The 1,093,329-nt window shown below is 45.2% G+C and overlaps 3 protein-coding genes and 1 long non-coding RNA gene across 6 annotated transcripts; 1 reads left to right on the top strand and 3 right to left on the bottom strand.

Annotated features, from left to right (window-relative positions):
* Positions 1–40,143: 40,143 nt before the first annotated feature.
* LOC138287145 (uncharacterized protein F54H12.2-like) lies at positions 40,144–41,250 on the bottom strand. The gene is made up of 2 exons (XM_069227505.1): positions 41,075–41,250; positions 40,144–41,032 (listed from the first exon to the last, which is right to left on the bottom strand). The coding sequence occupies exons 1-2, from the start codon at positions 41,248–41,250 to the stop codon at positions 40,144–40,146; spliced, it is 1,065 nt and encodes a 354-aa protein (XP_069083606.1).
* A 97,309-nt stretch (positions 41,251–138,559) lies between these two features.
* Positions 138,560–640,046, top strand: B4GALNT3 (beta-1,4-N-acetyl-galactosaminyltransferase 3). The gene is made up of 20 exons (XM_069228126.1): positions 138,560–139,900; positions 365,851–365,954; positions 392,880–392,939; positions 495,455–495,550; positions 518,213–518,303; positions 536,557–536,657; positions 539,979–540,046; positions 542,166–542,244; positions 546,939–547,005; positions 552,592–552,735; positions 554,580–554,689; positions 571,219–571,319; positions 578,527–578,606; positions 588,794–589,850; positions 590,594–590,895; positions 601,083–601,236; positions 602,689–602,761; positions 615,707–615,860; positions 618,811–618,937; positions 636,172–640,046. Exons 1-20 carry the CDS (start codon positions 139,750–139,752, stop codon positions 636,278–636,280), a joined length of 3,228 nt encoding a protein of 1,075 aa, XP_069084227.1. The 5' UTR covers positions 138,560–139,749; the 3' UTR covers positions 636,281–640,046.
* Positions 540,311–571,414, bottom strand: LOC138287572 (uncharacterized). 2 transcript variants are annotated; one of them, XR_011202237.1, is made up of 3 exons: positions 571,309–571,397; positions 558,431–558,536; positions 540,311–540,570 (listed from the first exon to the last, which is right to left on the bottom strand). It is a non-coding gene; the product is annotated as an uncharacterized lncRNA (long non-coding RNA). The 2 variants fall into 2 exon arrangements; XR_011202238.1 differs by lacking the exon at positions 558,431–558,536 and having other exon boundaries at positions 571,309–571,414.
* Positions 640,047–652,260: 12,214 nt separating the features above from the next.
* NINJ2 (ninjurin 2) lies at positions 652,261–1,073,753 on the bottom strand. 2 transcript variants are annotated; one of them, XM_069228124.1, is made up of 4 exons: positions 1,073,578–1,073,753; positions 704,355–704,586; positions 657,315–657,488; positions 652,261–656,031 (listed from the first exon to the last, which is right to left on the bottom strand). In XM_069228124.1, exons 1-3 carry the CDS (start codon positions 1,073,608–1,073,610, stop codon positions 657,325–657,327), a joined length of 429 nt encoding a protein of 142 aa, XP_069084225.1. In that variant the 5' UTR covers positions 1,073,611–1,073,753; the 3' UTR covers positions 652,261–656,031; positions 657,315–657,324. The 2 variants fall into 2 exon arrangements, with proteins under 2 accessions (XP_069084225.1, XP_069084226.1); XM_069228125.1 differs by lacking the exon at positions 1,073,578–1,073,753 and adding an exon at positions 709,911–709,982.
* Positions 1,073,754–1,093,329: the final 19,576 nt, after the last annotated feature.

Raw genomic sequence — 1,093,329 nt, 5'->3', positions numbered from 1 at the left:
CCGCTGCGTGCTGCTCGAGAAAGAAGTTGGCATTTACATCTTACCGCCATACGCTCTATGATCCCATGGTGTTTTGCATATGACAGGATGAACTACAGTAGATATCTTCCTATATACAATGCCGAAATAACATTACTTGAGGTGAAACATCCAACTATACACCACAACTACATCAGTGGATGCTTTTCTGTTCAACTGTCAGATATTATTCCGTTTGGGCGAATTCTGGCCGATCCAGCGATGGAGGTAACAGTCGACAAAGACCCACAGACTCTGGGTGGTACGACAAGATTCAGCCTCAAGCTGGGTGCTGTGAAAAATTAATATATGACAGCTAAACACAGAAGAGCTTTTTTGAGTCCGATAAGGTAAATGGTTCGTAACAACAGATCAGATCTTACTCACCCAGACCTTCATAAGTCACAAACTGAAAAAGATGAAGCTACTGTTACAAGAGCTGTTAGTCTGGTTCAAAGCTGGATAAACCCATTGATTGAGCCACAGGATCTCATTAGTCTCTCCACAGCAAAAAAGGCATCTCAAGACATACTATCCAACATAATGAATGTGCATGAAATAGGTGAACAGTGCTATACAGACTTCAAACTTGACCAACTTGAGAATAATCTATCTATTAAGTTTCATGACCCAATGAAAATGAACAAATTATAAACCTTCACTAACATGTCCAAGAAGAAGGCAGGGAAGAGCAGTGGCAGGACAATCATCATGTAAGCAGATAAAGCACTATTTGATCGAATGATTGTGACAGCACAGAAATGGAACCTTCAAATGGAGAATGTACTCTCTCATCCCTTAGGACCTTTACCATGGGCTTTAGCAACTCCAGAACGTCTGTTGCAAAAGACAAATGAATCTGTTTTAGCTACATACTTGCAGAAAAACGTTACCCCTGCCGAGAAAATACCTGGAAATTCAGCCACGCTGATTGATGGTATGGTTCTTGTTCAACCAGTAAAAGGAGAGGAATCAATTTTGGTGAGATGGCTATGTCTAACTTAGCCATGGATTTGTGGGAAGGCACTAGTAGTCAAAGAATCAATGTTGTGTTTGATACGAAAATTAACTGAGAAAGGACAATCAGAGGGGAAGAACTCAAGCACCAGTTACAGAGCTACACCCTTCCTGTGCCCACTCCCTTTGGGGTGGGGGGGCACATTCTTAACCCTATTGGTCCCTGCCTTCCAAACCAAGATGGAGGATTCTGCAGGGAGGGTGTCACCATCAGCACAGATCCGGAAAGAGCTATCGGATTCTTTTTTTGGACTCCCTTTTTTCCAACTGTGCATTTGGGATGTCCCTTAAAAAAAAATGTAGGGTTTAAACCATGTGGATTCTGTCGCAGGCAGCTGTCTGTGACAGATCCCCACCTGGGTTGCTTGTGATGCCTGGAGCCGGGCCACGACTCCAGTACCCGCCTGCACTGTTGATGTACCCCAAGGTGGTTTGGGAGCATACCCTTAAGCTCCTGGTCGTCCAAGACCGAACAACTCTGCACCCTCCAAGTCCCAACCACGAAGAAGGTCTTGGGCCTGCTCTCTGCATCGTTCCCTCTGGTGCTTATCGTGCTCCACGTCATTGTCGGGTAAGCCACATAAACAGGGTGTGAGAATAACTCCACAAATCTAGGCCCCACGCCCACATGTCTGCTGTGGACTTTGAGTCCACTCTGCGCCTCACAGATTTTCCTGGAGCCAGAGCGCCCCCGCCCAGCTCAAAGTATTTTATGAGGCCATACACCTTATCTTTGGCAGGCCGACTCCTCAGAGAGCCCTTTGGCTCTATGGATTCAGCTGGTGGCTCCCCCTTGTCTCCAGTCAGGACCTTTGAATCTGTTCCTAGATCTGGATCGGCTCCAGTTGTGAGCCCACTACCTTCCCTGGAGTCTGTTCCTGTGCTGCCATGCCTGGCGCCAACCCAATCATTATACCTGACTGCAATATGGACGTGGACTGACGTCATCCAATGGCAACTCTTGTGCTGACTGGTCAAGGACTATCTGGGTCAGAGATGGCACCTCACTGACAAGTCCTGTAGGGACTAAGAATGGAGCAGATCTGTGGATCACCATGGTTATCCTTTGGAAAAGCCATTGGCCAAGGATAACTAGTATGAGGTGCTGGCGGATGCCAGTGGTCTTGGCTTCTCTCCTGACACAGGCCTAGTGTTTCCTTCTAGTGTGGCTATGGAGGAAGTGGCTTCATTTGCCATGGTTTTGAGGAGAGTGGCTGAAGTCCTAGACCTTTCACTGCCCTCACTGGCAGTCAAGTCTAATGTCTTGATGGAGGTGCTTCAGTCTGGGGTAGCTCCACCAAATCTCTTGTCCCAAGAAGCCCACACTTATGTCCTGCTCACGACCTAGGTCAAGACCTTCTCAGGCACTCCTGTGCAGAGTACCATTGCCCGCCACCATCGTCCTACTCCTGGGGACCAAGCTTTCCTCAAACCGTACCCACCAATGAGAGGCTAGTCATACAGGCCCCCCACCTCCAAAGTTAACCATGGCACGTTCCCTACCACATCAATGGCAGGGGCGCAGCAAAATTCATAATACATTGTGGACTGGATACAACAGACTCTAGGTAGAGTGATTGCTTTGTCAGTGGCACTTCTTTACAATGCCTGGTTGACGTCCACTGTCTGTCTGGGGAATTTCTAGGCAGCCACAACCTTCAAAACCCTTTAGTATGTCCTTTCTCCGTCATGGCCATCTGGACTCCAAAATCCAGCACTGCCTGCTTCGGTGGCGGCAACTGGGTGTTTCAAATTGTGAGGTGGAGAGGGGGGTGTATGCCCTTCCATTCCCAGAAACCTTGCCGTCTATGCCACCATCTTCTGATCGCTTCACAGAATAACTCCTCTCCCTTTTTCATTTCTGAAGTGCAGGTTCTTCTGGCCAAAGGTGCTATCAAGCTGACTTCAGAAGTAGGTTGTGGTTGCTTTTACTGCTACTTTCTGGTGCTGAAGTAACCCTCTACTCCATACTAGGCCTGCGCCCTCTCATCTGCTTCCTGAAAAAGGAAAAATTCAAAATCTGATGTTGGCTCTGGACCCTGGAGAATGGATGAAGGCACTGGACTTACGGGGCACATATTTCCATATACCTTCCAGCCCACAGGCATTACCTGTGGTACATGGTGGGCCAAGAGCCCTTTCAGTTTGCTGTGCTCTTCTTTGAACTTACCATTGCTCCATAGGTGTTCACCAAGGTGATGGCAGTGGTGGCAGCCCATCTGCCGAGGTCAGGGTTTCCAGTCCTCCCATACCTTGATGACTGGCTGTTGAAAGAGGGCTTGTCCCAGGCATTCATCACCCACCTCCAGACCTACATTCACTGGAGTTCACTATAAACAAGCTGAAGTCACACCTGACTTCCTCTCAGCTGCTCCTTTTCATTGGGGCCATACTGGGCACAGTGCAGTTCCACACCTACCCTTGAGTGGCAATTTCAGGATATTTAGGCTGCGATTCTGATATTTAAGCCCCTGTGCTGGATTTTTGGTGAGACTGACTCTGAGGCTGCTGGGTCTTGTGGCCTCTGTATCCTCCTGGTAAAGTGTGCCAGCTGGTGTATGAGAGCTTTGCAGTGGGACCTGAAATCCCAGTGGATGCAGCATCAGGGGAATCTCTCCAACTTGGTCCAGATTTCGGAGGGAACTGAAAAACAACTGCAGTGGTGGATGATGAACTGCAATTGGGTCAGTGGCAGACCCCTCTCCCAGACCTCATAGTGGTGACAAATGTGTCCCTTTGTGCTGGGGAAGCCATATGGGACAGGTGGAGATCAGAAGATTCTGGCCTCCGGGCAGAGTCTTGGCTTCACATCAACTTGTTGGAGCTGAGAGCGATCCGCCTAGCATTGAAAGTCTTCATACCCTCCATTAGGGGAAGTTTAGTTTGAGTGGTCACGGACAACACCACTGCCATATGATACTGCAAGAGACGGGGTGGGTGGGGTTGTGGATCCTGTGTCAAGAAGCCCTGCATCTCTGGACAAAGCTGGAACGTCAACATTTTCCTGGTCGTATAACACCAGGTGAGCTCTATGAACATTCGGGCTGATGAACTCAGCCATTAATACCTTGCAGATCATGATTGGCATCTCCATCTGAAATTGGTGCAAGGCCTGTTCTGCAACTGGGGAAAACTATTAAATCTATGCGCCATTATCAAGATCAGCACTTCTGTGTGTTGGAGTTCCATGGAGGCTCTCGCTTGGAGACTCATTTTGTCTTGAGTGCGGCTCAAGAGTCTTGTACGCCTTCCACTCCTGCCTGGAGTTTCGAAAAATATCAGTACGGACTGGGCCCAAGACATCCTTGTGGCTTCCAAATTGGGGAAGGAGAGTATGGTATCCCAAACTCCTGACCATAAGCATTGGTCCTGCAGTCTGGCTTCCTCTTCTGGGGAGTCTCCTGTCATGGCAGTGGTAGGGTTCTATATCCAAACTTGTGCACCCTCCTCCTTCATGTCTGGAGATTGAGCGGCAGCAGTTAACAGTAGTTGATGTTCCCTGAGAAGTTTGTAAAGTTATACTGGCAGCCTGGAGTCCATCAACAAAGAATATATGCCTGCCACTGGGATAGGCTTGTGGCTTTGTGTGGTGAAAAGCTTGTTGAACTTCTTTCTGCACCTTTGTCCACGGTATTACTGTTAATTTTAGCTTTACCTAACATGTCTTTGCTTTGGGCAAAGTTAATGAGTTCATTTCGGCTTTCTTGCGGTTGCCAGATTATCACTCCCTGTTCAAGTCATCTGTTGCGACTTGTTTCCTAACAGTTCTTCAACACTTGTTCACGTTTCCACATAAACCCTTCATTATGCCAAAAATGGACCTCAACCTGCTTTTAACCTTTTTGAGGTGTTTGCCTTTCGAACCCATGCAAAGCTGCCCTCTGCCTCACTTGATGATTAAAACCGTCTTCTTGGTGGCCATTATTTCGGTCAGACAGGTTAGCGAGCTACAGATGCTCGCTGTACATGCCACACCCCAATACACCAGCTTTTTCCAGACAAACTACTTGTTTGTACCCGTGCCTGGTTTCTGCTAATGGATTGTGCTCTGCGTTAATATCTGCTACACACTGGCCAATAAGCAACCCCCTGAGGGCTTGCAGGCTCACTTCATCAAAGGCAAAGTTGTGACCACTGCTTTAGCTAGTGGAGTCCCAACATTGGACATCTGTCAGGTTGCTCTGTGGACTTCTCTGCACATTTACAAAACCATACTGCCTTCACAGTTGTGTCTGTCGTGAAAGGCATTTTGCCCATTCAGTCCTCCAGGACTTTCTGGTCTAATCCAATTCCCAGACCCACCGCTGGGGAGGTATTGCTGTGGTATGTATTTGAGGTAAGGAATCTGTGGCTAGCAGAATGTATCAAATCAACAAGGTATCAACCTTTGGTGTTTCTTTATTTGGTAGAGACTCTATCTAACTGCAGATTCCAAACATACCATCCATGTGGCTCCGTGCTTATGGTGTGTGTTAGAAATGGGGTTTCTGGTTGGCTAGGGTATGCACCTCAGCCAGGCAGAACTTACCCACTCTAGTCAGGGCAAGGGAGTTACGCGTCTAAGATATCCCCTGCTCACCCCCTTGGTAGCTTGGCACGAGCAGTCAGGCTTAACCCGGAGGCAATGTGTAAAGCGTTTGCACAACACACGTGACGCAATATCCCCACCACAAAGGAAGCACAACACCAGATTATATGAAAATATACTGTATTGTACACAAGGCAATTATCAGACCATACATCACATATCAGTACTATCCTGCTACCTTAGCAGTTGTCAGAACGTTACACATTAGTTACTCTGCAACCTAGCAGTAGTCACACATAACACACAGGTTACTCAGTATTCAGCAACATAAGCAGTAGTCAGGAAAACACATTATTACATCACAGCATTTGTCATAAGAATATCATAAAATGCCCATAGTAGGAACATTAGAAAACATATGGCAAGTTAGAAAAACATATTAGCAAATATGTCCATAAAAGGAACATTTGCATACACATATGTAAAAACATCAAACGCAGGTAGGTAATATATGAATCAAACAAAAGTCTGTAGAAAGAACTTTGGATTGCAACTATATTGGTCCTTTAAACAGTACCTGGTTGGATGAAGGCACCTCCAGTGCCTAGAAGGCGAACAATGGGGCCCCCGGCGCTCCTATGTGCAAAACGGGGGCCTCCCTTATACTCTGGGGTCAGAGGAGCGCAACATGCTCCTCCTCTCTTTTATAGACAGGCCCCTCCGGGGACCGTGATTACTTGGGGCCCCCCAGGGCCTCAACTGGCCCTCACGAGGGGGGCCAAAGCCAGCAAAAACAACTTAGGGCAGCAGGGGGGCACCACGCACCCCCTCCGGTTTAATGACAGGCCCCTCCCGGGACCCGCGATCTCTGGGGGCCTCCACTGGCCCTTCCACCAAGGGGGGGGCCACAATAATGCCCGTTTTACCTAACAGCAGAAAAGGAGCGTCCTGCTCCTAACGCAGAGGCCAGGGGGAAGGGGGCACTCCCCGTGCCTTCCCCTGGTCCTGCCGTGAAGCCACAAGAAGATCGGACCCCTCCTGGGGCCCGAGCAGACACTCGCCTGCACCCGATGCGGTGCCCGAGTGTTCTTCCAGCTTCCCAGGCCGCTGCGGTGATCTTATTTAAAGGGGCACAATGCAGCAAGGAGCCTACGAGCTCCCAAGGCTCCATAAGCGCGCTGCAATCAGCGCTACGGCAGCCGCAGCCACGGAGAAGCACCCCTTGTGAAGAAATGGATGCAGGGGTCAGGGGCCACAGCACCCTGCTCCTGGGAGCAGAATCTTAAAACAAGGTCCTCCGGTGCAGGGCCCATCTACAGGCTAGCACAAGGGAAAGGTAGCAAGTGGCAAGTCCTTCACAGTGACCAGGCAGGTCACAGGTCAGCACAGCAGCAGCAGTCCATGGCGGTTCCTGGTGAGTCCTTTCAGCCTTTGGTGTCCAGTTCCAAGATGATTCCAAGAGTCTCCAAATTGTGGGGAAAATTCCCCTGTACTTATAGTCAGTTCTTACAGTGTTTTACAATGGTAGGGAGAGGAGGTTCCAGCCAGTTAAAACTGGTTCTGGGAGTGCCCTCTCTCTCCTTTCAGCACAGGCTCCAAACATCAGTGGGGGGTTAACGACCCTATTGTGTGAGGCCAGGGCACAGTCTTTACAAATGCAGGTGTGCCCCGCCTCTCCCTTCTCTCAGCCCAGGAAGACTATTCAGTATGCAGATGCACCTCTGTGACACCTCCACCCTCCCTGTGTACAGGCTGTCTGAAAAGTATGCACAAAGCCCCAACTGTCACTCTGCCCAGACGTGGATTGGAGTCAAGTTGCAAAACACCAGAGTCATAAGCGCACATAAATGTGCACTTTCTAGAAGTGGCATTTCTGTGATAGTAATAAAAAATACACCCACACCAGTAAGCAGCATTTATTATCACCATCACAACCATACCAAACACGCCTACGCTACCTCTCATAAATCAGACAATACCCCTTACACATAAGGCAGGGCATTTCTAATGCAATCCTATGAGAAGGCAGCACTCACGGCAGTGAGACACCAAGTTAGGCTGTTTGTCACTACCAGGACAGGCCATGCAATATGGCACATGTCCTGCCTTTCTACATACATGGCACCCTGCCCATAGGGCTGGCTAGGGCGTACCTTAGGGGTGACTTACAAGTAGTAAAAGGGGAGTTCTGGGCCTGGCAAGTAAGTTTAGATGCCAGGTCCCTGTGGCAGAAAACTGCGCACACAGGCCCTGCGCTAGCAGGCCTGAGGCAGGTTTTGAAAGTCTACTTCAGTGGGTGGCGCAAGCAGCGCTGCAGGCCCACTAGTAGTATTTAATTTACAGGCCCTGGGTTTAGAGATACCACTGTACAAGGGACTTATAGGTAAATTAAATATGCCAATTAGGTATAAGCCAATCATACCAACTTTAAATGGGAGAGCACCTGCACTTTAGCACTGGTCAGCAGTGATAAAGTGCTCAGAGTTCTAGAGCCAACAGCAAGAGGTCAGAAAAACCAGGAGGAAGGAGGCAAAAAGACTAGGGATGACCCTGCGTAAGGCAAAAAGTCCAACAGTGTGTAAATGTCGTAAAAATAAATATATGTCGGCACGCTGTGGTTTTCTGTATAGGCACCGCAAACGTCACTTCTGGTGTGGTCAGTGACGCCGTCAACGCAGAGCTGATCAATCGACCTATTAGCACAAAGAGGTACTGCTCAAGGTTTTCTAGATCCAGTCGGACGCCTGGGGAATATTCAAAGGAAAGGAATCTGCAGCTAGATAGTTTTTACCAGATAAACTGTCACCAACGGTAAGTTACTTGTTATACTATGTATATTCAAAACCCAGCCCTACACCTTAAAACACCATTACCACTCGTTTTCATATTTAATAAAATTAAAAAAGAACCCACATATTAATCTAATCTTTTAAAAAAGTAATTACTTATATCATTATTTACACTATGTAAAATTATTTTTTCTTAAGTACTCAAATGTAATTAATCTATTTTTAAACAAATTATTGATTTTTGTTTTTTTCCCTATTAAATTTCATACTAAATTAATTTTAACTAACAATTAATTAGATTTAAAATAGCATTTTAGTTTCAAGTGCCGTAATCTTAATAATGTATGTGTATGTTGATATGTAAGCACAAATATATTTTTAAGGTTAAGACATTTTAAACAAACTTACTTATGAAGTAAAGTCCTTCAATGTAAGACTGAAAAACGTAACTGCAATGTAATGACTCCACAAGTAACTTCTGCCATTTAAAGGTAGCACACCAAAATGTATAGCTGATGTGCTGTTGCTGAGCTTCCACATGTTGGGACTATATTTTACATACTGGCAGTCACCAGTAGGTAGTTATAGGTAGGACCTACTTACCATAGTAAAAGCATTTTTTGTTTTGTCTATAACTTTGGCGCCGTTTGACGAATCTTAATGAAATTTTCAAAACTGGTGTCCTGGTCACTTCAGTTGCTGTTTGGAAAGTTTTGGGGGTGACCTGTCAAGTGGGGGCTGAGAAAAATGGAGTGGGGGCGATTCCATAACTGTATTCCCCATGCAATTTCCCATACGGATTTCAGGCAAGACTACAGGTCGAACTGCTGAACGGAATTGCACCACATTTGGCAAATAGCTAGATCCAGAAAGATCTCTTCTTGTACTTTGGTGCAAGTATTTTCAGTAGTTTTTGCGTTATTAAAGAAAAAATAAATATAGATATCTAAGGATATGGAGGGTCCGCTGGTCCGACAGATCTCATGCAACTAGGAAGTGTTGGCAGCAATTTTGGGACTCTGACTCAGCTGAATCCCAAGAAAAAAAAGTAGAAAAATAAACATAAGGGTTCATGGTGGGAGTACGCTGACCATCTAGGCCTGGTGGTGGAGACCCACAGGGACCCCAGGGGGCCAAACAATGTATTATTATTATTTTTTTAATTGCTGCAAATCCACAGAGGATCCGCTGATCCACTGAAGATCTTCGAATCCAGGCCCAAAAAAAAAAAGCACAGTCTTTTGCGCTTGTTTTTGCTGTACAAATGGCAAAAGACTATGTCCCTTTCTAGCTCGGTGTGAATGGCACTGTGCTAGTCCTATGCTTAAAAACGTTGCTAGAAATCAGACATTTGAGGTACGCCAATCTAGTGTCGCTGGTGGTGCAGGGTGCTCCTTATTGGAGCTGCTCGCCACCTAAATGTGGGAACTACCACTAAACTAGTGTGAACCCCAAAAATGTGTCAAACATATTTCATCACATGTCTTCTCTTAGTCTAAAACCTTCTTAATCTGCATGAGCATCCTACGGATCACATAGTTGTCTAACTAAGCTTTGAAATGCAAAGTGATGTCTCCATACCGCCATCTCTTATGCTTCTGCTGGGCATACATTCAGAAATCGATTCTACAGCATTTCCACTGAATAGCCAGTCCCCATGTGTCACCCCTCCCTAATTCTAGTATACTTTTATACCTTTGTCTTCAATGATTCCCTAAGGAGAGCGGAAGGAGCACTCCTGTGCAGCTCGTGTTGCTGTTTCGAACACTGATAAAACCCCTTTTGGGGATTTTTGAAAACCAAGCAAATGTAATTGTGTTTCCTTCCAAATCGTATTCGAACAAGGCAGTATGGCCTTGTGGCTGCAGTCTCTACTCTCAGATATCAGAGTGGAAAGTTTCCAGTTTCTCTTCTTTGTTAATGAGATTAATGTCAAAATGCAGGTCTGAATAAAATAGGTGATCAAGCAAACATTTGTTAGCATTACCATTCAAACAGTTAGGCCATCATGGAGTGGGAAGTGAAAATCTGTTGTGGGACATAAGTAAAGGTTGTGCTCGGAAACATTATCCCATCCACGTCTCTGGGCAGTTCCTGCACCAAAACCTGATCTTGATTCAAGTTTTCGGTTAAGTCAAAGTCCACATCATGTTATAAGAGCAAGAAGTCCAAGTGGGATTTGTCTCTAGGGAACTGACTGCAGGTGTCTTCTGACTCATAACTCTCTGAGGCTACTTCCCATGTCCTCTGACTCCCCTGGAGCTATGGAGTCCACTAGTGGCACTTCCGTCGGTGACTCCCTCCCTTGCCAGCTCTGCTCACAGCCCCACTCCTGCCCCAGAAGCCATGCTGGGTCTGACCACTTTGGTACCCATGCTTGATCTGGTCTCAATTCTAATCTCCAATCAGGAACCAATGTCTGGTGTTGCACGATCAAATTACCAAAGCGCATCCCCCAACAGTGGATGTGGATGAACACTAGCCTCGCTACGCAAGTAGTATAGGAGACTGGAGCCCCTGATCAGTTCCGATTCAGAGGTGGCTCAGCGGCGTCAGAACATACCACTTGATGATGACAACATTTTGAGGGCAAACAACTTGTAACCCCCTCGCTTTACTGATGATAGGTTCTACCTGAACCTACAAATTGGTAGTGGGCTTGACACATTCCAAGACTGAATTAGAAACTCCATCAAACACACCCACATAGGAAAGTGTCTCCTTTGTGGTGGTTGTCCGCACTGCATTTGTTTGTTTTTTTGTTTTTTAAACTATCCATGGTAGAAACTAAAGCAAAGTTGTAGATCCAAACTTTACATCCCCGTTCTGTCACTTCAGAGCTCGTTTTGCCTTTCAGTGTGGCCTTATCAGACACTTTAATGTCTGTTTGGACAAAGGTATGCTTCTCTCCCAAGTCCGCTGTGCAGTGGCTAGATGGCATAGGCAATGCCCTGGTGACCCTGAATAACTTGCCAAATATCTAACCTCAGGATGCCTAGTGGTCAAAGCGTCCACAAGCAAGGTCAATCTGAATGGGTTCTCTTCTGTGCTTCTAAATAGGGAGTGGAACTGCTGTTTTTCTCTACCAGTTTGGCCCTGCAATCCTTAAATGTGGTATGCCTATTAGGCCGTTACATACATGAACTAGCCAGTTAGCCAACTTTCCTTGGTAGATTCAGAAAAGCCTTTGCCCAAACAATATAAGATGAGAAAGACACTCCAAAAATGTGGAACTCTGGCCTTGGCACAACCAATTGTGGACTGCGCCACGGACTCCAGTGCTATGTAGGAGGCTTCATGCTGGATGTGAGCTACTGGCTTTTCAGGCCAAATTCAGGTATCATTAATGGATGTGCCATTTCATGGATACAGGCTCTTTGGCAGAGAAAGGCAGACAAGGGGGGGAAACGTTTTAAGAAAAACTGCATTGCACTACTGAGGCTTTATTTCATCAACCTGCTAGTTTAACTAACAATGCAGAAAATTCAGGGGGCACTTGCAAGGTCTTATTTATTGACCACGGCAGCCCTCGCAACCGATGTGGTGATGGCCAAGGTCACAGACACCACTAAGGGCAGTAATGTTCCACCTTATCTCTTGCCACAATGGCTCCCTAACTGTTTTGAGTTTTCCTTGCGGGACCGTGCACAGTCAGTAGGGATCACGTTTAATTTTTCTTACCCAGCTACTTCAGATCCATGGGTACTGCATATTGTTCAAAAGGGGTATTCTCTGCTATTCATATCAGCCACCTTGTGTCTCACCTGTTACTACTCATGTTTCAGCAGATCATGCTATGATACTTTTGCATGAAGTAAAGTTGCTATCGACCAGCAGGACCATTGAGAGGGTTACAAAATTGGGAATAAGGAAAGGAGTGTTACTCCTGCTACTTCATGGTGCCCAAAGACAGTGGGCACAGACCAATTTTGGATCTTTGCCCTCTGAATATCTTCCTACATTAGGACAAATTCATAACGCTCACTCTGGGGGTTTCTGTCCTGGACACAGGGATGGGATGGCATCTTTGGACTTGCAAGATGAGTACTTTTACATGCCCATCCTGGAAACCCACAGATTCTTTGATTTGTGAAGAGGTCTAACGTGTTTACCTCAAATCATGGCAATGAATCGAAATCTTATTTGACACATATACAGAGAATTCCCAATACAGGGGCCTTCCTGGACGCGAGGCATGCAAAGCCCTCCCACCCCTGCAACGAGCCCAGGTCATTCAGGATACGCTCCACATGTTTCGGGGTCAGTCATGGGCCTTAGTGAGGTTGGTTCTCAGGTTCCCCGGACTGCTTTTTTCATACATCCTCTTGGTCCCTTGTGCTCACTGGCACATGTGGGCCTTACAGTGGAATCTCCCTTCCAAGTGCTTGCAACAACAAGGCTGCCTTTTGGATGACATCTGCATCTCAATTGAGGCAGCCCAGGATCTTTGGGCCTGATTCTAACTTTGGAGGACGGTGTTAAACCGTCCCAAAAGTGGCGGATATACCACCTACCGTATTACGAGTTCCATAGGATAGAATGGACTCGTAATACGGTAGGTGGTATATCCGCCACTTTTGGGACGGTTTAACACCGTCCTCCAAAGTTAGAATCAGGCCCTTTGTGTCCGGAGTTAAAGGTAGATGCAATTCTCGTGGGGAATATATCCAACTTTCCCAGTCCTAAGCCTGTCCCAACCCAAGTACTCAATAGCAATACACGGGTTAGCAACCCAGGGAAGAGAAAAGACATGGGAGTCGGTGTTTCAGAATGGCGCCCACAGTGACCGAGATCGTCTCAGAACCACTACTCAAATATTTTCAATAAAACAAACAAAAAATGCAATGAGAGTCTTATGCAATATAAAACACGCAATGTGTATTGTATGAAAACCCAATGGCATCATACAATTAGGGACTGAGGGGAGCAAAACAACAGCAGGAGTACGGAACGCAGAGTCCCCAACCGCATGGTAGCAAGGGACCAAAACAAATGGGAGCTATTGTCCGGCACCGACCCAGTGCCTGAACAGACTTTACAAGGACACTGCTAATGAAGCCACTCGATCTGGACCTTCCCGTCAAGCTAATGTCCAGGATACTGCACTCCATATACATTAATCCAGAACTCTCCCAAACTTAAACGAAGCTTTGAAGCCTGCAAGTCTGAGTATTAGCCCTTCATTAGCAAGATATTTCTCACTACTCCGGGCAATTTGATGGTGGCAGGCCATTCTCCCTACTCCATCCAGAGCTCATGGTTGTGGCAGATCAGTAGCATCTTAAGGATTTTGCGCCCCCATTCCCCCTCAGAACAATCTTCAATTTATTACTCGGTTTCAATTAACTCAAACCCTCAAAAGTAGGAAGTTTGGGAGAGTTGCAGTAAAAGTGTGGATTTACTGATTTGATAAGATACACCAATATAGAGGTACAGAGAGATGAAGTAGAGAAAGGTGGTCTGGAGAGAGAGGGGAGAGGTAGAGACACGAATGACAGCAGGAGGAAAGAGTTTGTTATAGGGAAGTAGACAGAAGTAGAGAGATGTAAAGTGGGGGGTAGTGTCGGGAGAAAGATGATAATGCAATGGATAATTGAGGTACAGAAAGAGGTGAACAGAAAGATGGAGAGAAGTAATTAAGGGATAGTTAGAGAGAGGCAGAAGAAAACTGAGGTGGAAGAAAGAAAGAAAGAAAGAAAGAGGGAGCATGAGAACCAGTGAGGAAGAGAGGCAGAGAGTCTCGGGACTATCTAGTCATTTTATTATCAGTGTGTATGCTGGAAGGAGGGGGTCCTGAGCATGTACCCCTTTACCCAGGCTTTAAAACATCTCTGTTAGATAGAAACAAGCAGTCCGGCATGGGATCTTGGATCTTGTGCCAGGAGGCACTGCACATATGGAGAAGCTCTCCCTAGTAGCTAACCATCTTGCGAGGGCACTAATGCCAGGGCGAAGGAGCTCAGTAAAAGACAGTCACAAGGACATCTTCATCCCGAGATGATTCAGGGCTTCTTTAACCAGTTTGGCATGCCCTTGCTGGACATTTTCACCACTGCTAATTATTGTGCACTGGAATTTCAGCCAAGTAGCTCCCTAGGGGTAGCAGTCCACGTGCAGTCGACACAGGATTTCTGAATGCATTTCCACCATTCTTCTCCTGTCTCATTTTCTGAGGAAGGGCAGGAAAGTATATCAACCTGCTAAACCTTATCATTTAATCTCTAAACCATTTGGGTCTCCAGGAAGACTTCCTGTTTCAGTAACAAAACCGGATCCGGCACCCAATCTCCACAATCTATACTCCCATGAGTGGAGACTAAGTGGCAACAACTAAGTGTTTTAAACGTGCCTGTTGAAGTAGTGAAGTTGATTCTTGGTATAAGGCACCTCTTGACTAAATCCATCAGTTTGGGAGCATTGGAAGATGTTTGTGGCCCAAAGTAGGGGCCATAAGCTTGATCCTCTCTACAGGCTTTTCTCAGATGTTCTGTTGCAGTGGTCTCCAACCTTTTCTTTTATAAGAGCTACTTATGTTCAATGAAAACCACCATGGACTACTAATATTAGTGATGGAATAGTGACCACTCCATCCAAGATTGTCAGCAGTTATCACATCGGTGCATCTGGGAGGGTTGCCAGCAGTAAAGTATTAAAAAAAAAAAATAAATAGCATTGTCAGTTTGGAATGCTTCTACATTGGTAATACATAGCAGCAATTGGCACCACAATGTAATAATATGATTAATAAGTCTCCCCAATGCCACATGATTTATCTCTCAAATAATGCCTTTAAATGCATTTTGGAAATTCAACCATTTGTCTCTAAACATCTGCTTATGAGTTCTAAAAATACACACATTTCTTCCCAAATACATGCTTTTTTTCATTTTGCCAATCATACATTAATTCAACCTAGCAAAAGCTTCCATATAGTAAGCTGGGCTGAACACAGGAAATCTACTTACAGGTAGCTGGAGAGCTACCAGTTCTCAACGAGCTACTGGTTGGATACGCCTGTTCAACTGTTTGATTTATTTTTGGACGTGCAAGGCTTTACAGTAGGAACAGCTGAAGGCTGTATGTCGACACTAATGGCCTTTTAATGTTTGCTTGATCAACCTTTTCTATTTAAATCAGTCATTGTGATGAGCTTCTTAAAAGTTTTGATGCACAAAGCCCTTTGTTGTGCCTTAATGAGACCTCACGATTCTAACGTGCACACTGCTTGTACCATACATATTTGTTCTATTTGTTCCCGCACCATCAAGACTTGTTACTTAGCTCAGTCACTTCTGCGCGCCAGGTTAGTAAGTCTGTGCAATCTCTGTAACTATATTGAACTCTTCTTACCTAAATTGTTCCGGATATTAAAGATTTTGGGCCCTTCTATGCTGAACAGTTGCTACTCCACAGTTTGACCACAGACCATTGAACAAACACTCCCTCATCTTGATCAATGCTGAGTTGCGAAAATTGAGGCACTTAAGACATTGGTGGGAATCGGGAAAGAGGAGTGAGGTGGGAGGAGGGCACTGAGAGGGTGGATAGATGGTGTGAAATTGGAGACTGTTGACTATTGTTTTAGTTGTTTAACCCCTTTATGCCCCTATCTCAACCCCCGAGCACCAATGCAGATAGGAGAGGTGTAATTGGAAAGGAGAGAATCTCCTCTTCTCAACTGTACCCTTCCCTAGTAGATCCCTTATTGTGGAATGCTGCAGGAGGGTGATACCCAAGCAGGAATCCACAACTAAACACTGGGGAGGGGTGGGAGCGTGCCCCAGGATGTTGGAAAAATGGACACAAATTTGGCATGGATAGCTTATGTGGACAATATATTATGGAGGCTTAAGCGCAAACTACCCTAAATAGCAAAAAAAAAAAAAGGCTTCGCTGTGGGGGTGGGGCGGAATGGTGGAATGGTGGGGGCAAAGGCCTAGCAGTGACAGGGTTAAGTTCTACCATTCGTTTTGGCTAAAGGGATAACTATCAGTAAAATGTATGTAAACCTAAATTGCCCTACGTTTCAATGTCCATCACTGCGTGATTGGGTTGCCAGACTCTGGGGAACACTTACCTGCAGGCAATGCTCCTATGACATCTGAGTCTGTTGGCTGATCAACAGGAGCATAGGAAACAGAAAAGGGAAAGTAATTTAGTCATAAAGGGAAGACTTGAAGAAGTAGCAGAAAGAGATGAAAAACTTTTAGGAGAAGGAATGGAAAGAGAAGAAAGACCTAAGAGGACGGGGAAGTAGAAATTATGGACTAACTAGAGTACAAAAAAAAGACTGTCTTCTTTAGGTACAAGCTGGACGTCAAAGCAACCGCAGCAATGGACCACCGAAAGTCAAGCAGGAGAAGAAAACAGACCAGAGGATGACGAATCTCCTTAGGACCCACTGCCCTGCCAACAGAGGGAGTTAGGTCCTGACTCCCGGTGACATTCAGGACTAGGCCGAAGAAAGAGAACAAGGGAGCTGGTAGATGCCGGATCTCCGCCCCTTACCTTAATTCCCACCATAGTTCACTGGCCCACCTGATGTTTTTATTGTCCTTTTTTTTTTATCTCCACATCGCATTTAGAAGTTGTTTTTATCAGGGTCGTTTTTTTTATTTGGTACCCCTCATAACTCCATAGCCCTTCTTTCACATGCATTTAATTTTGTTTTATAGCACTAATCTACCAGTGTAGGGTGTCGGAGCACTTTACAGCACACACAGATTATACGGAGACAAAGAACCATACAAGTGTAAATCAGTCTATAGAAAATATTACATAAGACAATGAGGGTTAGAAGGTGTAAGAATCACATGTTATCTATATCATTAGACTGTGTATTTCAGGATTGTTTGGTCCGGAGAAGTACAAACAGTATTTAAAATGTATCACAGTGGTTGGGGTTGACTTCTCTAGAAATAATGTATTTCTACGCCTACAAACACTTTTTAGGAACATTAAGATAATGAAAAACTGTTGGGAAAAACAATGTTTTAACCTATACCATGCAGTTTGCATGCAGCTGTTTACTGACTTCATAGGTCACTGTGCTATATTAGGTTTGCAACGTATGAACTGCAAGTAACAAAAGGATGTTTGTGACAAAAGCAGTAAGCCACTGTGCTATCCACATAAAATACAGTTAGGTCATGTGCATGGTATAGTTCTTTGCAGCACACCTATTAACCCTCTGCACTACCTTATGGTGCATCAAAACTGCCACTAGACAAAACCTCAGTCCCTCCCCAGCAGGAACATTAATCACCAGAGTTATCTTGACATTTTTACTATTGTTTGAAAACTGCTGGAACCACAAGAAATTTAGCAGCAGGTGCTTTAAACTGGCAAGTTATTTCTACACACAGCAACCTCCCCCGCCCTCCCTCCTACCAAGGTCAGCGCCAGGTGCGGCTGCACCAATCACACCTCCTTAAAGCTGGCCCTGGAGGTACTTCCTGGTTATCTGTTTTAAGGGTGAGGACTCTGCAATTAAAAGTATCATTCAGAAAAATAAGTTACTTACCTTCAATAATATTCTTTCTGGTGGATACTCTAGCTGCATATTCATGACCACCCTCCCTCTTTCATGTTCAGCATTGTGAACTCTTGTATTGGTTTAAAAAAAAAAGTTCCAAGTTAGTTGTGACACACTGCCTCCTCTAAATTGTCATAACTGGTCCATGTCTGAGGTCACGGAAGAGTGCAATTCAAAACTGATGTTAGTGTGCAGGAGAGGCATTTATATGCAGCTCTATGCCATCACTTCTGGGGTGGTAAACTGCCATTGCAGAGTTTAATGGCTCATGGTGCTATTGAAAAACAGGATCAAGTGTGGAACCTGGGATTATTCTTAAGGTGAAGAGTCTGTCGTTAGAAATTGCACTAAAAAGAGCGTTGCAGGGAGTAAGTTTCAATTTGTTCATGTACATTCAACAGTACCACAGATGCTTTCTCAGCTTTATGGGGTGGGGGGGTCAGAACACTATCACTTTACCATCTTGCCTTTGAGCCTTACCACTGCCACTAAGTATTCACGAAGGTGATGGTGGTGGTTGCAGCCCACCTTTACAGGTCCAAAGTATATCTATATTCTGGTATCTAGACCCTGGCTCGAGAAGGGTGGCTCACCTCAGTTGGCCACAGACCACCTAATGATGAAGGTTTCATAAGACTGTTCCTACTCGCAATTACTTCAGCATGCCACTTCAATGAGCTCTTTCGGTGCAGCCACCTAATACTACCTTTTGCCCAGGTAAGTTAGTACTCAGAATTCATGCAGCCTGTAGGAAAGTCCTCCTTTTTGCCCTGGGTATACCAAACTTTTTGAACAGATTCTGGTGGTTACTTGGCTGTGCCCTGAGTACTGCTAACCATTCCCAGGGCCAGTGCTCTCTGTAAAATGGATTATGCAAATCAGGCTGTATCAACCTACGTATAAGTCCATAGAATATGGAAGGGAATGTAGGTTTAGGGACCCCAGCATAGGCAGTTCACCTATAGGTGCACTGCTGAGGTGCCCAGTGCCATTTTAAAGACAGGCCTGCCTTGCTGGCTGCTTTTAAGTCAACGTTAACTTCAAATTCAACTTTGGAATTAAAAGTACTTCCAAAGTCTTAAACTACCTTATTTTTATATATGTCACTCCTAAGGTGTGCCCTAGGTGCCCCCGGGGTTGGGTGCAGTGCAGTGTAACTATAAGCAGGGACTTCATAACACATGTTTTATAAGCCCTAGTGAGGGAAGAATAGCTAAATTTGTTCCCCCCCCATTGTAGTGAACGGGTTCCATAGGCTAACAAGAGGAGACTTTATTTTTAAATAATAAAGTCTCAAAAGGAGCTATATGTTCCAAGTTTGGTATCAACCTATTGTTAGAATAAATCCAACAACTTGCCATTGTTGAATTGAATATAACTAACTCAGGGAGAGAGTTTTAGAACTCTACCTGAAAGATACCAGTTTCAGCTCTGTGGTGTCCTTTTCTGATTGGCCAGCCTCTGGCAGCCTAGCCAGGCTGCCTTGATGAGGTGTGAAATGGTCTGGACTGAACACAAAAGAAGTGCCTGGGGAAGAAGAACTGCCTCACCAGATGGTGGGACAAGGTGGGGGAGGACAGCCAAACTCTACTTCAAAGGAGGGAAGGACATTTGTGCCAGCAAGTGGACTTCCCCCTTTTCTTGTTAAACCAGACAACCAGGTGCCCCTAATTAGATTAAGAGAGGTCTAGAAAGGGGTGTACCAAGGGAAATTTAGCCACACCAGTGGGTGGGCCCAGCCAGACAAAACCTCTGAGAATGAATTTTTGCCATCTTGGATTTTTGGAGACTGTTGCTCCCTGGGATTGATTTGGCCACACTTCCCAGGAAGTGGTCACTCAGGAGGGTGGTGGCCTGCACGTGAGTGAACAGAGGTCCCACCTGCTTTCCACTGCAGGACCAAGGATAAAACTGGCTGAGCTGCACTCCACATCAGATCCCTGCAAAGAACAATGACAAGAAGAAGAAGAAGGACTGCCCTGCTGGACCCCTGACCTACACCTGGACACTGCACTCTGAAGGACTGCGCCGGCTGCACACTTGGGCTCCACCAGTAAAATGACTTTGCCTGTCTTCAACTGCTTCAGGAAGGGACTCTCTGTTTGCTACAGGTAGAAAATAGCTGACCAGAGTCCTCTGCATGAAGCCCTGAAGAAGCTGACCAGTGACCAGTGGTCATTTTGGATTTGAGCCAGGTACATTCTGGGAGTTGGAGTCCTAACCCTCAAAGAACAACTCAGAGCTTCTGGAACCTTGAGGTGAGTTGTGGAATCCTAAAGGACCTTCAAATACCTTCTGGAAGAAGATCTAGAAGTTTGGAGAACATTGGAGCACTTTTGGAAAAAAGCTTCATAAGTGAACCAACCCGACATCGTGAGTCAAGCTGGCTTACGTCGACTGCGACCCGGCCTGACTTGCAGGTTTGTCCCGCTGAAAAGCTCCGGAGCCCCAGACTTCCAGGAATCCCCCTGGGGCTCGTGGAAAGGCAATCCGACGACGTCACCTCGAAATCGGCTTGCTATGGAGGGTCGTCCAATGTCGGAGAGAAAAAGCTCCAAAAAGTTTCTAAGTCAGAACGTAAAAAATTGACCGAGCTTCCCGCACAGTATATCTGAAGAGAGCTCCAGGGAAATTGGATTCAATTTAAAGTTTGAAGATTTCCATCACTAAAAATCATCTAAGTCCGAAAGTAGAATTCTTCACCGAGGTCTTCTGCGAGGAGTATCCGAAGAAGGCTCCAGGGAGGTCGGATCCAACTTACAACTTCATCCTGATGAAGTAACTCATCCTGAAAAAAAGACAAAGTCAGAAGGTATAACTTTGACTGAGGCCTCCTGCTCACTGTAGACGAGCAGGGTCTCATTGCGGTCGGCCTCAAATTTTGGTTTTACCCCGGTCGAGAGTGCCCAGATGTCCAGATTGGCGCTTTTAGTATCTATGCGCTAAAACTAAATTAATTTAAAAAAAATCATATCTCCGGTTCCATTAATTGGATTTTTGTTATTTTAGTGTCATTGTAAAGGCAAAAATATAATCTATTTTTATTATGGATTTTTATTGGGTTTTGTGTTTTACTTATTTACTGTTTTGTGATATTTAAATGCTTTACACACCTGTCTCCTAAGTTAAGCCTAACTGCTCGTTGCCAAGCTACCAAGGATTGAGCTGGGATTAATTTATTGAGACCTGACTGGACCTAGTGGGGGTTAGTGGCTTATTGCTAAGTGTAGGTACGTACCTGCCTTTACCCATAATCCACTTTCCAACACAGCCTTTCTTCCAAAGATGGTGTTGTCCTTCCATATGGGCCAGACTATCACTTCTCTACGTCCCTTCCCCCTAAGGAGTAAGAGATATGTCATCAGTTGGTTCAGAAAAGCGCACTCACTTTCTATGCTGATCAGACTAAGGAGAATAGAGTGAATGGCCAACTCCTTATTGGATTTGCCAGTGCAAAGAAGGGCAGGGCAATCTAGAAACAAAGTGTATCACGATGGGCAGACCTTCTGCATTAAGGTGTGCTTTTGCTTGGTCTAGAAGAAGATTCCTGGGGGTATTTGGGCTCATTCCGCCAGAGCCAAGGCAACCACAGCAGCTTTGGGTATGGTGTTCCTGTGCTGGACATCTGCCAGGATGCCATAGGGGTTCACATCCACACCTTTACCAGTCACTATTGACTATGATTCTCAGGTCTGCAAGGAGGGACATTTTGCTCATTCGGTCCTGCAGGACTTACATGATATAAAGTCCAGTCTTCAGGTCCACCCCATGTTGGGGATACTGCTTGGGTATCTATTCAGAAGATGAGGAATTTTAGAAGTATTCATCAGAAGAACAAGCTACTTACTTATGTTAACACTCTTTCGAGTTGATACTCTAACGGTGGATTCTTCATCATGATGACAATATTTCTAGTAAATACTCTGCAGATTCCTCACCAACTCACACTCTTCCCCAGTCTGTGGACCTCTAGTATGTCATAAGATGCCAATTTAGATTCAGCATATGTTATGGTTACTGATTTGTCTGTGGCTCCACGTCTGATGTAATAGAAGTTATTTTGTAAGCAGGCAAAGAGGAGCTAGACCAATATACATGATGATTAAATGTTTTCTAATATTGTAATCTATGGCTATGTAGTTTAGTATCTACTTTTTTATTACTCTGATGTTTTTTGAAAAAGTTTATCAGACCATGTATGCTTTTAAAAGGTTATTAGCAGTGTCTGCTTTAGGGCTTGTGATGCTGTGGATTAGGTGGCGACGGCCGCACTGGGTAGTTATGTTTAGCAATAACTTGTGAAACTAACAATGTAAAAACACATACTGAAAATTGTCTTCAGGATGCATCTAAAATGTTAAGATACAGCTTGTATTAACGTTCATGCATGAGTTATGCATAGAGGTTGTTTTGACTCACCGTAAAGTAGGGTAGAGTTTAATACGTCTGTTGCAAAGAACAGAACTATATTTTAGATAGATAGTTGCCAGGATAGGTAAAGTGTGCCTTTGAAAGTGTTTTAAAATAATATAAATGTATGTGAACGGAGGACTATAACTATGTGGTGTTTGTATGTGTTTTATTGTCGTTTAACATAGACGTTATCCCATGCCTTTTTAGCTATACATAGCAGAGCAAAATGAATGTGTTTTTGTACAGGTTATTTTGAGACATATATTTATAGGGTGTTGAAACCGGTGTTTAATGTATAGAGGGGTACAGTATTTTTAAAGGTGCAAACACATGGAGTTATGGTAAAAATAGAAGTGTTTAAATTTATAGACCAATATACATGATGATTAAATGTTTTCTAATATTGTAATCCATTGCTATGTAGTTTAGGCCCGTACATTTCTATTACTCTGATGTTTTAAATTGTTTTGTGTTTTATATTTTTAATAATTACTGTAATCATATGGTTTTACAAGGACTGTGAATGATATAGTAATGTGTGTAAATAATGCTGTGAACGTTTTAGAACCAGTTCCTTAGAGCTTATGGCATACATCAGCACCACCACATGGTCTTTTTTGATAAAAATCTCAGGGTAATTGAGAAATGTAAACATAAGGTTTTTTCTGACTTGTACTTTTGAGAACCTATGTAAGGATTGCAAGGATACTTAACAGCTAGCATCATGAGCGAGAATGCTTAAAATGAATTTTATTTTTAAATGTATATGTAAAAAATCTTGGATGTGACATATGGTCTAGTATATACCTCTAAAAGTGTGCGTATACTGTGATATTAATAAGGCTTACAGTTGTGAGGATAGGTAACGCTTCAACTAATATTTATTTGCATGGCTACCTTGCAATTATGAATGTAGCATAAAAAAGCATCAGGGGCTAAAAGTCCTCTCTGTCTCTTCTGTACGTAGGAACCCTCAAGAGCCAACGCTGTCCCCAGAGTTAATGGAGGCCTTGCAACAAGGTATATGTATCTAGAGATTTATATATCAGAGATCCATGTCATCGGGTGTCCTAAACAAAGCTGTTGTGATTGTTATTTGTTTAGTGCACCATTTATGGCTTTGTATGTGTTTGGGTGCTTTTACAAGTTATGATGCAGAACTACAGCTTGCGGTTGGTGCTCTGCAACAAATCTTCCAGGCTCAAGAAGGTCCAAGCACAGTGTCTCAGGATACAGCTTGTGTGGGTAAATAAAAGGAGTCTTTATGTAAACGCTATGAAAACCTAAAAAGCCCCCATAAAAACAACATAGAAAGACCCCTCAGAGATTTTGTATAGTCTGTGTATTAAATTGTAAATGTAACATTTATTTATTTATTTTTTTATCCCCAGGCCCCCCTGCGGTACAAGTGACTACCGTTATAATGACCCAGAATGTGGTAGGGGGCATTAAAAAGACAGTCCGCAAAAGGAAATCCCCAGCGTCTAAGGAAGGTCCACCTATAAAGAAAGGCCCCTCACCTCGGAACACCTCAGGTGAGTTTTTAGAAACTGTAGAGCCAGATGAATTCAATCCTTAGTGTGTGTCAAACCTCTTTCACCCCAAGATATAGTGGCTATACCAACACATAATATGTATTTTGTTATCTTTACATCCTAGAGTCAGCACAAAAGAGTTCTGGAAGAGTAAGTCATCAGACTAAGTGGAATGCATCGTCTTTAAAGGACAACAACGTGACCCTTCAAAACCCCATGGCACCAGCTGCGTCTGTGAACACCGCAGGACCCCAGGACAAACAGTGCATCGGCTCTACAGACAGCGGTCATGGCCTAGGTACACCCCTTAACTACACCGCATTAATAGTAATAAAGGCTATGCCCAGTACAGCGAACACTCCTACAGTAACTACCTGTGTACAAGGGTTTGGACAATGTGACAGCGTAATGCTTACAGCTACAGACACACACCATCCTGTACCTTGTAGAACTACTGGTTGGGAACCTAATTAGTGCAATAAGCCTAAAATAAATTGGTTGCCCTTAAAGAACCACAAGAAGAAGCTGCAGATCCGTGAGCTACAAGCCTTGCCTTTAGACCTGTCTTTTAAAAATGTTGTTAAGGCTCAGACTGTTCCACACAGCCCACCGCGTTCTAAATGTTCAACGCTTGAGGAGTCTAATATAGGCAGGTCAACGCCCTAGTACCGGCAGCCTGTATAACTAGCCATCCCCATTTACATGACACATGCATGGAAACAGATAGCCCCATAGAGGATCCATATTCTAGGTGTATAGGACTTCTAAAGGCACTAGCTGGTCTGGTAGAGAGTTCTGAAGCCACAGTGACGCCCTGTGCCCCTTCCAATGCACTCCCCGACGGGTTGCAATCGCCAGGCTCTTAATCACCCACACCCAGCCACAGCGCTTCATATGCATCAGAGGCCTTAAGTTATTATGACCAACATTTAACTTCCCCCTGTCTGATGTCACCAGTCACACCCCCTTGGGTGTACGACCCCACCAGCCCGACACCAAGTGCCTGCGCGCAATGGTCTTCACCATCCTCCTCAATATACCCTGATACCAGTACAGGATGTAGCGGTTCACAAAATCAGAGTTTTGGAACGCCATCTAGTGATGATCAGGCCTCCCAAGCACCGGGGTGTTCACACTGGGGTTCAGTTCTTTTGATCAGTCCCAACCCACCCGTTCAAAAAGGGCTTATTGCAGTTAACAGTGATCAGACCCCCGAGGTGGTTATGGGTAATATGCAGCACAGCTAAGGTCACATGTAGCGGAACAAAATGTGGCGCCCTGACCCGGGCCAGGTTTTTGGAAACATACCTGAAAGAAATAAAACAGGCCGTTAGGAAACTAAAATCACGCCTGAAGCTCAAGACCTCAAAACTGGGAAAGTCGGGGGTCGATACCGGGTCCTCCAGTCCATCCCAGAGAGCATTAATCCTGCGGTTAGCAAGGTGTAGAAGGGAGGTTGTCGTAGCTCTGTTCACCAGACGGTCGTCTCGAGATGTGTTTGACCCTGTGACGTTTCTAGAAAACCTTTCTAAGCTTTTACAGAGCAAGGCTGAATTACTGGCGTACAGGACCTCTAGAATCATCGCCCTCTTTGTTGGGGGTCGTGAGGGCGGTTCTTCCAGAACCTTAAAGGGCGTGATGCACAGTAAAATCATCGGCAAGATACATCGATGGTTGCTCGACTTTAACACCGGAGCTACCAATATGTGTCTGGCGGCGAGCATCGCGGGGTTGTTGGTGGACCGAGCTACCCCAGACAACATCATTATGTCTATGGCAGCGGCAGCCGACGAGCCACTTCAACTACCGACAGACTGGTTGGTTTTGGGGACCTAGGCCTTTTTGAGAACCATTTTGCCGTTACGGTAAAAGTTCTGTACTACAGCGGTTCTTGGAAGTATTTCACTACCGATGACCGTGTGAATAACAAGACCGTTTACGTGCTACATCACGAATACCACTTTTACGGTATCCTGAGCCTGAAGGGTTTTCTAGGAGCCAAGTAAGTGTGCGAGCATTGCGAACACATATACAACAACCGGACCAGACACCAGTGTGAAATGCACTCTAAAATGTGTCAGAGGGACGTGTGCGTCAACGACGATGCTCAGAAGGTGAACTGCTGGACGGGTAAGATGTTTTGTCGGTCTCAAGACTGCTTGAACATACACATCAGCCTTGCACAGTGCATCCGTAAATCAGACTGTCGGTCTTGCGGGCGCTACAAGGCCGACGACCACAATTGTAAAGGTGTGCAATGTCCCAAATGTAAAGCTTATTTTATAGCCGGAAAAGCACACGAGTGTTACATGCTCAAAGGCTACCCCCAGTAAAAAACAGAAGACTATGGTGGTCATTACAACCTCAGCGGTCTTTTTACAAGACCGCCGAGCGGAAGACCGCCAGTGGTGGCAGTTTGCCGCTCGGCGTATTATGACTATTGGCTGCTCTCCGTCCTTTTTCGGACGGAGTGCCGCCAACAGCCATACTGGCGGGCGGCGGGGAAGTGGAGGTTGCTCCACCACCACGCCAACAGAACACCGCCCACCGAATCACGTCCTGTGATTCGGCATGGCGGTGTTCTGTGGGCGGTGTGGTGTTGGCGGAGCAGCCCCCATGGCTCCCGTCCCCCCACGGAGGATTGACGGACCAGGTAAGTCCATCATCCGTTAGGGGAGGGGGGCGGGTGGGTGTTGTGTGTTGTGTGCGTGCATGGGGGTGTGCGTCTGTGTATGTAGAGGGTGTGTGTGAGTGCGTGTATGCTTGCGGAGGTGTTGCATGTTTTGGCATGAGTGCGTGTATGTCTGTGGGTATGTCTGTATGGATGTGTTTGTATGTTTGAATGTGGGTGTGCGTGTCTGACTGTGTGTGTGGATGTTGGCATGTATGTCGGTGTGTGTGCATGTGTGTTGGTGGTGCCTGCGTGCGTGTCGTGTGTGTGTGAGTTATGTGATGTTGGGGGTCAGGGTGGGGAGGGGGGCCCTGCCACCTTTGGGGGGTGGCAGGGGTGGTGGGGGGTGTAGGAGAGGGAGTCAGGGTGGGGGGTATGGGAGACCCCTATCAGTGCCAGGGAAGGTATTCCCTGGCACTGATAGTGCTTACTGCCATGGATTTCATGGCGGTTTCAAACTGCATGAAATCCATGGCGGTCAGCTGGGTCAAAATACCGCCGGCGGTATAGTGTCGCCCGCCGGGCTGGAGACCAAAGTCTCCAGCCCGGCGGGGGGAATGGAGAACCGGCGGGTGACCATGGCGGTAACCGCCATGGTCATAATACCAAAAAAAAGACCGTCAGCCTGTTGGCAGTCTTACCACCGCTTCTCCGCCTTCCGCCAGGGTCATAATGACCCCCTATATCATATTCGATATAGAGTGTACACAGGAGACAGGTGTGCACCAGCCTAATACATTTCTGCCCATCAATTAAACGACCGATGAAAACTGGGAGTTTGAAGGCCCGTCGTGCGTGAACGATTTCCTCAACACATTCATGCAACCAAGATACTATGAGTATATAATGCTGGCTCACAACTCAAAAGCGTACGACTCGTTCTTTATTCCCCAGGACCTGATTTGTGAAAAGGTTGCCATGGAGCTCATCACCCAGGGTTCCAAACTGATGCTGTTAAAGGTTGTGACCTACTCGCCTTCAGAAGACTCCTCAAGACCTGGCTCTTCGACTAGTAGCAGCTCACCACCCCCCTCCCTCCCCTCCTCAGCGCCTTGAAACCCTAACGGGTATGTAGTGCGCTCTATAAATATACTGATTGATTGATTGACCTGACTTCCCAATTGCTTGCACGTCTAAAACAGTCCCCAAAGACCCATTAAAAAGACTTTTATAACATTTACACTCTAAACCTTGTGATATAAGGTCGCTACCATGTCTGTGCGGCTAAGGTGTAATTTAGACCTCCTAAAACTGCTGGTCACACCTCCTGAAAAGAACGGCTATCCTGTGCGCTCCTTCGGACGATTTAGTGGCATCCATTTCAGAAGGGCGTCGCTCCTTTCTAAATGGAAACTGGTCAAACAGTCTGGAGGTTTTATAGGGGCGCTGCTGGGTATAGCTATACCTCTAAATACAGGTCTCCTGTCGAGGACCTGATGGACTACGCCCAAAAAATACCTTGTGCCTCGCCAACAACTGGAACAGTTGGACCCTTTTACCACCGACGTCTGGGACATACGCAGAAACGAGACGCATCATGGACTACTCAACAATACCTGATCACACAACTAAATTCCAAAAATAGCCATTAGAAACTGATTTTTGCAATTTGAACTATTTTTCTAAATTTTTAAAAGCCCTGCTAGAGCCTTGTGTAAGTCCCTGTTAGCATTTCTTTTAGAGTTTAAAAGTTTGTAAAAGTTTGGATTTAAGTTCTAGAAGTAGTTTTTAGATTCCTAAAAAGTAATCCCAACTTTTAGAGAAATAGGCCCTCATCACAACCCTTGCGGTAAATGCCACTTACCGCCGTGCAGAAGACCGCCAACATACCGCTGCGGCCGCGGAATTCCGCTGCAGGTATTACGACCCACAGCTCGGAATCCGCCATAATACAGACACCCACACAAGTCCGCCACACCAAAGGTCAGTGATAAACTAGCGAAAACAAAACCGACACCGTCACGCCAACAGGAATACGCCCACAGTATCACGACCCACGAATCAACGCGGCGGTCTTTAAACCGCGGTAATCCATTGGTGTCACACACCGCTGTGCTCAAAATACACACACACTTACAAAACACAACCACGTTGGACAAATCGAAATACACACACCTGATACACATACACACACCACACCCAAACACCCAATCCAATATAAAGCACACACCCACATCACCCACAAACCCTTACTACCAGAAATTTGAAAGCAGGCCACAGAGGGACACTACCTAAAACAACACCAGCATCCACAGACACACAACACCATCACTTACACAACATCCATGCACCTCAAACAACACACACCAACACATCCCCTCACACATCACAACACACACCACCTCACACATCACCTCACACATCACCCACACCACATCATGGCACCGCAAAGACACCCCAGGTTCTCTGAGGAGGAGCTCAGGCTCATGGTGGAGGAAATCGTCCGGGTAGAGCCACAGCTATTTGGATCACAGGTGCAGCAGACATCTATTGCAAGGAAGATGGAGCTATGGCGCAGAATTGTCGACAGGGTCAACGCAGTGGGACAGCATTCAAGAACACGGGATGACATCAGGAAGAGGTGGAACGACCTACAGGGGAAGGTGCGTCCCCAGGACACGTCAATCAGCAGTGTGTCCACCACTACAGGGAACCCAGGCAACCCCACTAACACAGGACGATCAGGGACCTGGGGGCAGTGGCAGTGGGCACACGGTTCAGGGGACAGAGGCACAGGACAACAGGGAAGCTGGGAGGACTGCTGTGCGACAAGGGGAGGACAGGCCCAGGGAACCCACTCTCCACGAGGCACTCTCCAACATCATGGGAGCTTACCATCATTCCCAGGAGACAATGGCAACGGTACTGGCCAAGTTTCAGGAGACCCAGCGGCTGCAGGAGGAACACTACCTTGGGATCAGGGAGGACTTGAAGTCCATTAACAACACCCTGGTCACCATTGCAGGGGTGCTGCAAGACCTTGTCAACAACAGGACGGACACAGTGACACAACAAGGGGCCTCAGACAGTAGCCTGGATGATGAACAGCCCTCCACCTCTGCCGGCGCTAGTGGACAGGAGGCACCGCTACAGGAACACGACACCAGCACCCCACCCCCTGCAGATGGAGAACCACCACGCAAACTGTCCCTGAGATCCAGGAACAAGACAGAGAACATTGCTAAGACCCCCGTAAGGAAATGAGACCCCCCTGAATGTCACCCTTCTGTCACACTTTGTCACCCTGTCCATCCTTCAACTGCCATTGCTCCACTTCCTATGCCCCTTTGGACAATGCACCTGTGAAACAAATAGACTGGACTCTGCCATGGACATTCCTCCACCATCCCCCCAGCCCATTTTACAACCCCCTCCACTCATTTGCACAGAAATAAACACACTTCAATCACAAAACAATCTGGAGTCAGTCTGTGCTTTCACAAACGTGTAATTGCAATAACCATGGAATATAGCAATGTCAATTTACTTGTGCACATATCGATGAAACACAGCTGTAGGCCTGGAGGAAATATAGCAGAGGGCACAAAGTGGGACCCACATCTGTGAAATGGAAAGGCAAAGTGACAAGTCAGGGTCCATACACTGAGTGAAAAAGACAGACTTATGCTAGCTCCTGAAATTGTATGAGATGTGGGAGGCAGTGACATCTTCTTACCTGTGTCTCACTGGAAGTATTGCATGATTATGTTGTTTCGGTTGTCGATATCCTCTTCTTCTGCCTCCTCTTCTTCACTGTCCACAGGCTCCACAGCTGCCACATGACCACCAGCTGGCCCATCCTCCTGCAGAAAAGGCACCTGCCGTCACAAAGCCAGGTTGTGCAGCATACAGCAGGCCACGATTATCTGGCACACCTTCTTTGGTGAGTAGTAGAGGGAACCACCTGTCATATGGAGGCACCGGAATCTGGCCTTCAGGAGGCCGAAGTTTTGTTCGATCACCCTCCTAGTTCGCCCATGTGCCTCATTGTAGCATTCCTCTGCCCTTGTCCTGGGATTCCTCACTCGGGTCAGTAGCCATGACAAGTTGGGGTAACCAGAGTCACCTGCAAATATCGAGGGACAAGTGTTAGACACACACTAACCCATAGGGACAACCCCAGACACCTATTCACACTGTATTGGGTCCTTGGCCTCACCTATTAGCCACACACGGTGCCTCTGGAGTTGCCCCATCACATAATGGATGCTGCTATTCCTCAAAATATAAGCATCATGCACTGAGCCTGGAAACTTGGCATTCACATGGGAGATGTACTGGTTTGCCAAACACACCATCTGCACATTCATCGAATGGTAGCTCTTCCGGTTTCTGTACACCAGTTCAGTCCTGCGGGGGGGTACTAATGCCACATGTGTCCCATCAATGGCACCAATGATGTTGGGGATATGTCCCAGGCCATAGAAGTCACCTTTCACTGTGGGCAAATCCTCCACCTGAGGGAACACGATGTAGCTGCGCATGTGTTTCAGCAGGGCAGACAACACTCTGGACAACGCGTTAGAGAACATTGGCTGGGACATCCCTGATGCAATGGCCACTGTTGTTTGAAAGGAACCATGTGCCAGGAAATGGAGTACTGACAGGACCTGCTCTAGAGGGGGTATCCCTGTGGGATGGCGGATAGCTGACATCAGGTCGGGCTCCAACTGGGCACACAGTTCCTGGATTGTTGCACGATCAGGTCTGTATGTGACTATGATGTGTCTTTCTTCCATTGTCGACAGGTCCACTAGCGGTCTGTACACCGGAGGATGCCACCATCTCATCACCTGCCCCAGCAGACGTGCCCTATGGAGGAGAACAGCGAGCAGAGAGTCAGCTAACACTAAGGTATCCCAAAATGTAATTTGCACAAATTTATTAATCCGCAATGTGCCTGTAACTGTTTGTATTCCAGTCCTATATAGGTGTGACACAGTTATTATTAATGCCATGTGGCCCCCTGAAATGGCGGCTGCCTGACCTGTAAGGTGGGACAAGGGGATATGATGTAAATGTGCTCGTGTTTTACACCGTCACGGTGGGCTGTCGAAGACCGCGGCGCAATTCTGCATTGGTTTACATTGGGCCCTATGGGTCTGAGGAGCCAATGACGATGAACACTGGCGGTGATGGTACGCACCGCCGCGGGCGTGACCACCATTTTCTGTCTGTTCACTCACTTGATACCTGACCTTCAACAGGAGAGGACCTACCCTGCAAGGGCTGCTGTGACCTCAGTCTGGAAGCGACGATGGCTCATGTGTCTGGGGAAAGGGCCCCTGCCTTCACTTCGGAGGAGTTGGAGAAACTAGTGGATGGGGTCCTCCCCCAGTACACGCAACTGTATGGTCCTCCAGACAAACAGGTGAGTACACTGTGAGCATACTGCATGGGCAATGCCTGTTTTGAGTGGTGTGGATGGAAGATACATGGGGGGCAGGGGCCTGCATGTGCGGATGGTGAGTGTATGTGCGTCAGGGCAAGGGTGGGAACAGGGGGCAATGAGTATGACGGTCCGGACTGGTAAGTAATTTCCTTTCCCCTGTACCATTCCTCTAGGTCAGCGCCCACCAGAAGAAGGGTATTTGGCGTGCCATCGCCAAGGACGTCCGGACCCTGGGGGTCCACCACAGACGGAGCACTCACTGCCGGAAAAGATGGGAGTACCTGCACCGCTGGAGCAAGAAGACGGTGGAGGCCCAGCTGGGGATGGCCTCCCAATGTGGGAGGGGTGCCCGTCGCACCATGACCCCCCTGATGTTCCGGATCCTGGCGGTGGCCTATCTGGAGTTGGATGGGCGCTTGAGGGCATCACAGCAGCCACAAGGGGGTGAGTACACTCTCATTCAGCTGGCTTTGCGTGCATTACGAGGTGTCTGGGCGGGGGAGGTGGCCAGTGGGTTCCTCTAGGCCAGGGCGATCTTGGTAGGCAAGGTCCCTTGTGAGGCAGGCTATGTGGCACCCCAACCCCACTAGTGGTTAGAGCCATCTACACCTGGTCAGGCTCCTGTGACTTCCAGGTGCGCAGCAGTTGGGCTTAGGCCTCGTACCCCATGGGCATGTGATTAATCTAGGAACTATCAGTTTATGGCGTAGTGCAGAGTGCTGCTCACTGTCTGTTTTGTCCGCCAATGGTAGTGGTGTTATATGCACTGAACATGTTTTTCTTCTGTCTATCCCCCCCCCTTTTGTGGTCTCCCTGTTCTTGTGTGCAATAGCATCATCAGGCGGAGGAGCATTGGCACCGGAGCAGGAGGGAGCTGCATCCCACTTGGTCCTGGAGGGTGAAGCTACAGAGTCTGAAGCCACCAGTGGGACGGAGGGCGAGGGGAGCTCCATGGCGGGGACAGGAGCAGAGACCAGCGACAGCGACTCCTCCTCTGATGGCCACCGCATCAACAGGTACAGCCGCCACCCCCCCTACCAGCAGCGCCCTCCCAGCAGCCCCTCAGCGTGTGTCCCGTGCCCGCTCACCCAGGAGAGTGGGCATCCTCTTCCCCCCAAGCACCTCAGGCCCTGCCCCAGTCAGCCCTGCTGCCCTCAGTGAGGAGGCTATTGACCTCCTGAGATCCCTCACTGTTGGGCAGTCTACCATTGTGAATGCCATCCAGGGTGTTGAGAGGCATTTACAACAAACAAATGCATACCTGGAAGGCATTCATTCTGGCCAGGCAGCCCAACAGAGAGCATTTCAGGCTCTGGCCTCAGCACTGATGGCAGCCTCCCCCTCCAACCTCCTCCACCCAGACCCAATCCCCTGTACCTCAGCCTATCCCAAGCACACCATCAGACCAGCATGCACACACATCAACACACAAGAGTGGCTCAGGCAAACATAAGCACCACACATCTCACAGGCACTCACACAAGCACCATACCCATGCTCACATACCAACATCCACTTCCTCCACAGTGCCCCCCTCCTCCACGTCTCCCTCCTCCCTCCCAGTCTCGCCCCACTCACACCTACATGCAATACATCCTCAGCCACTACCTCCATCACCAGCACGCCCATCACCACACACCGCTCACGTGCACTGACCACCCCCACTACCATTCACACATCCCCAGTGTCCTCTACCAGTGTGTCTGTGAGCCCTCCTCCCAAAGTACACAAACGCAGGCACACACCCACCAAACAGCCATGCACCTCACAACAGCCTCCAGCCCATGCACCTTCACCCAAATTCAGCAGATGTACACCTCCTACAACCACTACTTCTTTCTCCACTCCCAAATCCCCTCCATCTACCCGTCCCAGTGTGTCTAAAAAACTTTTCCTGGCAAACCTTGACCTCTTCCCTTCACCTCCTCCCCCCCCGTCCTTCCCCTAGGGCTAGGCTTTCCAGGTCCCAGCCCAGCACCTCCGCCACCACATCCCCAGGCACAGTGGTGCCAGCAACTGCGGGGTCATGGAGTGCGCCAACCATCAGGGCTGCTAGTGTGCCACGTAGTGAGGGCAAGGACATTCTGCCACCTGTCAAGGTGAAAAAGGTGCCCACATCCCGGAGGGAGAAGCTGAAAACACCAGCCACCAAGGGTTCAGCAAAAACAAAAGGGGATAGTGGCAAGACAACTGCGCCACCATCAAAGGTGGGGAAGGGCCAAAAACTGAAGGGCAGGTCAGGAGAGGGCATGGTGGCACAGACTGAGGGACCAGTGTCACACCTTCTGTCCACGTCCACGGCAACCTGTAAGGCGGTGAACACCGCCACCTGCAACGCCACCTGCACCGCCTCCGGCACGTCTACAGCCGCTGCAACAGTCCCCAGCCTCTTCCCTGGTGGGCAGCCGTCCGAGGCTGCAGGAGACATCCTGCTTTCTCCCTCAGCAGGTGCTGACACATGCCCCGCCGCCACAGACCCCGCCGCCAGCACCGCCGCCACAGACCCTGCCGCCAGCACCGCCGCTACAGACTCCACCACCGCCACAGACCCCGCAGCTAGCACGGCCACGACAGACACCGCCGCAAGCACCGCCACGACAGACACCGCCGCAAGCACCGCCAGCGGCCCCGCGACGCCCATGGACAGTGGCACCACCGCTGACATGCCTACCATCCCCAGTGGTCAGTCGTCTGAGGCTGGTGGTGAGTTCCAGGACCCTGGGTAGCTTCCATGAAGCATTACTGTCATCACTGTTGTCACCTGCAAGTGGAATGCGAAGCCGCAGCAATGTGGGGTATGTCGCTGCCTCCATGGTGTATCATGCTACCTTTACCTTGGCAATCTCGTGGCAAACACACCCAGGTGAGGGAATTGTACCGGCCACACTGCACGTGGAGCACTCTGGGCACCAGGCCCCCTCCAGAACGAGTGGAGAAAGGCATCCACTACCTCAGTCCTTGGCAGGATGAAGCACTCTGGGCACAAAGCCCCCTCCAGAATCAGTGAAGAGATACATCCACTACCTCAGTCCTTGGCAGGATGAAGCACTCTGGGCACAAAGCCCCCTCCAGAACAGTGGAGAAAGGCATCCACTACCTCAGTCCTTGGCAGGATGAAGCACTCTGGGCACAAAGCCCCCTCCAGAACCAGTGGAGACTGACATCCACTTGAGAGACTGTGGCTTTGCACTCCCCAGGATAAAGCAGTGGGTAACCCACCCACTGGAGAGACTTGAGAGACTGTGGCTTTGCACTCCCCAGGATAAAGCAGTGAGCAAACCACCCACTTGAGAGACTTGAGAGACTGTGGCTTTGCACTCCCCAGGATAAAGCAGTGGGCAACCCACCCACTGGAGAGACTTGAGAGACTGTGGCTTTGCACTCCCCATGATAAAGCAGTGGGCAAACCACCCACTGGAGAGACTGTGGCTTTACACTCCCCAGGATACATCAATGGGCATGGAGCCCCCTCGTGCAGGAGTGGCGTTGTGTGTTCATCTGGCTGAGGTGCCCCTCCTCCCCCTCCCCCTGAGGTGCCTGTTTCATTTCAATCTGATGCCCCAGCAGTGTTCTCTCCGTTTCCAGTCAGGTATCGTGTGTGTTTCGCCCATGCATTTTGGGCCCAGTGGTCCACGGACAATGATTGGTGCACTATCCGGACTTGTGTAGTTGGTGTACATAATTGCGTTTACTGGATTTTGAACTTTGATAATGAGATTTCACATGATTACATTTGTTCAAATCAATTCCTTTTGTCCTTGCGTTCTTCCAGGGGGCGGGAGGGGGGGTGTATGTGTACTGTTGCTGCATGTATTTGTGTGTATGGTGTTGTGGGTGGGGGTGTTGCATGTTGCGTGTTGCATGTGTGTGTCACTCTCTTTTTCATCCCCCCTCCCCTGTGTTGTAGGTGCAGTACTCACCGTGGTCGTCGCCGCCGTCGTTGGTGCTCCTGATAGAAGAGAAGGAAGACCAGCATCGGCAGTATCTGCAATTCGGGCTCCATGGCGTCCTGGTTCCTTGTGGGGTGTGGAGAGGTGAGTGTTTTCCCTTTTGTGTACTGTTTCCGCCGTGTTTTTGTTCGCGTTGGTTCCGCCCTGGAAAAGGTGGCAGATAGGCATCTGATTGAGAGATTCAACAAGACATTGAAGGGCATGATCATGGGGCTCCCTGAAAAACTCAAAAGGAGATGGGATGTCCTCTTGCCATGCCTGCTTTTCGCCTACAGAGAGGTGCCACAGAAGGGAGTAGGATTTTCCCCCTTTGAACTTCTGTTTGGCCATCCTGTTAGGGGACCATTAGCACTTGTAAAAGAAGGCTGGGAGAGACCTCTCGATGAGCCTAAACAAGATGTGGTGGACTATGTACTAGGCCTTCGTTCAAGGATGGCAGAGTACATGGAAAAGGCAAGCAAAAACCTTGAGGCCAGCCAACAGCTCCAGAAGATGTGGTATGGCCAAAAGGCTGCTATGGTTGAGTTTCAGCCAGGGCAGAAAGTCTGGGTTCTGGAGCCTGTGGCTCTAAGAGCACTCCAGGACAGATGGAGTGGCCCTTACCCAGTTCTTGAGAAAAAGAGTCAGGTCACCTACCTGGCTGACCTAGGCACTAAGAGGGTTATCCATGTGAACTGCCTCAAACTCTTTCATGATAGGGCAGATGTAAACATGTTAATGGTTACAGATGAGGACCAGAAAGCTGAGAGTGAACATCTCCCTGATCTCCTCTCCACTGACCCTAAAGATGGCTCAGTAGATGGAGAGATCTATTCAGACACCCTCCCTGGCCTACAGCAGGCTGACTGCAAGCAAGTCCTTCAGCAGTTTGCTGAGCTCTTTTCTTTAACCCCTGGTCAGAAACACCTGTGTACCCATGATGTGGACACAGGAGACCGTGTGCCTGTCAAAAACAAAATATTTAGACAGTCTGACCAAGTTAAGGAAAGCATCAAAGTGGAAGTCCACAAGATACTGGAGTTGGGAGTGATTGAGCACTCTGACAGTCCCTGGGCTAGCTAAGTGGTCTTGGTCCCCAAACCTCACACAAAAGATGGCAAGAGAGAGATGAGGTTTTGTGTGGACTACAGAGGGCTTAATGCTGTTACCAAGACAGATGCTCACCCAATTCCAAGGGCAGATGAGCTCATAGATAAATTAGGTGCTGCCAAATACTTAAGTACCTTTGACTTAACATCAGGGTACTGGCAACTAAGAATGGCACCTGGAGCAAAAGAGAAAACAGGATTCTCTACACCTGATGGGCACTGCCAGTTTACTGTGATGCCCTCTGGCTTAAAGAATGCCCCTGCCACCTTCCAAAGGTTGGTGAATCAAGTCCTTGCTGGCTTGGAGTCCTTTAGTGCAGCTTATCTTGATGATATTGCTGTCTTTAGCTCCAACTGGCAGGATCACCTGGTCCACCTGAAGAAGGTTTTGCAGGCCCTGCAAGCAGCAGGCCTCTCTATCAAGGCATCTAAATGTCAGATAGGGCAGGGTACTGTGGTTTACTTGGGTCACCTTGTTGGTGGAGGCCAAGTTCAGCCACTTCAACCCAAGGTCCAGACTATTCTGGACTGGGTAGCTCCAAAAACCCAGACTCACGTCAGGGCTTTCCTTGGCCTGACTGGGTACTATAGGAGAAACTCCTAAGAACAGCGGCACAGTTCATCCACAGCAACTTCTTTGCAACATAGAAGCAACTTTTAAAGAACTCACTCTTCCCGCCAGAAGCGTGAGACTTCACCCTCTGCATCCGACGCCCCCAGCTCGAGCTCCAGAGAATCAACACTACAGGGAGGACTCCCAGGCGACTGCGACCTTGTGAGTAACCCGAGACAACCCCCTTTGGCCCCCACAGCGACGCATGCAGAGAGAATCCAGAGGCTCCCCCTGACCGCGACTGCCTGTAACAATGAACCTGACGCCTGGACCAAGCACTGCACCCGCAGCCCCCAGGACCAGAAGGAACCGAACTTCAGTGCAGGAGTGACCACCAGTCGACCCTCTGCCTAGCCCAGTTGGTGGCTGGCCCGAGAACCCCCCGTGCCCTGCCTGCACCGCTAGAGTGACCCCCGGGTCCCTCCATTGATTTCTATCACAAACCCGACGCCTGCTTTGCACACTGCGCCCGGCCGCCCCTGTGCCGCTGAGGGTGTGTTTTGTGTGCCTGCTTGTGTCCCCCCCAGTGCTCTACAAAACCCCCCTGGTCTGCCCTCTGAAGACACAAGTACTTACCTGTAGGCAGACTGGAACCAGAGCACCCCTGTTCTTCATAGGCGCCTATCTGTTTAGGGCCCTCCTTTGACCTCTGCACCTGACCGGCCCTATGTTGCTGGTATGGTAACTTTGGGGTTGCCTTGAACCCCCAATGGTGGGCTGCCAATGCCCAGCAACTCGAACTTGTAAGTGTCTTACTTACCTGACAAACTAACCATTACTTACCTCCCTCAGGAACTGTTGATTTTTGCACTGTGTCCACTTTTAAAATAGCTTATTGCCATTTTAACTAAAACTGTGTATCTTACTGCTCTAATTCAAAATTCCTAACTTACCTATGTGGAGTACCTTGTATTTTATGTATTTACTTCAAATCTTGAACTTGGTTCTAAAAATAAATTAAGAATAGATATTTTTCTATATAATAACTATTGGCCTGGAGTTAAGTCTTTGAGTGTATGTTCCTCATTTATTGCCTGTGTGTGTACAACAAATGCTTAACACCTCCCTGTGATAAGCCTACTGCTCGACCACACTACCACAAAATAGAGCATTAGAATTATCTAATTTTGCCACTATCTTACCTCTAAGGGGAACCCTTGGACTCTGTGCACACTGTCTCTTACTTTGAGATAGTATATACAGAGCCAACTTCCTACACCAGTCAAAACTTTTTATAGTATTACAAACAATTGAGCGCTGGAAAAAACAAATTGACTCTGTATATCCCCGACACGGAACAGCCGCTAGCAGACCCAGTAGCCCCTCAAGACCCAGGACCCCCAGCCACCATGGACGCCGTTGTCGAAGATCTTTTAAAAAATATTAGTCAGAGGTATAGAGGGGCAGCGCAAATGCTGCTCGATAAAATGACTGCGACTAAAGATCTGACCTCTTGGAACGACCGGGGTGAATTCGTTTACAAGGGACAACCGGTTGCTGGATCACACATGTACGATCTGGTCAGAGGTCTCATGCACAGCAAAACTCTATCGACACAAAACGCTCCTAAAGGATGGGAGCAGTTCCTATGAGTAGCTGCGGAACTCAACATTCCTTCCACGATCGTCGGTAATGCCGACCACCGGCGAACGCTTGAAAGTTTGAAAGATCCGACCCCTGGTGTTTTTACCATGAGTCCCACTGTGTCGACATCGCCTTTCTTTCCGCAGCCAACACCGTCTAGGAGCAGCGATGCTCTACATATGGAGCCTAAAAAGAGACTGTTCAAAATGAATACTTGGCTATCGCTCTAATGTTATCATAACGTTTGAACCATTGTACAGTTTTGTGAAAAGGTTCGCGTCTCGAAAGATTTTTGAGTCATTTATTTCTTTACCCGTGTAAATGTTTGTGGTGAAAACTATTTGTAATAAACATTTTTAACTTGTCGACAGTCGTCAGTCATCTTTTTTTAAATGGTTTTAAAATGTGTGGTGTATGAATAAAAAATGCATAGTCTGAATTCGTGTTTAAAATGTTTTTACTGTGGACAACCATCAGTACAAATAGAGGCGTTACAAGACCTTAAACTTTTGACAAACACCGTATTCTTTTTGAAGAACACTCAACATAGTCCTGGTGTTTTCATTCACGTATTTCATAACAATACCATTGTTGTTTACTAGATCGGCGGAATACAGTTTTAAAACATTTCTAAACGTCATACCCTCAGAAATATATACAATGTTCCCCGAATGTGATGGCTAGAGAATCCTGTACACACAGCTTGTCATACTCAACCGTGGGTGCTGCTTTTTTTTACATATTTGAATATCGGTTTTGTATAAAAGTTTTGCTTGGGGAACTTCGCTAAACTGTCAAACACTATAACCTTGTCTACATCCAGAAACAGGGCCGCCCAATGTGTACCACCCTTGTAATGAGAGTCGGTGTTAAAGACTAGGGTGCGGGTCTTTCTGGGCCTATCTCCCCCGGTAGCCCATCGCTAGGAAATACACCTAAAAAGTATTTCTTAGCGTATTTATGCCTGCTTAAGAAGTCACATATCTGCACAGTGTCCATTTTACAATCTTTTAATGATAGTCAAACATAATCTGTCGGGAGTGATTGACTTGAATGACGCTGTCGAATACAGAGAATACAACCATGTTCACGTTGGTAGCCAGCACCTGTGTAAAGCATATTTCAGCTTTTAGAGTTCCGTTTTTGATTAAGTTGTAGTGGTCACCGTCTTCCATGTCAGGAGTAAGGTCGAACGCAAACAGCGTGTAGCCGGCCCCATACACCTCTCTTGAAACAACGACTCCTGAGTCACGTAGATGTTTCCCTGACAAAATTGGATGTTCCAAAACTCGGGTGAACGGTTTTGCAGGGATAACAGCTCCCTCGTGGACCAAAGCGCCGTAGTTGATGTTGTAGTGCTCGAAGTTGAAAGGGTTAGAGGCATAGAGCCTGCTAAAAGCTGTATTGTCCACAAACCCTATGATGATGAGTTTGGGGAATTGCCCCAGAAATAGATTTTGCTGCTGCGTTAATTTAGTACTGGCGGGGATGCTGAATATCTTCAAAGCCACTCTTTCCATGGCGTTGTTGGCGTTCGATAGATGTAAAGCTTCAGCGTGGGCCAGTCTGACGCTCGGTGACACTTTCACTCTCTTTACAAACAGGCTTGTGGACAATATAACCAGTTTATTCTGCTTCGCATCACCGCTGATGAGACATAACGCGTCCTTGTTGCAGTTGAGTTTGATCTTAAGATCTATACCGTTGACGAGTAGCTTATCTTGGAAGAAAAGGTCTGAATGTATGCACCCCAGGAGGTCAAACTGTCTACTGCCGGCAGTGAAGCTGGCTCTTTTTTTAAAACTATTGTTGCCCCCGTCGAACGTCGTGTCCTCAAAATGCGCTTGAGTATCTTTGTCGAAGAGCCCCGCTGAAAGCTGTGTGTCCAGGGCTTTGTGACTGTAATTTGGAATACTCTTTATGTAGGCCCTGGAGGCTTACATGTTATCATTTTGCGTGACGAGTTGATCGCCCAGGTTAATGTCCCCTTGATTAAACATGGTTGCGAAGGGGTAGGCGATCGGCGCCACTTTAGCATCAGCCTCGATGTTGGTGCCATTCGCTTTGGTTATTTTGCAGATGAGGTGTAGTAGAGTGTTGTTGAGATCCAAATACATATCCGTGGACCCCGACACATAAAACTCTTGGCGCCAGAGGCGTCAGAGCGGCTAGAGGCAATACTTCCATGAAAAAACTGTTCTTGATGCTGGTCTCTGTGGGTTTAAGAGAAAACAAATCTAGCTCAGATTTGGCGCATTCACCTGAGGCGCAGTGTACGAAGGCCATGATAGCTGATTTAAAAAATATTTACACTAGAGCGTGTTCTCTTCTTCTTCTTGGAAGATCTCTTCCATCTTACGACTCTTCTTTTGTGTGGACCTTTTGAAGAAGTCCTCCGTTTTTTATAGGGCATTGGAGGGCCCCTATGCCTCAAAGCCCTTAGCTTCCTTTTAACACCCGCACGAGCCTTGTACAACAACAGAGCTCCTTCTTGGGGCTGTTTGTTCATGCACTCGGCGACAGCAGGCGTTACAGAGCCCACAATGTCATTGGCTATGTTCGTAGCAGCTGCTTTAACGTGAGGTTTTGGAATTTCGTACCCTCTTCTCAAAAAAGGCATGGCTCTTCCAACCAACTCTGAAGGAAGCCCCCCAATCCGGCCCGTACATAACAGGGGCCCCTTGAAAGTAGGGCAGCAGTCCTCCATAGCCGGTCTGAACTCTATAATAGTCCCTGTACATAGAGGAATCCCCGTATGTTTTCACGATGACCAATGCAACTGCCTAATAGACACTGCCGTGGCCTGGCCTTAAATGAAGCTTAACAATAACTTTCCCGTTTTTAAAGGTCTACTGACTGATCGTCGTAGACCATGATGGTTATAGTGCCAAAATGGTTTTTGGAAATTGCCACGTAGTTGGGTTTGTGATGTTGTATATTAACCATTGTGTTATTTTCCCCCTTCACCGAGACCCATCTCAACAGTGGCGAATAACTATCCCTTATCCTCAGAGGTTCTAAGATGTCGCTATACACGTAGAGTGTATAAAATCCGCCGTTAATATCAGGACACTTAGGGTCTGGATCCACCTGTCTTTTCACATGTTGTACGGTCCCTAAAACCCTTTGTAATTTACTGGTACAGGTAAACCTGGTATCGAGCTCCGGGGCTTTAAGAAACACTTTTCTTCTAACGTTATCCGACACCAGAGGTATATTTGCATACTCTTTAACACCAGCTATGGCTCTGTTGATGGCGTTGACCCCCGCTGCGACGGTGGTGGTGTAATACCCCTGTGGGAAACTCACAGGGAAGCTCAAGAAGTCCTGAGAGCGCTTTATGATAAATTTAGCATCATGCTTTGTAAATGTATTCTACATTCTAGGGTACTGTATCTCTGTTAGGGCCACCTCCCAGGACCCTTTCAGGTCCACCGGTTTAGTCAGTTTCACCATATAATTAGAAATCTGATTGTCGGGGAACATGTCCTTCGAGGCGCTGGACGGTAGCGTAATATAAAAAGGTGAGGTCTCCATCTAGGAGCTTACAGCACGACCTCACACCCCATGCAGCGAGCTGTCCAAAACCCAACTGTTAAATTTCTCTGGCCATCCCTGCCATTTCACCAGCGCCTGTCTCTTAGCTCTGCTGCCTTTCCTTTTGAGAGCCTTTTCAACCCTGTACACCCTGTTCGGATTGTAGGGTACTTTTTGTAACTCTTCGTTGTAAAAGACACCCATTACCTTTTCCCCGTCGTAGTCCTTCAACTTGTAAATATATAACCCTTCTTTAAACTCTGTAATTTCCACTATAAATATCTCATCGCTACATGTCTGTTGGTAGCCTTTGGTGAAGACACCCTTCAACTTTGAAATCCTGACATGATCCCCTTCTTTTAAAACAGGTTTCTTGATCTTCGCAGTGAGGCGACTCCCGTACACATTTCTCCACACCATTAACAAATTATCAGCAGTTACCTCCACAGGAGACATCTTGATGGTCCTATGGTAACTGGGGTTATAAATATCTATAAAAGCCTGTGAGAACATCCACGTATCTGTAGGTATTGTTGGCTGTGAAATATCACCACATCTGTGATTTTAAAGTTCTGTTAAAATGCTCTACAACCTCTGGTTTTACCTTGGTGTGCGTTACAAATGCTGAACAGCGTGCTGCTTTAATAATTTCTGAAAAGGTTTGTTTAAAAAAAAAATTCCAGCGTCTGTTTGTAGTTTTTGAGGTACTCGACCTTTTAGGAAGATGACTTTAAAGGCGTGGTGACGCTGGTACCACTTTTATTGTTTAACGCTTCTGCATAGGCGTACTTGGACAATAGGTCTATGACTGTTAATATATACATTGTGACATTGTTATGCTTTGCTAGATCTTGAAGACTGATTATGTCAGCCTGTCATTGATTATCTAACTGCGCGCTAACAACTGTGGCCCTCTTCTTAAAATGTCTCCTGGCTGGTTTGTGGAGTGAATACGTCTCTTACCCCGATAACCAAGTCTTCACCCCTGATTGGTTTACAGATTGATTTTCAACTCGAGTCCTTCTAAACAGAGCTTCGGCGCTTCCGAAGCTTCCAACCCCTAGTGTATTGTAATAAAGCTTTCTTAAAGCAGCCCCGTCATGTTGTCACACACTCCAACCATGAAATGAAAGACGTTTGTTTTGTGTAAGGTTGTTTTATTAAACCTAAAAATAAAAGTGTATCACCACAACATATACACAGTGTACTTAACATTTTGCGGTAGATAGCTTATAGCTGTCAACGCTACTGGACACCGTGAGGCCTTTTGACTACGTATATATAGTACACCACATGTTACACATATTACTCAGAGCAGTTCCTTTTACTAGGTCTCGGCGTCACAAGCTTTGATATTTTTATAGCTATACACTCAATTGCTCTGGACATGACTTCCTGCTGCCCCCGCCTAAAACTCTGGACGCTCAGGATACTGACCGCATTCAACAGTTCATACAGCTCTCGGTCGGACAATACAGAACTTTTATTTGTGAAATAATCTTCAGTCAAGAGTTCCAAAACACGGTGTAGCCCAGTCAATGGTGAAAGTCTTAACTCATGCGCACGGTCTTTGTACGCGCTCAAGTATTTATCCGTTGCAGGGAGCCACGTGTTGATACACCCGTTGGCAATACACACAGGGCTGTCACACTGCAACGTAGCCGGAGGTTCCGAAATGTTCAGATAACGCAGAGTCACCAGGTGTATTTCAGCTATTCTTTCTTTAACCAGCACATATATCAATCTCCCGATACAGGTGTATCCTGAGTGTAACTCATAGACATCTTGCACCGCAACACTCTAATTCTTGTCCTAAAAGTGAGTAAGTATGTAGCGTTAAATAACACAGTTACGGTCTGCTATCCTTGACCTCTGTATTTTTTTGTTTTTTAAAACAACTTTCGTGGGACTAAGGACCTCATTCTTCTATTTTTATAATAAATATCACACATTCGTCTTTCTATGGCCTTTTCTATCAAACTTTTGTTAAAGTAGGTACACAGCCCCTGCCTACGTTCGAGTTTTGAGCAGGGCTCAACAGCGTATCTGATCTCATTGACCGCGGCTGCCAAGACCTTAATTATCTCAGTGTGGACACCTTTCTTCACAGCTGACAACCCGTAAACCACCCTTAACAACTTATATGCCTTGTGCGGGTCTAACCGGCTACATATGTGTTGAATTGTTCTTGCAGTGTACGACTTGTATAGACAGTCATGAGCCTCCTGCTGTGGCTCGTTAATTTTATGCTTGTAACATAGGTTATAATAGTCACTTTTAACACATGTGTTCACAACAGTCGTCGCAAAACCTTTAACAGGACATATGGCGTCATAGGGTACGCCCGGAGTGTCCTTTTCGAAATCGATGCTATTGTAGATGCAAACACATTTCTTACGCTGCTTTTTGTTCTGGCTTGTAATACTTTCAGACTGTCTGGAACAGCATAAGCAGTAAAAATGTATGTTGTTAACCTTTGTTGTAGACCTCTCTAGAGCATCTCTTTCTGCAGTGTTTTCTATGGTTCAAACAGAAAGCAAAAGACAAACTATTAGTTAAAAGTATGATATCAGCGTAAAAGCGATACTTGTCTATAGAGTTTTACTAACCTCAGCATTTTCGCTGCACTCAGCGGCTGCTCTGAAATCTTCGAAGTCGCATAGGTCCATTGGTGACAAGCATCTTCGGAGTTTACACTTGCCGGCTGTACAAGGACTGCTTCTGGATCAGGGTCCTCCTGAAAGCCCATGTTTTCATAGACTGGCGAATTCGGTGGTGCTACACCTTCTTCATCATCTTCAGTGTCGATGAAGTTGATTGCATCACTTAATCCGTCTTCCGAGGCTTCACTGCCGCTGCTGTCAACCTTAACAGGGGATATCAATTGCGGCAAATCCTTGAGGCTGAGCTTTTCGAGCCGCTGGCAAAATTCCTCTTGAAAACCGGTAATGTCGGAACCCCCATCTTTAGAGGCAGTCTGCTGTGCCTTCTCATCCAACACAAGAGATCTGGGTTTAATCCATCATGTTTTTTTGCTTGCCATGCCATTCCAGTTTGGACCCAGCATATGCAAATCACTCCTGATCCTGCTCCATATGGGAACAGTCCAACCCGAACTGCCAGGCCAGCTCCTCCCTGGACAGAAAACAAGCATTCTGGGACCAGTTTCGGGGTATCACCCCTCATCAGCCAACTAGCTTGAACCCGGTAGCATAGCAATCATGGGACCCACATCTGGGCATACCCTTTCCACTTAAGGCAATAAATGCAAAAAGGACAGATGATGGGCGGAATGCAGAACAAATCAAACAATCACCCCTGGTCACATATGTATGTTTAGTCCATCATTTGTTTGCTTGCCATTCCATTCCAGGTTGGACCCACCATACGCAAATCAGTCCTGACCCTGTTCCTCATGTAAACAGTCCAGCCTGAACTGCCAGGCCAGGTCTTCCCTGGACCAAAAACATGCATCCTAGGACTGGTTTCAGGGTATCACCCCTCATCAGCCAGGCTAGCTTGAATCTGGTGGCATAGAAAGCACGGGACCCACATCTCGGCATACCCTTTCCACTTGGGGTGACAAATGCAAAAAGAACAGATGATGGACGGAATGCAGAAAAAATGAAACATTCACCCCCCAGTCACAGATCTTGGTTTGATCCATCAGTTTTTTTTGCTTGCCATGCCATTCCAGTTTGGACCTAGCCATATACAAATCAGTCTTGACCCTGCTCCCCATGGATACAGTCCATCCTGAACTGCTGGGCTAGGTCTTACCTGGACTAAAATAAACATCCTGGCAAGCAGAGTAACACAAGGCAAAGATTTGTGCTGCCTTGCATTACTCCAGATTTACCTAGAAAAGCAGGGCTGCACAAGGTAGTCTTGCATGCTTGGTAAATCTGACTTAAGGTTTGTACTTCCCTTGCAACACTGTGTGTCATGTGAGGGCAACTCAATCCTTTGATTAATCTGGCCCCAGGTTAGATTCTATGGATTCTTAAAATCTTGCAAAGAACACAAAGGTTTTCGACTGTTGCCAATTATGAAATACCTTTTGTTTGCCAAGTAATACTTATTGTTCTTAAATCTTTCTCTACTTCAGGTAATAACTCTTAAATGAATGCTGCTCCAGCAGCCTCCTGAGCAGTTTCCGTAGTGTCAACATTACCAGACTAATGATCAAATCCAACAGCCAAATAATCAAGTTAATTAGCTGTGGTTTACCCGTTATTTTGTTTGCAATAAATAATTTTAGTCTTAAAAGTTTTCACAGCACATACATCAATAGCATTAACAAGGGATCTCCTGTAGCAATAAGAGCAGCGTAATATGTAGGTGCATACTGTGGCTAATTACCATTGACCAGCAGCAGATCTTTCACTGCCTCAGCTATAAGTGCATGTACTAGTTACTTTACACTAGCCTAGTAGGTTTTATAATATTCAAAAAGAGTTTGTAATTATTCTATGAGCTTTTGATGGTTCTCTCAGTTCTTAAGAAACTTGTGGGTGATGTTTCTAAGGTCAGGTGTGGACTAGGGAACGTAGATGGTGACCCAACACCTTAATACATGGCATCAGTACTCTAACAGAGGTAGGTGTGTACCTGGTTGGATATATGAAAAGTCACTTGGGCCATTACTAGCTGTAGGAGTTTGTTGTTTTAGACAAAGGGCCTGATTGCGACCTTGCGGATTGGATTCTCCATCACAAACGTGACAGATATCCTGCCCACCGTATTACAAGTTTCATTATATCCTATGAAACTTGTAAAACGGTGTGCAGGATATCTGTCACGTTTGTGGGGAGGATCCCATCCGCCAAGGCCGTTATTAGGCCCAAAGTACTCTTTTGAGCTCTCTTGCCCTCAGTCTTGCAGTCACCCTTACTATTCCTAGTAGAAGCTGTACAAGAGCCTGACAACTGTGGAGCATCAGAACTGATGGGTTCTAAGAGAGATTACATTAGGGGTGTGGCCATGTTAGCGTCTCATTCTGCTGCTTGTCAGTCGTCTCGTCAAGCTCACCTGCATGGTGTTTACCTGTCCCCCTCCTGCTGATCCATTGACCAACACTGCTCTGTCTCCATGTGCTTTTGGCACAGTATTACTTTTTGCATGGGTAAATGCAAGATACCTAGTGTATCCTCCTTCTGTACTAGTAGTTATTTGGACAAATAAATAAGGAGGATGTTGCAGAGTAGGTGTACAAGCCCTAACTCGGTCATGCAAGTGGCTAATCTGGTATCTCAGTTTCTAGTTGGTGTCTTTCAGTGCCTGCACCAGAGAGTGCTATTTTCATTTCGTGGCTTCTTCATTCCTATTTAGAAAAGATGCCCATTTATCTGGAATAGATTTATATTTGGGATCTTTCAGTTGTTTCCTGTGGTTATTCATGTGTACAATATGAAAAGGTACCTTCTTATCGAAAATACTTCTTGTTCTCACTATTAATGCACATCACCCAGTGATGCCATCAGTTATGTAGCTTGAGAGGTCATCTATATTGTCATTTAACATGTTATGAGTGATGTAATATGTGAGGTCATAAGCAGTGCATTATGGGGGCAAAAGTTATGGTTTATTTACTGAACCATACCAACACAAAGGGAGAGCCAGAAAAAAAAAATCCTTTATCATGTCCTGCTAGATATATATATATATATATATATATATATATATATATATATATATATATATATATATATATATATATATATGTATACACACTATCCTTCACAAAGGGTACTAGAGTCTGTATCCCATCTCTGTTGTAGCCCAAATCAAGGTCCCTATAGGCGTTCTACATCAAACAAGATATTTGAGACGTCGCCTCACCCACAACGTCTTGTGGAATGCTTCATAATAGGCAGCCCCCCGCACTGAAATAGGACAATGCCCCTTCAGTGGGCTCAACTTTGAAGAGAGTTCTTACATATTATTTTAAACAGGACATTGCAGGGGTCTAGGTATTATGTAAAACTATCTAAGGGTATACCCCAAAGTATCCTTTTAGTCGTGGGTACCCTTGATATGATTAAAAGATAATAGTAAAACAGATTTTTTTTCTGACAACCAATTAGCCAACAATTCTTCTTGCCAAGAAGGTTGAGTCCGCTGAAGAAAATCAAATCAAATACTTAAAAATATTAACAAGTGCGATTATGAATAAAATCCAAAAAGAGAGAATGAAAATGCTTGCAACTTGAAAACAGTGAGAAATATATTTACAATTCTAACTTTAATTTAATTAACAATAAGCATATAAAAACAAACTTACCATTAGAGCCTCATTCACACCAAAAATATAAAAACACATACATCAAAGAAAAAAGAGCTTAGTACTCAGCTTAGTACTTAGCAACAGTAGGGAAAATTTTGAACTTTGAAGGGATGAAACTTACCATTCCCAGTCTAACTTGCGCAACAGTAGGGAAAGTGTTGGGCTTTGGAGAGGTCAGATTTGCTATTCCCTGTCCAGAGTAGCAAAAATTAAATGGTTGGTCTTTGGAGGGATTATATGTTCTATTTCCACTCCAAAATAACGAATAGTAAGGAAAGTGTTTTACTGTTGGTGGGGGAGGGGTTAGCATTACTGACTACAAAATGTGCAACTGTAAGTAATGTGTTGGACTTTGGAGAGATTAGATTTATTATTACCAGTCCAAAAAGTAACAGTAAATAAACAGTTGGGTTTGGAGAGGGAATAATAATTCTAATCTCACCTCTAAAGTAAGAAACAATAGCAAAAGTGTTGGGCTTTGGAATGGTCACATTTGCTGTTCCCACTCCAAACTGAGAAAGAATAGGGGAAGTGTTCAACTTTGGAGTGGTCATATTTACTAATCCCACTCCAACCCAACAATAGTAGAACAGTAGAGCAATTCTTAGGCTCAAAAGTATAATATATATTATTCCCAATGCAGCCTGACTAGCAGTAGAAAAGCGTTTGTATTCTAAACAAATCACATTTAATATTCACAAAGATAAATATAAAAAGTTACAAGAAACATAATAATTAAATACAATATGTATATGCATAAAAAATATATATTTTTGAAAATATGTATTACTACTAAAAGTAAACAAACTCTACTGTTTAATCGAAATAACTAGATATTAATGTAAATGTAATTTAAATTCACAACACATTTTTTCTAAAATAAAAGTCTAAAACAAAATACATAAATAAAATAAGCATCTCTCTTAAAATACTACTTATTAAAAATATCTATCTATCTACCATCAACAACCTCCATCGTCGGGGGCCCCCAGCCGTGCAGGGCGGCTTCAGCTTCAAGGGCGGAGCAAGCCATTGTTACAATCAATCCAAACAAAAATGTGGAAGCCCAATTCCAAGTAACGTCCAAGCATTTATTCATAATAAAAGTGGCTGCAAGCACAAAATCCTGGTACTTTTCGGCTAGTATGCCTTGATCACAGGTGAGTGGTTTCTGGTGTTCACAATACAACTGTTTATCAATCAGATATTACGTGACTCAGTAGTCTAATCACACATTTCCATAATGCCACAATAAAGATAGCATAGTAGTTGTTTATACTGCAGTGTTAAATTCTATCATACTTCATAGCGTCAAAGGCACTACAGTCACAATTCTTGATAATTAAAGCATATAGTTTCATAAAAATAAAGTGGCCATGTGCTTCTCAGTAAAGTGTATATGCTTTTGTAAAAACATCATTCATCATTGCTGCTGTCTTTATCATTTTTCCAATGCAAGGAAGTCTGAAACTGCCAAGAAAGAGGTACAATGCCTCTCTCCCATCCCTTTCTCCCCTCTGTATCCAAATATATCAGGTTAAAGGTTTTGTCTTATATGGAGGCAAGAGGGTCATGCCCCCCAATTATACTTCCATCAACAACCTCCATCGTCGGGGGCCCCCATCCCTGCAGGGCAGCTTTACCTTCAAAGGCAGAGCAAACCATTGTTACAATCCAAGCAAACGAAAATGCCGAAGCCCCGTTTCAAGTAACATCCAAGCATTCATTCATAATAAAAGTAGCTGCGTGCACAAAATCTTTTCTTGGCCCCTCATTTGCAGATCACCCAAAACATTCCAGGAAGGAGCTGAAGTGGACGAACCTTCTTTTGCAAAATTTTGTGAAGATTCATCAAACGTAGGGTGGGGCAGCCAAAATGGCTGACTAGACGTATTTTGCGTCAGCTCCTTTCCCTGAGTTATTAATACTGCAGAATCCTTTGCTTGTGAATGCATCTCTCACCCTGCTGTAGCTACTGGGACATCTGTCTGTGCTGCGGACCTGGAGAGGGCCCAATAATGGCCTACAGACAGATCGTGCAGCTGCTGGATGTAACGGCCCAGGCCTAGCCCGAAAAGTGCATGGACCCCTGAGCTGCCTGCTGATGCTGGCACGTGGCAAAGGAGCATTGGACGGGGGAAATACGAGAGGATGAAATCGGCACAGGCCAACTGAATAGATCAATATACAGTAACTCTCCTGGGTGCCCCAGACTGGTGACCAGCCTTAGAGCACATTGATATAGGGGCCCACAGCGGCTGATGTTGGCGATCCAGGGTGCACAAGTTGCATTGGAAGGGAAGAAGGACTACATGGCTACGGATATTTATCATCTGCGACTAGATCTCTGGAAAGTCACACGACTGCAGTAGAAGATGACGTGGCTGCCCTCAAGACAGACATTAAGTAGCTGAGTACTGAAGTGGATGGATTAAAATGCAGTGCTACGCAGATGGAGGAATGACTGGAGGATGAGGAGGGTCAGTCGAGGCATAATAACCTCTGTTTTGTGGGGTTCCTGGACCCTGCAGAGGGCCCCTCAGTGGAGCTCTTTCTGAAGCAATGGCTCTCCCAAGCCCTCAAAACACCAAGACTGTCCAGCTTCTTAATGGAGGAGAAAACCTACATGGCACTGGCACCAGAGCCGCACCCTGGGGCACACAGAGGGCCTTAATTGCATGCCTTTTTAATCACAGTGACGAGGATGCTATCCTGCAGTATATGTGCACATGCACCCCTACACGATACGAGGACAAACAGATCTTCATTTGTCCTGACTATGTCTGAAAAATACAGGCGTTGCGCAATAACTTTCTGGCTGGGAAAAATCGGTTGAGGGGTCGCAACATTAAATACAGCCTATTGCACCCTGCTAAATTACGAGTGCAACACGAAGACTAGGTTTATTTCTATGAGTCCCCACATGCAGTCATGGACTTGCTAGGAACATTGGAGCAAAAGAGTGGTACTGGTGCACTGGGAGAGAGAGAGGTACAGTTGGGAGGGGTTCGCTGATCTGCCAAGGTATAGGAAATCTCCATCAAACCGCAAAACTGAGACACGACCCCCTGGATGCAGAGAAGATCCTTATTTGTCTGGATGGAACCCTGAGACTGGAGCTGCCGGGGTTGCTGGATGTCACTGGATCGCAGTACCTTCTCACAGATAACACTGGTCCCAAACACATTGAGTAACAGAACTGATGCCAGTTAACTGTGTTTTCTCCCTAATACCGGCCAACTTTTACAGGTCACGCAGTGCACACTTAACAATACAATAATACATGGTCCAGACACGGAGGCACCTAGGGATGGCTCACAGGCTGATGGTAACTGAATTTGTAGGAGAGTGGATGTATGTGACTAAACAATGGTGGGAGGTGGGGAAGAGCCTGTCATCTTCTAGTATGCTGAGCACTGGCAAGGAGCTTGCGGACCAGTGGTGGCACAGTTACTCACCTGTCTAAACACCACACTACCACCTGTGTTAGCAGTTTAGGGGGAGGGAATGTGGGGTGGGTGTGAGGTGGTGACTGGTAACATTTTGGACGTTAGTGGTGCTGGGAGGAGATCTGAATATTCTGTCCGAGGGAGGGGTTACCTGGGAGGGTGGTGTTGATCGTTATACTGGTTATGCATTTTGTTTGTTTTAATTGGGACCATACACTTGATGTTGATATACTTTGGATTTCCCCATATGTGACGCAATGGCCCAGTGGGAGGGCACTGCGAACTGGCTTATAGAAATATGCCTGGTCGGGGGACTGACTACAAGTTCCTTACATGGAATGTTCGGGGGTTAAATAGACCGGAAAAGTGTAGAAGGGTCATTGCCTATCTCAGACGCTTCTGAGTGTTTATTGCAGTGATGGCCAGTAATTTTAGAGGTAGGGGGCGGACGGGACACACACGCACACATACACACCCCCTTACACTCATTCATTCACACATACACATGCACACACACATCGATTCACAACACTCATTACCAAATATACAAACATACACGCATACATGCACCAAACATGCATTAAAAAAACACACCTGCAGCTCAGCCTCTGAGGTGCCAGGAGGCTCGGGCTGCTGACTTTCCTCACTGGTTGACCTTAGGTCATCCAGTGAGGGAAGGCAGCAGTCCCAACCTAGTCACAGAGTCGGATTGGGGTCACTGAGACTGCTGACCCCACCCCACTCTATAACAACGTGTCACTGATTGACACGCTGCCCTGGGAGCTTCAGGGCTTAAAGTTGAAGCACCTAGATTTGAGGCAATGAGTGACACTATCCCTCGTAGCATAGGGGGAGGGCCTCAAAGACCTTTGCTGAGCTGAGGAGGTCACACCCACAGGAGCTGTGACCTTCTCAGCCCAGCAAAGTTCAGCTCAGGCAGTCAGGTGCCTGTGTAAATAGCTCCTGGCTGACTGACCTGAAAATGAAGAGTGTCTGTCAGACTGACCTTTTGCTCAGCCTGACAGACACTCTTCTTGAGAAGAAAAGGTGAGATGGCATAGCCCCTCAGTCCAAAATGACGGGCTGTAGCTGGTCGTTTGCATTTTTGCAAGAAGCCCACAAATAGGGGATGACAGTATTGCTGCACTTTGCCGGCAATGGCGGAAGACAATCTGTGCATCTTCATACTCAGGTTTTGCATGTGCAGCCCTTATATGGGTGACTCCCGGCATCTCATTCCGGAGACTGGGGGTTGTACCTAAACCCAGATGGGTGATATGTGATTTTGCATGATTCTTTAAATGCCCACGACATCTGTCTTATTAATGTATACACTCCTAATGTGGATAATGGCTCTTTTTTGGGGGAAAGGGTTTCTTCCAGAGGAGATTCTACTGGCTGGGGACTGCAATGCAATTGTGTCCTGAATTGTGAATTAGACCGGTTTCCTGCGTGGAGGGTGCCAAACCTCATATGACTGACACCCTCAGACAGATTATGCGGGGAGTGGGACTGGTGCATATTTGGAGGGCTGCCTGCTGTCACTTACATACTCCTGCTAAACACCTGCGGCGGACACACACAGTAGATTGGACTATTTCCTCATACAGGGAGAGGCCATGCACCGTGTGTTAGCCACAACATATTTAGCCCAGTACATGTAGGATAATTCGCCCTACTTTTGACTTATTTTCTGGCCAGAAGTGCCCAGAGTCCCGTTGTGGAGGATGTCGGTGGAATCTCTTACTGATCCAATCTATAGGGGTGCGATTGTGGATCCCCAGATGGAATATTTCTCTCTCAACTGGGAAAGTACCCAAAGCAGGGCGACAGAATGGGTGGACATGAAGTTGATGTTGTGGGAGGTGAGCATGGCAACCACCACAGGTATCAGACACACACCAGGGAGGGACCTAACACAACAAGCAGAGCGGTTACCGACTCTGGAGAGAGCCCTGCGGGATGAGCCAACAATGCGCCCAGCCTGGGGAGAGGCCAAAAAACAAGTACTGTTACTGTGGGAAAGATTGGAGAAGCCTGTGTGACGCACCCGTACGTGGCAATTGCACATGGAAGGAGACAAGGCAGGCAGATTGCTGGCTAGGCTGATACAGCAGGAGCGCCACACCGACCCAATACAGCAGATTAGAGATCCAATAGGACGCGTGCTGCGTACACAGCAGGCAAATAATGAAACCCCGACGCAACATCTTCGTGGAGTATATGGCTAGCTTGGGGCAGTTTCATCAGCTGTGGTGTTGGCTTACCTAGACTTGATATTGCTACCATGGCTCGAGGAATCGGAGCGGGCTGAATTAGAGACCGCCCTAAGTAAGCAGGAAACCTTACAGGCCGCAGGTTCCTTTAAAACAACCAAGGCCTGGGGGGGTGGCCTACCCACTGAGCTATACAAGGTGTTACTGGAGACCAGGGCAGACAAACTGCTCCTAGTCTATACAAAAGCCCTGGACCAAGGAGTACTGCCCACCTCCATGCGTGAAGCACATATCGTACTGATACCCAAACCAGGGAAAGACCCGTTAGACGCGGCCTCATATCACCCCCGTCTCTACTGAATGTAGATCAAAAGATTCTAGGACAAATATTGGCAAAATGCTTACTTCACCACCTACCCAGACAGGTCAACCCAGATCAGACCGAATTTATACCACGCAGAAACTTACGGTGGCAGTGGCATGTGATGCATGCATCCTGCCTAGATCAGTATGCTCTTGCATTTTTAGATGTAGAAAAGGCATTTGATTCAGGTTGCTGGGAGTACATCTTGACAGGGTGGGACTGGGTACCAAATATATCACTTGGTTGCGGTTGCTCTATACACAGCTGCTGGCGAGGGTACGTGCGGGGGGCATGGTATCAGAGGTGATCTAGCTATAGAGGGGTACTAGACAAGGGTGCCCTCTGTCCTCTTTATTGTTTACCCTGGCAATGGAGCCGGTGGTGTGCAGGCTGCGCTGGGTGCCTCATGACTGGGGGATACCAGAGGGACATAGGACGCATGTTGTGTCTCTATATGTGGATGACACCATGGTATACCTACGGCAACCGGACATCTCGGACCCGAGACTGCTGAACATTATGAAGAAATTTGGCAAGCTCTCTGGACTCCATGTAAACCAGTCAAAAGTTGGATCAACTGAGGAATCTGGAGGCCGCCCGGCTCCCTGACTCAGGAATACCCTGGAGCGGTAATACTGTTCAATATTTGGGTATTCACATTGCACACAGAGCACAACAGAGCCACTCCCTGAATATGGGAGGGTACTCGCAAACCTTAAGCCACCCATTGTGTTCTGGAACTCCCTTAACCTCTCCTTGATGGGGAAGATTGCATTAATCGAAATGGTCGTCCTCCCACAACGTCTTTACATATTGCAGGGCACCATGCAAGAGATCCCTCAGTGGGTGTTTTAGGAACTGGATTAGCTCCTAGTGGAACTGCTGTGGGCAGGGAAACGCTGCAGAATCGGACTTGCCACATTGAGGCTGGAGTAGGATGGGAGTGGATGGAGGTGCCTGATCTGGAATTGTATTGCTTAGAATTCCACCAGCAGCATACAGTGCATTGGTTTGATGTCAACTCCTACTGGGAATCACCTCTCCTGGACGTCACTACTGGTACAGATGAATTAGGATCCCTCCTGTTAGATGGTGCAAGAACACCTACGAATTTACCTCATGGGGTGATCCTTGTGTACAGGTTCTGGGGATGAGCGGTGAGAGGAGTGTTACATAGGGCACCATTCGCCAGATGTAGAGATATGGCACATTAGACCTTTTGCAAAAATAACCAGAACCATGTCTGTAGCTGGCTGGCGAGCGGTGGGCTGTGTAACCTTGGTGGATCAATACCCATCTGGCTGGTTCTTCTCTCTACCAGAGGCGATCAACTCTTTTAGGGTGGGTGAGGCCAGTTCTTTTAACATGCCAAAATAGAAGCCACGGCTAGGGAGATATGGCCTGGTTTTCCCCTCCCGGACTATGGTGGCACTGTTGTCACTGGCGGGCGACAGGAGACTTATCACTAACATTTACCATGTTTTACGAGTGGACGAGCCCAGGGCCCCCTTTAGGGTGCAAGACACCTGGCAGCGGCTCAGGGAAGACCCTAAAGCAGCCGCAGAGTGGACTAGAATACATGGAGGGGTGCGAGAAGTCTCAACAAAGCATGCTTCAAACTTGATTTTTACAATGTGATACATCCAAAATACCTCTCACCCAAGCAACAACAGTTAATATATCCTACAAAGTGCAGCATGCCCACGATGCCAGTACAATCCTGCAGACTTCCTCCATATGGTATGGACCTGTCCTCCAATTATTGACCACTAGGACATGATCTTGGACCACTTACACAGGGTGACAGGACGGCCACAAACACGGGAACGTAAACGATGCCTGCTGGGACTGGTCCCGGATACAAAAAACAGGAATCTGAGCAGAAACTTCACAGTGCTAGGCTTGACCTTGGCCAAAAGACAGAGAGCGATTAGATGGCTCAGCCCAACACCTCAGCTGACAAATGATTGGTTATGGGATCTGACAGAATGAGCAGGTGCGGAAGAGGCTCAGATGAGACGATAAACTCGCAGATGATCTACTTGCATGGGGAGCCATGATACATGACCTTGCAGACGATATGCACACTACCCTTGTAGATGTATCAGCGACCAACATAGGGACTGCATAGAGGCAGAGAATGTGGGGCATCTTGAGGGAGATGTTGATGACCCCACTGAATGATGTTGTAGGGGCGCTAATCTATTGATTTGCATGTTCTGAAATTCTAGAACGGACACCGGGAGACATGAGTATTCTTCTGATACTGCCAGTTACAGTGAGTCAAATAACTCTTGTACCCAGGAAATGTTCATTGCTTCCCTGGTTACCATAGAAGTTGCTACTTTCTTTTTGCGCTGGACGCGTATCTCTTCATGTTTTTTCAGTAAATTCTTAAGCTATTTAAGAATAAAAGGACGTGTACCCTAAGGTTTGTGAAGTAAGATGGAAGGGGTGATAAGGAAAAACAATATAACAGGTGTGTTTTGGGTCTTTGATATTTTTATGCATATGTTCAAATATAAAATGTAATTCTAAAATGTCATGAGTTCTGAATTTTGAATGGTGATAGTGTGAGAAGGTAGCCTCTTTCTAGCCTTGTTACCCCCACTTTTGGCCTGTTTGTGAGTGTATGTGAGGGTGTTTGTCACTGTTTTCACTGTCTCACTGGGATCCTGATAGCCAGGCCTCAGTGCTCATAGTGAAAACACCATGTTTTCAGTATGGTTGTTATGTGTCACTGGGATCCTGCTGGTCAGGACCCCAGTGCTCATAGGTTTGTGGCCTATATGTATGTGTCACTGGGACCCTGTCACACAGGGCCCCAGTGCTCATAGGTGTGCATGTGTATGTTCCCTGTGTGGTGCCTAACTGTCTCACTGAGGCTCTGCTAACCAGAACCTCAGTGGTTATGCTCTCTCATTACTTTCAAATTGTCACTGACAGGCTAGTGACCATTTTTACCAATTTACATTGGCTTACTGGAACACCCTTATAATTCCCTAGTATATGGTACTGAGGTACCCAGGGTATTGGGGTTCCAGGAGATCCCTATGGGCTGCAGCATTTCTTTTGCCACCCATAGGGAGCTCTGACAATTCTTACACAGGCCTGCCACTGCAGCCTGAGTGAAATAACGTCCACGTTATTTCACAGCCATTTTACACTGCACTTAAGTAACTTATAAGTCACCTATATGTCTAACCTTTACCTGGTAAAGGTTAGGTGCAAAGTTACTTAGTGTGAGGGCACCCTGGCACTAGCCAAGGTGCCCCCACATTGTTCAGAGCCAATTCACTGAACTTTGTGAGTGCGGGGACACCATTACACGCGTGCACTACATATAGGTCACTACCTATATGTAACTTCACCATGGTAACTCCGAATATGGCCATGTAACATGTCTATGATCATGGAATTGCCCCCTCTATGCCATCCTGGCATTGTTGGTACAATTCCATGATCCCAGTGGACTGTAGCACAGACCCTGGTACTGCCAGACTGCCCTTCCTGGGGTTTCACTGCAGCTGCTGCTGCTGCCAACCCCTCAGACAGGCAGCTGCCCTCCTGGGGTCCAGCCAGGCCTGGCCCAGGATGGCAGAACAAAGAACTTCCTCTGAGAGAGGGTGTGACACCCTCTCCCTTTGGAAAATGGTGTGAAGGCAGGGGAGGAGTAGCCTCCCCCAGCCTCTGGAAATGCTTTGTTGGGCACAGATGTGCCCAATTCTGCATAAGCCAGTCTACACCGGTTCAGGGACCCCTTAGCCCCTGCTCTGGCGCGAAACTGGACAAAGGAAAGGGGAGTGACCACTCCCCTGACCTGCACCTCCCCTGGGAGGTGTCCAGAGCTCCTCCAGTGTGCTCCAGACCTCTGCCATCTTGGAAACAGAGGTGCTGCTGGCACACTGGACTGCTCTGAGTGGCCAGTGCCACCAGGTGACGTCAGAGACTCCTGCTGATAGGCTCCTTTAGGTGTTAGTAGCCTTTCCTCTCTCCTAGGTAGCCAAACCCTCTTTTCTGGCTATTTAGGGTCTCTGTCTCTGGGGAAACTTCAGATAACGAATGCATGAGCTCAGCCGAGTTCCTCTGCATCTCCCTCTTCACCTTCTGATAAGGAATCGACCGCTGACCGCGCTGGAAGCCTGCAAACCTGCAACATAGTAGCAAAGACGACTACTGCAACTCTGTAACGCTGATCCTGCCGCCTTCTCGACTGTTTTCCTGCTTGTGCATGCTGTGGGGGTAGTCTGCCTCCTCTCTGCACCAGAATCTCCGAAGAAATCTCCCGTGGGTCGACGGAATCTTCCCCCTGCAACCGCAGGCACCAAAAAGCTGCATTACCGGTCCCTTGGGTCTCCTCTCAGCACAACGAGCGAGGTCCCTCGAATCCAGCGACACCGTCCAAGTGACCCCCACAGTCCAGTGACTCTTCAGCCCAAGTTTGGTGGAGGTAAGTCCTTGCCTCACCTCGCTGGGCTGCATTGCTGGGAACCGCGACTTTGCAAGCTTCTCCGGCCCCTGTGCACTTCCGGCGGAAATCCTTCGTGCACAGCCAAGCCTGGGTCCACGGCACTCTAACCTGCATTGCACGACTTTCTAAGTTGGTCTCCGGCGACGTGGGACTCCTTTGTGCAACTTCGGCGAGCACCGTTTCACGCATCCTCGTAGTGCCTGTTTCTGGCACTTCTCCGGGTGCTACCTGCTTCAGTGAGGGCTCTTTGTCTTGCTCGACGTCCCCTCTCTCTGCAGGTCCAATTTGCGACCTCCTGGTCCCTCCTGGGCCCCAGCAGCGTCCAAAAACGCCAAACGCACGATTTGCGTGTAGCAAGGCTTGTTGGCGTCCATCCGGCGGGAAAACACTTCTGCACGACTCTCCAAGGCGTGGGGGATCCATCCTCCAAAGGGGAAGTCTCTAGCCCTTGTCGTTCCTGCAGTATTCACAGTTCTTCAGCCTAGTAAGAGCTTCTTTGCACCAACCGCTGGCATTTCTTGGGCATCTGCCCATCTCCGAGCTGCTTGTGACTTTTGGACTTGGTCCCCTTGTTCCACAGGTACCCTCAGACAGGAATCCATCGTTGTTGCATTGCTGATTTGTGTTTTCCTTGCATTCTCCCTCTAACACAACTATTTTGTCCTTAGGGGAACTTTGGTGCACTTTGCACTCACTTTTCAGGGTCTTGGGGAGGGTTATTTTTCTAACTCTCACTATTTTCTGATAGTCCCAGCGACCCTCTACAAGGTCACATAGGTTTGGGGTCCATTCGTGGTTCACATTCCACTTTTGGAGTATATGGTTTGTGTTGCCCCTATCCCTATGTTTCCCCATTGCATCCTATTGTAACTATACATTGTTTGCACTGTTTTCTAAGACTATACTGCATATTTTTGCTAGTGTGTATATATATCTTGTGTATATTTCCTATCCTCTCACTGAGGGTACACTCTAAGATACTTTGGCATATTGTCATAAAAATAAAGTACCTTTATTTTTAGTATAACTGTGTATTGTGTTTTCTTATGATATTGTGCATATGACACTAAGTGGTACTGTAGTAGCTTCACACGTCTCCTAGTTCAGCCTAAGCTGCTCTGCTAAGCTACCATTATCTATCAGCCTAAGCTGCTAGACACCCTATACACTAATAAGGGATAACTGGGCCTGGTGCAAGGTGCAAGTACCCCTTGGTACTCACTACAAGCCAGTCCAGCCTCCTACATTGGTTGTGCAGTGGTGGGATAAGTGCTTGAGACTACTTACCACTCTTGTCATTGTACTTTTCATAAGAGAAAAATATACAAAACAAGGTCAGTGTATATACACATAGCCAAAAAGTTTTGCATTTCCTCTTTTCACTCTTTTCTAAGTGCTGAAAAGTACTCCTAAACTTTCAAAAAGTTCTTAAAAGTTTAAAAAGTTTTTTTTCTGTCTTTCCAAAAAGTTCTGAAAACTTTTTTCTCTTTTTCTATCACTTTAACTCTCTCTAAAAAATGTCTGGCACAGGCAAAAATGTTGAACTGTCCAAACTTGCATATGATCACCTTAGCTGGAAAGGAGCAAGGAGTCTCTGCATAGAGAGAGGTTTGAGTGTAGGGAAGAATCCTTCCTTAGAACTGTTAATTAATATGCTTAGAGTACAGGATAAGGCCACGAGTGCCAAATCTGGTGAAAAAGTAGCTAATGGTTCTCAATCTGATCCAGGGACTCCCCCAGGAAAAGGTTCAGGAAAGAAACTTCTCAGCCTGCCCATTACTAGACAGTCTAGCATAGTTGGTACAGAGGTTGAATCACACCATACTGATGGTGTGCTCTCACATTATACTGGTAGCCAAGCTGTTAGGGTGCCCTCTGTAAGGGACAGGTCTCCTTCTGTTCATTCCCATCATACCTCTGTATCTAGAAATGTCCCTCCCACCCACCCTGATGACAGATTGTTAGAAAGGGAGCTCAATAGATTGAGAGTGGAACAAACCAGACTGAAGCTCAAGAAGCAACAGCTGGATTTGGATAGACAGTCTTTAGAATTAGAGAAGGAAAGACAGAAGTTGGGTTTAGATACCCATGGTGGCAGCAGCAGTATTCCCCATAGTCATCCTGCAAAAGAGCATGATTCCAGGAATCTGCACAAGATAGTTCCCCCTTATAAGGAGGGGGATGACATTAACAAGTGGTTTGCTGCACTTGAGAGGGCCTGTGCTGTACAGGATGTCCCTCAAAAGCAGTGGGCTGCTATCCTATGGCTATCATTTAGTGGAAAAGGTAGGGATAGGCTCCTTACAGTGAAAGAAAATGATGCCAATAATTTCCAAGTTCTTAAGAATGCACTCCTGGATGGTTATGGCTTAACCACTGAACAGTACAGGATAAAGTTCAGAGAGACCAAAAAGGAGTCTTCACAAGACTGGGTTGATTTCATTGACCATTCAGTGAAGGCCTTGGAGGGGTGGTTACATGGCAGTAAAGTTACTGATTATGAAAGCCTGTATAACACAATCCTGAGAGAGCATATACTTAATAACTGTGTGTCTGATTTGTTGCACCAGTACCTGGTAGACTCTGATCTGACCTCTCCCCAAGAATTGGGAAAGAAGGCAGACAAATGGGTCAGAACAAGGGTGAACACAAAAGTTCATACAGGGGGTGACAAAGATGGCAATAAGAAGAAAGATGGTGAAAAATCTCAAGATAAGCATGGGGATAAGGGTAAAACCAAAGATCCCACTTCAAATCTTAAACACTCTTCAGAGGGTGGGGATAAAACAAATTCTTCCTCTTCTTCCCAACCTGCACACATTAAAAAGCCTTGGTGCTTTGTGTGTAAAAACAGAGGCCATAGGCCAGGGGATAAGTCCTGTCCAGGTAAACCCCCTGAGCCTACCACCACTAATACATCAAGCTCTAGTGCCCCTAGCAGTAGTGGTACTAGTGGTGGGACTGCTGGCAACAGTCAAGCAAAGGGTGTAGTTGGGTTCACTTATGGGTCCATAGTGGAAACTGATGTAACCAGTCCCAAGACAGTTTCTGTCACACCTAGTGGCATTGGCCTTGCCACACTGGCTGCTTGTCCCCTTACAATGGATAAGTACAGGCAGACAGTTTCAATAAATGGTGTTGAGGCCTTGGCCTACAGGGACACAGGTGCCAGTTTCACTTTGGTGACTGAAAACCTAGTGCCTCCTGAACAACACATCATTGGACAACAGTATAAGATTATTGATGTCCATAACTCCACTAAGTTTCTTCCCTTAGCTATAATTCAGTTTAGTTGGGGTGGAGTTACTGGCCCTAAGCAGGTGGTGGTATCACCTAGCTTACCTGTAGACTGTCTCTTAGGTAATGACCTAGAGGCCTCAGGTTGGGCTGATGTAGAGTTTTATGCCCATGCAGCCATGCTGGGCATCCCTGAGGAATTGTTCCCTCTCATTTCAAGTGAAATGAAAAAGCAAAGGAGAGAAGGCCTGAAAACTCAGGATCCCTCTCCATCAACAGGTAAAAAGGGTATCACAGTATCCCCTAACCACCCTACCATTCAGGATACTATTCCTGTGGTGGGAGAAACCTCTCCTGGGGTGGCACCTGTTCCAAGGGAATCATCAGCTGGCAAAGCTGGACTCCCTGAGGTGGAAGTACCTCTCTGTGGGATAACTAACATTGGTGAGAAAAACAGCACCATTTTAGTTAACATGGAGCATCCCTCCAACCCTCCCAGAGAAACTTTAGTGCAGAAACCCTGCACTACCTCACAACACGTAGGACAGCATCCCTGCCCTAGTGTGGAGCTCATAGGACAGCATCCCTGCCCTGCTCCAACTCAAGAGAAACAGCATCCCTGTTCTCTCTTCCAGCCAGATGGACAAAGTTTTTGCCCAGCTATGGCTTTTCTGAGACAGCATCCCTGTCTGGCATTTCCATCACTACAAATAGGTTCAGTGGACAATTCCCACTGCTCTAACCTAAAACTTACTGATAGAAACTCTGAAAATACATCTTCACATTGTTGCTTAGCTAAAAAACTTCAAACAGGGTGGTTTACATCCCCACAAGGAAGTAACCATATAGTGGATGATAAAGGGAGTAACCAGTCTATTGCAGAGCTACTCTCTACTTATCACCACTTAGACAATAAAGTCTCAACTGGCCAAGGTTAGCCTTATTGTCCTTCGTTTGGGGGGGGGGTTGTGTGAGAAGGTAGCCTCTTTCTAGCCTTGTTACCCCCACTTTTGGCCTGTTTGTGAGTGTATGTCAGGGTGTTTGTCACTGTTTTCACTGTCTCACTGGGATCCTGATAGCCAGGCCTCAGTGCTCATAGTGAAAACACCATGTTTTCAGTATGGTTGTTATGTGTCACTGGGATCCTGCTGGTCAGGACCCCAGTGCTCATAGGTTTGTGGCCTATATGTATGTGTCACTGGGACCCTGTCACACAGGGCCCCAGTGCTCATAGGTGTGCATGTGTATGTTCCCTGTGTGGTGCCTAACTGTCTCACTGAGGCTCTGCTAACCAGAACCTCAGTGGTTATGCTCTCTCATTACTTTCAAATTGTCACTGACAGGCTAGTGACCATTTTTACCAATTTACATTGGCTTACTGGAACACCCTTATAATTCCCTAGTATATGGTACTGAGGTACCCAGGGTATTGGGGTTCCAGGAGATCCCTATGGGCTGCAGCATTTCTTTTGCCACCCATAGGGAGCTCTGACAATTCTTACACAGGCCTGCCACTGCAGCCTGAGTGAAATAACGTCCACGTTATTTCACAGCCATTTTACACTGCACTTAAGTAACTTATAAGTCACCTATATGTCTAACCTTTACCTGGTAAAGGTTAGGTGCAAAGTTACTTAGTGTGAGGGCACCCTGGCACTAGCCAAGGTGCCCCCACATTGTTCAGAGCCAATTCACTGAACTTTGTGAGTGCGGGGACACCATTACACGCGTGCACTACATATAGGTCACTACCTATATGTAGCTTCACCATGGTAACTCCGAATATGGCCATGTAACATGTCTATGATCATGGAATTGCCCCCTCTATGCCATCCTGGCATTGTTGGTACAATTCCATGATCCCAGTGGACTGTAGCACAGACCCTGGTACTGCCAGACTGCCCTTCCTGGGGTTTCACTGCAGCTGCTGCTGCTGCCAACCCCTCAGACAGGCAGCTGCCCTCCTGGGGTCCAGCCAGGCCTGGCCCAGGATGGCAGAACAAAGAACTTCCTCTGAGAGAGGGTGTGACACCCTCTCCCTTTGGAAAATGGTGTGAAGGCAGGGGAGGAGTAGCCTCCCCCAGCCTCTGGAAATGCTTTGTTGGGCACAGATGTGCCCAATTCTGCATAAGCCAGTCTACACCGGTTCAGGGACCCCTTAGCCCCTGCTCTGGCGCGAAACTGGACAAAGGAAAGGGGAGTGACCACTCCCCTGACCTGCACCTCCCCTGGGAGGTGTCCAGAGCTCCTCCAGTGTGCTCCAGACCTCTGCCATCTTGGAAACAGAGGTGCTGCTGGCACACTGGACTGCTCTGAGTGGCCAGTGCCACCAGGTGACGTCAGAGACTCCTGCTGATAGGCTCCTTTAGGTGTTAGTAGCCTTTCCTCTCTCCTAGGTAGCCAAACCCTCTTTTCTGGCTATTTAGGGTCTCTGTCTCTGGGGAAACTTCAGATAACGAATGCATGAGCTCAGCCGAGTTCCTCTGCATCTCCCTCTTCACCTTCTGATAAGGAATCGACCGCTGACCGCGCTGGAAGCCTGCAAACCTGCAACATAGTAGCAAAGACGACTACTGCAACTCTGTAACGCTGATCCTGCCGCCTTCTCGACTGTTTTCCTGCTTGTGCATGCTGTGGGGGTAGTCTGCCTCCTCTCTGCACCAGAAGCTCCGAAGAAATCTCCCGTGGGTCGACGGAATCTTCCCCCTGCAACCGCAGGCACCAAAAAGCTGCATTACCGGTCCCTTGGGTCTCCTCTCAGCACGACGAGCGAGGTCCCTCGAATCCAGCGACACCGTCCAAGTGACCCCCACAGTCCAGTGACTCTTCAGCCCAAGTTTGGTGGAGGTAAGTCCTTGCCTCACCTCGCTGGGCTGCATTGCTGGGAACCGCGACTTTGCAAGCTTCTCCGGCCCCTGTGCACTTCCGGCGGAAATCCTTCGTGCACAGCCAAGCCTGGGTCCACGGCACTCTAACCTGCATTGCACGACTTTCTAAGTTGGTCTCCGGCGACGTGGGACTCCTTTGTGCAACTTCGGCGAGCACCGTTTCACGCATCCTCGTAGTGCCTGTTTCTGGCACTTCTCCGGGTGCTACCTGCTTCAGTGAGGGCTCTTTGTCTTGCTCGACGTCCCCTCTCTCTGCAGGTCCAATTTGCGACCTCCTGGTCCCTCCTGGGCCCCAGCAGCGTCCAAAAACGCCAAACGCACGATTTGCGTGTAGCAAGGCTTGTTGGCGTCCATCCGGCGGGAAAACACTTCTGCACGACTCTCCAAGGCGTGGGGGATCCATCCTCCAAAGGGGAAGTCTCTAGCCCTTGTCGTTCCTGCAGTATTCACAGTTCTTCAGCCTAGTAAGAGCTTCTTTGCACCAACCGCTGGCATTTCTTGGGCATCTGCCCATCTCCGAGCTGCTTGTGACTTTTGGACTTGGTCCCCTTGTTCCACAGGTACCCTCAGACAGGAATCCATCGTTGTTGCATTGCTGATTTGTGTTTTCCTTGCATTCTCCCTCTAACACGACTATTTTGTCCTTAGGGGAACTTTGGTGCACTTTGCACTCACTTTTCAGGGTCTTGGGGAGGGTTATTTTTCTAACTCTCACTATTTTCTGATAGTCCCAGCGACCCTCTACAAGGTCACATAGGTTTGGGGTCCATTCGTGGTTCACATTCCACTTTTGGAGTATATGGTTTGTGTTGCCCCTATCCCTATGTTTCCCCATTGCATCCTATTGTAACTATACATTGTTTGCACTGTTTTCTAAGACTATACTGCATATTTTTGCTAGTGTGTATATATATCTTGTGTATATTTCCTATCCTCTCACTGAGGGTACACTCTAAGATACTTTGGCATATTGTCATAAAAATAAAGTACCTTTATTTTTAGTATAACTGTGTATTGTGTTTTCTTATGATATTGTGCATATGACACTAAGTGGTACTGTAGTAGCTTCACACGTCTCCTAGTTCAGCCTAAGCTGCTCTGCTAAGCTACCATTATCTATCAGCCTAAGCTGCTAGACACCCTATACACTAATAAGGGATAACTGGGCCTGGTGCAAGGTGCAAGTACCCCTTGGTACTCACTACAAGCCAGTCCAGCCTCCTACAGATAGGCAAGGACTTTAACTTGTTTATTTGTTGCACATTGTTTTAAAGGTGACAGCTTCACACCCTCCTGCTCACAACTGAAGAGGACAACATTTCATTTCCATAAACAGTAGGGAAGCTTGAATGCCCTGCTACATTCCTAAAGGTAAAAATACATTCCCCAGCAAGATTGTTTGCTGTGAAGCCTGAACATATCTGTTGTAGGAACCAGTACATTTCCTCTAGGAAAAAGACACGCAATTCCTAATTTCTGTCACAGAACACTTTGCATATTTACGGGAAATGCGGCGCAGGGGAAGGCAGCGCAGCGCGGCGCAGGGGAAGGCAGCGCAGCGCGGCGCAGGGGAAGGCAGCGCAGCGCGGCGCAGGAGAAGGAAAGGGAAGGAAATGACCGTACTTATGAAATACAGCGCATTCCTGTCCTTTCCCCTCTGCTGACATCGTTTTGGCAGCCTAGCGCCTACGCATGCACCCTTGCATGAATTCTTCGCCGGGCATGACTAATAAGGTTTCTCCTTGTCGCCAAAAATATTTTGAATATTGACACAGGACAAGGCTGGAGGGATGATGAATTCAAGTGGTGAAGTTATGGAAAAGAAGAATTCTCACAAAGGAGCTCCGGCATATGCTGCTGTTCAGACGAACCTCTCGAGGTGGAATCTCAACTGAACAACAGCTGTAGCCAGGGAACCAGAGCCTTACATCACAACAATCGAATATGCACAAGCCTAAAATAAAATAAGTATGATAATACAAAAGAGTTTTTTTCTTCTTTCTATTTGTGCTGTTTTCTGCAGGAAAGGAGAGGAAAAAAACGGGGAGAACTAAAGATATTTCTCCTTGTTGCGCCTGCCCTGGGGAGGCATAAGATTTTGACGCATTCTCATGTTTTCAGGTCCTTGTTAATCTGAGAATGCGTTAAAATCCATGGGTGCTGTGTGGGAAAACCCACTGCAATGTCTATGGAATGCCCCCCTAACGTAGAGTAGGCGCAGAGTGGCTTTGTGTGGCCTCATAGATATTGGTCTGCAGTCTGCGCCCTGGAGCGTCAAAAAAGTGAGGCTCTGCTGACGTCCAGGGCTTGGAAATATGCCCCCTGGTCCGGTCTCAATGTTTGCGCAACGGGAGCATTTTGGACTCGTGCAGAGACTGTGCCCAGTAAAAAACATACGTGGCACAGAAACCAAGGAACATGCACCGAGCATAGCATCAGAGTTTTAGACTCTGCTATTGTGGCGAATGTACCCCGGGAGTCCCCTCTTTTACACAGCTCCACATATTCTAGCACTCTCTTTCATTTACATATTCGTCTGGGATTTCAAGTGAGAATTAACATTTTTTAATAGGATGCCTCCTGTGAAGACAATGTACAAAATGCGTACTTTAAATGTCTTTTATAAGATTAGTGACTTTGTTTTGGCAATACGTACATGTTTGTCATAGAGTACTTTATTTTAGTATGTGCATTACCTCAATTAGACACGAGGGGACTCCCTCCCACCACGCTATTGCAGATCTACTTTATTTGTTCGTGTACCACTTATAAATGGAACTGTGATGTGTTTAATTTTTAAATGCTGGCTATTCTTACTCGTAGGCGCACTGCTATGTTTTCATTTGGAAACAGGGTCATCTTAAGGATTTTGAGGTCCCTGTTCACAACAGCTTTAAATTTATGATCCAATTTCACCTCTTCCATGCCCTCTTTGGCCAGGTCACTGACAATGCACAGGCGCACTCGTGACAATTTTACATGTGTTTACTTCTAACATTCAGAGATACTGCCTTGTGTTTTCAATATTTAACACAGAAGCAGCTCACTAATGTTACTGCAAATGATCTCTGTGACGCCCTTCAATTTCTCACATGTGAGGTCCTGTTTTTATCAAAAAGAAACTTTTTTGTGAATGTTGCATGAAACATAAAAACAGTGGGGGTCATTATGACCCCGGTGGTCGGAGATAATGTGGCAGTAGTACCGCCAACAGGCTGGCGGTACTCACTGCCACATTATGACATTGGCAGGTTGGCTGAAGCCAATCAGCCAATGTACCACCCCGACTGCCATGGCGGTAGCAGCCACCAGGCTGGAGATAACAACCTCCAGCCCGGCGGCCGCTATTGTGCCACTGGTGGTATCATGACCCTGCCTACCGTCATGGTTTCTGTGGCATTCGTAATGCCACGAAAACCATGGCGGTAGGCCCTATCCCCACCCAACACTCCCCAGACAGCACCCACCCACCTTCATCCACGCTCCCCTCCCTTCCAACCTCCCCCATACACACACACACACAGAGACACACTCATTCACACCAACATACATGCAAACATATATGCATGCATTCATTCAACTGCACACATATCCAAACTTACACGCAGATATGCATTCACATTTCCATTCATACACGTACTCACACACATGCATACACACACTCACACACATGCATACACGCATGCAAACAACACCAAACACACACTGGCATTCACGCACACATTCACACATACATGCACCCCCCCCCACACACACACAACACCCTCCAGCCCCCTTCTCTGTCGTAAACCCAACTTACCTGTATCCAGAGTGTCTTCCAGCAGGGGACGGGTGGGGCGCTGCTACCACCAGCAGTGCCCTCCAGAAGAACACTGCCAGATCGTATTATTTGACATAATGCGGCTGGTGGTGGTCTACTGGTGTGGCGCTGCTGGTGGTTGCAGCGCCACCTTACCACCATCCACTAGTATGGCCACAGCCGGATTTTCGTCCTTCTTGTGGCGGAAATCCGTCTGTGGTCATAATTTGGCCAACGGATGGTAGCTGCGGCCGACGGTCTTTTGGCGGCCATCGCCACGGCAGTAGGCGGTTTTTACTGCCATTGTCATAATGAGGGCCAGTATGTCTCTAAAAAATGTCTATAATTTAATCTCACACATCACTCACATTAAAGTTACATTAAAGGAAAACGGTAAGTAAAACAATCTGTTTAAGAATTGCTCCAGGTCATCAGGGCAAGACTTTCTGCAGAACAGAGCTAGCTCCATAAAGGACCCCCTGAAAGCATGGGGCCCTCGGACAGATCCCTCTTTGCCCATGCCTTAATGGTCTCTGATTGGAAAACAGCAGTGTTTCAAGGCAAGTATAACACGATGGTCATGGAACAGTAGGGGGCGCCTCGCCAAACCACCAGTAATGTGTATGTGGATACAGGGCCGGCTTTAGGGCAGTGCGAGCGGTGCTGCCGCACCGGGTGCTGACCTCAGGGGGGCGCTATAAGCAATAACTTATGAAACTTGCGATTTAAAAGCACCTGCTTAAAAGTTTCTTGTGCGTCCAGCCTTCATAAAGCAATTAAAATTTCCAGATACCTCTTGTGATTAACGTTCCTGCTAGGAAGAGAGACCGGAGGTTTGTCTAGCAGCAGCTTTGACTCGCCATGAAGTAGCTTAGAGGGCTAATGTGCCTACTGCAAAGAACATAATTATATTTAATGTGGATAGCTAAGTGGATAAGTAAAGCCAGCCTTTACAAGCACTTTAAAACTTCCAAGAAGAAACTCATGAATGTATGTGAAAGGAGGGCTATGGAGAGATGAGTGGCACATTTGCTGGGTGGTAGTGAGGGATCTGAGGAGGTGGTCAGGGGTTGGGGGGGTGGAGCGCCAAAAAAAAGACTGTCGCACAGGGCGCCACCAACGCTAAAGCTGGTCCTGTGTGGCTATACCCAGTGCTTTAAATGGGCCGGTACTGAGTACCGGCACTTTTTTATTTTGAGAGGGACACGGCACATCTCAAGAAAAACGTAATACTTTCAATTGGCGAGTACCGGCACTTCTTAGAAACAAGCAGGTACTCTAGTACAGAGTACTGGCACTTTAATTTTTCCATTTCAAGCACTGGCTATACCTACTCTTCTAAGTAGGAGTACATAGCTGTACTGGGGGCAGCACCGGCGACTCTTTTCAGAACTGCAAACCTTTGAATGGCTTCACAAGAGCGCGTGCGATCCACTGAATCCGGGACAAGATCTAGGAACCATGGAAGGGTCAGTTGAGTTTGGCGAGACGTCAAGAAATACCTCTTCCCCAATTATAGTTTGTTTATCCGTGAATAATCTATCAACCAAACGATTGGTGCACATTATTGTTGTTGTTGTGGAGTGTTTTCAAAGGGCTTCCTTACCAATTGGACTTCCTGGTGCATAACAGAAAGCAGAAACAGAGACTCAGCCCAACAGAGACATCTTACCCGTGGGTTGTCGTGCAGAGATGAGTTTCATCCTGGTAGGCAGTAAGAGAGGCCTGGTACACCGATCACAGGACAGGGCATTCCAGAGGGTGGGAGCCAAGACAGAGAAGGAGCGTCCTCCGAGTCTGGCGTCCAGGGGAATGATACGATACCCGCGTAAAGACAACGGGGATAAAGGCTCGAGGCACTGATTGGCGGACATCTCAGGTTGTTTAAGAAAGGGAGAGTCTTTCATACCCCAGAAGGGCGGCTGCCCCTTTGCTTGACCGCTTCTGAGTCATCGTGGCATGACAGCACTTTTCACTAGTGTTGCAATACTTTTAATTGGTCGCTGGACTCGGTAACATGCCGTTCCAGTACTTCCGAAAAGCGCCTCAATATATTACTGGGAAAAGTACTGAGACTTCATTTGGGTTTAAATCTTTCACTTCTGAGCGGTGGCGCTGCTGGCATAATGGAGCAACTCTGCTTTACTCTGACTATAACCGTCCTGCAGAAGCTCTTTTCTGTTCATGGGTGGGTCTGGGCAGAGTGACCAAAAAACTCCTCCGTGCTACGCGGAGTTCGCAAGTGGTGGAGTGCATTAGGTCACGCAGTTCACGCTCATTTTTAGTGCCAGGTGTTTGTACCGTGCTGAAAAATCAGCGCGAACGGCACAACGCGCAGTGCAAGTGGGCGCTGCTTCTTTTCTGCCACTTGAATTGATTTTCTACTTGGGCAGCACCTTCCTCGATGTGAATGGAAGGTTTCTGAACGCGAGCGGTAGCGACCATCCGCGACCACCCACATTAAAAAATCTCACTGGGAAGTGGTCTGATTAAGATTTTCCTCACTTGAGCTCTGCAACTTAATGTTGGCAAGAGTGTGAATGAGGAAAAAAATTCTGCTCCACTCCCCTACAAGCAGCTCTTGGGAACTCCGCGCTCTAAGCGGAGCGCAAAGTGGGAAAAACTCTGCAAACTCCGCAAGCGCAGTGGAGTTCACTGCCCACCCCTATTCACGGGCTGCTTTACTTAGAACCAGATAGTGCCAACAATCTTTTAGAAGCGCTACTGGACGGTTAAATGGAAAATACGTGCAGCTGCGAAGGGCAATGCAGCATTTCTGTGTGACCGAAAAGGCTCTTATCAACAATGCGACAAAACGCAGCACTTATACTTAAACGCTGTGCTGCACTTTAATAGGTCAGCCTCAGAAGGCAGCCTGCGCCATCACACTGACCACTGTCGCTTCTTTTGTGCCCAGCGAGCGGTCAGTAGTTTTTTAGTTCCATCAAGTCCACATTTCAGCACCTATGTATTTTGAAACATTTCAGAAATGATTTGAATATAAGAAAAACAATGTAATTCGTACATTAATTGGATTTGAGTGAGAAGCATTTAGAGAGAAAGATAGACATACAGGCAGATAGATAGATAGATAGATGACTTCATGAAAATGTAGTACATGTGGAAGAAGTAGTGAAACATTGTGAATTATTGCAACATAATTATGTGTATGTTATTTTACAAAAAGACAAGAAAAGGGGCAGTAAACTGTCAGTACTATATATGAGTGAGGTATTTATCTATAATATGACAGGATATTATAACATTCACTGTCAAAAATAATTTTAAGTTAACATTTATGGAGCCCTAAGAGCCTTATTTCTTTAATACATTGGAAACAATATTTGTATGTTTTTTATGCAGAAAATGGGCTAAACGAAGCCATAATGAATCTAATTTTAAAACAACTATTAATTGTAAAACCCTTATTAAGTGTGCATTTAGCCGCAAAGGTCACCCAGACGCTGCAGAAAAGCGTGTTGCGGCCATTTAGGAATGGCAGAAGCTGAGACCAGATGCAACTAATGGAATTAACCGAAGGACACTTTTTAAAAGCTAGGCCGTGCCCTTTACACGGTCACCAGCAAGGTGGCCAGATGACCTCACCAAGCAACACATGGGGCCTGCTCGGCCAGGACAGCTGGACAGAAATAGCAATTTTTACCCTCAGCTGCAAACATCCTTCCACCAGCTCTGAATGCTGGAATGTACCATTTAGAGGTGTTTTGCCTTATTGGGGAGAGACAAGCATTTTTTAGTTTTGACTGAGAGCTGTAGAGCTGTGCAGCTGGAAACGAAGATTGTGTTTATTTATTTGTGGGTTTATATGTAGTGCTGCATGACACATTTCTGTTGCCTCGTGTTCTGTGTGTTGACAAATATAATTGGAAAAGTCTTGAACGAGGCATCTGGCTGCTGCTGGATGAGAGATGACTTTTGTTGGCTATTGAAACATTTAAGTAAAACACTGGCAAAGTCAAATGGTTTCGCCATTTTCAAAAAAGCAATAACATTCACATTCTCATGACTCAAAAAATGCAAAATGCACTTTAATAATGCAAGATACTGTGCCTTAGGCCGATACTACCTGAATAAGACACAGGTGCTTTCTATTGAAAGATGGAGTAACTTAAGCCCTTACCGAAGAGACCGCTAAATGTTTCACCCTTTTTTCACGAAATTCCCACATCAGGACAGGTGTCACTTAACGTAGGTTAGGTACGATAGTATAATAGGTTGAGTCTGCTAGGTAGGTCTGGTTGGTCAATTAGGTATGGTATGTTGTCTGGTAGGCAGGTAGGTGTAGCAGAATAGGTATTATAGATCAGGTGTGGTTTGTCAGCACTGGTATGTAGCCAAAGTAGATACATTATGGTAGGTAAGCTATTATAAGGTTGGTAGGCATGGTAACTATGGCAGGTTAGGTATGGAAGGTGGATACCTTAGGTGAGTAGGCATGGTAGGTAGGTTTGATAGGTATGGTAGGCAGGTATGTGGGTATGGTAATCTAGTTATGGTAGGTGTCCTACGCGTCTGTGTTAAGTGGGCTGCCGCCACCATCCACGTCTTCTCTGTCATTAGTAGGTCCGCAGACAGGGGAATCCCAGGCCATGCTTGCGCGGCTCCCAGAGAAGCATTGGTAGCGTGATGAAGATAGGGAGGTGGAAGAAAGACACAGAGCGTGGTGGGGGAGGGTGCCAGGAGGCTCAGGTATTACCTTTTATTTATAGATAATTGAGTGGAAAGGATGAAGGGAGTGTGGTGGAGGGGGGTAGTAGGCTATCAGGTAATTGTTCAATCAGATGCCGGAGTGGAGAGATGGCTAGTGCATGGCAGGACACAATCATTGTTATGGGGCTGAGGTGTGTGAGGCCGTGTCGTGAATGTCTCTCAATTACTCGCCTACCCCTGCTGGGCTGTTTATCTGTGCAGAGGAGGAAGTCTTGGGGAGCCATACTTAACATAAAATTGCAGATAGGTAACTATGAACAAAGGGCAACTTTTTCACCTTGGAGTTCTGAGTGACATCGTAAGCACTTCGAGCTTCACATTACTTCTCTACTTCATTGTTATTCAGTTACCCATGTATAATTTTTTTGTACTCAATGAGTTTTTGATTAATAATAAAATCACAGTGGGACCACCAACCCTTCCACCAACAGGGACAGGGACTGTTCCTTCACCAGAACCTAAACTAACTTCTCACCATATAGGAACACCATGTGATCTCCATCAGTGACCAAAGGCATTGAATACAAAAAATGTTACAACTCATGCAGCTGAACAAAGTGTCTTTTTACGGTATGTTTATTGCAATCAAAATAAATTCCTAAATAAATAAAATTGTAACAGGTCTAATGAGGAGTGCTGGTGCTTTCAATTAAAAGTAAAGCATAACAGCTGAGAAGATTAACAGGACAGCTATTGAGAAGTGGCTGTTCCATTAAAGTTGAAGCAGCTCTGCTGAGAAATACTGGTCTGTTCTAATAAATGTATGGCATTGATGCCAAGAAGTGAGAAAACTTCACGCTTTTGTGCCACATCACACAGCAAGCAGATAAATCAAACATTTCTCCTACAGAGTTAACCTTGGAATCTGAAAAGGCTTTTGATAGGGTCTCCTGGAGGTTTGCTCAGGAGGTCTTACCAAAATATAAAATTGGTCCTCAATTTATCAGGGCTGTGAAGACAGTATTGCACCATCCTAAATCCACAGTTACTGTAAATGAGATTATCTCTAATTATTTTGATCTTTGATGAGGCACGAGACAAGCATGTCCTCTGTCTCCTTCACTTTCTATGTGGTCCCTGGATCCTCTTCTATCTAACATAAGACAAGATATGAATGTCACTGGGATTCACGTAGGTGCAAAGTCCTTCATACAATCAGTGTATGCTGATGATATTATTCTCTTTGTCTCTGACAAAGCAAATGCTTTCAACAGTTTTGAAGACTAGTAAAGAATATTCTGAGGTGTTAGGTTACTGTCCTTAAACTTTTCAGCATCAGGAAGTAATCCTCTAAACTGGCTCTGTGTGAAATACACGCCTGTTACATCTAACGTAACTAAGATGAACTAAGACTACTCTTTTGGATTTACTGTGGTTTATTGTTAACAGATAAGCTGGGAGATTCAGAATCAATACATAAAAAAACACTCACACTCCAAAGGTAAAGTGATCACTGCTATGTAGTCTCCATATTATCTATTATGGTGGGGAAGGATAGAGAGCCATTAACATGATCCCCCCCCCCATTGTCATCTGTCTTCTTAAAACGATTCTCCTACAAGTGACAGAGCAATTGTTTCTCAGCTACAATTTCTGAATGTATTCGGAATATTGAAAATCATAGAACTGCTATGAAAAAATTACAACAAAACAGAAATGCTGGAGGCACATACCCATAAACTTCCCTGACTTATTGAAATTGATATTGTCATATTAACAAGCCAATATGTGCAGTACCTACAGGAGCTTTGAAAGAAGAAATATTAATATTATCATTAATTGTCAACACAAGAGTATTAGTCATGTCCTCTTGGAAATTATTTGTAGTAGACTCAACTGCGTTGATTCCAGCTGGCTTACTAATGGGCTTGTTTATGGACTTGCATACACTTTGGAAGTGCCCATTTTTTTTACAGTTGTTACATTTTCTGTTTACCGTTGGGACAATTTGAAGAATTTCCAAGATTTTGTTTAGATCCACATCTGTAACAAACCAGTTTTCTAGGATTTCCAATGTTACCTTCAGTTTTACAACTGTCCTGCTGATTGCTCTTTTTCATAACTGCTGAGTTTTGCTTAGGAGTGGCTCATTAAATGTCACACAGTCCTGCTGAGAAGATTCTGGTTCTGCTCCACTTAAGGTACAAAAGCCCTGCTAAGGAAGTGCCTGTACCATTCTATTACAAGTATACTAGTCACGCCTATAATGTCCCACTGAAGCTCAATTAAGCAGTGGAGAGCTAAATGAGTTAATTTGCACTTCAAGCTTGTAACCTGCAGGTTACGCACAGATCTATGAAGCAGACACAATAAGGGCCTGATTCAGATCTTGGCAGTTTTACAGCCAAGCAGTGCCGGTGGTGGGCCTGAAAAGACTGTCACATCAGCGGTCTCCCATCTGCTATATTTAGATGCATGGCGACTAAGCCAAAAACCGCCACAACTGAGTGTCCGTCATGCCAGCTGCATCCCGCAGCCGGCATCGCCGACTCCGATGCCGACGAGTAGCACCCCATCACCATCCTGACGGCGGTATCCCGCCAAGCTTATTTAGATAGCACAGTTGTGCTGGCAATATGTTAGCGGGGCCCATGATGGCGTGAGTCAGTTGCAGGACCCCTTTAGTATAGTACCATTGCTGTGGCCATTGGCTGGATGCTAGTAGCCCACACTTGTTGCAAATTGGACAACTATGAACACCTGCAAAACACACTATAAAACACACTCCATTTCAGACCATGATCCTTTGCCATTCCACTGCAGAAGACCAGACAGCCATCTAAATCCACAACATAGGAGACAGTTTGTTTGATTCTTTGTCATTTTTGTTCAATCTATTTTTTTACAGTACCCTTCATTTTTTGAGCACTAGTTTTGTTTAGATATATTTCACAATGGCAGGGAGAAGGAATCCCATTGAGGGAGAATTGTCTGTTATGGTGGATTAAATTATTAGAGTAGAGCCACAATTGTGTGGAACACCAGTACAAAATTCTACTATTTCCCAGAAAAGGCAAATGTGGACCATAATAGTTGACGGGGTGAATGCAGTAGCTAACACCCTGCACACACACAATGAGATTAGGAATAGGTGGAATGACTTGTAGGGAAAGGTTTGTTCACTGGCCTCCAAGGTGGTTCTCCTCTCCCTCCATTACAACTCTTTCACTGGGAGGAAAAGGTCTTGCAAATCCTCCATCCTGAAGGCTTAACTGGAATCCCTGGTGGAGTCCAGAGTGGTGAGGTAGACCTATATATGTCTCCCTAATTACTAATGGAGTTCTGCCCTGAAGGTAGACTTTTAGAATGCTGCAACAACCTTAACAACAGAGATATAGCTAATTTTGACTAAACAAAATCTGCTGTGTCATACAAATTACCAGCAGCCTGGGGGTAGCTCTTCTTCTAACATAATGCAATATGGATAGTCAGATTGTGTATAGTTCCTTATGGATCATCCCTTGCATGGACTGTGCCCATTACTGTCTGTCAACGTATGTTGTGTTTCCAAAAACAGGTCCAAAACTACATTCATTTTCACAGGAGAGTAAGGTGTTCCTAAATTGTATTTTCCACTAGTCACATTAAATTGATACGTGTGTACCAGTTGCAAACGTGTTTTTATCTCTAAGATACTCTTTGAAAGTGATATGTGTAACTTATTTTTCAAACATGTATTGTCCATGGTATCAACAGATGACTACAACTACCATGGTGCCCTGTTATTGGATCTGAAAAACAATGGTGGAATGTAATGTTGTTGCACTATCCTTTATTTCAATGTGCACACACATTAAAAAAATTAATGCATTTGTCAGTCACCATATCATGTTATGGATTAAAATATCACTTCTTGTGTATCTCAACTATGTTGACACCTGCTCTTAGCTACATTGAATTGATGAAAATACTTACATTATTCATTGTCTGTGGAATCCAAGATTCAGGACATCTCTACAAGGTCAGCACTGGAGTTGTCAGCTGTGTAAATCAGTCTGCATGGGTAAAACAATGAAAATAACACAAAGGCCTAATAATTCAACTCTCTCTTTCTAGGTTTTAGGTTGGCCCTTTTGCAGACAAAGACACATGAAATGCAAAACTGTGTTTTAATCACATATCCTCTGTATCCTTCACAGGTCCAACCACCTGGCCCAGTTCACCATAGCCAGCCAGCCAAGACACCTCCACTCCAGCCCAGGAGCAAGCCTTCAGTGAGTACTCCAATGCTGCAAGTCAAGATGATGAGGGGCAAGTTGGTCCATCTGGTCTGTCGTGCCACCCAGCTCCAGTGAGTCAAACCCAGCCCACAGCTAAACCTCCCACCACAGCTGCAACATGACCTCAATGTGAGAATACCTCCATTTCCTGTGCACCGAGAACCAGCACATCAATCCTTTGCCCCCCAGTCCTGGCTACTGTTGAGCCACCAACAACTCAGCCAACAGGTCTGCCAGGACCCAGTGGTTTGGGGCACACTTCAAGGGCAGAGGCTAGGGTTTGTGGGAGGGGCTCCGCCGGACCAGCAAAGGGAGGTAACCGGGGTTTTTGTTAGCCAGACCAGCCTTGAGCGAGTCTTGGAATCAGTCCAGCAGTCCCAAGACGTGATGGGCAAGGTCCTAAATGAGCTCCAGGAAATTAACCAGGTGCAGAGGGAGAACAATGTGGAGACGCAGAACATCAATTCCAATTTGTGCTCCTTGACTGGGGTGATGTATGGCATTTATCACATTATGCGCAGGGCTTTTCCCTGTCCATCTGCCCCCGTCTGTGGTCTCTCAATATCTGGGCAAAGTACAACACTGCCAGCCACAGACAAGGAGTCCCTGCCACAGGATGAGCCTGTTTCTACCAACCCAGTCCATGCACCTGTGCCACCCCACACCATGGAGGGGAGGGTCATCTAGACCAACAACAGAGGATGGCAAGACCAACACCTCCACCTAATTTCCTCCTTATGTGCCTACCATTCACTGGATTGTTTCATGGACACATTTACCTTTTCAGAGGACAGTGGTATTTTGGACGTTGGACTTCAAACTGTATTTGGCTGTGCCACCATGTTTCCAGCCACCATGATATACTCTTTTTAGTTTCTTTCATCTTATTTTATTCACCTCACACTTGTTTTTTATCATAATAAATGTAATGGACTGAGATTACAAGACTATTGTTTGATTATTTATGGCATTCCCTTTGTCATGTCCATCTTCCACCATCACGTTGGGAAAACTATAGAACATCCATTTAGGAAAAAGATTTGCAATTACAAAGAGGAAAAGTGCCAACAAAATTGTTTAAAGAAAACAAACTCGACTGAGAATGTATGTGGAACATACAAATGTTGGAAACAGGTCCTAGTAGAAATGGAGACTGAGTTACAAAAAACACTCCTAACACCAATCTCTGTGCCATTCAGGGTTATATGCTCCACTACCACTACCTTGAAACCAGGGAGGAAAGGGAATATGCAATAGGAACATATGAAACAGGCAAACTATCATCAATGCATGACCTTAGTTGGAGCCATACACCCTGCCATCACAACACAAATTCTAGATCAATAACACCAATAGTCTACATCATGGCAGTGACAACATTTGAGGCCACATAACCAGTACAGGACACTGTGTCAATATCTGATGCAATGACGCATTCACCATTCAGTGGTGTGCTAACACAAATTCCATCACGTATGATGAAACACATCAATAGCTACCTCAGCTGTCCACAAACCGAAGATTTAACCAATGTGAAGGGAGAACAGTATGCTAGGGCTTGACATACACATAATGCTTGAGCAACTCAAGTGGTACATATTTCCTTGATGGTACCATCACACAGAAAACAGGTCAGATACAATATTCTGAACGTCCAAGCTATTAGAGTGCAAATTGTATTTGGAAAGGATTTGTCCATCCAAAGTTGTTGTCTGTCCCAGGATCAACACACGCAAACTTATTTTTAACACATATTAAATTGAACTCAATTGACAAGTCATGAGGACACACATATTTAGCGAAAGCAGAGTTCATCTATGTCAAAGACTACTAATGTAGGGAAACTGATCGACTAACATCTTTGCCTTGAAGTTTCCTGCACTCACCATTGTTAACACATTACAATAGCAGACAGTTAAATACCCTAGGGCATAAGTTGTACTGACATTTGAGCTTAAAATTTGCAAAAGTAAACTCATACTCTGGTAAATAAATGGGCAATCACATCTTGACGTAAGCCAACTCCTTCTTCTTTACCACTGTCATCTTCATGTGGCATTTCAACATCCTCACCTGGGGTTCATCGCGGTATCCCTCCTCTGCAATTATAGGGATGTCTCTCCTCAGGACAATGTTATGGAGAAAGCAGCAGGCAACTGTGTTTTGGCACACCTTATCTGGTGAGTAGAGAAAGGCTCCACTGGTCTTGTCTAGACACCTAAACCTAGCCTTCAGGAACCTGAAAGCCCGCTTTACTGGTCTCTGTGTTCTTCCATGGACTTCAATGAGGCAGACTTCCCCTGGCATTGTTCCTCTCAGTGCCAATAGCCAATATTGGTTAGGACATCAACAGATTACTCACATACCAAACCATTATCCCTTCATAAACCAGGATTCAGGCGAAAGATCAACAAGCCATGTTGTACTTACCAACAAGCCAGGACCTCTCTGGTTCAAGTTGTGACATCTAAATGAGTATATTGCTGTTCCGTAGTATGAATGAATCATAAGTTAACCAAGGAAGAGGGCACACACGCTTGAAATGTATAAGTCTGGTAAGCAGACAACTTGCACATTGATGGAATGGAAGTGTTTCCGATTGTGGTAGACTTGTGATCTGTAGTGTAGTGGCACCAAGGCAATGTGCATGCCATCTATTTCTCCAACAAAATGTGGTATTTCCACCCAAAGCATACAATTCTCCCTTCACAGTGGCCAAATCCTGTGGATGTGGGAATAGGATGTAGCTGTTGATGTTTTTCATCAAGGAAGCAAGGACTTCTTTTAACACACCACTGAACGTTGGCTGGGACATGCCCCCAGATGCTGCCACCGTGCATTGAACGGTGCCAGTGGCTCAAAATGCAGTACTGCCATGAGTTTTACTATTGGTGCTATGGCTGTTGGATTCCTATTGTGAGGCAGGGGATCAGGCTTCAACTGCTGACACAAATCCAGGATAGTGTGTCTATTTAGACGATATTGCCTGATTACGTCCCTTTCCTCCATGGTGGCAAGGTATGGAAAGGGCCGGAACACCTGAGGCTGTCGCCTCCAACCCATGGCTGGGTTCAGACATCTGTATGTAAAAAATTGAAAAGATCAGGTTAAATTATCACTTCATACTTTTAATTCCAATACACATCTGACTTCTGGGTAACATTAGAAATGTCATTGGGAAATACATGTACACACATTGACATCAAATATTTGGTCCACTAAGATCTTAAAAAAATAGTTAGGATTTTTTGGTCATCATGTTTAAATAATAAATTTCAACTGTATTATTTGCACCTATTTGTTTTTTTACAAATGTAAAAAAAAAGTTCACTTGTTGTCAAACACAGTCACAGTTCACATTTTATCGTGTCATATCTTGCCATGAAAAGTGTTGTCCGTGTCTGACTTTAAGAAATGCACTAGCCTCCATTTTGAGTGCTGGTGACTCAAAAGCAATTGTAAAATGTTCAGCTTCACACCCTAAAATGGTGACTGCCTGACCTTGCGATCAGGACATTTGATACCCGATGGCCGTCAGCAGAAGTTGACCGTGCAGTAGGCGGTAACCTCCACAATGGGCTCCGGCATATGCTAACGTTTGTGACAGCTAGGCACGAAAGTCAATGACTGTGTCCATCTCCGTCACGGATCGTGGCCGCCATGTACTTGTACACTGTGTTGTGAAAAAACACTCACTTGCCTCCTAACACTGCAGCCATCAAGACCTTCTCTTTTTTTGCTGCTGTTACTGACCTCTCGTAGCCAGGATACCGGGCAATGCAGGTGACAGGGCCTCTGCCTTCTCCCCTGAGGAGCTGGAGCTCCTGGCCAGGGAAGTTCTGTCCCTGTACATCCAACTCTATGGGACCCCAGAGGAACAGGTATATTGGGGAATGCCTGACTGAGTAACCTCTTCCTTTATGTTTCACAGGCTATTTGGTTTCTTTTTGGTAATGCGGGTGGTGTTGTGCTTGAAGTTGACAGAATGACGCAGCTGGGACAGATTGTTGTGAGCAATGTCTGAAATGACAGTGCATGGCAATGTTAAGTTAACTGACAGTAGAAGCTGTAATGTGTGTCCATGTAACACACAAATCCTATTTCATAACACAAACTGCAGGCCAGTAGACAATGTACCACTAGTATGACTGACAACATACAGCAAATGTTGAAATGACAGTGATCTTGAGGGAAATATGTAGAGGGTCTGGAGTGGTCTGATGCTGCACTGTCACATGGGATTCCAGCCCATATTGCGTATCAGTTCGCTCTGCATGGTTTAAACCTGTCATAGAGCCACATATAGGTAGACTTATTTTAGGTGCAGCAAGTTCAGATGACACTGGCTCACCATCATCCATCCCAGTCTGTCCCTTTAGAAATCACACTTGTTCAAACAACCCATAAATCCCTGCTCTCATTGACACATAGCAGCCCTCATAGCTTGCCCACAGTCACTATATCTGATGCAGACCGTAGGTTATGACACTTGGGAGTATAGGCATGAAGTCAATGTATCTGTGTGTATGATTATGTGCAAGGATTGTACAGGTCGTTTGGCCTTCGGTAACTCACAATGATTGTGAGTGGTCAGAGGTGTCGCTCACAACTGTATTTGATGCACAGTTCTGGCCAAGATGATGCTGTAGGCCTGATTAGGTAACAAGAGAAGCTAGCAAGTAATGGCAGTGCACCTGAGATCAGTGGAAATGTAGTAACTGTTTTGTAAATGTACGTGTGAATTTATAAAATGCAATGTTACAGCAGTGCTGCCCAACAATGACACTGAATAGTTTTTTTCTGTTCTTTTAATTCATCTATATAGGTCAACTCCCATCAGAAACGGGAAATCAGGAAGGCCACTGCAAGAAGGTGTTGACCCTGGGTGTTTACAAGCGGCGTAGCCTGTACTGTCGGAAGAGGTGGGAGGACCTGCATCAGGCTACAAGAAAATCAGCCGAGAGCCAAGTCAGGCAGTCCTCCCAGTGATCCAGGAAGGTGTGCCGTTTCCTGACTCCTCTAATGGCACGCATCCTTGCAGTGGTTTACCCGGAACTTGATGGGCAGTTGAGGGCCCAACCGCAGCATCAAGGGGGTAAGTCATTGTCTGCAGATATTGTTGGGATTTAGCCTCTTTACTTTTCAGATATGTTGTTTGCCAGTCACTTTGAGGAAGGCACACATCCTAAACCCACAATGACTTCTGGAGATGGAAATTGATCAGACTGTGTCTGATGCTGTGTGTGGTGTATTGCTTTGTGCTGTAGCATGCAACTAGATTCCTCCTCACAAGGCAATTATTGTTGTGGGCAGGCACATTGCTGCATGCAAACAAAGGGAGTGCTTCCATTTTCACAATGACATGAGTGACAGTTTAAAAAAATATGCCCCATGTCAATTATGAAGCCGCTGATATATCAGACTTTACATTGCTAAGTTGGTGCTATGACAATGTAAGAATGTGCATCTGCACCAAATGTTTTGATATTCTTTGTACAGGGGCATCATTCTTTGAAACCAGGTTCTCAACCAGGTTCTCCAGCAAACTTATGATATTTTATGTGGACAGTAGCTGGTGGACCTGAGTCCTTAGTCCTTCACTAATGTGCATATAATACAGTCTGTGATTGCTAAGGTGCATTTCTATGCCAAACTGTATTGTAAGCAACATACACAAATATGTCCACATTGGTGAGAGAGTTGTGCGCCCCACAGACATTTTGGTGTTCTTATTCCTACTCATAGGAGAAATAATGATGGAGAGCAATGTGAGACTGAAAGGGACATTTGTTTGTGGAAGGTAACATCACATAGATATTGTGGTGTCCAATTTGGGGCAGACAATTTCCATGCAAAAATCTTACGCTTTGAGAGAAGTGAACTGATTATAGCTCTGCACTGCATTGGTTCAGAGATGTAGCCAGGCATATGTGTTTACTCATGCTGTTGGAACCCTTTGTTATAGAGTATACTACAAGTGTATAAGCGACAAAGGCATACATGATATGGGAGAGGGGATGGGGGATAACTAAACTTGTTGCTAATGCTGTGTGATGCACATTGATGTACAATTGTTTTCTCACAGATACACTATAACTGTTGTATCTTTTCTTTCAGCATCAACTGGGCAAGGTGATGGTGACTGCAGCCACATCAGCGGGGATGATGCTAGACACCACAGACACTGAGAGACCCAGTGGCATGGAGGGTGAGGAGACTGGCACGGAGGCCACCAGTGACTAAAAATCTTCCTTGGAGGCCTCAAATGAAGACCAGTCCCTCGTGGAGGTGGACCCTGGAGAGACTGTGACACTTGTGTCTTTGTCTGCCTCTGCATTCCAATCTCCACCCTCACTCTTGCCTCCCCCCCAACTTGGCTGTAGTTGCCCCCTAAAAGGCACAGCATCACCTTTACTGCAGGCACCTCTGCCCCTCCCCGGTGTCCCAAGCTACACTCACTGAGCAAGCTGTTGATATTTTAGGAATGATCACTGTAGGACAGACTGCACTAATGAATGCCATCCAGGGCCTGGCTGGCCAGAACACCCAGATGCTGGCTCACCTGTATGGCATTCATGGTGCCCTGTCTGGCCTATAGAGGTCATTCCAGGGTCCGGCCTCCTCATTGGCCGCAGCCTCCCACCCACCCCAACCTCATGCCCAGACTTCCACCCCTTCCCCACCCCAAATGCCTCAAACCAGCCCTGTCCAAAGCACACACAAACATACAGGCACACACAAACATATACATGCACCCACAACAACACCTACAAGCAGCACATCCCAACACAAACACATAAAAAACAGGAGCACTGACACCCATGCAGACACCACACACACCACCACCACAGTCACGCCCACAATCAGTACACCCACCACTATCCAAGCACACACACCTCCACCACCACACCCACAGACACAACACCCACCACTACAGCAGCACCCAATCACACCACAAGCACACCCCCAGTCATCACATCCACCACCACACATGCAGGCAATAGCACACCCACAGACACCACAGCAACAAACACCATAACCACAACAGACACATCCACACACACATTCGACACAAACACCCACACCCACCCAACAGACAATCAGTAAAGATATAGCACATACACCAGACCCTTGAGCACCTACACCTTCAACAGACACATGCACAACAGGCACAACTACTCCCTATACCTCCCAAACCCACATCCCTACCGAACACCTTACCCATTTTCCTAGGGTTAGCCTACTTTTGCCCTGGCCCTGCCCCCTTCCAAATCCCAAACTACCACTTCCAAATTCCAAACCACCCCTACCAAACCCACTCTCACCAGAGCCACCCCTCCCAAACCCAAGGACTTTCCCTCCCCCCAAGTAACAAACATTACTGAGGTGCCTGCTCTCTTCACATGGATGCCCCTCCCAGAGGAGGTTTATTCTGGCAGTGAATTTAGGAGGCAAATTATGGGCCTGAAAGCCATTGTGGCCCACATGGGCTGAGACATTACTGTCCCAATTATGATGGACTTGTGATATTTATCATTGAGTAACTAAACTCATCATTACATAAAGTCTTTTATTTTGAGAATACCATACCTTTGTCCTGGCCTTATTATTCAATTGTTACTAATTGTTTGCTGATGATGTTATTTCTACATATATGTGAGCCATCACTCTCATTTGTGATACTGACAAACACAGGTTGTATGTTTTAGTTGTATTTTTTAAATGCATACATTAGTGTTGTACATTAGTGATGACATATTAATTTTGGTGCAAGCATTCATGTTGTTACTGGATGCTTACACCAAAATGATATGTATTTCTGTTTTTGTGACTGAAGAATGCATGTGTTTTTATTTTTACATGATGTGTAAATAATATGCACATATGCATTATATGGATGACCTGGTACTTTACAGTTGAATGTGATCTTATGTTTTTGATATATTGCATGCATCAAGGGGATATGTGACCTTCATACATCTCTGACATGTTTGCAGGTTACCAGTGAATATTGTTACATTCTGTGTACACTCTCCTGTAGCATGTTTTTTTTTTTTTTTTTTCAAATATATTTTTATTGAACTGTTTGCTGTTTTACATATGTAGGTCATTTTACAGTAACATTTTGTCATTATTATACACTTCTACTTAGTTGTCCGCACCACTGTTTTGCTGCGTTTGTATTGTGTTCCACAATTACTTGCTCATTTCGGTATTTTAATAATACTTGTTTACCATTGCCAACTACGCATGATCAATCCGAATTTATGGAGACAGTATTTTCAATGCCTCTTGTTACTTTTTATATTGGTGACCTAATAACAGACTTAACTCCACTACAAACTATATATAAACTTAATGGCTTATGTGGGTGTGCCTGCTTAACTTCAAGGAGGGGGGGGTCGTCATGGAGTTTCATTCTATGTAGGAATGGACTATCTACTGTTTCCCTCCCTCCTCCGCTCTTTTAGTCATTGCGTCCTATCCCCTGTATTCTCTCCCTTTGCGCCCGGACTGGCGGGGCACCCGACGTTCCTCCCCTCCTGTTTCCTGGAACCTTCCCTTACAAGCGTATCAGGTGACCCTCTCAACTAATTCAGCCCATCCCCTCAGGTGCCATTGGTCCCTTCGTTAGGCCGTTCCAGCTCGTCACTAGGTTTTCCCACTCTGAGGCGATGGGGGTCTGGCGAACCCCCCTGGCCTCCTCGGCCTTAAGAACCCGCAGTTCTGCTCTGGACCATCTTGTGACATCGCTTCTCCATTCTGTCAGTGAGGGGGGTGCGATCGACTTCCAGCCCTTCGGCTTTCAGCCTTTTGTAGAGGGCTAGGGACAGGTCAAGGAAACGGCTCTCTACCCTACTCCATTTGGCACTAGCTCTGAGGCCCAATAGACACAGGTCGGGGGTTGGCCGGATCTCCGTCTCGAACAGCTCCGTGAGATTCGCCAACATCGCTTCCCAGCCCCTCTGGAGTATCGTGCATCCCCACATCATATGATCAAAGTCGGGATCACCATCTCCGCATCTGGGGCAAGTCTTGGGCTCCCCCCCGTATATGCGGTACAGCCGTTGGGGGGTAAGGTATGTTCTGTGTAGGTAATTGTATTGGATGTATCTCAGTCTAGTGTTGCGTGAAATCACCCTAGGATAAGCAAGTGCTCTAGTCCACTCTGACTCGGTCAGATCCCGCCCAATTGTCTTCACTCATTTTTCTCTTAGGGATCGTAGGGGGTCCACAGCTACCTCTATTTGGGCCCTGTATATTTTGGCTATTAGGTGGGTTTCCTCTCCCCCTGTCAGCAGGAGGTGCAACACCCCGTGGGGAGCGGGTTCTGCGTTGACCGTGGTCCAATGCTCCTTCAGGGTGTGCACCAGCCTTCCAAAGAGTAAATATTGTCCTATTGGGACTCCCCCCCCCCTACTACATCAGCAAAGCTCCTCAGCACCCACTCCCTGAATAGCTCCCCCACTGTCTCTATCCCTGCTCTCGTCCAAGGTCCCAGTCCCAGTCCCCCTGGCCCCTCCGCTCTCGTATCCAGAGCGACGGCCGCCAGCGGCAGAGCGGGAGAATACGGTGGCCCCACTCCGGTCCTCCTCTCACACTGTTTCCAGCATCTCATCGCCACATTGTACATTATGTTGCCTCTAACGGGGGCCATCTTCCTGCCCACCATATTTGCTGTAATCTGAGCTACGTCAATTTCACCATGTGCGGTAGCCAGGTCCAGCTGCCCCCTACCCGCTAGCCAGCCGGCCACCCATTGTAACTGGGATGCCAGGTAATAACCTACGAAATCTGGGGCGCCCAGGCCTCCCAATCGCGTCGGTCTACAGATGGTCGAGAGCGCGGTTCTTCTGCGGCCCTCATCCCATATCAGTTCTCTGAGCAAGGCGTTCAACTCTCGGAACCATGCCGCAGGGATCTGTAATGGTAAGTTAGCAAAATAGTAGAGGAGGCGTGGAAGCATGACCATTTTTGAGAGCGCCACTCTGGCCATGATTGTTAGTTTTAATGATCTCCAGAACCCCACCGAGGAGCGCAATGATCTAAGTGTCCTACCGAGGTTGCCGTCCCTAAGATCATTTATTTCGTGAAATATTTGTATGCCTAGGTATTTAAATGTCCGCGGAGCCCAATTCACATCAGCTGGGCATGCATCCGGGCATGCACTATCTGACATCACGGGGAATACATATGTTTTCCTCCGGTTAAGTCGGAGTCCCGATATGCCCCCGAAGTCTTCTAGTATCCCCAATGCCCACGAGAGTCCTCTTGTCACGTCCCTCATGTAAATGAGTATATCATCTGCATACAGAGCAACTATATGTTCAGACGGACCCCAGATAATTCCCCTGCCCACGCCTTCACTCCGCAGTTGCGATGCCAGGGGCTCGATTGCCAGGGCAAACAATAGTGGGGACAAAGGGCAGCCCTGTCTAGTTCCCCTGTATACTGGGTATGCACTGGAGATCATCCTTCCAGTTTTAACTCTTGCTAACGGGGATGAGTACAGCAAATCCACCCATTTCACCCACTTCACCCCCAGCCCCATTTTAAGCATCACAGTCCTTAAATAGTCACACCTGATGGAGTCGAAGGCCTTCTCGAAATCCACTGCGAGTAAGGCCCCCTCTAGCGGCCTCTGGTCCCTGGGCATGTGCAGGATCGTAAACACCCGTCTCAGGTTCAGGGAGGTACTGCGGCCGGGGACAAAACCGTTCTGGTCAGCGTGCACTAACTTTGTCATAAGAGGGAGCAACCGAGCAGCCATTATCTTACTTAGTATTTTGAAGTCGCTGTTTAACATTGATAAGGGCCTGAAGTCTGTCACCAGAGCTTCCCTGTCTTTTGTTTTGGGGAGCGGTACCACTAAAGCCTCCCGCATTGTATGTGGTAGTTCTCCATCTTGCAGCGCCTCCGGGTACATCTCTGTCAATTGGGGGGCCAGCAGCGATTTGTACTTTTTAGAAAAATCCATGGGGAGACCATCTGTCCCTGGGGTCTTTCCGGGTGCTAACTGTTCTATCGCTTCATTTACTTCCTCCATCGTTACTGGTCCCCCCAGGCTGTCTCTCTCCTCTGCATTCAGTGTTGGTAGTGGAGTTTGCTGTAAGTATCTATTGAGAGATTCCATCTGCAGTTCGTCGGGTTTCCCGTACAACTGCGAATAATACTCCCTGAATGCGTCGTTTCTGGGGCCCGGCCTGAGTCTGCGAGACCCCTCCCCGTCTATTACACATGTGATGGGCTCACCCTGCCCTCCCCGGCGGACCAGCCACGCCAACAGTCTCCCCGATCTACCCTCTTCCGCGTGTAGGGATGCTAAATATTTTTGCCTATCGTGGCACCGGAGTTGCTCTTCAATGCGGGAGTGTTCCCTACAAGCTCGGTTATATTCTTCATTCTCCTGTGCTGTCTTCCCTTGTCCTAGCTCCCTCTCGTGCATATCCTTCTCCAGGGCATTCAGTTCTTTTTCAAGTGTGCGCCTCACCCCTACCGACTGCCCCAGGCAAAATCCCCCAGTCACCACCTTGAGCGCCTCCCATTCCAAGGCCCTGGAGGGAGTGGACCCCTTATTTGTCTCAATATATTCTGCCAACTGACCGCGTAGGGCCTCTCTGTACGCCTGGTCCTCCAGAGCCGAAGGAGACAGCCTCCATGACGGTATGGGGGGTCTATCCTCTGACACTCTCATCGTTATTAACAAGGGATTATGGTCAGACAAGGTGCGGGCTAAGTATTCCGAGCGTGTCATTTTACTTATCAGGCCTGCTGTACAGACTACTCTATCAATTCTTGTGTGCACTCAGTGGAGACCCGAGTAATATGAGTATTCTCTAGCCGTTGGGTGATGCATTCGCCAGACATCTGACAACCCCCACGTGTCCAGCCACTCACTCAGCCTTTTGGCTGTTTTGATTGTTGCTGCCCCTTGTAGAGGCGGGGTGGACCTGTCCATGTTTGTGTCTAGCACTGCGTTAAAGTCCCCCCCTACTAGTAGTTCTCCTGCGCTTTGGCGTGTGAGGTGTCTCGATAGGCTCGTCATAAAGGGGACCTGGTCTTGATTGGGGGCATATATGCAGCTCAAGACTAACGGGATACCTTGTAGCCTCCCTTCTAATATCACAAATCTTCCCTCCCAGTCTATATTGGAAGAGGTCATTGTGAAGGGGACCCCCGCTCTGATCCAAACTAATGCGCCTCTTGCATAGGCTGAGTATTCCGATGCAAACACCTGCCCCCTCCACCTGCGCCTTAGCTTCTCTCCCTCTCCAGACGCCAAGTGTGTTTCCTGTAGTAATGCCACATGTACCCCCCTTCTCTTTAGATAAGAGAGTATTTTGTGCCTTTTAGCTGGTGTGCCCATCCCCCTAACGTTCCAGGTCAATAAATTGTAGTCCGCCATTTCATGATTTCAATCCGGTGACAATGCCCCCGCTTCTCTCCGGTCGCGAAGTTATTTTCCCACATCATCATGACTTTACCGCAATCAATTTCTGCCACCCACATTGCCATATTAACTTGTAACTGTGTATCCCAACTCCCAGTCCCCAGGGCACCTCCTAACCTGTAGGCTGCCCAGTAAACTATGCAACCGTGCAACTTGTTCAATCTTTGATCAGCTGTACTCGCCATTCTGAATAGGCGAGATTCTGTTCCGGGGGGTGGCCAAGTCCGGAGGGGCCGCTATTTCACTTGACATGCCCAGTCCCCGGCGCCTTCCGCAAGTTCGTCAGCCGTTTGTGGGGTCACCTTCGGGGCTCGGGTCGAATGTTCCATGTCTCCCGCAGAGGACACCAGCGTGTCGTCCGTTTCATTCCCGGAGCCCTCCTGAGGGGATGTCTCACCACCCATGCGTGCCGCCGCTTCCAGTGCTTCCTTCCTGCCTTTCTCTTTCTGTGTTTGTGTAGGCGCCAGTCGTTTGCGGTCCTTGGTCTTCCTTCCCTTCAGGGCCCGGCGAGCACTGCCCCCGGTCGGGCCCTCTCCTGTGGAACCTCCCGCCCGGGGGCCACGTGACTCGAGCCATTCCCATGCCTCCTCAGGGGATTGGAGGAACGTTGTCTTCCCTTCCATTATCATTCTTAGTCTGGCTGGGTAGAGTAGCGAGTACTGAATTCCCGCCTCCCTTAGGGCACTCTTAACTGCCAGAAACGAAGATCGCTTGTTTTGCACCTCCAGGGTAAAGTCCCGGAACAGTGTCGCCTCCCCATTTGCGACTTTAAATGGGCCCGACTCCCTGGCCCTCTGCAGAAGGGAGTCCCTGTCTCTATAGTGGAAGAGTTTAGCTATCACGGCCCGGGGGGGTCTCCCCGGAGCAGGGGGTCTCGCCGGCACCCGATGTGCCCGCTCCAATGTGTAGAAAGGGGTCAAGCGCCCCGGCGCCACTGTCGTACTGAACCATTTCTCCAGAAATTCAACAATGTTCGCACCCTCAGCCCCCTCTGGGAGGCCCACCACGCGCACATTGTTCCTTCTGTTCCTCCCCTCCGCATCTTCAGCTCTCTTTTCGAGGCGCACCACTCTGTCAGCCAGGGAGGTCACTTCAGCCATCAGGTCTTTCTGCTTTGGTTCTATATCGGCCAGTACAGTTTCTGTCTCTTTAACTCTTTCTGCCAGTTTATGGTGGTACGCTCTCAGCAGGCTCACCTCCACTGCTACCTGACTGATCTCCCGTTGTAACGTTGTTTTGGTGTCCTCGATCGCCCCGAGTATTTTATCTAAAGTATCCTGGACTTTGATCTGCATGTGGCCCTGTGTGTCCAAATCACCGCTCTCGGCCTGGGCTGCAGTGTCCATGGTTCTGTTCTTGTGGCGGCTCTTGGGGGGCATCTGATCAACAGCGGACTTCGCCCCGGGCCTCCGGCAGCTACCCCAGCAGTTTCTGTTGTTCCACTCCGGAATGCCTCTCCCCAGACACTCTCTGTTTAGGCGCTATCCGTTTCAACTCCGGGTCCTTTAGCCCGTCGTTGACTCTCAACTGTCCGCCAGCTCCGTCAGTTGGCCGTTGTGTCTCGCTGGCTTGGTCCTATCATCTGAATTCCTCAGCCCCGGGTCCTCATTCAGCACCCATGGGTCTCAGGTCGACCCAGTCCGGGGCCACCCCGTTCCGACCCCCGACTCAGCCGAACCAGGCACCCCGCAGCCAGCTCACCAGTGTTTGCAGGGGTCCGCCAGGTCCCGTTATCCCTCACTCACTCCGCTTCTTCATGCGTGCCAGGTCCCAGAGGCCCACCTCAAGTCAAGCAGCTCCGCAGTTTGTCCCCGGGCCACGCCCCTACCTCGAGATCGCTCCGCACTGCCACTCTCTTGCTCGTGGCTTTGCTTCATCCCCAATCCTTCCTGGGGGCCTCACCCGTGGCCTGAGTTAGCGCCACTTCGCCTCCCAACAGAGTGCATCTTCCGCCGGGTCACCAGGTCCGCCCCAGCTGGCGGTCTTCGCCGGCGTCCTCCACTATCTTCAGCCTCCGGGCCTCCTCAACCCGCCGCCCTGCCCGTGGCCGCAGCCCTGAACTCGGGCCTGCCCCTGTGTGCTACTGGGGCAACCCGCATCCAGTGGCGCAGTCTCCGTGCGCCTCAGCAGTGCGCGATCGTTCCTGGGCCCCCCCGGCCCCACCGGCTCCTCCGCTGCCACTGGAGAGCCCGCACAGCACCTCCCGCTGTTCTGCGCCGTCCTCACACTCACCGCTATGGTTCGCGGCACCATGCAAGGCCTCCGGGCCGCCTCAAACTGCAGCCCCGTCCATGGCCGCGACCCCGGTCCCGGGCCCGCCCCCTGTGTTCTTCTGGGGCCGCCCGCTTCCAGTGACACGGCCTCCGTGCGCCTCAGCAGAGCACGATCTCCTCTGGGCCCCGAGGCCCCCGCGGCACCTCCGCCGCCACCGGTGAGCCCGCTCGGCGCCTCCCGCTGCTCTGTGCCGTCCGCGCACTCACCACCTCGATTCGCGGCACCACGCAAGGCCGCGGCCTCTGCCGCGTGCTCAGGCCCACAGACTCTGAAGTCCCAGACGGGCAGATTCCGGCACTCCCGGAGCTGCCGCGGAGGCCCACACACGCTCGGCCCCCTCCGCTGCCTGGACCTCAATCGGCCCGGGGAGGGCTCATTACCGACTTTCTATTCGTCGGCCCCTCCGGAGCTAACAATTCAGGCGTGCACCATCTTCAGGTCCTTGGCCACGCCCCCCACTCTCCTGTAGCATGTTGTAGTGTAATTTCTACATTATCTTGCAATTGTGTGGTTCAAATTGGGGATACTGTTTCAGTTGATACTTAAGATCATTTGGGTACAATCTTGCACACACTGTTACAGACACATTTCTTTTTGTTATTGTTGAGACTTTTGCGTTGGTGTCCATTGCAATTTAGGCAGTGCGTACATAATTGGTGGATGCTACTTATATCTCAAGGTCTGTTCTGACACATTTTCAGGCTTCAGAATTACACACTTCAGCATTACACACTTCAGCTTTACGCACTTCAGTTTTACGCAACAGTATGGTGGAGTCTACAGAAATTATTGAGCCATGCACAAGTCCAGTGTTAGTATACAGCTACAACTCAGAGTGTAACAGGCATGCTCGTGACTTAACTTCTGTTCCGGTGACAATGGGGTTGACTTCCATTTTGGACCTGGCTCAGGAGCAACGGGAGGACTGGTAGCAGCGGGTTCATGGCAACAGGATACATGGAAAGGTGTGGAGGTTTAGCCGCCACAGTTGCATCGGTGGGACTGCACATTGTGATTGGCTCTGTGATAAAAGGGGCTGGAGTTCTGCTGCCAAGAGCTTTTGCCTACGGCACCCTCAACGTGGGAAAACATTCTTGGTGGTGACAGCGGACCGTTGGCAGTCTTTCACCTATGAAAAAGGGCGGTTGAACCGTCACTGCAGCAAGCTGGTTTCCCATAAAAAAAAAGTCAACGGTGGGACCGTTACCACCAACATCTAAATCAGGCCCTAACCCACCAAACCATCTCACCAAGAGTTAACTTGAGAAATTTACATTTAACAGAGATCACGAGAAGATGGGCATTATCAAACTGCATTTTTCAAATGGCTGGACCACATTGCTGATGCTGTTTCAGTCTCCTCTCTGATCTATCTCCTTTGCAACTACCACAGACCTACTAGATGCTAAAAATAGGTTCCCTGTGAGCCTAAAAAAAAGAAACAAATAAAACAATGGGGCATTATGTGTTAAACACTGAAATGTAATAACTTCATAAAATGTTGGTCCTTGGAGCAGGCCATTGTTCATGCAGAGGATCTGGCAGCAGCATAACTGGACATACTTGGCAGGAACACATCCTAAACCTAGATGATGAGCATCGCAGCAGCATTGAAACATCCAGGAGTACCATTTCAGATCATTCGACTACAGATAGTACCTCCACGGTTGGGAAAGAACTACTAAATAAATCTAATCAAAAGGCAAACAACTCTATGGCATCTCTCTCATTTCATATACCAGCAGCCATATTACAAATGAACCCTCCTTTCATGCCTGGTGCACTATGGTCACAATTTGCTGCTGTTGACAAGTCTGAAGCGATACTTGAATCCTTGAGGAGCAACATTATGGTACCGGTGCATAAATTGTGCAACAGATCTGTGTCGTCTTATTATATACTAGTGGTGTTGCTGGATGTAGAAAGCAAACTTTTCGCTGCATGTTTACTCCTCGACTCTGTGATTGGATGAGACTAAGGGTTAGTTCCACGTGCTCAAAGAGGTTTCCGCACGGGGGCATCATTGTTACTGTTTTATCTGTTGTGGCCTCACTGCTCGTCTTCCCGTGCAGGCTCTAGTGCGGCCTTTGATCGAGTGGGCAGACCCACATCGTAGATCAAGCTTATCAGACTAGGGATTGCGCCTTCTTTATTGAATCTAACCCGAGTTTTATGTACAGAAACCTCGGTTAAAGTTCAATAAAATAGTCGTGGGAGTTTGATACATACTGCAAAAAGCCTTAAGCACGGATGCGCCCTCGCCTCTTGCTTATTTACATTACTTTTGCAGACTTCAAGGATCACGTACTCAAGCGAGGAGCCCTTCCTCCTCCAGGCTGGCGGGTACCAGTACAGCTCTGTTGCTGTCAGGTACTGGAGTATTGGGCCTGTTGAAAGTCCCTAGCCAATATTTACTATTGAAATAATTGTTTAGGGGGGGTGTAACAACCCATACACCCCCCCATGGAGCTACACCCCTGAAGGTGCAGCTGCTTTGAACTCGGTGCGTGTGCTGACGTGCGCTGCACCCTACAAGGCACAGATGGCAGATTTCACAAGAGGGCGGGGCATTAGTGAGCGGTGCCCTGCCCATCCGGGACTGTGCGGCTCGGCTTATCCTTGGCACTTTTGTGTTCCTTGCTGCAGGTGGTATCGCAGAAAAGCAAACATGCCTAGAATGATTGAATTACTCTCGGCCATTGTTAATACCTACGGCTTGTGTTCAAGTTAAGCAAGGGTCAAGTGGAGTCTTAGGCAATACAGAGTCAGAGGAACAGTGGGTGGAGCATCTCTCCAAACTATACCAGAATCATAATGCGGATGAACCAACATCAAACATATGCAGTGTGTCATTCCACTTGAATATTTGCGGAGCAAAAAACCGAAGTGAGACTACGGCTCTGTTGAAGTAGCGGCGTCCTGGCCCAAAAGACCTTCCTGCAGCAATATTTAAAAATGATAAAGCATTCTGGAGTAGTCAACTATGCAAAATATACAATTCCTGCTTTAAGGTAAATAGAGTTCCAGATTCATGGAAAGGGGCAATCTTACAGTCCACCTATAGAAGGACCTCTACAAGAACCGAGATAGTTACCGTTTGAGCGCATTGCTTGATACTGACGCAAAAACATTGGCGGAACTACAGTTGGAGGATCTGGAAGCCTGGGCCACAAATTTAAACCTAATTCAGCTAAATCAAACGGGCTTCCGCCCATCACCGAGCACCGATAACAACCTGATAGCCTTAGCTATTTTAGCAGAAAAATACACAAGGTAAAAACTATCCTTGTACACTTGTTTCATTGACCTATCAAAAGTATTTGACTCATTTGACAGGCATCGGTTGTGGAGAAAGCTAGCAGATTGGAATATCCTGCCAAACTTGTTAAAAGGAACACAGCTTTCACATTCTGAGAACTGGGCCAGGGTGACATTGGGCAACAATAAGAGGGTAACATCTAAAATCCGGATAGACAGAAGTATCAAACAAGGCTGTGTGCTGGCCCAACCTTATTTAATTTATATTTGGCAGACCTGTGTTGGACTCTACCAGCTCTCACACTCCAAGGTTGGGCCAACAACTAATAACTTAATTACTATATGCAGACAATATCGTTTTGTTGAATATTTCTGGCACAGGCTTGCAAAACCTGCCTAATTCTCTATATCAATATTGCTCATCCAATGATTTATCTCGGAACCTTAAGAACACCAAGGTAGTCATTTTTGGAAAACGAATAGTCAAGAAAAAGCAATGGCATTGTGGAGGAAGTCCGTTGGCAGAAGCAGTAATTATAAATATCTCAGCGTTTGGCTACAGGATCGCTGGTCTCATCAACTGCATTTAAACACCTTGAAAGCAAAGATGGCATCTTTACTGGCAGCTTTACAAGTCCTGACAACCAAACTGCAAAGCCCAACCTGGCAGCCACTACTTACCGATATTAGGGCAAAATTCCTTCCAACTTTATCATATGGCTTGGAAATGTTTCTGGGCAAGTTTGCTTGCTTTTTAAACGCTGCACAGAGCAAAGCCTTCCACCTTTTTTTCTAGTACCTGAAAGTACTTCTCTGGCACAAATTAGGATGGAATTTGGCCTCCAAAATCAAGAACTAGTATACAAGGGCACCTTTCTCAAATATGTCTCACTGTTGTGGAAGGCAAAGCCAAATTCACTAAAAGCCCTGATATGGCAAGAAATTGGCCCCTGAATCCAAACTCTTGGACGGCCAGAAAAGCCTTTGCCATAAAGCTTTCAAGCAAGCACAGAATAAACAAATTAAGCAGTTCTCCTGGTTCAAAAACAAAAGCTAAGTTCAAACTAATCAGTCAAGCATGGATGTCTAATAATACTTACAAGGCTCCCTCTGTGCAGTCATACATGGTTGCCTTGCTAAAAAAGCACCTAAAAATAAAAGTGTTCAATGCCAGAGTTGGGCTGCTCCCTTCACTCAACGTAGTTCCAAAATGATTTCAATCTTCAAACATTGATGGATGCAGGCTCTGTTCATACCCTCGGGAGGATTTCTTACATATACTTTGCATATCTCCAGCTCTACTACCTTTGCCGTAAAATCTACCTCCACAACATCTTTAATGCCAATTGCATCAGATCTTGCCGACAAGCTATTCTGTTCTGCCTCAACGGGCTTTCTCCTCAACATATTGCATGTTTTGCACTCCTCATACACATTTGACTCTCCCCCTTTACTCTTTCATTGGTTCAATGTCTTGACATATGGCAATCTTCACTGCACTTTAACTTTCCATAGACTCCTAAGTTCTTTGGCTGATATGATTTCGAGCTAACGTAATAAAACAGTGAGTCGACCTCAGAATTCAGAACTACCAGGTCTGGTGTTTTTTTTTTGGCAGTCCATATCCCCTGTCGTGCTCTATCCCTAGTGAAAACAAAATATTGCAGCATTTAAATTCAGCTGGCTTTGACAGTCCTTCAGTTTTTTAGTCTACCTTTAGGGACTTTTAACTTTTTTATCTTGTATTTTTTGTGTAATTTCTTTTTTAGTCTCACGGTGTCTATTGCACTTAATGGATTGCCTGTGGTTTTTATTCCTTTGTTTTGTAGCTGATTACAATGTTTTTTCTTAATTGTGGGAATAAAGTAATCGGTCGCGGCTCGTGGCTCGCAGAGGTGGTGGGGCGGCACGCGGGCGGGGGAGGGTGGACACACATTCCATTTAAAAAAAACATTAAAAAAAAAAAACCACTTACCTCCACTCCTCAGCCGTGCTGCTGCTCTTCCATCTCAATGGCACTGCAGGTGCAGGCTCCCAGCCTGCCCTGCGGCCAATCAATGCCATGTCGTAGTTTGGACTCTTGCTCTGAGCAAGAATGCTGGTTAAAGGATGACAGTACTTTTGTTTGTAGGCGACTACGCCTTTCCTACAACAAGTCGCAACTGTTGTCCCAACCTTACCGGCTCACTAGCAGCACCTCACCAGGAACACAATAGTAAAAGGTGATTTGTGGCAGCCTTTACGCATGGACTCGAGAATAAGACATCTCAGGGAGTGTCGTGGTTAAATGGAGATTACCCCTTTCCCACAGATATATCATGGCTCATACAAACACAGGAAATGGCAAAGGTGAAGTAAAGTTTCAATAGTTTTTATTCAACATAACTGCAATCTGCGATAAATTGCATGGGCTGCAATGATTAGGATAATGAATAATGCAAGAAACAGTATTGTGAAGACCCCCACCATCTTGCAATGCATAAGAAAGACATACGAGATGTAATATGTCCTAATACCCTAATGTGAAACACCTAACCTCCTACCTAAAGGAGAGCTGGGTTTGCTAAACCTAATCTGCCAATGCCATGTCCATGAGAGGAGCCCCCAACCCTCGTTACCTTGGAATGAGGTCTCTATCTCAGACTCCGTAGAGAAACGAAGACTGGGTCAGTATCAAGACGACTGCAGCATCGATATCAGCGAAAACTATGTTGCTGAGCTGGAGACAGCCGGCCAAACATATATGCACAGTGAGGGGAAGTGCTGAGCACTCCCCCTCATTGCTCGTCACCCCTGTGGCCCTGCTCCTTTCCCAAAAAACTATAATAAACACAGTTTATTATCGTTTTTGGGGAAAAGGTTTGCAGCTGTCGCTGTTGGTGGGGGAGGGAGAGGATGGGGGGGGGGGGTGACGCTCCTCCGCCCTTATGGAGGAGCCACCTCTGAAAGTAATTATTATTATCTTGATTGAGTCTTTAAAAATATGTCATGAGAATAATGATCTGATTATGAACAGCTCGAAGACGAAGATATTAATTTTTGGGAAGGAAAAGCACCCCAATTCTTGGTTTGCGAAATGAACCAAAATAAAAGCGGTCCAAGAGCAACTTGAATTGAGTGTCCCAATTTAGCAATTCTGCTCACCACTGGACAAATTGCCACTGGAATATCCCAAAATAATTAATAATGGATTTGGCAGCGCATCAGTAACCCCATTTCTGAAAGTGTTTGATTCCAAAATGACTTCGAGATGATTGTACTGTTGTTTCTTTGGTATCGCTTGGGCAATACCAGTGTAAATATTACAGAAACATCCAGCCCCACAACTGCTTATTCTCCTGGAATCCTGGGTCAGTTTCCAAGTGGGTTATTAAGTCTTTTAGTTTTTTTTTATAATTCTTGGCAGTCCACTTAATAGGCTAGGTGCCATTATCTGGCGAGAGAGGAATAATTCAAAATGTTTAATTATGTCAGCACTAGTTGATTGACTTAAAGACTGTAGTAGCCTCCTGACTGAATGGGATATGGACTATCCAGGTAAGCGGGAGATGAAACCTATCGTAAAGGAGCAAAGTTATTTAGACAATGTAAAAGCTTTGCATAAACTGAACTTAGGCTGAAAAGACATATGAATCAGAGCAGTACCATTGAACTTCATACAATATAATTTGCATTTTAAGGCATGGGCAAAGTGGGCTCTGACCCAGGGCCCCAGCCTTTAAGGGGGGCCCAGATAGAGTCAGGTATGTTCTGCAGAGAATACTGCCCTGATGACTTTAATACCCCTTAAACAAATTCTTTTAAGTACCGTTTTCTTTCATACATTTTTAATGTGGGTGATGTGGTGTGAGAGTCTATTACAGACATTTTTCAGAAAAATGTTGTGTTTATGTTTGATGCAACATTTTTAAAAAAGTTTATTTTAAATCAAAACTGGAACTCGTATGAAAAATGGGAGGGTGTCACAGAGATTATTTGCAGTAATATGAGTTGCTGCAGTGTTGCGATATTGAAAACACTCATCGCTATGCCTGAATATTGCATGTAAACACATTTGGAATGTGGACAGAGTGCGCCAATAACCTGGCCGAAAGAGGGCATGCACGAGCTGAAATTGAATCATAAATTCAAACGTGTTCCTAACAAGGACCCCCAAAATATGTTTGGCCCAGTGCCCACAAAGTTCTTAGGATGTCCCTGTGCCACTGCTCTCTTACACCCAATCTTTCAGCAGAATGAGGCTGATTCGCAAAACAATTTACTACTGCAGGAGAACTCTTCAAGATACCCTTACATGCTTTTGTGAATCAGCCTCGAATGCTAATTCCCTATTAGTAGGGCCACTTTAGAGAAGAGATTGTGCAGCTGCAGCGCCTTTGCATAAATCTTGGTTTGCTGCATTTGCCACATAATCCATCATCTGCTCTAAAATCTGCAGATTTTAACAAAAAGAAATAGGTTTCTGGCTCAAATGGATGAAAAGTCACTAAAAATACAGCAAAATGTGCTGCCTTGCTGTGGAAGGCCCTTTGCAAGGCTTGAGGAGTCACCTTTCTGTTACTTATTGCTGTATTTCAGTGTCAAACTGGTTCTAATGCGGCAAACCCTTTTTCAGATAGTGTTAACGTGTGAAATAAAAATGACAAAATAATGAGGTAATATTACCACACAATGTGCTTTATTATTCTGCATAATTTGCTTTTTCTTGCCATGAGATTAAGTGAAACTTGCCACATAATTTGGTCCTCCCTGCCGCATAATTCCAGTGGCCCTGCTGGTTAGTAAAAGTGCAAAGAGGGCATAGTCCTTTCTAGTTGTACTCATTACATATGAATATTCTCATTTTTGATGTTATGAGGCCGATTCACAAATGCATGAACGAGTACGTAAAATAGTAGCACAGCAGTACTACTTTACATACTCCAAAATTACAAGCTCTTTAAGCATGAATGTATTTTAGGGGTCACTGGGGGTCGTAGCTGCGACCCCTGGCTTGCCCCTTGCGACCCCTGGCTTTGCAACTCCTGGCCTCAGAGGGGGCAAAATCAGTGCCTGGAACACAGGGATAGCTGGTCCTAATGGACATCCTTTTAAGCTTCATGTTCCTGGATTTCTGTCAATTTTTTATTACACAAATAGTAAATGATATAATTCACTACCTGTCTATAAAACAGATTATGATCCTATCTGGCAGCTAAGGTGAGTAAAAAATGTCTTTAAATGTATGTTGTATGAGTGTGTTTATGTGAGGGAGTGTGAATGTGTGTACTAGTAAACGTAAAGTGTGTAAAGGTCAAACTGTGTGTGATGTCGCTTCCGCTATCACTGGCATTTTAATGAATTGACGCCCTTTACTTTAAGAAACGAGAAGGGGACCCAAATGAGATGGAACCTGCTCTTGGAAAATACATATTCTCTGTCACCTGTTGGAACAGGTGCAGCTGCATTGAACTCGGCGCATGCCTGGCGCTGAGCTGACGTGCGCTGCACCCTACAAGGCACAGATGGCAGATTTCACAAGAGGGCAGGGCATTAGTGAGCGGTGCCCTGCCCATCCGGGACTGTGCGATTGGCTTATCCTTGGCACTTTTGTGTTCCTTGCTGCCGATTTAATCCCAGAAAAGCAAACATGCCTAGAATGATTGAATTACTCTCGGCCATTGTTAATACCTACGGCTTGTGTTCCAGTCCGTTGTTTTTATGATTACTCTGCCATTACAGGCAGGCTCCACCCATATGCAAATCAGGCCTGGCTCTGCCCCAATAGGAAGCATAAACATGGAGGTCTTGTTTGCGTCCTTCACGAGCTACAGGGCCACATTTGGGAAATTCAATGCAGAAAGAACATGACTATTTTTTTAAATTGAAACTGTCTAATAAATCATAGAATAATCCAACTCATACTACTAGCAGACACAATTTAGAATGACCCGCAGCTGGCATAAATATACATTGGCAAATCGAAAGCGTAATTTCTTTTTTTTGTTGCACTTTCAGCAAGTGTAACCCTATCAGTAAAGCGTGTGCAGCCCTGTGCATTTATAAAGGGCAGGATAGGCGAGCAGTCCAAGCTCTTGTTAGGGCCATAAACTGCTGGAAGTGCCAAAAAAAGAGTTGCCAGTCACACCCAGGTCTCACAAAGCTTGTCCTGGGTGTAACACCCCAACTGCACAGCGAGGGAAGACAGCAGCAACCTGTTGTGGCCTCTATCCTATGCGTTCTCCCCACTACCTTCATGTTCCCTGCTGCTCCGCCAGTGAGTGAGGTCATTGTATGGATGGAATGTTGATAGTGTTTGTTCTTGGATGAGTGGAGTTAAGCTAATAAACCTACTTCTTTTATAACCTACGAGCATCCATCATTGATTACAACACAATGGTTCAAGGTCATGTCAGCAACTGTGTTGTTTTATGTGGAGCTTGAACTCAGTAATGTCAGTGCCACCCGGGGAAGCTGAACACGGTGACTGCTTTGTTGCATTGAGTGATGCCCAAAGGCATCAATCCGGGTTTTAGCCAGTAGCACCTTAGGCTCATGAGGCCAGGACAGAGGTAGGTTATGTGCTGCAGCAACTCCATTCTGAAATTGCACAGTTGACAGTTGTGCTCCACTGAGCCTTATAAATGCCCAATTTCGTAGGCTTTTATTGGGATTAAGCAAAACTGCAGTTGCATGAGATCTTTTTTAAGTGTCTATTTCATCGGGGTTGCTAGTTGCAGCTTTCCCCAGGTCACTATAAAACGAAGCACATAGGTTGGCATGCAGTTTGTGGGCGAGCTCTCGTACATCCTCTTCTTTCAATTCTTTTTTTTTGGCGTTTTTAGTTAGCATTTTGGAAGTTAGTCTTGGGGACAGATTTTGTTAAAAAATGCTCTTGTCTTCCTGATGAACCATCGCCGATCTTACCTTATACTCCCATCTAAATTTCTCTTCCTGAAAACTGCGCCAGATCAACACTTTAAGGGACCCTTTGGGAGCCACCTTGAGCTTGGCAAAGTACCCCAAGAATTGGGCTTTCATGATGATAGATTGTTTGTTTGTTCAGTCAGAATTCCAATCAAATTTGTGACGACGGGGTGGAAACAGATCTTCTAATACATCCATAAGATAATTTGGTCACCAAGTATCACCGAATCATAAGTTAAAGTTGGCAGAAACTTGGCATCAATCACTTAGCATTTTCCTGAAAGGTCTGGGCTGCACATCTTTGCTGCCATTTTTTAAAGCTCATTGTCATGGGCTGAATGCTGAGTTATCAGCGACCCACATTGGTTAAAGTGAAGGCCCAGGTACTTTAGACTTGGAACTAGTTCCAGAACTGCCTCATTCATGGTAAACTTGAATTTAGGACAGTGTTTCTTTTTGCCCCACAAACCATGATTTTTGATTTTGAATAGTTGACTGATAATTCATTGTTCTTATAGTCCAGCGAAAGAGCCTATAATGAACACTGGAGCCCCACTGTAGTGAAATCAAATAGCAATGTGTCTTTTGCGTACTGGAACGGAGGATGTGTGTGTGCCTGCAAACTTTGGAGGAAGGGCGGGGATTGGGACTAGGGCATCATTTATATCAGCCAAATAGAGGTTGAACAATAAAGAAGCTAAAATTCATCCTTGCTAAACACCAGTATTGGTCCAGATCTCATGGGTTGTAACTCTGATCGGGCTGTTTTTACATGGCCCAGGTTCTGGTGTATAGACTCCTAATGGCTCTGAGCAGGTTTTCTGAGATGCCCCAGTTGGTCAGCTTTTGCCACAACCTTGGTCGGTCCACTTTATAGAATGCAGTTGTGAAGTCAATTGAGGCTACATAGAGCTGGGTGCGTCTTGGCTATTGGCAGCAGAGATTAACTCAGACAAGATGGTTAAATTGTCCTCAGTTCCGTGCCTGCACCTAAAGCCAGATTGAATCATGAGGATTATAGACTTTGCATTGGCACATTTCACTAGCTTGTTGTTCAGAATTTTTGCAAAACATTTGCCCTTGATGTCGAGCAGGGCCATTAATCTGAAATTGGCGGGCTGATCCAATGCACCCTTTTTGTGAATTGCAGTTAAGTTTGCACCGCTCCAACTATCTGATACTTTGTTCAGCGAGATGCAATTCTTGAAGAAGGAGCTTAACACAGAGACCCATTCCTCAGAGGCTGATTTAAACATTCTGGTTGGCAGACCATTTGGCCCTGGGGCACCAGCTGAGCGAAATTATGCCAAGTTTAATTTGATCTTGCTTTCATCAGCAAGTGCTTCTCTCCAGTGCTCCAACTTTTCTTGGCAGTGGCCCCACATGCCACCCAATGGGTTGACTGAGTCAGAATCCTCATCCACTAAATTGTAGAGATTGTGATATATTCAAACCAGGAGCAGTGATTGAGGAAGAGAGCTTTGAGTTATTTTCGCTGGATCTTTTGTGTACTTATTTCCAGAATGTAGCAGTTTTTTATCTTTTCAAGCCTTGTATAGTTCAAAACATAGAGCATCCTCTTCTTGTCTGGCCAACTCCAATGCTTTGGCCCGATAGGCCTTCCTAGCGCTCCTGATCTCACTGGGTCTCATTGGGTCGCATTTGTTTTTACGAGCTGCCCAGAGCTTGTTCAGTTTACATTTAAGATCTCTTAAAGTCCGCGGATGGTTCCTGGTGCCTTGTCTCCTGGGGCACTCTCTTTGCCAGTGAACAGCTTAAGCAGCTTTCCCAGGAACTGGGTCCAGTGGTGGGGAGATGGTGAATGCTTCTTTGAACCCAAAGCTAGGATTTCCATCAGTTCCTCTTTTTTCCTGGTGCCGGCGAAATTGACCATTTAATTCTTTGCATCCCAGAGGCACCTTCCTTGTTACCAATTGTTCGAAATTGTGGGAGGCTGATATTTCACTGGAGAGAGTGCAGACTAACTTAGCATGATCACTAGTCAGGCCATTTAGAACTTGGAAGTTCCTTACCAGGGCAAAGTTCTGGGTCAATACCCAAATGTAGTCAATCAGAGAGGAACTCAAACTCATTATATGAGTGCAGGATGCGGGTTGGTCCAGAGCGCTTCTCCCATTCAGGGCTCTTAGGCCCAGAGCGTTAAGAGTGGTTGCAAACTTTTCTCCTGCCATATCATTTTTTGTTTTCCTTAGCATAATTTCAGGAATGTACTCCATAGTGTCCTCTTCTTGTAGCCGTGAGGGAGTTTCTGCCAGACCAAGCAAATTCACGTTAAAATCTCCAGCCATTACCCACCAATCTGCAGGAAATTACTGCCGTAGGGTTTTGATGGTGCTTGCAATTTTGTTAGTGATTGCTTTTTTCTTAGGTTGTTTGGGGTTTATGGAGATGCTTCTAATGGCCATAGAGGGCACTTTTCTGCCCTGATTTTTGTTTGTACCTGTGAGATGCACAAAGATGTAATCACTTTTACTTTAAGATACAGAGCATTGTGTATGAGTATAGTGACACCACCCGATGGGTGTCCCCCTTTGACTGAAGGCTCGGCTGCTGAGTGAATTCAAAGTGGTTCTGCCAATTAGTGGAGCCCAGTTGCCAAGTTTCTTGCAGGCAAATTATGTATTTTTTGCAGATTTCTTCCATTGCATCAAAAAGGTTATTTAGTACCCGAATGTTCCATGAACACAGTTGCAGATCCAAGTTGTGGAAGGGAGGAGGCCTGTGTGCTGAAGTAGGTACTTCTTGGTTAGCGAAATAGGGTGCTGACATTCACTGGGCGCTGTGAGCCAGCCAGCAAGCTCTTTTGTTGGCAGCAAATTCCATTGCAATCAAGATCGATTCTACTGGCAGTTTTTGATTTTGTGAGCCCGTGGCACAGCAAAGGATGGAGTCCAGCTGCTTATGCAGATGACTAATCTTTGCCAGAGGCCACGGTTATTCTGTTTTTGCCACTTTGCTGATGCTAATGCCCCACTCCGCCAACACTTTTGACTGGCCTTCCACTCACCTTGCTATCTCTTCAGCATGGAACAGCAGTTTGGTTGCCTCCTCTAAGCGACCTTTTCTTCCTTGGAGAAATGCAATGTAAACCAAGTCTGTAGATTCCAAATTCTCCAGACTGGGGAGAGCTGAGAGAAGTTTAAGGTTTCCTCTGTTCAGGATGTCTTCCCTCCCTCAGGAGATGTATTCTGGTTGAAAAATGAGGGTCACCTCTGGGGTTTTGACTGCCGGTTGCTCAGGGCCCAGTGGTGCATCCTCCGTTGACTTGTTTGACCATGGGCCGGCCCCTCTCGTTAAAACAAAGGGGCCCGAGGTTCCCTCTTGCTGAGAAACATGCTGAGGTTTATTCACATACCGGAGGGTTGGATTTAATCTGTCGGACCAACCATCCCCCTCTCCCCTAGACCTGGGTCTTGGCTGGTGGTGTTCTTAGAAGTGCCGAATTGTCACTTACTTCAAAGTTATGGGTGGCGCTGGCCGACTGATGGCCATTTTGGTTTGTGAGGTCCGTTTTGCCTAGGTGGATGTAGCGTGACAGCTAGTCCTTTCTGGTTGTTTCCACATTACTCTGCTGGAAGGAGGTCTCGTCACCATTCCTTTTGGTGATATTCTCTATACCTATGAGATTGCTTTTCTCTCCATGAACCGGGTAGCAGGGACAAGTGATACTTCCCTCTGTCTTAGCTGCAGCAGTTCCCAAAGATTTTGATGCACTTCAAGGAAAACACTGGACGTTGCTGCCCCTGTCTTGGCTTACCCGAGGTCCAGGTGTTACTGTCTCCCAAAGTTCATGTTTACCCTCAAGAGGAAGCGACGGGTCCCTCGGCAGGAGGTCACCTGTTTCTGATAAATTCTACTTCACTGGGGAAGTGTTCTTCAACTTGATGTCTATTTAAAAAATTTCAAATATAGGGAACATTTTTTGATCTGATTTTATTTGATATTTATGCCTCTTACTTAACTGTTTTACGCACTTTTGATTATTTTTAGAAAAGTTATTTGAGTGCGAGTTGCCACTTACTGGCCCAGACAGGTCCATAGATCGAGAGTCCGCACTAGCCTCCTCCATGTGTGGGAGATTTGGAGTTTTCAAAGTTTGGTCATCAGAAGGCAGTTTGGGTGAAAGTTCAATGCTCAGGCCAGCTAATGACATGGCATTGGTGTCCAGGAATTCAGGAGCTGGTCTTGGGTAGCTAACTGCCTTATTTGCATTGCAAAGAATGTTGCTCGAGGTGCCCAATGGATTGCGTGACTCTTAGATCTGTTATACCCTTCTCAATCGGTTTGAGATCCTGGGGGTTGGTAGTTTCCAAAGTTTGATCATGTGTGACAGATCAGGTGAGAGGTTGGTGCAGGGACATGATGACACTCCGGCGTTAATGGTCAGTGTTTGAGGGGCAGATCTTGGACCAATAAAGGACTTGTTTGCTTTGCACTCGGTCACTAGATCGGACATTATTACAATGTGTGAAGAATTAATATTTGTGTCTCTAGTTTGTCTGCGTGCATTATGACTGCATGGCTCATGGTTGTGAGAGTACTGTCTAAGACTGACCACCAACACAGGCCCATCTCTTCTGCAGTGCTGTTTGCCTGAGTTCGGAAGTTAGTATTTGAATCATGTTTTGGGTTGTCTAGGTGAAAGTCCTTGTTGGTGAGTACTGCACAGGCAACGGTGGTGGCTTGGTGGCTTGGTGCCCGCCAATGGGTAGTGGCTTTTGATGGCATCCAAGTGGGCTTGTCTGGATTTAATCCTTGACCGGAGATGGAGTCAGATCCATGACACAGAGGATTTCCTCATCCCCAATATATTGATTCTCTAGTTTCTCCTGAAGTTCCCTGTTTGGCAACGCCGGGGGTAGTGTTTCACATGTTGTTTGGCTTTTCAGGCTTTACAGCAAAGGCAGCCTCACCATTGAGCTCCCCAGGTTTAATGATGGTATCATTATCCCCATCAGATTGAATGTGAGTACAGTGGGACCAGGAGGGGGCTTTCGGGGAAGGTTCTTCCATGGCTGCGGGTGCCCTCTGAAGGGGCAGAGGGACTGACGTGGACACATATAATTTCAGGGGCAAGGGATCAGGCTGGTTTCGTGCGACGGCCTTCCTCCTCTAGTATTACAACTTGGTCATTGTGGAGAGAGACTAGGTGATTGGCGCGCTTTTCATGAGGGGTTCCACTTCCCAATTGCTGTATAAAGTTGGTTTTGGAAGTCTACCTGATGTGCTGAAACACAGGCAGTGTGGCTCGCCTCCTGGGACAGAAGCTCTTTAGTCACCACAGAGTGCTGGGTAAAGTAGACGTGTTGCTGATTAACTGCTGGGGACATAGGTCCTGCTGGAGAGTGGCAGCTCTCGTACTTAATGGTTTGGTCTTTTTGGGCTTGTAGTACTTTCATATTTGCTTCTGTGGTAGATGCTTTGAGAAATACTATTTCACGCTTGTGAGTGGGGTGCTCCCTCTGTTTACTCTTGCCTGATGTTGTTCGAGCCCCCAGTGCTCTGGACGCTTTTGTTGTCCACACTTTCAGAAGTACAGAACTCCTTCTGTGCATTTCGAGCACCCGGCTGATGCCACACTAATCATAAGGTAACAAGCAGGGTTAAGAACCCCGAAGTTTAAAGCGAGGTTAGTCCTTGGTCCTTGGCTAGATGTCTGTGGTGTATAAGGGGGCTGTGAAAAAGACAGTAGAGGACAGGGGAGTCAGAGAGGACTACTAGCCACCCCTGCAGCTAAGAAGAGTGGCGTCCATGGCCCCCTATCTTTGTGGACCAGCTACAGGCAGGTCCACCAGCACGGATGACAGCAGTGGCAATCCTTGCACGAGCACAAGCCGCACCGGCCTAGTACCAGCCGCCACCGTGCAACAAGCACGCATAGGCACGAGTTAAAACGTTAAGCGGGGAAGTTAAAGTATTTGAAGAACAGAAGATGGATGGACATGGGGTAGTTTGTAAGGTAAAAGGGGAGGGTATTGTTTTAGGGATGAGGGGTAAGGTGTTAAGCAGGTGCTGTTTTGTTTAGTGAGGTACATAGTTTTGTAAGGCAGGATGCAGAGGGAAAGAAATTGTGATATACACTTGTTCCAATAAAGCGGCCCTTTGCACACACTAAATGGTAAGTGGTGTGTCTGGGCTCACTTCACCCAAGCTTGGCACAGCAGGCCTGGCACACGTCCAAGGTCAGAGCGGTCGCGGCTCCTCCCTCCTAATGTCTAAATAGAATACTCTTGGACCAGGAGAGCCACATTTTCCTGACTTGTTGTATATGTGATCTTGGGCAAATCACTCTAGCTCCCTGTCCCCTGATTCTCTTGCTAGACGTTAAGATTAATTGAAATGTGTACACTGTAAGAATAAACTATCTTTACACAGGGATTCATACATACTGTTACAGTTTGCAAGCTCTGTAAAAACAGTTTTTGCTGTTACCTAATTTAATAATGCTCAATTTACTAACCTCGGGAGGAGGGAAGGGTAAGTCGGTCTGGTTGGGATTCGAACTTGGTACTTATAGATCACAGTAGATGCCAGCTGGACATGTTACGTCACTGAGAGATCTTAATGAATACATCACACACCTTGCATTAATGATGATGATACATGTTGACCATAGTCTGCTTCCACTGTGTATTTTTCTTAAAGGCTCCAATTAAGCTTAGTTATGTTTTTGGGATTTTGCACTTCTTTTGACAGTTAGTTTTCTTTGATATCAAATTATCTTGAATGTTTAATGATCTTAAAACATACTCATATGTTAAACTTAATAAAATAATTGACAGTTCGTTGTAGTGATGAAAGTATTGATGCACTTTGGGTCGCAGACTGACATTAGTGAAGCAGAACCCGTGCAATCCGTGTTACAATTCAATATTCTGTGCAGAGCACCTGTTTTTGCCTGGTTTTCGCACTGCATGTGCAATGTGCAGATCCTGGGGCAATCTTTTCCAGGACCAAAATTCCTATTTGTTTATGCATTTCTATAAAGCGCTGACATTCCCTAGAGGAGTCAGCTCACTTTACAATACAGCAAAAGAAGGTTACATGAGAAATTTCTAGTAATATGGCAGTAGGTGACTATATGTATAGCAACTCATGGTGAGATTTAAATATTTACAAACTATGGGCCTCATTATGAACACAGCGGTCCAGACCGCCATGCCGGCAGTGGCAGAAATGACCGCCACCGGCATGGCGGTCTGGACCGCCATATTATAAATACAGGAATGACTGCCACAGACGGCCCTCCGCCACCGCCAGGCTAATGCCGCCAGGCGGCCTGACGATGGCGGAGTTCTCTATCTGACAAGGCAGCGCTGCACTCCGGATAAAGAACCTGTGTTCTGCCAGCCATTTCCTGGCGGGGTCACCCGCCAGTGAAAGGCTGGCGGAAGGGGTGCTCCGGGGCCCCCGTGTACAGCCCCGTCACGCAGGTCACTGCCCGATTTACAGGCAGTGATATGCGCGACGGGTGCTGCTGCACCAGCTGCACTCCGGCATTGACGATGGCTCCATCTGGAGCCGCCAGCAATGTCCAGGCCCAGCATTCCACTGGGCCGGCATGCGGAAACACTGTTTCCGCTCGCCGGCCCTGCGGAATGTTCTTTAATGGCCCGGCGGGTCCTCAACAGGCTAGCGGTCTGTGTTCAGACTGCCAGCAGGAACACAGCGGGGATTCCCGCTGTGTTTATAATGGGGCCCTATATCTTTGGAAGAGGAGAGTTTTAAGGTCAGTTTTGAAGATCCCAAAAGAGGTGGTGGTTCGAAGGCCTGGAGGTAGTGAATTCCAAATTCTAGTTGCATTACCTGAGAAAGATTGCACCATAAGTCATTCACTTTTGAAAGATGGAGGATTGAGCAGCAGATTTTCAGCATTTTGCGAAGGTCTAGTGCCATCTGATAACTTGAGTTTTTTTTGCTAGATAGCAAGGGGTGCAAGTGTGAATGGCTTTGTGGGTGATACAAGCAGTCTTGTATATGGTCCTAGCTTCAATAGGAAGCCAGTGAAAAGTTAACAGCATATGTGTTAGATGGTCATTTCTTTTGGCCCAATAGACGAAGCATGTAGCTGAGTGGAGGAGGGATTTTAAAGGCGATAGATGGGTCTTGGGAGGCCTGCGGGGAAAGAATTACAGTAGTCTAATCTAGAGAGTATCAAAGATTGGACAAGAGTTTCGGTCTTGCTCAGGAATGCAGCATTGGAATCCCCAGAGAAGGCGGAGTTGGAAATGTGCATTCTTGGCCATGGTGTTGATTTGAGATTGGAAGTCTTTTGTCCAGGATGACACCTGGGTATTTGGTTAGGGTGAGGACATTTTAAAAACCAAAAACCAGGATGCTCCACAGAAGTAGAACTTTTTGGTTGGGACGTGACTGAGGCAGCCTCTTTCCTTCTTACTGTCCCCCGGACATTCTTTTGTGTCCACAAGAAGAGGGCCTCAGTTTTAAGACACTGCCTTTAAAAAGTGATCACAATCTAAATGCATACATTATCGCATCCTCACAATTCCCCAGTGCTGAGGACCCGTGCACCTCTGCTTGTGCACGGATTAGCTGTTCCGTGTACATTAATGATTACTCTAAATCAGGAGGAATGCCTGTTGGAAATCATATTTTTGTAACGGTTATATAGTATTGTTGCCTAATTCATATAGAGGGAAAACACATTGCTTTGAATGATAAGTCAGCTACACTGAGCTCTTACCTATTTTAGGTGTCAACTACAGCTTTAGCTGTTGGTTGCTGAAGATTTATTGTGTCTAATGATGTAAGCTTTATATATATATATATATATATATATATATATATATATATATATATATATATATATATATTCACATTTGCCGGCATTCCCCGGCTGCTTCCACACTAGGTTGGTGTGATAAACGGAACTCGGCCACGGCTCTATAGAGAAAAAAAGGGAATCCAGGTACCTGAAAAAACGCACTCCACAGGCTTGTGAATCATGATAAAGAAATTTAATGGCAACGCGTTTCGATCTCCCAGAGATCTTCCTCACAAGCAATATGAATATGGTGCACCACTTCCCTTAAAAACACTTAAGATACCTTAGACATGGTAAAAAGACTATAAGCCTTTGACAGAATGAGAAGAAAGACAAAAAATAAATATATACAATTAATTAACCTCTAATCATATTCATGATATATCTGCCAATATATACATCCACATTTTTGAAATACTCAGCACACATAATCTGGCCAGTAATATTCAATTATGAAATACAATCGTATTTACATCATTTCCAGAACCCTTATACAAATATCTATGTCCTATATACTGGCCCAGTGGCCATATAATATATCATAATCTCTTGCACATGATTTGTCTGAGCAAATAATTGTGGCCCGCCTAGATCCCATCGAGTATCAGTGCCCTATATACTGGCCAAATGGCCATATAGTGTATCATAATCTCCTGCACATGATTTGTCTGTCCAAACATTTGTAGCCCCGCCTAGGTCTCATTGCATACAGTATATACTTATCTTACATATCAAACCAACAAAATTTCATTTTATTTTATTGTTTCATGTCAATCTTCTGCAAAAAAACAAACCCGTGCACCCACACAAATAGATACGTAAATATACAAGATAAAGAGAGTGCAGAGAGAAATTTCCACCTATCATCCCACCAGAGATGCCCCTAACTTTTGTCTCCCATAAAACCACTCATTAACATAATGCAGACACATAAGAAAGCTATTGCCAATTGTCCCATATTCTGAATGCTGTCAACCTATATGGATTGAAAGCTCTTCATCAAGTTTCAGACCCATAGGGGCCTTACTATTAAGACGCACACTATATTCAAACTCCAAAATCCGGAGTTTTCTCTCTCTGTCGGCTCCTCTTGCTGAAACCTCCACCCTGGATTGGACCCACCGTATAACATGAATTCTGTCTTCTTTAAATAAGACTGAAAAGTTTGCCTTACAACATGCATTATTAAGACTATGGGTGGTAATTATAGTACTGAGTCAGAGGTGTCTTCTACCATTCCTGGGGAAGGGCGTGAGTTCCAGGTTCCTAGAAAATGGATGGATATTAACAAAAGCAAAACATAAAGGGCCATATGTACGAAAGCTTTTTCCCACAGAATGGGTAAAATCCTTTGATACATCTGGCCCTAAGTGACAAACCACCTTGCAAGGCTTGTAATTGGAAGTGCCATGTGGGCATTTTAGAGGAATAATATGAGCATGTTATAAAGAATTATCAAAGAATGTTTGTGAAATTAGAGAATTGGTCAAGGGCTATCTTGACCTCACTGGAGCAACTTTATTAAGCAGAATGCAGATTTGAGAGCCGTGTACATTGATGGTTTCTAATAAATGTGATTTATTGATCACACACAGAATGGCCTACTAGTAAGTAACGAGTGGACTGAGTCAGTGGGGGATGTAGCTACTCGTGAGCCCAAGAGGAAGGACGCAACTTAGAAGCATGAGATTCTGACACTGTTAATATTATGAGATCAAGGCAACTGCTAAAAGGTCCAAGCCCTTAAAACCCACAAATAGGAGGAGCCACACTTCCTTCTCCAAAACCAAAGTAGAGAATTAATTACCCTTTAGGAAGGAAACTCTTTCATTAGCCTCAGCATTCTACAACTGTGGCCTTTGCGAGGTCACCAGATATCTGATGTCCAGGTGAATACTCCATCCAGTCCTTGTCCTTTCTTTGCATTCAATAATTGAAGAAAGAAAACCTAAAATGATTGTGATTGGAAAAAAGCAACTTTACTTACATCTGAATGGGGTGAAATACGATCTCTCGGGTCAGGCTAAGATAGCCTAGTGGACTAATGTGAAACCCTTAGAGGCACGTGAGTAGCATGCAAGCCACATTCAATCGACTCAGTTCTCTATTCAGTGAGTTCTGTTGACTTGAGCAATATGTACATGTGGAATCAATGTCTGGAGGTGATTCACTTCATAGAATGCTTCATAGAGATGTTCTAGATTTCATGATTCTTAAGTGTGAGGACCTCTTAAATTTAATGGGCCCAATGAGACGGGCAGAGAGTGAGACTATGGGCCTCATTCTGACTTTGGCGGGCGGCGGAGGCCGCCCGCCAAAGTTCCGCCGTCAGATTACCGCTGCGCGGTCAAAAGACCGCCGCGGTAATTCTGAGTTTCCCGCTGGGCGGGCGGGCGACCGCCAGAAGGCCGCCCACCCAGCGGGAAACCCCCTTCCACGAGGATGCCGGCTCCGAATGGAGCCGGCGGAGTGGAAAGGGTGCGACGGGTGCAGTTGCACCCATCGCGATTTTCAGTGTCTGCCACGCAGACACTGAAAATCTCTGTGGGGCCCTGTTAGGGGGGCCCTGCAGTGCCCATGCCAGTGGCATGGGCACTGCAGGGGCCCCCAGGGGCCCCACGACACCCGTTCCCGCCATCCTGTTCCTGGCGGTGCAGGATGGCGGGAAGGGGGTCGGAATCCCCATGGCGGCGCTGCAAGCAGCGCCGCCATGGAGGATTCCTCAGGCCAGGGGAAAACCGGCGGGAAACCGCCGGTTTCCCTTATGCACCGCCAGCCTGTTGGTGGTGCATCCGCAGTCCCCGGCCCTGTCGGTCTATGACCGCCAGGGTCGGAATGACCCCCAATGTTCCAATGCAAAGTTCGCAACCTGTTGATTTCCCTATTCGAGGAAGGACAGATGCCTAATAGAGGGATCGGATTAATGCCAATGGAGGAAAGTAAAATAATTTCAAGCAGTGGTGCTGGAACAAATTTTAGAGTGGGGGAGCTGGCCAGTACTGTCTTGTCACTGGCAGTCTGTCTTCGAAAACACAACAAATGCTGCCAGAAGAAAAACATTCCAATGGTCCCTCTATTGTTCATTCTTAATATAACAGCCCCTCCCACACCTGTAGTTCCAGCACCAATGATTCAAGAGTGATATGAAGATTTGCTATGAGGGTGACCCCATTATACCCCATGGAGGGAAACCATTTTAGGAAGGCGATGTAGGTTTGCTATGTGGGCAGTCTCATTAAAGTAGATGGAGGGAAACAATTTTGAAGTCACGTAGATGCTATGAGGACGACGCACTGCAATCAATGCATATATTCTATTTTAATGGTGTATGTGGGATAAGCAGCTGGCCTCTTTTTGTCAATAGAGGGGAACTATTTTAGAAGGGCAAGGTAGGCTTGCTACTGAAGTGACTTATTGCGTTTAACATCATTAAACTATTTTAGAGAACATATAATTGTCTACGTGTTGAACCATTCCAGTCAACAAAGGATAACAATTGGTGTCGGTGAGCTGCTAAGACAGGGACCTGTTGCAGTGAATGACTGTAAATAATTTTAGAAGGTAATAAAGTTGTAAAAAGGGTGACCCGATAAACTAACTAGGTTTATTTACATATTTACAAATAGGACCACACTTATCAAATGTGTGTGCTTCCCCAGTGGCGTACTCAGCATTTTGAAGAGTGGCAGCAACCAAGAACGCCATTATATCGTTTGGGTGAACGTACTTGTGCGCGTACCTTTGAACTACAGTAAGTGGGTGTGCATTCACATTTGTATGTGGTGGTAGTGTGTGATTCTGAAGCGAGCACTGTGATTTTATTATATGATAGGAGGCTGATATTATGCAATCTCTTCTCTTACTGTTTATTCAATATCACTGTCAAAGCACTATATTTCCCATGATCCTGCTCTCTTAAGCAGGAAGTGACAACATGAACAAAATACATCTGCCCAATACAAATAGGGGCACTCCAACTAATACACCTTTTTTTCCTTGTTGCTTGAGTTAAGTACATGCTGCACCTGTGTACTAGGTTGTTCAATGTTGTGCTCGCTGAGTTACACTTGTTGCATGGCTAAATATGTTTTAAGCAGGGGCGACTCCTGCGTTAGGGCGGAGGAGCGTAGCCCCCCGCCAGCAGTGGCAGCTGCAAACCTTTTCCCAAAAAACAATAATAAACTGTGTTTTTTATTGTTTTTTGGGAAAAGGGGTGACAAAGCACTCCCCCTCAAAGCGCACTTTTTTTTGGCCGGCTGTCTCGGGCCAGCCAAACACACATGCGTAGTGGGCTCTCTCCAGCCCAGAAACACAGTTGCCGGGATGGAGAGAGCCTGCACAGGCTCCCAGTCTGCCTGGGAGCGCCCCGACTGGGAATCCAAGCCAATCGGCTGCAGGGCAGGCTGGCAGCCTGTAACTGCAGAGGAGCGGGAGGAGCGGCGGCGGAGTAAGTGGTTTTGTTTATTATGTTTTATTTGTTATTTAAGTTCTCCCCCCTCCCCCGTCTGCCCCGCCCCTTTTGTATGCCGTGAGCCGTGACTGGTTTTAAAGCTGTTTAATTCAGTAGTGCACTTTTATTTCTCCTGCAAGTGGCTCTTTGGGGCGCATTGCTTTGAATAAGTAGTTACTTCTGTGTGTTTAGAGTCTGGCAGCCTGACCCGTTCACGGCTAGATACAGTGTTTTCTTGACCGGGAGGGCAGCGTGTCAAGAGATAATTGATATGAACAATTTTATGTTTATTTTTTTTAATGAAATTAATAAAGAATTGAAATACAAAAAAAAAAGAGATAATTGATTTTCTGCGCTGTGTGGCTGTGTGAAGGCCCAGTTTCACCTCGAGAGAGAACAGTTTGTTCAATTAAATGCCTAGCACTCGCTTTGGAGAAGAGTCACTTGTGGACTAGTGGCTTTCTCTGAAGATTAAGGGTTTGAATCCCGGCGTCTCCATGGTCATTTTCCTTCTCTAACGCTGACATTTACAATGGATTGAATGCTGTAGTTACCAGCCATCAGGTTCTCACTCTAAACATTAAGGGTTGGTTTCTAAGATTCAGGTGTCATTTCTTTTGCGATAAACTGTGCTACATTTACAAATAATGGCAAATCTTCAAAATGCATGGGATAGTTTTATTTGAATGTGAGTGTTAAACCATAAAGTTTTGTTTGCGTTAAGATCTTTGATAAAACACTGTGGTATAAATAAATAAAACAATGTATCTTTTGCAAGTTAATTGTGAAGGCTCATTTCCCTGTTTGTGGTGGTTGCAACGATGGTTCCAACAACAACCAATGAGGAGGATGAACCTTTTAAAAACATTTGTGTGACTTTCTAGATCAGTGGTTCCCAACCTTTTAACGTCTGTGGACCCCCACTTTATCATTACTGGAACCCAGGGACCCCCACTGAATCGTTATTGGAATCTGAGGACCCCCCACTGAGTCATTACTGGAAGCCTGGGACCCCCACTGAGTCATTATTGGAAGCTGGGACCCCAGCCTAAACATTGTTGATTATTTGAACCACAAACAATACACAAAAAATACAGAAACAATCATTTCATCAAACACATATACATTCAACACACGTTTTTTAATTTGCAAACAAAATTTTAAAAAATAGAAATTTTAATTTTAATAGGAAGGTTGGAGCTTTTCTAAATTCAATTGAAGCCACACATCGTCCCGTCTACACTATATTCTGTTTAATGCACCTGCACTGCTCCCACAAACCAATCTGAGAATACTAATTCACGGGCAAAACGTATAGTGAAGGCAGTCTCCTCCTTCGTATCTCTTCCTTGTCTGCACCTTCTGGGGGCAAGAAACTAATGAAAAATAAAGATAAACAAATAAAAGTAAACCCCATGGAGACTCAGCATAATGGAGTCACTGGGTGGGCCATATGATGAGTTATATGTTGACATGTAGATGATTTGTGCGCTAATGATACATACTGTGTTGATAATGATACTGCCAGCTTTCCTTAAAATCTCAGAATGGCTTGTAAAACACAAAGAGTGGATTTGGCTGCAGAAGCTAACGCTATGTTTGTCTAGGGATTGTTACTACACCCGAATTTCACTGAGTGGTTTCCGCCACTTTTGGTGAATGGGTATGTGAAATCAAGTATCAGAATTCCAACTGAGAGAGCCACAAGATTGAAAATGAGGACAGAATGCCCCAGACCTGTTATTTCAGATAAAGCGTCTGTGACCTCAGTTTTGGACACTAGGATTGTCACCTTTCTAAGTACAAGTGGTAAAGATACCTGAAGGGATGTAGATAAAGCCTGGTCATCATAACAGGATAAAATGTTGGACACGTTGGGTCCATTGACAAAGATTTTGTACTTCATTGAGCAAGATAACAATATGGGCGAGACACTGGACCGTGAGGTAATTTCCAGATGGACCCAAAGGGCAGTATGTTTCTTGGGTAATGCAAATGCTGGTTTGTCTTATGAGAAACACAAAGGACTTTTGCTTAGAATTGATCTAACATTGGGGAAAGTAGCCAACTCCAAGGCTGGGATAAGCAAACAAGGGTGTTTCTTTGGTGACAGCTTAATTAGAGAGATAAGTCAGTATGTGCAAGCATTTGCTTCTCTTGATAAAAACTCCTCACTGATGAGGGTGTTTGGTTGGGTCTCTCCTAGGGCCGCTGGATACAGGAGTCGTTTCACTGGCTGTTCCTATTATTTCAGGCGCTCCTTCATCTGCCAGCAGACGTGGTACACCAGGCCAATATTCTTCCCACCGAGGAGGAGGGGAGGACACTGTGGCTTCAGTACAGTACAGGCAAAGGGAGGAGAACTTCAAATAAGGGTTTTCTTCTTCCCTTAGGGAAAGTTGGGGGCAGGATGAGCCTTTTGTAGAAAACTGGATGCTGATATCAACTGACCTTTGGGTTTTGCAAAGATTCTAGGTGTTTCATAAAGAGTTTTATGCCACTCCAGGTAGTTCTCCCGCGAGGTGCTAGAGTTGATTTCTTTGAAAAATACAAAAGGTGATTCAGAAACGTGCTAAAGATGCTTGTTTGCTATACCCAGGAGGCTTTATAAACAATAAACTTTTACTTCAAAAGCAAAACAAAAAAATTAGCTTTGTATTAAATCTGAGAAAGCTCAGTCAGTTTGTTTTACCTGCAATTTCAAAACGGAGATGGTGGTCAGTCTCAGAGATATTGTCCTTCTATTGGACTGGATGATGTGTCTGGCTTTTAAGGATGCTTATTTGATGGTAGTAGATCATCACAGTCACTGAAAGTATCCGCAGTTCCTTTGGCTAGAGCATGCCTACAAGTTCAACTCCCTTCCATTCAGTCTATTCTCTGCAAAATGGTGCTGTACCAATCTAACAAAGCCAGTGACAGCCGCTCTCATGCCCCCGGTGTTAAGGATGGTGGTATACTTGGATGATGTAATAATCCTAGGTCTGGAAAAGAATCTCTTACTGAAGCAGGTTCAGATCACCAAAGAATTGATCCAGTCTCTGTGCTTTATCATAAATGTGGAATAATCAGATCTGGAACACTAAAAAAGGATGGTGTTTTGGGGGTTCTTAGTAAACTCCGACAAAGATGCTCTTTTACTCCCTGAGGTAAGTAAAAGGTAATAAAGAAAGAGCTGGCAGTGATGTTGACACAAGCAGATTTCTGTTCGGCAGTTAGCAAGGCTGGTGTGTCTTCTTTCATCCTCAATCCAGGTGATGTTTCTGGGATTCCTTCATTACAGGGATCTCTGATGGTTAAAAATAAGACATTTACTAAGAGGCTAAACTACTCAGAGATGGAGTCGTTAGACATGGAGGCAAAAGAGTAAGTAAACTGGTGGTTATGCCACATAGACACATGGAACGGAGAAACCATCTTTCCAACTTCTCCAGATCTACTATTAGAACCAGATGCAAGGGCCGCCGGTGTGACATCTCCTCTGCTGGGGAATATGGCCCAGGAGGGAGCTATCAATGCACATACATTGTTTATAGTGTCTTGTAGGTTCCTGTGCAGTTCACTGCCTGAAATTAAGTGGCAGATTGGTACTCAGGGAACCTCTACGATGCCAGTGCATTGAGTCTGAATGGGCAGATTTTCAGGTCTTTAAGCATGGTTAGTGATGCATTGGACAAAGAGCTGCTTGCTTCCAGGTTAACAGCTCAGCTTTAGAGATATTTCAGTTGAAGACCAGATCTGGAAGCATTAGCAAAGAATATTTTCTTCGGGATTGGTTCAATGGAGATCACTAAGCTTTTCCTCCCTTTATTATGATACATATATGGGTGGCACAGGTGTGCAGGTAGTTGGTGAGGGTGATCTTAATAGCACCACTCTGGACGGCACAGCCTTGGTATCCCTCCCTCTTGGAGCTCGCAGTGGATTACCCACTTCCCTGCCGGTATTCCCGCAGTTGTTGAGGGGATGGAAGCTTTCAGGTTGCTCACAGACATGCCAGAATTTTCAGAGTTGGCTTCAGGGGGTACATCAAGGCCTCTTGAGCACAAGGTACACTTAAAGCATATCATTTAGCCTGGGTGGTTTGGAATGGCTGGTGTATAGAATGGGGTCTGGATCTCATTTCATCTGATGTCACAGGAATTTTTTATTTATTGGCCTCTTTGGTGGATGGTCAAGAATCCTATAGGATCATTAATCGGTACAAATTGGCAATATCAACAGAACACCGGAAAGTTAGTGGTAAGTTGGTTTTGGAACACTCTTTACTTTGCAGGTTGAAGAAGTGGATTAGGTATGTGAATCCTCCTAAACCTCGGTATTCAGTGTTATGGAATATGAAGTTGGTTTTGCAAATGTTTCAGTCCTGGCTGAAGCTGCTATCTGGCAAGTTGGTTATGTTGCTGTGTTTGGTATCATTTAGAAGGGTTTCAGATGTTAGATCTCTAGCTATTTCCTCAATGCATTTCTCTCCAGTGTTGGTCCACTTTACTATTGCAAGGAATACTAAAAATTCCTCTACTTCTATAGTTCCCTTCATTCCCAGTGTACCCTAAGTTGTGCATCGTGAGATGCTTTAAGCATTATGTGAATGTAACCGAGGCCCTTAGAACCTCAGCTTCACAGTCATTCATCTCACTGTGTAAACCTTTCACGCTGGCATCTGCAACTACCATAAGTAGATGGGTTAAAGGATAGAGAAGAGATAATTTGGGGCTCACTTGGCCCGTGGTGCCATATCATCAAAGGCATTTTGGGCAAGAACTAGATTAGAGCATATTCTTAAACGGTGGGTATCCTTAAATAAGCAGACTGGTCTAGGGTTTCAACATGTAATACTTTTTATTATAAACAGATTCAGCATGCAACAATGACATTTGTTAATATACTTTAAACGTGCATAATATGATCCTCCTGCCTTGTAATAAAATTGCAGATTCTCCTAACCAAGAGGTGAAGGGGAGTTCTGATTTTATGAAAGGCAAAGGAGGCTAATGTTATACCTCAGCTAAATGATATGCCTGCCTTGATAGTGCTGGTAATATATTGTTTATTTATTCCTGGTGCCAATCTCGACCAGCCAGACAATGACCTGAGGTGTCAACTGGTGGGATGGTGGAAGGAAGGCAATCACTTTGGATGGAGGATACATTCCGCATAGAAGTTCATAAAGGCAAAGAGGAAGTCATTTGGTTACATTTGGGATTTCTTTTACTGTTTGTACTTATTTAAGTTTTTACATATACTTTGAACTTAAATCATCAGGAAAGAAGACAATGTTAGTTGGACTGCCTCCTTCTAGTGGGTTAATGCATTTTGTTTATGCTGTTACTTCTTGCCCGGGAAAGCAGGATCATGGAAATGTAGTGCTTTGAAGGTACTAAACAATAACCAGCAAGAGAAGAGATTGCATGATGCTTGCTTCCATTGTCTTTCATAAAATCAGTACTTTTCTTCATCAACTGGTTGGGAAAATCTCCTAACTTGGAGGATGCTACTACCGCATGACACGTCTTACTTTTGGCATAATGACGTGTAAAGATAATTAATATAGACCTTACTATGACCAAATATAATGTGTTCACGTAACCTGATTTTCGCATTTTGTGCATTATAAACTCCTGTGGGTGACTCCCCTCTATGTGGGACTGTGAGCTGCAGTATCAGTTGAAGTTTTCACTTCAGCAGCCTGCACTGCGCAGGTTTACAGGAAACAAGATTGGACCATAGGCATGACTCTGCTGGTGGTCACTTTAAAGAGTCATCGCGAGACTTCAAGCAGCATGCGATCTTCGACCTGAGATAGGACAGACGAGGACATGCCAGAGACCAGAACGCTGCTGCTACGTCGCCTGACCCAAGATGCAATGCGTGCGGATGAAGAGAGCTTCTTTCATCGAGCAAGTACCTTTCACAGGGTCACCTGAGGCACTCTGCCTTCACTGTGGCCTGTTTCCCCTTCTACAGTGCTTAATTTGTAACTAAAAGCATGTCGTTGCCCAAAGCTCTCTTTTGAAACATGCGGCTGCTGCATTTAAACTTGCGAGGCATTTCTGGCCTCTTTGATCCATATACAGCCACTTCCTGCCCCTTCACCTCGCTCTTGCAGCTTTCTCCTTTCTCCCTTTTTCGTTTTTCTCTTCCTCCACCATTCCTATATGTGTCTTTTGCTCGCAGTAAATGCCTGATGCAGAAAACTACCTACTGGCCCTCAAAAATAACTCCTGGTGTCCCCCACCGGAAACCACCGGCTCAAATTAAGCACTGCCTTTTGCCTCTGCTTCTTGCAGCTGCGATCACAAAGGTTACATCTCCTGGAGACTGCAACAGCCTCAGTCAGCCCTGAATGCGGGAGCTGCGGAAGACAAAGACCAGTCTTGATTCTTCCATCACCCTACACGCCCTGATTCTTTATTGAACAGCTGCATGTCTGTTTAAACCCTGCATTCTCCTTCCACTGCTGTTTTCTGATTTTCGCCTTATCCTTTGTGTTCCCTTTTCTGTCGTTTTCTCTTGCTGCGGCCAAGTTCTGATCAAGAAAGATATGTCCTGGTTCTCAGAAGTAAGTACTTGTGCCCTTGGCCCGCATCACAAAATTAGGCTCTGCCGTGTGCTGGGTGTTTCTTTGAGGCTTGAAACTGCTGCTGACATCAGCCGCAACTGTGTAACATGTCCGCCTGTCTCCATGACCCGCTTGCATCATACACTGGGACCATGATCATGTCAGGAGTTAGTGCGAGGCCGAAGGCCAAAGCCGAAAGCGAGGCCCCCTTGATGCTGCCCTAAGCACTTGCTTCTTTGTGTTAATGAATATGTAATCCAAACAAAGAGAAACATTACGTCTGACGCCATCTGGTGATCTGGCCACGTTACCTGCCTTATTATTAAGGAAGATGCCAGGCTTCCTTTCAATGAAACATCTGTAACTGAATGTTGCTGCAGAACGCCGAAGCACTGGAATGCGCAAGGATGGGCACAATCCGCTCTGCCCCGCCCCCCTACCCGCTGCCCCCGCTGTGATGGCCATGGCTGCAGCCATGGAAGAGAAATAGGATCACCTCAGCATTTGGTGAGAATCAATTTAACTTTAATACAATCCCACTTATCTGAACTAATGACCCTTTTAGTTACTATCATACCGCGATTACTTTTCTGGTAATCTCCATCACCCTTAGCCCTACTCGTCCTCGTCACAGTCATTACTTTTGAAGCGCTTCCACTTCCAGGCCAGGAAAAATGAGAATTCTGAAAATTAAAACATGGGTGTTACAAGAGGCCTGGCATTCCCAGAATCCTCTTGCGAAATCCAGAACATATCAAATGTCAAGGAGGGAGGATGGGAGGGATTGTAATGACTGTGAGGAGGATGAAAAGGATTACAGGTAATGGAGATTACCTGAAAGTAATGAAGGCATTACCTCTATGTCCATCATCGTCGTCCCAGCCATTACTTTTGAGGTATACCAAAGAATAAGCCTTTAACTCAGAAAAGATACTACATGAGCTGCTAGTATGCACACCCTTGAAAATGTAATGCAGAGTCAAACGTTATACCCTATGATGATAACATAAAAGAATCATTGTCCATTCTCTAATACATTATTGATTTAAGAAGCTCAGAGCCTAAGCTCATATGGTTATCAACCACATTATTAAGTCTATATTGTCTCACAAATGTATTGTCTGTAGACCAAGTTGCCGCCGTACAGATTTCCTGAATGGAGACACTCTGCAAATCAGCACCTGATACAACCACTCCTCTAGTGGATCTAGCCTGTATTGAATCCTGATCAGGGTCAATCTGATTCACTTGCATCATTGTAACTTTTATTCATCTGCATAATGCCTTTTTTTGCCTCTCTCCTCCATCTTCCTGCTTAATCAAAAGTCACAAACAGATGATCATCAAATAATCTTAAGAAAGGATGTGGCATAGTAAGGCTGAAAGCTCCCAGTCCTATTTGCAGAGGTAATAACCACCAAAATAAAACCTTACAGTAAAGAAACTTCAGGTCTAGCACCTCTAAAGTGTCAAAAGGATGCCCTTGTAAAGATATTTGAACTGTGGGAAGATCTCAGGTAGGAGAAGAGAAATGGCGACTAGGCTTTGTGACTGACAAACTTAAAAAATAGTAATCACTACCGAATCAATCTCCTTCTGAAGTTCCACGCATTCTCTGAATGCCTTAATAGCAAACCATTTTAATTTTAGGTCAAAAGACAGAGATTGAGGTGAAAAACATTCACCAAAAGTTGTAAAACTGTACAGGAAGGACAGGATGGTGATTACATATCATGCATAGACCATCACTTATCAAGCAATGATCAGTGTTTTGTGTAGCTTTCAAGGTGGAAGGTCTTCTAGAATTTTGAATTGTATCAACCGAGTTAGCAAAATTATCTGGAAGACGCTGACTTAATAAATTCAACCTCCAAACCGATAGATTAAGCTTCAGAGGAAGAGGTAGACAACAATGTTTTGATCGGAGAAGGGAGGAAGACCCACGAATAGTACATCACCAGTGTCTTCAGAATAGCAAACCATGATCGATGTGGCCAAAATGCCACCACAAGAATTACTTCCTCCTTCTCCTGCTGAATCCTGGACATGACCTTCAGGTTTAGAGGAAAAGGAGAGACAGCATAACGTAACCTCTGTGACCACTTTATCAGGAATACATCTGTTTCCCATGTCATCTTCTCCTGGAATCTTGAGAAAAAGTTTTGTACCATGGCGTTGCTCCTTGAGGCAAGGAGATCGAGGTACCAAGTCCTAAATCTACTGTAGATATTCCTGAAGATTGTTTGTAATACTGATAGATTTGTAGATGACTGGAAACTTCTGCCTAACAGGTACTCTTGTCTGTTGGCTTGGCCCTGATATGAATCACAGAGAGACTCACTGGATTGTCCTCTGTTCATAGTACCAGGGAGGTTGCCATCTGATTGAGGGATTTGGATGTGGTAGTTCCCAGGTGATTGGTGTAGGAAACAGAGATTGTCTTGTCTCTTCTGGAAAAGATATTCTTCTGATGACTCAAGAATTTGAAATTCACTAGAGCTATGTAGATTGCAGTTTATTCTCTCCAGTTCGATGATGTCTTGCTCTCCATCAATGACCATTTGAACTGCCATGATTGTTGATTGATAGTGGCTCCCCAACCTACCTTTCTGGCCCTGTTGTGAAGATTAAGAGCTGTTCACAATGCACCCCTTGCCCCCTCGGATAGATTGTCTGAGTTAATCCACTACAACAAATATTGTTTTTATTTCTACTTACATGGGAATTCAAATTAGTTAATATTCAGAGAAAATAAACTGTGAAAGTGCCATAGAAATGAGCGAAGATGAAGTTGAACTCATAGGACTGTGACTACAGAGGCTGCCACATGCCACTGGATCTCCATACAACCTGAGTGGAATTTCTGTTTCGGTTAGGAGCCAATTGAGTAAATTCTGAAGACAAATGATTCTTTCTTCCAGGAGAAAGGCTTTCCCCAGGTCAGTTCCCCATCTTAGACTGATAAATGTGAAGTCTTTCCATGGAAGGAGATTACACATGGACATGCTCACAAGAAGTCCCAACATATGGATTACCTTGCTTGACTTGTCCAAGATTCAAAGCGTTTCTTATTTGGAAGGAGCACAGAGTAAAGAATCCTCCAGGCAAGGATAAGCTGAGTTTCCCTGGAGATCAAGATAAGCAATATCTGGGGTTATCAACTTTGTGAAGGCTCTTCATGCTGACTTAAGCCTGAATGGGAGAGCCCTGCTTGTCACTGTTGCTTCCCCATGGCATGTCTTAAGAATTACCAATTTTTGTCTGTGCTCGAATATGCAAGAATGGATTCCAGGCCCCTTTCCAATGCAAGGTCTCCATTTTAAAATTGTTGTCTAGAATAAAGTTGTTCAGTCTTTTTAAGTCTATCACCAGAAGAAAACCCTCTGGTGCCTACTTGAATAGAAAAACAATAAACAACTCGACCCCTTTCTTCCAGTGGACTGGTCAAGTTGTGTCCTTCTGAATTAGGAGGCTATTCCTTTCATGAGAGACTCCTTTTTGAGTGGGCTACTGGAAACAGGTGTATGAATGGTCCTTGATGGGTTTGGAAACAAGCAGAAGTTGATCTGGTGTCTTCTCTTCACTATGTTGAGAACTGTTAGAAATGGGGTTTCTGGTTTGCTAGGGTATGCACATAAGCCAGGCAGAACTCACCGCTCTAGTCAGGACAAGTAAGTTACACACCAAAGATAGCCTGTGCTCTCCCTCGGTAGCTTGGTGCAGAGCAGTCAGGCTTATCCTCAGATGTGATATGTGAAGAATTTGGGCCACACACTCACTCCAGTGACAAAATATATACATCACTAAAGAGACTCTACACAGGATATATAAAACAATATGTTTCTATATTGTAAATATATATCATAGACCAAATCATGCATCACAAATATTGTGCATCCGATGCCACCACTGAGGCATTACTCGTTATTCTAACAGAGCCAATAGTGGAAATAATATACATCCTGACACCAGAGTATGAAATGCAATAGTTTTGTTGAAAATCACCCATAAATTACCAAGTACCATCATAAATTAATAAATCATCAGGTATCATCATTGGCGAACAAAGAGACATAAGTCCACCTCGTTCCAGGGACCCCCTTTTCCCTACAGGTGGGGTTACTGTACTACTAAGGACGCCTGGTAGAAAGATGGCAGTAGAGCCCAGGGGTACCTGGGTGCCTACTAATAATAATACAGTAATTCTTAGTAGATGAAGTAAGAACCACTCTTTTGTGGTGATCGGGGTGCCTTTTGAAGGCCCGTCCTGCAACATTGGGGCACAGAGCAAGCACCCCAAAATATGGCCCAAAACGCAGTGGGTGCACACACTCAGTGACTTCCCACATGCAAGGCTTTGAAAAGAGGACACTGCTCGTGAGCGTGCAGTGCAGCATGCTTACTCGAGTGCAGCTTCCCTCCTCTTGTCGGGTTGCCATGAAGGTAGGCAAAAACCTCCCCTGGGGTCTGGCTCTCTCTCAGCACTCCTGGAGGCAGCAATCAGGCTGCTGCAGGCATGTTGGTTGGCTCCTGGGGGGCCAGGGTCTGGTCGGCGAGGCTCCGGAGTCTCCCAGTGGCAGAACCAGGCAGCGCTTTCATTGCGGGACAACTCTCTGGCTTTGCGAGGCAGAAGCTTCCCTTGGCACTGTGACAGCTATTGGTCCTCGGAGAACGCAGTGCTGGGGGGGGGAGCCTGCTGCTGAAGTGTTGGTGGGCCTCGGGAGCGGGGCTGCGCCAATGAAGCTTCAAGTGGCCTTGAGACGACGGCACAGGGGAAAACACATGCTGCTCTCCACTTGGCTTCTAGAGAAAGCACCCCACATTCACTCCTGCAGTAAGCACTCAACACACAACGGGACTAAATAATGCACTCACCATGCACTAGGTTCATCGGGGAGAGAAGAAATGAAGTGCTCACCACATGCTATTGTTAGACCAGGAGAAGTACACAGATGGAATCTTTTTATGTGCCTGAGATCCCCTAATCAATAGGTGGGCCAAACCAACAAACCCTCTGAGAAACACGGCACTGGACTGGAAGCAGCAGACAGGCAGGCCAGCACCTAGGAGAAAAGGATTCAAATGGAGGTTCCTCCTGGCAAAACAGCAGTTCCGTGGCAAAACAGCAGTCCCCTGGCAGAACAGAGTTAGGGAGTAGCAGGACAACATACAAAAAAGCAATCCAGTGAGTCCTTTAGGCCACCCAGCAAGTAGCAGGCAGCAGGGAAACAACTGAAGAGCAGTCTAGACGAGTCCTTTGAGCAGTGCAGCAGTCCCTGGGACAGAGGTTCAGTCCCAGTTCCAAAAGTGCTCTTAAAACATAGGGTCAAAGCCTCTGTACTCATACTAAAAATGTTTCTGATGTAAGCGGTTACTTCAAAGGAACCCTTTTGAGTGTAGCACAGACCCCTTTCAACCCAGCCGTGGCTCCAGACATCAGTAGGGGGTAAATCAGCTATTTGCGTGAAGACAGGACACAGCCTATTGCCATGTAAGGTGTGAATGACCCTCCCACTCCCTAGCCCAGGATGGCTATCAGTATGCAGATGGATGCACATGCTCTTCTGTCACACCCAGCCCCTCCTGTGTTGTGGCTGTCTGGTGAGTATGCACAATGTGTAGCTGTCACTCTACCTTAACTGTGGATTGGAGTCAGGCTGCAAAAAACTAGAGTTATAAGCAAAGGGAAATGCCCACTTTTTAAAAGTGGCATTTCTAAAATAGAAATGTAAAATCCAACTATACCACAAGCAGGATTACTCACTACTATTCCAAACATACCAAACATGTTCTTGCTGCTCCTTTCAGATCAGAAATTACCTTTTAAAAATACATAAGGGAATTCTCAATGCTAACCTATGAGAGAAGAAGCCCTCACAGGAGTGAAAAACGAAATAGGCTGTTTGTCACTACCAAGACATGTAAAACATAAAAGTACATGTCACACCTTCTACGTACACAGCAACCTGCCCAGAGGACTACCCAGCGCCTACCTTAGGGGTGACTTAGGTGTAGTAAAAGGGGAGTTTAGGTATTGGCAAGTAGTTTGAGATGCTAAGTCAAGATGGCAGTAAACTGCACACACAGGCACTGAAATGGCAGGCCTGAGACAGGTCTGAAAGGCTACTTCTGTGGGTAGTGCAATCAGCGCTGCAGGTGAATTAGTAGCATTTAATTTTCAGGCCCTCAGCATCTGATAAGCCACTTTACAAGGGACTTACAGGTAAATTTAAAATGCCAAACAAGTGTAAGCCAATCATACCAAGTTTGAGGGGAGAGAGCGCATGCCCTTTAGCACTGGTTAGCAGTGGTAAAGTACCCAGAGTCCTAAAGCCAACAAAAAGAAGGTCATAAAAATGGGAGTAGAAAGGCAAAAAGTCTGGGGATCACACTGCAGAAACGGCCATTTCCAACACAAATCCATCTGTCCATTATGATCTCTTTCAATTCTGAGAAAAATTGGCTTAACTCCAACCAATCTTTCAATACTCTGCATAGTTAGGTGCATTGATTCATGGATCGGAATCCTGCTTCTATTTGTTGAAGAATAGGAAGGAGGATGATTTCCCTTGGAATTACGATGACTACTTATACCCATGTTTCCTAGAAGGCTGTCTAAAGGACTTCCATTTTGATGACTTTGAAGAGTGCATGGGTCCTCACCTCAATGGTGATTAATTTCTGGGTTATTTGAATAGATGATATAGCTTATCTTCCAATTCTGCTCTGAACAATCTGGATCCTTCAAAAGGCATTTTCACAGCATATTCCAGTTATTCAAATAAAGGTTATGACTTGCAAATGAAACTCCACTTTTTAAGTCTGTGTATCTAACCATTTCAAACGATTTATCAGATAGAAACTCCACTTGTCACTCCATTGCCTCTAAGACATCCGAACATTCCGAGCCATCCTGAGTGACTTTGTAGAGTGATTTAAAATCTGAAATTAAAGATTGAGTATATCATGAACGCTAGTTTACCAAAATGCCAGGGGCTGCAGAAGTAACATGAAATTCCATTTGATCTTCACTTTGTCACACACACATGTTAACACATATGTACACATAAAGCCACTCTAACCCGCAAGCATGCACACAACATACATTTAAAAGCATTTTTTTAACTTAACTCTGTCACGATTTGCACGCTTCTTATCGCTGTAATCTGTCAGTCTCAGGGCACCACCTGGTTTCTTGCTTGTTTGGGATTGAGCAAGGTAAGGGCCATCCTTTCCAGTAGCCACGGTGCTGCTGACAGTCTAACGCTTAGCATGCTGTAACCTCCAGAAGGAGTCCCAGAGGATAACACCCAATACTAGGAAAAAACTTCAGATCACAGGAACTCCTGAAAAGAGACAAAAGGAAAAAACTGAGATCAAATAACGAATCAGGAACAAAAAAACTGCAGGCAAAAACAGGATAGGTCCAAATCACGGGAAGCTGGAGCGAGGAGCACCACCAGGACGAAAGTGTTTGTAACGCAAGGAACAGAAGACCTTCTGTGTTTTTATACTGACAAACATGAAGTGACATGCAGGAAGATTTAAAGACACCATCTTGGATTGGGAAACCCTCATACAGGTGAATGAAAAAATATCCAAAGTAGTGCATGCAGGGAAGGAAACACAGATTCCTGGGAAGAAGAAGAAAATATGGCCAAGGAAGGAGAAAAAAGGAAAAGAAAAAGAAAGAAGGAAAAGAAATCCTGAAAGCAGGTGAGCAAACTATCCAGGCCGTGAATGAGGGCGGTGTGACCCAGAGCCCAAGAGAGGACTTCCAGACCACCCTGCGGCCCATGGCAGGACCGCCTCCTAAAACGCGGACCGCCAATCCAATTGCGGCCCATGAGGGGGACACTGCTAGTCTCCGAGGCGTCACAAACTCAGCTGCCAGGGAGGGTAATGTTGCAGCTAACTTTACTCCACCCTTTATCACATTAATAGTGAAATATGTAATAGCATTCACTGGCAGTATAATATGAAATTGGCTGAAAACAAGGAAATAGCTATTCCTATGTTCCTGACACTGATTTTGCCATTTCTGATGCCAGGGGTCACAAAGGCTTTACTTGGGTCACAAAGGGCAATTCAGGGATTTCAGCTGCAAACCCTAGCAAACCCTAAATGACGTCCATGCTGTATATGCAGGAAATGCTTCAGCCCTCATGGCAACATGAGATCCTGAAAAGACCTTCTTGAGGGAGGAATCAACATTCTTGCCACCCGGATCTTTTAAAATGTTCTCCTCCACCACTGAGGACCTTCCAGTCAAGCTAGCCACCACAGAATAAACATGGACATTATCAGGTGAGAAATAATCCATCTCTTCCAAAGGGTAAAGTTTTTACACAAATTTTGGAAGAGCAATTGTGTTCATATCCCTTCATTCTTGTTGTATCACGTCTAAAACAAACTGATGAATCGGCAGACCCGACTCAAGGAATTTTTTTAACTGTCATATAATAGAGTCTTGAGAGGTGGATGGCTTCTCGGCTGGAACAAAACTCAGGTTGCCCATCACATGGGTTAGGTCCTTCTGTAACATTTCTTCAGACAACTACTTTCCCTTATGTTCTTGGGCAGGAAACGAGTCATAACTGTCAGAAGAAATATCTGATGCGCACATCATCTCCCCCATCATTTTTTAACACCACGCGTCTTAAGGTCGTCTTTATTGAATGCATCCAATGTCTCTAATACAGCCTTTCTAATTCTTTCATCCTCCTGCTCTCTGCCTTTTCTCTGCCTTCTATGAGAGGGAGAGGAATTTCCAGATGAATGAGTGGAAATTGAGGATATTGATGGTTAAGGTGAGACATTCCTTCACTTGAGAGAATGCTTGCTCAAGATTAAGTAGTTCAGTTAATGTTGTAACAAACTTCAGCCAGAAATGCCCACCAGAACAAATCAGCAAGCCTGCAAATCATGAACCAACAAAAATGCTTACCTTCAGATTTCTAGGCAAGATTTCCAGACAACCAGGAAGAAGGGCAAATCTCAAGAACTTTAGAATGCCACCATCCAGTGTGGTTAGTCCTCTTAAACATCAATAGATCCACCAAGACAACCCTTGGATTGGGTGACCCGATATCCCAGATTTCCCCAGACAGTCCCGGTTTTCAGAGGACTGCCCCAGTGTCCTGACGCTTTTGTTCATTTTAAATTTATGTCCCGTTTTTTGGAACAAAGGTCAGGACTACCTGCGAAACAGAAGTGAAAGGCATGCTCTCCTTTGACAGGCCTTTCTGAAATCTGAAATAATTGAGGTACTTTATCTGCTTCTGCTCCTCAGCACAGGAGGAGGGGAGCTGCCTGCTCCCAGCAGCAGAAAGACAGAGTGAGGAGGGGGGCGCAGGGTGGAGGTCTTGCCATATCTAATGTTATGTAAATGTGGCCTTGTAAATGGGTGTTATATACACACACACACACACCACTCCCCACCACAAAAAAACAGGACAGACCAGATATAAAAGTGAGACTAAAGGCTTTAGTCCTACTTTTATGTCTGACTTGCCCTGGTTTTTGCTTCTGGTCATCCTAACCTTTGCTAAAGTTGGTCTTGTGCTGCAAGGGGGATTTAACTGCAAGTATGGGAGGCAGGGAATCCCTCCTCATTGCTCCACAACTTCGGTGTCCCGCATCCTCACCGTATAAACAGGAAAAACAAACAGGAGGATTCTGGGAATGCTAGCCCTCTTGTAACACCCAGAAGGGTGGGTGGGGCTTTACTTTTTCAGAAATTTCCTGCGGTTTTCCTGTCCTGGAGGTGGACGCAACTCAGAAGTAGTGACTGGGACAAGGACGAGAGACGTAGAGGTAATTATTATTCTTTCTCATCACACTATAAAACTAACGATACAACACAATTATTGAGTGTTAATTATAATAGCTGTGTCTAAATGTTCATCAACCTCCAAGTGTAAGTATCCAGTGCTGGACCTTGTTAACCTTTTAGTCCTCTGAAAAGGGGGTTCTTGGAATCTGAAGATGTTCGCAGAAATACATTGGTCCTGAGGTTTGGAAGGCAACAGACAATACTTGGTACAAGGATAGGCCTGCTGTCTTGGAGTTGTCTAGCATGTTGATGTGCCTGGCATAGGGTGCTATTTCAGTTTCTCAGTGCCAAAGTGCATTTTTGCCAAGTAAAGAGGGCTGAAGGACAATGCAATTTTGCACTTGTAGTCACTTTCAATGGCATGCTCTACAGAGAGGTTGGACAATGAATGGGCAGAAAAACGGCTGTATGTCACTATGCCGTGGTCAGAAATATCACCCTACAAAAATATTGCATCCACAGTACTGACTACCACCATATACGCAATATATCCAGGGAAGAATGTACAGGGAAGTCTAGATGTTCTATTCTTAGCTCCACATGTAATCACCTTGATAGAATAGTGGTAATTGATATTGTGAATTCAATATTTTTTTTTTGGCTGAGGTTTCATCTGGGATATAACGGACTGGACAATCGGAAGAGCATTGAAATACTCTACAGTTGGGCTTTGTGTCAGGGACATCTTAAGGATTTTGGGGACCTCTGTTCGGAACAGCTTTGAATTTATGACTCAATTTCAGCTTTTTCATGTCCTCCTTGGCTAGGTAACAGACGCTGCACAGCCACACAGTTTTTTAAAATGTGTTTCTATCCACTAATTCAGGGATAGTGATGTGTGTTTTTAATATTATAACATAGCAGCAGCTCGTTAATATTATTGCAAATAATCTCTGTGAACCCCTACCATTTCTCATATTTGAGGTCTTGTTTTGGTCTAAAAGGAACTTTTTTTATGGATGTCGCAAGGTGTTGGAAAACATAAACAACATTTTGCTGCATAATGTCTGTAAAAGCCTTCCACACATCAGCTGTACTAAATATACATTTTAAAAATTGGTATTTAAAAACCTATGATTACGAATCATTCAAGGTTATCGGCGCAGGACTCTGTGGGGCAAACAGAGATGGATTTTATAGACTTAAGACACCTCTGCTTTCTGTGGTGCTGCTTGCAGGAGTGCATGCACACACTGGGGCCTTGAAGTGCTTAGGGCCCAACGCTCCCACTGTGCACACATTCCACCTCTGACGCTTCACAATCACTTTGACATTTTGACATTTTTATTAAGTTGAGTGTAAGCGTACTTCAGTATGTTTCTGTGGGCTTGAAGCCATTTCATTTGTTTGATTCAGTGTCATTTAAAAATCCTTGCTTGCTAGTGGTCAGTCATGCCTCTTTGTCCCTTCTTTTTCTCTTTGGGAGCAGGGACTAACAACTATATAATTACGCTATGCCGTGTTTATTTATTCTTTGGAGGACTTTTTTTTCTTGGTTTCCTGCTTGTGTTTGGCGATGCTTCCCATTTCATTTGCAGAGCATTCTTACTCTTAGCTTAGCTTCGCTGCAAGGCTGTTTCTGTAAACAGGGCTGTAAACCAGGCTGTTATCTTGGTCACATTTACTAAGCATTCGATGACCAAGATCATACACCAAACACCCTCATCACTGCTTGTTTTTATAGGCATTTGTCGTTCCTTCTTTACATTTTGCCACTTGGAAGGACTTCTAGTCATGAATAAATCGTCACTTTGAATGCACAGAGTAAAACTTTTCTCAAAACGGGCGAGGCATTTTCTAGCACAGCACCAGAAAGTCATTGGGGATGTGTTGAATTCAAGATTGCAGGGTGCAGTACCTTATGTGGCCAAAAAAAGGCCCAGGGGGCACCTAGTGACAGCCAGTGGTACTGCACCCTTTCCCTGCTTCGTGCACATTAGAAAAGTAAATGTTGCAGGGTTTTTTCAGCGAGCATAGTAGAAGTGTAAAAGTGTTAACGTAAACATGTTATTCCTGCTTAAATTTTACATGTTTTACTTAATCTTGCATTCTCTATGAGTGTTTGCTTTTTCCAGGATGTTGTTACTTATTTTTTTCAGCCAGCATATTACTCTTATCTTCCGTCCCTCATAACCTGAATGCACAGTGTAACACTTTTCTCAAAACAGGTGCCGCGCTTCATTTTTCAGCATGGCGCTGAAAGTCATTGGGGATGTGTTGAATTCAAGATTGCAGGGTGCAGTACCTTATGTGGCCAAAAGAGGTCCCATCTGACACCTAGTGACAGCCTGTGGTACTGCATCTGATCCCTCCTTCGGCCAGCATTTTATAAGTGTAAAAGCGTTAACGTAACCATGTTGTTCCTGCTGACATTTCACATGATTTACTTAATCTTGAATTCTCTATGAGTTTTTGCTTTTTCCAGGATGTCGTTACTTATTTTTTTCAGCCAGTTTATTACTCTTGTCACTCTTACCTCATAATCTGAATGCAGTGTAAAACTTTTCTGAAAACGGACGCTGTGCTTCATTTTTCAATACAGCGCTGAAAGTCATTGGTGATGTGCTGAATTCAAGATTGCAGGGTGCAGTACTTTATGTGGCCAAAAGAGGTCCCCAGGGACGCCTGGTGACAGCCTGTGTTACTGCACCCTTTCCCTGCTTCGTGCGCATTAGAACAGTAAATGTTGCGGGTGTTTTTTCAACCAGCATATTATAAGCGTAAAAGCATCAAGGTAACCATGTTGTTCTTGGTTACATTTCACATGCTTTACTTAATCTTGCATTCGCTATGAGTGTTTGCTTTTTCCAGAATGCTGTTACTAATTTTTTTTTTCAGCCAGCATATTACTCTTGTCTCCCCTCCCTCATAACCTATTTCTCATTTTCTGGTTCTCCAGCGCTGCAAGGTCATGCAAATGGCAATAGTGCTATGCAAATATCATCAGTTCACTGCATACAAAAAAAAAAAAAAAATTGCCATTTTCAATGCCAAGAGCTCTAACCTTCACAACTGCGAGACCAATTGCATTGCGAATGCTTGTTAATCATGCTATAGTTACTTAATACATGATATGAATAAAACAAAATAAACAGACATTATTAACAGATAAAACGTTTACAAAATATGCCACAGGTGCTTGAGTTCTTCGGGCACTAACCTGGCTGCTGCTCAGGACCTAATTCTTTGTTGATAGAACTGAAGTAAGAGTTAAAATAATCCAGAATAAGGCCTCATTTTACGTTTCCTGACGGTTCCGCTGTGTACATGCTGGCCAAGCTAGTGCATGTGCTCAAGGCTGCTTAAAAATTAGTACACAGCGGGAACGACTGGCGAAGCAGACACTATATACCAGATTAAGAACACCATAGCAAAGGTTTGTGTATCAACTTGTAATAACAGAAAGAAACTTCAGTAACATATTCTAAATCATATCTGTGAGCATAGATTAAAATGCAGATGCACCATAATACTAATATTATTTAAAAACGTATTGCACAGCGAGTGGAAGCTAGAGGGGGAGCGCCTTACAGTAGAGTAGGGACACACAGAGCTGCAACGTGTGTTTATGCAATACCTGCGCCTGCTCTCCTCCAAGTTGTACTTAGTTATAATTCACAATCACTATTAAAATGATAGCAAAAGAAGGTCACGCGCACTCTAGTGTGTACCCAATCCGGAAGTCTGCAACTAGCAGGCCTTTGCTTTATTCTAAAACCAAAATATCCGTCTTCGACAACATTTTAGAACGAAGAAACGCTCTCGTGCGTGAAAGGCTCTCTAAACGTTCAGTAAATATCTGAGCTAAAGCAGTGCCTCTTCTTTCGACTGGTGTGTGCCTATTTACATCCTTAGTTTGCTTCCGATGTGTAATGCACTACAATACAATCGGCTAATATAAAAAGGTATGATTAATCCCGAGCTGTGTTTTGCCATCACATGGTTATAGCCTGGGATTCCTGGGACTGTAGACGGTTGCGCCCCTGTTTCGAGCGCCCTTAGAGAAGCGAGCCCCAGCGCTCCGGGGGCATGTGGCGCCTGCAGCTCGGCCACCCTACCACTAGGAGGCGCCCTGCCGCGCAGCGTTGAAGCAGCAGTTTACTAGCGCGTGCGATCAAGTGCATAAGCAAAGCTCGCGGGGGTGACACAGGGTGTCACGGAGCCTCGCGCTCAGTGTCCCTGGAGGTGCCTGGCGGCACGCGCCTCGCGTGCACCCTCCGCTCCACCTCACGCTGCACAGCACCTAAGAGCCAGGCTGGTGCGTGAGCTACTTATAGCGCCTTTCCTCTTCCAGGCACTGCAGGGGGCGGGCCCGGCGGCGGGTTGGGAGTGTCCGTGCACCGAGGGACCTCCTCCCTCTCAGAGCGATCCGAGGACGGGGAAGGGGATCCCCGGAGCTGGGGACACTGGCGGCGGAGGGGGGCGCTGTCGCAGGGGGTTAGAGACCCTCCGAGTGCTGCGGGAGGTGTAGCGAGGGTGCGGCGAGCTGCGAGTGAGTGCAGGGAGGGAGGGCAGGAGCCGGGCGGGGAGAGCTGCAGGTGATCCCCGGGGAGAGGGGAGGAGGGCGGGGAGAGCTGCAGGTGAACACTGGAGAGAGGGCGAGCGGGTGGAGAGAGAGAGTCAGCGGGGAGGGAGCTGTCAGAGACCACTCAGCCACAGGGAGCTATCAACAAAGTAGAGGACAGAGAAGGGCTCTGGTGTGGGCATCGCGACAGGACGAGACAGCCAGCGGGAGAACCGAGTGACAGCTGCAGCAGAGAGACTGCCTTAAGAGCAGGTAGTGAAGAGACGGCCAGAGGCTGCGCAGAGGAGCGACCACATCGGAGAGGCAGGGAGTGCAGCAGTGATGACTGTGCCAAGAGGCACATAAAGAGACCGCCCCAACCGAGGGGCAGTGAGGCTGATTTAGCATAGTGAAGAGACGTCACGGTACGAGACTGCAGCAACAGAGAGAAAGTGACTGTCTTAAGGGCAAATGTTAAGGAGACTGCCAGGGGGAGTGGAGAACCCCGTCAGAACTGGGGAGACTGCCTCGGAGCGAGATCAGGCAGGACAGTGCGAGAGTGTTCGACTAGCATGCCACCAGGGAAGAGGCAGTCGAAGGAGAGACAGCTAAGAAAGCCTGACTAACCAGGAGGACTGCGTAGGATTTAATGGATCTGGGGGATACAATAGACTTGGGGGCTTCGAAGCAGCAAGAAGCTGGGTGTCAGGGGGGACAACGGAGACAGCTGGAGACTGCCAGGTGAGCGCCAAGAGGCCGATAAAGTTGTTACTATCGTATTGGAAATACTGCAAGGAGACGGAGACAGCTCAGGGCGAGGGTTCAATCAAAGGTGACCGCACCTATGCCGAAGAGACGACCAGGAGGGGCTAGACTGCTAGTTAAGTGCAAAGTTGGTGACAAAGTGTCTGATGAGAAAGAGACTGAACAGGTCGTCGCGGAGAGACCAGAGGGCCTGACAGAAGAGAGGGGCTCAAGGTCCAGCAAACAGAAGAGAGTGCAGGAGGCGACGAGGTAGAGGTCAGCAGGAGGAGACAGGGAGGAGAGAGTGGTAAAACGGAGCGTGTCGGCGGAAGAGACAGTAAGATGTTCAAGTCAGGCTAACCGTGTGGCAAGAGACGGTGTTGGCCCGTGTTAGATTAAAGCACCTACATAGACAAGACACACGAATAGAGATTAAGATGTAGGGAACGAAGCGCCTTTTTGAGACAGACTGGCCAGGAGAAGACACTTTTAAAGTGACGATTCCCCAGAAGGGTTTGAAGAAAGTTTGCCGAGGGGCGTGGGCGGCACCTGCTGCTAGCAGAGCGTGTGATCACCCCTGGGGTGCGTGACACACACCTGCACGCATTAGACCGCATATACCATTCCAAGGGGTGTTATTACTACACGTAGAAACACACCGAGCCCCATATAAGCACAGGCCGTCCTGCGGGTCTCGGAAGAGGGGGATACTGGAGTATAAGAAAAGACGGAAGAGACTGGCGGAAAAGCAGGGCTTGGCAGACTGGCCTGAAGACGGTGGCGCAGGAGCACCTTGTGGAGAGGGTGGCAGCTTTCTGCCAAGAGTTCGGCTAAACCTGGACATGTGTGAAGCCCACTGAACGGCAAAGCAGCAGCTGTGTGTGCTGCCCACACAGACCCAGAGGCACGACCGGCAGCCAGGAGCCCTGGTGGAAGACGGCCTCTAGCCGCAAGGGACCAGGACTGGAGCTGACCGAGAGTGTGGAGCCCGCAAGGAGCCAGGAGCCAGCCTGGCAGAAGAGTTGTAGACCTGACAGGAGCAGGGACATGGCTGGAGTGGAGCCCGCAGGGACACAGGAGCACAGCCCGCTGAAAGTTTGGAGCCCATAGGGCGAGGAGACTGCTGGCTGAAGGTGTGGAGCCTGCATGCGGCCAGGAGCACGGCTGGTAGGATGTGTGACTCGTAAAGGGCCAGACACACAGCGGGTGCCGGGTTTGAAGTCCACGTGTGGCCAGGCGCACCCCTGGCAGAGGGTTCGGTGCCCACAAAGAATCTGGAGCACGCGTGGTGGGAAATTTGAAGCCCAGACAGCAAAGCTGTACTTGAGCGCAGTGGGCAGAGGGCACTGAGCTCGCGTGTGACCAGGAGTACAGCAGGGAAAGGTGTGGGACCACCAGGGCTGGAGCAGAGTGGATCAGAGCTGCCCATCCTGAGTGTGGCCAGCTGCTCGTGGACTGGAAGAAAAGCGTGGGGCCCGTGTGGCACCAGGAGCCTGGGATATTGTTGTTTGGGCAGGAGCACGGCTCGCGGAGGACTCGGAGCCCTCAAGGGGCAGGAGCAGATCGGGGCATACAGATTTGGGCCTACACGGCGACGGGGGCAGTCGCGCCCCGCCGCTGCCCCCAGGATGTGGTGGAGTTGCATCCCACAGCTGCTGCCCCTGAAGACGCTGAGGAGGCGCTTTCGAACGGTTGTGGCACTAGGGCTGCTGATCCTTGGTTTTTGGACCGCGTACCTGCATCTCGTGGCCCCACCTGAGGACAACCCCATGAACCACAGTGAGTACAGGGGCGGGAAGAGGGGCCAAGTGTATGTATTGTGACACAAATAACGCAGTGCCTTCTGCTGGCCTGCTGAGGATTGTTTCTCTAGATTGTGTAGGTCCTCAGGAGAAGGTTCTTCTTGGGGCATAAAAGAGTAACATAGGCAGTGCCTGCTCAATAACGTGTTTCTTATGCGCGTGCAGAGTTCTAGCATTGTGTCCTTGGACACTGTCATCTTCTAATGCCGAACATCCCAATGCAAACCACTAACTTCCAGAAAATACTTTTTTTATGGTGGCCTTATGTAAGCAAACCACAGTGTGCCCACTGTGCTCAATGAGAAATCAAAACTTAATATTCTTATTGTTTCTTTTGTTTGGATGTCATTTCAGTTTGTTGTAGTGCAGGGGAATCTGTTTATTTACCTCTTAGTGGGGCATTACTGGTGTTTATTGGTTTGAACTGGAAAAAAGGAAATCTTGCAAATACACTTTTTCCTAAAAATGGAACCCACTGTTGTGGCCTGGCAGCTTCACTCTTCTCGCCTTGCTGTCACCCTGCAGCCTCACAGCCCAAAATTCTTTCTCGTGCCCTGTGGTCGTTCACAAGACCCGATGCTCCCAAGGTGAGGCACAGAGATGCTGTGAGCTCCAGGCTTCTGTGGGCCCTCCTAGTCTGTGAGTCGACTAGATTGGTCCACCTTCTTGTTGGCTCGCTGTGGTGCTAGGGCCGACCCTATCCGTTCTTCTACCCACTGATATACTAAAGTACACAAATGCCTCTTATCCAGGTGGGTTTCAGAGTGACAAAAAACAGTGTTCTTAAATAGTTATCTCAGCCAGGTGAACATGCCTTTGTCCCCTCACTGCCCCTTTCCTTTGTCCACGCATTTTAACCATGTCATGAGCTGAGTTTCATCTATTCCTGCACTAAACATGTTGGGACTTGTAGGCCCATCCTTCTGATGGGAAAATTGAATTTCCAGTTTCCAGAATGAACATGACCCAGGGTGAGGAGCCGGACTGACTTTTGTACCTTGCTTGTGTCTCACTCTCCCAACCCTCCCCTACGGAGGACGGGCAGACGGAATATCTGCTCCCCCATTTGGGTTGCATTATATCCCCAAAAGATCCCTGTTTAGGTTTAGTTTGTAAGATGCTATCATTGCTTTATATTCTTATATCTTTTGGGGGGTAACAGGGAGAAATTACTGGTTGTTGAATGATGGTTGTTCTATGTGGACTTTCCTGTTGGTCCCCCCTCATCTCCTCTTTTGCTCCCCCATCTACTCCTTTGCCTCCTCCTCTCCTCCTTTGCCCCCCTCATCTCCTCCTTTGCTCCCCATCTCCCCCTTTGTCCCCTCATCTCCTTCTTTGCTCTCTCCATCTCCTCCTTTGCTCCCTCCATCTCCTCCTTTGCCCCCTCATCTCCTCCTTTGCTCCCTCCATCTCCTCCTTTGCCCTCTCATCTCTTCATTTGCTCCCTCCATCTCCTCCTTTACCCCTTCATCTCCTCCTTTGCCCCTTCATCTCCTCCTTTGCTCCATCCATCTCCTCCTTTGCCCCCTCATCTCCTCCTTTGGCCCCTCATCTCCTCCTTTGCCCCCTCATCTCCTTCTTTGCTCCCTCCATCTCCTCCTTGCTCCGTAATCTTCTCCTTTGTTCCCTCATCTCCTCCTTTGCTCCCTCCATCTCCTCCTTTGCCCCCTCATCTCCTCCTTGCTCCTCCTTTGCCCCCTCATCTCCTCCTTTGCTCTCACATCTCCTCCTTTTGCCCCCTCATCTCCTTCTTTGCTCCCCATCTCCTCTTTTGCTCCTTCATCTCCTTCTTTGCTCCCTCCATCTCCTCCTTTGCCCCTTCATCTCCTCCTTTGCCCCCTCATCTCCTCCTTTGCTCCTTCATCTCCCCCTTTGCCCCCTCATCTCCTCCTTTGCCCCCTCATCTCCTCCTTTGCTCCTTCATCTCCTCCTTTGCTCCCTCCATCTCCTCCTTTGCCCCCTCATCTCCTCCTTGCTCCTCCTTTGCCCCCTCATCTCCTCCTTTGCTCCCTCATCTCCTCCTTTGCTCCCACATCTCCTTCTTTTGCCCCCTCATCTCCTTCTTTGCTCCCCATCTCCTCTTTTGCTCCTTCATCTCCTCCTTTGCTCCCTCCATCACCTCCTTTGCCCCCTCCATCTCCTCCTTTGCCCCTTCATCTCCTCCTTTGCACCCTCCGTCTTCTCCTTTAATGCCCCCTCCCTTTTCTACCCACTTCACTCTCTCCCTTCCTCCAGTTACCTGTTTTTGGTGCCCAGTAAACGGTAGAAATTGGCAGTGCTGTCTCCCACCTGCGAACCGTGGGATACACACTCCTTCAGGGTAGAACGTGTCTTCTATTATTGTCTAGAGGTGTCTATGGCTGCCATGTCCTCTTGAATACAGGAAATGCTGCTAAAAACGAGAAACCGCGACCTGTCTGAGTGCTCAGGCCGCCTTCCTGCTGAAAGAAACCGCTCAGACGTGTTTTCATGTTATTGCTGCCCCCCCATCGCGTGGCTCTGTGAAGCTGATGAACAGGCGATTGGTACGACCTGGGAAAAGTATAATCAGGGAATTAACAGTCAAGATTTTAGTAAAAATGGTTTTATGCTTTTAATTGGTATTCATTTAGCCTTCGATTAAAGGTGATCATTCATTCACTCATTCGTTCATTCATCCACAGCCTTTTGCAAAAAGTGCTGGTACTTAAATATAATTTTGGATAACTGTAGCCCAATAAGGGCACCGGGTCAAAAGGTGAAAGGAGGCTGAGAGATGGTGCTTCCAATTAAACCTGATCTCCTGTCTCATCTCACTACTAGAAGTTTACTTTAGGATTTCGTCATCCTGGACTCTCATGGGTTATTTTAGTACTTCTCGCCCTCTTTTTCATCTTTCCTTTTTCTTTTACGATGCAATATTAGCAGTTGTTATATTGTACTGGTTTGTAAGAGTGGTTTTAGGGCATTTGTAATGCATTTACACGTGGTTGTTATTGTTCTGATGCACCAGAGTTTCTGTTAAATTGAAGTGTATTTAAGAAAACTCAAATTCCAATAATCAAAAACATTTCCTGGCATGCTGCTAGTGCTTGATGGAAATGTCCTCAAATGCAGGAACCTGTGCAAAAGATGCAGCAGATAAGTGAGGTACATGCTCTCTCCCACAACTGCAACTCAAACTAATATTTCAAATGGTATAGATGAACGTAAAATCTATGCTTTTCATACTTTTTCAATATAAAGTATTGGCAAAACTATTGGATCTAGCTGTAATGTGGTAGGGCAGTGTTGAGGTGCACTGTCGTTTACAGACAGCACTTTTCCCATTGAACTGACCGCAAAATTTGCACAGACATGCAGGTTTACTGTTAAAACTATATTGGAGCGCGTATGCCAGGACGTGGGTCCTGGGGTCACTGTGCCATTGGAACCAAGCAATACCTGGCTGAAGAGCCCTGACTAAGGCTGAGCCCAGCAGGCCACCATCTCTGTGATTGTAGCTATTCGGAATGGCTCGCAAATTGCGACCTACCTCATGAATATTAATGAGGTAGGTCCATTTGTAAGCCCTTGCGAATCACAGTATGAAACTCCTGGAGTTTCATACATTCCAATAGTGATTACTTAATTGCGATTTGCAAGATAATCACAATTAGGTACTCACTATTGGATAAAATGACACATCTGGCCCCATATTGCTCTCTCTCTGCCTAGAAAAGCGTAGCCTAGTCTAATTCTGTTGTAAAGTGCACTAATGCCCTTGGGCAAATATCGCGCTTTAAAAAAAACTGCATAAAAATGCTCAGACTGAGATGGCCTAGAAAGAAGCATGTTCCACAGAGACACCGCACAAATTGTCTGCGTGCATTTATGCTTCATCTAAAGCAGTAGACCTTTTACAGTTGGTAGTTTAACAAAGAGGCCCATGGCACTACATATCTATCAGTACATGTGATGCATGTGTACCCCTGGGTGGGGTGAACTTGCCATGTTCTGACAAGAGTCCTTGTGCACGAATCTCTTCCCTCAAGCTGTCTCCAAATGAAATACTGTAGCAAACTGTAACTACAGTGTGAGGGGTCTGCCTGGCACCATCACCAGCCTGCTTGTATTACAAGAATCTGGGCCTGTTTCTCATGTACATTCTAGATTCAGAATGTCCACAAGGAAGGGGGGTCCATGATGTTCAGACATCCTTGCAACATCCGGTCCCAGAGCTGGCCACGCCTTCTTTGAACAATCACCTGCTTATTGCATCTCGAACAAAATGGTAAAGGGCAGACGTATATCAACATCCAGCAGGAGGGTTCTTTAAATCTGCACACGCCCACCCTCCAGACCTCTGTATACCCCTCCCAGGTCCGGGGGTACTATTCCTAGTCTAAAAAGACTGCAAGTAGTTGGGTACAGGTGCTTTCAATCCGGTATGGTGAGGTGTCTGTCGGATTTCACAAGAAATATTTACATAAACACATAAGAAAATGCACACACACTGTTTCCCTCTCTGCTTTGAAAGTCTTAATTTTTTTTGGTTATTTTACAAAATATTGAGCTTTCCTCACTTAGTACCCCTGCTAATCCTTAATGGTCTCCCTTTCCACTGCCCCTTGAGCTACGGTGACCAGACGTCCCGGATTTCCCCGGACAGTCCCGGTTTTTAGAGGACTGTCCTGGTGTCTTGAGGCTTCTCTAAATTTTAAACAAATGTCCCGGTTTTTGGGACAAAGGTCAGATTATCTAGTGAAGCATACATTCAAGGTATGCTTGCCTTTAACAGAAGCCTACAAAGTATGCAATAATTAAAGTAACGTATCTGTTACTGTCAGGCAACACAGTCCAAGTGGGGAACAGAGAGAGGTGGGTGGGGCGGGTTAGGGGTGGAGGGGGGACAGGTCAAGCCATAGCTAATTTTATATGTGTAGTCTTGTAATCTTGTAAATGTGTGTGTGTGTGTATATATACATATATATATATATATACTCACACATATATAGGCACACATTCACAAAGCTACCCAAAAAAAGGACACGCCAAATATAAAAGTGAGTGTAAAGTCGTTAGTCCTTCTTTTATGTCTAGCCTGTCCCAGTTTTTGCTCCTCAAAATCTGGTCACCCTACCTTGAGCCCCTCTCTTGTGCCCTGCTTGCTGTAGGATGTATTTTGACATTGTACCTAGCGTGATTCTAGGAAAATCTGAAGCTCAACTCCCCCTCCAATCTTACTGACCAAGCTACGCCCCTGGTCCCTTTGTCGCGTTTATTCCGTCACCGCCCATCCGACTGGACCCACCTGTACGGTGACCACCCGTCCGTAAATTTCAGACTGCCCGTACTTTTGCCCTGCCGTCCGTTGTCCGTGATGAAAGGCTTAACGGATGTAATTTGTACGTAATTTTAGCCTGTCACCAAAAGGACAACGGATGGTAGGGCGAAATTACGGGCAGGTTAGTTTTCCCATCTGGTTTCAAAGGCAGGGAGTCTCCTGTGCTCTGAGGGAGGGAGGGGCAGACAGATAAGAAAAGGCCTTCTTGCCAGGGTGTCTCCTTCCCTAAAGAAATGTAAATGTGGGCAATCTGCAAATGCAAAGGGGCTTGAAAACCTGCATTGACTTTCACCAAAGGAGTCACTGGAAGCTTTCTGATGGCAAAGACATTTTCTTTTAGAGAGGTACCTTAAGGGTGTTCCAAGGTGACCTGTGGAGTGTGTGGTTTTAATGGAGTGTCATAAAAAATGTTAGTACTACGTATAAACTGCATATTATTCAAATCTGTATTTGAGAAGCACTTTTTTAAATTTAACCGAAATATATTTGTGCATTTTGTAGCAGCCTATATTATGTAACTGTATTTATATAGTGCTTACTACCCCTGACAAGGCGTCGAATGCATGTTTAAAATAAGGACTTACACATTCACAGTTCTTTCAGGGACATCAGTACCTTATAGTACTAACAAACATTGGCAAAGCCAATAGGTTTCGTCTACGAGTTATTGCCTTTGCTAATGTGTTTTAGCCATGTTATACACCAGAGTGGCTGCTGTTCAGCATGACTAAAAGCTAGTGGCATAGTAGTGTGGAGTGGAGTAGAGTGGCACAGGAGCAGTGGCGTAGTGTTGCAGAGCACAGTGCAGTGGGGTACAGTGCAGGTGTGTAGAGTGCATTGGCTTAGAGTGCAGTGAGTGGCGTGGTGTGGGACAGAGTAGAGTGACAGAATGCAGTGGAGTAGAGTGGCATACAATAGAGTGGCAGAGAGTGCAGTAGTATAGAGTGGTGCAGTGGCATAGAGTGCAGAGTAGACTCGCAGGGCAGAGAGTGCAGTGGCGTGGTGTAGAGTGGTACAGTGCAGAGTAGAGTATAGTGCTGTAGAGTGCAGTCACGTAGAGTGGAGTGATACAGAGTAAAGTGGCATAGAGTGCAGTAGCGTATAATGCAGTAGTACAAAGTAGATTGGTGGACAGTACAGTAGCGGAGAGTGCAATGTTGCAGAGTAGAGTGACAGTGCAGTGATGTAGAGTGGCACAAAGAGCAGTGGCGTAGAGTACAGTGGTGCAGAGTAGAGGTCAGTGGCGTACAGTGCAGTTGTTTAGAGTGCATTGGCGCAGAGTGCAGTGGCATAGAGTGGCATGGGGTATGGTAGCATAGAGTGCAGTTGAGTAGAGTGGCATACAATAGAGTGGCAAAGAGTGCAGTAATGCAGAGTGGTGCAGTGTGTCATAGAGTGCAGAGTAGACCCATGTGGCATAGAGTGCAGTGGCATAGAGTGGTGCAGAGTGGAGTATTGTAGAGTGGTGCAGTGCAGAGTAGAGTATAGTGCCTAGAGTGCAGTGGCGTAGAGCGTAGTGATGCACAGTGCAGTGGCATAGGGTGCAGTGGAACAGAATGCAGTAGTACAGAGTAGAGTGGTGTAGAGTGCAGTGTTGTAGAGTGTCAGTGCAGTGGTTTAGAGTGGTACAGAGAACAGTGCCATATAGTACAGTGGTGCAGAGTAAATGGCAGTGGCATACAGTGCTGTTGTTTAGAGTGCACAGGTGTAGAGTGCAGTGGCATAGAGTGGCATGGGGCAGAGTAGAGTGGCATAGAGTATATTGATGCAGAATGTAGTAGTACAGAGTAGAGTGGTGTAGAATATAGTCGTGGCCAGTGCAGTGTTGCAGAGTAGACTGTCAGTGTGAAGTGGTGTAGAGTGCATTGAACTACAGCGCAGTGGTCAGAGTGGCATAGAGTGCAGTGCCGTAGAATAGATTGTTTCAGAGTAGAGTGCAGTTGCATAGAGTGGAGAGGTGCAAGGTGGAGTGCAGTGGCATAGAATGCAGTGGCACAGAGTGCAGTGGCATAAAGTAGATTGTTTCACAGTAGAGTAAAGTGGCTAAGGGTGGAGAGGTGCAGGGTAGAGTGGAGTTGCATAGAGTGTGATGGCATAGAGTAAAGTGGTGTAGAGTGCCGTGGCATAGAGTGCAGAGGTGCAGAGTAGATTAGAGTGACGTACAGTGTATTGATTTAGAGTGCAGGGGCATAGAGTTGAGTGTTATAGAGTAAAGTACACTAGCATAGAGTGTATTAACATAGAGTGTAATGGCATACAGTGCAGTATTGCAGAGTGTCATAGAGTGGAGTTGTGCGGACTAGATTGGTGTTGCCCAGACTGGAGTGGTATAGCATGCAGAGGAGGAGAGCGCAGTGGTGTAGAGAGGCGTAAAGTGCATTGGCATAGAGTAGAGTGGTACAGAGTAGAGTAGAGAGGCATAGTGTTAAGTAGCTTAGAGTGCAGTGGCATAATGTGAAGTGCTTCAGAATGGAGAAGAGTGCAGTGCAGTGGCGTAAAGTGGAGTGATAAAGAATAGGGTGCAGTGGTGTGGAGTGGTGCAGAGCAGAGTGGAGTATGCATGGTGTGGTAACACACTGCCATTACAGCCAACACATTTTTTATTATTGAAATTATCATTACATTGCACAGTTTTACAGTTTTTCAAATCAAACTATTTGTTTTAATCGTATAAAGGTATTTGTTTCCAGCACGGTTCAGAATTAACAAAAATGTGCTTCATTTGATCTCCTAATTCTGATATATTCCGAAGTTTATTTAAATGTTGTCATGTGATAGAAAAAACTCTTTCCGAACCCAAGTATCCAGCAAGATTGTCGCATAAATCCTCCCACTTTGAAGTCAGAGAAAGAAAAGTAAACACTAAGTTCCCACCGAAGACAGAGCCTGACATTTGACTTTGTTCTTTGAATGCACAGCAAATCTAGCCCCTGCTCACCCTTCACAATAACGAACAGTGGACCATTGCACCAGAAGAGTTTGCCAAGGTGGATGGGTGTGGCTTGTTCAGCCACTTGACAGTGCCTCTTCTGTTTCTCTCCTGTGTGCTGAGACAAGTCCCCAGGTACCCAATACCTTCCGAAAGTCTTGGTGGACCCACCTTGTCTGATTTTAGGAATTGTCCCACCTTGTTCTTCTCTTCCTTATTTATCCACTTCTTAGCAACAACCCTTTGAATCACTTGCCGTGGATCTCCCATTTGACCTCAATTTCATCCTCCTCTTTTATTATCTTTGATTGGTAGTCTGGGCTCCCATTTCTGAGATAAATGTAGAGTCCCAGACACACTCTAGTGCTGTGAGACTACAGGCAAGTTGTGGGTACCTCACATCCTGACATTGGGTTGAGACTGTCGCCCACACCATCTGACCTGCCTCTTTAAAAAAAAATTAGGTTTGGTTGGGGTAAGCCAGATGTTTTTTTAACCTAGTGTAAGGTTAATTACCTTAATGTTTCCCAAACTGTTTGCTAGGGGTTTTAAAATGTTCAGAAACATAATCAAAATGTTGCTGTTACTTTCTCTTCAAGAAAGATTGGGTAGATTTGTGTAGAGGTGATAGCCTTTGCACAGTATTGAAGGGCATTAATTTACTACTGAAGAAGGACGTAATGTGACACCTGAATGTAGCATACCAGGAGGCAATCCCCCAAAAGACCACAGTGAATAAATAGTGCTATGTTAAAAAAGAGTAAATAAATGCACTGACAACATAGTGAGGCATGGCCTCTCTTGTGTGTGTCTGTAAAACTGATGTTTGTTCTTGAATATTTGTCCTGAATTTTTACCCTTTGTCCTGAATTTTTACACGTTATCCTGAATTTTTCACAGTCCTGTCCAGAATTTGCCTCAGTGCCAGGTGGTCACCCTACCCACCTGCCTTCAGTGTAACTTCCCTCCTAAACCAAGGAATGTAATAGGCACGAACACCCTGCACCCCTCTGGGGGAACGTGGTTCTTTCCAAGATGTGAACACACAAACCCTAGCACTGCCGAAGCATTCCAAAAGGAGAGGGGTTGGGGGGTCAGTGGGCCTGGCTGCCCCCTTGACGCAACGTCTCGGGTGCAGCCACCAGGAGGCCCCCTTGCTGGGGCTGTTCCCGCTCCTTGCGGGGAAGAGAAGCCAGTGAACCGGATGCCGAGCGCTGCAATCAACAAGTCTGCGGGCAGGACGTGGCTAGTTTCTGGACTCGTTCGTCACTGTGCTCGGTAACCGGTCCGGGGTGGGCCGGAAAGCACCGGGACTTGTCGTGTGGAGGTTACTGCAGCAAACCCCGGCTCTGCGCGCAGCCCCAGCGCCCCGGCAGAGGGTGGGAGCTTGGGAGCAGCCCATAGCGCACACCTGCACACAGCCTTCGAAAAGGCGCTTTATTGGCAACGTACATTTCTAATCCTCATCGTGGGACCTGCTAGGCGTTTGCACTTCTTTACTATGTCATATATCGCACCTGCACTTCGTGTATGTGTCCGACAGGGTACCTGCCCTGCTCTAGATCAACGGGTCGGCTTCTATTGTCCAGTACTGCAAAAATGGCAAATGGGCTGCACTCTGATCCCCCATATTGCCTGTCACGCGCTGTGTTACACCCCGAAAGGTGTTTGTTTTAGTACCATTTTTCAACACTGAATGTAAGAACAGCACATAACATGGCTTCCTTGCGCCAAGCCCACTGACACAGCTAGTCCACTTTTAAGCGCTCTAGCTCAGGACGTTGAGATCACGTCCTTAGCGCTGAAGAGGGAAAACACACTCCCCCAGCTGGAGAGCACCTGGTGTAAACCCGGCCACGAAGCCCCCTGTAGCGAGGCCAGTCTGACCTTTCTGGGGCGAGGGACACGTCCAGCAGAGGCCGTGTTACCTTTGTGGGCCTGTGCTGTCACCCGGGACTACACAGCATTCGGCACTACCTGGTGGCGGGCCTATGGGTTTCATGCATACTTGTAGACATCCGCGTAGTGCAATCCAATCCAGAGGGATAGCAGTGCTGTCTGGGTTCACTCCGAGCAGTGTCCTTCCAGAGGGTGACCTGTACAGAAGCTGCGCAGCCTTCTAAAGGTAGGAACATCAGATTCCTTCCAAGTGAGCGACAGAACCATTGCAAAAGCAAACAAAGTTGGTGATATGAACTATGAACTGAACCTTTGCAGATTTCTAAAGCCAGTGATTGATGTCAAATGAGCGGGAGAACAAGTGGGACCCTGAGCAGAAGCTGCACAGTCTTTTAACAGCCTAGATGTCCCCTACTCCTCATAGGCAGGGCCACTGGAATCATGCGAGTGTGCTGCCGCAGTGGTTGTCGCAGAATTATATACTTGCCGCATTTGCCACGTCATCACCTGCCGCATTGTCTACAGATTTTAACACAAAAAAATGTTTCTAGCCCAAACAGTTTAAAAGTTACTAAATATGTAGTGGCACATGTTGCCATGCAGTGGAAGGCCCTTTGCAAAGCTGGACTGGTCAACTTTATTTTGCTTATTGCCAAATCTGTGTGTTATATTGGTACTAATGAGCTACGACAGTGTTACTAAGTTTAAAAATGACAAAATAATGAAGCCATACTTTAAAAAATCTGCTGCATTATGCCGCATATTTTGCCTTTATTGCCGCATAATCTATTCAACTCTGATGCATAATTTCGGCCCTCCCTTGCCGCACAATTCCGATAGCCCTTCTTCCTGGCCGTAAAAGACACATTTTGAGCAGTTTCATGCTTCGGGGCCTTACCTGCTCCCCAGGGCAGATAATCTCCTGTTGCAATTACATCGGAGAGACCCTTGCCGTTTCGTGTGTACGTAATTTGGTGTACCACTGCCCCGACAGAAGATTCGCCACACAGCTTGCACCAGCCATGACGTCAGTGCCTCAGAGGCCACTTGTATCCATAATTTACTTTCTCTGATACCTCAGGTCTAGCTTCAGTAACTCCTCCGTTTAGAACTGTTTGCAAAGAAAGCTTGGCCTTTGAGTGCAACAAGCGCCTAGCTAACAACTAAAAATTACTTTTGTCATCCTAACTTGTAGTAGCATCTTCCAACATTTTTACACGTTAGTTTATAATTGTGATGCCCTTCCGTAAAAAAAAAAAGGTTGCATGATTATTTTATGGTAAACAGTAATAATGGGGACTATCTATACAAATAATGAAATGCTGTATTTTTTACTGAAATATTCTTTGCAAGAATGTTGCACTTTCCGTCTACGTGAATGGTTTCTTTCACAGAGTTTCTGGAATGTCACTTTTTCAAGATGGCTACTGAATAACTAACCAGCCCATCCCAGAGTAGAAACACCAGTCTGAATAGAAGGGGGCAGATGTGCCGCACGAGCACGCATACGCTTGCACTTTTTTTTTTTTTTTTTAAATATAGTGGCAATATGTAAACAATAATGTCTTCTGCTTGTCCTATGTCTCGCTTCTGTAACAGTAATACATTAGTTCACCACCAGTGGCCTTAAAGGACATCTGTACCAGAAATAGCACGCCTTGGGAAAGCAAATTGGCCTGGATTTAATGTGCTAGCACAAGCAACCACAGGCGTTCATGCAAAATGTTTATACGTGTTCTATGCAGAGATACTGGTGGATGCATTGATTCCACTATAGTATTGGTTTTGCCACTGATGGGGGAAAAGTAGCAAAAAAGGATTGCTTTCTGTGAAGAACATATATGATGGTTGAGTCAACTGGTACCTGTAAAAGAGCCCCTGGTTTACTCCAATGGAAGCACTTCCTAGAAGGCATAATGATGCACCCGTCTGCCACTAGCATTAGGTGAGAGATGAAGACTTACAGTGGGGTGGGGGATGTTAGGGGAGGGAGTAAAAGCCCCACTTCATGGACCTGTTAATAATTGGTAACAATAGGTCTATCAGTCATGCTGCCAAGCCAGACTTAAAAAAAGTTTGCTGTTACTCTGTTGCATGTGACCATCAGCTTTTATAAGCGAGGAGGGGTTTAAGCAACATTTGGCAAGCAAAAAACTTTGAAAAAATACCAACAACGTGGATTATTACTAGGTGTTAAAACGCCAAATATGTGACTGTGTGTAGTAAACACAATTTGTTCTTCTGTGTTTCTCTCTGTTGAATATGTACTGCAGGTCACGAAAATCCATCTGAACGACCAGAATATGCTCTTTTGTTGCCGATTGCAGTTTTTTGTGTGTGTTAGCGGCTTTCCAGTACCAGTGCATCAAGAAATATGGTACCCAAGTTGTTCGCCAGTGAATGCCCAGCATCCTGAGTTCTGTAGAGCTACAATGGGAGTCTGCGAGCATCTACCCTCCCGAGTGAATGCTCGGAGCTCCGAGGAGCCTTCATGTCACCTTGCCACCTTGCTCTTATGCTCCCCTAGAGATGTCTAAAAAATTCCCTTCATCCATTTTATACCTTAAGGTTGATCATGTGATGCTCTTTGGTGTCCTGTAATGTATATGGCTAGTGTAATCTTATACCTCGGGCAGGCCTTGTCGTTAACGCATGTGTGCCATAGACAAAATGGCGGCCAAGCTGACTCGGACTGTACTCCAAAAAGGACAATCATCAAACTTATTGCCATCTTATAAACATGCCCCTACAATAGACTTTTCACATGGGGACTTCTGATGAGTCCTGGTCACAGGGAACATCACGTGTGAGAAATAGATATCTATGTAATGCCCAATTGGGCCCGTGCGCTGTCAATCTGCCACAAGCATGCATAGGAGGATTTGCTGCACCGACCGTGGCACAGTGCCTGTCCCTCTGACTTAATGAGAGCTCTCACAGTGGCCTCTTAACTCCCACTGTACCTCTGTTTTGATGTATATCGTACCCTGCCACTACCTGTGATCACCACTACATGCAATGTCAGTGATTGCCGTCCATTGTTCCCCACAGCTGTGCATCCAGATCGCACAACCTCTGCATAAGCCTCAGAATGGGGTACCATCTCCACAGCAACACAGATGGCTTCAGCATGGCCCCCAAGCCCTCAAACCACTCAAAGTTCATCCAGAATGTGTTCCCACCTTCACACGTGTGGTGATGTACAATCCGTTCTTTGCATCTATGAGTTGATGCCAAGATATGAAGTGAGCGCCTCCGTGGGGAGGAGCCAAGATGGCGGCCGGGACGGTCGCATGATCTGAGCGCTCCGTTCCCGGCTACCTCGAAACATCCTGGAAGGCGCCCCCCCGCGGCCTGGTAGCGGCGGCCGGGACGGCGGTTTGACCGGGGGAGACCGGGGCGCCCAACTTGTGCCGTGAGCGCCCCTCGGTGCGCGTGCGAGGCAGGGCTGTGACTCGCGAGTGGCACGAGGCGGGAGGAGCTTCGGCTGAGTCCCCGATCGTGCTCTTGCCGGGCGCGGCTGCCCCCCGCTTCCGCGCCTGCTCGTGGCCGGGGGGGCTGGAGAGACGCGTCCCAACAGCGGACCGCACAGCTGATCCCACTGGGCGCCCCGGGACGCGTGAAGCCGATTTGAGGAACTGGGGCGCCATCTTGAATTTTGCCGCGACAGCAGCCGCGTGTGTAAGCAGCAGAGGAACAAAGAAGAGGCCCGGCAAAGAAGACGTGCAGCGGCGGTGGCCCAGCAGGCTGCGGGGGTTCCCGGTGCAGGGACCTTTTTAAAAAAAAAAAAATACGAGGTGAGGAGGGCACCTGCGAGGGGGGGGGGACACCAAAATTAAGCTGAGGAGGGGGAAAAACCCTTGGAGTGACAAGCACATCCCCCCCCGCCACCACACCCTACGCAAAAAGATGGATGTGGACCGCGTGCTACTGGGAGCTCGGACTACTCAACCAACGCAGATTGGTCGGTCTGCCCTGGACTCCCCTGCAATGGGTCCCTGCCGCGACTGTCCTTAGCTGCACAGAGTTTATTTGCGGCGCCCTGCGATCGCCCTGACCCGCGATTTCTCCCACGTGTCGACGCCTCTCCCGGCTGTCCAGCACTTCTCCCCTCTATCCGAGGGAGCCTCTGACACCAAGCCCTTCCGCCACACAAGAAGAAACGAGTGTTCTCCCCTAGCGTTTACACCCTCCGTATATTCCGGTGGGCCCGGAGTACAGCCTCACAAGAACTCATAGCTGGAACATTGAATCCATTAATGACTACAGCATTTGTCATTGAATATCCAGGCCACAATAAGTCAGAATAAGACTAAATGTCCTTTGCTTTGCTGCCTAATCTCACGCCCTCAACGCCGGATGTGCGCTCCATGCCCAGACAACTCAGTAAAAGTTTAAAACAATGAATCAGGAAGATTAAACGTGCGTAATTTCTGTAGACTGGGAGGTAATTTCAGAACAGCCAAAATGGCCGGCAGAGCCAAGTCAACTAAGAATCCAGATCGAACTACCCAAGCGACAACACCTACCGACCAACAATCTGGCCCATCCCTACAGTCACTGGAAAGCACACTTCTAGCGCATTCTGCTCAGTTCGAGAAAGTATTGCAGGCAATACTGGACACTAAGTCATCCTTGGAAGGCAAAATTGATGCAGTCGCGCAAGACTTGCATCTCCTACGAGTGGATCATCGAAGCCTAGCTGAAAAAGTGAAAACAACGGAAGCTGAAATAGCTGATCTAACTCCAATAGCGCAAGGGAACCAAAAACAGATTCAGCGTATGGACGAGGAGCTGAAGATACTCTGGAGAAGATCGGAGGAAATGGAGAGTAGGGCGCGCCGAAATAACGTGAGATTCCTGGGCTTTCCGGAAAGTATGTGTCAACCGGAATCAGAAATTTCCCTAGAGCAGTGGCTAATCAAGGAGGTGTTAAATGGGGCTCCATCCAAGTTTTTCTCAGTTGAAAGGGCTTACAGAGTCCCGGGCAGACCTCCGGCCCCCGGCCAGTCCCCCAGGCCATTGATTGCCAGGTTCTTGAACTATAGAGACCGAGACACAATATTGCAACAATTCCGCAATAAGGGCCCGTTCAAGTATGAAGACTCGAGCATTAACGCTTACCCAGACTTTACGCAGGAGGTGCAGAACCAACGCAACTCTTTTGTTAGTGTCAAGCAACGCTTACGAGAGCAGAGCATAAAATATGCCCTGCTGTTCCCGGCCAAGCTAAGGGTAGTGATGGAGGACCGTACCCATATATTCACCAATCCCGAGGATGCCTGGACATGGCTCCATGCCAAGGGCCTTGCACACCCCCGGGAGGACGAAGAGGGGGACGAGAAATGGTAAAAACGCACTCCAAGGAAGCGATCCAAATGGCGCACCAGAGGCCAGCCCAACGTCTGGCAAGCAGCAGAGGAAAGAGCAAAAGTGCTGAAAGAGACGCCGTTATACATGCAAAGCCGCAATACAATTGCTAGTGGTCTTGAGGAGCAGGGATCGGACTCAGACACAGCCAGCTCCGCATCCACGGTAACAGGAGAACTAGGGGGGCCGAAGGTCACCCCAAGAACTGCCGACGAACTGTAAACTATTCGTTCAGGCCCAGAGAGACTACCAGGGACGATGCTTGTAACTTGAAATCCTACAGAGACTCTGCGGCACTGCCGAGACGTGGGGATAAAGTGCCTTCAACAATATGCATCTTTGATATAAACACTAAGCTAAGTGATTGGGGGCATAAGTAGGTGGTACATGGTGGATGGGCGGGGCCAGAGGGAACGGATTTATGCCAAGGGGGGGCGCCTGACGATATTGGCAGACTAAGTCTGCGGCACGATGTGAGCCCTTTACAAGAGCCACGTCTGTACGATATGAGAATCCCACTATGCAAATCCAACCGGATAAGAGTTATTTCACACACCTTTAAGTTTTGTAGTTTCACTGTAGTTGTAAGTAGTACAGGGGGTTTAATTAGGGGGGTGGGGACTAACAGTTCAGCAGAAATGCAAGAGTCGGAATTACTTAACGCACAAAACATAGATCTGCACCCGCTATATTTAAACATCAGCAACAGAAAGGCAGAGACCAGGTGGGCCAACACTAAAGCCCAGATCCACAACACAGCAACATATCCCCAGTACCCCATATGATGTCCTCTCGAATTAATACGAAAAATCAGTATATTATATTAACATGGAATATCAGGGGCCTTGGGATGCTGAGCAAACGGGCTAGAGTGCACGCTCGACTTAAAAGACTAGGAGTGCATATCGCTATTCTGCAAGAGACACATATGCTAGAGGGGGACATACGCGACCTGCGCACGAAGTGGGGAGGCCAGTTGATAGGCACAACATACTCGGCCTTTGCGAGAGGGGTGTTGATTTGGATAGCGGCGGGAGTCCCATTCCTCATGTCAGCACACAAGATAGACCAGGGAGGGAGGTACGTAGTAGTTGAGGGCAGATTAGACGGCAGACAAATGGCTGTGATCGGGGTATACGCCCCCAACAGTGGCATCTCGGGCTTTCTTACCACTCTCACCCCAACGTTGCTGTCCCACCCCATGCCCCTAGCCATCTGGGGCGGTGATTTTAACAGTACCCCATCAGCAGCATTGGACAGAACCAGTGCCCAACCGAGCGTATCATCTAGTAGGAAGCCCGTAAGTCCCCTGCAAGAATGGGCAAATGTTATGGGTCTATATGATATATGGCGATTAGGCCATCCAGAGCAAAAAGAATATTCATATTACTCGGTCCCACATAACACCGATACTAGAATAGACATAGTATGGGGCACCCGCGAAATAGGGGCGCTGATCACTGAATCTGAATACTTGGCAAAGACAGTCTCGGACCATGCGCCTCTGAGAGTAACACTGAATTGGGGCAGGGCACGTCAGGCAATTCCCACTTGGAGATTCCAGACGGAGGCTCTGTAAGATCAAGCATTCGCCGCAACATTGGGGAAATCTATAGGCCAATATTGGGAAACAAACGCTATGTCTGCAACAACCCGGGCGATGGAATGGGATGCCCACAAGGTAGTAGCACGCGGAGTATGCATGTCCACTACGTGGGGAGTGAGACGCTCTTTACAGGCGGAAATTAGCAAACTAGAGAAGGAGCTAAGGATTGCGGAAATAGCGGTAGCACGGGGGGAAATTACTAGCACTGTCCTCAAAGAAAAGCGCTCAAAATATAATGAGGCACATAGCAGGCTCCGCTGTCACGACTACAACTATTACTTAACCAGGTTGCAAACAGAAGGAGACAGATCAAGTAGAATGCTAGCGTGGCTACTCCGCAAGGAAAGACAGCAAGCCCCGATAGGTGCCATTCGGGTGGGCGCACATGAGATGGCTACTACGCAAGTAGAAATAAACGAGACGTTTAGGAATTACTACTCAAACTTATACACTAAATGTACCTCGTGCACAGCTACACAACTTGAGGCCTTCCTGGCGGACTCCTGCCTACCCCAACTACCACAAACAGATAGAGATGGAATTGAAACCCCCATAACAACAGAAGAAATAGAACTAGCCCTTGCACAGCTACCCAGGAACAAAGCGCCGGGCGCAGACGGCCTCCCCTCGGAGTATTATAAAGCCTATTTACCCAGCCTAAAATCTCATCTGTTAGGAGTGTTCCAGGAGGCGTGGACTAAAGAAAGCTTACCTATATCTCAAAGAGAAGCAATGATAGTGGTACTCACTAAACAGGGTCGAGACCACACGGATGTTAAATCTTATAGACCACTATCGCTGTTAAATACAGACTGCAAAATATTAGGCAAAATACTGGCTAATAGGTTAGCCCCCCTCATGCACTTATTGATTCATGCAGATCAAAATGGCTTCATCCCAAAGCGTAACACCTTCCTAAATATTCGCAGATTGCTGAGTATAATAGGAGACACCCCCAAGATTGCACAGGAGGAAATGGTGCTCTCACTAGACATAGAAAAGGCCTTTGATACGCTGGAATGGGACTTCCTGATGGCTACGATGGCCCGTATGGGAATAGGCCCAAATTACATTAGTTGGGTCCGGACATTGTATTCTAACCCAAGCGCGAGGGTGAAGACAGGCGGGGTGATTTCTGATAGTTTCCCGATTTCCAGGGGGACACGGCAGGGATGTCCCTTATCCCCGCTACTGTTTGCCATAGCAATGGAACCGTTAGCGGAAAAAGTACGCCTCATGGAGCACGAATGGGGAATTATTAGGAACGGGTTACATCACACGATTTCATTATATGCAGATGATGCTTTGATATATATCAGGAACGGTTGTGCAGCTATCCCACCTGTGATGTCCTTATTAGCTGAATTTGGAGGCCTGTCTGGCCTTGTGGTAAACTGGGAGAAGTCCTGTGTGTTCCCCCTGGCAAAAAGGGCCCCCAACAACCAAGACCCCCCAGAGGTAGGGCACCTAAAGTGGTGCCCGACAACATTTAAATATCTTGGGATAAATATATATCATGCCACAGAAGACTAAGAGACGGGAACCTGGGGAAGGCGCTAACTTCCATAAAAGGCTCCCTACAATTTTGGAACAAGCTCCCGCTCTCGCCACCCGGTAAGGTGGCGATAGCTAACATGTTGATTCTACCTCGGCTCCTATATTATTTTGCGGCCCTGCCGATAACCATTCCCAAAAGTTTCTTCGGCAACTTAAACACAGCATTACTGCAGCTCATTTGGGGAGGTGGTAGAGCGCGAGTGGCGCTATCCACATTGCAATGCCCGTTGGATAACGGTGGCCTGGGAACTCCGAATTTCGAAAGATACTATGCTGCCGCACAACTTCAGTGGGTCCAATATTGGATCCACAGACCAGAGCAAGCGGAACCCATGAGCCTAGAGCCTCGGCGGAACGGGACCCCCCTTTTAAATTGGCTGACGTCAAAGCCCCCCAAAGCGGTACTGGTTAACCCTTTGCTTGCAGCCGCGCATGCGTGTTGGGTTAAATATGTGCAAAGAGGAGCAGATAAGCTTCCTTACTCCCCACACATACCGCTAAATTATCTATTGGCGGGGACTGCAGCTGGAATGCAAGCTGTAAAGCTGTGGAATGAAGCAGGACTACAGACAGTAGGGGATTGCTTCGAAGACGGCAAATTAATGACGTTCGAGGCTCTCCAGGCCCTCACAGAGATAAATTCGGGTCAGTTCCTGACATATCATGCCGTATGTCATGAAATTAGAAAAATATGGGGAATGGGCACTTTGGAACCAGAGAACTCCCCAGTGCTCCACCAGCTTCTACAATACAGTGATCAAACAAAAATAATATCCAATCTATATAGAATCCTCAATAAGACTCCTGATGCACAGGCAGGGAAAGCATGGAGTAGATGGAATCTGGTACTCCCCACCCCGATCCCACTGGAAGACTGGCCCAAGGCCTTGTCTCACATCAGAGGCGTGTCAAGGAATCCCAGATTTAGATACACCCAATTCAATTACACGCACCAAACATATCTTTCCCCAGCCAGAATAAAGCGCATGTTCCCTGATTCAGAACCAACATGCCCCAGATGCAAAATACCGTCAGCACCCTTCTACCACATGGTATGGGATTGCCCTAATTTACAAAAGGCCTGGGCGGAGGTGGTAGGGGAGGTATCTGGGCTAACGGGACTTGCACTGTTAGCAGACCCTGGGTCCTGCCTGCTGGGACTGAGGAAGAGACCAAAAAAACAAAGACACCTGCACAAATTTATAGACTTGGCCTTTTTAATGTACAAAAGATTAATAGCAATGCATTGGAAAGCCCCTAAGGCTCCTGATCTGAAATCCTGGTACTCTCTAATAATACGCTGGGCTCGCACTGAATACCAGGTACTAAAAAGAATGGTGCGCGAAGGGCGACAACACGCAGGATGCTCCACTTGGGATGATTTGGTAACAAAATTGGAGGCCAAAAACGATGAGAAGCCTCCTTGAATCGGGGCACATATATTCGCGATAATCACAACATAAATTCCCCTGCATCCCCCATTACGGTAACAAAATTCATAGGGCACCCAGGCATCATAGCGCACACACATCATTTTCTCCCATCTCTCTAGTAATAATTGTCCATCAAATTTTCGTTACCACATTCCCTGCGACACGTGAGGAGCAGAAAACCAGGGTAGCTATCTGCATATACCAATCCGGATGGTGCCCTCCTCAGGCAGCCAGGGAACTCATGCATGCAAAACAAGGCCCACACTGGTCACGAGCGAACGCCTGTATAAAGTAAACAATAAAGGATAAATCTATGGAGGGTGCAGCCAGGAATGATACTGTAAAACTAGAAGTGTTCCGTGAAGTGCATATTGGGGGGTGTGTGATTGTTAAATGATCTAGATATTAGTTATTGTATTGGTTTATCCTGTGGTTGCAAATTGAACAATTTGTATTATTTTTTGAAATATAAAATCAATAAAAATATTTAAAAAAATAAATAAAAAAAAAGTGAGCGCCTCCGGTAGTGCATTCGAGGGCTTCCCGTAGATACAAGATGCAAGATCCATGGTGTGGAACCATAATGGAAGGAGAGCAGATTTCTAAAAAACAATGCACGGTTTACCCAAACAGAAAAAACACATAATTAACTGATGGTATGACGCCAGTTCTGCGGAACTCAGTGTGGTCTGTTTACGCGCTTGGCACCATGGGAAGTGGATATGCCGCGGACTCCCCAAGGGGTCAGGACCCCCCCAAGCTACGGGAATACTTAGCTGCGTGCCAACTAACAGTTGACTTAGTCTCACCAAATATGACTTTTCCTACATAGATTCCTGGTATTTGTAGTTGGTTCATTTCCCATGTGCTCACGTCACGGGCCCACCTTCTTTTATCGACGGCTGGTTCCTGATGATTGTAAACACATTTATTCAATACAAATGTCGAGGAGGTAGCAGTGATGTCATGCCAAGCCACACAATTAGTTTTCATATTATGTGAGGAAGGGGAGACATCTGTGCTCTGACCCTTATTTCTTGTAGGGCAACCCAGGATACCCCACAGAACTGAGAAGTCTATATTCACAAAAGCAAATGTTCGTGGAGGAATTATTTATAAACAATCATCACTTAATGGATTGTTTGTAATAAATGAGATGTTCAAAGAAAGGACCAAACATGCGTGTTGTTTATATATTTCAAACCATTATATTATATTTTGAATTAATTCATTAAAATAGTACACGGAATACAGGTTTTGCAGCACTGACTTCAAGTCCGCTATGACATAATAGTCATTGTTTAAGTTGCACTGGTCATTTTCTGAATGTTTTGAGTATTTGGAGCTAAACCAAATGTTTTGAGTTAAATTGTGAGGGATTATGAGCTTTATAATCTCCAGTCAGGAGGTCGTTGTGTACCCACTGATGCCCGGGGAAGGGATCTTGGGGCATTTTAGGAGGCACCAGTGCAGCAAAAGCTGTATTCTGAATACTGTTTTATTGAAATAATTCAGAATATAATGTAATGGTTTGAAATATATAAACAACACGCATGGGTGGTCCTTTCTTTGAGAATCACACTTATTGAAAAAAATCCATTAATTGATGAATATTTATAAATAGTTTCTCCACGAACATATGATTTCCTGAACCTTAATTCAACATTTAAATCCCACAGGCTATTACTCTCTTAGATTCATCAGTTACTTAGAAGATTGTTTACTCTAGATTTGGACCAGCGTGCATATGTGCCTACTCAGCGACTTCAGAATCTCCACATAAATAAATGATTGTGGGCGTTACCCACATAGCAGGTGCTCAAGGTCCTGGCATGGTGGGTGCAGTGTAGATTCCAACACCCTTGCTCCAGTGGATGATTTAAATACAGACTGTCTCCACATTGCAGGCTTCCGTGGTGTAAAGAGAACATTTTCCACTGCTCCAAGAAAGGAAATTAGAAAACATGATGTAACTTTTTTCATAGCACTGAAATCCTTCCATGTGTTGGAAGAACAGCCTGGTATTTGGCTTCTGTGCTCTGGTTTTGTGTCAAGTTGTTCATGAGTTTAATGAAGCCAAGATGCGGTTATTGGATGGTCTGGAGGAAACTGCAGTTAAAGTTTCAGACTTTCTGATGTTTCTCATAAGCCTTACATTTGGAAGTTCATTTTAAAGACCAACACTACCAGAAAGGCACCTTTTTAAAGCATATTACGCTAGGAACTGCAGCCCCCCCCACCCCAGATGTGGTTCCTTTTGCTCACATTCACCCCATCACTTTCTCCTGCTTGAGCGTCACCCCCACAATCAGAAGCTGACTGGGGTCTCAGATAGACCAGCTGCTCCAGCAACCCTTCGACTTGTTCGCTCTTTAAATTACATGTAAACAGTGCTTCAGAACTGTTGTTGTCACTCCGAAGCTAGCAATTTATTTGCAGACTCCCGCGTCTCCCTGCCCATGTCTTCCACCATACCCCCTGCCTGCAGTCCATCCTGGAAAGGCTGGTCCTTAACAGATCCCCCTGTTACCCAACTACATTTCCTTGTAAGATGGTCTCCGCTAAGAGCATACTCAGCGACATCACGTGCACCCGTCTCCACCTTTCCCAATCCCGCCACCCACTGTAGTCTTGATTCACCTCATGCCTCTTAGTTCCTCCACTTTACTCTTCCATTGATCTTTATCGCACTCTTGCAGATTTTTAATCATCCCGGCTTTTTCCCTGTCACTGGTCATTCTCTCTTTTACTTAGTGTCAGAGTTTGGTAATGAAAGAATAAGTCTTGGTCAGCAAAAATGAGCGCCTGTGCCCACCACCTGCGCTGAAGCTTTTCGTGCTTAACGTATATCTCTACTATTTGTGTATCTTCTATAACTCGGATATGGCAGCATTTTGTCAGGGAGACCAGATCCTCGGGGCCTGCGTACGCTCCCAACATGTGCACCACTAGACAGCTCCAAAACTCTAATAGATATATCACAGAGCCTGAGAGAGTCCAAGCGGGGGAAAAGGGGATTAGGATGGGAACAGCTGGGAAGGAGACCTGTAGGAAGCAAAAGGTTAAACAACACAATATCAAGATATTATCACATTGATTTTTACTAGATTACGATTCTAAGCATTGTCATACTGTAACCAGGGATAACTTTAGAAAGCACTATAACTAGACCTCAAAATGTCTAGGTACCTGAGAAGGAATCAAGAATAGTTAATACAATGTTTCATATAAACTTTTCATGAAATGTCACATATTGTCTAGGAAAATAAGAACCTTCTAGAATTATGTTTCAGAACCAACATTGCCTCTTTACATGAGGACAAAAGGTAATCTGCACATTCTCTGGAAAAACAATAGGAATTGTACTAAGGACTTAACATGTACATAGAATGTAACATCTTGAATTTAACACCTTTGCAGAAAATTCAAAAGGCCCTGGATAATCGTGTGCACTTCAGGAAACACTACACATCAAAGTTTTAATTGCCATGAAATGATTGCGCACACTGTAAGCGATCTGAACATCTAGATTTAAATGCGGGAAATGAATCGCGCGTCTTGCCGATTCGAATGCCACCATGCAAATGCCAAATAATGGTCGCGCACAATGAATATCAAGAGTTAAATGCAAGGAATGAATCAGGCGTCTTGCCGATTCGAATGCCACCATGCAAATGCCAAGAAATGATTGCGCACAATGAATATCAAGAGTTAAATGCAAGGAACGAATCGCGCGTCTTGCCGATTCGAATGCCACCATGCAAATGCCAAGAAATGGTAGCGCACAATGAATATCAAGAGTTTAATGCCAGGAATGAATCGTGTGTCTTGTCGATTCGGAAGCCAATATGCAAATGTCAAGAAATGATCGCGCACACTGTTGCCGACCCAAATCTCAAAAGTCAAATGCCAAGAATGAATCGCGGTCTTGCCGATTCGAATATCAGCATGTAAATGTCAGAAAACCACGAGCACAATCACACGCACAAGGAAAATCTTTCAACATGAAAGCTAGGCCCAAAAACTCGAATGCCTTTGAAAACGGGGTCGGGGCCCAGCCGACTTCCGTCTTACCGCCCTGTTCAAGGATCACCAATACAATGAAGGGCAGGGCCTGGAAGGTCAAACAAGGCCTCCGGAAATAGGAGCTCAGGAAGTTGCTGCTGCTCTGCACAGGGACCTCTGAATACTGAGCACGTGGAGCTGGGCTGGCTCCCTTGTATGGAGTCTGGCCCAGCCCACAACCACACCCAGTCATGCTGCAGAGAAAGCTTCTGGAAGGCCCCAGAAAGGGACCACACCCTAACACACTCAGTAAGTCTGCAGCAATACCTTGCAAAAGAACAGTTATTGCAAACATCATTAATAGTGTTTTTCAAGGTTAAAGTCTGCAATGCAAAAGGTTAACATACTGCATATAAACACAATGCATGAATTATGCTCTTGCATAAAGGCTGGGATTTTGCATTTTAGTTGCCCATAGAGCGCGCACTGCCCTGATGTTGACACATTTCTTCTATGGGACCTTTATTAATTTTCTTTCCGTGAACTCCAGTTTTCGTGTGTGAAATTGACCTTAATGATCAGATTTATTATTTGCTTGTAGTTGGTATGTAAAAAGCCCAACTGAGTTTGCAAGACAGGTTTAACATTTTTTACCATTTTTCTGTGCATACATCTTTAATTTTAATGCTATTTTCCCAGAGGTTTTTCAAGGAAACTGTTAGAAATGGGGTTTTTGGTTGGCCGTCAGGTTACCCTCTGTCCAAGCAAGAATCCTCACTCTAGTCAGGGTAAGTGTCACACAATCCAAAATTAGCCTGTGCCCACCCTCTGGTAGCTTGGCACGAGCAGTCAGGCTTAACTTAGAAGGCAATGTGTAAAGTTTGTGCAATAAATCATACAATACCACCATATAGCACCACAAAAATACACCACACAGTGTTTAGAAAAATATATATTTATCAGGATAATTGTAGGTCAAAACGAATAAAGTTGCAATGTGAATTTGTAAAGATATCACTGAAAAGTGATATAAAGTGTCTTAAGTCTTTAAAAAGCAAACAAAGTCTCTTTCAAGCACAAAGTACCTGGTTTGGGTGGAAAATCTCTGCAAAGGGCCGTAGAAGAAGAGATACGTGGAAAATTAGTGTGTGCGTCGATTTCTCCCCAGCACACAGAGACTTGCGTCATTATTTTTCACGGGGGGAAGTCGTGTGTCGTTTTCCGGTGCGCGGACAGTCTCTTTTTATGGGTCGCGGGGATTACGAGATGTCCCGGGTCTGTGCGTGGATTCTCCTGCTTGTTTTCCGGCTGCGCATCGTTCTGCGGGGCTGTGCGTCGAAGTTTCTCTCTCACGGCAGGCGTCGCTTCGATTTCTCCTCTGGAAGTCGGGCGGCGTTGTCCTTGCGAGGCCGTGTGTCGAAGTTCCGGTCGTCCCGAAGGCATCGCGTCGATCAGCGTCGGTGTGCGGCGTTTTTCTCACCGCGGAACAAGCTGTGCGTCGAACATTTCGGTGCACGAAGCGTCCAAGTGAAAAAGAGAACTCTTTTTGGTCCTGAGACTTCAGGGAACAGGAGGTAAGCTCTATCCAAGCCCTTGGAGAGCCCTTTCACAGCCAGACAAGAGTTCAGCAAGGCAGCAGGCCAACAGCAAGGCAGCAGTCCTTTGTAGAAAAGCAGACAGGTGAGTCCTTTGAGCAGCCAGGCAGTTCTTCTTGGCAGGATGTAGTTTCTGGTTCAGGTTTCTTCTCCAGCAAGTGTCTGATGAGGTAGGGCAGAGGCCTTGTTTTATACCCAAATGTGCCTTTGAAGTGGGGGAGACTTCAAAGAGTGGCTAAGAAGTGCACCAGGTCCCCTTTCAGTTCAATCCTGTCTGCCAGGGTCCCAGTAGTGGGTGTGGCAGTCCTTTGTGTGAGAGCAGGCCCTCCACCCTCCCAGCCCACGAAGACCCATTCAAAATGCAGATGTATGCAAGTGAGGCTGAGTACCCTGTGTTTGGGATGTGTCTGAGTGAATGCACAAGGAGCTGTCAACCAAGCCCAGCCAGACGTGGATTGTAAGGCACAGAAAGATTTAAGTGCAAAGAAATGCTGACTTTCTAAAAGTGGCATTTCTACAATAGTAATATTAAATCCGACTTCACCAGTCAGCAGGATTTTGTAATACCATTCTGGCCATACCAAATATGACCTTCCTGCTCCTTTCAGATCAGCAGCTGCCACTTCAACAATGTATGAGGGCAGCCCCAATGTTAGCCTATGAAGGGAGCAGGCCTCACAGTAGTGTAAAAACGAATTTAGGAGTTTTACACTACCAGGACATATAACTACACAGGTACATGTCCTGCCTTTTACCCACACAGCACCCTGCTCTAGGGGTTACCTAGGGCACACATTAGGGGTGACCTATATGTAGAAAAAGGGGAGTTCTAGGCTTGGCAAGTACCCTTAAATGCCAAGTCGAAGTGGCAATGAAACTGCACACACAGGCCTTGCAATGGCAGGCCTGAGACAAGGTTAAGGGGGCTACTTAAGTGGGTGGCACAACCAGTGCTGCAGGTCCACTAGTAGCATTTAATCTACAGGCCCTAGGCACACATAGTGCACATTACTAGGGACTTATAAGTAAATTAAATAGTCCAATCAAGTATGATCCAAAGTTACCATGTTTAAAAAGGGAGAGAGCATATGGACTTTAGCACTGGTTAGCAGTGGTAAAGTGCGCAGAGTCTAAAAGCCAGCAAAACAGGGTCCAAAAAGTGGAGGGAGGCAGGCAAAAAGTTAGGGGTGACCACCGTAAGGCATGTCAGGTCTAACATGTGTCCCCCCCCAGCTGAAAGTGGGGAGAGCTACCCGAGCTCCTGGGAGCTCTCATCGCTAAGGCGGAAGTATCTGGAGAGACCATCAGCATTGGTGTGGTCAACCCATGGGCGATGCTCCACCGTAAAGTCCATCCCCTGTAGGGAAATGGACCATCTCGAGAGTTTTGGATTCTCACCACTCATTTGCATGAGCCATCTAAGGGGCCTGTGGTCTGTCTGAACCCGGAAAGTGAGTCCCAAAGAGGTAGGGTCTTAGCTTCTTCAGTGCCCAGACCACAGCAAATGCTTCTCTCTCAATAGCACTCCACCTTTGTTCCCATAGTAATAGTCTTCTGCTAATAAAGACTACTGGTTGGTCTGAGCCCTCCTCATTCAGCTGTGCTAGAACAGCCCCTATGCCATGCTCTGAAGCGTCTGTCTGCACAATAAATTCCTGGGAGTAGTCAGGGGCCTTGAGCACGTGGGCCGTGCACATGGCTTCCTTCAGAGAATCAAAGGCTTTCTGACAGGCCTCTGTCCAATTCACCAACTTCGGTTGTTTCTTGGAAGTGAGTTCTGTCAAGGGGGACACAATGGTACCATAGCCCTTGACGAACCTGCGGTAGTATCCAGTGAGGCCCAAAAAGGCTCTCACCTCAGTATGTGTTCTAGGTGGTTGCCATGCCTTGATAGTTTCAATCTTGGCCTGGAGTGGCTGCACCCAGCCACCACCTACTAGGTGTCCCAAGTACACCACGGAACCCTGCCCAATCTGGCACTTACTAGCCTTGATAGTCAGGCCTGCCTGTTGCAGAGCCTGAAGCACCTCCTTGAGGTGGAGCAGGTGTTCCTCCCAGCTGGAACCGTAGACAGCTATGTCGTCCAGGTAAGCTGCACAGAAGGCATCTTTACCAGCTAGGACCCCGTTAACCAACTGTTGGAAGGTAGCGGGGGCATTTTTCAGCCCAAATGGCATCACCCGGAATTGGTAATGGCCATAAGGGGTGGAAAAAGCGGATCTTTCTTTAGCCCCCTCAGTCAGGCCAATCTTCCAGTACCCGGAAGTAAGATCGAACGTACTCAGGAACTTGGCAGCGCCTAGCCTGTCAACGAGCTCATCAGCTCGGGGGATGGGGTGAGCCTCAGTCCGGGTGACTGAATTGAGACCCCGGTAGTCCACACAGAACCGGAGTTCTGGCTTCGCACCTGGGGCAGTAGACTTGGGAACCAATACCACAGGGCTGGCCCAGGGACTACTGGATTTCTCAATAACCCCCAAAGTCAACATCTTGGAGACCTCCTCCTTGATGCTGGCCTTCACCTTATCTGACAACCTGTAAATTTTGTTCTTTACAGGGGGACTGTCACCTGTGTCAATGTCATGCACACAGAGGTGGGTTAGTCCAAGAGTAAGGGAGAACAGTGGGGAGAACTGCTCTAACAGCTCATAGCAGTCCCCTCTCTGGGTTGGAGTCAGGGAGTCAGAGAGAATGACACCACCTACTGACCCATCCCCTTCTTTGACAGCGAAGAGGTCGGGGAGAGGTTCACTCTCCTCTTCCATGCCCTCATCTGTGACTAGGAGCATACTGACCTCAGACCTCTCAAAGTGAGGTTTGAGCCGGTTGTGATGGAGGACCCTTGCGGGGTGCCTAGGGGTCTTGAGGTCCACTAGGTAAGTGGCCTCCCCTTTACGCTCCTTGATCTCAAAGGGGCCAGTCCAGTGGTCCTGGAGAGCCCTGGGCTCTACTGGCTCTATCACCAAAACTTTGTCTCCAGGTGAGAACTCAACTAGAGTGGCCTTCTGGTCATACCACTCCTTCATCACCTCTTGACTGGTCTCGAAGTTACTCTGGGCCTGCTTCCAGAAGCGCTGGGTTTGTTTGCAGAGGGCCAGCATGTAGCTGACCACATCCTGGGGAGGGGCCTGGGGAGCTTTCTCCCAGCCCTCCTTAACAATGCTTTGGGGTCCCCTGACAGGGTGACCATAGAGAAGCTCAAAGGGGCTGAACCCCACCCCTTTCTGGGGCACCTCTCTATAAGCAAACAACAGGCAGGGTAAGAGGACGTCCCACTTACGCCTCATGGCCTCAGTCAGGCCACCAATCATGCCTTTCAGGGTCTGGTTGAATCTCTCAACAAGCCCATTGGTTTGAGGATGATAAGGGGTGGTAAACGGGTAGGTCACCCCACACTCATCCCACAGGGTCTTCATGTATGGAGACATGAAGTTTGTGCTCCTGTCAGACACGACCTCCTTAGGGAATCCCACACGGGTAAATATTCCCAACAGGGCTCTGGTCACCACCTTTGCAGTCACTGTTCTCAGAGGGATTGCCTCTGGATAGCTGGTGGCATGGTCCACCAAAACCAGGATAAAAATGTTGCCCAAGGCAGTTTTGGGGTCCAAGGGACCAACAATGTCGATGCCCACCCTTTCAAAGGGGGTGCCAACGACTGGGAGTGGGAGCAGGGGAGCTTTAAGCCGTTTCCCTGCCTTCCCACTAGTGTGGCAGGCGGGGCAATCTCTGCAGAAGTTATCTGAGGCTTTCCTCATTCTGGGCCAGTGAAAGTGGGTGTCAAGCCTGTCAAAGGTTTTGTCCTGGCCCAGGTGTCCTGCCAGGGGAATGTTGTGAGCCAGGCCTAGTAGGAATTTCCAGTAACACTGGGTGACCACCAGCACACAGTGTGCTCCAGGACCTGGAATCCTATGCTCACTGTAAAGGAGATCATTCTCCCAGTAAATATGGTGAGTGCCAGAGGTGTCACCTGCTGCATGGTCTGTGGCCTGCTTCCTCAGACCCTCAAGGGTGGGGCATTCTTTCTGTGCCTTGCAGAATGCTTCCCTGGTTGCCCCCCCCTCTACTTGTCAGCCAGCAAGTTGAGGTAGGTTACCCAGGGAAGCTATGTCCTCCCCGGTTGGCTCAGGGGCCTCCTCCTCCTCAGGGGCCTCGTCTACCACCGGGGGAACATTGGAGGCGGGTTTCCCGCACCCCTGGCCCTCCCTTTTGGCAGCTGTCTGGCCATCTTTCCAGGCTCCAGACGCCCTTGACTCCCTTCCCGGGCAGCCATGGACCGTGTGGTCATGCAGACCCACTCAGGTAACCCTAACATCTCCAGGTGAGATCTAAGCGCTACTTCTTTCCAAGCAGTATGTTCAAGATCATTGCCTAACAGACAATCTACAGGCATGGCAGGACTCACAGCTACTTTCAGAGTACCAGAGACCCCCCCCCACTCAAAGGGAACCAGAGCCACCGGTAGGTGACTCTCACGATTGTCAGCGACTATGAACTGGTGGAATGTATTAGGGACTATCTGCTCTGTTGACACCAGCTGACTCTGGATAGTAGTCATACTGGCTCCTGTGTCACGCAGAGCCTCCACCTTCTTCCCATTAATGGTGACCCACTGCCTGTACTTGGAAGTATTTCGGGCATGTGGGCTTTGGGCACCATTTCTCTTTCTCCCAGGGACACTAGGGAAATCTCTACCTGCTCCCCAGAGCTATCTGGGTCCATCTCCCCCCCAAGCGCTACACTAGTCAACCCAGGTGTCTGTCCGGTAGTGGACGGTGCCCTCTTGGAGCACTGGGGGTTGTCTTTATAATGACCATACTGGTAACACTCCATGCATTTGGGGTTGGATTTCCCTGACCTATCATATGTCCCTGGCTTTTTCCCAAATCTGGAAAAGGAATGGTTGCCACCCCCTCCCTGGGAATTCTTTTGGGGGCCTTTTGAGAGTTCCTCATCTGTAAGTTTATCTCCCCCCTCTTTCTTCTGTTGGGAACCCTGACCACCTTTGTGGGTGTCCCCCCCAGGTACCTTTTTGGACACTCTGGTGCTAAACCAGAGGTCCGCCTCCTCAGCAAGCTTCCTGGAATCAGTCCGCTTACTATCTACCAAGTGCTGGTGTAACTCTGTATAGGTAACATTGAGTATATGCTCTCTCAGAATCAAGTCATATAGCCCTTTATAATTATCTACTTTGTTGCCCCGCACCCATCCATTCAGTGCCTTACTGGAAAAGTCAAAGAAATCTACCCATGTTTGTATGGTTTGTTTGGTGCTGTCCCTGAACCTCTGACGGTATTCCTCAGGGGTCAGCCCAACCTTGGCAAGTAAAGTGGCTTTCTGAAGTGGGTATGTGTTTTGATCAGGTTGATCCAATGTGAGAAGTGTGTCCCTCCCCAATGGCGGCACATAAACCCACATAGCTACCCCCCATTGCCCTTCAGTAACCTCATGAGCCCTTAGTGCAACTTCATAAGCAGCTAACCATTTATCTATGTCATCTCCCACCACAAAACTGGGCACCACATTTTTGGGTATACGAACCTTCTTTTCTCCAGCAGTCCTGTCTGTATGCTGCCACCATTATTGCTAGATTCAGACTGTCTCGCCTTGATCTCCAGCTCCTTGAGACTCAGTTCATGAGCCAACAATAGTTTCTTTTCAGCCAAAGCTCTTTCAGCTTCCACCTGTTTGGCTGCTCTTTCAGCTTCAGCTTGTTTGGCTACCCTTTCAGCTTCAATTTGTTTGGCTGCTCTTTCAGCCTCAGCTTGCTTGGCTTCTCTCTCTGCCCTTCTTTCCTCCTGTTGAGCCTCAATTTTCCGTTTTGCCATTTGCAATTGGAACTCCCTTTCCTCTGCGGTCAGGCTCTGCACAGAGACCCTGCTCCCTGGTGTGGAAGGGGGCACAATTGCAGTGGTAAGATCACCACAGATAGCAACAAATCCTCTGAGGGGCCATTTTCTGGCTCCTCTTCCTCATCATCCTCTTCTAAATGGGCTTCTGCCCAGGCCCTCAGCTCCACTTGAAAGTCCTCCTTTTTGGAGCCCCTTGAGTGGGTACCCTCATTGCCCTACAGAACCCTCTTAGCTGTTTGAACGTATATGTATCCAACAGGACTAGGTCAAAATCTCCTATTTGAGACCCAGTCAGAGACATGTTGAGTGAGGATTTCGTTTTTGAAAATTGTCATGAAAAAACGAATTTGCAAAAAAGAGATAAAAATCAAGTTGACCTTCAACTGAGGGTAGGTAGTGAAATACTTAGCTACTGTATGTCACTGCACAAATACAAGTCCTATCCTCACCGCTGATCACCAATGTTAGAAATTGGATTTTTGGTTGGCAGTCAGGTTACCCTCTGTCCAAGCAAGAACCCTCACTCTAGTCAGGGTAAGTCACACACAATCCAAAATTAGCCTGTGCCCACCCTCTGGTAGCTTGGCACGAGCAGTCAGGCTTAACTTAGAAGGCAATGTGTAAAGTATTTGTGAAATAAATCATACAATACCACCATATAGCACCACAAAAATACACCACACAGTGTTTAGAAAAATATATAATATTTATCAGGATAATTGTAGGTCAAAACGAATAAAGTTGCAATGTGAATTTGTAAAGATATCACTGAAAAGTGATATACAGTGTCTTAAGTCTTTAAAAAGCAAACAAAGTCTCTTTCAAGCACAAAGTACCTGGTTTGGAGTGGAAAATCTCTGCAAAGGGCCGCAGAAGAAGAGATACCTGGAAAAATAGTGTGCGCGTCGATTTCTCCCCAGCACACACGGACTTGCGTCGTTATTTTTCACGTGGGAAAGTTGTGCGTTGTTTTCTGGCGTGCGGACAGTCTCTTTTTATGGGTCGCGGGGATTACCAGATGTTCCGGGTCTGTGCGTGGATTCTCCTGCTTGTTTTCCGGCTGCACGTCGTTCTGTGGGGCTGTGCGTCGAAGTTTCGCTCTCACAGCAGGCATCGCGTCGATTTCTCCTCTGGAAGTCGGGCGGCGTTGTTCTTGCAAGGCCGTGCGTCGAAGTTCCGGTCGTCCCGAAGGCGTGGCGTCTATCAGCGTAGGTGTGCACGTTTTTCTCGCTGCGGAACAAGCTGTGCGTCGAAAATTTCACCGCACGAAGCGTCCAAGTGAAAAAGAGAAGTCTTTTTGGTCCTGAGACTTCAGGGAACAGGAGGCAAGCTCTATCCAAGCCCTTGGAGAGCACTTCCACAGCCAGACAAGAGTTCAGCAAGGCAGCAGGCCAACAGCAAGGCAGCAGTCCTCTGTAGAAAAGCAGAAAGGTGAGTCCTTGGAGCAGCCAGGCAGTTCTTCTTGGCAGGATGTAGTTTCTGGTTCAGGTTTCTTCTCCAGCAAGGGTCTGATGAGGTAGGGCAGAGGCCCTGTTTTATACCCAAATGTGCATTTGAAGTGGGGGAGACTTCAAAGAGTGGCTAAGAAGTGCACCAGGTCCCCTTTCAGTTCAATCCTGTCTGCCAGGGTCCCAGTAGGGGGTGTGGCAGTCCTTTGTGTGAGAGCAGGCCCTCCACCCTCCCATCCCAGGAAGGCCCATTCAAAATGCAGATGTATGCAAGTGAGGCTGAGTACCCTGTGTTTGGGGTGTGTCTGAGTGAATGCACAAGGAGCTGTCAACCAAGCCCAGCCAGACGTGGATTGTAAGGCACAGAAAGATTTAAGTGCAAAGAAATGCTCACTTTCTAAAAGTGGCATTTCTAGAATAGTAATATTAAATCCAACTTCACCAGTCAGCAGGATTTTGTATTACCATTCTGGACATACTAAATATAACCTTCCTGCTCCTTTCAGATCAGCAGCTGCCACTTCAACAATGTATGAGGGCAGCCCCAATGTTAGCCTATGAAGGGAGCAGGCCTCACAGTAGTGTAAAAACGAATTTAGGAGTTCTACACTACCAGGACATATAACTACACAGGTACATGTCCTGCCTTTTACCCACACAGCACCCTGCTCTAGGGGTTACCTAGGGCACACATTAGGGGTGACTTATATGTAGAAAAAGGGGAGTTCTAGGCTTGGCAAGTACTTTTAAATGCCAAGTCGAAGTGGCAGTGAAACTGCACACACAGGCCTTGCAATGGCAGGCCTGAGACAAGGTTAAGGGGGCTACTTAAGTCGGTGGCACAACCAGTGCTGCAGGCCCACTAGTAGCATTTAATCTACAGGCCCTAGGCACATATAGTGCACATTACTAGGGACTTATAAGTAAATTAAATAGTCCAATCAGGTGTGATCCAAAGTTACCATGTTTAAAAAGGGAGAGAGCATATGCACTTTAGCACTGGTTAGCAGTGGTAAAGTGCGCTGAGTCTAAAAGCCAGCAAAACAGGGTCCAAAAAGTGGAGGGAGGCAGGCAGAAACTTAGGGGTGACCATCCTAAGGCATGTCAGGTCTAACAGAAACCAAACATTTAGGCTACACCTGTGTCCAGAAAATGTATTTAGACGTCTAAGTATTGCGTACAGGTATACTAAAAGGTTTTATCATTCTGCCATCTTAACTACAAACCACTAGAAGAGTCTTTCTCAAACGTTCATTATTTTAAATGTTCTAATAATTAAAAAAACATTTGGGGGGGGGTTCTCAGCTAAACTAAGAAGAAAATGACAGTCCAATTTACCAGTTTAAAGTCTGCAATTTTAAAGGTTTCAAGCAAAAAGCACTTGCTGAATGGCATTCTGTATTTATTTTCTGCAGTGATTCTCTGGAAGAAGCGGTATTGCCTGGTTCCATGGGCATAGTTACAGGTTTTTAGGCATTTTACTGTGGGGCAGCTACTGGCGCAGGCATTGGGTCTTCTTTCCTGGGTGGATGTTTCAGGCTGCAAAGTGACATGAGCCTGTGAGAGTGTATATGGAACCCCAGAGAGTGCAGGATGGTTTAGAATAGATTAGATTGACCTCGTTTTTCAAAGCCTGTAGGATCCAGTTTCTTTACCAGAGCCACAAGAAGGTGCCATGTCGTTCCAACCAATTATTTTAAAAGTCTGTATCTTTGTCTGTCTTATCAACTGCCGTTCTACCTTTTAGTTTCCAAGACAAATAAGGTCCTACAGTGCTAATCAGATTTAGTTACATATGTACATATTTACATCATTGCGTGTTCCGTGGATGTATTTAATTTCCATAAACCCACCTGAAAATGCACCGGATAGTGTGGGGGTCAAAGCTAGACTTGATGATAATGCTGCAGCCATTTTGAAGTGATGGTGGACATCCCCTTTACATTCTGAGAGGTTCATGGTGCCCTGGCAACCAAGCCTCTGCAGTAAAAAAACACTAAGGGGGTCATTACGACCCTGGCGGTCATGGACCGCCAGGGCCGGGGTCCGCGGATGCACCGCCAACAGGCTAGCGGTGCATCCAGGCCAATTCTGACCGCTGCGGTAAAGCCGCGGTCAGAAAAGGGAAACCGGTGGTTTCCCGCCGGTTTTTCCCTGGCCTAAGGAATCCTCCATGGCGGCGCTGCACGCAGCGCCGCCATGGGGATTCCGACCCCCTTACCGCCAGCCTGGTTCTGGCGGTTTTGACCGCCAGAACCTGGTTGGCGGTAACGGGTGTCGTGGGGCCCCCTAACAGAGCCCCACCAAGATTTTCAGTGTCTGCCTGGCAGACACTGAAAATCGCGACGGGTGCAACTGCACCCGTTGCACCCTTTCCACTCCGCCAGCTCCATTCGGAGCCGGCATCCTCGTGGAAGGGGGTTTCCCTCTGGGCTGGCGGGCGGCCTTCTGGCGGTCGCCCGCCAGCCCAGCGGGAAACTCAGAATTACCGCACCAAAGTCAGAATGAGGCCCTAAATTTCTTTCAGGGGATATGAGAAGAAATGGGAGTGCTATCCGCGTAAAACAACAGATATTTACACCGTGTATACCAATACAATTGATACACAAAAAGTTGTGCTCTATATTTCCATCTTAAAAAATAGATTGGTTACTTGCTATAACTGACAGTTAACAGAGAGAAAAGACAGTGGATACTCTTGGGTTTGTCAGGCAAAAGTCACATAAATAATTTCTTGTGAAATCTTATTTTATTCAATCTATAACACAGTTGCTAAAGCCAGTGCTAGTGCCCGAGGCCTTCCTTGTTCATTGAGCAGGTCATAATCCTGATGTACTGTTGGGTTGGCGAAGGATTGGAATTGACAGGCGTAGGGCCAAAGAAGAATCTTTAATATACATTTTACTTCCAAGGAGTCCCCACCTACACCAGTTTGCATCATTACGTACACAGGTTTCATCTTGCATTGTGTGCCCATAACGAGAGAAGCTTCACGTCAGATTAGATTTGTAATCTGATGCATGGATCAGCCTCATTGGCATTGTTTTCACTGCAACATGAGAAAAAGAGTGATTACATCCAATTGGAAAGTAATGAAGGGAACATTTATGCACAGGATATACACACCTGCAGTTTGTATTTAGTAAACATTGTGTGCGAAATGGCCGTGGCCCATTAGGGTGGGGTCTACAGCGTTAACGGTAGCTGGACGAGAGCCAGTGGTTTATGAGGGTGGGGAAGAACCAAGATTTTTTAGCAGTGTTAGAGTTTTGGGCACGTTGGAGCACGTAATGCAGTACTAAAGAACGTTAATGTGAGCAATGAGGAAAGAGGAGATGCATGCGTGAGGGTGGGAGCCCATGTGTTGCGTGAGTTGCCACTGGTTGTCTAAATGTTGAGGGAACATGGTGGATTGGTGATAGGGATTCATGGTTGGGAGGTGATGGGGGCCAAACGAAGAAACATGCATGTATACTCCTGTTGTGTACATTTCCTTTGCATCGCTCTAGAGAAGTGCCCCTCTTCAGTTCCCTCGCAGGCCTCTCATCCAATGGGGATGATAAGAAGCAGATCCGGTTGAGGTCTGACCTTCTTAGGAGTTTATTTGCTGGAGGGGGTTACTAAGAGGGAATTTCAGGATTCTGCCACTCGGACAGTATGCGATTAATTACTTGCTTGAAGAATGGGTATATTTTAAAATTGGATTTCATTTTATTTTTGATTTAATTAAAAGCACACAAGTATGACTGATTAAAAGTGAGCTAGTTGCTTTCTGTCTCAACTACCAGACGGCCCAAGCTGTAATTGTGAGCTTGTGGCCCATCCATTGCTTACCATTGGTTGGTGATATTGTTACTCTCATTTGCTTGCTTCTTATCGAATGGCTAGCCTTCCTTTTCTTGTGTTTATCCCTCCCCTGGAGCATACCTTTTTTATGATTCTTTTGATTGGCTGACTTGTATCCTTCAACTGCTCACATTTAGGGAACACATTTTTTTCTTGTTCATTCAACACTTTATGAGAATGCAGGTGTTTTTTAGCTCTCTCCATCGTGGCATGTTCCCTCACCCCTCAAATATGTGCCCCATGCTGAGTTTTAGTTTAGTGTTTGACAGCATCATGGTTCCTTTTGTTTTGCGGTATTTTTCCTTTTGGTATCACATTATTATTTTTCATTTACTAGGTCAATCCATAATCATGTTTGCCATCATCTGGCACTCCTTAGGGATCGCAGCCACTGCTATGGCAAGGCGAAACTTGTCAGTTGCCTAGTTACCACCCTGGCCAGACTGGAAACCAAAATCGGCCCAGGTTAAAATGTTCAAACTATCCCATTGCCGCATTGGGAGCCTCAGGGCACGATTGGGTCATCGCGGCCCATCCTGCTCTGAAAGCAGCATGCAGTCCATCGGGTACAGCCTAGGGGCACTAAACTATCCCCAGAAACTTCAGTTACGACCTTTTGTAACTGGGCAAACCGTCTTTTTGCTTAGGTTGCCAAAAACGCTTGCCCTAGCCTTACTTACTAGCAGTCCCAATTTCGTCACAGAGTGGGATGGGGTCAGTGAGACTTCTAACCCCACCCCACTCTGTGACAAGGTGTCACTAATTGACACTCGCCCTGGGCGCTTCAGGGCTTAAGCCTAAAGCGCCCAGATCAAAGTCAGTGGGTGACGCTTTCCTCGTCACCCAGGGGAGGGCCTCAAGGCACCTTAGCTGAGCTGAGGAGGTCACGCCCATAGGAGCTGTGACCTCCTCAGCCCAGCAAAGTTCAGCGTCTCACTCCTGGTTGCCTGAGCTGAACATCAAGAGTGTCTGTCAGGCTGACCTTTGCCCAGCCTGACAGACACTCTTCATGAGGGGCAAAAAGTGGGGGGGGGGGGTGGCCCCTTCGCCCTAAAGGACAGGCCATAGCTGCTTGCAGACCTTCCACCTCTTTATTTCAGAAGCATAATGAGTATACTTTTAAAAGCAAAAACACAACGCTCTGTTCTGCGTATTTCAGATTGTTCCGAACAGTAAGGGAACCCAGTTCTAAAACTATCATAGCACATTAAAATGTGTTTGTGTTCAGCGCAGTGGCAGGATATGTTGTCTTGCGTGGAGCCGAGAGACTCGAAGTAAGAATAATCCTGGCTTCTTCGCGTGACCACTTCGTGTGATCTTGGGCACATCACTGTCATCTGGTGCCTCGGTCCCCTTACCTGCCCAAATGGAACACATAAGAAAATACTTCCTAAAAAAAAAGTGGCGTGCACACTCACTTTTCTTATTCCGTGAGTCGCTTACTGACTTTAAAATCTCGCGCGGGAACACAGCTGAAGACTACACAAATCACACCCAGCCGGACACTCGGGCCTGGAACGGTGTGTGACGTCACTGCACACGTGTGACTCGTGAGACCAGGCACGTGCACCAGGCCCCGAATCTAAGCTTCAAGCTTCTGGAAACAAACTGGCTCGAGAGGGGCTTTTTCATAATCAGGAGGGTGCGCTGCAGGGATGAACCGCAGGTACCCCCGCATTGCATCGCATCGCCATTTTAACAACACATCTGTAACCGCCAATTCTGGGCGTTCTTGCACTGAACCAGCAGAGTGGTCTGGTCAAATAGTGAATAGGGGGTTTGTCTTGTTTCTGCACGTGTCTCTGTGTGTGGAAGGTGCTACAAGTAGGCTCGGATGCCTGTTTTTTTGTAATAATTCTCGCAGCACTGGGTACCGGTGTCCCCCTAGAACGGGATCATCCTGCCTGAGTTATATTGGATGGTGTCAGTCGCATAGTTTACCTTTTCCTGGATTCCTGGGGCCCAGGGCTCTCAGTCGAGTGTACTATGAGTGTTGACAGCACTTTGCTGAAATCTATACTCCATTGACTGTGAAGTGCAGGGACGAAGCTTCCGGTGATGCAGGGGGACAAAGCAGTGCTTAATTTGTAGAATAATAAGTGCTGATGCTCAAAGCGTTGCTCAGAAACCCGCAGCAGCACCGGAGCACCAGTAACACGCTGCATGGTCTTAAATTCACCTCAGGACACTTGAATCCACCACCAAAGGGGACACAGAAAACTGAAAGTGTTCTGACCGCACCATGAAATGCAGATAATGCCTGTGGGTGGCAAAACAGGTATATGAACTGAAGGAGGAGGACAGTACAGGTAGGTGCATATATTTTCAATAATTACTGGGCCCATTGCACAGGGGAGAAAAATTCAATAGCCCCGGCCCTGTTAAATAAGTGCCGGTGCTAAGCACCGGAAACCACCGGCACAAATTAAGCACTGGGCCAGAGCCCTGAGGGCTCCATTGGACCCTGATAGATGCTACTCCAACCAGGGTGAAAGGGGCCATTTTCCTTGATTGCACCAGGGCCTGTGGCATCCTCGCTACGCTACTGGTGATGTGCCGCCAAGCCCCTGCACCTGGTGTTGAACGGTATCGTGGGCAGTGCAGAACCACTGGTACCAGTCCAGGATGACCCAGTGGGCCCGCTCCAGGATGGGAGAGTCTCGCAGTTGTTGCAAGAGGTGGACACTGAGCTGAAGTCTGGAGAGAGCTGTTCACCGAGTGCCATAAAGAAATTTCACTTAGGTGGTCGCAATTTGGAGGTTTATTTCAAATACTCACCTGCGACTTCTTTGATTTTAGGTAATGAAAAAACACCCCAGGTTCCCGAACTTTGCTGCAAGTGTTGTTGAACTACTTTTTTCCTTTAATGCAGGAATATGAGGTGAGAGATGGACCTATGACCACAGCAGAACCACAGCGGTCCTGAGTTAGGCCGCGTTAAACAAAGATTTAAGCCCGGACACTGACAGATTGAGTCAATACGTAAGAATTAATGAATACTTGGGGAACACGTGGGGACTTTGTGAATTCCTTTGGAGAACTGCTCAGTACTTGCTACTTAGTACTAAAGTTAAGGGCTTATTAGAGGCATACATTGGCCTCTGCTAAACAAAGCAGGGCAGGAGAGGAACGGCTCATGCTAAAAAGGGCATTCAGATAGCAAGTTATATATTTTAACTTATTGTGCTTCTGACTTTCTAGGACAATGAATGACTGTTAAGTGGTACCATGTAGGAATAAGAGTGATGGAATTACCCACAGTCCTAAGCATGGTAAATATATGTTGTGTTTAACACACACATCCTTTGTTCAAGGGTCAAACTGGGGAACCAAAAGCAGCCCTGGCACAAATGCTCAAACCAGTCCCACCGCTTTGCCTGGTGACTCTTTCCACCCATGCATTGTCCCTCCCTTGCTCTGCTCTCACTGGGTGATCCCTCGCTCTGTCCCTCTCTAGCTCTCCTGAAGCTCCCTCTGCTTGCTGCAGTTGACCTTGGGAGCTGAAGAAAGGGGCAGAGGAATGACCCGTGGCCCTAGGCTTTCAAAACCCAAGCCACAAACCCACAGGGGAAGTGCCCAGTGAATAAAAGGCCAGTCCGGACCTGCTTTGTCCAGGTAAACGTTTCAAAATGATGTTAATCCCAGTGAAGGCGCCATAGATAAACTAGGAGACCTGGAGAAGCCTTGTGGTCCATCTTTATTAAACATTATAACATTGGGAGGTTGATGCCAGACTTGTTGAATAGGAGCTGAATATGTTGAGGTGACATAAAATGGGCACCATTTGTTCTAATGAAGAAATCCAAATATAACATCCATAACCACCAAACATGTGTGGTAGTGACTAACTTGAGGGAAAGGATACATGTTATGTACTGAAAATGTCCTCAAGGTGTTGGCTTTCAGAGTTTCAGATTTAACAAATAATTGAATTAAGGACTAGAAACAAAAAGCAGTATTCCCGCTCTTCAGTATTTCTCTTTTTTTTTTCTGTTACTACGGCGCTTTTCTTGACCCCCCAGATCAGGGTTGGCGTCCGCGCGCAGAAAGAATGCGCGCGCGCTCGGCAGAGAGCCTTATGGTGGCCAGAGACCGGAAGCAGCTGGTGCACACAGACTCTGCCTTGTCTTCCCCGACATACCCACTCACTTACAGAGACTTCTTTTCTTCTGGAGGAAGAAATGAGAACCAGCAGGCTCACTGCTTTGGTGTTTTTAGCACCTAAAACTGTCCATGTGTCGGAAATATTGTCTTATGTTTGGCTGCGCCGCCATGGTAATGAGTCAAGTTGTTTCTTCGCCTAACAGTGAAAGGAGGGAAAGGAGAAATCGGGGGTGGCGAGGAGAAATAATAGTGGATGCAGGAAAAAGAAGCCCATGCTTTCTCGCTGCCTCTCACCCTTTAACTGGAGCAAAAGTGTTGCCTCTATATCTCCCAACTTGGTAAACTTCCTTACTGTGTTAAAGAAGGTGGAGTTTGGAGATGGGGCGGAGCTTTCAGGTAGTGACAGCCTGCTAGGCCCTGGACGGACATTAAAAGGACTGGGCCTCGAGACAGGGTGGGACCATAAGCTGTCACAGCTGCAGCTGCTGTGGAGGATCATTGGACGGGCCAGGACCTGGAGGGGGGGTGGTGACTCTTTCCCTGGCTAATGAAGCCACCTCCAACTGCAAGGTTTTGAAATCTGCAATGAATTTCAGTAGTGTAGAGCCCCCACACAATTGCCAGCAACTCATTCTGTGAAGGGGCCTCCAGCTCACCTGGTGCTCACCGTCTGATATCGGTTCTTCGCCAGGTGACTGTGTGAAGCGTGCCGATGTTGTGCGACTCATGGTGGCACTGTGTGAGTTGGCACATATGAGCCTCTACTTCTGTTCTCCCCACCATTCCTGAAGTCTGCCTCTGTGCCACCCAGACAGTAAAAACTGTTCACACAACTGGAATTTTCTTAATTCATTGCAAGGTAACATTTAAAACCAGGGTAGTCACCTTTGCCTCTACCATGATACGCCAGCCAGTGTGCTGCCATGGCAACTCAGCACTCAGTCCACGACTGGAATGATGCTCTGTGGTGGCTTGACCTGATGTTGAGGTCGACTTGACGGCAGGTGAGGGATGGATGTTGAAACAGGTGAAGATGGTGACATGTAAGAGGAAGTGATGTCACCGGACCTAGTTTCAGAGTGAGAACGGTACGGGGAGAAGAGTATGGGTATCTTCATGTAGAGAGGGCTTTCATTAGGCAGTTCTTCAGGATCGGTTTCATCTTAATCTTCTTGCTAGGACACAATACATTGGGCTTCTCTTAGGGCACAATGTATGAAGAGTTGCTTTTCAAGGTGTGGTCATCTCTCCATACTGTCATCATGGGTTCTTTCACATGCATTGTAATGTAGGGATGAGAGTCAGTCAAAAGTCAGTTGTTGATGTAGAATGGTTCAAAGCTATTACCACCTTTTGGTTGTTAACTAGAGGTGCTGTTGGGAGTGCTGTAGTGGGCAAGGGTGGTAGTGAATCCTGTGATGCTGACGGATAAAAGGGGACTTATGCCTCTCAATCAGCTGACACGACTCACCCAGAAGGCATGCTTTACCAAAGAGCAGATGTTTAGTAAGGGCATTCCGTGATGGCGCTCTTGCATAAAAGAGCGGTGGTGCTTCTCATAACCAGTGATTGGCTTAAGAGACGGAGCTGGAGTGGAGATAGGGGACAGGCAGTAGCAAAAGGTTTAGTTCAACCAGAAGGGGTTACTTTGCTTGCTGGAGTATGCTGAGGTGCCAAAGGTTGCTCCTGATTGAGCTCTGTCCTTTGGACGGTGCGCGGACAGGCACAGACAGACTTATCTTTGTCGCACCTCCATCAGGCGTTTAGGCGCCGCCGTAGAAGATGGCAGTGTGGCGGGAAGCAACGAAACTGGGCAGGTCGGTTTCCACACACTAGACCACGCGCGCAGGAGACAGAGCAAGGTCCAGGCAACTATCAGTGAAATAATACAGAAACTTGAAGGCCAGGGTCCTCCATGCTGTTTTCCAGTTGCTGGAAAATAAAAGAGAACCACACAAATTTTAAAGTCAGCAACTAAAGATTAACTAACATTTCAAAGCAGAGTAAGACGCAAAAATAACAAAATTTACTAAAACCAGTAATCGGGAGAGGAGGGACCCGGCTCCTCAACAACACAAGTATAATAAAAAAAGGAAGCCAACGGAGACGATTAAAAGTACTACAACAAGAGCAGGTGGCCACAGGAGTCCGCTCAAATGATGCGCAAATTGAGGGTGGAAGTTGCTGGTGTGAGAAAGAGACTGAGCCGATGGCCACTAATGGTGGTTACAATTGAAGCATTACCAAATAGGAAAATTCTGGTTTTATTGAGATTAAGACGCAAACAGCTGGCGTCCGTCCACATACTCAATGTAGGGTGCAAGAGAGCATTACCTCACACAAAGTATTGTACATTGACAATCATACATGTCTGAAAATCAATGCACAGGAAGTGTTACATAAGGTAATAAGGGTTAAAAGGTGTAGGAGTCACATATTGTCCTTACTGGTAGGAGCTATATTTTAAGAGTGCGTGGTTGGGAGAAAAGCAAAGTCAGGATTTAAAATGTAACACAGTGGTTGGGGTTGTCTGTACCAATAAGACTATTACTAGCTAAATTAACCCACTTAGCTATATCCTTTAAATAGAAAATAAGTGATCTTATCTTACATAATGTGCTTGAAGGAGACACATTAACCCTCAATCCTACTTTGAGTCAAAACTGTTACTAGGCAAAACACAGATCTCTCCACCAAGTGCATTAGCCACCAGAGGTATCTTGCCGTTGTTTTTAATCCCTTCATGTTTGCTGGGCACACAAAGATCTCTGCATCAGGAACCCTGACGAGGGTGAACTGGCGTCCCGGATTTGCCGCAGCAGTCCTGAGTTTTTAACAGCAATTCTGCCACATGTTTGCAAATTTGGCTCATGTCCCGGTTTTCAGAGAGGGGTCACTGAGAACAGAAGCAACCACCTTTTTTTATGTGGTCCAAACCTGTAATGGTTAGCAGCTATCAGAAAGCAATCTATTTAACAGATGTAATAGTGGGTTTAAAAATTAATTGCATTTTATTATTTTTTTTTGTGCCTCAGTCTGTTTTTCTATGTTGATGAGTGCTCCCATTGCGTGCCCTTTGGCTGATGAAAAAGTGCAGTCCTTCTTCTATTTTAGTGAAATGTCCTGAGTTGTGGGCCTTTATTTCTGGTCACCCTAGTCTTAACAAGATATTTTAAACTGGAGCCTTTGTGACCAATTAAGCCACAACAGAATTACTCTCATGGTTGTCCTTGTTTCTAGGTTCTTTGTTGCAGAGCTTTTAAAAATTGAATACAAAAGTTGTCTGTCAGAGTCTGCTTTTCATGACTCCCCCCTCCTAACCGGCCCCTTTCCGTTGCCTCACCTTTTCTCCCTATTTACTGTCCTGGAGTACATTTTTCAAATACCAGCACTTTAAAGAGTTATGTGGCACTTTGTTTCCATGTCATCATTTGCCTGCCGTGACGCTGACAGTAAGAAGCTGCTTGTGAACGGTGGAAACAAACATCCACATATCCACAAAGTCCATTCTAGACGGCAGCTCATCGGGCAAGACAAAGCAACCACGACACTTACACAATGTAAAGGGGGGTAAAAGGCCATTTTAATAGAACAGGTCTGGCAAATAACAAAAATATCCTTTGCAAAGGCTTTACAAAACTACCTAACTTCACTAATACAAAAGGCCACCTAAAACCAAACCCGTCCCTTCTAGTGAAGCTTACTCCCCAGAAATGCACCTTTCCCTGTAAAACATTGTAAACCAAAATCCAGAATCCCTCAGCCCTGATCTCCAGCTTCATTTGTTACCCTTGGCCCTCCATGCCTTATTCCTCCGTATATCCGAGCTCGACTCGGTCTGATTTGGACCTCCCTCCCACCCAAGAATTGCCTTTTCCCCGCCCATGCCAGGCCAGCCTACCAGCGGCAAGCAAATAAATAACCAAAAAGACTTGCACTATGAAAGCACAAATCACAACCAATGTCTGCAGAAAAAAATTCTAAGCCAAACAACAAAACTAACTGGATGAGTGGGCTGGGTGCCAAACAAACTTCTCCCTTCGCCTAGATATGACAAAGGCCAAAGAGGCCGCCCACACCCTCCCACCTCCTTAAAAACCCTCCCTATGTCCCTTCCTTCCTGTCTTTATGGACCAATGGCTGCCCTAAGTGTCGTGGAAAGCTCCACCATGCCTGATCAGCCTGGGAGGAGACCGGGCAAGCCCGACTCCCCCCAAGGCCCCATCTGGCAAGACAAAGCAGCCACATAATGTAAAGGAGGTAATAGGGCACTTTAGAAGACCAGGTCTGGCAAAAAACTAAAATATCCTTGGTAAAAGCCTTACAAAACTACCCAACCTCACTAATACATAAACGCCACCTAAAACCCAACCCCTCCTTTCTAATGAAGCTTACCCCCCAGAAATGCCTCTTCCCCTCCAAAACCTTGTAAACCAAAATCCAGAATCCCTCAGCCCTGATCTCCACCTTTATTTGTTACCCTTAGCCCTCCATGCCTTATATCGTTCCTCAATATAGCTGAGCTCAAATCGCTCTGATTTGAACCCCCCTTCCACCCAAGAATTTCCTTTTTCCCGCCAACCAGGGAGGCCCGCGGGGGTTTTCCTGCCCCACCAAATAGTTTTGGCAACGCTCGCCAATCCCAGAATCTTTCACCCAACAAATCAGCAATTTTCATCCGTAGCTCTATGAGATCAAATTGAGTACCTAGCAGAGACAAATGTACCCCGTCCTGTCTAAATAAAGATACATCCTCTTAAACGATTTCCATGTGATGTAATGTGGAAATACCTGGAGTGATACAATATTGTCTCATCTCCCTATTCACCTTCTTCCTTTGCTTTTCTATTGCTCTGGGATTCCCAGCCCCCTTCCAATAACTGCAAGGGACCAATTCGGTCCATAAAGTATGGGTTCCAGACCACTTCTCTCTAATCCGTACCAAATCTACATTCATGGCTTTCAACAGACCTATACCTGATAAATATACAAGATTGTTTTCCCCAAGATGGATGACAAGCAAATCAGGACAAAAGCCAGACGATAATCTCTTGAAAATGACACCCAACAATTCTCCCCAACGCATACCACATTTACCCCACCACTTAACCAAAACTCAAGAACCACCCAACTCCAGCTGCCTGCCAAAATGTCTCAATTCTACATCCTTCAATGCCCAACGGATGAGCAAGTGCCCGATTAGCCATACTGTAGCCATGCTGCTTCAGGGACCCACAATACAATCTGAAAAGAAATTAAAATTACCCACAGAACAACAGCTGGACATTCAAAATAACAAAGCTTAATTGAGCATGCTTTCACAAACATAACGCTTATAAGACTATGACCTTCAGTGCACCAAATTCACAATACCCGCCTCATTAGCACCGATTCTCCTGCCATCTGTTGCCGCACCTATGCGAAAGGAGTGAATACCATGCACATTGTAAGGTAAGCCCAATTTACCTAACGGCATTCTTAAAACTGTTAAGACCTGAAAATATGTTAAATAAGACCTGTCTTCATGAATAAAATCAAATTGTGAACCAACAGACAAAATGCTCACAGAAGAGCACCTGCAAAATACAGGGCTGGCATGGGGAACTCCCAACACCAGCATGACTTCCTGAGCCCTACCCAATGGATCATTTTTTGAGCAAGACAATAATCTCTTAACCTCCTCCTGGCCCAATGACACATTAGAATGAGATAAACCTTCTTTTCCTTTCGTCCCCAACAATTCTGACACACAAAATGCCCCGTAATACAGCCACACCATACATAAAGAAAATAACGCAGTGTCCCAAGAAGATGAACAAATAACCTTTAACTCCTTGACAATGCCAGACAACAACTTACCTGTAATAGGCCGACTTCTATCCCACCTCACCCAGCTTTGCTAGCCTTCACCTACAATCCTCACTCTCCATAGGATCATATCCCCAAAAATACTTACCATAAAATGAAATACCTGACATTTTGGCCGATATTGTAACTGCTGAAAACCCAGCCAATCTGCCACAAAACAAAGCAAACTGCATCCTCTCTTTGAAACAACACCAGTTAACCATCCACCCTCCGTGAAGCACCTGATAAAATAAATTCAGACCAAGCCAACTTTTAGGATCTTCTAGATGTAGGCGCAATGTACTGCTAAATGAAGCACAACACCCTCAAACTCCCAGCGACAACAGATCCCTCTGCTTTTCTGTTTTCTGTGCATCTACTTCCGGTGCTAGCCCATGGAATCTCTGCCACTATGAACAAGATAGCATCGGCTATATCATTATTCACACCTGGGACGTGCCTGGCCTTGAACATAATGTTAAATTTCAGACATCCCAAGAGGAAAATCCTCAGCAGTCTCAAAACGTTTTCATCCTGTGCTTTCTGAAAATTAACCAAATTCACAATGGTTTGATTGTCGACATTGAAATCCACCCGCCTGATGCCCACCTGGCCTCCCACAAAAACATGGTCACCACAAGCGGGAAACATTCTAAAAAAGCAATACTATGATGAGCTGCCTTCCAGTTGTCTGTCCAAGCTTCTGCCCCCCAATGACCATCCCAAAAAACACCATGAGCACCAGAAGCATCAGAGAAAATTTGCATCTGCCACACCCAATCCTCGTCATCTGTCCACATGGTCACACCATTGAACTCCTTTAAAAATGTAATCCAAATCCTCAAATCAGCACATATGCTAGCACCAACCGTAGCCTATGGTGAGGCAGGACAGCACCATTTACTGCAAACCCAGCCGACAGAAAGCTCGCCAAACCCTCACAACACAGCAGGCAAAATTTAGTTGACCTAGAAGGGACTGCACCTGTCTCAACTCCAATTTGGGCCTAATAACAGCTGCTTCCAAAAATATAATAAATTTCCTGACTTTTTCCTGAGTTAAACGAATCTCCATTCTAAGAGCATCCAATTCGATACCCAAAAAAGAAATGCAAGTAGTAGGACCTTCACTCTTGTCTGCAGCCAAAAGAACACAAAGCTCATCCTTAAGGAAAAATAAATCCAAAGCTTCCAAACACTCATCTGATCCACCCTTTCCAACAAAAATAAAAGAATCCAAATATTGCATAACATGACACACACCACTTCTACATTGAAAAATCCACCGTAGAAAGAACAAAACTTCTTAAAAAAAGAACATGAGACTAAACATCCCATCGGCAACATCTGATCAATGTAAGTAGAACTGTCAAATTGCAAACTCAACAATGAAAAATCATCAGGATGAACTGGTAGGAGTCTGAACACTGAGTGAATATCAGATATGGCCATTTCAGCTCCTATTCCACAAGACTTTACCAAAGCAACCGCATGATCCGTAGACGCATTGTGTACTACTGAATCCTCCTCCTCAGCAATAAAATCATTTACTGATGAACCTAAGGGCCAAGGTAAATAATGGATCAAACGAAACCCACCTTGCTGCTGTTTGGTACCAAGGAGAGATAATTAAATCGGGAAAAGGTCAGTAACTAAAATGACCAACAATCCTACCCTGACTAACTTCTTTGTCTAGCTGAGCCCTAACTGCATTTGCATTCTCTGCAGCTGACTTCAAATTTCTTGCCCATCTTCTGATCCTTGGGCCATGGTAACATAAACAAAATCCTTCAAGGAAACCCCAATACAAACATCATCATGGTTGGGATAAAACTGAATCCAGTAGCTCAAAATCTGGAAATCAATAGGGGCAGGGCCCTTTTCCCACCACCAGCTGCATCACCACCTGACCTCTATGCCCCTCTCCTGGGACTTCCTTGCCATTCCCATTGACCCCGAAGCATTTGACCAGATGGTGTTTCCCTCCACAGTTGGAGCACTTGTGTCTAAATTTGCACTGCAAAAGCTGGCAGGCCCCTTTGTTGAAAGACCAACAGAACCCATTTGTGGGGAACTGACCTCTCTTGAAAGACCCAACCCCATATTGGGTATGGCACCCCTGAAAGGGCTTGTATTGTAGAGGTAAACCGCTAGTGGTATGTACAACGCCATTGCATCCATAATTCGTTGGCGATCTCACCCCACTCCTTCTGAGGGTTAATGGGCAGCCACACATTGCTCAGGACAGCGCTCACAATACACACTTGCAAATATCAAGAATGCTGACGTCCAATTCTCGATTGTAGTTGGCACCTTAGCTCTATGAGCCAGTTCCCATTCCTCCTCTTTTGAACCTTCCCTCTCTTGCACCTCTCTATGTAGAAGCTTCAAGACATCTACAAATTCTCCTTTACAAATGTTATCCTTCATCTACTGGGTGAGATGCGCCCCCAAAGGGATCAACTCTCCCATGTATGGCAGACATTGATTTTTCACACTACCTTCTGAAACTTCACCTCATCCTTACTTGACTTTTCCCTTATCTGCTGTTGACCCTCCCTGATCTGTAACCATACCGTCCTCCTTTGAGCTATCCAATGAAAGCCCTTTGTCACCCTCAAAGCTAGCTTCAACACCTGTAACTTTGCAAAAAACTCAGTACATTGCATACTCACATGTGGCATTTTTACTGGACTATTGCCCACAGATACCACCCTGACCACCTTATTCTTTCCCCCAACTGTACATGTATCCCATGCCACTGATTTCTTACCTCTAGGTAGTGCTTGATGCTGAGTTGTCACACTTCAGCACCCTAACAGCCACCCTAGGCCATGCTAGCTGTCCTCCTACAAATGCCTGACTAAACAAATCCTCCTGCTGACGATGGAAATCGGCAGTCCCTTTGGAATCCCTTCTGGGCTCTGTTACATTCTTCTCCATCCGACCTATTTGTTCAGCCGCCAATAATTCCCCATTATCCACATCCCACCTCTGCACCTTTTTTAACATGCAGCTAACCCACACAGGCACCAGCTGCTGAGAACTGCCCTCCCGAAAACCTTCTCCACTCACAAAAAGACCTCTGTGACCGAAATTAGCTCTTAACGTAGCTTGCCCGACCTCCTCCTCATCCCCAGATTCAATCACAATAACATTATCGTGTTGCATCATGGGCGCCGCCATATTGGCTGTTGCCCTGTAGGTGCTTTCCTGTGATATGACCATGAAGCACCACTCAGCCGCTGGCGTTCTAATGACCTTGTTCCTATGCAACATGTCCGATGTGCTGGACGGTGCCAGTTGTGTTCCCAGCGCGCCTGACCAATCGATTCAAAGCCCGCCTTGCTCTTCAGAGCTTGCTCCCAGTGCGGGAGCAAGCACCGCATCTGCACTCTCCCCCTGTCCGGGAGGAGCTGCCACTGCAGCACACTTTGGGAGCACTCTGACCCCATGCGGTCCCGAAATAAAGCTCCAGAATGACGCGCTAAGCACACACCGCCACATTGGAGCACCGGTCCATCATGGAAATGAAGGCATGACTAATTTTCTTCCACATCAGTGGAGCCAGAAGCATTGTGAGTTAATGAGCGCAACCAACGCCCGGTCACGCTCTTTTGCTAAAAATGTTTAGGTCTCGACTTAGGGGAGGCACAAGCCAGAACAGCCGCAGCTACCACCTCAGAAGACGCTCTTTTTGGGCGTTTTAATCCCACCCATGCATGCCTCAAAACACCTTCTTGTAACAGATCCTCCCTTCCTTCGTCTTATAAAATGTTGAAAGCCTGTGCTACACGGTTGACAGTAACCATGACCACTACAACTAATATAGAACTGACACTATTGTAACATTATAGCTTGGCCTACCTACAACTTTGACAGGTGCCAACCTAACTCCTCTCTTTGCCTGGGTGTGACAACAGGCAAAGAGGCCGCCCACACCCGCGCACCTCATTAAAAACCCTTCCTATGTCCCTCCCTTCCTTTCTTTATAGACAAATGGCTGCCCTAAGTGTTGTGGAAAGCTCCACCACGCCCGATCAGCTGGAGGGGAGACCGCGCAAGCCCAACTCCCCCCATTCCCCTCTTCCCCTCTTCCCCTGCTGCTTTTAAGTTTTTTCATCTGCTAGTGTTGAGTCCCGTGAGGAGGAGACGATAGCTATCAGGCAGTGCTTTAAATGGAAGTGCAGGTACTCACTATTTAGAGTTCCTGTTTGTTCCTGAGAAGTGCTGGTACTCTGCTATTACATGTATTGCAGCAGTGCCGAGAAGTGCAGGCAGAAGTGCCGGTACTCAGTACCGGGCAGTACCTGCCCATTTAAAGCACTGTATCAGGTCACAGAAGGCGCGAGCCACCACATGTTCATAAGCTATTCATCGAGCCCCGCTTTGAAGTTTTGCTAAGTGCGCATGCGCCGGCCTGTGGCTTGGTTCCTCCGGTCCGCGTTCTTGGCGCTCCGTGTTACCGAGGTGTTTGTCCTGGCAGGCCAGAGCGAAGAATGTACCTTCAGAAAAGTGTTGGAAACATCACTGTGTAGCGGGAGAGGGAGGGTGGGCGCGGAGTGCACCACGAGGTAGCAGGCCTCGCCCGCCTGTACCCACATGTGCTGCTCCAGGAGACCCGGGCGCTACACAGGCTAATTTGTTTGGTGTAAGCAGCGCGCCCGGGGCTGGGCATCTTGTTTATAGAAAACTTGTTGCTTTTAAAAGCATGCCAAGGCACTCTCCCTCAGCCCCTGGAGCGTGTCCACCCCTGGCCTTCACTGTACACACAGAAGCTTGACCTAGAAATTATGCAGAGAAGACTAGGATGTTTTTCGCTAATAGTCCCTGAAAACATGTTTATTTTTCGGATGAAGGCTTTGGTTATTCGCTGTTCCAGCAAGAAGGAGAAAGGGAACATAGGTTGCCGTTGGGCACATCTGCTCTGCGCTTATTCTCGGTCTAAAATCGCATATCCTGCTTGGCCTCCAGCGGCACCCGTTGTTCCACTGTGTGTAGTTATCCATTCATCCGTTACCTGCCAGCCTTTTCTTGGCTATTCATTTTTAGAATTTCTGGGTCTTTTCCAGAGTTTCCAAGCCTCCTTTCTTGGCTTTTCGAAAGTATCATATATGGAAATATCGCATGATTTAAATGTTGTGCCCTAAAAGTGGTTTGAAAAAATATCGACCCACTGGCTCGAGATTTGTTTATTTACTCCAGTGGACTTGTAATTTTGTAAATAATCATTGTGACCTAATGTTTGTCTCACATTATTGTGACCGTGATAGGCTGGTGCCAACCACCATCTTGTTATTTCATGAACCATAATGCCTAGGGTGACCACCTGGCATTGATGCAAATTCTGGACAGGACTGTAAAAAATTCAGGACAAAGGGTCAAAATTCAGAACAAAAATTCAAGAAAAAACGTCAGTTTTACAGAAACATGCAAGAGAGGCCATGCCTCACTATTTATTCACTGGGGTCTTTTTGTGATTGCCTCCTGGTATGCTACATTCAGGTGTCACATTACGTCCTTGTTCAGTAGTAAATTAATGCCCTTCAGTACTGTGGCAAGGCCTTCACCCCTACCCAAATCTACCCAATCTATCTTGAAGAGAAAGTAACAGCAACTTTTTGATTATGTTTCTGAACATTTTAAAACCACTGTCAAACAGTTTGTGAAACATTATGGTAATTAACCTTATGCTAGTTTAAACAAATTAAACAAAAACATCTGACTTAGCTTAACCGCCGATTGACTTTCAACCTAAAAAAAAATTAAGGAGGCAGGGCAGATGGTGTGGGCGACAGTCTCACACCTAATGTCAGGATGTGAGGTACCCACAACTTGTCTGCAGTGTTACAGCACTAGAGTGTATGTCTGGGACTCTACATTTATCTCACATGAGTCTACTTTGCACTCTATGACACTGCACCACTCTGCATTACTGCACTCTCTGCCACTCTATTGAATGCCACTCTACTCCACTGCATTCTATGCTACTCTACCCCATGCCACTCTGTCACTGCACTCTGCACCAATGCACTCTAAACAGCTGTACTGTACGCCACTGCCCTCTACTCCACACCACTGTACTCTACACCACTGCTCTCTGTGCCACTCTGCTCCACTCTACATCACTGCACTAACACTCTACTCTGCAACATTGCACTCTCCACCACTGTACTGTACACCAATCTACTATGTACTACTGCTTTCTAGCCACTGCAATCTGTGCCACTGCACTCTATGCCACTCTACTCTGCATCACTCCACTCTACGCGACTGCACTCTGCAGCACTATACTCTACTCTGCACTGCACCACTCTACACTTCGCAACTGCACTCTCTGCCACACAAGTTTTCTCTGCACTCTATGCCACTGCACCACTCTACACTACTGCACTCTCTGCCACTCTATTGCATGCTACTCTACTCCACTGCACTCCATGCCACTCTACTCTGTCCCATGCCACTCCATGCCACTGCTCTCTAAACCACTGCACTCTACATCAACACACTCTAAACAACTGCACTGCACCCTGCACTACAGGGCTCTCTGCCACTGCTCCTATGCCGCTCTATTCCACTCCACACCACTATGCCACTAACTTTTAGCCATGAACAGCAGCCACTCTGGTATATCACATGGCTAAAACACATTGGCAAAGCCAATAACTCTTGCGTAGACTAGACCTATTGGCTTTGCCAATGTTTGTTAGTACTATGAAGTTCCGAGGCCCCTGAAAGAACTGTGAATGTGTAAGTCCTTATTTTAAACATGCATTCGATACCTAGTCAGGGATAGTGAGCGCTACATAAATACAATTACATCATATATAGGCTGCTACAAAATGCGCAAATACTTTTTGGTTAAATAAAAAAAAATGCTTCTCAAATACAGATTTGAATAATATACAGTTTATACCTAGTATTACATTTTTTTATAACACTCCATTAAAACCACACACTCCACAGATCAGCTTGGAACACCATCACAGTACCTCTCTAAAAGAAAATATTTTTGCCATCAGAAAGCTTTAAGGGACTCCTTTTGGTTAAAGTGGATGCAGATTTTCAAGCCCCTTTACATTTGCAGATTTACCAGTTGCCCACATTTGCATTTCATTAGGGGAAGGAGACACCCTGGCAAGAAGGTCTGTTTCTGTTCTGTCTGCCCCTCCCTCCTTCTGAGCACAGGAGACTCCCTGCCTTCCACTCCAGCTGGGGAAACTAATCTGCCCAAAATTTTGCCCTGCCGTCCTCTGTCCTTTTGGGGAAAGGCTGAAATTACGGACAAATGCCGTCCGTTAGCCCTTCCATTACGGACAACGGACGGCAGGGTGAAATTACGGGCAGTCCATGAAATTACAGACGGGTGGTCACCCTAATAATGCCCTTTGTGATGGTGTCAAAGGGAGGCTATTTCCACCCATGCCCATTTCATATGCTGATGCACTCATATCCATGCCCCATCTGCTTGATTTTCCTTTTTTGCAGGGGTGGCTCCTCCATTGGGGCGGATGAGCGTTGCCCCCCTGCCGGCAGCTGCAAACCTTTTACCAAAAAACAATAATAAACTGTGTTTATTATTGTTTTTTTAGTAAAGGGGCGGGGCCATGGGTGTGACAAGCGGTGAGAGGGAGTGCCAACACTACCCCTAAGTGCGCATGTGTATTTGGCTGGCCATCTCAGGCCTGCCAAACACACATGTGCAGTAGGCTCTCTCCAGTTCAGCAACACAGTTGCCGGGCTGGAGAGAGCCTGCACAGGCTCCCAGTCTGCCTGGGAATGCCCTGGCTAGGGGCTCCCAGCCAGTCCTGACACTGCTTTGAGCAGAGTCAGGATTGGCCGCAGGGCAGGCTAAGAGCCTGTGCCTGCAGCCTGGATCTACGAGGGACAGAGGAGCGGTGCGGCGGCAACAGAGGATGTAAGTATATTTTTAAAAAATATTTTTTAAATTTAATTTGTATTTATCTTCCCGCGCACCGTCCCGTCCCTTCCACTTGCCATGAGCCGCGACTGCATTTTTGCACATTAATTTGACATGGGCCTAGAAAACAGACGGTAACAGTAGTTGATGCCTACATTCTAAACCATTTAATTGAATGAGCCAGTCTCGCATCCCACTTCCCAATATATGAAATACAGTGTTACGTTACCAAGATTTTTATAGCACACGTTCTGCCATTAGTATGATCTTACAGTGCACTCAGCAGTCCAGAATATTTCTACCTTGTTCTGAGATTACAATCGCATTGAATCAGATTCATCTTGTGATAAGATGTTGCATATATTGTCTGATCATATGCTCATTTAGTTGGCTATCTCTTGTTCGTGGGGCTGTGGGCGTATGATTTTGGTGGTTTAGGGGTAGGCCGAAAGGCTTTGTCAATTGCTACTATATCTTATTGTTTAGGAAGCGAGTCCATTGCCTTCCATAAAAGGATGCTAGTCTGTTGCGTCTTCTTAGCGAGCGCTGTTGGTACTGTGGTAACCCAGCACTTGGTACATCTGGCTGTGTTGGATGTGTGTTAGAAGCGCCATTAAATGCATGCGGTTGAACTTAAGTGTGTGGCGTGACATGGAGGGGAGTGCTGTTATGAGCAACCTTCCTTGCAACTCCGTTTCCCTCACAACATCACAACAAGGGCATACCTCAGTTTCTGCGCGCCTGTCCTTGCCTTTCATTATTTGCCCAGGGGCACCATTCTGTGCACTAAACCTGAGTGGGGCTGTTCTTGGCACTGATTCGAGCTTAAGTTGGCACTTAACCTGGGTTTTACTGGATCAGTGCAGGTTTCTGATTATCTGTCAATGGAAAATACCTGCACTCCAAGGGTCGATATTCTATTCAGGTCTAGATAATTGTTGTCGTCATAAAAAATGTCGGCCTCCCTGACACCTAGTGAGAGCAGGGTTGGTGAAAGGTATTATACCATTGGTCCAATCTGGCTTGAACAAGAGGTGTGGTCCTTCCGTACACCGGCATCTGCACTGCATCCAGGACCCAACTGGAAACCAAAGTCAACCCCGCCGATAGTGTTCAAACCAGCCTCACACTGCAGGAGGCTGCGAAGAGAATGAGGCCAAGGGCAAGCTTGGGTCATGGCTGCCCATTCAGCTCTGAAAGCAGGCCAGTAGTCTTCAGCTCACTAGGGAAATGGCAGAATGACCCGTCTGGCTGTGACCGCATTCCCCCTTCTGCTATTGCTCCAATCCTCCTATCCACCCGCAATGCTGTCTCTTGATAATCTTTGTTGGGGGTCACAGTAATGCAAGTCTCGAGTCAGGATAGCTCCAACCAGCAAGGATGTCGCACTGCCAGGAGTTGTCAGTCCATTGACAGGCTAGGTCGGTGGCTCATGTGTGATACAGGTGTAAGCGTGTAAAAAAGCACAGCATTTCTGCTTCAGCCATCCAGCACCCCATGTATTTGACCGCCAAATCTAAATTTGCTGTTTAGTGATTGGCCAATATGACTTTTGTACCTTCCTGGTTTATAGAAAGCAGAGGTGAGACTAGGAGTCTCTGTTTCTGATACCAGCTTGTTTTCCTGTGGAGCCCCACAAACGCTTCACTGTCCTGTCCTTGGTTTAACATTTATATGAAACCTTTCCTGCACCTTCTCTGAGATCTTCTTATCAACTACTATTGCTATACAAATCTGACTGCATCACCAGGCAAAAGGACCCGTCTTCAGCAGTGAAACAGGTTTGTGTTTCCTGTTGAGGAATGGATGCTTTGCAGCAGTCTTCCTCTTCACAGGGGTCAAACATCGCGTGGGCCAAGGAGGAATGCAGACTAGTGTGTAAGAAGCCTGGAGTTGATAGCTACCCAGCTCGGTATAGTGGTGGAATATGTCTTATTTAACTTGACACGACTTGTATTCTCAAGAAGTCCCTTTCTTGGCCATGGGTTCTCTCTTCAATATCTGCTCTGGTTACATGCATGGGCTCCATGCTTGCTTTCCAGCTTATTCGAGTAGGCATTTACATATAGTGTATATTGCAGCAGGGTGTTTGCTTACCCGTTAATCTATGGAGGATCCTGACCACGTTTTATGTCCCATATGCTAGTTTCCATGTAATCTAGAATTATTTTAAAAGTTATTGTCCTTTTGTAAACATTAGCTTTTTACACTTGCTGGTTCTCAAAAACATGGAGCACAAACTAAAAGCGATCAGCTAGTTAGGGCCCATCGACCTTAGTCGCATAGGAAACGTATCACCAAGTTTATAGAACTAGTGTCTGTCCATATTTAGAAATGCTCTGGCTTAGCTAAAATTTACAAAAGGGTACAACTGTGCCTTCTTTAATTCCACTATAATTTTCTATTACTGTTATGTTTTATGTCTACTATGTTGGCTTGCTTTGTCACCCCGTTGTTTTTACTCTAGTTCATGTTCCTTTTATTTTTTTATCTAAATGCAAGTATTTTTTTATTTTGGTTTGCAGGGTATCTGCTAACAGCTGATTTTTGTAGTTTATAATATGCAATTAATACTAAAATCAGGTGGTCACCAAAATTTCATGTCTTACTTCTGCTCCCCCCTAAATGTCTGACTTGGCTCATGACTGCAGTGAGCTTTAGTTGCCAATTACCTGCCCATTTCCCTTGCCTTTGTTAACCCTAACCGAATCCTCACACCAGACTAGTCTGCTCTTCCAGGATCCTTCAGTGCCACAGCTCCAAGCAAACCCATGTGAAATATATTTACTTACTTCTTTGCCGGAGACCACAGACAACAAACACCCAGGTTACTAAGTTTCACAACAGCTTCATCCACTATTTCACAGTGAAAAATAACAGCTACGGAGGCATCTGAGCTAACAACACATCTGTGGATCATAACAGAGGTAGTCTCCAGTGGATAATTAGTGTCACTCTCATCATCATGTGAGTGAGAGCTGGTTTAGGCCCCTCTACTTCCGGGGGCATTGCTCAGGCCTTGTGTCTAAATGGGAGATGCCAGGGCCACCAGTCGCTGATGGAAATTCAAGAGTCCCTCTTGCACAACCCTGCAACACCATCCACAGTTAAATCAACAAAAAACTAGTGTCTTTTGTGTGGTTCAGCCCCTGCCTTTGGTAGCATAATCAGAATGTGAATTGCAGCTTGGCTGAGACAGGAGTGATGTTCATTAGGCTGACACTCCTTCCCCGTGCAAGTAGAATACGCCAGTGGAGAGGAAAACATGTCCATATGTGCCTCCGTTGAGAAAGGCGCAGTTTAGCTCCAGCCGATGGCGAAGAAGTCCTCTGCTTCCATTAGTACCGTGGCTTACACAGCTGGAATTGAAAACTTAATGATATAGCATATGTGTGATTTGACATAAACAAAATAATACAAAAAAATAATGCAAACAAGTCTTCACAATGATTTAGACCACATGCAACCTCTTCGACAAGTGTCAAATACACATACTTCATGCTGAAAGGAACCCCCCCCAGGTGGAATTGTGGAGGCACTGTGACATTATTGGTACCAATTACAGACAGGGAAGCAGAGTCCCTGAATGTTATCTGTCACCAACAGCCACCACTGGGTGTGGTTGGAACGGATTTTGGTGGTGTAGGTTTACAGGTTCTCACGTTAATGGGCTTAAAATGGTCCCGGGTCTTCGTCTGTTTAAACACTGCTGATGTAAAGCTTGTTTGAATTCTGCAAGACTCAGGGCTAGGTGTTCGGGTTTGGCTTGACAGCAGCTGTCGCCATGCCTACTGTATTAAAAAAAAGATCTTTCATGAGGACTACATAGAGGAACTGTGGCTCCACCAAGACCTGCACACAGCTTTTGATTTGGCCAGAAGTGTGCACTTCCTCAGAAAGAGTGCTTACCCTCCAAACAGCTGTGATCATTTATCAAGTTGCTTGAGCCAGTGCTCTTTATCAAGTAAAGCTATTGTTTAGAAACCCCCTTTAGGTTACACACACGCCAAGGTTGTGCTTCTCCAGCAGCAACATAGATGGAAGGAGGGTACTCAGGAGGAATGTGTTGCTGCATTGCAGTCTCAGCCTCCTCAACTCTTCTCTTTCTATCATCATAGAACCTGTAGGTCACCAGACGGCCCTTACGTCGTTCCAGGATCCCAGGAGAATAGCCGCCGACGCCGCACCAACGAAAAGGCCGAGCTCTTTCTGGGGGTGCACTTATGTACCCCCCAACAGATATGGCGCTGGCGGCCCAGACCCGGAAGTGACCTGGCCTGCGCGACCCCCTCGGCAAGCACTTCTGCCCTCTCACCTCGCGGGGCGAGAGGGCGGAAGTGGGTAAGGCCAGCCGACGCACGACTAGTGCATAGGGCTCAGGCCACGGCGGCCCCGGGCTCTAGGAGCTGCGCCCTCCCATTTGGGGGGTGCTCTACCAAAGTCAGAGGTTCCTTAATATGTCACAACTCTTTGTAAACCCACGTGTAAAGATTTATCGACTGGGGAGACATGCATTCAGAGGCTTTTTACACCTCCTCTGCTTCATTTGCCTATTCCTCTCTCCACTTTTGCTACTTCTTCAAACTTTACATCGGGTCTTTTAATCAAGGTAAGTACATTAGGAGTACCTTCACATCATGTTGTTTTTTTTTTTACTGTGCCTTTACCTAACAGGTAAGACAGTAAGACAGGAAGTATTGTTTCTGGCTTTATATTTTTCAAATCCAAAAGGTTAATTTAATTACACATTTTAAATGATTACTTTTTTTACAAATTACAATATATTTAGTTTACTTCAAACTAAATGTTTTTATATATTAAATTACTTTTTTTTTTTAATATACTGTCATTTTGAAAACCATTTCTGAACCTTAAAGCTCCTTTTCCTGAGTCCCAAAAAATACTTACTACACCTAATGCTCCCCTATTCTGCATCCTCAAAATTCTTACTACTGCCTAACACTACCCTTTCCAGAACCCTAAAAACTCCCTACTACACCTTAATGTTAACCATCGATGCATCCAAAAAAACACTTACTACCACTTAATGCTACCCTTCCGCGAACTCTAAAAACTCCTTACTAACCCTTAATGTTACTCTTCTGTGGAGCCATTAAACAGATTATTACCACTTACAGCTAATCATCCCTGAACTCTAAATCCAATTACTACCTCTTACAGCTGCCTATCCTGGAACCTTATTACACTCGTACTGTCCCTTAAAACTACCCTTCGCTGAACCCAAAAACCTTACTACCCCTTAACACTACCCTTCAAAGGACCTTAAAAACACCTTTCTACCGCTCATTGCTAACCATTTCGGAATCCTTAAAACCCTTAGTCCACCCCTTAACACTACCCTTCCCTGAACTCGAAAACTGTACTACCCCTTAACGCTACCTTTCTGTGAACCCTAAAAACCCCTTACTCTACCCCTTAACGCCACCCATTTTTTAATCCTAAATACCTCTTCATCTACCACTGAATGCTGTCCTTGATTGATCACTAAGGCCCCTTAACACCCCCATAGTGCTATTCATCTCAGAACCCCTATAAGCACCTTACCTCCTCTTAGTGCTACATCCCTTGCACTCTAGAACCCCTTACTACCGCTCAAGGCCCCCTGCAAACACCCCACTACCACTCAAAGCTCCCCATCCCTGAACCCTAAAACCCCTTACTACCCCTTAAGATTACTCTTACCTGAATCTGAAAACTTTATTACCCTTTGACGCTATCCTTCCCTGAACCTGAAAACCCTTACTACCCATTAACGCTACTCTTCCCCTGAACCCTAATACCCCCTTACTCTACCACTGACATTACCCTCTTTGACTCTTAAAAAACCCATACTACCTCTTAACATTACCCATCCCTGAACCCTAAAACTCCTCACTACCCCATAACCCTACCCTTTCCTCAACCCTTCCAACTCCTTACCACTCCTTAACGCTCAGTAAGGGAATCTGCCTTCTGAGAGGTGGAGCTTAGGGGGCAAAATACTGGAGAAAAAATCAGGAACAAAATCACTGATAGCCATGGTAATTACCCACAGTTATCAATGTCCCGGTATCTCTAACTCTGGGGAGGAGTTACCGGGTAATAACAGAGACTTCGTTATAAGGCCCGTAATTGTGCCAGGCAACTCAAAAAAGCTTACCACTTTAAGGAGTTAGAACATTTACAGAGCATCAGTGGAAGCACTTTCAGGAATGTGATGGAGTACGTTCTCCAGTGATGTGCTGCATTGCCATTTGGGGAAAATGAGCACTGCACCACTAATGGAGAAATGTACAGAAGGTCCCATTTTGTTGCTGTTCTACCTGGTTTGGTAATAGCTTTACCGCAACCAGTAGACATCTGCCTGGATTACATGTTTATCAGTTCTTTTAAATATGCAGAGTGCAGCATTTTATTTGGCTCCACTCAGAGGAATATTATTCTCTCACCTCATGCTGTCCGCTCCTGATGTGTCTTTCCACCTTCCAGGAAGTTTTTCCTTTGAGAATGCATGAGGGAAAGTCCTAAATCTGAAAAATAAACTCAACTGTGCTGTTTGTCACATTCAGTACCTTTTTGTCCTATATACATCCTACAGAGAAAGCAATAATGTTTTAGCTTGTTTACCCAGCATTGGCAAAGCCATTATTGTAGGCCTTCTTGTGGCAAACAGCATTTGTGCACCATTTGTGCATACAGTGCATGCAAACAGCATTAGTGAATGCCTGTTTTTTTGTTTCTTGGTACATTAAAGCCAGACCTATTAGCTTTGCCAATGCTCATTGGAGTGTGTAATACCTTTGTCAGTAACTGTCTTTGAATGGCTATTAGCACCACAACATACATTATTCTATTACCAATTGTTAAATTAAGCAACTATTTACCATTAAAATTAAATCACATCTGTCCAGTGTCTAATATAATTGAACAGTTATGTCACATGTGCCACCCAGAGTTCAAGCAGCCTATCTCTGCCCCAAAACATGGTGGTAAGGTGGCTCAGCGAGTTATGCAGTTGCCACTCACATCTGTTTTTTATGATTATTCTTTAATACCCAGTTAGCCTTCTTTTTTCCAAGAGAGCAATGCCCTTCAAGCATTTTACAACCATTTTCTGTGAGTTCCCAGACATCAGCGTGGCCCCGAAGCTCCCCCTACTCCGCTATTGTTACTCTATCTAAGCGGCGGTTCCTCCATATGAGCGGAGGAGCGCCCCCCCCACACTGCTGCAGAAAGAGTGAATATAAAATGGTAATAACATGATTTTATTACCATTTTATTTTGTACTCTGCTGAACGGAGTGGGGGAGCGGGTCCAGTGTGTCATTGCTGCCGATCCCCTTTGTTAGAAGTGCACATGTTGGTTTGGTCGGCTACCTTGCTATGGCCAAATTGACATGCGCAATTCAAACCTCTCAACCCAGCTGTCTAAGACAGCTGGGTTGGAGAGCAGGCACTGGACTCCAGTGGCCTTCGGAGCGCTGGGCTAGCCTGCTGTATCCAACCCAGGCGCATTACTCATGCTCCTTAACAGCACAAGAGCAGTGTCTGGATTGGAAAAGGTAGTTGGCTTTGTGATGTCACCCCGCGCTCGGAGGAGTGTGGAGCCCAGGACTGGAGAGCATTGAGGATGTGCTGCAGGATAAAGTAAGTGAAACTTTGTTTTTCTCTTTTATAATTGTTTATCATATTTTGTTTTTGATGCAATATTGTAATGTATGTAATGTAAATGTATGTAGTGCCCCAACCACCACTGCTCTATCTTACTAGTGTGCTGTAAATATAAACCACTCCAAAGCGAAATGTCTCCCCCTCTGAAGAGTAATAGCCAATGTGTTCATTGATCACATTCCACATTACAAAAGACAATCCTTCTAAACACAATCATTTCTTTTTCACTGCTTCAAACGCCGAAGAACGGTCATTGTGGTGTTATGTACAATAAGGTATTTCCAAATGTGGTTTGTAAGTATATCCTGTGTCAGCCAAGAGTTGTCCAAGGAAAATACTTTCCTTGCACTATTGTGAATTACACAACACTCCTCAATGACTTATATCAATATAATCTACAGTTGGGAATAAATTATTGTGTTTTATGTATGCTTAAATTCATACACGTATATTTTATTTTATATATATGTGTGTGCACGTCTTGGAATTTAGAATGAGTTAGCAATGCACTGTAGTGCACAATGCAAGTGGCCAACATAAAGGCACAACAAAGATATGTGTGTGGGCTGAAAGTAGGCATTACATGGAGAATCATTGAACATTTGCAGTTTCTTCTGCACCTTGGATCCTTGCTACCAGTTCTGCCCATTCCCTGTGGGGGCTTCTGCTTGCTGCACAGACTGAACTCCTCGTGTGTACACATAAGATCGAGGGCTCCACAATTCGTGCTGATCGTTTAATGCCATTGTTCTCCCAGACTTGTGACGCAGTTTTTCACTGTGAGCCTCTCTTGTGAGGTGGTGAGACTTCGCTCACCCCCACCGCGTCTGTGCCAGAAACACCATCGAAGATAACCTCTGAGGCACAGAGACAAGACTCCGGTGTCGGGGCACCTGGCTCAGGTCAGTGCAACACGTTCAGCCTACCTTGGAAACCTCCGCCAGAGAGCCTCCGTTTCAGAAGACGAGTAACGTCGAAACTCTGCAACCAAACCTTCAGTTGTGGTGGAACATGGCCGTTCTCTCACTGTGGACAACACCCACCGCTGCTACTAATGGTGCTGAAAAGCCCCTCACACCTTCAATCGGTAGCCAAACCGGAAACACGCAGAGCCGGAGTATGTTTGCAAATAGTTCGAAATCTACACAGTGCGCCACGACTTGCATATATTTCCGAGTTTAGTCCTGTTCATAGATATTCACAGAACTACGCATGAAAATACTAGACGTACAATTCCATACATCGGCCTATTCCACTGCATACATTCCAGCGGAGGCCAGCCCTGAACCAGTGAGTCGGGTATATTTTCGCATTTACAATAAACTTGTTGTTCTGCACATCGAACAGATGTTTTTTCGGCGCGGAGAAACCAGTTTCCCTACATCCCTATCAAATATTAGGGTGTCCAGTTTATTTCCCACTTTGGACACCCTATCAGCATGGACCACTCACTGGCTTTATTACTTGACCTCTCAGTCAAAGGTGAAGGAGATGCCTAGCCCGTGGCAGAAGTGCAATGCCCTCATTTTTTTATCTAAACAATATTTAGGATGGTATTTATGCTGGGCGATACTCTGGCTGCAATACTTTTACCGCACTAGATGTATAAAGTCTTGGGAGTGTTGCACAAGCTGCTCTTGTGGTCCCATCTAAAAAGCTCCCTCCTCATCCTCGGTGATGAAAACCTGTCCACCAGACAAATGGTTTCCATCCAGATCAGTACTTGCTTCTGATCTCTTTTGAAAAGGTTGATAAGTAGCATTAAAGCCATTTTCAAAGTCAGCAAAGAGCAACTCGAATTGTCCAGGAGGTTCCAAGTGAAAATTCGGAGTGCCACACCCGCGAGCACACATAGATATCACCCTGCAAAAATGTTTTTAATTTCTAAATTCAGCCGGTCTCACTTTATTCTCATTGGATGACTGTGTTAATTTAGTGCTCTGAAGTGCTAGCATACTTTCAGGCAGCTGCTTGACAGCGGAGTAAGGTGGAGGTGGCTGTATTATGACTGTGATTTGCTAAGGGTCGAGGTTTTGGTGGTCTATATTATAGAGTCTTTTTTTTAAGGACGCTGAACCTTGCAGTTGGGTTTCGAGGGTTTTGCCCTGGGCTCTTGTGGGCCTGTCAGCTGGAGGGGCGGGGGAGATGGCCTGCCTGCTGAGCTCCAATGACTGCTGGACTCTGGCACATTCCTTCCCTAGCAGTAGCCCTGACCACCTTCAGCAGATCCGGTGCTCTAACGTGTCACCGCCTAAAGGGTCGTGTTGACACATAGGCACATAAATAGCTGCTCACGGCAACACAGAATCCCACAGCGGGAGTCATCGTCTGATCTCTGGCATGCACGTGGGGTTCGGCCCTTGTGATGTCCTTTTGCACACCCTAAAGACAAAATGCAGGAGAGGGAGGAGTTTACTACACCAGAAACCCACTCAGTGAGCAAATCAACATAAATAAAACAAAGTACTAAAAGTACTCTGCTGCCAAATCGTGCAAATTAAAAAAGAAAAAGATGCCAGAAAAGCCATGGTCAAAAATGAGGGAGGGTGTTCTTTGATCGAAGCATGTCTGACGAGAATGAAAACCTACGTGGTAAATGCACGGGCACTGATTTGTAAAAAAATAAAAAAAACACAAATCTAGACCTACAAGTTTAGGACCTTGCATGTGGTGCAGATGTAGGACTTTCAGGGATTCACAAACCTTTCCAGAAGTACACCAGAAAAACTTCACATTCCTGTTCTTATCATGTTTGTGTATATTAATACCTATCAATGTGTATTTTTATAATATCCCAGTGTATGATCCCATTTTATGCACAAGAACTTATAGGTTTATTAATTTAAAAACACGTAAAGTGCAAACGCGCGTGCTTTTTCATCCTTCTTGGGAACGTAGTTTACCCTGTGGTGAAATCGTTCCTTTATAACACCGCCATTTTTTTAAGTGTGTCTTCTTCCCATTCAGGGAGGTTTTTACTTCTGTCCTTTATAGGAGTAAATGTCAAAATATTTCCTGGGTCTGAAAATAAATGTGCACGGCCACGGACATTTAAAGTGTGAGAATACAGAAGCTTTCATTGAATTCCCACCCTACAAAGCCCACTTACCAGACACAATAGAGGAGATTTACTCACTCTGTAATCTGTGTGAGTGAATTCCTTTACAAGTGCAGAAGCAATGCTTGGGGGATTTTCGAAAGTTACTTTGCGCTCAAAATGGCTATTTGAATAAATTAGACTGCCACGCAATTCGGGCACAATGTCAGTAATATATAATCACAATTTATTAATAAACCTCTATTGTAAAATTAGATGGCTGAATAGCAGAGATTGCTTAGATAAGCAAATCCAAACATATCTAATCTGCTCTTTAATTGGCTAAAACCTGCTACACGTGGTTCTGATGCTCCTCCCACACTAGGTAAATTGATTGAAATCCACTTTTCTGTTGATATAGACTGTGAATAGGAATTGTGATTGGCATATACGAAGCTATTTGATAAAATAGTCATGTGGGAAGCCTAGAGGCTCTCTCCGTGTTATGTTATACATTGGATACACTACCAGTACTATGGCAACATTTTGTTAGTCATTGCACTTTTCGTACAAGTACGAGATTTTCATCAAGCAGTTGTGTCTGATTTGTGGGTTTAAATGTTAGCTGAGTTCTGATGTTATTTTGATTTAGCAGTGGGTCCTTTTGGTCAATTTGAAAGTAAAATGAGTTAACTTCTGCTAAAATTCTTTGTAACAATGTATGTATGGATGTGTCGAATGGAGATTTGCTTGCATGTATCCATAACTATGGATCAGGACCTAAAATATCTTTCCAGTGGCGGCCAATTAATAACTGTGTAATTAGTATCATCTGAAATAAACAATTGGAATCAGTATCTGCCGTATGGCCTAGAATGATCAGTTGAGCTTTCCGGGTCAAAGTTATCCCGCATATAAAGCACATCCAATCCTAAAGATATTTCCAGCGGGATCGAATCCGGTGGCATCTTACAAACATGTGGACTCGGTTGGCTGCTCCTTCATGACACTGTGGACAGCTAGCTGCAATTCCAAGTTGCCATTTGCAGATTTGAGCAGGTGTGACATAAATATCTGTGCAGTTTGAGTGTGCCACCCTGATAGAGTTGGCATATGAATTGAAGATTTGATTTAGCACATTTGAAGTTCAGTGCTGTTCTAGAAGCCTCCTTGAGTAATTCAAAAAGGCTTATAGAATCACATTGAATCCCAGTAGATTATTCCAAATGGGTTGAGAACCATGCAGTATTGCTATTGGACGGTGCCTGTTGATGTGTTGCAATTATATTAGCCTGGATGACTTTAATTTTTTACATGTTTGGGATGCTGTCGTGGATCGACAAATCGAAATAGGTCGCAAATAGGTAGCGTGGAGAAGTAGCCATTAATTTCTGAAAAAATGCCAGCGGTATCTTAGATTAGTGTGATCATGTTTTTCGCTAAAACCCAGGGTCGGATTAAGAAAGCGGGCAGTCGGGCATTGGGAGATGGGCTGGTGCCTCAAGGTCACCTATGGGTACCTTTTTAGAGGCCTCTGTAAAATGTCCCACAGAGACTTATTGTCTTCCCCAGTCCTTGCCAGACCCCTGTAATGTGGCACCAGCAACATTGCTCTCCCCTGCCATGCTGTCAGACTGAGCTTGGGTGCCCGGTGTTGCTCTGACCCTTAGGGCATTTTCACATCGGGCCCTGTGCCTCATGTGGCTGGCCTGGCCCAGAATCAGTGTCATCCCCTGCTAGACCATCACTTTTAGGCCATGTTGGGCATGGGGAGGGTGGGAGGATGGAAGGCCTCGCATGGGGGGCCCATTCTCACGTAAGCCCCTCTGGAGCTCCAGTCTTGTGCTTTTCTTGACCCCTTCCCTACTAGGTCATCTCCAGAGGCTACAGTTGGCTGGGAAGGGATGAGTGTCACCACTAAGTGCCAGGTGTTGTCACCTCGGTCCAAGTGTCTTTTAGGCTTTTGTGGAGGGGTGGTGGGTGTTTGCAAAGACCTTGCTGTTGGACCACCTTTGCCTGAGGAAAAAAAACATAGGATGAAGCGTTATGGGCAGATCCTACTGATGTTGAAACTGGGGAAGTAGGTTTGAGTTCCTGCGTCGGCTCGACATCCTGTGATACTTTACAAATCACTTAGGCCCTCATTATGACCCTGTTGGACGGCGGTATTATGGAGAAAAGTACTGCCAACAGGCTGGCGGTACTTCTCCCCATAATATGACATCGGCGGTTTGGCTCTAGCCAAACCGCCAATGTACCACTCCGTCCGCCACGGCGGTAACAGCCGCTGTGCTGGAGACTTCAGTCTTAAGCCCGGTGGCCGTCACTAGCCCGCCCGCAGGATTATGACCCTGCCTACATTCATGGTTTTTGTGGCCTCCTTATTGCCACGAAAACCATGGCGGTAGGCACTATCAGTGACAGCGAAGGAATTCCCTGTCACTGATAGGAGTCTTCCCCGCACCCTCCCCATATTCCCCCCTCTCTCTCCAGACCCACCCCCCCAACATACACGCACCTTCATGCACCATCACACACACACACACATACTTATACCCACATGCACCCACGCATGCATTCATTCATTCACACACATCCAAACACACTGACATACAATTACACATGCATTCACACAACACAACACACATGCACACACATACCACATGCAACGCACACCCGCATTTACGCACACACAAACACACACACAACACCCCCTTCCTTTTGGAGCACCCGACTTACCTGTAGTCAGGGGGTCCTCCGCAGGAGACGGGACGGGATGCTGCTGCCAGCAGCAGCGTCCGCCAGCAGAACACTGCCAGGCCGTATCATGTGTCATGATACGGTCTGCGGTGGTCTACTGGCGTGGCGCTGCTCCTGGCAGCAGCGTTACCTTACCGCCGTCCGCCACCATGACCATAGCCGGAATTCCGCCATCCTTCTGGCGGAATTCCAGCTACGGTCATAATATGGCGGTCGGCTGGTAGCCACGGCGACGGTCTTTTGGCAGGCGTTGCCACAGCGATAGGCGTTTTTTACTGCCACTGTCATAATGAGGGCCTTAATCTCCATACATAAAATAAAAAATGAATTTGTGTAATGTAACTGGTACATCTAGCAGTGCTGGTGTGTGTGCTGGTTTTCACCGGGTTGGCGGGCAGGCAGTGTTGGTGTGTGCGCTGTTTTTCACCGGTTTGGCAGGCAGTGCTGGTGTGTGCGCTGTTTTTCAGCAGTTTGGCGGGCAGGCAGTGCTGGTGTGTGCGCTGTTTTTCACCGGGTTGGCGGGCACGAGGTGCTGGTCTGTGCGCTGTTTTTCAGCGGTTTGGCGGGCAGACAGTGCTGGTGTGTGCGCTGTTTTTCAGCGGTTTGGCGGGCAGGCAGTGCTGGTGTGTGTGCTGTTTTTCACCGGGTTGGCGGGCAGGAGGTGCTGGTGTGTGTGCTGTTTTTCAGCGGTTTGGCGGGCAGGCAGTGCTGGTGTGTGCGCTGTTTTTCACCGGGTTGGCGGGCAGGAGGTGCTGGTGTGTGCGCTGTTTTTCACCGGGTTGGCGGGCAGGAGGTGCTGGTTTGTGCGCTGTTTTTCACCGGGTTGGCGGGCAGGAGGTGCTGGTGTGTGCGCTGTTTTTCACCGGGTTGGCGGGCAGGAGGTGCTGGTTTGTGCGCTGTTTTTCAGCGGTTTGGCGGGCAGGCAGTGCTGGTGTGTGCGCTGTTTTTCACCGGTTTGGCGGGCAGGAGGTGCTGGTGTGTGCGCTGTTTTTCACCGGTTTGGCAGGCAGTGCTGGTGTGTGCGCTGTTTATCACCGGGTTGGCGGGCAGGCAGTGCTGGTGTGTGCGCTGTTTTTCACCAGTTTGGCGGGCAGGAGGTGCTGGTGTGTGCGCTGTTTTTCACCGGTTTGGCGGGCAGGCAGTGCTGGTGTGTGCGCTGTTTATCACCGGTTTGGCAGGCAGTGCTGGTGTGTGCGCTGTTTTTCAGCGGTTTGGCGGGCAGGCAGTGCTGGTGTGTGCGGCAGTGCTGGTGTGTGCGCTGTTTTTCAGCGGTTTGGCGGGCAGGCGGTGCTGGTGTGTGCGCTGTTTTTCAGCGGTTTGGCAGGCAGTGCTGGTGTGTGCGCTGTTTATCACCGGGTTGGCGGACAGTGCTGGTGTGTGCGCTGTTTTTCACCGGTTTGGCAGGCAGTGCTGGTGTGTGCGCTGTTTTTCAGCGGTTTGGCGGGCAGGCAGTGCTGGTGTGTGCGCTGTTTTTCACCGGTTTGGCAGGCAGTGCTGGTGTGTGCGCTGTTTTTCACCGGGTTGGCGGGCAGGAGGTGCTGGTGTGTGCGCTGTTTTTCACCGGGTTGGCGGGCAGGAGGTGCTGGTGTGTGCGCTGTTTTTCACCGGTTTGGCAGGCAGTGCTGGTGTGTGCGCTGTTTATCACCGGGTTGGCGGGCAGGCAGTGCTGGTCTGTGCGCTGTTTTGACCTCGCCTGGCGAGAGCAGCAGCGGGAGCATTTCTTCGCTGGATGTTTATGGGCGGTGGCAGCTCACGTCCTCTGAGTTAGGCTTGTTGCAGTAGATTCGGTAGATTTTTGGGAGGCTCTGGCTTAGGGTTTCTTTCATCTGGTCAGTGGCTGCATTCTGCGGCCATGCTTAAAAAAGAAAGCAAACTTACTCCGGTACATGACATCAGCACCGCTTCTGGAGTCTCTGATGCTCGCACTGCCGGGGGCGGGGGGGGATCAGCTAATTTTAGAGGGCTTGTGTTTTTCTTGCAGAGTTTTGCATGCCTCCTGCCCACACACCGGCCTGAGGGGCAGTAAAGCAATGCACAGATGGCACATGGCAAGTTAACCAAGTGGGACAGCTGAGCCCATCTGTCGAAGCTGCCACGACTGCACCGGGAACTCGTGTGGTTAGAGATCCACTTAGATGCCAGAACCTTTTTCGCCAAAGTGCGCCATGCCTATCTCCATTTAATGTGTGGCACTTCTGGGCGATATTTCATGGCCGTCTACTGTTGATTGACAGTTGGCCCTCGCACATTAACGTGTGCAACCTTTGGGCAATGTGTCATGCCCATCTTTTGTTGCGTCATGGTTGGCCATCTCATGTTAATGTGGGTCACCTCAGGGTAACTTGTCATGCTCACCCAAAAGTGTCTCATGTCTAACAATTGTGAGTAATATTGATCTGTGTGTCCCTTTATAGCAACCTGCATCATCACCATCCGTAGTCAGAGTGTGGCACACCTGATCAGTATGCAATGACCATATAATATGGTTTTGTAGTTGACCATCTCACTGTAATGTGCGCCAGCTGTGGGAGATCTGTCAAGGTCATCTCTAAGTGTTTCATGCCTGGGCAATGTCATGCTCGTCTCTGTATAGCATTGTGTGTCATGGCGATCTCTGTACGTGTCTTCTCTGGGCAAGTTGTCATGCTCATCTCTGGATCTGCTCTGGACATCTCCAGTGGACGTGTGTCACCTCGGGGCAATGTGCCATGCATTGTGACATGATCCCCTCTAGCCAGTGCACGTTGATTCTTTCTTAAGCCTCAGAATTGCACCTCCTTCTAAGAACAAAAGTGTTTTCCGTGCAAGTGACAACCCGAGGGGTGCTTTGTGATGGAAGAATGTCCAGTCTCCGATTTGGTAAAAATCAAAAATGAGGATCGCTCTCCTGGGTAAAAAAGACCTAGAGTACAAATGATCTCTACCTTTAGGCAATATGGCAGCGTTTCATGAAGTTGATGAAGGATCAACATCTGCAAGCAAGGAGGTTCTGAGTTATTAACTATACAGTACTTTGTGATTAAATATTAAGGGTTCTTTGTAACGTACTTACAATATTGGTAATGTGCCATCCTATGTGTTAGATACAACCTCTTCATTTGAAAGTTGAATTGAAGTCTCAATCGGCATAAAATGCAGTCACTTACACCCTACACGATTTCTGCTAATAATCTTGAATTGGAAAATGACGTTCCTGATGGTACCTGAAATCTCTCTACTGAGCGGTAGATCCTGGACATTTTAATCTGCTGCATGCAGAGCGCGAGAAACCCAGACTGTTAGAAATGGGGTCTCTGATTGGCAGTCAGGTTGCACTCTATCCAAGCAGGGACCCTCACTCTAGTCAGGGCAATGGAGATTCACACAAAGATAACTCCTACTCACCCCCTTGGAGCTTGGCACAAGCAGTCAGGCTTATCTCAAAGGCAATGTGTAAAGTATTTGTACCAACACACACAGTAATACAGTGAAAACACTACAAAATGGACACCACACCAGTTTAGAAAAATAGGCAATATTTATCTAAATCAAACAAGACCAGAATTGCAAAAATCTAACCTACACAAGTCAATATATTGATTTTCAAAATAATAGTCTTACTCCATGGAAAACAATGGAAATGCTCTTTTTATGGAAAGTATCTGGTTTGTGTAAAAAATAAAGCCGCACGGGCGAGTGTGAGTCAGAAAAGTCAGCGATCAATCAATCAATCAATCAATCACAGCATTTGTAAAGCGCACTACGTACCCGTTAGGGTTTCAAGGCGCTGTAAAAGGGGTGGGTGGGCGGTGCTGCTACTGGTCGAAGAGGCAGGTCTTAAGAAGTCTCCTGAAGGTGAGAAGGTCCTGGGTCTGTCGCAGGGAGGTAGGGAGGGTGTTCCAGGTCTTGGCGGCGAGGTAGGAGAATGATCTGCTACAGGAGGTCTTGCGCTGGATGCGGGGGACGATGGCGAGGGCGAGGTTGGCGGAGCGGAGTTGGCGGGTGGGGGCGTAAAAGTTGAGTCTGTTGTTCAGGTAGGCTGGTCCGGTTCTGTGGAATGCCTTGTGGGCGTGGGTGAGGAGTTTGAAGGTGATCCTCTTGTCCACGGGGAGCCAGTGGAGGTCTCTCAGGTGGTGGGAGATGTGGCAGCGGCGGGGTACGTCGAGGACCAGTCGGGTGGAGGCGTCGGATGTCTTTTGCTGGGATGCCTGTGTAGAGTGCGTTGCCGTAGTCTAGTCTGCTGCTGACGAGGGCCTGGGTCACCGTTCTTCTGGTTTCCGACGGGATCCATTTGTAGATTCTGCGGAGCATGCAGAGTGTGTTGTAGCAGGAGGAGGAAACAGCGTTGACCTGCTTGGACATGGTGAGGGCGGAGTCGAGGACGAAGCCCAGGTTGCGTGCGTGGTTGGCTGACGTTGGCGGGGCTCCCAGCGTGGTGGGCCACCAGGAGTCGTTCCAGGCGGAGGGGGTGTGTCCGAGGATGAGGACCTCCGTCTTGTCGGAGTTCAACTTCAGGCGGCTGTGTCTCATCCACTCGGCGATGGACTTCATTCCCTCGTGGATGTTGACTTTGGCGGTGTGGGGGTCTTTGGTGAGGGAGAGGATGAGCTGGGTGTCGTCGGCGTAAGAGAGAATGTTGAGATTGTTCTGACGGGCCAGTTGTGCGAGGGGGGCCATGTAGATGTTGAACAGCGTCGGACTCAGTGAGGAGCCTTGGGGTACGCCGCAGATGATGTTGGTGGCTTCGGAGCGGAAAGGAGGGAGGCGGACTCTCTGAGTTCTGCCAGAGATGAATGAGGAGATCCAGTTGAGGGCTTTTTCTTGTATTCCGGCTTTGCGGAGGCGTGTTAATAGGGTGCGATGGCAGACCGTGTTGAAGGCTGCGGAAAGATCCAGGAGGATGAGAGCTGATGTTTCGCCGTTGTCCATTTGCTGTCTGATGTCATCTGTGGCGGCGAGGAGTGCTGTCTCGGTGCTGTGGTTGCGTCTGAAACCGGATTGGGAGGGGTCCAGGATGGAGTTGTCCTCGAGGTGGTGGGTAAGCTGGGCGTTGACGATCTTCTCGGTGACCTTCGCCGGGAAAGGGAGCAGGGAAATCGGTCGGAAGTTTTTGAGGTCGTTGGGGTCTGCCTTGGGCTTCTTGAGGAGGGCGTGGGCTTACTCCTTACTCACAAGTTAGGTCGTGCGTCGTTTCTTCTCCATTGAATTCTGGACAGGGCACCTCGGATCCGCGCAGGTTCATGATGATTTTGACGCCCAGTGATGATGTGTGAGAAAACCGGCCACACGGTGTTGGAAAAACCGTGTTGCGTTGGGTTTGCATTGTTGTCAGCAGCCGCAAGCGGGTGTTGCGTTGTTTCTCCAGCCGCGATGCAGTTGATGCAGTTGATGCATCGATTACCCAGCTGAGATGCAGGTGGTGCGTCGATTTCAGCCACGAGGTGTGTGGCGCTTCATTTTTACAGCTGAGTTGCAGGTGGTGCGTCAAACCTTTTCTGGCATGGCTTCCTGTTCATGTATTTCAGTCTTTGTTCTACCAGCTTCACCTTTCAAGGGCCCAGGGACTGCACAGGGCACCACTTGGCAGGGCAGGAGTGTCAGCAGAGAGTCCAGGTGCTGGCAGAGGAAGTCTTTGATGGCCCCGAGACTTCACAATAGGAAGCAAACTCAGTCCAAGCCCTTTGAGATTCCACAAACCCATGCAATGCTTGATTCATGCCCATGGTTGCAGGTGCTGGACACCGACACTCAGTGTTATGCAGCACAATTTAGTTTTCATCATCAGACTTTCACCCAGAGCAAGGGAATGAAATGCAGAAAGGAAGAGGCAGCAGATGGGAAAACAGTAAAGAAGGGATAAAAAAACATGCAGGAATAAAATAAAGAGACAGGAAGTGTAGGGGTGGAAGAAAGAGGCATGAGATGGAATAAAAACAAGACAGATTTGGTATTCGGCCACCTCCGCATTTGGCAGCTCCAGAAGCGTCTCTCAAAGAACTTTGGCTGCCTGCATTTATGTGTGTTTGTGTGTATCTTTTTACAGTAAGCGCTAGTATTATTGATTTCTTTATGTATTTCTGCAGTTTGCCTGATCTTAATGTATCATCATCTGTACATAGAGAAGCCAACAGTAGGGCCCGGAAACTCCCGACTAGTTTTAAAGTACATTGCAGGTGTGGTTTACTCGTTGTCAATAAATGAAAATGATTCATCTAGGTAACGCCATGTTCTTGATCTTGAGAGCCCTTGTGCCGACCTCTTGGAAATCACCTGGACAAGCCTTGCCACCTGTTCAAACACCCACCCAAGGCGGTGCTTCCCTGCTACTGGCGAGATAACACTGTTCATTGACAGGCGTCGGAGGCCCTCTCAGGGCTGGGTTTGTGGTTTAGGAAGGTTATTGCTTGGATTTAGAAGAGGGAACCTTGGAAACCGGATTTGTAGGCGAACGGTGTGTTTACTCTCTGCTAACAGCCCTTGATAAACGCTGCACACTATCTACAGCAGCAAAGGTGCGGACCTAGAAAGATAGGAGAAGCAAAGATGCATGGAATCAACAGCAGCAAAGGCGCAGCCCTGGAAAGACAGGAGAAGCAAAGATACACGGGTGCAGCCCTGGAAGCATAGATACATGGAATGTACAACAGCAAAGGTGCAGCCCTGGAAAGAAAGCAGCAAAAGTGCAGCCCTGGAGAGATGGGAGAAGCAAAGATACACTAAATTTGCAGCAGCAAAGGTACAGCCCTGGAAAGATGGGAGAAGCAAAGCTGCACTGAATCTACAGCAACAAAGGCTCAGCCCTGGAAAGGTGGGAGAAGCAAAGATACACAGGATCTACAGCAGCAAAGGCGCGGACCTAGAAAGATGGGAGAAGCAAAGATACACGGGATCTACAGCAGCAAAGGCGCAGCCCTGGAAAGATGGGAGAAGCAAAGATACACTGAATCTACAGCAGCAAAGGCGCAGCTCTGGAAAGGTGGGAGAAGCAAAGATACACGGGATCTACAGCAGCAAAGGCGCGGACCTAGAAAGATGGGAGAAGTAAAGATACACTGAATCTCCAGCAGCAAAGGCGCAGCTCTGGAAAGATGGGAGAAGCAAAGATGCATGGAATCTACAGCAGCAAAGGTGCGTACCTTAGAAAGATGGGAGAAGCAAAGATGCATGGAATCTACAGCAGCAAAGGTGCACCCCTGGAAAGATAGGAGAAGCAAAGGTGCACGGAATCTACAACAGCAAAGGTGCGGACCCTAGAAAGATAGGCGAAGCAAAGATGCACGGAATCTACAGCAGCAAAAGTGCGGCCCTGGAAAGATGGGAGAAGCATAGATACATGGAATGTACAACAGCAAAGGTGCAGCCCTGGAAAGAAAGCAGCAAAAGTGCAGCCCTGGGAAGATGGGAGAAGCAAAGATACACTGAATCTACAGCTGCAAAGGTGCAGCCCTGGAAAGATGGGAGAAGCAAAGCTGCACTGAATCTACAGCAACAAAGGCTCAGCCCTGGAAAGATGGGAGAAGCAAAGATACACGGGATCTACAGCAGCAAAGGCGCAGACCTAGAAAGTTGGGAGAAGCAAAGATACACAGGATCTACAGCAGCAAAGGCGCAGCCCTGGAAAGATGAGAGAAGCAAAGATACACTGAATCTACAGCAGCAAAGGCGCAGCTCTGGAAAGATGGGAGAAGCAAAGATGCATGGAATCTACAGCAGCAAAGGCGCAGCCCTGGAAAGATGGGAGAATCAAAGATGCATGGAATCTACAGCATCAAAGGCGCAGCCCTGGAAAGATGGGAGAATCAAAGATGCATGGAATCTACAGCATCAAAGGCGCAGCCCTGGAAAGATGGGAGAAGCAAAGATGCATGGAATCTACAGCAGCAAAGGTGCAGCCCTGGAAAGATAGGAGAAGCAAAGGTGCACGGAATCTACAACAGCAAAGGTGCGGACCCTAGAAAGATAGGTGAAGCAAAGATGCACGGAATCTACAGCAGCAAAAGTGCGGCCCTGGAAAGATAGGAGAAGCATAGATACATGGAATCTACAGCAGCAAAGGCGCGGACCTAGAAAGATGGGAGAAGCAAAGATACACGGGATCTACAGCAGCAAAGGTGCAGCCCTGGAAAGATAGGAGAAGCAAAGGTGCACGGAATCTACAACAGCAAAGGTGCGGACCCTAGAAAGATAGGCGAAGCAAAGATGCATGGAATCTACAGCAGCAAAAGTGCGGCCCTGGAAAGATAGGAGAAGCATAGATACATGGAATCTATAGCAGCAAAGGCGCGGACCTAGAAAGATGGGAGAAGCAAAGATACACGGGATCTACAGCAGCAAAGGTGCGGACCCTAGAAAGATGGGAGAAGCAAAGATACACTGGATCTACTGCAGCAAAGGCGCGGATCTAGAAAGATGGGAGAAGCAAAGGTGCACGAAATCTACAACAGCAAAAGTGCGGCCCTAGAAAGAGAGGAGGGCGCAGGGGTTCCAGCAGGGGCGTAGCATGGGCCCCTGGGGTACAGGGGATCAACTCGTTGGGCCCCGTCTCTTCTCTGCGTATTTCTATGTGTGTGAAGTGGCCAGGATGAGAGATATAGGTGGCCCTCACCAAGTCTCTGAGGAGGCAGTGGCTTCGGTATGTATTACCCACTTATGGCCCGTGCACCTCTCGACCTGTTGTGCTAGCAGGGAATCCTCCTGGGGCACGCCTCGGGGGTGCAGACTCACATTACTGCCACGCATGACTTCGACGTTTCTGCTTCAGTGTGCGTGAGACTGAATGGTCAAACCTGAAATATCTGAGCGTTTCATCGTTGCTGCCTCTGCTCTGGGTGCTATTTTTAGCAAGTCATTGTACTTCTTATGCACTTCCGGGTCGCTATACCTAGTCTGCAGGACGATTGGCTGCAGAAGTTACCCCTTCAATCGTGCCCTGGTAAATAATGATACCTTCTATTCCTCAGACAGTCGCAGTGCTTCCGGTGCACTAGTAGGCCACTGCACTCATGAGTGACTGCACCTACAATGCACTGTTAAGTTGCTGCACTTCCACTGTGGTTATAAAAAGTCAGCATTAGTGGATAACTGTACTTTTTAGGTATTAGTTGACCACCTTGCTCTTTGTGCAGTTGTACGTGACTGTACTTCTCTGCATCAATAAGGCACAACATTTGGAATGCACTGGCTTGTTTGTCACCATTTCCTTTCCTTGCTAGTCCAAGGTGCAGTAAAGCTGCCGGGTGGATCTGTAGCAAGAGGGGAAATGCTGCTTATGGGACTTTGCATCAGTGCAACTTGAAGAGTAGGGTGAGAACGAGAAATGAAGTTAGCAGGTTGTAGTGAGGGGGTTCTTGGGTTCTGCGTAAAGATCTGAAATGAATGGGCAGGTCTTATGTGGTGCATATTTTTAGGGCGCTCGCTGAGAAAGGTCAAGAAATGGCTCCCCTCTTCTTAAATCGCAAGGTGTTGAGAAGTAGTAAAGACTGACTTCCTGGGCTTCTTTTCGACTGATATCTCAAGTTTAGCTAAGTCATTGCACTTCCTGTACTCTACTGTGCTGCAGCACGCTTGAAGCACTAGTGAGTTGCTAGACTTAAACTGCACTAGTAAGTCCCTCTGCTTCCTGTGAACCCTGGGAGGTAAGTTACTGCTCCTCCCACACAATACATCCCTAGACACTTACAACTTCTTTGTTTCTGTCTCCTGTTGCTACACCACCTCTCTTCTTTAAGAGTTTCTTTATTTCAGTCTGACAGCCCTTTTCTTTAGATGCCGCTCCGCAGTCCCTTTATCTCATTCGGGCGGTTTTTAGGAATGTGTTTGTTTGGGGAGTCAAGGGAGCTCGTCTTTACTGACATCCTTCTTTTTGTCTCTAGTGCTCCCCCTGTAGCATGTAATTGACAGATTGCAGGGTTGCCAGGCTTTCAGTTTGCTTATGTGTGGCATTTCAATGTTTGTAGTGCATCAGTTTGTGGCATTTCCAGGTCCCGTGTGTGACACTTCAAATGACATTTTATGGCAAACGTAGTCACTGACAGCAGAATGAATACCTAGCATCATAGACTGCCTAGACTGTGGCCTCCAACTAGATCAGGACAACAATTTCCAGAAGGTGACCTCCCTCCATTTTCTGCCTAATAAAAATTTGTGCACTGTACTGTTCATCACAAAATCCTAGACCCTGCATGCTGTGGTGTCATCGACAATTTAAAGTATTTGCAAGTATTCATCCCATCACCTTTTGAGTGTTTGAGATAATACCTGAAGTGGCCAAGGATATTCCCACGTGTGGGTCATTTGCTCACTGTGCCAACGGAACCAAGCTGCACGCGCCTGGAGATGCTCAAGTAAGCCAAAAATGGACTTGGGTTGCTGGTTTTCCAGTTCAGAGAGGACTTGACTTGGCAGTTCACGTTAGGCTGTTCCTGCTGGAACAGGAACAAGGGTGATTTGCTTGTGGCTGGGCCTAATCTGTGCTGGCATGATGGGCAGAAAAAATGCAAGAATGGAATGCTACCCTGAGCAATTTTCAGCGATTGGACTATTTGCAAGCATTCTTCCGATCACCTTTTGTGCGTTTGATGTCACGAACAACCACGCCACACTTAAAGAGATAATCCCTGTATGGAAATAAACACACTGATATAACCAAATACTGTTACACATTCATCCTTTGGGGAGCTCCCAATAATAAAACACACATACTCTTATAATTGCACATTACAGTAGAAGGAACACGTGTCACTAATGTGTCCAGGAGATCCTTCACTTGACCTTTTAGAGTTAGACTTCACCATGCTCTGCTGTTTGGGACACCTAGTTCTGCATCATGAACAGTAAAAGCACAGCTACAAATACCAGAATGTAAAGAAAAAACACATGACTCAGAGCTGACACAAGACAACTTGAGATGGCTGCAATACATACTTTTTTTTTTATTTAGGAACATAAATATTCATTTCACTTACGCTTCTTTTCTGTGAACCAGAAACTATTTGGTATTTTAACAGTTATGTCTGGAAACAAAGCAAGTGCTTCCCAAAATAGTAAGTAAAGCTGCTCACATGGACAGCAATTCCATTAATTTCTGTGCCAGCAGCTGGGCACAAACTTTAGTATAGAAGGGTGCACTGACAAATACGCACGTATCCATAAGATGTCAGTATGAAATTAAAGACCCTCCCCTTTGAAAATTTCAAAGTAACTTGACATGCATACTATTAATCAGCAGCCAATGAATTTGAAGTTACTCTATTTTGTTGTCAGTAGATCCCAGATTGAATCACTTAGAATGGCTTCTGAATGGAGAATGTTTAGCAGCCAATTGACCTCTTTGTATGTGATGCCTTCTGCCTGTTCTGGGAGTTGAGAGGAGTAAACAAAATCACACTGCATTCTGGGACTTGTAGTTTCACTTTTTCAATTAGAGTTTTTTGTTTAAATGCCCCACATGGAAAGAGGCGCTGGATGAAAATCTGTGCCTAGGAATGGCTCATGCTGTCAGTCATGAGATATCCATGTGGAAGCTTCAATACTCTGAAGTGTTGCTACCTTGTTAAATGTCAGTCAGCTGAGTTCTCTACAGCGTACAGCTTGTGGCCTCAAACGTTGGATTTGTATCTGCTCACCTTTGATGCAACTCTTATTCATGTATGCCCAGGACTCTGTCATCTGCCTGGACTGGTAACACTGAGGTGCACATGCTCATGCCTTCCTATTTCCCGCCACCCCTAGAGATTGAAGACTGCGAGGCGCATCAGAGCACCAGGAGCCAATAAAACACTGACAGTTTTGTGTTTACAATGAAACAAAGTATCATGCACGTGTTCACCCTGAATGTATTCTACTCGCTGGGCTGGACCCGCAGAAGACACCTGCCACGCTCAGAAAAGCCAAGAAATAGACTGTGGAAAGCAGAGTGGACACAGTGTATCGTCAGACAATTGCCTCTGTTCGCGCCTGTAAACAGCATCTAAACGCTAGCACAGGCAGTGCCTGAAACACTCCTGTGATCATCCTGAGGTTTTAACAAGGATCTTAATTTGCATGACAGTTTACCTAACTGCGCTGAAGCTGGGAAATTGTTCAGTTTGGCTTGACATTTGACATGGTTGGTATTTACTGAAATAGTTAAGATGGCTTCCAATGTTTTTAGTGTGTTCTGGAATCCACACATTGCTTCGTACCCAGTACTTAATGTGAGCCGGTAGTTGGTGCTGGCACTTATTTCTCACCACAGAACTTCTGAAGCTGCCTTAAGGACAGCAGTCTCCATAGACCCTCACTGCCCGCCCTGTCTCCTAACTGTGGCCCGCCTGGATATACGTATGATGGAGCCTCATGTTAAATCCAGTCATCCCCATGATGCATGTAAGATCTCACCCAATAAACACTCAGTAAATGTGTTGAATGTTTAGAAGAGAAGTTTCATGGCCATGTCTCATCCTGTGACCACAGAACTGACCTTTTCTATACTAACAATTAACTATTGACGTATTTGGTTAACAAAAAAAAACAATCTGCATTGCTCTCTGCCTCATCAGGGGTAGGCTGTGGGCCATGCCCAGAATGGCCAGTTTGAGGCACATGCACCAGTAACAGTTCAGCCAGCCAATGCTATTCCCTTGGCACTGTACTGTCTGGCCCATGTCCACTTAGAAAGTAGCAACCATCCTAAGCCTGCCTGGCTGTGCCATAGGCATCCACCAACACTGAGCCGGGAGGCCTGCCTGGTGCCCCTTGCCATGTGTCCACCAATCTGGTGCATCCATGAGTGACTGGAACGCGCTGCAAAGTAGTTCAGTGGTGGGCTCATTTGGTGCTACTGGTGCACCACAGACTCCACCAAGAGGGGTGAAATAGCCACCATTGGGCTGCTGCAGGTAGATATTGTCCCTCTCTCCAACACCTTCAATCTGCTCTCCTGCCCTGTCCCGACTGCATAGCATCGAGGCGCAAGACTGCATAGGCCCAGCCCACCAGCTATCTTTGTGCAGGGCATTTGGATTATAGGTGAAACCCTACTACTTGGGAAGAGGTCATTACACTGCAACACTCACTCTGCAGCAGTGGCAGTCCTGGACACCAATAGCTAGGGCTGAGGAGGGGCAGCAGCACAAGTAGTAGGACAGCAATGCAGCACCACCATGATAGTCAAGGAAAACAGTGCAACACACTGTGGCATGAGTGAGGCCTACGGGGGCAGGAATAACTGGCATTTTGTGGCATCAGGGACCAGGAATCTAGAGTTGTCCAGGAAGGTCAAGCATTCACCATTCTAGTCAGGTCGATGGTGCAGTGGTGATAGTGCTTAATTTGAGCCTGTGGTTGCCAGTGGGGGCACTGGCACTTATTTTGGGAGTGCCAGCACTATTTTGTCTTCATCAGCAGTGGCGAAACACAGGCTCCCGCAGGCCCCTACGGCGGGGTGGGGAGGGTGCAAGCTCCTTGTGGGCCCCCTCAGCACAGAGCACTGTGCACGGGCGGCTCCTGCCCGAGTCCAGGGGGAGAGGACCCCCTCCAGGTACTTTCACGGGAGGCCCCTCAAGTTTCGTTAGGCCACTGTGCATTAGGCATTTACTGTGAGAAAAAGACACATATGGTAAAGACGGAGGATAACAAGGATGGAAAAGCGTCACAAAGGGATACAGCATAAAGCTGCAAGAGTGAGCTGAAGGGGCAGGGAGTGACTGTAAATGGATTGAAGAGGCTCGGGATGGCTTCAGAATTACGCTGCCTCAGTATTCCGTATTCACACGTTTAATTGCAGCAGCCGCGTGTTTCATAGGAGAGCTTTGGGCACCGACACGTTCTTCTTTAGAAATTAAGTACGGGTGATAGTGCACGGTCACCTAAGATGCAAAAGTAACCTGAGGCGACTGTGGGCGCTGGGGATCACCACGTATGCCTCACCCTCCTGACAGAGTGCTGGGACTGGTGTAAAGAAGGCTGGGAGAGAGCGAGATCACTTTGAGCCCTTGTCAATGGGGATTTAAAACTTCATTTAATTTCATGATTTTAAAATCATGTCACAATAGTTGTGATGAATATGTACATGCTACTGCAGCAGTGTTGCTAAATATTGCCGAGTCATAATAATTGTTTTCAGTATTGCTGATGAAGTAATGTGCGCGCAATGCAATGCATTACAGTTTTGGAAATATAATTGTATTCTTTTATTTATTTATTTTTTTAAAGCATTTTTATTGATTTATTAATTTCCAGTATTCATAGGCTATGAGGTGTCAGAAGAAGCAATTATAATAATTGTGTTCCACGTGTGCTGCAAGACATCTATATTTCAAGGATTGCCCAGGAAACCCCCATCCACCCCAACTTTCTTACTGAGGTGCCCTGCAGGATATTTGCCCTTTGGTATTATTTTCTATACAGGTGGGCCCCTGCAGTATTAGCTTTGCAGACTTTTTGGGGGCATAAATGATAATTCCATTGTCCCCAGACCTGTTCAAATGTTCTGGGCCATACGAGGGCTGTGATTACCACCATTTCTGCCACCATCCACCAGTCCCCATCTCTGGCACAGGCCTCCTTGGAAGGTACTGCTCGAGCACCACACCCCACTGTGCAATAGGCCTTAGCTCTAGCTTCTTTCAGCTAAAGGTTACACAACAATCGCATGCCACACCCTCCCCTGTCTTTGTGATAAGTGAAAGTTGATTCTTGAAGTGGACTCTGATGAAAGTAAAGAAAGCAAACCAGCTTGCACAATGGTTAGAGCGGCAGACCCTGCTGCAGAGATCTGGCCTGGGACCAGGGTTCAATTCCTGCCTCGGCGGGTCTTGGGCTCAATTCCCTTGGACCAGATAATTCTCGCCTCAGTGCCTAATCTAATTAATGGGTCTCACTCTGTAACTCTGGGCAATAGCTTGCTTAATCTAATTAATGAGTCCCACTCTGTACCTCTGGGCAATAGCTTGCTTAATCTCCACAACGGTCCTGACAGCGCTTGGATGCCTGGTCTCACCCTGGGGGTTGCCCAGGAGTGGGCACTTCACAGGGAAAAGCCAGGAGGGGTTCCACAGCAGTATGTGTACAGCACCTTGAGACCCTAACGGGTGAGTAGTGCGCTATACAAGTTGGAAGTTTACGTTTAGCTTGGAACAATCCGGATGCTTGACTCACCCTGGTGTCTCTATGTTGTGCCAGCAAAGGCTATGCCACTTTACCGCCTAAAGCTTATTAGCAAATACATCTGACATTTTTGTTATGTAACACATTAGTTTACATTTCTGTAGGACAACACCACTAAACTTTTCTTGGGGCAGGCGGGCTAGCTTTGTTTACTGCAGTTCAGGCCATGTATCGTCTCCCATCACTTTCAAAGATCACCAGCCGCCCCTGGGCTAGTGTGCTAGGGTTTGCACAGAGTATCAGACCAGAGCGTCAAGCAAATGGGTTATTTTGTGTCATATTTGTAAGGGGTTATTAGTATGTGTGAACTAGCAGCACAACATTCAAGACTGGAAACTAAAGATTAAAGAACCCCTTCAAACACACACCCTGGATTGTCCTGATCTCAATTGAACAATTTTCCCGAGAGCTGGTGGGCACACCACAGGCTTTGGGTGGTTTCCATGCAGATCGTGGAGGCACCAGTGGTGAAAGTGGGCAGCAAACGCCTAAGAAAAAATGGCATACCTGTACATATCTTTTAAGCAAGGAAATAACTTTAGTGATATAACGTGAAGCGAGATGATCTAGTTACCAGCTCATAACTAATTAGGTTCCATTTCCATTGAAGAGCGAAGCAAAATGTCACTAATGTGCCAAACATTGCATCGGATGCCGCGACCTGCTCAGGACCTCTTTATGGTTCTACCCCGTGGGTGTGATCATTGGGTGAAAAGCCAATAGAGGGCACTGTAAGTCGAAGTCTTAGGTTGAACCAAAAAGCAGGTGACGGATATACAATGAACATTTCTCTACAGCACCAATATCATTTGTTGGTCTTACTGTGTAATAATTGAGTCTTACACTACTCCGTGCTCATTCTGGCCCTGGCTTCCTGTTGAGACTGGATACTATCGTACAAGTCACAAGTTGTTTTTTTTAAATGACGTTGCAGCTTTACCCCCTGGAAGAAAACTGAAACAATCAAACTGGTTTGTCCAGATCACCTAAGAAACACCACGCACGAAGATTGTATATATGTCGCTATACACACATAGCACAACAGAGCACTGTACGGGGGGGCGGTCTAAGAAGAAGGTGCAAGATCATGTATATTTAGTGAATATATAAACATTTAGAATTACACAAATAAGTTGCAATTCACAAATATACAAATGCACTACACTTGAGATATTTACAATTTTAGGTGCCAGTAAGGTAAGTGAGAGAACCAGATTTGGAAGATTTCAAGTGAAGTGCCAAAGTCTGGATTAGAACACAGGTGCCCAGCTTTTAAAGTCCTTTAGGTACCTAACCATATCCCCCGTGAAATTGTAGCATGTGGTTGTTGGTTGTTGGCTGTGGAGATGTGTCTTGAATGTATGAGTGAGGCATCTGTGGAATGTAGAAATTGTGAAACATGCATACAAGATTTGAACAGAGCATTGGGGGGGTCGCGTCATTTGGATTGATCTTCCACCTCTCTTTTACTAATTGTGAAAACAACTTCCTTCCTGCCTCCTCCCCCACTGCTTGTCCTCTTCCTGAAGCTGACCCATATTTACAGTGGGGAGGGACAAGTGGTTACGTCCTGGAGTGACATGATCTTAGTGCAAAGGCTGATTTCTGCTGGGAATACATCTTTATGAAAATGTTCTCATGGTGAGGACCTCAATGCACTTCGCTTAAATTTGTGCAACTATAGCCAGATGCATGCAACTGACTCTCGACAAAATGTCATCTCACCCTGCACTCCCATCTAGTCCTGCTGAGTTGTGGTGTCTAAATGTGACAAGAAATGCCTGATGGCTGCAACCTTCTTCTGCGGCCAAGTGAGCACAGCTATCACAACCCCTTCATCATCAGTTATCATAAAGCTCAATTAACAACAAAAACAGCCTAAATCTTTCTTTTGAATGCTTTTTTGAGCCATTCTACAAATGTGCTCAGGTAGGGCAAACTAATTGACCCATTTCAATTATTTTTCTACTGGACCCACTGCTGAGATATGGATTTGACGGTGCGTTCCAAATGATTATGTAGAACAGTCCATTTGCTTCTTGTTACAACTTGGAATATGTTATTCATCTTTCTTTTTATCCAATGAAAACTCTCTTTGATGCATCTAGACATACATAATCCATCCGCTCATTTGTTTCTAGTCACCTGGGTTTGACAATGTGGAAGAAGGTCTTTCTTTAGGCCTGGGCCCTTTAGAAGTTCAGTAGTGATTAAAGGATTGTCCTGCTTGCCCAGAAACATGATCCCATGGTTGAGGAAACAGAGGCATTTGTATTTATTTTGTCACAGGCCAAGGCAAGTACTGCCTTAACATGGGTTCTGGCCTTGATTGTCTGACAGTACCTCCTTCTCGTCACAGGTAATATGGGATCCCATCTATGATTTGCTGGGTGCTATCAGTCACGGCATGGGCAGTCCATTTCTGTTGATCCTTTAATTTGCAGAATTAGATAAAGCAATTGACACCATAAAAGTACCCACTATAAGGCAGTTGAGTCCTAAGATGGTGTGTGGCACTATCTTGCCAAAGCTTAATTACACACAGATGATGAAAGTTTTCCAATATGACACAATCATGTTACATACTGTCCTGGGTTCCAGGAAGTGGACACAGCACTTGGACGTTATTTACAGAATTCACTGGCAACCAAAGAATGATTTATGTGAATGAGTCGATTTCTTATAACCCCACTTGGCTAGTGCCTTCCCTAGAAATACAATGTATCCTAGCCTTCTTTATGACTTGTGAGCTCACCAACAAAGTGATCTATCTTGGAAACAAGAATGTCTGCGAGTAGTGTTCATGGTGAGGAAATTCGATTTTTAATACGATCGTATCGACCCGCCATTTTGTGGCCCGCCGCCATTTTATGTTGCCTTCACTCAGGCAGCACAGCGAACGAAGTCCATTCTGCCTTTTCTGCTTATTCTGCAACATGGTGTTCAAAACAGCCTTCTGCCTCTATCTTTACAAGGCTGGTATTAAGGTCTGACCGAGTACACTAATCCCTGTCTGGTTTTCTAATCCTTGTTTCAACTATATGTAGGCTCACACTATTCTCCGCTGATCTTATCTTATCGTCTGGCCTTCGCTGTCCTTTGCTAGTATTCTCTCATTTCACAACTGTCCTCCAAACGCACACAAACTTATCGCACCACATGCAACTTCGTTGTGGATCGGTTAATGAATTAGTTCAAGGGAGGGGTGACAAACACAGCTGGAGGGGAGGCAACCTTAAGTCACTTGATACTTTGTTTTCCAACTCCTTCTATTGGTGCTGTCTTGTTTTCCGACATTTCTATTAGCTCTGTTCTATCTTTACATTATTCTTACTGGCTCCTTTCTATGTGTTCTGGGAGTGTATGTAGTTAATAAATGGTTTTTATACGGTATATAAGATTGTGCGCCACAAAGTAAAGTGGCAGTCTCCTGAGAACATACCTTGTGTACTTCTTGGACAACTGTACCAGCTGCAGCTAATAAAATCTGATCTTTTACGCCTGACAGAGTGTCCCGTGTCTCTGTTAGTTGAGGCAGGTGAATCCAAGGAGATTTCAGGCGTACCCTGCGCCGCCAGGCCCATAAGGTTCTGGTTCTTCAACTGGCGCCCAACGTGGGGCGGCTTCAGCGGTACCGGTTCTGCCTGAAGGTCGTGAGGAACCCCGCAAGAAAATTCTGGAGGAATCGCGAGCCACGTCAAGCGACCCCTGTATGTCGAAGTGGTCCGAAGGTCTTTTTCAGCGCGGTTACTCCTTCCTGACGGCTACTGACGACTGCTGCCCTGACTGCCGCCCTGCCTTGGCCCTTTCTTTGATGATGTATGGTAAAGCGAGACGATAGACGGGCCTCTGTTGGTGTAAGAAGACATCCTTAGTTAAGTATTTGGTGGGTCGCGCCCACAAATTTTGGTCTTTGTTTTGTCCTTAGGTCCTTAGATTTGGCCATTGCAGTGGCCAAAGCCGAGGGGTAAGTGCATTTGTGCTGTGTAAACTGAAAGTTTTACCCCCTTGATGTTTGTGAACAGCCAGTAAAAATCGTGAGATGTCTGGTCTGACTAAGTTTGGAAAACTTTGTTGCTTTGGTTGTAATAGGGACTCCCAGCTTGAGGACTCCTGTCCGATTCCTTCGGTTGGAACTCCCACATATGAGCTCTATTCTAAACATGGTGTTGGTCCTATTGCCTTTAATAAGACATGGACCCGATATACAAAGAAAGATGGTGTTTTAAAATGGCCAGAAAATGGTAGTTTCGAAACTGATGTGCTAGATAATTTAGAAGCAACGTTATTTAAAAGAAAAGCCCGGCCGGCAATGTTTGACTCTTTTCGCCTTTGGCGTAAGGAAGCCAAACAGAGAGAAATTAAACAAGCGAAACGAGATAGGAAAACACAGGGAATGACGATTATACAGGCTGCTCAGCAATTCAAAGATGATGAAATAGATAATGCAATGGAAATTTCAGACAGACAGCATCGAATGGCAATAGATAAATGCTATCCGACGTTGCCTATCTCTTCCCTTGATAAGAGAAAAGATTTTGAGGAAGATTCCTTAATGTCCCACTTATTGAAATTGCCTCCGCCCTATGTACAAGGTGCTAATGCACCCCCGATGTTACAGCCTGTTCAGCCGCCAGTTGTGCTTCCGCCTGTTCCAGCTTTTCCACAATTGCCTCCTCAAGTATTGCCTATGCCAGCTTTGCCTTTAACTCCTTTGCCTTCTGCTCCTTTGGCAATTCCTAATGCTCTTTTAGTTAATTCACCTAATACCTTGTCCCCTATCCTTATGTCAAATTCTCCATCTATGCGTAAGCGATTTGCAGATACTGTCTCTGGTCTCTTATCACCTTTCTTTGAAGCTTTAAATGTGTCTCCAGCTTTTTCTCGAAGACAGTCTCGTAGTCAATTCCCAGACTCCGAAGAGCGAGAAAAATTGGACTCACTTGCTTGTAGATGGATCAAGAAGGGTCCCCAATATAGTACGTCTGATATTATGTCCACCTTTCTGCAATGGAATGCACCTACGCAGAGATATGTTTTTAAAGTTATGTGCGATACTCTCGCTAAAGAATGGGAGGATATGAATTTGGGTTCGGTCCCACAGGATCTGTTAGATGTTCAGGCTGACTTTGACAAAGGACTTATTGTGGGTCCTAAGGTTGAAAACGCTGTCAGAACACTTATTTCTTTCAGATCCCTATTGTTCTCACAGACTTTTCCTGATTCTGATCCTTCAGTTAGGACAGCACTGAAAAACTATCCCATGAGAGAGGTTTCTCCAATATGGAAGGAAGAAGTTGCAGCAGCAGGTGCTAATCCAGCTATTCCTGCGCATTTTCAGCGCATATGGATACATGTCCCCTGGAAAAGGTCTGAAGTTTTAGCACTTAAACAGTCACTACCAGATTCACGCAAAAATCCTGCTGGTTACTATAAAGAGTTGTCGCAAACAGTTGATGCATGTACTATGAATCTAGCAGATATTGACATGTTGATGGGAAATGTAGTTCCACAGACAATATGGGCTAAAATTCGTAAAGAGGATCACGCTCAAGAATTAGGCGGCGATTGGAACGCTATTATTGCCGCAGATAGAGGTCAAGTAGGTGGTGCAAAGCCCGACGCTTTGATCTCAGAACTCCCTGGTAGGATTACTACATTAATGAAAACAATGATGCCTGCTTTGAGAGTTAATTGGGATAAGCTAGCAGCATGTAAACAAAAGAAAGATGAAAGTGTTTCCGATTTCTTTACCCGATTCGAGGAGACATTCATTGATCACAGTGGTCAAGATATGGCTACAGAAGGGGGACAGCGATTATTTGTGGATAAGTTCGTATATAACTTGCTTCCTGAACTATCACACAAGCTAAAAGACTCCGAGAGTTCATGGGCAGTTTCTTCTTCCGCCCAGATATTGGCTACTGCACAATATTATGAAAATAGAGACAAAGAAGAAAGGGAAAAACAAGAGAAAAAGACGAAAGAATTAAAAACTAAAGTTCTCTTGCAACAGGCTTATCCTCCTCGTTATGTTCAGCCTCAGTTTCAACAGCCTCCGCAGTTTCAGAGGTTGTATCAAAAGCCTGAACCATTCATTTCAAGACCTTTGCTAGGTCCCAATCAATGTGCTTATTGTAGGGAGGAAGGTCATTTTAAGAACAGTTGTCCGGCATTGTTGCAGCGTAATGGAGCAACATCTACTTCACGAGGTCGTGGTGGTCCTCAGTCAGCAAATAGAGGTAGAGGTCGAGGTGTGTTAACCCAAGAGCAGCGTTCTTTTGTTCCTCCAAATTCCGGAAATTACTTTGACCAGCAAAATGTTAGGTCTACACAGTATTACAGTGAGGATCAGTATATTGAAAGAGGGAATGAAAGTCTTCATTTTGAATAGGACAGCCATGGACAAAGTAAGGGGGTTACGTCAATTCCAGTGGATCAGAATGGACCTTATGTTAATGTCACTACAATGGGTGTTTCAGAGCCATTTCTTTTAGATACTGGTGCCATGAGAAGCTCTATCATTCATTCTAAACTCCCTGGCGCACCTTTGTCTGGCTTAACGAATGTATCTGTAGGATTTTCTGGCGCCCCTGTTCGCAATCCAGTTTCTTGCCCTTTGCCTGTTTCAATAGGCCCTTATGATTTAGAAGCTCTGCTTCTTCTGACGAATGGTTGTGGTGAAAATCTGTTGGGTTTAGATCTATTAAAAAGAATGCATGCTACGATATATTGTTCACCTTCTGGTGTATACCTCACTCTAGGACAGAAAATGACTAGTCCAATGTACTTATCAAAAGATCAATTCCCACCTGAATTGCTTTCTCTTCCCGAAACGCTTTGGGCTACGGGTCCGAATGACGTTGGTTGTCTTGAGATCCCACCTTATGTTGTTACTCTTAAGCCCAATGCTGAAATGCCACGTATTCCGCAATACAGAATCTCTACTGAAGGTGAGAAAGCACTTCTGGAAATTGTCCATGATTTGATTCAGAAGGGTGTGGTTGAGGAAACGAGAGGAAATACATGTAACAGTCCTGTTCATCCGGTTCTTAAACGCACTGATCCTTCTCAGCCTCCTGTTTATCGTTTTGTAATTGATCTTCGGGAGGTAAACAAGATTGTCGTACCGCAGTTTCCTGTAGTCCCAGATATCACTGCTCTGATGACGATGATACCTTCTACAGCGACTTGGTTTTCAGTTATTGATCTAAAGAATGCTTTCTTTAGTATTCCCATCGCCGAAGAGAGTAGAGATATTTTTGGTTTTTCCCTCGGAGGCCGAAGCTTCCGGTTTAAACGCCCACCTCAAGGTTATTGTGAAAGTCCCTCTATTTACAGTCAAGCTCTAAAATGTCATCTTGATGCCTTTTCCTTACCGTCCGGTGCCGCTCTCATTCAGTACATGGATGACTTATTAGTTGCAGCTGATTCAGAGGAGATTTGCAAAAACGTGACCGTTGCACTGTTGCGTCATTTGTTTGATCTGAATCACAAGGTTTCTCCTTCTAAATTACAATATGTCTGTCGCGAGGTGACTTATTTGGGTCATCTCTTGTCAAAGGAGGGACGACGATTGACCCCCGAACGAATTCAGGCAGTTGCACAAATGTCAGTGCCATCCACACAAAGAGAGGTACGTGCCTTTTTGGGCATTACTTCTTATTGTAGACAGTGGATTCCGAGTTTCTCTTTATTGGCTAAACCGCTGTTGGCGCTAACTTTAAAAGATACGCCTCAGCCTCTTCCGTGGACTGACGAGTGTCAGAAGAGTTTTACTGATTTGCGTATTGCTTTGTGTTCTGCTCCTGTATTGGGTACTCCTGATTACAGTAAGCCCTTTACGCTCTATGTCCACAAAAGAGAGGGTTGTGCATTGTCAGTCTTAACGCAGCGTTTTGGAGATCAACAGCGACCATGCGCATATTTCTCAGCTACGTTAGATCCAGTAGCTAAAGCATTGCCTAGTTGTCTTAAGGCAACAGCGGCAGCAGCAATTTCTATTCGACAGTCTGCTGGAGTAGTGCTAGATAATACTCTCATTGTTATGGTGCCACATGCAGTGGATACTTTACTAAATAGGACAAAAACGCAGCATCTTACGAGTGCTCGGTTGTCCGGATATGAGCTGACGCTTTTGGCTAGTCACATACACATCAAACGATGTAATACCCTGAATCCAGCTACTTTGTTGCCTCTTCCAGAAGAGAGAGATGTCTCTGAACAGCATGATTGTTTTCTCCGTACTGAAGAAGAGACTAAGGGTAGAATTGACCTAAAAGACACGCCATTAGTGAATCCAGATGGAACACTATGGGTAGATGGTTCTTGTTTCAAGCTCCCGAATGGAGATACAGTTTCAGCCTACGCTATTACTACTTTGCATACGATTGTGGAGACAGCACGCATTAGACATAATTCAGCTCAGGCAGCTGAATTGATAGCCTTAACTAGAGCGTGTGTGTTATCCAAAGGAAAAAGAGTAAACGTGTACACTGATAGCCAATACGCTTTTGGTGTAGCGTTTAACTTTGGGCGCTTATGGAAGGAAAGAGGATTCTTTACTTCCCATGGTACTAAGATACAACATGGTCAATTAGTGACTGAACTTCTTGAGTCACTTACAATGCCTACTCAGATAGCAATCGTGAAGTGTAGTGCACACAAAAAGATTGTGGACGATGTTGGTCGAGGAAATGCATTTGCAGATGAGGTAGCGAAAAAGACAGCCAGAGACAACACAAGTCGAATGTATGTTGCAGGTCCCGCAAACTGCGTAAGAGAAAAGGGAATGTGTGAAGATACAGTAGAGAGTGTGAAATCAATTCAAGGAGAGGCTACGGAGAATGAGTTGAGAAAGTGGAAGGAAAGTACAGGAATGTTAGATGAGATGGGATGTTGGGTTGAATTATCAGAACAATCACGTTGGCTGTTACCAGATGCTTATGTACTACCTGTAGTTACTATGGCACATGGTCCAGCTCACCTAAGTGCAAAAGGAATATGTAAACTTCTGGCTCCAGTGTGGCAAAATGAGGGGATCCCAAAGTGTGCAAATAATGTAGTAAAACATTGTATTGTTTGCTTGATGTACAATCCGGGAAAGGGAACCCCAACTCCAGCAGGTCATTTTGCTCCTCCAACATATCCATTTGAGGTGTTGCAGATCGATTATATTCACATGGAACGATGCAACAACCTCAAATATGTTCTGGTAGTAGTATGTGCTTTTTCTAGATGGGTAGAAGCCTACCCTCTGAAGGACAATACTGCTTTATCAACTGCCAAAATACTTTTGAAAGAATTCTTACCTAGGTTTGGTTTGCCGCGCATTGTCTGGAGTGACAATGGGAGCGAATTTGTGGGTCAAGTCATGCAAAAAGTTTGTGCAGGTCTTGGCATAAAACAGAAGTTCCACGCGGCGAATCACCCACAGTCGGCTGGTTTAGTAGAATGCTACAATGGAACCTTGAAGCTTAAAATTGCTAAGGTGCAAGCTAGCACAGGACTTAATTGGCCTGATGCTTTACCATTGGCTCTTCTGTCCACCAGAACAGCAGTACACTCTCGTTTGGGGCTTAGCCCTTACGAAGTGATATTTGGTCGCCCAGCTAATGTATGGGGAGTTCCTCGCCCTAAGAAATACTCAGACTTGCCATACCCGATGTTGATTGACTACTTGCATGACCTTACAACTAAATTGCATGTTCTACATCAACAGGTTCAGAGTGCTCTACCAGAGGCTTCCACAGACCCAGGTCATTCCATCCGACCAGGTGACTGGGTCTGCACGAAAAATTTCCAACGACAGAGAAATTTGGAGCCCAGATGGAGAGAGCCACGCCTGGTTCTTTTGACCACAAGAACAGCAGTTAAAGTCGAAGGAAAGAAAAACTGGGTGCATGCCGTGCACTGCAAGAAAGTGCCTTTGCCCTTGCCTTTCGATCAGTGGGTCTGTAGAGGCATCAGTGACTCTGAAAGTGAGAAAGTTCCGCAATTTGTACCATTCAGTGATGCGCGTCTAATTGGAACACTTTCTGAGAAAGAGGACGACGACATCCTTCAAGAAGCAATACCATCGCATCGTCGCTTGAACACGACAAATCCAGGAACATTGTTTCAAAACCAGACTGCCTCTGGACAGGAACGCTATAATTTGAGACCAAGACCAAAGAACTTGTAAATTTCTCTCCTATGTAGTACTCTATCCCGGTTGCAGGGTCACGGTAGGAGTCTTAGTTACGACCTGAGTAAGTGGCAATAGGCCTGCAGGACCTCACAGTGTCATAGGACGGTAGATAATCGTGACTACAGTGATTGAGGAAGATTGCCGTGAGCATCCACTTAGAAAGATGGAGGCTACATTAGATAAAAGAGAAAGTAAAAATGTAAAGAATAATTGTAAAGAAATATGTAGTCGTTGTAGTATTGCTCTATGCGTCATTATATTGTCGTGTATTCTTTTGGCATCTGTAAACTGGATCATTATTACTCTGCAGCAAAAAGTTGTCTCTTCTCCTACCTCTACATCTTCTTCTACTATCTCTCCGCACCTATTTCACACTCTTCCCCAGCATGAACTCATCAGAAGAACTGAATACTTTAACAATTCCTTCGTCCAGTTGTTACATCAACATCAGTTAGTGATCAATACAACTGACTGTTGGGTGTGTGGACTCATACCACATACGGTAGAAAAAGGAATGCCATATTTAGTTCTTCCATTCTCCTATGAAGGTTCCGCTTGGGCTTATTTTGTCATTTTCAATAATGCATATCAAAGTAAAATTAAACAACCTGTCAGTTCACATAGTGTTGGTTCAGATTTCAGTCATAGTTTATTGATAAAGGGAATGGTAGCTATGGCTAAAATCATGGAAAAAAGTGAAGCTTCCATAGATGAAAGAAAAGCATATACCAATTGGAACATAACTAATTACATTTCCAGCCTCAATGATAAGGTTAAGCAAGGAAAATCTCCTCCGATACGGGTCATACCCCAACAAGGAAATTTCTGTCTGCAAATAAATGGTAGAACTCCAAACACCGGACAAAGAGAAAGTTTATGTTCCCATACATATGTTTTTTCAGCCCTGAATTCACTGCCGTTAGTACCATCTCAAGGTACATACTTCGTTTGCCACGATAGGGCTTATACATGGTTGCCAGCTGATTTCTCTGGTACTTGTTATATAGCCTTTCTTCTTCCCCCTACATACACCGCTCCTGCGAACCATCATAAAAATAGATATGGCAGAGGGATTGTGGATTCGAAAGACACAGCAGGACAAGAGGGAGGAGATTTCTCAAAGGATTTCTTCCCTTCTGGGGTCCAATGGCCAACAGCAGAAATATAAGGCAATTGGTTCGTGTCGTAGAAACCACCATAGACATCACTGTAGGAGCTTTAAGTAACATTACAGCTGAACTAAAGGCTGATCGTCTTATGACCTTGCAGAACCGTGTTGCCTTAGACTTTGTTCTTGCGGACCGTGGTGGAGTATGCAAATTGATCGGATCAAGTTGCTGTATTTTCATACCTAATGACGCTCCGACAGTATACCAAGCTATCTCTAAGTTACACATAATCTCCGAGTCGATTCATCAGGACGAAGGAGATTGGTCCTTTTCAGAGTGGTTTTGGGGATTACTGTCCAAATGGGGTTGGAAGGTATTGACATTCTTTGGAGTAATTTTAGCTTTTATATTCTCTTGTTGTCTTTGTATGCACTGCGGTCCTGCCATCTGCAACCTATGTGCTACTGCATGTATTCCCAAACCCAAGTCACAAAGAGCAGAGAATATCAAAATGATGGTACAGCAACAGCTTGATGACCTCATGGCCATAGACATCGACTCAGATTAACATGAGTTTGTGTATCTTGCCTGAGTTCTGGCAAAAGGAGGGTCTGAGGAAATTCGATTTTTAATACGATTGTATCGACCCGCCATTTTGTGGCCCGCCGCCATTTTATGTTGCCTTCACTCAGGCAGCACAGCGAACGAAGTCCATTCTGCCTTTTCTGCTTATTCTGCAACATGGTGTTCAAAACAGCCTTCTGCCTCTATCTTTACAAGGCTGGTATTAAGGTCTGACCGAGTACACTAATCCCTGTCTGGTTTTCTAATCCTTGTTTCAACTATCTGTAGGCTCACACTATTCTCCGCCGATCTTATCTTATCGTCTGGCCTTCGCTGTCCTTTGCTAGTATTCTCTCATTTCACAACTGTCCTCCAAACGCACACAAACTTATCGCACCACATGCAACTTCGTTGTGGATCGGTTAATGAATTAGTTCAAGGGAGGGGTGACAAACACAGCTGGAGGGGAGGCAACCTTAAGTCACTTGATACTTTGTTTTCCAACTCCTTCTATTGGTGCTGTCTTGTTTTCCGACATTTCTATTAGCTCTGTTCTATCTTTACATTATTCTTACTGGCTCCTTTCTATGTGTTCTGGGAGTGTATGTAGTTAATAAATGGTTTTTATACGGTATATAAGATTGTGCGCCACAAAGTAAAGTGGCAGTCTCCTGAGAACATACCTTGTGTACTTCTTGGACAACTGTACCAGCTGCAGCTAATAAAATCTGATCTTTTACGCCTGACAGAGTGTCCCGTGTCTCTGTTAGTTGAGGCAGGTGAATCCAAGGAGATTTCAGGCGTACCCTGCGCCGCCAGGCCCATAAGGTTCTGGTTCTTCAACGGCTGAGCTATTGTTTTATGGAGGATGCACAAGATTAGTAATATAAAGGCACACTTAAAAAAGGGTTCCTGAGCACTTTGAATTTATAGAGAGTGGATCGAAAAGGGACTCTTCAGAGTCAGTCAGCTGGAAAAGAGGCTTAAGGAAATAAAGACTTGCAAGGCGGCATTGTTCACGAAGTGATGGACGAAATTATTGCAAATAGTCTAACCAATGGCAGTCACTTGGGGTACCATTCCAAAACATAATTTTCCCGTACTGTGCCGCTCTAGACAAAGGCCCACCGTGTGCAAATCAGTACTGACCCTGCTTATCATAGGAACAGTCCATCCTGAACTGCCATCTAGGGTCTCCTCCAGAAGGGGTCACAAGCAATGCCAGACTGGGTACTGCCTTGTTAGGCCTCATCAGTGAGACATAGCTTGGATCATATGGCACAGTGAGCACGGGACCCACATCTGGTCATAACCTTGGCCACTTAGGGCACCACATCAGGCATACAAAAGATGATGGGAGGAATGCTTGCAAGAAGTGAAAGCACTGGTGATCGCTCTGGTGATCACTCTGGGTAGCATTCCAGATGTTTGATATTGAGCAATAGTAATTTATTTTTTGTCATTTTTTGTAAAGTGCTCCAACCCCTGGTAGCTCTTCTGGAGTGCTGGCAGAAGGTCGTGGGGGTTTTAAAATGGAGGCGGCCGAACTTCATTTGCTAGATAATGCCATAAATCAGCTAAGAATCTGACAGGGCAAGCCTTTCAATGTATCTAATGGTGGAAGAACTTTGCACGTAACTGCTAGTCTTAGCCACCTGACTGGCAAGAATGTATAAAAGGAACAAGATAAAAGTCAAGCAGAAGGCTGGCTGTTAATTGCAAAGTCCAAGTCATAAGAATGTCATGAAAAACGATCAATATTTTTCAGGAATGCCGACAGGCAAAACACCTGGCCCGATTGTTATCCCCCTGGAATTCTTTAAAAGTACTCCTCCCTACTGTTGCCACGCATCCTCATGACATACCAAGAAACATGGGACAAAGGCAAGTTATCCTCACGCTGAGGGTACCCCCACATCACTGCACGTATCATAGACCAATCTCAATAGCCAACATAGAAACTAAAATGCTTGTGAAGGTCCTTACATACAGGCTAGTCAAAGAAATCAGAAGCCTAATTAGGTCTGGCCAAAATGTCGTGATGCCTGACAGAAGAACCAGGCACGGCCTCCTTAGGCTTCAAGCTGCATTAACAGACTCACGCATTGCAGGGCAAGGCGGCGATACTCTGACAATTTCCAGAAAGCATTTGGTACAGCGCATTGGCCCTTCATGTTCTAATTACTGGCGAGGATGGGGTTTGGTCATTCCTTTCTTCAGGTTTGTGAGGGTCCTTTACTTGTCCTATGGGCCCAAGTTCATGTAACTGGCGCTCTGAATTTGACTCTCTGGAGACAAAGACCACTACGGAGCAAACTGGGTTGCAAGGGATAATGTGTCTATAAGTCCTTAATTGTTAACTCTCCTGTCCCTTTCTAACGTCTCAGTAAAAAGTGGAGCAACGACCTGGGAGCTCACCAGTCATCAAACCTGCTTATTGATTCCAACAACATACTTCAAAGTTTCTTCTTAAGACTTGTAAATGTCTAACAATACAATGCAGTATGTGGCAGAGTTACCAGTTGATCATTTCCAACACCACTAAACATTCTACATCATGATAATGTCGTGAAGTTAAATACTTAAATATTCTCTGTTAATTGAGAAGGGAACATTCTCAGCCTTAGTTCGAATTTCCTCAGTTCATTGTTGGGTACATCCAATAAATGCTTCCAAAGGCTACAAATGTTCATCAAAATGTACAAGTATGCTATGTAATCCAAAATGTCTTATATTCATTAATATGCAATCCCCTTTACGAAATTGGATTACTATTTGGGGTGGGTGACTACTTGCCACTGGCCAGCTGGGTACTTCCAGGCAAAGGCCTCTTGTGGCTTCTTGTATCCCTGTAGACAGGAGGTCAGCCTTATTATCCTCAAAGTCCACTTTTTTTGCCCTGATACAATAGGCAGCAGGTTCAGTCTTTTATGGCTCCTCTCAGGTCACAGGCAGGAAGCCCATGCCTCGTCTATCTTCAGCAGGTTCAGAAAATGATCTTAAGTGATTGGCTGGAGATTCTACATGTATGCCGGACACTAGCTAGTGCATGAGTGACTCCTGGGCTGCCCTAACCAATGAGATAAAAGTTTGTGGCATCAGCCCAAACCACTTTAGGCATTTTCAAGACAGTGACATTTTTCAGTTGTACTAAACTGGGCTCTGAGAGCTGTGTGTGGGTTTGGGGAAAGTACTATGGTAATCCTAGTATCCTCCCACATCTAACACTAATACCCAGTTTGAAGCAGCTACTGTCCCCACAACAAACCCAGGGACAGAAATCTGATAGGACAAAAGCAAAAGCCTTCAGCAACAAGACAGTGGATCCACAAGAATTCTCTTGGTATCTTATTCTCTCCCCTTTCAAGTGTGCCCCAAGTGTTATGTGTGATCCCAGCAAACCTGTCAAGAAGGATTTCACATTCAAGTAGCATTAGAGATTGTGATGTCAAAAAGGATGTCCACAGCCACCACCCTGCATATTTGGCGGAGTTCTGAGGAGTCATCTCTATCTGTTGAAGTCATCCTATTGTTTGCTCTTGGGCGGCATTTCACACCTGCTATCACTCAGCCAATGTTAATTACTGGCAAGGAGCTGGCAGATTTGTTATCTATCCTAGAGTTCTGACTTACATCTACAAGGTTTGGCTTTCCGGGTCATGGGTGCTTGGACTGATTTTAGTGTACCATCACTTGAGCAGGAAAGTCCAGGTTATTGTAGGCCCACACAACCCCAGTCAGCATACTTGCTGGTATGATGTCCATGCTTTCAGGGTATCTAACCGTCCCGTAAAGGGGTCAGGGATGGAGTGGTAATGCAAACCTATTTTTGTTGCATTGAATAGCACACTCATGCCCTGCACTAAGGAAAGACACCACATATGTTTAAATTTATTTCAACAGTTTTGTCCTGTTGCTTAGCACATGAGTAATAACCACACAGAATATCATTAAAACAGCACAAATGCATGATCCTAGCAGCGAGAATAATATGAACAGTTCTAACATGATTAGAATGCCCCTAGGAGCCTAAAACCTTGAAGGATTCTTCTGTGCACCTCACTATAAAAGCATGGAGTACCTTGTCTCTAGAGTTTCTTGGGGTTCAGCGCCCTGCATACCTGTTTACAGCAGGTCAACTGTGATTATCAGACTTCAGCCACAAGAGTGTGTTCCTTCAGAAAGAAAACACACATCAGCTGGGCCCAGCTCCTCTTCTCCCTATACCGGCTCTCTGCATAAGAATGAATACTGCTGCTGCAGTCTGGCATGACCTCACTTGATAACCTGGTGTGAAGGCCTCTCTAATTCAGTGGTTAATTCATGGGGTTTATATATGGTTAGCTGAGGTGACATGACAACTGAGCCCCAAATGCATCTTACCATGCAAAATATGCACACATTGGCTGTCTGACTTGTAGCGACATCACACCACGTCATCACTAACACCCCTTCGCCAGCATTGGTAGACGGACTTAACACAACACCGTACAGGCAAAGAATGGGCTGCACTGTTAGCTAGTCCAACATATGTACCTCGAAATGCCAGGTTTCAACTCATACAATATTACATCATCCATAGAGCATATTTGACCCCAGCTAAAATCAACTGATATTTTCATAGAACAGATGCAGCCTGCCCTCATTGTGAACAAGTAGATGCCAACCTCATACACATCCTGTGGGCTTGCCCCTCCCTACAACACTATTGGCATGGAGTAACGCAGCATTTATCCACCTTTACAGGGAGACCTGCACTACATATCTCAGAAAGCTGCCTCCTGGGTCTTCATTGCAGGGACAAAAAAAACATAGAGCCACCTCACATTTCTTAGATCTGGGACTACTGGTGGCTAAACGCCTCCTTACTTGTCGTAGAAGTTCCCTGAGCCCCCAACAGTAGAAGCTTGATCCCACTCCTCCTTTACGTGGGCTAGGGCCGAGAGTGTGGCTCTACACAGGAAGGATAATTTGGGACTCCGCAAGTATCTCATTCCAGCACATTGGGACACTATCCTGATCGATCTCCACGCCTCCATAGAACACGCTGATATAACACTCGACTATAACACTGGTACTGAAATGAATATGGAAGGAACTCTGCACAACACTTAAACACCTAGTAATTTCAATCACCTTGCTGGGTTAGGTCTTACTGGAGGAAATTTTGTAGCATCATATGTCAATGCTATAGGATTGGTGTGGTTGACAGTTGTTAATTCTCACCCCTGTTTTCTCCCCCCCCCCTTCTAGTTCATGCTTACATAAGTAATCAAGAAAGTCTATTTTTTTTGTCTGAATCCTATGACACCACATCTTAAACAACAGCATTGCAAAGGGGTAAATCGCATGTATTGCTATGATTTAACGGAAGCACTAACCAGAGGGATTCTGCATATATGACACAACCACAATATGCAAGATATAACTGTGTATAGAACAACATCACTCACAGTCGATTTACAAATGTGAATTATATGTATTGTGTATGATTATATACGTTAAAAATTGCTGTAAGTTAAAAACTGCAATAAACAGATCAAACAAAAAATGGGATTTATAAATGTTTTACTAGTGACTTTTACCTTACATCGAGGGACTTCCCATTAGTCTAAGACATAACCGGTGGTAACCAACATGACAATATGTCAGCTTGGACTATTTTACACATCCACTGTCAGACCTTGACATTTAGATAACAAGTAGCTTGTAGCAGACTTGTCTCCCCTTATGTGTTAGCAAAGTCATTGTTTAGATGAATTGACACTTTCACAAGCTCTGCAAAAGATAATCTATGTGGACCAAAGGGAAACTCGATGTGCTCAAAATGGAATCTGGCTTTGGGAGTTTATGACATTCCTGTCTTTTATATCCGAGTATGACATATTTGAACACATACAGATGTCGTCATTTTTAGGGATTCTCATTTGTATGAATAACCTAAATAAAACTAATAAAAACTAAGTAAAATTCATGCTTTTCAAATGGAAATGGAAATCTCCACATCTAAAATAATTCAACTAATTATATCAGCATAAAATGAATATATGTAAACAGCATAAAATGATGCACTATGCTTTGCACAAATATGTTTTTTCAAGCCTTGCATGTTTCAAGTAGTAAACATTGTATCACAATAAAACATTATCATCAATTAGGAAGAGATGCTTTTTGATAACCAAGAAGACCAGGCATGGCATTTAAATATGCCAAATTGAAAAAATAATGTCCCTCATTTCAACATTGGTGGTAATTACTACCTATCGCCGCGGTGACGGCCTCCACCATACCACAGCGGCGGCGACCATCCGTCCGCCAGATTATGAGCACTACCTGACTTCTGCCACGATAAAGGCAGAAATCCGGCGGACTTTATGCAAGTGGACGGTGGTGACCTGGCACTGCTACCACCAGCACTGCCCTGCCAGTAGAATGCCGCCAGCTGTATTTTGAGCTGAAATACAGCCTAGCGGTGTGCTGCTGGCGGTAGCAGCACCCTTTCCTGTTCCCTGCCGGAAGACCTCCTTGCCCAAGGTAAGTCAGGCTTCCGGCAGGGGAGGAGTGTGGGAGGGTAGGGGGTGTTGTGTGTGTGTGTCTGAGTGTGTGAGTGCATATGTGAATGCATCTGTGTGTGTTGTATGCCTAGTTGTATGCGTGTGGGTGAATGCGTGTAAGAATGGTGAAGTGAGTGCGTGTCTGCATGTCTGTGTGCCTGTGTGTAAGAATGTGTGTATGTATAGATGAATGTGTGTATGCCAGTGAATGCGTGAATGAGTGTGTGGTTGTGGGGGGTGGATGCAGGTGTGTGGTAGGTGCATGTCTGTGTGCATGTGCGTTTGGGGGGACGGTGGTGAATACGTGTATCGGAGGGGGTGAAGGGGTGTTTGAATCGGGGGTGGGGATGGGTGTTTGGATGGAGGGGGATGTGGGGGTGCCAGGTGTGTTTGGGGGGTGGAAGTGCTGGCTACTGGTGACAGGGAAGGAATTCCCGGTCACCGGTAGGGCCTACCGCCATGGTTTTTGTGGCATTACCTACGCCACGGAAACCATAGTGATAAGCAAGCTCATAATGCTGCCAGCGGTACTCTGTGGGCCGCAGGGTCGGAGATTGATATCTCTGGCCCTGCGGCTCACACCGCCGTGGCGGTATGAGTGCAGAAGTGGCAGGTTCGCTGCAGTCATCCCGCCACATTCATAATGTGGCAGTATGTACCGACAGCCTGTTGGCAGTACTACCACCACATTAACCCTGGCAGTCGACTGCCAGGGTGAAAATGAGGGCCAATGTCTCTGGAATAAATGGAAATGAAAATAGGAAAAGATAGTTCGACGGCAGTCATTTATTTCTTCAAAGGGTTTCATTGCACAGTCTTTTTCAGTTGATTAACAGTATTCTGTTCATTTTCCTGGTCGGGCTGTTGGACAACCACTCCTAGTTGTTCACTGAAGATGCTTCCACAGTAGCAGGATCACAGGCAGCATAGAAATGATTGTTGAGATGGATTGGCGCTGCAGGCATGGTGCTGGGTGCTTGTGAGGTGGATGGACTAGAGCACTGGAACGAGGTTGTGGTTCCAGAGCACTCAAAGATGGTGAGAGCACCTTGATCAATGGCTCAAGTGACATCAGCAGTCTAAGCTAATCCTCTGGAAGCTTTTCAAAGGGCAAAGTTGGTTCATCATAGTGAGCATTTTGCAGCATGTGAAGCTACATGTCTTGACAGAACTTCTGGTGTGACTGCAGTGCTTGCAGGAGAATTTTTACATCTAGGGAAGCCACTGGGGGCTGTTCAACATGCAGTTCAAAATTTAAGTTGTACAGTTCATACACCAAAACTCAAGATTTACTTGTACATCATCCACTTTGCGAAATAAGAAAATCCAGCTTTCACTTAGGGCCAGATGTAGCAACTTCCCAAATTGCGACTTGAAATTTGCGAGTCACTGCGACTCGCAAATTGCAAGTCGCTATTTGGGATGCAGAAAGGTGTCTCAGACACCTTCTGCGAGTCGCTATGGGGTCGCAAAGACCCACCTCATTAATATTAATGAGGTGGGTCACAATTTGCGACCCCATAGCGATTCAGGGCACTCACGGACATGGAGGCCTTCTGGGAACAGCAGACCTCCATGTCCGTGACTGCTTTTAAATAAAGCAGTTTTTTTTTTCAAAGTGCAACCCGTTTTCCTTAAAGGAAAACGAGCTACACTTTGAAAAATAAACCAAAACCTTTTGTTTCGGTATTTTTCAGGGCAGGTAGTGGTTAATTGGACCACTGCCTGCTCTGAAAAATATTTTTTTAGGCCAGACACAAAGGGGAAGGGGTCCCATGGGGACCCCTTCCCGTTTGCAACTGGGTTACCATCCACTTCAAGTGGATGGTAACTGCGAGTCCATTTGCGATCGCTTTCGCGGTCGCAAATGGAATTGCATACCAGTGCGACTCACAAATAGGAAGGGAACACCCCTTCCTATTTGCGACTCGGAAATGCATTTTGCGAGTCGGTTCCGACTCGCAAAATGCATTTCTACATACCAGATGGGCTTTAGCGACTCGCAAACGGCGTTTTTCGCAGTTTGTGAGTCGCTAAAGCTTTCCTACATCTGGCCCTTAGTTCAGAAAGCTAAATGGTGCAGTAGGGTTTCTTGGCACTTTTGTTAAGCTGGTTAAGTGTACTCCATGTTGTCAATATTCTTGTTGGATCAGGAGGAAGATGACAACACTACAGCAGATTAGTAGAAGGGTGGTGGGGTGGTGGGGTATCCTCCAAAAAGGCTTGAAAACAAGGAGTGAAAAAATGATGGAATCAGTTTGAAAACCGCTCTAAATCTGGTCATCTCACCTGATCTGGTGTTTTTGAAAAAATGCACAATACCGGTTGTACTGGACACTTAAAAATCATTTGTACAATGTCTGCAAAATGAGTGGGGTGTTGTGTTTGTATCATCCTTTGTATTTATGAAACCGTTCCGGCTGTCTGCAAGTCTCAGAGGTCAAAGGGACATCCTTTTGTAGTAAAACTGCAGCAAGTTTACTCATTTTATCAAAATGGATGTCTTTCATATCAAATCTGTGCCAAGGGACACCTTTGATTACATGTTGAAGTGGCGCATTAAAGGTTACACTACAACACTGTATTGTTTTAGAAACCATAATTACATAAAGATGTCTGGGTTAACATTAAATACGAACCAATATTTAAAAGTGAATGCTGTCTGGGATGGATGAAACAGGAGTTACTGATAAGACAGAATTCCAACTAGGCATCAAAGGGTTACACATTCCATGCAAAGAAATAGAATTGCACAGAGGATTTCTGCAGCTGAAACACTGACAAACGAGGGATCATCTCAAACAAAAAAGAAATTTCCACAAATGAAATAAATGTGAATTGTACATTTTCTTATACCAGTCCAGTGATTTGTTTTTTAGACAATCATAAAAATGTAAAGTAGTAATCGGAAGGGAAGTAACTCAGTGTATCAGCCATGTAACAAATAGATTTTTACTAAAAAAGGGGGTTCCTCCATTTTCTGTGCGTAACAAGATATGGGTGGATTATTTAATAGCCATTGTCCTCTGTACTAATATTAGGTTGCAGAGCTCATAAATGGCTGTTTTTTTTTAGACGTTGTCAGGGCACATAACCTGATTGAGTACAATGTAATTCTATTATGGTTCCTAATTAGGCCTAGCTATGCTGTAAAACACCCAAGTCGTCTTTGATGAGATCTAATGCTGAGGACATGATGTTATTTAAGGAAGACACTAATTTGGACAGTGTGTGCATTATTATCATTCAGCCTTATGTTCATTAAAGTTCACTTTTTTGTCCTGGTACAAGAGGCAGAAGGTCCAGTCTTTTATGGCTCCTCTCAGGTCACTTGCCCTGGTAATATTAAAAACTGCATACGTTTTTTCTCTATATGTGGAATTCTTCAGCTTGTCTTTCTGAGTATTTATTCCATTCCTTACAAATGGCATACATATATGTTACTATATAAATTGTTTAGTTCTAGCAACAGATTGGGGAAAATGCTCCTTCACAGCCAGAAGGCTGGAATGTGCTAACTAACATTGGCACACTTTAGCTACACTTTATGTAGTAACTTCTACAGGGATGCATTGATGATACTGTGGATCAGAACAATTTACTTTTCGATCAAGAGTGTTGGAAAGAAAACAAAGCATGCATTTATTAGAATCATAGGGCCATAAGGCTAAAACTTTAGGAGAGAATTTTTGAGGAATTCTGGACCATGACATTTATTTCAGAGTGAACCTTTGGTATAGAGTGGTTTTAAGATCTTTCATAGTTTCAAAACCCAGACACGCAGACTGCTTGATTGTTTCATTTAGGAAAATCATTTCCTTGGGTGCCATACATGCTTTGAATAGAGCTGTTTTACCTTGTACTTGCAATATTAAGTTCCCCAAATACGTTCCTGTCAATAGTTTGTTTCCAGTATTCATATCCCTGTATGGCCAAATTCTGATTGAACTCTTCTGGATGGCAAAAGGTTTTTTGAGAGCTGTTGTGGATGTTGTGAAAAATAAAAAGCTGAGGGATGGGACCTATTCTTTCTCTGGAAATAGGGGAATTTCCTTAGAAAATTTGGATGGCTATAAGGGGCCGGTGGTTCATCATGCTTCACTGTTTGTAATTGTAGATTTCTCTGAGATAGCTGGTTTGATGTATGTAATTGTATGCATAATGACTAAAACAATATATTTCTTTGTAATTCAATGCGTTCAAATAAGGATCTTCTTTGTTCACTGTTGTATATGCCCATAAATTAGACATCATGAGTTTTACAGTCTCTGCTCCAGTCAACTAAAATAGAACAAGGAATTATCACATCATTCATTGAAACTTTCAAAACATATGGCAGCTCAAATGTCTCAGTGGGTCCCATAACCTGATGAGAAAACCTTTCCCAAACTATACCTTCGAGCACAGGGTAAGCTGTGATCTTTGCAGAGTAGAGATCTCATCAAGCTCTGTGAGAAGAAAGATACAGTTTTGGTTCTGGAATCACTGGCTGTGAAACAGTTCTTTTAGGGACGTAATATAGCCTTAGAACCCGTTGTAGCGGGCTCTACCGGCTATTAAAGGCCCGCTCTCCGCGTTCGGCTCGGGCATTTAACAAGGGAGAGGGACTTTAATAGCCGGTAGAGCCCGCTACGGTGGGTCCTAAGGCTATTAGAACATTCTGCCACACAGGGCAGAATGTTCTATTAAAAAAAAAAAAATGTTCACGGAGCCCGAGGGGATTTAAATACCCTTGGGCTCCGTGAAGCTTTGTTCACAGCTCTTGCTGTGAACAAAGCGAACATTGGAATGTTGGCGCTGCGGGCTTTTACCGGCCAGTAAAAGCCCGCAGCACTCCATTGTTTTCAATGGAGCCTCCAGCATTCCAATGTTCTAATACCCATGCAGTAGTAGAAGGACGACAGTCCACGTTATCAACCACATGACGGGAAGAAACATTCCTGTACCAATCCAAACATAGGACAGTGGTACATCAAATACCTGTCACGTAACCAATGATAACAAAGAGGAAATCAATGGTCTAGAGCAGGGTTCTGCAAAGTCGGTCCTGGAGAGCCGGGTCCATGCCAGATTTTTAGCATATCCGCATTTAGGAAAATGTAGATTTCTGAAACATCTTTTTTCTAAATGTGGATATGCTAAAAACCTGGCATGGACCCGGCTCTCCAGGACCGACTTTGCAGAACCCTGGTCTAGAGTGACTGGGGAGTGCAATGAAAAGTCATCGGTGAAAATCAGTCTCATAAAGCATTGTTTCTCAAAAAGGCATCACTTTTATCGATGTTGGAGCATGTGGGGGCCACATTGCACCTTACAGTAGGTAGAGCCTAGCAGCAAGTGCCCCACAGAAGAAGTTTCAGAAGAATGAAAAAAGCCCAAAGGCAAAAACCTCCAAACTGGAGATGATGCTTCAGGAACCCAGAGGATCATGACTTGAATAGATGGCCAGAGAACAGAAGGATCAGGTCAGCTGAAAAAAAGGACGCTAGAGTGAGCTGGAGGGAATAAGACTGAAGTTGACAAAAAGGAAAAAGTTAGGAAATTGGTCAAAATCATCCAGGAGCTTTCATGCTCCCTCACAATCTCCAACACTGCCCATTCCCATACTCTTTATTTCTCACCCACAAACTGATATTTTTCCCATCATTCTTTCTCTCATTCACGTATTGTCACTCGCTGACTCATTCATACTCACTGACACTTAGGGGCACATTTAATAATAAAAAAAGTAGCACCATGCAGCGTGGCAACCAAAGTTGCTATGTTGCCTTGCATTTGGAGAAGAAAGCATTGCAGAGCTACATGGCACTGCTGCTCTCTTCAGTGCTGGTGCACACAAAGGCTGCATGAAACCAAGTACGCATTCAATCAATCAATCAATCATTACATTTATAAAGCGCACTATGTACCCGTCAGGGTTTCGAGGCGCTGGGGGGGGAAGGGGGGGGGGGGGGGTGAGCTGTTAGCGGTCGAAAAGCCAGGTCTTGAGGATTCTCCTGAAGGTGAGGAGGTCCTGGGTCTGGCGTCGTGAGGTGGCGAGAGAGTTCCAGATCTTGGCGGCGAGGAAGGAGAAGGATCTGCCGCCGGAGGTCTTGCGCTGGATCCTGGGGACGATGGCGAGGGCGAGATTGGCAGAGCGGAGTTGACGAGTGGGGGCGTAAAAGTTGAGTCTGGAGTTGAGGTAGGTAGGTCCGGTGTTGTGTAGAGCCTTGTGAGCGTGGGTGAGGAGTTTAAAGGTGATCCTCTTGTCCACGGGGAGCCAGTGGAAGTCCTTCAGGTGAGGGGAGATGTGACATCGGCGGGGTATGTCGAGGATCAGGCGGGCGGATGCATTTTGGATACGCTGGAGTCGTTTGATGTCTTTTGTTGGGATGCCTGTGTAGAGTGCGTTGCCGTAGTCAAGTCTGCTACTGACGAGGGCTTGGGTCACCGTCTTTCTGGTTCCTGTTGGGATCCACTTGAAAATTCTGCGGAGCATTCGAAGGGTGTTGAAGCAGGAAGAGGAGACGGCGCTGACCTGTTTGAACATGGTGAGGGCGGAGTCCAGGATGAAGCCGAGGTTTCTTGCATGGCTGGCTGGGGTGGGTGGGGGGCCGAAGTCGGTGGGCCACCAGGAGTCGTTCCAGGCCGAAGGGGTGCGCCCGAGGATGAGGACTTCCGTCTTGTCGGAGTTGAGCTTCAGGCGGCTGTCGTTCATCCACTCGGCGATGGCTTTTAGTCCCTCGTGGAGGTTGGTTTTGGCGGTGAGTGGGTCTTTGGTCAGGGAGAGGACGAGCTGGGTGTCGTCGGCGTAGGAGATGATGCTGAGGTGATGTTGGCGGGCCAGTTTAGCAAGGGGGGCCATGTAGACGTTGAACAACGTAGGGCTGAGGGAGGAGCCTTGGGGGACGCCGCAGATGAGGTTGGTGGCTTTGGAGCGGAAAGGGGAGAGTCGTACTCTCTGGGTTCTGTCGGAGAGGAAGGATGAGATCCAGTTGAGGGCTTTATCTTGGATGCCGGCTTCATGGAGGCGGGTCAGTAGGGTGCGGTGGCAGACTGTGTCAAAAGCGGCAGATAGGTCGAGGAGGATGAGGGCCGAGGTTTCGCAGTTGTCCATTTGAGTTCTGATGTCATCTGTGGCGGCGAGGAGTGCAGTCTCGGTGCTGTGGTTTCGTCTGAAACCGGATTGAGAGGGGTCTAGGATGGAGTTGTCTTCGAGGAAGAGGGCGAGCTGTGTGTTGACGATCTTCTCAATGACTTTTGCTGGAAAAGGGAGGAGAGAGATCGGTTGGAAGTTTTTGAGGTCAGCCTTGGGTTTCTTGAGAAGGGGTTGGATTTCTGCGTGTTTCCAGCTGTCTGGGAAGGTGGCGGAGTCGAAGGAGAGGTTGATGATCTTGCGGAGTTTGGGGGCGATGATGGCGTTGGCTTTGTTGAACACGTGATGTGGGCATGGGTCCGTGGGGGAGCCTGAGTGGATGGTGTTCATGGTTGTCATTGTTTCGGTGTCGTCCACGTGGGTCCAGGCGGTGAGGCGGCAGGCGTCTGTGGAGATGTCAGGGGTGGGGTCTGGCGGCGGAGTGGTGTTGAAGCTGTCGTGGATGGTTGTGATTTTCTGGTGGAAGAAGGTGGAGAGGTCGTCGCAGAGTTTCTGGGAGGGCGGGATGTCGTTGGAGTTGGCGTTGGGGTTTGAGAGTTCCTTTACGATGCCGAAGAGTTCTTTGCAGTCGTGGGCGTTGTTGTTGATGCGTTCAGTGAAGTGGGCGCGCTTGGCGACTCGGATCCGTTGGTGGTGTTCACGGTTGGCGTCTTTGAGGGAGGCAAGGCTCTAAGATCCACTTCTTCTTGAGCTTCTGGCAGTGGCTTTTGGAGGCGGTCAGTTCGTCTGTGAACCAGGCTGGTTTTTTCTTTCCTTGGTTGGCGGTGGGTTTCTTGAGTGGGGCTAAGGTGTTGGCGCAGTCGAGGATCCATTGATGGAGGTTGATGGCGGCAGTGCTCGGGTCGGTTGAGTCGGGTGGTGGGTTTTTGACGAGGGTGCTGGTTAGTTGGTCTTGGGTGATTTTTCCCCAGCGGCGGTGAGGAGGTAAGGGGATGCGGTGGTGTTCGGTGATTTTCGTATAGGAAAAGTGGACGCAGTGATGGTCGGTCCAGTGGAGTTCGGAGGTGTGGCTGAAAGAGATGTGGTTGCTTGAGGTGAAGAGGGGGTCAAGAGTGTGTCCGGCGATGTGGGTGGGAGTGTTGACCAGTTGACGGAGTCCGAGGTTGAGGAGGTTGGAGGTCAGTGATGCGGTGTTGACGTCGTTGTTATTTTCCAGATGGTAGTTTAGATCTCCCAGGAGGATGTAGTCTGGGGAAGCGAGGGCGTGGGTGCTCGCGAGGTCGGCGATGGTGTCGCTGAAGGGGGCTCTTGGTCCTGGAGGGCGGTATATGAGGATTCCTCTGAGGGTCGTGTTGGGGTCCGTGTGGATGTGGAAGTGGAGGTGTTCGGCTGTCTTGAGGGTGTCGTCCGTGTGGGTGTGGATTTTGAGGGTTGATTTGTGGGCGATGGCTATTCCGCCGCCGATTCCGTTGGTTCGATCTCTTCTGGTGATTTTGTATCCCTCCGGTATGGCGATTGCGATGTCCGGGGCCGAGGAGTCATTCCACCAGGTTTCGGTCAGGAAGGCCACGTCAGGGGCGGTGGTGTCGAGTAAGTCCCAGAGTTCGATGGCGTGTTTTCGTGTGGAGCGTGTGTTGATGAGGATGCAGTTCAGGTGGTTGGTTTTGGAAGTTCTTGTTGTTGGCTTCGCCGTTCTGTCGCAGGAGAAGTTGCAGGTGCGGCAGGAGAAGGGTCCTTTTGTGTGCTTCGGGGTTGCAAGGAAGCACTCTGCGGAGGGGCCGGGGTTAAGTGCGCGGAGTTCGTTGGTTGAGTAGCGGACGCAGGGGCTGCGGGGGGCGCGGGGACCAGGGGGGGTGGCGCTGGGCGCGGTCCAGGTGCGGACGGGCTTGCCTCTGGCACGCCTCCGGTGCGCCAGCGGCGCGGACGCGCAGCGCCAGCCATTAAGAAGGGAGGGGGGAGAGAGGAGCAGCTGGGAGGCGGGAGGGAGCGGCGAATGGGGGCGTGAGGGGGGTGGGGCCGCAGGGAGGCAGCGGCAGGGATCGGAGAGCAGGGGGAGCGCACAAGGGGCAAAAGGCACAAAAAACGAGCGAAATTAAAGGCAGTCACAATATGAAAACACACAGTATGAAATACAGTAATGGCACAGTACACGATCGGGGAAACAGCAATCAGAGGGGCACAACGGGGGCAGAAGCGCCGGAGGCGAGGCGCAGAAAAATGAGAAAAACAACTTACAGGACGGCGGAAAGCGGCACTCGGGTCAAGTGAAGCTAGTCAGAGCCCACTAGACCCCAGGGATGAGGCGCAGGAGGATGCCTGCGGGTGGAGGAGGGCCTCGAACACGCAAACAGCAGCGTGGTCGGGGGACAGAGGCAGGAGGCAGCAGGTTGGTGCTGCGGTCGTGGGGGGCGAGCTCAGGACCTGAAATCAGGTCATTCCTTTGCACCATGATGCACAGATGTGCCCATGATGTCTAGCATAGGTTTTGTACATAAAGTTTAACCTTCCAGTGCTGAATACTATGCCTAGGCAAAATTTAACACTTTTCATACATCGAATGTGTGCTGTATAGTATATAATGTGTAAAAATGTACAAGAAATGAAAATATTTCTGAAATCTAATGCAAAAAGGTTTTAGTTGTTTGGTGCAAAACCTTGTCAAACATTTTTAGTTGATAGAGCTTTGCTTCAAAAACCCTATGTTGTATTGTGAGAACACCCATATAACACCCATGGCATGCCCACATGATGCAAAGTGGTGCTTAGCAGCACAGAGCATTATTTGCACTACTGTAAGGCCACTTCATAGTGTAAATAAGAGAAGAAAAAAAGTTATTTACTGGAAAGTAAATAGTTTATCAAAACTTTGCACTAGCTTGGGTGACTCTGTGTAATTTTGCACCAGTGAAAGTCTTGATAAAGTTGTCTGCTAATCTAAGTCATTCTCACTCATTTTCATTACCTGTCACTCACTCTTGCACTCTTTTTCATATAAAGGCACACACACACACACATACTTACACATAGACACAAGTTCAAAGATTCATATGCTCCACACATACAAATGCACTCTCATGTGCACGCACACAACATACATTTAAAAGCATTTTATTTTACTTACCAGAGCTGTCAGAAATTCCTGCTCTGGCTCCTGCTGCTTCAATTTGATAATGCTAATTGTGAAAAAAACATCATTATTCACTATCAGCCTAATAATTTGTAATGCAGTAGTTCTCTCATTTTCTTGAGTTAGAGCTATTGGCATTGTAAATTCATAACTGGGCTTTTCTTGCCACATAAATTGGTCAACTCTGCCTCATAATTTTGTCTTTTCCTGCCATATAATTCCAGTGGCCAGCATTTAACTAAAGCACTTCTGTTTACCTTCTTCCTCTATCTTAAAACATATACAATTATCATATAAGCCTTTATCAGAAAAAAACTTTTGGCATTAGAGTGCAATGCTGAAATCACCAAACAAAAATATAATTTGGTACGGATTGGAGGGTGAAAGGAAAGAGGGAGTAGGGAGTAAAGATGGAGAGGACAAGTGGCGTAGTAACGGTGTCATGGGCCCTGGAGTAAGAAAGGAAAATGGTTCACTGCAATTTTGGTAGGAAAATACAGCAGTAATTAGAGTTCAGTGAGGTCCATAGGTCTCTGGGCTCCGGTGCCTCTGCACCTGTTGCTCCGTTGATAACTAGGGCTCAGGAGAGAAAGCGTATGGGGCAGACAAAGAGAAGCAAAAGGAATACAACAGGCAAAAGGAAGAAATAGAAGGGGTCACAAAGAAATAAAAGAAAGAAGTGAAAGAAAGAAAGAACAAAAAAAATGAAAACACAACCAAGAGAAGAAATAGAGCTAAGGTGTGAGACAAAAGAAAAAAAGGGAAGGAAGCTAGCGAACGAAAGATAAAGAGGTAAAAAGGAAGTGTGAAAAAAAGAGAAATGAACATTAGAGAAAAAAAGGGATGGTGAGAGAAACAAGCAGCAAAAGAACCAGGGCATGATATGTACTGACACATTTCCCACAGACACAGAATGGGAAAACCACTTGGACACTCCGGGTCCCGACAAGTAACTTGTGGCTTCCACATACAGACAGGAAAAAGAGGGATTTATAGTAAAATGTGAATTGACAGATAAAGATAACAAAAACACCAGAGAAAGAAAAGAAGAACGATCTAAAAACAAATAGTGAAAGGATACATACCGAGTCAAAGGAAAAAGCAAATAAAAAAGACAAAGAAATAATGAAGGGAAAAGAAAAAACAGTGAAAGAATGAACGCCTGATGAAGAAAAAAGAGAGGAACAAAAGAAGGAAAGAAAAAAACAAGTTTTTGCGAGTTTGAAAGAGGAGGTAGCAAGAGGGAAATAAAAAAGGGAGAGGAGTAGAAAGAAAGAGCGAAACTGTTAACGTGTGGATTTTAGGAGTTGGGAAGAGAAAAGTGGGGGAGAAAGAAAATATTGACAGTAAACAGAGTAAAGGAAAGAACAGAGTGAGAAAGGTGGAAGAGACCCTCCCAAATAAAGATGGCAACTAAGAATAGATTTAATTGGCTCCTTCACATCCTCAAACAGAAGTCATAGTGTGAAACAGCAGGGGGCACTGCAGAACAGCAGGAGGTGCATTAGCAGAGTTGTATGTGAACCCCAATACAGCAATATTAGGGCGCTTCAGATCAGGTTTGGGGGCATAGACAGAGCGGTTTCCCGGTCCAGTGCTGGAATAACAGAAAGGTAGCAGTGAGGAATGAGAAATGGAGTGCAGTGTAATTCCTGGTATTGGAATAATGGGGCAGCGCACGTTAGGGCTGAGGTGCACTGACAGAGCTGTATGTGGGCTGCAGTACTGGAATAGTAACGGGCACACAAGGTCAGAAGTGAGGGATGTTAATGGAGCTATGTGTGGACCTAGTATTGGTGTGCCAGTGTTGCCGAGTGTTAGCTTGGAGGTGCCCTGGTGAAGCTGTGAGTGGGGCCCAGTATGGGAGTGGCATTGCCTCTGAAGCGAGGAGTCCTGAAGGATGTGTGTGTGAGCTTTAGTACTGAGAAGAAATGTGCAGTGAATGTTAGAATTGATGGATTCTGGCGGAGCTGTGGTGGTTCACATCAACAGTGGAGTTGGATGTTAGACTTGAGGTGCAGTGGCTGAGCTGTGTTTTGCTCTTTTGGATCCAGTATTGGCTTGGCAGTGGAACTGAATATTAGAATTGAGCTGCTGTAATGGAACTGTATGTGAGCGAGGTCCCACTATAAGAAAGGAAGTGACCTTGCCGTGGTAGAACTGAGGTGTACTGATGGAACTGCGCCCCAGGTCCTAGTACTGGAACAGCAGAGTGTACTGACTGTAAGAACTGAGGTGCTCTGGCAGACAGCATGTATGGGGTTCTGGCATGGCTGCGGGCTTGGATTGTTTAAACTGCTAGGCACTGATGGAGCTGCGCCTGAGGTCCCGGTACTGGAACAGCAGTGTGTACTGACTATAAGAACTGAGGTGCTCTGGCAGACAGCATGTGTGGGGTGCTGGCACTGGCACGGCTGAGGGGCTTGCAGTGTGTGAACTGAGGTTCACTGATGGAGCTGTGCCGAGGTCCCAGTACTGGAACAGCACTGTGTACTGACTGTAAGAACTGAGGTGCTCTGTCAGAGAGCGTGTGTGGGGTTCTGGCATGTGCACGGCTGAGGGGTATGGAGTGTGTGAATTGTGGTGAACTGATGAAGTTGCGCCCGAGGCCCCAGTACTGAAACAGGAGTGTGTACTGAGTGTAAGAACGGAGGTGCTCTGGTAGACAGCATATATGAGGTTCTGGCACGGCTTAGAGCTTGGAGTGTGTGAACTGTGGTGCACTGATGAAGCTGCGCCCGAGGTCCCAGTACTGGAGCAGCAGAGTGTACTGACTGGAAGATCTGAGGTGCTCTGGCAGACAGTGTGTGTGGGGTTCCTGGCACTGGCACGGCTGAGGGCTTGGAGTGTGTGAACTGAGGTGCACTGAGGGAGCTGCGAGTGGGCTCCCAGGATGGAGCAGAAGTGAGCACTGTCTCTAAGGATTGCTGAGCCCTGGTAGAGCTGCTTGCCTAGGCTATCTGCAATTACAAGCGATCCTTGAGAGCAGGAAACAAAATAAAAAAAAATCCCCTACAGACCAGATAAATAGGACAAAGCGTAATTATTCTGTAGTTGTTCCCTGCTCGCACACAGAAGAAGGAGGGACAAATAGGCATGACTGATCACTAGCAAACAAGGATTTTTAAATGACACTGACACTAACAAATGAAATAGCTGGAAGCCCACAGAAGAAGTATAGAGCCCAACACCTATAAGGCTCAGCCACTCCAGTATTCTTGGCACTGACTTTGCCATCTGAGGCCAGATGTCACAAAAGCAGTGCGAAAGATCACCCTGGACAAACCAGGGGTTGTGACTCAATGGCTCTCCTATTATATGTCATGTTCATTGCCCATTTGCTTCCGTTATTGTCCCAGATATTTCATCCTTTGCAGATTGATTTTCCTTTGGATTTTCTTTTGGATATCTTGTTTCATTGTTTGCCTTCTCCCTGATTCCTCGGAGACCGTGGTGCCTAGCTTACCTACTTTTGCATTAGTCTTCCTCTTCAATCGAGTACCACAAGATTGGCACGGAGTTTCTTTTCACCCTTGAGGTTTTGTCTCCTAGCTGGGAGTCTTTCACATGCAAGTGATAAATTCAGGGTGGTACCATGGCAACTGGGAGCAGTTGGCCTTTTCCCAAGCAATTAAGTGTGAAACTTAACAGACCTTACTTAAAGTCCAGTTTTTGACACTAGTAGGATGGGGCACATTTGCACTGATGGGGGAGGTCACTAGACAGTGATTAGTGAAATAGGTGGTGGGAACATTGGTCATTGCGGTAGCCGGAGCACAAGCCCACTGAGACTAGCTAAGGATAGAAGACTTACATTTCAATAAATGAGGCACAATGGGCGCAACTACCAATGTAGGCAAAGTCGCTTGGTTGCAGCTTTTGAAGTTAAAAGAAGTACACGGAATTTTAGTGGTCAGTCCTACACCACCCACATATTTTGGTAAATAACTGGCTTTATTTTTAAACCCGGGAAGGTTTAAAATAATTAACATTCTCTTTAGACAGCTGTGGTTGTGGTTTGTGGTGTGGCACGGATGTGGCCCTGTGGATGAACATCAGCCTGCCTGCCACACGAAAGGAGGCTTGGCAGCTCACGCTACCAGCCGGTGTTTAAAGCACACGCAGCGCCGTTTTATATTTCATGTATCATTATTACAAAGTGGTAACAATGCACACAAAGTGCATCACATCGCTGTTGGTTATTGCTGAAAAATCAGATTCCACAGAAATCATAAATTAGAACCCAAGACAAACAAAATGACATTAAGATACTTTCCACTGAATTATCAGAATACTTACCCATAGTTGGTAGACCAAAGAGACTCTGAATTGTTTTGGCCATTGTAGGTAACCGTAGAAACCACTGGGCACCTAGGGAAAGTGATAACGGAAGAACGTGGTGGGCAATCCCTGAGAAAAGCTGCACTCTGCCAACATAACTTTTTCTGTAAATTGAGGATTTCTAAAAGTAGCTATTAAGTTTGTCCTGTAAGTGAATAGAAGTAGAAAACGGACTCACTGTATAGGTGGGTCAATCTGTTTTGCTTCGAAGAATGACCTATGTACCAAACTTGGCACTTTAATGGTCTTTTTATGTGTCCCTGGTGGAAATTCCCGTTCACCAGTTACAAATGGTTTCTCCTGTAGGGACAGGTGTGGGAGATGGACTTTCGGACCTCTCCTGAACTGCTATGGAGAAAATACCACTTTGTTGCAGTTTTCATTAATTGTCCTTAGTGCATAGAGGTGTCTTTTGGTTTCACTTGATCTAATTATTAAACCTGAAGAGCTTCTTTTATACTACAATTTCCAAAAATGATTACATATCGACACTATTTAAGACTGGTGTGTACTCCAGGGCTTCTACAGCCAGTGTCCATCCTTGCTGCAGAGCTGCTGCCTGCAAAGCTTCAAAAATGCTTGATGCACTGTTGCCCGCTGGGTCAATTCTGGTCACAGCTTTTCCAGACTTCTGTTGGATTTACAAGAAGAAATAAACAATTTTATTTTGCTGCAACAGAATATAAGTGGCCTCAATTAAATTTAGAAAAGCTCCAACCTTTCTATTGACATTAACATCTTGTTTTTTTAATTTATTTATGTTTGAGAATTAAATACATTTCATAATTTGTGTACTTTCTTGATGAATGCACTTTTCTGTATTTTTGTGTATTGTTTTGCTGTTCAAATCATCTAATGTTTAGGCAGGGGTCCCCAGCTTCCAACAATGACTCAGTCGGGGTCCCTGGGTTCCAATAAAGATTAAGTGGAGCTCCCCAGAAGTCAAAATGTTAGGAACCACTGCACTAGAGCAGGGGAATGGGTCCGACTACCATAGAGAGGGGGCATGGAGAGGATATTGTGTTCCACTGATTACATCCTAGATTTTAAGCATCTTGCCTTTGTTATCAAGGCTCACAATCTTTCGAAGGGCAATTCTTGCTGACAGGGCTGAGAATGTCCCTAGACACCTATGAGTCCAGATTGAGAAGCCCAAATGGAAATGATTTAAGAAAAAAGCTGGCGAAACACCATTCCCTCAGAGGAAAAAAATCTGCAGCCGATAAAAGAATCCTCTTTATGATGGAGGAGAAGGCAGGCACCAGGAACAGAAGAATCCAAAGAAACTTGGGCGCAGACGAAGGAAGTAACTGGAATCAAGCGGCGTTGCGAAGCATCGACTACTTCGGCCTTCTTGGATATGGTTCTAAACTACTTTGAAGCACGAAGAGTAAATAATACGACACTAGAGTTGATTTTCTGTCATCTTGAAATAGGAAAATATATAGAAAAGAAAGAGAAAGATACATTCCCAAAGTAGTCCTCCAAACACAAAAATCTGTTATTTGGATTGCCAGTTTAGGCCAACCTGCGTCATCCTTTCGAGGCAGACCCAACTGTTCAGGAAAGCGAGGAAAGTGGCCATCGGCCACCGGATGGATGCCCCACGCACAGGGTAAGGAAGGAGGGACGGAGATGCCGCAAGAACCCCAGGCTGAGTTATGGGACCCCGGCATAGTAATAACTCCAGCCCGTAAGAGCTGATTAAATCTATCGCCACCAAGCAAGAACCTTGCACACCTGAGCAAGCTGCCACAGAGAGCTGGTGTAGGGAACATGCTGCCCGAGGAGTGCGCAGTCCCGGTCTTGAGAAAAGGTAAGCGTGAACAGAGCGGGCCATGGCTTCACCACGTTTCCTGGATTTTCTCTACGGAACGTCTGAACTAGGGAAGGAGCTTGACCGGAAGAGCCTGGCACCCAGAATCTGCCACAGCCTTGCCAGTCTACCAGGTACTGAAGTGCACTTCTCAGTATATGATGCATCACAGATTTCTTTCACAGTAAACTTTTCCTGACCCTAGCTTCAACAAGCTTAGGTGGTTGCCTTTCAGGTTTATCAGGATATGCTGTATGTACAGGTTTTAATCAGACCTGCTTGAAACCAATCTCTCGTTGGCTGCAAAGTTTTTGTGTTGCTGTTTCTTAAAGTTAATCTTTATTTCTCAGTAGGCTTAAAAGCTAAGGGTGCTTAGTGGTCGAACAAGGAGTGACTGGACTGGACTCCAGTTCGGATACTGCATTTCTCCCTCCTGTTTTATAAAAATGTTGCACTGGAGGTCAGCGCTCTAGTATTTCTCAGGCCAGGCTCCCTCACCCCGTGATGTCCTAATTCTTTAACGCTGCTGCAGGGGTGCCAGCGGCACACAGAAGGCATGCCAAAGGCAAGCCCATCCGCACCCAAGCCATGCTGAGGGCCAAGGATCCTGGCTGTCTTGTCCCACATCACCCTCACCAGAGTCCACATACACCAGCTGCACTATGCATATTTAACCATGCAGGTAAGAAATTGATTCTTAGCCCTTCTCTCCACTTTCTGTCATGGGCTTTATTACCTGCCAGTCACGCAGCGTTTCTAAACTTAATACCCCGCCCCCTGGTATGACTAAGATATATTTGCAGTGCCACATGCCTCTCAGACACACCCTCAGAACATGTTATCTGAGTACTCTACCCCGCCTTTGACTAACTACCTTTTGTTAAATATAAGATCTTTACCTAAGCACAAGTTAGGTGTTTCGGAATTTATAATTTCCCGCCAACCTGATGCCCCGTTCCTCATGGAAATTTTTCAGTGCAATACCTTGGCTCTGACATTGTGCCCGCCTTTCCACCTGGTGACTCTATGCTCCATTGAAATCACATATGCAAACAGGGCATCTGCCTTTCCACTATCTTTCCTGCTGGGTGAATGCACTTTATTTACACTTAATCTTAACTCCACCACCCCTTCTGAGGTGCCTCAATTTATTGTTGTCGTATCACAGAGCCTACTTCAGCGCATTATTTTCCACCTTTCTGGCACTGAATAGGAGATCCTAGGAGATCTTAATTTTCACCTAGACAACGTTACTTTGCCAGGGATGTCCCTGTATTTGTCTCCACCCATCAGGCAGGTCATTTGCCTGACCCCATATTCATCAACCACAGCTTTGTCACTCCATATGACGTAATTCCATTCATTTGGACAGACCATTATGCAGTACGTTTTCTCCTCCCAAATTGATTAAACCAGAGAAACCAGGTGCTGGTAATAGGCTTTTGTTAGCTAGGCCCTGGTTTAAATTTAGACCACATTTCATCAAATCTAACCAGATATCTCATTCCAAGCTTTTTTTCAACTTTGCTTACTTCAATGAATCATCTAACCTTGTTTCTCCAGCAAACACCCAGTGCTCATAACTTATGGTTTTGCACAAGTCACAGCCTGTAGGGTCCATAAACCTTATGAAACATTTAGAGATTAGCTTTGAGTTGTTCCACAGACCACAGAACAAAGCATCCACAATGATTTGCCATCCTAATGCCAAGCGTATCCTCACCATAACTTAGTTACACTGCCCCACTGTATCCTAAGCAATAGAGTACTCCAGTTATTCCTTACACAAAGCACAGTTGCTGCCTTTGTGAGAACAAGCAGTGTATGAAATGCAACAAGGAAGCCCTTTCTCCAGATCTGTCAAGAGAGGGATGCTCTACCCAGCTCGCATTTTGCCATTTGACTAACGAAATGCATTATATGAAAATATTTAAAACCTGACAAAGTAAATCATTCACCCCTTGATAAAAGTGTGGCCCATCTACCTTTTTCCTATTGCAGTTCATCTGGACAGTCATCCTTCAGAACCTTCAGTTGGAGATGCTACTTCACCACATATAGTTCCAAAGGATGCCCCCTCAGCCCTTCCCTTTCCTTGACCTTAAGACACTGCAAGGGAGTATATCTGAATCACACACACTCAGATAAAAAACTACTTTTCATGTCCCTGAGGATCACATGTGACACTGCTGTGTCACCCCAGGTTGCATCATCAACTCCTCTTCTACAGCAGTGGCATAACACAAAATGATGGATCCCACTGCAGAATGTGAAGAGGGCCTCCTAACGTACATATATGTCTCATGCATATTAATTGGACCTGGGTTGAATGTGCATCCCTTGAAGGTCTGGGGGCCTTTTGAAGGGTTAGGGCCCCCTGCACTGCATGGGGCTGCAGGGACCTTTGTTACACACCTGTTCTACGTGTGTGCTCGTTCCACCAGTCTTGTCTATGCTGCTGCTGGTGCCATAACCTGCCACAAACTTACATACCAATACCAAGCCCCTGGTTCCATCATTCTAGTCCCTGGCTACCCTAAGGGCCTCCCTTACAGGCCACTGGCTGCAAAGACGTATCCATGAGCCCTCTGGGAAACTACTTCCAGCCCGTCTTTACTTGTACACGCACCGGCATGGCTGCTTGCATAGAAAAATAATAACTAGACGTTTATATTTACTAGGAGAACCGTAGCTTGCATAAATTGATTCTACCTCCTTGTTTCTGAATGCTGAAGACACTAACTCTGACCCACACCCTGAAAAATTTTATGCACATACACTTTATCAAAACTGAACACAGATGTACTTCACGTCCTACCGAAAAAGAAAGCCTATTGGAAAGACTATTATAAATACTATTTGTGCCGCTATGCTGCTGGCATGTCTGATTTCTGTTTCTGAAGTGGATGGGTGGGGTGTGTGAAGAGTGCAGGTGTGAATGTGTGTTTGTGAACGGCGGAAGCTGTAATGGAGTGAAAGATCATGTATTTGTTTTGTCGATGTGTGTATGTTCACAGGCTTGCTTCAATTTTCCCTCATCCTTAGCTGCTGTCGATCCCTGTGCACAGACACCAGAATACAGACCCACGTGTAGTGTGTTGTGTGAGATGCAGGACCCCAGCAGTGTGAGCTTTCTCCAGCAGTGCATTGTGAGTGTTTCAGGGCCCGGGGGTGTCATGCTCATAGAAGCAGTGCGAGTTCTTGTAGTCCTGCCCTCTTTGTGCTACATGGCCACATCTAACAGAAATGTGAGTTTTCAGCAGTTACATTCATAGCAGCCCTGTGAGTTCCCACAACCCCATCCTCTCTGCGCTGTATGATCAGAACGCTGATATTCAGAGTCGGGCCTAGGGCAGTGCGGCCGGTGTCACCGCACCTGGTGCTGACGTCGGGTGGGGGGCTGTGTTTGCAAGTGTATTTTGATTTTAAAAGCACCTGCTGTTGGCATTCCTTGCCTCCAGCTATTTTCAGCCAACAATAAAAATGTCAAGATAACTCTGCGATTAATGTTCTTCCTGGAGAGAGATCAAAGTTCTGCCTAGGGGAAGGTTTGACTCCTCGTAAGGTAAGAGGGTTACTATGTGTGCTGCAAAGGTGTACCATGCACATCACAAAGTGCATATAATGTAAAATAGGTCAGTGGTTACTGCTTTTGTCAGAGACGTCCTTTGTTACAGTTTATAAGTTAAATTCCTAATATAGAACAGTGAGCTATTGAATGTCATCAAAGAGCTGTATGCAAACAGCAAGGTATAGATTATAGTGTTATGATTTTTTTTCAATCTTTCATTATCCTAATGTTGCAAAAAAGGTTCATTTGGGAAGAAATTAATTCGTATTATTAAAGGGAACCCCCAACCGTGGTGTTACATTTTAAATTCTGAGTTTGTGCTTCCCCAGAACAAGAACTCTTAAACTATACTTCCTACCAGCATTGATGACCTGTGACTCCTACACCTTGTAGTCCTCGGTCTTGCGTAACATTTTCTATACACTGCTTTACACGTGTAGGATTGATCGTCTCTGTGCTCTGACACCTTAACCTACACTGGTATGAGTGATGCTATAAAACGAATTAAATGCATCTGAGAGAGAGTGGTTAGGGAGCCTTGCAGGGCACTGGTAAAGGGTGGTAGTGGGAGAGTCCATGGCAGAGGTGGTCATTGGGGGGCACCTACAATCATTGTTGCACTGGGCGCCGCCAGCGCTAAAACCGGTCCTGCTGGTATTCACCGCAGAGGTGTGAGTTCTCACAACTCCGTTCTCTTTGCACTGAATGGTTAAAATACTGACATTCATAGCAGTAGTGTGAATTCTTGCAACCCCATGCTGTCTGCCCTGTATGGTTATTACACTAATATTCGTAGCAGTGTGTGTTTTCATAGCAGTTCCCTGACTGTGCTGAAAGTTCATAGCCTGAGACTGAAAGCCTGAGGATGTTTCTTTTAATGTCTGACATGTACGGGAAGGAGATCCCAAAAGATGTGTTGCACTGTACATTCTTGCACATGTCTACTATCTGAGTTGTTTCCTGCAGGTTGACACAAAAAAAACTTTTTAAAAATGCCGTTTTTAAAAATACTGTTTGGTTTATATAAAAACTTTACAACATATACTAAACAAGCATTAAAAACCTACATCCACAATAAAACAATTTTGAACCACCAACTGTATTTTGATTCAAAAAAATGCCTATGCTTCACCCAGCTGTTCACACACTTCTAAACAGTGGGTCCTTCTATAGGAATATGTTTGCATCATTAAACTCAGAGTCTGGACACACATTTAACTAAATCCTATTTTGACCTCTTACACTCGTTCTCAGCACACACCCTGTCTATCCTGTGGGTCAAGAGAAAGATGCCCTAGAGTAGAACAGGCATAGGAGGTCTCACAGAAAGATGCCCTAGAGTAGAACAGGCTTAGGATGTCTCACAGAACGATGCCTTAGAGTAGAACAGGCATAGGAGGTCTCACAGAAAGATGCCCTAGAGCAGAACAGGCATAGGAGGTCTCACAGAAAGATGCCCTAGAGCAGAACAGGCATAGGAGGTCTCACAGAACGATGCCCTAGAGTAGAACAGGCATAGGAGGTCTCACAGAAAGATGCCCTAGAGCAGAACAGGCATAGGAGGTCTCACAGAACGATTCCATAGAGTAGAACAGGCATAGGAGGTCTCACAGAAAGATGCCCTAGACCAGAACAGGCATATGAGGTCTCACAGAACGATACCCTAGAGTAGAACAGGCATAGGAGGTCTCACAGAACAATACCCTAGAACGGTACCCTAGAGTAGAACAGGCATAGGAGGTCTCACAGAAAGATGCCCTAGAGTAGAACAGGCATAGGAGGTCTCACAGAAAGATGCCCTAGAGTAGACCAGGTATAGGAGGTCTAACAGGCATAGGAGGTCTCACAGAAAGATGCCCTAGAGTAGAACAGGCATAGGAGGTCTCACAGAAATATGCCCTAGAGTAGAACAGGCATAGGAGGTCTCACAGAAAGATCCCCTAGAGTAGAACGGGCATAGGAGGTCTCACAGAAAGATGCCCTAGAGTAGAACAGGCATAGGAGGTCACACATTCTGTGCTGCAAAGACTCCAGATGATGTTCGCATTGAAACCTCTGGGGCTCCTTGCAATCCGCCAGCCCCAGCGAGCACTGCCGGCAAGCCAAATTTGTAGAAAACGAAAAAAACACATCGAGCTTGTTGTGAAGGAGGAAAATAAACAATTGCTAAATAAGGACGAAAATCGCTGTGTGTAAACTGACTTAGTATAGTTTGAATTATTTCGTGCTACATCCACAAAGTTAGCATTCATCAGCGCTTCAGGACTTAGAAATTCTCAGATTGTCTTAAGTTTCAAAAACTTGAAAACATCTGACTTAACCCGAGCTGGATTTTGTTTTAATTTGTAGAGCACCCACCCAGGCTTCGCCCGCACCCAACAGCCCTGAGGTCTCAAATGAGCCTTTTGTTCCTATGAAACGGGGCTGGAATGTGCTTGCCCTGTCTCGGACGGGAAGCTTAGTTTGCACCTAAGTTGTTTCTACACTCACCCTCTGTAGCTAAGGTTTGCACCTCCAAATCCTATTTTGCAGTGTTATTAACTTTCCCTTTTGCCTTTAGCAGTTTTCTTCAAAGTGTACAGAAACCGCATTCTGCAGGCACATTTTGAGCAGACCAAACCCCGACCCAAGTTTTTTTAAAGGGGCCCCAAAGTTTTCCTACTCCTAACTGAAACCACCGAACAGAAGTCTGTCAATTTGTAATGGATTGCTGGCCTTTTCGTCTTTAAATGTCTTTTCTTTGATTGATGCATTTTCGTTCAATTGTTTCCCAAGTATGAGCAAATTAGGAGGATCCAATCCACATGCTCCATCCATGTGCCAATCAATAAATGTTAACCACCCTCTGAATTTACAGCTAATCAGTCCTGACCACTGAAACTATAGCAAACTCAGTTTGAATCATCTAGTCACGATCTCTCACGGGTCACCTAAGGGAGAAAAACCGACAAAGAATAGAAGCTCGGTGGGAGAGCAGATACCGAACTATGCAAATGTGGGTTGGTAGGCCTGCCCCGTACCCTGATCACTTCCGGTTCATCAGAGGGGAGGAAAGCAAGCAACAAAAAGGGCCTTCGCCCTCAATCCCTTGGCCGGTCTACGACAAGGGAGCGCTACAAATGCACACCCCTCCTGACCAGTGGGGAGGAGATCAACACCACTCCCCAGACTTGCCAATCAGCTGGGGAGGAACATGTGGCCCACCCTTTGACTTTTTTCTACGGCAAGGGCAGAGGGATTCATTCACTAACCTCCCTCTCCTTGCCTAAGGGCAGGCAGGGGTATGCCTACACTCCCCACATCATTTCCAAGGGTACGGCGGGAGGAAAGTATTGTAAAGCAGGGGAGCAACTCACAGCTGTCTCTGTCTTTGGCACTCCCTTCTGCCCATCTACTTGGCTCAAAGGTCCCTCAAGCATTGTCAAACTGTGGGTGGGTTCCAAAGACCCCCGTCTTACTTTATTATATCTCGCGCCACATGGCTTCACGCCCTCCCCTAGGTTGCCCAGGTGTTGTGAGGGAGTTTCACAACACCCTCACCTTCCCCCTAGAGCAATGTGGATTCAAAAGAAAAAAAAGCCCAGATAACAGATGCACCTGTGCCATCTTTACATTTAAAACGACCTGAGCAGCTGACAACTGCCCTGCTCTAGGTGGCAAGAAGAATCTTGTTGGCACAGAGGAACGGGGAAGCTCGTACCCGTGCTCCGTTCGCTTTTTTCCACAAATATTGGGAGACATTTAAAAATGCACTTGCTCTTGGGCTGTGTATGGGGTATAGGCTGAGAAGATAGGAAAGAAAACTCCTTAAGGCTAACATTTTCTTTTGTCTGTTTAGATGTTCTTGAGCAAGTAGAGGGAACATGGAAACACGGCTCCCTCTCCATTGGGATAGGTGGATAAGTGCTTGAACTCAATCCTCACCCACATCCAATGTGAGGAAAGCATACATCCTCCACCCGGTAGGACATTGGGCAAACCAAGATCACCCACTTTGGGTAAGGTGGGAGGGGGTGAAAATGTACCCTTTCACTTTTGGACAAGGTGGGAGGGGCATTACATACACCCCCACCATTGCCAAGGCAGCGGGTGCAAACAAAGATCTCCCTCACCTTTGGCCAAAGTAAGGGTCGAATTATCATCTCCCCAGACCTAGATGAAGAGGAACACATACCTACCACAGTCCTTGGGCAAGGGAGGCACGTTACTACCCCCCTTCTAAATTGTAGGCAATAAATGTCCTTGACCTCCTGCAGAGGGCAGGGAAAAGTAAAACAGCCCCTGGGGGGACAGTACGAATTACCAGCTAACCCTTCCAAAGTGGGGAGGGGGCAATCAGACAACCCGCCATTGCACAATATAGAGGGTAACAAATCGTGCCCCACTTAAGAAAGCAAAGGGTAGATTAAACGCTTATACAAACTACAGCCACCGCTGGCAAGGAGAGGAATTTAGAAAAAATATGCCCTATGCCCCCTGGCAATTAGGAGGATGCTTAAAGGCCATGGCACCAGCGACATGTTACATACTTCCTTCACACAGCGAGAGTCGAGAAGGGCTGGGATACCAGACAGCTACTGTCATCCTTTGTCTACGTTAATTCCAAGATGGCCGCCGCGACGGACGCACCTCAAGGAGCTCCCGAGGGACGGGATCACTTTTTAGTGTAAATCCCGATCTCCTCTTCCCCTTGGGTGCCCCCCCCCCTACCGACGATCGCCCTGGACCCTGCCGACCCGGACGGGGCTTGAGGGTTTGGTGGATGTCCAGGAGCCCTGCGTGTGAGGACCGGGGATCGACCGACGTCCTGTTCCCGGAGTCGGACTGCCTTAACGTTGAGGCAGCTAAGGGCACTCTTCTGCGTCCTTGGTCCCGCCGTTTCGGCCGGGTGGGACAGACGCTGGACTGGGTCTCCGCTCTCCCGGAGCCTCGTCTCTAGCCCCAGCCTCGGAGGAGCCGCTATCTCCGGCTCCTGCCCGTGGGGAGCCGCCCGCCATCTGCTTTGAGGCGGCCGAGGGCACTCTTCCGTGTACCTCATCAAGCTGCCAGGCTGCCGGTAGGCTGCCCTCCTGGGCCGGATCGGGACGAAAGCAGGACCGGATCTCCACCCCCCCCCCCCAGAGCATCATCTCTGGCCCCAGCCTTGGAGGAGCCGCCATCCCCGGCTCTCACCCGCGAGGAGCCGCCTGTCCGCCATCTTTACCGTTACTAGAGGCCCTTAACCTGGGGTAGTCTACTGGAGCCTCATCTCTGGCCCCAGCCTTGGAGGAGTCTCCATCTCCGGCTCTCACCTGCGAGGAGCCGCCCGTCCACCATCTTTACCGATATTAGAGGCCCCTAACCTGGGGTAGTCTACTGGAGCCGACCTTGGGCAGACTCAGGCTCAAGTCTCCACGTTGTTAAGGCTGTTTTTCGCTGCCTGCAGCTCGGGAGGATCTACATATCCAGGAGGTGCTGCTTCGCCATCCCTGACTCGTTATTGGGGACATTTTTCGCCGCCTGCAGCTCGAGAGGAGCTACATTTACAGGAGGTGCTGCTTCACCATCCCTGACTCCAGCCCGGGAGGAATCTTTCATGTGGTCCCACCTGTCCGAGGTAGGGAGTTTCCGTGAACTTTGTTCTGGCTGCTGGGCTGACTCCCCCTTTGCTTATTTCGTGAGTGGGGAGGTCCCGGAGGGGCCGGAGCTCAGGGTTGTTCTGTCCTTCACATGTGTGTCTCTTGCGCGCAGCGTTTGCGTGAGGCACAAGAGTTGGCCCCACCCCTTTCGGATGGTTGCCGGTGCTCAGCAATGGGCTCAGATTGGGCACTGAGTTCGGCATGTTTCCTTTGACCCCTGGAGCCGGGTGATCTGCTATTTGACCGATCTTCTCGACCACCATCCAAACACGATCCTCACCCAACTTTCCAGCAAGCAGCGAGGCTGCCTATTCTGACCCCGAGTGCCGGTCCCAGGCGGTCCCCTGGCGTGGGGTCTCCTGCCCTCCTGCCTGTCCCACCCTTCTTTCCTCCTTAACTAGTGGTCTCCCTCCCACCCTGTCCAACTTGAACACTCGGACCGCCAGGGGTAGGGGACCGCGGATGCACCGCCAACAGGCTGGCGGTGCATCCAGGCCCATTCTGACCGCAGCGGTAAAGCCGCGGTCAGAAAAGGGAAACCGCCGGTTTCCCGCCGGTTTTCCCCTGGGCTGCAGAATCCTCCATGGCCGCCATGGGGATTCTGACCCCCTTCCCGCCAGCCTGGTTCTGGCGGTTTTGACCGCCAGAACCAGGCTGGCGGGAACGGGTGTCGTGGGGCCCCTGGAGGCCCCTGCAGTGCCCATGCCAATGGCATGGGCACTGCAGGGGCCCCCTAACAGGGCCCCACATTGATTCTCAGTGTCTGCATAGCGGAGACTGGAAATCGCGACGGGTGCAACTGCACCCGTCGCACAAAAGCAACTCCGCCGGCTCCATTCGGAGCCGGCTTCATCGTTGCTGTGGCTATCCCGCTGGGCGAGCGGGCGGCCTTTTGGCGGTCGCCCGCCCGCCCAGCGGGAAAGCCAGAATGACCGCCGCGGTCTTTTGACCACGGTACGGTCTTCTGGCGGTTCCCGCTTGGCGGGCGGCGACCGCCGCCCGCCAAACTAGGAATCAGCCCCACTGTGTCCGCCCATCTCCCAACACAAACACTCTTTTCTGGATCTCCCCTGTTCCCCTCCAGGTCGCAATCTGTAGGACTTCTCAACCCCTGTTTGAGCCTCTCGCCCTTGAATTTAATCCTGACGACCCCCCCGGTCCTGGGCCCCAACCTTGATCCCTCCCACCCTATCCCCCTCCCCTTTTTCCACCCTATCTTGAGTCCTTTTTAACCCCCTTACGAGCATTAGCCTCCTCACGTTCACATGATGTCGTTCCCCACAGGATCCACCTCCTCACCCATTTCCCCCTTCCTTAAACCCCACGGGCCCAACTCCTTCTCCATATCTCCCCCTAACCACCTCTCCCCCTCTGCGCTGAAAAACTTTAAACACAAACTTACCAGGCAACATCCGAAGCTACTTCTTGTGGACACTTACTTCAATGCCCAAAAAGGCCCGAAAAAGACAGATCTTATCTTCTTCACCAAACGCCTGGCTAAATGGAACACCCTCCTCACTACTCACCTCCACCCCTCCAATACTACTAATATCCTATACGGTTGCAAACTCTCTATCTCCAGTTCCCCGGCTTTCCAGGGAAACTTCATCATCTCCATCTTCAGAAATGGAACCATCATGATTCAAGCTAACGATTCCAACCTCTGTGCCTTCGAATCCTTATTCCCCTCCCTTAAGTCAGCACTCCCTCTCCCCCTATCCACCCTCAGCCCATTGACACCCCACCCCACCCCCATTATCCCCCCAACACCAGCCCTGCCCCCCCCGGTTCCCAGTGTCGACAACCCCATCCTGTCTGACCCACTCATCCCCATTTTCCCCTCTCACCCTAACCATGCCCCTTACTTCCCCAACCCCAAAACTCCCTATCACAACTCCTGCTCTGTCTCCTCATCCCTAACTTCCTTGATTTTCCCCCATAACACCTCTCCTTTCCCCGAACCCCCCCCCTCGACTCCCCTTGCTCCGTCGCCCCTCCCACCCCCCTTCTCCCCGGCCCTCCTCTAGACCTAACTTGTTGAACTGTAGAGATACTCATATCAAGCCTGCCCCCCCATCACCTCCAGCCCTTACCCTGATTCTAACCCCTCTCACCCCACGACAGCCTCCTTTAACCTTCTGCCCAGTGATCCTATATCCCATCTGAATCAGTCACCCCAGCCCCTACCTAAGAGGAACTTTATCTCCCACTCCTTCACCCCTAAATCCTCTCCCTCCACAACTATCAATGAACGGCTCTCCAACCTTGAATCACAACTAGAACTCATCATTCAAGGCATCAACAAGATAGCGAGAAGCCTCTACCCATTGATACTCCCAGTGCCGACCGAGTCACTCACGCCTCCGTCGGTCAACAACTCCTCACAGAGTATCCACTGGCCCTCTAGACCCTTTCTTCGTAACACCTCAAGACCATGAAGAACAATCCCTCCGTTATCTCACAAGGAAGCTACCAAACCCGCTCTCTCCTATAACCCGTCCCTCCCTACCCCGACCCCCCCTTCTAACATACAAGTCATCACCGTCCTCAGGAGACAACATATACAGCCTCCCTCTCCCAGACCCCCTGCCCACCTCGTTAATATCCCCCATTCCCTTCCCAGCCTGAACATAAGATCCATCCTCGCACCAACTGCATGCTCATAAACTGCAGATCAGCAGTCAAACACGCTACGGATCTTGCTGACGCTATCCTCAACCATAACACTGACATTGCCTTCATCACAGAGACTTGACTAACCGAACTCTCGCAACCGATCATGGACACCCTTGTCCCTCCTGGCTACTCTATCTACAACAAAGAGAGAAAGAACCGCCCGGGGGGAGGTATTGCCATCATCCACAAAAATATCATAGAAATAGATTTCAAAGAAGCTCTCATTTTCAATTCCTGTGAACACTTGAATGCCTCTATTAAGACCAGCGACAACTCTAAGGTGACCTTCCACCTTCTCTACCACCCCCCGGTAATACCCAACCTTTTGCGGACCACCTAGCTGACCTAATAACACACTGCTCCCTCTCTGACCCCAACTTCATTATCTTGGGCGATCTCAACCTTCGTTGGAACGGTGAGAACAATGCACTCATCCAAACCCTAAATGACCTTCTTCACAGCAACAACCTTTCCCAACACTGCAAGGGCCAAACCCAAATCAAAGGCGCTACACTAGATGCAATTATAACGCATAAAGATTCCCTCAAGGTCGACGATATCCTTCCTGTAGACTGGTCAGATCATCGCATCATCCTTTTCCATCTCAACTATATCCCCCAACTCACTCCTCATCCCCAAAAATCTTTAGTTTTAAAAGAAATGTCAGCCAAATCCCCCTATCTACCCTGGAAGAAAAAATCACCTCCCTTCTTCCCCCACCTTCGACCATCCTCTCCACGACGGACTTAACCACCCACTACAACTCGACTATAACTGCCATACTTGATCAGCTTGCCCCTCTAAAACTGAAAAGACTGCGAAACATCCCATCTAGAGCTTGGTTCAACAATGACCTCAATTCAGAGAGAAGACAACTCAGAGCCACTGAAAGACTTTGGAGATCCGACCCCTCCTCTACCCACTTGGAGTAGCTCAGAAGTGCAGAGAGAAGTTACAAAAAACACTTATATAATGAAAAAAGATCCTTTTTCCAGAATACCCTTGACAGCGCCATAAACCGCCCGAAGGAGCTCTTTAACATCATTAAACAACAAACTACCAAACCTGTTCCCAACCCCTTACCCACTACCACGGTCACCTGCGTTAACGTTGCCAAATTCTTCAACGATAAAATCACTGAGATTGAACTTTCCTTAGCACTGGACTCCCCCCCCAACATTGTGCCCCGCCTTCCTTCCACTAACAATTTTATCCCTGCTCCATACCTCTCTGACAACCTGTCCCCCATAACTGAAATCACTCTCCCCATCCAAACGCAGCTTCCGGCCCGCTAGCTCGAGTTCTTTCCAACCCCTCCTGGTATCGGACATCTCCAAACTCATGTACTCCTCCAAAACCTCCTCCCACCTAGCCGACCCCCTCCCTTCCTCCTTGGCAAAAAAACTCCACCAGTCCTTCTCCCCTACATGGACTATGATCATCAATAGCTCCCTCCAGACGGGCGTATTCCCGGGCTGCCTAAAACTAGGCCAAATCACTCCAATTTTAAAGAAACCAGGAGCAGACCCGAACAACCTCCACAACTACAGACCTGTCTCCAACCTTCCCTTCCTGGCCAAAGTTCTTGAAAAATGTGCTCTCCAACAATTAACCCAACATATCGATTCCAACAACCTCCTCAACCCTCTTCAATCTGGCATCCGGAAAGGCTGCAGCACTGAGTCAGCCATCCTTTACATTGTGGATGACCTCCACATCTCTCTTGGCTCTGACAGACCCTGCCTACTGATTCTCTTTGATCTTACAGTGGCCTTTGACACTGTCGACCACAAACTCCTTCTCGACTCCCTCCAAAAGAGAGTAGGCATTGAAGGTACTGTCCTCTGCTGGTTTTCCTCCTTCTTACAAAACCGAACGCAACAAGTAAAACTTCTCAACTCGACCTCACCCACCTCCCTAATTACCAGAGGGGTCCCCCAGGGTTCTGTCCTCTCTCCACTCTCTTCAACATCTACATGGACCCTCTTACCACTATCCTCACTCAAGCCAATATCCCCTTCCACCTCTATGCTGATGACACGCAACTCTATATTGAAATATCCACCTTAGAAGACATCCACCACCTGAACAATACCCTTAAAGAAGCCCTATGTTGGCTCTCTCATAACCATCTCAAGCTCAATCACGACAAGACGGAAATACTCCTCCTCTCGAAATCTAACCAGCTTTCTCAACTGCAAGAATGGCTAAAATCTATTGACGCACTCAAATGCACTCTCTCCCCGTCAACCACGGTCAAATCCCTGGGAATTTCTCTGGACTCCAACCTGACCATGCAGGACCACATCAAGACAAACGCTAATAATGCCTTCCTCAGCCTTAAACTTCTTCACAAAATAAAATCCTTCATTCCCCAGGATGACCTCAAACAGGCCACTCAAGCACTGGCACTCTCAAGACTAGACTATGGGATCTCCATCCTCACTGTCACGGCCAAATCCCGACTCGCCCCTATGAGGTCCACTCTTCATGCAGCTGCCAGACTAGTGACGGGAATCAAAACATTTGACCACATCTCCCCAGCCTTGAGGAGTCTTAAATGGCTCCCGATTGAGGCCCGTTGCCTGTTCCGCACTGCCTGCCTAACACACAAAGCCCTTCACTCTGGGAAACCTGAATACCTCGATAACAAGCTCGTGAAAGCTGGTCAAACCAGATCTCTGAGAAGCACAAACTCACTCCTCCTCCTCCTACCGAAACCTAACAAGCAAAAAACTTGGTCATGTTCCTTCTCAAACAACGTTCCGAGAATATGGAACTCCTTACCGGTTCACATCAGATCTAACCCTTCCAATATGACCTTCAAGAAGCTACTAAAAGAATACCTCCTAAACCAACCCTCACATCAATAAGGGTCTCTCACTCACCACCTCTCCATCCTCGGATCGCCACCCTTCTATTCATGAGAACCCCTATGTATCTTCATTCTCAATGTGACTCTTGACTCATATGTGTTTATGTTTATTTTCTATTCTGTTGTAAAGCGCTCTGTTACCCTCTCGGTCTTGCTAGCGCTACAGAAAACTCTTAAAATAAAAATAAAAAAAATTCACACCCTAGGCATACACTGTTTTGAACATCAAACCTTTCTCAGATATCACACCATAAGGTGGTGGCGGGCAGGGGCGGCTTCTCCATAAGGGCGGAGGCGCATCGCTGCCCCCCCGAGCAGCTGCAAACCTTTTCCCAAAAAACCGTAATAAACTTTGTTTATTATCGTTTTTGTAGAAAAGGGATGGGGCCACGGGGTTGATGAGCAATGAGGGGGTGAGAACCCAGGTGTGTTTAACCGGCCATCTCGGGACGGCCAAACACACATGTGCACAGGGCTCGCCCCCCTGCGTGCCGCCCTTTCTGCGTCATGCGAGCCGCGACTGGCGGCAGGGTTGGGATGGCAAAGGTAGGAGTTAATATTGAGGTCTTCACCTGGGTCCCATAGTGACAGTGCTCACAGGCCAAGGCGTATGTTTATAATCTCAGTTTGCGTGCAATGTATTGTTGCAACTTCCTTTTCTGTAGAAGAAATAAAAGTTTGGCTCTGTCTCTCAGTTAGGATAAGATCCATCCAAGACCACTTGAATTCAGGAAGTCAATGAGGATGTAACTCTTCCTAAACTGATGGTTGTACAGCCTGCAGAAGCAACCACTTTAAATTATCTGAAACGTGTCTGAAGAGATACATACAGTGATTGATAGTTTCTAACATTAATGAGATTTTTTGTGTAAGTGTGCCACAAAAAAAATCTTTTGTAACATACTGCTGTAGCGCATGTGTTTTTCCATGTGTCTTTATTTTGGATACATGAACTCCTGTGTACAATAAACAGTAGGCTTTGTGTTTCTTCTTTAGGTGTGGCATGTCAGTGTCGCTGTTTGCCACACCATTTGTTCCCACTTCTTTTGTTCCACTTAGAGCATTTCGCTCCCACACCATGCTGTTGGCTGTTTGATGTATATATTCGACCTCCTATAGAGTGCTTGATTCGTAATGCATGAGGGATTATTTCACATCTCAAAATAACACTGAATTACCACACAATAAATTCTTGATTTCATGAATGCACTGTGCACAGAAAGTCTGACCTATTGGTTCTGCCGGTGTTTGTTGTTTCAAGCAGACGAAATTTCCTAATTTCTCTATTGCTGCAGATTACTCAAAACAAATCTATGCTCACATTTCGATAGACTTGCAACGTTCACATTGTTCACGAGATCTGCCTCATAAAGTGATGTTTTACATAGCTGTTAAAATGTGATAAAAATTAACATTTAAAAAACTGAAAATCCACCGAAATTCACCAGCTGTAGCTTAGTAAACGAACTGTAACTTGACCCAGCGTCATGCCCTGCTTATGACCCCACATATGACATCAGTTATGATGTTAAATGACATCATTGATGGCATCACTGATGAAATCTCAGATGACATAATCCATGAAACTGCTAATCACATTACTCTATAAACTCGGTATTTAAAAAATTTAATTTGTTAGCCATACACAGCATATAGTTACTACTGTACAAGTGTGAGTGCATCGAATGTAAATAGCGTAAGCCCTGGAGGGAAGTATGGTTGAGCATGTTGAAAGTTATATGATGCACCACTGAAAAATCAGCAAAGTGTGGGGTGCAAGTAGTACTCCATGCCAAACAAGGTAAAGGCTGAACAAACCTGATGTGGGGTGCAGAGGCATGTTTCAAAGTAAGTTGTGACTTCAGTCTGTCAGAAAAGCCAAAACATTTGTTGACAATAGATTATCCCCCAGTGGATATCTGGGGATGGTGTCATGTTAAATAGTTGCAATACAGTGCTATAAAAAAGCTATTTAAAAAAAAGGACATTTAGGAGGCGTACTTGTTTATTTCTAGAATTTGCTGAAGATTTCAAGGCATTTCAGATTGTTGAATAATGTAGAATATAGGTGAAACTCACTACAAGGTTGTTTATCTCACTACGGGGTTGTAAGCATGGTTCTATGGTTGTATGCCATTATGCTAATCTCAAGAAGGTGCATTGTGTATTTGACCAAACTACGGAGGACCTGGTAGAAGGTGTCTTATTAGTGGTAAATGCATACCTTTCAACCTCTTGACCTCAAAATGCAGTGAGTGTGAAGTCTTTATATGAGTAATTCTGTTAAGATGAACAGAGTACAAACTCTTTTTGGAGAGTGTTCAAGGTTTAAAAATAAGGTGAGCTCATTAAAGTCTGTGGAGGCATATTTTTTGTTGGGTAGGTCGATGAAAGTAAAATAGGGTAACATCAACAAAATGTGGGTGAGTTGACAGAATGCTATGTGTCCAGTATCTGGTCAAGCATGTCTGTTATAATTTGATTGGTGATAGACAATTGGGCACAGGACTATCTTGCTGAATTTCTTCAAGTCCACAAGGATGCTGTCACAATGACTACATGATGTAATTTGCTCAGCTGGCAAGGTTATCTGTGTATGCCCACTAGTTTACTCTTACCATTCTTTTGACTGCTCTGTTTGCTTCCATGTAATATTGCTTGTACGTCTCCTACAGCCAGGGCCAGCTTTAGCGCTGGTGGCGCTCTGTGAAACAGTATTTTTTGGGACCTCCCCTCCCCCACCTCCCAGAATTCACTCACTACCACCCGGCAAAAGTGCCCCTCATCTCTCCATAGCCCTCCTTTCACATAGATTAATTGGTTTCCAAAGCGCTTGTAATAGCTGGCTTTACTAATCCACTCAACTATTCACATAAAATATAGTTCTGTTCTGTGCACCAGGTGTATTAACCCTCTCAGCTACCCTATGGTGAGTCAAAGCTGCTGCTAGACAAAACTTCTTTCTCGCTTCCTAGCAGGAATGTTAGTTACAAGAGGTATCTTGACATTTTAATTGTTTCCTTAAGGCTAGACGCACAAGGAACTTTCAGCATATGCCTTTATTTCGCAAGTTTCGATAGTGATTGCTAAACACAGCACCCCCCTGAGGCCAGCACCCCCCAATCCAGGTCAGCACCCAGTGCAGCCGCACCGCTCCCACTGCCCTAAAGCCAGCCCTGCCTATATCATCTCAGATGTGGCCTCTATCATTTTCTATTTTGGCACCCTCCTGTCTTTGATAGCTTGCCATGAGTCTTGCTTTATGCTTTCTTTCGTCTTCGTTGTCTTGGTCCTCAGGCATGTTTCACTGCTCTTCACAAATATTGAAGAGACCTTTTTGTGTTTCTTGTTGACTGTGCTTGCAGTTCATCTTCGTGTCTGCCAGAAGCTGGAATCTGTTCTTGATTTGTAAGACAAATGCCTTCCCGGTCTTGGGGTCCTGTAACTTTGCCACATTGAAGTGCTGTCGTCCTGATGTTTTGTGTTCTGTTTTTCTGAGCTTCAGCTTCACAAGAACAGTTACTAGATGGTGATCACTGCTGGGCTCCACTCCCCTCCTCACTCTGCCAGCTTGCAATGAGCGTCTCCAGGTGCCACTTATCACCAAGTGGTCAATCTGGGTTCTGTCTTTGTCACTGAATGAACATCAAGTTAGGTTGTGAATATCACAGTAGAGGATGAGAGTCACCCCTATTACCAAATCATTTGTGGTGCAAAATTAAATCAGTCTTTCTCCATTGTCGTCGATTTTTCCACAACCTTCCGTTCCTATGGCTCTTTCATGGTTTGTCATTTCCCACTTTAGCATTTAAGTCTCACATCACAATCTTCAGGTCATGGTTTGGCATGGCTTGCGGCTCAGCTTGCATCTGTTGGTAGATCATCCTTGACTATTTCCTTTGCGTCATTTATTGGAGCATAACACTGGACAATGGTGGTGTTGAAGTGTTTGCCTTGTAACCTGGCTATAATGAGACTGCTGTTGACCGTCTTCCACTCAATTAGACATATGTCTGTCCCCTAACTCAGAATGATGGCTACTCAGTGGTTTTCTGTTTTAAATACTAGTTCTTATCTTATTTCAATACTTAAGCCTTAACTCTTTTTTTTCCAGTACCAAGTTGTATCCATGAGTGTGTTCTTTCTTCAGTAAGACTGCTGAAGGAGCAGGACCTTGTGTTTGGCATACACACACCTAGGAGTGCACAACAAAACATATACAAATATATGTATATATACATTTATAAGCATGAGAAAAGGGTTCCATATGTTGTGCTCCATTAGTGTGTGATTGTTGTACTTTTTCTCTGTGGTGTAGTTTTGTAAATCTTGTATGTTCCTACATCAGATCTGAACCTCTCTCACAAGTTAAAACAAATCTCTTTGAGATTTTAAATTGCCTTGTTTAACCTCTCTTTGCATTGAACAATGAGCTCATAATGCCAGAGGGTGTAAACAATTGGACAATTCTTCATTTATTTTGTTTAACTGGAAAATTGCCTTCATCTCAGTTTCATGTTTTCCTTGAGCTGCCTCAGCTTGTTTTAGGGAGAAAGTGTGGCCTTACAGAATGCAGTTATCTGAGCTGTGAATGTGTGTACCTAGTTGATCATTTGATAGGAGGCTCTGCCTTTCCATTTGTAAAAAAATACACTTTATTATTTGAAGCTACAAAGTCCAACAGTGAGTCTGTAGGCTGCTAATGCATTGCACATGGTGCCCAATTTGGATCCAGTAGTAAGAACACCAGAGATAAAAGACTTCAGTCGTCACAATCAAAGCAAGCAACCTCTGATTACCCTGGAAATCCCTTCTTCAAAACTATTTACTGCATTCCCACATGAACTGCAAAGGAGGTGCTACGGTATTCTCCATTGTTTGTCTAGTATGATGATGCTCTTTGGCACCAACGCAGTATAGTGGTCTTTCTTGGTGGCAAAGAAGCTGCTCCTGCCAAGCTCACTGTACCGCACTGTTAGACCTGACAGCCTTAGGGTGGTCAGCCCTAACTTTTTGCCTGCCTCCCTCCACTTTTTAGACACTGTTTTGCTGGTTTTAAGACTCTGTGCACTTTACCACGGCTAACCAGTGCTAAAGTGCATATGCTCTCTTCCTTTAAACATGGTAACATTGGATCATACCCAATTGGCCTATTTCATTTACTTATAAGTCCCTAGTAGAGTGCACTATGTCTGCCCAGGGCCTGTAGATTAAATTCTACTAGTGGGCCTGCAGCACTGATTGTGCCACCCACTTAAGTAGCCCCTGAACCTTGTCTCAGGCCTGCCGTTGCAAGGCCTGTGTGTGCAGTTTCACTGCCAATTCGACGTGGCATTCAAAAGTACTTGCCAAGCCTAAAACTCCCCTTTTTCTACATATAAGACACCCCTAAGGTATGCCCTAGGTACCCCATAGGGCAGGGTGCTGTGTACGTAAAAGGCAAGACATGTACCTATGTAGTTTACATGTCCTGGTAGTGTAAAACTCCGAAATTCGTTTTACACTGCTGTGAGGCCTGCTCCCTTCATAGGCTAACATCGGGGCTGCCCTCATACATTGTTTGAGTGATAGCTGCTGTCCTGAATGGAGTAGGAGGGTCATATTTAGTATGGCCAGAATGGTGACATTAAATCCTGCTGACTGGTGAAGTTGGATTTCATATTACTATTTTCGAAATGCCACTTTTAGAAAGTGAGCATTTCTCTGCACTTAAATCTTTCTGTGCCTTACAATCCACGTCTGGCTGGGTTTAGTTGACAGCTCCTTGTGCATCTACTCAGACACACCCCAAACACAGGATACTCAGCCTCACTTGTATACATCTGCATTTTGAATGGTTCTTCCTGGGCTGGGAGGGTGGAGGGCCTGCCCTCACACAAAGGACTGCCACATCCCCTACTGGAACCCTGGCAGACAGGATTGAACTAAAAGGGAACCTGGTGCACTTCTAAGCCACTCTTTGAAGTCCCCCCCACTTCAAAGGCACATTTGGGTATATAAACAGGACCTCTGCCCCTACCAACTCAGACACTTCCTGAAGAAGAAACTTGTAACCAGAACCTGCATCCTGCCAAGAAGAATTGCCTGGCTGCCCAAAGGACTCACCTGACTGCTTTCTGTGAAGGACTGCTGCCTTGCTGCTCTCTGGCTGAGGTGAAGAAGTGCTCTCCAAGGGATTGATAGAGCTTGCCTCCTGTTTCCTGAAGTCTCAGGACCAAAAAGACTTAGGGGGTTATTACAACTTTGGAGGAGGTGTTAATCTGTCCCAAAAGTGACGGTAAAGTGACGGATATACCACGAGGCGTATTACGAGTTCCATAGGATATAATGGACTCGTAATACGGCTGGTGGTATATCCGTCACTTTACCGTCACTTTTGGGACGGATTAACACCTCCTCCAAAGTTGTCATAACCCCCTTAGGGCCTGATTACAACTTTGGAGGAGGTGTTAATCCGTCCCAAAAGTGATGGTAAAGTGACGGATATACCACGAGGCGTATTACGAGTTCCATAGGATATAATGGACTCGTAATACGGCTGGTGGTATATCCGTCACTTTACCGTCACTTTTGGGACGGATTAACACCTCCTCCAAAGTTGTCATAACCCCCTTAGGGCCTGATTACAACTTTGGAGGAGGTGTTAATCCGTCCCAAAAGTGATGGTAAAGTGACGGATATACCACCAGCCGTATTACGAGTTCCATAGGATATAATGGACTCGTAATACGGCTGGTGGTATATCCGTCACTTTACCATCACTTTTGGGATGGATTAACACCTCCTCCAAAGTTGTAATCAGGCCCTTAATCTCTTCAAGAAGGACTCCTTGTGCGGCGAAATTCGACGCACAGCCTGCCAAAAATGACGTACAGCTTGCACCACAGTGAAAAATTCACTGCACGCTGAACCGGAATGACGCAGCCCGACTTCGTAATGAGAAGATCGACGAAGCGCCAGCGTACAGACAGAAAATTCGACGCGATGCCCACTGGATCAATGCATAGCCGAGCTGGAACAACGCAGCTTGACTTCCAGAGAGGAATCAACGCAGCACCTGCCGTGCAGTAGAAGATTTTACGCAACGCCCACTGGATCGACGCAGCTCCTGTGACTTTGTCCTGCCAGTGCAGGAAATCCACGCACCATCCCCGGGGCGTCTGAAAACTCTGCAACCCGATGAGGATCCACGACTGAGCGCCGCAAATCGACTCACAGCCATCCCTGCGTGGAAACTAAACGACGCATCATTGTGTGCGGCCTGAGAAATTGACGCACCCCCCTTTGTTTCCCCGCTTCTCCTCCTCTGCGGCCATTTGCGGAGATTTTTCACGCAAACCAGGCACTTTGTGCTTGAAAGAGACTTTGGGGGTCATTCGACCCTGGCGGTCCATGACCGCCAGGGCCGGGGACCACGGAAGCACCGCCAACAGGCTGGCGGTGCTTCCTGGGCCATTCTGACCGCGGCGGTAAAGCCGCGGTCAGAAAAGGGCAACCGGCGGTTTCCCGCCGGTTTACCCCTGGCCCAGGGAATCCGCCATGGCGGCGCTGTTTGCAGCGCCGCCATGGCGATTCCGGCCACCTTCCCGCCAGCCTGTTCCTGGCGGTAATGGCGGGAACGGGTGTCATGGGGCCCCCTAACAGTGCCCCATAAAGATTTTCAGTGTCTGCAAAGCAGACACTGAAAATCGCGACGGGTGCCACTGCACCCGTCGCACCCCTTCAACTCCGCCGGCTCCATTCGGAGCCGGCTTCATTGGTGAAGGGGCTTTCCCGCTGGGCCGGCGGGTGGCCTTCTGGCGGTCGCCCGCCGGCCCAGCGGGAAAGCCGGAATGGCCGCCGCGGTCTTTTGACCGCGGAGCGGTCATTCGGCGGGAACCGCTTGGCGGGCGGCGACCGCCGCCCGCCGCCCGCCGCGGTCAGAATGACCGCCTTTGTTTGCTTTTAAAAGACTTAAGACACTTTATATCACTTTTCAGTGATATCTTTACATTTACTTATTGCATCTTTGATCGTTTTGACCTGCATTTATCCAGATAAATATTATAGATTTTTCTAAACACTGTGTGGTGTATTTTTGTGGTGCTATATTGTGTTATTGTATGATTTATTGCAAAAATACTTTACACATTTCCTTCTAAGTTAAGCCTGACTGCTCAGTGCCAAGCTACCAGAGGGTGGGCACAGGATAATTTGTATTGTGTGTGACTTACCCTGACTAGAGTGAGGGTCCTTGCTTGGACAGGGGATAACCTGACTGCCAACCAAGGACCCCATTTCTAACACGCACGTTCACCACACATGCCAAGGGCACTTTACTGCACATCCCCACTAAGTGTGCACATGTGCCAGCAAGTTGCATTGGCCTTCGGATTGGTACACAGGGACCAATGCCAGTCAGGAAGAGAATTGCCTAGAACCTGGTCTAGAGCCATTCATGTGAGTGTAGAGACAGAGTCCTGGAGCAGGGGGTAAGTGTTTGTGAGTCCGGGAAGTCACTACTACAACTTGATGACAACGTAAACATTTTAGTTTTGAACATGATATGGGGGTCAGTAGTCTGTGTGGTGGGGTTAGTGGATGGGGCACCCTGCTAGTGGTCACTGGGCAAGGTCAATGGACAGAGGTGGACTGCCATTGGTCACTGGGCAAGGGCCCTCAAAAGGCCTCTTATGGCCACATTTGAAAAGCGAGAAAACCAAAAATAAAAGTTAGAAAAATCAAGGTACTTGGTGGCTTGAGTCCAGTCCACCAGATGTATAGAATAGATAACTCAGTAAGCACCGTAAGAAAAGTCACACAGCAAAGATGCTGAATAAACATGGTGCCTTCCTGCGGCTTGTTCAATCTCCATGAATTATCCCTCATCAGGCCCCCAGCTCTCTTCTGTCCCATGGACGACAACCAGGAGCACCTCCCTCTTTCGCAAAACATTTATCTGAAGCTTAGATGCCATCTCTAATTGTCATTCTACTTCCCTTTATGATCATCTCTCGTTTCTTTCTCTCTCCTGTCAGCCACTCTCTTCTGCTTGAGTCCTCTCCTTTGTTTGCTTCTTCAGAACAGAACTGTAGTACACATACGGTATTACTATCCCTTTACATACAAACAGACCAATGATATTTTGCAATGTCACCTATGTAATATTTTATGAGTCCTGTGACATGATGCTCTGTTGTTCAATGTACTCTACAAAACTCACTAACATTTGTGGGACATAAAAAAGATAAAAGAAAATGTAGAAAAACAAAAGTTATAAAGAAAAACAAAACGGAGTCTGAAAACATTTTGAAAGTGTAATTAACAGTTTTGCTTTGGGGCAACCTTGTGCTCTGGAGTTAGGTTTCTGGCAAGATAGTGGGAGGGTTGGAGGTAGGGTTACGGATGTGCGTACTGTGATGGTTAGGGCATCGGATGATGGTGTGTTTTACTGCGAGACGTACTGGAAGGATAAAGATGGAGCTGAGGTAACCATAAGAGGTAGGTGTAAGGTTAGGGTGATGGGCACTGCTAGGTTTGGGGATAGTGTTATAGGCTAGGGTGGAGCTGAGCTTACCGTTAAGGGGTGGGTTGGATAAATGAACAGGTTAGGGACTGCAGGTTAGGGTTAGAGTATATAACAGTAAAGGGTAGGTGACGGGGTTAGCATGGGGTTAGCAGGGAGAATTAGCCTAAATGTACCTTCCTGCAATAGTAAGATCCTGTAAAGAATTATAAGAAGAACTGGCAAAAAATCAAACGTTTGACTTTGACGCTAACTGCTGAATAGAAATTTGAAATATTGGTTTTGTCACGTTTTAATTTTGAACTGGCAACACAAATTCCTTGAACATAGATAAATAGCCTAAGTTATTAATGTCCCGCCGAATTTGTGGGCTGCCACTTTACAGAAAACAAACCATCAAGGATCACAAGGCGGGAAATATTAAAGACCTTAAAGTTGAAAAGGAAACCGCCTTAAACACCAATAACTTTCACACATAAATGTTCTTACACTTCTTACATACTAGGAATCCATACTTACATACTAGTTCCTCGGAGAACAGCAGTTTCACACCACAGACAGCACTCTCACACATCCCCCAGACTAGCAGTCACACATTACTGGAAGTACTGCCTCATACCTCACAAGCTAGCAGCAAAGTCAGTAGGTCTGCATAATCACTGGAATTGCCTTTTCATTGATTAGTGAGCTTGCATGTGTATGTTATTGTGGACGGGCAAGTGAGTGAATGCAAGTCCAAATCAAGGGGATGAATAGATGCAGACGTTTAACGATGAGTGAGTAAATGCACAGAAGGATAGTTGAGTGATTGCATGGATTCAAGCATCCAGGTACATTCAGTGATAAACTAGATCTATCGACTTTGCCAAAGTTTGTTGAAAATTGAACAATGCATGAGTTGTTGAAAACAAAGGCAGGTGAAGTTTAACAGGTTAAATTAAAGTGGTAACTGAATTCAGCAAACTCATTATAATCAAATAACCAGTTCTGAGGTGCAACTGGAATTTTCGTCATAGCTATAAAAGAAATTGCAACTGGGACCAGTGCAGTGCTTAATCTGACCTGGTGTTTTCTGGTGCTCGTCACTGGCACTTATGTGTAAACCCTGGCACCTACAAATGAGAATCCACCAGATGGTGGTGCTGTATGTGTAATATTTTAAAACAGTTCATTCGTGGGGCATTTAACTGTTTGATTTATCTTTAAAAAATTATAAAACTTGGACTTGAACATGAAGTTTAAAGTGACTGTGGGTTGCATCGTTTGCAGTAAACCCACGGAAAATACCTTGGGCCCTGGCACTTCATTGTTTGCAAATCAAGCACTACCAGTAGGTCTAATTTGCAGCCAGTTAACTGGAATTTCGACCAATGAAGTTGATATAAAATGTATCAAAAAGGGGTTTATTTCGGATTACACATGGCACTTGTAATTACTAACTGGTAAAGGAGGACGTGTCGCGCCCACCACTTAACCTGCCTCCCCACAGGCTTAAGTGCTGCAGAAGCGAACTGAACTTTAACCCAGCTGTTTACTAAGAGATAAAAGTAAAAAAGGGAAAGTAATAGAATGAATCGAAGTGGGCACCGCTCCAAAGCGCTGGTGATTCACAGGCCTTCTAGCTTCTAATTTCAAGGTGGGTTTTTCAATGCTTCTCGCATAACTGTCTCCAGATGGTGGTGTTATGAAGGGTGACTCCGCCTTGGTAATTACAGGGGCCAAGTTCTCTTCCAACACAGCAATCCTAAATTACAACCTTTGACTTGTGCAAGTCGTTTTTTTTTTATTGTTTTGCTATTTTCCCTTACATTGGTGGTTGTAGCTGGCGCGAGAAACTGATTTTATGGGTTGAAATGTATCTTTAGTGCTGCATGTTTTTCCCACCCGGGCATAGTCTTAGAGCGCTTGTGCACATGAGGGAAATGGAGTGAGGGGGACTTGAAGAATAAGGATAAGAGGAGAGCGAATAGTGAGGACATAGTAGGTGGGGATGTGGAGAGGAAGGGAACATAAGAGTGACGACTTAAAGCTGAGCAACAACAGTGCTTAATTTGTGCTTGTTGTTTCCGCTGGGGAGCACCAGCACTTATTTTTGAGGGCCGGCACTTATTTTCCTGCCTCAAGCATTTATTGCAAGCAAAAGACACATATGGGAAAGACAGAGGAAGAGGAAAACGAGAAAGCGTCACAATGGGAGAAAGCTGCAAGAGTGAGCTGAATGGGCGGGGAGTGGCTGAAAATGGATTAAAGAGTCCCGAGCTGGCTTCAGGATTACGCTGCCTCGGTATTCCATGTTCACACATTTAATTGCAGCAGCCGCATGTTTAAGAGGAGGGTTTTGGGCACCAACACATTTTCATTTACAAATTAAGCAATGAGCGACCCAAACTGATGAGGTAAACTGAGTTGACCAGGGGACAGCAAGACTTGTTTTAGAGACACTTTTGGGATAGAGACTGGTTTGGTTTTTATGGTGGGCGCTTTACTTATGCATGTGGATTGTGGGTAGGTGGGTCATGTGGGGCTGCTACAGCACTGACGCCACCTGGTAGGTTTCTTTTCAGTCATCTCCCAGGTTATGCCAGGGGCCTCTCAAAGGCTGTAGGGGTTTCCATGCCATCTTCTGGCAGATAGGCTGTGCCCTTCGGTAGGTGTGTTGGTGTGGTTCCCCCCGAGAGGTTGCAATGTCATCTGCATCTAGAGAGAGTAGCCCTGGTCAGTGGCTGTGAGTTCCCATGCCATCTATGCATCACAATGTTGACACCTTCTAGGGAGGCAGTTCCTAGTAGGTGTTCATGGGTTCTCCTTTCATCATGGGCCAGGTCCACTAAGGGGTCACTCAAGAGTCCCCATTGTCATACCCTACTGCTCAATGCATATGGGGGATAGTGGAGTGACTTCAAAATGTGGAGCCTCATTCTTTGTCGCACAAGTAATCTGCATCCACAAGAGCAAGTCAGGAGCACGCTCCTTTTCCTACATCAAGTCCAAATCCTGGAACTGCCTTCCTCACCACATCAGGACCTCCCCATCCATCCCTTCTCGAATTCTGCAAGAAACTGGACACCTGGCTTTTCAACAAGGAGACCGATCAGCCTACTCACCTGCTCCAGCACCTGGATAACCCTCAGGGGATAAGCATGCTATACATAGCCTCATAACATAACTCCCAGCATTTACCACTATTTTCTAAGCACAAAAGTACCTTTTCATCCAAAATGGGTATGAAGATGCATTTTTGCACTTCGAAATAGCAGTGAATGCAGCAGAACACGATGCATTACCTGCCCCTCGATAAATGAGCTCTCGCAGCAAGATTAGTTCCCCCCAAATTTTGCAACCAGCAGTAATCACATAATTATCTGTATTTCCACGTCAAAGAGTAACGCAGACTTACCAAAATTACTCTGATTACTCCAGCATAATTATAATTCCGTCCAGGCCTACTTTCAGCTGCCAAAGTTGAAAAAAGCAGTAGAAGTTATAGTGAAAATAAATAAAATGACTGGATGATTTTGTGTTGTGGTAGCCAGTGCCCCAAGATGTGTTTTGGGTGTAGCTTTCCCTTTAATACACTGTGCGTGCCCACTCCCAGTGAACCATATGTTCAACCGCTGCTGGAACTTGGCCCTTGAAGTTGCGGTTTCTTTTGAGGTGTGTTTTTTGTTGTATAACGTTACCTACCAAGGGGTCTGCATTTGTGTTTTTGTCTTGGGACATCGAATCACTGATCCACACCTTTGCTTAAGAATGTCTTGTAAAGCATTAATGGAGGTAATAAGCAGGAGACTGATGTACAAGAGGGGTGTGCAAATGAGCATTAAAAGTTTGGTCTCTCATAGTGACGTAATAGAGACCCCTGAAGCCCTGCGGTGCAGGGGGCCCTGAGCTCCAGGGGGACCCTCAGCACAGTTCACTGTGCACCGGTGGCAGGCCCCTGACTGGGTCCAAAGGGGAGGGGACCCTCTCCATGTACTTTGCAGAGGGGGGGCTCAAGTTCTGTTATGCCACTGGCCTCTCAGAGTGGAGAAGAAGGCCTAACCATGTGCTGAGGGCATATAAGGATGCTCTAGACAGAGGGGGAGGTTTATTTACAAATATTTTTAAAGAAACTTGTCCATGACTCCCAATATCATAATTTTAGAGTTCAAGGTAATCTTTTGTTCCACCACCTCCCCCAGGATATTTGTTATCTCGTACTAGTATTGAAAAATCAAAAGGCATTCCCATATTAGATGGACGTATGTGTATGTGGCCTCAGAAAGCCTGAGGGGGGAAGAGATTGCTAGCACCCTTGCCTCCATTATGGCTTCTATCCACTTGCCATTCATCGTCCAATCAGTCGATGTCCTCCTCTAATCCTAATTTCAGGGCAAACAACGGGTCTGGGGAATTGACGAATAATGTGCGGTTGAGTCGTGAAATGCCCTTACTGCCCACCTCCTCAAGTACAAAGTTAATCTCCAGTGGATTATTTTTGGGGGCCACTGCCAATTTGGTTAGGTAATATTCTAGGGATTGTCTCAACTGTAGATAAGAAAAGAGCTGGGTCCCGTGTAACTGAAATTGTCCTGTGAGATATGCTTACAAAGGTTGAGGGACAAGAAAAGAATGCACTTGGCCGCAGGGGAGGAGAAGGTAAGTTTTGAGGCAGGACACTGTTGTGAAAGATGTGGTGGTGGGAGAAGGGGTAGGGCGTTGGTAACCAGGTGGTTACACTATTGTTTCGCCATCTTAAATAGATTTATCAGTATCAGGACTCTGAAAAAGTCAAATCTTTGGGAATAATGCCTCCTTTTTGACGGTCCTGGGTGAGGACTGGTGAGACCTGTATCAGTATATAAAACTGAACCTAGCGGGACAAGGGAGGTCTTAAGATTAATCATTGAGGATAAGGGAGGGCATTGGCCATATGTTAACACTGCAAGGCAAACATTCTCTTAACTGAGAAATTTTAATATTGAATACAATAAAGTAAATACAAAAGGGTAACTAGAGGCAGCTGAAAAAATCACCAACATAGAATAATAGTGACGCAGAAGATACAGGGGGCAGAGCAATGATGAGAGGCAAAGAAGGATTCATAGGAAAAATGAGCTGATTCGACTTCCTTGTTTACAGAATATAAGAGAGGCCAGAGACTTGGAAGCAGATTATATTTTATCAAGACTGAGTGGAAGACATATCCGGGGGGTGGTGAAGATTTACAAGGACTGTGAGATTTGAGTGACAGTGACAATCTGGGACTGATTTTGAGATTAAGAAAGGGGCAAAGGAGGAACCTGAATGTATCTGATGTACTTTCACTTAAGTGAGATAGAATAGCAGGAGATGTGGGAGGAAGTTAAATAGATGTGAAGGTCCGACAAAGACAGAGGAGGAAAGTCAGACAAGGCAGCTGGAAAATGGGAGCGGCTAAAGGGTTAAGTGAGCGAATCAAAGAGGAAAATTAGGGAGCTAAGTAACACACTGAAAAAGCCCAGATGGAAAGTGCAAGGGACTAAGAGGGAAATGGGAGTAGCTAAGGGGCAAAATGAGAATAACTCAAGCGGAAAGTGAGAGGGACTGAAACAAAGTGTAAATTACTACATTGGAAAGTGAGCGAAATTAAAAGGAAATGTGAATGTGATTACTTGGGAAATGAGGTTGGTTAAGAGGGGAAGGTGAGAGTATTTAAGAGGGATAAAGTAAGGGTCAAAGGTAGTGGCGGCCAACACCTTTAGGAGGGAAGGGGGCGGGCTGGAAGCACACACACACACTCATTCTTTCAAACACAGACACGCACATCCATTAACAACACTCATAACATTCAAACATGCACGCACGCACCAAACATTCATTTTAAAAGTTCACACACACTCATTCTTTCACACACGCAGGCACATCCATTAACACTCATAACTTTCAAACATGCACGCATGCACCAAACATTCATTTGAAAAGATCACACACACTCATTCTTTCACAAACACACGCACATCCATTAACAACACTCATAACATTCAAACATGCACGCATGCACCAAACATTCATTTTAAAACATCACACACACTCACCTTCAGCCTCGAGGACCCAAAGGTCAGCCAATGAGGGAAGGCAGCAGTTGCAGCCTCGTCACAGAGTGGGATGGGGTCAGTGAGACTGCTGACCCCACCCCACCCCACTTTGTGACAAGCTGTCACTGATTGACACTCGCCCAGGGCGCTTCAAGGCTTAAACCTGAAGCGCCCAGGTCGAAGTCAATGGGTGACGCTTTCCTCGTCACCCGGAAGGGGCCTCAAGGCACCTTTGCTGAGCCAAGGAGGTCACGCCCATAGGAGCTGTGACATCCTCAGCCCAGCAAAGTTCAGCTCAAGCAGCCAGGAGTCTGCACAGCGCATGTCTAGCTCCTGGCTGTCTGAGCTGAAAATGAAGAGTGTCTGTCAGGCTGACCTTTGTTCAGCCTGACAGACACTCTTCATGAGAGGCAAAAGGTGGGGGAGCGTGGCCCCTTCACCCTAAAGGACAGGCCGCATCTGGCCAAAGGCCCCAAGTCTGAGTTGTTCCTCAAAGGATACATATCACCAGTGCGTTGTTGATGCTATGACCCTAGGTTAGGTAATTTCTCGGATTGATAAATTAACTCCCACTCCAAGTTTTTCACTTGGAAATCAAGCATCACATGCAGAATCAGTATTTATCACACTAAATTCAACTTGTTTGACCTTTATTCTGAGTTTTGCTCCCGAACATTTCAGCCTCGTTTGATATTCATCACGTCTCTTAATTTCAATTCCAGGAATTGTTTGGCCAATACAGGCCAAACAGGGAAGAAGGAAGTGGGTGGTGGGGAAAGTAAGAGGGGTTGGGAGATACCGAAGGCGGAAGTGGAGATCTAAGAGAAAGAGGAACGGGGGCGGGAAGATGAAAGGGTCTAAGGACAGAGAGTGGAGCTAAGACGAGCAGAAGAAGGAAGGAAGGAAGAAGTAAAAGCCAACGACCGAACCTACCATTGTGCCACCACACCCACCCTTGCACCCATCCTGCTCTCAGTACCAACCCGCGCTTGTTTCCGACGCTGCCTGGAGCACGCCGACCCCAGACATCTTGTCTGCGCTGTAAAAAGCTAAAAACAAGAGTACATTCACTGTGACACTGCAACTCTAGGCCTTAATGTCACAAGATACAGGCAGCTGTATCACTTATAAAACTAATATGTGTACAGCGTCTTGTACATGCGGACTCCCTACCAGGTACAGTGCTAAACACAAATGATTTTCCAACATGTTTGTGTTGGCTTTTAATTACACCTATAGAGTGAGCGCTCAGCATTCATCGGCGTTTTTCACAACTTTATTCCTGGATGGCCATCTGCAAATATCCTCCCAAGCGTGCAGTGGACTTTCAAGGACCATCTCAAGGGCCATGCTATGTGCATGCCATGTCTAGTTCTAGAATTGCAGTTTTAGATTGGGCCTACACAAATGATGCAAAAACTGTTCGCATAACAGAGAAAACTTGTGGTTGGTGGGTGTTTTTGGTTGTCAGGTGATCCCTCATGGTAGGAACCATGCCGCGCATCATCGCAAGCAGGCCTATGCTGTGTTTTACTATTCAGATGACCCTTCATCTCATTAGTCAAGGTTGTGGGCATGGTAGGCGGCATGTGTGGCGAGCATGTAGGTCATTTCCTCGTGTAAAATCGGGTTAAACCAAGCGGTTTGGGAGGGCTGTAATGAGCCAGTTCCCCAGTTGTCACATCTGATGAAGCTTAAGGCTTTACTATGAGATGACCAGGGTAATGAGAGTTGTGAACCACCAAAGGCAGCTAATTCACTCTGCTTTTGATCATTAATTTGCGAAGTCACTGTGCCTTAAGGGGTTGTGTTCTTGGGTGTTCCAATCTTCCTTTGGTAGTCTCATCTAGTGAAATAAGGTTGTTCAGAGCGCAGGTTCATCATTGGTGGCGTTTATAAACGATTACACTAATTCTTCTAAGGCTTGTGGTACTTATACTTTCTCGGCCCCCCTCTGCAGTCTATTCATAAGACATCCCCTTACATCCCAGTACTTTGTATCAACTGTTGTCTCCATTTTATAGTGCTGGGCGCCAGATTGACTTTCCACTTCATGGCCATGTTCAGTTTTGCTCATCACAGCTTTAGATCTATGAATCTGCCCACTTTTCCCTCTTTGGGTCTCTGCATCACTCCCAATAGACACACCTCAAGTCTTAGGGGGGTTTCCTTATCCATTTTTCTGGTCACAGCAGATGTCACCCCCTTCTGTGTTTTGGGCTATTAAATAGCAATCAAATTCATTTGGTTAACCCCCTCCCCCCTTGAGACTACATCATTGACAAGACGCAGCCAGGTCTGTATACATTTTGAATATTTTCTCAGTGTGAGGCGTGTTATTTGTAGGAAGGTGAACTGAATAGGCTTGATGCGTGTGCTTCTTGACAAGTTAGGGACATACTGCAGAACTATGCTCCATTCTTCTTCCATGAATTCTCGACCCAGATCCGCAAACCATTTCTCCCTCAGCTCAGCTGTGGGTTGTTTCAGATTGTTAAGCATTATCTTGGTAAGATTTTTCCCCACACCCAGAGTAAGCAGGTCAGACAGCACCTGATTTCTTGAGGGCCCTTTGTCCCCACTTTCCTGACATCTCCTGGATTTCTGCCACTATTTTCCCGCAGGCCACAGATTGGCTCTTTGGTGTGCCCAATACACACTACACTGCAATGACATTTGAATGCGGCAAGCCTTGCACTGGTTTTAGGATACTTGCAAACTATATGTGCTGCAAACAAAGGGACAAGAGAGCATTTAGCAGTTCTGTGCTTCTTTAGAATACATGAGGAGAGGGAGCGCCCTCTTCCTAGCAGGCAGAGTGCCATGCACGACATATAGGCAATCACTCGTGTAAACTTTTCACTTGTTCCTGTCTGCTCACTCTGGCTCTAACATCTAAAAAGGAATTGGTGACCTAGGTATTCAAGTCAGCGGGCCCCCGACATGACCAATCTAAATCTCTGCCTTATGAGTGAGGCAAAGGACATGATTGTGTGGTGTGTAACTTGTTACTTTCACAGAAGAATCCGAGTGACCCAAGTGAGTCATAGTTTATTTTTCAGTGAAGGCCTTAAGGCCACTTGCTGGGCAGAATGGGAGCAGGTGAACGGATTCTGAAAATCAAAATCTAGACAGTCCACAAACATAGAAATAGGAAAAAGCTGTTGCAGTGGGCAAGGAGAAGGAGTGACTTTTAAAGCGTTCCCCAACATAAAAGACATGGACAATGAGGCACTAGTAGTCACAACCTCCCCCCCACCAGGATTATACGGCCTGGGATGGCAAATATTATGGCAAAAAAAGCAAAATTTGCAGTCCCAAACCAGAAATGTTTCATAAAAATACTGCTTGGTCTTTGTTATGTCACTCCTGGTAACTCCGAAATTGATGGTTGTCTGGTGTAAGAGACTTTTAAAAAATGTCCCCACTAAAACATTTTTTATGCGAAGTCTCACATACACACCCCTTTTTGAAGGTTGGAAACTGATAAAATTCTACCCAGGAAACTTAAATTATTGTGTAGTCCTAGCTGGTATCAGAACCAGAACCCACGTCATCCAGTCCCCAGGACAGCTCATTGAAGGTTCTTTGCATATCATTTCTTCATTGCTCCTAATAACACACTATTTGACTTTTAGTTTTGTCGTGTTGATTGCTGCAACAGTGATTGATGACATAATTGCCACTGTGACAAAATAATACATGTAGTGATTCTGCTTTGTTGACAATTGTTTAGCTACGGTGCATCGAACACACACAAAGCAGGCAAAAGTTTTGTGTTCCTATTTCTCCAACAGAAGTAACTGGCATTGGTAAAGCCAACAGGTTTTAACAGGTTTTACATTTGTAGGACATGCCATTAGCTTTATCAATCCTTCTTTGTTTACTGGGGAGCAAGTGCACTCAAAAGCACTGAAAAATGACCTCTTAAAAAGAATGTTGCTTTCTTTTCTGAAGTGTCTGGTGTTCAGATGCTTTTATCCGTGCTCGTGGCTACTAACTGGCGGTAAAATAGTCCCTCGCACATTACGATGGTGTTTGGAGGGAGCTCCCAAAGAGCAAATAGTAAAACAGTGAGACTGGAATGCTCCTTTGGACTGAGCCAAGACAATTTTGACAATGCCTCAAGCAAATGGCTAAAGTTTCCGGAGCAAAAGGAGCCAATAGCTGAAGGAGGCTGACACAAAGCAAAGAATGCAATATGTTGGTCATGAATGGCACACATCCCATACCTAAAAACTGGAGCCAGGGCTATTTTCTGTGAATTCCAAAACCAACAGCATGTGTGTTTGGCCCGTTTTTGATCTGTAGACCTCTACTCTAGTGGGAGTATTTGGCAGTATATCATTCAGTGAATACCCTCTAGGCATGACATGAGTCTATAATTTGTTTTTGTAAAGACAAATTCTACTAAATGTAGATTACAACCGGTGATATGCATTATTAATGTTGAATCAGAAGTGTGCACCGAGATACTGGCCACTTGACTTGCACAATTGAGCACAATAAAAACCCTGTAGGCCCACAAGTATTTATTAGAGGCCAGGCAATATCTACTGAGACCCACTTACTGTTTGAATGTCAGTGGATGGGCCCAGTTAACCATCACAATCATTAGCATAGATGTGGAAAAGACATTTAAATGGCTCGATTTTTCCTACCTCTGGGCAGTCCTGGTGTAAACGAAGTTTCTATCAAGGATTGTACTTTTAATATTAGCTGAAAGCCCACCAGCGTGGTCACCCCTTGTATTCACATTCCATGTTGAGGCGTTCTGAAATGCCTCTGCAAATACTCCTAAATCACCCTAACACGGCTAGTAATTGTTTCTCATCCTCTCAAGTCAAGACATTATCTCTGTCTACTTGATGGTAGGTAAAAGGCAGCTAGCTAGTGCTAGGCTGCTGTTCATGAGCATGTGGCTGCAAATTAGGGAAGGTTGCAAACCAGCTTCTACCCCACAGGCCTAAATGGAAAAACTGTGAGAAGTTTATAGCAGGGCGCAGGCTTTCACTGTTCCTTTACTATCTCTTCTCACAACCTTTTCTTCTCATTTGGCTCAAAGACATGGCATTTCTTCCTTTTGTAATCTAGATCTACACCAACCCACGATTTAAATATAACATGATGTGGTATATATCTAAACCTGGCCCCTATTGAACAACAATGGGAACCCCTTCTTTACGAGTAGTCTGAACATCCCAGTCATGGGTCTCGAACTGCTTTATTTTGATAAACCGGTTGGATTGCTGGAAGGGTCCTTCAGCCAGACTTCTACTTTGTTCTACTTTGTGTCTTTTACCTTCTTAAGTGATAATTCTGCCGTGACCTTTCGCTTTGGCTGTTCATCTTTGACCCTCCCTCATTCATCTCCTTCATGTTTTTTGCTCTCTTGCAATTGTCCCACGTTCCTTCGTTTCTTTAGTCCATTTCTCTAGTTCTCTTCTCACCTAGCTAGGCCCGTCGGATCTGCAGACAGCCTGCTCCCAGCTTTGAAGTAGTCGCCCAGTACAGCCAATATCTTGTTAGTTTAATTGAGGCTGACACACAACTGCCAAAATATTAAGAAATCTAAAAGCGTTTGTGGAGAATGTGTTGCTATCTACTGAAGTTTATGGATGGAATTGTATTTTTCCAGCTAGGTATTTTAAACATAGGGGTCTTTCCACTGGGCCTTGAGTAAGCTCACACTTACCCACGTTGCCGTCTTGAATTAAGTTGACAACGTCTACCGGTGTAACATTAACTCTACATGGGACCCCATGTGACCACACAGTTACCATCACTGCTCACCACAATTGTGTATGCAGCAATCTGCTTTGAGATATCTGCAAAGGGGCTTGCTGTGCTGTAGAGAACACCTCAACTAAAGAAATAAATGTATATGGTTGTTCACCAAGCTGCCCAACTCAGATATATTACAAGATTGAAATACTGAGGTACGTCGGTTACGTCGCTGTTGGTTACTCTGAGGAATGCCACACTGGCTGCTTTGCTGAACGTAAGACATATTCGGGGAGAAAAAGTAGAACATTACCCCATGGATTCTGATTGTATATGGCTAGCTTCTTTGTAAAGAGAACTCAGGATACTGGATTTAAATGAATACAGGTTAATACATTGCATCACACTGTCTTGGTCCTAGTCACACTGCATAAGATTGAATGCTTCCAGCAAATGTTATTGATGGCTCATCCTGAGTCATTGTTTTATTATGTGATGTGGTTCATCAATGCATTTGAAGCTGTTAGACCCTGAACGATTAGCATTGAGAGTACAGAAGCGGGAGGTATCAACTTGATGTCAGGGAATATGTTTGTAGGCCTCACTACAGAGGAAGGCAAAACAGGTAAATATTCAAGTTTATTAAATTGACTTTCATTAGCAAAAAGAAGTATTGTATGAACTCGAAATTCAGTGACGAACTTTTGATCGAGAGATGGGCTAGATAAAATGGAAATTAGAATATGGACAAATCGGTAACCATAAAACACAGATGAGGAGAATGTGAGCTCCTGAGAAGGGTGCCAGGTGGCTGAAGACGTACTACATTGCCTAGCAATGCTTGCACCACGGAAGTGAAAAATGCAACCAGGAAACGATTGGAACGGGTTCATGGCGAAGATCTGGCCATCAGATGTTGTACGTGTATTTCACACCCACCTGAATGGATGGTTAAGTATATATTCTTTTGTCAGTGTTGATTTGTTCGCCGGCCATTATATGGATAATTTAATTTTTTTGTTTTTAAAATTAAGTAAAAACGAAAGGCTCCTCAGTGCTTTGACAAAAAATGTGCAATTAATTATCTCCAACTATTAGGAGTACAATGAAGACTGATATGTTCAAAGGGTTGTTTACACTCAATTATTTTTCATTCTTTTTATTTTGCACATGTATTTTAGACTCTTATGAATCAACACATTTCCTCACAGAGGCAGAATGGGAAAGACCCTTTGGTACAAGGCCCCTAAATTCATTAGCAAGATTTGTCAGGGAGCCTTGGAATCTAAAGCCAATGTTACTCTCTCTATGCTCACCGACAAGAGGATTTAGAAACCAAACTCGTGACTATCTGAGGGACTTAGTCTCTCAACAGTGAGCTTACAATGATACCTCTGCACCAGAACATGACAATTATGGAGGATGTTATTAAATAAACACCTGACACTATCATGAAAAGTATGATAGGTTATGGTACTGCATTTTGTGGAACAGGCAGCTATCGTACTAGTGCAAACCAACAGGAATTGAACTGTGCATATCGTACTCATTTTACAAATTCCCACAAATTAATATCGAATCAAATTGATTTCTGGTAGCTACGAATGTGAACTATTCCAGATCAGGGCACTCTCTACCATTGTGCTTAACTGATGACCCTGGAGGCATACGTGTTCATGCTTCCTGTCTGTTATAGCATACTCAAAACAATGTGTCCTACTCCACTCAGACATAGTCAAGTAGAGGTCATCCATTGAGCACCATGGAACCACTATTAATAATGGTTGCTTGTCTTTGAACTTAAAAACCATCCCAATCACTGGCCATGCAAACTTGATAAGCAACTCTACTGCGATCTACCGCTCACCTTACAACTTACTTTGTTAGAAGTTCATTTTTCTGTTTTACGCAAGAGAAAGTGATTAACTGATACCTTTACACTGAGGGTATGTGCTGCAGTGTTATACCTTTTCATCTCCTGCTGCCTCATTTTCATAAATTCTTTGTTTTGCTTTAATATTAGGGTTGTTAACTAGGGAAACGCCACACCAGGGCCAGTAGCTACTGTAATCTTCTGGGACATGTGGAATGTTCACATCAGAGGTGGGCCACCCAGAAAAACTTAATTCACGATTTGTATTTGTTAGAGACACTGCGATGTTTAACTTCTCAGTTGTAGTATTTGGTTGGCTCAACAGTAGGAACATCGCTGGAAACTGTTGATACATTGGCATACTCACTATTAAGAAAGGGGCCTGTTGATTACTTGATTTCCGCATAAGACATTTTTATGGATCTTCCCGAAGAACAGAAGGACAATTAGAATCCTCAGCTTTTAATAAAACCATAACACATGAGAGGGAGTGCATTGAGAGAAAGGGGATTTCACATATAAGCCTTGACAAGCCTTGAAAAAGTCATTGGGTGATTGTCCCAGACGAAACACGTGTTGGCTAGGCCGAATGTGGAGTCACTAAGAAATATCAAGTGGAATAAAGAAACTCATTATACCAATTGGACAATTGGAAGACTTGTGCCTGATTTTTCAATAATATTGTAGCAATCGTTGGTTGTGAGTTCAGGGTTTAGGGTGGTTCCCTGTCAGAGCACCGTCCAACACTTAGAAGCTAAGTTTACTATATGTCAACTCATACTACTATACAAATAATATTTTGAGCACCAAATTCCCATTAAACCACCTTCTCAAATTACATTATCTTTGTGGGACAAGAAGAGGATCTTGAAGGCAGAACTATCACTCAATCAGTCAGGTGGATTTATATATTGTGACTAATCACCCGAGAGGGTATCCAGGGGCTTCAGGGTCATGATGGTTCAGGTGACTCAGTCGACAGCCAGGTCTTGAGTGCAGTAGTAGAAGGAACATCCTCCCCTCTTGCTTCAGTGGATGTGGGGGGATCGAAGCAGTGAGAAGAAGGTATCTGGTATGGTGGTGAAAGTTCATGCAATGGTTAATGTAGGCTGGTTCTTGTTGTGCAGTGCTTTGTAGGTGTGGATCATCAGCGTGAATTGGCATCACTTCTGTATGGGGAGCCAGTGGAGTTTTCTGGGGTGGGGGCAATGTGGGTCTGTTTGGAGAGGTTGAGGATGAGTCTGGCAGCGGAGTTATGTATGGTTTGGAGTCTCTGCAGAAGGTGTGTGGTGATCCAGCGTAGATTGCGTCCCGTAGTCTAATCGGCTGGTGCTTAGGGCCTGAGTGAGGGAATGACTGGTGTTCTGGGGAGCCAGTTAAAGACTTTTCATAACATGCAAAGTGTGTGAAAGTAGGTAGAAGTGACTGTGTTGACCTGGGACTACATGGTTGGTTTACTGTCCAGGATTAAGCTGAGGTTTCTGGCCTGGTTGGTCGGTTTGGTTGGTGATACTAGTTCCAGGGGCCACCAGGAGTCATTCTAAGGGGTGCTGTTGTTGCCAAAGATCAGCACTTCCATTTTGTCCTTGTTGAGCTTCAAACAGTTGTCCTTCATCCTATTGGCGACTCTCGTCATGCACCTGTGGAGGTTGGTTCTTGTGTTGGCGGGATCTTATGAGAGCCAGAGGATGAGCTGGGTGTCGTCTGTGCAGGGTATGATTTTTAGTCCATCAGATCTGATGATGTTGACCAAGGGGCTTATGCAGGTGTTGAAGAGGGTGGGGCTAAGGGAGGATCCTTGTGGAAAACCGCAGATGATGGCCATGGGTTCAGAGGTGAATGGAGGTAGGCAGACATTCTGCGCTCTTCCAGTGAGGAAGGAGGCGATCCAGTTGAAGGCGTTTCCTTGGATACCGATGTGACGCAATCTTCTAACCAGGGTGTGATAAGGTACGGTGTCAAAGGCTGCTGAAAGGTCATGGAAGATCAGGGCTGCTGTTTCTCTGTGGTCAAGGAGGGCTCTGTTGTAATTGGTGGCTGCGATCAAGGCAGTATTGGTGCTGTGGTTGGCACAGAATCCAGATTGGGAGGTGTCTAAGAGAAGGCTCTGCTCAAGATATTTTGTGAGTTGTCGGTTGGTGGGGAAATAGAGAAGGGAGATGAGGCAGTAGTTTTTTAGTTTGCTCTGGTCGGCAGAATGTTTTTTGAGGAATGATTTGATTTCTGCATGTTTCCAGTCTTTGGGAAAGGTGGCGTGGCAAGTGAGGAGTTGAATAGGAGGGTGAGCTCACTGCTGATCCAGTGACCTCTGAGGTTGAAAATCTAGTGCGGGCAGGGGTCTCTGGGGGCCCATGAGTGAACGTAGTTCATGTTGGAGGTGGTGCCTGGGGGGTGAGCTGGTCCCATGAGGTAAGTCAGTGCTCCGAGTTGATTTTGGTGAGTTTGCGAAGAAAGTCTGAGGGCTTGTTCTGGGGTCAAAGTTCTTAAGGATGATGGTGATCTTGATGTGGAAAAAGTTGGCATGTCTGTCACATAGTTCTTGCGAGGAGGTGATGCTGTTTTCTGTGGATGCAGGGTTGGCAAACACTCTGACAATGTTGGATAGCTCTTTCCTGTGGTTGGAACTGGACTCAACGCGTTGGCTAGGGCTTTCCTCTTTGTCTCTCTCATTAGCTGGTGGTAGAGGTTGAGGGAGGTCTTGTCTCTGGTGTCCTTGCTTGTCTGCAATCCTCTTTCTAGTTGCTTGCAGGGGCATTTTGCTGTTCTCAGTTCCTTGGTGTACCATCTTGCCTGCTTGGTGAATTCCCTGTGCCTGGTAGTCTTGATGGGAGCAATAAGGTTGGTGCAGTTGGTGATCCAGGAGTTGAAGCTTTTGACAGCTTGGTCCGGGCTTGATGCAGTGTTAGAGTATGGCCCATTTGCTCTCTGATGCTTTGCTCCAGCTGTGTGGGGTGGAGTAGGCTGGGTGGCTCAGCAGTGGAGGTGCAGGGCTGGAGATGTTGAAGTGTATGATGGAGTGGTCAGTTCAGGTGAGTTTGTTGATGTGGCTTTACTTGACCCTGTTGCTGGAGGTGAAGATGGTGTCCAATGTGTGTCCTGCGTCGTGGGTGGGGTCATTGATGAGTTGGGTGAGTCTGATGTTATTCATACCAGCAGTGTTGGTGTCGTTGAGGTAGAAATTCAGATCTCTGAGTTAGATGTAGTTTTTGGAGTTAATGGCGAGAGGGAGCAATGAAGTGGGGGAATGACAGTGGAGAAGCTGGGGTGTGGTCCGGGTAGTCTGTAGTCAGAGGAGTCTCTGATGGTGGTTTTTCTGTCTCTTTGGAGTTTGAAGTTGAGGTGTACCATAGTCTGAATGGTGTCTTCTATCTCACTGATGCAATCAATGTTTTCTTTGTAGACGATGGCGATCTCTCCTCCGGGTTTGTTGGTGCGGTATTGGTGTGCGATCTTGTGTCCCTCAGGTGTTGCTGTGGCTATGTCGGGAGTGGACGCAGGTGTGAGCCAGGTCTCAGTGAGGAAGACGATGTCGGGAGTGAGGGTGGTGATGAGGTCCCAGATCTCAGAGGTGTGTTTGCAAAGCGAGCGTGTTTTAAGGAGGCAGGAAAGTTGTTGTGAAGTAGGTGCGTTGTGTTCCTGGTGGATGGCGTGCTGGTGGGCAATCTGATGGTGCAGGAGAAGGAGCAGTTGATGCAGGAGAAAGTTTCTACAATGGATTTAGAGGAGGTGTGGTAGCAGTGGTTGTCGTGGCATCTGTGGTTCAGTGCTTGGAGTTTGGCAGCGGTGTAGCTGCAGGGTGTAGGAGAACCAGGTTTTCTGGCGCTGGGTATGGTCCATGCATGAACAAGCACAGACGAGCTTGCCTTTGGCACAGCCATGCTGCAATTACCATGAAGTAGGTCCTGGAAGGCTGGGGGGCGGTGGGCGGGGTTAGAGGAAAATAGGTGGCAGCAAAACAAGGAGGAGGGAAAAGGAGGGGGAGAAGGGAAAGAAAAAACAAGACACAGGCAGGTACAATGAGAAAGGCACTAAAGCAAAGTAAAAAGGTGCAAAAGGCAAAGGCCAGAAGGAAAAAAAAACAAAGCACAAGAAGTGCAAGAATCTGCTTAATCGTGGGCCGACAGCGAGAAAGAGAGCTGGGCTTCGGCCTATATATATATGATTTCATTGTTACCAAGTTCAATGTTTCTTTACAGCTTGGCATTTTGTATGTTTATAGACCGATGTTTGAATAGTCAAATCGAGGGTGGTAATTGCAACTAATAAAGTTCTGTCTGCCAATAGGAGTGAAACGGTGTAGTGGTGGAGAAAGGCATGTGGTGCTAGGCGCTGATCTAATCTAATTGTCAAGTGACTCACAGGCATTTACGCGTGAGGCTCGGTCTGTTGGCTTGTCCTTGGATGATAGGTGGCTTGATTGTGTGCCTCTTGGATGCGTTCTGCTTATGTTTGATGCTGTGATTGCTATTTTCGAGAGCCAGGAGTATTTTATTAAAGGGCTTGATATTGATCAATTCAGATAGTGAATTTAAAGCCGCAAGCAATGCCCAAGCACCACCCATGTCACCCTACATGACGCAAAGTAATGCATGGCAGCACCAAGGCCTGCGTTGCGTTACTTTTCCTTACAAAGCCACGCAAATCAGCGTGTGTGCCTTTGTAAATGCCAAAAAGGATTCTGCATTTGGTCTGCGTCAAAAACGTGACTCAACCCCAACACAAAATCTTTGTAAAACTGGGTCTAAGCATATTTAAGTTCCTGATCCAAAAAATGGACAATTAAAAAATGTAAAACCTCTTAGTGAAATCGGAATTACAAGGAAACTGACAGACATAACAGACCGGACACAGGGATCACAGACCCAACTACCAAGCCAAGAATGCATTTATTTAAGTGGTTTCACACCCTAAACAACTGCCTTGAAGCTACACCCTGGCCTCTGTCTCCAGTGCCGCCAAGATTGCTACTGCTGAGCCTACCCCTCAACTAGGAGGATGAGTGATACTCCTGCATCATTCCACTAATGTGTCAGTTTATACAGTGCTTGAAATTGAAAAAATAAAGTGCAGGTACTCTGTGACAGAGTACCTGCTTGTTTCTGAGAAGTGCCGGTACTCTCCAATTAAAAATATTACGGTTTTCTTGATATGTGCCGGTACTCTCCCTCTCAAAATAAAAAAGTGCCGGTACTCAGTACCGGACAGTACCGGCCCATTTAAAGCACTGACATACATTCATGGAGTTATTGGCCATTGTCGTCATGAAATGCCAAACAGCCGCAGGCCAACGCTACCTCCTTGTTTGTCTAGTGGGCCATCCTGAGGTCCCAACAGCTCCGCTCTACACAGGCCACATCCAGGGACCATTTCGGTGTTCGCACCTTCTAATGTGCGCTGCATCCAAACTAATGGGTGCGAGCAATCTGCATGCATTCACGTGATAGAGAAGCCGCAGATATGCCAGCACGCAGGCGAAACACGTGCTTGCGTAAACACAGCAGCCATGTTTGCTCCCTGGTGGTGGAACGGAGTCTGCGCCACCCTCCCCGCCTAATGCCACCCAAAGCTATAGATAACATCTGTGGGGGCACAGCCATCGCGCTCAGCTCAAAAGAAGAACGTATGAATTATTCCAATGCTTTAGGATCTAGCACAACACACCTGAGAATTATTTCTCTGAGGTCTCAGATAGTTTTTGTGTCTTGAAAAAAGAGGCATTCAGCGCTCTGTTAGCTCCATTAAATTCACTCAATCAATCCACCTCAGAGGAAAGGTGCTGTTAAAGGGAAGGGCACAATTCCCAAAATTGAAAAGTTTCAAAAAGGACATTATAACTGAAGTCCGAATTTTTAAGAAGGATAAAGGACGTGTTGAGCTCCTCGGTAGAATGTGGGAGGGCGCGTGCAGGAAGAGCGGCGCGTGCACGGAAACTGAATGTGTCTTGGTACAGATGCGACTGTTTGGGGTTCGGGGAGGGGTTTATTTCCTCTTCCCCCGCCACCTTGCGTGTGAACTTCCTCTGTTTCCCTGTCTGTTTACTGACGATTCAGTGCAGCACAGTCGCAGTTATTGAATTCTGGGTTATTTTAAGAAAGCTAAGCCAAATATTAATGTGAAATCAAGACAGTGGTCTTAAACAAAAGGAAACCAATATATCTGGGGTGGAATCCGAATCGCAATGCGATGCCAGTTGTGCTGGCCTGTTATTTCCTTTGCTGCTAAGATTTGATGTTTTTCCGGACACAGGTGTCGAGTCTACTCTCTGCTAATCTTGGTTATTTATTATTCTTTAGCCCTGAGGTCACCGTGCATGGGACTGGAATCTGGATTCAGGAGCCATAAATTCACATTCCACTTTGGCCACTGGTTCTCTATTTACTCTTGGGCACACTGCTTTGTCTACCTGGTCCTCCTATTCTTAAAGGGGCTATCCAGGGTAATGAAAAAAAGCAGTTCTCTTTACCCAGTCCTGCACTGCTAACAATCACTAACATATCGGAATGTTGCTTTGTTTGATGATGTCTCCTTGGGTTTTGAAATGTTTTGTGTCATCACTCGCTTTTAACCTCTAAAGACATGATACATAAATTTTGCAGTGGGCTAAAATGGACCACATCATTTGCATCAGAAGGAAGCAGACAGATTTTGCACCCTGGCAAAAAATGGACCTCAGGGAATTACGCTGCTTGGTTTACATAGTGAGAAATAGAACAAACATGTTACTTTCTTCTATGACAATTGAAAAGAGGACTTTCAAACCTGCGGGTTACAGGACTCATACACGTGATATAAGAAATAGTGGACGTTTCAGTTTCATTTGTCAGTTTCGGCATACCCATCCCGCATTACCACAGACTTACCATCAATGGAACCGCCCGCCACAACTCGAAAAGCATCTCAGAAGTGAAGTGTGCTTCAGCTTTCTCCCCTTGCCAGTCTGAGCACACCAGCAACTTGCCAAAAAGTCATGAATAACCTCAACAGCTGGAGCACTGCATGCATTGAGACCCCGGCTCCCCTCAAGCGCAACCCAGTGTCAAGAGCTGGTACACAGAGGAAGTCAAGCTGACAAAGCGCCACTGCAAGCAAGTGGAGTGCAAATGGAGAACAAGTCATGACACTTCAGCTGATGAGTCCTTCAAATCAGCCCTTAGACGCTACCACCAGCGGATATGAAACACCAAGTGCACAGCTCTTGCAGATCGCATCAACGCCAGCACTAACAGCAGCCAGGAAGTATTTGTCATCATCAAAGATTTTCCTGCACCTCCTACCTCCTCCAGCAACATCACTCCCTCACAAGACCTTGGCAACATGCTTTCCGAATTCTTCTGCAACGAAATCACCTCCATATACAGCACCTTTGACCCTCCACTGGACCCCTCTGCAACTCAACCTCCCATCACAGCCAGTGAAAGAACCCTCACTTCGTGACCTGCCATCACCACTGTTGAAATTGCTGTTACCTTGAAGACCATCCACTTGGGGGCTCTATCTGACCATTGCCCCCACCACACGTTCACCAAAAGACTTCTACTGATCAGCAAAGTACTAACACCAATGCTCAATGCCTCCATCGACTGAGTCATATTCCTGGACACCTGGAAACATGCCACCAACATTCCCATGCTCAAAAAACATCTTCAAAGAATAAATGATCTCTCTGGCCAATGTCATCTCTGCACACCACATCAACATCCTCCCCTTCGCCGATGACAAGCAACTGATACTTTCCCTCTCAGACAAGACCCCCAACACAAGAAACAAGTTCACTAACTGAATGATAGCCAACTGTCTCAAGCTCAACACTGACAAGCAAGAAGTAGTGATCTTCAGCAAGAACACCTCGCTGTGGGACTCCAACTGGTGGAAAGACAAAGTCAGACCCACACTCAGAATTAATGCCAGGAACCTCAAAATAATCATCAGCAGTAAACTGGGCACAACCACGCAGCTCAATGCCATCACTGCATCCACACCCCGAAGAAGTTTTTTCAGATGGCTCCCAAACAACACTTGAAAAACTGTCCCACCCCAGTTACCAGCAAGTTGCCTTATGGGAACACCCTCTCTGCCGGAATCATCAAGCAACTCACTAGAAGACTACAAACTATCCAGAACTCAGCAGTCAAACTCATCCTCAAGCACCCAAATAGAACTCACATCACACAACACCTCAGGGAGCTCCACTGGCTCCCGATACACAAAGGTGCTCAATTCAAACTCCTCACACACACATTCAAGTCATTACACAACTCAGACCCCACTTACCTGAACAGTGGCATCTCCTTCCACCAACCACTAGACTCCTCCACTCCACAGGACTCCTACTCGCACACATCCCATGCATGCACAGAATCAGATCAGGAAAGCGCATGTTCTCTTTCATCGCTCCTAAAGTGTAGAATGGCCTCCCACTCCACATCAGAGCCTCCTCCTTTTTTTTTCTTGAATTTAGCAGGTAGCTGAAGACATGGCTTTTAAATGAACCAAACTACCATAGGCAGGGCTACACACACACTTGATTCAGTGACCTTCTGAAGCAGGTGTAGCGAGCAGGGGACTGGATACATACAATATTTCCAGGATAACCACTCTTTGGGGGTCATTCTGACCCTGGCGGTCCATGACCGCCATGGCGGAGGGCGGCGGAAGCACCGCCAACAGGCTGGCGGTGCTTCCTGGGCTATTCTGACCGCGGCGGTAAAGCCGCGGTCAGAAAAGGAGAACCGGCGGTTTCCCGACGGTTTTCCCCTGGCCCAGGGAATCCGCCATGGCGGCGCTGCTTGCAGCACCACCATGGGGATTCCGACCCCCTTCCCGCCAGCCTGTTTCTGGCGGTGTCCACCGCCAGAACCAGGATGGCGGGAACGGGTGCCATGGGGCCCCTGGGGGCCCCACAAAGATTAAAGCAGACAGTGAAAATCGCGACGGGTGCCACTGCACCCGTCGCACCCCTGCAACTCCGCCGGCTCCATTTGGAGCTGGCTTCCTCGTTGCAGGGGCTTTCCCGCTGGGCCGGTGGGCGGCCTTTTGGCGGTCGCCCACCGGCCCAGCGGGAAAGTTGGAATGACCGCTGCGGTCTTTTGACCGCGGTGCGGTCATTCGGCGGTAACCGCATGGCGGGCTGACCGCCTTTATGTACATCATTTGTGCAAATCTAGAAAGCCAGTGATAGATCTGGCCCATTTGGAATAACACTGGACAATCGTGTTAGAACCGCGCTCTGCTTGCAGCCCCTTCCCCTGAGTTCTGTCACAGAACTCATGTGAACTATAACAGCCTTATAATGATCAGCTGATTGTGCTTTATAGTCTACAATTTATATGGCAACTGCAATATCTCTATGAAATTTTGTACATAATTTCTTTAGGCTTGAACCTGATTAGCAAAGAATCGAGCTTGAAGTCCAGTGCCTCAGTAGATACTAGCCTGCCATGTATTTAGGTTATTCGGATTCTTAGAGGATGCTTTGAATTGTCTGGCGTGGTCAGTCGTCTCCCTCACCTTCCCCTGCCTCTCCCACATCTCTTTAGTGGAATGCTGGTCAGGCTCCAGTGTGACCAGCCGCCTCCTCACTTGCCTTCCACTGGTTTGGCTGACCTGCTGTTTATGATGGAGGTAGGACAATAGGTGTTCCTTTGTGAAAGAACATATTTGGAGAAGAAGGCTGAGGGATGTCAGGAAGGGAGAGCATTTTGTTTGTGGCCTTTCTTGAGTCATCTTCTCCTGCACTTCTGGTCCATAGCATCAGCCTATTGGCTATGGCCTGTGTAGGGAAGTACCCTCTTTTTGACATGGTTACCCCCATTTTCTGCCTGATTTCAGTGTGTTTGACTGTGTTCACTGGGATCCTGCTAACCAGGACCCCAGTGATTATTCTCTCTCTCCTCTAAATGTAGTCACTGCATACTGGTAACCCAGTATTTCACCCAAAATTGGCATACTAGTGCCCTCTTAAAAGTCCCTAGTATATGGTACCTAGGTACCCAGGGTATTGGGTTTCCAGGGAATTCCTATGGGCTGCAGCATTTATTTTGCCACCCATAGGGAGCCCATGCCATTGCAACCTGCGTGAAAAGGTGCATGCACCCTTTCACTGCCATTTACACTGCACCAGGTCACTTATAAGTAACCCCTATAGCAGGCCCTCCAGACCTGAGGTCAGGGTGCAGAGTACCTGTGTGTGAGGGCACCCCTGCACTAGCAGAGGTGCCCCCACGACCTCCAGTACCATTTTCCCGGACTTCGTGAGTGCAGGACGCCATTTTACGAGTGTACTGGACATAGGTCACTATCTATGTCCAGCTACATAATGGTAACTCCGAACATAGCCATGTTTGGTATCAAACATGTTGGAATCATACTTCAATGCTTTTGCAAGCATTGGTTATATGATTCCATGCACTCTGGGGGCTCCTTAGAGGACCTCCAGTATTGCCATTCCAGCTTTTTGAGGTTTTCGAGAGAGCCCCAACTTCTGCCACCTCTCAGACAGGTTTCTGCCCTCCTGTTGCTTGAGCAGCTCAAGCCCAGGAAGGCAGAACAAGGGATTTCCTTTGGGAGTGGGGTGTTGCACCCTCTCTCTTGGGAAATAGGTGTTACAGGCTTGGGAGGGGTAGCCTCCCCAAGCCACTGGAGATGCTTTGAAGGGCATATTTGGTACCCTCCTTGCATAATCCAGTCTACACCGGTTCAGGAACCCACAGTCCCTGCTCTTGCACAAAACTGGACAAAGGAAGGGGGAGTGTCCACTCCCCTGTCCATCACCACTCCAGGGGTGGTGCTCAGAGTTCTTCCAGAGGATCCCTGGGTTTTGCCATCTTAGATTCCAAGTTGTCAGGGCACTCTGGGAGCATCCGAGTGGCCAGTGCCAGCAGGTGATGTCAGAGCCCTCCCCTGATAGGTGCATACCTGTTTAGGTGACCAATCCCCCTTTCAGGACTATTTAAGGTCTCTTACTTAGGTGGTTCTTCAGATTCGGATGGCAAGACTCCAGCAGGAATCCTCTGCATCCTTTACTTCACCGTCTTACCAAAGAGACTGCATCTGGACTCTCCAGGAACTCTACAACTGCAACAAAGAAGCAAAGACTACTTCTGCAACATTGTATCTTCAGCTCCTGTCAGCAACTGCAACTGTTTCCCGGTCATGCATCCTCAGGGGACAGCCTGTCTTCAGCCTGCACCAGAAGAACAAATGAATCTCTCTTGGAGTGAAGGAGTCATCCCCTGCTTCAGCAGGACCCTCTCTGCAACGACGACCGGTTGTTTGGGACCCCTCTCCTGACAAGCTGCGTGGATCCTGCATCACGGGTGGTGGACTGAAGTGGTCCCGACGGTCCTGACGTCCAACTGACCAACCTTTTTGGAGGTAAGAGTTTACCTCCCCACGCAGGACAGTACCTCTGTGCACCCCGTGTTTTGCAGTTGCCAAGGCTTGTTGGCATCCTTCCATGAAGTTCTTCGTGCATTGTGCAGCTCTGGCCCCCTGCACTACGATGCACAGCTTTCTGTGTGGTTCTCCAGCAGCTTGGGACCTTTTGTTGTAGTGCTGAATGGGCCTCCTTTTGCACCTTCTTTGTCCCTGTGCTGTGGGACTCCTGTACAGGCTGCCTGGTCTTCGGACGGCTCTCTGAGTTGCTGAGAGCTTCCTCTGACCCCTCCTCCTCGGTAGAGGTTACCAGGTCCGTCCTGGTCCCGGGCAGCGCCATTTTCTGCTAACTGCAAGCTTTGCGTGTGGCAAGACTTGGTGGAATCTAGCGATGCAAACCAGATTGCAATCATTCATGCGGTGTGGGACATGATCTGCACCAACCGGGAACCCACATCTGTCTTCTTGGGTGCAGTACTGACTGTTGTTCTTCACCAGTGGTTCTTCTTTTGCACCTTCATCCTGGTTAGCAGGGGCTCCTGTTCTCCCTAGACTCTTCTGTGCTTCTTGGACTTGGTCCCCTTCTTCCACAGGTCTTCAGGTTCAGGAATCCATTGTTGGTGTCTTGCAGTCTCTTCTGGTTCTTGCAATATCTTCTTTCTTGTGTTCTTGTGTGTTCTAGGAAAGTTACTGGAGATTTACTCCTGCTTTCCTGGGCTCTGTGGTGGGTTCTATTACTTACCTTTGGTGTTTTCTAATACTCCCAGCACTCCTCAACACACTACACTTGCCTAGGTGTGAAACCAACGTTCGCATTTCACTTTCTTAGTATATGGTTTGTGTTCTCCCAGGCCCATTTCTAACTATTGTGATTTTCACTATTTGCACTGTTTTCTAACTGTTTTTACAGCTATTTCTGCATACTAGTGTGTATAAGTTGTGAATTACTTACCTCCTAAGGGAGCATAGCCTCTTTGGTATTTTTGGCAATTGTGACATCAAAATAAAGTGCCTTTATTTTTGTAACACTGAGTATTTTCTTTCATGTGGGTGAGTACTGTGTGACTACAGTGGTACTGCATGAGCTTTGCATGTCTCCTAGTTAGGCCTTGGCTGTTCATATACCCCTAGAAAGCCTGGCTTCTCGACACTGTCTACATTTCACTAATAAAGGATAACTGGACCTGGTATAAGGTGTAAGTACCTTAAGTACCTACTACAAACTAGGCCAGCCTCCTAGAGCCTGGATGCGAGGGGGGTCATCCTGAACATAAAATTACAGTGAAGTCCTCCACTTCGATGTACCAAATGACATAGACAATTTGAGCTTTGTTCTTCTGGCCTGAGTTAGACAAGTCTTCTCTATCCTTGTAAGAATGGGCATCTGTACTTGGGAGGCTTGGAGAGTTGGCCCACCAGTGGCCCAGAAGCAATGGGCTGTCTGTCTAATCTTTCTCCTGTACTGCAGGCCTTGGAGTTATCTGTAGCATTGGCCTGTGTCACAACCGATCTAAAGTGGTTTCAAACTAACAACTAAGAAGATAAAGAGAAACCAATCTCACTCAAACCACCACACTCCAAACTACAGTCAACTACCCAGTGTTGAGCTATTTGCTTGCATAAGCTGGTGGTTATCTATAATTATCTTTCGTTTTAAAAGTGATGAACCAAACAATTTAATTTATTGCTTGGGCAGGCTTGTTCTACATGTTTATGCCGCACTGACTACCACTTGTACATTCAAGTGACACATCATCTCCCATATGAATGCCAATAAGAGCGCCCATTTCCCCTTTTTCATCCTAACATGCACTTTAAAAGATGCTGTTTGGTAAAGAAACAGGAGAGGGGTCTCACTCTCTGTTTCTTGAGGCTGAGTTGACCTTAGAGCCTTGAGTCCCCAATAGAATAAATACCAGTTAAACTGCGTGTGTGTGTGTGTGTATGTGCGCGCATGCGCACGCCACACTCACGTGAACTGATATATGGTCACTGTAAGTCAGATGCATAACATTCAGTTCAATTGTAGTTATGTAAACTATGCACAAGTTCGTTGAATAATTCATTTTTGACGTTCTATTTTACCATCAATGATCGTTTTCAGTATTGTGAACATACATGTAATTAATTATTTAGTCTCAACCATATAGTTGTTTTGACATGAGTTTAGGTTCCTCTGTCACTCAAAATTACTCGTCATATGGTCTGACTAAAATATTAGGCATAACCTAATCAGAAACTGCAGTATCCAAATTATTTGGTGAGGTCCCATTGATAACTACAGCTTCTGACTCGACTGTTCTCAAAGGAAACACCTAAATAAAATATATCGCTGGCCATGGTGGTACCCCTACATACTTTTACATCAGCTCCACAAAGTAGCCTCTATTCATAAAATCTAACCAAGCTTCTAGTAAACACAGTCCATGGCCTACCTATCTTGTCACTCTTCTCTACTGAGCTTAAAAACCCCTTTTGGGTATAAATTCCCTTTACTCACTAGTGTAGTGACATACTACCAGGGTGTACAAAGTATGTACTGCAATCATTCACTAATATACAAATTTCTTCCCGCCTTCTTCATCAGCCTCAGGGGTCACCACAGGGTGGGGGTGGAGGGGTAATATTCTGTTTCGCTGGCGGCATTGGCCGAAATTTGGTGACTCTGCGTTACCCTTGTAGAAGAATAGTTCTGGCCACCTTCCGCCAAACCCCACATGGTGAAATTTTTTCTTGCATACACCTCCATAGTGGTAAGATGGCAAGCATGAGTGAGATTTGGCATACCCGGCATGATTTCCGGTTGCTAGGAGGGCATTTGGCAAGATTTTTCTCATGTGAATGGTTGCGACCATTCGCAATCAGAAGGCTGCCGCTCGAGTAGAAAATCTACTCGAGTGGCAGTAAACCTGATTAGCTGCGCCCTATGGTGCACCACATGTGCCCTTTGTGCTGATTTTTTTCAGCACAGAACGTACTCCTGGCACTAAGCAGCGCAGCGTATCTGTTTCCACCAGTTGGCAGAACTTCGCAGAATCTTATGAAGTTTTAATGTAACTCTGCAGAATCAAATTGTGCAAGTTCTGCCCACCCCTAGTCACCACCTTCCAATGATGTCCCCAATATGACATCCCCATGCGTCACCTCTGACCCTGCAGCTCCTCGCCACTCTCCCTACCTGGTCGTAAATCTGAATCTTGCATTCTGCAGCTTAACTCCTCTCAACTGACTCCTAGTTTATCATGTCTTCAGAGTACCCCTGCTCTAGCTAGCACTGGAAAATTATAGGTATGAAATTATACAGACCTACATTCACTCAGATGAAATGTGCCCCTCAAAGGTATATTGAACTCAAATCCTTCTCGGACTAAGCAGAATGACAATAAACACAGTCCACAGTGTGCTCATCCTACTTGTACCTAGTTATCCCCAACCGCGTACAGTTAAACCATAAACCTCATGAGGGCTGCAGTGATCTCAAGCACAGGTTGTTTTGCACCACAGGTAATCTTTATTGCAGTGCCTTGGGAGGAACAATGGGTGAAACCAATGCACACTTAAACCTAAACATTGCAATATTTATGTTGCTCGTGGTATTTTATGCCGGGCCAATATGTTCTTGGGCTGCCGCTTGTGAACGATGTGTTACACTAGGATTATACCACTGGGCAGTACTGTAGGTCTGGTATTCCTTTTGCCATAGGAGATTCCTGAGACATGCTGTAACAAGGAGAGTGTAATTACTATGGCTTAGAGTGCCTCCCCCCTGCACGTATGAACACTATTTCCTGACCTGGACTTTTGTGTGATAGCCATTCTGGGTATTGTAGTCTTGTTTTGCATCCATTTAACTAATTAGGCTGACACAACTAAACCCATGATTGCTCGGTGAGAGGTTCAGGACTGGAGATGGTGTCTGTAATGCTCTGGAGTGAGATGGTCATCTGTGTGTAAGTGGTGAAGGCTATCTACCTTTCTGGTCTGGCAGAGAAGACCTTGCCAGTCAGGATTTAGGGGCAACCCCTGGTGTAACTGAAGATGAGAAAGGACTGCTTTTAGGAATGGATGGGCTGAGGATACTCCTCGGACCCGGTAGAGACTCTGGATCATGGAGGGAGACTTTGGGGCTGCCAGTATAATATTTTGTGGCTGGCATGGTTGGACCTATTTCCAACTTTTTTCAATCATGATGTTCTTCAGGAAAAGAGTGTGCTGTGCAGGTTAAGGTGCACTTAGACCAGTGATTAGACACGGTTGTGCGTCTTCCGCTTACCTTTGCTAGCTGGGTCATGCCGGGACTTTGGTAATATTTTGTTATGTGTCTGAGGACACTTAACAGCGGTTTGCGCCATTTCAGGAGGGCAGACAAAATGAAAATGTTAGCGAGCCACCTAAGGAGTGTGCAAATATAAATGTAACTTGCCCTTGATGGCAAAAAGCCTTCCACCAGCCCAAGGCTTATGCACTTTTTAAGTCGGGCCTTCTCTGCCACTTTTGTGGTATTGGCTTAGGAACAGTGGTGCCCCTGGACCCGCCATAGGCAGCAGATTACCACTAACCTGCAAAGGAGCAGCTGCGCGTCTTTGTTCATGTGTTACCTTCCAAATAGACAAGATATATTTTGTGTAAATGTAAGTACCTCCATTCTGGCTTCAGGCCCAGAAAGATTTCCTCCTCCATCTCCCAAGAAACACTAAGAAGCTGGCTGGGTGCCATATTCCAACGAGGCTGTTAACAAACAACCCCTGTTGCCAAAGGGGAGAAACTGCAAAAAGGAGGCACCCGCCGCTTTCCATACATGTAGATGGCACCCACACTGCACATATTAGTCCATCATTCTCACGGGCGTAGTAGCTTAAAGGCTCTAGTGAGGTAGCATGTTACCTGCCTGTCCATCTCAGGCATGGTCACGTTAACCCTCCATGAATACTCTGGGTAATGAGACCATAAATACTACTAACTTGCATGCAGGTGTGAGGATTGTTACCATAAGTCTTTCTCGGCTCAATGTAAGTATTGGGCTATGCCAATGGCCTATGCCTCATTGAAGTGCACAGGCCGGTGGCCAAGACTGCCGGCACAGTCTGCTAGGCAGCAATTCCCTTAGAAGCCCCTGCTTCCTCCTGTTGCTAGTTACTAGACCCTGGGGTTCACAGCCTTTCATCGTGACTCACTTTGCATAGCCGATGTGCTGTCTCACAGACAACTGGGGGTCTGGTAACTCCTCACCATCTTCTGTCTCACGCCTGGTGAGGACTGGCCAGGGAAAACTGCCCGCATATTTTTGCCGAGGTGTTAGTGCCTGGCCTGCCAGCTCTTGGGTTCCCTCGGGTCCAGCTCTTTCGGTCCAGCCAGGAGTACTGGACTATTAGGGTCCCTCTCTCCAGGGATGATGAAGGATGCTCGTCACCCATACTAGGAGGGGGTGAACGCCACAAAGGGATGTCCTATGGGTTACGCTCAACAGAGCAGTGTGCCCCACTCCCCTCCGAAGATCGCGATTGACCTGACTGACTCTATTGGAAGATTTCACGCACATTCTCCAGTGCACGTGCCATCAGCTGACAGCACTGTGTCTGGGGATCACACTTGCAGACCTTCCTGCTTGTCTGGGGATCACACTTGCAGACCTTCCTGCTTGTCTGGAGATCACACTTGCAGACCTTCCTGCTTGTCTGGGGATCACACTTGCAGACCTTCCTGCTTGTCTGGGGATCACACTTGTAGACCTTCCTGCTTGTCTGGGGATCACACTTGTAGACCCTCCTGCTTCTCTGGGGATCACACTTGCAGACCTTCCTGCTTGTCTGGGGATCACATTTGTAGACCCTCCTGCTTCTCTGGGGATCACACTTGTGGACCTTCTTGCTTGTCTGGGGATCACACTTACAGGCCCCCCAGTGTGTTTGGGGATCACACCTGCAGGCCTTCCTGCTTCTCTGGGGATCACACTTGTGGACCTTCCTGCTTGTCTGCGGATCACAATTGTAGGCCTTCCTGCTTGTCTGGGGATCACACTTACAGGCCCCCCAGTGTGTTTGGGGATCACACCTGCAGGCCTTCCTGTAGGTCTGGGTGATGCTCTTTCACCACTGTCTGGCCTTGAAGTGCCCTCCTCCACAGCCTCTGCATTCTTATGTACACATGACATAAAAGCAGAACGAACCAAGTCAGCGTGGGAAGCATTTGCATCATCAGCAGGGATTGCGCTCTTCTTTTAAAGGCGTATCCTACTAATGCAAATGATTGCGGAACTCTCGTCTGCAGAAGTGTTTGCCACGCTGTGCTGGAAATTCCTCACCTTCGCTCTTGTTTCCTCTCACTGGGTTTCTGCAGATAGGGAGAAGTGCTCTGGAGAGATTCCCTGCAGATGGGACTCTTCTCAGCTGCGCCAGTCTGCGCTTTCATTGATGGCTCAGTTTAAATGACGACTTGCATGTGTCCAGTTAAAAATTGTGACTATTTTTGTTTCTGACTGGTACCCACTCCTATTGACAGCATTGAATCCTGCATCCTTGCTTGGGGTACTCGGCGCATCACAGGTGCAGGAAGAGACAGTCGGGGCACAGATTCAAAGATAGTAGTCTCTCATAGTCTGTGTGAATCCCTGGTCTCTGCAACTGTGCCTGTACTTGTGAAGCACTGATTGTTCGAAGTGGGTGATACTCACGGAATGTGTTGTGTACTGTTTGATTTAGTGAGTGGATGCCAATGAATGATGATTAAGTGTACATTTGTCCTGGAGGGGTTGCCTAATGGGCCTACAGAAGATGAGAGGAACTGGAATAGGCAGCTGCTTGTCTCCAAGAATGATCAAACAACCCCCTTCTCTACAATGGTCCAGCTCCCATCCCTGAAACAGTGTGCTTCCCTTGTCTCTACCACTAGGAACACTCACTCTTCTAAGTACACCTAGCAATGCCATCCTATTCGTGATGCTGCTGTTCGTGTGCACCATCAGAGTATTTCTGATGTCCATACCAACCGCGTAAGAAAGGTTCACAGTGCTGAGCCCTGAAGTGGGCATAAGCTGACACACTGTGAACACTTGTGAGGCCTATGGGCCCTGAACATCTCAATAGCAGAGGTTTCCAATGTACGTGCAGGTAGAGCAGGGTCCAGGCCGGATGTTCAGGCTATCCATGTCAGATTCAACAGATTTAAACCAAAAATCTAGCATGGATCTAACCATCCTGGATCTGTGTTGGTCACTCCTGCTTCAAGGCAACATGTTAACAGTATTTGAAGCAATGGAAAAAAACTACATCAAAGGAGTACATTAATTAAATGCATCAAAAAGCGAACTTGAGTGGCTTAGGTCAAAATCTTGTAGACGGGAGCTGAGCCTAATTTGTGGTAAAAAAAAAAAAAAAAAATAGGTGCCAAGCCCCTCGTCAGGAGGCCGCTGCAGTTTGCACCACCCATTGCCCCCGTCAGTGCTGCCAATGACACTACCAATACAACTACCTACTAACACACTGCTGCAAGTTTGACAATTCAGATTATTGCAGGCCCCCAAAGATAAACCAATAGCTTGGGTGGCAGACATTTTAAATCTATATTGAACTAATAAACAACTACTGTTGTGCTAATCTCTAGATCAGACAAGCAGCGCCATCATGTGGCATGCTGTGGTAGTGTCAGTATTAACAAATAAGTCACAGTCCTGAGCACCGGAAACCACCGTCTCAAATTAAGCACTGGAGGGAAAGAGCACGGATGTTGTAAGGTCTCATATGACGGTTGTCTGTATAGTGACTATTAAATATTATGCATTTTGAGATATGGGCTCAAGCAATGATTAAAATTAGAGGTGGGCCACTGAAAGCTCGAACCTGAAGCCTGGCTCAGCTCGAAGTTATGTTGGAACCTTGAGCCCATAACAACCCAAGCTTTGATGTACCTTCTCCCTGCCTCTCTCACTCTACCCAGGATGTGGCGTTAAGGCCAGTGCTGCTGACTTTGGTACATGGGAACCATGTTCGAGTCTCAGTGTCAGCTGAAAATCCTGTGATTCTGGGCAAATCGCTTAATTTCCCCATGCCGATAAGCAATGAATGTGAACTTGTGTAAGGTAACTGGTATTCATGTAAAGAGCGCCAGTTTGGCCCTTGGGTCAAATTCATATTCTATAGAAAATGCACAAAGAGGTAAATACAAAGCTTTGGCCTAAGGAAAGACAAAAAGATACCCATTTCCTGGCTGATTTGTATTAAAGTGAAAACAGAAAACGTGGATAAATCGTGGCTTCACTACTTAAATCGTGTGATCTTAGGCAAATATTTTATTTCAACAAAACTCTTTTTTTCTTCATTAGTTTTAATAAGTACTTCTCAGTGCAGTGCTGTAATGTGACATATTAATGTCCAAGCACCACGATGTTAAAGTAATATATTTTTTTAAATATTAAAGCAACTTAATCATATTTTACCTAATGTTTGTTGTGTGATTTACGTGATTTGTGTGCTTCTGCTCAGGCTCTGAGATCCGAGCCAGACCCTTGGCTCGACTCCCCTTGGCAATGTATTGGCTCGCCCACCTCTAATAAAAATGCAAGAATCGACGTATGGTACACTAGACAAATGGCAGGCATAGCTCTTAGGACATTGGAGAAGTGATTTAAAGCAGGAAGCCAGGGTTGTTAGCACAAGCAGACACTCATACTGTTGTCTGTCAGGATGGCTGCTCTGCCCCGTGCCCCAAAAACGACATTTATGAGTAAACACTGCAGCAGCAACATCGTCTCTGAATTACTGAAATGGAGGCGCTGGAAGGAATGATGTCAGCTTTTCGTGCTGGAGGGTAAACCCAAGACAGAAATTCCCACGGGAACATGGTGGTGTTTTGCAAACGCTCCCTTTAATTGCCGCGGAACACATTCAGGGGTGCGTGTTTACCTCGGCTCCTGCCGGGGAACAAGGCCAGGCTCAGACCTGCACCGCGCCCTCCTGGGGATCCCGGCTGTGAAGAAGGGGGCGGCCCCAGGTAACCGTCTCCAAGGAGCTGCCTGTGGGGCCCGGGGGTAGGCCCATCTGTGAGAACACGGCAGCACAACCGGAAGTAGGGCTAAGCCATGCTGTCTCTCAGCGGAGGCAGCAGTCACTCTAGCAGATACGAAGGAAATAACTGATGGAAAATAAGAGCGGGGCTCATAGTGGATAGGGTGGGACTCGGAGCAGTGTTTAATTTGCAAAGTAAAAAAAAAAAAAGTCAGGAACCTCGTCAGGAGGCCATCGCAACTTGCACATGTTGTCACTGTCTGTGCTGCATGTGGCAGTACCTACATAACTCATGATCATCACACTGCTACAAGTGTGACACTTCAGAGTGTTTGAGGCCCTGAAGCTAAAATAATGGCTTTGGTGGCAGGCTTTAGTTGTTTTCAATGTATATTGAGTTAGTAAACAACTGTTGTTCTGCTCATCTTTAAATTATCAAAAAACAGCGCCACCATGTGGCAGCTGTCAAGTCCCAATGTTGGCAACTAAGTGCTGGTGCTGAGCACGGGAAACCACTGGCTCAAATTAAGCACTGTAAGGGAGCCAAAATCAGCACACACAAACACTTTCAAGCTGCTCCCACAGCATCGTGCGAGCAAGAGGATGAGTGAGTTCAGTTAGCCGGAAAGAGTGGTGCAGTTCTACTATTCCCACCCAATTTGTAAGGGTCTCTTCCCTGGTACCGTGCATGATTGCAAGAGTGTAGTAACCTGGTTAGTCTACTAAGGTGTGCTACAGGCAGTGTCTGTGGAGATCTTGGACAGTGTATGTATGTATGTGGTATTTCTACAGTGCAAACTTAGCCACATGGCAGTGGTGCTTGCAGTTATCTGATTGGTGGAGCTCCTGCAGGTGTGTGATAATGCATATGTGAGAAGAAAATGACCTGGGAGTTAAGACACTTCTGTGTGAGACCTGTCAGGCTTAGGTTGGCATTCACAAATGGAGATAAGGGAGAGTCAGCAACACCTAAAACCCCACCCTGGGAACTGACCCTCACCTGAACCAGCGGCGTAATGCCAAATGTTGCCCCCCCCCGCAGAATGTGATGATGGGGCCCGTAGTCCCCCATATCTCATAGATATTCACTGGTCTTGGTCTCGATGGGGGGCCCCATTAAGAGTAGGGAGGCCCCTTTTGCCGTAGGAGCTGCAGGGGCCTGTGTTACGCCCCTGACTTCCACTGGCCTAGCCTGAGCCACCAGCGATAGCTTCACAGGTGCGTCCTGGGTCCACTGCCATGTCTTCACCATCGAATGACGTGGGATGAAGTGGAACCATTTACAAACCAAATCTACGGTATTTATGTGATACAGTAAGTGACTGACACACATTGAGTCACCTGAGTGGGCTACTGTCATAGACATGATTTAGGAGGCACTAGGGATCCCCACTGCAAACCCGGGCCTACCCTTTGCAACCTCTGATATTGCCTTTGAGAATTCTGTCCATAGAGGTGGGCAAATCATTGCCAAAAACAGAGCAGCGGCACGCCTTTATGGGCTTCAGGGCTCTACCCTCCATTTTCCTACTCATTTTTTATAATATTAATAACAAATAATAATTCACTATTAGTATAATGAAAGACCAGAGCACCAGAAGCTGGAATGGAACATTCACCGGCAGCTGAGGTAAGCTAAAAAAAATGCTTTTAATAACACACTGATTAGGGTTGACTTTACTAATAATAAACTATTTCTACCCAAACAAACCTTTTTTAGCAAAATTAGGATAGTCAAAAACTAGGGAAAAACATAACATTCCAATCTGTACCATGCAACTCTTTGAGGGCAGTTCATAGCGCACTGTGCTAGATTATAACTTATGAACTGCACAGTAACTAAAGGATCTCTATGACAAACACAGTATCCCACTGAACCGTGCACATAAAATACTGTTCTGTGATCTGCATAGTACATGTTCTCTGCAGCAGGAATATTAACTATGTACTCTGCCTTATACGAGTCAAAAGTGCCACTAGAGAAAACCTTTCTTCACTAGGTACATCAATCCAGTGCTTAATTTGTAAATAAAAAGGTAAGGGTGCCCAAAGCCTTCCTCTTAAACACGTGCTGCTGCATTTAAAAGTGCAAGGACGGAACACTGAAAAAGTGTAATCCTGAAGCCATCTTGGGCCTCTTCAATCCATTTACAGCCACTCCTACCCCTTCAGCTCACTCTTACAACTTTCTGCTCTCACCCATTGCGACGCTTTTTCATTTTTCTCTTCCTCTGTCTTTCCCATATGTGTGTTTTGCCCGCAGCAAATGCTTGAGGCAGAAGAATAAGCCCCGGCCCTCAAAAATAAGTGTGGGTGCTCTTAAGCACTGCATCAATCACCAGAGTTACCATGGCACTTTTATTGGTGCCTGAACCCTGCAGTGCTTGTGGAACCGCTGCACCGTAACAAAAGCAGCCCCCAACCCTTTCAGGGAAACGCCCGATGCCCGGTCCGGCCCGGCCCCTCTGGCATTGGGTGCATCCGCTGGGCCTGTGGCACCCTTGCTAAACCGCAGCTGTTGCTTCTCCGCCCTCAAGCGCTAGCTGTGTCTGCTGTCTTGAGCGAGGCCTGCTCGAGTACGTGCACTCACGGGTGCAGGGGAGTGGGCGCGCAGCGGCGAGAGGACCACGGGCCGGTCTGGCGGGAATGGGACTTGCTACAGATGGCCGACGGGTCCCCGCAGGCCGAGGGAATTCTCGCAGCCAGGATGAAAGAGAAAGGCCTTTATTTATTCACGAGGCGGGCTCCCGTTTCCCTTTGAGTGCCAGCAGTTCTAAAGAGAAGATGAAAGATTACCGAAGAGGGCGGCAGGCGAGATCGGGGAGGGAAAGTCCCGTCATTATATGGAGGCGCAGCGGGCCGTGGGTGGGCAGAGTGAGTGGGATAGTGGTCCTTATCAGTGGTCTGTATCCCTGCATCTGTGAAACTGCCTCTGGTACGGATGTGCCTTCCAAGTCTGCCTACGGATAGCAGTTGTGAGCAAGGGGGCCACGGAGCCGAGGAAAATGGCCCCCATTACCTAGGTTAGTAGTAAAAAAAAGCCAGCTGGAATTGGGGTGCTGTGGCCCCCTCAGATCTCCGAGCCTTGGAACCACTGCACCCGCTGCTTGGGCCTCTCGTGGCTTTTAACGGGCCAGAACCGATGGATTTTTGTGTCCTGTGACCTCACCCAAGATCTCTCATTGCTTTGTGTTTCCCTAGTCTGTGATTAAAACTGTGCTTGTGTGTGACAATGGAAAGACTAATCCTGCGGCTTTATTGTTGGGGTACACCCACAGTGGTGAAAAGACCCCTCAAAGGACTGGGTGCCTGCGCCTCACCAGAAGTGAGGTAAAATACAGCTCACAAAGCAGCCTTTGGCTGCAAACAACACACATTCTATTGTCTTTTTTACTTAATGAGCTCGGTGTTTACTTTAGCATTGGTCCATGGAAAGGAAGGCCGTGATTTAACGTCGCCTGGGGCACAGGTTAGTGTAGAACAGCGCTCCCTCGCTGCTGCCCTTGCTGTGCCAGCACACAGGCTCACGGAGTCCAAAGTGCATTGCCAATATCTGCTGCGACCCACAGGCCACGAATCAGAGTCCTGGAAAGGCCACTTCACAGGCTGGAAAGTTGAGTACATTGCACTGGGTAGTAGAAGTGCCAGTGAATTATGCTGCAATGGAGGACCAAATGATGCGGTGCGATGGACTAAATTATGTGGCAAGAAAATGCACATTAAGTGGTGTATTGTGGCACATTCTGTTATTATTACTTCACTGCTTTGTCATTTTTACACACATTAATACTGTCTGGATAAAAGTTTACCCTTGTAGTTCCACTTTATCGTTTGATTACAGCAATAGAAAAGCTGATCAGTTACCTTTGCACAGGTCCTCCAATGCACAGCACCACATGTGGCACTTTGTTAGTAACATTTGATCTGCTTGAACTAGAAACAACATTCTTTTGTTGACATGTGTGTGCGGCAAATCCATCACTATCTGGAAAAAGACAGAGAATTGCATAATTCCAGTGACCCTTAGTAATAGTAATGCTTTTTATTGAAAGTGTTCAGAAATTACAGAATTTCAAAGAGGAACTTCACCTAGAGTAACTTGGTCTGCAGGCGTCAAAGTTGGCAACTTTGGGACTCCTGTTTCAGAGGGCACCAGCATGAACACCTGACTGGAATTATTTTCTATGGATATGGGTGAAATCTACTGAGGGGATGGCTTTTACAGGGGACTGAATACTGAGGTATGAGGCGGTGAGTGCTAGGCTTTTACAAAGAGGAAGGCGATGGTGGATTTCACTTGGGTCCCTTTTCCAGCTCCATAGGGAGCCCTGTACGTGGGAACCAGTTGAGGGATCGTGACATAGATTCACTTTATCCCATGGTGGCTTCTCAGTTGTGCTTCTGCATAGGAATGTGCTGGTGGCTCTTAGCCACATTTGGTGTGATCAGACAACCCCCATACTTCATTGAGCTGAAGTAGGCACCTTATTATTTGTCACCACCACGTCCCAAAGGGTGACTCTTTATTTGGGAGAGCCTCAGTGAAACACCTACTAAATTTGCAGTTTGAATCTAACCATCTACTTTTTCCCACGCGTACCAAAATATTTTTTTCTGTTTCCCATTTCCTCTGATTTCCCTCCTTAATGGTCTGTTCCGTCTAGTGTCAGGACACTCTTTGGGGTAGGAGCGCACTCTTTTAATATATATACCATCAGCATCATCTACCAAGTTAGGCGAAGTTTCATTTTACTTTAGGTGAACCCTATGTCAGCTCCTTTGTTCGCTGTGTTGATGAGTGACTTTCCATTCTGAGCTTCTTCTGGGAATGGTTAAGATTTTTGTTGGATGTCATTGTTTTTGTCTATTGTTCTGCAAGTAACAGAAGTTTGAATGTGTTTTTCTATCCTGGCAAGATTTTGCTAATCTGATAGCTCAACAAACTTTTTTATATAGCAACAAAATTAATTTTCCTGAAATAAGACATTTAGCTAAAGAGGGTGGTACACGAGGCACAGAAGTTTGTGGAACTAGGAAATATTGTTATCTGTTGAGGAAACCTGATCTAACAGTGTTAAGTATTCACTACATGTTCATTCATGAAATCACTCTAATAAAGCATGTTGTTGATTCCATCATACTTACATTTTTACGTTTCTTCTACATTCAGCTGTAGCAGTCTATTAGCAACAGACTTCATGTATGTAATATATACTTAGTCCACCTTTTGCTCAGGATTCAATGGCTTTGTCGCTGTTGTTGTTTTGTGGGCGTTTTTCCCTGAATTTGTTCCACACAAAAAGCATTTCATTGTCACTGTATTTTGATTTTTTATTAGATGAGCTGCATCTATCCACTGCATAATCTTGCACTGCAGTACACAAGGGGTGATTTTCCCTCCTTCTATCTTTATTCTCTCTACTTTCCCTTTCCCACTCCTTGTTCTATTTATTAAAAAATGTGCTCTTCCTTGGGCCTGCTTGCCCTACTGCATTCATTATACCTCCTACCATTGTATAAGTGGGTAGCAATCTTTGTATTTTGTAGTGCAATTCCACGATGCCACCTTGGAATGCTTTTTGTCATTCTCCATAGAAAACCATTCCAAGATGGCTATTGTATTTTCACTGACAGCCACCTTGGGGTAGTTTTCATTTAGCCATAAGAAAAAGCATTCAATGCTCATGTGCAGTGGCCATCTTTCGAAGTCTTTTCCATAAACTATACAAAACAAAAACATTTACAAAGCTAATAGGTCTGCACCGTTTCTTTGCCAATGCGCATTATGTTTTTGCACAAAATTGAGTAAATAAATCATCATTTTTACAGGCAGTTAAAATAATCTCGGTATTTGACGCAGCCTCTTATAATTAAGATATATATTTAGCATGTATTTGTCCTTTTACCTTATTATCCCATCTTGTCCCATCCAAGTAGAGTTTTCAGGTTTCTAATATGACCATCTATTTAAAAGTGACGGATGCAAAAATCAAAGGCTATAGTTAATCACAGTTAGTATACAGCAGAGGTACACCTCAGAACCTCATAACCATAGGTAGAGGGGTACTGCTCAGTTTACAGAGAGCGTACACATCCAGACTACAAACATTTCTGCTGGTTTACGCCAAGCTTACAAGCTCTTGTCATAGACAGCAGCAATTATGATAATGTCATAAAAGGCTTTATCAATATCGATAATGGAATAGCAGCCACAGCAAAGAACCTTATTCTTCACCTCTCAGCCTTTACTCACATTAACGCTTGTTTGTGTCTCATATTTCCTTCCCTTTATATCCTCTAAATTCGTACTGCAACCATCCATTTATAGAGCATCAAACCCATGACTGGCTCTAGTGCGTACCTCCTAATTCCCTTCCAACACTGTAGCACAAGTCTTTTCTTAGGACATGTCTTAAATCAGCCAAGGGTGGGCAATAATTGACTGTGAAAAATTGACCACAGTTTTATATCTTTCCTTCTTCCAATGGGTCATTGCTGCGAAAGGAATGACAAGAACTCTAGTTCATCGCTTCCCTTTACTTATATTGCATCTGTCCCGGACATGTTCCTACCTTCTTCTAAATGATCTTCTTTCCAGACAGTGAAGCCGTCCTGCACCTCAGAAGAGAAAGGATGGGATCCAACTGTCATGCCTCCTACATGATCGACAACCTCTGTTATTCACCTTTCAGTGTCAGTGACTAACCCGTGTGACTGGTATTTCATCCCGGGATCTTCATGCCCGTTTGTCATCAGGACTTCATGAGAGGGCAAGAGATGAGCTTAGCAACTCAAGCTGCCCACTCTGGAATACGTGGAACAAGGTTCGATTCTTGGCCTTGCCTCAACATCCTCTGATCCTTGAAAAATCTTTTACCCACCTTTTCCTAAAAATGTGAAAAATATAACTTATTCTTGTGCTGTTGTAAAGCGCTCTAATATCCTTGGAGGCAGATTTGTGCAATTCGAAAAAACATCAAAAAAGATCATCTAGGGCTCTTGTACGCGTTTACTTGCACATGTGCACACAAACTTTCTAGCAGCCACGTGCATACTTGTTTTCATCTTGCTTCTCCATCCCGGACCACTGGGAGCATTCATCGCAGGACCCAGGTTACAGCACACTGTTTAACATAGTCATTGGGCGGCTGCTAGGGTGAACACCCGTCCATAATTTTCTTGGACTGGCCGTAATTTAACCCTTCAGTCCGCTGTCCATGATGATTGGTTTAACGGACAGCAGCGTTTTGTTCCCTTGTGAAGTTGATCCAGATATCCGAGTCAAGCTCAAAGGGAGAAATATGTGCTTACAGTAAAGACAGTTATCTGGTGTATGGCGATAAAACTGGCCCTATCTTCATGCCCTTAACATAAATGCCAGAAACATGGATAGCTTTACGAACAATGAATGTTAAAAACCTTAAGGCAATGTATGTCAGCAATTTAGTTCCTCCTGTACTTCACATTTTACTTAATCTTGCATTCCCCAAGAGTGTTATGTGTTTGCTATTTTACAATTTTATGTTTCTGTATTTTTTTCTGTGTATTTTATTACTCTTGCATCGTGCATACTTTGAGCCGTGCCAGGTGTTTATTAGAGGCTTTAATTGAGAACTCTGAGGCTGGAGCCAAAGCAAAGCACCCGTGGGTTGGCCTTTCTGCAGAGCAAACAGAACTATGGTCATGTATTCCAGTTGCAATTTAAATTCTGTGAAATTGTGTGTGAAGGGGTTCACAGATATCAAAATATTTACAAGGCAAAAGCAAAAGGAAATAAGTTGCTTAAATGTGAGTGAGTGCAGTGTACGTCTGGAAGTGGTAAAGTGAGGGAGTGCATTCAGAGAAGAGTGAAAAGAGGGTGATGAGAAAAAATAGACAGTTACAGATGTGCCGATGGATGAGATACGAAGAGAAAAAAGGCATACATATCTGACATAAAGCACGCATCGCTGAAGGCCCAAACACCTTCCACAGACGTCAATACTATTTAATTCCCAGGCTCATAATTTCAGAATTGAAGCATTTCCGATGTTAATTATTTATCACAAATTATTTTTGTTAGTCGTTTATCCTAAAAAGCAACCATTGACAAAGCCAATTGTATTGACCGGTTTTAGGGGTATGTCAGTTGTTGTGTGATGTATCAGGGTGCAGTTACATCTCAGAGAGAAACCAAAATACTGGTCGGTGGTACACAGTGGGAATCACAGAAACTTATTTTACATGTTCCCTTTTAGAGAGCCCCCACTTTTATTGTCCTATTTAAATACCTGTCTGCAAATGGTTCCACATGATTGATTGCAGCCAGCAGCTGTGGTTGGTTCCTGAAGCCTAGTTAGAGCATTTTCTTCCAAAGTTGATGCCGCATGCAGTGCACGACACTGAGCAAGCACATACTTTAAAGGGCTGTAGGTGTCATGCTGTACAGTTTGCACATTAGAGTAACTGTTGAACATATTAATGCAGTAAGATATGTGGCAGTTTTTAATGTGTTTACATTTCAAAACTCTACATTCCCACCACTTTATAAGCCTTGCTTTATCACTAAATTATTTTGCATTAAAACAAACAATTTACCAATCTTTTTTCAATTATTTTCTTGGGAGTGAGACCCACTCTTGGCCCCATGTTTGTCCATTAAGCTTGCTCGCTCCACTCTCTACATAAAAGTTATACCCAACTTTTATGCCCCACCACTTTCAAATGTCACCAGCCACCACTGGTGTGCAATGCATGCTTAAAATGATGACTTACACATTCACAGTGCTTTTAGGGACCTTGAGACCTCATAGTACTGACAAGCATTGGCAAAGCCAATAGGTCTCCTCTATGCAAGAGCTATTAGCTTTGCCAATGTGTTTTAGCCATATTGTACACCAGAGTGACTGCTGTTCTGCAGGGCTCAAAGTTAGTGGCATAGAGGAGAGTGGGGCAAAGTGTCGGAGAGTGGAATGGTGAAGAGTGGAGTAGAGTGTTATGGAATGGCAGAGAGTGTCATGTTTAGTATTGGTGTACTGTGGAGTCACATAGTGTGGCATACAATGGAGTGCCATACAGTAGAGTGGACCGGTGTAGAGTGCATTGGCATATGTGTTGCAGAATATAGTGGTGTAGAGTGCAGTGGCATTGAGTGCAGCGGCATAGAATTCAGCAGCGTACAATGCAGTGTCGCAGAATGCAGAGGCATAGATTAGAGTAGTGCATAGCAGAGTGCGGTGGCATGGAGTGCTGCAGAGTAGAGTGGCATAGAGTGCAGTGGTATACAGTACAGCGGTGTACAGTAGAGGAGCAGAGAGGGCAGAGTGGTGTAGAGTGCAGTGGTGTAGAGGGCAGAGTAGAGGTGAGTGGCATAGAGTACAGTGGCATAGAGTGGTGCAGAGTAGAGTAGCGTAGAGGTGCAGAGCAGAGTAGAGTTTAGTGCTGTAGAGTGCATTGGCTTAGAGTGGAGGGATGCAGAGTAGAGTGGAGTGGTGAAGAGTGCAGTTGTGTAGAGTGCATTGGTGTAGAGTACAGTGGTTTAGAGTGCAGTGATATAGAGTGGAGTAGAGTAGTGTAGGGTGCAGAGATATAGATTGTTTCAGAGTAGAGTGAAGTGGCCTACAGTGGAGAGGTTCAGGGTAGGGTGGAGCTGCGTAGAGTGGCATAGAGTGTAATGACATGGAGTAAAGTGGTGTAGAGTGCCGTGGCATTGAGTTCAGTGGTGCAGAGTAGATTAGAGTGACGTACAGTGTATTGGTGTAGAGTGCAGGGGCATAGAGTTGAGTATTACAGAGCAAAGTGCATTGGCTTAGAGTGTATTGGCATAGAGTGCAGTGTTACAGAGTGTCATAGAGTGGAGTTGTGCAGAGTAGATTGGTGTGACCCTGACTGGAGTGGTGTAGCATGCAGAGGTGCAGTGGTGTAGAGCAGAGTGGTGTAGACTGTATTGGCATAGAGTGCAGTGATACAGAGTAGAGTAGAGAGACGTAGCCTGAAGTGGCATAGAGTGCAGTGGCATAGAACAGAGTGGAGTAGAGTGCAGTGTCCCAGAGTGCAGTGGCATGGGGTGGTGTAAAGTGGAGAGGTGCAGAGTCGGGTGCAGTGATGTGGAGTGGTGCAGAGTAGAGTGGAGTGGCATAGAGTGGATTTTGCATGGTGCCTTTACGGACAACACGTTTTTGATTGAAATGACCATTACATTTCCACAGACATACAGTTTTACTAATAAAACTATACAGTGCACAGATGAGGATGTGTGGACATTACCTCGCCTAGTGTAATGATTTGTTTTAATCATATTAAAGTATTTGTTCTCACCACAGTTCAGAATTAACAGAAATGTGCTTTATTTGTTTGATTAATTCTGATGAGTGACACAAGTATGAATTTTACTTTGCAACACCAGTGCAGCATAACCAACAACTAATACCTATCAGCTCATTTCACCTATTATTTCCTCCGTCGCATTGTGGATTTATGTGAGGTCACACTGACTTCGTGGCACACCGCAGTTCACTGTAATCGACCAGTGATCCATAACCCAGTCCTCTGCACCTGAGACTGCAATGCAAATGTAAACTCTGCACTGTGTTCCCTCCCAAAGCAGGGACTCTCTGAGCTTCATGTACTGCACATTATAGATAATTGCACTTGGCCATCACTCCAGCTTACTAAAACGACAAATGCTTTTAGCGAGTGTAGGCTCTGTGCCCTGGCATGTATTCTAATTGGCATCCGAGCCCTTTTGCTATTCGTTAGTAAATGTCAGTGACTGTAGAACATTTCAAACTCCCTCCCAGTCAGGCAAGTGCCCCACAAGTTCCCAGGCAGCTAGCATGCACCCAACCTTTTCTTGTGGCAACACATGAGACTTTGTTGGTGCAAACACTACTGCAGTTTTATTCACACAGCATGATTAAACAATGCACTTCAGTATCATAACAAGCATAACCATCATTGACGGCAAATTGTTTGTAATTCCAGTTCAGTCCCTTCAGCTCCAAGCAACACCTGCAGACAGCCTCTGAGCGAATGTCCCTTTCCAGCAAGGGTCTAGCACATCCTGCAACCTTGAGGCTACACCTTGCTGCCAAGTGTTGTGAGCAGCCTTTTATGCCTACCTGGGTTGCAAGAGATGTGTTCGCCCTCTGCTGACCCATAGCCTGCTCCCCGTGCCCCTGCCTTAAGGCATCCCAACGGCACGCACTTGAGTGGTTCCTCCATTGGTACTTGCGCTCCTTCTGCTGTCCCCTCTGTGCTGTCTCCGCCACACTGCCTGCGTTTTTATGACCTCAGGCAGGTCCTACACCTGCTTTTCCCTCCATATTCTTAGTTAAAGCCTAGCAATTTGAGCACCACCCCCCTTCGATGTTGAGGAGGAATAAGTCCATACCTACGCCGATAGATGCACCCTGTTTGGCTTGTAATATCCCTCATTTTGAGGTTGAGGAGCCCATGCCTCACAAAACCCCACCCATTGGCCTTGCATACCTTTGACATGATCATATTCAACTTCTTTCTCGACCTTTCTACTGCTGCATTGTCCAAAGCCCCCCTCCATTTGAATCGTGGCATGACTTCTGACCATATCAGCTCTGCTGGTCTAATGACTCTGGCTACCACTGTCAGCCGAGTTGTCATATCCCCGATTAAGTCCTTTCGTCCTAGGTCAACTAGGTTGTTCCCCCCTAAGTGTATGACTATTGCGTCTGGTTTCCCTTCTAGCTGCATAACAGTAGGCAGCAGGTGTTCCCACCTCATCCCCGGCTTGCCCGTCCAGAAGACTTTTGTGTTGCGCAGCCACATTCCTTCATACTCTGTCCGAGCTGACACCCCCTGCTGTGCCCTGGCAATGAATGAATGGCCCAGTAGCCATACCCTGCCCTTGACTAGAGGGACCTGTCATGAGAAAATAACTTATCTTAAATCAGGCCGGATGTAGTCCCGAAACGCCCAGTAACTATACCCTCCGTGCCTGACCAGAGGCACTTGTCATTAGAAAAGAACTTATTTTAAATCAGGCCAGATGTAGCCCTGAAAGGCCCCTGATGCCCACTGATCTATCTATTTGATCCACTCTGCATCCAGGCTGCTGTCTGCGGACGTTCTTACTGCGCCTATGTAGAATAGGTGCGGTGCAAAATCTTTTGGCGGGAATCCTGCTGTGCTAATGGCCATTTTGAGAACTGCATTGAATTGAAAACGGCTGAGGTATGTTCCATCCTCATGCTGGAAATGTGGCTGATCGGCCCGGCCTCCTCTTTTTAAGTATTCACACATGCAGCAGACAGGCCATCATTCGCTGTTTGCCAGGCAGTGTAGGCATATGGGTTTGCCTATGCCCTCTTGATCTGTTTTGGATCTGCGAAAGCATATTGTCATGGAGCTGTCATACAAGAGCAATTCCCCCCTCCTCAGGCATGCAGCCCCCATACTTGGCAGGAGCCACTAATTCACTGACCCTGTAAGCCCCAAAGAAGGCCAGGGAGAAGGCTACCCTAAAGAGTAACAGCTTGTGCCTGTCTGTGCAAATGTTAGGAAGCTCTTTAAATATTTTTTGCAATGTGTTGAAACATATGGGCCATTTCCCAGCCTGTTGCTTTGGTTGAAGGCGTCCCCATCCCTTCATGGCTGCTCTGCAATAGAAAGTGTTGGCTGGATCACTGTTGCCCGATAACTTTCCATAGTAGGAAATGCTGCTGATATGAGTTTGTACCCATGACTTAGTTTTCTTTTTGGAAAATGCCCACCATATAAAATGCTCCACATCCTTACTAGACACTGCACCCGACCCACATGAGCCGGTGATGGCCAGAAACTTTCCCAACACTTACAATAGTTCTTTGCCGTCTTGGAAGCTAATGCGTTGTCCACCAGTACGTTCAGCTCAGGTCTACCAGGTTCCAGAGAGCCTGAGGTATTGCCCGCCTGTGAGGTCTGCGTGTGGCGCCAGCTCTCTCAATCTCTGCCACTGAAAGTAAGACAGCCCATCAGCCACTGCATTTCAATGCCGGAAATATGCCTCACCCTAACTGCAATGTTAGGCTTCAGCTGGAAGCCTACCAGATGCCTTAAAAGGCAGACCACTATTGGGCACTGTGCTGACCCTAGATTCAAAGAATGAACTACTGCGTGATTTTCTACCCGTAGGGTGATTTGCTTGTTGGCCAACTTATTCTCCTATAAAGAGAATGCCACTATCATCGGAAAGAGTTCCAACACAGTCAACTTTTTAGTTATCCCTTTCTTGTATCACTTTGTTAGCCAACGGGCGGCCGCCCATGCGGAGCCCAATATGGCTCCGAACCCATCGCCCCCAGCAGCATTGGTGAACAGCTGCAGCTGCCTTGGCCTGTAGTTCCCGCCATATCAAGGTCCAATTGACGTAGGCTAGGAAAGTTTCCTACTGCCGCAGATCCTCCTTCACCCAGGTGTCAGCCTGACCCTATGTTGTCTCTTTGTCAGCCCTCTTGTTAGCCAGGCAAGTCGTCTAGCAAATGTTCTCCCTGCAGTATAACTCGGCTGGCAAAGTTAAGCTAGCCTAGCAGCTGCTGCAACTCTCCAAGCGTGGCCTTTTTCTTTCCCGCATTGACATTATCAGCTTCTTCAGGTCATCTACTTTTGATGCTGGAGCCTACACTGGCCCAGTACAGTGTCTAGCTCGATGCGCAGGAATGACAGCTGTGTGGCTGGGCCCTCCATTTTCTCCTGCACCAGCGGTACCCCTTGCTCATCCACCAATGCCATGAATTGCCCCAAAATACCCTTGCACTCAGAAGATCCTGATTTACCAATGAACAGAAAATCATCCAGGTAGTGGATCAGTCCTCCTGCCAAGTAGTGTTCACCCAGAGCCCATTTCAGGAAGCTGCTAAAAGCCTCAAAATATGCCAGGATATTGCACAGCCCATTAGTAAACATCTGTTGTAGTAATACTTATCTCCTAGCTTGGAGTCCAGCAGATAATAGCTCTCTGGTTGCATGTGGAAGGCAAATTCAATGTCTGCTTTAGCTAGCAGCGCCCCTCTACCCAGTGGCCTGATCTGGTCTATGGCATCATCTATCATGGCATAGGAAACTGAGCAACTATCCTGGTCCAGCTAATCATTCACTGATTCTCTGGGTGGATGTGATAGGTGGTGGATGAGTCTAAACTGTCCAGGCTCCTACTTGGGTGCAAGACCTAATGGTGGCACGGGGGCTTCGAAAAAGAGCCAGCCACCCTCCCCAGGTGGGCTTCCTTCTGAACCTTTTGTTGCGCCACTGCCAGGTTGTCTTGAACTGACTTCACATTTTTACTAAGCTGCTGCGTTAGAGGGCCTCGATATGGTATCCTGAACCCTCCCAGAAAATCTACTGCCAATAACTGTCTATTGTGCCCCCTAGGATATATGCTCAATAGCCTCAGCAACATTGTTGTTTTTAACTCAGTCATCTCCACCTGCTACTGCACCTTCTGCCTCCTACGCAAGTCCTTCAAATGGACCCCCCTCTAACATAGAAAGACCGCCACACACGCCCTTATCACCAGCAGACTAGACTATGGCAATGAACTCTACGCTGGAATCAACAAAAAACTCACCTGCAAATTGCAAAACAACCAGCACGCCGCCGCTAGACTAGTCCTCGACCTACCCTGACACTGCCACATCAGACAAACCACCTCCCTCTTCCACTTCACGAAGGAACTGAAGACATGGCTTTTTTAAACCACCTCACTGGTATACGCTACACCCACCCCAGAGCGCCTTGAGACCCTAACGGGTGAGTAGCTGCGCTTTACAAGTACCGATTGATTGATGGGTGTAGGTAGTTTTGCGGTGGACCTCTGCCTTGCTTCCATCGCTTCTTCCCGCAAACCTCTACTTTTTTAAAGTTGTTTTTGTGGTCTTCAGACCCCTTGGCCTTTTGGCACTCGATAGCTGGGTGCACCCCCCCCCCCCACAGTTGTTACAGGCATGTCTGAGCTTGGCCCCCATTTACACTCATCCCTGTCATATCTCCAGCATGCCATATTGTGGCCTTTCCCGGGTTTCCCTCCTGCGTTTCTTTGCTCTGCTGTTTTGGGGAATCGTATCTAACCTCCTTTTTGTTCTTCTTCCCGGGAATGATGACTCCCTACTACCAATTCCCTCCCTGGCTGCCACCATATGGGGTGTATACCCCTCAATGACCTGATAATCCTATTCTGTGATTGGCCAGGTTTGCACCTTTTCCCGGAAGCCTTCATCATACCGGAGCCACGCGTCTCCTTGATATTTTAGGTGCGCTTCATGCACTTTTTGTTCATGCAAAAACAGGGCTGGTGCACTTCGTGAGAACTTTCCAACAAATATAATCGCCTGAGTCCTAAAAGCCCGTAACCACTTGTCAGTGTTTCGATCCGCGGGCCCCTCAATGGTCCGGCTGTGCCTCCCCGGCCTACGTGCTGTGTCCGTGCTCTGGGTGCACACCTTTACTCTCAGCAGACGTATCAAAAGGACACCAGCCAACCGCATAACGTGATTTGCATCATTGCAATAATAAAAGTCCACAGAGCACTGATAGAATATATTAATTTCCCTTTCGATGAACAGGTGGTTTGCAGCCACTTGAGAACGCTTTGCGACACACACGCTAAAACTAGGTAAAATAGCGAATTATTAATGTATGCATTGGATAACTTTGAGAAAAATAAGTATTCCCAGAATTACCTAATGATTACTTTGAGCTGAAGGTTGCAGGTGGGGTCCACTGGCGCTCATTGTTTTTGTTTTTTTTTGGGGGGGGGGGGGGGGGACTGGTTTTCCTGATCAAACACCAACATACAATATAGCACAAGTTGCAGGCTCCTGAGCAAAACTTTTGTCCACGTACGCACTTTTTTCCCCAACAAATTAAGCCCCGAAATTACCCTTTGCAGCACAGACGGGGCAGGCACTAGGTTCGATTGTCGCAAATAATCTTGTGACGGTTTTGCTAACCGTGTTGTGTGGTTCTCGCTGGTGCCCTGTTCACCCCGCAGAGGGCGCGGCCCTCTCCGAGAGGAGGAGCCCCCGGGGGCGCTCCCTTTCCAGTGATGTTCGAGTCCCGTCTGGCTCGCTGGCAATGTCTTCTTATAATTACAGGCACCGAGGCGCAGGTTGGCGCGAGGCGGCTGCAGTCGACAGAAACACAATGAGCTGCAGTTTGTTTTCCCGGCTTCCCACGGGGTGGATTATGTTGGACGCAGCTGCAGGTGGCCTGTTTGAAGTGTCTCTGCAAACTGTTTACTAACCTTCGTCTCCACCCAGTCCTTGTACGGGCACGTTTCAGGCGACGCTGGGTATCCTGTTTCAACGCATATGGGAGATAAATTAATGTGGCAAAATGTGTAATTGTTGGTACTTTTCAGAGGATTCGTGGCACTGGAAGAGGGAATATGCGCCACGCAGCAAATAGCATTAAGTGAGCGGTGATCGCTCCCCTGAAGCTCAGTTTATGTGTTTATATCAAAAGCTTTGGCAGAAAGTAGTGCTGTCAAGCCTAACCTAAAGGGGTTCCTGGAATCTCCTTTATTTTCTCTACCTGAGACCCCTGGTAAATGGCTACCAAGTTTCCATGGTACATGTGTAATGTACTGGTCGAGTCTAGGTTTTTTCATTTGAATGCTGGAACTTGTAGTATTGTTTTATCATAGAATAAACAAGACTACAAGTCCCAGAATTCAAAGAAAAAAAAAATCATTGACTGCAGCAGAACATCACACATTGACCCGGAAAACCTTACAGGATTGCGGGGAACAAGGGCACCAGTTGGCAAGTTATGGGTGGCAAATCTACCCCTAATTGTCGTCTACACCCGCTCGGCTAAGGTCAAAATATCGGTAAATATAGCATTGAAAGGGGGGAAATCACAAATAACTATGACTGTCAATGAGCATAAGAACTGTGCGGAAAGATTTGCCTTTGCCCACCTTTCCCCCGTGAACAGTATACAACGTAATACTTCACGCACAGAATTGACCGAGTGCGCCCAATTCAGATCTGCTTTTTGCAGTCAATGTTTGTAGGCCACCGGAGTGATAAAGATGTTTTTCCCGCCACTAAGGAAAACTGGTTGCCAAATTACTGCACGAAACTAGTTTTCCGCGGTTTTATATTCCTTTATCGCTCTCCCCTGCCCTAAGGCTTAGACAGGATCCAGCGTGTGACCGTGTGGTCGCCTCTAAAGCACTTTTGACAGAGAGGACGCCTCGGAGCATCTTTGCAGAGAATGTGCTTGCACTGTTTCATTCAGTTGACTTGGGGTCGCCACCTACACTTTGCCCTTCAAATGTTTGAAGGGATCCTGCACAGCAATGTTGTTTAGCAGGCTGAATATACTGCTCGCTACCAAATCACTCAAGGCTCTACAACACAGCTCAGGTTTCCAAAAAATGTACAAGCAAATGAGTACAGTTTGGAAAAACACTGAATGAAAAGCACAACAGGCCATAACCTTACTGCCTCCTTCGGTTCCCTAGAAAGAGCATGTTTCACTTGCATTCAATCTTTAAGCATGTTTGAGGGTCATAGGGTCGTATGAAACCTGAGTAGGTTCCCCTTGACAGAAGACTTGTGAGATCCCTTACCATGGTTGGCCGTGGACTCCCTCATTAAATCCTCAGGTTGCTTACTATGGCTTTGTTTGTTTTTCTGGTGCTTCAGTGTGGACTCCTCCGAACGTTTACCATAGCTGCCTGCATCTAAAGCATGCCTTGTGGTTGCTCTCTGTCACATCTGGTTGGCTTTAAGTAACATTCACAAGGGCTGTCTGTGTCCTGTGCATGCCTGTAGATTCCTCCTCTATTGCCCATTTGTGGGCTTGAAAGATCTCCTGCCTTGGTGGCCTGTATGCTCTACAGACCTAGAGCTAACCTCTGTTACTTGTGGGTAGACTCTAAAGATCATCTGCCATGACGGCATTTCTATTCCAATATACCTGTTGTTAGGAATTGAGTCTCTAATTGGCAGGGGTATGTACCCTGTGCAAGTAGGGACCACAATCCTATTTGGAGTAGGTCAGATACACAAAGTAAATTAACCTGTTCTCAACCTCTGGTAGCTTGGCACAGAGCAGGCAGGCTTAACTTGGGAGGCAATGTGTAAAGTATTTGTGTGACACTTAATTACAGTAACACAGTGAAAGACACCACAAAAAGACTCAAAACCAGTTTAGAAAAATAGATACTATTAATCTGGTTCAAACAAGACCAAAATTAACAAAAAGATCCAATTATCTTATGCAATTTTCACTTGGTAGAAAGAGTGCTTTCATCTATAAGGATATTCAATTAAGTGCAATTTCTGTGGAGATCAGAAGCCTGTGAACTTCTGTCTGGGTATTTACGGTAACAGATGATGGTATTGCGAAGAGCATCAGGAAAATCGTCAGGACTGCTCTGGTTCGAAGTAAATGAGCAGAATTTGCTTTTACCTTCTTCTTTTGTGGTCCGAGATGTCACGCCCGCACTCAGGGAGCTGTCGCTAGGCGAACACCAGCAATGCCTTGATCCATTGTACAGGGTGGGGAAAGTTGTGGGTATCCCCTGTAGCAGAGTTATAGCCCAGTTCCACTGCAGCCGCTTTGGTCTCGGTGAGCAGGGAGACTCCAACATGGCTCATGGAGACTGGCAACAACAGGTGAGTCTCCCCCGCAATGTTCCTCTGGGTTGTGGGGGCATGGGATACAACTCTCGGGCCTTGCAGACACAACACTGCGCTGGGGTGCTGTCTCTTCTGATGTCAGCGGGTCTCCTTCGTTAGGACCTGCACTACTGGCAGTGAAGTTGGCTCGGGACCGGCCCCGGTGGGGTGGGAGCGCTCAGCTCATTTGAGATGATCATAGTGATCTCGCACACGGGATCCGCACTCTCAGGTGCAGGCAGGACTGGGGGCAAAGTGTAGATGGACTGGTCCAGTAGCCTCAGGAAAAGTGTGATGAGTGTGTGCAGAGGTTGCTCAGCAAGTGAGTGAGGCCCTCACGCTGCACAGGACTCCCAGCGGAGTGGTGGCACAATGTTGTGATCCTCTGTTCCTCGCACTCAGCTCAAGGCCTGGAATTCGGAGGAAGAAGCGTTGTACTTATTCCATGGTGGGAGACACACTGTGGTAGCGGAAAATGTACTGAGCGATACCAGTAGTAGACGAGGTGTGTGATGTCCCGAAGTCCTCTTGCGAAACCGGGGGCAAGTCAGCAAACCGTTGAAGACTCTTGGGAGTGGGTTTTTAGAGAAGAATCCAGTCCTTCTCACTGCAGGAAAGGCGTAGCAGGCCATCACAGCAGAGCAAATAGCAAGGTGGCAGTCCCTCCTACAGCACAGCACACAGAAGCAGTAGGCCCACACAGAAATGCAGTTGCAGAATGGCAGTCCCTTCTGGCAGCACAACAGCCCTTCTTCCAAGCAGAGTGTCCTTATCCCAGTAGAGGCCTGATTTGCAGGGGTTTAGGGTCCAGTACTTATACCCAAAAAGGCCTTTTAAATGAAGGAGACTTCAAAGGAGTTCTCTGAAGTGCACAAGGGTCCCTTTCATCCCAGCCCTGGGTGCCAGGCTATCTGTGGGGGGTAATCAGTCCTTGGTGTACACCACCTATTGAAGTGTCAAGCCCTCCCTTTCCCTCTGCCCAGGAAGACACATCAGTATGCAGATGAATGCAGATGCAGCTGAGTGTCCTGTGTTGGGGGCTGTCTAGAGGGAATTTGCAAAGTGTAGCAGTCACCCAGCCGAACCTAGATGTATATTTAGAGACAGGTTCAGGCACAGAATAGTTTAAGGTAAGAAAATGCCAACTTTCTAAAAGTGGCCTTTTCAGACTTACAATTTGTAATCCGACTTCACCATAAATTGTGATTTTAAATCTTAAATCCAGAGACAACAAACTCCACATTTCTCTCTCTTCCCAGTTCGAAATTACACTTAAAAGATGTTTTAAGGTAATCCCAATGCTATTCTATAGAAAGATAGTCCTTGCAATAATAAAAAACACATTTAAGAGTTTTTCACTATCTGGACATGTTAAACTTAAAAGTGCATGTCCAACTTTTTAAATACACCACGCCCTGTCCTTCAAGCTAACTAGGGTCTACCTTAGGGTTGGCTTACATGTAATAAAATGAAGGTTTGGGCCTGACAAGTGGGTACACTTGCCAGGTCGAAATGGCAGTTTAAACTGCACACAGGCTCTGCAGTGGCAGGCCTGAGACATGTTTGAAAGACTAATGTAGTAGGTGGCACAATCAGTGGTGCAGGCTCATGAGTAGCATTTAATTTACAGGCCCTGGCCAAAGGTACTGCATTTTACTAGGGACTTACAGGTGAAATAAATATGCATATTGTGGAGAAGCCAATGTTACAGTGTGTTAGAGGACAAACCACCTGCACTTCAGCACTGGTCAGCAGTGGTAAAGTGCACAGATTCCTAAAGGCCAGCAAAAATGAGTCAGAAAAACAGGTTGCCAGAGGGCAAAAAGTTAGGGGAAACCATGCCAAGGATGCCATGTCTAACATCTACCAATACGCCTTCGTCTCTCCTGGGAGGACACTATAGAACATTTTACTCCAGCTGACTACTATGCTTATGGGTGTGACAGTTATGCAAGCTTGCTCATTTTTTGGGTAAGGGCAGGTTATCTTGTGTTTGTCTGACCTTCTTCTGAAATCTACAGGCGAGCTAAAACAATAATGGATTGTTTCTGAGAGGCCACCAGGACAAGGCATTCATCAGACATTTAGGTAAAACCAGCCTTTTGATTTCTGTTCTTGTTGATGGTTTTACTGGATAGAATTCTGCCGTAATCAACAATGTTCACAAGGACTCACTGATACACAAATTAAGATCTGGCCTCGGTTGATTATGGTAGACCATTTAAAGATGCACGCATACTTTTGAGTCATGTATCCTGCAATAAATACGGTTTGGCATCTTTGGTAGTGACAACATCCACAAGTAGCTCACAGTATAATATTTGATAAAGACTTGTGTGTGAACTCAGAGTGGCCTGGTTGAGGTCATGAAAGGTGCGCTCATTTGTAAAGAACCTTTAACTCTGGTAAGCTCTGTAACCTGATTGGTGGCAACATTCCTGCCAGCCAAGTCAGGAGGAGCAAAATTCCAGATGTCTAACATTATTCAGGCGTCTCTGATGAGGCAAACAAATAAGAGAATGCGAGTATTATTACAAACGCAAGCATGAGAATAATCAGCAAACCAAGGGTTTAGTAGTCAACAATAAACACATTTCCATCCAGCTGGCTGGCACTTGCCTTGTGTTTTTGGCTTCATTTGCTGCAAGATGTAGGAAACGACTTTTCAGTAAAGATGAATATGCAAGGTATTGTAATAGGATTTTTGTTATAAATCACCCTTTAACTAATATTGCTTTCTCAATTTTTCCTCTACTTTTGTCATAGGAGAGCAAGTTTTAATACTTCTATGAACCAGCACAACCGCAACCCTCGTCTATAAATGTTTCCCTTTCTTTCTTACTAGAAAGCTCTCATCAGGCGGAGGAGAGCACCTTACACTGCTAATAGTGATTTATTTTAGAGAGACAATTTTTTTTTGGGGGTTTTTGCTTTCCTGGTGGATAATCAATTGTAGAACATAAAAGCTGTTTCAGAACCGAGGTTTAATTTTAGTAGACAGATGAAAAATCTGCTTTGTGGGACCAAGAGTCCACAGTTTCCTAATATTTTATTGTGATTGGAAGTAAACAGTCTTACAAGGATGCAGGGATTACCGCAGGTCTCCTGGTTGGCTCAGTCACCGAACAATCATGCATATCAGTAAAATATTAGAAACAATTCAGATCTTTGTTTACGCATTAAAGAGACATTGCATGCGTGACCCACAGTGTTCTTAGTAGTCCATATTGACTTTGGATGCTCCTTACACCTTGGTCAGGATTGTGATGTTCTATCTCTTTGTCGCGAGCTGGAGAATCACCCATCACTCCCTTTCAGGCTATCTTACTGTTTGATGTTTGTGCAATGAATGCGGTATTAAGCGCTGGCATTCTTCTGCACATTCTCAAACTCAAGTAAGGGGTCCAGGATACTGGGGTATCTTCTGTGGTTCCCTTTTCTTTAGCTCTTCTTCCAGTGCCCATATTCCACTAGGTAGAGCTCGTCCCAGAGTGTGGCCAACTCTACCATTAGCTCCAATTACAGTGCAGTCAGCTTGTTATATAACTTCTTGAATTAATATACAACCATAGAATTGGTTAAGTTGTCCTAGACCAACTTCTAACATTTTCAGGATGTATGAATTTTAAAACATAAGAAACTTTCAATAAAAGTACTTCATGAGAATCAGATAAATGCATGTGCTAATTACTGTCTTCACATTTTCTTCCCAAATGTTATGCTATCCTCCACTGTTTGTCCTTCGGAATTAGTTTTGTAAAGCATTGACTGTATGTGAGAAATCATGATTTAACATTACTGATAGGGACTGCGACCTCCATCAGAGCTTTTACATAAAATGTAATTTAAAATAGGCCTCTCATCTTTGGTTTATTTCTAAGGTTTACAGCTCCTGTATTATGTCTTCACATAGTTCACACTATAAATAACCTCATTACTTTCTTTGCAACATTTCCTCCTTGCTTCAAGACCGCATATCGATCCTTAGCCCTTCTTTGTCCTGATAAGTTCTACATTTTGTCTGCACAGATTAGCACAGTTCATGTATTTCAGCACTGGGCGGGTAAAGCAGATATATGGTTAATCCATGACTTGATTTTAGTTTACACTACGGTGCTAACCTGAGGCTGAAACTTGACTAGAGAGGAAATAGAACAATTACTTTAGCTATGCAAATCACCCAAAGGCACAATAGATTTGCAGCATTTGTTTTATAACTGGCCTTAAGTTCTGCTTTATAATTATTGATTCACTTCACATTGCACAGAAAACTTGTCTTTTTGTGTCATTTGACATCTTAATCCTATTCAGGTTTTCTTTTAACTCCTTTCTGCCGGTGCTGACTGTCTTTGGAATCAGATTTATCTAGAGGAATACACCTCCTTTTATTCTGTAATTAAATACTTTGCTTATCTTCCCATCTGTACAAGTCCAGTTTGCAAAACAACTAATATAGTCCAGCAACCACCGCAAAAATAAATAAGGTTCATTTGGTCCAAATTAGCAAAGTTAAATTATAATTATTTCACTTGAAGCGACGAAACTATTTCTTAAGCATTCCCAAAAGCAAGCCTTTGGTGGGACCATCACTTCATGGCCCTTTTGCCCAAACATACTGAAAGTAATACACATTTGTCATATCATTCATCTGTGGTTTATTTTGTATAATATTCATGGCATTGAATTGCTGGCTTTCTTTCAAGACATTTTGTGCGCAATCAGAATTTTTTAAATATGAAATTGTCTCTAAGGGCTGGTTTGTTAAACAATCAGACCACAGAGCACGTGTGCAGTTTTGTTCTGGAAGGGGCATGTGGTGGGCGCAAGGAGCAGCTCACCTCAGATGTACAGCTGAAATGCACGGATATTGCACATTTGCATAGGTGTTGCACAGACCGGCCTGAGCTGACATCCTGCAATGCCGGAATCATGCGGGGGTAATGCTGGCCTTCTTTACGCAGTGAGGTGAGGTGTTCGCTTGCCCAGTTTACATCAGTGAAAGTTTGAAAACCAGTTTGTGGGGAGTGTTTTAGAAATCTTGAGAACAGGCCTTTTTATGGCCAGACAGCCTCATGATTTATCGCACAAACCAGACCTCACTAAAATGATTAAACCCAAGTTCAAGACCTTTCTGTGTTTGGAAATGGCCAGGAAACCCTCCTCCAAAATCATAATCTGTTACCACCCACCAGCCTTCCTGGCTGATTTGACTGACTACACCTTTGTGACACAAAGCAGCAGTTGTTAAGTGAATTTATTTAATGGCATTTAAACTCACTTGTGGCACTATATCGGATATATATGCCTGGGCCCTCAAAAAAGTATTTATTCAACACAATTTACATCAACTTTCACACAAGATCCTTTATTTATTAATTGACGACGAGCCCAACGTGGATTGCCTCAATAAAAGCACTGGACTGGTCTTTTCACCTACTGTTTCCTATGGACATACACTTGTTATGCAGGGCATTACATTCTTATCCTTTGGCCGTGAGCATTTATAAAAGATCACTTAGACAAGCCAGCACCAAGAAGGGCAAGTAGTGCTGGACACCATCCCTACAATCAGCACCTAAGTCATCACTGAATCATTTTTTGTCTACAACGATGCAGTACAAAATTAGACTGAAATATTTGCACCCATTAAAAAATGCATGCACTTTAGGGACACACACACACCAAAGGCTCTCATATAATCTGTTATACAAGAGAAAAGAAACATAGATATTGGAAAGACAAATGAGACCTCCAACTCCTTTCACCGTAAAGTCAAGAAGGAAATATACAGTGGTGAAGTGATCTCTTCTATAGGCTTAATATCTTCAACATAAGATGATTCTCAAAACCACCCAGAGAACTATTCAACTCGGTGCAGATATCCAATGAACATTTCCCCCAATATCAACAAAACTACAATGAATTTCTTGACATCTTTCTGGAACATGATTGTTTTGATAAGGAACTCAGGGGGTTATTCTAACTTTGGAGGAGTGTTAATCCGTCCCAAAAGTGACGGTAAAGTGACGGATATACCACCAGCCGTATTACGAGTTCCATAGGATATAATGGACTCGTAATACGGCTGGTGGTAAATCCGTCACTTTTCCGTCACTTTTGGGACGGATTAACACTCCTCCAAAGTTAGAATAACCCCCTCAGTCTTCTCTGCTGGTATGTTACCCCAAGTCGTTCTACTAACCCGCAGTATTCCATGGAAGGGTCTGAATTCACACCACACTCTGAGGCCAAACTTACAAAGAGTATTAGCGTGTTTAAACCACCTGTTCATCATGAAGACGTTGTCCCACCAACTCCAATCAAAAGGCGCTTCAAGTGATTTGGCACCCTTTGATGCTGATTGATAAATGGTGACCTCAATGAAGGCACATTCCTAGATTTTTTCTAGGCTGGACAAATTCCTCCCTGATAAGGAAGCCGAAGTATACCCCAAATAAAATTGCTTCATCTCAACCGGTAAGACGTCTGCGTTGTCTGGGCAAGATCCTTGAGAAATGTATGGCTATCGAATTAGCCATTCATATCGAACAATACAAGCTATGCCAGTCGGGTTTTTCTTAGAGATTACAGCATAGGAACGACAACTGTCAAAATAACAGAGAAGAACCAATTCATGCTGAACAGTCTTGCATACTTCTCGATTTGTCTCTGGCCTTTGATCATTGCAGCTTTCTCCAGGTCCTGAGAGCATGCTTGTACATGAGGTGGAGCTGCAGAACTGATTTCTTCCCATCCTGACTAATCAGAAGCGGAACGTCAGACTATGGAGTCTCACTTCAGATGTTGCCCAGTTTGTGTGTTGTCTTCACTAGGGGTCGGCCCTTGCTTCTGTGCTGCTGAAAGTGTACAAGTAACCACTCAATTCCTGACGGAGGACGCTGGAAACCCTATCCATGGATGTGGAGCTGAGGCACATCCTTATATATACATCTCCTCAATCCATGACCTTCTTGTACTGAAAAAAAGCATCACCAATATGCTAGATTCAATGTCTTACTCAAGCTTAATACAGAGAAAACGGACTTTGCCTTTGCCCATTGACCTCAAGACACCTAATGGCTCATGAATGTACACAGTGATGGTTTCAGCCCCTCGCTGGCTAATGAAACCAGCTAATTAGACACGTGGATCGACTGTTGTTTGACCTTATTTACAGATATCGAACAGGTAGGATTTAAAGCCAGAGGCACACTTCATGCCGTCAAACAATTTCATCAACCCAGAGACTTTTTTCTCATTATTCTTGCCTTTTTACTTGCTCCAATCAACTATGGCACCTCTGTCTTGGTAGGCTCTCCTGTTGTCCTCTTTGGCGCCAATCAAAGCCGTTCTCATTCCAGCGACAAGGCTTTTTTATCTGTCAGTGGAAAATACTATAGTTTCCTGTTCTAGTGGATCTCCACTACCTTAAGGTTGAATGCAGCATAAAGGTCAAACCAGCTTGTATCACCTGTAAAGCAATATACCCAAAACAGCCTGAATATCTCTGCCACTCCTTTGTGTTATTTGAGCCAAAATGAACCTAAGATAAAATTCAGAACTCAGCGACTCGGGCCTTTTCTGGAGCAGCGCCCTCACTATTCATCATCACACCTGCTGAGATCTGTACACCATCTGAAAAAATCTGAAGACATTTGTTTGCACTGAACCTAAATGAAACTTGCCACCTCAGTTCTTATCGCCCTACCCAAACTGCTGCATTTATCTCACATACAACTTCTCTCCCCTTCAACCTCTGAACCTTCACCGCCTCTCCCCCCGACCCCCCCTCCCTTTCTTGGCTTCTTCTACCCGAGCCTGCCCCACCCTAGCACCACTGTGGATTGTACTTTGTGTTTATTCTGTGATAAAATGAAGTTAAAGGCCTGTGTGTACTGTTGACTATTATCGATTTGCGTGTAAGAGATGCCTGTGTCTCCATAGTTAGTGTTTGTAGAGTGAATTAACACCTTCTAGTTAAGCGTGTGCTATAACGCCGTGAAAATAAAGAAATAAAGTCAGCCAGCATATCTGCAATTCGAGGTGGAATTGTGTGAAATACATTTCCTATTACCAGCTGCCATCAGATCGGGGGAGAGCCTATCTCGATTCAAGGTGCTAGTTTTGTCAAGACTTATCGCCTGCAAATTAAATTAAATGGAATACCCAGTTAACATTTTCTTTACAAATTAGTTTGTAAAATAGCCCACATTTTCATTGATGTCATTTTGGAACATCAGATAGAAACAAAGCATCATTATTTTCTCCTGTCTCTGCCTTCATCTGACAACCTTTGAACCAGTTGTTTGCCACTGGTAATTGATTCATGTTAAAGTTTGACATGACCAGCAGATTACACGGGTGGTATCTTTGAAAACCAGGAATTTCTGTTAGTAGAGTCATACAATCATACTCTTTGATATTGTTCTCACCTACAGGTACCACTGTGCGGTCAGGGTGGGGTATTCCAAGCTATGAGATTTTTGGCTGAAAATATTGTGTCCATAAAATATACAAGTGGGCGTGTTGGTGGCTTTTCACATCTTTATTTTCTAACCTACACCCATCTCAGTCTTTCACTTGAAATGGCTCCCCGCAAACTCTTTGAAAATGTTACTTTCTTCATAGATGTAACCCTTTCTGTTTCAAGTTTATCTAAATTTATGCTATACATCTCAGTTTACCAATGCCAACAGAAACGATTACACAATAACATTTTTTACTATTTCTGAAAAAAGCTCTCTTAAAATCTATGTATTCTGGAACACATTAGTTGTCACGTAGAAACAATTTGTAACCTAATCATTCGTTTTTTGCTGCTCATCAACACTTACCTTAAAAATCGGATGTAACATTTTACTAAATATAGCCATATATATATATATATATATATATATAAGTTAAATCATTCCCTAGAAGCGCATGACTTTAGACACTGGCCAGCACAATGGGATAAGTAGGATATTTGGCTGGGATATTCTTTCTACTCACGGTTCTGTGAATTACTGGTGAGGTTAGATGCACTTTTGGGTGCACCCACTCAGTAGCGTAACAAAACTTGATGGGAATCCCCTGCAAACTACATGGAAGGACCCCCCGCTTCGGATTCAGTCAGGAGTTGTTAGGCCGGGGTACTATGCTGAGGGGGGTCTTTGGAGCTCAGGGCCCCCGCACCGTTGGAGTTGCAGTGGCCTATATCACGCCTATTACGCCACTGCACCCAGTGTGGGGGAGTCCACTATATCCACAGAGTATTTAAGATGCACCGCCTCTCCGATCATAACCAGCCCCTTTTGCGTTTACAACGAGGATGTAAGCTGGAAGCTCCCACTCCCGTTATTACACAACACTGCTCAAGCAAAACATTTGAAGAAGCCATCCGGAATGCTTCCAACACAACCATCACTCCACAGATCGCATATCTACAGAGTCAGAGGCATTCAAGGTGGTGATGAGAGGACAATGGCTGCAACAGACAGTGGAGGTTGGAAGACCACTGGAGAGGGAGATGACTGGACTGTAAACTTCGCACTTGTATAGGGCACTACTCACCCGTTAGGTTCTCAAGGTGCTATACGCATACCCCTCCTGGCTTTTCCCTGTGAGGCGCCAACTCCTGGACAGCCCCAGGGTGAAGCCAGGCATCGAAGCGATGTGAGGGCCGTTGTGGAGATTAAGTAAGCTATTGCCCAGAGTTACAGAGTGGGACCCATCAATTAGATTAGGCACCAAGGCGAGAATTATCTGGTCCAAGGGAATTGAGCCCAAGACCCGCTGAGGTGGGAATTGAACCCACGTCCCGGGCCAGATCTCTGCATCAGGGTCTGCTGCTCTAACCGTTGTGCCACACTTCTCCACTGGAGGGGCAACTCTGTGGACTTGAAAGGAATGTCCTGGCTGACCCCACAGATGGTTCCTACCTTAAAAGAAAATGAGAGTAATATATGGCACTACAAGAGCGACCACATCTGGATGACACAAGACAGGAGGAGCTGCTATTAATCGTGGAGGCCACGAACGAGGGAGCTTTAATTGCAATCATTTTGGGGGCGAGGGTATGTATGACTGGGTGCCCCAGGATGCAATCTAGCACTGCAGAACTGGAGAAGGGTGGTTACAAAAAAAACAAGTCTCTGCCGCTATAGACTGGTACACTGCCGATGGTGGGTTTTCCGTCTGCCAGAGGAGGGTACCTTATGGCTCAGAAGCTGGAGAAGTAGGCTCCTCACAATTAAGAACTGTTATGCTAATGGGGAGCTGTGTGGATTTTTTTGGCTCTGGAGAAGGAGGACGGCCTGCACGAGGCACCGTTTCTGACTTATGGTGCACTCTCCCACGTGAGACTCGCTGCATTGGAGGAAGGATGTCCTGACCACCCCACTCCCACATGTGATACCAAAGAGGCATTACTCACATTTGGAGTTGGACTGAAGCTGAGTTCTAGTTATACAAAACCATACTTTCCATTACCATTAGCTCTATGAACAGGGTGAAAACAGCTTGGTAAGAGGCACTTGGTATGGAACTGAAAGACAAGGAATAGACTGACTTTCTTTGATACCCAAATCAACACTCAATTTAATTATCTCCCTACCACATACTTACCTGATGCCGCTCATTCTAAAATTAATCGTGGTGACCGGGGATAAGGCCTGTCCTAGGTGCTCGATGGTTGATACAGATTTCATTCACATGGTCTATGTCTTCCTAATCATAGTTGGCTCCTGCCACCATATGGTAACGAACTTGGGTAGATCAAAAAATCACACACTGCTCGAGGAGCTTGGGACATGTATGCTAGAGCTGTGTCCTAGACCACAGACACAGAAAACTGGCTCCAGATTCATAGACCTGGGACTGGTAACTTCCAAAAGAGCAATGCACTGGAGGTCGCTGGAGGGCCCCATAAAACAGGTGGAAGATTGAATTTGAAAAATGGATGATAGCTGGGGAAAGGGAACTGAGGGTGGAAAAATAGAGTGGCATCCATTTATGGCCTACAGCTGACAAACGGGATGAATTATTAGAAGGTTTCATTGAGCGTCATAAAGATGACCCTGGGTCATCCGACCAACATAGGATGTGCTCTCCGAGAGGGGTGGCCATGCCATAGGTAGTGATATAATATTAGATGAGGCCTGCCCGCACCATAACCTTCATTTTACACTAACCACGAGCGGGCTGACACATATTTCGAACATGGTTTCTGAATATTGGCCCTAGGGATGAATCTTAGTTGTAATTTGATCACATTTCTGTTGGACTTCCAACTCTTTTAAGCGTTCTTCCATCACCTTGTTGTTTTTGCAGATCTTCATGATAAATACCCACTAGGTAAATGAGTTCTTTTAGATTCACTGTATGTAAATCTGTCATGGTTCCTATGTTTTACACTCCTGCATTAAAATAATAGCAACATATGTTCTCGAGACCATGACCCCACTAATCTGTGGATGGGAACCCACAGAGATAAGCTGAGGCTGAGGCTCATGCGCCCTTACACCCATTAGTATGGGCCAACTCCTTACGAGGCTGATGAACTCCAAACAGCATCACGGTAGCACTGAAAACAGTTGACTTTCCACTATACGAATCAAAACTTACTACATCAACTTGGATTGAGGGCAGTAGAGAACTAAGCGTTTGTACACAGTACAAAGACGTTAAGTGATTATCCCTAAATAGACATTGGTATGAATATTCAGCAATGTAGACACGCTCAAGATCAGTTTGGCATATACTCTTGTAGGCTGTAACCTTTCCTTACTAACCTGTTTATAAAACCCATGGAGCTGTTGACTTAATTTCTTGATTCAAGCCAACCCCATTTTCTGTTACCACAAGCAATCAAATGCACAAATGATGGCAAAGTATTCATAAAACGCAGCTCCATGAAAGTGTACTGAAGCTTGTGATTGGTTTTGTGTAAAGGTTGCTATTGAGTATGAAGTCCAAGTTCAGCTGATAAATTGGTTATTTGTTTGCTGAATGGATTGCTTTTGATAAGAGGATGTGCGTTTGCATCAACAAATTGCCAGGCATTATTATTTTCTCTGTGTGGGTATGGTGCTGGTATACTGTGACGGATCATTAGTCCAAAACAGCTGGACAAAGCAGTGCTGACTCCTCATCTGATATATCGCCAATGTGCATCAATGCTAACCTGATAGACTCATCACAGAGGATAGGGAATTGCTTAGGCTCCAGGTTTCCCTTAGAGGCGATAAGTAGGGATGTGACTTCTGTCTCTTTAGTCCAGACTGAGTCTGTTTGTTCCATTCACATATGGGAAACACCCAATGCGCTAAGAAACTTCCTTGATGAACAATCCGTAGGTCCTTTAAGTGTTGAGCACTATTTACTTTCTTGTGCGCTCATTCTTGCAGAAAATGTGTAGCAAGTACCAAGTTGTCTGAATATACGTCCTGTGGCAATGCTGCGTTTACTACCAAGAAGAAGGTAGGAAGGTTGCGGTAGGTGGAGGTTGCATGTGTGGTTATGGATGTGAGTGTGAATGAGATTTTAAAAAATAATTTATGACAACAATCGATGATACTCCACTCCACTCTATGACATTCCACTCCATTCAATGTCACTCTATGCCACTCAAATGTATGTCACACCATTGTACTCTACCACACAGCACTCCACTGTAAGACACTCAACTATACACCACTTTGACGTGACACATCACTCCACTCTACGACACTCTACCCTACTCCATGCACTTCTACTGTACGCCAGTCTAATGTACACTCTGAGAAGCCATTCCACCAGATGCTACTTCTCAGATACCATACATTCTGACACACCACTGCACTCTACAACATGCCACTTTACTTTATGACATTCCACCCCACTCTACAACACTCCACACCACTGCAATATAGGACACACCACTCCACTCTACAGAATGCCACTCTGCTCTACACCACTCCACTCTAAGACACTCTACGACATGCCACTTTATGGCACATCACTGCACTTTACTGTACAACATGCCACTCCACAGTATGCCTGTCCACTCTACACCATTCCACTTTATAACACAACACACCACTTCATTCCACTCTACGACATTCCTCGCAACTCCGCTCTATGACACTCCACTCCACAACATGCCACTCCACGACACACCACTGCACTTTGACATGCCACTCTACTCCACTATGTGCCACTCTGACACTGCTCCACTCTGTGCCACTCTACAACACTCTATGCAACTCCCTGTATAGCAAGCCACTTCACCTTACTTCTACTCTGACACAGTGCTCCACTTTACCTCACTATTACACTCTACGCCACTCCACTCTATGCCACCACAATCTTTCCAACTCTATGCCACTCCACTCTACAACACTCTATGCCACTCCACTCTACCACACTCTACGACTCTACTCCACCCAAAGTCATTCCAGTCTACAACAGTCTACTCCACTCTATACCGCTCCACTCTTCAGCACTCTATGCCACTCCACTCTACCACACTCTACAACACTCTACTCCACCCAACGCCATTCCAGTCTGGAACACTGTACTCCACTCTACGACAGAACACTGTATGCCACTTTAATTTGTGTTACTAACTCTATGCCACTCTATGTCCCTCTGGCCTACAACACTCTACTCCTCTCTATGTGATTCTGAGACATTCTGTTCCAACCGCTGCCAGTCCACAGCACTCTACTACATTCTGTGCCACTCCACTCTGCAGCACTTTACTCCACTATATGACACTTCATAACACTCTCCTCTACGACACCCTATGCAAATCCCTCTACACCACCCCACGCCACTTTGCTCCACTCTACTCCACTTACTATAATCTATGCCACTTCACTCTACCACACTCTATGACACCCTACTCTGTCCCACTCTAAAGCACAGTTCTCCACTTTATGCCACTCCACTCTGCGATGCTCCACTCTGCAACACTCCACTTAGTGAGACTCCACTCTACACCACTCCACTGTATCCCATTCCACTGTACACCACAATACTCCTCATAATGAACTTTCAACTTTCTCAAAAGTACTGCAGTACCAAAAAAATTAAAACAATTAATACCATATTAAACAACATTATATGATTGCAAACACATTTTTATAAAAAAAAATATTAAAATTCAATGAAAAAAACAAAGGTTGAGGATAAGTTATAGTTACGAAAACATAACTATTTGTATAGAAAACCAACTTAAACTACACAAACATTAGAAATTCTAAAGTTTTGTAGATAAAAATTAAAGTTATAATTTTTCCCCATCCAAAACTTATTATAACGTGTACACCTCCATTCACACTGTGGTTACCTTGTTAGCAATACCTCATTAACTATAACTCTCCCTTCCCCCACGCACTGCTTATACCTTTTAATATTGCATCACTTTTAGCATTTTAAATGATAGCATTCTTAACAAGACTTGTGTTATCTCCAGTAACATCATTTATGAGAACACTGTGCATTGCAGAGAGGTTAGTTCTAGTTAATGTAGTGTGGCTAGCGAGTTGGCAACACTGTGTACGGAAGTGCACAAGTTAAAGTTATTGTTTTTTTTGTGAATTTCTAAGGTTTTTTAATTCTATTTCTTAATATAATGTCTCTGCATTTTTTTCAGTCAATTTCTAGGTTTTTGTTAATGTTAAGTATGATGCCCATCGCAATGCACGGAGGGGATTGGGGGAGGGGTTGGAAGCAGGGCCTGGCATTGTGCTGCCCCCACCCAAGCTTGCTGCTCCTGCCCCCTTCTTGCCATCCATTGTCCAAGTCCCTGCTCCCTCATGACAGCCCTTTTTGGCCGTTGTTCTGCCACTGCCCTTCCTGCCTGCCCTGAACAGCTAGCTTACTGCCCTGTCCACCTCTTCCCTACCCTTTGTTATCCAGGTCCATGCATCAGCCTCCCGCCCTCGTGCCCTGCATGGTACCATGTGCTGCCACGGCCCTCCATTTACCTTGCTGTCCCTGCCCACTCCCCCTGCCTTCTGTTGCCCAAATCTGTGCCCCATCATTGCCCTCCTGCTTAGCCTCTGTGCTTAGCTTGCTGCCCCACCCTCATTCCCCCTTCCCTCCAATGTCTGTGTGCATGCCCCTGCTCCCTCCTTTTTGCACACCATGTCCCACGGACCTGCCACTGCCCATCCTATCTACTCAGAGTGTTCTGTTGAGCTGCCACTGCCCCTCCCACCTACCTAGCATGGTCAGATGGCTGCCGCCTGCCCCTGCCACCTCCACCATGCCTGTCTGAGTTCCATGCCCTTTGCCACTCCCTCCTGTCCTCCATGGTTAATTTTGCAGGCCTTCCCTTCTGCCCTCCATGCTCTGTTGTTCTGCAACTGCTCCTCCTGCCTGCCCTGTGCTGCAACTGCCCTCCTGCCTGCCCTGTGTGATATGTTGTAAAGCCCCTTCCCCTGCGCTCTCTTGTCTGCGCCCAGCCCCTCTCCCTACCTTATGTCCTCCATGGTCCTTTATGCATGCCCCTGCTGCCGCCGTCTTGCCCACTAAGGATGTTGTGCTGCCAATAACTCTCCCGCTTACCATGCATGGTCTTCTCTGTTGCCACAGCCCCTCCCACCTGCCCAGTGTGGTCAACCTGCTGACCCTGACCCACTGCCACCTTCCCTCCATGTATGCCATTATAGTGTTCCATGGTGTGTTGTGCTTCCAGTGCCCATCCCACCTGCCCTCCATGGCCAGCTTGCTGCCCCTGTCCTGCCCCCTTGCCCCTGCCCCAATGTACCATACGTGCCAACATTTTGAACTTGGTAAGAGGGAGATTTTGAAAACAAAACCTGGGCAATTGATTTTCCACATTGACTTACATTGAAAAAGAGGACATTTTAGGCAGGAGTCAGATAAACATCAGGAGTCTCCTGTCTGAATCGGGTCTGTTGGCACGTATGGTTGTAGTGCCACTGCCTCTTCCTCCTGCCCTCAATGGTCTGTTATATTGTATGCATAGTTGTTTTGTTGCCCCTGCCCCTTTTCCCCTGCCCTCCATGGCCTGTTGTGCTTCCACTGCATCTCCCACCAGCCCAGCATGGTCACCTTGTTCCTTCTGCACCTACCTCCTTACCCTTAATTATCCGTGATTGTCCCTCTGACATCTGCCTCCCCACAGTATTCTAATGAACATCTAGATTGCTAACATTCTATATTTATTACAAAAGTGTTGCACGCCTGATGTCATCTTGATGTAATAAAAACTGTAATACCTAAAGCATTTCCTTTAGAAATTCTAAAAAGGAGAGGGTTTTATTCCCATAAAAATGATGGTTTGTGCTGTAGAAAACAAAAATGAGGACATATTTTCTCAGTTCTCAAATAGCAACAAAGCATTTATAAATTATTTGCTGTCTTTATGTTTTTTATCCAGTTGATTGCTTGATTATATGTTACACTTAGGGAAGAGGATGTGGCTTTAGGGCCAGAGCTGCAGACTTTGCAACTGGGGAACCAAGTTTGAGTTTCGGTGTCAGTTCAATATTCTGTGATTCTGGACAAATTACTTAATCTCCCCATGCCTAAAACCAAAATGAATGTGTCCTTGTGTAATGTAACTAATGCTCATGTAAAGCACTCCAATACATTCGGGCCAAATCTGCGCTATATAAAACTGCAAAAAAACTAAAAAATTAAGTTTTTTGCACACTTCTGTCATAGTCTGGGCTACATTTGGGTGATATTTATGCTACGTTTGGGCTCTTTTCTCTGGCGGCCGTCTTGGGAGTCCTGTTCGTTATGCAGCTCCCCAATTTCCTCATTTACCCCAGTATCCTCAGTAGAAAATGCTTTCAGTTTTTCCACTTCCATCAAGATGGCATTCGGTTGTGCCACGTTTGGCATAGATTCAAAATACTAGCACTCTAGTTGCTCATTAGAATACTGTAGTAAAGCTGCTGTTCACCAGGGAGTTAAATGGCAGTCTGTTACTGGTGTTGAAAGTGTGTGTTTTAGTCTGCATGTCAGAATGTTTTAATAAAATAGAAGAGGAAGATATTTGAGAACTCACTTAAAATGTGTCCTAATTTTTCGTTCTACGGCACTAACACTAATTTCTATGACACAATGAACCCCCTCCTTTTGTTCCTTTTTAAATTAAATATTTTAAATTTTTTCAAGTTTGATTCAATCAAGATGGTTTCGGGTGTGCCAGACATTTGTGGTAAGTATGACTGTTCTTTAGAACACTCTGGAAGGCTGCAGCACAACACAAGGGAATCAACTGACAGCTTGCTGCTGTTGGAATTTTTTTGGCTTCTTGAGCACCTTTCATAACCTTGATGGGAAAATAATGAGAAAAAAGTTTTCTCTCAAACATGATTCATGAAATCCCAGCAAAACTTTTTCACAGTGGAAAATCACCTTAGACCACACCACAATTCCTAAAATCAGCATGGTACCATGAGCAAATGATTTATATTGTAGGTAAAATCTGTTATCATCCTTTATACGTTCTCCTTTCTGTGACCCTCAAAACCTGCCATTCAGCAATGCAGTTCAATGGGGTGCTATCATGTATATTGACCCCAAGATGGCCGCAAGCTCTTCCTGGTTGAAGTGCTGACAACCAATCAGATCTCACCATGAAATCTGTGCTTAGGCTCAGCCCAGATATACAAATGTATTTTTCCTTTAATAACTCTAAAACTAGTGAATGGATTTACACCAAATAACAAAAAGCACAATCTGTGCACCAAGATCTAGCATCCTGCTAAATTTGATGTAATTCCATTCAGCGGTTCGGGCTGTAGCCGTGTCTGAAAAACCCATGAGAAAATGCATTTGAAAAACAGGTTTTGCGACCCTCCCTTTTTCTTGGCCCCTACTTGACGAATAACCCTGAAACATTCAAAACAGCAGCTGAAGTGAGTGGCATACTAATTTTGAACATTTTGTGAAGATTCATAAAACTGTGCCAAAGTTATTGAATAGCAAACAAAAATTCTTTTTCTGTGGAAACTAGGTCCTAACTATAAATCCTGGTGACCGCCAGTAGCTAATTTATATATATCTTTAAGCAGACTGTGAATTAAAGTCTACTATGATCTGTGGATGAAGCAAGGTCGCACCCCCTCCAGTTCTCCTCTTCACACCACTCTCTTCTGCAGTCTCTTTCTTAGACATTTATGCTGTTTTTCTCCTCATATCTTTCTGAAACAGTCTGCATATCTCATACAGCATCCCTTTCCTCTTCAGGACTCTTTTCACTTTTTCATGCACATACTTCCTTGCATCTCCTTCACTTCACCCATTACCCACATACGGCACACCCACTCACCTGTACGCACTGCATTTTCTTTAACCTTCGCCCTGTCAATATTTAGATAGTTGTGTGCCTCCTTCACACACTTAGCCATATAATCACTTGTACAACTGGCACACCTGACCATTGCTGTGTGCTCTGCAGAGAGACCGATAATTGGATGAGATTGCATTCCACACCCCTCTATGACACATTGACACACACTGTGAGAAATTTGCACTGTATTCGGTCTGAACTCTACACCCCCCCAATCCAGGCCCGCCCACAACCTGAACTCACACAACTACATAGGAACAACTCTTGACACAGTACGCATTACAAGTGAGTAACCTGCTGCGTGAAAAACTGCAGGTAAGCAACATCCTGGAGAAAACAAACTCTTTTAGGGAATTCAGGAGTAAGTAAACGTGAAATGTAAGCAGGAACAACATTGCTCTTCTAAGGCTGAGAGAGTAGGGCCTGTTTTTGCTGGCTACCTCTGGTGGCGGGGTTCAAGGAGGGCAGGGAGGGAGGACATTTACAGGCGACCTGCCGGGTCATTACCCCACCACCAGACCACTTCAACCCCACCCTGTCCATTCCACGTGATACCTCTGGTTATACCTCAAGCAAGTACAATAAATAATTTACCATCACAGTATAAAAATGCCTTACCCCAAAGCGTCAGCATAGTTTTCCTATGGAATGCAACTTTCTCCCATGTCAAGAAACGTCCAATGTTTGAAGAAGTGAATTCCTTACTTTGAGACCCTTTGCAATTGGAGCCCAGAGCTCACACCACTTCAAAATCTAAATTAAATCACTGACCATTTGTAACCCCTTATGTCTGTGAAGAAGCTGTTTTTCTCATGTGCTTGCTGGATAGGATAAGAAATGAGTACACATACAACCTGCACAACAAATTGTATAATTTTCGTGGTGAACCATTCGTTTGTTCTCCCTCAGTACATCCAAACCTGTGGTTGGAATTGCCACTTTGAAGAAACAGGGAGATTCTTGTGTTTAATTTGCATCAATAATTAGGTGGGGAGAATTGTAATACAGAATGATGCCCCTCCCCCCTTCCATAATGCCATGAAGATCCCCTGAGACTCCAGTGTCTCAACGATATTCCTACCCTTATGAGGGAATTCGTGGACCCTGAGGAGTGCCACTTTACTGCAGGGGCTTAAGGGGCCTACATTACACCGCTGCATTTCTGTCCAACATAACTGGATTCACAGCAGAGCTATAATGAGCTGGGTACTCAACACAATGAACAGCAAAATATTGACAGAGTTCCATGCTATCCACAGAGAGTATATATTAGTATATTTAAATATAAAAGATCCTACGCGGGACAAAAAGAAACTTAAAATAAAGGGCTGAGATTTACTTCTCTCCCTAAACTTATTTGTATTTTTTTCTTTTCACTAAGGTTCCCAGTAGTGTGCCTGGAAAGCTGCACCTGCCTTAGCTTTTCAGGCATTCTGCTACGAATGCCCTGACATGCCCCGTGTGGTCCATTGCTTCCTCCTATATAGAATTTCACTCATGGAGAATTGAGCTTCCTATGCAAACGCATATTTGGTTTTCTCTGCAGAGAAAACATTTGGATGAGGAAACAGTTCTTCTCTTACACCCTCAGCAAATCTCAGGGGGATCCTTTCCCCTTCCCATCCTTAATGGGAGTTACTCAAGCACTTGGTTGGACCCCTCAAGAGTTGGATGAGGTCAGACCGGAGTTTGGGAATGCCAACAAACAAACTTCTTACTCGGCGTCGTTCCAAGCTCCCAGGTTGAGCCACTCCTTGGAAGGCCCACTGCCCACCGCTTCAGTCGGATTTACTACTGTGGATCTCTGCACTAGTAGAGATGTTGGCAGTAGTAAATGCAGTTATGCGTGCTAGGAATCCCCATTGTGAATCAGCTGAAAATACCATTGTGAGTAAGGCCCATACAGTTGGAGGGGTGATAAGTGTCCACTATTCCAAGAAACTCTGTGGAGTTAGAGAGTTTGGCTGGGTTATGGATTCCCACACAGGGGTCAGCAAGAGGACTGGTCTGGGGGGGCGCCTGCCTGATCTGGGGGAGATGCAGTTGTCTCATGTGAATGGCTTGTTTTCATGGATGGGTGATTTTGTCACCTTAGCAAGTATTGTGCATTAAATGCTCAAAGGTCTGTTGGTGCGGCCTGTTCCTTCCACATCACAGCTCCTTCCCAGGGTTCACATTCAGCCCCCCCCCCGCGCCCTCATTGTGTGCCTGCAGTTGGCTCGGTGTTGTGTAACCATCTGCCCTCCAGCCAAAACCAACCAAGTGCGGTTTTCCTATTTCTACTTAGTTCTTATAAAGCAAATGTTTTTCTTTAGGCCCTGGGCATTGTATTATTGTACACGTTCTTTTATACACAAAGACCAAGAAATAATGCACGAGTGTGACAAAAGAACTAGGGGGCGGTATCAGAACGCGCCCACTATTGGCTGGGCACAAGCCACAATACACTGAAGGGTATAAGAAGGAGTCATCGAAATTCGAGGTTACTACTTGGGCCTGTGAGATAGGGAGGCCAGAGCAAACGGCGACTTAGAAAAATGGTTCATTTTGTATTTCCACCGGAAGTTATGATTTTTTGTGGTAGCCCGGTTTCTTGAAGTGAAGGGATTGGTGATGGCAGCATTCGCTATGGAAGTAGGAATGCTTTAATTCATATCTAAAATGTCCAGAGACAAGTTTAATAAAGAAGATTTTAACTAAAAGGTGACTACAACAGTTCAGCTTTTCTGGTCTGTCGGCCCCTGGACATGTGCAGACCTACCTGACATCTGTGTGTCTACAGGTTGCTGTCTGATGATGTCTGGTCATGTAATGCAGGGGGCGTGTAAAGTAGTGGTCACTAGCTCAGTTACGTAAACAGGCAAGTGCATCATTTTTTAAAAATGTGGTATTCTACTAACAGCACATTAAAAGCATATATTTGTTGTCACGGCCGCGTTATAGCCCCTCGACGTAGGTGGTAAAGTCTGTGCCCCTGCCAGCGCTCACCTGGAGTGGGTATTTCGTCAAATGTGCAGAGAGAGCCTCCAACCAGCAGTCTAGGCAGCAGCATCGGTGTCCTGGCACTAGCATTAAAACAGCTTCTTGTATATGAGTAAACCAGTCTCCTGAGTTTAGGTGTGAGAACCAGGCGATGGAGCCTCTGCAGAAGGAGTTTACAAATCACAAGGAAACTTGCATTTTCAAGAAGCCATTTTTGAACAAGCATTTAATGTGTTAATTACAGCACCCCCCCCTCCTGCGCATTTGGGCTGGATGTTGTGAAGAGTCTGGAGGAGACTTCGGAAAAAGTACGGGGTGAATCAATCTAACTGCCCTTCCTTCCTGAGAATTTTAGAAAGGTAGTTGAGGAATTCTGTGTTTACTGGAACATCTAAAATGAGGTTACCTGTAATGTTTTACCCTGTACTGGCAAATAAGTGAGTACTCTGCTTCCGTTATGGACTAATATTGTTGTAATTGGCATTGTTCAAACCAATAGCTGGAACTGGAACTTATATGAAGTGACTGTTATTTACTCCATCCTGAAGAAGTCTTCACTATTTGAGTCTGGAAGCCGGAACAGCCCAGGCAGGTAGTCAAGAGCGTCTCTCCGCTTTTAGTGACAGTCCTTAGATGTTCTGGCATTTGGTACGTCTGGAAGGGTATCTCTGGTACGAGTGTGGATAAATGAGGGCCTTGTAGGTTTTATATAGTTCCATTTGCATGTGGGTTTAGTTGTTTGTCTTTCTAACGTGGAGTTGTTCTAAATTGAAATCAGGATCTAAATTAGGGATTGCTATGTAAGATAAAGTTTTTACTTGGAAATAAACAATATATACATATGTAATAAAAGCTGTTAATTACATAGTTATTGTCTGTACTACATTTAATTCCTAGCAAAGGCAGGAATCTAAAATCATGAGTGCAAATTTTGACTCGGTAAAACTTCTGAAAATACTTTTTAAAAATAATGTAATTAAACCGAGTGAGAACAATTCTGTTTAAAATGCAGCCGTGTGATATTTCCCTGAAACCTCTTGAACCATCCATAAAATTCACACAGGGCCAGTTTCGCAAAGTTGAAGTAGTTGTTGCAGAAGTCGCATATTAGCATTCGCAAAGCTGTTTTGATTGTCCTGAAATGTGCCATTGATAGATTACTCAGATGAGTTAGTACAGTTGTATAGCACTGCATAGTTAGCACTATCGTTCAGCCTATTCTTTAATGTTCCCAATGTTGTGATAACTTGTGTCTGAGCCACTAAGTCAACTTTAGCCACCAACCCTTTACTACTTACGCTTTGCAATTTTATACTCATTTTATGTATTTCTAGTTTTTACTTTCATCCTAATAAAATATTAAGGCAAAACACTTGTTGGCTGTTTCGCATGTATTATAATTTGGATATGCACTACATTAATGGAAAAATAAGAAAAAAATAATTATTTATACCACCTTCGACTTGTTTCTTTTTTCACATTTTGAAGTGTCATTAATTGAACTTGGTGTGTGTGGTGCCCCTGCTCCCAAGATTACATTTATCACAAATAAGGTCCTTATGGAATGACGATTCTTCTGTGAATCCTTTTGGAAGCAGGCTTTCTTGGGTTTCTTTCACCACTAAGATAGACCAATAGATGCTTATATCTCAGTCGCTTAGTAAACTCATCAAACAGGACTTTACACTGGTCATATGGACTTTTCATTGTCAACTGAGCGTAGGAAAGGAGCTAACATCAGCAGTACATTTCAAGTACAGTGAAACCAATGTAGTTCCACAGAAACGACAGAGAACTTGTCCTAATCATAAAGGTTTTATTAGTAAGTTTAGTCAAGGTTACAAGTTAAACCAGTTAGCAAAGTTGTACCAAATATATAGTAAGAGCATATATATTTAAATGATCATGCAGTCTGAATGTGCATATTATAAGGAAGAAGATGCAAACTATAACTACACATAAAAGACAAAATATCAACCAAACAGGTTTCCATAAAATAGCTTCCCTATTCTATATAAAGCATTGAAAGTGGCAAGGGGATTTCTACGAGGAAGGGGTCCGCATCAGATGAACAAAGCTCTACACTCTAGCAGGGGAAATCAGCCGAGTTGAGCAAAGTCCCTTTCTCCTCAAAGTCAGGACAGGATCTGCTAAGATATTCAATGAAACACATTATTAATATGTGAAGGAAAGTTCTGGAAACTGCTCCGTATCTGTTCCCACCAAACGGATCAATCAAGAACGGCCGTTCTTTGGGAGCAGGTAAACTCCCCGGGTTCCCAATACTGGACAGTGAAGCAAACATCTGTGTGACCTTGGATTTATCATTGGTCTGGTCTGTCTGGTACAGGAGGATCTCTCCCACCACCATGAGCTGCGTCTCCACAGCCAAATCTCAATTAATGTCTGGCTATCTAACAATTTCAATACAATAACAATAAGCCTATTCTAGCTAACGAGGAGCTTAATGAGACACTGCAGAAAGGGGAAAAACATGAGCCTTGCAGAACATTTTATAAACTTGAAATGTGTGCAACTCTGACCTAATTACAGGTTAGGTCAACTATAAAAAACATGGCTTCCAAACAAGTGTGGTTAACATGAGTAAATGATTTGATTGCATTTCAGTAATATATGTGTGGATCTTCTCTAAGGCAAATGCAACCATCTACTATATTTGATTAATGATAATTGCACACCGATTAATACTGTTGAAAGCACATTGAGTACAACTTCCATGTAAGTGTGTGTAGCACTAGATTATCTGGCTCCAACTACAATAATATAGATAGACTGGGACTTTAATATGGGTGAAGGATATATTTTCATGGCTGTCCTAAAATATGCTATAAATTAAAAAAAAAGTCCTTCATCTTTTAAAGTGAAATTGGACCATAATAATCTCACTATATGTCTGCTTCTGGTCTGCCTTGCCTTATAAAGTTTTAGAAAGGGGGTTTCAACCACTTCAATTTGTTTGGAAGCTTCAAACCAAATTGATCTCTTCAATTAGGTTTTGGCATGGGAAAGAAACTACCCTGGGTGGATCACTTCAGGCTCATAAGGATAAGAAGGTGTTATACCTGCCCATGTCTGTTTGCAACACTGTGGTTCAGGGCACTTCTCTTGTTTACATAGCAACACAACAAGATGATGGACGGAGTGCTGAAACGTTTCAGACACTCAACCTCAGACACAGATGTGGGTTAAATCCATCATTCTTTTGCTCACCATGCCACCCCAGTTTGGATCCATCCGTATGCAAACCAGTCTTGCCCCTGTTCATAATGTGAACATTCCAACCTGAACTGCCTGGCTAGGGTCTCCCCGGAAACAAGCATCCTGGGACCGTTTTTTGGGGTATCACCCCTCATCATCCAGGCTAGCTTCAATCCAGTGGCACAGTGAACAAGGGACTTATGTCTGGGTATACTCTGGCCACTTACTGCGAACATAGCAACACAAGATGATGGTCGGAGTGCTTAAAAGTTTCAGACACTTACCCTCCGACACAGATCTGGGTTAAATCCATTGTTCTTTTGCTCACCATGCCACCCCTGTTTGGATCCAGCCACATCCAAATCAATGTTTACCCTGTTCCCCGTGGGAAAAGTCCATCCCAAACTGCCAGGTCAGGTCCTCCTTAGGGATGAATGTTTGCAATGTTCAGCATTCCATTCATCCTCTGTTCTTTTTGCTTTTGTAACCCTAAGTGGGAAGGGTATGCCCAGATGTGGGCCATGTGCTCACTGTGCCACTGGATTTAAGCTAGCCTGGCTGATGAGGGGTGATACCTTGAAACCAGTGACAGGATGCTTGTTTCCAGGCTGGACTGTTCCCATGGGGAACAGGGTCAGGACTGATTTGCGTTTGGCTGGGTCCAAACTGGGGCAGGTGGTGGGCAAAAAATGATGGATTAACCCCAGATCTTTGTGACTTGAGGTGAATGTTTGCATTGTTCAGCATTCTGCCCATCATCTGTTCTTTTTACTTTTCTTGTTTACTTCATATCATTTTTACTAGGGACAAGCAATGGGTTTTGGGGTACTTAAGAGTATTTCCTTTGTGTTCTCCTATTTGAAATCCATATGAAGCCATCTATTGATTCACTAGGGTGAAGGACATTTTTGTTCCGATTCTTACGCCTATGAAGTGCAACGCTGTATGTGTATAATTGATATGCAAGACAGGTTGAAATACCATGGAATACTACTCAACACACAGTGGACTGGATAAGTAGAAACCTCTCAGTTACAAGATGGGGCATTGCTACTGGGTTTAGATTTTGCTCTTCGGGCCCCACTTATGTAGCCGGAGGCCACCTACCTACTTATATGAATATATTCAGGTTTACTTAAAGTAAACATCCTGGAGGCACTTTGGGACTCAGATGTGAGTATGAACTCCCAGACAGATTTGATGGTAAAGGAACACATACAGTTTGACATTTGCAAGAGTGCAAAGCCTAATAGGTAAAACAAACTGTCTATGGTTGTTAGGGATCCTTGTGGGAACCCAAGGGTGCCGGGCCACCCCAGGACCAAATACTGTATAACTATCCCTCAGCCAATATCTGAAGAACATCCTTCCATGCAGGCTGCCAATTCACAAAAGTGGTTTACTCTTTCCACTAGGAAGTATGTGGCAATGCAGGATGCTCAGACATTTATTGTTATCCCTTGATTTTCAAAAAATGTTAGATTTACGAGTGTCAGTTCAACACAGTTATTAAAAAACACACATTTGCTAGGCCTTATGCGTATTCCAAATTCCTGGGAAGTACAAATGACGCCTGTGCCTTAAATCAGATTCCTAGAAAGAAATAAAAAGTAATAGATTTTCTTGATACTCAATTTTTGTCCATTCTATTTTTCACGGTCCATGAAGAATACACAATGAAAAATCGCTGTAAGATTTGCCTAATGTGTTTATTCCTGAGTTTCACATGCTTTTGGACAAACAATAAAAGTAGGCTATTAGTGCAAACGGACAAGTCTGAAGAACATCTTCACATCATATGTTGTGGATTGGCCCTTAATACAAAAAGATGCAGATTCAAACCTTTCACAACATTTATTTTGCCTTTTATATTCATCTGGATTAATTTTCTGGCTGATTTCCCGAACCATTTAAATAAAATGAAATCAGACTTGAATTACGAGTAGCCCCAAAGATGATATTCATGTGTTGTGGTGAAGTAATAAGACAATAATTTTAGAGAAACATTTGGCAGAAACTATAACGAAGGATGGAAAAACAATAAATCCCTAAAGAGACTTCACCTTTATGTGTTTGGGTGGAGAAAGCAAAACAGATATATGTGTTGTACATAAGAACCAGTTTGTTAGTTGCAAAGACAAAGGCTTGTTTTTAGACAAACCCAGCCTATACCAAAACTCTACAAGACCTGACATTTAGGGTAAACACAGTGCTATAGTAGACATGCGTTTGCAGCCAAATTAGGATTATAAATTGTGCAGGGAAACTTTTTCTTCCTCGTCCAGAAGTCATTATGCAAAACATAGAAAATCGGAAAATCTGCAGAAGAAAAACGACCTGAAAATATGACACAAGCATTGGTAATGCCAATAGGTCTAGCTTTATGTCAAGACAGAGGTAAAAAAAAACATGTAAATTAATGATGCTCCTCCTCACATCCGTTCTGCTGCCAGAGAAAAATAAACAGACACTTTAATAGCATTGCAATGGCTTATGTGTCCCTGAAGGATCAAACTCAGACAGCTGGCTAAATACACAAATTGATCACCGCTGTTTGGAGGGCAAGCACTTTTCTGTGGAAGCACACAACCTCTGCCCAATCAAAACAGGTACTGCTGCATTTTCAACACGTAGGCGGAGCCAAAGCCCTCCTTCTCCTGCTACTCACATAATTGTGTGGTGACAGCTTTGCTGTCAAACCAGACCATAAAAATAAAGTGGCAATCAGTATCTCAACAGTTTCCGACTGTTATGTCCTGCATTACATTTGGATTAGGCTCATAACGTTTCATCCCTGGATTACTGGACTCCTCGGAATCTGCATTTCCGGGTACAGGGTTATTTATGCAATTTTCCTGCACGAGTTACGATGAGGTTCCGCCCGCACAATGATTCCTCTTTGTTTCTCTCTGCATCATTTGGAGAAGGTGTGGGGTTAAAATGAGTTTGATTGTACAAGTTAATTTGATCATCTCGATAGTGTGCAGTTTATTTTATCAGCGCACAAAGCATTTTACCGCGACCTTTGGTTCAAATAGCTGCTTAATATGAACGATGGCCTTGTAGCATTGCTTCAATTGGGCAACATGCAAGAAAAGAGAGCAAATTGACATTTTATTATGAAATGCGTTTTGTACCCAGTGCAACATCTGATTGGACTAGATGAGTTAGAAAATACTATTTTCACTGGAAAAATTTCTCTAAAACAACTCAATTCGTGACAGAGGCGTTAAGATGTCAAATTCTTCTTCTTCCATAAACATTGTGAAGAATGTTTCAAAGTGGCAATGATTTTAAACTTGCCGAAGTTTGTGACGTTAAAAAAAACGTAGAAAAAAATCACCCAAAATAGTGCAGAAAACATCCTGGCAATAAAACTCACAGTTCGCAATACAATTGCCTTGGTACTTTAAATTTCGCCTACCCCTGTAAGGCGTAGTGACCTTGTTGTTGCAGTCTGATTTTTTTTTTCTATAGCTCATCATGCCATACTTTTGCTATTTCTGAGCACCATAAATGGTAGATGTTACCGATCACTGAAGTTCTTGTGGCCAATGTCACATGCTTCTACCTCTGCGTTTAAGGTGCTCCAGTGTTGTACAGCTTGGTCAACCTCTGCTGGGGGGGATGAGAACCAGAGAGACCCATGTTCCTCTGAGGGCCAAAGGATCTAACCCCTTTTGACACAATTCAGATTACTCCGCATGTGCCTCTCCACACGCACCCCACTGCCCATCCGCAAGTCCCTGCAGAAACACATCACTGCAACACACTGTCATTTCACACGGTCTTGTCCAACCCCCCTACAACCTGCCAGTATCACAACACGACAAGCACACCTTATCGTTCCCCATACAACAAATGTCTGCTCAACGTTCTGTCAAAAAGCTGGCGCAGCAGACCATCACATGATCACCTCACCATCACCGAAATGTCGCTACTAACCTCCTCCTCTTTCATTTGTAATAAATTCATCTCATAAGGTTACAGAATACTGTACCACAGCAGCACACAAGACAAGCGGAGGCCTCACCATTGTCCACAGTTCATCATTATTACTAAGACCCTCTCACCATAGCACCTAACAGTATGTTAGGAAACCTTACGTCACACGGTACTCCTTGGAAAAGCCCACAGTATGTCTCAGATTATCTTCCCTACAATCAATAACATTTCACCTCACCTAGCAACACCTTGGCTTCAGCAAGATCATTCTACATTATTTTCGAACTCCCAGCTTTCTACACCATCATATCATACGTCAGCAATGATTGCAGCGGAGACTTTAGCCTCCTAAGTGACTCTACCACTAAAGCTCGGAAAGAAGCTCATCTTGCCTCAGCTGAGAAGGTCTGCTCACCAAATATAAGAATAATTATCATTGGACATTAATTATTGCTGTCTTTATTCATGGCTTGGATCCAAACCATGTCCACTGGGAATGCTTTGCTGCTGTGCCCAGGTGGGAACACTGGTGCTGTGTTCCCCAGAAGAGTAGAGTAGCTGCCTTACCCAGAAAAAAGAAGAACAGGAACAAGGTCCACTTATCTGGATCTGTGTGGAGAATGACTCAAGAGACTGAGCCTGTGTCATGACCATAGTGGGAAATGCTTAGACCATTCTCCAGCCTCCAAGTTTCCTAATGCCCTGCATTGTAGGAAAAGGGGAAATATAGGAAAGAGGGTTATGGTAGAAGTAGAAAAAACTATGGTCCAGCACCTCAGGTAATAGTCAGGAGCATCTACCTCCTATAAAGTAAGGAACTGAACTAATACCACAATCAACACAACAGTAGTTATGGAAAAGCAGAAACCCTTGCCACCATTAGATCTGATGGCAACTTGGACCAGGTAGAAGCTGGAGTCTGGCTCCTGCTGGTAAGGCTACAGAAGAAAGTTAAATAGTAAGTCATTACATAAGAAACCCTAGGGGTATACTACAACACAAAAGGTGGACATGGAGGAAGGGGGCTGGGTGGGCAAACTAGATGGCAACAGGCTGTGAGAAATACGTTTATCCCAGAAGTGAAGGGTAATCATTGTGGAAGCCAATGACCACTATCTTGGATTGTGAAATCAACCGTTAGGGAAGCAGATGTCATAAAAAGGTGGTGGCCATTTTGATTTAGTCAGAACTCAATGCATGCACAAGGCAAAGTGTGTGATGGGCAAACATTCGCCATTGCTATCCTGGTGAGCATCACTGCCATCCCCCAAAAACTGCTAAGTGGGACACACTAAACCCATTCAGGGCAAAATATTAACATAATTCTAGGGTCACTCACCTCTGCAACTTACTTTAAAACACACTTCTACATACCCCTGCCTGCAACAAACATCAATCTAAAATCTTCTGCCCCATAATAAATTCAAGCATTGGGCTCCAGAAACGGCGATACTGTGCAACACAGAAGCACCCCAGCAGTTTATCCAACTGAAAACCCTGGCACTACTCACAAACCGAGCATTTTTGAGGCCCATCAGACGTCTATCAAAATACTATCATTTAACTCTGTGCCAAGAGTAGGAGTGGATTAATCTTCTCCGAAATCCCTCCATCCCCACTCAAAAAATGCACCAATATAAACCATTCCTACCTTTACAAGATTAGCACCACCAAAAACCGTATTGATGTCACCAAGAACATATCCAGCAAACCTACAATTAGAACTCATGGTGAAGTCACCACCTGCCATGATGCCATACCATCCCCCATCATCTAGAATCAAGATCTTCTCCGACAGAAGCTCTGCCCCAGCATCCACAAATTATCGCTGCCGTCACTTTTGTAATTTCTGCCCTCCCAAAGGAAACCACATCTAAACTCTGGCAAGCCATTCAAATGGCACCCAGTTACCTGCCAAGCAAAATACCATTTACAAACATACGTTGACCAGCATAACCTACTGAAGTCCTACCAACCAGGTTTCTAAGCCAATATCTAACCAAGTAATTATCATCATCTTTTGAATTACCAGCCTTAACTTGCCAGTAGCTTTCAATACTTCCCATATAGATGTTGGTCTCACAGCCTCCTAAAATGATTACCCTCAAACTTCTCAGGGAGATAATTTGCAGAGATAGAAAGCTCCAGATTCACCTCACCAATGACCACCCAATCAGGATGTGGGTTTCGCGTATTCTTAAACCTGGAATATTCTTGTCGCTTTTGTATGGTTTAATTGGTTTTCCACAACAGAATATGCACCAGCCAGCCAAAGACAGTAAGCAATTTGTAATAAAGTTCTGTACTGGCATTTGTTTCTTGGTAATGTTTGCAGTGCGCAAGTGCTGTAGTAATTGTAAATGCGGCCCTAAATCATCTTTACTTAAGAGTGTACTACTCACTTGTCTGATGTATGCTACTCAATCACAACACTTAATGACTGTTAACAAATGTTCTGACTCTTGTCAAGGTCTAATAAAAGTATTTTCCACTGTCCTACTCACAGGATACAGAAGCTGGAGTGAGCTGGGAAAAGCTTTGGCCAATAGGAATATCCCTGCTGTGGATCCCCACCTGGAATTTTACTACCCAAAGAAACATGAGCACCAGGTAGGTGCACAAATGAGATGCAAGCGAAGCCATATCAAGTTAATGCATGTATTGTGTCCTGGAGCAAAACGTTTGGGAGATCACTACCATATATATATATATGTATGAGTGACTCTATTGCCATTTTTATTCCATCTGTTTGCAGAACATATTAAAATATAAAATCCACAGTGTCAATTTTTTTTTATTGGTAGGTGACTTGGTTCACAACAGCGTTTTTCGTTTTTGTATTTACCTACGGGATGGACCATCTCTGTACTTTTCCTACTCGGAGCATGATCAGTTATTGCACAGCTTTATGTTTAAATTATTTTCATTTAAACGTGTTGAGAATAACTACCCAAAATAAATGGCAGACGCCATTGTCTACAGATAGAAGAGGCAATCTATCCTGACCTAGTAAATCAATGAAATTCATTATGATTTTTGTGGATACCTACCAATTTCTTCCTAAAGCGCATTGTGTTTCCAAGCGCTTTGTGTTAAGAAGAAAGACCTCGAGCTGCCCTAGATAGTTTACAGTATTTCATTCCCAGGCATGGGTCTCAAAACGTTCTATGGTCCTTCAACCACCCAATATTGTAGTGTCACTCCAGCCTCATCTTTCTGAGAGCAGCATCTTTCTTAACCCAGGCCAATAATAACGCTGAACTGGCGATGCTAATGTCCTTGGTTCTTTATCATATACATTAAGTATACAAGATAAACTACCTCGGCTCTCTCTATGCTTAATGTTGACCAATTAATGCTGTTAACATCTAGTCTGTGAGACTATGCCTCTTATTTTTTTATTTTATGTATTTTTTTTAATAATTAGTGTTTTTTTTCTTGTGACTTACTAGAACATATATCTTTGCTTGAGATTAGACATATACGTAGCTAGTGAATTGTGTGTTTTGGCGAGCCTTGTAAGATTTTCATTAGCAGTGTAAATGAAAATGGGTGGGTTGTTAATTTTTAAGGTGCGTATTTTGAATCAGGCTTTGATGATGATAGACCGTGGTATATGTCAGAATGTTACCCAGATGAATTCTGGATAGGACATAAAATAGCCCAGGGCACCAAAATAAAAGTCCCCCCCGCCTTAGCGAATTAGATTACTGAAAAGTGCCTCACATTTGGAAGTAGGTTATTTTTGAACTTGTAAAGATGTTGTATAGGTGATTTGCAAGGTAGACATGCATTTGTCCTTGCTACAGGCAATGTTTGAGGTGTTACCAGGGAAATCAACAGTAAATAACAACCCACCAGCCCATAAAACAGGCCAATAAACCACCAAAAAGCCGGCCCACACACTGACCTATCAGACCAGCCCCTGTGACACTGTCTGATTGCCCTATAGGCCAGTCCAAACCTGCCCCTGAAGACCTGTAGGCTTGTTACTCTGCCATTATGGCCTACTACTGCCATTGTTCCCCGGCTGCAGCATTAGATTTCAGTAATTTCTCATCATAACAAGAAATTGTTTTGAGTATAGGATTGTTATGCTCTGGGTTAATGGATGCCACCTTTTTATGGCACAACAGCAGAATGATGTTGATTCTTGGAGGTCAATATGGATATACTTAATGCTAATGTTTTGGACCCGTATCAAGTTTGTCGAAAACATAATTCAGAATAGGTTATACTGTCATTCATTGATGATTTAAGGAAGGACCTAGATGACAGCCACACTCCAACCTTGGTCCTACTTGATCTGCCTGGCGCCTTTGATATGGCGGATCATTCAATTCTACTTGAATGGCTGTAGGCTTTAGGTGGGCCACCCTCAAGTGGCTCTCTTCCTGTTTGGAGGACTGGTCACAGTCAGTTCACATTTCTTCTTTTTGGGTCACAGAACTAAAAATCGAACTTGGCACCCCGCAAGTGCTGCCCTTTCCTCACATCTCTGTAATATGTAAATCCAATCCTTTGTAAGGAAACTTGTTAAGAGAGGCTGCCAGCTTTTTAATGGTGCAGATGATTGCCAGATTCTGCTGCGACTGCACATTTCGAGCTCGGGTCTGTTTCTTGATATGATCCAGTTTATGAGTAATTGGATGAGCCACATTTATTTAAAACTGAAAGCAAAGAAAACAGAAATTGTGATGCCGAATCAAAACCTGTCGCTCTGGTTCAGTCTGCTTTTGCCTAATAAGATGGGTGCATTTCTGACATCTAAACCATCTGCTAAGAGCTTAGGAGGTCTTACTCGACCAGAATCTGTCTGAGACCACATATTCATTTTGTGGTCTCAAAACGTGTCACTGTATTGCGTAAAATTAAGAAAATTCTGCAATTTCCTACAATTGATGCAGCAAAGGCCTTTAAGACAGGACTATAGGAGCGAAATTGGACTACACCAATGGAATCTTTTTAGGCTTTTCTGACCTTGATTGGAGTAGACTTCAAGTAATTTAGAATGCAGTAGATGTATTAATTTTGAGAGTCCCTGGCAGAACTCATTCCACCCCGCTCCTGAAGAAATTACACGGGTTACCAGTTAATCAACTATTCAAATTCAAAATCTGCTGTCTAACCTTCAAGGCATTGGGAGATATACTCCTCGGAGAACTCTTTGCTCAGCAGCCACAAATCTACTAGTGGTCCCAAGATTCACAAAGTAGAGGTCCGTTGGATGGAGTTTCATCACCTCGGCCCCTAAGGAAAGGAGAATGCTCTTCCTTCTGAAATACGTCCCATCACTAGTCTAATGCTGTTCAGGAAACCTTTAAAGACCTGGCTTTTCACGCAGGCTATTTAGTGCTTGGACTATTGGCCTGCTGGTGTTTTCTTTGATACTTTGGTGCCAAGAGACCTACAGGTTAATGTGCGCTTTACAAGACAACAGAAACATTAACATTGGAGAAGTCAACTGGAATAATAAACAATGTCTGCAAAAATGGGACGTGAAATGATCTGTTTGTTTTTCCACTTCTTACAATCGACCCTAGGGGGCTTATTCACAAAAGCTTTTCTGAGTAAGGGAAGTAGTGCTTTAGGAGTACTCTTGTATATGCTCGAACATTTCTTTTTCACTAAGCCCTGAAACGCCCACCTCCCTATTTGTAAAAGTGCAAATGAGTCACTGTCCTTTCTCTGTCTCCTAATTGCATATAAATATTCTCATTTGTTTCTATTTAGTGCATAAAAGAGTACTAAGGAGTACTAATCGATGGACTCCAAAATGCCGTTGTGAATAGATCCCTAGGTCGTGGATCCATCACTCCGCCCTTTACTAGAACATGAACTGTGACAGACTGTGAGTTAAGCCCCTCTTCCTCTTGTTTTTGTAACAGCACTTGCTCTTTCCAGGAAGCTGCCTGACAAAATTTCACCAGATAACTTTTCAAAATACTCCCCAAAGTTTCCACTATTACAATTGAGACAAAGTAAAATAAAATGCATACACCTTACTACTAAAAAGAGTATCTCCAGTGAACATCAAGCTGCGAGACAGTAGATTTCAGATTCAGCCTCAAGGGGAGAGAAGGGTCTTGGCCTTGTAAATCACCCTCTTTTCCATTCTTAACTGTTTTGTTAGAATAAGTTGTGGCCACTATTAAATCTGTGAACATCACGGGTGTCCAGTAACCCTTTCCAAGTAAAATAACTTATGTTTGCTATCTTTCTCATTATTAATACATCATTAACAGTTCACTTGACTAGAGTAAGATGCCATCATCTTTAAAAGTCCTCTGTAAATCCCTTGGATTCAGCAAGTTACAAACCTATCACTGGGATTCATTGATTGATTAAACTTTTCAAAAGGTGGCTACCAAGCTTCTATTGAGCCACTCAGATGCCCATTCCATTTTGGGCAATATTGAATCAGGCTTTCACTGAGGTGGGACCCCTGAGATGGCTTTACTGGACATTCTTGAGAAGCTGTTGGAGACTGCGGATATGTACATCACCGAGTGATGAGGAAATACATTTTTATGCGAAAGCAAAAGGTGAAAAAACAGTCTTCGTGTTTTTTTTGCTATCAGACACCACACAATGCTCATTATTCCACCCAGAAGGCGACGTGTCTACACTGAGTGGCATTATAGCCATGGGTTATTGTTGTGGGGAGTTAAAGTAGTCACACCACAATGATAAGAAGAAAGTATTTATTCCACCCAAAGAGTAATATAGCACCACATTCCAGACCCAGCTCATACCTCTCCAGCCTAACACCTTCTCCCATCATTCTCCTGCATCACCCTTTAGAATGTAGTTGTGCATCATTCTGGGTCAAACCTGGAACCAGTAAGAGAAACCCACAACAGTTATCTTCAGGGCAAACTCTGTGTGTTACCCCCCTGTTATGTACCCTCGCCTGTGCATCTATCCCATACCTTTGGGGAGGATAATTAACAGCTGTTATTGCCTACTGGTGCCGCGAATTAAGTTTAAATAATGCATTAATTTATTTCACAAAATAAAAAATTTGGGTCCTCTGTATGGTCAAAATATTTCCCCTCTGTATTCAAATTGACAGCTGTGTTTTTCCATCTTAAACTAAGAAACTCATTCAGTACACTTTCCTGAAAAATAGCAATAACCTCTTTATGCTTTATGCTAGTGGACCATATAACGGCCCTTTATTTAGGAGCCTCCTTTCTCTTATAACAGTTAACGATTAGACATTTAAAACAATCTATTAATTCTTCTCATCTGGGGTCGGGTCTTTAATTCGTCTGTCTTCTATTTTCCCTCATGAATGTATAGGAGTTCAATTTCGGATTGGAAATTATACGTTTCTTTTGAATTCTGTTGATGAGTCTTTGTTGTTAAATAATAGAGTTGTTTTCTGCACCTCATTATTTAAAATTGAGTGTAAGTTTGTGAAATAAATGTTTGCGTTGTTAAATGTTGGTCCTTCCTAGAGCTTAATATCCACAATTGAATCTATGCAAGGGTTCTAAGACTGAGGAGAGCACTGTGTTGGTCAACATGCTCCAGCTACTCGATTAACTAGTATTAATTGTCAGTGAAAGAGGGTTGTGAACCCTGCTGGTCATAGAAGGAAAGGGCAGACTTACATGAGAGGGAAGTAAAAGACTTATTGAACGGGTACGTTTCAATAATATCTTGAAGGCCACCACATTAGGAAGATCCATTAGTTCAGAGTAAAGAGGTATTTTAAGTTGTGCCCAGCATGCTGATGGTTTTGCTACTATGCTTCTTCCTGCCAAATTTGGTGTTTGATTCTATCATAGTTTATTCTGATGTTGCAAACAGGGATGTAATCAGGGACTTCGCTGCACCGGTACTCTTGATACCAATGTCCACGACAGATTTCTACATTGGTTCACAGAACTTTACATTTGTTTTTTCATTCTGCTGGAAACCCAAAAGGGCGTTTCAGGGCCGTGAGATGTGGTCTGTATTTTCAGATTCATGCACTAGCTCTCTGTTTGATTATTTATCCTCAGTAGACTAGTTGACCTAAAATGGATGTTTTAAGCATTTTATGTAGTGACCAATCTGCAGGAGCCTCCTGAAGATCATGAACTACTAGTTGGTGTACTCAATGTTTGCTGTGATCTACTGGTCAGTTTGTTTCATTGCTGATGCGTGGGTTATCCTCAATTTGATTGGCCATTCAAATTGAGTAGTAGTGTCTCATGCTTTCTTCGTCACCTCAATGTCACCATCACCACTATTGAAACAGAGGTATTTATATTTTAGACACATTGTGGTCATGTACCTACTTTAGTTATACACTTCTCACCTTCAGGGTGCAGGCACTGTGTCCATCTACACCATCAGGAACTGTCGTCCCAATTCCTACCTAGCACACAATGCCTCACCTGAAGTCCTACCTTCCCAAGGTAACAGGTGATTTTGGCAACCTTGAACATGACCACTTTGATTCTCAAGGAAATTGTGGAAAGAGATCTTGCCCTTTTGATGCTTACGTATGCATGCACAGGGTGAACACAAGAAAGATACAAATGAGGGTCTTCAAACATTTATTGAAATAATCGTATTCTTGCATAGGGAGAATGAGCTTTGATTATTAGGCAGATGAAACAAAGCATTACAATCAACATTGCTAACATGGTGGATAAAATGAATAATCCCACCATGGCAATCTTATTTCTATATTCCTACCTATCACTACCTACAATCTGAGAGCATAGCAAGTGTACCCTCTGCCAGATCTTGAAATATAGCCTGAACCCCCATACCTGGATAGCGGGGCAAGGGAGCCAGTCTAGTGTGAAGTTAGTAATCCTTCTCTGCAAGATGAAAGGTCATTGTCAGCAAAGCTGCATATCGAACACCAAATCCGTTCCAGGACCATCACGGCCGGAGTGCTCCACTGACCCCTGTAGGGCAGTGCACCATTTATGTTCTCAAAACCACACTGTGTTAGAGGTGCAGCTCTGATAAGATGATATGTCTGGATTTCAGGAGCTTTTCCAAAACGGACAACGCAAGCACTAGGATATCTTGTTCTGTATTCCTAGCCTTAAACAGAGTGTACAGATGGCATGATGAGAAAGGCTTACTGAAAACAAGCAGCATGTACAGCGTATTCTCAGAATAATACCCTGAAAGCATAAACATGTAAAATTATATTGCTATGAATTGAATGAAAACAAGGACCATGTTCTCAGTGTCAATGGGATCCAGAATGGAATCCACACCCACAGACAACATAACCACCATGGCCTTGGCAAGCAAGTAGAAGGAACAGACATGGTCAGCACCCTCAGCCAACACTGAAGGTTTGACATCCTGTATTGTGCTGCATTAGGATCCATTTCAAATGAGAAGAACGGCTCGTAGATGGCATCCTGTAGCAATGGCCGTCTCATGGGACAACACTGAAAATGAGTCCTCAACGAGCACATCTACAGACCCATGTCCGTAGATTGTACCAATTGCCTTTTAAGGCAAATGTCGAGTGCACACTTGAAAGGGCACCAGAGACAGCGGACCACAGGCTGTACACAGTGTAACCACACCAGTCGAAAAGACAGGAACCAGTTTTCATTCAGTTCCTCATGCAAAGACACTCCAAAGTACTGTTTCATGTGTTTGTGAAACAGCTGGACGTTCGTTAGTTGCATCGCTATTTGGCCTTGAAGTGGGACATCCCTTGCAGAGCAGCATAAATAGGACCAAAATAAAACTGATCAGAAAAAACACAAGTGGTATGCCTCCAAATACACTAGAAAACAGAGACTGTATGAAGTACAGTTTCACTCCAAAAACAGTCTGGAACATTCTAACAAAGCCAGACCCAACTGCTTTAAGAAGCCGGGGAAAGTTTGTGCTCAGTAGCGATTGTATTTCAGAAGATGACCTTGCAACTTGAAGTTCAAATATTTCACAGGCAGATGTAAGTGTCACATTTTTTAAAAAACTACAAGGCCTTTAGTCTGCTCAGTTTGTCAAAGCTAACATTAAATGTTGGAATGGAAGGCCACAAATGAACTACTCTAATCATGTGTGTGGGTGGTAAGAGCATGTTATTACAACATGTAACTGTTTGAGAGACCGAAAACACATATGGGACACTTGCTCTCATCCCACAACAGTCTTGATCATTCAATATAAAATAACTTCCATTTGAAAGTAATTGAAACACTAGACGAATCAAGGAAACTGGTATGCCATTCAGGTAATACACCAGATAGGCCAGGGAGGCATGACGCACCTGGCCTATTACAAGTCATTGAGTGGCCATGCGAACTTTCACATTTGTTTCCGCTGAGAAAAATCTTGTTTTCCCCACTCACACATTTGTAATCAAAGGGCAAATTTTAACAACTCATGGATGAAACTCTCCCCCAAAGCTTCATATATGCCTACTGGCAAGTTTTTCAAATATGACGTGAATTGAAACGTTGAAATTGGCAATGAGATCATCCCATGAATTAACCACACTGCAGATGGCGTCCCAGCTACTGTGAAAGGCAACTTTTCCAATCTTTCGATATTTCACATTGTATAAGTAGCATCTTTCTTTGCCATTAACTGATCCTTGTGCGTTAAATTAAAAGTCAAAAAAAATATTTTTCCAATTACGTACTTCCAAGGCATGCAGTTTGATTTTAAAACCTGTAGCGTCCAGCTCAGCTGCATAATAGATCCAAGATGACTTTGCCCATGGTGTACGAAACAAGTGTCATTTTGTATAATATCAATTGAAAATGATACAATGTATTCATTTAATTATCGACAACAGTCATTGCTTTCTCTGAATTAGCCCAGTGCTTAATTTGAGCCAGTGGTTTCCGGTGTGGGTCACCAGCATTTATTTTTGAGGGCTGGGACTTAGTTTTTTGAATCAGGCATTTACTACGAGCAAAAGACACAAATGAGAAAGTCGGAGGAAAGAAAGATGGAAAAGCTTCACAAGGGAAGCACGCAGAAAGCCTCAAGAGTGAACTGCACGGGTAGGGAGGGCTGTAATGGATTAAAAAGGCCCGAGATGGCGTTAGGATTATGCTGCCGCAGCATTCAGTGCTTGCACATTTACTTGCTGCAGCCGCATGTTTCAAAGGACAGCTTTGGGCACCAGCACATTTTTATTTACAAGTTAAGCACTGAAGCAGACTGATCAATTTTCCTTAAACGAGTAGCAGCTTCCATCTGGGAAAGCTTCCAAGTTTTATTATAGACAACACAAAGGAATCTTTTAGAACGTGGTGACCTAGGACCTAACAAGATCTTGCAAATCTATGTCATCAGAAAGGAGAGAAAAATATTATTTTCCTGCAGACAAAGTGGAATGTTGTTACCAATGCTGGCATAACTTTCCTACCCTATCGGTAGTAACAACCCCTGTGTTTGGGACTGGATGTAATGAGGATCTGGTCTGCTTACTTTAAAACCCTGTGAGGAGTTTAAAAAATGTGCATTGCAGCCATTTGTGTCCACTGGCCAAAATAACCATCCATTCGGACCTGAAAGTGAATTGTATGTACCATTCTCCACTATGCTATTCAGCTGTTCTCCAGCATAATTGATGGGTTGCCAATTATCAAACATGCAATAGAGTTAATTGCAGGCAAAATAATTTCTTTAATTTTAGCTAGACCCAAGCAAGTAGTTTGTTACACTGGTTCGTGCCGGAAAATCATCTGTATTGGAATCAAACAGGCTCTAAACAAGGCATCTGTGCCTTGAGCTTGCCAGTGTTTTGTTCCCCAAACTTATTTTAAATCAATATTTTCCTTCCAGTACTCATAGCCTTTAAATGCCAGTTGGGAAATTAATTAATTAGAATAAATTAATTTTGCCTGGGTCAGCATATTTTTCTTTGCTTTTGAATGAATAATTTTATTATAGTAAGACACTGAAACTAAGGTATAATGCTCTAAAGAAATATGCAATCTTGTCCAAATGTTTTGGAGCTACACACTGGTGGAGTTGGACAATGTTCCCATTGTGTGTTTGAAAACTGTACGTGGAGTACTAGCTCTATGTAAATAGTGATTTGCATAGTGAGGGTAACAAAACATTTCACCATAATTAGCAGACTTCATGTACAAGCCCTCGCTTTCAATAACTGTATAATAGTCAAGCACGTGGAGCATGTATATCACAATTTTTACCTCCCATTCATCAGAAATAAAACCTGGGGTTATCATGTCATCCATGGCAACCTTAAATACATAAGGAATCTGCAGAGTTTCTGTAAGACAAAAATATCATATGGGACCTTCTCCCAAACAATCAAATAGGACACTGGAAAAACAGAGATGTTCAGAAGGGGCAGGGCTCTTCTACTTTATTTGAAGCCGAATGAGCTTTCAACACCTCAGCTACCAGTTCTACAGCAGAGCATTCTGGGAGATAAAGTCCATTTATGAGCAAGAAGAAACAGTCACAAATCCAATCCAAAAGAGTAGGAATAGCAATGAAATGGTAATCTAAATGTAAGACCATGGAGAGATCAGATAAATATGTTTCAACCAGCAAAGAAAATCACATACTTCATGTAGTGAAATATTTGAGGAATCAGGAGAAAAGTCGTCAATATCGACAAAATAGCCAGAAGCAGTCTGTGTAAAAACAGGGGCCTCAATTGGTAAAAGAGAACTGGTAGATGCCTCCAAGGGTGGTTCATCATGAACAACTCTGTTGTTCGGAGTATTAGTAGAAAACTGCAAACTTACATCTAATGAATGCCTTGCAAACTGCAGCAGTAACAGGAATCAACAAAAGTTAATTCTCCGACCCAGCCCAGGGGAAATAATATTTCTATTGCTCAATACTGTGTAGAATCGGCCACATGGTACAATTTCTCTTCATCAATTGAGACAAATTGTTTGTCTTTACAACCAGCAAGCGGTGGCAAAATCTTGGTTCTGGTACCTTGAAAGCCAAGGACTGACACTGGTGCACGGTATGATAGGGCCAAATTCCTTCTTCACTGCAGTCTTCTCTCAAACTAGGTCCTTGACTTTTGGAAATCCAGACTGAAGATGCTGGTTGCTCCTTCACTCCTTCAAAGACAGAACGTTTGGATAGTTCATTTGAGTACTCATCTTGGAAGTCTTGTAGTTTCTGTAAGACAGCGAAACGTTAATTTATGTCACAAGGTGCACCTTCCACCACTGCGCAAGGACTGTTGAGATCTGGAACGTACATCTGGATGACAAAGAGGACCTCATAGGGGCAGATTATTTAATGCTCTCTGGACTACATCCAATTGATGGAATCAACTACAACCTGAACCTAATACTCTAGGTGTTAAGGTTTGCTTTAAGTAACGGTTCTTCCTCTCTACAATTGAATTTACCTCAGGATGATATGGAGAGGAATAATGCACAGCCACATGCAGTGTCCTCATAGTATCCTTGTAAGCCTTAGAGGCAAAAGAAGGGACCTGGTCTGAGTGGAATGCAGCTACTGCATATGCCCTCACAGACACTTGCAAATCTTTAATAACAGTTCAGTCGTCAGCAGATCACTGTGGCCACACCCATAGGAGTCTGGAGCAAGGGTCTACAGCAAGTAAAATAAATGTAAATGCACCATCTGAATTTAGAGGTCCTCACTGATCGAGATACGCGCATTGAAGTGGTTTATTTGAAACTAAGGGGTGTCTGCGGTGGGCGACCAACGGTTGAATCTGTTATTTGTTGACAAATGTCTCAGCTAATGACATATTATTTTGTCTGCTTGTACAAACCCTGCCACCAATAGCACTTCTGTAGTAGAGAAACTGTGGCTGCCACACCTGCATAGGAACATGCTACACCCTCATGAGCAGCTATTATTAATTCTAGCATGTGGGCGTGGTTGGGTATCACTCTATCACCCACCCTACGGATGCTAGCAAAAGGAATGTTTTGGGCACTCAACTGATAGGAATATTTTTGCTGGATATTGTTTAGGTAAGGGACTGTTGTGGCACAAAGCAGTGACTGCAACATAATGGCCCTCATTCTGACCCTGGCGGTCGGCGGAGAGACGGCGGTCGGACCGCGAACAGACCGGCGGTATTAAAAATGGCATTCTGACCGCGGCGGTCCCCGCCGCGACCGACCGCTACTTCTCCACTCCGACCGCCGCGGCGGTCATGACCGCGGGGCTGGAGTTTGCGCACTCCGGCCCCGCGGTCGTCCCAAGACCGCCAAGGGTATTATGACCCTGCCTACCGCCGCGGTTTCTTGCGGGCGGGAACCGCCGTGCGAACCATGGCGGTAAGCACTATCGGGGCCAGGGAATTCCTTCCCTGGCACTGATAGGGGTCTCCCCCACCCCCCACTACCCACCCGAGTCCTCCCCCCACACCCTCCACCCCCCCGCCACCCCCCAGAGGTGGTAGGAACCCCCTCCCCACCCCCACCCCGACATGTACATACATGTACCCCGACATGCACACACCCCCAACATGCACATATACACACCCCCTACACACACATACACAACGGGGACACATACCCGCACACATACATGCCGACATGCGCACCTGCCGAACAGCACACATTACCCATAGACACAGCAGCACCCCTCTACACACTCACACGCACACCCCCATGCACGCACACATCACACAACACCCCCCCACCCCCTCCCCTCACGGACGATCAACTTACCTTGTGCGTTGGTCCTCCGGGAGGCGACGGGAGCCATAGGGACGTGACCGCCAACAGAAGACCGCCAACAGAAGACCGCCACACAGAAATGTGGGTCGTAATTCTGGGGGCGGTGTTCTGCTGGCGTGGCGGTGGAGGTTGACCTGTCTCCACTTTCCCGCCGACCGCCAGTGTGGCTGCTGGCGGTATTCCGGCGGAACGCTCCCAGCGGTCGGAATACGCGCAGCGGCATACCGCCGCGGTCGGCGGTCTTTACCGCGGCGGTAACTCGGCGGTCTTGCGAAAAGACCGCCAAGGTCAGAATGAGGGCCAATATCTTCATCAACACTCGTATGTGAATGAGCGATCGCAGCTACGGTTGCAGCCTGGACTGCAGATTTGGCTGCTTCATTAGCCATTGAATGCCCTACAACGTGACTCAAAGTGTGTTTTACATGAGCCCGTGGCAAACTGTCAAATCACACAATATAAGTGTGTGGAATTCTGGATCTGTATTTTCTAGTGTCTGAATTGAGGCTTTTAATTCAGCCAGTTGTGCAGTACAACCCCCTAAGGATTGTGTAAATGTTTTTGGAGGTGGGATTATCCAGCCTTCATGACACCGTGTACTGAGGTGTAAGCCTTTGAGTATTGGTGTTTGTTGCCTATAGCAGGCTGGGCTGAACAATCAATATATATTATGTATCTATACTGTTCAAGAGCCTATTTATACTGTTCAAGAGTCAATGTATCAGTGGGCATGGGGTATTTTTGTTCATATTGAATTAAAAGACTTGAGTTTGTAGAACAGGGTCAAAGACATAGGGGGTCATTCTGACTCCCGCCGGCCGCGGTAACCGCAGGGCCGGCGGGAGCCGCCAGAATACCGCTGCGCGGTCAGAAGACCGCCGCGGTTATTCTGAGTTTCCCGCTGGGCGGGCGGGCGACCGCCAGAAGGCCGCCCGCCCGCCCAGCGGGAAACCCCCTTCCACGAGGATGCCGGGTCCGAATGGAGCCGGCGTAGTGGAAAGGGTGCGACGGGTGCAGTTGCACCCGTCGCGATTTTCAGTGTCTGCATGGCAGACACTGAAAATCTTGGTGGGGCCCTGTTACGGGGGCCCCTGCAGTGCCCATGCCATTGGCATGGGCACAGCAGGGGCCCCCAGGGGCCCCACGACACCCTTACTGCCATCCTGTTCCTGGCGGCCAAAACCGCCAGGAACAGGATGGCGGTAAGGGGGTCGGAATCCCCATGGCGGCGCAGCAAGCTGCGCCGCCGTGGAGGATTCCCCAGGGCAGCGGGAAACCGGCGGTACACCGCCGGTTTCCCGTTTCTGACCGCGGCGGTGCCCAGGGATGCACCGCCAGCCTGTTGGCGGTGCATCCGCGGTCCCCGGCCCTGGCGGATTTTACCGCCAGGGTCGGAATGACCCCCATAGTCTACATCAGTTGCTGTCAGGGAAGTGCCCCATTGTATCCATCTAGGATGCAATGCTTTTGCTTTAATGACAGCCTCTGAAGCTGGAATCAGAGTAACCGCAATTATTTATTTCCCCTGAGCCAAAGGTCTTTAATTTATGACAGCCATCTGATCTGCAGTCGGTATTTTTTCAGTGGCTGCAAAATGCATTTCAGCATTAGAATATAAATGTGACACTGTCACCCTCATTAAATGTGACATGTGTAACCAGTGGATCTCGCAATTATACAGATTACCAAGTTTGTTTTATTTACTTGTGTGTAAGTGTCTAGATGCAAGAGTGTCAGTCTGTAATGATCTAAAAATTTGTGCATGGTCTAATGCCCGTTGTGTACTGGAAAATTGTAGAATGGTTTTATGCATTGTGTATAATCTGGTATGTATCGTCTACCAACATTGAAAAAAAAACTAACATGGATTGTATTTTTTTAATGGTGTTCAGAGGTTGTAAAAGAACACATTTCTCCAAGAAATGTGGTCCCAGGCTCTTGCCCTCATTTGTTCACTTGTATCCTAAATATAGGACACTGAGAAAGGTAATTTTTCATTTGCTTGAAATTAAATTTGTAGCCATGTTCAGCAAATCTGAAAACAGTGTGAACTACTCTGGCCAAATGTGTTTTTAAGGCATCTTCTGTGAGATATATATCATCAACATAGGACAGTGCTTCTGGGTCAATATCATGTAGAATTGACGTTCATCGGGCAGCAAACAGTTCAGGTCTGTTCTTATACTTTTGAGGGAGTCGACAAAAGCGACATTGTGAGCCTAGCACCGAGACAGCAGTTAGATCTCTGCTTTCAGGTGCTATATTTGGCAGAAAAAACATTGGAAATATCCAAGGTTGTTTTATAGTTTTTATGGACAATATTGTTCATTAAAGCCGTACTATGTGAATTCTGAAATGCAAATGTGATTGTACGTCTATAATGCCTATAATCTAAGACTATGAGATAGGAATGATCTTGTTTTGCTACCGTGAGCAAAGGGCTATTTATAGGGGCTACACAGGGTTCAGTCACTCTGTGGTACACTAGTAGTGAAAAAAGTTCCCTCACAGGAGGTTTCGCTTCATATTTTATTGGATATTGTGGTTGCACTTGCGTGCTGGACCTTATGGGTATAATTTGATGAGGAGAATCCTCATCCCAGCCTACATGGTTGTGGTATAATCCCTGAGTGGGTGCAAGAGGCCATTCTGCAGCATACACTTGTTTATCCTCTTCGGGGACAAGACCAGAAAAAGATAGTAAATTGACATCCTCTCCTTGTGGGACTGTTGTAACCAACACCAGTGGCCAATCAATCTAAGCCAAGAGGCTGTCATAGCTAAGTGTTAAATTTTCCCAGAATATTACTTTAACAGTCTGGGTTACGTCACCCTCAATGTGTATATTTAATTTGTAAAGTCTGTATGGAGGGCTGCCTTACTGATTTGGGGTATCAACTTCAATGAAGTCATTAGTTGCTTTTGCATCCAGAAACTCTTGAAGATTTTGGTGAACTATTGTGACCTCTGTCATGATTTCTTTTTTGATAAAGAAAGTTTATTGATTTTGCATGAAAACAGTAATGAATACAAATCAACATGATGCCAACCGGCATTTAAACAACGGTGGTCGAATCCTAGGTCCCCCCCACACCTTGTTGATAAATATAATATACAATCTAGAAACCTAAAAGCCTGCCGTGCCCTCCCACCTCCCCCATATCTTGTTATGTTTATTTAAGCAACCTCTGGCCTCATATATAAGTTTCTCTCGCTGCGCACACCAATCCACCCCCGTCTCCATTTAGTCAGTGTCGGTGCATTCTTGGCCTTCCATTCTGCCATTATATCCCTCTTGGCCACCAGGCATGCCACTCCTAAAAAGGTCCGGTCTGATCTTTGCAGCCCAATGTCACCCATGACCCCCAGGAGGAGGGGCACTGGCAACCTCTCCACCTCCTCTTGTAAGACCCCAGAAATCTCCTGCACAACTGCACCCCAGTAAGCCGTGGGGCTCCCACAACGTGGGCATTCCGCTGAGGAGCGGAGGCCCGCTCTGTGTAGTTTGTCGGGCGTGAGATATGCGGCATGCAGAAAGTAGGTTTGTATTAATCGGAGGCGAGTGGCCATTGTAAGAGAGCGCGGGGCCATCAGTGCTTCTGTCCAGTCCATGTCCTCCATGGGACCCAGCCAATCCTCCCACCTCTGGCGAAGTCCTCCCGGGGGGCCCGCCGCAACGGTAGATAGGGTGCGATATATCTGGGAAACCCCTCCTCTGCCCAGGTTTCCCATCAGAGCATTGGCTTCCATGGGACTATGCTCGGGTATGGTGTCCCCTGCCTGTACATGGACTAGTAGGGCATGACGCAACTGAAGATACCGGTGGAACTGTATCTTGTTCAAAGCGTATTGTTTCTGGAGGTCCTGAAAGGACCGCATATGTGACCCTTCCCAGATATCACCCAGAGTGGAGATACCTATGTTGTCCCAGTTCTGAAAGCCCTCCAGGCCTGCCACATGTACCAGCTGCCTCCCGTGCCATAGCGGGGTCTGTTGGGTAAGACGTCCCCACCACCCCGTCACTTTCTGAGCCGTCCGCCATCCCTGTAGTACCACTTTGGTCACGTCTGGGGTATCTCGGGGGATCGGATTCCCATATAGGGCGCCGAAGATCCGTGGGTAGCCCATTGTCTGTAGTTCTAGTTGGTATGCGGGGTCTGACCATCCACCTCCCACCCAGTCATTAATTACGAGTGTATGCATCGCTAGATAGTAGTATTGGATATTGGACATGCCCAAGCCCCCGTCGTATATGTCCCTCTGACATGTTTTAAGCGACAATCGTGCACGAGTTCCGCCCCATATGAATTGGCGCGCTAAGGAGTCCATCTCCCTGAACCATTTCGTGGGGACGGGAAGTGGGAAGTTCTGCAGGAGGTACAGGAGCCTGGGGAGGATCATCATCTTGAACAGCGCTATTCTACCAAGTAGATTCAGGGGAAGCACCTTCCAGCGCAGGAGGTCGAACTTCATTTTCTTTGTTAGTGGCGTGATATTCAGTTCCCACGCTAACTCAGGAAGAAGTGAAATATGTATTCCTAGGTATTTGAAGCTGTTTCTCCGAACAAGGATGTTTCGTTGCCAGTCTATACAGTCGCGGGAGCGGTGTAGGGGAATTAGCAGGGACTTGGCCGGGTTCAGGATTAGTCCTGAGGCTTCTGCGAAAAGTCTCAGGATCTCTAGGACGCGTGGGCCGCTTTTGGGTGGGTTAGAGATATACAGGAGAACATCGTCTGCGTATAATGCCACTCGGTCCTCCAAACCGACGGGCCAGTGCCAGCCCTCAATCAGTGGGTCGCTTCTCAGTAGTATCGCCAAGGGTTCTATTACTAGCGCAAAAAGTAGAGGGGATAACGGGCATCCCTGTCGAGTTCCACGGCCAATGGGGAACGGGTCGGAGACTACTCCATTCACCCGGACTCGGGCAGTCGGGTTAGAGTATAGGAGTTTCACTAGTCCTCGGAATCTAGGTGCGAGCCCATTTTTATGCAGGACCTGTTCGAGGTAAGACCAATCCACCGTGTCAAAGGCCTTTTCAAAATCAAGTAGAAGTAGTGCCAGGTATTTGTGTGACAGAGTTTTGTGGTGCGCCAGCGCCAGATGTAACCGCCTGATGCAGTGCCTAGTACTACAGGTAGGCATGAAGCCACATTGGTCAGGGTGAACCAGAGTGGGCATTACCTCCTTTAGTCTGGAGGCAAGGATGGAGGAGAGTACCTTAATTTCAACATTTAGGAGCGAGATGGGCCGGTACGCTGAGGAGTGTCATGATGGGGGCTGGGTTTTGGGGATCACCACAATTGTCGCTTGATCAATCTCAGTGGGGAAGCGGCCTTGGTTTTCAGCCTCATGGTACATGTTAAGTAGGTGGGGACCCAGGATGTCACTGCATTTACTATACTGTATAGTTCTGCTGGGAAGCCGTCTGGGCCTGGGGTTTTGCCCATTGCCAGGCTTGCTATTGCACTGCTGATCTCTGCAAGGCTAATGGCCTCCTCCAGTCTATTTCTCGCCTCTGGGGACACCCTAGGAAGGGTAATATCGTTTAGTAGTGGGGTCTCTCTCTCAATGGCGGGGTGCGGGTGTTTGGCATATAGACGCGTATAGTAGGAGGCGAAACTATGTGCAATTTCTGCAGATGTTTTAACAAGGGAGCCCGAGTCCTCTAGGATCTCGGGTATAATTCTGTTGGCCATGGGGCGGGTGGCTAGCCAGTGCAGCAGTTTCCCGCTTTTATCCCCCCATCCATATATTCGGGCTGCTGAGGCTCTCCACATGTGTTTGGCGGACTCCAGCATCATATGTTTGATATCCTCTCTCACTCTAGTCAGTCGCCTCATGGTAGAGGCCGATGCCAAGTTTACATGCTGGCGTTCCAGTCTTAGGGCCTCGGTTTCCATTTCAGAGATCTGGGAGTTCTGGTCTCGCTCACGGGACCAAAGGATGTGTTTGGCGTGTCCTCTAAGAGTAGCCTTACAAGCGGCCCATGTTATTCCCGGGGATTGAACCGAGCCTACGTTAAAATCAAAATATTGACTGAGGTGATTCCTGAGCTCCTGCGTGTAATCTTTATCCTGTAGGTGCCAAGCGTTCAGGCGCCACATAGGCCGCCTGGTGGGGTCTACTCCGCCTAGTCGGATACGTACTGGCGCATGATCTGAGACCCCTCGAGGGAGAATCTCTGCCCCCGCGACGTTTAAGAAGTCCAGGGCGGGCATAAACACAAGATCTATTCTGGATTGCGTCTGGTGGGCAGCCGACGTGTGCGTGTACTGGCGCTCTCTGGGGTGCCAGGTGCGCCACACCTCGCACAGGCCGAGGCTCTCCGCCCAATTGCTTAGGGTTGAAGCCCTCTTAGATCTATTGGTGGTGATTTCCCCAGATACGTCCAGAGTTGGGTCAAGAACCGCGTTGAAGTCGCCTCCCAGTAGGGTGATCCCTTGGGGAAGTCCTGAAGTCACTCGGTGGAGCGAAAGTAGGAAGGCGTCAAGCCCCGCTGGAGGAGCATAGGCGCATACAAGGTTTAACGGGTGCCCCTGAAGAGTCCCTGTGACTACTACGAATCTACCCTGTGGGTCGGACTGCGTGGCTGTGATCACCATGGGTAAAGATCGGTGGAGTAGGATGGCCACCCCTCTAGAGCCTCTGGAGAATCCTGCGTGATATACTCTATCATATCCTCCTCGCGCAAGCATAGGGCATCTGGACCCAAGGAGGTGGGTCTCCTGGAGGAGGACCACGGAGGGGGAATATCTACAGAGAGTGTGGAATGCTGTTGACCTCTTGATCTTATCTAATAGGCCATTTACATTCCAGGAAAGGACTTGGGTCATCGAGGGCCAAGCGTGAGGTGTGCAGGTGTTATGCAAGGTTTAGTGTGCGGGTGTAGACCTAGGGACGACCATTTCAAACAATTTGGTGAAATCTTAAAATTACAAACCAGGCTGACTAACTCGTAGCCCTTTAAACCCAAATCAAACTCCCCCCCCCCCGGAACTCCCCCCCTCCCCATACTCCCACCCCGGAAGCATCTGTCGCCCAAAAACCCAACCAGAACCAGACAGCCAGCATAGCTGTCGTTGGGGTGGAGTGGTGGACCCCTCCTTTCTTTCGGATCAGTTACAATTAGCGGTCACAAATCGAGCATTCGACACCATACTTTAGAAAGTCTTCGGTGTCGTCAATGGCAGTCCCACCGGGGCTTTCCCGAGCATATCAAGCGCGGCCAGTCTCCCCCGCGTCCAACGAGGGGGCTGCACATGTCCTGTCAGCCGAGCACCGGAGATTGACTTAGGCGACCGTCTTCTGCCGCTTGGGCCGGTGTCTGAGGCCCTGGAAGAGCGTCTGTTGTGTTCTTAGTCTGTGGGCCTGAGTCTTGGGCCGCCTCACCGTCCGCAGGATTGTTCAGGTCTTTCCACCTACCTCTCCGGGATCTGGTGCGCTGCCGGCTCCTCCGGGGCCCCTCTGAAGAGGAGGGTTCGATACAAGGGGTTTTCCCGGTAGCCCCTGGGGGACCTCTTCGGGCCCCAATGCCCTCCTCCGTCAGCCAGTCCCACGCCTCCTCAGGTGATTCGAAGAAGTATGCTTTCCCAGCCATGAGAACTTTGAGGCGTGCAGGGAAGAGGAGCATGTACGAAAGTTGCATTGCCCTGAGTTTTTGTTTGACAAGCTCATACGACCTGCAGCGGGTTTGGACCTCTCTGGTGTAGTCCGGAAAAATTAGGATTTTGTGATTTTCCCATTGAAGATCTTCCAACCTCCTCGCTTCTTTAAGGATATTGTCTCTGTCCTTAAAATTAAGAAATCGAGCGATCATTGGGCGCTTCGGGCCGCCCGGAGGGGGACAAGGTGCGAGCGCCCTGTGGGCTCGTTCAACTGCGAACAGGGGCGAGAGAGATTGGTCCGGCATCCACGTTTTGATCCATCTCTCTAGGAACTCGGAGGCCTTGTCATCCTCTATACCCTTGGGGAAGCCGATAAAGCGTAAGTTGTTGCGTCTTGCCCGGTTTTCAGCATCCTCTGCCCGGCGGTGAAGCTCGTTGGTTCGGGTCTGTAGCTGGGCCACCTTGGTTTTGAGGTCAGACAAATCGCTATCATTCTGAGAGACTCGGGATTCCACCTCAGTGATTCGGTTTACTGCATTTCTAAGGTCTTGTCTGATGAGGCCCATATCCACGCGTACTTCTCCGATTTTGGTTTCTACGGCTACCTGCGATGATTGGATAGCTTGGAGAATGGCGCTCACTCCGTCCGGGGTCGGACCCCCGCTGGCTGTGTCTTCCCCTCCCCGTTGGCCCGTCGTCGTTGTGAACTGATCAATTTTTTGTTGGGAGGGTGGAGGCTGTTTGTTCATCTTGTCCTTTCCCATCGTGGCGCCCGGAGTGGGGGCCGAGTGTGTCACACTCTCCGTATTATGTTTTCAAGCCCAGGTTTTCAGTTTGGTTTCAGGTGTCTTGGACCAGGGAAGGTATTGCCGCGCTGCTTTGCGCAGGGACGGTGGGGTGTCACTGTCTCAGGGGCTACCTCCGGACTTTTTTACTCGTTCTTGGGCCCTGTGGAGGCATCTCTTGCCGGTACCGTTGAAAGACCTGGTCGTTGGCTCCCATCCGGTAGCTCCCCTCCTCGCACCCTCTGTTTAGATGGGAGGGACTCGCTATAGATCCGGGCCCAAGTTCCCTCACACCTAGGATCTGGTATTTCAGTGGAGGGTCCCGTCTCGCCACACGTTGGCCTCTGATTCCCCGATCTGTCTCGACAAGGATCAATTGTCTATAATTCGAGGCCTTAAATTTCAGACTGATCTGGGATGTGTTCCTCCACTTCTCGGATCCTGGTCTGCTCCCAGCTCTTGTTATGGGCCTTGGCGAACTCCCTCTGGGTGAAGACTCGAGTGGGAGCAGGAGGTGGGCCCTTGCGTGTCCACTTCACTGCGACAACGACAGGAGAGGGGGGTATCACCACTCGTCGACCCCCTCTCCTTCCTCCTCCTCCTCCTCTCCTGGGCCACTGAATTGTGTCTTCGTCCTCCCGGGCGGACCCGCCCGACCCCCAGCCGGGTCTTGATCCCCCGCGCGGCCTCAGCCCCTATCTCGTATCAGAAGGGGGCCGCGGGGGAAGGTTATAGGCTGTGGCGGCGGTCCTCTTGTCCTCGCCTGGCCGCTTCGCTTTCGTCTCGCGGGCCAGGCAGGATAGATGGGGGGTTTAGGCCTCCCGGTGCACAGTGCAGTGCACAGGGTGGGGCCGCTCACCTGGTGCTTACTTTCTCGGCTGCCTGGCCACAGGGATCCGTCGTTGGGGCCCGGTCCAGGCCCCCCAGGGACTCTCTCCGCTCCTTCAGTTCGCCGCGTACGCCATCGGTGCAGCTATCGGCCTGGCCTCAGCCCAGCCGGGCGCGTCACGGCTGCCATCTTCTTTTCCCTTCCTGGGATCGGCCGGATTTCCGCGCGGGCGTGGGATGCAGGATCCCCGTTCTTTTGCCGTGCGCGACCCCCCGTGGGACCCAGGGTCACAGGGGTGTCCGAAAAGGCGTCTTTCTGCTCCTTTGGACCGCGTTGACTATGGGCGGATGACGGAGGGGTCCAGAGCACTCTCAGAGTGCGACCGCCATCCTGACGCCCGAAGCCACGCCCCCGAAAATATCTGTCATGATTTCTAGCAGAGTCAGTGCCCACATCATGTTCTGAAGGAGTATTCTGAATATGTGTGGCATACTTAGCTGAAATACCCGCAGCCTTCTACTTTTTGAATTGGGGTTTTTTTGTTGTGGAAATTTCACTTTATTTTTTATGATGCTGTCAGACGAGTTTTGTGAGTCCTTTTTTGGTGTCACATACTCTTCTTGTCTGCGCTGTGATCTCTCTCCTCTCTCTGATTAGTTTATCCGATGAGTCATGAAAGGAACGGGTAGCATGTGTATGTATTGATGCACACTGTTTAATTGTACCACAGTTAGATAAGTTGTAACACTTATCAGAGGATTTCGGCTGCGGAGATCCACCTGTGATTTTACTTTTTCTTTTTTTTCTGTTTGTCCCAGCATTTTTTTTACAAAGCTCCTGTGTTTGTTTGGGATTGTCCATTTCAAAACCACAATTAAACTGTGGTTTATTTGGTCTTGCTCCTAAATTGTCTCAACCTATAGACGTATAGGTGTCGGCAATCATTTTTTGTAGATCACACTCTTGGTCTGGAACCACGACCTGCTACTTCCCCTTCAATATTTCTCAATATGATTGATGAGACAGTAGCAAAATTGCCAATTAATTTCATCTCGAAATCCAGGGCAGGGGCCGCCCTGCATTCATTTTGAATCTGCTTTAGCACTTCAGGCAAAACAGCAAGTGATGTTGTACCATGTGTTATGATATATATTGCAGCAAAGCTGTACCCCAAGTGGCACAGATGTCAATAGAGGGAACCATTCCAAGTGGTAAGCACATGGTGAGAATTCTATGATTGTCTTAAGGTCCTATGTGGGGAAATACTGCTTAAAGCTGATTTGTTTTTTATGCCATCCAGAATGGAATTTCCTTCTGTCTGGTGGGAATCTTGCCCATAATAGCATTAATAGTTACAGGACTGATCGCAGGCTCAGCTAACTGTGACTGGACAGCTGGAACAGTCATCGTTGGGGCAGTCGTTAATGTACACACAACAAACTGTGTTAAAAGTCTGCAATGTATAGAGTACATAACTCACCCGCTTTCAGTGGTGCTAAGTTTGGATATGGTGTATAGCCAGCTAAGACTGGCTATGTTGCCCCATCATTGCTGAGGGGACCCAGTCTAATATTTTGTAATACATGTGGTGGGGCACCCTGGAACTAATGATATGCTAATGCTATTTCTAAATCATTATAAGCTCTGTATTGGCCTGGTATGGCAGCTTCAGTGTACGTGTGAAATGTTTGTGTATTAGCAATGATGGATGGAAAGTGACCCATGAGTAAAATATTTCAATTTTATAAGGTTTGTGAGCCTCAACCATGAGCTCCACCCCCAACAGGTCTATAATGTTAAATGTGCTGTAACAGCATGTCTGCAATTACCAGGTACATTAATAACATTTAATGAATGGAATTCAGAGAGGAGAATACTATAGTGGGGTATCTTTTTAAATGTTCAAGCTTGAACTATCTACAGGGAAAAATAAGTACCTCCTTTAATGTTGAAGAGGATTAACCCTGATACCACGGACGTCTCAGTTTTAAAGGTCAATAGGGGTTCATGGGCACACATACAAACTACTCAGGACACCCATTAAATAAGTACTCACCTATAAACGTGGGAGTGCCATGTTGTAGGGTGCCCACTAGAAGCAGGACTGCATATTATGATGACAGAACTTCAGGATGTAGGGACTTAATCTGTCTACACCATCAGGAGCTGTTGGCCCAATTCCTAGCTAGTTCACAGTGCCGCACATGAGCCCGTAACTTTCCCAGTTTAACAGATGATTTTGGCAGCCTTGAACATGACCATACAGATGCCAAGGAAATCGTGGAAAAAGATCTTATCTTTTCATTGACTACTTATACATGCCCAGGGTAAACACAATAAAGATACGAATAAAGGTTTTCAAACATTTATTGAAATAATTGTATTCTTGCCTAGAGAGAATCAACTGCAATTATTAGGCAGATAAAACAAAGCACTGTAATCAGCATTACCAACATGGTGAATAAAATAAATAATCCAACCATGGCAATCTTATTTCTATACTCCTACCTATCACTACCTATACTCTGAGAGCGTAGCAGGTGCACCCTCTACCAGATCTCAAAGGATAGCCTGATGAGACCCCACACCTGGGAAGCTGGGCCTGGGAGCCGGTCTAGGGTGAAGTTGGCAATCTTTCTCTGCAAAATGAAAGGTCAGCAGAGCTGTATATCGAACACAGGCTCTGTTCCAGGACAATCACGGCCGGAGTGCTCCTCTGACCCATATAGGCCAGTACACTATTTATATTCTAAAACCCACACTGTGTTAGAGGCGCAGCTCTGATGCTATGATGTGTCTGGATTTCGGAGGCTGTCTCCAAACAGGCAACCCAAGCACTAGAATATTTTGTTCTATATTCCTAGATTTGCACAGTATACAGATTACATGACAAGAAAGGCTTACTGAAAAGAAGCTGCATGTGTAGTGTATTTTCAGAAAAATATTGTGCAAGCATTACCATGTAAAATAATGTTGCTAAAAATGATGTCAGTCTAAAATGTATTATATGTCAAACTAAATTGGAGAACCAAAGTGGGCCCAAGAAGGCCTCACAACACTTTGTGAACTTTTGTCCAGTCAAAGGAGTCTGCTTGCATCAGCATACATCTGAAAATGTAGTTGATGGCATCTGTATAATTGTATCTATAGCTGAACTTCTTTGAAATTCTGGACAGGTACTGAAATATCTTTCCAGTGACTGTATCTATTTAGGGTGTAAATTCCTAAGCTGTAAGTGGCAAATGTTTCCTACACCCAAGCAGTTGCTCTGATTTGTTCCCCAGGTTGACTTCACCATGTGGATTTTATTCCCAAAGAATGCCAGGATGCCAACTGCAGCGGATGTGCACCTTTTGCAAAAGATGTGCATCCCAAGGGCTCAGACGGTAGCAGCTTGCTTGAGGGTACACTAAACACCCCCACACCCTTTTCCTTGATTCACTGATCTTATCCAATTCCTTATGGGAGTTTACTGTACTTAATGAGGTAGTGACCTCTGACTGCAACCAGCGAGTAATTGTTACCAGTTGTGGCAATATAAATTCATGCACATTGCTACCAGCTATGCTAACTGCAAATGATGCAATCTCCAGCATAGACTGCCAGTTTCCTCCTCCAGGTGAGTGTGGTGTTATAAGAATGAAAGGGATTTCATTTATAGAGATTAGTGTGTGTTCCTTAAAGGGGCCATCTTGTGAATGATGTCACAATTGATCGCAGAATCACAGGAGATGTCATCAAACAATGCAACATTTTAGATTGACAATTGATGGTGATTGTTAATGTTGCAGGACTGGATAAAGGGAACCTTTTTCTCTATAGTGTATGGCCCTTTAAACAACCTACTTTGCGAAAGCAGGGAAGAGGAGTACCTTCTCGCAAATGGAGGCTTTGGGGAGTGTAGTCCACTTTGGTGGTGTGGCTTGAAGTCACAGGTTCAGCCTGTGTGAGCTCTCGGATCAGTTGTCTATGTCTATGTATCTAATATCTGTGCAGCATCCACAAGGACTGGTATTGCTTACATATTCAGGTGCTTTCTTTCATCTGGCACTTAGTCATGTTTGTTTGGCCAGCTCATGTGAGTACGTGTTGGTGTGGTCGAGTTATAGGCTGCACATTTGCATGTTAGAGTGTGGCTGGGTCTGTGGATCTTGCTGGTATATGTGTGTTCCTTGATGAGAGAAGTGGTGAAATATTCTCTTGTTGACCTGTGTGTAAGGAAAGTGGATGATGCAGTGAGATAGCATGTCTCGTTTGTCCTGTGTGTAAGGCTAGGGGATGGTGTAGTGATGTGTCATTCTATACATCGGCTCAGTGGGCATGCTGTAGATCATTGAGTGTAGGTGCTGTGAGAATGTGATGACGCATGAAACGTTGGTGTTTGTGTACTTACTAGCTGAAGCCAGGTAGCACATAGGTGGGGGAAGGATGGAGCCCTAACAGCTATCAGACTGCTATTGAAACCTTTCCTCTTGGGCGGCTTCTGACTCCTGTGTGAACACCACACCCTCAAAATACAATGCACAATGAGGGGTACAAAGATATCTGGCATTTGGCTCATGCCTCACACATAGCCTGGATGCCAGTCCTATAGCAATGATGGACCCCTAGTTCTCAATGAAATGCATTTAGTATCCAATGAGCCCCAATAATGCCTACACATGTGTAGGGTTAGTTGCAACCTTCCAGTCTGTGATGTTATGTTATGTTGATTTGTATAGTGCACTATTCACCGAGAGGGTATCCAGGCGCTGTAAGTTAGATTTGAGAGGGTCCACTTTTTGCACCACCCCTTGGTTACCAAGTTAGTACCTCTGAGCTCTGCCCATTCTGGTACTTGGTTGTCTTTACTATGAGCTTTGCTCTTTTCAGTGCCAGCAACCCCTTATGTAGGTAGCTAAGGTGATCTGCCCAGGCATTACTGAACAAAACTTTGCCATCAATATGGGCAACCCAGATGGCAGCTAGGCAATGCAGGACATGGTTCACTAACCTTTGAGATAAGGCTGATTAATTTGTAATCCAAAATGTCATGCTCTGAAGTTGGAGCAAGTCTTCCAGGCTGGAGAATGCAATCTTTTCCTTGATACCAGAGTTAAAGCAAGTACTTGCTGAGAGTCAAGGGTGGTCGAACAATGAGCAGCCCTTACGTTATCAATTGATTTGTCAACTGTAAGAAGGTTGTGCACATTAGTTTTAGTAATCACTCTGTATTCAATACTCTGTTGACCTCTTCGTTGGCACAAACACCACTGGGCTCATTAAGGGCTCTCTATGGTATCCTTAATCATCCTTACATCCAGCATCTTGGCTTCTTGACCTTGATATATTATTCCTTCTTCGTCTGACATACTTTAGGTCTTGGACTTAATAGGCATGCTGCCTCCTTTGCCTTGTGTCAAGCACTGTGTATGTCTTTATGTGTGTATGTGGTGTTTCCATACTACAAAACTAGCCAAGCTGGTGTGCTTGTTGTGATGGCGTTTTAAATGATGCAGGTGGGTTTGAAGATGGTGTGAACCCACAAGGGAAGAACGTGGAGTTCCACCAATATAGGGATGAAGTGATCCTATATCTTCAGGTTTTTTTGTGGCGCAAGGTTACTGTTAAACAATGGCCTGTTGTGCAAGCACACTTTCAAAGTACTCTCTTTTTTGTTTTAGGTTACCGGCAACAATATGGGCCAGTTGATCTGGAATGCACCAGTTCCTTGGAAACCAGAGGTAAGTGGACTATTCCATGAAGCGTTTGTACGTGTTAAAAAGAACAAAAACAGGAAAGCGAAAGATCCACACTGGAGCACAGAGTTGAAGGCATAAATTGGCTTACTTTTTATGCTTGTAGCAATTTAGTGCTTTTGTCAAATAGAGTAAATGATTTTGCTAGCTCAGTTTTTCTGGCAATTAGTTCAAGGGAATTCATTCCGGATAAACAATGGCACTTCCCTCTACCAATGACCTCATCAAGTGTGGAACAATCCAATATTATTTTGACAAAGGGGGAGGAGCTGGGGTTGTTTGTCCTAGGTCCCACTCTTTTTAGGGCCTTGCACTGTCGAGTGTATTTATATATCTATCACAAAGAACACTTACCTACCTTTTGTGATCTCATAATCGAGCAGGTAACATCTAAGTGGCGCCATATACTCCACACAAGCTAACAGACCCGATTTAGGTGAGAGACGTCTGGTTTTAAAGCTAAGATTTGCTTTATTTTGGCTTTCTTATGCCTACATTGCTTTCCCTTCAAATAAATCAATGGGGAACATAATTTCCTCTGTTTATTCTCTCAGAATTTCCCTCTTTCATGTTTACAAATGTAGGCATGTATGATACTGAGATATCACCCAGGCCCTGCAAAAGTTCCAAACAGGCTCGAGTTTGTGTCCAAGGCCTCCAGGTGGTGTGCAAGGGATGATCAGTCCTATTAGGTTAAAGGAGATTCCTGGGGATCGGAAAGATGACTTAAGAGTTGAATTCCATTTACCACTGTGGCCTAGAGATGTAGCTGTACTTTAGTGCAGCATGCAGAGTGGCACCGGGTCTCAGGGGTGTGAGGTAAACATTTCACCACTTAAGCTTGCGCTTATTATCATTGTTTCATGTGAAAGGTAGTATCTCTGGGTCTCATCCCTAGTTAAGGCATCTTTAGTACTGGTTAGCGTGCCATGTTACCTGTCAGTTATACTGTCTTTTTGTTTAGTTCAAATGTAGGCACTATAACTCTCATTAGCTTTTCCAGAAAAGCTATTGGATACAATTGGGTTGGAAAAATCCAGATGTCATCCCAAACGTAAACTAGAGGTGAACCCATGAAACTTCCAAGGCAATCCTTTTGGTACTATTGGTAAAGAATTTTCTGTGTTTCGTACTCTTCGGCATTCCCTCATGGCTTTATACAGGGTGTCAGAACCCCTTTCAGGGGGCTTCTGGCCCGAACCAAGGTGGTTAAGGCCTTTTACTCCTGACATCTGACCTATTATCGATCCTGTTCAACTGGGCCAAGTACCATTTCTGCACTTGGCTGTCTGTGGTAGCTGTGATCGGGCAGTCAGGGCTCCGTCAAGGGGAATGTAGATACAGGTGAGTGAACACAATGTATAACTCAAAACGCAAACAGTACAAATAATAAATCAATGTCCAGCCAAATACTTGCTTTTATAAGGAAAATAAGTATTTTATTTCTAACTCTACACTTGCAAGGAGATGCAACATTCATATGAAACAATCCCCATCGAAGTCGGGCTGTAGTGGTCGTCAGACAAATCCCTTTCCCACACTCCTTTGTGTAACGTGTTCAGGGTGATTCCCTGTTCACTGGTGGCCTCACAACGGAACGCAAAGTATTAGGCCGTCCCTAACAGTTCCCGTTGACTCTTCAGGATGTCAGTCAAGAGTGTCTGTGATGCCACAGCGCCTCTAGCAGTGAATCCCCTGGGGCCACAAAGGCCCTAGTTCAAGTCTTATCCGCTCCTGCAGCATGGAAGTTCGGCTTTACAGCAGGTGCCCACAGTGTGGGCACTCATGAGATTCAATCCTGTTCAGAGAAAACAGTCTGTTTGCGGTACAAGCGGCAGTGGCAGGCGGTCACAGACTCACTCTCTCGAGTGGCACAGCCACTCTTCCGAGTGATCAGAGCAGTATCCAGCTGACAGTGATACAGTGCGTCAAGTTCTTCCGGGGGGGAATTCAGTCCTTCAGCTTCCGACTGGAGTCCCATGAGAGCGCAGCGTCTTTCTTGCCATCTTCCTGGTACACATGGGTCAGTCAGTCAGAGCAGATCCTTTGGTGCAGCTAGTCCCCCCGGTCTCACTCTCACTTCATTCCCAGGTGATGGCCCAAAATTTTTGATGATTTGGTCCCAGCAACCCCCCTTGCCATCTAGGGTTGCCACTGTACTTTCCAGGCGCAACATAGACTCCTCAGGTGCAACCGCCCACACCTCAGTGACCCCTTCTGGCTTACAGGGTCAATGTAACAAGGCTATGTGGGCTCTGTGCCCGTCCACACAGCCCTCAATACTTGACAAGTCTACGGCAGCCCATTCTTACGGGGGGCAGTTGGGGTGGGGGCACCGAAAAGTGTTGCGCATGGATTGTGGCTGATTGGTGCAGAGCTAAATCCTCACACTTTGCACCCCACTGAACCTCACTTCCTCCAAAGCTCTGTGTTTCCTCACAGGGCCCACTGGCCATGGCAAGCAAGCAGGTGCTGGTGCACCAGACTCCGGGGAAGGTGGTCTTAGTTTCCCTAGGTGATGTCCCCATAACTAACAGGGAGACTAGCAGGCCTTGTCCCCCAGAACTGGTCACACGCAGAAGTCTTGTAGAGTTTCTCCTTCTCACACTGACTGTCTGGCTGCTTGGCAGATGACAAATGTTTGGGGACTCAATTTCCTCTTCCTATACTCTTTATCCAGACACCAAATGTTATCTAGGGTCTGTGTCTTTGAAGTTTTATGTTGGAATTCTACTTCTTTCGAAGTGCGCATTTTTCCTTTTTATCTTCCCTCGTGAAAGAGGTCTGCCACAGCAGGCACAACTCTGAAGCAGATTGTCCACAACACAATTTATGGGAGTGACCATAACTGTTCATACCCTAGATGTCAGTCACAGTGATACGTGAATCAAAAGGATAATCCCAGATCTCCCGCCATACTCTTGATGATTCTCTTATCTGTCTCATCCCCCATTGCTGAGATGTGTCAAGGCACCTTCCTTGAAATCTGTCACTGAATCAAAGAGCAGTCTTTGGAAATATAAAGGGAGCCTCTTACTTTCCCTCCAGTGTGTTCCCACCCAGCTCACAGGAATGCAGCAACACACGAATCCCTCTGGTGGGATTCCTCTCCTCCGCATGTCCTTACCAGGCAGGCCTGGGCTTCCCAAAATGGAATCCAGCATTCTCCATAAAATACACCACAGCAGGCACACTCACTCTGTGTACATTCATAGCACATTTTTTGTGTTCAGCACTAACACCTTTATGCATTATACCCTCACAGATTGTCATGCACTCAGCACCTACACTCGGTCTGGGTGCACTATTCAGCACTGACGTTTTTCTATCTTTAACATGCGCCCAACTGCGGCTGTGCCTATATACTGAGGATCGCCCGCGTCAGCTGCTGCGGTGCATTGATTGGCGGCAGGGCATGGGACGAGGGTCTGTCCCCAGAGGACCTTCTGCAGCCTGATCGTTAGCCGGGCTGGCCCGTCCTCCTGACCCAAGGTCCACTCCTTTGATTAAGGTCTGATGGCTGAATTGCGTATACTGGGGGGGAAGAGTGGAATCCAGGGTCCTGAAATGACCTTGTAGGCCTGCACGCATTGGCGGACTGCAGTGCTGTAGCGGGGGCCCCACCGGGGCACCCCCCCACCCACCCAATCGCACTCAGACCAGAGACACCCTCCAAGCTGGGGGGCCCCACTGGGATTTGAAATGACTGGGAGCTCCCCCGGTGGGTCTCCTGGGCAGTGAGGAGATGAAAGGGCTGCCCTGTTTTACCCACCCTCCATTTGCAGACTGGATTGTGCCACAGGGGCACTCCTCGTTGCCACAGGGCCCAGTGTGATTCGGCAGTCCTGTGTGCCCCCAGTTGGGTACAAATGCAAAAAGATACAGGCAGCACTGTAGCGCACTCACTAGGTCTGGGCAGAGTTTTAAGAGTTCCACTATGCGGAACTCCATGAAGTGACCAAAAAACTCTGCTGCGCTACATGTAGTTCTGCAAAGCAGTGGAGTGCGTTAGGTCATGCTATTCGTACAGATATTTAGCACCAGGTTTTTGTCCTGCGCTGCTTCTTTTCTTCCACTCGAGCAGATGTTCTACTTGAGCGGCACCTTCCTCAGTGCGAACGGAAAGTTTATCAACGTGAGCGGTAATTACCATCCGCAACTATCCTCATTGAGAAATCTCACAGGGAGGTGGTCTGAGTAAGATTTCCCTCACTGGCGCTTGCCAACCTTAACGTTGGCGAGAATGAATGAGGAAAAAAACTCCACTCTGCTGAGTTTTTTTAGAACTCCACACTCTAAACAGAGTGCAGAGTGGGAAAAGCTCTGCAAATTCCACAAGTCGAGTGGAGTTCACCGCCCACCCATAGCTCTCACCCTACTTGCCGACCCCTAACTCCAGTAGGTGGTTGCACAGTTGCGGTCCTGCGCAGGATAAAGTGGGGACTGTGAGATGCATACCTGACTGCTGACTGCTCTCACCGGTGCGGCCTGAGATGTGGAGCCTCTCTCATCCTGGGTATAGCTACCGGCCCTCAGTGCTGGTGCACTTTCTTGCTGCACGCAATCCTGGTGGAACCTGGGCCCTGAGTGATTACATCACTGTCTAATGCTGGGGTTGGTGGCGTGCATTCTCGATCTCCGTTGGTGCGGGGGGCTGCCATCTGCACCACTATGGCTTCCCAATGCAACGTGAAGAAGGACATTACTCTTAAAGACTTGTTTAATAAAATGCCAGTGAAGAAATTTGAGCAGGTCAAGGCGACATCCTCAACCCCGCCGCCAACTAAGGCCATGGCGCTGGGCAGCTCACATAGTAACAAAGCCCCCGTCATGAGGGCATTTCTGGAGCAGCTGTTCTGGTTCTTGTGAGATGACTTTGCCACCCTTAAACAGGACATAGCAACAGAGGTGAAGGACCTCCGTCGAGACTTGGGCGATCTAGGTCAAAGGGGGGTGCACTCCTCAGAACAAACTCATGACTCCCAGGAAGAAGAGCTAGATGAACACCATTGGGAGCTTCTGGAACTATGAGGCAAGAATGGGGAGCTCCATTACCAGCTGGAGGATCTCGAAAACAGATCTAGGCTCTACAACATTCACATAAAAGTGGTCCCCTTACAAGATATACCAGGTACACTTGAAGATTTTGTCACTAGTCTTTTCGGATGTGTGGACCCAGAGCTTGCAGACCATGAAATCATCCTTGATTGTACGCATCGAACATGCTGTCTGGTTCATACTCCTTGTCAAGTGCAGGTTATCCTCACATGCATACATTACTGCAAAACGAGGTTATTATGAATGCTATGTGTGACAAATCTGCAATTGAATTTGAAGGGCTCAAAAGTGTGGCAGTACCAAGACCTCTCTCCGATAACTATGCAGCGCCGTAAGGCCCTTCGGCCTTTAACAGACCTTCTACAAGACAAGGGAATCAGATACAAATGGGGACACGCCTTCTGGCTCCAATTTGTCTGGAACAATGAAACACAGAGCATCCGAGCACTGGAAGAAGCTTGGTCACTGTTGGATGAGACGGCAGCACTAGGTGAAGCCCGGGCCCAGTCCCCCTTATACAAAGCTTCTGCTGCAACGGACCTGCGCCACTCGACACAACAGAGAAAGAAACCACTGCGCAAGTATTCTGCAACCGAGAGCTGCAAGGGCTGAGTTGCTCCAACAGCTACAGCATCTGGATAGTGCCACTGAAAAGGAGAGCGACCACTGAGAAATGTAAAGACCAGACTCTATTCTACTGCTGAGCCCCTGACTGGCTGGGCTCCCTTCCTCTGAGGGCTTGACCATTTCTGCTCCTTGTTAAGTCTCAACTCCTGGGGCAGCTTCTCTCCTCCTTTTCTGCTTTGTAGCTGAGCCATGGCGGCAGAGTTCCACAGCTGCTTTGATTCGGAGATCGATCACTCACGTGGCCGACGACATGGACCCTCATCTGTTTATTCTTCATGTTCCCAGGTGGGGAACTACTTTGTTATTTTGTTCATTGTTTTTCTCCCCACCTCTCCCCCTGACGCTAGACTTCTATTTTCTCTACCTCAGGCACCACATAGCAGTGCTTCAGCCTGGGATCTCTGTTTCTATTATAGGCCACACTTGCGCCCCACCCCAGAGGCCTCCACACATTCTCCTGTAGATGATAACAATCCTTAGCCTCAATGTTTGTGGCCTTAACGCACCAGTGAAGCGCCTAGTACTCTTGTCCTTCCACTGGGATGCCAAATGTGATATTTGTCTCCTACAGGAGACTCACCTGCTCAAGATTGACTGGAAGTGATCGCACTCTTGGTGGTTTGACCGCAAATATTTCTCCTCCAGGGCAGGAAAGAAGGCCGAAGTGGCAATCCTCCTAGTGACTCACTTTCCTGGACGAGTTATTCAAACTCTTACTGAATTGCCTGGCAGGCTTTTGTCATTACATAAACAACAGTGGCAGTGGATACTAGAGTGGCCTCTTTTTCTGACCACGCTCCTGTCACCCCTGTTGCAACTCTTCTAGTGCCCTGTCACCTCCCCATATTTGCCACCTCAAGATGAAGCTACTTACTCATGAACATGTTCTCACCGAGATCGAGTCCACTATCACCTCTTTCTTAAAACTGACACACCGACTACATCCATTGCTTTCTTATGAAGGCCGTTGTGAGGGGTCAATTCATTGCTATAGTGGCTCGATCTAAAAAAGATAGGTGCGAGTTGCGTTCCCAGCTGCAATCAATGGTTAAGGAGCTAAAGGACTCCCATAGACACACTGGTTCACTTGCGACCCGACATCCACTGACCACAGCTCGCAAGCAATTGAGAGCATTAGATGTGGGTAGGACAGAATATGGACTATTACAGGTAAAGCAAAAATACTAGGTGGAAGGGAACAAGGCTGGCCACTTGCTAGCCCACCACTTACGCACCCAGGCTGTACACAACAGTGTAAGACTGAAAGTTTTTATGCTACCCTTTACTCGACCTATGACCTCGGGGCTGCCAACACTGACGCCGATCTAGCTTAGGTCCCTCTGACTCGCATCCCACAAACAGCCATTTCGTCCCTCGATATGGATATTTCTCCCAATGAGGTCCTTATGGCCATTCAGTGTCTACAATCTAGGTAAGGTCCCTGGGCATGATGGTTAAAGTGCAAACTTTTACAAAGCGTTCAGCATATTACTAGCTCCCTTATTGGCAAGCTTTTATAAATTTTAGCTACAGAGGCAGACTGAGAGAAACAATGCAACTGGAAGCGATCACGGTGATCCCCAAGACCGGTAAGGATCCTAGGCAGTCTCTGCACTAAATACTGACGCTAAGATCTTTATGGGCATCTTGGTGCATAGGTTAACACCCTATATGCCCTATTTACAGGCCTGGTGGACCCCAAACAAACTAGGTGATAATACAGAATGTATCTGTCATCTCCTAGATAAAACTCAGCATTCTGAGGCACCGGCTCCTCTCCTGTCTGTTGATGTGGAGAAGACCTTTGATCAGGTTCAACTGGCTGTACCTCCATGTGGTGTTGGCTCACTTTGGTCTGAAGATGCGGTTTTGTAAATGGATACAGTGCAGTTATTCTTCCCCCAGAGCCATGGTGTGGGTTAACTGACTCTTATCTCAGCCCTTCCCAATTGCCAGGGGCACCCAACAGGGCTGCCCCCTGTCACCTTTATTATTCCCACTATACATGGAGCCATTTGCGGAACGGGTGCGCACCAGTACTCAAATCACTGGCATAAGCATGGGAGGCAGGAAACACCAGGTACTGCTCTACGTCGATGATGTCATCCTGCTACTATCAAACCTTCCTGGCTCCCTGCCAGCTGTGACGGGGGAACTGGCGGGCTTCGGGGAGTCCTCTGGTTCCAAGACCAACCTCCAGAAGTTTTCTATCCTCAACCTTACCATTCCAGGACTGAACAAGTCCAGCTCGAGTTTGGGTTCCCGTTCGCATGGGGTTCTCAAGGAATAAGCTATCTGGGTCTTCAGATACACACTACACCACCCCGTAGTGTGGCTCATAATTACGAGGGGCTCCTGATGAACACATTCACTTAGATCTATTTAGGTGGAAGGGTTATGGTCTCTCATGGCTGGGCCGCTTAGCGGGTGTGAAGATGACGCTTTTACCAAAAATCTTATACATTATGCAAACCCTGCCTCTCTAGCCCCCTCAGCAGGTGCTTGATGCATTGCAGTCACTCATCTAGGAATTCATTTGGGATGGCAAAAATGTGGGGATGGCTAAGTCACAGGCATACCTTACTCAGTCGGAGGGTGGCTTGGGGGTTCCCCATTTGAAATGTTATTATCAAGTAGCATAGCTGCGATATATGGTGGAGTTGTCTCAAGCTAGTAACGAAAAACATTGGTGCTCTATCGACCAAGCAGTGGCAGGTATTCCTATCTGGAAGGTTCCATGGCTACCGAAGCCGCACTAGCCCATCGGGGTCTATATTTTACCAGTGCTCTGAGCCCCTGTGGGAGTCTGGGATAAAGCACAGCTTCAAAAGAGACTATCCAACCTACTCTTCCTCCAGACGCCAATCATAGGCAACCCAGATTTCCCCCCTGTGCACGACTGTTCCGTGCTTGCTGTTTGCCAAGACTCTAACTGCAAACAGATAGGTGACCTATTTGATGTTGATGGCCTAATGAGCTTCTCCCAGATCGAGTCAACGTTTGGAACCCATCCACAGCTCACTGGCAATACATAGCCATTCGTCACTAGCTGACACAGGCCTGGCTTCACCACACATGCCAGCTGACCACTTACCCCATTCAAGAAATGGCTTCTGACTCGCTCTTCTGATAAATGCATCCTGTCAGATATTTACACCTTCCCTATCACCACACAGAAATTGGTGAAAATACATGCTCAACACCTGTGGGAGGTGGAATGGGAACGTACCTTTACTAATAAGGAGTTGAGCAACGTTCTTCACTGTGCCCATGTGCCTGCCGGCAACACTACTAGTAAGGAGATGTTCTTGAAAGTTGCACATTACTGGGACTTTACCCCAGCTGGGGTCACCCACTGGAATGCAAATAAAGACAGTGCTTGGTGGTGACATTGTGGGCAGAAAGGCACTCTTACCCATCTGCTTTGGCAGTGCCCCAAGATAGGTTCCTTCTGGAATGAGGTGCTTACTGCTGTGAATGATGTATTTGACACTGATGTCCCTAGGCTTCCCAGTTATGGCTTACTGGTCCTCCACAACCCTTTGACACAACCCCCTGAAGTCTAGTAAAGGGTGTGTGATCACTTTGGTCCTGGGAGCCACCCAAGAGATGCTGCTTTCCAGATGAGGCTCAGATGTGATCCCAATGCACCTCGACTGGCTCCACAAACTTTGGAACCTACTTGTAATGAAGAAGCTGACAGCAGTAGCAACCCTTTCACTCCCCTGTTTGACAAGATATGGGGACTATGCATTCAGTACCTGTTAGATGAATTTAGAGAATTGACTTGCCTGATATACTTGTGGATGCTCCGTCTAACACACCCTGACTGGGAACTTCCCAAGGTGAGTATCTGGTGGTTGTCTCCATTACCTCCATAACCCAGCTACTGTCACTACACGATTGGTGTCCTGCCCCTCCGCAGGTGTCTCCTGCTTTTCCCTTCCCTTTCCCTTCCTAACCATACATGCCTCCTCTTGTTCATGTTTCTCTGCTCTCATGTTACTGATTATTGATGCTTCCCCATTGGCCGTTGGATGTGGGTGGGTTGACTATTGTATCTTGTTTTTGCACGAAAACCACCAGTAAAGAAATCTTAAACCCAGTAAACGCACTGCCGGCATGTACACTCACTATGTACATGCTACACAACACTTCACCATTCATATTTTGTTCTTCCCCCAAGCACACATATACCCAGTACATGCTATCCCTTTGGATGCACTACACAGCACTAGCTACCCATCCCCTCCTCCACTATCAAAAGTCTTGGGATGTGTTTTAGAGGCGGCACGTTCTGGTGGGCAGAGGCGAGGCCCTAGCCGGGCAGAGCCTTCCACTCCTGTCAGGGGTGGGTGATTACACTTACTGTATAACCTGCACTCACCTTAGGGTAGTTTGATGCAGAGCAGTCAGGCTTATCACAGAGGTGATGTGTAAAGCATTGGCACAGAACGTCCACACAATAAGTACATTGAGCGTTCCAAACAAGACTTCACACAAGGTGTATGTAAATAAAGTTTGTATTCAACACACACATGACTTTACACCACATGAGCATCTTGTAAATCTGGGCATAAATCACATTCAGAAACATCAGTAGTAGTACGAAGCTCAACAGTGTTAATATGACATAAACAGTATGTATATGTGAGAAAAACAATACTTTTCCTCTCTGTGCCCACAGGTGGTACTACCGCATTGGCAGCATGAAACCTACCCCAGCGATCACCCCAATTCAATATAAAATAGTAGGATTAATCCTGGTTTCCAACAATAGAAGCGATATATATCTACAAAGAACTATAGCACTTTTGCAGTAGTTTCGCGGCATAGTCCGCACCGGTAAACATCAATGGCAGTTGCTATTGTAAACAATGTGCATGGCAACACTACCACTCGGTGAAACCAAGCCAAGACACTGGCTCCCACATTCTCACTCCACACCGCTATGTGGTGCCACAGACATCAGTCACGCTAGCATTCTCACACTTGTACACAGTCATTTCCAGCAACCTAATGCAGTGGTCTGACAGCCGGCACGTTAGGTGTAAATGGGTTTGCAGACCCCTCTTGGAGCCAAACCTTCCTCCACCTTCCAACCAATTCCCGCCCCCTCAGAGTTAGAAATGAAAAAACCTTTCCCCAGATACTAGGCCATTTCCGGCCAGTGGTTACACTTAGTGAAGATCCAAGGTAAAGAGTGCAGGGAAATAAAGAGAGAATGGCTGATCAGGCAACAGTAGGCAAATGGAGGTTTGGTCCCCACTTGAGAAGTTCACTCTGGGGTCACAATTCCGGCCTTCCCGTGCAGGCCCTGGTCTGTAAAGCACAGGGGCAGGGGGTTGCCTTGGGACACACTGTTCACATTGGTGCCCAGCTAAGTCAGACACTCCACTACACAGATAGTTACTAATCTGGCACCTCCCAGGACAGAAGGCACCACATCTGGGGCACAATGACTTGCACCACCCCAGGCGTCCCGGTTTCACATGAAGAGTTTACCAAATTCCATGCCCTCCTGGCATGGGCACAAGATCTGGTGCACGATGACCTGAGTCACACCAGACACTTCCGAATGCACACACATAGTGCACAATGCAAGGTCTCCCTAAGATGAGGCCCAACGTCTGGTGTGTGATGACTTGAGTCGCACCAGACAATACCGCTTACACACAAAAGGTTGCCCCTGCAGCACCTTCCAGGAATGAGACGCCACACCTGGTGCGTGATGACTTGAATCGCACCAGGCAATTCTCAACACACACTCAGTTCATGTTACGTACCTCTCTAGAATGAGGCACAGTGTTTGGTGTGCAATGACTTGAGCCGCACCAGACTAATCTGGTCACACACACAGATGCCAATTCATTGGTACCGCGCAAGGTAGAATGTGACACTGCTCCGGGTATGCCCCACCTCCGAGGGTTGCAACCAGTGACACAGACACCGCATGCAATGAGCATGCAGTCGGGTGTCGTATAAGAGAAATGCGGCACACTCGACAACAGCGGGCCACGTGGGGTCCGGCAACCAACAATCTGTTCACTACAAACTAAATGCTTATGCATGATGTGGCACTAAGATGAAGGGTCACACTCCTTGAATGTGGACACTACTTTGCAGGCTCCGCACCAAGCAAATCTTGTCTCCAGGCACAATTCTTAGTTCTACGCTTACACCACTGCTACCCGGTGGAATCAAGCAGACGACGTAGATGTGTAGGAGAGAACCGCTCTCCAGGTGACATGGTAGAAGATATAGGTCCCTCAAAGGAAGTTATTGATGTCCCTAGGACACCCACACAGAACAGGAGGCAAGCCAACAATCCCTTGGAGAGCACACTTCAGAGTGTCACACTGCAGCAAGCAGTGTGCCCAGGCCAGCCACGATGCAGGAAGTGTGCGCGATCCGCTCGTAGGACAGTAAATATTCCTGTGCACAACAGATTCCTCTGGCAGTGTGCACCTTGCAGTTTGGGGACTCCATCCTGTGTTCCTGCAAGTGTATCTCCAGAATGCTGAAGGGTGGTATGCCGAGTTATACTCAAGTGTGCCTTTGAAGTTGGCGGTGGTTCAAAGGGTTCCCCTTTGAACCACAGATGTCTGCCCTAACTTTCGGTCCTGTCTGCCATGGGGCCATGGAATGTAGATCTTTATCTTTAGTGGTGCCACAATCTGACTCCGAGAGGCCAAGAGTCAAAACCTCACCCTTCAAGTTGTCCAGCCAGGAACTCAGTTGACAGAGGTTTGTTGTTCCAATTGCCCAAGGTTTATAGCTGTTGTTGGGAAATGTACATATGTGGTTTCCACCAGCCCCCAGTGGAATGAAGCTTGAATTAAAAAGGCCCACAAAAGGGATTTTAGAACATGGAAATACCCATTTTCTAGAAGTGGCATTTCCAAGGTATTACTGACCAAACTACTGTTTAAATTGGAACAGGGTTTTTTTTAGGAATCTAATGATAGTAAACATTATGAGGCTGCTTCCACTGCAATCCACTACTGCAGCTAGAATTAATTATAAACTTTCACTCATATTAACCTATGGGCAGAGCAGCTGTCAATGGTAGTGAAAGCACACAAGGGCATTCTTCACTCTATGGGCACATGTGGACTGGTGCACGCACAAGCCTGCAGGGGCAGGCTGGACACAAGCTTTGAGAACACCACAAGGGTGAAAGTGCACCCATACAGGCCTGCTTTGTCAGGCTCAGTATATATATAAAAACATGAATATTCCAGTGTTCACATACTGGCAGGTTGTGCCAGGCTCAATCTACATATGAAAACACCAGTGTGCAAGTGTACACGTACTGACAAGCCATGATAGGCCCAGTATATACCTGCAAACAGCAATGTGCAAGTGTGCACCTTTGGGCAACCCATGGCAGGCTCCGTACATACATGAAAATACCAATGTGCAAGGGTGCACATATAGGCCAGCCAGGCCAGGCTCATTATATACATGGAAAACACTATGTACAAGTGTACACATAGGTAAACCATGCTAGGCTCAATATATACATGAAAACACAATGTGCAAGTGTGCACATATAGGCAAGCCAGGCCAGTCTCAGTATATACATGAAGTCACCAATGTGTATCTGTGCACATACTGGTAGGCTTCCACTTCCTAACTTATGTACGAAGGGGGCGCATGCACTTTCACACTGTACTTAGAGTGAGAAAGTGCCTAGGGCCAGGGCCACTGAGACAGGATCAGCAAAGCCCTCTAGAAAACGCAAAAGAAGTTTGGGAACCACCATTCCCATCTGTCAGGTATAACAATGTCGCAGACAAGTCCATTTCCATGAATACAAAGTCCAAAGAACTTGCGTTGACTTGTTTTAGCATCCTCGGATCACTCCGTAAAACCCTAGATATTATCCTGAGTATGTCCAGAGGAATTGTGGTCCAATCCCTTATTCTCTCCCAGTTGAACTATGGGAATTCTGTTACACAGGCTCCCCCAAATGTCATAAATAGGCTGCAGGTTGTCCAAAATGTGACAGCATGGATCAAGGTCCCCAAATTTGCCTGAGCAAACAGTGTTCTAGCTTCACTGCACTGGCTCTCCACTGAGGCAAGGATAAAATCTAAAACACTCTGTCTGGCACATAGAGGGCTTAACGCCAAAGGACCCACTATGGTAAGGTCACTCTTGACCCTCTACCCTCCCAGTAGGGCTTTAGGATCCTCTATGAAGGTTCCGAGAATTCACAAGGCCAGATAGGGCAGTAGCTTGTTTTCATATCTCACCCCCAAACCTCAAAGCATTAAGTTGCCTAAACAACGAAGCATACTTCAGGAAAAGGCTAAACTCATGGCTATATACACATTAGTAACCCCTTGTGTTTCTCCACTTGTCCCAAAGCAACACTGTATCGAAGCCTACGGGTAGCCTTGCGATTTCGAAATCCATATAGCATTATCTCATATAGCACTACACTCTCATGTAATGTATTCCTCTCAGGCATACATACATCCTACACATGCACTGCACAGTGCTGCTCCATCCTTGTACGGTACCCTTCCCAGGCACATATACAACTAACACAGTCACTACTTGTGCACTATGCAGCACTCCACTGCTACCTGATGTAGGCCAAGTGTGAGTTAAGCACACAGCAGTGGAACTTCTGAGAAGGTGGGTGAGCCTATAGGCCTCACTCTAGTGACACAGGGTAAAAGGTCCTGTTCACTTCCACTAATCACTACACAGTATGCTGCCACCACTGTGCTCCTGCTGCTTAACTCCTGGTGAAGGCAGTAGCCTTCCACAATTATTAAAGTAGAACTTTGGTTGCCCTTCCTGGTCCAACAAGACCATAATCCTTGATACATACCTGTGTAATGGCGCACCCGCATGATCCATGTTTGACTATGACAACAAATTATATCTGCCAGTGACAATTCATGCTTCAGCCTCATCTGTTCAGGAGCATCGTTGATGATCACTTCAGCATCAACTGAGAGTGAGCACGCTCACCATTTTAAGCTTGCACGTTGGCACCCTACCCCAGACTTACCTCATCGCAAAATGGTATCCCTCCAAAATAACATTTTGAGTATAAAGTTTATTCAACTTTCTTAGATGTATCTCAATCAATTAATGCATTTGTAATTTTTCTACCATCAAATATGAAAAATATTAAAAACTAAGTAACTTTTCTATGCCAGACAATATATTAGCAATATTTTTGGTTCTGCACCAAAATTTGGTCGACAAACTTCAACACAACCACAGAGGCCCTCATTACAGGTAGCTGTATCGCTTTGGACTCACCGTTACTAGGTATTACGGCCATGCTAGGGGCTGTCGAAATAACAGAACTATGAGCTCTCTGGGAATACCATCAGGAAATTGAACTTACTGGACAGGTTTTCTTTTGTTTTCCCCTAGTATTCCAACCGACGACTTTTCTCGTGTAAGAATAAGCGTGGTTAAAATGCCTAAAGCCAGAGAAAGTTGTCTACCTGGGGCACTGAAGGCCTGGTGGTGGCAAGGACAAGCTTGGCTGTGGGAGGTGTGAAGTGGTTTGCTCTCGCCTCAAGCTGAAACTGTGTTCTGGAGGATGTTTGTTTAGGGGTGGAAAGAAAAGTGCTTAGGGGTGAGAAGATCTTATTGCCTGAGAAGACAAACATGAAGTGTCTGCTGGAGAATGAAGGAGACCTCTGGAGGCACCATGGAGCTTATTGTGGTGAACAGGAGTCTGCTGTCGAAGCAGGGGCCATGCAAGTTGCCAGTGGGATAAGCGGTCTGTGGAGACATGGGTAAACCTGGTGGTTGGTGTCTGATGGTTGTATTTAGAAATGGAGGGGGCAGCTTGTTCGACATCATCTTTCATTGATGGGATCCCGAAAAAATACGTGAGAACGTTTTGAAACAGCAATATTAAATACGAAAAATTACAAAAGTTTTACATTATTTGCTTTTACATCCAAAGTTGTTGATGGATGCAAGGGCGTGCACTGGTGGGAGCCACACGCTATTTGGTACATGCCCTGAGTTATTTTACTTTTTTTGAGTATATTCTATGTGTGTGTGGTTTCAATTAGAGAAGGCAGTAATCTTCGAACTAGAGGTATGTGTAAACGTAACTAATATTGGTTTAGTTACTTTCCGAGTGGGTAAGGTGCAAGATAGTATCCAATGTGCATGTGGCTGATGTAGGTTTGCTGTGTATATATTTGCATCTCGAGTGGGCAGAAACTTTGAGTCTCATTCTGACCAGGTGCAGTAGGGAGTCACATTCAGAGGGTGTGTCCTCCACAAGGTTTTATTATGTACTAAGTGACTTCATAAGAGGGTAGATCCTTCATTAGTTACGTTCTGAGGCAATTGGATATAGGTCTCCTTATCGGTGGGAAGGGGTTGCCGCAGTTCTTTTGTGTACTGAGTTGATCCTTTTGACGTTTTAGAGCTTGGCGTGTGCATGCCTCTGCGGACTCCTTCATTCTGTGCAGCAGACATTTGTTGGGGACTTCTCTGTGAAGTTTGTGCTTACTTTTTTCTGTCATATGTGTTGTATGCTGAGGGGTTGAGACGTCACAGGTGCATCCTGAATGTGTGCATGTAGACAATTATGTATGCACTTCTTTGCAATATTAGTACAGGAGGGCTGTGAGTTCTTGTGTGTAACACATGGCGTGTGTCTAGAGTTGCACGTAATGCTGTGTCTGCAGAAGTAGCTACCTTCGTACTTGGTATGTTTGTATGATGGAGGTGTGTTTTTGTGCTTTATGGATTGTTGGCAAATATGATGATCCAATTAGTGATGTTGCTGTAGACCAGGGTTGTCCAATGTATGTGGGGGGGAGTTGTATCTATCCAGATTTGTAAGTTATCTGCCTAAAATGAATACACATATAATCTAAATGGAACGTACATGGCCTACAAATCTGTCATGCATCTGGCCATCCGAAACCTACTCTGGATATTCCATCACTGAAAAACGCCTGACTGTCGGGATTCTATGTAGATGGATTGTGAAAACGGCCTTTCATGTAAATCTGTTGGAGCTGTTTTATTTAAAAATGTTATGCACTTCAGTGCCCTATGAGATGTTTTTGTGTTTAAATAGGAAACTAGATGTAATTTTTAGCAGCCAACATTTATTTGCAAAATATTTTTGTTAGAAATGATTTTGCATTTTTTTTACTTGCAAACTCTATTTTCGCTTTAGGTGTGTTTGATCATATTTTTTTACGATAACCTAACATTGGGTTTCTTGGGTCAGCAAGGATCACACAAACCGATGCTTATTTTCCCTTTTGCTTTGAGTTCTCAAAGAGACCAGATGGGATAAGTGGCCCAGGTGATGCAGACTCGAGGTGGCTAGCACATTGGGTGTTGGCGAAATGGCAGGAAATAAAGATGACGGGTCTCTGGTAGGTGTACTTTCAGTTCAGACTGACAACCCAAGTGGTTTATTAGATGAAAACATTGGAAGAATTTTGGAACCTAAATGTTTTAAGGAGTAATAAAAGTAGTTCACCCTAAGATTTTAACTTTGTGGACTGTGATATCCACAGTGCCCAGTTGACAATGTGACCTTTAATTGAAGTGGGAAACTTACCTGACAGAACAACCCATTCAAATCATTTATAATACTATGTACAAGTAGACATCCCCCTGCAAAAGATATACAAGACATACTGCACTCAAGTACACTTTGTTTGAAACCATGTAGAACAGCACCAGTGCGGTGGACGAGCCTCACCCCGACAGACCAGGATCCTACCCAGGGCTGGCATTAAGGCTGTGCGACCGGTGAGGCTGCACCGGGAGCTGACCTGCATTGGGGGTGGGGCTGACCTCAGGGGGGACGCGATGTTTAGCAATAACTTACAAATCTTGCAATTTAAAAGCACCTGCTGAAAAGCAGCAGCGGCTGCCACAAATCTCAAGGGGAGGTGTGGGGGAGACAGGGCTGGGAGGGAATAATAAATAATATTTTAAAAGAACTTACATATTTGAGTCGCCGCCACCTGCCGCCTCGATCCTCTTCTGATGTCCCAGCATTCACTGCTGGGACACCATCACAGGCTCCCCAGCAACCTGGCGCGTCAGGATTGGTCTGAGCGGCAGTCACTGACGCTCACACACAAGCCTGGGGTCGGTGCAGTTTCTCCACCCCGGCTTTGTATGCAGCCGGGTTGGAGAAACCTAACTGCGCATGTGTATTTGGCAAGCCTCAGAAGGCCGGTCAAACACTTGCACTTAGTGCACTCTTCCCCCCTCCCACAGTCCAGCACCGCCCCACCCTGAAAACAGTGCTGTGCCAGAAGCAGAAAAATAAAACAGAAAACTATAGTTTTATTTTTCTGCTTCTGGCACAGCCAGTGGGGCGATGCTCCTTCGCCATAGGAAAGGAGCCGCCCCTGCTGAAAGGTTCCTTGTGCGTCCTGCCCTCCAGAAGCAATTAACATGTCAAGATAACTGTTGTGATTAATGTTCTTGAAGGAGAGAGATCGATATTTTGCCTGGTGGCAGTTTTGACTCACCATAAAGTAGCACAGAGGGTTAATGTGCCTGCTGCAAAGAAGAGCTCTGTATTTTACGTGGATAGCTGAGTGGATTAGCAAAGCAGCCTTTACCAGCGCTTTGAAATAAATGAAATGTATGTGAGAGAGGGGCTATGGAGAGATGAGGGGCACATTTTACCTGGTGGTTGTGAGGGAATCCGAGGAGGTGGTCATGGGGTGGGGGCGCTTAAAAAGATTGCTGCACTGGGCGCCACGAGCGCTAAAGCCGGCCCTGCTCCTACCCATCAATCAGTGCGTGAGGTAAGGAGTGTCTTAAGGGAGCATATCATTCCAAATCCTCAAATCCCCTAATGTATGCCATACAAGGGAGCAAGGGCTTTTAATGTCTCTCTTAAGGGCTGGGATGCCCATTCATAACCTCTGCAATGGGAACATGTGCGGGGGGTTGGGAAACCACATGCACTTAAACATCACTTTTAGGAGCATTGTCAGCTGCTCTGGGCAAGTCACAGGCAGCCAAACATTCCGTGTTTAACACGGGTACCTTTCTAATCGGTTTACAGTACACCCCACCAGAAAGAAGCCAGAAGTTACTAAGCACGAGAATTGTTGTACATTCTCTTTCCGCCTCTTCGGGAAGCGTCCATCCAGGACAAGTCCATCCCTCGGTAGCATCTGATGATCATCTTTTCCCAGATTAAAAGATGCATGTGGGTGTCTGTATTTTTCCATGGGGTGCTTTACACAGTTCCACGTGTGTTACCGTTTCGTGGATTAGGTTACATTAAAAGATTTGTGTTTTGTGTTGCCTGCTTGGATCATTTTATGCCTTTTCGTGTTTGCTGTGTCTCACGGTATCACAGTTTACACATATATTTTATTTTGCTGTATTTATGCTATGCACACTTTGTAACGTCACATTAAATCCGCAGCCCCTCAAGTCAACAGCTTATATTTTTTGTAAGCTCGTGGCTAATGTGCACGCTTTCATATTCACTTTTTTAGTGCAGCACATTTAAAATGTTTTCATGTGTGCCGTGCCTCATGTTGGAATAGTTAACACATTTCCTTTGTTGCTCCATCTCGGCGTGATTTAGTTTTTCATTTCAGTTTTTAATATGGAACAGTTTACAAGAGGTTACTTTACTGTCTTTCCATATGTTTTGTCTATCGCACATTGAGGTAGTTTATAATCATACATATAGGTTGTCTACTTGTGTTGTCTGCTAATGTCAGTTATATTTGTTAATTGAGCACCGAATCTTCACTGGGAAAATCGACGAATTGTTTTCTCATTTTCATTGTTGCTGTTCCACATTTTATTCATGTTTGTTGTGGCTTCACTTGGCTCATCTTTAGACAATCATCTCGGGTCTGCTGAGGCTCATTATGGCTCATTTGTAGACAATCGCCTGCTGACTTTGCTGCACAGCTTCACATGCTTGCCTCCTGGCCGCTGGCCCCTCATGTTTACTGTGACTGGTTATGGTCACCTTATGTCGGTTGTGCTGATCTTAATACAGTTTCACTCTGTCACGTTATATTTGCAGACGTCCTGTGTGATGTTTGTTGCATATGAGTAAATAAGTCACTGATTGTTTTGAGCCTCCCAGTAAGTGTCCCAGAGAGCATGGTACCTGACTCTTCAGGGTAGTTCTTGCAGTTATTGTCTGGGGGGGTCCCAGTTGGGGCTGGTGGCAGGTCAAAGTGGTGGGGGGACAGGGACAGGGGAAACAATACAAAAACTAAAAAAAACAAAATTACCTGCTGCAACACTGGTCTTCAGGGTCTGCTGAAGGCCCATGCTCCCAGCCTGCCCTGCGGCCAATCCTAACCCTGCACTCATGCTGCTGGCAGTATGAGAGCAGCATTAGGATTGGTCTGAATACCCTTGCTTTGCGACTCCAGGCAGACTGGGAACCTGTGCCTGCTGTCTCCAACCCGGCAACACAGCTCAGGTTGGAGAGAGCTCAGTGCGCATGTGTGTTTAGCCGTCCTGAGACAGTCGGCCAAACACACATGCGCACTGAGGGGAGTGCACACCTCTCCCTCTCCCTGCCTGTCATCCCCCATGGCCCTGCCCCCTGAAAAATAAAGCAATGATAAACATTGTTTATTATCGTTTTTTTTCCCAATTTGCAGCTGCTGCTGCTGGCGGGGAGCCGCCGCTGGTGTGTCCTACCCTACTTGTTCGGTCAGATTTTGTGTGACCATGTTTCATTTTTGAGGCACAGGACTTGTTTTTCATCATCAGACTTTGACCTGGAGCAGCGGTTCTTAACCTTTTGACTTCTGGGGACCCCAATGAATGATTACTGGACACTGGGGACCCCGACCGACGCAATTTCAGAACAATACACAAAACTACAGAAATAAGTATAGATTAAAAAAATACATAAACCGATGAGTAGTTTAATACACAGACAAAAGATATACAAAAAAACAAAACTTTAATGTGACGGTTTAGAGCGTTTCAAAATTCAGATTTATTTCTAAAAGATAAAGCAATATGATTGGCTATGGCATATTGCTTTCTCTTTTTTGCTCCTAATGCATGCTCTGTTTTTTGTCGGTGGATAGTAGCGCATTAACTGAAGTCAGCAATTGTCCATACTACTGTTTGCTGTGCTTTAACTGCTCCCAGTAATTAAGATAATGCTAATGATCCCAAATAGTTAGCTTCAAATTAATTTACATTGGTAAAGAACGTTTTAAAATTTTCAGTTTTACATTTATCTTTTTATGTATATTTACTTCAATAATCTGCTAACATTATTTAATTTGAACTTTGATTTGGTAAGTTTTGTGAAGATTCGTCAAATGGAGCCAAAGTTAATATGAAAAAAATGCTCTTTCTAAGGAAACTTTGACATATATATTATACACATATATATGTATATATTACCCAGTGGCGGTCACCTCTGAGTAGTTATAGTTACGACCACGTTTCAATAGGAAATAGATTTTTTGGTTTGTTAATAATTTTGGTGACGTTTGACAAGACTACATGAAACTTTCCAAAAAAGTCTCACCCACCTCACCTCCTTCGTAAAAAGTTTCAGGGGGTGATTTGTCAAGTGGGGGCCGAGAAAAGGGTTTTCCTTAGGAAAACTGCACACAGCAACAGGCAAAACAGCTGAACGGAACCGCACAAAATTTGGCAGAAAGCTAACATTTTACCCAGGAAGTGTGCTTTTTGTAATTTGGTGTGTTAGCACGTCAGACCTTGTTAAGTAAACTTATAAGGGGACGCATATAGGCCGATGGACCTTTTGACTGCGCTTCGATTACTTCCCACCATATAACCCAGTACCAATACAAATCAATAGCAATAACAATCAATTACATCAATAATCAATAGGAGTCAGTAATTTCCACACACCATGACCTCGCGGCCATGAATAACTACACCTTTATGTAAAAGTTAGAATGTTTATTTCCCTATATTAACAATGCTAATGTCACGTAACTTATCAATATCAAATGATACACATACAAAAACAATATTGGCTGCCAGAAACGCCTAAAGAATCGCAGTCTAATCAGAGCTTGAGCCACTACACCTTCTAAGGTTATGGTACAAATTAATAGGAAGAATAACTGCGCAAAAGAAATGGCATACATTTAGATTAAGCAAAGAAAAAAACATCAGCTGTTAATACATGTAGCAAACCTCATCAGTGAGAACCCTAACTAACATCTGATTAGGATAGCATGTTTGAACTTCATGCAAAACAATTTAGTTACACAAATTTGGAAAACAACTAGCTATGGCTCTATCAAAATAATGGTTGGTACCTAGGAACAAAAGCAACTAGACATAACAATCAGTAACATTGTTTCCTCAGTATGGTTCAGCAAGCTGTGACAATCTTGGTCAACTGGATACTATTTCGGTCAGCAAAGAATCAGGACTCAGCATTAAAGTTCAGGAAAAGAAAAGTCTTTTCATGCAGTTTGGAAAAGAATAATCGAAAAGTGGGCTCTCTCCTCTCGGTGCAGTCTGGCTAATTTAGCTTTCCTAAAACTACTTCCCAAGTATAAACATATAGGGTGGCAGGGTAGGGATAACCTGGCCCCTTTGGCCTGGTGGGCGGTGGAGGGAGACCCAGATGTGCTCCTCTGGGGTCAAAAACATACTTTTACTTTTTTTTGCGGTACCGCAGATCTGCTGTAACATTTACTAAAATAAGGGGAGGGCTTTTCGCAAGTAAAAAAATAAGAGCCGACTGGAGGGCCAGGGCCCGGGAGCCATAGGACATACCATTATTTTGGGGATAGGTTGTGTGGCCTCCTCCCCAAGCCATTAGAAGGCCACATAGATGAGGGTGTTTGCTTTATGGGGAGACGGCATGCGGCCCCCCCACCCTTAAGATATTAGAAGGCCCTAGGGACCCCATCCCCCAGGGCCTGATGAGAAGCAGCGTCCTGGAAACCCCATCCCATGGAACACTGTAGTTTGCTCTTCCCAGGTGGGAGCAGAAAGAAGAGCTGCTCCAACCCAGACAAGAGCCAAGCGGCTCTACCAGCAACCTCAAGGGCGGGAAAGCTTGTAGGTGCCCTGCGTGGGGCTGTGGCACCCACTTGAAAAAAATTGCCAGCTCCTGCCACATCCTGAAAGGGTCTGGCAGGGGGTCTGCGGGGAACCTCGGCCTACCTCTTGGCCCCAAACAGTGTGAAAAGTTGTTAGCTGTCTTCGGTGGGACTGGGGCACCAAACCAAAACAAAAACACAGGGGAGAGTTTGAAATGAGCAGTGTAGTGGTTCATTTCAGTCTCACTGCTCCTGCCGGGGAGCACTGCATAATGTTGTGCAAGGGCTTTTTGCAGGTATTTTTAGGTTCTGGCGGTGCCCCTACATTAGTCATGTACATGGTAATACATTGGATTATAATTATATATACATTATTGTGATTTATTGACAAGCTAATAGGCCTGGTGTATGTTGATTTGCTGACCCCTGATAAAGCCTTTTCTATTTTGGACTATTGACACTTTCACAAAGCCAGTAGGTCTGCCTTACTTTAAATGACAGACTTTGTAGTGTTAGTTTACGTTAAAAAAAGACTCCCTCAGAAATCGATTGTAAAAATCAAAAGTTAGAGACGTTATAGTTATGTATTATACTAACATCTTACTTTGCATTGAAACAAAAAAAACTTTAAAATTCACTGAAAAAAACAAATGTTAATGGGACATTATAGTTAGGTGAAAACATCAGTTAATACATAACATTTTAAATTAACAAAATCACTAAAATTCACCAGTTCTAGTTATCGCATGTAACTATAGCTCGTGCCCTAAAGTAACTAGAACTTGTGCCCTTACCATACATCACTTGTACACTCACATATAACATCACTCAAGAGATGTTCAATGACTGCATTGCTAATATCACTAACCATATCTGAAATTACATTGATAACAACACTGTGCATGGCAAGAGCCTGAGTATTTTTTTTAAACCATCTTCACAGAAAATTGCACCATTACATAACATGGAGTGCATAATTTCTGTGAATGCATAATGTCATTACAGTATATTCTCATCAGATAGTTATCATAGGTTTCAATAGACAGAAACTGCTCAGGATGATGCCTCCGTGTAAAAACAACAATCAGAAAGAAAAAAGAGAGAAGTAAACCACAAAACCCCTAAACTAAACTGAACTTAGCCAAGGATCTAAACTCTGAGCTTTTACCTTAGGTGCTAGACAGTACCAATTGAGATCTGTTGTGTGTTTAGGGTCCCAGTCGGGACTGCTGTGCCCACACTAGTTGTGTTCAAAGTATCGCATGAGTGACATAGCGGGGCTCCATGCCCTGGTCTATTGTTGGTTGTATTAGTGGTCCTGATGGTGGCTACGGCAGCCTGGTGTCATCAATAAAATCAGTTTGGAGTGTGTGTTACAAAGGCGATCCCATGCAGCAGCCATTGGACGTTTGCGTTACCCCAGCACATTGCCATGGAATTCCACCTCAGCCCATGGATGCAGTACGGCTTGCCAGTGCAGAACCCCAGGGAGCGAAGACACTTTCCATTTAATCAGGATTACTTATTGAGACAATATCGGTGCCAAGTCAGTAAATCTCCTGATAGCTCCCCGGCCTGTCGCCGTATATAAAGACCCAGGACGCAGCTATCTACGCTGTTGAGGACTTGTTGACCTGTAACTCTTTAGTTTATCTCACATACAGCGTCCCAGAAGGCTTTTACAAGTGGGCAGCTCTAGAACATGCATTGGAGATTGGGTTGCATAGCTTGGCAGTGGGGGCATATAGGTGTTAATGTGGGGTTTATTCTTTGGAGGAAAGTCATTGTCAGATAGGTCCTATGAAGGATGTTATGCAGTATATATTGGAAGGTCTTTCTCCCTTTGCTCATGTAAGCCAGCGAGGGAGTCAATGGTTTTGTAAGGAATGACTTTTGTAATCCAAGATATGAGTCTTCGGCCAGAGCTTAAGGTGTAAAGCTGTTAGGTTAGTGAATATGTAGGTGGTTCTGTTGTTGTAAAGCCCCTGAGGTGGCCTAGTGCGAAGACCGCTCATCGATGTGCTAAATCCTGCCCTGCTGGGAGGCCAGCTTGCTCCAACGATAGCTCAAACAGGATCAGGCTGCCTTATTGGAATAGGTTTCCCAATGTTCCCAAACCCAGTGACTCCGCAACTCCACTCCCTCCTGACCCGCCACTGCCCGGAACTCTGCCATCAACTGTAGGGGCATATAGGGCCCCACATCTAGCAAAACATGCAGAGCTCGCTGGAAGCTAGTGAACACCCCTTGGAGTAAGGCGTTAGTGGCCCTAGGCAATGTTGCGTTGAGAAGAATTAATGTTTCTATACTGTTTAATGGATTTCAGTCAACCACCCGCCAGCCAACGTGCTGCCCATTGGAGCTGGGTTGTGAAATAGTAGTGTTCAAAAACCAGTGCCCCCAGTCTACCGCTCTGTGTGGGCAACTACATCTTGGAGAGAGCAACGCTGCATCTGCCCGCATTCTAAAACTGGTCACCCAGCATTCTATCCAGCATGCAGAACACTTTGAGGGGGAGAAGATGGGTAAGTTTACAAAGTAATAGAGTAATCGCTGGACCATCACCATCTTGGATAGCTTGATCCAAACCTGAATAGTGAGAGTAGGCGATTTCCAAAATACGATCTGGGACCATAGTGGAGATAGCTCTCATTAGATTGCCCTCAAGGAGTTTAGAATAGAGTTGTTATATGTATCCCCATATATCGGAACAGGTTGGCCTCCCATTTGATCTGGTGGGTGTTCACTGTGATGGGATAGGCAGAGCACTCCCAGTGCAATGGGAACAAGCAAGTTTTAGACCAGGTGACCCCTAGGCCTGACGCAGTCTTGAAGGCTTCCAGTACATGCACTGTATTGCCCACACCATTGCGAACATCTCGGACATTTTAAAGCACATCATCGGCGTATAATGACACCACATGAGTTTTTCCCCGCAAGGGGATACCTCAGGCCCTGGCAGAGTGGCACAGATGTTGCACCAGAGGTTCCATGGCCAGAACAAAAAGGAGCGGTGACAGCGGGTAGCCCTGGTAAAAAAGAAAGGGGTTGATATTATTTGGCTAATTTTAACCCAAGCCACCAGCTCCATGTATAGTAGCTTAAACAGGTGTATCATCTTGTTCCCTATGCAGGCCTAAAAAAATCATAAAAATATTACTAGACCTGCAGGTCTAGTAAGTTGAATAATCCACATGACCTAACTGTAATGTACTTGATCGGTAAACTGGTCTTGAATTGTGTGATCCTAGGCCAATATTTTATTTTACAGAGGCACCTTTTTCTTCATTATTACAAATGAAATCACCTTTGAATATAGGACTATATATTGCTAAAGCATGATGTGGTAGTGAACTGTGATTTAAAGATTGCATTTTTCCATTGAAATGGCTACAAACTTTCCTACTAACATTCAGTTTTAGTGCTAAAATTATATAGTGTATGAACAGTAATCTGAGGAACTTGGGTTTCAGTAAAATTATCTGTCATCTGCACATCACCAAGTAAAGTGTTCTGATTTGTTTTCATCTTATTGAAATATTTTTTCATCACACAGAATTACAAACAATGTGCTGTTATAACTGCTAAATAAATTTACATGTCACTTATTAGCTATTTAAATGTTGTGGGTAGGAAAAACGTTACATCCTACAGCCTCTCATTTCACATTCTTTGTACAGCACGATTGTCAGACAGTTCACTTTACAAAATCCCCTAACTTTGTCATAGGAGAAAAGTAATTGTGAGAAAACATAAACTGACTTTTGACCTCTGTCTCTGAAGTAGAGCAAATGTTAAAAGAGAAATATAAGATGTATTGGTATCTTTATTGCTAATTCACTTTCTGAGTGAACAGAACATCTGTTCTTTGTCAGCTTGGGTCAGTAGTTCCTAAAAATAGCTCACCCTGATAAAATATGACTCGCCATATGAGTGGGTGAGAAGGTTTCTCAAGGCCATCTATGCCCATTCGATGGAGTACCGCAAACATATATTCCCAATTCAACATATCAAAAGCTTTTTCAAGCTCCAGAACTAGGCAGGCAGAGGGGCCAACGTGGTGGGTCCTCTTCAAGGATCCAGTGCAATAATTGCAGATTAAGACACATAGATCTGCCTGGGATAAACATGTTTTAATCGGTGTGTATCAGATGTGCCATGCATTCTAACAGTCGGCTTGTGAGTATTTTGCCAAGGATTCTGTAATTGCATCCCATTGCCGGTAGAGGTTGATAAGAGGCAACCTCTAAGGGAGCTCTTCATGGCTTAGGGAGGGAAGCTAATAATGCCTCTTGCATGGACTTTGTTAATCCAGCACCTTCTAGTACTGTGGTGTAGAGTTTGGCCAGCTATCGGATCAGAACTCGAAGGGCAAGCCATAGAGGCATACAGTTTTACATGTGGGGGCATCCCGGATGTCGCATCTAATCCCTTCCTCCAATATTGGAGCGTCTAATGCTACTTGCTGTTCCGCTATCATGGTTGGTAGTGTGTTCTTAAATAAATATTCTCATGAATCTGGATGGCGCAGGTCCTGCCTAGGGCTGTAAAGGGATTAGTACCAAGTAAGAAATGCTTTATAGATATCCGTCTGTGATTATAACACAGTTTGGGGCCAGTGTGAATAGCTGTCATGGGTATATATGCAGTCTCTCGTCTGAGGAGCCAAGCCAGTGAATGATCCAGCTTGTCACCATCTATGTCTGTTTTGGCTTGGTATGTCTTGCATTCCAGGCATTGTAGGGATTCTTGGAGGTGAGTATGGTGTGTTTGTCCTTTGTGCAGGTTGGCTTGAGCTGCATCATTTACAAGTGCATTGTTTTCTAAGCAGTGCAGCTAACCCTCAAGTTTCCCAGGTTGCAACTGAGTGATCCCTGTGCAACAATGAGTTCATGTATGCGGTGCCCTCTGACCACCATTTTTAGTGCCTCCTACTCCACCATACTCATAGAGGCTGTGTTTGCATATTCCTTGATATAGTTTGTGAGTATTTCACACAGGGTGGCTCAGAGCGCTTGGTTGTCCAAAGTTGTGAGTTGGGGAGCGATCTAGTGTATATCAAGACCTGCCACCCCCAGCGTCCTCTAGAGCATTTCAGCGTGCCTGGGGAGGCACGAGCAGCACATCTTAGTGTCATAAGATGTGCCTCTCAAGATATCCTTTGCAATTAGGGGCAAAAAGGTGGTGGTGGGGTGCCCTAACAGGGGGAAAGTTCACAGTGGCCCGAGCGTTCTAGAATTCCTGTCAGACACCCCAGAGGCATTCAGTCCCGCACACATCGCATCATGCTCCCCACCTAGGGGAAGTGGTGTATAACTGATTAAAGGGAGGTCCCCATCCATCCCCCAGCAAACATCGGAGCAGTAGCCTGGACCACCTCACCCCCCATAGAAGCAGGAGGTCGGTTGGTGGCAGGAAGCACCGCTGTCGAGCAGGCAGCCTACGTGCCATCATCTCATCCGATGGAGTCCTGGGCAATCTTGGCCCCACGGCAGCAATCAGGCTATGGTTTAATTCCTCTCTCCAAACCTTGCGGGTGGCGCTAACTCACCGTGCCTCTCCACTGCAGGGGGAAACAATGTCCCCCGAGGCTGTTAAGCCCGCTCTGCGTTTTAGCAGGAGAGGGCTAGTCCTCGCTTCACTCTACCGGGGCCCCCAGTCAACTCGCCCGTGTCCACTAGGCCCGTTCCTTCATCCCCAGATGCAGCTTCTGACCAGCGATTATATCCAGATATCGGCTTCCTTGGCACGTAGTCGTGTCTGCCATCTTGCGGCGCAGGCCATACCTTCCCGCGCAGGCCATACCTTCCCGGCGAGAGTGTGAGCTAAAGTTATTCTAGGGCACGCGTTCTAGTTACTTGAGATAGCTATAACTGTTGAATTTCAGTGTTTCCTTGTAGGTGGTCCTACCAGTTTTATCTGTGGCCCAGTGTTTGCCTACCCCTAAAACACCACTAAAATTCACTTCTAGAGATACCAGCAATGGCTCCATTAGGCACCTTTCACCAGCCACATATGTTTTATTATGTACCATAAACTGTACTCCTCTGTATCAGCTATGACTCGTCAACATGTGGTTTGCCTCACTCGGGCTGGGCTTCAATGTGCTGGCGCCAAGGCAGTGGACATAGGTCTCATGGGAGGATCTCAGGTCACTCCTGCTATACAAGTCTTCCCTTGGGCTTTCGCTGGGTCAGAAATTGAATGCCAGCCTTAAGAGGCAGCCCTTGTGTTAAAAAGAAATGTAATTCCAGTGTCTTTCATGAGCCTTAATATCCACCTAATCCCTTTTCCAAGAGCTAACAATCCCCTTCAGCGGCAATGTGCGTTAGAAGATGAAAACTGATCTATCTTGTTTTGTTTTCGAAAATGATGCCGTGCTCCAGAAAAAACGACCACATATTCTTTGAAATGTAAGCATCCTGTTTGTCATCTGGGTAGGTAAGGCACGAGCAGCTGCATAGTACTCACCTGGTCATACCACTTGCTTGTCAAGTGCGGCCTGGTGGGTAGAGTGCACCCGCCCCGCCCTAAGGGCAAACGGCCTTTCTGTTTCACCGTGCGGCTGGCTTGACTTCTGTGCCCCTGTGAAATGCAGTTATTCGTGCCAAAATGTAATCCATCCCCCCAACCAATCCCAACTATACTGCTTGAAAGCCAAAGAACGCCTCACGTATCGAGTACCTCCACTTTATTTTTCCTGTTCCACTTTTTTCTCATCTTCAAGGTACCCCACGTTTTTTTTTAAATTAGTAATCGCGACAGTTACTTTAATTTCAAATTATGTATTATGTAGTTTGTACGTACAGGCTGTCACGGTCTTGCTTCGTAATACATTACACAAATGCCATGCTCAGTGTTTAATTTGTGCTTGCGGTTTCCGGCGCAGGGCACCGCCACTGGCACTTATTTTTGAGGACCAGCACTTATTTTTCTGCCTCAAGTGTTTACTGCGAGCAAAAGACACACATGGGAAAGACGGAGGAAGAGAAAAACGAAAAAGCGTCACAATGGGTGAAAGCAGAAAGCTGCAAGAGTGAGCGAAGGGGCATGGAGTGGCTGTAAATGGGTTAAAGAGGCTCGAGATGACTTCAGGTTTTGGCTGCCTCCATATTCCCGTGTTCACACATTTAATTGCAGCAGCCTCGTGTTTCATAGAAGGGCTTTGGTCACCGGCACGTTATTATTTACAAAGCAAGCACTGGCTATGCTGCTACCACATCACACCCTGTTTCCTCTTGTCACCCACCTACGCACAGCTCTTTGGTGTCTTCACCCCAAAACCCCTCCTTCACAATTAAATTGGCGCGGAAGCCTGAAATGGAGGCAGCCAATACGAATGCTGGAATTAGCTGCATTCTAGGTGCATGGAGAAAATGAAGCAGAGACATGAAGGGCACAAGGGTGGTGGATTTGTGTGTGTCTGCATGGGTTGGGTGAGACTGTGGAATGTGTGGTAATAGCCTCACCCCTAACAAGCATGTGTGTGCTAATCACTGTTCAGTCCCCAAACACCTCTTTTATTGGACTTCACCTTTGGCTCCTGCCCAAAATCACATGATGGTCACATAGCCGAGGGCAACTCAATCAGCACAGGGTAATAATGAATGATGTTCTAGTATCAGTTTAATATTTAGTACCATTGAATTACAGCTTCTTGGTTCTATAGGTAAAACATATACGGATGTCATCACTTATTCTCTTTGTTGCTTCTTACTTTGTGTTCCACACGCATGGTGCGTATCTCCTGTGGCAAAGTACCCAACGAGGAAGATGGTGTTGTAGCCCCTTATTTAGGGCAGCGTGTGTATCCTTTATAATTATTTGACATTTCCTAAGCAGACAACGCAAAGTGCTCCATTGTTGGAGTGTGTTGTAGGCAGCGGCGTAAACAGTTCAGGAATGGATGTTGTGTTACCAGAGAACTACCACGATGCTGCAGGACGTATGTCAGAATTTTTCTGGATGCAAGGACTTTAATGAGTCATTAGAGATATGCAGGGCAGACCATCCATTCTGGCCATAACCCACTGCCAGTAACCACGCACAACCTAGTACTCCACCTACTCCTGTGACTTAGAGCAGTACCCATCCCATGTAGCTTTTTGAAGGGGTCTGGTACCACATGCAACCTGCAAAACGGCACGATAGAGATGTGCATGCACACATGTGCAGAAGATTTTATCTGGGTGGGACCCTGCTGAAATCTATATCTACAGTAGCGTTGGTCTCCATACGGGCATCAGTGGCCCGGCTCTACCGATTATGCAGCTTGCGCCACAGGCCACTGTGAGGGAAGAATGAGGAAAGGCAAGAAGGTGACGGAAAGATGAAGTTGGTTTCATGCTGGTTTCAGTTGGAAGGGAGGTTGACATATTAGAACCAGTTATTTTCTGGCATGATAGTGGATCTGCTTCCAATTTTTATTGTTGATGATTAGAAGGCTGAATGTTAGTTCCTGCATGTTTCAATAGTCAGTCAGTTAAAAATTGTTAGCTTGTGTCTGAAAGCTCTGAATCACCTATGTCCATTAAGGGGTGTGCAACCATAAAAAGCTATTGATTTTTTTTGGAGGCCAGAGCTGGTGGATGAAGGGGACAGAACAGGTACTTAAGTAGTTCCCAACATAGGGCCTGACTCTTCCAGGCTTCCGCTCTCACTAAACACCGATTGCGATATATATATTTCTTAGGTTGGCAGGCTTGCTTCTAAGAAGACACATCCCTCTTTGCTCTAAAGCCTGGGAAGGAGCAGTCATGTCAAACCAGCTTTGATAGCTCAACATTGGCTGCAAGAAGATGATTTAATTCCTTCATCTTTTTTATTTGCATTGTCAGATTCAAAGAATGAGCAATGCTTGGACCATGAAAACCTGAGGGAGCAAACACAAGGTCCTTTCCTGAATCTCAGCGTGATTAACTTTCATGTTCATTGTGTTATGTAGGCCCCATCATATGGCATACTGGAATTTCCTGAATCACTACCACCCCACCTCCTTTCATTAGATAAGTCTCCTGCTTAATAGTTACATATATAATAGTGATATTATTTTCTTCAATAAAAGCAAGATCTAATTTTAAGGAGAAAATAATAGATTACTTGTCATCCTTCAGCAATGGCAGTTAAGTAAGGAGTGTTCATGTTGAACATTCTTCCTTAAATCATATTCCCAAATACTACCGCTCACCATTTTTGCAAGTTGTTGAGTATAACTGAATCATATTTTGTATTCCAACAACTTACATGCCATTTGCATTGTGATCACTGTAGAGCATGTTCATCGCAGACTCAGGAAAACTGGTGTTAAGTCACTGTTGACAGTAATATTTTTTGTGCTGCTGTTGTGACAAAATCTTTGAATGATAGTCAACTTTGACAGACCTTTTGTTTGCAGCATATTACTTGAAGTGGGCTTTGGTTCAGCCTCTTGCTCATGATTGGGTGGCTTTCCTGTCTTTCTCCCATGCCTGCTCTTGATTTATTGACTCTTCTCCCAATTTCTGTGTTTGTCCCAAATGGTGCATTTCAGTTTCACAGTGTTATTAATAAATGAGATGGAACTTTCCACTGATGACCTGATGAGGAATTATTTTTTAGGTTGCAGCCTACCAGACAGCAGAGCTGTCTGGGTTACTAAAGACAACCTATGGACTTTCAGAAAGTTGACCTATGAAAGCATTCCCCTCATTGATTACCACTGGCTTTGTCGTTTGTATCTCACACTTTCTGGTTTTCCATTTGCTGGCTTTATTTGCTTTAGGCTCTCCAGGTGCAGTTTGTCCCTCCCGTTGCCTAAACTTTGTTTTCTGTAGTTTTTTTCTAGCACATGACAACGTTTAAATGAACTGTGTAAGTATTTCAGAATATATCAGAATAATGAACACACACATGAAGCACATTGTTTGTTATTTCTGAAGTGTGTTGCAAACAAATACTTTAATATGGTAAAAATTGATCATTAAACTAGGTGATACAATTTCCACACATTTTCCTCTGTGCACTGTATAGTTTTATTAGTTAAACTGTATGTCTGTGCAAATGTAATGGTAATTTCAATTGAAAATGTGTTGTCTGTAATGGCAGTGTGCTACCACACCATGAATACTCTGCACTACTCCACACTACTGCACTCTACTGTGCACCACTCCACACCACTGCACTCTGTGCCACTCAACTCTGCACCACTGCCCTCTGCAAAACTCAACTCTGTGCCACGCCACTCCCATGTACCACAGGCTCTTTTACATTCCTCTGGAAGTTGCTATAGATGACACACATAGTATAAGTACCAACATATGTGGCTGTACATTCCTTTCATACTGTCTGCAAAACCTATGCTTAGCCCACATTGAAACCTTATGCATGAGGTTCCTCCCACAGAGTTCAACTTACAATCAATCCACTTTGAAAGATGCATCTGAAGGGCACCCAGGAACCTGATGTAAAACGTGGAACGGATGTAGGGGCATCACCTACTCAGCTTGGCTGTCCCACAGCACTGGGCAGTTACACACAGCAGTGAAATTCATCAAACTCACTCTAACCAAACCATTCTGGACAGTTCCTGTAGAGAGAGCCTCTGAACACATGCCAGTTTGTTGCCAATGTTAACATGGCCCACAGACTTTCAAAGTGAAATAATTATTTAAGACAAATTAATACCCCGAGATGATGCAGTGCTTCCCACATTCACCTGCTCCTACTCCCTCTCTTGATTTCCACGACCCAGAGGTGGAAATTTAAATTACCTTTCCAGCTTTTCCCTTCCATTATTTGTCCTGCAGGGCACCTGCTAAGGTGGTGTTTTGTACCAAATAATTATATTTCAGAAATATATTTAAAGCTGATTTTGAAGGGTTATTCGTGCAGAATTCAGGGGGCTATTGCTACTTTTGGTGCCTTGGTGCCAAAAGGTACTTTAAGCTGTGGCTGGTATTTTATAACTTGTGAAGAGCCATTTCTTCGTGTGTTAAAAAAGTGTGACCAGCTTTTGGTGATTAGTTTGACCTTTCTGCTGTGTGATCCTGTAAACTCAACATAATTTGGGCACTAACGTTGCTAAGTTCACCTTTTGGATTTGTTAGTTCTGCTGTCTGCATTGGGGTTGTGAGATTTTTATGGCTCGAATTGTCCATTCTGCAGGTTCAAAGTACATTCTCAGTCTTGAACTGTGATTGGGAATCTGCTTTAAAATGGTAGGTTGTCAAAAGGAAGTGAAGAAATAAGCTACATATGTATTGAAAAATTAGAGGACGTGACCGTGGATACTCAGATTAGTTTGACAGCATGTAGTACACCTATTAAGTCAATGTTTATGAACATTGCGCTGGGAAACCCAATGTTTTGCCTCCAGCTTTTTAAAGATTTTCCTGAAGAAAGTGAAGCCAACGCCTTTTAGTCGGAAAAGACTTGCCTGGCACACCACAAATGAATAGAAGCATTACTGTTTCTTCAGAACTTCTAGATTTTTTTTTAGCCAACTTAAGTGAAATATTTATTTTTATAAATGCCATAAGTGAATGTGTTTTGTAAATGCGGTTCAGTGTGAGAGAGCTGTTTAGGCCCAGGGCTTTTAAAGTTCACCATTTATTTTTATTCAAAAACTTTTGCAAAAACTATTTTACTCTGAAGTGGCTGCAAAATGACACATGATGCTTTGTAAAAACACTAAATTAAACTTGAAACTTAATCCTCGCTTATCGGTATTTACCTTTCCTGTAACACAGTCCTCATCCTCTTTCCCATCTACCATATCAGTACACAGCATTAATTTAAGCCACGATTGAGATTACCCAGCAGGATAGACAAGTGAGCTAAAGGTTTGTTGCTGAAATATGCTGTGATCTTAAGGCATGAAGGGACTACATCCCGCAAGCCTACGCAGGCCACCTGGAACTATTGGTGCCTGCCAGTGCCCATCCGAAAGCTGCTGAAAACGGCAATGGGGTTTCCTTTCTTTGGCCCTTTGTCAGCTTAAGCATACCAGAAGTCAGCAAGCATTTGCAATGCAATGGGTCTCGCGTTTGCTAGAGCTGTTAACGTTGTAAATTCTAAACTGGACTTTTCTTGCCACTTAAATTGAAAATGAAAAGTAAAACAGTTGACATAAGTGAACCGATTCAAAGCACCATGGCTGCCATGAGCATGAGCGCGAAGGAGATACACAAAAGGAAAAATAATTTTGCTTGCAGTCAAATGTATCGACAGTTGTTCAGTTATCAATGTAGCAGGATCGATCTCCAAGGTGGTAACCAAACTGCCCCAGGGACAAACCTAAAGCATTTACCAATGATAACAAAGGATTTATGAAAGGCAAGCCCACGAACGAATGTTAGTGATGGACGTGCGGTAGGCGCGGTTAAAAACCCACAGACAGATTACAACAGGTCAGAGCGCTTGTGCACGTGACCTAAACGCGTCTGGCACTACTTGTTCGTGGTTGGGCTTTAACAGTGAACCCAGGACAACTTTCTGTTTACATTTTGGGATGTTTTGTAAAGGGAATATCAAACCTACAGAGCCAACAAACAATGGTAAAACATTTATTAACAACTTGCATCTGACCTGGGACATCTTGCGAGCTCTGAGCGTGAGTGAAAACCTGCGCTTACTTTAAGGGATAATATACCTCTAACTATACATTTAGGAGGTTATTGCAAGTCACCTTGATTTTGTAACCTTGTAAAGGCTCTGTGCTTATGGCGTTGTTCCTCATTCTAGGTGCGAAACTGTGCTTTGACCTGTAATGTCCTTATAATGTGAAGTTGAGGATACATTGTCCCATTCATTGCAGAGGTAGCTTTAAAGCTAGTGAAAATTGGGATGTACAGCCTCTATGCTTCCTGAAGCTTAGTTGAGCCCACCCACACAATGCCACCAGGCCTCACCCCACCAGGGGATACACTTTTTAGCTCATCCTATATGGGCCTTGCTCACTTCTGTAATCATGGGGTGCTTCTCATCTTCCATAGCCTCCTATCCCATACAAAACTAAGCAGGAAGACCATGGGCACCCAGGGCGCACTGATGTCACGTGTGTGGACCGAAGTACCCAAGCATAGCGTGCACCTGCCCACATAAACAAGACAAATGCTATGTATTCACGTTTGGAGCAGGTTTGCCCCGTGTGCAGCCCCCCTTTAGCTGCCTGCAGTATAAACTAGCACTGAGCACACATTCCCTTCAATGGCCCAGTCTGTTCTAACTTTGTTGACAACTTTACTTAAATATTAGCAGAGGACAACTATTGGCCCATCAGAGAGCTACCTGAAGAAACCTGCACATGGTTCCTCTTGCTTGTTTACGCTAGTGTAATACACACATAAAGTGCCAAGCGCCTTTAAATTTAACATATGTTATACAAATGACCTACAAAAGGTAGCAGATGTACTGAAATAATTTGATAAACCCCTTCAAAAAAGTAACTAAACATCTGAGTGTCTGAAATAGGACTATGACTTTGCTCACCTCTCCTGCATGTTAGCAGCTTTTGCCTTCTAAAAACTGCATTGGGGTGAGTGGGTGTCAACTGGGATCAAAGGGTCAGCTCGGCCCAACTGAACTAGGGCCGAGCCAGACACATGATTTGAACCAGGCTTGTTTTAATTGGTTCTCAGATCTAAAAATTACCTCAGCCACCCAGGGAAGCATTAGCCTGATGTGGCAGAAGCTCGCCTGCAGGAGTGAATAACCAAACCTTCCCCAGAAAGACTGCCAGTATGAAAATTCGGGGCAAACATTTTATGTCATCATAGTAGTGTGTCATCCTGTGCAGTGCCTATATGCCCCCTTCTCTCCTCCACCACCGGAGTGGTTATGTGCTTTACAAACTGTATCTTAGAACAGTGGATTGTATCTCTGATTTTGTGTACACATAAATGGTGATTATCTTGCAGAAATATTGGGTCAGGTGTATCAAAGTCACGGTTTGCATTTCTTAAATAGCAAATTTTAAGAAATCGCTATTTGAGAAATGCAAAATGGGATGTAAGATAATAACGAATCCCTAACAGCGATTTCTTAAAATTTGCAATCACTATTAGGGAATCGCTATTAGGGAATAAGACTCTATTCATCCCTATGGCACTTCGGGCCCATAGGTGCGAATGGTTTTGCATTTTCCAATTTGCGAATTCCTTGGGTAATGCAAATTCATGGGTGCTGGGGGCCTAAGGAACCCTTTGTACACCCCCCCCCCCCAAAAGAAATTGTGCACGTGTAAAGCGCACATATGCCCTTGGGGCATGTGTGCGCTACATGGCACTTTTAAAAATGCATTTTAAATGCATTTTTCAAAATTGCATATGGTTACCACCAAATTGGATTTGATGGTAATTGCATTTTCTAAACTCCCAGTTTGCATTTAGGAAATGCATGATACATGTGCATAGGTAATCACAAATAGGTATTCCCTATTCCCGCTGCGAAGCCGTATTACACGCCTGTAATGCTTCCAATCGAGCACTGCGAGGAACGCATATCAATCCTGTTATCGCATGACAAGGGCCTCCCCACCCCCAAAGCCCAGCCCTCTCCATGGCCCTCAGCGTTGACGGATGTGGACACGTGCAGGGATCACAGGGCCCGACCGCAGCAGCTGCGCCCTCAGTGTCACTGATCAATTGAATGAAGTCTGTGGCGGTGGCGGGTGCGAGGGGCGGGGAGAGGCCATGGAGATGAGAAGGGAGGTCAGGGCGAGGGCTCTCTGCAGTGCGGTAGCGCTGTGGCCTCCGCAGAGAGAGAACCGTCGTTAAACAGCAGGCGAACCTCGGTACAATGCGCTCTTTCTTTAACAGATGAATCCCCCCTTTTTTCCCTCTGTTCGTCTTCCAGTTACTTAGCAATTTTTTTGGACTGCCGAATTCCAGACTTTAAGCTCATGTGCGCAGGGGTGCCAACACGCCGGAAGAAAAAGGCGCGCTAGAAAGTCTCCTCAACGATCCGGTTACATTCTCTGCAGTCCCAGAGGGCTCTGCCAGCCGCGCTCCGGGTCCCTTTCACGCCACTCGCTGCCCAGCCTTGACTTGTATTCCCGTGAGACTCCCTGGACCCTCTCAGAAGCATTGTGTGCGTCTCGCTGTCTCACACCCGACTCGTTTGAATGTAATCGTGCGCTGTGTGAATCAGGCTCCCGCTGGCTAGTTTACTCACCTTGCAGACCTGGGTTCTAATCCCAGGCTAAGCACGGTGCAGACGATCATAACAGTCTTTGAAAATCGCCTTGCAACCCTATATGTAAATAGCTGTTCCAGTTACACATTTGCACCATGACACATCCTAATTTTTGCAACCCTTTCTGAAATGGACCAGCACTGCATATGGACAGCACTTCAAGCGAGAAGTGCCTCTGCTATAGTGGAAATGCCATTTGCAAAGTGCGCAGACGGTCCTTACACCTAGGTCTGCGGCTCCACCCAATACCCATCCATAACAAAATAATCCCCGACGCGACATAGGTCAGGTTTTCCAATTCAAGAACATTTTTCTGACCTGTAATTCTAAACATGCTTCCAGAGGGACTCTCCTATGGCAATAACGTGAGCATTGAGGAAGTATTAACATTACGTTTCATGCTCGTGAAATGGAAGCACGCACTGTGCACCTGAAACCCATCATTCAACACCTACTATGTACAAGTGTTTTTATTTGTAAGTGCCTGTAAAATGAGCCGTTTAAGGGGGTTGGCCTCAGACGGTCTTTTTTTTTATCCCCGATGCCTTGTCTCTGCACTAAATGGCGACAGTCAGCTCTGGTTTTAGTTTATGGTTGCCAAGTCGGTATTTTGTAATTGGTGGCTTGTGGTTATGTTCTTGCATGGAATGATTCTCAAAAAGTTTCCTATGAGAAAGCAAAAACCCTACAGGGATTCCATAGATTATTTGTATGGATAAAATACCGATCTGTGTTGTGTTGTGATAACTATATGACAGCCGGTGGTGAAAGCAGTAGGTCTGGCCATTTTATAAATAAAAGTGCTTGGATTCTTAGCCAGTGACCTTGCAGTGGACACAATTTGAAATGGGTTGTCATTGAAAGCGTCAATTTTTAGTTTATGAATATCAGTTCCAACCTGCAGACAAGTAGCTGAAGTTAAAGTTCTGTCACAGAGGTTGTTGCCAATCGCCTGTATTAGTACCATCGTTAGGACAACAGGCGCACCGCTGCTGTAACGTAGAAATGCAAAAAGGATTCAAAGGTAAGTGGTGTTTGTAGATTGTAACTACAGTAGACATCTTGAAAATGTCATCGCACACCATCATTACAGTGATGCAGCATAAATGTGAATACACTTCTAAATTACATCCTCAAACTTGCTTAAATCCTGAAAATACCTTACATTTATTAACCACAGTCTGGGCTCTCAGACTCTCAGGTGACGATGAGAGGTTTTGGAGGGTGTTAAGAGTAGAAGCTTGGGTGGTGGGCCTGTACTCACCAGCTACGTTCCAGAGAGGACCGAAGTACAAGCCTCTACTACACGGGCAAGACGTGGAAAGAGGGTATCCAGCAGGGGCCGGAACTTGCCCGCCAGTGCACCAGCAAGGAGGTGGACCCAGCATTGGTGCACAGAAGCTCCTGTAGCTGGTGGGCTCCATTGTGCATTCTGTCAGCTGTGATGAGGTGGTGTTCTTTTGCTATCTGAACACAGTGATGCAAGTACATGCTAGTTGGTGCTAACAAAGGGTCTTGAAGATGCTGTGGACCCTCATCAGTAGTGGCAACATTGTTGTCCATCCGTTATCACCATGACCTGCAGATCCTGAGCAGTAACCAGTGACCTCTTTTGTTGACTGTGAAAGGTTATTTTCCATGTAAGTAGGCAAACGCTATCACCCCCAATGCCTGACAATTCACATACCTAAAGTGAAGTCCATGGACTGATCGAAACCCAGAATGACACTTGTAATGATACCACTGAGTGAAGAGGGCTTACCATTGCCCTGTATATGCTGTTCTGTAGGCTGATCCAACTTGTGAATGAGACTCCAACTGACTGTGTGTGTGTATGTAAGGAAAGTGGCCTGTCATAAAACCTTGGCTGCTGGTTGGTTCTCACACCACCTTCCTCTTCTCTGTGTAACTGACAGCAAATGGCATGGTACCTTCCAGTCAATGGCTGTAGTGTTTGTTCCTAAACAGATAAACTCAAAAACTGTGTGCCTGCAGAAGTTTCCACTGAAGCTTCAGAGCTAGAATACTATTTCCAGCTGTTGATTGATTCCTGCCACCCCAGCTCATTTCAGGAGACTCATGCCTAGGACCCCTGCATTGAAGTTGAAAGCATCGCCATCGGATTGCCAGGCGGAATACTTGCTTCTTAAACTACATTGATAATTGTATTGGAGGTGTGGTTTTACCAGGAATTATGATTTTAAAATATTTTAAATGTTAATTAGCAAACCAAGCAGCATAAATACATTTTCAGCTTTAATGCATGCCCTGTAGCCCCACCGTGCACTGTTCAATTCTTGTCGCTGGGCCCGTTGCAGTAGTGTTGAGTGAAGCTGTGGCCATAGTGGACGGGTAATTTACACTGGCTCCCTGACATTAAGGCATTTTTAATTAAAATGCGGCAACACTTGATATGGCATTAGTTTGCTTTGTGCCAGGTTTGCTATTGATACCCTCTCAGTTGCACTAATAGACTCGTTCAGAGCTCAGAAATATTAACTATTTAGACAGCGGCCGTCCAGGCTTTCACTTACCAACTCAGTTAACATGTTCAGGTACTTTGGCAGGAAAGCTGCAGTGAAGCATCAGTATAGCACAGCTATGTGTGAATGTACCATCCTTATGTGTGCACAAAGCTAGCAAGACACACACATGTACTTAATATGAGATGTGTCCTCGGCCACTCCTAGCAGTCATGGCACCTCCTTTTGTTGGCCCTCTCCATCTCATTCTTGCCTCCATTTGCCTTTGAGAATTTACTAGGTGTATTGTGGTATAATTGACACCTGTAGAAGTGTTAGACCTGTCAGCCTTGGAGTGGTCTTCCCCTCAAACCTTTTGCTCCTCCTTCTCCATTTTGCTGGACCTATTTTTGTTGGCCTTAGGATTATGAGCACTTTACCACTAATATTAACCAGTGCTAAAGTGCATGTACTCACTCCTTAAAACATGGTAATATTAGCTCTTGTTGGTGATCCCAGTGGACAGAAGATGCTTGTTGTGCGAGGAGACAGACATGCGGCGGCTTGTGCTGATTTTATGTGTGAGCAGTCAGTTTCAGTGTGAACTGCCCATTCCCAGTTGCAAAGAGCCAAAAGTTTGACTTTAGGAGCTCAAGAGCTACACCGAGGTGCCCAGAACCTGCACCTCTTGGGGGTCAGGAACTTGAAGACTGGTCCAGGAGCTATGGGGAGCCTGTTATGTCCATGAGGCTCAGATCAGGAGGCTGGCAGACTAGCCTTTGAGTCACTGTATGGTCCTGGGTGGTTCAAGATAGAGTCAGCACAGCAAGGCAACAGATTCTTCAGAGTAGCAGTCCAGCAGAGTGGCCCTTTTAGGAGCACAACAGTCCTCCTTCCTGGCAGAGTATCCACAGGTCCAGAAGTGCACTGAAGTGGTGGTATCTGTGATCCATTTTTTATACATAGGTGCCCTCATTCTAGCTGGTGGGAGAAGCTTGTTGACATTGTCGTTGAAGTGCAAGGAATTCAGTGCCTATCCTGTCCTGGCTCCAAGCTGGCTGAAGTGATAATGAAGGATTAAGCCCATTGTGTTGAGACAGGACACAACCTATTCAGGTGTAATTGAGGCTGGACCCAGCTCCTCCCTCCAATCCTGGCAGTGATGGTCCATTAAGTCACACCTATGCTCCCTTTATGTGTGGCTGTCTAGGAGGAATACACAACGCACAACGGCCAACTACACCCAGTCACGTGACCCTGGCAGGCTGCAGGCACCAAATGGCAAAGGCAAGAAAATGCCAGCTTTCTAAAACTGGCATTTTCAGAACTGTAACTTAAAATCCAACTTCTCCATAAGTTAGGATTTTAAATTAGTATTCCAGAGACACCAAACTTGAAAGGGGTATCTCTTCCCTTTGGAAATTACACTTATAAAATCTAATAAGGCAACTCAAATGTTATCCAATGGGAGAGATAGACCTTGCAAAAATGAACACATTTAAGAGTTTTTCACTACCAGTACATGTAAACCATGAAAAAATACATGTCCAACTTTTTAACTACAGTGCACCCTGCCCTTGGGGCTGTCTAGGGCCTATGTTAGGGGTGACTTAACTTACAACATCATTCTTCTTTTCCAGAGAAGTCCTGAGAACATTGCTGTCTTTGGTCCTTTAGAAATCATTTGCAAAATGTATGAATAAGAGACAGTCATTTTTCACTCAATGTCTTCAAGTTCTTTGTCCAAGGTTTTTCTCTTAGACCCTCTGAGTAAATCAATAGCACATCTATTCCCAAACTAACATTTCATGTGGACGCACCTGCAATGAAATGACATGTTTGCAGAAAATGGAAAACAGTTTCTCATGTTAAAGAAATACAGGCATAGTATTGTCTAATTGAAGCATGATTTACTAGTGCACATTTAAATTGAGATTTTCCTAGCCTTGGTGTCTGAAAGGCTAGATTTTATTAAAGACACGGAGGCGAGTATTATGCAGTCTTTTCTTGCATTAATTTTTAACAGCAGCCAAGTAAAGAACTACAGTACCCAGAAAAAAGAGAAACTACAACGATGACATCATAGCTGCAACAGCCAATAGGATATCATACAGCAATACTAATATCTTAACTGCGAGCAACAAGTCCTCTTTTCTTGATGCGAAACTAAAGAGGAGAAGTAACAAACAAAACGGCATAGAATATAGAAACCAAAGTTACAATGTCCATGCAACAATCTCGAAAATGGCGAAAGCGGAGAGCCGTCTGGGAGGAATAGACGTTGCAGGGCGAATCCAAAATCGGTAAGAGTTGTTCGTGTGCATCATGCCGAGCCAACACTGGAAGAGGGAGTTGGCACTGAAAGAAAGATACAGGGTGGGTTAAAACAGTGGTGGGATAATACTCGCCTCCGTGTCTTTAATAAAATCTACCCTTTCAGACACCAAGGCTAGGAAAATCTCAATTTTATTACAAGACCGGAGGCTCATATTATGCATGTTCAAAGCATAGCAATGACTGAATCTGAAACATGAGAAATCGGTTTACAATAAAAAGTTCTAAACGTACTTTCATTTGACCAGTCTGCAGACTTGAGAATATCCTGTAGAGAGGACCCTGCCCAAAAGGCGCGAGAGGCCATAGCACCTCTGGCCGAATGGGCACCGAAGGAACTTATATCAATGCCAGCTAGGGACATGACCCATTTAACCCAACGAGCCAGAGTAGGGGAAGAAACAGGGTTATGTGGTTTCTGAAAGGAAATAAGCAGTTGGGAGGCAGAGGACGATCTCAAATCTGCAGTACGAGTCACATAACTTTTCAGACAATTTCCAACACATAGTTTGGGTTGAGAGGGAAAAAATGGATAATTGATACAAGCTAAATTAGTTTTTGTACATCTCTTGACCTGGAAAGAAACACCAAGGGGGGAGAAGAAAAAGGAAGTAACATCCAACGCTTTAACGTCTGAGACACGTTTGATAGAGACCAGACATAAAAGTATGGTTAACTTGGCCGAAAGCTGTTTGAGAGATAGCAAATCATTATTAGGCCAAGAGGTGAGAAATCGTAATACTAGATTAACATCCCACATGACATTATATTTAGGAGACGGTGGAAAAACGTATCTTACTCCCTTTAATAATTGGCAGACGAGAGGATGTTCCCCAATTGGCCTACCATCAACTCTTTGATGTTCCGCAGAGATGGCAGATCTGTACATGTTAATAGTGCGATAGGCTTTACCTTGAGAGGCTAAAGAAGCCAGGAAATTTATAACTAAAACTACATTAGCTGAAAAGGGATCTGAATTCCTGTCCAGACACCAGCTGCTCCAAAGGGCCCAAGCGGACTTATAGGCTCTGGAGGTTCCAGGGGCCCTGGCCTGCTGGATGAGTCTAGCAGCATCTTCCGAAATTCCTGGGGTTCTCCAGGACGACCCGAAATTCTCCAGGCTATGAGGAACAAGGAGCCGCTGAGAACTAACTGATGTTGTTGGCCTTGGGGATCCAAGAGGAGGTCGGGAAAGTGAGGAAGCCAGATGGGTCGATCGATTGCCAACTCCAATAGAGTTGGGTACCACGGTTGGGTCTGCCAGAAAGGAGTTACGATTACCAGAGTGGACAGTTGTCTGCGTACTTGAGCTAGAACCCGGGGAATGAAAAGGAAGGGAGGAAATGCATAAAGAAGGGAAGACGGCCAAGTCTGAAGGAAGGCATCTGTGGCTAGAGCCTGCGGATCTGGCCTCCAACTGAAATAGGAAGGAAGGTGAGAGTTGAGGCGAGAAGCGAAAAGATCTATGGACATTTTGCCAAAGATGGAAGAAAGATGCCTGAATATTGAAGGGTGCAATTGCCAATCGCTGGAATCGTGAAGATGTCTGGAATACCAATCCGCTACTGTATTCAGCCTGCCTGGCAGAAACACTGCTTTGACCGAGATCCGACGAGGAAGACAATACTCCCAAAGATGCTTCGCCAACGTGGAAAGAATCTTGGATTTGGTACCTCCTAGGTGGTTGATATACCTGACAGCGGACAAATTGTCCATCCTGAGGAGGATGGTGCAACTTACTCTGTTTTTTGCAAAAGTGCGGATGGCAAAGGAACCTGCAAGCATCTCTAAACTGTTGATGTGCAAGAAGGACTCCTTCAGAGACCATGCGCCCCCAGTCGAGAACTGACCACATCTTGCGCCCCAACCAGTCCGACTTGCATCGGATTCTAATACAAGATCTGGGGCGGCAGAGAAGATAGTTCTGCCGTTCCAGGCATCTAGATGTGTCAACCACCACAGAAGTTCTTCTTTGGATTCGGCGTCTAGGACCAAGGGATCCGAATAAGCGAGACCCTTGTGAAGATGACGGATCTTGAGCCGCTGAAGGGCGCGATAATGTAAAGGACCTGGGAAGATGGCTTGGATAGAAGAAGCCAAAAGTCCTACTAGACGTGCCAGAGTCCTGAGGGAGATATGAGGGAGAGATAGGGATTGACGAATCTCTTTCTTGATTAAGGATACTTTGTGTTGAGGGAGTTGCAACACCGACAGAGTAGTGTCTATTAGAAAACCGAGAAACTCCAACCTTTGAGTCGGAATTAGGACCGACTTCTGTACATTGATAAGAAAGCCTAGGCTGAGAAGTAGGTTCTGACAAAGTTGAAGATGTTCTAGAAGCAGACGTTTGTCCTGCGCCATCAACAAAAAGTCGTCTAAATAAAGGATTAGACGAACCCCGTGAGAACGGAGAAAGGCTGCGACGGGTTTGAGAATTTTGGTGAAACACCAAGGTGCGGAAGAAAGCCCGAAGGGAAGAACTCTGAATTGATAGAAGGAGTCTAGCCACTGGAATTGAAGGAATTTCCTGTGTGAGTGATGAATTGGCACTGTGAGGTAGGCATCCTGAAGGTGTAATCTGACCAGCCAATCGTGCTGAAGCAGAATGTCCCTGAGGTGGAGAATAGTTTCCATCTTGAAGTGTCGATAAACTATAAAGTTGTTGAAAGCCTTTAGGTTCAACACCAGGTGAAATTTCTGATTTTTCTTTTGGACGAGGAAGATGGTGCTGAGGAAACCCGAAGGGTCGAATTGGACGGGTTCTATCGCACGTTTGGAAAGGAGAGAGTGGATTTCGACGCGCAGAAGCTCGGTTTGATCTTGGGAAAAAACTAGGGGCAGAGGAACGCAGGATTGAATTGGGGTTTGATAAAATTCTAACAGGTACCCTTGAATGGATTGAATTACCCAGGGATCTGAGGTGAGAGAAAACCATGAATTCAGAAACAGAGCCGGTCTGCCTCCTACTGGAGGAAGGCCAGAAACGGAAACACTTACCGGAGGTTTGATCTCCTCTGTTGGCGTAGCCCCTGTGACGGTAGCCTCTTGATCGACGGGGATAGAATCTTGGTTTATATCCCCGTGTAGGTCTCAAGCTGGGATTGCTGATTGTAGGAGTCTCTGCTGGCGTATTGGCCTCTGATGGAGTGGCCGGCAAAGCGACTCCTGCCTTTGCCGGCCCTGGCAAAAACCCGAGATGAAAAAATCTTTTTCATAGAAAGTTGGGCCTTGTCCAGGGAGGCAAAGGTGGACACATATTTCCTCAGATCTTTGATGAAAGAGTCCCCGAATAATTGGCCCTTAGCCAACGGGCCATCATCCTTAGAGGCTAAAGAGGCTAATTTAGGATCAATCTTCAAAAGTAGGCTTTTCCTCCTCTCAATAGATAGCTGAGTATTGGCATTCCCCAGCATGCAGATAGCGCGTTGCGCCCAGTTCGAAAGAAACTCAGGATCTATAGGACTGTTGTCCATTTTAGCCTCTTCCGCCAAGTCAAAAATTCTGGTGAGAGGACCCACCAAATCAAGGAGCTTGTCTTGACAACCTGACCAAGCTCTATCAACGCCCTTCTTGGGATCCTTGCCGAATTTGGTGAAAAACATCAGCATGTTGGGATCAATAACTGGGGTTGCCGTAATGTTATCTGGTAGTGAGGGACGAGGACACTCCGACTTAAGCTTATTGCGAGTGGCTTTGTCGAGGGGATGGCGTAAAAAGAAAGAAACATAATCAGCTACATGATCAGATGGATACCACTCCTTTGAATTTGGATGAACCATGAAGGAAGGGTCGAGTAAGGGTATCTGTGATCCATTTTTTATACATAGGTGCCCTCATTCTAGCTGGTGGGAGAAGCTTGTTGACATTGTCGTTGAAGTGCAAGGAATTCAGTGCCTATCCTGTCCTGGCTCCAAGCTGGCTGAAGTGATAATGAAGGATTAAGCCCATTGTGTTGAGACAGGACACAACCTATTCAGGTGTAATTGAGGCTGGACCCAGCTCCTCCCTCCAATCCTGGCAGTGATGGTCCATTAAGTCACACCTATGCTCCCTTTATGTGTGGCTGTCTAGGAGGAATACACAACGCACAACGGCCAACAACACCCAGTCACGTGACCCTGGCAGGCTGCAGGCACCAAATGGCAAAGGCAAGAAAATGCCAGCTTTCTAAAACTGGCATTTTCAGAACTGTAACTTAAAATCCAACTTCTCCATAAGTTAGGATTTTAAATTAGTATTCCAGAGACACCAAACTTGAAAGGGGTATCTCTTCCCTTTGGAAATTACACTTATAAAATCTAATAAGGCAACTCAAATGTTATCCAATGGGAGAGATAGACCTTGCAAAAATGAACACATTTAAGAGTTTTTCACTACCAGTACATGTAAACCATGAAAAAATACATGTCCAACTTTTTAACTACAGTGCACCCTGCCCTTGGGGCTGTCTAGGGCCTATGTTAGGGGTGACTTAACTTACAACATCATTCTTCTTTTCCAGAGAAGTCCTGAGAACATTGCTGTCTCAGTTGGTCCTTTAGAAATCATTTGCAAAATGTATGAATAAGAGACAGTCATTTTTCACTCAATGTCTTCAAGTTCTTTGTCCAAGGTTTTTCTCTTAGACCCTCTGAGTAAATCAATAGCACATCTATTCCCAAACTAACATTTCATGTGGACGCACCTGCAATGAAATGACATGTTTGCAGAAAATGGAAAACAGTTTCTCATGTTAAAGAAATACAGGCATAGTATTGTCTAATTGAAGCATGATTTACTAGTGCACATTTAAATTGAGATTTTCCTAGCCTTGGTGTCTGAAATGCTAGATTTTATTAAAGACACGGAGGCGAGTATTATGCAGTCTTTTCTTGCATTAATTTTTAACAGCAGCCAAGTAAAGAACTACAGTACCCAGAAAAAAGAGAAACTACAACGATGACATCATAGCTGCAACAGCCAATAGGATATCATACAGCAATACTAATATCTTAACTGCGAGCAACAAGTCCTCTTTTCTTGATGCGAAACTAAAGAGGAGAAGTAACAAACAAAACGGCATAGAATATAGAAACCAAAGTCACAATGTCCATGCAACAATCTCGAAAATGGCGAAAGCGGAGAGCCGTCTGGGAGGAATAGACGTTGCAGGGCGAATCCAAAATCGGTAAGAGTTGTTCGTGTGCATCATGCCGAGCCAACACTGGAAGAGGGAGTTGGCACTGAAAGAAAGATACAGGGTGGGTTAAAACAGTGGTGGGATAATACTCGCCTCCGTGTCTTTAATAAAATCTACCCTTTCAGACACCAAGGCTAGGAAAATCTCAATTTTATTACAAGACCGGAGGCTCATATTATGCATGTTCAAAGCATAGCAATGACTGAATCTGAAACATGAGAAATCGGTTTACAATAAAAAGTTCTAAACGTACTTTCATTTGACCAGTCTGCAGACTTGAGAATATCCTGTAGAGAGGACCCTGCCCAAAAGGCGCGAGAGGCCATAGCACCTCTGGCCGAATGGGCACCGAAGGAACTTATATCAATGCCAGCTAGGGACATGACCCATTTAACCCAACGAGCCAGAGTAGGGGAAGAAACAGGGTTATGTGGTTTCTGAAAGGAAATAAGCAGTTGGGAGGCAGAGGACGATCTCAAATCTGCAGTACGAGTCACATAACTTTTCAGGCAATTTCCAACACATAGTTTGGGTTGAGAGGGAAAAAATGGATAATTGATACAAGCTAAATTAGTTTTTGTACGTCTCTTGACCTGGAAAGAAACACCAAGGGGGGAGAAGAAAAAGGAAGTAACATCCAACGCTTTAACGTCTGAGACACGTTTGATAGAGACCAGACATAAAAGCATGGTTAACTTGGCCGAAAGCTGTTTGAGAGATAGCAAATCATTATTAGGCCAAGAGGTGAGAAATCGTAATACTAGATTAACATCCCACATGACATTATATTTAGGAGACAGTGGAAAAACGTATCTTACTCCCTTTAATAATTGGCAGACGAGAGGATGTTCCCCAATTGGCCTACCATCAACTCTTTGATGTTCCGCAGAGATGGCAGATCTGTACATGTTAATAGTGCGATAGGCCTTACCTTGAGAGGCTAAAGAAGCCAGGAAATTTATAACTAAAACTACATTCGCTGAAAAGGGATCTGAATTCCTGTCCAGACACCAGCTGCTCCAAAGGGCCCAAGCGGACTTATAGGCTCTGGAGGTTCCAGGGGCCCTGGCCTGCTGGATGAGTCTAGCAGCATCTTCCGAAATTCCTGGGGTTCTCCAGGACGACCCGAAATTCTCCAGGCTATGAGGAACAAGGAGCCGCTGAGAACTAACTGATGTTGTTGGCCTTGGGGATCCAAGAGGAGGTCGGGAAAGTGAGGAAGCCAGATGGGTCGATCGATTGCCAACTCCAATAGAGTTGGGTACCACGGTTGGGTCTGCCAGAAAGGAGTTACGATTACCAGAGTGGACAGTTGTCTGCGTACTTGAGCTAGAACCCGGGGAATGAAAAGGAAGGGAGGAAATGCATAAAGAAGGGAAGACGGCCAAGTCTGAAGGAAGGCATCTGTGGCTAGAGCCTGCGGATCTGGCCTCCAACTGAAATAGGAAGGAAGGTGAGAGTTGAGGCGAGAAGCGAAAAGATCTATGGACATTTCGCCAAAGATGGAAGAAAGATGCCTGAATATTGAAGGGTGCAATTGCCAATCGCTGGAATCGTGAAGATGTCTGGAATACCAATCCACTACTGTATTCAGCCTGCCTGGCAGAAACACTGCTTTGACCGAGATCCGACGAGGAAGACAATACTCCCAAAGATGCTTCGCCAACGTGGAAAGAATCTTGGATTTGGTACCTCCTAGGTGGTTGATATACCTGACCGCGGACAAATTGTCCATCCTGAGGAGGATGGTGCAACTTACTCTGTTTTTTGCAAAAATGCGGATGGCAAAGGAACCTGCAAGCATCTCTAAACTGTTGATGTGCAAGAAGGACTCCTTCAGAGACCATGCGCCCCCAGTCGAGAACTGACCACATCTTGCGCCCCAACCAGTCCGACTTGCATCGGATTCTAATACAAGATCTGGGGCTGCAGAGAAGATAGTTCTGCCGTTCCAGGCATCTAGATGTGTCAACCACCACAGAAGTTCTTCTTTGGATTCGGCGTCTAGGACCAAGGGATCCGAATAAGCGAGACCCTTGTGAAGATGACGGATCTTGAGCCGCTGAAGGGCGCGATAATGTAAAGGACCTGGGAAGATGGCTTGGATAGAAGAAGCCAAAAGTCCTACTAGACGTGCCAGAGTCCTGAGGGAGATATGAGGGAGAGATAGGGATTGACGAATCTCTTTCTTGATTAAGGATACTTTGTGTTGAGGGAGTTGCAACACCGACAGAGTAGTGTCTATTAGAAAACCGAGAAACTCCAACCTTTGAGTCGGAATTAGGACCGACTTCTGTACATTGATAAGAAAGCCTAGGCTGAGAAGTAGGTTCTGACAAAGTTGAAGATGTTCTAGAAGCAGACGTTTGTCCTGCGCCATCAACAAAAAGTTGTCTAAATAAAGGATTAGACGAACCCCGTGAGAACGGAGAAAGGCTGCGACGGGTTTGAGAATTTTGGTGAAACACCAAGGTGCGGAAGAAAGCCCGAAGGGAAGAACTCTGAATTGATAGAAGGAGTCTAGCCACTGGAATTGAAGGAATTTCCTGTGTGAGTGATGAATTGGCACTGTGAGGTAGGCATCCTGAAGGTGTAATCTGACCAGCCAATCGTGCTGAAGCAGAATGTCCCTGAGGTGGAGAATAGTTTCCATCTTGAAGTGTCGATAAACTATAAAGTTGTTGAAAGCCTTTAGGTTCAACACCAGGCGAAATTTCGGATTTTTCTTTTGGACGAGGAAGATGGTGCTGAGGAAACCCGAAGGGTCGAATTGGACGGGTTCTATCGCGCGTTTGGAAAGGAGAGAGTGGATTTCGACGCGCAGAAGCTCGGTTTGATCTTGGGAAAAAACTAGGGGCAGAGGAACGCGGGATTGAATTGGGGTTTGATAAAATTCTAACAGGTACCCTTGAATGGATTGAATTACCCAGGGATCTGAGGTGAGAGAAAACCATGAATTCAGAAACAGAGCCAGTCTGCCTCCTACTGGAGGAAGGCCAGAAACGGAAACACTTACCGGAGGTTTGATCTCCTCTGTTGGCGTAGCCCCTGTGACGGTAGCCTCTTGATCGACGGGGATAGAATCTTGGTTTATATCCCCGTGTAGGTCTCAAGCTGGGATTGCTGATTGTAGGAGTCTCTGCTGGCGTATTGGCCTCTGATGGAGTGGCCGGCAAAGCGACTCCTGCCTTTGCCGGCCCTGGCAAAAACCCGAGATGAAAAAATCTTTTTCATAGAAAGTTGGGCCTTGTCCAGGGAGGCAAAGGTGGACACATATTTCCCCAGATCTTTGATGAAAGAGTCCCCGAATAATTGGCCCTTAGCCAACGGGCCATCATCCTTAGAGGCTAAAAAGGCTAATTTAGGATCAATCTTCAAAAGTAGGCTTTTCCTTCTCTCAATAGATAGCTGAGTATTGGCATTCCCCAGCATGCAGATAGCGCGTTGCGCCCAGTTCGAAAGAAACTCAGGATCTATAGGACTGTTGTCCATTTTAGCCTCTTCGGCCAAGTCAAAAATTCTGGTGAGAGGACCCACCAAATCAAGGAGCTTGTCTTGACAACCTGACCAAGCTCTATCAACGCCCTTCTTGGGATCCTTGCCGAATTTGGTGAAAAACATCAGCATGTTGGGATCAATAACTGGGGTTGCCGTAATGTTATCTGGTAGTGAGGGACGAGGACACTCCGACTTAAGCTTATTGCGAGTGGCTTTGTCGAGGGGATGGCGTAAAAAGAAAGAAACATAATCAGCTACATGATCAGATGGATACCACTCCTTTGAATTTGGATGAACCATGAAGGAAGGGTCGAGTAAGGGTTCGCCAGCGTGGTCAACTAAAACATGAGACACAGGGTGAACGGCACCACCGTCACTCTGAGAAATTTTGCGCCTTTTCTCCAGAGGCCCACACAAAAATGGATCTGCTGATCCATCCATATCGTCATCATGACTAGAATTATCATCGTCATCATCCGTGTCTCTCAATTGTGAAACATGCACTGGAGAAGAAGGGGGACCCGATTTAGAGACCTCTTGGGTGGAAGGACCAGAGGAAACGCCTTTGGACGGCACTGGGAGGGTGGCCGCACGTTTCTTGCCTTTATTAACAGGCAGCTTGGAAGAGGACATAATTTTGGAAAAGGAGGCTTCTAAATTTTTGGTAATATCTGACATGGAAACGGTCACTGCCTGTTGTACAGAGTCCTTAATAAAGGACTTTAAATTCTCTTGAAAGACTTGGGAATCTTCTTCCTCAGTCATAATGACAAAGCCAGTAAAATATACTAAAATAAGTATATAAAATAAGTATATAAAGAAAATAAACCTAAAAATCTGTATGAAACTGGGGAAACAGGGGTTAAATATGAAGAAAATGGGAGGGAGTGGCTGAAGGGGCAGGAACCAGAAAATAGGGGCGGTACCGAAATGAGAGGCAGAAGCTGACTGACACCGAAAACGTCAGAGCGGCTGAACTGAGGTGGAGAAAGGCAGCCGGGAGAAAAAACGAGCGAAATACGCTCAAAATACTAGAAAATAGACGCGGCGTGGGCCCTGTCCAGAAAGGTATGCCGGTATGACAGGAATGTCACGAATGGCCACACGTGCACGCGCGCGTCTACAACGGCCGAAAAACGACCGTTGAAAGACGCGCTGCAGCGAGAAAGGAAGACGCACGTATAAGCATAAATAACAAACGGCCTGTTGTACAATCACATGTAAATAGTTGAAAACAGTTAGTACAATCAAAATATCGAGCAAATAATGAAGGTACTTATCTTGACTGCGAGCAGCAAGAAAAGAGGACTTGTTGCTCGCAGTTAAGATATTAGTATTGCTGTATGATATCCTATTGGCTGTTGCAGCTATGATGTCATCGTTGTAGTTTCTCTTTTTTCTGGGTACTGTAGTTCTTTACTTGGCTGCTGTTAAAAATTAAAGCAAGAAAAGACTGCATAATATGAGCCTCCGGTCTTGTAATAAAATTGTATAAATTGTGTTCATGTTAGCTTCAATAAAATAAAGTTGGTTAAATGATCTCAAATGATTTTCAGGTTGCAGCTAGAATAAATTCAATAATTTTGATTAAAATGTAAATAAAATGGGGAACCACAATTTCAATGTTAGCTATATCTATTAGTGCACATGTCTTACAGAGATTCTTCTCATTTTTAAAGTGAATACACTTCAATTATGTGAGGATGGTTTTCATAGCATATATCAATGATTACATTTCCTTATATGAGATTAAGACACACCATTTATATAATTTGCTGGCACTACAGTGAATGCACCTCAATACTGAATTCGAATGCACCACTTTACATTAGTATAATATTAAAACACACAAAATATGATATGTCACGTGTACATATAGGTCATGACTGTAACATCAGCGTTGCAGCAGATTCTACGCTGCTCCAGTATCATAAGTGATGGTGCAAGTTTCCAGAGGTTTTCTCTGAGAAATTGGGAAGGTTGAAGAATTTTTCTCTTAAAATAACATTAAAGGAAGGCTCTGTGCCGACCATGAACAAAGCACGGAGAATACCTGTTGGTTTGTGTAATGACTTGTGAAAGGAATTGAAAAGATGGTAGATTAGAGCATCATTGAAGAAATAGGACTTTCAGAATAGCTGGCCCTTGTAGATTTCACAAGCAACACAAGTGTTGTGACCTAAACAAATGTATTTGGATAGCTCCCACCCTCTTCCAAACGCAATACATAACACAGTTAATAAGACCGAATAGTTAACTTGTTTTACTAATAAAATAAGTACCTTAAATTTGTAAGCAACTTGCTTTATAATTGGTTGGAAGGTTTCAAGGTACTTGCTATTCGTCATGCTGGTTGCAGTTCTCAACAAAATTGAAGTCTGTCTGTGTCTGTACAGTTAATGTTTTTCCTCTTTTTATATTTTTCTTTTCTTGGTCTGAAGTGGTCTTGCTATCCTTACTAGTTTGCCTCCTTGTTTCTGTACTTAGCAGAGACCTAATTTTCAACCAGACTTTCTACTCTCTCTTCACCACCAGGTCCCCACAACTACTAATGCCCCACTCCAAGACCAATATTCCTCCTTCTCTAAATGGCCGTTATGTAGAAGTATAAGGTTTAAATGCTGATCAGGATATACAGTCCTAACCAGTCTACCTGTTCAAAGTCCTTTTTCTTAAACACACCCACACACGCACATACACATACCACTAATTCTTCAACACCTCCCCGTAGTAGTCACCAGTTGTTTCCTTGCTTACTTGATTGACTTTACAGAGCAGCTTTCTACAAGACCAATAGTTAGCAAGTCTTTCAAACGTGTACAGAGCGGGTTTTGGCTCCACCCAGAGGCATTCTACCCACTCACGTTATTGGCTGTTTGGTGAATAACTCAATCTCCAGAGTGTTTGCATTGCCATGCATGAGGGACTATTTTACATCTCAAAAGTAATTTGATTCATCACACATTAAGTTCTTTATTTGATGAAGTGTCATATACATGAGATGTTTCACCAAACTAAGGCAAAAGTAGATCCCAGTTTGTGATGTTACACACTCATTCCATGTGACTCATTGATTGTTCATTGTTCTCTTTTCTTCCTTGGCACTCGAATAAGATAAACTCATAGCATTAAACTAATAAACAACCTGTGATGAAACCTGCCATTATTTAAGATCAGCTACATGTAATAATGTCAGGAGTGGGCAATGGCTTTTTGGCAGTCACCATGCTACATAGACACCAACTTAGTAGCATGCAATAGACCAACAAAGTAGCATGTAGTGGAAAATAAGAGAACTTGTCAGGGACATTTGGGCAACCTAATATTCCCAAAATATTTGAAAAAATCATGGCAATAAGTGTGTATAGTAAGGTTATAAAGGAGAGCCAGTCATGCTGGACACCAGGTGTGCAGTAGGGTGCTAGAGATAGGGTCTAGGTTCCTGTTGAATCCTTTCCCAACCCTTCATGGGGTCCTAAGTTTTAGGAAGAAATATGCTAAATGTTGTTTGAATGCTCTTCTTGAAGGAACAGCAAAGACCTTGATATCTGAGTCTCGGTCGCCGTGCGTCATGCTTGAGTAGGGCAAGAAACTAGAAGGTGGATGGCGGCCACCTAGCATTAGCACAGGAACTGTAAATATTGTTCTTCTCCTAGTGTGTAGCAAAAATACTAGCTCGGCCAGCAGAAGGTCTTGTACCAGGCCTGTCTGTGAGCCTTCTGCACTTATGGTAGAGTGGTCACCAGCAGAACATCAGTGCCACGGTGTTGTGATTTTAAGAGACATCCACTGTCAGCAATTCCCATCCACCATCATGAAAATCACCAGCACTCCTCGTCAACAAAAGCAAAAGTAAGCCCAAAAAATTGTGAGTAAAGAAATTATGGCTTGGTTGTTTTGCGCTGTGCTGGTGGCAGTGTAAGCATATATAGAAGAGAACACCAAGTGAATAGCAGAAGTGCATTTAGAACCAACATTTTAACTCTGAAGTCCATGACCACCGACTTGGCTTTAGCCATACTCGCATAACTATCGAGGCCTGCGCCAGGTGCATGTCTGTGTTGTCAGCAAGGACGCACTGTAGCACAATAACTGTAAGTGAGCTGGCTTAAAGGGCATAGGGCTGATGAGCAAGAAATAGCAGTCTGATAAAGTTATAGAGTCTAAAGTTATGAACTGTCAAGAAAGAGCTGTATGCACACTAGATAGTATAGGTTGGAACATTATCTTTTTCCCACAGTCTTTCATTATCCTAATGTTGCTAAAAAAGGGTTTATTTGGTTAAATATATGGTACGTTTTAAATCCTGAATTTGTGCCCCTCCAGAACAAACACTCTTAAAATATACTGCCTTCTAGAGGGTGATATGAGACTCTTATACTTTGTAATCCTCATTATTTTTTGTAACATTTTCTGTAGACTGATTTACACACTTCTGATTCATTGACTCTGTATAATGTGTGTGTGATGTAAAGGGCCTTGGTACCATTCACTGGTATGAGTAGCTCTATGAAACAAATGAAATGCATGTTCGAGAGGCTCTATGGTCACCTGCACCTACTTTTTGTTATATTAGTGACTCGAAACTGAGTAGCTGACTAGTTACTGTGCATTTGTAGCTATCAAGGCCAAGCACATACATCAGGACTTACAGCGAGTGTAAATAAGAAAAACATATTCTACCAAGGCCAAAGTAAAGGATACACCTCATCAGGAACGGACCTATGTGCATTATCCCATTGTAACAAAAGATGAGCTAAAAGGTTAAGATACCTAATACAAAAAATCGAAAAGCAAAGGTAACCAAAGGTATTTTGGGGGTAAAGCAATAATGGTCCCAGATACAAAGAGGTGAGTAAAACCATATAACAGGTCATCATGTGAACATGGTGTGTCCTCCAAACTAACCCTACATGCAATTTGTGCACTAGAGTTGCCAACCTCCTATTACTTCCTAAGTCATTCAAAAAGGTATTTCAGTATATATTGGCCATTTAAATTCTCCAGCACTCTGTCCTGTAACAATAGGTACATGAAATGGAAAAAAGTCCAGGGATCCTTATAATTACATATTACATTTATTTGCACTTTTCTTTAGGCACATTTGAGAAACATAAAGCACTTCTCTGGATAGACAGAGAACGGTCTTAATCCCAAAGGGACTTTGGTGCTCCACACTTGAGCCTGATCAAGAAATCAATACATTCAATATTACGTGAAATACATTAGGCTCCACAAAAACAACAAAATATTTTAGTGTCAAACAATGAAGATTTAGTAAAAGTTAATGGTTTATAGAAGGCCAAAATCAGGTTTAAAGTAATTTGTAATCATAATGCATATGGTTCAATTAGAAAGCAATCAAATTGGATCAAATCTTAAGAAGCAAGGACAAACCAGCATGGGGCCGCCTCAAAAGGAAGGACAAAGGAAAGTCTGTTCTCCTAGAGAGTACTCACTCCAAAATCTTCTACTCTGCTCTATTTTAGTCTGTTGTCACCCAAACTAAAAACACACAAAACTCCAACATTTACACACCTGCTTGCATTTCTCAAGAAGACTGTCCTCTCAGGTTAAATCAAAACAATACAATTACATACTCAATAGATTTTCAAGGTTTTTCACAATACAAGCTTCTCTCTGCATCCTTGAAACTTACGAAATCTGTAACTAGATAGACTCACCTACAGACGGCAGGTGTGCTTTTAGTGTGCTTTTCATTGTAACATTTTACAATCTCAAAAGAATGAAAACATTTCTTCACATGGGAAAGAAGGAAAAAGAACAAACTCTTTTTCGATAACTAGAATGCCAGTTAGCCCAGAAATAAAATGTTCTGTTGTAACAAAGCAAAGATGGCAACCAATGTTAACTCATTTTGAAATTCAGGCCTACATCACCTATATTAGCTAAACATGAATGAACATATGTTCTCTTTACATTAGCATTAACGTATGTATGTGCTGATGTCATGTTAATGTAAAACATTTAATAAAAAAACAAGCAATCCATTTATTCACACAGATCAGGCAGTGGTGAGAGGGCCTTCCTTCTGGTACATTCTGTAACCACCCAAGACTCCAGAACATAAAGGTTAAGAATTACTGACATAGATGATGCCACCTTGTTAAATCAGCTAAGATGTTCTTTATAGAACCATAGTATTGGCCTTGTGTAGTTTCTCCGCCCTGGAGGAGCAGTTTTGTTTCCAGATATATAATCGAGATGCAAGCTTCTTGTGATGTGGTGTCGCTTTCAATCTGAGCTACAGTCTCGTTATTCAGGTTAAAAGCAATTGATTTATACTATCAATATTTATTTTAAACCAGATACCAGTCTGTAACGTTTCAGGATCCACCTGAATAGATGAAGCGACATTTCAGGATTCGAAAGCAAAAAGATTACATCAACTTCAGATAGGTATAATGTTTTTTCCTGTATGTAGGCCAGCACGTCAATCACTAGAGGTTGTTATAGCCAGCAGAAAAACTAAACAAACAGTGGACATCCCTTCCGCGTATTCAAGATTAATCCAAATGTTTTGGAGAAGACACTATTCAAACTATTGACCCTGGCTTGCAATGATTATTAACACAGAAATTTGATCTTTTTCCCTTGACATTACTCTAGTTGCGAACTACCAGCTCACCCTGTTGAATACCACCTGAGCATTCAGTAAGATTATCAACACCTTTTGGTAAAACTCTTGGGAAAGTGTGATGGGCATTTAATATTATCAAAGATGTGTTTTTCCTTAAATCACTTGTATTGTGAGGAGTACATCTGGAGCAGCATCGAAATGTACAAGAGTGCAACAATACAGGCAAAAACCACGAGGTACTGGGTACAAACTACCTGGTCAGAGCACAGAAACTGTAAGAGAAGACAACCCTGCCCATAAGCCCAACAGACATCTGTGGTTCAGTGACCAGTAGCCAGGTCATAAGCCATATAGGGGCTTGTTAAGAACATCAAAGCCATAGCCAACTAAAGTATCCATACAGGCTGAAATGCCCCATAGACCGAGTTAGGGTTCATGATGTAGAAATACAAATTGAGGGAGTTCTACTACACAAGATAAACCTTTATTCTGGCCTCACCTGTTGGATGCTTATTACATTCTTGCAGAGGATGACTGGCCTCCGGTTTTTATAAGGGAAGCATCTCATGGTGATAGTAATAATTCAAGTGTTTTCTCCATAATACCAGGTGAACTCATGGAAAAAATGCACTATGAGTGGGCTTTGAAACCGGCACTTCAGATGTATAGAAACGAGGACAAAGAATCTGTTCCACAGGTGATACCCTTAAGAAGTGAGCCCCAAGTACTGACTCACTGTGCCTTGAAGCCAGAAGGCAACTGAGATATAAAGGCTACTTTAGATCAACTACACTAGTAGGGTATATTAGTGCCTTTTCATATCCCAATACACCCCCCCTTTTTTCTAGAACTGAAGCCTGATGATTCATATAGGATAGTCTTTGATTATATAAATTGAAATGCACACATACGAAACAAAATGCTCACAGTACTGTACTCAGGAGAAATTTAATTAAAAAAAAGTTTAAAACAACTTTAGACATATATATTGGTTTCTCAATGAAAACGTAGTGCCTAAGTATCAGTATCTAGTCACTTTTTCATTTGGTGGTTTCAGTACGCTTACACAAGATTGTCTGTCGGGTATTTGAATAGCCCTGGGCTTTTTGCAGAATTAATTATGGCGATTATACAAGAAGGTTTTCTTCAGTTAGAGCTACTTCTGATCAGTGAAAATCATCGTGAGCTACCAAAGGCTCAACAGTTTGCGTATTATTACCAGACATTCCCAGGTCCAGCTTCCTTGAATTTAAGCCTAATGTACATAGAGCCAGATCCTATAGTTTGAACAAAATACTTGTCACTGAGGGCACTATGACAGGGCTGTTGTGTGTCAGTGAGAGCATGGTCTTTAGGGAAGTATGAACATGTATGCATACGAATGGGATGTATGTGTATGGGTAACTGAGACCCTGTGTCGTATGTACTTGTGGCATAGGATATACCTTTCACCATATGTGGCACAGTTATATATATAACACAAACACACAACTCTTGTTTTAAAAGGGAGGAATATAAAGTGCAAAAGTGTTCATATTGTGGAACATTTTTCTGCAGTTTAAATTCCCCTCATTTATAAATGACTGTATCTTTAAGTTATAAATATGGCACTGTGTTTACTGGCCACTAGGAGCAAGAGGCCTGCTGTTTGTGCAACACTTTGAAACAAATGAGAAAATTAAAATGAACCTTTAACTTAATCAGAAGATACAATTTAATTTTAATTTTCTCTGATTTAAAAGCATTGAGAAACATAATTTAGTTCTCACCTCCAATATTGACTTGACCAGGACTTTTGTTTAGGAGTTAAATACCGTAGTGCTTCAATTCATCACACCTGTGCCTCACCATAGGTCATAAATGTAAACACAGCCTTCCCTTAACTTTAAAAGGAAAAAATGTGACACTGTGTTTAATTAAATATGAACTCCAGGCTGTGAGCTACTCTGAAAGGGTCTGGGAGCTACTGGTAGCTTGTGTTCAACTGGTTGGAGACTCCTTCTCTAAACACATTAAGGAGGTTACAAGTCCTGATGGGGTTTCTTAACATCAATAGAGCTTACTTGCCATGTTGTGCTGAGGGAGTAATTCTCTTGTATAATTTAATCATTCACACATTTACATAAGAACATTTGACAATAATGCGTGTCAGAGGGGTCGTTAAGGCAACAAGTCAGGGAAGAAGGCTAAGATGGTCTCGGGTAGCTCCTGATAGTTTCAACAAGTCTCTTTACTCCTGTTGTGTAATTGAGTCTATATTTTGTACATGTAGTAGCTCTAATCCCAAGAGATTTTGGGTGTCTTTGCAGTGATTTCCAACACAGTGTCTGCCCTCCTGGAGGTAACAGTGCTTCTGAAGCATAATGCTGAAGCCAAATGGTTTGCTAGAGGTCAGGCACTAAGGAATCTTATGAGTGCCATGAACATTAAGCCAAGGGATTCGGCCCTTATCAAGAATTGCCACAAAAATTATGTGACGGAAACTGAGGCACAATAATGTTTTAAGGGTCACTGCATGGGAACATTTACTAGAGGCGAGCACGTTGAAATGCAACAACCAAATTTTGGAGCATAGTTAATAGTCCCTTTTTGGCCCCAGAAGTCGTAGCTACACTGGGCTCAGATATTACTGACAATGACTGGGTTTCTCATTTTGATGGGTCCTATAACAACGTAGCCCTCACTAATGATTGTTATGGAGGGCATTTGGTGGAAGGAATTTCAAAATTGTCATTCTCGCTTGATGAAGTCAAGAAGGGTATAGTCGGATTGACTAAGAACAAGACTCCAGGTCCCAGATTTGTATATTAATGATGTTGAGATATGGGTCCCAGTCTTGACTACAACCATGAATGCGACAGTCTCAGAGAGACTGCCACATTCTTGGGCCACCTCTATTATTGTCCCTGTATTAAAAAGGGTGACAATGTCAATCCCCAATGCTACAGGCTTATTTCATTCCTTGTGAATGTGGTGGGGCGAGTTCTACTGGACAGATTAGTGACATAGACTGAGCAACACAACGTAATTTCTGACGTACAGTATGGGTTTTGTTCAGGCAGGTCAACAGTAGATCAGTGTCTGAATTTATATATGATTTAAAGTCAATATACTGTTGCCCTCCTGGTTCCATCCATTTAGCATTTATGGATCTTACCTCAGCATTTGACTGGGTAAATAGAGACAAATTGTGGCATATTATGATTTGGGTGGACCGTGATATTTTATCTTTCTAAGAGATCTTGAGATTAATATGGTGGCACTGGTACATTACTCCAAAGATCTAAACTGTACGTGGTGTTTTAGTATTGGCAGAGGAGTATGACAGGGTTGAATCTTGGCACCTTTTTTATTTAACTTGTATGTTCATAAATTGGAGCATGCCCTGATTGACACTGACACGGTTTGTCTACAGGTTGGGTCTTGTTCTTTGCTGGTGTTATCATATGCAGACGATGCAGTACTTACGGCTAAGACCTCAAAGGGTCTGCAGTTTCTGCTGGATTCCTTTGCTGCTCTTACGGATGATCTGGGCCTATCGGTCAATGTAAATAAATCCTTTGTGATGGTTGTTGGCCCTTGTTCTACAAAAACAAAACAGTTCCTTTTGGGAGGTCACATATTGCCTAAGACTAGAATGTTTTTGTGACGGGGTATGTTCTTCAACTCCTCTTTGAGCTGGAGCCCTTTGCTAGGTGGGAAAAAGGCTGAATTCATAAGGGCCAATGCTGCAGCTTTTAACGTTGACTCTAGATTGGCCATAAGACCCATTAGGGTTTTATTACAGGTGTATTGCTCCAAATGTGTCCAAAGATAGTTTGTGGGAGTGAGGTCTAGGGGTATATCAAACAGACTCAGCTGCAAACCGCTGAAAATATTTTTCCGATGTGCCTTTTATGTGTTCTCAAAGCATCTCACCATTTGCAGTGCATGAAGAACTGGATAATGGCTATATGACTGATATCATGGCATTCCATCCTCTTTCTCTCTGGATAGATATTTGGTCAAAGGCTGAGACAAAACGGAATAAAGATTTTTTAAAGGATTGCTTGACCCTTGACCGTTCCAATCATATCTCTTGGCTGAAGTACGTTAAGGGAACCCTGAAGAGCCTAGGAAGGATCAATGTATTTAATACTGAAAGAATAGTTAAGGCTGATTGTATATGGCTAAAAGAACATTTTATGAGGCTGAGAACAGGTAGCCCTACAGATGGCCCGCCTGTAACAAAGAACCAGAAAGACCTAAAAGATTTTAATCACAAATTGCTTGTTCATTTATTCTGCACAGTTTGATTCACTTGTTCAAAGGTATCAATGTTGGACAGAAAATAGTAATGAAAATTGTATTTTGGGAATCAGGTTTTGGCAAATTAAAGATACAGACACACGTTATTCAGAGCATTTGTGATTCCTAAAGAAAAAATATTTTTGAATAAGACTACTGAATAAGACTGTTTAACAGACTAGAGGCAACTACTAGAGATCTAACAACACCATCCATTGCAAGAGTTAATTTAACAAAATTCCCCTGTTGGAAATGGAAAGAACCCTTTTTAGGTGCTGAATGATATGGTGCAGAATGGGACATATAATTTGGCTGCATTTAATTCCGATGGGATTGCCCTGTGGCCAAAATATACTAATTTGTATATAACCGATTTCTTTCTAAAGCTGCTGGTCCTTTAACAAATAGTCCAGACCAGGTTTCTGTAACCTTTTCTGTAGTGAAAGCTACTTCTGATCAGTTAAAATCATTGTGAGCTACTGAGTGCTAAGCAACTCATGCATTGTTACCAGACACCCCCAAGGCCAGCTTCTTTTACTTTAAGCCTAATGTCCCCAGAGCCAGATACTATGGTGTGAATAAAATATGTCGACTAGGGGTACTATGATAGGGCTACAATGTGTGTCAGTGAGAGCGTGGTCATTAGGGATGTATGAACATGTGTGCGTATGGGTGACAGGGCCTGTGTTGAATGTAGAGCGGCACAGGACATGCCTTTCACCCCTGTGTGGCGCAGTTACATGTATAACACATGTATAACCATTTCTTTAAATAGGATAAATTTAAAGTGAAGAAAAATGTTCTGCAAGAATGTTCATAAAATGGAACATTTTACTGCACTTTAAATTCCTCCCACCTAAAATAATAGTTGTATTTTTTAGTTATAAATATGGTACTGTGTCTACCAGCACTTTGAAATGGGAGAAACTTAAACTGAATAGTTGACTGTATGTTTATATGGATTCCATAAAACTCATCATTAATTTTCTCCCATTTCCAAGTGTCACATTTACAAACAGCAGGCATCTTGCCCCAAGTGATCTGTAGACATGGTTCCATATTTATAACAGAAAAATACAGCTATTTGTTTACATTGAAGGAATTTAAAGTAAAGAAACATGCTTCATAAGATATTACGTCATAATTGGAGAAAGTGGAGAAATCATCAAGACTTAGCGGGTCATTTTGAGTTTGGCAGACCGGGAATGCCATAGGCCAAACTCCCGCGGTCAGGTTGCCGCCAGTGCTGCTGCCTTACCGCAGCCCAATTAGAAGTTTCCCGCTTTGTCACCAAGTGGAAACAGTGTTTCTGCCCACTGGCCCAGCGGGAAACCGCCCACAACATTGACAACGCATCATAATTGAGCCAGTAGCAGTGCTGCGGTGCGTAGGGTCCACCAGCACCCGTCGCGCTGTTTCTTATCTGCAAACAGTGAACAGCGTCACGGGGCTGGCCATGGGGTCCCTCCCCTATCTCCGACACCTTTTATATAGCGGTGCTACCGGCATGTAAAAGCTGGAAAAGAGGAGGGTCGTAATGCCACCCTGGAGGATTCAGACCTTCAGAACAGCCAGTCCTGCTGTGTGTAGGGAAACTGGCAGTGTTGGCGGTCCAACCGTGGTGCAACCGCCAGGGTCGCAATGTGGCGGTCAGATCGCGACGACCGCCAGGGTCGTAGTGACACCCTTAATGCTTCATAGACATATTTTTCTTCACTTTAAATTTCTCCCATGAAAGAAATGACTTTACTTTTTCAGTTATAAATAAGACACAGTGCCTACTGGCCACTGGGTGGAAGAGGCCTGCTGTTTGTAAATGCAACACTTCGAAATGGGAGAAAATTAAAATGAAGAGATAACTTAATCATTAAGGTACCTTTACATTTTAAATTTCTCCCATTTACAAACATTGAGAAACATAATTTTGTTCTCACACTCCTTTATTGAGTTGACAAGGGCTTTTATTTAAGAGTTAAATACCTCATTGATTCAGTTTTCCACCTCTGTGTTCCAGCCTTTTTCATAAATCTGGCTGAGTACTGCTCGTTATCAGGCCCTACTATGCGCAGCATGATGACAATAATGTAATATTGCATAATATGGGACTGTCCGGTGGTACAGTGTTACTGGTCATTGGTGATTGCATGCATGAATGAGTTGTGTGGGAATGGAAAGAAAGCCTTGATGAAATGGTGTCTGTTGAACATATGGGATGCAACAGACCTCTGAAGAACAGAGATACTTTGGATGACTCTTGGAATGGCAGTGGCCAAGGGAAACATAGCAAGGCTATGGGGGGTGCCTCATGCACTGCACCTGAGGGACTGTAAATGGGACATGGACTGATGCATGTTGGCAGAGAGAGTAACCTATGAAAGCCGAGATTGCCCACAGAAATTGGTGAGAATTCGGGAATGATGGAACACCTATAGGGTAAGCCTGTGTGCCCCCTTCCTTCTGACCTCCTTGCCTTCTCGACTCCTGACTATTTGGGTCCAACTGCACAGCCTGACGTGGTGGGGGTGAGGAGGCTAGAGTGCTACTCACATGATGAGTTGTACAGTCGATATATTTCTGATGCCCGTAAGATCATTGATGATGTGTTCTTTGTGTAAACTGTCTGCATTTGCCTTGTTTCTAATAAAAAGATCTTTAGAAAAAGATCATGTAAAATTAACACGGGCTTCCCTTGCCTTACCTTTAAAAGGAAAATTTGACCCTGTGCTTATTTTAAAATGAACTCAAGGCTGGTAGCTATTCTGAAGGTGTCTGGGAGCTACTGGTAGCTCATGATCGACTGGCTGAAGACACCTCAACCACACCTTCTGTATAACATTTATTTTCCTATGACAGTAACCACATCCAGTTTGAGTGCAGTAAAAGAACGTCTGTCCAAGATTAGTGAAGGCATGAACTTTAATGATTTCCTCCTGGATTCACATCTTGTGAAAAAACAACAATTTGTATCCACTCTATTGGATGCCATTATTAAAGAAGGACAGGCATATTTAGAAAAAGAAGCTGCAGAAAGAATTAGAGAACCTGATAGAGAAATAACGCAACCCATGGGTAAAGTTATAGATAATGGTTTTCAAACCCTCTCAAATATACTTTCCTGTTGGAAGTGGATTATTGGTAAGAACAGGTTGACACCTACACTTAGCAATAGGCCACAAACCCCCACTAGGTCCTAAAATCCAAAACTGCCAACCGGGGACTTCTGGTCATCCTCGACCGGGGCAAAGTCAAAAGTTGAGGCTGACAGTAATGGAGCCCTGCTCGGATACAATGAGTGGAAGGCCTTGGCCAAAGTTTTACCTTCACACCTAAAAATGTTTCTGGAGGTTTTCTTCTCCGATGTCGTGCGGTCCTCCTCAACAAGCCGATTTCGATGCAATGTTGTTGGATCACCTTTCTGCGTGCCCCTGGTCAAATCCTGGAAGTCTGGAACTCCGGAGCTTTCAGGGGGACAAACCTAAAATTTAGGCCAGGTCAGGGTTGAAGATAGCCGGCTTGACTCTCGATGTTGAGTCGGTCCACTTATGGAGCTTTTTTTTTCCAAAGAGGCTCCAAACTTCTCCAAACGTCTGAATCTTCTTCCAGAAAGCCTTTTTTGGTCCCTGAAGTGTCCAAACACTTGATCAAAGGTTCTAGAAGCTATGAGTTGCTCCTTGGAAGTTGAGACTAAAGTTCCCAGAATGCACTTGGTCAGAATAATCAAATGGCCACTGGATGCTGGTCAGCTGGGCTCTTCTTTCAGTACTTGATGCAGGGGACTCTGACCATCTCCTTTGTACCTGTAGCTCACAGGGGGTCCACTCCTAAAGTTGCAGAAGGAAGGCAAAGTCCTTTTCTTGGTGAAGCCCAAAGTGTGTAGCTGGTGCAGCCCTTGTGAGTGCAGTTCTTCAGGCGCATGCTAGGGGTCCAACAGGGCAGTCTTCTTCTCCAGTATCTTCTTCCAGCAGGGATCTGAATTGTGGGGCAGTTCTGCCATATTTATCCTTGCTCTTGGGGTGGGAAGTGGGGGTGGTGCTCCTGTCCAATGGGGTGACCTCTTCCTTTGAAGTGTGGCAAAAATCACTCCTAGAAAGCAACATTCTCTAAAAATTCAAGATGGAGAAAATTCATTTTTGGAGGTTAGATCTGGCTCAGTCCACCCACTGGTGTGGCTAAGTCTCCCTTAACACACCCATTCCAGCCCCTCTCCTAATATAATCAATGGGGCTCCCATCTGTCTGGTGGAGCAGGAAATGGGGGAGATCCAGTTTCTGCCCCAAGTGGCTTTCCCTCCTCTGAAGACCAGTTTGGCTACTCTTCCCCCATCCTACTTTGCCATCTGCTGCAGCAGTTCTCCTCCCACCAGATGCTTCCTTTGTCTCGGCACAGGCCACTTCACACCTCATTAAGGTAGCCTGGCTCAGGTTGCCAGAGGCTGACCAATCTGGAAAGGGCACTACAGGGCTGAATTTGGTAACTTTCAGAAAGAGTTCTAAAACTCTATATTTACCTCTCTCCATTCAAAATAAGACGTTATTATTTTAAAATAAAGTCTCCCATTGTTAGCCTATGGAGTCCATTGACTACAACGGGGAAACATATTTGGCTATTTTTCCCTCACTTTTTCCCTCACCAGGGATTATAAAACATCTTTTATATGGTCCCCCTGTTTATATTTACACTACCCAACCCTGGGGGTACCTAGGTCAGACCTTAGGGGTGCCCTATATGCAAAAATAAGTTAGTTTGACACTTTTAATTCCAAAGTCGATTTTGGGGTTAATTTAACTTAAGAGAATCCAGCATGGCATGCCTGCATTTAAAATTACACCTGGGACCACAGCAGTGCACCCAGAGGTGCCCTATTTACCCTGGGGTGTCTAAACCTACATTCCCTACCATACAACAGGGACTTCTAGATAGGTTGTCAGAGCCAATTATAATTATGTCTAATTTGCATATACCATTTTACTCAAATCACTGGCCCTGGGACTGGTTAGCAGTGCCCAGGGCACAGTCGGAGTTAGTAACCACCATATCAGTCAAAAAGTTTTGGGGTGATCAGGGCGAAAAGGGTGATTTTCTCACATTTTCTCAGCCCTGAATGTTCTAAACAAAGATGTAAGTACTTGTCCGCAATGAGAGGCTCAGATTAGAGCCGTAACGTAATAGGACATTACAAATCTTAAAGGCTAATAAAGTGCCTTAGCAACTCATGAGTGAAAGTGCCGTATTTTATCACACGGCAGATAACCATGACTAAAAAAAAGACGTATTGAGGAAACAGAGAGTATCCCATTTTCCATAGCAGAAGACCCACATATTATGTGGCTCTTACTTGGAGTAATCTATTTTCCAAATATATTTCTATGATTGTCAAAAACACATGTTCCTAGTTTGGTAAGAAAAAATAAACAATGCCTTCATTTTCCATGTTTGAATTTCCTCGCTTATTAGAAGACAATCCATTCATAAGCATATCTGCATTCATTGATGTACTGCAACATGCACTCCTCTGTGATTCCATTGATCTTCATGGGGCTTGTAAACCTGTATTTTTTCTTGAAAATTATTTGTAGCATCTGTTGCATTCATCCGTTCATATCACATACTCTTAGGGTGTGGTTCTTATCTAATAAGGAGTAACTCCCGGGTTCACCTTTTTGTTAACTATTCAAAGAACAGTAAAATGTTGTAGTATTATACAGTATCCTGCGAAAAGAAAGGTATTTTAAAGTGTTTTTACGGTCGGAAATAGAAACAACAAATGTGAACTTTGACAAGTTGAATAAGCTTGTTGTAATATTAATACAGAAAAGGTGTAATTAACCTCTGCAGCAGAAAGTTTGCCTTCCAAGCAGCCATCTGAAATTCAAAGGATTCTGCAGATGGAATTTCCAACCCAGTTTTCTGATTTACTACAAACCATCTTCAATTCATCCAACACAGCAGTTATAAGCTAAGTTTTTTAAAGCATTGGATCTGGCTGATTGACTGGTTTTAAAGGTATTGTGGACTCATTCCTTTATTCTTAAGTTCACTATGTTTAAGTTGACTCAGTGGATTTTCAACTACTTTTGTGATAGCTTGTGCTGTGCAATTCTCATTTTTCTTCTTCTTAAGAAATAACACCAGCGTGAATGCAAACATGAATGGAAATGGAGGCTACCTATCTGAATAAAAATGTCGTGAAAATATGGCATTCTACTTTGGAGGAGAATTATTGAATGCAATAAATGCTAATTAATCAATTCACAAGTTCTAAGCTCCTTGAGTGGGGCACCCCTTTTGGTGCGTTTTGGAGATCCTCTTTTATGCAGTGTACGTTGATCTACCAATCTCAGCTAGTCCTGCTCTATCCTGTGTCTGGTAATAGCCAGACTGAAAACACTGTCTGAATCTCTGTATTCCATAGGTGTTGTACTTCATAATGTGCATACGCCTTCTTCAATAGCAACACCAGACAAATGCCGTGGAATTCAGCTGGTGCTACTCTATAAGCTATCCCATCCTCATCATCTTGGTCCTCTACCATCTGTCATCTCAAACATCTTCATTCACTGAAAGATTTATGTCTGCTACTCCACCTGGGAGAAAATAATGAGATTGCACCAAGACTTGAAAGTGCCTGATTCTTATTGAAAACATCACATGAAGAAATGTTATGAAAGGACAGTTTTGTGGCTTTTTAAATTTTTTCGACAATGTTGTACTCCACTACAATAAATAGCAAATGAATATAATAGCATGGCTTCTTTCTTTTATTATTGCTCTTATAATCATATGTATACAGATAACAAAATATATTCCTTGCATGTATATTTATTATCATTCTGGGATGTAATGGTCTTGTAGGTATTCCCCTTTTTTAGGTTGGCTAGCTGTGAACCAAAATGCTTAATACAGAATGCATGTTTATTTTATGTCATAATCTTTATGATGATAAAACCTACTCAGATATATTCACATATTTGATTGTTTTGTTCTATGTAGTTGTTTTCGAATTGTGAACAAAGTTTTATGAAAAACTGATAACTCAGTGTCTCACCAATTGTTATTTGTTAAAGAACACAATCATGCATAATGTGAATAAGTAAAAGGGCATCAAGTCACTTACTGCTAATTGTTTATTCAGGAAGTTTCTGTAGCATCTAATTAATATTTTTAAAAAGCTAGACACTGTGTGAAAGAGCAGAGAGGGACTGCGTGGCAGGTGACACCAGAACAGGCGATGCTGAATCATGTTGCCTACTTTAACTGCAGAGTGTTGAGAAGGCATTTGGCTTCACTGGCTGAGCTGATCAGTTTTGCTGCAAGCAGAAGATGAAAATACTAGGCTCTGCTGTTAAACTGAACATAAATACCTATTGTTTAAGCAATATGTACCGATAAAGATCAGCAAGTCTTTTATAACAGTCTGGGCGTCAGCTGACCACTGTGGCCATACCCACAGGAATCTAGAACAAGAATCTACAGCGACCAAAATGTATTTGTATGTACCATCAGGCTGTAAGGGACCACAATGGTCTAGGTACACACACTGTAGTGGCCTATTGGACTCTAAGAGGGATGTCTGCGGTGGGCTTTTGATATTAGAGCCCTTAATCTGCTGGCAAATGTCACAGCAAAGGACATACTGCTTTGTTCATCTGCATAAACCAGGCTACCAGAAGTGTTTCTGTAGGAGTGTTATCGTGGCCTGTATACCAGCATGTGCAGAAGCGACACCCTCATGCGCTTCTTTAATTAGATCTAATCTCTGGCTTTCATTGGGGATCACTCGATCTCCAATCCCAGGAATTGTTGTGTAAGCAACATTCTGCGCACTGATATGGTAAGTATAGTTTGTAGGGTATCCTTTCGGAAGGGGCTTGCCTGCAGCCGAAGCTTTAACGGCAGTCAATATTTCATTATCCAATCTCGTCTGAGAACGAGTCACTGCAGCCACAGAAGCCGTAGCTACTGCTGCTTTGGCTGCTTCATCAGCCAATGAATTACCGGTAACGTGTACTCCTACACGTTGGTGTTCCATTGTATAGACTACATGGACACACGGCAGCTTATCCTTAAGATCAGCCACCCTCCCCCACAATATTTTGTGTTTAATGGTGTTCCCTTTAGAATCTCTAATCCCGTTCAGTTTCCATTGATTGAGATAGTCATTGTATGACTGGACGCAGTAATATGAGTCACAGACTATTAAAGTCTGGCATCCTGGCTCAGTATGTTCGGAGCGCTAGAATAAGAGCTTTAAGTTCAGCTAACTAGGCTGTGCAGTCCCCTAAGGTCTGCGTGTAGGTATTGTGAGGGTGGAAGACTTCATCTTCCATTACTCCGCTCACGGCTGCGCAAGCTGGCGAGTATTGATGTTTAGTACCTACAGCCGGTTGTGCTGAACCATCAGTGTATATGACAGTATGGTAGTTGTCTAGTGGCAAGATATTTAGAGGAGCGGGGTACGCTAGAGCCCATTCAGAAGCATAGGCTTCTTTGTCTGCTTCCGGAACAAGATCGGAGAAAGAAGGCAAAATGACATCTTCCCCATGCGGGAGCTTGCGGACATGTTCAGGTGGCCAGTCTCTTTCGGCCAATCGGATATCACTAGTAAGTTCATCCCAAAATATCACACTAATAGTGCGCTCCACGTCTCCCTCTGTCTGAATTTTTAAATCATAAACCCTATCGGGTGGAGAACGCGGCCATCCGCTGTTTCAACTGTGATGTAATTACTAGTTGCTGTCGCATCCAGATGATCTTTCAGACTCTGGCGACATATCGTGACCCCTGCCACGCTGTCTAACAGAGTCACTGCCCACGTCTTGTTCCTCAACAGTGTTCTCAAGTATACTGGCATTTTTAGCTGTCAGTGCTGCCACCTTCTTCTTTTTAAACTGCGGCTTTTGCTGAGGAGTCTTTTCTTCTTTTTTAATGGTAGACTGTTGTGAGTCTTTCTTTTCTTTCACATATTCAGGATGTCGATCTTGACGGCCCCCTCTCTCGCTACGTCTATCCGTGCGTCCTGAAAGGAACGAGAGGGACGTGACTCAGTATATCTGGCTGGAGTTTTAATGTTCTCCCTGTTTCTGAGATTATGGCCCTCATTCTGACCCTGGCGGTCTTTGACCGCCAGGGCGGAGGACCGCGGGAGCACCGCCGACAAGCCGGCGGTGCTCCAATGGGGATTCCGACCGCGGCGGTAAAGCCGCGGTCGGACCGGCACCACTGGCGGGGTCCCGCCAGTGTACCGCGGCCCCATTGAATCCTCCGCGGCGGCGCAGCTTGCTGCACCGCCGCGGGGATTCTTACCCCCCCTACCGCCATCCAGATCCCGGCGGTCGGACCGCCGAGATCCGGATGGCGGTAGGGGGGGTCGCGGGGCCCCTGGGGGCCCCTGCAGTGCCCATGCCACTGGCATGGGCATTGCAGGGGCCCCCGTAAGAGGGCCCCTACATGTATTTCACTGTCTGCTGCGCAGACAGTGAAATACGCGACGGGTGCAACTGCACCCGTCGCACAGCTTCCACTCCGCCGGCTCGATTCCGAGCCGGCTTCATCGTGGAAGCCTCTTTCCCGCTGGGCTGGCTGGCGGTCTGAAGGAGACCGCCCGCCAGCCCAGCGGGAAAGTCAGAATTACCGCCGCGGTCTTTCGACCGCGGAACGGTAACCTGACGGCGGGACTTTGGCGGGCGGCCTCCGCCGCCCGCCAAGGTCAGAATGAGGGCCTATATCTCCTTTCGGAGTTCTTCGGGTGTGGAGAATCAGCTCTCTTATTCTTCTTTCTTTGAAATCTTTTTGTTTGTCCCAGTGCTTCTTAGAGCCCTCTTGTGCCTACTCTGTACCCTCCTTATGGGCGGTACCTTGCAACTCCAATTTCTTTGGTTTGGCTCCCAAACTATCCCGACCTATACTAGTATAGGTATCGGAAATCATTTTCAGTAGCTGTCTCTCTTGTTCCTGGTGTGGAGTTTCCCGGAGACGCTGGCGAATTGCCAGTGCTACCGCTTCCCCTTTAATATTACTGAGTATTATTGAGGATACGGCGTCAAAGTTACGCATTAATTTCATCCCCAAATCCAGGGCTAGTGCAGCCCCATGCTCATTTTGTATTTATTTTAACACTTCCGGTAAATTGGCAAGTGTCGGGGTACCATGTGTGGTAGTGTATATGGCAGCGAAGCCTGTACCCCATGTGACATAGTCATCCACCGAGGGAACCATCCCAAAAGGCAAGCACATAGTGAGCAGTCTATGTTTTTCCTGTGGTCCCGTATGGGGAAACACAGCTTCCAGCTGATTAGATTTCTGGGCAATCCAGAACAGTATTTTTCCCCGATCTGCGGGCACTTTACCCATAATAGTATGCACTGTTTGTGGATTAATCCCAGTAGCCAATTGATAACCGCCAGGTGCTGGCGGTGCTGGGTGCGCTGGTGTTGTGTTCAATGTTCGCATTACGAACTGAACTAATCATCTATATAATGTCACTAGTTCATTATATAAATCTCGCTGTTCTGCTATTTGCAAATTTTGTATGCCTGGGTGAGGTGTGTAGGTGGAAAACATAGGCCATGTTGGTCCTTCATTACTTAATGGACCTAACCTCACTCTTTGTAGTACATGTGGTAGGGAGCCTTCAAACCAGTTCTGATGCTCTTGGTATGTGAGCGATATTTCATGGTACTGGTATGCTCGGTACCGTGGAGGTACGTTTGCAATTTCATATGTGTGGAACGTATGTGTTCTTTGGTCGACCTCAGGAAAGGTGACCCAACAGTAAAATGTTTCTGTTTGGCATGCTTCATTAGCTTCTATTATCAGAGTAACATCCCCGCCCTCATCTGTAAGGCCATGCATTAATAAATGTTGTGTTAGTGCTTGTCTAGCATTTTCAGGAATGTCCATGGCAGCAGCCATTTTGTTTAGAGAAACGGAACACCAAAATGGGGAGTATAAGTCCTTTTATGAGTTTGAGCTCGAACAACCTACAGCTTAATAAGGTGTTACCTTTTTCGGCTGAGGAGGATTTTCCCAAAGTCCACGGACGTCTCCGTATAATGGTACTGAGGGGACCTGTTGTCTGAGAGACAGTGATAGTCGGGGTATCCGTAAAATAGTGCCTAAACACCATCGTTGGTGGCACCATGTCGTAGTTTGGACTCTTGCTCTGGGCAAGACTGCTGGTTAAAGGATGACAGTACTTTTGCTTGTAGGCGACTACGCCTTTCCTACAACAAGTCGCAACTGTTGTCCCAACCTTACCGGCTCACTAGCAGCACCTCACCAGAAACACAATAGTAAAAGGTGATCTGTGGCAGCCTTTATGCATGGACTCGAGAATAAGACATCTCAGGGGGTGTCGAGGTTAAACGGAGATTACCCCTTTCTCACAGGTATATCATGTCTCATACAAACACAGGCAATGACAAAGATGCAGTAAAGTTTCAATAGTTTTTATTTAACATAACTGCAATCTACTGTAAGTTGCATGGGCTGCAATGATTAGGATAATGAATAATACAAGAAACAGAATTGTGAAGACGAGAGTCATTATTACAAAGACCCTCACCATCTTGCAATGCATAGAAAAGACATACGAGATGTAATATACCCTAGTGTGAAAGGCCTAACCTCTTACCTAAAGGAGAGCTGGGTTTGTTAAACCTAATCTGCCAATGCCATGTCCATGAGAGGAGCCCCCAACCCGCGTTACCTTGGAATGAGGTCTCTATCTTAGACTCCACATGGACACGAAGACTGGGTCAGGGTCAAGACAACGTGCAGCATTGATATCATCGATGGTGGCGATGCCCTCTGGTCGGAATCCCTCTGATTATCTGTCTAAAGTGTGATATATTTATACAGATCTACAAGGACCCCTGACGTAGGTGTGTTCCCAAACAATAGATAACAGTCATGCTTGGGACGGCAATTAATATAAACAATCCCTCGAAAGTATAGAGAGGGAAAATCCCTAAGTGTGAACACCTACTGTTTGTTTGTCTTTGTTGCTTGATCTTGACTCCTTAGCGCGGTGACACTGATAATGTAACTCATAACAAGCGGCCTAACTATAAACAAGGCAGCCATCTTAGAAGAATTAAATAATTAAATGGGCTAAGACAGAGCAAGCTAAGCAGGTTAAAAGTCACTAGGTGACGGGGGCACGAGTCTGCAAGCCGGAGGCTAAGCTAACTCCTGTTATTCCATTAAAACGAACTAGGATTCACTACAATGCAGGTGTGAACCATCTTAAACTCATACTAGGGCTTCTGACATGACACTGTCATGGGCAAGGTCATCTAAAAGGAGATATATTTTTCTACCTATTGTCCTGTAATTCTTTCTGGTCACCAGCACCTATGGGGAATTATTTCCAGGTCATCCTAAGCAGCCAGCAGTGACAACATTTCTCTCCTGTAGTTTAATGGTGGCTGGAGTGTTTTAGGTTTACTGGACTAGGTTGTAGAGGAGATATGCCTTTTTGACATTCTGATACCCTGCCCCATCACTCAAAATGCACTTTTTTTGTACCTTTGGCTCAAGATTCCATTGTTCAAACAGTTATGTGGTGGGCTTCTCATGCTGCTAAAATTAGCTTAGAAATGAAATGTGGAAAACAATCCTACTCGTCCTTTTATTTTTTGGTTAGTGAGGCTGTGTTTGGCAGCCTATAGTGTTGTAAATAACTGCTTATTGTCTTGAAGAAGTAGATGCACTTCTTATTGTGGGTGGTGACTTTTGCTTATTATAATTTGTATTTACTATCACAAACATTATGATTTAGGTAAAGATATATATGTTGCGTTCCATCTCTCCAATGCGAACCATTGATTGTTTATGTCATATTTTTGTCTTACGTGGCTTGTGGCGTATGCTCCTAACTCTGTCCCAATGACCGCTGAGGTCCACAGGGGTGAGGGAATGATGTGGCAAGTGTACCTGTGGTTCTACTGTTGACTAATCACACCTGAGCACAAAGGTCACTTGAGCAAAATCTTTCTATTATCATAAAGTATTAGACGTAGCTGGATAGTTTCATTTTTTCAAGATATTTGTTTTTCCAGATTTGGACACTAATTTGGAGTATGAGGCACTACTCTTCCACACACTTTCCCTCAAGTAAATTCAGACAAATCAAACTGCCAAAATGTACTGTGAACAAAAGGTCTTGAATATGCCCATAACTGCCGAATCTGATGCAGAACACATCAATTCCACATGTAATTCAACATTCGTCTTGGAAATGGTTGGGATATTAGGTATTTGCCACACCTAATAAATACCTTACCGGGACAGTAATGATATTGACCAGATGTGGTCAACAACCCACCTTTTTGGCCAATTCATAATCGGGGTTTATGATGAGTGGTAGTGCTTACGTCACTCTCAGAAAAAAAATGGTATGTATAAGTGAAAAATGATTTAATATATAATAAGCATTGGCAAAGGCAATAGATCCCAGCTTGGCCAAGCCATTAGCTTTGTCATTTCTTGTTTATTCTGGCATGAGAAAGCATGCACCAAGATCCATGAACACATGTATCAAGCCATTTCGGAATCCCAGTTAAAGGAAAGCAATATCAAGATGGCACCTTTGTTTTTATGATGCCTACTCATACATGTGTCACGATGCACGCATGTACATGCATTGTGACCTGTGCACATGACTCGGCTGTCATTTTGTATTTGTTTTTAATTCATCATTCAATCTGGTGGGCGCTTATCTTGGATTGGTAAAGCAAATGCGCAAATGCATGTTTTGAGGAGAGAGTTACTCTGAAGCAAAGTGTAGCAGCCAGATTAGTTGTGATACAGAGGAGTCAGGGAGGATTGGTAGAGCAGCGTAGGTGGATGAAGTAAACACTCCTGAGCAGTTAGAGCAAGGGGGCACAAAGAAGCATCGACATATGGCTTTGAGAGGAAGGGGGCACAAAGGGGGAGCAACATACAAGCTTGGAGGCTGAATGTGGTGATGAAAATAACATGAAATTCCTTGAGTGCAGGCAACATCGGCATTAGAAGTGTACAAGTCAACCAGTCTGATGGGACAAAAACAGAACAGAGAAGAAAGCCAGTGGATCAGCAAGAGGGAAGTGGGATAGACAAAAAAGCCCTCTAATCATGAGCAAGGGACTGTCTCAGAGCCCAGTCTTTGCAAATTGGAACCAACAGGTCTGGCCCACAGCTAAAGATTTTTGTAGACAAGATGTAAGAACATACCAATAATTAAATCCCTTTTTCCAACTGAAGTTATCTTTGTCTATTTTCCTACTTAACCTGAAATATTTAGATTTGCATCAGCCTGTGATAAATTTGCTCTGGTTTGCTGCCTTGTTCTATTTAGACGGAGACCTTGGATTTTTGTTTGGTCCAGCCCTGCCTCTTTTATCCCAATTTCACCTGCACTACCTGTGGGTAGCTGGTTCTTTCTTTATTACACAGTGCTATTGGCTCTCAGCAAACATCACAAACTATTTTAAATTACTCCTGAATCTCATAAAAAGCCAAGCGTATTCCGGATTTTCTGTGTGAAGGAAATGGGAGTCATCTGCTTGTTTTAATCTGTGTTTTGTGAAATTAATGTTTTACTTTGCACATTTAATTTTCCTTACTTGTTCTCATATAGAGAAAACAAGAGAGCAATTAGGACAAAATTTACATGAATGAAGGAAGTCAAAAAAATATAGCTAGAAAATAACTTGAAACTCAAAACAAGTCAGCACATTTAGGCTTGTCTTGGAAAGATCATTGCTGTAAGAGAGGCACAGTCTGATCAGGGGTGATCAAGGAAATGTAATTTTCCAAAACGTGTTGGGTGTTGCTGGTTGTGGTTCATTAAATCGCTAACTGGATTATTGAAGTGTCCGTGGCTGTTTATTTATGCGAACTGGTGATCGGAGAAGAAGTCGGTGAAATGTAACTGCTGAATATACAAACATGCATACATACATACTGGCAGTTGCAAGTAGGTAGTTATAGTTAGAACCATGTTTCCAGTGAAAGTGTTTTTGACTTGCCTATATCTTTAGCACCGTTTGACGAGTCTTCACAAAGCTTTCCCAAAAAATTGTTGGCAGCCATCTTAGGACTCGACTTCAGATGAGTCAAACAAAAAAAAAGAAAAAAAAAGAAAAGAGGCCAGGGTAGGGACTCCCTGACCCCTTAGCTCTGGGGTCCCAGAGGGAACCCCGGAGCCAAAATGTTTGTTTTTTTGTTCATTTTTGCCACTATTTACTGGCGAAAATAAAAATAAAAAGCAGGCACCCACTCTTGTTTAACTGAAGCCCCCGGGTGGGAATGGGGCCCTCCTCCTAGGACATTTTATGCCCCAGGGACCACCACCTCCCTGGGGGGAATTTATGTTTTAATGCGGGCAGACCTGTTGCACCCGCCCCAGGAATCGCTATCTCCCCGGGGCTTTAATCTTAATGAGTGTGGTGGTGAGGGACGCCCCCACCATAGCCCCAGGGACTGCCTCCTCCCTGGGGTTGAAATCAAATAGAATGCCCCCCCACAGCTCAGGAGACCACCAGCTCCCTTGGGCTACAATAAAAGAATGAAGGTGTTTGATCACCGACCCCTGCAGTCCTGAGGATCACCACCTCCCTAGAGCTACTTCACGTTGGAGGGTGGTTGCGTGGCTCCCCTTGAGGAGCCAATGATGGCCCTGGGGACAATGATGCCCACCCCAGGACATAACTGTTTGCTCTGACTTGGTGAGAGCTTCCAGAGCTCCTTCCAAGTCAGAGCAAACACTCCGCTTTATACGAGTGTGAGCTGTCAAACAGCTCCTGCTTGTAGAAAGCAAAGTTGTCATCTGTTTCCCTGCACGCAAATATGTGTGTAGGGAAACAGATGAAAACAATGCTCCCGCAAGCAGGGAGCTGCATTTTAAAGCATCACCCTGCTGGTGAGAGCAATGCCAGCTCCCGCAGGAGTAGGGAGCCAACTAGGACCGCAGGGGCCCTGAGGCTCCCCCCACGGTCCTGTTACTCTCGCTCTCTCTCTTCAGCCTAAAATGGGATGGAAAAGAGAGAGAGAGAGAGATTCTTATTGCAGTGGTCACTCTATACAATGACTTCAAAGCGTGGGACTAGCAAGGTGTTTGGCACAAATATAGTTACGTTTGGTTGATGGACAGCAGACCAGGGTCACTTCTGGCCTATTGGTAAAGCTCTTGGACTGTTAGTAGGTTGATGGTTCAAATCCTAGTATCTTGTTATGTGTGTCGTTTATTTTCTAATCTTTTGACTGTTAAACATTCCTAGTGATGGAACATTAAAGTCTTTTTGAATGTCATAGCTAATCTGGACACTACACAGTAAGGAGTATCTTCTGTCCTAGTGGTCAAGATCTCAGACATCCACACAAAAGGTTAAGGGTTCCAGTCTAGGTGATTCTGTGGTAATTTCTTGCTTTAGTTTTTTTTCAATTATAAATATTTAAGTTAAATACTGAAAAGTGATCTCACTCTTTTAAATTATTTTTCTTTTCCATTTGTCTGGAAATATCTAATTCTAAGTATATCATTCGCCAAAGCCTAAACAACACTATCTCTTTGTCTCTCTCTCACTCTCTCTATTACTTTCTGTCAAATCTTTCTCTAAATCGCTCTCTCTCTCTCTCAATCTCTCACTTTCTCTCTCTCTCTCAGGGTTGAGTGGTCCCCACTGCGCATGGCCGAAAGACGTGTGCAGTGCAAGGTTGTGTGGTTATAGGGGTTGGCCGCAGGGCCTGTCAGTCAACCCCTGCTGCGCACAGCCAGAGGCCGTGTGTGTCAGTGGTTGGATTAACTTATAGTGATGAAACTTACTTTACCTTAAAAAAAACATAGAAATTGACTGAAAAAAGTTAAGCTTACAGGGACATTTCAGTTAGGAATTAGAATGAAAAAAAACAACGAAATTTGCTTAAAAAAAACAAAAGTTACAAGAACGTTATAGCTAGGTTCTGAATTTACTCATACAAAAACTTAGAAATTCACCAGTTATAGTTATTTCAAGTAACTATAACTCACACCCTCACCATGCACTGCTAATTACCCCAGATATTACAGCAATCATGACATCTTTTATAACATCATTAATAATATCACTGTAACATTTGTTGTAAAACTATTCATAAAAAAACTGTACATGGTGGGGGCGCAAGTTATAGTTACCTTAGGGCACGAGTTAAAGTTACTTGAAATAACTATTACTATAACTGGTGAATTTCTAAGGTTTTTTACAATTAAATTCAGAACCTAACTATAAAGTCCCTGTAACCTTTTTTTTAAGTGAATATATACATATATTTATGACAAAACTGACATGAACAAAAGATGTCAAATATAGTGAGCAAGTAACTTGAAACACACCACAAGTAAGCACATGTAGGTGAGATATATATGTATAGCAGTGCAAGTCATTGCGGTGTTTACTAAACACTTCTTGACTAGATGGTATGTGAAAGGAGTCAGGTTGGCAAGGATGTGACTCTTACAACACTAATCTTTCCAAGACAGGCCTACATGTGTTGACTCGTGGAGTGTTTCAAGTTATCCCTGTACTCCCTGTACCTTTTAATCCCCAAAAAGAACTGCTCAGCCTTCGGTCATTGAACAGGTTCATCCTCTTTGAACACTTTAACATGGTCAATCTACATGATATTGTCCCTCTGCTGCATCAAGGTGACTTCATGTCAGCCTTGGATCTACGCATATCCCAACCAGCCCAGTGCATCATCACCTCATGGCTGTCACTGCCAGTTCATGGTGTTATCTTTTGGAGTCACTACAGCTCCAAGTATTTTCACAAAGTGCCTAGAAGTGGTAGCAGCACACCGGTGAAGAAATGCCATTCACGTCTTTCCATACTTAAACAACTGGTTGATCAAAAGCAGCAGCAAGTCATAATGCCTAGCACACACTCCAGAAGCAGTGTCTGTGCTTCACAATCTAGGTTTGACCATCAGTGTGAAAAAATTGCATCCTCAACCACAGCAAATTCAGCTCATCCTCGGCCAGTCCTCTGTGCAGTGACAGGCAGGAAAGCATGTATTTTCTGCAGCTCTGTGTGCTAGTATAACACATTTGGCACTAGACAATCCTCAACAACGCTCACCCTCTGGCACAAACTTTGCCAGAATTTTAGAAGAACTAAGCAGAACACATCAATAAGTCTATGAGTATGAACTCCATTCCCAAGTCCTCCACAAGTACTTTCCAACAGTGGGGACTCCAACAATATACCTGTTTGCCACTCCCAAAAATGCAAAATGCCAAAACCTTGCCTGCACATGCCTGCTATATAGCCCATGGACACTGCATTATGGATGAACTAGTCAGGGATATTTGCCTATACTTCTGTGCCTGGTGAGGAAGATGAAGCAGGTGTCCATGTCCCTCATCCTAGTGGTGCCACCCTGGACCAGACAGCCCTGGTATTCCATGTGCTTGGAAAGTTACGTTTGTATGCCTAAACACCTGGTTTAGACATTTTAGTGAGCTGTAAGCTCTTACAGTTTAAGAACCTGTTATTCAAGTCGATAACCATAGGGTAGTCCTCCATATCAACACCAATTTTCTACCTATGGTTGTTTTACCCTTCAACATGAATCAAACCATTGAGCTGGTTGTCTTTTTTCCATACCCAGAGTCTGTGGCAGAATGGGCCCTTCACATCTAAATGTTAAGAGAGTGTTTATGTACTACATTCATTGGACAAAGCCATCTCTAAAGCTGATATTGCCAATTCAGTAGCTAAGTGTATTCAAACCTGCTATGCCAGGGCTGAACTCATTATTCTGTTACCCCCTAGAACCTACACTACATACAAAAAGGGTACAACACTAGACTTTTTGGGTCACATCTCTTTATAGGATATCTGCAAGGATGCTCATAGGTCAAAGCCACATGCCTTGACAAAGCATTACTGTGCTGATGTCCTTTATTATTAGCAGGCTTTGACTGGCCAAGCTGTCTTGATGACACTTTTTCAAACATCTGCATCATCTGCTTGCTAGCCATTGCTTCAGAGAGGGACTGTTTTATAGTCTATGTTTATCTACAGCAACACATGTTACAAAGAGAATGTGTTACTTACCCATCCTCCTCCCTAGAAGCAAGTGATAATTACAGATGTTTACCATGAACTTTAACTTCTTTTACTATGTATACTACACTTGGTCTTCAAAACTACACTCCACGTACACCACGCTCCCCTTGAATGGGAAGACAATCTGAGGTGGAATTAGTGTGTGTTGCATTGTAGACAAAGGGTTGAGTCACAACAGGTCTTATAACTCAAACATCTTCAAAGAAAACAAGTTGCAAACGTCTGGACGCAACATTAGATGGCACCCCAATGCAGAGCTTGTGAATCTACATCACTACATACATGCTATGAACAGATGGTTATAGGGTAACATAACGTATATACATCCCTACAGGCTGGCTATGTGATGTTACAAAATAAAGGGTGTTATTTTAAGCAAGGCATACTTACTGACTTTGTGAAAGGGTCAGAACACCAAAATATAAAAAATAGACATATTGGCTTAATAAGAGGGTCAGCCTATAAACGTATATAGAGCAGACCTATTATATCTGTAACGCAAAACACAAAGAAATATCATCAGATGCATATTTTATTAGTTCACACAAAGTGATCGTCAAAGCTTTTTTTTTTAATAAAGTCTTTTTGAAACAACATGTCTTTGAGTCTTTCTTTTAACATTTTTCAGGCCACATAATGCAGCCATAAAAACTACCACAAGGTGGGCCTGCACTTCAGCTGAAGAGCATAGAGCTGCAGATCGGAGTACTTAAAAAAATATGATAAGCTCTCCTGGGGTTATGGATTTAATGACCCAGGAGATTTGCTGTTTTCTTTTTTTTTTTTATGTTGCTGCGTGGCTGCTGCACTCCTATCAGCCCCACAATATTTAAAAAAAATGCTTTGGCCAGGCAGGTATTTCCAAGATTTATAAACCCTGTTAAATCATTTCCCTGGGAACATTGCTGTGCTTGAAAGACCGATGGCAAGGGTGGCTGGGCCCAGTGGAGGAGGCGGAATAGAGGGAAGAATGCATGGCACCAAGTACTATAGCTAACGCGGCCTGGTTGTTCCTCGGTCAACTGAATTATTTACATTGCACATACTATACACCCAAACTCCTGTGGAATGCACTAATTGTTTCAAATCCTACATGCACTAGATGCCAAGAAGGACTAGATGAATTCTGTAATATGGTATAGGGCTGCCCCATTATTCATCAATACCGGTGTCCCATATTTGAGACACTCTCTGAAATTCTCGAGAATTGATGCCCCTCCCAAAGTTGCACGGTGGCCCAAGAGTCAAACGGACTTTGGTGTGGTTGAAAACACTACTGGTTAAGAGGGACGTGGCCAAATACCACTGAGAGGCTGGAGGGCAGGCATGGACCACTCTGCGAAATTAGAGAAGACAATTTATTTAGCATACAAATGTCCCATGAAACACTCAAAGATATGGGGAGAAATGGTGGGCTTACTAGGGGCTGGACAGAGAGACTGTCTTAAGGGGTTTGGACAAGAACTGTTGATTATGGTAACCATTCATGGGTTTCTGAATGTCCCCTGTGAGGGCTCATGCTCCATGTGGTTATTTGAGCCTGTACCAAAAACTAATAAAGTGTTGTTATTAAAACAAAAGGTTGATGGTGCTGCTGCCCCGCCTAGGTACACCACCAAGAGCCCCAAAATCTAAATAACGTACCCTCACAGGGCATTTTGTTGCACACCATTCTTATTCTTATTTATAATTAATAACTGTGCTCTCGCAGACAGGGAAAAGATGGAGTCCCAGGGGGTGGGGTCTTGGGGACACTGTGACGGAGCCAGACCAGGGAAATGGGGTCTCTGGGGCCATAGCATGTCTAGGACAGGAGGGTGCATGATGCCCCATCAATTTCATGTACAACCCCTTGGTATGGCTTTCCTGGGCCTCATGAAGGGAGGCTGTACAACCTCCTCCTCTTAATTTTTTACTTGTCCCAGTGGATGGGTACCCAGGTGTGGAAATGGCTTTGGTAGTAGGGTCGCACACTACTCTCCCCTTTGGAAATGTGTTGTGCTGCCCCTCCCCCAAAGCCCTGGTACAACCTGTTTTGTTTAAATATTACCGTGATGCGGATACTTGGCAGTAACATTTTAAAAAGAAACATTTGTTTTTGGCCCAGGGGTTCCTTCGCGGCATAAGGGCCCCCATGCCCCCCATATATATATATTTTTTTTACTTTTTTGTTAAGTCAGAATGACTAAGTCCCCAGTTCCTAAAATGGCTGCTGTCACATCTTTGTTGATGTGGTGGCAGACAACCAGATCTTATCTCTTGATATGTTGGCTCAACAGATCATGGGTGGTGTGAAATATCCATATTTTTTTAACTTCAATTTCTCGAAAACTATTGAACAGAATAGGACCAAATCACAAAAAGCACGCTTTCTGGACCAAATTCTTCCTTTCTGCCCAATTTGGTATAATTCAATTCAGCCGTTATGGCTGTAGCTGTGTCCAATTCTCCTGTAGAAAAAAAGAAAAGGGAAAATGTGTTTTGGAATCCCCTTTATCTTGGCCTCCACTTGATGGATCACCCCAAAAGTGGATGAGACACTTTGTGGAATGTTTTGTGAAGATACGCCAAAATGCGCCAAAGTTCTAAGCAAACCAAAAATAAACAATTCTATGGAAAATTAGTTCTAACTACCCAGTGGAGGCTGCCACTGCATTATATATACATATATATATATATATATATATACATACACACACACTATGGTAAGGTGTTCTAATCAAAGCTAACCATAACTTCACTATGACCTTTGTTTTTATTTGGATTGTTTGACCATATACCACATGGAATGCTTCCCTGAGCCCAAACTGCTCTGGTCAGCCACAAGCCCTGCAACCATCTTGCTGTTACACAGTTCACAGTTCCTGCACGGTTAATAGGACTAAATGCACAACAACAAGAACTCCATAATATAAAGTCTTGGACTACCTATATAATCAGTAATTGTTGGTTTGTTCTTGGCTAGCTCACAGTACCCCATCCAAACCCCTAAACTGACCAGAATAAAAAGATGTTATGGGTAACCTTGAACATGACACTCTAACCCTTTTGAGTGATCATTCTTGCATGCCCAATGTAATGCATGAAAGATACAAAAATGCATTTTCAAAACATTTATTCAAATTGAGATTTTCCTAGCCTTGGTGTCTGAAAGGCTAGATTTTATTAAAGACACGGAGGCGAGTATTATGCAGTCTTTTCTTGCTTTAATTTTAACAGCAGCCAAGAAGAAAAACTACATTTCCCAACAAAAACTACAAAGTGACATCATAAGGTAACCATCCAATAGGACGTCGTAATGCACTACTAGTATCCTGACTGCGAACAACAAGTCCTCTTTTCTTGATGCAAGCCACTAAAGAGGAGACGAAACCAGCAAAATGATATAAAGAACAGAAACCAAAGTCACCAAGTCTGTAAGGCAATCTTGAAGATGGCGAGTGGAGAGAGGAAACCGGGAAGGATGTCCAACGATGACGGAGTCCAGTGTTGAACGAAGGTCGTTGCGCAAATCATGAAGAGCCAACGTTGGGAGCAGGAGTTGGCACTGAAATAAAGGAGCAGGGAGGGTTAAACCAGTGGTGGGATAATACTCGCCTCCGTGTCTTTAATAAAATCTAGCCTTTCAGACACCAAGGCTAGGAAAATCTCAATTTTATTACAAGACCGGAGGCTCATATTATGCATGTTTAAAGCATAGCAATAACAGAATCTGAAACATGCGAAATTGGTTTACAGTAAAAGGTTCTAAAGGTACTTTCATTCGACCAGTCTGCAGATTTGAGGATATCCTGTAATGAGGATCCCGCCCAAAAAGCATGAGAAGCCATAGCGCCTCTGGCAGACTGGGCTCCAAAACAGTTTATATCAATCCCAGCTAGAGACATGATCCATTTAACCCAACGAGCTAGGGTAGGAGCAGAGACAGGTTTATGGGGTTTCTGGAAGGAAATAAGTAATTGGGAGGAAGAGGATGACCTCAATTCTGCAGTACGGGTCACATAGGCTTTAAGACAGTTGCCAACACACAACCTGGGTTGAGAGGGAAAAAATGGGTAGTTAACCGATGCCAAATTAGTCTTAGTACGTCGTCTGACTTGAAAAGAAACACCAAGCGGAGAAAAGAAAAAGGAAGTAACATCTAGGGCTTTAATATCCGAAACACGTTTAAGTGAGATTAGACACAAAAGCATAGTTCATTTTGCAGACAGTTGCTTGAGGGAAAGAAATTCATTATCTGGCCAAGCTGTAATAAATTTCAACACTAAATTGACATCCCATATAACATTATATTTAGGAGCTGGAGGAAAAACAGATCTTACTCCCTTTAAGAGTTGACAGATGAGAGGATGCTCACCAATTGGTCTGCCGTTAACTCTATGATGCTCAGCGGAAATGGCAGATCTGTAGGTATTGATAGTACGATAAGCCTTACCTTGGGAGGCTAAAGAAGCCAAGAAATTCACAACCAACACTACATCAGCTGAAAAGGGATCTGAATTCCTGTCCAGACACCAGCTGGACCAAATGGCCCATGCGGATTTGTAAGCCTTCGAGGTACCAGGGGCCCTGGTCTGATGGATGAGTCTGAGAGCATACTCCGAAATTCCTGGGGTTCTCCAGGACGACCCGAAATCTTCCAGGCAATGAGAAACAGAGAGTTGTTGAGAACTAGGTGGTGTTGTCGACCTTGGGGATCCAAGAGAAGATCGGGGAAATGAGGAAGCTATACAGGATGATCGGTTGTTAACTCTAATAGAGTTGGATACCAAGGTTGAGCTTGCCAAAATGGGGTTATCAGGACAAGTATGGATCGTTGTCTTCGAACCTGTGCCAGAACCCGAGGAATGAGAAGGAAGGGAGGGAAAGCGTAAAGAAGGGACGATGGCCAGAACTGAAGGAAAGCGTCTGTGGCGAGAGCCTGGGGGTCTGGTCTCCAACTGAAAAGGAAGGAAGGTGAGAATTGAGGCGAGAGGCGAAGAGGTCTATGGACATTGTGCCAAAGAGGGAAGTAAGCTGATTGAATATGGAAGGGTGCAAACGCCAGTCGCTGGAATCATGAAGATGTCTGGAATACCAATCCGCAACTGTATTCAGAGCGCATGGTAGGTACATTGCTCTGACAGAGATTTGTCGAGAGAGACAATATTCCCAAAGATGTTTTGTCAGGGTAGAGAGGATCTTGGACCTGGTGCCCCCTAAATGATTGATATATCTGACGGCTGTTAGGTTGGCCATTCTGAGAAGAATAGTGCAGCTTACCTTGTCTTTTGTAAATGAGCGGATGGCAAAGGAACCTGCAAGCATCTCTAAACTGTTGATGTGCAAGAACGACTCCTTCAGAGACCATGCGCCTCCAGTCGAGAACTGACCACATCTTGCGCCCCAACCCGTCCGACTTGCATCGGATTCTAATACAAGATCTGGGGCGGCAGAGAAAATGGTTCTTCCGTTCCAGGCGTCTAGGTGAGTCAACCACCAGAGAAGCTCTTCCCTGGACTCGGAGTCTAGGACTAAAGGATAGGAATAGGCCAGACCCTTGTGAAGATGACGGATCTTCAACCGTTAAAGGGCGCGGTAATGCAACGGACCCGGAAATATGGCTTGGATAGAGGAGACGAGGAGACCTACAAGGCGAGCCAGAGTTCTGAGGGAGATGTGAGAAAGAGAGAGGGATTGACGAATCTCTTTTTTGATTAAGGAGACCTTGTGTTGAGGAAGTTGAAGAATTGAATGAGTAGTGTCTATGAGAAAACCAAGGAATTCTAGCTTTTGAGTTGGAAGCAAGGCTGATTTTTGAAAATTGATAAGGAAACCCAATTTGAGAAGAAGATCTTGACAGAACTGTAGGTGAATTAGGAGAAGTCATTTGTCTTGTGCCATCAAGAGAAAATCGTCTAGATAAAGAATCAGGCGAATACCGTGGGAGCGGAGAAAAGCCGCCACAGGTTTGAGAATCTTGGTGAAACACCAAGCAGCGGATGAAAGCCTGAAAGGAAGAACTTTGAATTGGTAGAACGAGTTGTGCCATTGAAATTGCAGAAATTTTCTGTGTGAGGGGTGAAATGGGACCGTGAGGTAAGCATCCTGAATGTCTAGTCTGACCAACCAGTCGCCTTGAAGTAAAATATCCCTGAGATGAAGAATGGTCTCCATCTTGAAGTGTCGATAAGCCACAAAAGTTGTTGAAATTTTTTAGGTTTAGAACTAGTCGGAACTTCAGATTTTTCTTCTGCACCAGGAAAATGGTGCTGAGAAAACCCGAAGTGTCGAAAAGCACTGACTCTATGGCTTGTTTGGCGAGGAGAGATTGAATCTCGTCCTGGAGCAGTTGATTTTGTTCTTGAGAAAACACTAGAGGAAGAGGGAAAAGGGACTGAGTTGGTGGTTGATAAAACTCTAAGAGGTAACCTTAAATAGATTGAATTACCCAGGGGTCTGAGGGAGAAAACGCCATGAGTCTAGAAAAAGAGCTAGTCTGCCTCCTACTGGAGGAAGGCCAAAATTGGAAGCACTTACCGGAGACTTGTTCTCCTTTATTGATATATCCCCTCTGACGATAGCCTCTTGAGCGGCGGGGGTAGAAACACGGCTTGTATCCTGAGTAGGTGTCAAGCTGGGTTTGTTGATTGAAGGAGTCTCAGTTGGCATAATGACCTCTGATGGAACGGCCGGCAAAGCGACTCCTGCCTTTGCTAGCCCTGCCAAAAACCCGAGAAGAAAAAATCTTCTTGATAGAGACCTGAGCCTTGTCTAGGGAGGCAAAGGTGGAGACGTACTTGCCCAACTCCTTGATAAAGGAGTCTCCAAATAAAAGGCCGTTAGCTGAAGGACCCTCATCCTTAGTGGCCAATGACGTCAATTTAGGGTCAATCTTGAGCAGGAGACTCTTTCGTCGTTCAATGGACAGCTGGGAGTTTGCATTACCCAGCATACAGATGGCGCGCTGCGCCCACTTGGAAAGGACTACGGGATCAATTGGTGTATTGTCCATCTTGGCTTCCTCTGCCATATCAAAAATTCTGGTGAGGGGACCCACCAAATCCAAAAGTTTGTCTTGGCAGCCTGACCAAGCTCTATCGACTCCTTTTTTAGGGTCTTTACCAAATTTGGTGAAAAACATAAGCATGTTGGGATCAATGGTGGGTGTAGCAGTAATATTATCGGGCAAGGAGGGACGGGGACATTCGGATTTGAGTTTGTTACGAGCCACCTTGTCTAAGGAATGGCGTAGGAAAAAGGAAACGTAATCTGCAACGTGGTCAGCAGGATACCACTCTTTAGAGTTTGGATGAACCATCAGGGAAGGATCAAACAAAGGTTCTCCTGAATGGTCCACCAAAACCTGAGACACCGGGTGAACGTCACCACCGTCATTAGGAGAAATTCTACGCCTTTTCTCCGGAGGCCCGTAATAATAAGGATCAGAAGATCCGTCCATATCATCTGTATGACTGGGAGAGTCATCATCGTCATCATCGTCATCATCGGTGTCTTTTACGTGAGTAATATGGAGTGGAGAATGAGGGAGTCCCGATTTGGATACCTCTCGGGTGGAAGGTCCAGCAGAAACGCCTTTTGAAGGTCCCGGAAGGGAAACCGCACGTTTCTTGCCTTTCGTAGAAGGCAAATGGGAAGCCGAAATAATCTTGGAGAGAGAGGCTTCAAGGTTCTTGGATACGTCCAACATAGAAACAGAAACTGCCTTCTGGACAGAGTCTGTAATAAAGGACTTCAGTGATTCCTGAATAAAATGGGATTCTTCCTCGTCAGCCATAACGAGGAAAACTATTAAATTATATAAAGATTTAAATATATAAACTATTTTAAAACAAAAATTGAGTAATACTCTTAGGAGCCCACTAGTTAAAAAGGGGGATTCAATTAAGCTACCGACGCCCACAGCGCGCTGTGACCGGAATAACTAATAAAATAGATAAATAAATAAATACGTCGAAGTAATGCTGAAAAAATATGGCCCAGACGCGCGTCTGTAACGGTAAAAGGAAACCACTAACAGACGCGTGCAAATGAAACCCAGGCAACGCGTCAAAGACGCGAGTAGAGGAATTTGAGGAATGTCGGTATGCAGCCGGCTGTCAGGAAATGGCTGACAGGCCGGCTGCGTGCGCGCACACGCGCGCGTCAACAACGATGAAAAACTACCGTTGTAAGACGCGCTGAGAGAAACAGAGAGCGCGTCAAGGAAATACGTTTCTAAACAATTTAAACAGACTAAGAAAACACCTTAATAACATAACATTGAATATTTTCATGGAGAACAAAATATTGGTACTTATCTTGACTGCGAACAGCAAGAAAAGAGGACTTGTTGTTCGCAGTCAGGATACTAGTAGTGCATTACGACGTCCTATTGGATGGTTACCTTATGATGTCACTTTGTAGTTTTTGTTGGGAAATTTAGTTTTTCTTCTTGGCTGCTGTTAAAATTAAAGCAAGAAAAGACTGCATAATATGAGCCTCCGGTCTTGTAATAAAATTATCGTATTCTTGTGTAAAAAGCATGAACTTTGATTATTAGAAAGTTAAACCATGTTAAATGTAATCAGCATTGTTATAATGGTGAACAATATAAACAATTCAAACATGTTAATTGTTACTAATGTTGGCTCACTCCTATCGGTATCTTGTACTATACTAAAGAGAGCATGATCTGCCAGATCAGTGAGGATAGTCTAACCCACATACCTTAGTTTTAGATGTCAAGAGGCTGGTCTGAGCGTACAAGTTATCTTCCTTTGCAGAATGGAGGTCAGAGTCAGCATCTCAGTCACAGGTCACAGTGGTTTCGTGATTAGCTGGCATGAAGTGCTCCTCTCAAAGAGTGTTGCACAGATGTTGTCTATATAATACAACACTCTTCTTATCACACTGTGGCAGAGGTGCAGAACTGCTACTGTGATTCCTCTAGCACAAATGGGTTGTCTTCTAACCAGCACAGAAAAAAACCACCAAAGGCATTGTGTTCGGGTTGTTCTTCTCTGGATTGTATGTGCAGATTTCAAGATAATGTCTTCCCGAAATAAATGTGTGAGCAGCACATAATTGTGTTAGTAGGAAACCATGTGAAAAGTCACTATTAGAAAAAGATGTCAAGCTAAAAATGTGAATCTAAAATGTAGACTTAAGTAGGCCACACAGCGCCCCTACCATAAGTGTCATATGGGAGTTGAAATTGTGAAATGTCACTTTTTTGATCCACTTTTTATTGTTCCCTGCTTGATGGATTTTTAAGAAACTTTCCATGTTGAACACAAATCGTGTGAGGATTGTGTTAGGTTTCATGCAGATTTGTTGATCAGCATTAAAGTGATTAAGAAAACCAGAAACATCTCCTCAATGGAAAGTCAGATGTAACCATAACTACAGAATCACTATAGACGACTCTGTTCAAATTAAAATGGCGGCAATCTATTTTTCAATTAAAGGAATGATTTAGATGTCTCTACTTTAAATAATTCTAACTAGTTCAGTTAGGCTACTTATTTATTTTAAGCAAGCGGGACACATGCATCATTGCAGGGTGAAAGGTGCACAGTGAGCTGCAATCATCAAATGTGCACACAATTTCTTTTAGATGTAAAAACGCTCGTTTATTCGGCAGGCAGTTGAGCACACAGGCTACAGCTTCTGGGCACCAAACTTTATTAATAGATCCGTCTTTGCTCCTCCAGTGTGCAACCTTGACATGGTTAGCTCTTTGAATAAATGCTTGAGAAGAACCTTTACTGCCGACACATTGTTTTTAATCAATTACACTCACTCTTCAGATGTTGGAGATTGACTTTGCTTCGTGTAAAGTACATATTTAGTTCCTTGTGACATGGTAAATTTACAGCTGAGTGCACGAACAGATGGTCTCCCTACGAAATGTGCTCTAATCTTTTTCGCATTATTTCAGCACAATCTTTCCAGTCACGCATGAGAGCGCCATGATTACTTCAGGCAAACATAGAGCATGCCTTTATTACCTCGGTGTTGCTTGATGTTTGCAATCCTGGCAGCTTACCTGACGCACTGTTTATCTCTGGGTAGCCCTCTTATCCACAGCAATCCTGCTGATGAAGTGAGGAGGGTTTAGTGAAGCATATCTGCAGTTCTAGGAACCAGAGACCTTTCTCCGGGGAATTCTGGGACACCCTGGGGCTCTCTTTAAATAATAAGTTAAAGTCTTTTGTTAGGGTAACTTGAAGGAAGCTGTGGCGGCCTGACCTCCACCCGTTTTATGCTTCAGTCCTGATTCCTACCTTTCCAACCTGCTGCCTCACATTCTCTTTACCTCAGGCCAAACATTGTTTAATGACGTGTTTAGTGACGTTTCATGATATCACTAAAGCTTTGCCCGATGGTGGAACTTTCCAGCATTACCTCACACAGACATCTGTCGAACAGACCAATGAAACGGAAAATGGCCTGAGAGCTGCAACTGCCATTTAGCAAATCAATGCAATAACGGCTTCACAGACGAATTACCACAGAAACCCCAACTAATGTACCATTGCTGCTGCGATGACAGTTATCTCTACACAGACGTTACAGTTGTCGTTCTCCTAGGCGCTGCACGTGCATAAATATATTGGAGCAGTGGCTGGCTCTGAGGTAATAATGTCATTGTGTACCTACAAGTCCAGCCGGAAGGGGGAAGAGTGTATATACGTATCAGCCCTGCAGAATCCTTAGGCACGTGCTTGTTGTCCTTCTTCACTCACTACTCTCTGGTGCACCCCACTGTATTCTAGCCAGCCCATGCAAGGTGGCAAATAGAAAATGGCGTCTTTGTTAACATATCATCAGACGCAAAGTGCTGATGTGTGTGAGATGGATAAACAGGCTGGGAACCCCAGGTAGCCACTGTGGGGTGCGGCCGAGTCGACATGATGAGAAACATCATTCTATTAGCAAGAAAATGAAAATATAGTGCTTAGGATCGTTTGTAAACATGTAGCTTTTATATGAACTTGGAGTGCTGTCATTGAGTGGGTGTAGAGCAGACAGGTGTCCGAGATGGCTCTCTAAATACATGGATTTGGAGTATTTTACTTTCAGGCTTTCCCATTGCACTTGGGGTTCGTGGCTAATGTGGCACTTGGAAGGAATCTGGCGCGGTTCCATAATGCCTGGCACTGCCCAGGTGCCTCAAGTGGCATTGTCAACTGGGATTGGCACATGCCATTGGTAGCTTCTAGGCACTAGCTGTAAACCAGTCACTACCCCTATCTTGTTGTAGATCCCTAGTTTCTGGTCTGAGTGCAGACCTTTGAAGTTCCCCTAGTGGGCACAGTGCCTACAACTTTCTAGCAGGACACGATGACATGGGCTGTAGCTAGTAAACCACAGTGCCCCGCAAGACGCTCTTTTTGCTTGTCTGCAGCTGGCTGGGGGCTGGGGGCTGGGGGCTGGTGGAGCAGACCGAACTGATAACCAGGAGCTCTGTAGCATCCTTGAAGCTTTTACTCTAGAACAGCACCCTTTCCGACCTCAAATGAGAACATGGGGTTCACCCGTAACTAGGTATGTCCTGGTGCAAGCAACAGAAAGTTAACAGTCACCAACACTGATCGTCCCTGGTCATCGTCCACTTTGGAAATGAATCAGTCTAACTCCAGGAGTCATAATGTCTGCCAACCCCACTGGCTGCGGCCCTGGTCACTGCATGACCATGAGATTGGCCTAATATAGTCAGTGAGTTGCAAAAACCCCTTAAGAGTAGCAGCTTCTTTCATTCTCCCAGGTAGCTTTTTCAGGTCACGCCGGACAGGACATTCACCAGCCCTCGCCACACCCCATGCTTATCTGTGGCCTCCTCACCTCTGGGCAGGGCATTTGAGTACAGTCTGCACTACTGTTGTTAAGGAAAATGATGCTTCCAGGATGCCACTTGTATTGCCTCTCCTTGCAGAACTCTTAGGTGGGGCATTAAAGAAGCACTTCTTAAGCTTCTACAACCCCACGCCCCTCATCCACTTTGAGTCTGTTTCTTCCAGAGAGAAAACCACAGGGAGGTGTGGTAAGCCTCAGCCAGTAAACAGCCTGTCCTTCGAAGAAAGGACTGACACTGGCTGCAGATGCCTAGGTGCATGCTGCTTCCATCGTTCTTTGTGCTCTGCAGTTGTGGGGGGAACAACCCAGAATATGTCTCTTGGTTCCTGTTAAAAGGGTTAGCAGTAACTTCGCTTTTTCAAAAGTCCGATAATGTAAATAGGCGGCAGAACACCTCTGGCTTTTAGAAAACCTTTTGGATTCCACCTCTAAGTACTCCTTCGACCTGCAATGTAAAGCAACACTTTTTGGCAGCCTGGAGGAGCTCCATGTGTATTCCTCACCCTTACACTAGCCATCAGTTATGAGCGGGGCTCAGTACATTTGAAAGACACAACACACCTCCAATTACACAGCAGATCTTCTTAATCCAGTATAGGGTAACAAGCAGAGTGTGGCCCATGGCCATGGTCGTGACGTTCGGTAGCTCTCTCCTTTGTTGGCGACACAGGGAGAAGGGCAAAGAGTCACATCTCCAAGAGAACAACTCATCCTGTGACAATAAGGTGCATTTTACACAGGTAATAGCAGAGTACCACAATAGGGGTTTACAAACCTCTTACTCATGGAGTTGGCATTCCCAGCATTTTAATGGTAGTCTGAACTTCGACGACTTCATGGTCCCTGAAGCAGCATGAACTCCTAACTTAGTGATGGTCATTGCAGTAGATGTCAGTGTGATTGTTACTTGTGGAGCTGTAAGCCAGTTAGCTAAGGATGTAGGATAAAACAACTGGTGACCAGGGGTGTTTCACACCCAGGGTTTCATGGCAATGAGAATTTTATTTATTGGCATATTCTGCTTTACTTATAGATATACAAGTCGGTGTATAATATGTTTATTTACCTATTCATTCCTGGGTAAGTGAGTTTTAGGTGCACCATGAGCAAAAGAACTGAAGTTTAGGCTAAATTCTGGTGAACGTTTCCACATGTTGGATTCCTTTTAAGTTATTGCTACCTTCAGGACAACTACCTCCTTAGCATTGTATGGGGAAGGGGAGTTAGTGTGGCTACTGAATAAGCTGCAAAGTGTGGCTAAGAAATGGTTAACCCGAGCCACTTAGGCGGATGTACTCATGTGGACTGGAGCTCTAGTGGTGCCACTGGTGAACAGATCACCCCTGTGAGTCTTTGACACAGACAGAGATAGTCCTTTTAAACCATGACAAAAGTAATTTTAAATTTACTTTAAAAATCGGGAATCCTGTATTATTTTCCTTGTATTGTCTCCCTGCCCCATATCAAGTGGCGTTCTTTCATCAATGTCATACAGGCAGCCGGAGCAACCTCATAAAGTTGACAGGTCTGTGCCCCACCAAAATCTCAACCAAGATTCCCAACAGGATGTCCATTAATACATGTAAATCGTTACCAATTGAATTTACTTTTCCCTCCCCAAAACATTTATTATTTGTATACTAAATTGCCTTCCAGTGTATTAAGGCCACTTAGCTAGCTTGTTAACTGATCCTTTAAATCTTCAGGTCTCCATAATATTCAGGGGTCTATTCTACATCTATACGGCCCTGACATCATTGCCACTGTGCAGTTCATGTAATTTTTTATTCTTTGAATTTTACTCATGTGCCAGCATACCCTCATGGGGATACCCTAGGTCTGATTTAATTTAGAACAATGTGGTCTTAACAGCTGCAGGCTCACTCTTTGAATGAATAGCCTCAAATTACTGAACCATATTATACCATATTGGTTGATGAGGTCATAACTTAATCCTGTATCCTGGATTGCCTGACTCGGGAAACTCGCGTGGAATAACTGATTCAGGGGTTATCAATGTTCATTCTATAAATTGAGATAATCCTTTAAAGGGACTGCGTGTGTGGGACAACAATGGCCACAGGTTCATGTAGATCATTAAGTTGAGATCAATTTAATCGTGCCTGGAGCTCCTTGCGGTCTGCCTCTAACCCTGAAAATCAGGTGAACACTAACTCACTTCTTGAATGACTCCCTCTTATGTTTTCATACACTGGTACTAGCTGGCAAGGTATCAAGCTCCCCCAGGGATACGTCACCTACATACGACCTGTTTCAGCAAGCTTGCTGCGCAGGTTGAAAAACTCCCTTAAATGGACATGTGTACTGACTCACTGTAAAGTGGCAGGAGAGACTTAGGGCCAGATGTTCAAAACTTTTTGAACGTCGCAAACAGCAAATTTTGCTGTTTGCGACGTGCAAAAAGCACATCGCGATGCCCAATCCCCGTTTTGCAAGTCGGTAACCTTTAAGGAAAACGGACTGCATTACAAAAAAAAAAGTGCTTTATTTGAAAGCAGTCACAGACATGGTGGTCTGCTGTCTCCCTGTGAGTGCTGCGAGTCTCAAGAGGGTCGCAAATTGCGACCCATCTCATTTATATTAATGAGGTGGGCCTTTGCGACCCCCTCGTGAGTCGCAGATGGTGTCAGGGACACCATCCTACATTCTGAATCGCGACTCGCAAATTGCGAGTCTCTCTGACTTGCAATTTGCGAGTCGCAATTCAGAAACTACTTACATCTGGCCCTCAGTTACTTACAAACCCAAAGGAAAAAGGAATCCGGATTACACCAGCTCTTGTGGACCCTACAGATGGTGGTCTTGAACTATACAAGTGTATTTAATATAATGCATTGTAATGTAGACCATTTTTTATGTTGAGAACAGTAGATCTATACCAATCCACTCATTCTATACGAAGTACTAAAAAGGGTGATCATTTTACATCCACGGCCTTCTTTGAGAGCAATAGGCTGTTTGACCTGTGCGCGGCGTGCATTTTATCTGGGATAAGGCGCTGAGTTGGCATTTTTAGCATCCTCTGACAAGCTCAAATGATGTTGCTGCCTTTCATTCTTTTAGCTTTACCAGCAGCTTTATTTAATTGCTCTTCATTAGATTTTAATCTAATTATGCATTGTCGCATTCAGGGCCAGGAATGATCAAACTTGAGTACCTAACAAGGCGCTACAGAGCATTCCTTTGTTACAGAAGAAAAAAATAAAAATTATAATCCAGAAAATCCCCCCACTGGCCACTGCCAGCAGCTTTCACTGACATGAATCGAGTAGAGCTTACCTGACCTCTGCCCAGGGATCAGAGACCTTGGTCCGATCTGGGTTGGTTGACCTCTTCCTGGGAGACTAGTTGCTGGTGAATATGCTCACTCTCGTTTGCACAGAAGCAAAATAATTCCAGCATGCTGGTCATTGAAAAGTCGAACTTTTCACTACGTTTCTTTAATCTGTGCCTCTAGCGTCAGGTAAAACTGATTTGACAACGCACAAGTAATTAAATGGTGTATTTGACCGAGGCCAGCAACGCAAGTAAATTGTCGTCTTTCATTTTAGCACTGAACAAGTGGGTGAGCACAAGTGTTGCTGGTGGCAGGCCGAGATTTTCAAGAGGACATTCAAGCAGTTCGACTGAAATTCTTTGGCGAGTACTTGGAGCATGTGGTCATGATTACAATAATTTAACTACTCTCGGACCATGAGTCATGGACAACCCAAGAGGTTGAACTAGGGTTATTCCATTCGAAATGTTTAAATCGTGCCTACTTGGCTTTACCACAGAAATGTCAGGAGGAGATGGTACTAATTTTAACAAGTATAGCATAAATATTCCAAAACGTCTTGTGGATGTTGTGGTTCTACATTTATCAGACTTGTTCCACTGCAAAGGTATCACAACTCCACTGACAGGTGTGTGAAATATAGAATCATGAAGGTCAGTGCCTGATATGAGCCGCTTATTTTTGAGGGACGGCACTTATTTTCTGCATAAGGCATTTACAGCGAGCAAAAGACGCATATGGGAAAGAAAGAAAGAAAGAAAGAAAGACAGACAGAGAAGCTTCACAAAAGGAGCAAGCAGAAAGCTGCAAGAGTGAACTGAAGGGTCAGGGAGTGGCTGTAAATAGATTAAAGAGGCCCGAGATGGAGTTAGGATTGCGCTGCCTCACCATTCAGTTCTCGCTCATTTAATTGCAGCAGCAGCATGTTTCAAAGAGAGCTTTGGGCACCAACATGCTTATATTTACACATTAAGTACTGATGAATGGGAAACAATGAATAACTAGACTGTTTTCCACCAAGGGCTTATGAGTAACATCAAATAGACAACAAAAGAAAACCTTCATATGTTCGCTATCATTCAGAACTCTGAGCTGAAAAGCATCTGTTATTCACGTTTATTTTACCCATATGTTACTGATGAATCCTAAAATCATCTCCCCCTACTTTCAACTGCTATGCAGGGGCAGAGGAGTGATGTGAAGCCTAAATATCATGGCTCCTAGCCCCTGCCCCACATATGCTTTCCTACCTCTGCCTCCCCCAAATATTTGCTAGAGCCAGCGATGCACTGTCAGGCTCTCTGCACAGCCAGGGAAATCCTCCAAGACGTAAGACGTGGCAACAGTGGAAAACAACTTTTGTTTCGCACTGTTGCTACGTCTTAGCAGTGAATAACCAGACTTGGAGTAGAGGCTTCCAAATGAAGACACGCAGACCAAAATGTGTTCAAGGGAGTTCTGTAGTGCTCATTGATTCTGTTACAACGCTCACACCAAATTTCTATCTGAAATACTGGTTACATGGACTCCAGCATGTGTTTTGGTAACACCCCCTCCTTGTGGTTGCTAATTTCCCAAAAATCATGACCGGGGAGGGCTGCCATGCAATGCTACCCTAAAAACATTAAAAGGATCTGCGACCACCAGAAAGTGATTAAAGCAGAGACCTTCTAGCTGGACAGGTCAAGGGTTTGCATCACCTCATAGGGCCAGGAGTCCCCTTGAAGTATTCATAACTGTAGGAAGTTGGCTCTGTATGTGCTACTTCAAAGTAAGGAATAGCATGCACAGAGTCCAAGGGTTCCCCTTAGAGGTAAAATAGTGGTAAAAATAGATAATACTAATGCTCTATTTTGTGGTAGTGTGGTCGAGCAGTAGGCTTATCCAAGGAGTAGTGTTAAGCATTTGTTGTACATACACATAGACAATAAATGAGGTACACACACTCAGAGACAAATCCAGCCAATAGGTTTTGTTATAGAAAAATATATTTTCTTAGTTTATTTTAAGAACCACAGGTTCAAATTTAACATGTAATATCTTGTTTGAAAGGTATTGCAGGTAAGTACATTAGGAACTTTGAATCATTTCAATTGCATGTATACTTTTCAAGTTATTCACAAATAGCTATTTTAAAAGTGGACACAGTGCAATTTTCACAGTTCCTGGGGGAGGTAAGTTTTTGTTAGTTTTACCAGGTAAGTAAGACACTTACAGGGTTCAGTTCTTGGTCCAAGGTAGCCCACCGTTGGGGGTTCAGAGCAACCCCAAAGTTACCACACCAGCAGCTCAGGGCCGGTCAGGTGCAGAGTTCAAAGTGGTGCCCAAAACGCATAGGCTTCAATGGAGAGAAGGGGGTGCCCCGGTTCCAGTCTGCCAGCAGGTAAGTACCCGCGTCTTCGGAGGGCAGACCAGGGGGGTTTTGTAGGGCACCGGGGGGGACACAAGCCCACACAGAAATTTCACCCTCAGCGGCGCGGGGGCGGCCGGGTGCAGTGTTAGAACAAGCGTCGGGTTCGCAATGGAAGTCAATGAGAGATCAAGGGATCTCTTCAGCGCTGCAGGCAGGCAAGGGGGGGCTTCCTCGGGGAAACCTCCACTTGGGCAAGGGAGAGGGACTCCTGGGGGTCACTTCTGCAGTGAAAGTCCGGTCCTTCAGGTCCTGGGGGCTGCGGGTGCAGGGTCTTTTCCAGGCGTCGGGACTTAGGTTTCAGAGAGTCGCGGTCAGGGGAAGCCTCGGGATTCCCTCTGCAGGCGGCGCTGTGGGGGCTCAGGGGGGACAGGTTTTGGTACTCACAGTCGTAGAGTAGTCCGGGGGTCCTCCCTGAGGTGTTGGTTCTCCACCAGCCGAGTCGGGGTCGCCGGGTGCAGTGTTGCAAGTCTCACGCTTCTTGCGGGGAGATTGCAGGGTTCTTTAAAGCTGCTCCTTTGGATAAAGTTGCAGTCTTTTTGGAGCAGGTCCGCTGTCCTCGGGAGTTTCTTGTCGTCGTCGAAGCAGGGCAGTCCTCAGAGGATTCAGAGGTCGCTGGTCCCTTTGGAAGGCGTCGCTGGAGCAGAGTTCTTTGGAAGGCAGGAGACAGGCCGGTGAGTTTCTGGAGCCAAGGCAGTTGTTGTCTTCTGGTCTTCCTCTGCAGGGGTTTTCAGCTAGGCAGTCCTTCTTGTTGCAGGAATCTAATTTTCTAGGGTTCAGGGTAGCCCTTAAATACTAAATTTAAGGGCGTGTTTAGGTCTGGGGGGTTAGTAGCCAATGGCTACTAGCCCTGAGGGTGGGTACACCCTCTTTGTGCCTCCTCCCAAGGGGAGGGGGTCACAATCCTAACCCTATTGGGGGAATCCTCCATCTGCAAGATGGAGGATTTCTAAAAGTTAGAGTCACCTCAGCTCAGGACACCTTAGGGGCTGTCCTGACTGGCCAGTGACTCCTCCTTGTTATTCTCATTATTTTCTCCGGCCTTGCCGCCAAAAGTGGGGGCCGGGGCCGGAGGGGGCGGGCAACTCCACTAGCTGGAGTGTCCTGCGGTGCTGTGACAAAGGGGTGAGCCTTTGAGGCTCACCGCCAGGTGTTACAGCTCCTGCCTGGGGGAGGTGTTAGCATCTCCACCCAGTGCAGGCTTTGTTACTTTGTTACTGGCCTCAGAGTGACAAAGGCACTCTCCCCATGGGGCCAGCAACATGTCTCTAGTGTGGCAGGCTGCTGGAACTAGTCAGCCTACACAGACAGTCGGTTAAGTTTCAGGGGCACCTCTAAGGTGCCCTCTGGGGTGTATTTTGCAATAAAATGTACACTGGCATCAGTGTGCATTTATTGTGCTGAGAAGTTTGATACCAAACTTCTCAGTTTTCAGTGTAGCCATTATGGTGCTGTGGAGTTCGTGTAAAACAGACTCCCAGACCATATACTCTTATGGCTACCCTGCACTTACAATGTCTAAGGTTTTGCTTAGACACTGTAGGGGCACAGTGCTCATGCACTGGTACCCTCACCTATGGTATAGTGCACCCTGCCTTAGGGCTGTAAGGCCTGCTAGAGGGGTGTCTTACCTATACTGCATAGGCAGTGAGAGGCTGGCATGGCACCCTGAGGGGAGTGCCATGTCGACTTACTCATTTTGTTCTCACTAGCACACACAAGCTGGTAAGCAGTGTGTCTGTGCTGAGTGAGGGGTCTCTAGGGTGGCATAATACATGCTGCAGCCCTTAGAGACCTTCCCTGGCATCAGGGCCCTTGGTACCAGAGGTACCAGTTACAAGGGACTTATCTGGATGCCAGGGTGTGCCAATTGTGGAATCAATGGTACATTTTAGGTGAAAGAACACTGGTGCTGGGGCCTGGTTAGCAGGGTCCCAGCACACTTCTCAGTCAAGTCAGCATCAGTATCAGGCAAAAAGTGGGGGGGTAACTGCAACAGGGAGCCATTTCTTTACAATAACCCACCCCGATATTCGTGTAGCCTCTTGATCACATCAAACAATGGCCCATGCTATTATCTTTGGGACAGAAAGTGTCATAGTATATGTACTACGCAAGCCTTATATATTGAAAATGAGGGTTGCTCACATTTATAAGCAGACATTGATATAACAATAAATTCCCAGCCCTGAAAAGGCAAATCCTGAAGGGCAGTTGCATAAGTCACAGGGGATACCGAGCTGTTTATCAGGGCTTACTTGCTGGGCTTGAGTCCTTGCCAGGTTGTGCCCACTGCTGCTTGAGTATGCATCAGGTGGGGCCTTGTGGTGGTCTGCAGACACCGAGTGCGTGTTGAAAGGGGCTACATAAGCCTGCATCAATCGACACACAGGCCTTTGAGAGTCAGGCGTGTCAGATAAGGTGCTACACACACAATAAAGTGTTGAAACCCTCACTAAAAGCCACTTACCTGCACTTATTTGGTATCATTTGATTGTAGCACAGTTTTTGTAAGTCCTGGGCAGTGGGAAAGATGAAACTAAGATGTGATTCACGGGGAGCCATGGCTGAACTACAGCCTACCAGGTTTTGGAAGCCCTTCAGGACTGGTGAATACTCATGGCGAGAACATTGGACAGAGATACTCCCTCCTAAGCTCTCTGGAATGGCTAACCCCCCCCAAAACCTCTTCCACTGATGCTCCCCTAGCGCTGCTGGCCTCACACATACGAAAGCTGTCAGTGGTACCACTCCTCGACTCATTGTCAAGTGCCTATCACCACACAGAGGTTCACGGGAGCGCCATGTCTTCGCTATGTAGTAACCATCCCCACACCCCGCCTCGTCCCCACAACTGGTGCTTACTACAGTGTTTATCTTACACATCTTAACAATTGCACTGTCCTTCTCTATATATGTTTAGTCACTGCCAATGCCAAGTGTGTATTTCTTTTAAATGCCCTCAGGTTGTTCTGACGCCAGTCAAAAACAAATATATGTCCTACTTGCCTCAGTAATGTATTCATTGTGAAATTTCTCTTCAACTTTCTGATGTTGTGCTAGTGCTTATCGTAGCATCCTTTGTCACTCTTCAGGTCTTTGAAGCGCTATATCACATAAAGAAATAAACCACTGAAACAGTTGTCGCTTTTTTTTTAAATTGAAGTCTCTCATGTTTACGGCTAAAATAATGTTAGCAGCAGATAGTTTTGGTGCCCAGCTTTTCAATGTATTGGCAATAGGTGAAAACTATTTTTAAACTTTGGCTTTGAGTTTATGTGTCTTTTGTACACTCATGACTCAGTGGTTTTCTTTCAGATACATTGAATTGTTGACTGATTAAAATTGTAACTGATTTACAACATGAAGCTGACCTTATTTGCTGAGGCACCTCTTACATCTGAGATAGAATTGTGACATTTCTTAATTCTAAGCAAAGCTGGGATCCTGAACAATGATTTGGTAACCTTGTGCCATACTCAGCACTTTACCCTTGAATCTTGGCTCTAAAGTGTACGTGTGTGAATATGGGGTCGGGAGTCTGGGCAAAAATATTTTACACTATTTAACTGGAGCATACATTTCAACTACCCTATGTCGTCTTATTTTTCAACAGTTCAAAGGTCAAGTAAACCTCCATGTATTCGAAGACTGGTGCGGAAGCTCCATCAAGCAACTCCTCAAAAACCTGCATTTCCCACTGTATCCTCACGTGAGTACAAGCCGGGAGTGTGTCGCCCATCACCATCTTCAGGGGCACAGCATCTTCAACCAGTCTCATCCGCTAAGTCCTCATTTACAAACCTTTGTACCTATTCCCTTACCGTCCTATTTTTCTCACCACCCCGAACTAAACATGTTACTATGCTCTTTTTCTTATTTCAATAGTTTAGATACATTGTATCTTTGCGTCCACAAGATCTCTGTGCGATTATCAACGGTACTTGAATTGTGTGAATTTTGTTACACTTCAGGGAGTAGTGTAGTCATAATTACGTATGCTTGTTTCATAACACCTAAATTATTTTGTCACACATTTTTTATTCTCAGTTTATGTTTGATAGAAAACGTGGTGACCCATCGATGTATCTCACACAGAATTCAACAAACTTGACATCGCTTTAAGTTATTCTGCATTAGATTGTCGATAGTATGCTCCCTGGCGCACGAGAAAGTGATAGGTTGCTTGAATACTGCGCTTCCCTGCCCAGCTCAAGTATAGAATAAACCCAGGCAGATAATACTCTAATTGTCGGCCTTTGTCTTCTTTCCAGTTTATGTGAAGTTGGCACCAACATGTGGCAAAAGCAGGAGTTTTTCTTTCCATGATAAACGAATAAAAGCAATGCAGCCTGTTTCACACACGTCAGACCGCCCACTCCTTTCACTGCGCAAGTTATACATCTCAGCTACTCCTATTCAGCCAACTGGTAAATATGTTTGTGCGGCCCCATCCAATTCTTCTGGAGTTACATGGATGGGACAGTCACCCAGGCACCAAACTTCTTGTGGCAAGATTTTAAACCATCTAGATCTGATGACCTCTCCATCCAGGTCCACCAAAATCTGACATCCAAAGCAGTGGCAGTCTTTAATTGTCTTGGTGATTGGCCAAGAGTTCACAGTACCCTTCACCATATTCTCAGTAGGATACGAGTTGATTGGGAGGTTGAGCTTCCACCATCTATTGAGGTCGCACCAGATTGCATCATTGGCCCCCTTCCGCATGGAGATCATTGTCTTCCAGAGTGAATTCCTCCCATGACCACAATAGAATGCATACGGAGTTTATAGACTGAAAACTATGGATGGTCTCTGCTGGACCGAATCACTGCTAGGTAGTTCAACCTTGAGATCATATATTATATTCCTACTGTGCTATATGTTTCACAGATGTAGAAGAGATTCCATAGGAGAGACTTAAGAGTCTAAAAAGCCTTTACGCTTATACTGCTCTCCTCTTTCACCCTGTCCAAATTCTTGCACAAGCTACTAGCGGGCTTAGGGTTGAGTAGTACTCATCCCATTTCAGTTCAGAGAAGGAACAATGCATACTTCTAAACAGTGTTTTTATGTCTTGACCAAAGCCACGAGGTTATCAGTTGTTATGCCCTTCTCCCATGCACTAAGGAAGGCCTTTCTACACTTTTCATTAGGATAGTGTCCCTACCCTTCCAGGAGTTATACCATCCACAAATGGATCCAGTTTAAATTAGGCTTGTAGTGTCTGAAAGACCTGTTTTCTAGCACGATATACTAGAGAAAAGCATGCTATTAGTCTTATTTCAAGTGGTAAAGGTGGAGAAAAAAGCCAGTACAAATTTAGTGAAGGTTAGGCTGTTAGTTCTTTTAAGGTCTCTCATTTTGGAAATATCCCAAACTTGAACCCAACTACTTAGTATCAATTTTATGCAAACCTACAAAATATACACACTCAAAGTCAGCTGCTAACACAGAAACCTTGTGCATTTAAATATAAGTATTATTGTATTGTATTGTAATAGTATTTATATAGCGCTTACTAACCCTGACGAGGCGTCGAAGCGCTTTTTGGTGAGTAACACACTACTCTGGAACCCAACAAGAATTAGTGATGGATTAGTATCGGGAAACAATGAGTACAGTTTTAGTATTATTATGAGTTGATTTGAGCCGCGGATATGAGAGCATGTTAGTTGGATTGACTGGAGTAATGGAGGGGTGGAGGAGGAAAGAAATCCAGAAGTGTTAATTGGGAGTATATCCTTCATTTACTCAACCCAAAAGCTTGGGATGAGTAAAGGGGGATGGAGGAGGGAAGAGTATGTGGAGGGGTTAGGGAAAGCATAGTAGCAGGGTGAGATAAATGAAGGAGAATTTAGCAGGGTTGTGTGTGAGGTCATGGTAGTAGAGTGAGGTTTGGTGAGTTAGATGTGGAAGCGGAGGGGAGAGCTGAGGCAGAGTTATTTAGGAGATGAAAGTAGTAGAAAGGATTTGGGATGAGTCAGAATGGGAATGGAGGATAGTTTGATGGGGACATGAGATATGATGATGGGTAGATAAGTGTGATAAGTTGAGAGCAGGAATTCATAGATATCTAGTATAACAACCCACCCAGGAGCCATGCAATGAACCCACGAACATGCCAAGCACAGAAACAACATATACACATACATACATACATATATATGTACACACATACACACACACATACAAACACACATGAATACACACACATATGCACATACAATATATAATTAGAACCATGGGTAAATAGACTTAGTCAAACAGGTTTAAAGAGTGTGTGTGTATTTTATTGTTATGTCATAGTAGCGATACATAACTAGAAATATACACATAATCAGAAAAAAATATTTATCAACATAAGCATATGCATTCCATAGCTGTTTGAATATGGTGGTTATGAAGGAAAGAGACAACTCTTGAGTAGTTTTCTGAAGACAAGAAAGTTATCTGTGGCTCTTATAGTTGGGGGTAATGAATTCCATAGTTTGGCTGCTTGAACGGAGAAGATGTACCACCTATAGTCTTTTTCTTGTATGGTGGTGTTCTAAGGCGGGGTGCCAATCTTGAGCGGAGGTTTTTTTGTTGGATGTATTTGGTTATTTTGTTTCTGTCCTGTTCCACGTATAGCTTTGTGGGTGATACAAAGCAGCTTGAAAGTGCATCTTCTGGCAACGGGTAACCAGTGTAGTGCTCTCAAGGCAGGGGAGATGTGGGCTTGCCAATAGTAGCCTGGCTGCGGAATTCTGGATACGTTGTAGTTTTTTCATAATAGATAGAGATGATCCATGGTAGAGGCCATTGGCATAATCCAGCTTGGATAGTACAAGCGAGATAGTAGCTTGCACCTTGTGTGGAAATCAGAGGTGGGGGAAGATGCTTCGGAAAGTCTTCAAGGTGATGAAGCTTGTTCGTGCTAATTTGTCCACTTGGGCATTCATAGTTAACTTGGAATCCATGGTGATTCCTAGGTTTTTAACTTCCTTGGATAATTGAGGAGATGGTCCGAGATCGTCAGGCCAGACGCACAGAGAGTCGTAATTTTTCCAGTCACCACATATGAGTATTTCTGTTTTGGAGGTATTTAGTTTGAGATGCCTCCAGGTCATCCACTGACCAACGGCTCTGAGGCAACTGAAGATTTGTGAGTTTTCAATGTTTTTGGGGCATTCTAATTTAAGTAGTATTTGTGTGTCATCTGCATAGTTGTAGCATGTGAGATGGAAATCATTGATCAGTTCTGGTAAAGATATCATGTAGATGTTGAAAAGCAAAGGTGAGATGATTGATCTTTGGGGGACCCCTGCTTTTGTGATGTAGGGTTCGGACAAGAAGGGGGGCGAGTGGATGGTATTAGATCTTTTTTGAAGATAGGAAGTTATCCAGTTCAGAGCAATCCCTTGTATGCCGGCTTCGTGGAGTCTTTGAATTAGGGTGTCATGGTCAACCGTATCAAAGGCAGCTGAGAGGTCCAAGAGAAGTAGTGCAGCAACTCCATTGCGGTCGACTGTGTTTTTAAGGTCATCCCAGATTGCTATGAATGCCGATTCAGTGCTTCTTCCTCGGCGGAATCCAGTTTGGAAGTCTGAAAGTATAGAACTGTCTTCAATGAATTGTGACATCTGGGCGAATGCTGCTCTTTCTATCAATTTGCCCAGGAAAAGTGAATTTGTGATTGGTCTGTAGTTGTTGGGGTCTTGCCGGTCTAGGTTTGTTTTCTTTAATAACGGTTGTATGTATGCCTTTTTCAGGTCTACAGGAAAAGTTCCTGAAGTTAAAGAGTTGTTGATGATTCTTCTTACAGGTGTGGCAGCAGAAGTAGATAGAAGAATGTTCTTGAAGATTTGTGGTGGGCAAGGGTCAGAAGGGCAACTGGAAGGTTTGCTTACTTTGACCAAATCCATAAATTCACCTTGGGATATTTGTTTGAAGGACTGTAGAGGTTGGGTTAGTTTATTCTTCGAGGGTATTTTAGGAAAGGGGTTGGTGCTGATGTTTTTCTTCTGTTTTAAATAGGAGTCCAATGTGTCTGCCTTGGTTGTGTAGTGAATTGCCAATTTGTTTGTGAAATCTTGAGTAGTGGGATGACTTCCTTCCATACATGTAGGTTTTTGAAATTCATTGAGAATTTTATAAAATTCCTTGGTTGTAGATTGAGCATTTTGAATTCTGTCTGAGTAGTACCTTTTATTAGCTTTTTTGATTGATGATTTGTATATCCTGTTAAGTTTGTGTAGCTGCAGTTTGTCTTGACTGTTGTTTGTTTTGAGCCAGGTCCACTGCAACTTTCTGATTTGTTGCTTTATCTTTTTAAGTTCTGTGTTTCTCCAAGGTGTTGGTTTTCTTTTGTTACGTTTAGTTTTTCTGAGTGGTATTAGGATATCAAAAGCTTCCTGTAGCCACTCATAAAGTTTTGGCACAGAATTAATTGTATCTAGATCTGTGTTGGCTGTTAGTTGTGTTTCTAAGTCATCCAAATTGAGTTTGCTCTATGGTCGATAGGTGTATGTATGTAAGTAGTTGTGGGGTGTGTTGATTTGTGGAGTTGTATGTCGGAAAGTTATCAAATGGTGGTCTGACCAAGTGATTGGCCATGATGCTATGAATAGTAACTAGTTCAGGCTTAGCAAAAATGACATCTAGGATGTGTCCAGCGATGTGTGTGGGATTGTGTACAATCTGATGTAGGTTCAATGCGACTAGGCCAGTGGTGATAGCTTTTGGAGGGGGCATATTGGGTTTGTCAAACCAAATGTTTAGATCCCCAAGAATGCATAGGTTGGCGTATAGTGTAATAAGGTTTGAGACTGTGTCTAGAAAAGCATCTGGGAATGTGGAGTTGTTAGGTGGAGATCTGTAAAGGAGGAGAAAGTTACAGGAGGAAGTTGGAGTAGGGTGGCATCTGGTAAGGAGGGCTTCACAACCTTGTATGGAGATGTTGTCTGTTTTACTGAGGTTCAATGCCTGTTTGAATATAATAGCCAGTCCACCTCCTCTCTTGCCTGTACGGTTTTGTGTGATGGTTTGATAGCCTGGAGGAACGGCTTCGTGCAACACTGGGGCCATGTCATCTCCCAACCAGGATTCAGTTATGAATAGTAAGTCAGGTTGTGTGTCTGTGAGCAGGTCGTAGATGTGGTGCTTGTTTTTTTAGAGTGATAGAGCATTTATGAGCTGGCAGTTTAGAAAAGGTGTGCTAGTGGTAGTGTTGTTTTGTTTAGGAGAAAGGTAAGTAGTATAATATGAGCTTGAAGCAGGAGTGTTGATAGTTCTGATAACTGTTTGAGGCTCACAATAGTCTTGCTTTTCAATATAGTGTTTCTCTTTGTAGGAGGCTGGCCTGGTTTGTAGTGGTACCAAGGGGTACTTACACTCTGCACCAGGCCCAGTTATCCCTTATTAGTGTAGAAGAGGTGTCTAGCAGCTTAGGCTGATAGAAAAGGTAGCTTAGCAGAGCAGCTTAGGCTGAACTAGGAGACGTGTGAAGCTCCTACTATACCACTGGTGTCATATGCACAATATCATAAGAAAACACAATACACAGATATACTAAAAATAAAGGTACTTTATTTTTATGACAATATTCCAAAGTATCTCAGTGAGTACCCTCAGTATGAGGATAGCAAATATACACAAGATATATGTACACAATACCAAAATATGCAGAAATAGCAATAGAAAACAGTGCAAGCAATGTATAGTCACAATAGAATGCAATGGGAGCACATAGGGATAGGGGCAACACAAACCATATACTCTAGAAGTGGAATGCGAACCACAAATGGACCCTAAACCTATGTGAGCTCGTAGAGGGTCGCTGGGACTGTAAGAAAACAGTGAGGGTTAGAAAAATAGCCCACCCCAAGACGCTGAAAAGTGGGTGCAAAGTGCACCTAAGTTCCCCAGAGAGCACAGAAGTCGTGATAGGGGAATTCTGCCAGGAAGACAAACACCAGCAATGCAACAATGATGGATTTCCAGATGAGAGTACCTGTGGAACAAGGGGACCAAGTCCAAGAGTCACGATCAAGTCAGGAGTGGGCAGATGCCCAGGAAATGCCAGCTGTTGGTGCAAAGACGCTGCCACTGGATGGTAGAAGCTGTGGATTCTGCAAGAACGAAGAGGGCTAGAAACTTCCCCTTTGGAGGATGGATGTCCCACGTCGTGAAGAAGCTTGCAGAGGTGTTTCCGTGCAGAAAGACCGCAAACAAGCCTTGCTAGCTGCAAGGGTCGCGGTTAGGGTTTTTGGATGCTGCTGTGGCCCAGGAGGGACCAGGATGTCGCCAATTGCGTGACGAGACAGAGGGGGCGTCCAGCAAGACAAAGAGCCCACTCAGAAGCAAGCAGCACCCGCAGAAGTGCCGGAACAGGCACTACGAAGTGGAGTGAACCGGAGCTCACCCGAAGTCACAAAGGAAGGTCCCACGACGCCGGAGGACAACTCTGGAGGTCGTGCACTGCAGGTTAGAGTGTCGGGGACGCAGGCTTGGCTGTGCACAAAGGAAATCCTGGAAGAGTGCACAGGAGCCGGAGCAGCTGCAAATCACGTGGTACCCAGCAATGCAGCCTAGCGTGGGAAGGCAAGGACTTACCTCCACCAAACTTGGACTGAAGAGTCACTGGACTGTGGGAGTCACTTGGACAGAGTTGCTGAGTTCAAGGGACCTCGCTCATCGTGCTGAGAGGAGACCCAGAGGAGCGGTGATGCAGTCTTTTGGTGCCTGCGTTGCAGGGGGAAGATTCCGTCGACCCACGGGAGATTTCTTCGGAGCTTCTAGTGCAGAGAGGAGGCAGACTACCCCCACAGCATGCACCACCAGGAAAACAGTCGAGAAGGCGGCCGGATCAGCGTTACAAGGTCGCAGTAGTCATCTTTGCTACTTTGTTGCAGTTTTGCAGGCTTCCAGAGCAGTCAGCGGTCGATTCTTTGGCAGAAGGTGAAGAGAGAGATGCAGAGGAACTCTGATGAGCTCTTGCATTCGTTATCTAAAGAATTCCCAAAAGCAGAGACCCTAAATAGCCAGAAAAGGAGGTTTGGCTACTTAGGAGAGAGGATAGGCTAGCAACACCTGGAGGAGCCTATCAGAAGGAGTCTCTGACGTCACCTGCTGGCACTGGCCACTCAGAGCAGTCCAGTGTGCCAGCAGCACCTCTGTTTCCAAGATGGCAGAGGTCTGGAGCACACTGGAGGAGCTCTGGGCACCTCCCAGGGGAGGTGCAGGTCAGGGGAGTGGTCACTCCCCTTTCCTTTGTCCAGTTTCGCGCCAGAGCAGGGCTGGGGGATCCCTGAACCGGTGTAGACAGGCTTATGCAGAAATGGGCACCATCTGTGCCCATGAAAGCATTTCCAGAGGCTGGGGGAGGCTACTCCTCCCAGGCCCTAACACCTTTTTCCAAAGGGAGAGGGTGTAACACCCTCTCTCTGAGGAAGTCCTTTGTTCTGCCTTCCTGGGCCAAGCCTGGCTGGACCCCAGGAGGGCAGAAACCTGTCTGAGGGGTTGGCAGCAGCTGCAGTGAAACCCCGGAAAAGGTAGTTTGGCAGTGCCCGGGTCTGTGCTAGAGACTCGGGGGATCATGGAATTGTCTCCCCAATGCCAGAATGGTGGTGACAATTCCATGATCTTAGACATGTTACATGGCCATGTTCGGAGTTACCATTGTGACGCTATACATATGTCGTGACATATGTATAGTGCACGCGTGTAATGGTGTCCCCGCACTCACAAAGTCCGGGGAATTTGCCCTGAACAATGTGGGAGCACCTTGGCTAGTGCCAGGGTGCCCACACACTAAGTAACGTAGCACCCAACCTTTACCAGGTAAAGGTTAGACATATAGGTGACTTATAAGTTACTTAAGTGCAGTGGTAAATGGCTGTGAAATAACGTGGACGTTATTTCACTCAGGCTGCAGTGGCAGGCCTGTGTAAGAATTGTCAGAGCTCCCTATGGGTTGCAAAAGAAATGCTGCAGCCCATAGGGATCTCCTGGAACCCCAATACCCTGGGTACCTCAGTACCATATACTAGGGAATTATAAGGGTGTTCCAGTATGCCAATATGAATTGGTGAAATTGGTCACTAGCCTGTTAGTGACAATTTGTACAGAGAGAGCATAACCACTGAGGTTCTGGTTAGCAGAGCCTCAGTGAGACAGTTAGGCATCACACAGGGAACACATACATATAGGTCACAAACTTATGAGCACTGGGGTCCTGGCTAGCAGGGTCCCAGTGACACATAACAAACATACTGAAAACATAGGGTTTTCACTATGAGCACCGGGCCCTGGCTGGCAGGATCCCAGTGAGACAGTGAAAACACCCTGACATACACTCACAAACAGGCCAAAAGTGGGGGTAACAAGGCTAGAAAGAGGCTACTTTCTCACACTCTTCCAGCAGGTTAAGGAGGCATTTTGTTGGGTCTGTGTGTGTGGGTGGTGGACTTGGTGGCTGAGAGAGCCATGAAGAGTGTACTGTTTTTTGTAGGGTAGTCTTATTATGTAACAGACAAGGGGATGCAAGGTTGCTATGAGTGGCATGTTTTTTATTTTGTTTGCGTTTGTTTAGTGTGGATGGAGTATGAGTTAGGGGTGGTGGAGGAGCATGTGGATCATGATGTAAGGCTCTGAATTGTGCAATGGAGAAGAGCCGAGTGAATGAAAGTTGCCGGGTTCGGGTGCTTGTGGTAGGTGTTTGTGAAGAGTGAAAAAGTAGGGGTGGAGATAGGATGGAATTTGTATTCTTTGTGTAGTCCTGAGGGTGGGAGTGGGTATGACGATAAGTGTAATGTAAGTTTGTGTTGATTTGATGTGCTGATGTTTGTGATCTGTATTGTTTTTGTGGAATAGTGAGAAGGGATATTGGAGTAGTTGTTTTTGGTAAGGGATTTGTATGTGAGTTAGTGCTGGTGAGTGGAATTTGAGTGTTAGATGGGGTGTTGATGTGTTTTGGAGATGAATGTATGAGGTGTGTAAGAGGTGATGGGTGTGTGTCAGGGGAGTTAGTGTTAGTTGTGATGACTGGAAGAGGTAATATGTGTGGTAGAGTGAAATGTGGGGTGTGTATGGTTGTGTGTAATTGGTGAAGAGAGGGGAAGAGGGTTTGTAGATGGTGTGTTTGAAGGCGGGGTTTGGGCATTGTTATGATGACAGGTGGTCTGTGTGGAGCAAACAGCAGATAGTGTTGGTTAGTATGAGCAGAGAGTGTGTATCTGGAAGGCTGAGACTGAGAGAAATGTATCCTGTAGTTTTGTGTTGTGTGGGTGATGGCAGGTTGTGTTAGTGGGAGTGGACAGAGTAGTGTTTGCTGTGAGAATGCAGGTGTTTGACTGTTGTAGTTGTGGAGGATATGTGAAAATGTGTTATATAAAGGGCATTGTGTTGGGTGATGGGACAATGCAATCTGTCTGTGGTTTGTTTGTAATGCATGAGTTGGATGTCTTTGTAGAATACGTGTTTACATGTTGAGGGGTGTGTAGGGGCTGAAACCATTCCTGGTCAATTGAGAATTGGGCAGCATTTCTGGCCCTAGTCCCTAGTCCCTACCTGTCCCGAACAGGCCCAAACAGGCAACTGCCCTTGTCCTTTCTGCCCTTTGCCTCCACGCCCGGGCTGAGATGCCCTGAATCCTAGCCTTTAATAGATCTACTGGCCAATAATAAGCTGGTCCTAACCCTAGCCAATCCAATTTCAAGCCCTGATTCAAACAACTAATGGGAGACCCAGCCCTATTCACCAATCATAGCCCTATTCCTGACCACCAATTACAGCCCCAGCCCTAAAACCAGCAACCATTCAGAATCTCAGCCCTTTCCACCAATCACAGCCCTAAAACCAACAGCCAATCAGAATCTCAGCCCTATCCACCAATCAAAGCCCTAGAACCAACAGCCAATCAGATTCTCAGCCCTAGAACCAACAGCCAATCAGATTCTCAGCCCTATCCACCAATCATAACCCCAGCCCTGGAGCCAGCAACCAATGGAAAGACAATCTCCCAAAAACCTATCACAACAACATATGCAACAACCAATAGGAACATATATAAAGAGAAAGTTAACTGAAGTCCAGTCCCTGTGGGCAGGGGGAAAGGCAGCTGCTGCTCTATTCAGAATCTCCTTGGATACAGACAGGCTGAATCCACACTTCTAAGCTAGCAGAGTCTACTTTCCAGGTAAGGGAGAGATTGTTTAAAAAACAAACACTGGAATACTGCTGGGCGCGCACTCTGAAATCGGACTTTTTTAAAGGCAAAAAACAGGGGGGCAGACAGTTTTTAAACACAATTTAAATCACAGAAACAGATTAAAACAGTCTCCTAAAAACACACTCTGCAAGATGTATTTAGCCTTTTACTTAGAATTAAAAAAGGGGGGGTTTATGTGCCACAAACTAGCAAGGCAATTCACACAGTCACGGCAAAAACAAATAAAAAAAAAACACCACTTTAAAAGAGGCCATGCTGCCTGAAACATAGAGAGTCCACAGTAAAACAGACACAGGTAGCTGAAATAAACACTTTTGAATAAATAATACTATTTACCCAGAAAAATCTCGGGGCTTCTTACCTAGGTCTTTTTGCAATCCTTGAACACTGGGCTGTATCAGGACACAGGGAAGATGCTGAGGCTCACAAAATGGAGGTGGCTGTCTTGGGATTCCATCCACAAACTTAAGGGGCCAGAGCAGGTGTGGGGGGGCGGAGCTCAGGTGCAACAGAGACTCAGAGAGCCAATCAGCTAAGTCCAGTCCCTGTGGGCAGGGGGAAAGGCAGCTGCTGCCCTATTCAGAATCTCCTTGGATACAGACAGGCTGAATCCACACTTCCAAGCTAGCAGACTTTACTTTCCAGGTAAGGGAGAGATTCTTAAAAAACAAACACTGGAATACTGCTGGGCGCGCACTATGAAATCGGGCTTTTTTAAAGGCAAAAAGCAGGGGGGCAGACAGTTTTTAAACACAATTTGAATCACAGAAACAGATTAAAACAGTCTCCTAAAAACACACTCTGCAAGATGTATGTAGCCTTTTTACTTAAGGGGAGGAGGTTATGTGCCACAAACTAGCAAGGCAATTCACACAGTCACGGCAAAAACAAATAAAAATAAAAAAAACACTTTAAAAGAGGCCAGGCTGCCTGAAACACAGAGAGTCCACAGTAAAACAGACACAGGTAGCTGAAATAAACACTTTTGAACAAATAATACTATTTACCCAGAAAAATATCAGGGCTCCTTACCTAGGTCTTTTTGCAATCCTTGAACACTGGGCTGTATCAGGACACAGGGAAGATGCTGAGGCTCACAAAATGGAGGTGGCTGTCTTGGGCTTCCCTCCACAAACTTAAGGGGCCAGAGCAGGTGTGGGGGGTGGGGCTCAGGTGCAACAGGGACTCAGAGAGCCAATCAGCTAAGTCCAGTCCTTGTCGGCAGGGGGAAAGGCAGCTGCTGCTCTATTCAGAAACTCCTTGGATACAGACAGGCTGAATCCACACTTCCAAGATAGCAGACTCTACTTTCCAGGTAAGGGAGAGATTGTTAAAAAACAAACACTGGAATACTGCTGGGCGCGCACTCTGAAATTGGCCTTTTTTAAAGGCAAAAAACAGGGGGGCAGAGAGTTTTTAAACACAATTTAAATCACAGAAACAGATTAAAACAGTCTCCTAAAAACACACTCTGCAAGATGTATTTAGCCTTTTACTTAGAATTAAAAAAGGGGGGGTTTATGTGCCACAAACTAGCAAGGCAATTCACACAGTCACGGCAAAAACAAATAAAAAAAAAACACCACTTTAAAAGAGGCCATGCTGCCTGAAACATAGAGAGTCCACAGTAAAACAGACACAGGTAGCTGAAATAAACACTTTTGAATAAATAATACTATTTACCCAGAAAAATCTCGGGGCTTCTTACCTAGGTCTTTTTGCAATCCTTGAACACTGGGCTGTATCAGGACACAGGGAAGATGCTGAGGCTCACAAAATGGAGGTGGCTGTCTTGGGATTCCATCCACAAACTTAAGGGGCCAGAGCAGGTGTGGGGGGGCGGAGCTCAGGTGCAACAGAGACTCAGAGAGCCAATCAGCTAAGTCCAGTCCCTGTGGGCAGGGGGAAAGGCAGCTGCTGCCCTATTCAGAATCTCCTTGGATACAGACAGGCTGAATCCACACTTCCAAGCTAGCAGACTTTACTTTCCAGGTAAGGGAGAGATTCTTAAAAAACAAACACTGGAATACTGCTGGGCGCGCACTATGAAATCGGGCTTTTTTAAAGGCAAAAAGCAGGGGGGCAGACAGTTTTTAAACACAATTTGAATCACAGAAACAGATTAAAACAGTCTCCTAAAAACACACTCTGCAAGATGTATGTAGCCTTTTTACTTAAGGGGAGGGGGTTATGTGCCACAAACTAGCAAGGCAATTCACACAGTCACGGCAAAAACTAATAAAAATAAAAAAAACACTTTAAAAGAGGCCAGGCTGCCTGAAACACAGAGAGTCCACAGTAAAACAGACACAGGTAGCTGAAATAAACACTTTTGAACAAATAATACTATTTACCCAGAAAAATATCAGGGCTCCTTACCTAGGTCTTTTTGCAATCCTTGAACACTGGGCTGTATCAGGACACAGGGAAGATGCTGAGGCTCACAAAATGGAGGTGGCTGTCTTGGGCTTCCCTCCACAAACTTAAGGGGCCAGAGCAGGTGTGGGGGGTGGGGCTCAGGTGCAACAGGGACTCAGAGAGCCAATCAGCTAAGTCCAGTCCTTGTCGGCAGGGGGAAAGGCAGCTGCTGCTCTATTCAGAATCTCCTTGGATACAGACAGGCTGAATCCACACTTCCAAGATAGCAGACTCTACTTTCCAGGTAAGGGAGAGATTGTTAAAAAACAAACACTGGAATACTGCTGGGCGCGCACTCTGAAATTGGCCTTTTTTAAAGGCAAAAAACAGGGGGGCAGAGAGTTTTTAAACACAATTTAAATCACAGAAACAGATTAAAACAGTCTCCTAAAAACACACTCTGCAAGATGTACGTAGCCTTTTTACTTAGAAGAAAAAAGGGGGTGGGGTTTATGTGCCACAAACTAGCAAGGCAATTCACACAGTCACGGCAAAAACAAGTTAAAAAAAACACCTCTTTAAAAGAGGCCTTGCTGCCTGAAACATAGAGAGTCCACAGTAAAACAGACACAGGTAGCTGAAATAAACACTTTTGAACAAATAATACTATTTACCCAGAAAATCTCAGGGCTCCTTACCTAGGTCTTTTTGCAATCCTTGAACACTGGGCTGTATCAGGACACAGGGAAGATGCTGAACTGGGTATAATTTAGGTAATATTTGAGAGTGATGTTAGAAGTAAAATATCTAAACCAAAAACAGCTTTAAAATATGGTGGGCCATTTTCTTTCTAAAATAATGTAGATCACATTTTCCATCATAAGCCATATTTTAAAGAAAACCTAATGGACTTTAGGTGTTGCAAGGTCTGCAGTGTTCTCATGGTAAAGACAGTCTCTATGTCATTTGGAATTAATTTGAAGGGATCAATGTGCTACACGTAATTTCAGTTCTATGTCACCTTTCTGTCAGGAACATCAACACTGTGTGCATAACTTGAGGCCACAATAGGAGAGAATTCATCATGGAGGCCCATCAAGGTCGCTGAAATCTAAATGAAGCCCTCTGTCTCCCATTCTTCTGATTCTCTTACACAAATCATGTGTTATGCATTGCATAGATCAATATTGGTGAAAACCTACGCTTTCTTACGTTGATCCAGCATGGCCAGTATTAACAGTAAGAGATAGTGATTCTTGACTATAGTTTGTTAACTCATTACAATTCTTGGGTATGAAAAAACGAGGCAGCAGGTGATTGTGATGGATGAATAAATGAATATTCAGTTATGTATGTTAAGACTGGGAATTACAAGAAGCACTTTGTGAAACCAATGCTTCTCCCTTTGCTGGTCTTTTTGGTAACACTAAGACTGAGGAATGCATTGAAAGACATTGCTGGTGGGAAGGGTTAAGAAAAGATGTATAACAATATGCATGTGCTTGTGCCATCTCTACTAGGGCAAAAATGACGTAATAAGGTCAATGAGTTGTTTACTCCCACTTCCTAATACATTGCTTCCATTGCATATTGTATCAGTAGATTTCATAGTTTAATTTCTCGCTGACAATTGACACACTACTGTTGTGATGGTGGCGGACTTATTCACAAATGTGGCACTGTCTGTACCAGTGAAAGAGAATCCTACAACATTAGAAACAAATAAATTGCTTCTACAAAATACTGTGCCTCCACACAGAATAATCTTAATAATAATTTCAGATTGAACCTAACCTGGTTCCTCAACACTACGCCAATAATCTGCAAGGTCAAAGCGGACCTCAAAAAGTGTCAATCTGCACCCCTAAAAGTCATGGGAAGAGTTGCATTATATAAGATGATGGTATTACCCCGTTTCTTATATTTATTCCAAAACCTTTCCATCAGTATCTCTTGTCGCCGGTTTAGGGAAATGGATTCCTTGGCCATTGCTTTCCTCTGGCATAATAGGAGACCATGCCTAGGTTTGCACATCTGTCAATGCACACCCTACGAAGGGGGACTGAGCATATATAACCTATACTTATACTATTTAGCGTCCTAAAACCTGGTTATTAATGATTGGCTCAATGGAGGCTGGACGGACCCAGCTTACTGACAAGAACTTACCTTGTTGATCTTACCCCATATTATTGAGCTGCTTTATGGTGGTCCCATTTCTGTAGCCATCCCGGAAGTTACTAAGGTAGTGTTTTATAGGCGGAGAGCCATGCAGCTGCACACAGGATGGTGGCAGAAACTCACTCAACATACCCCCCTATGGCATGATACGTGGTTGTGAAATGTGGCCACCTCGGAAGGTGGACAGGCACACAAATGGCATCTTTACAAGAACTCCAACAGGCCCATGCACTATCCAACACACAGTTTCACAAATTCTTGCAACTGAATCATGTGTTTAGGGTGCACATCCCCCCTGACACTTCCATCCCAGAATTCAGTTCAATGGAGGCCAAGGTGATGATGGGGGTCCTGGGTAAAGGGAGTGTCTCTCAGATATACCGCTCCCTAATCATAAACTCCCCTGAGACTCTCCACTCCCTTTGGACACACTGGGAAAATTGGATTGGACCCTTGGAGGATGAGGACTGGCGAGATGCATTGATGGCGCTTAGAGTCATCAAGCCAGGTGCAGGTATGCTATTTACACTGTACTGATCTTACCCCTGTCAGACTGCATAGGGCAGGCCTTCTGGCCAGTCCAATGTGCAGCTTCTGCTCTGCCTGCCAGCCAACTTCTTCCATATGGTCTGGTCATGCCCCGTAATAGCACACTACTGGGAGACAGTCTTGGCTGAACTTTCCAGGGTGTTGGGTCAAACATTGGACCTCTCCCCACTTATAGTTCTATTGGGGGTGGATGAGAAGGTGGGGGGTTAACAGGTGGATAAGATTCTGCTAGGTACCACCTTGATGGTCGCTATAAGAGATATCATGACACTCTGGAAGGCATCTGGCCCTCTGACAATATCGAAAATGGAGGCGTGTGGTCGATTGGTGTGCAAAGATGAAAATGCCGGTGTATCTAACATTGGGGCTGATTGTCTTATTCTTTTTTTTATTTTTTATTTTAATAGTACCTAAAACCACCAATAATAAACATGTATATAATTACCAACAATCACATCCATAAATCTGCAATTCATTTACTCACATATGACATATAACATTTCTAATATAACCATCACTTACCGGCTAGCCACTCTCCCAAGATCCCCCATATTTCTCGCCTTTTTTTTCCCTCTTTTTCCTTTTCGCTCATACAGAACCTTTTCCAGCTGGTATACTGTTAGGAGACGATCTAACCAATTCTGATATGTAGGGGGTGCTTGATCAAGCCATCCCGAAGAAATACACAGTCGATATACTGACATAATCATAAAAATAGTTAACTCAATTTCTAGTCCTACAGTATTTTTAATAAACTTTTCCAATTTCTCTTTTATATTCTCTAATTTTATACAAGTCGCAAACATATGGATTATATCCACCCCATGTTGTTGACATCTAGGGCAATGTACCCCTTGTTCCCGACCCCATTGTGCTAATTTCCTGGGTGTAATATACAAGTCGAATATTGTTCTATAATGTTGAGCCTGGAGAGGTGCTGACAGCAGGGAGGTACATCCTAGCTCTAAAGACTCATAAAAGGCTTCCTCTTCAACGTTTAGCTTAATACTCCATTTTTGATTATATTTCCTTAAATCATCAGGAAGGTTGTTTGTCAATTCCACACATAATGATCAGATCGTATTCTTGTCAGGTGAGTTCATCTTATCAAATAAGGAATTTTTACCAAATCCTACAGGTCCACCCGTCTTTCGTGAAATAAAGTCTCTGACTTGTAAATATTTAAAAAAACTTGTTTGGGCTAATTCAAATTTCCCCCGTAAGTTTCCAAAAGCCATAATTGTAGAGTCTTCAAAAAAATCCCCGAGCCTTTGTATACCCTTTTGATTCCACTGCCTCGTAATACTGTCGTGAAAAATCCCAGGGAGGAACCTATTATCTTTGATCAAAGTATAGTAATTATACCTTCCCAATCCTATTTTCTTTTGCAGCGGACCCCAGATTTTAAAAGCTGCCTGAAGTTTAAACCGAGTTTTCTTAAAGTAGCTTGGTTCCAAGAGCTTGAACATCGCCCCTTGTGCATTCGAGCCAATTAATAGCTCATACTAGGGACATATTCCTTATCATTTACAAATGTTCCCCTTCTAAACAAGGGTTGCATATACTGAATTGCAGCAGCCATCTGGTACATTTTAAAGTTGGGGAGAGACCATCCACCCTTTCCCCTTGAGAGTGTCATATATTTGCTTGCCCTGCATATCTTCCCATATGACCGTACGAACCGCATAATTAGTTGGTCTAATTTCCTAAACCAAAATTTCTCAATTTCCAATGGAATTAAACAAAATAAATATAGTATTTTCGGTAGAAATGTCATATTAACCAAGTTACACCGCCCCATGATTGTCATATGCAAGTTATTCCATCTACTAAAGCTATATCTAGCACTTTCTATAATAGGCAAAATATTAAACCGGACAATCTCTTCTACCTGAGGTCGAATATCGATCCCTAAATACACTGCGTGATCTACTTCACATGTATCCGACGATCTGCAATACTCATTCATAACTATTTGTGTCTAATCTCTATTAAGGAGATAGCCAGAGACTACCCCAAAACTTTCTGCCACATCCTCGATTTCTCTTATGGCAAGATCAGGGTTTGCGGTTATAACTGCCACATCATCTGCATAAGCCAAAATTTTTGTTGACCATGGATGACGAATGACTGGCTGGACATTCGTACTCTTTTCCAAGACTCGTAGGAAAGGATCTAAGTACAGCACAAATAGTAATGGTGAGCATGGACATCCCTGCCGGGTACCCCGTCTAATCCTAAAGGAGTGGGAGCATTCTCCCCCGATCCATATGCTAGCACTTGGTTCCTTATATAATGCTTTGATGGCTATAGTGAACCTTTCCCCTAAGCCATATGCCGTTAATATGTCCCAGAGATACTTCCAATTAACTCTCTCGAATGCTTTCTCTGCATCCAATAAAATCATAGCCATGGGTTCTGCTGTCACATGTGTAGCATCAAATAATGCTATAACATTCCTTATATGATCAGTTGTATCCCTGCCAGGAAGAGAACCATGCTGGTTACAACTAGCCAACTTGCGTATGCATCCAGACAGTCGGGTCGCTAATATTTTGGAATACATTTTTGCATCACTATTCATCCAGGTAATAGGGCGATATGAGCTTAAGCTATGCGGGTTCCTCCCTTTCTTTAAAAATACCACAATATTCGCGGAGCCCCAAGATGGAGTAGGATTACCCCCCGTCTGTACGTGAATCATCAATTCCAACAGAACTGATACCAGCACCTTCTTAGAATGTTTGTATAGCTCTAAAGGAATACCATCTGGCCCCACCGCTTTCCCACTTGGGAGTGCCTCAAGTGCGTCCAACGTTTCTTTGACTTTCACCTCCTGTTCCAATATTTTTTGATCGTCCGCTGTAATCTGGCTACACCTAGTCCGCCTCAGCCAGTAACTAGTAGTACGCTCCTGTTCCATGTTGACTGTGCCATATAATTCTGTATAGTATTCCTGGAAGGCTTCTCTAATAGAATTAGGTCTTGTTACTATCAGCCCAGCCTTATTTTGTACTTGCATGATTATACCTGAAGTTGCCTTCTGGCGAGTCCGCATAGCTAATATATGCCCTACTTTTTTGCTACATTCATAACACTCACTTTGTTTTGTTGCTATTTTCTCTGCTAATCTCTCAGTTGTGTAGTTCCCAAGGTCCATGATTGTCTTATTCTTGTGGTGCTACCTACTGTATTGTACGATGTGTCCCTGATATATTGGGTATACATGATTTGTGGGCTAGGCTACTTGGCCTGTAATTGTGACTTGCTGTTTTGTAAACAAACCAATACAATTTGTTTTAAAAAAAAAATGATTTCAGATTAAGGATCATAGTTTATCTCATGATTTTGAGGGGCATTTTGCAAGACTGTAGGATCGGAAATCCAACTCTCTTCTGCATACCATACACAATCTGATGGGTAAACTGAACAAGTAAATCAAGATCTCATAGTCTATCTATGATGCCATCTGCAACAATTAACACCTAGGGTACAAAATCTATGTTTGGCAAAATGTTCTCATAATAAATCAGTTCATTATTCATTGAATCTAATCCTTATTTCAGTCATCAGTATTCTTCCTCGATTTCTCTTAGATGCGGATCGAGTTATAACATTTGTGCTATATGTGGAGGAACATTTTGTGTTTTTATTTCTGGTCTACATGAGTAGAATAAGACTGCATTATTGAAAGCCAGTGAACTGTGCAAAAATGCGCAGATAAACATTGTAAGGCCCAACTTATCAGCCTGGAGATTGTCTGATTTTGTATTAAGCATTTGCATGGAAAATGAAAATTTCAACTCTGATTTACTGATCCATTTTCCATCACCAACGTAATAAATGACACAGCTGTAAAACTGGCCTTATCACATACTGTAAAGATAAAACCACTCTTTCATGTTACTCTATTAAAATTGATACAGTAAAATGCTCATATGGTGCAGACTCCGCTTTCTATTGTAGCTTCAGATCACAAATCTAAGTTAAGAGGACTTTGGATTCTCAGGTTAATCAAGGTAAACTACAGTAACTAATAGACTAGAAGGGATTTGACAAAAAATCTTCGAAACCAACTACACACATTAATGCACCTAAACTAGTAAAAAAAATTCACGATTCCCAACCAAACACATTTTGCACAAGGACTGTCCCCAGAGAGGTACTGTCAGGAACATTGAAATGGTATTCATTACTTGTGGTCAGACTAGGAGATGATTTGTCACGGGGACCAATTAAGGTAGATGGATAAATGCCTTTGGTAACTTCATGGTTTTTTACATTAGACTTACAAAATATTCATATCTTGAATATTGTCATGTATTTAATACCAAATGCAGATGTAAGTAACCTCCTATACTTATAAGATGGCGGCTGGAATGGAGAATGTCTGGTGTATCGCTTCCAAACCAAGATGGTGCCTAAATAGAGATAATCACATCCCAACGACAAAAGATGGGAAGTAGAATGTGGCGGCCATCTTTCAACTCTGGTATTTCAAGAGTATACCTTGAAGATCCTTGTGACACAGTGGTTGCTTTTCAGTTGCTCGCACCCTCCCTGTATGTAGTGTGCCACTCAATAAATTGTGCTACGATCATCTTTGGAAATTCCCCTCGCGAGTGGCATCTTAACCTCCTCAGATTAAAAGGTGGCCGATACAGAGCATCAAAGTCCCATGATCCATTCAGTGGAAAAATGAGTCTGACACATTCCTCCTCTGTATTAAAGGAATGCAGTGAAGCACTGTAAACAATGGTAGCTGTATATTTGAGAGTGCAGAGGGAGGTAAAGTAAGGAAAAGCGCAGACACTACATCAAATTTTGGGGTTTAGAGTAGGGCCATGAGGAGAGTGGCAAAGTTGTAGGTGCAGGGAGAGTGGGAACTGTTCAGGAGTAGGCCTGCTTTTGGATTGTATACCTATGACACAGTGTTTATTGAAGAGAAATGTTTTAATGTCCTTGCACTGTGAAGAAGGGATGGAGTCTGGTGGATCTGGACCTGGGTGGCTCTCCTGATGTTAAGAGAATAGTTGCAGAATGCTTGGCAACTTTTATTATTACTGAGTGTTATGGTCATGAATACGGCAATCCTGTTTCTGCATTCAATGTGGTCACCACACCTGATAGTAATATTGGTCATGAGGTACAGGCTTGACGGCCTTGTTGATGGTTCAGCAAATGTTGAATGGGACTCTGGATGGCAGTAGGAACCTCTGAAGTTCTCTGATGGTCAGCATAATCCGTTGGTACTAGTGAAGACCTTTGAAGAATGATGTTACATGGGGAGTGCTCCTCCTTGCAGCTCCCAGTCCTACCACATCACTTCTGAGTTGAAAGACTACGGTGACCAGTTTCCTTCTTTTTCCATCTTCAACATTCACATAATATAGGTGCTTTTTCAAGAGCTCCAATTTTTTTTTAATAACAAGAGTAACATCCCTTTACATCTCAAAATCCCATTTCCATCCCAAATATTGATGACAAGGAAATCCTGTGGATGAAGAATTAGTGTCACCAGTCACATCTACTCTCAAATAAAATGGATAAATGTGAAACTAATTGCCCCATTCACTATCTACCTTAAGTACTCCAAACAACAATAGATATGTCATAATTATGAGATGTTTGTAGAGGGTTCACCTACATATAGCCAAATACAAATATTCAGATGTGCAGATCCCATTAGTCAAGCTTTTGACCAATAAGCCCTTATCTTGAGTGGTTTTCTCCCACTGACCACCTGAGCTATGGCCACTTCTGTGGCGAGGCCTAATCTGCGTCCTCGTCTATGCTGCTGTGGATATTGTCTTGCGGTATTAGTGCCTCTGGGCCACTAAGCAGTTGCATTATTATAGCATATATCAACTAATCAGGCTGTTACCTGAAATCGCTGGAACTGCTGACGTTGCAGTGAGATTGTTGCACATGCAGGAGAAGCTGATGTTTTTCATTGTTCTTTGTCCCAAAGGGGTGAAGTATATACACTGATTTGTAATTGTTTAATCATATAATGCATATTTTGCTAAGTTCTGAAAGTGGGTGCTTAGTTTAATGAGCTGCATGCTGCCTTTTCCTGGCTAGCTTTGTATCTAGTTCTTCAATGTCATTGAACCCATGGCTGCTAGAGTTGCCTGTGCGTCCTTGGCCCCTAAGATGGCAGTGGATGGATAATGTGTAATGTTAATGTGGATAATGTGTACTGTTAATGTGTATTGTTATTGTGTGATTGAGTTGGTACAGAGAGGAAGATGATGGGTTTAGTGCTTTCCGGAAGGCCACTTGACCATCAATGATGAGGAAGTGTAGTGGTGAAGTAACTCCCTGGAGCTGTAGTGCTGTCCATCTTCTGAAGACCGATGTCCCAAATAGGTTAGCTGAAAATTATGATTGACAAAGGTTCTCAGTTCGCATGTTCGTAACAAAGCACTGCTATACATTTTTGGCCCTGATGACATAAAATTTACTGCAGAAATGCCAGCGATTATGGAGCAAAGTTCCCCTCTCCTCTGGTTGGGCACACAAAGGGTGTTGCTGCCTGGAGGTACTCTAGACTGGTGGTAGACATTTTTCCACCCAGGGAGCAGTCTGGTCTGCCCCCCGGGTGCCCTCGATGCTCACTTTCTGAGGATGGGTAATGACTACTAAGAGGTCCTATCCAGACCTAGTGGTGACCCCAGCAACTATTTTTCAAAATAAAGCCTCCAAAAGCCTATAATTTGGGCAGTGTTTGCCCTGTGTTTGAGGATTTTCTGATTCTAGATCACCATTTAAAGCCAGTTGAAATGGAGATTAGAACAACAATGTTCATGCAGCATGCCTAGATGTGGTTCCATGTGTCATGGACCACTCATGACTGCTGGATTATAGGTAAGGGGTGGTAACTTCCACCCTGTAGAAGCCACCACAACTATAAGTAACACAGCACACAGTGTTATGAAATCCTTACTCAGAGGTAGTTTTACTGCTGTATGTGTAGAACGTGTCAGGCTGTTGACAAGTGGTAGCTAAGATATTGTATGTAGTTCATGAACTGCATTTATTTTATTATTCGTACATCTTCTTTTATTTCAGACACGAACAACACTGAAGAAACTGTCAGTGTCCCCAAAATGGACAAACTATGGTCTACGAATTTTTGGCTACCTGCACCCCTTCATGGATGGTGAGCCAAGTTCTTTGATGATTATCTTCTTCCTAGGTCATGCCCTCCGATCTCATTCTTCTCCCATGGACTTTCTCCTTCATCACACAGTTCACTTTTGTCACAATGTTTCTTCTGTAGCGTTTTCCCTTTTTGTGCCCACATAAAGCACCCTTCCCTTTCAACAACACCCCTGCTTGCACATATGTACTGGGACCTCGTGCCAATCTGGCTGAGAAGGAGTGGATTTTGGCACCTGGCAGAAGCAGGAGAATGACTTGGGGTTATCCCCAAGGGCTCGAGGAGTATGAGAATTATTGATGTTACTGATCATTTCTGAGTGGATGAAGTGAAGAAGTCAGTCTGGTGTTTGGTTTGATATTTCTCAATAGCGTTGTTGTGTGAATTAAGAAGGCTTACCTCCTTACTGTATTCCCACCAGGCACTATCATGGCTCTGTGTGCTGCTTTGGCCTTCAGCGTTGAATTTTTCAACCAGATAGAGGAGTGTTTGATGCTTCTGCCTTTCGGATGATGTTTAATTCTGTTTATCACTTTGAACAACTAGAAATTTCGACAACGAACGCGAAATCTACGTATAATCGAAACATTTGTTTTTACCACAGTACCCAATTAGGAGACACATTTATAAAAACTAAAAGTTCTTGCATGTACAAATCTGCCTAACAAAACATGAGTCTCCAAAGCGCCCGGAAGAGGGAGCGGAGCGATATAGTAACAAGAAAAAGAATTGAACTACAATTCAGACTAACTTTTCTTCCTCCCCATCTCTCCCTCTCCTACCAGAGGAGAAACCCCTAGTCCATCTATATCTGGATTCTGCTCCATTTATGGTTTAAATTTATTTTTATTTTGAAGGAAATTACACATACAGTCATCACTACCATAGGCAGGTAAAGAGACCATAACACAACCAACCAGGTTTCAAGAGAAAGCAACAAAAACTCCCCTCTACCGCTATCAAAATGTCCATGCTACCTAGTCTAACAAGTTTCATTCAAATTTTGTTCCATGACTTATGGAAATTAGCTACATGACTCATGATGCTTCTCCTCAGGAAACAACTGACCCAACACCTCTCAGGCGTGGGGTTCTCTCATTCGCCAAGCTTTAGAGTAGTGTGATACCAGTATGTGGACACTTAGAGCTCCCCTCACAGTGGCATACTGTGCCATGTTTGGGGTCTGCACAAATACTTTTCTCCAGTCGGCACTAGAGGGCATACTACTAAGTTCAGTCTCAACTCTTTTGTGCCCTGTGGCCTTCTGAGCTGGCATAATGTTCAGCAGAAATATATAGGTTTCCAAAATGATTCTTCCATCAGTTCCCTTCATATGCAGCTAACGTTCAACTTTTGGCAAAGGACAACTGGCTAGTGATCAAACTGTGGAATGTCACACCCATTGTCAGACCTGAACATAGTCACACAGAATTGGGCCGATTAAAATGTTGCTTTAAACTAAATGATTTGATGCACTCTACATCGAATATCTCCCCTATCCTTGTGGATCTCTTTACCTGCTACCTTGCAAATGATCCACCATCCTCAATTGGGGTAAACTTTGGCCTCCCTATTATATGAGTATGCGGAAATGGGAATATAGTGAACCCAGGTTTTTCTGTACCCATGTCCCAAGTCGCCATTGTAGATCTGGACACCAAAGGCAAGTAAAAGCCCCATGCTCTGTTCTTGTTTGGGAACCATGCATTCCTGCACCACTGCGCATTCAGCCCTTAGCCGTTCACCTAAATATTGAAGTTGTGGTGCCAGGCGATAGTTCAAAGCGTCCATTTGTGGGTGTCAAATGCATGAGATGTCTAGCTTGCCGTTGCTTTTTCCCTAGCCCAGACAACTTTATCTGTCATAAGCTGGAGTTTATGAGGAGGTGAAGCAAGAACCGGCAAGGGTGACAAGAACTTTACGAAATTTGGTTATTTTGACAGCAGGTTATTTCCACATTAGGAGAGGGCCTCATGTGCCAAGACTGTAGTTCTAGTTGCCCGGTGTAGTAACAAGGTAATCTCTATTGGTCTGGTTCCACCAGCCTAGTGGGTGGTGGAGGGGGGAATCTCCCCAGACTGCATGACAGCATACTATCAAAGAGCTTTAATTTGATATTAAGATATTGGTCGTTCAGAGCTGCATAGGATTCAGTCCTTTCCAGGCTTAAGGATGACAGATATCACACCCTGCAATGCCGTGGCTAAACTGCCTACTGAGTCTGAAAAAGAGTTGAAGAGGCGGCAAGCAAGGGAGCCTAGTACCACAGAATGTCTTATAAAGAGAGATGTGAAGCTGTCCATCCCTTAGGGTTTGTTTCTTTTAAGCCTATAGATGCTAGTGATTTTGTATGGGATTCTCTAAATCTTGCATATGGTTATCCATGAGTTTAGGCATCTGGCGACCCACAAGCTAATTCTGTAAATTCTGAGGTTAGAATTTCCAACCTCAGAATTTAGAGAATTCCCATAAGGCATCTGTTATGCATAAATCATATTGGTAATGCGTTCCATACAGTTTTAATTGCTGACACGCTTACCAAGGTTATCATAGCCCTTAGTTTGCATGCCAGTAGCTTGCCTGCATTCTTCCTCCCCATTGTAAAACTGCTGTTTGACATGTAGTAAAACGTATTCTCCATTGTATCTAGCATCATAACTTGTTGTAGTGAATTTTGGCCCATCCTTACTTACACTTGTCCTGTTTTGAGGCATGAATCTCAGAACGTCTCAATTGCCGTTACTTCCGCGGCAGAAGAGGCTTGCAAACTGCATAGAACTGAAAAGATCCTTTGTGTATTCTATGGACGCACTATGTGATGCACAAGAATGAAGCCAAGGATAGCAAGTCTCATCACTCTCACAAGACTTGCAGTGGAGGCCATTTTGAACGCTTACAGTACAAGTACTTCATGGTGCAGAACGTCCTTGCTAGGCAATTGAGAACCTGCTGAATGGTTGTTCCAATTCTTGTTTTTTCTTGCTTCTGCTCCAAGTTTCTCACTGCCAGAAAGTTCTCAGTTTTGCCTGTCACAGCTTTAACCACCATTGCAATATTTATCTTTTTCAGCCAAACCCACATGAAGTGTGTTAATTGGTTATAAGATGGTCTTCTCGCCACACTTAAAGCCAGTATCATAAGATGAGTCCTCTATTAAATCTAATAATAAAGATTCTCTTGAATCGCTCCTAAATCGTGGAATGACCTCCCGCTCCACAGCAGAACCTCCTCCTCTCTTCTTGAACTCCGCAAGAAGCTGAAGACCTGGCTTTTCAGCTAGCCAACCTACCATACACACCTGCGCAGCGCCAAGACACCCTTGTGGGTGATAGTGCGCTTACAAATACACATCAGATGAAATAACATTTCTGCACAACAGTAACTTCCTTTGTGACTCCTATTAATGACCCAGCTGTGTTATTTATACGTATATTTGTCTTAGCTGCACTTGACTTCCTTTCCTATTTCACCACCCATTGTGTGCCAGATTCCCAGCACCCTCCTCCACCAAGCCTTGCTATGCCGGACTTTGAATCTTGAATATTCCTTTGGACATCTGTGAGAAAGTAGCCTCTTTCTAGCCTTGTTACCCCCACTTTTGGCTTGTTTGTGAGTGTATGTCAGGGTGTTTTCACTGTCTCACTGGGATCCTGCTAGCCAGGGCCCAGTGCTCATAGTGAAAACCCTATGTTTTCAGTATGTTTGTTATGTGTCACTGGGACCCTGCTAGCCAGGACCCCTGTGCTCATAAGTTTGTGACCTATATGTATGCGTTCCCTGTGTGATGCCTAACTGTCTCACTGAGGCTCTGCTAACCAGAACCTCAGTGGTTATGCTCTCTCATTACTTTCCAAATTGTCACTAACAGGCTACTGACCAATTTCACCAATTCACATTGGCATACTGGGACACCCTTATAATTCCCTAGTATATGGTACTGAGGTACCCAGGGTATTGGGGTTTCAGGAGATCCCTATGGGCTGCAGCATTTCTTTTGCCACCCATAGGGAGCTCTGACAATTCTTACACAGGCCTGCCATTGCAGCCTGAGTGAAATAATGTCCACGTTATTTCACAGCCATTTACCACTGCACTTAAGTAACTTATAAGTCACCTATATGTCTAACCTTTACCTGGTAAAGGTTGGGTGCTAAGTTACTTAGTGTGTGGGCACCCTGGCACTAGCCAAAGTGCCCCCAAATTGTTCAGGACAAATTCCCCGGACTTTGTGAGTGCGGGGACACCATTACACGCGTGCACTATACATATGTCACGACATATGTATAGCGTAACAATGGTAACTCCGAACATGGCCATGTAACATGTCTAAGATCATGGAATTGTCGCCCCAATGCCATTCTGGCATTGGGGCGACAATTCCATGATCCCCCGAGTCTCTAGCTCAGACCCGGGTACTGCCAAACTACCTTTCCCGGGGTTTCACTGCAGCTGCTGCTGCTGCCAACCCCTCAGACAGGTTTCTGCCCTCCTGGGGTCCAGCCAGGCTTGGTCCAGGAAGGCAGAACAAAGGACTTCCTCAGAGAGAGGGTGTTACACCCTCTCCCTTTGGAAAAAGGAGTCAGGGTTGGGGAGGAGTAGCCTCCCCCAGCCTCTGGAAATGCTTTGATGGGCACAGATGGTGCCCATCTCTGCATAAGCCAGTCTACACCGGTTCAGGGATCCCCCAGCCCTGCTCTGGCGTGAAACTGGACAAAGGAAAGGGGAGTGACCACTTCCCTGACCTGCACCTCCCCTAGGAGGTGCCCCGAGCTCCTCCATTGTGCTCCAGACCTCTGCCATCTTGGAAACAGAGGTGCTGCTGGCACACTGGACTGCTCTGAGTGGCCAGTGCCAGCAGGTGACATCAGAGACTCCTTCTGATAGGCTCCTTCAGATGTTAGTAGCCTATCCTCTCTCCTAAGTAGCCAAACCTCCTTTTCTGGCTATTTAGGGTCTCTGCTTTGGGGAATTCTTTAGATAACGAATGCAAGAGCTCATCAGAGTTCCTCTGCATCTCTCTCTTCACCTTCTGCCAAGGAATCGACTGCTGACCGCGCTGGAAGCCTGCAAAACTGCAACAAAGTAGCAAAGACGACTACTGCGACCTTGTAACGCTGATCCTGACGCCTTCTCAACTGTTTTCCTGGTGGTGCATGCTGCCTCCTCTCTGCACTAGAAGCTCCGAAGAAATCTCCCGTGGGTCGACGGAATCTTCCCCCTGCAACCGCAGGCACCAAAGAACTGCATCACCGGTCCTCTGGGTCTCCTCTCAGCACGACGAGCGAGGTCCCTTGAACTCAGCAACTCTGTCCAAGTGACTCCCACAGTCCAGTGACTCTTCAGTCCAAGGTTGGTGGAGGTAAGTCCTTGCCTCCCCACGCTAGACTGCATTGCTGGGAACCACGTGTTTTGCAGCTACTCCGGCTCCTGTGCACTCTTCCAGGATTTCCTTTGTGCACAGCCAAGCCTGGGTCCCCGGCACTCCAACCTGCATTGCACGACCTCCTGAGTTGTCCTCTGGCTTCGTGGGACCCTCTTGTGCAACTTCGGGTGAGCTCCGGTTCACTCCACTTCGTAGTGCCTGTTCCAGCACTTCTGCGGGTGCTGCTTGCTTCTGAGTGGGCTCTTTGTCTTGCTGGACGCCCCCTCTGTCTCCTCACGCAATTGGCGACATCCTGGTCCCTCCTGAGCCACAGCAGCATCCAAAAACCCTAACCGCGACCCTTGCAGGTAGCAAGGCTTGTTTGCGGTCTTTCTGCACGAAAACACCTCTGCACGACTCTTCACGACGTGGGACATCCATCCTCCAAAGGGGAAGTTTCTAGCCCTTGTCGTTCTTGCAGAATCCACAGCTTCTGCCATCCGGTGGCAGCTTCTTTGCACCCACAGCTGGCATTTCCTGGGCATCTGCCCACTCCCGACTTGATCGTGACTTTTGGACTTGGTCCCCTTGTTCCACAGGTACTCTCGTCTGGAAATCCATTGTTGTTGCAGTGCTGGTGTTGGTCTTTCCTGCAGAATTCCCCTATCACGACTTCTGTGCTCTTTGGGGAACTTAGGTGCACTTTGCACCCACTTTTCAGGGTCTTGGGGTGGGCTATTTTTCTAACCCTCACTGTTTTCTTACAGTCCCAGCGACCCTCTACAAGGTCACATAGGTTTGGGGTCCATTTGTGGTTCGCATTCCACTTCTAGAGTATATGGTTTGTGTTGCCCCTATCCCTATGTGTCTCTATTGCATTCTATTGTGACTATACATTGTTAGCACTGTTTTCTATTGCTATTACTGCATATTTTGGTATTGTGTACATATATCTTGTGTATATTTGCTATCCTCATACTGAGGGTACTCACTGAGATACTTTGGCATATTGTCATAAAAATAAAGTACCTTTATTTTTAGTATATCTGTGTATTGTGTTTTCTTATGATATTGTGCATATGACACTAGTGGTACTGTAGGAGCTTCACTCGTCTCCTAGTTCAGCCTAAGCTGCTCTGCTAAGCTACCTTTTCTATCAGCCTAAGCTGCTAGACACCCCTCTACACTAATAAGGGATACTTGGGCCTGGTGCAAGGTGTAAGTACCCCTTGGTACCCACTACAAGCCAGCCCAGCCTCCTACATTGGTTGTGCAGCGGTGGGATAAGTACTTTGCAACTACTTACCACTTTGTCATATTGTACTTTTCATAAGAGAAAAATATACAAAACAAGTTCAGTGTATGTACACCTAACCAAAAAGTTTTGCTTTTCTTCTCTCACTTCTTTGCTAAGTGCTGAAAAGTACCTCTAAACTGTCAAAAAGTTCTTAAAAAGTTTTTAAAGTTTTTTTTCTGTCCTTTAAAAAGTTCTGGAATTTTGTTTGTTCTCACTTTTTTCTGTCCCTTAAACCATTTCTATTATGTCTGGTACAGATCAAACTCTGGATGTGTCCAAAACTGCATATGACCACCTTAGCTGGAAGGAAGCAAGGAGTCTCTGTGTTGATAGAGGTTTAGGGGTAGGGAAGAATCCCTCTAGAGAACTGTTGGTTAATATGCTCATTGAACAAGATAAGACCTTAAGTGGCACTTCTGTTGAGAGATTAGCTGCTGGTTCCCAATCTGATCCTGGGGCATCCCTAGCAAAAGATTTAGAAGGAAACTTTCCCAACCTGCCCATTAGCAGGCCACCTAGCAATGCTGGTACTAATGTGAGTTCTCATCACAGTAGGAGTATTACTTCTGTTAGCCAGGTTGTTAGAGTGCCATCTGTTAGGGCCAGGTCTCCCTCTGTTCATTCTCACCATACTTCTGTGTCAAGGCATGCCCCACCCACCCACCCTGATGACATAGTGTTAGAAAGGGAGCTCAATAGATTGAGAGTGGAAGAATCCAGGCTGAAGCTCAAGAAGCAACAGCTGGATTTAGATAGGCAGTCCTTTGATTTAGAAAGAGAAAGACAGAGGTTGGGGTTAGGACCCCATGGTGGCAGCAGCAGTATTCCAAATAGTCATCCTGTAAAAGAGCATGATTCTAGGAATCTGCACAAGATAGTTCCCCCTTACAAGGAGGGGGATGACATTAACAAGTGGTTTGCTGCACTTGAGAGGGCCTGTGTTGTTCAGGAGGTCCCTCAAAGGCAGTGGGCTGCTATCCTATGGCTATCTTTCAGTGGAAAGGGTAGGGATAGGCTCCTTACTGTGAAGGAAAGTGATGCCAATAATGTTACAGTTCTTAAGAATGCACTCCTAGATGGTTATGGCTTAACCACTGAACAGTACAGGATGAAGTTCAGAGAAACCAAAAAGGAGTCTTCACAAGACTGGGTAGACTTTGTTGACCATTCAGTGAAGGCCTTGGAGGGGTGGTTACATGGCAGTAAAGTTTCTAACTATGAAAGCCTGTATAACTTAATCCTGAGAGAGCATATTCTTAATAATTGTGTGTCTGATTTGTTGCACCAGTACCTGGTGGACTCTGATCTGACCTCTCCCCAAGAATTGGGAAAGAAGGCAGACAAATGGGTCAGAACAAGGGTGAACAGAAAAGTTCATACAGGTGGTGACAAGGATGGCAAGAAGAAAGATGGTGAGAAATCTCAAGATAAGCATGGGGATAAGGGTAAAACCAAAGATCCTTCTTCAAATCTTAAACACTCTTCTGGGGGTGGGGATAAAACAAATTCTTCCTCTTCTTCACAACCTGCACACATTAAAAAGCCTTGGGCCCATATTTATACTTGTTTTGCGCCGCATTTGCGTCGTTTTTTGACGCAAAAACGGCGCAAACTTGCAAAATACCATTGTATTTTGTAGGTTTGCGCCGTTTTGCGTCAAAAAGCGGCGCAAATGCGGCGCTAAAAAAAGTATAAATACGGCCCTTGGTGCTTTGTGTGTAAAAACAGAGGCCATAGGCCAGGGGATAAGTCCTGTCCAGGTAAACCCCCTGAGCCTACCACCACTAATACATCAAGCTCTAGTGCCCCTAGCAGTAGTGGTACTAGTGGTGGGACTGCTGGCAACAGTCAAGTTAAAGGTGTAGTTGGGTTCACTTATGGCTCCATCATAGAAACTGGGGTAGTCAGTCCCAAGACAGTTTCTGTCACACCTAGTGGCATTGGCCTTGCCACACTGACTGCTTGTCCCCTTACAATGGATAAGTACAGGCAGACAGTTTCAATAAATGGTGTGGAGGCTCAGGCCTACAGGGACACAGGTGCCAGTATCACTTTGGTGACTGAAAACCTTGTGGCTCCTGAACAACACATCATTGGACAACAGTATAAGATTATTGATGTCCATAAGTCCACTAAGTTTCTTCCCTTAGCTATAGTTCAGCTTAGTTGGGGTGGAGTTACTGGCCCTAAGCAGGTGGTAGTGTCACCTAGCTTACCTGTAGACTGTCTCTTAGGTAATGACCTAGAAGCCTCAGGTTGGGCTGATGTAGAGTTTTATACCCATGCAGCCATGCTGGGTATCCCTGAGGAATAGTTCCCTCTCATTTCTACTGAAATTAAAAAGCAAAGGAGAGAAGGCCTGAAAACTCAGGATCCCTCTCCAACAGCAGGTAAAAAGGGTATCATTGTATCCCCTAACCACCCTGCCATTCAGGATACCATTCCTGTGGTGGGAGAAACCTCTCCTGGGGTGGCACCTGTTCCAAGGGAATCATCAGCTGGCAATGCTGTACTCCCTGAGGTGGAAGGACCTCTCTGTGGGATAACTAACATTGGTGAGAAAAAGAGCACCATTGTAGTTAACATGGAGCATCCCTCCAACCCTCCCAGAGAAATTTAGTGCAGAAACTCTGCACTGCCTCACAACACTTAGGACAGCATCCCTGCCCTAGTGTGGAGCTCATAGGACAGCATCCCTGCCCTGCTCCAACTCAAGAGAAACAGCATCCCTGTTCTCTCTTCCAGCCATATGGACAAAATGTTTGCCCAGCTATGGCTTTACTGAGACAGCATCCCTGTCTGGCATTTTCATCACTACAAATAGGTTCAGTGGACAATTCCCACTGCTCTAAACTAAAACCTACTGATAGAAACTCTGAAAACATACTTTCACATTGTTGCTTAGCTAAAAAACGTCAAACAGGGTGGTTTACATCCCCACAGGGAAGTAACCATATAGTGGATGATAAAGGGAGTAACCAGTCTATTGCAGAGCTACTCTCTACTTATCACCACTTAGACAATAAAGTCTCAACTGGCCAAGGTTAGCCTTATCGTCCTTCGTTTGGGGGGGGTTGTGTGAGAAAGTAGCCTCTTTCTAGCCTTGTTACCCCCACTTTTGGCCTGTTTGTGAGTGTATGTCAGGGTGTTTTCACTGTCTCACTGGGATCCTGCTAGCCAGGGCCCAGTGCTCATAGTGAAAACCCTATGTTTTCAGTATGTTTGTTATGTGTCACTGGGACCCTGCTAGCCAGGACCCCAGTGCTCATAAGGTTGTGACCTATATGTATGTGTTCCCTGTGTGATGCCTAACTGTCTCACTGAGGCTCTGCTAATCAGAACCTCAGTGGTTATGCTCTCTCTTTTGCTTCCAAATTGTCACTAACAGGCTAGTGACCAATTTCACCAATTTACATTGGCATACTGGAACACCCTTATAATTCCCTAGTATATGGTACTGAGGTACCCAGGGTATTGGGGTTCCAGGAGATCCCTATGGGCTGCAGCATTTCTTTTGCCACCCATAGGGAGCTCTGACAATTCTTACACAGGCCTGCCATTGCAGCCTGAGTGAAATAATGTCCACGTTATTTCACAGCCATTTACCACTGCACTTAAGTAACTTATAAGTCACCTATATGTCTAACCTTTACCTGGTAAATGTTGGGTGCTAAGTTACTTAGTGTGTGGGCACCCTGGCACTAGCCAAAGTGCCCCCACATTGTTCAGGGCAAATTCCCCGGACTTTGTGAGTGCGGGGACACCATTACACGCGTGCACTATACATATGCCACGACATATGTATAGCGTCACAATGGTAACTCCGAACATGGCCATGTAACATGTCTAAGATCATGGAATTGTCACCCCAATGCCATTCTGGCATTGGGGAGACAATTCCATGATCCCCCGAGTCTCTAGCTCAGACCCGGGTACTGCCAAACTACCTTTCCCGGGGTTTCACTGCAGCTGCTGCTGCTGCCAACCCCTCAGACAGGTTTCTGCCCTCCTGGGGTCCAGCCAGGCTTGGCCCAGGAAGGCAGAACAAAGGACTTCCTCAGAGAGAGGTTGTTACACCCTCTCCCTTTGGAAAAAGGTGTCAGGGCTGGGGAGGAGTAGCCTCCCCCAGCCTCTGGAAATGCTTTGATGGGCTGCATAAGCCAGTCTACACCGGTTCAGGGATCCCCCAGCCCTGCTCTGGCGCGAAACTGGACAAAGGAAAGGGGAGTGACCACTCCCCTGACCTGCACCTCCCCTGGGACGTGCCCAGAGCTCCTCCAGTGTGCTCCAGACCTCTGCCATCTTGGAAACAGAGGTGCTGCTGGCACACTGGACTGCTCTGAGTGGCCAGTGCCAGCAGGTGACGTCAGAGACTCCTTCTGATAGGCTCCTTCAGGTGTTAGTAGCCTATCCTCTCTCCTAAGTAGCCAAACCTCCTTTTCTGGCTATTTAGGGTCTCTGCTTTGGGGAATTCTTTAGATAACGAATGCAAGAGCTCATCAGAGTTCCTCTGCATCTCTCTCTTCACCTTCTGCCAAGGAATCGACTGCTGACCGCGCTGGAAGCCTGCAAAACTGCAACAAAGTAGCAAAGACGACTACTGCGACCTTGTAACGCTGATCCTGCCGCCTTCTCGACTGTTTCCCTGGTGGTGCATGCTGTGGGGGTAGTCTGCCTCCTCTCTGCACTAGAAGCTCCGAAGAAATTTCCCGTGGGTCGACGGAATCTTCCCCCTGCAACCGCAGGCACCAAAGAACTGCATCACCGGTCCTCTGGGTCTCCTCTCAGCACGACGAGCGAGGTCCCTTGAACTCAGCAACTCTGTCCAAGTGACTCCCACAGTCCAGTGACTCTTCAGTCCAAGGTTGGTGGAGGTAAGTCCTTGCCTCCCCACGCTAGACTGCATTGCTGGGAACCGCGTGTTTTGCAGCTACTCCGGCTCCTGTGCACTCTTCCAGGATTTCCTTTGTGCACAGCCAAGCCTGGGTCCCCGGCACTCCAACCTGCATTGCACGACCTCCTGAGTTGTCCTCCGGCTTCGTGGGGCCCTCTTGTGCAACTTCGGGTGAGCTCTGCTTCACTCCACTTCATAGTGCCTGTTCCGGCACTTCTGCGGGTGCTGCTTGCTTCTGAGTGGGGTCTTTGTCTTGCTGGACGCCCCCTCTGTCTCCTCACGCAATTGGCGACATCCTGGTCCCTCCTGGGCCACAGCAGCATTTAAAAACCCTAACCGCGACCCTTGCAGGTAGCAAGGCTTGTTTGCGGTCTTTCTACACAAAAACACCTCTGCACGACTCTTCACGACGTGGGACATCCATCCTCCAAAGGGGACGTTTCTAGCCCTTGTCGTTCTTGTAGAATCCACAGCTTCTACCATCCGGTGGCAGCTTCTTTGCACCCACAGCTGGCATTTCCTGGGCATCTGCCCACTCCCGACTTGATCGTGACTTTTGGACTTGGTCCCCTTGTTCCACAGGTTCTCTCGTCTGGAAATCCATCGTTGTTGCAGTGCTGGTGTTGGTCTTTCCTGCAGAATTCCCCTATCACGACTTCTGTGCTCTTTGGGGAACTTAGGTGCACTTTGCACCCACTTTTCAGGGTCTTGGGGTGGGCTATTTTTCTAACCCTCACTGTTTTCTTACAGTCCCAGCGACCCTCTACAAGGTCACATAGGTTTAGGGTCCATTCGTGGTTCGCATTCCACTTCTAGAGTATATGGTTTGTGTTGCTCCTATCCCTATATGCCTCTATTGCATTCTATTGTGACTGTACATTGTTTGCACTGTTTTCTATTGCTATTGCTGCATATTTTGGTATTGTGTACATATATCTTGTGTATATTTGCTATCCTCATACTGAGGGTACTCACTGAGATACTTTGGCATATTGTCATAAAAATAAAGTACCTTTATTTTTAGTATATCTGTGTATTGTGTTTTCTTATGATATTGTGCATATGACACTTGTGGTACTGTAGGAGCTTCACTCGTCTCCTAGTTCAGCCTAAGCTGCTCTGCTAAGCTACCTTTTCTATCAGCCTAAGCTGCTAGACACCCTATACACTAATAAGGGATACCTGGGCCTGGTGCAAGGTGTGAGTACCCCTTGGTACCACTACAAGCCAGTCCAGCCTCCTACAACATCCTTCGCTCTGCTCCCCTGCACATTACCACAATTTACTACAGTCACCTTATGGCACTGACTTAAGTGCACTGTACAAAGGGGATGACTTGCCCACGGCCAGAGGGGAGGCCGCGGGGTGCGAGAGGCCTTAGAGCGCACACCCCCCTGACAACACTGCCATGTGTGTTTGTGTACAGTGCCTAACGGGCCTGCTGGCAGTCTGGCATCCCTCGGGGGGCTGCATGAGAGGGGCGTGGCTTCACGGAAGCCCTAGCAGCAGCCAAGGTCAGCTGAAGGCGCGAGTCCAAGGACGCTCGCTCAGCCCTGGCTGGGGGAACTTCTGAGAGGTGGCCAGTTTTGTGAAAGAGCTTAGGAACCGCTCTGATTCACGGCTACGGGCTGCTGGAAAGAAGCACGTAATAGTAGAAAGGATTCTTATCTCTCACTCGCATCAGCATTGCTTCATAACGATTACCTCAAGCAAACTCCGCACGTTTTGTTTACTCCTTGCAAACAGGAATCTTTATATTTAGCAACCAAGAATCCTTTTGGTTTTCAAAATGTTAAGTGATTTCTAAGCTCGATTGCCCTGTGTCCGTGATTTGTAGTGGGTGAAAATCACTTCTAAATGTTATTTACAAGTGATTCGATGGTTTTCATGTCTTGTTTCGAATGTCCGCAGCAGTGCTAAATTTGTGCTTGTTCTTTCCGGTGCTGAGCACCGGCACTTATTTTTTAGGGCCGGAGCTTAGTCTTCTGCCTCAAGCATTTGCTGCGAGCAAAAGACACATTTGGGAAAGACGGAGGAAGAGAAAAACGAAAAAGCGTCACGATGAGAGAAAGCAGAATGCTGCAGCTGTGAGTTGAAGGGCCAGGGAGTGGCTTTAAATGGATTGAAGAGGCCCGAGATGGCTTCAGGATTACGCTGCCTCAGTATTCTGTGTTTGCAGCAACCGCGTGTTTAAAAGGAGGACTTTGAGCACCGGCACCTTCTTATTTACAAATTAAGCACTGGTCTGCAGGTGCTTGGACGCCTATAAGTTATACCTGCTCACTTAATGAATATGCTGATTAGTGCTCACTAAATGAAAATGGTTTTCAAGAATACCATTTTTTAATAACCAGTTTTTATTTATGTGCAAGAGCAAAAGCAGACACATACAGGATAATAGCCGAAATGTAACATAAATATCTATGATCGACATGAACTATTGTTAAACAAGAAATGCATACTATCCCTTATCAGAGAGGTCATGGTGCATTACACTGAAGGCGATCCCTCCAGGAGTTGCATATTTTAACATGATCCCTGCGACCCCGTATAGCCAGGTGGACTGCCTCTTCCACGTACAACATTTAAGGACATTTAATAGACTGTCAAGCCGCAATCAAGAGCCCCTTCTGGCTGCCATATTGGTTAGGGTATAATTCAGTATAGTTGGGGGGTTTTATAAAATTTTATTTAGTGCTCCTTTGCAAGAGCCTCTTAGGGCCTGATTTAGTATTCAGCGGATGGGTTACTCTGTCACAAACGTGATGGATATCCGTCCATGGAAATATAAGTTCCATAGGATACAATGGGGTTTATATTTTGGCGGACAGGCTATCCGTCACTCTTGTGACAAAGTAACCCATTCGCCAAAATCTAAATCAGGCCCTTAAATGATATTTGGATGAACATGGAGAGCTATTTTCTCTTAATCACACATTTTAATAGTGAGAAACTCCTAACTTCTAAGACTGCTCCATGCAGTATTCCTTTCAGATAGTCTTGAATTGAGCAAAGAATTGACAAAGCACCGTTGTATGCTTGCAAAACAATGAATAATAGGGGTAGGTTTTACTCCGAAAATAGTGTCATCTTCCAAATTTGAGAAATTGGCAAAATAGTTTTTGCTTATTTCTTTGTTTTATTATGTGCAAATATGCGAAATTAGTACCACCCAATTTCTGCCTGACACTGCATTGTAATCAATCCGACCCCTTTGAAATACCTTCTAGACTACTGCTCCTTCCAGTTAAATACTAATATCCACCATGAACAGCGTGATGTGGTTGTGGGGCGCGCTAAGGCGTGTGTCCATTATGTAGCCGTAAAGTCCTTTGTATATGTTTTTTGCAGCGCTAGGTCTTCCAGTTGTGTGCAAGCGTAGAACTCATGGTGCTGCGTCGCACTGCATGGAGGTAATGCCTGGCCCTGTTATCTCTCGAGAGTTAGGTCTTTATCCTGTTTACCTCCTCTGGTGATGGAGTTCGTAGCCAAGGATCCAGCAAGGCTGGCAGTTGTTGATCTATCTGAACGGCTTTACAGAGCTCTATCTGCCAACCCAGGTCAGGAAGGCTCCCACAGTGAGGCATGATCAGACATGCTTGTTGGTTGTGCGTCATCAGGGAAACAGAGTTGGTTGTGCGTCATCAGGGAACCAGATTACAGCCACTGTGAGGATCCCAGGCGGCCATTAATTCTGCTGCACTTCGACCGCGTCGGATTGGCCGTAGTATAGAATATTTCAGAAATCAGGACCATTGGCTTCAGCATTGTCCTTGTACTGAAAAAAGGGTGAGTGCACGCCCCCTTCTCCCTCACCTACACACTTTGCTGTTTCTCAGCATCAGTCAGGTCAGCTGTTCCTCAGTGATCTTTCATGCTGAGTCAACCCACATCAGATGTTTTTCAAAAGAAAGACCAGATTACTCATGCACCCCAGAGAGTGATGCAGTCTCTGAGCGAAGTAGGGCACAGCCTATGGCTGTCATATTCACACGACATTCATCGGTTTTCAGGTTGCTCGGATGTCTTCCTTGGGGATTAGCACGTGGCTGTGACCTCCCAGAGCTGAGCTCCCCAAGCAGGAGGTTGACTAATTCCGAGATTCCTAGTGGTATGGGACTGCCAACGTTGCCTTGCCGCCATTTCTCTGATATGTGCAGCTCAGACATCATCAAAGCTCTTGTTAGATTGTTGTCTGTGCATATTAAAACTATTGAAACTTGAACAGTGATCAAAGTGTATAAAAATGTATGGGAATGGTAATGCTGAGTGTAAGTGGGGTCAGACACATAGCTAAAAAGAACAAAACATTCTGTAATTATTTTGTTGGCCTTTCACCTACAGGTAACTGCATCTGAAATATAGTGCCAACACCTTAAATTAAACATAAATGTAAGTTAAACTAATCCGTAGGTAATGCATTTTCAGGTAGGAAATCACAGTGGGTTGATATGATCTCAGACGTCAGTGCATGTAACTGGAGGATCATGGATCTTAATCTTGGTTGGTAACCAGGGGAACAGTGACTTGTGTTTATAGTGCTATGATGTCCTAGCCTGAGACTGACAGCAGGGTCGGATTGGTAAGGCGGGCAGTCTGGCATTGGCCGATGGGCGACCTATGGGCTGGGTTTTTTTGGGGCCTCTGTCAACCGGCCAACGGCATGCCAATTGTTTTATTTCTCCCCTGCCAGACGATCATCATTCTTCAGGATATGATGGGCGTGGGAGGGGTTAGGCTGAGATGGCTAGGGGCCAGGTATTGCCATTGTCCTCAGGCCATTCCCACCTCGGCCCCCTGAGGGACGGCCATGCCCAGAAGCAATCTCTTTTCTCTGGCCCCCATCCCCACTGGGCCATTACATTCAGGGCATGGCTGTATGCAGAGCCTTCCTGGAAGAGAGGGGGCGGGCAGGTGATTTTGTGACCACTGGGTCATTTTCACCTCAGTCCCAGAAGCAGTAATGTGTTTTTCTTAACCCCTCCCCTGCCAGGCGATCCCGGAGAGGTGATTTTGTGGCCTTTGGCCTCCACCTCTCTGTTACTGGAGCAACAGCATCTGTGGCTTCACCTGACCCCCGCCCGTCACATTTCTCTAAAACACTTTCTAGTGAGACTAAGCAAACAGTAGTTCATGAAAGGGAGCTGCCCAGGAATGTGGGCCACTTTTTTGGGGACTGTCCGGGCCTAATTATAATCCCAATCCGACCCTGACAGTGCTGCCACTATATAGGTCATTTAAAAAAAATTATACTACGCAGTATGAGAGAGTGCCTCAGATTTAAAAACATGTATTATACACAGTATAAACCAAGCTGTGCACAGTATAAGATACACTGCACCGGAATGTACAAGGGGATTCCGTTTAAGGGCTTCTAATGCTTTCAAAAGTTACATTTTTAGTAATGTGCAATTAGACTGCACCCAGAGCAAACCCTTTGATAGGTTTCTATTAAATGGACGCAAAACTAGTCACACCCTTGCAGAACCTCTCAAAAACAACAACCCTTTGTCATATACTGCTTTAAATAATTGTATCAATGAAAGCATTTGCTAGCTCCCAAGCAGCCTTTAAATTTGCTGATTAACCAATCTCAAATATTTACAATTCTTTCAGGAAGCAGGGACTCTGGAGAGAAGGCTTGTTTCTTCTTTAGCTGTCTGTCCCTTCTCTTTCTTAACAATGGAGGAGACCCCCCTCCTTTCCTTTCAGCCTGAGGTCACTCAAGGCCGGCATTAACTGTTTGTGGACAAAAGTTTTTGTAAATGTGTTTAATAAAAACAGTTTGGTTACGTTGTTACCAACAGTTCCTGCCCATGTCCACTTCTGTGAGCAAATGGCGGGAGATCATATTATAATCATGAGATGTCTGGTTTGAGCCAGTTCCATTATTTTGGATGGTTAGTCAGCCTTTGGTCCTATTCAAAGCCCCTGAAGCCTGCCTCCCCCCATATGTTGCATACCTGTATTATCACACCTCTCTCACCATTCAAGACTGCATTACATTGATTTGTTTTATAAGTTCTGCAGTGATTATCATGAAGTGTCATTAGGTTTCTTTAATTTTGCCTGACGTCATCAGGGTGTCTGCCCTCCTTCTGCAGCTCACGCCACCATGCATGCTGGGACCTTGCAGAACATATGGAGTAGGTAATGTGGGCCCGCACATCACTGTAAAGTGACCTGACACCCGTGCTGTGAGCCCAGCCGACAGTGACATCAATATAGGCCCACTGGGATGTATTTGTGCTTCTCTTTAGCAAGTCACATCCAATTACTTGTTTAACATAACACCTTTGAGCTCAAGGAAGGCGAACGTTATAGGCACCTTGAGCACCAGTTTCTGGCCCAAAGGCACTGATGGGGTACTGTATGTACAGTAGCCCAACCTTCCACTCTCTCGGTGTGCCTCTTGGTGTCCCTGAGTTTAAAGCAGTAAACCTTTAGCACTATTCAAATAAGGAGACGGTGTGGTTGCAGTCCTTATTCCTTTTTAGGTGAATGTGGGGTGTCTGTTCGGTTAAGGATAACATGTGAAATATTCAGTATTTTCAGATTCTGCTAGACATGGTGTACCTCACCCAGATTCTGTAGTGAAGTGGTCTCCAAGCCCCTTGCAGCATCTTGTAATGGTCAGGCTGACTCTGCTCCTTTGTGTCTTCTCTGACAACCTCCTAGTAACTTGGTTTGTCTCTTTCAGGCGAGTTCCAGTTTGCCATTGCCGCTGAGGACAACGCAGAGTTTTGGCTGAGCACAGATGAGACAGTGCATAACCTGCAGCGCCAGGCTAGCATTGGCCCAGTAAGTTTGACAACTTTTTCTCCATTTTTCCCATCTTTTTTCAAAGTTTTACTTATGTTACACTGTTTACAAAGTGGTCTATTAACACAATATAAAACCTGTCTCCATGGCCTGGCTCAGGGAGGTGCAAATTCTGAAGGCAGTCACAGAAAGTACAGACCACTACAAGCCAGTGATACAGAATTGGGCAATGTGCAACCTTTCACTGGCAGCTTCACACAGAAGATCTGCCACAATCTGGGCCACTAGGGCTTTTAAGATGGTACTTTAGCACCCTGAGGACAGACCATTGCAATAGGTCAATCTGGCAGTCAGGTTTGCTCGAGTTGTCATGATCCAGTCTGATGGCTGTAAAAGTGGAAGTAGTGACACTGTGCCCAGAGAAGAGGATCACACTATCTACATGGTGATAATATTGACACAATTGTATCTATACACCGTTGACAAAATGACCCCGGTGAAGCAAAGAAAGTGGGCAGCCTCCCATAATATATGCTTCAGTTCACCACTAACACATGAACGTCCCTATCTCCTGTTCTGTAAGTATTTGCTGATGTGATGCTTGCCTCAATGCAAGTTGTAGCATCAATGCTTCTTGATTCTTCTCTCTCTTCATTCTCCTCCCCAGCTGATTCGAAATTGGCTGTATTGGCAGACGATGCCAGATATAGTTTTCTTAAAAAATAAAATTGGTATTACTTTAATGTTTTTCTGCCATTTCTCCATGAATGTCTCTCTGCAGACATGAGCCTTACCCCTTAGCTATGGTCATCATCCACTCCACCCACTTGCAAGCAGGCTGCAGGGATTAGCTGGTGCTTATTTGGTAGTGTTGCAGTTTTTGTGCTATCTCACCTCTCATAAAGCATGTTTTTTTGTGTTTTCTCCTTTTTACATTGTTTATCTCTGGTGTGCATGTTGGTAATGACAGTTTCAATCTCTAACTATGAAGCAACAAGTATTTCTAGGTGGCTGACCCACACAAAGCCTGAGTTTCGTGTCTAGGTAACCTGTATTCCATGATAGTTTGTGTCTTCTGTGATGGAATTTATCGTTAATAGCCGAGGAACCATCTTCCTTTCTTGTCCAGGAAAAGATTGGTACTGGTGCATTTTTTCTAGTTATCATCTGACTTCAGTGTGACAGTGACGCCCTGGGTCTGGGCGTTTGCATCCATGCTATTCACCTGGCTCGAGCGTGGATAGCATTATCAGTGACCGTCTGGCTCAGAGATAGGTCCAGAAGAGCTGCAATCAAAGAAGACTGAGGTCCTTGCTGATGTATCGGTGTTTCTTTACTGATGGACTTTAGAGGCCAACATGTTGAAGAGGAGCCTTTCAAGCTCAGATTTATTATCACAATTGCCACAAATGTGCTATATAGTGCACTGTGAAAGTCATCAGACTCATGGATTGTATGAACTAAAAAAAAAGCTTCACATCAGTCACTAAAAAAAGCAATTTTTCTTGTTCAAAGGAACTTTCATCCTCTAGATAGGGAAATGATGTACAGGCAATACTGTTGTAGTGATTTTACTTTTCAAAGAAGATCCCGGTCTCATTCTCTTTGCTGGCTGTTTTCTCAGCCGTGGGATGGTTCCCTTGACAATAACTTTCTACCAATAGCATCCAGTCCTAGGGGAAAAAGAAAGGGAGACTTTCGCAGATGACTTCACCATGCACCGCTTGAATGGGAGATCAGTTGGTCTCTATATCTGGCTATATATATATATATATAAAGCTGTTGCTTTTAGCATATATATTTTCGCTACAGAAGACCACACTAGTGTGGCACCTCTAGGCCTACTCAAAAGTACTAGGTGATCATCTTTTCAGTTACTTCCAGTGTACAGTTGTGTAGGGCCCAGGTACCCAGCCTTTTCCAGACAATGAATGTGAAAACTTCTGAAGGGAAAGGAATGGGAAAGGGAGTGGTCAGATGGCACATACCACAGATAAACACTGAAGAAACTGAGAACATAATGCTCCCTGAGCAACACTGGTGTAAACATAGGAAATAATAGTAATCTTGGTGATTACTACAGCATCAATGGTATTAGCGTTTCTGGTATTCAAGACAACACACACTATGGAAGGTACTGCTTCCCAGTCCACGACGAAAGATGTAACCCCGAAAGAGCTTCTATGTCACTTCCTCTCATTGGCTCTTGGTTTCTTACAAAAGCTCCTCGTCTTTCGAGATCCAGAGAAGTGCACAGTGCTCAGAAGGAAAGAGTTACTTGTACACTTTTACCCTGAATGTTTCTGCTATTGAATCATAGAAGTTATACAGACGTCTAGGCCATCTTTCGCTGCAGGATCACACATCTCTTCTAGGACGAACAGTCTCCAGCTTCTGATGCTTGCTGTTCAACAGTAGTGGGTTTTACAGATCTTCAATCAGTTACCCATTTCTGTTTCATGTAACCTCTACCACAAGTTGAAATAAGCTTCTTTAAAATTACCGGCAGGTGTTCAGAACCTCCTGTGGATCCTAAGCTCAAGAGGTTGTAGAAAGAGGTCCACAATAAATTATTTTATTATTTAAAGTGTCATAAATAATATTGGAAGAAAAAGACCAATCCTAGGTAGTTTTCAAAATTAGTTCCTCTCATGTAGACAATAGTAAAACAAATCTGCGTTCTTGTAGCATTATGTTGGCATTATAGCCTGGGTACCACAAAATATCAAAGCCTGTTGTGTTATTTAGGAGCATGTACCAGGTAAGTACATGTTAGAAAACTTCCTGAGTTATTTTAATACACTAGGTCACCATTAACAAAGTACAGTGAAGAGGGCCTTATCACCGGCATCAGGACAAAATAAAGTAAATAATTTGTTTTCAAAGGCATATTATTATGTCTTCACAACACAAGCACAGCTGTGGAATATAAAATTGAATGTCAATGGCTACAGGTCATCTTCACGTGACTTCAAAGTGCAAATGCGCATAACTGAACTACAATATATTGATATATGCCGCGTGTTTGCTGTTTCATAATATCTCCCTCTATCGTTGCTTGGTGTCCGGTTCTAAATGACCCTCGTCATGTTGGTTTGTTCAGCCTTTTCTTGCTGCCCATTGATTCTTGCTGCTTAGGTCAATGTGTAAATACAGATCAATACTCCTGTAGAAGAGGCTCAAAGACCACAGATTGGCTAAACTTGTTCTTGCTAAACTTGTTTTCTTTTCTTATTCAATTTTTAATTAATTTAATTATTAGTGCATGGGATACATGCTTTCATTAGAAAGTGGGGAGTCTAATGTTGTTTTCTGTTTACCAAGCTAACTCAGTGATTAAAATATATTTGCTTTATGCAGACGGGGAAGGAGTGGGCAGCTCCCGGCGAGTTTGGCAAATTTAAGAGCCAGATATCCAGGCCTCTTCGGTGAGTTGTAATGTTTCTAATACCAACCAGTGCTGCTTTTGTTTATTACACAATGATGCAAACTAAAAATCATTGAGTCCTATGTGCCAAGGCATCATCGTAGACCTAAAACACAAATCCCACTAAGATGTGTCATGCTGCAAAAAGAGAGAGCACCAATAACACAATCCTTTAGACGCAAACCAAAAAATGAACAGGCAAAGCACTCTTGACTATGACTGCACAAATACAGTACCTATATAAGACACACAAACAACTGTGAAGTAGATTTTTGCAAAATATTTTATAATAATTATAGGTACATTGGAAGCAGGCTGGGAATTGGCCTTGATGTGGGAAAATGTTTTCTAGATGTAGTGGGCCATTATTGCTGGGTGCTCACTGGGATCTAGATGTTCCTTCTGATGATTGTTGTGGCTGCCCAATCAGTTTTTGAGATGATCGTGAGTATTTCGGCTATTGTTGAGTTCTTGACCCTGTGAGATCATCCAGATTACCCAGGTCCTGTTTGGCTTTAGGTAGGCCTACAAAAAAGTACAGAATGTTAAGCTTCAGTGACAAAAAAGTAAATTAAAGTACTGAGAAGTGTATTTTCGATATTTTGTCCTGTTAAAAAAATCTTTTTCAGATGGGGTTGACCAGAGAAAACTAAAATTAACAGCAAATTCAACAGAATATATTAAACATCTTTTGCAATATATTCATTACGTCTTCGTAGGATATTGTACAAGTACAAGTAAACAATTCTCTAGCCGAAATTTGTGCTTTTTGAGCTTTAGGAAGACAAAAAATTGTAGTTTTGAAAATTCTGGAAATATATTTAACTTACCTTAAGAAGCACCCAATACAAGACTATTTTCAACACGGTCAGTAATCTTATGGCTTCAAGTCCAAATTGGTATTTTCTGAGAGAATGGGTCAATTTAAAAACCCTTTAGCTGAAGAACCCTGAACCATAAGCTTGGCAGATGTGTGGTATTCACCCACAACACATGGATGACTGTCTATGAAATTTGTGGACCACGTGCTCCATTTAGAGGCGGGGAAAGGTCAGAGTTTCTCCCGATGGAGCCTCAGCTGGCTCTCGCATCCAGAACTCTTCATTCAATATTTTGTCCTTCACAAAGCCCTAAAGTCACAGTGATGGTAAAGCTGTCCTGTCTATGGAAGGGTGACCGTCACTAGAGTGCCATGCTGTACCAGGCAGAAAAGTCAATTAATGTCCACAATATACAGCTGGCTTCTTCAATTAATGGCCTCAACCAACTTTGATTTTTTCAGGTCATTTACAAGCTGTTATTTTCTGTCATCAGGGAAAAGGGTTATGGGAAGTCACTTCTTGTTACGTCATTGGAAAGTTAAATGTATATCATATTATTCCAGTGCCCAGGCAGTGAAATAACACCAGTGAGGTTCAGGAGCAAACATTTGAATACCTATATATCTTGCCTGTGCCTCGTTTCTGAATAGAGTAAAAGTGCTATGGAATCCATTAAACACGGTAGTGAACATTTTTTATTGTCTTTCTTTTACTCTCAATCTTTAAAAAAAGGTTTGATTTCTACAGCTTGAATTGAAAGGAATGGTTAACTTATTTTCTACAAAACTAGGTGTACATGAGGACACAGTGGCTTAGAATCCGCTCTATATATCATAATATTATAGGCTCCGTCAGAGCTCCCTTTGAATGAATTAACAATACACAATAAAGAGCGGAGACAACTTTAATTATAGAAAACCTGGAAAAAGTGCATGCTCCATAACAACTCTCCTAGAGGTTTAGACAATAGCAACCTGCATACATGACTAGAAATCGATGGAAGGAAACATCATGTTCTTTCTCTGGTTACGTTTTTCACATCATGTTCCTTCTCTGGTTAAGTTTTTTCAAATAAATTTACCTTCCTATTTAAAAAAGAGGCATGTATTAGCACAGTTTCCTTAAGTTTTTCCATGGATTTCTTTAAACAATTGACAACTATAAATGTTTTAATTACTGCTTAATATTGAGTCGGGCTTTGTAAACTCCTCTCCTAAATAGATTGTGCACCCAAAGCCTCCTCTCGTTGTAGCATTTTCTTACTTTGTGAGCGATTACTTCTTTTCTGCCTCTTTGCAGGTTATCAGCCTCCCGCCGGTACTACTTTGAGATCTTGCACAAGCAGAACGATGAGGGGACTGACCACGTGGAAGTGTCCGTAAGTCTAATTGGTTGTTCAGCGGCATGCTGAGGCAGCCTCACACACAAGTTTCATACTCAGTAGCTTCATCAGTTACTATTAACTCACCTGCTTATGCTGTTTTGTGATTTGCAACTGGTTGAAATTCCAGTTCATCAAGTACATATTTTATAATGGTGCAAGGGGTTTTCGGTATTGGACTATGTGGGCCCGATACATCAGCCATTTCTAAACGAGGAATGATAATCGGATTCATGAACGATATTGCCCTAGCTTAAAACAGTTTTAAGTCAGGGAAAACTCACTGTAAATCAAGCCCACAAGTATCAGAGTTGTCTTGAACCAAGGAAAACAGTCTTAAGACAGGGCAAAACCTCTTCATCAATCAAGCGCTTGACAGTCTTGGGATTGCATTAAGACTGGAAAACTCCCTAATATATTGTGTCCATTGTGCTTAGCAGAGAAACAAGGAGCTCTCCACTGATTAAAGAGAAACACCAGCTAAATCTAAAAAACCCTATCAGACATCACTAATTAATTCTAAAATGCAACCAGAAGCAATTGAATTTTCTCCATAGCAGTTGACTGATGTGCAAAACACAGATGCCAGCTATTGCATCCAGGAGAAACCTTTTGAAACAGGCCATGAGGACGTTTCAGCAGAGTTTTGATGCACTTGCCTGTTTCACCTTGTCAGCGTGTATGTTCAACAACAGCATATTTGAAAACCCTGCAAAAACAGATGTCATAGGAAGGACAATTCCACAGTGCATGACAACCCTTTTATGTCCACTTCAGACTATTTGTGAACACTTTAGCCTACTCTCATATTAAAAACCCTATTCACCGTGTATGGCCAGTCTTGTATGAAGCTTATAAGTACACATAAGAAATGAAGAGTAGCAGGGTAGTACTGAGGGATTGTTGTCTAATGTATTAGACCTCTTCCCTGCAAGAGCGATTGAAGGTTTGGAGACCAGCTCTTATGTTGTTGCATGATTGTGCAAAGGTCTCCAGGGATATTACAGCTCTAGTGTGGATGGGATGAGTCTGTGCCGTGAGGAACAGGATGGGTTACTAGATGTGGACTCCTAAATGAGTGTACCATGTTAAGGGTCTCCCCAGGAGAAGGGACCGGACCTTTGTGAGTCTAAGGGCTGCAGGCATTAGTAATAGGCTGACTCATGCCACCAGCAGACAGATTCTTTGAGGCACATATGGTCCTGGGTCATCCCTGCAGCTATGCTAACTCTGGAGATTGGTAGGAGTCGCTGGCACCAGTAAAAGATGTTCTCAGGCGATGTTCTTTGTGGGTCTAAAATGGCACGTTAGGACTTTAAAGCAAACCAATCTGGTGGATTTTTCAGGTTGCAGGTAGGAACTGAATCCACTAGTCTGAAGGTGCCGATTGCCAGGAGCCTGCATGCACCAGAGTGCCATTTCATGTTTCCCCTCGTAGGGGTTTAGACAGCAACAGTCCATCTGTACAGATGGAAAGGCCATACACCTAATGTTCTTCCTGACAAGAAGAGTGTCTGTCAAGCTGGGCAAAGGTCCACCTGACAGACACTCTTTTTTGTTCAGGTCAGGCAGCTGGAGCTAGACATGCACTAAATGCACATGTGCCTGGCTGCCTAGGCTGAACTTTGCAAGACTAAGGATTTCACAGCCCTGTAGCATGACCTCCTCAGCCTGGCAAAAGTGCCTCCAGGTCTTCCCCCTCATGATAAGGGGGAGCATCATTGGTAGTCCCGGACCTGGGTGCTTCAGTTTTAAACCTTCAAGTGCCCAGGGCTGAGTGTCAATCAGTGGCAGTCGTCACAGAGTGGGGTGGAGTCAGCCATCTCACTGACCCTATTCCACTCTGTGACAAGTGAAGGACTGCTGAATACTCTCATTGGCTGACCTAAATCAGCCAATGAGAGAAGGCAACAGTCCCAACCATCCTGGGACCCCTGAGGCTTCCCTCTATGAGAGCTGCAGGGAAAGTAAGTTGTATGGTTTTTGATGTTTGGTGTGTACGTGTAAGTATGTATGTATGGGTATTTGTGAGTGGGTGTTGTGAAAGGGTGTGTGTGCGCACATATGTGAATGTATGGATGTAAGCAAATGTGTATGTGTGGACCCTGCTCCTGCTGAAATTATTGTCCGCCACTGGATTTAGGTATGGCTGGTTGATTTGGTTGACCCATTAGTGACTCAGGAAGAGTTTCCCCTCACCTGACCTAAGTCCTTAGCCCACTTTGTTACTGCCCCTGCACACTGGGATAGGTAACAGAACACTATAAACAGTGTTTCCCAAACTGTGGGTTGCAACCCAATTTTGGGTGGCCAGTGAAAGTCCACACAATTATTAAAGATGCCTTTAAATGTTGTCTTGTCACATTTGCTGTGCTTAGAAGACAGTGGTCAAATGTGAGGCTATGTCTTTTGACAAATCGCTGCTTATTTTTTAACATTGGGATTGGTGATTACAATCTCCTCTCACTCAACAAGAGAAAGAAAATCAAAGTGAATTGTGTGATAATCCTGCTAGTTTACAGGATGTGTAAAAAGAAAGGCTGTAGGATGTCATTTATTGCAACACACAAAAAAAGTAAATACCTGTAACTTTGTTTTCTGAAGTGTGATGGGACCAAGATTTTATTAGAATCAAAACAAATCAAGACACTTTACTTGGTGGTGCTCAAATGATAAATACTCACTGAACCCCGATTTCCACACATTATCGTTTGTGCGCAGTATAGTTTATCAGTACAACAGCATGTCTCTGAAAATGTAGTGGCCATTTCTATGGAAATGTGCTGTCTGTAAATGACATTATGCTGCATCACGATGCTTTAGTTACATTAAAAAAATCGCCCTCCCCATAAAACTGGGTGAGTCACAAAGGTTGTCATTCTAAAAACTGGGCCCATGGTTCTAAAAAGTTTGGAAGCACTGCTATAGAATGTTTATGGGGGTGTGGAGATGCCCCAGTTCAGATTGGAAACTATTGGGAGTAGGGACTAATTCAAGAGAAATGTGTATGATGGATTGCAAAGACGAGTGTCACATATCAAAAAGTCACAATTTTTCTGTGTGAGTGCTGCATCCTATTGTTATGTGGCTATCCAGGTGGCTGTGGTCTGACCACTTTGCAAATCCATTCATTTTCTCCATGAAGCAATTGGAATTTTCCATGCTGGTCTTTTAGTCTATTGTGGTTCTCAATCCTTTTTATTGAACTTAAGGCCTGATTGGAGCGCAGAGCCTACCATGTGAGATTCTTTGCTGCCCAGTATTGTAGCTTTTCTAGACGCAGTGACCCAGGAGGCAGCTGCTACTTATATGGAGTAGGAGCTGAACCTCAATAATTACCTGAACCACAATATTTGATCACCCTGATTTTTACCAAACTAATTTGGCTCCAGTGTCTCCAATGGATCTAGCATTTAAAGACTACATTCCTCATCAGGAAAACACAATTTAGCAGAGTACAACAGAAAAAATGGAAGTGTAAAAAACTAAAGTCTAGATCAAAAATAAGCCAAAAATCAATTAAGTTACAGAACAGTCAAAATGTGGTACAGAGAAACATGCATAAAATACATGAAGGCTCAATTGCATAATTAAAAATAATGCAAAATCATAAAACTAATAATCCCTAGCTACGCAGAATCTAAGTAAGAATTCTAAGTGTCAGACTCATAAATACTACTTCTCCTCCATGAACATATTGTAAGCACAGCGGGAAGCCAAAAGTCTAACATGATTTAATGTAAAAATTGGGAGCAGCACAGCAGTATCAAGAGACAATTGTCATTTCAACGGACCAGAGCTCTCACCCGAAAAAGTCCAGTTGGAGAATATAATGTTAAAATGCATGCAAAATTGAATGGTTCATATACTTTTTTCCCCTCAGCTTAAGTCTAAGGTGCTCAAACACATGACAGAAATTTGTTATTGTAAGCAAAGCTTACCTAAAGACCAGGTGGTGGCATCTTCGCACAGAGTAGATGTGAGATGTCCTGGGGTCTGAGACACAATACATGAATACTCTGCTCATTTTATTCATTTCTTAAAATCACACTTCTGGTTGCCTATATCGAAAGCGAGGCTACACTTCACTAAGAGATGCAGGAAATGTGCAAATGTACTACTTCAAATAAAATATTAGAGCCATGAAACGTAGCCGGCATATTGAGACTAAAGGACACTTCAAATTTACAATAAAGTGATGTTCATATTTGATTATGAAACATATCAGTGCATGCTGTGATAAACAGGTGCAAAGAGACATTCATTTGAAAGCAATAGAAATACAAGTTTTCACACAAGTATGTTTCTTACTGACCAGGAAGTCTTAAAACTTATGTATACATTTTATGATCTCCTTCTGAGCCTACACAGTGCATGGGCCTGAAAGCAGGAGAAAGGCACTGATATTAGTTATGCATAATAATGGTACAGGGCATTATGCCGGAGCTAGAAGCATTAAGGGCTCTGACTTCTAATTCTCACTACAGTGGCGTTGAATGGTCACGCTGCCTTGAGCTGTGTGGTATATAAGTCATGTGTGTTTTGTGGTGGTGAGGAGAGGCACTGCAGAGCCCATATCACCTGCAGCTTCTGCCTGCTGCCTGGGTGTTCCCTTGAAAGCATGTGTGATGCACATCTCACAAAGGTGTCATAGAAATGGAAGACAGAACATGGTCTCTTATATTTTTCAGTGGAAACCAGTGCTGCCGGGGATGAAGTTTGCAGTCATAGACTCCCTCTATGTGTCTCTGTTCTGCAGTAAGTACAACATGCTTGGATTGATACAAGTAAAAACCTGAGGGATCTGTTATAGGCATATACATAGCTTTTATGGTGGATAAGTTTTCAAAGTTCCTTATTTTTGCCATTTGCAAACTTTGCAAACTTTCCCAGATTCATTTTGCTTTTGCCTGTGCTTCATTGCATTACAATATAATTTTCACTGCTTTTCAATATGGTATTGCCTCTAATTTAACCCAGCCAAGAAGGAAAATGTTTGCAGACTTTTTCCTCTGCAAAGTTATTTTTTGAAGGGCTTTTGTTTATGCAAAATGTAAAATGTAGTAAGAGTAATGAATTGTCGTAAAAGTCTCAGTTTTCAAGTAAATGTGGTAAAGCATAAAAAAGTTTCCAACTTCACAAAGTTACTGTTTTGCATAGAATTTCACGAAGGTTGTAAGGAAAAAAAACCTTTGCCTCCCCCATGTCTTCACTAGGAGAGGCCCTTCTCATACTTATAAAACTGGGAATATATGTTGTATCAATATTAGAAGGTAACATATAGAGGTACAGTTCCTGTGCGTATAATGAATTATGTTTATGAATATGTTTATTTAATCAGATGCTGCCATTTATCCTTCGCACCAGAGTTATTTTATATGCCACATGTTACTTTTGAAGACAGAACAAATATTTCTTTAGCACATCGTGGGCCTCCTCGTGAGGTTTTGAACAACTTTGATAGTACTTCACAAAAGGCTGAAAATGTTCATCCTAACTTTAAAACCTCATGCCACACCTGGGGTGATAACAAATAGCTCTTCAAAGCAGAGGATTCCTCAAAACGTTCATTTTTATTTGCATCCTTTAAAAGCACCTGGAACAATACTTAGATGCATTCTTTTTGCTTTCCCCGCCAAAACCTTCATTGGCATCCCGTGACGGAGTGTGTTTGGAAAAATACGGTATTTTTAAACTCGATAGGATCCCTGAGATGATGATTGACATGTTCAGCTCCGACAATCTGATGCCCTGCTTAGGGTGAGTTCGGGCTCTATCAGAAGATGGCTTCCTGACGGAATGCATCCATTTAATACCTGCATTCCCTGTCCTCATGTACGCAGGCAGATACAATTATTTTTCTTGCTGTTTTCTTGCTCTTCTTCCAAACTTCCTGATTCAGGTGATTTACTACTACTTTTCACCTGTTTCTGCTGCTTTTTGCCAAAAATCACAGACCCAGCGTGCATCTTGTCCGACTTTCCTCCATCTATGCCCTTATTGATAATTAGACACTCAGCTGTGATTTGTTAATTTCCATATAATTTTGTCTGGAAGCTGAAGAGTAGCAGAGGACCTTTGTGGATACAAAGGAACTTAAAGTTGTCTGGCAGATTAATGCAAAATGGAGGCTTTGATCTCCTGGCCATAACTACTTGCCTTGAGTGTCACTTGATGGGAGTAACACCGGAAGCTTAGTTTGAGCTTTATTGCCCCAGTCGGGAAGTGCTGGCCTAACAGTTGTTACAATTGTCCAACTCTGTAGTGATCTTTTTTATTGACTGACATGAAACTGATTGGATCCAACTTGGAGTGAACTTGCTCACACGGGGACTTTCCCCATGGCACTGACAAATCATCTGTCTGGAACTACAGAAGTTTTAAAATTGAGAAGGGAACACCAAATATCAGGAGGAGTGTAAATTAATTTTTCAGGAACAGTACTGTATAGGTCACCGTACTCCAGGTCGTTCCAAAATACTGGTGCGACACTTCAGGGGTTGACCGTTGCAAAGAAACCCCAAATCTCAAATGAACGAAAAAGTGGTGGAAGAAGCGCTCAGTAAAATCACAAAATTTAGACTTTTCAAAACATAATCACAATATCTTTTATCATTTAAATAAATTTCCAGATTGGACAACTCCTCGTGTATGGTTAAACTTGTATAATTTATTTTCATCTTGCCAGCTTCAAATAGGACATGGGCACAGCCAAAGTGTTTCGTCCCAGAGACACTGAAACTTCTTCAGGGCTGATAAGAAGGCATGTAGGAAACATTAAACAAAAACTAAAGTACAGTAGCATACAATCATATCACACAGAAAAGAAAGGACTGATCATTCTGAAAAACATACTCTTAAAAGTGGCAACTATACAATGTGCAATATAAGAATTAATAAATAAGCCATTTACATTAGGCCATAAAACCCCAATGGAGTTCAGTCCTAATTACAGTGTGGAACACACAACAGAAACATAATTACTAGTCTGCCCAATTTAATGATTCATAATCAATTCACATACGCCACCTTCGTTATAATATCAGTCAATGTGTATCCTGTTAAATGCATCTGTTCTCCAAAGAAAACCCACTGTGTGGTCAGTATATTTGATTTCATTTGTTATCTCTTTCCAGATGGCCTAGAATACAAAATAAAAAAATTCTTAAGTGATATCTAGTAGTTTTCTACTAGAACGCATCTGGACAACCATTATCACAAATATCAAACACAACAAACGTTGTTGTATTTACAATACTACTAGCCAACAGATATGGCAGATTCCCAGCAAATATTCAGAACTTATCTTGACAGTTCTAGGATTAGAAACCAATCTCTCCAAAAAAAAAACCTTTAGTAACATATGGAAGGGGTCACACTATCAAAGAGATAGTAGCCCCAGTTATATTGTTCCCTGTCACAAGAAGAAAACAACTTGGATAACAGATTAGCCAAAAGGCTTCTATACATTTACAATGTGTTCTGTTTGTAAATTGGGTTTGAGTAGAACACCTTCCTTCAATTATAACACCAATCATAGCCACAGAATAACAGAATTCATAAACTGTCGGACGACATTTGTGGTCTATGCGATTATCTGTCACTGTGATAAATCTTATGTTGGAAGTACGACAAGGGAACTGAGATTTCGGATATTTGAATATGTGAGAGCTGTTTGAAATAAAGATCCATTTTATCCACTAACGTCATGTGTGTGCGCAGAGTGAAGGATAACAATCCACCTTACTTCCATGGGTTTGAGCTTGTTCCTGGTGAAGTTCGAGGTGGAAACAGAGACTACCAACTTAGGCAATGGGAGACCAAGTGAATCTGTCATTTAAGGTTGGTTGAATGTGGATTAAATAAGGAACATTAATTTCACCACTTTCTGTGATCTGTCGTCAACTGCAGTGCTGTAATACTAAGTGGATGGCGTTCAATTCTTGCAGTTATTAGTGCATTGGTGGATGTGGACCAAATATATATGCCATAATGCCAATGGTTTTAATTTTTTATATATAGGGAAATAGATATGTTATGATTCTATAAGATAACTTGCATATGTTGTGGTAGCCGATTATGTTTGGGTTCTCGGGTACTGGAATGGACAACCGTTACCTTAGTGTGAACAATAAGAAAAAATTTGGATTTGTTTATGCAAATGGCTTCACCGAGTCTAAATGGAATTCGCTTTAAAACTGCAAATTGAGGAACGCATACAAGCATCTGTGTAGTCTGATATGTTAGATTGAGAATACTATATAAAAAATGTTGCCTAAATTACCATCGAGTGATACTATTGTATTATATTAAATCTTTGATAAGGGAATATTTTACCCTTCCAAGATGGCCACTATCTTTTTGAGAGCTACTTAGTGTACCTAATATGGTTATGACACAATTTGTGGGTCATTGCCTACAAGTGTGTCAAGAACACAATATAGCATCTATTGAAAATGCAACCACATTTGCACAAGGGAAGAAGATGGTTTAAAGAATTATGGCCCTCATTCCGGGAACCGCAGAAGACCGTACCGCGGTCAAAAGACCGCAGCGGTCATTCTGAGTTTCCCGCTGGGCTGGCGGGCGACCGCCAGAAGGCCGCCCGCCCGCCCAGCGGGAAACCCCCTTCCACGAGGATGCCGACTCCGAATGGAGCCGGCGGAGTCGAAGGGGTGCGACGGGTGCAGTTGCACACGTCGTGATTTTCAGTGTCTGCCATGCAGACACTGAAAATCTATGTGGGGCCCTGTTAGGGGGCCCCTGCAGTGCCCATGCCAGTGGCATGGGCACTGCAGGGGCCCCCAGGGGCCCCACGACACCCGTTCTCGCCAGCCAGGTTCTGGCGGTGAAAACCGCCAGAACCAGGCTGGCGGGAAGGGGTCGGAATCCCCATGGCGGCGCTGCTTGCAGCGCCGCCGTGGAGGATTCCCTGGGGCAGCGGGAAGCCGGCGGGAAACCGCCGGCTTCCCTTTTCTGACCGCGGCTTTACCGCCGCGGTCAGAATGCCCCCGGAAGCACCGCCAGCCTGTTGGCGGTGCTTCCTCCGTCACCTACCCTGGCGGTCATAGACAGCCAGGGTAGGAATGACCCCCAATGTATTTTGGCTTTTAAAAGTTCATCCAGAGAATTTTTATTCCTTTTGGACATTCTTTCTATGGTTGGAAAGTATTTATTTAGTGCTTAGTTTCACACCTCGTTGTTTTTAATGTTTATAGTTATTATTCTCAGAAGAGCTTTAATTAACGCAGATGTACTGATATGAGTTCAGTTTTGAGACTTTAATCTTTGCATTATGTAATCGATAGCGGCTGATTTGAATATAGTGATTATGGTATGATTCACCTGATGTGTCATTGAGAACTCTGTGACTATGATAATTGTTAGCTATAGCAGTTAAACGACTTGCCAATACAAGTAGGCATTAGCACTAAGGTGTTGTTTGCAACATTTTATCACTGTGTTGTTTAGGCTGTTAGAGGCATTCTGATTTAACTTACATATGCTATATGTTAGCTCAATCCATATAGCATGCATATTCAATTTGTTCTGTGCTAGATAAAGCTGGAAGACAAACTTTTGACATGTGAATGTTTCTCTAATCTTGCCAGTAGCGAGCTTTCGTTTTTTGCTTTAACTAACCTATTATATCCAGATTCAGTTTAATGGTACATGTCTGTACAATATATACTGTATATGTCCATTTGTTTAATGGAGATTGAGACAATGTTATTAGTTATTCAGTCATGCCAACCTCATATGGACTTTTAACTACCAAAAGATTATTTTCTTTTTGGATTAATGTTTTGGGATTAGCCTACTTTTAACTAAACATTGTTGCTTCCGTTGTTTTAATATAATTTTAAGTATTTTTATAGAGAGGAACCATCTTCAAGAAGAATTGTTGGATGAACATAAACTACTTTGTAGCTTTAGTCTTTGTACATTTCCATGGAGCAGGGCTAGAGGTGCTGATGCTGGATTCAAGTCAATATGTTTACATGAGTTTCTTTTTTCTCCTTGCCATTAATTTCCAAGTTGTACAGAGAATTTAAGAAGTGTTCATTTTGAACTAAATATGCACTATACAATCCTTCAAATAAAACCAAATGGCATTGAAACTTGAATGCCTCATAGGATGGTAGTAAAATTGACGGTTTTCTGCCTGGGGAGAGGACTTACCCTTTTCTAGAACAAATCAGTCTGAATTCAGTGATTTCATACATATCTGTGATTTTGGTCCTCAAATTCTAAGCAAGTAAGACGTGAATTAAATGATGATCCTGTTGTAGTCCAATATGGGTGTGATTATACAGTACCTGACTGTCTCTTCCTTTTCTTCAGATGAAACAGGTTTGAGCATGAATGAAGTTGACCACATCCCACAGACATTAGCCACCTATCGGGGTCACTCTGGTGACCCCTCGGGAGACCAGAGCTACCCTGCAGACATGCTCAGACCGGACCCTCGTGATACGTTCCACAATGGTAAGCATGACCTGAATGGACATCTACTGCAGAGCTTAGTCACTCAATGTGAAAATAGACAGAAAGAAATAAACATTTTAACTTCCTTAGGTACCCAAACTAAAGGAGTCTTTTAATTCACCCTTCAGTCCCTACTGGATGTTTAGCCTTTTGAGATGCAGAAGGTGGAATTATTATGGTTACTGTTTTTAAGAGTAATGTCCATCAATTATTGTAAACCATTTTAGACAAATGGGTAGATTTAGTTATTGGCAATAAAGATGAAAGTGTCTATTACCATAATGGCAGAGACAAATAGAGTCCTCAGTTTTTAGGGTCGAGCGTGCAAGCGCTCTGTCCCTGTTGTAATCCCTCTGTAGGCTCTTAACCCCGCCAATGTCACACACATCATTTTAGTTGGTTGGTTGGGTTGTCTTTTAAAATTCGCTTGATTTCATTATTGAAATGCATGCATACGTCATGGCGTTTCTGGTGTTTAGCCCTCCTCGAGCGCATCTGCCAACTACTGATAACATATGAGGCTCCATGTTTTCTGTATGGTATCTGGACTACTTTTTCTCTTTATTTCGTGGGCAGCACGATCTTGCTGGGTAGTAATCAAGCGCTTTTCATGACTACCAGTTTAATTCTATTGTGTATCCTAGCTCGCCTTTGGGAATTCAAGGTTTTACACAGCGTGATTGCGCTTGTTTTTTTTTTTTTCATTACTCTGCAAAGGCGAAACCGGACTGGTCTTTTTATTCAGATTAATCACGTTCACCCTCATTGCGTGGTCAGAGGATGAAAAATAAAATGATAGTTGAACTATTGTTTTATTATTCATCTGCTGGCTCAGCCAGCAGTGTAGGGAAGGGCGGGGCAGGGCAACTGGGGTGGGGAGGGAGTGCTCATTAGTGCGCATGTGTGTTTGGCTGGCCGCCTCAAAATACCACATTCTCACCTCTTAAGGGATTCATTCATGCTGTAGAACACCCCATCAAGAGTTGAATGAAATTTGACCACTTCACCATCACACTGATGGAACTCCACTGGCTCCCCTTACTGGCCTGCCCCATCTTCAAACCCAGCTGCATTATCTTCAAAGCTATAACAACTGGTACTCCTGCCTGTTTGGTTGAAAAGCTCACCACCACCTGTGGCTCTTGGAATTCCTGCAGCCATAACTGCAGGACACTATCATACTGGAGATGGACAAATACGGTCCAGTTCCTACCTCAGAACCCAGTAACCCTTGTATATGTACCTTTGATCCTGTGCAGGTCTCTGCTGCCTTTCGGCTAGGTTTACCCTATACAAAATTCTACATATTTACATGTATACATTACTTAGTTTTTCAGGCTGCAAATGTAACTTCTTCCTTTCTGCTGTATCCCTTTACAAAACTGGTTCCTGACTCTCTGAAATGTAACAATATTTGTAAAGATGGCTGTTGCAGGTGACATCTAGCGTGATATTAGAATGAGCACTCTTTTTTAAATATAAATGTAAGAATGGGAATTACAAACACAATCCTGCTGCTGCCTGTTCTGTAACGCTTTTCTAAATAATGTTTCAGCCCACTTCCTTTCTCATAGCTAAATCCAACATTCCCCCTATGAAAGTGGGCCCTTGCATGTGATGGGATTCTTCTCATGTGTCCCAGTCCCTAGCATGTAATGCAATCTTTTGTCCATGCTAGGCTGAAATTGTGATCCGTTTGTGTCATTTGATGGTGGTACATGGCTCACATAGAGTTTATATGGGAATGTGAGAGAGCACCTCTTTATTTGGGGGCAGTAGTTTTTGAGAATAATTGAGCACTGGTATCCGCAGTGGCACGTGACCATCTAGCCTTTCTTTTCTAGTGCCGCTGATCAACAAGATGCGCCTACGCAAGGTTCTGCCCGAATGCACCTACAAGCCCAGCTACCTCATCAAGGGATACCCGCTGCAGCGCTACCAGGGACTCCAGTTCGTAAGTCCATTTTTAAAGTGGTAATGGGGGGGGGGTTCTACCGTGGCCAGAGGCTTAACTATCACACTAACCAAAAAAAAGTATGCTTTATTCACTTAGTCTTTAAAACTGTTACTGACACTAGAATCAGGAGCACATCAAGTTAGGAAAAAACGTTATGGTGGAGGTTTTACAAAATCATTAATGTATACTGGAAGTACTACTTCAGGAATACTCTTTTACGTATTCCTAATTCCTTTGTAAATTGGCCTCGAAACGTTCAGGATTAACTCACTATTAGTAAACGTGTTAAGAGGGCACAGTCCTTTCTATTTGTACTAATTACATATGAATGTTACCTGTATATTTACATTATTTGGGGCATATTCACAAAGACACACATGAGTACTTAAGAGTACTCCCGGAGTACTACTTTACATACTCCAACAGGCCCCTGTGAATAAGCCTCTAACTCTTCTTGGTTATCTGCTCCGAAGTCCATTTTTGGCAATGGGTCTTGCACTAAAGATGGTGCATTGGGACCCTTCCTCAGGACCAGTTGAGCAAATGACTTCTCCTGGGTTTATGTGCTAAAAGCCAGCATCCTTTTCTGCTCATACACATGTTGTCCTTTGGTACCTGTGAGCTTGTTGCTGTTAGAAGAGCTCATGACCAGACTCTGGGAATGGAGGACAACTTTGGAAAGATAGTTGGAGACACACAAGATGTGTTAACAAGAAGGGAGCACTTGGGTGTAAATAAATGCAGTCAAGCGATCTCAGCGGGCTTAAACTCAAGGAAAATTGATAAACCGAATGTGTTACTGAATGGATCTGGCTGAAGTTGTGAGAGTGTGTTACCTAAGAAGACATACTGTACAGGGATATGGTAAGGGCGACCACTTGCTTATAAAAATCCTTAGAAGCTGAAGGCTAGGACAGGAATATGTATGTAATGTTCAGTGAAGTCACAGGCTCCTTACCTTTCTGTAGAACAATGGCGCCACTTCCTCTGTGTGTAGGTGCACCATTCTATGTCCTAGCACAGCTCACAAGCCTGGAGCATAACTTGGACATGGCAGGGAGCTCACAAGGTAACTAAATAATGTCCTTCTCTTGTGGCTGCCAGTTCATTCATATCCATTAAGTGGTCATATGATGGAGTCTGGAACTTCAGAAGGCAATCTAACACTATGGACAGGGGGAATCACTAAATATCAGAGGGAATTGGTGAATCCCATAACATGACTTAGGGCAGCATTACATTGAATGCATCAGCAATGTATTGTTAACCAAAAAAAAGTTGTTTTAGTATTTATTTATCTACAGTTTTATATTGCCAGGACTTGGCCCAAGGACATTGGAGCACTTTACATGAGCAACAGATTACATTACGCAATGTCAGAGTCATGCATAGGGAAATATAGGGCCAGATGTAGCAAGTTCCGAATTTGCGATTCGGAAATTGCGAGTCGGTGCTAACGGTGTCTCAGACACCATCTGCGAATCGCTATGGGGGTCGCAAAGACCCACCTCATTAATATTAATGAGGTGGGTCGCATTTTGCGACCCCATAGCGAGTCCCTGCACTCACAGGAATGGTGGCTTGCTGAAGACAGCAGACCTCCATGTCTGTGACTGCTTTTTAAATAAAACAGTTTTTTTTTTTTTTTTGTATTGCAGCCCGTTTTCCTTAAAGGAAAACGAGTTGCAATACAAAAAAAATTACGAAACCATTTGGTTTCGTTTTTTCAGAGTAGGCAGTGGTCCATTGGACCACTGCCTGCTCTGAAAAAACATTTTGGGCAACATTCACAAAAGGGAAGGGGTCCCATGGGGACCCCTTCCCTTTTGCGCATGGGTTACCACCAGTGTGACACTGGTGGTAACTGCAAATTGCTTTGCGAACGCGTTCACGGTCACAAAGCAATTTAGCATCGCAATGCGAGTCGCAAATAGGAAGGGGACACCCCTTCCTATTTGCGAGTCGCATTCACATTTTGCGAGTCGGTACCGACTCGCAAAATGTGAATGAGCATCGCTATTTTCGCAGTTTGCACCATGCAAAATGCTTCCTACATCTGGCCCTAAGTGATTTGCCCAGAACCATAGGATGTTTAGCCTGTGCCATTATTTGAACCTGGTTCCACAGTTCCAAACTCAGTAGCTAATGCCATTAGGCCACATCTCCTCCTAATAAGCTCTAAGTGCCTAACGATAAGGGAAATACATTTTAGGCATGTTTTTCTTCAGAGTGCATGAACCAAAATCTTACACTTAAGTTAACCTTAAGTCATAGACATACTTATTTCTGAAAATGGCCATATTTGTCAAAATGTCACCATTTCAGAATGTGACATTGAACATACACCTACATTTTTTTAGTTCATAGACACATTTATTTTTGAAGATGGCAATATTTGTCAAAATATCATAATTTCATAATGTGACTGAACATAAACCTAAATTCATAATGTCTGGAACAGAGCTTAAAAGACTTTTGAACGTTGGGTACCAAAATGTCTGGGATGGAGGCAAAAAAACATTTGGGCGGAGGATAAAAAGTGTCCGAGACACAGGGTAGACAGTGTCTAGGATGGAGGTTCGCAAATGTCTGGGACACAAGTAATCACATTTTTGGAATGAGGGTATCCAATGTCTATCTTATGGGTTAGAAAATGTTTAGGGTGGATGGTGAAAATGTCTGGGATGGATGGTAATACATTTCTGAGATGGATAGGTGAAAATGTCTGGGATTGTGGATAATTAAAAATGTCTTGGGCAGATGGATGGTCGAAAGAGAATGTGACAGGTGGTTGTCCATGTCTAGAAGGAATGATAAGTGTTTGGGACAGATGGTTGGTTAAAAATGTCTAGCTGAAATGTCTAACACAACTTGCAGAAGATATCTGGGACTGATGGGTGAGAATGTTGAGATGAAGAGTAGAATTATCTGGGACATAGGTTAAAGTTTCTGGGGCGCATGGTGAATAATGTTTGGGAAGGAAGGTAAATATTTATTTGATTTATAGTCTTGTAAAGCATGCAGCTAACCAAGATGGGTTTCCTGGCGCTAAGCATGAATACAGCCAAGTTGTCAACTCAAAATAGCCATGTCTTCAGGCCTTTGTGAAAAGCAAGTTGAGCAGTACAGTCCCTAAGAGACTTGGGGAGAGAATTCCATAGGTTCAGACCCAGCACTACAAATGAGCATCCTACCCTCTGGGCCAAACGAAACCTAGGTACAGTGAAAAGAGCCAGATTGAAGGACCTCAAAGAGGTGGGCAGATTGTAAGATGTCACAAGATCTTGCAGGTAATGAGGACCTATTTTGGCTTTGGCATTAAACATATAGCAAAGGGCCTTAAATTTAACTCGTTTGAGGACAGGGAGCCAATGTAACTTTGAAAGAAGGTGAGAAACTGAAGCATACTTAGGCATCTGAATGAGCAACCTGGCGGTCGAATTCTGAACCATCTGCAGATGTCTGACAGAAGCATGATCTATTCCCAAATATAAAATGTTACCATAATCTAGACGTGATAGAAGGACTTGAACTAGGGTCCTTTGAACAGATTGAGGGATCATCCAAATGATCTACCTCACCCCATTTTAGCACAGCAAAACAGGTGGAGGTTACCTTAGACACCTTGATGACGAAGACTCAGAACAAAGCCTAGGTTCTTCACCTTACACAACAAGATGGAGAGAGGTCCCAATGAATCTGGCCAATGTTGAGAGCCCCAAAATTATGCACACTTACCCAGGACCATGGCCTCCGTCTTATCACCATTATGCTTGAGCGAGTTGGCATTCATCCAGAGAGCCATTCAGCTCAAGCCAAGGCTCAGGGCAGAAGGTCCATGATCCTGTGCAGATGACAAGGAAAAAATAATTTGGGTGTCATTTGCGTAGGAGTGCATAGTCAGACCGCAACTCTCCACCACATCCGCCAAAATGTTAAATAACAGAGACCTTAGCACTGAGCCTTGAAGGGACACCAGAAGTTAAGGCTTGTGGTTTAAATCTGATGTTACCAGAGAGGACTTGAAACATATGATCCTTAAGAAAGGATGTTAATCAAGCCAGGGCTTTACCCTGCAGACGCAGCGATAACAGACATTCAAGTAAGATGGAATGGGAAAGGCTGAACAAATCTAACAAAATAAGTACAGCCGTGCCACCCTCATCTAGGAGTTGTCTAAGATTTTCAATGGCTCCAAGGAGGGTAGATTCTGTATTGTGTCCAGCCCTGAAGCCCGACTGCAAAGGATGGAAAACCTCCTGGGCCTCAACATAAGATGTGAGCGAATCATTCACTTTTCTCCAACATTTTGGAGAACACAGGCAGCAGAGAAATTGGCTGAAAATTCGACCACAACGACCGGTCTAGGTTAGGCTTTTTTAAGAGCGGAAGAAACATAGCATGCTCCAACCCGATGGAACATAGCCTTCCCTTAAAGAGGTATTCAACAAATTCAATACCACCTGGAGTAATATTGGATCCAACGAGCAAAGCTTAGAAGGTGGTCCAATAGAGAACCTGAATTGATGGTTTGCAAAATATTGGAGAAAGTGGACAAATCAAGAGGGGGCCCAGAGGACATGTCAAGTGCAGCGTCAGAGCCTCTCACTGTGTCACTATTCATATTAGAAAAAGTTGGATCTAGCAAATGGGCAGCCTCATTAGTGGGCACCGAAATGCACAGAGTCAGGTTCAGACTTTTCAAGTCATCATTAAGGGTAGTACTGAAACTACAGTTCGGATCTTCCAAATGAATATTTAGGTCCCCCAACTAAGTGAAATTAGCTCATTTCAAAGTGTATAGAGACAGTAAGTCTGGGATGGGACTACACCAACTTCCAGCATAGCTTGTAGGACGATGCATCAAAGCACCAGACAGAGTAAATTTGGATGTAAGGGCATTGGAAAAAAGCACAGCCTCGCGAGCAGGAAGAGGGAGTTTACTTATTTTGTATTTATATGTTTTTTAAATATAATGGCAAGACCTCCCCCTGTCCTGTCAAGCCTATCTCTTCTGACAACAGAGTAGCTGGAAGGAAGGGTAGCAATCATGTCAGGAAGAGAACCATCCTGTAGCCATGTCTCCATTAGGAACAAGATGTTAATTCTGTATTCGCACAAAAAAGTGAACACATGTTGTTGATGCTCTGGGAGGGAGCAGCAGTTTATACTGAAGAAACTAAATTCATTCCTCCGGGTAGCACGATGATATATCATTGTCGCACAATGATTACCATTAGAGATTGTTAGATTAGCAGTAGCCTCCCCCACTTGACTAGAAAACGTACAGCACTTACATATCGACAAAGCGGTCCCTATATAGACAGACTGGCAATAAGCTGAAAGAGGCGGTCTGAGTGCCATGAGCTGATTAAAAGACAAGCAAATTACACAAGAAGGTGCAGAATTTCTGGCCCCTGGCCCAGGTTGGCCGCGGACGGGCGCAGACAGACTTGCCTTAGGCACGCCTTAGCCGCACCAGCTTTGCGCCTGTGCTGCGGGCCTCATTTACTGGGTCGGAGCTCTGACGGACTCTGCCCCTAAACACATTATTGGCTTCCCCCAACCAATCAAAAGAGACATCTGCATCTCAAGCAGGCCACCCAGCTGTAATCAAGCTACAATTGTGGTACCCAAAATAGGCAGCTGAACAATACCAAAAGTGAAAAGCAAAATGAAGACCAGCTTAAAAAGGCAGTGAGTGCATGCTAAAAACATTTGGTCAAAGAGGGTCACATTTACGAGGTCAGGGCTCTGACTGACTCTGCCCCTAAAAACACTATTGGCATCCCGCAACCAATCAAAAGAGACTTCCGCGTCTCGAAAAGGTCACCCAGCTGTAATCAATCTATGATCGTGGTACCCAAATAGGTGGCTGAACAATATCAAAAGTGCAACGCAAAATGAAGGCCAACTTAAAAAGGCAGTTTGTGCATGCTAAAAACACTTTGTCAAAGAGGGTAGAAAATGTATGGGAAGGAGGATACACTGCTTTGGTTCGTGGCCACAGCAGTAGTGAGGCCGATCATGATTGCCAGAGCCTCAAAAAAGGATCTGCTTACACTTAAAAGAAAAATTGCATATTGCCTTCACAGGAAAAACATAAGTCATTTGTGCACACGATGTCAGAATTCCACACAGTGATGTAATGCCAAATGATGTGGCCCCCCTGCAGAATGTGATGGTGTCTCACAGATATTCATTGGCTATGGGTTGTATAGTGCCCTCTTGGAGATTTGCATCCCCCCTCCCCTCCACCCTGCAGGGGCTGCACAGGCCTGTGGTATGCCCCTGCCTCCACAATATTATTGACAATGTTGATAACTGCACTTATCTCTTCATTAGATGGGAGCGGAGATAGATCACAGTTTCTGATTTGATTATTTAATCGTTTTAATAAACAATTTCTCACATTAGTGGTCTATAATTTTAATCCGTTTTGAATTACCTATTTCATAATATTTTGGTAAGAATCTTTACATACGGCGTGCTTAGGATTGTCCTATTTGTTTTGCTTAAAATATAGGTTTATGTCCCACAATAAATTACTGTTCAGGGCCTGATTGCTTGTGAAGATTTAGTTCATATTGTAAGTCTTAAAAATAAAGGGGAAAAGGGAATTTATTACAGTACTTTGGTTTTGAATAAATTACAGCTTTACCTTTTCGGAAAAGCAATTACTTGATTATAAAATATTGTACACTCTATAGTGAGTGATGAATCTGGAAAAATCTGTTTTAAAGAGTTTGGCCCATTGAGGGAGTGAACCAGTGCTTAATTTGTGCTTGTTGTTTCCGGTGCTGAGCACCGGCACTTATTTTTGAGGGCCGGCGCTTATTTGTCTGCCCCAAAGCGTTTGCTGCGAGCAAAGACACATATGGGAAAGACGGAGGAAGAGGAAAACGAAAAAGCGTCACAATGGGAGAAAAAAAGACAGCCGCAAGAGTGATCTGAAGGGGCAGGGAGTGAGTGTAAATGGATTGAAGAGGCCCTAGATGGCTTCAGGATTATGCTCCTTCAGTATTCCGTGCTCCCACATTTAATTGCAGCAGCCGCGTGTTTAAGTGGAGGGCTTTGAGCACCGGCACCTTTTTATTTACAAATTAAGCACTGGAGTGAAACATGGATTTTCAGTGCGAAGTTGGTGGTCACCGTAGCGAGCACATAAATTGAGAGGTTTGTTTATCCACTGTACGGCCAGTTGGGGCCCTTTACCCTCGCATGAAATAAGTGCTTACCTCCGGGGTGCAAGACTTCATAAAGTTTCAATTGGATATACAAGGTGCCTGGACAGAAAAGTAACAACTAGTGCGCTTGCCAGGACAGGAGGTAAACTCGCTACAATGCGAAGGTGGACGAGCCCACAAATTGACAGGGAGAGCGGAGCCAAGGGGTTGGCTTGGCTCTAAGAGCCTGTGCCCTAGCCGAGCCATGAAGATGTGTGGCATGCAAATCATGCAAAACTGAAGAAAATGCAGTTCTTTAATATCCGGAAGCCTTAGCCTTTCACCTTGGCACATGAGATCATATCACAGCATTGGAAGGTATTAATCAAAAGTGTTAGTTTTTCAAATGAGCTTAGATATTCTTCACCCCTCCCTCCCCCCAGCGTCATTAGTGAACTACATGTGGCCTCGATACCTATACAGGGAGCAGCTTTATAGTATATTGAATCCAACGCAGGAGGTTATAGCACTGCGCATGCCCTTAAGTCATGTAGTTAAAGGCGTCCCCTTGGTGATAATGAAAAAAGGAGGCTCGCTGCGGAAAAATTGGATTACCGCAGGCTTTCTTGTTCGGTTCAGCAATTCAGCAACTAGATGCATCAGAGGTGAATCCTTCGTCTTTAATTCTTATAGCTTGACTTTACAGTGGGTGTCAGCAGGGCCGGCTCTAGGCATGGGCAGTTTGGGCAGCTGGCCAGGGCCCCGCCCCTTCTTACTGGGACCTCCCTCCCCCCCCCTCCAGCCCATCACCTTTTTAAAAAGGTGTCAGTGTCAGTACTACGAGTTCCAGGAGGGCAGTCCCCTCCCTTTGGCCTTGCAGCCGTAGTGCAGCTTGTGAGGCCCCAGGATGGGGTCTCTCTCTCCTGGGCTCTCCTGGGTTCTGCAGCCATGGGCCGTAAGTGCAACATTACCCCCTCATCCCTGTCAGCTGACGTGGGCTGGGTTTCTGGAAGCATTAAATTGCCCTTCTAAAGATGGACTCTGCTGGCACTGCTGTCTAATTCTCTCTGCCTAATTGCTGCATCTGCATGATAACAGGGATTAGAGAGGAGCTTGAAGTGGCCTAGGTATAAAGTGAGCCCTGCAGGAATGAAAAGCAGCGCATCCTGCAGGGCTCACCAACAAAAAAAGCAAGCATTTGCAATGCAACCGGTTTTGCATTTGCTTGAGCTAGAGCAATTAGCATTGTAAACTCCTACCGGACTTTTCTTGCCACATAAATTGAAAATGAAAATAAAACTGTTTCACATAACTAACTGGACTTTTCTTGCCATACAAACTGAAAAGTAAATGTTTCACATAAGTGAGCTGCCAGCTGTCGCAAGTGCAAAGCAGACACACAAAGGGAAATAAAAATTCACTCGTAGTGAAACCTATCGGCAAAAGTGCAAATATCTACATAACCGGCAAAAGTGCAATTAACTATGTAACAGGGTCGACGTCGTGCAAAGCGCTCGACTTCTGCCCAAGAGAAAAAGTAGTCCAGAAATTGGATGGAAAACGTGGAGCCTTGTATGTTTTAAGTACTTGGTCGCTGCGATCGAGGAGGGCAAAACACCAGAAAAGGCATGATGTATGCATGGCTTTCACTAATGAAAGCGAGCAGATTTTAAAAGGCCCACGAACCAATGAAAGACACTGACGTGACATGGGCGTGGTTTGAAGCCCAAAGAGAGATTACAACATGGGACGGAGCGCTTTGCGCTCGCCCGTAAAAAGGAATGGCCTCGCATTACAATGGGCGCTGCTCACTTCCAATGAGGAGAAAAGAAAAGCAGAAAACAGAGAGAGGTGATTTTTTAAAATTCTGTTTTATTGTTTTTTAAACAAGCATGTGACTACAAAAGTAACATAAACAGAGTAACTCTAGTTGAGTATGAGCATGCAGTGTCTCTTACTTTTCATGTAATTTACATGAAATGAAGGAATAATGATGAACAATTGGGTCTGTAACAAGGCAAATAGAGATGATAACATTGAGTCAGAGAAAAAGGGAAGGAGGGGTGACCACACATCCATTCTTACTACCGCGAGGGGAGCGCAATGAACCCTCCAGGTTATACTCAACTTGTGTCACCCATGAAGCCACACATCATTCCTTGTCTTACACATCTCAAAGGGCAGCACTAATCCGCAACATCATGCTTGCTCACATCTGATATCCCTACTTCCTAGTAGGTCTGGTGTCCTCTTTTGTTCTTAATATAAGTATTGAGGGAGCGGCAAGTCTAAAGGGGTAAGACAAAGGAAAGAAGCGTACAGCAGAGAGGCGAGAACTGAACGTAAGGGACAGAACAGCAAGAAAGAGCAAGGCACTGGAGGAAAGGCAGACGGGGGAAGGAGTAACGTGTGTGTGTGTGTAAGGGCAGAATTGGTGAGAGAAGGGAAGAGTCTTAGTGATGTAAAAAGGATTAGCATCCAAAAGAGAGGAGTGTAAAAGGGGCAGAATCGACGCAAGAATGTAAGAGGCTTGGGGAGATTGGGAGGGTAGAAAGGGAAGAGATAAATGCAAAGTAACACTAGAGCAGTGGTGCAATGCAACATTATGGGTCCCCCTTCTGCAGCCCCTGAGTCTTCCATATATATTTCTTGGCCCTGGGCTGAATGAGAGCCCCCTGATGGGCTGGGGTCCCCCTGAAGGGTTGAGGGTCCCTCTGTGATGCAGGGGCCTGGGCTGTGTTCTGGCCCAAGAGATGAAGCAAGGTAAGAGGAGGGGAGCAGGGTGGTGATTAGCAGCAAATGTCAGGGTTAGGAGGAAGCTAGAGGGGAAGATCAAGTAAATGGAGGGTAGAGGTGAGAGAGAGATGAAACATGAAGCATAGAGCATGGAGAGGAGGTTTTCATGTGAGAGGGGCAGAACCACCGAGAAGAGGCTAAGGAAAATGGAAGGCGGGGTAAAAAGGAGACAGAACCAATGATCAAAGTTGAAGATGGGAAGAAAGATGAAGGGGAAAGGCAGAGCTTTGATATGAGAGGTAGATGTAAGAAAAGCTGAACCATCAGGAGAACTTAAGTGGCATGGAGGGGAGGTGGATATAAGAGGGCAGGCCAACCAAGAGCAGGTGAGAGGCTGGGGGAGAGAGACAGGGGAGAGGTATATTTTAGAGGGGTAGAACCAACAGGAGAAGGTTAGAGGCCGGGGAGAGATGATAGGTGAAGAGTGCACAGGGTAGGCTGGAGGCAGATATAATAGTGACAGAACCAGTGAGAAAGGTCAGAGGCAGCAGGAGAGATAAGGTGACGTGTAGAGAATGGCAGGGAGAAGTGGTTATAAGAGAGGCAGAAAAAATGAGAGATGGCAAGAGGCGGGGGGTTAAAAGAGGAGAGGGGGACGTAAAGGAGACAGACCAGCAAAAAATGTGAGGATGCTGAAGGAAGAAATGAGAGGTGAAGGGCAGTACATGGATGGGGAATTTAAGAGAGGCAGAAGACACGACAGAGGATATGGTGAGAGTTGGATGTAGAAGGGCAGAATCAGTGAGAAAAGTAAGAGGCAGGGGGAAGATGGGGTGAAGTGCACAGCATGGAGGAAAGAGGTGGATATAAGAGGAACAAAATCAGAAAGAGAAGACAAAAAGCTAGGGATAGCGGAGATATCGATCTAAGAGGGAGAGAATTCACAAAATAAATGTAGAGGCTGGGGAAGAGATGAGAAAAAGAGTAGAGCATGAGGAAGAGGGGGTGGTGTAAGAGGGGCAAAATCAGTGAGAAAAGATTAGAGGGTTCAGAAGGTTGAAAATGGACAGAAGATGTAAATGGGGCAGAAACAGTGAAAAAAGTTATGCGATTGTGGGGGAGATGAGCAGAGAAGGTAGAACATGAATAAGAGGCACGTCTATGGGAGAGGCAGAACAAGTGAATACAAGCAGAGTGGCAAGAGAGGCCACAGGCAGAAGAGAGGTGGATGGAAGAGAGAAAACCACCAAGAGATTGTAAGAGTTTGGATGAAGAGGTAGAGAGAAGTGGAAGGTGGATGTTGAATGTGATGAACCAGCAACAGAAAGTTAAAGGCTTGGTGAGTGATGAGAGATGAAGAGTAGAGGGAGGACGTAGGGTTCAATGTAAGGAGGGCAGAATCAGCAAGAGGAGAGAGAGAAGGAGAAAGAGAAGAGGCGTATACAGCAGGGGCAGAAATAGCAAGAGAAGATAAAAGAAAAGGGGGGTAGTAAACGACAGAGCTGGATTTAGCTTGACAGATCCAGCAAAGAAGATAAAGGCTGGGTGGAGAGTTGAGGGGTGAAGAGTAGGGCAGGGTAGGAAGATGTGGATGTAAGAGAGGCAGAACCAGCAAGAGAATACGAGAGGCTGGGTGGAAAGATGAGAGGCAAAGAGCAGTACATGGAGGGATAGAGGGGAAAGATGGATGTAAGAGTGGCAGAAACACAGAGAAAAATTAGGAGGCTTGGGCAGAGATGAGACGTTGAGAGGGGAGCATGCAGAGTATGGTGAATGTAAGAGGGCTGAACCAACAAGAGAAAGTAATGGGCTGGACAAAAGGTAAGGTGAAAAGTAAAGCATAGAGGAGAGTTGCTTTCTGCATAAATACAAATTAATTAAAACCTTAAAGAGAAACATAAGGAGTCCTCATCTTTAAGGGACCTGGTACCATATTCAGAACTCTTTGGTGGCTTGTAGAGCTAGGCCAATCAACCACCTTGGTTGAATCGGCAAACAAATCTTGAATTCATTTTCCAACATCTTCTCTTCTTGTCTGAACAGTGTGTCATCTACTTACTTTTACTGCATCAATATGCAACACAAATTCATGCATTTTCACCCGTCACTGTCACAAGGCTGTTGTACAGTCAATTATCTTCTCACAACCAGATTACACAAATGCTCTCTGTCCTGGAATTCCCACCTTTTGCATCTAGTACCCTTCAGATCATTAAGAACAGTGTAGGATTCTCATCTGAGGCTGCCTCAGAACAGATGTCTATTCACATTTCTGCATTCTGTTGTTTCGCATTACCAAAGGATTTATCCATTTGCCGTTCTTCAGTGCATACAAAGGCCCTCTCTTTCTTCAGCGCCATATTATTTATTACATTCGTTCCAGAATCCTACCCTGTGTGAGAGCCATGCCTCTGTGTCATCCTAACATCATGAGGGAATATATTAGAGGTAAATCTTTCTCCTTTTTAGCTGCACAGGAATGGAAATATCTCTCTCGAGCTATGGTGTTTCTTAAATCTTCTGGAAAAAAAAATCAAAACTGGCCTTTTTCTACATTAGTACCATCTGCACCTTTCCTTTGAAATCCCTTAGCACCAGGATATTCTCTTGGTGTAGTATTTTCATTCATCTTTTTCAGTATAACAATAACTAAAGAAATGTGCATAAACTGCACCTTTTGGTGTAGTTTAACAAAACACCTGAGGAAAGGGAAAACTGAAGAAGCCCAAATATCTGGTAAAAGTAGTTTGAACGCCTAGTCAGTATCTGCCCCACATGTTTTACTGTGCATCATTTGTCACTAACTGTCCAATAAACTAGAGACATATCTGCTACACACTAGTTATACTGTCCCCCAGTCTATTAAGATACAACATTTAGCAGGCTGCTGCATGGGGTCCCTCTGGCCATGCTCACAAAGACAGCTGCATCACTGACAAGTGCAGAATGACCATGGGCAGGCTGAGCAAGCACAGGGTGGTGTGGACCTTTTACCAGAACATATTATCCCACACCTCAAGGAGGGACAGTGAGGCCCGTGGAAATGGCTGTTTTTCAACAGCACAGTTAGTGTTGGCTTTGTGTGGGAGGAAAGGAGAAGGTGGAGTGTATAGAAGGGGGCTGCAGAGCGGACATGACTGAAAAGTGAAGGGGTTATTCCATAGAGTACATCAATACACATGGAGTAATCAACCAAGCATTGAGACTAACTGAGTAGCAATGCACACGGAGTAATCAACCAATCACTGAGACCAACTAAGTAGGTGGCCAGTATTTTCAGGGAGGCAAATCTTGTACTGTTGATTGGAAGGACTGAAAGTGTTTGATTGGGTAGCCTAGAGCATGACTGAAATAACTTGTGGGTGTTGAAAATCGTCTTCTAAAGGGTCTTGCATTCAGTTATCTCTTTAACCAAGATTCAGTGGATTTGCATAGGGGCAGGTGCAAGTTGGTTATTACTACTTAGAGTAAATATGAGTGAAGAAACATGGGTCTGGACCCTTCAAAATTGGCAAGTGTCTTCTCAGATGTTAGGGACACGTGACTTAAAAATCTTTAAAACTGCAAATCTCAAGGATTATGGCGGCTTTATTTTGAAAGTCAGACACCACTTCACAAACCTATTTCACGTTGCTAGATTTCATTTTGGTGTAGAGGAAAACTGTACTGAGTCTGCTATAATGAATCCCTCTTGCTTTGTTGCTTTAATTGACTACTGGTCTGTTTAGTTATTGCCTCCCAGTATAGCTTTTGGAAGATTTTGCCCTGGTTATAAATTGTTCTCCCTTTTTAGCTATTTCATCTTTATAGCTATAAATTAGTTCAGCTCTTTGCATCTCTTAAAATGGAGGTTGAGAGTTATTGCTGTAATTAGGGGCCAGATGTAGCAAATTCGGATGCAGAACGGTGTCTCAGACACCGTCTGCGAATCGCAATGGGGTCACAAAGACCCACCTCATTAATATTAATGAGGTGGGTCCCATTTTGCGACCCCATTGCGATTCCCTGCACTCACAGGGATGGTGGCCTGCTGGAGACAGCAGACCTCCATGTCTGTGACTGCTTTTTAAATAAAGCAGTTTTTTTTTTGTATTGCAGCCCGCTTTCGTTAAAGGAAACCCCCCCTGCGCATGTCATCTGTGCCGTCTCATGCTGTCTTCTGCAATGGGTGCTTTCTGTTGTTTGCCGGAGCACTTGCAGGTCACTCATCTGAGCTAGCACGTATCCCTTTGTGGTGATGCCCATGTTTGCTGAAAACCAGATGCATTAACCGTGAACTTCACTGGTGCAACGGGAGGATTGGGGAGACACCTGAAGACCCGCTCGATAGCTCTGGGACAAGCTGCCTTAATATTTTAATAATGCACTAATCTGGAAACATCGGAGTAAAAATATTGGTTAATAATAATTTGAGGTATTGTATATCCACATAATGGAGCTTTAGCGCTACGAAGCCTCCGGGTAGATAGGCGCTATATAAAACATAGTAACATAACATAACTTTAAAATATTTGTACTTATTTTGCCCCACAAATCCGGAACCGGCCCTGGCTGTCAAGAAGGAAGCCACATTAAGGCTCAGCTTATTTTGGGCTCAAGGGTAGAGCGGGACTTCGAGCTGAGGCAGAGCCAGGCATCTGGTTTGAGCTTCCAGTGGCTCGGCAACCTCTACCACAATATACATTCAAACAATCCTAGGTAGGACAGAGTGGAAGCAGAGTACATCTAGTTATGTTTTAGGGTTGGCAGATTTTGCTTCTGCAGAAAATGCACCTCAAACCAGTAATGCCCCAAGCTGTCTGCAAACACTTTCTTGTGCTTATTTGTATCCACTTTCTGAAGGTTTTTTATTGCCCTGTTTTAGGGTTAATGTTTTACATAGTATGAAAATGGTGAGGGTAAGAGGTAATCTCTAAAAGACACCTGCTAGGAGTCGCTCACAAGAGGTGTGGCTTATGTAGTTATGGGTGTGGCCTAAACATGTGAATTAGAATCCTGTGCTGGTGCCTCCATGTTTTCTTTAGTGCATGCAGATAATTCACAAAAGAACTAAAACGTACAGCAAAAACAAGCCAGGCCTATTGACTTTAAGAATGCTTGTTAGCAGTTCGGTATCATATAAATAACTAGCGCCTATGCATCTTTTCACATCACCGTCCTCTGTGCTCTCGCTCTCTGCACTACTCATTTAGGCCCTGTCGCACCACACATCTTTTGTAAGTCCCGCAATCTGCATTTCTCACACTCCATCTCTTTCCTCTCCATTGCATTTTTTCACTCACTTTTTGCATGTATTCTTTTTATCTTCTCCTTGCCGCATTTTATTATCCTTTTGCGCTGTCCACATCACAACAGCGTGCATTTCACCTGCACAATCATAGTTATAGTTGGAACACATGTGATCATCTATCTGTATACTCTGCAGAGGGGCCAAAGATTGAATGAGCATGTTGTTGGAACACTTTTATCTCACAATTGCAGGCACTTGCAGTCACTTGCAGTGACTTCAGCCTTAAATCCAGATCCATCAAAAACGCCCCATCGTGTGCTCCCCCCCCCCTCCCTCTCACCCAGACGCCATCTTGAGGAAACTCAAGTTGCAGTACGAGCCACACGAGGCTCGAAAACACAAGAACTATTAATGGGGAAATACTATATGAAATGGGGACACGTACGCCGTAAAAAGTGCAGTGAAATAGAGGCTGCATCACTGACTTGGATTACCTTACATGTTTTTGCTGATTTTGCCCAGAAAAAAAAAAATCCATGTTTTTGCTTGTAAAAGGTAAATAGATGAATACAGGTCCCGTTGAGACCCGTCTTTTTTAAATCACTGCCGGTCCCTATAAGCACTGGTCACTATACAAAATGAGTTACACCTTGTTTTTTCACTCATTGTTGTTACTAGTTTGATAGCGAGTGCTAAACGCATCACAGGTAGCTTCCCCACTTGTGCTGCACTCGAAACTGTTTGCGCTCAGCTCATTCCTTGCCTTGTGACCGGCCCTCCATTGGTGCTACTATCTCTAATTGACCAGAGGTTGCCCCTTGCGCTTCTCGGTGCCATCTAGCAGCCAGACAGCGGCGTAACACCGACATCTTGTGGCGAACCTGAGAATTGCATGTTTCATATTTTCCGGCCAGACGGGAATCTTGTCTTCATTGTGGATGGAGACACGTTTCTGCAATGGAAACTTGCGAGTTGACAGAAAGGTATATATTTGTATACGGTATGTATTTGTAGTAATATACGTCTTGTCGGAGCCGAATTCCCCAGCCAGCCCCAGCGTATTAGCTGTACACTGACAAGGGATTAAGTGACTGTGCATGATTCCAGTGCTTTAATTGAAAGTATAAGGTTTTTGCTCTGTGTGTTTGTGTTGTCACTTTTATAGCGCCACAAATTAGCCAAAGGGCAGAGTCCAAGAATTCCAGTTTACTAGCGAAAAGTGCCAACTCTGTCCAATTTAAATTGTTGCACCAGTGGCAGAGATAATCTCCCCTTCGAATGAAAGACGTGCATGTGTTCCGTAAGCTCTGTCACACGTAGAAACATTATGGAGTCGGATTGCCAGAACATGAAGACGCCATGTAATAAGCTGCTGTTTCCCCTTTCACGCGCAGGTCCACTTGTCCCACGTTTACCCCAACGATTACACCAGGCTCGCCCACATGGAGACGGATAACAAATGCTTCTATCAGGAGAACACTTACTTTCTGAACAGGTAAGCCATCTCTTTCAAGCTGCTGCCAGAGAGCAGACCGGATGTGACGTTGGGGCTGGTGAAAGAGAGGCTGGGATGATGCAAATCAGCATGACGTCAACTTGTCCCAGTCACAAGGGAGACTTTGAGACAATCCTAAATTTGTGTTCATCAGCACTAAGCATGCTGGGACTTGTAGTCTTATCCATGTAGCGAGAATTGTATATCTATGAGTCCCAGTTGTTAGATTAAAAACTGGTACTGGCCAAGTTCCAGCTATGAAATATTCAGGACAGCCCGCTGATGTCAAAGTCCAAACGTGGATTTAAGCGAGCTAGCGTTATGTTAAGTTGTTACATCTAATATGCTTGTATTTGGGACAACAATCACAACAAGAAGGGAGGTGGAGCAGCCACATACTTTATTCTGGCAAAAGAACTACGGCAGTGTAGCTTGAAGTCCAGCTCAACAGGTACAGTGACGCGCTTAGTTTTCATTATGTCGATGTTGAAGTAACCTCTTTCCCGTTCACCTCAGCTGCACCTTTGAATGATCGTGGTTTGGAGTGATACACACAATAAAAAAATAATTTCCATTCTGGTTTGAATCAGTTACTTGTGTTGATATTCTAAGCCATAAGCACAGCTTGACTGTGCCTTCAATCATCTTTGCTACTAAATTGTGGGAAGGTGAACCATAGGCAGAGCTCCCTTCACATGTGTGTTCCCTCCCTCTCGACTCCCCTGTTACCGCCACTGAGGAGGTCGCTACCAGTACTAAGGTATATTTAAGGGTTAGCATTAGGATTCAGTTAAGAACATTTGTTTAATTTAGTAGAAGGGATAGAATTGGTATTACGCCAAAGATGAGATAAGTTAGATTAAATATATAGTTGTTGAAGAGGTGGTAGTCAAACCGGTGTCTTTGATGTAGTGGTAGTCACATTTAGTGTGTGGACTCAATGCAATAACATACTACCTGTTTGTATTGTACTCTAGCATTTGTATATCACTTACTACCCCATGTGGTGTACTGGAGTCAACATGGATAGAAGGCTAATTTATTAACCAGCACAATGGTTATTAGCAAATTAACACTTTAACTCTGCCCCCTTTGATGGATTTGCATGAAACTCAATATATCAAGACTAAACTGAACACAAGAGTCTGCCAAATTTTGTGCCGATCTGTGATGATGTTCCAAAGTCAGAAGCATATCACAGATATTTAACCCTCACCCCTTTAAATGTGCTCTCCTTAATAGATCTGCACACAACTTGACATACCAACAGAAAACTAAACATGCTACAGGTTTGCAAAATTCCATGCAAGTTTGTGTGAATGGTAGGGTGCATGGAACTCTTTGAAGTAGTACAGGAAAAAAAAAAAAATTCACTGAAAATAAGAATGGCTAAAGTGAAGTTATGGTTAGCTTTGCTTATAAGACCATGACATGCGTTTAAAAAAAGACATCTAAAATTCATTGGAAAAAAGTAATAAAATGCAGTTATGGTTACAAAACAAAACCTAAAAAACATTGAAAATTGCATTATGGTTTAGTAAACTGACCATAACTTTTGACTCAGTCATGCACTACTCATTACCTCACCTATTCCATCACTCATGGCATGTTAAATGATATAATTCATGACATCACTTAGGACTGTGATATCAGTATGGTGAAGAGTATAAAGTAACACTTATCACACAAGCAGGTGGGGAGATCGCTTCCTAAAAATCCTTCTAAGTTATCTGGTTAAGTACCTGGCTGATACCAAAACTCTTTGGTTGGGAAGACAATGGCTAAGGCCCAAAGTTTGTGCATTGAATCCTCATATGGAAGTATGTGCTGCCCTAGTGCTCTTTTATGTTACAAAGAGGTTGGGCCTCACTATGAGTGACTGTGCACATAGTTGACTTACTTCCACTAAATATCTGTGCACATAGTTGACTTACTTCCACTAAATATCTCTGCAACTATGCTATGTCTTCTGTGCTTTCACACTGAGTGAAGATGGTGGAGAAGGCCTTGGGGAACCTTCTCATCAGCAGCTTGAAGCGGCCTATTGCAGCCCATCAGCAGCTTGAAGCAGCCTGTTGCCTGAACATCCATCCACCAGCCAGCAGAAACCTCGCCCACACCAGGACCTACCTAATGCAGGCCGCAGCGCGAGCGTGCAGTGGTTCGCGCAATGGGTGCGCCAAAGGCAAGCCTCTCTGTGCCTGGACTGCACCCTGCGCCATCACCCCTGGCCATCCTATCCTCCGCAGATACACCATCGCCGAGCTGTACATCCTCGACCCCGGACACTGCAATAGACACTTCCACAGCGCCGACCCATGCGTAGGACCTTTCACCTGCATCCACTGCCACTTCACCTGCCAAAGCATATACACTGGCCCACCAACCAGCCCCACCCCAACACAACACAGACACCACCTGAACAATAACACCAACTTGCATGCGCCCTTCTCAACACACCCTTACTATGCAAACACACCACCAAGATTTGGGTCCTCATCTCCACTCATACTCAACTCCCTCTTCCTCACTGAGACCTGGCTAAACCCCACTTCCACGTCCAACATTGCCATCATAATACCCGAAGATTACAAGATCACCAACCATGACCGCATCAAGAAGCCTGGGGGGAATCACCATCAAACACAAGGAATCCACCCACTGCACCAGCACAAATGACGACATTACCTCAGCAATGGTGCACCTCAACGTCTGACTCCAAAACAGACAGCAAAAACTTCATCAGGATCACCCTCACCTTCTGTCATCAAGGACCACATCCACCTTCTGCAACTTCATCACTGACTTTATCGCCCCCCTCCCCTTCGTCCTAGACTTCACCAACTAAATTTTCCTCTGCAACCTCAACTTCCATCTCAACGACCACAATGACATCAACACTACCAACCCCCTCGACAGCATGAACAACATCAGATTCACCCAATTTGTTCAGGACCCCATGCACACCCCAGGCCACATGCTAGATCCCATCTTCATCTCCAACAACCACATTTGGGTCAGCCACACCACAGAACTCACCTGGGTTGACCACTCCATCATTCACTTCAACATCACCAGCTTATGGACCTCTGCCACCATTCTGTACAACCTCCCCCCCTGCAGCTGGAACAGAGTCTCAAAGGACACATGGAGTAACATCCTCAACACCACCCACCCACCCCATTTCCTCCTACAACCTAGACCAGAACATCAGAAACAACTGGATCACCAACTGCGCCAACAGCATCGCTGCCATCTGCAACAGCACTCACAGAAGGTCCACCAAGGAAGCTAGCTGGTACACTGAAGACCTCAGAATCCCTAAATAACACTGTAAACAACTGGAAAGGAGTTGGCGCTCCAGCAAGGACAACCTACAAGACCACCTTAAAGACAGCCCTCAACCGCTACAACAGACAGTTGAGAGACTCAAAGAAAAAGGCCTTAGCCTTACTCATCGAGTCAAGTTCCAATAACAGCAAAGAACTTTTCAACATCATCAAAGGATTCTTCAACCCCTCAGCTGCAACAAACAACATTAACCCCCCTCACAGGAACTCTGCAATAACCTTGCAGGCGTCTTTTACGACAGGATTATCAACATTTACAGAAACGTCACAAACAAGCCTCCAACTTCTTCAAGCAACCCAATGACTCTGCTACTACCACAGGCATACGACTACCCAAATGGAGCCACCTCTCCCTTTAGGACACCGCCTCTATCATGAACTCGGTCCACTCAGGGGCCCCAACCGACCTATGCCCTCACCACATGTTAAACCTAGGCAAAGCCAGAATCAGCCATCTACTCACCACCTTGTTCATTACCTCAATTACCACGGCCACCTTCCCCGAGGAATGGAAACATGCAGAAGTTAACGCCCTACTAAAAAAAACATTGGCAGAACTCCAGTAGACTCAACAACTACTGACTGATCTACCTGCTCCCGTTCCTGGCCAAAGTCTTAGAAAAGCCATCAACCAACAACTCTCCTCACCTCTGGAACAGAACCTATTATTCAACTCCTCCCAATCCAGATTCCACTTCAACCACAGCACAGAGACCCCCCTCATCACGGCTTCTGATGACATCTGAGCCATACTCAACCAAGGAGAGACTACAGCTCTGATCCTCCTACACCTCTCAGCAGCTTTCATCACAAGGCTGCACAACATAGGCATCCAAGGAGCTGCTCTCAGATGGATTGCCTCTTTCCTCCCTGGAAGAGCGCAGAAAGTCTACCTTCCCCCTTTCACCTCCGAACCCAAAGAAATCATCTGTGAAGTACCCCAAGGATCCTCACTTGTATATTACACCTCTGGCTAGCATCATCAAAACCCATGGACTCAACATCATATCCTACGCCAACAACACACAACTCATCCTTTCCCTCTCCGAAGACACCACCAACACCAAGTTCAGCTTCCACAACTGCATGACAGACGTTGCAAGCTGAATAAAGGACAACTGCCTGAGGCTGAACATGGACAAAACAGAGGTACTGACCTTCAGAAACAAATGGTCCACATGGGACTCATCCTGGTGGCCCTCAGAACTCAGACCTATTCCTACCCCCACTGACCATGCTAGGAACCTAGACATTATTCTGGACAGCAAGCTAACCATGGCGACTCAGGTCAACTCCGTCTCCTCCTCCTGCTTCTTCATCCTCCGCATACTTCCTAAGATATTCAAATGGCACCACAAAGCTCAAGACACACCATCACCCAGGCCCTCATCTCCAGCCTACTGAACTACGGCAGTGTTCTCTACATAGGGATCACAGCTCATCTCCTCTGACGATTACAGACCATTCAGAAAGCTGCAGCCAGACTCATCCTGGATCTCCTTCGATGAACCCACATCACCCCATACCTCAGGGAACTTCACTGGCTCTCTGTACAGAAAAGATGCCAGTTCAGGCTCCTGGCTCACACATGCATGTCCCTACACAACTGTGGACCTGCCTACTTGAACCACCTCCTGAACTTCCATCAGCCCACCAAACAGCTCTGCTCCGCTTCCCTTTCTCTAACCCTCACCCCCCTATCTAACATAGCAGATGTGGAGTTCACCTCTTCTCCTGCCTAGAAGCGAAGATATGGAACGAGCTACCCTTTCATCTGTGGACCTCATGATCTCTTCAAGAGTTCTGAAAGTCCCTGAAGACCTGGCTATTCGACTAATCAACTGGAAGTGACTAGCGCCTGGATGCCCTCACGGGTGACAAGGTGCGCTTTACAAATCTACTAATTGATTAAGTGCCTGGTCTTTCTTGCCTGGTATAAGCCATAGACTAACAGGCTCATCACCCTTTTCAGAGGTGATGTCAAGTCCCTGCCACCCAGGCTTTGCTGCTACAGGAGTGCTGCTTTATCAGTGCCCATGAGAACCATTCCAATCTCCTTAGATCAGGCTTTTCTCTCACTCTAAATGGGTCCAATGAGTTAGTTTAACACATCCAAACACAGGTCATCCAATCCAGTCCAACAATAGCACAACCTACAGGCAGCCTGAAATACGTTACCTCACCAGTTATTCCATCAGCCCCTCTTCTTGGAGTAGATATATTGTCTGCTTCCTCCTAGGCCTCCAAACTCGTTTCCTTGCCTGGCACTCAGGAGAGAAGGAACCTGCAGGCGTCCTCATGCACTAGCACACACGTAATACACACCTGCAGTTAATCTAAATGGAACTCATTTGCATATTTAACAGCTATTGTCAAAATATGGGGTGGATGCGGCCTCCTGGGCCCACGTACCACATGGCTGGTATTGTCCACTGTACCACGACAGCTCTTAGAAATGGTGACAGCAACAGCAATAGTATGGAGCCACAAAGTGCTGTACCTTATGTACATGTGGTGGGAGACAGTCAAGATTGTGTACATTTCGTGGGAATGTCATAATTTTGCCCTTTTTGGGCACAGGGAGATTATATGATTCCCTCGGAATCACAAAATGTTAAACCAGCCTAAGTCCTCAAGTTCCAAAGTCAGCAAGTCTAGCCACTATTCTTCCCAGTTTTTTTATAACCACCACCCAATTTTTTAGAACGACAAACTTTTGTGACCTACCTAGCTTTAATGGACATGAAGCAGATTATTTTTATGTAACTAAAGCATTGTGTAGTAGTGAACTGTCATTTACAGACAGCACATATTGCGTTGACATGGCAACTAAGTTTGCACAGACATATAGATCTACTGATAAATCTGTATTGCACACAAATGATAATGATTGGAAATCGAGTTTCAGTGAAGTAAATTGTCTTGATTTGTTTTGATCATATCACACGCCCTGTACTGCCACATACATCACTTCACTTTTCTTTCTCTTACTGCAAAGAGAGAGGAGTTTTTAAACACCAATCCCTATGTTAAAAGAACATAAGCAGCAATTTGTCAGAAGACATAGCCTGACATTTGACCTCTGCCATTGAAGCTCAGCAAATGTGACAAGAAAAAAAGACAAAATTTGAAGGCATCTTTAAGTATTGCTTGAACTTTTGTGTGCCACAAACAATCGGCATACGGCCCACCAGTGGGTAGCAACTGACAGTTTGGGAAACACTGCACTAGGCCACATCGCCTCCGTATTAAAGCATTTGTGGCTTTTAATCGTTCACATTCATATGCAGATGCAAAGGCTTGCACAGATGCATCCGTTGAACCCAGATACTTTCAGAGGTTTACTGCTGCTACTTCTGACAGAAAGCAAAGAGAAGGATAATGTATCATTTGCTGCATGCGTGGAGAAGATCAGGCACAGAGGCAATACGCCAACAGTGGCGATTTGGCCATACTGGTATACTTCTGCAGAGTGATTAGTAGCCCCCAAAGGAAGTTCCAGTTAGTGTCCACTAATGCAGTGAGACCCAACTGAATTCATTGTAGTTTGGGATGTTGACCATGAATCCAAGAATGGTGTCTGTGGCCAGAGTACTATGTAAGGTTATCATTCTTTGACATGGAATAAAGTTATTTTCTTAAAGGTCCCTTTGATATTACTTTTCTTTCTTTATTATCAGGAAGGATAATAATATTAGATTTGCATGTTGCTTGCCCATATATACTTTTATTGTATGTCGACGACTTCTCAAGCATCACAATGTGACCTTGCTCCCAGGCTTGGGGTACTGCTAACAGCAATTTGCCTTTCCTGTATTGTCCCACTTCAAACCCAAGATTATGTTTTACTTTGCTAGGTTTGGGTTTTATAAATACATGAAAATGGATCAGCCAGAAAGACGCAACAGGGAAAATGACGCCAATCGAGAAGATCCAGGTATGTTGCAAAAATACCCAGATTTTGCCACAACTATACTTTCTACTAAGTTGTCAACAATAGAGTAAGTGAGCTAAGAAACTTACATAGCGCACACATGAGTGAAGAAACATCTCAGAGCACTGGAGGTTCCTCATACTAGATCTTGTGGTCTCTAACTGCAGTCAAACATCTCTGGTACAAATAGAAGACTGATATCAGCTCTGGGCTTCCTTAGGACTTGAACATTCCAGATCACTTTTATGGGAACCGCACTATCACTAATGTGATACTATCATAAAATGGTTAACAGTTTAAAAGCAATGTATATCTTCTTTCTACTATTAATATATGTTTGGTTATTGGACAGTCACCATAGAGATTGTTATTGCAAACTGTGGCATTTGAAAGGACGTGGAATTGCAGGCATGTGTTTTTAATGACTGCTATTATATTACACATATTCAAAGTTTGTGGATTATTGTTATCAGGGATTGCTTTCATTAGTAAAAGCTTTGCACTTTGATCCCAATAAAAATATTTCCTAATCATATATTTGCAACATGACAGATTTATTTGTACAGAAAAGTTATGATTAACACTTTTGAATCATTTAAGGGTGCAGTATGGGCTCACTACAGATGATAAGCAATTGTCTACCAAAGATATTTGGCTGGGTTATTTTGGGGAAATGGGAAACTTGGGTGGAAGATAATTGTTTTTTTACACATGTGCAATATGGGTTTCGCTCAGGCAGGGGAACAACTGAACAAGCCCTAAACCTTTCCCTGATCCCAGGGAAATATGTAAAAGCCAGGGGAGGTGCCATTCATATGGCTTTCATGGACCTCTCCTGTGCTTTTGATCTAGTGGACAGGAAAAACCTTTGGGACTTTATGACCTTGGCAGGTATTGATCCCCCTCTCTTGGCTGTTCTGAAAAACTTACATCAAGATAATTATATGAGAGTGTGGTGTTCCCAACTGGGTGACTTGATGTCTCCTATCCCAGTCACTCGTGGGGTGAGAGAGGGATGTATCTTAGCTTTTTGTTTTATTTCTTTTTTTATATTATTGCATTTGGGTTCTTTTTTTAAGCACGTGCACCTTGGATGTTCCTAAAATTGGCTCACGACTGATTTCAGTCCTGCTTTATGCAGATGAAGCGGTCCTTTTAACCCGCACAGCTAATGGCCTGCAGGCACTTTTAGATGGGTTTCATTGTTTTATGCATGGACTGAACCTTAAGGTTAATAATGATAAATCTAACATTTTAGCTTGTGGCCCAAAAACAAATATTTCTGGGGGGCATACCCATAAACAAAATCAAGCACTTTAGTTATTTGGGAATTTTATTTGACGCAAACCTATCCTGGGACCGATTACGTTCTCAGCTGTCGCCAACAATGGAGGCAGGTTGGGAAATGATGTTTAGGTTTGCTAAAAAGTTAGGCCACAAACCCCCATAAGAAATGGTTCAGCTCTATAAAAGCAAATGCCTCTCTGCGGGCATATATGGGGGTATACGTCACCCAAATCACTCCAAGTAATAGAAAATATATTTTTGAGTATATTGTTAGAGTTCTCCATTTCTGCTTTGAGTTTTACTTCTCATTGTAAAGTGGGACTGGGGTCCCTGGAGGATTGGGTGGGCTTTGCACCCATTGTGTTATGGGTGAAGGGTTGGTCCTCTCCAGAACTGAATTTTACCTGTAAAAGTTTAGAGGACTGTCTTAAACAAAGTAAACATTTGGCCATTCCATGGATTTCCTATATGAAGAGTGTACTGCAGGATATAAGTTTGAATCATCTTTTTGAAATTCCCGAGAATATTAGACCGAATATTAAGTGCCATGTTAAGGAATTGTACTTGGCCCATATGGATAGATTGAGAATGACAAAAGTGGCTGATATTTCTTTAGTGCAAGCTTACATACTGATTTCTACGGACATTGACATGGCGCATTACTTGACATGGGTAAAAAGGTTAGAATATAGGTTCTATTTAACACGGCTTAGAACCAACAAAATTCACTTTCTGGGTGCTTTTCCAGTTACGGGGTCATGCTTTCCATCATTACTTTGTTGTCCGTGTGACGGGACTTCTAAGCAGTCCACTATGCACTTTATGTCGCTTTGCACACTATATTCTATTTTTAGGAATCAGTTTTTGAACTTTATTACCCAGGCTTTGAGAACAAGGAGGAAGTATGTTGCATGATTTAGGAATGGGGGAGTTGTGATTTTACAGTTTAATTTATTATAAAATGTTTTATGATTTTAATCGTTTTTTAAATATTGTGCTTTTATGGTCAACTGTGAGACCGAATAAAGTTTGATGATGAAATGAGAATTGTCAATGCCAACATATCTGGCTTGCCTCTAATACCAACTATACATATGGTGGTGTCATGGATTGTTTCATACTTAATTGTGGTACAGAAAGTGACTATGGCTGCTGTACCCACAACATAATGTTATTTCCATCCGCGATGTGCTGTGGCTCTGTAAGTATAGATCACTGTAGTGCTGGGAAAAGAGAGCTAGAGCTAAACATTTACCAGGGCTGAGTGTACTTACTCAGTTATGATTTATATAAAATACTCTGTGGATACTGTGGCCAAGAGCATCTTTGAGTCTGGGTGAATTTATTGAACTAGACTTGACTCAAAACCAAACTTAACCCTAGTGAAATTTTTTTGTTTTTTAATTACAGTCCCTGCTGCATTGAAGCCCAGTCCTCCTGGGGACAGGAGTAGAAGAGGACTGGGTCATTCTCCCACAAGAAAATTTCTGTTAAGTTTGAGGCAGATCATTAATTTAGCAGCAATTGTTACCAGATATGTTGTCCTGAAATGCACAGATTTAGCAGGACTTTATTACTGAGAATTAATGTCCTCTTCCAGTTTTTTATGTCTGCTTAACTTTGCCTGAGACACGTATTTCATAGCATCAGGTCATTTATGGGCTCCTAGGAAATATATGTCTGATGCAAAACACTGGATGCATAGCAGGAAAATGTGTGCAATATCCATAGTTTGGTACAGTGTTATATAAAATATGTAGAGCTATCAGGTTATGACAGTGCCTTATCCCAGACCTATAGGGAAAGAATCCCATTACCAATTCAATGCCAGGAAAAATAAAGTTTGTTTTAAATAAACTGTGGCAAGTATAAGCCCAAGAAAATTATGTTTGCACAATGAAAAATTTCCTAGCTAGCGTAACGGAAAGCTTCAGTTCTCAAACTGGATTATTCTCAAACTTTTTACTTTTAATTCATTCTAGCAGACTTCAGCATTAAACAAAACTACCTTTCCCATCATGCCACGGGAAAGGAAATTCAACAAATTGTATCTAATCGGGAGCAGTACAGTCCTTTATAACAGAGAGTCAGTGTATGGGCCCAAGTTGCCCTTTTTATAGATCCAACTGGTATAGCTCAGATGTTTCCATAGAAAATTGTTAATGTCTACACATTTAACCTGCACTCTTAGCTTATTGGCCAACTAGTGTAGCTTTTTTATGACATCTCCAAGGCAAAATTGAATTTTTGGAGGCTCTGACCAATTCTGGCCTTGAAGTTTTGTATGTCTTGCAGCTTAGACAGGTATTTCCAGATATGGACTTATTACAGTAGTCAATTTTAGGCAGGACACATGCCATCACCACTGATGTATGATTGGTTTTGAAGAGACGTGGCAGGATATTCCTCAACAGGTGCAGTACTTGGAGTTGGGAGCTAGCTGCTGCATTAACCTGCAAATGTAGTGATGTTTCATGAGCAGAATGCCCAGTAATCTTATCTGAGCAGGTGTTTGTGGGACCCCCATTCATGGGACCCATAGAACAGCTTCCTGGCAGTTGAGGCTGTTCCCAGGACAAACAGTTTAGTTTTGCTAGTATTTAGAGGAAACCATTGCCATCGGTGAATAGTTGCCAAAAAAATCCATCAATGGGAGCAGCCAGTCAAGGCTGATGAGCTGTGTATCATCTTCATTGGACTTGACCCTGCAACCAAAAGACCTTATCAATTCTGACAAAACATAGATATAGATACTCAAAAGTATCTGAGATTTCCTGCAGCATTCATCACCAGATGGCTCCCTTTTCACAGCAGAAAGTAGCACGCATCAGAATGCGAAAGCAATCCACCAGAAATTGCTCAAACCAGTTCATCACCATGCCCCATATGAAAATCTCATTGAGAAGCTCAATAAATATTAGCATTGTTGAAAGTTGGAGAGAAATCTAACAGGACATAATCAATGTCTTCTCATCATCCAGCATGGACCTATTCTTATTAAATGGCTATGAGCAAAGCTGACTCGCTGCTGTATTCTGGGAGGAAACACACTTGCCAAGCATCAAGCATATTGTACTCTTCCAGATGTTAGAGTTTCCTAGCAACCAACGTTTTAAGCATCTTATCCAGTGCAGTTGGGAGGTTAGAGGGCAAGCAGTGATGAGGTCACTTAGATCTAGATTAGCCTCTTTGAGGAGCAATGACACCACCCTGATTTTTCCAGGGGTTTGATAGTAACTTACAAATTTACATTAACCAGTTTTGGAGCTGTTGAAAGACTAGTCACCAGACAGGGGTTTGCATGCAAGCTAGACTTCATTCAGAGGCTGGACATATGGTCTTCCTCTAGTGAGGTAAGGATAAAATATTCCCCCAAGGTACTGACTCTACCTTTGCAGCGTACAGAGAAGTAGATCTTACAGAATCTTAGTAAACCTCCTGCTGCATAGAATCCTTTGACAGTAAAGTAAGAGAGGAGTCTGTCACAGACAAAGATCAACTGCACCCTCTAACTGGATAAACACATGGGATGAGTGAGTGATTGTAATGTGGGAAGGAGCTGCTGCCAGGAGGCTTGGCATCCAAGATGGTTCCTTCACAGATCATTGGCTTTTGCCCGTATGATGGTTTTCTTGTACACTGGGTGCTGGATATGTCCTCTGGACATGTTCCACCTTTCTGGTCCGACATTTCTCTAAGAGGCTGAGAACCAAGCTGATTGGGGAGTATACCTGAGGATTTTGTTTCTGCATGGATATGGATATCTAGAACACCCCTTGCAGTGGATGATAATTTACCCAGCATTTTATTGTGATCCGCCAGATTACACTCACTTTTTAAAAGAGCAGACAACATATTTAGCATCTAAAGTGGTTTGACAAGGAGCCTTTGCCTACCTTCTGTTAATTCCAGGCTGCTCAATTCAAATGAAGTAGGTGATGATCATTCAAACACATGGATAGATTTGTCTCATTGCAACTACCCTGCCTCAGCTCAGACCAAGTGTAGTGTTTGACCTTTGTTTTGTGTAGTGCCCGTAACAACCTGCACAAGCCACAGGACTCTAGCACGTGTATATCTCCCAGAGCCCCATTATCCCCGATACCAGAGACATGCATGTTGAAATCATTCAACATCATAACTTTCCTGAAAATCGCAAAGACTTGATCAGAGCGTTAATGACCTCCTTCCCCTGGCTCGGTGGGCAGCAGATAGCTGGAGATGGCACACCAGAGGAATCACCCCAATCTGAAATTAGTTTTATGACAAAAGCGCTCAATAACTACTCCTATGATCCCAGCACGTAATAGTTCCCGGTTGTGAAAAATAGACGTAATGCCTTTCAGAAGGCACAACAGTATTAGCCAGGTGCGAGTAAGAAGAGTACTGGAGCCATGTTTCAGTCAAACCCTAAGCCCCTGTACTTGGTGTTCACAAGAATGAAAACTTCCCACTGTCTTTCATCAAAGAGCGACTATCAGGGGCAGCTCCTCCATTAGGGCGGAGAAGCATTGTCTCCCCGGCTGCAGCTTTAAAACATTTAAAAGAAAGTGATAATAAACGTTATTATCGTTTTCTTTTAAAGGGGCGGGTCGACAGGGGTGACAAGCAGTGAGGGGGAGTGCTCAGCACTCCCCCTTAGAGCACATGTATGTTTGGCCGGCTGTCTCAGGCCGGCTAAACACACATGCGCACAGGGCTCTCTCCAGCCCAGCAACACAGTTCCCGGGCTGGAGAGAGCATGCACAGGCTCCCAGTCTGCCTGGAAGCGCCTCGGCTGGGTGCTCCCAGCCTATCCTGATGCTGCTCTGAGCAGCGTCAGGAATGGCCGCAAGTCAGGCTGGGAGCCTGTGCCTGCAGCAAGGAGATGGAGGAGCGGAGCAGCGCGCGGCGGTAAGGCAAGTGTTTTTTGTATTATTTTTTATTTAATTTTAATTCCCTCCTCTCCCCCGCGAACCCCCTGCCCCTTCTGCTTGCTGTGAGCCGCTCCTGGTGACTATATAGAAGCACAGATGAGCGGGGACTCCTACCATGCCCCATAATGAATAATCTGGGTCTCACGGAAGGTCATTTACTTAGCTGCTAAGTAATATGACTTTAAGAGGGAATAGAGGTCCTCCACCCTTAAGGACACCAATTCGGTGATCATATCATGAGCAGTTTTGTCTGACAAGAGAAGGTAATATTCATATTTTTGCCTGAATAACTGTAGAAAATCAACAGTAGGGTCTCTAAGTACCATGGCTATTTTTTTGTAAACAATTCTATTACATTTTAACAGATGGTAGAGAATACATGACTTACATTTCATACATACCAACCATTTGAATAATAAAACATCTCCATACTCATCAATGCAAAACCATCTTGAGATAAATGTCTTGTGTACCATGAGGTTAGGAAGCAGAAATATAAAGTGGTCCCACTATGAACCACAGAGTTTGTTTGAGGACATCTCCAGGCACGGTATATTGGTTGCCAGCAGCTGTTTTAGGTACCAGGGTTCTTCTGGTTGTGTCAGAGCACCATTAAGGCTTGTGCCTGTTTTTAATGATGGCCAAGCTACTGATTGGTATGTGCTGAGGTCTCAAAAGCATCCAAATGGATTCCACTTTCCATTGTTAATTAATACTGTGGTGCACAATGTAAGGGTAAACATCAGAAGACATATGCTGCAGTCATTGCAGAATCTCCCTTCCAATCTTTGCATTATTCACCCTGTATATTCTATCTCCCTGCTTTTATCACAAGATTACTACTTCATTCAGTCGCAACATAAAACGTTCAATATTTCGCTGTACATACCTCCAGCCATCAGCCTGAGCTGAGCTGCTGTGCTCGGTGAAGCGGTGGTCTTGCAGTATCTTGGCAACGGACAGACTGTCTGATTCTAGGGCCTATCACAAAGTACCTAACAGCATTATCTTCCATGCAAATAATTCTTTGTTTTACAGTTTTGTTTTGCATCCTCAAAGCGCATCCTTTCTCAAGCCTACGTTATGTTCCTATACCCTGCATGACAATTTTTGACCATGACCTAACTCTTGATTTTACGTCTTCTTTTCTTTGAATGGCCCCCTCTTTATGTTCACTCTCTGCATGCCTCCTCTCTCTGAGGACAGCTTACTCCAAATCATGCATACTTCTATTAGTCTCCTATTATTGTATTCTGCAAATTGCCCCCACCTTATCACAAAAGTAATACCCTGCATCAAAGCAATACCTTATCTCCTCTAGTTCATTTACTAATCCCACCAACCACCTGCAACAACTCACATCCCCTTGGCTAATGATGGCACCTAGCTCCTACTAATTTAATCCACTGCAAAGACACTGGACTGAATACATAGAATGATCTCCTTGAGAGCACAAGAATAACCAAAAATAACTACTGAACAAACTACTAACATTTTGTTCTGGAGCGGTGAACTTACTGGCGTAAAGCACTTGATCGCCTCGTGAGGGGTAGTAAGCAGTAGTTGGCACTATGGAATTACCCATCTGGGATAGATTCTTCTGTGACACATATATAAGAATGTAAAGCCCTCTTCGCCATGCCATTAATTCTTATAACCACAATCTGTAAAGTTAACTTTGTCACGGCAGCACTCCACAGTGGCCATAATATATAAAGATAAAATGGCCGGGACATTAGTCAACATTACATTATTAAAGGATAGCATTGTTAAAACCACATAATTAGCAAAATGTAAAATGCACCCAATAGTAGTAATTCATTAGCACCTATCCTGCACAGCATGATTGCCATGTAAGTAATTGACATTGAAACCAGCGTGTAAAGCTGGTTGTGCACGAGCGTTCAAAGTTTTTACTTAGCAATTTTGGGACTTTTTTTAAAAACTATGCAACTTTCACGAACAGTTCTTTGCCCGACTAGTGCAAGAGAAGTTGGAAACTGGAAAGTTGTTCAGGTTCACTCAACAACATAGGCAAAGTTTCAGGTGAGCATACCCTTTGTTAAGCATCATCCAGTCCTTTAGATAAATCTAGTTTGGGATTTTCAGGTCTCAAAAACGTCAGAAATAGAGCCAGGAAGTCAGACTTTCATAGGTTGTTTTAGCAGCATTCCCAATTCCCAATAACTATCTGGAACACTGCTTGCAAGTAGTGCCCTTAGCCTTCACCGCCATTTCCAGCTTTACTGATAGTCCCAGACATGCAGAACGCTAATCCGACTAATCTGCATAGTTCCCATCATGCAACTCACTAGCTCCACGCCGGTGATTCACATATCCTCCTCAGCAGATCAGGCACCATCCAGTGCAAGGGATCCACTCTCAGCATGTAAAGTACCACTGCCCGCCCATATTCCAGCGACTGAAAGCTAAACACACACACCCTTTGCATCATGTATTTGGAAGCACATTGAGGGTTAGATGTGCATATTATACCAAATGCTAGAAGACAATGTCACAAAAAGATTTTGAAAAGTCAGAAGTTCAAAGGCTTAACCTTTTGTAAGATTTACAAAAATCCACCGAGAGCGCATCGAGCTCCATGCTAGCTACAGAGTGTTGCACTTGGCCCTGTTCCTCTGTCGAATTGTCTCCAGAGCGATAGTCCACAAAAACATGTTTCCTTGTTGAGGATGTTTCCTTGCTGAGGATTCCCCTCTCCTGAAACACTCTTTAGCATGTGGCAATTCCTTTGCCTTTTCCACTCGAGAAAGACTAACGCCATAATGTTCAGGAGTAGTTTTCACTTCCGTTCCAGACCATACAAGATGTCTGACCTGGCCACTATTCTGCATGCCCATATTATATCTAATAGATGAGCACTGTGTCCCCTGCAGCAGTGCAGGTCACTGGCGTTTGATGGAGTATCGAGGGCATTATCACGCACTCACTCACTTCTACATTTATACACACATTCAACCACGCATACACACATACATGAACACACGCAGACATCACACACAACACCCCCCATCCTCCCATCCCCCTCCACTGTCGAATGATTAACTTACCTGGTCCGGGAAGGAGGTCACCCGGCAGTGACAGGCGCTTCCACCTCTGGCAGAGCCCCGCCATCAGGACACCGCCAGGCCGTATTACAGCTCGTAATACGACTGGTGGAGTCCTTTTGGCGGGGTGGGGCCAGTGGTGGTACCGCCCCAGCACCTCCGCTTGCCAGCACGACTACTGCTTTATTTCGGCCCAAAATGTGACGGAAATCCAGCAGTACTCATAATATGGTGGTCTGAAGACCACCAGCACTGGCGGTCTTCTGATGCCCGTGTCTTTGGCGAGCTTGTAAAAAGAAAGTCAAAGTCAAAATAAGGGCCTCAATCTTTTCTTCCCACTCCCTGTATCTCTTTTATTATATGAATAGCATATGGGCGCTCACCGTGCTCACGGTGCCTCTGAACCTGCTGACATTTATACAATAGGTTTACCTAGTAGGGTAATGTATAATCATAATTTCTCCCATTTCATGTATAATTAAAAGTGTCAGGATTATTTTCATGCTGCAGACTAAAGGCCCTAAATAGTCTGTGAAGTGGGGGCATTAATGCTGTATCATAAAAAGCTTCTCCTCTTCACCTTTTGAATCCCTGGGTACAGCAATCGACAACAGAAATGTGACCATTTAACATTTGCAAAGTGTGCACCTCTCTGCTGAACCACTTGCGGTAAATGGGTTTTGTACCTTTTATCTTTATGAGCTAGAGAAAAGGTTTTTAGACATATGCTGTGTATGCAGTAGGGGAATCGGTGTCAATTGTGTTGAGTTGGAAATTAATTACTAAAATGAAGCAGTTCACAAACTGATTGTTCCGGCCTCCCTGTCATCCATTTAACATTTTTTAGATGCTAGGCTGTGCTCCATTTGTTCCGGGGTGTTTGGTAATGCCAATTCTTAATCGTTCTCTCTTATTTTAGGAGAGGGAGGTGTAAACCCAAATGAGTTTGAGTACGTTGAGGAGGAGGAGTTGAATGAAGATTTACCACCGGTTCCAGAGTACCTCCAAGACGAAGAGATGCAAAACAAGATGAACCATGAGGACAGCCAAGATGCAGCCCAAGGGAGAGATGACTATGTTGTGGGAAGGCGCAGAAAGCTTCTGTCGGAAGTAGAAGATCCTCAAATGGTGCTGCAAAGCAACAAGAAACGGCGCAGAAAGAAGTATCGGAAGACATTAGTTATAATGAATGATGGGGCCACAAATAAGACGATAAATGCAACAAATGGTGAGGGGAGCCAACTGTTCCAGAAGCATCTTGTGGCTGTCGGCGTCAAAGACAAATCAGACAACATCACAGTGAGCGTCAGAGGCACACGTGGGAACTATACGAGGAGCCGGGGATCAAGGAGAAGGGTAGTGCATAGAAATGTTGAAGAACCTGTACTCCACAGCCCCTTAGAGACACAGACCAGTCAGCCATCGCCAACGTTTCGACTTAGCAAGAACATATCATCCAAACACACCAGCAGGCATCGCAGGCCTCGTATCTCTGCCACCCAAATTCCTGTCACTAAGGAATTAGCTGTCCAGAGCACTGAGCAGATGAGACAACATAAACAATGGCTCAACCAAGTCGAGGCAGCCATCACTGCCCAGGTGAATAGAGATTCAGCACAACCTAAGTATCTGGACCACAATTCTGAAGTAAAATTGAAATGGCATATCATAGGGCAGAACGATTACCAGCAGGTCAGTCAAGAACCCAGAGAACCCCTGGTGCTAGAAAACGACGGTGAAGAACAAGATGAAGAGGACACCGACACAGAAGATGATCAGTTTGAATATCCACCCGTCTTTGACCAGCCTGTGAACTGGGGTCAGACGTTCAGTTTGATGAATCTGGATTTTCATGCCCTCAGGACAGACTGGATAGACCTCAAGTGCAACACATCTGGGAACCTGCTGCTCAAGGAGCAGGAAGCCTTGGACATCACCAAAGCCTTCCTCAAGAAGCTCAACCAGAGGAACAGAGGGTAAGTACACGGTGTCATTGTGCCTTCTTAGATTGGGAGCCGGTGCACAGCCATTGCAGAGGAGAGAAAAGTTCCTTATAGATCTTTATTTAAAAAAAATCATATCTCTCTTACATCTCTTGGCCCGCAACCATTATTCCTATTGTTTTCTTACTACAGATGAGGAACTCGGTCTTGAAGACACTGAATAACAATTACTCATACTCAAACTCCACAGTCCCCACTCTTTTTCCTCAAACACCTTCATTTTGTTTTAGGGCAGCTGGGCAGCAAGGGATTCAGAAGGTGTCTTAAATCTAATCTAAGGCAGCACTTGGCAGACTTCAAGACTAGCTGAAAGTACAAGAGTGCTAATGAACTTACAACTTTGCCAGCTCTTTCCCTCCCTGTCCTTTTCACCCTTTTCATTTATGCACAATAATTATCACTTTGCTTTTTAACCTCTTACCTGATCTTTTTTCTTTACCTTTTCAGATGCCTTTTGTCTTATTGTAGCCCTCAATCATTCTAATGCACTCCTCCTCTTTTGCTCTGGCATTAATTGTGCAGACAGACAAGGACTATGCACGGTCAAATCATATTATTTAGAATATCCACTAAACACAGAAACTAATCTACACATTTTGTGGATTGAATGATGGTGGTGGGGCATGAGTCAGATATATAGTGAGAAGATGTGCTGTTTAAAATGACATATGTGATACTTGCAAAGTAAGAAACTCACAGCTGTCCTATGTTTACAGGATATACCAGCTTCAGCGCATCATTAATGTGGAGAAACGCGTGGATCGGGTCAGGGGGAGCCGTTACCTTCTAGAGTTGGAGTTGCTGGAGAAGGGATACAGAACTGTCCGCCTTTCGGAATATGTCTTCGCAATGGACTGGCAGGGCAGCTACACAGAGGAGAAGGAGGAAAGCAGGAAAATGCAGAAGCTGCTGTGGGGACAGAGGCGGCGACTGTTGGGGGCACAAACGGAGCCACAGCTGTGCTGGCCGGCGGGGTTCCTCTGGCACCACCAGGCCACTGTACACATTATTGTACCAGGTATGAACATCTGGCAAAACACAGCCCGCATCACTTTACAGCAATGATCAGTTCCCATCCAGGGTGGTAAACCCTATTAATTATAATCAAGAAATTCCCTAAAATGCACACCAAAGGCAATGCTTAAGACCTTAAAAATATATACGAATCAATCACAAAACCTAAAAGCAAAATGTCATTAAAGTACACTACATAATCTAACAAGTGCAATCTCAAATGTTGGCCATCATCTTACAGGTTACCCATACCACTTGGTCAGCGAAAACTATGCTAGTACACTCATACTGGCTTCTGACACGGTGGTAAGGGTAATCTGTAAAATGATTTGCAACATTTGTAATTGTATCTATTTCATTAAGGGTGAGGTCATGTGCATTGCATTTGGTGTGAGAGTCATGATTTGCATAGCTGTTGTATGAGTTATTTATTAATCGTGTTCCTAACTATAACATGCAAATATCAGTGTTTTTTTGTTTTAATTCTTAACCATAACCACACACACAAAAATTAATTTCCCATTTTTGCACTTTCCATGAGCATGTATTTCTGTGTCATAAGTGGATAAGTTTGCACTTGGTCCTGTTGAACACAGGAAGGTAACTTCACCTCTGTCACCACATTTATTGTTTATTTCTTCTGTAACAGGTCCTTATTTCTTTCCAGTCATTCCTGACCTTCAGCCCCCTCTGCAATGTCACATGCTTTGTGCTTTCTAACTGTGCTTTCCTGTTTCGCTGTAAATCTATAAATACTGATAAAACCCTATCGAAAGAGAAATAGGCCCCACCAGTGCAAACTGATAGACACTGATAAACACACATTCCCACGCACTACTGCACTCTACAGGCCATCAGAAGTCCATGAAGTGAGGCAAAAGGTGTCATTTTGATTCCTTACTGAAGGTGGCAGCACAACATTGCTTTGTTATAGAAGTAGCAGTAATCAGGAGTCATCTACTGTTATGTCTATACCCCTAGTAGAACAGTATCAAACACCAGGTATTAATTACTCGGTGCAAGATGCATTAACTGTTACCTATGGAAAGTGTTATCCGACCCACATGCATGGGAGAATGGTGAAGACATGCCACAACTCTTCCAGCCATTTAAAACAGCATAAGGCGAATATCCATAGCTGCCACCGGCCCAGTGGCGTGTGAGGTCCCAGCTTGCAATTGATGTTGGTGTCAGGACGTTAGTTGCACCATTTTCATGTTGGCACGCAAAGAAAGTAGAAAAACAGCAGTGAGCATGTTTTAGGAATCAGATCACACCTCCTTAAGGACCATGCAGAGGTAGCTGCAGCTGCGGTTCCTCCGCCATGGAGGAGGAGTGTCGCCGCCCCGAGCAGCAGCAGCTGCAAAACTGTAACCATGAAACGATAATACACTGTGTTTATTATTGTTTCGTTGTTAAAGGGGCGGGGCCATGGGGGAATGACCGGGACAAGGGGGAGTGCACTGTGCACTCCCCTCAGTGCGCATGTGTGTTTGTCCGGTGTTTGTCCGGCCGTCTCAGGCCGGCCAAACACACATGCGCACAATGCTCTCGCCAACCAGTCACTGTGTTGCTGGGCTGGAGAGAGCAGTCACAGACTCCCAGTCCGCCTGGGAGCGCCTTGGCTGGGCACTCCAGCCAATCCTAACCCTGCTCTGAGAAGCATCAGGATTGGCCGTAGAGTCTGTGCCTGCCTGCAGTGACCAGAAAAGAGGAGTGGCGCGGCGAAGCACGTACGGTTTTATTTATTTATTTATTTTAATTAAATGTTTTTGTTTCCCTCCCCGAGCACCGCCCGCTCCTTTACCGCACAGTGAGTCACTACTGCTTAAATGAAATTGCATTATTGAGAACTTAAGTTCCACCAGGTGCCATATTGTGTACAGTACTGCCTAATTCTATTTATTTTGTAATGTTTTATGAATGGCCACCATGAACAGACTGGGAAATTAAAACAGCCCTAGCAAAAATGATAAATTCACCCCCCATGTGCAGACATGCTAATGCGCTCTAGAACCAGAGCAACTGGAACTGGAGCACGGGATCGTGTAAAGTGCACCACCACTCCTGGAGACCGACACCGGCCTCCAGGTGTCAAAACCGGCCTCCTGGGGTAATTGCCCGCTTGCCTGGTTGGCCAGCCCCGTCATGATGGCCACAATGTCTTGTGCTTCTAAATAAGTTAGTTGAAAATATGGTGGCAATGCAAATGGGTCAAAACTGGGTATGATTTGAAACCAACTTTAAAGAGCGAATGGAGGCCCTCACGGAAGGGATTTTAGCATAGTTAGGCCCTCATTGATTCAGAATGTCATCTCCACAAGACATACCACCCCACACAATTCCAAATGTTGTCACGTATGAAAACGGACCAGTTAAATCCAATGTGTATCTACATGCATTTTCTCTGTGCCGAAGGTGGGGACAAAATGTGAGCAGAAACGGGCACGGAATGGTGAATCTCATATGGTGTGGGCATTTTGAGCGCCACGAGTTTTCCTGGATACCGGGTCTGAGGTTCCGACCTGAATTGGTAACCTTGTGCAGAGTCCATTTAAGCACAGTGTGTAGGAACATTGTCCGGAAGTGAATATAATATTATGACAATGTTACAGATGGTTGGAAATTCTCTCCAAAATAATGTCAGGAAACAGTGTAGCGCATGGGGTATTTGAAATTACATTGGCTCAGGAACCTTTGAAAATATAAAGGATATCTTCCAGGGAAAGGTTGGGGGTGGGAGAGTCTCTCCAAATGTTTCTAATGGAAAAAGTGTAGCAAATAGTGCATTTTAAAACACAACGAGGCAATAGCACTGGATAGAAATGGGATACCAGATATGATTTAAATACCTGCATTTGGGGAAGATTGCTACCATCCAATTGATTTGTGGCAAGATAGAAGGGAAAGGAGAGGTTTAGAAGCACATTAGACTTGAAGCTCATATGGCAAGTAAATGGGAATTCTCAGCTCCACACAGCAGGCGGTATGTTGTATATTATGTTGCTACTTCTCTACTTAACTATTCTCCTTGTCTCTACATTCATTTCTCCTTCTGTGCTCGTCTTTGTTTTCTCTTCATACAGAATGCTTCCTTTGCCACTTAGCACTGGGGATCCTTTCCTGACTGTTGTCAGTTGGACACTGTGCTAGTTGGCTGCTTAAACGATCTCTTCCACTATCTTGGTTTTGTTGTGATTCCCAGACGTGGTGACGTACAACAACGGCACTTCACTAGCCACCACCTACAGCGCAGGTACCAAAGGTCCGAGAACCTAAGGTGTCTCTCAAGCTTCCTTTGCCACCATTGACACAGTCAATGCCATCTGGCACCATTGGTGTCCGCCATCAGTGTTTGCATGCTATGTAGTGCTGCAGAACTGCCGAGATCTAGGAGGAGCTGCTGTTCCTGCCACTTCAGAAGCACAGACCATTATTTGACAACATGGCTTGTCTGCTGACAAGGAAAAATACAGAATTAGTTGATTAGATCAACAGCAAAAAGCTTTGGGTCAGCTAAAATAGAGATTGTCTGTGCTCCAAACCTGAAACTATTTTTGTGTGGGGAAGAATTGCATTGTAATAGTTGATGCTTGCATGTACAGTGTGGTACATTTGGAGCAGTCAGTATGTGAATAGGTCTAACCACAAACCCTTGGGCGCCTAAAGGGGGGGTGGCACTTATGGGGGCATTCATTTCCACATTGAATTGGAGACTACAGGAATACAAATCTAAGGTGGAGTTTATCCCTGAAAAAGTAATGTCACTGCTGACCGTCTTTGCTTCCTCATGATTCTAAGGAGGATGGTAGTGTAAATTGTAGTGAGTTGGATGTTGTTACCAGTTTGCGAGGTAGTTATCAGAACTTTGGTGGTATTAGTGGAGAGGATTGGAAAATGGGGAAGTTAATTACAGCCAATGCTTAGTTACATTCAAAGTTACCTGAGTCCAAGTGTGCTTCACATGCCTCAATCAACTCTGTTAAAATTTTTGTTAAGGCAGTTTTTTTGCAAAAGAAGGTTATCCCTAAACTCTAGTGACGGGGAATGGGGACAACTAGTGCTGCTAGTTACTAGTGTTGCATAATATGGAGGAATTTCTGTAGTTGCTTGGGCTGCGTCACATCACCACTGGGTTGTATGATTCCCGGTGCAGTACAAGGATATGAAACCTAAAGGGAGGATTTGACACCTGTACAATATGAAGATAATGTCTAATTTCCAGCCTATCTCTCTTCGTCCTCTGCCTGCCGGTAAAGCTACCATAGAAAATAGTTAATACTCAGTTCTATAACTATATAGAGTACACCCACCTTCTGAATGCTGCATTGGCAGACTTTAGGAATAATCATAGTACTGAAACAGCCCTTGTGGCAGTCATGGACAACTTAAAAAGGACTCTGGACATGGGAAGAGATTATTTCTCTCAGATCTGTGAGTGGTGTTTGACATCACCTCCCATTCTGTACTCCTACAGGGCATGTCTGGCATTGGTGTATGAAACCAAGCCCTTAAACGGCTTGCGGCTTTTAGATGGCTAAAGCTCAGTCTGTGTTTTTGGCTCCTTTCACATCTCCAGCCACACATGGCATGCAGGGTTCCTGGGCTCCAAGCTCCACATTTTTTAATGAATACTTGCTGCCCCTGTTCAATGTGTTCTGCTTCTTTGGTTTCAATACTACTTGTTATGCTGAAGTTGCATTAATTATCATTACTATTGATGGTAAAGTGTGTATTCCCTAAGCTATAGCCAACTTTCAGAAGTGCCTGAGGGGTCACACTTAGATGCATTCCATCTACTTCCAACTGAATTTGGATAAAATCAAAGCTCTCTCTTTTGTACACTAGTTTAATTACTTACCAAGTGATTAGTGGCCGCTTGATTTTGCGGTGGCCCCGCGCTTGATTGTGTAGTAAAAAACATAGGTGTCATGGTAGATCAGGAACTGTTAGTGTCCCAGAAGTCTGCAGGCTAACAGCCACCTGTTTCACACTCTTGAAGATGCCAGAGAAGATCTTCCAAATTATTCCCCATGAGGTAATGAGACCAGCTATCCAAGGTCTCATAATGTGAGGTAATGAGACCAGCTATCCAAGGTCTCATAATGTGAGGTAATGAGACCAGGTATCCAAGGTCTCTTAATGTCCAGATTAGGCTATGGAATGCACTCTATCTGGGCATTTCTGAGGACATACTGATCCTTCTTTAGATTTTCCAAAATGCAGCAGCAAGACTTATACTCAGTGTACTTTGGAAAGTCCACACATCTAAGCACTTGCACTGCCTTCATTGGCTTCCAGTGATGAATCAAGCTATTTTCAAGGTGTTTTGTCTTACCCACCAGGGCGTAATTGGTATTAACCTGAAGTATCTTCAGGGCAAAACACTCCTGTATCACCTTAGCGTAATCTTCTATCATCCAATGTGGCATTGCTTTCTATGTCAAGAATACAGTGCTGCCATAGTAGTGGGAATGTGTTCACTTATTTGGCTGTAAAGCACTGGAATGCCTTACCCCTTACATTACAAGGCAAGACAAACGTCTTGGTGTTCACGAAAAAGAAGCACCTAAAATTCTGGATGTATTAGTGAGCCTTGTTGGGCTTTCTAGTTTCTCCACCAGTTCTCTATGGGCTGGGTCAGATGCTTTCAGCAACAGTACACCCGTTGTGGGCATTAATCTGGGTGATTGGAATCATGCTTTTATCTGCCAGCAGCTTTTTTTGCAAGATTATGGATTGCCGCATTTGCCATATAGTCCATATTCTGGAGACTTTAACAAAAAACATTTTTTTTTCACCTCAAAGAGCTCAAAAGTTACAAAAAATGTGGAAATGCGGGTTTGCGTGCAGTGGAAAGCTCTTTGCAAAGGTTAACTGGTCACAACCCCTGAATAGTCTCTCATCTCTTTATGGAACCTTTTTGTTATTTATTTATTTATGTTTAAATTTTGCGACAGTGCAGTTGCAGTGATTTGTTTCACATAGTAGCAGTTTATAGCTTACTGGTTGTATTTGGCAGTTTTGTTATCTGTGGCTCCAAAGGTAGGTTGCAGTTCAGAATGGCAACTGAACTAGGATTTTAACAACTGGGAGTTGGACATCATTTAAAAAACACAATGTCAGAAAGTATTTTGGTTTCAATTTGGTCCCAAGTAGCACAATCCCCCATGTCATGATAGTTTAACATTAGGGAGTCATTTAGCGTCTATTAGTGGAATGCTTCAGATGCTGCAAGAGTGCGTCTGGGCCACATCGTGCAATGCAGTGCTTAATTTGACCTGGTGGTTGGCGCCGCACTTCATTGTCAACACCGGCACTTATGACAGCTGCCACATGGTGGCGCTGCTTGTGTGAGAAAAGCAGAACAACAGTTGTTTATTAATTTAATATACATTGAAAACAACTAATACCTGCTGCCCAAGCCATTCTGATGGCTTTGGGGGCCTCAAACAGTATGAATTGTCACACTTGTAGCAGTGTGATGGTTAGTAGTTGTGTAGATACTGCCATTGGCAGTACTGGCAGGTCAGTAGGTGGAGCAAGCTCCGGTGGCCGCCGATAAGGGCCCTGGCATTCTTTTTTTTTATATTAAGCACTGGTGCAATGCTGGCCATCACAATTAAGTTGAGTGCATTGGTTAAGACTGCAAACTAAGTCAACCAGGGATGAACGCAGATGTGTAAGCAGGGAAGAGGCTATGACAAGCTGTATTAGGGTGCGCCTGGGCTTAGACATTGGAGCAGGGAGTATGTAATCAATCAATCAATCAATCAAGGATTTATAGAGCACACTAATCACCCGTTAGGGTCTCAAGGCGCTGGGGGGGGGAGCTACTGGTCGTAAAGCCATGTCTTGAGGCATTTCCTGAATGTCAAGAGGTCTTGGGTCTGGCGAAGGTGGAGCGGTAGGGAGTTCCAGGTCTTGGCAGCTAGGTGAGAGAAGGATCTTCCTCCGGCGGTGGTGCGGCGGATGCGGGGGATGGAGGCGAGGGCGAGGCTGGCGGAGCGAAGATTGCGGGTGGGGGTGTGGAAGGTGAGTCTGTCGTTGAGGTAGGCTGGACCTGTGTCGTTGAGGGCCTTGTGTGCGTGGATGAGGAGTTTGAAGGTGATCCTCTTTGATACTGGTAGCCAGTGAAGGTCTCTGAGGTGGGGGGATATGTGGTCGCGGCGTGGGATGTCCAGAATGAGGCGGACGGATGCGTTCTGGATTCTTTGCAGCTTTGTTAGGAGTTTGGTTGTTATTCATGCATATAGGGCGTTTCTGTAGTCCAATTGGCTGCTGACCAGGGCGTGGGTGACAGTTTTCCTGGTTTCGACGGGAATCCACTTGAAGATTTTGCGGAGCATGCGGAGAGTGTTGTAGCAGGAAGAGGAGATGGCATTGACCTGCTGAGTCATGCTGAGTGTGGAGTCCAAGATGAAGCCTAGGTTGCGTGCATGGGTGATGGGTGAGGGCACAATTCCTAGGGAGGTGGGCCACCAGGAGTCATTCCAAGTTGAGGGGTTGGTGCCAAAGATGAGGATTTCTGTCTTGTCTGTGTTTAACTTGAGGGAGAGGATGAGCTGAGTGTCGTCTGCGTAGGAAACTATGTTGATGTGGTGGGTTCGTGCGATGTTGGCGGGGGGCCATGTAAACGTTGAAGAGCGTGGGGCTGAGCGAAGATCCTTGGGGAAACGCCACAGATGATTCTGGAGGCTTCTGACAGGAACAGTGGGAGGCGGACTCTCTGGGTTCTGCCTGAGAGAAATGACGAGATCCAATCGAGTGCCTTGTCACTGATTCCAGCATTGTGGAGGCGTGGTCGGAGAGTGTGATGACATACCGTGTCAAAGGCTGCGGAGAGGTCCAGGAGGATGAGTGCTGCTGTTTCTCCTTCATCGAGCATGGTCCTAATGTCGTCTGTGGCAGCAGTGAGTGCAGTCTCGGTGCTGTGGTTTCTGTGGAATCCGGATTGGGAGGTCTTGAGTACCTTGCTGTCTTCCAGGAACCGGGATAGTTGTCTGTTTACGATTTTTTCGATGACCTTGGCTGGGAAGGGGAGGAGGGAGATCAGCTGGTAGTTCTTGGGGTCGTCTGGGTCGTCTGGGTCTGCCTTTGGTTTCTTCAGCAGGGCGTTGATTTCTGCGTGCTTCCATCTTTCTGGGGAGGTGGCTGACTCGATGGAGCTGTTGATGGTTTTGCAGAGGTGGGGGGCGATGATGATGTTTGCCTTATTGAAGATATGGTGTGGGCAGGGGTCCGATGGTGATACGGAGTGGATGGAGGCCATGGTGGTGGCGGTGTCCTCTATGTTGACGGGGGTCCAGGTGTGGAGGAGGTGGGTGTTGCTTGGAGCGTTTGGTTCTTGGGTGTTTGTAGTTAGCTGGTGGGTCTGGGGTTTGAAGCTATTGTGGATTTCTCCTATCTTTCGACGGAAGTGGGTTGCCAGTGAGTTGCAGAACTCCTGTGATGGCAGGGGTTCGTTGGAGCAGGTCCTGGGGGTGGAGAGCTCATTGACGATGCCGAGGAGCTCTTTACTGTTGTGAGCGTTGGCTCCGATGCAGTTTTTGAAGTGGGTCCTTTTGGTGGTGCGGATCAGTTGGGTGATGTTTGCGTAGGGCATCCTTGAAAGCGATGTGGATGGAGTTGGTAGGGTCAAGGTGCCAGGTTTTTTCCATTCTGCAACATAGCCGTTTGGATTCCTGTAGTTCTGGGGTGAACCAGCTGACCTTGATTCTGTGGGAGGTGTTTGGTTTTTTTTTGAGCGGTGCAGGTTGTTGGTGGCTGTGTTGGGGTCTGGGGTCCCAGGGGGTGGGGCCCGGGTGAGAGTGGAGATCAGTTGATCCATTGATATTTTGCTCCAGTTACGTCAGGGGGTTGTGTGCGGTGGTGGTGAGTGACTGGTTTCTGGTAGGAGAAGTGGATGCAGCGGTGGTCTGTCCAGCTGAGTTCGGTGGTGTGGCTGAAAGAGACGTGGTTGCTGGCTTAGAAGATGGGATCGAGTGTGTGGCCTGCGGAGTAGGTGGGTGTAGTGACGAGTTGCTTGAGGCCAAAGTTGCCGAGGTTGTCGATTAGGTTGGTGGTGTTGATGTTGTTATTTTCTAGGTGGAAGTTTAGGTCACCGAGGAGGCGAGGGCTTAGGAGCTGATGGCTTCAGCGATGTTGTCGCAGAACTGCAGTCTGGGTCCAGGGGGTCTGTAGCCCAGTGTTCCTCTGAGTGTGTTGTTGGCGTTGAGGTGGATTTTGAAGTGGAGTTGATGGTGTCATGGGAGTTGGTGGAGACTCTTATGGTGTTTTTGTGGACTATGGCGATTCCTCCTCCTGGTCTGTTGATTTGGTCTCTTCTGGTGATCTTGTAGTTTTCTGGTATGGCTATGGCTACGTCTGGTTCCGAATCGAATTCATCCAGGTTTCGGTGAGGAATGCGACGTCGGGCGAGTATGTGGTCAGGAGGTCCCAGAGTTCAATTGTATGTTTGTGGACAGAGCGGGTGTTAAGTAGGATGCATCTTAGGCGGTTGCCTGTTTTGATTTGGAGTTTGGAGGTTAGGTTGCAGGCGAAATTACAGGCTTTGCAGGAGAAGGGTCCTTTGGTGCGCGTCGGTGTGGACTGGAAGCAGATGGAGGAGCGTCCTGGATTAAGGGCGTGGAGTTCGTTGGCAGTGTAAAGGTGTTCGGTGGCGCGGGAGGTGTGTTGGCCAGGGGGTCTGGCACTGGGCGCGATCTTGTCATGGACGGGCACAGACGGGCTTGGCTTTGGTGCGCCTTTGGCCGGCATAAGAGGGGAGGTGGGAGGGAGTGGCAGCTGGGAGGATGGAGGGAAACCTCCAATGGGAGTGCGGGAGGGCAGTGGCAGCAGGAGTCAGGAGCGAGAAGAGCTCTGAGGAGGAGGGGGGGCAGGGCCTTCTGGGAGAGCAGAAGCCAAGAAGCCCAAACAATCCCAAACAAGCCCAGACAAGCCCAAACAAGCCCAAAACAATGGCAGCACTTACCGGAGCAGTGGTGAGGAGGAAGCAACCTGCCTGCAAGGATGCAGGGTCAGATGTAACAATCTATCCCTTTGTTACTAAAGAAAGGGTAACAACCAACGAATAGCCAACACGTACAAACTGTAGTATCCCCAACTTTTTATTAACCCCTTGTCCTTTGCAGGGCTTTAAAGGCTTTTAATATGCTTTTCAACCTTTCATCTCACTTCTGTCCCTTCCAGTGAAGAACCAGGCCCGCTGGGTTCAACAGTTCATCTATGACATGGAGGAGCTATACCGCGTCACGGAGGACAAGCGCTTCAACGTGATCATCACAGATTACAGCAGCCAGGACATGGATGTGGAGGCAGCTTTAAAAAGGTCCTCAATACCCAGGTAAGTTACCAGTTTAGTTAGATTTAGTTCAGAGGTTTAAAGAAGAAAATGTAATACTTAAAATTATCCTTACCAATTGGAACATATTTCCTCAGATGAATTATATTGCTATTTTTAAATACATTTTTGTTGTAATCTATACTTTTATATATAGCCTTTAAATCAGCTGTCATGCCTGATATGTGAAAACACACATAACCATGGTGGCACCAAAAGAGCACAGGAGCAGTTAAGCATAATCATGCAGAAAACCTCAGCCTTAAGCCAGCTTCCTGTCCCAGACTAATCAGTTATTAATGTGTGCCGGGGTTGCACTTTGTGGGCACTGGCCCTCAATTTTGAGGACTGAGCTATTTTTCATTATTAGCCTTATCACAAAGAGACCACTGTCTATATTATGACTGCCTGTCACCACCTTTATCCTTTGGTCTTTGCACTTGTTGCACAGATGAGCTAATGCACTTTTAATCTTTACACATTGCCAGATTTCTGTCACATGGCATGTGACAGGGAGAGAACCAACTCAAAGGGATGTGTAAGATAACTATTGTGGAATTCTACAAGAAGAATAGGTGAGTGGAAGAGGAGAATCAGACTTGGCATTGTCAATGTGCTATTGGATCTTATTTATTTTCAGTGACCAAGAGGTTGATAGCATTGCATTTGTCTATGGCGTGTGGGAAAGGTGGTCCAAGCAGTGTTTGAGTGTCTTGAATAGTGTTCCGCTTCTGTTGGTGGCTTCATTGACGGTATTGGTACAGTACTTGCTTTGGCTGATGTGATGAGCTATCTGTGTGTTGAGTGGAGAAACTTCAATATGACCTCATCAGAATTTCTGTTTTCCTTCCATTCTCTTTACTGTCTGTAGGTGGAGCTTTTAATGTCAGTAGTGTCTTTAGTGTACCAGGGCATTGAAACTTTTGACTTGTACTTTCGTATTTTCATTGCAGTGTGGATGTTCCCATAGTTTTCCAAAAAGTGTTGAAGTTGTTTAGAATTGGATGCAACTCCATGCTGGTTGGCATCCAGCGTGGAGTTGGCAGGTCAAGAGATGAGACCTGTTGGTAGTATGCTGAGCAGGGAGATAGGGTTAGTGAGGTGGTCAGTCCAGGAGTATTGGTGGTTGCATTGGATTGTTGGCAATGTTGAAAAAAAAAACTGATTGAGGATTTGGCCTTTGTAACATATTGGTTGGGTGACGTGTTGTACCATGTTAGGTTGTCAATAAGGCTGAGGAGCAAGTCTTTTGTTTTCTTGAGCTTGGGTTGTGTGGGAGGTTGAAGTCACTCAAGGTGGTGTGGGTGTGTAGAATAGGGAGGGGAGGAGATCTAAGAATTCAGAAATTAAGTCATGTTCAATAAATACAATGTTAAAAAGAAAAGTAATGGTGAATTGTTATATGTACCAATTGATTGGCTAAGTATAATATTGATGTTTTGTCTTCAATTGCAGCTACCAGTATGTGAAGTTGGAAGGAAATTTTGAACGATCTGCTGGTCTGCAGGCTGGGATAAACCTGATAAAGGTGAGCATGTGAAGAATCGATTTGCTGAAAAAAGGCTTAATGTCAAGTAATCTGTATGGAACTGTGGCAACCAGTATGGACCAAATTAAGGTTTACCTGTATGATGTGGTGGGAGAGATGTGTGGTTGTAGTACTACATATGTGTGATTAGTTGATTGAGGGATGTGGCTTGGTCATGCCATGGCAGGCGTTGCTGGCTGTTATGCTTGTTCATGTTTTTGGATGTGTGAGAAATTATAGATTGCACGCCATGCACCTTTATGCAGCAATACATTGATTCGGGCATCCTCACATGAGCTGTGTACTGTCTTGTCATTTCTGTTGTGTTTCAGTAGTATCATAATTGGTAGATAAGTGTTGGGTAGGCTGAAGATTACTGAAGGGCCGGAAATCCTGGCGTGTAACATTTTTTCAGGATGACAGAAAGCAGGGTGTTTTTGTAGTTTCAGCTGGAGGGTGGATGGCGAGAGAGGTCCACAGTTGGCTATCTTGGACTGAGGATGAGTGGCCTCTGAGTTGGGTTTCATTAAGAAGTAGAAACAAAACCTAAAGGAATGTGTGGATCAGAGGATTTATTTGTGACAGTTATGTCTGAATTTATTGAAGAAATATTGGGCCTATTCCATGTGTTATGTACAGTACATTGAATGCAGTCTGGTTAGATGCACTGGAAGCCAGCCAGTTGCATGAGATCAACTGTAATGTGATCCCGGGGCTTCACGTTGAGAATTAGCATGAATATTAAGTTTAGCACCTATAATAATTTAAGAGGAATATTAGGGCTCCTATGTATAGGCCTTTTACGTAAGGCGAGAGAGTACAAGTGCGACTTTGGCTGGAACTGTGTGGAAAAGCTTAGTTAAGGGAATATTGATTTTAATATTCTAAGCATATTGGTTGAAGATCTCACAACTGTGTTTTTTGTGGATCCCAGTGTAACACCTGCATATTGATTGATTCCTAGGCTTTTGGCAAAGTTCACTGATGGGTGTCCTTCTCCTTAGCCTGAAGGCCAGGCTGGGATCTGTGTGTGTGGCTAATTTCCACATCTGAGCACTTAAATTTTGTCTGGATTGAGTTGTTGCATGATTTTGCCTTTGGGATGGGTTTCTTTTCTATTTTCTCCATTAATATCCATTATGAGCTAAGACATACCAAATTACGTCTTTGCTGTATGGTACACAAGAACCCCTTTAGTAGGGTATAGTAACCTACTAATGGCCTCTGCTTCCTCTTAAGATGCAAGACATTGGGGGCTACTGGTATACATTTGGTTGAGTGCATATTGCTATACAATATGTAGCTTCCTAACAAAGAACTGTTCTCCTAACTAGTGATTTCCCTAAAATCAGTGAGCTGTTCACTACGGGCCTCTAAACTCTCTCCACAATAATTGTTGCCATACCGCCCGGCCGAGGAACAGGTTACTGTCTAAGTGCTACTGTCCAGCAATAGATGGCCAAGCACCCTCACCTAGTACCTGGTTGCACGCCATATTCTCTAGGCAACCACGATTTCCAGACAGAAAAGGCTGGATAACCTGGTCTCTTGCAGCTATCTACATGCCTTGGAGCTGAATCTGTCCAAAAACTCCCACAGATAAACTCAAGCTCATCACATGGGCCGCAGAATGGTATGCGCCAGATTTCACATAGCTCAGTAGATGTGGCACAGAAGCCAGATAGGACTTTTACTAACGTCTGATATACAAGGTTGGGTGTTTTTATTCTTTTCAGTGTTATTTCCCTTCTGCTAGTATCTGTGATATTACAGTGTTCCTAATTCACATATTGTTCAGTAGGTTAGAGTATAATAAATCCCAATGTTTATAACTTTCGATTGTGTGTGTACTGATTTGGGGCGTCCCTATCATTCCCTGCAAGATTTTTATGCCAAGCCTGTTGCCCTCCAGATACATTTTCCGGTGTTCACAGTGATACAGCATGTGCATGAAAGGCCTGTCACTTTCCTCATTGTTTGCAGAGCTCCGACCATACCCACACCTCTACCTGTAAGGGGAATATAACCGGGTGTAATCCCGCAAAGAGTGGCTACAGAACAGTTTAGGATGGCTGAACGTCGTCCAGGCTTTGACAGTGACCAAACGTGGTGCCAGCCTGGATGCTGTGGCATCATTCATGTCCTTGAACATGAGGATGGCTTGTGTGTTATCTGCATAGTTGAAACAGTAGAGACAAAAGGACTGAATCAAGGCAGGCAAAGGGCTAAAGTAGACTCCAGGCAGTGTGGTTCAGAGGTGTCCAGTGGAAGGGAGATTATATGGTGCTGTTTGGAGAGGAAGGAGGAAATCCAGTCCAGACCTTTCCTTGGTTTATCTCCTTTTGCAGTCTGGTCAGTAGTGCTGCTCGGTGTGCAGTATTGATGGAAAGACATTGCTGTCGAACTAGTGCTGTTCGGTGTGCAGTATTGAATGCAGCAGAGAGATTTTGTTGGATCAGGTTGGCTGATGGAAAGACATTGCTGTCGAAACTGGTATTTGCCTTTGAGAACTAGACTGTAGAAGTAAGTTTAGTGCCATAGTTACATGTGTGGTAAGTATGGAATAGCATGTTCACTAGCAGTAAACTGGATCACCCTAGCACGAGACACAACTGGAAATTCTCTGGGTTTCCACCCCAACATGTACATTTTAAAAAAGTGGAAAGAAGCAGGTTTCCGAATCCTCCTTTCATACAGAACACTTAAAACTAAATTCCTTGAACAACTTGTGTCCAGTCCTTCAGGCAGGACTGTGGCAGTGTGCTTCTGTATAGCATGTGCATGTACCATGGCACCTAATCTCAGGCCCTCTTAAGGCTGACCTTGTTCTGTGTCACATGCTTTCCCCCACTTCAAGATAGCTTGTTTGACCGGCAAGATTATATATCACTTTTCTTTCAGCTACTTTGCTACAATGCCTCAACATTTCTGGCAGCTGACATGCAGGCTGTGCAACAGGAAAAGGGCGCCCTTTAACCTCTGAAATGCATTGACCAGCAAACATTTCCATAAGTCTTTCTCCGGAAGTGTCTTATGCGTCTGAAACAAGTATTCGAACAGTAGCAATAAACAGACCTAATTCACTTCAAGAAAGAACTGAAAACCATTTTTAATAACCTCAAGCTATCTAAAAGTAGATTCCATGAAGTAGAACTATGAACAACCTTACCTGAAAACATACGATTCAGTGCATAAACAAGGTTGACATTTCCAAGGAATTTATTTATGTACTCAGTGATGGTTTCTGTCGAGAAACACCGTGTTAGTTCAGGCATCTGAGTCAGGTGGAAGCTTGGTCTACCTGCAAGGATGTAGCCTTTTACACTAAAGGTGGACCAGGCCGTGTTCCCAACAACTTCAATTTGACATGTTTGGCAATGGACGACTGTCCTCTGTCCTAATTCCTTTTTACGGTCTTTTGAGATGTCTGTCAATCAGAGAAAAATGTAACCTGTAGAACATATAAATATATCTGTAGATATATAAAAACATTTGTACTGAAATGTCAGATTTGTGTTTTGGCTCTCTGGACATTTTACCAAGATTGCCAGATATCTAAATGTCCTTGCTGAACAACATAGCACATTTTGACTAGTTTGTTGTAATCTGAAGTAGCTCTTTTACATTCACATGTCTTTAAGGTTGAGTTATTCCGAACATACATAACTTGCTCCTTACCAGCTGATCCACGAAAACAGATTGTGCACAGACTACCACAGTCTCAGAAGTAAAACTTACCCATTTCAGTAGTGAAACTTGCCCATTTCAGAAGTAAAACTTACCCATTTGTCATTTCATACTTCGGACGAGTGAGCAAGCTTTGATTTGAGAAGATATTCAGCATCATGAAGAAAATATAGGATGTAGATATTCTTCCAATGATGGAAACATTGCAGAACATCTTACATGTCCCTGATAAGAAAGCACTGTCTCTTTTGTGTTGCTTGAACACTTACATCCATCAGTTCAGAAGAGTATCTTTCACCGCTGTCATTTCAGTCTTACTAAAGAGTCACTGTGAGACCTGCAGAACCACAAGATTACAAAAACACACTTGAGTTGATAAAACTTGTGACTCCTACAGAAGCACTACAAGCCCAAGCACAACTACATGCAACGCAATAAGAGGACCTCTCAAGTCATCATACATAACACCGGAGTTTTATCCCGTGCCACCCAACTGAGCATCCTGAGGAGGAGCATGCACTCCGTCCACTGATAGCACTTCAGCATCCTATCAGCAGTGCAAAGCTCTATGTAAATATACATACATTCAGCATAATTGCATAAACCTATTCCTTGGCATATGCGGAGCCCCGTAATCTCATCTTTTCATTGCCAATGTTGGACGATGTTTGTAGAAGTTGGTTGGTCGATATTCTGCACATTGGGTCCCCCCACTGGGGAAAAATGGCTTGGCATAGCAGTGACTTCCTTGATCAGCGTGAGACCATTGCACCGTGCGTGCCCTGCGATTTTTGTTTCCTAGTTTAAATCATATTTGTTTAAATGTGTATAATCTGGGTGTTATTTTACAACTTGGCACCAAACCCTGGTGCCAACATTGATCCAGTCAGTGCTAAACAAAATTGTGAAATGCTTGAGAAGTTGCCAATATAAATTGCCCTGCAAGGCAAATGCATTGGAATATGGCAGTCTTCCAGACAGCAATATTTCCATAGCCTTTGCAGCCTACAGATGCCATGTGGGTTAGACAGGCAATAAGCGTGATAAGGTTCATATCAGCTTCAAAGTACAAGTCCAGATTAAAAAAAATGATTGATGGCCGTAAACGGTAAGAAAACTTCAAGGCAGAGGTCAGGGCAGAGACGAAAACTGAATTTCACATGAGGTCAGGGCCAGCAGTAAGGCTAGATTGTAGTCATGGGCTTTTATTACAGCAGTATATATGGCATTTGCACCCATTTTGTGTGCCCTATTCCCCCAAAGCCCTTTGGTATTAGTCCACAGAATAGTGTTCCATCCACGGTTTTACAGGGTAGGCTTTGAGTGACACATTGTGCCAGCGATCTCTCTACTTCCTGCATCTTATCTGTTAGAAATGAGGTCTCTAGTTGGTAGTCGGTTTGCACCCTGTTCAAGTAGAGATCCTCACTTTAGTCAGGATAAGGAAGATACCCAGCTGCAATAACCCCTGCGCACCCCCTTGGTAGCTTCAATCAATCAATCAAAGAAATTTGTAGAGCGCGCTACTCACCCGTGAGGGTCTCAAGGTGCTGGGGGGGGGGGAATACTGAGGGGGGGGCAGGGAGGGTCACTGGTCGAACAGCCAAGTCTTGAGGTTCTTTCTGAAGACCAGTAGGTCTTTGGTTTTGCGAAGGTTGGTGGGGAGGGAGTTCCAGGTTTTGGGGGCGAGGTAGGAGAAAGACCTGCCTCCTGTGGTGGTGTGCTGGATGTGGGGGACTGTGGCTAGGGCGAGGTTGGCTGATCGGAGGTTGCGTGTGGGAGTGTGGAAGTTTACTCTTTCATTGAGGTAGGTTGGGCCGGTGTTGTGGAGGGATTTGTGTGCGTGGATGAGGATCTTAGCTTGGCACCTTGGCACGAGCAGTCAGGCTTATCTCAGAAGCAATGTGTAAAGCATTTGCACATATCATACAGTAATACAGTGAAAACACTACAAAAGGACACCACGCCAGTTTTAGAAAAATAGCCAAAATTAACTGTGTAAAACAGGACCAAACGAGAAAAATCCAACATACATTAATTAAGATATGAATTTAACAAGAAGTACTTAACAATACAGTTCCTTGAAGTTGATAGCTCCACATGGGGCTATCACAGAGTCATGATCAATAAAACCAACAGTTCAGGCCGGCCGTGGCGTCGCGGGCCAGCTACAGTGTTGGGAAGACCTGCAAATAGGACCTTGGAAATGCAGGGTGTTGTGATCCTCGGGATGAGATCTGGAGAGCAGTGTCCCTGGCGTCACAGACGTCGGTTCCAGAGGTCGGTGCGGGGGTCATTGGACCCTTGAAGGTACACGCATTGCAGGTCTAACTCCGGGCTGATGAAGTCAGAAGCGCTGGCGTGGATGGCGTCGGGCTGCAGTGCGAAGCGGGACAATGCGACGTGAGGTGCCCACAGGTCACGGTGCAGGCAGCGACTCAGTGATCGCATCCAGCGGTGTCGGTGAGACCAGGGCTGTGCTGTGAAGTGGGGCGGTGCAACATGCGGTGTCACCAGATCAGGGTGCAGGCAGCGGTGTCGTTGTTGCTGAATCGCTGTTGTCGCTAGGCCCAAGTCGGCAGGGAGGCGTGGGACAGGCTCCGTGCGGTGTCCACGGGTCGCAGTGCAGGCAGGGACGCTTGGTGACAGCACTGGAGTCAATGGTGCTGGCATCAGTGGACTGAGGGTGTGGTGCGGGACAGAACAGTGCTTTATGTACCTCACGAGTGGTGTTTACAGTGCAGGAAGTGGCGCCGGTGTCAGCAGGAGTGGCGTCGTTGTGGATGCCCAGGCTGCGGTGTTAGCAAGGCAATGCGGGAGTGCGGGGTCCACAGGGCACGGTGCAAGCAGTGGCTCGGTGGCGGCGTCAGATGGTGGTGTCGGTGAGACCAGGGTTGCAGTGCAGAGCGGGTGGTGCGGCTCCGTGCGGCGTCAACAGGTGACGGTGCAGGCCAGCAGTGTCATTGGCACTGTCACAGTGGTTTTTCTTCTTGAACAGCACAAAACACACATCTCCCAGTGCTGTAGGCAGATGAAACTGAAGTCTTTGATATCCCTGGGAATTCCAACAGGACACAAGCTCTACTCCCAGCCCTTGGAGAACTTTCTCAACCAGGATACACAGGGAAGTTCACCCTTTCCTCTCTTTTCAGGCAGAAGCAGCAACTGCAAGCCAACCAAGCAAGGCAAACACAGCAAAGGGACAGTACTCCTCCTCCAGCTCTGCTTCTTGGCAGAGGTTCCTCTTGATCCAGAAAGATTCTAAAAGTCTGGGGTTTTGGGTCCACTACTTATACCCCTTTCTGCCTTTGAAGTAGGCATATTTCAAAGGAAAGCCTGTTTTTTCACAAGATCTTGCCTTGCCCAGGCCTGGCTCCTGACACACTCCAGGGGGTTGGAGACTGCATTGTATGAGGGCAGGCACAGCCCTTTCAGGTGTAAGTGACCACTCATCCTTCCACTCTAGCCCAGATGGCCCATCAGGATATGCAGGCTACACCCCAGCTCCCTTTGTGTCACTGTCTAGAGGGAATTCACAGCAGCCCAAATGTCAGTCTGACCAGACGTGGAATACACAAGCAGGCAGAGGCATAGAATGGTTTAAGCAAGAAAATGCCCACTTTCTAAAAGGGGCATTTTCAAACAAACAATTTGAAAAACAACTTTACCAAAGAAGTATTTTTAAATTGTGAGTTCAGAGACCCCAAACTCCATATCTGTATCTGCTCTCAAAGGGAAACTACACTTTAAGGATAATTAAAAGCAGCCCTCATGATAACCTATGAGAGAGATAGGCCTTGCAACAGTGAAAACTGAATTTTGCAGTATTTCACTGTTAGGACATGTAAAACACACCATACATGTCCCTCCTTTAACATACACTGCACCCTGCCCTTGGGGCTACATAGGGCCTACCTTAGGTGTGTCTTACATGTAGTAAAAGGGAAAGTTGGGGCCTGGCAAGTGGGTACACTTGCCAGGTCAATTTGGCAGTGCAAGACTGCACACACAGACACTGCAGTGGCAGGTCTGAGACATGTTTACAGGGCTACTTATGTGGGTGGCACAATCAGTGCACAGGCCCACTAGTAGCATTTGATTTACAGGCCCTGGGCACCTCTAGTGCCCTTTACTAGGGACTTACCGGTAAATCAAATATGCCAATCATGGATAAATCAATCAACAGTACAATTTATATGGGGAGCACTTGCACTTTAGCACTGATTAGCAGTGGTAAAGTGCGCGGAGACAATAAACCAGCAAAAACAGAGTCCAGTATACCATAACAACAGGAGGTAAGAAGGCAAAAAGACAGGGGAGACCTGTCAAAAAGCTGCCAGGTCTAACACTATCGTCATGTACTGCCTCATCAGTTGTTTTACTCCCATCACTCCTGTGTGATCTGTGCACGAGACCAGGAAGCTTTTCCCTGGAGCACCCACTTAATATAGAATACTTTGTTAATCAATCAATCAGTCGACTTGTAGAGCACGGGTATTCAGGTGCTGGCATGGTGCTGGGTCTCTGTCGAATAGCCAGGTTTTCAGCATCCTACGGAACTCCTGTAGAGTACGGGAGGTTCTGAGGTGCAGGAGAAGGCTGTTCCAAACTTTGGCTGCGAGGTAGGAGAAAGAGAGTCTTCCTGTTCTGTTGTATATGAGGGTATGGGCAAGTGCGAGGGGGGTGGACTGGAGGTGTCTGCAGGGTTTGTGAAATCTCAGGCGGTGCTTTATGTAGGGGGTTCTGGAACCATGCAGGGCCTTGAATACATGTGTGAGGAGCTCAAACTGGCATGTCTTCTGAATAGGGAGCCTGTGGAGTTTTTTGAGATGTGGGATGATGTAGGTGCCACAAGGGAGAGTATGAGTATGAGTATGAGTATTGCTGCAGTGTTGTGGATAGTCTATAATCTTTTAACTAGATAGGCCTTGATTACCATGGAGAGGGTGTTTCTGCAGTCCAGTCGACTAGAGACACGGGCTTGGGTGATTGTGCATCTCACTTTTTGGGGAAACCACTTAAAAATCATATGTAACATGCACAGGATGGAAAAGCAGGAGGATAACACGCCGTTAACTTGGATTCTCATGGTGAGTTTGCTGTCCAGGATGATACTGAGATTCCTGGCATGCTCAGCTGGAGTTTGATGTCATCCCAGTTCTGTGTGCCATCAGGAGGCATCCCAGGGGGAGCCGTTGCTGCCGAAGATCCAGACTTCCATCTTGTCTGTATTGATCTTGAGGAAGTTATTCCTTATTCAATTGGTGACGCTGGCCATGCATTGGTAGAAGTTGGTTCTGGTGGATTTTAGAGATAGGAAGAGGATGAGTTGTGTGTCCTCAGCAAAGGATATAATGTTGAGTCTGGGGGATCTGACAGTGTTGGCAAGGGGGGGACATGTAGATGTTGAAGAGGGTGGGGCTGAGTGATGATCCTTGAGGGACTCCGCAGATGAGTGGTTTGGGTTCAGAGGTGAAGGGTGGAAGGTGGACTTGTTGTGTTCTGTTGGTGAGGATGGAGGTGATCCATTTCAGGGCGGCTTCTTGGATGCCTATGTCATGAAGTCTGGTGATGAGTTTGTGGTGGGAGATGGTTTCGAAGGCTGCTAAGAGATCGAGGAGGATAAGGGCAGCTGCCTCTCATTTGTCAAGGAGGGCCCTGACATCGTCTGTGACTGTGATCAGGGCTGTCTCCATGCTGTGGTTGCTGCAGAATCTGGATTGGAAGTCATCCAGGCGGTGATTGTGTTCCATGTAGATGGTAAATTGTTGGTTGATAGTTAGCAGGGAGATGGGTCTGTATTTGCTGAGTTCGTTGAGGTCCACTGAAGGTTTCTTCAGCAGGGTTTTGATTTCTGTGTGTTTCCAGTCTTCTGGGATGGTGGCAGAATCCAGTGAGGTGTTGAGTAGGGTGGAAAGGTTGGGACCAACCGTGGATGCACCTAAATTGAAGATATGGTATGGACATGGATCGAAGGGGTCCCCGAGTGGACGGATTTCGTAATGGTGTCCTGAGTGGTGAGGTGGTTCCAAGAGGTTAGCCCTGGGATGGTGTGTGTGTGGAAGTATGGCCATTGAAAAGGTCTTCAGCTTCAGTTGGCATTTCTATTTTCTGTAAATTTCTGCTATTTTGTCATGGAAGACATCTGTGAGGCTATTGCATATGTCCTAAGAGGGAGAGATGTTGTTTGTCGAAGATGCAGGGTTGGTAAGTTCCTTGACTGTTGTTGGGGTTAGCTTCAATGCGCGATGGCAGTTGTTTTTTGTCTCACGTAGTTGGCGGTGGTATAGGTTGAGTGCTGATTTGTAGGTGGTTCTGTTGACTGGGTCTCTGTTGATGCACCACCTTCGCTCAACTTGCTTACAGTGGCGTATGTCTGTCCTGAGGTCCTCGTGTACCAGTAACCTTGCTTGGTGGATCTTCCATGTTTCTTTTTCTTGATGGGGGTGATGATGTCAGTGCAGTCAGTAGCCCAGATGTTGAAGCTTCGGACATCCTGCTGCACATTGTTGTGGTTTTTGGGCAGGTTGAGGTTGAGGGTGTTGGACCATTCAGTCTCTGAGGCCTTGCTCCAGCTGCGACAAGTGACATTGGATTGCGTTGATGAAGTGAGCAATTGAGTGGTCAGTCCATGTGAGTTTGGTGGTGTGGCTGCATTTGATGCTGTCCCTGGAAGTGAATATGGGGTCTAGCATGTGTCCTGCGAAGTGCGTTGGAACGTGTACGAGTTGGGTGAGGCCAGTGTTGTTCAGGCTGTCGACGAGGTTGGTGGAGTTAGGCTTGGTTATGTCGTTGAGGTCACCCAGGAACATGTAGTCTTTTGGGACAATGGCAAGGGTGCGATAAAAACGGTGATGAGGTTGCGGAAGGTGGTTTGAGGTCTTGGTGGATGGATGCAAGAGTTCCCTTAATGGTAGATTTCTCACCCACCATCAAGCATGCACAGGCCATTTACCGACTGTATGATATTGTGTTTCTGTATTGTTGGATGTAACTCTCTACTTAAGATTAAACTGGATGGAAACTGTTGAAAGGCTTTCTAGCAGATGTTCATTTTAAATGTCACTGTTAAAATATATTTGAAAATCTCCATTGATTGGTAGCTTCATCGAGTTCATAAATGAACTAACCCATGCCATCAGTTATTAAGAAGTTTTTTCTGACTATCCTGTTTGGCCTAGCTGTCACTTCATTACATACAGAGATTTAATTGATCTTAAAGTAAGAGTCAAAATTTCCATCGGAGAGTGTTACATATCCATCCATATTTCCGACTTTCTTTGCTTTTTAAAAATTAATTAAGGGTTTTTTAATATTAATATTTTACTGTCAGTTTTAGATTCAATTTCAATTTGATTTGTAGTTTAAGAAATGTTGAGTTTCATGTAGGTGTTGGTCAAACCAAGTAATTTTGGAAGGACTTTTCCCTGTTAAAGTTGCTTTGAAGTCCCTCACGTAGGTAGAGGCATTCTTTGTTTCTGAGTTCAATACATATGCCCATGATGGAGAATTATGATTGCAAGTAAGAAACTAATCCTTTTACCACTCATAATAGTAGCATAAGCTTGCACTCAGGAAATAATTCTATTGTCAATATTATTTTGTCATTTAGACTCCAAAGTCAAAGCTTTGTTGTCATGAAACCACTTTTCAGAAGCCAGGAGTCCTAGAATGTAGAAACCGCTGTTATATGGAGCAATTCAGTGGATAGGACACATTTAGCCAACTAAGGTTCTTAGCTCAGTTCTTCAGTCCTGGAGAGCTGCAACCGATTATTGTGGTACAATTGTTTTTTCTTGCAGAGGTGGTCCTAAAAAAATCTTGGTACGAAGTTAGAGCCTTCATACTGGTTTATATGTTCTTTTAAATGACTTTAGGCTTGGTTGATTCCTACATTGCTGGCTTCATGTGGGCAAAAGGCATTGGCATCATACTCTGATAGTTTCCACCTCTGCTTCTTACAATTGAACCTGGTCTGAGGGATCATGTTGTTGAGCTTGAATCGTGATTGCACACTGAGTATATATTTCAGGGGAGCCAGTTTCTGCAGATATTCTGAGTATCTTCCCATCGCTCCACCTCCTATCCAAGTCTTTGTCAATAGTGTATGAGTGATCCAGTAAGCCAATGGATTTTATAACCCTCAGGGTACATTTCATAATATATGGGAATACTACCCCTGCCATGGGGTTACTGATGCCAGAAGAAAATATTTGTTTTGCTTGCAGCCAGTAGAGCAGATTCACTCCTGGGTGATAAAGTTGTATTTGTCATATTTAACCAGCCCTCCTCCATTTCTACCGTATGGGTGAAAGATTACTTATCAGGCATTGAACAGTGAGTGTTTTGTAATCTTTTTAAAGCTTAATGGAGACAAGACAGAGGTGCCAGTCATAGGATGAGATTCTTAGCTGTTGGCTGCTGAGCTTTGGCCTAACAGTTGGGTGCACCTATAGTCCCAGTGACTGCAGCCCTTCTTACTCTAAATCCAGAATGTGTAGTTTACGTTCCACGCCTCAAGAAAAGTTTGGCTATATGGGTGGTACGTGTGTCCTTTCCACCTGGACTATTGCAACCCTATTTACCATGGTTCACCTGATGGCTCTACAGCTTTCAAAATATGGCGACTAGGGTGATGATGGGGATGGGTACGTTCAGCGTTATCTCTCATTCGAGGCAAGCCCTGAACTGGATGTTCATAATAAACAGAATCCTTCTGAAGATTTATTGTCTGATTCACAGAGCCTAGTACGCAACTGTCCAGTGGCCTTTTTTATCAAGCATGGTGACCCCCTTTTGCAAAGTCAAGCCTTCAGAATTTAATGTGTGTCCTCTTTTTACTATCTCCCAGATTAAAGCAGTGATAGCTGGTGAGAGATCATTCTGGATCTTAGTCCCCGTGCTCTGGAATGATCATTCCGTGGAGCACTGTGATATCTCCAGTTTTCCAATTTCAAAACACTTCTGAGAGGTTAACTTTGTGCAGAGATTAAGCTGTTGGGGCTTCTTCCTCCTTTGGAGGCCGAAGGGATTTCCTTTTGTTTCATAGTGTCTTCTCATTCAGATCTTTTTAAAAAATGTTTTAATTATGCTTTCTTTATGTTGGCAGCATTAAGATGCTGCAGTGTACATGTGGTTAATAAACAATAATTTCTTTGGGTTCAGACACTTTTATGTACATTTAATGTAGTGTATTTGCACTGATATAGTGAAGGAGAAATCAAAGTATTCATTAATATGTATAACTTTTGATTTTAGAACCCTCACAGCATAATATTCCTGTGTGACCTCCATATCCATTTTCCAGCCGGGATCATTGACTCAATCCGTAAACACTGCGTGGAAGGGAAGATGGCTTTTGCTCCCATGGTCATGCGCCTGCATTGTGGAGCCTCTCCTCAGGAGCCAGAAGGTATACTGGAAAAGATTCACGTTAGAGGTGTATTGAGGGCTGGACCATTGGTATGGAAATGTATACAGTTCAGTCCATGCACTCCTTACTAAACCTGTAGTTCTGTCGGTCATCCCATTTGGCGTGCTTTTGAGGTTGTATTTCAACAAGTGCGTGACTATGTAAGCCACTTGTCTTTGGACTTAAGAGGACACACAGTTTTAATGTAGCCAAAGCGTCAACAGAATCATTCAGTCATCTTTAGTTATTCAAATGCAATCTATGGCTTTCCCACAAACATGAACCTTTTAATTCTGATCATTAGTATTCCCAGTGCATTTCGGATACTATGGCCCTCATTCTGACCTGGCGGTTTGGGCAGAGGAAGCACCGCCAACAGGCTGGCGGTGCCTCCCGGGCCATTCTGACCGCAGCGGTAAAGCCACGGTCAGAAAAGGGGAACCAGCGGTTTCCCGCCGGTTTTCCCCTGGCCCAGGGAATCCTCCATGGCGGCGCTGCTTGCAGCGCTGCCATGGGGATTCCGACCCCCTTCCCGCCAGCCTCTTCCTGGCGGTTTACACCGCCAGGAAGAGGCTGGCGGGAACGGGTGTCGTGGGGCCCCTGGGGGCCCCTGCACTGCCCATGCCACTGGCATGGGCAGTGCAGGGGCCCCCTAACAGGGCCCCACAAAGATTTTCACTGTCTGCTTAGCAGACAGTGAAAATCGCGACGGGTGCCACTGCACCCGTCGCACCCCTGCAAATCCGCCGGCTCCATTCAGAGCCGGCTTCCTCTTTGCAGGGGCTTTCCCGCTGGGCCGGCGGGCGATCTTTTGGAGATCGCCCGCCGGCCCAGCGGGAAAGTTGAAATGACCCCCGCGGTCATTTGACCGCGGTGCGGTCTTTGGGCGGTTTCCGCCTGGCGGGCGGTGCCCGCCGCCCGCCGGGGTCGGAATGACCCCCTATATGTCTTTCATCAAGGGATATGTTTTACATCATAATCCCTTTCAGGCACGAATATATCGGTGTTCTCAACAAAGTTCCAAATGCATAGTTGATTGTGTTTGAAGAATAAAGAGTTTGATTCTTCTACAAGTTGAAGTTATTTGCAAGTGTTTAATAACTAAAGATGATTGAATGATTCTGTTGAAGCTTTGGCTGCAGTAAGGTTGGACCGACAAAGCCAAGTGACACTCGTGCCAGGTTTAATGGGTCTATGCTTAAAGATGGCACCAACATAGACATCCAAAATCTCAATCTTATAAAACGAATCTGTCCACAAATGTTTCAACCTGTATTTAATTCCTAAACAAAGTCAAACTCAATTGCTTGAGAGTGGAGTGGATTTATGTGTAGAGTAATATTTTTGGAGACAGATCTTTAGATGTTGGTAGCGTATGTTATCGCAAATGATGTTTTTGCACACTTTTTCCACACATTGGTCCCATGCCCCACTGCTCCACAGGAACCAAGCTGTGCCTCACAGATGAGACCCAGCTAGGCCAAAACTAGTATGAAGTTGCATGTGTACCCATTCTGAGTGGGCGTGGTCTGGCTGTTTAAGCTCAAGTGTTTTTATTAGGATAGGACCACTATTGATTGGCGTATGGCTGGTTCCTCTCCGAGGTGGCATGAAGGTCAACAAAGACGACTCAAATGTTGCCCTGAGTAATTGGCAATGGCTGCGATTAATTCATGTGTCACTCCAAGTTCGGGAACCATGGAGCAAGCAGGCGATACTGGGCTAATGTCATAGGGATCAGGTTGTTTGCCACTGATGCCCTATGCTCCACAAATCTATGATTCTGCAAAACTGGGCCCAGTGCAAACCCTTCAGCCTTTCACACTCAGTGATTGCAATGGTGAGCACTAACAGGCTTCCTAGGGAGATAGTGTGAGGGTGTGCAGGCGCAGAACTCAACAAACACCTAATAGTGCAATAACAAACTGTCCAACCCAGTGCTTTACTTTAGTAAAAGAACATTACTTTAATCTACACACTTAAAACGTAATACTCCACACAACAGATAAAGGGTACAAATAACACACTGGTCTAGGTCTACTGCGCCTTGGATTCTGCCCCTCCTCACGATATGTTGTGTTTAGGTGCACAAAAAGTTTACGTTGCAAACAGGAATTACCTATTCTGATTCACAAAATCAGGATTGGCAACATTTTGTGTGCATTCAGCACATTTGTGAATGCAGAAATTCGACCACTAGTGATGAATTTGCACATTCTCAAATGTAGTGTTAGTCGGGTTTGTGTATGCTTTTGAGAGGTCCTACCTTCAAAAATAGATGACAGCGAACATATGTGTAAGTTTGTGAGCATTAACGTACTCCTTATAGATAGAACTCCACCTTGGAAATGCACAAAGGCAGGAATAACTGTTTTTGTTGAGAGGAAATATACAGGAAGCCCACATGTTTCTGCTATGGAGAATTAAACAGAAGATAATCAGACATGAAAAGGCACATTTGCATAAAGGTTTTGCATGTGGGTTTTTCCACCTGTTGCAAAATTTGCTTGGGGAAATGCTACACATAGCATTACATCCAGCAATGCACAACTGTTGTAGGTTTATAGGGGTTAGTAATCACGAGAGAATTTGCAAATCCCATAGAATTTGGAGAAAGTTAGAAATACTTAAGCAGTTCCTAATTTCAAAGCTGGCATCTTGTGAATCTGTCCATCTGTTTGAATTGTCATTTCCCCCAAAGGCACATATCCACTGTTCAGAGTACACATCTATCAACTTTTCCCCCTTGATTTAATTTGTACAAACATCTTATGGACAACTAACGGTCTACGTCAAAGACCGTGACAGATGATTTTAGACGTATATGTGGGAGTGGAATCTAGCAATTGGTTTAGGAGAAAAGGGCAAATGTGTTTATTACAAGTAGTACCTATCATCATTTACAGCTACCTGGTCATGATGATGCTGTTTTTTATTTCTTTGCCTTTAGGTTATTGGGAAGTTAACGGGTTTGGACTTTTGGGTATCTACAAATCAGACCTGGATGCCATAGGAGGGATGAACACCATGGAGTTTCGCGACAGCTGGGGCGGAGAAGACTGGGAGCTGCTGGATAGGTGATATATTTTGCACATTTTTTTGTTTGTTTTCATTATCTCACAGGAGCTTACTTTCAAAGAAGTATCACTAGAAATCATTCCCCCTCCAACATCTAGCTATGGATTTGTTATTCTCTGTGGCTGCCATTAAAGATTTCTACTCTTAGTTTTATCATTGTGTTTCCACTTCATGTTTCACCCCTCAGTCTTACTTTTGTCTTTATGACAAAATTGGCAGGGATACACGCAGGCACACAATGGCCAATATGAATTTGGTATGGTTGAGATGGTTATTGTACAAGTAATGAACACTTTGGATAGCTGACATTTATTTTTTTTACTATTAGATGACTATGCTCTAAATTTGGCACAACCGTAATTCCCTCTACTGAGTTTCTATGTTCCAAAGTTCACTGACTTTGGTCAAGGCTCATCACGTTTCATGTTTATTGTTTGCGCAAACTAGAACTGCACCACACTTGTCATAGAGATACATTTGACTCGGCCTGGGTCCTTCATTTTTTTTTTTTCGAAATATCCAAAAGCTTTTAGTTCCTTGACTGTACCTTTGACTTGTGAACTACTCGTGAATTGCAACCTAAATGTATAGCATATCTGATTTGTCAAAATAGCATTTTTTCTGTCTGCCATTTTGACATCCTTGAACTTGCAACGAGGCATGATCTGACTGGCTACCATAATGTGTCTGTTAGGAACACTGTTGACAGATGCCTCATTGGAGAAACATATCTTGGGAACTCTGGGAGGGGTTGGGGAGCGTGCCCAGGACCCTGGGAGTGCAAGGGAGGTACCCATTCCTAGGTGGTGGTGTGCGGTGTGCAGTGATGTTCTTCTGTTTCTGTTATGGTGCAAGTGATCTCACTCCGGCTTTCTTTTGACCTTAGAATGTTGTGGGGTGAAGTGGTGGACCAGAGTGGTAAAAGATAGTTGACTGTCAGTGAACTTGTTTATTTACAGCTGGTTTCCTCAGAAGTTGTACTTATCTATTTTGGTCAATAAAATAACAAAATATCTGCTCCTCTCATCTATCTTGATCTGTTCAATTGATGACAAGGACCACAGTATCGTTAGGCATTGAGACCTGGATGAGGAGACCGACAGCCGCTGTATGAGAGAGCCTCAGATGTTCCACTCTGTCTTAGGAGGCATCCTGAAGGCATCAGGTGCTTTTACAGAGGGGGACAGTGGACAAGCAGAGCTCAACACACAGAACCAGTGTGTGTGAAAAGGCGGCTCAGTGCACAAGAGATACGTCACCCGTTTTACCTACGTGATAGTGTTTAATGGAAGCGCAGTATCACATGTAAGTGCAGCTGTAAATATGGTGGAAGGGGGGGAGCCCAGACTTTGTAACGAAGGGAGGAAACCACCATACTCAGGAGTGAGTCCTTTTATTCCTAAAGAGATAACATGGTGTTGTAAAGACTCTCGTTATGGTAGCAAGGCTGTTGGATTTTGGTGGCAGCACCACCGAGCATAGGGGACTAAGGAGGGCAACGGAAGCACTGCCAACAGGCTGGCGGTGCTTCCAGGGCCATTCTGTCCGCGGCGGTAAAGCCGCGGTCAGAAAAGGGGAACCGGCGGTTTCCCGCCAGTTTTCCCCTGGCCCAGGGAATCCTCCATGGCAGCGCCGCCATGGGGATTCCGACCCCCTTCCCGCCAGCCTGTTTCTGGCGGTTTACACCACCAGAACCAGGATGGCGGGAACGGGTGTCATGGGGCCCCTGGAGGCCCCTGCACTGCCCATGCCACTGGCATGGGCAGTGCAGGGGCCCCATAACAGGGCCCCATGAAGATTTTCACTGTCTGCTTTGCAGACAGTGAAAGTCGCGACGGGTGCTACTGCACCCGTCGCACCCCTGCAACACCGCCGGCTCCATTCGGAGCCGGCTTCTATGTTGCAGGGGCTTTCCCGCTGGGCCGGCGGGCGGCCTTTTGGCGGTCGCCCAGCAGGAAAGCCAGAATGGCATCCGCGGTCTCCTGACCGCGGAGCGGCCATTTGGCGGTGACAGCATGGCGGGCGGCGACCGCCGCCCGCCGCGGTCAGAATGTCTGCCTAAGTCTTAATCTACGCCATGTGACAGCTGTCAGCCTAACCCTTCCATCCAGCTAGCAGCACCTCACCAGTACCCAAGAGTAAAGGTGATTTGTGGCAGCCCTTCGCATGACATCTAGATTTCTCAGGGATACCTGTGGTGGAACAAATCTTACTCCTTTCTCTCAGTCACATGTGTCCACACATACAAAGACAAACAGAAGCAAGACTAGGTTCAATGAGTTTTATTGAATCATCTGTAAAAGACATGTATTGCGATTATGGGGATGAGAAAACATAATAAAAGCAATGTGGTGACAAGAAAAGTGAAACTTAGGAAAAGCTCCACAATACTGTTGCAGTGATGATTCTAGAATCCATACCTACACTTCTGATATTTCATACATGAGCATGGCAGTGTATGCCCTAATCTGCCCATCAGCTCCCCTCCCCCCCCGGAAGGAACTCATCCCCCATACCTGTAGTTGTAGATAGAGAAGAGGTATGTGGGTCTCCTGACAGTCCCTCCCCATGGAAGCAGAGAAGGCGTCTTATCTCAGCAGAAACTGCAAAGTTGGAGTGCAACATACAATGGCAACAGGCTGGAATTCCCCTCTATCATGTAAGAGGCAGTGAGGTGTTTTATAAAACACCATCTGGTGTTCTGAGAAATCGCCCTGACAGGACACCACGTATGTTTCTGTGTACCATTTGGGTACATGAAAAAAACTTTATGCCAGCAATAACTCGTAACTTATCAGGTTCAGCCTTGAGCAAAGTACAGATCGAAAGCATTGTGAAGAGAAATTAACAACAGAATTCACAACCAATAAAATAATCTCCACTAAAATGAAGCTCTTGCTAAAATACTAATAAAAATAAAAATGCATCTATCGGACTGAAAGGGCACAAGCTGCAGGCCTAAGCTAAAATAATGTGCCTGTGTAACAGCTAAAGTAACCTCACAACACCTTCCCCATTGACGGTTCAAAGAGAAGAGGTCCCTAAGAAAACATAAATATTAAAACTACCATAGTTATAACATCAAGCCTAAATGCATAAAATAAAATGTTCATGCTGACAAGGAAACAGACAAAAATGCAGGCCAAATTAAACCTGGTCAATTTAGAATTTATAAAAAAACATATCAATTAATATAAAAAGGAACTAATACAGTACAATAATGACTTTAATGAAACAAACCAGAGGCCTAAATCTGCATAGCATTAAATTAACATAAAGGAGACTTTCAGGCCTGGGATCTCTTGCATTATGTTTTTTTTTTTAAATAAACGTTCAATAGCATTGGGCACATCACCAATTTTCAATATAAGAAAGGTAATAATAAAACCTATATATAACTATATACATATTGTGATACCAGTTACAGATAATATACATATATTGGTGGCATAAATATGTAACCCTCTGCAGACTACATCCATAAACTTGGGCTACTCATATCAATATAAAATCAATTAATAAACCTCCATTGTTTCTAGAAATGCCGGAGGATACACACGTACTGGCAAGACTGGAAAATATGTTTAGTAATTATCTTGAAGCTATAAATGACATTTATTTTTAGCTCCAACAGATGAAGAGCTTTACTTTGACTCATTTTGGAACACAAAGGTAAAGGGCTTTCATAAGAAGGGCGAAAACGCCACAAGCAGCGTAATCGCCCATGTGTATGAAGAAGCAATAAAACACAACAATAGAGAGGTAAATTTGGTCATGATCAGACATACATTCTCCACCAGGCCAAATATTGACTAGTTTGGGTCTATTTTGAAGGAACTAGCAGTGGCTTTTGACTTTGGAGAAATTGCAGACCAGTTAGGAAGGGGAAAGCTCAATGTAGAGATAAGATGAAAGAGCAGTTATTCCTAAGCAGCCATTCTACGTTGTCATAAGTAATTGTAATTGCAAAATTGCAGAAACATTGAATGAAATACCAAGTCAGAGAACTAAGCATAAATTAAAAGGAAACACAATTGGATGTGAGCACTATTAAAGTTTGGCGGTTATTCAGTGAAGGACAATTTTAGGGAAAGGAAAACATGAGTAAATAAACAAGGAGATTGTAAAAAGACAGAGGGCAGGGTATTTTAGGGATGTTGAAGTAAAACACATTTGACTTGCAGCAAGAACTTGTCCTTCACAAGACAGAGATATGACCGATGTAGTGGGAAAGGGCATTATGGAAGGATGGGTATGATCACTAACAGGACAGACAGGAAGGTTACGTGAGGGTAGGGGATGAAGAACAAATATCGGAAATACAAAATATAGTACTTTGGTAAAAAGGGAGTGGATCTAGAAAAAAAGGCATTACCAACATAAAAAACAAGCAGCATAGTAAGAACTGATGGAGAAAGCGTAGTACTGGAGATTGACTCTAGATATTGCACATAATGCTTTGCAGAAATATGCGAAATAACCAGTGCCCAGAGAAACAATTACATACCAACACCATAAAGTTGGGCGGCTGCAATGGAGAAATGATAACTCTAGTGGGATATTGAAAAGAAAGTACTGAGTTCAATGAACATAACTATGTGCAAAACGTGTATGTTGTGGAAAAAATCCTGTCCATTTTACATTTGAGGCAACAATATGAATTAGGGAAGACACTAAAATCAGGAAATGGGGAACAAGTATCAATAGTAGGAAGAAATAAACATGAAATTGTGGAAAAACAGAGAAAACTATTTGGGAATAAAATTACAAAACTGTAAGGCTATGAATATATTTATCTGGGGGGTGTGGCCGGCAGCCGATGAGGCTGCAAGCTTAGGGCGGAGCTCCGGGGCTTGGATCGGGGCCCGGCCTTCATTACTACCGCGCAGAGCTCACCGAATCGTCCACTGTCCACTGGGATCTTCCTCCGTGGACAGCTAGCTTCGGAGGTGACCACGTCCTAGGAGATTCCACCCCCGCAGAGGCGGCTGCAGGTGGGCTCCTCGGATGACCGGGGGGAAAAGAATAAAAAAACAAAATGGTGACTGCAACTATCAAAGCGGCCGCTGAAGAGACGGGAGAAGTGCAGAGGCCCTGAGCATCCTCGACAGCCGAGAACTGACCGCCGCGGCCTGAGGAGTCCGCTAAGAGCATTTGGGGCCCCGGACTAATCGTGAGAACCCGGTGAGTGCGCTAACGTGCGAGCGGGGTAGAACGGTAATCCCCCGCCCAGGCGCCGGGCGGAGGACGGGGTGAAAGTGATAGCCGGCCCCGGGACCTTCGAGAACCTTTAAAGTGTTGATTGGAGCATGAGGGGCACTCGCCCAGCCTCCGGCCTGAACAAAAGAGAAGACACATCCGGGAGACACAGCGTTGCGGAGTGAGGGGTGGGCCCACCACCTTGCATCAGGGGCCCTGGGTTGTACGGGACCTCGGAGACGCCTTATATCCGGGGGCCCCCGTGACTTGGTCCGGTTGTACCCTCGGGCGGCCCCGGAGCTGTGAACGGAGAGGGAGAATTGGAATGGATACCCCCACCCCTGTACTTGCATGTTGTGGGGCCCAAAGCACTACCTACGCAGGTAGAATCACAAACCACGTCACCTGCACCTGCGGTTGGCCGCCCGTCGTTGGAACCGTAGCTGGGACGCTGCGGGGGACCCGCCGGCCCGGGGGGGGCGGGCCAGCGAACAGGGAATTCCTACCGAGCACTCTTGGATGCCCTGGGAGGGTCTATTACCCAAATACACTAACTGGAGGGCTGAGTCTGATCCACCTGTGGACCGTAAAACATACAAGACCCTAAATTTAAAGGGGCACAAAGTGAGCGAAATCGCGACCAGAAGACGACATCGCAACCTACATACAGTGTTGGCTCAGAGGAGAACGGGTCATAGAACACTCCTCACATTCCGACCACCCCACTATACCCGGGATCTGAAATAAGTCTACAGACGGTACCAGCAAACGGAGGACATAGAGTGGAAAAGTGGGAGAGTCTCTCCTCCCCACTGATTGGAACCTGAGAGAGGAGGAAGACCAGGGCAAACAGAGAGGACCAGATAGGCCGAATCCGGTGACTCGGACCCCTACAGTGATTTGGGCACACAACTCATCCCTTCCAGTCACAGCACAGTTTTAAGCATGGGGAAACCTAAAAAGCGAGAAGACCAAACCCAAACTGAGTTTGCAAATGTGAAACACCCTACTCAACCCTCCAACCTGGCCAGCACAGGCAATTTAACTCCTCAAGAAACAACTCTGGACACGGTCCTCCTAGCTATTAAAGAATCCCGTGAAGCACTTGAGCAAAAAATTGATAGTCTGTCGTCGGACCTCTCACTGTTACGAGACGACCACCGTAAACTGAAAGAGAGAGTGTGGACGAACAAAAAATCTCTATCTGCAGTCGCCCTAGCACAACAAACAACAACTAATGAAATAGCACATATTACCGCCCGAATTAAGACATTAGAAACCAGAGCAGAAGATGCTGAAAACCGAGCACGCAGGAATAACTTCAGACTTATCGGGGTGCCGGAAGGTTCGGAATCTTCAGCAAACAGCACAGAATCCTTCTTGGAAAATTGGATTAGAAACACAGTGGCCTCCGAGGGCCTTTCGGCTTACTTTGCAATAGAAAGAGCTCATAGGATCCCCAACAGGGCACCACCGCTGGGAGCTAGACCACGCCCTATCATAGCTAAACTGTTGCATTACAAAGATAGAGACTATATACTCTCCCAATCACGGCTACTAGGCGAAACTTTATGTAATAATCAGCGGGCCATGATCTTCCCGGACTTCAAGAAAGAAACCCAGGCGCAAAGGGCCTCCTTCCTCAGTCATAAACGCACTCTACGAGAGAATGGGGTAAAATATGCAATGCTTTTCCCCGCCAAGCTCAGAATAGAACATGAAGGGAAAACGCATTTCTTCTTAGCACCACAACTGACCGCCTCATCCCTCCCCCCAAGGCCCCTCCACGAACCGGGGAAGAAACGCAGCCAATCCTCTAAGCTGACCACGGAGACGGCCCCCCCCAAAACATCAATCCCTTCAGGAGATGCGAGTCGCTGTAGATGCAGCCACTGCCCTTAGCGGGGGGTCCTGCCATAGTCCTCGGACTTCCGGCAGCCTTTCGGACCTTGACTCTAGCTGTGGGGGCTCCTCGATATCCTCACGAGACACTACCACCAGCCTGCCTATAATAACACCAGGAACCTTGGAAGAAATTATTTGACTCTACTGTGCGCAGACTGTTCTGTCCGTGAGTATCTAAGCGAAAACAATTAACTTTGACTATGGTCCCTGTTAAGCTCTAGCCCCGGAACACTGTTTTTAAACATTTGAGACAAAAGCGGATACTATAAAGAACTGACCATGTTGCGGCCGGGCCCCGGGAGAGGCTCGGGACACGTGCTCTCGGCCCCTGCCACGCCACCCACCTATTGGATTTTATAATAGGAATGTTAACGGTTTGGACGGGAAGAGTTTTGGTTGCCGGTCCTGGGGAGTGGGAGTTGGGATTTACATTCAATTAGTTTTAGGGGAACATCGTGCACTGAGGCCTAGAGCGATAAATAACTCTCGAACCAAACACCTGACAGGTAGTTGTAGCAGCAAATTGCCCTTGGATCCTTCCCCTAATAATAGCCAACAACTATTAAATCAAGGCTATGACTTCAAAATACAAATTAATAACCTGGAACATCAGGGGGTTAAATAATATAGCCAAGCGATATAAGGTGTACAACTACCTTAAACGTAGAGGGGCACACATAGTTATATTGCAGGAAACTCACTTACTCGAGCAGGAGATTATAGCACTTTGGAAAAGATGGAGAGGCCAAATATTCTCTACCAACTATTCAGCGTTTGCAAGAGGAGTTCTAGTTTGGGTGCGCCCCGGCGTTCCATTCCAGGCTCCACACACAATTTTAGATATAGACGGAAGATACGTTGTTATCATGGGAAGGCTAGATGGGAGGGAAATAACTATAGGGGGCCTCTATGCCCCGATTCAGGATCAAAATAAATTCTTTGACACTTTGTCTAGAGAACTAGGTCCGATTCTAGCGAGCCCGAAAGTGTTAGGTGGGGACTTTAATTGCATAACTGATATTAATATGGATCGATCGCACCCTCCCCTTTCACAAACTCAGACTCTAAAAACTGCTAAAGCTTTTACAGAATGGCAACAACACTGGCAAATAAGAGACTGCTGGAGACTCCTCAACCCGCATAATAGAGAATATTCCTTCTACTCAGCAGTACATGACCTACACGTAAGACTAGACACAGTACTAGTTTCCCCGGAACTACAATCCACTGCAGTATCAGCCGAGTATCTGGGCCGTACCATTTCAGATCACAAACCCTTACTGGTTTCACTGGCTCGGCATAGAGAAAATCCTGTGATCCCCACATGGCGACTTATGGCAGAGGCATTAGAGGACAAGGCCTTCAAACACTCCCTTCACAATAGTATCAAAGACTATTTCAAACTAAACTCAGGAACACCATCCTCTAGATCAATAGAATGGGAAACCTTTAAAATAGTAACCAGAGGCAACTATATTGGGGAAAGTGTAGGAGTGCGTAGATCTATTGAATCTGAGCTTAAAAAGCTCGAAGTCTCCCTAAGAGACACCGAACGTAAACATCCCTCTCACCCTGAGCTGACCCCCCCTTTTGCGGGAAACTAAAACGAAAATAGTAAAAGAAAACATTAGGCTCTCTCGCTTCGACTATAAACAGTACTTAAGTAGGCAACACGCCGAAGGAGATAAGGCAGGCGCCCTGCTGGCATGGCTAGCCAAACCCTCCAAACAACAAACTATTATACTCGAAATTGAGAAGTGTCCAGGTGACAGAGTACTTAGCCAATAAGAAATTAATACTTGCTTCTTCGAATACTACTCCTCCCTTTATGCATCTCCCACCGACTCAATTAATACCACCCAGATCACAGAACTAGAAACACTTGCTCTCCCTAAACTAGGAGTCGAAGAAAGCGCGACCCTAGCTGCCCCTATTTTAATAGCTGAAATCAAAACTGTAATACAGAACATGGCAAAGGGTAAAGTACTGGGGGAAGACGGACTCCCTTCAGAGTTTTACCAACTATATCAGGACACACTTGCTCCTAGACTCTGCAAGCTATACACAGAAGCGTGGCATAATAATAGATTACCCCAATCTACTAACGAGGCCATAATGATCCCCTTACTAAAACCAGAAAAACCATCTAGTGATGTCCGTTCATACCGACCTCTATCTATGTTGAACATACATTATAAAATATTAAGCAGGATATTAGCCAATAGACTCTTACCCTTCATGACCTCACTGATTCACCAGGACCAGTCGGGTTTCATCCCACTACGCAGTACAGCACAAAACATCAGACGCCTAATCTCAATTCTTCACTCCGTACCTGCTACCATACCTCAAGCAGCAATAATTTCAATAGACATTGAAAAAGCCTTTGATAGTTTAAGATGGGACTACCTAGAGCAAGTTATGTTAAAACTGGGATTAGGAGGAGGTTTCACTCGCTGGACGAAACTATTATACACAAACCCCACAGCAAGAGTACGCACAGGTAGCACTTTCTCCGAGCCCTTCACTGTGGGAAGAGGGACCAGACAAGGCTGCCCACTCTCCCCTCTTTTATTCGCTATAGCGGTAGAACCCCTTGCGAAAACTGCAAGATCCAAAAGGTACTTTGAGGGCATTCTAATTAATAACTGGACACACCACGTCGCCCTTTATGCCGATGACATGCTACTTATTCTCAAGAACCTAGTTACGGACCTACCTGGGGCGATAGAAATGCTAGAAAACTTCGGATCAGCCTCAGGACTCCGGATTAATTGGAGGAAATCCTCCATTTTCCCGGCGTTCAAAGGCACCCGAGGCCCTCTGACACTAGGGGTTTGCCCCGGTCACTGAACACTTTTAAGTATCTTGGAGTCAACATTTATCATTCAGTAGAAGACTTGCTAGAGGGGAATATACATGGAGCAATTAGGGGAATCAAAGCTAGCATGCAATTCTGGAGCACACTGCCACTAACGGTTGCAGGGAGAGTCGCTCTGCTTAAAATGATAGTACTGCCCAGACTATTACATTATTTCTCCACGCTCCCACTAATAATCCCGAGTTCGGTATTTAGGAAAACAGATTCTATAATTGCAAGCTTCATATGGGGACCTAGCAGACACAGAATAGCACTTCACACTCTACAAAGACCTACCTTGGAGGGAGGCTTAGCCGCCCCTAACTTAGAAATTTACTATTGGGCGGGACAAGTACAATGTTTGGCAAAATTGATTAATAAACCCCCAGTCGCAAAAGATTTACAGATACCATTAAACTGCCCGCTAGGAAAAATCCTACATATAGTATTGAACCCCAGAAAACCGAAAGAGCCACTCCCACTGGAGTGGGAAGTTACAAGACACTGCTGGGATCACTACTTAAAACGCTCTCACACAAAGACTCCCTACGCTTCTGAAATCTCTTTGGAGTCATTGAACTGCCTCCCAGGTAATCAAATCACCAAACATGTTAACAAATTAGTACCTTATAATATTACGAAATTGGGCGACCTGTTTCTCAATGGAAAACTTTGCTCTTTTGTAGAGCTACAAGACCGATTCGCCCTCCCGCCCGTATTGTTCCTTACCCACAATGCCCTCATTAGAACCATTCAAAAACTATGGGGCTCAGGAACCTCCGAGCCCCCGATCCACGGGGGTTGCGACCTCCTCTGCTCCATAGGAGACCAAAGGGGGATAATCTCAGGGGTATAGAAATTCATGCAGAACGGCACCTGCACTCCGCTAAACAAACTCAAGACTAAATGGCAAATAGATCTTGACACCACATTAGGAGATACCCAATGGGCTAGAATCACATCCCACATCTATGCAGTATCCAGAAACGCAAGATTTAAACTGATAAACATGTACATTTTCCATAGAGCCTACTTAACCCCCAAATGATAACCCAAATATATAACACAAATAACTCCTGTTGTCCGCTCTGCGCCAAACTAGCGGCAGACCTAATGCCCATGTTATGGAACTGCCCTCAGATTAGCTAGTACTGGATAGAAGTATTCAGGAAAATAGCCAGCTGCACTGAAAGACCACTATCACCAACCACAATAGCAGCAATTTTGGGGGATTTCCTGTGCCCATCGACACACAAAACCTCGAACAAATTCATAGACCTGGCAATGATTTCAGCAAAGAGAGAGATAACCTCACATTGGAAAGACCCAGGTGGTCCGCTAGTAAATAGATGGCAAGGTGCACTAGTAAAGTGGGCTGAAATAGAGGGCACAGTGTTAATGAAAGAAGCCAAAGACCCAGAGAAAATGTTACACAGTGGGACTCATTGCTTGAAAACTTAAAGGGTGTAGATGCCCCTTTTACGGAGGAAGACAATTCAACATCGGACTCCGAACAGATAGCTACAACTGCTTTATAAATATATTAGAACTACGCTGTACCTCAGGACTTCAGAGATTTGTCGTAATAAGATCTGTATTTGATGTACTTAGTGCACAATGGGGGGAGGGAGGGGTTACGCAGTTGGGGAATATCTTAATGGTTTTTGATTTATGCTATCACCTTTATAAAAGCAATAAAAGATATATTAAAAAAAAAATGAATATATTTATCTGTGCCGATACATCATTGCATGAGACCATGTTTTGCTTTCCTTCTCTTATCTTATGACCCAGCTGACAAAACTTCTCTGGAATGCACTTCTTAGTTTAAAGAAGACATTTATTATTATTATTATTATTATTATTATTATTATTATTATTACTTCACCACGAGGTTCCTGAAAGACGAGATTAGTAGGTTAGAAGCACACGTTTAAAAGTAGTCGCAGTAATGAAAGCAAAATATATCAAAGTACTTCTCAGTTGCAATGTACACAGCAAATACATGTGATTATATTATAGCATAACTTCAAAGCAAAGCATAAAAGTCAAAATTGCATCACCGTAGGGCCTATCACTCCACTTCATCTTTCTTATGCCTGCAAGTTGATGACTCCAGTTCAACTGCGAGAAAGAGACTTTCCACCCAAACGGGAGACAGGCAGCTGATGTCCGCTCCTGCCCGAAGTCCTGGAAGATCTCTCCTCGCTGATGCCCAGGGCCATCGTTCCAAAAACATGCCCCTTCCTCTCAGACTCGGGAAGTGAAAACAAGCCATTGGAGACTGGCCAGATCTCCTAGGCCCCTCCTCTTCCCAAGGCTGAGCAGAAAGGAAAACACCAAATATACGCTCTTTTATCACATTAGGGTTCGTGTGAATTCAATTTGAAAAAACACAGCTTGATCAACCATGTAGAAAAACACAGCTTGGAAAAACACAGCTCATCTGCGGTGTCTCAACTGCAATGTCTAACTCCACGTTAAAGCCAATAGGCAGCTAACCTAAATACAGAATGTAACGTCTAATGCCATGTTAAAGCCAATAGGCAGCTGACCTACATACCAAATGTAATGTCTAATGCCATGTTAAAGCCAATAGGCAGCTAACCTAAATACCAAATGTAATGTCTAATGCCATGTTAAAGCCAATAGGCAGCTAAACTGAATACAGAATGTAATGTATAATGCCATGTTAAAGCCAATAGGCAGCTAAACTGAATACAACATGTAATGTGCTACTGGTGAACATTGAGCAACCAATATGCGCAGTGGTGAAACACAGAGTCATTGGTCAAACACAATTAATAGCATAACAGACCATTACTTGTGACTATAAATAGTGAGTGTAACGAATGCTAAGGAAAATAGAGGTAGAGGCCATAATTGAGCAAGTTGAAGATTTTCTCCTGTAGTAACCTCAAAAAGAGGAGACAGAATTAAGCTTTGTGTGTAGTCTTGCACACAGTCAATGAAAACGTCCAGTTGGACAGACAGCTAAGCCCTTTCAAATGTAAATAAAATGCTATTGACTCTTGAAGGAACAAAAATTTGAAGGAAATTGAGCTTATGATTGGCTTACCACTAACTACATCCTGAGTCCCAACCAATGACTGCATTTATAACTTCCCCAGTAGCATTTAAATTAAAAAGATATCCATTTGGATTAGTTATGGTTGCCTCTAGAGATTAAGGGGTTGATTTATAATATAGCAGACATTGGTTTGACAGTCAAGGTGACTGAGTGATTTATTCCATTGCCTTGACTGCACCTCGCCTGCCATATTATGTAATGATTGCCAAGCTGGAAGCAATACAGTGACAATACCATAAAAGTGCTTAACACCAGTATATATACCAATAGCCAATATTTATCTGAGTAAAACAGGACCAAAATGAAAAAAATCCAACATACAGAAGTAAAGAAATCACTTTTAAGAGATTCAATGTAATTGTAGTTCCTTGAAATCAATGAAGCCCTTGACTGAGGCAAAGTACCTGAGATGCGTCAAAAAACAAAGATGATGCCGGTGCAGGGGAGGTGATGCATCAAAAGAGACGCAGATGTGTTGGTTCCACTGTTGCAAAGGAGGTGATGCGTCAGTTCCTTACTACTAGTCAGGATAGGTGATGCATCAGTTCCTTACTTCCACAAGGGAGGTGATGCGTCGTTTACAGCACAAAGCATCAGTTCCTTACTGCGGTGAGGTGTTGATGAAGAAAATGGCACCCAGGGATGGTGTGCCGAAAGTCAAGCTGCAATGAGTCAATATCACAGTGATCTCACAGCAATGAAGCAGGCACTGCATCAGAGTCAGGGCAGTGCGTCACAGACTTCTGTGATGCGGTGCTCAAACCTCATGCAGCGATGGTTCTTCTGACACAATGCGACGGAAAGCTGGGGCCTGCGTTGAAAACCCCAGTTGGTACATCAAGCGGAGACCATGCTCTGGTTTGGGCAGCAGCGCTGCTTCTAATCTTTACAACGATATGTCGGTTCGGAATAACTCTGTTTGTCGATGCATGGAGTTTCTTCTTGAAGCACCAAAATCCTCCTTAAAGGGCCCAGAACTGAATTTGGCACACTTGACAGGACAGGGATTTCAGCAGAGGAGCCCAGGTGCTGGCAGATGACATCTTTGATGTCCCTGAGACTTCCTAACAGGAGGCAAGCTCAACTGAAGCCCTTGCAGAACCTTGGAAAGCAGGATGTAGAAAGCAGAGGCCAGTCCTTTCACTCCCAGGACAGGGACAGCAAGCATTAGGCCAGCACAACAAAGCAACAAGCAGATTGGCAATCCCTCCTAAAGCATCCATCTCTTCTTCCTGGCAGAATGTCCTCAGTCCAGAAGTGTTCCAACTATGTAGGGCCAGAGGCCCAGAACTTATATCTATTTCTGTCTTTGAAGTGGGCAAACTTTAAAGAGAAGTCTTTGCAGTGCACAAGACCCTGCCTTTCCTGCCCTGTCCCCAGACAAACTCCAGGGGGTTGGAGACTGTTTTGTGTAAGGACAGGCACAGCCCTATTCAGGTGAAAGTGTCAGCTCCTCCCACCATTCTAGTTCAGGAAGACCCATCACGATTTGCAGGTCACACCTCAGCCCCCTTTGTGTGACTGTCTAGAGTGAAATCACAAGCAGCCGAACTGTCACCCTGACCCAGATGTGTATTCCACAGACAGGCAGAGGCACAGAATGGTTGAGCAAGAAAATGCCCACTTTCTAAAAGTGCCATTTTCAAACTTAAAATTTAAAAAACAATCTCACCAAAAGATGTATTTTTAAATTGTGAGTTCAGAGACCCCAAACTCCACATCTCTATCTGCTCCTAATGGGAAATTATACTTAAAACATATTTCAAGGTAATTCCAATGTTGACCTATGGGAGAGATGTTCCTTGCAATTAGCAGTATTTCACTATCAGCACATGTAAAACACACCAGTACATGTCCTACCTTTTAAATACACTGCACCCTGCCCATGGGGCTGCCTTCAGCCTACGTTAGGGGTGACTTACATGTAGAAAAATGGAAGGTTTGGCCCTGGCAAGTGGGTGCACTTGAGAGGTCAAAATGGCAGTTTAAACCTGCCCACACAGACACTGCAGTGGCAGGTCTGAGCCATGTTTGCAGGGCTATCCATGTGGGTGGTCCAATCAGTGCTGCAGGCCCATAGCATTTGATTTACAGGCCCTAGGCACACATAGCACACTTTACTAGGGACTTACTAGTAAATCAAATATGCCAATCATGGAGAAACCAATCACCAATACATTTTAGACAGAGAGCATATGCACTTTAGCACTGGCTAGCAGTGCTAAAGTGCCCAGTGTCCTAAAACTAACAAAAACAGGTTGGAAAAATTAGAAGGAAGAAGGCAAAAAGTTTGGGGATAAACCTGCAAAAAGGGACAGGTCCAACATAGCTGCAGAAGACCACCTGTAATGATGATATCAAAGTAGTTAACAACAGATACCAGATATATCTGAAAGCCACATCACAAGTAATTATGGACTGGTGGGTGTCAATAATGGCATTGTTTTCCAGTGGGGTTCATTGCGTACCATAAGAGCAAGACTTGAGTTTTGTAAATTATTCCTTGGAGCCACAATGTGCAATTCCCCGCTTTCATGACACCCTGCCATCTTAAGTTTTATGCTGTGTACACACCCACCCAGCGGCTCAGTGGGGTAATCCCATGGATCATCTGTGCAGCGTGTCTATACAAGTGATAGAGAAGCAAGCACAACACTGTTTTCCTTACCCAATTCTTGGCAATTATACCTGGTGTCATCCCGCCCTCCCCACATTCCTCTGAGCATTCCTTTTCCCATCTTAATGCCAACTCTTTCTGCTTTCATTGGGAAACTAGATCTTCTGTCAGTCCATTTCTCATAGCTCCTGCTAGCATCTAGAGACAATGCATCATCTGAGAGTCTGCATCGTTCCAAAAACATGCCCCTTCCTCTCAGACTCATGAAGTGAAAACAAGCCATTGGAGACTGGCCAGATCTCCTAGGCCCCTCCTCTTCCCAAGGCTGAACAGAAAGGAAAACACCAAATATACGCTCTCTTATCACGTTAGGGTTCGTGTGAATTCAATTTGAAAAAACACAGCTTGGTCTACCACGTAGAAAAACACAGCTTGGAAAAACACAGCTCATCTGCAGTGTCTCAACTGCAATGTCTAACTCCAAGTTAAAGCCAATAGGCAGCTAACCTAAATACAGAATGTAACGTCTAATGCCATGTTAAAGCCAATAGGCAGCTGACCTAAATACCAAATGTAATGTCTAATGCCATGTTAAAGACAATAGGCAGCTAACCTACATACCAAATGTAATGTCTAATGCCATGTTAAAGCCAATAGGCAGCTAAACTGAATACAGAATGTAATGTATAATGCCATGTTAAAGCCAGTAGGCAGCTAAACTGAATACAACATGTAATGTGCTACTGGTGAACATTAAGCAACCAATATGTGCAGTGGTGAAACACAAAGTCATTGGTCAAACACAATTAATAGCATAACAGACCATTACTTGTGACTATAAATAGTGAGTGTAACGAATGCTAAGGAAAATAGAGGTAGAGGCCATAATTGAGCAAGTTGAAGATTTTCTCCTGTAGTAATCTCAAAAAGAGGAGACAGAATTAAGCTTTGTGTGTATTCTTGCACACAGTCAATGAAAACGTCCAGTTGGACAGACAGCTAAGCCCTTTCAAATGTAAATAAAATGCTATTGACTCTTGAAGGAACAAAAATTTGAAGGAAATTGAGCTTATGATTGGCTTACCACTAACTACATCCTGAGTCCCAACCAATGACTGCATTTATAACTTACCCAATAACATTTACATTAAAATGTATGGCACTCAAGGGATTAGATCTCTGGGGATTCTAAGAAGCCAGTGAGACAGTGGATCATCATTTCTCAGTGCAATGTGTCCTTCGGGTTTTTGAACACACAGGGTGGGTCATTGCCAACCCAAGCTTTGTTTCAAAACCCAGTTTTATGCGGATCTGACATAAGCATAATGAAAAATAAAACTTTTTTTCCACTTCTTTGTTGAAAATGTAAATAACTGGCTTTCAAATTTGATATTGTTGATCTTGGCAAGCAATGGAATCCACAAAACAAGCCCTTACCGCTTGTAATCTCAGAAGTATTGTGCAGTGCAACCCTTGTGTTATGAATGTCCATGCAGTCTTAGCTACCATGCCATATTTCATTTGTCTAATCCCAAACTCTCTCCTTATGTGCCCTCTACAGGATTATTGAGGCTGGCCTGGAGGTTGAAAGGCTCTCCCTGCGGAACTTCTTTCATCACTTCCACTCAAAGAGAGGCATGTGGAACCGGCGCCAGATAAGGACGTTGTAACCTTCAAACCAACAGGCAGTTTCTCCAATGGAGCAATAAAGACCTTCCACAAGCCACAGCACGTTCAGGAATGTAGACTAGAGGACCAACAAATCAATTTAAATACTGTGCAAATTGTTGCGTGAAGCACACTGATACATTTTGACGCATGGTACATAGTCACACATGGCTTGTAACAGTTCATGGTGCACAATGATGCACCCTTAGCTGTAGGCCAGTAGGAGGTGCCATAGGAAGAAAGCTTTGCACTAAGTTGTTCGGCCAGTTGTCTGGAATGAAGAAGATAGTAGCCTAATGGAAGATGGAGAAGGTTTTCTTCGTTGTCCTACAGTGGATGTTTAGTTATGTCTATAGGAAACCACACGTTTTTTCCTAAATGTTCCTCGTTTTTCTGACTTGGTTCCTGGTCACAAATATCACCCCAGATGTCCCTGAGGCTCAAAGGAGGCACTTCATCTGTCTTGATCCATGGCAAGGAAGACCTGGGTGTACTCTGATTAATGGTGGACCAAGGCAGAGATACTGACATAACTGTGGTTAATAATCAGTTTATTTTCCATCTTTACCAATATCTGGCAAAGGATGGTGGCAAGGAGTGTGTGAACAATCTTCAGCCTCAAGGATTGTAGCAGGATAGCCCTGCCAGCCAACATTGACTTCTCTGTAAATCCATAGTACCTTTATGTGTGCAGTTGTAAAGAAATGTCTGACCAGACTACAGAACTCAACTTATGCTCCACGAAGCAGGGGGTGGACTATGGTAGATGTGCCCGTGATGTGCCTGCAAGAGTACCACGTCATAAGGGATTTCAGAGTCTGAGAGCTTTGTATTTATATAATTTTATAGGACGGGTGTTTGTTATTTATTTATTATAGAAATGCATTGCCTTAGGCTTGAAGGTGAGCAGACCCACAGGCTCTTTGACATTAGGAATAGTAATATGAGTAGGAAAGCTCATACAGCAAGAACATTCTTTCTTAAAAGAACTGCAAGACAAAAATAGGCATTCCATTGAATTAACACTAAAATGGGTATGGAATGCTTTCGGGTCCCCGTTTTTGTGCAGGCGCCACTTGTTGCTCTTGAAGTTATGACTTGAGCACTTAATATTTGATGGGTCTGTGTGAAAACTGGATGCCCAGTAGTTGTGATTGCAATTGATTCTGCTCTGCCCTTGTCTAGGCATGGACAAAAGCTTTTACCAAAATGCATAATGAGTGAAGCCTGCCATTTGAAGTCTACCAGTGGAGTGTAATTTGTTTTTAATATCAGCAACACTCTGCTCTGCAGGTGGAATAGAGGATAGTGTGGATTTTGTGTCTGAACATGTTCTATTAAAACAAACAACTACTATATCTATCCTCACTGGATGACAGCAGTCAACCAGACAGGTCCTATAAAGGGCACCCGGGATGATTTATTTGAAAGGGTTGCCAATAAGATGCCTATTGTTTAAGCCTTTCAACGAATTATTCTTAGCTTTCAGATTCGCTACCCACCAATCAAAATAGCTGTGTAAGTTACAAGTCACAGTCAGTTCGGCCTACAGCTAGTTCACAAGTTTACAAGTTGTCAGTAATTCTACAGTGGCCCGTGAACGTTTGCAGAGTGATTCCTGCAGGTCACCTTTTCAAATTAGTCCTTTGCAAGCTTTGGTAGATCCCGCAAAAGACACATTTACACAGCGATTCACGAACAAACCTTAGCCTAAAACATATCACCAAGCCTTCTTTTGCACAGTGCTCTAGGTCTCTGAAATCAGTTTTCGATCTTATCAAAAGAAGGTATCACTCTGCAAAAAACAGAGATCTCTGTGGATTGAAAGTCAAGTGGAGCTTCCACAACTATACCTGTTTGCGGTAAAGCTGGTCTGTTGAAGAACTAGTCTTTCTGTTGTCCTTCCATCAATCATAATCTGTAATAACCAGGCCCTGCTCCTCTTAGAGGCATGAGATGGTTGAGAAGGAGCTAAAACAGCGCAGACTAAAGTGGAATTGTTCCCACCGCAGCTCATCAGTCTCTCGCTCTGATTAAGTCATGATAAACTCATAGCATAGGCTACCCAAAGAACTGGAAGTACTTTTCCCTGTCTCTCTGTCCCACATCACCATGCTTTAATGTAAAGGGAACTGGATCCAGGCCTGGTCACACTGATGCACTGATTTTGTTTATAAACTTGAGCACTAGAACTGTTTAATGCTCCTCTGTATGCGTTCTGTGTATGTTCTTTGTTTGCTCCACATCAGTCATGATTTCTGCTTGTAGCGGAATCAACACCACACCCTACTGCTGTTGTGTGTGTGCCTCCTCCCGTAGGCTGTCCTGAAAATACCTGGAAATGGGCATCCCGCCGGAAAGGCCTAGACGTTAGTTATTGTTTATGATGGTCTTTTTGCACAGTGCTCTGATATGCTTCATGGTTGAGCTGAGCTAAGAGCACTAAAACCTAATTGGAGGTTTTTAAAGAGAACGGTAGCTTAAGTGGACCAATGACAAGTTGAGTAGAAGTTTAGGGGCTTGAAATGTGGGAAATATTTGGATTTAGGGAATTAAGTGCTATAGTGCCAGCAGGAACAGTCTTCCAGAGAGTCTATCTAGTCACTCTTGGGCCCTCATTAGAAGTGGGCCAAGAATGCTATTAGTATTCCCACACTGGAACTAACCAAAGCTGCATGTGTTAGTAATTCCAGCACAAGAGAAAACCTTAGTATTCTGAGTTTTATCCTATTGGTCCACTGAAAAATGGAGAATTACCGAGAAAAAGCAATGTTATCGCACCAAATGACTGTTAATTCCATTTTTTGCCAGTGAAGTGCTTGGGGTTGAAAGACCAAGAGTGCTGTTTTCTTGCAGAAGTTGTAGCCCCAATTCAGATGATAACTCTTGCTACTGGTCAATTTAGGATTAGCACCAAATCATAATGTAGGGCCATATTTGTATCATGGATATTGAGGCCTATTCAGTTGCATGCAATAATCAGATTGAAAACAGTCGTATTTATTTAACTGATTATTAAGCGTCCTTTTAGAAACTCCTGATCCATTAAGCTGTTCACCTACGATCATCAAGTGTCTTGTGACCAGAGCTGTCCTTATCGTCACCTCAATGTCAACCTCATTAAGCAACACACTGACTTCTGCCAGGCACACATCCAGAATCACATCCAGTTACATCACTTAGGTCTGATGGCGTCTACCCTCATACTTCGAATCCCAAGCTCTGTCCTCTTTCCCAGTGGAGACCAAGGTTGGTGGCTCACCACTAGGGTAGTTGATTTCTTCCCTTTTACTGCCATCAAAAGGTAGGTGGCAGTCTCTTTGCAATCCCTAAAGATGTATCAAAGCATCTTGGATATCCTTCTCTTATCTTACCTCTGGGGTTTGCGTGTGCTGCATCCCATTTTTGCATCCAGGCTCTAGAAGATTATGCCCAGTCTGTGTTTTAGTGTTTATTGGTTCCTTACAGCACGAATGGCAGGACAGACGTCCATTTCTATCCTGTACTCCACAGTTTGTGTACTGTTGTCAAACAAGTGGAAACACCAGTTACACAACGTTTAGATAGCACACCCACAGCAGATGTCAAGATTTTGCCACTACACCCCTGCTTTGCACTGCAGAAATACCTATGGCAAGTAAAGTAGATACGTTTAGGTGCATATGTAAAACAAAAACCTGGTAAATCCAATTTTTGCAGTATATTTGTTATAGCACTTTTTTTTCCCTTCACAACACCATAATGTGACCCTCCGTTGAGGTAGCATGGGAACCGTAGGCTTCAGAAACATCTAACATGTAGCCTCTAAAGCTAGACTATTAAACATTAAAGTCTCTGCCATACATTATTGTCTTCCTACAAAAATTTTACCCTATGTCTAATCGCAGAGTCTTTCAGCTTCCCCCGACATATTGGAGTAGGAGAGTTAGGAGGATTCTAAAATATTTCAAAAGATTGTGTGGCTGGATTTTGAAATTAAATATATCTTCAGTTTTTTAGAGCTATTTATGTAAGATAGAGTATTTGGCAGTCTGTTTTTAGAAAAGTTACTTTTGCTGTTTTCTGATATTTTTCAAGTTTTCGCATAAACCCAACTCCCTTTGAGTCCTTCTGTGAATGTCATAGAGCTACTCTTCTAAGAAACCAAACCCCAAGCATGTGGTTCAGTGGGATGCTAAATTCCGACAGAGGCGACTTGACTGGTTCTGCAGTTTTGCTCCCGGGAGTGTAGATCCTGGTCTTGTGCTGTTTGGGTTCACGAGATGAAAACACAGAACGTGAAAGTAAAGATGAAAAATTTAGTAAAAGCAGAATCATAAATGGACAACACAAAACTGTCAGCTGCCCCTTGTCAAGATGATGGCTTTCAAGAAGTATTGTGTTTTTTCAGTCCGAAGTGCTAAAGATACTGGAGTTTCTCATTTGTTCCTGTTAGGAATATTGGCCTAGAAGTTCCACAGTGCTTTGTGAATTTGGGTGAAAAACCAGGGCCGGCTGAAAGTAGCCCTTTCGGTACGAATCTTTGTGACAATATGGGAGTATTGTTCAATAAGCAAGGGATTGCCAGATTCCTGCCCCACAAGCACATTTCCTAAACAACCTAAGGCAACCAAACACCAAAACACTTTGTAATTTTTAAAGGTGAAATAAAATTGGTTACTTTGAGAGGTGACTGCAAATGCATGGTTATGTGGTGCAACAGCACAATGTTGTAAAGCGAATAGTGGGCTGTGCAGAGCTTCCATAGTACCCGGGGACACTCATTGTGGGTTAAGTCAACGAGGTTGACTGTCACGTTCTCATTCTTTTTACATTATGGAAAAAGCAAAAATATATTTACGCAGGCAATGTGCCCATGACGCTCAGGAGAAGAGTATTGATGCTGCAAAAATACTCCTTCCTTTCGTGGCTGCCACAGGTTGTACACTTTTAGTTTTATGTTGCTGTTGGCCTAGCCCTACAATGAACACATTTGTGATTCTGCGTTGAATTGTATGACACTACAGTTGTTTCTGTTTTACTGACGTGTAACTCAGGTTTTTGGAAGTAATTTGGGTACATATGTCTGCACAGCTGCATGATACAATTGAGTGTTTGTATATGTAGTTCCATGAAGATGCACTTTGACTAAACTTCGAGACTGACAGAGAGGAACTTGAGCACAGACACAGTGCTCAGGCTGGTCAAGTGGTGGGTCATGTCTACAGGGCTGGGACGTGCTACAGTGGTGGTATGTGCTCCCATTGGGAGAATCTACCTAAGCTTTAGAGACATGTATGACACTAGTGAGACATTCCTAGAGTTGTGGGACAGGTCTGCGTAGTGGGACTTACCGCCAGTAATCGCATGTGCCTCCAGTGGTTGGATTGGCGAACAGTAGTGGGGCCTCGCTACAGTCGTGGGATGTATCTCTAGTTGGTCATGCCTGCAATAATTAGACATATGTACAGTGGTGGATTGTACCTCCAGGGGATTGAACTACCTCGGGTGTTGGGATGTACTTCTATTGACGGGGCATGCATCCAGTTGTTGGACTTGTCTACCATGATGCTTATGGCTAGATGACTTGGGGCCAGATGTAGGTAGGTTTAAAATTGCGACTTGCAATTTGCGAGTCCGTGCGACTCGCAAATTGCAAGTCGCAATTTGCTATGCAGAAAGGTGTCTCAGACACCTTCTGCAACTCGCAATAGGGTCGCAAAGACCCACCTCATTAATATTAATGAGGTGGGTCGCAGTTTGCGACCCCATTGCGAGTATGGGCCCTCACGGGGATGGTGGCCTGCTGGAGACAGCAGACCACAATGTCCGTGACTGCTTTTTAATAAAGCAGTTTTTTTTTTTCTATCTGCAGCCCGTTTTCCTTAAAGGAAAACGAGCTGCACTTAGAAAAAAAAACGAAACCTTTTGTTTCGGTATTTTTCAGAGCAGGCAGTGGTCCATAGGACAGCTACCTGCTCTGAAAAATTGTTTTTGTGATCATTCACAAAGGGGAAGGGGTCCCATGGGGACCCCTTCCCGTTTGCGAATGGGTTACCATCCACTTCAAGTGGATGGTAACTGCGATTTCATTTGCGACTGCTTTTGCGGTCGCAAATGAAATTGCATAGCATTGCGAGTCGCAAATAGGAAGGGAACACCCCTTCCTATTTGCGAGTCGGAAATGCATTTTGCGAGTCGGATCCGACTCGCAACATGCATTTCTGCATAGCGGAGCGGATTTTGCGACTCGCAAACGGCGTTTTTCGCCATTTGCGAGTCACAAAACCCTTGCTACATCTGGCCCTTGATGTGGGACATGACTTGAGCAGCTTAGCCATGACATACGGATATTACAATTTCACACAGCTGTATGAGCTTAGGAAAAGAGAGTATCCAATCACAACGGGACACGCCCTATTATAATGGCTAACCGTCTCACATTATGATTGCATGGGATCAGATCCGTGCTGTAGTGCTTTCCCATCTCCCAATGAATCACTGCTGCTTAGCTTACGAAAGAACTAATTTTAGACAATATCCATCCCACTCCAATAATATGTTTGATACATTTCAAGCAGTTTCATTGGTGCAGGCTGTGCAAGAAGGCCATTTCCAGAGACTGCCGATCATTGTCTTGGTTCAGCGGGGCGTTTATGGCAGTTTCCGCTGTTGGCCTGTGGAATCGAAGGCTTTGATTCATTAGTGCTGCCCGCACCGTAGCATGGACTATTGGTGTCTTCATCCTATTTTTCTGCTTGGAATTATCTAAAGGTGCCATGCACCTTTGCCCCGTTCTCTTAAGGGAGTTGAATGCCTAGACTTAAAAGAGATTTTACTAATGGAGAGAAGTAGGTAAGTTTTTGATTCATTGATAGTTTGGAAGGCACCATCAGGCACATGTGTAATTTCTAACTTTTTTTTTTTAAAGATGACAGGATGACATAACACTGGACTGTGCCAAGTCCAAGCTGTGGTTTAAAGACAAAAAGGTACTCTAAGAAGGCTGAGGTCAGGGTGCCCTTTCAGCGCGCAGGAGGTGGCCTGCAGACATTGGAGAGGTAGCGTGGTGAAGTGGATGACCATGACCTAGGGTTCCCGACTTAAAATCTTGACTTTCCCTTTTTGACCAGTTTTGGCTTTAGAGCTGATCACTACATGTCCGTGTTGCTCAGTCCCTATATCTAGAAATATTGGTCGTGCTTTGAAGCAACCTAAACTCTATTATTAAGTACTGTATAAAAAACAACTGGATATTTACTGCCTCCCATTGGTGCAAAACAGGTTCCGGTGTAGGGTGCCGGGCCTGTTTTGTTCACCGTGGTTCAAGGTTTGAATGCCCAATGTTTCCTTTAATGAGTTCTTGTTTACATACCATGTTCCACAATGTCAGTGTGACATGCACACCTACCTACCTTAGAAAGGTAACTGTGCCTTCTCTCCTCTGGCGAAGAGCTGCAGGAAATGGTTTCATAACCAAATTATGGCAATAACTTTGTTTTTTCAGGATATAAGACACTTGCGTTCTAACAATCAGGAGCTGTAACTTTGTAATTGTTTTTTAATTGTTATGAAATGTTGTTTAATGACTGAGCAGCATTCACAAAGCAGTGCCTTAGAAATGATACATATTTCTGTGTTTACCATGCCTTAACGCCGAGCACCATACTGTGCCTTTGTTCTAGTGATCAATAAAGGTGCTTCATATTGAAAAGTTCTGGTCTTTGACTGTGTAAGTAGTAATGTCTCCTGGTTCCTCCTTTCCATGTCTCATCTCCTGTGGAACAGTATGGCCTCCCACACTAAGGTTCACAAAAGGACTGTGCATTTCTTAGCAGTTTTGTGAAAAATGTTTAACCTGGCTATGGTTGTTTTTCATGAAGCCATATATTCCAGAATGTAGATTCAATCCCTTCCAACACCACCGGCACGAGCCCCTTCCCCATGCGTAGCACTGGCGTCTTCTAAAACCACCACTACCACCCATCCCTTCTCTCCCCCACCTCTAGAATCAGTCCTTCTCCTCTCACCTCTAACATGATTTTTTCTGAACTAATGTGTTCATCCACACTCATTCTGTTTCTCCCACTCTAGCACAGCCCCCTACTCTACAATCGACACCCCACAAACGTATAGCGTTAGCTGCTTCCCAAACCCCACATGCAGAGTGAGACCCTTTCCCTCTGGCATCAGGCCTTGCCCTCCCCTCCCCCTGTCTGCCATCTCACCCTGTCTGTGCACCTGCAGTGGCAGCTGCTGTTTCCCCTCCAGCACCACCTCCCACTCGCATCATCACCCAACACTTATATCATCAGCCCGCTCTCCCGCCATCTCTGTCATCAGACCCCTCTAGATTCTGAAATTTCTCATCATCTGTAGTACCTGCCCCACTGCTTAAACTCTTGCAAAGGCCCCTGCTATGAACTTAGCCTCTGTCCCCACCTATAGTACCAGATGCTCTCCATGGCAACTCTCTCATCAGAACCTCCACCCCCAGCATCAGCCTTTCCTACTTTCACATCTAGCATCAGCTTCTCTCCCTCACTCTAGCACTAGTCCCACTTCTAGCATCTTCTCCCCTCCCTCTAGACCCAGATCCTTCCCTCCCCCTCTAGCATCAACCCCTTCTAGAACCAGTTCCCTCCCTCACCTAGAGGATCAACCACTCCCCACCTCCAGGATCAGTCTCTGATTACACAAACTATTCATGCTTTGGCCTCACAGCAAGCTTGTGTGTGGTTGCAAGGACAACACCGGCATTGCCCTAGGAATCCTGAGGCTCACCTGTACGACTCCATTAATGTACTGGAGCTTTCAGCACCCCAGGCTTTTGCTTTGAGTGGACGGATACAGACATCCCAGGAGTACCAGTACTACATTCTTTGTAAAGGAGGCTGTCACAGGGGGAAAGTATTGTCCAACAGTGTGCAAGTGTTGCCCTCATGGTAGCTGGGTCCACCACACAGTTGTTAAATGACCCAAATTTGAATGTAAATTGCAGGTCGGACGGGAGGGTGGAGGGCTTACTTAAGTGTGACGTGTTCGCGGGTTTATCCACTGCAAGAAAAGCTGATACTGTTCATTTACTTGCTGTTTCCGCTCTTGCCTTATCTTCTCAACAGCGGTGGCTGCTGCTCTTTTCAAGTGGTGGAGATTCCAGCAAGAGATTGACGAGGACGAGTCAGGCTTTTTATAGGAGGATTTGGAAGGATAACATTTTTGATGTACAGCTGCTAAATCCCAGTGCTATTGGATACACATTCACAGTCCTCTAATGCACTGGGCCTTGCTGAAAACGTTATTGCTCACCACAATGAGAAGATGGCCCTGTGCCTCAGTGCCACCTTCAACCCCAATCCTCTCTGGTCATGCTGCAGACTGGACATGTCTGAATTTAGAAGATGAACACAAAGACTGACTGCTGGCACCTCTGTCCCTGACCAGAGCCCAGGCCTTGGCACACTTTCACGAGTCCCTTAGCTTAACCAATGCCAACAGACGTTGGCGCCTATTGGTATGCCATGGAGATGGGAGTCAAAATGTTGCTTTAGCTAGGGTAATAAAAATCCTTGTACAGACTCGAGCTAGTTGGCGACAAGCTTCTGAACTGCAAAGGCTGTAACTATGAAGCGACCTTGCGTGAGGGTAAATTTACAAATACCACAATGAGGGATCTATGCAGGCTCTCAGTTCCTGCCCTCATAAATGCTTCCGGGCTGTTGAAAGAATTCTGCTGGAAAACAGGATGGCATGGTATTGCGCCTATCCACATTAACCAGTCTGATAGCATTGTAACAGCAAATGGGGTCGCTCCAGTTTCCTGACTGCTTTTTGTGATAGAAGGTAGAGAAAGGCTACAAACCTGAACCCCAGAGACTCCTGGAGCTATAGAGAGTGTACATGAGTTTGTAAGTCTGTCATCCCTGATCGAGGCTTGCAGGGGTAAGAAATGCAAAGTACGGGCAACGGCCAATGCTAAATTATTTTTTCTGAGTATATGGAATCATTATGGAATAATCCCATACGTTAATGCCTAACTGCTCCTAGTTCGCCTGTAATAAGTGCTTAATTTGTAAAAGAGAAGTGCTGGGGCCCAAAGTTTGTTTTGCAGAAGGCCGCTGCTGGTGCTGCCAAATATTGGTGCTGTGAATTTCAAGGGTGTCTAGTCCTGCTGCAAACCGCATGCCTTTTTCATCCACCACCTTACACTCCCCACCTTTTAATTAATTCTTGAAGAATCTGACTCATCCATCGTTTATCCCTTTGTCACTGTTTTCCAGTATGTTCCTTCCTTCCTCCTTCTTTATCAGTTTTCTGCTTCCCTCTCTCTCTTGCAAGGGGTGATAGAAACAAATACGTGCTGATGAACCCCACCTGCAACCACTGACTCAAACTACCCACTGCTTCTGGGGCAAAGGGACTCACCCCTGCACCTGTATCTGCACTCTGAACAACCGCACAGGATCTTGGATCCCGGCGGTCTGGTGGTGGTGAGATTTTAATCCACCAGGGTAGCGCTGCCCTGGGGATTACGACCTTGTTCTCCGCCAGTCTTTTCATGGCATTAACACTGCTATGAAAAGGCTGGCAGAGCACAGGTGCAGGTATCCACAGGGGGGCCCCTTGCACTGCCCATGCACTTGGCATGGGCAGTGCAGCCCCCCCCCCCAGCACCCTCGCAATGTTCACAGTCTGCTTTGCTGCGGGCTACAGCATTGCAGCTGGCTCGATTTCGAGCCAGTGACAATGCTGTAGCCTGTTTCCCGCTAGGCTGGCGGGTGGAAACCAAGGTTTCCGCTTGCCAGCCTAGTGGGAAACTCTTAGGCCCATATTTATAATTTTTTAGCGCCGCATATGCGCTGCCTTTTGATGCAAAAGCGGCGCAAACTTATTTGTATTTGTACGTTTGCACCGTTTTGCGGCAAATGCCGTGCTAAAAAAGTATAAATATGGGCCTTAATGGGACCGGCGGGGAGGTAACCCTTGTGGCAGCAACCTCCCAGTAGGAAGTTCGGCGAACGGTGAAAAACATCCGTCAAACTCGTAATGACTGCCTCAGTTTGTTAACTTTTGATACGAAAGCGGTATCAAAACTAAATTTGTAGCTCTTAAATAAATTGTTAAAAGCGAACATTGGTAAGTTAGTTTTGTATTACTTAGTGTGCACCTACTAATTTCCGAATGTGAAACGTATAGTTTCTAAGAGACATGCACACCTATGGGTGAAATTCCTCTCATTTCACATCTCTTGCTCCTATTAAGAGGGCAGCCGCCAGGACAACAGAAAGTTACACAGAAGGCAGGGTGGAGAGGAAATATTAGAACATTGGAATGCTGGGGGCTCCATTGAAAACAATGGAGTGCTGCGGGCTTTTGCTGGCCGGTAAAAGCCCGCAGCGCCAACATTCCAATGTTCGCTTTGTTCACTCGGGCTCCGTGAACATTTTATTTTTTAATGGAACATTCTGCCCTGTGTGGCAGAATGTTCTAATAGCCTTAGAACCCGCCGTAGCGGGCTCTACTGGCTATTAAAGTCCCTCTCCCTTGTTAAATGCCCTCGCCTTCGGCTCGGGCATTTAACGCGGGGAGCGGGCCTTTAATAGCCGGTAGAGCCCGCTACGGCGGGTTCTAAGGCTATAGTAGACCCGAGAGCTCCAAGTCAAACCTGCTACAGAAGAACTCTTGTAGTATTCCCACCCTTCAGATTGCAGGGCAGAACACTGGACTTAGGAGACATGTAAGGGGCAGAAGGGATTTTGAATAGAGATTTCCTTTGAAGTTTGATGAGAGTGCCCGGGCAGGTCTAGGTTGATGTTAGGATGCTCAGGGAGCTCGGACCCACTGAAAAAGTGTGTCCCAACATTTTTATTTTGTGGTCTAAGTAACTACAGGAGTGTTTCTGCCTAAAAAGTGTGCCCCTGAAACAGGAAGTGGATCACAGTGATGAAAACTCTGAGAAAAGTAAGCCCAGGTATTGCAGTCCTATTTGATGGCTAACTGGCTTTAGACTTTAAAATGCCTTGTTTGACCCACGCCAGGAAAGAACTGCCTGACACAGATGAAAATAAGGAGGCTTCCCTCGTTGCTGCATTGAAGAATGCTGGCCTGTGAAGATTACGGCAGAAAGATAGAGGACCAGGTAGAATTGGACATCTGATGAATCTGGGTCAGTCCGACTCCTGCAACTCGAAACATGGACTGGGATCCGAAGAGATGTAAACTTTTAAAAAAGTTCATTTTTATGAAGGATATTTCCTGTGAATTTTGGGTACTACAGGGGCAAGCAGTTAGAACTCCGATAGTTAAATCCATCTTTTTTTCCGAGTCTGTCTTTCACCGAGACCCTGCTTGGGATGAGAGGGCTCATTGACTGCTCTCAATGTGGCACCTTGTGGGAGTTTGCAAAATGAAACCTTTGATTCCTTGGAATGAAACTAACCTACTATCAACGAATTACAATTCGTTCTTGCTGTAACACGTGATCCCTAGGTTTCAGCCATTTCATTTTTGTGCTATTTTGCTCACTATGGGCCATATGCACAAACACATTTTCCCATAGACACAGAATGGGTAAAACCCTTTGCTACATCTGGCCCTATATTCGTATCTTTTCAAGTATCTTTTCAAGTAAGGTAGTTTGGACATTTTAAGTTTTTTGTTCCTTAAATATATTTTTGTATTATTTAGTAGTTGAACATGATCTACATGTTTTTTTCTGGTGAAACCCTTGCTGCTTGAACCAAGCTGCTAAGGGTGACCTAGGAATTCCTCACAGTAATCAGTCGTCTTTAAGGGTTAACATTGTTTGGGCCTTGTGGGATGTTTTTCACAGCTCACATCAGGGCTGTGCCCTCAATGCCTCAAACCCCAATCTGATTTCCTACAGAAGGGTGTCTAGATTCAATTGGAGCTCTCTTTTAAAAAATACCAAGGGTTACTAAAAACATGTTTTTTCTACTAACACTCAGGCTCAGACATAGCTGTATATAATACCCAGCCTCATTGCTCATTGCAAATGTTCTTATCATAGATGTCATTTAAAGATCGCCAGGGGTCGCAAGTGCACCCCTGGCTTTCCCTTTGCGACCCCTGGATAACAGGGGTCCTTGAGCTTTTTAAACTCGCCTGAGCCTGCAGTTATCGGGGCGTTAGTCTGCAATAAACCCTGCAATGAGGCACTGCCGCCTCCATTCATCCTCTGGTAGTTCTGGCCTGAGCTGCCTTTGCAGCGCTATGTGGTGGCTTCAGCGTGTTCTCAAATAAATAAACGTACAACATAATTAATTGTTGCTGCTTGAGCTTGACAAGCAAAGCGCCTAAACGTACATGTGCCTGTCCCTGGGTATTGACAGCAGAGAGGGAAATAAGACAGAAACGAGAGAAGACCAGGAATGGGAAGAAGACGCATGAGACACTCAGGTGAGTCGGGAGAGAGAGAAAGTTGTGTGAGTCGATGTGACAGTGGGAGGGTGAGAAAGAGAGAGTGAGCAGGATGGATGTTGGAGGACATAGGTGAGGAAGACAGAAGAGAGAGGTGATGAAGACAGAAACAACTCAAAAGAGACCGCAGAAGCCAGATGGGGCAAGACAATTGAGAGATGTGACAGGCATTCGGATGGGAAAGACACGGTTACGTGAGACAGAAGTAGAGGGGGAGACAGGTGTGAGAGAGAAGTGATTAAGAGACAGCCTCGGAAAAGACATTAGCGAGGGGGACAGGTGAAAAAGAGACATCTGAAAGGAGAGGCAGGTAAGATCGAGACTGAGAAGGATAGTAGGAGACAGTTGTGGGAGAAGTGACACGGAAAGACGGGTCGAAGAGAACTCAGGAGGAGTGAGAGAGGAGGATAAATGTGAGAGAGACGTACTAATAATGAAAATAAAATGTTACTATCATACTAATAACGAATAACATCGTATTCACTATTATTGTGATTTAAATGGAGAACCGGAACTGGCATTTGTTGACAGCTGAGATAAGTAAAACAAAATGATTTTACATTTATTTTGTCCATGCATGTAGGTGAGAGAGTGTCTGCATGCGTCTGTATGTGTAAGCATGTGTACGAGTGACAGGCAGTGAGTGTGAATGAGTGAGGCCGAGTATCATTAATTGAGTGTGGTTGAGTCAAGTGAATGAGAACGAGGGAGTGAGAAAAAAAATACTAGAAGTGATTGAAAATAAGAGTGTAAGGAGTGTTAGAGAGTGTGAGGGAATGTGAATGAGAATGAGTGACAATGAGTGAGAGTAACTGTGAGTGAGAATAAGAAGGAGTGAGAATGAGTGAGTGAAGGTAAGAGCCAGAGAGTGAGAAAGTATGATTGAGTCAGGCTAAGAGTGAGACTCATAGTGGGTGTGAGCTAGTGGGAATGAGTGTGAGTGAATGAATCTGAGTGTGACTGAGAATGTGTTGTTAATTGCGCGCGTCTGTATAAAACCCTGGAAAACTGAAGGTTATTCTTGACTTATGAAGGCACCAATGGCACAATGCGGGCACTAACACACTGAAGGCAGTTCTTATCCTGACAGGCACCTGTCACTAAGTATTGGCTCTGACATACTAGAGGTAATACGTGGCTTATGGGAACACCCATGACAAAATGCTGCTGCTGGTATACTCATGGTACTCTGGCATAGAGGCATGAATGGGAAAAATGCTTGCACTGAGAATACTGCAGCCGTGGCAATATGCCGGTGCAGGCAAGTTAGGGGTTACTCTTTGCATAAAGGAGGACATCAGTGGCATGTGCCATAAAGGAAGGGGATCAGATAACAAAACGTGGGCCTAGACACACTAAAGATAATTTTTGCTATAAAAGGTCCTCTATGCTAGAGTCATGGCACTAATGACAAAATAAATGCTGGCACTGGCATAGCTTATGCAATTTTCGGCTTTACGGGCGCCCATGACTAACTGCCATCCCTGATGATAATTTCGACACATGCAGACACATTCATCACTTTAAAAAATATATATAGTTAACCCATGGAAAGCATCTGTCTTCATTGGCCCGTTCACCATGAAAGAGCTGGATATTTAATGAGTGCACTTTCAGGGTCTTTGTTTTGTAAATTTATGTGAAAATTGTGCTTGAACATGCACTATTGGCTCCATTCGTTTCAACATTTTCTTGGTGGGAGAACTACCCCCAACCTCAAACTCTTCTTGGAAGAAGATTGGCTCCCTTGCTTCACTCCCTACCACTCAGGGGTCACGGGGGGCCACGTCATGATTAAGGTGATAAGACATCACTTCATTGGTGTAAGGTCATATGATTCAGGATCAAAGGTCATATGTCCCTTACTATGATGTAAGTTTTAAGTCTAAAGGGTGTATGATGTCACTTCTGCTACACCTGGCATTCTGGTGACTTGATTTCCTGGTGCTCATGCTTTCAAACAAACCCAGGCACAAACAGGCTTTCTCAGGCACATCCCTCACATAGAAAAATATCTTCTGAAGGAAAACCCTTGCTCGTCTGCCCGCAAGGCTGGATTGGCACCTGTGAGTCCATGCGCAAGTCTTTCTCACAACCTGTGGAAAGATCTATTACTTGACATTCTAGGAAACCCTCAGATATCTTGCAAAGACTGTTAAAGAGCTGTGACTACGGTGTATCAGTGTGTATGTAAGCTTGACCTTGAGTTTTTTATTACTTTATATGTAACTCAGAACAGTATATTGGTTATATTTTTGAAAACGTTGTCTGGAACTTTTGCTTCCCAAACACTAGATTCAGTGTACTAGTTTGTTTCAATATTAATGTTAATTGTTGAGTTTAGCCAGCAGTATATTGCTCACCTCATCCTTATCTCACCTAAGGAAATCTCAACAAGGTGAAGCTTTTTTGGTAGTATTTGGTACAAATGTAGGTCAATCATTTAGGGTAGGAGGGCCACAAGCAGAATCCGCGGTCCATTTTTTGTTACAGGAATGCCATCTTTCATGGACCTGCTCTGCAGAGCTAACAGTAACCCAGGTAGACAAACCAACGCCACACATTCTTTAGCCAAACATTAGATTTATTTTTTATTTCTGTAGCTCCTATAACGAAGATTAAGCATTATCCATCCATACCCAACTTGTACCAACTCAGACTGTCTAAACAATAAAAAAAATAGTTTAAAAAATCCATTCCTTGTAGAAATATGGTTAGATGGTCAGTTTGGTGCTTTAAAATATCACGATATAGTATAGCATAGCATTGGCTCACCATAATGTAATTTAACATAACATGGTATAGGCTGAAAAGAAGACCAGTAATGCAAGGTCAGTAAGTAAACAGAAAAATAATGTAAGATTAAACACAATTCACAATGCATGACAATAATGCAAGTCAACTCCCCCCCCCCACCCCACACGATGATGTCACAAAAAAAACAATTTGTCGGGACACACTTTTGGCAGTTTCAACTGAAAAGGTACAATAAAACAATAATATCAGAATGACTTCGGCCCTGTGTGCATTACTTGAAATACAATTAAAGCATTTTCCCCCTACTTAAAATATTTGCTCCCATCATGTGCCTGATGAAGTGCCTCAGTTTCCTTTCAATAGTGGTAGTATTTATCTGAAATACTCAGAAAACTTAGAAAGGCAGGAAGTGCATGGATCTCACAATACTGATCTTTAGGGCACAGGTGGCATGGCCTTCCACATCCATCCTCTCCTGGGCGCCTACAACAGTCTCACCGGGGTCCAGGTTAAAGTATAGTGTGGCAGCATTTGTGTGGTGCTTCCTGCCCCTGATGTGGGGTGCTGAAGCACTTACCCACATGGATATCAAGCTGCAGTGTAGGGGGTGGAGTGGGAAGGATGTTGTTTTTGGTGTGGATCTAAGTGGAAAGTGTTTATGTGTCATCAATGATGAACACCGAGGTGTGTTTATTGTATTATGGGTCGCAGCACCTAGCGGTGTGATGCACACGAGATAGACACACACATTATTGCAATGAGGACTGAAACACACAGGCAGCTGCACAGCCCCAGCTTAGCCATAGGGGCAGTGGGTGCTGTTTGCATGTGTTCAAGAAAGGGGGCGGTAATCCGAGAAGGCTCTGTAATGTTTGGGCAATATGCACCAGGCAGAGATGGTGGCGAATGAGGACAAGGATGCCAAAAGGGCAAGAATTTGAACTGGTGTCATGAGCAGCTGTCATGAGTCACTTTTTTAAAGCAAAAAAACTGGTTAACTGCTGTGCTGAACACACACTGCATGAACGAGGATGAAACAACATAACCTTTAAAAGGCCCAGATCTCACCTTCTCTTGCTAGGCTTAAGGAAGGCAAGATTGTGAGCAGGGGTTCTCGCCCCACTCAAGCTTCCAAATGTAGATGAGCACGAGCCAGGCAAGCCCTTATACGGTTGTGGCTCAGACCCAAGCCAGAATGGCACCCTGCACATGCGAGAGTGAGAGACAAAGTGCTTGGTAGGTGCTCTCTGACCGGGCACGAGTTGCAATAGTTTGTAAAAAACAAAATACAAAATAAATACAAATAACAAAAACTGTTCCTCCTTGACCTGCGTACACTTAAACTTTGAATGGGTTTAAATACATTTCATATTCTGTAATGAAATCACATTTGACCGGCTCACCCAAACACAGGAGGGAGGGTTACTCTACCCACCACGCATCCTTTCCTTTTAATACAATGCAACAAAATGTTTGCAGAACGCTCCCCGGATTGTTTTTTCCACCCTTATCTGTAGCTCAACCATCCAAGCGGGAAGGCATGTGTGAACCCAAACGAGATCCAAATCACATCATTGGCTTGGAACCAGGGTAGGTGTTCGTATCTATGGAAGCTACCAGATATGCTTGGGCCTCCTGGAAGTAGCTGTGTTTCTAAGCTTTGTCTGAAAGTTAGAGGTGAGGCACAGAAGCTGCCAAAATACAACAGGGCCAGGCAATTTACTCTTCTAACTCTGGTACGTGGATATTTGGGGAAAGTGTGTTTTCAGGTGCCATGTGAGGGGTAAACATTTAGGCATGAGGTGGGTAAGTTCTGTGAGGCACAACGTGCCCATACTTTTTTTTTTTTTTAAATCTCTGGTTAAGCACACAGGCAATGATCACATTAACCAATAGAGGTTTCACAAGCAGACCTCCCCCCAGGACATTGAAGCCTGTTTTAACAAATTGTGCAGCTGCAAAACAAGAAAGTGCAGCCAGAAAGAGCAACAGTTGCAATATTTTTTAATAGGAACAAACAAAATGTGCCTGTCACAAAACTACTGTGGCCCATCCAGCACACCAGCACCAGGCAGCAACCGTGACCTGTGAAAGGAGAAGTCTGATATGCCACCTGCACCCACCTCTCATCTAATGTAAGGTGGCAGGAGGAGCTACTGTAGCAGCCATCTACAACATCTGCAGTGCAACGTCAATACATGGATGGTCAAACAAGTTTCCAAGTTTGTACTAAAAGTTTTGTGGGGGGTTTTAACTAGAATTTATGTTTTTTTTTATTTGAGGTGTGCATTATTTTATATGCAATTACCTGAAGGTAAAAGACCAACAAAACAGTTACAAAATATTTTATTTGATTTTAAAGCCATGCCTTTGACCCCACCCTCTACATTCACTGAACCCGGCTCATTGCTCTGAGGATCACAGTTCCTATACCTTTTTAATGCACTTCGAACTCTGCTAGGCACTGATAAAACTGGTAGCTTGGGCCTCAAGAGACGTAAAACCTGAGGACACCACCTAGCGGCCTTTTCAGCTTTTGGGAACAGCTTCAAGGGATATTAATATATTTTTACCTGGAGCGCTGCAAATCTTCATACCGTTCCTCATGGGAATCCTGCCTTTTATTAGGAATGTAAAATATGAAGTTTGTGTGAAATTGTATTACTCATTTTTCTGGGATCCCAGAGCGAATCTATTTCAGCATATTTTAAGGAGCAATGAACATAATACAGACTCTCAAGGTACAGACAGACACGCCTTCTGACACCCACCTTTTGCAGTGCTTAATTTGTGCTGGTGTTTTCCGGTGCTCAGCACCGGCACCTAATTGCCAACACCAGCACTTGACAGCTGCCACATGATGACACTGTTTTAGGTAATTTAAAGATGAGCAGAACAACATGCTGTTTACAAATTCAAAATAAAACTGATTCCTGCCACCCAAGCTATTTGTATAACTTTGGGGGCCTCGAATAGTATGATAGACTTATAGCAATGTGATGGTTAGGAGTTGTGTAGGGACAGCCCTTGGCAGTGCTGACAGTGACAATATATGGTGCAAGCTACGGTGGCATCCTGGCGAGGGACCTGGCACTTATTTTTTTCACAAATTAACACTGACCTTGTGACAAGAAACCAATCGAAGCAGCACAGCGCAGAACAGAGGATGTCAAACTAACATGTCTCTCCAACAGACCTGAGGCCTACATTTGGTTTGTATTCCACAACATGAGCATGAAAGTACATTATGAGGTGCAGGGAGAATTCAATAGTCGTCAGTAAGTTTTAAGGCCCCTCCTGTGCTTGGGGTCCTGGAGGGTGGTCAACATTGCATTCTTTTATCAAGCCCAAGGATAGCTGTATAGATCCTTAAACTCCATTGTGATTTGGGAGGGTGAGTAAAGAGAGGTTCAAAGAAAAGGACATACGTGGCTGATTATGAAATGAAACACATTAGCTTTAAAAGCACAGAAAGCGCCTATCTGTCAAGGAAGGAACTATCCGCTTATTACAGAAGGAACTTTAATCCCTGTGGAAATCCAAGGCACTGCACGGGCCGGAAGTCTTTCTTCTGAGGCTGCAAAGCAATGAAAACAGGACGTAGATCACTGACTGACACTGCTACAAACCATGTCAAACATGCTCAGAAGACTGACATGCACACAAACAAATAATAAGTGAACAGACACTTCATACGTCAAGTGTCCTTGTAACAGACACTCAGAAAGTTAGTTTTTAAAAAGTTTTTCAAATTTCATTACGTGTTTCACAACATATATGAAGTTTCTGTTAGTCCAGAGTGCAAATGCAACATTCTTTGTATAAATGGCTACCCCGCATGCCATGCTTAATTTGTAAAAGAATGAGTGCTGATGGTGCTATGAAAAATTGTTGTAATGTCTGTAATATACATGCCAAACTCTGTTTGCTTCTTTCAGTATTATGTGAGCAGGAAAATAGGCAAAATGTATTTGTGTATCAGCCCCAATGAAATGTTTCTGCGAGGCATCTCTATCTTATTTACTTTATGACAAGAAACAAGTTCCTCAAACTATACCTCATGCATGGTGGTCCCTCCTTAATCCAATAGATTAAAATCCTTCTCCTGACCTTTTAATTTAGAAGACTCAGAATGCTGCCCAACTTAACTTAACTGGACCTAGATATTAAATCTAAACTAGTGAAAAATGCTTTGAGCAGGAGGACCATCAATAACCACACACCGACCAAAGCTTCTAAGATCTACACAAAGTCTTCTCTTAAGAGACAGCTATGTATCCAGCACAATGGAAGCCAACCATTCCACAAGCTCCTGCACTCCCCTTCTGAGTGGAGCCACTAATAGGGAACAATATATGTATAACTCCTAGCCGCAGAACTTGAATTTAGCTCAAATCTCATTAATTTCGAAATCTCATTCCTTAAATGTGATAGCTCTTGTTTAAAAGATTCCAGTGTGCTTTCCACAGTGCACATTTTTGAGTTTAAATTCACACATTCTCTTGTTTGCAGTCATTGAATCCAGCAGCTCAGACCAATATTATACAAGTAATCACTAGTTGAAGAGGGGGCAATTATCTGTGAAATATTCAGCCAGTCCTAGCTTTGTTAGTTTGTAAAGAACCATGCGTGTAAAGGAAAAAAAAGAAACAAAATTTGTCTCAGGAAGTATTTTTGCCTAAAGGTCCAGGACTACTTGTATGTTTCCGACATGATATAGGACCAGTTGACATCCATATTGATACCAGGGCGTGCATTCATAGTAAGTCAAGGGATAACAGAAGAACCTCCTCTACCCTGAAGTAGCGTTTGAATTCACAGCATCACCAGTTTGGGCACTCTGCCTACATAAGTACTAACCTGGAGTTCCCTAGGGTTTCCGAGTTGGCCCCACAGGATAGAGACCACTTTTCTGCACACCAAAGGCTGTGATGAAGATGTTCAGAACAACTGTGATGAAAACCAAAGCCATGACTATGTTGTTGAGCATGTCCAGGCGTTGCTGCTTTGATATTACATTCAGGTTCTTCCGAGCTGCAATGGAAAGGAAAAGATACAGTCATAAAATTGTAGCCCATTTGCCTTGTACGGTTTATAATGATTTAGGCACAGCTCTACTCGGAGAAACATGTGCCTTTACAAGGACCATCAGAAGAGCACAATCTGTCTGCGGTTTTACATTCAAGTCCAAAGTGAACAAGTATAGTGCATGGAACTTGATACCACAAAATCACATTTGGCCCACCAGAGATTGTAAAACACAATATCAAATGATGTACTTCAACTGCAAACGTTACACAGCCTTCCTCTTAGAGAACCTGCAGGCAAATCCCACTTGTTTGACAGCATTTTGTAAAAGCGTAAGAAGCGCCCTAAGCTCAATCATGTGCAAGGAACCTGAGGTGAGTACATTTTTTGGTTACGTTTAGTATCTATGAGAATGATCTTGAAGGAGATGGAGGCTTGATCCTTAAAGCACACAGTCAGATTTGCACTTTCTAGGTGTTCCTGGATAACAGTTTAGGAGAGGGCTGTCTCGTAGGCCATAAAGTATATGTTGTGGGATTCGACAGGAAGCGACGAGGGCAGATTTTGGCTGTCACTATGTTTCCAGGCTCATCTGCCAATCTAGGTGAACCCAGGAGAATCATATGACAATACCAGTAATGGTTCAGTGATATGCATATCCCGAATGATTGCTACAGATTTTTTTTTCAATCCCAGTTAAGGTCTATACTGCATAGAAACACCTGGTACTTTCACAATTCCGTGTTTAATGGGTTTATGGACAAAAAAGCAGTGTCTTAATGCTGTTTCAACAAATTTGACTTGTCAGGGGGGAAATTGTCAGCTTTTGCAACTAGTTCTGATGACAATCTTATTCAGTCCCAAAGGATGATGTACCAGACACAGTCAAACACCACAGGGGAAGTAGATTACATCTGAGAGAGCAAGAGAGACAAGCAGCAGTCCCATGTCTTTTTTAGCATAGTTTTCTCTTGTGATGCGTCTGTGATTGCAACACAGGTATGCCTGGAGATTACCCAGTGATCGAATGAGCCATTAATCAGACAAGACACAAGCACATTTTAAGCATTAACGAAAAGCACATAATATTCAAAATAAACATATAATAGGCATGAATGCTCCCTAGCTTCGGAAAGGGGGGCCACAGTGAACCTAATCCAAGCGGGGGTAAGCAGGTAAGTTCCAGGCTCAGAAAAGGGATCAGTGCTTGTCTGAGCAGTGAAGAAGATATGGGAAGACACAGGAGATGACAAAGCCAAAACAGACTCAGGAGAACAAGTTTAGCCTAGCAGGGAAAGAGGTGGAAGAACAGTAAAGGGAAAACACAATAATAGGCCAAAGCCAAAACAGAATCTAATGAGCAAGGTCAGACTAACAGGCAACGAGGTCAGAATACTCGGGAACTGCAAAGCGAGAAAATAACAAAGGTGAGCAACAGGAAACGTGAACAAAGCCGCAAGCAAAGAGCCAATACAGCTCAAAAGTTGCCGGGGTAGCTTCCTAATGTCTTTGCGAGGCTTTAATACTGCTGCTGCCCGTCATAACACGTAAGTTCCAGACTTAACCCAGTGTGGCTTGGTACTCATAGCACCCTAGCTGCCATACAGTGGTCCACCACAGGCTTAAAGGGAAATGCCTCACAGGTTTCAGGAACTAGTGGTTTGGATACTGCAGGTTTCATCCTGATGATGTGAAATGCAGGAAGCACTTTCCAGCCTTTTTGAGAGTGTAAGATCCCTGTCCTATCAACCAGGTAATTGGAAATTAGCCTGCAAATGGAGATAATGAATTTGCAGTGGCAGCAAGGCAAGATAAAAAAAAAAATCTGATAACTAAATCTCATGCTTTGCATTTGGATACTTTTTGTCTTTGATGATCTTCAGAACAATTGTAATCTGCTTATCCAGCTGTTATGGTGTTATTATGTTATCAGAGCTCCAATCACTCTTCAGGGTATCCAGGTGCTCTGTAGCAGGTGTGTGACCCCAGAGAGCAGGTGCTGCCTCAACAAACCATGTCTTCAGCTTCATGAAAAAGTCAAGACTAGAGGAGGAGGTTCCGATGTGTTGTGGGAGGTTATTCCAGGCTTTAGGGACTTGGTAAGAGAATGTGTCATCCACAGCTCTGCTTTTGTGTATATGGCGGGTGTGTGCTAATAAGACAGCAGAAGAGCAGAGGTGTCTGGAAAGTTGGTGGAAGTGAATGCAGCTGTTCAGGTAGGCAGGGTCAGTGTTGTGGAGATCTTTGTAGGTGTCATGAGTTTAAAATGTGTGGGCTTGTGTATTGGGAGCTAGGGGAGTTCTCTAAGGTGTGGTGTGATGTGGGCTCAACGTGCAAGGTTGAGAACCAATCTGGCTGCTTTGTTTTGGAAAGTCTGCAATCTTCTTGTGCACTGGTGATGAGGGCTGGGTGATCGTTTTCCTGGTGTTGTCTGAGCCACTTTCAGCATCCTTACAGAGGTTTCTTGCTTGTGAGCAGGGTGTGGGATGGGTCCAAGGTCTGTGGGTCACTAGGTGGAGTCCCATGGCAAGGAGTTCTTCCCGAAGACTACCACCTCAGTTTTCTCTGAGTTCAAATTGAGGCAACTGGATTTCATCCAGGTGGCTACTTCTGTCATGCATGTGGTGAACTTCTTCCTGGTGTTCAGTGTTTTCTATGAGAGGGACAGTAGCAGTTGCATGCCATCTGTGCAAGTGTGGATAATTATGTTGTGAGCTCATATGATGTCAGCCAGCGGGGTCATGTAGATGTTGAAAAACTTTGGGCTGAGTAAAGAGCCGTGCAGGACTCCGCAAATAAGATCTTATGCTTCAGAAGCATGGGGGGGCATGTTGATGGTTTGGGTTCTTCGGATAAGGAAGGAGCAGATCCATTTAAGGGTAAGTCCTGTGATGCCTGCTTCATGCAGTCGTTGGGTTAGGATGTAGTGGGAGATGGTGTCAAAGGCTCCTGATCAGTCTAGTAGTATGAGGGCTGTGGTCCCCCCATCAGGGATCATCCAGGTATCATCTGTTGCTGCTATTAGGATGGTTGCTGTGCTGTGGTTGGGTCTGAATCCTGATTTTGTGGTGTGAAGAAGCTGGTGTTTGGAGAGGTGCTTATTGATGGGGTTTTCCAGGTCTTTGGCTGGGTAGGGAAAGATGGTTATGAGATAGAATTTGGCAAGTTTGGTCGAGTCAGCCAAGTGTTTCTTTAAGAGAGCATTGACAGATGCGTGTTTCCATGGTTCTCGAAAGGTGGCTGCACTGATGGAGGCACTGAGGATAGGGGTGAGTGCCTCGCTGATAAGGAATGCCTCTTTATTGAAGGTATAGTGGGGATGGGGTCCGCCAGGGCCTCGGAGTGAATGGTCTTCATAATTGTTATGGTTTCCTCTGTGCTAATGGTGTCCTATGTGGTGATTGTGTTTACTTCCTTTGCCTGTAGAAGACTTCTGGAGAAGGCAAGGGGGTCTGGTTGTATGGGGAAGATGATGTATATGGTTGCAATTTTGCTGCAGAAGACGTTCGAGAGATGTTGGGATTGGTTGATGTTTCTGGTGACAGCATGGAGGGTGGTGAAGTCTTTAATTTGAACCGTTGTTTGGTTGTTTCAGTGTCAGCATATTGACCCCAATGTTCTAGGTTGATGGATGTGGATTGAAAAACTGACTATGGCGTGGTCTGCCCAGGTGACTGGTCTTGGGGTGTTGATAGTACTGTTGTCAAAAAATGTGGAGGCTTGGTTGAGGATGTGTCCTGTGGCCTGGGTGGGCTTCGTGATGCATTAGGTTAGTCCCAGGTTCCTGAGGTTGTCAAGAAGGGCAGCTGGGTTGGGGTAGGTCAGGTCTTCAAGATGGAAACTGAGGTCTGCTAGGAGGATGAAAGCACTGGCGTGGAGAACTGGGGAGGACAATGAAGTCTATGATGCTGTTTGCAAAGCTGGCTCTGGGCCCCGGAGGGGCAGTAGACTGGTTTCCCACAGAGGGTGACATTTGCTGTGATTTGTAATTTGAAGTTGAGGTGCTGTACGTAATTCATTCTGGCTTCAGCAGAAACCGCAATGATGAAGGTGTCTTTGTAGACAATAGTGAAAAGGCAAAATGAACAAAAGAAACAACACAGAAAAGTCACAGAGAGTGAAAGAAATAACACAGAATATCAGTGTGAAACATGGCAAGGTAAAAAGAGGAAGAGAAACAGAACAAAAAAGTCACAGAAATGGCACTAAGAGGCAAAAGAGCGAGGGAAACAGTACAGAAAACTTGCAGTAAGAGTGAGAGGAAAAGGCACAGAGATAAAAGGCACAAAGAGTGAGATAGAAGACACAAAAAGCAGGCAAAATAGGCACAAAAAAGTCACAGTATGAGAAAAGGCAGAAAGAGTGTGGGAAGTGACATAACAGTCACAAAGAGAGATCAAGGTGAAAGAGAGAGCAAGAGGGTGAGAGTTGAGGCGGGTGTCTCGAGGCATTGGATAGGGTGACCAGACGTCCCGGATTTCCCCGGAAAGTCCTGTTTTTTAGAGAACTGTCCCTGTGTCCCGACGCTTCTCTTAATTTTAAACAAATATCCCGGTTTTTGGGACAAAGGTCATATCATTACATAAATGTCCCGGTTTTTGGGACAAAAGTCAGATTATCTAGGGAAGTATAAATTCAAGGTATGCTCTCCTTTAACAGACGCCTACAAAGTATGCAATAATTAAAGTAATTCATCTGTTACAGTCAGGCAACACAGTCCCGTCCCTGTCTGCTCCCAGCAGAGAGACGGAGTGGGGAGCAGAGAGAGGTGGGTGTGGTCGGGTTGGGGGTGCACGGTGGGAGGTGAAGCCATAGGTAATTTTATATGTGTAGTCTTGTAAATGTGTGTGTGTGTGTGTTTATATATATATATATATATATATATATAAACACACACACTTGTATAGGCACACATTCACAAAGCTACGCAAAAAAGGGACATGCCAGAAATAAAAGTGAGTGTAAATTCGTTAGTCCTTCCTTTATGTCTGACCTGTCCCGGTTTTTGCTCCTCAAAATCTGGTCACCTTAGCATTGGAGCCTGGTCCTCAGGGGCATATGCCAGTGGGAAGACTGGTGCCAGGTAAATCAAGAGGGGCTGGCCACCTGCGTTTGCTGATTGGCTGGTCTGCGCTGCGGCAGCTATTAAGTGGGTCCTGGAAGTAGGGGAAGAGCACTGGGGGTGAAGGGCTAAGGGGGAGCGCAGCAGTGGTGAAAGGGAAAGGCGAGGAGGAGCATGTAAGGAGCCGAAGGAGGAGGGTGCAGAGAGGGCGGGAAAGCAGTGCAGAGAAGCTGGCGAGATGGCAAAGGTCAAAAAAGGAGCACAAGAAATGGCACAAAAAGGCAAAAAGAGTGAGAGAAACAGCACATGAAAGTCACACAAAGAGAGAGAACCAAGAGAGGAAAATGATACAAAGAGGCAAAACAGCGAGAGAAACGGCACAGAAAAGTCAGGCAGAGTGCAAATAAAGAGCGAGTGAAATGGCACAGGAAAGGTTTGCGGTAAGAGTGAAAAGGCACAAACAGTGAGAGAAAAGGCAAAAAAGGGAGTAAAAAAGCAACAAGAGTTGCAGTGAGAGGAAAGGCAGAACGAGTGTGAGAAGTGGCACAAAAATCACAGAAATTCAGAGACTGAGGTGAGAGAGAGCAAGATGGAGAGAGGTGAGGCGGGTGCCTTGAGGCGCTGGCGCCAGGTCCACAGGGACCTTGACTACCCACAGGACTGGTTGCAGGTATGTCAAGGGGGAGTTGGGAGAGAGTTTACATGTATATTGCAGATTTCTAACAGCGGAGCTGTTACCGAGGTCCCGAAGTGCGTGAAAAGTTGTGGGTGAAAGCCAAAACAACAATAGAATGATGAATGACCATGAGAAGAATGTAATGAGTTGTTATATGATAGTTCCACCAAAGGTTACTAAAAAGTTCAATGTTCTTGTTAGTTCAAGCCATTGCAGTGGAGGTATCGTTCTAAAGACTGGTTAACTCTCTGAGTCAGGCCTTCAGTTTGGGGATGATTGCTGGTTGATTTAAAGATGACTATGCCCAGACAATGGATTAGCATCTTCTAGAACTTGCAAATTAATTGGGAACCTCTGTTAGTTAGTATCTCTGAGGGTAACCCATGTAATCTGATAATTTCTCTCAGAAAAACCATAGCCAACTGGGAAGCTGGAGGTATTTTGTGTAACTGAACAAAATGTACATACATGGAAAGAAAAGTCAATAACAACCTGAACAGCAGTGTACTTTTATGGTGGTGGTAAGTCCATTGAAATTTTCTTTTGGGGTTGACTTGGCATAGAAAGAAAACCTGGACAGGGGGCCTAATGTGCTAAGCAATTTCTGAGTTGCAAAGGTCAAATTTGAGCATTAGCAACTTTAAAATGGCTTCTTTTAAATGTACAAAGCCCAAATTGCGATTTAAGGGCCATATGTACGAACACTTTTTCCCATAGACACAGAATGGGTAAAAACCTTTGCTACAGCTGGCCCTAAGTAACATGTTACGGAATCGCAATTTGAGTTTTCTAATACATACAGAATCTATATTTGGAAGGGGCATGTAACGGGCATCCCTTCCGAATACTGATTCTTTAGCCTATGAATGAATGTTTTGCAATCAAAATTGATGGTAACCACTTGCAAACAGGATCTATGGGCCTCGTGCTAAAAATGCTTTTGGTAAAAGTGAACGCAATATGCACAACAGATTTTATCAAATGCATTTATATTTTGAAGATTTCACAAAATACAGAACCATAGTGGATCACAATTCGGTCTACCTTATTATTAATAATGAGGTAGGTCACCAATTGAAACCCACTGCAATTGCAGCAGACCACCATGTCTGTGATTGTATTTAAATAAAGCAATCTTTAAAAAAAAGCCACCTTTGATCCTAAAACGAAAACAGGATGTGTTAAAAAAAATGAAACTTTTAACCAACTTTTTTTTGGGTGTAGGCTGTGGTTCAATAGACCACTGCCTACTGTTAAAAATGTTTTTTCAACATTCACAAAGGGGAAGATGTCCCTTAGAGACCCCTTCCCATTTGCAAATGGGTTACCACTTCCTTTCAGGTAGTGATAAAATAATAATGTTTATGACCAGATTTCACACACAAAACATTAATACATACCAAAAGAAATCAGGATTTGGAAGAAACACCTTTAATCATGCCCCTTCCAAATACTCATGCTTAGTGGTGTCTTCAAACCATTTAACAATTTTGAAAGCCTTCCTTGAATGGTTTAATGGGTTTAATACATTTCAAAAAGGATTTTAGCATTCACCAAGTCAGACGGTTTGCGTATGCTAAAAGCTATTAGATCAAGTAAAATGAATTTCTAAGCTAATTCCAATTAGGCCTCAGATCTGGGCATAGCAGTGAAATATCAGTACTGAGCATAACTGATGATCCATATCGTATGATATTAAATGTAGAATTGTTAGAAATACTTGTTATATTATCAATTATAAAATAATTATAGTCATTATTTTGCCAATTATCAAAAATATGTGTTACTCATTTGTATAATATTTAAAACATGGGATTAAATTTAATGACACATTAATGATTAAAAAATAAAATGTGAATATTAACAATAATCGGTTTAGAATAATTACAATTATTAAATAATGAATGACTACATTATAATTTGATTATTATGGATTGGGAAATGTAACTAAATCATGATAATTACACTGATTATAGTAATTACATTATATATTAAGGATATGTTTGTAAAATATAATTGGAAAAACAAAAATAAAGAAACTTAAAATAATACATTAAGTTTTAAAGGATTCACTTAAAACGTAACATGTGATAGATATAAAAACATTAAATGATTGTTTGAAAAGTTAGGATTTGCAGTTACTACTTTTGTCCTCTTGTATCTGTACCTTCAAAAATACATGCCATATTTGTACACATTGCAGTTAGAACAGAAATGTGCACTCTCCAACCATACAGTATTTTTTTTTACCCCAATGTCTGCAGGGCTACAGTTAGAATAGTAAACCAGAACTGTGTCCAATTAATTGTGTTGCTTCAATCTTAGTATGACTGTGAGTTAGAATAGCACATTTGTACTTCTATAAATAAATGTATTTGGGTTAATATCTGTAGATTTGAAAGTAGAATAGGAGATATATGCACATACCCCAATGTTTTTGAGTTAGAATAATATAATTCCACTCCCCACAATACATTAAATTACCCCATTAAATATACGTAATACAGTCAGATTAATATATTTTCACTTCTCAAAATATGTGCAGAAACCCCAATATTTGTAGGACTATGATTTGGAATAGCAACCTCCACTCCCCTAAATATTTGCATCTTCTCAAATATGTGTAGGCCTCAGAGTTAGAATTGTAAATATCCGCTTTCCCAGATATAAATACTTACTCAATGTATTTAGGTCCTGGAGCTAAAATAATATGTTTGCACTCCAAAAATACTTGCAGTAACCATAATGTTTGTAGGTCTTAGAGTAAGAGTAGTACATTTCCACACCTTAAATATATGCACTTAAGCTAAATTATGGACCCGGTTACAAATTTGGTGGAAAGTGTTCCACCATTGAAACAGCATTGGTTTCCTTGCCCACCAACTCGCTGGTCCTTCCACCCAATTACGAAGCAAGTGGGTGCATAGACAAAAGACCACAACGGACCGCCATAGCCACCAGGAAATCGCAACAGCGGCGGTACAGGCCAATGCGTATGTCAGAGGGTGGACCGCCATTTTACCCACCGGTCGAGTGATGATGCCCCTTCCCACCGACGTGATCGTGGTGGCCAAATCACCCCTGAGTTGGTGGAAAGGGATGGATATAAGGCAAAAACTTACCTTTACTCACTTGCACACGTCCTCTGCCACAATGGAGCTGATTGTACACGTCCTGCTGCTGCTGCTTGATGACGTCCAAAATCTACACTGTCGTGGACGCAACCAATGGTAAGCCACAATCTTACATGCTCCTATCAACTCCTCAGTTAACGGATGCACTTGCAGGTATAGCTTAAGGTGTCGGAGTGTCCTGAGCCAAACCTACTTTGTGGGCCCCTGTTCGTAACAGCTTCCAATGTATGATCCCAAGTCAGCTCTTTGATGCCCTCTATGGCCTGGTCACTGACACTGAACAGGCACACTCTTCTAAATTCTAAATGTGTGCACAACTAACATTCAGGGATAGTGATGTGTGTCTACAATACTGTAACACAACAACAGGTCCTCACTAACATCACAGCAAATAATCACTGTGACACCCTCCAACTTCTCACATGCTAGGTCCTGTGTTGATAGAAAATAAACTTAAGTAGGGATGTTGCATGAAACAGAAACACACCATCTCTGCAAAAGTACTGTAATAGACTCACACATCAGGCACATCAAAACGTATTTTTTGAAAAATGGAATTAAAAAAAATCTGCAGAAGAAGTATTGCAAGGTCATCATGGAAACACCTCCTGTAGAACAGGATTAGCTCAATCAGCCCCCCCCCTGAAAGTCTGGGTCCCTGGGCCACAGTCCACTTTGCCCATGCCTCAAAATGTCTCTATGCACAGGTCCCCTGGCTTAAAGCATATCAGGGACAACCAATGGCATCACCAAGTGCCATGCATATGTGTACAATCTGTAAGTGCAATATATTAAAACAAACACATTAGTAACATCATTCTTTCCATAAAACTATAGCAGGTGTAAGGTACACACGAAACAATAGACACAAGTCACAAAAAGAAGACAAAAAGGTATGACAATTACCCACCCTCCAGGTGTGGTAAACAATTAACTAACTTGCACACAGGCAACACATGTCCAACATACATCGCAGGGTTAAGTTCAAGCAAAATGAGGTTGACATTGCACAAGACAAGTTGAAACGTTTACCATTTGAAATACCACCTATATCAATGTCTGGCCCAATTTGGATACATCCCACATATCCATCCATGGAACTGTTCTCCTTGGCCTGCATTGGTCCCAAACTCAAAATATGCAAACCTGGTCCTATTGATCACCAAACAGGATAAAAATAGCACACCTGCAGACCCACATCCCAATTTGTCAAAGTACATCAATTAGGTAGTGCAAAGTCTCAGCACCATGATGAATGCCTTCCCAAAAAAGCCAATCACCAACACATACCATTTCAAATTGTGCATGTACATAACAAAGTACACCCTAAACATACGTATAGTATAACCTGCCATAATGTGTATACACAATGACATTGTGCCACAATGTAACTGACGCAACATTGCTAGGCTCCCAAAACTAGCTAGGGAAAGGTAAATCAAGGACTAATGTGTTTCAAGACAAACAGATCTTTATTTTTCCTTCCGAAAAAACTCAAGAAAAACTGCTACAGCCAATGGCCAGTCCATCTAGAAATGGTGTGAGCACACTGCTGTGCCTCCAAACTGGCCTCAAAAGATACTGCCAGGGTAATCTCCTCACAAAGGGGCATCCATTAGGCAGGGCAGGCACCTCAAAGCTCGCATTTTGGAGGGGGACATTTGGGAGGAGTATCCTTGGTGTGAGAATTGGTGGGTTGGGAAGAGGAAGGGGTGGACTTACGTTTAGGAGAGGGGGTTTGGAAAATGGAAGGGGTGTAAAACTGTTTTGCAGGGATGCTTTGGGACCTGAAAGGGGTGGATGGGTGATTGATAGGAGTGGATTTGGAGGTGGAAAAGGTGGTGTTGGGTGTGGGAGGTGCAGGAAGCTTCTTGGGAGTGGTGGTTGGAGGCTTGGGAGGGTTTATGGCCAGGAAAAAGGAAGGATCTTCAACAGAGTACTTAGGAGTGGGAATGGGAAGGAGTGGGGTCTTGGAGGGAGAGGGAGTGACTGTGTCTGATGTGCTTTGGTCTGTTGTGAGTGCAGGTGCATGTATGTCAGTTGTATGTGCTGCAAGTATGGGTGTGTCTTGTATCCATGGTGTCTGTTGGGTGCTTGAATGTGAGCATCTGTGTTTCCTAGGTGTGTACAAATGTAATGATGGATCTATGGATGTTGCTGCTGTGGAAGTGCTGGGTGTGGGTGTTGTGGATCAATCAATCAATAATGAAATCTGTAAGGCGCACTACTCACCCGTGAGGGTCTCAAGGTGCTGAGGGAGGGGGCTGCTACTGCTAGAACAGCCAGGTCTTAAGAAGTCTCCTGAAGGTAAGTAGGTCCTTAGTCTGACGCAGGTGGGTGGGAAGAGTGTTCCACGTCGTGGCGGCGGGGTGGGAGAATGATCTGCAGCCGGTGGTTGTTTTGCAGATGCGTTGGATGGTGGCGAGGGAGAGGTCGGCAGAGCAAAGCTTTTGGATCGGGGTGTATAAGGAGAGCTGAAAGTTGAGGTATTCTGGTCCGGTGTTGTGCAGTGCCTTGTGAGCGTGGGTGAGGAGTTTGAACGTGATTCTCTTGTTGACGGGGAGCCAGTGTAGGTCTCTCAGGTAGGCTGTGATGTGGCAGTGGCGGGGGATGTCCAAAATGAGGCGTGCGGAAGCGTTCTGGATTCATTGCAGTCTTTTCTGGAGCGTGGCCGTGGTTCCTGCGTAGAGGGCATTGCCGTAGTCCAGTCTGCTGCTTACGAGGGCTTGGGTGACTGCTCTTCTGGTTTCAGTGGGGATCCATTTGTAGATCTTCCGAAGCATGCAGAGGGTTTTAAAGCAGGAGGAGGAGATGGCCTTGACTTGCTGGGTCATAGATAGTGAAGAGTCCAGGATGAATCCCAGGTTGCGTGCGCGGTTGGTGGGTGTCGGTGCGGTTCGCAGTGTGGCAGGCCACCAGGAGTCGTCCCATGCGGAAGGGGTGGAGCCAAAGATGAGGACCTCAGTCTTGTCGGAATTCAGTTTCAGGCAGCTGTTCTACATCCATTCAGCAATAACCTTCATTCCTTCGTGGAGGTTGGTGTTGGCGGTGGCGGGGTCCTTGGTGAGGGAGAGGATCAGCTGGGTGTCATCGGCGTATGAGATGATTTTGAGGTTTTGAGATCAGGTGATGTTAGCGAGCGGAGCCATGTAGACGTTGAAGAGGGTCGGGCTGAGGGTTGAACCCTGGGGTACGCCGCATATGATTTTGGTGGCTTCAAAGCAGAATGGAGGGAGGCGGACTCTCTGGGCTCTGCCGGTGAGGAAGGAGGTGATCCAGTCCAGGGCTCTGTCCCGGATTCCTGCGTCATTGAGGTGCGTGCGTAGGATGTAGTGGCAGAGGGTGTCGAATGCAGCTGAAAGGTCCAGGAGGATGAGGGCCGCGGTTTCGCTGTTGTCCAGTATGGTCCTGATGTTGTCGGTGGCGGCGATGAGGGCGGTTTCGTCGCTGTGGTCGCTGCGGAATCCATATTGGGATGGGTCCAGAGTGTTGTTCACCTCGAGGAAATGGGTCAGTTGTTTGTTGACAATTTTGTCTATGACTTTTGCCGGGAAGGGGAACAGGGAGATGGGCCGGAAGTTCTTGAGGTCCTTTGGGTTTGCCTTGGGTTTCTTGAGGAGGTTGTTGATGTCGGAGTGTTTCCAGCTCTCCGGGAAGGAGGCGGTGTCGAAGGAACTGTTGATGATCTTCCGGAGTTGGGGTGCGATGACAGAGCTTGCTTTGTTGAAGATGTGAGCGCAGGGGTCGGATGGTGAGCCGGAGTGGATGGTGTTCATGATTTCCATGGTGTCGTTGTCATTGGCGTGGGTCCAGGAGAGCAGGGGGCTGGTGGGTGGTGAGTCTGTGGTGTCGGTGGTTGACGGGGGGGTCTGAGTACTGAAGTTGTCATGGATGTCTGCGATCTTGCGGTAGAAGAAGGTGGCTAGGGAGTCGCAGAGGTCTTGTGATGGTGGGATGTCACTGACGTTGGAGCCAGGGTTGGAGAGCTCCTTCACGATGTCGAAGAGCTCCTTGTGGCTGTGTGCGTTGTTGTCGATGCGTTCTTTGTAGGCGGTTCTCTTGGCAGTTCGGATGAGTTGGTGGTGTCTGCGGATGGCGTTCTTGAAGGCTGTGTGGTTATCCAGTGTCTGATCTGGGGCGCCACTTCTTTTCGAGTCTTCGGCATGTTTGCTTAGATTCTTGGAGGTCGGCGGTGAACCAGAAGGCCTTTCTGTCAGTACGTCTTTTGGAAAGATTCTTGGTTGGGGCGAGAGTGTTGGCACAGTTGTCGATCCATTGCCTGAGGTTGCGGGCTGCTGTGCCAGTGTCGGTGGTGTCGATAGGTGGGTTCTGGGAGAGGGTAGTGATCAGTTGGCCTTAGGTGACCTTGTTCCATCTGCCGTGGGGGATCCGTTGCAGGTGATGGTGTGTTGTGGGTTTCTCGAAGGAGTAGTGGATGCAGCGGTGGTCGGTCCATTGGAGTTCGGTGGTTTGGCTGAAGGAGATGTGTTTGCTGGCATAGAAAATGGGGTCGAGTGTGTGTCCTGTGGAGTGGGTGGATGTCGTGAGGAGCTGCTTGAGGCCGAGGTTGGCAAGGTTGTCGAGCAGGGTGGTAGGGTTGTTGTTGTTGGTGTTCTCCAGGTAGAAGTTCAAGTCCCCAAGGAGTATGTAGTTTGTGGATGCGAGAGCGTGCGTGCTGATGACGTTGGTGATGGAGTCACTGAACTGCTCTCAGCGGCCTGGGGGTCTGTATACGAGGGTCCCTCTGAGGGAGGTATTTGGATCGGTGTGGATCTGTAAGTGCAGGTGTTCGGCGATGCCGAGGGTGTCTGCGGTGCTCGTTGTGATTCTGAGGGTGTTCCTGTGGACGATGGCGATGCCTCCTCCTGGTTTGTTGGTACGGTCCCTGCAGGTGATCTTGTAGCAGCCCGAGATGCCTATGTCGATGTCGGGCGCTGAGAAGGGGTTCATCCAGGTCTCGGTCAGGAAGGCGATGTCTGGGGAAGCTGAGTCGAGTAGATTCCAAAGTTCGACGGAGTGTTTGTGGACGGAGCAGGTGTTGAGTAGGATGCATCTGAGATGGTTGCGTCCTGCCTTGATGGGTGGGTCGACGGTGTGGAGGCTGGTGAATGTGCAGTTCCGGCAGGAGAAGGGTCTGCGGGTGAGCTGCAGGGTGGCTTGATGGCAGGAGGGTGAGCAGCCGGTGTTGAGGGTGGTGTTGGTGTGGTGGTGACAATGGGTGTGGTTGTATGTGGTGTGTGAATGGATGTGATTGTGATTGGGGGGTGCATGTGGGTGTGGTGTTGCCTGTGCTGGCTGTCAATGAGGTGGTGGGCCTGTGGTGTGTGCATGTGTATGTACTGTCATCTGTGCTGTGTGGTGATGTGATGGGGAGTGGTGTGAGTATGTGGGTGTGGTGTTCTCAGTGGTGGTTGTGGGTGTGATGGTGGTGTCTGTGGGTGTGGTGGTGGGTGCGGTGTCTCTCTGTTTGGATGCATGGCTGCTTTTTTGTGTTTGTGCTTATCTGTGGATGTGCTGCTTGGGTCTATATGCATGGGTGTGTGTAAATGTCTGTCTGTGCTTTGGACAGGTGTGGGAATATGGTATTGGTATGGGGAAAGGGCGGTGGGAGGGACACAAGGTAGGGGAGTATCAGAGGCTGCGCTGAGGGAGGATGCCAAAGCCAGAAAAGATCTCTGTAGGCCACACATTACACTGTGAATGCCTTTCAGGTAGACCACTGTCTGCTGCAAATAGCTGCCTACCCCTAAATGGCTTTCAGAATAGCAGTCTGACCCACAGAGATGTTTCTCAGGAGGTCAATAGCCTCCTCATTCTGTGCAGCGGGGGAACAGTGGGTAAGGTGCCTGGAAAAAGGGAGACGGCTCCCCTCTTAGGGGAGCAGGCCCAGCCAACTGGGTGGGGAGCAACAGGGATGGTAGAGATGGAACTGGGGGTGCGTAACAAGGATGAATTAGGAACAGATCCTGTGGGGTCCACTGAAGGAAGACTTGGAAGATGATGACGCCAAGCGTGCATCCTCCGTGGCACGCCCCACACCCTCTCAGCCACAGGGTCCCTCTGTGTCAGAGTCCCAACCAGAACCACTGTGGCCAGCTGCTTCCCCAACGATGTTGGTCTTGTTTCCTTTGCTTGCTTGGATGACTCTGAAATGACACATATAAAATGGTTGATTGCATATGCAGATTCAAATACAAAACATTACAGAATGCCACAGATTGTCCCAGCTTCATGGTTCACTACATGGGCTTCAACATTAGCATGAGCACGTGCATGCATGCTACATTAGATGAAAACAGTTGGTCACAGTGATGTCATAACCCCAAAATTTTACTATACCATGAATTAACTTGTCTGCACTCCTTCCTCATGCATATACTAGGACAGTTGATCACCTTGTTTTCTTTGCCCTTGTAGCATACCATACTGAACTGATGTCACAAAATGTGATGGCTACCATAAATACATTTCCACATTATCCACACAAGCCCCTGAAGTTAGCAAATGCTCATTTACCTGAAACAACATCATGATGTGACAATGGGCTAGTCATTCAGCAATGCAGCTGCAATAAGTGCTGTTGCAGAAATCATGTCACATGCAAATGTTCAGTTCACACTGATGTTATTTTTCTCCTTGATACTTCATCATATGTCCATTGTCAAGATAGTGAAATGAAAGCTGTAGTAAGGTAGCTCCGCTATATATCACATGTGGCATAGAAAAGTAGGCTGGAGAGATTGAGAGCCAAAGTATTGGGAGGTATAGGCTACAAATGCACACATCATAATAGCCCATTTAGCCAAATGAACATCCCCAATTCTGCTTGGTTCTGGTGGCAACACCATTCTTAGATTGCATTTCTAAACGCCAGTGCAACTTTGAAGTTTGTTGTGTGTCAAACAAAATAAGGTGATTCTGACTTTACTCAGCCATATGTCTGATTAAAATAGCAAATTGGTAGAGGACTTGACTCTACTGGGTTCCTAGTCATAAAGACATTAGGCAAAGCACATCATCATGCACCTACTACCATATCTACACAACCCAGAACTCTTCTTGTGCGTTGGACATGGCACACATCCAATGTTACTGGGGAAATAGCGGCCTGTAACAAAAAAAGACCTAGTGGGATGGCACATCACAGCACCATTTAGTATTGCAAACACCAATGACTTTGTAAAACTGAGTGTAGACACTCACATATGATCCCTACATTTCTACATCGCACTGCTTGATGAATGACACCAGTCAGTGAATGAATCTTGAAACAGTATTGCAGATGAAACTAAAACAGGAAAAGGTACACCGGGCAACATGTAGACACCAATGCTAATGCCACCAGTAATGATTGCATACTCATGTCACTGTAGAATCCCAACTTACCAATGGAAAGCAGTATTTAGTCACTGCAGCAAAAATGCACTGTATGCTTTGTTACATATAATAGGGCTACCATTATGTGAAACACAATAGTGAGGGAGCATCACTCCTGACACAATGAAGAAAAGTGGCCTGTTTGGTACACCCTTCACCCATCAAACAACATAAGGTGATTATGACTTTACTCAGCCATATGTCTGCTTAAAACAGCAAATTGGTGGAGGACTCGACTCTACTGGGTTCCCAGTCATAAAGACATTAGGAAAAGCACATCATCATGCACCTACTACCATATCCACACAACCCAGAACTCTTCTTGTGCGTTGGAGATGGCACACATCCAATGTTATTGGAGAAATGGCGGCCTGTAACAAAAAAAGTTGGCAATGTAACGTGCAACTCTGGACAGGACTCACCCCCTTGTAGCTGCTGTTGGGACCTCAAATGTCCATCCAGCTCTGGATATTCCACCAACAGTATGCTGCCCATTAGGGGGGTTAGCTTGTGGCACATGTCCCATCCACATTGGGAGGACTTCCCCAGCTGGACCTTTTCGATCTTCTGGGTCCAGTGCCTCAGATCCTCCCACCTTTTCCTGCAATGGACGCTGTACCGACGATAGACCCCCAGGGTCCGCACCTTCCATGCGATGGCCTTCCAAATAGTCCGCTTCTGCTGGACCTTAACCTGTTTGGATACAAAACAGGAAAAAACTATCACTGCAATTTATTGGATATCTGTTTTGTTGTCACACAATTTGTGACAACTAGCACAAGCATAATCAAAAGTTAACACATAACATGTAGTTTTCACATGCTGAGCACTACAAAGACATGAATACACACTTAGGTAGTCATCTGCTTACCATCCTCGTCCCTGGTCATGTCCTACACTGACTGAGCAAACCCACATGTGGACATGTGGAAAACTTAACATAATATCATTCTATGTCTGATAGATTTTGTGTGGTATGTACTGGCATCACAGGACAACCCTTTTGCCATATGTGGCACTGTTACAGAGATGGCACCAACAAACAACTGATTCCTTGTTTGGTTGAATGTAAAAAAGCTGGTGATTTCTATATCAAAACCTCTTCTGAAGAAACCAACTATATGCACTGTTAATGGTTCACATGTGAAATAGGCCTGTACAGTGCAAGCAATACTTTATGAAAATTGAAAGCAGACCTTTAGGCGTAAGGGGCCTGTCATTTTTAAATGACAAACATTGACAATGTGGGTCAAAGAAATGAACTATCAGGTCAAAGGGTTTACCCCAGTTACCATTCCAAATGTATTCCATGTAAAACCAATCAGGGCAACTATTGTTCGTTAAAACTCTTTTTGTGATCATCCAAGGATCCACAGGTCTACAGGGATTTTACTCTGTGCATCAGTTGTACTGCCACACAACCTTTGCCCCAGCCTGGCCCATAGTTCAGAGTGGGCACAACTCATTGTCAGGCCTTGCTCACTGCAGGCAGAGCATACTAATCCCACCTGAACATCACACTTCCAACAGTTCAACATATCAGCTTGTGCCATCCAATACATGTGCTTAATGTTGTGTGGCACTCTGAAGGGATCTGTGAGCTATTGGTAGCTTCCAGACAACAGTTTGGTGAGCCCTGATTTAGGCTGAGTGACGTGGAAATTTACACTTACCTAACATCATCCTCAACTGCTTTGTACAGAGTACATTCACAGCTCATGCTATAAAGACCATACATGTGTTTGCGCAGTTAGCATGATCTGAATAGTGAGTATATCATAGGTACCATGAAATGTATACATGCATAGATGTCTACACGCACCACAAATTGAATCTCGGGCTTTCCACACCTCACACATCCCAATGGTGCTGTTAAGTACACAATGTATAGTGCCGGACAATCCCTGACATTTTGTCCTGTGTTGGGGCCACAAAACTTTACAAAAGTAATCAGACTTAACACTTTAACTCAGATTGTCATTGTAGTCTGTGAGAATGGAAACAATAGCTACCTGTTCCTGTTGGGAGCCATAGAGCTGTCCATACAGGGAAAGGACCTCATCAGCCAGAAGCTCCGGCTCCTCTGCAGAGTAGGTACGGGCCATCTCACCTGCTTGGCCTGCATTATTGCTCCCCGAGGTGGCAAACAGCAGCTAAAAATGGAGGAGGTGTTGATAGCAGCAGTGTCAGGAGGCAAGTGAGGTATTTCTCAAACCACAGCGTACATCTACGTGGCATACGCGGTCATCAGCATATACAAACACAGCCATTGGCCCCCTACCGTCACAATCACCAATGTTAGCCTATGGCTGTCCACTGCGCGGTCGGCTTCTGCTGGCAGCATCAGATGCAAAATGTCCAATATGCGAGGTCAGGCAGCCACCATTATAGGAGGTGAAAGTACTGTATTGGTGACTGGTAACTGCATCACCACCACTCCAAATGAGGGGTTACATGTTCAAATATGTACAAATCCTGTGGCATTTACATTTCACTCCACTTTTCATTTGTTTACTGCGTTAGTGTGCATATAGGCTATATAAGCGCAGTGCAGCGCACACCACTGTGGACGTGGAGGGTATTTATCCAAAAACAAATGTTTATAAAAAGGGGTGCAAACAATATATCCATGATGTATTATTTAAACAGTAATGGTCAAGACACATGTTGAGGCCACAATGGGGATTGGTGAGGGATGTTGCATAGTAAAGTCTTTACAAGTAATATGTGTATATTGCTATATGAAACAGTAATGTAGTGTTACATGGCTTTTGGCTTACTCCACATTTCTTAATGTGAACATTGTGAACAACTTTCATATACTGTTTTCAGTTCACACATAATTACCGTGGGAGAGGGAGAAGACAACAGCCTCCAACGTACTGCCTATTTCCAGAACTTCAGACCCTGGAAGAAAGGGATATCATCCTGAAGTGTCTTTTGAATAGGCAAACCATAATGTCATAAGTTGCAGCATGATCCCATGCCTCAAAAGACTAATCCCACATGCATCACACCAATTGTGAAAATAATAGCAGTATTGCATTTTCTGGCCACAGGTTCTTTTCAATGCACAGTGGCAATTGGTGATGGTATGTCCAACCGATGTTCTGTTGTGTACTAAAAGATGTGCTTCCAGCAATGATGAGACACGTGGACAGCTTCATCCAGTTCTCCAGGGATGAGGATTTAGCCAATGTGAAGGTTGAATTCTACGAATTTGCTTGGCTACCACATACTGTGGTAGCCACTGATGGCACCCATATTGCCTTAGTACCACCACAAGCCAGGGAACAAGTGTAACTTAACAGGAAGAACTTCCATTCTATCAATGTCCAAGTCTGCTTACCCGATTTATATATCTCAAACATCTATGTCCAGTTCCTTGGATCAGCCCATGATTCCTTTGTGATGCGGAACAGCACTGTACCCCAACTGATGTCATAACTACTACTGGAGAGGGCCTGGCTTGTTAGTAAATATGATCTGTCCTAACTTTATTGTGGATAATACCAGGTAGTAGAATCAGGAAGTGTGTAACTTATTGTTGCACATATGTCTGTCTTCTGTCTAGGAGACTCATCCTATCCCCTATCCCAACCGGCCATGTTTCTTTGCCCCGCTGAGGAATTCAACAACACCAGGGGAAGTCTGCTTCACTGAGGCCCATGGAAGGACAAGGCTGCCAGTGTACTGGGCTTTTGGGCTCCTGAAGGCCAGATTTAGATGTCTGGACAAAACTGGTGGAGCCCTCCTCTCCTCACATCAGAAGGTGTGTCAGATCACCATGGCCTGTGGCATGCTCCACAACCTAGCCCTGTGTGGAGCATCCCTTATATCGGAGAGGATGGGAACCATGAAGTGCCCCTGGGTGAGGATCCTGGAAGGCCAAATGTTGATGATAGTGGTGAAGAGGAAGGAGCTGACTTGCATCAAGATCTCATCAACAACTTCTTCTCATGAGTCTTTTTGTCACATGTCATAATTTTGACTGTTACAGCAACTCTTGTTGTGATGATGAGAGGAGTATGTTAGGGTAACATACCAGGGAGGCAAGCTTTGGTTAATTCAAGTGAAAGGTGTTGTTGAACAAGGTTATGGCATACAGTCATTTTGTTTCTGTTGCTTTGTTTTGCTCAGATTTTTGTCATGAACTGTGTTCCCCAGGAATTGTCTTATATGTATGGTTTGATAGCTAATTTACTTATTATTGTCTGTTTTAGGTACATTCACTATGGTATCATCATTTGGACATTTCAGAGTTGTGATATTTGTGGGTATATGATGCTGTTTGGAAGTACAATGGGGACATGGGTTGTTCCTGGGTATGACAGACACAGACCTTGGGTGTGCAAATCCTGTACCAAGACAGCTTGAACAGTGATAGAATGAAAGTTATGTGGACTCCATTGGACTTGTTCCTTCTCGTGTGGTGGTCCAAATGCAAAATGTGTTCCATTGTGTGCACCAACAAAATGTTGTTGTGGAGCCAAATCATGCTATTCTCCCTTCACCTTGTGTGTAAACTGCATGTAGCTGTTGATGTGTCTCCCCATTGTAGGGCAAGGTGCTTGTGGATCAACCCAGATATTTGTTGGTGACATTCAACCAGATACTGGAAAAATGTACTGAAAGGATCCTGTGATCAGAAAATATAGTACTCCCATGTGTTTGTCTATTGGTGTTATTGATGAGAGATTCCCTATATAGGTTGGGTGATATGACTCCAGCTGATAACATAGACCAATTTTATTTTGCCTATTCAATAGGGAATTGTCAGAAGTATCCCCTCCTTTCATGTTGTTAATGTCTGCAAAATACAAATATGACCACTGGCACAGATTATTGGTGTCATGTATGATTTGCTATGTTTCTGACATAATGCCAGGTTGTTGGTGCAATGGAATAAAGATGGTTTATGAGAACACACTTGCATGTATGTTTTGGTGAAACATGGTTGTGATCCTGAGCTAAACATTGTGTACATCCAACATACCCATGCTTACACAAGTAGATATTTATGCCATTGTCATGTTGATATGGAAGTACATAAATACATTGCTAGATGTGAGATATACTACAGGAAGCAATGGGTTTCAGTCTAGAGGCTATATTTAAGTGAACAAGGAGAAAAGAAACATTGTGAAAAACAAACAGCAAACCTGAAAAGTGAAGAAGCCAGTAATTTTGAATGAAACCATAGTTGCAGATGCAATATTGTCTGGAGCCATTGTCCAAAATATTACTGCCATTAGAAAGGTAAATGTGTCCATAAATAGTTCACAGAGTGTGTTACACACACTGGAGGAAATTAGGTTTGAGGTTTCTTACTGGTGGTGATGGAGGTCTTGCCATTGGCACCTCCTGGTAATTTGCGTGGACGTCCCCGTTTGCCAGTGTGGGGGGTGACCCACAGCTGCAGGGACAGGGGTGTCTGCAGGAATGTCTTCCTCTAGCAGGGCCTCCCTTCCTGTGGCTGCAGCAGATGTTGATGGGCCTGATGTAGTTGGACCACAGGAAGAGGTAGATGGTGCTGAAAAAGCCTTGCACAGGTGTGTGTTAATGTCCAGCAGCACCCCAATTAGGGATCCCATGTTAGAGTTATGGGCCTCCATCTGATGGTGTATGTCCCTCTGCAGCTGCTTCATCTCCCGGATTTCATAGAGTACCTGGCCCATCACGCCTTGAGACTCATGATAGGCTCCCAAAAATTGGTCAATGGTGTCCTAGATGTGAATGGGCCCATTGGCCTCACTCTGGGCCTACAGTTACCCTCCCACAACCCCTACCACCACCAGCCTGTGCCTTGGCCCCGGGTGCCCACTCCCACTTGTTCCTGGCTCTTCTGTAACTGGGGTGGTGATTGTCACATCAGAATCCAGCATGGGGAGGGAGGCACACGATGGTCGTTACTGTGCTAGGTGTACAGGTTGTGGTGAATGATGTTGGCTGAGGTGTTATAGCTGGGTTGGGAGGGACCAGCATTGTCAGCCTCATCCAGATCACCATGAGTGTTGTCATCCCTGAAGGCTTGGTCCTGGGGTGGAGTGGGTGTTTCTTCTGTGTCCAAGTTCTGGGCAGGCGCTCTGCCAGATAGACCTGTTGTAAAATAGAGCACATTGTTATTGGTGGAAGTGTGGTATCTACATCCTAATCTTTTGCGACACAGTAAATAGAAACCTACAAAAAAGGTAAAATAGGTAGAGATTACTATGTGATATATTTCAGTGGTATCAACCTTGTTGATGACATTTGTAGACATTAAGGCCCATATTTATACTTTTTTAGCGCCACATTTGCGCCATTTTGTGATGTAAAAACGGCACAAGCTTACAAAATACAGTTGTATTTTGTAAGTTTGCGTCGTTTTTGCGTTAAAAAGCGGCGCAAATGTGGCGCTAAAAAAGTATAAATATGGACCTAAATACATGTTTCTTGAATTAAGCAGCTCATTAGATGTCCTGAGATGTGTTTTTTTTGGATTAAGGGATAAACATGACATCTCCCAAACATTCAAGACAACAAAGTTGAGAGTTAATATGTGTATTTGACCATTCCAAGGCCTAGCTGTGTACAAAACAGGCGATCACACAACTTGGTTTTATATTTTGCATTAGTCATCCTGTTAGTAGTGAGGAGTCAATGTGTCACCTGCAACTTCTAATTGGCTGAGTTGACATGACTTGCAAATATTTGGGCCTCACACTTGAAATGGTGTCACTCATTTCATCAAATGATTCAGTTGAGGAAACCAGAACAACTTAAAGCAAAGTAGGCATAAATGTCTCTGGGTAGAGCATTGTATATAGGTTGTTCACTCCATGAGAAATGAACATCAGTTGTGATATGTTAGACAAGTGAGAATGGGCAAAATCACAATTTTGTTTTGAGTTGCAGAAACAGAGCATCATTGTTGTTGTAGTAATTTCAATCTCTATTTGCCAACACTTACAAAAGAGTTAGTGTAACATACCTGTTCACAAAAAGCAGTTGGGATGGACCACATCTTTACATATTGACAAATATCATGGGTCCTGAAATCATATTATTGTAGGACTACACTTACAGACCATTACAACATATGGCATGTGATGGAGATTGATACATGCAATCTTATGTGCAACACACATATTGACACAGAAAAATCAACATCTCTGATACTTTGGAGATTGCATGTTAGGAAACTAGGTAGACAACACAATGGCAAACGCTGACTTGGGAGCAAACAGGACACTGTGGTATTGTGACAGTTAGTGAGATGTGTTTCCCGAATCTACTCCCCTCGATATTCCTGTCAAGCCTTCAAAATGTAGAATCTGCAAGACCCTCTCCTCCCACAGAAACTATTTGATTTGGGTGCTGGGAGGACCACCACCAGACCCATTGGTCTCCAGGTGTTGCTTGGAGGCCAGAAAACATACCTTCCCCCTCAGGTCATTCAACTGCTTCCTAATTTCCTCTTGTGTGCGCAGGGTGGTACCTACCACATTCACTCTATCTGCTATTCTGGACCACAAGTCCCTTTTCTGACTAATAGTGGTATGTTGGACTTGGGCTCCAAACAACTGTGGCTCTACTCTTATGATTTCTAGGCCAGGGCATAGAACTCCACTCCGCCGGTGGCGGATTTTGCAGAACTGGGGCACTTTGCACTACGCATAATAGCGCAGAGTTCCCGAATTCCGCAGTCTGGTGGGAAGAAGAGATTGTGTTATGGTGCTCCTTCGCGAGTGCTACAATACTCCTGGGCCACTAGCGAGTGTGCACAAGACTAGGCATTCACTTGCGCTGCTTCCGGCTGCGCCGGCAGCCACAACAGTGCAAGTCACGAGTGCAAACTCATTTCTGGGGTAGATTTTCCACTCCAGACGCCACTAAATCTAGTCAAAAAGAGATTTCTTCTCCAATGGACCTTGCAATTTGTTTTTCAGATTGAGAAGCCTTTTGTATTTTTTCAAACAGGAAGGAAGTGCGTTAGAGACTCTAACTTCATGTTCTTGTCCAGCAGGCTCCCCCCCCGCTTTGTCCATCTCCTGATCACTTTTCACTTGGATTTCGAGGTGGAAGGATCACTCTCTTTGTCTCCTGGATATACCTTTGGACTTTGATTTTGTGAAATCACACAAGTAAGTTCCAAAACTATTGAATAAGGGTGGTGTTTGTTTGCTTGGGCATGCACCAGTATTTCTTTGTACTTTAATTTGATTTTGAAAATGTATAGTGGTGGGCAGCCTGGAGTTTAAGTGTGGGCCTAGTTATTTATTTTGCATTTTATTGATGTTTCATCTTTTGTAAAGGAAAATTGTTGCACAACTTAGTACCTGTCCTTTTCTACATGTTTGTAACTTTTGCATTACTAATTTACAATGTGGTCTAGATTTCCAAAGGGCCATTTAGCCAGTAGGCCTAGTAGTAGTAGTCATCAGTGCATGAAATTAATGTTTCATTGGTATATGTATTTAAAACTTAATTTAGGGCAGGGATGGCATCACGCAATCTGGTGGGAGGAGCACCTCAAAAAAATGTCTCAATGTGGTTGTGGTGGTGAAGGTGAGGAGAACCAGGAAACATCAGCTACAACTGGTCAAATCCCAGTGGGTGAGGAAGAAGAGGATGCCATCCTCACACAAAGTAGCCCTGCCCCCAGCAGTGCACTAGAATCACCCGCCTCGGCGACCTCACAGTGGCACAGGAAGACTCAGCGGTAGATGGAGACACCACAGCATATGTTGACTGCACCACGATGTGCACTGAGTCTACCACCACTTACATCTCAAAAGTCGCCTGCATCAGTGGTCCCACAAAATAGAAAATCCAGGCTACAATTACGGGTATGTTTAGGCAGGAGGGGCTCTATGACCACAACCACTCAACGGCACATTTGTATAATGGAAAGCTGACAAAAATGTTAGCGCTGGACCTCCTCACTTTTTCTTTTGTGGAAGGAGTGGGATTCTTCAGCCCTCTGCCCAAAATGAAAGGTTCAAAGTCGGACCTATTTTGCCAGAGTTGCTATTCCAGCACAGCATCACAATGTGCAATTGGTTGGATAAGATTTGCAGCAAAGTGTTCTCCACACTATCCACCTGACGACAGACATGTGGACCAGTTGTAAGGCGACTGATTACATCTGAATCACTGCACACTGGATCTCTTTTGTGGGGGGTATATATGTCTTGGCCCTGAAGACATTTTTAAGAACGTTCGGTGGCATGCAGTAGCCATGTTCGTCATAGAGAAATCACACACAGCTGCAAGTTTAATAGCAAGGTGTCTGAATGGCTGAGACCCAGAGGTCTCTGAATTGGAATTGTTGCCACGGACAATGGCAGTAACATAGTGAAGGCCATGGTAGACTGTGGCTATTTGAGGGTCCTGTGTTTGACATAGTCAGCAACATACTCTGACCACCTGCAGATGCATCTGCACTCATTTCAGCCATTCTTTTAAAGCCCAGAAACAGTTGTTGATTATTGAGCATGGTAACAGAGTACCAGTTAAAGCCCTGATACAGGAGGTGCCAAAACATTGGAACTCCACCTATTATATGTTTCAACGTCAGTTTGAGCAGTACAAGCTGATCAATGACTATGTGATTCAAAGAGGAGCTGATGCAATTGGGAAAGCTATGACCATGGATATGGACAAATGGGGCCAAATCAAATGCCTCACTCAGATGCTGCTCCTTTTTGAGGTTTTTCATGTGGGAAGTTAGCAAGGAGGACAGTACAATGGGCCAAGCTATCCTGTTGTTGCATCTGCTACAGGAGCAGCTAAAGGAGGTGTCTGAAAGGTTCACATTTGGGGGTGCGAATGAAAACCCAGAAGCGCATGTCTTGGTGGAGAGCCTAAGCTATTGCTTGACTTGTAATGCAAGGCTGCAAAATGACATCATATAGTCCAAAGAGTACATCTGTGCCACCCTACTTGATCCACACTACAAAAACATTCTTTCCACTTTCATTCCTGTTTCTGAAGGGGATGTTTCACAATACAAGAGGGAGTTTGTTGACTGAGTATGCTAGCACCACCATAGAATGTTTTAATTATTTCTCGTTCAGCTTCTTTTTTACTTTCTTTCTTAAAAAAAAATGCAAGTGCAACATTATGTTTGTGTTAGGTGTATGCTGCCCCACCAATTTATAGTCACATATAAACCTGGATTGGAGTTGGACCCATGTCTGGTGAAGAAGCTTCACATACCCTTCAGTACATTGAAGACAATGCCTGCCTCCCTCACATGCCATTGCCTATCCTATTTTTTTACATCACCTAGCAGGGCTGCCCTAGAAGATCATTGATTAAAAGTCTGCCAATGCCTAATTCCAATGTTTGGATACCATCAAAGAGGAGATATTTTGTTCAACCACGGTGCTTGGATTGGAAGAGGTAACTACTAAGTAACTCTTGTACCAATGGGTGGTGATATGTTGAGTGACTGTGAATTTATGAGTGACGACTGATGTATGTGATGGCTGACAGTGAGGGAGGGAGTTCAGCAAATTTGTAAACTTGTTTCTGATGATTTGCAAGGTTTTGGGGCTGATGGGTAATCAGTTTTTCCTGCAAGTGATTGGCCTTTCAAGCTTAGTGAAATTTACCTGCAGAGTCCACTCCTTGTTTCTGGTTCATCAGAACAGACCAGCCACTTTAGTTACCAAACAGAAATCTACACAAAAAATACTCCAGTTCTGTTTCTTTATTTGTTCTTCAATGGCAGTGCCCTTCACATGTCTACTTTGCTCTGTTTGGGACTGGGACAGAGTTACTCAAGAATCTAGAGGAGGATGATGGAAGGGCTCAGGGCGGGACTACCTCAACAGCTAGAAAGAAAAGTTATTGATCTCAAAGAGAACCCATGATGATGTCGAAAGACTCTGAGGCCTAGTACTCACTCAGGTCTGTGAACTGGGGAGAGGGACGTGGATTTGATTTGGAAATGCTGCTGAGTATGTGTTTGCTGATTAGCTAGCTCAAACATGAAACTCCTTTTATGTTCTTGCTCTGCCTCTCAGTCTTCTTGGTACACTCCTGACTCCTCATGAAGCTTACCTTGCTTTCTTTTATCCTTCTCCTTTACTCTATAATACAGCTACTGTTTTTTCAATACATAGGCCTTCTCCTAGTCCTCTCCTGCAGGAAAATAACTTGGGGAAAGCTCAAGACCCAGCTAACCTACCGGTCAGGTTCAGACAGGCACCAGAGTGACTGACATTCCAAGAAGAATGACAATGCATTACCCAATTTGGCAATACAGTCTAATTTTCCTTTTTTTAAGAACAGGGTGGGTTAAATTCTGTCTTCCATATTTCATAACTAAAAGACATAACCCTTAGGATATATTATCTGGGGTGTCTCTCCGACAGAAGACGTGTGTGCAATATATTTAAATGAGATGTGTCATACTTACCTATCCCTTTGTTTCCTTCCACAACAGATTGATGATGCTGTGTTGCTCAGCACCCCAATGAATACTGCTGTGATTTCTTTTGTGTAGTATTTGTTTTTGAAACACCTTGCCTCAACTCCCCCTTTCCCATTCTTCATCGAGCCCCTAACCCTCTTCCCTCATGCTGTGTGATTTATTGAGGTGTGACTTATTTTACATCATAAATTAATCACACACTTGCTGAGCAGATGTGGTGAAAGCAACACCAACTCACTGCATGACCTTAACCTTCTGTTACCTGAGCAATATTTCACACTGGCCCCATCAACATCATCATTCATGCCATGTGTGTGTGTTCCGTAAACGCTTAACCGGGTCCAACCGCTCAAGTTTTAGCTCACTTCTCCTGACTCCATGATTTAATTTCCTAAGTTTAGTTTTGTAGCTCTCCACCGTTGTTCAGAAGAAATTGATATTGATAGATTTTATTATCATATCAGGTCTTCTTTGCTGTGTGTCAAATACTGTCATTGTGGTAATCTGGTCTTCCTAAAGTTATGATAATATGATGATGACCCACTAACTCTCTGTTTTCTTTCAATTGAGTTGACAATGATGGATAACCCTTTGATTAATCCTGTAGTTGGAGTTTGTATAGGTGGGAATGGCACGCTCTGTGAAGTTCTGTCTTCCCTCTTAGTGCGCTAGCCTGCTACTGTTACTACCTACCTACTACCCCCTTAAGACGTCATCTTTGGAAAATCCCTGCAGTAAGAAGACTCCCTCGCTTCATCCATTCAGGTAACAGAAGAACTATGGATTGGAGTTAACTTGTTTAGTTAGCAATTACCTCCTACTACAGAAGATTTTGTTATACTTGTCTATGTGTATCTAGGTTTTTATAGGCAAATACGCAATGCCAATGATCCCCTCGTGGTCAATATAGTTGCAGAGGGCAATAGAGCAAGGGTATAAGTAAATGAGGTACACTTTTTTAGCAGATTTTAAAAAAACAGGCTACACTAAAAGATAGCAGTGCAAACTAAACACCAAAATTAGCATTTGAGGCATAAGTAAAATAAACTGTCTCCTTTCTTTTAAACAAATACGAAAACCCACCCTTTCCACCCACAACAGGCCCAACCTTCTCCCCAAACAAAGAAATATTCCAATGAAAAGTCCAATATCTAATGGTCAAAAACCCCATCCCAACTCCCTCCCCACCCACAAGTGTCCCTCCCACCAAAACAAAAAATAAAAAAAAGAGTCAGAAGAGGGCGTTCTTGACACAGGTCTTGAAATCTTCGAGGCTTGCCTCCATGTGTGGCATCCGGCAGTCCAGGCGCACAAGGTTTTGGAGAACACAGCTCCGGAAAATGTGATCCCAGCATGAAGGGTGGCAGCAGTGGTGGAATGTGGACGGGCTGATGCCAGCTGGCAGATGCGATGGTGGTGTTGCTGGGAGGCCGGAGGCGCTAATAGCTGGTTGAAGGAGCCGAGCCAGAAGCTTGCAGTCACTGCTGCCTCGGCCTCATCCTCCTCCTGAAGGGCCACCAGCCACCGACATTCATTGCGGATCCACTCCATCCTCTGCCGCTGCAGCCGGGCTTCAATCTCCTGGCGAGTTGGATGATATCCACCGGGAGTAGCTATAGTAGGAAAGATAAAAGAAAATAACAAATTATAAACAGCGCTCTGTGCAAAAAAAAAATTAAAAGTAGAGTGGCACAGTAGAAGTGAATTGCTCGTCCCTTAGGGCCATTAGAATATGATGTGGCTGATTATGATGAGTCACAACTGTAGTTGACGAATGTCAAAAAGGTAAAATTTGAACTGGGATGAATCCATTATGGAAGCCATGAAATATTAAATTATACATAAATGTGGCGCATGCAAAAAGGAGTTTTTAATTTTTGTTGGGGTGGTTAGGGCAGAACTTTGGAAAGAATAAAGGACTGAAGTACTAGGAGGTGTCAGAGTGAGCCCTGGGGCGGAAGCGAAACACACCTTAAGTTTGCACTGCATTCACAGATTTGTAAATGCTGCATTAACTAAAGCATATACACATATTGCATAGAAAACACGACTGTACACTGTCACGCTGTATCTATGTCATAGTACCATTGGTGACTAATGGTGAGGGAGGTATGATGATGGGTGGGAGGATACATATCAGCCTTGCTTCAACTACAGTGAGATAAGGGAGAAGACAGAAAATTAGAATACCTCCACTTTGAACCAAAGCTTGATAACCATGCAAACCAAGCAAATTAGATGTACAGGAGACACGTCCCTCCTCACAACAGATCCCTTATTTCTTGATCCAAGCAATTATACATTAATCTTTTCATTCATCTATTTTATTCACCCTGCTTTGATACCCACCATTTGATTGAAGTTTACACTCTCTCGTCCAGTCTTTCACTGTTCCAATACAGCCATCCATATTTACCTACCCATCCATCCATAGACACACCTATCCAGTATCCATCCTTTCAAACACACTGCTTTCACCTACCCATCGATTTACCAACGTATCATCTGTTACCATCCATCCACCCATTCCTCACCCTAGCATCAGCTTTTACCCACCCACCCTTCCCCCACTGAGCATCCTTTCACCCCTTTCATCTATCTTCACCCACCCATGCGTCTCCTATCACTCACCTACACATCTTTTCCTTTCACCCACACATTCGTTCACTTATATATCATTTCATACATTCTTTCTTTTAGCCGTCGATCCTTTGTTTGCTCTTCCATCAAGCCACCATTTGTAGCGTCCATTCATTATGAGCTTTTGCCTGCTGATTTGCAAAGAGAAGAGGCTATTAAGAACTTAGTCCCCACTGCAGCTGCTAAACCAGGGGCTTCACAAGCAACACCCTTGCAGTGAGTATATTATTAATTGTCAATGAGCAACAGCAATATGACTTACCAGCGCCTGTCCCTGCTGCTGCCGGTTCTCACCCTCCGACCGCTACATCCAGTGCACTGGTGCTGCCGCTGACCCGGGCACTGGTGGTATATGCAGCTGGAAACACTACACAATTTAGTTCCAACAAAATGAATACAACCACAATAGATCATTACAGTTCTATCTTCTTCTATCATTCACTTTAGGAATTTTGTCACTTGTTAGAAAAGCAAGGTGGAGAAATCAACCACAAATGTTTCATAATGAAAGGGCAGTGCTAAGTCACTGAAGTGCAATAAAGAGGTGGAATACTTTGGTTAATCCGAGAGAACCTATGGTGGGCTCTTGGTTGGCAAATGCAGTGGGCATGAGCAAAGCAAAGAAAACCTTCACAAGCGTGTAGAAAAGCTGACGGGGCATGCAATCTTGTCAGTTGAGTACCTGTCCTTAAAATCTGTCCTCTTAGTATTAAGTACCAGTCTGCAAGATATATCAGGGGAAAAGGGAAAGCTAAGCTAAGTAACAAAGTAGAATAAAGCTAGTACAGACATGAGTCAGGTACAGAAGAAACATGTAAAATAGATAAATGCAGGGATAACAAGAATTTAACAAAGCTTACATAGAACGAAAAAAAGTACAAAAAAAGGTAGACAGGCACAGTAAAACTAAAAGAAAAATTATTTAAAATAAGGAGATGTGAAAAATAAAATTAGGGAAATAATAATATAACAGAAAGACTTACTTGGGCCAGCAGATCCGCCAGCATTCGCACTGGTGGTGGCACTGTCACTCTCATCTCCTCCTGGACCCGCCAACGATGTTGCCCTCTTCTTCCCCATGGGTCCTGAGGTGAGGAATAAACGAAGATAAAAAAAAAGATTAGTAGTACACTTAGGCGGTCATTCTGACCGGCCCGCCATGCGGTCACCGCCAAATGGCCGCTCCGCGGTCAGAAGACCGCGGATGCCATTCTGGCTTTCCCGCTGGGCCGGCGGGCGACTGCCAAAAGGGCGCCCACCGGCCCAGCGGGAAAGCCCCTACAACATAGAAGCCGGCTCTGAATGGAGCCGGCGGTGTTGCAGGGGTGCGATGGGTGCAGTAGCACCCGTTGCGATTTTCACTGTCTGCTAAGCAGACAGTGAAAATCATGGTGGGGCCCTGTTAGGGGGCCCCTGCACTGCCCATGCCAGTGGCATGGACAGTGCAGGGGCCCCCAGGGGCCCCACGACACCCGTTCCCGCCATCCTGTTCCTGGCGGTAAAAACCGCCAGAAACAGGGTGGCGGGAAGGAGGTCGGAATCTCCATGGCGGCGCTGCTTGCAGCGCCGCCATGGAGATTCGGCCCAGCAAGGGGAAAACCGGCGGGAAACCGCCGGATCCCCTTTTCTGACCGCGGCTTTACCGCCGCGGTCAGAATGGGCTGGGAAGCACCGCCAGCCTGTTGGCGGTGGTTCCGTGGTCCCCGGCCCTGGCGGTCATGGACCGCCAGGGTCGGAATGACCCCCTTAATCTCCCCAAAAATATTTTTTGACAAGCAGAGGCAAACACAGTAACGTTGTTCTTTTCTACATCAGTTTGCCTAGTATGATGGATTCAACTCAAGTTGACCTATTACTATTACTTTCCTAATACCTACTCCTAAGTCCTACTCCAACATTTCCTAAACTACCGGACATATTTACAAATGTTTGACGCAGGGCAGCTCCGCAAGCCTTGCAGCACTACCCTGCGTCAAAATGAGAGGGCAGGAATGTGCTGTTTCTACAACAGATATGCCACATTCATGTCCTTTTCCCCTGTGTTGGCACACAATGGGCTGCCACGAGCCAATGCAGGCACCCCTGCATTATGCTGCAAGGGTGTCTGCGTTGAGAGGATGATTGTTTTTTGCAGTAAGGGACATCTTCCTAAAAAGAAAACAATCACAATAGGAGTTTTTCTTTTTCTATGTGTGCTGCAGATTCCAGCACGCATAGAAAAAGGAAAAAATGATGAGAAATAAAGGTGTTTTACCTCGTGGCATCCCCCTTACACCTCCCCTGGGAGGTGTAGGCTTTTGATGCATTCCCAGGTTTACAAAACCTTGTAAATCTGGGAATGTGTCAAATGCCATGGGTGTTACGTGCGAACGCCCACCGTAACACTAATGGCACGCCTCCCTGTGGCAGGGTGAGTCAGTGCACCAACTTGCACTGCGTTAGCTCAGTCCACATTTAGAAGGCTCTGAAGAGCCACATGGGGTGGCTTTACATGGCCTTGTAAATATGGCCCTGCAGTGTGCGCCACCAGACTGTCACTAAATGTGACTTCCGGTGGCGCCAAGTGTCTTGTAAATAAATATGGCCCTATATTTACAACTATGTACCACTAACAATGCATTCATATTGCAACAAATGATCTTTGCTTCTCAATCACCTTTGATGGGGCGACCCAGCCCCCATTTTTTTTCAGTGCATAGATACATACAGACTATGATGATATTATACTACACATTCACCAGGCGATTGGGAGGGACTGCATAAGCTACATAAAGAAAGACACAGAGAAGGGAATGCTAACTCACTGATATTACTTATTAATACTAACACTAATTATTCTTGGTGGTGACTGGAGACGTTTCTCTCTGCATGGCTTCTTAAATAATCAGCTCAAACGCGTGCCCATGAATACAATTAAGAAGGGCTGCCCCTGACTTACCTTGCTACCTCAAACTGCATCACATAATAAATAAACGTAATCTTAACTTAACTCTGAGAGCCAGCGATGCTAGTAGAAAACAAACAGTATTGTGGAACAACACACACAACAATAAATAACTATTACTCACAAAGTCACTACACCTTGACGCCCAGCAGATCAAGCAGGTCCTGTTCCCAGTCGATTATGTCCGCCCAATGGTGTATCAACTGCTGCTGGGTGAGCTGGCCCCCAGTGCGGCGACGAACCAACTGGTGCACCCTCCCCCACAGCAGTCGACTCTCCTGAAGGGTGTAACTACCAGCAGGCCTCCCGCCTGTTGCCAGCATGCAGGGGAGGTGGCACTGACAAAAAATGAGCGCACATAGTTTTAAAATAATGGGGTGGAGGGACGAAGGTTAGGTTGAGGTTGTGCCAGATGGCCTGATTGTAATGAAAGTAACATTGATGAATGTGTGTATTTGAATAGGTTTTTTCTATGGTATCATTGCATATTCAAGGTCTATCATTTTGTTAGTGAGTGAGGAGTTTCTTTTTACTTTCACTGTTGTTAAAAGATCACTATAAATGGTACTGTGCTTGTTTTGTAGTACAACAAAGATTTTACCTTGGTATGAAACAAGGGTCCGGGATAAGTTTTAAAAGTATCACCCATGAGCACGAAGAGTCATTCCATTAGACGCAGTACGTTTTGCGTAATAAAACAATCCTAATTTATTTTTCATTACTTAGCAAATAGTATGACATTGCCTTTTGTATGTGTGAATGTTAGATAGCAAAGGTCTTGGGTGCAGGGTTAGCAATCTGTTCTGTTCTTCTTTTACCAGACCGTCTCCTTTACAAGTTAGCAACAGTGGCTAGTTGAACTATGATGTGAGCTGGAATTCTATGTGCTTAGACTTTTAAAACATTGGAACTAGTAGAAGCCTCTTTCAAATCTAAGATTAATTTTTTACCTCAATCTTTGCCATTTTGTAGCAGGTCGCTGTGTTCAGTTACATTCTCTGAACTATTTAGTATTGTGGCTCTCCAGTAACAACCATTTCAGTAGTATTTCATACATTTCCTTGGGCTGAATTTTTCTTACATTCTCGCCTGAATGTTTAGACAAGAAACTTTAAGACAAATTTTCCTTTTTGAGAGATAGTGAATGTGTGTTCACTAGACATATTGGGACCTGTTTGATTTAAAAATAGTATAAAGAGTTTCTTTAGTGTGTTCTGTTTGTTATAAAATGTAAACTATATTATTTTACAGTAAGAGCTCTGTTTTATTATTTGTGACTTACATTTCCCATTTGTTTCCTTCTTTAGGTGTAAATTCTTTCAGGTTTGTTTCTTCTTTATTTTCTTCTTTGGTTCCTTTAAAAGTGACCTGTTGAAGTACCTGTCGTCAAGATAGTAAGAAGACACAGGGGGTCATTCTGACCCTGGTGGTCCGAGACCGCCAGGGCAAAAATGACCAAAGCACCGCCAACAGGCTGGCGGTGCTTTTTTCCCTATTCTGACCGCGGCGGTACCGCTGCGGTCGCACCGCCGGGGCCGGCGGTTTCCCGCCGTTTATGCCCCAGCGGGGATAACCCGCCAGGGCAGCGCTGCCCTGGGGATTATGACCCCCTTACCGCCAGCCTGTTTCTGGCGGTTTGCACCGCCAGGAAGAGGCTGGCGGTAAGGGGTGTCCTGGGGCCCCTGGGGGCCCCTGCACTGCTCATGCCACTGGCATGGGCAGTGCAGGGGCCCCCAAACAGGGCCCCGGCCAGCTTTTCACTGTCTACATAGCAGACAGTGAAAAGCGCGACGGGTGCAACTGCACCTGTCGCACGGCCGCAACACCACCGGCTCCATTTGGAGCCGGCTCCTGTGTTGCGGCCTCATTCCCGCTGGCCCGGCGGGAATGTCGGAATGGGGGCCGCGTGAGTGCGGCCGCATGGCGGTTTCTGCCTGGCGGGTACTATTTATTACATTATATATAATAATAAACTTAAATTTTAATAGTAATTTAAGTAACATTATGATAGTTATACAGCATGACAGACTGATAATCCCAGGGCAGAAAGAGAGATACAAACAAGAGGACAGCTAAAGGAAGTGCTGCAACTTCCACCAACCGTCCCACAACAACCAGATGACCTCCAGTCATCCATAGTCACATTCCAGACTACACACACACTGGTGGTAAGCAGTCTTAGTTAGGACACACACATATCCCCCTTTGCCATTATAACACAATTAGAAAACAAAATAAATTACCAACATGGTACAGCTAGTAGAGAAATCAATTAAGTAAATCAAAATAAGAAAGCAAACTAGAAGCAAATGACAAATAAGCAACAATTCAAACATATACTTGGTCCTAAGTGTTTGATGATTCAAGTTAACACATAGGGCCTCATTAGGAGTTCGGCGGACGGTTTACGCCATCCGCCGAACTTCTGACGGGGAAGTTGCCGCAATGGTGGCTACCTCCCTGTCGGGCCAATTTAGAGTTTCCCGATAGGCCAGTGGGCGGAAACCGAGGTTTCCGCCCAATGGCCTAGCGGGAAACAACCTACAGCATTGTCTCCGGCTCGTAATCGAGCTGGCGACAATGCTGTAGGATGAAGGGTGCATCAGCATCCTCGCAATGTTCACTATCTGCAAAGCAGACAGTGAACATTGCAAGGGTGCTGGCCAGGGGGACTCCTTCACTGCTGATGCCAAGTGCATGGGCAGTGCATGACCCCCTCTGGGTCCACCTGCACCGGTTCTCTGCCAGCCTTTTTATGGCAGTACTACCGCCATGAAAAGGCTGGCAGAGAATGAGGTCATAACCCCAGGCAGCGCTGTTTGCAGTGCTGCCCTGACGGATTAGGACCGCCGCAACCGCCAGACAGCCTGGATCTCTGATCCTGGTGGTGCTGGCAGTCCCACCGCGGCACAACCACCGTGGTCAAGATATGAAGCTCGCCGCTATTCGCGAGTTTGGCAGTCAAGTGACCACCAGACTCGTGCTGAGGCCCATAGTCCTTGAGTCTTGCTGGTATCAGATTATCCCTGCACCCAAAAAACACAGACCATCTGCTTTTTTTCACTCACTGTAGAAACTCAGCACTTAAGTTGAGAAAGCATACTCAAGCAACTCTCATCTTCCTTCGCAACCCTCTCAAAGTCCACCATTAACTGTTTCACAGCCCTGAAATCCTCACTAACCTCCTCAACATAATGCATAGAACCATGTCTCTATCCTCCTTTCATCTCCTTGGATCTCGGCAACTTAACCCGCACATAATCATCTCTCTTCAAGTCACATGACCTGGTCTTTTTCATCACATCATCACTCACCTTATTCTTCAGCTGGTTATCCACAGCCTTTTATTTCATGCACCCAAACAAATTGAGAACCTTACCCTCAGATTGAACACCAGATAACCTCTTCAGTCTTTTCAGCGAATTCGAGCACAGAAGATCACAAACGTCTCTACTGCTAAGAGCACACAAAAGCAGCCAACCAAAACTGTAATTTTAACATCTTTGTGTTGAGTCATGTCCATGTGACACTCTTGACTAATCTGTAGCAACCTGCATCACACTTAGCAAGAAGGTTGATTTGCTGATTCATAAGAATCCTGAATTCTATTGGTGATTTCCAGATACAACAACCCCCTTCCACTGACAACGTAGCCATATTGCAGTAACCTGTCATTCCAAGCGGAAACACGCCTCCCTGGGCCAAACACCTTTGACATATTTCATAACTTTCAACAACACTTGATCCGCAAATAATGCTTCTTCCCATTCCTGCTCACCCACACACCTCTCAGGAATTCAGCTAACACTCGCAGCCAAGCATTCCGTATCCTGCTGATACTCACCATCAGTGTCAGCCTCATCTAGCTTCACAGGCAGGCGAGATGAACAATCAGCTTTTGGTTCATACCAATGGGAATCTACCCAACATCAAAATGACAGTCCAACAACTATGAACTTAAGTGAATAACCCTAGCAGTACCCTTAATTGAATTGAATACTACCACTTAAAAAAGGCAGAAATAGCTTATGATCAGAGTGCATAAGAAGTCTAGCTCCCCACACTTACAACCTGAATTTTTCAGCACACACATACAGGCTAACATCTCTCACTCAATCGCTGCAGCTTTCCTAAGCCAAAATGACACCCCAGTCATTTGACAACACAAAAGAAGTGAGATGATTGGATTCCTTGGCCAAAGGAATCTGATGGTGTGCCGAGTGCATATCCAATTTGGAAAACACCATAGCCTCTTTCGTAGTGGTACCCTTTTTATCAGTTTTGGGCAAGAGGTGCTCATTCACGCATATGACCTTGTCAGGGCTCCTCCAATCTGTGCACATACTCATTGCTTTTCTTATGTGCTCCAACAGAAGGAGAACAGTATAGACTCAGTGGGTTCGATTACAACTTTGCCAACACTTTTGTTTTTTAGCAGTTCAGACATCTCACCCCATACACTCATCGGAACAACATGTGTTTTACAGGAATAATATCTTCTTTGAGTTTTATTATGTATTTAGAACATGTACGTTTTCCTAACTTCCCGGTAAATCTTATAATTCCACTCCAAAACACTTTGTAAACTTCCCAAATTCCTCTCCTCAACCTACATCACATGTTGACTGCACCCAAGCTACAGTACGACACCATAACATCCCTAATGATGCCATTCCATGTTATCTTGGCTATATACATTTTCCCAAACATTGTGCATTAAATCAAAATAACCACATCAATGAATTTTCAAATCATTGTGCCCGCCCCCCACCCAGGATTGATGTCAGAATCAAGTTTCTGAGCCAAACTGCCCCCATCCATCCTCCTCCTTGATACTATAATGACCTTTGACCCAGAATCAGTTGGAAATTGCACAGTCACATTTCCCACCAAACAATCCTCAATGGGATTCATAGCCGCAGGGATCTCTCCTGCATTTAAAGTTACGCACAAAGCCATTTTTCTGAAACTGGCAGTCACCCCCACATTAGTCTCAGCTGTTAGCAGATTAGCTTTGACATTCATCTTGCACACTCTGGTAACTGATTTAAAATAGAACATGTGGCACATTCCTTACCTACTGCTGCACTTTGCTTAAAGGAAGCAAGGCGAAAGTTAGATCCAGGTCCAAAGCAGTTATTTTCATTGTAGAAAGACCTTTTCTTTGGACACAGCTTAGTTGCATTTCTCTTACTCTTTACTACATGCACAGTTTCATCCAACCCTTTGTTCAATTCATTAGCCAATTATTTAGAATCCTGAATGTTATTGACAATCTCCATTGCTTCTTCGAGTAATGCGTTCTTACAGGTCAGCAGTCTCTCCTGTAACCTCTTGTTGAAACACCTAGTTACAAGTTGGTCCTTAAAAAGTTATTCTCTAAACTTGTCAAGGTTGCATTTTGCAGCCAGAATTCTTAATGAAGCACCAAACATGTAATTTATTTGGGTGGCTCTTCAGCTAAACACTTGTGCCTCATGACTACAAGATTTGGTGGCTTACAGAAATGTTTTTCCAATCTTCAAATGTTTCCTCCTTATAATTTCCCAGTTCCTCCTCTCCATCGTCCAGCATACAGACTAGAAGGTGTTCGAATATTTGTTGCCCTTCCATACCTAGGGACTGCTCAAGGGTCCATTTTTTCCTGCCTGTCTTGAATTAGAAGCCATCAGTTGCATCAAGATAAGTATTAAATGTTCTAAACTGCTCCTTCCACTTAATGGGTTCTTCGCCCAGTAACTGTAAAAATATTGGAGGTGGATTAGTGGCTCCATGTTGATACAAATATATAGAGAGAAAACATAATTGGAACCCTTAAAAATATTCTAAGAACTGATGAATGAAAACATAGTATTTGTTCTTTTATTTCAAGATGATCTTGCTGATATATTCTGTTGCTTTATTATTACCCCGTACAATGTGCTTATAGATAACTAATATGTAAAATGCACAAGTATGGTCTGCATAACTAAAACCAAAATAGACTTCCCGATGGTGAAATGAACTTGTGTTGTGGCAGAAAATATTGTGTGTTTTACTGTATTGAAGAGTGCCAATGTTGCCAGTATAGCACCAATACACAAAGTAATAATCCAAAAATGTGATAGTCACTCACATGACCTGTTGCTATAAGGTAGTATAACCTTTGGTTCACAGACATTTCAGTGGGTGTCTTAATTTCCTAAATGGTAGCACACCGAGTTATCTTACCAGAGTATAATGCATAAACTGTGCCATTACAGATGATGAAAGCAGACCTTTAACAAAAGTCAACAAAACAACTCAACAGTCTTCAAGACACAGAAAGGAGGTAGACTTGAGTTCATGTGGCTTGAAAGCCATGCAATCCTGCAAGGTTTCCACAAGGGGGAAGTCCCAGTGCAGAAGTAGAGAGACAACCAACCTGAGGTAAGAATTAGTGAATGTAATCAAACAGGTCGAAATAAGAGGACACCTGATGAAGCACTGCCAAAACCTTCCACCAACCTTTCCCATGCAACACAACAATGACCTCATAGTATTCCATAACCACATTCCAGCTCCCACACCCACACCAGTGGGAAGGCGGCTTAGCTAGGATACAACACAAGCTTCGCTCTGCTTTATGAGCTACTTCTGTTCAATGTAGAAATTCTCAAGCTACTAATATTATTAATGCTGTACAAGTGACCAAATCAGTGAAGATTATATTTGTGGCCACCCTATGCACAATTACTAGTAACAAACGCATTAGAGCATCTGGCGGGGTTGTCTGCAATAATGTGACAAAAAAGGCAATGTGGAATGCTTCTACATGGATATTACAAAACAGTCATAGCTGCAATGCTCCTGGCATCAAGGTAATGATATTAGTAAATCTCTCTAGTGTTCCATGATTTAAAGCTCAAATATCAGCTTAAATATATTTTGGAAATATTTTGGAAGGTAATAACATTGGTAAATCTACCCAGTGTCCCATTATGTAAAGCTCAAATATTAATTTTAAATATATTTTGGAAATTCAGATATTTTTCATCAAATATCAACTTATGAGTTCTGAAAATACTTAAATTTTTGTCTCGAATATACACTTTACAGTTTTATTATACATATAGTAATTCAGCTATGCAAAAGTTTCACATTAGTAGGCTGGGCTACACTGCACACAGAATAGAGCTACTTGCAGATAGTTGAAAAGCTACCTGCAAAACTCGAGCTACTCGTTGATGAAGCCTGAGTTAGGGTGAATAGCTTGGCGGTTTTTGCACTCATGGGGGGTCATTACAACCTCGGCGGTCTTATAAAAAGACCGCCGAGGCTGCGGGAGCCAGAATACCGCGATTGCCGGCGGTATTCCTGGCTCCCCATTATGACTTTTCTGCTGGGCCAGCGGATGGTAACAGTGTTACCGTCCGCTGGCCCAGCGGAAAAGTCCCATCAACATTGCTGCCGGTTTGTAATAGAGCCGGCGGCAATGCTGATGTGCAGCGGGTGCAGTAGCACCCGTCGCGCATTTCACTGCAGTGAAATGCGCGACGGGGCTATGCCTGGGGGCTATGCCTGGGGGCCCCTGCACTGCCCATGCCAAGTGCATTGGCAGTGCAGGGGCCCCCAGGGGCACCCCAAGTCCCCTTTCCGCCAGCCTTTCAATGTAAGGCTCATGTAAGGCTGTTGCCGAAATGCGTTGGATTTTGCGCTGAAATAAATTGAATTTTCATATTGGAGGTGTCCTGGTTCTCCTGATATTTGAAGGAGTCTTTAAGGTTATATTAGGGTCTCTCGGAACCCATCCAGGACCGCTGTGTGGAGCACCTGCATTTCGGGACTTGGTTACGAATATATACATATATATACATTTATATACATACATATATATTGATTGTATTTATTACATTTTAAAGTGTTCGATAATTACAGAATGTTTTGATATTTTTGTGTGATACTGTAATGTTGATAGGATGCCAATCTTTCTGTTATCTATATATTGTAGTTTGATATTTTGTTTAAATTGATATTTTAAGGGATGCTATTGTTGATGTTTTTGCTTTTACCGTTGATACCATTCGTGCTCGATGTTTTAGTAGTTGATATTTTTTAGACAATATTTTTATATGATGATAGTTTGTATTTGATATTTCATAGTATAACTCTAAAGAACACTGAGCTCTCTTGCTTGGCATGATGTATGACTGTTATTTAAAAATATCCAAGGCTGCTTTAAGGTAGTGTGCATCCACTCCAGGTACAAAGCTTTCCTCGGGTGTTGGTGCACGGACTGTGCGCCACTTCGTTTGTGGGCCATATTCCGTGAATCTTTCAAAGGCCTATTTCCCACTGAAATTACATTTATAACATGGGCCAAAGTTCAGAGGTAAAGTGACAGAAGACACTGTTGGAATCACATTTGCACAAAATGTGCACTTACGTGATCAATGTCACAAATGAGCCCCACGAGTGTCTGCTATCCCTTCTGTAATTCCACCCTGCCCCAGGATGCAAAAAGCAGGTGCAATGTAATATAGCATTTTCCTTCAAAGATGTTACAAACAGCAACACTGAGGTAATGAGGTATTAAGTGATATACAAATACACAGCAGACCTACAACGCGCTGGAGCTTGACTGGATTACTCAGAGAGCTGGCTTTTTCCCTATAAAAAGCCCTAGACACAGATTATCTTTTAAAGAAAATATGTATATTAGACACTTTGAGTGATTTTCAGTGTAGATACTGTTTCCATAACATCTGCTGTTTGATCAGAAAGTTGTCTAGGGCGTTGCTTTCCAAACCTTTTAGAGCTGCGACTCACTTTTAGTATGACAGACGTTTGTGATCCATCTAGCTTTAATGGACATGAGGTGAATGATTTTTTTAATGTAAATAAAGCATCACATGGTAGCACAATGTCATTTAGAGACAGTACACTTTCCATTGAATGGTCATTAAATTGCACAGACATACAGTTATACTGATAAAACTATATTGCACACAAATGATAATGTGTGGAAAACAGGTTTCAGTGTATATTTATTATTTCTGGATCACCAAGTAAATTGTCTTTATCCTATTAAAAACTTTGGGCCTGATTACGACTTTGGTGGTCCTGGGATCGCCATGGTGGCAGCAACAGTCACCCCGCAGCAATGTTGGCGGTCCGACTGCCATATTACGATGCATGCGGTTACATTGACAAAAGACCATCGTGATCCCGCCGACATCACCAGCAAATCTAGACTGCGGCGTTGATGAGATAGGCCAATGTGTCTGCCGGAGGGCGGTCCGCCAGTGCAACCGCCATTCCATTTACGAGGTGGTGTTCTGCTGACATGATTGTGGTGGTCCAAACAGCACATCTGAGCAAGCGGAAAGAGAGGCATATAAGTCTGAAACTCACCTGCACTCAGCTTTTCACATCCGGTGCCACCACAGAGCCGATCGTACATGCACTTCTGTTGCTTGTGCTGCTAGATGATGCCCAAAACCACTGCTCTCATGAATGCAACCAATGACAAGCCAAGCACTTACCCATTACCAACAACTACACAGCAAATCGATGACCCGCCATGGACCTAGCATGGTGGGGTATGTGGTCCGTGGGCCAAACATATTTTGTGTTGGGAGTTGTATTCAACATATGACTTAATCACAGCCCTCTGATGCCCTCTATGGCCAGGTCACTGACACTGCACAGGCACACTCTTCTAAATTGTAAATGTGTGCACAATCAATATTCTGGGAAAGTGATGTGTCCATAACATTGTGTCACACGATAGCAACTCATCATCAATATCCCACCTACAAATCTAAGTGACACCCTCACATTGTTCACATGCCATGGCCTGTTGTGATATAAAAGATACATTTGGATGGATGTGTCATGAATCCCATCTTCTTTGCTAAACCTCTGTTATGGACTTCCACATATCACCCACATTTGATGATAATGCAAGGTAAATGGAATGCAAAATAATCAGTGTGAGAAACATTCAAAGGTCACAATGTAAAGAATCTCTGCAGAATAGGAATACCTCTAACAGTGGACCCCTGGAAAACTGGTGCCCTGGGCCACATATCACTTTGCGCATACCTCAAAACCACTATCTGCACAGGAACTGTGGCTTGATGTATATCAGGGACAACCAATAGTATACCCAAGTGCAATGCAATGCATATGTGAAAAATGTGTGAGTGTGAGTCATGAAAGCAAATACAGTGGTAACAGCATGGGTCACACATTTAGCTAAAGTAGGTGTAAGGTACACACATGTAAATGGACACGTCCATTAAAATGTATATTAAGGTATGACAATTGAACATCTACATGTGTGGACATACAAATCTCTAGCTTGCACACATTGAATAAATGTCCAACTTACATCATAGGGAGAAGGGGAACACAATTGATGTTGACATTGGCCAAGCCAAGATGAGATACTTGTCATATGAAATACCACCCAATGCAATGTCAGCCCCAATAAGATTACATCCCACGTATCCATCCATTGTACATTTCCCCCTGTCCTGTGTGCCTCCAGCACTGGTTCTAAGGTCAGATCATACCATCATCAAATGGATCATCAATCAGGGGGAAACAAATACAACTGTAGTCATACATCCCAAAGTATCCATGAACATCCAAATGGTAGAAAAGTAAATGCAGGACTAGCAAGTGTCTTTCAGCCAGTGCACAATGGCATCTTATTTTGAGATACTGTAAGAGGGTCTCCATGTAGTTGTACTCATGTCACTTTCAGGCTCCGAACACTAGACAAATGTTGAACTCCATGATGAGTGAACATCTGTTGTGACATGACTTACAGGTCTTTTTGGGCAAGTGCACAATGGCCTCTTGTTTTGAGTTACAGAAAGAGGGCCTCATGGTAGTTGTAGTCATGTCACTTTCAGACACCCACCACTAGTCAAATGGTGAACTCCATGATGAGTGAACATCAGTTGTCACATGGCTAACAAGTGTCTTTTGGCAAGTGCACAATGGCCTATTGTTTTGAGTTACTGAAAGACGGCCTCAGGATAGTTGCAGTTATGTCACTCTCTCTACTTTCCAACACTTGACAACTGTTGCCACACTGCAGTTAGGTTGGACCATACATTTACATGTTGACACAAACCATGGGTCCTGGGATGATCTTTTGATATTAGAACACTTACAGACCCTATTCCAACATATGGCATGTGATGGAGATTGATACATGTGATGTTATGTATGACAAATAAATATTGACAATGTACTGTCTCTGATACTTTGTTTACTGCAGGTTATGAGCGTAGATGAACAACACAATGGCAAAATCTGAGAGGCAAGCATATAGGACATTGAGTTTTTGTGATAGTTTTTGTTGTGTGACTTACCAGATTCCATTCCTCCAGCTCTTCTTGTTAAGCCCTCGGGATGCAGGATGGCCAAGGCCTTCTCCTCCCAAGGAAAGAGTTGTATTGGGGCGCTGGGAAGACCACCACCAGTCTTCAGGGACTCCAGGTGTTACCTGGAGGCCAGTGAATGCACCTTCCTCCTCAGGTCGTTCCACCTCTTCGAAATATCCTTATTTGTGCTCAAGGTGGTGCCTATAGCATTCACTCTGTCAACTATCCTTTGCCACATTTCCATTTTCAAACAGGAAGGAGTATGCTGGACTTGGGCTTTAAACAATTGTGGCTCTACTCTCTGATTTCATCCACCATGACTCTCAACTCATTCTCTGAAAAACGTGGATTTTTGGAGCGTGACATGAGTGAAATTAAAGTAGGTGACAGTGACTAACAAAACAAGACAAGTAATATTTGGGACAAAAAATAAAATAAATTAAGAAGCGTGTGAAAGGTGAAAAATGGGATAGGAAAAAAAGGCTGCCTTGTGTATCACAAATAACAAAAAGGAGTGTGGTCTCTGCCTTGCTGTGCTGCAGTGGAGAAGCAAAGGATCAATATCTGGGATGGGGTGTGATTTATAGTGTGATTTGCAGCTGTGTCCTCTGGACCAATGGATGTCAGCTGTGCTGTTTTTGAATCCATCCAATGGCCACCCTTATGGTGCTTTGCTGTGAGTGTACTGCGACGTCCAACAACTGTCAGCTAACTGCTGCAAGGGGGCCACCATGTCAACTGTGTTTTTGTAATTGGCTTAGCAGTTGTCTTCGGCCATGAGGCCATCTGAATATGCGTCACCAACATTGCAGCCCGCCGTCTGCTGGTGGACAGAAAAATGTCTACGCATTCGGCAGTTCAACCTACATACAAAGTAATACGGCGGAGTGGTCTTCTTGGTATCCCCACCACTGGGGTCTGGCGGCCCGAACACCAAACTCATAATCGGGCCCTTTGTTTTCATCACACTTCAAAAACGTGCTTCATTTTCGCTTTCCTGACTAATGAATGTATACAAGTAACTTACCAGTATTTACACTTTGTTGTGTGTTACAAAAAAGTGACATTCTGCAGCCTTTACTTTCACATATCATGAAAACCAGAAAGATTGTCACATAATTAGGTTTATATTTATTTTTATTTTTATAACTGAGATGGGAGAGGAGTTTATAAAAACCAATACTCATGTTAAAAACATAAGTAATAGGAGACTTAGGATGACAATTTACCTAAGTCTTTGAAGCACAGCAAAAGTGACCAGATAAATACAGAATTTAAATGACTCTTTATTTATTACTTGGACTTTCGCAAAACAAACTAAAAATTGGCCACAGTTTGGGAAACACTAGCCAGGGCCATGTTCATATTTGTGCTGACTGCATTCTAGTCACATTCATTTAAGTTATCTGAGAAGTAAATTCTGGAAAAGGTTTACTAAAGCATTAAGAATTATGGGTCTATTTTGACCTCAAAGGTTTGATCTTAAAGACACATTAATGAGATGTGCATTGGATTGGGTTGGATTGGATTGGCAAGGATTGGAGCTTTACAATTAATGGGATTTGAAGTAGAGAAGACAACAAAAAAATCTTATCTAATGAATTCTGTTTGTTAATAAGATGATAACTGGATGGAGACAAAGGTCAATTTGCAGATGAAGCAAATAGTGATTGTGACTAAGTGAGTGCAATGATAGTCTGTCATACATATTTGTGATGGTGATTGTCTCGGTGCTGCAACTTTCTGACGCTTGCTTGATGGTTGTTCTTTGTAAAAGCTCTTAGTATGTGGAAGAGGTAATTGACATAGATCTGCTACTGAAGTGCATGTCAGATGTTTTTAGTGGTTTACTGATAAATACAAGGTGGGTGAATGATCGATAGATGGCCACATAGGACTTATTGTGCCTAAGTTAGATTTTTTAAGAGTGGAAAAGGCCTCCTTTGAGGGTGTTGAGGTAGACAACCTGTGAGAGGGAAGCGCATACTCTGTTGAGAGGAGCGTGACTGCTTCATCAGTAATGGTTTTCGTGATAGGGGGAGGTAGGATGTTTTTGTAAGAACTTGCTTTGAGATCTCCAGATATATTGTACTGGCGCATTATCCAAGCACAATAAGACATTTGTAAATGAAAGCCGTGTTGACCATTGTCTCAAAATGAAAATCTTAAGATTGAAAAGAGCTATAACCATGCAACGAGATACAGACAATCTTAGTTTAATTCCACAGGCGAAAATGAACTGGCAAATACTTACCAATGATGATGAGCATGATTCCGATCACCACTTGGAAGAAGAGGGAGATGCTGATCAGCACGATGAGCGTGACGTAGTACTGGAACGATGGACCCTGTTCTAGCACAGCCTTCAGTTGTGTTGCGTTGGCCATGAACAGTGCCACGTCCAGCATGCTCTCTGCCACACTCTTCTTTGTGGCATAGTGATTAATGTTGATGGGAATCTCATCTCTACGGGAAGGATTGCCCATCTGCGAAGGGAAAGAGTCAACCTGAGACACAGAAGTCACATCCGCCATAGAAAAGTGATAGTTTGTTCTGTAAGCCAACAAAGGACTCATTCATCAACAACATAAGGTAAATCATGAATGCTAATGCTATGACTCACAAATACAATAACACATTTTAATAAAGCCAGTTCAAATTACTTTATTTATAGATTTTTGAGTCTGTCAACTCAAAGCTTGGAGCAAATTTGTTTTTGTTTTTATCTCCTCGTGGTTAAGTGGTGAACCAGTTCAATGCAGAGACAGCCTAGTCTATAGTAAACCTGGTGCATATTCTGACAGGCCAGTTTCTTTGAAAAGCTTGCTGTGTTGGAGCAGCACAGGAAACACTGTCATCTAACTCTCAGATGCTTGACCCTATGATGGCCTAGTAGGCCAGTGCAAAGGACCCAATGAGAGGAGGTGGCTAAAGGGGGCAGCTTTTCTCTTTAGTTTAGAGTAAGGGAATGTGAAAGTTAATAACATGAAAGAATAATTGTGTGATTGTTATAACGCTCTACTCTTAATTACATCTTATAATCTTCTTTGTCTGCCTTGCCACTGTCCTTCAGGCCTTCCATGTTACCGGGTCTACTGTAAATTAGGGTAATGGCCCATTGTGAAACCCACGCTGTACTGGTCTAAAAGGGGAAGGTGCAAGTCAGACTAAGGGGCATTGTGAGGGTCTGGATGAAAATTCATACTGTGGGACAATGTAGAACTTCTTTGTAAAAACGTTTAGGGGCTGATTTAAGAAAAGTGGCGCTGTACCCATTGCAGCGCCACTATTCTTGCGCCACTTAGCGCCCCCCTACCGCCACCATGTGTGCGCCATATTTAAAATACGGCGCCACCATGGCACAGAGTAGAGGTTAATAGCGACAGAATTCCTGACGCTATTGATGTACTCTGCAGGAGTGGCACCAAAAATATGGCGCTACTGCTGCAGAGTACATAGGGGCCCATCGTATTGAACAGCATGGCCCCCTTTTAACGCCTGAGCAGGCGTTAAAAGTGTTGGAAAAAATGGTGCAAGGAATTTCTTAGATTTCCTTGCACCATTTTTTCGCTCCCCCTAACAGGGAGATGCCCCCCTTGCATACATTAAGCCTGGCGCAGGCATAATGTGGCGCAAGGGTTTACAAACTGGCGCAATTCATGCATTCCGCCAATTTGTTAATATGGCGCGTGTAAAAATACACTTTAGCGCCACCTTAGCGTCCAAAAAATGATGCTATGGAGGCGCTTAGGTGGCACTAGGGCCTCTTGAATCAGGCCCTCTTAATCTGTTGCATTACCTGTGCTCCAGTGTCTAATACCCATACAGGTACATTGGTAGGACCCTCTAGATATCTCACAAATTGTATACCAGTGTATGGTGCAGGATAACACTGTGATGCATTGTGAAAGCTCTGTGGATGTGTCAGTAGCAGGATAGCTGTGCCTGTTGCAGGTCAGAATAGATGTGCATTATGAGAGCTCTGCTGATGTCCCGGTACTACACTAGTAGTGAATGACGTACGGTACAAAAAGAGGAGCAGTGTGAGAGCTCGGAGAATGACTCAATACTGACACATCAGTGCTGGTCATTTTAGAGCCCTAGTCTTCCAGAAGGCTCAGTATGTTGGTAGGCCTTCCTTTTGTGGCACTATTTTATATGCCTGCCGACATAATGTGTGTGTGCACTCTGGTAAAATCTGAAGTATTGGAATAATTCATTGGTTACCCTTCAGGCCTTCATGTGACACTTTTTAGCCAACATATTTACAAAATATGCCATGAATGCAGTATTTGTTCCCAATGGGTCTGAAGTCTTTTGAAGGAAGAACACATTTGCTCTCTGGCTCACAGAAAAAACACATTTGGCTCACTTGCCCAGTCTACGCAAGGTATGGCATGAATATTTATGCTTGGACTGGTTTTGATTTCTTGTCCAGCTCTTGTATCCATTTTTGTCTCCTCTGACTAGCCACTCTGATTTCTCCCTCAGTTTTTCCCTACTATCGCCTCCCTTGCCTCTTTGAGTGAGTTGATGTTTAATTTTGTAGCACAATTTCGATCCTAAATTGTCTACATCCAATTTTGGAAGGTTGTAGTTAGCTCAGAACCCAAAATACAGTTGTGTAGGGAAAAACAGGATCAGGTCTTTAAGTACAGTCTACCCATGACCATATCTTCTCCTCCTCTCGCCACCTTTGTCTTTCTCTAGGCTTTTTCTACCTTCCTATTTATTGTCTCATATGCTACATATCCGCTCTGCTGCTCTGTACATAATCTTTTGCCATCACTACTTTCTCTCCTCTCCCTCTCTTTTCCTATTCTGGTTTCTAATTTTTTTTTGTGCAGTGTAGGATCAGCCATTTCTCTCAAATTGAGCTCAACAGTTCTATATCACTCAAGGGTGGAAGATCCTCAAAATTATATCTTCCAGAACTGGTAATGACACAGGTATTTTTTACCCAGGGCCGTTAATGATTTGACCAATGAGTGAGGCAACTTCTCGGATATTGTAAGCAAAAAGTAGCGGAGCAGTGATGTATTACATGGTAGGTGCATTGTAGTTCAGGAACATACGACAATAGCACAAGTAGTGATGTCTAGTATGTACACTAACAGTAACAGTATAAAGAATCCAACAGTTGTGCTAAAAAGTCATTACTAAACAGAAAAAAGCATTAAAAAATCCACATCATTTTTGGGAGCACACAAACAACAGCGCAAATCGGCAGATGATCTTGGTCGCATGAAGAGTTCAGTCGACACATGTTTCATCCGTGCCTGAGGACTTCTTCAAGGCTCCACACTAGCCATGTAGTGACTCTGAAAAAACATTATGAGAACCGAGTCTCAACCAAGAATCCATCCAGTAGCAGTTCAATACATTGCCAAAGTAGCTTCAAAGTCCAATATCTATTTAACATCTTAGATGATAATCTCCAAAAAAGCTTTTGATGGTCCATGAAAGATCTGTTTTTTGATATTGTGCCTTTAGGTTGTTCACTCACCATGCTAGTTCGGCTGCCAGGAGTTAGATCTGTTGTAACAATATGAACCGTAGACTTTGATACGTCTTTTGAAAAATATCTTAACTCATGGAGTGACCTCCACACATATTCCCATAGTGATACCCTAAGCATGGTGATTGAATAGCTTGAAGGCAGAATATGAAAAAACAGATCTTTTATGGACCATCCATAACTTTTTGGAAAATATTGTCTAAGAGGTGAAATAAATATTGGACTTTGAAGCTATTTTGGCAATGTATTGAACTGATACTGGATGGATTTTTGGTTGAGGCTTGGTACTCATAATGTTTTTTCAGAGACACTACATGGCTAGTGTGGAGCCTTGAAGAAATCCTGAAGTAGGGACAAATCACGCGTAGGCTGAACTCTTCATGTGACCAAAATCATCAACACATTTGCGCTGTTGTTTGTTTGCTTCAACAAAGAATGTGGATTTTCTCATGCCTTTTTTTTGGATGTTTAACTTTTTAGCAACTGTTGGATTCTTTAGACTGTTATTGTTAGTGTACCTCACTACTTGTGTTACTGTCATATGTTCCTGGACTACAATGCACTAATTATGTCATACATCAGTTAAGAGTGCTCTGCTACTTTTTGCCTGCTTGAAACGTACACATTTTGGCAGCAGATGTGTTCTAGTATGTTGAGCTCCATTGCTTATAAGATTATTGAAACTAAGGGAGATGTGCAACTAATAGATCACTGTTGTTTTGCTTTAAGTTTAATCAACTTCTCCGATATGACTGCCTCTGCTCCTGCCTCTGCTCAATCAGCTCCTAGGAGGTGGTTATCATTTGTGCTTAAACCTTTGAAAGAGAGGATGTGGTTGATGGCGGGCCACAGTTGTGATAAGGTGTGCTGCAGAAGCCCAGCCTCTGCCCAATCAGCTCCTACAGCAAGGAGGTGGTTATCATATGTGATGAAACCTTTGAAAGAGAGGATGTGGTTGATGGCATGCCGCAGTTGTGATGAGGTGTGCTGTGAAGCGGGAGAGAGGGGACTTTCTAGGTGTGGGTATAGTTTATTTAAATGTATGGCAACTTATAAGGGTAGAGCTAATCTGCAGGGAAATTTGCCCGTGCCAGAAGGGCTGGTCTGACAGGTCAGTGCGTGGGCTTGTTGGATTGTCTGGAGAGCCAGGTTTTACTGTAATTTCCCTGATATAAACACAAGCACTGCCTGTGCTACGCATAAATGCATGTAGTCTTCCATACCTTGCAAACCACCTAAACAATGTTTTATTTTGCATTTTTGTATAGGGAACTCAGCAGGAGAATGGTAAGGGTGTGGCATGTAGCTGGTGGTGCATTTTGGAGCACTCGCTCACAACCATATTCCTAAAGCATGGTGTGGCAGTGCAGTCATTTACAGACAGCGTAGTTTCCATTAAAATGGGCACTTCATCGGCACAGGTGCAAAGTTTAACCGATAAAACTATATACCACACATATGATAATGTTCATGGAAACTGAGTTTCAGTAAATATTTATCATTTGTACATCACAAACTAAAATGCATTGATTTGTTTTGATCCTATTAAAATATTTGTTTCCCACACACTTTACAAAAAGAAAGTGCTTCATTTGTGCTTTCCTAACTGCTGCTGTATTTTGAAATATTTGTACAGTTAATTTAGAGGTATTTAAATGTTGCTGTGTGTTAGAAAAAAGATGACATTCTACAGCCTTTCTATTCACAGTCCCTGCACCCCAGCAAGATTGTCACATAGGTCACTTTAAACATTTCTCTCAAGTTCAGTCAGGGAAAGGAAAGTAGGCACCAATCTCCCAAACTGAGTAAACAGCAATTTGTATGAGGACATCACCTCACATTTGACCTCTTTATAGATAAAAACTAAATGTACAGGTATATTTGTTGCTCGTTCACGTTCTAAACGCCAGCATGGTTATTTTGGGATGCTGCACCCCCACTTCCAGCGCCTCTGCTAGCTATCTGATTCGCCAGTGGCATGGGAGGCACTTTTTCCTTGGTACCTGATCATATTTTGTCCCAATCCGGCCTCACTCCTGTTACTCTCACCTTTATAAACCGTTCGTGATGTAACGCTATCCTAATCATCCGCTAGATGGCGGCCGAGACTTTTTATAGGTCTCTTAAAATAAATATATGAAATGGCATTTATATTAAGGAGCATTTGAAAACAGCCTATCTTATTTTGCTCGGCAGAAACATTCTCTGCAGTCGAACGCCTCCCTCCAAACAAGGATACCATGTTTCACTCATGCCAAACTGGTTTTCCCTTCTCTTTTCACGTACGCTTACATTTTTACTCTTTTCAAGCTCGGTTGCATGTTTCTTCGACTTCTGCGTGTCTGTCTTCGCAGTGCCCTTTGACCCGCTTTCGGCTCGCTCTTTCAGAGAACTGCTCAAAACGTGGTCTCCGGTTATTATGACGGCCTCCCACAGGGCTTGTGGTGTGGGAGGGTTCTTCCGGACCGACTTTGAAACTGGTCCTTATCCAACTCGAAATTCAGCTCCTTACGTTTACTGAATTTCTCAACAAAAGCTGTAAAAAAAAACCTTTAGAGCATTCCATTTCAGTGATGCAATCCCTGCTCACATTCCACATGTTTTTTTTTCCCTGAGAGCATTGGGTATTTCCCGGTGCAGGGTTTCAATAGTGTTTTCATGCTGTATGGCTCTTGTCTACTGCACACTGACTCTCCACCGGGTGTCTGAATGAGTTTATTTGTCGGTGCTGGTTTCTGATGGACACGACTGAGCGCTCTGAGGCACAAGGCAGTGAGAGGTTCTCACAGCACTCGTTATTGAATCATAAAGGTGTGCAGACAACATGCACATCCAATCCTTGGCCTCTCTGCCAACGAGCGCACAGAGTGATGGTCACATATGTTCCAAATTTTACTGTGGGAAAGTGTGAGATATGCAGATAGAGGTTTTTTTTTAATGTGTGTAGAAAAGGGGCACACTACACAAGAAAGGTGTGTGAAGTGGTGAACGTGTGTCTGAGGCACTTCAAATGCAACTACTACTTTCACAGACCTTAGTAATGTTTAATCCATACTCTCATATTTTCAGAATTAAAACATTTTCAGTTTTAAATATTCGTAACAAAATTGTTGTTCATTAAGCTGATAAAGTTAACATGCATTAGCAAAGCCAATAGGTCTGACTTGTTTTAGTTATAATAGTTTGTTGTTATATGACATGTCTGGATGCAATAACAGAAAACTCAAAGAGAGGCACCCACATACTAGCCAGGAGGCATACTGTGTGAAGCATATGATTTTAGTTTACATGTTCTAAGCCACACCTCTCTGAAAGGATTCCTACTTTGGTCTCTTTGGCCATGTCCCTTTTTTATGCCACTTAAAGCACTAGCTTACAGCTCCCCCTATATGGCTGCCAATGATGATAACCCCTCATCATTGTGAATACTTTTGTGTTTGGGGTACTCCACAACCCCTTCAATCCATTGCCCTGTGCACAAAAAATAATAAAAAGGTCGTCCAGGGGCTATCCAGATTAGAGAAAAAACATTTCTCTTTACACAGTCCTGCAGCACTAACAATAGCCAACAATAGGCATTTTAGGATGCAATATGGCATCGTTCACTGGATGGATTCTTTAACAAAGATAATATGTATCATTTATAACACAGACTTCAATAATAACTGGCAGACTGCATCAAAGCCAGCTCCAACCACAGCAAGGACATCTTCATCATTGTCAGAGAGTTCTCCTGCCCATCAGCCACTGAGAACATGATCCCCCATCTCAGGAACTCTGCAAGTATCCACCAGCAACAGTAACTTCAAATCCTAACTTAGAGACCTCCACAGCCTCCTCACGCCAACTGGCCCTACCCATAACCCTTTGCTTAGTGCATGAGAGCAGCTCACCACACAAAGCACCAAGGCCACCATGAACTCTATCCACTTGAGCACCCACTGACCCCTCCCCCACCATGTCTTCAACCTTTTGATCAAGAAAATCAGCTGCAAACTCACCTCCATTCTCAACACATCCATCAGCACAGCCACCTTCCTCGAACCATGGAACAATGGAAGCATGCAGAGGTCGGACCCCTCCTCAAGGAACCCTCTGCTGACCCCAGTGATCTTAAGAATTACCACCCCATCTCTCTGCTCCCCTTCCACGCCAAAGTCTTATGGAAGGCCATCAACCAACAATTCACCAAACACATGAAGAACAACAACCTGCTGGACACCTCCCAGATTGGCTTCCGCGTCAGCCACAGAACCGAAACCCCCGACTTGCTGCCACCAATTACATCAGAACCCTCCTCGACCGGGAGACACAGTGGCCCTGAGGCTCCTCAACCTCTCAGCCAGGGGCGTAGGAGACAATAAATTTCTGGGGGGGACAGGGACAGCCTTGGGGACTTTCAATCAACCCTATACAAATCGTTCGTTGTTTACGAACTGCAGGCTCCGATAAATATACACAATCATATATAATGGAAGTGAAATAGGGAGAAAGGAAGGCATGTTTACACAGTCTGAAAGTATCTTTTATTGTTATTTATATTCACAAAGTACTTAGCTCAATTGTGAAAATAACATGTTGATTAACCTTGAATCTTCATGCACCAAGCAAATCAAGGTAGGAGGGTAAAAAGGAAGAACATACCCTTTGCGCCCCACACCCATCATGCCCTTCGCCTCATGCCAATTGGAACCGCACCGGAGAGATCAAAAGCGATTAGGTACAATAGTTGTAAACTGTGCTCGGAAACCATACTTCTACTCCTGTGTGTGATCTTGGGAAGCTCAGCTCTTGGAGTTACAGTCTATATAAACATGGATTCTCTAATCTCTGTATAAACTGCAGTCACTAATTTCTTTAGAAACGGCTGTTTGTGATACACCAAGTCACAGCGTGTAAAGAAAAGACATTCACTGTTTATAAAGAAAAGACATCAGAAAATGACTATGATAGGGTTATTACAGTCGACTTCTGACATTACAATGCCTTCTGTCAGAGCTAGCAGCCAAGGTAAAAGGCAGATCAGGTCAAGGAGCATAATTAACAAAGCTGTTTAAAGCAAAAAATTGAATGTTGCTTTTCTTTCTTCTGCTCTACTTTAATAGCTTGGAATGACAGAACCTATGCACTAAGGTTTTAAGTGGTTTGTGGGAAAGTTGGTGGTGTGACCATGTATTATATGGGGTAAAATACCCCCTGTGTACATAAGGATATTGCAAGTCACCTTAAAGTTCATACCTTATAAACAAGCAGTGGCAAAGCTAATAGGTCTTGGCTATGTAAGTTCCATTGCCTTTGCCAATGTGTTTTAGCCATGCTGTACACTAGTGAGACTACTATTCAGCATGGCTCAAAGTTAATGGCATAAAGGAGAATGATGTGTCATCGACTGGTGTGGCATAGTATCATGAAGTAAGTAGAGTGTCCTAGAATGGAGCAGTAAACTTAACTTTGAAGGAACAGGGGTCCCTGGAAAAAAATGCAACACCACTCCCATAAACAATGATAATAAAGTAGTATGCAAATGGAATGTTTTATGCATTTATTCAATCAAAATATAAAAGATCAAATGTAGTGGGAAAACATCAACAGGGGAAATCGAGAAAGACTGGTATTCGGGCATTACACAAGTTATCTGGATGACCCAATGTCGCCAATTACAAGAAAAATTTAAAAAGTAGCATGTATAGTACAGTGGTTTGGAGGAGGCTGGCCTGGTTTGTAGTGGGTACCTATGGTACTTACACCTTATACCACATCCAGTTATCCCTTATTAGTGAAATGTAGGCAGTGCCTAGATGCCAGGCTCTCTAGGTGTGGCTGTAGCCAAGGCTTATCTAGGAGACATGCAAAGCTCATGCAATACCACTGTAGTCACACAGTACTCACACACATGAAAGAAAATACTCAGTGTTACAAAAATAAAGGTAATTTATTTTAGTGACACAAATTCCAAAAATACCATAGAGACTATACTCCCTTAGGAGGTAAGTAATACACCAATTATATACACTAGTATGCAGCAATAGCAATAAAAACAGAAAACAGTACAATTAGTGAAAATCACAATGGTAAGAAATGGGCCTAGGGGAAACACAAACTATGTACTAAGAAAGTGGAATGCAAATGTCGGTTTCCCACCTAGGCAAGTGTGGTGTGTAGAGGGGCGCCGGGAATATTAGAAAATACCAAAGGTAAGTAATAGAACCCACCTCAGAGCCCAGGAAAGCAGGAGTAAATCACAGTAACTTTCCCAGAACACACAAGAACACGAGAAAGGAGATAATGCAAGAACCAGAAGATACTTCAAGACACAAAGGGTGGATTCCTGGACCTAAAGACCTGTGGAAGAATGGGACTAGGTCCAAGAAGCACAGAAGAGTCCAGGGAGGACAGGAGCCCCCGCTAACCCGAATCAAGGTGCAAAAGAAGAACCACTGGTGAAGAACAACAGTCAGTACTGCACCCAAGAAGATGGATGCGGGTTGGTGCAGATGATATCCCAAACCGGATGGATGATTGCAGTCTGGTTTGCATCGCTGGATTCCACCAACAAGCTTTGGCACAGGCAAAGCTCATGGTTAGTTGAAAATGGCACTGCCCGGGACCAGGAGGGACCTGGCGGACTCTACCCAGCAGGAGGAGTCAGAGGGGGCTCTCAGCAACTCAGAGAGCCCACAGAATACCAGCCAGCACGGGGACAAAGGAGTTGCAAAAGGAGGCCCACGCAGCACAAAAACAAAGGATCCCACGCCGCCAGAGAACCACTCAGGAAGTTGTGCATCTCAGGAAGGAGTGCTGGGGGCCGGAGCTACATTGTGCACAAAGAATTTCATAGAAGGATGCCACACGCCTTGGCAACTGAAAAAAACATGGTGCACGGGGTACTGTCTTGCGTGAGAAGGCAAGCTCTTACCTCCACCAAAGTTGAACAGTAGGACGTCAGGACCATCGGGACCACTTCAGTCTACCACCCGTGATGCAGGATCCATGCAACTCATCAGGAGAGGGGACCCATGCAGATGGTCATCATTGCAGAGAGGTGCCTGCTGAACCAGGGAAGTGACTCCTTCACTCCAAGGGAGATTCGTTCATTCTTCTGGTGCAGACTGAAGACAGGCTGTCCTCTGAGGATGCACGACCGGGAAACAGCTGCAGTTGCTGGCAGGAGCTGAAGTTACAATGTTGCAGAAGTCGTCTTTGCTTCGTTGTTGCAGTTTGTGGAGTTCCTGGAGGGTCCAGATGCAGTTTCTTCGGTGAGAAGGTGAAGTAAAGGATGCAGAGGATTCCTGCTGGAGTCTTGCAATCTGAATTTGAAGATCCTCCCAAAGGAGAGACCCTAAATAGCCTTGAAAGGGGGATTGGTCAGCTGAACAGGTAAGCACCTATCAGGGGACGGCTCTGACACCACCTGCTGGCACTGGCCACTCAGATGCTCCCAGAGTTCGCTGCCAACTTGGAATCCAAGATGGCAAAACCCAGGGACCCTCTGGAGGAATATGTGACAGAACAACTAGGTCCTAAACAACTATAGCCTAAACCACTACTTCTAAACAACTAAAAAGCCTCTACAACTAAGTACTGAACAACTACTGTCTAAACAACAATTGTGCCTGAATAACAATTGCCTGAACAACTACTATATATTTATATATTCCAAACAACTAATTAACCATAAAAAACAAAAAGAAAACCTTACCTTAAAATTAGTTGTTCAGGCAATTGTTATTCAGGCACGATTGTTGTTTAGACAGTAGTTGTTCAGTACTTAGTTGTAGAGACTTTTTAGTTGTTTAGCAGTAGTGGTTCAGGCAAGTAGTGGTTTAGACCTAGTTGTTCAGGATGTTTCCCCTCTGGAGGAGCTCTGAGCACCACACCTGGGGTGGTGATGGATAGGGGAGTGGTCACTCCCCTTTCCTTTGTCCAGTTTCATGCCAGAGCAGGGACTGGGGGTACCTGAACTGGTGTAGACTGGATTATGTAAGGAGGGCACCAAATGTGCCCTTCAAAGCATTTCGAGTGGCCTGGGGAAGGAAGCTACCCCTTCCAAACCTATTTCCAAAGGGAGAGGGTGTAACACCCCTCCCCCAAAGGAAATCCTTTGTTCTACCTTCCCGGGCTTGAGCTTCTCAAGCAACAGGAGGGCAGAAACCTGTCTCAGAGGTGGCAGCAGCTGGGGCTGCCTGGAAAACCTCAGAAGGCTGGAATGGCAATACTGGGGGTCCTCTAAGGAGCCCCCAGAATGCATGAAATCATACAACCAATGCTTGCAAAAGCCTTGGGGTATGATTCCAACATGTTTGATACCAAACATACCTATGTTCGGAGTTACCATTATGTAGCTGGGAATAGGGAGTGACCTATTTCCAGTACACGTGTAAAATGGCATCACCGCACACCTGAAGTCTGGGAAAATGGTCCTGGAGGTAGTGGGGGCACCTCTGCTAGTGCAGGGGTGCCCTCCCACACAGGTACTCTGCACCCTGCCTTCAGGGCTGGAGGGCCTGCTATAGGGGTGACTTATAAGTGACCTGGTGCAGTGTAACTGGCAGTGAAAGGGTGCATGCACCTTTTCACGCAGGCTGCAATGGCAGTCCTGCAGAAGCCTTTGCATGGGCACCCTATGGGTGGCAAAAGAAATGCTGCAGCTCATAGGGATCTCCTAGAACCCCAATGCCCTGGGTACCCAAGTACCATATAATAGGGACTTATAAGGGGGCACCAGTATGCCAATCTTGGGTGAAATACTGAGTTACCAGTATGCAACAACCATAATTTAAGGGAGAGAGCATAACTGTTGGGGTCCTGATTAGCAGGATCCCAGTAGACACACTCAAACACACTGGCAAACAGGCCAAATGTGGGGGTAACCAAGCTAGAAAGAGGCTACTTTCTTACAAGGTAAGCATCCACAATAATGCTTTACAAGCTTTTATACACCGACTTTTACATGAATGACTCAAATAGTGAATCAAGAAGTCATTAGCTCATAGTACCTATGCTTATGCCAACTTATGTACAATATCACAAATTCAAGTCAAGGTACTTTGGCCGATGATATTTCGATCCCCTAGATAAGTATCAGGATCATCCTAAGCCTTTGTTAAGCTTGAGTTAAAAGGGTTACAGAGTGCTTGTAACCAAAACGGCCAAGATAAATCTGACTCGCGTCTCCTATGAGTGACAAGGCAATCAATGGAGATCTGAATCTCTAATCAAGCGCCAATGCCATAAAGTAGTAGTAGAGTGGAGTAGTGTCACAGTGTAATAGAGTGTCATAGAGAGGAGTGGCAGAGCGTCGTAGAGTGGAAAGGCATAAATATGAGTGAACTGGAGTAGAGTTAAGTAAAGTAACGTGAACTTGCATAGAGAAAGTTGGGTAGAGTGCTGTTGAGCATAGTACATTGTTGTATAGTGGAGTGGCATAGAGGGTTGTGCAGTGGCGTTGAGTAGAGTACCGTAGATTGAAGTGGCATAGAGTGGTGTGGAGTGGCATAGAGTGGAGTAAAGTGGAATGGAGTGGCGTATAGGGAGTTGTGTAGGAAGAGTGGAGAAAGTGTTAGAGTTTAATGGAATAGAGTGTCAGAGTCTAGTATCATGGAGTGTAATGTCAGAGTGAAGTGTCATAGAGTGGAGTTGGGTGGTCTAGAGTGAAGTGGCATAGAGTACAGTGGTGCAAAGTAGATTGGTGTAGAGTGTGGTGGTATAGAGTGCGTTGGTTTTGAGTAAAGTGGTGTAGAGTGCATTGACGAAGACTGCACTGGTTTAGCGTACAGTGCAGTAGCGTAGAGTGGTGAAGAGTAGAGGGGAGCAGAGTGGAGTGGCACAGCATAGATTGCAGTGGTTCAGAGTGATGTGTCATAGAGTGATGTTGTGCATGGTAGAGTGGAGTGGTGCAAGGTAGAGTAGACTGGTGTAGAGTGCAGTGATGCAGAGTAGAGTGGCATAGAGTGTAGTGGCATATAGTACATTGGTGTAGAGCGCAGTAGAGTGGCATATAGTTGAGCGGTGCAGAGTTGAGTGCCATGGTGCAGAGTAGAGAGGAGTATAGTTCAGTGGCAGAGTGCCGTGTTGCAGAGCAGAGTGTCATTAAGGGCAGTGGTGTAGAGTAGAGTGGCATAGAATGCATTGGTGTAAAGTGCAGTGATGTAGAGTAATGCAGAGTAGAGAAGAGTGGCTTAGAGTACAGTGGTGCAGAGTAGAATAGAGTTGCATAGAGTGCCGTGGAATAGAGCAGATTGCTGCAGAGTTCAGTATAGTGGTGAAGAGTAGATTGTTGCAGAGTGGAGCATAGTGATGTAGAGTGCAGTAGCATAGAGCAGTGCAGAGCAGATTGGAGTGGTGCAGGGTACATTGGAGTGGTGCAGGGTAGATTAGACTGGCACAGCAAAGAGTGGAATTGCGTAGATTGCAGTGGCATAGAGGAGATGATTTCAAAGTAGAGTAAAGTGCCTACAGTGGAGTGGTATAGAGTAGAGTAGATTAGAGTACAGTGGTGCAGAAAAGAGTAGAGTGGGACAGAGTAGAGTGGCATTGAATGCAGTGGTGCAGAGTAGAGTGGCGTGGAGTTCAGTGGCAGAGTGTAATGTTGCAGATTAGAGGGTCGCAGAGTACAGTGGTGTATTGTAGAGTGGCATAGAGTGCAGTCGCCTAGAGTGCTGTGGCGCAGAGTACAGTGGCATTGAAAGCAGTGGAATAGAGTGCTGTGGTGCAGAGTAGATTGGCATAAAGTGCAGTGGCATAGAGTGCATTGGTTTTGAGTAAAGTGGTGAAGAGTGCAGGGGTGTAGTGTACAATGGTTAGAGTAGAATAGCATAGATTGCAGTGGCGTAGTGTAGAGTGCTGCAGAGTAGAGTCATGTAGAGTGGAGTGGTAAAGCATAGATTGCAGTGGCGTAGAGTAGCACAGAGTGGAGAAAAGTGGTGTAGGGTGCAGTGGCATAGGGTAGTTTGTTTCAGAGTACAGTGAAGAAAAGATAGAGTAAAGATAATATACTTCAATGTGCTTAAGTATGTAACGATAACAACAACATAAATAATAACGCTAGGTATAACAGCCCAAAATGAAATATGGCTTCTCCCTGTTAGCCATGCTATAATCAAGCCCTTCATTACCTAGATAAAAAAGCATTAAGCATAAATCTTAGAAAAATATACCCTTCTAATACCTAAATTGTTGTGGGAAAGGGTAAAATCTGGGCCCAATTTCGACTTCACTGTTTCACCAACTGGTGTGATCTTAGGTAAATACAAATATTGTGCTTCACAGAGTCTCCTTTATAGCCTGCAGGCACCAGACTGAGTGGGACTCTGTTTCCTCTTTAGATCTTCCTCATTGTTCTGCAGCTCCTCTTGAAGTCATCCTGCAGTGCTCCTCTTCAAGGCGGCAGCAGGGGATGCAGACAGTAATCATCCAAAACTCTTCTCCTCCTTGTGCCCTTTGTTCTTATGAGCACCCTTAATGCCCACAGCTGTGAACAGGACAAACAAAACGGCAGAGGGCGCAGGGGGCCTCAGGACTCACCTTCATTCTGTTACCATCAGATTGGAGGATGGTCCCTACAGGGCTATTAAAAGTAGCGCTTTTGTGCGTAATGGCCCTCTGAATATTAGATGTAAAGGGGGAAATTATTTTGTACCCTTGTCCCCCCCACCTTCGCCCCCCGTGTCCCCCATCCTCCAAAATCTGGGGGGGATACGTCCCCCGCGTCCCCCACACTTCCTACGCCCATGCTCTCAGCAGCATTCAACATCATATCCCACCACACCTTCATCAACAGATTCTATAACATCACAATCCAGGGAGTCATCCTCAAATAGATTGCATCCTTCCTCACCGGACGAACCGAACCCAGAGAGTCCACCTAACACCCTTCGCGTCATAACTCAAGAGCATCATCTGCGGCGCCCCGCAGGGTTCATGTCTCAGCCTCACCCTGTTATATACCTACATGATGCCCCTGGCCAACATCATCAGAACCCATGGCCTCAACATAATTTCCTACGCAGATAACACCCAGCTCATCCTCTTGTTCTCAGAAGACCCCTCCACCACCAGGACCAACTGCATGACGAGCATCGCCAAATGGATGTAGACCAACTGCCTGAAGCTCAAGAAAGACAACACTGAAGTGCTGATCTTTGGAAATGACACCTCCCCGTGGAACAACACCTGGTGGCTTCCGAACTCGGACCCACAGTGACAGACCATGCCCACCACCTTGGCATCACCCTGAACAGCAAACTCACCAGATCAACGCAGTCGTCTCTGCTTGCTTCCTCACCCTCCGCATGCTCTGAATGGTCTTCAAATTGCTTCCGTCAACACCAGGAAAACCGTCACCTAAGCCCTAATCACCAGCCGACATGACCACGGCAACGCGCTCTACACAGCATCACCACCCAACCCCTGAAGAGAATCCAGATGACATAGGACTCAGCTGCCAGACTCATCCACATTCTCCCCAAATGGACCCACATCACACTCCACCTCAGGAATCTCCATTGGCTCCCAACCCAGAAATGATGCCAATTCAAGATGCTGATACATGCCTACAAGGCCCTCCATGACCAAGGGCCACCAAGCATCTACCACCTACTGAACTACCACCAACCCTCCAGACACCTGCACTCTGCCTCCCTTACCATCACTCACACTTCCCGCATCCGTTGAAACCACAGCAGAGAACGTTCCTTCTAATACTTCACTGCCAAGTCCTGAAACCACCTTCACCTCCACCTCCAAACAGCATCCTCTCTCATGGAATCCTGAAAGGGACCTAAGACCTGGCTCTTTAACTGATCGCAGCTGGATTCTAGCCATGCTCCACAAATCCAAATTGATTGATTAATTGAAAGTTGCACACTTCAAGCATTCCTATTTTATTGACCTCAGAAAGATGATGGAATCAACCAGATTCAAACGTAAGTCCAACATTTCCTAGACAACAAAGCAAAGCAACAGAATTGCAGTTTTCAGTTTCCAAGTCTGATCCTCCTAATACTTGGCCCAATTGACAAAGGGCTTAGTGCTAGTGACAAAACATGGAGAGCTGCATCAGTACAATTACTCATATACTTGGAGAACATTTCCACATTTTATAGAATTTACATGCTATATAGGAAGTATGTATGTATGTAAATACACAATAGTAATACATTGCAGGGATACCTGCATGCACAAAATTAGGAAAATCAGATTTCAGATACGTGGAAAGGGCTGAATGAGGAAAGCTAACACAAATATCCTTTTGCAGGTTTAAGTTTAGACTTTTAACTCCACATGTGAAAAAAAATCGAACTTTTTAATTGAAGAAACGCCTTACGTAAGCATTGCATATGGTGGTGTAACCGCTTCTTTTTTCAATCTTCAGGCACACTTATCCTGACTTTGACAGGCACAAGTTCACATGCATACTAAGAGAAGTGAAATTTTGAGCCTCTGGACATCTGTGAATGATAGTGGTTTTACAGAGTCACATTGTTAAATGGGGTTTAGAAGTTTTTATTTAGCTGAGTCAGTGTTTTCAAATTAATTGGTGATTTTGTAGATGTTGGGTTATCTTTATTTGCAATTTTGTTTTTATCAAATTCTACGTGTACTTGGTGTGCATATGTGCTTTGAAATACATTGTAGTTTGCATTGTTGTGCTTTACAAAGAATAAATGAAAGAGGGAGACAATCTTTCAAAAGCATGTGAAAGCCGACCAATTTATGGGTTTGTGAGTGTTCACCTAGGTTTGCTGATTGCTCAAATAAGGGATGCCTAGAATCTTGCCCATAACTCTAAATTTGCTTAAAAATGCTGACATTCTGCCATTATATCTGAGTTTCAAATTTTGGAAGATGCCATACAAACAGAATATGAACAATCTTAATTCTCTGAATCGGAATTGGGATTTTACGGTCCTAGAGTTGCCATTTATGCTCTTAAATCCAATTTGGATGTGCAAAATGTTTTTCTGATTGGGGCCACAAAGAGATAGTTTTACTTTCATGTTGTTTCCTACGAGTAGCTGGACTAAGATTAAATAAAATTAAATAAAATTCAATCAAGTCGCTTGACTTTAAGTTGCTGCTTCATGAATCTCTGTAGAGCCTCCTACATTATTCTGCCAGTTTTCTATATCACCTGCCTGCTTGATCTGGAGTGCCATATTTAGCAGTGTTTTTTTTAGATGTCCCCCTTCTTGAATTATATATGCTGATTTTTGGGATATAAATATTGAAATATACAATGCAAATCTCTCGGCTATGGGTTTCCTTAACATGGGGTGGGTTAACTTTTGTAATTGCTCATGCTGCATACACTTTTCAAATATTTTACTCATATGAATCAAGTTCTCTGTTCTTGTGATTGTTTTGATTCATGAACAAAGTTTGATGGAAGTGGACAACATCCTTTCTCGTTTATTGTTTTTTAAACAAAGGGAGCAGTAATGCAGAAACTAAGTAAGTGGAAGGGTGCCAAGGTATTTCTTGCTAATTGTTTATTCTGAAAAATTCAACAATTGCCACATATGTTATATTAGCTAAGAACAGAGTGTAACGAGATAGAGAGGAACTTCATGCCAGAGACTCAAGACAGACTTTATATCACTTTCCTTTGCTGAAGGCTACAGGATGGCACATACATCCTTTACTTGGTGGCCTTATCAGTCTACCTGCCTTAAGCTGCAATTTTACTGAACATTGGCTCTACTGTTCAGACGAGGTTTGGTGGTGTGGGCCATCTTTGAAACTTGAATTAGGCACTATCTGTGATGCTAAGATCAGTTTGGTTAGCAAATAGGTAAAGTTGGCATTGTTAATATTGGTACAGATAAAGCTTTATAATTTTACCAATATGTTAAAAAAAAGTGGACATTCACACTTCTGGTGAATTTTGTTGTTATTATATTGTTTATCTTCATAATAGTTACAATTCAAATTGTATGCACTAAAATAGGGTTTTGATTTTATAAATAAAACATCAAAATGTATCCCATATTTCCAAGTGTTCTTGAGTGAGTCTATCCATAGTGGAAATAAAGGTTAAAGTTCTACGAATTATCCCTATGATATCTCATAGGATTGATTGTTACTTGAAACGCATCTCACTCAAATATTTACTCAGAGGATTGCAGGATGGTTGCAGTCCAATTGGCTTTCGGTCTTGTGCTGGTATATTGACAATGTCTTTCATGCCAGGAAGTCTAGAAAGTCTATTTTTCAGGGGTATGTTCTGGAGAAAACACCATAAAACATATCACCTGGTGCCCAACGTGGGGCATTTTCTTTCAGATGTTTGAGTAATTCTGGATAACACACTCAAGATGTCAACTTATCGCTATTAGCGAAGACATCAATTGTAATATTGCTTATTGTGTTCAGTTTCCTCTCTGCTGTGGATTTGTCAGGCATTTGTCTTATAATAGGCTACTCCCTATTTTGATTTCAGTTTTGAGTCTCATGATTTGAATCATTTTTATAATTGCACAACTTATTCCAATAGGGGTATACTTCAGGACACCAGTTCCAAAGCATCTCTTTTGTATGGGTTTCCCTAATGCACATATTGCATACACCTTTGACATTTTTTACAAATGGGTGGAGTTGGATGTTATAGGTGCCAGTACAGGACATGTTCATACTTACAGAGCTGCTGTGGTCCTGACTACTTATGAACCTTATTGTGACTTAGATGTCCTGTTATGTTATCAAGAACTTCAAGCATGGCATGTTGGCCAATTACCTACAGTTCCAAATATTAGAATATATCCCTTGAACAATGAAGGGGCTATTTGGCCCATATTAGCCGGGAATACAGCATATTTCGACATAGCAAATCTGACAATTGAGTAAGTAGTAAGGCACTTACCAAACTAAATAGTGTCCATTTATGGGAAACTTCAACAGTATGTTATAGAGTCGATGCTACAGGAGTGTTTGTTCCCAGTCCTGCACAACAAGCACATCCTGTGGTCTGGGCATTTGGTCCTCAGACCATTAATGCTATTCTCAGCAAAGAGCTCACATAACGAGACAAGATTCCATTTTGGAGTGCTCACAAAACTAACCAGCTAGAACTAATATTGATATAAAGAAAGCCCTATGGTTTTACCAATATATTACATTCTTTAGTGCTCTTGACACTTCTGATGAATGTTGTTTTTACTGTATTCTTTATCTTCATAATAGTTTCTATTCATACAGTATGAACTAGGACAGAATTTTGATTTTATAAATACAACTTCAAAATGTATCTCTTGAAAGTGTCTTTTGAAAGTGAAAAAGTGTATGAGTGCCACTAATTAACCCTTTGATATTGCATTGCATTGATTGTTACCTAAAATACATTACATTTAAATATTTGCTCAATGAGTCTGAGGGCAGTCGCAGTCCAGTTGGCCTACTTGCACAGGTTGGTATATTGACTAACTCCTTAGTGCCAGGGGAAAAATCCAGAAAACATATCCATGGGCACCCTGGACCTACAGATACTTTGGCACAAGACATGCTTAGATTGACACTAACAGCTCAGAGAGTTCTTTTGGGTTTGTGGGGTAGTCATTAAATGCCTTTATCTCTTGCTAGTTAGTGTCTTCAGTCCTGCATTTGCACAACAAGGAAAACATCACTTCTTTCTTGGCAGCAGGAAGATATAATCTCAAACATGCTATATATTTTTGAGAACACTGTTTTGCATGGTAAAGGGAATCTCTTGCATGTGACTTGTGTAAGTTTCAAGTCAAATGAATAACTTGTAGTAAGTGATCTTTGCACCAGTGTCAAGACTTGCACTGAGGTTCTGGTAACTCCGAAGAAGTGGAAAATCCATCCCACTACAGGTTGGACGCTAAGGGTGAACTAAGAAATGAGCAATTATCACTAAATCTGTAATTCTGGGTCTGATCCAGCTGGTAATTCTTCATTTTCCAATGTACAAGGATATTCTGTCTGTTTTAAACAGCCAAATTCTCTGAGTGAAAGTAAAGAGATCTGCAGCGTTCCCGCACATGTAGTAATTCCATTGGGTTCAGAGACTGCTGATGTCAGCCCCATGGGAATTAAGAGGTTGCTCATGATGAGGGCCTGATTAGGCATGAGAGATGTGTGGTGGGATATGGTACAGTCTTATATGAAGTGAACCAGTGAGATCCCTTGCTTAGTTGCATACACATTTGCATAATTTTATGCTTTTGTACCTTTATGCATTTCAGTGGCAGCAGTTGATCATATACCTTGTTTCTTTCATGCCAATTTGTTTTCAGATTTGTACCTGCACTCTCTCATTTTTCTGCTGCCATGTTACTTGACTGACATCTCAAGTTAGTTGACGTACATCTCAAGTGTGTGCATGATATTTTCCTGTTGCCACATTTATTGGCTTAAGTATCCTCCGATACTGTGGCTTGTGCACCTCATGTACCTCAATGTGTTATCGGAAAATAAGCTTCTTGTACCCAAATTATGATGTTGCTTCAGCTCTAGAATCCTGCCTATTGGGCTTGGTGACTGGAATGAGACTTGGTCTCATCTAGTGGTTTTGTGGTGAGTGGTTCTTCTTACGTTGTCGGTATTATCTGTGCTGCATTCCTCAGGTCGTTAGTACAGAAAAACAATATGGCTGCCAGTTAATTTTTTATTTCTTCTAATTGTTGAAATTAGTTCCTATCCAGTATGACGTGACAATAACTGCCTTTTGACCAGATATGGTCTTGGTAGTGCCTTCCATTGACAATACAGGTTACATTTTACAACTGCCTAGACGTTGAGGATGCAGAGGAGACTGTGATAACTGACAATACGAATGATGAAAAGAATATATGGTCCTGACTCCCAGAGGTCCAGAGCAACAGAGCAATGCAAGGCTATTGTATCCTGCAACAAGTGGGGGGGTTTGAATGGTAAAGTTAACAAGTATGCAATTAGTACCGATCTGAATGTGCTCGTGATTGCCCTGTAGTTATCAGTGCAGCTAACAAAAGCAAAAAACAATGGAAATCCATCTGCAACCTTTTTTTGATCTAAAGAATTCTGTGAAATAATAGTAAACCAACAGAGGTAAGAAAATAGTACTAAATGCCAGGTGAAAAGAATTTGCACTCCAACTGAACAATCTCATTAATATATATGGAGAGGGCGCAGCAGTATCTAAAGGTGGCTTTACTGCCAAAATGTGAACAGGTATAACATTTTTGTAAAGGACTTTCTCACCACTTTTATCTGTATTTAGATCTTCAAATCTAAAAATACTGTCAAATGGGGAAAATAATTGGATGAATTGTTTGTGTATGCAACGTTATTTCACAATTAACAAGCATTTGCAATGCAACAGGTCTCGCATTACGTCAAGTTAGAGCTATTAGCGTTGTAAACTCCTAACCTGACTTTTCATGCCACATTAAATGAAAATAAAAAATGAGCGCAATCGTGCTGTGTAAAACACAGCGCGATCACACTGCGAAATAAAAAGAAAAAGTAGTCCAGAAACCATACGGAAAACATGGAGCCTCGTATTTTTCCAGTACTTTACTGGTGCTCTCGACAAGGGCTAAACACTAGAAAAGGCATGACGTATGCATGCCTTTCACGAATTAAAACAAGCGGATTTTAAAAGGCAAGCCCACTAACAAATTAAAGTGACTGACGTAACATGGGAGTGGTTAAAATTCCCCTAAAGAGAGATTAGAAGAGGGACGGAGCGCTTTGCAGTCACCAATAAAAATTAGTCAATAAAGACTCAATGTCCAGAGACGTTTTAAGGCATGTGCAAAAGTGGGCACTGGCCATAGCCCCAGGCTTTCAGGGGGCCCCTCATAGAGCCAGCTCTGTTCTGTAGAGAGCCTTACCCTAATGACCTTGAATAATTCTTAAACAGATTGTTTTAAATACTGTTTTTCTTTCATTTATTTTTAATGTGGGTGATGTGTGAGGGCCTATTACAGACATTTTGCAGAGAAATGTGTTTATGTTTTGCGCAACAGCCATTCAAAAAGTTTCTTTCAGGTTAAAAGAGGGCCTCACACATGAAAAAAAGGAGGATGTCCCAGAGATTATTTGCAGTAATATTGGTGAACTGCTGTTGTTATACAAGACTGAAAACATGTCACTACCCCTGAATATTTGATGTAAATACATTAAAATTTGCACAACTGTGTCTGTGCACCACAAGTGACCTGGCGAAAGAGGGAATGAAAGAGCTGAAATTGGATCATAAATTCAAAGCTGTTCCGAACAAGGGCCCCCAGAATACGTCTGGACCAGGGGCCCCAAAATCCTTAAGATCTAACTGTCTAGGTCTGAATATTCAGGGAATTATTCTTCAGTGGTGATTACACTTTTGTTACCGTGGAGCTTTTTAGAAGAATCAAATATAAGATGGCCTGCCAATGCAAATTAAGTGTGATTACTAACCACCCTATTTCCCGTCTACATTAGGATTAGTAAATGCAAGTATTAACAGAAACATATATTGGAGGGGTAAGTTGGCGATGGGCTGAGCCATCTCATTGTGAAGCTCAGAAGGGTCCCGGCATCAGGAGGCCGGCGGAGAGCTAATATGCTTACCAGAACACCATTGTCAGGTGAGTGATTTTCTTTTTCACCACCTCTTTATGAAACACTACACTTACAGTTCTCTTTCCAATTTTGTCTCTTGTCCTTGCCTTCGGTTTTTCTTTTTCATGTCAGTCTTCTTAGTCCATGAATCAGAGGTGACTGGTGTGATGAACAACAATCAAGAAGTTGTATAAACCATCCTATCTTCTGTTGAGGGGAGGGGGTATTTAATAACCATGATGTTGATAGAAGCTACACTATAACAACCAGTGGAGGAAACAGAACCAATGGAGGGAACAGACCTGATTGGTCTAATTAGAAAGTGTGTGCAAAACATAAGGCTCTTGTTAGAGACCAGATCAAGCTGTCACAGGAAATCGATGAGGGTATCAACTCTCATGATATAAAAATTAAGAAAACATATGATAGTATATGCAAATATGTGATGCTAATACATTTTATAATTAAAACAAAGGGCACAAAAATGTTTCAAAATGAATAGCCAATGTAGTCCAAAGATCTTCAACATGAGTTTAATTTAGTTTCTGCTATAGATTAGGAAAGACATATCTCAAAGTTATATCTTAGTGACATAATGGGCAATAACCTCACAGAAGTTCGATGGGAATACCAGCATTCCTTGTCCATGATCATTTGTAGAACATAGTTCGTTCTTTAAAGCATTTTGGTCAGTGTGACTCAAACAGCCTTATTAGTGCAGATTACTCTCTCCACGTTGCCCACCGAGTCATCCATGGTGTTAGATAATTTGCTTTCAGCTAAAAGTTCTGACATGTGATATACCCAAAGCAGGGCACTCTGATCCTGACTGATGCCGCTCCTGACAACCTTTTCCTTCAGAAAGTCTTGCGTCGGCCAAACTTCCTTCTTAGTTTTGAGGGCCAAGCCCTGGACCTCACATCTGTCAAGACAAAGGATCATCCACAAACACTTGATATTCCAGAAGGAGGTAAGGATGTAACTACTTCCAAACAGATGAACCGCTGGTGTACAGGATGAATTAGGGGACAATGCTGCTTATTACTATTGCCCAATTTGCCGGCTGACGTAGGGCAGCAACGCAGAACCTCCACTTCTGTTTGTCTTGAGCAAATTTCTGTACGGTACCTAGGCTGCGGTTCAGAGCCTTCATTTCTGTTTCCACAGTTCTCCTCCAGGTGTTCTTTGGCCTCATCTCAGATGCTACTTGAGCCAGCTTTTCTGTCATAGTTAGTCTGAACATTGCAGAATCTGATTCTGGTCTTGCACTTGGCACTCAAAACGTCTGTCATACTATCAATAGCTTCCTTGCATCTTTGACTACTGTCAATCATGCATGTCTCCTGCAGAGACTCTGGATGTCTCTTGTGCCCAGAAGATTAAGTGGTTCTTTCTGCTGTTTCTGTAAAAAACTTTTTATAGGACAAGGTTATTAGCCTTATGTCCAATCCCCAGCCTGGAGGACCAGTGCATTGCACTTTGTCTGGTCTCTACCCTTTGACCTGCCAGACTTGGGCGACCCTGCTAGGAGACTAAGCCCTGACTGGCATAGCTCTCAATGTTATGGAGACACACTAGCTTCTTGAACACTTCGATGCGGTGATCTTCTGAGAGGAAAGCTACTTATTTTAAAGCTCAATTCTCTCCATCTTACACCCCTTTGCCACAATGCATGTATATGTGCAGCTATTAATTCACATAATCTGTAACACCCATACTAATCTCATGCACAGTACCCAATGCTTTCCACACAGGCTGCACTTCAAAGCCAAATTCTAGCAACCATGCTTAAAAATGTGATAATCTTTTACCCAACCATCCAAAAGTACTTTGGTGCCTCACTGAAAGCATTAAGGCCCATATTTATACTTTTTTAGCATCTCATTTGCGTCATTTCTTGACACAAAAGTGACGCAAACTTACAAAATACAATTATATTTGCATAAAAACAATTACGCAAATGCGGCGTTTAAAATATAAATATGAGCCTAAGTTCTTTTACAAATGTTACATTACTACCCTGTGCTATACTTGTAGTTTGTCATTAGGATGAACCCTCAAAATGGAGAAAGCCAGCATGACAAAACTAGGCATACAAAACTCCATGTGCATAATGTCATAACAAGAAAATACCTCTTTCATAAAACTCTAAAGATTTTTATTGAAAAAGTATACAGGATCTGGGTTTGAATCTTGGGTCCAGTTGGTTTCGTCCATCTGATAAATGTCATTCAAGGTGAAGAAATTATGGAAATATTGTTTAACAAAAATAGGCCATTAGAAACGGTATCCAAAAGGTTGTTTTTCTTCAGAAACACAACTGTTATGCTACGCCAGAAAATGGGATTTAGTCTTGGAATCCATATGTGAGCCACCTGGTGAAATGTGTCTCAGTCACTCTGCAGTGGGAGGGGTGCCGAAAAAGGATTGCACAATTAGCCGAAAAGCTACAGGCAATGTGGTAATGTTGCCTCGTGCCAATTAAATTATAAGAAAAATTGTTTTACTAAAATTGCCAAAATTGGTCCAAACACATAATAGACTCCAGTTTGACTGCTAGACATGCTGCTCATTTTTCTGGTGTTCAAGCACTTTAATAACTTGTGTTGCTAAAAAGTCTATTCTCTTGCATTGCGCTTTCAAAAATGTCACCATAGCATTTGACAGAAGAGCCAGCGGTCTTCTCTGGTGGAAGATTGGGAGCTGAAAAATTACAGGGGCACAGCTTTCCAGGGTTCATTTCATGCACTGAGAACTGATAGACTCATCTTGGCTTTTGTCAAGTGATGATGTGATATATTGGGATAGTGTCAAGGAGTAATGTGTTTTTGCCCCCAATTAATCATTACATAGCAGATTTATCTGGTAAGTTTTACCAGGGAGTCCTTTTTCTCCTAGGCTGGGAAAAGAACACACCCCACACTTTAGTATGCAGAAGTTGTTGTGCTGCACAATCAAACACCAACGCATCTGCAGTAATCTTCGAACAGATTGTGTCATTGCTGCCACAAAAACACATCTTGAGATAAACAGTACTAAAACTTAAGTTGTGGTATTTGCTGATTGGATAAGAGGTATGGAACGGTGGCTGGATGGCCACTTGAATTCTCAAGGACACTTCTGACAGAGGTAAAAGAGTGCCCATTACTTTCTGCCATCACCAGTCTCAATTCATTCAATAAGAAAATGTACAGGACTAAGATTGAGAGCTTTCAAGATTTTAAATCATGTCAAGCTTAGGCCTCAAATAACTTTGGGGGGATCATTTAGGCACATATTTATACTTTTTTAGCACCTCATTTGCGTTACAATTGTATTTTGCAAGTTTGCGCCGCTTTTGCGTAAAAAAATAACGCAAATGCGGCATTAAAAAGTATAAATACGGGCCTTAGAGTCAGAGTTAGGCCTACATAATTCTGTGCCGGTCAAACTAATTTGTTTTGAGCTGAGGATGTGTGCCTCTGAAACAGCAAGCAATTTTTTTTTTTTTTACTACATAAACGACTCCATTCAAATTATGACAGTTTATTGGGAATATGCTACCATGAGGTACCTAAAATTGTGTATTGAACCAGGAATATCTTTAGAAATGAGTGCCCGAATTATAGATGAAATTCGGGTTATATGATTCAAGATTATGTCAGTCTCAAAAACATCCCCGTGAGAGATAGAAATACAGAGTCTAATTAATGGACGAATGCAGAATTATCTTGATAAATCTTTCTCCCCAGAGCTTCAAAGAAAATTCACTTCTTTCGCTACGTTCCTATTTCAGTCATAATTAGTGCTTGCGCTCTGATGATATTGTTACATTTAATCTGCTCTACCATTGCATAATATGAGCACTGGATTCGGTTAATGAATCCACAGACAAATGAAATTTGTATTAATCTTACCTGTTTTTTGAAAAACTTAAAGTAACGTTGAGGTGGTTTCTTTACTTCATATTATTTGCTGTTTTTTTTGTTCATGTGAGTTTTTAAACCGAAAAAAGACATACACTGTTTCAAATAATATAATTTAAAATTTGAAAAAATATTTTGATTTATATTTTCTCACCAAACACATAGGATCACATAACCAGGGAGACCTCAGTGTTTCCTGATAGAATTATGTATTAATATTACAAATATGTGTTTGTAACATTTGTGCACATGCACCTGTGAACCAGTTTGTGAACAGGAACCTGATGTGTATGCGGCACTTGGAGAACACAGGGTTGTGTCTGTAGAACAATGGGGTGGACTTTAAATCAGGCGGAGACGAGACATGCTTTAGTGAGGGAAAGGCCACTTTAATGAGGCAAGAGCAACTTTAACTTATACCAACATTGGCATCCAGCCATACAGACCAGACAAACCCTGCCTCGTTAATACAATGGAAAACCTATCCATCCACCTCACCCTCCCCTAATAAATCATCTTAAAATTCTCCTGCCATTCATACTTCTCCAGTCTCTGTTCACACCATAACTTTACCCATCATACTGTTCAATGTCAAAAGCTTGACTTTCTGCAGCCTTCCAAAACATTGTCCCTCCCTCCCCATTGCATCTCTGAACTGTGTTTACTTGTCCAACATCCATGAAATAACTTCCAAACTGTTGAAACTACCTGCCCAAGCAAATTGCACCGGTCATCAGCGACTATTATGACATTACCAATGAACACTTTGCCAATAAACAGAAAAAGCAACCTGCCTCATCAAAAATGAGCAAGCCACCAAATCAATTTCAGATTCATCTGCATTGCCCATGTCACCAACCAACCCTTAATTTCCATGGTGAGATGGTTGGGAAAAAACTTTCCCTGCTCCTGCCGAGTGCACAATGCTAAGGGCCTTCCCTAAATTAATCCAACCTACTCTATCCTTTAAACTCCACCCCTTCGTTAAACCTACTAATCCTGTCTTTGCTTACTCTCGGGCCGCCCCGCCTGCCCGAATACCCTGGGGTGCCAAGTTACGCCTAAAACACCCCCAACCCCTCATTGTTAAAAAGGTGAGCATGTTCCAATATTCTACTTGTGTTTTTGCTTGGTGCGCTTTCAAATAGGGTGCATATGTGCATGCCACAAGATGTTGTACAAATGCATAGTCAGGCATTTGTATGGAAGAGTGGAGTGTATAGTTTTTATACATTTGATGTGAGAATTCTGTCCAGGTGTTTATTAGTTTGGTATTTGTTGGTTTCCATGGAGGTGCACAGGAAGAAGATTCCGAATGATGCACTGATGTCCATATGGTCCATAAGGAGGAGAGGCACGCAGGCAGTCCTATCTGCATTTGTTCAGTATGGATAAGTGATACATGTGTTTGATCCTATGTGCTCATCTGATAAAGCGCCGCAGGAAAGTTTATATGGATGCTGATTTGTTTACCATATTTTACATTCGAAGAATAGTGTTCACATGCAAGTGTATACATACTAGACACATATGTATTCAACAAGTGTTGTAGAATAGAGAGTGTGTTCGATATTATGTGTCTGATAATGAAAAAAGAGTAGATTTACACCCGCAAGTTTGCTGCCAGGATTGTTGTTAGTTTATGCTTTTTTGTAAGCACCACTTCTAGGAAGCTGCAGTCATCATTTTCTAACTGCGTAGGCACTTCTACATATATAAATGTGTACATTCATACTATATAAATGCTAAATAAAGGTGCATCTGCACTTTCAAAGTTTTCTCTTTTTTTCCCCCGCAGAGAAAATATTTTTAGATATTTATTTGGACAGTCTGATTGTCAAAAGAACGATAAATGTATATTTTGCCATTGGTTAGACACACTTTTTCAGTCTGTGTGGAAAGGTGGATTTATATTGTGTGGCTAATGGAATCTGATAATTAATTAAATAATATATTATATATTGCACTTTAGCTATCTCAGATGGCAAATAGCTGCCGGTGTTGGCCACCATCACCCTTACCCGAAGGTAAATTCCTGCTTTGGTGTTGTGTCAAGAAAGTGTTGGTGGAGCTACAGGGCCCAGGTGTAAGGAGGATGTTTTAGTTCAAATTACTCCTCAAGTAATGACTGAGAGAAAGTCTGTACCTACGAAAGATGCTTAGCAATTGTTCTGTGTTATCTGTCAGGCGCTGTCACGCATAATTACTCGTTTGCGCAGTAGATTAAACGCCATCTTATTTGACATACTGAATGCCACATTGCCGGCACCCAACCAATGGTACAGCCAACTTCCCTTACATGAAGATGACTGAAAGGTTAGGCCTTGGCGAGGTCCTTCGCCCTACACCAGCTCTCTATGCAGCAAACCCCTGCGGTGCACATTCTGCTGCCATCGCAGTAGGAGCTGGACACAGGTCCAGACCTACGACAAAGCCCTACACCCTGCAGTGTTGGGTGCAAGGTGGTAAGATCCCCCAGGCATCTTCCCACTTACGCCCTTCCTCACAGCTGGCTAGAATGCCCTCATGGTTCAGGTTTCACCAGAGAATACCAAAGTCAGTGCAGTAAAGTCAGCATAACTGCACTGCCGTGTAGTCACACCCCCTACATTTCCTTGATCTTTGAGACCATGAAGAGCACTTGGGATGGCAGAATGAGAAAAGGAATGGAGCTTCAATCAGAGTCCAAAATGAACACATCCAGGTTGAGAAACTGCAAGCTGTTGATTCCCACTGCACCCTTCCGGAGCCTCTAAACAAGAACACTTGAAATATTACCATGCACAACTACGGTTAAAACGTAAGTTTCATGATATTTCTGCAAACTCCATCAGTGGCTTTATTTTAGGATTTAAGGACACCAGGACAAGCAATGTTTTGATGCAGTGAGCCAATCAGTCGAAGACGTTTGCAACTAGACCCTGTATGGAGGGATTGTAACGAGGCCCCTTTGTTAGCACTGGTTTCTGGACTACAGGGCTCAGTACCTGAGCAGCTCTCTGACCCAAGGTAACCCGCCCTATCTCTAGACCTGCCAACAAAATGGCCGCGCACAGAGGCAGGCTAAATGCGCGTATCGAACCATATTGTACCAGAAATTCATTGCCTACATATTGGCTGATAAAAATAGTGCCCTAATTATTGTTTACAAAACTATCGCCACACTGATGTCAATAGAAAATGTATCTTCAACGGGGCAATATTTTTGTAAACATCCATCCAACCTGTCATGGACTAATTTCAACGCCGCCAGACGATAGGCACATCACCCACCATTTTAGCTCACCAATGTAATTTAGAAATCACAATAACTAGAAATCGTGACCTGGGCTCCCAGGGCCTTACCACACATGAGAGTATGGTCCGTCAGAAATCTGGACGAGGCCTCCTTTTGAAAACTGGGCAGCAATTTCTCAAAGTCAGTAAACAGGAAACAAGGTGCCACGAAGCCATGGACAGAGAGACCAGTGGGCACCTCAGAGATAACGACTGAGTAGTGTTCTCTTCAGAAGGACGTCCCATGAATAATCAGGACAGGGGAAACCAGTTCCTTTCTTCGCTTAATGCAGCCCTGACGCTGCTCCAAAGACTGGACCAGTCGAAGCGCCAGTAGGGATCGGGGCGAGGGAAAGACGAAGGAGCATTGTGAACAGAAACTGCTGCCACAAACTCGCACGCGCCACCAGGTGCAGAGGACTCGTGCATGATGGGTAGCCAACCCTAGGATCCTCTCACCAGGAGTGGAAGCAGGAAGCAGAAGAGGCAGGCTGGGGAAAGGGCTGTAGAGACGGGCCAGAGAGCCTTGATGCAGTGGGCGAGAGACTGTCGGAACAAACAGCAGGAGGTGGGAGTGTGCCTGTGAAAGGATCCAATCTTATCCATTTGAGGGATAAAAGGCCGGGTGAATTGCAGGTGATCAGGAGACTGTCACACCTTCAGAATCATGAACTTTCCCATGCATCAGTGAAGTTATAGGTGTTTCTGTCTCAGATGATCTAAGTTGCAGGATAAGGGCGGGGGGGGGGGAGGACAAACGCATTTTGTATCAGGTTATAGGTTACTCTTAAACATATACTGTGCCTTTCCGTTTGCAGCTGAAATTATTGTTTGTGTTAGAATTTTCATTTAATTTAGGTACTATATGGTTCACTAAGTTAGTGTTGATATGGAAAACATTTGAAATCTAAGGTCACAAGTTTGAATCTCGGGCAGGCAGACTCAGTTTTCTATCCTTCTGAGGGTGGTAAATTGAGTCCCACTACATTGAGTGATAGTAACATCTGCTATTTGCAGCACTTAGAAACTGCAGAAGTGCAGTATGAAGCAATATACGAATGTCGATTCTCTCGGCTAAGGCGATTAAGAGAAGGCTAAGACTGGCATGACAGTGGTACTTTAGGACAATGTGGAGTCTGGCGTGGCAGCAGTGCTTTGGAACAATGTGGAGTCTGGCGCGGCAATGGTACTTTAGGACAATGTGGAGTCTGGCGTGGCAATAGTGCTTTAGGACAATGTGGAGTCTGGCGTGGCAGCAGTGCTTTGGAACAATGTGGAGTCTGGCGCGGCAATGGTACTTTAAGACAATGTGGGTGTCTGGTGCAGCAATGGTGCTTTAAGATAATGTGGAGTCTGGCGGGGCAATGGTGCTTTAGGAAAATGTGGGGTCTGGCGCGCCAACGGTACTTTAGGACAATGTGAGATCTGGCGTGGCAATGGTGCTTTAAGATAACGTGGAGTCTGGCGTGGCAGCGGTGCTTTAGGACAATGTGGGGTCTGGCACGGCAACTGTACTTTAGGACAATGTGGGGGTCTGGCGCTGCAATGGTGCTTTAAGATAATGTGGAGTCTGGCGTGGCAGCCGTGCTTTAGGACAATGTAGGGGTCTGGCGCGGCAATGGTGCTTTAAGATAATGTGGAGTCTGGCGTGGCAGCCGTGCTTTAGGACAATGTAGGGGTCTGGCGCGGGAATGGTGCTTTAAGATAATGTGGAGTCTGGCGTGGCAGCCGTGCTTTAGGACAATGTAGGGGTCTGGCGCGGCAATGGTGCTTTAAGATAATGTGGAGGCAGGCAGGGCAATGGTGCTTTAGGACAATGTGGGGTCTGGCACGGCAATGGTGCTTTAAGATAAAGTGGAGTCTGGTGTGGCAATGGTGCTTTAGGACAATATGGAGTGTGGCGTGGTAATAGTGTTTTACATGCAGTAAAAATATGGATAATGTACGGTAGGCAATGTGTCGTCGGGTGCTTGTCATACTGCAGAGATGGCACCACAAGACATTTCACAACGAAAGGAGAATGCCAAAAGTCAGCGTTTCTGTCTACGTATGAAAGGGACCACACTGAGGACAGAACCTACCTACCAAGAGCATCCACTGTCAAAACTGAGATCAAAAACTAAAACACCAAAAAACATAACTAGAGAAAGCAACTATGGATGTAGTGAAGACACGGCAGTCTTGTATTAAAATGTAAATACAGCCATGTCGTGGGGATAAATTCGGCCTTTTCAGTTTTAGGTCGCAATAAATGTGGACTTCACTGTCCACTTTACAGGATGACGTGGAAGCGGTACTATGAATTAAGTTTAGGGGGGTACTAAAACCGCAACAAAGTCCCCACAGCTCGACCCCTCCCATGAAAAAGTAGGCCTCGCTGTTTGAATGATACTGCCTGGTACTATACATAATGGCAGTAATAAAGTCGGAAGGATTCTGCAGCCTTTCACGATTGCTAGTACACTGGGCGCTACAGAGCTACAGTGGGCGCTATAGAGCTGCTCCGTGCAGCCAGAGGCCTCCCACCCCTGCTGCGGTTGCAGACACTTCAAGCTTCGGGCCCTGTCCCGGCTGCTTCAGAAACACTGCGTCACAAGCCGAGCCCGGGACATTTCCTCTTCACTCGGCACCTGTGGTGAGCGATGTCTCATCACAACTGATAAGAGCCGGTATCTGAAGCTTGTGACAGGGCGTAGTGAAGGGACCTAGCGCGAGATATAGTTACAGTAGGGGTCAGCAGGCTGTTTGCTTGTTGTTTTTTACTACCAAGACAGGGAATGGGGGTAGGGCGCAATTTTTAGGGCCCAGTACTCACTTGCTACCCCATTGGACTCACTATGTCACATATTTAAATGTTTTAGTTCGCAACAGGTTTATGGGCCAGAAGAAATAAGAAATAACACCGCTAATCTATTTATTCTTTTTAGAGGGGTAGATGGTGAAAAGTCCCTGGCATTGGGCGGGGACTTATTGTTAGAAATGGGGTCTCTAGTTGGCAGTCGGTTTGCACCCTGTCTAAGTAGGGACCCTCACTCTAGTTAGGATAAGGGAGATACCCGCTCAGATAACCCCTGCTCACCGCCTGGGTAGCTTGGCACGAGCAGTAAGGCTTATCTCAGAAGCAATGTGTAAACCATTTGCACATAACACACAGTAATAAGTGAAAACACTACAAAAGGATACCACACCAGTTTTAGAAAAATAGCCAATATTTATCTATATAAAACAAGACCAAATTCTATAAGAATCCAACATACAGTAAGAAAAATATGATTTATGCAAGATTTACTCAAAACTACAGTTCCTTGAAGTCGATAGCTCCACCTAGGGCTACCACGGCGTCGTGATCAACAAAACCAACAGTTCAGGCGAGCCGTGGCGTTGCGGGCCAGCTACGGTGTCAGGAAGACCCGCAAACAGTACCTTGGATTTGCAGGGCATCGTGATCCTTGCGGTGAGCTCTGGAGGGCGGCGTCACTGACGTCGCGGTGTCGGGTCCGGAGTCAGTGCAGGAGTCGTCGGGCCCTTGAGGTCACACGCGTTGCAGATAGAACTCCAGGCTGATGAAGTCAGGTGCGCCAGCGTGGATGGCGTCGGGGCTGCGGTGCGAAGTGGAACGATGCAACGTGTGGTGCCCATAGATCACGGTGCAGGCAGCGGCTCAGTGACTGCATCCAGTGGCGTTGGTGAAACCAGGGCTGCGGTGTGAAGCGGGGCAGTGAGACGTGCGGTGTCCACAGGTCACAGTGCAGGCAGCGGCGTCGTTGTTGCTGAAGCGCTGTCGTTGGTAGGCCCAAGCCAGCGGTGCGGGACGGGACGGTGCTTCGTGACCCTCACGAGCGGTGTCCACAGGCCTTGGTGCAGGCAGGATGTCTGGTGACGACACAGGAGTCGATGGTGCTGGCGTCGGTGGACCGGGGCTGCGGCGCGGGACGGGACGGTGCTTCGTGTACCTCACGAGCGGTGTCCATAGGCCACGGCGCAGGCAGCAGCGCTGATGTCAGCAGGAGCGGCGGCATCGGGGATGCCCAGGCTGCGGTGTGAGCATGCGATGTCGGAGTGCGGGGCCCATAGGTCACGGTGCGAGCAGCGGCTCGGTGAAGTCGTCCGATGACGGAATCGGGGAGACCAGGGTCGCGGTACGAAGCGGGGCAATGCAACTCCGTGTGGCGTCGGCAGGTCACAGTGCAGGCCAGTGGCGTCGTTGCCGGCGTTGCAGTGCTTTCTCCTCTTGAACAGCACAAAACACACAGTTCCCAAGGCTGCAGGTCGAGGAAACTGAAGTCTTTGGTATCCCTGAGACTTCCAACAGGAGGCAAGCTCTACTCCAAGCCCTTGGAGAATTTTCTCAAGCAGGACATACAGCAAATTTCACCCTTTGCACTCTTTTCAGGCAGAAGCAGCAACTGCAGGCCAGTCCACAAAGCAACACAGCAAAGGAACAGTACTCCTCCTTCAGCTCTTCAGCTCTCCTCCTGGGCAGAGGTTCCTCTTGATTCCAGAAAGATTCTAAAAGTCTGGAGTTTTGGGTCTTTTTCTTATACCCAGTTCTGCCTTTGATGTTCAAATCAAAAAGTCTCAATTGTTTGCAAGATCCTTCCTTGTCCAGGCCAGGCCCCAGACGCACACCAGGGGGTCAGAGACTGCATTGTGTGAGGGCAGGCACAGTCCTTTCAGGTGTGAACGACCACTCCTCCCTCCTCTCTAGTTCAGATGGCTCATCAGGATTTGCAGACTACACCCCAGCACCCTGTTGTGTCACTGTCTAGAGAGGTGCAAAACAGCCCAACTGTCAAACTAACCCAGACAGGCAATCCACAAACAGGCAGTTACAGAATGGTATAAGCAAGAAAATGCCTACTTTCTAAAGGTGGCATTTTCAAACAGACAATTTAAAAACCAGCTTCACTAAAATATGTATTTTAAATTCTGAGTTCAGAGACCGTAAACTCCATATTTGTATCTGCTCTCAAAGAGAATCTGTGCTTCAAGGATATTTAAAGGCAACCTCCATGTTAACCTATGAGAGAGATAGGCCTTACACTGTGAAAACCGAATTTGGCAGTTTTTCACTGTTAGGACATATAAAACACACTAGTATATGTCCTAACTTAAACATACACTGCACCCTGCCCATGGGGCTACCTAGGGCCTACCTTAGGGGTGCCTTACATGTAGTAAAAAGGAAGGTTCAGGCCTGGCAAGTGGGTACACTTGCCAAGTTGAATAGGCAGTTTAAAACTGCACACACAGACACTGAAGTGGCCGGTCTGAGCCATGTTTACAGGGCTACTAATGTGGGTGGCTCAACCAGTGCTGCAGGCCCACTAGTAGCATTTGATTTACAGGCCCTGGGCACATCTAGTGCACTTTACTAGTAAATCAAATATGCCAATCATGGATAAACCAATCAACAGTACAATTTCAATAGGGAGCACTTGCACTTTAGCACTGATTAGCAGTGGTAAAGTGCGCAGAGACAATAAACCAGCAAAAACAGACCTAAAAAAATAGGAGGAAGAAGGCAAAAAGTTTGGAGATAACCCTGCAAAAAGGGCCATTTCCAACACTTATATTCTGTACAGGCACCTATGCATCGATTTACGTACCATTCAGAAGGTGTGCGGCGCAGCACAAATGCCCGCTGAGGACTTTGCAAATCTCTGCCTCAGAGTTCTGCATTTGTATTGTGCCAAAAAAAGACACAATAGCATTCGAGTTTAAGAACTATTTTTTCCAAGAATGATGAGACTGAAAAGTTGGCATTGACCAATACACCAGTCAAGCAAAGTCAACGTCTCGACAAAGTGAGATGGAAAGCATTGTCCTACATAGATGTATTTGTGAACTTTAAATAAAAACACATGTCCGCATTTCTGACCAAGGCCTTCCAACCAGTTCTGCGGGGTTTTCCCATCTGCTAAAAGCGCTTCACGCCTTCTGGAAAATGAAGGTCTTGAAAGCTACAATTGATATAAAGTGACCTAATGATGCATTCAAGGAGATGACTATGGTCAACTGAATGTATCATCAAATAGGAGGCAGTTACCTTAGCAACATGCTTCTTAATTTACTAGGCAAGCAAAGGTCAGAAACCAGCCTATGCTATCATGCTTGAAGTAGTGATTTTTCTGGGGAATCACAAGCGGATGCTCCCTTGTGTCCACCCCCTTGCGCCCCTTAGCCATCTGCTGACTAATCTCAAAGCAACTAAGCGACTACATACTCTTGTTTTTGGTCACCTTTGCATTATTGCGCACTGTTTTGCAGATTCTATTATACAGCATTTTACAACCCTTGAGGAGGCTTCCAATCTCTTTGGTGGACAGGTAGCAAGTTCCTCCATAGGTTTTGGGCACTCAGGCCCATAGTTATACTTTTTTAGCGCTGCCTTTGCGTCATTTTTTGATGCAAAAGCGGCGCAAACTTGCAAAATATAATTGTATTTTGTAAGTTTGCACAGCTTTTGCGTCAAACAATGACGCAAATGCAGCGCTAAAAAAGAATAAATATGGGCCTCAGTGTCCAGCTCAAGCCAAAGGTGTGTGTCTCTTCTCTGAGAATAGGTTTTTTTACACGCACCATATGGCTTCCACTGTTGAGTTGCGCTCATCAAATTCAGATTAAGGTTCATTTTTTATGAAAGCAAACACATTCATAAAACACAGCTATTTTAGTAGTTAAAAGGCAACTCATGCATAGAATCAATTACATTTAAAAGAAACCAGCCTGCATATTTTTTATATTATTCAGTTGTGATTGTGAAACCAAAGAATCATAACAATAAAGAATTATTAATTTGACTTGATTGGATACACAGAAGTAAGATGAAGGCTAATGAACTGATCAGGGCTAAATGAAAAAACTAGAATAGGCAGCTGGCAGGCTCCAAGTCCAGCAGAGTAATATAAGTATGCTTTACCTTTGATGTCCACAAGCGCGTGGTACAGAAGCCTTCTATGGACATTTACTCTCATCTAGCAATACAGAGCTTCCATGTAATATTATTGATTGATATGATACACAAATACTTTGATGAAGGGGAAGAGACACTTCAGGATACCTCTCTAATGACTACATAATTAACTAATGCCAACTGTGCATCCTGCCCACCTCGCTGTCTGGCTCGTCTGTTTCCTGTTTGACAGAGCCACTCAACCTCCCATTTCCAGCCACTCCTCCAATGAAGACTTTTTTCTTCCCAAAAATGTACCACCACCAGCAAAACTCACCTTCCACAGGCCACTGTGTCTCGCCAGCTCCCGGGGTCCCACAGCAGACATTCTGTGTCCGCAGTATGTTCGCCTTACATCATGGTGTCATATGGAGCACATTCTTCCTGAAGGGACAGAAGGTGCCTCAGAAGGAGATAAATTCCTCCCATATAAAGTGTAAGTCTCTTCTCCGCATGACTCAGCTGGCGTCTTGCATGACATACTTGCTAAATTACTTGTAGATAATGGTTGGATTAAGTGAGATACAGAGATCAATAATTAAAATTGGGTTTTGATAACTTAAACCATAAGCCTGTCAGACAATTCCTTCACAGGGCCTGATGCTCCTGGAGCTCTGTGCCGTCTCTCTTCCTCTTTTTACTGCATGTCTCATCTGTTACTTCCTTTGCGTTCTCAAACCACCTCTTCATTGATAACCCTTGGTTCTTTAGTCATTCTACTCTTTCGCTCCTCACTTTCAAATCAGAATATCTGGTTGCCTCACTGTTGCCTAGGGCTCATCTTGGCCAAAGCCACAATTGCTTTCCTCCATTTATCCTCAGCAGTTGCATTCCTCCCAACCAAACCGCTTTTCCTCCAGACATCAACCAATCTCCCAGAGCCCCAAATCTGGGTTTTCACTTTGAGAGCCACAATGCTGCCCACATCCTCAAACAAGGTGTTGTCCATGGCCCTCTTCATCTAGCTTCACATTCAGAGGATCCATTTCCGCCTCCTATGTCACATGATCAGCTTCCTAAGTTTTTAATCCACATATCTTGCAGAAGCCTCCTGTTCTCTCCCCTGCTGCTCCCGTCTTCCAATGAAGAATGTTCTCACCTTTGTCAATCATACTGCATTCTGCCTCCCTCATAGCACCCTGCCTCTTCCTCGTGACTTAACAGATTGGCTATCTGTGGTCAATCCATAATTATAAATAGTGAAATCTAGCCTTGCTGCTAAAGACTCTGCTTCCATAGGGGAAGGACACCTTTGTGGCAAAAGGGAGCACGTGCACCATAAAAATGTGGAGTTTGCACTTTATTGGGGAATGGAAGATAAGGTGGCGCCACGGACCCACACACACAAACTCTCACTCTCCTTCTCTCCGGAGTTAGAAAAATGAAATAAGCAATCTTCTAAAATGTCCTGCATTCTAATACATTTCTCGATGGCAGAGCCCGGCACACTGTACTGTTAAGACATAAGATACGTCTGGCAAATTTATAACACTATGCCAGAAGAGTCGAAGGTATGAGAACTTCTAGGTCAGTAAGCCACAGTATTGAGATGCCTGGCCTTATGCACGCTGGGAATGGAAAGATTATTCTCCAGGAAACCCACAGATAGGAGTGCGGTGACAGAACAAGAATGGCGTTAGGAAGTGCGGGTTCCTGATGGCAGAGCTTGCTGCAGTGGCCTGTGTATAAAGTGCTTTTCATAGGTTTTTAACATCATACAATTGCAAAGAGCGTCAGTGTGTTAGCTGCAGAGCACTGATTCTGCCATGCAAGCCACAGCCTTGTATCTTATGCTTTACTAAGATAGCTCAGTGGGTAATGCATTTGTTGCAGTGATCCTTGTGCAAGCTGGAGGTCCCAAGTTTCAGTTCTCGTAAAATAGCTCAATGGGTTCTGTCCCCCCTGTAAAAAATTTGCATGGACGTTACAGGTGAAGCATACGTTTCAATCCTTGAAGGTTTTGGCTCAAACTTTCATTATTTCAAGGCTGAAAAAGCAGCCTTTGTTTCACTTGCTTGCTTAACACCCTCCTTCACAATTGGGGCAGTCATTCTGGGAAGAACCTGATCCAAGCATCAGAACAGCGACCACGACCAGAATTCAGCCGGGACCCTCTGTCTCTTACATTCGCTGATGAGGAGTATTGCCAAGCTGTAGTATTTGGAAAGAAATTGACATAGCATGGCACACGGTGATTGGATGCAGAAGTGACATGACAGATTTATTGCAGATGAACATTGTAGGCTGCTGAGTTGACCTCTAATGGCTGTCGGCCAGAGACCTGTGGCTTATAAACAGAATCCACATCGCTATTTTGTTTTCAACAAACATGGCCTCCCGCATCCAGGTCTGAGTCCTGGTTTTGTTTTTGATCAAATGCACTATATTGTAGATAGGTCCTCTGTTGGACAGGCCCTGGCTACATTCCTGGTCATGAAGTTGTGCAGTTGTTCCTTCATGAGAGTGCCTTCTTGTTTTTTTTTCTCTTCACCAGCGAGGTGTGCCTGGCTTAGCTGTCTTTTTAATTTACCATGGATGCTCTGGTATCAATTCATGGCCGAGGTCCATTTTCTGCAGTCCCATCACCCAGAGGCTTGTGAGATGTGGTGGGTGTGCAGTCATTCCTGTTTAAACTGCTTTGGTGGGGTGGAAGGATACCTTGAACAAAGGGGCCTGTGGTGTGCCACAGTGGATTACACAGCTCACGGTGCTAATGGCCTGTAGAAGTTTTCTACTAATCAGGTTACTGTTTTTATGGCATGTTGCTGTTCTCAATCCATTTGCAGTCGCATCTATATATCCTGTTTTGTGGCATCTAGGGGCACGCGCGTGTGTGTGTGTGTGTGTGTTTTACAGCGAACAGCCCTTTGGCATTATTTGGATTTGAACCGCCTATAAGTGATAATGAATGCAATTCAGGTGTTTCTGCTGATGTAAATATTCCATTTGCTCAGCTGCTATAATCGCCTGCAGGGTTGGGCGTAGTCTTTTGTCAGTCTTCACCAGACTCCCATTTGCGTTGAAGATTCCTCTATGATCATTTTCTCCTTGCATGCTTGCCCCGTGTTGTCAGCCCTTAAGTTCCGTTTGGTGCTTGCCCTGTTTTTGGCTCGATCATGCGTTTCCTTGCTAGCACTATTTATGTTTTAAAAAACTCTTAGGCCAGAAATTCTTCAACAGCTGCAAATAATCCTCCTCTTCTGTAAAGGGTTTTGTGAGAACCGCCAGACACTCTCTTGTACAGATGAATACCTGCGTTATCTGCAGCTGTAATATATTGCCTTCTCGGTTTGGCCCTATAACGTACTGTAGTTTTTAAAAACTCAGATTATTCAATAGTGTCTCGAGCAACCTCCTGTTTATCGCGCGCTTCAGAGGAACGTGGTCATTTCCACACTGTAGATATTGATAACACTGGTTAATACCGGTTTATTCTGGAAGCGTACGTCAGTGAATGTGTCTATGTGTGTATCGTTTATGTGGGGAAAACTTGTAAGTATACCCTTTCTCCATTCATGCTGCGCTTTCAGAGGGTGGAAACGTAGGAGGCACGAGACGGGCCAATCACAGCGAGCCTCCTTCGGGGCCGGAGAAGACAACAGGACCTGTGAGAAGGGGCCTTTGAGTCCTGCAAACGACGTACTTCAGTAAACAACCTGCGGCGGGGAACGAATATCTCACAGACACATCAGACATGCCTTATGCGGGATGCTCCGCAAGCAGTGGGCAGGACAGGCGCCACCGCTCTGGCGTTTCCTGTTTTCCTCTGACGCCATCACCTGAAAATGGTCATGCCTCAGTGGCGCAGGCTGGTAGTGTCATATCATTCAAGGAGCACATTTGGGGCCCAGACACAACTTATGTGTGGAGTACAGGACAAATGTAATTCGTAGATCCAAGACACCTGCCTCCGAGGGTTAGTGCTGCTCTGTGTGCCTATCAGCGCCTTGAGACCACCCGGGTGATTAGCCGCACTTTAGAAATGATTGATTGATCATCGCCTGCTCAGGCCACAAAACACAGCAGTGTTGCTCTTTCTTGAGGTTCCACTGCCAGGTCGCTTTAGCCCATACTTTTGTGGTGTTGTGAGCACAACAAGTCCGTCCGTTGACAACAATACCGTAGGAATCCAACTATAATTTAATTTTCGTGATTAGAATGTTTGCAAATAATACTCATCTGTAAACTGTTGGCTAGAACAGGTGATGCCACCTTCAGTGTTCACATCATGTAAACAGTGGTATTGCCACTCTGGGGCGTATGGCAGTAATTCTGCAGTCATCCCTGAAGAAAAATCTTCCTCCCGCCCCACAGCGATCCAACCCATCTGAGACGGTGCTGATGGCATCAGTGTTTGCAACTATATCTCTCTGGGTTTGAAACAGGTCCACTGTGAGGCTTTAGATAGTCAGAGTGCAAACCCACCTCAATTCTGATAGTTCCTTCAGAAGACATCTTTGCAATTCAAAGGGGCAGGAGCTCTCAGAGTACAGAAGCAATCGGACAAGGTGAGTCTCACCTACCCACTAGTACCTCTGAGAACTATCATGTGTTGAAGAAGTTATTCTGCTCACCAGAGACAGTGCAAGTGTCCTTACGGAATAGTCTCTTCCCCAGACCCATCATCATCCTTTGAAATGCCCCATGCTAGTCTGATGCGAAAAGCGACCAACGCCAGCCACTCAAGGACTGCCAGGATGGAGAAGTAGCATTGGAAGCCATTCACATAGCCATATGCATGGACCTGGGAACTCCTGCATCCCAACACCGAGTTACAGGTCAAAGGGCGGGCAATAGGAGAAGGAGCATTTTAGTGGCATAATCTTTGTCTAACTATGAATGACGGCGCTTGCTAACGTTCACCATGTATTCTGTTCCTGTACTTTACTTTTCTGGGACACAATTCCATTCTAATGTATCCACTGTGCTGGAGGTATGGCTACCTCCAGTGTAGAAGGTGACCTGGCACCACACTCTAGGGTTTTGAGGGGCCCACTGCACCCCGTGGAAGGTTTGCTGTTTACTACCAAGCTGTGGGGAAGGAGGCATCTTTTCCTTCCTTGCATCAGGGAGGATAGCACTGTTGCTACATCACTCCACTCCACTGCACAGCCTGATCAGTAAAGAGTTCTATGCATGTACCCATGCACTCAATTGAGTTCCACGCATCATATGGATCATTGAGTCTCTAAAGGACTGGATCCTTCGTCCCTTTGAGCAGACTGTAGCCACAGGCTGACTGCCATGATTGTCGAAGCGAAATCATGAGCACCGTGAAATTTATTTATGAATTTAAATTGCTTTTATACGGTGTTATAAGTGGCCAGGGTCTGACCATTGGCAACTAAAATAAAAGGGCATTGAAAACGGGCACCTCAAGGGACTCTGTTGCAGTCCTTCCCCTCGCAAGAAAACAAAGCATCAGTGAAATGCCACATTTTATCACCAACATATTTTGATAAAGCCATGACTAGATGCCAAGTGTACTGAACAACATTTATTTGGGGAGAGGGTTGCTGTTTGCTCTCCCACTTTGAAAGTTGCCCACCTCGTTGTGGCACAATCATAGCTTTATATAGCGTTCACTACACGAGTTAAGCATGTTTCTAAGCTCTCTCAATGCTTCCAAGTCAGAAACTAAAGACTGAGAGAGATGTTAAGGCCTTTTCTCTGGGCTCTGGAGCGGTGGGGGGTTACTGGACTATATCAGTGGTGGATAAATCTGTTTATTACTGGTGTTTGAGGGCCTAAAACATGAATTAATTGCAATTGAAAAAACAAGTTAATCCCTTTGCGCATGTGACTTTCCAGGGGTAGCAATACCTAGACGTCAAGGTGCTGCTTGCTTTTAAATTTATCTTGTCAAGTGTTTTGTTTTGCATATGGCCAAGAATAATAGTGCTACACAAACATGTCTTGTGGCTTGCTTGGTGTGGTTCTTAGGCCACATCCTTAGATACACCAGACACCACTTTTAGAGGCTTCTTAGTTACACTTCTTAGGCAGCACACTTTTTAGAGCCACGCACCGTTTTCATTCCTCTTTAAGCACTGCAAATACCCTTTCTCTGATGCTATTTGTGCAGATAACCACAGAGGTCGAACAAACAATGGAGTGTTCAAAATCAGTGGTGGACCCTACCATTACTAAACCGTCCACTCGCGACACATCAGCCTTGTGTCTATCTCATGTAGGAGGAACCAGCCAGCAAACTAATTCGAACTGGCGAGGTGGGAGATCCTTCGTATCCATCACTTATGACTTGCTACCAGCATTGACCACCTCTAAGATACACAAAGGAAGAAGGCCCCGTGGGATTTCTTGGTATTGAAGGGACCACTGCGCTTCCGAAGTTGCAGGATTCAGCAAAAAAAACAATATCATACCTACACTCATCAATATATACATTATTTTATATATTTTAAAAATGGACTTTTTGGTCTAAAACATATACATTCCACAATCTCCATAAAAAGCCCCCAGATGGATTGCAGCATTTTATTATTAAAACTGAGGAACTTGCTATTTGAGAAACACTTTATTACGCACATTCGGGTTAATGCAGCTCCTCATCCGAGCCAAAGACAGGCTGCCTTGATGTTCTAAAGAATCCAGTGTTTGGAGGAATGTGGACTTATGTGTATGTCTTCAGAGAGAATGACTCAGCTGTAGCCAGCCACAAATTTTAAATTAGCACCTCTTTAATCTTATTTCAGTTTAACTTGCATATCAAGGTTTTGCATCACGCATCACTTCAAAGCAAACTGTCCGTACTTGATGTTAACGAAAAGGAACGATGCATAACAGGTAACAATTTGGACCTCTCAAAACAGCAAACCTGCAACTAGGCTGTCCACACAAGAAAATTCAACATCACCTCACCTATTCGGGTCTCTGTGAAGGGTCATCATGTTGAAGGGAAGAGAATCCTTAAAATGGCTTTCATCATACCCAAAGCTATTTTCATGTGGGCCCCTTACAACCTTGCCCAGAAAGAGACTATCTCAGGGGTGGGTGGGGGGGGAGGGCAAGGCTTTCTTCTGAGCACATATAACCCCTTAAGAGGGCAAAGTCACTAAAACAATCCTTCTTGGAAAATGCACCAAAAGTGTGACACACTGTGCTGCGTCAGACATTAGAACAATTCTGTCCTATGATTCTTTCAAATGAAATCTGGAAAGCCTGCTATCGCAGGACCACTTTCAAAAGTGAAAGGCCTTTTTAGGTCTCACATACAGGTGCTTATAGCATGTTTTACACATTTAGAGAGATAGGGGAGGTTCTAGTCACCATACTATCTCCCTAACTCAAAAGCCATAGACACAAAGAGTATGGGGAATCTAATGAACAAACCAACAAGGCCTGTTCAATTGGTCATGAGATCACTCTTTACCGTGATCTAATTAAAGATGAAGTGTGGTTTTGACAACCGTGTTTTGGGGATCTATTGGGGGATTCCTCCTTACGGAATAGGTGGTCTCACACACATTATAGTATCATGCTTCATCATTTGACCACCTATCCCCACCCAGGTAGGATAGTACCACCTGGGCGGACTCAACCTCGTCATTAAATGAACTCTGAGGGAGTGCTGAAATGCTATCTTTCTGGATAATGCGGGGATCCAGTTGTGTGAGAAATAAAATAAAATTACCTAACAGATCACTAGTGTATCTCATACCTTTAATGATGGTGTCTGTTGGTAAGATTAAAAACACATTTTGGACACCATTGGGTATAATGACTCATAGTGTCACCCTAATCGTAATAGCCAACATGTTTCTGCCCGCTCGTCCAGCCATACTGGTCTGGGGCATTCGTCAGGGCTTGGGATCCCTCCTAAATTTATTGTGAAGTGAGTGTCTTTCCTAAATTAAAGGCGAAAGGCTCATACATAATACATACTGGGCCTACCTGAGAATTAGCTCAGAAAAGGGAGTCCTATGGGAAGAAACGAAGGAGGAAGAATTAAAGTTAAAGTTAAAACACGGCTTGCACAGAGGCTATGTATACGTGAAAATAATCACTGCAAACCACTGCACACAAGGTAATAAATTCCATGCCATAAGTGATATCACAACCATGCAATTACTCATTGTTGTGGATGCGGTGCCAAACAGAACTACCGTATAAACTTGAGTATAAGCCGAATTTTTCAGCCCACTTTTTTGGGCTGAAAAATCCACTTCGGCTTATACTCCAGTGAACAAAAAAAAAAAAAAAAGAACTTACCGAGGACTTGCGCGCGGCTGAGGCTTCGGTGCTTCCGGGATCGCCATTCACAGAAGATGCAGCTCCCAGCGTGACACGTCATCCGGATGGGCTGCGAATGAAGAAAGTCCTACCGCGCAGGCGCAGTACAGCTTAAACGCGATAGAGGTAAGGAGCCTGCGCATGCTCTGTTTCATAGCATGAAAGACTAGCATGAACCCCGGACGCAAACGAGCAATATATATATATATATATGCATATGTGTATATATATATATGTGTGTGTGTGTGTATATATAGATTAAAATAAAAAAATAAATATATATATAGATAGATGTATGTAAAAAAGTACCGGTTTTCTATTCGTGTTTATGTGTATACAGTCCCATCGCACTCCTGAAAGGAATTTAATTTTAATTATGGTAAAATTGGTTAGGTGGTTGTGGAAATAGCTGAAGCTTCCACTGCTACAGTCCCAGAATTGCTGCTCACACTCCAAAGCAGTTACAATAAATGATTGTTTATTTTTGTAGTGTCACAATTGCAAAGCATTGCTTGAAGACACCGCAGTTCTTTTCTTCAGACATAAAAGTTCTTTGCAAATATGACATAATATACACATACATATTGTCAAATTATATTTTTTTGGGGGGGGGAGGAGCAGATAGAGCTTTATTTTGATTGTACTCTAGTTACAGTATTTTTAGAGTTGCGTTTACGGTATATTTTTATTTTATGGTATGGCATTTTTTTAAAAAGTTTTTTTTTTCCTGTTAGAAATGGATCCCAGTACTTCTAATCCTGCACCAAAACAAAAACGCAGGTCATACGAAGCTGCTTTCAAACTAAAGGTTGTGTCAAGAGCAGAAAAAAGCAATAACAGTATTGCAAGTAGGGAATTTGGTGTTGATGAAAAACAAGTGAGGGAGTGGCGGAAAATGAAAGCTGACTTGGAAATGATTCCAAAGGCAAAAAAAGCTCGACGTGGTTTAACAACTCCATATGGGGCTCTAGAGACTGAATTGCATAAATGGGTTATGGAGTGTCATCAAAATGGTTACTGCGTAACACGCATGGGAATTCGCTTACGTGCCCTTCAAATGGCTAAAGATGACAAATTAAAAGCACCAGGCATTGAAAATTTTGTTGCGTCAGCAGGATGGTGTACTGGCTTCATGAATAGGTATGGCCTATGTTTGCGGCAAAGAACAAAGATTTCACAGAAGTTGCCAAAAGACCTTGATGAAAAAGTGATGTCATTCCATTCATTCATCATAAAACAAAGAAAGATCCATAACTATGACCTGGGAGATATTGGGAATATGGATGAAACACCTATGACCTTCGATCTTCCAAGCAACAGAACCGTGGCAAGTTTGAGAAACAAAACTGTTTTACTCAGAACCACAGGTAATGAGAAAAACCATTTTACAGTCGTTCTGTCATGTTTGGCTAATGGAACTAAGCTGCGGCCTGTCATTATTTTTAAAAGAAAGACCTTGCCTAAAAAGGTCAATTTCCCACCACGAATTACAGTGCGCGCACATGTTAAAGGCTGGATGGATGAAGATGGAACAAAAAAGTGGCTGGAAGAAGTTTGGAACGGACGACCAGGAGCAGCCTTAAAGAAAAAAACATCATTGCTAGTTTGAGATATGTTCAGAGCCCACACATCTGATGACATAAAAATATTGGCAAAGTCTTCTCAAGTTACTTTAGCCGTTATTCCAGGTGGGCTTACATCTGTATTACAGCCCTTAGATGTGTGTTTAAATAAACCTTTCAAAGACCGTGTGCGAAAGATGTGGTGCGAATGGATGTCATCTGGTCAAGCCCGACTGACAAAAGGTGGAAATGTGATGAAGCCTGACATAGAACTGATAGCAAAGTGGGTTCGTGATGCATGGGAAGAGATTCCAGAGGACATGGTGAAGCACGCCTTCAAGAAATGTGGCATAAGTAATGCTATGGATGGCAGTGAAGACAGTGCTTTGTATGAGGACGACAGCTGTGATAGTGATGACTGCGAACTCTGTGACAATGTATATGATGATAACCTCACACCAGCTACAGCTGAAGCTCTGTTTGGACATACAGATGAGGAGGAGGAATCCAGTTTTGAAGGATTTTGATGCTTGTGTTTTAGCTTGGTTGCTTATTGAGTTAAGGTTTTTGTACATTTAAAGTTATTGTTAATACTTTAATGTTATATATTGTTTTTGTTGAATATACTGATAATATATTGTTTTTGTTGACCCTCTTTTCCACATGCCTCAATTCAAGCAATTTTATTGTTATCTACCTGTATTTTTATTTTTGAAATTTACCGTGAGCTGCTGCATTTCCCAGCCTCGGCTTATACTCGAGTCAATAACTTTTTCCAGTTTTTTGGGGTAAAATTAGGGGTCTCGGCTTATACTCGAGTCGGCTTATACTCAAGTATATACGGTAATTATTAATTGCACTGCATATAGAAACAGAGGGACTCAATCTCTTACCCTATAAGGTAAGGGCAGGTAGCCCCTGGTCTGGGGGAGGGGGAGATGCCCCTTATAGTCACACACTGTGAGGGAACAAATGAGCTGAATCAATGGGAATCAAAAAGGCAAATTCCATAGAAAGGTAATAAGTGGCAGGCTAGGTCACAGAAAGGTATAACCTTCCCAAAGGGGCTGAAAATGGGAATACTCAGGTGGTGGACCACAGCAGAGTTGATTGCCATGTACTGCCATGTTGATTGCCATGTTCCGCTGTGTGCGAAGACTCAAGTTAAAGAAGGTAACTCGAGGCGCCCGCTGTGAGCCTCACTGGGATGCTGGTAAGCCCCCAGTCACAGGAGAAAAACATGCTTAAATTCGTAGTGAAGTTATAGCTAGTATGGCTCGACAATTAAAAAGTATTGAAATCAACCATTGCATGTTTGTCAAGGGGTCCCCCACCTTTGCTGGTCTGTTTGTAACATGAATCAACATAACTTACCTTGAAACACTGAGACAGACAAAAACGGGAAAACAATAAAAAATAAAAAATAAATTAAAGAGAAGGACTAACGAATACTCTCATCCTATCTGTTTTGAAACAGGCTCCTGAGCGTATGCATGTTGTGCCCCCCCCGTGGGGGAAAGAAAGACTTAGGGGCATATTTATACTCCGTTTGCGCCGAATTAGCGTCGTTTTTTTCGACGCAAATTCGACGCTAAACTAACGCCAACTAACGCCATATTTATACTATGGCGTTAGACGCTTCGGGCGCCAAAGTGCCCGGAGAGTGCGTCATTTTTTAGCGTGAACCCCTTCCTTGCGTTAATGATATGCAAGGGAGGCGTTCCCGTCTTAAAAAATGACTCCCAGGCCTTTACGTGGTATTTATACTCCCGGGCAAAAATGACGCCCGGGAGTGGGCGTGGCCAAAAACGGCGCTTTTGCGCCGCTTTTTAACGCCTGGGTCAGGCATGGCGTTAAGGGACAAGTGGGCTCAAAATGAGCCCAGAGTGCCCTCCCCTGCCCCCAGGGACCCCCCCTGCCACCCTTGCCCACCCCAGGAGGACACCCAAGGACGGAGGGACCCATCCCATGGACATTAAGGTAAGTTCAGGTAAGTATATATATATATTTTTTTTTTGTGGCATAGGGGGGCCTGATTTGTGCCCCCCTACATGCCACTATGCCCAATGCCTGGGCATGGCCATTGGGCAAGGGGGCATGACTCCTATCTTTACAATGATAGGAGTCATGTTGATGGGGGATGGGCGTCGAAAAAACATGGCGCAAGTCGGGTTACGACGATTTTTTCGACGTAACCTGACTTGCCCCATTTTAAGACGCCCATACGCCATTTCCCCCCTACGCCGGCGCTGTCTGGTGTACGTGGTTTTTTTCCACGCACACCAGGCAGCGCCGGTCCGCTTGCGCCGGCTAACGCCATTCCATAAATACGGCGCCCGCATGGCGCTTCAGAATGGCGTTAGACGGCGCAAAATCTTTTGACGCTAAACTGCGTTAGCGCAGTTTAGCGTCAAAAAGTATAAATATGGGCCTTACTTCGTCAAAGGGAGAAATCTGTGTATCACCTATAGGGGTCCCTATCCCAGCCGCTTGTGATTGCAGGCCTTCAGGGTGCGATCATAGAAATAGCTGGTCCAGGAATGAAGCTTACGTATGGGCGCAATGAAAGTGCGGGCATCCCCTCGTCTCCATGTGGTGAAGGCTCATGGTAAATGTTGTCCCATGTGTCTATAATCCATTATAGCATGCCCATAGCTTACCATTGGTTGGCTTTATTGTTACTGTCATTTGCTTGCTTCTTATTTTATGGCTTTCCTTGTCCATCTTGTGCTTGTCCCTTGCCTGGGGCATAGCCTATTTACCATCTACTTGTTTCACTGACTTGTGTCAGCCCTGCTCACTTTTAGGGAACTTCTGTTTAGTTTAGAGCTCTGTTGGACCTGGCGTTCTTGGTGTGGTTTTTCCCAAACCTTTTGCCTTCTAACCTCCTGTGTTTGCTGACTTTGTTTTTGCTGGGCTTGGGACTCTGCACACTTTACTGCTGCTATCCAGTACTAAAGTGTTTGTGCTCTCTGTTTTAAACATAGTAACATTGGCTTACACCCAGTTGGCACATCTAATTTACTTTAAATTCCATAGTAAAGTGGTGCTACATGTACCCAGGGCCTGTAAATTAAATACTGCTAGTGGTCCTGCAGCACAAATTGTATCACCCATTTTTTATTACATATAAGTGACTCCTAGGGTCAGCCCTAAAAGCCCAGAGGGCAGGGTGCAGTGTATTTAAAAAGTTGGACATTTACTCTTAAGTTTTACATGTCCAAGTAGTGAAAAAATCCTAAATTTGACTTTCACTACCGTGAAGCCTACCTCTCCAACAGGGTAACATTGTGTTTACGTATTACATTTAATAAGAGATAACTTTCGATCAGCATAAGGTGAGAATATCAAGTGTGGTGTCTAAAAAAATGTAATTTGAAGCCCTCTTTAATCGTAAAGTTGGAGTTTAAGTCACAAATCTGAAAATGCCACTTTTAGAAACTTGGCAGTCGCTTGCATAACCGTTTGGTGCCTGCGGCCCGTTTACTGGGTCACATGACTCGATGTAGCTGACAGTTGGTCTTTGTGTATTGCTCCCAGACAGTGAAACAAAGGGCCATAGGCGTTGGCAGGATTGGCCCTCTTTAATTTTATAGGGGGGGGGGACTTTTCACTTCCCGCATTTGCACATCACAAAGGCCCTACCCAAGCACACTCACAAAGGGTTTGACACTAGTCTATTATGAACCCAGACAATCTGGGGCTGGGGCAGGGAGGCAGGAAATCCCAAGAATCTCTAGGAGTGAAAACCTCCAGTACCTTCTCCTACTTCAAAGTGGGCACCAGGAATAAATATTAGACCCTCAGACCCAACTCTTCAGCACAACTCTGGCCCTGTGGATGACTCAGAAGGACTGCTGTGGTGCTCTGCAAAAAGAACTGCTACTCTGTTACCCTGCTGCCTCAGTGAAGGACTGGACCTTCATCTTGAACCCAGGACCACCAGAGCGACTCCAAGGGCCACTTGGCTGGCCACGTGATCAGAAGCCTCAGGGACTACCTTAAACCCAGCACATTGACTCAGTCCTGGACCCTTGGAAGTGGACCTGAAGGTGCTTTGCCAGCCCAGCTGTGGTCCTGTGAGTTGAACCGATGCAGCACAATGAATATCCGCTTTGGAACTGCCGATGTGCGCCACATCCCTGATGCAGGAGTTCACATTGCAGCCCGCAATCTCCTCAGAACCATCACTGTGTGACGCATCCTCAACTCAGTCCTCCGCATAGCAAGTCCCTCACCAATGGCACCCTCAACGGCGACGGAAGACTTGGCATCACAAGCCCGCAACGTCTTCTAAACCAGCCGGCATGTGATGCATGACTCCGCATTGCAAGCTTATTGTTGATGGCAACCTCAATGACGACACAGGCCCTTGTATTGCAGCTCTGCAGCCCCTCGGAACTGCTGCGGTGCGATGCATCCTCGAGGAAGGGTTTCACAATGCTCCTCAACAAGGATTTAAGGTAATCTGGTTCAGTGGGCCTAACTCGGTCCCGTTATCTTGCTGCACTCCATCGTGGTCGGCCTGAACTTGTGATTTTGTCCTGGTCCGGTGTGACCAGATAACCACAGTTGGTGCTTTGTGCTTCTAGGCACTATTTTCACTTAAATCTTTACAATTGCATATCTCTGGTTCTTTGGACTGTATTTTTGCTGTTTTGGTGTCAAATAATTTATTACATTTGCCCTCTTTCTCTAACATGGTGTAGGCTGTTTTCTTGTGTTGTGTTTTCACTTTGTCACTGTTTGATGGATTTTCACATTTTCATTGAAGTGCTGCATAAATACCTTACACATTGCCTTTAAATAAAGCCTGACTGCTTTTGTGCCAAGATATGAGAGGATTACACACAGGTTAATTTGGGGTTTGCTTGTGTTTCACCCTGACAGAGATTGTGGTTCCTGCATGAGCAGGGTTTCACCCCCCAACCAGTAACTCAATCGTCAACAAACTCCATGAAGGTACCTGTGTTTTCCAGTTCTCTCGTGTGCACCCCTCAAGTACCCGCCCCATGCTCTGTGTTGCTCTGGAAGTTGTGCTGCTTTCTCTCCTGTATTTTTTCACCACCCCCTGTGCTCCATGTTGCTCTCTCCCTCATGTGCCTCTCTCACAGCATTACTTTCACCCACATTTGCTTCTGGCCACCTGTGCGTTGCCCTCACTCTTGCATGCGCTTCTCCCCTCAACCTCCACTGTGTGCTTCTCCCCTTCCCCCGTGTTGCTGTCTCCTCACGCGCTTCATTTCCCCTCCTCCTCTCCACCCTATTCCCCCATCCCCTCCTTCATTGCCCACCTCACCAGCCCGCATCCCATTTCTTTTTTATTTTGCACTTTTGCAAAAAAAAATTGTCGCACTTTTTTTAATTTACTCATCCAAGTGGCGTTTACGTCTTGGTTCGGTAAATAAAAACTACAGCAAATGGTGTCCATGTCATTCCGCTGGTCCTGTGCATACGTCACCAAGCTTCAGCGCAGCAGCAGAATGTCATGACTGCCAGCAGCGGTTGCGTCATCAAGCCTTCTTTCTTTTTGCCAACGTTGCACAGCAGTGGGTTTTTTTCTGACACTGTATAGTATCACCAAAACGAACTGGCAACGCCAATAGGTCCCAAAGGCGAGACCTAGTGGCCATGCGAGTGCCCTCTCTCCTTGCTGATGTTTTCGGAACGGAGAATTTGACAATGGCTTGATCCTGCTGTCTGCTCTTCACCATGCATATTCCATTCAGCTGAGGTATCCGTTTTATATTGTTATTTATTTAATTGCATTATGCTATTATATATTATATCGAGGACTCCCATTTTTATGGTATTCATTTTTTAGACTTAAAGTCCCACAATGCAATGAGCTGCTGATGCATGCTGGGTGTTGGGCTGGCGAAGCAAACGTGGTGTGAAATAAATACTCTCTGGCGTCACAGAGGTGCATTAAGATCAGGGCGCTGTTTATGATGGCATAATGTGTTTAGAAAGAGGAGCAGCTATACATATATATCTCAATGTAACTAGTTATTATATTATTTTCTCTTCTATATGGCACATCTGTCATTAACAGCCCTTGCAGCACTCCATCTCATCCTTCAAATATGAGGGAATTAGGTTGTCTGCAAATGTTCCCATCTCTTAACCTGCCTTTTTCAATATTTCCTTTTACCTGTTTAAAATTGCATTTCATGTAGACTTTTGGAAACATACTGCTGGAATTGCATTTGTTAGAGGGAGAGGGCACCCTAAACATCTAAACAAATTCTCTTTCATACACCTGTTCAGCCACACAGAATTACAACAAATGCCAACACCACATATGCCTACCACTCTACCATCCTACCACAGCTACCACCACCACCTTAACACCACCACATTACTCTACCACCATCACCCTCTTAGCAACACCACCACTCACCATCATTATTCAATCCTACCACCAGCCTACCACCAAAACCCAACCAGCCTACCACCAACACTTTCTAAAAACCCTACCACCACCCTACCACTACCAACACTCTACCAATACCCAACCACCACCACCTTACGACCATGGCCCTACCACCACCTCCATACCACACCCCTACCCTAACCACCAGCACCCTACCTTAACCACCACTACCAGCCTAAACACCACCACCTCACTGTAAATAATAATACCCTAACCATTATCCTCACCACCACTACACTTCCAACACAATCACTGCTACAAGTCTAATCACCACCATCTCAACCAGCCTACCACCACCACCCTTCGACCACTATCCGAACACCCCACCATCCTTCCTACATTAACTACCACTATCGTACACTAACCACCACCACCCTACCCTTATCACTACCACCACTACCCTACCCACCACCACCCTATCCTAACCACATCACCACCCTGCTCTGATCACTACCACCCTAACTGAACCACTTCTACCCTAATCACCACCACTGCCATAACCACCACTCTCATCACCACTACCCTCACCAACACCCCTCTTCACAACTACCCTCATCCACCACCCTCACCTCCATCACCACCCTTACCACCACCCTAACCAAACAACCACCACCTTTTCACAGAACCTGGATATAAATTCCTGTAAAAGCTCCTCATTTTCATCAACCATTTTCAACTTATTACTTGATTGTTGTTTTCATGGAAAGTTGTGGCCTATGTTAGAGTTTCTTTACGCTTGTTTAACTTGTTCTTGCCTGAAACTATGCATCTAAAGATCTAGTAAAGCTAAGTCATATAAAAGATTAAGAAACATTTTCACGTTGTCAATTGCTATCTATCCATCTGTTGGCCTAGTCTATACAACTCAAAATGTTAATGTTGAGAATAAACTCTATGGTAGGATGTTGCTGTGTACCCTAGTACGAATGCTTGCTGGGCAGATTCACTTTTACAAAAATGTCATATTTAATTATCTTTTACATTATAATTGCTGTGCAGTGGGAATAAGAAAACATAGTGTTAATTGCCTTATGTTGCATGCTTTTAATAAAGCACCCTATGAATGTAGTCAACAATGCATCGAAGACGGGTGTGTGTGTGTGGGCTGTCCTTCCTCTTTTTTGCCTGTCCCTGGAGCAGGGTCTTGTTACTTTGTTCCTTCCACTCCTTACTTTTAATGCACACCTTTTTTCATTTTGGGTAAGCACTCCATGAGTGCATGTGTTTTCCAGCTGTCAAGCTGGTGTATGTCTTTTCGCCCCTTTGCCTCGCTCCATGTTGCTCTCACCCATGTGCTTCTCGCCCAGTAACCTCAGTATATGCTTGTCCTTCTGTGCTTCTCCCCCCCACATTGCTCTCTCGCCAGTGTGCTTCTCCCCATTCCAAGTTACGCTTTCTCTCACCCATGTGCTTCTAATCTGCACAGCTACATGTGCTCTCTCTTGCCTGTGTTATGTACTTCTCCTGCCACACTTCGTGTTGCTTCTAACCCTGCCCTCCCCGAAGCTTTCCCCACTTGTGCCCTATGTTTTGCATCCACTCCTGATCTCCTTGTTCCTTGTCTCCCCACCCTCTTTTTTTGAGAAAAGGTTTATACAAGACCTTTTTTATTTATAAATCCAACGTGGATCAGTACATAAAAAGAAAACTATAGCACTCTCACATGTTGTTGGTTTCTTCTTTAGCCATGCTGCACAGCATCACTAAAAACATTGATAAAGCCAATAGGTCCCAAAAGCAAGACCTGTGGCCTTTTCAAATGCTTATTGTTTTGAAAGGCCCTAATAAGAGGCTCTGAGGTTCCAGCTTGGAAAAACGTGTCACCAGGGCATTATTGTTGCTGTGCCATATTGCGGGCATTGGAGCCGCACTGCTATGGAAGGATAGGAGTAGCTTGATAGTGAACAATAACCGTTCATAAAATAGGTCTGACCCAAAGATTGTGGCTTTAATAATGGTTCTGAGAACCAGAGAGAGAGGACCCCTCACACCAAGGGGACGGAGCACAGTACAAATAGCAAGATATGTAAAGTTTCCCCTTGGTATATATCTCATGTATCCTAAACTATTTCAAGGAGACGCAACCACTCCATACATACATGCCTATTCCATCAACCTCTCACACCCAGAGTGACCAGTGATAATAAATTATTACAAAAAATAAACTTCTGTTTAATACATTAATTGATCACATAAAACAATTGGTGGAATCCACCACATTATCACACACAAAATAATTAATAAAATTCCATATGTATGGAGTAGTTGTGTCTCCTTGAATAGTGTAGGATACGTGAGATATATGTGAGGGGAAACTTGACATTTCTTGCTATTAGTAATAGTTCTCCGTCTTTCCTTCTTGTACTAAGGGTGACTAAAGTTAAACTAGGGGGTGATAAATTTGTGTTGCATATCGACTGGCTTTTGAAAATGTAGAAGAAAGGTGTACTTGCTTATCCTAAATCCTCCATGATAGCTAAGTGGCTGCGTATAGAACTGAGCACCCATCTGGATCTAGACTGACACTGCATTTATATAATTCTTACTACCCCTGATGAAGGGTTCAAATAGTGATACAAGCCCTTCCTGGCCTGGCGCTGGCGTACAGTGCTACGCATGTGGTCCTCTTAGGATACATTTTTCAGACTGATGAAAATACTAGATTGGAGGGATAAACTGCCATGCTCCACACCACCTCATCCTTGCACAAAACTTCACTAGACCTTTGGTTGGCCATCTTTGATGAGGAAGGATGCCTTCATATATCAATAAAAGAATGAGCCACTTTCTACTTGGATCTTGATTAATTAATTGTTTGTTATTGTGTAACTTGTAGTAAAACCATCATGTGTAAACATCACTTATGCAATATGAAATTGTTCTTACATGAAACTTTGTGTGAAACCTTTCTCGTGTTAAGTGCTGTCATGCAGTGTGAAGTGGACTTATGTGAAAATTCTGAAACTGTTATTATGTAAAGGTCTTTTTTGCAGTATGAAATTGTTATTATATACAGTACTTTAATGTCCATTGAATCTTGTTTATGCTATATAAAACTCATAATAAATAAATATATAGGGAATTCTGGACTGATGCAATTGTCCCAAGCATCAGCAAAATAATAAGCGTGTTCTAATCCGATTCTGCAACTAGGCCATTCTGCTCTAATGAGTGATGCTGTTCCCTTATTCACATAGTCCAAGTACTAAGCCTGTTGATTGCGTACAATTAAATGAAGCACAGGAAAGCACTGGATTTGTTGAAAACCGAACTTTGAAAGTGTGGGATTACAAATTCTGTCTATGCAATTGCACACTGTCATGAAGACGCAGCAAGACAGCATGTACCGTACTCTTTGCGCTTTATTTTGTGCAAATTTGGGGCCCATAAAGAGCTACATGATGAATCAAACTCCACCACCGATGCTAGTAATTTTAATAACGTGAAGCACATTAGGCTCTACAAGAAAGATAGAGTGTAGTTACGTTTTCAAACAATAAAGGTTTGAAGGCTTGAAGATCAGAAGGCTTACAAATTCAAAATCATAACATTAATATCAACCAATCAATTATCAATACGTGAATACGTTAGTAAATAAGAAGTTCAAATCAATAAGCCATATAAGGAAGAGAAATAATTATTTTAAAGTTGCCTCAAAGAAAAGCTTAAGTAAAATCAGTTCTCCCATGTAGAGAGTGTCCTCAATATGCTTTATCAGCGGTGTTTATTACACATTCTAAAAGTGATCTGAAGTGTATCCCACTCTGCACTAGACTAAATCACACAAATTCTATAATTTGCTACACCTATACATAGTTCCCACAAAATGTTTATGGTTAAACAATAAATATACAATTGTGAGCTTATTAGTTTATCATGATGCTTTCCAATGCAGGTTCTCCAAGCGTCCTTCAAACGTACAGCTATCTGCAACAAAACAAGATACGCTGGACCAGCCTGCACTCTGTAGAGGTACTGTTGCAATTAATATGAAATTCTACAGTTATTCCCATAAAGAAAAACATTTCACACAAGAAAGAAAACAAAGGCACATTGTGTTTGTTTATTCATACTTCAGTTCCTTCTAGAGATAAAATATGCATGTGAACGACCTCTGACCCTGCTTCTAGCAGGTAGGTCGCTTCCTCGTCACCCACGCTACTGCCGGCTACCTTCCTCTTGTTGGTATCCTTTTTCATCTCCCCGTGCATTTTTTGCTTTTTCCTCGTAGCCGCTGCGCCCCCCCAGCCCTGCCCCCCTCCCTCCTCGAGTCTCTTTCCATTCTTGCCTCCCCCATGGTTTCCCACCTCGGACCCTGGCTGCCCCACACACCATGCCCTTCCATTGGTCAATCCACCCCCTCCTCCCAGCTGCCACTCCCTCCCACCTCCCCTCTTATGCCAGCTGCATCGCAGTGAGGGCAGCGACCTCTGACCCTGCTTCTAGCAGGTAGGTCGCTTCCTCGTCACCTACGCTACTGCCGGCTGCCTTCCTCTTGTTGGTATCCTTTTTCATCTCCCCGTGCATTTTTTTGCTTTTTCCTCGTAGCCCCTGCGCCCCCGCCCCCTCCCTCCTCGAGTGTCTTTCCATTCTTGCCTCCCCCGTGGTTTCCTGCCTCGGAGTCCGGCTGCCCCACCCCCCCTGCCCTTCCATTGGTCAATCCACCCCCCTCCTCCCAGCTGCCACTCCCTCCCACCTCCCCTCATGCCGGCCGCAGTGCGGACGCGCCGCTGGCGCACCGAAGGTGCACCAAAGGCAAGCCCATCCGCGCCAAGACCGCGGCAAGCGCCAGACCCACTTGCCAACACCCCCTCGCGCCACCATTCACCATTACACTGCCGACGAACTCCACGCCCTCAATCCAGGACGCTCCTCTATCTGCTTCCAGTCCACACCAACGCGCACCAAAGGACCCTTCTCCTGCAAAGCCTGCAACTTCACCTGCAACCTAACCCCCGAACACCATATCAAAACAACAGACAGCCACCTAAGATGCATCCTTCTGAACACCCGCTCCGTCCACAAACATGCAGTTGAACTCTGGGACCTACTGACCACACACTCGCCCGACATCACTTTCCTCACCGAAACCTGGATGAACTCAGCCTCGGAACCAGACATAGTCATAGCCATACCAGAAAACTACAAGATCACCAGAAGAGATCGCAGCAACAAACCAGGAGGAGGAATCGCCATAGTCCACAAAAACACCATAAGAGTCTCCACCAACTCCGACGACACCATCAAATCCGCCGAGCACCTCCACTTCAAAATTCACATCAATGCCAACAACACACTCAGAGGAACACGGGTCTACAGACCCCCTGGCCCTAGACCGCAGTTCTGCAACGACATCACCGACACCATCAGCTCCCAAGCCCTCGCCTCAACGGACTACATCCTCCTCGGCGACCTGAACTTCCAACTGGAAAATAACAACGATTCCAACACCACCGACCTAATCGCCAACCTCGCCAACCTTGGCCTCAAGCAACTCGTCACTTCATCCACCCACTCCGCAGGCCACACACTCGATCCCATCTTCTCAGCCAGCAACCACGTCTCCTTCAGCCACACCACCGAACTCAGCTGGACAGACCACCGATGCATCCACTTCTCCTACCAGAAACCAGTCACTCACCACCACCGCACACAACCTCCCCAACGCAACTGGAGCAAAATATAAATGGATCAACTGATCTCCACCCTCGCCCGGCACCCCCCCCCGGACCCTGGACCCCAACACAGCCGCCACCAACCTGCATCGCTGGATAGAAGACTGCGCCAACACCCTCGCACCGCTCAAAAAACACCCAAACACCCCCCACAGAATCAAGGCCAACTGGTTCACCCCAGACCTACAGGAATCCAAACGGCTATGTCGCAGAATGGAAAAAAACTGGCACCTTGACCCTACCAACTCCAACCACATCGCCTTCAAGGATGCCCTACGCAAACATCACCAACTGATCTGCACCACCAAAAGGACCCACTTCAAAAACCGCATTGACACCAACGCTTACAACAGCAAACAGCTCTTCGGCATCATCAAAGAGCTCTCCACCCCCAGGACCTGCTCCAACGAACCCCCGCCATCACAGGAGTTCTGCAACTCACTCGCAACCCACTTCCGTCGAAAGATAGAAGAAATCCACAACAGCTTCAACCCCCAGACCCACCAACTAACTACAAACACCTACAAACCCAACGCTCCAAGCAACACCCACTTCCTCCACACCTGGACCCCCATCAACATAGAAGACACCGCAATGGCCTCCATCCACTCCGGATCACCATAGGACCCCTGCCCACACCATATCTTCAACAAAGCTAACACCATCATCGCTCCCCATCTCTGCAACACCATCAACAGCTCCTTCGAGTCAGCCACCTTCCCAGAGAGATGGAAGCACACAGAAATAAACGCCCTGCTGAAGAAACCAAAGGCAGACCCTGACGACCCCAGAAACTACCGACCGATCTCCCTCCTCCCCTTCCCAGCCAAGGTCATCGAAAAAATTGTGAACAGTCAACTATCCCGGTTCTTGGAAGACAGCAAGGCACTCAACAGCTCCCAATCCGGATTCCGCAAAAACCACAGCACCGAGACCGCACTCATTGCTGCCACAGACGACATCAGGACCATGCTCGACGAAGGAGAAACAGCAGCACTCATCCTCCTGGGCCTCTCCGCAGCTTTCAACACGGTATGTCATCACACTCTCCGCACACGCCTCCACAACGCTGGAATCCGCAACAAGGCACTGGATTGGATCTCGTAATTTCTCACGGGCAGAACCCAGAGAGTCTGCCTCCCACCGTTCCTGTCAGAAGCCTCCTGAATCACCTGTGGCATCCCCCAAAGATCTTCGCTCAGCCCCACACTCTTGAACGTTTACATGGCCCCCCTCGCCAACATCGCACGAACCTACCACATCAACATAGTCTCCTACACAGACGACACTCAGCTCATCCTCTCCCTCACAAAAGACCCTACAACTGCAAAGGACAACCTCCACAATGGACTTCACGCCATTGCCAGCTGGATGGAATCAAGCCACCTCAAGTTAAACACAGACAAGACAGTAATACTCATATTTGGCACCAACCCCTCAGCTTGGAACGACTCCTGGTGGCCCGCCTCCCTAGGATCCGCACCCTCACCCACCACCCACGCACACAATCTGGGCTTCATCTTGGATTCCACACTCAGCATGACTCAGCAGGTCAATGCCATCTTCTCTTCCTGCTACAACACTCTCCGCTTGCTCCGCAAAATCTTCAAGTGGATTGCCGTCGAAACCAGGAAAACCATCACCCACGCCTTGGTCAGCAGCCGATTGGACTACGGAAATGCCCTATATGCAGGAATAACAAACAAACTCCAAACAAAACTGCAAAGAATCCAGAACGCGTCCGCCCGCCTCATTCTAGACGTCCCACACCGCGACCACATCTCACCCCACCTCAGAGACCTACACTGGCTACCGGTATCAAAGAGGATCACCTTCAAACTCCTCATCCACGCACACAAAGCCCTCCACAACACAGGTCCAGCCTACCTCAACGACAGACTCACCTTCCACACGCCCACCCACAACCTTCGCTCTGCCACCCTCGCCTATGTCCCCCGCATCCGTCGCACCACTGCCGGAGGAAGATCCTTCTCTCGCCTAGCCGCCAAGACCTGGAACTCCCTACTGCTTCACCTCCGCCAGACCCAAGCCCTCCTATCATTCAGGAAACACCTCAAGACATGGCTTTTCGACCAGTAGCTCCCCCCCCCCAAGTGCCTTGAGACCCTAACGGGTGAGTAGTGAGCTCTATAAATCCTTTATTGATTGATTGATTGAAACAAGATGGCAACTGGATGTTGTCCATTTTAAAATTCAGGACTACGTTGGTTATGGTCAATGTATATATGACTAATACACAGTTAATACCATTTACATGACTGTGAATGTTGATAAGATGCAAAGCAGTACATATGAAAAAACCATTTCAATGTAAACTACATCAGTTACTGATTGGTGTAGCAATGGACATTGTGAAGCTCATTTGGAACAATATCAAACTACTGTGGTATGCATGTGACACTACCTCACAAGGCCCTTTAAGAACAACAGGAAGCTGAACAGCATGAGATAATCTTCTGTGGTAGAAGATGGCAAGGCTGCGCCAAACCACAAGTTCTTACAATTTAGTAGATGACAATAAAATTACAACGTCACAGTCACATGCTTGGCGCAGAACATATATGAATATATTCATCCCTCTGCACGTCACTTGTGTTTGCATTTCTGCCCTTTGTATGGACTTGTAGCACTTTCGACAGTAGGGGGTCACAATTAAAGGTCATAGCTGACTGACCAGCAACAAAGGAGTGAGTAGGAGAGAGAAAGGGAGAGCAGGAACAGCAATGTGAAGTGGGTAGATGTTAGTGGGTGGATGAGGGGAATCAAAGAGTGTCAGAGAGATGGAAATCACAGTATGTGTATACGGGAATACCAGAGTAGGCCAGATTGAGACCACAGGAAGCAGGGTACTGTCTCCCCCTCTCTCCACTGTGTTGAAAGGGGACATTGTGGCAGCAGACCATGTCCTCATACCCTAACAACTGTGTTACAGAGTCAGACCACCGGTGCATGCCTCACCCCTATAGACAAATTACTTGTATGACCACTGTTGAAGTTAAGGGATTTGGAGGGGGAGAGATGCAGAGGTTCTAGCATATGTTCTAGCAATAATGTAGGTGCATGGGATCCCTAAAACCCTATGACACTTGTGGCGTGGCACTTGCTGCTATGACTCTGGGTGCTGCAGCTTTTTAAAGGAAAGTGGCATTTGGGCTTGCAAAGGAATGTTCCTCAGGATAATGAAGGCATGGCTCGGCTTTCAGGATACTAGCCTTCACTTGGCGATGCCTAGATAGCCTGCTGGCTGCAAGCCTGATAAGGGCTGGCACATATGTTTGGGGTGCATTGGGAACAGGTGATGGACATGGGACACTGGCCATTTTTATCCTGGATGTCTGGGACAACTGTAAGAAGATAAATGAACAGTAACTGTGTTTTGTAACAACATGCTGGTCAAAATACTTTAGTTACTTACAGGATGCATACATGACTGCTATGTAGACATTTTAAAAATGTTAGTTATGAAGCTTCACATTACGTTAGAAAAATAAGCAGGCTCATCATTTAATAATTCTGATTCTTTTAAACAAGGTTTAAAAGGTTTAGCTATTTTTTTAAAGCACCACCAAAAAATCTCCAATCAAAATAAATGCACATTTTGCAAGCAATTGTATTGTTTCATTTTCTTCTAAATTAGGAGATCCTTTCTGACAGCTCCTGAAAGACTAGACATATCCATGGGTTCAGTACCCATTTAGTATCGAGAAAGTGAATTAACTTGTATATGTGCCTTAACGCTTGCATATATGCAAAGAAAAGATGAATTCCCATATGTCCCTTAATGTGTGCAGTTACATTTGATTAATCAAATGTTATTTCATTTTTGTGCCTTTTTAAAGAGCACTAAATCCTGAGTATTATTGCCCACTTACACAAATTTTAAATAAGCATCTCTCTTGCTACACTGTGAGAGAAGAGCCTGGTCCCTGCTCATTTGCCCATGTCTGCAGATTTTGACTTTATCATATGCTCTTGCTTCTATTAACTTCCATTGAGAAAAGTGATTAAATGTAGAACCAAAATGTATCGATTTTAGCAATATTTGTTCTAACTGATCCAGGGTGAAGTTCTAGTCTGTTGATTAGGAATTAGAATTGCTTTGTTTATTTTGTATTGCTTGTCAGCTAATTTTGCATAAACACGTTAGACTTCTATGCCATATCCCCAGTGTTTGTACTTTTTTTTACAGGATCTGGTGCATTCAATGCTGAGAAACATCTCCACTCAGTGCGTAGGGCAGGCGCTGCAATGTACTCTGCACAACAGCCCAAGCGCCAGAGGTAAAGGAGAGATTTCTCTAGGGAAGCTTGGGTGGACAATGGCCTATCGCTGGACCTGGTGATTTACCTGGACACTTTGAGCATGTTGAAACGTAGGTGAAGCCTAACTGTATTTACTATATTTCCTTGTTTGCTTGCATACATTGTATTGCATTATTTGCAATGTATTAACAGCACAAAAGGCGTTGTGGTTTGGAGACGTCGGATACTTAGATTGGGTGGGTGGGCAGGAATGGGAGGAGTCCGAAGACAAAGACTGTGTGATCAGATCCATGGTATAGAGCGAGCTGGCTCTCAGAAATAGTGAGGAGATGGAGAAGATAGGCAGGAGGGCCGGGACCGAAGCACAGACCTTTGCAAGATGAATGTAGGGTAGAAGGAGGCCATCTGATCTAGCCGCCCTGGCGCCTTCACTAGGCCCGTCTGAAGCACAATCGAAGGTCAGTTGAACGTAAGGGAATCTTTCAGTGTGATTGCATGATATGTTTCCGTTCCACCTCCAAGTGATCAGTTAGAAATAATAACTAAGGAAACCCTTACCCTTTTTCCGGTTTCCTTTCCACCCTCCTTCATGGGCTGAGCTGCAGGCACAAGGTTCCTTTTTCGGGTCGAGCCTGCGTTGCATGCGCTCGCGCATGCGTATCGCAGCGAGACGCTTTAGTATTTCGAAAAGGGCTCGGAGCCCTGTCAACTTCACGTCAGTGTTTTTTTATTGGTTCGTGGGCTTGCCTAATAAAATCTGCTTGCTTTCATTAGTCGAAGGCACGCATACGTCATGCCTTTTCCGGTAGCTAGCCCTCCTCGAGCGCAGCGACCAAGTACAGAAAACATGCGAGGCTCGATGTTTTCCATCGGGCTCATGGACTTCTTTTTCTCTAATTTACGAGCGCGATCTCGCTTGGCAGAAGTCGAGCGCTTAACATAGTTAATTTCACTTTTTCGGGTTATGTACATAAATGCACTTTTGCCCGATAGGTGAAAAGTCGGGTTAGGAGTTTACAACGTGATCAGCTCTAACATGTGCAAACGCGAAACCCGTTGCATTGTAAATGCTTGTTTCCATGTGGGAGTGAGTAGAGAGCAGAGATGGAGGGCGGGGTGAGAAATCGGAACACAGTGTGCAAAAGTGAGTCCTTCCCACACTATGTACGGTCAAGCCACAAGCAAGCATCTAAAACAGTGGACGGTACCTACTAATGAGGATGAGAATTCCTTTCTTGAACACAGTACCTTTGCTATGGAGAGATTAGAGAACTTTCAAAACAAGCTAAAGGCTCTTAGGAACAAAACAGACATTAAACAATGGCCACTTTTTCTAGAAGGCATAAGGACGACCATAGACGTAAGCATGAATCATAAGTCTGTGGTATAAAATATACCTCGGAGAAACTAGAATACCAAATAACTCACCTCTGGGATAGAATCAGGGCTTAAACTCCTACTGCTCTGCCCCGGCCCTATTTATTTCCCCAGATCATTAAACCACAATGTAAAGAGAAACTGAGCACAGGAAGTAATGTGCAGGTGAAAGCTGCTACTCGTTGACAGCAAACCACTTGGCAGAGGCATGTGAGTGACCAGACACGATAGAGACTTCACTACTGTGGATAGTTCCAGCACAGAAATGGATAGTTCCAGCACAGGCGTGGATTCTGTCCTGGCTAGACATACAGATCCCCGAGAGTGCAGCCCCACAATTACTAGAGAAAGGTTCAGATGGACAGCAGACGAAATTGCTAGGAGACGCTTCCCCCTTCGCTCCAGAGATGCAGACAATGTAGACCCCTCCTCGTTCGCCCCTAATGCCCTCCTTCCATTGAGATTCTACTCACTGTCCACATCTCTTAGAACCCCTCTGATTTGATGAGCATTAAGAAGTGATTCCCCAATATCAGGGAAAAGCCAACCAAGTTCCATAAAGAATCGCAGAGTGTGTTTGAAATGTATAGACCGAATTGGACAGATGTGAATCAATTGCTATGTTTGGAGGTACCAAGAGAGAGCTCAATTGGTGGAAAAGTGGGCATGGTCAAGGCAGGAACCCAGAAATGTCAATGCTCTGAATAGGGCAAACAATGCTTTGATGAATGCCGTAAGAGATGTGTGCCCTGTGTAAATGGTTGCACCACAATTTCAAATTGCTAACAGAATAAGGGTGAGTCACTCAGATTATCTAGACAGGCTTAAGGATGTGTTTGAGAGACAGTAAAAGATACTTCAGGAAGGTGTAGTTGTAGCTTTTATGCAGGGATTGTTACCAAATGAGACAAGTCAGTAAATGACAACATGTACTGGATGGCAAACTAAGAACCTAGCAGAATTAGTGACTGTTGCAAACCAGTGTTGCTTCCCAGGAAAGAACATTGCATACAAATGAATGTCCTTGTATCTGCAGAGCATACAGCAGGGTGTGAATGGGAGAGGTCAGGGGGCCTCTTAAAGGGGGAACATATGGAGGAGCTGAGAGGAGGACAGTGAAGGGGAAGTGCAGACCGACCCCACGTGTATAGGAGGATCCTGTCTTGCCTTTGGTCAACTGGGGTATTGGATAAAAGAGGTGCCCGGTCTTGTGCACCCACCTGAATTTAACCAAATTACACAACATTTCTATGTTGAGTTTTAGGACTGCACAAGAGGTTTCAATTCTGTCCTGAAAACCCTAATTCCGGAATAAAAGTCTCTATGTTGATGCACGATAAGTAGTAAGCACACCACTCTTACTGACACCGGTGCTAGCCACTTTCCCTTGAAAATCTCTAGGTTTGCCTCATTGTGTCTCCTAGGCTTGCTCATAGATGCAGTTATATTTCTAACAAGCATGTCCTCCATTATATTTCCAACCCCTTCTCTAGGTCTCTTGGGCCCATTACCAATATGCATCAATCGGCAATCTGTCAGGTGAAGTCATCATGAGCAAATTCAACTACACAGTATACTATCCCCCCACTGGAGGCTCCCTCAATACTCCCCAGTAGCCTGAGAATGAGGTGCAGCCATTATATGGCAAATATTCATATTGTGAGTCTGCTGTTGCATTTAAGTGAATGAGGTTATACTTCACTATAGCCCTCTCTGCCCATTCCTGTTGGCTCCTTCCCACATGCCTCGTTCTCACCCAGACCAATTGTTTTTGCCAGTGTTTATTTTTAAATTACCACCAGTTACTGCTATGGTTTTTCCTACAAATGATCAGAAATTGAAGGTAGTGTCCTGATTAGTTTGACTTACATGCTCTAAGAGGCCTTTTTACAGACAGAAAACCACTTTCTCTATTCTCAAAAGTTAATTTTGCACTCATGAAAGAATTTACCCATATGAAGCTGTTGTGTAAGTAAATCTACAAGCAGAAGAGGGCATTGTAGGGCGTGAATGTTCTGGAAGCTTGTAAACACTGACTAACGTATGCATTTGTGAGTTTTCATAAAACATTTCCAACCACTTCACACCTCAAAATCGTCAGACACTTTGGGCCACATTACGAGTCTTTGGACAGCCAGCCTTCCGGTGGCTGTTGGACTGCCGGGGCTGTGGCAGTCTGATTGCCACACTATGAGGCTAGCGGGCAGACCCGCCAACCTCTCACCATCTCTGCCAGGATCTCAGATCCTGACAGGCTGATGGAGGCGCAGGTTGGTGCCAGTCAGCCCATTGGGAAAGTCATAATGGGGTCGGCAGGAAGGTCGACCGCGTGGCGGCGACCACCCCGTCGTGAGTTTGGCAGATGGGTGATCCGTCTGCCAAACTCTTAATCAGCTGTCTGGTCATGTGTATGAGTACATTGTTTTCCAACTTGAGAAGGGGAACAATACGCCCCATAAAATAGTCAGACTCTGACGTAAAAGGTTTCTCTACAGGGAAACATATTTTCCCCTTCTATTAAAAAAAATGTAAAATGTTTTTTTTTTATGCCATAAAGTATTCAATCGTGTTCTAATATGCAAAAACTGAATTAATACACTTTTCCAGAGGTAAGCCTTATAAGCTACAAGTATTCCATGCTGTTACATGATAGACATTTATATATTTGAAAAAGTCTAGAATCTGCACACATATATTACCAAAAACCTGTGTGCGCAGAATTCCAGACCTCTAGTAATGCTCCCTTAAGTAGCAATAGAAACAGCATACACCCCTGCGAATAGTGAAAAGAACATATTTTCTCAAATGACACAATTGTGAACAGTAGAGAGAACTTTTAGATGTGTTCTTGACTGAATGAGGAGGTAGCGTTAGTAACTCAGAATTAAGAGGTCAATACTCGCCTCAGTGCTCCTGGTAAGGTTATCATTTTTCCACTCCCTGGCTTTCGCATATCAAACAAATGCATTCTGAGATGTTAGTCTTCATTTAAGTTCATTAAAATCATTAGGCTTAAAAACTACATTACTTTTGTAAAATGAATACCTGGGGCATAATGTGCCCCAGGGGTGCAATGGGCATTTGTGTCCGCTTTGTGCACCCCCTGGGCACTTTAGTTTAACAGAAGGGCCTGCTGACGCTTGTGGGGCCCCCTTCTACGATACAGATAGCACTGGCACACATATATGGTGCCAGCGCTATCATCAGAGGGCGTTCCCATTTGGTCCCATGCCAGTGAGGGAATCTCTTTGCCTCTGCACCCGTGCAGTATTATAGACAGGGAGAAAAGGCAAAGAAGCCCTCAGGAGGCACACTGACAGTGCGACCCCTGATGGCAGCCCTCTGGAGGGTGTGAACGGGGTCCTGTGGACCCCATAGACATCCCATTGCAGGCAGGTGCAGTCACTCACTGCACCCGCCTGCAAGGGGATCGCTCACCCCTCGGAATATTACAGGCAGGTTGCCACCGGCACAGTGAAACACGGAGTGGCTGCTTCAAAGCCACCTCGTAATTTCCCTTGAATGCGCTACCCCCAGGGTAGCGCAACTTTGATTTGGTTTGGTTTGATTTGATTTCAATTTATAAAGCGCAGCATTTACCCGAGGGCATCAAGGTACTATTGTTAGGGCCGACCATCAACATTGTAGAATCATAGTGCTATCCCACTAACTAGGCCAACACCAGCTATAAGGTGTAGAGCCAGGTCTTAAGTGCCTTTCTAAAGGAGAAATGCTCGGCAATCACAGTCAATGATTGGGGGAGCCCATTCCAAAATTTAGCTGCTGCAATTGAAAAGGCTCCATCTCCCCATCTCTTCTACGGAACTCTAAGCAAGACTAGAATACGATCACCTGAATGGAGGTTTCTGCCTGGAATATAATGATGAAACATGTTCTTAATTCCAACAGGACTATGATGGTAAAGCGCCATATGTACAATGCAAATGGCCTTGAACATAATGCGTTTCCTGACAGGGAGGCAATGCAGCTCACCCAACCCAGCAGCAGCTGACGGGTGCGTTGGAATATTCAGCACTGCTCTGGCCAGTGCATTCTGTACTCTCAGCAGCTTAGCTACATTGCCAGAGGTAGTCTCCAAATAAAGGGAGTTACAGTAGTCTAGTCTAGATATGACGAAGGCCAGTGCAACCTGTTTCTGCGCCGTTATGGACAGAAATGGAAACATTCTCTATACCTTCCTAATGAGCCAGAAGCAAGTTGCTGTTGTATGATTCACCTGACCGCTCAAAGAGAGTTCAGTGTCTAGAGTAACCCCAAGGTTTATGGTCTTCTCAACAGGGTCGTGGGAGCGCCAAGGGGGTCTGGTCACCAGCTGCCATTCCCGATGGAGGTTTGCATGCCAAAAATCAACACCTCTGTGTTTTCTCCATTGAGCTTAAGGAAATTACATTCCATCCAAGCAGCTACTGCTGACATACTTTGGGAGAAATTATGTGCAGTTTCACCGAGATTCCGAGGGATTGATACGATGATGTGGGTATCATCTGCATGATATTCTATTCAACCCAAATGCCTGAATGACGACCACAAGGGGATACACATACATGTTAAAAAGTGTCAGGTTCAAGGAGGAGCCTTGTGGCACCCCGTAAGGTAAGGAAAAAACGTCTGACCGGAACTGGTTTAGCAGTACTCTCGGAGTACTGTCAGTAAGGAAGGAGGACAGCAGAGCCAGCACCCGATCAGTAATACCTACGTTGTTGAGGTGTTTAATCAATAGGGAGGGGATATAGCATCAAAGGCCGCAGACAGGTCAAGAAGAATCAGAGCCGCACCTCGACCTTCGTCTACTAACCGCCTGATGGAGTCAGTGGCCGAGACCAAAGCAGTTTCGGTACCATGATATTTACGGAACCCGAACTGTGAGTTGTCCAGCCACCCCTGCTTCTCCACAACCTTCATCAGATGGTAATTGTTATTTTTTTCTAAGATCACAGCCGGCAATGAAAGTAGTGAAATTGGGCGATTGTTTTTACAGTCCTTATTATCTAAGTTAGGCTTTTTTAACAGAGGCTTAATAATAGCTTCTTTCCAATATCGTGGAAAGCAACCTTCCTTATTAACTTTATTCATCAAGGTCGTAAGAGGACCCGCTACAGAGCCCACTACTGTATGCAGAATAGATGGACCACAGGATTCCAAAGGTGAACCTGACTTTGAGTTGAGAATATATCGTTCCCTTTTATCGATGTTAATTGGAGGAAAGGCCATAAGTAACTTCATGTCTATGTTTCCAAGTCTCTGAGGCTCCAATCATTCAGACACCAAATGATCTTTAGCCATTTGAGGGATTGAAATATTTTTACATTTAACAGACTCCAATCCCTCATAAATGTCCGTAATTTTACTTTGAAAAAAGATAGCCAGTTGATCGCAGAAAACTTGCGAACCCTCGAATTCACCAGCTGACGGAGCGGTAGAAAGCTGCTGCACCAACGCAAAGAGCTCTCTCGAGGATGTGTGGCTTCGATCCTATGAGAACAGTACAAGGACTTCTCCTGATTAATAGCTAGCTTATATTCTCTTATGTTTCTCTTATATAATTGTTGTTCGTGATCTTCAAGATTGCTTCTCCAGAGACGCTCTTGGCGGAGGCAATCCTATCTAAGAGTTCTCAGCCATTCATTAAACCAAGGGTATGAGGGGGTAGACCTTCTGTTTCCCTGACAGGAGCAACCCTCTTAGCAGCCTCATCCAACCATGCTGCAAATTACACTGCGCCCCTATCTACATCTTCCGAGAACTCGTCATACTTTTTAACGTTTTAGCCAGAACTTCAGCACATACACTTTTCCAATTTTTCCTCCCTAGTTTATTACTAGTTGGGTGACTATTCCTAGACAAAAGGGGTATAGTAGGTGCAAAACCTACCGGCCCATCAGTCTCAGATGGAAAAGGAGATCTTAGCGCCGGGTCTTATAGACCAATAGACCTTAACCTTAAAGAACAAAGCTTCATTGGTCTTATTATTTAGGTCAGAGTTCAGCAGGCACTGGTAATATGATTTAAATACCACTGCCAACCCCACCACCTGGTCTACCTGCCCTGTCCACTCTTGCCACGACATAATTGGAGAGTACAGCAGCAACAAGATCTGGGCCCGAGGCCTCATTGTCTCAGTAAAAAAGGCCAGTTCCGGCTTATGAGAGGTAAGAAAATCAGCAGACTCCACTTTGTGCTTTACCACTGGTCCAGCATTGATAAGATATCCCCTCAGCTGGTTGGCATTAACCGACTTCTCTAATCCCACAACTTTACACTTAGCATCGGCCTTAGGCTTGGGAGGATCTACAATATGCAGATAACACATTGCAGAGCCACAAGTCTTACACAGACAATATCTATAATTGTACAACTCAGTGAAGGCATGAGCTATACATGAGGTAGAAACACACCTGTGTTGAAGTCCCAATAGAATTTTTTGTAAATATTTAATGACTGGAGCCATTTCTGAAACACCAGGACCAGGAGTTCACAGCTGCCTGGGGGCAGCGCATTCAATCTAATACAGCGCACTCTCCTTGTTTAAGCAGGGCACACCTTTTGAAAGGTGCTCCCGGCGCAAACAAGGAAAATGTGCCACACTGTGTACTACGGCCGCAGGACCATTTAGAAGTGTACCCATCTCACAGAGCTTTGGTGAAACCACTTTCAACCCAGCAAGAGGGTTAGGCCTGGCCTCGGCTGAGACAGCACAACAAACTATCAGCCATTGAGCCACTTCCTGTGCAGCACAGCAAACAGCTCACAAATCTGTATGTGTATATATGTATGCAGTAATCTAGAGCAAACATAGCTGGAACACTAATGGGCACTGTGGGGGTCATTCCGACCCCGGCGGGCGGCGGGCACCGCCCGCCGGGTGGAAACCGCCCAAACACCGCCCCGCGGTCAAATGACAGCGGGGAGCATTTTGACTTTCCCACTGGGCCGGCGGGCGATCTTCAAAAGATCGCCCGCCGGCCCAGCGGGAAAGCCCCAGCAAAGATGAAGCCGGCTCCGAATGGAGCCGGCGGACTTGCTGGGGTGCGACGGGTGCAGTTGCACCCGTCGCGATTTTCAGTGTCTGCTATGCAGACACTGAAAATCTTGTTGGGGCCCTGTTAGGGGGCCCCTGCAGTGCCCATGCCAGTGGCATGGGCACTGCAGGGGCCCCCAGGGGCCCCACGACACCCGTTCCCGCCAGCCTGGTTCTGGCGGTGAAAACCACCAGAACCAGGCTGGCGGGAAGGGGGTCGGAATCCCCATGGCGGCGTTGCATGCAGCGCCGCCATGGAGGATTCCCTGGGGCAGGGGAAAACCGGCGGGAAACCGCTGATTCCCCTTTTCTGACCGCGGCTTTACCGCCGCGGTCAGAATGCCCCGGAAGCACCGCCAGCCTGTTGGCGGTGCTTCCTCTGCCCTCTGCCCTGGCGGTGAGACACCGCCAGGGTCAGAATGAGGGCCTGTATGTTGCATAGTGGAGAATGACGATTCACCCTTGTGTATATGGGCGAAGGGAACACCTACAAAGTATCGGAAACAAACATATTGTGTGGACAGAGAATCGTGTCAAAAATATCGTGGACCAAAATGTTGAGAAGGTAAGTGCAAGTATAGCTTTACTCTTCTTAACTCCATTTCTACGTACCTTGAAGATATACATATCATCAAGGTACATATATGCAATAAAACTGTGCTTACCTATGGGAGCTTACCTTCACAATATTTTTGTCCTCAATATTCTTGACATGATATTTTGTCCCACTATATTTTTGTTTCCAGTATTCTGTCTAAACACCTGGTGAAGTGGGAGAGAGGATGTGATTAGATTTTTTTTTTGAGTTAAGATTTTGGCTGAAACATAAAACAAAAGCCAGCTCCTTCTGGTTTGTTTTCATTGGTAGCATTTTCTCTAAAGACAGTAATGATAGCCTTTCAAGAGTTTGCAATAATCCTCAACTTTTCCGAAGGCAATTTGTCATTCATTATGCATTTGCTCTATGAAAATCATAGCCTAGCAGTCCAAAGGGCGCTGCTGTGTGAAACAGTGTTTGGAACACGAATCGAGCAAACCTGGCATCATCTTTTAAATATGTCAGTGAACAGCTGAGCTCAGACAGCGCTTTGAAGTTCTCTAGGTTTATGAATGAGTAGCTAATTCAGTGTGTGCATTTTATTTGCATTCTGGTACTCGCAGTCCCGTTTTTATAGGGGATAATACGACCTACAGGAATCAGAATACAAAAAAAAACCTCACACTTAGATCTAGAAACCTTGGAAGCTCTGGCCTGACTGGAAAACTTGGCCATCTGCAAAACCAATGGAAACAGGGTAAATGAGGAACTTCTGGGTTAATCAGGCCTGGAAAAACTGATTTCCCCCGATTCCTCATGACTTAAGAAATTCTCAAGATTCAGTCCAAAATCTCATTAATTCCACAACCCCAGTGTTAATAGGGCGTCCAACATCCCTGACTCTGGGGGTGCAGCATTAACATCATCAGCACCGGGGCACTCATAATGGGAGCAGAAGTCAGCTATCACAGTGCCTGCCAGCACTGGGCACCATCGAGAATCACACATATCTTCATTGCTGGGAAGTCGACATCTGTCTACTGAGAAGATGTGTAAGCAATTGGCAGAGCTCTTTAGCCTTAACCCTAAAACACAAGCATCATACACCCAGTCAGACTGACCCATAGAGCAATCAAGGCAGTGCCCAAAGGGCTGGTCTGACACATCAATGTATGGGTCGGTTTTCAGCGGTTTGTGGTCCTATTTTATGGCCAGGTGGGCCGGTTTTTACTGTTGATTTCCTTGATATTCATCCATCTCCCAATACAGGTTGAAAACAGGGGTTTAATGCAAGCACCTGCAGCCCCTACGGCGGAGATAGGACCTAGTGTCCCAGGGGGCAAGCAACCCTTCAAGAGGGCCCCATTCAGCCACGGCTAACGAATATCTGTGAGCTATGGGAGACCTGGGGGGAGAGGGGTGGTCGCCACATTCTGAAGGGGCTAGCCATCATTTATGCCACTGGTGCAAAATCAAAACTTCCTCAATTTACAAACCTGGGCCACTTATGTTTTTTAGCTGATTCTCTAACGGGGACCAACTTTATTTCGGTGCCTGCACCTGTTTTCTGTCCCAATCCGACCCTGCACACACCCACTGCTCACTGAGTTAGACAAGGTTGAGACTTTGACCAGAACCCAATACTGCGCCACCTCCTTAGTGGCTGAATCAGACTTCTGTCTGTAATGGAAACCACGGACCCTGTGCAGAATCAATATGGAGCCATAGCAATGGCAGAATGTGCTACTAATACCAATAGCATCCCGGGTGCATACCCGGCACAACCCATGCTAGAGTGTTTGTAGGACATCCCTGGCCTCGTAGATGGTGTCTGGCCACCAACATTTGGACCGTGGCTCCGCTGAGATTCATTGGAAGAGTACTTCTTTAGCTGAGCTTTCCTGCGTGATGTGCGTTCATCACGTGTAAATAGCGTTTTAGAGTACGTGGATATTTTGTTTTTCTTTCTTTGCAGTTTTATTTTTGCCCGACTGTTGTTCTGCCGCTGTCAAACGTCGGCGTGGTTATGTCCTTCCTGGCACCTTGTTTCTGGCCCCTGCGCCAGGGCTGTAATGTTGTGCATGCACATTTGGCATAACTGCGGTTTTCTCCCCTCTGTTGCTTCCTTTGAAACAACAGCTGTTGCCGCACTAGGGATGAGAAATCCCCGCCTGTGGTTGGCGAGGGCGGGGGGCGGCTGCGTGAAGTGAAGGCCTTTGTTCGCCGACTCTTCCTGTGGCCACTTTTGGCTTTCAATGGCCCGCTGGCCGAGAGGGAGAAGTTACAGCGCCATGGGCCCGGGCAGGAACCAGCGCGCTGTCACGTGACTGCTCGTGCACCGGGAGCTGTGGGCGGATATAGATGGCCTGCCAGCTGCTGTAATGCATAGTGTGGGCGGGGTGGCAGGATGCCACCAGAGCTCAGCTGCCACCGACAGCAACGCGGTCCCTCCTCGTCCCACCTTCACCCTCCGCCCTCGGTTCTCTTTTTTGATACCTCTGATTCCATAATCTGCCTGACTCCGCCCTAGCTTGTCTCATTCTCACTTGTCCCACACACTTTCTCTGCTGACCGACCTCATCTGGAGTGCTAAGAATAATAACGAGAGCAATAATGTGTCTTTCTATAGCGCCTCATATACCACGCCTCGTTTCTAAGGACTGGAAATAACAAATGTTGGTATTATCCACCCTTTGGCACTCGATTTACCAACCTCAGAAGAATGGACGGCTGAATTGGCCTTGCTGAGGAGTGGGGTAACTGGGGATAAAAGCAGTTCGGGGAGGGGGTCCAGTGTCCCCACCCCCTAAAAAAACTGCAGCAGGGCCCAGGGGATGGGGGCTTCAAGGACAAAAGCGGCCTGGGGTGGGAGACAGCAGGTTGGCTGCCTTTAAGGGGTTGGTCACATGGCCATAGCATGGGTTTGGCTGCATGCTGTGGGTAGGTTGCCCTTGGCATGCATTCCACATACTACATCAGTCATGACATCTATGACATCATTGATAGTATTACTGCAACATTTGCAATAAAATTATTGATAAGAAAACTGTGCACGGTAGGGGCCTAGTTATAATTACCTTAGGGCACGTTATAGTGTCTTGAGTTAACTGTAACTGCTGAATTTATATGGTTTTATGTGTGTAAAATCTGAACCTAACTATAACGTCTCTGTAACCTTTGGTGTTTTAGTGAATTTCTAAGGTTTTTTAAATTCTGTTTCCTAACGATAGCATCCAAGAAGCATTTGTTTTTTCACTGTCAAACAGCTCACAGTTGCAGAAAGCGGAGTCTACATCTGTCTTCGGTTGTGGGGAAGACGGAAGAAAACATTGCTCCCGCCGGACATGGGGAGCCGGGGGCTTTGAGGCTTCCCCTTCTGTTTTCTTTTTTTTTCCCTCTCTCTCTCTCTCTCTCTCTCCTCTCCTCTCTCTCTCTCTCCCATCCCATAATGAGATGAAAGGGAGAGAGATAGTTATTGCAATGGTCTCTCAATGCAATGACTTCACAGCACATGGAGTCACCTGTGGCATATTGGTTAAGGTCACAGACCCTCACACTGAAAGTTGAGGATTCTAGTCCAGGTGTGTCTGTAGTAATTTTCCTACTTTCGTTTGTTTTCAGTCTTCAGAAGTTTAAGGTTCATAATGAAAGGTGATCTCACTTTTTTAATTGGCAAATACATTTTTCTTTTCAATCTGTCAAGAAAGATCTCATTCTAAGTAAATCATTCACCAAAGCCTAAAACCTCTCTATCTCTCTCCTCCTCACTCTCTCCTTATGCACCCACTCCCAGACCTACTCAAATACTCATGAACCCACTCACATCCCCATTCAGACCCTCACACACCCACTCACAGATCCACTCAGATTCTCACACACTTCCTCACAGACCCACTGAAACCCTCATGCACCCACCCACAGACCCACACAGAAACTGCTACACCCACAAAGACACTGATGGTCCCACTCTCACACCCAGACAGACACTCCCACAGCCACTCTCACCCCCAGAAACACCCTCTCACACCTATTCTAACACCCAGAGAGAAAGGCCGTGGCCATATCCCACCGTGCAAGGCCAAAGGACAGTGTGCAGTGTGGGGTTAGATGGTTAAGGGGGTTGGCTGCAGGTTCTGGCTGCAGGCCAGGCCCTGCGGGGCATTAACATATAGTAATTAATTTACTTTACGTTAAAAAACATAGAAATTCTCTTTAAAAAACAAAGGCTACAGGGACGTTATAGTTAAGTGTACCAAACCATAGAAATTCACCAGTCATAGTTAGAGATATCTCAAGTAACTATAACTCGTGCGCTAAGGTACCTATAACTCATGCCCTGGCCATGCACTGCTAATTACCCCACAAATTACAGCACTCATGACATCTTTTATAACATCATTCATAATGTCACTGTAACATCTGCAGTAAAATTATTGATTATATAACTGTTCATGATGGGGGCGCGAGCTATAGCTACTTTAGAGCACAAGTTACTTACTTGACATAGCTCTAACTATAACTGGGGAATTTCTTTGGTTTGGTACGTTTAAAATGTAAGCCTAACTATAACATCCCTGTAACCTTTGGTTTTTTGAGTGAATTTATATATATATATATATATATATATATATATATATATATATATATATATATATATATATATATACATACATATATATATAAATATATATCAGACACTCAGCACTGCACTTTTATAGTTAGGACCTAGTTACTATAGGAAGAGTAATTTTTGGTTTGCAAATAACTTTTACACTGTTTGCCAAATTTTCACACAACTTCGCAAACAAAAAACAAAGTTCATCCAGCACGGGTGAGAATTAAGGAGGGTCTCAAACCACAATTTTCCCTTGCATTTTCTATACCATTTTTTGAATAGCGCTACAGCCAAATATCTGAAATTACACCAAATTTGGTAGAAAGCTAGATGTTTACCCAGAAGGTGTATTTTTGTGATTTGGTGTAATTCTGTTTAGTAGCTTTTGAGAAATTAAGGTTAAAAATCTTTGTCAATCTAGAGGGTTGTATTCACAGGATGCTTGCAGTAGTCCTACAGGCATGCAGCATCAAATAGTAAAGTGATCTGTTCAGCTGAGGGAGCTTTTTTCCCCCCATCAGCTGTTTTGCTCCCACGGGAGAGAGAGGCTCCCAGGCATCTTAAGGGAGCTCGTGCTGTGATTGGCTGGACACAACATGAGGAGAAATGTTGGGGCCGCCATTTCAGAACATGGTGATTTGGTCCCCATGGCCTGAAAATTAAAAAAAATATATAAGGCATAAGTGGGCAAAGGTAGGACTTGTTGTAGGGTCCCAGAGAGAACACCCTAGGGCCAAATTATGTAAACATTTAAAGCCCCACAGGAGCACAGGGCCCTCACTGACTCCTGCGAGAGTCCTGCAAGGTCAGACAGCCATTAAAGTGGGGAGGGGTGTGTGAGTTTCTGTGGTGTGTATGGGCAGTTGGCTCTGCATCTAATCCATGTCTTGCACTGCCGAAGGCCGTGTGCAGTGGCCTGGGGGGTTTGCTGCCCCTGGGAGTTGGGTGCTCCTTACATATTAGATCACTCATGACATATCAGTCACATTGTTGATAACATCAGTACAACATCTGAAATTACATAAATGACAACGCCGTGCGTAGCGGGAAATCATGTTACAGTTACCTGACATAACTATTACTGATGAATTTCAGTGTTCTTTTCAGTTTAAAATGTTACATTTAGACTGACATTTTCAGCTAACTATAATGTCACATTAATCATTATTTTCAGTACATTTCTGAGGTCTTTTCATGCAAAGTAAGATATTACCTGACTATCATGTTACTTTAACCTTTGTTTTTTTTCATATATATAGTGAGAGAGAATACATAGTGGGTACCTGTGGAATATGGTTCAATATTGCCTTTGAGGGATTCTGGTAACAACATAAACCAGAATGCCAAAGGTTAACTGGTTCATTAATTTCAACAGAAAAATAGTAAGTGAAATACTTGGACTATACTGTTTCATTATCTGCAGTAAAAAGAAGAGAACAATTCATACTTTATTTTGGTAAAAGTACGGTCTGTTGAAGGAATGGATTCTGGAGCTGCTCTCTGCTATCAGACATTTATGGAATTACAATGTTTAGGGTTTGTTTAGCTGTGTCTGGTGGCTCAGTGGACTAGTGCATCCACTGCAGAGACCCTTGTTTGACCTGAGGGTCACATAATCAAATTCCGGCTGGTCCACTCAGCCTTACAGCCTGCTGATATCAATAAAACCAACACCACTGAGATAGATAACATTAAACATCTGTTTTTCAGTGCCAAAACTACCTTTCTGGGTGATGGTGCACTTTACAAATATACTTTATGTTTACCTTCCATAACTAGATAGTTGATAAAACAATGGACAATAGTGCGTGCCAGTGGAATTATGCAATTCTGTGGCTCTGGTATGTACTGCATAATTACCCACATGTGCCAACCATATCAAAGTAACATTGCTGTACAATGCAGCATAATTTGCCTTTTCACGCTACATAATATAGATAATCCTAACATTTAATTTGGTCATCAATTGCTGGCATAATCATAGTGGCCCTGGGATCTTATCATAATGACCCATACTTGACAGCTATACAATATTTGTCATATTTGATAGTTCCTTTTGAATTGACAATTATCACACCCAAACTGTAATATATTCATTATAAAAGCCATAGTTCAATGTTAGTTATGGTTTATCAAATGGAAAATCCCTCAAATTCATCACTTCATTTTGACTCTCATTTGGTTGCTTCTTATTCTTCAGCTAGTGTGGGCTTCACTTCCTCTTCCTATGTTTGTCCCTCTCCTGGAGCATGAATGCATTACTTGAGTACTTCCACTGTTCGCTTTCTAAGCACTACTTTTTTTTTTTTTTTAAGGACTCCATCGGAGTGCATGTGTTTCCAGCTGTCTCCCGTGTGTACTTTTCCCACTAGCTCTGCCGCAGTCTGTGTACGCCTCTCTCGCCCATGTGCTTCTCCCTGCCAGCACCACGTTGCTCTCGCCAACCTGTCTGTTTTTCTCCCACCTGTGTCTTCTGTACTGCTTCCAAGCCCTTCGTGCTGCTTCCGCCCCTCACCCTCTGTGTAGCACATGTAGGCAACAGGGCCTGGCCTTTGCCCGAGCCTTGCACCCAAACCACTGCGGAGAAGAGCATGTACATGGACTGGACGGTTTGAAATTTCTAGTACTATTCATGGATGGGATAAGGTTTTATTTATAGAACTCAGTGGTATTTTTAGTGAACTATTTGTGTAGATGTCTACACGTTTTTTAGAAAATTTACCGATTAGCATTCTAATTTTGTGCCAAAATGCGCTGGATTACATGTATTTTTTGTAGATTTTTTTTATAAATGCATAGAAACTCTTTAGCAGTTGTTAAACATTATATCACGCACAAAGGTCGAGTCTACATGAACAATCCCCTTATGGGCATCTTTAATTTGGAAGTCAACGTCAACGCTGATGGGGTAACTCATACCTAATATTTGTTTTGCTGTTTCTTGGGTTGAGTTCATTACTCTGTTATGACACAGGAAGAATAAGAATTAAATAAAACATTACATTAGGGTCAAGGGAATTCTAAGAAGTCCTTCAAAATCTGTGTCACTGGGCAGGGCTGGGCGAGGAGTCCTGGCTCAGGGAGACTCTTATTGGTTATTGCCTCATCCGGCTACTGCTCGTATCCGACAGTTTTGGGTCGATCAGCCAGGGTACAAAGAGTCCTCTTTTTCCCATCACGCTCTCTTCCTCCCACAGAGCGTGCAGCGTAGCAGAAATAGCAATACAAGGCAGGGCGCGCGCCGATCTGCCCCACCACTGCTGGATGGTCATTGGTCAAGATCCGCAAATAAAGGTTGTGTGCTGGGTTCTGAAAAATGGTTCTTTGACGCGTGAGGCTGGTATTTATAGCCACCACGTCGGTGCCAGCAGGAAAGACAATGGCCTTTTGAGGGGGCTGCTGGGAATTCAAGGCTCCAAGGCCTGAAGAGACCTATTCTTAGAAGGCTGTCGTGTTTCACCCGCTTTATCAGCCGTTTATGACTGTGGGTCACAAAAATGTCTGCGTTGGTTTACACGCTTCCACTGCTCTTGGAAAACATAAATCATGTATACTTGGCTCTGTTCGACACTTTCCAGAAGGGGTTGTATGAAAGTTTTTTAGTAACTTTGAACATACCTTGTATGCCCAGTCACAGTGGCTAACAACTAATGGAACTGTGAACTCAGCTGGAGTTCCAAGCACTCTTAACATATGGATTGAAGTCCTTCTATGTTCCTTTTATTATTGTCAGAGGACAGGTGAGTGTTTTTTCAACGAGGCTGGTGCAGGGCGTTTACTTTTGTCTGATCGAGAGGATGTCCAAATTGGCTATAAAGCAGAAATTTTGAATGTTTTGGTTGTGGTTAACAATGAAATAGATGATGTTTATTTAAGAGAGAGAGTGGAAGGAAAGAGGTATTTTTTTTCCTTAAACAGGGTGAGCTGAATCTTTCTTTCAAAGTATGGTTTGGTTTGTGAAGGATGAAGGGCCATATGTACTAACACATTTTCCCATAGACACAGAATGGGTAAAACCCTTTGCTACATCTGGCCCTAAGTTCCTTTTTAGGTTGAGCATAGAAGCGCGCGAGCACTGCTTTTTCAACGTGTTGTTATCTAAGTGGGCTTTTAACCACGCCCACCACTATCACTTGTTCATGGGCTTGCCTTTCAAAAATCCTTTGTTATCATTGGTAAATGCTTTCCATTCGTCCCTCCTTGGGGTGGTTTTGTTACCGCCTTGGACATCGGCCCTGCTACATGGCTAATTGCACTTTTGCTGATACGTTTGACTGCGAGCGAACTTCTTTTTCTTTTTGTGTCTCTCCTTCGCACTCACGGTCATGGCTGATGGGGCGCTTTGAATCGGCAAGCTCATGTCAACTGTTTTACTTTTCACTTTCAACTTAAGTGGCAAGAAAAGTCCAGTTAGGAGTTTACAACACTATTAGCTCTAACTCGAGCAAATGCGAGACCCTTTGTATTGCAAATGCTTGATAGGTCTGCCTCCACAAAGCTTCATCTGTTTATTGGCAAAGACTACTGTCAACAGTAAATTAAGAGATTTACACGTAGGAGGCTCAGTCCCCTGCTCTTGTTTGTATGGCTTTCTTGTCTATTTCCCTGCATCTTGATGAATGGCTTTTCTCCCTATTCTGTGTTTGTCTCGCCTCTGCAGCATTTCCTGCGGCCCTGTTACATGGATTATTGCACGACTGGGAAGGTACCTTTGTGTGGCACACTATTTTCCCTTTGCCTCACCACTTGGCTCACGGCGGTATGTTGTTTTTTGCAGTTTTATACAGCTCGAACTCAACACAAAGGTATTAGAGTGCTTTATTATTTGATTTTTTTGCAGTTTTATATAGAGCAAACCCGATAAAAGGTATTACAGCACTGTACATGAGCACCGGTTACATTATGCAACAACACAGGACGTTGAGCCGGCGCTGAAACTTTAATCGTGTTCTCCAGCTCCAAAGTCGGCTGCTCTGGTCCTTACCCCCACCATCTCCCATGGCGTTCTTTGTCTGGTGCGTGCTGAGGCAGTCTGGCAGTAACTCGTTTTTGTTTTATATAGTGCTTGGTAATACAAGTTCTGCAATATCATAGCACTGCAAAGCAGGTACCAGTCTTAAAATCATTATAATTCATTGGCATCGACCTAGCAGAGATGAAGAGGTGAAAAGTCTACGTCAAGATTGTAATTTGTGACATTCTCGTTCTTTCAAGTCCTCTGCAGTGGGTGCATTAACCAACTGGCTTGAGTAGAGCTTAACACTAGGCGATGGAGCCGGTGCTAGTTATACCGAGGGTGGTAGGATTCAACCATGAAGAACAAGAACTGGTGCAAAAATAGAAGACTTTCTAAGGGCAATGTTCCAGGATTCGTGAGGAAGAACGTTTTCGTGGAAAAATTACAAAAGTATCAGGTCCGTCATAAATCTGAAAAAAATGAATGATTGGGTGTGCACAGGGTCTTCGGAATGGAGGGGAATCAGCAAAATACATACAAGTGCCTTAAGCCAGCTGTTCAGTGGAACAAAGAACAAGCATTTGCAATACAATGGGTCTCGCGTTTGTTCGAGTTAGAGCTATTAGTATTGTACATTTCTAACTGGACTTTTCTTGCCACACAAACGGAAAATAAAAAGTAAAACAGTTAACAAAAGTGAGCCGATTCAAAGCGCCATGGCCACCATGAGCATGAAGGAGAGACACAAAAATAAAAAGAAGTTCGCTCGCAGTCAAAGTTATCAGCAAAAGTGCAATTATCCATGTAACAGGGTCGATGGCCTAGGTGGTAACAAAACCGCCCCAAGGAGGGACAAACATAAACCATTTACCGACGAAAACAAAGGATTTTTGAAGGGCAAGCCAATGAACAAGTGATAGTGATGGGCGTGCGGTGGGCGTGGTTAAAAGTCCAGATACATATCAACTCGTCGGAAAAAGCAGCGCTTGGGCGCTACTATGCTCGACCTAGAAAACAGAAGAGCACTGAAAAAGTCTGGCAGTGTAGTGTCTCTTCTTCAATTCATCCTGATTTTGTGAGTGTCATTTGTACAGTAAACAAAGTAAAGCTTGGAAGCCATCTTAGAATATGCTTATACTGAGCTGAATCAGGAAGTGTGTGAGTATTTACCCAGAGTGACAGTCAACATATTAACCATGTGATATTGATAAGTCAAACTGACTGCAAAGCAATACCACATTTGAATGATTTAGGTCGAACAAGGAATAGTTAAAGAAGGAACTATGTGACAAGAGGCTGACAAATAGCCCTCACCAAAAGCGAAGTTCAAACACCTGCAAAGCGAGCAGTAAAAGAAAGGTTAACTACAGGACAAGTCCAACTTAATAAAGCCTGGGAGGGCTCAATGAGTTAAACGCTCACTGCTGAGAGCTGTGGTGATCTGCCGGTCATGGGCTTTGAATCCCTGTAGTGTTGACTCAGTTTTCATTCTTCCAGTGTCAGTAAATTAAAAACCAGTAAATTGGGACTAGCAATACTTATTGTGTGCAGCAGTCGGAGATGGCAGTGAGGCATTAACCTCAGCATATGCACGTATGTGTATAAAATCCAAGTGATTATTAAAAAAATGTTAGTGTACTGAAACTCCAGACAGCCACATGTGGGTAGTATCATACTGGAAACCAGAACCAGAGCCAAATTAAGGACGCTGTAAAAAAGAAATTGACAAATGTGGCACTAGTAGAAAACACATAATAAATGACACTATAACAGGCAACACACCAGGTAGTAGAACATCACAACACTGCATCACTATGCCTGAAGAGAGAGGCTGATGATAGATAGTTCCCAAACTCAAAGCAATGGCCCAAGTCCAATTAACAGAATTAACAGAGTCTAGTCCTAAAATGGAGGGATTGGCTTCAATCACTGTGTAATGTTCTTAAAGCAGCATGAGCAGCCATGGACAAACTAAATTTCAGCGTCTAATGAAACTACCCAGCACCTACTCAGAAACTTCTCTATGCAGATCACTGAAATACAACAAGCATTGCCAAAGCCAATAGGTCTTGCCTATGCGAGAGCTATTGGCTTTGGCAATGTGTTTTAGCCATATATACACCAGTGAGGCTGCTGTTTAGCTTGGCTAAAAGTTAGTGGAATGGGTGTAGGGGGCTGGCCGTTTATGTAGTGCACAAACCTAGGTACACTGTGGAGCGGGTCCAGGCAGCCACACACTGGTTTCCAGAGGCGAAACTAGATCGCCTAATGCTCTAATTGTTGAGGTGGCTTGCTCGAGCAGTTAGCCTAATCTTGGAGAAGTGCAAAGCATTTGTTGTACTAACAGTATCAATCATACGACTCACACACTCAAAGGAATAACTTGAGACCAATTTATAAAAATACTTCAGATTTTTATATAATTTGTAAGACCAAGATTATCAAAATTGGTTAAGTACTTTTTCAGTTATGAATTTTTCAAGTTTTAATAAATGCAGTCTTTCTCTGCGTAATTAGGCACCATAGGAATCAATAGGCAGTCACGTTTAAAAATGCGTATCAAATCGTACAGCTGCTTTACTAAGTTCAGCTTTGGCAGGTTGGTCGCATTTGTCAGTGGGCACACTGAGGCAGCAGGAGAAATTTGGGTGGCTCCCGGGTCCGGTGGGAGCAGCGTTGGAAAGACTCTTGAAGCTGGTGCAGGGCCACTGCAAAGGACCACTTGGAAAGGTCTGCAGGGGCAGGTTTAAAGGTGGTGCCTTGGGGTCCCCTTGTGGTTTTGAGGTCGCAAGGGATGAGAGACCCTTGGGGCACACCTGGTTCCTCTTTGCAGGGTGCAATGCGGCTGGGTGCAGGTCGAGTTGTTGATCGAAGGGCTGTGCGCAAAGATGCCTTTCTGGTCCAGATGCAGTTCGCGGCCAAGGTTGATTGAAGGACAACGGGGGCACTCTGGCAGAAGGTCCAGGGTGTTCCTGGAGTCCCTTGACTGGGGCTTCCTTCTGGTCCATTTACAGCTCAGGGGGAGCTATTTTATATGGTTTCTGATGTCCACTGATCAGTACTCAGGGTACTGGCATGACTCTTGTGGGACGGGTCACTTCCCTAGACCCGATTGGCTATTTTCCTTCCATTCAAGATGGAGAAAAATGAAATAGAGGGTCCACCTCAGAAACCATGCAAAAAGTGAGTGGGTAATGCAACAAGGTGCCTGTTTCCCACAATGGGGTAGATTGGAGAGGGGTAAATTGGGGTACAGTGGAATGGGGTAGATTGACACAGAGTGGAGTGGGGGGTAGAGTGATGTAGAATACAGTGGTGTAGGTTCAGGTAGAATGGAGTGGGCGAGAGTGAATTGGGTAGATTGGGGTGGAGTGGGTTAGGTTGGAGTGGAGTAGATAGAAGTAGGGTAGATTGGGGTAGATTTGGGAAGGGTGGGGTGGATTGGGGTAGATTGGAGTGGAGCAGGGTAGTCTGGAGTAATGTAGGGTAGGGTGGAGTGGGGTAGATTGAGGTAGATTTGAGTGGGGTAGATTGGAGTGGTGTGGGGTAGATAAAGATGAGGTTGGGTAGATTGGAGGGGGTGGAGTGGGTAGATTGAGGTAGAGTGGGGTAGATTAGAGTGGAGTGAAATAGATTGGAGTGGGGTAGATTGGAGTGGCGAGATTGGAGTGAAGGAGTGGGGTATATTGGAGAGGGGTAGATTGGAGTGCAGTGAGGTAAATTGGAGTAGGGTAGACTGAGTGGGATAGATCAGGTGGATTGGGATATATAGGGGTAGATTGGAGTGGAGTAGGGGTAGACTGGCGTGGAGTGGAGAGGGGAAGATTGGAGTGGAATGCGGTAAATTAGGGTAGAGTGAAAGTGGGGTAGATTTTAGTGAGATAGAATGAGTGGATTGTGGTAGGGTAGATTGGAGTGAAGTGGGATAGATTGGAATGGAGTGGGGTAGACTGGTGTGGGATAGATAGAAGTAGTGTAGTTTGAAGCAGGGAAGTCTGCAGTGGAGCAGATTTGAGTGGAATTGGATAGAGTGGTGTGGGGCAGATTAGGATGGGGTGGGGTAGAATGGAGTAGGGTAGACTGGAGTGAAGTAGATTGGGGTAGACTGGAGTGGGGCAGGTTGGAAGGGGTAGACTGGAGTAGGATGGTTTGAGGTACAGTGGGTAGGGTAGGTTAGAGTGGGATGGAGTGGGGTAAATTGGGGTGGATTGAGTGGGTTAGATTAGACTTGAGTGGGTGGATTTGGGTGGCATGTGGTAGAATTGAGTGAAGTGGAATGGGGTAGATTGGGTAGAGTGGAATGAGTATGGTACACTGAGGAACAGTGGAGTGTGATAGGTTGGGTAGAATAGAGTGCAGTAGGTTGGACCTGAGCAGATTGGGGTAGGATAGATTGAAGTGGAGTCTAGACTGGGGTGGAGTCGAGATTGGAGTGGACTGAGATAGACTGGAGAAGAGTGGAGTGGGCTAGATTGGAGTAGAGTGGAGTGGGGTAGATTAGGGTGAAGTGGGGGTAGTGGGGTAAGCAGAAAATGAAGAAAAAATATCTGTTTCTTGTTATGGAAGAAAGATACAATGTTTGAGAATTTAAGGTAATCTGCAATTACTGCCTTGGAAAACTATACTGTAACGTCATGCTTTCATGTGGGATTCACAACAATCTGGAATTATATCCAGTTCCATCAGAACTACTTTCACTTGTTTCCTTTGAAAGCTTTTTAGTTCACATTGTCCATCCTTTTCATACTATTGTTAGAATGCAACCAACAACGGAAACATTTCAGCCACAGGAATTAGTACATGCACTCAAATGAAAAGTCGCTTTCCTTCCATTTGATTTTACACAAATCATAAACAACGATGGGATACATCGCAAAAAAGAGGAACCTCTAGTGGTTTTAGTTAATGGATTACCTACAAAAGACAAAAAGCTGGGCAACAATTAAGAAAAATAGAGAAAGCAATACATTACCTTTAGAAAAACAACGTCTACTATCAATATTTGAAAATAGCTAACTTCAACTCTTCTACATACTTATTGTTTGGGAAGGAAAACCAATTGGAAAATTTGAACCGATGAATCAGGAACAAATATATGAACATTATAGTATACAACCACTACACTCAAGAGGCATGATGGAAGATGCTTCAGAAATGTATCAAATGAGGGAAGCTAGGCGAGAGCCAATTAGTGTCTGAGGAAAAAACTTTAGAAGCTAGATGTTATCCACATTTATTCCCCACTGGGAAAGGTGCACAATATGATGATCATCCTGCCCAATTTTTTTGCATCAGAGTATCAAGCAACAAGATTATATTCAGAGGATCTACACTTTCATCAAGATTGTACGTACATTTTCATAGTGCTGTATGAAAGTGAACGTTCCGTCACTTCATATGCTGTTGCACATATGCAAACTGGAACTGGCTTTGTTGATATAATAGCATAGGTTTTTGTTCAAAAGGTGCATCAGAATGATGAGAATCTAGAATATAACTTGATCAACATTATGGCATATTAGCAAGGGACAAATGAATATTGGTTTTGAAGACATGGAGAATTGAAATGTATGCTAAGAAATGTAGGACCACCTACTTGGTTTATTACTTTAAGCTGTGCTAAGTACGTATGGGATGACGTGTATCAATTTCTACTAGAAGCAAATGCTAATATTGCAGACATTAACTGGAAAATACCCTCTGAATTATGTTCTTTGGATCCTACAAATGCTGCAGATATTTCAACCCCAAATTTCAAACAATGCTTTCCTACTTAACCAACAAAATGAAAAACCCTGTTTGAGAGTGTGACGGACTGGAACCTGTTCGCCCGCACTCGGACTTTGCTTGTGCTGACACTGCCACTGGTGGGCTCCGACAGCCCAGTTACCTTCCCGTGATTGGCTGGACGCTTTGGAGTGGCGGGATGTCAGGAAGTCAAAATCGCCGCTACCTGAGCGTACGGCGTTCGGTGTTTGTGAGGAAGGAGTTGGAGGCGAGAGAGGAACCGTGTACCATTTCCCAAAGGAGGAGCCTGGAGGAAATAGGACGGATGCCGAAAGCAGAGGATGGAGCCAAAGTAATAACCGGGGCAGTTGAAGCATTTGTACCCTGGAAGAGACAGCTGGAGACGAGCATCGGATGCCCCGAAGCCCAGCAACCGGGAGGACGAGCTGCTACATCCCGCCACGCTTCAGAGAAGCGTGGCAGTACAGGTGCGTGGGACTATGACCCTGAATCCGAGTGAAAGAGTGGAGAGAGAGAGAGAGAGAGACAAATAAGGGGCACAAGCACAACACAAGAGAGGGGAAGGGGAGGGAAAGGATCGGAATTGAAGGGTAGGGGGAGGGTCAGAAAACTTACCACTGAACACTGTAGAACACAATAGTACTATAGGTCACAGAAGACACCGCACACAGGATAACGAGCACTGTAGAAGGAATAAAAAACACAGAAAGCATATATGATTAACCATAAGAATCACTCGGAGAACTACTACCTTGAAAAGAATAGTGGGATAAGACAGAAACAAAAGAAAGACTTACAGTAAGAGCAAATAGACAGAAATGCCTAGTCCACTTACCGCTCCTGTTCTCTTCTTTCCACATGTGCCTCCCGGGGAACACCCTACGGAAAAGGAACAGAAAAGAGGAGAGTGAAGACCAGACCACAGAAAACACCCCACCACCCTATACCTAGCAGTTAAAGACAAATAAATACGTACCTGCACTTGTTCAGATCTATTACTCAAAATAAAACTTCTTTGTTGTCACAACTGGAACTCTGTCGGAGTGTTTCATCCCCTACCATCCGGTCACAGAGAGGTACTTGATTTCTTTTGGAGAAGAGTATCAAGCAAGAGGTGCACCCCACATCATATGCTTTTATGGATTGAAGATGCACCAAAGTTTGGATATGACTCTGATTAATCCGTTCTATAGTTCACTGAACATTACGTCACTTGCGACATTCCAAAAAAGAGCAAAACAAGAAACCTTTTTTAGCAAGTTTTACACTTTCAGTTACATAAGTATGGTAAATACTGCTCATGAAAATATCAGAACAAATCAAAACATTACTCCAAACATTGCTTTGGATCTCCAAGACCAATTCAACACAAAGGAAGAGTGAATTTAATATCATCCTTAGGACATGCTGTTACTGGCAAATCACTAAAAGATAATAACAATCTTAGAAGACCTCAAGCTTCTCAATGCATCAACAACTACAACCTTTTAATTTTATATACATGGGATGTTAACTTGGATATACAATTTTTGCAGATAACTCTACAGCAGATGCACGTTATATTACTTCCTATATTACAAATGCTGAAAAAGCTGACATGAAGGACATATGGAAAGAAATATCTGTGAGCACTCTTTAGGTAAAATATTATACGGATATGTGTGTGTGTATATATATATATATATATGTATATATATATATAAAATCAATGGTTACAGGGACATTATAGTTAGGTTCACGTTTTGCTCGCATAAAACCATAGAAATTCAACAGTTACGAAACAGTTAAGAAACTATAACTTGTGGCCTAAAGTTACTTAAGGACACACGTTATATTTTCTTCAGATAAGTATAACTATAACTGCTGAATTGCTATGGTTTTGTGTGGGTAAATCATGAACCTAACTATTATGTCCCTGTAACCTTTGTTTTTTTCAGTGTGTATATATATTTTTTTTTCAGGAAAGAAAAAAGACCAGCACCTCTACACATATCTACCATATGTAGAGTGTAGAGTGGCATGTATGGCTGTTTGGTACAATTTTTTGATGAATGTTTGTTAAGGTCTTGCAGAAAGGTTGATCTACATGTTGCTTTATTAGTTTTCACATTTGTGGTAAGTTAAAAGTAGATTGACAATGGCATTGCGTTAATAGAACCACTGCCGTGCATGGCCAGCCTCAAGGCCTGGCATATTCCTATAATTCGCGACCTGATGTAACTATAACTCGCGCCCCAGCCATGCACAATTATTTCTTCAATAATTTAAATTCTAATGTTTCATTAAGATTTTTATTGCCATTATAAAAGTGTTCATGAGTGCTGTAATATCTGGGGTAATTAGTAGTGCATGGGAGGGCACAAGCTATAGTTCCCGTAGGCCGCAAGTTATAGCTACTTGAAATAAAATAACTATAACTGCTGAATTTCTCTGTGCAAGTAAATTCAAAACCTAACTATAATGTCTCTGTAACCTTTGGTTTTTTAACTTAATTTCTAAGGTCTTTTTAAATTCTATTCCTTAACTATAACATCCCTGTAACCTTTGTTTTTTTCAGTGAATTTCTAACATTTTTTACCTGTAGGAAGTTGGCTCTGTATGTGCTATTTCAAAGTAAGGAATAGCATGCACAGAGTCCAAGGGTTCCCCTTAGAGGTAAAATAGTGGTAAAAATAGATAATACTAATGCTCTATTTTGTGGTAGTGTGGTCGAGCAATAGGCTTATCCAAGGAGTAGTGTTAAGCATTTGTTGTACATACACATAGACAATAAATGAGGTACACACACTCAGAGACAAATCCAGCCAATAGGTTTTTATATAGAAAAATATATTTTCTTAGTTTATTTTAAGAACCACAGGTTCAAATTCTACATGTAATATCTCATTCGAAAGGTATTGCAGGTAAGTACTTTAGGAACTTCAAATCATCAAAATTGCATGTATACTTTTCAAGTTATTCACAAATAGCTGTTTTAAAAGTGGACACTTAGTGCAATTTTCACAGTTCCTAGGGGAGGTAAGTATTTGTTAGGTTAACCCGGTAAGTAAGACACTTACAGGGCTTAGTTCTTGGTCCAAGGTAGCCCACCGTTGGGGGTTCAGAGCAACCCCAAAGTTACCACACCAGCAGCTCAGGGCCGGTCAGGTGCAGAGTTCAAAGTGGTGCCCAAAACACATAGGCTAGAATGGAGAGAAGGGGGTGCCCCGGTTCCGGTCTGCTTGCAGGTAAGTACCCGCGTCTTCGGAGGGCAGACCAGGGGGGTTTTGTAGGGCACCGGGGGGGACACGAGTCCACACAGAAATTTCACCCTCAGCGGCGCGGGGGCGGCCGGGTGCAGTGTAGAAACAAGCGTCGGGTTCGCAATGTTAGTCTATGAGAGATCTCGGGATCTCTTCAGCGCTGCAGGCAGGCAAGGGGGGGGTTCCTCGGGGAAACCTCCACTTGGGCAAGGGAGAGGGACTCCTGGGGGTCACTTCTCCAGTGAAAGTCCGGTCCTTCAGGTCCTGGGGGCTGCGGGTGCAGGGTCTCTCCCAGGTGTCGGGACTTTAGGTTCAAAGAGTCGCGGTCAGGGGAAGCCTCGGGATTCCCTCTGCAGGCGGCGCTGTGGGGGCTCAGGGGGGACAGGTTTTGGTACTCACAGTATCAGAGTAGTCCTGGGGTCCCTCCTGAGGTGTTGGATCGCCACCAGCCGAGTCGGGGTCGCCGGGTGCAGTGTTGCAAGTCTCACGCTTCTTGCGGGGAGCTTGCAGGGATCTTTAAAGCTGCTGGGAACAAAGTTGCAGCTTTTCTTGGAGCAGGTCCGCTGTCCTCGGGAGTTTCTTGTCTTTTTGAAGCAGGGGCAGTCCTCAGAGGATGTCGAGGTCGCTGGTCCCTTCGGAAGGCGTCGCTGGAGCAGGATCTTTGGAAGGCAGGAGACAGGCCGGTGAGTTTCTGGGGCCAAGGCAGTTGTCGTCTTCTGGTCTTCCGCTGCAGGGGTTTTCAGCTGGGCAGTCCTTCTTCTTGTAGTTGCAGGAATCTGATTTTCTAGGGTTCAGGGTAGCCCTTAAATACTAAATTTAAGGGCGTGTTTAGGTCTGGGGGGTTAGTAGCCAATGGCTACTAGCCCTGAGGGTGGGTACACCCTCTTTGTGCCTCCTCCCAAGGGGAGGGGGTCACAATCCTAACCCTATTGGGGGAATCCTCCATCTGCAAGATGGAGGATTTCTAAAAGTTAGAGTCACCTCAGCTCAGGACACCTTAGGGGCTGTCCTGACTGGCCAGTGACTCCTCCTTGTTTTTCTCATTATTTTCTCCGGCCTTGCCGCCAAAAGTGGGGCCTGGCCGGAGGGGGCGGGCAACTCCACTAGCTGGAGTGTCCTGCTGGGTTGGCACAAAGGAGGTGAGCCTTTGAGGCTCACCGCCAGGTGTGACAATTCCTGCCTGGGGGAGGTGTTAGCATCTCCACCCAGTGCAGGCTTTGTTACTGGCCTCAGAGTGACAAAGGCACTCTCCCCATGGGGCCAGCAACATGTCTCGGTTTGTGGCAGGCTGCTAAAACTAGTCAGCCTACACAGCTAGTCGGTTAAGTTTCAGGGGGCACCTCTAAGGTGCCCTCTGGGGTGTATTTTACAATAAAATGTACACTGGCATCAGTGTGCATTTATTGTGCTGAGAAGTTTGATACCAAACTTCCCAGTTTTCAGTGTAGCCATTATGGTGCTGTGGAGTTCGTGCTTGACAAACTCCCAGACCATATACTCTTATGGCTACCCTGCACTTACAATGTCTAAGGTTTTGTTTAGACACTGTAGGGGTACCATGCTCATGCACTGGTACCCTCACCTATGGTATAGTGCACCCTGCCTTAGGGCTGTAAGGCCTGCTAGAGGGGTGTCTTACCTATACTGCATAGGCAGTGAGAGGCTGGCATGGCACCCTGAGGGGAGTGCCATGTCGACTTACTCATTTTGTTCTCACTAGCACACACAGGCTTGTAAGCAGTGTGTCTGTGCTGAGTGAGGGGTCTCTAGGGTGGCATAAGACATGCTGCAGCCCTTAGAGACCTTCCTTGGCATCAGGGCCCTTGGTACTAGAAGTACCAGTTACAAGGGACTTATCTGAATGCCAGGGTGTGCCAATTGTGGATACAATGGTACATTTTAGGTGAAGGAACACTGGTGCTGGGGCCTGGTTAGCAGGGTCCCAGCACTCTTCTCAGTCAAGTCAGCATCAGTATCAGGCAAAAAGTGGGGGGTAACTGCAACAGGGAGCCATTTCTTTACACAAGCCCCCCCCAGCCCACAGGCCAGGAGACTCAGCCCAAGCTGGGAGAGTCTTCCTAGTCTGTCAGGCGAGGAAGAGTAGGAGAAATAGGCTGGTTAGTTGCAGGGCCTACTCTGCCTTACATCCTTCTGTTCAGGTCATTCCCTTTGGGGAACTGACCTACTTCCACAGTGATAGGACCTAGTCTGAATTGCCTCTTGTCTGCCTCTTCAATGTCTCCACCCATTCTTTCTATCTTGGGTTTAGAGGTATCCACCTCTGCTAATCTTATCTTGGCCAGGGTTACCCCTAGCTTACCCAGAGAGGTTACCCAGAGCTGGAGTAACCCCACCATGACCAATAGGGTCAGGGGGCCTAACTTGCTATTTGGCATGGGGTCAGACCACCATGCTAAGGATAGTGCAGCCATAAAGGCTAACACCCAGCAGAGGCCACTGACAGCTGTCAGTGCCCAGAACCACACCTTTAGCTCTTCACCTAAAAGGGAAGGGGCTAAGTTACAGGCTTCTTTGGGTTCAGGTTGCCTGTCTGCTGTATTAGAGTGGGGGGTTACCACATCTTGTAGTAAACACCCTTCTTCCACTCTTTCTTCTGTTAGCTGAGGAGCCACCCACTCAGGTTTAACAGTTGCCTGACTAGCCAGGACTTCTTGTGGGTCAGGTTGGACTTTATCAGGGCCATTTTTGGAGTTCTCCCCTACTGGAGCAGAATCTCCTTGGCTTGCTGTAACCTTGGCTAAAGGTTGTCCACCCTTCCTACTCTGTTTTCTTTTCTTCTTCTTCTGGGGCCTGCTTGCATTTACTGCAGAGGCAGGACTTCCAGAATCCTTGGGAGAGGACTGGCACTGGACCAGTTTCTCTCTTGGGCTCTGACTAACCTCTGGGTAGTCATTTCCAAGGAGACAATCAAGGGGGAGGTCTGTACTGACTACTACCCTTCTCCAGCTAAGAGTGCCACCCACTTCTATGGGCACTAAAGCCACAGGCCTCTTAGTGACCCTGTCTAGGCTAACTCTTACCCTGGCAGTCTCACCTGGGATGTACTGGTTTGAGAGCACCAGCCTGTCATGCACAATAGTGTGACTGGCACAAGTGTCTCTCAGGGCAGTGGTTGGGATTCCATTCACCAGTAGGTGGTGGAAGTGTCTACTTCCCTCTGGAATCTCCAACTCACCTGTTGGGCCCTGTTTCCAGTTGAAGGCTAGGAAGACCTCCTCATCTGAGGAGTCATCTCCCATGGCTACACTGGTTACCCCAGGAATTTTGTTCTGGGGTTTGTTTTTGGGACAAGAAGTGTCCTTGGTGTGGTGCCCAGACTGTTTACAGTTGTGGCACCATGCCTTAGTGGCATCCCAGTTCTTACCCTGGTACCCACCTTTGTTTTGGGTTGTGTCCTGGGGCCCACCCACCTGTTCTGGTTTTTGGGGGCCTACAGAGGACTCATTTTCTTGGTTTCTAGTGTTACCCACTTTTTCCTGGGGAGTTTTTGTAACCCCTTTCTTTTGGTCACCCCCAGTGGAAGTTTTGGTTACCCTAGTCTTGACCCAGTGGTCTGCCTTCTTTCCCAATTCTTGGGGAGAAATTGGACCTAGGTCTACCAGATACTGATGCAACTTTTCATTGAAGCAGTTACTTAAAATGTGTTCTTTCATAAACAAATTATAAAGCCCAACATAGTCACACACTTCATTTCCAGTTAACCAACCATCTAGTGTTTTTACTGAGTAGTCTACAAAATCAACCCAGGTCTGGCTCGAGGATTTTTGAGCCCCCCTGAATCTAATTCTATACTCCTCAGTGGAGAATCCAAAGCCCTCAATCAGGGTACCCTTCATGAGGTCATAAGATTCTGCATCTTTTCCAGAGAGTGTGAGGAGTCTATCCCTACACTTTCCAGTGAACATTTCCCAAAGGAGAGCACCCCAGTGAGATCTGTTCACTTTTCTGGTTACACAAGCCCTCTCAAAAGCTGTGAACCATTTGGTGATGTCATCACCATCTTCATATTTTGTTACAATCCCTTTGGGGATTTTTAGGATGTCAGGAGAATCTCTGATCCTATTTAAGTTGCTGCCACCATTGATGGGTCCTAGGCCCATCTCTTGTCTTTCCCTCTCTATGGCTAGGATCTGTCTTTCCAAAGCCAATCTTTTGGCCATCCTGGCTAACTGGATGTCCTCTTCACTGGGGCTATCCTCAGTGATTTCAGAGGTGTTGGTCTCTCCTGTGAGGGAACCAGCATCTCTGACTATTATTTTAGGAGTCAGGGTTTGAGGGACCCTGTTCTCCCTAGATAGGACTGGTAGGGGGGAATTTTCCTCCAAGTCACTATCCTCTTCCTCTGAGTTGCCACCCTCAGAGGGGTTGGCCTTTTCAAACTCTGCCAAAAGCTCCTGGAGCTGTATTTTGGTAGGTTTGGGGCCCATTGTTATTTTCTTTATTTTACAGAGTGACCTTAGCTCCCTCATTTTAAGATGGAGGTAAGGTGTGGTGTCGAGTTCCACCACAGTCACATCTGTGCTAGACATTTTGCTTCTAAAAGTTGGAATACTTTTTAAGAATCTACAACTGGTTCTAGAATCTAATTCAAACTTTTACAAACTTTTAAACTCTAAAAGAAATGCTAAACAGGATCTAACACAAGGCCCTAGCAGGTCTTTTAAGAATTTAGAAAACTTTTCAAATTGCAAAAATCAATTTCTAATGACAATTTTTGGAATTTGTCGTGTGATCAGGTATTGGCTGAGTAGTCCAGCAAATGCAAAGTCTTGTACCCCACCGCTGATCCACCAATGTAGGAAGTTGGCTCTGTATGTGCTATTTCAAAGTAAGGAATAGCATGCACAGAGTCCAAGGGTTCCCCTTAGAGGTAAAATAGTGGTAAAAATAGATAATACTAATGCTCTATTTTGTGGTAGTGTGGTCGAGCAATAGGCTTATCCAAGGAGTAGTGTTAAGCATTTGTTGTACATACACATAGACAATAAATGAGGTACACACACTCAGAGACAAATCCAGCCAATAGGTTTTTATATAGAAAAATATCTTTTCTTAGTTTATTTTAAGAACCACAGGTTCAAATTCTACATGTAATATCTCATTCGAAAGGTATTGCAGGTAAGTACTTTAGGAACTTCAAATCATCAAAATTGCATGTATACTTTTCAAGTTATTCACAAATAGCTGTTTTAAAAGTGGACACTTAGTGCAATTTTCACAGTTCCTAGGGGAGGTAAGTATTTGTTAGGTTAACCCGGTAAGTAAGACACTTACAGGGCTTAGTTCTTGGTCCAAGGTAGCCCACCGTTGGGGGTTCAGAGCAACCCCAAAGTTACCACACCAGCAGCTCAGGGCCGGTCAGGTGCAGAGTTCAAAGTGGTGCCCAAAACACATAGGCTAGAATGGAGAGAAGGGGGTGCCCCGGTTCCGGTCTGCTTGCAGGTAAGTACCCGCGTCTTCGGAGGGCAGACCAGGGGGGTTTTGTAGGGCACCGGGGGGGACACGAGTCCACACAGAAATTTCACCCTCAGCGGCGCGGGGGCGGCCGGGTGCAGTGTAGAAACAAGCGTCGGGTTCGCAATGTTAGTCTATGAGAGATCTCGGGATCTCTTCAGCGCTGCAGGCAGGCAAGGGGGGGGTTCCTCGGGGAAACCTCCACTTGGGCAAGGGAGAGGGACTCCTGGGGGTCACTTCTCCAGTGAAAGTCCGGTCCTTCAGGTCCTGGGGGCTGCGGGTGCAGGGTCTCTCCCAGGTGTCGGGACTTTAGGTTCAAAGAGTCGCGGTCAGGGGAAGCCTCGGGATTCCCTCTGCAGGCGGCGCTGTGGGGGCTCAGGGGGGACAGGTTTTGGTACTCACAGTATCAGAGTAGTCCTGGGGTCCCTCCTGAGGTGTTGGATCGCCACCAGCCGAGTCGGGGTCGCCGGGTGCAGTGTTGCAAGTCTCACGCTTCTTGCGGGGAGCTTGCAGGGATCTTTAAAGCTGCTGGGAACAAAGTTGCAGCTTTTCTTGGAGCAGGTCCGCTGTCCTCGGGAGTTTCTTGTCTTTTTGAAGCAGGGGCAGTCCTCAGAGGATGTCGAGGTCGCTGGTCCCTTCGGAAGGCGTCGCTGGAGCAGGATCTTTGGAAGGCAGGAGACAGGCCGGTGAGTTTCTGGGGCCAAGGCAGTTGTCGTCTTCTGGTCTTCCGCTGCAGGGGTTTTCAGCTGGGCAGTCCTTCTTCTTGTAGTTGCAGGAATCTGATTTTCTAGGGTTCAGGGTAGCCCTTAAATACTAAATTTAAGGGCGTGTTTAGGTCTGGGGGGTTAGTAGCCAATGGCTACTAGCCCTGAGGGTGGGTACACCCTCTTTGTGCCTCCTCCCAAGGGGAGGGGGTCACAATCCTAACCCTATTGGGGGAATCCTCCATCTGCAAGATGGAGGATTTCTAAAAGTTAGAGTCACCTCAGCTCAGGACACCTTAGGGGCTGTCCTGACTCGCCAGTGACTCCTCCTTGTTTTTCTCATTATTTTCTCCGGCCTTGCCGCCAAAAGTGGGGCCTGGCCGGAGGGGGCGGGCAACTCCACTAGCTGGAGTGTCCTGCTGGGTTGGCACAAAGGAGGTGAGCCTTTGAGGCTCACCGCCAGGTGTGACAAGTCCTGCCTGGGGGAGGTGTTAGCATCTCCACCCAGTGCAGGCTTTGTTACTGGCCTCAGAGTGACAAAGGCACTCTCCCCATGGGGCCAGCAACATGTCTCGGTTTGTGGCAGGCTGCTAAAACTAGTCAGCCTACACAGCTAGTCGGTTAAGTTTCAGGGGGCACCTCTAAGGTGCCCTCTGGGGTGTATTTTACAATAAAATGTACACTGGCATCAGTGTGCATTTATTGTGCTGAGAAGTTTGATACCAAACTTCCCAGTTTTCAGTGTAGCCATTATGGTGCTGTGGAGTTCGTGCTTGACAAACTCCCAGACCATATACTCTTATGGCTACCCTGCACTTACAATGTCTAAGGTTTTGTTTAGACACTGTAGGGGTACCATGCTCATGCACTGGTACCCTCACCTATGGTATAGTGCACCCTGCCTTAGGGCTGTAAGGCCTGCTAGAGGGGTGTCTTACCTATACTGCATAGGCAGTGAGAGGCTGGCATGGCACCCTGAGGGGAGTGCCATGTCGACTTACTCATTTTGTTCTCACTAGCACACACAGGCTTGTAAGCAGTGTGTCTGTGCTGAGTGAGGGGTCTCTAGGGTGGCATAAGACATGCTGCAGCCCTTAGAGACCTTCCTTGGCATCAGGGCCCTTGGTACTAGAAGTACCAGTTACAAGGGACTTATCTGAATGCCAGGGTGTGCCAATTGTGGATACAATGGTACATTTTAGGTGAAGGAACACTGGTGCTGGGGCCTGGTTAGCAGGGTCCCAGCACTCTTCTCAGTCAAGTCAGCATCAGTATCAGGCAAAAAGTGGGGGGTAACTGCAACAGGGAGCCATTTCTTTACATTACCTTTCTATTCACTAACTATAACATCCCTGTAACCTTTCGTTTTTTCAGTGAATTTCTATGGTTTTTTTAACGTAAAGGAGTTTTCATTCCTATACATTAATCCAACCACCAGCGGCCAGGGCCTGCAGTCAATTCCCTATAACCACACAGCCCCACGCCGCACATGGTCTGAGGCCAGTCCCTGCGGCCAACTCCCCTAACCACCCAACCCCAAGCCTTTGACCATGCGCCGTGGGAGATGGCCACAGGACCTGTCTATCAGGGTGTGAGAATAGGTGTGAGAGGGTGCCTCTGGGTGTGAGAGTGGCTGTGACTGTGTCTGTCTGGGTGTGAGAGTGGGTATGAAAGGGTCTGATGTGAGAGTGGGTGTGAGAGTGTCTGATTGCACTCCAATAGATGAATGATGGATTCATCTCCACAAATGATTTCAGATTGTTTCTCAATATGGACTTGTGGAGTAAACACACTTGCTTTGCCTTTACCTAGCCCAGGAGTTAGGATCACTTGCCCTTTCCAGAAGTGGAGCTTCAAATGGGGCACATACTATGTTTACATTTGTGAGTGCTTCCTGTTGAGGTTTAACTTATGTGAAATGAGCATCATGGCCAGAACAGATGCTCACCTGCTTGTTTATCCAACATGAATCCACAATTTGCACAAAATGTCTATCCAAATGGAGCACTTTCTAATGGTTAGTTAGTAAATGCTATCTCTTTGGGTTAATGGCCAGTGTGGGGGGGCGGGGCTGTGTGGGCCCCTTCCCCCAGCCGATTTCAGCCACGGGACCCCAACCCCCAGGGACCGGCCATCTGTCTTGGGTGCCCCACTGTGCAATGGGACTGCAGGGGAACCTGAAGGCCCCCACTGTCCCACCCGACTCCCCACCTCCTGCAGGAGCCGGCATTGCTGTCACAGACAGGGAGCTACTAAACATGCAGCTCCCTGTCTGTGAGAGCAATAGTTTCCTCTGCATGTCTGTGGGCAGGGGAACAGCTGTTTGACAGCTCTTGCTTGCAGGAACCGGAGTGTTTGATGTGGCCTTAAACTTTGCCCCAGGAAGGTGGTGGTCCGCAAACCAGGGGGTCTGCAACAGACACCCTTCATTATCTTCTTTCAGCCCCAGGGAGGTGGGGGCCCACTCTTAATGTAAAATGAATTGTCCCAGCGAGGTTGTGGTTCTCCACGTTAATTTCATCTATTGCCCCAGGAAGGTGGTGGTCCCCGGGACATAAAAATACCCTAAGAGTGGGGCCCCACTCTCCTTTAAAATTCATTTGCCCCTGGGACCTGGCCCACCCATGGGCTTTAGTAAAACAAGCATGGGAGACAGTGCTTGTCATTGTTTTTGCCTCAAATTCACGACCCCATTGCAAATTTGCAGCACAACATTTGGGTGGTGGGTCCCTCTGGGACCCCAGCACCAGAGCTAAGGGGTCAGGGTGTCCCTACCCTGGTATCTTTTCTTATTTTTCATATTTTTTCTGAAGCCGAGTCTCAAGATGGCTGTCAACACTTCCTGGTTGAAGTATAGGCAGCCAATCAGATCTCTGCAGAGATCAGGAGGGTTTGCAGAGCCTTTGTGTCCCTATATATTCAAATTATAATTTTCCTTAATATCTCAAAAACTACTTAGACCAGATAACAAAAAGGTCTGTTTTTGGACCAAGAGGCAAAAAATACGACGCTCTTCTCAGCTGCTGTCTGGAAAGTTTTGGTGTGATCCGTAAAGCGGGTGCCAAGAAAAAGGGGGGTACCAAAGTGAATTTTCCCCATGCATTTTTCCATAGGGATTTTGAACATGACTACAAACCGAACTGCTGGATGGAATTGCACCTAATTTGGCAAAAAGGTAGTTTTGGGTCCAGAAAACAAGCTTTTAGGTTGAGCCCAGGCAGCGCAGATGTGCTGTTTCTCAACATGCTGTAATCTATTTCTGTGGGCTTTCACTATGCCCATTACTTTAATTGGTTCCTTGGCTTGCCTTTCGAAATTCCTTTGGTTTGTTCGTTAAATGCTTTGTGTTTCTCCTGCCTTAACGCTCTTTTGTTACCCTCTTGGAGACTGACCCTGTTACATGAATTATTGCACAATTGGCCATATACCTTACTGTTGCCCACTACTTTTTTCTTTTGCTTCACGCTCGTGGTAGTATGTTGTTTGGGCATGTTGCTGTTTGTTGTCGCTGGTTCTTTGTGGTGTTTGCACCCACTCTGCGCCCGTCGACATGAAGGTATTGAGTACTTTTTTCTTTGCCGTGGCGGTATGTTGTTTCGGGCATGTCACTGTTTGTTGTCGCTATTTCTTTGTGGTGTCTGCGCCCGTCGACCAAAGGTATTGGAGCACTTTACATGACCACCGGTTACATTAGAGAAGGAGACATTTATTTTTGGTAGGCACAGGGAGATTACGTTATTTGCCCAAAATCACAGGAAGTTGAGCCGATACTGATACTCAAACCTGGTTCCCTAGCTCCAAAGTCGGCAGCTCAGGACATTAGGCCACATCCTCTCCCCTAGATTTAGCGTGCACAAGGCCTACAATAACTGTGAGTGGTCGCAGAGTATCGGAGCAGGATCACTTTGACTCCATCTTTGATCTCTTTCTGCAGCCATATTTGATCTCTTTCTGCAGCCTGTGTTATTATACCCGGTATTGCCTCTTGTATTGCACTTCGAGTTCGCTGGTGCGCTTTGTTCTTAGATCGAGCACCCTCTCTCTCCACAGCCGCCAACCGTCCTTTTGTTTCAATTGCACCAAGGTTCTATTAATGGTAAGATTAAAGCCTATCGGCTTTGCTATTATTTTTTCTTTGGACATTATATTTGTGGTGGCTAAAAAAGAATGTGCTTTTTTATTCAAGCAATACCATTTATTGGTGCACTTTTGAAAGTTGAAAAATGTGTTTCTTTTGCATTTTGTTTTGAGTAATGTGGTTTACAGGCATTTTAAAAGTAGAGTGTAATTCTAATTTATGTTTTTTAACTGATAACATTGCTTATATAGGCAGATCATTTAAATATAGTGCTGGCCTATGTCTACAACCTTTGCAATTGACAAATAGAGACTAGTATATAGATAACAACTAAAACACGTTTGCTTTTAGATGCTCTAAAGTAAATAGTTACATGTTTTTCTGGTACACTATGCTTTTAAAGACACTACAACATACTCCATAAAACATTGCTGTGCTTATGTCCCTACACCGAGGTTTTGGCAGCTTGTTAACTTGGGTCATCTCTCTGTGGAAAGCTTCCTATTGTGTAATTCCAGGCAATTATGCTCTACACAAGAACAATCTTTAGAGCTCCTCATCTGCTTCCACACCCTTTCCCCTCCTTCCGAATCTCCCTCAGGAGTCCTCTTTTTTATGTGCCTCGGTGATGCCTGTGGTCCTTCCTTTGTTTCCACGGCCGCTTCCTGAAAAATGTATTCAAGTAAAGCGCTTCATTACTTTCGGGTCGAGGTTGCGCAATATAAACCTGCAAAAAAAGACTCTCCGATGTCCTTAATGCTTTTAGATGGATCCAAGGCTCGGTGGTTAGTTTTTTTGTTGCACCAGGGTCACTCGTCTTCTGCTGTAATTCTAGATTTGCAGCTCTCGTCAGTAGCATAACCCATTTTAGACCGGGAGAGAGTGCACTGTCTGCTAAATCCTCATGTACCATGTGCACCTGCTACAAGGTGTAAGGGGATGGTGCCATGACGTCATCGAGCCATATGCTAGGCTGAGATGCCTTACAGTAGGCAGAGAGTAGGGTTTGCCGCATCTGTTTCACAGTAAAGACAGAGGCGCACACATGTGGCATAGTACAATGATCCAATGTAAACAGTCACGTGGTTTCACAATGTGATACTTTGATGAATTTTGTTAAATAGCTTTCACAGATTCATGTGTTAGAAGCTGCCCATACATACTATATCAAGGCATACATGTTACATTATAATGTAATTGTTGTTGTTACACACGATGTATCAATACTATCACAAAATATGCTACATTACACTGCATAATTAGACTTTTCTTGCTGCATAATCTAGCCAACTCTACCACATAATTTGGCCCACCCCTGCCACATAATTTAGAGGCCTTGTCTCTACGCGGTGCAGTATTACTTACCTATTAGACATGTAAAACTATCCAGTAGCCCGTGGCCATACCCTCTCTGCACCCTCCCCTACGAACACATCTCGAAAACAACAAAAATCTAATGCATTCACATCAGGGCTCTGTGTTGGACTCCATGATCACATATTCAAATTCTAACTTGCCCATTTACCTTTCATTTTCCTTAGGTTGATAAAATAAATATTGTTTAGTTGAATAACAATAACGTGCTTTTCAGCATTAAGATAGCCACTGGTGAAAGTGTGTGTTTCTAACAGTTGAAGTTACGGATTTGGTGATGGGAGTTAAGGCATTTAGGGGCCATATGTAAGAACACATTTTCCCATAGACACAGAATGGGTACAATCCTTTGATACATCTGGCCCTTAGGCCCTTATTATGACACTGGCTGTAAATCCCACTTACCGCTGCGGTGATGGCCTCCAACATATCGTTGCAGAGACGAACATCAGTTCGCCATATTATGATACACACACCAAACCAACAGACTACTGCCACAAACACATATCCGCCAGACCAAAGGTTAGTGTTAAACTGTCGGTACAAACACCCATACCGTTAGGCCAACAAAACAACGCCCTCCAAATTATGACCCACGAAACACCACAGTGGACATTCAATGGCAGTAAACTATTGGCGGTATACACCGGCGCAGTCAGACTGGGGACCCAAATACAAAACAACACAACACTGGCCAGTACCAAAAACACACACCTGACACTGATACACACACCACACCCACCCACCAACAGCACTATAATACACATACCCACATTACCCCTAACCCTTTGCTAACATGAAAAAAATACCAAGAGATAGCCACACAAATCATAGACACAACTAGACACACACCACAAACACCCATGTATCCGTCACACACTCCACACCTCACCACAATACTCAACACCCTCTGCACAACACACACAACACCCATGTCCCCACAATGAGGAGTTTTACTGATGAGGAGTTGCGGGTCATGGTGGAGAAAATAGTCAGGGTAGAGCCACAGCTGTTTGGAGCATAGGTACAGCAAATCTCCGTTGCCAGGAAGATGGAGCTATGGCGGAGAATCATGGACCGGGTGAACGCCATGGGACAGCATCGACGAACAAGGGACGAGATCAGGAAGAGGTGGAACAACCTACGGGGGAATGTGTGTTCCCTAGCAGCAAGGCACCAGCTCGCCATCCAGAGGACTGGCGGTGGACCCCCACCTTCTCCCCCACAGCTGACAGCATGGGAGGAGCAAGGCTTGGCAATACTGCACAGCATGGAGAACTAATAATCCCACAATACATCACCATACACAAACAAAGGTGGCAGGCCAACAGCAACAATATAGGAGAAGCTAGGGATGCATAATATGTCACAGACATGTAGCATAATACACTACTTACATCACCACAAGTGCCCCAGCTGATGTCAATTGCGAGGAGGTGCCACGGCTACCCAGTCCCCCATCAGAAGATGCCCCCAGTGATGACAGCAACTTTAGAGTTCTGGATCTGGATGAACTCCCTGGCCCATCAGGGACCAGTGGTCATTCAGAGACCCCAGCCCACACCCAGTCCACTACAGAGCCTTCCCCCTCAGTATCCAACACCACAGCAGCCATCCAACATCCCCAGACCTCTGTCCCCAGGACATGTCAATCAGCAGTGTGTCCACCTGTACAGGGACCCCAGCCCACACCTCACAGGCAGGACAATGAGGGCTCTGGGGTCAGTGGCAGTGGGCACACTGTTCACGGGACACAGGCACACGGGGCCAGGGACACACGGAGGACAGCCTTGCGCCAGGGGAGGACAGGCCCAGGGAACCGACTGTCCAGGAGGCACTCACTAATGTCCTGGGGGCTTACCAACAATCCCAGGACAAGATGGGCAGGTGATAGACATCATGCAGGAGAACTAGCGGCTGCAGGAGGAACACCACCAGGAGATCAAGAACTAATTGCAGGCCCTGGACACCACCATGCTCTCCATAGCAGGGGTGCTGGGTGATATGGCCAACATCATGAGGGAGTACACATTACACCAGTGGGCCCTTTCCACTAGCCAGTCAACTGACCAGCCCTCCACATCTTCTGCAGCTAGTGGACAGGAGGCCCTGACACAGGACCCACAGGCCACCAGCAACACTCCCCCTGCAGAAGGTAAACCACCCCGCAAACGTTCCCTGCGACCCAGACAGACACCAGAGACACTTGCCTAGACCAAGACCACCGCCAGGAAATGAGGCTCTCCTGAATGTCCCCCTTGTGTCCCATTGTGTCACCTTGTCCACTTTGAACTGCCATTGCTCCCCTTCCATTGCCCCTTGGACACTGGACCTGTGCTTCAAACAGACTGGATCACTACCCTGGACTATTCCTAACCATCACCCCACTCTATTGCACCTCCCATTGTAGAACAATGTTCTATAAACACCCTTGGACACAACTTGAGTAATAGTGCTTTATCTACAGGTAATGTACAATGTAACGAACTGTAATGAACTGCATGATCCTGTGTAAATGTACAGTAACATGTTGACTCATCCAACAAATGTGTCTCAGCAGTCTGTACACATCACATCAGTACACTGTTGGAACAACACCAACATCTGCAATAAGGGAAGATATAGGTGACAGTCAGGTGGGATGCAAAGGGAATGACTGGCATCATGCTGCAGTCACACAGTACAACACTAAAATGTAGAATTGCTTAGTTCAACAGTCTAACCTGAGTGTCATTGGAAGTACTTCTGGATCAAATGTGACCTGTTATCCACATCCTCCTCCTCTTTCTCCTCCTCGCTGTCCTCACTGTCCAGTGCTGCATTGTCACCCCTCCTCCTGCAAATAGGGTACTTTCTGTCTGAGGGCCAAATTGTGCAACATGCAGTACACAACAACGATTCTGCAGACTTTCTCAGGGGAGTAGCATGGGGATCCACCTGTCAGATAGAGGCACCTGAACCTAGCCTTCAGGAGACCAACGGTCCTTTCTACAATCCTCCTGGTACGCTCAGGTGCATCATTGTACCTATTTTTAGCCCCTGTTCTCGGATTCCTAACAGGGGTCATGGGCCAGGACAGGTTTGGGTAGCAGGAATCACCTGCAAGAACTAAGGGACACACATTAGGCCAGCAAAATGGCATGGGCCATGACTCCTGAAGGCATACACTCACAAACATTGGGTGGGGACACAGGCTCACCTATTAGCCACACTCTGTGTCTCTGTAGTTGTGCCATCAGCTGTGGGACACTTCTATTCCTCAGGACAAAGGCATCATGCACCGACCATGGATACTTGGCATTGGTGTGGGAGATGTACTGGTCAACCAGGCAGACCATCTGGACATTGAGCGAGTGGAAACTCCTATGATTCCTGTACCTTATTCACTGGCCCTGGGGGGGACTAAGGGAATATGGGTCCCATCGATGAGGTATATGTCCCATGGCATAGAATCCAGCCTACACAGTGGGTAAATCATCTACCTGGGGTAATGCGATGTAGCTGCACATGTGTTTGAGCAAGACAGGCAAAACCCTTGCAAGCACAATAGAGAACATTGGCTGTGACATCCCTGCAGCCAAGCCCACTGTCACCAGGAAAGAGCCTGTTGCCAGGAAATGGAGCACTGAGAGTACCTGCACAAGAGGGGGGATTGCTGAGGTGCTACAGATAGCAGGTAGCAGATCAGGCTCCAATTGTGAACACAGCTCTGTTATTGTGGCCCTGTCCAGGCGATAGGTAAGTATGATGTGCGGGTCCTCCAGGGTGGCCAAGTTTACAAGGGGTCTGTACACGGGTACTTGCCTCATCCTATTCCTACTCAGTGGTTGGTACCTAAGAGGCCCAAATATAGAAACGGAAAGTCAACAGGAACCATGAACACACCACAGCAGTGTACACAGAGCATGTTTGTATGTTGGACACTGGAACTGTGTAGGTGAGTACATTCGACTACAATTACACAATAATTAATCTGTGCATGTGTACCAGCATTAGAAAATGGCACCCACCTGTCCTGTATTCAGGGACAGGTGGAAGTGACCTCACACCGATGGCGTTGGCATCATTGTGGAAGGCAGTCCACACCGCCGTGCAATTCCTCATTGGCTAAAATGGCCCTCTATGGAGTGTGGGAACCAATGATGCTCAACGCCGGGAACCAATGATGCACTTTACTAGGGACTTTACTAGGGACTTACCAGTAAATCAAGTATGCCAATCATGGATAAACCAATCAAGAGTACAATTTACACAGAGAGCATATGCACTTTAGCACTATTTTAGGAGTGGTAAAGTATCCAGAGTCCTAAAGCCAACAAAAACTGGTCAGAAAAATTAGGGGGAAGGAGGCAAAAAGACTGGGGATGACCCTGCAAAAAGGGTCACGTGCAACACAATCCATCCTTACTATGAAGAGCAAAGGCCTTTGCCTTTGCTCTTCATTATAAGTAGGACAGACCTATAAGCTTTGTCAATACATTTCATAATAAACAGGTGAAGTCTGTGGAATCTGGCATGACTTTTCCAATGAGCCAACAACTTATTTACCCTTGGTTTCACAACTTGTAATTTAATATAATGTAAAGGTGGATTTGTAGAATGCTGCTTGTCACCTCTGAGGGTATCTAGGCGCAGACCTTAACCTACAAATATCGATCTAAGTGCACATAAGCTGGCAACCATCATGCATACATTTATAAAATGGCACATTTGTAGAAAAATACAGTTTACAAAACAAAATTGGATTATTACCTGGTGTGGGTGACTACCCTCCTCAAGGAATAATCACAACCATTGTCCGGATGAACCCTCAAAGTTACTAAATTAAACTGAGCTCAACCCGCTGGTAGCTATGGAACAGAGCAGACAGGCTTAACTTAGGACAATGTGCAAAGTATTTACACAGTACCAAAACAGTAATGTTATGTTATCAGTGTATTTATAGTGCTGTTATCACCAGTGAGTCCAGCCCTGGAGGGTTTACTCACAGACCAGTTTCCAGCTTCTTGCAGATGTCAAAAAGAGAGGAAGAAGCTCTGATGTGTTGTGGGAGGTTGTTCCAGGCATTAGGAGCCAGGTATGAGATGGTGCAACCCCCTGCTCTGCTTTTGTATATGCATGGGTTGTATGCTAGTGAGAGTCCGGCAGAGCAGAAATGTCTGGAAGGTTTATGGAAATGAATGTGGCTATTCAGGTAGACAGGGCCTGTGCTGTGGAGTGTTGTGCAGGTGTGATTGAGGAGTTAGAAATGTGTATCAGGAACCAAGGGATTTCCCTAAGGTGTGGTGTGATGTGGGCTCCGCAAGGGAGATCGAGAACTAGCTGCTGTGTTTTGGATAGTCTGCAGTCTCCTTGTGAGCCGGTTGGTTATACCTGCATATAGAATGCTCCAATAGTCTGGTCTGCTGGTGATGAGGACTTGGGTGATCGTTATCCTGGCCTCGTGCTATAGCACTTGAATATTTTCTTCAGCATCATTAGAATGTTGAAGCAGGACGAGGATACTGAGTTTACTTAAGCGGCCACATCCAGTTTTTTTGTCTATGATGATGCTGAAGTTTGTTGCTTGTGAGCTAGGTGTGGGGAGGGCCTGTGGTCTGTAGACTACTAGGTTGAGTCCCATGGCAAGGCATCTTTAACGATGACCACCACTTCAGTCTTGTCTGACGTTGAGTTTGAGGCAGATAGATTTCATCCAAGTAGCCATTTCGGACATGCATATTCCTTGTGTTGGATGTTTTGTCTGAGAGGAACATTATCAGTTGTGGATCGCCGATATATGTGAGGATGTTTAAGTTGTGAGTCCTTTTGACATGGCCAGTAGAGTCATGTAGATATTGAAGAGTGTTGAACTGAGAAAGGAGTTTTTCGGACTCTGCAGATGAGTTCCTGTGATTCATTGTAGTGAGGGGTATGTTGATGATTTGCGTTCTTCCGGTGAGAAAGAAGGAGATCAACTCAGGGCGTGTCCAAGGATGCTTCCTTTGTGATGTCATCAGATCAGAATGGGATGGGAAATGGTGTTTAAAGCTGCTAAAGGATCTAGGACGATGAGGGTTGCTGTTTCACCCCTGTCGAGGCCCATCCGGATGTTATCTGTTGCTGCTATGAGGGAGGTTCCCCTGCTGTGGTTGAGTCTAAATCCTGATTATGACTCATCAAGAAGCTGGTGAATTTTAAGGTGGTTGGAGAGGCACTTGTTGATAGCTTTTTCACACACCTGGGCTAAGTAAGGCAGGAGGGATATCGGTCGGTAGTTGGCAAGTTTAGTCGGGTCGGCTGAGAGTTTCTTTAGGAAGGTGTTGACAGGTGCATGTTTACATGATTCTGTGATGGGGGCAGGGATCAGCTGGGCTCCCAGAGTGTATGATCTTCATGTTTGCTCTGGGTTCCTCTTTGCTGATGGTGGCCCATGTGGTGAGTGTGTTGTCTTTGTTCGACACAGAGACACTTCTGGTGAGAGTCAGGGGGTCTTGTTGCTATACAAAGTTGTTGTAGATGGTTGTGATCTTGCTGCAAATGAAGTATGGAAAGTCACTGCACAGATCTTGGGTTGTGCTGATTTTGCTGGTGGTAGCTGTGGGAGTGTTGAAATTGTTGACGATTGCGAATTTATCTTTGTTGGTGATGGAGCCAGCATTTATTTGTTCAGCTAGGGACTTCCTCTTAGTTTCTCGGATTAGCTGGTGGTACTTTCTCTGAGTGGCTTTGAAAGCATCTTTTTCCGATTTTCCTTGGATGTTCTCCATTTCCATTCCAGTTGTTTACAGTATTGCTTTGTCACTCTAAGGTCTTCTATGTACCAACTGGCTTATGTTATGGCATTTGCAGTGTGGCTTAATTTCTTGGCGGGCAGCGTTTCCAATGTTGCATGCTCGGGGGCTATGAGTTCCAGTTTGTTTTCATGGAGGGTGGATGCCTAATCTACTTCTGCAAGGTAGTTCCAGTGCTGTCATGCCGGGCACTCTTTGGAGGGTTTTCTGCATTGATGGATGTTGATTGTGAAACTGACTGTAGTATGGTTGGTCCAGGTGACCGGTCTGGGTGTACTGGTCATGATGTTATTAAATGATGTAAAAGTAGGATCCAGCATGTGTCCAGTGATGTGGGTGAGCTTTGTGGCATGCTGGGTTAAGAAGCGAGGCTCAGTTGGGGTCACTCTGGATCTTCTAGATGGAAGTTGGGGTGTTCCAGGAGGATAACTGCACTGGAACTGAGGAGTACTGGGGTGATAAAGTCCATGATGTTGCTAGGGAAGCTGGCTGGAGGGTCTGGGGGGAGCGGCAAACCAGAGTTACACCCAGGGTGAAGATAGCTGTGATTTGTATTATGAATTTGAGGTGTTCCTTATTGTTCGTTCCAGCTTCTGTGGAGGTGGTGCATTTGAAGGTGTCCATGTAACAGATGGCAATTTCTCCTCTAGCCCTATTTAGGTGGTCTTAGCACTAAAGCTATGGTCAGCAATGTGTCCACAAGGAAGAGGAGGTCTGGGCAGCATCGTCCAGCAAGTCCCAGATCTCCGTGGCATTCTTGCTGAACGAGCAGGTGTTAAGTAGCATACACAAGATAGGTATGTGAAGGGTCCAAATGTGTTTGATTGTGTAGGATTCGGTGTTGTGTCTATGTTCTTGGTGGATGTTGGAGCCGCATGAGTGGTGATGCAGGTGAAAATGGGAGAGGGATCAGATGAAAGCCCCCTCTGTGTTGTACAGTGTGGTATTCCAGCAGAGTGTGGGGCGACATACGGGGTTCAAGGTGTGAAGTAGAGCAGAAGGGTAGCGGGGACCGGAGGAGGGCCACGGATTCTGGTGTTGGGAGCAGTATAGGCGGGCGGACAGGCTTGCCTTTGGTGCACCTTCTTACGAACGTCAAGTAATAAAGGAAAAACAATAAAAATGGCAAACAAATTAGAAAAGAGTAAAATTTTATAAACATAATGTAAAAAATCCAATCGGGGGGAACTGGAGGAATTAATTTTCTAAGTTCCACAAAGCACCAGTGATAGTCAACGTTTGCAGTAGACCGGGACCTCAGCTCAATATGACATTGACCACATTGAATCGCAGGTTGGGTACACAAACCAGGTTCATCCTCGTCAAAGGTTTTAACCTTTGATTTTAGTCCTTTAAATCCCAATCTCCCACAGGAGCTCACTTCTAAAGCCCCCCAGGACCTCAGGAGAGGCATTTAGTAACTCACATGGTGTCAGACAGACACCAACAGCAGGAACAAGTCCAGGTTATGTTGACACTGGTCAGCTGCAGGAAAGGCTTCTTGTAGCTTGTTGTATATCTTTAACTAGAATAGGTCAGCCTTATGAACCATGGCGTCCATTTGTTTGTCCTGAACACAATAGGAAGCATGTTCATTCCTTCCAGGCTCCTCTCAGGTCAAAGACTGGATGTCTAGCCCTCTTCTGTTCTTCCTCTGGGCCAGCAGTGTTCTGAAATGGGTGCCTAGAGATGCCAAATGTATGCCTTGAACAAGCTAATGAGTGGTACTGACTCCTGGGCAAGCCCTAACCAATAGGGTAAGAGATCAAGAGGCCAACCCCTGTGGGCATTTTCAAGATGGTGAATGTCTTTGCTCACACTACACTTAGGCACCGAGGGCTCAGTGCGTGTGTCTGGAATGTAATATGGCAATCCTAGTGTCCTCCCACACTGAACACCAAAATCCAGTTTGTAGCAGCCACTGTGCCCCCAATAAACTCAGAGACAGAAGTCTGCCGGAAGAAAAGCAGGGTTCTCCAGCAACAAGACAGTGGATACACAAGAATTGTCTTAGTATCCTGTTCTCTGACTTTCATTTGTGCCCCAAGCATTGTATGTAAAACCCAGAGATAAAAGTCTGGTAGGACAAAAATAGGATTCCACAGCAGCCAGTGAGTGGATTCACAAGAATAGTCTTGGTATCCAGTTCCCTTACTTTCGAGGGTGCCCTAAGTGTTATGTTTGAATCCAGCAGACATGTCAAGCAGGATTTGACACTCAAGTTAGATTTGACACTGAAATGTCAAAAAGGATACTCAAAGCCACCACCCTTCTGCTGAGCTCAAAGGAGTAATCCATGCATATTCAGGTGACTCATTAAATAGATCCTGGGAGGCATTTCACACTTTTTTCACACCTATTTATTTGGTTATCACTGGCTGGGGGAAGTTGGAAAGCAAATGCAAATTAGCCTCAAGCAACTTCATGCAGGGAAAAGATAACTTTCTTAAAGTTAGTTTTCTTTAATATTTATGAAAAGTCCATCTTAACAATTGAATGGGATGTTTAATAACTATTAAACATAGTTCTTATTTTTCTATTGTATCCCATTCCTGAGATATAGTATTAGGATTTTAATCTGTACTCTGTTTTTCTACAGAGGACAGCTAAGCCGGCCACAGTGATAAATAGCTCTTGGGTGCTAGTCGCTTAGGGACATGTTAATTTTAAATTTCTACATGTCCTACTTTTAAATGCCATACACCCTGCCCTGTGGGCTACAAGGTCTACATAGAGGTGACATTCATATTTAATAGGGAGGTTTTGGCCTAATAAAGGGATTATTTTAACAGTTGAATAGCAGTGTTTAAACTGTCACAGACTGCGATCCTATAGATAAGTTAAATATACCAATTAGTAATATGCCTATTCAACCATATTTAAAGGGGGTGCATAGGCACTTACTACTGGTTAGCAGAGGTAAAGTACACAGAGTTCTAAAACCAGCAAAAATATAGTGTCCAGTAACATTTGGGATAACCACGCAGAAAAGGCAAATTTCCTTCAAAGTACCAGAAAGCAAAGAAGAAACATGGGCTAATGTGGATGAACTAATCATCACATATCGAACTAGAAAGCAGCAAATGTACATAAGGCTTGGGTGGCTGCCTGTGGGAAAAATGGGCTGTAAACTGGGGAGGGCCACTCCTGACCCAAAGTCTATATAAAACCGTGTTCAGTTGGAGTACAAGAAATTTTTGGGGCAGCTCACTAAATGTTGCAAAAGGGCCTGGTCGTTTTATCTTATATCACTTGCTGTCAGTAGGGCAGCTTCAAGGTATAAATGCAACGAGGCCGCTCTTACGATAATTCGGACCTGTGACTGATTCCAGACGGGTTCATCGTGCCAGTTCAATCGCACATTCAATATCGTTGACTTCCTTCCACTCTGTCCTCAAACACCACGTATTTCTAGTACACTGTAAAAAAAAATGTTGCCTCTCCAGTCATAAATTAAATCCTCTGAGTGCCTCTTCAGTCAGTAAAAAAAACAAATGATCAAATCTCGGATAAGGAAGGCCCAAAGTATGCGAACCCCGGTTTAAAGGGTTTAAAAGATGACGGCGGCGGGTCTGTGCAACACATTAAGCAAAGTAACCGGAGAAACCAAAGTGCCCGGGGTGAAAAGTACACCGTGGGCCTTCAGGGAGCTAAAACTGGATCCACGCGCCCTCCTTTCCACCCCTAAGAATCGAAGATGGATGGAAGAGGGTAGGAGAAGGGTGACCCGCCCCGGCCTCCTCAGTGGCTGCACCACCGACGAACATCTAGAAAGTGCGCAGAACTCAGGGCCCCCACCGACTCATCAGTTTGCACCGGTACCTCGGCCCTAATCACTCAAAGCGCTCCTGCTGACAACCTGGAATCAGATCTGATGGAAACACACGACGACAAACATTCCGCCCCACCTTGTTAGAGTGAGAGGCTTGCTGCCATTTTTTTTTCATTTTGGAAAGACAAACCACGAAGGCTTGGGAGGCGGGGGGGTTAAAACAAAAAAGTCGAGTTGAAATACGACCACAAATAAAGTATGTTTAAAACCATTTCAGTTATAAAGTGGAATAAGGTAATACATATGATGAAAAAAAGGCAGCTGAAACCGAGGATAAATGACTCACCTGTGCCCTTCTGCACCTCTCAGCTTCCCAACCCTTTTTTTTGTCGAAACCATAGCTGCTATTTTTTTAGCGACGCATTTGCGTCACTTTTTGACGCAAAAACGGCGCAAACTTAAAAAATATAGGGGCATATTTATACTCCGTTTGCGCCGAATTAGCGTCGTTTTTTTCGACGCAAATTCGACGCTAAACTAACGCCAACTAACGCCATATTTATACTATGGCGTTAGACGCTTCGGGCGCCAAAGTGCCCGGAGAGTGCGTCATTTTTTAGCGTGAACCCCTTCCTTGCGTTAATGATATGCAAGGGAGGCGTTCCCGTCTTAAAAAATGACTCCCAGGCCTTTACGTGGTATTTATACTCCCGGGCAAAAATGACGCCCGGGAGTGGGCGTGGCCAAAAACGGCGCTTTTGCGCCGCTTTTTAACGCCTGGGTCAGGCATGGCGTTAAGGGACAAGTGGGCTCAAAATGAGCCCAGAGTGCCCTCCCCTGCCCCCAGGGACCCCCCCTGCCACCCTTGCCCACCCCAGGAGGACACCCAAGGACGGAGGGACCCATCCCATGGACATTAAGGTAAGTTCAGGTAAGTATATATATATTTTTTTTTTGTGGCATAGGGGGGCCTGATTTGTGCCCCCCTACATGCCACTATGCCCAATGACCATGCCCAGGGGACAGAAGTCCCCTGGGCATGGCCATTGGGCAAGGGGGCATGACTCCTATCTTTACAATGATAGGAGTCATGTTGATGGGGGATGGGCGTCGAAAAAACATGGCGCAAGTCGGGTTACGACGATTTTTTCGACGTAACCTGACTTGCCCCATTTTAAGACGCCCATACGCCATTTTCCCCCTACGCCGGCGCTGTCTGGTGTACGTGGTTTTTTTCCACGCACACCAGGCAGCGCCGGTCCGCTTGCGCCGGCTAACGCCATTCCATAAATACGGCGCCCGCATGGCGCTTCAGAATGGCGTTAGACGGCGCAAAATCTTTTGACGCTAAACTGCGTTAGCGCAGTTTAGCGTCAAAAAGTATAAATATGGGCCATAATTGTATTTTGGAAGTTTGCGCCGTTTTTGCATCAAAACGTGGCGCAAATGCGGCGCTAAAAAAGTATAAATATGGGCCTAAGGGCCAGATGTACCAAAGGATTTTACCCATTCTGTGTCTATGGGAAATAGCTTTCGTACATATGGCCCTAAGTCTTTTAATGTACGTCCTCTAAGTTGTGATTACAAAGGGAAATAAATGGAACGATAAGACCATAGTCACTCATGTGTTGCTATTCATCAAAGCACGACAGCACTTGCTTAAAGCGATTTATCAGCTATATGATAAACTAACTTTGACGATGTATTGACAGTTTTAAAACAAATTAGGTCTCCTTGACACGTGTGCAAAGTTTCCTTGGTGGATAAAAAGTACTCGCAATGTGGGATTCTCTGGCCAGATCTGACCCCTTCTATTTCAGACCAGGTTTAATGATGAAATTGGGAAAATCTTGATTGTAAGACTCAACTTGATAACGCCGCTGGGCATGCTTCACAAAGCCACGCAGATAAAAAGGTTTGATTCCTGAATTATATGATATTTATTGTAGATTTGAAATGTATTACTATAAAGTTTTATTGATGGTGCCTTATGAGGTTGCTAACAACCAGGTCAAGTAATATAGGTGCTTTCTCTTGGATGTCTTCAATCCCTTGTGTTAGCTCAGATACAAACTTTACTTTTGTTACGACTAAGTTAAGCAATAGAGGTGGGCCGCTTACGAGCATAGTTAATAGCCCCTAGCTCCATTCTAACACCATATTAGCGTCATTCTTTGATGCTTATATGGCGTTAAATGGCCCAAAACACCACGCCATATTTACAATGTGGCGCAATGCATGCAGTACGACACTTTGTAAGCCTTTGTGCTACACTATGTAAAGGGGCATTCCCCCATTTGGGGGTCTACAAAAATGGCGCAAGGAAATCTAACAGATTTCCTTGCATCATTTTTTTCAGCACTTTTAACACCTGCTCAGAGCAGGCGTTAAAAGGGAGCATGCCATTGAATACAATGAGCCCCTATGTACTCTGCAAACTTTCGGCGCTACTCCTGCAGAGTACACCAATAGCGTAAAAAAATGACACTATGGCCCTCTACCCTGTGCCATGGTGTGCCGTATTTTAAATATGACGCACACATGGTGGCGTTGGGGGGTGCTAAAGGGCGTAATAAAAGTAGCGCTGCACTTTGTGCATCACCACTTTTCTTAAATATGCCCCTTAGTTCCATAGATATGTTCTTCATCAAAAACTGTTCAAGCTTTTTCTTTAAGTCATTTCTGATGGTCGAAAAGGGCCAACAAGATTCCCAAGGATCTGTAGGTGATTGAATACTTGTCCTTCCATGAGTGGCTGCAGAAGCCTTACGATTGGGGTGCTAGAATGTCTTCTGTATGGGGTTTATGGGTGGTAGTTGGAGTTGGGGATTTGCCGGGGACATCGGTTGCTGAATCGCTCTGAGTGCAACTAAAAATAAACTTACATTTACCTACGATGGGTGGCTCATGTGTTGGATTACGACATCTTCTTTTGGGAGACGATTAGAGAGAGTTTCCATTCTTTGAAGCCCACAATGTCATTCAGGAAAGGACTTCGGGTCGCCAACCCTCAATATATCATGGTGGAGTGAGAAGCAATGGAGCAACTGGCCAGTTAACATTGGCAACCCCAGGCAGGCAAAACCATGAAGCAGCTGCACCCCTCACAGACACAGTTAGCAGGTAGCTTACTGACGCTGCTGTTGGTAGACCGCATCGAGAAAAGTGGAATCCATTCCTCACAGTAGCTGTTATTGGGTGACTTCACTGACACTGTTGGTGTGCTGAATATGGAGCAATGGAACTTATTTCGTGCAGCACATTGGCCTAGTTCTAGTCACTAAAATCGGTTAAATGCAGAATGTATTCCAAGTCGCCTATTTCAGTGGAACTCACGTGCTCCAACAAGCCTACCACTGAAGCCACCACATTTTGTGGCAAAGATTGTGACTTCTGTTACACACTTCTCAGTCAGTCATTTGTCTCAGCCAGGCCCGAATTGAGAGAATGCCACCCCTGATACGAAGCTTGTCTGGTTTAATTTCCCAAGTGAGCATGCACAATTCTTTAGTGCCTGCAGTACAACTGCTCGCCATTGGAGACAGTCAATGAAGCAGTGAGTGTAATTTTCAGTAATTGTGGCAGTGTTAGCTAGCCACATAGCACCTGCGGTTTCCTGAGCTACAGTTTCAGTGGAGACATGCACTCTGGAAGGGTACATTTTCAGTAGCATGTTGCTTCATCTCACCACAACTTATAGCCTAAAAGCTCAAACACCCATTTGGATATGTGTAACAGCATTAGTACCATGGGGTGTAAGGCACAACTTGTGGGAAAGGTTGTGCTCTCAGAATCATGGCTCCTAGATACACTTTCTGGAAATATTTCATATCCTTATGACTACAGATGCACAGTTCTAGAAACCAGTGTACTTACTTCGCTACTAATCAGTCCAAGTTTAATTGGGCATTTTTTTCTGGATTTGCCATGAATCTTTCACCATTAGTCTGTTTAATAATGCAGCCATTGTATCCACCTTCTCCATTCTTAAAGTTCCAGGTAAACCACTTATTATAATGAAGAAATTGTATGATACATTCAAGGTATATAGAGGGGTTTCTATCTCCAGATTCAGAGCTGAAAACAAGAAGTTAATTGTAACATCCCCAGACCAATAGTCTAATGGAGTGGATGAATAGAGATTTGTTGGAATGTATGCAATGAACAGGGGGAAATTAATGCAAAATTGAGGAAGCTGTGAGATACATGCTATGGTGTTATCAAACTATGCCACTTTCTGTTACCAAGGTATTGCCTTTTGAGTTTCTGTGGGGAAGAAAGCCTTCCTCCAAAGTAGCCTGGATGGCTAATGGATCAGAAAGGGAGAGTCCTTGGGGGACTTGGATGATATTGTCCATGGAAGAACTCAGAAAGCACAGGACAAACAGAAAACACCGCCTGACAGCAAGAAAAGTGTGAAACATAACTATGAGCATGAAAGATGTAGTTTGGATAGGCATGTCAGTTGTTGTCAGAAAAGGGGACCCTATATTTGAGGTCCTGTCACTGTGGACTGGGTATGTGCCAATGCCATACAAGTTTAGAGACGACATTGGTGGAATGTGGAAAGGGTGGTAAGGGTGTCCTGCTTGGATGCCAAGCTGGAGGAATAGGTAAAATGCAATGTATGGCTTCTGAGTTACAAAGAACTGAACAGGTGACGAAGCTCCCTGTCAGGTTCCATTGAGCAGATGAAGTTCATTAAGAGTTTGATTCAGATCTTGGCGGACAGGTTACTCTGTCCCAAACGTGACGGACATCCCGTCCGCCAGATTATGATTCCATTATACCCCAGGGAGATCGTAATATGGTGGGCGAATAACTGTCACGTTTGTGACAGGGTAACCGATCCGCCAAGATCTAAATCAGACCCTGTCTTTCTGATAGATATAGCTAGGTTTGTTGGGCTGTACAAAAGCTATATTGGGCCTAGTTTTGGGTTAGTTCTGTATAGGTTTTGTTTTGAGTGGTTTTGATTAGGTTTTACTTTTTCTTCTTTTTGTATGAAACGCTATTAGTGATTTGCTGTGACTGAAACTAAGAATAAACTTATATTTACATACGAAGAGTGTCTCATGTGTTGGATTCTGACATTACTCCCTCGCTCTGTCTTTGTTCATAAATCAGGTAAATCAGGTATTTTTCTGTCAAGAACCATCACTTTGGTTTTGCTTAGGCTAAACTCCATTTCATTTCTCCTGTTACTTTGTGCTTTGTAGGCCAACTGGCGTCTTGCTTCGAAATGTCACTGGTATTTTGTAATGATGATGTTTGCTGCTCCCCTAGTTTTGGAGAGTGAGAGATTCCATTGTCAATAGCACAGTTCAGATCAGCTATAAATTGATGGCATAAGTTGAGGGCGAGCTCACTCTTGCTTTAGTCAATTTTCAGTGTGCATGTTTGCAGAAACTGCTTGGCCCGCTCCCACTTTAACTCTCACCCAAACTAATTGTATGGTATGTAGCAGTAGAGATGATATTTCCCACAGATGAAGGTTTTCCATAGAGGGTTTGTAGGATGTTGTCAGAGGCTGGCCTACAGGCGATAACACTTGCAAAATAATAAAGTATTTGTGCTATGTGATTCTTCAGTTGGCCCAAAAATAACAAGTATGTTTAAAGTTGTGCCTGTTCCTTGGTGAAAACCCGTTTGATCTTAAGGGATCGGTTGTAACTTAGAGGCCCAGTCCTCTAGCTGTTGGAGCAGAACATTAGCAAAGTATTTTGCTCCCACATCCAATGAGTCTATAATTTGCAGGATCCGATTCGGAGCCATTTTTTGTATATTGGGTGAAAGACTGAACCGAGAAAGAACATCAACATTTAGGACTGGAGAATTTATGCAATCAAACTGCCCATACTCCAAGCAGGGAGGGACTGTAGTACTAGAGAAACAAAAGTATGGCAGATTTAGATTCAAGGGTCCTGCTATTCTTGAAGAAATGTTGAAAGAGTTTGGGCGAACCTTAGGTGGGTTTATCTAATAGATTATCAGGCTCATGGGGCAGGTCTTCTAGTGATTGCTAGGCTGAAACGGGTCATTAAGAGCACTTGAGTGTCTCTTGAGGGAGCTGTTGTGAAGGTTTCCTCTTCTCAAATGTAGGGTGAATGCTTTCCTCTTACATCCATGCATGACTAAACTCTGCCCAGTTGACGTACCCTAACCTCAGCCCACCTGTCATTGGAATTAGAGGACGGTTCCAGGTGGAGAGGCACCCTTGCCAGATGAGAAGGAGGGTATACAAAGAGCAAGTTCGCAGACCAGGATATAGCCAGCCTAACCTCAGACCATTCTGCCTCAATGAATCTGGCACACAACAGACACCCTCATCTCTGCCCAGGTGCAGATGGATGTCTGTACCCAGACTGGCCTCTAATTTAAAATAGTATATCCTGGGCTTCCTGGCGTTCATAAGTTTCCAGATAATATAAATGAACAGGTAACCAGGGGGCCTATATTGGATGAATCTGGTGTGCTGTTATGCTTCACCTGGTGTGACCAGGAGACAGGGAAACTAGATGTCAAGGGAAGCGCCTCAAACAGCTGGGACACATCTGCAGCCCATTGTCGTCCCTCGCGCATGCTGGCTTTCATGCTGCCAGATGTAGCAGCATCACATGGTGGTGAAAGAAAGACTTTCGGTGGATGGGTAAGAGTACCTTCATCCCACTGCTTATCTGTCTGCACAGGCTGAAAAAGCAGTCCCACTAGTAACAACTGCATCATGCAACCTAACATGCACGCCTGCTCCCCTCAGTCAGGCAAAGACCTGCAGAAAGTCTGTTGTGAACAGTGTTGCGGTGCACATCACTGCCAAGAAGTTAAGAGGCAATATAGTGCAATACCGGAGAGGGTTTCCAGCCAGGGGGTAGTGGAATTTGGCTGTAGTATGAAGCAGGAGCAGCAGTGTAGCTTTAATTCAGAGCTCTGTGGATAAGACGTACCATCTCTGGGAAGTAGCTTGAAGTTAAATCAAGTTTTAGGATATTTTATTATGTCTCCTCAGGGTCTAAAAAGAGAAGGGTCCTGCATCCGGCTCATGAAGGTAGGCCGCGGAGTCGAGCTCAAAGAGACAGGAGCGCTTTAGATATGTGGGAACGGCCACAGAAGTGGTAAACCTAACAGTGGGACTTGGCTAAGGGTACGTGCTAAGTTGTTTTACATGAAAAAAGTAATTTAAAGTGGAATGAGGTGCTAATAACATGCGGGACGAGGTCACAAGCAGAGCCGGAAGACCAACCCTTCACCTCATTGATCAGCATAGCAACCATAACATCTCAGTCATGCGGCTAGCAGGAGGGTGGTGCACAAGGGGCTTGTCCTACAAAGAGCGGGAACAGGGTGTGTCCCCCTCCTTAGTACCAGCAGATAAGCATTCAGTGCCTCCTACTGCCAATGAGGCCACCAGTGATGACTATTGAAAAGACTTTGGGAGCTACATTAAGGAGAGAGTTATCAACGGAGAGTTTATTGAGTCTCTACACAGGGATTTGTGATTAATCTGGGACAGATAAATTGGGCGAGGCTATCTGTCTAGCCACCCCCCAAACCCACCTCATACATGTGTCATTTAATGTTGATGGGGCTAATTGTCTCCATTGCTCTGCAGAGGACGATTTCTAACCTTGTAAAAGCAGTCACTTTCCCAGCGCCTCCTTTACTCACAATGCCATTTATGGAAGGCACAAACCTTCAACACGGGAGTCCTTCAGCAGGAATCTATGAGGTCGACAGGAAAAAGTGCACATCGTGAACTTGGAGAAAATGAATATTTTCAGATAGTTTGGTTAATAAAGAAGGAGAACTAAGTAACAGGGTGCAGGAAACTCATTCTAGAATGCGATCTTCTCCCAAAGAGGGCACCATTAAATATTGGAGGATCATTGCCTTGATGTGAGCTGCACATTAAAGTAGTGATCGATAGCATGCATGAACTGACTGTCTCTGTGGGGGAGCCATACAAAGCTAAACGGGTACTACTCCTCAATCCGCCTACCAGTCTACGGGCTGTGATCTGAACTTTGTTGGTTGAATTGCCTGCCGGCGATAGAGTTCAGACCCGGCAGGTAGTCTGTCTAGTCTAACCTAGAGTTGCCTGTGGCACCAAAGGCCTCACCTCTACCAATCAAGGAGGTGGAGAAGAGCTCTAAGTAGACCCTTTAGGACAGTTAGTTTGCAATGCAAAGGCTACAACTCAGCATAAATTAACTCAAGCCTGAAAACACATGCAGGCAACTACCGCAATGACCTGTCTCACTAGGTTGACTAAAGAGGCCCTCATTCCACGCCGGCATTTTAATCTTTCATTCAGTGATAACACTAGAGTACATGCTAGTTTCTAAAGTTGTATTCTGACTGTACCATGAAACTGGAAACAGGTATGGTTGAAGGTGGATTTTGCATCAGTTTTTGCCGGTAACCTACAGATAATTCTTCAGTTATTGAATGACCTGAAGAAATCTGGAGCCCCCTCACTGAGCAGTGTTCTCAATGACCTCAGTTAATGATAACTAGGATGGGTGAGGCAGGGCCCGTATTCATGCCTACCCACTTCAGAAGACACCAGACTCCAACCCTACTCACTCCATCCTTGCTTAGTGGAATAAGGCGTATAGAACCACTTTCTCAAGAACTTTCCCTGACCATCAGCTAACTATTGTGGTTCAGAACTTAACAGACATAGCGGGGCACTGAGCAGAGTTTGACTAATTTTAGTATTATTTGATAATAAGTAATTACTTTCAGAGGAATTTGAGAAATATGATTACTTCAAATTAATTAGTTCCAGAGGCATTACATATGAAAAACATTCAGAGTAAATAAATTCTAGCAAAAGGCATAAAGAAAGTGTCTCCTTTTTTTCTCCTGAAAGAGGCTGCTAGGAACACACTGCTTTGCACCGCCCTGTGAACAGTCTTCCGGTTTGCTCATTTTAGTGCAAAAACACTACGCAGCGAGGCACAAAAACCTCCTCCATTAACCTTACTGGGGAACAGAAACAGCTTTGCGTCACCTTGCACACAATAACAAATGCTGGGATGGAGGCTCGCAAGGGACAGCAGACTTAAGTTTGCATTCAGATTTGTAATGTGCCAGCAGTGCCATACCTATCCCTTGCAGGACATAGATGCAATGCCTCAAAATGTACCATACTGTGAATGGGACATTGGGAAGAGGACGTGCTCTCCCCACTGTCCGAAGTCTGCACACACAGAGCTCAAGCTGCCTGACATGGACTGATTATACTTTGTGAATGGTCACCGCCTGCTCTCAGCAGCTAGTACCCATTCTATGCTTTGTGAAGGAGGGCCCAACTGTATCTTTTTTTTAACAACAAAGCTCGGGTGACCCTGTTTGAAGACTAGGATGTCAATCTGCCGATTTTTCAGACACCTCGGTGCATTCTGGTTGTTGTAGTTTTGTGCACCGGCTGGCAAACCTCTAGATTGAGACATATCCTCTATGTGGCAGATTGAAAACAGTCTCATGCAAGACATGGCAGCATGAGAGCTTTGCAGCCGGGGGCTCGGGGCATCTGCATCCCAAGGTCAAGACACACTATACAAGCCCTCACTCAGCAAAGCGATGTGTCTCATATTAACGTCTCTATGATTTAGGCAGCTGCTGGCTTGGCACAACCACTAAGGTAAATCCACCAATAGGGATCGAGCATGGACGGGGGAAGGGGAGAGGGGTTTGGTCTGACGCACCCAAAATGTTTAATGAACTAAGCACAGATGAGGGAGCCGCAGGCGGTACCCCAAGGCGGTGTAGTTTTACATCCAAGAAGCTGTCGATGTTCAATTCACACTCTAGAGATGTCTTCACCAATGTTTCACCCCAACACCCACTCACTCTCTGCATGACGCGAAGGAGCTGGGACAGAGTATATATTATAGTATAAAGTATCACCCTTTAAGCCTCTTGGCCCGTTTACAGATCTACTGTGAAGGTAGGAATGTCCAGGGACTGAACTGCTTCACACTTCGGGCATGTCCACTAATTTCAGAGACACTCTAATACTGCACTTTATCTCTGAAATTCGGTGACGTCCTTCCAGCAAAAAACGTGGAAGGAAATACGTGTGGAAATTATCCTAATCAAGGGCTAATACCTTGGAGTACCATTGTTTCATAGGGAGAGTTTCCTTAATCACCCAAGAACACTGGAAAGTATATTTGAGACTTTATATAACTTACTGCACGGTTCCTAAAATACATTGTTTCAGTTTTTAAATGGAAATAAAGAAATGCAGGTTCTCACAATTTAGAGTAGCTGTTTGCTCCTAAAACGTGCCGGCACTCTCTCATCAAATGTATTGTAGCAGTGCTGAGAAGTGCAGGTACTCTCCATTCAATGTATGGTAGCAGTGCTGAGAAGTGTCAGTACTCTCTAGTAAATGTATTGTAGAAGTGCTGAGAAGTGCAGGTACTCTCCATTCAATGTATGGTAGCTGTGCTGAGAAGTGTCAGTACTCTCTATTAAATGTATTATAGCAGTGCCGAGAAGTGACGGTGCTCTCCCATTAAATATATTGTAGCAGTGCTAAGAAGTGCCGATGCTCTCCCATTAAATGTATGGCAGCAGTGCAGAGAAGTGCTGGTGCTCTCCCATTAAATGTATTGCAGCAGCGCTGAGAAGTGCAGGTACTCTCACTTTCAAATTAAAGAAGTGAAGATACTCAATACCGGACAGCACCTGCCCATTTAAAGCACTGTATTTTTTATACAACAAAGGACAGCGATTACATGGCAGCAGTGTCCCGATGATTATCTGATAGCATAAGAAGAAAACAATACTTAAATATGTAGAGAAATGTCTGCTTTGTGCTCCATATAAAAAATACAGAAAGGGTAAAGATTTCTGGTGCTCAGGGCATGTCTAAAGAAATAAAAGGCACGGTCAAGCATTGAGTGGAGTATTATTGTGAAAGAACAAGTAATAAGCTGCCTCAGTTTGCTCATACTACTCCTTACTATCAATCAGTCAGTCAATCAATCAGGGTTCTTGTAAAGCGTGGCTAATCACCCATCAGGGTCTCAAGGCGCTGGGTGGTAGTGGGAGTTCAGTCAAGTAGCCAGGTCTTGAGGCCCTTCTTGAATTGAGGTAGTGAGGGTGATTGTCTGTGGGTTAGCAGAAGAGTGTTCCAAGTCTGCACAGCGCAGTAAGAGAAAGATCTTCCTCCAGCTGGGTTCTTGCGTATCCCTGGGGTTCCTACTACATGCCACTAAGGTTGCGGTCTGGCTACTATTTTATCGCCCTGGTAGTCACTTTTAGACCAGTAATCTCAAGTGGGCTCATGCCCGGGGTGAGTCGGAGCTTGCCTAGCTTATTTTTTCATGCTGGTACTTGTGTTTTTGTTATTCTGTTATAAATCCAAGACCACAAGAACCAGGGTGCACAGAAAAAAATGCACAACTTAACCAGGTACTGTGCGGTCTGCCCTCAACTGACTGTGGCAGCGTGCGGTTTTGGACCTTGTCCGTGGTGTTCACTGTCCTCAGGTCTTTGTCGCACATTCACCAAGTGTATGTGAGCTGCTGTGCCATCCACTGCTTAATTTGTAGAACAAATACGTGCTAGGGCCCTCGTCAGGAGGCCACCGCAGCTTGCCCCACATATTGTCACTTTCACCTCTGCCAATGGCAGGACCCACACAACTGCTAACCATCACACTGCTGCAAGTGTGACAATTCATACAGTTCGAGGCCCCCAAAGCTATAATAATGGCTTGGGTGGCAGGTATTAGTTGTTTACAATGTATATTGAATTAGTAAACAACCGTTATTCTGCTTATGTTTACATTATAAAAAACAGCGCCACCATGTGGTAGCTGTCAGGTGCTGGTGCCGGCTATTAAGTGCTGGTGCTGAGCACCCGAAACCACCGGTTCAAATTAAGCACTGGTGCCATCCCTCGCTGAGGGGCAGCTGTTGAGCTGGCTAAGAGTGCAGTTCTGTGCCCCTGTGTTGGGTGGTGGTTGGCTCCTTTGCTGCTGTGCACCCATCACCGGTGAGGGATAGCAATTGAGGTGACAGGGCACTGAATGAAGCATAGGATGCAGCCTGTGTGCTCTTTAGAGTGTTCACCACCACCGCTGAATAAAGAACTTGCTCGAGCACAAAATCAAGTGCAGGTGCTGTCAAGGATACAATTGTGACATCATCAAGTGTGCAGTCATCACCAGCGTTTCTTGCACGGGGTTTGAACCACTGCATAGTGAACAGGATCAATTTCGACAATCTGAGAGTTTAAAGGCGCTGAGCATTAAGATACATTTGTTCAACATAATTTGGCATATAGCCAGGCTCGCTTGAAGTACTGAGTATTAGTCACTCTAGAATGTATGTATGTATGCAGTATTTAAATAGCATCAACAGCTGGAAAGGAGACAAGCACGGCACAGGGTCAACGGGCAAGGACAGTCTATGTGTGATAAGGGTGGTAGCTCGTTGGCAAACTTTTACTGCTTCATGATGTACTGTTCTTTATGGAGGTAGCCTTCTGATCTTTCCTAAATGGAAGCAAACTTCGGGCAGTGCTGATGGCTACGGGGATATCTTTTCACGTCTCTGGTGCACAGATTTTTTTCCTCCTATTTTCATTCTGATAATTCTGATAATGCCCTGACTCTGGGTGTTAAGAGAACCACAGAAAATTTGTGATCTCATCAGCCATGTTATCATCCTATATTTCGATGGACCCTATATTTTTGCTGGCTTTAGAACTCTGTGCACTTTACCCTTGCTAACTAGTAGTAAAGTTCTGGTGTTCCCTTTAAAAAATTGTTGAATTGGGATGCTCCTATTTGTACATTTAACTTGCTTATAAATCCCAAGTATCTGTCACAACATGTATCTAGATCCTACAAGTTAAATGGCCCTAGTGGACTGCAGCATCTACGGTGCCATCCACTATAGCAGCAGTGAAAATATGGCTCCAGGCCTGACTGTAATAGTGCCAAACATTCACTGCAACCTGTCAAAATAAAACCTTTTTACAGATAAAAACCTTCATTTTAAATATTAACAAGTCTGCTCTATTTAGGCCCTGTACCCCAAAAAGCAGGGTGTATTGTATTTAAATGTAGGGCATACAGAAATTTAATGTTAACATGTACTTACAGTGACTAGCCCACAACAGCTATTTTCACTGTAGGAAGGCTGGCCCAAAAAAACACAGGGAGCAATAATTACAAGTACTGGCAAAACCAATAGGTCTCGCTTTTACAAAAATCCATTAGCTTTGGCAATGTTTTTTACAATTGTTGCACAGCAGCACAAGCTGCTGGGCAACATGGTTTCACGGCAAGAAACAAAAGTGCCCATATGTGGACTTCAATTCTAATCGAAAACTGAAATTAAAACATTTTCAAAATGCTGCCACTCATTTGATCTCAGGGTTCAAGAGAATTAAGCATGTTGCCTAAGTCAAGTCAGCATGCCCTTCACGACATGCCCTTCACTAGTTACTAGTGCAGGACCTTATACAGTTCAGAATTGTTTGTCTGAAATTTAAGGGAATTGAGAAAAAAAATCAATCCAGTACCCACAGGAACCTAAGGAATCTAAACCAGTGACTCGAGGTCCTTTTTAGGGTAAAACTTAAAAGCAGAGTTGGAAGAGACATCTTGTTGCAGGGGCCCATTCTTTGGCTCTCCATTCCTTTTAAACGTAATCTTATTTCCAATATAACCACCTTTAGGAAAGCCTCGTAGACCTTCCTCTTCTAGGAAATGAATTATGGCCCCTTCTAAGAGACCTACAAGAAGTGGTCGTGTTACCAACATCAGGACTGGTTGACTGTGATTGTGGACACTTTGACTGCTGCCCCCCTCTGCAAAGTGTCCCCTGCTGGAGGCTGGGGCCACTTGCTTTTTATTGAAATGAGGACTGCACTGCGATATTTGTTGGTCATGCTGTATAAATTATGTAAATTGCAAGGCGTTGACGAAAGAAGGTGTTTGCTTCGCATAATGGTATATGCGCACAGACGGTGCCTCTAGCATTCTCAACCAGCTTGTGATTTTTATTTCTTTCTTCTCAAGTTGCCAAATGCAGCTGGGGAAGGAAAGAGAGAAAATATTACCTCACAGCTGCATTACAGAAGTAAAGACAGGAAGCAAAGCGCACAAAAAACAGACATATGCAAAGGAAAGCTCGTGTAAGCTGTAAAATGTCTCTGTGTTTTTTCCTCAGTATAACCACGGATTAGCATACTCTGCTGGGTATTTTTTGCTTTTAACAGATTTCCGCTTGCAAAGCAAAATCTCAAGCGTGAGCGGGTCACGTGAGATGAAGCGCAGGCCGCGGCCTACTTTCGTCTCATCCGGTGAGCGCAGTTAGTCTGTGCTCCGACCCTCGGGCCTTGCCGCAACTCCCCTGCTCGTGGGATGCCTTTAAATGATGATGAGTTAATGTGTTTTTTGTTGACCCTCGTCCCATGCGCATTCCCATCTCTATTCTTATAACTCAGGTCCACAATGTTCAAAGCCCTGCAGTTACGTCACAAGGCCTGACACGTTAGTTGACGTAGTTTCAAGACTTCTTGCCAAAGCCACATTGAAAGTGGCGCCGCTTTAGAAAATTGAACTGCTCCACAAAGAACTTCTGAATTCCACCATCAGGTAAATTCACAGGAATTGCGAAAAGGCCCTCACTGTGGCTACTTGCCTAAGCAGCGCACAGTGGTGGAAACCATGGGCAGTCGCTTTCCCACATTCCAAACACTGAGCCGCCACTTGCATTCTTTCTAAAAGTAAAAACTTCGGGTATATAGCCATGGTTTCACCTACAAGCAATCCCTTTTTAGGGGCAGAAGGTTCTTGTGCCAGCTTCCCCCTCAGTGCCACTTCCTATCTTTGCCCTCTGTTCTTGCAAAGTTTCTGGCTTTGTTCTTGTGCATTTGTTTGTTTTCACCCTGTGCTTGATTCCTTATTGTGCCTGTTATTTTGTTTGCTCATTGATATTGTTTGCTTTGTGCCTGATTCCTTATTGTAACACAAAAGGATGTTGGACGGAGTACTGGGACTTTTCAACAATCACCCCTAGTCACAGATCTGGGTTTAATCCATCCTTCTTTTGCTTACCATGCCACCTCAGTATGGACACAGCCATATGTAAATCAGTCTTTGACCTTGTTCACCATGGGAACAGTCCAGCCCAAACTGCTAGACTAGGTCCTCCCTGGACTGGAAACAAGCAAACTGGGACCATTTTCAGGGTATCACCCCTCATCAGCCAGGCTATCTTAAATCCAGTGGCACAGTGAGTAGGGGACCCACGTCGGGGCATACCACTTAGGACAACTTTAGCAACACAAAAGGATGATGGACGGAGTACTGAGACTTTTCAACACTCACCCCCCAGTCACAGATCTGGGTTTAATCCATCGTTCTTTTGTTCAGCATGCCACCCCAGTTTGGACTGATGTGCATATGGCTGGGTCCAAACTGGGGTGGCATGGTGGGAAAAAAACAATGGATTAAACCCATATCTTTATGTCTGGGAGTGAATGTTTACATTGTTCAGCATTCTGTCCCTCATTTGTCCTTTTTGATTCCTTAGTGTGTCTGTTATTTTGCTTATCTTTGACCTCTCCTCTCTACCCACACTTCCCGCCATTCGCCACTTTTGTCGCTGCTTCCTGCTTCCCAGCACTCCTCCCCCTCCCACAACCTACTTAATCGAGGCCGCAGTGGGCGTGCCAAAGGCTAGTCCATCTGCGCCCGTCAAGTGCATTCTACTCAATGCACAACCATGCGGCAAACATACTATGGAGATTTGGGACACAATTTCATCCCCCGCCCTGGATGTCATCTTCCTGACCGAGACCTTGTTGAACCCCTCCTCCAGACATCGCCATCGCCACCACCGAAGACTAAATATAATGCACCGCGACCAAACCAACAAACACGGAGGAGGAATCGCCATAATTTACGAGGACACCATCTGCTGTACAACCTCCTCAGATGACTTAACCGCCTTAATGGAGCATCTCAACTTCCAACTACACAGAAATTGGAAAAGCACAGTCGGAGGTACTCTCACCTATAGGACAAAATCCCAGCTTCTGCAACGCCATCCCTGACCTCATTGCTCCGATCTCCATCAACTTGTCACTGACCCTACCCACATCGCAGGACACACACTCTACCCCATTTTCAAATCCAGCGACAGAGTCAAGTACAACCGCGTCTCACAGCTCACCTGGACCTACTACTACAGTGTTCACTTTACCATCTCAGGACCTACCAACACTGGCACCAAGGCCCCCAGCTCCATGCCCAAACACTGGAAAAAAATATCAGAAGACCAGGGAAACAATGCTCTCAACTCCCACTTCCTATACACAACTTCCAACCCAGAACAGGCTGCAAAGAGCTTCTCCCAGTGGATCGCTGAATGCACTGACACAATCACCTCTGGCAAACCAGCAATTCTAAAGGATCTACTAGAAGAACCAGCTGTTTCACCGTGGATCTGACATCCACCAATCGCAACTGTCAGCAACTAGAAAGGAAGTGGTGCACCAGCAAAGAGACAGGTGACCATACCATTTTCAAGACAGCACTCGACCAGTACCACTGCCTCCCGAAAGAAACAAAGAAGAAAGCCTGAGAAAAACCCAGTGCAAACCACAGCAAGGAGCCCTTCCCCATTGTGAAGGAGTTCTCCATCCCCGTAGCCCCCCAGAATGACATCACCCCCTCCCAAGAACTGTGTGACATCCCAGCGGATTTCTTCTACACCAAGATCTCAGCCATATACAAAAACTATAAACCCAACGCTCCTCTGCCAACAGCATCAGCCTGCTTTTTACCACAAACTCAAATCCCAAACACCTGCTCACCCACTGTGACCCTCTCACTGCTCAAGCCACAATCTCCATCATGAACTCCGTGCACTCAGGAGCACCCACACACCCCTGTCCACACCACATGTTCAACCTCAGGAGCAAGATGATTGGCAACAAACTCAAAGTCCTGAATACCTCCATCACCTCAGTCTCCTTCCCTGAGGACTGGAAACATGCTAAAGTGAGGCTCTTCCTGAAGAAACCTTCTGCCAACCAAGCAAAACCGAAGAACTACTGGCCCATCTCCCTGACCTCTTTCCAGTAAACGTTCTCGAGAAGGCAATCAACCAGAAACTCACTGAACACCTGGAACATAACAATCTCCTGGACCCCTCACAATCGGGATTCTGAACCAACCACAGCAGAGAGACAGTGTTAATTGCAGCCATCAGTGACACCAGGGTACTCCTGGACCACAGCGAAACAGCAGCCCTCATCCTCCTGGACCAGTCAGTAGCCTTCAACACCATCTCCCATCACATCTTGAGCAACAGACTCCACCACATCGGAATCCAAGGAGATGCCTTCAAATGGATCACCTCATACCTCACCGAATGAACCCAAAGAAACAGTCTCCCACCGTTCACCTCGGAACCCAAGAGAATCATTGGCAGCATCCCCCAAGGATCGTCCCTAAGACCCACCCTGTTCAACACATGCATGAATCCCCTGGTCAGCAACGTCAGATCGCAGTGACTCAACATCATCTCCTATGCCAAGTACACCCAACTCATCCTCTCGCTGTCAGAAGAACCCTCCACTACCAGAGCCAACTTCCACAGATGTATGATGAACATCACCAACTGGATGAGGGACACCTGCCTCAAGCTCAACACGGACAAGATGGAAGTCCTCATCTTTGGGAACAGCACTGCTGCATGGAACAACGCATAGTGGTCTACTGAACTCGGCCCATCCCCCACCCTGACAGACCACACCTGTAACCTCGGCATCATCTTGGACAGCAAGCTATTTATGAAAAAAGAGATCAACACAGTCTCATCCGCCTGCTTCCACAGCCTACGCATGCTTCTCAAGATCTTCATGTGGTTCCCAGTCAACACCAGAAGAACCATCACGCAGGCCCTTATCACCAGCAAGCTGGAATATGGGAACACACTTCACACTGCATGTCTCCTGAAGAGGCCACAGACAGTACAGAACTCAGCAGCTAGACTCATCTTTGACCTCCCCAGGTGAACCCACATCACACCACACCTCAGGAAGCTGCGCTGACTCCCGATCCAGAAGAGATATCAGTTCAAGATGCATACAAAGCCCTGCACAACAAAAGACCAGCATACATGAACACATGCATGATCCTTCAATAACCGACCAGACACCTACGAGCCGCCTCCCTCTTCCTCGCGGACAGCCCCCTGAATCAGCCGAGGCAATAGTGGAGGGTGCTCATTCTCACGTCTGGTGGCCAAAGCTTAAAATGACCATCCCCTACACCTCAGGACCGCCTCATCCCCCGAGCAATTCAGGAAAAGTCTCAAGACCTGGCTGTTTGAAGGAACAGATCAACAGAAAGCAGCTACCAACTCCAGCACTTTTTAGACCCCCACAGGTGTTTTGCTGCACTTTACAAATTCCTGATTGATTTTATATTCACCTTGCACTATACATTCAATATATTAAACATATGCACCTCATGCCCTTTGAATGTTCACTGCTGGCCGCCTCAGTAATACCCTTATTTGGTGACCTCTCTCTTCAGGTACCTTATGTCAATTATAAATGGACATGCATTCACTTCTGTAAAGCTCACCTTCAAATATTAAATATTCAATCCATACCAAAACCTGAATAGTCTTCCAGGTTCCATAACTGTTTAACCACTTAAGCTTATACGGTGACCATATACATGTCTACTATGTGCTTTTTTTCCCTTCTGAGTGGACATACATTTTTGGGCCACAAATGCCCCTTCAGATGAACTTTCACTCCCAAACCCTCATTGTTTTTAGGTAAAAGTTCATGCCTGAGATGTAGGTTTAGGTTAAGTACCCAGTTATGGAACTTTGCATTTAAGGTCAGAGTTCACTAACAGGCAGTCTTGTCATTGACAGCTCCAGATTGCTGTTTTTTTGTTTAAATCAAAACAACACAGAAATACAAAACACCCCTCCACTACTGTAGCCCCATCCATAACCAATAGGACAATCCGTTTCTTATTCCCCCAACCCAAACAGCTAGGGCTCTGAATGCATATATTGTATTATCCAATGACCAGTTCCATGTTTGGCTCAGCTCAAGGTGTATCCCACGATAGTGGGCACAGTCTCACCATATCGTGCAATAGTTATGTGGCCAGACATGTGCATTGTATATAGGACATTCTCATCCCAGGCAGTGGTCCAAGTGACTCTTCCAGCCCTCCAGTAGTGGTGTCTTCCTGCCTTTTCAGGCTTTTGCAATGTCTCCTTGGCTAGCATAATCTTAAACTACAGCAGGGAACACTTGGATCTATCAATCTCAGTGCCTTCAGTAACGTGAAGCGGAGCAATTCTATGGTCCCTTCACCCAAGCACCCCCTCCCAGAAGCCTTGGATTTTGTTACATTTCCAGATTGTGTGCATAAAATCCCATGTCTTCGTGCTGCAGTGCCAGTAGAACCTAACTGAAATTAAGAGCCATTATCCACACCCTCTCTCTTGTGAAATATGCCTGATGGAAGTACTTTAACTGCATAATGCAGTTTTGAGGCGCAATGGCTGCCTTCTCTGGAGATGCCAACACCTCCCTTCAGTCATAATCTATGAATGGGCCTAAGGCCAGAGTCAAGGATTCTCATGGGTGCCCAAAGGAGTCGGGCATATTCACTTAGAGTGATTTGTATATTGCATAGATTTTTTGGTCTGAAAGTGGTGCTAGGGGCACTTTGGCCTTGAGCGGGCTGTACTTGGGTGCGTCCCTCAGGGCAGAAATGTATGGGATGAGCACAGCTCTTATTTGCAAGTAGCAATAAAATTGACTGTAGTGGAGGGCATATTCTTCTTGTTGCTCCAACAAGGATTTGTTTGTAGTGCCATGCAACAGATCCCCCAGCTTTGGGATCCCAATGAGATCCTACTTTCTAAATCCCTGTAGTCTCAACACTTGTGGTAGCAAGGTTCCAGCCCACATGGGACTCTTGTATGTCAAGGCCGGGACCAACCCAGGCTCCCCGTGTGTTGTCCGTACCCTAATATCACCTCAGTGGCCAGAGGCCGCACCGGCAGGAGGGGGCCTCTGTATAGAAGTTGTAGTAGCTGTATACCATGCATTGCCCATCCCTCTAATGTGTATGGTGAGTCCTCGAACCCTCCAACGCGCTATTCAGTCAGGACCACTAAAAGCGAGGCTCTGTAGTAGGATGCAGTATCCGGGGTAGCTATTCCACCATTGTGGATAGATTTACATCTGGTTAGTGCTAGCACAAGGCACAGCAAGTTTTGGAGTTGGTAGAGCAATCATGGTAGAGATACATTATCTCTCTGAGAGAGAGGGGGAGCGAGGTCCAGAATTTAAAATCCCATGTCAGCCTGCAATCTGTGGCTGTAGATTAGAGTCTCACTCCCTTTGCCGGGCCTCTGTTGGGTATACCCCTAGGTATCGGAACCACACCGGTTGCAAGAGTGGGGGACATGGACCCATTGGGTCAGCTGACAACTTGACCGCATTCAATTGTAATCTGGAGAATTCTTCAGAGATCAGCAACATCTTCAGGGTTCGTGGGCCCAAACACTGAGGTTCATCTAAGAATATGAGTACTTCATCCACCTAGAGAGACGTGCTGTCCACCAACCCCAGGGCTCACTCGAAGGCCCACACCTTGGTATCCACCCTTAGCCATTCTGCAAGTGCTTCAATGGCAAAGCAAAAAGCAGTGGTGATAGCGGGCATACCTGTCACATTCCCCTTTCCACCTGGAAAGCCATACAGACTGCATCTGCTATTCAAACCCTAGCTTTTACGTTTGTGTACAGCAATTGTACATAGATAATAAATCAAGCACCAAAATTCTTCTTTCTAATGAGGAAGAGCAAGTAATCCCAGTCTACGGGGTAAAAGACCTTGCGGAAATCCACCATCAGCAATTCCTGGTTGCCCGGCAGTCTCTCCGACAGTTCTATTGTTTTGTGTACTCTGCAGATGTTATGCCTTGTGGCACGTAGCAGAATAAAGCTAGATTGATCTGGATGGACCAGCAAACCCTACCAGCTTGGGCAAATGGTTGGCCAAGGTCTTAGCTCAGATCTTTCCCTCGATGTTAAAGAGGGATATGGGCCAGTAACAGTCATAGAGGGTCACAGGCTGACCTTTTTTGTGGATCACTATGATGTCTGCCATTCCTATACCCTGAGGGAGTGAGCTCCTCTCTAGTGCCTTATGAAATACAGTCAATAAGTGCTGCCCCACTTGAAACTATGAAGACTTGCAAAATTCTGCTCTGAACGTATTCGGGCAGGGGATTTCCCTGATGGAAGGCCAGCTTTTCCAGCTGGCTTCTCTCCACCATGTTCAGAGAATGGGCCAGGAGATCCCTCAGAATGGATTCCCATTCAGCTTGTCTCAACAGGGTATGTTGGCATACAGGTGAGCATAATACTGTGCAAAGGTGTTGGCCACGGGCAGATCTCTATAGATTTGAGCACCCCGCTTGTCCATGTTATGGGAGATGGTCTCCCTGTGGGATCTCTGGGAGTAAAGCTAGTGCAATGTTTTAGTCGCCTTGTCTCCCCTTTTGAACATGTGACTTTGTGTGGCAGTCCACACAGTCCTTGTCTCATTCATGAAGGCTTGTTGCAGTATCGATCATGTATGCCGCGAGTCTCGAAGGAAGAATGAGCCAGCGCCCTCAAAGTAGTGTGCCTCCAGTTCTAAAATACGCATCTCTAAATCTGTGATCTCTTGTTGTGCGTGTCTCTTCCATTCCGTTCTATAGCTAATGATCTCTCCTCTGACAGTGGCCTTAAGTGCCTCCCACAGTGTCCCTGGCAAGTCGACCGCTCTGGTATTGATCCCTAGATACCTTGGTGTAATTTTACTAAGGATGTCTCTAACGTCCATACTGCTAAATTTGAAGCATTGATGCCTTTTCCCTGTGGTAGTTTCGCCACAAGACATGTCATAGTGCCTTGGCTCCTAGTTGCAGTATTTTCCACCGGGTCTTGTAACAGGTCCACTAGCAACAATGGCTCATTTGGTAGGACCCCCCCCCCCAATCCGATGCAGTGAAAAAGACAAAAGTTGAATTCCTATTGGTGTTTGCTTTTGCCTTTAATTTTAGATGCAAGGGAGATTGCTCGATTTCTTCACAGGAACAGACGACTCTGATGGAGACAATGGTTTAAGAAACCAACTGCCCTTTTGGCTGGAAGGTCCCTATTCCCTGCCCCGAGTCAGAAGTTGGGAAGGCTGAGGTCTCCCCCGACACTCCTTGCTATCCTTCCACTATGTCGAGGGTCAGGCCTATGTCAGTTTCAAGGGGTTTGGAACTCACACTTCCGACCAACCTGAACATTAGGGACAGAGTGCATTTTAATTTTACATTCTTCGAAACACTTTAGCTCAAAAGTCTTCAATTTAGGAAATATCGCTGTATCGTAACAATGGGGGGGCCCGCGGAGAGAGAGACTCGCTCTAGTCTCTCCGCGGGCCAGTTCGGGAGGACAGGAAGTGGCGCGGCGCGCCGGATTGGTTGGAGGTAAGTGGGGGTGGGTTTTAGGGTAGAGGTTTATAAGGGGGTGGAAGGGTGGGGTCGGCCTCTTTTTCCGGGCCCACCTAGCTAGGGAAAGTGCTTTGAGCGTTCGTTGCAGGCAAGTGCGCACGTTAATTTTAAGCCTGGGGGGCTTGGGGAGGGCCTAGCGCACGTCGGGTTTGCTATAGCAGGGCCGGGGGCAGGAGCGATTGCGCGCAGGCAGGCGGGGGGTGCGGCCGCGGTAGCCGAGGCGCGGAGGCCTCACCACGCCCTTTTGGGCGCGGCCCAGCAGTGGGCAACAAGCGCGCGGAGGCTGCACAGCACCCGGCGCTTCAACAGCACACAGCGTGCGCCAGGAAGCGCGAGGCCAAGCGGCCACACGCTCAGGTACGGCAAGGGGTGGAGCGCTATTAGAAATAAAAGGGCAGGCCCATTAACGCGCGGGAGCGCGATTGAGGCCATAAATCAACAGTCAAGGCCTCAGGGGACTACAGACAACGCAGTGCCGGGCGGGCCCCGCAATTATTACTGCCGCAGCCAAAGCATACCCGGCAGGGGGGCCACTCAGGGGACATTTTAGATTTTGGGGCCCAGTGCCTCCAAACAATCTTGGCCACATTACGGACACGACCCCAGGGGAGGCACACCAAGTTGGCAACGCCAGAGGGCAGGCACTTTCAGGCAGTTTAGGCCTCAGGGGGCCACGCACTGGTTTAAACCCACTCAGTTGTAATTGTTGGGGGGATAGGGCAACAACATGCCAACCAGCCATGATGCAGAGGCTGTCAGGGCTGCGCTCTGTATTATAGGGGAAGCCGGACGGGCGGATTTACTCAAGCCCGGGGTACTAGAGCAGGCCTGGGTTGGCATGAGCCGGCCAACACGGGCTGCGTCAAGCGGAGTGGTGGCGGCAATCGCCGCATGTGAGTCTCAGGATTCGGAACAGGTAACAGAAGTGCGGACGGGGACACCTACCACGTTCAGCCCCTTGATTTTCAGCGGGGAAACACAGGGCACACAGGACTCGGGCCCAGGGCCCTCAGGAGCCAACTGCGCAGGTACAGCAGCGGGCAGGCCCCCCGGGGAGGGAGGGGACAGCATGGCAGGGCAGGTCCCAGGGTTACTAGGGGAAGAAAGCGATCAGCCAGTGCCGGGGCCCAGTGGTGTCCAGACCCCTTTAGACCTGTCCTGCCCCAAGGGGGAGGGGGGCAACCACACAACGAGCCACAGGGCCCCAGCCAAAAAGCAAAGAAAATATGCAGGGAAATCCGGGGGGGGATAGGCAGACCCAAGCCCCCCCGCGACAGGCGAGACCAGCAAAGCTCATAACAATTGAGGAGGCTGGGGTGAGGGGGTCCCCGGGACCCGCCACACAGGGAACATGGGACCAGGCAGATGTATGGGATTTGGAAGCCAGAATCCGCGAGCAGCCTCGGCCTGTGGCAGAAACCGAGGCCAGGTGAGCCCAGTTATGTAAAGACAGGGAGGAAGCGGGTACACGCAGCGAAGACAACAAAAGGGGCAGGGACAGGGACATTAGGGGGACCCAGCCGGACAGGTCAGTCGCAGGAAGCTGGGTTTGGATACCGCAGACGTAAGCGGGGAGGGGTCAGGAGGCTCATGCGGCCGAAGGGCGGGTCGGCCTAGGAAGCCCCAGTGGCGCATACGGCCACATGGGAAGAGGCAATACGATGTCAGCAACGGAGGTTGGCAAGAGAAGGTGGGTGCCAACTGGGCGCAATACGGCCCAACCACGTTGGTCCGAAGCAATAGAGGGGTCTGCGGCGGCCTTCTCTACTTCGTGGGAGCGTGGGTATCATAACGATGGTGTGCGCCATGTGGGGCAAGTGCCAACAGAAACACCGACAACAAAGACACAAGGATATGTTGAAAACAAGGGTGACTGGGTAGGCGAGGAAGAGTTGGAATTGGACTATGAGGAAGATGGGGATGATTGGGAAGATGGAGAGATACGATATGAGGAGGTGAGCGGTGTCAGGAAGGGGGGGCGTGGGCGCAAGTGTGGCGCAACCCCTGCCTTTGTTTTTCAGGACACCGTCGTGGGCGAAGGGCCAGCAGGACTTACGGCAAACAAGGCCACGTGGCAGAGCGATGAGGAGAACACCGCGTAATTTGGGGGAGACGGTCAGAGGTAAGGGGAGATGGTGATAAGTTTGGGGCGACGGGGGGGAGGTTCCAAGGGCTGCATGCACTAGCAAATCCATAGGCATAGGCGATGAGTCAGTGTTGGAGACTCCAAGTGTGGTTTTAGTACAGAGGGGGGACGTGACCACGGACAAGGAGGCGGCATCCACCACTGTCACAACGATAGGTAGTCAGACGGCAGGGGAGGACACGAACACTGAGGATAAGGAAGGGGGAGTTCATAAGAAGCGTCTTCCGTACATTGGTTTGGCTATGCCCCTGGGGTCCCACGTCGCAGAAAAGACTAAGACGAGGATCTGGAAACATGAATACGTAGATGTGTTTAAGCTACTACACAGGGACATACACGCCAAGGAAGGATCTAAAGAGGAGGAATGGGAGTTAGCGCGCAGGCCCAGGGTTCCAATTACAATGGACAATTGGACGTCCGCATTCCTGATCTTTGCCAGTATATATTGCGAAAAATATCCAGACAGGGCCATTGCGCTTTTTAAATACATGGACATTATTATGAAGGCCCAGATGCACTTTGGGGGGTTTGCATGGCTGAGTTATGACGAGGAGTTTAGGGCCAGGGTGAGCGTAAACCCTGAAAAGCCATGGGGAGACGTAGATCCGGAGTTATGGATGCAATGGATGGCATCGGCACAGCTATCGGCGTCCACTCATACGGCGACTGGAGTGCCAGTAACATATAAGCCTTTTCAGACACGCCCCGCCTCAGGAGGGGTGGGCACTGCTACAAAAACGCCGGTGTCCAACACGGGGGCTTGTTGGAACTTCAACAAGGGTTTCTGCTCACGGGCACAGTGTAGGTTTAAACATGATTGCTCCAAGTGCGGGAGCCGTCATCCAGTCATTCAGTGTTTCTCCCTTACCAGCCCTGCAGAACAATGGAGGGCGGCGAGAGGAAGAGGCTCACAAGGAGCTCCTGCTCCAAAAGGGTCCTACACCAGTTAGATTGGAAGTGTTGCTACCTTGGCTGCACAGGTATCCAGATGCGGATAAGGCTCGACAATTGGAATGGGGTTTTAGAGAAGGTTTTAGGGTAGGTTATCAAGGTCCCCGGCAGAGGAGGTGGGCAGACAATTTGCGGTCTGCTAAGGAACAGCCCCAGGTAGTACGGGATAAACTGGAAAAGGAGGTAGCACTCGGAGAATAGCTGGTCCGTTTTTTGATTGGCCAACTGATCAATTGATGATATCCCCTTTAGGGGTGGTACCCAAAAAAGCGCCGGGCGAGTTTCGGTTGATATATCATCTGTCATGGCCTGACGGTGCGTCGGTAAACAATTTTATCGCGCAGGAGGACACCAAGGTAATTTACGCCTCGGTGGATGATGCGGTGAAGTTAGTTTTGAGGTGCGGGATAAAATCGGAAATGGCTAAATGTGACATACAATCAGCCTTTCGGTTGTTACCCATTCATACAGCAGATTTTGACCTCTTAGGCATGCAGTTGGGACAGAGCTATATATGTGGACAGGGTTTTATCTATGGGTTGTGCGCTATCATGTGCGTTATTCGAAACGTTCAGCACCTTTTTGCAGTGGGTTTTTGTTAAGACGAGTGGCCACAGGGCGGTGACGCACTATTTAGATGATTTTCTATTTGTAGGGGCAGCCACATCCGGAGCATGTTGACAGGCTTTGGCAGCCTTTCAGAGGTTGGCACTGCAGACAGGAGTGCCATTGGCCCCGGAAAAGACAGAGGGTCCGCTATCAATTTTGACATTTTTGGGCATCGAATTAGATGTGGAAAGAATGGTGGCTAGATTGCCAGCGTCAAAAGTGACGGAAATATTGGAATGTCTAGCATTTGTGCAGACACTGCACAAAATGGACTTACGACCGGCACAAAAATTGCTAGGATACCTCAATTTTGCGTGTAGGGTAGTGAGGGGAGGACGTACATTTTGTAGACGATTGGGCCTGTCCATGTCGGGTGCAGTGTTACCTCATCATAAGATAAGAGTTTCCTTGTCCCTGAGAGAGGATATCAAGGTTTGGGATATTTTCCTGAAGAAATTTAATGGGGTACCGATGTCTTTTGGTGACTCGGATACGGTCTGGCAGGTTCAAATATTTTCGGATGCGGCAGGGGCGTCTTGCTTCGACATCTACTGGGACGGGAGGTGGTGCGCTGAAACATGGCCCCGACAATGGTTACAACAGGGGAGGAGCATTACCTTCCTCGAGTTTTTTCCACTATTAGTGGCACTGGCAGTCTGGGGATGGGAATTAACCAACAGGACAGTGGTTTTTCAGGTAGACAACATGACGGTAGTGGAATTGGTTAACAGACAGAGGGCTAGGGACCTCAGAGCTTTGCGTTTATTATGACAGTTTATGCTGCAATGTTTATCTCTCAATGTTATCTTTAAAGCTGCACACATACAGGGGGTTTACAACGAGATTGCAGACTCCCTATCTCGTTCACAGTGGCGGCGTTTTCACGAGTTGGAGCAAGGAGCGGAACGGAACAAGACTGCGGTCCCGGCAGGCATTTGGGAGTGGGGGGCATGATGATCTCGGGGCTGGTGGAGATGTCTTTAGCGGTATCTACACGGCGAAGTTACAGGCTCGCATGGTTGGAGTTTCAATCTTTTGAGGGCTTTACGCTTTGTGCTGTTTCTGGTTAAGGGGGGTCTTTCCCCGGCCACAATAGGAGGGAAGTTGGCAGGTGTATCATTCTATGGGAAACTTTTCTTTGGTACGGACCCGGCGCGTAATGATTTATTAGGTAGAATGTTGAAAGGTTGGGGCAGGGTCAGGGCCGGGGCGACAAGTATGGCAAGAGAACCCATTACTTTTGAGATACTGTGAGAACTGTTGCACGTCTTGCCAGTATGTTGTGTGGACGAGTATGAAGTAGAACTTTTTAGGCTGTGCATGGTTTGGATGTTTTTCGGCGTGTTTAGAGCATCCGAATTGTTGGGCGTAGGGAATGAATTTGGTGTGAAAGTGAAAGAGGTTTGCATGCACAAGGAAATGTTGGGGATATGGCTCAGGCGGTCCAAGACGGACCAGTTAGGTAAAGGGAAATGGGTATGGTTGGAAAAAGGAGGAGATGATCTAGCGTGCCCGGTGAAAGAGTGGATGGTTTTCAAACAGAAGTTGAGAGTGGCCGGGGAAACAGGGGTGTTCGTGCATGCTTCAGGCAAGAAACTTACTAGCTATCAGTTGTTGCAAGTTTTGAGGATGGCACTGGGACGGACGGGGAGGCGAGCAGGGGATTTTGGAACGCATTTCTTCAGGATTGGGGCAGCTACAGCGGAAGCTCATTTGGGTTGGGACTGGGCCAAGATCAAAGTTATAGGTAGATGGAAATCTAGATGCTGTGAGCGTTATGTTAGGCCTTGAGGAAATACAGGTTGGGGGTGGGGTTTAGAAGTTCACCACAGTTGTTATGGTGTTTTTTCTTTGCAGGATGCGTGGCCGGGCCGCAGAAGGATAAGATGGTGACATGGCTGGTCGGTCACTCATTCGTTCACTGGGCGGTGAAATTCAAAACAAATTTACAGCAGGTCATTGGGACTGCCTAGCAGACACCACGAAGTTCGTTGGTGGGGAAAGAGCGGAATGAGGTGGGGGAGTTTACTTCCATTTATCGTGGGAAACTTGCCGCAATGGGGATGTCCAGACTTATTATTGATACATTTGGGGAAAATGATTTGGTGAAGCAATCAGGGCTCACATTGATTCAGTTCATGCAGAAGGACTTGGAGCTATTGAAGCAAAAACTATGCGGGACATGTCTGGTATGGACGGAATTTGTACCCAGACGGGTATGGAGAGGGGCAATCAATCATGGAGCCATTGAGCGGGCTCGGAAAAAGCTGAACAGAGCAATGAGGGTATTTTGCTGGGCCCAAGGGATTAAGGTACTGAGGCATGAGGACGTTAAAGAACAAGATGGGACATTGTTCAGAGAGGATGGAGTGCACTTATCGCAATTAGGAAATGCGTACTATTTGACGGAGTTGAGGTTGATGTTGGAGAACTTATGGGGCGAGAATCTGTGGATCAGGGAATAAAGGAAGAGGCAGTATCGTAAACAAAGGTTTTACGGGGTGGGGCAGCAAAACGCCACGTGGGTTTTGCTGGTTGGCAAGAAATGGGGGAGAGCCAGATGCGGGCTTGTCCCCCCTTCCAAGGGGAAAAACGAGGTGAAGGATCAGAATGGGGGGTGGGATGTTACAAACAAGGAGGGCATGAAAGGAATAGGGGAGTGCCTAGGGGAGGAGATTTGAAGAGAGCCATTGGAAGAGAGCGTGAAGGGCATAGGGAAGCGTTTTAAGTTAAGGTTGGGCAAAAAGGAGTTATACAGTTCAAAGTTATTGATGTTTATGTTAAATCCTGTCCCAAATAAATGACCTTTTACACCAGCTATGAGTGTCACTGTATGTGTGTCCCGATTGAACTAAACAAACACTTCAAGATTCCTAACAGTACACAGAATAATTATTTAGTTGAAGTATAAAATTCATGTAATACCCTTTAGAAAGCTTAGCATGCGTGCTCCAAACAGGCAATGCCCTGCATAGGAAATGATTTAGGTGCTCACGGAGACACCATGTTCTTCAGAAAAAGTGTGGCACAAAACAAACATCCGCCATTGTAGCGCGTGCCAGGGGAAGCCACACACGACAGCCATTCTGTGCAAGGTAACATAGTGACCCTTAAAATGACTGCTCCAGACAATGTGAGAGAAAAATTGCAGTGGTGATCACTGTTATTGGGCGAACAGAGGAATGTGGTGGCACCACATGCTGGTAACAGAAATAATAACAATTTATATAGTGCCTCATCCCGCATATCTGACACTTGTAAGCACTGTAAATGACTAGACGAGATTCCTATCAGTCAACAAAGGCAGATGTGGATCCCTTGCTTACTTGGGGAGCATGCTTTCAATCCAAAGAATTGCTGACACGCAGTAGAGGCCTAAAGTGCTGACAAACTACAGATGTTTGGGATGCAAAAACGGTTAGATCCCCAGGGTTGAGGACAGCACGAACTGGAGTGCTCAGGGGCGAAGGTAACGTGCAAAAATGATAAATTAACATTGGTGTTGTCGGCCCTGTAGGAGGCTGGCCTGGCTTGTAGTGGGTACCAGAGGTACTTACACCTTGTGCCAGGTCCAGTTATCCCTTATTAGTGTAGAAGAGGTGTTTCTAGCAGCTTAGACTGATAGAAGGTAGCTATGGCAAAGCAGCTTAGGCTGGACTAGGAGACATGTAAAGCTCCTACTATACAACAGGTGTCATATGCACAATATCATAAGAAAACACAATACACAGAATTACTAAAAATAAAGGTACTTTATTTTTATGACAATATGCCACAAGTATATCAGTGAGTACCCTCAGTATGAGGATAAGATATATGTACACAAACCAAAATTATGCAGGTAAAAGCAAGAAAAGTAATGCAAGCAGTGTAAAATTACAGTAGATTGCAATATGAGCACATAGGTATAGGGGCAACACAAACCATATACTCCAAAAGTGGAATGCGAACCACGAATGGACCCCAAACCTATGTGAGCTTGTAGAGGGTCACTGGGACTGTAAGAAAACAGTGAGGGTTAGAAAAATAGCCCACCCCAAGACCCTGAAAGGTAGGTGTAAAGTGCACCTACTACCCCCAGAGAGCACAGAAGTCGTGATAGGGGGATTCTGCAGGAAGAACAAACACCAGCAATGCAACAACAGTGGATTTCCAGACCTGAGTACCTGTAAGACAAGGGGACCAAGTCCAATAGTCGCAACAGTGTTGAGAGTGGGCAGGAGCCCAGGAAATGCCAGCTGAGGGTACAAGGAAGCTGCCACCTGTTGGAAGAAGCTTGGAGTTCTGCAAGAAAGAAGAGGACTAGGAACTTCTCCTTTGGAGGATGGATGTCCCACGTCACGATGAAGCTTGCAGAGGTGTTCCACGCAGAAAGACCGCAAACAAGCCTTGCTAGCAGGCACTTGGAAGAAAAGTGAACCAGAGTCCACCCGAAGTCACAAAAGGGAGTCCCACGACGCCGGAGGACAACTCAAAAGGTTGTGCACTGCAGAAAGGAGTGTCGGGAACCAGGCATGGCTGTGCACGAAGGAAATCCTGGAAGAGTGCACAGGAGCCGGAGCAGCTGCAAATCACACGGTACCCAGCAATGCAGTCTAGCGTGGGGAGGCAAGGACTTACCTCCACCAAACTTGGACTGAAGAGTCACTGGACTGTGGGAGTCACTTGGACAGAGTTGCTGAATTCCAGGGACCACGCTTGTCGTGCTGAGAGGGGACCCAAGGGACCAATGATGCAGTCTTTTGGTGCCTGCGGTTGCAGGGGGAAGATTCCATCGACCCACAGGAGATTTCTTCAGAGCTCCTGGTGCAGGGAGGAGGCAGGCTACCCCCAGAGCATGCACCACCTGGAAACAGTCAAGAAAGCCGGCAGGATGAAGCGATACAAGGTTGCTAGTAGTCGTCTTGCTACTTTGTTGCGGTTTTGCAGGCGTCCTGAGCAGTCAGCGGTCGATCCTTTGGCAGAAGGTGAAGAGGGAGATGCAGAGGAACTCTGGTGAGCTCTTGCATTCGTTATCTGGTGAGATCCCCAAAGCAGAGACCCTAAATAGTCAGAAAAGGAGGTTTGGCTACCTAGGAAGGAGGATTGGCTACCAAGAGAGGTAAGAGCCTATCAGAAGGAGCCTCTGACGTCACCTGCTGGCACTGACCACTCAGAGCAGTCCAGTGTGCCACAGACACCTCTGTTTCCAAGATGGCAGAGGTCTGGGACACACTGGAGGAGCTCTGGGCACCTCCCCTGGGAGGTGCAGGTCAGGGGAGTGGTCACTCCCCTTTCCTTTGTCCAGTTTCGCACCAGAGCAGGGCTGGGGGATCCCTGAACCGGTGTAGACTGGCGTATGCAGAGATGGGCACCATCTGTGCCCATCAAAGCATTTCCAGAGGCTGGGGGAGGCTACTCCTCCCCGGCCTTCACACCTATTTCCAAAGGGAGAGGGTGTTACACCCTCTCTCAGAGGAAGTCCTTTGTTCTGCCTTCCTGGGCCAGGGCTGCCTGGACCCAAGCAGGGTAGAAACCTGTCTGAGGGGTTGGCAGCAGCAGCAGCTGAGGTGGAGACCCCAGAAAGGCAGTTTGGCAGTACCCGGGTTCTGTGCTAGAGACCCGGGGGATCATGCCAGAATGGCATTGGGGTGACAATTCCATGATCTTAGACATGTTACATGGCCATGTACGGAGTTACCATTGTGACGCTGTACATAGGTAGTGACCTAAGTACAGTGCACGGGTGTAATGGTGTCCCCACACTCACAAAGTCCAGGGAATTTGCCCTGAACGATGTGGGAGCACCTTGGCTAGTGCCAGGGTGCCCACACACTAAAAAACTTTGCACCCAACCTTCACCAGGTGAAGGTTAGACATATAGGTGACTTATAAGTTACTTAAGTGCAGTGGTAAATGGCTGTGAAATAACGTGGACGTTATTTCACGCAGGCTGCACTGGAAGGCCTGTATAAGAATTGTCAGAGCTCCCTATGGGTGGCAAAAGAAATGCAGCAGCCCATAGGGATCTCCTGCAACCCCAATACCCTGGGTACCTCAGTACCATATACTAGGGAATTATATGGGTGTACCAGTATGCCAATGTGAATTGGTAAATTTAGTCACTAGCATGTTAGTGACAAATTGTAAGTAAAGAGAGAGCATAACCACTGAGGTTCTGGTTAGCACAGCCTCAGTGAGACAGTTAGGCATCACACAGGGAACACATATAGGCCACAAACTTATGAGCACTGGGGTCCTGGCTAGCAGGGTCCCAGTGACACATAACAAACATACTGACAACATAGGGTTTTCACTTATGAGCACTGGGACCTGGCTAGCAGGATCCCAGTGAGAGAGTGAAAACACCCTGACATATACTCACAAACAGGCCAAAAGTGGGGGTAACCAGGCTAGAAAGAGGCTACTTTCTCACAGGCCCCATTTCAAGATGGCGGCTCTTGTGAATCACAAATGAAGACCCCATTCAAAGACTGCCACCTGATTGGGAGAAACCCATTAATACCGCAATAACACAGAAGATGCATTGAGTTTTTTGTCGGTTCTTCATTATTTTCAGTTCTTCCTCCTTCCCGGGCTTTGGGGCTCTGTTGCTTCTGTTCTGCAACATCCACGCACTTCTCTTGTTGTTTTGTTTCTTTTCCTTGCTAAAACCATGGTCTGTATCTGCTTGTTCCTCCCAGCATCTGTTAAATGGATCCAAATTGAGAATGATGAGAATGATATTTGGATGTTGAGGGGTTAGGACAGCACACAAGGTAGTGTCTCAAAGTAAATCATAAAATGTCTGCAGTATTGGCCTGAGAGGACACAGGTTTTTAACAGATATGGCTCTGTAACTTTCCAGAATATGTTAAGCAGTTCTTTAATGTTGTTTTTGGCCTGACTGATTTGGGTCCCAAAGTGAACCTTCTAGCCTTTCTGCACCGCTTTTTGGAATTCCCTGAAATGGGCTTTACAAATCTCATTGTTGTCTAAGGCTTGGCTTTTCCTCCACCGTCATTCCAATTTCCAAAAACATCTTTACAAGTGCACAAAATCTGAACTTAAGCACTCTTTGACTACCTAGTTTGATTTGTAAGCTGAAGTGGATCCAACTTTGAGGGCTTTCAAGATTTTGTAGCAGAGGAAATCCAGAACACGAGTGTCTGCTAAGTATATCAGTGATCTCTTCATGGAACCCGGACCTTCCTTCAATAACTGTGTTGATTTGAGTTTGCACAATGGGTAGGTTTTGGCCTTGAGCAGTTGCATTCTGGTTCTGTAATTAATGTGATTAACAACAGATACACTCATGATTCAGGTTTACTCTACGTATACATATTTGGTGTTGGTGACGTGAAAACCAAGACTAACATTTGCCCAAGCTGGTTGGGTAAATAATTTGAAGATTATACTTTGTTTCTTGGGACGTCTACCCATGGGTTGAAATTGCCAATGAGGAGAATTTTATTTGGGAGAGCTTGGATCGACAGGTCAAGATCTCAAATTTCCTTAACAAAGGAGGGATTACAACCCATTTTACAATATGTTGTTAATGGCTCATGGTGGATGGGCATCAGATCTCCATCTCTGCTACAAGCTTTTTTCTTTATTAAGATTTTAAAGTTAGGCAAAATAAAGGTATCATGGAGAATGACTGTCAAAGGGAAACCAGGGCTTTGTCATCCCTGTGACAGCACATCCCTCCTCTGCTGTTATGCTACAGAGTTCTGGGAGTGTGCATCTGAACCAACCTGAAGTGATTTGTAGCTCGTGTTAGAAGGCCCCGCAAATGAATATGTGGATGAGGTAGGGATGTGTTGATGAAGCTCAAGTAGCAAAAGGATCTCTGTAACAAAAGCAGTAACCCATTGAGCTATGCACATAAAATACAATTCTGTGATCTGTATGGTACACGTTCTTTGCAGCAGGCATATTAAACTGTGCACTATTTTGTATGAGCCAAAAGGGACTCTAGACACAACTCTGATCTCTCTCCATCAGGAATATTAATAACCACAGATATATTGACACTTCCATTGTTGCCTAAAACCTGCTGAATATACCAGAAATTCTGCAGTGGGTGCTTGTAAACCTATAACAAATTTCAAAACAAAGTTTCCCCGGGAGGTTGGAAGGGTAGCGACGATTTAGCAATACTGCTGCAAAACTGCCCCCCAGTAAAAAAAACGCACCCCAGTACACAAAACTGGCCCCACAGCCTCCCAGGGAAATTCCCAATGCCTGGCACAGCTAGTCTGGCCATGCTTCCAGTACAAATGCTATGTCCAGACTAACTTTAAAATGTTTCCACTGTCGAATATGTGGTTTACAGTGCAGCACACAAGCAAAGTGGGAAAAGTTAAGACAAATAAAATAATTTCTCCTTTTAAACACCTGCTTTCAAGTGGCATTTTTTTGGTACAAAGCCCTGTCTACTATTGTGATTAGATAGAGTTTTGTGTCAAAAACCATGTCTGGTTGCATGGGAACATCCACATGACACAGAGTAACGCAAAGCAGCAATTTGCGCTGCTTTGTATTACTTTTAGACAACTTTCCAGTGAAAAACAAGTTTTGTGCTGGAAAGTAAATAAAAAAAAAAACACATTTTGCACAGGTTTGATGCAAACTCAGTGCAACACAAGCTTAATTTGTGCTTGTTGTTTCCGGTGCTGAGCGCCGGCACTTATTTTTGGGGCCGGGGCTTATTCTTCTGCCTCAACCATTTGCTGCGAGGAAAATAGACATCTGGGAAAGACGGAGGAAGAGACAAACGAAAAAGCTTCAGAAAGGTAGAAAGCAGAAAGCTGCTAGAGTGAGCTGAGGGGGCAGGGAGTGGATTTAAATGGATTGAAGAGGCCCAAGATGGCTTCAGGATTAACCGCCCCAGAGTTAATGCTCCCACATTTAAGTGCAGCAGCCGCGTGTTTAAGAGGAGACCTCTGACCACTGGCACGTTTTTATTTACAAATTAAGCACTGGTGCAACATGTTTGTAAAACTGCTCCCACATACTTTTCTGTCTGTGCTGTCAATATACACAGTGAAGGACTTTCACCAGTCAATAATGGCTGCGTGGAGGGACATTCAATTGACACAATGTCTACTTTTCCCGTTTTAAAAATAAATACAGAAAAAGGGAAACATACAGTTTTTTGTCTTTATGTACATGAAAATATAGTAAAAATCGACAGCTGACAGTTTTAATTAAAGATTACATAACACCTATGTGCCTCTTTAATGCACCCGGTCTGTAGACTTAAGCTTAAATTGAAAGCTTTATTGATTGCATGTTGTTTGTTTGTGGTAAAATATTCCGTAAACATCTGCAAGATTAAAATAGGCATTTCATAGGTCAAAAGTACTTAATGACTCTTCAAATACCTATTCTCCTGTCTGCCTCTGTTCCTAGTGGTCATTGACCACGTAGTCAGCTGTGGGGAGAAAGGTGCGGATTATGGGTATTTGGGGCGGGGATGACAGGCACATGAGTCATGAGATGATCAAGCAGCCAGAAAGCTGGGGATTACATCACTTGGTTGGCAGCTGGCCGGCGGACTTCAAGCAGTTCAACAGTTCAAGCCCAGGCAGGAATGATTTGTCTTGCTGTTTGAAGTCAGCTCATTTGCAGTATTTGTCATCGGCCATCGGCAGTGGAGGGGAGCCAGGGCAACAAATCCCCAAGTACTTAACTGTGTTGTCTCTACCTCCTGGGGCTTCGGCACTGCCAAGTGAATAGTGGACAGCTTGGCCCAAACAGCTTCATGGTAGGTGTGCACAGGGGACCTGCTGTTGCGGTCACAGCTGTAGCGGCAAGTGGCCGCATCAGCAGCTATATCTTTGAATAAGCACCCTTTAGTCAATGCCACTTTGCATGCCTGAATATTTGAACCATACTTGCAGTGTTAAAAGCAAAACTACAAGTCCCAGAATGCAACGCACTGCTAGTTACAGAATCTGGTCCGGCTGATGGTTTCACTTGTGACTGCATGGCAAGAGCAGAGACATACTGACCAATGGTGGAAAGTGTGTACTTTAGGGAGAGAAGGGGATTCTTCATCTCAACAAGCAGTAACAGCTCCCATGGGACTTTTATAATCTCGCTGCGGTTGCATTTTCATTCCCTGAGGGGACAGGTGTGCTATGAGCGGGGGTGACTCCTCCGCAATGGCGGAGGAGCGTCACCCGACTGGCTAAGAGCCAGCAGCAGAAAAATAAGACAATATTTCAGAATCGTTTTATTTTTCTGCTGCTGGCCCAGCCAGCATGTGAAGGGAGGGGCGGGGCTGTGCCATGGGAGAGCGGAGGGGGATGGAGTCTGTGCAGTAAGTGCGCATGTGTGTTTGGCTGGCCATCTCAGGCCGGCCAAACACACATGTGCACTTAGGTTTCTCCAGCCTGGTAGTGTTGCACAGCTGGGCTGGAGAAACTGCACAGACCCCAGTGCACTGTCTGAGCAGCAGACCAAGCCACTCAGACCTTTCCGCACACTGTTCTCATGCTAGGTATAGCATGACAGCAGTGCCAGGATTGCTGGGGAGCCTGTTTCGGTGTCCCAGTGAATGCTGGGACACCAAACGAGCAAAGGAGCGAGGAGGCAGAAGGCAGCAGGAATAGTCTGTTTTTTAAAATTTGTTTCCCTCGTTGTCCCCCTTTCCCCTCCTCGACATCTGCAGTGGCCACCGCTGGCTATGAGTTCTCATTAGTGCAGATTCCAGACAAATTATTCACATGCCACCTTCTTCTGTGTCTACTAAGCCTAGCCAATACTGTGTCAGGTCCTTCTTACCATTTGGACCTACGCACAAATAAACCCCTTCTGTCAACCGGTCTGTGATGCCATCCCAACCAACCTGTGTGCATTTGACATTGGTTTTGCATATACTATTAAAAGCACCTCACACAATGTCACTGTGCCCTCAAGTCTGTTGATAAAATCCCATATTTGTCGAAAGTTGTTAATCCTCTTATTTCTAGACCAGCTGCCTTCAACACTGTCAACCACCCTATCCTCCCTTCTCTCACTAAGCATCACCAGCCTACAACATACCTGTGTTGCAGCCTATCTCTCCAACCAGGTCTTTATTGTCACTTGGAGCTCAACAACTAGTTTAAGCACACCTCTTCCAGTGGACATCCCACAAGGAACGTTTCTTGGGATACTTCTCTTTATGCACCACCTTTCTTAGTAATATCATTATCTAAAACGAAGTTGTCCTCATGTGAAAGCGCACTCCCAACAGGTAAATTAAACGGGAAGAAAAAGCAAAGCCAGCAACTCACAGTGAATTTCTTTAAGCTGTTTCATTATTCCAGGCCTTTGGTTATAAAATCATCTCTGGACACGTGTTTCTAGGTCAATCCTTTCTTCAGCAGAGAAAAATATAGAAGTGTTTCACCCTCGTAGGTGCAGCCAGTGCTGGAAGTGTTCCAGGCATTTCTTTCTTGTTGAAAAGACCGGCATGGCTTCCGCTTGTCTAATTGCAGGCACCTGATTAGTCTCTTTAAATACCAGTCCGCCCCAGTGGGCCTCTCAAGTGAGCAGTGCATGCTGGTTATGGTGGTCCTGCAATTTTTTAATTTTGCCCCAAGTGGGTTGCTGGAGCCAAACGAAATAATGAACCCAAATGCAAAACCTATGTAGGCGAATCCAAAGTAAAATTGACAGATTTGCTGTGAATAGCCCAACCTGATTGCTCTTCTGTGACAATCCATTTTTAGTCACACAGACCTGCTTCGATGTGCAGTGGTGCTGCCTTCCCGACTGGACGGGCCGGTTAGTTATCAAAAACGAAGTTGTCCTCATGTGAAAGCGCACTCCCAACAGGTAAATTAAACGGGAAGAAAAAGCAAAGCCAGCAACTCACAGTGAATTTCTTTAAGCTGTTTCATTATTCCAGGCCTTTGGTTATAAAATCATCTCTGGACACGTGTTTCTAGGTCAATCCTTTCTTCAGCAGAGAAAAATATAGAAGTGTTTCACCCTCGTAGGTGCAGCCAGTGCTGGAAGTGTTCCAGGCATTTCTTTCTTGTTGAAAAGACCGGCATGGCTTCCGCTTGTCTAATTGCAGGCACCTGATTAGTCTCTTTAAATACCAGTCCGCCCCAGTGGGCCTCTCAAGTGAGCAGTGCATGCTGGTTATGGTGGTCCTGCAATTTTTTAATTTTGCCCCAAGTGGGTTGCTGGAGCCAAACGAAATAATGAACCCAAATGCAAAACCTATGTAGGCGAATCCAAAGTAAAATTGACAGATTTGCTGTGAATAGCCCAACCTGATTGCTCTTATGTGACAATCCATTTTTAGTCACACAGACCTGCTTCGATGTGCAGTGGTGCTGCCTTCCCGACTGGACGGGCCGGTTAGTTATCAAAAACGAAGTTGTCCTCATGTGAAAGCGCACTCCCAACAGGTAAATTAAACGGGAAGAAAAAGCAAAGCCAGCAACTCACAGTGAATTTCTTTAAGCTGTTTCATTATTCCAGGCCTTTGGTTATAAAATCATCTCTGGACACGTGTTTCTAGGTCAATCCTTTCTTCAGCAGAGAAAAATATAGAAGTGTTTCACCCTCGTAGGTGCAGCCAGTGCTGGAAGTGTTCCAGGCATTTCTTTCTTGTTGAAAAGACCGGCATGGCTTCCGCTTGTCTAATTGCAGGCACCTGATTAGTCTCTTTAAATACCAGTCCGCCCCAGTGGGCCTCTCAAGTGAGCAGTGCATGCTGGTTATGGTGGTCCTGCAATTTTTTAATTTTGCCCCAAGTGGGTTGCTGGAGCCAAACGAAATAATGAACCCAAATCGAACATCGAAGCAGGTCTGTGTGACTAAAATGGATTGTCACATAAGAACAATCAGGTTGGGCTATTTACAGCAAATCTGTCAATTTTACTTTGGATTCGCCTACATAGGTTTTGCATTTGGGTTCATTATTTCGTTTGGCTCCAGCAACCCACTTGGGGCAAAATTAAAAAATTGCAGGACCACCATAACCAGCATGCACTGCTCACTTGAGAGGCCCACTGGGGCGGACTGGTATTTAAAGAGACTAATCAGGTGCCTGCAATTAGACAAGCTGAAGCCATGCCGGTCTTTTCAACAAGAAAGAAATGCCTGGAACACTTCCAGCACTGGCTGCACCTACGAGGGTGAAACACTTCTATATTTTTCTCTGCTGAAGAAAGGATTGACCTAGAAACACGTGTCCAGAGATGATTTTATAACCAAAGGCCTGGAATAATGAAACAGCTTAAAGAAATTCACTGTGAGTTGCAGGCTTTGCTTTTTCTTCCCGTTTAATTAACCTGTTGGGAGTGCGCTTTCACATGAGGACAACTTCGTTTTTGATAACTAACCGGCCCGTCCAGTCGGGAAGGCAGCACCACTGCACATCGAAGCAGGTCTGTGTGACTAAAATGGATTGTCACATAAGAACAATCAGGTTGGGCTATTTACAACAAATCTGTCAATTTTACTTTGGATTCGCCTACATAGGTTTTGCATTTGGGTTCATTATTTCGTTTGGCTCCAGCAACCCACTTGGGGCAAAATTAAAAAATTGCAGGACCACCATAACCAGCATGCACTGCTCACTTGAGAGGCCCACTGGGGCGGACTGGTATTTAAAGAGACTAATCAGGTGCCTGCAATTAGACAAGCTGAAGCCATGCCGGTCTTTTCAACAAGAAAGAAATGCCTGGAACACTTCCAGCACTGGCTGCACCTACGAGGGTGAAACACTTCTATATTTTTCTCTGCTGAAGAAAGGATTGACCTAGAAACACGTGTCCAGAGATGATTTTATAACCAAAGGCCTGGAATAATGAAACAGCTTAAAGAAATTCACTGTGAGTTGCAGGCTTTGCTTTTTCTTCCCGTTTAATTAACCTGTTGGGAGTGCGCTTTCACATGAGGACAACTTCGTTTTTGATAACTAACCGGCCCGTCCAGTCGGGAAGGCAGCACCACTGCACATCGAAGCAGGTCTGTGTGACTAAAATGGATTGTCACATAAGAACAATCAGGTTGGGCTATTTACAGCAAATCTGTCAATTTTACTTTGGATTCGCCTACATAGGTTTTGCATTTGGGTTCATTATTTCGTTTGGCTCCAGCAACCCACTTGGGGCAAAATTAAAAAATTGCAGGACCACCATAACCAGCATGCACTGCTCACTTGAGAGGCCCACTGGGGCGGACTGGTATTTAAAGAGACTAATCAGGTGCCTGCAATTAGACAAGCTGAAGCCATGCCGGTCTTTTCAACAAGAAAGAAATGCCTGGAACACTTCCAGCACTGGCTGCACCTACGAGGGTGAAACACTTCTATATTTTTCTCTGCTGAAGAAAGGATTGACCTAGAAACACGTGTCCAGAGATGATTTTATAACCAAAGGCCTGGAATAATGAAACAGCTTAAAGAAATTCACTGTGAGTTGCAGGCTTTGCTTTTTCTTCCCGTTTAATTAACCTGTTGGGAGTGCGCTTTCACATGAGGACAACTTCGTTTTTGATAACTAACCGGCCCGTCCAGTCGGGAAGGCAGCACCACTGCACATCGAAGCAGGTCTGTGTGACTAAAATGGATTGTCACATAAGAACAATCAGGTTGGGCTATTTACAGCAAATCTGTCAATTTTACTTTGGATTCGCCTACATAGGTTTTGCATTTGGGTTCATTATTTCGTTTGGCTCCAGCAACCCACTTGGGGCAAAATTAAAAAATTGCAGGACCACCATAACCAGCATGCACTGCTCACTTGAGAGGCCCACTGGGGCGGACTGGTATTTAAAGAGACTAATCAGGTGCCTGCAATTAGACAAGCTGAAGCCATGCCGGTCTTTTCAACAAGAAAGAAATGCCTGGAACACTTCCAGCACTGGCTGCACCTACGAGGGTGAAACACTTCTATATTTTTCTCTGCTGAAGAAAGGATTGACCTAGAAACACGTGTCCAGAGATGATTTTATAACCAAAGGCCTGGAATAATGAAACAGCTTAAAGAAATTCACTGTGAGTTGCAGGCTTTGCTTTTTCTTCCCGTTTAATTAACCTGTTGGGAGTGCGCTTTCACATGAGGACAACTTCGTTTTTGATAACTAACCGGCCCGTCCAGTCGGGAAGGCAGCACCACTGCACATCGAAGCAGGTCTGTGTGACTAAAATGGATTGTCACATAAGAACAATCAGGTTGGGCTATTTACAGCAAATCTGTCAATTTTACTTTGGATTCGCCTACATAGGTTTTGCATTTGGGTTCATTATTTCGTTTGGCTCCAGCAACCCACTTGGGGCAAAATTAAAAAATTGCAGGACCACCATAACCAGCATGCACTGCTCACTTGAGAGGCCCACTGGGGCGGACTGGTATTTAAAGAGACTAATCAGGTGCCTGCAATTAGACAAGCTGAAGCCATGCCGGTCTTTTCAACAAGAAAGAAATGCCTGGAACACTTCCAGCACTGGCTGCACCTACGAGGGTGAAACACTTCTATATTTTTCTCTGCTGAAGAAAGGATTGACCTAGAAACACGTGTCCAGAGATGATTTTATAACCAAAGGCCTGGAATAATGAAACAGCTTAAAGAAATTCACTGTGAGTTGCAGGCTTTGCTTTTTCTTCCCGTTTAATTAACCTGTTGGGAGTGCGCTTTCACATGAGGACAACTTCGTTTTTGATAACTAACCGGCCCGTCCAGTCGGGAAGGCAGCACCACTGCACATCGAAGCAGGTCTGTGTGACTAAAATGGATTGTCACATAAGAACAATCAGGTTGGGCTATTTACAGCAAATCTGTCAATTTTACTTTGGATTCGCCTACATAGGTTTTGCATTTGGGTTCATTATTTCGTTTGGCTCCAGCAACCCACTTGGGGCAAAATTAAAAAATTGCAGGACCACCATAACCAGCATGCACTGCTCACTTGAGAGGCCCACTGGGGCGGACTGGTATTTAAAGAGACTAATCAGGTGCCTGCAATTAGACAAGCTGAAGCCATGCCGGTCTTTTCAACAAGAAAGAAATGCCTGGAACACTTCCAGCACTGGCTGCACCTACGAGGGTGAAACACTTCTATATTTTTCTCTGCTGAAGAAAGGATTGACCTAGAAACACGTGTCCAGAGATGATTTTATAACCAAAGGCCTGGAATAATGAAACAGCTTAAAGAAATTCACTGTGAGTTGCAGGCTTTGCTTTTTCTTCCCGTTTAATTAACCTGTTGGGAGTGCGCTTTCACATGAGGACAACTTCGTTTTTAATATCATTATCTCTGGTTTCTCAGATCACATTTATACTGCTGCTACCCAGATTTTATTCTCCTTTCCACAGTTCATTGCTGATCTCCAAGCAGTCTCTCTGACTATCTCGGAGCCGTCTGCCACTGATGGTACTGTTGTCATTGATGCTAAATTCTTTCAAAACCAAAAAGGAGTTGTTCTCCATCCTCCTCGTCACACTCCTACCTGGTCGACATATCCCATTTGCCCCTAACTCACTGAAATTTGCCTCCTTAGATAGTACCCTTGACCTCCTCTTCAGCTTCTCAATGAAGACTGAGGACTTCCTCACCAACATAGGCAGAGCAAAATCTATGTAAAATCCATTCCTTGAATCTGGTCAACAATGCGCTATCACTTATCTACTCACAACAGGCTTGATTACTACAGTCACCCACTGATTGGCTTCCCTAACTAATTCTACACTTCCCAAGATAAGGTTTTGAACTTTGCAACCCAAAAGTTATTCAGTCTACTCATGCATAGCCCTTCTCCACCTACCATCCACAACATTGGGAGTTTTTGATTACCAGGACATGAAAGACTGCTAACTACATGTCCTGCCTTCCACTTGCATGGCACCCTGCCCTATAGGCTACCTAGGGCCTACCTTGGGGGTAACTTATGTGCAAGGAAAGGGGAGTTTAAGGCATGACAAGAGGTTCTGAAAGGCAAGTGAGGCTGCTCACACAGGCTGTGCAGTAGAAGGCATGAGACATGTTTATTGGGTTATCTAAATGGGTGGCACAATCAGTGCTGCAGGCCCACTAGTAGCATTTAATTTACAAGTTCTGGGTATATGGTAGACCAATTTACAAGGGACTTACAGCTGAATTAAATATGCCAGTTGTGAGTACACCAATGTTACCATGTTTAGGCGAGAAGCACATGCACTTTAGCACTGGTTACCATTGGTAATGTGCTCAGAGTCCTAAGGCCAACAAAAAGTTAAATCAGCAAAACAGGAGGTACATGCAAAAAGTATTGGGTAAGACCACCCCAAGGATGCCAGGTTTAGCAAGCTGTCTTTCATTTAAAGATGGCACTTTTCATGTTAGCTTTATGCAGACAATACTTTGCAATAAGCCATTCATTGACAAAGATTTGACTTGCCAACATCAGCCATCTTTTGTTACAGAGATCCTTTTGCTACTTGCAGTTCATAAGTTACAATCGTATTATAGCAAAGAGCATCAAAGAGCTTCATGCAAACTGCATCGTAAAGGTTAGAAAGTTATATTTTTTCCCAGTATTTCATTATCCTAATGTTGCTAAAAAGGTTTTGTTTGGGTAGATATAAATTCTTATTAGAAAAGTCAACCCTAATCACTGTGGTATGGTTTAAATCCTGAGTTTGTGCTTCTCCAGACCCAGCACTTAAAAAAAATGCCTACCAGTATGGATGACACATGACTCCTACACCTTATAGCCCCCCTTTGTTTTATGTACCATTTTCTGTACACTGATTTACACACATATGATTAATTGTATCTTTATGTGTGTGATGTAAACTGCCCGACACTCTACACTGGTATGAGAGGCTGCATAAAACAAATGAAAATTATGTGAGAGCGTCTATGGAGAAATGAGGGGCACTGTTGGAGGATGATAGTGAGAGAATCATCGAAGAGCCCCAACAAAGATTGCTACACTGTCAACCATCAATATAGAAGATTGGTCTATTAGTAGGAAAAATTCTCTCACATAAATTCAGACACAGTGAGGCTATTAATCCTTCATTGGCAATGAAAATGAATTTCAACAGTTATTCAATTCATTAATTTGAGCAACAACGATGAATAATCAATAAAAACCTAACAACATTCCAACATTTCTAGACAAACAAATATTATTGAAAATCCATTATCTCACACAGAATTTTCCATTGCTCTCCTAATTTACAAATAATGTGGTTATGTCCATAAATAATGTTATAATTCACATTAATACGATGGTTGTACTCAGAACCAAATTTCAAGTTCTAAAGCCACTTCATCTTAATCATAAAGAAATGTGATCCATAATCCTTTGTGGGTATGTTAAACCTTCCTTACAACCTCGCAATACATCAAAAACAGTCAACGCATTTTGGCCTCTTCAAATTCAGGCCTCATCAGGACTAATGGAGACTACAATGCCTATTAAACATAAAAAAATCCAAAATGACAGACTAAACATTTTGTGACACTAAAACACTCTCTTTAATCCCTCCACCATATGCAAACTGAAAAAATACTACTTCCAAGTGAAAAGACAAGCAAAAGAAAAGCAGAAACCCCACTGTAAGTTGCAAAATCCACCACACCTAAAAGGTGTCAAAGTGGTTCACATGTTCTGTTAATGTGAGCGTGAATGTGAAAATTAAGCGTCTAATTTACAGCTCATTGTGTCTTAGAATTAGCTGTATAGTGACCACACACAGTGCCTCCAGATGGAAAATCAAAGATGTTCACCTTATTCACTGCTCAACTAATTTCCATGAACTATGCTTTCAAATTCTAGGAAATCATATTTATATAATATTAAGAAGACCAGTATAACTCTTTCAGTGTTAAACCTAAGGTAAACCTTTCTTTGCGTACTTACTGGATTAACCACAAGATTCTTTCCTGCAGTGACCGTCATGGTCCCGCACTCGGGCACATATGCTCTGACGTCACAACGTTGAGGAGATTGAAGCACTTTGGATTCCAGCGTGCTGGGCATTGCAGAAACTACTTCCGCAACGCGAAACGCGGTTACGGTTATAAAACCTCATCGCGTTCATAACTGATCGCGTCAGGAAGTCTCACCCATATTTCCGATAAACTATAGCTGTGTAGATAATGGCCGCCATCTTGGAACAGATATTTATATCTGAAACGGTGTCAAATACTAGCAGTAAACCATAATTTTTCTCATACTGTACACGAGCTGTGAAAACACCGTCTTGTTTATAAAAATGAAACTATTATAACCTATTTAATCCTCAAAAAGTCGCACTAGAACTAAATACATTCTGTATTAAAATAAAGAAGGGGGCACCAGTCATCGTATCAAAAAAGGACAATGGTTATACCTGCTTAACATTTCTTCGTTCAAGAGAACTTCATTCCATGTTCTTATAAAGAGGTTGCTCATTATTCTGGGGATGCCAATACATCTCAAATTCAAAATAACCTTGTGCTTACTTTACAGCAGTATTCTTTACTTTTTATGACTACTTATTAGCACATTTCAGCCAAGTCACTTAATTGGAACCACTTAATCTATGCAATCTTAAATCATACCTGCAAGGTTCAAACCAGAATTTACAGAAAGCTATCTATACAGATTACTTTTGCTGCTGAGCGTAATGCCTTCATTCATTCTCAAGTCTGTATAACCAACATTCAAGGCATTATATAAAAATTGTATAAACATTAAATAAACATTAGTCCCTGTCACCATTCTAGGAAGTCAAATGTTCTGAATCAGAACCACAGATCAGATTCTAGATCAAGGACCACAGTTCATCCATGTCACTCAAGCCTTGTCTAGCTGTTCCGTACTTCTCTATGAATCTTGCCTCCATTCTTAGTAGCTTGTTGGCTGTAGAACGTCCATCTCCTTTAGGGTGTATCACTGCTAATACAGCCCACCAAAAGTCATCTGATTTATGATTAAATTCACTAAAATGCTTTACCGAGGATGCTCCTCGAATTGTACATTTAATCCTTGATCTATGTTGCAAGATTCTTGACTTAACTTGTTGTGTCGTTTGTCCACTATACACCTGTTCACATGGACACCTAATACAATAAACAACATTCTTAGTGTGGCAGTTCGAAAAATCATTTTGTTGGTGTACCATTCCATTCAACAAAATTTCCTTAGTGTTTTTTGTGAATTGACATGCCACACAATTTTTACATCTATAGTGTCCCCTAACTGGGGGGAGTTGTAGCATCTTTCTCAATACTTTCCTTTGCTCTGTCTAGATCTCTCACTATTCTCCAGTTTCTTTCAACGATCGATCTTATCTTGTTAGCTTTGGGGCTATAGGTAATGACACACGTCAAAGGGGTGTCCCTTGCTCTTTGTTTGGGAGTTAATAGAGATTCTCTAGGAGTGTACCAGGCTTTTAGACTGTCAAACATCAGAGCTACAGCTGGCCCTGGTCCTTCCTCAGTTAGAAGCCCCCTGCCTGCACACTGTTCTGAGATGAACTTGTCTTCCAGATCAAACCTCAGAGACTTTGGGGGTAATAAATGGCCATTGTGAAAAACTAAATTATCTTTTCAGACATTCCTGTGTTAATCAATCATTCAGGATTTATAGAGTGCTACTAATCACCCGATAAGGTATCCAGGTGTTTGCCAGTCCCGGACAGCCCTTTCGAACAGCCAGGTCTTGCGGGTCCTTCGGAATTCCGAAAGTGATGGGGTGGCCAGGAGGTACACTAGGAGGCCGTTCCAGGTCTTTACAGTTATCTAGGAGAAGGAGGGTCCTCCACATCTACAGATGCATGAAATGCGGGCCAGTAATAGGGAGCCAGAGCGTAGTCTTCTAAACTGTTAGTGGAAGTTCAGGCGGTGGTTGATGTAGGCAGGTCCTTGGTTGTGTAGAGCCCTGTTTGCGTGGGTGAGCAGCCTGAATTGGTATCTCTTCTGCACAGGGAGCCAGTGGAGTTGCCTGAGGTTGGTTGTGATGTGGGTTCATTGGGGGAGATCAAGGACGATCTAGCTGTGGTATCCTGTATGGTTTGCAGTATCTGTTGGAGGTGTGTGGCGATTCCTATGTAGAGAGCATTGTCATAGTCCAGTCGGTTGGTGATAAGGGTGCAGGTCATGGTGCATCTCGTGTGCAGAGGAAGCCACTTGAAAATTTGACATAGCATGCATAGTGTGAGGAAGCAGGCAGGGGATATGGCCTTGATCTGAGGTTTCATCGTGAGCTTGTTATCAATGATGATTCTGAGTTTTATGGTGTGGTCAGTGGGTATGGGTGCGGGTCCCAGGACTGAGGGCTACCTGGAGTCGTCCATGGGGTTACTGTTGTCACAAAGATTAGTACGTCCATCTTGTCCGTGTTCAGCTTAAGGTAGTTGTTTTTCATTCACTCAACAATGCTTGTCCTGCATCTGTGGAAGTTGGTCCTTGTGGTGGCATGGTCAGCAGTAAGGGAGAGGATGATTTGGGTGCAGTCTGCTTAGGATATTGGGGGTCATTACAACATTGGTGGTAAAAGGCGCTTACCGCCGTGCAGAAGACCGCCAACACACCGCCGCCGCGGCGGGAGCCTGCCACAGCTATTATGACACACATCACGGAATCTGCCGAAATTCAGACACCCACACAACACCGCCACACCAAAGGTCAGCGATAAACATGCGGAAACAAATCCTCCACCTCCACGCCAACAGAAACATGCCCATGCCATTACGACCCACAAATCCACGCGGCGGTCTTTCAACCGTGGTATTCCATTGGCGGTACACACTGCCGCGCTCAAAATACACACACAGCTCCAAAACACCGCCACATTGGACAATTCGAAATACACACACCTGATACACATACAAACAACACTCCCACACATCCAACACAATATAAAACACACACCCACATCACACACAAACCCCTACGACCCACAATTAGAGAGAATGCCATAGAGAGACAGCACAGAATAGAGAACCCCATCACACAGAGGCACACTACACCATCACCCACACAACATCCACGCACAAAACAACACATACCACTACACTCACCACACTCATCAACACATACACCACACCTCACACACACCACCCCATGTCACGCCAAAGACACCCCCGCTTCTCTGAGGAGGAGCTCAGGGTCATGGTGGAGGAAATCCTACGGGTAGAGCCACAGCTATTTGGCTCACAGGTACAGCACACATCCATAGCTAGGAAGATGGAGCTATGGCAAAGAATAGTGGACAGGGTCAACGCCGTGGGACAGCACCCCAGAAATAGGGAGGACATCAGGAAGAGGTAGAACGACTACGGGGGAAGGTGCGTTCCACGGTCTCCATGCACCACATCGCGGTACAGCGGACTGGCGGCGGACCCCCACCTTCTCCCCCACAACTAACAACATGGGAGGAGCAAGTCTTGTCCATCTTGCATCCTGAGGGCCTCGAAGGAGTCGTTGGAGGAACGGACACTGGTAAGTCAAATCTTAACTATCATATTCCCCACCTTACCTGCATGCTATCACACACCCCCACCCTCACACCCTACCCTATCACCCTAACTCCTCACTAATGTACCCATAACACCAACCACCCATCCCAACCCTAAGACCTGCATGACACAACTAAGCATGGATACCCATCACTAAAGCATGCCCACTGCACATACCCAGAACACCCCCCAACCATCACCACACAAGCCCCCACACAGGAATGCCTGCACTGGGGTACAAGCACACCCAACCATTGCACACCATGAAACACACACATGCAATAATCATGTACTTATCCCCCCGCAGGAACCCGAAGGAACGTCAGCACACCAGCGGGTCCAGACAACACAACTCCACCCCCAGAAGAGGCCCACAGTGACGACAGCAGCTCTGCCCTACTGGATCTTGATGACCAGCCCGGACCATCGTGGGCCTCAGGACAGTCGGTTCCCATTGCCCAGCCACAGCCCAACACCGAACTTCCACCCTCTGTTAACACCAGCACAGCACCCACCCAGCAGGCCCATACCTCCATACCCAGGACAGGTCAATAAGCGGTGTGTCCACCACTACAGGGCACCCAGGCTAACCCACCACCCCAACAACAGGGACCTGGGGGCAGTGGTAGTGGGCACACGGTCCAGGGGACGGAGGCACTGGAACACAGGGGAACTGGGAGGGCTGCTGTGCGACAGAGGGAGGACAGGCCAAGGGAACCTACTCTCAACGAGGCCCTCTCCTCCATCATGGGAGCATACCACCACTCCCAGGAGACGATGGCAACAGTCCTGGACAAGTTGCAGGAGACCCTGCGTCTGCAGGAGGAGCAGTATTTGGGGTTCAGGGAGGAGCTCAGGACCATCGCCTCCGCCCTGGGCACCATTGTAGGGGTGCTGACGGACATTCAAAAGACTTTGAGGGACACCGTGGCACTCCAAGGGGCCCCTGACACTAGCCACGACGATGAAATGCCCACCACCTCCGCCGGCGCTAGTGGACAGGACGCCCAGCCACAGAACCACCACACCAGCACCCCACCCCCTGCAGACGGACAACCACCACGAAAGCGGTCCCTGAGATCCAGGAACAGGACAGAGCAAGATGGCAAGACCCCCGCCAGGAAATAAGACTACCCTGATTGTCCCCCCACTGTCCCACTTTGTTACCCTGTCCATACTTTAACTGCCCCAGCTCCACTTCCAATGGCCAGATGTGCAATGTACCTGTGAGACTAATAGACTGGACTCTGCCATGGACATTCTTCCACCATAACCCATCCCGATTTCACAACCCCCCTTCATTTTTCTGCACTTAAATAAACACCCTTGAAACACTAATAAAACTGGAGTCAGTCTATGATTTTGAACTTTGTATTGTCAATTACAGTGTCAAAAAGGGTTACCCATTGGAAGGCCAACATACCAATGTCACACATCACAAGCCTTTCAAGGGTGCAAGCTGTTGACACGTAGGTTACCACATTTGTGAAACTGAAATGGAAGGGGACAACTCAATTAACAAATAGTGAGTAAAATGTAGGTACAGGATAGAGGTAGACGTGTGAAAGTTAATGTAATGTTAAACCTGATAATGTACTCACCTGTGTCTCAGTGGAAATATTGCTGTATGATTGACTCCCTGTTGTCATTTTCGTCTTCCTCAGCTTCATCCTCATCACTGTCCACAGGCTCCACAGCTGCTACAACACCGTCATCTGGATCATCCTCCTGCAGAAAAGGCACCTGGCGTCGCAATGCCAAATTGTGGAGCATGGAGCAGGCGATGATGATATCACACACCTTCTTCGGTGAGTAGAATAGGGACCCACCTGTCATATGGAGGCACCTGAACCTGGCCTTCAGGAGGCCAAAGGTGCGTTCGATCACCCTCCTAGTCCGCCCATGGGCCTCATTGTTACATTCCTCTGCCCTGGTCCTGGGATTCCTCACTGGGGTCAATAGCCACGAAAGGTTGGGGTAACCAGAGTCCCCCAATAGCCATACACGGTGCCTCTGGAGTTGACCCATCATATCAGGGATGCTGCTATTCCGAGGATGTAGGCGTCATGCACAGAGCCAGGGAACATAGCCTTTACCTGCAAGATGTACTGGTCTGCCAAACAGACCATCTGGACATTCATCGAATGATAACTCTTCCTGTTCCTGTACACCTGTTCCCTCCTGGGGGGGGACCAGAGCTACATGGGTCCCATCAATAGCACCTATGACGTTGGGGATATGTCCAAGGGCATAGAAGTCACCTTTAACTGTAGGCAAATCCTCCACCTCAGGGAAAATGATGTATCTCCTTACATGTTTCAGCAGGGCAGCCAACACTCTGGACAACACGTTGGAAAACATAGGCTGGGACATCCCTGATGCCATGGCCACAGTAGTCTGAAATGACCCACTTGCAAGGAAATGGAGCACTGACAGCACCTGCACATCAGGGGGGATTCCAGTCGGATGGCGGATTGGTGACATCAGGTCTGGCTCCAACTGGGTACATAGTTCCTGGATTGTGGCAAGGTCAAACCGGTAGGTCACGATTAAATGTCTTTCTTCCATTGTCAACAGGTCCACCAGCGGTCGGTACACCAGAGGATTCCGCCATCTTCTCATATGTCCCAGCTGACGGTGCCTAAGAAGGACAACAGCGAAGAACCAGTCACTATTCCTCCAGGTATGTACCCACAGTTACACACAAGACTACACCACTCACAAAACCCCTTCCTGTATGTGTGTTGATTATAGGCCTAGCTATGTGTGACGCAGTAGTAAATAAAGCCATGTGGGCCCCTGAAATGGCGGCTGCCTGACCTCTAAAATGGGACAATGGAATTGTGGGGTAACTGCGCTGGCGTTGGACACCGTCGCGGTAGGTGGTCGTAGAGTGCGGCGCAATGCTGCATTGGTTAACATTGGACCCTATGGGTCCCAGGAGCCAATGAACAGGTGCGCCCGCGGGGATCATGCGCCCCGCCGCAGACGTCACCGCCATTTTCTATCTCTTCAATCACTAGATACCTGACCATCGACAGGAGAGGACCTACACTGCTAGTGCTGCTGTGACCTCGGTCTGGAAGCGACAATGGCTGCTGCGTCTGGGGAAAGGGCCCCTGCCTTCACTGCACAGGAGTTGGAGAAACTTGTGGATGGGGTCCTCCCCCAGTACATGCTACTCTACGGTCCTCCAGACCAACAGGTCAGTACACAGGGAGCACGTTGGATGGGCTATGCCTGGGTTGAGAGGGCTGGTTGGAAGAGAGAAGGGTGCAGAGTTCATAGAACATAAATGCATGGGAATGAATGGGCCACATGGCCAGAGTAGGGAGGGGGCCACTCACATTGACGGTGCAGTAGGTAATGACTGTTCCTCTTTCCTTGTGCATGTCATGTAGGTCAGCACCCACCAGAAGAGGGACATTTGGCGTGCCATCGCCAAGGAAGTCCGGACCCTGGGGGCCTACCAGAGACGGGGCACCCACTGCCGTAAGAGATGGGAGGACATTCACCGCTGCAGCAAGAAGACGGCGGAGGCTCAGCTGGGGATGGCCTCCCAACGTGGGAGGGGTGCCCGTCGCACCATGACCCCCCTGATGTTCCGGATCCTGGCGGTGGCCTACCCGGAGTTGGATGGGCGCTTAAGGACATCACAGCAGACACAAGGGGGTAAGTAAAACCTCATTCTGTGGACTTTGCGTGCAGTGGAGGTGTCTGGGTGGGGGAGGTGGGCTGTGGGTGTCCCTAGGCCAGGGCGAGTTAGGTAGGCAAGGCCCCTCCGTAATGTAGGCCATGTGGCACTCTAACCCAGCTCAGAACAGTGGCAAGTTGATGTATAGTTGCCCCTTTGCCATCCATGTGCACAGATTTCTACCATTGCCATGTAGGCCATATCCCAGAAATTGCATGTGCAGAGGGCAGGAGCACGGCGTAATGCATGGGGCTGCTGCGTCTGTCTTGTCTGTCAACGGTAGCGGTATGCCATGCACTAAAACTCTCTTTCTTCTGTCTCCCCCCCTTTTCCTGCTCTCCCTGTCCTTTTGTACATCAGCATCATCAGGCGGAGGTTCTGTGGCACCTGAGCACAAGGGAGCTGCATCCCACATGGCCATGGAGGGCCACACCACAGACTCTGAATGCACCGGTGGGACGGAGGGCGAGGGGAGCTACACGTCGACCACAGGATCACCAACCAGCGACACTGACTCGTCCGCCGATGTGAGCTCCCCTGTGGTGGCGGCACCATCTGTGCGCCCCACTTCTACAGGTACAGCCGCCACCTCCCCTACCAGCACCGCCCTCCCAGCAGCCCCTCAGCGTTCGCCCCGTGCCCGCTCACCCAGGAGGGTGGGCATCACCTTCGCCCCAGGAACCTCAGGCCCTGCCCCTGTCACCCCTGCTGCCCTCAGTGAGGAGGCCATTGACCTCCTCAGGTCACTCACTGTTGGGCAGTCTACCATTGTGAATGCCATCCAGGGTGTAGAACGAGAGTTGCAACACGGTAATGCATTCCTGGAGGGCATTCATTCTGGTCAGGCTGTCCTTCAGCGAACCCTTCAATCTCTGGCCTCAGCACTGATGGCAGCCATTGTCCCTGTGTCCAGCCTCCCCCCTCCAACTTCCTCCACCCAGACCCAATCCCCTGTACCCCAGCCCATCCCAAGCACACCTACATACCAGCATGCACACAAGTCAACACCCAAAAGTAGCTCAAGCAAACATAGGCACCACACACACCACAGGCACTCACACAAGCATCACACCCATACAGACACAGCAACATCCACTGTCTCCACTGTGTCCCCCTCCTCCTCTTCTCCCTCCTCCCTCCCAGTCTCGTCTACACACACACCTGCATGCACCACATCTGCAGGCACTAGGACTCGCACCAGGACACCCAGCACCACAAGCCGCTCACCTGCACTCAGCACCGCCACTGCCATTTACACATCCCCTGTGTCCTCTCCCAGTGTGTCTGTGACGTCCCCTCCCAAAGTACACAAACGCCGGCAATCACTCACCCAACATCCATCCCCATCACGACAGCCTCCAGTACCTGCACCTGCACCCAAACCACCTAAAGTGACACCTCCTACAACCACCTCCTCTTCCTCCACTCCCAGACCCCCTCCAACTACCCATCCCAGTGTCCGTCAGAAACTGTCCCTATGTAAAATTGACCTTTTTGCCCCCCCCCCAATTCATCAGTCCCGCCATAGCACCTCAGCCAAAAAGCCTCCAGTACCAGTGGTGCGTGTTCCAGGTTTTTGGAGTGCACCGTTCACCAGGGCAGGCAGTAGGACCCGGAGCCAAGGCACTGTCAGCCCACCCCCTGTAAAGTCTCCGAAATTGGAGAGTGGACGACGGGACCGTGTCAAGACTACTGGTGGGACTACAACTGAAATGGGATCGAAGGCGATTGGTGAGTCAGCTGTAACTCCAAAAAAGGTGGGCAAGGTCCCGAGGAAGTCTCCCCAGCCTGTTGTGAGTGTCACGGCGGAGAAGTGCGCCATCATTTCCGGCGGTCCAGACACAACCGCCAGCACCGTCGTTACTGGTCAGGAGACCACCGCCAGAGTCACAGCCCAGGAGGGCCCAAGTATCGTCACTGGTCCAGAGACCACCGCCAGAGTCACAGCCCAGGAGGGCCCAAGTATCGTCACTGGTCAGGAGACCACCGCCAGAGTCACAGCCCAGGAGGGCCCAAGTATCGTCACTGGTCAGGAGACCACCACCGGAGTCACAGCCCAGGAGGGCCCAAGTATTGTTACTGGTCAGGAGACCACCGCCGGAGTCACAGCCCAGGATGTCCCAAGTATCGTCACTGGTCAGGAGACCACCGCCGGAGTCACAGCCCAGGAGGACCCAAGTATCGTCACTGGTCAGGAGACCACCGCCACCACCAGAGTCACAGCCCAGGAGGACCCAAGTATCGTCACTGGTCAGGAGACCACTGCCGGAGTCACAGCCCAGGAGGGCCCAAGTATCGTTACTGGTCAGGAGACCACCGCCGGAGTCATAGCCCAGGAGGGCCCAAGTATCGTCACTGGTCCAGAGACCACCGCCGGAGTCACAGTCCAGGAGGGGCCAGGATGCCACAGCCCCGCTGGGCAATGATGGAACGTCATGCCACACACCAATGTCCAGTGTGGAGATCGTCATGCCACACACCAATGTCCAGTGTGGAGATCGTCATGCCACACACCAATGTCAGTATCAGAACCGCCATGTCAAAGCACTGATGAACAGTCCTGAACCGCCATGGCAAAGCACCACTGAACAGTCCTGAACCGCCATGGCAAAGCACCGCTGAACAGGGCAGAGACCGCCATGGCAAAGCACCGCTGAACAGGGCAAAGACCGCCATGGCAAAGCACCGCTGAACAGGGCACAGACCGCCATGGCAAAGCACCGCTGAACAGGGCAAAGACCACCATGGCAAAGCACCGCTGAACAGGGCACAGACCGCTATGTCAAAGCACCGCTGAACAATCCTGAACCGCCATGGCAAAGCACTGCTGAACAGTCCTGAACCGCCATGGCAAAGCACCGCTGAACAGGGCACAGACCGCCATGGCATAGCACCGCTGAACAGGGCAAAGACCGCCATGGCAAAGCACCGCTGAACAGGGCACAGACCGCCATGGCATAGCACCGCTGAACAGTCCTGAACCGCCATGGCAAAGCACCGCTGAACAGGGCACAGACCGCCATGGCATAGCACCGCTGAACAGGGCACAGACCGCCATGGCATAGCACCACTGAACAGGGCAAAGACCGCCATGGCAAAGCACTGCTGAACAGGGCACAGACTGCCATGGCATAGCACCGCTGAACAGGGCAAAGACCGCCATGGCAAAGCACCGCTGAACAGGGCAAAGACCGCCATGGCAAAGCACCGCTGAACATAGCAAAGACTGTGTAGGTATGAATAGGCCGCCACATCAGGCATCCTTATCCCATGTGCAGCTGGGACAGTGACAGGACAGAAACTTTCACGGAGACTCATCCCGTCTGGGCACCAGTCCCACCCAGTAACAGTAGAGAACTGCATCTACTTGAGAGACTGTGGCTTTGCACTCCCCAGGATGGCACATTGGGCAACCCACCCACTGTAGAAACTTGAGAGACTGTGGCTTTGCACTCCCCAGGATGGCACAGTGGGCAACCCACCCACTGTAGAGACTTGAGAGACTGTGGCTTTGCACTCCCCAGGATGGCACAGTGGGCAACCCACCCACTGTAGAGACTTGAGAGACTGTGGCTTTGCACTCCCCAGGATGGCACAGTGGGCAACCCACCCACTGTAGAGACTTGAGAGACTGTGGCTTTGCACTCCCTAGGATGGCACAGTGGGCAACCCACCCACTGTAGAAACTTGAGAGACTGTGGCTTTGCACTCCCCAGGATACATCAATGGGCATGGAGCCCCGTCGTGGATCTGGCTTCGCATTCATGTGGCTGAGGTGGCCCCCCTTCCCTTCCCCCTGAGGTGCCTGTAGTGTTTCTATCTGATGCCCCGGCAGTGTTCTCTCGGATTTTGGTCAGGTATCTATTGTGGGCCTCGCCCATGCATTTTTGGACTGTTGGTGCACGGACATTGTTGTGTACATATCTGCACTACTTCTTGTATTGTATATATAATTATGACAGATTTCGAGATATATATCAGTATAATTTTGTATGTATATTGGCACATTACAATGTTTGACCGCAATTCGCTTTGTCTTTGCATTCTTCCGGGGGGATTGTGGGTTGTTCATTTGATATTTTTGACTGCATTGGTGTGTATGTTGTGATATGCGAGGGTGGGGGTGTTTCGTGGGTGTCCCCCTAACTTTTGCCTCCCCACTCCCCCGTGTCGTAGGTGCAGTAATCACCGGTATCTTCGGCGCCTACGTCGCTGTTGGTCGTAGAGGAGCAGAAAGACAAGGGCAGGTAGTATTTGGAGTTCCGGCTCCATGGAGTCGTCGTTCCTCATGGAGTGTGTTCAGGTGAGCGTTTTCCCATAGCAAAAGCTGTTTCCGCCGTGTTTTTATCCGCGGTGAATCCGCCCCAGAAAAGGTGGCGGATTGGTGTGTTCTGATACTATGGGCGGTACATTGTCTCCCGCCTGTCTGTTGGCGGTGACCGCCGCGCTGCTTGTCTGTACCGCCGTGGCGGGCGGTGTGTTAAAGTGGCTGTCTTTGTTGGCGGTTTCCGCCAGGGTCATAATTCCCTTTTTTTGTCCGCCGGCCTGTTTGCGGTCTTACTGCCGCTTTAACACCGTCCGCCAGGGTTGTAATAACCCCCATTATGTTGAGACCGTGCCATCTGATGATGTTGGAAAGTGGGTTTATGAGCCCTGGTAGACACTGCAGATGATATCCTTGGGTTTAGAGGTGAAAGGAGGAAGGCGGACCCTCTGTGTTCTTCTGGTGAGGAAGGAGGTGACCCATCGCCTGTGTGTTCCCTTATATAGCAATATGGTGTTGTCTTTTGATCAGCATGTGGAGGGATACGGTGTTGAAGGCTGCTGAGAGGTCAAGGAGGATCAGGGCTGGGTATTCTCCTCAGTTGAGGAGGATTTGGATGTCTTCAGTGGCTACAATCAGGGGAGTGTCTGTGCTATGATTGCTGCAGAAGCCGGATTGGGAGGAGTCGAGTAGCTGGTTCTGCTCCAGATGTGTCGTCATTACCCATTGATGGTCTTTTCCAGTACCTTGGTGAGCAATGGCAGCAAGGAGATGGAGCTGTAGTTCTTGAGTTTGCTAAAGTCGGCAGAGGGTTTTTTGAGTAGTGGCCTGACTTTGGCTTGTTTCCAGGCATCAAGAAATGTTGCGGTGGTGATTGACGTGTTAAGCAGGATGTTGAGGTCTTGGCCTATTCTTTTGCTTCCAGGGTGGAAGATGTGGTGCGGGCACGGGTCTGTGGGAAGTCCCGGATGGCTCGATTTCATGATGGAGGAGGTGTCCCGAGTGGAGAGCTGGTTCCAGGTGTTCAGTTTGTGGTTCATGTAGGTTGCAGTGAGGGTCTGTCTGTCGATGAAGTCCGTTGGTGTAGGCTGGGGTTTTAATTTTCCTTATATGGTTGCGATCTTGTCATGAAAGAAAAACTAAATATGTACACATATTAATAAGATGTGAAAGACATGAACATGAATACTCATGGAAATTGAGTGTAAAAAACAAAAACCAAAGGTTATAGGGATGTTATAGTTAGGTACACATTTTACCCATACAAAACCATAGAAATTCAGCAGCTATAGTACCACTCATAGTTATACTTATGCTAAGAAACTGTAACTCATTGCACAAAATTACTTTCTGGCATGAGTTATAGTTTCAGCTGTGCCTGGTGTGGAGTTGGGTGGTTATGGGGGTTGGCCGCATGCCCTTTGGCCAACCCCACTGCGCACGGCCAAAGGCTGTGCACAACATGGGAATGGGCGGTTATAGGGGTTGGTCTGCTCAGGCCTGGCTGGAAGCTGTGCGCAGCAGGGGGTTGGGTTATTATAGGGGTGGGCCGCAGGACCTGGCCTGTGGCCCTCGCCATGCTCTGCTAATTACCCCGCAAATTATGGGACTTGTGACATCTTTGATAACATCATTGATAATATCAATTGAATATTTGCAGCCAAACTTTTGACAAAAAACCTGTGCATGGTGGGAGCGTCAGTTATAGTTACCTTAGGGCACGTGTTATAGTTAGTTGAGATAACTCTAACTATAACCTTTTGTTTTTAAGTGTATATATATATATATATATATTTTGAAAAGGCAATTGATGGGGGTATATAGTACTCTATATTGTGCCAATAGTTTTCCAGTTTAAACAGCAAATACATGATTTGCTACAAAAATCTTAAGTTATTGTAAAGGTAGTTTTTAGGTCTGGCCTGAGACTGCTCATGCAGTGTCCCTTGCAAGAGATTTTGTTTGCTTAGAACCTGATATTGCTACTATTGGTTTGTTTTATCAATACTCTCATTTGCTTGCACCTCTTTGGACTGTGCATGCCTCCCTGACTTACTCTTCTTATGTTTGGCCCTCTCCTAGAGGACAGCCTAAGAACTGCTTCCTTGCTCGGTGTCCATCCACCGCTCACGCTTTCATAGCTACTTATTCTTATGGAGGAAGCACCCAAAAGTGTGCACTTTGCTTGTCCCTTCCTGTCTTCCTCCTGAAATCCTTTCTGTTGCTTGCCCCCTTCCATCCTCCTTCTACTATCAGTCATGTTGCTTGCCTGCTCCAACCCTCTTCATGCTGTCCGTTATGTTGCTTGTTCCCTCCTGCCTCTGTCTGCCATGTTCCTTACCCTCTTGAACCCTCCATGCCATGTCCTTGTTGTTAGCCCCCTCCCGCCATCTGTGTTGGCCCCACCCCCTAATGAATTGTGTTGCTTGCCCCGTCCCCCACATTTGTGTAGCTTGCCCTATCACTCCACCTCCTCCTGTGTTGTGTTGCTTGTTCCTTTCCCCCACTGGTGTTTCTTGCCCTAGCCTCTTGAGTTGTGCTGCTTGCATTGCCCCCTCCAGCACTGTGTAGATCTGGCCCAAAGTGTTGAGAGGACCTTGAGTAGGTCAGCCATCTCCTGTGCAACCTTACAGACATTTTGAAAAAGATTGCCCCTTATTAAATACTAAAAATTACAAAATCTTCTGATATACTATGTTACTAATACAATGGGATTTGTGTAACCATTAGCTTGGAATGCCACTTTCAAAAAATATTTACGATTACAGGAATTTTGCCAAGGACAAATAATGCAAAGATTGACACTTCTGGTGCTGATACACCAAAGATCGCAGTAAAGTAAAGGGCACGACAGGCGGCGCTGAAATAAATTGAGTCTACTTGAAGCTCGCATAGTGGCCATTGGAGAAGGCGGAAATGGTGTCAGTCCAATAATGGAGATGTCCCAGATTACTTACTGATAATCTTCATTACTCCCAGACCTGCAGTTCCCATACTACTCATTACCTATGAGGATATCCACTTCACCAACAGGAAAAACAAAAACAGGCAATGGTGGTAACTAAACCGCACCCATTCCCTCCCTGGGTGCTATTAAGAACTTATCGCACCTACCATCCTCCTGTGTATATCCAAGTTCAATAACAAAGACTGGAAAAAAGGTAGAGGTGAGTGAGAGGACCACAGGACTTGGAGTAATGAAGACTGCTATCTCCACGCTTTATGTATCACCTGTGAGGATTACGAAAGCTAATCCCTGGGCTTCGTCCAACTAACGATGTAAAGAAACACAATTGACACAACATGCAAGCCACCCAAAATGATTTAATCAAACTTTAAGTTTAAAGATTATGATGAATAGATCGTAACACTCCAACATCAAAGTTCTTTCATTATCAATACATTGTTCTGTTGCACACAGATATTAAGGAACATCTATGTAGCAGCCCTACAAATCTCCACTAACAGTACCGTCTTAAACTCCACCCAGGTTGCAGCCAATCCTTTTGTTAATCTTCCCTGGACACCTTCTGGAAGAGGGCAGTAGGCAGTTGAATAGGCTAGAGTAATCGTCAACCATATCCTCCTGATTGCCATTGATTAGTATTCCTTGCCCGACCCTGCATACCCAAAAGTTAATGGAAGATGATCAGACTTTTTGAAATCACTCTACCTGTGAATATAAACTAAAACAACTCTTTTAACATCCATCAAATGGTATAGTATTTCCTCTGTAGAAGAAGGGGATGGAGAAAACTGGTAGAAAAGCATTTTAGGTTCTCACTAGAAAAGGTGGAACTTTAGGAAGAAAATCTGGATGTGGTCTCAGAATTACCTTCTTGTCCAAAATCACCACAAAAGGAGTCCTGGACATCAAAACACCTAATTCACATATTCTTCTGGCAAAGGGGACTGCCACCAGAAAAGTCAATTTCATTATAAATGTTATGTCAACAGAATAAATTGTCTAAAAGGATGATTTTAAGGGCCTGAAGAACTAATAAAAGTTCTCAAGGAGGGACAAAGGGCTCTTCATTAATTATAACACCAGGATTTCCCCAACTTCCAAATACTACAGTGACATCCGGAAAGCTTGTATTGCAGACCACTAGGACTTGAGAATGTATGCAGACAAATTCTTGCTAGTCCTTTCCATAAAAATTGTGAAATTATAAAAGGGTCTCAATTCTAAGGGGAAACTGACCTCCCATCACACCACTTCTGAAAACTATCTCAATGCTTGGAGTATGATTTTTTTTTGTAGAGAGCCTGCAGGAATTTTGAAGAACACTCACTTAATGCTGAGAAATTCCCTTCCATTGGAACCCTCCCCTTTTATGGTTTAAGGTCTCTTTCATTAATTTTTGAGACAGGTAACATAAAGGGGGGGTGGGATACGGCACCTACAATGCAATAGCTACCCCACTCAGTATGCATACTCAAAACGTACATCGCGAGCGGGAAAGCTCCAGAGTCTCAACAGTCAGTCTATTTAAAGGGAGGTCTGGAGAGGATTCGTCAGTCTAAGAATGTGCAGGTAGGAAGGGCAGGTTAGTTCCCTAAATTTGTCCGACAAGTATTGGATACAGGGTCCCAATGTTTTATCAAGAGAGGCAGTGAGCCAGTCGCTACCGCTGTCAATTTTTCCATACCCATAAGAGTACATTCCCTATGTAGCCAATCAGTGTGGGTGGGAATGGTCGCGGTACAGCAATGTGAGAGCAGTAGTTGTTTAGCTGCCCCCATCACCAAGGTAATAGCCCTACCCCTGGGTGTGCGGAAGGATATGTTTGAGGGTTGGGGAGGTCCAGTAGTACGTAACTAAGGAAGCACGGTATGGTTGTGTTATATATGTCCTCAATCGCTTGGAAGATAGTCTGCCAGAAGGAGGTGATCCTTGGGCAGTGCCATAATATGTGGGTAAGTGTACCTTCTTGTCCGCACCGACGCCAGCATTCGCCGTCGACCTGCGCCCTCCACTGGGCCACCCGTGCGGGTGTATAGTACACGTAATGATCTATTTTCAGAATTTTTTTTGGGGTGTTTGTGGCTTGCGCTGTGACCCGTACCCGGTGAAGGATATCACGCCATTCCTGATCTGTAAATGTACGCTTGCATTCCTTCTCCCATCTGCGTCTCGCTGATGTTACGGGGAGTGTAGGTGATGTGATCAGTAGAGTATAGATGTTGGACAAGAGCTGTTTGTCCGTATCTTTGGTCAGTAACCATTGCTCAAATCTCGTAAGGGGTCAACCAGGATGAGGACGTATCGCGGGTGAGGTCACCCAGTGATGGACGGCCATGAATTGCCATTAGGTAGAAGTCGGGAGACCGTACCCCGCTTGGAGGCTGTAGAAGTCCATGACTCCGTCCTTGTCAAAGAGGTCGCCTATCCTCTTGCAATTCGTTTTCTGCCAAAGTAAGAAGGCAGGTTTGTCAAGTGCGGGGGGGAATCTGGGTTGCCAATGATCGGGGTCTGTGGGGACACCGGTGTGGAGAGCCCTTTCAGCACCTGTACTTTGTCCCATGCATTCATCGTGGCCCTCAGAATCGGTGAGACATACACCCTTGGTGGATGGTGTTTCTTAGGCAATCATGGTACCTTCCAAATGTGGACTCCCACCACAGCCTGGTCAATAAAACACCAGTATTTCCTCAGTCAGGGGTCGTAGCGCAACTGTGCCGCATGGTAGTAGCTCAATAGGTGTTGAACTCCCAACCCGCCTTCAGCCTGAGGAAGGTATGCTTGGGCTCTTGACATTCTGGTCCTCCTTTTGCCCCAAAGGCATTCCCAGATGAGTGTTTGCATTTTGTGTAAGAGGTTAGGGGGCAGTTGCAGGGTCAGGGTCTGCATGAGGTGGAGTATCTTAGGCAGGAGTGTCATCTTGACCACAGCCAGACACCCCAGCCAGGAGAGGCCATGTGACTTCCATTTTGCTAAGTCTGAGCGTGTAGTGCCAAGTATCTGGCTGTAGTTACTGTCTATTGTGGCCTCAATTGTGGGGAGTATTCGCAGTCCCAAGTATCTGATCCCTTGTGCGGCCCACGAAAAGGGGAGGGTGGCCTCGAAGGACGTCCTCTCAGCCTCTGGGGTGGTAAGATTCAGTATGGATGATTTAGTGAGGTTAGTTTTAAAACCTGATACTCTGCCAAAGGCTGTCGATTCTGCCATGATACTGGAGGGAGAAGTCTGGGGTCGGGTCAGGTGAAGGAGCATGTCGTCTGCATAGAGAGCCAATCTATGCAATCTACCGCCCATTGGCACTCCACAAATATTCGGATGTTGCCGTATGTGCTCAGCAAAGGGCTCCATATATAGAGCAAATAAAAGAGACAATAGGGGCCACCCATGTCGAGTGCCCCGTAGGATGGGGAACTTCAGGGACAGTTCCCCATTCACAGCGACCATTGCTCTAGGCTTGTCATAATTACATTGAATCCACTCTCAGAACCTGGGGCCAAGCCCAATTTTCCTCAAGACTGCGTGGAGATACTGCCAGTGTACTAGGTCAAATGCCTTCTCTGCGTCAATGGAGAGAAGAAGAGCTGGGGTTTTAGAACGATGGACCTTATCTATCAAGTGGAATAGTCTCTTAGTATTATCGCCACAGGACCGTTCAGGTATGAACCCAGTTTGGTCCGGGTCTATCAGGTGCTGCATGTACGGGTTCATCCTACGTGCTAGAGTACCCGTGAAGATCTTTGCGTCCACATTTAGTAATGTGATGGGGCGGTAGGGTGAGCAGAGCTGTGGATCCTTCCCTGGCTTAGGGATGACTGTCACTATACCCAGTTGCATCGTGGGAGGAAGGGGGAGAGATAAGCCCAGCGCATTGTAGAGCCTGGCTATCACCGGGGCCAGGTGAGTGCCAAAAGATTTATAAAATTCCGCCCCAAAGCCGTCCACGTCTGGAGCCTTACCTGGCAGCAGCCGGTGTATGCTCGCAAGGACTTCTGTGGGTGTAATATCAAAGTGGCACGGTCCATGGGTGGAAGTTGAGCCACAGGCATGGAGTCCAATTAGTCCTCCACACCCTTATGGTCAATCCCCTCTGCGGAGTATAGGTCTGAATAAAACCGTTCGAACTGTTGACGGATCAGCTCTTCCTGACATGTCAGGGTACCATCGGACAACCTTAGTTCTGCCACCCGTCGCTCTATGGCCTGCATGCAGAGTCTATGAGCCAGCAGACGACCCGCTCTGTTCCCCTCAGCATAGAACATGTGCTTGGTGCAGAGTAGGGTGTATTTTGCCTTATCCTCATCCAAGGCCCATAGCTACTTTCGCTGTGTGGTGAGCTGTCTTCTCACGGCCAGGGACCAAGTCTGTCTATGTGTCACCTCTAAAGCCCGTATGTCGTACTCTAGCTGCTGGCGCTTGTTACAACGTACGGCATTCTATCTCACTGCTATCGCTATAAACTGACCTGTAACAACTGTTTAAGGGTTTCCCAGAGGGTCGCAATGTTGGTTGTCGGAGTGTTGTTTATAGTTAGAAAGTGGCTAATTGTGTCTCTAATCTCCGCCAGAGTGTCCTCATATGCTAAAAGTCTCATGTTAAGATGCCAGTGTTGGTTTGTAGGCAGGTAGAGTGAGGGAAAGCATGAGCGGGGAATGGTCTGAGATTGAGGCCACTCCAATGGCAGAGCTGGTGGACAGGGTGGTAATACGTGGTGAGGAAGAGGTCTGTACGGGCGTATGTCTGGTGAGCAGCTGAGAAGAAAGAATAAGTTCTGTCTGCTGGGTGGTGTCGGCGCCAAATGTCCGTCAGTCCCACACCCCTAAGCCGGGCCTGAACGCCCTGTGAGAAGGCGGAAGTCTAGATGAGGGTCTGGTGATATGTTAAAATCTCCACCCACTACAATATCTTCATCGGGTGTCACCAGGACCCTACAGAGTGCATCTTTTAGGAAGCATTCTTGGTGTTAGTTTGCCCATAAACGTTAGCTACCATCAGGCTATGCCCTTGCATGTCAATTTGTAGCAAAAGAAGCTTCCCAGGGATCTCAGCCTGCACCTGACCCACTTTCCCTGGGAAGTTTGTGGCCAGCAAGGTCGCTACCCCCGCCCACGGTCCAGGACCCGATGAATGAAACTGACGGTCAAACCAGCGCGTCCTCGTTTTTTTCCAGTCATGGCGGAGGAGGTGAGTCTCCTGTAGTAGACATATGTCGCACTTCAGGTCTCTTCACCGGGGCGTTAAGGCCTCTCACATTAAGATTAAGTATGGTTATCATTGGGAAGGTGACGGGTATCGCTGTGCTGTACATCGTCTTGTAGGTGCGGTGTGTGAGGGTCCCCATACACATGCTCAGGAATAATAAGGTAAGAAGATGCCGCCCCCTCTGGGATAGCGTAGGGAGGTAAGAAGAAGTGAACATTCAACTTGGGATAAACTATTAACAACGTTCCCCACCTGGGAACAGTCATCAGCAAAGCCTGGGGTCGGTGCCTGTTCATCAGTCTGTCGAGAATTCAACCACTGCCCCGATAAGGTGGAGCTCCGCCGACCGGATTCCCAGCCTATTGTTTCCATGTCTGTAACGTCGCACAGACACCTGCTGAGGCCATCCAGGATGCACCAACTTAGAAGCCGGAGAGATCTCACATAACGGCTCAGTTCATCTCATTGGTCTGAATCCACTTCCGATACACTATCCTGGCTGCGTAGGCTTTTGAGCAGCACCGTCCTCTCCTTTTGGCTCTCAGCCGTAGAAGGTTTGTGGGTTTTGCATCGCCGGTTGTTAGTTTTCAGGCACCCTTTGTCTGTCCCCGGCAGTTCCGCCTGTGGTGTTGCTTTCTGGGCTCGATCCTCAAGGTTCGGCGGCATCCCATTCAGTCTCTGTGCCTTCTCCAATGTGCGGCTGCTACAGAGTTCATTTTGCCATGTGAAGTGTAGCCTGAAGGGGTGGCCCCATTTGTATCTGATACCTTCCTCCCTGAGGAGGTCTGTCACAGGCCAGAGCAATCTACGTTGCTGCAATGTTATCCTGCAAAGTCCTGATATAGGTCAATCCGATGCCCCTCAAACTCAATAGATGTTGTGTCGTGGACCGCTGCCATTATGACCTCCCTCTGTTTATAGTGATGCAGATAGGTCAGTATGTCCTGAGTCTCTCCCGGTGCGCGAGCAGGCCGGCCTGCCCTATGCATTCTGTCAAGCACAATGTTCTGTTCCTTCAAGGTTGGTGCCACGTGGTGAAAAAGATGCACCACAAAGTCCTCCAGGGTCCCCGTCACTGGCTACGCAGGTACTCCTTTTATTCGAATGTGATCACCTCTCTTTTAAGTTCTTTAAAGTCAGCCGCTATTTCCAGCTTTGGTGTTGCAAAGTCTTCGTGTAGGGACCTAAAGAGTTGTTCCATGAATGCTCTTGTCATGGGTACTCCATCACCTTCTGATGGCCCCAGCCCAGCCGTGTCTCCGCTCTCCACCTCTGGTGTTCCTGACTGTGCAGTTTTTTCGGCAGTAGATTTATTAAAGAGGCCTTTAAGGGAGCCCTCCTTCTTGCTGTGCTTCTGAGACGCCATTCCTGGTTACCCATATCCTTCTAAGGCTGCTATCGGGCCCGCCGTCCTCCTATTGCTGTCCCGGCTTGTTCGCCTGCTCCAGGGACTCCGGCTGGGCCAGTAACTGCGTGGGCGCTGCTTTCTCTCTGGTAAGCAGCCCAGTGTAACGTAATTTCCAAATTCACAAAGGCCCCCACCAACCGGCTCCTGTTACATCCTACCCGAGGCCCCGCTACTGGGGTGTCCTCATCTCTCAGGTTTGGAGTGGTCCCGGGGCCCGTGTCAGCGGGCCCGAGCAGCTCCATTCTGCTCAAATGCGGCAGCCGGCCACGCACCCAATCTCCGTCCAGATCCCAGCCGGGGCTCTTCACCTGGTTTTGTCTGTCCACTTTACTCGAGCTCCTGCGGCGAACGCTGTTCTTCAGGGCCTTTAAGCTGTAAATGTCTGTCCTCCTCCTGCTGCACCCAGCCAGGGCCTACAGCGCACCACAGCCCATCCGGTGCGCCAGGCCATCCATCGTCTCACTCATGGGCCCAGCGTGGGTCTCCTCTTGTGCGTCTCCGCGGGGCACTGTCTAGGCCCGTTCCCCGCGCGCCTCACCAGGGCTTGTCGGCCAAGCCTCTGCTCCACTCCGCTTCTTCGTCCACCCGAAGGCATCCAGGCTCCCAGTTTTTCTTTTTTTTTTGGGAGGGCCCACACACCAATTCACCGCTCCACCCGCGGCTCGCAGTAGTCTGAGCCTCCGGGCTCTGCGGGACCCAACGCTGTGTCTGCCGCTCCCAGACAAACTCATGGGCCTCCAGGGGACATAGATGGCACCGCTACACCCTCCGGCGGCATGTTTGGGTGCCCGGTCCGGTTCGCTATGTGGTCCGGTGGCGGAGCTCCAGTGAAACGCTCCTACTCAGCAGCCATCTTGGCCACACCCCCCAACCCTCCCCTTGTAAATTCCAAACCGAAAGCTGTAGATGCTTCCGTATAGGACGTGAGAATTAACTGTGTTACAGAGGGGAAGGATTTATCGAAAGACAACATCAAGGAGTTGTCACCATGATTTGCAGAAGTGGAAACCATGATCTTATTAGCCACAATGGAAACACCGTTGTCACTTCCAGTTTCTCTTCCATGAATCTTTCCAAAAGTCTGGGAATTAATTGGAATGTGTGAAAGTCATTTACAAGTTTCAAAGCCATTGGATCAACAGTGCATCCATTCAGCCCTGACCCCCATATATCCTTCCATTGAAACCGGGAGCAAAACCTCAAAAGTGTTCCTCTAGGACGCAAAGTGGTCTATACATGGTGCATCAAACTTCCTGCATATCTCCTGAAGCACAAGGGAGTACGGGTCACGCTGAGAGTGAGGACAAAATACCTACTCAGATGGTATGCCTCCTTGTTATCTCCCCCCTTGCCCCCTTATACATATTCCTCCAAGTGACAACAGAAGAATATCCACCCAAGCTTCATAGTAAGGGGATCAGACTGAAATATTTGGTGCAGGTTCCACCGGGGACTGACATAAGAAGCAGTCACCATATTGTCCATTCTAATCAAGTTGAATAGATGGTTTGAACGGCAAAAAACAAGGGGGGACAGGGAGATTAGTTAAGGTCCAGTGTACAGTCTCCCAAAATACTGACTACATCAAAAAAGGGGTACACAGTTCCTAAATAACAATTATAATGGCACATGTTCAGCACCAGCGCTTCTTGTAATCAGAAGTACAGGCCCTCACACATCCTTTGGATGTCATGCTTCATCTTAGGGCCCGCTCCACGCCAGACCGGTGCTGCAATGTCTGACGGACCCCCCTGAGGGGGCACTTTGCCGGAGAACTTAAAAAAAAAGGTGTGTGCCAAAAAACGGGGTCTGGAATATATTCAAACCTACCCTCAAAGGATGAAAAGCAGCAGAGAGAGAAAACAAGAATTAAAATTGGCCCAGGGACCTCCTAACAAATAGTCTTAATAAAGTGGAAGGTCAATATTAAAAACAATACGAGAGTGGGCAGGGAATAAGGTTCTTCCACTCTCTAAAAATAGGAAAGAAAAGCTGTTAGGAACACTCTTACCTACAGCTTATACAGTCAACATGTTTCACGCCCTTGTTGTCCCTACGGGATCAAGCGGCGCTTCATCAGGACCAGCATTCACTACAATTCTTCTGCTATATTACATGCCCCCAGTGGGTTATTGATGTACAACATTTACTTACATAAACAATACACCCTGAAAGGCCTAAATATGCGAACCTGTGTGAAAAAAGGGGAAAACAAACATTATAAAGAACTCAATCAAGGTGAACAATATAATAAAAGCACCCAATAGTGAAGTGACAAACAATGTAATAAGTATCAACAAAGATAACCATGCATCACTAGGCACAGTATAGTACTCCTTACCCTCCCCTCCTAGGGAACGAGCTCCTTGGGATCAAGCGGACCTTAGGACTCGCAATACTCTAAATGAATAGGAAAACGGAAAACAAATATGAAATTCATTGAAAGAAAAAAGTTTTCGGCCTTAAATTCAGTTCACAAAATTAGTTCATCATCGAATAAGAGTTTGCCATCAATTGGAACACCTCCAATATTATCATACTTGAAGTCTAGAGGGTCCATAACCATTGTAAAAACCAATTGGAATTAGTCAAGGGCAACCAGTGGATCAAATCGCATAATAATGTAGTATCTTACATGTGGCAGAACTATTGGAATCTACTCATTAAGCATCTAGTACGCGTGACCTGGTAAATACACGAGCAGTGAAAGTGATAAAAACATATAATGACTCAAAAGCAATATAAAGGGGTCGTAGGGCAAAAGTATGTGCAACCTCTGGTCCAGTCATAAAGAAAATGTGCAGTCAGTCACGATGGAGCCACACGTGAGGAAGAAAACCTTGTGTGTGGGAACGGAGTACCTCATCATAAATATGCTACAAGCAGCACCAAAAAGTAATGCTAGCATAATTAGCCTGGCGGGTGGAAAAATAAATATAGTAAAAAAAGAGAGAGCACTTATTAATTCCGTGCGAGCCCGAAGCTAGAGACCTACTCGGCGTTCGCTGTCCTGGAAATACTGCCCGGGAAACAGCGCACCAGTTAAAGGTCCCCGGTGTACCAATCAGGAGGGGGAATTCCCCTGAGGGGAGGGGGCGGGGCCGTCGAGGAACGGAAGGTTCATCCCATTAGTATAGCCGAGGACGGATTAAAATTCAAACGCCCATTCTGGGACGTAAATAACCCGTCCAAAGCCGACCAAACGCCTATAAGTAGCGTTCAAAAGAAGTCTGTCGACGGTAGAGAATATAAGTGTATTAAAAAATTTGCAAAAATCACATGTAATCCAAAGTCCCTCAAAACGAAGAGGGTAATGAAAAAAAGGGGAAAAAAAACAGAATAAATAAGCACAAAACTCTGGAAATGGCCAGAGGGATACAAGACCTGATTGGAGTGCGTCAAACAGGGGTTATAAACGCCAATTCGAGGTCTAATGATTGCTCTAAATATTTATAGGAGATTGTGATGTGATAATCAGGAATCCCTAAATATCTGATTTCCATATTAACACCTAAATACCTACAGAAACCAGAGGATTTTTGTCTGTGTAAAAAAAAAAAATGAAGGCATAAAAAAATCATGGAAAACGTTAACTGAAAACTATCCCGGCTGTCTATTGAGAGTAACATGTAAATCAATGGACACATTTGTAAGCAACGGGCCTCAAAAGAACGAGGTTCATGGGATATCATTATTTAGCCCATGGATGTGGGTCTCCAATCTCTACACCCAATGTTGCTCCCTCTCAAAGAGGCCGTTGGGATTATTGCTAAAGCTGGCAGCCTCTAGTACAACCCACCACAAATCATCTGGGGTGTGATGGGTCTCACAAAAATGGGTGCTCAATTTAGTAGTGGCACGTCCACATCTAATATTACTGCGATGTTCATTGATCCTTATTCTTACTGGACGTGTTGTCATCCCTACATAACGTAGCTGGCATGGACATTGGATCATATAAATGCAGTTGCCGGTGTTACAGTTAGTGTGTTTTAGAAGGCACCATTGTCCAAACTGTTAGAGGTATAGGACCTCAATGCGTGTAGTCAAAGGACAAACATTACAATTCCCACAGGGATGATGTCCCTTAACTGGAGGTAGTTGCCATACAGGTATCTGTCTTTTTTCCGAGGGTGACAGCCTGGGGCGAGTGTAAACCACCATATCTTTAATATTTATAGTGCATTTAAACGCAAATAAAGGTTCCGGGATATCAATACCCCCACTGCCAATGTATCGACCATCGCTTGTTAATCAACTTCTTAATATCGTTGGACATGGGGGTGTAAGTTGAAACACATGTAAGACGATGGTTCGACTGATTGAGTACTGGTGCCAAAAGAGCCTCTCTATGGTTGTTCCGAGCCAGTTAATGGGCTGAATTGACTATACGTGCGGGATAGTGTCTATCGTATAGTTTACTTGACAGGTCGTCTGCTTATGTCTTAAAACTGGATAGAGTACTACAGTTGCAGCGTAACCTAAGGAACTGACCATAGGGTAAATTATCCCTCAATGATTTTGGATGGTATATATAAGAGTAAATTGTTCCAATCAGTTTGTTTCTGGAATGTCATTGTCTCCAATTTGCCATGACGAATGGTGATCAGGAGTTCCAAAAATGAAAGTTGTGTAGTGGAAACAGTGGAGGAGAATTTAAAGTAAGGGTCTAGGGTGTTGACCCATGTGATGAAATCAAGATGGTTTGAACCACAATCATGCCCAGGCAACTGCTATCAGCTCTTTACAATTGGAAGGCTGGGGATTCTCTGGCAGAGACCATCTCCCTTGAGTTTTTTGATTCCCCCTAGAGTTGCCCCATGAAAAAGAACCTGCATTTGTTGTTAGGACTCCTGGATGAGGAGGAAGATATTTCAATACATTGTTGACATTCAGCTACCAATGCAATGATTGCTTTAATTGATCCGATATTGAGACTTGGGTCTCAAATGTCTTTAAGGTCAGAGGTCAATATTTGTGGAGATGAAGTATCATGGGATACATGGAAAGATGAACCTCCTAGAAAAATTAAGACACATGAAGCCATGAAACCATATGACCCTGAAATCTTTGAAATACATTTTTTGCTGGTGCCTGGGACAACTTCAAAATGTTCAAAGCCAGATGCTTAAATACTGCTACCCTGTATTCAGAGCTGTTCTGGTCCTTGCTTGTTGTATATTTTCTCTTTGAAAGATTCCGTCTGACATTTCTTCCAATTTATTATGAAGCCATGTTGTTCCAGGACCTATTAAGTTGCCTTCAGGACTTTTCTGGCTCAGCCCTGAGATGGGGTAGGCAGAAGCCAGTCATCCAGAGAGGGATAGATGTTTCATACCTGGTCATGCAAAAGGGCCACCAGAGGAGCGACCATCTTTGCAAAGAATCTTGGTGCAGAGTTGAGCCTGAAGGGTAGTAGTTGGAACTGAAAATGATTGCTTTGGTACTTTGTCATGCATCTGAGTTATTGGGATTTGGAAGTGCGTGTCCAGCAGAACCACTGTCACCATTTAAGCTGTCTGCTTGCAATGGCAGGATGATTCTCTGAAGCGTTTCCATTTTGAAACATATCCTCTTCACCCAATGTTGTATGGACCCTATGGTATTTAGGTTGGGCAGCCTTAGCAAAGCTTCCAGTTTGTGCCGTTTACAGCATATATGTCTTCATTCACGTTTTATTCATACTTTTTAGCAAGATTGCTTTTAGCAATTGTTTTACATATTTTATCAGCTGCATCTTCTAGGAAGACAGAGTTCACACTGTACATTTTATCAGCCATTGTACAACATGTAATATGTACCTTTGCCCAAGGCTGCCATGTACAGTATAGGATATGCCAACTTGTATTGCCCGCAAGTAGTCAGTTTCTATCCTCGAGACACATCATGTCAGGTCTGTTGTCAAAACACTGTAAGGGTTATTATATAAACAATATATAGGCCTAAAGAGGGCATTCTGGTCATGACCGCCCTGGGACACGTACCAGACTACAGACAGCTTTGCTCATCCTGGCTCCTCAGCTTCCTGAGAGTACTGTCGTCCAGGCAACAGGCAGAACCCTGCTATTCTATTTAGGTATGGGGTTGGGGCTGATCCCTTAGGTCGGGCCAGGCAGAAAGGTTACAACCACTATGCTCTCAGATCTAAACATAGGGTTTGGTAGGAATATCTAGAATCCCTAGGCTTTCAAAAATCATACAAAATGGTGAAGTTGTTTATTTCTTCACATTAGTTGTAATGATGATAACTGTGTTATGTTTCATCTGCTTTATTATCTCAGCACTTGCTTTTTACACTAGGATGCAATTGCTTCAATAAATGCATTGAAATCCAGTTTGCATCTTGTGTCTTGCCTTGGCTTGCGTGAGTAACTGAGTGAAAGGGGTATGATCTGCTTCCACTACTTCCCTGAGAAGTCAGTGTGTGAGGCTTAGGTTGCCACACAGCACCTCCCCCCTGATAGGGTTGGATGAGGCACTGCAGCTAGCCAAAAGTAAGGCTGTCAGATTCAACGGTGTGGGGTTGACTACCACACTCGGTCGTGCTTCCGCCCTAAACATGCAGTCTTATTACCAAAATTGGAACCGCATAACACCAACGGTTTAGAAAATCAGTTCTATGAACATCTTGATTATTCTCTACCATGGTGACTGGAAAAAATCTTTTTTCTTTCTTTTCATGTATCACTAAAATGTTTTTCTTGAAGTTCCCGAATCGCTCTAAAAATGCTGACCTTTTCACTGGACACTTCAACCACCAGCTTGCTCCAAGGCATGAATCTGGAGGAATACCTACAAACTCCATTTAGAATTCTTCTTGCTCTCCTGTAGTACCCACGCATCTGAGGTCAATTTCTCACAATTTAGTAAAAAATTTTTGTGCCTGACTCCAAACCATAAGACTTGGAGACTCCTCTGCATAGTCATAAGTGAGGTTGTTTAGATGGAGAACTTTAATTATGCTTTTGTTGGCTTCAACCAAAGCTTTCCTTGTTTCTTATCCTGATTGTTCTGTTGTTGCCTTCTTGATAACTAAGTAAAGTATTTGTTCCCCAATTTTGGTGATAATTGGTGTTGCTGACATCTGAAAGATGACAAATGTTTCTTTTTCTTGGAGACAATGCAGTTTCTCTCCTAGCAGTGGAATGCCTTTCTCAAAACTGCAGGCTTCTGGGAAGCCTCTGTATACCAGTTTTTCAATATCAAATTTCTTTGTGCCATTACATCATCAAACAAGATATCAGAAAGGAATTTTATTTGCTTTTCCACTCCTTCAAATATTTTTTAGCACTTTGTTCCTTCTTCCATTGCGCTGAAGAGCTTCTTAAGGTCTCTATCAAAGACTGAGATTTATATGCACCATAGAGCCCTTCTCTGAGGGCTAGATAAGATCCTGTATATGATTGTTTCAAAGAAGAATCAATCAGTTTGTCTGACGATTCCTTGATGACCACATCATCAGCCAATGATTTTCTCCCAACTAAACTCCCTAGAAGGGAGACGTCCGTCCCAGAGTCTGGTAGCACTGTATCCCTTTCATGCAAAAGATACAGACTTGTCATGAACCTATGGACCATTGTTTTATCTGGCCCTTCGACTCTCTCAAAATCACATTCGATACATAAGGGTGGATCGGTAGATTCAGTTATGGAGGCTTTTGAAAATCTTGAGAGAGATTTTGAGGAGCTGCTCTGCAGCTGGAAAACCTATGTCTCTCTCACTGAGCTAAAATAGAAGGCAACAAAATCCTTCCAACTTATGTGCCTTTCTGTTCTTAAGATGCCACATCATCCTCTAAAGACTACAAATTAAAAGAGGAATCTCCATTTTGATTTCCAGACCCCTCCAAAACATATTTTATAAGGTTTTTTTCTGCAAGGATGCTATAAACCACCCTTCTTAACCTCCCATCTCCTTCTCTCCTTTCCTTTTAGATGCTGAGGAATAGAATCCATGTTCAGGAAAGAAGTAGCAACTGCATCTACAAATCAGCAGTGAAGACCTAATGTGCTTTCCCTGTAGCAGTCAGCAAGGGAAAGTTAGTATTGCTCTATATGCCCCTCAGTCTCCAATCCCAGGAAAACAGTTCCTCTCTATCTTATAATGCTCTGTGAATATTATCGAACGTTTTCAAAATATACCATTACTAAAAGGGCATTCTAACATTTCACCTACTTTCATCATTCCATCTAACCTTGCTTATTGTTTGAAAACACAGTGCTCCATAGTTTCCCGAACTTGTGTTTTGAAAAGAAAATCTCCCTTTCCTTTCTGGAGATTTGTTTTATGTCTGTGTGTAAAAATTCCTGTTCTGTGCAGTGCCTATCTATGCTGTATATTTGGATCAGTTAGGATTGACAGTATGGCCGATAGACTTACTGCTGGAACCACTTTGTAGTGAACAGAATTCTGTGACTTCCTCTATGCATCTGACTCAAGCCCTCATCATGGTACTTTTATCCTACCTTTATGTCAGATATCTTGAGCCACTATGGACAAGATAACTGAAATGAAGACTTGCCATGAATGGTGTTGAATCCTCTGACAGTCAACCATATGTAGGGACACCGGACCAAGCCAACAACAGCAACCAACTAGACTGGACAAGTATGCACTCCTTAAGAAATTAACATAAGACAACAGGGTGATGGACCATGGGATGCCCAACCTATCACTGTGGTGTACTAAGACTCTGAAACATCCTTATGAGAAGGTGCTGTTGTCAGTGATCCAGGATCAGCCTTTGAACAGAATAGAGATTCCATCATTATTAAGGTGAATCTGCTAGGTACAAATTTGAAGAAATCATCAACAAGGGTTGGCGCAACAGAACAGGGACTTTCGACAGTTACAAGAAAACTGTCAAGCAATTGGTGAATGACTCCCAGATCATTCAGCAGAAAGGGGAAGATGCAGAGGATCACTTCCACCATAATAACAATTTCTTTACTGGGATTCCGGAGCAAGAGGAGGGCTAGAATATGGAGTTATTTATAGCAGACTGGACAATACAGTTCTAAAGCCCTAGTAGCTGTCTGCCTTCTTCATTGTTAAAAGGGTGCACAGGCTCTCCGTAATGCCCCTAAGTGTAGGGCCTTCCTTGCAGGCTGTCATTCCACAATTCTTGAATTATTGAGACTAATCCCATCCTGCAAGAGCTGAGAAGTGCACCAACCTTGTGAGTACTCAAGGATACTGCCTACCTCTGACTTTATACAGGCAGTCTAAAGGCAAAGAAATTGCTTCGAAGGAGTCCTGGGGAAGTTCATAGAAATGCATATAAAGTACATGATGCTCTTCTCAGCTAGACTCATGATCATTGCTAATGGAAAATCCTGGCTTCTCCAGAGGCCAGAAGAGTTTGACTGACAAGATGGAGAGTGCAAGGCCAGAAGTAGAATCTCAACTAGAAAGCCCCTAATAGGAGGGGAACAAGAGTGACTACAAAGATGATGTTTCCCTCCAGGGTGATCGGAGGACTACAGAGTACGGAGAAATGGAAAGAGCTGGAACAGACAAAGAGAGATTTAGGAACTATGCTAATTGTGAAGGCAAGGGGCACTAGAGGTACTACTTCTCCATTTCGTTGGAAATAGAAAGGAGTGTAGGAGATGGCATGGTGCAGCTCATCCTCTCTTTATTTTTGGACACATCTGGATAGTGTTGGATCACAAGGTGGCACTCAAAAGCACCTGTACTTGGAGTTGAGTGGGGTCTCATGATTTCTGCAGACAAGGTAAATATCATTTAAAAAAACAGGAGGTCGAATCAAGATCTTCTAGTTTTGTTTTCTCACCGTAAAACATCTGGCAACCTTTCTGACAGAACTAGCTGCGCTTGTGTTTCCATCTTGGATTGGAGGGGTGGATCTTTACCATGCATGGTCTGTTTTTGCATTTATAATCATGATGGGGCGACAGATGTTTCATGCAATGGGACAGTAGTCTTACTTCTCCTGTATGGATATGTGGGGAGGAAGATTGTTCTTGGGGAGTTGCATGTGTTATGGTCACAGGTTAGTAAAGGTCCCGCTTCTGGTACACTGTAGCTCCTCAATTGGAACCTGAATAGATTAGGTAATAAGGTAACAGAGGTGTGGTAGTTCACATGGTCCTTAGGAACAAATCAGATTTGGTGTCCCACGAAAACACACTTGGTCGGAATTTACTTTGTTTTTATCTGTTGGGTCAAATATATCCTCCTAGCCCATGCAGGGTTTGCATTGGGCACCTAGCGAATTGCAATATTAGAGAAAAAAAATGTGTTGCTTATGTGCCGGATAGAATCTGGGATAATGTCGAGAGCTGCTATCTGGTCATGTTGGGATGGGGAAACAATTGTATCTTTCTCTCTTATCTTCCCCTTGAGACTACAACATATGGTCCTGGAGAGAATGGGGACCTTGGTTTCAGAAGTCTGCAGAGTGATGGTTAAGATGTGAGGTGACTTTAATCTTCACATGGATGATTCTAGGACCAGATTGTCTACAACCAGGACTGACACAACACAATCCTCAAAATTTAAGATTGGTAGATGTTTGGCAATACTTAATGAGTACATTGAACAGTATTCTTTCTATTCAGTACCCCACTTCTCATTTTTCCAGTTTGACCCTTTCTTTGTCCACCGCGGATAGGCTTAGGGAGATCGAATATCTTGGATAGAAGCATGTCTGAGGCATTTCTGATCACTCTTCTCTAGAATTCACGAAATTAACACAGACTGAATGACAGACATGGGAATGACGATTGTGGGCGTGTGACCTCCTAAATTAGGTTAAGATGGCACGTAATAAGGAAGTGAAATCCACTACCCTCAGAGGCCGACTCAAATATTTTGACTCAGACAGGAGTAATAAGATCATCAAATCCAACAGTAGGAATCAATAGCAATAAACAACAACAAAATTGTAACAAGGAGTCAGTAAGTTACACTCACCATGAGCTATGTGGCCATGAATCACCACACCAATTTAGTAAAGTTTAAAACTGTATTGCTCTTATAGAAACAATGCTAAAGTCACGTAAATAATACGCAAAACCAAATGATAGCAATACAGAAACAACACAGGTTGTCCAAAACGTCTAAAGAGCGTTAATCTAAAAAGAGCAATCACCATTAGACATTCCAGAAGAATTATACGGAATAACTACAAAATTAATTGAGAAATAGCAACATATTTCATTAGTTGTGCAGTTGAATCAGTTGTAATCAATTAATTAACACTCATTTTAATTATTGGGTTAGACATCCTAGCTACCAAATTCTAGTTCGAAAAGCATGGATGGGGTTGGGCTATGTCACATGCAAAAATTTAAATAATACAAAAACAAATTTGGAAAACTTCTAACTATGGCGCTAACAGAAATATGTGGTTGGATTTCTAATGGAAAAACTTGCAAAGGAAACAAATGCACATTGGTTATACCTCTCCTAAAAGAGAGCAGTTAGCAGAGTCTTCGCCAGCATAGCACAGGAACAGCAGGTCTTCAGTAATCAGCATCAGGAACATGATAGGGAACAGTTCAGTAATGTTGGGCCCAAGGTATCAGAACTTTTAGAATTATAAACATAACAGCACTTCTTCTTCGCATCAACTGCTAAAACTTCTAACTGAACTACATCATCTGAAACTTTGCTAAATTAAAGTCCCATTCTATTGCCTAGGGAGATAATAATAAGCATTTTTACCACAAATATAGTACACACCTGGAATTGCAGGATCTTGTCCATTTAACATAATATCCCATGGATTCCTAAATAGAAATACAGGTCTGCATTCACTCGTTCTCAGAAACTTAGTATCAGTTCTGGATTGAGGCATGTATATACAAAGCTTCCCTAAGTGTTGATAATCTAAAGCAAGATTTCCTTGTATGTTAGTTACACTATATGCATGATCATTCTTATAATTGCTTTTCACTAAGCCCTTTCCTATCTTCTCTTTAGTTGCCTTTCTCCTATCATCAGCCTGATTGAGAACTTTTTTCTCAACTGGTGAAAGCATTCATGTCATATTATTTCTGTGAGCATAAGCAGTACCAAATGTCAATGTAGGCTCAAAGAAACCCCATAGAATGTCTATGTTTCTAGCTTTAGCAGTACTACTTAGGTGTTGGTTAACTGGAACAAAAGAAAAGACTAAGGCCCATATTTATAATTTTTAAGCGCCACATTTGCACAGCTTTTTAACGCAAAAGTGGCGCAAACGTACAAAATACTATTGTATTTTGTAAGTTTGTGCCGCTTTTGCGTCAAGTAATTATGCAAATGCAGTGCTAAAAAGGTATAAATATGAGCCTAAGTCAAAATTTGAATAAAAATACTGTATGTACTCCTGATTATGGAGTCTGGTTAGTAAAAGACTACAACTGATCCCATAAGTTAGTGGTAAGCTATGATATGTAATTCCTTCTTGTACTGATGAAGGAGCTTGTGTACACACGTAACATCCTCTCACATCCATAGTCTCAACGTATTCATACAACAAGCGATGGTAAACATTAGAAGAAAGATCTCCTTGTGAGTTGTCTAAGTGTAAGTAACTTTCACCCTTATAGAATTTGTCTAACTCAGAAAATGTTGTAACCTCTAGTATTGAAGAAGGTGTGTAAGTAATGTCAGCTTTATCAGAAATACTCATGCTAATAATCAACAACAAACTTACAACTGCCAATCCAACACACACATACCTGCACCCATTGTTACTCTTGTGATTCATATTCACAGCCTGTAAAGAATCAAAAACTGGAAGGAAGTAAAATATAATCTTAACTATGCAGCCACAACAAAAATTAAAAATAATTTTCAGGCTTCTTTATGATTATATGCAGCAATGTTCAGGCTCTCTAGAATTTGTCAAAAATCAGTTTAGCAGCTTCGTCAAAATCAATTTAAATGTCTCTTTTAATAGATCACAATCTATTGTTCACTGACTATCACTTCTAGGGCCATATGTACGAAAGCTTTTTCCCATAGACAAAGAATGGGCAAAATCCTTTGGTACATCTGGCCCCTAGTGTATAATGTCTTTATTGATCAATTGGCAATGTAATTTCAAAACTCAATTCAAGTGTGACTTCAAGTTCCAAAGTGCTGTACTGGATTTTCATGGTCAAAACAGAAGGATATAAACTTGTGTTCCCACTCATCAGCTGCAAGGTATGCCCATTCAGGACCTGTGTATCTTCGACTTGCAACTCTGTTCCTAGTTGATGTTTGACTTGAAGTTGTTTCTTGTTCACTAGATCTGCTTCTTCTGCTGTTTCTGCTTTCTCATATATGCTCAGCAATACATTAGGAACCTTTATAACTGCAGTTATGGAAGGCCACTCGTCTCCTTTCAGGTTTTTCCAGACAGTGATGATACAACTGGGCTTACAATTCTTCTTGGCTTAGCAGAAATCCGACAAGTTCTTCTTTCACTTTGACTTGTTTCACCTGCACCACTAGCCACTTCAGGAGTCAAATCTGTATGACTTTGGTTCAACTCAACTCCCCTCTCGGCTACTTCAGGAAACAATATTTGCTTTATTTCTCTTTCCAAATCATCTGCTTCTGGGAGAGTCCTCCAACTCAAACTCAACACTCCTGCTACATTCACCTCAGTTTCTGCTGATAGAGGAATTTCAGACTTATCCTCAATTTCAGCTGTCAAAAGAGTACCTGGATCCAGATCGTCACCAGTTTGCACTGTCTTTACTCTTGCAGTCTCTTGCTCTGTTTTGTCACTTGCTACTCTTGTGGCTGTATAGCTTCTGCTGGTGCTCTCAGGAACAATGGATCTTCATTATACAAAGGATATGGCACTTTATGAGTGTGACTCGCATGTATCCAGTTTGGAACCCCAGCACACTTCACAGCAGTTGTCATCACCAGTATGACCTAAAAAGGTCCTTTCCATTTAGGCTCCAGGCAAGCCTTCCTCCCATGCTTCTTGATCACCACCCAATCACCAGCCCGTAGACTGTGACACTGGTCTTGGGATGGTGACACAGCTGTTGCTTCTACCTGGTAAGACAAAGAGCAAACCACATCAGCTAGACCCTTGCAGTAATCCAGCACCAAGTCATCTGTTATGTTTACAAGTGCATTTGCAGGAACAGCTGGCAATCTCATGGCTCTGCCCATTAATATCTCATGTGGTGAGAGACCAGTCTTTCTGTCTAGTGTACTTCGCATGCTAATCAGAACCAAAGGTAAAGCATCTGGGCATTTCAGATTAGTAGATGCACCCATTTTTGCCAACCAAGCTTTCAGAGTACCATTCATTTGTTCCACTAATCCGGAAGCTTCAGGACAGTAACTACAGTGCAGCTTCTGCTCAATGTTTGAGGCTGAACATAGCATTTTTATCACCTCATTATTGTAGTGACTTCCTCTATCTGATGCTAAAGAGGCCAGGAATCTGAAGCTTGGTATTAGCTCCCTAAGTAACAGCTTTGCTACTGTGAGGCTATCATTTCTATGTGTAGGGTATGCTTTAATCCAATGACTAAGTATACTATCACGTATCTCAAACCACCACACACAGTAATGGAATCCATCTGCATTCTGTTAAATGGACCACCTGATCTTCCAATGTGACTCAAATTGACAACAGTTCGTTTTCTTATGTTCATTTGCGGACATGTAATGCATCTGTGAAAAATTGCATCTGGAACCTGTCTAAATTTTGGATTAAACCAGAATCGCTTAAATGTGCAAATCATTGCATCTCCACCTATGTGAGTTTTACCATGATAATATCTAGCCATTTGTGTCAGAAGACAGTTCAGCAAAACCACCTCCCCTTCATTTGAAACCCAAATGTGATCAATTTCTCTTTGTTTACAACCCAATTTTATCCAGTTTCTTTTCTCATCCTCTGGAACCGCATCTTGCAATCTTTGTAAGTGTCCATCACTGTCAACAGAAAACTTTGACTTGGCTCATCAGTATTAGTTAAATTTTCCACTCTTCATTGAATGTAGCACAATTTGATCAGCATATGCATTACCCATAGTAACAAAATCATTTCCTTTGCGATGTGCAGCACACTTGACAACTGCAAATTTCTCAGGGAATTACAAAACTTCTAGTAACTCATGAATCCTGTCACCGTTATGGATAGGAGAACCAGAAGAGGTCATAAAACCTCTCTGGGACCATAACTGCCAGAAGTCATGCACAACACCAAATCCATACTGGCTGTCCGTACAAATCATAATTTTGACCTGTGTTGAACTACAGCATGCTCTAGTAAGAGCAACCAATTCAGCCACTTGTGCGGAAAATACTACTTGAAGCCAGAAAGCTTTGAGTACACCAGAAATAGTGCACACTGCAAATCCAGCTCTTAATGTTTCCACATTGTCTCTTAAACAGGAACCATCAATAAAAAAACTAAAAATATTTGATCATATTTCTCTAATGGAGTATCCTGAATATCAGGTCTGGGTTTAGTGCACAGTTCAGTAACATCCAGGCAGTCATGTTTCATTCCATTTACATTTTAAGATTCAGCAGTGTCTATAGGTAATAAAGTAATGGGGTTAAGTACTCCACACATTCTTAGGGTTACATGTGGTGATCACAAAATCAATAATTCATATCTTGAGGGACCAGGACAGTTAAAGGATGTCCCCTCACAATGCTCTCACTTTGGACAAGAGTAACACCAACTGCAGCCACTGGCTATAAACAAACTGGTAAAGCAGCGTCAACTGGATCCAAAGTGGTAAAGCAGCAGCAACTGGATCCAATGTAGCTGCAAAATATGCTACAGGATGATTTATGCCACCATGTACCTGTTTCAGGACAGAAAGAGCACAACAATCACGTTGATGACAAAACAGTGAAAATGGCTTTGTTTAGTCAGGCATTCCCAGAGCTGGTGCTCTGCACAGACTCTCTCTCAGGTCAGTAAAAGCTTTCATACAAGCTTCATCAAAGGGCACAGGGTCAGTGATGTCTTGGTGGGTCAATCTTTGTAAAGGCTTAGAAATAACAGAAAAATGGGAATCCATTGGTGACAGTAACTCACCATTCCCCAAAACATCCGGACATCTCTCTGAGTAATGGGAGGGTTCATTTACGATACAGCTGTAACCCTTTCTCTGACAACTTTCCTTGCCCCTTTCTCTATTTGATGTCCCAAGAACTTAACTTCTTTTTGACAGTACTGTAATTTTAAGTGAAGGCACTTTAAGTCAATTTTCACCCAAATGATTCAGTAAGGCAATAGTATCTTGCCTGCATGTTTCCCGTGATTTTGAAGCAACCATTCAATCATCAACGTACTGATGCAATGTAGATTTGTATGAAATTTCTAATGATTCTAGATTCTTTTTCAACACTTGATTATAAATTGAAAGAAATTCTGAAAATCCTTGTGAGAGTTTACACCAGAAATACACACAATTGCAGAATTTAAAACAAAAGAGAAGAGGCACTGAGAAAAATGCTTGTGACAAATGCACTACTGTGAACCATTTTGAGTCACACGGAATTTGGAACAAAATCACTGCTGTATTAGGAATCACTGGACAATATTTGACCACTATGTCATTTATTTTTCTCAAATCCTGAACTATGCAAAACTTAACACTAGGTTTTCGCAAACCCATAATAGGTGAATTACATGGGCTGCTCAGCACTTCTTCAAATCCCCTTGGTCAACAAAATCTGCAATTACAGGAGTAACTGCATTATGTTTAACTGTGGCTTTGACTGGTTCCACTCCTTTAAATAGTACAGTATCTTGTTCTGAAATATCACACACCTTTAGAATAATTTTATCTTGTGGTCACTTGGCAAGTCTTGTACTGTAAATGCGAGAAAAAGAGTAATCAATGGGAATTCTTCATTAATTAAATTACAGTCAACTGGTATGCATGATTCTTCATTGTCACTGGCAATTCCATCATTTGTACAAGTAATCGAACATTTTAATTTGCAGAACAAATCTCTTCCCAGCAGGTATACTGGACTTGAGTCACAGACAACAAATTTGTGCATGCTTTCAAAAGTATCAATTTTAACAGGAATCGATTCAGTATTCGGATTTGTTAAATGTTGATTTGCTACTCCTGTAACTTGTACTGTTCTCCCAGAAAGTGGCACATTAGGACCATCTGCAGTTCAAACAGTAGAGCGTGTAGCTCCTGTGTCAACCAGGAATGAAACTTCATGACCCATCACTGTTCCATTTGCATAGGGACCACTTTGATCCACCTCTAATGAAGCTGCTAACACACAGGGGTTCATTACGACTTTGGCGGGCGGGCGGCGGTAACCGCCGTGCGGCCGCCAATGCGGCCACACTCACGCGGCCCCCATTATGACATTCCCGCTGGGCCGGCGGGAATGAGGCCGCAACATAGGAGCCGGCTCCTAATGGAGCCGGCGGTGTTGCGGCCGTGCGACGGGTGCAGTTGCACCCGTCGCGCTTTTCACTGTCTGCTATGCAGACAGTGAAAAGCTGGCCGGGGCCCTGTTAGGGGGCCCCTGCACTGCCCATGCCAGTGGCATGGGCATTGCAGGGGCCCCCAGGGGCCCCAGGACACCCCTTACCGCCAGCCTCTTCCTGGCGGTGCAAACCGCCAGAAACAGGCTGGCGGTAGGGGGGTCATAATCCCCAGGGCAGCGCTGCTTGCAGCGCTGCCCTGGCGGATTATCACCGCCGGGGCTAAAACGGCGGGAAACCGCCGCGGTCGTAATGAGGGCCTCCGTACCGCTAGCCTGTTGGCGGTACGGACGCCACATTACCCCTGGCGGTCGTAATGACCACCACATTCTTCTTCATCCAAACTCAGTCACAATTTCATCACTCAATTCATCCTCACTGTGTAACAGGTATTGTGTTATCAATTGCTGATCATTTTGGCTTAACCCTTGTCCCATGATCGGGTGAGGAACCACTACCTGTTGCTGTGCCATTGGAGTTTGAGGTAATTGCATTTGCTGCTGGTGTGGCATCATTTGCATTTGTTGTTGCATTTGCTGTTATAGTAACTGAAAACGTGGCATTGAGGGACTTGCAGTTGCAGAATCTGCATTTGATTATTTATTCTGAACATTTACATTAGGATTTTTATTTCTCGGTCCTCTCAAATTTGGAAAAAGATTATGCTCATTCACCTGCACAACACCTTCCTGCACCATCAAAGGACATTCCAGCTTTTAGTGTCAAACACTCCCGCACACATAACAAGGTAGCATCTTCTTAATTACCTGCACATCACTTGTATTAACATTAGTTTTCAGATCAACACGATTTCCATTTTCACCAGCACTATGTCCTCTTCCTCTTGCCTTTCTTTGTCCATGTATCACTTGCATGTTTCCCTGTTGTTGGGGAATTCCATGCAATCCTCATTGTACTGCTCTAATCTGCATCACCATTGCCTTTTCTCTCAATCTTTTCTGTTTCATATCAATTTCGTCACTGCAATATTTAGCAAACTGCAAAACTTCATTGATCGGTTTTGCTTGCCAGCAAATCAAATGACTCTTAAGCATGTTACCAATTTCAGGTCTCAACCCTTGAACAAACGTGAACACAAAATGAATCATGTCTTTGGGCTCAAATGTCTCTGTAATACTATAATGTGTGAATGCCTGCAACACCCTTTCATAATATGCATGTATTGACTCCTTTCCTTCCTGGGGAGTCTTATCAATTCTCTGCCAATCAATATCTTTGGGAGAAATCCTCATTTTCAAAAATTCAATCACCTTGTAATAGATTTTCATTACTTCAGGAGGCGGTGCACCTGTAACCAGATCTCGTGGGGGCTCCTTCGTTGGCCAGTCAACACTCTTCTTGCATTCAATCCATAAAACAGCTTGAACCACTATTTCCAACAGAGTATTTAAATCTTCCCACAAACATTTTGCAATTTTCACAAACCAATCTCTCTGATACCATTTTACTGGCTTCTCTATCAGTCTTGGGTTATCATTTGCAAATGACAAAATATCACTTCTGCTCCAAGAGGTATGAACATAATTCCCTCCGGAATGTCTCTCATTGGTAATATTTTACTGGACTATCAGTCTGCTGAGTGTCAGTAGAGTTTGAAGTCGCAGACTCTCTTTGTCTTCTGTTTTCTTTTCTTTAACTATCTGCTTTCCCATTTATATAATCCTCCCCATGTTTGAATACTCTGAATTATTTCCCTAATATGAATTTTCATTCCAGGAGATATCATGTTTGCTATGCCTTTTGAATCAAATTAGAATCTGTAACTACTATTTAATGGTTTGGATTTCTCAATATCCACTTCATATTTTTCTGCAAGCTCTGATAATTTCTGATGTGCTACTCCTGCTATGTTTGGGACACCTTTACACATGAAGCATAACTCCTCTTCATTATATGAATCTATTCTATTTAATTCAAGTGTTCCCTCAATCATTTCATTTAATTCTAATTACCAGACTCAGGCCCTCATTCTGACCTTGGCGGTCGGCGGAAAGACGGCGGTCGGACCGCGAACAGACCGGCGGTATTAAAAATGGCATTCTGACCGCGGCGGTCACCGCCGCGACCGACCGCCACTTCCCCACTCCGACAGCCACGGCGGTCATGACCGACGGGCTGGAGTCTGCGCACTCCGGTCCGGCGGTCGACCCAAGACCGCCAACGATATCATGACCCTGCTTACCGCCGCGGTTTCTGGCGGTCGGGAACCGCCATGCGAACCATGGCGGTAGGCACTATCGGGGCCAGGGAATTCCTTCCCTGGCACTGATAGGGGTCTCCCCCACCCCCCACTGCCCCCCCGAGTCCTCCCCCCACACCCTCCACCCCCCTGCCACCCCCCAGAGGTGGTACGAACCCCCTCCCCACCCCCACCCCGACATGCACATACACGCACCCCGACATGCACACACCCCCTACATGCACATATACACACCCCCTACACACACACATACACAACGGGGACACATACCCGCACACATACATGCCGACATGCACACCCGCCGAACTACACACATTGCCCATAGGCACAGCAGCACTCCCCGCCCGCATGCACGCACTCACACACCCCCTCTACACACTCACACGCACACCCCCATGCACGCACACATCACACAACACCCCCCCACCCCCTCCCCTCACGGACGATCAACTTACCTTGTGCGTTGGTCCTCCGGGAGGTGACAGGAGCCATGGGGAGGTGACCGCCAACAGAAGACCGCCAACAGAAGACCGCCACACAGAAATGTGGGTCGTAATTCTGTGGGCGGTGTTCTGCTGGCGTGGCGGTGGAGGTTGACCAGTCTCCACTTTCCCGCCGACCGCCAGTGTGGCTGCTGGCGGTTTTCCGGCGGAACGCTCCCAGCGGTCAGAATGCGCACAGCGGCATACCGCCGCGGTCGGCGGTCTTCACCGCGGCGGTAACTCGGCGGTCTTGCGAAAAGACCGCCAAGGTCAGAATGAGGGCCTCAGTGTCCTTTCTCCTTCAGCAACTGTTTTTATTGCTGATGCACCACTCACTTTCTCTAACCATTCTGTTAATTGTTGAGCTGTCAAGCCTTGCAAGGAAATGTTATTATTCTCTTTAGGCACACATTGTGGATTATTACATGGCGAACACTTCACTCTGTCAGGTGAATTTGGAGAAACTAAAGTTTGTGAAATCACAGGACAAGTCACATCAATAAGTGGACCTGTTTTATCCAAAGTCTGATTTATTGGAGGCATAACTCCCACAGTAGCATTGCGTTTCTCTATTTCAGCATTTGAATTTAAGGTGAAAACATTGTAGCATTACCTTAATTAGCAATCTGCATATTGCGACCATTATTTCCCTGAACATACAATGTGACAGGAACTGTTAATGCCGCTGGACCTGCTGAAGTGTTCTATTTTTTTAGAAAATCATTCCAGCATTTTGACCTGTAAATACTGATGAACTTGATTTCCGAAATTGTTACAGGAGTATACATTGGCACTGTCTGAGTTTGACTAATGACTTGAACAGGAGTCCTTGAAGTAGGTGTAGACTCCATCTGAACCACCACTGGTTTCTAAAATATTTGTGGTGCCATTGGGACTGTAATACTCGGAGCAAAATTAATAACAGGAACTGTAGGCTTTTTTATAGGCTGAGCAACAGTCTGAATCACAGGAGTTTGAAATACTGAAATAGTAGGAACATTAGTTGCGACCTGAACTTGCATATGGAGGAGATTTCTCAATAACAGTGTTATAAATTCATCATCATCCGAATCACTATCATGTCAGTGATTTCCTAGCTTCATCTGATTTCAACTCAGTTCCTTCAGCATTCTTTTTGTTTGACTTTAGTCTGATACTATCACCCTTTGTTCCTGTGTAACTGCAGGAAACATTCAAGTACCTTGTAAGGTTTCTGGCCTCCGAAACTTCTGCTCATTCTCCCAATCAGCTTCTAAGAATGTTCTCTCAGCTTTTCGCATTCGTCTCTCAAATTTTAATTTCTCTTGTTGTCTGGCTAATACTCCCAAATAGCTAAAGCTTCAAATTGTGATGGTCTCGGAGAAGGCTGAAATTAATAAAGTACCCCTTCTCAAATTTTCTAAAATGTTTATATTAAAACTTAGGAAAAGCTAAAGACCCTTCCTTCTCCATTATTTTGCACCACTGTTTTAACTAAATGCATAGTGATGGGCCTTTCCCTTCAATCACTATTCGGGTTATTACAACTTTAGAGGAGGTGTTAATCCGTCCCAAAAGTGACGGTAAAGTGACGGATATACCACCAGCCATATTACGAGTTCCATAGGATATAATGGACTCGTAATACGGCTGGTGGTATATCCGTCACTTTACCGTCACTTTTGGGACGGATTAACACCTCCTCCAAAGTTGGAATAACCCCCTATGTATGCAGGAGTATCTTCTGGCAAGGCAATTTCTCCTATCCTAACTGGAATGAAAGCATCTCCTCTCATCGCACTCTTTAATACTTTGACAAATGTCATTTTTACCTTCAATAGGGCTTAAACTACAAATTAATTTCAAAACTTCACCAACTAACCAATCTCATAGCGAACATTGTGATGTCACACTCACTCACACAGCGGCTGACAAAGCCTCGCGGCTCATCCTTCAAACTCGAATCACACAAAACTGAATGCAAAATATTGAAAGCACAAAGAAAAATCAATAAGAACCAACTTGTGTGCTTACTACAGGTAGGACTCAATCACTTCAGAAGCCTTACAGAAATTTCGACTGTGGCCTTTCACTCAAACAGCTACTCTTTCGACTGTGGCTTTCTCACAAACGCAAGTAGGATTCGACCCGCAAACCTCACTCTCGTTAGTACAGAACCTTGATGTGCACTCAGGATTAACCTAATACCAAACAAAACACACACAAGGAAAATATTTCAACTGGTGTTTTCGACAGCGCTCAATCGACCAACACCTTCACCTACAGACAAGTAAACCACAATCAAACAAGTGTCTCATACACTTGTACAATACTTCGGAGTCTTAGACCTCGCAGGGCCCATCACAACAACAACCACGTGGGCCACATTCACTTGAAATACGATGACTCCCCTACTCTCACCCTTTGAGTACGCAAACTCCCTATTGCACTCATACATCACAATTCACCTGTAATTTGCCAAAGCATTGCAAGCACAATCCCTACATACAACGCAAACAACACTGGGCAACAATAGGAACATTCCAATCTCATCTGAACAAGCACTGGCAAAGCCAAAAAAACAGATCTCTCCTATTGAGACGTAACCATGAAGCCAGGTAAAACCAGATCTCTCTCCTATTGAGCTGAAACTAGATGATCTCCCTCCTATTGAGAGGTAACCACCCTCTGCTACTAAATTCTGTGGGTGTGCGAGGTCCTAAATTAGGCTAAGATGACACATAATAGGGCAGTGACATCCACTCCCCTAAGATGCCGACTCAAATCTTTTGACACAGACAGGAGTAATACGATCATAAAATCCAACAATAGGAATCAATAGCCTAAACAACAACAAATTTGTAATAAGGAGTCAATAAGTTAAACTCACCCTGACCTATGTGGCCATGAATCACCACAAAAATTTAGTAAAGTTTAAACATTTATTGCCAGTATACTAACAATGCTAAAGTCATGTAAATAATATGCAAATCCAAATGATAGCAATAGAGAAACAAGACAGGCTGTCCAAAATGTCTAAAGAATCTTAATCTAATAAGAGCAATCACTAGTAGACATTTCAGAAGAATTATACAGAATAACAACAAAATTATTTGAGTAACAGCAACAGATTTAATTAGTTATGAAGTTGAGTCAGTCAATCAATTAATAAACAATCAATGTAATTATTGTGTCCGGCATCCTAGCTACCAAATTCTAATTCGAAAAGCATGTGTGGGGCTAGGCTTTGTCACATGCAAAAATTCAAATAAGGCAAAAACAAATTTGGAAAACATCTAACTATGTCAACTTCAAAAATATGTGGTCGGATTTCTAAGGGAAAAACATTCAAAGGAAACAAATGCACATTGGTTATACCTCTCCTAAAAAAAGACAGCAGTTAGCAGATTCTTCATCAGCAGAGCATAGGAACAGCAGGTCTTCAATAATCTGTATCTGAAGTGTTAGAATTATAAATATAACAGAACTTTTTCTACTCACCAACTGCTAAAACCTCTAACTGAAACATATCATCTGAAACTTTGCTAAATTAAAGCCCCAAAAATCACTAGCTATACACCTAAAGGGCTAGACTATGAGATGTGATAGTGAGCAACCAATTGAATTTGATTTCTCCTTTGGTTTGTAACTTGTCTTCACTCGTCTCAGACTCATGTTGACACTCCTTTCTGCAGAATATTAACATTTTAGAAAACAGCACCAATCATGACTAGCTAACACTACTTATTACCAGAAACTAAAACCTATTGTTAAAACGTTCATTTATTATTTTAAGGAAGTACAGAATGAGCAGAGTAGAACAAAGCAGTAGATTTCCACTGTGATTTTTTCAATAAGATAGTTAATAAACAAAGTTTACAAAAGAATTTCAATGACGTCAGCATAACAAACTGTGGAAAAATACTAAAGCTTAGGCCCTTTATTAATGCTAATACATGAAGAATAAGACAATTTTAATATTCAAACCATATTTAGTACATTAATTAATAATTTCAAATCATTAGTTTTGCTCATCAATATTAATAATCTTTTGACAGTACAAATGGTTAGGGATGCATTTTCACATTGAACATAAGATGACGGACACCATGTCAACCACATTTCAAACATGCATGTTTTATTTTTCTAACACGCATTTCTATAATTACGCTTTTTAGTACACATTAAATATACAATTTGTCTACTCATATGTTTGCTCTCTAACACAATTGGATATCAGGGAGTTGTAGGATCAGGATACAGTGGAATACCGCTACAAAGCCTCAGACAATTAATTTAAGGAAAGCCAGGACTTCATAAACTCAGGAGTCATACTGTGAGAAGCATATAGGACTTCCATGCCCTGAGTAAAGGAAAGAGTAAGGGTAAATCCCAAAATGATGTTAGTTTTGTAGAGGAAGAGTTATTTAACTTGGAGACAGAATACTGAGAGAAGAAGGATCATGTCAGGATTCAAAACGGATCCTGGTTTCTCAGGAGTGGAGATAATCTACTGCTCTAACATAGTACACTCTCAGCATGTGAAGATATCACCTCTAAAGTTAACACTACCTCAGGGAAAAAAGGGGTGAGGGGAGAGAGCGGTAGGTGAGGTTGATGGTATGGTGGCTCAGTACTTGCCAGGATTTCACAAAGAGTCACTAAACCTTCGGGATTCTATAGGTAAAGCACACAACACATATAAAATAAAACAGACATGTTCCTCCAAGGCTCAGAACCAATACAGTACTTGCTGGGATCAAGTAAAGGAAACACTGTAAATAACCCACTGGCTACCAGGATACAGCCAGAGAACGGAAAGAGTAGGGAGCATCTTCTCGTATCCATCTACCCACTGGCCAGAGCTTCCAGGCCTGTGTTTGGTTATGGCGCTGCTGTAGCTCGTTATGGCATTAGTAAATTATGTTCTAACAGGCTGAGGATGTATTTCTGTAGGCCTGCCGCCAGAAGATCCCTGCGTCTGAGACTGATTCCTGACAGATCAAGGCTCTAAGCAGTGACTGGAACGTAAGAAAGAAGAATATCATAGCGAAGTAAATAATGACACAAATTTCCAATTCCTTAGCTTCAATAGGACATTTTATGAGGCTGGGAATGAAGAGAACAAACTGCTTGCCTAACATTGCAAGATCGATGTGTAGCATAGATGGACAATAGGTTTCACGGACATCAGTAGTCATCACTTGGTGGGTGATGTAGTGGCTATCATCCAAGCTTTTACAGAATATTATTAAACCTTCTGTTACCTGCGTTTGAAGGTAAATGTGAAATAGAAAGGTTCTTATAGGATGCCCCTCTTCCCAAGCTACTGAAGATGCCACTGAGACCATATAACAACTTCATTCTGGGCAGACTTCTAGCAGAGACGTCTAAGAGGCTATCCAACTGTACAACAGCCCCAGGGGAGTCTTCTGCCTCGCCTTAGGGTGGTCACCATAGGTCTCATACACTAAAAAGCTAAATCAAACGATAGCTGTGGCTCTAACCATCCCATATCTCTGAATAATACTTAATGTAAGGAGCTCACAAAAGGTTTTGATCAAATTCATAAGGTCATATCTGGACTCTTGCACCCGGATCGATGTTGCTTCATGCCAAACAGATTCATATGATGGAACCTCAAATTACTTCATAATTGCCTTGAACCTTCCCGCAATATCTCAGAACCAACTGTGCTCTTGGGTGTAGATGCAGGAAAAGCATTTGACTCAGTTGAAATGCCTTTTGTTTTTAAGTCTCTGGAGGGTATGGGTTTTGGCCAACCTTTTCTAGCTTAAATCAGACTTCTCTACACAAATCCGATGGTCATGGTCAACGTAAATGCAGTCCTGTCTCAAGCTTTTCAGCTTAGGATAGGCACAATGCAGATTGTACAATGTCACAATATTGAAAACAAAAATACCAGATGACATAAATATTGTGGTTGCGCTAACCGAGACAGAGGGACTATATATTCCAGACTGCTTTGTGGCCCCAGGAGGTGGCCATCTTCTGCATCACCTGCTCCCACTTGCCATTTCCAATGAGCGCGGGATGTGCTATCTGAGACAGAGGTCTATGATAGGCGATCTTGTGGTCACAGTGGGACGTCTTATGGAAGAGAGGGGAAGAACACCCAGGGTAGGAGCCGTCATCCTAGTCTTGACCAACACACCCGCCCGACACCCTCTGCTTCCATTATGCCCCCTCACGCAAAATATCTTAGAGGCCATTCAGGCATCCCACATGAGGACACCATCCCTAGCATATCAGTCGGAGGGAGCATTACGGGTTACCGCACACTTGCAGGCGCGGCAATTGAATCGCCTTTTACCTACCCTTAGAGAAAAGGGCACAACCCGACACTCCCTATATTAAGGGTGAGCTGTCTTCCTAGTGGAACATGTGTTGCCAGGACCACCACCACCACCTTCCTCAGAAAATGTTTATGATTAATGTACCCAAACTTAATCCCCAGGGGTGGAGGGAAGGGGAAGATTCACTGATTATCAAAGTCACCTATTGGATTCATTTTAGCAGGGGATGTATCTCAGTAATCAGGAAAGATATCCTTAGGGCCAGACAGCATAGTATTGAGCTTTTAGTAAACGGGCAGCTAGCTTATGACCTAGTGGCTCTAGATCATGGGTACTCGCAAACATTTTCACGGGGGCCGCAGAGTTTGGTCTTTGATGTGACCGAGGGCCGCACTGATGGCAGCAGGGTGGCAGTCGGGGGTTGGTAGTAAAGTGGGTGCAAGGGACACAAAGCTATACTTCTAGTGTCTGAATAGCACAACTTGAAACCATAAACTTGGGAATAATCACGGCTTCTCCACTTAACCAAACTGTGTGATCCTATGCAAATGTTTTATTTCACTTTCCCTCCTTTTTGTTCATTATCACATATGAGGACCTCGCATGACTTTAGGATGTGTGCTGCACAAAACCTTTTTGTGTTTGGTTTAATAAACTATAATGCTTTTGTATAATTGAAACCTAGGCCACTGAAAGAGTGCACATAGCTGACTTGCCTCTTAGTTAACCAAAGGCATTGTTGTCGGGGTGGGAGATGGGGGAGTGAATGTTTCTAAATTCTGGTTAGAAAATTATCACTTTGAAAAACTATATTTCTTCAATGCACTGATATAATCTGGTGAACTAAGGTGAAGGTTCTGCGTGTTAATGAAATACAATTTTTGAATTTTGAGCAGACTTGATCCTGCTTTTACATTTTTGCTTCAAATATGTCTTTAAAAATGAATGTGTTTCTGATGTTACATTGTACAGAACCCCTCTCTTATCTCTTTTCTTAACCTTCAACTCACCTTAAATAAATACTTGCCTGTTTATTTAATTTTTTTTAATGTTAGTGCCGAGTCTAGCTAAGAGCAGCCCAGTGCTGCTGGGCCGCATGTAAAGGTCAGGAGGGCCGCATGTGGCCCCCGGGCCGTACTATGAGTATCACTGCTCTAGATCAAAGAACCAATTCTTCAGATGGGTCTTCTATATAGTTCAAACTCGATCCACCCATTTCTCCTCATGTGCCGCCCCGGCCCCCCGCTTTAGACGATGGTACTGTTTGTTCCAAGCTAGACTGACCCCAAGAGCCAGAAGAAAGGCCTCCTACGATAGACTTAACAGCTGTGTAAGTCTCGACAACCGCCTCTGCACTATTAGTCACCCAGCGGACATGCTCGACCAGAGAGATAGTAAGGCCCCTATTGTACCACCCAATGGTGTTGCACCAGCTACCAAGGAAGCCTGTCGAGCTCTCATAGGTTCCCTATATTTCCAGACAAATACTTACCCATTGCCTAATACCAATAGCACTGGGTGGATAGTAAACATCGTTGCTTGGAATGTGGCAGGCATCAAATCCAAACTCTTATTGCCTCACTGGAATACTTTTATTGACCAACAGGGCATATGTATTTTCCAGGAAACCTGGCTAACTGAACCTGCCTACAAACCTGGTTATGGAACCTACCATATATCTGCTGTCCCTAGTAAGGTGTGTCGTCCATCATGGGCCTCCTAATATGGTTGAGAATTGCGCTACAGTGTGTAGTGAAATTGTTACCTACCGGAGGCCCTGATATTCTTGGTATTAGTCTCAAGGGTTACGGGACCATTGCCACAGACATATTCATCATCTATGCTAAGGGGACAAGGGGGCCTGACCACTCTGCCACCTTGCAGTTCCTTGAGAACCAACTGGGAGAGAGACCAACTAAACATGCCCTTATTGTAGCGGGGGCATTAATACCACCCTTGAACCCCTTGGTCTGGATAATATGGGTGATTTTCTGGAAGAAGATAACCTATGGCATATACCTAGGCTTGAGCTCCCCCCTATCAAGAAGTGCAACCAGGCTACCCTGCAACTAAACACCCGGACCCTTGGCCATGGCCTGAGGGCAGTCAATGGAAGAACCAAATACGATAGGCTTGCCACACATACGTTCATTGGCACAAAGGGAAAGAGTTGCATTGACTATATTCTAATGGATCTTAGACACTGGCATTTGGTAGACGATATGTTAGTCCGGTCCCAAATGGATAGTGACCACAATTCACTCTGTCTTAGCTTAGAGCCCGCTTGGGGAAGGACGCCTATTGCGAAAACCACAGCCAAAGTAACTAAGGTGGTTCAGGCTGAGCACAGCAGACGGCATCAAAGATGGAGAAAGGTTGTCCAGCAAGATTACATTTTCTCCACCATCAACCAAGATCTGACACACTGCGTAGCACTGATATCCATGATGGAAGAGGAAGAGGGAAACCGTTCCTCCCTACTAGATGTACATACTGGTTTCTTCAAAAGATTAGATCTGCTACTAACCCTGAATACTGGTAGTGCTCCACCCTGCGAGGGAGGCAACTGGTTTAATCGAGACTGTCGGCTGGCCCGAACAAATCTAATCAGTGCAATCAAGCAAAAAGACGTTGCCCGAGTTAGGACTCTGTGGAATGTGTATAAGCATACGCAGAATAAGGCTAGGAAGAACTGGGAGGAGAAAAGATGGAGAATCGTGAAGGCTGCTTGTGAACACAGGGACTCCAAATCATTTTGGCTTATGGTAAACAAAAGAAACCTAAGGGGGGGTTCCCGTAATTAGCAATAACATTCAACTCCCTCTATAATGTCGAAAGCCATTTCGCAACCACTCTGTCCCTTCACTCCCTCCCCAGCCGAATACTACTTATTGTGACCGGCTGTTTAACCTGGGAGACATCCGAGATGCAATAAATAACATAGTACGTCTGAAAGCTGCTGGCCACAACGGCATTCCCGGTGACCTCTTTCTTTATAGCATTGACAAATGGGCTGAGTACATCCTCTTTCTACTCAATGCAATCACCAGGGGATCCCCCATTCCCGAGTCATGGGGGGTGCAGAGATAATACCCATCTATAGGAAAGGCAATAGGTTTCTACCCACTAAATACAGAACCATACGCCTTACTGACACAATGCAAAATGTATTCTGTTGTGTCCTACTATCAAAAAGTCAAGACTTGATTATTAAGACTAACATCTTATCACCATTCCAAGCTGGCTTTAGGTCCAAAACAAGCTTCCTGCTCCTGTATTGGAAGGTTGTGGTGCTAGGGAAGGGGAGTCTCTATGTAGCCTTTATACACCTCAAATCTGCCTTTGACCTGGTCTTTTGCAAACGTTTGTTGGGGGAACCAGGGTGACCTCACTGATCCGATCAAGGTAGTCAGGGCCGTTCAGCAGTGTTGTGTATTACCTCCAACCCTTTCCTCCCTATATCTGAACCAGGTCGTCCAACACCTTACATTGCTGCCCTCTGATGCACCAGCTTTAGGCAACAAAAAGATTGCAATACTCCTGTTCGCAGGTGATACCCTGATAGCATCCAAAACCCTGATGGGCCTCCAATCTTCGCTGAATCGCTTTGACAATTTCTGCTCCAAGAGTGGCCTAGAAATAAACACCTCCAAAACCAAGTTTATGGTTATTAACCTACACAGATCGTACAGGGAGAATCTTTCCCTAGGTGGCTCTAACACAGAATGGGTTAACACCTTTGAATATCTGGGGATCAAACTATCAGACTCAAATTCCTCAAAAACCCACATTAATTCTACATCACTAAAATGTAGCCAAGTGGTGGACGTCCTTCTAAGGGAGCACCATGTATCCACTACACAACCAATAGCTGCTGCTCTACAGATCTACAATATGAAGTCTGTTAGCGCAGCACTCTACGGGGCTGAACTCTGGGACTTCGAGGATGTAAAGGAGCTCACCCGTATAGAAATAAATGTTTATGAGAAAGCTCACCTCCCTGCTCCTGGGTACCCCGCTTCTCCCCTTGCACTTGGATCTGGCCCGCAAACCCTTAGCTGCCATACTTGGTCTTAGACCGTTGTTGTTTTGGAGGAGAATCATGGCATCTCCCGAACTTTCCTCTTATGCTGCCGCGTTCACGGAAGTTTGTTCTTTGGACACCTCCAATAATATTCAGTGGATCAACCCAGTCAAGTCATCCCTGACTGTCATTGGTATGGGTGACTCATGGAACGCATTATATACAGGGCTACCACTGACTAAAGAAGGAGTGAAGTTCTGCTATTGGGAGTGGGTAATCCACTCTGTATTCCGCTGGCACACATAGGGCGACTATCCAGTGAGTTTCTGGATTTGAGTCCACCTGGTTGCTAGAACCTTGGATGGCATCCTAGAGCCAACCGACAGGAAGTTCTATATGCAATTTAGCTTTGGATCCCTCCCTCTTAAAACTTTTACCAATTGATCGCAGAATAGGGCCCCTATCAACGTTATGTCCCAGCTGTAACCAGTCTCAGGAGTCAATCACTGATATTTTCCTCGTATGACCTACCTACACCCATATACGTAGGAAATGACTTGTTCCAATCTGCAAATGGCTGGGTACTCGACACCATGTTGCAGCCATGAGGATTCTAAAATCAGATTCTAGTCTCCCCAATGCCATTACAGTTGCCAAATTCCTCAGAGGAATGTGGCACATTAGAAGGAAAATGGTCAAGATTGTCTAGCCCCATGCCCCTGTAGTCTCATTTGCACTTTTCAGCACCCACATTGTATTTTAGGACTGTCTTATTTCTAATTGTATCGTATTTTTTGCACCTTTTTCTTATTTATTTTATCTAAAAATGCAATTTTATGCTATTTTATGTTACTGCCCCAAGGGGGGACAAACGTACATCATTTACCAATGATGATAAAGGACTTTTGAAAGGCAAGCCCACGAACGAGTGAAAGTGATGGGCGTGCGGTGGGCGTGGTTAAAATCCCACAATACTTATAACAGGTCAAAGCGCTTGGGTGCTCGACCTAAAAATGTATGAAAGAATGTAAATATAATAGTGGTTTGTTTCACTTTCGGACAGCTTTGAAGCCCTTTGTTGCTTGAGTAGTATTCAAACAGAAAGTGAATGAAATGTTGCATTCAAACTTCGGATTCTTTTGATGATGCTAATTAAAGCGCATGATGTACCTGAACCCAGTGGCAGTGTGAGCCTGTACTAATGTCAATACAGTGCTTAGCAAATCCCTTTTAACATAATATATCCATGTCTACCTAAGTGTACATAGCTTTGTGCCAGTATTGGTCTTTCTGCACATAGAAATATATAACTTGTAGACTAATGATTTGAATCCCAGTATGGGTATCTCAACATTTCATACTTCTGAGATTGATAAAATGGGTATGTGACAGGCGACTGTCTTACGGACAGTAGATAACTCTCTTACCCGGACTAGTGGGACACTGTGGTTTCTTGGTGATGGACAGAGACGTTTTAAGGCATGGGCAAAGAGGGCTCTGGCCCAGGGTCCCAGCCTTTCAGAAGGGCCGACTGATAGAGCCACCTCTGTTCTGCAGAGAGTCTTGCCCTGATGTCCTTGAATAATTCCTAAACATATTGTTTTAAATACTGCTTTCCTTTAATTTTCTTCTAATGTGGGTGATGTATGAGAGTCTATCACAGACATTTTGCAGAGAAGTATTGTGTTTATGCTTCATGCAACATCCATGAAGATGTTTCTTTTAGATCAAAACAGGACCTCACATAGAAAATGGGAGGGAGTCACAGGGATTATTTTCAGTGATATTAATGAGCTGCTGCTGTCACTATCCCTAAATATTAGATGTAAGCATATTTAGACTTTGGACGAGTGTGCTTGTGCACTGTCAGTGACCTGGGCAAGGAGGGCATGAAGCAGCTGAAATTGGATTATAAATTCAAAGCTGTTCTGATCAGGACCCGCCAAATTATGTTTCTCCCAGGGCCCCCAAAATCCTTAAGATGTATGTCCCCAGTGCAGGGATATCAGGGCTGCTGTTTGCATCTCCACCCTGGTGGTTGCCTGTGGAGGAGACTGGACGCACGTTGTAGCAAGACACAGATGAACATTTGGCTTGGGACAGATACCTGGTCAGAGACACTCACAAAAGAGAGAACTTTCTTGGAAAATTGTGGAAGAAGAGGAGGCATGGAGGTGGAAAATGGAGCAGTGGAGGTGAAAGCAGGAGGTATGGAAGGGTAGAACGGAGCACTACAGCCAGCAGAAAAAGGTGTAGAGGAGTGCAGCCGAATATCGAAGGCAAGAACAGGAGACATGGCAGAGGATAGAAAAAGCCTGGGTGCCAGAGTCCTGATGACAACCGTACCTGCAAGTCCCAGCAACCATTGCGAGAGAGCCGGTGAGCCCTCGGATACTATAACTCCATGTTGAGATCGAAATAAAGTTAAATGAATGAATGAATGGAGATCGAGTCCTGAGGCAAATGTGGGATCGATGGTTGGGAAAAAGGATTTCATTAATAATGAGAGAATAGGGGAAAATAATTCAGTGCTTAATCTATTGAAAACAAAAAAATTGCTGGTGCCAGAAATTTTTCTTAAAACGCTGCTACCCACTTCCACGAGTGGCGCAGCCTACTTCAAGCATTGACACTAATAGTACTGACTCAGGGGTTGATTTAGAGTTTGGTGGATGGGGTTACTCCACCACAAACGTGGCGGATATTCTGTCTGCCGTATTATGATTCCATTATACCTGCTGGACATCATACTATGCGGACGGGATATCCATCACATTTGTGATGGAGTAATCCGTCCGCCAAACTCTAAATCAGATCCTCAGTCATTATCGGTCAGTACGCAGTGATGGTGCTCTTTAGAGTTTGTGAATCATCGATGTTCCAAGTTTTCTAAGGCACGACCATCAATTGCTTCACCCTTCAGCTGTCAGCTAATTCAAAATCATTTGTATTTACTCTCACCACAGATCTCTCCTAGTAAGAACACATTTCTAAGACAACCACAATAGTATTGTACCAGCTCGGCCTCTTAAAAAAGTAAGACCCTTCCTATATGAACAAAACTTCACATCAGCAGTACAGGTCTTGGTCCTCTGTCACCTGAATGAGGCACAATGCTCTACTCAACGGCCTCTCTCATGCACGCTGCGTTGGCACACCTGAAAGGCATCCTGTGTTCTCCCAACTGTCTCCTCAAGGAACAAAAGAAACTTACCCACATCACCCCAAACACTAAAAGAACTTCATTGGGTTCCCCCATCTTCTTCCATGCCCACATGAGCTTCAAGAGCAGCTACATAAATTAAAAGGCCATCAGAAACAATATCACTTCATACCTTGCGAAGAAAATGTTTATATTACAAAGACACGCCACACGAGGAGCCTAGACATCACCAAATTTCTCATTCTGCACTCCAAGGAGTTAGAACTGCAATCCCATTGACATCAAAACCACCCAACCACCCCTGCCGTTTCAACAGAAAATGAATACAGATCTCTTCAGAGAACACCATCAATTCGCTCTTCAGGCACTACAACCTCTTTGCACAACTGTAACACTCTTCTGTGTATTCTTGGCTCTCATCCTTATGTTTACTTCTCCCTTCCTACTTTACTACCTTTGTGTGTCTAGAAGTACTTCTACATACATAACATGCATGGGGCCATTAGAGTATACACGCAAGTAACTTTCCATCAGCCAACCCAATACGCCAAGGCATGTGTATCCTGGCAGGAAAGTGGTCACAACATGTATGTATGATGGTTTTAAATATTACCTAACTACAGATCAATATATTTGCAATTGCAGGGACTAGCAAGTGATTTGTGCAAGTTGCTCTAGTTTGGAAAGTACTACATTTGTTTACAAAAAAAATCAATATAAAACTTGAACAAATAATAATAATAAAATCAAAATTGCCAGCACCAGAATGCAAAGAAAAACATTAGCTTCTCAAATCATAATTTCCCCAAATCATACAGATAGTAGCACTGACGTTGCATACCCTGTGGCCCGTGAATAAGAGAAAACGTGATGGGTAGAATATTTTAATTAATCTCAACTATTGGTAATCAGCGGTGGCTTCTCCGTTAGGGCAGAGGAGCGTCGCCCACCCCCCCGCCAGAAGCGGGAGCTGCAAAACCTTTAACAAACGAAATGATAATAAACTGTGTTTATTATCGTTTAGTTTGTTAAAGGGGCAATGCCACAGGGGGTCGAGCAGTGAGAGGAGTGCGCTGTGCACTCCCCTCAGTGCGCATGTATGTTTGGCCGGCCGTCTCGAACCGGCCAAACACACATGCGCAGTAGTCTCTCCAGCCCGACCACACACAGGCTCCCAGCCTGCCTAGGAGTGCCCTGGCTGGGCGCTCCCAGCCAATCTAGACACTGCTCTGAGCAGTTTTAGGATTGGTTGCAGGGCAGGCTGGGAGCCTGTGCCTGCAGCAACGGGAGTAAGAGGAGCGGCGCGGCGGCTCAGGTAAGTTTTTATTTATTTATTAAATTTTACACCCTCTCACACCTGCACACCCCACCCGCCCCGCCCCTTATGAGCAAAGCGAGCCGCTACTGTTGGTAATTACTCTGGGTTGTATTGTCATTGCGTGCTATTTGGTTCATTGTGCCATTCTAGGCAGGGATCAACCATATGCAAATCAGCCTTGGTCCAAGACCAATGGGAACTGTTCGGCCTAAACTGCCAGTCCAAGCCCCCTCTGAATGGACCCCTCAGCAAACCCAAACCCTCTTTAGACTTTGCGGGCTCATCAGTGATGTTCAATGTCAGTTCTATTCAATCACCCTACGTGAAATGTTAAAAATACATTTAAGTTCGTTTTGGGCCTGATTCCCACAGATCTTATTATAACTCACCCTTGTCTTTCTACTACTTATTCCTGGTTTCAGGGATAACTCAAGAGTGCCAGAAGAGTGAGTGACTTACTCACAGCACAATCTACATAAATCATGCCCAAAACCTTTGTTGGAAACACCCAGCCACATGTAATTACAGCATGGAGACCAAACAGAACAGGGCAGACCTCAGAACCCTCCTCCTCACACAAAGGATGGATAACTGTGAACTGCTGGGATGTTTTTCACCGAGGGGTTCTGAGTGACATTGAATATTGAATGGGAGTGAAGCACAAATTGCCTCTGTCACTCAGAACTAATAGGGCTACTACAAGTAGTAGTTCCCTGTCGTTCACATTTTACCCATCTCTCATTTTATGTTGTATTTAGTCTCTCATATCTGCCCATACTGCCAAAATACAAGCAGGGATAGAGGAGTACAGGGAGAACCGTATATAACCTGTAAAAAAAGTGTTCCAATGCAGTCCTCCACCTTTATCATATTCCCTCTCCTCCCTCAATTAAAAAATAAATGCCAAGATCCATATTATGTAATAGACACAGGATCTCTGCACTGTGGTGCACTTGTAAGCTGGTGTGCAAACAAGAACAGTGTACTCTGTTACAATCAATGCACTGCCCCAAGGCAGTCATTCAAGAAATATGGTGCAGCTGCTTAAATGCGGCTCTATGTTTCATAGTGCAGGCACCAGTTGTCAGCACTTTAAAGAAGAGACACAGCTCGCACTGCAGGCAGGTACAGTGAGTGACCTCACCCGCCGTCTGGGGGATGCCTGGGGGTGTCCTTGGGACACCCTTTGCCCCCTCTGAAAGACTGCCCTCACATTGATGGTGGGCCACCTTTTTGTGGCACCTCCTAATGGCCTGTTTGCCTCTGCACCCGCATCTGCTATTGGGTACGGATGCAGAGGCAAAGTCCCTATGCAAATGAGGAAACACCCTCTCAAGGTTGCACAGGCGCTTTATGTGTGCCAGCGCTAGCCGTATTATAAAAGAGCTGCCAAGTGTCTGCAACACCTTCAGGGTGCCACATGTGCACCAGCGCTATCAGTATTACAGAAGGGGCTGCACAAGCATCTGTGGTACCCTCTGCAATACCACAGAGCCCCAGGAGCACACAAAGGGGGAACACTATGCAAAATAGGGCCCTTGGGCTCCAGTCACCTATCCCACCACCTTCTGTAAAAGCCTCATCCCTGTCCAAAGTGATACAAATGCCTACCCTGCCTCCTGCCAACCATTACCGACATCCTCTATGCTATCCCACCAACTCCCAGCACAAGGCTGCAGTCTCCCTGCTCCTATTACATTAAGAAAGGAGATACGGCATCATGCTGACAGTGACTCAGTGAGAGTTGCTTCTCAGCATGGGTCTGTAGAGACGTGCTGACTGTGGAGAAGGCTGCTGAAGAAGGCACAGCGCCACGCATGTTCTCCCGTCACCTTTGGGTCATTAGAGAGCCGGGAAAGGTGGAAGAAGGTATGTAAGGCTGCCAACTACCATTCTCATTCCTCATATTTCCCCACATTCACATGTTGACTGACTGTCTATCTTCAGACAGCCCCCTTGTCCTTGTTAGGTCATGTTACTATTTCCATACACCAACTCCTCTCCATAGTTGTTCCTCGCTATCCAGGCCTCCCTGGGTATGTGTATTTCAGTTCTATGTTTCCTCATCTCCGGTCATCACGGTCGGACTGGCTTCTAGAAGGAATAAAATTAATGAATTAAGGGAATTAAATCTATTGAGCACACATACCAGAAGGCGTCAGGGCACAAAAGATTGGGTAATTCAGATGAGAAACAAATAAAAGTGATTTGTCTATGTTAATGTCTGAAGATTACAGGGTGAACAGCTCAGTTTTGAATGCTTTTCTAAGGGAGGCATGGAAATCCAAGCTAGAGACCAGCTGAGGGAGAAAGGTCCACAACTGAGAAGGCTCTTCCTCACCATCTTCTCTTATGAAATTTGGGGATAACTACCAAACTTCAATTTGCCGATCAAATATGTCTAGAAAGGGCACACCACTGGAACATAGATCTCATTGCTCCAGCGCCCAAATTACGTAGTGCCTGGTGAGCAAGGCACAAAGGTTTGAACATAGTCCACTTTTGTCCTGGTAGGTAACTTGGCTAGTTCCGCTAATACTGACCAGCATTTAGGGATGTCTAGAATTAGTCTTGCTGCTGCAATTGTACTATTTGCAACCTGGTCAAAGCCGACTTGTTGATACCAAGATAGAGCGCCTTAGTAGTCATAAATGTATACTTCCCTATATGCATTCACCTCTCGATATTTAGTCCCTCTATATTCTGTCCTTGATATTCCCATATCACAATATTTTGGTGGTCAATATTCAGTAGTACAACCTTTCTTATGGAGAAGCATATTCTACATATAATTTGTAAATAAATGCAGGGGCCCAAAACTTCTCACAGGCGTCCATCACCAGGGTTATCAAATAATAACGCTGACTAGTGCTGATTCTGTCCAATTCCTCTTTCTTCCACCACCCTGCACTTGATGTTGATCTCACTCTTGCAGGTTCCCTTTTATCTGTTTTCTCCCTTCAACAGTTTTCTTGTTTCTTTCCCTCCTTTCTCTTGCTCCGAGTCACATTCTGATGATGATAAAACAAATTCTGGTGACCAAAAATGAGTTCTGGTGAAGACAACATGGGGTTGTAACCACCGGCACAAATTAAGCAACGTTTATGAGAGTATATTTGTTCCACCAGGTTCAGTTCCCATCTTTCTCGGACACCGAGGAGCGGATTCACTGACCCTTGCGCTGAAGGGGAAAGTTTTGGGGCCGTACATCAGGCTGGGGCCTGGTCTCATCTACCCCCATTCCACTAGACGTGAATGCAAGGATAGATTCACAGAGGTGGCTGGTAGCTTCTAGCGCTTTGAAGCTGAGAGCCCCCAAAACAGAAGTTATCCTATGCGGATTGAAACGTGTTCCTATCCTTTTGTCCACCATCTCCAGTTCTGTTATAAACAGTCATTCCGTATACAGAGAACGTCCATAATCTAGTCTTCTTGCGGAAATCAGACTTCAGGCTGGTCTCACAAATTGATGCTGTAATCCAAGATTGCTGGTTCAAGCTAGGGCACCTTCCTAGGGTGCTGTATGTCATATCCCCTGAACCTACTGATATTGTGGTGGGGGGGGGGGGGTAGTTAATGCCAAGTTGGACTATGGTGATGCCTTTTAGGAAACATATATTAGGGAAAGTTCTTGATTTTCAACTGCAGAGATTGCCTGCAAAATGCTGCAGTGCACCTTATTTGTGGTGTCTCAGGGAAGGAGAGCCTCCTGTCCTTAGAATAATTACTCTCTGGCTCCCTGTGAGTGCCAGGATACATTTTAAGATTCTGATCTCGGTCTTCAAAATACTACATTGCCAGAGGTCGTCCTCCCTGTAAATAAGCTCACATGGAAGTGTCCAACCAGCTCTTTTGATCATTTGAAATAGCGCTACCAGTAGCTAGCTAACTCTGAGAAATGCAAGTCCAGAGGTTTCAGGAGGTTCTTAGTACAAAGCTCTTGGCTGTGGACTCTGCATATTCAACAGAAACATTCCCTTCTGGCATCTGTGGAGGCAGCAAAACAGTGGCTGTTTTGTTGAAGGTTCTTCAATGGTGGTCGGTGCTCTCTTTCTCAGCGCCTAGATATGGCCAAGTCTGTTATGTTCTCTTCAGCACTATATTAATTAAAACCCTGTTTGCACCCCAGATGCACACTGCTAGATAACGCTATTCATAATTGTCAAGTGACCCAATTTCGCGACAACTTTCAGCTAGTCCTGTTTTTTCTGCCATCAGCTCTAATTATGAATGCGAGTTGTAGGCCCACACTTACAATGGGAAAGTGAAACTACAGGTACCAGCATGCAGAGTGCTATTAAAATGTATGGGGATGATTCCTCTTACAGGAGACAAACACTTCATGGCAGGTTGAGTACTGACTCCAGCAGCACCTCCATCGCCCGCTATCACAGCACTGAATCCCCTCCATGGGCGTAGGAGCCGTGGGGATGTACTCCCCGCAGATTTTGGAGTTGGAGGGGGGGTACTGGGAACAATATTTCCCCAGATTTTTTAAGTGGAAACTGATTTTAAGTAGAGGCACACTTCTGTGAAGCAACGCTATACAAAGCGCTTCAACGCCTCCTAAGGTGTAGTAAACATGAGGTGCAAACTCTGTGGGGTCCTGACTTCTTTGTTTTGTTAATTATTTATCTGTAGTCATTTGGGAGTTAAGCCGCTCCTAAAATCGGTCTTTTTGTCAAGTCAAACAAAGATGTACAACACTTTTCTGAGTTATACCGCCATCAGATAGGATGAGGTGCCCAGGTCCTTAATAAAACATGTATTTGAGGCACTAAGGCAGAGGGGGAGAGACTGAATATGCATACAACTACCACAAATGTATACTTTACCTGACTTTGCCGAATGTTGTGAGAGGGTTGGGTTGTAAATGAACCTTGTGAGTATGGCACCCGGCCAGCTTGTGATAATGTGTCTTTGGGAGCTGCACAAGCAAGGGTTTTCTGGACATCCAATCAGAATGGAGGTACTTAAAACTGTGCCTGGCACATTGTGTATCCCTGTAGAATGCCTACCTCATGGAGTATCAAGTAAGCCTCCTCCTGTGCAGGGGATGTAATAGTGCATTAGGAGGAAAATAAGAGCTACATGATAAAAATCCATGACTACCTGAATGTGTCACGCATGGCAGGTACCAGCGTGGCGGCTACTTCTCTATTGGATAACTGACAAAAGTTTACAAATAAACACTCTTTTAAAATGTGTTTTCGAACGTGGTCCAGAACTTATATAAAATGTTACCAACGTGTTTAAATGTGTGCAAGCTTAACGTGTCTGTCAGATGAATATAAACTTTAACAGTGGACCAGAACCTATACAAATGTCATCAGTTTGCTTGAATATTTGCAAGTACGGTTTGCCAAACGGATACATTCATAAAGTTTGAAAGTAAATGCTCTTTTAAAACGTATTTTTAAAGCGTTCCAGAACTGATATAACATGTTACCAATTTGCTTGAACTTCAAGTATATCAGGGGAATATGTTTGCCAAATGGATACATTCTTAAAAGTCTGAAAGTGAATGCTCTTTCTAAATGTTTTTTTAAATACTCATAAAAACGTTAACAATATGGTTTGCAAGTATAATAGGGAAATGTATGCGCAAAATGTAGAGAACGTTTCTAAAGATGTTAGCAACAGAACACCTCCAGCTCTGCCAGCAGTCATTCTTGTATGAGAACTAACTTAAATAGTTTATTTAAAAAAAGGATGAATATATGAAAGGTTTACCATCCAGCTGGAATTCAGTATACACCCGGGAGCTGTTTTAGGAGCTAAAAGCAGCCATACAATTCCAACACCATATTGCTCACAGCGCCAGGGCAGTGGGTGAGTCCAATTCCCTTCCACCTTTCGATATTTTGGGTCCGATTAAACATTTGCTTGCTTCAATATTCTGGATTCGATATGACGGGTGCACACCCTTGGGTGGTTTGATTACGTTTTCGGAAATAGAGTGAAATCATTGATTTTTACAGCAGAATTTTCCAAGTACATGTACACAAAGCCGCAGGTTTAGTGACAGGTCCTAACACCCTAACCCACCTCTGAAAGCAGCCAGCTCTCCTCCACCTGATCTGTGGGTTCAGTTGCCCCCCTGTAGACAGCATGACTTTACTTATGTAACAGACAGCAGGGGCCCTCCCCTAAGGGTAAGTGACATGAATTGTTACAGGTGGTGCAGACTTAAAATGGAAGGTAGCACCACCCTGAAGTTTAAGAGGGAACCTAGTAACCCCTAAATCATACCTCTCAGTGCAAACATGCGTACTTCATGCCCCGCTATCCGATCCTACAAGAAATACAGAACACACTGTAGTACCCGACCCTTATGTATAAACCGCATGCATGCATGGATGGATGAATGTGCATGCAGTCAGTGCAGATCTGCCAACTTAAAAATAAAATTACTTTGTGGGGGGGGGGTAGGGTTTCTTGCTGAGAACTGCATGAGGCGTTACTGTCCCATGCCCTTACCAACCCCGCAAGCCCTCCATGAAACGGCAAAACCTTGCTGAGGCTGCGCTGGGTTGTTTTCACACCAATTAATGGACATCGGCTGCTTCCAGCCTCCAAAGACACCTTCGCTGCCAAAGTGTGATATGGGCTCCTCGCTGGTGAACGTGTGAAGAAAGACAATATCCCGTGACAGGCGGCGGAGCCTGCAAGTTGGTAGGACTGCTGATGCTGCAGTTACATTAGGATATATCTGCTATGAAATAATGTACTGGAAATTTACCCCTGGACAGTCGCCATTTTGGGACGTGCTGTACACCGGAGTCGCCGATACTTAGCAGTCCTGCATCAATGATTGCTTTGCACACCCTCCTCCTTGCCCTTCGTACCCTCTATCATTCCCAGCATACCTTGTGCCATCCAATCACTCCACCCACCAGCTATGCATTGAACACATTCAATCACACTCATGCATGCTCTGCACACCCCATGGATGCCCTGCACTGCCCGGCCACTCAGACGCTGCTCACCTTGGCCATACATACTCTGTTCATCATCAGCCGTGCTCTGTACCCGGGAACCATGCTCTGCCCGGCCACTCTGTACCCAGGACCCATGCTCTGTACCCCTCAGCCCGGCCACTCTCTGTACCCAGGACCCATGCTCTCTACCCCTCAGCCCATGCTCTGCCCGGTCAATCTTGGCCACACATACTCTGTTCATCATCTGCCATGCTCTGTACCCCTCAGCCCGGCCACCCTCTGTACCCAGGACCCATGCTCTGTACACGGGACCCATGCTCTCTACCCCTCAGCCCATGCTCTGCCCGGTCATCTTGGCCACACATACTCTGTCCAGCATCAGCTGTGCTCTGTACCCCTTAGCCCATGCTTTGCCCGGCCACTCTCTGTACCCAGGACCCATGCTCTGTCCGGCCACACATACTCTGTTCATCATCTGCCGTGCTCTGTACCCCTCAGCCCATGCTTTGCCCGGCCACTCTTGGCCACACATACTCATCATCAGCTGTGCTCTGTACCCGGGGTCCATGCTCTGTACCCCTCAGCCCGGCCACCCTCTGTACCCAGGACCCATGCTCTGTACCCCTCAGCCCATGCTCTGCCCGGCCACTCTCTGTACCCAGGACCCATGCTCTGTACCCCTCAGCCCGGCCACCCTCAGTACCCAGGACCCATGCTCTGTACCCCTCAGCCCATGCTCTGCCCGGCCACTCTCTGTACCCACGACCCATGCTCTGTACCCCTCAGCCCATGCTCTGCCCGGCCACTCTCTGTACCCAGGACCCATGCTCTGTACCCCTCAGCCCGGCCACCCTCTGTACCCAGGACCCATGCTCTGTACCCCTCAGCCCATGCTCTGCCCGGCCACTCTCTGTACCCAGGACCCATGCTCTGTACCCCTCAGCCCATGCTCTGCCTGGCCACTCTCTGTACCCAGGACCCATGCTCTGTACCCGGGACCCACGCTCTGCCCGGCCACTCTCTGTACCCAGGACCCATGCTCTGTACCCCTCAGCCCATGCTCTGCCCGGCCACTCTCTGTACCCAGGACCCATGCTCTGTACCCCTCAGCCCATGCTCAGCCCGGCCACTCTCTGTACCCAGGACCCATGCTCTGTACCCGGGACCCACGCTCTGCCCGGCCACTCTCTGTACCCAGGACCCATGCTCTGTACCCCTCAGCCCGGCCACCCTCTGTACCCAGGACCCATGCTCTGTACCCCTCAGCCCATGCTCTGTCCGGCCACTCTCTGTACCCAGGACCCATGCTCTGTACCCCAAAGCCCATGCTCTGCCCGGCCACACATACTCTCTTCATCATCTGCCGTGCTCTGTACCCCTCAGCCCATGCTCAGCACAGCCTCGAGCACACTCTGCTGCACCCCAGCACCGCTGTGCACCTGCTCAGAACACACCGGGTGCGTTCTGCGTGCTGGGCCTTGTTCTGGGTGATGCACTGTCCAGCATCGACCATGCTCCAAGCACCTCAGGAGGACAGAAAGGTGCAGCCCTCTTCCTGTGGGATGGGGCCTGCACAAGGAGGGACCCCCAGTACTGGGTGAGGACACAGAACTGCAGACAAAGGCAATGGGTCGGAAAACCGGGGCGGGAAAGTCAGAAAGACAGCAAGGTTTGCATTCTGCAGGGCCGACTCTCCCTTTCATCATAGCGATGGAATAGAAACAAGTACACTTATTTTTGGAAGCGCAAGGACAGCATCATGGGCAGCCTCCACTTGTATCCGTGTACGTCAAACCTGTCTCTTTTACTTTGTGCTATGCACAGTTTTGAGTCGCTGCAGTTTTACTTGTACCAAGCCTTCTCTCGCCCTGCCAGCTGATGGTGAGAGTTTGGTGAGACAGCCGTAAGACAGGCTGGAAATAATCTCAGCCCTAAGCGCTATATAAATACCCAATGCAATACAATTGAATTTACATTACTTAAAATCCCAAATTTGATAACGTTATTTATGCTTCCGTGACTTATGGGAGTAGGTGAGATTCTAGAGATGCACAGAGTATTCTAGTAATTACAGGTTTCTTTTGTTCTTTATTGGAAAGATCTGCTAGTTTTAGGGGATATTGTAAAGAATCCAACCAGCACACAAAGAACAAGTGCAGCGAATAAGACACGCCCATTCAGCAGCAGAGTGGTAAGGGTGTAGTGTAGATAACACATATTCTAACGAAATGGCCATTACATTTGCACAGACATCATTTTACCGATTCGAAAAAAATATATAGCAGGCACACTGTAATGTTCGTATAAATTGTGTTTCAGCAAATATTTATCAATTGTGCAGCATCAAGTAAAGTCTCCGGATTCTTTTTTATCCTATTAAAATCTTTGTTTCCGCCTGAATTACAAAAAAAATTGTTTACTTCCTCCTTTCCTAATTGCTCATATATTTTGAAATATTTGTACAGTTCATTTACAGGAATGTAAATGTTGTTGTGATAGCAAAAATATGACATACTTTAGCCTGTCCTTTCACACTCCTTGTCCCCAGCATTGTTGTGACATAGCTCACTCCACAAAATCATCTCACTTTGCAGCCAAAAAAAGAAAAGTAAACACCAGTTCCCGTGCTGAAAAAATGATGGGCAGTTTGTCTGAAAACCTAGGCCCATATTTATACTCAGTTTGCGCTGAAATAGTGTCATTTTCTTTTTATGCTAATTCAGTGCAAACTTAACTCCATATTCATATTTATATTGGAGTTAATGTCATTTTTTGGATGCTTGAAACCACCTTGCGTCAATGAGATGCAAGGTAGGCGTTCCTGTCTAAAAATTGACTCTAAGCCCCTAGCACCATATTTATCCACCCGTGCAAAAATGACGCACGTGTGGGAGGCGTACCCAAAAAATGACATTAACTCTGATTTAGGTCAAATTTTAACGGCTGGGTCAGACGTTAAAATGAGGCACACACACCACTACTTAAGGAAAACACAGAAGCAACATTGGCAACCCATAGGACAAGATGGAAGTGCTACTGCTCCAGCTCGGGAGATGACGCAGAGGACAACAACCACAACAGCAACCACAACCACCACTACGCCACCCACAAAGGCAACGCAGAAGGCAGGAGAGGATATTCAGGGACAGGACAACCCTCCTTGGCCTCAGGGAACAAGACCTCATTAAGACATACCGACTCAACCAGCAAGCAATACTATGCCTGCTGCACCACATTGAGCCAAAAATCACAGCTAGCCTTCAGACATCACATAATATGCCACCTGTCACAAAGCTACTAGCTGTCCTGCATATGCTGGCAAGTGGCTCATTTCAGACAACAGGTGCACTGGTTGCTGGTGTGTCACAGCTGTCTTTCTCAGTCTTCCTGCTGAAGGTGTTAGACGCAATCATCTCTCTGGCACCCCCCACATCTGCTTCCCCAACACCCAGCAAATGCAGCAGGAGATAAAGCAGGGATTTTACCAATTTGCTGGCTTCCCACATGTGCTGGGTGCAATGGACTGCACCCATGTCCGACTTGTCCCACCTGCAGCAACAGAACATTTATACAGAAACCAGAAGCATACGCATTCCATAAATGTGCAGGCCATAGTGGACCACAGTGGACTATTTACAAACGTTTTAGCTAAGTATCCCGGTAGCGTCCATGACGCCTACATATTCAGGCACAGCAGGATCAATGAACACTTCCAGGATGGCTAATATGGCAATGGCCTACTTGTGGGTAAGTCAACAAACCTAGCAATATACACACAACACACAAACCCTGTAGGACACACAAGACATACATCACTCCAAAAACACTGGGCCAAGGTTACACCGATGTGCAGGTAACAATACATATGCATCATGCTGCAGTACAGCACAATCAGTGCACAGCACAAACACATACATCCACATGTGCGTAACACACCCACAACTTGACAGGCACACCATGTGAAGGACAGGTGGAGGTATGTACCCATTGCCAACAGAAGATGTCCACAAACCACTACAAGTGCCCACAGGTTGTCCACTACATACACTTCACACACACATTACACCAAACAAAGAATAGCACAGCAATGTCAATGGCACACACCATGCTCATGTAACGAAAGTCACACATAGGCACAGACCCCTTACTTCATGCCATACAAGTCTCTGCCAGAACATCCAGTGCCAGACAATTGGTGCCAATACCAACTACATCTCATCAACACATACCTAACTTACCTGTAGTGTGCATATACATCTGCCTGATGCATTGGGTCACACACATAGGATTACAATATAATGACCATCACATACCATGTGACAGATTTGTGAAAAGTGGCACCACACCTATGGCAGTGCCATCTCACATGCACCATTTACTGACCCACAACACCATCATGTCTGTACCGTAAACAATACATGGTCCACCATGGGGCAGAGTCACTGTTAGACAGTGCAGATCATGGATGCTATAGTGGGACCCTGTAGGAGTATTTAGGACATCACTGACCTTACATGCACTGTGCTAAGGGACACATTTGCAAAGTAGCTCCATCCCATAGCCTGTACTGTGCACGTGTTGACAGTATAAATGATGATTCATGTATTGGAAGATAGGAGAGACACTGGTAGAAATGTAGATTATCCAGCAACAATGGGAAACACACCCTTGGACACCTGATGGCTGGCACAAATATCAGCTGCCACTCAAGATCACTTAGGGGACATATATAAGAGCCCCTAGTGCCATTGTCATGTCCTGCACTGTATGTACAAGTTGGCAGATGACCACTCTTTTGTAACTTGAAGCCACATTGGAAATAGGGCCCCCTCCCATGCTGCACTTTGCGTGGAAGGGGCGTGCAATGTGTGTTGCTGTAGGTGCGTCACCACAAGATACATAGCATGATGACGCTGACTCACATGTAGATGTCACCTAAAACCTGAGGCAGTGCCAACATCACACACCACCTCAGGGGTGGCATTTGCCGATTGCAATAAGGAAATTGACTCAAATTTGACCTCATATGAATGTGCCACCTATGCATCCTGCATACTGCTGCCCATGAAAATAGTATATGTATAGGAAGGTGTCCCTTCCTATACAGATAAATCCACCTCCACAGGGCAGCCAGCCAAGCACCCTGGTGCAAGGTTAACAGTGTTCGTGCACGTTTTCATATTAGGCGCCGGTGCAGGGGACAACAAAGGGTTGCATATTACACATGGTGCATTCGTGCATAGTGAAAATGATGCAACACAGCACTGCCAAATTTGGAGCTCTGTTGTGCACTGTCACTTACTCATTAAAATGGGCCTAAGTGTTGCACTTTATCTGTACTGACATGTCAAAATGGCTGGGATGGCCAGGCTTTGTAGGGCGCTGCTATGTTTTCACTACATCTGACCCCATTGTGTTGCACGGATGTGTCATGTCCCCTCTAGTGATTGCACACTGCTACAAAGATGCACCACACAACAAATGGTACATACATACTGAGCATAAGTTAGGAATCCTAATTATATGTCCCAGGTCCTTGAGCCAGTTCCCAAGATTGTCATGTCCAACAAAACAGTGCTAGGAAAACTTAGCACAAGGCCAGGAACTCACACCATACCACAAACATGTCTGAATCACAACCAACTTCAACTGACAACTGCCATGCTACATACTAAACCTGTTGCAAGCTTTAACAACAACTTACATCCTTCATCCTTTGCAGCGGATCAGTGTTACGGCATACAGCCCTGGGTGATGATCCCATTTGCAAATCCAAACACAGCAGCAGGGCGTGCCTACAACGAGGACACCTTCAGACACGCAATGTGGTGGAAAGAACATTTGGCATCCTGAAATCTAGATTCAGATGCCTGGCCCTGACAGGAGGCAGCCCCCTTTACGCCCCACCCATTGTGTGTAAAATTATCCCTACATGTGCCACCCTGCACAACATATGCGTTGGAATGAACGTGCCAATGTACGACCAGGTTGCTGACCTGCCTGAGGAGGATGGTGCAGACAATATGGAGGGGAAACAGCACGACACAGCTGCTGGGGTACGCCGGAGACAATAAATTGTTGACAACTGTTTCACATAAGAATCACTGAAATCACCATCTTAAATATGTAAATAAACGCTTCACATATACAACCAATCCTGCTTTGGTCTATTCAATGTCCACTATATATACCATAGGAATGTGAGTCTTACCTCAGGGAGTATGTAACAGTTACTAATCTGACAAGTGATGTTGTGACATGATATGTGATGTGGTGTAACATTGTACTACCACCATTACACACATCACTTACAGCCTGATCACTGGTATGTGACAACTGAAGGACACAATCCATGGACCACAACATATATTGTACATTCACTTTGCCAACTTGCTAATCAATAGCTCATCACTCCAAACTACATCATATCCCAATAGGATGTATGCAAGGGGCCCACACCTGAGGTTGGGGGATGTTGAAAAATAGAACTTAAGTCAGGTTGGAACTGAACACTGTCACAACTCAGTGTGAGAGTGGCAGTGGCTGCATAGAACATGTGTGACGGGGGATGGGGGTCATCATTGGTAACTATGGTCATCATGACTTGCCCAGGGATATTAACCAATGGAAGAAGTTGAGCCTGCGCAGTCTGTCCATGGTAATCTGTCCTGCCATGGGGCACAACCTTGACCTTTGACACAGGGTAAACATAAACGTACTCATTGCACGGACACGTCTGTGGTATGCACATTAGTATGGATGAGAACATATGCAGGTAGGGCTGCAGGACCACGTACAAAAAGCAACAACCAATGGTAAATGCAATGAGTGAAATCCAAAATATGTGATCCTACCATACTCTGGGTGGAATGTAGGCAGAGTGTGTCACACACACTATGGGGGTGATTCTAACATTGGCGGGCGGCGGAGGCTGCCCGCCAATGTTCCCCCGACAAAATACCGCTCCGCGGTCACAAGACCGCTGAGGGTATTTTGAGATTTGCCCTGGGCTGGCGGGCGGCCGCCAAAAGGCCGCCCGCCAGCCCAGGGCAAATCTACCTTCCCACGAGGACAACGGCTCCGAATGGAGCCGGCGTAGTGGGAAGGTGCGACGGGTGCAGTTGCACCCGTCGCGTATTTCAGTGTCTGCTTTGCAGACACTGAAATACTTTGCGGGGCCCTCTTACGGGGGCCCCTGCAGTGCCCATGCCGTTGGCATGGGCACTGCAGGGGCCCCCAGGGGCCCCGCGGCACCCCCTACCGCCATCCTGTTCCTGGCGGGAGACCCGCCAGGAACAGGATGGTGGTAGGGGGTGTCAGAATCCCCATGGCGGCGGAGCGCGCTCCGCCGCCATGGAGGATTCCCCCGAGCAGTGGAAAGTCGGCGGGAGACCGCCGACTTTCCGTTTCTGACCGCGGCTGAACCGCCGCGGTCAGAATGCTCGAGGGAGCACCGCCAGCCTTTTGGCGGTGCTCCCGTGGTCGGTGACCCTGGCGGTCACCGGCCGCCAGGGTCAGAATGACCCCCTATGTACCAAAGATGTATACATGTCAGGCAAATATGCTATCGTCACACAGCTCTCCATAAACTCTAAATCCAAATAGGGAGACAGATGTTGGGTCACATTTCCTAGGTAGCAATAGTTCACCCATCATCAACAATGCCTGACCTGCATATGCTGCTTCAAATAGTATGACATCACATACCAATACACAATCAAATATCAGAAGTATTGCACTGCACTGAATGCCAAACATATGTGGATACACTGTTGTCCCACGTGCTTATATATGCACGACGTGCAACATTTTGCATGCTGTTGACACCGTAACATACACATTGGTGGAACAGACCAGTCACATCCTTACCACAGTGTTGCATGGACTACCACATGTGGCCGTACCCAATACGCCACACTGCAGCACAGCCCATGTCATATGTATGTTGATTCAGGGTGCATCTAAGGACAATGCAAAAAAACACGCCATTAGGAAATGAGTAAAGAAAATATGACACAAATGCGTCTACAACATCCGCAAGCAAAATGACACATGGGCCCTTAGCGTGAATTCTACCTTCACACTCCTCTTAATGGAGCCTTCTGTGAAATCAACGCATTACCGTCATGCATCAATGTAAACGACGCACGCGCACTATGCGTCTGAAAAAAACCTACACAAATGTCAAATGCATCAAACTAAAACACGCATTACTGAAAAAAGGGACTCACGGGGACAGGAAGTGATGTAAAAGGAAATCCTGTATACAAGCATAGTACAGTGGGTGTAGCTTCACTTTCTCTTTACAGTCTGTGCCTTTGTGACTAAGTGGTTGTGCTTGGGAGCTGGTGGTTGAGTCTTGTTTGTGTTTTGAAGTTTGTGGTGTCCCTTCTGTCATGTCCTGTTTATTTGTGTGCATTTCGTCCCAGTTGTTGTGTTTTTGAGTAGTTTTTGTCTAGATTTGTATTTGTACTGTGGGGTGTCTGACCGGGCTTGTTAGTCATTTGCAATAATTGGGATATTTAAGTGGAGTTAAGTTTCCATTTATTTTTCATTCTTAGTATTTGCGGTCAACTCTGACCATAATTTGACATGCTTCGAAGGGGGAGGATGACTAGAATGTCAGAAGATGAGATTGGTGGATTTGTGTGGCTGGTATCCCACTACCTGCCAATGATGCTTGAGATGGGTGGCCGGGTGATCCTCAGATACTGGACCAAGGCCAGGTGGCTGCGGTGGGGCGAGATGCTCCACCACCTGAAGCGAATTTACAGGAACGGCAGGGATGAGCACCAGCTAAAGCATCGCTGGGCAGATCTGGTGGCCAGGGAGCTGGATTTGCTTGATCACCTCGGTATCGAGACTGAGTCTCCCACTGACATACTATTGACTGTTCACTGCTCTTGAATGACAGTGGCAGATGAGTTGGAGTGCTGCATGCAATGCTTGTGAACAGGTTGTATGCAACCAGAATGAAGAGTATCTGCGCCAGTCTAGGACTAGAGTTCACATCTCCAACAATGATACCAATGCGGGTCTGATGTCTGATGATTCCTGCACAACCATCACAAAGGCACACATTTCAGAGCCCATAGCGTCACCTGTGCCCTGGCATAGTGTCATGTATGAAACCCCAAGGCACCGCCAGCCTACCATATTTGCCCTGGATTGTGTCAACTAAGTGCCGCAATGCATGCATAGCGCAACTTTGTCATCATTTCACACACATGACCCTGCCCCGGCCATTATGTTAGTATAGGGGGTTTACCTGCCTTAGGGGGCAATAAATATGGGGCATTTGATACCATTAGACAACTTTGTAACATCAATCATTAATTAATCAATGCATGAAAATTGCAGACTTACAATTGAGGCGCATTTCTATCACAAAGCACCTCTGGGTGCCTTTCAGGACAAGCTTGAGTACCTTAGTTATAAGTCTTACAAAGCGCCAGGCTAGTGTCCTGTCTTTTTACACAAATCCCCCTTATGCCATGTTGTGCCATCTTCTATAGATGGCCCACATATTGATGTTGCAGAGTGTAGCACTACACGAGTCTCTGGCCCAGTGTTAGTGTTCAGATCTGTGCCTCTAACTCACCTGAGTGCCTGTGTCATTGTGGGATTGTAGTGGTATGTCTGTTGCATTGTTTTCCACTAGGATAACTAGCTTACTACTCTCAACTAGTTCACACTGAAATTTGTTGTCTACTCGCAGTGACTATGATTTGACACTAAGCATGGTTTACCATTCATGTCTTACAGGTGGACCAGCCCCCTACATGATTGGTGAAGTGGTGCGATTTGAAGACCCAGATGTATCCAGTAAGTGTGATAATGTGTGTCCAGTGAAGTAATCCAGGGTTTGGTGCTAGTGAGCCATGTGTTTTAAATGCCATGCCAGATGTGATAAGCTGTCCAATGATCAGATATCAAAGTAGGCTGGATGGTGACATTATGGCCCATTTAAAGGCTCCCCATGCACCACCAGAGGGTCACATCTTGTGAGGCTTGTTGTGCACAATGGCTAGCATCGTGTCCACAAGGTGATGATGAGCCACATGTAGGGCCATATGTGACTAAGAATGACAGAGTGCAACGCTGTGAGAAAATTGGCAGTGGCGCACTCCATCATTCTCACAACTCAGGGATGTACCATATTGATGCCTGTATTGTCATGAAGATGGAGGACTGGGCTGTCAATTGTCCCCCAGAATGGCACTCCGTCTTTTGCACTCCATGTGTGTTACACTTATGTGGAATGTAATTGGCTTGCATGCAGGTCAAGGCCAAACGTGTGCTGGCATGGAAATGGGTGTGAAAGGAATAGTAGGGTCAGATCTGGTATTGATCGGTGTCTACACCTGGACACATGAATGTAGATGTGATAGACCTATGGATACCAGCTTCCTAGTTGTCAGCCCTCCTAACATATGGTCCACTCCTTGACTCCATGTATGGGTGGACAGGCCTTGGGGGATAAGCAGGACAGTTGAGATCATGGATTGCATGGCCATCCCCCCTTAGGCTCAGGGGAGAGGAATACCAAATTTGTAGGTAGATGTGATGCTCACAGTGGAGGTGACAGTCATATTGATCAGGCTTACATGTGTACCTATCAGCTCTGACCCCTTATGGTTACCAACAGCATCCCATCCTCCCAATGACATCTCCAAGTTACTGGTAATGTATGGTTGGAAACAGACACAGATGATGAGGAAGTTTGGGCCTGATCTATGTAAAGTTAACACTGCCTTTGCATTATTCTTTTTTACCCAAAAGCAGTGCACACTTCCAAAAGTTTAGTTCATTTTCTAGGTTTGCGTTGCTTCATCGTCAAAAATATGATGCTAAGGCAGCGTTGATGTTACATTTATCAGGGCCATTGTCTTTTCTGGAATGTGAGTTGGAGTGAATGTGTAATTAGATGTAGCAGCGTAAGCTACTAATCTGTACAGACTCCACACAATGCTGACACTCATGGTTGCCTGTCTCCATTTAACAGCTGCCAACATGACCAATGATGAGCTGCATGCGTTTCAGAAGAGGACAGTGAGGTATTGCCATATCCTGGCAGTGGAGTCTGAGTTTAGACGAATGGCTTGCCGCTACCGTGCAGAGAAGGCAACAGGGGAATGGCAGACATTCCCACAAGGGGTCCCCACACTGCCTAAGAGGCTCAGCAGACTCCTAGCTCCTTAGCGGTGCAGGGGGGGCACAGCCGGCACCACACCCACAACATCAGCTGCAACAGCCCACACCACCTGCTGCCATAGACACACAATTGCTGCAGGATCTGCAGAGGGAGGTATTCCTCATACTAAAACGTTTGGACAGCTTGGAGAAGAGGTGGCCGCTAACAATAAGATGTTGAAATACATCCAAAAAAAAACAAAAAACTAAAGAAGGCCAAACTTTGACTGAGTGAGATCTGCCACCTCCAAGTTCTGTCCCCTCCCTTCTGATTTTCTAATATATTTTATTGTGGGTTTTAGGGGGTTAGTGTTAAGTTAGTGTAGGTACGTAGATTAGATAGGATAAGTGGATTCAGGGGGTTGGTGTTCTACTTATTATGTGTTAATGGGTGGGTGGGCGTGTCATGTTGGGGTAGCTATTTGTTTTCTATAATAATTTTTTTTTACAAAAATATATATATTTGTTCAGAATTAGTTAGTATATGTGTAGTGTTAGTATATGTTGTCCTTCCTGTGTCTTGTAACTTAAGGGGGTGGAGGACCAATGTTTAGAGAGTGGTGTTAAATATGTTACATAACACGGCCAGCCAAACATACATGCGCACTGAGGGGAGTGCTCTTAGCACTCCCCTTCATGCTCGTTACCCCCATGACCCCGCCCCTTTAGAAACAAAACAACAATAAACAGTGTTTATTGTCATTTTGTTTCTAAAGGTTGCAGCTCCTGCTGCTGCTGGCAGGGGGGGCGATGCTTCTCTGCCCTGACAGGAGCCATCCCTGAGTTTGCGCTGTCCTGTCCTACGATTCCCATGACCGCTGCAATCATCTCCTCCATCTCGTCCAGGTCCTCTTGTGGTGCTGGACTACCCCCTCCAGTTTGTAGTGCTGCCTTCCTGTTCCTTGCCATTTTCTCCTTTGTCCTTCGCTTGCAATCATGCCAACGTTTCTTGCACTCAGTTACGGTTCTCCTCACCTCTGCCACACTGTTGATCTTGTCAACTATCTGCTGCCAGATTGCTTCTCTCCTGCCAATTGGCAATTTGGAGGTGACGAAGAGTTGTTGTTGGTGCTCCAACACCTCTCTCACAAGTAATTCATACTGCTTCGCACTAAAACAACACTTTCTCTTTTTCTTCTCCCTCCCCTGGGACTTGAGTGTATCCTCCTGGATGGTTCCTGGTTGAATGGGGGCACTGTTTTCTGCATTAGCATCTGAAGTTGACGCTAATGCGGTTAAAAATGTTGCATATCCGTTTTGCGACATGTTTACGTGCTGTAAAACAGGTTAGAGTTATTTTTGAGGCGTTAATGTCATTTTGCCTTACGACAAGGCGCAATGGTTAACGTCAAAATGTTTTACTCTAACCAGTTTTTAGCACGTCATGCATCATGATATAAATATGATGCCCAGACGGTGCAAAAAAATGGTGTTAGCCAACGCGCAGCTTTTTGACGCAAAACTGCGTTTGCGCAGTTTTGCGTCAAAAAGAATAAATCTGGGCCCTAGTCTGATATTTGACCTCTGTCTTTGAACTCTCAGCAAATGTGACAAAATAAATACAAAATGTAGAGGCTTCTTTATTGCTCATTTACATTCTGAACTCCAGCATGGTTATTTTGGAGGTACTGTAGCACCCTTAGCACTCCTACTTCCAGCCCCTCTGCTCTCTTTGTGAGATTACCTGTTTCTTGGTATGATTGGTGTTATACATTTGTGTATTGTCTGGCCACTGTTTATATTGCACAACTATTGGATATACTGTGAGATACTATTAAATGTGTGGTTTGACACATAACCATGGCTGCACATTCACACCTGTATTGCAACTGTGATAATTTTATTGTAATGTACCTGGGGTCGCCCAGCGCTACCTCCATTGAGGAAGGTCATGACTGAGTTCATGTATACCTGGAGAATCAAGTATATGTACTGGGGTATACTTTCCAATGTAGTGATTGCATCACAAAAATATTGGCATACTGAGAATTGACCTAGAAATGTTTCTGGAGAAATAATATAAGCACAGTCATATACACATTTTGCTGAACAACTGCAAGTCTAGCACTGTGCCTGGTACTCTATGAATATATTTACAAAGTCCTGGGAACTTAAGATGTTTACAGGAAGACCGTGTCCCTCCCTCGTGCAACTGCTGTACGTTCCAACTCTACTGAACAGTTCAAAACTGAAAATATAAATCGGTATTGAAGTTGGTGAGCTTTTAGCAAATAGATGCTAATTGGAAAGTTAGGATGTTCCTGACAAAGTCTAATGTTAATACTTTTCATGGCAAATTCGGCATCCCCTGCAGTGTTACATGTGCTAAAGAGCAAAGCCAGAGACTTTACGAAGGAGGTGACAATTTTGACCAATAATTTCTAGCATGCATCCACCATGAAAAGCCACAGCAATCCCTATGATTTAACCAATCTTTCTATTGAGGTTTGAAATTTCTTTAACTTTTACAGTTTTTAGATGCTGGTGCATTATATTTGGTATCCAGATATATTTTGTAACACACTACAGTCTGGAGTTTTCCATAAATATTATTTAGACATAAAATAAATGGCTGTCATCAGGGTGTCGAAAGCCCTGTGTTGCCACATCTTGACTTAAAGTGACACTTATGAAAGGCGGTGTTATTTCCAGCCCTCTGTGCTTTTGAAAACATGACACTACTGAGATTTGGGTATTTGGTGGTTCTCATATTAAATTATTTGTGAACAATTTTAGAGAAGGGAACGTACAGGGAAGTATATGAGCTTTACTTAAAGAATAAGACGGAGGGCTTGAGTACCTTAGCTGGAGTCAGTCAACCCACCCCAACACATCTGCAAACCACCAACAGACATTGGGATGACTCACTCCTACTTTATTTTCTAAAGTTTAAGCTTACAATGCACAGTGTCTCATTCTCACACAAAAAGGTGATGAGAGTAATGTATGCATATCCTAAACCTATTGTCGAATATCACTTTCACGCCCTCAATGGCCTTAATAGCTCATTTCCAATTAGTACATTTAAAAAGGCCACCTTAGCTCAGAACAAGGGCTCCAGAGGATACAGGATTGAGCACTTCACAGGCTCATCCTATAGTTCTGGACATCATTGAATGCAGATTAGTGCACTGGTACCTCAGTATTGTACCACAGTATTGTTTTGCTGGGGTTGGTCAATGGGTTTGTTCAGTGTGTCCCATGTTAATATATGGACCAAAAAAAAAAAAGGAATGCAGGAAATACAAACTAAAAAAAGTGGTCCGGCAACGTATTGAACGTACATAAATATGTTTTTTATCGGTTTTAATTTTCAGCCAAGGTCACCGGTCACCCCCTTTAGGGTGGGTTATTTTCTAACTCTAACTCCAGTCCTCGCATATTTAGAGATAAGTGCTTGAAAGTCTGGCCGGGTGCATGCAAAGAATATTTCGGGTGTGTAATTCTGTACAACTGTGCAATGCTAGTAGACCGTCCTTCAAACTGCTCTGCATCTCCCTCCCTGCTATCCACTGGACAATAGAAGCATTGGCCCTTCTGCCAAAAGGGGAATGTCACACCTAAACCAGCTCCCCTGCTGATCATTACCCAGTTTAAAAAGACCCAAACATGTGGGGGGTGCTTCTTCATATAGATCACACTTTCAAAACAAACATGGGCAAAGCAAAAAGGTCTTGCGTTGGGCTTTCTTAATGCTTGGTTTGCTGTGTCATGATTTTTGCTAATCTTTACTTTATTGTTGAAGAAGCTGCCAGGCCCTCACCAGTCTGAACACACGTTCCCCACAAACTAGAATATGTTTTTGGTCCCAGAAAGCACATATTGCCATGGTAGCCCATAGCACTGAAGGGAACCATTTTTTTTGAGTGGATGTGAAAGGGCAGAATTAAATTATTCACAGTGAATTTAGCAAATGGCTAAAGTGGGATGACCCATTGGCTCATACTGTATGCTGTAGCAGGTGGAAGAAAAATATGAATGACAGAATGATGACCAATGAATGAAGAGAGCTGCCTAAAGGCCACTATATTATATATGACACATATAATTTTAGTGAAATCAAAAAGTCATGGCTAATGCTACATCTATATATAAGAAAAATCAGCATTTTGATATTAGAAGAGCAATAAAGACCTGGCTGTTTCCCAACACTTAACTTAAACAAAGAGCAATTTACAAGAAATACTGGTCTGATTGTGCCTTGCACAGCAATAACATTAGATACCTACTACTACTCGTCTTTTATCTTCGAAGGATCAAGAAAGCTCTTTATAAGTGTCACCACAGTAGAGTAGAATATTGTTGATGTGATGGCTGTCAATGAGTGTCTTTTTTGAGTCTGTGTGTTGAAGTGTATCTGTGCACTGGTGATGCAATGGAGATGGGCTTTTTTCTAATTCTAAAAGGACAGTCTCTCAACAACGTAGGTGAGTTGAAGTTAAAATTCCCAGCATTACATAGCTTTGCACCATTCAAAACAAACTTCCCCAGACTTTATGTGGTTTACAGTTGTACAACAGACAGAAATCTTGGCGTTTGTGTTTCCAAGCACAATATATGGGGTTTTTGGCTTTGTACATGCGCATCTTCCAAACGCATTTACAAATCCTTGGTACAATTGTGCACTACTTTATTATTGTGCACATTTAAGAGGAAAAACTGCTTTACGTATGCAAGGTATTATGGTTTATAATTCAGAGGTTACCAAACTATTTAACACCTCAACCCAATTTTTAGAACTACAAACTTTCACGACCCATCTAGTTTTAGTGGGCATGAGGCGGACGTGGGGAGACTGGGAGGGTTTATTGTAACTAAAGCATCATGTGGTAGTGCACTGTCATTTTACAGGCAGCACATTTTCCATTGAAATGACCACTACATTTGTACAGGCATACAGTTTTACTGGTAAAACTATAATGCACACAAATGATAATGTGTGGAAATCGTGTTTTACTGAATATTTATTATGTGCGTACCTCCAAGTAAAGTGTGTTGTTTTGATCCTATTCAAACTTTGTTTCCTTCGTGCTTCAGAATTACAAAACAAATGTGCTTCATTTTTGTTTTCATAACTGCTGAATGTGTACAGTTCATTTGCAGGTATTTACATTTTGTTGTGTGTTACATAAAATACCTCCCACATCCTTTCCCTTCACACACCTGGACACCAGCAAGATTGTTACATAATTTACTTTACTTTTCTTTCTCTGACTGTGAAGTGGGAGGAGTTTTTAAACACCATAGGCCATGTTAACAAAAGCAGCAATTGGTCAGAAGACTTGGGACCTGATTTAAGAAAAGTGGTGCTGCACCCCGTGCAGCACCACTTTTCTTGCACCCTTAAGCGCCCCCCTAACGCCACCATGTGTGCGCCGTATCTGAGATATGGCGCACCATGGTGGTAGTTAGGGGAATCAGCATCAACATTTTTGTCGCTGGTTCGGAGCTTTGCAGGATTAGCATTAAAAATGTTGACGCTAATTCTGCAAAGCCCATTGAGGCCCATTGAAAACAATGCCATGCCTCCTTTTAACGCCTGCTCTGAGCAGGCATTAAAATCGGCAAAATAAATTACGCAAAGAAATCCCCCCTAACGGGGGAATGCCCCCTTTGCATACATTATGCCTGGCGCAGGCATAATGTACTGCAAAGGGTTACAAAGGGGCGCAATGCATGCTTTGCACCGCTTTGTAAATTTGGCGTGGTGATTTTGGCCTTGTTGGGCCACATTAGCGTAAAAAAAATGACGCTAATGTGGCGAAGGAGGCGCTAGGGGCTCTTAAATCAGCCCCTTAGTCTGCCATTTGACCTCTGTCCTTGAAGTGCAGCAAATGTGACAAGATGGATACAGAATTTAAAGGCATCCCACAGTTTGGGAACCACTGGTTTGAGGAACCTACAGCACTGTGAACTGTGTGTTTTGTGCTGTTCAGGAAGAAAAACCACTGCGATGCCGTCAACGACGCCGCTGGCCTGCATGTGACCTGCTGATGCCGCACGGAGCCGCACCGCCCCTCTTCGCACCGCAACCCTGGTCTCACTGACGCAGCCATCTGATGCCGCCACTGAGCCGCTGCTTGCACCGTGACCTGTGGGCCCCGCACTCCAGCATTGTCTTGCTCACACCACAGCCTGGGCATCCCCGACGACTGCCCTCCTGCTGACACCGGTGCCACTGCCTGCACCGTGGCCTGTGGACACCGCTCGTGAGGTACATGAAGCGCTGTCCTGTCCTGCACTGCAGCCCTGGACTTCAGCACCATCAACTCCAGTGTCATCACCAGGCATCGCTGTCTGCACAGCGACCCGTGGATGCCGCACAAAGCCTGTCTCACGCCGCACCGCTTGGGCCTACCAACGACAGCACTTCAGCAGCGGCGACGCCGCTGCCTACACAGTGACCTGGTGACACGCATGTCGCACAGACCCACTTCACAAAGAAGCCCTGGTCTCACCGATGCCGCTGGATGCGATCACCGTGCCGGTGAAAGTTGAAGGGAGCGAACGAGGAAGGGGAAATGTGGGATGGGGTTGAGGGATGGGTGGGAGACTAAATTGTAGGTGGGATTAAAGTACAGTTGCACAGAGAAATCACGGAATTTGTTATTGGATCCCCGCAGTTGCGTCTGGGACAGGTAAAATGTTTATATTGTCACACATTCTCTGTCAGTTTCTGTGAGAATGTTTGCATGTTTGTACGAAAACTCAATAAATGTTAATATAAAAAAAACAAACAAAAAAAATGTTAGAGTGACTTTTGTTCATGGACCTTGCATTGAATATAAAGCATTTTAGGCGTTGTGTTTTCAAAGCTGGTTCTTTGAGGGGGATAAGCATTAGTGTTCCCACATTACCACCCATGGTATTTGATAGAAAGTCCTATCTAGTAACATTGGTATACCATGCTTTGTGCCAAAACAATGTGCTTCCTTGAGGCAAGCGCGAAGTAGGAGAAGGGTTTTCATTTCGACAAACTTTTCCCGATTTGTATGTGTGCTGCACGCTATAACACACAAAGTGGGAAAAGTTTTTAAGTAAGTCTAAGCATTATGTATTGTAACGGAGGGGTATCCTTTTGTACTGGAAGCACTTGGGAATAAATTAGCAGCGCACTACCTTTGTACGTATGTCTCTCCCTTTCATGCAACACAACGTAGCAACTTTTGTTTGCTGTGCTGCATTGAGTGAAATAATAGTACATTTGCCCCCATGTTTCTGTTAAGCATTACTGTTTGTCAAATTATAAAAAGAGGCTTTGTTTTAGACATGTTATTAGGAAAAAGTCCATTAAGTGAGCTAATTCATACTAGATGTAAAAACATGCAACCACATTTTTAGGTCTAGCATTAGCCAAGCCCTTTTGATTTTACTAAAATTATATGTTAAATATATTAATTTTATGGCCCATTCAACTATTGGTCTGTTATCCTGTCGTTCACATGTTTCTGCCACCCACTACAGCATACAGGATGGGGCACTGCGTTAGCCCAGTTCAACAACTGACTGACTTCATAGTGAGTGATGGCATTTTGCCCTTTCAGAAGAGAAGCATCCACACAAAATAGCTCCCTTAAATGCCAGGGTCCGTTATGGGAATATGTGCTTTTTGAGACCAATAAAATATTTTTGCTTTTAGCCAATGTTTATTTTTAGACCGATTAGGGCCTGGAAGCTTCTGTAATAATAAGGTTTGTCAACAACCATGACAAAACAAAACAAGCATTGACAATGCCAGAAAATCTGTTGGGCAACAACTACTATTACTATTTTAGTCGTATAGGATTCATTGCTGATCCTCACAACGTCACCTGTTTTTAATCTTACCCTTGTCCTTTTTATGGACACTAATAAATAGGAATTTAGGATATGAGGTAATTTTAACTCACACTGTTTCACTCACCGTCTCACTGAGATATCCTTCAGTTCATTTGGCTAACGGGATACTGAAGTGAATAGAGACCACGTGATGATGCTACCCATAAAATCACCCCACGGTGGTAACATTCACCATTGAGGGTAGAATACGTGGATGAGGGTCTGTTGAGAAAGATCTCAGAGGGCCTGGAATGATATGGTACGAGGGTTCACGTCTTTTTGGTTATTAGCGTTTGGACAAAGGAAGCTGAGTGGACCTTAGAGACAGCTTCTTTCTCCCTCTTTCACTGGTTTATAGGCCAAAAACTATACCTATTGGCTTTGCCAATGCTTGTTTGCAGCTAGGGAATGAGTGTCTTCTAATCTTTCATTCAGATCCAATTTGTGAAACTTGGCACCTACTTTACTTTCTGTCCCATGCCATTATCCCATGACAGTACAAAATGTACACACACATGATCTTACTCCAAGTTGTACAAACCAGAAGACATAGGGAGACCACTGTGGAACAATTCCCACTCCCAAAGCCATTTAAACTGAAACACGAAAATGCCAGAATCTTTCTTTGACCTCCCAGTGGCATCATAGGGTTCACAGCTTGTCCCACCCTAGCCCCTGAAGAGCTCCTGTTTGCTGCTGAGGGGCGTGCAGTGAAAACTTCAAAAAGCCAACGGGGGCTCTTTTAGAAACTTGGTTACTTTCTTTACCTATTGCTACCTTCCTGGCACTGGGGCTGGATGTAGCAAGAGAAGCCGCTGAGAGGGGTGCCACAGGGCAAGCCAGGGCCATAGTTGCTACTTCTGGCTGCTCCTAAATGATGTCACTGGTTAAGCCCTAAGAAAGGACTGGGTATCCTCAATATCCTCAATTTGAAACCGGTTACATATTTTAGTTATCCATAATTGGAAACCCCAAGGTTATGACTGTAGTTTTTGACCCATTGGCTTTAATTAGGGGATCAGGAAAGCACCCACCCTCCCCCTCGCAAACATCACATAATATTTCACAGACCTTACAAGTTACCCAGTTCCAAGTGTGAGTAGCTCATACAGTCCAGTTTTTTTCATTGTGTTCTGGGATTTGTAGCCCTGATTAACCCATTGTAAAATAAAACCAGGTCTCCAAGTCCCAGAATTCAGAGTAATCCCTGGACTAGGTGAGCTACTCACATATGGAAATGAGAAACTTCAAAGTTCTGATCTCAACACTCAGCCCTGTGTTGGCAGGTGGTCATTTGCCCTAATGCAAGCAAAGAAAATCACCATCATCATCGTAAGGTCTTAAAAAGCACACGGCTGCTCCGAGGAGTATCCCGGTATGTTTCATCCTGGTTACATGATAAAAGCCATAATCAGGCCTAACTGGCACCTATGACAGAACCAGCTGGTGCGGTGCTGGGGATCGGGGGGGGGGCTCACTCCTCCGGCCTCGGTGCCACTGAACGCCCTGCACTAATGAAAATTCCACCTCAACGCTCTTAAATTCATGCAGTGGATACTCACACTGCTGACCTCGTTTAACATCTCCTGAAAATGTGATGTCAAGGTGGAAGTAACATTCCACTGATTCCAAGGTTATTCCATTGAAATTCAACTAAACGATATTCTAAGTAGGAACTAAAGTCCAGATTAGTCAAGCTCAAATCACTCTCCACTTCATGAGGAAATAAATTAAGCCCCAGGCTGGACGAGGAAGGTCTAGCTCAGGCAGCAGGAGTTCAGAAGCAAAAGCCCACTGGTGCAAGGCACTATGGAAGGGAGAAGCGACAGCCCGAATGTGACTTCCTGTATGGCGCTTGCACTCAAGATGTCAGGCGTCATTTTTCTTACGCAGTCTTGGTTTTTTAAATTTGCATTATGGTATCTGTAGTTTTGCTTTTATCTATTAACCCCTTCTGTGCCCAGGACGTAATGGTTACGTCCTGAGGCACAGTGCTGCTGTGCCCAGGACGTAACCATTACGTCCTGTGCACAGAGCCCAGAGGGAGCGCTAGCGCTCCCTCTGTGGGGTTCCCCCCCACCCCCCCAAGTCAGGGATGGAAGGGGAAGCCCTTCCCCTCCCACCCCTGACCCCCCCAACCCCCCCGTGACGTCAGCGTGCGAGCGCGCGCTGATTAGTCACAGGGTCTCCCCCATCGCGCAGAAATGCTTTGCATTTCTCTTTCAATCCCATGGGGGAGGCCCGAGAGGCTTCAAAGGGAAGGAAATGTATTTCCTTCCCTTTGAAGTCTCTCACAGGGTTTCAAAAGCCGGATTGCTTGCAATCCGGCTTTTGAAACCCCGCTAGACACCAGGGATTTTTTTTTTCTTCCTGAAACGGTCAAAAGGGAGCGACCCCTTGGGCAAGGGTCGCTCCCAGGGGGGGCATTCTTTTGGGAAGGCCTTTTCTGCCCCCCCTGGGGGCAGATTGGCCTATTATTAGGCCGATCTGCCCCCAGGGGGGGCAGAAACCTCTAGGCACCAGGGAGCTTTTTTTTTTTTTTCTTTTTGTGATGTTTTCTTTTTTTTTAGGTGGGGAGCGACCCCTTAGGCAAGGGTCGCTCCCCTACGGGGCAATATATATTTAGGCCATTTCTGCCCCCAAGGGGGGGCAGATTGGCCTATTTTGATGAGGCCAATCTGCCCCCAAGGGGGGCAGAAACCATTAGACACCAGGGAGTTTTTTTTTTGCGCGAATTTCACGCAACGGGAGCGACCCCTTGGGCAAGGGTCACTCCCAGGAGGGGCATTTTTTTGGGGAAGGCCTTTTCTGCCCCCAGGGGGGCAGAAACCTCTAGGCACCAGGGATCATTTCTTTTTTTTTTCTTTTTGTTATGTTTTCTTTTTTTTTTAGGTGGGGAGCGACCCCTTAGGCAAGGGTCGCTCCCCTAGGGGGCAAATTATATTTAGGCCATTTCTGCCCCCCTTGGGGGCAGATTGGCCTATTTTGATGAGGCCAATAAACCATTAGACACCAGGGAGTTTTTTTTTTGCGTTAATTTCACGCAAGGGGAGCGACCCCTTAGGCAAAGGTCGCTCCCTGGGGGGGGAATTATTTTAGGCCATTTTTGCCCCCCTGGGGGGTAGATCAGCCTATTTTGATTCGGCTGATCTGCCCCCAAGGGGGGCAGAAACCACTAGGCACCAGGGATTTTTTTTTTTTTTGTTTTACAGATGGGGAGCGACCCCTTGGACAAGGGTCGCTCCCCTGGAGGGGCAAATTGTATTTAGCCCATTTCTGCCCGCTTTGGGGGAGGCAAAATTATTTTAGGCCATCTCTGCCTATTGGTATTAGGCCGATCTGCCCCCGGGGGGGCAGAAACCTCTAGGCGCCAGGGCAATTTTTGTTGTTGTTGTTTTTATTAGAGATGGGGAGCGACCCATCAGGCAAGGGTCGCTCCCCTGGGGGGCAAATTGTATTTAGACCATTTATGCCCCCCTTGGGGGCAGATTGGTCGATTTGAGGTCAATCTGCCCCCAAGGGGGCAGAAACCACTAGCCACCGGGGATTTGTTTTTTGGCGCCAATGTCACGCAGGGGGAGCGACCCCGTAGGCAAGGGTCGCTCCTGGGAGGGGGGGGAGGTGGGGGGTAAATTTATTTTAGGCCATTTCTGCCCCCCTGGGGACAGATCAGCCTATTATTAGGCCGATCTGCCACCAGGGGGGGCAGAAACCTCTAGGCGCCAGGGCAAGGGTCGCTCCTGGGCAGGGGGGGTTTGGTGGGGTGGGGGGTCAAATTTATTTTAGGGCATTTTCCCCCCCCCCCGGGGCCGGCTGAGCTAGAGGCCAAAATCCACAGGTAGGCACTTGCAAAAAACACCTCTGTTTTCTGTGAAAAACTATGTTGTGTCCACGTTGTGTTTTGGGCCATTTCCTTTCGTAGGGCGCTAGGCCTACCCACACAAGTGAGGTACCATTTTTATTGAGAGACTTAGGGGAACGCTGGGTGGAAGGAAATTTGTGGCTCCCCTCAGATTCCAGAACTTTCTGCCACAGAAATGTGAGGAACATGTGTTTTTTTAGCCAAATTTTGAGGTTTGCAAAGGATTCTGGGTAACAGAACCTGGTCCGAGCCACACAAGTCACCCCATCTTGGATTCCCCTAGGTCTCTAGTTTTCAGAAATGCACAGGTTTGGTAGGTTTCCCTAGGTGGCGTCTGAGCTACAGGCCAAAATCTACAGGTAGGCACTTTGCAAAAAACACCTCTGTTTTCCTTCAAAAATGTGGATGTGTCCACGTTGCGCTTTGGGGCGTTTCCTGTCGCGAGCGCTAGGCCTACCCACACAAGTGAGGTATCATTTTTATCGGGAGACGTGGGGGAACGCTGGGTGAAAGGAAATTTGTGGCTCCTCTCAGATTCCAGAACTTTCTGTCACCGAAATGAGAGGAAAAAGTGTTTTTTGGCCACATTTTGATGTTTGCAAAGGATTCTGGGTAACAGAACCTGGTCAGAGCCCCGCAAATCACCCCATCTTGGATTCCCCTAGGTCTCTAGTTTTCAAAAATGCGCTGGTTTGCTAGGTTTCCCCAGGTGCCGGCTGAGCTAGAGGCCAAAATCCACAGGTAGGCACTGTTTTCTATGAAAAAATGTGATGTGTCCACGTTGTGTTTTGGGCCATTTCCTGTCGCGAGCGCTAGGCCTACCCACACAGATGAGGTATCATTTTTATCGGGAGACGTGGAGGAACGCTGGGTGGAAGAGAATTTGTGGCTCCTCTCAGGTTCCAGAACTTTCTGCCACAGAAATGTGAGGAACATGTGTTTTTTTAGCCAAATTTTGAGGTTTGCGAAGGATTCTGGGTAACAGAACCTGGTCCGAGCCACACAAGTCACCCCATCTTGGATTCCCCTAGGTCTCTAGTATTCAGAAATGCACAGGTTTGGTAGGTTTCCCTAGGTGGCGGCGGAGCTACAGGCCAAAATCTACAGGTAGGCACTTTGCAAAAAACACCTCTGTTTTCCTTCAAAAATTTGGATGTGTCCACGTTGCGCTTTGGGGCGTTTCCTGTCGCGGGCGCTAGGCCTACCCACACAAGTGAGGTATCATTTTTATCGGGAGACGTGGGGGAACGCTGGGTGGAAGGAAATTTGTGGCTCCTCTCAGATTCCAGAACTTTCTGCCACAGAAATGTGAGGAACATGTGTTTTTTTAGCCAAATTTTGAGGTTTGCAAAGGATTCTGGGTAACAGAACCTGGTCCGACCCACACAAGTCACCCCATCTTGGATTCCCCTAGGTCTCTAGTTTTCAGAAATGCACAGGTTTGGTAGGTTTCCCTAGGTGGCGGCTGACCTACAGGCCAAAATCTACAGGTAGGCACTTTGCAAAAAACACCTCTGTTTTCCTTCAAAAATTTGGATGTGTCCACGTTGCGCTTTGGGGCGTTTCCTGTCGCGGGCTCTAGGCCTACCCACACAAGTGAGGTATCATTTTTATCGGGAGACGTGGGGGAACGCTGGGTGGAAGGAAATTTGTGGCTCCTCTCAGATTCCAGAACTTTCTGCCACAGAAATGTGAGGAACATGTGTTTTTTTTAGCCAAATGATGAGGTTTGCAAAGGATTCTGGGTAACAGAACCTAGTCCGAGCCACACGAGTCACCCCATCTTGGATTCCCCTAGGTCTCTAGTTTTCAGAAATGCACAGGTTTGGTAGGTTTCCCTAGGTGGCGGCTGAGCTACAGGCCAAAACCTACAGGTAGGCACTTTGCAAAAAACACCTCTGTTTTCTTTAAAAAATGTGGATGTGTCCACGTTGCGCTTTGGGGCGTTTCCTGTCGCGAGCGCTAGGCCTACCCACACAAGTGAGGTATCATTTTTATCGGGAGACGTGGGGGAACGCTGGGTGAAAGGAAATTTGTGGCTCCTCTCAGATTCCAGAACTTTCTGTCACCGAAATGAGAGGAAAAAGTGTTTTTTGGCCACATTTTGATGTTTGCAAAGGATTCTGGGTAACAGAATCTGGTCCGAGCCACACAAGTCACCCCATCTTGGATTCACCTAGGTCTCTAGTTTTCAGAAATGCACAGGTTTGGTAGGTTTCCCAAGGTGGCGGCTGAGCTACAGGCCAAAATCTACAGGTAGGCACTTTGCAAAAAACACCTCTGTTTTCTTTCAAAAATGTGGATGTGTCCACGTTGCGCTTTCGGGCGTTTCCTGTCGCGGGCGCTAGGCCTACCCACACAAGTGAGGTATCATTTTTATCGGGAGACGTGGGGGAACGCTGGGTGGAAGGAAATTTGTGGCTCCTCTCAGATTCCAGAATTTTCTGCCACAGAAATGTGAGGAACATGTGTTTTTTTAGCCAAATTTTGAGGTTTGCAAAGGAATCTGGGTAACAGAACTTGGTCCGAGCCACACAAGTCACCCCATCTTGGATTCCCCTAGGTCTCTAGTTTTCAGAAATGCACAGGTTTGGTAGGTTTCCCTAGGTGGCGGCTGAGCTACAGGCCAAAATCTACAGGTAGGCACTTTGCAAAAAACACCTCTGTTTTCTTTCAAAAATTTGGATGTGTCCACGTTGCGCTTTGGGGCGTTTCCTGTCGCGGGCGCTAGGCCTACCCACACAAGTGAGGTATCATTTTTATCGGGAGACGTGGGGGAACGCTGGGTGGAAGGAAATTTGTGGCTCCTCTCAGATTCCAGAACTTTCTGCCACAGAAATGTGAGGAACATGTGTTTTTTTAGCCAAATTTTTAGGTTTGAAAAGGATTCTGGGTAACAGAACCTGGTCCGAGCCACACAAGTCACCCCATCTTGGATTCCCCTAGGTCTCTAGTTTTCAGAAATGCACAGGTTTGGTTGGTTTCCTTAGGTGGCGGCTGAGCTACAGGCCAAAATCTACAGGTAGGCACTTTGCAAAAAACACCTCTGTTTTCCTTCAAAAATTTGGATGTGTCCACGTTGCGCTTTGGGGCGTTTCCTGTCGCGGGTGCTAGGCCTACCCACACAAGTGAGGTATCATTTTTATCGGGAGACGTGGGGGAACGCTGGGTGAAAGGAAATTTGTGGCTCCTCTCAGATTCCAGAACTTTCTGTCACCGAAATGAGAGGAAAAAGTGTTTTTTGGCCACATTTTGATGTTTGCAAAGGATTCTGGGTAACAGAACCTGGTCAGAGCCCCGCAAATCACCCCATCTTGGATTCCCCTAGGTCTCTAGTTTTCAAAAATGCGCTGGTTTGCTAGGTTTCCCCAGGTGCCGGCTGAGCTAGAGGCCAAAATCCACAGGTAGGCACTGTTTTCTATGAAAAAATGTGATGTGTCCACGTTGTGTTTTGGGCCATTTCCTGTCGCGAGCGCTAGGCCTACCCACACAGATGAGGTATCATTTTTATCGGGAGACGTGGAGGAACGCTGGGTGGAAGAGAATTTGTGGCTCCTCTCAGGTTCCAGAACTTTCTGCCACAGAAATGTGAGGAACATGTGTTTTTTTAGCCAAATTTTGAGGTTTGCGAAGGATTCTGGGTAACAGAACCTGGTCCGAGCCACACAAGTCACCCCATCTTGGATTCCCCTAGGTCTCTAGTATTCAGAAATGCACAGGTTTGGTAGGTTTCCCTAGGTGGCGGCGGAGCTACAGGCCAAAATCTACAGGTAGGCACTTTGCAAAAAACACCTCTGTTTTCCTTCAAAAATTTGGATGTGTCCACGTTGCGCTTTGGGGCGTTTCCTGTCGCGGGCGCTAGGCCTACCCACACAAGTGAGGTATCATTTTTATCGGGAGACGTGGGGGAACGCTGGGTGGAAGGAAATTTGTGGCTCCTCTCAGATTCCAGAACTTTCTGCCACAGAAATGTGAGGAACATGTGTTTTTTTAGCCAAATTTTGAGGTTTGCAAAGGATTCTGGGTAACAGAACCTGGTCCGACCCACACAAGTCACCCCATCTTGGATTCCCCTAGGTCTCTAGTTTTCAGAAATGCACAGGTTTGGTAGGTTTCCCTAGGTGGCGGCTGACCTACAGGCCAAAATCTACAGGTAGGCACTTTGCAAAAAACACCTCTGTTTTCCTTCAAAAATTTGGATGTGTCCACGTTGCGCTTTGGGGCGTTTCCTGTCGCGGGCTCTAGGCCTACCCACACAAGTGAGGTATCATTTTTATCGGGAGACGTGGGGGAACGCTGGGTGGAAGGAAATTTGTGGCTCCTCTCAGATTCCAGAACTTTCTGCCACAGAAATGTGAGGAACATGTGTTTTTTTTAGCCAAATGATGAGGTTTGCAAAGGATTCTGGGTAACAGAACCTAGTCCGAGCCACACGAGTCACCCCATCTTGGATTCCCCTAGGTCTCTAGTTTTCAGAAATGCACAGGTTTGGTAGGTTTCCCTAGGTGGCGGCTGAGCTACAGGCCAAAATCTACATGTAGGCACTTTGCAAAAAACACCTCTGTTTTCTTTCAAAAATGTGGATGTGTCCACGTTGCGCTTTGGGGCGTTTCCTGTCGCGAGCGCTAGGCCTACCCACACAAGTGAGGTATCATTTTTATCGGGAGACGTGGGGGAACGCTGGGTGAAAGGAAATTTGTGGCTCCTCTCAGATCTCAGAACTTTCTGTCACCGAAATGAGAGGAAAAAGTGTTTTTTGGCCACATTTTGATGTTTGCAAAGGATTCTGGGTAACAGAATCTGGTCCGAGCCACACAAGTCACCCCATCTTGGATTCACCTATGTCTCTAGTTTTCAGAAATGCACAGGTTTGGTAGGTTTCCCAAGGTGGCGGCTGAGCTACAGGCCAAAATCTACAGGTAGGCACTTTGCAAAAAACACCTCTGTTTTCTTTCAAAAATGTGGATGTGTCCACGTTGCGCTTTCGGGCGTTTCCTGTCGCGGGCGCTAGGCCTACCCACACAAGTGAGGTATCATTTTTATCGGGAGACGTGGGGGAACGCTGGGTGGAAGGAAATTTGTGGCTCCTCTCAGATTCCAGAATTTTCTGCCACAGAAATGTGAGGAACATGTGTTTTTTTAGCCAAATTTTGAGGTTTGCAAAGGATTCTGGGTAACAGAACTTGGTCCGAGCCACACAAGTCACCCCATCTTGGATTCCCCTAGGTCTCTAGTTTTCAGAAATGCACAGGTTTGGTAGGTTTCCCTAGGTGGCGGCTGAGCTACAGGCCAAAATCTACAGGTAGGCACTTTGCAAAAAACACCTCTGTTTTCCTTCAAAAATGTGGATGTGTCCACGTTGCGCTTTGGGGCGTTTCCTGTCGCGGGCGCTAGGCCTACCCACACAAGTGAGGTATCATTTTTATCGGGAGACGTGGGGGAACGCTGGGTGGAAGGAAATTTGTGGCTCCTCTCAGATTCCAGAACTTTCTGCCACAGAAATGTGAGGAACATGTGTTCTTTTAGCCAAATTTTTAGGTTTGAAAAGGATTCTGGGTAACAGAACCTGGTCCGAGCCACACAAGTCACCCCATCTTGGATTCCCCTAGGTCTCTAGTTTTCAGAAATGCACAGGTTTGGTTGGTTTCCTTAGGTGGCGGCTGAGCTACAGGCCAAAATCTACAGGTAGGCACTTTGCAAAAAACACCTCTGTTTTCCTTCAAAAATTTGGATGTGTCCACGTTGCGCTTTGGGGCGTTTCCTGTCGCGGGTGCTAGGCCTACCCACACAAGTGAGGTATCATTTTTATCGGGAGACGTGGGGGAACGCTGGGTGAAAGGAAATTTGTGGCTCCTCTCAGGTTCCAGAACTTTCTGCCACAGAAATGTGAGCAACATGTGTTTTTTTAGCCAAATTTTGAGGTTTGCAAAGGATTCTGGGTAACAGAACCTGGTCCGAGCCACACAAGTCACCCCATCTTGGATTCCCCTAGGTCTCTAGTTTTCAGAAATGCACAGGTTTGGTAGGTTTCCCTAGGTGGCGGCTGACCTACAGGCCAAAATCTACAGGTAGGCACTTTGCAAAAAACACCTCTGTTTTCCTTAAAAAATTTTGATGTGTCCACGTTGCGCTTTGGGGCGTTTCCTGTCGCGGGCTCTAGGCCTACCCACACAAGTGAGGTATCATTTTTATCGGGAGACGTGGGGGAACGCTGGGTGGAAGGAAATTTGTGGCTCCTCTCAGATTCCAGAACTTTCTGCCACAGAAATGTGAGGAACATGTGTTTTTTTTAGCCAAATGATGAGGTTTGCAAAGGATTCTGGGTAACAGAACCTAGTCCGAGCCACACGAGTCACCCCATCTTGGATTCCCCTAGGTCTCTAGTTTTCAGAAATGCACAGGTTTGGTAGGTTTCCCTAGGTGGCGGCTGAGCTACAGGCCAAAATCTACAGGTAGGCACTTTGCAAAAAACACCTCTGTTTTCTTTCAAAAATTTGGATGTGTCCACGTTGCGCTTTGGGGCGTTTCCTGTCGCGGGCGCTAGGCCTATCCACACAAGTGAGGTATCATTTTTATCGGGAGACGTGGGGGAACGCTGGGTGGAAGGAAATTTGTGGCTCCTCTCAGATTCCAGAACTTTCTGCCACAGAAATGTGAGGAACATGTGTTTTTTTAGCCAAATTTTGAGGTTTGCAAAGGATTCTGGGTAACAGAACCTGGTCCGAGCCACACAAGTCACCCCATCTTGGATTCACCTAGGTCTCTAGTTTTCAGAAATGCACAGGTTTGGTAGGTTTCCCAAGGTGGCGGCTGAGCTACAGGCCAAAATCTACAGGTAGGCACTTTGCAAAAAACACCTCTGTTTTCTTTCAAAAATTTGGATGTGTCCACGTTGCGCTTTGGGGCGTTTCCTGTCGCGGGCGCTAGGCCTACCCACACAAGTGAGGTATCATTTTTATCGGGAGACGTAGGGGAACGCTGGGTGGAAGGAAATTTGTGGCTCCTCTCAGATTCCAGAACTTTCTGCCACAGAAATGTGAGGAACATGTGTTTTTTTAGCCAAATTTTGAGGTTTGCAAAGGATTCTGGGTAACAGAACCTGGTTCCGAGCCACACAAGTCACCCCATCTTGGATTGCCCTAGGTCTCTAGTTTTCAGAAATGCACAGGTTTGGTAGGTTTCCCTAGGTGGCGTCTGAGCTACAGGCCAAAATCTACAGGTAGGCACTTTGTAAAAAACACCTCTGTTTTCCTTCAAAAATTTGGATGTGTCCACGTTGCGCTTTGGGGCGTTTCCTGTCGCGGGCGCTAGGCCTACCCACACAAGTGAGGTATCATTTTTATCGGGAGACGTGGGGGAACGATGGGTGGAAGGAAATTTGTGGCTCCCCTCAGATTCCAGAACTTTCTGCCACAGAAATGTGAGGAACATGTGTTTTTATAGCCAAATTTTGAGGTTTGCAAAGGATTCTGGGTAACAGAACCTGGTCCGAGCCACACAAGTCACCCCATCTTGGATTCCCCTAGGTCTCTAGTTTTCAGAAATGCACAGGTTTGGTAGGTTTCCCTAGGTGGCGTCTGAGCTACAGGCCAAAATCTACAGGTAGGCACTTTGCAAAAAACACCTCTGTTTTCCTTCAAAAATGTGGATGTGTCCACGTTGCGCTTTGGGGCGTTTCCTGTCGCGAGCGCTAGGCCTACCCACACAAGTGAGGTATCATTTTTATCGGGAGACGTGGGGGAACGCTGGGTGAAAGGAAATTTGTGGCTCCTCTCAGATTCCAGAACTTTCTGTCACCGAAATGAGAGGAAAAAGTGTTTTTTGGCCACATTTTGATGTTTGCAAAGGATTCTGGGTAACAGAACCTGGTCAGAGCCCCGCAAATCACCCCATCTTGGATTCCCCTAGGTCTCTAGTTTTCAAAAATGCGCTGGTTTGCTAGGTTTCCCCAGGTGCCGGCTGAGCTAGAGGCCAAAATCCACAGGTAGGCACTGTTTTCTATGAAAAAATGTGATGTGTCCACGTTGTGTTTTGGGCCATTTCCTGTCGCGAGCGCTAGGCCTACCCACACAGATGAGGTATCATTTTTATCGGGAGACGTGGAGGAACGCTGGGTGGAAGAGAATTTGTGGCTCCTCTCAGGTTCCAGAACTTTCTGCCACAGAAATGTGAGGAACATGTGTTTATTTAGCCAAATTTTGAGGTTTGCGAAGGATTCTGGGTAACAGAACCTGGTCCGAGCCACACAAGTCACCCCATCTTGGATTCCCCTAGGTCTCTAGTATTCAGAAATGCACAGGTTTGGTAGGTTTCCCTAGGTGGCGGCGGAGCTACAGGCCAAAATCTACAGGTAGGCACTTTGCAAAAAACACCTCTGTTTTCCTTCAAAAATTTGGATGTGTCCACGTTGCGCTTTGGGGCGTTTCCTGTCGCGGGCGCTAGGCCTACCCACACAAGTGAGGTATCATTTTTATCGGGAGACGTGGGGGAACGCTGGGTGGAAGGAAATTTGTGGCTCCTCTCAGATTCCAGAACTTTCTGCCACAGAAATGTGAGGAACATGTGTTTTTTTAGCCAAATTTTGAGGTTTGCAAAGGATTCTGGGTAACAGAACCTGGTCCGAGCCACACAAGTCACCCCATCTTGGATTCCCCTAGGTCTCTAGTTTTCAGAAATGCACAGGTTTGGTAGGTTTCCCTAGGTGGCGGCTGACCTACAGGCCAAAATCTACAGGTAGGCACTTTGCAAAAAACACCTCTGTTTTCCTTCAAAAATTTGGATGTGTCCACGTTGCGCTTTGGGGCGTTTCCTGTCGCGGGCTCTAGGCCTACCCACACAAGTGAGGTATCATTTTTATCGGGAGACGTGGGGAACGCTGGGTGGAAGGAAATTTGTGGCTCCTCTCAGATTCCAGAACTTTCTGCCACAGAAATGTGAGGAACATGTGTTTTTTTTAGCCAAATGATGAGGTTTGCAAAGGATTCTGGGTAACAGAACCTAGTCCGAGCCACACGAGTCACCCCATCTTGGATTCCCCTAGGTCTCTAGTTTTCAGAAATGCACAGGTTTGGTAGGTTTCCCTAGGTGGCGGCTGAGCTACAGGCCAAAATCTACAGGTAGGCACTTTGCAAAAAACACCTCTGTTTTCTTTAAAAAATGTGGATGTGTCCACGTTGCGCTTTGGGGCGTTTCCTGTCGCGAGCGCTAGGCCTACCCACACAAGTGAGGTATCATTTTTATCGGGAGACGTGGGGGAACGCTGGGTGAAAGGAAATTTGTGGCTCCTCTCAGATTCCAGAACTTTCTGTCACCGAAATGAGAGGAAAAAGTGTTTTTTGGCCACATTTTGATGTTTGCAAAGGATTCTGGGTAACAGAACCTGGTCAGAGCCCCGCAAATCACCCCATCTTGGATTCCCCTAGGTCTCTAGTTTTCAAAAATGCGCTGGTTTGCTAGGTTTCCCCAGGTGCCGGCTGAGCTAGAGGCCAAAATCCACAGGTAGGCACTGTTTTCTATGAAAAAATGTGATGTGTCCACGTTGTGTTTTGGGCCATTTCCTGTCGCGAGCGCTAGGCCTACCCACACAGATGAGGTATCATTTTTATCGGGAGACGTGGAGGAACGCTGGGTGGAAGAGAATTTGTGGCTCCTCTCAGGTTCCAGAACTTTCTGCCACAGAAATGTGAGGAACATGTGTTTATTTAGCCAAATTTTGAGGTTTGCGAAGGATTCTGGGTAACAGAACCTGGTCCGAGCCACACAAGTCACCCCATCTTGGATTCCCCTAGGTCTCTAGTATTCAGAAATGCACAGGTTTGGTAGGTTTCCCTAGGTGGCGGCGGAGCTACAGGCCAAAATCTACAGGTAGGCACTTTGCAAAAAACACCTCTGTTTTCCTTCAAAAATTTGGATGTGTCCACGTTGCGCTTTGGGGCGTTTCCTGTCGCGGGCGCTAGGCCTACCCACACAAGTGAGGTATCATTTTTATCGGGAGACGTGGGGGAACGCTGGGTGGAAGGAAATTTGTGGCTCCTCTCAGATTCCAGAACTTTCTGCCACAGAAATGTGAGGAACATGTGTTTTTTTAGCCAAATTTTGAGGTTTGCAAAGGATTCTGGGTAACAGAACCTGGTCCGAGCCACACAAGTCACCCCATCTTGGATTCCCCTAGGTCTCTAGTTTTCAGAAATGCACAGGTTTGGTAGGTTTCCCTAGGTGGCGGCTGACCTACAGGCCAAAATCTACAGGTAGGCACTTTGCAAAAAACACCTCTGTTTTCCTTCAAAAATTTGGATGTGTCCACGTTGCGCTTTGGGGCGTTTCCTGTCGCGGGCTCTAGGCCTACCCACACAAGTGAGGTATCATTTTTATCGGGAGACGTGGGGAACGCTGGGTGGAAGGAAATTTGTGGCTCCTCTCAGATTCCAGAACTTTCTGCCACAGAAATGTGAGGAACATGTGTTTTTTTTAGCCAAATGATGAGGTTTGCAAAGGATTCTGGGTAACAGAACCTAGTCCGAGCCACACGAGTCACCCCATCTTGGATTCCCCTAGGTCTCTAGTTTTCAGAAATGCACAGGTTTGGTAGGTTTCCCTAGGTGGCGGCTGAGCTACAGGCCAAAATCTACAGGTAGGCACTTTGCAAAAAACACCTCTGTTTTCTTTAAAAAATGTGGATGTGTCCACGTTGCGCTTTGGGGCGTTTCCTGTCGCGAGCGCTAGGCCTACCCACACAAGTGAGGTATCATTTTTATCGGGAGACGTGGGGGAACGCTGGGTGAAAGGAAATTTGTGGCTCCTCTCAGATTCCAGAACTTTCTGTCACCGAAATGAGAGGAAAAAGTGTTTTTTGGCCACATTTTGATGTTTGCAAAGGATTCTGGGTAACAGAATCTGGTCCGAGCCACACAAGTCACCCCATCTTGGATTCACCTAGGTCTCTAGTTTTCAGAAATGCACAGGTTTGGTAGGTTTCCCAAGGTGGCGGCTGAGCTACAGGCCAAAATCTACAGGTAGGCACTTTGCAAAAAACACCTCTGTTTTCTTTCAAAAATGTGGATGTGTCCACGTTGCGCTTTCGGGCGTTTCCTGTCGCGGGCGCTAGGCCTACCCACACAAGTGAGGTATCATTTTTATCGGGAGACGTGGGGGAACGCTGGGTGGAAGGAAATTTGTGGCTCCTCTCAGATTCCAGAATTTTCTGCCACAGAAATGTGAGGAACATGTGTTTTTTTAGCCAAATTTTGAGGTTTGCAAAGGATTCTGGGTAACAGAACTTGGTCCGAGCCACACAAGTCACCCCATCTTGGATTCCCCTAGGTCTCTAGTTTTCAGAAATGCACAGGTTTGGTAGGTTTCCCTAGGTGGCGGCTGAGCTACAGGCCAAAATCTACAGGTAGGCACTTTGCAAAAAACACCTCTGTTTTCTTTCAAAAATTTGAATGTGTCCACGTTGCGCTTTGGGGCGTTTCCTGTCGCGGGCGCTAGGCCTACCCACACAAGTGAGGTATCATTTTTATCGGGAGACGTGGGGGAACGCTGGGTGGAAGGAAATTTGTGGCTCCTCTCAGATTCCAGAACTTTCTGCCACAGAAATGTGAGGAACATGTGTTTTTTTAGCCAAATTTTTAGGTTTGAAAAGGATTCTGGGTAACAGAACCTGGTCCGAGCCACACAAGTCACCCCATCTTGGATTCCCCTAGGTCTCTAGTTTTCAGAAATGCACAGGTTTGGTTGGTTTCCTTAGGTGGCGGCTGAGCTACAGGCCAAAATCTACAGGTAGGCACTTTGCAAAAAACACCTCTGTTTTCCTTCAAAAATTTGGATGTGTCCACGTTGCGCTTTGGGGCGTTTCCTGTCGCGGGTGCTAGGCCTACCCACACAAGTGAGGTATCATTTTTATCGGGAGACGTGGGGGAACGCTGGGTGAAAGGAAATTTGTGGCTCCTCTCAGATTCCAGAACTTTCTGTCACCGAAATGAGAGGAAAAAGTGTTTTTTGGCCACATTTTGATGTTTGCAAAGGATTCTGGGTAACAGAACCTGGTCAGAGCCCCGCAAATCACCCCATCTTGGATTCCCCTAGGTCTCTAGTTTTCAAAAATGCGCTGGTTTGCTAGGTTTCCCCAGGTGCCGGCTGAGCTAGAGGCCAAAATCCACAGGTAGGCACTGTTTTCTATGAAAAAATGTGATGTGTCCACGTTGTGTTTTGGGCCATTTCCTGTCGCGAGCGCTAGGCCTACCCACACAGATGAGGTATCATTTTTATCGGGAGACGTGGAGGAACGCTGGGTGGAAGAGAATTTGTGGCTCCTCTCAGGTTCCAGAACTTTCTGCCACAGAAATGTGAGGAACATGTGTTTTTTTAGCCAAATTTTGAGGTTTGCGAAGGATTCTGGGTAACAGAACCTGGTCCGAGCCACACAAGTCACCCCATCTTGGATTCCCCTAGGTCTCTAGTATTCAGAAATGCACAGGTTTGGTAGGTTTCCCTAGGTGGCGGCGGAGCTACAGGCCAAAATCTACAGGTAGGCACTTTGCAAAAAACACCTCTGTTTTCCTTAAAAAATTTGGATGTGTCCACGTTGCGCTTTGGGGCGTTTCCTGTCGCGGGCGCTAGGCCTACCCACACAAGTGAGGTATCATTTTTATCGGGAGACGTGGGGGAACGCTGGGTGGAAGGAAATTTGTGGCTCCTCTCAGATTCCAGAACTTTCTGCCACAGAAATGTGAGGAACATGTGTTTTTTTAGCCAAATTTTGAGGTTTGCAAAGGATTCTGGGTAACAGAACCTGGTCCGACCCACACAAGTCACCCCATCTTGGATTCCCCTAGGACTCTAGTTTTCAGAAATGCACAGGTTTGGTAGGTTTCCCTAGGTGGCGGCTGACCTACAGGCCAAAATCTACAGGTAGGCACTTTGCAAAAAACACCTCTGTTTTCCTTCAAAAATTTGGATGTGTCCACGTTGCGCTTTGGGGCGTTTCCTGTCGCGGGCTCTAGGCCTACCCACACAAGTGAGGTATCATTTTTATCGGGAGACGTGGGGGAACGCTGGGTGGAAGGAAATTTGTGGCTCCTCTCAGATTCCAGAACTTTCTGCCACAGAAATGTGAGGAACATGTGTTTTTTTTAGCCAAATGATGAGGTTTGCAAAGGATTCTGGGTAACAGAACCTAGTCCGAGCCACACGAGTCACCCCATCTTGGATTCCCCTAGGTCTCTAGTTTTCAGAAATGCACAGGTTTGGTAGGTTTCCCTAGGTGGCGGCTGAGCTACAGGCCAAAATCTACAGGTAGGCACTTTGCAAAAAACACCTCTGTTTTCTTTAAAAAATGTGGATGTGTCCACGTTGCGCTTTGGGGCGTTTCCTGTCGCGAGCGCTAGGCCTACCCACACAAGTGAGGTATCATTTTTATCGGGAGACGTGGGGGAACGCTGGGTGAAAGGAAATTTGTGGCTCCTCTCAGATTCCAGAACTTTCTGTCACCGAAATGAGAGGAAAAAGTGTTTTTTGGCCACATTTTGATGTTTGCAAAGGATTCTGGGTAACAGAATCTGGTCCGAGCCACACAAGTCACCCCATCTTGGATTCACCTAGGTCTCTAGTTTTCAGAAATGCACAGGTTTGGTAGGTTTCCCAAGGTGGCGGCTGAGCTACAGGCCAAAATCTACAGGTAGGCACTTTGCAAAAAACACCTCTGTTTTCTTTCAAAAATGTGGATGTGTCCACGTTGCGCTTTCGGGCGTTTCCTGTCGCGGGCGCTAGACCTACCCACACAAGTGAGGTATCATTTTTATCGGGAGACGTGGGGGAACGCTGGGTGGAAGGAAATTTGTGGCTCCTCTCAGATTCCAGAATTTTCTGCCACAGAAATGTGAGGAACATGTGTTTTTTTAGCCAAATTTTGAGGTTTGCAAAGGATTCTGGGTAACAGAACCTGGTCCGAGCCACACAAGTCACCCCATCTTGGATTCCCCTAGGTCTCTAGTTTTCAGAAATGCACAGGTTTGGTAGGTTTCCCTAGGTGGCGGCTGAGCTACAGGCCAAAATCTACAGGTAGGCACTTTGCAAAAAACACCTCTGTTTTCTTTCAAAAATTTGGATGTGTCCACGTTGCGCTTTGGGGCGTTTCCTGTCGCGGGCGCTAGGCCTACCCACACAAGTGAGGTATCATTTTTATCGGGAGACGTGGGGGAACGCTGGGTGGAAGGAAATTTGTGGCTCCTCTCAGATTCCAGAACTTTCTGCCACAGAAATGTGAGGAACATGTGTTCTTTTAGCCAAATTTTTAGGTTTGAAAAGGATTCTGGGTAACAGAACCTGGTCCGAGCCACACAAGTCACCCCATCTTGGATTCCCCTAGGTCTCTAGTTTTCAGAAATGCACAGGTTTGGTAGGTTTCCCTAGGTGGCGGCTGACCTACAGGCCAAAATCTACAGGTAGGCACTTTGCAAAAAACACCTCTGTTTTCCTTAAAAAAATTTGATGTGTCCACGTTGCGCTTTGGGGCGTTTCCTGTCGCGGGCTCTAGGCTTACCCACACAAGTGAGGTATCATTTTTATCGGGAGACGTGGGGGAACGCTGGGTGGAAGGAAATTTGTGGCTCCTCTCAGATTCCAGAACTTTCTGCCACAGAAATGTGAGGAACATGTGTTTTTTTTAGCCAAATGATGAGGTTTGCAAAGGATTCTGGGTAACAGAACCTAGTCCGAGCCACACGAGTCACCCCATCTTGGATTCCCCTAGGTCTCTAGTTTTCAGAAATGCACAGGTTTGGTAGGTTTCCCTAGGTGGCGGCTGAGCTACAGGCCAAAATCTACAGGTAGGCACTTTGCAAAAAACACCTCTGTTTTCTTTCAAAAATTTGGATGTGTCCACGTTGCGCTTTGGGGCGTTTCCTGTCGCGGGCGCTAGGCCTATCCACACAAGTGAGGTATCATTTTTATCGGGAGACGTGGGGGAACGCTGGGTGGAAGGAAATTTGTGGCTCCTCTCAGATTCCAGAACTTTCTGCCACAGAAATGTGAGGAACATGTGTTTTTTTAGCCAAATTTTGAGGTTTGCAAAGGATTCTGGGTAACAGAACCTGGTCCGAGCCACACAAGTCACCCCATCTTGGATTCACCTAGGTCTCTAGTTTTCAGAAATGCACAGGTTTGGTAGGTTTCCCAAGGTGGCGGCTGAGCTACAGGCCAAAATCTACAGGTAGGCACTTTGCAAAAAACACCTCTGTTTTCTTTCAAAAATTTGGATGTGTCCACGTTGCGCTTTGGGGCGTTTCCTGTCGCGGGCGCTAGGCCTACCCACACAAGTGAGGTATCATTTTTATCGGGAGACGTAGGGGAACGCTGGGTGGAAGGAAATTTGTGGCTCCTCTCAGATTCCAGAACTTTCTGCCACAGAAATGTGAGGAACATGTGTTTTTTTAGCCAAATTTTGAGGTTTGCAAAGGATTCTGGGTAACAGAACCTGGTTCCGAGCCACACAAGTCACCCCATCTTGGATTGCCCTAGGTCTCTAGTTTTCAGAAATGCACAGGTTTGGTAGGTTTCCCTAGGTGGCGGCTGAGCTACAGGCCAAAATCTACAGGTAGGCACTTTGCAAAAAACACCTCTGTTTTCCTTCAAAAATTTGGATGTGTCCACGTTGCGCTTTGGGGCGTTTCCTGTCGTGGGTGCTAGGCCTACCCACACAAGTGAGGTATCATTTTTATCGGGAGACGTGGGGGAACGCTGGGTGGAAGGAAATTTGTGGCTCCTCTCAGGTTCCAGAACTTTCTGCCACAGAAATGTGAGGAACATGTGTTTTTTTAGCCAAATGTTGAGGTTTGCAAAGGATTCTGGGTAACAGAACCTGGTCCGAGCCACACAAGTCACCCCATCTTGGATTGCCCTAGGTCTCTAGTTTTCAGAAATGCACAGGTTTGGTAGGTTTCCCTAGGTGGCGGCTGACCTACAGGCCAAAATCTACAGGTAGGCACTTTGCAAAAAACACCTCTGTTTTCCTTCAAAAATTTGGATGTGTCCACGTTGCGCTTTGGGGCGTTTCCTGTCGCGGGCTCTAGGCCTACCCACACAAGTGAGGTATCATTTTTATCGGGAGACGTGGGGGAACGCTGGGTGGAAGGACATTTGTGGCTCCTCTCAGATTCCAGAACTTTCTGCCACAGAAATGTGAGGAACATGTGTTTTTTTTAGCCAAATGATGAGGTTTGCAAAGGATTCTGGGTAACAGAACCTAATCCGAGCCACACGAGTCACCCCATCTTGGATCCCCCTAGGTCTCTAGTTTTCAGAAATGCACAGGTTTGGTAGGTTTCCCTAGGTGGCGGCTGAGCTACAGGCCAAAATCTACAGGTAGGCACTTTGCAAAAAACACCTCTGTTTTCTTTCAAAAATTTGGATGTGTCCACGTTGCGCTTTGGGGCGGTTCCTGTCGCGGGCGCTAGGCCTATCCACACAAGTGAGGTATCATTTTTATCGGGAGACGTGGGGGAACGCTGGGTGGAAGGAAATTTGTGGCTCCTCTCAGATTCCAGAACTTTCTGCCACAGAAATGTGAGGAACATGTGTTTTTTTAGCCAAATTTTGAGGTTTGCAAAGGATTCTGGGTAACAGAACCTGGTCCGAGCCACACAAGTCACCCCATCTTGGATTCACCTAGGTCTCTAGTTTTCAGAAATGCACAGGTTTGGTAGGTTTCCCAAGGTGGCGGCTGAGCTACAGGCCAAAATCTACAGGTAGGCACTTTGCAAAAAACACCTCTGTTTTCTTTCAAAAATTTGGATGTGTCCACATTGCGCTTTGGGGCGTTTCCTGTCGCGGGCGCTAGGCCTACCCACACAAGTGAGGTATCATTTTTATCGGGAGACGTAGGGGAACGCTGGGTGGAAGGAAATTTGTGGCTCCTCTCAGATTCCAGAACTTTCTGCCACAGAAATGTGAGGAACATGTGTTTTTTTAGCCAAATTTTGAGGTTTGCAAAGGATTCTGGGTAACAGAACCTGGTCCGAGCCACACAAGTCACCCCATCTTGGATTGCCCTAGGTCTCTAGTTTTCAGAAATGCACAGGTTTGGTAGGTTTCCCTAGGTGGCGGCTGAGCTACAGGCCAAAATCTACAGGTAGGCACTTTGCAAAAAACACCTCTGTTTTCCTTCAAAAATTTGGATGTGTCCACGTTGCGCTTTGGGGCGTTTCCTGTCGCGGGTGCTAGGCCTACCCACACAAGTGAGGTATCATTTTTATCGGGAGACGTGGGGGAACGCTGGGTGGAAGGAAATTTGTGGCTCCTCTCAGGTTCCAGAACTTTCTGCCACAGAAATGTGAGGAACATGTGTTTTTTTAGCCAAATTTTGAGGTTTGCAAAGGATTCTGGGTAACAGAACCTGGTCCGAGCCACACAAGTCACCCCATCTTGGATTGCCCTAGGTCTCTAGTTTTCAGAAATGCACAGGTTTGGTAGGTTTCCCTAGGTGGCGGCTGACCTACAGGCCAAAATCTACAGGTAGGCACTTTGCAAAAAACACCTCTGTTTTCCTTCAAAAATTTGGATGTGTCCACGTTGCGCTTTGGGGCGTTTCCTGTCGCGGGCTCTAGGCCTACCCACACAAGTGAGGTATCATTTTTATCGGGAGACGTGGGGGAACGCTGGGTGTAAGGACATTTGTGGCTCCTCTCAGATTCCAGAACTTTCTGCCACAGAAATGTGAGGAACATGTGTTTTTTTTAGCCAAATGATGAGGTTTGCAAAGGATTCTGGGTAACAGAACCTAATCCGAGCCACACAAGTCACCCCATCTTGGATCCCCCTAGGTCTCTAGTTTTCAGAAATGCACAGGTTTGGTAGGTTTCCCTAGGTGGCGGCTAAGCTACAGGCCAAAATCTACAGGTAGGCACTTTGCAAAAAACACCTCTGTTTTCTTTCAAAAATTTGGATGTGTCCACGTTGCGCTTTGGGGCGTTTCCTGTCGCGGGCGCTAGGCCTATCCACACAAGTGAGGTATCATTTTTATCGGGAGACGTGGGGGAACGCTGGGTGGAAGGAAATTTGTGGCTCCTCTCAGATTCCAGAACTTTCTGCCACAGAAATGTGAGGAACATGTGTTTTTTTAGCCAAATTTTGAGGTTTGCAAAGGATTCTGGGTAACAGAACCTGGTCCGAGCCACACAAGTCACCCCATCTTGGATTCACCTAGGTCTCTCGTTTTCAGAAATGCACAGGTTTGGTAGGTTTCCCAAGGTGGCGGCTGAGCTACAGGCCAAAATCTACAGGTAGGCACTTTGCAAAAAACACCTCTGTTTTCTTTCAAAAATTTGGATGTGTCCACGTTGCGCTTTGGGGCGTTTCCTGTCGCGGGCGCTAGGCCTACCCACACAAGTGAGGTATCATTTTTATCGGGAGACGTAGGGGAACGCTGGGTGGAAGGAAATTTGTGGCTCCTCTCAGATTCCAGAACTTTCTGCCACAGAAATGTGAGGAACATGTGTTTTTTTAGCCAAATTTTGAGGTTTGCAAAGGATTCTGGGTAACAGAACCTGGTCCGAGCCACACAAGTCACCCCATCTTGGATTCCCCTAGGTCTCTAGTTTTCAGAAATGCACAGGTTTGGTAGGTTTCCTTAGGTGGCGGCTGAGCTACAGGCCAAAATCTACAGGTAGGCACTTTGCAAAAAACACCTCTGTTTTCCTTCAAAAATGTGGATGTGTCCACGTTGCGCTTTGTGGCGTTTCCTGTCGCGGGCGCTAGGCCTACCCACACAAGTGAGGTATCATTTTTATCGGGAGATGTGGGGGAACGCTGGGTGGAAGGAAATTTGTGGCTCCTCTCAGATTCCAGAACTTTCTGCCACAGAAATGTGAGGAACATGTGTTTTTTTAGCCAACTTTTGAGGTTTGCGAAGGATTCTGGGTAACAGAACCTGGTCCGAGCCACACAAGTCACCCCATCTTGGATTCCCCTAGGTCTCTAGTTTTCAGAAATGCACAGGTTTGGTAGGTTTCCCTAGGTGGCGGCTGAGCTACAGGCCAAAATCTACAGATAGGCACTTTGCAAAAAACACCTCTGTTTTCCTTCAAAAATGTGGATGTGTCCACGTTGCGCTTTGGGGCGTTTCCTGTCGCGGGCGCTAGGCCTACCCACACAAGTGAGGTATCATTTTTATCGGGAGACGTAGGGGAATGCTGGGTGGAAGGAAATTTGTGGCTCCTCTCAGATTCCAGAACTTTCTGCCACAGAAATGTGAGGAACATGTGTTTTTTTAGCCAAATTTTGAGGTTTGCAAAGGATTCTGGGTAACAGAACCTGGTCCGAGCCACACAAGTCACCCCATCTTGGATTCCCCTAGGTCTCTAGTTTTCAGAAATGCACAGGTTTGGTAGGTTTCCTTAGGTGGCGGCTGAACTACAGGCCAAAATCTACAGGTAGGCACTTTGCAAAAAACACCTCTGTTTTCCTTGAAAAATTTGGATGTGTCCACGTTGCGCTTTGGGGCGTTTCCTGTCGCGGGTGCTAGGCCTACCCACACAAGTGAGGTATCATTTTTATCGGGAGACGTGGGGGAACGCTGGGTGGAAGGAAATTTGTGGCTCCTCTCAGGTTCCAGAACTTTCTGCCACAGAAATGTGAGGAACATGTGTTTTTTTAGCCAAATTTTGAGGTTTGCGAAGGATTCTGGGTAACAGAACCTGGTCCGAGCCACACAAGTCACCCCATCTTGTATTCCCCTAGGTCTCTAGTTTTCAGAAATGCACAGGTTAGGTAGGTTTCCCTAGGTGGCGGCTGAGCTACAGGCCAAAATCTACAGGTAGGCACTTTGCAAAAAACACCTCTGTTTTCTTTAAAAAATTTGGATGTGTCCACGTTGCGCTTTGGGGCGTTTCCTGTCGTGGGCGCTAGGCCTACCCACACAAGTGAGGTATCATTTTTATCGGGAGACGTGGGGGAACGCTGGGTGGAAGGAAATTTGTGGCTCCTCTCAGGTTCCAGAACTTTCTGCCACAGAAATGTGAGGAACATGTGTTTTGTTAGCCAAATTTTGAGGTTTGCGAAGGATTCTGGGTAACAGAACCTGGTCCGAGCCACACAAGTCACCCCATCTTGGATTGCCCTAGGTCTCTAGTTTTCAGAAATGCACAGGTTTGGTAGGTTTCCCTAGGTGGCGGCTGAGCTACAGGCCAAAATCTACAGGTAGGCACTTTGCAAAAAACACCTCTGTTTTCCTTCAAAAATGTGGATGTGTCCACGTTGCGCTTTGTGGCGTTTCCTGTCGCGGGCGCTAGGCCTACCCACACAAGTGAGGTATCATTTTTATCGGGAGACGTGGGGGAACGCTGGGTGGAAGGAAATTTGTGGCTCCTCTCAGATTCCAGAACTTTCTGCCACAGAAATGTGAGGAACATGTGTTTTTTTAGCCAACTTTTGAGGTTTGCGAAGGATTCTGGGTAACAGAACCTGGTCCGAGCCACACAAGTCACCCCATCTTGGATTCCCCTAGGTCTCTAGTTTTCAGAAATGCACAGGTTTGGTAGGTTTCCCTAGGTGGCGGCTGAGCTACAGGCCAAAATCTACAGATAGGCACTTTGCAAAAAACACCTCTGTTTTCCTTCAAAAATTTGGATGTGTCCACGTTGCGCTTTGGGGCGTTTCCTGTCGCGGGCGCTAGGCCTACCCACACAAGTGAGGTATCATTTTTATCGGGAGACGTGGGGGAACGCTGGGTGGAAGGAAATTCGTGGCTCCTCTCAGATTCCAGAACTTTCTGCCACAGAAATGAGAGGAACATGTGTTTTTTTAGCCAAATTTTGAGGTTTGCAAAGGATTCTGGGTAACAGAACCTGGTCCGAGCCACACAAGTCACCCCATCTTGGATTCCCCTAGGTCTCTAGTTTTCAGAAATGCACAGGTTTGGTAGGTTTCCTTAGGTGGCGGCTGAGCTACAGGCCAAAATCTACAGGTAGGCACTTTGCAAAAAACACCTCTGTTTTCCTTCAAAAATTTGGATGTGTCCACGTTGCGCTTTGGGGCGTTTCCTGTCGCGGGTGCTAGGCCTACCCACACAAGTGAGGTATCATTTTTATCGGGAGACGTGGGGGAACGCTGGGTGGAAGGAAATTTGTGGCTCCTCTCAGGTTCCAGAACTTTCTGCCACAGAAATGTGAGGAACATGTGTTTTTTTAGCCAAATTTTGAGGTTTGCGAAGGATTCTGGGTAACAGAACCTGGTCCGAGCCACACAAGTCACCCCATCTTGGATTGCCCTAGGTCTCTAGTTTTCAGAAATGCACAGGTTTGGTAGGTTTCCCTAGGTGGCGGCTGAGCTACAGGCCAAAATCTACAGGTAGGCACTTTGCAAAAAACACCTCTGTTTTCCTTCAAAAATTTGGATGTGTCCACGTTGCGCTTTGGGGCGTTTCCTGTCGCGGGCGCTAGGCCTACCCACACAAGTGAGGTATCATTTTTATCGGGAGACGTGGGGGAACGCTGGGTGGAAAGAAATTTGTGGCTCCTCTCAGATTCCAGAACTTTCTGCCACAGAAATGTGAGGAACATGTGTTTTTTTAGCCACATTTTGAGGTTTGCAAAGGATTCTGGGTAACAGAACCTGGTCCGAGCCACACAAGTCACCCCATCTTGTATTCCCCTAGGTCTCTAGTTTTCAGAAATGCACAGGTTAGGTAGGTTTCCCTAGGTGGCGGCTGAGCTACAGGCCAAAATCTACAGGTAGGCACTTTGCAAAAAACACCTCTGTTTTCTTTCAAAAATTTGGATGTGTCCACGTTGCGCTTTGGGGCGTTTCCTGTCGTGGGCGCTAGGCCTACCCACACAAGTGAGGTATCATTTTTATCGGGAGACGTGGGGGAACGCTGGGTGGAAGGAAATTTGTGGCTCCTCTCAGGTTCCAGAACTTTCTGCCACAGAAATGTGAGGAACATGTGTTTTGTTAGCCAAATTTTGAGGTTTGCGAAGGATTCTGGGTAACAGAACCTGGTCCGAGCCACACAAGTCACCCCATCTTGGATTGCCCTAGGTCTCTAGTTTTCAGAAATGCACAGGTTTGGTAGGTTTCCCTAGGTGGCGGCTGAGCTACAGGCCAAAATCTACAGGTAGGCACTTTGCAAAAAACACCTCTGTTTTCCTTCAAAAATGTGGATGTGTCCACGTTGCGCTTTGTGGCGTTTCCTGTCGCGGGCGCTAGGCCTACCCACACAAGTGAGGTATCATTTTTATCGGGAGACGTGGGGGAACGCTGGGTGGAAGGAAATTTGTGGCTCCTCTCAGATTCCAGAACTTTCTGCCACAGAAATGTGAGGAACATGTGTTTTTTTAGCCAACTTTTGAGGTTTGCGAAGGATTCTGGGTAACAGAACCTGGTCCGAGCCACACAAGTCACCCCATCTTGGATTCCCCTAGGTCTCTAGTTTTCAGAAATGCACAGGTTTGGTAGGTTTCCCTAGGTGGCGGCTGAGCTACAGGCCAAAATCTACAGATAGGCACTTTGCAAAAAATACCTCTGTTTTCCTTCAAAAATTTGGATGTGTCCACGTTGCGCTTTGGGGCGTTTCCTGTCGCGGGCGCTAGGCCTACCCACACAAGTGAGGTATCATTTTTATCGGGAGACGTGGGGGAACGCTGGGTGGAAGGAAATTCGTGGCTCCTCTCAGATTCCAGAACTTTCTGCCACAGAAATGTGAGGAACATGTGTTTTTTTAGCCAAATTTTGAGGTTTGCAAAGGATTCTGGGTAACAGAACCTGGTCCGAGCCACACAAGTCACCCCATCTTGGATTCCCCTAGGTCTCTAGTTTTCAGAAATGCACAGGTTTGGTAGGTTTCCTTAGGTGGCGGCTGACCTACAGGCCAAAATCTACAGGTAGGCACTTTGCAAAAAACACCTCTGTTTTCCTTCAAAAATTTGGATGTGTCCACGTTGCGCTTTGGGGCGTTTCCTGTCGCGGGTGCTAGGCCTACCCACACAAGTGAGGTATCATTTTTATCGGGAGACGTGGGGGAACGCTGGGTGGAAGGAAATTTGTGGCTCCTCTCAGGTTCCAGAACTTTCTGCCACAGAAATGTGAGGAACATGTGTTTTTTTAGCCAAATTTTGAGGTTTGCGAAGGATTCTGGGTAACAGAACCTGGTCCGAGCCACACAAGTCACCCCATCTTGGATTGCCCTAGGTCTCTAGTTTTCAGAAATGCACAGGTTTGGTAGGTTTCCCTAGGTGGCGGCTGAGCTACAGGCCAAAATCTACAGGTAGGCACTTTGCAAAAAACACCTCTGTTTTCCTTCAAAAATTTGGATGTGTCCACGTTGCGCTTTGGGGCGTTTCCTGTCGCGGGCGCTAGGCCTACCCACACAAGTGAGGTATCATTTTTATCGGGAGACGTGGGGGAACGCTGGGTGGAAAGAAATTTGTGGCTCCTCTCAGATTCCAGAACTTTCTGCCACAGAAATGTGAGGAACATGTGTTTTTTTAGCCACATTTTGAGGTTTGCAAAGGATTCTGGGTAACAGAACCTGGTCCGAGCCACACAAGTCACCCCATCTTGGATTCCCCTAGGTCTCTAGTTTTCAGAGATGCACAGGTTAGGTAGGTTTCCCTAGGTGGCGGCTGAGCTACAGGCCAAAATCTACAGGTAGGCACTTTGCAAAAAACACCTCTGTTTTCTTTCAAAAATTTGGATGTGTCCACGTTGCGCTTTGGGGCGTTTCCTGTCGTGGGCGCTAGGCCTACCCACACAAGTGAGGTATCATTTTTATCGGGAGACGTGGGGGAACGCTGGGTGGAAGGAAATTTGTGGCTCCTCTCAGGTTCCAGAACTTTCTGCCACAGAAATGTGAGGAACATGTGTTTTGTTAGCCAAATTTTGAGGTTTGCGAAGGATTCTGGGTAACAGAACCTGGTCCGAGCCACACAAGTCACCCCATCTTGGATTGCCCTAGGTCTCTAGTTTTCAGAAATGCACAGGTTTGGTAGGTTTCCCTAGGTGGCGGCTGAGCTACAGGCCAAAATCTACAGGTAGGCACTTTGCAAAAAACACCTCTGTTTTCCTTCAAAAATGTGGATGTGTCCACGTTGCGCTTTGTGGCGTTTCCTGTCGCGGGCGCTAGGCCTACCCACACAAGTGAGGTATCATTTTTATCGGGAGACGTGGGGGAACGCTGGGTGGAAGGAAATTTGTGGCTCCTCTCAGATTCCAGAACTTTCTGCCACAGAAATGTGAGGAACATGTGTTTTTTTAGCCAACTTTTGAGGTTTGCGAAGGATTCTGGGTAACAGAACCTGGTCCGAGCCACACAAGTCACCCCATCTTGGATTCCCCTAGGTCTCTAGTTTTCAGAAATGCACAGGTTTGGTAGGTTTCCCTAGGTGGCGGCTGAGCTACAGGCCAAAATCTACAGATAGGCACTTTGCAAAAAACACCTCTGTTTTCCTTCAAAAATTTGGATGTGTCCACGTTGCGCTTTGGGGCGTTTCCTGTCGCGGGCGCTAGGCCTACCCACACAAGTGAGGTATCATTTTTATCGGGAGACATGGGGGAACGCTGGGTGGAAGGAAATTCGTGGCTCCTCTCAGATCCCAGAACTTTCTGCCACAGAAATGTGAGGAACATGTGTTTTTTTAGCCAAATTTTGAGGTTTGCAAAGAATTCTGGGTAACAGAACCTGGTCCGAGCCACACAAGTCACCCCATCTTGTATTCCCCTAGGTCTCTAGTTTTCAGAAATGCACAGGTTTGGTAGGTTTCCCTAGGTGGCGGCTGAGCTACAGGCCAAAATCTACAGGTAGGCACTTTGCAAAAAACACCTCTGTTTTCTTTAAAAAATTTGGATGTGTCCACGTTGCGCTTTGGGGCGTTTCCTGTCGCGGGCGCTAGGCCTACCCACACAAGTGAGGTATCATTTTTATCGGGAGACGTAGGGGAATGCTGGGTGGAAGGAAATTTGTGGCTCCTCTCAGATTCCAGAACTTTCTGCCACAGAAATGTGAGGAACATGTGTTTTTTTAGCCAAATTTTGAGGTTTGCAAAGGATTCTGGGTAACAGAACCTGGTCCGAGCCACACAAGTCACCCCATCTTGGATTCCCCTAGGTCTCTAGTTTTCAGAAATGCACAGGTTTGGTAGGTTTCCTTAGGTGGCGGCTGAGCTACAGGCCAAAATCTACAGGTAGGCACTTTGCAAAAAACACCTCTGTTTTCCTTCAAAAATTTGGATGTGTCCACGTTGCGCTTTGGGGCGTTTCCTGTCGCGGGTGCTAGGCCTACCCACACAAGTGAGGTGTCATATTTATCGGGAGACGTGGGGGAACGCTGGGTGGAAGGAAATTTGTGGCTCCTCTCAGGTTCCAGAACTTTCTGCCACAGAAATGTGAGGAACATGTGTTTTTTTAGCCAAATTTTGAGGTTTGCGAAGGATTCTGGGTAACAGAACCTGGTCCGAGCCACACAAGTCACCCCATCTTGGATTGCCCTAGGTCTCTAGTTTTCAGAAATGCACAGGTTTGGTAGGTTTCCCTAGGTGGTGGCTGAGCTACAGGCCAAAATCTACAGGTAGGCACTTTGCAAAAAACACCTCTGTTTTCCTTCAAAAATTTGGATGTGTCCACGTTGCGCTTTGGGGCGTTTCCTGTCGCGGGCGCTAGGCCTACCCACACAAGTGAGGTATCATTTTTATCGGGAGACGTGGGGGAACGCTGGGTGGAAGGAAATTCGTGGCTCCTCTCAGATCCCAGAACTTTCTGCCACAGAAATGTGAGGAACATGTGTTTTTTTAGCCAAATTTTGAGGTTTGCAAAGAATTCTGGGTAACAGAACCTGGTCCGAGCCACACAAGTCACCCCATCTTGGATTCCCCTAGGTCTCTAGTTTTCAGAAATGCACAGGTTTGGTAGGTTTCCTTAGGTGGCGGCTGAGCTACAGGCCAAAATCTACAGGTAGGCACTTTGCAAAAAACACCTCTGTTTTCCTTCAAAAATTTGGATGTGTCCACGTTGCGCTTTGGGGCGTTTCCTGTCGCGGGTGCTAGGCCTACCCACACAAGTGAGGTGTCATATTTATCGGGAGACGTGGGGGAACGCTGGGTGGAAGGAAATTTGTGGCTCCTCTCAGGTTCCAGAACTTTCTGCCACAGAAATGTGAGGAACATGTGTTTTTTTAGCCAAATTTTGAGGTTTGCGAAGGATTCTGGGTAACAGAACCTGGTCCGAGCCACACAAGTCACCCCATCTTGGATTGCCCTAGGTCTCTAGTTTTCAGAAATGCACAGGTTTGGTAGGTTTCCCTAGGTGGTGGCTGAGCTACAGGCCAAAATCTACAGGTAGGCACTTTGCAAAAAACACCTCTGTTTTCCTTCAAAAATTTGGATGTGTCCACGTTGCGCTTTGGGGCGTTTCCTGTCGCGGGCGCTAGGCCTACCCACACAAGTGAGGTATCATTTTTATCGGGAGACGTGGGGGAACGCTGGGTGGAAAGAAATTTGTGGCTCCTCTCAGATTCCAGAACTTTCTGCCACAGAAATGTGAGGAACATGTGTTTTTTTAGCCAACTTTTGAGGTTTGCGAAGGATTCTGGGTAACAGAACCTGGTCCGAGCCACACAAGTCACCCCATCTTGGATTCCCCTAGGTCTCTTGTTTTCAGAAATGCACAGGTTTGGTAGGTTTCCCTAGGTGGCGGCTGAGCTACAGGCCAAAATCTACAGATAGGCACTTTGCAAAAAACACCTCTGTTTTCCTTCGAAAATTTGGATGTGTGCACGTTGCGCTTTGGGGCGTTTCCTGTCGCGGGCGCTAGGCCTACCCACACAAGTGAGGAATCATTTTAATCGGGAGACGTGGGGGAACGCTGGGTGGAAGGAAATTCGTGGCTCCTCTCAGATTCCAGAACTTTCTGCCACAGAAATGTGAGGAACATGTGTTTTTTTGGCCAAATTTTGAGGTTTGCGAAGGATTCTGGGTAACAGAACCTGGTCCGAGCCACACAAGTCACCCCATCTTGGATTGCCCTAGGTCTCTAGTTTTCAGAGATGCACAGGTTTGGTAGGTTTCCCTAGGTGGCGGCTGAGCTACAGGCCAAAATCTACAGGTAGGCACTTTGCAAAAAACACCTCTGTTTTCCTTCAAAAATTTGGATGTGTCCACGTTGCGCTTTGGGGCGTTTCCTGTCGCGGGCGCTAGGCCTACCCACACAAATGAGGTATCATTTTTATCGGGAGACGTGGGGGAACGCTGGGTGGAAAGAAATTTGTGGCTCCTCTGATTCCAGAACTTTCTGCCACAGAAATGTGAGGAACATGTGTTTTTTTAGCCACATTTTGAGGTTTGCAAAGGATTCTGGGTAACAGAACCTGGTCCGAGCCACACAAGTCACCCCATCTTGGATTCCCCTAGGTCTCTAGTTTTCAGAAATGCACAGGTTAGGTAGGTTTCCCTAGGTGGCGGCTGAGCTACAGGCCAAAATCTACAGGTAGGCACTTTGCAAAAAACACCTCTGTTTTCTTTCAAAAATTTGGATGTGTCCACGTTGCGCTTTGGGGCGTTTCCTGTCGCGGGCGCTAGGCCTACCCACACAAGTGAGGTATCATTTTTATCGGGAGACGTAGGGGAATGCTGGGTGGAAGGAAATTTGTGGCTCCTCTCAGATTCCAGAACTTTCTGCCACAGAAATGTGAGGAACATGTGTTTTTTTAGCCAAATTTTGAGGTTTGCAAAGGATTCTGGGTAACAGAACCTGGTCCGAGCCACACAAGTCACCCCATCTTGGATTCCCCTAGGTCTCTAGTTTTCAGAAATGCACAGGTTTGGTAGGTTTCCTTAGGTGGCGGCTGAGCTACAGGCCAAAATCTACAGGTAGGCACTTTGCAAAAAACACCTCTGTTTTCCTTCAAAAATTTGGATGTGTCCACGTTGCGCTTTGGGGCGTTTCCAGTCGCGGGTGCTAGGCCTACCCACACAAGTGAGGTATCATTTTTATCGGGAGACGTGGGGGAACGCTGGGTGGAAGGAAATTTGTGGCTCCTCTCAGGTTCCAGAACTTTCTGCCACAGAAATGTGAGGAACATGTGTTTTTTTAGCCAAATTTTGAGGTTTGCGAAGGATTCTGGGTAACAGAACCTGGTCCGAGCCACACAAGTCACCCCATCTTGGATTGCCCTAGGTCTCTAGTTTTCAGAAATGCACAGGTTTGGTAGGTTTCCCTAGGTGGCGGCTGAGCTACAGGCCAAAATCTACAGGTAAGCACTTTGCAAAAAACACCTCTGTTTTCCTTCAAAAATTTGGATGTGTCCACGTTGCGCTTTGGGGCGTTTCCTGTCGCGGGCGCTAGGCCTACCCACACAAGTGAGGTATCATTTTTATCGGGAGACGTGGGGGAACGCTGGGTGGAAAGAAATTTGAGACTCCTCTGAGATTCCAGAACTTTCTGCCACAGAAATGTGAGGAACATGTGTTTTTTTAGCCAACTTTTGAGGTTTGCGAAGGATTCTGGGTAACAGAACCTGGTCCGAGCCACACAAGTCACCCCATCTTGGATTCCCCTAGGTCTCTTGTTTTCAGAAATGCACAGGTTTGGTAGGTTTCCCTAGGTGGCGGCTGAGCTACAGGCCAAAATCTACAGATAGGCACTTTGCAAAAAACACCTCTGTTTTCCTTCGAAAATTTGGATGTGTCCACGTTGCGCTTTGGGGCGTTTCCTGTCGCGGGCGCTAGGCCTACCCACACAAGTGAGGTATCATTTTTATCGGGAGACGTGGGGGAACGCTGGGTGGAAGGAAATTCGTGGCTCCTCTCAGATTCCAGAACTTTCTGCCACAGAAATGTGAGGAACATGTGTTTTTTTAGCCAAATTTTGAGGTTTGCAAAGGATTCTGGGTAACAGAACTTGGTCCGAGCCACACAAGTCACCCCATCTTGGATTCCCCTAGGTCTCTAGTTTTCAGAAATGCACAGGTTTGGTAGGTTTCCCTAGGTGGCGGCTGAGCTACAGGCCAAAATCTACAGGTAGGCACTTTGCAAAAAACACCTCTGTTTTCCTTCAAAAATTTGGATGTGTCCACGTTGCGCTTTGGGGCGTTTCCTGTCGCGGGCGCTAGGCCTACCCACACAAGTGAGGTATCATTTGTATCGGGAGACGTGGGGGAACGCTGGGTGGAAGGAAATTTGTGGCTCCCCTCAGATTCCAGAACTTTCTGCCACAGAAATGTGAGGAACATGTGTTTTTTTAGCCAAATTTTGAGGTTTGCAAAGGATTCTGAGTAACAGAACTTGGTCCGAGCCACACAAGTCACCCCATCTTGGATTCCCCTAGGTCTCTAGTTTTCAGAAATGCACAGGTTTGGTAGGTTTCCCTAGGTGGCGGCTGAGCTACAGGCCAAAATCTACAGGTAGGCACTTTGCAAAAAACACCTCTGTTTTCCTTCAAAAATGTGGATGTGTCCACGTTGCGCTTTGGGGCGTTTCCTGTCGCGGGCGCTAGGCCTACCCACACAAGTGAGGTATCATTTTTTTCGGGAGACGTGGGGGAACGCTGGGTGGAAGGAAATTTGTGGCTACTCTCAGATTCCAGAACTTTCTGCCACAGAAATGTGAGGAACATGTGTTTTTTTAGCCAACTTTTGAGGTTTGCGAAGGATTCTGGGTAACAGAACCTGGTCCGAGCCACACAAGTCACCCCATCTTGGATTCCCCTAGGTCTCTAGTTTTCAGAAATGCACAGGTTTGGTAGGTTTCCCTAGGTGGCGGCTGAGCTACAGGCCAAAATCTACAGATAGGCAACTTTGCAAAAAACACCTCTGTTTTCCTTCAAAAATTTGGATGTGTCCACGTTGCGCTTTGGGGCGTTTCCTGTCGCGGGCGCTAGGCCTACCCACACAAGTGAGGTATCATTTTTATCGGGAGACGTGGGGGAACGCTGGGTGGAAGGAAATTTGTGGCTCCCCTCAGATTCCAGAACTTTCTGCCACAGAAATGTGAGGAACATGTGTTTTTTTAGCCAAATTTTGAGGTTTGCAAAGGATTCTGGGTAACAGAACTTGGTCCGAGCCACACAAGTCACCCCATCTTGGATTCCCCTAGGTCTCTAGTTTTCAGAAATGCACAGGTTTGGTAGGTTTCCCTAGGTGGCGGCTGAGCAACAGGCCAAAATCTACAGGTAGGCACTTTGCAAAAAACACCTCTGTTTTCCTTCAAAAATGTGGATGTGTCCACGTTGCGCTTTGGGGCGTTTCCTGTCGCGGGCGCTAGGCCTACCCACACAAGTGAGGTATCATTTTTATCGGGAGACGTGGGGGAACGCTGGGTGGAAGGAAATTTGTGGCTCCCCTCAGATTCCAGAACTTTCTGCCACAGAAATGTGAGGAACATGTGTTTTTTTAGCCAAATTTTGAGGTTTGCAAAGGATTCTGGATAACAGAACTTGGTCCGAGCCACACAAGTCACCCCATCTTGGATTCCCCTAGGTCTCTAGTTTTCAGAAATGCACAGGTTTGGTAGGTTTCCCTAGGTGGCGGCTGAGCTACAGGCCAAAATCTACAGGTAGGCACTTTGCAAAAAACACCTCTGTTTTCCTTCAAAAATTTGGATGTGTCCACGTTGCGCTTTGGGGCGTTTCCTGTCGCGGGCGCTAGGCCTACCCACACAAGTGAGGTATCATTTGTATCGGGAGACGTGGGGGAACGCTGGGTGGAAGGAAATTTGTGGCTCCCCTCAGATTCCAGAACTTTCTGCCACAGAAATGTGAGGAACATGTGTTTTTTTAGCCAAATTTTGAAGTTTGCAAAGGATTCTGGGTAACAGAACTTGGTCCGAGCCACACAAGTCACCCCATCTTGGATTCCCCTAGGTCTCTAGTTTTCAGAAATGCACAGGTTTGGTAGGTTTCCCTAGGTGGCGGCTGAGCTACAGGCCAAAATCTACAGGTAGGCACTTTGCAAAAAACACCTCTGTTTTCCTTCAAAAATGTGGATGTGTCCACGTTGCGCTTTGGGGCGTTTCCTGTCGCGGGCGCTAGGCCTACCCACACAAGTGAGGTATCATTTTTTTCGGGAGACGTGGGGGAACGCTGGGTGGAAGGAAATTCGTGGCTACTCTCAGATTCCAGAACTTTCTGCCACAGAAATGTGAGGAACATGTGTTTTTTTAGCCAACTTTTGAGGTTTGCGAAGGATTCTGGGTAACAGAACCTGGTCCGAGCCACACAAGTCACCCCATCTTGGATTCCCCTAGGTCTCTAGTTTTCAGAAATGCACAGGTTTGGTAGGTTTCCCTAGGTGGCGGCTGAGCAACAGGCCAAAATCTACAGGTAGGCACTTTGCAAAAAACACCTCTGTTTTCCTTCAAAAATGTGGATGTGTCCACGTTGCGCTTTGGGGCGTTTCCTGTCGCGGGCGCTAGGCCTACCCACACAAGTGAGGTATCATTTTTATCGGGAGACGTGGGGGAACGCTGGGTGGAAGGAAATTTGTGGCTCCCCTCAGATTCCAGAACTTTCTGCCACAGAAATGTGAGGAACATGTGTTTTTTTAGCCAAATTTTGAGGTTTGCAAAGGATTCTGGATAACAGAACTTGGTCCGAGCCACACAAGTCACCCCATCTTGGATTCCCCTAGGTCTCTAGTTTTCAGAAATGCACAGGTTTGGTAGGTTTCCCTAGGTGGCGGCTGAGCTACAGGCCAAAATCTACAGGTAGGCACTTTGCAAAAAACACCTCTGTTTTCCTTCAAAAATTTGGATGTGTCCACGTTGCGCTTTGGGGCGTTTCCTGTCGCGGGCGCTAGGCCTACCCACACAAGTGAGGTATCATTTGTATCGGGAGACGTGGGGGAACGCTGGGTGGAAGGAAATTTGTGGCTCCCCTCAGATTCCAGAACTTTCTGCCACAGAAATGTGAGGAACATGTGTTTTTTTAGCCAAATTTTGAGGTTTGCAAAGGATTCTGGGTAACAGAACTTGGTCCGAGCCACACAAGTCACCCCATCTTGGATTCCCCTAGGTCTCTAGTTTTCAGAAATGCACAGGTTTGGTAGGTTTCCCTAGGTGGCGGCTGAGCTACAGGCCAAAATCTACAGGTAGGCACTTTGCAAAAAACACCTCTGTTTTCCTTCAAAAATTTGGATGTGTCCACGTTGCGCTTTGGGGCGTTTCCTGTCGCGGGCGCTAGGCCTACCCACACAAGTGAGGTATCATTTTTTTCGGGAGACGTGGGGGAACGCTGGGTGGAAGGAAATTTGTGGCTACTCTCAGATTCCAGAACTTTCTGCCACAGAAATGTGAGGAACATGTGTTTTTTTAGCCAACTTTTGAGGTTTGCGAAGGATTCTGGGTAACAGAACCTGGTCCGAGCCACACAAGTCACCCCATCTTGGATTCCCCTAGGTCTCTAGTTTTCAGAAATGCACAGGTTTGGTAGGTTTCCCTAGGTGGCGGCTGAGCTACAGGCCAAAATCTACAGATAGGCAACTTTGCAAAAAACATCTCTGTTTTCCTTCAAAAATTTGGATGTGTCCACGTTGCGCTTTGGGGCGTTTCCTGTCGCGGGCGCTAGGCCTACCCACACAAGTGAGGTATCATTTTTATCGGGAGACGTGGGGGAACGCTGGGTGGAAGGAAATTTGTGGCTCCCCTCAGATTCCAGAACTTTCTGCCACAGAAATGTGAGGAACATGTGTTTTTTTAGCCAAATTTTGAGGTTTGCAAAGGATTCTGGGTAACAGAACTTGGTCCGAGCCACACAAGTCACCCCATCTTGGATTCCCCTAGGTCTCTAGTTTTCAGAAATGCACAGGTTTGGTAGGTTTCCCTAGGTGGCGGCTGAGCAACAGGCCAAAATCTACAGGTAGGCACTTTGCAAAAAACACCTCTGTTTTCCTTCAAAAATGTGGATGTGTCCACGTTGCGCTTTGGGGCGTTTCCTGTCGCGGGCGCTAGGCCTACCCACACAAGTGAGGTATCATTTTTATCGGGAGACGTGGGGGAACGCTGGGTGGAAGGAAATTTGTGGCTCCCCTCAGATTCCAGAACTTTCTGCCACAGAAATGTGAGGAACATGTGTTTTTTTAGCCAAATTTTGAGGTTTGCAAAGGATTCTGGGTAACAGAACTTGGTCCGAGCCACACAAGTCACCCCATCTTGGATTCCCCTAGGTCTCTAGTTTTCAGAAATGCACAGGTTTGGTAGGTTTCCCTAGGTGGCGGCTGAGCTACAGGCCAAAATCTACAGGTAGGCACTTTGCAAAAAACACCTCTGTTTTCCTTCAAAAATGTGGATGTGTCCACGTTGCGCTTTGGGGCGTTTCCTGTCGCGGGCGCTAGGCCTACCCACACAAGTGAGGTATCATTTTTATCGGGAGACGTGGGGGAACGCTGGGTGGAAGGAAATTTGTGGCTCCCCTCAGATTCCAGAACTTTCTGCCACAGAAATGTGAGGAACATGTGTTTTTTTAGCCAAATTTTGAGGTTTGCAAAGGATTCTGGATAACAGAACTTGGTCCGAGCCACACAAGTCACCCCATCTTGGATTCCCCTAGGTCTCTAGTTTTCAGAAATGCACAGGTTTGGTAGGTTTCCCTAGGTGGAGGCTGAGCTACAGGCCAAAATCTACAGGTAGGCACTTTGCAAAAAACACCTCTGTTTTCCTTCAAAAATGTGGATGTGTCCACGTTGCGCTTTGGGTCGTTTCCTGTCGCGGGCGCTAGGCCTACCCACACAAGTGAGGTATCATTTTTATCGGGAGACGTGGGGGAACGCTGGGTGGAAAGACATTTGTGGCTCCTCTCAGATTCCAGAACTTTCTGCCACAGAAATGTGAGGAACATGTGTTTTTTTAGCCAAATTGTGAGGTTTGCAAAGAATTCTGGGTAACAGAACCTGGTCCGAGCCACACAAGTCACCCCATCTTGGATTCCCCTAGGTCTCTAGTTTTCAGAAATGCACAGGTTTGGTAGGTTTCCCTAGGTGGCGGCTGAGCTCCAGGCCAAAATCTACAGGTAGGCACTTTGCAAAAAACACCTCTGTTTTCCTTCAAAAATTTGGATGTGTCCACGTTGCGCTTTGGGGCGTTTCCTGTCGCGGGCGCTAGGCCTACCCACACAAGTGAGGTATCATTTTTTTCGGGAGACGTGGGGGAACGCTGGGTGGAAGGAAATTTGTGGCTACTCTCAGATTCCAGAACTTTCTGCCACAGAAATGTGAGGAACATGTGTTTTTTTAGCCAACTTTTGAGGTTTGCGAAGGATTCTGGGTAACAGAACCTGGTCCGAGCCACACAAGTCACCCCATCTTGGATTCCCCTAGGTCTCTAGTTTTCAGAAATGCACAGGTTTGGTAGGTTTCCCTAGGTGGCGGCTGAGCTACAGGCCAAAATCTACAGATAGGCAACTTTGCAAAAAACATCTCTGTTTTCCTTCAAAAATTTGGATGTGTCCACGTTGCGCTTTGGGGCGTTTCCTGTCGCGGGCGCTAGGCCTACCCACACAAGTGAGGTATCATTTTTATCGGGAGACGTGGGGGAACGCTGGGTGGAAGGAAATTTGTGGCTCCCCTCAGATTCCAGAACTTTCTGCCACAGAAATGTGAGGAACATGTGTTTTTTTAGCCAAATTTTGAGGTTTGCAAAGGATTCTGGGTAACAGAACTTGGTCCGAGCCACACAAGTCACCCCATCTTGGATTCCCCTAGGTCTCTAGTTTTCAGAAATGCACAGGTTTGGTAGGTTTCCCTAGGTGGCGGCTGAGCAACAGGCCAAAATCTACAGGTAGGCACTTTGCAAAAAACACCTCTGTTTTCCTTCAAAAATGTGGATGTGTCCACGTTGCGCTTTGGGGCGTTTCCTGTCGCGGGCGCTAGGCCTACCCACACAAGTGAGGTATCATTTTTATCGGGAGACGTGGGGGAACGCTGGGTGGAAGGAAATTTGTGGCTCCCCTCAGATTCCAGAACTTTCTGCCACAGAAATGTGAGGAACATGTGTTTTTTTAGCCAAATTTTGAGGTTTGCAAAGGATTCTGGGTAACAGAACTTGGTCCGAGCCACACAAGTCACCCCATCTTGGATTCCCCTAGGTCTCTAGTTTTCAGAAATGCACAGGTTTGGTAGGTTTCCCTAGGTGGCGGCTGAGCTACAGGCCAAAATCTACAGGTAGGCACTTTGCAAAAAACACCTCTGTTTTCCTTCAAAAATGTGGATGTGTCCACGTTGCGCTTTGGGGCGTTTCCTGTCGCGGGCGCTAGGCCTACCCACACAAGTGAGGTATCATTTTTATCGGGAGACGTGGGGGAACGCTGGGTGGAAGGAAATTTGTGGCTCCCCTCAGATTCCAGAACTTTCTGCCACAGAAATGTGAGGAACATGTGTTTTTTTAGCCAAATTTTGAGGTTTGCAAAGGATTCTGGATAACAGAACTTGGTCCGAGCCACACAAGTCACCCCATCTTGGATTCCCCTAGGTCTCTAGTTTTCAGAAATGCACAGGTTTGGTAGGTTTCCCTAGGTGGCGGCTGAGCTACAGGCCAAAATCTACAGGTAGGCACTTTGCAAAAAACACCTCTGTTTTCCTTCAAAAATGTGGATGTGTCCACGTTGCGCTTTGGGTCGTTTCCTGTCGCGGGCGCTAGGCCTACCCACACAAGTGAGGTATCATTTTTATCGGGAGACGTGGGGGAACGCTGGGTGGAAAGACATTTGTGGCTCCTCTCAGATTCCAGAACTTTCTGCCACAGAAATGTGAGGAACATGTGTTTTTTTAGCCAAATTGTGAGGTTTGCAAAGAATTCTGGGTAACAGAACCTGGTCCGAGCCACACAAGTCACCCCATCTTGGATTCCCCTAGGTCTCTAGTTTTCAGAAATGCACAGGTTTGGTAGGTTTCCCTAGGTGGCGGCTGAGCTCCAGGCCAAAATCTACAGGTAGGCACTTTGCAAAAAACACCTCTGTTTTCCTTCAAAAATTTGCATGTGTCCACGTTGCGCTTTGGGGCGGTTCCTGTCGCGGGCGCTAGGCCTACCCACACAAGTGAGGTATCATTTTTTTCGGGAGACGTGGGGGAACGCTGGGTGGAAGGAAATTTGTGGCTACTCTCAGATTCCAGAACTTTCTGCCACAGAAATGTGAGGAACATGTGTTTTTTTAGCCAAATTTTGAGGTTTGCAAAGGATTCTGGGTAACAGAACCTGGTCCGAGCCACACAAGTCACCCCATCTTGGATTCCCCTAGGTCTCTAGTTTTCAGAAATGCACAGGTTTGGTAGGTTTCCTTAGGTGGCGGCTGAGCTACAGGCCAAAATCTACAGGTAGGCACTTTGCAAAAAACACCTCTGTTTTCCTTCAAAAATTTGGATGTGTCCACGTTGCGCTTTGGGGCGTTTCTTGTCGCGGGTGCTAGGCCTACCCACACAAGTAAGGTATCATTTTTATCGGGAGACGTGGGGGAACGCTGGGTGGAAGGAAATTTGTGGCTCCTCTCAGGTTCCAGAACTTTCTGCCACAGAAATGTGAGGAACATGTGTTTTTTTAGCCAAATTTTGAGGTTTGCGAAGGATTCTGGGTAACAGAACCTGGTCCGAGCCACACAAGTCACCCCATCTTGGATTGCCCTAGGTCTCTAGTTTTCAGAAATGCACAGGTTTGGTAGGTTTCCCTAGGTGGCGGCTGAGCTACAGGCCAAAATCTACAGGTAGGCACTTTGCAAAAAACACCTCTGTTTTCCTTCAAAAATTTGGATGTGTCCACGTTGCGCTTTGGGGCGTTTCCTGTCGCGGGCGCTAGGCCTACCCACACAAGTGAGGTATCATTTTTATCGGGAGACGTGGGGGAACGCTGGGTGGAAAGAAATTTGTAGCTCCTCTCAGATTCCAGAACTTTCTGCCACAGAAATGTGAGGAACATGTGTTTTTTTAGCCAACTTTTGAGGTTTGCGAAGGATTCTGGGTAACAGAACCTGGTCCGAGCCACACAAGTCACCCCATCTTGGATTCCCCTAGGTCTCTAGTTTTCAGAAATGCACAGGTTTGGTAGGTTTCCCTAGGTGGCGGCTGAGCTACAGGCCAAAATCTACAGATAGGCAATTTGCAAAAAACACCTCTGTTTTCCTTCGAAAATTTGGATGTGTCCACGTTGCGCTTTGGGGCGTTTCCTGTCGCGGGCGCTAGGCCTACCCACACAAGTGAGGTATCATTTTTATCGGGAGACGTGGGGGAACGCTGGGTGGAAGGAAATTCGTGGCTCCTCTCAGATTCCAGAACTTTCTGCCACAGAAATGTGAGGAACATGTGTTTTTTTAGCCAAATTTTGAGGTTTGCAAAGGATTCTGGGTAACAGAACTTGGTCCGAGCCACACAAGTCACCCCATCTTGGATTCCCCTAGGTCTCTAGTTTTCAGAAATGCACAGGTTTGGTAGGTTTCCTTAGGTGGCGGCTGAGCTACAGGCCAAAATCTACAGGTAGGCACTTTGCAAAAAACACCTCTGTTTTCCTTCAAAAATTTGGATGTGTCCACGTTGCGCTTTGGGACGTTTCCTGTCGCGGGCGCTAGGCCTACCCACACAAGTGAGGTATCATTTGTATCGGGAGACGTGGGGGAACGCTGGGTGGAAGGAAATTTGTGGCTCCTCTCAGATTCCAGAACTTTCTGCCACAGAAATGTGAGGAACATGTGTTTTTTTAGCCAAATTTTGAGGTTTGCAAAGAATTCTGGGTAACAGAACCTGGTCCGAGCCACACAAGTCACCCCATCTTGGATTCCCCTAGGTCTCTAGTTTTCAGAAATGCACAGGTTTGGTAGGTTTCCCTAGGTGGCGGCTGAGCTACAGGCCAAAATCTACAGGTAGGTACTTTGCAAAAAACACCTCTGTTTTCCTTAAAAAATTTGCATGTGTCCACGTTGCGCTTTGGGGCGGTTCCTGTCGTGGGCGCTAGGCCTACCCACACAAGTGAGGTATCATTTTTATCGGGAGACGTGGGGGAACGCTGGGTGGAAGGAAATTTGTGGCTCCTCTCAGATTCCAGAACTTTCTGCCACAGAAATGTGAGGAACATGTGTTTTTTTAGCCAAATTTTGAGGTTTGCAAAGGATTCTGGGTAACAGAACCTGTTCCGAGCCACACAAGTCACCCCATCTTGGATTCCCCTAGGTCTCTAGTTTTCAGAAATGCACAGGTTTGGTAGGTTTCCCTAGGTGGCGGCTGACCTACAGGCAAAAATCTACAGGTAGGCACTTTGCAAAAAACACCTCTGTTTTCCTTCAAAAATTTGGATGTGTCCACGTTGCGCTTTGGGGCGTTTCCTGTCGCGGGCTCTAGGCCTACCCACACAAGTGAGGTATCATTTTTATCGGGAGACTTGGGGGAACACTGGGTGGAAGGAAATTTGTGGCTCCTCTCAGATTCCAGAACTTTCTGCCACAGAAATGTGAGGAACATGTGTTTTTTTAGCCAACTTTTGAGGTTTGCAAAGGATTCTGGGTAACAGAACCTGGTCCGAGCCACACAAGTCACCCCATCTTGGATTCCCCTAGGTCTCTAGTTTTCAGAAATGCACAGGTTTGGTAGGTTTCCCTAGGTGGCGGCTGAGCTACAGGCCAAAATCTACAGATAGGCACTTTGCAAAAAACACCTCTGTTTTCCTTCAAAAATTTGGATGTGTCCACGTTGCGCTTTGGGGCGTTTCCTGTCGCGGGCGCTAGGCCTACCCACACAAGTGAGGTATCATTTTTATCGGGAGACGTGGGGGAACGCTGGGTGGAAGGAAATTCGTGGCTCCTCTCAGATCCCAGAACTTTCTGCCACAGAAATGTGAGGAACATGTGTTTTTTTAGCCAAATTTTGAGGTTTGCAAAGAATTCTGGGTAACAGAACCTGGTCCGAGCCACACAAGTCACCCCATCTTGTATTCCCCTAGGTCTCTAGTTTTCAGAAATGCACAGGTTTGGTAGGTTTCCCTAGGTGGCGGCTGAGCTACAGGCCAAAATCTACAGGTAGGCACTTTGCAAAAAACACCTCTGTTTTCTTTAAAAAATTTGGATGTGTCCACGTTGCGCTTTGGGGCGTTTCCTGTCGCGGGCGCTAGGCCTACCCACACAAGTGAGGTATCATTTTTATCGGGAGACGTAGGGGAACGCTGGGTGGTAGGAAATTTGTGGCTCCTCTCAGATTCCAGAACTTTCTGCCACAGAAATGTGAGGAACATGTGTTTTTTTAGCCAAATTTTGAGGTTTGCAAAGGATTCTGGGTAACAGAACCTGGTCCGAGCCACACAAGTCACCCCATCTTGGATTCCCCTAGGTCTCTAGTTTTCAGAAATGCACAGGTTTGGTAGGTTTCCTTAGGTGGCGGCTGAGCTACAGGCCAAAATCTACAGGTAGGCACTTTGCAAAAAACACCTCTGTTTTCCTTCAAAAATTTGGATGTGTCCACGTTGCGCTTTGGGGCGTTTCCTGTCGCGGGTGCTAGGCCTACCCACACAAGTAAGGTATCATTTTTATCGGGAGACGTGGGGGAACGCTGGGTGGAAGGAAATTTGTGGCTCCTCTCAGGTTCCAGAACTTTCTGTCACAGAAATGTGAGGAACATGTGTTTTTTTAGCTAAATTTTGAGGTTTGCGAAGGATTCTGGGTAACAGAACCTGGTCCGAGCCACACAAGTCACCCCATCTTGGATTGCCCTAGGTCTATAGTTTTCAGAAATGCACAGGTTTGGTAGGTTTCCCTAGGTGGCGGCTGAGCTACAGGCCAAAATCTACAGGTAGGCACTTTGCAAAAAACACCTCTGTTTTCCTTCAAAAATTTGGATGTGTCCACGTTGCGCTTTGGGGCGTTTCCTGTCGCGGGCGCTAGGCCTACCCACACAAGTGAGGTATCATTTTTATCGGGAGACGTGGGGGAACGCTGGGTGGAAAGACATTTGTGGCTCCTCTCAGATTCCAGAACTTTCTGCCACAGAAATGTGAGGAACATGTGTTTTTTTAGCCAAATTGTGAGGTTTGCAAAGAATTCTGGGTAACAGAACCTGGTCCGAGCCACACAAGTCACCCCATCTTGGATTCCCCTAGGTCTCTAGTTTTCAGAAATGCACAGGTTTGGTAGGTTTCCCTAGGTGGCGGCTGAGCTCCAGGCCAAAATCTACAGGTAGGCACTTTGCAAAAAACACCTCTGTTTTCCTTCAAAAATTTGCATGTGTCCACGTTGCGCTTTGGGGCGGTTCCTGTCGCGGGCGCTAGGCCTACCCACACAAGTGAGGTATCATTTTTATCGGGAGACGTGGGGGAACGCTGGGTGGAAGGAAATTTGTGGCTCCTCTCAGATTCCAGAACTTTCTGCCACAGAAATGTGAGGAACATGTGTTTTTTTTAGCCAAATTTTGAGGTTTGCAAAGGATTCTGGGTAACAGAACCTGGTCCGAGCCACACAAGTCACCCCATCTTGGATTCCCCTAGGTCTCTAGTTTTCAGAAATGCACAGGTTTGGTAGGTTTCCCTAGGTGGCGGCTGAGCTACAGGCCAAAATCTACAGGTAGGCACTTTGCAAAAAACACCTCTGTTTTCCTTCAAAAATGTGGATGTGTCCACGTTGCGCTTTGGGGCGTTTCCTGTCGCGGGCGCTAGGCCTACCCACACAAGTGAGGTATCATTTTTTTCGGGAGACGTGGGGGAACGCTGGGTGGAAGGAAATTTATGGCTACTCTCAGATTCCAGAACTTTCTGCCACAGAAATGTGAGGAACATGTGTTTTTTTAGCCAACTTTTGAGGTTTGCGAAGGATTCTGGGTAACAGAACCTGGTCCGAGCCACACAAGTCACCCCATCTTGGATTCCCCTAGGTCTCTAGTTTTCAGAAATGCACAGGTTTGGTAGGTTTCCCTAGGTGGCGGCTGAGCTACAGGCCAAAATCTACAGATAGGCACTTTGCAAAAAACACCTCTGTTTTCCTTCAAAAATTTGGATGTGTCCACGTTGCGCTTTGGGGCGTTTCCTGTCGCGGGCGCTAGGCCTACCCACACAAGTGAGGTATCATTTTTATCGGGAGACGTGGGGGAACGCTGGGTGGAAGGAAATTCGTGGCTCCTCTCAGATTCCAGAACTTTCTGCCACAGAAATGTGAGGAACATGTGTTTTTTTAGCCAAATTTTGAGGTTTGCAAAGGATTCTGGGTAACAGAACTTGGTCCGAGCCACACAAGTCACCCCATCTTGGATTCCCCTAGGTCTCTAGTTTTCAGAAATGCACAGGTTTGGTAGGTTTCCTTAGGTGGCGGCTGAGCTACAGGCCAAAATCTACAGGTAGGCACTTTGCAAAAAACACCTCTGTTTTCCTTCAAAAATTTGGATGTGTCCACGTTGCGCTTTGGGACGTTTCCTGTCGCGGGCGCTAGGCCTACCCACACAAGTGAGGTATCATTTGTATCGGGAGACGTGGGGGAACGCTGGGTGGAAGGAAATTTGTGGCTCCTCTCAGATTCCAGAACTTTCTGCCACAGAAATGTGAGGAACATGTGTTTTTTTAGCCAAATTTTGAGGTTTGCAAAGAATTCTGGGTAACAGAACCTGGTCCGAGCCACACAAGTCACCCCATCTTGGATTCCCCTAGGTCTCTAGTTTTCAGAAATGCACAGGTTTGGTAGGTTTCCCTAGGTGGCGGCTGAGCTACAGGCCAAAATCTACAGGTAGGCACTTTGCAAAAAACACCTCTGTTTTCCTTCAAAAATTTGCATGTGTCCACGTTGCGCTTTGGGGCGGTTCCTGTCGTGGGCGCTAGGCCTACCCACACAAGTGAGGTATCATTTTTATCGGGAGACGTGGGGGAACGCTGGGTGGAAGGAAATTTGTGGCTCCTCTCAGATTCCAGAACTTTCTGCCACAGAAATGTGAGGAACATGTGTTTTTTTAGCCAAATTTTGAGGTTTGCAAAGGATTCTGGGTAACAGAACCTGTTCCGAGCCACACAAGTCACCCCATCTTGGATTCCCCTAGGTCTCTAGTTTTCAGAAATGCACAGGTTTGGTAGGTTTCCCTAGGTGGCGGCTGACCTACAGGCAAAAATCTACAGGTAGGCACTTTGCAAAAAACACCTCTGTTTTCCTTCAAAAATTTGGATGTGTCCACGTTGCGCTTTGGGGCGTTTCCTGTCGCGGGCTCTAGGCCTACCCACACAAGTGAGGTATCATTTTTATCGGGAGACTTGGGGGAACACTGGGTGGAAGGAAATTTGTGGCTCCTCTCAGATTCCAGAACTTTCTGCCACAGAAATGTGAGGAACATGTGTTTTTTTAGCCAACTTTTGAGGTTTGCAAAGGATTCTGGGTAACAGAACCTGGTCCGAGCCACACAAGTCACCCCATCTTGGATTCCCCTAGGTCTCTAGTTTTCAGAAATGCACAGGTTTGGTAGGTTTCCCTAGGTGGCGGCTGAGCTACAGGCCAAAATCTACAGATAGGCACTTTGCAAAAAACACCTCTGTTTTCCTTCAAAAATTTGGATGTGTCCACGTTGCGCTTTGGGGCGTTTCCTGTCGCGGGCGCTAGGCCTACCCACACAAGTGAGGTATCATTTTTATCGGGAGACGTGGGGGAACGCTGGGTGGAAGGAAATTCGTGGCTCCTCTCAGATCCCAGAACTTTCTGCCACAGAAATGTGAGGAACATGTGTTTTTTTAGCCAAATTTTGAGGTTTGCAAAGAATTCTGGGTAACAGAACCTGGTCCGAGCCACACAAGTCACCCCATCTTGTATTCCCCTAGGTCTCTAGTTTTCAGAAATGCACAGGTTTGGTAGGTTTCCCTAGGTGGCGGCTGAGCTACAGGCCAAAATCTACAGGTAGGCACTTTGCAAAAAACACCTCTGTTTTCTTTAAAAAATTTGGATGTGTCCACGTTGCGCTTTGGGGCGTTTCCTGTCGCGGGCGCTAGGCCTACCCACACAAGTGAGGTATCATTTTTATCGGGAGACGTAGGGGAACGCTGGGTGGTAGGAAATTTGTGGCTCCTCTCAGATTCCAGAACTTTCTGCCACAGAAATGTGAGGAACATGTGTTTTTTTAGCCAAATTTTGAGGTTTGCAAAGGATTCTGGGTAACAGAACCTGGTCCGAGCCACACAAGTCACCCCATCTTGGATTCCCCTAGGTCTCTAGTTTTCAGAAATGCACAGGTTTGGTAGGTTTCCTTAGGTGGCGGCTGAGCTACAGGCCAAAATCTACAGGTAGGCACTTTGCAAAAAACACCTCTGTTTTCCTTCAAAAATTTGGATGTGTCCACGTTGCGCTTTGGGGCGTTTCCTGTCGCGGGTGCTAGGCCTACCCACACAAGTAAGGTATCATTTTTATCGGGAGACGTGGGGGAACGCTGGGTGGAAGGAAATTTGTGGCTCCTCTCAGGTTCCAGAACTTTCTGTCACAGAAATGTGAGGAACATGTGTTTTTTTAGCTAAATTTTGAGGTTTGCGAAGGATTCTGGGTAACAGAACCTGGTCCGAGCCACACAAGTCACCCCATCTTGGATTGCCCTAGGTCTATAGTTTTCAGAAATGCACAGGTTTGGTAGGTTTCCCTAGGTGGCGGCTGAGCTACAGGCCAAAATCTACAGGTAGGCACTTTGCAAAAAACACCTCTGTTTTCCTTCAAAAATTTGGATGTGTCCACGTTGCGCTTTGGGGCGTTTCCTGTCGCGGGCGCTAGGCCTACCCACACAAGTGAGGTATCATTTTTATCGGGAGACGTGGGGGAACGCTGGGTGGAAAGACATTTGTGGCTCCTCTCAGATTCCAGAACTTTCTGCCACAGAAATGTGAGGAACATGTGTTTTTTTAGCCAAATTGTGAGGTTTGCAAAGAATTCTGGGTAACAGAACCTGGTCCGAGCCACACAAGTCACCCCATCTTGGATTCCCCTAGGTCTCTAGTTTTCAGAAATGCACAGGTTTGGTAGGTTTCCCTAGGTGGCGGCTGAGCTCCAGGCCAAAATCTACAGGTAGGCACTTTGCAAAAAACACCTCTGTTTTCCTTCAAAAATTTGCATGTGTCCACGTTGCGCTTTGGGGCGGTTCCTGTCGCGGGCGCTAGGCCTACCCACACAAGTGAGGTATCATTTTTATCGGGAGACGTGGGGGAACGCTGGGTGGAAGGAAATTTGTGGCTCCTCTCAGATTCCAGAACTTTCTGCCACAGAAATGTGAGGAACATGTGTTTTTTTTAGCCAAATTTTGAGGTTTGCAAAGGATTCTGGGTAACAGAACCTGGTCCGAGCCACACAAGTCACCCCATCTTGGATTCCCCTAGGTCTCTAGTTTTCAGAAATGCACAGGTTTGGTAGGTTTCCCTAGGTGGCGGCTGAGCTACAGGCCAAAATCTACAGGTAGGCACTTTGCAAAAAACACCTCTGTTTTCCTTCAAAAATGTGGATGTGTCCACGTTGCGCTTTGGGGCGTTTCCTGTCGCGGGCGCTAGGCCTACCCACACAAGTGAGGTATCATTTTTTTCGGGAGACGTGGGGGAACGCTGGGTGGAAGGAAATTTATGGCTACTCTCAGATTCCAGAACTTTCTGCCACAGAAATGTGAGGAACATGTGTTTTTTTAGCCAACTTTTGAGGTTTGCGAAGGATTCTGGGTAACAGAACCTGGTCCGAGCCACACAAGTCACCCCATCTTGGATTCCCCTAGGTCTCTAGTTTTCAGAAATGCACAGGTTTGGTAGGTTTCCCTAGGTGGCGGCTGAGCTACAGGCCAAAATCTACAGATAGGCACTTTGCAAAAAACACCTCTGTTTTCCTTCAAAAATTTGGATGTGTCCACGTTGCGCTTTGGGGCGTTTCCTGTCGCGGGCGCTAGGCCTACCCACACAAGTGAGGTATCATTTTTATCGGGAGACGTGGGGGAACGCTGGGTGGAAGGAAATTCGTGGCTCCTCTCAGATCCCAGAACTTTCTGCCACAGAAATGTGAGGAACATGTGTTTTTTTAGCCAAATTTTGAGGTTTGCAAAGAATTCTGGGTAACAGAACCTGGTCCGAGCCACACAAGTCACCCCATCTTGTATTCCCCTAGGTCTCTAGTTTTCAGAAATGCACAGGTTTGGTAGGTTTCCCTAGGTGGCGGCTGAGCTACAGGCCAAAATCTACAGGTAGGCACTTTGCAAAAAACACCTCTGTTTCCTTTAAAAAATTTGGATGTGTCCACGTTGCGCTTTGGGGCGTTTCCTGTCGCGGGCGCTAGGCCTACCCACACAAGTGAGGTATCATTTTTATCGGGAGACGTAGGGGAACGCTGGGTGGAAGGAAATTTGTGGCTCCTCTCAGATTCCAGAACTTTCTGCCACAGAAATGTGAGGAACATGTGTTTTTTTAGCCAAATTTTGAGGTTTGCAAAGGATTCTGGGTAACAGAACCTGGTCCGAGCCACACAAGTCACCCCATCTTGGATTGCCCTAGGTCTCTAGTTTTCAGAAATGCACAGGTTTGGTAGGTTTCCTTAGGTGGCGGCTGAGCTACAGGCCAAAATCTACAGGTAGGCACTTTGCAAAAAACACCTCTGTTTTCCTTCAAAAATTTGGATGTGTCCATGTTGCGCTTTGGGGCGTTTCCTGTCGCGGGTGCTAGGCCTACCCACACAAGTAAGGTATCATTTTTATCGGGAGACGTGGGGGAACGCTGGGTGGAAGGAAATTTGTGGCTCCTCTCAGGTTCCAGAACTTTCTGCCACAGAAATGTGAGGAACATGTGTTTTTTTAGCCAAATTTTGAGGTTTGCGAAGGATTCTGGGTAACAGAACCTGGTCCGAGCCACACAAGTCACCCCATCTTGGATTGCCCTAGGTCTCTAGTTTTCAGAAATGCACAGGTTTGGTAGGTTTCCCTAGGTGGCGGCTGAGCTACAGGCCAAAATCTACAGGTAGGCACTTTGCAAAAAACACCTCGGTTTTCCTTAAAAAATTTGGATGTGTCCACGTTGCGCTTTGGGGCGTTTCCTGTCGCGGGCGCTAGGCCTACCCACACAAGTGAGGTATCATTTTTATCGGGAGACGTGGGGGAACGCTGGGTGGAAAGAAATTTGTGGCTCCTCTCAGATTCCAGAACTTTCTGCCACAGAAATGTGAGGAACATGTGTTTTTTTAGCCAACTTTTGAGGTTTGCGAAGGATTCTGGGTAACAGAACCTGGTCCGAGCCACACAAGTCACCCCATCTTGGATTCCCCTACGTCTCTAGTTTTCAGAAATGCACAGGTTTGGTAGGTTTCCCTAGGTGGCGGCTGAGCTACAGGCCAAAATCTACAGATAGGCACTTTGCAAAAAACACCTCTGTTTTCCTTCGAAAATTTGGATGTGTCCACGTTGCGCTTTGGGGCGTTTCCTGTCGCGGGCGCTAGGCCTACCCACACAAGTGAGGTATCATTTTTATCGGGAGACGTGGGGGAACGCTGGGTGGAAGGAAATTCGTGGCTCCTCTCAGATTCCAGAACTTTCTGCCACAGAAATGTGAGGAACATGTGTTTTTTTAGCCAAATTTTGAGGTTTGCAAAGGATTCTGGGTAACAGAACTTGGTCCGAGCCACACAAGTCACCCCATCTTGGATTCCCCTAGGTCTCTAGTTTTCAGAAATGCACAGGTTTGGTAGGTTTCCCTAGGTGGCGGCTGAGCTACAGGCCAAAATCTACAGGTAGGCACTTTGCAAAAAACACCTCTGTTTTCCTTCAAAAATTTGGATGTGTCCACTTTGCGCTTTGGGACGTTTCCTGTCGCGGGCGCTAGGCCTACCCACACAAGTGAGGTATCATTTGTATCGGGAGACGTGGGGGAACGCTGGGTGGAAGGAAATTTGTGGCTCCTCTCAGATTCCAGAACTTTCTGCCACAGAAATGTGAGGAACATGTGTTTTTTTAGCCAAATTTTGAGGTTTGCAAAGAATTCTGGGTAACAGAACCTGGTCCGAGCCACACAAGTCACCCCATCTTGGATTCCCCTAGGTCTCTAGTTTTCAGAAATGCACAGGTTTGGTAGGTGTCCCTAGGTGGCGGCTGAGCTCCAGGCCAAAATCTACAGGTAGGCACTTTGCAAAAAACACCTCTGTTTTCCTTCAAAAATTTGGATGTGTCCACGTTGCGCTTTGGGGCGTTTCCTGTCGCGGGCGCTAGGCCTACCCACACAAGTGAGGTATCATTTTTATCGGGAGACGTGGGGGAACGCTGGGTGGAAAGACATTTGTGGCTCCTCTCAGATTCCAGAACTTTCTGCCACAGAAATGTGAGGAACATGTGTTTTTTTAGCCAAATTGTGAGGTTTGCAAAGAATTCTGGGTAACAGAACCTGGTCCGAGCCACACAAGTCACCCCATCTTGGATTCCCCTAGGTCTCTAGTTTTCAGAAATGCACAGGTTTGGTAGGTTTCCCTAGGTGGCGGCTGAGCTCCAGGCCAAAATCTACAGGTAGGCACTTTGCAAAAAACACCTCTGTTTTCCTTCAAAAATTTGCATGTGTCCACGTTGCGCTTTGGGGCGGTTCCTGTCGCGGGCGCTAGGCCTACCCACACAAGTGAGGTATCATTTTTATCGGGAGACGTGGGGGAACGCTGGGTGGAAGGAAATTTGTGGCTCCTCTCAGATTCCAGAACTTTCTGCCACAGAAATGTGAGGAACATGTGTTTTTTTTAGCCAAATTTTGAGGTTTGCAAAGGATTCTGGGTAACAGAACCTGGTCCGAGCCACACAAGTCACCCCATCTTGGATTCCCCTAGGTCTCTAGTTTTCAGAAATGCACAGGTTTGGTAGGTTTCCCTAGGTGGCGGCTGAGCTACAGGCCAAAATCTACAGGTAGGCACTTTGCAAAAAACACCTCTGTTTTCCTTCAAAAATGTGGATGTGTCCACGTTGCGCTTTGGGGCGTTTCCTGTCGCGGGCGCTAGGCCTACCCACACAAGTGAGGTATCATTTTTTTCGGGAGACGTGGGGGAACGCTGGGTGGAAGGAAATTTATGGCTACTCTCAGATTCCAGAACTTTCTGCCACAGAAATGTGAGGAACATGTGTTTTTTTAGCCAACTTTTGAGGTTTGCGAAGGATTCTGGGTAACAGAACCTGGTCCGAGCCACACAAGTCACCCCATCTTGGATTCCCCTAGGTCTCTAGTTTTCAGAAATGCACAGGTTTGGTAGGTTTCCCTAGGTGGCGGCTGAGCTACAGGCCAAAATCTACAGATAGGCACTTTGCAAAAAACACCTCTGTTTTCCTTCAAAAATTTGGATGTGTCCACGTTGCGCTTTGGGGCGTTTCCTGTCGCGGGCGCTAGGCCTACCCACACAAGTGAGGTATCATTTTTATCGGGAGACGTGGGGGAACGCTGGGTGGAAGGAAATTCGTGGCTCCTCTCAGATCCCAGAACTTTCTGCCACAGAAATGTGAGGAACATGTGTTTTTTTAGCCAACTTTTGAGGTTTGCGAAGGATTCTGGGTAACAGAACCTGGTCCGAGCCACACAAGTCACCCCATCTTGTATTCCCCTAGGTCTCTAGTTTTCAGAAATGCACAGGTTTGGTAGGTTTCCCTAGGTGGCGGCTGAGCTACAGGCCAAAATCTACAGGTAGGCACTTTGCAAAAAACACCTCTGTTTCCTTTAAAAAATGTGGATGTGTCCACGTTGCGCTTTGGGGCGTTTCCTGTCGCGGGCGCTAGGCCTACCCACACAAGTGAGGTATCATTTTTATCGGGAGACGTAGGGGAACGCTGGGTGGAAGGAAATTTGTGGCTCCTCTCAGATTCCAGAACTTTCTGCCACAGAAATGTGAGGAACATGTGTTTTTTTAGCCAAATTTTGAGGTTTGCAAAGGATTCTGGGTAACAGAACCTGGTCCGAGCCACACAAGTCACCCCATCTTGGATTGCCCTAGGTCTCTAGTTTTCAGAAATGCACAGGTTTGGTAGGTTTCCTTAGGTGGCGGCTGAGCTACAGGCCAAAATCTACAGGTAGGCACTTTGCAAAAAACACCTCTGTTTTCCTTCAAAAATTTGGATGTGTCCATGTTGCGCTTTGGGGCGTTTCCTGTCGCGGGTGCTAGGCCTACCCACACAAGTAAGGTATCATTTTTATCGGGAGACGTGGGGGAACGCTGGGTGGAAGGAAATTTGTGGCTCCTCTCAGGTTCCAGAACTTTCTGCCACAGAAATGTGAGGAACATGTGTTTTTTTAGCCAAATTTTGAGGTTTGCGAAGGATTCTGGGTAACAGAACCTGGTCCGAGCCACACAAGTCACCCCATCTTGGATTGCCCTAGGTCTCTAGTTTTCAGAAATGCACAGGTTTGGTAGGTTTCCCTAGGTGGCGGCTGAGCTACAGGCCAAAATCTACAGGTAGGCACTTTGCAAAAAACACCTCGGTTTTCCTTAAAAAATTTGGATGTGTCCACGTTGCGCTTTGGGGCGTTTCCTGTCGCGGGCGCTAGGCCTACCCACACAAGTGAGGTATCATTTTTATCGGGAGACGTGGGGGAACGCTGGGTGGAAAGAAATTTGTGGCTCCTCTCAGATTCCAGAACTTTCTGCCACAGAAATGTGAGGAACATGTGTTTTTTTAGCCAACTTTTGAGGTTTGCGAAGGATTCTGGGTAACAGAACCTGGTCCGAGCCACACAAGTCACCCCATCTTGGATTCCCCTACGTCTCTAGTTTTCAGAAATGCACAGGTTTGGTAGGTTTCCCTAGGTGGCGGCTGAGCTACAGGCCAAAATCTACAGATAGGCACTTTGCAAAAAACACCTCTGTTTTCCTTCGAAAATTTGGATGTGTCCACGTTGCGCTTTGGGGCGTTTCCTGTCGCGGGCGCTAGGCCTACCCACACAAGTGAGGTATCATTTTTATCGGGAGACGTGGGGGAACGCTGGGTGGAAGGAAATTCGTGGCTCCTCTCAGATTCCAGAACTTTCTGCCACAGAAATGTGAGGAACATGTGTTTTTTTAGCCAAATTTTGAGGTTTGCAAAGGATTCTGGGTAACAGAACTTGGTCCGAGCCACACAAGTCACCCCATCTTGGATTCCCCTAGGTCTCTAGTTTTCAGAAATGCACAGGTTTGGTAGGTTTCCCTAGGTGGCGGCTGAGCTACAGGCCAAAATCTACAGGTAGGCACTTTGCAAAAAACACCTCTGTTTTCCTTCAAAAATTTGGATGTGTCCACTTTGCGCTTTGGGACGTTTCCTGTCGCGGGCGCTAGGCCTACCCACACAAGTGAGGTATCATTTGTATCGGGAGACGTGGGGGAACGCTGGGTGGAAGGAAATTTGTGGCTCCTCTCAGATTCCAGAACTTTCTGCCACAGAAATGTGAGGAACATGTGTTTTTTTAGCCAAATTTTGAGGTTTGCAAAGAATTCTGGGTAACAGAACCTGGTCCGAGCCACACAAGTCACCCCATCTTGGATTCCCCTAGGTCTCTAGTTTTCAGAAATGCACAGGTTTGGTAGGTGTCCCTAGGTGGCGGCTGAGCTCCAGGCCAAAATCTACAGGTAGGCACTTTGCAAAAAACACCTCTGTTTTCCTTCAAAAATTTGGATGTGTCCACGTTGCGCTTTGGGGCGTTTCCTGTCGCGGGCGCTAGGCCTACCCACACAAGTGAGGTATCATTTTTATCGGGAGACGTGGGGGAACGCTGGGTGGAAAGACATTTGTGGCTCCTCTCAGATTCCAGAACTTTCTGCCACAGAAATGTGAGGAACATGTGTTTTTTTAGCCAAATTGTGAGGTTTGCAAAGAATTCTGGGTAACAGAACCTGGTCCGAGCCACACAAGTCACCCCATCTTGGATTCCCCTAGGTCTCTAGTTTTCAGAAATGCACAGGTTTGGTAGGTTTCCCTAGGTGGCGGCTGAGCTCCAGGCCAAAATCTACAGGTAGGCACTTTGCAAAAAACACCTCTGTTTTCCTTCAAAAATTTGCATGTGTCCACGTTGCGCTTTGGGGCGGTTCCTGTCGCGGGCGCTAGGCCTACCCACACAAGTGAGGTATCATTTTTATCGGGAGACGTGGGGGAACGCTGGGTGGAAGGAAATTTGTGGCTCCTCTCAGATTCCAGAACTTTCTGCCACAGAAATGTGAGGAACATGTGTTTTTTTTAGCCAAATTTTGAGGTTTGCAAAGGATTCTGGGTAACAGAACCTGGTCCGAGCCACACAAGTCACCCCATCTTGGATTCCCCTAGGTCTCTAGTTTTCAGAAATGCACAGGTTTGGTAGGTTTCCCTAGGTGGCGGCTGAGCTACAGGCCAAAATCTACAGGTAGGCACTTTGCAAAAAACACCTCTGTTTTCCTTCAAAAATGTGGATGTGTCCACGTTGCGCTTTGGGGCGTTTCCTGTCGCGGGCGCTAGGCCTACCCACACAAGTGAGGTATCATTTTTTTCGGGAGACGTGGGGGAACGCTGGGTGGAAGGAAATTTATGGCTACTCTCAGATTCCAGAACTTTCTGCCACAGAAATGTGAGGAACATGTGTTTTTTTAGCCAACTTTTGAGGTTTGCGAAGGATTCTGGGTAACAGAACCTGGTCCGAGCCACACAAGTCACCCCATCTTGGATTCCCCTAGGTCTCTAGTTTTCAGAAATGCACAGGTTTGGTAGGTTTCCCTAGGTGGCGGCTGAGCTACAGGCCAAAATCTACAGATAGGCACTTTGCAAAAAACACCTCTGTTTTCCTTCAAAAATTTGGATGTGTCCACGTTGCGCTTTGGGGCGTTTCCTGTCGCGGGCGCTAGGCCTACCCACACAAGTGAGGTATCATTTTTATCGGGAGACGTGGGGGAACGCTGGGTGGAAGGAAATTCGTGGCTCCTCTCAGATCCCAGAACTTTCTGCCACAGAAATGTGAGGAACATGTGTTTTTTTAGCCAAATTTTGAGGTTTGCAAAGAATTCTGGGTAACAGAACCTGGTCCGAGCCACACAAGTCACCCCATCTTGTATTCCCCTAGGTCTCTAGTTTTCAGAAATGCACAGGTTTGGTAGGTTTCCCTAGGTGGCGGCTGAGCTACAGGCCAAAATCTACAGGTAGGCACTTTGCAAAAAACACCTCTGTTTCCTTTAAAAAATTTGGATGTGTCCACGTTGCGCTTTGGGGCGTTTCCTGTCGCGGGCGCTAGGCCTACCCACACAAGTGAGGTATCATTTTTATCGGGAGACGTAGGGGAACGCTGGGTGGAAGGAAATTTGTGGCTCCTCTCAGATTCCAGAACTTTCTGCCACAGAAATGTGAGGAACATGTGTTTTTTTAGCCAAATTTTGAGGTTTGCAAAGGATTCTGGGTAACAGAACCTGGTCCGAGCCACACAAGTCACCCCATCTTGGATTGCCCTAGGTCTCTAGTTTTCAGAAATGCACAGGTTTGGTAGGTTTCCTTAGGTGGCGGCTGAGCTACAGGCCAAAATCTACAGGTAGGCACTTTGCAAAAAACACCTCTGTTTTCCTTCAAAAATTTGGATGTGTCCATGTTGCGCTTTGGGGCGTTTCCTGTCGCGGGTGCTAGGCCTACCCACACAAGTAAGGTATCATTTTTATCGGGAGACGTGGGGGAACGCTGGGTGGAAGGAAATTTGTGGCTCCTCTCAGGTTCCAGAACTTTCTGCCACAGAAATGTGAGGAACATGTGTTTTTTTAGCCAAATTTTGAGGTTTGCGAAGGATTCTGGGTAACAGAACCTGGTCCGAGCCACACAAGTCACCCCATCTTGGATTGCCCTAGGTCTCTAGTTTTCAGAAATGCACAGGTTTGGTAGGTTTCCCTAGGTGGCGGCTGAGCTACAGGCCAAAATCTACAGGTAGGCACTTTGCAAAAAACACCTCGGTTTTCCTTCAAAAATTTGGATGTGTCCACGTTGCGCTTTGGGGCGTTTCCTGTCGCGGGCGCTAGGCCTACCCACACAAGTGAGGTATCATTTTTATCGGGAGACGTGGGGGAACGCTGGGTGGAAAGAAATTTGTGGCTCCTCTCAGATTCCAGAACTTTCTGCCACAGAAATGTGAGGAACATGTGTTTTTTTAGCCAACTTTTGAGGTTTGCGAAGGATTCTGGGTAACAGAACCTGGTCCGAGCCACACAAGTCACCCCATCTTGGATTCCCCTACGTCTCTAGTTTTCAGAAATGCACAGGTTTGGTAGGTTTCCCTAGGTGGCGGCTGAGCTACAGGCCAAAATCTACAGATAGGCACTTTGCAAAAAACACCTCTGTTTTCCTTCGAAAATTTGGATGTGTCCACGTTGCGCTTTGGGGCGTTTCCTGTCGCGGGCGCTAGGCCTACCCACACAAGTGAGGTATCATTTTTATCGGGAGACGTGGGGGAACGCTGGGTGGAAGGAAATTCGTGGCTCCTCTCAGATTCCAGAACTTTCTGCCACAGAAATGTGAGGAACATGTGTTTTTTTAGCCAAATTTTGAGGTTTGCAAAGGATTCTGGGTAACAGAACTTGGTCCGAGCCACACAAGTCACCCCATCTTGGATTCCCCTAGGTCTCTAGTTTTCAGAAATGCACAGGTTTGGTAGGTTTCCCTAGGTGGCGGCTGAGCTACAGGCCAAAATCTACAGGTAGGCACTTTGCAAAAAACACCTCTGTTTTCCTTCAAAAATTTGGATGTGTCCACTTTGCGCTTTGGGACGTTTCCTGTCGCGGGCGCTAGGCCTACCCACACAAGTGAGGTATCATTTGTATCGGGAGACGTGGGGGAACGCTGGGTGGAAGGAAATTTGTGGCTCCTCTCAGATTCCAGAACTTTCTGCCACAGAAATGTGAGGAACATGTGTTTTTTTAGCCAAATTTTGAGGTTTGCAAAGAATTCTGGGTAACAGAACCTGGTCCGAGCCACACAAGTCACCCCATCTTGGATTCCCCTAGGTCTCTAGTTTTCAGAAATGCACAGGTTTGGTAGGTGTCCCTAGGTGGCGGCTGAGCTCCAGGCCAAAATCTACAGGTAGGCACTTTGCAAAAAACACCTCTGTTTTCCTTCAAAAATTTGCATGTGTCCACGTTGCGCTTTGGGGCGGTTCCTGTCGCGGACGCTAGGCCTACCCACACAAGTGAGGTATCATTTTTATCGGGAGACGTGGGGGAACGCTGGGTGGAAGGAAATTTGTGGCTCCTCTCAGATTCCAGAACTTTCTGCCACAGAAATGTGAGGAACATGTGTTTTTTTAGCCAAATTTTGAGGTTTGCAAAGGATTCTGGGTAACAGAACCTGGTCCGAGCCACACAAGTCACCCCATCTTGGATTCCCCTAGGTCTCTAGTTTTCAGAAATGCACAGGTTTGGTAGGTTTCCCTAGGTGGCGGCTGACCTACAGGCCAAAATCTACAGGTAGGCACTTTGCAAAAAACACCTCTGTTTTCCTTCAAAAATTTGGATGTGTCCACGTTGCGCTTTGGGGCGTTTCCTGTCGCGGGCTCTAGGCCTACCCACACAAGTGAGGTATCATTTTTATCGGGAGACTTGGGGGAACACTGGGTGGAAGGAAATTTGTGGCTCCTCTCAGATTCCAGAACTTTCTGCCACAGAAATGTGAGGAACATGTGTTTTTTTTAGCCAAATTTTGAGGTTTGCAAAGGATTCTGGGTAACAGAACCTGGTCTGAGCCACACAAGTCACCCCATCTTGGATTCCCCTAGGTCTCTAGTTTTCAGAAATGCACAGGTTTCGTAGGTTTCCCGAGGTGGCGGCTGAGCTACAGGCCAAAATCTACAGGTAGGCCCTTTGCAAAAAACACCTCTGTTTTCTTTCAAAAATTTGGATGTGTCCACGTTGCGCTTTGGGGCGTTTCCTGTCGCGGGTGCTAGGCCTACCCACACAAGTGAGGTATCATTTTTATCGGGAGACGTGGGGGAACGCTGGGTGGAAGGAAATTTGTGGCTCCTCTCAGATTCCAGAACTTTCTGCCACAGAAATGTGAGGAACATGTGTTTTTTTAGCCAAATTTTGAGGTTTGCAAAGGATTCTGGGTAACAGAACCTGGTCCGAGCCACACAAGTCACCCCATCTTGGATTCCCCTAGGTCTCTAGTTTTCAGAAATGCACAGGTTTGGTAGGTTTCCCTAGGTGGCGGTTGAGCTACAGGCCAAAATCTACAGGTAGGCACTTTGCAAAAAACACCTCTATTTTCCTTCAAAAATTTGGATGTGTCCACGTTGCGCTTTGGGGCGTCTCCTGTCGCGGGCGCTAGGCCTACCCACACAAGTGAGGTATCATTTTTATCGGGAGACGTTGGGGAACGCTGGGTGGAAGGAAATTTGTGGCTCCTCTCAGATTCCAGAACTTTCTGCCACAGAAATGTGAGGAACATGTGTTTTTTTAGCCAAATATTGAGGTTTGCAAAGGATTCTGGGTAACAGAACCTGGTCCGAGCCACACAAGTCACCCCATCTTGGATTCCCCTAGGTCTCTAGTTTTCAGAAATGCACAGGTTTGGTAGGTTTCCCTAGGTGGCGGCTGACCTACAGGCCAAAATCTACAGGTAGGCACTTTGCAAAAAACACCTCTGTTTTCCTTCAAAAATTTGGATGTGTCCACGTTGCTCTTTGGGGCGTTTCCTGTCGCGGGCTCTAGGCCTACCCACACAAGTGAGGTATCATTTTTATCGGGAGACTTGGGGGAACACTGGGTGGAAGGAAATTTGTGGCTCCTCTCAGATTCCAGAACTTTCTGCCACAGAAATGTGAGGAACATGTGTTTTTTTAGCCAAATTTTGAGGTTTGCAAAGGATTCTGGGTAACAGAACCTGGTCCGAACCACACAAGTCACCCCATCTTGGATTCCCCTAGGTCTCTAGTTTTCAGAAATGCACAGGTTTGGTAGGTTTCCCTAGGTGGCGGTTGAGCTACAGGCCAAAATCTACAGGTAGGCACTTTGCAAAAAACACCTCTGTTTTCTTTCAAAAATTTGGATGTGTCCACGTTGCGCTTTGGGGCGTTTCCTGTCGCAGGCGCTAGGCCTACCCACACAAGTGAGGTATCATTTTTATCGGGAGACGTGGGGGAATGATGAGTGGAAGGAAATTTGTGGCTCCTCTCAGGTTCCAGAACTTTCTGCCACAGAAATGTGAGGAACATGTGTTTTTTTAGCCAAATTTTGAGGTTTGCGAAGGATTCTGGGTAACAGAACCTGGTCCGAGCCACACAAGTCACCCCATCTTGGATTGCCCTAGGTCTCTAGTTTTCAGAAATGCACAGGTTTGGTAGGTTTCCCTAGGTGGCGGCTGAGCTACAGGCCAAAATCTACAGGTAGGCACTTTGCAAAAAACACCTCTGTTTTCCTTCAAAAATTTGGATGTGTCCACGTTGCGCTTTGGGGCGTTTCCTGTTGCGGGCGCTAGGCCTACCCACACAAGTGAGGTATCATTTTTATCGGGAGACGTGGGGGAACGCTGGGTGGAAGCAAATTTGTGGCTCCTCTCAGATTCCAGAACTTTCTGCCACAGAAATATGAGAAACATGTGTTTTTATAGCCAAATTTTGAGGTTTGCGAAGGATTCTGGGTAACAGAACCTGGTCCGAGCCACACAAGTCACCCCATCTTGGATTCCCCTAGGTCTCTAGTTTTCAGAAATGCACAGGTTTGGTAGGTTTCCCTAGGTGGCGGCTGAGCTCCAGGCCAAAATCTACAGGTAGGCACTTTGCAAAAAACACCTCTGTTTTCCTTTAAAAATGTGGATGTGTCCACGTTGCGCTTTGGGGCGTTTCCTGTCGCGGGCGCTAGGCCTACCCACACAAGTGAGGTATCATTTTTATCGGGAGACGTGGGGGAACGCTGGGTGGAAGGAAATTTGTGGCTCCTCTCAGATTCCAGAACTTTCTGCCACAGAAATGTGAGGAACATGCGTTTTTTTAGCCAAATTTTGAGGTTTGCAAAGAATTCTGGGTAACAGAACCTGGTCCGAGCCACACAAGTCACCCCATCTTGGATTCCCCTAGGTCTCTAGTTTTCAGAAATGCACAGGTTTGGTAGGTTGCCCTAGGTGGCGGCTGAGCTCCAGGCCAAAATCTACAGGTAGGCACTTTGCAAAAAACACCTCTGTTTTCCTTCAAAAATGTGGATGTGTCCACGTTGCGCTTTGGGGCGTTTCCTGTCGCGGGCGCTAGGCCTACCCACACAAGTGAGGTATCATTTTTATCGGGAGACGTGGGGGAACGCTGGGTGGAAGGAAATTTGTGGCTCCTCTCAGATTCCAGAACTTTCTGCCACAGAAATGTGAGGAACATGTGTTTTTTTAGCCAAATTTTGAGGTTTGCAAAGGATTCTGGGTAACAGAACCTGGTCCGAGCCACACAAGTCACCCCATCTTGGATTCCCCTAGGTCTCTAGTTTTCAGAAATGCACAGGTTTGGTAGGTTTCCCTAGGTGGCGGCTGAGCTACAGGCCAAAATCTACAGGTAGGCACTTTGCAAAAAACACCTCTGTTTTCTTTCAAAAATTTGGATGTGTCCACGTTGCGCTTTGGGGCGTTTCCTGTCGCGGGCGCTAGGCCTACCCACACAAGTGAGGTATCATTTTTATCGGGAGACGTGGGGGAACGCTGGGTGGAAGGAAATTTGTGGCTCCTCTCAGATTCCAGAACTTTCTGCCATAGAAATGTGAGGAACATGTGTTTTTTTAGCCAAATTTTGAGGTTTGCAAAGGATTCTGGGTAACAGAACCTGGTCCGAGCCACACAAGTCACCCCATCTTGGATTCCCCTAGGTCTCTAGTTTTCAGAAATGCACAGGTTTGGTAGGTTTCCTTAGGTGGCGGCTGAGCTACAGGCCAAAATCTACAGGTAGGCACTTTGCAAAAAACACCTCTGTTTTCCTTCAAAAATTTGAATGTGTCCACGTTGCGCTTTGGGTCGTTTCCTGTCGCGGGCGCTAGGCCTACCCACACAAGTGAGGTATCATTTTTATCGGGAGACGTGGGGGAACGCTGGGTGGAAGGAAATTTGTGGCTCCTCTCAGATTCCAGAACTTTCTGCCACAGAAATGTGAGGAACGTGTTTTTTTAGCCAAATTTTGAGGTTTGCGAAGGATTCTGGGTAACAGAACCTGGTCCGAGCCACACAAGTCACCCCATCTTGGATTCCCCTAGGTCTCTAGTTTTCAGAAATGCACAGGTTTGGTAGGTTTCCCTAGGTGGCGGCTGAGCTACAGGCCAAAATCTACAGGTAGGCACTTTGCAAAAAACACCTCTGTTTTCTTTCAAAAATTTGGATGTGTCCACGTTGCGCTTTGGGGCGTTTCCTGTCGCGGGCGCTAGGCCTACCCACACAAGTGAGGTATCATTTTTATCGGGAGACTTGGGGGAACATAGAATAGCAAAACAAGTGTTATTGCCCCTTGTCTACATTTTTCCCTTCCAAATGTAAGACAGTGTGTAAAAAAGACGTCTATTTGAGAAATGCCCTGTAATTCACATGCTAGTATGGGCACCCCGGAATTCAGAGATGTGCAAATAACCACTGCTTCTCAACACCTTATCTTGTGCCCATTTTGGAAATACAAAGGTTTTCTTGATAGCTATTTTTTACTCTTTATATTTCAGCAAATTAATTGCTGTATACCCGGCATAGAATGAAAACCCACTGCAGGGTGCAGGTCATTTATTGGCTCTGGGTACCTAGAGTTCTTGATGAACCTACAAGCCCTATATATCCCCGCAACCAGTAGAGTCCAGCAGACGTAACGGTATATTGCTTTCGACAATCTGACATTGCAGGACAAAGTTACAGAGTAAAACGTAGAGAAAAATTGATGTTTTTTTCACCTCAATTTCAATATTTTTCTTATTCAGTTGTTATTTTCTGTAGGAAACCCTTGTGGGATCTACACAAATTACCCCTTGCAGAATTCAGAATTTTGTCTACTTTTCAGAACTGTTGTGGTTTCTGGGATCCAGCATTGGTTTCATGCCCATTTCTGTCACTGACTGGAAGGTGGCTGAAAGCACAAAAAATCGTAAAAATGGGGTATGTCCCAGTAAAATGCCAAAATTGTGTTGCAAAATTGGGTTTTCTGATTCAAGTCTGCCTGTTCCTGAAAGCTGGGAAGCTGGTGATTTTAGCACCACAAACCCTTTGTTGATGCTCTTTTCAGGGAAAAAACCACAATCCTTCTTCTGCAGCCCATTTTTCCCATTTTTTTGAAAAAAACGAAATTTTCACTGTTTTTTGGCTAATTTCTTGGCCTCCTTCTGGGGAACCCACAAAGTCTGGGTACCTTTAGAATCCCTAGGATGTTGGAAAAAAAGGACGCAAATTTGGCATGGGTAGCTTATGTGAACAAAAAGTTATGAGGGCCTAAGCACGAACTGCTCCAAATAGCCAAAAAAAGGCTCGGCACAGGAGGGGGAAAAGGCCTGGCAGCGAAGGGGTTAAAAAAATGAAGGAATACAAGTACCAGAATGCACAGGAAAAAAATAGAACCGTAGGAGCTACTCACAGATGTTGTGTGTTATAATCCCACGTGTGTGTAGTTTGTATGTGGTATTTCTATAGCCCAAACCTAGTGCAAAGGCAGCAAAGCGTTCCAGCCACTGTTGGGCAAAGTAGGCCACAAGCTGATTTAGGTATGTTAACACATTTTTTTTCTGAAGTTCTTATCACTTAGTCTTCTTTCAGTGCAATACATTGATAACTTTCATTAACATGTACATATTGTTTTCGTCATAACAACACAACCTCAAATTAAAAGCCAGCGCTGCCTGAAGGTGTCGCACGATGCATGGCCTAGTGCTGGTCCTTGGGATCACATATTTCACTTGTGTGAAAGATGGAACTGCTTTTCAAGTGACAGGGTAGGCGGTGCTGAAGCAGAGCTTTCGCTGAGGTCACACAGCACGTCAGAGCCCTGACTTACAATCCGCCATTTTCCTGTTTCCAAACCTGCTGTTCTGACCACGAGACCAGAGCGACCTTCAACAGGAACACAGTGTGGTGGGTCATCTGCACTCCGCGCTTTGTTTCTTGGTTTTCTACCTCCGTTTTCGGATCACTGCTTCACAAAGTTCTCCGTGTGACAATTATTCCCCTGTGCAGCACACAATGTGCACAGAAACCGCGGCGCGAGAGCGCCAGAAAGACAGCGTGTAAACTTAGAGACGACATTTCGAGATCATTCCGAAAACTCGCGTAACAAACCAAATTGTCTTCTGGAGCTTGAAAAATAATTTATCAAAGCTGCCAATCTGCCTATGAGATTTGGGACAATTTCACCAATCACCCCTTTCAACAGCAGTTCGCATTCTGGGACTTGCAATTCAGCTTTGCACTCTCATCATCAAATACACTGGGCTGGTGATGTTAGTGCTCAAGGCCACAGGGAATGGTTTAGAAAAGTCAGAGATCAAAGGTCCCCATTGCCTAGCAAAAGTGCCTGTGCAGTCCTTTGTCCTTCCAGAACTCTCATTCTATCTTACATCAGGCGAGTGTATGTCATGCAATTCTGTTTTTAGGTCTGCCTTGATAGTAGAGTCCACCCAAAGGTGTATCACTTCCTCACCTCATGACATTAGCTGCTTGGTGTATCATTCTGACTTCCACCAAGTCCTGCCAATGAATGCAAGAGCATGTATTTTACATCTGAAAAGATTACTTAAACATCAAACTGTCACACTGCTCCCATATGCATTTTATTTATTTTTAAATCATTTTTTGCTACTTTCTGCCCAGCGTTGGCAATCTACAATGTGATAGTGTTTGTGCATCCCAAATATGAAAACACCAGTTGTGAACGCCTTTTTTTCAGGTGCTTTGACACATTAAATTCAAACCTATTAACTTTGCAATCCTTGTTTTTCTTTTAAGGATAGCACTTACAGGTTTGTCTTCACCACTATGAAATGCAGAGAAAGGATAATCATGCCTGATGTTGTACATATTGAGGGGGTCTGATAATGTGTGATACTGTGGTATTCGGGTCTTTATTTGTAGAATACCAGCTGACTAGTTACCATGAAGATGCTTTCCAGTCAGACCCAGGGATATCATGCTGGACCTCATAATTTTACTTTTCTCATGACAAGTATGGATCTACAAGTCCTAGCTTCCTTCGTGCTTTTTCCTGAAAGAAAGGTGCAAGGGAATGCCCCTTATGAGTGGTCCCTCTGGATCCTTACTGGGATGCCACATCTTTCATTTGGGGGTGGTCTTAGTCCACCCTGCAGCTCCATACTCTGCCGTCAGCTAACCCAAATGATGCATGAACTCAGGGATCTTAACTCTCTACTGGGCATCTGAAGAATACCAGTTGTGCTACCCCTGACAATGAGCCGGCCAGGTGGTCAGGGTTGATGATGCCATGCCAGTTCTCCTCGTCTCAGCATGAACAAGGTCAAAAAGAGCCCAGTGGTCCATGCTACATCCACACCACTGCAGAGAGAGAGTCTGTGCTGTGGTTCCTATCCACCAGGAATGGCACTCAGTCACCCAGCAGGATATCTCCCTTGATGAGCTAAATAAAGGCCTTGTCTGGGAGATTCCAGATTCCAGGGTAGGCTGCATACAAAAGAACTATAGACAAAAAAATGGGAAAGGAAAACTGTTGAGTGGGTACTATTCTAAGGTTCCTCAATCGGTTACACCTATAAATCTCCAGAAAAAGTCACTCCCAGTGAGATTGCATTTGTTTAGGCGAACTCCTACACCATTTGAGAAAAAAACACCTGCTTTACATAAGAGCTGGACGTCACCACTGGCAGTCACACTAGGAAGTGAGACCATGTAGTGCTCTTCAACAAAGGGCTGTTTCTTGTGATCCATCCCAAGGGGAGATGTGCTCCTGTGCTTCTCCAGTGTAGACCTGGGAGAGTGTATTGCAGCACCAGTCCACAAGTCAGAAGGATGCTTCTGAGGGCAGAACCTTGCTGGGAATGTGACGAGAGGACTGCTACTGAACCCCTTCAGCTAAGAAACGCAGAACCTGTCAGCTCCTCATGTTAGTCCTGATTACTGGTGGGTCGGTGTATTCCGACCCGTGTGTATATCCCTGTTTGCACATAGGTTGGAATTCCGAGTTGGGAGGTATTTATCACATTTGATATTTGTTGGATGCATTAAATACATCAACTATGGGTACATTTCGGCAGGTCAAACGTTATTTTTGAGGTGTGATAAATCGCACCTTGTTTCTGGCCCCACTCATACTCAGGCCCATAGTACTTGCTGCTGAGGATGTTGGTCTCCAGCATCTTCGTTTTGTGATTCCCCGCCAATCTTGTTTCATCATGGACTCCCAGCTCTCTTGGCTGCCTTCATCTTCGGGGTATTTGTTGTCCAGACTTTAATATCATCTCTCCAAATCCTTGTACAACACTTGCTCATCTAGTCTACAGCTATAGGAGCTTAAAAGCATATAACCACCCTCACCTTCCAGGAAGAAACACTGGTGGATAAGACTGCATTTGTTTGGCCCTGCTATGCCAGTGCACAGTCATTAGTGGCTTGCACTTAGCATGTCTTCCTCTCTATATTAGTGAATAAAGGAATGTTTAGTTATATTTGATGTTGCTGCGGTCCATGTGACACAAAGTCAAAGTTTATAGTATACTGTATAATGCAACGATTGTGCCATCTCCTATTTCAAGGGACCTGTGAGATCCATACCCCATCCTCTTGCACTCACAAAGGTTTCAAGGGCAAAGTGATGAGGGCTGAAACACAATATAAACTTACCTGGAGTCCCTTATAATCCCTGTTCTTTCCTACAATCTAGCTGACATTTCCATCTGTTAAGGGCTACTCGCCTCGGTAAGACCATATGATCATGACTTCCTGTTGCCCATATCCTCTCTCGCTAACCACGAAAGCCGGCATTGACTTAAAGTCACTGTTGGGATGAAAGGCCCTCATGAATAGTCAAATGTGATAGCCTGCCACAAATGTACATGCATACAGATTGATTTGATTGTGGATTTATAGTGCACACAAGTACCTATAAGGTGTCCTTGCGCTGATAATTGGGACCACAGAATGACTTAAGAGAGAGAGCTTAAAAGTGAAGATCAAAGTCTTAACAGATCTTCTGAATGGTAGTCTTTGATTCTGAGATGGAGAAGAAGTTTATTCCAGTGCTGTGCGGCTCCAACAGAAAAAGCACGCCCACAAAGTAGAGACGCAGACATTTAGGAATGGATAGCAAGGTAGCCACAGTAAATCTCAGCAGGCGAGAGAGTCTGCAGTACGGCAGTTTGTGCAAATACTCCCTTGCACAGGGCTTTTACTTCACACAGGGGCTGTGCCTCAGAGACCCCACAGAACTGCACCCTTGACTGAGTAGTAGTTGCAATCAACACCCAGGCCAGAGCCTTGACAAAAGCCAGAAGACTAACTGGGGCTGACTACCTAGCATATTGTACTGGGGATAATTTAACATCAACACCTGGTGCCCAGATCAAATTGTGCAGGGGTCACATCACGGTGACCATCAATGAGCAAGATGTCTGGTACAAGGAGAGATCGCACTTCAGGAAACTGGTATGTCTCTCCTGAAATATTCATCACTTTGACAAACTGGTGCCTCTATTGTACAAATACCCAGAAAAATGTGTCACAGAGTTATAAGTTTTGTATACGAGACATAGCATGAACTGCTCTTTTAAATGTTTTCAAATTTAACATTAACTAGTCATCAAAAAATCAGTTATGGCCTATACTGGATTTATCTGAGTTATGACATGTGAAGGTGGCACACCTGTCCATCGGCTTTGGGGTTCAAGATTGGCAGCCTATGTGAGCGAAAGTGTCCGACCTGCACTAGGACACTCCACCGCTTTGCCGAGACGAGGTCCAGTTCACTGAAACCACCCTAGTGTTATTTCCTACAGTGCTAGAAGAACTGCTGGGACTGCCCAGCCCTAACCAAGAAAACAAAGAGCAAAAACAAGTTAACTGGAGAATTGCATAGATGAACAAATATTTGGTTTACAAAGGAGCCATGTATGTGGACCTTGCAAGTCCTCTCCCATCAGGATTTTAATGTGAAGCTGACATAAAAAGTCCACCGGAAAATGTGATTGACTCTGGTGTTTTTCACATAAATCTGAATTTGCTATATTCACCACATTATCCACCATCTACTGCATAATTCTTAGATTTAAAAAAAAAGTATTTCTAGCTCAAATGGATGAAAAGTTAGTAAATTGACTACACATGGGGTGGTCACCTTCAGGTTTTACCTGCAGTAATTAACCACATATAGATGTGACAGTCTTGTTCGGATAGAGTTAATAACCCCATTTGATAAGCTGGCGAAGAGTGGTTGTTTTTATGAATCAGTAAACAAGAACCTTCAAAACTTCAATACTTAATTTATTGTAGTTCAAATAGGATAGAGACAAGGATTACTATGTCATGATGTTTTATCTTCATTTCACATTTAAGACAAGTCCATTATTACATGCCAGGCACTGTTCTCAAAGCTGCAGTTTTTTTCAGGACACAGGAGATAAATATTTTGTGTCTCTTTTTAAGGCCTCATATATCGAACCCCAAAGTACCCTTAGTAAGATGATGCAGTACATATCAAATGTATGTCAAAGTTTGACATTCTTAATGAAAAAAATTGCTGCACAATTGCTGAATAACCTGTATTTACTTTTTATGGACAATGAGTCCTCCACGACAGCATTATTCCAGTGGCCCAGCTAACAAAGGCTCCGAGTTCTTGCCTTTAATCAGTACTTTCCTGCAGTGTTCTTTTACTTCAGTTTAACCAACAAAATTAACACACCTGAATATACGGATTTTTCCATTAAAGCCAAACCTGGAAACTAGGTTTCCTGAATACCTGGCGAGACCAGCCATACGTGACGTGTGGCCTCTCAGCCAATGCATTAATAGCTGCATCTCAAAGAAACCTCGACAGTAATTGCTTTGTGTGCATTTTGGTATTCATTTGGGATGCGTGGGTGCTTGCAATAGTTTTAGAACCCTGCTCCACGCAGTAGTTTCTCAGAGAGAGGGTGCTGCTTTCACAATCACAGCCGGAAATGCCTGACGCGCTGTGACTAACAGAGCAGGACCGGACACACCTGTACCAGTCACCTGGAGGCGAGTGCTGGCTGCTGGGCCTGCCAGGCACCTCGCATCACCTTCCATGTACGGTCAGACACATGCTTATAACTCACGGAGCCTCTAATCTCGCTTGTCAGTCTTCGAGTTCACACCGCACCATGACTCACTGAGAGCAGCTGAGGGGACTGATTCCTGACTTTTCAACCTTTGTGCGAGACTCTGGGGGCAGCAGCTACGCTTTCTTCTGTAAAAGTCCCTATAAGTAGTGAAATCCCAGGTCTATGCGTGAGTGGCTCTTCTTCGCCAGGTTTTTGCTTTATATTCTGAGATTTATAATCCGTTTGACCCACTGAAAAATCACGACTGCAAGTCCCAGAATGCAAAGAGGAAACCTGGCTTGGATGACTCACTCACTTATGGATCTGGGAAACTTGAGAGTTTTGAACAGTGCCTAACACAGAAGCAACATAGCATAATGGTACACAGAGTAACATCATCGGGGACACTTGAATTTACCCTTTCGTACCCCTGCCGCTGCTCCTACTACCCCGATCTAAGAGGTCAAGAAAGTAGCAGCAGGAAAAGATGGTAAGCAGACTCAAGAGCTCTTTTTACATTCTGGAGTTTGACATTCTTGATTTCAACATGGTTCTATAGCACCACATAGAAGGCTGTTGCAGAGCTGCGGATAGAGGAAGAGGTCAATTCTGGGATTTCATCTCAGCTGTCCATGGCATTTTAGCACATCAATATCTTGAGAGCCCGATACAGTAAGAAATCATGGCAGACTGTTAGAGATATCTTACGACAAGCCAGGGAGTGAGCTGGGAAGCAGGACATTGTCCTCTCCCTCCAATATTTTCAGCTGGCCCATCTACACTGCATCCTCCAAATCAACAATACATTTGAGATGCAAATCCACAAACGAAGAAGGAAATGGAGGCACGAGGGGACTAGGAACATCTCCCTTAATTTGCTAAGTGTTTGGATTTCTGGCTGGATATAGGCGACAGGGCTCAAGGAGGAGCTTCTCAAAAGATGCTAAAGGCCATGTCCTGCCCCTCACATAGCCCGGGATTGGCTAAACTGGGCTTCTGGAGCTTAGGAACGTACCCAGGGTGCCAAGAAGCTGCTAGAATACCCTCCCGGGTGACTTGTGTGCTTTACAAATACACATAACATAACAGAATGCTCCTCCTGTGACTTCTCGGGACACTTGACTGGACACCGATTGTCCTCAACAGGGACTTGAATTGAAATTTAGGAAACTGCTTTGACATTTATGAAACATCAATGGGTATTTGGAGGACAAAAAGCCAAAATATTGCTTGCTACCCTCAATGATCTCTGGCGCAACAGAAAGCAGACAGATTATTTGGCCAGAGCCTTGAGTACTGGTGACACAATAGCAGGTGAGGTTGACTTTGAGATATATTGTCTATCCGCAGCATACATCTAGTGTCCCTTTAACTAAATTCCCACAGCTTGGCAAAACTTCGGCCACTGATTGTACTCTGCAAATGTTTTACTGGCAGAGTAACTTTGTGAGCGTATGTGGCCTCGGGCATTGATCGCAGTGGGCCATGTCATAATGTGCTTTAACCAGCCTCTACTCACCGAGCCCTGGTTTGGAAGCAGCTTCTGAGGTATGCATTGCATCCGTGTATTCCTCTTACACATTGAACCCTGCCAAGCACTGGAATGCTCTCCTGTAAAGAAAAGACCAGTTTGAGTGGCGAACGTTCCATGTGTACTAATGTTTTATAATACACGGGAGCCTGTATTCCCTGTATGAAAGCCTGTTTCTAATATCATTACTGCAGGTGACTTGTGATGTCTCGAGTCACCTTCAATAAAGAAATACCAAAGCTGCCCAACTATAACTGGCTTTTCCTTTTTCTGATGTTTGTTCTAAAAAGAAAAAAAATATCAGCAAAAAGGAGATGTTTATGACAACATGTTTATATTGTTGCCAAGCTATTGCTCATTACAGGAAATATAGAATCTTTGTATGTTTCTACACAATCTGAAAAATAACATGTTTTTAACCTTACATTAAACCGATTCAAATATCTTTTTGCAAAAAATACTTATTGCTTTTTGGTGTGCTTAATTTTGCAGTACAGGTTCAACTTTTATTATTTTAGTCTGCAATGAACATAGAAAAGAAAGTGAAGGGTGATGGTGTGACCACGTATTATTAGGAATAAAATACCTTCTGATTTACATTAAAAGAGTATTGGAAGTCAGTCACCTCAGAGTTTCATGACCTTGTAAAAAAACTCAGCCTTTGGCCTCCATCCTCTAAATGGGTCACAGAACTCTGCAGTGACTTGTAATACCTTTATAATGTATGGTGGGAGTTCTTTATTCTACATATATCCATAAATATAATTTTACATTAGTGCCTTCTTCAGGCATTATATAAGGTATAAAGTACCCCCGCCATACATTATAGGGATATTGCAAATTACCAAGGAGTTCCATAACCATATAGAGGAACAAGGCCGCAAGCTGAGTTCCTTTAAAAGGTTATGGATCTCCGAGGTGACTTGCAATATCCTTATCATGTATGCCGGGGGTACTTTAGCCCATATAGTAAATGGTCACACCATCACCTTTTACACAAACCACAAAATGCTTGTTTGTAAACATGAAAAATAAAATAAAACCTCTACTGCATAATTAAACACTTAACAAACCTGTTAGTTATGTGTTGTAATCAGATAGAAACTATAATATACAGTTCAATACAAGTCAGTTTAAAAAATGCTGTACTTGCTCCAAATGTGTGGAAACATGCAGAACAATTCTAGGTTTTCTCTAACAATCAAAGCAGTGCAAAAAATAAACATGTCTCTCTGCTTGTCATTGTGTCATTGTAAGCTAAAACAAGCATTTGCAATGCAACAGGTTTCGCATTACGTCGAGTTAGAGCGATTAGCGTTGTAAACTCCCAACCGAACTTTTCTTGCTACATTAAGTGGGGGAAAAAAAAGCGCGATTGCGCTGTGAAATAAAGAGAAAAAGTAGTCCAAAAACCATATGAAAAACAAGGAGCCTCGTATGTTTTCAGTAGTTTATGGGTGCTCTCGAGGAGTGCTAAACACCGGAAAAGGCATGATGTATGCATGCCTTTTACAAATGAAAACAAGCAGATTTTAAAAGGCAAGCTCACAAACTAATTAAAGTGACTGACCTAACATGGGCATGGCTAAAATCCCCCTAAAGAGAGATTAGAAGAGGGACGGAGCGCTTTGCACTCGCCCTTAAAAAGAGCATAAGAAAGCAAGGCAACACACCCCTTCCCACTGTTTTAAGCAGCTGCTTCAATTATGCTCCTGGCAGCAGGGATTATGGCCTCGGATCTCGCTGTAAAAATGTATAGTAGTCGAGCTCTGACGTTTTTTCTTTATAATCAGTGAGAAATTAGAGACATGTTTTTATGCAGGTATTACAAAAGCCAATGTATTATAGAGTAATTAATCGGGTAAATACACTTCCTTCCACTGGATGCAAATAACAGGGGCTCTACATTTCACTCCATTGCTGGTAGTTAGAGGGGCACACAATCTAAGGCAGTGGTTCCCAACCTGTGGTCCGGGGACCCCTGGGGGTCCACGAAGCCTAGAAAATTAAAAAATATTAACAAATATTGACAAATTAGGTCCCCAGCTTCCAGTAATGACTCAGGTGGGGGTCCCCCGGATTCCCATGATGATTCAGTGGGGGATCCCTGGGTTCATTAATGTTAAAGGGGGGGTCCACAGAAATCAAAAGGTTGGGACCCTCTGATCTAAGGGATCCTGTAGTGAAAGGTGTCTAGACAACACCCTCTGCAGTAAAGGGCCAGTCTAGAAAAATCTCACTACTCTCTCTATTAAAATGAGATTTTTTTGTTAAGGCGCTCTCTATGCGTAAGGTGGTTCACTCTGTATTAGAGGGCTATTAATACGTGCTGCTTTAAATGGCAAAGGCAACAGCCACAAGCATGAGTGGCACACATACAGGCCCACACAAAAAACTATATATATATACATATATATATATATATAGTGTGTGTTTTCAGGGTGGCCAGAAATATGGAGTAACCACAGACTGCACCCGCATTAGCCCCTAACTGCAGGTGTCTAAATGATTTGTAAAGGCACGTGGAGAATCAACAGTTGTCTCTAAGGCTGTGCCACTTGGCACCATGCACACAACTTCACGGCCAGATGGACTTCACCTTAGGGCCTGGGGCAATGACATTGTTTGTAGAGCAACAGCTTGCCAGGAAAATTCAGGATCGGAATCTCAGCGTGCTCTTATTTTGGGATTATACACGAGAACCGAGCCAGCAAACGAGCAGGGAGGTTCGGGTTTGTGGTATGAGCTTCTGTGCTGGGCAGACACGAGTAGCCTTTTCAACCCATCTCCTGGAAGGCAAATTGATAAGCACTTGCTATTTCTCAAGCAAGAGGTGTTTGTCAAAGTCTGCCTGTGAACCAGCGGTGTTACAGTTGGTCTGTGTGTTTTTCTCTGCGCATGCGTCCTCTCTATGGCAACAAAGCCAAACTGGTCCCAAGTCCCAGGCCATGAAGGCAACCTTCAGCCAGTCGTGTTTTTTCCACTCAACAGCTCTAAGCATGCTGTGGAATGTACTCTTAATTTTTCCATTAGAAGTATGAACCTGCAAGTCCCAGCATGCTTAGTGCAATTGACTGGAAAGGCAGCACAGACCGGAAATCACTCTATGGGCCTGATTACAGGTGGCTGGTTAAACTGCGACCACAGCGCAAATGCCAGTTTGAGCAGTGAATAAATTGTGTGTTGTTTATTGAATCCGGTCAAGACCAGGAAGGGATCAAGTTCGCCCCTTTTACTAGATGAAGGCAGTTCAGACCTTCCCCAGTTCAACAAGGAGAAAAGGCCCATAATTTACCTGGACATGAGGATATGATTCGGTAACCACCACACACTGCACGGTATCCTCCCAAAAAGAACGAGTTGGCGATAATAATTACATCTGATAACACCTCGGAGTCGGATTTCTATTGGGTACAATAATTATTGCACCCACCATGGCTACTCGTAAGCAGGTCCTATGTGTTGAGCGGATATAATCTGGGCCGGCTCCTTCGCTATGACGAAGGTGTGTCACCCCCTTGGCTGAGCCAGCAGCAGAAAAGTAAAACCATAGTAGTTTCATTTTTCTGCTGCCGGCTCAGCCAGCAGTGCAGGCAGGGGGTGGGCTGGGTCACAGGAGGTGGGAGGTGGGAGGGGGGATGAGGAAGGAGTGCATCTAAGTGCGCATGTGTGTTTGGCTGGCTGTCTCAGACGGCCAAACACATATGCGCACTTAGGTTTCTCCAGCCGCTCAGACCAATCCTAGGTTTAGCATGAAAGCAGTGACAGGATTGCTGGGGAGCCTCTGCTCACCACATTAAGGGAACAGAAGTGAGGCGGCATTAGACGGCGGTAAGATACGTTTTTTTTGTTTGTTTTTTTTTCTCCCTCTGTCTTTGTCCCTCCCGCGCCTCCTCTTATAGATTTGCGGCAGCGGCCGCTGGATATAATGTGTTAGTTCTGCAAATTCTCTGCAGTTTTAAGGGAAGAGAAGTGTAATGGTAAGTGTCAGGTGTGAAAATAAGAGCAGCAAAGGCAAAAGGTTTCGCTAGACCCCTGTTGTACCACAAACAAAAAATATCAGTCCCTTCGGGGCTCTGAGGGTTCTGCTCCCAAAACATTTGGAAAAAATATGATGCAAAAGAGTACATTACACAGCACATTTTTAAAATATATGGGCTGTAGAGGCATAGGTTAAGGTTATTTATTTATTTGCATAGTTAATTAAAACCATTGCATACAACTAGTGGAAGATTGATCCCCTAAAAACGAATTGTAAAGTGCGAGTGCCTTGTGCAAAAATATTCCTTAACTATTGCCTGGAAATGCATCTTCACTGGCCCAATGCCCCACAGATCATTTTTAGGGCTTAAAAAGGCAAAGCATTCACATGCAGTTCTGGAGGAAACGTAATGAAATATTCCAGTTTATGCTGGGAATATTTCTTTCCACCACTTGTGATTTTGATTTTAACAACATGATGAAGTCTCCAATGTAGGGAAACTGAGAGAAACACGGTGTTACCTTGCAGGTTCTTTTTGGTTCAAGGCACCCTTCAAATGAAGAATGAATGTTGAAATGAAGGAGTGAACCCAAAATTGTTGGCGCAAAATGGAAAGGTATATCCAAATAACCAGGGCTGGTGGCATTCTCCCATATAAACAAGGAACAGTGTGAGTGATGCCCCCATCCCCAGCTGCCCTTCTGCTTGCGATAAGAGCAAGTACTTCAAAGAAAGGTGTAACTTGTGAGTGGCAACAGTTTCTAATGCTCTTAACTAGGATAGTTAAGTTACTACGAGAGTGGCGTGTTCATTACTCACGGAGAACCCTTGACAAGGTGTCTGGATGCTTCTAAATGGCAAGTTCATCCGTGACCTAATGTGGGATCTTCACAAAGACTCACAGTTTACAAAGGTTGGAAGCTGTCTTCCCACACAGGCTGAGCTGGTGCATGAAAAGGGTTGTGGATTTATTTAGCTGACATTGCACAGGCATCTCTCCTTTCCCACACCCATGTCCTTTGTAATACCGCCAAATCACCAGCCAGTGGCACAGCTATTTACACAGTACCCATGCTACCACAAGCGTTCCACCTGAAGCCACCGGTGCCTGACAAGGTTAGTCAGCCAGGTCCCGTTGAGTTAAGCGAGTCTGGCTGGGTAATATGGGTGTTGACAGATGAGGGAAGTAAAAAATTAGGAAGGCAGGTCTACGTATCAGGTGTGGTAGCTGGCACCAAGGCTGGCATCATAGACTGAGGGCTTACTCATAGTTTAAGGAATGCAAGGCGGGCTGAGCCGTCCTGCACAAGCTGGCCGAGACTCTGGGTATCTCCCTGTGAAGTAGGTCAACAGGAAGAGATCTCTCACTTCACATTCAATTACTGGTTATTGCCTATACTCAGCGTGTTGGAAGAAGGGAACTGCTGAAGTTGTCACAGAATTTCTGAAACGTATTAACTGTTAAGAGCTCGCATGTCATTTGTGATGCCTTCAGCTAGTGGTTGCCTGTTTTTAGCCAACATGTTTCACTGCGGGGCGCTTAGTTTCACTTCCTTATTTAAGACATACAGCGGGGTAGCTTGATCAATAAGATAGGGGGGGGGGCGAGATTCATATTTCCAGACAATCATGTTGGCATATAATGTTAAAATACATTATACGACAAGCAGGGTGCATGAGAGGGGCCTAAAGAGCAGTGGAAAGGGAGATGAATGTGGCTTGGTAAGAGTACTAAATGAGATACAAACAATATTTTTGTTTTGATTATTTTACATTTTTAGGCCTTTCACAACGGGGAGAGAGAAAGTGTGCGTGCATTTTTGTCTGTGTGCATGCATACATCCCAGGTGAAATCCGATGGACACCCCACCATACTCTACTGAAAGCACCTGTATCCAACTTTTCATCAGAAAATACATTTATCAGGGGGAGTAACACCCAAAACATCCCCCTTGAGCTACGCCCCTGAAGACGAAGGCTTAAATGCCTGACCATGCAATATACTTTTAACTAAAAAGCCAGGATTGTGGAAAGTGTTGGAAGTGAGAGGGGCGAGGCCTGGGGTGGAAGATGCATCTACAGGCTAAGTTGATGCATTTGGAACATAGAGACCTGGGTTCAAGTCCTGATCTCAGCACCTGTCTGAAAATTGTGATTTATGGGAAATAACTTAGGCCCTCATTACAACCCCGGCGGATGGAGGTATTTTGTAGAAAAGTACTGCCAATAGGCTGGCGGTATCTTTCCCCAAAATATGACATTGGCGGTTTGCCTCAAGCCAAACCAAACCGCCAATATACCACTCCGTCCGCCAGGGCGGTAACCACCGGCTTGCTGGTGTCTTCAGTCTCCAGCCAGGCGGCCGTCACTGTCCCACCCGCAGGATTATGACCCCCGCCTACCGCCATGGTTTTTGTGGCTTCCTTACCGCCACGAAAACCATGGTGGTAGGCACTATCAGTGACAGGGAATCCCTGCCCTGTCACTGATAGGGGTCTCCTCCACCCACCTCCCAAGAGGCCTCCTCCACCCTCCCACTCCAGACCCCGCCACGACATACACGCACATTCACACACCATCATGCACATGCATACACACACTCATACCCACATTCACCCACGCATGCATACATCCATTCAAACACACACTGACATACATACAAGCACACATGCATTCACACAACACACAATACATGCACACACATACCAAATGCAGCGCACCCCCACATTCACGCACAGACATACACACACGCACAACACCCTTCACCCCCTGCCCTGTCAGAGCACCCGACTTACCTGATGTCAGGGGGGTTTTCGGCAGGAGACGGGAAGGGGCGCTGCTGCCGGCAGAAGTGTCCGCCAGCAGAACACCGCCAGGCCGTATCATGGTCAAGGCCACCTTGCCGCCATCCACCGCCATGACCGTAGCCAGAACTCCGGCTACGGTCATAATATGGCAGTCGGCTGGTAGCCACGGCAACGGTCTTTGGGTGGCCGTCGCCGGTTTTTACCACCATTGTCATAATGAGGGCCTTAATGTGGTATATCATGTCACCCAATAAACACACGCTAAAGAACACATCCTGGAGCGGGGCATGGTCAAGTGGGCCAAGATAGCAGATGCAACTTAACTAAGCTCTGCACTGCTGTCCCATTATCCAACATTAATACTGAGCACAACATATCATTTATAACACTTGCATACCCTGCTGAGGTTCCGTGATACCCCGCAGCCATCAATGCTTCTACTTGATGGAATGGAGTCACCAATCGAAACCCTGCAGAGATCTGACTGAGGCCCCCTTGTCAGACTGGGCCTCTGCTGCGAGAAGTCCTAAAACGACGAGGGGGACCAAATCAGAGCTGCACCTGCTTGAAGAGCAGCTTGTTGCCTGGAGCGGAGAGGTGGTGAGTGGGCGAAGGGGTGAGGCCTGCAGCCCTGGTTTGATGTACGATCGCACCTGCTGCCATGCGACCCACTGTTAACCCCTGCACCAACCTGCATCACCCTCAGCTGTGGCCCACTAGCACTGAGAGAGCTCTCCCCTGCCTTCCTTTACTTCATACACGACTTTCTGTCAGTGGTACCTTGAGGCGGGAGCAGGCCATCAACTGAGCCCTGAGCTCACCGAGGAGGACTTGAAAGGGGCCTAGTTGTTCACGTAGCCCCCTACGACTGACATACAATAGGAGGGTGATCCACTCAGAGACACGATGAGGACATTGTCAGGGCTGTGACCGTGCGGGCCCTTGGGCTTCCCTCCATTTACCAGGAACTGTTCTTCCCCCTGAAATTTGTGCAACACCTGGGGGTTTTCTCATGGCCTGGAGAGGCACCCAAGAGAGCAACTGGCAATGTTCAAGGGTCCTCACGATGTGCCACGGTGTGCTGCGATGGACCCCCTCTGGCACCACCGAACCCTCACAGGCGCTACTACAGGACGAGACACCCTGGGGCCATACAACACTACCCAAATTGCGACTCCCCAGAATATGCCCAAGCGCGGGATGGAAGGCCCTCATCGATTATCTGAGACCAAATCTGATGCACTCCTAGTCTGTTCATGTGTGGACAAAGCAGGGGACTTCTGCGAAGTCATTAACTGCTCTGAACTCCCACGGCCCTTTGAAACAAATGGATTAGTCATGGGGCGCTTACGCTCTGTTGTGCCACCAACGACGTCAACACAATCATCCCTCACGACACAGCCATGAGGAGAGACAGTCGCAGCGGGCCCGCTGGACTCTGAGGCGTCCTTGAGAGCTAAAATTGATGTGGTGCTGCAGACCGTGGGGAAGACTGGAGCAACCCTGGAAGAGATATGTTCATCACTTGAAAGTACAATTGACAAAGTCACGGTAGACTTTACTACACGCAGACCATGGTAAACTGGCAGACAGAGTCTGTGATGTTGAACACACAATAGCTGAGCTCCGACCTACAGCTTCGGACCTTCAGGACTTACTGGACCTTGTTCATATACTGGAGGGCAAAGTGGAAGACGCCGATGGCAGATCCAGACGGAATAACATACGCTTTGTGGGTCTGCCCAAAGGAGTGGAGGGCCTTGACACAGTGACCTACACTGAGAACTGGATTTGCACCTTATTTCTAAACATGGAGCTCTGTCCCTTTTTTACTGTAGAGTGAGCTGAGTGTCTGCCCGCCGCCCACCACCTGGAGCCAATCCCACACCTTTCTTATTTCGTCTCCTCAACTATAAGGACCGCAACACCATCTTACGAGCAGTATGTAAACTGCAAAACATATCAGTGAACAATGCATCTATTATGATCTTTCATGATTATACCATGGCAGTACAGCACCAGAGAAGCTCATTTCTATCTGTAAAGAGACGCCTGTGAGAATTAGATATCTGCTACTCGCTTCTATTCCCTGCACAACTCCGTGTGATGGTGAGGGAATCCACGCAGTTTTTCGACACCGCTGAGGAGGTGTGGGACTGACTGGAGGCTACAGGCCTTGTGGTGACGCGCCCCCAGCCCAGTGCATTGGAGCGCACTGGAGGTGTGGTGGGGGGTTGTTGTCATAATCGCTGACGAAAAGCTCACTCTCAAAAAAACCTGAATATGCCCCGAATCTGGAACAGGGGATGCAAAAAAGACAGCAGGCGCTGCGAATGGCATCCACAATACACGACCGTAAATAGAGTTGGGACCTTGACGCTGCCTTGGTGCAGTCCTTCAGCGATGAGGGCTCCTCCAACGCCTGGCCTTTGGTGCTGATTCGATGGACCCACCTGCAGTTACTCTTTGGACTGTGGATGAACTTATATGAATCACTACTATTTGATACATACACAAGTTAACCTGCCCTGCTATTACTTCCTGTACTCTCCCACTTGTATGAGATAACGTCCATTGCATTACAGGTGACAAGAGTCCTCACAGGATGTCTTTCCTCAGAATAGAATATAAACAGACAACATACTGCGACTCACGCCCTCTCAGTATTCATCTGCCTCACTAGATGTTGTCCTCACATCCTAGGACTAGGGGCATTATGCTTCTGGCTCAGGCAACTCCTTCTTATAATACTACTAGTTAGCCTGTAAGGCCACCACTTACCTTCAATAGTTGAGCCCTCAATCTGCAGCAATTCTTTTAGGTCTCAAAATACTCCAGACATACTCCAGACATCATTGGACACTCTCTGGATGCTTGGATCTTGACCATGAGAAGGCCTTTGATTCGCTGGAGTTGGGCTATCTATTTGATGTGCTACCTTGCTATGGGTTGGAAGGCCACTTCTTCTGACTGAATAAAATACTTTACACTGCACCATTGCCTAGAGTAAAAAAAGCTTCTTACATCTCCCCACTGCTTTTCTCTTTGGCAACAGAACCGCCCATGGTGACGAATTGGGCGTAACAATGGGAGGGGAAACTCATGCAATCTCTTTTTATGCTGATCTCCTCCTCTACATCCAAGACATGAGATCTACATCAGAGACCCTAGCCCAAACACTCACTAAATTTGCTCCCCTCTCTTGCCTGCGAATTAACTAGGCCAACTCCAGTTTGTTCCCCTTTGCCCCCCCCACCTCATCTCCCGGTTCAACATTTACTCTTAATGGGACCCCAGTCAAGAGTGGCAACCCTTAATGTTTCACTACCTAGGGATGCGGATATACCATCAACTGGCTGACCTAATGGACAGCAACTTAACCATGGCGACAATTGCCCTCAGATCCCAAATGTCTTTCTGGTGGATGCTTCTGCTATCAGTCATGGGTTGGGTAGCTCTGCTCAAAATGGTGGTCCTTTCCCAACTGCTCTATTATTTCACTAACTTGCCTCCGTATATCACACCCGCCTACTTCAGATCCTGAGAGAGAACCATGTGAGAGTTTATATAGAACAACTCTCTGAGCATGGTAGCACTGGCAAAAATGTATCTACATACAGACCAGGGCAGTGTCGCTGTGCCCAACATGGAGCAATATTATCTTGTCTATCAACTTCAGGGGGTGGCCCAATGGGTGACAAGTGAGCGATTCTCCGACACGGTCACGTTGACTCCGGCCTTGACTCACCCAGCGGTGCTCCGATGCTTTCACCCTTGCCCACATGGGAAGCCACCCAACTCCCTACTACTTGACGTAGCACATAAATGCTACTGTCGCACTCTTTACCTTGCATGCGCCACTATCCCATATTCACTGGCGCTACCCTTACTAGGCAGGCCGAGAGACAACATTACTACAACGTCAGCAGAGATTGCCGCTTGGAGTGCTGCTGGTCTGCAATCATTGGGGGACTTCTACTGGGATGGTGACCTCGTGCCATATTATGCACGGGTGGGGGGAAAGGGGCTTCCTCCAGGTCTGTTCTTGCTCCATACATTGCTACTCACAGCGCTAAACTGCAGATGGAGGGACATGACGAAGGAACCTCCTATGCACCTCACGCTGCGATACTTACATGTTATGAGAGTGGGTCGACATATCAGGACATGGTTTGCAGCCTCCCTCCTCTAACCTGCAGCAGTAGCTCTCACATCCCTGAGACAACACTGGGAAAGGGACCTGGCTCACCCCTGTACAGACAAAGAATGCGCCTCCGTGCTGGAGAGTCCAACACACATCCCTCAAAATACACACTTCTGCCTCATTTAGTAATATATCACTCAAGAAGCCTACCTTACCCTGGCGAAAATTAACAGATATTATAAACGAATGGACACACACTGCCCCAGTTGTCATTTATTAGACACTGACCTCCTACACATGCTGTGAGCATACCCTCATATCCACAATTACTGGCGACAGGTAACCAACGGGCCGCACCAACCTGCACATGTGGGAGTTATGCATCTTAGGACTTACTCACAGAAACATATGCCAAAGAGTCACATCCCAATGTATTGATCTGGGCTTAATAGTAGTTAAGCGCTCAATCACAAAGTGATAGAAATCACCCGAACCTCCCCCATCCCTAGAATGGTGGTAATCACTACTGGTGTGGGCTCAAGCCAAAAGTGTCGTACTGCACAAAGAAGACACTCTGGGATTGCGTAGGATACCTATGGCTTCTGCGTGGGACACTATATTATGTGATTTCCGATCAAACCGGCATTCAAACTCGGGACACCCTGATGTGGAAGTGGGACCAAATGGGACAGACACAATACCTTAGTTGGCTTCTCGACGCTACACGTCCAGAACAACGGCAATGTGCCAGCCCCCACTATAACAAAACCTCTGTTGCGTCAAAATAAGCAATGTGTACCTTGATGTCTTTCGGGAACCGGGGGTGCAGAGGGGAGCGAGCGGAAATCCGAGTTGGGATTTTTTGTATTCCTATTTCACATTACTTTTTTCCTTTTTTACTGTAATGTACTGCAGAGACAATGGCCTAATGGTGGACTCCTTTCCATGTTTTTTTTACCAAAGTGGGGACAAGTGAGGATTCTGTCACTGTCTCGTCAGACGCCTGAATGTGACCTTACACTAATATTTAAACATATGCACTTCGCCACTCAGCATTTCACGTTGATTTTACGTTATCTTCTTATATATTGCATGTAACATTATTACTGAAATGCAGTTGACGCCTCCAATGCGGAGTTGTAACCTTTCAAAACTGTATGCTTCTTTAACAAAATCAATAAAACAGAATTTAAAAAAGAACACATTCTGGACCTCATCTTCTCAACATCACCAACCATCAAATGGAACCATCCCATACCTCTAGACTGGACTGACCACCTTGCCATATCCATTACTCTGCTCAGCATTTAACCAACACACAGGTCCCATGTTCCAAGTGCAATGCTGTCAATCACTTCTTCAATAAAAAATACAAAAGACACATCGACAATACCAAACCTGTGTCTTGTTGGATCCCCACTCCGCTAAGCTATATCATAAAATGGTCATACAACAAAATATTGCCTCTCAAAAACCTTGCCGACATCCTCAACACCTTCAAAGCCACTGCCTAGGGAGATGAAATCTTAACCTCATCTTTAATTAAAACCCTCTCTGGAAAAGCTCTCTTAACTCTCTCTGAAGCGCTCGTAACAAGTCAGATCCTCCACAACTGATGAAAATCACACTGGATCCTAATGACCTTGTCAACTAATGATACCATCACTCACCTACCCTTTATCAGCAAGATCATTGAAAAACCTGTCTTGGCACAACTTCAAGATCATGTGAACACAAACTATTTCCTGCACGACCATTAGTCCAGTTTCAGATCATGCTCCAGCACGAAGACAGCTACCTTACAAACTATACATGGGGTCCTCCTGTCCACAGATAAAGAGAAACTCTGCACCTGATATGTCATCACTGATCAAGCCATTCTCATTCACACCCTGAAATTTAGAATGGGATTCACTAGAAATGTCCTTTACTGGGTCTCCTCAGTAGCGGCTGCTGCCAGGAAGAGGTGGAGGGGCGGCGAGCAGCACGCAAAGCAGGGGGCATTGGGGCAGCGTGGGGGGGCAGCACACTGAGTCAGGGGTTCCGGAAGGGGGACAATAAAAAAAATGAACTTACCAGCCGTCTCAATGTTCTGCCACTACAGCCGCCTCTCTTCTTCTTCCTCCCTTCCCACCCAATCCAGACACTTCTTTCCTGCTGTTACACAGCAGGAAAGAAGCTCTGGGATAGGCCTGAGTGGGCAGAAATGCCGCTCAAGGAGGGAGTGGGGCACTGCGCTTGGTCTCCACCTGCCTGTGCAACACAGCCAGGTGGAGAGTTCTAAGTGTGCATGTCAGTTTGGCTGGCCTCGGATGACCGACCAAACTGACATGCGCACTTAGAAGCACACCACCAGCCCACCTAGAATGGGATTCACTAGAAATGTCCTTTACTGGGTCTCCTCAGTAGTGGCTGCTGCCAGGAAGAGGTGGGGGGCGGCGAGCAGCATGTAAAGCAGGAGGAGTCGGGGTAATGCGGGGGCAGCACGCTGAGTCAGTTAAAAAAAAGGGGCAATTAAAAAAAAGAACTTACCTGACGTCTCCATGTTCTGCCACTACAGCCACCTCTCGTCTTCTTCCTCCCTTCCCACCCAATCCAGACACTTCTTTCATGCTGTTACACAGCAGGACAGAAGCTCTGGGATAGGCCTGAGTTGGCAGAGATGCCGCTCAAGGATGGAGGGGGACACTGCGCTTGGAGAGTTCTAAGTGTGCATGTCAGTTTGGCTGGCCTTGGATGGCCGACCAAACTGACATGCGCACTTAGAAGCGCACCACCAGCCCTCCTCCACTTGTTGACGTGGAGGATGCTGGCCCCACCCCGCCCTACAAGAGCAGAAAAATAAAGGTATAATAAAATACTTTTATTATCCCTTTATTTTTCTGCTTTCAGCAGCAGGGAGACGCTCCTGGGTCTCCCTCTATCTATTCACCCAACACCAGTTCATTTAAATTGGCACCAGCAGCATCCAGAAGATCCCGCTCACCTGCAGAGTTCGAAAGGTTCAATCCTGTTTCCTGTCATCTTCAGCTTCGATATGGAGCCTTTGGAGCTCTCCTCGCAACATTAAAATTCACTAATAGGCCGGCGACACACAACTATATTTGAAAGACATCCAACCCAATAAACATTGCCTTCATGTGGCTACCCAGCATTTACCTAAAGCCTAACACCGCCTAAAAATACAACCTGCTATACCTCAAGAACAAAAAGCAACAACTAGCCCAAAACAAGCTTAACTACATGAACATGGACAGAGTGGAGCCCCAAGAATCACCCGATGACAAGTCACCCATGACTCCAACAGAAAGTTTATGGCCTGAAACATTAGAACAGGATTAAACATGTGACAACGATGGCTGAATTGAAGATTCAGGCTCCGTCATATATATATTAGGATTATCTGCATAAGCAGAAAGTTTAGGCGTTTCATCCCTAAGTACCCTTTGTTAATATCATTAGTTCAGATGTTACTCAAAAATAATTCTAAACAAAAAAATATTAAAAGAGACTTAGGGCCTGATATAGAGTTTGGTGGATGGGATTACTCTGTCATAAACATGACGGATATCCCGTCTGCCGTATTACAATTCCATTATGTCCTATGGACAGCGAAATACAGCGAGCGGGATATCCGTCATGGTTGTGATGGAGTCTGCTAACTCTAAATCTGGTCCCATGTCTGATATTACACTGCAACTGTAAATACAAATAGAAACAATACAATTAGTGAAAATACTTGCATTAGGATGGTATTAAATATTTATAATTTCTATACATTTAGAGTTTAAACAAAACCTAGCTAAACATATAAATAAAAAGGGTGGGTTCATCCTATCACAAAGCCTTTCTGAGATCAAGCGAAATAGCAGCAATGGATGAAAAGCTCAATGATCTAAGGTGAGGGAGGAGGTTTGAAGCAAAAATGCCAATCTCTCCTCTCATCTAATTATTCCAACAGTTTTGATCTAGGCCGTTGAGCTAGCAAATGCGTGTCAGCAGAAAGTCAAAAATGTCACCTTCAGATTCCCTACATGGGTTACAAAATAGTTCTTACATTGTTTTCTGTCAAATTAAAATCAGACTGCATTGTCAGCAAAGCTTTCATCAAAACTAGTCCAGAAAAAATGATAAGTCCTCAGAATCAGTATGATTTCCATACGTGGTAAACTGTTTTAGGTCCGGCATTAACCAAGACCTTTTAAATTTACTAAAATTATATATATAAAATGTACTTGCTTACTAGAGGCTGCCACCATCCTCTACGCCCATTGGGCTGTTGAGTCATTTACAGTTTTCTTCAGCCCAGGACAGCACTGAGCAGCGGTCAGACCACTTTAGCTACCGGCTACCCTCAATGTATATTAAATATTTTTGCTCTTTCACAAGCAGCACATCCGCACACAAAATAGATCCTTCCATTGCCAGGTAATACTATGTCAATTTGTGTTTTTGGAGCCCCCAAAAAATATTTTTCCTTTTAGCCAATGTTTTTGTGTTTTTATAACACTGAGAGCCCAGCAGCTCCCCCATCAATAAAAAAACATGACAAAGCAAACAAGCATTTACAAAGACAAAAAGCTGGCACCCAACACCACACCTAATGCCATTGCCGATTCGGGTTTTATGCATAAAGTTAAACTATGGAAGTCGCATCCTGCTACACATCGCCTCAAACCATCCAATCTCAAATGCAGACAGCAAATAAAGATGTTTCCCCCTGGCCTTCAAACCCCTGCACAAGGATAGAGGTGTTCAGCCAGGGGGGCCACTCGAAAGGGTTTGTGAGAGGCCATTGCAGTTTGAAGGGCTGCAGAAGGCTGTTGAGCAGAAAACATAAAATAGAGAGGTTGCGTCTTCCAAGAAGGTCTCTTGTTACAATATATAGGCTTTTCTTTGCTTGCGCACACTGCATATGCTCATAAAAAGGCATTTTGTTTGTGATCTCACTCCATCACTAGTGAATGGGAAAGGGTGATTGTTTTACATTAGCTTATGGAAGCACTGACCCTTGCCAGTAGCAAACGGGCCACAAAGTACTGCAAACAAGCAGACCAGAGCTCTTTTGTCCTCCCGGTGACAGGGACATCTTCAAAATGTCCATAACTTCATGTTTGTGAATGCCAAAGTTCTATTTATAAACTCAGTAGATTAAGCCATGCACCTGCTGCTGAGGAGTATTGTTTTGATTTAATACTTTATGCTGATAAGAAAATGTAAATTTCCTTTTTTTACTCACTTGGAGGGGCATTTTAATGGCTTTGCCAATGTTTTAGCCATTACACACAGCATTGTAGCTTCTGCGCAGCATGCTTAAAAAAAGGACGCTATGAGGTAGCCACGTGTCACTTTGTAGGAACACAAAGGTGTTCAACACGCTAGCCGTCTTTTAAAGCACAGTGTACGCTTTAAATACAAATAAACAGATGAGTGGACTGCAGCAGCAGGTTGGGGGGGGCGACGCAACACAATGGGGTAGAGAGAAGCAACATGGCGGGGGGAGCAACACGAGAGAGAGAATACAGGCAAAAAAGAGCGGCATGGAGGAGAGAAGCATACAATTGAGAGACCACAACATGAGTGAGGCTGGTGGGAGAGACGCACATCGGAAAGAGAGAGCACCTGGGGGTGGAGAGCACACGAGGGAAAACACATGCATTCTCATGGAGTGCTTTACTAAAAGTCATTCCTTAGAAGCGGGCAGAAGAAGCATAGAAGCTAGCCAAAGAGATGTTCCTGGGGAGGGACAAGAACAAGATGGACAGGCTGAAACAAAAAAGCCATCCAACAGAAAGCAAGCAAAGAAGAATTACAGTAAAGCTAACCAATACTAAGCAATAAGCGTGCTGGAAGCTCCTGCATGTTCTGATATGTCTTCCACAACCAAACAACTTGGGCTGTCGGGTGGAGTCCACCTAAAAATGGCTACTTGTATGGCACACAGCAGAAACTGAATTGTTTCTAGGCACTCCAAAAATGCTTTCATTAGTCAAATCACTGGTATTCATTTTTTTCAACCTTGACAGGATGAAGGACAATCTTCAACTTCGTATTGAAACCTGCACCTGACAGGTCTCTGGGGAAGTACTCCACCCGTTGAGCTGTCACGTTCGCTTTTTCATTCTGAAGGTGCCTTAAAAAGGACAGCGTCCACTGGGGATGGTTTGGCTGTGATGAAGGAATATATTGCCGTATGTCCTATCCCAGTGGTTCCCAACCTTTTGATTTCTGTGGACCCCCACTTTAGCATTAATGGAACCTAGGGACCCCCACTGAATCATCATGGGAATCTGAGGACCACCGTCTGAGTCATTACTGGAAGCTGGGGACCTAATTTGTCAATATTTGTTAATATTTTTTAATTTTCTAGGCTCTCGCGGACCCCCTGAGAAGGCTTCGCGGAACCCCAGGGGTCCCCGGACCACAGGTTGGGAACCACTGTCCTATCCTATTTCAGTCCAGTCCACGACCAGAGTAACCCCGAGCCCAGCGGAAAGCCCGTCTTACAGCACAAACCAACCACGTCTTAAGGGCACCCCGATTCTATCAAGTCTAACTCAGTGTCCAACCGGCAGCCCAGATTCCAGACTAGTCCATCCTAATTCAGTCAAGTACACCACCGGCCCAGTGCTTCTGAGAGAACAAGCTGCGATCCTAGCCAAACACTGCTCATGTGCAAATATCTCCCTTACTTCTGTTTCAGTTCTCCTGATATGGAGCACAAGATTTATAGCTGAGCACAAAACTTTACATGCTTGAATTGCCAATGTAGCTTCACCATTCTAATGTTGGCAGTAAATTATAAGGATGAGTTACACTGCTGCAATTACCCATCTGTCTGTGATCAACTCTTTCATCAACATTAATCTCAAGGACCCATGCTTTATCAAGGCCCTGTATAGATTCTGCAACATTTTCTTTATCGATTTTCAAGCAAGTCTATTTATTAACAACAAGGCATCTAACAAGGATAATTTTGCACTTCACAAAGAAGGACAAAGTTCCCGAACTTCAACCGAGGATTAGCTACTTTCTCTATCCCCGTCCATTCAGCCAGATGTCCCACCCAACATGAAGGCTACAGGTAACTGGGCTAGCCAAAAATCAAGTCACTTGTACATCTACTTACCTGTACTTATGATGCAATGCAGTGGTTAGGTTGCAGGCCTTATACCCTCCCGTTAACGGTCTCATTCATTTAGGGCCAGATGTATCAAAGGGTTTTTCCCATTCTGTGTCATTGGGAAAATGTGTTCGTACATACGGCCTTAAGTGTGGGCATGAAGAGAATATGCTGGACATATTGGCGACAGTCAGAGTAATGTGACGTTCAATACACTTGTACTTGTTTGGGAGCCACACCCAAATAATTTAGTGAACCCCAGTACTTTATGCACCACGAATTTTACCTCAGGGATCAAAAATAGAAACTGAGACGTCTCAATTACTGAGTTCTAGATCAAAATTTAGTTTTAAACGATTATAACAGAATTCTTAATATAAACAGTCCAGGAAAAAATGCATACCTTGCCATAAAGGATCAGATACAAAATACAAAATCGTAAAATCATAGTAAAATCCTTATTTAGGCAATTAAATCACTCCAGATTCTAAGTGTCAAAAGTATAAAGAAAGCATCCTAATGGTATGGAAAAAGTCTAGGGAGGGAAATGAAAAGTTGGACCAGAACCTTCACATTTAGGCAGTTTTATGCACGTTTTATGCTTAAACAATTAGCAACACTGCAGATTTAGCATGGTGTGATCATGGTTAGGTCGCACTGGCATACCAAAAGCAGCCTTGTAATAATTAAAGCTCAACACTAACTCATGTCCTAAGGTAAGAGAAAATCTTCTGCTTATTTCCTCTGCAACTGCAGTCCAGCAATACAATATGAAACATTTCTTAAACAATATCTAATAGAATGATGTTTTTTTCATGCCTACATCGGAACTTCCAGCAGAAATCCTTCAAAATGATACATCCAGTACAAGGTGGAAAGTTTTATTCACAATTTCTAATACAATCAGCTTTTACATCACAGCAAGCACAAGGTGCTCTGCAGAAACTGAGAGGAGCAAAGACTCACAGCTCGTCTCTGACTGGGAGGCAGGAAAGAACAGGAGCAAGATGTACAGAACATCAGAAACCTCACCCATTCTATTAAAATGTAGTCCTGCAACAAGATGTGGCCTATGTTACATTATTAAGCACACTTCTAACCCAGCCAATTAAATTGTTTCAAATGCATTTGCATTAATTCACCTATTACGCCCAAATGCATTATTAAAATCCACAATTCACACAAATAATCTGTCACCCAAATTTGCACATATAAAAATATTAAACATAAATCACCAGTACTTGAAAACCTCTGCCACACACAATGTTCTTTAGATAAACGATGAGAGAAGGGTTAATTTGAAAAGCCAAAGTATGGCATAGACTAGATTAAAAAAGCCCGAAAGGTGACAATCCTGACTTCCTTAGTCTGGATGCAGCCATCACACTTAGAAACAGGTGATTCTCAACTGCCAGACCCTCACCTCTGGAATGACCTCCCTGGCCCATCTCAACAACCCAAAGCTCCTCACTTTCAACTTCTTTCTAATCCCACTTCTTCCCTCCATCTTTGAACACCTCAAAGCATATTGTTGCAGTGCCTAGAAGCAATTGTTTTATAATGTGCAGTATAGGAAGTAAATAAATATACAAATAAGATCTAAAGAATCCTATAGCTGGTTGTCAGTACTTTAGGTCTTCTGCACTGGAGCACTGTTGTACCCCAAATACTGAGGTCGTTCACTCGGGATGGGATGGGGAGTTGAGGGATACTTTCCATCTATAGTTAGTATCACAGACCTACATCCACGTTCAAAATCAGTCCCAAAACAATAGAAACAGTTCTGTCCTTAAGCTTCAAGCTGCATGGATTGAATGATTGTCATTCCTTCATCACAGAGGCTCTTAAGAGAATGTTCCTTCTTTTTTCTTTTGATACCACTTCATATTTTAGGGTTTCAATAGAGAGGGGAGATTTTTTGCATTTCACAGTATCTCCCTTCGCTCCAGCCACCTTGGTAGGGCTGAGCTGATTACAGACAGAGTGGAGACGAAAGCTAGTGGGAATCCCACATCTTTTCCAATGCAGGTGTCATCCGCCTACTGTCCCATACTCATGTCCACCTTCAGCGATTCCTGGCATATCAGCCAACATCATTCTTCATGGTGGAATTTATGAGCCCATACTTTCAGGGACAAGCCCGATGCGCTAATAGAACGCCACTTTGTGTGACGCTCCGGCAGCGTAGACTACATAATCATAACTAGGAGGCCACGGAAATCCACTTTGCATGGCTTTGTATGGCCTCATAGATATGGAGTAAGGCAAAGCAGCACAAGTCGCTCCGTTGCCTTACTCTGCGTCAGGCAGGTGTTCTATGGGCACTGTGGTGGGTTTTCCCACGCAGCACCCATGGATTTTGACGCTGCCCCACATTTACAAAATCATGGAAACCCAGGCAAGCGCCAAAACCTCACACCTCACAGGCTGATGTGTAAGGAGGAAAAATATTTTGATTTCTCCTCTTTTTTCCGCTTTCCATGTGTGCTGCATTTTGAAGCACACATAGAAAGAAGAAAACGCCTCTCTGGACTGTTTTTGTGCAGCACCATGCCCCTTCCTGCACAAAGCAATCCTGCATGCAACGGAGACACCACTGCAACATGGTGCAAGCGTGCCTGAGTTAGGATTATATGACGGAACACTGAATTAAAAACAACTACTAACCTTAACAACGAGGTCGGAACACCGACCTCGTCCTTACTACTAATGATTTTACCACGAATGCCTTAACAACGATATTTCGTTGTAAAGGCATTCCCGATAAAATCATTAGCAATAGGCACCATTCACCCTACATCCCTCACCCCACCCCCCCAACCCCACCCCAAACCTAAAACCCCCTGACCCCCCACCCACTCCCCAAAACCAAAAACGCCCCACCCCCCCAACCCCACCCTAAAACCTAAAACCCCCTGGCCCCCACCCACTCCCCAAAACCAAAAACGCCCCACCCCTGACCCCCACCCACTCCCCAAAACCAAAAACGCCCCACCCCCCCAACCCCACCCTAAAACCTAAAATCCCCTGACCCCCCCACCCACTCCCCAAAACCAAAAATGCCCCACCCCCCAACCCCACCCCAAAACCTAAAACCCCCTAACCCCCCACCCCCTCCCCAAAACCAAAAACGCCCCACCCCAAAAACTAAACCCACCACTTACCTTCGCCAACTCCCTTCTTTGTACCTTAACCATGCATGTTCGTTGTTCAGAACATACGTAGTTAAGGCACAAAAATACGAAGTCGTGGTTAAAAAAAGCATTGTTACGCTTTCGTTAACCACGACTTTCGTAATAAAAAAGTCGTAAAAAAGGATGTTTCCCCTGCGTTGGCGCTAGGCTCAAGGGTGCCTGAGTTGGCGCTAGGGTTCCGAAAAGGCGCCAGCCCAGGGGGAAAGGCCAGGAATGAACCATGTTGCAAGGTGACCTGCTGCGCTGCCCTACACCAAATCCCCATAAAAAGGCCCCTCAGTGCCTCAGAACGCACCATGCTGTGAAAAAAGAACTGTCCACGGGCGTCCCATCCGACATGGGACAACTGGCAACTTTGCAGGAGAGAGAGAGAGCAGATTATTCAAGGTAGTGTTAACGGGAAGGAGGGAGAAACGAGGATAAGCGAGAGAAAGGTCTGTTCTGTGATTGTAAACAACTGAATTATAACAGACTACAGATAAATAAACTGGTGTGCAACGTACTTGTGGGCATTGGCATCTTTATTTATAACAGGCGGCCTTGCTGATCCCATTTAACAATATTTCTGCAGTCACAGCCAGCACAGCCGCAGTCCGGCCCCATTTGCCGAAGATCACACATACGGCATGGAGCACAGGGAATGAGTAAGACTGCACATGCATACACGCAGTTTGCCCGCCTGTAGTGCCTGGTGTTTCCTTGGGTATAATACTGTACAGCACTTTCAGGCTGGTGAGACAGGCTAAAGATACAGCCCCGTCTAAGAGAACTCCCAGCTCCTCCTGATGCTGTCCCTGAAAGGAGAGTCATGTTCTGGAAGGGTGCTAGAGATCCCTGTGTCACCATGTGAGCCTGGCACGAGATGGTAATGGACGCCCTCTTCCACAGCTCCTGATGCAGGTGTCGCCTGGGCATGGAGGCCGCCTGTGCCCAGAGGGACGAGAGCCCACTTTCTCTGACTAATATACAAGAGAAGCGATGCAGAAGGTCCATGGCCCGGTTATCAGAACCAGCTTCCCGTGGTACAGCATGCCCGCGCGGCTGGATTTACCAGAGCAACTCATTCAGAAAAGTTGTCTGCACTCCCAATAATTATTGCTCGAACGCAATTTTATCCCACAATATGGCGGAGTGTCTACTGAGTGCAATATGTCTGCTCCCCAGGGCCGGCTTTAGCGCTGGTGGCTCCAGGGGCAGCAATCTCTTGACCCCCCACCCCCGCCTTCCCCTCAATGATCTCCTTCGTAGATCCCCCACAACCACCCTACAATGGCGGCCTTCATCTCTCCTTAGCCCGTCGCTCACAATTATTTATTCTTTAGTACTTCTCGCTGTGATGTAAACTATCAGAGCACTTTCCATCACATGCTATACAGAGACAATGAGTCATAAGTGTGTAAATCAATATATAGGAAATGTTACATAAGACTATTAGGACTACAAGATGTTGCAGTCATATGTCATCCATACTGGTAGGCATTATGGCCCTCATTACAACATTGGCGGTATTGACCGCCTACCGCCACAGTGACTGCAGCCAACATACCGTCGCCATGGCTACCAGCCGCCCACCCGCATTATGACTGTAGATGGAATTCTGCCAGAAGGCTGCCGGAATACCGTCAACGGTCATGGCGGCGGGCGACGGTAAGGTGGCACTGCTGTCAGCAGCAGCGCCATGCCAGCAAAACACTGCCTACCGAATCATGAGCAATGATGCGGCCTGGCAGTGCTTTGCTGGCAGACGCTGCTGCTGGCAGCAGCACCGCGTCCTGTCTCCTGCCGGAGGACCCCCTGCATGCAGGTAAGTCGGGTTCTCCGACAGGAGAGGGGGGTGAGGGGTGGTGTGTGGGTGTGTTGTGTGTGGGGGGGGGGGTCTGTTTTTGCATGCTTGCATGCGGGTGTGTCGCATTGAATGAGTGCGTGAATGACTGAATGTGAGTGTATGTTGTGAATGCGTGTCTGCGACAATGTATGTTGGTGTGTGTAGCGGTGTGTGTTTATGTACGTGTGCATTTGTGGGTGGATGTGGGTGTGTAAATGTGCGGGGCAGGAGAGGGAGGGGGAGCAATCTGGGGAGGGGGGATAGGGGAGGGGGAGACCCCTATCAGTCCCAGGGAAGGAATTCCCTGGCACCGATAGTGCCTACCGCCATGGTTTTTGTTGCGGTACGCTTGCCACGAAAACCATTGTGGTAGGCAGGGTCATAATCCCGAGGGTGGGATTGTGACGGCCGCCTGGCTGGAGACCGAAGTCTCCAGCCCAGCTGCCGTTACCACCCTGGCGCTCGGTGTGTTAAAGTGTCTGGCTGTCTGAGCGGTTTCCACCGTGGTCATAATTCCTTTTTTTTTTACCACCGACCTGTTTGCGGTATTACCGCCGCTGTATCACCGACCGCCAGTGTTGTAATGAGGGCCTATATGTTAAGAACGCTTGGTCTGGAGAAATGAATGAGCAGATTAAGGGCCATATTTACAACCCTGGACCACGTAATGTGGTGCAAGAGTGACACAACTCCTAAGGCAGGTTTATGAAGCCACGCAAAGCTACCTTAAGATGGCCTTGTGCGAGTTCATAAACCTGGAGTAACCAAAGCAGCAAAAATCATTCTGTTGAGTTTCTCTGCCCTGGGAAGGTGTTCCATGGGCACTGCATTGGTGTTCCCACGCAACATCCATGGATTTGATGCATTCCCAGATTTACAAGAGTCTGTAAACCTGGCAATGCGTCAAAACTGTACGTCTCCCCAGGGCAAACGCAAAAAGGAGAAATATATTTCTTTCTCTCACTGTTTCCTCTTTCCATGTGTGCTGCATTCTGCAGCACACATGGAAAGAGGAAAATGCCTCACAGGATTGTTTTTGTGCAGGAAGCCTTCCTGCACAAAAATAATCCTGCTGACAATGAAGACACCCTTGCACCATGATGCAAAGGTGCCTGCCTTGGCGCTAGGCAGCAATTTGTGCGCTAGCAGAGGGGGAAAGGACAGAAATACACCGTTATCTTGTAAATACGGTGCATTTCTGCCCTTTCCCTGTGGCGCATGGCAGCACGCCACAGGGATTGTAAATATGCCCGTAAGTTTTTATGATATGTAGTAACCAAAGTTGCTGCGGTGTGGCGTATGAAAAGGAGCAAGCACAATAACACCATATCTATCAAGACGTGGTGCTGAGGCTCTCTTCTCTGGTGCGGGCGAACCTTAGGCAGCCTTGGGCCAATGCGCGCACACACCTTGTTAGTGTGATGTCAAGCTCAGGTGTTATACTAGAATAGTACTCTTCCAGCACAAAATTCTATGCTTTGATAAGGTTACATGTTACCACTTTGTATGTGTGCTGTACGTTGAAGCACACGTGCAAAATTGGAAAAGTTTGAAGAAAATAAATATTTTCTCCAACTTTACACCTGCCTTAAGGAGGCAATTTTTTTGCTGCCTATCCTTTTCTACCAAACCTGGTAATCATGGATTAGCGTCAAAATCCATGGGCGAGTGCATGGGTAGGTCCATATACCACCAATGGTATGCCTCCTTGATGCATGTAGTGCATAGTGGTACACCTTGTTACTTCAGGAACACCATTCAATGCAAGTCAGGATTTGTGCAGGAAAGTACACGTCAAAACGACACTTTGCCCTAGGTTTGAATCACATTTTTGATGCAAACCAGACACAAAGTGTTAGTAAATCCAAAGCATAAATAGAGCACAATGATTGGGGTGTCATACTAATAAAACTGTATTTCTACTTATAGGAATCTTTTATAGCATCTTCAGAATAACGAAAGATTGAGGGACCTAAACAATTAGAGTCTAAATTAATGCATTTTAAATTGTGTGCAGCACTGATACCAGTTCGTAGCACGATGTTCTATAGTTGAAGGATTGGTATGTTTGAATTTTAAGTAACATAAGGATCTCTATGACAAAAGCTATAACCCACTGAGCTATCTATATAAAATGCTAATGTGTGACCGCCATGTCACACGTTGTGCTTTGCAGCAGGCATTTTAAGCCCCTATGCTACTGTATCATGAGCCACTCAATGTATGGGAAGTTAACATTCCAGGGTGGGGTTTTACTGGCAAATTTAATGGGAGCACCTACAAAACTGAGAGTTGTGGATAGTTTCATTCTCCTCTCTGCTGATTCCATTCCAGGCTGGAAGGGGAAACGAACACCAACACAATTGGTGAGGATGTAAGCAAAGTGTTTTCTCCATTGGGGTGGTAATGTATTTCGGCTATGGAGATGAAGTATTTCAGCAGGCGTAATTGTACTGCCTTTAAAATACATACACACAGGCAAAACGTGAGTACACAATGGTTTTCATGAAGCATGCCTGTAAATTTTGCACTTATGCATCTTTCCAGGTGTACTTCTGGAAAGTTTCATTTATATATTAATGGTTTCCTATAGAGCGTTTCACGCTCCAGAGTACAGTGTCAGAGAGCTAACCAATATCCAAGTGATTACAAGAGTGCAGTAAAGAAATTTCATGACATAGATAAACTTAGATCATCAAGAAGGGAGGCGTGAACACACTACATTATGTACTAGTCAAAAGCAATATATGCAAAACCGATCAATTCAAATCCACGTTTAATGGATTTGATCTGATCAATTCACTTTTTCAGGGTAGGGGACGTTTTTTAGCAGTTGTTTTAGACTTTAGATAAATTGAGTATAAGGTGGAGCTTTCCTTAGGCGGGAGGAAAGTGAATTCCACAAAGTTGAGGGAATTCCCCGAGAAGGCAGGTGTAAGTGTGGAGGATTTCTTGGAATTTAGGAGATTAAGATGTAGAGATGACTTACCCTTTTGGTTTTTAGTTCCATCAGAAAGAGTAATTGTTGAGGCAAGATATGAGGGTGTGTCTAAGCGAATGGCCTTGTAAGCAATGCCAGTGGTCTTAAAAGTGTTTCTAGCTCCAGAGGTAGTGACTCTGATGAATTTCGTCTTGCCAGCAAGAAGTCAGACAACAGAATGCAGTGCGGCTTTCAGATATGTAAGTGGAGATTTGGGTAAACTGCTGAGCAAAGTTACTAAATTTGATTTTAGAAACGACCAGCGCTTGCACCAGAACTTTGAGGTCTGGTTTAGGAAAACATTGTTTGATGTTTCTTACACGTTTAAAGTGGTATCTTGCACGTTTTTGCAGTTGACTTGATGTGTGGGTCTAGGATGAGCTGAGAGAACAGCAAGACACCTAGGGATTTTGCAGAGGTGATCAATTTGGGTTGGATGCCTCTGTCATTTAGGTTCTTAATCCAGTCTGTTGCTACCTCATTGTTGGTGCAGAGTGAGAGGATAAGGAATTCAGCCTCTTTGGACAGTTAGTTTATGGATCATGTTATTCATACATGTGTTATCAGAGACAACTGATCGTCGGAGATTGTCAAGAAAATTGATTTGCATATCGGATGTTATCAACGTACTGATGAATGAGACACTGTTTATGTAGCATAGCTCCAAGAGCCTCTACATAAAAAACTAAAAAGAATGTAGGCAAGGATGGAGCCTTGGGGTACTCCAAATGGTAATGGGGACGTTTGGAAGTAAACTATCATCACTTGGTTTAGTCGATTTGAAAAACAGGATTCTGAAATACTAAAAGTTGTGAATCCGAACACTTGCAACCAAGGGAGTAGCCAGAAAATTAAAATACCCCCACTTCGAACCAAAGTTCTAATGGCACCAAGCAAACATACCAAGTCATCTCGACCCTCCCCAGAAGAGGTCTGTTGTCTCTTCCATCTAAAGCATCTGTCCATTCATCCTTTCATCCACCTGCTGATATCCTCCGGTTCATCTTTACATTCTGTCGTCCATTCATTCTTTCATCATTCCCTCGGTCCACCCATCCATAACCAAATAAATCCATTCATCCCTAAACCAACCTATCCATCCATACCACTCTTCCATTTATCCAGTAATTCACACATTTATCCTTTCATTCATCCTTCCAACCTTTCACTCATCCATTCACCCTTTCACTCCTCCACCCATCCATACACTCACTCATCCATCCATTCACCATCCCTTTCACTCATCCATTCACTTTCTTTCTTCCACCCTCCCTTTCACTCATCCATCTTTTCTTCCACTCATACATCCTTTCGCTATCCATTCACCATTTTGTCATCCATCCACCATGCCACTCCATCCTTCCATTCAGTCATCTGCACTTTCACTCAATCTATCCTTCCAGTCTCTCATCATCCAGCCACATTTTCACTCATCCACCTACCCTTTTATCCATCCATTCATCCTCCCTTTCATTCATACATCCATACTTTCACTTATCCATTCATCCATCCATCTACCCTCTTTCACTCATCCATCCATTCTTTCACTCACCCACCTACAATGTCATGTTATTAATGAGCCTCTGTCTGCCGAGTTGTAGACAGAAGAGGCCCATCAAAAACGTCACCCCCGCTGTAGCTGCTAACGTAAGGCGTTTATGACGCCAATGGTTGCAACTGTCATAACTGTCAAGGTTTCAGACTGCAGGTGTGACTAGCTTCTTCAGTCCCTTTTTTAGGGTCGAGCCTGCGTCGCAGCGAGACGCTTTAGTTATTAGAAAAGGGGTGGGAGCCCTGTTGACGTCACGTCAGTGTTTTTCATTGGTTCGAGGGCTTGCCTATTAAAATCTGCTTGCATTCATTAGTTGAAGGCACGCATACCTCATGCCTTTTCCGGTGGCTAGGCCTCCTCGAGCGCATCGACCAAGTACAGAAAACATGCGTGGCTCGCTGTTTTCTGTCCGGCTCGTGGACTACTTTTTCTCTATTTTCCTACCGCGATTTCGCTTGGCAGAAATCGAGCGCTTTACACAGTTAATTGCACTTTTTCGGGTTAGGTACATAAATGCACTTTTGCCGAAAGGTGAAAAGTCGGGTTAGGAGTGTACAAAGCTATCAGCTCTAACATGAGCAAACGTGAGACCCGTTGCATGTAGTAGGATATTTGTCTATGGGATCCACCCAGAAGTGCTGAAAGCACAACCCTAGGAGTCTGAGTAAGGGATCTGTGGGCACCACCCAGAAGAGCAGATGGCCCAACATTAAGCGTTGCAACATTAAGGTAAATACACAGACACCTCATTAAAGAGTCTCCAGGCTCTAACCAGAAGCGCTGAAGGTGCAGTCCAAGGAAATCCAGATGACTCAATAAAAGGGCCTAATCAAGCCACCCAGAAAAGCTAATATGTACAACCCACAGAAATCCACAGACAAAATGTTTAGAACAACTGCAGAAATACCTTCTGAGTTCTCCTTGCTGATGGCTTGGAGCCCGTGTCGTAGTAGCTAGGTTTCACCACAGTCTCAGAGGCATATCTTTCGCCAAGATCAGGCCGCGTTCCATGATGTCAGGCTGACGACTAGAACCCAGTGTAAGGGGAGGCAGCGAAGAGGGACTACATCAGTATGACAATGGAGGGTGCCAGGCAAGTGAGAGGTGGAGCCTAGTGTTCCCCTGGGAAACTTTATGGGATACAGGAAAGCCAGACAGGATAGGTAGGGACAGGGGAAAGGGTTGTCTCGTAGGGTCAGTATTTAAGAAGTCCGGAGAGCTATGGACAGCCGCTTTCTGACTCCTGCACCTCCGAATCAGGAGGAAGGCAAGTTTTTCCATCCACCCACACTACACGATTTTCAATAGTAAAGGGATGGGGATCGGGCATAGCGAATGCCATCATAGGCCAGGTTGCAAGGGAATCAGAGGTAGTTAGGGGGCGGAGAGTCAGATGCGGGTGTATCCACCCCTCGGGGGAGGGAGCACAGGTGAAGGCAGACAGTGTGCAGGATTCTATGAACAGGGAGGAGGCTTCATTGGAGGATGTTTTGTAGAAAGTGAGAGAGAGATCGGGGAATAGAAGGTCAGTGGGTGAAAGAAGAAAGAATGGAACAGGTACAGGGCTTGTGGTGAAAGATTGGGGAGAAGTGAGAATTGTTGGGTGAAGACGGAGATGATGTTTCAAAAATATTTGAAGCTAATGTTGTTTTGAGGTTCACTGTTTGCAAACCTGTCGTCATAAATTCACACACCCCTTCACCAGATATCTTGTAATACATTAATACTAAGAGGCAATGTTGCTATTACCTGGGAAATTTTGGAGTGAAACGGCCAAGATTCTGAGCTTTGTAGCCTCCGTGCATCCATGAATAAGTCTTTAAAAAAAGCTGGTTTGGGGGGGGAGAAGAATAAAGGGTTTTTTCCAGGGTACGAATCTGAGCCTCACGAGGCCAGCCCAGTCCACCCTACGCTAAGCATGTGTAAGGGGCGTATATTCAGCACCCTGCGGAGGCCCCACCCTTAGAACCGGACGCATCTGTCCGCCAACTCGCCACGGATGTCGGCCCATTTGTTGCCTGTGAAGGGAAGATACACAGGAACCAGAGAGGTTCCACACACTGCAAGTTCATTCCACAACACAACGGGTACAACTAGAGTAACATAACAAAACACAGCATAACCAACGTGTAGTTTCCATTTGCTCTCGTTCCAGATTAATTCTTCACTCCTGGAGCCTGGGCTGAAATCCACTCTCTTCCGCCCGGTAAAGAGATTACGCTGCTCATTCCGCGGGAAACATTAAGCGCATTAAATCTCCCCCGGCCTTTAATAAGCACCTTAAACACTGCGACGCGATACAACCGTGCAAACACCCTCCCCTGTGAGCTGGACACCGCGAGCCCCTGCCGCTGCGTAATACAACGGGTGTTACGTCATCACGTACTATATTGGAGGCAAAACCTGTGCATTGCTTTACCGCGTCAAACTCCACTGAAAATAAATATACACCATGAAAGGAGCACGCACCACAATCTAATGTTTTTTTCTTGCGGACTCATAACACTTCTAACTGTTCCGCATCGGACTGGTTCTCATTTTAGCATTGTAGATGCATGTTGCACATCACAAATTAAGGCTAGGGTGGGCGCTCTGAACAGTGAAATCAAGATTTTTCAAAATTGCCACAATGCAACTGTTATGTTTGGGACGTTGAATTTACAAATCATTGCAACGGAGATTATTTGCATATTGAGCATTCAAAAAAGGCCGACTTGATTTTAATGTGTGTTTTACGATTTATTGTATTGCGGATCTATACTGACAATCGAGGAGTAAGACGACCATTGATTATTCGGTCCATCACACACTCTCGACTATACCTTTACAATGACACAGGATGATAGGCCAGAGGTTCCCGAATTAATATGTATAATATAATAACATCTATATACTTGTAACCTTGTTATCATCACCAAGGTGGCATGCTTCCTGGCTGGGACCGCTCCTCCCTGCTCCCTCGCCTGGCCTTTGCCCCGGTGCTTTAAATGTAGACGCGCTGATACCCACTATCCGCAGCGCCTACCTGCACCTGAGAAGCGCTGGTACTCTTTCATTAAATGTAACGCAACAGTGCTTAGAAGTACAGGGACTATCCCTTTCAAATTAAAGATGTGCAGGTACTCAGTACCGGAGAGTACCTGCTCATATAAAGCACTACTTTTGCCAGCAGTGGTGTCCAGAACGACCTGGAACAGTGTGCCGCAGGGTCCTACTGCCCTGCTTGCTGTTGGACTCTCCTCTCTTGCTTGAATGAAAGAAGCAAAGCAATACATATGCAAATCAGAGAGAGAAAGAGAAGGTGATTGGAGAATAAAGCTAGCCACCGGTGTTTTCTACTGGTGTGAGATGGCCCTTGCTGACCAGGGACGGAGAGGTGATGCTGACTATGCTCCCTTCATAGCTGGATCAGCTGCAGACGCTTTGTTGTTTATGGGGACAGCATTTCTGATGATACAATTACTTTTCTCGGCCTTGGGTCACTAATGTGGACACTGAACACTATTTCCTGCATAAGACAAGTAGGGGGCAAGAAGGAAAGGAAAAGGAGTCAACGTAGGAGACGAGGAGGGGAGAACGTGGGTGGAGGGTAGCTCCCCAGAACCAGCAAGGGTAGTGGTAATATGCGATAAATATTCTGCACCTGCATCCAGCTTGGCTCCTTGTGGTCAGTGCAGGACAGAGGAACCAGGCTAGGATGATGTGTCAGCTGACGATGAGGAAGTAACAGCTCCATGTGTGCCAGTTCTACTCAGTGATAGAGGGATCCCAGGATCAACTGTATATCCTGCCACAGTTTCTCATTTAATCTAAGGGAGCCCGACCTGCAGTCACGCCACATTAAGCCCAGCTCTGTCAAGTGTGCAGGCTGCTGAAAAGAAGCGCTCCCGATGGCGAAAGTAATAGGCACTATTATTACAAGGAGAGAAATTGAGGCATCACTCACTGTACTGCTGCATCTTGGAGGATTTAGGACTGAGATTGCCGAGTTTCTAGGAAGAATTAGACTTAAGTTTTCTTTACTACAAAGGACAATGAGATTGGGTCTACATTCACTCCTTCAATGCATCATTTACCTCCAGAGGTGGCTGCCTTTGAGCAAGCAGTAAACCTTGGAATGGATGCATTTAAACACACAGGCTCTAAAACAATCCAAAATTCTACAAAGAAGGAAAGGGAAGTACTGGAAGAATTAGATAAGGACCACTTCCTCGCACCAGCTCTCTCCACGACAGGTCTCACGGCCGGCCAGCGCCCACTTCTCTCCCAGCACTCCTGCTGCCCCGGCTGCTGCTGCCCTCCTCCTCCTACTCCCCTCATGCCCCCTCGTGCCCCTCTAGCCTCTTCTCACTCTTTTGCAATCGCTCTCTTGTTGCCATCCTCTTGTTCGGCTGCTTCCTCTGTCAACCTCATTCTGCCTTGTGCACTCTTCTACCTCCTTACTGCCCATGTATCTGTCCTTTTTGCCTGTTCTGTCTTTCTCTGCCTTCTCTGTCTTTTTTCAATGTCTGAGGCCTATATCCTCTCAGGCTTTTCATCTCACTGAAAACACCAGCTATAGACATACCTCTATCTTTTACTGAACACTGGCAACACACACCAGTGTATATATATATATGTATATTCAATTGTACGTAATGCTATAGGTTGTCCATGTGAAAAACAATTTATGATTATCTCTATCACGTATATTGGTCACCTTCTTTTGTTTTTGGTTTCTCACATTTGGGATGTTGCGTAGACACTCCTCACTTGATCACATTTTGTTGTTTTCATAATATTGTTCTTTGATGCTTATGCACATTAAGTATATTGTTGAATGATAGCCACCATTTCATATTAGTTGCTCTCTATGTTTTGTGAGATAGCGTCTCAACAGTGTTTTCCGTTTTGATCAAATAGAGATTATGTATGATTCATTCTTTACAGGATTTCCTGTTTTACCACATTATATTTCAAAATGTGATCCACGTGAACATATGTTCCAAATGACTACATCTTGGGCAGGACATGAGTGAAATTTCACAATGACTTTTATTAGTCAACTCTCATTCTTTATATGTCTCTTTTCCTTTGCAGGTCGGATTTTAGATATCATAAGGTATACCCTACACCTTGAGGGTGACTTTTTGAGATTGGGTATTGTTGCTAATTACCACTACTATAACCCCGTTCTTTGGTAGATTAGGTTACATGGTTCTGACGAAGTGCCCAGATCCATAGGGACTTTACATGGCACGCAACATGTTGACTGACGTTCTCACTTTACTGTGAGCTGTACCGGGTCATTGTCGCTAACACAGCCACCCTTTGTTTTTATTTATATGGAAAGGTCCAGCGTATTAAAACTTTCAGGGTCTCTCTTAGTTATTTTTATAGCACACTTACACCAATCTACACACACAGCACCTCCACTTACACTTCATCACAGCATTTTATTTTAAAAGATCTCAGGCAAAGAGCCACCTCAAGGGGCCCTTTGGGCATTGCAGAACTGGCCCAACAAGGAGCTGCCCAATGATGATGGATGACACCCTTCTTGTCTGTGTGAGCGCTCTTGCTTCTGAGAAATCAGATCCCCCCAATCTGCTTGCTCAGACCCATCCTGACGTACTGCCTGTTCTGTTTCCTTTTCTGGTTCTTTTAGGAACTGCACACTCCACTTGTATACATGTACATCTAGGATGCTTGTATACTGGACCTAGATGCTCTCGGTCTCCCATTATTGTGTTCCGACCTTTATGGGACACACATGCTCCTAGTTTGGCATGCCTTTATGTTTATTATTTTGAAATGGAATGTATCTATAGAGAGCACTATTTATTTAGAGGGCAACTGAGATTCTGGAAAAGATATATAGATCTGGAAGGGCAGCTGGAAAGAAGCAGAAACCTTTACCCTATGGTTGAATAGACTGAATCCCTTTCTCAAGTTTACAATGACAAAAAATCAAGAAGAGATGTGTTCCTTAGACCTAAGGATCTACCCAGAAAAAAGGGTATATGAAAACAGAGGTGTTTAATAAACCAACAAACACAGTGGAGTAACATTAGCCCCCAGAGCGCTTGCAGTGCAATGGGGCCCTGGGCTCCAGGGGACCCCCTGGAGCACAGTACACTAAGCAAAGTGAAAGATGAAAGGCTGCATTGGGGGGCCCCTCCATGTACTTTACAGGGGGGACACTCAAGTTTTGTTACGCCACTGAATAGACAGAAACAGTTTGATCCTGTGCAAGAGTTTCCACCCCAATCTCTGAGGGCGGGCCTTCTACTACAACAGTTTTTGAGAGTGGGACGCAACTGTAGTGACTTTAGCACATTCATCAACATGCTGGGAAATTGTGTGACAAATTAGGAGAGAAATACTATCCTGAGAAAATTATTCGGAAAGCAAGGAAAGGGGCAAGTAACAACAATAGGGAGAGCATACTAATGATGCAAAAAAACACCAATGACTAGACCTATTTGTGTGGCAATGCATTGCCCTAGGGCGAATAACTGATTAACAAGAACTGTAATATTTTGACTTCAGGCACATTGATAAAAAAGAGACTAATGTTTTCATTTAGGAAGGGGCAGAATCTACAAGATAAACTGATATATATGTGCCTGAAAAAACAGACACCTCAGAATAGCATGAGTGCCCTCTGGAATATACCAGCTCCAAAGGGACATCAACTATTTAATGGCTGTGGAGTATGCTGATTTGCAAAAAAAACTGCAAAACATGGACTTAGGACTTCAAAACTCCCTGGCCACTAAACAGCCTCACAAATTATGTTTCTAGTAATGTCATATATGTATATATATATATATATATATATATATATATATATATATATATATATATATATATATATGTTGGGATGTCTATGCAGATTGTGCAGATTATTGTTCATAGTAAGGACAACTAGAAAAATACGAGTGAGAATGCTTGAGCATAGAAATGCAATGAGGTGCATGCAAAGCAGCACCAAATTAACTAGGCATGATATTGAAAAAAGACACATAGAAGATGACATAGAATGGTATGTGACTGAAAGATTAAGACCTTTACAGACAAATGAGGCAGCAGCCCTCCTGAAATTTGAAAAACAATGGGCATATAGGTCCAGGACAGACACACAGGGATGGAACGATGAGATACTGTGGGGATTACTTTTGAGACAGTACGAACATGGCTTCTAGGAGCCGAGCGCAGTTATTGGATGTACTGGAAAGAGCATTCTGCATGGACTCCAGTGTAAAAAAGCGATCTATCAGAGCCACTTACTAGAAGTTTTTCTCGGGTGGAAGAAGATCACTATGAAATGAAGCTGCTAAAACATAGGAAAAGTAAAATATCCCCGTATGAAATATATGTTTGCAGTTGTTTATCCTTCCCCCTTTTTATGTCTCCTATGAGTGGTTTCAATTTTGATTCCCCCTACTCTTCCATCCCTACATTGGAGATTAGAAAAAAAAAAAGAAACCTGAACATGACTGATCCGTCTATGAGTTTGAAAATATGGACCACATTTCCCATAATGCTGTACCCCTTTTGTATAGTGCTTGGCAAAGGCTATTCATGAAGCAAAGGGCTCTGCAAGATGAGGCTGTAAGTGATGGCTTCAACCAACTCCTCCCACAAGGGGAGGGTCAGCACAATAGCCATGGAACACAGAGGTAAGCCAAACCCCATTAAGAGGACGGAGTACTCAGCCAGCACACCACCACTTACGTGACTGTGTCATGTGCCCCTACGTATCAGCATCGCCACAGCTCAATATGGTGGCTGCCATGCACCCGTAGGGGAAATGGCTCAAGAAGCACTGTACCATAGTTCGGCTAATGGCAGGGCCTGAGTAAGCAAATAGAGGGTGAATCTCCTTGAGGGGCTAAGTAGGATTGGGCTGAGATACTTACTGACACAACGTCCATACAGTAGACCAGTCGAGATACTATCTTTGGCAAATTTTGGCTACTTCTTTGTCGTACCAGGAGTAGAAATATAGCAACAACAGATTTTACTGGCAGAGAAAGATAAACATATTCTATTTTTGGTAGAGGATAAGGTGCTTCCCCCTCATGTTACATGTTTCTTTTGAGTATAATATACTGCTAAGCTATTGGTATGTTTCTCATGATATACAACCATTTAATCCCATGTGTGACTACAAGAGTCGCCACCCCACCTCCGACAAGGATGTGCATGAGTCACCCAAATAGAGTGAGTCAGCAGAGCGCATATTAAACAATGCAGGTACCTTCTACGTTAGTTCTGATCACTTTGAACTGCATGATGTGTGTTTGATTTTGCAGTGTCACCTCCATCACGTCTGCCATCGAATAAATGTTATGCTGAATCACCGCTACCATTGCAGCAGTGTGACATGTTTGAAATTTAACAATGTTGTTCTATATCCTAACTAAATATAAATGAGAGGGAAGGTAGGACTTTCCTTTTCTAAATAAAGTTAACATTTCTCACATTTAGTCCGTCTAGAGCCCTGAAGAATGCTCTCGTCAAGTTTATGGCTAGAATAGGGCAGAAACATGTTGGCGAACCAAGAATGCAGTGGACATTGTACCCAAAAGCATCCTCTGACTATATATCATAGTATTATTTTTTTTTAATCATACCTAAGATACCACCTAATAAAGGATACCCCAATGGAGTCCAGGACCATACGTTAATAGCACATGATGCGTGAGGAAGGCCACTGGAAACCATTAATGGTCCCTGATGAGGCTACGTTGACTCCCTTTCTGGCCCAGGAAGATTCCTTGAGTATTGTGGATCCACTTTACCCTGGAACCTCTGTCAGAGTCTTATTGCCCCACTTGTTGTATAATGAAAGGTAGGGATTAGGTAGGGAGAAACTATTAAAAACTCTGACACCCTTCAGAGTGAGTTGGTCAGAAAGAGCTTTGAGACAAATGCAGCGGCAAAGGATGTATTTTATTTGCATTAGGCTAGTAACATTGGTGAAAACATTATAGAATGTAAGAATGGGACGGTTACTTCTTAAGACAATTGAGTGTTCTACCACAGGGATTTCTTCAAAATGTAGCGGCATATGGTGCATTTGTAAGCAGTCCATAAAAGTAACATTTTTGAAAACTTTATTAGCTCATAGAATGGATGTAAGATTACTTTCTAGGTAGATAGGTAGGATTGAAAGATTTACTCTAAGGACGCAGCATTAGAGTAAACTTGTATTTAGCATCCATTAATTATACAATGGTACCGTAAAATTGTATTTATTCTTTCAAAAATATGTTTAAAAGATTTTCAATTTTGTATAAACCATATACAAAAAAAAATTCTTAAGCAATGAGTCTACGATACATAATTTAAAATATCCAATAGTTACAGTTTCTCTTGGTTTCTAATAATGATTTGTACACAATATCCTTAAAATACACAATTCTAATGCACATTTCATCAGTTCCTCCCAACAGTGATATGGCCTATGTACCATTCAGTTTTCTCACGCCATAGTTAATATAGTTAATATTAGCACAGGGAGGCCTCCTTCTCGAGGTAACTGTAAGCGCTCTAAAAAGTGCAAAATCATACAATCATGAAAACATTTTTAATAGCACCATCTAACAACTTGCAAAAAGTGCACACAGGACTCAAGATCTAGGATGCCTAAGCCACATTTTCAACTTAGCTAAAGCTTCTCGGTGCACAGTCTTTCACGGATACATAGTGCAATATAAAGTACAGAAATGTTTTCAGTAATACATGGATTTATAAAACAAGTAAGATACTGTTGTGGATCTGGAAAAAAGTTGACATTTAGAGCTACATTAACTTTAGTACAGGTAATGGGGTTAGCTTAAAAAATTCAACAAACATCTGATTCAAGAAAAAAGTTAAACTTTTTTTTACAATATTTCTAGTTGTATTGGAATTGTATTGGGAACATCCCACGTATTACATACATGATATTTTCTCTGTATTGTGTTTGTACAAATTGTAGGTGGGAGGAAGAATTCTTATTAGTTTCTTCCAACAGAAATATATTAGGGATAATACACCATTGGGGGTTATTACAACTTTGGAGGAGGTGTTAATCCGTCCCAAAAGTGACGGTAAAGTGACGGATATACCACCAGCCATATTACGAGTCCATTATATCCAATGGAACTTGTAATACGTCAGGTGGTATATCCGTCACATTTGGGACGGATTAACACCTCCTCCAAAGTTGTAATAACCCCCCATGTTTGCAAACATGAAGAAAAAAAATAAAACCTATAGTGCAAAATTATACACATCAAAAACCTTTAGATATTTGTTTCAAACAGATATTAGAAACAGTTCAATACAAGTCCTTTAAAAAAAAAAAAGTTGCAGTAACTCGGAACACGTAAAAACATGCAGAAAAATTCTAGCTTTTCTCTATCTCAGCATGCAAAAATAAACATATTCTCTCTGATTGTCATTGTGAACTATTAAAATAAAGCAGGAGAAAGAAAAGCAACATTCAATTTGTTGCTTTAAACAGACACTTTAATTATGCTCCGTGACCTGATCTACCTTTTACCTCAGCTGCTGGCTCTGGCAGCAAGCATTATGACACCAGAACTTGGCTGTAATAACTTACAATAGTCAAGTTCTAATGTCTTTTCTTTATAATCGGTGACTTGATGCATCACAAGTCACTGATTTGAAAGAAATTAGAGGCAACTGTTTATACAGGGATTACAAAATCCTATGTATTATATACGCCATTTTCAAAGTGAAGAAAAATCTTAACAAATTCATATCTGCTTGCACCACAGCAGTAACATGGTATTTCAATAGAATGACTGACTGGAAGCCTTTTAGTTGAAAACTGATCTCATCGATCAATCCAATAATCTCTGTGTTTCGCTGTGCAAACTACTGAAGTATATACTAAAATGGAGTTTATTTTTACCTAACCACCTTTAAGACATATAAAGGTGAAACAACACCAAGTGTACTGTAGATCTTTCTAATTCCTCTGCCCACTATCTGACATTTTAGCTTTAACTTTTCAATTTTAGGTCCCCAGTTTAGTCTATTATTGACGGTCATTCTCAGACAGTCATAATGCCCTAATCAATTTATTTTACTCCCAGCAATAGACCAATTATAAGTCTTATTTACTTTACTCAAGCCATCCTTTTTTGAAAGATTAGTATTCGTAAAATTATCTCTAATAAAAATCTTGAGTCTCATTAAAAGATGTTGCGATCCAATTGGTTAGAGTAGGACACAAATAAGGGGTCATCATACGTTATGTTAACAAATTGTGACCCAATTTAGGAGAAAAACTGTGGATATTAGCAAAAACATTAGGGAGCCCCGATAAATACAAACTAAGTAATCCTTGGCGAAAGCCATTATTGATCCATATTATTTCAGAAAAATGCCCATCCCCAGTTAATTAAATCTTGACCCGAGCATTAGAATTAAGACTTACCAACAACTGGAATAATTCTGGTTTGATTCCTAATTTCTCTAGTTGTGATGATAATATGCAACTATCAATAAAATCAAAAGCATTGCTATAATCGACCAAGCAGAAATATAGACATGTGTCCCTTCAAGAGAGGTCATTGTGTGCCACTTTGACTAGTACAGCAACGTTATGATTTGTATCCATGCCTGCTCTACACATTGTCTGGGACCAAAGCACTCTATGATTTTCTAGATACAAAGCCTCCAAAAAAATGAATAAGGGCTTAGAAAATCCCTTGCCCTTAGTATGAATTTATGCAATTATTTCAGAAGTGCTGGCTTGCTTCAGTCACCTTTCATAAAAAACAGATTCATAAGGCTCCCGTCATGATTCTGGGATAATACATGTGTTTCCAACTGAGTAAAATAAGGTTGTTCGCATATCAGGCGTGATAATATCCCAGTAGGGTTTGAGGCAACTAATAGTCTTTGTGTCTGAGAAATCTGCAAATCAAGTGCCTTCTCTGTGATAGTTGAAGGTGCCTATTTTGTTGTACTTGCCAATACCTTATTTAATGATCAGGCACAGGACATACTTAATATGGTACCAAAAGCAAAAACAACAAATCGCTTTTTGAGTTTGCTTCCCACATGCCTTAACAAGCTGTTTTTTGCAGATCCCTCCAGGCCCATGAGGTTCAGCAGGGACCCTAAGTGCAATTTAGTATAGAAATGCACATATAGTTTTATCTAGAATAATACTGGTGTTCATCGTGGTGCTTTTAAAGGACTATGGGAGACCAGATGTACGAGACTTCTTAGGAAGCAATTTTCCATAATTTGCAGAGCTGGAGCATTGGTATTCCCCAAAGCTCTCCACCACTAATACTTTCATTAGGCATACTTCTAGAACTGATTTTAGCCAATCTCCCCCAGGATTACTTTTACCGATGAGGACAGTTCTGACTCATAATGCACGTAATTTTACCCCTTTGCTGGGCCCTTTTTTCTGTAGGCCCATATCCCCATGTAGTCGAATGCTGATGCTTGTTCCAGCACTGTTCCACTTGCTTTGATGGTTCATTTCAGGTTGTCGTTTTGGTTTATGATCATGATCTTTGAGTTGTTTGCATTGATAGTACATCTCCTGTTAGAGTAGTAAGTTCAAGGCTCTTCAATAGGGGGTGCATTGACAATTCAGTTAGTCTTAATAGCACAGCATCATCCGCAAAGAGAAAAATCACTTATTTTTCTTCTTCCAGCTTAGGTTTATCCAACTTCAAATTGAGGAGATAAATGTCTACAACAATTATGTGCAAATTAAATAGTAGCAGGATAAGTACACATTCATGTGGTATTTCCACCTTTATTAGAAAGTATATTTTCCTTCCTTTCCATACATGACCCTAGCTGTTGTTCAGTGGTGCAGGTAGATCAAGGTGCAAAAAGTTTGTCTTGCATTCCAAGCTATTTCAATGCATTGCATAGGAGATCTAGATCGACTAAATCAAATAATATCTTGAGGTTTATAAAGGTTAGATATAAAGAGGGTTTCTTCATTTGGATGTACTTTGTGCTTAGCAGGTAAAGTCTCATGGCCTGTTTAAGTGTACCTAACTCTTGTCTAAATTCAGCCTGGATTCCTGTCATGATGTTATCGCTTTGAGACCAAGCATGGATTTGTTCTAATAGCAATTCTCAGAAATCTTCCCACATTATCATACAGTGAAACTGAGTGGTTATTAGCATAGCCAATAGGAACGGCCATAACCATTTTCTATGAGTGTGAAACATGACCACTGTAATAGAGTAAACTAAAGACCAGGCTTTGGACTAGGGTCCGTATATGCATGAAAGACATTGTTAGGCACTCTATCTAAGCCAGGTGCCCTGTGTGAATTTTGGCTAAGAACTGCATCAATGCCCACCTTGACTCTAAACTTAGGGTCACAAAAGGTACATTTAGACTCACAATTAATGTTTGAGTGAAATCCTCATTAAAACCAAGCACCCAATCACTAACTCTTTCATTAGACCCATGAAGCATCTGCGATCTATGTAATGGGCCTCAGTAATGTGTGGATCAGCAGCCGATTCTGCTCTAAAATCAGTCTTTGCCACTGTTGCCCAAAGTTATCTACTGTTCTTACTTTTACAAGATTAGTTTAGTTGGCACAACTCGAACTCCTGATATTAATTTTTTGAGTTGTACATTTAGTTGCTGTGTAGTCGCCCAGAAAATGTTATCTCTTGCTGAAGTACAGCATTAGATGGTACTTGTAAATCTTTCTCAAATTTCTAGACATTAGCTTTCTTTGATGTTTACAGGTTTAATTAAATCATGCATGTCTTGGCCACTTTTTCATACAAATATAAGAGTATCTGTAGTTATATGCTTTTTGTAGATTGGCAGTGAGGTCCCAAAAAGATCTTTGACTATATTACATAATTCATTCAGTGCAACAAGCAAGGATAGAATCACTTGGCATAGCCATTCTTATCCCATTCTTGTCACACCTTTCTGTTTTAATACTTAAGTTCTTTGTTGATATTCTCACTACATTGCCTTTCTTAATGGTGGAAAAAGTTATACTTGAGAGAAGGGCATTCTGGTCATGACCATCCTAGGACACTTTCCTTTCCACTGATAGCTTTGCTGACGCTGGCACTGATATCTCAGCCTCCAAAGGAGAATGCCATTTGGAACACAGGGCCTTAACTTCTTCCAAGTAGCCGGCCAGCGTTCCATCACAGTCAGTCTGAACTTTTGACTTTGTCCTAATATAGGATGACCAGATAACCACAGTTGGCGCGTTGTGCTGTTTGGGGCTATCTTCACTTAAATCTTTTAAATTGCATATTTCCGGTTCTACTGATTGGGTTTTTGTCATTTTGGTCTTCAATTTTTTATTAAATTGTGCTCAGTGTTTCTAGATTGGTGTGGGATTTTTCTTATGTTGTGTTTCACTTTATTATTAGTTGAAGTGCTGCATAAAATAATTTACACATTGTCTCCAAGTTAAGCCCGACTGCTCTGTGCCAGACTACCCAAGGGTTGAGCACAGGTAAATTTGGGGTTTGCTTGTGACTTCACACTGACAACAATTGTGGGTGATGCTTGAGTAGCGTCTCACCCCGGTCAACCAGTAACCCAATTTCTTACAATCACACTGAGAGAAGATTTTCTATTATTAACTCTGATGGGGTGTTATTTTTGTATACAATATTAAGACACAATATTTCAATCGGACAATATTTTGGTTACAATATTCTGGAACCATACTCATTAGCACGGTTAAAAACTTCCACGCACAGACAAACTCTCGGACACCAAAATTTACACTGTGACAGCTCATTAACATGACGCAACCAGAAATGGGTCAGAATACAACACTCACACTTTTGGGAACCCTATAAAACATACATGTGAATTAGGGACATGGAAGCAAACTCTGAAAATTAAAGATGTTGAAGCACCCTGGAGATAATGGGGGGGGGGGGGTGGATGGAGGTGAGCTATAAAACATATGCATGTTTAGTTAACACAAGCTGAAAAAGCTTAAGAACTCTTAAATCTAATGACCATCTGTGAGATAAAGTGTACATTTTGTGTTTGGTAAATTCGGTGATATGTTCATGTAAGATGATAATTTCTACTAACAAATGTAAAAAAAAATACAATTCCCAGAGCAGATCAGCCTAAATCAACTGTGATTCTGGTTTGTAGCAAAAAGTAACCCCAAGATCTCATACTGAGGTGACCCGTAAGGGTCAACGTCACTTCAAGACCATGCTAACAGTACAATTTTTACTATGCCAATAATATGCCAATAACTATAACATGTCTTTAGTGAAAATACTATTTGTTGTGTGTGCACACTGGCACTGTGCCTTTGGGCATACTATAAATCTGATGACACAAACCCAGATATTTCAGTCGCATGAATTGTTACCTGAACTGACTATAAATAGATGCAGCCTCTTTAATAGTTGATGGTACTCCCAAGCATTGATTCAGTGGGCTGAAATTAAAAGGTGACAGGCTAATTAGAAAACCGGTATTGTGACACATGAGAACTTTTTGCAGTCAAATATATTCACTGCACATGAGAGGATAATTTCTCACATACATCTGAGGATACTGAAAATTTATGAGGACAAATTTTGATTACAGGTTGGATTTGGGCATGATGCTAGTAAGTGTCTTGTTATGCCAAATGATCTAACGCGCATTGTTTTTCATTGTGCCACATCAGAATGAATAACGCAAATTGGGAACACACACAATTTAATAATCTAACTATGCGAGAGATACCCAGTTTTTCCAATCACATCACTCCTGCATGTTTTTCAGCAAAAACATTAAACCTATGTCGGCAATAGTACAGTAATCAATGCCATCAGACATTTCAAGCTCTTTCCTATAGGAAGACTCGTGTGTGTATTCTACTATATCTGTATGTATTTTTTTAGGTCCGTATAATTATAATTCGGAGTGGGTTCTAATCCAATCCATCTCAGGAATATCAATGAAATAGGTCACAATTTGCAACTCACTCCAGTGTGCGGCCATCATTGGGATGGTGACCTGCTAGTATCAGCAAACCACCATGTTGTTATCACCTTTATATAAAGTAAACTTATTTTTAAAGCAGACCATTTTCATTAAAGGAAATAGTGTTGTGTTTAACATTTTTTCTGAACGTTTGTTGGAGAGCTGGCAGCTGACGGGACAACTGCCTACTCTCCAGCAAACTCTTTTTTTGTACATGCACAAAGGGTAAAGGGTTCCAGGGGAACCCTTTTTTGTGAATGGGTTACCACCCCACCTAGAAAGTCTATAGCTTTTCAAATTTTACAACCTGATTATGGTCGTAAAACATTGGTATATCACATACTCAATCAACATTTAGAATGGAAGTGTAGAACACACCCTTTCCAAATAGTGCATGGGTATTGAGTTGCAATCCCATTTTTGGAATCAATACAAATTTACAGACTCCTAAAATGGGATTAGTATGTTAGGAAAAGTATTTTGCGGCTGTAAAGTATTTGGGATAGTAAAACTATTTTGTACATCTGTCCTACTATCTGGGGGCATTTCTTTGTGCCCTCTCATGGAGCAATGTTTTGGTCATGGAGATATCAATCTAAATATTGATTATCCTGAACCTTAGGCACCCATACATCTTACATGTTATCATACTTATTTACATCTTTCATTGTGTTGAAAAGGAACCCATCAGCAGACTAGGCCATACCATAGATCTTCTCTTTCGTCCCTTGATTCTTTAAACGGTATAGATTTTTGACATTACTTTGACCAGATCAAATTTATTTCCTTTTCTCATTCTATTCCTATTGCTAACCCCAAAGTAAAGTCCTGCCAGACTTTACAAGGAGTCCCTTTTTTGCTTCATTAGACAAGTGTGAGGAAAAGCTTAAAGTGCTTAAGCCATGTATCTTTTTTGAGGACATAGCTCATTATAAATTTTAAACCATATTCTCTATACCAGTGCCTTCCAAACTTTTTAGACCCACAAACCAATTTTTATAAAAAAAATACTTTTGCAACCCACCTAGTTTTAATGCAGATGAGGCAGGCAGGCGATTTTATAATGTTACTAATGCATTGGGTGTAGCACAATGTCATTTACAGACAGCATATTTTCTAATTAAATGGTTACTAAATTTGCACAGACATACCATTTTACTGCTAAAGCTATCCTGCACACGAATCAGGTTTTAGAGAATATTTATCATTTGTTTATAACCAAATAAAGTTTCTTTTTTTGATCATATTAAAATCTTTGTTTCCATCATACTTCAGAATTACAAAAAATGTGCTTCATTTTTGCTTTCCTTATCTGCTGTATGTGTACGGTTTCTTTACAGGTATTTACATTTTGTTGTGTTATACAAAAAATAGCATCCTACAGTTTCACTCTCCCTCTACCCAGCAAGGTAATCACATAACTCATTTTACTTTTCTTTCTCTGACTGCATAGTCAGACGAGTTTGTAAACACCAGTCCCCATGTTATAAAAATAAGCAGCAATCTGTGAGTATAATAGCCTGACATTTGACGTCTGTCCTTGAAGCACATTATATGTGGCAAAATAAATACAGAGTTTAAAGGCATTTTATTTATTGCATGGGCTTTCGCGACCCACCGAAAATCGCCTTGTGCGCCACTGGAAAAACTGCTCTGGACCTAAACTGACTCTGTGGTTCTCCTCAGCCTTGGCCACTAGTAAAAATTAGTTTAGGGTGGCTCATCTGGTATATTATTCTTCTAGGATTGTGGAGGGAAATAATAGACAAAGGCAGTGTTTTATATTATTCAACAGCTAATCAACCCCTACACTGACACTCCTTCAGTGCTTCATGCACAAACATTCTGCTTTTCTATTGCCTTCTTTTTCATGGATAAGGTCAACAATATCCATTCTTACATCACTGAAGTTAAATAGGTCTCCATTATTTCATGACTTTACCCCAAATGGCAAATCTGATTTGCTTATATGTCCCCAGTAGAAAGCACTACCTCTGCTCAGGGCCTGTAACTAAAATGCTACTGGGGGTCTGCAGCACTGCTTGTGCCACTCACTTAAGCAGCCCTTTAAACTTATCTTCAGGTCTGCCACTGCAGAGCCTGTGCATGCAGTTTTAAACCGCCAAGTTGACTTGACAAAATAAACCTTTTGTCAGGCCCAAACATTCCTTTTTAATACATACATCACCTCAAAAGTAGGCCCTATACAACCCCAGTGTACTTAAAAATGTGTAAATGTACTTTTAAGTTTCACAAGTCCTAGTTGTGAAAAACTCTTACATTTGTTTTTCACTACTCCAAGGCCTATCTCTCCCATACGATAACATTGGAGCTAACTTATTACACCTTATAAGAGTAATAATTTCCAAATGGGAAGCGAAAACACCCTGCCGCCCCCCCAAGTTTGGTGTCCCTGTAATCACAGTTTAAAATCCTAATTTATGGTGAAGTCGGATTTTAAAATGCAATTCTAAAAATGTCACTTTCAGAAATTTGGCATTTTCTTACTTTAGCCATTTGATGCCTGCTGTGTGTCTCTGATCACATCTGAGGTGGGGTGACAGCTGAGCATTGTGTATTCCTAATAAACAGCCACACAATGGGAGCTTAGGTGTGATCTGATGGGCCTTGATGGGCCATCTTGGGCAGGATGGAAGGCAGAAGGTGGGACAGCCTGAGTTACACCTGAATAGACTGTGTCCTGTCCACACACAAAGGGCTGCATAATCCCTTATAGGGAGTCTGGAGCCAGGATAAAAAGGGCAAGTGCACTGCAAAGGCATGTCTTCGAAGTCTCCCTCACTTCAAAGACCCAACTGGGTATAAGTACTGGACCTCTGACAACACCACTGAAGTACAATTCTAGACCTGTGGATACTCTCCCAGGAAGAAGGACTGATGTGCTGCTGAAGGACTGCCAGTCTGCTGGACTGCTGTTTCGCTGGACTCCTGCTTTGTTGTGTTGACCTGCTTTGCTGTGCTGACCTGCTTTCTGCTGCCCTCTTGCCTGGGAGTGAGAAGGACTAGACCTGCATCTCTCCAACCCAGAACCCGAAGTGACTCCAAGGGCTATTTGGCTGGCCTCCCGATCTGAAGCCTCAGGGACATAAAAGACTTCCAACAGTCCTGTCCCTGCACCTGAACTCTGACACCTGTGAGTTTGCCTTTCCAAGTGGTGGCACCCCAGGCCTAGACCCTTAGAAGTGGACTTAAGGTGTTGCTCCAGCGGAACCAATGCATCACCGCTATTGTGTGGGTCAGAACTGACACCACAGAGTCCCCTCACCACATCTTGGGACTGAGGCATTGCCTTCAGAACTGTCACTGCACGACGCTACTCCCTGACGCAAACTCCTCTCTTGCTGCTACTGCATGGATCGAAACCAATGCATCGCCTTGACTGCGTTATGCATCCTCAATACCAGCCTTGGCATCGCAAACTCCATCAACAGGATGCTTGACATTGACGCATCAGGATCTTACACCACAGCCTCGCTGCATCTCAGAACTGACGCATCGCCTCGACTACGTGATGCATCTGCTTCGGACCCATGTAACGCTCCACAACCAGGATTTAAGGTTCATCAGGCCTAACTGGGTCCCTGCAGCTGGCCTGTGCTCCATCGCAGTCGGCCTGAACTTTTGACTTTGTTCCTGTGCGCTGCAACCAGATATCATCTGGTGGCGCATCTTGCTTTTAAGCACTATTTTGAAGTTTATTCTTTAAAAATTCTAACCTGTTGTGGAAACCTTTTTGTGTGGTGTTTCCACTGTTTTACTGTTACAAGTGTTGCACAAATACTTTACACATTGCCTTCAAGCTAAGCCTGACTGCTCTGTGCCAAGCTACCAGGGGTAAGCACAGGTTAATTTGGTGTTGGATTGTGCCTTAAACTGACAAGAACGGTGGTTGGGGCTTGACCAGGGCTCGCCCAGTCAACCAATAACTCAATTTATCACACTAGCAAAAACTATTTGTTTTATTGAATTAAAAACTGAATCCGTTGAAATGTAGATCTGCTTTTGCAGTGATCCAGCCTCTCTGACTTTGATGTGGAGTGGGTTTCAGTCCCCTATCATTAGGAATCAAGGGCCAGATGTAGCAAGCAGTTTTGCCCATTCTGTGTCTATGGGAAAATGTGTTTGTACACATGGCGCTCATTGTTGTCTGTACAGGTTTCAGGGGCACCATTATTAGGCCATGAAGAATGCATTAGACCTCATCAGCAACCATGTGAAAACATGTAAACAGTTTGAAAGGTTCATATCATTATACCATCTACAGTTTTAAGTCTTAGGCAAAGTGGGAGAGGAATACAACTATTAGGATCTATCATTATACTAACTTATACAGTTAGGGACAGCGTAGGCGTGTTGGTAAGAGGCAAATAAAACACACAGAAAATTGAAGGAATGGATGTGAATTGCTGAAGAGCTTGGCTACTGCTGGGTGGAAACTGGTTAATAAGGCGACCCGATTTAGATAACGACTTACAAGTACACGCTCCAGCGCGCGGTGCCACACTCTGTAGTCCTTCAAAATAACATGGTGCTCCTTCCCTACCCTTATGCCTAAAAAAACACAGCCATAGAAGAAGAAGAAAAAGGATAACCAAACAGCTGCTTGAGCTTATCTGCTAAATATCAATATTTAAGTTATTCCAGATCGCAGGAGAAATTATTAACACCATATAAACCAATAATATGTATCCTGCATTATCTTTCAAGAACACAAATCCATCCTAAACAAGCAGTGGATTAGAGATGTAGACAATGGGTATTCTGTTAGGCTTCCTAGATGGATAGAGGTAGGATACCTGTTGTGGAACATTAATGGGCTCGGAGACAGTATTCCTAACTCTTAAAAAATGCCCCTTTCGCCTCCTTTTTGCTGTATAACTCTGGCTATCCTGGGCACAACAGCGGTGAAAAGTCGTGCCACAGGGTGGTCATCCGCAGTACTTGCTTTTGATGTTGCTAAATGGGCTTCAAAGGCTACATGTGACAATAACAGATTAGAGTACTTGGTGAAATGATGAGCAGATGTTTGGGGCAGAACATTGAAAATGGAAGCCTGCCATTTCAGACTTCTATTTGGAAAGAATGGAGCACATCTGTGTTATTTCAAGATGTGCAAGGATTTATTCATCAGAATTTACAAAGTTTTCTATGACATCATCCCTACTGGTGTTTGTGGACTTAAAGTGCAAGATTCTGTAATATTTCTGCTTGCTGCCTAGTCCTATAAATTCTATGAAATTAAAAGTGCTAATTTAAGTTAGTGGTTGGATTTGGGGCCCACCACCACTCATTTTTCGGGACTAGGACTTATCTTTCATCATCAGATTTTAATCCAAGAACAATAGTCAGAAGGTGCAAAGAAGGAAGACAAAAGCAGAGAAACAGTGAAAAAGGAAGAAAGCAGGAAGGAAAAAAAATCTGCACTAGTGAACTAAAGGTGGAGGTAGTGTATAGTGATGGAGAGAATAAGCATGAAAGAGAATCAGGATGAGACAGCCGCCGTGTTCAGCAGCTCTGACATTCGACAGCGCTGACTTCAGGTTTTTGAGAAACACTTTGGGCCCCAGCACTTATTCTTTTACAAATTAAACAATGGCATTTGAACAGAAAAATCTATATGGCCCTGTATTCTTGTCAAAATCTGTTACCTACAGCATGTGATTGTGAGATATGTATAACTTGATTTTTCATCCATAACCTATAACTGAGAATCTTCTTGAAAAGAAAGGACAGAAAAATAAAGGGAAGAAAACAGTCGCGGCTTGCGGCGCTGTAAAACAAACGATGACAAAACAAAAAAAATAATAATTAACCTACCTGGCTCCCCGCTGCACTGAAGGCACAGGCTCCCAGCCTGCCTTGCGGCCAATCCTGGCAGCATGAGAGCAGCGTTAGGATTGGCCTGAGCACTAAGGCTTTGCGCTACCAGGCAGACTGGGAGTCTGTGACTGCTCTCTCCAACCCGGCAACACAGTGTTGGGTTGGAGAGAGCTCAGTGTGTATGTGTATTTGGCCGTCCTGAGGAGGCCAGCCAAACGCACATGCACACTGAGGGGAGTGCACACCACTCCTCCTTCGTCCCTGTAATTACCCATGGACCCGCCCCTTTAAAAATAAAACAATAATAAACATTGTTGCTGCGGGGTGGGGTGTGGGGGGATGCTGGAAGAAAGATACCAAGTAGGTTTTGAAAAAATGATAGGCCATCTGAAACTACATATTCCGATATTTAACCTGCTTGTAAAATAAAGCTCTTTATCCAATGTTACGGAAACCGTGCTGAAACATCTACCATATTGGCACCATTATTCAAAGTATTTTTTGCCAAGAGTAATGCCCAACACCTCTGAAGAGGGTAAGGTGTGCAAAACAAACCACAAAAATATTGGATATTTAATTATTTCTCCAAAACCACTAGAGTTTTAGCTAACTTATGTGACAATTGTGCTGTAAAAGGAACCACTTGTCTTTTTGAATAGCACACAACATCCTTGCTCATTTACTCGCTTTTCTTATTCTTTTAGTCCAGGTTCAGGCTGGTATTTGTTCCCCACCACTTTCAAAGTTCACCAGCCACCACTAGTCTAAACTATCCTAAAATAATTTCTGAGCCTAATACAAAGCACCCCTTTTATGGGTATTAGAAAAAGACAGTAGAATATGTAAGACAAAGACCACGTTTTACAGACTTCTAAAAATAAATGTCTGAGAGAAGATAATGTTTTTTTGGGAGAGGCCCAGAAGTGTATGTCATCTTGGCGGGACTGAGGACATCACCTACTTTTTTTTAGATTAATGTTCCAAGGTAAACCCCTTAAGGGTGCGGCTGCTTCAAGTTTAACTGAGTCAAATTTTACAAGTTATCAAAGGAAAATCCTACGCATCTGGACTGCCATACGGAAAAGAAGCGCTTTGATGTGATAAAAGAAATAACGAAACAAGCCTTGAAAAAAAGGTTTAAGAAGAATAGTGAACAGGTTTTGTCTGTGCAATTGTATGCAACTGGAACCCATTATTACAATATGAGTGCTGTATTTTGGCACACAAGGTAATATTGGCCATTTATTGGAAACACATTGCAACCTGAGTTGTACACTGAGCTTAAATAATCATTAAGCGTTGTTCCCCTTGCTGGGAAGTAGCAACTGTTATGTGTCTGCCCACATATAATTGGTCTGAAAAAAATGTGAGTCCTTCATACTGGGTATAGGACTTTACTATCCTGTGGCAAAATGGCACCATTGACCTGGTTTTTCTGTCACACCACATTGACATGCTTTTCTTCCTTATTGCCATGCTCTCCTCTACATCAGCTATGAAAGATGGCTCTGATATGTCTCCCTACCACACACCCAAACTTGCTATCAAGTACTTCGCTGGACTTACATCTAGCCTAGTTCTGAAAGTCCACTCTGCACTTTCTTCCAGCACCAAACTTAAACATGGACTCTCCTCATCCCAGCTCAGTAACATGCTCTTACCATGGACACCCTCTCTGCCTCCCTTCCGTTTTCCACCCTGCCACCACCATGAACCCATCGGGATATAAATGCCTGTGCCAAGAGTTAAATTGAAATGGACTGCCACAGGGAGCTTAGAATACAAGCAAAGAATGTCTCCCCATATTCTAAATTTTCTCAGTCAATGTTCTCATCATACTTCATTTAGTGCCACTGCTGCACTGACATTGTCCAGCTTAGTAGCCTGCAAACAGAGCCTGGCCGCTAGGGCTGAACCCACACATGTAGATGGATTGTTGTAGGGATTATCATTGAGGGACAAAATATCGAGAGGTAATTGCACAGAGGGAGGTAAGGATTGACTATTCATACTTCATGTAGTTGTGAAGAATTTATGTGCTATAGATTTTTTATCATTAATAACAACGTGCAGAATTAGGTTTTACGCTTGATCACACATTGCACATTGATTTAATATGACTCCTTTTGAAACAAATTTCCTATGACGTGTGGAAGTGTGTCTTCCTGACTCTTGTTAACTAGGCCTCAATTTGGGCCGAGCAGCCATCTTGTTCAAAATGGATGTCATACTTGTCACCCTTGTCTTCCCTGCAAATTGCACTGTTTGCTATGTCTGCAGCATGCAATGAAGCAGAATCATGCCTATTTATTTCCATTGTCATTGTTCATGCTGTTTTTGATTAATCTTTCCCAGGTACATTTCAAGGTCCCTCTGGTAGCTCACTGTTCCCTAATCATTCATAATAGCTTGCTGTTGTTCATGTATCTAGTTTGTACCACCATCTCCGGGTGCATTAGCATAAAGAGGATAAAATCATATCTATGTAGTGGGATAGTGCTTAGGTGTTAAGGCAATAATGGATTAAATGAAACAGTGTTCTGATTTGCTAAAGAATTTATGCATTTGCTCAAACCGCAGTTATTCTGGAGGTTTACTAATTTCATATGTGAACATAATATATAAAAATCCTTGATTTTAGGGGTGAGGAAAAGACTTTTCCTATGCTACTAGGGATCCTGTCAATTTCTATTCTGATTTTGCTGCCCACTTGTGACTTAAAATATTTTTGATTCTGTACTTCACTGTAATATCCTATCTGCTAAAGAGCCTTAAAGACACTGACTGTGTACCACATTTCTTATGATTTTTTGTAATAAATCCTTTAAGAAATTCTGGGATAACAGAGGAAAATGCTGAACACTCTAAGTACATGGATATTATATAACATAATATCGGGAGCAGCAATTTTGTGACATCAGAATATCATCCACAAACATATCAAGTTTACCTACTTTTTAAGTAAACACCAAAATAGCAAGGGAAAAATATAGTTGAACAGATATCATTAAAAAGTTAATTAACTCAAAAAAATGTATAGCTACACCATTATATGTAATTTATTTAAATTACATTTATAAGTAATTTATTTAAAATATATAAATACAAAACAATATAATGAAAAATAATAGCTTTCATTGGAAACGTAAGTTAGATACATACACATAAATACATAAATACATTTTTTTTAAATATAAAAGCAATAGTGAAACAATTTAAAAAAACATTCATTAAAGCATTAGCATTAAAATAAACATGCATAAATAATATAAAACATATTAAAAACAATAAAAATAACACAAATAATTTTAATTAATAATGTGAACTAAATGTATAAATAATGTATGATTTACATACATATAAATGTATCTATATTACAATATAAAAACAATATTTTCACAATTTGAAAAATACATCAAAATATTAACAATAAGTTAGAAATTAAAATTGATATACTTTTATATTAATGAAAACATACATCATACTTAAATATAAAATTCTAATTAAAATAAAAAACTCAAATGTAAATAAAAATGTCTATTTTTTTCATAAATACATTAAAAAACAAAACATAACAACAATCCAAAATAAACAACACTAACAAAAGTGTTGGACCTTAAAGGAATGCATTTATGATTCTAACTCTAACTTAAGCAAAAGTAGGAAAAGTGTTGACTTTGGAGAGTTTGGATTTACTTTTCCCATTTCAATCTAAGCAACAATAGAGAAGTGTTGGCCTTTGGTTCAGATGATTTTCTATTACCACTCCGGTCTAAGCAACAGTAGAGAAAGTGTTGGACTTTGGTTCAGTTTACTGTTGCCACTCCAATCTAGGCAACAGTCTGGAAAGTGTTGGTCTTTACAGAGGCTAGATTTACTTTTCCCACTTCAATGTAAACAAAAGCATAGAGAAGCTGGACTTTGGAAAACATTAAACACATGTTGCGACCGAAAACACTGAGGACATGATTACGAGTTTAAGAGTCAGACGAGCCAACCGCCAAACTTGCAGAGATGACGCGGCCATCAACCCGGCTGCCTCACCCCGCCATATTACAATATTCCCACCGGGCTGACTGGCAGGAATATCATATTTCGACATTCCTGCCGGTCAGCCTGGCGAGAACAGTACTATGATATTGATATCAGCTCCCTTAAGAGAGTTGAGACCAATGCCGTAGCACACCAGCACCCTCAGAATGTGCACCGTCTGCAAAGCAGGGTGCTGGTAGGAGGGCCCCTGCACTGCCCATGTCATGGGCATGAGCAGAGCAGAGATCCCCGTGGCCCCCTGAACACCCTTTTTGCCAGTCTTTGCATGCCAGGGACCCTGCCATGGAAAGGCTGGTGAAAAGATGACTTGTGCTCAGCACGCGGTGCTGAAGTCAGCGCAGCTGTAGCTGAACCCAAGCCAGCCCGTCGTCAGTCCGTTGGGAACCATGTTCCTGACGGGGGCAGCGGTCCTCTGGCGGTCTGACCAACAGGGTCGTAATGTGGCAGTAGGACTGCCTGGAGTGCAGTGGTCCGACCGTCACAGCGAGGCTGAGACCGCCAGCATCGTAATGAGGCCCTGAGCTTTGCAACTCATTTTCTGCAGCCTCCCAATGCATAACAGAAGTGTGCAAGCACTTTTCTCTACAGCCTTTTGATCAGTGCTTTTTAGTGCAAGCTGGAAGGCTTAGCACTGCAAGAGTTCATTTCTTACTTATTTTCCTTAGAAAACCTATGCCCTCTGCCCATCACATTTAGAAAGTGGCTTTTTTTTTACTTTAAATCTCAGAATTTCTGTTGCATATGCTTGCAAAAATGTTTTAATATTTTAAAAAATGCATGCTGCCAAGAAAAAAAACACTTACTTGCCAATCAATGTTTTCTGTTTTACTTGACAAACTGCTGTCATGTTTGAAAAGTCAGAAGGCTTTCTGTATTATTGAGGAATTGTGAGTGAGACAAAGACGGCTTGATTGTGAGAATTTCTTGTAAAACAAGGGAGAGCTTGTGCTTTACAGCATGATAATCCGTATTTCACTTTTGAGCCTTGGACAAACAATGAGCTGGGTGGCAAGGCAGTCTCTCGTCAGACTCACAGGAGTTCCCTCATGTATGTACTAGCGCATAAACAGTTCAACATCTTTATTTGTGTTGTGTTTACTCACGTTCACAATAATGTTACTCCATGTAACACAGTCAGACTTGGGTCACTTTCACTCACTACTTTGACATGGGCCACACTTTTGTAGTAATAGTTCTCATAACACATTATATTACACGTCTGCTTTAATATCACACATAAGATCATTACATTTGCACCAATGCATCTACACTGTAATGTTAACCCTTTGCTGTGTGTCATACTTCCAACTTGATGCTGACTGCAATTTTACATAAAACACTGACACTTATGTGGCGCGCTTATATTTTAAAACATGTGCTACACTCGTACACTGCAACTCATGCATCACACCATATAAATGTTCACATTGACATTAATAACATTCACACACATTGACCATTGCATTTTACCCCCACACACAACTACACACATGATTTATTGATACAGGTATGTTCTTTCAACCCTGATTTAAACCTGTTTGCTCATCTGCTGGAAGGTTGCATTTCTTTTTCAACCCTTAAAACAGTGCCCTTGTCAATGCTTTGCAGTAAAATCACCTTATGTTTGTGTCTAGTATCTGAACAATGTTATAAGGGTGGAGTTTTTGGTAGCATGTGTTCATTACATGAAAAATGCACCATAACCATGTGTTTTCTATGAAACAACAGACTCTTATTTTACAGACATCACTCTAGGGAAACGTCCTTAACCACGCGTTGTAAACAATGCAGACTTTTCCCATGCAAGCGTAACCACACTTGTCAGAACAACGCATGGCTTTTTCCGTTCCTTAACCACGCATGTGCTCAACAACGCAAATGTGTGATTAAGGCACAGAAAAAGGGGCGGTGGTGGGGGGATTGGGTATTTTTTTTTAGGGTTAAGGGTTGCGGGATTGAGCTAATTTTTTTTTTAGGTGCTGAAATGGGGGGATTTGGGTTTTTTAGGGCTTTGGGTGGGGACGAGGTAGTTTATTTTTAAAGGGGAGCGGGAAGGTTTACTGAAGGGCGGGAGGAGGGAGGAGAAAAGAGGAGGAATGATCGGGAGAGGACGTGGTGAGGTAAGTAGGGTTGCAGCAGAGTTGGTGGGTAGTTTTTAGCGGTGGGTGGATTTAGGGCTTAGAGTGGGTGGGGAGTGTCGGGTACTTTAGTTTTTAGGGGCAGGATTTGGGTAGCTTTTTTTAGGGTTGGGGGGGTGGGGAGGTCAGGATTATTTAGTTTCTAGGGGTGGGTGGGGGGTCAGGATAGTTTTTTTAGGGCTTAGGGTGGGTGGGGGGTTCAGGATAGTTTGCTTATTGGGGGAAGGTTTTAGGGCTCAGGGTGGTGGGAGGTGTCAGGTAGTTTAGTTTTTAGGGGCAGGGGTGGGGGGTCGGAGTAGTTTCTTTTAGGGTTCAGGGTGAGTGGGATGTTGGGGTACTTTCGTTTTTATGGGTAGGGTGGGCGTTGGGATAGTTTTTTTTAGGGCTCAGGGTGGGTGTGGGATAGTTTAGGTATTAGGGGTGTGGTAGTTTTGGGCCTCAGGGTGGGTGGGGGGGTTGCATGAGAGAGCCACGCATGCCGTTTCGCATACCATTTCCACACGTCTTTACTAGGCATGCTTTTACAACAAAATTTGTTGTAAAGGCATGCGTGGCAAAGGCATACCTGGAAACAACACAGTCGTGGTTCCGACCACATTGTTAAGGCATGCGTTGTTCCAGCATGCGTGGTTCCATCATACAACCATCACTCTATGGGTGCCGTTGCATCTTTGGAGCTGTTCAGTAACCTGAAGAGGATGAGTGCTCTCCACTCTAGATCACCACTGTAACACACCGTTTCCACTTTTTGCTCTTGATTTTCTCCTATTTGATTACTCTTACAGCTAACCATTCCCTTTCCTTCTTTTCTCAGTGTCTTAGTTTTCATCTTCAGGAAGATCATTGTACTTTTCTATTGCCTTCCTTTTTCCTTTCTGGATAGGCACAAACAGCAGTCACAAACAAGCATCCTTCCATTAAAGTACAACATGCAGACATAAAAGTCGTACTTTGGTAAGTGCCAAACTGCAGAGATAAAAGTAGTACTTTGGCAGTGTCATAATTCCCTTTTCTGTCCAATGCCCTTATATTTTGGTAGTAACCAGGCATTTGACAAACCCATCACATACCCTGTGCTGCATCCCTATACATTCTCTGCTTGTCAAATCAGCACACTGACGCCTGTTTTGCAGTTTTAGTAATGCATGAGTGAACTGTACTCAGTCCAATACAAACACTGAAAAGTGTTGCACTAACACAGGCTAAATTTAATAACAAGAAAATAAAAATTATTTTTAATTACAGTAGTATGAAACAGCCGTTATTTAGCCAACAATATAAAAAAAACTACAAACACACACAAGCACTATATAAAAAAGTTATTATTATCACTATTTGTTATACCCCACAACCCATCCACAGTGCATAGCAGGGCACTTCCAACATCTGCTTTCACAGACTTTGTCAGCCGTCGGGCCCTAAATGGGATGAAGAAAGAGGGGGTGGTCACTGAAAGAGGGGTGACCTGTGTAATTAAGATGTGCCTTAAACACTTAGGCTACATTGATGTGATTCCCTTAGTGTGCCAGTCCACCAATATTGTAGTTCCTCTCTGAGATAGCTGAAATTGCATCCAGATAAATTACACAACAACTGACACCAACAACGCAGCTGGGACTATAAGCTTTGTCAATGATTGTTAGCTCCTTAAGATAAATCAGTAATAACAATAATTGTGTTGTAAATAATTAAGATTGAAAACGTTTCAATTCTGAAATTGGGAGACTGTGAATTAAACATTACTGAGGTGTGTGGAAGGGGTAGAGGTCTTCAGAGTTTCTCAGTCGCTCCTATTATGTTTACTGTATATTTTTCTCTCCACGTCTTGTCTATTTACACATCTTAAACCTCATCTCTTTCATCTTCAGCACCCTCATTTCGTCCTCTCCTGAATACACTTCCTTGCATCTCTTTCACTTCAGCACCCACAAACACAGAACACACACACTCACCTGTAAGCACTGAATTTTCTTTTACTTTCGCCTTGTCAATACTTTGACAACAGTGTACCTGCTTTACACATGTTGGCACAGCATCAGAATTGTAACTGCAATACGTGACCATTGCTTTGTGCGCTCTGCAGAGAGGTCAAAGACTGGATGACCATGTATTTCCAAACAACTTTTTGACCCACTGACAGGCACCGTGAGAAACTTGCACTGCCTTCAGTCTCAATGCCAGAGCTCTTAATCGTAGCACACTATAAAAACTCGTAGGCAACTCAGTTCAAAGTATGAACTAAACAAGAATAATAGGCCACACAGGCAAAATACAGAAAGACAACATCCTGGCATCCTGGAAACACCTAACATTCTTGGGGAATGCAAGATTAAGTAAAAAATGAAATATACACAGGAACTAAATCATTGATATGGATTACTGTAAAGTTTTTTTATATTCATTGTTCAGAAACCAATACGTTTTTGCCTGGAAAGGAACATGAATATGGGGCCAAAAAGGGGCCTGTTTCAACATGCATTTTTAATTACTTCTGAGTTTGAGACCTGGTCAGTCACATGCTACACTAGCCTAGCGAATATACTTAGCAGAATAATTCAGAGCAAAGAAACACCTTGGCCTTCTGACAAACAAAAAGGGCTGTCCAAGGTTAGCCGTTTTTCCATGTTTAATGCATCCGGCAGCCAAAAACTTTAATCCTCACAAGGTTTGTGGAGCTTATTATTTGCAGTTTATATTCTCTTAATGGTGGTGCTTTGGAGGAATATGGTTGTCATTCTGTGAATAACAGAAAGTGTCTGTCTAGAGGCCTATGCACTGAAATGTGCAGCAAAGAAAAAACATCCTTCTGGTTGTCCAAAGAACGCTCCTCCCCGTGCAGCTCCCTTTGCGGGCTGCAGGGGGCGGTGTGTTATTTTGTCAGACACAAGACATTTGGATTGTACCTTTAAATTTATCAGGGTAATGAAGGTTAATTACAGAGCCAGGGGCCCAGCTTTTAAAATGAAAGCCTGTTGTTCTACTGCTCCTGTTACTTGCAACCTCCCCTCTTTCACAAGGAGCAACTAATTGTTCTTTGCGTGAGAGTGACAAAAATGAAATACGTAGCTGGCAGTCGAAATGTTTGCTTTGGTGGGTGACTGTGAAATGTAACACAGAGCTTTAAAAACAGAATTGAAAAACAGGACCAGGGTTGGTGCCCGAAGGGCCGGGTAGGACTCACTTGAAGGCCGGCGTTGTCGCGCTCCGACACCATCGTCGTTCCCCGGTCCAGCCTGTGGCTTCGATCCTCCTCTCTTGCTCCCGCTCGGATGCCTTGTCGACGACTCTCGACGGCCGCGCACTTTTAGAGCGGCTGCAATGTTTTAACTGGAATAAGGGTACAGCTGCAGAAACAGACCGGCCATTCATCGACCCAGAGTGGGATGCAGAACCGGCGCCGGCGGGGGGTGGCACACGATTTCTTAATTGTGATACAGATGGCAAGAGGGCAGTGCAATTAAAATACGCTGGCAAAGGACCACGGCACTTCACAAGGGGCAGTGTTCGCCTCTAGGTTTTACACATTGCTTTATTTATATCACAGTTTTGTTGAGGGCGTACCATCCCACTGCAAGCATCTGGGGTCTGTGTAGAGTTGTTGTTCACAGCCACGCTCGATCGGCCCGTAGCCCTTTTTTGTTGTCACTTTCTATGTATTTATATGAACCAGAAAGGCACCTGGCACCACTGATGTTCGATATGAAAATCCTGTTCTCTGAATGCTGGCCTTTCTTTCAGCTTCTGTGCTCTGAAATGGCCAGAGGTGGCCACGCGATAGATTCACAGGAGAGGCCTTCTAGTGCCACAGAGGGCCTGGCTTGGCATAAGCCATGAGCGTGATGAAGCAGAAATGAAGGTTTTACATTTATTAGCGCATAAACGTAGTGTTGAAATAATCATGTGTGACTTTAACCGAACTAATAAAGATTGTACGGGGACAAAATGTGCCCTTAGAGTAGTTTGCCAACATTTATAAGCGTGCTTTATATAACGTGGTGTATTAGAATTGCACTAATCCGACATAATCATAAATGTATGCTACGATTTGCTTGTTTGAAATGCTTTAGCTTAGCATAACTTTAGTAGAGGCTTCGGCCTAGTTTCCTGGTCTCACGGTTTAGATGCTCGTATTTTTCCAATGTGCTAATAAACGTGTATTTTTGCTTGAAGCTGTACTTTTCCACTGAGATCGTTCACATGCTTATCTTAAAGTTTCGTGCCAGCTTGGCATTTTTCTCTTTACTCCAAGGTCAATTTGCAGGTGCGGACAATGGAGGCTCTGAAAGTGAGCTAATTGGTAGACAATGTTGCAACTTGCGTACCCATCTCCAAGGATAATGTATGCTTAAGTAAAAGCTTGAGAACTGTGTTTTTGATTGGACAATTTGAAGCTAACCTATGAACCCTCCAATGCAAGACCCTACTGGATTTGAACTGTTGTCTATAAAAACCAGGTGCACGAGAGGAAAGTAGCCATTATTGGACGTCCCGCCATTTTGCAGACTTCGTAGCTATTATGGCCCACCTTGCTGCGACGCCATTTTGAAAGAGACTTTGATTCTTTCTCTAATCGAGAGAAAGAGACTTAAATGATTTTTTTACCCTAGAGACCTTAACTTTGATTTGTCCCTTTGCATGAAGTAGTAGTTTTATTTTGCCGCCGTGAGGCAATTGCCCCGTCCACTTTGCCCCTTTGCCCCGTCCCATGCTGATCGAAACGGTACCCACGCTGATCGAGAAACGGTACCTGTGAGACGAAGACTTCCTTGTATGCTGATCGTAATTGGTAAATATGAAAGGAAATTGTACAATTGCATTGTGTTTCTTTAGGTAACCAACTGCTGATTTTTGATAAGAGCCCTAGCTAGGAGTTTTTCTAAATTTATGTTGCTAAATTGTTTTCGCATGAAGCCCCACATGCCGATGCTAATTTGAGGTTAGATGAGGATTCTTTTGTCGCACGATGCAATTTGAGATCTTGTTATGCTGACTAAATGTATGCAATTAGTTCATTACAGATTATCGTATTAGTGATTTGCATTGCCATTATCGAATGCCTTGTTATTCAAATGCTGCATAGATTGTACTTGTTTCGCCGCTATGGACAGTTATTAATGTTCATATATGTTTATCATTTGGTGCTGAGACACATCTATATTGTGCTAGCTTTGTTAATATAGGGAAATAAATTCACTAACTTTGAATAAACTGGTGTGGTCATTCCTGACTGAAAGGTCAGGGTTCGCCGAAATGTATTCTGGATTAATTGTTAAGTGTTATGTTGATCAGGGTATTGCTTATGTTCGTTATTGATTATTGATTTGATTAAATTGACTGATTAAGAGTGCGGAGAGTCCCACTTAGTCAAAAGATTCATCGGCCTAAAGAGCGTTCAATCACAGGTAAATTATTAGTACGGAACGCTCTATCAGTAGATGGTAGCAGAGGACGGTTTCGCCTTTTGGGACCCCGTACTCTTAAAGTACATGGTGTTGAATTAACGGTTACGCCCTTTCAGACCCTATTCGAGAAGTTGAATTAGATTTTTCTGGGGTAAAATAGATTGACAGAATGATGATGGGCTAGGTCCACCGCGACTTTCCCGGGATCTCGGAGCTTGCGAATGGAGAGAATGGAGGTATGAGATCAGCGTTGGCGGTACTAGTGATGGTATGAGTGAAGTTAGGGTTTTGCGCTTGCACAGCTTATTGCCGCAGGTTGGGTGAAAAGGTTGCGAGGAATTTTTTCTTTTTAGAGGATAGCGGAGGTGCGACTCCGAGTGTAGAAGTAGAGAAGTCGTCGAACTTCATAGAAATAGCGGAGGTGCGACTCCGAGTGTGAGAGTAGGGAAGTCGTCGAACTTCATGTGCGTGTGGCGCTTTGTGCATAAAAAGGTCCACGTGGTTGTTGTTGTTGAGACGGGCCCTGCGAGGTCAAGAGACTCCGGAGTATGTTGATCCATGTTGTGGTCTGGGCGGTTTAGTAGGTTGATCGGGCGTGGTCAACGAGTCGGTACGTGTGTCGAGGGAGTGAAAGGAACTTCGACTTCGGGCTTTGACAAAATTCTAAGTGCACTAGAATAGATCATTGACAAGTTGAGAGCAGTCTGCGGGTCAGATTTGCTTGCGAACGTGGGGACCGAGAAAGATGGAATAACTGCCGAGGCTAGTGAAAAATCCCTAAGGTCCTGAAGCGATTGTGTTACCCTTCCTGTAGTAAACCGACAGATCTGTTTTATTTTTTTGGTAGCTCGCGATACATGCAAGAAGTTGTTACGAGAGGAGCTGAGTGAAGGAGGACTAGCCGCGAGGCTTTGTCAGCCGCAGTGTGTGTGAGTGTGACGTCACTAGGAGCCGCGCTGGGATAGGTTTGTTGGAGAGAAGGGTCGCGCACGGATTGGACGCAGTCCGTGGGGCTCGATTGGAAGGGGAAAGGCAAGCGAAGAGTATTCCGGGAATCAAAGTCACCTATTGATTACAAATTTTGTGAAATAAAAGACGAGAAAATGAAATTTTTTAAAGCCTTAAGGAGTGCGATGAAGGGGGAGTCTTACATTAAAGCGAGCGTAGGAGAGGAGACGCCGCCCGAAGGTACACCAGCTTACATTGTAATGGAGGAAAAAGGGGTAGCTCCGTGCCTTTGGCTAAAGCAATGGCACAAGCTGACAGAGAAACATGGGAGCGTAGCGTTCCCGATCCATGGGACATTCAATATAAGGATCCTAGAGAATTTGAGATTTACGATGTACGACATGAAGGTACCTCCAAGGCCAGCACAGTTTGAGGCTCTAGCAATTTGGGAACTGATGGCTAGACAGCAACAGCAAAATAAGTTCGAGACCAGGATAAGGAAGGTAGAAAAGACACTAGCGGAAGGTAGGTGGGATAATGCACAAAAGGTGTGGAGGTCAGATGTACTGCAGGGGGTAAAATTGTTTTCAGCAATTACTAAGGAAGAAGAGGAGACAGGTAAGAAAGCTACCTGTAAGACAAACAGAAGGTGTTCCAAGGATAGAGAGGACGAGGAAAAGTTGAGAAGAGAAGAGGAGTTAGAGGATGAGGAGTTAATCATGCAATTGCTGAACGACCGTCCACCACCTTATGCAGAGAGTGGACAAGGTCCAAGTACCAGTTCTGCCCCTCCGGCATCGGTACAGAACGGTGAAACTCAGAGTTCAGGAGCTTCATCGGGATCTAAGGACCCGAGTCTACTGTTCACCCCACAGATACCGCAGGTTAGGAGAATATATCCAGATGTGCCCATGTTGAAACAAGTAGAAAATTATCAGCCGCAGATCCCAGGGTACTACAGCAGTGACAACGGTGCAGGAATGATTCTAGATCCAACCGTAAGGGGAGTACAGAATGGTCACAACCCGACATTGGCACAAGTTGAATCAACTCAGTTTCTGATGCCTCAAAAGCAGATGCAGGGGGGAAATGCACATGCTCAGATGACGGGGAGTCAGATGGGCATGCCGGCAATGATGACCCGTAGTGTGGGAATGAACATGCCTCAGAACATGGGAAATGGACAAAACCCAGATGCGATATCGCTACCCATTACTGTAGGTCCACCGGTACCTTTGTACAGTCAGCCTAATTTAGGTATGGGCGGTCAGGGATCAATGCTGCAGAATGGGACAGAAAGGAGGTGCATAGAAAACACTCCAGGGATAACTCTGATAGCGGCTCAGCCAACTGGATCCGGATCCTTGATGGAGTTTAGTCCCATATGTGCTCAGTCAACACTGGTGAGGTCGAGTCCCCCACTGATGATACCGCTGTCATCGAATACTGAAAAGTTGCCGCAACCATCAATGGCAGTATATGTGAACGCTACACTGATGGGGTTGAATGCGCAACAGCTGACACAGTGGTTCAACAGTCTAAATTCCACACAAAGTTCAGTCAGTGGGAAGGGAGAAGATTATCTGAATAGGGTCAGGTTGAACATGGAAGCACAAGAATTGGTGGAAGGGACTATGGGTGTGAATAGGTTAGAGTCCTACTCGGAAGAAGAGCTGAGGTATCTATGTCCCAGGATAACAAAAGAAGTGAACAAGGTACACAAAAGCTTGCAAGAAGTAGCTGACAGAAACGGGGTTGATATAGACAAGACGAAACACTTGAGCAGGAGCTATAGGTTGGATTTCGGGACCACAGATTTTGAACACATGAGGTCAGCAGGCATGAAGGCGCACCTTAGAGAACTGCTGCAGAGTGCACAAGTGTGGAGGTGCTTAGACAAGTGGGAAAGCAGATGGGTAAAGAGGAAGGAAAAGAGGAGGGACAGTGCTACAGAGCTCAACGAGAAAAGACCACAGAGTAGCGAGGCAGTAACCATGTTACCAATGAGGGAGACAGCAGGGGGAAAATTAATACATGTACCATGGCACAGAAGCGACATTCAGTCATTTACGGATGATTTTCCCAAACTGAGAGAGAAGCCGATTGAATGGTATCAACAGACTGACAGGTTTGTGAAGCTTGCAAAATGTCTTTGGGAAGACCTGAACACTCTCTTTGAGATTGTGGTTCCAGCAGATTTGTGGGAGGATTGCAAAAGAGCTGTAGGTTGGCCGACAAGTGAACCAGAAAGAGACAGGGATACGGGTGCACCATCACCTATGGTGATGAGCTTGTGCTACAAGGTGATTGAGCATTTGAAGACGAAAGTTGCCGCGAAAAATGTGGATTGGCAGAAGATCGATCGAACGGCCCAAGAGGCTAAAGAGTCGATTCATAGTTACTATGAGAGGTTGTTGAAGGCGTTTAAGAACTACAGTGGCACAGAGACAATAGAGGCGAAGGACATGCTTCATTTTGTGTTCAGATTTGTGGAAGGGCTGAGACCAGAGATAAGCCAGATGATAAAGTCGCATTTGATTTGTTGGCAGTCGAAACCGATCGATGAGGTGTTGAATTATGCGAAATACTGTAGCGACGAAATTGAAGTGAAACAGAAAAGGCTGAAAGAGAAGGTGATGATGATGCAGCTTAAAGCAGCTCAGACAGGTCTGCAAGGTTTGCAAGGGATGCAAGGGTTCCAACAGCAGGTACCGCAACCGCAGCCGCAGTTGCAGGGAAATATGATGTTTCAGCCACAGGCCAGAGGCAGAGGCAGAGGAGGTTTTGTGAATAATGGTCCGGATTTGAACACTGTTGTGACTGGTGTGCAGGCAATGAAGAAGGTGATGCCGTGTCACGTGTGCGGAATTGTCGGTCATTGGAAACGCGAGTGCCCGATGGTGGTGCAGGAAGGTGCAGGTGCAGGTGCAGGTGTTGGTCAGCAAAACAATGATGTCAATGCATTTCAGACAATGAGGGGACCGAAAATGAGAGGTCCAAACCCAAATTTTCAGACCGTAAATCAGTTGCAGGGATTACAACCTATGCAGCCGCAGCAGATGCAGATGCCTCGTATGCAGATGACGCAAATGCAACCAATGCAACAGCAGTTACCCATGGTACCTAATCAGCAAATGCAAATACCTTTGGCACCAATGAGTCAGCAGCAAGTGATGGTTCCTCCACAGGTCTCGGGTCAGGTAATGAGTACAAATGGCACAGTACAACAGTTCCCACTACACAGTGAGAGTGGAATAAACAATGTATGGGAGAGTGAAAGTTCAGAAGAAGAAGGAGATTGTGTGCTTGCAGCATCCTTGGAAGTTGATCAAAAGGGTCCGTACGTAGAGGGAAGAGTAATGGGTCATCGTGTTTCATTCTTGGTTGACACAGGAGCCACACGTTCGACTGTTAAGAGCAGTTAAGTACCAAATTTGCCACTCTCAGGGAGGACAGTTCAAGTGGTGGGAGTAGCAAACAGGCACCTGACGAACCCAATAACAGATCCGGTACCAGTCAGCATCGGTAACTATCAAGGGGTGCATCAGTTTGTGGTATGTGACTCAAGCCCGATAGCACTGTTAGGGAGAGACCTATTGTGCAAATTGGGTTGTTCGATCATGTGTTCGAACGAGGGAATAACAATACAGACGAGCAGTGATGGGGAAGAAGAGGACAGTGTAGAGGGGGATGAGATGGAAACTGTCGATGAAGAATATCCTCTGATTTGTCTTTTCCCGATGATAACTGAAGAAGATATTCCAGCCGAATTACGGGAAACAGTCGGAAAGGAAGTGTGGGATATGACAGGGAAAGAGGTGGGATTGATGAAAGGAGTGGAACCAGTGAAAGTGACTGTAAAGCCCAATGCAATCTTTCCCCAGACCCCACAATACCACATGGCACAAGATACCCTCATGAAAGTTGCCCAACTTATTGACGAATTTGTAAAACAGGGGGTACTGAAAGAAGTGTTAAGCAGTCCATGTAATTCACCAATAATGGGACTAATAAAGCCAAGTGGAAAGGTCCGACTTGTGCAGGACTTGAGGAAAATAAATGACATCATAGTCAAGTGTTGCCCTGTCGTACCAAATCCAGCTGTGATAATGTTTCAAGTCCCTTGCGATGCCGAATGGTTCTCAGTCATCGACTTGTCACAAGCATTCTTTTCTGTGCCTCTTCATGAGGACAGCCAATTCCTCTTTTGTTTCAAATTCCTAGACAGAGTATACAGTTGGTGTCGAATTCCTCAAGGGTTTTCTGAGTCACCGTCAATCTTCAATCAGATTCTAAAGAAAGATTTGGAAGCATTAGAATTGCCATTCGAGTCAACCCTAGTACAGTACATTGATGACTTACTGGTTGCATCAAAGACAGAAAGTGGCTGCACAGCCGATACCATTGCTCTGTTGAACCATTTGGGAAGGAATGGACACAAGGTGTCTCCTTCCAAATTGCAGTTTTGTCAGAAGAAAGTGAAATACTTGGGTCACCAGATAGAGAAAGGGTCACGGAGAATAATGAAGGAAAGAATAACAAGTGTACTTCAAATGAGTCCACCAAAGACAAGGAGGGAGGTGAGGAAGTTTTTGGGAATGGTGGGCTATTGTCGCCAGTGGATTCCCAACTTCTCAACTCTAGCAAAGCCTTTACTGAAACTGACCCAGAAGGATGCCTTGGATCAAATTGAACTGAAAGGAGATGAGATGGATGCTTTTGTTGAATTGAAAGAATGCATGTGCAGGGCTCCAGCTTTAGGTATGCCTGATTACACAAAGCCTTTCACATTGTTTTGTCATGAACGTGACGCATGTTCTTTGTCTGTCTTGACTCAAGCCCATGGTGGCGTAAACAGACCAGTAGCGTATTTTTCAGCTACTTTGGATCCGGTCGCAGCAGCACTCCCAGGGTGTTTGCGCGCCGTAGCAGCAGTTGGTATCAGCCTCACTCAGAGTGAAGGAATAGTGATGGGACACCCAGTAACAGTCATGGTCCCTCACTCAGTTGAGATACTTTTGACCCGCTCCCGAACGCAACACATGACCGGAGCAAGACTCACAAGGTATGAAACGATAATTCTGGGCTCACCGAATGTGCAGCTGAAAAGGTGCACTACGTTGAATCCAGCAACCTTGCTTCCTGGTGAAAATGCTGAAATTGAGAACGCAGAAGACGTCGAGCATGACTGCCTTCAGGAGACTGAATTTTGCACAAAACCTCAACCTGACATTAAGGATATTAAACTTGATGAAAATGACCAAATTGTTTTCGTTGATGGTTCATGTCTAAGAGATGGGATGGGAATTTTAAAAGCAGGATATGCTGTATGTACTGTAACAGGTGTCTTGGAAGCGGCCTGGCTCCAAGGAGTCTATTCTGCACAAGTAGCAGAACTTGTAGCCCTTACAAGAGCATGTCAACTGTCTGCATTGATGAAAGTCACCATTTACACTGATAGTCAGTACGGGTTTGGGATTGTGCACGACTTTGGACAACTATGGTCACAGAGAGGTTTCCTGACTTCTTCAGGATCCCCAGTGAAAAATGGGGAAAGAATAAGGGAATTGTTACACGTCATTCAAATGCCAGCCGAAGTTGCAGTGGTAAAGTGTAGTGCTCATACGAAAGGACAGGACTATGTTTCTCTGGGAAATGCATATGCGGATCAAGTCACAAGATTTTGTGCCTTGAACTGTATATTACTCAGGGATGAATGGAATTCGATAAGTGAGCCAGAACTCGAACCAGCTGAAGCATTTGCCTTAAAGGTCGTAGATACAATAGATGAACTAAAAGCATTGCAGAATAACGTCAGGGAGGATGAGAGAGATTCCTGGATTAAATCACAGTGTATAAAGAGACCAGACGAGTTATGGGTTTCAAATGAGGGAAAATTCGTTTTGCCAAACAGTCTCTTATCACAGCTTGCGCGGTTCTATCATGGGCAAGCTCACCTAGGGAGAGATGCCATGATAAGATTGTTCAAAACTGATTGGTTTAACCCCAGATTTCGTCAAGCTGCAGAAGCAGTTTGCCATCGATGTGTCACTTGCCAGCAGATGAACCCGGGGAAGGGAACGGTTGTGAACGCGAGCCACATTGGCAGAGCCAGTGGCCCATTTAGTCGAATGCAGATAGATTTCATTGAGATGCCTGTGCATGGAGGTCTGAAGTATGTGTTGGTGATTGTGTGCATTTTTAGTCACTGGATTGAGGCATACCCCACACGTAGAAATGACAGCCTTACAGTTGAAAAGCTACTGTTGAGAGAGTTGATACCACGTTTCGGATTCCCGATCTCTTTAGAATCAGACAGGGGAAGTCACTTCAATAACGAGGTGATAAAGTTACTTTGCGAAGCGCTGAACATTGAGCAAAAACTGCATTGTAGCTATCGCCCTGAAGCATCAGGATTGGTGGAGCAGATGAATGGTACACTGAAATCAAGAATGGCGAAAATATGTGCATCGACAAATTTGAAATGGCCTGACGCATTGCCCTTGGCGCTAATGTCAATGAGAAACACCCCTGATAGAAAGACTGGATTGTCTCCGCACGAAATTCTCATGGGCAGGGCTATGAGACTTCCTGCAGTTCCCGCAAACGCGCTTTTGAATATTACAGATGATATGGTGTTAGACTACTGCAAGGGTCTGGCTGACGTGGTTCGCTCTTTCTCTCACCAGGTGGAAGCAACCACCTTACCACCGATCCAAGGTCCAGGACACGCACTGAAAGCAGGTGACTGGGTCGTGGTAAAGAAGCACGTGAGGAAGTCGTGTCTGGAACCCCGTTGGAAAGGCCCTTTCCAAGTGATCCTGACGACAACTACCGCTGTGAAGTGTGCGGGGGTTCCCAACTGGATTCACGCCAGTCACACAAAGAAGGTGTTGTGTCCCACAGATGAGGAAGTTGAAGCGCTAAAACTACCAGTGCCTGATAAAACAGTGCTGAGTGCTGAGACAGAGCAAAACCGAACTGAAAGCGAACAGGCAGAAACGGAAGAGAGAGAGATATTCTCTGAGGACGAAGAGACCAACTCACTTGGGGGAGACCAAGGAGAAAGTTCAGACAGCGACGAAGCAGCTGAAGGTGACAAAGAGCCTAAAGCAGCTGAGGGTAGCAAAGAGCCTGAAGCAGCTGAAGGTGACAAAGAACCTGAAGCAGCTGAAAGTGATAAAGAGCCTGAAGAAAGTAACGGTGACGAAGGGCTCGAAAAAGGTGAAAAAGCAGGAGAGCCTGATCAGAGGAGGGCTTTCCCAGAAGCAGACGATACAGAAAAAGAAAAGGAGAACGTGATTGCTTCCCCAGAAGGAGGGGACAAGGCAGAACAGAACGAAAAGGTTCAAGCTTCCTCAGAAAAGATCGCAGGTCCATCAAATGGACAGGGTGCAAAGAGGAGATTAAGTATATCACCAACAAAACAAAGGACTGAAGAAAGTTTGAACGACGGAGAAAGGCCAAAAGTGAAAGAGAAAAGAAAAGAAGTAACTGTTGTGGTACCATCCCCGAGTGAAGAAAGAGACTTGACAAAAGTGGAAAGTACCAGCGAGGCAGAATCGAAAAGAGAAGCAAAATTGAAAAGGAAAAGGATACCCAACAGGAGATATTCCGGTCCAGAATGGGCATATGCAGTCAATGACGATTGGACTGACGAGTTTGTATCTCTAAGCATCGAGAACGAAGAAGAAGAGATACCAATAGAAAAGAAAAGTTTTATGGACTCTGTTGATTGAAAGGGTGATAAATGATATCGCTTGCTACAATATAACGTGAAACAAACAACCAGCTGAGACATTGCTAAACCGGATGAAACACTTGCTGAACTGATAAAGACTGAGTTATTGCCGAATTGAGACAAATGCTGCTAACCGATAAGTGACTGGCCTCCTGAAGAAAACTGTGTGAACATTGCGCTCGTTCAGCTTTGTAACTGAAATTGCTAAATAGTTTCATTTATAGGTGCTTCTAGCTCTCTGATTCTATACAGATCATGACGCAAACCAGTAGAAAGAAATATTGTAAATATGTGTGTATAGGCTTGATAATTGCATGCGTACTAATAGTAATGGCAATAGTGCTTGCAATGCATGGAAAGGGTAAGAATGAGAAAATTGACGCTTCTACTTTTGCTCCTGTCACTGTCACTGAACTAACTGCATTGAAAAGACTAGAATTAGATGAGAGACACTTGCATGATAAGAAAGAGCTTTCGTATAATGTTTTCTATCGCTTGCTAACAGAATATGTTGAGACTATGGATGCGAAAGATTGTTATGTGTGTACACAGATACCGACATCAGTAAAGGAAGGGGTGACTTATCACCACATGCCTCTTACATACGGGATTACATGTAGTATAGTAATGTCTAGATTTTATGGTCAAACTAACATACAGTATTTTTACTCAAATTATGATGTTACCTTTGCATATGTTCCTATAATAGCGCAGCTAAGTCAGATTGCTAAAGATTGGGATGCTAAAATAATGAGGGAATTTTTCGAGCCAATGCTACCTTTTGAAACGGCTCACGCTCATAGGGAAAACCTTACCTGCTCGCTCTCTGCAGTAGAAATAAGCTTTTTAGATCGCACAGATGATAGAAGAGCACAAATGAAGGCGAAATTAGAAAAAGAGTTACATAAGAGGACTTCAGTAGACAATTATGATTTTGCCGCAATAAAGACACAAGGGAAAATTGCTTTAGATGCTTGGCATGTAGGGAAATTTTGTATATATCGAGGTGAATCCTATTATGACAACATTTTTGTAGGAGCGAGTGAGTGTAAACATACGTTTATCTTTAAGGCCAAATGGACATTCATGATGAACGGACTTGACCCTGTCATTCCAGGTGTATATTACATTTGTGGGTATAATGCCTATTATCGTCTTCCAAAGGGATGGTGGGGGAGATGTTATTTGGGTATAGTGTTCCCAAAGGTTTATCAACTGGATGACCTATCGATGATTCAAAAGACATCTGGATCCCATCGTATCCAGAAAAGAGAGACCGCAGCTGCTGTGGTAGGAGATATATTTGGAGCCATGATTCCTTCATTAGGAGTTGTGTTGAATTCCATAAAAATAAGAAAGTTGTCTACTATAGTGGATAACATGTTGACAAAGTTTTCAGGTGCTATAATACTGATAGATGCTGAACTTGCAGCGGAAAGAGCTATGACTCTTCAAAATAGGCTTGCTTTAGACATTCTTTTAGCAAAGGATGGCGGCGTTTTCAAAATGCTTGGTGCGCGCCACTGCTGCACGTATATTCCCGACAATAGTGTGAAAATTAAAACTATGCTTGCTAATCTAACAAAAGAAAGTGCAGATTTGAAGGAATTGAAAGAACCAGGAGTGTGGGAGAAGGTTGGAAAAGGACTTGCTTCAGTGGGAAATTGGATCGGGGGAATTTGGAATGGAATATTACTAAAAATAATACAGGGAATATTAATTGTACTGATTTGCATATTTGGAATTTGGGGAATAAAAAGGGGAATAACAATGATTATGGAAAGAATTAAAAGACGGAAGGAAGAGAAAATAATGAAAAGAATGGCGGAAGAATACAAAGCGAAAACTAGGGGAATTAAAAGGAAAAGAGAACTGACAGAATTTTAATGGAATAAAATTTGTGGGCATGGTTTGGTGTGATGACAAGTAGTCATCAGAGGAGGGATTGATGAAGCAGAAATGAAGGTTTTACATTTATTAGCGCATAAACGTAGTGTTGAAATAATCATGTGTGACTTTAACCGAACTAATAAAGATTGTACGGGGACAAAATGTGCCCTTAGAGTAGTTTGCCAACATTTATAAGCGTGCTTTATATAACGTGGTGTATTAGAATTGCACTAATCCGACATAATCATAAATGTATGCTACGATTTGCTTGTTTGAAATGCTTTAGCTTAGCATAACTTTAGTAGAGGCTTCGGCCTAGTTGCCTGGTCTCACGGTTTAGATGCTCGTATTTTTCCAATGTGCTAATAAACGTGTATTTTTGCTTGAAGCTGTACTTTTCCACTGAGATCGTTCACATGCTTATCTTAAAGTTTCGTGCCAGCTTGGCATTTTTCTCTTTACTCCAAGGTCAATCTGCAGGTGCGGACAATGGAGGCTCTGAAAGTGAGCTAATTGGTATAAAATGTTGCAACTTGCGTACCCATCTCCAAGGATAATGTATGCTTAAGTAAAAGCTTGAGAACTGTTGTTTTTGATTGGACAATTTGAAGCTAACCTATGAACCCTCCAATGGAAGACCCTACTGGATTTGAACTGTTGTCTATAAAAACCAGGTGCACGAGAGGAAAGTAGCCATTATTGGGCGTCCCGCCATTTTGCAGACTTCGTAGCTATTATGGCCCACCTTGCTGCGACGCCATTTTGAAAGAGACTTTGATTCTTTCTCTAATCGAGAGAAAGAGACTTAAATGATTTTTTTGCCCTAGAGACCTTAACTTTGATTTGTCCCTTTGCATGAAGTAGTAGTTTTATTTTGCCGCCGTGAGGCAATTGCCCCGTCCACTTTGCCCCGTCCCATGCTGATCGAAACGGTACCCACGCTGATCGAGAAACGGTACCTGTGAGACGAAGACTTCCTTGTATGCTGATCGTAATTGGTAAATATGAAAGGAAATTGTACAATTGCATTGTGTTTCTTTAGGTAACCAACTGCTGATTTTTGATAAGAGCCCTAGCTAGGAGTTTTTCTAAATTTATGTTGCTAAATTGTTTTCGCATGAAGCCCCACATGCCGATGCTAATTTGAGGTTAGATGAGGATTCTTTTGTCGCACGATGCAATTTGAGATCTTGTTATGCTGACTAAATGTATGCAATTAGTTCATTACAGATTATCGTATTAGTGATTTGCATTGCCATTATCGAATGCCTTGTTATTCAAATGCTGCATAGATTGCACTTGTTTCGCCGCTATGGACAGTTATTAATGTTCATATATGTTTATCATTTGGTGCTGAGACACATCTATATTGTGCTAGCTTTGTTAATATAGGGAAATAAATTCACTAACTTTGAATAAACTGGTGTGGTCATTCCTGACTGAAAGGTCAGGGTTCGCCGAAATGTATTCTGGATTAATTGTTAAGTGTTATGTTGATCAGGGTATTGCTTATGTTCGTTATTGATTATTGATTTGATTAAATTGACTGATTAAGAGTGCGGAGAGTCCCACTTAGTCAAAAGATTCATCGGCCTAAAGAGCGTTCAATCACAGGTAAATTATTAGTACGGAACGCTCTATCAAGCGCCAGACCACGAGCCCACACTTCGAAGAACACATCATGTGTGACATGTCACTGGTCAAGGTAAAATATGACAAGGCTTCTTTACAACTCAAAACGCAATTATAATTTGATATGTCGTAAATATTTCAATTTATTCCATTACGTTTCACTACTACAGTGAGATGACAAATTCACAAACTTAAAAGATTAGGGAGCGTTTGCCTTGACAAAGGTTCCTTAAATGAGCCAAGACATAATTCCATTTTAGTGTGCGTTAAATCAATAGCTGACACCGCTGTTATAGATAGGGCAATATCTTCCCCTACCTTAGTCCTTTACTTATATGGGGTTGCTGCAGGGGAAGGTGCAATACAGTCTGGGAACAGAAATGTTCCTTCTCTGCATTGCAAACCGCAGAACCCATTACTCCTGAAATGCTTGAATGGTGAGCAGTGTTTGCCATACACAGGCTCTGTATGGCCTGTACATAGGGTGACCATCTCCTTCCAAGTCATTACAACACTGTTTGCAGTCCTGGATTTTTGATAGGTCCCCTAATGTAGTCTGGTTGCTGTAGTATTTTCTTCCATTTAACTAATTAGAGTAGTCATCTGAAACAAAGATTTGTAGATGAAAAGGTCAGGACTAGAGACACTTTCCGCAAGGACCTGGTGTGGGATGTGGACACCCTACCTGTCAGATTGTTCTAATGGATATTGTAGCTGCAGAGACTGAAGCCTTCCAACAACATCAGGGGTTCACCACTCTACCCATGTGGCACATGGCAACCAATACATAATAGGGTACAGAGGGTGTGCGTTCATTGCTCTGTAGTGCTGTTCTGATGGGCTTTTCTTGCAGCATAACCAGTGGCTAATTTGAGCTCTGGGTTTGAAGGTGGGGCCCGACAGCACTCATTTTTGGGGACTGGAACTTACATTTCTTCATCATACTTAGACCCAGAAGAAACTAGACAAAGGCAGAACACGGGCAAATAACTATGAAGAGACTAGCAGACAAACAATGACAGCGGGAGAAAGCAGGGATGACAAAGAAAAGCAAGAGAGGGAAAAAGAGACGGGGTTATGGTGGTGGATGAAAGAGGCATGAGGTGGAATCAAGACTAGACGGCCTTAGTATTCAGCAACCTGACATTCAGCAGCACCAAATGCAAGCTTGTTAGAAAACACTGGCCACCGGCACTTCTTATGCAAATTAGCAAATTGTTCAATAAAGCAGATAAACAAAGGGTAAAAATCACTTGATAATTCAGTGTGAGAATACGTAATAAAGCTTTCTAGAAACAAGTTAGTCAAACTGAGTGTGTCTGAATCACAAACAGGACATTGCTAAAGCAATGCATGTGTGTTAATAACACTTTCTGGCACTAACTAAACACACAACCCTATTTCAGTAGAAGTCATAAACCTCAATATGGGCATTAAAAATAACTACTCCAAGTCTAGTCCTTGTCACAGCCCATACATTTTGAGAATCCGCCCTTCACATGCACATCATTTGCTTATCTTGTATGTATAATAAAAAAAAAAACTCCTAACCAAACATATAGCAGAATGACCCCGGTTCTCTCACCCCTACCTTACCTTAGTAAGATAAAGGGGGAATCACATATCTCTCTTCCTAAAACCAAGCTGTTTCATAAACAGCGTTAGAAAGCATATTATTCTGGGAGGGTACGAGGCAGTTTGAACTGTGAAAGGGAGGACTAGGACTCAAAGTTTACTGGCAAGTAATCTGAGCGTTACCTCCTCATCTATCTTCCTTGTCCCAGTCCATATGTCATAAGGATGTACCACAGCATAAGAAAGGCTTTCCTATCCCATCACCTTTTATAAGAGAAAAAGACTGAAGACCAAATTCTAACACCCATCAATTTGTTTTTCCTCAAAGAAGCACCATAATCTGTCTCACAAACATTTTTATAGTACTCAACTCTGAACTCAAGAACCACATGATAAAGAAAATACATCTCTCCTGTGTATACTGTAAGGTAAAATGAAGGTATTGGTAGACACCCAAGTAGCTGCAGCACAAATGTCCTTAACAGAAGCTAATTTAAACTGGTCCATGAAAGAAAAATACTTCTAGATCGTCCCTGAATATTAGCAGGAATATTCACACCTTCTGTTTGATAGGTCAAAGAAATAGTCCATCTAATCCAGCAGTTCAAAGTAGACCCAGAGGGACGTTGACTCTTCTAAACCAACCCAAAAATCGCAAAAGGACATCAATCTTTGGAAAAGAGAGAGTCCTGTATAAATAAATCGAAAAAGCTCAATGAAGATCCAGGGAATTCCACTGGGCTTCCTCTACAGACGTATGGTTGGAATAAAACTGTAAGGATAAGATTCTGGGGACCACAAAAGGAAGAAAACATATTTGAAAGGAAAGAATAATCAGGTCTAAATCATTATAAATGTGGGGCAGATCTAAATAATCAGTTTGTAGTTCTCTGATTTGAGGTCTACATGAGCCAGGAGATTGTTTACCAATGAATGAAGGTGAAAACTGACCCAGAGGACAAGAAGAAGACATGCAGCCATGTCCCCGTCCCCTCAACAGACTCTTCTGGTAGGTTCTGCAGTGTCTTTAGACAATTCAGCAACTTGACCTGTTGGTGTTAGGGTAGGAACGCCGTTCTCACATCCGCCTGGAATGTTTCTTAAATGTACTGAAGGTTCTGTAGCAAAATCAGATGAAACTGAGATTTAGAAGAAATTCATGAACAGGCACAATTTTGCACACTTGCCTGGCAGCTTCTGTTGCCTTTAGAAGAGAGATTGCGTATATTAACCAGCCACCTAAGTATGTAAGGAGGTTTCAGACTTTGATGGAACTTGACCAGACACCGTATACGTTCAGACACCTCCTTCCCACTTTCTCAGCATAGTAAACATTTGGAAGGTATAGGATTTAAAGGTGAGAAGATAAGCTGAAGCCAGAATTAGTCAGCACAGGGGCCTCCTCTAATTGGTCCCCTACTTCAAAAGAGCTGAGAAAATGTTTAGAAAGAGAAGGATACCCATGAAAGACCTACGGAAAATCCTCTGTCGGATGGAGCAGGTACTAGAAACATATAATCTTTTACAGATGTTTTACTAGTTGCGCTAGATGAGATCCAAACAAACGAGCTATTAAGGGGAGATGCGGCCAACAGTGCATTCTGGGAATTAGCTTCCTTAGCCCCTGCAGCAGCACAGAGACTTGATGGAAATGTCAGATAAGTACCTGATCAGCTGTCCCATTATTGAGAGATGAGAAGAACAGTCTATGTATGCCCTGATGCATTTCCTGTGCTAAAGGCCGAATATCTCAAAGCAAAGAGTGAACAGTGTGGTTTGCATTGGTTGGAGCTTGTACTGCTAAATGAGTGTTATAAGGTCTTTTTATAGCCCAGTCCCCTTTCTAAACATCTGCAAGAGCTGAGTCATCTGAAATGATTGCTCCCACTGCTGCTCGCCCCACCCTCAGGTAATCAGCCTTAACTAGGGATGGTCATTCTTCCTGGAATGTTGTCAGTGGATAACACGGACCAACAGTCTTGCAAAATTCATGTTTTCCGTATCCGTATCCTTACTGCATTGTATAGTGGAAGGGATTAAGAAATCCTCCTCCTCCTTTTGTTCAGGGGAGGAAGAAAAGGACAAATGATTGCGTCAGTGCTGGATTACCTCAATTAAATCAGCTTCTTGCTCGTCTTCCCGTTTGTTAAATCCCTTCCGCAGTACTTCCAGTGTCTTGGTCAGGAGAAGCACGTGGTATGTTGTTATAAGGAGGGGGAGAAGGTAATCAATGATAATCATGATTTCTTAACGGCTTGTAAAATATAAATCAGAGGAAAATAATACTTCTGGATTGATGGGCTCCTTTCCTTAACAGACTGACACCGCGTGATGGTGTTTGGCAGAACATTTATGGGGCTCCATCAGTCCCCTAACAAAGGCCGCCGGAACCCCTGTGGTGCGGTGGACCCTGGGCTCCAGGGCCCCCTCTCAGCACAGTACACTGTGCACAGGCCCCTGACTAGAGGGGGCCCCCCTCAACGTACTTTGCAGAGGTATCCCCTCAGGTTTTGTTACGCCACTGGGCTCCATCTCATAGTTTCAGCCTCCTGCTAAGAGCAGGAGATCACTTCTCATGTCTCCTGTTACCTGGCTACAAAACCACAAAGCAACTAGGAAGCCTTGCCACCATGTTGGTGTTCGGGATGGGCAGTGAACTCCGCTTGCAGAGTTTGTGCAGTTTTTCCCACCCGGTGCTACACCTAGAACGCTGAGTTCTGAAAAACTCATTGTAGCTGAGTTTTTTCCCCTCATTCACGCTCGTCAACGTTAAGTTGGCGAACGCGAGTAAGGAAAATCTTATTCAGACCACCTCTGGGTGAGATTTCTTAACGTGGGCAGTCATGGATGGTTGCTACCGTTCTCGTTGAGAAACCTTTTCGTGTTGAGGAAGGTGCCGCTGAAGTAGAAAAACTACTTGAGTGGCAGAAAAGAAGAAGCACTGTTTTGCGCTGTGCGTGGTGCCGGTCGTGCAGATTTTTCAGCACGGGACAAACATCCGGTGCTAAAAATTGGAGTGAACGGCGTGACCTAACACATTCTGCCATTTGTGGAACTCTGCGTATCGCAGCAGAGGTTTTTGGTCACTTTTCAGAGTTCCGCATAGCTCTCTGCGAACTCCTCCCAGACCTAGTGGGCATCAGATGGAGCAGTCCATAGTGTCGGCCAGTTTCCACGTGCACTTTATTTTCGTTCAGCAAAGGAGGGCAGAAGCATGAAAACCCCAAGACTGCGTATAATGAAGTGATGCACCAGCAGTGGCCTGATAAAAGAAACAGCTGCTAGGCCAGTGGCATAACGAAACTTGAGGGCCCCCCTGCAAACTACATGGAGGGCCCCCCCTCGCCGACCCAGTCAGAAGCTCTCATGCCAGGGGCCTGCCACGTAAGATATTTTAATGAGCTCCCCCCTTTACACTAAAAGGAAAGGGAGAAGCTGACTGACATCCTTCCCCTGTATAACTATACAGAGCCTCATAACGCGAAGACGAGGACAAGGAAGTAATTTTGTCCTTCATTTTAGCACAAAACAGTTTTTTTTTATTTACAAATTCTGGGGAGAAAGAGAAGTACCTGGGCTTGTGTGTGGCATTTTATTCAAATGCAACCCAGGACCGAGCCATACATAGACATGTGACTTAGGGATCTTCTAGGCCTGCATTGTCATTCGCACCTATGATAATGGGTGAAAGGTGTCCAGGTGGTGCTCTACAGTACACCTGAAGTAAACAGAATATCAACTTTAG

The sequence above is a fragment of the Pleurodeles waltl genome, chromosome 4_1, assembly GCF_031143425.1.
Source record: "Pleurodeles waltl isolate 20211129_DDA chromosome 4_1, aPleWal1.hap1.20221129, whole genome shotgun sequence".
In the NCBI taxonomy this organism is placed as follows: Eukaryota; Metazoa; Chordata; class Amphibia; order Caudata; family Salamandridae; genus Pleurodeles; species Pleurodeles waltl.
This window is presented reverse-complemented; position numbering and strand designations above follow the sequence as displayed.

Bases quoted from the DNA above. Each gene is read 5' to 3' on its own strand.
- B4GALNT3 (XM_069228126.1), top strand. From the start codon at position 139,750: ATGTGGTGGAGTTGCATCCCACAGCTGCTGCCCCTGAAGACGCTGAGG. The intron at 392,940-495,454 runs GTAAGTGGACTA...ATTTTTCAACAG, and splicing joins CAGTTCCTTGGAAACCAGAG to TTCAAAGGTCAAGTAAACCT. The intron at 547,006-552,591 runs GTAAGTACAACA...CCTTTTCTTCAG, and splicing joins CTATGTGTCTCTGTTCTGCA to ATGAAACAGGTTTGAGCATG.
- LOC138287145 (XM_069227505.1), bottom strand. From the start codon at position 41,250: ATGTATTTGGATCTCAACAACACTCTACTACACCTCATCTGCAAAATA. The intron at 41,033-41,074 runs GTAAGCCTCCAG...TCCAAATTACAG, and splicing joins GTCACGCAAAATGATAACAT to TCACAAAGCCCTGGACACAC.
- NINJ2 (XM_069228124.1), bottom strand. From the start codon at position 1,073,610: ATGGTGTCGGAGCGCGACAACGCCGGCCTTCAA. The intron at 704,587-1,073,577 runs GTGAGTCCTACC...TTCCCTTCGCAG, and splicing joins GCGACAACGCCGGCCTTCAA to ATGGGCAATCCTTCCCGTAG. The intron at 657,489-704,354 runs GTAAGTATTTGC...TTTCCATTGCAG, and splicing joins AATCATGCTCATCATCATTG to CTCGGAAGAACCTGAATGTA.